The sequence below is a fragment of the Dermacentor variabilis genome, chromosome 3 (assembly GCF_050947875.1).
Source record: "Dermacentor variabilis isolate Ectoservices chromosome 3, ASM5094787v1, whole genome shotgun sequence".
Lineage (NCBI taxonomy): Eukaryota > Metazoa > Arthropoda > Arachnida > Ixodida > Ixodidae > Dermacentor > Dermacentor variabilis.
This window is the reverse complement of record NC_134570.1, coordinates 219,523,360-220,676,792: the sequence shown is the minus strand read 5'-3', so window position 1 is coordinate 220,676,792 and position 1,153,433 is coordinate 219,523,360. Positions and strand designations below refer to the sequence as shown.

The window sequence follows — 1,153,433 nt, the reverse complement described above, 5'->3', positions numbered from 1 at the left end:
AACCCCAAATATTATTATTATTATTATGATCGTAGTTGCAAAATCCTCGAGTACCCTGCCAAGACGAACATGTATGCCAATTCATTTTTTGTTCGAACAATTAAACTGTGGAATTGGCTGACTGTAAAGCAAGTGACATTGTGGGAATGAAGATGTATTTTATTCAATGTTGTAACCCCCCCCCCCCCCCCCCCCCACTGTAACGCCTTTGGGCGCTGCGGGGTAATTAATGAATAAAGAATAAAGGCGAGGCATCGTTACTGCATGACTGGAAATTACTGAGCAAAGCAAAAATTACCTACTGTATATATCCGCTCAGGAAGTGCAGTTCCCTTTATGAATAGTCGCCACATGCACCTGACTTTCTTCCTGAAGATTCCAGTATGTGTCATTATTGACAGAAAGGAAGATTTGATAATTTCTAATTGTGTGTTCTCCAACTGAATACAAGTCAAATGGTGAACGGCTATTTGATTTACATATAACATTTTGAATATTCGCACAGCACCAATATACACTCCAGCTATACTCGAGAAGAACACCATTAGTGCAGGTTGTGAAACACCTCACGAGTAGGCAAGAAAATGCTTCATTTTAAGGGCTCTGAAATTATTTTGAGTTTTGTGCAGGTGCACCGTCAGTAGGGAACCTACTGGTGATCATCAAGGGTTCAGCATTTAATATATCTGCTCTTTCCAGCACTAACAATGCGAGATTTTCCTCGAATAACAATTCTTTCCCTCCTCGAATAAACAATAATTATCAATGTTTACTGCTCTTTTTATGGCGATTAAATACTGGAACAAACTACCACCCCATATTAAAGCCTGCCGCACAACATTAACATTCAAGAGAGATATGAAGTAGTTACTATCGACACTACTGGCTACAGACTCATTACTACGAACATATATTGCATACAAATTTATTTTGCCACTTTCAGTGCTTCTGTATTTGCCGAATGTATTGTTTTTATTCTCTATCTCCCATTGTCTTTATTTTTTCTTCCTTCTTTTTAGAAATCATAAAGTTTTTGTCGCACAGTATATTTCACTTGCACTTTGCATATTGTAAACATATTTTTGTTTCTAATTATCTGGTACATTAACCTTGTGTTTATTTATATGTGTCATTCTTATGTTTCCATAACGTGCCAATTACTACATATTTATTTATTCATACAGAGTATCTATTTCATTTGTTTGTATTTGTAAGCACCTTCCTTGTAATTGATTATTTGCTTCATTAACTTCGTGTATTGCGATGTGTATCACTGCTATGTTGCCATAATGTATTAATTACTATATTGTTAAACTACTAATAGGTCCCACTGACAGTTTTTGTAATTTTTTTGTAATTTTAGGTATTCTGCATCAATTGCGTAATTATTAGGTATTAAACATATCCATTGCTAAATGTCACAGCGGCACCACTTCCCAGGTTTTGAGCCACCTCTAGTAGAACAACCGATTTTTTTATTAAGTGTATTGGCTTCCCACATGACATCATTAAGAATACACAAAGCAAGCCTCTCCATTAAGCTTAATTTTAGTATGATATGAATGCATAGTAATTGATGTACCTGTAAAAATAAACACACTAATGTAAGACATGTAGATGTTTGTTGAGTCCTGTGGTAGACCTGCCTGAGATAACAGATTGTCTGCTACTATTGCCTGCACCTTTACTATCGACCAAAAAGCTTACGGGCCACGGGATCTCAGAAAACGCTAAATATCCGAGCAGCCTTTAAAAGTAGGCAGTAATACCGTACATCACAATGTTCGCATATACCAGTAGAGGTTGGAAATGGGAATACCAGGCTGCGTTTTGAAGTTGCGGAGATATTCAGCTTTTTGTCAGATTGCTTGGTTCGTAAACTTTTTTGATCGATAGTACATCTGTATGTGTGTGGTAGTGAAGGTATGAATTAGAGAGTTTCTCCAAAAAAGCAGGGCTTTGCTGTAGCTGTGCCAGGCTGTAGATGTGCAGGGAAAGAGTGAAAAAGAATGCAGTAATGTTTAACAATAGCACAGTGACGATAGCAACCGAAGCAAAACAGCAGAAGAGTACATGTGGCGGCAGAAACTTGCACTGTAGCTATTGCACTTATATTCTTCTACTGCAGGTGAGTGCAAAGAGTAAGCGATCGCGACTGCACACTGTACAAAACATAAGCGCTCTATGTAAACTACGTTTTGAGGCCACCATCGCCACAATAAAAAAAACTGCATCTCTATGTGACACGGGAACGCACTCGGTTCAAGTAAACTGCAACACTACTGTCACTGTACGATGTCGTGCCCAATCAGACAGTGCATAGCCAAGGCCACATAGAATAAGTGACATAGGAAAGGAAAAGGTCTAGAGGAGGGAAATTTTTAACCACTCGCAGCTCTTTATATAGCATGGTGACATAAATCTTTTTTTGAGTAACCATTCGAGGCGATGTACAGTGTATGTGTAGGTAACACATCACTAAAATAATTCCAGGGACCCCTTGAGTGATGAGGTCAACGTTTAGTCTTTCTTTCTTTATGCACCTACAAGGTTATGTTACACATGTACAGTTTTCCATGAACATTTTTTTCTTATCAATTTGTGTCGTACCTTCTTTTTCACCAATAAACTTGCAGTTGTGAATTGGAGATATTCAGAGACCTGGACTGGGAAGAATTGGGGATAAGAGTTAATGGAGAATACCTTAGTAACTTGCGATTCGCTGATGATATTGCCTTGCTTAGAAACTCAGGGGACCAACTGCAATGCATGCTCACTGACCTCGAGAGGCAAAGCCGAAGGGTGGATCTAAAAATTAATCTGCAGAAAACTAATGCAATGTTTAACAGTCTCGGAAGAGAACAGCAGTTTACGATAGGTAGTGAGGCACTGGAAGTGGTAAGGGAATACATATACTTAGGGCAGGTAGCGACTGCGGATCCGCATCATGAGAATGAAATAATCAGAAGAATAAGAATGGGCTGGGGTGCGTTTGGCAGGCATTCTCAGGTCATGAACAGCAGGTTGCTATTATCCCTCAAGAGAAAAGATTATAACAGCTGTGTCTTACCAGTACTCACGTACGGGGCAGAAACCTGGAGGCTTACGAAAAGGGTTCTACTTAAATTGAGGACGACGCAACGAGCTATAGAAAGAACAATGATAGGTGTAACGTTAAGGGATAAGAACAGAGCAGATTGGGTGAGGGAACAAACGCGAGTTAATGATATCTTAGTTGAAATCAAGAAAAAGAAATGGGCATGGGCAGGACACGTAATGAGGAGGGAAGATAGCCGATGGTCATTAAGAGTTACGGAATGGATTCCAAGGGAAGGGAAGCGTAGCAGAGGGCGGCAGAAAGTTAGGTGGGCGGATGAGATTAATAAGTCTGCAGGGACGACATGACCACAATTAGTACATGACCGGGGTTGTTGGAGAAGTATGGGAGAGGCCTTTGCCCTGCAGTGACCGTAACCAGGCCGATGATGATGATGATGATGATGATGTGAATAGGTGCTCGTGTGTGTTCCTTACTTTCCTTGTATGATTTTACTCTGTTTTCTTTAACTTCAGTCATTGCTCAGCAGCAGTGCTGACATCATTTTTATTGATTTCTAGTGCTTTAAGTTAATATGGCCAGCCCTACACACTAGAGAAAGATTGAAATAAAGAAATGAGGAAGATATGCATACTGGGAAGTAAAGTGGTTGCTTACGATGGTGCAGGGTGGACACCTCAGGTAATGATGGCTGGAACAATGTAATAATTATTTTCTTTTTCACACTTTCTCAGTGGTCTCAACAGTATTCTGCTTACATTATCACCAGCATCAGCAGGTCTACCGGTAAAGTATAAACAAATTCTGACATTGTACCAGCTAATAACTGCATTGTTCAAGGTGGACAACTGAGCTATTTCACTATAGGAGTGTTTGAAAACTAGCGTCAATACTGACTGAACGAAATGCTATTTTCCTTCAGCTATTTGGAAAGAACCAGTATTAGTGGGTTTGATCTCTTGAAGATATATGTCTTATGGTAAATAAATGGAGGTGCATTTGCCCATTTAGACAGAGAATAGTGGAAATTAATGGGACATTGAAAAGACACTTCAACATTCCGACGGTTGTTGCAATTATGAAGGACATGATAGTTCCCGAAGCATTACTGTTCTGCTTACCGTTTAAAGGTTACCAGCTTACTGCTGTGGTTTGGACATTGGACTCCACATTCAACCTCGCATTGTGTGTTCTTGTTGTACCTGCCTTGAACCCCATCCTTTCCGTGCATATGAGGTGTGTTCAAAAAGAAACCGAACTTTTTCTATAACACCTTTACTGCTTATGGTACAACATTTTAAGTGATGTCACCTTCAAAGTAGTCCCCTGTACTGGCAATGCATTCTTCCCATCTTTTCTTACATTTTTAAAAGCCTCCTGGAACGCACTTTCTGGAATAGCACGCAGGTCTCTTTTCGCATTGTCGTGGATCTCCTCTATGGTTTGGAAACGACGTTCTTTTCAGGTGGTTTTCAGTTTGGGGAATAGAAAAAAGTTTGCTGCGTCTAGGTCCGGAGAATATGGTCGGTGGAGCACAACAGGAGTGTGGTGTTTCACTAAGTAGCTGCGGACAAGGAGGGACGCATGAGCCGGGGCATTGTCATTATGCAACATCCAAGCCTGATTATCCCACAATTCCAGCCTCTTACTGCGCACAGAATCTCTCAAATGTGCTAGGATTCCCTGGCAAACTTCTGTGCTTACCGACTGACGATGCGGCACAAATTCCTGATGGGCGATGCCTTTGCATTAAACAATCATAACCAACATCACCTTCATTTTTGACCGACTCATGCGTGCTGTTTGGACGAGGAGAACCTTTAGCCACCCACTGCGATGACTGCACTTTCGTTTCAACATCGTAGCCATAAACCCATGTCTTATCGCCTGTTATGATGTTCTTAAGAACGTTTTCATCCTCATTGGCAGCGGCGAGCATATCCTGGCTGACTTCGACACGGTCTGCTTGTGTTCCTCAGTCAACAAACTCGGCACGAATTTTGCACTGGCACGACGCATCCCAAGTTTGTCACTCGAAATTTCATGACATGATCCTACGCTGATACCCACTTCGTCAGCGACATCTCGAACAGTCAAACGGCGACTTCCAAAAATCACAGGTCGAACTCTCCCGACGTGGTCATCATCTCCGGATGTGGAAGGATGTCCAAGCTTGGCATCGTCACTGACCGACATTCTTGCGCCTTGAAAACGCTTGAACCAATCATAGCACTGCGTGCGACTCATACAGTCCTTCCCGTATGCTTGGCTAAGCAACTGAAATGTCTCTGCGAAAGCTTTCCCAAATTTGTAGCAGAACTTCACACACAGACGCTGTTCTTGCAATACCTTGATCGTCACTTTGGCACCAATCCAAAAAGCAGCTTGTTCATGTGCTCACTTAAGCGGCTGTAGCTCGCCAACTAACGGTCAGATTGAAACGCGGCAAATGGCAGTTTGTTGTCTAAACCTGTCGCTACATGCGCTCAGTAGCCGCAGTGTGCTCCCTCTGCCGGTTGGCACGCTATTTCAAAAGTTCGGTTTATTGTTGAACACAGCTCGTATAGTTTACTATCCACAGACACACACACACACACACACACACACACACACACACACACACACACACACACACACACACACACACACACACACACACACACACACACACACACACACACACACACACACACGCACACGCGCGCACACACACACACACACGCACACACGCGCACGCACACGCACACGCGCACACACACACACACACACACACACACACACACACACACACACACACACACACACACACACACACACACACACACACAAAACCTTGAGTGGTAAGTGAGCACTGTGTCTGTGTCCTTTCCTTTTCCAATCAGTTGACATTGTTTTCGTTCTAAAAACCTCCTAGGAACTAGGCCATCAAGAAACTGTCTTGCAATTGCCCTATATTATCTGTGTTGTACAGTCCGGTTTCCCGTCCACCTAAATTTAGCGTTGCTTATAAATTCTGCTTCAGTGCTTCAAGATTTTATGTATTGTGTACACTTCTACAGGTCAACACCATAACATATTTCATGTAAGTAAAAGTTACTCTGCAGAAAATGTTCGTGTTATATGAAGACCAAGCAGTTTAAGTGATAATGCATGTCCTGACTAGGTAAAGTTAATGAAAAGAGACCAAACATTTTTCAAAGAAAGGCTATGTATATGTACTACAGGCAATACAATACATCTATTTGCAAGCCGATGCTATACTTGCTTTCTGTAAGCAGTACAGGCTGTACAGGGCTGTCAAGTCAGCTAGTCTTTAGTCTATCTAGCTTGATTTCCCAGTGCTTTCATGTATACAAACCAGAAGGCCTCCTTCTACAGTCTTATGCTGAAGGTTCTAAATGGTTGCCTGACACTGTGCCTTGCTATGTTCACAGGCATTCGGCTTACCAGGAGACACCATTTGTGTTGGCAACAGTAGGTGAGAGCTAAATAAAAAAATAAAGTACACATTGATTTAAAAGCCTTCATCTTCACTACATTGTGCAATGTGAGGATGACTTTCCAAAGGAATGCAATCATTGCCATCTGGGTCATTCCACGCCAAATCAACCAGCGTTTTTTCGACCATCACAGATATAGCTGAAAAAATTTCCACATGTTTGTTAGAGTTCAAAACTCATCCTCCATGTTTATTTTTCCTTGCAAAAATTGTGTAGAATTTTGACGACACTTTGTTTTTCCGGCCAAGCTGAGCTAGACGGCATCAATCAACATTTTTTCTCAAAGACACACTGTGTGATCCACTCCTTCAAATTGCGTTTGTGGTAACCCAAAGATGCGATGTGACTGCAAAAATTACAAATGTTATAAATATTCGAATACTTCGATTGGTTCTGGCCCTAGCAAAAGCGTGTAAAATTGCACAGTTTGAGTTTTTTTCTCGGAACGTAGAAAAACCTGGAAGTCAAACATAGAATATATGCCGGTAGCCCAGTTAACATAGTACAGCTAAAAGATATTTAAAGTATCGAAGCTTTAGCCGTTCGCATGAGAAAAAATTTAAAAGTTTCCTTCTTTTGCAAGAAGCTCCATATTCAAGGTAAAAAAAGGGGCCTTGGTGGTCGGTCTCAAAATATATGCATTACATCATTAGATAGCCCTACGTGTCTACTATGCATGTGGGAAGTTATAAAAAGGTATTATTTTTTAAACGCAAGAAATTATTTTTTTTAATTATCAGTATGTGGATCACCTAAACAGCGTACATATATGAAGCGTAGCCGTCCTGCAAAGACATATTGGCAACAAAGTGAGCCCAAGGAACTATTCAGGAAGGGGCTTGTGGCTTTTTTATTGTATGCAAACCAAGACAGGCGATTTCCAACGCCGTATCCCTGACTTTTTTTTCCATGGCTACGAAACTTTTATGTCAACCGCGTTTGAATACATTAGCCTGAACATAGCCCGTATCACTTTTATGGCCGAGCAGGTGCCGACTGTCGAACAGCTTTAACAGTTCTTGTCTTCGACGAAGACGTGAATGCAACTTTTAGTTGAGAAAGTGACGTCGGCTGAAAATAATGTAAAGACCAGGTTCCGTTAATGCGCATAGCATTCGCAAACCTGGACGACAGTTCGACCTCCCGCTTAGATATTGCACTCTCCAGCACCCAAATTGGTTTTATATGTAAAAGGCTTTCACGTGCCCACTTGTACAGCTCAAACGGTGTCAAAATCTGCCTTGAGAAAGGCCTTTGTAGGCTTGCCTTGGCAGCCAACCGTTTCAGGGTGCCACCCACCCCATCACAGGCACTTTTTCCGTGTGATGTAGCAAAAAAATACCATGTAGCATCCAAACTAAAATCTTCCTTGTGGTAGCACAGGTTTGCAAAATTCTTTTTGTTCTTATACTGGGAAGCAGCCTCATCCGAAAAGTAGTGCACATGTTCTACCAGCGGCATGTCTACTTTAAGTTGTTCCATCAGCACCTGCTGAAATGTCGAAACAGCGGCAGTCGTATGGTCGAGGCAGTCGGATATCACTACGTACGACTGCACATGTGGTTCATCAGAAGAGTCCGTCGAGCGAGAGTAGACTACAATCGGGTGTACTGTTGCTTGAGAGTTGTCCCAGTATATTGACTGTGGGGCGCTCTGAATGAGAAAGGTGTAGTTTTCAGAGAAATCCATTATAACTATGGCTTCTGCAGGCGTGAGAGCGGTCTTCAAATTGCGTAGGTGCCGAGCTTGATGCTTGCTGACAAAATGAGGCGATTTTAAGTCGCTTATCATCTCAAGGAGACGGTCTACGAAGTCATTATGGGTAAACAACATTGTTTCCAATCGGCACCGCACTCCACTAGCCCACTGACGGACAGAAATACTTGCTGCCAAATCCCGGTTCAGTGCAGGAGAGCTCAATATCAGCGATTTGAGCGACGAATCTCCTGGGCAATTGCTGCATATACCGGTCATACAGCATTCATTCGTTATCTCACACAGTCATCTGAAGGAGCGAATCGATTGTTTGTAAAATGCCCAAGGACTGCAGCATCAATTTTACATTTTGGTGGTAAATGCAAACACAAACGGAGTGCGTTCCCGGAGCACCGGCAAGTAAGCAGTGGCGTGGCCTCAGGTAGGCGAACTTAGAAAAGCCGCACTTCAGCTCTGTGTGACTTTTCTTCCATTCCTCGTGCGCTTCCTTAAGATTCATTAGCAGCAATCTTTTTTGCTTGCCTCGGACGACGTCTTTCTTGCCTGGAAGACAGACGGATGTATGTTCATCCTCATAGAACTTTATTATGCTCCTTATTGTTCTGTCGTCTAGCGGTCTACTTAACTTTGATGTAGGAGAGCCCAAAATTCCTCCCTGTTGCCTAATTTTCATAGCAATGCGAACTTGACTTTCGGATGCACCAAAGTACTCAGCAACTTTTTTTCGGGACCATGAACGAGGCGCCAATGCCAGAAGAGAAATTTTTTTCGACCGTTTTCTTTCTCGTACGAATCGATCTCTCACGTCTTCAAGAAGCTTTTTATAGTCTTCCGCAAGTGCGGTGGTTGGTGCCATTTTATAGGCTACGCTTTGCACTTGAGCATCTTTACTGTCATCATTGGGCAAGGTGCCGCCTGCAACATCCGCTTCTTCCTCATGGCGCTTCCGTTTTCTGCTCGAGGCCATTCCAGTGCCATCTCGTGATGCAGCACAGCTTGTTGAGGTGGATGCATTCCCTTCAAATGTAGACTCGCATATTGTTTCACAATCTGGAAGCACTTATTGGCTGCGTCTAACATCGCCCGCATTTGGAAACACCTGACTTTACATTGCGGACAGAGTCTTTCACCAGGAACCAGCCCCAAGAGAGACACTGCTGTAGCGAGGCCCAGAGATATGACCCACGTACCCCGACGGTTTGACCCATGGTCGGAGAAAGGGTCCGAGCACATCTTTGGCGCACATAGTGTCGTGAACTTCTTAATATAGACGTAATAATGGTGTGCACATACTGTTTCTAAACTGTCCTTGTCGCTTTTCGCACGCAATATCAGAAGACTAAGTTCACGTTCATCTAGGCTGTCAGTTCTAATCAGGCAGGTCTTTTTCACTTGTGTCGTCTTATGACAGTCTTTGGGTCCCAGTGAGCAGGGCAAAAGGTGTTCGTCTGAAAATAGAAAATACATTCACCGATTTGAGGGCTAGATTTTATTTATAATGTGTTGCGTGAATGATGCGAGTGCTCTTTCTGCGTTTAATTTATACTTTTTGTAAATTTCAATTTATGAATGTATGAAACATACCTTGCAAATTTGCAGGATTCTCTGGGGAAATTAAGCGGTCGTGAAGTTCCATGTGCAATTGGAGGATGCTTTACCTGGCACACACCAAGCACAAGCCGCATTGCACTGAAGCGTGCGTCTCTTCGCAATGAAATGCAGATGATCACACCGTCTGCCTTTCGTCTGCGTTGCAGACGATGCTAGCTTTGTCGTCTGGATCCCAGGCCAGCAAGCCTGGGCCGCGGAGCACCGGAATCAGTGCTCTACCTATATTGACTCTCGCGTTGGAAAAAAGCCGTTGCTGACACGAAAATTCAAAAAATCATTTCTTGCGTTTAAAAAATAATACCTTTTTATAACTTCCCACATGCATAGTAGACACGTAGGGCTATCTAATGATGTAATGCATATATTTTTAGACCGACCACCAAGGCCCCTTTTTTTACCTTGAATATGGAGCTTCTTGCAAAAAAATGAAATTTTAAATTTTTTCTCATGCGAACGGCTAAAGCTTCGATACTTTAAATATTTTTTAGCTGTACTATGTTAACTGAGCTACCGGCATATATTCTATGTTTGACTTCCAGGTTTTTCTACGTTCCGAGAAAAAAACTCAAACTGTGCAATTTTACATGCTTTTGCTAGGGCCAGAACCAATTGAAGTATTCGAATATTTAAAACATTTGCAATTTTTGCAGTCACATCGCATCTTTGGGTTGCCACAAACGCAATTTGAAGGAGTGGATCACACAGTGTGTCTTTGAGAAAAAATGTTGATTGATGCCGTCTAGCTCAGCTTGGCCGGAAAAACAAAAGGTCGTCAAAATTCTACAAAATTTTTGCAAGGAAAAATAAACATGGAGGATGTGTTTTGAACTCTAACGAACATGTGGAAATTTTTCCAGCTATATCTGTGATGGTCGAAAAAACGCTGGTTGATTTGGCGTGGAATGACCCATCTGCAAGCGCATTGCTCACCAGCTGCAGTGGCTTCATTTCGACACAGGTGACATGCAAAGACATCGTTGTGCTTGAAGTGAGGCGCATGTAAAGCACCAGAGTCCAATAAAACTGCTCATCTCTTATACATGTACAGCGTTTTCGCTCCCACTTTGAGGGTGACATGATGAGCCTGGATGCCATCAGCCATCCCATACAAAAACTGTCCCAACTTTCATTCAAATGACTCAACATAACTGTGATAGGCCAGCCATTTTCTTGTTTTGATATCCTGTTCAGCCTGTGCATGTTAAAGTTCAGGCATACCACGAATTAAGTTAAGCATTGTGAAAATCAAATACACTACATTGCCTACTTAAGTACATGAAAACTTACGCAACAAAATCTTTTTCTGCTTATGCAGCGACCTACAGCTACAAAAGAAAGACACAAAGACAGTGCTGACATGTTGGTAATATCAAGCTTTGATGCAGACATAGTAAGCTGTGGTGAGGAATGAAGTGTAATCTTTGTTTCCACTTCTGCATGAATTTTGTGGAAGTGCTGGAGGTTCAAGGTTTTATACAACAATTAATAATTTATGTATGTGGTCGAATAAACCATTGCAAAGTGAATGTGTGACATCAGCAATAGATGGCCAGGCACTATCACAAGAAAAAGTAAATAATGCTGGGGAGTGGTTGTCGAAAGTTGCAGGTTCTGGAGGAGAGAGACAAATCGATCAACTGGACATGACTGAAGGCATGTACGGTATGTCGAGGAAGAAGCGGACAGAAAGAGTACAAGGAAACGCATGAAGGAGAGCAGTCTGACAATGTGAAGGCAAGAGCATCACATAAAAAAAAATGGAAGAAAGTAGCAAATGAACGGGGAGATCAGATGCCAAGGAGCAAGCATTCAGTACTAGAAATCTTATTGCTGTTGTGCCTTAGCCCTGGTGCTGCAAATGGAAGGTGGAAGAAACAAGTACAGTACAAGTTAAAATGTGCTGTGGCAAGAGTGAGCGGCATTAGATCAGTGCCTCATCAAAATGACTGAATTTGCAGAGCTCATCTGCGCTCAACAAAGTGTGGTAACCTGTGCTGCTGGAAGTGTATGAGCTATCTCGAGATGAAATGTGCAATCAGCCAGCTCTTCCAGATTCAGAAAAGACTTAAGACGGGAGGAAAATGTCTAAAACTACAAGACGGCAAACTGATTTGATAAATCATTGTTTGGATGTTTAAAGTAGAAGCGCCTGCACCAACGGTAACTAAGTTGCAGTAAAAGTTGGACTTCATAAAGTAAGTACGTCTACATTACACCAACGATAAACGCAATTCCACCAAGTGGATGATTTGCTTTGTATGAAAACATTGTTTTAAGTAACCTTTTGCTCTCCTGTTCGCCACATAAGCATTGCGGATTGAGACAAGGTCTCACTGTTTAGTGCAATGCGTTTGTCACTGCCTCACCACAAATTTATCCCTATCAATGTCGTATAATGAGCATTAAAATGTTCTCTTCAGCTCCTACTTTGTGACTGATCAGCCGGCTGTGCTTACATAGGTGCGGATCCACCTCCAGAGGGTCATCACTGAATTGCATTTTTTTAGAGGAGCGGGGACACCTGCATCAACAGTGTTCTTTGACTGACAGCACATAGGTTAGCAGGCTTTTTATCAGTCTTTTTAATTACCCCCACAGGAGTACGTTATCCTCTTCGTTTAGTAAGGAGGGGTAAACATCGACCAAATGATGCAGCTCAAATGGCTTGAACGTGTGAGCGTTTTCTATCCGCAGTGACGGACAAGATGGCTCGAACGTTGCATAATGCCGTTTGCCTAAAGTCAGCTTCGCCGCAAGGCACAAATGTCGTGCAATCATGCGCAGTGCATTGCGGCGAAGTATACCAAGAATAGGAAGCGGCCACTGTCAAATGATATAGTGTGATATACGTGCGCACCTGCCGTCACGTCTCCTGTCGCAGTACAAGCACGGAGACGCGAAAAGGTGTACTGGCAGGCCTTCAGAGCTATTTCGCACGCGGTTGTAGCAATCTGAGCCTATGTTTCGCCCACATAGAGCGCCCCATATATGAGCTAGACATCGTAACAGCCGGGATTAGTAATACGCGCTCCTTCATTAATTACCCTTGCGCACAAGCACCTCAGAATGGCTACGAATCCGCGCCACGTAGCCAATATCAGTGTTACTGTACAGCTTTTACAACGGTCTGCTGCTATTAAATTGCATGACGACCATTTTTCTTTAGCATACATTTGTTCCGTATTCATCAACCGGGCGTAGTGTTTTGCCAGTGTGCCTGTAAGCTGTCACAACGATCTACTGTTCAGATTGCATGGCGACGCAAGTTTTAGTCCTTTCACATACAGAGTACAAAATGTTACATTCCCACGAATCTCAGTTACATTAAGAACTAATGCATCGGCATGGCAGTTGAACTCAAACAGTTTCCGTGCCCGGGATTCCCCTGAAACGTATGGTATACTCAACGACAAAAATGAACAATGCATCGGCCCGACGTAGTGCTTTGCCATTAAAGTCATCCGAGAAAACGCTTCACGTCCTAACGTATCCCCCTGCGACTATCAGAATTGAATATGCTACCACCGCAAAAAAAAAAAAAAAGAAGGAAAGAAAGCAATAACCTCCCGTCGGCACGGCAGTCGAATTCATATACTGTTTCCGTTACCGCGAATCACCTGAACTGTGCGGTATGCTGACATTACTCAACGACACTAATGAACAATGTATCGGCCGGATGTAATGCTTTGCCACTAAAATCATCCGGGAAGACACCTCACTTTCAAACGTTTCCCCCTGCGTCTATAAAAAATTTAATATGCTACCGTCGCAACAAAATAGCAACAAACTCACCTCCGACACGGCTTCTCCGCCTTTCCGGCCACGCATCTGCGTGGCAGCTCGGCTAGGGACAAACGGAGTTCACAACTTTCTTTCCCGTAGTACCTAGGCGAAGAGAAATCTCAAGGACTGAAAGTCCCCACATTTCGCTCTCGCAACCACTTCTCCTCGCGCATGCGCAGAAAGAGCGGAGAAATCCACTTATGATGTGCTCGTACGCTCGCCGACGTTCATCTACGGCGCAAGAGCACGTATCGATCGCGCATGCGCCGGTCTTCTCGTGCTGCACCTTGTTTACGTCCCTCTCGCCCTAACAAAAAAAAAATCGTTACGAGGACAGCGTCCCAGGGCGCCGGTGTGCAGTAGGATCACGCCATGCCGACCGGAGACAGCATGTAAGTGCGCTGCCTTTCGCTGTCTTGGCACGAGTGTTGTAGCCAGAGGTAGCCGCGGGCAACTTTACATCACAAAGCCTACATGCGAGCCCTGTTTTAGGGTGGTGAAAAAACGAAAACTTTAACCGCTGGCTACCGCCAAATTCGCTAACTAGCCATTCGTTGGCGCATTCCTGGATTTTTCATTTGCCACGCTATGAGGCTCCCATGTTGGCACACGATCTATTAAATTTCTTTAGTTTATAGGGATGCGCACCGAAAACATGCGTATATATTTAATGTATATGTTGCCCTTTTCTTTCATTTTAACGCATCAAACTTAATTATTTTCATTTGTATGCAGTGCGACACGTATAAAACAAGTTACAAGGCATGGTGGCGTGTTCGTGGTGGTATCATCTCACGCCAAGAATGTGAACTGCATTAACAGCATTGTCGTTGCCTTCCACTTGTACGTAATATGTAAAGGGTGTTTTTCCAAGTTTGTTGTATTCAAGACTGTGTTTACTAGCCTGTTTAACTGTAACGAAGATGTGCCTTGTACGGCGCTGAGACAGGCTATATGTCTGTGGCTTCTGAGGCTGCAGTGTATTTTAAAAGGTCAGTGAGTTTCTTGTCACGAAGGGTTGCGGGCAACGGGGTCTATAGGCTGCTCTTTCGCCAGTTTGTGGCCCCCATCTTGTGATTTGTCGTAAATTTTAACCCGCCAATTTACCTGGCATCGGCAAGTACCCTTACAAAGGCTGTCACCACCCTAAAACAGTGCTTTAATGTAGGCTCCCTACATTACATCACTCCCTCCTTGATCCCCACATGTCCTTTGCAGAAACACGCGACTTCTGCAGGTTACCTTGAATTTATCCTATTTCAGTCAGCTGTGTCACCAGCACAAAAAAGAGGTTATGTTCATGTGATTTATTCTTGTGCTGACACACGTGTTCACATAGTACCATAGAAGCGCGGTGCTTACCAAAGCGAAACCTCGCATTACCACTTATGTGGTTCCTTATATGATACACTGGCACCTTTCATTCAATGGAAGTTTCGATGAACGTAAGTTGCGGCATTTTCGAGTTAAGTTTTCAAAAACGCATTGTTTATTTAACGTTCTACCTAATGAGAAAACTTGTTTCACCAAGGAAGGTGGTTTGAGCTCGTTCGTTTCCCATAAGGCTGTGTGTTGCAGCGCCAAGCGGTAGAGAAAAACGAGGCCAAGCGCCAAGTGCAAACTGAAATTTTATTGTCTGATGCATGGTGCTTAATGAAAAAAAAGAACATAAAAGAGAACGATGCAATTACCCCTCACGGTCCCACTGGCGTTGTCTGAGAATGCCAACTTCGTTCGTGATAAGGCCAAGTGAGCACAAGTAAGCCTGTTCCCGTATACCCGCTCCCGCGAGTAGACGATGCATTAGGGCAACTCTGCAATTCTGACTACTTTTCGTCGATGGATCTCAAGACAGGTTATTGGAAAATTGAATACGACGAAAGGGATCGAGAGAAGACCACGTTTATCACGCCAGATGGCCTCTCCAGTTCAGTGTGATACCAGTCGGACTTTGCGACGTTCTAGCACTTGATGGACACAGTCTTGGCAGGACTGAAGTGACAGGCTTACCTCGTCTATTTGGATGACGTTGTTGTCTTTGCCACGAATTTTTCAAGGTCACCTGACGTGGTTTCAGACACTACCAGAGGCGATCAAATCACCTGGACTCACTCTGAAGCTGGTAAAGTGCCGTTTCGCTTATGAAGAATTCATTTTTCTTGGGCCACGTCGTAAACAAGTCTGGGGTCCTTCGCGACCCGAATAAGACAGCCGCCATCGCAAAGTTCCCCCAGCACGTCGACAAAAAAGGCAGTGCGCAGATTCCATGGTCTGTGTGCCAATTGCAGGCGCGTTCAAAGTGCCTTTTCATGGATTGCGGAACGACTAACTGATCCCACGAAAGCCGACGTCGACTTCAAATATAAAACACGGCAGCGCGACGCATTTGAGGATCTGAAACGACGGCTGCCGTCACCGCCGGTGCTTTGGCTCTTCGACGAAGACGCCGGGAGGGGAAATCTACACTTACTCAAGTACCATAGGCCTCGGTGCCATGCTTGTTCAAAGGAAATACGGAAATGAAAGCGTAATAGCTAACGCCAGTCGGTCACTGTCAAAAAGCAGAATCGAATAATAGAGTGTCTCGCGATCATTTGGGCCACGGCAAAGTTTTGGCCTTAGATGCACAGACGGCACTTCAAACTGGTGAGCGACCACCACGCCTTGTGTTGGTTGGCAAACTTGAGGCATCCTTGAGGTGGACTAGCACGATGGGGTCTCACGCACCAGGAATTCGACATCGCTGTCGTGTATAAGTCTGGGACGAAGGTATTCTGACGCCGACTGCCTGTGGTGTGCCCCTATTGACCCGCCACCGCAAGGCGAACAAGACGACGACAACTTCCAAGAACAACAGCTACAGAAGAATTCGCCGAACAGCAACAAGCAGACGCGGAGTTACGAAGCCTTGTGGAGTACTTAGAAGGCAAGACGGACATTGTCCATAGGGTACTTCGGCGTGGACCAAAGGCGGAAAGCTTTAATTTGTCCGGGGCGGGGGGTGAGGCTGGAGCCCGGCCAGCTTTCCGAACCCCACATAAATAAATAAATAAATAAATAAATAAATAAATAAATAAATAAATAAATAAATAAATAAATAAATGTGACATTTATAACAGTTGCGCTTGAAGAAACTTCGTGTGACCTCGAAGAACTGTTCACTGAAGTGACGGCCTTATATGAGTATATACAAGGCCTTGTAATAAGAGACAGTTCAGTTTCACAGCCTGAGTCCTCTCGCACCACCAAGAATCTGGCGTCTCTCGTGGTGTAATCCTCCTTCGTGAAATTGTTTTATACTTCGCTATCACTAATACTGCTTCGACTTTCTCTATAAACTGCAGCATCTCTCTCTCTCTTTCTCATCAGTGAGGCGTAGTATAAGCGCTGCTGCGCCTGACGGCCGTTGATTCTGATTTCGAGTGAATCCGGCTTGGCCTATTTCGGTTACTGAGTGAATTACACAGGGTGCTCGAACTATCATACCAAGACTTGAGTGCATGTTGGGCACATTGTGCAAAAAAAGTGCATATTGTTTCCAGTACAATGGAGTAGCCGCTAATAAATTTTTCGTTGCTGCTATTCAATTAGGTAATTATAATTAATTGTGTAACGCGAGAAGTAGCGTCGTGATTATCGAAGTGCAAATGAGGCACTTGTAGGCACACGCCAATGACATCTAACTGCGATGTTTTTATCGACGTAATAACTGCTCACTAATGTTTTCTGACTGGTAAGGAAACCGCAAGAAAAATGATAAATACCACGTGACTGCGCTCCCACGCGCACCATAAAGCCGCGTCCTAAATAAGCTGATTGAAAGCAATAGGAGGACCCGATAAAGACTGACTATGGAACCGCCTTCTTTATAGTGAATACTTTAATGTTACTCAACTTCTAATAATAAATTCTGATACTTAACTGCTTTGCCTGCCGCAAACCCGAAGGGACAGCGCATCACCTTGATTATGGTATGGAAGGAGCACCAACACCAGGTTTCTCGGCTTCGCGGCTTTTCCTTCCTGTCATTTCTACACCACACATATTATCCGTCTCTCAAGGCCGACTGAGCCCATTGATAACAAAAGCCCCTTTATAACGCGGCCGAAGCGCTGCTCTGACCACGCACGAACCGCGGAAAGCAATGGAACAGGTATAAAATGTTTCAAAATTCCGGCTCTGCTCGCACCGCGTCCAAAGAGTGCGCAGCGAAGTTATATCTCGCGGCAGAAACTTGCTTCAGACCAAAGCCAAAATAAATTGAAGGTATTAAATTTCATTAGAGTGTATATATGCCTGCTGCAAAAACAGGTTCGTGGCAAAAACAAGTGAGATAAACAGACCGGGAAGCGAATCACGTGTAGAAAAAAGGCAAAACCTATGCGTTCAAGAAAGTAAATGCACCACTTCTAAATGAGTCGATTTGGCAATAGGGACGTACGCATAAAAGAAAAGAGAGAAAAGAAAGAAAATTCCACGCGTAAGCTTTCCTAGGATTTATCTGAATGATGCCTAAGCATTTCGTAGCACTGACTTGGTGTTTCGTGGTAGCACGCGGGTGCGTTTCGTACGTTTGCGAGCACGACCGCGAAAGAAAGCGCGGTTGCAACACCGAACTGTTAAGGGAGACCTGCACGAAACGACGTAGAAGAGGCGAAGCAGTGTTCACCGGTGTTATAGATAGGCCGCAGTGGACGCGGGATGAAATGATCAGGGAGGTGTAGCAAGTGAAGGCAATATATACAATATTTATTAGGTAGCGTTATGAACCGCGTTCAGCGGTGCTCCGCAGGCGGCTAAGACTGCCGCGGCGGCACGGCCTTGAAAGTGATCTGTGAAGGCGGCCGAGTGCGGCACGTGCTGAGAGCTCCGTGAGCGCTGTGTTCTCGCCGCCTCGTTGGCGTCGAAGCGAGAGACAGCGTGCAAGTGAATTTGCTTGCTGCTGCGGGCGCTAATGTTGAAAGCGATCGTCTTACGCGACGGAAGGTTTTTCCTTTCGATAAGGATAGAAATGCTTACGCATTGGAAGCCGTCAGATTGCAGTGTGCCCATATTATAGATGAACTCGTTAGCACCGTTGAATACCAGCTGCCGCCGAGAGGGTGGGTTCGAATAGGTGTCCTTCTGCAGCTACGCAGTACTGAGTCCACTCGATCATATCTTCTGTGGCTTTCTTGATGACCTACTCTGGAATTCTACGTGAGACATCCGCTATACTTGGCTTGAGCTCATCTGACGCCCGTCTCGATCATGTGAACACAATCTTTCACATCAGCCCAAAGAAAGATATCGAGTGGAGAGAGGTCAGGTGGTCTAGCCGGTCAATTTTCAGGCCCATGCCTTCCAATCTATTGCGCAGGAAAAGTCGCATCCAGCCAGCTTCGTGCTCGGCTGCTGCTGTGTTCGGATGCCCCATCTTGCTGATACCACGAAAGTGGAAGACGTGACAGCGGGACTTCGCTGAGAAAGTCATCCACCACTCATTCAAGGATTTTGTTCACGCAAAGCTGTCCAGTCAGTGTGTGATCTAAGAAGATGGGACCGATTATAGCACCGGCGTAAATTACGAACCACACAGTGAGTGACCTCTGGTACTGGTGCGGAATGCGCCTGATCCAGTGTGGATTGAAGTCCCTTCAGCAGTTTGCATGATGCAAATTTACGTAGGCGTTCCGGCGAAAATCGGCTTCATCTATGCACACTATGTTGCTCAAAAATTCTGGTGACCAATCGGCTTTTGTGAGGAGCAAATTCGACAAATCTAGACGATTCTACGGGTCTCTATCTTCCAAGCATTGGTGCTGGTTAAGGTGGTAACGGGTACAAGGACATCATTTAGAATTCTCCAAACTGATGACTTGTAAATTGGTAGCTGGGCAGCGACGTCCCCAACGCTAGCATGAGTGTTTGAGGCCATAAATGCTAGAACATCCGTGCGTGCACTAGGACTCAAAGATGGAGTCCTTCGCTGATGCTGCTTGAAGATGGCGGATTGTCTCAGGTTTTCAGAATTTCTGATGATAGACGATGCGTTGGTCTACCCCACAATTACATGACTGATATATAATTGCGGCCTTCTTCTTGCTGCCATTTGCAGCTCCCAAGGCGAAGATAATGTTTAGCTCCTGCTCACTAGAGAAAGAAACGGCGACTGGGATGAAACGAAACGCACCTTTAAAGCTATGCCCTGACGCCGATTCGCTTTTGTCGTGTTAAGTTTTGTTGAAAAAAAAAAGAGAAAAATATCATCCGTGAACTTTATCTACGCTAAAACATGCAGCTATCACAGCCTGTTTCCAACTAACACCAAACCCGACGTCTTACTTCAGCCGGGGCGCGGCAAATAAGGAACTAGCTCGATCGCTGTTTCTTTATTTCCTTTATTTTGTTCCGAATAACTCAGAGCGAGCTTGTTCGAAGGCGCTGCTTGATGATGTGTTGGGAGCGTAGTCACGTGGTATGTTTCTTATTTCGCGGGTTTTATTTATTAGTCGGAAAAATTTGTACGCAATTAGTACGTCGCTAAAATTACTGCACTTAGATGTCCCTTCACTGTGTCTACAAATGCCTCATCGACACTTTGATATTTAGGATAGTATGGCTCGAGCTAGATAATGAATTACTATGACCTAATTAAATCTTGGTATTGTAAAAATACTTGCCGCTACTTTACTATACACGAAAGAAAGTGCATTAGTTTTTCTTCTAGTAAAGCAAATGCTATCTTTTAAAATATGGAGGCATGATAGTTAATTAGTACACTCTGCATATATTTATGAAGTCTGCGGGCAAGTGACAATGTTCCATCCCTAAAAAGTGTTATAGATTATTAGAAGAGCATTTTTTTTCATGAGTCGTTAGCATTGCTTACTAGAGAGAGAAGCAATAGTAAGACACTAATTATTCACCCGAATTCCACACGCCGTTGACGAAAGACTCTGTTGTCTGCAGGTTTCTTTCAGGGGCAGAAAAGTACGCAGAACAATTGGAAACGAGCTGAGCATACAGCAACATATTTATTGCTTAAGAATACTGCGTGTCAATCTCTTTTAGAAATAATTTTTAATTGACTACCTCCTCTTTCAGGAATACAGTAAACTTTGCACTGTGTATACAATTAAATACATTGTGTTTGTGCATGGTGTTTACAGTGGGAATTTAAAACAATGTTGATGTGAGAGAATATGGATATGGCAGCCGCTGCTAGAGCTTTTAATGCACTTGTTCTCATATTGTGAGGATTTGCGGAAGTAAGGCGAAAGTATGAAATAAAGCCGTGCACGTCCGCGCCAACACTGATGCAGTAAACAATTAGCCACAATAAATGTTTAATTTAAAATTTTGGGGCAAGTCAAAAGGAACCTCAAATGATGTGGGTGACGAAACTGTGGTAATCACATTTTAGCTTTGTGTGTGTGTGGGGGGGGGGGGGAATCATATTCAGCGACCCCGTGAGGCTCTGCCTCCTGCGCCGAGTGAGCTCGGGCCCCGGGAGCACCCCCCCCCCCCCCCCCCCCCCCCCCCCCCCCCCCCGGTCGGCGCCTATGGCGTGAGCTGTCTTCGTTTTGCTTACGCAACGACATCCTCGTAAAAAAAGAACTCCCCAGTCTGCGCAGCCTACCTTCACGTTGTGTCAGCAGCACTCCGGCCAGAAGTTTTGAGCGTCCTTGACGACGATTAGACTGCCAGGCACCTTGGGTTTTTCCGTACGCTCGCAAGAATACAAGAGAAGTACTATTGGCCGCGCTTTACTGCCAACGTCGCCCACTACGTCAAGACACGCCCGACAATACCAGCGGGTGTACTACAGCCTATTTAGCCTATTTTCCGACCGTTTCAGCAGATTGGGATGGAGTTGTTGGTAACCTTTCCGACGGCAACATCTAGAAACAAGTGGATCATCGTGGCCACCGACTCCCTTACCCGCTGCGCTGAAACGAAAGCCCTGCGCAAAGGCAGTGCAGCGGAAGTGGTAACATTTTTTGTCGATAACATCTTGCTGCGAGTTGACGCCCCAGAGGTTCTCACTACTCACAGAGGAATGACATTTACAGCTGCACTTATTCATGTCATCCTGCAGTATAACCAGACAAGTCATCGGAGGACCACTGCCTACCACTCGCAGACGAATGGCCTAACAGAACGTCTCAATAAGACGCTCACCCACTTGTTAACATTCTACGTCGGCGTCCAAAACAAGACCGTGGGATGCTGTCCTTCCGTATGTAACGTCTGCTTGCGACACGGCCGTGCAAGGAACGACTCAGATCACGCCGCTCAAGCTGGTTTACGGAAGGAACATAACGACGACTCTCGACGGCATGCTGCCGGACGTCACCGACGTAGGAAATGTCGACGTTGCGGCCTATCTCTAGCGCGCCGAAGAACCTCGACAGCTGGCCTGCCTGCGCATCAAGAACCAGCAAAGGGTGGACAGTCGCCACTACAATCTTCGCTGACGCTACATGGAGTACCAGCCCGGGGACGGTGTTTGGGTTAGGACCCCGAGCGACGGCGAGGATTCAGCGAGAAACTTTTCCGATGCTATGTCGGACCACACGAGATAATCCGACGTATTGGCGCACTGGACTATGAGGTCATGCCAAACGACATTTCGTAATTACAGCGGCACTCCGCACGACCTTAGACAGTCCCTGCTGTATGCCTTAAGCCGTTGTACCAGCCCTAAAGAAACTTTGGGACTTTGTTTCTTTTTTTGCTTTGGTATACTTTTTCTTTACTAAATGTGCTTTTTCGCTCTCCTTTTATGTTTACAGCACCGGGACGATGCTTTCTATGAGGGGGGGGGGGCATTGACACGAAGTATGTTAGGCGTAACGTCAAGAGACAGGAAGAGAGCGGTGAGGATCGGAGAGAAAATGAGGATAGCCGATATTATAATTGACATTAAGAGAAAAATTGAGCTCGACAGGTCATGTAATGCGTAGACTAAATAACCGGTGGACCATTAGCGTTACAGAATGGGTGCCAAGTGAAGGTAAGTGCAGTTGAGGGCGGGAGAAGGCTAGGTGGGGTGAGGAAATTAAGAAATTCGCAGGAGCTAGTTGGAATCAGTTGACGCAGGAAAGGGGTAATTGGAGATCGCAGGAAGAGGCCTTCGTCCTGCAGTGGACATAAGATAGGCTGATGATGATGTCGATGATGATCGACATTTGCACTTATGTTTCTCCGATGACCGCTTTTCACGGGCTACAAAATGTTAAACGTTATCGCTCTGCGCAAGATGCGCCTCCATGATTTGGAACTTATGTGAACGTTATCATTCATTCGATATGATGTGTATGCTCTCGCCGCACCATCTGTTATCAGATCGGACGCACGACACGAATTGTTCAGTAGTTTCTAGAAAGCGCGCGGGCGCCAACGATTACACTAGAACCTTCGATAACTCATGTATAAAAGCCGATGCGCTTGATTCGCTCACCAGGTTCCGAAAATCGCCGGCTTTGTTCGCTGCCGTTGTTGTGCATTGAGTGTAACTTTCTTTTGTGGGAACGAGCTCGCCCAATTAAAGTCAGTTGTGTTACTCTCAGTTTTGCTACTGACTTCTGGACGGTCACTACTACGTGTCAATATCGGCAATAAATTGGCGACCAAGGTCACTTATTATTAACACGCGAGGGGGCCCGTGCCGGAGTATGATTGAATACAGGAAAAAAATCATAAACCTGGGTTGCAGTGGCTGAGAATACGACTGCCGTCTCACATCACCGCGTTAGGTAGTCAACACTCATAATTATGCGCGTGCTGTCTCTTGAGGGACGCGGAAGCGTTCCGATCAGGGCTATGCGGACTTCTTCAAAATGGAAAAGGGGGTTTACTGGCTACAGTTGACCGACTGGAGCTGAGGTAGGTCGCTTGTTGCTCGGACACGTACAAACTGGGCACTTGAATGTCAATTGTTTCGCGCATTTGAGGCTAGTAGAAGCGTTCTTCGGTGCGACTATGTGTTCGCGTGGTCCCTAAATGACCAGAGGTCGGGTCGTCGTGGGTAACGCGCAGAACTGATGCATACTCCGGAACTACTAGAAGAAAGAGGGCACCCGCCCTTGATGAGCTCCTCTTGCAAAGAACACCATCGCAGAGGCAAAATCGGCCTGCGTTTATAGGCCCTTGTGTGGCAAGGAAAAGAGCGTTCAAGGTTGGGTCTTTTACGCTGCTCTGCGGCGAATGTCAAGACGTCGGGAAAGTCGGGCGACAGGGGAGCGATAAGGTAGTCAAAGCTGTCGGCTTCACAATCTGTCGTACAGAGTGGCATCCTAGAAAGATAATCCGCGTCAGCGTGTCGACGGCCAGTCTTGTACGAAATAGTGAACACATATTCCTGTAGACGAAGAGCCCATCACGCGAGATTGACCAGGCAGCACAGAGAATGGTGATCTGTGGCGATGGTAAACGGCTGACCGTAGACGTGAGCGAAATCGCTGTAAGGCAAATACTACCGCTAGGCATTCTTGTTCCGTCGCAGGGTAGGCTTGCTTAAAGAACGGCTTGCGTGCACTACATGTTCGTTGTTGCTAGACTGCTGAACGAGAGCGGCACCGATGCCGGCGCCACTTGTTCTGTGTGAATTTCGGGTGGAAACGAAGAACCGAAGTGCCGTTGTACTGGCTGTGAAGTTAACAAAAAGTTCAGCTGGCGAAAAGCGGCTTCATACTGAGGGGTCCACTGAAACGAGGTGTTCTTGCACAGAAGATTCGTCAGAGGGTGAGCAACATCTGTGGAACCAGGTATGAACCGCCGGAAATATGAGCAGAGCCCTTCGAATCTACGAGGCTGTTTGACAGATTTAGGCTGCTGGAATGATTCAACGGCTGCCGCCTTCTGTGGATCCGGTCTGATGCCCTCTTTATCGACGATATGTCCTAACACCACCGTTTCACGCTTGCCAAAATGGATTTCTTTATACTTCACTTCAAGAGAAGGCTTTTCGATGCAGTCGAGTACAATAGCCAGATGAGACGAGTGTTGTGTTCCTGAAATATGCGTCTAAAATTATATCATCAAGGTAGCACATAGAAATCTGTCACTTTAAACCGAGCAGCATAGTGTCCATGAGTCTTTCCAATGTCGCCAGCGCATTGCGCAGTCCGAACGGCTTGGTGTTTAATTAGTACAACACCTCAGGCGTAACGGACGCCTCTTTTACTTGTCAGCTGAGTGCATCAGAATTTACCAATAACCGGCTTTCAGATCAATGTAACAAAAGTAGAAAGCGGAACGGATACATTAGATGGCGTCATCAATATGGGGCAGCGGATAGACGTCTTTCTTGGTGATGGTATCCAGTCGGCGATAGTCAACGGAGAATCTCCCCTTGCCATCTTCCTTATTCACAAGAACGACGGAAGTGGCCCAAGGACTTGCCGATTCTTGAATTGCTCCCTTTACTAGCATCTCTTGCAATTGGTCCTTGATGATGCTGTGCTCTGACGGTACAACTCGATAATTTTCCTGCCCTATTGGATACGTCGAAGCGGTCTTGATCCGATGATGTATTCGAGACGCTGGAATTAAAGGCATTTTGCTGCTTTTTTGAAAAGCCGAACATTTTCGAGTGCTTGGAAAGAACGCCTAGGAGTGTATGACGTTCGCTTTGACTAAGTGACTTGCTGATCGTTTGTAGAAGTTGTGAATCTTCTGAACCTTGAGGACCTAGATTTACATTCTCGCCTGTAATATCTAAAAGCGGATCCAGCGTCGTAGAGGATTCGAATTTAGATACAGCAAATTTCGTGCCACGACGCAACGCTACAGGCTCCATTGAACTGTTAATTATCCGGACACTTGCGCGTCCTTCAATTATGGACGCCACGCAATGGGGAACTGAAATGTTTTTTTTCACACAAGTCAAATGAATCGGTTGCAGCGCGACGTCGAACATGGCGAGTTCGTTGCTAGAACAGGTTACTGGAACGCACACAGCAGGAACGACCATGTCCTCGGAGACAACAAAGATGCATCCATCACGGGATGAATTCTTCCAGAGCTCAGCTGGGAAACTACCGTGGACGGAAAGGTGCCCACTTATGTAATCAAAAGTTGCCCTATACTGCAGCAAAAAATGGATTCCCAATATAACGTCATGTGTAAATCGTGTAATGACCACGAATTTTGTGCGAACCATTTGGCGCACGAAGACACCTCCACAGTACAAACTCCCCCAGGACACAGCACATCGCCGTTCACACTACGCAATGTCGCACCACGGCTTAGATAAAACATCACTTTCAGTCTAAGAAAGCTCTTAATGTTAACAGTCAGGAAGAGTGGGACGCGCTCCTGCGAAGTCCCGTCTTTGAGGACCAAATCCTGGCCGTCCAGCGCGTCCGCGATCGGCCCGGCAGGATAGATCTGTCAGTCCCGTCGGGGGATTAGCCGGGTGCGCGTTTTATCGTGTGTTGCTGGACCAAATAAAAAGTTTATTCACTTACTCACTCATCACAGGAATTGTCGCGCCTTTGTCCACAAGTGCCATGGTAGGTATGCCATATTTGTCAATAGTGCGTGGTCTCTTGCGACCGCACTCCCGCAGGCCGCACCGACCGGTGGCGGTGACTGCGTGCGTCGCCATTGCGACGGAGAGCTCGTGGCAGCATTAGGTTTCGATCACTTCTTCAATTTATTTCAGCTGATTTACTTTAAGACAAATACATAGAAAAACGGGTGACTTCTTTCGGCCCATTCATTAAGTGCACAAAAATATTGTGCCCAGGCACCAGTAACAAACATTAATAAAAGTGAAAACTTCTACGCACATAAATGATAGCTTGAAGAAAACTAACAGTCAACAGACATAATCATAATCATATATGTGATTAACAGATGAAAACTGAAAAATCAAAGGGGGCGGTCTTTTTCGGAAACATTTTTTAATCAGGCCAGCGAGGGGTAGTATAAACGGTAGGCTTGCGTGCTGGCCGTGGCGTAGGGAATGGACCGTCGAATGGCTGGGAAGAAGTGAGCTCTCGTGGGTATGAAGGGCGGTAGCTGAAGCATACCGAGATGTCACCCCCCACGCCACAGCTGTAGCATATCGGAAGAGGTCAAGACACCTGCGGCAGCTGGGAGTAACCAAGCCTATCAGAAGGAATTGAATGCCAGTATCGCTCTTCATGGGGCTGTAGACAGCCGACGTTCGTTGAGAGAAACAAGGGGAGCGAAAACGCCGTTCGTAATCGGAGGGTGGCCGACATGACTACTTAAATCGCAGTGTTCCTTGGTATTAATCGACATCTGCTGCATTCCCTTATGACTTCCATGGGGCAGGAGTGGCCAGCGTTCGCGCGCGTTCTGTTTCTCTTGCTTAGCCGTCCTGAAAGTCGCTGGGCCATTGAGAGATTTGCTGACATTGAAGCAATTCTTCTCTTACAATCTACCGTATTGTAAACTACAGGTCATTAGGCGATATTGTGTCGACACTAGCAACTGTTGGGGCGTTCGACAGACGGCCAAATTTTGAAGCAATCCGTCGCATCTTCAGCATTTCAAGTGTGCGACAGTGCTGCAGCACGTCGGAAACGTAAATAATAATTACGGTAATAACGGAAATAGTAGTAAGAAAATGGTACACGTATTCTCATATCTCCACAAGAATGTGTCAGGCATCGTGGGATCCACTATTATGCGCAAGTTCAAAATTTCTTCTATGCATGTGGTACATGCTTGCCCTGGAAGCTGCGCCCTCTTAGCCAACGTCTGCTGCGCTCGCTTCTTCGCGTTAGAATCACCGAAGCACTTCTGTACTTCCTCAACAAAACGGTCCCAAGCTGCGAACATGTCCCCGGGGATTTTATACCACATGAGACCGATGTTAGCGAAAATACAGCATGACTCAACTGCGCTGTCGAGTTCCTGCGACCTGGGGCCGTATTCTGTAGCGGTTCCTTTGGGAACCGGTTCCTTTTGGCTGTTGCCATTGGTCGGCGCTTCGTTGTCGTCATCCCTGGTGGGCGGGACGACAAATTTTGATGACGTCACACAGGTTGTCAATCTTCTGGAAAGGAACCGGTTCCCTGCTAGGAGAGGAACCGCGGAGAAGTGGTTCGCTCGAGGGTCGCGCGCGGGGGCGAGCATGATGTCGAGGGTTGCTAGGGCAACCGTGGCTGCCGGCTAACCTCGCGCCAGCTGACGAGCCGGCACCTAGACGAGACGAGACAGAGACGGCAATGGCGGCTCCTTTGGTTGTGTTGCTGGCGAGTGCCGAAAGACAACGGCGCGACGAGAGGCAACGACGCGACGCGTTCGGCATGGCCGAAGAAGAGTTTCGGAGGCATTTTAGGCTCTCCAAAGACATAGTGCGACGTCTTTGCGATGAGCTGGAAGGACATCTCGGGCCTCAAAGATTTCGTGGTGTCGACACCACGATGAAAGTGCTGTGCGCGCTGCGGTTTTTTGCCACCGGGAGCTTTCAGCAGTGCGTCGGGAATGAAGAAGCGATTGCACTGTCGCAGCCTTCGGTCAGCCGGATCATCACAGCCGTCGCCAAGGCCATTATGGTTGTGGGCAAGGAAAAAGGATGGGTTAGATTCCCATCCACGGCGCAACAGAAAGCCGCCGTCAAGGAAGGCTTTCTTAGCCGTGGAAAAATTCCAGGAGTTCTAGGATGTGTGGACGGGAGTCTGATAGCCATCGTTCGCCCTAAGAAGCTCGGCCCCGGCGAAACGGAATCCTACTGGAGCCGTAAAGGGTATTACGCCCTCAACTGCATGGTCGTGAGTATTGTTCATTGACAAATATTTTCGATATGTGTTTGCGCGAGTGCACGTTGTAAAAAACTTCGTTTCGTTATTTTTCATCAATTGCCGGTAATACTTGCGTTCCTATTAGAGAAAGTAGCGTTTGTGTTGTATGTGTAATGACGGCTTTGATCTTTGCATATAACACGGCCGCACTTTTTCAGTGCTCTCCAATCGCAGTTGAATAGCCTTTTCGGTGCTACAATGTAAACACATTACGCGCGACTTAAACCGGAATAGACGCCGTAGCAGTGAAGGGAGTCTTCGTCTGCGAGCGATCCTAACAGAAGACGAGCCCTTGTGATTCTTATTCGACGTAAAACTAAAGCATTGTGGCCTACAGACTGTGAACGTGAAAAGGAGCATCCCATCAATGAAAATGGTGTGAGGGAGAATGAGAATGTGTGGACACCCATTTGCTCTAGCTGTTAATACGGCACGTGCTGTTTCCGCGTTCTTTCGCTTGTAATAGGCACTTTGTCTGAAAAAAAAAAACAAAAAAAACAGGTGGCACTCTTTAGCAGAATCTTATACAATATGGACGGAAGAAACCAAAGGAATTATTTTGCACATTGTGTTGTGACCGCACGCCATACATGAGCATGTGTACACATGCCAACATTGCATTTGTAGGTTAAGATGACATTGTTATCATGCTGATCATTAATTCAACTGCCTACTGCGTATGTTGATATCTCCTTTTCTGTAATTGTGTTCGCTGACTGAACAGTAACTGATTGGCAAGTAGTGTTGTAAGCAAAAGGTTGTGCCAGATATTTGTTGCAGTGGCACTGACACCTTCTCTTTGCTTTCCCTTATGAGGTGTGCGACGCGAAGCTGAAAATCCTGGCAATTGACCCACGGTTTCCGGGATCGTGCCACGATTCTTTCGTCTGGAGGCATTCAGAATTTCGTTGCCGCCTCACTCGTGGCCTGTTACTTCATGGAGAAGTCTTGCTTGGTAAGTGCACCTAAAGTAGCAGTGCTTCTTCCACATGTAAAACATGCACAGTCAAATAGTTTTGCATCCTAGCAAGCTTTAAGAAAGCGTGATTTGCTAGAAATGTGTTGTGAATGCAGCAGTACCTAATGAACCTGCTGCGACTATCGAGAGAAACAAGTCTCTCCTAAAAGGCAGATATTTGTACCAGCATGTATACAACAGCTGACATGTTATGCTGTTTATTTATTAATTTCAATACACTGAATGCCACGTGGAGCGCTACAGGCAGGGGTGGAATTCTACAGAACACGTCGAAATGGCAGTTTTCAAGTATGGTGGAAAAGGGTTGGTGACAATGGACTGGGGGCCTGGTCCCTGGTCACTGTCCTTGGAACAAAGGAATGAGCGTGTGCGTGAAACTTTCGGCATCGACGTTAGTGATGGGTGTAGTATATATTGTTGAATGGTGCAAGTTGCGCTATTTTTCTTTGTGTCGCAATGTGTGCGATTTTTTTTGTTGCAGCGACGTGTGGTGCTGGAGTGATTAGAAAGGATCAAATGGGTAGCTCGATTTTGGGTACCTTCATGAGAAGAGGTACGAAAGGTAGAGCAAGGATCCCAGTTACTGGCAGCATATTCGAGAGTAGACCTTAGAAGTGTTTTATAAAATAACACTTCTGAAGAGAGAAGAGCTAATAAGTTTTAGTGGAGGATGTACATTTAGGGAGGGGCAAATGGGATGAAAGGAGCAGAAAACCACGAGTATAACATAAATATTACATGTCCAACTTAACCTGAGAATGAGATTTGCAGCCAAGACAACAGGTGAAATTGGGCTTTTCTTTAAAATGAGTCGAACTTTCTTTACAACTTTCCGGGAAGGTCAATGTTTGATAGATATTGCAACAATAAATCCAAGACCTGCTCCTGTTGTAAAAGGGCCCTGGCGTAGACTCTGTTCTTGCATTGTGCCTTAATGTATCCATTTCGTTCACTGACATGCAACACTTTACAGGGGACTCTGGGTACCCGCTAGAGCCATGGCTCATGACTCCCGTGCCTGGTCACCCAAATTGCCTCACGGCAGAGGGGCGCTATAATGAGGCACACGCATCAATGCGAAATGTCGTTGAGCGGTGCATAGGAATGGCAAGAGCCGCTTCCGATGCCTGCAGAGGTATCTGGTGCTCCACTACTCGCCTCAGAAAGCAGCCACTATTGTTGCAGCTTGTGCAGCGCTGCATAACCTCTGCCTTGCAGCAGGCGTGCCTCTGCCAGACGACCCAGATGACGACGGTGCACATGACGACAGCGCACAGGGGCCAGCCCAGGCACAAGTGCCGCTTCAAGTACAGGTGCCACCGCAGGCGCACCCTGTACAGCCTTCTCGAGCTTTGTTTCAAGGAGGCCGTGCGGTGCGCGAATCCATAGTTGGTGTGTTTCGGCTGCCCAGAAATTTGCGCATTGCCTACCTGCAAAGTGTGCGCCGGCGCATTCGCTGGCAAATGAGGCGGAGACATGTGCTGGTGTAACATGTTTTATTTTTCTTTTCATGAAGTAAATAGGCCGTGCACTTCAACATAACACATTGCGTGTGCTCACATGTTGCTAATCGTAGTATGCCGAATAGAAAGAGGGATAGTATCGTAGTATCGGATAGAAAGAGGGGGTGGAGTGGCAATAATGGTCAAAAGCGGTATAGTATTTTCTGTTTTAGATGGTCCAAGTAACATTGAATCAGTATGGATAAAAGTTAGGTTAAATAACCGCTCGGTGATAGTAGGTGGTGTGTACAGAGCCCCAAACTCCCCTGTAGACATGCTTGTTAGCTTAAGAAATTCCATGGACAGGAATTTAAAACAGGATGACTCAATCCTACTTTTAGGTGATTTTAACTTGCCCGGAATTGACTGGAATACACTCTCCTTTAGTCAAACGGATATGCCTAGCTGTGAAGAACTAAATTGAACTTGCATTTTGTTATAACCTAACTCAAGTTGTAGAAGGTTACACCAGAGTATGCGAAACAACATCATCACTTCTAGACCTAGTCTTTATATCCTCAGAACTGCTACCACATCTTTGTGATTGCGAACCCTGCGAAGGTATATCAGATCACAAAATTGTAATAATGGTTTTAGATATGGTGCCAGATCGTTCGCATAGTAAACGTAAGACGTTTCTAAACTTTGCTGCCGCTGACGACGTTGGCGTGTTGGAATGCCTCGAGGGTTCATTTGATGATTTTATGCATCTTGCCGATAATGGTGCTACCGTAGACAAATTATGGGCCTACTTTTCAAACATGGTGGAACATTGTATTACACACTATATTCCCAAGCTTTCAAAATATACAAGGAAGAAGAATCCCTGGATAACAAGAGAAATCATACACATGAAGCGGAAATTAAAAAGAAAACGGAGGGCAAACAGGATTAAGTCTGTTCCTGGCAATAGCAGTGCCATTAGCCAACTGAGTAAGCAACTCAAGCATCTTGTCAAGGTGGCTAAGGACAAGTTCTACAATGTAACACTAAAAAAAATTTTATACAGGCACCTACCAAATTTTGGCGCTATGTTATTCCTTCGAAGTCTCAAAAAAATGGAGACAAAAATAATGCAGAAAGAGCTGAAAACCTCAACTCGTTTTTTCATCCGTCTTCGCTTCTGACGACGGCTTGTCACCAAAAGTAGCAGACGCTCCTGGCTGCCCTCCAGTTCAAGACTTAGAAGTCACAGAGCAAGGAGTGCTTAACTTGCTGCTTCAATTGTCTGTAAAGAAAAGCCCAGGCCCTGATGGAATCCCCAATGAATTCCTGCTTAGATATGCAGAGTGGGTTGCCAAATACCTCACAAAACTTTTTCAAATATCCATTACCTCTCGTTCTTTCCCGTCCACTTGGAAATATACCAAAGTTATTCCGGTCCATAAGAGTGGTTCTACATCGGTTGTCAATAATTTCCGACCAATTTCTCTCCTTTGTACATGTTCTAAGTTGCTTGAGCATATTGTATTTAAATTCCTTATGGAATATCTTGAACACAATAACATACTTCATCCTTCTCAACATGGGTTCCGAAAAGGCCTTTCTACAATTACCCAGCACATAGAAACCGTTCACGATCTTTCTGAGGGAATAAACAGCCGTGGCCAAACTGACATATTATTCTTGGACTTTTCAAAAGCATTCGATAAGGTATCCTATCCAAATTGCTGCTAAAGATTAATGCTATATTCAGGAATTCCAAAATAACACACTGGTTTTCTTCCTATCTCTCCTCCCGTGAACAGTTTGTACACCTCGAAGGTTTTCAATCGTCGTCTTCCCCTGTGGTTTCAGGTGTTCCACAGGGAAGTGTCTTGGGCCCACTTTTATTTTTGGTTTTCATAAATGACCTCCCAAAAGCTATCTCGGTCCCAATCAGACGTTTCGCTGACAACTGTGTCGTATACAAAACAATTAGGACCCCAACTGATCAAGAACTGAACGCTAATCTGCATGCAATAGAACATTGGTGCGCGAAGTGGCAGATGGTGCTTAACTCTGACAAATCCGTAATTATGTCTGTTACTAGAAAGAAAAATATAATGATATACCCTTATTCCATTGCAGGTAAACCAGTTAATAGAGTACATCAGCATAAGTATCTCGGCTTAGCCTTCACTTCTGACCTATACTGGAATACACAATTAGACAATGTATGCTCCAAGGCACGCAAAGCAATTTGGGCACTAAGACGCAAAATCCGTAATGCAACTCCCGATGTAAAAACACTCACTTATAGCACCCTTGTAAAACCTGTAATTGAATATGGCAAAATTCTTTGGGATCCTTACACTGCGTCTAACAAATTAAAAATTGAGAAAGTTCAGAAACTTGCTTCCCGTTTTATTTTCAATAAATATCGCCGAACTGATTCACCAACCGAATTATGTAAATTAGCAAACCTTAAAAGTTTAGAATACTGCACTAAGGTAGATAGGCTTAAGTTTCTTTACATTTTAATTCATGGCCACTTGAATATCAACACATCACCATATTTTACAATACACCCTAATGAGACATCAAGACATCGCCATTCCATGTACATTGCTGTGCCGCGTTCTTATAACGATTGTTGTAAGTACAGTTTTTTTCCTCGTGTTATTAAAGAATGGAACATGCTGCCTGATTCCATTGTAAATATTAACTCCCTCGATGCCTTTCTAGAATGTCTGAAATCTTACGTGGACCGTAGTACACTAATGTAATAGTTGTGCCTCAGCACTTGCATGCGTTTTCTTTTTCCTTTGTCTTTTGTGTCAATATCGTAGTTGTGAAATGTACCTTGTTTAGAATGTGAATTTATTAGATTTTCCACTCCTGTAATAGCCTGAGAAAGGCTGACAGCATCAATAAATGAGTGAATGAAATGAATGAATGCTGCATACTGCGGTAGTGAAAAGCACATGATTTGTCTATCTTGAGCATGACAGATGCAGTGACAAATAACCATGTGCCATTATGTTACTCATTTGCTTTGTTCACTGTGCTTTTGAATATTGTCTCGCCAGGGAATTTTCTTTAAATAAAGGTTATTTCTAAGGTGAATGGCAACCAATCTTGCATTGTTGAATATTGCTTTGCGATGCCTATTTTACTGTGCAGTATGCATTATTCCAAAGCTGAAGATGTCTGTTCATGTGTGACACGCAAGCACAGCACGAGTTACACAGCCACTGAAATGTCGTTCAGAGCAATCTGTATAGCACATATTGAAACGTATAGCAACAAACGAGACATGCCAAGCACTTTTTGGAGCAGGATTTCTTTAAATGGCAGACACTCATGCTTACTACTGCTTCGTTTAAACTCAAGAGTTGCTTCAACATTGCATTTCTTGCACGCATGATTTCACATAATGCTCGTAATTGCTGCTTAACAAGGTGCAACTACGCTATAACACAATATAAACAAAATCATGACAATGAAACATTTCTTTATTTTATTCATTGGGTACCTGCTTCGCCATTCAGGCATTACAGCAGGGAGGGTACAACTCATATAAATGAACACTCAGAATTACATTCATAAAGCATGGAAGAAATCATCATTTGAACAAATACAGATAGTGTCAGATGGTAGAGTATTTCAATCTCTTATAGTACGAACATAGAAAGAGTAGCGGAAAGCGTCGCTTTTAACCCTCTATTGCATGGCGTCCCATATTTGGTACATACTGGTTACCATTCTTTTTCGCGTGTGTGAGATTCCCAGTTGAGAATGTGATACCGTCAGAGTAAATCTCATAGTTATGCGCACTTATTATGGGCAAGTGCTGCCATCTCTCGAGCGATACGCAAAACAGAAGTGAAGTAGATTTTGGGATGCGGCGTGAAACTCGGAGGGGGCAAACACGAGCAATTGTTTTTTTTTCTCTGAAAATTTAGACCGCAGGAACATAGAAAAATTATTTTGGCATATTTTTTGGTCTCATCAATTCAATGCAGTTACTAGTTTTCTCAATTTTGCCTGCAACTACAGCAGAGAAACCGAAATCGGTGTGTGCCATATTTGGCACAGTATGAACTTGAAATACAAAATATGGTAACGTGCTGCCATCTGTTCAATAGCCCGAAGCTGCAGGTCACTCTATCACAAGATGGAATTTTGACGATCGGTACGGTAAGGGCGAATTGTCTACCAAACAGCTGCCTGAAAAGCGAAAAGGAACTGAAATGTAAAGGATGTGGTGCTTCAGAGGCACTCACAAGTGCGATAGATGATGTGGAGTTATCGTGTGTGCGTTGATACAATAACCGCGCCGTGACATTTCTGTCGAGCTTTGTTGGGAGAGATCCAGTCCAAAAGACTATGCACTGGTTACCTCCGCCAAGGTGTTTCGCGAAATTGATTTCCCCAACGTAGTAAAGGTCCATAACAGGCACATGGGTGGTGTTTACCTGCTGCACTCACTGTTTGGACTTTACTGCATACATATCAGAGGTCGAAGAAACGGCACTTTCGAATTTTTACGCCTATGCTAGACTTATCGGTAGTAACAGCATGGGTATTGTACAGGAGGGTGCAGGAGCAGCTTAGGAGGCGACAAGTACTACCGCTGGCTCATTTAAAAGCAGAAATTGCAGAATGCCTTACCTCGCATAACAAGTGCCTACCCAACTAGCGACCAGGAAGGACTTCTAGTCAGGACATCGAATTCCAGGTTCAAGTCAAAAAAGCACAGGGACCAGTGGCCGCAATGCCACCCAAAGACGACCGATCTGACCATGTCGGCCACTGGCCAGAATTTGACGAGAAGAAACAAAGATGTAAGCGGCCACCTTGCACAAACAAGTCGTTGGTAAGATAGAGGAAGTGCAAGATTCATCTGTCCCTGAACGCAGCAAACAACTGTTTCATTTCATTCCCCACATTGCACTAGAAAGACCACCGTATGTGAAGCATTGTTTTCCGCCCATGGCAGCAAGAGCGCTCAGCCATCTTCATGGTGTGCCATATTTGGCACAAAGTTTTATCTTTATTATTACAGTCGTGTTTGTTCATTCAATCAATAATGAAAGCTGAAAAAATGACTTTTCATAATTCATGCAATGGAGGGTCAAAAGGAATCTCACATTTTTAATTTGTGATCTCGCCTTTTAGAAACATATGTGGGCAGCTGAAGAAAAATTACGTGGCTATCCCCGTATTAGAGGGGTATATGTTATGAAGAAATTTTTTTAGAAGGTGCCAATTTAATGCTTTTTTGCTTTCTGTCATGCTAAACATCCTGTCATAATTGCCAAGGACAAACCGAACTGCCCTGTTCTGCACTTTTTGTAGTTTATCTACAAGTTCTGTAGTATATCGATCCCAGCAAACACACGCATACTCCAGTGTACTGCGCACATGTGTGAAATACAGTTGCTCCCTAAGTTTCTGTGGCAAGCTACTAAAGTTACGTTTCAAGAAACCTAATGCTCCGACAGCCTTGTTCCTAACATGAGTAACGTGTCTGTTCCACTTTAGATCAGCAGAAAAAAATACACCTAAGTATTTATATTCTGACACTTGTTCAAGAGTAGCACTATTTATAGTGTTACGATTGCTGTCGTATGAGCGCTTCCCGGTAAAGGTGACGTGGACACTCTTTTCCTCATTCAGTGACATTTTCCATTTTTCACACCATGTGGCGATCAAATCCAAATCATGTTGTAGTGCTTGTTGGTCAGATTCGCTGTTGATGACCCTATATACTATACAGTCATCTGCAAACATTCTAAATATTTATTTATTTACATGTACCTTACAGGCCTTCAAGAAGGCATAGTGTAAGGGGGACATACGGTAACATATTAGTATGGAATCGGGAAAGAAATAAACATCAGCATAATGAAAGGAGTGCACACAGAACATGGAAAATTAATACATTAGCAAATACAATATGTAGAGCAATAACAATAAATGGTAAACAACAACATAACAGCATAATAACATTGTAAACGTTTTTACATGTTATACAGTAGTAAGTATTGTAAAAAAATTGGGAGTGTTGAAATTATTTAACTTGTAGAAAAAATGCAAGAAAGTTACAAAAGACATGACGTATTTAGACGGTTGAAACGGCATATTGATCGTTTAGCAGATTGCGAAATGCAGTGTGTTTAGATTGGCATGCAATGGTATCTGGTAGTGCGTACCATAAACGGACCGCACTGGGCAAAGTTGTAAAATTGAAAGCGTGTGTGTTGCTATAAATTCGGGTGTAGCTGAACTGATTGTTCAGTCGTTGTGACGTCGAGGATGCTTCTTTCAGGTTTGATAAGGTTAGGCCAACTGTGTGAACAAATCTGTGAAATAATAATCGTACAGAAGATGATATATTGTTCGGCAAGTCATTAATGTAAATTAAAAAGAGATGAGGCCCAAGTACACTGCCTTGAGGTACACCAGAGGTGACGTCAGAGAGGCCAGAGGAAAAGTTAGCAACAACAGTGAACTGTTCGCGATTAGTAAAAAAATTACGAATCCATGATAAAGTTAGTGAGTCGAGTTTAATTGCTGAGAGCTTTGATATCGGGCGACTATGGGCTACACGATCGAATGCTCTCGAGAAATCCAAAAAGATGCAGTCAATTTGTTTATTACTGTTCATATGAAAGTGCAAGTCTGACGTGAATTCTAGTAGTTGGGTTTCGCAAGAAAATCCTTTTCCGAAACCATGCTGTAAATGATGATGTAATGCCCGAAGTGGTGCCATTATTGAACAACAAGAATGTGACTTTTGGGGTACCCCAGAAGTCACAGGTGCGTATTCAGAGGAACATCCGTTGAGAGCCACAGACATCTGTCTTGAGCGAAGATACTCGGCAATCCATGCGATAACCTTCTCATCCAATTTGTAAAGTCGAAGTTTAGCGATCGGGACTATGCGTAACGACGTCAAAAGCTTTTTGAAATCCAGAAATATACAATCAACAATTTGTTTCTTGTCGACTGCTGAGACTAGCTCATGAGTGAATGCAACCAATTGTGTCGTACACGAAAAACCCTGCCGAAACCCATGCTGACTAGGATGAAGAAGGTTATTGTTATCAAGATGAGACATCATGCAGGTATACACATGTGCGATAACCTTACATACATACAATGCTAGTCAAGGATACTGGTCCATAATTCTCAACTCTGTCCCTCTGTCCACTCTTATGAATTGGCACCACTCGCGCTAGTTTCCAATCACCAGGAACAACGCTGTTATTTAAGGAATTTTGAAATAAGCGACAGAAGTACAAAGATGCCCGAGCAATTTATAAGGAATGATGCAGGGATATCATCCGGACCACACACTTTTGTTCGTTTCAAACTCTGTAATAATTGCTCGATGCTCATCACACTAAATACAACCTCAGACATTTCGCCGGCTCCGACCGGAAAATCAACTCTATTAACCCCACTAATGTTTGAATGAGTAGACTGAAATACTGATGAAAAGTACTTAACAAAAATGTCGACCTTACTTGAGTCGTCATTAACAATTCTGTCGGACCAGTGCAAGTGTGGAACAGAAGTGTCATTCTTACCGTTTCCCTTAACATATTTCCAAAATTCCTTAGGATCGTCCACTAATCTCTGTCCCAAGTTCGCAAAATATGTGCGTTTAGCAGATCCAGTGAGCTCTCTAAAGCTACGTTTTAACTCAACTGTATGCGACGACTATTCGATTTCTTAGTTTTAATCTGCCGATAGATTCTTCTAATTTTTCGTAATAAGGAACGGAGTCAACAGTGAAACCATGGCTTATCTTTTGCACGTTTGCAAGACAGAGTTCGAAGGGGAACAAAGTCATCTCGCACTTCCAAAAGCTTGTTTTTAAGTACCCCCCATAACTCTGCCACGTTTAATTCATCAGCCAATGTGTCAAAAGTAGGAAAATAAGATTCAAGTGCCGATTTTAGTGCAGCGTAGTTAGCCCTGTTATATGCATACACAGTTCTAGGAGGTTTTTTTGATACACACACATTTCGAAAGATAGTGCCGGCTACAATAACATTATGATCGCTTATACCAGGCAAAACACGTACATTTGATACAATGCTTGGTGCATCACAAAACAACAGATCAAGCACATTACCAGTGCTATCATTACGCAAAGGGTCTCTTACGAACTGATGGAGCATATCTTCGTTCACAACCTCAAGGAAAGCTGTATATTGACTGCCCGTTCTGTTCACAGATGCAAAACCAGCAAATATATTGTTACGGGGTTAAAAACAGTCAGATGTGTATTTACAGAATATTTACAATGATTATAGCAGCTGACAAGATGGTAGACAGCGCGCGAAGACCAGAACATCGTCGTCTTCCGACGATGATTAAAACATCTTCTTCGTCAGCGTGTCACATGACCCCCGGCGGCTGAAGCACCAGCTCAGTGCTGGTTAGGAGGCGGGCGAGTGTGATACTAAAGACGGGCGATGTGGACCACGTCGGAGCGATGGTGAGCCACGGTTGGCTCGAGAGGGGCGATTTCGTGTGCGACGTCAGTTACTTGACGCAAGACACAGTAAGGGCCGGAGTAGCATGAAAGTAACTTATCCGAGAGGCCAACGCGTCGCGATGGCGACCAAAGGAGAACCAGGGCGCCCGGTGTGCAATGGATGTCACGATGGCGGCCGTCATATAAGCGCCGCCGATTGTCCTGCGACTCCACAAGTCGACGTCGAACAATATGGCGTGCTTCTTGCGCTTTGAGGATGGCTTCACGGGCGTATTCGGGTGTGGAATTCAGACTAGCAGGCAGAATGGTGTCGAAAGGCAACGTAGGGTCACGGCCAAACAAGAGGAAGAATGGAGAGAAGCCTGCGGTATCACGGCGAGATGAATTATAGACAAAATAACGAACGGCAGCGCAACGTCCCAGTTGCGATGGTCATCGGAGACATACATGGACAGCATGTCAGTAAGGGTGCGGTTAAGGCGCTCGGTTAGACTGTTCGTTTGTGGATGGTAAGCAGTAGCAAGTTTGTGTTTAGTCCCGCACGAGTGTAGAATGTCATTGACAACTTTAGAAAGAAAGTAGCGACCTCGGTCGGTGAGAAGCTGTCGAGGGGCGCCGTGGTGAAGGATGACGTTTTCTAGAAGGAAGTCGGCGACATCGGTTGCACAGCTTGTCGGAAGAGCCCGTGTGATTGCATTCGGGTGGCGTAGTTTGTTGCTACAGACATCCACTTGTTTCCCAAAGCAGACGTAGGAAAAGGGCCTACAAGATCAACACCTACACGGAACAATGGTTCTGATGGTACGTCAAGTGGTTGAAGGCGACCAGCAGAGAGTGTGGTCGGCTTTTTGCGTCGTTGACAAAGATCACACACAGTGACATAACGGCAGACGTCACGGTATAGACCAGGCCAAAAGAAGCGCCGACGAACGCGGTCATAAGTCCGTGACACGCCAAGGTGACCTGCAGTCCTTACACCATGAAGCTGGGCGAGAACAGTCTGACGCAGATGCTCAGGCACAACGAAGAGTCGGGCAGGGCCGTCCGGGTGCATGTTAGAGCGGTACAATACACCATCTTGAAGTTCAAACATGCGAAGGGAAGGATCGGGTGTCGAAGTGAGCCGTTGAATAAGGTGTTGCAAGGAGGCGTCCCGACGTTGTTTGGCTCCAATGTCGCGAAACGCAGCCAGAGAGAGAACGGTGACAGGTATGCCGGCCGCAGAAACGTCAGGAGGGTCGACAGGATGGCGCGACAAGTCTGCATCTTGATGTAACCGGCCGGTCTTGTATACAACTGAATAGTTGTATTCTTGGAGGCTCAAAGCCCAGCGGCCAAGGCGCCCTGAAGGATCTTTGAGGGACGAAAACCAACACAGAGCATGGTCAGCGATGACTGTGAATTGGCGGTCGTATAAATAGGGGCGGAATTTACCCACTGCCCAAACGAGAACCAGACACTCGCATTCGGTGATAGAATAATTGCTCTCTGCAGAGGAGAGAAGGCGGCTGGCGCAGGCAATAACACATTCCCGCCCTTGTTGTTTCTGTGCCAAGATAGCTCCAATACCATGGCCACTGGCATCGGTACGGACTTCTGTTGGAGCTGATGCATCAAAGTGAGCGAGAATGGGAGGGGACGTAAGCAGCCCAATCAGCTCGGTGAAAGCACCAGCTTGCTCAGGGCCCCAAAGGAATGCAGTGTCTTTCTTGAAGAGCTGATTGAGAGGGCGTGCAACGTTGGCAAAATTTCGGACAAACTGACGGAAGTAAGAGCAAAGGCCCAAGAAGCTGCGAACCTTCTTGGCACATGCTGGCACAAGAAAGTCTTTGACTGCCCATATTTTATCGTGATCAGCGCGTACACCAGAAGAATCGACGAGATGCCCGAGCACAGAAATTTCACGACGACCGAAGTGGCATTTGGACGGATTTAGTTGTAGCCCCGCCTGACGAAAAACAGATAGGATTATCAACAGGCACTCGAGGTGTGTCGCAAAAGTCGGAGAAAAAACGATCATGTCGTCCAGGTAACAGAGGCAGATGGACCACTTGAAACCGTGTAGAAGGGCTTCCATCATTCATTCAAATGTGGCCGGGGCATTACATAAACCGAAAGGCATCACTTTGAACTGATACAGGCCATCGGGAGTAATAAAAGCTGTCTCCTCGCGGTCCGTGTCATCGACGGCAATTTTCCAGTAGCCGGAGCGAAGGTCGATGGACGAAAAATATTGTGCTCCCTGCAGGCGATCCAGGGCATCGTCAACGCGTGGTAGCGGATAGACGTCTCTCTTCGTTACCTTGTTGAGGTGCCGATAATCGACACAAAATCGCCAACTGTTGTCCTTTTCAACTAGTACAACAGGGGATGCCCATGGGCTGCAAGAAGGTTTGACGATGTCTCGAGAAAGCATCTTGTCAACTTCTTGTTGGATGATATGTCGCTCAGTAGGCGAGACGCCGTAGGGTCGCCGATGGATCGGGCTCGCATCACCAATGTTTATTCGATGTGTTACGACAGATGTTTGTCCTAGAGGGCGTTCTCCAAAGTCGAATATGCCCCAGTATGAGGCAAGGAGGCAATGTAGTTCTTGAGCACGCTGGGGAGGAAGGTCGGGAGCAATCATTTTTGTTAGGGCATTCAGGTCTGAAGGGATAGGGGGCGAAGCAGGAGTTGAACACGAGGAGCTGTCACAAGTGGTAGTCTCTGGCTGGCGTTTTTGCGCCAGGGATATTCCGCGCGGGAGTACTTGTGTACAGAATCAAAAGTTCACAAGCGGAAGGCATGAAGTGTTGCCCGAAATGGTAACGACGTTATGCGAGAGCAGGACATCCGGATGATGAGATACGATGCAGTCACCGTCTGGTACAGGTGGAACGGGGGAGACACCTATGTAGGTAACGGCATGGTGAGGGAGGCGAATATGCTCTGTGGAACATAGCCGTATCGGAGCAATATTGGGAGGGTCAATAGCAGCAGGTAGAGCGAGTTGCACAACACCAGCAGAACAGTCTATCAAAGCGGAATGTGTAGGCAGAAAGTCAAGGACCAGGATGAGGCCGCGAGGGCAGTGCTCTAGTGCATAAAACAAAACAGAAGTATGATGGCCGGCGACACTCGCGCGGGCCGGACACATGCCCATAACGGCTGGTGTTCCACCATCGGCAACCTGGACCACAGGTGAAGGGGCAGGAGTGCGGACTTTCTTTAGGTGATTCCGAAGCTGAGCATTCATCACAGATACGTGCGCACCAGTGTCAATCAGAGCCGTAACAGGTACACCATCTACGCACACTGAATTAATCCACATACAAGGTTCTAACATATGAAATTTACAGACGTGCAATATCTGTTTTCTGAAAAGAACCGGCCGTGGTTGCTTAGTGGCTATGGTGTTAGGCTGCTGAGCACGAGGGAGCGGGATTGAATCCCGTCCACGGTGGCCGCATTTCGATGGGGGCGAAATGCGAGAACACCCGTGTACTTAGATTTAGGTGCACGTTAAAGATCACCAGGTGGTCGAAATTTCCGGAGTCCTCCACTACGAATGCTCGCCGTAGTGGGGGACTCCGGAAGCTTCCTCTTGAGAGGAATCTTTAACTCGGGTGCTCCTATCCAAATACATGTAAAATGAGACTTCGTGTTTCTCGGCAAACACTGCACCAAATTTCACAAGGTTTGTTGCATTGAAAATAAAAACTTAAAATCTAGTGACTGTTGGTTTCGAATTTTTGAGTTAAGTCGTCAATTTGTTATTAAAAATTCGCAAAATTCGAAAATCTTCAAGAAACGAAACTGTCAAGTTTACAACTCTCTAACTCAACAACAAAAAATGATAAAACAATTCTGTGAATTGAATCTAACAGTAAATCTAAAGCGGACAAAATTTATATGTTACACATGAAAATAAAAAAAATTGTAATACGGAAATAAAGCTCTTGCAGAACCCTTGTAACCAACGTAACAAATTCATGTAAGATGTAAAATGACATATCAAATTTGTCCGCTTTGAATGATCTAATGGATGCAATTTACAGAACCACGATATCTATTCTTGATGCAGAGCTATGAATTTGTAAACTTCATGCTTCTGTTTTTTCAAATGGTCGAATATTTGAAAATTCTTTTAAGACAAATCAGAACATAAATCGAAATTCCGCTTCGAACAGTCGCTACAATTTAACTTTCTCTCTGAAATGCAACAAATTTCATTAAAATCGGCCCAAGGGTTATCTCAGAAAAACGTTTTTGCGTTTTACATGTATTTGAATAGGCCGCATCGGAGTTGGGCCCCAGCTAAAGCTTCCTCTTAAGAGGGTGGTCCACCTGGTGGGGCTTGTGGTGGCATCCCCATGGCCTGCTGAATGCAAAGCAGCAGTGCTGGCGCCATCCGTGTCAGGCTCCGCAGCTCCTGCAGCAGCTGAGTGTTCTGCTGCACTTGTTGCTCAGCAGCAGAAGCAAGACGCTCGGTGGCTACTGCTTGGCGTAACGTCGCCGCGCCTTGATTTTCAACTGCCGTTCTCAGCTGCTGCGCCGACTGGAGGAGGTCCTGTATTTGCTGTATAGGGACTGGTTACAACCATACAATTATTAAGAACGTCTTAACCCTTTATTGTGCAGTGTACCTTCTATGCAATAGTGAGGTTCAATCTTCAACACACTCACTTAAGATTTGAACTAAACCACAATGAACAAGATGGCACAAGTCCTTAAGAAATTTCCTCTGAAGAAGCACTTTAAGCGGCATATGCATGCACTTTTAGACGCAGTGCACAAGAAAAATCCACACTTTGAACAGTGAAGACTGGTAAGCAAAAGATTCTCTCTAGATTGCGCGAACTTTTACAGGGACGTTACAGTTGCCCTTTTTGGCTGCTTCAAGTACTGCACGGAAAAACTTCGTCAAAGGTAATAACCTCCCCCCCCCCATATACGGCATCTTACAAAGCCACAAGCAGATGGTGCGAGAGGCACCCCAATTTTTTTGCAATGTTGTGTAACGCCATTATACAATACAATGGCCAAATCGGCAGGTATGCAGAGGTTCTACGACGTATGTCACCTGCTAATATCACGTGAGCATAGGTAATCTAACGAGTAATATTTATGGAACAGTACTATCAGAAGTAGTGCAGTAACATAAATCAGCTAAGTGCTGTAAGAAATACTAAGCATTTTCATTCACTCAGGAATGCCTTTCGTGTATAGAGTGAAATCATGAGAATGATAACCTAGTTGGAATGCTCACGTTGTTGTGCTGTTGCGAGAGTGCAACAGACTCAGCATATTTCGCAACGACAGAGGACAGCAGGTCGTCCGCTCCCTGCTCTGGCCTTCGGCCCCGCCCTGTCTGCCGTGGCTCTAAAAGTAGGGCAAAAGGGGCACCATTACTAATTTCCTCACATGCAACGCAAAACTTGTTTTTGTGCGTTATTGCGAGTTGTTTACCACTGCTCATTGCAACTAGTTTGTATCAGAGATCACATATACCAACATGTTTTCTTTAAGGAAAATCAAGAAAATGCAGTGTTAATGAGTGAGGCATTTCACATGGGGCCACTATTTTCTAAAGCAATCCCAGGCATTATTGTGCCTTTTGGCACCAAACAAAACTACGCTGCTTGCGGCATTGCATAATTTCCTTTTTTAAATAGCACCACAAATGTAGAGCCATTTGTTGCCTAGTCATTCTGTTCGTTCTCACAACCCTTCTTGCGTAACGATGATAAATACTTTTTCCCTCTGTGCAACTTCTTTATTACCAAAGTTACTTGAAGTACGTAACATACGACGGTGAGCCCATTCACTAATCATACAGCAAATACATACACATACACATTCATTGTTCCCCTTGTACAATTACGTCCTCGTGTTGTCCATCAGCAAGCATGATCCAAATTAAGTCCTTGCAGTCAATGCGTAATACAGCTCATTTACATGTTCAACACGACTTGTGTTTGTGCTCCTAAATCTCTCCTTCTTTACTGTTCTGGGGAATTCTGAATGTGTTTGCGTGTTTGTTCTTTAGTTTTGTGAATTTAGTACGCTACTTATGGCTATGATTTTGCAATGCACGTTCTGTAATGACAATGTTTCTGAAAAGTATGTGTTCACAGTAAGTAAGTAATAAATTGTCAAGACGTCTGTTGTACACTTACGTGTCTGACTACTAGGGCCACCTGCATCCTCCCGACGCCTCTCTGCTGTCGCGGGCTGGAGTGGTCTCGCTAAGAATGAATACGACGCATAAGGAAAATAAGTACATGTCATACGTTTGGAAAAATACTGTAGAGATGTGTACAACAAATGAATGAAAGAAATGCCTTCCAACTTACCTCTTATGCTGCTTGTCCCAGGCGCTGTGCCGACAGACACATTGGGACTCAGCACTTGCCGCGTCACCAGCACCGCGGTCAGCAGCGCTTTCCCCCTGCATATAGGCAATTGGCACCATTAATGATAACAGTTTTGTTGTTGTGATACCTGTCATGTACAGGAAATAGTGTAGTCATATTTCAATGGCATCCAGACCGTTGCATTTCGAAATGGCTACACTAATAAAAGCCTGTGCTATGTCCTTTTATATGACCATCAATGTCAAATGGTTGGTGCACGTCTGCTCAATAAATGAAGCTCTTTTGTTTCTGTTGCAAACCACTCTAAGTGTTTGCTTACCTATTGAGTAAAAAGGTGGCATGCTACTAGTGTTTCTACACTAAGAAGTTATCTATTATGTCACTTTTATAAATCTGCATCGGCTCAACCCCAATTATTTACAAAACATATCACTGCATGCGGACATGCACAAGCTAACTATAGAATGATTAAGCGGACTACACCAACATGGCTTATATGCCTAATTAAAAAGCAGAGAACATTGCCTTTACATCAAAACACAGGCACTGAGCAAGCATTTGTGTGCATGTTTCAGAGAAAGACGCAAGCGATAGTAAGTAGCTTGACGATTTCCGCTCAAGCTCGGGCTATCTTGAGAGCGGCAACACTAGCGCGCGACCACACATCAGCCATAACGGCGGTGACTTTGCGAATCGCGACAGCGCGTCGACTTGGCGTTGACCTATTGAAACCCATGCGCCTGATGTTCACCTCTTCGTCGGGCTCATAGAAAGGCGGGCAGACTCCGATGGCGCTCGCCCTTCCAACTAAGGAAAGGATGCGCCCTCACGGTCCGGGCAGGCTGCCTCCTCCGGTTCCTCTGTGATTAACACGTTTGTTAGAATATGGTGCGCAAAAGCTCCGTCAACGAGTGTGCTTACCTGCTTTCGGCGTGCAAGGCGGCTGCATCACGGCGGGCCTTATAGACGTCCTTCTTCCACACGCCGCGCCATTGGGCTGCAGTTTTCACTGCCGGGCCCTCAGTGTTCAGCAAGGCAGTCACTTGCTGCCAGAGCTCCTCCTTGCGCGCCGCCGTCAGCTGTTGACCCAGCACACACGACGCCTTCGCAAGGTAGGGGTGCTCTTCAACAAATGACACGAGTATCTCGCGCTGCCTCTCTGAAACATGAGGACCCAGCCGCCTAACCTGCTGCGAGGACATCGTTTCGGATTCGGCGCGCAAACTGGCAAGTCCAAAACGTAAACAAAGCGAGGCAACTTGTTTGCATAATGTATGGCACACCACCTAGCGACTAAATAAGAAAACAACACAAATAAAATTACAACTTCCAGTAGCGGTCTGCGCCGCAAGCTCACATTTATTACTGAAAATATATTTGCAAGTGTTCTATACAAACCAATGTTTTTTTATCAAACCAGCAACATCCTTCAATTGCTATACCGTCCTCCAAGTACAAACAAAAATGATGACGTGATCTTCCGGCAGACCGCCGCTCGTTGATTGGTTCCCCTCACGCCGCCCCGTTCCACTCCTTCTCCGAGTTACGTAATCCTGACGTAACAGCCAGAAGGAACCGGTTCCCAAAGGAACCGCTACAGAATACGGCCCCTGGTCAACAACCTCTGCAGCGCTTCCTGTAGGACCGCTCTTATCGTCTTGCACAGGTCATCGGCGCCTGCCACTTGAGCTTCGGCGCAGTTTGTTGTCAGCGCACGGCGGTTGTATTGGCCGGTGCGCATTTCAAGATTGTTCTCCATCGCTGGGGCCTCCGAATCAAATTCAGCGACAGTCTTGGGCTTGTTGTGTATCAACCCGGTGAATAGGTGTTCGTTGACACCACGCATCAATAACCGAAATTACTTTTCTGCAGGCATGTAGGGGTCGGAATAGTGGAAGAGGCGAGTCATTTCCTCCACAAAGTTTGCGATGTTCTCGTTCGGCAGCTGCATCGGGGTTTCCAGTAGAGCTTGGGCTCGTTCTATGCGCATGACGCTCGTGAAGATCTGAAGGAAGCCGTTGCGGATCAGGTCCCATGCACGGTCGATTCCGGGTTTTCAAACCACGTCCTGGCGGCGTCTTCTAAGGCGAAACACACATGCCGCAGCTTGTCGTCGGTGATCCAGTTGTTGAAAGCAGGGACCATTTCGTATGTTTATAGCCAGTTTCCCGGGTCCTCAAACCATGATCAGCGGAAGGTCGGTGGCGCCGTGGGCTATTGCAGAACGATGGGGGACACTGCGGCTTCCATTGCGGCTGTCCTGGCCGCGGTATTCTTGGTCGTCGCAGGTGGAAGTCCGTGTTCCGGGGCAGCTGTTGTAGCTGGCGGCTTGCTCGATTGACCGGGGCAACGTTTGTGTTGTTTTTGCGGTCCGGGCCTGTATCACGGCTTCTCGGGGGCATCTGGTACATGAACGAAAGGCACTTCCACCAGATGTGACGTGGTAGTGACGGTGAAGAAAGCAGCGAAACGTACAGTGACGAAACTAGCGGTTTATTTGGCGAACCAGCGCCCTCAAAAATAGGCTACTCGCAAGGAACAACTACCGTGGCGAACGCAGCTGGCGATCGTCAAAATCTCATCTGCCGGTAAAGCGCGTCGGTTTTTGTACACGAGTCATTGAAGGTTCCAAAGTAATCGGTGTCGCCCACGTGTCTTCTAGAAAGTTCTACAGAATTCGCATCGCACATGCGATCAGACTACACCACATAACCATCGATAACATTCGAGAAACTTCCGATAGATGCGGGCGCATCCTGCGCTGAGTGATAACATCTGTTAGATGGGGAAAAGCGCTCACCCGAAAAAGATAAACAAGTCCAGGTGTCAATATTTTGTCTCTAATATCCATACAGTGCAAGAGAGCAGCAGGCAGCGTGTGTCAACCTGAGCAGCTCAGGCAATCTCGAGCTCGCGCCACCCGGACGACTGGCGACGTGGCTTCAGCGCCGGGCATTCCTCTTCACTACAATCGCCCCCCATAGGAAAAGGAGCCATCGTGGCGACTCATGGTGAACATGGAATCATGGGGTCGTAATGCGGTTTCAGGCGTTGTACGTGGATGGTTTCACGACCACGACAGCGTTGGTCCGTAGGTGGCGTGGCAGGCTCAACAATATAGCTCACAGGCGATGTCTGCGCTACAGCACGGTACGGTCCTTGATATTTGGAGACAAGCTTGGATGAGAGTCCAGCAGGAGCGGCAAGAGCCAAAGCCACACAAGGGAGTCCGGACTAAAATGACAATGCGGGTGATCATCGTCACGTCGAGATTTTTGTTGCCATTGGTCGACGGCTCTAAAGGAACGGGCGAGCTGACGGCATTCCTGTGCGCGGCGGGCAGCTTCAGAGATGGGCGTACGTTTGGATTAGTCGGGTCTGTACGGAAGAATGGTGTCGAGGTTAGTCGAAGGTTCGCGGCTATACAGGAGGAAGAATGGGGAGAAGTTTGTGGTCACCTGTGGTGCAGTGTTGCAGGCGATCGTGATGAATGGCAAAATGAGGTCACAATCAGTGTGATCAGAGGCGACGTATTTGGAGAACATGTCGCCAAGGGTGCGGTTAAATCTTTCCGTCAGACCATTAGTATGCGGATGGTAGGCGGTGGTGGTGTGATGAACGATGCGACATTCAGCAAGGAGCACGTTTACGACTTCGGAAAGGAGTACACGTCCTCTATCACTCAAAATCTCGCGAGGTGCACTGTGACGGAGAATAAAGTTTTTCAGGAGGAAGGATGCACTATCACGAGCGGTGGCAGCAGGCAGAGCGACTGTTTCTGCGTATCGCGTCAAATGGTGGATGACGACGACTATCCAGCGGTTTCCGGAAGTCGTGCTCGGAAGGGGTGGTGGTGGTAAACTTTATTGAAAGGGGGAAGGGTAAATGGGGACGTGGCTGAGGGATCGGGCTCAAGTAAGGCCCTGGGCCTGCTTAGCCTTCTCCGCGCAGTCCACCAGTTCAAGCTGTCGGTCGACGTTCCCGGAACTGAGCCAGGCTGTCCAGTTAGTTTCGATGCTGACGAGGTGATGAGAAAACAGGAGCGAGTTGCATTCCCACATTATATGTGTGAGTGTTCCTGTTTGTGAACCGAGCCTACATTGGTAGCTTTCCTTGCCCCCTGTGATTTTGTTAATGTACTTTGGGTGTGGGTATGTGCTTGTTTAGCGCCGCCTAAACGCGACCGCTCGCGTTTTATCGAGTTGCTTGGCCGGGGGTGGGAGCGCGCCACGCCTCAAGCGATACGTATGGGCTATTTCATGATAAGTCTCGCAGGGTTCCTCGTGTCTCTCCTCCTCATTCACACCGTGCGCATCCGCGGACGAGGCTCGGTGCGCGAGATCTCGAGCCAAACTGTGAACCGACGCGTTGCCGGGCACAGCCGCGTGAGCGGGGGTCCACACGAGGGTTTTCAAGCCGCTTAGGGGGCGCCGCGTCAGGACATGGTACCCCTGTTTGGAAATTCTACCGCGGACGAAATTGCCGATGGCCTGCTTGCTATCGATGATGATGGTATTCGATTCCGCATGCAAGGTCATGGCACTCGCGGTATCCTCCGCTTCCGCCACTCGGCCAGCCGTGATTGTTGTGTGTTCTATCAATCCTCCGTTGTGATCCGCCACCACCGCGGTCATGAGGTCGCCGCGAGGGTTTCTCGCTGCGTCTCTGTAGACCACTCCATCTTGCGAGCCGTAGCGTCGTCAAATGGCTTCACTACGGGCCTGCCGACGGCCCTGATAGAACTCGGGGTCCATGTTGCTCGGAAAGGGTCCATACAGGTCAATGTCAATGCGATCGAAGGGCCTGGTAGGACACCGGATTGGTTGGAGTGGACCACAGACATGCTGAGCAGGGACCTTGCGGCGTTGCCACTGAGGACACGACCGAATGTACTTGCACATAAAGGTGTACACGTCACGCCAATAAAACCTGGATCGAAGCCGGGTGTACGTCTTGAAGACACTCGCATGGTTACACTGCGGGTCAGTATGGAAGGCAGAACATAGTCCACCATGAAGATATCGAGGTATGACCAGCAACAACTTGTGGGCGTCAGAGACGTAATGCCGACGATAGAGAAGCCCATCCCGAATTTTGAAGTGAGATGATTGACGGCGCAAAGCTCGAGAAGGTGAAGGAACAGTCGAAGGGTTTGAAAGGAAGCGGATAAGAGCACTAATCCAGGAGTCCTTGCGTTGCTGCGAAGCCATGTCGCAGCCTGCTGGGAACGAAAATACTTGGTCAATGGCAGAAAGGCAGGCATCGATTTCGGTTGACACGGGCGAATGGGAAAGCTCGTCGGCATCGGTGTGGTGGCGGCCACACCTGTAGACAACGCGCACGTTGTAATATTTCAACCGCAAAGCCCAGCGAGCGAATCTACCTGAAGGGTCCTTCAACGTGGACAGCCAACAAAGTGCATGGTGGTCTGTAATCATGTCGAAGGGGTGGCCATAGAGGTAGTGTCAAAATTTACCATGTGCCCAGATTATGGCCAAACATTCCTTCTTCGTAACAGAGTAATTCTTCTCGGCTTTCGTGAGGGTGCGGCTTGCGTATGAAACGACGTACTCGTCGAATCCAGATTTGCGCTGCGCGAGCACATCGCCGAGTCCAACACCGTCGGTGTCTACTTAGGTCGGAGCTGTCGGGTCGAAGTGACGCAGTATAGGCGGCGAGGTCAGTAGACGATGCAACTCTTGGAAGGCATAGTCACAAGCGGACGACCAGGCGTAATCGTTGAAATTGGTCCGTAGAAGCTGATTTAAGAGAGCGGTGATGGACGCAAGATTCCGAATGAAGCGGCGAAAGTAAGAACACAGGCCAAGGAAGCTGCAAAGTTCTCTTGCGAAGGAAGGTTTGGGAAAATCAGCAACTGCACGGAGCTTGGCGGCGTCAGAAAGAATAGCGTTTTTAGATACTACATGGCCAAGGATGGTGAGCTGACTTGCGCCGAAATGGCATTTCTTCAGGTTGAGCTCAAGCCCGGCGGCAGTTAGGCACGGTAACACTTCCTCCAAATGGGTGAGAAAATCGGGCGAAAGAATAACCACATCATATAAGAAGCACAGGCACGTTTTCCACTTGAGACCACGCAAAAGTTGTCCATCATACGCTCAAATGTTGCGGGGGCATTGCAAAGACTGAAAGGCACGACACGAAATTCTTATAGGCCATCTGGTGTTACAAAGGCCGTTTTAGGTTGGTCTTCGGGTGCCATGGGGACTTATTAATAGCCGCTGCATAAGTCGATGGAAGAGAAGAACTCCGCGCCTTGGAGACAGTCAAGGGGGTCGTCAATTCTCGGAAGAAGAACGTCTTTACGAGTTATTTTGTTAAGACGACGGTAATCGACACAAAATCAAATTGATCCATCCTTCTTCTTAGCAAGAACAACAGGAGATGCCCAGGGTCTATCCGAAGGCTGAATAACGCCGCGCTTGAGCAAGTAACCTACTTGGTCGTCGCTAAGACGGCGCTCTGTCGCGGATATACGATATGGTCTTTGTCGCAGTGGCGCACTGGTACCCGTGTCGATGCGATGACAAACAGTCGACGTGCGGCCCAAGGGAACATGCTGGCAGTGACGAGTCAATCCGGCGACTTCATGAGTGACGATGGGACCAGTTGGCATGTCAGTGATGGCAGCAGGGTCGACACACTGGGCACAGCCAACGCACTCCCCACGAAGCAAAGTGAGAGGGCAGGGCAATCGGTTGGCGACGAGCAGTCTGCTGGCGCCGGCATGAACGTCCAAAAGAGCGAAAGGCAGTGGGGAACATCTGCGACGAGCGAAAATTGCAGGTGGCGTAAAAGTACGCTGGCATTAGCAACAATGTTGCATGACACTGTGGCAAGGGCAGATCAGTGTGGTGGAATTTATTTATTTATTTATTTATTTATTTATTTATTTATTTATTATACATACTTTCAAGGCCCTAAGGCACTACAGAAAGGAGTGGTACATACAAAGCAATGTAATATGCAGACAATGGTATGCAGGCAACGTTAAGCGATAGCGTGGTAGACTGCTGTTTTGAATGAAGTTACATCTGTGATCTGAATGATGGAAGCAGGAAGGTGGTTCCAGTCGACACTTGTGCGGGCTAAAAAAGAATCATGATACTTGTTCGTTCGGGAGGATGGGACGGCAACTTTATATCTGTGGTCTGAACGGGATGAAGTGAAGGAAGGTGGGGTGATAAGTTGATTCTTGAGCACCTGGTTTGAGTGATAAACCTTGTGAAATAGGCAAAGACGAGCACATTTGCGGCGTAAAGAAAGATCTGGCAGATTCAGGGTTATTTTCATACATGTAACACTGGAATGGCGAGAATAGTTAGATAAAATAAAGCGAGCTGCTCGATTTTGAATTGCTTCAAGCGTTACGGTTAGTGATGCTTGATTGTTATCCCAAATAGCAGATCCGTATCCAAGTTTTGAGCGAACTAGGGTTTTGTAGAGCGTCAATTTCACCGAAGTAGGAACGGTAGAAAACTTACGACGAAGATATCCTAACATACGATTAGCATTAGCAGTAATATAATTAGTATGCAAATTCCATGAAAGATCATTAGTTATGTGAAGGCCAAGATATTTGTGAGCGTTAACGGATGCTAATGAAGTGTCATTCAGTACATATCGACACTGATTGCTATTGCTGGTTTTACGTGATATGCGCATTGATTTACACTTGTTAGCGTTAAGTTTCATGAGCCATTTTTTAGACCAGAGTGATATATTGTGAAGATCTCCTTGCAGTTTATCTGAGTCATCAGGGTTAGTAATCTTTCGGTATATTAGGCAATCGTCTTTGAACAAATTAATTGACGATGACTTTACACAGTTAGGGAGATCATTAATATAAATCAAGAAGAGTAGAGGCCCCATGACGGAGCCTTGTGGCACTCCGGATGTAACTGTTAACAATGCAGATGAAGAGTTATTGGTTGTGACATACTGAGTTCGATTAGAAAGAAACTGTTTAATCCAAGACAACACATTTAGGTCAATATTAAGCTGATTAAGTTTATGGATAAGTAGGTTATGACATACGGTATCGAAAGCTTTGGCAAAATCTAAAAAAATACAGTCAATATCGAATCCTTGATCTAAGGCGGCAAACTAATCGTTAGTGAAGCAAGGAAGTTGAGTATCGTATAAAAAAGTTTTTCTAAAACCGTGTTGAGATGGATGGAAGAACGAGTTGCTTTCCAGGAAATCGATGAGGTGAGAATAGATTACGTGTTCTAAGAGTTTGCATGGAATGCGGGTTAATGAGATGGGTCGGTAGTTCTCGGGACATAATGCGTTACCTGATTTATGGACTGGAACCACCCTCGCCGTTTTCCAGTCTGAAGGAAGCGATGAGCACTGTACTGACTGAGTATACAGTTTAGATAGAATGATAGATGAAAATAATGCAGTACATTTTAACATTTTGTAACGTAACATTGAATTAATAAGATCAGGACCTGCAGAAGCTGAAATCTTTTGATTATCAATCAAATGGTTAATACCAACCCAATCAAATAATATGGCATCCATAGCACAGAACAAGGAATCAGGAATATTTGGTAAATCGGCAGAGTTATCATCACAAAAGAATGAGGTAAACACTTCATTTAACACAGTGCAACACTGGTTTTCGTCAACGTCACTGCCATCTAGATGAACTAAATGAATGGAGTCAGCTTTCTTGTCACCAACAATACTACAGAATTCACGTACATTTTAACATTTTGTAATTGTAACGTCTTCGGCAACAAATAATTTATCTTCAGGTTCACGAGCGTCAAGGAGTGGGGCATTACACAGCGTTTGAAATTCCACTTCAGCACGAGAACTGTCGATGACGGCCTTACTAGCGGAAAGGAAGTCCCCGCCCAAAATAAGATCGTGGGAACAAGAACACAGCACCAAAGATTCGATGGTGTAGAGGAGGCGGTTGATCATAACGCGAGCAGTACAAAGAGCTGCAGGCGTGATGCGGTCTGCGCTGGCAGTTGGAAGTGACACGTTGGACAGTGGCGTCGTAACTTTTCTGAGCGAAAGGGAAAGTTTGGCACTGATGACTGAAACTGCGTAACCAGTGTCAATGAGTGCGAGTGCAGCGACGCCGTCCACATATACGTCAATAACATTAGCTGGAGAAGGGAGGGGCCTTGGTCTGTTCGTACATGACGCAGTTCTTGCCTCTGGAACTGCGATGATTAGTTTTCCCGTTCCGGAGTAAAAGGACCACGACGCATCGGCGAAAGCGAGCGGCGTCGAGGCGAGCGGCGTCGAGGCGTTGGCGAACGGCGGTCAACAAGAGGGCGGTGGTCCGAGAAGGAAGACATCTGGCTAGGGTTTTGAGACGCGGAGGATGACGGGTATGGGGAAACGTATGGTTAGGTGTCGAAGCTACGGCGGTAGGATGTGGCGACGACAAAATTGTGTAACGTGGCCAGGTAAACCACACGCAAAACATACTGGCCGGTTATCAGGAGTGCACCATTGTCCACTGCTGTGTGGGTACCGCGGCTGAGCGAATGGTGGAGCTGGACGCAGTGGCACGACTGATGGGACTGGCGCAAAAGTCGGAGGTGGTGGCCGCGCGAGAGCCTCGGCATAGCTGAGAGGAGCAGTGACCTCGCGAAAAGCAACGGGAGTCGGCACCGCCGGTGTCTCGCGGGCAGAAGAGAGAGCTGCGCAAACTTGCTCCTGGATGAGCTGGCGAAGGTTGGTCGGCAAAGGCGAAGGTGGTGGCGCGGCTGAGGACAGCAGCGAAAGCTGACGAGCGACCTCAGCACGGATGAACTCTTTTATCTGGCAAAGCAGGGAGTCCATCTCAGGAGCCGCGGTCAAGCTCACGAACGTTTCGTCGGACGCAGGGGGGCGCCGCGTGAGAAGACGCTGTCTGCATACGTCATCGAAACTCTGGCAATGCTCAATGACCTGAGAAATAGTGCCTGGGTTTTCGGACTGCTGCATATGAAAGGCATCGTTGGAAATGCCCTTCGTGATGTGAGGTACCTATTCTGCCTCCGCCATCGTCGGGTTGACACAACAGCAGAGGTCGACGATGTCCTCTATGTAGCTGGTGAATGTTTCACCAGTTCGCTGGGATCGGCTTCGTAGGCGTTGTTCAGCGCGAAGTTTGCGCACGCCAGGGCGGCCGATAACTTCTGCAATGCTGGTTTTGAAGCTAGCCCATGCATCGGCTTCATGGTTTTTGATCCACAGCTTGGCGGTGCCCGATAAATAGAAGATCGCGTTGCCGAGCTTGAGGGGATCGCCCCATTTCTTGGTGTTGCTGGCGCGTTCATACGATTCTATTCAATCTTCAACGTCTTTCTCGTCAGTGCCGCTGAAGATATCAGGATTCCGCTGACGCTAGGCACCGGCACATACGATGGCTGGAGTAACCGGTGGGAATGCCGGGCCGGGGTGGTCAGGCATGACGGATGGCAGGGTTCGGGTGCGTAATTCCAGGTTGGGGGACAACCGCAGCACCTACACCAGTATCTAATATCAATACAGTGCAAGAGAGCAGCAAGCAGCATGTCTCAACCAGAGCAGCCCAGGCAATCTCGAGCTCGTTGCTCCCGGACGACTAGCGATGTGGCTGCACCGCCGGACATTCCTCTTCACTACACACACACACACACACACACACACACACACACACACACACACACACACACACACACACACACACACACACACACACACACACACACACACACACACACACACACACACACACACACACACACACACACACACACACACACACACACACACACACACACACACACACACACACACACACACACACACACACACACACACACACACACGCACGCACACAAGCCCGATTCTCATTGTTGATATCACAAGAAGACAACCACCAAACACACCGAGGACGACATACGGGAGAGTACTTTCAGTTACTGATTGAATTAGGGAAATTATAGATGAATGGAAATGAAAGTGGATGAAAAACGACTTGCCGGACGTGGGGAAGGATGCGACGAGTTCGCGTTACGCGTGCGATGCTCTAAGGAATTGAGCTACCGCGGTGCCGTTTTCCCACCCACTTTGTTTGGTATTTATGTCTTGCCACTAGAACTAACCTTGGGAGTGTTAGCCAGCACCTCCATTCATCTTCCTTGGCGGATGTGGAACATCTTTCCTGGTGCAGGCGTCACGAGTACATGAATTTTTCCGGGGAAGACAACTGGTCAATAAACGCACACATGCTACCCGAATGCCACAATGTCGCCGTATTCGAGACCTCGTTATGTAACGAACGAAAAGAAAGGGGGATAACCAAAGGGCCCGATTTTTATTAATCATAACATAAGGAGCAAATAAGCAATTGGTTAGAGCACCGCATGCGTAATAAGAAGACGTGGGATCATTCACCACCTGCAGCAAGTAGTTTTTTATCCAGTTTTATTTCCATTAATTTATGATTTCTGTATCTCTAGTAAGTACAAGCACTTTGCTCTATGTTGACCTTGGTGTCTTTGTTAATTCGATTCTTAAGGTACATATATATGGTATATATAAATGGCACTGGCAACACATGTGGGACGCGGAAACGGATAATAAGCTCCACCTGATAAAGCCACAGTTAGGATTCTGGCCCTCGACTACAAAATCGCGCCAAACAGATGTCCTTTTCTGTCGTCTAAGAATAGGACACACATTTGGCACCCATAATTTTCTACTCACCGGAAGTGAGCCTCCAACCTGTGGTAGATTCGGGGAGAGGCTGACCGTACTCCACGTCCTCCTGGACTGTCGGGAAGCCGAATCTGAGAGAAAGAGACATTTTTCCTTCGCATACCGACAGCACATTCCTCTTCATCCTGCAATGTTTCTCCATGCAGAACCGCTTTTTAATACAGACACAGTCCTAGGTTTCATCAGACATGTGGTCTTACATGTTATCAGTCCCATACATTCGTAGCGCCTCCTCTATCCAGAGGATGCCACTGCGATAATTGTTTTGCATAGCACATGCCTCCAGGCCCTTGTGTTTCAAGGGCTCTAAGGAGGCAGTAGTGCTCTAGCATATCTTATAACCTGATATATTTTTACACATCATATCATTCTTTTTAAATGTATCCTAATGTTCATAGTACACGTCGTACGTCATCACCATAATCTTATTATACAGAGTTTACGCACTTTAGAGCGACTATTTTTTAATGCCCCTTTACAGCCACGTCACACCAACTTCATAGAACTCATAATTACACTGCAAACTCATTACCACGGACATGGCGCTCTTTGGCCATACTTGGCCCTTGCGCCATTAAACACCATTCATTCATTCATTCATTCATTCATTCATTCATTCATTCATTCATTCATTCATTCATTCATTCATACGTTTCTCCCCTCTTTCACGCTCCCTCCTCGACCGTGGCGCCACGTACACTGCTTAATCGTAGCAACGGCGCCAACATGCGCTCCTCGCCACTCCGTAGACGCTTCTCGAGCAAAAATGGCGCTGATGCAAGGTGCGAGGGCCCACGTGATGCTATTAGGTCAATAGTGACGCGGCGCCGGCCTCGGCCTGAGCGCGCGAGGAGGAGGCCACATTCTTCAAAGCGTTGCACTACTTTACAAAGTTTTAGGGGTTTTATCTCGCTGCTGCCATCCGCTCCACCCTCGCCGTACCTTCTCGCGCTGTCGTGGCACTGCTGCGCTGCCGGCGGAGGGCGCTCCTTGCCGCCTCCGCGGCTCTCCAGTCCTCGTCTCCGCGTCGCGTGGCTGTGTGGGTCTGAGCCGTGTCTGTCGTTTCCCCGTTTGCCGGGCGAGTTCCTCAGTGCCATTTTTCGCCTATGGCAGTGCTTGCGCCTGGCTGTCCTTGTCCCGTCTCCACTATTGCCCTATACGTCCCCATACTTGGCGCAGTGCGGTTGCGGTGACTCGAGAGACAGTTATAGCGTTTCGCCCCCTTCGCACCCCAGCCTTGTGCGGCCACATTGAGGCCTGTCTATGAGTGAATGAGTGTGTGACCTATACTCAATGCCCCTGTTCGCTACCCGTTTTCTCATCCCACCTCAGAAGAAACATTAAATAATTATTGCTAATCTCCCCCTCCCTCTCCTTGGCGGTGACCCACTATAATATGGCGCGTCGCTGGAGCGCCGGCTCGACAGTGGCGGATCGTGGTGTGGTGCTGCCCAATCCTAAACGCAGAACCACCTCCGTTCGGCGCTGCGGGCTCTGTAGCGGTTGCCTGTTGTTGAAATAAGGCAGGAGCTGCGCTCAGAGATCGCATTACCATGAAGCGTAATCGTCGGCTAATTTTTCCTTTATTTCAAAGCGTTGATGAAAAAAACCAGCACAAAAGCGTTGACAAGTATAGATTCCTCCAGTTTGGCAACATTTTTTTTCACATATCAGCATTTGTTATCAGAGGGACAAGCATCGGACGCATGCCTTTACCTGAGAAAGTGTGAACTTCGGAATTGTCACGTAATGTTGACGGTGAATAATACAGCGACCAATCTCTGAATTTCGAAAGTAACTTTAATTGGGTGAACATGCACCCAAAATAAAGCAGGCTACACTTAAAGCACAGCGATAGCGGCGAACACATTCGGCGATCGTCGAAATATCCTCTGCCGGTCAAGCGCATCGGCTTTTATACACGAGTCATTGAAGGTTCCAGAGAAATCGCTGGCGCCTGCGTGTTTTCCTGAAAGTTCTAAACAATTCGCCTCAGACATGCAATCACGATACACAAGCTTCGGTGACAACCGACAGACGATATAACCATCGATAACATTTGAGAAACTTTCGATACGTGGGGACTCGTCCCGCGCTTAGCGATAACATTTGTTAGACAGTGAAAAGCGGTCACCCGAAAGAGATACACAAGTAAACGTGTAAGTATTAACATGGTGTTGCTGATGCAGTCACTGAACTCATCAAACGAATCAGCTAGATCATCGAGTGTACGATGGCTGAATGGCTGTCGCGAACCATTCGCTCAGACAAACACGCCTATCGACCGATGCTTGTCTAAAATAGGAATGCGAAAAAAATTACCGCGCATTGATCCGCGGCTTGTAATAGACGTGCGCAAATAAGGCGAATCGAGCAGAGGAGCGGTTGTGGTGCGCCAGTGGAGGGCTCTCCTGAGAGGTTCGAAAGCAGCGTTATCATACGGATGATAAACACGTCAACCGTGGCGATAATTGGTGCAAGTCATGCCGACCAAAAGTAGCTTGTGCTGTTTGGCGTGGGCGTGGCCTGAGGGGCAAGCCTTTTCGTGTGCTGTGTTTCTTACCACATTTTCTATGAAGTATCGACATGAGGCATGTGTTGACGGCAAGAGGGAAATCGCATATTGTTTCGGGAAAAAAATGGTTTAAGTGGCACAAATAAGGAATCTTCAGATTTTTAGGCACTTTGATTTGCGTTTTCTTAATGATTTTGTACATTTCAATTTCAAACATCGTGGATTTCTCTACTGATTTCTTCAGTTAAGTGTGTGTTGCTTCAATATTGAAATGATTACCAAAGATTAGGACGCACGATTTTTTTCTTCTATTATTAATTCACAGCGAGTTTCTCGAATATGACACCCTTGGTGTTTATTTATTTATTTATTAATACCTCAAGGGTTAGAAATAGGACATTACATGAGGGGTGGGCATTTAAAAGGCGGGATTGATGATGTGGAAATTAGAAAGATGAGTCGGAACACTCAACGGCGATGGCACTCAATGGCACTCAGTGGTACTCTCAGTGGCACTCAATGGGCGATGAACGAAAAGAGAAACTAAAAGCGGGGGCCAACGTTTCGACAAGTGCACTTGTTTTTTTCAAGGTGACATATGCTTTCCTCGCCACAGTATATGTAGATATGGTTTATCTAAAGGGGTGAGGGGGTAAGGCGGGTGGGTGCGGCAATGACGGAAGGTGTGTTAGCGGCGAGGGTGTAGAATTGAGAATAAAGGGGTGCTGTGCGCAATGACCGGTGACACGGCCGTATGTGAGCCGGTCTGTCAGGGGCCGTGTGCACAGCACCACTATATTATCTGTTTCGCCGGAGGTCGCAAGCTCTGGTCTCTCTAAAAAAATAAGAAATGAAGCGGCAGAAAACAGTGCTGGAGAAAAAGAAATTAGTGAAACAGAATGAATACATAAATGAAGTGAAAAAAGCGATAAAGAAAGGGAGGAAAAAGCCACTAAGGAACCAAATGCAAATAACAAGGTGTGGGTGCCTATAGCTTGAAATTTAGCCTAACGAACAGATTCTAAAGCTCCCTTTGAAACGTTTATGCCTATTGGTTACGATGTCTTGAACGTATGGATACGGTATAATTCTCGGTACTTTCTTTCTCGTTCCGAACGAAAAGTTGTCTGTAAGATGCAGAGTTTAAGTTCGTCAAAGTTAGGACTTGGTTGGTTGAAATGCTCCGCGATGGTTTGGGAAGTTTTTTAGCCGTGTCCGTGCGATGTCCGTTTAACCTGAGGGAAGCTAAAAAGCTTCCCAAAGCCGTCGCCGAGCATTTCAACCAACCAGCTCATAACTTTGATGAGCTTAAACTTTACATCTTGCAGTGAAATTTCCGTTCTGAACGAGAAAGAAAATCCAGAAAATCATACCTTGTCCATTAGTTCAAAACATTCCAACCAACAAGCATAAGCGTTTCAAAGGGAGCTCCGGAATCTGTTCGCTAAGCTAAATTTGAATATATAGGCAACAACACTGATTTGAATTTGGTTGCTTAGTGTTTTCTTTCGCCCTTTATTTCTCTCTTTTCCCTTATTTATGTATTTATTCCATTTGAGTACTTTTTTTCATCAGCACCATTTTATGCCGCTCTTTTTATTATCTTTTTCAGAGAGAGAGAGACGATAGCCCACGACTTCCAGTGAAGCAGGTAAAAGAGGATTGCTGAGCACACGGCCGTTGACACGGCAGCTGACACACGGCCGTGTCACCGACCTTGTGCACAGCCAAACATTATTCTCAATTATACACCCTCACCGCTAACACACTTTCGGTCATTGTCACACCCACCCGCCTTACCCCCTCTCTCCTTTAGAAGAACCCTACCTGTATATTCTAGGCCGAGGAAAGCATATGTCGCCTTCAAAAGGGCAAGTCCACTTGTCAAAATGTTGGTTCCTGTCTTGACCTTGTTCTCGTTTTGCTCACCATCTCGAGTTGGGTAGCGTACGAGGGTATTTTGAGCCACGTGTCTGCACTGCTAGGTTCACGTGTTACGTGATGCCGTCAGGCGCAATAGTATGTTCCACAACCGCGTGCCGTAGCCCTGAGTGGCGTTATCTAACCCTCCCCAGGGTAGATCTAGACAAAATAAGGACCCATTATAGTAGCCGGATCGACAGCAGCCGCCGTAGCACAACTGGTAGTGCAGCCTAAACTTAATGTGGTGGTTGGGTGTTCGCCTCTCACTGGTAGCAATTTAAATTTTCATCCAATTTATTTTCCATTTCATCTTCTATACATTGATCTCAACGCACAATGACGTCTCCTGCGATTTCCTTCACTTCATTATCTCGACTTTATATGCTCATGATCACCAAAACTTCAGAGGCACGTTTTTATTTCACCTATCGTTCCTTCACAGCGACGGTCCTGAATCTGACAGCATTGTTTCGCACTACCACATGCCACAATGGTCCGGTCACAAAAGACGACGACGACATGACCAGCACGCTGAAGGTGCGGGAGCGGTGGAATCGGTGGGCATCCGTCTGATTGGGCGGGCTCGGCTAAAAGTATAATTTGTGGGCACCAGGCACGAGCGTCTGTCTGGTTTTTCTTCACCCAGGAATTGGTGGTTCCAGACTTCGTCTCATCGTTCTCAGCCCTCGGTGCCTCGGACGCTTCGCTAGGCCCACCGCTGCAAGAAGCTCGAGCCCCGCTGTCTTCGTAGTCTTTCCGGTCAGCCATAGGCTCGGATTGTCCCAGTCAAGTAATACCGTCAATGCCACTTCCCCGCGTTGTCTAAGTCTCCGCTCTCAAGCTCCCGGAGTTCTGGTCGTCAGACTTGCAACTTTGGTTCATTACCATCCACTCCCTGTTTCCCTCGCCACCACCATGTTCCATGTTTACCATGTTCTACCACGTCGTTGGAGCGCTTCCATCTACTACTGCTACAATTATTCGCGATGTTCTACGCTGCCCGCCCGTCAACCGTCCCTATAACCACCTTAAGGCGACGCTCATCCAGCGCACGACTGAAACGAAGCAGCATCGATTGCAGCAACTTCTGACATTGGAGGAGCTCGGCGACCGCAAACCTACCGACTTATTGCGTCGTATGCAAGCGTTGACTGGAGACTTGGCTCGTTGAAGTGACAGCGCACTACTCTGGGATCTTGTCCTGCAGCGCCTTCCACCGCAAGTGCGTATGATCCTGGCCGGGTCTTCATTCTCGACATTCGAATCACTGGCCCAGTTAGCCGACAAGATTGTGGATGTCGGTTTTCCCTCCGTGGCCACAGTTCATCGTCCTCCTTACCCTCCTCACAGCGCAGCCGCTGGCGACAGCTATGCGCGTCTCCTCAAAGTGAACGAGGAGCTGACACCGCAAGAAGCGCGGCTGACAGTTGAGGTCGCTGTCATCCGAACACGCCGGCCGCGTTCTTCGTCACAACCTTGCCGCCCCAGCCCCGGTCACTCTGAACGTTTTTCTCCTCCTACCTTTACACTTTGCTGGTACCACCGTTGCTATCACTTTCGCGTAAACGAGTGCCGCCAGCCCACCCAGCTACCCAGCCTACCCGGAAACGGTTGGGCCGAACACTGACGGTGACCGCTGTTACAGGCCCCAGATACAGTCGCTTTTTCCTTGTCGCCGACTGCGTCACCAAAGTCCGGTATCTTGTCGGAACTGGCGCCGAGAGTTGCGTCCTTCCTCCTGCGTTGGCTGAGCGCCACCATCCTCCCTACTCGCCCCTTCTCAGTGCGGTCAACGGATCGACCATTCGATCTTACGGACGAAAGTCGGTGTCTCTTGACGTCGGTCTCAGACGTACCTTTCGCTGGATTTTTGTCATCGTGGTCGTGCACCAGCCCATTATCGGAGCCAACTTTCTTTGGCGCTACAAGCTCGTCGTGAACGTGCGGCAAAGCCGCATCTTGGACTCTAAGACGAATTTCACCATCCAATTTCATGTCGCACTCCAATGTTTCGGCTTTTCCAGGCGCATATGCTCTTTGCCGACCCTTGGTCAGCCGTTGTTGCATAATTTCTGGACGTCTTCTGAACCCCCTATTTTCAGTGCTCGGTTGCTGAAGGCCCGACACATCATATCATCATGACTGGCCCTCCCGTGTTTGCGTGGAGTAGTCGCCTTGCGCCGGATTGTCTAGCTGACACCGAAGAGGAGTTGACACCGAAGACATGCTGCATTTCCTCTCTTGACAACATCATCATCTACAGCACCGCCGCCGAAGCTCAGAACCTCCATCTACGTCAAGTGCTCGTATGACTCAGCAAGTTTGGTTATGTCGGTAACGGTCCGAAGAGTGGGTTTTCCGTTACGGAGTTAGATTCCCTCAGCCATCGCGTCAATGCACACGGCATTCGTCCACTCCTGACCCCCTTCACAGCCATCCGTGAGTTTCCCCAGCTTTCCACCACCACGCAACTGTGGGAATTTCTTGGCCTCGCCAACTATTGTCGGCGCTTAGTTCCTCGCTGCGCCAATATACTGCAGCCTCTACACGAATTTCTCTCGGGCCTGAAGACATCAAATACTCCCGTGGGCTGCAAAGACACCGCTGACCGCGCGTTTAGAAGCATCAAATAAGTGATTTCCGCCGCGATGCTCCTCGTCCACCCCAAATGCGACGCTCCAACGCCTGTCATAGTTGATGCAATCAATACCGCTGTTGGTGCTGTGTGGCATCAGTTAGGTGCTGTTGCTTGGCAGCCCATCGCCTTCTTTTCCGAGAACCTTGCACCCCCCTGAGTGCCGCTGCAGCACACTCGACCGAGAGCTGCTAGCCATCTATTTGGCTGTGAAGCACTTTCGACATTTACTCAAAGGACGGTCCTTCAATGTCCTTACCGACCACAAACCACTGACTTCCGTCCTAGCGTCCAGCAGCACCTCATACTCTCCCTGCGAAATCAGACAGCTGGCCAACATTTCTGAATTCACTAGCGACAGCGACATTTGTCACGTCTGTGGATCATCGAACCCCGTTGCCGATGCACTTTCTCGCTCCGTCATCCATTAACGGGCCACGGCCAACCGGTCATTCGTTCCACGGTCATGGCTGCCGCCCAGAGTGTCGAAGCCGAGCTCCAGCTTTTTCGCACCAGTGGTACCTCTCGGATGTTTGAAGATACTGTTACGGTCCATTTGGACAGGACCATGCGCGTAAGAGAAAGACGAAGAGGAAGTGGTAGACTTCCTCCTGGAGCTGTGACCTCTGCACCAGCCAGCGCGATTACCACTAACTTTTCCCCGTGCAAATAGTTGTAGATACATTTGCGCATGGGCTTCCCCTTCGGAACATTTGGTGGAGGTGCGGGGTAACGACTCATAACAGAGCTTCGCAGTGACTACGGCTTTGGTTCTTCACCGATGTCGGAGGAAATGGTGCCTAGTTCGGCAACGCCTGTGTCGACTGCGTCGACTGTTTTAGTCACGCATCCGCGTGATCCAAGAACCTTCTGCGGCACCGATTGCCGACGACTGGATGGAGGGTGAGCTGCTACAACAAATGGGATCTCACACTGATGCTGATGAACATATTTCTTTAGTTGGTGGGAAATGCGCGAGTGTGGTTTTAAAACCACAACGAACTCCGTGAGTGGGATACCTTCAAACAGAAGCTGCGAGTTCTCTTCGGAAAGCCACTGGGTCGGAAGGTCGCCGCCAAGATTTCAGACGTCCAACAAAAGCACGTCACATATCTGCAAGTCGTGCTGGCATTCGGCCGCAAGGCCGACGGTGAAATGCCGCAGTCTGAAAAAGTCGGGCATGTCTTAAAAGCTATCGCCAATTACGCCTTCAATTTACTCATTTGTAAGAGGTGTACTTCAGGTAATGACATTATAATGGAGTGTAAGCGTTTCGAGCAGGTGAAAAGTGCTCGCATTTATCACTAATTTGCACGGCTTCTCAATACGGCTGTCACATCATCTTGTGAAGACCGGCAGGACTCTCCTTCGTGGCAACAGCAGCGTTCAGAGCAGTACACGAAGATCGTGTGCCATGAGCTGGAAGCCATGTGGCTCGCGGCTCTGTACCCACCTGTCAACGTTACAGGCGCTCCTATGGTCCCTCTTGTTCAACGCTATTTTGCCACAAGCGCTCGCCGATGTCGGGTTGCAGACGGTTTGAACCGTGGCCAGTTCCCGGCCAACCGAACGTCCTTCGCTCGTGTAAGCTCAAAATAAATGTTCATTTTAGGGTCTCGCAACGTGGTGAAGTGGTCTCGCAACATGACCGTCCTTCAGTTGTCGCCGCGCTGTGTAGCAACCGCTGGTTCTAGATGCCATTCTTGAACAGCATTTGTCCGGACGGCGTTTTTCGCTATATCCAGCCGGAAGCCGAGTCGAACCTCCATGCCACTGACGTTACGACCGCATACTGCCTTCAGTCACCGTCGCCGAGCAGCAGGAAGCCCTTTTCGCCGCAAACTCGTCGCCTGTCATCCAGGTCACACCAGTGCCGTCGCCTGTCGCCGTCATTCCGATCTGGGCGCATACCTTCGGAACACTTAAATATGCAGCTTCCGGAGGTGACGCTGCATTGTCGACGTCTCTGCCAAAGCCTCTCACCCTGCCGACCAGATGCAATATAGATGTAGAAATGGATGCATTTGCCCCAGTGCTTGTTGATACTGGAGCCCATATCCGGTGATAAGCAAGTCTCCGTTGCAGCTTAAGAAAGTCCTTCACACCTGCCGCATCTGGTGCTGTCCCGATGGCTGATGGAGAAACGCCGATTATCATTGGCATGTGCACTGCCCGAATAAATGTTGCTGGTTTGAACACTTTCGTTTTATTTGCTTTTGTAACGGTGTTCGCATGACTTGATTTAACGCCTCAACTTTTTATCGGACCATACAGCGCTGATTGACTGCGCTGATGGACTCATCCAACAATTCATTGCTGTGCTCCGAAATCGACTGAGCCTCGTTTATGCTCTGTAGAGTTGTTACGGTTGCCGCCTCAAGCCCCCATGTATATACCTTCGGCGTGCTTCACATCTGTTCCCGACACTAAGTGCTGACTCCTAATGTCAATGTTCTCCTGCAACGCACAGTTGCCTTTCTTCATATCATTGGGACTATCGCCGATAACCGCGTATTTCTTCTTGTTTTAAAATTGGTTTGTGTAAGCAAGTTATCCCGAAAGGCACGTCGCTCGGCAACGCTTCTCCCATCGACCATTCCACCATCTCTGTATTAGGTTGTCTGTGCTCGTCGCAGCCACCTGCTGTCTGGTCAGGCCCGCCACGTCCGATCCCGACATACTTTCCAATATGATTTCTAAAACCCATGTTCCCGAATAGGCTGCGGATCTTTGTAGCGTCCTCGTGTCTTATCGCGACATCTTTCATTTTGAGGATCGCCCGCTGGGACAGACTTCCGTTATCACCCATAAGATTGACACTGGTGATGCTAGTCCTATCCGCTGACTACCTTATTTTATGTCTCATGCAGAACGCCACGTTATCCAAGCAGAAGTAGGCAACATGCTAACCAAAAGTGTAATTGAGCCCTGTTCGAGTCCTTGGGCATCACCTGAACCAAGCCACGAAAAAGCATGTGTACCCTCTCGTATATAATACCCTCCCGCGTATTGATGACGTTCTCAACTGCCTTCACTGTTCGAAATACTTCTCTTCAATCGACCTACGATCCGGTTAGTGGCAGCTTTCGGTTGATGACCTCGAGCGTGATAAGAACGCTTTTGTTACACAGGACGGCATTTAACGTTTTAAGCTTATGCCTTTCGGACTTCATAATGCCCCAGCAACTTTCCAAAGAATAGACTTTCTCATTCGGGGCTATAAGTGGTCCACCTGCTTATGTTACGTGGACAACGTTATTGTATTTTTCCTTTCGTTTGACAGCCACCTCAGTCACTTGACCGCTATTCTTGAAGTTTTTAAGGAGGCTGGCCTTCAAGTTAACTCTTCTAAGCGCCATTTTGGACACTGCGAAGGCAGAGTCCTTGGCCACCTTTTCAGTGCTGCCAGTATACAACCTGATCCTGGTAAGATACACATCCAAGAACTTTCCTGTACCCTGCTCAGCAAAAGATGTGCGTGACCTAATGGGCTTATGCTCCTAGTTTCGTCAGTTTATTAAACATTTGGCGGATATCGTCTGGCCACTGACTGATCTCAAGTAGGGCGCGGCGTTCTTTTGGGGCTATGAACGAAGTATTCTTTTCTTGTGATGTACAAGTCCGGCCGCTTACATCTAGACGCCGACTGGTTTTCTCGTCGTCCTGTCGGTCCTCCTGACAACAACGAACAGGATGCGGACACTTGCCTTCTGACCATTTCTGACTTTCTCGACCTCGCTACTGAGGAGTGAAAGGATGACTCTCTCCGGTCAATCATTGAGCGCTTGACTTCAGGACAATTAGATCGCTCAACCAGAGTGCTTGGCGTTCATGGCGGCATTCCTTATCAACGTAACATTAGCTCTGACGGACCAGATTTACTGCTAGTTGCCCCTCGTCATCTCCGTTGTACTGTTCTTGCTGAGCTCCACGACGCGCCCACTGCCGGACACTTTCGCATCTCCCACATTTACGACAGATTTCGACGTCGCTTCTTCTGGCCAGGCCTTTACCACTCTGTGTGACGTTACGTTGCCACTTGCGGCTCCTGCCAGCATCGAAAGAGGCCATGTGCGCAAACTGCTGGCCACCTTCATCCCATCAATGTCCCCACAGAACCTTTCTTCCGTGTCGGCATGGACCTTCTTGGCCCCTTCTGCACATCCATAAAAGGAAACAAATGGATAGGCATTGCCACAGACTGTGCGACGCGCTAAGCGAGTACACATGTCCTTCCCACGAGATGTGCTACAGATGAAGCAGACGTTTTAATTAGGACGTGACTCTTCACTATGGCGCGCGTAGTTCGTGACAGATCGGGGCCGCTACTTCCTGTCCCAAGTTGTCGAACATATACTTCGTTCCTGCTCCACCGAACAACTTGCAACCGCATATCACCCACAAACGAACGGACTGACTGAACGTCTGAATTGCACCCTTACAGAGGTGCTGTCTGTGTACGATTCAGCAGACCATCGGGATTGGGACAGCACTTTGCCCTACGTGACACTTGCGTACAATTACTCACGTCATGGCAGCACAGGTTTTTCGCCTTTCTACCTCTTGTTTGGTCGCTATCACACTGTGCCTTTTGATACCTTGCTACCTTCAGTGTCGCGACATACAACGGAATAGACCCATGACACCGTTGGTCGGACTTGTATAGCTCGCCAGCTTACCTGTGATCGACTTAAAGGGCCTCAAGCGTCACAAAAGACTCGATACGACCATTGCCAGTGGAACCTTCAGTTCTTTCCCGGAAATCTCGTTCTTCTGTGGACTGCAAGTCGCCGTGTCGGCCTGTCCGAAAAAACAGCTGTACGCTACACCGGGTCCGACCGGGTACTGCGACGATTAAGTCAATTCAATCACGAAATCGCCTTAGTTGAAGACACGCCGTCCTCGTGCCAGCAATGAACTGACGTCGAGCACGTGTCCCGTTTAAGATCGTAATGTCCATCTAGAGCGCTGTTATTCTGAGAAGCGCCTGGACGGCGCTCCAGCTCCCGGGGGTTAGGTGACGGTGCATTTGGACAGGACCGTGCGCGCAAGAGGAACGCGACGTGATGGGCTGTAACTCAAATTTTATTGCGAAGCAAAAAAGAACTGGGACGTTAGAGAAGAAGACACACCAAGCGCTTGGTGTGTCTTCTTTTCGTCCGTGTTCTTTTTTTGTTGCGCAATAATACTTCAGCAATGGATTGCCAACTTGCCCGGTATGCTGCTCTGATAAACTGGATTCTGCAGCTGCGACCTTAGTTCCAGCCTGCGTGATTTACACTAACTTTTCTCCATGCAAATAGTTGTAAATACATTGGTGCATCGGGCTCCCTCTTCGCAACAATATCTTGCTTCCTCACTGCGACCTGCCCCTCGTGAGATATACGTCGACGGGACGTCGTCGTGCTCACGTGCCTCGCCCATACCTCTGGACCGTCATTGATGCCCTTCATTCTTTGGCTTATCCTGGCATTCGCGCAACAAAGAGATTCCTCAATCCTTGTGATGTGTGGCCCACTATCAATGTTGAGGTTCGTCGCTGGTCACGCGCGTGCCCCAACTGCCAACAGTCTAAACTTTATCGCCACACTGCGACTCCTTTTGGCACATTCCCGTCTCCGGACGACCGCTTCAGCCATCTGCAAGTCGATATTGTTGGCCCCTTTCTTCCCTGCGTGAAACATCGCTACCTATTAACCTGCATTGACATGTGCATCAGACGGCCTGAAGCGATGCCCCTCCTGGAAATAACGGCGGAGTCGATAACTCGACCACTAATCACACTCTGGATTAGCGGCTACGGTGTCCCTTCCACCATTACGACTGACCGTGGCCGTCAATGCAACTCAACATTGTTCGCCAATTTATCTCGGCTACTTGGCGTCAATCACGTCAAGACTACATTTTACCACCACATATACAATGGGATCACCGAATGTTGAAGGCTTCACTCATGGCTACGGCTTTTCCTTCATAATGGATCGAGCGCCTTCCTTTCGTTATGTTTGGCACCCGCACCGCTCTTCGCAGTGACTCTTCCACCAGCGTCACCGAGCTTACGTTTGGCACCACGCTAGGAGTCGCTGGCGAATTATTCAACGACTCGCACACCGTACCTACTGACGTTTCCGACTGCGCTTACCGTCTACGCAGGGTTATGCATACTGTCTCTCCCCTCCGCGACAACGACGTTCTTCCCTGCCCGTATACATCAACCTTGGCCTTGAGAACTGCACGCACGTCTTTGTGCGCCAACACATTATGCTTCCTTCCTTACGACCACCGTATGATGGTCCGTTCAAAGTACTGAAGCGTGCACGTAAAAACTTTATATTGCTCATCAACGGCCGGGAAGACACGGTCTACGTCGACCGTCTAAAGCCTGCTTACTTAGACTCTGGCGTTTTAGCCACTTCTGCTGTCACATTCCCTCTCGGCCAGGCCAGTTTTACTAGCCGCGTATGCTTCGCACCAACGCCATCCGTGCTTCGTCATTCGTCCAACTCACGGCTTCCTCACTAGAAGGGAGGCCCTGTAGTGCACTACTACGTGCCACAATGGTCCGGTAACAAAAAACGACGACGACACGACCAGCAAGCTGACAGTGTGCGAGCAGTGAAATCGACGAAATCAGGCTTCCGCCTGATTGAGTGGGCTCGGCTAAAAATATATGTGGGCACCAGGCACCAGCGTCTGTCTGATTTTTCTTCACCTACAATGTGATTAGGTAGCATACGACGGTTTCTTAACAAGGTGTCTGCTCTGCTAACTTCCCAAGTTACGTGACGTCATCGTGCAAAAAAAGGATGTTCCACCAATAACCACCACAACCGTGAGTAAGGCTCTCCAACACTCCCAAGGGTAGTACATGTAGTGAACATCAATACCCACCATAGTGACCGCATTGATCGCCCTCGCCGCAGTACAACTGGTAGTGCAACGCAAGCGTAATGCACCAGCTGCTGGTTCTGCTCGCACCGCTGGAAAGTTAAATTTTCATCCACCTTCCATTACCTCTTCTATTTATTATTTCGCACATTCGAATTTAACCTGCACAGATTTGTCTTATGATTTCCACTTCAGTGTCTCATCTTACACGCTCATGGTTAACGAAACTTGAGAGCCACGGTTTTCCGTCTTTAATCGTTGATTCATAGCGACAATCCTCAATCGGGCAGCTTTGATGCCATTCGGTAACATGCGAGGGCATTTAGTGAAGAAGCACTATATGCCTCATTACGCGAAAATTCGCCGTAGTCGGCAGCGCCACCGAATGATGACACTAAATGTGGTGGATGGTGCAAATCGGGAAAACCGGTAAAAAAATGTTTGGATTGTCGTCACATTTAGCAGGGAGATTCATGTAAACAAAGTAAATTATTGAGTTTGAAAAGAAAGTTTGGTGATTTGGTCTCGATGGGAATCATAGCCGGGCTTCCGGGGTAAAAACTTCCATGATGCCACGGCGGTTGCGCGGTTCTGAGGTGCGACATTGTAGAAATTCTCTAACCTTTTTTTGTGCTTTCAGCCGCCATCAGCCCATCATCAATCAAAAATGACCTGGCCGCCCTTATTTTCTCTGTCACCCACGGGACGTCAGCAAACTACAAAAACCAGAACACTTACACACTGATTATGCGTAGCATAAGGCATCATTTTTTGGCACCGTCAGAGGCAGGCTCATTTCAGAAGGCACAGCACATGACTGCCCGCCTCATCGCTATGGCGGTGGCTCTACTCCGCCACCGACGTTAACACGGACAGTCAGACGACGCGTTTGACATGCTGGATGACCATTTTCGGCGCTATTTTTCCTCCAGAAGGAAACGGTGCAGTTGTTGTGCGGGGACCTGGCGGGGGATCCAGAAGCGGAGCCAGCGAAGAAATTGTCCTGGCACGGAAGGTGTGCGCGCTGTGCTTCTAATTGTCCTTGGAGAGACACTCAGTGTGTCGCAGTCGAGCGTGAGAGAGCGCATGTGACGTGCGGCTGACGCGGGCGGTTGCAGCAGCACTTTCCGAAGACGTCCGAAGAAAAGGCAGCTTTTGAGGAGGGTTTTCTTCGGCGCGGTGCTATTCCTGGCGTTGCCGGATGCGTGGACGGCAGCGTCATTGCCATTAGCGCACTGAAAGTTGAGCGCAAGGCTGTTTTCGTGTGTCGGATGGGATACTAAGCCCTAGACTGCATGTTAGTAAGTATACGTCGTGTTTCGTCGGGCTGATTCTTTTGACGATTATGTAGCACTTGTTACCAGGGACTTTCTCTGTCCGCATTTTCCTCAGATCTTCGACGCGTACAAGAGGATCCTGGCCGCGGACCCTATGCGAACGGGGTCGGTCTACGACTCTCGTCTGGTGGACGACTTCGATGCGCCGGCACTTCGAAGCAGGGCGCAGTGCGAATTCCGGGAATGCCTCATTGGTGAGTGAAAACATTTTGTCACAGTCGCACTTGAGTAGCGAATAGCACGCCATGCCCGCCCAACAAAACGTTTATCTAAGTTACAAGCAGATGATTAAGAGCCTACCACGAGTAGAAAAATCAAACAAATAAGTGTTAACACTGACAATGTTCGAAGTGTTAACCAAGATACGGGCGTGCCGCCAAGTGCCTTCCAGGAGTAGAACAAAGTAAAACATATTAGTGTTACTACTGTGCCTGCCTGCCAGAAGCGGAATAAACGAACACACATTAGCGCTATTACTCTGCCATTGGTAGCACCAATAAGCTTTCATTTTATCAGCTTCTGGCAGGTATTTGTAGTGCACTTGTAATTTGGTTAAGAGTTTGTGTCGGGGCGTACATGCCCAGGGTTTTATTCGGGGCGCACAACAGTAATCTTCAGGTCCTTGAATCTCTGAACTCTACCTTTGTTTAATGATGCTGCAACTTTCCTGAATTGCCAGCCTGCCTCTCGTCAGAGCAACACGCAATGCACTATTTCAATTTTCATGCAGGTGACAGAAGGTACCTCTTGGAGCCATGACTACTGACCCCGGCTCCCGGCCATAGTTCGATGCAAACAGCAGAGGGAAAGTTGAACACAGCTCATGCCGCCACGCAATCCGTGGTGGAGAGGTGTGTTGAGCTCTTGAAGAGCTGTGTCCTCTGTCTTCAGCGGTACCGCACCCTCCTCTACGAGTTGGAAGGTGCGGCCAACATTGTCGTGGCATGTGCGGTGCTGCACAACCGTTGGCTTTCTGAGGGTGACGCAGAGTATGATGATGAAAGTGATGATGACTACAGCAGTAGTAGCGAACACGACAATAACGGCGACCCCACGCCACATAGTCCGAACAGGGAGTTAGAATTAATTATTTGAGAGGGTGGGCTGTCCGAGACACTGTTATAGGCATGTTCGGCACGACCTATTCATTGCACATGCGTTACTTTGGGTGTTTGTAGCAGCGGTTGCGACGTCAACAGCACCGTCGGCATTGCTAAGTGCATGCAAGCTTTTGTAGTGTCAGCAAGATGTGTTGGTCTAACAGATATCAAATAATTGCATTGTGCATTTCGCGCTTTGAAATTTCTCACAAAATATTTTTTCCATACCTAATTGTAGTTAACATCTACGCAATCCGATACATTCATAATTTGTCGAGAAATGCAAATGTTGTGTACTGAAGGGTTATGTAGTGCGTATAATAATAGGAAGTAAAGCATAATATTGAGTGGTAAGATACAAAATAAAGAAAAACAGACTAAAATTGAGTGCTTTCAAAAGTGCTTTTGCCGTAATTTGCTTTGTGCTGTTGCTGCTGCTGTCGTCATCAAGACGCGCTGTGTGCTATGGATGTAGCCTAAAGTTTTCTTTTGTAGCCTTCTTCCTTACTGGTGCCGCTCACAATTTCCTGGTCCCCTTGTACAGATTACGGACGTTACCGTTTGTCTCGTCGCTTTCTTATTGGGCAAACAAGCTCACAAAAGCCAAAATGAAGAGCTCTCATCTCAGCTTCCGCTCCATCGAACGTGCATCGAACACGCACAGCTTCTAGCTCCTCCACCATTTTGTCTCGAAACTGCAAAGTTTCTTCCTAGTGACGAAAATGACGTCAAATGCTAATGCAATATGTCAAACGCTATGGCTTCCATGAAGTATATTCCCGCATGAGCAGCTGATAGATTTCATCAAAGTGTCCTCACTTGTAATTAGTAGAACTCGGTAACTGGAATGGTACACAGCAATATTTTTAGAGTGCAAACCAGAACTCCAAATGTAGTAGTGACATGAAAACAAAAGCTATAAACAACACTAAACCTTTCTTTATTAGTTCAACTTTCAACATACAGTTCTTTTTTAAAGTAAAACGTGTTTATGTACAGCTCAGGTACAACAGTCTCTACATCAAAGAAGTGTGAGTATCATCATGAGTGCTGTAGTAGTAGAGACATATGCAACATACAACAGGGACATGCCACCATAATTATCAGATCACCTTGTGCTTTCGTCTGAAAAATCTGAGACAAATGCACCGTAAAATATCAGAGGTAATGGCACGCGCTGTTTTAGAAAGCTTTTGTACTTCACAGTTGCACAGAAATAGCATCCAGTGTAAAGCATACCACAAAAAATTTACAAGTGCCTAAATCATGACGCACCAAAAGAACAATATTTATAACAGCCAAATGTGCAGATACGCCACTACATATTAAGGGACCATGCTGCACACATGAAAAAGCCATAGTATCATAAACTTGATCGTCACAGAGCGAAAGTAGCATAAATATTGCAAACTGCACCGCAAGAACTAAACATGCATCACAACCTGTCCTCAAACAACACTGAATGAAAACAATCTTATGTTACAATGAAAGACTTGCGCAAGAAGAGTGCACATTCAAGCGCTCGTTATTGATTTATTCAGTTACACTAGAGGCCCAGCGGGAGCATTGCAAAGGCGGGAAATGTCAAGAAAACGAAAATTCATTGTAACTGATTGTAAATACCTACGTAACGGCAAAAAAAAAAAGAAGGAAGAGAAAGCGCGATACAAGGCAATGAATGTAGTAGATACTATAGCTGACATAAAAGTAACATAAAAGAGTTTAAAGAACTTAGAAACAAGCTGAGCAGTGATCTGTGCAAACAAGCTGAGCAGTGAGCTGGGCAAAATTCCAATATTGCGCGCGTCGACTTGAAGCCTGTGTGAGTGATGGTCATGGAACGTGGAACGTATACCACGAGCTAATAGGGTCATCTTTACCGAGTGTGCCGCACGAAATTGTTCTCAGTGGAGACAAGTACTGTGGTAACAATGCAGCTAATTTATTTATTAACCATTTTATTAATGCCGGTGCCTCAACTTCTACATCTGCTTTTCGCCCTGAACGCAATATTCTAAGTTGTATAAAACATCGCGTCAACGAGACTATATTTCTATCGCTTATGTCTGAAAGTAAGATTTTTTTCTGTTCTTAATTACTTGAGTAACAAATCAGCTGCTGGCGAGGATGACATTAAAGTCCAGCCTGTCAAAGCAGCTGCTCACATAGTCTGTGGCCCCATGGTACACATTTTTAACAGTATATTATCCAGTGGAAATTTTCCTAAAAAAATTAAGATAGCTCGTGTCGTTAAATTTAAGGGTGGGAAACACAATGACTTTAATAATTACAGACCAATTTCGGTATTGCCGATATTTTTCAAAGCGGCTGAACGTATTATATATAAGCGTCTAAATAGCTTTTTCTGGATAAAGGCGTTATCTCGGATAAGCAATATGGTTCTCAGACGAATAAATCGACCGAAATGGCATTATTCAAGTTCGCGATACAATTATAAATAACATCGAGGAAAAATATTTTATCATTGGTATATGCCTAGACTTTCGCAAGGCTTTTGATAACATAAAACATTACATATTACTAGAGAAACTCCAAGTATATGGCATTAGAAGCATAGCATTAGAACTTATGCATAGCTACATTGAATCTACATTTCAATATACTTCCTTTAAAGGGTACAGTTCTGAAAAGAGCATGATTAAATATGGGGCACCACAAGGCTCCATTTTTTTGAGCTCCATTATTTTAGAGCCGTTATTTATTTTTTACATAAATGACCTAACAAACCTTCCACTGACAGATGAAATCACACTGTACGCTGACGACACTAATGTCTTTTTTCCCGGAGTAGACCTTCACGAACTACAAGTTACCGCCACCCATTGGTTACAAGAACTTAGCGAGTGGCTATATCTAAAGAAACTTGACACAAATGCTAAAAAGAACGAAATATGCAGTTTTTATTCCAAGAATATTGAAATAGATCACGGCGTAAAAATGTTTAATTGTGGATGACAACTTGAACATGTCTCAAGCAATTCGTTTCTGGGTGTTACATTTCATAAAAACCTAAGCTGCACAGAGCACATAAATAAGGTACGCACTAAGGTTGCACGATCTGTTGGCTTGCTACAACGAATCCGATGCTTTGTGCTTGTCAGGCTTCTCAGACAACTGTACTTGTCGTTTGTGCACTCGCATCTTAGCTACTGCCTCTTAGTATGGGTGAACGGCAATAAAACAGATATAGAAAAATTGGCAGTACTGCAACGGCGAGCTGTTCGGTTGCTGAACTTCTCCAAACAATACACAGGATCGTCTGCATTTATGATGCTCTACAACATTCCTAATATTAGAGATTCCTACAAAACAAAGATCTGCATACGGCTATTTAAAGAGATCTCCAGCAACAGTGAGCTATTTTCAACTTGTTTCCTGAGTAGAGACACATGATGCAGCCTACGTCGCACATCAATAGTAATAAAGAAACCAAGGACAAAATATGGCACGCAAACGATCGAATATGAAACTATGTGTTTATGTAACACGTACCATAACATTGTTGACAAAGCTATAAATTGTACAGCAATTTACAAATTTACACATGCACTACAAAACCTACTATTTCCATATCACAGCATGTTGACCGAATGTTAACAGAGTTTTTCTGTTTGATGCCAATAGTGGTGTTATTAATGTGATATTCTGAATGTATAACTTTAGTTAATAACAGAATTTTCTTATTTCTTGCAGTGCTGTATTTATTTAGTTACTTGGTATTTTGCAAACAGTTCATACTTGTCAATGTGTTTAAAATTTTGCTGTATTTAGTTTTGAAGTTTTTTTGTCTTATTAGTTGTATTTCGTTTTATTAGTAAACTGCTACTTCTGCTGCTCTACGGAAGTAAAGGCCTTAGTCAGGAGGAATACGCCCTCATTTCGCCTTGCCTTGCCGGCAAACCTTGCATTTGTTTTGCCAGAATAAATAAATAAAAATATAAAGTAAATAAGAATCATTTGTCACATTTCGCACCATTTACCAATTTTGTTTAGATTATCCTGGAAGGTGTCGACATCTGAGGTGTTCGCGACCAGTCTGTATATCGCGCAGTTTTCTGCAAACAATTGTACAGTTAGCGTTTAGGCTGTTCGCACGTTTTAGAAATCAATTCGGGTCATCTTGGGTTCCCTGCGAAAGCCCAGGTTACACTTGGCTAAGTGCGATGGGTGTTGATTTACAGAAACTGTCTGTGCCGCCCGTCAAGAAACTTTCAATCCACTTGAGAATTTTCATGTTTATGGTTAGGTGTAACAGTTTGTTTATTAAGCAGATATGTGGAACCTTATCAAAAGCTTTCTTGTAATTTGTAAACATGGCATGTTATTCCGATGAAGATTGTATGGCGTTATGGAGAACAATAATTAATTCAAACTGCGTTTCACAGGAACACCCTTTCAAAAAGCCATGCTGATTATAGAAAAAGAAATTCTGCTTCGATAGTTGTTTCATAAGTGCTGGTGATATGACATGGTCAAGAAGTTTGCAAGCGATATTAGCGAAATAGGTCTCGAATCCTAAGCTTTTAAAGGGTCGCCGAATTTTAGTATCGGAATAACGTGAGCAATAATACAGTCATTTGGCACACGTCCAGTGCCAATAGCTGAAACAAAGCGGTCAAAATGTGGCACGTGGGAGGCTGAATTAAGTTTCGGGCGTATGCCGTCAGGACGCGGTGAAGAGTTGATAGGCAATCAATCTATAACTGCTAATACGCCCTGAGGTATTGTGGTTACGTCATCCGTGTTAACAAGCATGTAAAGTGCAGGTCAGAAGGATGGGGCAGTTTGCCGGTGAACACCGAGCTGGCAAGAGTTGTCGAATTCCTCAGCCGTCTCTGCTGGGGGAAGAAACTGTCCGTCCTTATTGATATAGGAGCCTGTGAACAGTAGTTGGGGTTAATCACTTTCCAAAACTTTTTTGAGTTGCTTCATAAAAGGATGGAAATGTCGTGATTGTAGAGCTTATTTTTAGCTGTTTGAATTTCATTTTGACAAAGCTTTGCATGTTCATGGTACAGTTTCCAAGTTAGATCGGAACCCGTGAGTTACACTGTTAAGTATAAGCGCTTCTTTTTATTTATGCAGCGTTTGACTTTCGTGGTAAACTACGTGTTTTTGTAGATGATCTGATTGCAACATTCACAATGGAGTTGTCCCTTAAGGAATATGTTTGCCTCGAACAATTCTCCGGTTTGCACGTATTCCGCTGAGATGGAATGGACATAAGTCTCCCGCTAAGGAAGACGTTTCGTTGATTATTATTTCAGAGTTAACGCGCGAATAATCAAATATGATTTCCTTTTGTGCTTCGTGAACTTGATTTGTTGCATTAAATTCACATTGCAGCACTTTATGGTTGCCTGTACTTTCAAGTGCTAAATTTTCATGTTTTCCAGTTGTGCGGTTAACACAATGTCAAGGATTGCAAGGCCGCGTTGAGGTATGATGGCAACTTGCTGTAAACCAAAGAAGGCGAGCACATGAAGAAAATACCGTGTAGCTTGCCTTAGGAGTGTAGCTTTTAGGTGCCCGTTCCTGTATTAAGCGTTGGCGTCGGCGAACCGGCAGAACGATCGAGTGCACCGAAGGATGAAAAAGAGCGAATGCGGAGAGGCAGTGTAGGTTGAAAGATGGAGACAGTGAAGCGAGTGCGAGTAGGCAAGCGGACGAGGAGGGAGGAAACGCGGAGCGCAACGGAGGGTGAAAGACGGCGACAACGAAGAATGAGCAAGCAGGAAACTGGAGGACAAGGGTACACCGTGAGGAGGGAAGCAGTGGAGGAAAGTGTGAAGAAGAGAGTGGAGTGCCGCATGGGGGGCACGGTGCTCCAGGCCAATTTCGTCATTGTTAAGGCAGGCGGCAAGCATGCCCTACAATACAAAGTGCTGGCATGACCTTCGGACCCACTGCGCGTGCGCTGCTTCTGCATCACCGCCGCCAGAAACGCGCTCTGCGCGAGCCACGCGTGCACGCTTCGTTTTTAAGCAAACGCACACTGTGGTGGAAGTGCTTCGTCTGCCGCTGCTGCTAAACGAGCTGCCCGAGCCCAGAGCCGCCGCCGAGTGGACCACGTGGTCAAGTTGTTTGCCTCAGTATGTCGTGACCTCAAACGCCTAAACAATTGCGCTCAAATTTCGCATTAGCGAGTATCCTAAGGGTCGGTGAATTTTTAAAGCGAACCTTTCTTTACCTGTTCCTTCGACTTTCCTACTGCTGTTGCTGCTGTCTGGCACACCGAAACCAGGGGGTGGTTCAGAGCATGTGTATACTTGACAGGTGCATGGCAGAGAAAAAACGCGACGCGAGAAACTCATTTAGACCTTTGCGGCCGCGTCGAATGTGCACAATGTCCTCTGGAGCTGCCTGGGCTCCGCCACATTAGGCTCTTGACAGCTGCAGTTATCCGTGACGCCCCTCAAAAGCATGGCAGAAACTGCCGCGCACCTTTATAGTAATGTGCAAGTCTAGGCAAAAGCTAGATATAATGCTAGATAGGAGGGTGGAGAGGAGGCGAAAAATAAGAACCGATGCAGTTGCGAAACGAGCGAACAATATCCTTGCCACTCTTTGTTCCCAGTTCCCATACAAAGTGAAGGGGCCGGGGCTGAGGCGACGTGAGAAGGCAAGGAAACCCTACTTTCGACGTGATTGGGTGGACGTCTCATTTTTCCTTTATTAAACGCTACTTCTATAAACGCGAGAGCGGTTGCGGGCAAACGGGACAAGTTTGGGCTTAAGGTACGGTGCGGCACGTTTCTGATGAACAAAAAGCATGAAAATTTGTCAGGCGCACAGCTTACGCAGGGCGTGCAGAAGCATAGCCCTAGAAAAGCGCACAGTAGGGTTTAGGTGACACTAGAGAAGCGGTCACACGTCAAATCAACACTTCTGTGCCCGCCTCGGTAGCTTTGCGGCATTCCGCCAGGGGCGGAATAGAAACGCTCGTGCGCTTAGATGTAGGGACATCTTAAAGAACACCACGGTGTGGAAAATAATCCGGGGCCCGCCACTACGTCGTAAGCCGATAGTAGTCTTGGCACAAAATCGCCTTAATTAAATCAAAATTTTGTACTTCCACAATGCGATGTGCAATGTGAGACAATTGCATATGCTCAACTCTCTGATGTTACGCTCCGGCGACGCTTTCTCTGGAATAACTACCTCACATATTGTAACTACTAAGTATGGTGCACTACAGCGCCTCAAGCAAACACCTCCCCTGGTGTGTTTTGTGCACTACGCAGACAACCAGTAGTGGTTCATGGTTATATGGCGCTTAGTTCTGCACTGACGATATGGAGTGAAGGACATGACGTAGCGCTACGTCCTGTCCTCCACTTAATATCGTTCCATGAACGTTCACCAACTATCCCCCTCCATTGCTTCACTAAAAGCAGTAGTAAAGGTGAATGCAAGGTAGCGTTTAGCATCAACTCACCAATCTTGTGTGGGACTAAACGATGAAAAAATTAAACATTACCCGTCAACTTCTCCGCTAATTATGGTTAATCAAAGCAAACAGCACAGAAAGCTTTGCCCACATTGATTCCTACAGTGTGTGGGATCCGCGCAAATTTTTTGAACTTTGGACTTTATTTTCGTATCTATTGATCGTACAGATAAAAGGGGGCACAGACAAACTAACAAAATCGGCTTGACTAGGTGTGTGCCCCCTTAACTGGTTTATGGAAACACGCAACAATGCGTGCATAAATAAATACATGAGCACATGTAATAGTACAACAACATAGGTATAAACAATGTGTGGAAAAATGCGATAAGTTACGCAAATTTACGTTGGCACAGCAGCAAAAACGCGAACGTGAATGCAGAAATTCTACATGCCATGAAAGTTACAGGAAAGCAGAAAAAACAAAGAAATGCAGGCAGTATAAATCACTCTTCGTTTAATGGGAAGATTCACAGAATTAAAAAAAAAGTTATTTAAGCCACTGTGCAGTAGCAGCTGAAACGCATATTCGTCTGAGAAAGAAAAACACAAACAAAAGCACTAAAGCACGCGGACGACAAGGTGAAAAGATAAGTAAGCCGATTAATGAAGAGAGGTAAGTAAAGATGGCAGTGCATGGCGCAGCAGTTGATTGCCGTTGTTAGTGCTTGAATGCAGTACTTGCCAAGTTTTTTTTTATGGCCTGTATTGAAACTACTTATCTTTACAGTTAGTCTCGACAAGTACTGCAAAAGACTAGTGCTGCATTTTCTGTCTTCTGGAAAAAAGTTAATAAAATTGTGTTATAGAATGATTTTATCGGCAATCGACAAAAAAAAAAAGACGATGAGTATGTGCGTCGAATGAAGAGTGAAATTGCAGGGATGACTTTCTTTTGTAATAAATATAGCATCTTGATAATACAGGGCTAGCAGAAACGATCCATTTGAAAAAGCTCCATTTTCAGGAGTATTACACGTACACGCACGAAAGATATACCGAAAGAAGCACAACGCATTGAGTTTATACGACCTCTACAAATAATGATTGCGGTAGTGGGGGTACCTAAATGAGGACCTTAACGTAACCGCACTGCAGAAATCCTTAGTCTAGCTCAAAGAACGCATCAGTGCTGCAGTGCACACAATTCAGAGGACTAAGCTGCAGGGGATGAGAGCGAATATCGTCTGGACGTTTGTCGTCTCAGCAAAGGGGCACACATTGAACATTTGTAGAGGGTGTATAAACTTGATGAGCTTGTGGCTTTCTTCGTATATCTTTTGTGCGCGTACGTGTAATACTTTTGAAAATGTTGCCCTTTCAGTATTTGTGAATCGTTTATCTAGCCCTATATTGCGAGTCGTATTGCCCCATACGAGGTGACAATAGTTAATATGGCATAAAAGAAGAGAATTATAAAACAGGAGGTTCACTCCTAATGGTAAAATCAAGCGCAAATTTATTATTATTACAACAACTTGCAAATTTGCGGCAAGAACCGGTGACAAGTCAACAGACCCAAAAACGAGCGCAGTTCGCTCACATTCGTAGGCCGTGGCGAGTCGCGTATTGCTGCTAGGTTCTTCTCAAGCGGATGCAAGCCGTCTTTGTCAATGCGATGGCCCAGGTAGACGATTGAGTCTTGGCGAAAATGGCATTTTTCGGCCTTCAGCTTGATGCCATTTTCTTGAAGCCTGCGCAAAACGTCCCGAAGCACTGAGCCATTATAGTCTTGACGTTCCGCTATCAATAAATCATCCAAATACACCTGTACGGCTGGAAGACCGGCTAGGACCGTTTCCATGCGCCGCTGAAAAATCGCGGGAGCCGAGACAACTCCAAACGGAAGACGGTTATAGCAGAACAGCCCCTTGTGAGTGTTTATCACGGCCAACTTCCTCGCCTCCTCATCCAATGGGGGTTGGTTATATGCATCCTTAAGGTCCAGTGTTGTGAAAAATGATCGCCCACGTAGCGACGCGAAAATGTCTTCAATGTTTGGTAAAGGGTACTGCTCAGTTATGCACGAAGCATTGATTGTGGTTTTGAAATCGCCGCAGATGCGAAGGGAACAGTCTTTCTTCAGTACTGGTACGATTGGCGCCGCCCACTCAGAATGTGCTATGGGCGATAATATGCCTTGCTCTACTAAACGGTCCAGCTCATTTTCCACTTTTTTCATGAAGAGCATAAGAAATTGACCGCGCCTTGTGGAGCTTCAGTTGGGCGCCTTCTCGAATGTGGAATTTCACAGGTGGCCCCTGAATGTTTCCCAGTCCTGGCTCAAAAAGGGCAGGAAACTCGGTCCTGAGGCTGTCGGGATCTGCTGTCGGCGATTGAACCGTAGCGAGAAACCCGGACGGCGAAAGCGAGAACGCTTGGATTAAGTCCCTTCCACAAAGACTGGGACCCGAGCAGCCTGTAACTATCAGTGTGGCAGGTACAGTCTTTACCGCAAAATGGGCTTCAAGGTGCAGTTCACCGACAATGGGTAGCTTGCCCAAGTAACAGCTGAGCGTGTGTTTGCATTTCGATAAGCGTGGCCAACTCAGACGGTGCTTTAGATACACCTCTTTCGGAATGATAGAAAATGGTGATCCCGTGTCAATAATCATGTTCAATGGCACGCCACCCCAGCGGGTAACTCTGCGAAAAGCCTGGAGCAAAGATTTCTTTTCCCGCGATTCCTGCAATGTGAAGACTGATGAAATATCGCCTTCCTCCGTTTCGGATACAGCGCTCTCATAATGAACTGCGTTAGCGATGCCATCGCGCCTACGACCAGCCCGGAGCCCCGGCTGGGAGCGGCATTTTCTTGCGAAATGACCAGTCTTTCGACAGCGAAAACACTGCTCCTTTTTGTGCGGACAGTCGCTTGCTTCGTGATCGTAGTTTCCGCTGCGTGCGCACTCAGTATGGTTTTGCTTATCTTTGGTGAAGGTCTGATATCGGCGCGATTTACTCGCTACACTGCACACCGCTGCCTCAATATCAGGTCTAGTCATGGCGCTTACTTCCAGTGCGGCTGTCTCTGCCGCTATGGCAATCGTTTTAGCTTGGGCAAGTGTGAGCTCAGTTTTTTCAAGCAGCGTCTGCTGCACCGTCCGATTCTGGATGCCACAAACAATGCGGTTCCTTAACATACGGTCCAAACTAGTGCCGCAGTGACAATTATCCGCAAGCTTGCGTAGCTCAACAACATAGTCCCGGACACATTCGCTTGCAGCCTGATCCCTTGTAAAGAACTTGTAACTTTCGGCAACCTCAGTAGTCTTCGGCGCATAGTGGTTATTTAGGACGGTAAGTGCGTCCTTGCAACTCAAGCCATTTACTTTCTGGGGGGCGCAGTGTCCAGCAAGAACGCCTACCATCTTCGTTGACAGTGTCGAAACCAAGAGCGCCCTTTCCTTATCATCTGTCTTAATCTCATTTGCTTCGAAAAATGCCTCCAGACGAGTCAAGTAAATATCCCACTTATCTTGATTTTCGTCGAAACTTGGGGTACCGAGGTTCGTAGCCAGGACCATGACCGCTGATGCTCCGTAGACTCGATTGCTTTCAGTACCCAGCAGGACTCGCAGCGCTTCCGAGACGCCACTGTTCATGGCGGGGGTTCCGCGGGGTGGTCACCCTCGTCGCCACTGTTGCAGTGGGTGGCAGAGTGACGGAGACGATCCAAGAGCACGTACCGCACTGTTTTATTTCAGTGACAGCGAACTATATATATAGGCTGCTTGCCTATGACGTAACATAAAAGAACGAATCATGTTTGACACGTGTGGCACAGCACTTCATATCAGTAAGCATGAATGTTAACATGCTCATTATACAGCAAATTCTCTTGCAAAATCACACCTAGGCTTTTAACTGACTGTATTACGTCTATGAAGGTAGTACTTATTTTTATATGACCCTCCGTGCTGTGCTTTTTGTTCCTTGACTGAAAAAGCACTCCTTTTGTTTTGGTAGTGTAAATAGTTAATGAGTTTGACAAGCTCCATTTGTTTATTTGTGCTAGTGTATCATTAGCAACACTTAGCGATTCTTATACGTCTTTAGAAGCTAAAACAAACTAGTGTCGTCAGCATATATAGCAAGTTTGTTACGGGGTTCAAAACAGTCAGACGTATATTTACAGGATAATTACAATAATTGTAGCAGCTGACAAGATGGTAGACAGCGCACGAAGTGCAGAGCGTCGTCTTCTTCCGACCAGGCTGAAAACATCTTCGTCAGCGCGTCACCTGACTCCCGGAGGCTGGAGCACCGGCTAGGTGCCGGCTAGGAGGCGGGCGAGTGATACAACTTAAGACGCGCGACGTGGACCACGTCGGATCGATGGTGAGCCACGGTTGGCTAAAGAGGGGCGATTTCGTACGTGACGTCAGTTACCTGACGCAAGACACGGTAAGGGCCAGAGTAGCGTGAAAATAACTTCTCCGAGAGGCCAACGCGTCGCGACGGCGACCAAAGGAGAACCAGGGTGGCCGGTGTGTAATGGACGTCACGATGGCGGGCGTCATATAAGCGCCGCTGATTGTTCTACGACTTCACAAGTCGACGTCGGGCAATCTGGCGCGCTTCTTGTGCTTTGAGGAAGGCTTCACGGGCGTACTCGGATGTAGAATTCAGTCTAGCAGGCAGAACGGTGTCGAAAGGTAGCGTAGAGTCGCGGCCAAACAAGAAGAAAGATGGAGAGAAGCCTGCGGTATCATGGCCGGACTAATTATAGGCGAAAGTAACGAACGGCAGCGCAACGTCCCAGTCGCGATAATCATCGGAGACATACATGGACAGCATGTCAGTAAGGGTGCGGTTAAGACGCTCGGTTAGACCGTTCGTTTGTGGATGGTAAGCAGTAGCAAGATTGCGTTTAGTCGCGCACGAGTCTATAATGTCATTGACAACTTTAGAAAGAAAGTAGCGGCCTCGGTCAGTGAGGAGCTATCGAGGGGCGCCGTGGTGAAAGATGACGCTCTCTAGGAGAAAGTCGGCGACATCGGTTGCACAGCTTGTCGGAAGAGCCCGTGTGATCGCATCGGGTGGCGTACTCTGTTGCTACAGCAATCCACTTGTTTCGCGAAGCAGACGTAGGAAAAAGGCCTAAAAGATCAACACCTACACGGAAGAATAATTTTTATGGTACATCAAGTGGTTGAAGGGGACCAGTAGGGAGTGTGGTCGGCTTTTTGCGTCGTTTACAACGGTCACACGCAGCGACATAATCGCAGACGTCACGGTATAGATCAGGCCAAAAGAAGCGCCGACGAACGCGGTCATAAGTCCGTGACAGGCCAAGGTGACCGGCATCGGTACATCATGAAGCTGGGCGAGAACAGTCTGACGCAGATGCTCAGGCACAGCGAAGAGTCGGGCAGGACCGTCCGGATGCTTGTTAGAGCGGTACAATATACCATCTTGAAGTTCAAACATGTGAAGGGAAGGATTGGGCGTCGTTGAAGTGAGCCGTTTATAAGGTCTTGTAAGGAGGCGTACCGACGTTGTTCGGCTCCAATATCGCGAAAAGCAGCCAGAGAGAGAACGGTGATAGGCATGCCGGCCGCATAAGCTTCAGGAGGGTACACAGGATGGCGCGACAAGCAGTCCGCATCTCGATGTAACCGGCCGGTCCTGTAAACACTTGAATAGTTGTATTCTTGAAGGCGCAGAGCCCAGCGACCAAGGCGCCCTCAACGATCTTTGAGGGACGAAAGCCAACACAGAGCGTGGTGATAGGTGATGACTGAATTGGCGGCCGTAAAAGTAAGGGCGGAATTTACCCACTGCCCAAACGAGAGCCAGACACTCACGTTCAGTGATAGAATAATTGCGCTCAGCAGATGACAGAAGGCGGCTGGCGTAGGCAGTAATACGTTCTCGCCCGTGTTGTTCTGTGCCAAGAACACTCCAATACCGCAGCCACTGGCATCGGTACGGACTTCTGTTGGAGCTGACGCATCAAAGTGAGCGAGAATGGGTGTGCACGTAAGCAGCCCAGTCAGCTCGGAGAAAGCACCAGCTTTCTCAGGGCCCCAAATGGTAATAGAAAGACGGAGCGTCTTTCTTGAGAAGCTAATTGAGAGGGCGGGCAACGTTCGCAAAATTTCGGACAAACCGACGGAAGTAGGCGCAAAGGCCCAAGACGCTGCGAACATACTTGGCACATGTTGGCACGGGAAAGTCTTTCACTTCCCGTATTTTTTTGTGATCAGGGCGTACATAAGAAGAATCGACGAGGTGCCCGAGCACAGAAATTTCACGACGACCGAAGTGGCGCTTGGACGAATTTAGTTGTAGCCCCGCCTGATGGAAAACAGATAGGATCGTCAATAGCCGTTCTAGGCGTGTCGCAAGAGTCGGAGAAAGAACGATCATGTCGTCCAGGTAACAGAGGCAGATAAACCACTTGAAAACGTGTAGGAGGGCGTCCACCATTCGTTCAAATGTGGCCAGTGCATTACATAAACGGAAAGGCGTCACTTTGAACTGATACAGGCCATCGGGAGTAATAAAAGCTGTTTTCTCGCGGTCCATGTCATCGACGGCAATTTGCCAGTAGCCGGAGCGAAGGTCGATGGACAAAAAATATTGTGCTTCATGCAGGCAATCCAGGGCATCATCAATACGTGGTAGCGGATAGATGCCGCTCTTTGTTATTTTGTTGAGGTGTCGATAATCAACGCAAAATCGCCAACTTTTGTCCTTCTTTTTAACTAGTACAAGAGGGGATGCCCATGGGCTGCAAGAAGGTTCGGTGATGACTCGAGAAAGCATCTTGTCAACTTCATGTTGGATGATATGTCGCTCAATAGGCGAAACGCGGTAGGGTCGCCGATGGATCGGGCTCGCATCACCGGTGTTTATTCGATGTTTTACGACAGATGTTTGTCCTAGAGGGCGCTCTCCAAAGTCGAATATGTCCCAGTATGAGGCAAGGAGGCAACGAAGTTCTTGAGCACGCTGGGGTGGAAGGTCGGGAGCAATCATTTTTGTTAAGGCACTCAAGTCTGAAGGGACAGGGGGCGAAGCAAAAGGTGAACACGAGGAGCTTTCACAAGTTAAAGCCGAAATGTGGTAGTCTCTGGCTGGCGTTATTTGCGCCAGGGATATTCCGCGCGGGAGTGCTTGTTTACAAAGTGCAAAGTTCACAAGCGGAAGGCAGGACGTGTTGTCCGAAATGGTAATGACGCTGTGAGGAAAAGCGACGCTGTGCGAGAGCAGGACATCCGGATTAAGGGATACGATGTAGTCATCGTCTGCTGCCCGCGTGCCGTGCGCGCAGGGTAAAATACTAAATTAGCGAGCATGATGGTCTGATCCCAGCTGGTGCTCACCCGCTCATATAGTTGAAGCCAGCCTTCAACATCAGTGTCGTCGGTTCCAGAAAAGCTTCCTGGGTCGCGGGGTTGTGCTAGAATGACGGTGGGCGTAGGTGCCGACGGGCTCGAAGTATCCTCGCCTTGTGCTGGCATTGTAGATGCAGCCAAGGAGCGCCCGATGCGTAAATTCGTCTTGATAATGATACCGCAACCTCCACCAAAAATGTTGCGGGGTTAAAAACAGTCAGACTTATATTTACAGGATATTTACAATAATTGTAGCAGCTGACAAGATGGTAGACAGCGCGCGAAGTCCATAGCGTCGTCTTCTTCCGACCAAGCTAAAGACATCTTCGTCAGCGCGTCACAGTATTGATGTTGGTTGTCTAACTTAAAGGCAGGTTAAACAAAACTGGTCCTAGTATGCTAAACCCAGCGAATATAGGCAAAGTTTTTGAACAGTGGCCGCCTACAACAACCGTCTTAACTCTCAATTAAGTTCAGGAACGTTCCCGTTAAGCCATAAATCTCTAGATTTGTTAGTAGAGTATTGTGATTAATAATGTCAAAGCCTTTGAAAAAATGAAGAGGCCAAGAGTAACTAAATTATTTTCAAAGCGTCGCAAAATTATCTCATTTTGCATCACTAAAGCTTTTTTCGTTGAACGACTTTTTCTAAACGAAAATTGGTAATCTTTAATTACATTGCGTTTTGCACGTCCCCTCCCCCCCTCTCTTGTATAGGAATTGCGCGAGAAGAGTGGCAAGGATCGACATTGGCCTGTAATTTGAGAGCTCGTTTCTGTCGCCAGATTGGAAAAGTACTGTTACTTGCGCAATTTGCATGCGCTGAGAAAAACTGTACCATTCGACAACAAAACATTGTACTCGTGCTCTAAGGCAGGACTGATTTGGTCTAGTGCATGCTTTGCTGGGCGAATCTGCAAATAATGTATATGGCAACTTTTGATATTTTGAAGGCTAAGAACCGTGGTGTAGATATTTCATAAGTGTTAGTGGTGCTTAGGGATGTACTTTCGAGGACTTTTGGTTTTATGTGTTCTACGCAACGAGGACTCTACGAACTGTTCACTAGCGACGCAAAATAACTGTTAAAAGTGTCAGCCAATGCTGTGCATGATGTCGGATCATTATTTATTTCTGTCTCTTTTACACTCTCTGGCTTATTGTTTACACGAGGTAAATTGTTCAGTTTCTTTGCAGGTGATATCGGTTCGATTTGCTGTTTTGACATTCAACAATTTTTCAAAATATTGCTCCTTTGACACCCTTAGAACATCATATCTTTATTCCGGATTTTTAATATCTCAGCTAAGTCTGGTTGCATCTTTTGTGCGTAGAAAGTGTTTGAAAACAGCTTTTTCTTTGTTTTATCAATTACAACCTACTATCCGTAATCCAAGGTTTCCTTTTTGACCTTTCTTTATGGCTTGTAAATGACTTTGTGTAAGCGCTCTTAGAACTGGATATGAAGAACTCGTACGCTTTGTCGCAGTCTTTTCCGTTATACCCATCTTGCCAGTTTATGCGCAATGTGTTATTGGGAAATTTCTCAAGTGTGAATGAGCAAATATCCTGAAATGTGAACTTTTGATCTTTAGAAAGACGCGAGGACAACACAAATATATGAATTAACAAGTAGAAGTATAGGTAAGTGGTCGCTGACTTGAGCAGTGATGACGCCTGATTCAATGGCTCCTGGGTCAAAATTCGTAGTGAAAACATCGAGTCAACTTTCACAGTTACCTTGAATGCAAGTCGGAGTAGTAATTGTATTCATACTAGCATTTGATTCAAGTAGCCGCAATGTGTCTCTGCGAAGGGGGCTATCGGGCAACATGCTAATATTTATATCGCCATCCAAAACTAAACGGTGGTCGTTATGATTACCCAAAATAGCAGGTTGTCAATGTATTTAAGAAAAAATAATCCACATTCCTTCCCGGTGGGCGATATACCACAGAAAAGGATGCTACAATCATGAAGAGCAGTCAAAATTTCAAAATCAGCAGTAGCTTGGGCAAAGTCTCAACAATTCGCAATGAAAGTTTCTCCTAGTCAGCAACAGAACACCACCACTATTGTTGTTGCACCGATTCAAATAATGAGAGAGAGAGTCTGATATATGCAGTACGTCTTCGTTACGATACCATGTGTCGCACAGGATGACGATGTCAAATGAAAAACCAAAGAAGACAGCAGTGGGTTGAGGTCATCGTCCTCGCTGCGTGCAGATTGCGAGTTTAAATGTAAAAATGACGTGAATTTATTTCTCTTAGAAAATATATAAACAACGTTACTTATATTTCAGGAAGAACTAAACAGCGGTTCAATTCCACATGACTGGCAGCTGGGCTGGTGATCTGATTGTTCAAGTAAGGCAGCCGATCATTGCCGAGTAACTACCACCAGACTTCCACAAAAGCGTCTGTTGTGAAATATGTTTTATACTCGCACATGACCTACTTTCTGGCAGCCCTCAATTTTTTTTTCCACCCAAGTCATAATAATTTCTCCGAAAATTATTCCTGGGATACTCAACTGGCTATTATTGTGCGCGACTTACATTTGAACCTAATTCACAGCATCCCGACTGAGATAATACATTTAGATTTCGAAAATGCACTCTATAAGGTCCTCCGTGGTCGTCTCTTAATAAAATTATCCCGTTTTAGCATTCATCTGTGGGTTTTAGGCTGGATTCGAGGGTTTTAACCGTCAGCGGTTGATATATGGCAACTTACACTCGCCATCCTTAACACAGGTGCTTGCAGGTGTACCGCAAGGTACCGTACTTGGCCGCCTCCTTTTCTTGATATAATAGTGACCTGCCTTCCAATATATCTTCTCATGTCCGACTCTTCGTAAATGACTGCGTGATTTGCCAGCAGTTACGAATCTCACCGACCACGTCACTATATAAAGTGACCATACGCGCCAGCAGAACTGGTATAGCACTTCACTCATATTAATAAATGCATCTAAAACAAATCAAACCATACTGATGGCTATTGACCGTCATTGCAATTACATTGTGCCAAAACATAGCGTCAATGTTATGCTGTATACAACAGCCGATTGACTCAAATACTCTTGTGTGTGTACCTCCTGTGACCTAACTTGAACCTTTCATGTTATAATAAATATTGCTAATCATACTCTAGGTTATATACTACGTAACCTTTCCCTCGCTTCTTCCTCTATTAAACCACTTGCTTTGCACATTTTTGTGCTGCCACAGCTGGAGTATGCCAATGCTATTTTTGACCACCATCACAATAACCTTACTAACGCCCTGGAGTTGGTTCAGAAACATGATTTATTCGGCCTGATTATTCATGCAATTCAGGAATACCAGCACTAAAAACCCAAAGAAGCTTACCCGCTCTTGCCTCACGCCGTAGAATAGCATGTATTAAAATTTTAGAGCGCATCTCATAAAGCCCGGTGCACCTCGGTGCGTGCCGTCAAAAGCGTCGTCGCCGAAAGGGTGACGCGTCGCGACGCGCGGCAATATTGTCGACTACCTGTGCTAGAATATCGGCGACGCGTCACCAGCTTCCACCAATGAAACGCTACGACACGCCGCCGGCGCCCAGCGAATTAGAGGCCGCGACGCGTGTGCTGGTATGGCTATGATGGCCGCCGATGGGAAGACACTGATAACAACGACCATCCGAGTTCTTTCGACGCACAACGCATGAGGCAGCGTTCCTAAAAGACAGTGTTGTGATACTGGGCCGACAACGACACGACCGACGACTGTGGGTGGCGGCAATGCGACGAAAATTTGCGCGCAATTCGAACGACGTCGACAGATCCAACCTGCGGACTGCCATTATTCCGGTCTCAATGCCACCGTCCGCTGAAACATCGCACCGATTCATAATTGTGGCAAACCGTCTGCTTGTACTCTGTTTTGCTCGTAACGAATGCAAGCAAGTTTTTCAAGTCCGAAGTGTGGATAAACAGCACTCGCCCAGCGCCGATGTTGTTTAGAATACGCGTAGGCCTTGCGCGTTTACGTTTCACTTGGCGTTGCAGCGATTTGAAATATGGCACTCCTGACTTCGGGTGGTGTATGGTGTGGTGAATGAACAGTGTTAAATTTCAGACGCTAAACGACGGCGTGTTTCGTGTCTGAATTATGTGGTGTCAGGTGACTCATGTTTAAAGGGTGAGCTCTGCGCTGTTTCGAGAGGCAAAGATAACTTTTGAAAGCCAGACACACCTGCGCACTGAACGAAAGATGACACAGCGCGGTCATGTTTAGTCTGGTGTCCTTGTGCTTGAGCATTGCGAATAGAAACGATCTGTTTGCAATATGTGCACCGTGTGCAATGTATGTGAGGACCTTCACCGTGCAAGACCTATGCATGCAACCCCGTGTACCAGGATTGCTTCGATGCCTTCTTGAGAAGCAGCACATACTTAGTCAATGAAACTGTGATTGGATTTTGATCTCTTTTTTATTTACGTAAAGATCAGGGGGTGTCAGTCATTGCGGGGAAGAAGAAAGACGTCATCAGTGCTTTGTGCAGTCGGTATGCTTAAACTGCATAAATAGCTTCAGCTTGCACAAAAATGTTTCTCGCTGTGATACTATAAATTGTAGTGATGAAAAAGGGTAACTCAAAACCAAGGTCATAATGCATCTTCGCAGAATGTGTTTAATTAACAAGTTAGCACTTCCACTGCAACATTATGCCGATACACAGCGTATGCGCTTGAAATAAATACGTTCTGTTGAGGAGAACTACTGGGCCCGCAATAACAAACTTTGTATTAGCACAGAAAAAAGTGCTCCCATGCGTATCAGCCACAATAAAAATTGGAGGACGCTTAAGCTTCGCCTTCAAGAGTGGAACGCGACAGCGTTCCCGTCGACCCGCCAAGGGGTGTAAGACAATGGGCTACGGCGCAGCGACTACGCGCCCCGCATCGGACGCGGTGAGCGTCGAGCAACGCAGCGTTTGGCGCGACAACGAAATGTGCGCCTGAGCAAGCGACGCACGCCTGAGCCTTAGAAACAGCTCGTTTCTAAGGCAACACCGCGTTCACTAGAGGCGCTTTTGTACCGCTGTGAAGCATCGAACTCGTGGCTCCGTGGTGGCAATAAAGAAAAAAAAAATATTGGAGGACGCTTAAGCTTCGCCTTCAAGAGTGGAACGCGACAGCGTTCCCGTCGACCCGCCAAGGGGTATTGGGCTACGGCGCAGCGACTACGCGCCCCGCATCGGACGCGGTGAGCGTCGAGCAACGCAGCGTTCGGCGCGACAACGAAATGTGCGCCTCAGCAAGCGACGCACGCCTGAGCCTTAGAAACAGCTCGTTTCTAAGGTAACACCGCGTTCACTAGAGGCGCTTTTGTACCGCTTTGAAGCATCGGACTCGTGGCTCAGTGGTAACGTCTCCGTCTCACACTCCGGAGACCCTGGTTCGATTCCCACCCAGCCCATCTTGGAAATTGCTTTTTATTTATGAAGTGCCTGCCGTGATGTATCGCTCACGGCCAACGCCGCGGACGCCGACGCCGACACCGACGCCGACGCCGACGACACCGGCTTTTCTGCGACACGAGCTCCTTAACGCTATCGCGTTAAAACTCGTGGCTCAGTGGTAACGTCCCCGTCTCACACTCCAGAGACCCTGGTTCGATTCCCACCCAGCCCATCTTGCAAGTTGTTTTTTATTCATGAAGTGCCTGCTGGGATTTATCGCTCACGGCCAACGCCGCCGACGCCGACGACACCGGCTTTTCTGCGACACGAGCTCCTTAACGCTGTCGCCTAAAAACTGCTGCCTGCCCAACCAAAAGCGATAGCCAGGTGGCAACAGAGACTGCATGGGAGTCTTCATGTCGTGGGTCACTTTGGCGGCCTGTTACGTGAGGTAGGAACTGGCGAACATCGATATTAATGCTTTTCCAGAGGTAGTGCTGCGCAACCAGGTGCTGAATGGCTCGAATGCTGGAATTCAGATGTCGTGAAGGGATTGCAAATTCCGCACAGCGGAAGGCACAACGGAAAGCAGCCGGAATGATGGGGCGAGCTGCAACGCGGCCATGTGACGGCAGAGCAAGGCGGGCAGGAGGAACGAGTGATAGAGACGGAGGGAACGAGGATGGTCGCACAGGGCTTGCCGCTCAGAGTCTTCCATCTGCGCCCGGTTGACAGCCAATGCAAATTCATGAATGTGTTGGAAGAGTTGCCGAAAGTGACGCTGATGATCTTGTGGATTGGGACTCGTATCGAGGATGTCGTCGATGTAGGCAAACGCAGCCGGGAGTGCGAGAGCTGACTCGGCAATGAATCTTTGGAACGTTTTTTTATTCAAGTACCCTAAGTTTGAGCTGCGTTGCCTAGCCCAAAGGGCATTGGCACAAACTCCAACAGGCCGAAGGGCGTAGTATTTGCCGTCTTCGGGATATCACTAGGCTCAACGGGGATTTCGTGATAGGCCTTGACAAGGTCCACTTGACTAATGATTTTGCATCCTTCCAAGTGGCCTGTGAAATCCTGAATGTGTGGAAGGGAATAGCTACTGTGGACAGTGTGAACGTTGAGCGTCCGGTAGTCGCCGCATGGACGCCATTCACGACGTTTTTTCTTGGGCACCAGATTGAGTGGGGAGGCCGAACTGCTGGACGAAGGGTGAATAATGCCCAGCGAGAGAATGTTCTCGAATTCCCCTTTAGCATTGGCCAGACGCTCACCGAATAAGCGGAGTCGACGATCATGAGCGCTGACGGGTGGACCACGCGCGACAATGTGGCTGGTCACGCTATGCTTGGGGGGCTAATTTTGACTTGCAAGGCCTCCTCCCACCTCAGGAAAGTCTTCTAGGATTCGAGCGTACCGGCAACGTAGAGCTAGCGTGCCGATGTCAGTGATAGTTACGGCTTACAGAACTCCGGGAATGGGGAGTCGTGGTTTGCTGTCCATCAGGCGACGGCGGCCCTTCCTAACGTCGAGGTCGAAAAGTTTCAGGAAGTCAGAGCCGACGATATGCTGATTGATGTCGGGTGCGATGAAAACCCCCCGGAGCGTTCGCCGCCGGCGAAGCTCGAGAGTGAGGGACCGTAGACAATACGTGGCGATGGAGGTAGAGTTCGCTGCGCAGACGTAGCGTCAGGTGACTTAGAAGCGCGTTTACGCTCGGAGGAAGGCAGTACGGTGACGTCGGCACCAATGTCTACAAGGAAGCGCAGGCTGGAAATGCAATCCATGACGATGAAAAGGCGAGGTTGGAAGGCGAGGTCACATGTCGCTGTCAGTGATCTCGCAGTGCATTTCCCTACCACTGGCATGGGAACTTGCACTGACGAGCGATGTGCTGGAAACATTGATGGTGCCGGCAAATAAGGAGGAGTACACGAGCGGGGATTACTAGGGGAAGACGGTGCTCACTGGGGGGTGAGGAGGTGCCACGCTGTTCATGAGAGGGCGCCCGAAGGGCATCGATGGAAACGGCGAGCTGGTCGATCCGAAACTCTAAGTGGGACATGGCTGAGACCTTAGGTGTTGAAGAGAGTGGGGCGAAGGAAGGACAAGTTGTGTCGGGTACCCGATCAGTGAGCCGGGCGAGGTGGTCGGGGGTCAAGTCCCCTGCAGGGGCCAAAAGAAGGCAGGCGGACTGCGGCAAACGCTGCAGGAACAGTACCCTCAACAACGCACCGTTCGCGCCGAGGTTGCTTGTGCCCAGGAGCTGCCGCGGGTTTTTGAGCAGCTGTGAGGGGCTGCGATCTCCAAGCTGCTCGGAGGTGAGCCGCGGCTGCAGGTGCGCGGTTTCGGACGTCGTGGTGCGATCCAGAATACTATGTAACGACGGGGAATCGCCCAATTGTGTAGCCACGACGTCCAACACTTGATGAGCCACGTCAGGAGACAGGTTGCAAGGTATGTGGCAAAACCGAGAAGTGTCCGAGGTGATGTGGTGGAGATAGAAGATGGCTGCAACCTGGGCGAACCACGCCTGCGGGTTCTCGCGCCGGAACGCGGGCACGGGGAGCTGCATAGCTGCGACCTCTCGTTGGCGTGAGGTAGCTTCAGGAGGAAGGTTGCCTGATGGCGTCCTTGGGTCGTTCATGACGTAGTGCGGAGTTCTCAATGTTGCGAACCGAGGGGTCGATGCGGAGCACGAGAACCAGAGGACCAGCTAGCTCTCTTAGAAGGCGTGTGCCGTGATTGCGCCGCGAACAGGCGTCCCCAAACTTGCTTATGTTGTGCAGGGCCGAGCTAGAGCGCCCAGCTCCGTGCATCAGTGGGAGCTACAATCCAAACAAATAGTGCGGTGTTGTACCGACGACACATGCATGTTTTCCCTTTTCTATGTAAATGTGAAACCTTTAAATATATTGTTGTAATGCTTGATGTTGTCAGAGAAGCAAGGCAACCAATCTTTTGTGTTGCAGGTAGACTTACTTGCTTTGAGTTCACATATATTTGACCCGTTGAAAAAATGTTTTGCAAAGGGCACATTTTTTCTTAATGGCAGATTCAATAGGCACATTGAATACATTCCCGAAACACACTAATAATAATATATTTTTTGGCAGAACAGCCATAACGGCCTATTTATTTCGAGAAACTGGGCTGGACTACACTGCTTTCTCGGGGCTTATAAAGCAATGAAAAATTATTTTGTGAATTATGAAAAAAAACATTATTGTGCATATGGATCTTCTGCTACATTATATAGATCTAAGAAGAAATTTGCGAGTGCATTGAAGCATCTTAAGATGCGAGTGGAGAGTATTGTATCCGCTACAGCAATTGAGTTGAAATCTTGTATATGTATCTTAAATACTCGTTGCCCGAGTATCTTGTATCGCATCATGATACAACATACTCTATGCGGAGTATCTTTGCCCAGCCATGCTTCCCGCCAACGCTGCTCCTGAAGTTTCGTCCTTATTGCGAAATTTAGTCTCCCTCCCTGCTTGAATCGCAATATCAAGAGTCACAAAGGACATGTGTTCCTCTCTAAATTACAGAACGGGCTCCTCGTTGAATGCCCAATTGTTCGTTGCACCACACCCGCCTACCATTCTCAAACCATTGGCTTGACGCAACCATTCAAACTGACTATTGGCGACAAGCTTTCGAAATACGAACTGTAGCCTCATTCATCCTTTTATAAAGTACGCCTACAACACTGCACCATTCGTTGATACCAGCCGAACACATCCGAATGTTCGCTGTTCTCGCAAGCAACCTGCCACACGGAGGAATGCAGCAAGATCTCCTGACGATTGTGGACCTATGGCCAAGAAATTTCCCGCGTGATGATTGCTGCCCGCTTTGTCCCTTTCTCACAGACACTCTTGTGTTGAGGAGGACTTGTTGTACTAGTTAAAGTTTACTTGACCGCACAGTGTAGCATGAATGCACAATGACAAAGAAGACACACAGACTCACGCTTTGGGTACCAGCTGGTCCGATTGGCCTTTTTTTCAGACTTGTGTACAAATGCTGAGCAAGATGGTCAGAGTACTGCACATCATGTACCCACTCTTAATAGTATGTGCGTGTCTGTGTATGGGTAATATATATTTTTAAGGAACTACTGTTCAACAAGCCCTGCTGGGCGAATGTAGAATCCTAAAATAACTAAATAAATTAAAATCTACATACAGGACCATAATGTGTTGTTCAACAGCCATCACCTATGAACCTGTATAACTTGTACACGTTTACCGACTGGACGACAATGTCATCAAGCCTATCATGGCGCCTATGGGTCAACATGGTCGCGAAACTGTTCGCGTGCAGCGGCTGGAACGCTACTGCACCCTAATACATCTGGCGTTCCTTGGGCGATGGCGGTTCGCCGCATCGCCTTCCCTTCGCTAAGAGCGGGCTTCTTGAGTCAAGACTGGTTGTGCGAAAATGCTGCTGTTGCCACTGGCTCGGTTGCCTTATAATTGATTTCTTGGTCCATCACAGCACTTCAGCTGATTCGACTTGATTGATTATAGGCGATACGTATATAATAGACACGATGCTTCTTTGTTACAGTCTTACATGCTGCCACATTGCCTGCCATAAAGTAAAACTGTCTCATGTGCAATTATCTTGATTTTGTTCAACATACCTATAAGCTGTACTCTGTTTCTACTCTGTGGATAAGACGTGTTGCGCGACTTCGCCATATCCAAAACCAATCGGGCGAACACAATCCCTAGAGCTTTGATAGAGAGCCAAACATTCTGTGTGATGCTTTCGACGTGGACCAAGGGATACGGATTTGCACCTGCGCTCACTGCTGTAAGCCACGACCTCGCAACTCCTCACACTTGTTCAGGAAGACGCCTTCCAGTGTGCGTAACATTAGAGGTGATGAGTTACGCGTGAATTATTTCGAGAATAGCCAACACCCACTAAGAGTGCTCATGAGGGGCGCGTGCTTGTCCGGAACCTAGCTCGTAGAGACGCTACCTCCTAATTTATGCATAGTACACGGAGCGCAGACAAGCGCCATTCATCACTGTAGCACTAATCTAACCGTTGATATTTCAGCAGAGATAAACTACAAAACCACGAGTATATATCATAAGCATTTTAAATTACTGGGACTAGCGGAACGAGTCAGACATTCATGTTTGTCCAGGTGTCGTATGCCATGCGCGGACGAGGCATCATGGAGCAGCCAGTCGCTCAGTCAGAACACTACGCCTCAGCACCAGTCACCAATCATGACGTCTTGCTGCTTTTGCTGCGACACGCGAAAGGGATCGCTGGCCACAGCCATGGCATCTATCGTGAGTATAGGCCATCTTACAACTTTCTGATTGAGTCCCAGCGACACGTATCCATTAGGGGTGATTGAATTGAATCTTTATTTTGATGTGTCGTACATGAGGGATGACGGGAGTAAAAGCTGCACAAAGCAGCTTGACTGCTGCAGAAGGGCCGCAAAACAGTGACATCTTATACTTGATAGTACGCGTTTAGGGTTAGACGTGCTAGGCGTTTCATATCATTGTAACAGAAACAGGCAATAGCTGAGCGGAGCGAGCTCAAGCACCAACAGCAACCACCGTCTTCTTCTGCATCTTCGACCAGCGCCCGTATTTGTGACTGCAATCACTCCCCAGCAAAAAAGAAAGGATTCATGGCCGGACCTCCAGCGGAGGTGAAGCAGGCACTAGGCACTCCCCATACGTGGGCCGATGCCGCACATAGTGCAATACCAGCCAGATCCGCAGCTGAGGTGAAGCAGGCGGTAAGCACTCCCCATACGTGCGGCGATACCGCAGATAGTGAAATGCCGCTGGACCCGCAGCGGAGGTGAAGCAGGCGCTAGGCACTCTCCATACGTGGGCCGATCCCGCACATAGTGCAATTCCAGCCAGACCCGCAGCGGAGGTAGAGCAAGCGTCAGGCACTCCCCATACGTGGGCCGATGTCGAAAATAGTGCAATACCGGCTGGACCCGCAGCGGAGATCAAGCCAGCGTTAAGCACTCCCCATACGTGGGCCGACCCCGAAGATAGTGCAATGCCGGGCCAACCCACGGCGGAGTTGAAGCAAGCGTTAAGCACTGCCGATGCGTGGGCCAATACCGAAGATAGTCGAATACCGACCGGACCCGCAACGGAGGTGAAGCAGGCGTTAGGCACCCCCATCCGTGGGCCGATCCCTAAGATACTGCATTACCGGCCGAACACGCAGCTGAGGAGAAGCAGGCGTTAAGCACTCCCCATACGTCCGGCGATCCCGCAGATAGTGCAATACCGGCCGGACCCGCGGCGGAGGTGAAGTAGGCGTCAAGCACTTCCCATACGTGGGCCGACCCCGCAAATTGTGCAATACCGGCATGAACCCGCAGCGGAGGTAAAGCAGGCGTTAGGCACTGCCCATACGTGGGCCGATCCCGAAAATATTGCAATACCAGCCGGACCCGCAGCGGAGATGAAACAGGCGTTAAGCACTCCCCATACGTGGGCCATACCGAAGAAAGTTAAATACCGGCCGGACCCGCAGCGGAGGTGAAGCTGGCGTTAAGCACTCCCCATGCGTGGGCCGATCTCGCAGATTGTGCAATGCCGGGCCGATCCACGGCGGAGGTGAAGCAGGGTTTAAGCACTCCCCATACGTGGGCCGTTCCAGAACATAGCGCAATACCGGCCAGACCCGCAGTGGAAGTGAGGCAGGCGTTAAGCACTCGCAATACGTTGGCCCATCCTGTAGAAAGTGCAGTGCCTGGCCGACTTGTGGCGTAGGTGAAGCAGGCGTTAAGCACTCCCCATGCGTGGGCCGATCCGAAGTTAGTGGAATACCGGCTGGATCCGCAACGGAGGTGAAGCAGGCGTTAGGCACTCCCCATACGTGGGCCCATCCCGAAGAAAGTTAAATACCGGCCGGACCCACAGTGGAGGTGAAGCTGGCGTTAAGCACTTCCCATACGTGGGCCGACCCCGAAGATAGTGCAATGCCGGGCCAACCCACGGCGGAGTTGAAGCAAGCGTTAAGCACTGCCGATGCGTGGGCCAATACCGAAGATAGTCGAATACCGGCCGGACCCGCAACGGAGGTGAAGCAGGCGTTAGGCACCCCCATCCGTGGGCCGATCCCTAAGATACTGCATTACCGGCCGAACACGCAGCTGAGGAGAAGCAGGCGTTAAGCACTCCCCATACGTCCGGCGATCCCGCAGATAGTGCAATACCGGCCGGACCCGCGGCGGAGGTGAAGCAGGCGTCAAGCACTTCCCATACGTGGGCCGACCCCGCAGATTGTGCAATACCGGCATGAACCCGCAGCGGAGGTAAAGCAGGCGTTAGGCACTGCCCATACGTGGGCCGATCCCGAAAATAGTGCAATACCAGCCGGACCCGTAGCGGAGATGAAACAGGCGTTAAGCACTGCCCATACGTGGGCCATCCCGAAGAAAGTTAAATACCGGCCGGACCCGCAGCGGAGGTGAAGCTGGCGTTAAGCACTTCCCATAAGTGGGCCGACCCCGAAGATAGTGCAATGCCGGGCCGACCCACGGCGGAGTTGAAGCAAGTGTTAAGCACTCCCCATGCGTGGGCCGATCTCGCAGATTGTGCAATGCCGGGCCGATCCACGGCGGAGGTGAAGCAGGGTTTAAGCACTCCCCATACGTGGGCCGTTCCAGAACATAGCGCAATACCGGCCAGACCCGCAGTGGAAGTGAGGCAGGCGTTAAGCACTCGCCATACGTTGGCCCATCCTGTAGAAAGTGCAATGCCTGGCCGACTTGTGGCGTAGGTGAAGCAGGCGTTAAGCACTCCCCATGCGTGGGCCGATCCGAAGCTAGTGGAGTACCGGCTGGATCCGCAACGGAGGTGAAGCAGGCGTTAGGCACTCCCCATACGTGGGCCCATCCCCAAGAAAGTTAAATACCGGCCGGACCTGCAGTGGAGGTGAAGCTGGCGTTAAGCACTTCCCATACGTGGGCCGACCCCGAAGATAGTCCAATGCGGGGCCGACCCACGGTGGAGGTGAAGTAGGGCTTAAGCACACCCCATACGTGGGCCGATCCAGAACGTAGTGCAATACTGGCCGGACCCGCAGTGGAAGTGAGGCAGGCGTTAAGCACTCCCCATACGTGGGCTTAACCCGCAGAATGTGCCATACCGGTCGGACCCGCAGCGGAGGTGAATCAGGTGTTAAGCACTCCCCATACGGGGGCAAATCCCGAAGATAGTGCGACGCCGGGCCGACTCGCGGCGGAGGTGAAGCAGGCGATATGCACTCCCCTTACCTGGGCCGATCCCGAAGATAATGCATATGGCTGGCCGTCCCGAGGCGGAGAGGAAGCTGGCGTTAAGCACTCCCCATACGTGTGCCGATGCCGAAGGAAGTGCAATACCGGCCGGACCAGCAGCGGAGGTGAAGCAGGCGTTAAGCATTTCCCATAAGGGGGCCGATCCCGAAGATAGTGCAATGGCGCCCCGACCCGCGGCGGAGGTGAAGCAGGCGTCAAGCACTCCCCGTACCTGGGCTGATACCGAATATAGTACAATGCTGGGCCGAAAAGCTGTGGAGGTGGAGTTCGCCTTTAAGGGGCCCACATAAGAGCTACTCTGGTCATCCTTTTCACAGAGTGGAAGGGCGCTGAGTTTTTTGTGGCTTTAGACCTTACATCGGGACCGTGGCTCATGGCGAGAGCTCCTCTTCCGTTTTACTGGCCCATTCATCGTCGCATGTGTTGCTTGATCTACGTGGTGGCATGCCTAGCGTCCGCTGATCGCAGGTCTAGTCGGATGCAACCTAGTGTCCACAAAGTGCTTGCCTTAAGTGGTTTCACGCCAGCACTTTCCCGTAACTGGACTAGCGCAGTGGATTGTGTCTGTGATCCGAAGATTGCAAAGGCTTTGTCCGCGAAAGAAGGAAGCAACCTGTGGCCTGCCTCTCATTGCCATCATTAACTTACCTGTACAGAAGCAGCATTCACTCCTGAGCAGATATTACAGATATGCTAGTTAAACGAGAAAAAGGGGGTTAACCGAGGGGCCCGATTTTGCTAATCTTGTGGGATTGTCGCAGCGGTGGCGTGGAGGTAGGCCATCCGCCTCGCGTGCAAAAGGACAGTGGTTCAAATCCCGGTGCCGCGCAATTTTCCACCGGATTAAAAAAAAGAACGACAAAGCCGTGGGTTGATAAAATTGAATAAAGAGGTTTGGAGTGCGGCCTGATCCCAGGGACCATAACCGGTAAGCACTCCTTCACCAGAGCAGGATTGAGCAGCCTGGTGCAGTACTTGGCCACAACCTCCTATATTTCGATTCAATTTTCAATTTATTTGTTTATTGGTAAAATATAGAAAAAATACATGTGAGTAGTATACATAAGGAGGTCCCCTTGTCAAAGACTGTATCGGGACCTCCTGGTAAAGACACTTATGATAGTATACAATGTTTAAAGCAGCAGCAGGACAAATGAGAGCTAAGAATAATATCAAGACATGTTTATCGCATATGAGTAATAAGAACACTTCTTACAGCACGAAAAAATACAGAATAAAATAAGAAAAAGATGGACAATATCAATAAGTATTTATTATTTATGCTGTTAGTTCTCTTTTAAATTGGTATAAATTTTTAGCATTTTTGTTTATAGGTGGTAGAGTATTCCAAAGCGATATGGAGGAAAATTTCCCAGTCTGTTTACCATATTAGTTCGCAGTTTAGGTAGACAGAAATTATTATTGAGTGCAAATCTAGTCTGACTACGAGCTATCAGGTCGCAAGGTGAAAAGTAGATCAAGTTCCTTTGTCATATATTTGCAGAATGAAATCTCTAGATTATATTTGATGTGTTCTGAAATGGTTAGGATGTTGTTTACATGTAGTAGTGATTTTCCGTATGCAAAGCGTGAACTGCTTGTAATAATTCTTATGGATTGGTTCTGGATTACCTGGAGGGATACCAATGAGTGTTATAACCCAGCATATTATGCCGTAGTTAATATGAGAGTGAATGAGTGAGTGGTATAGCGAGATTAATGTACTATGTGTAAAGTAGGGACGAGTTTTAATTAGAACGCGTATACCGTATGCTATTTTTTATGTGAGAAATGTGATCTTTATATTTCAAGCTGTAGTCTAGAGAAATTCCAAGGAAAGATGAGCATGGAGCATGGACATGGAGCATGGAAGAGATAGAGTGTGAGCCAAAAGTTAAAGAAGGGAAGGCTGCCGAATGTTGCTGATGTGAGCAAAATACAAAAAATTGAGTCTTTGGGGCAATAATAGATAACAGGTTAGCATTACACCAAGTTAAAACATTTTCTAGATGAGTATTTACCTTGTTAATAAGGAGTGGCATGTTTTTATCAGAGGCAAATATGGTAGTATCACCAGCATACAGAATGCACTTAGTAGACGACAAACAGTTAGCTAGATCATTAATATAAATAAAAAACAGTAGTGGTCCTAATATGGATCCTTGAGGGACGCCAATGTGAGTGGTTTGTTGCCTCGAATAGACATTTTACACAGACACAACCTGAACTCTGTTTGATAAGTAACTTTTTAATAGTGAGAGCGCAAGGTCATGAACACCGATAGTCTCAAGCTTAGCAAAAGAGGATGTTATGGTTTAAGCAGTCGAATGCCATTGTTAGATCGTTGAAAACTGAACCTGCAAATGTACCATCGTCAATTATTTTTTTAATTGGTCAATTACATGCATTAGTGCTAAATCTGTGGAGTATCCATTAGAAAGCCAAATTGGCATGAAGAGAGAATATTAAATTTAGCGAGATATATGGTTAGACGCAATTCGATTAATTTCTGCAGAACTTTGCCGAAAAAGGTAAAATACAAATAGGGCGGTATTATGTATGAATGTGCTGTGACCTTTTTTTAGAACTGGAGTGGCTTTACCGCGCTTAAGCTCGTTGGGAAACACGCGAGTCTTGGATATTGAATTAGTAATATAAGACAAGATATCAGAAATTAAGCGGGCAATTATTTTAATGGTAGCAGGTAGAAGTTCATCTATTCCCGCTCTGGTGGGTTTTAGGTGACATATAACGTTATATATATCTTCTGTTGTTGTGGGAAAAATAAAACAACATGAGTGAGGGAGACGATTTAGTTGAGTTACTTGTGAAGGAGAGGGTCTGTCATTCTGAAAAAAATGGGCGCTCAAGGCATTGGCTATTTGGATAGGAGAGTTGTTGTATATAAGTTTTGATACCTGTTCTGGTCTAGAACTCCTGTTTGAAAGCAGATGTTCCATTTCAATTTGGTGTTATTGCCTGCTTGTAAGATTTTTTGTTCAAGATATAATCGTTCTGCTAGTTTTAACTGGCTGTTAATAGAGTTACGCAACATTTTATATCGGGCAATTAATTTGATATTAAAAGGCTGGTTGTTAGTTTTTTTGCACAGGTTATCGCGTTTGCACAAAGCTGATAATAACGTTTTAGGTATCCATGAATTGTGAGACAATGCAATGATTTTTTTACATTTGCTTTTACAAGTGAACTTATGAATATGCGATATAATTACAGTAGGAAATTTAGAAAATGCTTTCTGAGGATCATCAGAAGTTTGGATTTCAGACGAGTCTATAATACCAATGGCAGTTATAAAGCTGTTTTTGTCCAGAACGTATTTAGAGTGTGGAAGAGGACAAGGACTCGAGCTATATTTAAAACGTAGAAGCAATGGGTAATGATCAGTTATGTCAATATCAAGAACTTTCACCTCTGGTGAAGATAGTAAGTTGGAGACGGTGTGATCAATTAGCGTCTCTGTGCCATTAGGAACCTTTCGTGTTGGAACATCAATTAAGCATTCATATCCGTAGCTTTGTAGTAGACTGGTGTAAGAAATAACTGTTGATGATGTGGCATTGAGTAGGTTAGTGTTAATGTCACCCATTATGATGGCATTTTTATTTTCTAGTGAAGCGGTATGTAAAGTATGATCAAGATTATCAAAAAGACATCTACTGATGATGAAAGGGAACGGTAAATGCAGCCAAATATCAAATCTCTGTCATCATTAGAGGGAGAACAATCACCTATTTCAATCCAGACGGATTCGCAATTAGTGATGGGTAAGTGTAGATCATGCCGTCTGCGATAAGCGAGATTAGGAGAGATATATATCGCCGCACCACCGTGACTGTTTGTTAATCGGTTACAGTATTCTGAATTGTAGTCAAGGAAGCAATAAAGATTTTTGTCATCATCTGATAACCAAGTTTCAGTCAACGCAATTTATGAAAATTAGCTAGAAAATGATAAAAGGAAATGATCAATCTCATCAAAGTGTTTGCGAAGACTTCTAGCATTGAAATGTATGACGGAAAGAAATCCACATATGCAAGAGACTTCATACTCTGCGCTAACCCTGTCATCATACAAGATGTGGACGTGCTCGACAAGGTGCGCTGCCTTGACCACAGGATGGTAAGATCTCGAGTTAGCATAGACTTGAGGAGGGAACGGAAGAAACTCGTGCATAAGAAGCCCAACAATGAGTTAGCGGCAAGAGGGCAAATAGAAGAATTCCGGATCAAGCAACAGAACAGGTATTCGGCTTTAACTCAGGAAGAGGACCTTAGTGTTGAAGCAATGAACGACAATCTTATGGGCATCATTAAGGAGTGTGTAATAGAAGTCGGTGGTAACTTCTTTAGACAGGATAGCAGTAAGCTATTGCAGGAGACGAAAGATCTGATCAAGAAACGCCAGTGTATGAAAGCCTCTAACCCTACTCCTAGAATAGAACTGGCAGAACTTTCGAAGTTAATCAACAAGCGTAAGATAACTTACACAAAGAAGTATAATATGGATAGAATTGAGCATGCTCTCAGGAACGGAGGAAGACTAAAAGCAGTGAAGAAGAAACTAGGAATAGGCAAGAAGCAGATGTATGCGTTAAGAGACAAAGCCGGCAATATGATTACTGATACGGATAAGATTGCTGAAGTGGCTGAGGAGTTTTATAGAGGAGGAGGAGGAGGAGTAGATTTTAATGAAGAGAAGGGGGAAGTGGGGCAGTACAGGGAAACTTAGGTGGTGGTTGAATACGCTATGGTACGGTGAGCTACTATATAGTTCTATAGAGATTTACTCTGGACCACTGACACCCACGAAGATAATGGAAGAGGGAATAGCCTCGTGGAATTCGACATCCCGCAAGTAATGCAGGAAGAAGTTAAGAAAGCCTTGGGAACTATGCAAAGGGGGAAGGCAGCTGGGGAGCATCAGGTTACAGCAGATTTGTTGAAGCATGGTGGCGAGATTGTTCTAGGAAAAACTGGCCACCCTGTATACGCAATGCCTCATGACCTCGTGCGTACCGGAATCTTGGAAAAATGCCAACACAATCTTCATTCATAAGAAAGGAGACGGCAAAGACTTGGAAAATTATAGGCCGATCAGCTTATTGTCGGTTGTCTACAAAGTATTTACTAAGGTAATCGCAAATAGAATCAGGAACACCTTAGACTTCTGTCAACCAAAGGGCTAGGCAGGATTTCGTAAAGGCAACTAGACAATTAACCATATTCACACTATTAGTCAGGTGATAGAGAAATGTGCGGAATATAACCAACCCTTATATATAGCTTTCTTTGATTACGAGAAAGCGTTTGATGCAGTCGAAACCTCAGCAGTCATCCAGGCATTACGGAACCAGGGTGTGTACAAGCCGCATGTAAAAATACTGAAAGATATCTATGGCGGCTCCACAGCCACTGTAGTCCTCCAAAAAGAAAGATAAAGAAAGCAACAAAATTCCAATAAAGAAGGACGTCAGGCAGGGAAATACGATCTCCTAAATGCTATTCACAGCGTGCTTACAGGAGGTATTCAGAGACCTGGATTGGGAAGAATTGGGGATAAAAGTTAATGGAGAATACCTCAGTAACTTGCGATTCGCTGATGATATTGCCTTGCTTAGTAACTCAGGGGACCAATTGCAATGCATGTTCACTGACCTAGAGAGGCAAAGCAGAAGAGTGGGTCTAAAAATTAATCTGCAGAAAACTAAAGTAATGTTTAACAGTCTCGGAAGCGAACAGCAGTTTACGATAGGTAGCGAGGCACTGGAAGTGGTAAAGGAATACATCTACTTAGGGCAGGTAGTGACCGCGGATCCGGATCATAGGACTGAAATAATGAGAAGAATAAGAATGAGCTGGGGTGCATTTGGCAGGCATTCTCAGATTATGAACAGCAGGTTGCCATTATCCCTCAAGCGAAACGTGTGTAACAGCTGTGTCTTACCAGTACTCACATACGGGGCAGAAACCTGGAGGCTTACGAAAAGGGTTCTACCTAAATTGATGACGATGCGAAGAGGCATGGAAAAAAGAATGATGGGTTTAAGGTTAAGGGATAGGAAGAGAGCAGATTGAGTGAGGAAAGAAACGCGTGGTAATGAGATCTTAGTTGAAATCTAGAAAAAGGAATGGGCATCGGCAGGGCATGTAGTGACGAGGGAAGATAACGGGTGGCATTAAGGGTTACGGACTGGATTCCAAGAGAATGGAAGCGTAGCACGGGGCGGCAGAAAGTTAGGTGGGCGGATGAGATTAAGAAGTTTGCAGGCGCAACATGGCCACAATTATCATATGACCGGGGTAGTTAAAGAAGTATGGGAGAGGCCTTTGTCCTGCAGTGGGCGTAGCCAGGCTAATTGTGATGATTTTTTTGATGATGTGGGATTGTTCCCCACATGCGGCAATTTTTTTCATCCACTTTCATTATCATGATCATCACCATCATCAGTTTGTTTTATATCCGCTGCAGGACGATGGCTTCTCCATGCGCCAACCGATTCCAACTAGCGCCTACAAATTTCCTTATTTCATCGTTCCAGCTTGTCTTCTGCCACCCTCGACTGCGTTTCGCTTCTCTTGGTGCCCATTCCGTAAGCGCAATGGTCCAGTGGTTATTTAACCGGTGCATGCAATGCAATGCGCGCGTGAACTACGAAGCTCCATTTTTTTCTGTTATTGCCCATTAGAATATAGGCTATACCCGTTCGCTCTCTGATTAAAACCGCTCTCCTTCTGTTTCTTAACGTTATGCCTAGCATCTTCGTTTTATCGCTCTTCGCGCGGTCCTTAAGTACTTCTCAAGCTTCTTTTTTTGCAGTCTCCAAATTTCTGCCCCATATCTCAGCACTAGCAAAATGCACTGATTGTACACCTTTCTCTTCAACCATAATGGTAAGCTTCCACTCAGGAGCTGACAATGTCTGCCTTATGCGAGCCAAACCATTTTTATTCTGCTGTGAATTTCCTTCTCATGATCAGGGCTTGCTGTGACTAATTGACTTAGGTAAACGTACTGCTGCACCGAATCTAGAGGCTGACTGGCGATCTTGAACTCTTGTTCCCTTGTCCGGCTATTTATCATTATCTTTGTCTTCTGCATATTAATCCTCGACCCTACTCTCGCATTCTATCTCTTAAGGTCCTCAATCATTTGTTGTAATTCGTCTGCATTGTTGCCGAATAGAACAATGACATTGGCAAACCGACGATTGCTGAGATATTCGCCATCGATAGTTACTCATTAGCCTTCCCAGCGTGATAGCTTGAATATTTATTCCGAGCACGCAGTGAATAGCATTGGATAGATTATGCCTCCTTGTCTGACTCCTTTCTTTATATGTATCTTCCAGTTTTTTTCTGTAGAACTAAGGTAGCTGTGGCATCTCCTGAGATATTTTCCAAGGTATTTGCGTAAGAGGTCTGTACTCCTTGATTACGTAGTGCGTGTATGACTGCTGGCATCTCTATTGAATCAAATGCCTTTTTGTAATCTACGAAAGCCATTTAGAAAGGCTTATTGTACTCTGCGGATTTCTCGATACCCTGATTAATGATATGGATGTCATCCATTGTAGAGTATCCCTTCCTGAACCCAGCCTGTTCCCTTGTCTGATTAAAGTGCAGTGTTGCCCTTATTCTCTTGGCTAATATTTTGGTAAATATTTTTTATAATACTGGGGGATTTATTGGTCCTATAATTTTCAATTCTTTAATCTCTGATTTTTTGTGGATTAGTATAATGTTTGCATTCTTCCAGTTGTCTGCAATCCTGGTGCAGTCGGTAGAAGTTTCGAATAGAGAGCCGCCAGTTTTCGAAATATTACGTCTCCTACATTTTTGATTAAATCGACTGTTATTCTCTCTTCTCCTGCCGTTCTTTCCCGTTCCTGTCTTGGAAGGCCTTTCTTATCTCATCGCTAGCTATAGGAGGAGTTCCTGTATCCTGTTCATTACTGTATCTAATTGCGGTATCCTGACTCCTCTGGGTCAGGATACCCCAATCTACAGGTCAGTATAGAATTATTCCGATGCTCTTCCTATGTCTTCAAGATTGCTGTTGATATTACCCTGCTTATCTTTCAGTGCATACATCTTAGTTTGTCCTTTTCCAAGTTTCCTCCTGACTGATTTCAGGTTCCGTCAATTTTTGCGGCTTTTTCAGTCTTTCTCATGGTATAGTTTCGAACAACAGTTATTTTCGCCTTGTTGATCACTTTGGACAGTTCCGCGAATTGCACCTCTTGAGTTAGACGCTTTCTTTCTTTGTGGTTTCTTTATTAGGTCCTTTGTTATTTATTAGGTCCTTTGTGTTTGGGATAGCTTGCCTACTGTTTGCCTTGGTGCCTTGCCTCGCACTTCAACTGCTGCCTCTGAAGGCAGCCTAGTGACGGTTTCATTCATTACCTCTATGTCATCTTCATTTCTCTGTTCTAAGGTCGCATATTTGCAAGTGCCTGCCTGAATTTGCTTTTTCCCTTACTGCGTCTAAGTTGACCTGTTTCTTCGTGACCAATTTTACTCCTACTCTCTTCAGATTGAGGTGAATCCTAGCCCTCCCTAAACTATAATCACTGCACTTTACTCTACCTAACACTTCTACATACTGCACTGTGCTGGTACCAGCAGAAAGTATGAAATCATAGTCATTTCTTGTTTCACCATTAGGGCTTTTCCAGGTCCACTTTCCATTGTTTCCATTGCTTGGGATGATATCCCAAACAATGTCTGATAGTTCCCCAAAGGGTCGTGCTAAGCTAGCCTCACTCGACAGAGTTCGGCAACTAAAGATTGACAGGGTCAGTTTCCATTGGCGGTCTGTCCGGACGCAGAGATTTTTAACACCCGCTGCTGCGTTACAGGTCTGACCACTGCCTTGGTAAGGTGCTCCGCGGTTGCTGGGGACTGAGGGCCATGGGCTATTTGTAGGAATCATTCGGGAGGCAGTGGCCGAATACTGCACCAGGGAGGTAAATTCCTGCTCTGGTGAGGGAATGTCTTTGTTGAAGGTTAGTGGGCCTTCCTAATTTGGTTGTACCTGAACTTCTATAGCCCCACTTGCTCTCGGCATCTTTTGCCAGTGACAGGCGTCACTGCAAGCCTGCTGATCTAGTGCGCTGGAGGAGGTGAATTTCAAGCTCACCATCGTCAAATAATAAAAAAAACAACCTTGTAGCAGAGTTCGAACTTCTGACTATGGCAACTGAACATTCGACATAGCTTAGTCACACAGTCCCGTAGGCGGCGAGGCCATCTTATCGCCGACAAGTACAGCCCAGAGGGCCCTACGTGCCCAAAAACTTTTTGATTTATCCGCGACAGATCTGTTGCAATGGGTAACCCCCCAATATATAATGATTTCTAAATGGTTCTGGCCTTGTACTTCAGGAATCTGACGGGGGCAGACGGCTGTGAACTCGGCTAGGCATACCATACAGGCGTACCGACGACCTTTCGTCGTTGCCGATGCATGTTCGTGATCTACAGGAGTGCAAATGGAAACCCGCGAAAACGAATATAAGTGCAAATTGAGAAGAAATGAATGGACACCACCTACAACCTTTTGTTCTTTTCTTTTCTTTTGCTTGACCAAAATCTGTATTTGAATTTTTAAACTGTTGTCGTTACGTTCTTTTTTTTTCTTATTGTTTGCGTGCTACTGCAAACCTTCTCATAATTTTTTGTCTTGTCTTCCCTTACCGCTACAATTTTTGTTGGGGGGGGGGGGGGTGGTGCCTCACTAAAATGTCAGCGCGAGCCATGTCGGTAGAGTCAGTTTAAGTCCATTTAGTATGTCTCAAATGCCTGAAAACATGCTTGAATTATTCGCGGTGTACGGGTTTTGATGATCACAGCAGGTGGCTTGGCAAAGTATTTCTCAATGGTTCTAGCGTCGTAATTTGGGAGTCTCCCGTACGGAAGCGGCCATGAACGCGGCTAGATACACATTATATTTCCGGCGAAATTGAACAGTACTTAAAAGTAGTGTGGAAAAAAATAAGAAAATGAAAAAACTTTCAGCGCTTACCTCGAATTCAGTGGTCGCGTCTGGATGGAATGTACACCAAACAGTTCACGGGCTCGGCTGCCTGTCTCATGCATCGAATAAGCCTTTCCGAACGAGACGGAACTCGTACTGATGCGCCGCGCAAGGCTGAGACGTCGGATGTGAGGAGGGTGCATTGACAGAGACTTTCGCTCAAAGACAAATCCTCAGTTGTGTGACGGGCCGCCAAACAATAGTTCTGACCCGCGCGTAAAATAGGCGACCTGGGAAGCGGCCTTGCTCTATGTTTGGAAAGCGCTTATACGACACCTCCTTTAAGCTACAGCGTAAGTGCCTGCGATCAGTTAAGCATTGTTTGTACACTTCGCGCGGGAAGCCTATTGACATCCCTTTTACCGCCGCGCTTTGCAATACATGCAATTTAGCTGTTGCGAGCACATGCTCGCGATCTACAGCAGTACAACCGGAAACCCGGGAAAACGAATATACGTACATATATGCGTGGTCTTTATATACGTATATATAAATACGTATATATATATACATACGTATATGTACACGGAAACATACGTTCCCGAGCGAATCGGAAGACTCCTCCAATGGTTCTGTGCGACACAGAGCTCATGCCGCTACTCGCGTTTAAAATAATAACGTGCACGATGCGCTCGCTTCGATCACACAAGGGGGGGGGGGTCGTCTCAGTAGGCATATATCGGCAGCGCGTTTCGGAAATTTCTGCAACCCATTTCGTAAATCTTACGCGCCTACAAACTTCCTTGAGTTATCAGCAATCACCGTGTTTTCCTGATCGCGATAGGTACCTTAATATAGAACGATATCTAAGTGGTTCTGGCCTTGTAGTTCCGGAATCTGACATGTGCAGGTGGGCGTGAACTCGGCTAGGCAAATCATACAGACATACCGACGACCTTTCATCGTTGCAAATGCATGGTCGTGTGATCTACAGGAGTACAAAGGGAAACCCGCGAAAACAAATATGAGTGTAAATGTGGAAAAAATAAATGGACGCAAACTACGACCTTCTTTCTGTATGTTTTACTTCATGAAAAATCTGCATTTCAATGAGGATGTGCTGGTGGGCTAGTTGGTCAAGCATGATTACAAAGACGGCGCCGAATAAAACAGCACACGAAGAAAGGAGACACGAAACAAGCACGTAGGCGCACTAACAACTGAGTGTTTTATTTCTTGACATAGTAATATATAGCTGCTGTCAAGGATCAAAACAACAAGAATAAACAGGGTAGTCATCTGTATCGCACAAGGAAGCCAAGATACAGAATAACTTCTAAGTGTCGCTCTCAAGATACGCCAGTTCCTTTGTCGAAAGAGAAACTGAGGCTTCACTGATACGATCAACACCCCGCTTCTTGATCTCAAGTGCTTCCAATATCTCACTTGTCAGTTGATCATCAGCTCTGTTCAAAACACAGGTTGTATCAAAATCTGGGATGCACTTGTGAGCCTTACAATGCGCACTTATATGACCGGAGAGCTGGTTTTCCATCTTATATCGATGCTCATGCAATCTCTCATTCAGACATCTGCCCGTTTGGCCTACATATGATGAACCACACGACAAGGGAACCGAATAAACTACTTTCTTTACATATCTGACATGTTTCTGGCCGTGTTTTTTTGGCCACACCTGTTTGTTTTCGCGATTTCCAGCGTTCACTTTCGCACACATCAAACCAAGAAGTTTCGGAGCGGAAAATATAACCCGAACGCCAGCTCGTTTACCTACTTTTTTGAGATTGTGAGATATGCCGTGAACATTTGGAATGATGACACAACTGGTTTCAGAAGGGCCTGCTCGATCCTTGTTTACAACGCTAGGTTGCTTGAGCTGTTTCATTTTTTCCGCAACAGATACGATCACACGTTGAGGATAACTGGCCCCATTGAGGCGGCTGACCTGACAATGAAAACTGCTCTGCAGTCGATGCACGCATGACTTGTTAAGTGCGTTGGTTAAACATGATTGAATGATTCCTCGTTTTATAACTTTTGAATGAGCTAAATGGTAAGAGAGGATGGGTTTGCTAGCCGTTGCCTTGAACTGCCAGCACACAAGCCACGATGAAAAAATGAACTCTAAATCTAAAAATGTTAAACAGTTATCAGCTGGAAGCTCGTGGGTCAGGGTTAGAGGATGCAAGGCTGTTTTAAACTCTGACAATACTAATGATGACTGGGTCTCCAATTCTGGACTGTCACAATCTAAGAACACTAAAAAATCATCGACAAATCTAAAGATCTGCATAACATTTGTCCCCGATATGCACTGCTTTAACAGGTTGTCTTTTGAAGCTAAAGAGATGTCGCTTAGAACAGGGGCTATACACGAACCTATACAGACACCCTCTTTCTGTAGAAAGACGTCGTCATTCCATTTTATATGCGTGGACTTCAGGTATGCGGATAGCATTTCCAAAAATTAACCTACTGCTACGCCAGAGGCTTTCTGGAAAGCAACTGCTCCAAATTTATCGATGCAGTCACTGACGCTTTCCATCAATTGATTTTGTGGTATCGAGTAATACAAGTCTTTTATATCAACAGAGAAGGCGGATAGCATTTTGTTTTCATTCTGTGCGATGTGTTTTACGACGCTTTCAGAATTCTTCACGCGAAACGCGTTGTCAATTGGTAGCCTACTCAAATTTTGCTGGAGAGGCAAGGAGAGCTGTTTTTGCCATGACCCATTTTCTGAGACTATGACGCGGAAGGGTCAATTATGTTTATGAGTTTGTGTCGTGAAGAATACATCAAGGCTCAACTTTTTCTCCGATTCTATTGCAGTCACCAGTTTGGTTTAATTCAGGTTCTTACACAGCTTCTTGGCGTTGCTTTTTACTTTTGCAAGAGACACTTTTTCGCACTTCTTAAAGACCCCTGAGAGAGCTTCTGAGGCTTTTGATTCAAACAAGCGTTTCGGCATTACAACAAAGCCACCTTGCTTATCGGAGGTTAAAAGAGACAGGGATTGTCCTTTCAGATAACTAACTATTCTAGCTACAGGAATCTTTCGAACAGATGTCTTACAACGTGCGAGCAATTACGCGCCTTCCGAAGTGCACCTTTGCTGTTCTTCCGTGGAGGCTCGCCTGGAAACCTGCTTGACAATTACAAGTAGCTCCGCAGGAAGCTTCTCCGGTTGTACGGCGAACTTGGGCCCGTAGCCAAGCACGCGGCGTACGGAATCTGGGACGGCAGTGTCTCCCAGGGTGATCATAGGACTTTCTGCAGCTGGTGGTTTCTTCGGTACCTGTGCTCGAAGACTCGGAAGCATCAGCTGCCACATGTACTCAGTGGAGGCGTTGATGATCCGGTTCCATTCCCATCACAGTCGTCGACCACTGTGCGGATTGGCGGCAAGCAGAAGAGTTGCCCGAAGGTGCTCCCTGTGCAACCGTGCTTGTCTTTGCCACTCGGAGCGAAGAACCTTACACACTCGATTCGCATGTCCAAGCGATGGTAGACCGAAGCCAAACATCGCTGCGGCGTCCTTTGGGAGAACCTTGTGTCTGATACAGAACAGAATTCTACAGAATTCTTTTGAACAGAGCTGATGGTCAACTGACAAGGGAGGTATTGGAAGCGCTTAAGATCAAGAAGCGTGGTGTTGATTGTATCAGTGAAGCCTCAGTTTCTCTTTCGACAAAGGAACTGGCGTATCTTGAGAGCGACACTTAGAAGGTTTCTGTATTTTGGCTTCCTTGTGCGATACAGATGACTGCCCTGTTTATTCTTGTTGTTTTGATCCTTCACAGCAGCTATATATTACTATGTCAAGAAATAAAACACTCCGTTGTTAGTGCGCCTACGTGCTTGTCTCGTGTCTCCTTTCTTCGTGTGTTGTTTTATTCGGCGCCATCTTTGTAATCATGCTTAACCAATTAGCCCACCAGCACATGCTCAGTGACTTCATCTCTAGTTCAGTGGGCCCTTTTCTTTGTTTCACTCGCGAACCTTCGTTCGTCGCTGCTCTTATTGTTGCCGCTTCTTGCCGAGGACGAACGCTGGGCTTCTATATCAGACACCAGGTTCTCCCAAAGGACGTCGCAGCGATGTTTGGCTTTGGTCTACCATCGCTTGGACATGCGAATCGAGTGTGTAAGGTTTTTCGCTCCGAGTGGCAAAGACAAGCACGGTTGCACAGGGAGCACCTTCGGGCAACTCTTCTGCTTGCCGCCAATCCGCACAGTGGTCGACGACTGTGATGGGAATTGAACCGGATCATCAACGCCTCCACTGAGTACATGTGGCAGCTGTTGCTGAGCACAGGTACCGAAGAAACCACCAGCTGCTAGAACAGTTAGTTATTTGAAAGAACAATCCCTGTCTCTTTTAACCTCCGATAAGGAAGGTGGCTTTGTTGTAATGCCGAAACGCTTGTTTGAATCAAAAGCCTCAGAAGCTCTCTCAGGGGTTTTTAAAAAGTGCGAAAAAGTGTCTCTTGCAAAAGTAAAAAGCAACGCCAAAAAGCTGCGTAAGAACCTGAATTTAACGAAACTGGTGACTGCAATAGAATCGGAGAAAAAGTTGAGCCTTGATGTATTCTTCACGGCACAAACTCATAAATATAATTGACCCTTCCGCGTCATAGTCTCAGAAAATGGGTCATGGCAAAAACAGGTCTCCTTGTTTCTCCAGCAAAATTTGAGTAGACTACCCATTGACGACCCGTTTCGCGTGAAGCATTCTGAAAGCGTCGTAAAATACATCGTACCGAATGAAAACAAAATGCTATCCGCCTTCTCTGTTGACATAAAAGACTTGTATTACTCAATACCACAAAATGAATTGATGGAAAGCGTCAATGACTGCATCGATAAATTTGGAGCAGTTGCTTTCCAGAATGCCTCTGGCATAGCAGTAGCTTCCTTCTTGGAACTGCTATCCGCATACCTGAAGTCCACGCACATAAAATGGAATGACAACCTCTTTCTACAGAAAGAGGGTGTCTGTAAAGGTTCGTGTAGAGCCCCTGTTCTAAGCGACATCTCTTTAGCTTCAAAAGACAACCTGTTAAAGCAGTGCATATCGGGGACAAATGTCATGGGGATCTTTAGATTCGTCGATGATTTTTAGTGTTCTTAGATTGTGACAGTCCAGAATTGGAGACCCAGTCACCATTAGTATTGTCAGAGTTTAAAACAGCCTTGCATCCTCTAACCCTGACCCACAAGCTTCCGGTTGATAACTGTTTAAAATTTTTAGATTTAAAGTTCATTTTTTATCGTGTCTTGTGTGCTGGCAGTTCAAGGCAACGGCTAGCAAACCCATCCTCTCCTACCATTCAGCTCATTCAAAAGTAATAAAACGAGGCATCATTCAATCATGTTTAACCAACGCACTTAACAAGTCATGCGTGCATCGACTGCAGAGCAGTTTTCATTGTCAGGTCAGCCGCCTCAATGGGGCCAGTTATCCTCAACGTGTGATCGTATCTGTTGCGGAAAAAATGAAACAGCTCAAGCAACCTAGCGTTGTAAAGCAGGATCGAGCAGGCCCTTCTGAAACCAGTTGTGTCATCATTCCATATGTTCACGGCATATCTCACAATCTCAAAAAAGTAGGTAAACGAGCTGGTGTTCGGGTTATATATTCCGCTCCGAAACGTCTTGGTGTGATGTGTGCCAAAGTGAACGCAGGAAACCGGGAAAACAAACAGGTGTGCGAAAAAAACATGGGCAGAAACATGTCGGATGTGTAAAGAAAGTAGTTTATTCGGTTCCCTTGTCGTGTGGTTCATCATATGTAGGCCAAACGGGAGATGTTTGAATGACAGATTGCATGAGCATCGATATAAGATGGAAAATCAGCTCTCCGGTCATATAAGTGCGCATTGTAAGGCTCACAAGTGCATCCCATATTTTGATAGAACCTGTGTTTTGAACGAGTTGATGGTCAACTTAGAAGGGAGATATTGGAAACGCTTGAGATCTAGAAGCGCGGTGTTGATTGTATCAGTGAAGCGTCGGTTACTTTTTTGACAAAGGAACTGGCGTATCTTGCGAGCGACACTTCGAAGTTATTCTGTATCTTGGCTTGCTTGTGCGATACAGGTGACTACCCGGTTTATTCTTGTTGTTTTGATCCTTGACAGCAGCTATATATTACTATGTCAAGAAATAAAACACTCACTTGTTAGTGCGCCTAAGTGCTTGTCTTGTGTCTCCTTTCTGCGCGTGTTGTTTTATTCGGCGCCGTCTTTGTAATCTGCATTTCAAGTTTGCAACTGTTGCGTCACCTTCATTTTTCTGATTGTTTGCGTCATATTGCAAACCTTCTCATCACTTTTTTCTCTTCCTCTAGCGCTACACTATATTACTTTATTTTTTGTGGGGGGGGGAGGGCTCTCACTAGAAAGTCAACGTGAGGCATATCGGTAAAGTCAGTTTAAGTCCACTTTCATTTCCATTCATTTATCGCTTCTTTATTTCATTTATTAAACACAAGTAATTTCCCCTATGTTGCCCTTGGTATCAGTGTTTGTTGGCTTATTAAGACATACTTGGTATAAATGTGGCTCATAAAGAATTTTAGTGCAGCGAATAAACGCACTTGCCTCTTTGTTTATTGTAGATATCACGTCGCACCGCAGCTCTGTCTGCACCCTCGGTTACTAAGCTGAATCGTTCGTAACTTTAATTATTGATAACAAATTTACAATGACAAATCAATGCAAGGCCCATCGAAGTTCCATCCACTTGTTGACACTGCTACATCGTGTTCACTGCAGATGACCCGGGGCCTAACCATTCTGGGCTACTACCTCATGGTGACCGCGCCGCGCTACGAGAACACGCGACTCCACAAGCAGGACGAGAAAGCGCTCATCAGTGAGTGCATAATATGGCCTGCGTCATGGCGCGCCCGCTGCACGCACACACACACACACACACACACACACACACACACACACACACACACACACACACACACACACACACACACACACACACACACACACACACACACACACACACACACACACACACACACACACACACACACACACACACACACACACACACACACACACACACACACACACACACACACGCACACACGCACGCACGCACGCACGCACAACGAAATCTGTCGTGCCTTGCTTCTTGGGCTCATTGCCGACGAGTGACATGTATTTTCTGTCCTAAAACAAAGCACAATTCAGCAGACGCCAAATGACGCATGGATAGCACACTGCGTTTGGAGGCTTTTCATGCGTGGGTCTTAAACCGCAACGTTGGCAACAAGCTGATGCCGTAACAGGTGCCGAATGGCATCAGAGACGATGTTACAGAATGAGCCATAGAAAAATGGAAATGCACGTAAGTAACACATCCACCTCTACTCCCAGGTGTTGAAAGATATTGTGCCGCAGGAATTTCAATTATAACCTCAAGTGTCATCTTCGCCTTGTCGGACTGTGGATGCATTTTAAATTACACATGCTGCGTTGTGAGTTGAAACTATGGTATGGTTGTGCATGACATGATAAAAGGCAAGAAATGTGCTCGGAAAAAATAAACACGTCCTTTTGCTAGAGGGCATCACAAGCGTCAGTCCGGACGTGCCGCACGGGATAACCACGAGCTTTGGCTCACAACATTGTGAGTAAGGTTGTTGCATTTAGTCATAGTTCGTACGAGGAGGTATTCAAAAGAATTGATTCTTCAGCTTAGCAGCATATTTACCTGAAAGTGCGGACTCCTGTTAGCTTAATATTGTTGCGTAGGAAGACGCTGACGAAAAGCTCTATACAAGTATAATTAAAAAGAAATATGCCGCACTTGGCCAAGAGGCAACAGCCCGCGATAGCCTCTAATCGTCCTCGTCGTCTTCACGCTGCTCGCCTCTTCGTTATCGCAAATATTGTTCCGTAGCACTACCCCCGGCAGCAAAAGCGCCGTACCGGAGTGACTAAAGGCCGGACTTGGAAGCAGTGTAGTAGGCCTTGAGCTTACTGACGTGCAGGACATCACTAGATGCCAGAGTAGAGGATGAGGTTGAGCTCAGAGGAGCAATTCGTACGTCACAGGCGTCACCTTCACCTGTCGCAGCACGCGGTAGGGCCCTGTGTATCGCGAATGGAGCTTTTCTAAAAGTCCGACGTGACGAGAGGGCGACCACAGGACCACGAGCGCACCACGCGAAAACGGTACGTCAGAGTGGCGAGCCTTGTACTGACGCTGCTGAGTAGCTTGCGAGGCCGTCAGTCGAGTATGGGCAAGCTGGCGTGCATGGTTGGCGACGGCAATGGCGTCGCGCGCATACTCGCTTGTTGAGATTACAACAGGAGGAAGTGCCGTGTCAAGGGGCAAAGTCGGTTCGCGTCCGTAGAGTAGATAAAATGGAGAAAATCCGGCGGTTTCGTGCCGGGAAGAATTATGCGCAAATGTGACGTAAGGAAGGGCAATGTCCCAGTCGTGGTGGTTCTTGGAAACGTACTCGGACAGCATATCGGTAAGAATAGGTTTAACCGCCCTGTCAGGCCATTGGTTTGAGTATGGTATGAGGTAGTCAGCTTGTGTTGAGTGGAGCAGGAACGCACAAGGCCGGCGATAACTTTCGAGAGGAATTTATGACCACAGTCAGTAAGCAGCTGTCGCGGGGCGCCAAGAAACAAGATAATGTCATGCAAGAGAAAGTCCGCGAGGTCAGTGGCGCAACTAGTAGGGAAAGCCTGCGTGATAGCGTATCGGGTGGGGTAATCAGTTGCGACGGCTACCCATTTGTTCCCAGAGGATGACGTGGGAAAGGGACCGAGGAGGTCTAATCCAAAACGAAAGAACGGTTCCACAGGGACGGTGATCGGCTGGAGATCACCGGCAGGTAGCACCTGAGGTGTTTTCCGACGCTGGCAGGGATGACAGGCAGCAACATAGCGCCGGACGCAGGGAGCGAGACCAGGTCACTAGAAGCGGCGGCGGACGCAGTCCTACGTGCGGTTTACCCCAAGATGCCCTGCAGTGGGTGCGTCATGCATCAAAGAGTACGGTCTGTCGTAGATGTTTTGGCACGACAATAAAATCAGATCCGGCAGGGAGGAAGTTACTTCGGTACGGAATGCCGCCCTGCAGGACATATCGGCGAACGGATGCGTCGGTAGGTGTAGAACGCAGGCGCTCGATGAATGCTCGCAGCGATAGGTCTCGGTACTGCTCATCGGCGATGTTAGCGAAGGCAGACACAGAGAAAATGCCGTTGGTGGTACTACTATCGGCATCGTCAGGTTCGTCTACCGGGTAGTGAGACAGGCAGTCAGCGTTTTTGTGTAGTTTGTAGGTGACAGTATACGAATATTCATGGAGGCGTAAGGCCCAGCGACCAAGCCTTCCTGTAGGATGTTTCAATGAGCATAACCAGCAAAGCGCGTGATGGTCTGTGACAACGGAAAAGGGTCGGCCATATAAGTATGGGCGGAATTTCGCAACCGCCCAAACTAGAGCCAGACACACACGCTCAGTGATGGAATAGTTGCACTCCGAGGGTGAGAGGAGCCTGCTGGCGTAAGCGAGAACACGGTCGTTGCCGCGCTGGCGTTGTGCCAGTACTGCGCCAATTCCATGACCGCTGGCATTAGTACGGTAGGTACAGCAGGACCGAAATGGGCCAGGACGGGAGGCGTTGTGAGAAGGTCGATTAGATGCGAGAATGCAGAGGCCTCGTTATCGCACCACTGGAAAGGGGCGTCTTTTTTCACAAGCTCGGTTAGTGGTCGTGCTATGGCCGCGAAATTTTTCCCGAAACGGCGGAAGTACGAACAAAGGCCGATGAAGCTGCGCACATCCTTGACGCACTTCGGAACAGGGAAGTGTGTAACAGCATGGATCTTGCCTAGGTCCGGTCGCACTCCGTTCGCGTCAACGAGATGTCCAAGGGCGGTAATCTTGCGACGGCCGAATAGGCACTTCGCTGCGTTGATTTGCAGACCGGCACGACGAAAAACGTCCAGGACTGCTGAGAGGCGCTCAAGGTGCGTAGCGAAGGTGGGGAGAATACTATAACGTCGTCCAAGTAGCACAAGCACGTGGACCGTTTGAAACCGTGAAAAAGGGACTCCATCATGCGTTCAAAAGTGGCACGAGCGTTACATAGACCGAACGACATCGCTTTGAATTGATAAAGACCGTCGGCTGTTACAAAAGCAGTCTTCTCGGGGTCGAGATCGCCCACGGCAATCTGCCTGTAGCCGGAGCGACGGTCAATAGAGGAGGAATAGCAAGCACCGTGGAGGCAGTCAAGGGCGTCATCAATCCGAGGTAGGGGATAGACGTCCTTTTTCGTAACCCTGTTAAGGTGCCGATAATCCACGCAAAAGCGCCATGATGCATCCTTCTTTTTCACCACTACAACAGGTGACGCCCATGGACTACATGACGGTTCAATAATGTTCTTGGAAAGCATTTTGCGAACTTCTGCGTGAATAACTTGACGCTCAGCCGGTGATACTCGATACGGGCGGCGACGAATAGGACTTGTATCGTCGGTATTAATGCGATGTTTAACAGCTGTAGTTTGGGCCAAGGGACGATCGGTAAAGTCAAATGTATCATGGTAGGAAAAATGTCGGGTGCAATCATTTTCTGTAAGTCGGCGATGGTACAAGTTGCCGACTCCGATGGTATTGGAGGATCGGCTGAATTGTCGTCTCCTGCAATTGATGCTACTGAGTGATCCTCGAATGAGCAAAGCTGGGCCAGAGATATCGCGTGTGGCAGCACTTGTGTCGTCAAGCCAAAATTGACCACTGGCAGGTAGACGCAAATCGCCGCAATAGATAAAACTGTGTGAGGTATGTATGTATGTATGTATGTAAACTGTAGATGTATGTATGTGATGTAGCGACCGTCGGGCACTGGTGGGGATGACACTAAGTCAACATAAGTCAGTGCTGAAAGTGGCAAGCGAACGAAGTCGAGGGAACTAAGGCGACTGGGGTGTGATTCAGCGGGATCCAGAATTAGGTTGGTCAAGGCGGAGAGAACTGGCGGAACAATCGATGAGAGCAGAATGTGCGAAGAGGAAGTCTAAGCCCTGAGGGTATGCCCTGAGGCATTTTCCCTCGCATTAAAAAAATGTCTAAGCTGAGGATGATGTCGTGGGAATAGTGGGCGATGACTGTGAATAGCACGATAGTGGAGCGATCGGCGAAGGAGACGTGGGCGCCACACATACCAATTAGTGGGGCTGTGCCGCCATCGGCGACACGGACAACAGGCGTCGTGGCGGGTGTGATTATTTTCTTCAGGCGGTTACGAAGGTCAGCGCTCATTACCGACAAATGTGCCCCAGTGTCTATATGAGCAGATACAGAAACACCGTCGACTTGCACGTGCAGAATGTTCAGATGAGCGGGCAACGTCAGTAGAGGATTTGGCGGCGTAGAGAGCAATGCAGCGTCACCTCGAGGCACTGCATCGTCTAGTTTTCCGGCTTGGAGCGGCGTCCGAAGGGAGTCGGCGAATAGGAGCAATGGGGTTGGGGAGAGCGAGAGTGTCGTCGTTGGGGAGAAGGCGAAGGAGAATAGGGGCCGTTCTGCGCAGGAGAATCAGTGGCGGCATAGGCACGAGAAGGGCCACCTGGGGGGGGAGGAGTATAAGTAAAGCGGGTCGGGTAACTCCAGCAACTGTGATGGTGCCGAAAAATGTGCTTGATTCGGCGGCAGTGAAACAAATGGGCTTGTCGTCAGCAGTGCGCCATTCAGATAGGTCGTGGAAACGTGGTGGGTAATAAGATGCAGGACGGGGCGGAATCTCAGAATCCGGGTGGGTATCACGGCGATGGGCCGAGCAGGTGGTGAGAAGACCCATGTTTGCGAACTCCTGCCGGACAACTGCCTGGATCAGGGAAACCATGACTGCAGGTGCGTTGGAGGACGTGGAAGTCGAAGGCAGCCGGATAGGCGGCTTCGATCTCACGCCGGACGATCCTGGTAGCATCGCCAGTGTTGTTGGGACGACGAGCGTTGGCACAGGAAGATGTTGCTGGGGTGTCGGCAGACCGGCAGACTGCTGGTCGATACGTCGGCTTTTAGCGCGGCGGCACTCTTTTATAACTGCGTTCACCATCGCCACGTTGTTGAAAACGAGCAAGTTGAAGGCGTCATCGGCAATGCCTTTGAGCGTGTGGGAAACTTTGTCTGACTCAGTCATGTGTGCGTCAACTTTGCGGCATAGAGCCAAGACGTCCTGAATGTACGTGACGCAGGGCTCTGTTGACGTCTGCACAGGGCCGGATAACGCCTTCTGCGCGGCATGTTGACCGTAGGGGTTGCCGAACAAGTCTCGGAGCTTTTGCTTACGCGAATCACAACTGGTGAGCTCATCTTCGTGCGTCCGAAACCAAACTCGAAGTGTGCCACCGAGGTAAAAGACTACGTTGGCGAGCATGATAGTAGGGTCCCACCGGTTATTGCGGCTGACATGTTCGTACAGGCTGATCCAGTTCTCGACGTCTTCCCCAACTTTGCTCGAGAATACGCCAGGATCACGGGGAGCTGAGAGAGTGATGTAGGTCGTTGAAGTGGCAGCAGGTGTCGGAGGCGGCTTAGTCGAGTTGTCGTCGCCGGGAGCCATGAAGGAAGGCCCGAGGTACCGTCCACTGCGAAGCTCCGTGATGAGGTACAGGGAACATCCTCCTCCACCAGATATGTTACGTAGGAAGAAGCAGGCGAAAAGCTATATACAAGTATATTTACAAAGAAATGCGCCGCACTTGGCCAAGAAGCAACTGCCCGCGCTTGCCTCTAATCGTCGTCGTCGTCTTCACACTGCTCGCCTCTTCGTCATTGCATATACTGTTCCGTAGGAATATGTTTACAAATTTAAGATATCGGCTATATTGAAGTGGTAAGAACCATCCGTTTGTGGATATAAAAAATTCAGCTTGGATTACGAATCTTCCTATTCGAAAATTTGAGCGCAGCTTGAGAACGGCAAGATCCTCTTGACGCTTAGCTTCTGCTTCGTTGTCGCGCAAGTTTGAATTGTGGCGGCGGCGGCGGCGCTGGGCTTCTGCTGGGACAGCTTGTTCAGCAGAAGCGGCGGCGGCGGCAGCACCAGCAGCGGCAGCAGCAGTAGCAGCCACCGCCGCCGCCGCCAGCGAAGCGCTTTCTCCGGTTGTGTCGCTCATTGCTGAGAGGGAAAGCGTGAATAGTGGAAAACATGGGTCGCCCAGAGTACACTCTCTAGCGGCGCCGGCGGTGGCGAAGTAGCTCATACGCAGTGCATCCGAAGCACGGGCTAGCGCTTTGTTTCCATATATGGTGCAGGTGGACGCGCTCGCCGCATGCCTTAATAATCACCTCATTGGCGACGAAGTGAAGGCGCACGTTCTATGGCGCAATATTGTAGTGCTCACAGCCGTTAAGCACGCTTCGTGCTGCAAACCGCTTTCCGCCTCATCTTTCATTCGTCGCTGTTCTCGGCGTTCGCTCTGGATAAAGCGTAGCTCTTAGGCACCCACACCTGCGTTGAGCGTCGGCGTCGTTCCTTGGCATAACCGAGCGAACGAGCCCTGCAGAAGATAAAAGCGAACCCGGAGCGCAGCCGTAAAGAACAGCGCGCGACAAGAAAAGAATTATACAGTGAAAGCATGAGGCGGAAAGTGGAGGCGGTATGTAGGGGAAATGTCCTGCGCATGCGCTGAGTTGCCGGCGGCCACGGCATCCGCCGCCATGTCGTAGGCGATCTCCTCTGTGCTTCCGGGGGGGGGGGAGGGCATGGTGGCGTTAGGTGGGGAGGGCTGCTCTCATTTGCGGCGTCAGCTGATGAGATCGGTGCTCGATACCAGCGCGTCTGACGGGGATCACTGCTTCTGCAAAAGGCGATGGCGAGCGGCTACGACTGAGGGTCGATGGGATGCTGGCTTGGGCGTTGTCGCCTCTGACACTGGTGACACGATTTGCCAGTGACGAAGGGCCGCTCTCGTCCTTGGTGGAATGAAATCATGGGAAGAAAAGCGTAGTGCGGCGCAACATGGGATGTACGGCGACGATTGATGTACGGCGACGAGCTGTTGCCTCATCATTTGCCGTTATTGTTCTGTCAGCGCATGATCAGCACCCAGCACCATTCCACGGCTCGCCTACAAAAGGACGACCACCACACCCGACGCTTCTTGGGCACGGCAGCACTTCAGGCATGCGGACGTCTCACAATCCGTTCCTCTTCCTTGTGCAGGTGAGGAATCAATACGGCAAATGTATGCGCTCGGACAACCTTTTCTTGCTTGTACTGCCCTGCCCACGGTGCTTAGATGTCCTATGTAACGTCAAACTGCTCTTGCGGAAATTACTGCTCCTGTGTGGCGACATTGAAACGAATCCAGGACCTACCCTAGACCAAATCGCAAGCGCGTTAAAGGAAATCGCTGCAGACATTAAACTCATCAAGGAAAAGCGGCTTGCTGATATAGATAAAAAACTAGATGCCTTAATAAGACTCCAAGAGAGGGTTGGCTTGTGTCAAGAGGAAATTACCAACATGAAGCGCGCAAATGAAAGCTTGGAAAGGAAAGTCGACGACCCAGAAAATTGGAGCAGGCGATTGAATTTGATTCTTTATGGCTTGCCAGAAATCGACGGAGAGACGAATGAAATTCTTCAACAGACATTGAACAAAACTCTCGTTCAGGATACTCTCGGCTTAAATCCGGTTTCTATCGAACGCGTACATCGTCTAAGAAGAGCCGAACGGAACAAGAACAGGCCAGTAATTTTCAAGCTGCTTGACTTCAGGCAGAAATCAGCCATACTTAAAAAAGGTTATATACTGAAAAACACCAACTTCTCAATCGGAGAAGATTTGTCACCCAGAATTAGAGACATTAGAAGGAAGCTGTGGAATAGCGCCAAAGAAAACCGCGAGAAGAGCGATAAAGTATCGCTGGTATTTGATAAACTGTTCATTAACAATCGAGCCTTCTTTTGGGACGATGAAAAGAACGACAAGGTCCCTCTCCAAAAGAAGGACGAGGAACCACTAAGGCCGCAAACTCGCCAAACTCGTCAACAACTAAAGTTAAAGCCCTAACCATTCTAAATGTTCACGCGAGAAGCGTTCTGAACAAAATAGAAGCTCCGGAAAGTCTTCTACTGGAAGATGATCCTGATATAGCAGGGGTTACGGAAACATGGCTTTCTCCCGAAATATTTTATCATGAGCTTGTTCCTCCCAATTATGTGATTATTCGCAAAGACCGACCTTTCCGTTGTGGTGGAGTCGCTTTACTCATTAAAAAATGCCTTTCATATGTATGCCTTCCCGTTGTGACAGACGCCGAGGCCGTTTTCTGCCGGCTTCTTTTTGATGGAACCCCCATATTTGTGGAATGCGTTTACCGAAGCCCGTCATCAGGTTACGAGTGCATCACCACAATTCAAGACTTCATGCTATATCATGTACGCAGCTCTCGTGTCCTGCTAATGGGAGACTTTAACATTCCAGACATTGATTGGACTGCACTTAACCACACATCGGTTGCCGCGGACGCACTGTTCAACCTAATGTTGAACATTATTCTTCATCAAATTGTATCATCCCCAACGCGCACACATAATAATACTGAAAATATACTTGACTTGATACTTATTAGTCAGCACTTTCCAATAGACCAGGTTCAAACTGATTAGTTGAGAGCATATCTGACCATAGCATACCTATCTGCTGGCTGCTGGTCGGCTTTGGCTTTTGCAGGTCAACAGCGTGGATCAATTGTAATCGATTTTAAAAGGGCAGGCGATAACAGTGTGCTAACCTATCTCGCACATGAGTTTGAATATTTTCACAGCTAGCTTCCGACGAAGCCAGTGATACTAATCTACTTTGGCTCAGGCTCAAATCTGCTGTTATCCACTGTATTACTAACTTCATACCAACGAAACTGAGGAAATCAACAGTGAACAATTCTTGGATAACACGTGAAGTGATTCAGGCAAAGCGAAGAATAAAAAGACTGCGCAGGGTGGTGAAAAACACAAACTGTGAGCCTTCCATTCGGCATGAACTACACTGCGCCAAAGCAGAGTTCAGAGAGAAAGCAAGAAATGCGAAACAATACTACTTCAGCGTCACCCTTCCTAGTTATATTAGAAGCAATCCTAACAGGTTTCGGAGGCACCTTCGCACTAATAATTCCACAGCGTCGCACACGGGTCCCGAGGAAAGAGAGGAAAAAGTTAAAGCTTACAACAATGTTTTCCGCCCAGTTTTCACTACAGATAACGGTATCATCCCTCCCATTTTCTCCTTTGGTCCATCAAGCATCGATTGCCTTGAAGTCACAGATGCAGGAATACTCAACCTGCTACTTCGATCCTGAAAATCCTGCGGCCCAGACGATATTGCAAACGAGTTCCTTACAAAATATGCGGAATGGTGTAGTAAGTATCTTGGGCTAATTTTCCGCAAATCACTTACTTTGTCTCAACTACCAGACGACTGGAAAATTGCAAAATAATACCCATTCACAAATCTGGAGATAAGTGTTCAGTACCAAATTACCGTCCGATATCTCTTACTAGCCGTTCGTGTAAGTTATTCGGACACATCATCTTAAAACACATAACCGTTTTTCTTGAGAAATTAAATTTCTTGTCCTCTAATCAACATGGATTTCGTAGCGGTTTGTCCACTATTACCCAGCTAACTGAGGTAGTTCATGACCTCGCACTTAACATCAATAATCGCGGCCAAATAGACATGATATTACTTGATTTGTCGAAGGCCTTTGATTGCGTATGTAACAATAAACTAATCGCAAAACTAAGAGGTGTAATCGGAGAGGGATCCGTTCTTTGATGGATAAAAGACTTCTTAACAAACCGCTCACAGTTCATGTTTTTCGAAGGTGTCAAATCAGAAACAGTTCCAGTAAATTCAGGAGTTCCTCAAGGTTCCGTCCTGGGACCACTATTATTTTTAATCGTTATAAATCAGTTTACCGAAAACATTGACTGTAGTATCAAGCTCTTCGCAGACGACTGCATTATTTATAAAGAAATTCAGAGCATCACAGACCACGTTAAACTCAATGAATCCCTTGATAAGTTAGTAGACTGGTGCGCTAAATGGCAAATGTCCATTAATGTAAACAAATCCGTCCCCATTGCAGTAACACGTAAACAGAACCCGTCCCAATTCAGTTACACTATTAATGCTAAACCACTGGCGAATGTGGAACAACATAAGTATTTAGGCGTCACGTTGACGTCTGACCTCAGATGGAACACACACGTTGCCAACATTACGGATGTCGCGCTACGCAAGCTGTTCTATGTAAAAAGATGCTTAAGAATGGCACCCGCGTCCGCAAAGCTACTAGCAGACATTACATTCGTTAGATTAGTGTTAGAATATGCTAACACAGTTTGGTTCCCTCATTCCCTAACTAGTACAACGAAATTGGAGTCAGTACAGCGCAAATGCATACTGTTTGTGTATTACAAGTATAAACGCACGGACCCTCCCACTAACCTTCTAGCTTCTTCTGGCATTAGGACTCTATCCACAAGGGCAAAACAGGCACGTCTCAAGCTTTTGTACCAACTGCTGCATGACATCTGTAAGATAAATGTGTCTAAGTATTTCACAGTCGCGCCCGACTCGTCATAAGCATAAATACACATTAACTGAATATTCTTTCAACAATGACTCGTTTGGGCAATCGCTTTTTCCACTTACGATACGCGAATGGAATCGCTTAAATCGCGATGTCACGGACGCCGAAACACTGTCCGCTTTCACTGCAAAGTTAGAACATACATCTAACCTCTATTACCATCGCCACTGCCGCGCACTCTCATTTGAACGCTAGTTCCCTTTCCTTAAATTCCTGCACTTCCACAATGTATTTCCTTTCCTAACATTTGCTGGGTATGACCGTTGAAACCTGCGCCGGTTGTCTTGGTGTAAAGGATGCTTATGCTATTGCACATAATTATGTTCTTGTACTATCGCTTGCTTGCTTTTTTATTCCATTCCCATTTTTGTAACCGATTGCAATCCTGTGCCTGTTTGTTCTTTGCTTTCTTATTTGCAATCTTATTGTGTGGTGTTTGCACATTGCGCATGATCGATACGGCATTGATTCTCTTTGCTTGGCAAACTGGTTGTAAACCATCCTCGATGTTGTGCTTCATTTCGTGTGCGCAGCATGCACGTTTTCGAAAGGTTAATTTGAATTTGTGAGTGATATTTAAATGCTCTGTATGAAAGCTTGCTTTCTTTTCTTTTTTCTCGAATACTAATTTTGAATTTTTGATTTCTTTTCCACAATGTAATTGATTGTGCACTGTTAAACTTTATTGTAATACTGATGTTTTTGCTTGAAAAACTGCTTAACCCACATTCATTGCTTTAATGCTACCCTGGCGGATGTGCTTCGGTATTTCCATGTCGATTCTTTTTGTTGTTGTAGTTTTTCTCTTTTTCTTTTCAAACATGATTGTCTTTGTAATGCCCACCTGCTATGCTCTCCACTGAGAGGGGCCAGTATTAAAAGTAAATAAATAAATAAGTAAATAAATAAATAAATAAATATAGTGCCGGAGTAGAGCGCGTCGTCTCAATGGAAAGAAAGCGCGCTACTCACAGCATTCGTTCCTAATGTAAAACGTGGACATTTATAATCATATTATTAAATATGAACTTGCGCAATGAAAAGGCGTATAGAGCTGCGCTTAGATTTCACGTTTGGGAGTATCATAACCGTCGGTGAATGTTCCATTCTTCGGTGGGCTCGTTCGTTAGGTGGGCTCGTTCTTAGGCGCCCGTTCCTGCGTCGGCCGAGGCCGACGCTCAACGCAGGAACGGGTGCCTAAGAGCTGCGCTCTAAAACTTAGGCCTGCAAATACGATTTGTTTCACTAATTGGCGCGGAAAAGTTATAGGTAACATATCGGCAAACAGATCGCCTAATATGTGGGTATTAAAACAGCAAGGTTCGTTATCTAGAGCCACTATTATTTATTTTCTTTATAATTGTAAAGTATATAAGATAGCGCGTTTGGAGGTGATTTGGTACCTGTATGAAATTATGCGCCAGAAGAAAATAATTCAGGACGAGTTAGGAGGCACGCTCACCAACGGATGTATAATGGAACTGTCATGCCAATATCTCTCAACGACTAGATCCGGGCGAGCTATACAACGGCTTATGGTTAGAACATCATAACCTAAACATGAAACATCCTCTCTCTGCTTCATCGTCTTTTCTACTAATTCACTTCTTCATTGACCTTTGTCACTGGTTCGCTTCGCATGGAAACATCTTTACAAATGGAGTGCTGGAGGTGGGGCGTTTTGAAAATGAGACGCCAATGGCTCTACACGACACAACCCGGAAACGCCTGCCACATTCCCAGAGCTTGATGTCGCACACATAAATACCCAAATTAGTGAACGGAGTGATGGCCGTCACTGTAACAGAATTGGTGGTACATCGCATGCGTAATGCGAAGGTTGCGGGTTTGGTTCCAACCATCGACAAGTTATATTTTTGTCCAGTTTCATTCCTCTATTCTTCATTATTTTTTAAATTTCAATAAACCAGGCTTTTTCTGGCTTCATTACCTATTGTCTTTAAATGACCGCTATGACAATTGGGTTGATAAAACAAAAAGTCGAAAGTTGCGACGAACGCAGTGGCGTAGCCAGGGGGGGGGGAGAGGGCTATGGGGGGTTTCAGCTTCCTCTCCGGCATATTTTCGGGCTGTTATGCACCTCTGACCAAAACAACCACCGCCACCGGAAATCATTCTGGACTTTGTCTAGAATGGTCTTTTTCACGCTCGAAAAAAAAAAAAGCATTTCGCTGCGAATATTGCCAACTCGGTATGGATTTCGTTGCAACGCCCATGCACCTGGAGTTACATAACGCAAGGAGCACCATCCGAAAACAATGTTCTAAGCATGGAGGAAGGAGACTAGGAGGGAGCATATCGGGATTCAGATAGCCTCGGCAAGCCAACCTCCTCTGAAGCCGCTCCTCCCGCTTACCGGGACCTTGTGCTCGGTGCCTTTTGGGTAGGAATAGGGCCACACTGTTTACAGGCCATTCGTATTTGCTTGGTACGTGGTAACGATTAGTGGCTTAGTGGCGCATGCCGTCAAATACACGGAGGAAGTATTACACCTGGGTCTCTGTTATCGTGGGCGTCGTTCTTCGCTTCAAATGCGTGGCCTTGAAACGTGGAGTATGAAATATCAACAGCATGCACTGCTTTGCTGATTTGTAACTGATATAGTTCTAAAGTTCCTGTGATATTTTCTTCACTTATTAAATAGACAACAAACATGAAAGCATTGATATCAGTTACTTCTGACACAACTTATGGGACACATGAATATATTCTTTTATGAAAGAATCTCAGTGCCCTTTCACTCTGTGAAGAAGGATGATCAGCGAAGCTGTGTATATGGGCTTCTTAACAGGGAACTGCACCTCAGCCGCGGGTCGGTCAGTATGGCAATGTCTTCGGGATCGGCCAACTTATACGGGGTGCTTAACGCCTGCTTCACCTCCGCCGGTGGTAGGGCCGGCATTGCACCAGCTTTGGGATCGACCTACGTATGGGAGGGCTTAACGCCTGCTTCGCTTCACCTCCAGCACGGGTAAGGCGGCATTGCACTATCTTCGGGATCGGCTAACGTATGGGGAGTGCTTAACGCGTGCTTCACCTCCGCAGCGGGTCGGGCTGGCATTGCTCCAGTTTCGGGATTGGCCTACGCATGGGGAGTGCTTAACACCAGCTTTGCTTCACCTCCGCCGATGGTCGGTCAGTATGGCAACATTTTCGGGATCGGCCAACTTATAGGGAGTGCTTAACGCGTGCTTCACCTCCACCGCGGGTCGGGCTGGCATTGCTGAAGCTTCGGGATCGGCAAATGTAAGGGGAATACTTAACGCCTGCTTTGTTTCACCTATACTGCGGGTCGGGCGGTATTGCAATATCTTCGGGATTGGCCAACGTATGGGGAGTGCTTAAGGCGTGCTTCACCTCCGATGCTGGTCGAGCCGGCATAGCTCCAGCTCATGGATGAGCGTACGTATCGGAAGTGCTTAACGCCTGCTTTGTTTCCCCTCCGCCGCGGGTCGGGCTCTATTCCACTATCTTCGGGATCGGATAATGTATGGGGAGTGCTTAAAGCCCAAACCCCATGAGCGCGATTTTGTGCACGACAGCGACGAGCGACGGCTTCGCGCGACGGATCAGGCCGTCGCGTGAACAGATCGCTCGGCCTTGTCGTGGGATCGCTCGGTTTTGCAAATGTAGAATTCGTCGCTTGTCGCCCGGAAGTGTTATGAGCGACTAGCCAAAAGTAGGCAGCCGGAACGGGATGTACACTAGTGACGCACTGTCGGTTTGTGCACGCGCGCGCTTCTCAGTATACAAAACAACGTGCTGAGCTGAGCAGACAGCCTCCCTGGGTCGAGCGTACTGCAGCATCCACGTTGAGCATGGTGAAAGCGGACAACAAGAACGCATTCAGTGAGTGGCTGATAGACGCAATTGAGCGAGAGCGCTGCCTGCGAGATCTGCAGCAGAGAGATTACAAGTCCCGTGGCGTATGCGAGGCAGCGTGGCGGCGTGTAGCAGCAGAACTCGGAGCGACCGGTAAGTTGTGCTTTGTCGCTGTTTACATTGTATGCTTGGTTTCGAATTTGACTAAGCCTTCTGCTGCATTATATGCTGCTGATCCGGCCCTTTCATAAAACGCGGGCGAAGCGCTGCTTGATCACCACTTTAACCAAGCGCGAAAATGAATAGTGCCGGAAAGGGCGCCACTGCAAAATTGGGGCCGGCTATAATTGCTAAAAAAACATTGCGATCTATCGCGTATTGAAATTGCATGTGACAACCGCAGGTATGCATGCATACAGCGAATGCTGCATTCATGATGGCATGTGTGCGAACTGCAGGGGGTGCTATGTACTCATATTTTTATACGCAGTTTCTGACGTGAAAGCCCGGTGGAAGAACTTGCGGGACACTTTCCGCCGTGTGCTGAAAGGTAGCAATGAGCTAAAGAGCGGCGCGCCCGCAGACGACAGCCTCGACGAGGACAAACAATGGATGTTTGTCGTGCGGCTTCTCTTTCTCAAGGACACCATGATAGGAAGACCGCAAGTTCATGATAGAAAGTTGCAGTACATATAGTGGTATTTTTTCTGTGGCCTCATGCCAACATTACAACGAATTTTTTGCCGGACAGCAAACATATGCGCATGCATAAGACAGCTAATTATGAAGAAAAAGGTTCATAGAAATAAAGAAATACACAGACAAGCATATTTACAGTGACCTTAAGTGAGGAATGTTTAATAAGTCACACGTGACAATTGAGCTTTTTCAGATGAAAGCGGTGCTTAGTAGACCTAACTTAAAACATACAGCGTTGTTTTCTCCAGTACATCAGGAGATCTCACGGCTCCACTTGCAGATGATTTGCAGAGTGCGAGTGCAAATGGCCACACCGAGTCAGCGCAACAAATTTTTACAGCGATGTACCAGGACGAGGCTAATAACGAGGTCAGCGCATGTGACCAAACACAAGCATCGAGCCTTGTTGAGGCATGTGTTGAAGTGCCAGAGCTACAGCCACCAAAAAAGAAAAGAAAAAAAGATAAATACGACGACCAAATTGAGAATATCAGCCAAATTCTGAAGGAGTACGATGAAAACGATCACTTTGCCGCATTTTTGGCAGCAAAAATGAAGCGCGTACCTCTGAGGCTGCGTGAGGATATGCAGATGGAGTTGCTGTAAGATGTTAATAAGTACATTAATAGCGCTTGAAACTTAATTTAATGTCTTCTTTTTCATTGCATACTCCACTGTTTAGGCAAGGAAAGTATCCTTTTTAGTACACAATTTCAGGAAGAAAGGCAACAGGACAAAGCCATCCTGCTGCATTTTGCAAAGTACGCTCTGTCTTGTCGCTTTCTTTTCTATGAATTGCACACTAAGAAGTGTACTTTCCTTATCTAAACAATGTTTAACCAACTAGGCCAAGCAGGCACGCTTCTGCATTATGTTTCACTGGCTGTTTCAAAGTGTCGCGGCATTGCTACATCGGTGTTATGCAAAATGTGTATCTGGTAGGTGACATTTGCCATTGTTTCCCACCTTGCTGCCCTTTTACCCGACTTTTTTAACACTGCTGCATTTACTCTGAAACAACCAGTCGATGTGCCATTCCAGCACTTTATGGCAAGGTATGGCAAGGTACTGCAGTACACAGGGCTTCAACACACACCTCAAGAAAACTTGGTGCATCTTCCATTGAAGGAAATGTACGGCAAAATCTTGACGCAAACAGATAACACATATGCCAGGAAGGGTGCCAATTTTCAACTGATCAGAACAACAATTCCCTATCCATGCATACGCAAGTCATGTGATTATGGTGAACATTCTTAAGGGAAACAGGCGAAAAAAAATTTAAATTAGCATGAACAGTAGCTCGTGGAGCAATTGTGCTTTGCTATTGTAGCATAACTACCTGACTTGCCTGTGCATGAAAAGAGTCTATTTGTTCTAAATAACATCGGTCGAAAGTTGGCATGTGTCCTGTCATGTGTTTTCTTTGTATAGTATGCACTGTAGTTATCCTTGAAGATGATTTCTCAAGTAGCTCAAAGTAAACTTCTGGTTCATGCCTGTGTGCGGTCACACCGCTGTGGCATATGTCAGTGTCCTATTTGTTTTCACAGCCTCGGGTTCTTTAACATGTACCTAAATGCAAGTGCACTAAGCTTTTGCATTCCATCCCCTTATAACATGCGGCCAGTGCAAACGGTAATCGAAACCACAACGTGATTCTTAGCAGCACAACTCTACGACCACTAGGTAACTACAGCAAGTTGCGATATATATATATATATATATATATATATATATATATATATATATATATATATATATATATATATATATATATATATATATATATATATATATATATTATTTAAGTGTTGTTACCTGGGAAGAGTTGATAAATTATTTTCAAGCGTTACTATTTATTGAACTAGTCCCCCAATCACTGGAGAAAATCCATAATGAAAAGGTTTGTTATCATGTTTTACTGCTGTGACCAAACTTGTTTCATAACACTGGATTCTTTTGGCGGTATTCAGTGTTGTAGAATTACCTGTCATTCAAATTCTGTACGTTTGTATTTTCATACAGGCAAACTGCATCTGTCAATTCGGTAATGCTGTGATAATGTGAACTAGTGCTTCTTAAATACACCAGAATGGTTTGCTGTATATATATATACTGTTGTGCTATATTAGGGCCATTGCATCTCTCAATTTGGTAATGCTGTGATAATGTGCACTAGGGCTTATTAAGTACAGTGTAATGGTTTGCTGTATATATATTCTTTTGTGCAAAATTAAGGCCATTACTGTGTTGTGTTTCCTTGCCTCACCTGCTCCTTCGTACATGTGAACTGCATCTCTCAATTTGGTAATGCTGTGATAATGTGAACCAGGGCTTATTAAGTACACTGTTATGGTTTGCTATATATATATATATATATATATTGTTACGCGCGAAGGAGACCGTTTATAACCCTGACGGATGAATAGACCGTTTACTTTAGGTCGCGAAGGTGAGCGCAAGAGCGGTCAGCTGGTTTATCAACTGAGCGTCGTTCTCTTCTTCCTTCTTCCACTCGGGACCGCAAGCACGTTCACTGGTCTTCGTTTTCTTCATGCGTAACATTCCTCTCGTCGCAGACGAAGCCAGCCGGGCGAGTCAATCCATGTGTCTTGACGTGAACAATTTCAAGCGGGCGACATGGACCACTTGTGTCTTGGCAGCTCGTCTACCACTCGCCGTGAGGCGAGCTATGTTATACGTGACTTCCGTGAGTCTGCTAATAATCACAAACGGTCCATCGTAGGTGGCCAAAAGCTTTTGGCATAACCCGCGTTTCCGTACTGGAGTCCACAGCCAGACTAAATCACCAGGGCGATAGGTTACCGGACGGTGGCGAATGTCGTAGCGTACTTTTGATCTGTCCTGCGATGCCAAAGTGCGCAAACGAGCAATACGACGAGCTTCTTCGGCGAGGCAGAGAGTCTCGGCGACAGTGGAATTTTCGTGACTGCAGAAGGGGAAAACAGTGTCGATTGTGTACCGGGGTGGCCGTGCGTACAGCAGGAAGAAAGGGCTATAGCCGGTGGTCTCGTGCTTGGCGGTGTTGAATGCGTACGTGATAAAAGGCAGTACGTCATCCCAGTTCTTGTGGTCGGATGAAACGTACATAGATAGCATGTTTACAATAGTTCGGTTGGTACGCTCCGTAAGCCCATTCGTCTGTGGATGGTATGGTGTCGAGTGACGCAAGTGGGAATCACACAAACGAAGCAGCTCCTCTACGACGTCCGCTGTGAATTGTCGTCCACGGTCGCTGATGATCACGCGGGGCGGACCATGTCGCAGGATCACATATTGCAGCAGGAATGTTGAAACGTCAGTGGCAGTTGCGGAGGGCACGGCCGCCGTCTCGCAGTAGCGTGTGAGGTAGTCGACGCAAACAACTATCCAGCGGTTTCCCTTGGCTGATTTGGGAAATGGGCCTACGAAGTCAATGCCCACTTGTTGGAAAGGCGTGCTTGGAGGCGGGATCGGCTGCAGAAGACCTGCCGGAGCAGTAGATGGCCGTTTGTGGCGCTGACACTGCACGCAGCTGGCCACATACGTCTCAACAGATTGTCGCATTCCAGGCCAATAAAAGCGTTCCTGAATCCGGTAAAGCGTCCTCGCCGAACCCAGATGGCCAGACGTAGGGTCGTCGTGCATAGCACGCAGAATTGCTGTGCGAAGGCTCTCCGGCACCACTAGGAGAAAACGTGCGCCAGTGCTGGAAAAGTTCTTCTTATAGAGGAGTCCATCACGTACACAGAAATGGTTTGCTGTCGTCGAGGCGGTCGTAGCGGTGAAGAGCGGTGTTAATTTGTCGTCTTTTCGCTGTTCGGTTTTGAAGCAGTCGAAGTCTGGAAAACGCGGCGACACAGAAGCCACGAGGTGATCGAAGTCGTCGGCGTCACAGTCCGTAGTACTAAGTGGCATACGCGAGAGACAGTCCGCATCAGCGTGTCGTCGACCACTCTTATAAGAGACGGTGAAGCTGTATTCTTGCAGTCGGAGCGCCCAGCGCGCAAGGCGGCCACAAGGGTCACGAAGATTCACAAGCCAACACAACGAGTGGTGGTCGGTGACCACTGTAAAGGGGCGTCCATACAGGTAAGAACGAAACCGCTGAACCGCAAATATTACCGCGAGGCATTCTTGTTCCGTCACAGTGTAATTCTGCTCGGGCCTACTTAATGAGCGGCTTGCATATGCGATCACGTGTTCGCGGTCACCGCAGCGTTGAACTAGGACGGCACCAATACCTATGCCACTGGCATCCGTATGGAGTTCTGTCGGAGCTGAAGGACTGAAGTGTTGAAGAACCGGTCGTGACGTCAGCAGGAACTTCAACTGACGAAAAGAAGAGTCGCACTCCGGAGTCCACTCAAAGGGGGTGTCCTTTCGTAGCAGGCATGTCAGCGGATACGCAACGTCGGCGAATTTAGGAATAAATCGGCGGAAATAGGAACAAAGCCCCAGAAAACTACGGAGCTCCTTGACACAGCGCGGTGCACTGAACGCTTCAACGGCTGCTGTTTTCTGGGGATCAGGGCGGATGCCATCCTTGTCGACGAGGTGCCCAAGCACAAGGGTTTGGCGGTCTCCGAAGTGGCATTTCTTAGAGTTTAAAACTAGACCAGCGTTTCTGATGCAGTTCAGGACAATATCCAGACGCGAGTTGTGTTCGCTGAAGGTGCGGCCAAAGATGACGACGTCGTCGAGATAGCACATGCAGATGTTCCACTTCAAGCCACGCAATACAGTGTCCATAAATCTCTCGAAAGTTGCCGGAGCGTTGCACAATCCAAATGGCATCACATTAAATTCGAAGAGCCCGTCAGGGGTTACAAAGGCAGTCTTCTCCTTGTCGTCAGGATGCATCGGAATTTGCCAATAGCCGGATCGTAAATCTACTGAGGAAAAGTAAGAGGCGGAATGAAGGCAGTCTATTGCGTCATCAATACGTGGGAGTGGGTACACGTCCTTTTTTGTTACAGCATTCAAACGGCGATAGTCGACGCAAAATCTCCAAGATCCATCTTTTTTTTTTTAACAAGAATCACTGGAGCTGCCCACGGACTTGCTGACTCTTGTACGACTCCCTTTTTCATCATTTCGTGCACTTGTTCGTTGATAATCTGGCGCTCTGATGGTGAAACACGATATGGCTTTTGTCTAATCGGATTTGCCGAACCCGTGTTGATGGTATGGCGCGTTCGAGACGCAGGGATTGCAGGTATATTGTCCTTCTGCGCAAAGTCGAATACCGAAACGTGCTTCGAAAGCACACCCACTAACGTTCGGCGTTCACTCGTGCTGAGCGATTTATTGACCATCGACAAAAGGGCCGTTTCCGAACTGTGGCCGTCAGGTTCTTCCGACACATCTGGAAGTTGAGCCACTGATAAGGACGCGTGTTCCCTGGCGAAGGCTAATTTCATGCCGTCAGATAGTATAACGGGCTCCTTAGAACAGTTTACGGTCCATAAGCCAGTGCGTCCGCCTTTGATCGACACCACACAATGTGGAACCAAAACATTCTTCTTCATACAGTTAAAGTGCATCGGTTCTACGGTAGCTTCGAAGCAGTCGGAATCGGCGCCGCAACAGACAACGGGAACGCAAACGGTAGATGATGCAGGTATGACCGTATCACCACAAACACACAGTGTAGTTTCGCGATCTACAGGGTTCTCCAGGAGGCCTGATGGAATCCTACCACTTAAGAATACTTTTCCGGTGCGGCAGTCGACAGTAGCACCACACTCCCGCAAGAAGTCCATGCCGAGAATAACATCATGGGTCGACCGAGGAATAATTACGAACTCTGTCGTAATAACATGGCCTCCCAAAAATACGTCAGCACTACACACACCAATAGGTCGCAACGGCTCACCACTCACCCCACAGAACTTTGAATCTTCGTCCCATTTAAACAAAACCTTTCGCCCTAACACGTGTTTAAACGAGACACTCATGACCGAAATTGTTGCGCCTGTGTCCACCAGAGCCATCACAGGGACATTATCGACAAGCACGCGCACTTTGTTTTTCAGCATCAACACAGGAGGTATTTCTGTCAGTAGCACGTCTCCAGCGACCTCACCTCCATCGGCCGCGCTAGCTAGTTTTCCGGTGACGAAGGGGACGCGGTGCGACGCAGCGGTGAGGGAGAACGGGGAGCACGACGTTGCGGTGGGGGTGTCAAACTTCTGTCAGATGCTGGGGAGCGATTCCGGGAGCTGCTCGGCCAATCCTCGTCGCCAGACGATACGTGTGCTGGCCACGGGGCACCGTGTGGCCGTTCGGAGGGCCGAAAAAACTCTGACGGCTGGCCATACCACGTGGTTATACGCTGGTTGCAAAACCGCGATATATGACCCGGGACACCACAGGAATAACACACCGGGAGAGGTCTAAACCTTGGTCGTTCGTCGATGAAGCGGATATCATTTTCCCGCGTGTAGTGGGTTGGTTCGTGGCGAGTGTCACGACGATACATCGGGCGTCGAGAAGGCGTGCGCTGAGTGCGTTGGTCATAGCGCGGAGTCGGCGGGCGTGTTGTCATCCTCGACTGTGGGGCTGCGCTGTACTCCACGGCCGCTGCGGTAACCATCGGTTGCCAAGGGGCCGAATGTGGCGCCGTCATAGCCTCACGTGACGTGTACACGCCATGGTGGTCACCAGTGGAATGCGACAACCCTTCGCGGCGGGAAAGTTCCTCGCGAACAATCTGTCGGATGGTCGAAGGAAGGTCGAGGCAAGGACTCGTGTCCACACTGGCAACCGTCGTAACGTTTGCCAACCGACCAAACTTTGGCGCAATCCGACGCATCTTTAGCGTTTCAAAAGTTCTGCAGTGCCGTATGACATCGGACACAGAACTGAGGCTCTCCTTTCCAATTAGAAAATTGTACACATCCTCAGCCACTCCTTTCAGCAAATGCCCAACTCTATCTTCTTCCGACATGCGAGCATTGACCACCTTGCACAGCTTTAACACTTCTTCGATGTATGTTGTGCATGTCTCACCTGGTAGCTGCGCCCGTTGCGACAGTGTCTGCTCCGCACGCTTTTTTTTGGCGACTGAGTCCCCAAAACACGCCTTTAACTCGTCAACAAAATGGTCCCACGTCGTAAGCGCGTCCTCGTGGTTCTCATACCACACGAGGGCGGTATCGGTCAGGGAGAACACCACGTTGGTGAGCTGAGCGGTTGCATCCCACCCGTTGGATTTGCTCACTCGGTTGTAGTGGACGAGCCACTCGTCGGCATCTTCCCCCGCTTTGCCTCCGAAGGTGGGTGGAACTCGGTAGTATGGCAGCGGACTGCTAGGCGCTGCCCTCGGAGTGGCTCCTTCTTCTGGCATGTCGAAGATGGTCACGGCTGATGGCGGGAGGCCGGCAAGTCGACGGCTTCGACGAAGCTGCGGCAGTGATTGTTCCGTTGTTGTGAGCGATACCCCGCACCTCCACCACTTTGTTACGCGCGAAGGAGACCGTTTATAACCCTGACGGATGAAGGGGACCGTTTACTTTAGGTCGCGAAGGTGAGCGCAAGAGCGGTCAGCTGGTTTATCAACTGAGCGTCGTTCTCTTCTTCCTTCTTCCACTCGGGACCGCAAGCACGTTCACTGGTCTTCGTTTTCTTCATGCGTAACAATATATATATATATATATATATATATATATATATATATATATATATATATATATATATATATATATATATATATATATATAATGTTGTGACGCAGCAGTTATCACGACGTTTATTCCGCGTCAAAGATGCGGCGAACCGACCACGCCCACAGCACGGATCACACTCGAGAGCCAGCCCCACAAGCGATGATGAAGAAGAGCTCCATATGAACGCCACATGATGATGACCATGGACAGATGACAAAGAATAGCTTATGAATTCCTACATTAATGTCGCCTCGCGCGAGAGCGGCTTCATACGGGAAACGTGGACAACCTTAGCGGCGCGGCAGCGGCGGTCATTTGGAACAATAACTGGTACCACGCGATTGTTAACCGGAGAAGTCTGCTCCAAGATTTTGTAGGGGCCGATGAACCGAAGCTGAAACTTGTCACACAAGGCAGGAGTACGAACTGGTGTCCGGAGTAGCACTTCCTCGCCAGGGCGGAAGCACACGACGCGATGAGAGGCGTCGTAATGCTGCTTGCGGTCCTGTTGCCGTGCTTCGGTGTTGATGCGGGCGAGCTGGCGACATCGCAGAATGCGGGACACATAGTCTTCACAGGAGGATGGACATTGATGGACAGTTGGCGTGAAGAAAGAGACATCAAGACAGGAAGAGGGCGAACGACCATAGACAAGGTAGAAGGGCGAACAAGCGGTCGTGCGTTGAACGGCGGTATTATACGCAAAAGTCACGAATGGCAAAATTGCGTCCCGGTTTCTGTGATAAAGTTCGATGTACATGGCTAGCATGTCTTACAGCGTGCGATGAAATCGCTCTGTGAGGCCGTTGGTTTGCGGATTGTAACTGGAGGTAATCTTGTGGGTGGTTCCGGAGACCCTGAGTACTTCGTCTAGTAGTTGCGAGAGAAATGCTTTTCCACGGTCGCTCAGGAGGACGCGAGGAGCACCGTGACGCAGTATTAAGGATTGAAGTGCGAATGCAGTAACTTCAGGGGCTGAGGCAGAACTCACACAAGTTGTTTCGGCGTAGCGTGTCAAGTGATCAACGGCTCTCAAAATCCATCGTTCACCGGTGAGAGTCACAGGAAGAGGACCATACAGGTCAATGCCAACGACTTCAAATGGTGGCGACGGACAAGGAACCGGTTGCAGTTGTCCGCTTGGAGCTGATGTAGGAAGCTTTCGACGCAAACATAGGGCGCAGGAAGCGACATACCTCGCTACACTGGTGGACAATGTAGGCCAGTAGAAGCGACCTTCGATGCGGTCATAGGTTTTCTGTAAACCAAGGTGACCAGCAGTCATGGCGTCGTGAGAAGCCTGTAGGACATGAGCACGTAGAGAGCGTGGCAGGACAGGAACCCAGCGTTGACCGTCAATGTGATAGACAAGACGGTACAGGACGCGTTTGTCAATCTTAAATTGCGTCAGCTGTCGACGAAGGCGGGCGTTAGGCGGGCGCGAAGCCCCTTGAAGGTGGTCTATGATGCGCCGACAGTAAGAGTCGGCAAGTTGAGATTGGAAGAATTTGTTGTCGTGTGGAGGCATCTCGTCGACAGTGGCCAACAAGGAAGCATGTAAGGAGGGATCGTGCGAAGGCCTGTCATGGATGGTATTTGGATGTCCATTGCATGGTGTCGTAGGAAGCGGACAGCGAGAAAGCGCGTCTGCATCTTGGTGTTTTTTCCCGCACTTGTATGTAATAGTAAAGTCGTATTCTTGCAGACGAAGAATATACCGACCAAGTCGTCCAGACAAGTTCTTCAGCGTTGAAAGCCAGCATAACGCATGATAGTCTGTAACGATCGTAAAATGGCGGCCGTGAAGATAAGCTCGAAATTTCTGCACGGACCAAATGATAGCTAGGCATTCCTGCTCCGTGATGGTGCAATTATTTTCGGCGTTTGTTAGAACGCGACGTGTGTATACGACGACCCCCTCACCTAAAGTGTCGTCTCGCTGTAGGAGAATGCTACGAATGCCGTGACCACTAGCATGCGTATGCAGGAGGGTAGGCGCAGCTTCATCAAAATGGCGTAGTACTGGTTCAGATCTGAGAGCGCGCTTCAGATGGGCGAACGCAGATTCACATTCGGGAGACCACACAAAGGGAACATTAGAACCCATGAATTTGTGCAGAGGTGACGCAATTGAGGCGAAGCCTTGTATGAATCGGCGAAAATAGGAGGCGAGGCCTAGGAAACTATGCAAATCTTTGGTGTTTTCGGGACGAGGGAAGGGCCGAACGGCCGAAACGTTGTCAGGATGAGGACGAATGCCATCTTTGCTTACAATGTGACCTAGTACCTTGATCGTCTTGCTCGCAAAATGGCATTTCTTGGTGTTTAGCTGAAGTGCAGCGTTGGCAAGGCATATGAGAACTTCATCCAGACTTTGCAGGGGCTGAGAGAAGGTTGACGATAAAACAACAATATCATCGAGATAGCACAAGCAAGTCTTCCACTTCAGGCCACGAAGAACGGTGTCGATCATGCGCTCGAAGGTTGCGGGCGCATTGCAGAGGCCGAATGGCATGACATTAAACTCGTAGAGCCCATCTGGTGTTGAAAACGCTGTTTTCTCTCTATCGTCCTCATGCATAGGTATCTGCCAGTAGCCGGAACGCAGATTGATGCTGGAAAAGTACTCGGCACCCTGCAGGGAATCCAAGGCATCGTCTATTCGCGGCATAGAGTATACATCCCTGCGTGTGATCTTGTTAAGTGCTCGGTAGTCGACGCAAAATCAAACAGAGCCGTCTTTTTTTCGAACCAAACCAACGAAGGAAGACCAAGGGCTAGCAGAGGGGCGTATTATGTCCCGTTGAAGCATGTCGGTGACGTTCTCGTCAATGACTTTCCTCTCGGTTAGCGATACGCGATATGTTGTACGGCGCACGATGTATGTACCATCTCTCTCTATCTGATGCGTCGTAATCGAAGTCTTTCCCAACGAAGCTGAATGCGCGTCAAACGAAGCTTCATGTTTTTGGAGCAAAGCAAGCAATTGTTGTGACTGCGAAGGTGTCAGGTTTGAACTGATGGCAGCTGCAAGAGCTGAAGGAGATGCGGCCCGTCCGGTACAAGTTACTTCAGAGGAAGCTGGTTTAACGGAAACAACAGATATAAACTCCGTTTGAGCGGCGCAAGCCAATGTAATGCCTTAAGGGATGAGAATCTTTTCGGATGTCGGGTTTGTAGCGTAGAGAAGTGCAGAGCCATGATCAAACCGAACCAGCCCTGATGCAAAGGCTATCCCTCTTGCGAGACAGCGTGCAGATGGTAATACGAGCACGTCGCCGCAGTCAATGACGTCACACATGATGGTAACGATGCTTTGATGGCGAGGATATATATATATGTATATATATATATACACGTTTCTGCAATATTAAGGCCATACCTGTGTTATGTGTCCTTGCCTCGCCAGTTTCTTCATACATGTGAACTGCATCTCTCAATTTGGTAATGCTGCAATAACGTGAACTAGGGCTTCTTAAGTACACCGTAATGGTTTTCTGTATATATACTGCTGTGGAATACAAAGGCCATTGCATCTCTCAATTTGGTAATGCTGTGATAATGTGAACCAGGGCTCACTAAGTATCATTAATGGTTTGCTGTATATGTATTGTAGTGCAATATTAAGGCCACTGCAAATCTCAATTTGGTAATGCTATGATAAGGTGAACCAGGGCTTATGAAGTAGACCGTAATGGTTTGCTGTATATATGCACTGTTGTGCAATATTAAGGCCATTTCTCTGGTATCATTTGGAAAATTTTTCTAGTGTACCCTTCTTAACTAGTTTTCGGTTCAACTCACTGATAAAGGAGTGAGTGTTTAAACGAGGCACTAAAGATACCATGTTGACCACATGAGTGGCAGGCATTGGGGTTATTTTGTTTGATTTAAATCTGAGTTCCTTGTGCCAGTGTTTGTCCTGCTAGCTCCTTGTACTTGTGCTGCCATATTATTTGCTTTACTGGAACCATCACAATTTCACAACGCACCAACTTGACCAGCCGACCACCCCACTTACTTTCTGGGTTACCGTTGTATTGATTACTTTTGTTTCCGTCATGCAGTTTCTTTGCACAGAACCTTGTGACCACCATTTTCTTTGTCATTTACCACGATAGTGCTTCCTGTTTACCATGTCACATTAAGGTGAGTTTTGTAATGCGTTCGGGCCAATAAACAAAATGAAATTTCAAATACTTCTTGTCACTATTGCGATGATGCGAGACACCTAAATAAGGAAGCAAGTAAAAAATTTAGTTCTACCACCATAATGCCTGCCTTTCTTGAATGATCTTTTAACGCAACTACAATGAATTGCACTCGTTCACCTAACCAATATCACCGCATTCCAAAAATAAGCAGTACGAAATGAAATGCACAGAAGGGTCACAGAACAGAATATCGTAAATCCAGCAACTCGCTGTCAAAGCATTAAGTAGGTAGCCCTGAAGAGGGCTGTTGGGTTCTTCATGCAGTCAAGCAGCACGTGTTCTTGGCCTTGACGCGGCCAGGTCTGCACCGTCGTAAAGGCTTGTCACCCCTGGCAGGTCCCACTGCCGAGACACCTGCACCGAATTAGCAGCATTTGTGCAGTTGCGGGCCTTTGCTCCCTGCAAACCAAACACAGCAGCAGTTGCCGTCACTTGTCGCCAAGTGCCGTCACGGACACACCCGAACCTAGCAGTCTGCATATCCAGGTGGGCAGTAAGTCGCTGAAGCACTGGACGTTACGGATAAAAAAGTTGTGAAGTACGCAAGTTGCCTTCACAACACTCTCCACATTTTCCGGCTGCAGGTTCATCTGCGTTTCATATGTCCGCCAGTAGGAAACGAGAATCCCGAAGGCGTTCTCTATACATCGTCTGAAAAAGAAAAAGCAAACACATTCCGACTTAAAATGCACACAATGTGTAAAAAATGCACATATAATTCTTTAAAAATTACGGTAGTAAACGTGCAGTAGAAGCCTGCACCAAATTAAAAAATATGGAGCACTAAATAGTGATGACATGCTGGGCGCTGTGGTCCACAAAGACACCAAACACCAACATTGTATAGGCAATGCTACAATTTATAAATGTGAAAAAATATTCCCGTAGTTAAACCGAATACATAAACAGAGGTATCATTGCAGGAATACGGTTTTAACGATTACGGTTTAACAATTATGGTTTTAAACCTGATATGGTACTGACCTGGCACGACTGAGGCGGTAGTTGAAGATGACCTCCCCAGCTTCATGCCGGGTGCCCGGTAGTGGCCGCATGAAGTCGGGCGGCAGCTGGAAGGCTTCATCGCCAACAAACACATGAGCGCAAACTGTCTCGGAGCCTAGCAGCTCAGCTGCCCGAGGCAGATTGATCTTACCCTCGTGCAGTCGTTTGCCAATGGGGGAATCTTTGAAAATTCCCCATCACTAAAACGCCCAGGTGCGCACACATCAATAAGGCGAAACAGTTACTGGCTGTCGGCCACAGCCATGAGGATAATGGAGGGGGTGCCCTAGAAGCATTGGAAATAAGAATAACAACAAAGAATTCTTCTAATTGGATTCTTTCATTACACTTTGCTTCATTATTGAAAGCGTGTCGCCTTGAAGTAGACAAGTCCACTTCTCGAAACGTTGGCTCCTGCATTCACCTTGTTCACGTTTTACTCATCGTCTTCATTATTGCAAGGCACACATAAAAATGGTTACCGTTTTACCATACTACAAGGTTTGCCTAGAGTATCTACATGATTTTTCCATCTTCTCGTCCTCCTCTGCTACTCACGTATACCATCCCCTCTATGCTACAACTAGACACAAGGTACGCACAGGACACTCTCCTTTGTCATCGTTGCATTTCTGAAAAAAAACCTCTCCCTTACATCCCCACAATCATCAATAGCGCTGTAAATGTTACGTTCTCATATCAGATAAATTACTTGCTGCAGTCCTCTGCTTACAGGTTGCAAAAAGAGAAGGGTGGAATTGTATTCCCCCGTTTATACAAAGGGTACGAACAGGCTCTTCTCAATATCATTTAAAAGCAGTAGGCTGTGTCTTATGCACAAGGTTGTTCCAATACAACACTCTTGTCAAATTTAGGAGTGTTTGCATTTGCAAAGCTGACCATTCAGCAGCAAATATGCTGCATGCAATACTGCAATGTTCTGTTCCATACCTTATAGTTGAAGTACAGGCTCCCAGCCTTTCTTGGACATCTAATCCTCACATGCTTGCCGTCCACAGCACCTAGGCAATTCGGGAACTGCCAACAGCTGCCAAATCATGAGGCGATGTCCCTCCATTCTCCCTCTGTTGGAGGCTGCATAATACAGATATTAACTTTGATGCACACCGATCACCGTCAGACTTTACTGCTGCGTTATTTACCTATGTACCCTCATGCTCTGTCTATATGCATATGTTATTTAAGTTATGCTGCTACTTCAGCTACTGCGAATCTCATAGACACACACAGTACACTTTACTGCTGCTGGTTGCACTTAATTTTATCTGATGTCTTTGTATATGCATGTAAACGAGAAAAAACGGGGTTAACTGAGGGGCGCGATTTCTATTAGTCATATCGTAAGACGCCAACAAACACTGACACCGGCGGATGTGGGGCATCCTTTCTGCCGCAGGCGTCACGAGAATGTGATCATTTTTGCTGTGATATTGACCGGTTGCCTTCACACAAAAAGATCACGTTCTCGTGACGCCTGCGGCAGAAAAGATGTAGCACATGCACCGCCAAGGTTTGTGAGTGGTGCCACTTGCTACCACTCCCAGGGTTCTACTAAGAAAGATAAATACCCAAGAAAGTGTATGGGGAAATGGCGCCGTGGTCGCTCAATTTGCAGAGCATCGCATGCGAAATGTGAAGGTTGTGGGATCGTTCTCCACCTGCGGCAAGTTGCTTTTCATCCAATTTCATTTGCATTAATTTATCGTTTCTTTATTTCGTTTATTAAAACACAAGTAATTTCCCCTATGTTGTCCTTGGTGTCAGTGTTTGTTCGCTTCTTATATGTATATGCATGTAGTATTTTAAGCCACGATCCATTTTCTAAGGACATGCATGTGTTGTACCATCTCAGACATTCATGATAAATAATATTGAACAAACAACACTAACATTGATTGAAATTCACTCAAAATGCTGACAAAGGCGACTAATATTGAGCCAGTGCTCAGTAAGTGTGAACGTAAGATCATGCTATTGGTACCACTCCACCTTGTACCATGTTATGAAAATATATTAAGCACACCTGCAGGTACACAGCAGACAACACCTCCCATAGCACATTGCACGTCAGGTGGATCGCCTTGCGTGCAGTCCCCAGCCCCACTCTGAAGGACATTGCTGCATCTCGCAAGAGCATACCGGACGACAGGTATCTGAAAGCACACAAGATCATACAGCACGATCGACGCACTAAATGTTTGTACTGGTGAACGGCGAGTTTCTACCGAATGTAAGAAGTACTGAAGTGACAAAATGGTCCTACCGCAGCGTCAGTGCGAGGCGCTCGCCCGACGAAATCGGTTCTCGGCAGACCTATTCCTTCGTCAGCCGGTCCCGCACCATGTCGTGGAGAGCGTCGAATGTCTCCGGCGACATCCCGTAGACATTGAAGAACCGCGAGTCTTCGCCGTTCTTCATGAGCTTCATCTGTAAAAACGCAATGAAAGCGCATGAAGTTGTGCTGCGTTGACGCATTAAGTCATTCGTCTCATACCGCTGTGAAGAACTCGCTTTCGTCCGCTCGCTTGCTCCAGACTGGCCGAACCCAGTGCTTACGGGACAGCACCTGCCTCCTCTTCATTATCAGAAGTAGATGTAGAGCAGCTAGTTTCCTATGCCTCTCCATCACACGCACAGACAACTTTACAGCGGGGAGAAAAAAAAACGCTCGCAGGCTCGAACAGCAAAATTACACCGGCGGTTCAGGCAGCGCGGGCGGGAAGAGGAAGCGGAGAGCGTTTTGCAGCGTTGGCCGCGCAGCGCGTCGCGGACGGATCGAGCGAACTACAGAATTTTGATAAGTAAACAAAAAACAACCTACTGCAAGACCTTCAGAAATACATTATGTTGCTTTGTACAACCAAACAAATCAAATTAAGTTATTGTAGCAAGTGCCACGCCAGGTTTGGCGCTAACTCGATCCCCTAATACCGACAACACCGGAAAGCCGTCGCGCGAAGCGGTCACTCGCTTGGAGCTTGACTTCTGGGCGACGAGCGAACGCGACCGCCATCTCCATCGCGTCGCTTGTCGCTGCCGCGCGAGAAATCGCTTGCATGGGGTTTATACTTAATGCGTGCTTCACTTCCGCCGCGGGTCGGGCCACCATTGCTCCAGCTTCGGGGTCGGCCAACGTGTGGGGAGTGCTGAACGCCTGCTTTGCTTCACCTCCTCCGCCGGTCGGGCGGTATTGCACTTTCTTCGTCGGGATCGGCCAACGTATGCGGAGTGCTTAACGCCGTCTTTGCTGCACCTCCGCCGCGGGTCGGGTGTTATTGCACTTTCTTTGGGAACGGCCAGCGTATGGGGAGTGCTTAAGGCGTGCTTCACCTCCGCCGCGGGTCGGGCAGTCATTGTTCCAGCTTCGGGATCGGCCTACGTAGGGAAGTGCTAACACCTGCTTTGCTTCACCTCCGCCGCGGGTCGGGCTCTATTCCACTATGCTCGGGATCGGCCTACGTGTGGGGAGTGCTTAACACCTGCTCTGCTTCACCACCGTCGCGGGTCGGGCGGTATTGCTCTAGCTTCGAGATCGGCCTACATATGGGAAGTGCTTAACGCTTGCTTTACTTCGCCTCCGCCGCGGGTCGGGCTCTATTCTACTAACTTCGGCATCGGCCTACGTATGGGGAGTGCCTAACGCGTGCTTCACCTCCGCCATTAGTGGGGCCGGCATTGCTCTAGCTTCGAGATCGGCCTACGTAGGGAAGTGCTTAACACCTGCTTTGCTTCACCTCCGCCGCGGGTCCGGCTCTATTCCACCAGCTTCGGTCGGCCTACTTATGGGGAGTGCTTAACACCTGCTTTGGTTGACCACCGTCGCGGGTGGTGCGGTATTGCTCCAGGTTCGGGATCGGCCTACATATGGGAAGTGCTTAACGCTTGCTTTACTTCACCTCCGCCTCGGGTCAGGCTCTATTCTACTAACTTCGGGATCGGTCAACGCATGGGGAGTGCCTAATGCGTGCTTCACCTCCACCCTGAGTGGGGCCGGCATTGCTCCAGCTTCGAGATCGGCCTACGTAGGGAACTGCTTAACACCTGCTTTGCTTTACCTCCGCCGCGGTTCGGGCTCTATTCTACTATCCTCGGGATCAGCCTACGTACGAGGAGTGCTTAACACCTGCTTTGCTTCACCCCCGTCGCGGGTGGGGCGGTATTGCTCCAGGTTCGGGATCGGCCTACATATGGGAAGTGCTTAACGCTTGCTTTACTTCACCTCCGCCGCGGATCGGGCTCTATTCTACTAACTTCGTGATCGGTTAACGTATGGGGAGTGCCTAATGCGTGCTTCACCTCCGACGTGAGTGGGACCGGCATTGCTCCAGCTTCGGTATCGGCCTACGTACGGAAGTGCTTAACACCTGCTTTGCTTCACCTCCGCCGCGGGTCGGGCGGTATTGCTCCAGCTTCGGGATCGGCCTACATATGGGAACTGCTTCACGCTTGCTTTACTTCACCTCCGCCTCGGGTCAGGCTCTATTCTACTAACTTCGGGATCGGTCAACGCATGGGGAGTGCCTAATGCGTGCTTCACCTCCACCCTGAGTGGGGCCGGCATTGCTCCAGCTTCGAGATCGGCCTACGTAGGAAACTGCTTGACACCTGCTTTGCTTTACCTCCGCCGCGGGTCGGGCTCTATTCTACTACCCTCGGGATCGGCCTACGTATGAGGAGTGCTTAACACCTGCTTTGCTTCACCACCGTCGCGGGTGGGGCGGTATTGCTCCAGGTTCGGGATAGGCCTACATATGGGAAGTGCTTAACGCTTGCTTTACTTCACCTCCGCCGCGGATCGGGCTCTATTCTACTAACTTCGTGATCGGTTAACGTATGGGGAGTGCCTAATGCGTGCTTCACCTCCGCCGTGAGTGGGACCGGCATTGCTCCAGCTTTGGGATGGGCCTACGTAGGGAAGTGCTTGACACCTGCTTTGCTTCACCTACGCCACCGGGTCGGGCTCTATTCCACTAACTTCGGGATCGTCCAACGTATGGGGAGCGCTTTACGCGTGCCTCCGGCACTGGTCGGGCCGGCATTGCTCCAGCTTCGGCATCGGCCTACGTATGGAGTGTGCTTAACGCCTGCTTTGCTCTACCTACGCCGCGGGTAGGGCGTTGTGCACTACCTTCGGGATCGGCCAAGGTATGGGGAGTGCTTAAGAGGAAGCTTTAACTCAGGCCGACCTCCGACGCGGCCTATTCAAGTACATGTAAAGCGCAAAAACGTTTTTCCGAGATAACCCCTGGACCGTTTTTAATGAATTTGGTGCACTTGAGAGAGAAAGTTAAATTCTAGTAAGTGTTGGAAGCGCAATTTCAATTTAGGGACTGAATTTTGTTAAAAGATTTTCAAATATTCGACCCTTTGTGAAAATAATAGAAGGACGGCGTTTACAAATTCGTAGCTCTGCATCAAGAACAGATATCGTGGTTCCGTAAACGGCATCGATTAGATCATTCAAAGCGGACAAACTCGATGTCATTTACGTGAATTTGTTACGTTGGTTACATGGGTTCTGCAAAACCTGTTTTCCATATTACTAAATTTTTTATTTTCATGTGTAACATGTCAGTTTTGTGCACTTAGCTGTACCATTAAATGAAATTCACAGAATTGTATTATCCTTTTTCTTTGTTGAGGTGCAATGGTGTAAACTTAATAGTCTCGTTTCTTGAAAATTTTTGATTTTTGCAGATTAAAATAAACATTGACGACATAACTCAAAAATTCGAAACAAACAGTCATTAAATGTTAAGTATTTCTTTCAAGTGCAACAAACCTCGTCAAATTTGGTGCAGTGGTTGCCGAGAAAAACGAATTCACCTGTTACATGTATTTAAATAGGAGCACTGGAGCTAAAGCTTCCTCTTAACGCTTGCTTTACTTCACCTCCATCGCGGTCAAGGTGGTATTGCACTATCGTCGGGATCGGGCAACGTATGCGGGGTGCTTAACGCGTGCTTCACCTCCACCGTGAGTGGGGCCGGCATTTCTTGAGCTTCGGGATCGGCCTACGTATGGGGCGTGCTTAAAGCATGCTTCAGCTCTGCCGCGGATCGGGCCGGCATTCCTGTTTCGGAATCGGGCAACGTATGAGGAGTGCTTAACACGTGCTTTATCTCCGCCGTGGGTCGGGTGGGCATTGCTACAGCATCGGGATCGGCCTACGTATGAGGAGTGCTTTCCGCCTGGTTTGATTCACCACCGTCGCGGGTCGGGCTCTATTCCACTATTTTCGGGATCGGCCAACGTATGGGGAGTGCTTAACGCGTGCTTCACCTCCGCCGGGGGTCGGGCCGGCATTGCTGCTGTTTCGGCATCGGGCTACGGATAGGAAATTCTTCACGCTTGCTTTACTTCACCTCCGCCACGGGTTGGGCGGTATTGCACTAACTTCGGGATCATCCATTTGAGGGGAGTGTTTGACGCTTGCTTTACTTCCCCTCCGTCTTAGGTCGGGCTCTATTCCACTATCTTCGGGATTGGCCAACCTATGGGGAGTGCTTAACGCGTGCTTCACCGCCGCCAGGGGTCGGGCCGGCATTGCTCCTGCTTCGGCATCGGGCTACGGATAGAAAATGCTTAACGCCTACTTTACTTCACCTCCGCTGCGGGTCGGGTGTTATTGCACTTTCTTCGGGATCGGGCAACGTATGGGGTGTGCTTAACGCTTTGTTTACTTCACCTCCATCGCGGCTCGGGTGGTATTGCACTATCGTCGGGATCGGGCAACGTACAGGGAGTGCTTAAAGCGTGCTTCACCTCTGCCGCGGGTCGGGCCGGCATTATTCCAGCTTCGGAGTCGGAGAACGTATGAGGAGTGCTTTGCGCCTGGTTTGATTCGCCGCCGTTGCGAGTCGGGCTCTATTCCACTATCTTCGCGATCGGCCAACGTATGGGGAGAGCTTAACGCGTGCTTCACCTCTGCCAGGGGTCGGGCCGGCATTGCTACAGCTTAGGCATGGGGCTACGGACAGGAAATGCTTAACGCCTGCTTTCCTTCATCTCCGCTGCGATTTGGGCAGTATCGCACAAACTTCGGGATCGGCCAATGTATGGGGAGTGCTTAACGCTTGCATTACTTCGCCTTCGTCGCGGGTCAGGCGGTATTGCACTATCATCGGGACCGGGCAAAGTATAGGGAGTGCTTAACGCGTACTTCACCTCCGCCGTGAGTGGGGTCGACATTTCTCGTGCTTCGGGATCGGCCTACGTATGGGGAGTGCTTCACACCTGCTTTGATTCAGTTCTGACGCGGGTCGGGCTCTATTCCCCTATCTTCGGCATCGGCTAACGTATGGGGAGTGCTTAACGCGTGCTTCAGCTCCGCCGCGGGTCGGGCCAGCATTGCTTCAGCTTCGGGATTGGCCTACGTATGGGGAGTGCTTAACGCCGGTTTCGCTTCAGCACCGTCGCGGGTCGGGGGGTATTGCACTATCTTCTGGCTCGGCCAACGTCTGGGGAATGCTTCACGCTTGCTTTACTTCACCTACGTCACGGGTCGGGCGGTATCGCGCTATCTTCGGGATCGGCCAACGTATGGGGATTGTTTAACACGTACTTCACCTCCGCCCTGAGTGGAGCCGGCATTTCTGGAGCTTCGGGATCCGCCTACTATGGGGTGTGCTCAACTCCTACTTTCTTCACCTCCGCCGTGGGTCGGGCGGTATTGCACAATCTTCGGGTTCGGTAAACGTATAGGGTCTGCCTAACGCGTGCTTCACCTCCGCCGTGAGTATGGCCGGAATTTCTCGAGCTGCAGGATCGGTCGACGTATGGGGGGTTCTTAAAGCGTGCTTCACCTCTGCCGCGGGTCGGGCTGGCATTATTCCAGCTTCAGAATCGGGCAACGTATGGGGAGTGCTTAACACCTGCTTTGCTTCACCTGCGCTGCGGGTCGGGCTCTATACCACTATCTACCGGATCGGCCAACGTATAGGAAGTGCTTCATCATCATCATCATCATCAGCCCGGTTACGCCCACTTCAGGGCAAAGGCCTCTCCCGTGCTTCTCCAACTACCATAGTCATGTACTATTTGTGGCCATCTTGTCCCTGCAAACTTCTTAATCTTCTCCACCCCCTGCTAATCTTCCCTTCTCTTAGAATCCAGTCCGTAACCCTTAATGACCATCGGTTATCTTCCCTCCTCATTACACGTCCTCCCCGTACCCATTTCTTTCTCTTGATTGCAACTAAGATGTCATTAACTCGCGTTTGTTCCCTCACGCAATCCGCGCTTTTCTTATCCCTTAATGTCACACCCATCATTCTTCTTTCCATAGCTCATTGCGTCGTGCTTTCTGGCAAGCCTTCAGGTTTCTGCCCCGTACGTGAGTACTGGTAAGACACAGCTGCTATAAACTTTTCTCTTGAGGGATAATGGCAACCTGCTGTTCATGATCTGAGAATGCCTGCCAAACGCAGCCCAGCCCATTCTTATTCTTCTGATTATTACCGTCTCATGATCTGGATCCGCAGTCACTACCTGTCATAAGTAGATGTATTCCCTTACCACTACCAGTGCCTCACTACCTATCGTAAACTGCTGTTCTCTTCCGAGACTGTTAAACATTACTTTAGTTTTCTGCAGATTATTTTTAGACCAACCCTTCGGCTTTGCCTCTCCAGGTCAGTGAGCATGCATTGCAGTTGGTCCCCTGAGTTACTAAGCAAGGCAATATCAACAGCGAATCGCAAGTTACTAAGGTATTCTCCATTAACTCTTATCCCCAATTCTTCCCAATCCAGGTCTCTGAATACCTCTTGTAAACACGCCGCATTGGAGAGATCTTATCTCCCTGCTTGACGCCTTTCTTTATTGGGATTTTGTTGATTTCATTATGGAGGACTACGGTGGCCGTTTGGTTCATTTGAGAACCAAACGTTGAGAGCGCCATCCGCCCATCAGGATATGCAGCTTTCATGTCTGCCAGCTGTAGCGACCACAGCAATATCATTGTTTATATCAGATGTGATTTCACGTATGTTTTACACCCAGTGGCACCTGATGACGACAATCAGTACGTATGTTTGACTATAAAATGCAAGAACGTCACACTCACGCTCGTAGGTGCCTACATTTCACCTTCGAGTCCATTTGACAACGAAAGACTATGTGCAATTTTAACAGTGGCACCTGAACCATGGGTTATTACCGGCGACTTCAATGCGCATCATCCACTATGGGGAAGCTTAAATATGGACTGTCGAGGAAGACGTGTACTATCCTTCGCGTCGGACCATGAGCTCTGCTGCCTAAATGATGGCTGATCCCGGCCACAGCGGCCGTATTACGATGGGGGCGAAATGCGAAAACATCCGTGTGCTTAGATTTAGGCGCACGTTAAAGAACCCCAGTTGGTCGAAATTTCCGGAGTCCTCCACTACGGCGTGCCTCATAATCAGAAAGTGGTTTTGGCACGTAAAACCCCATAAAAAAGTAAATGATGGCTGCGGACCATGAGCTCTGCTGCCGACTTTACTGCAGGGATTGACATACAGCAGATGCCGGGACTTGACTTTTGTTTGAAGATGCCTCAGTGCCAGTGTGACATGGTTCACGGACAACAAAACGCATGCATGGCAGTGTCCACGTGCTAACATATGTTAATATCGACGGCATACGCAAGTCACACTCTACTACAGTTCTTCATCACATCGACTGGCCTCCAGTCTCCATGCTCCAGTCTCCATATCTCCATGCACGTTGTACATGGAGAAGAATTGCCAAGAGATGTAGGACTGTCTACCTGGAAACATCGACAAGCTAATTAACGCTGCTGCTCAAGAAGCCACAAGATCTTTTAGGCCTATTCCTAAATTTTCTGAATTCGAAGCAGAATTGGAGCGTCTTCGAGCAATCCGCCGTCGCGCGGAACGAAGTACAGGCGCACCATGTCCATCTACGACCTAAGGGAGGCGGGACGCATACAGAAGAAGATCCAGCGTCGGATCAACTCCCTGTAGTCTCTGAAATGGAAAACCTTCTGTGGTTCCTTTGATCCGCATAAACCCATGTCACGTATATGGAGAACAGTGCGTAGTGTTCGAACATCACCGCAAAAACGCCACCCCTTAAAATGCCTGGCTCTCTACCAAGGTCGCAGAGAGATCGACGTAGCGGAGGACTTCTGTTCCAAGGTTGCTGGTCTACCGCCATCGTTCGCTACACGTGATCCCCGTGATGTTCCAATCTCGTGGGATTCTCGTATGGACAACCTATTTTCCATCGAGGAATTGCAGGCGGCGTTGGCAGCGTGCAGACGTTCCTCATCACCTGGGACTGACGGGGTGACATACGCAGCTCTTGGAAATCTTCGTCAGACATCCCGGCGTGCACTTCTAGACGTGTACAATAATTCATGGCGTGAAGGAGTAGTTCCTGCTGCATGGAAGTCCAGCCGCCTTGTGCCTCTGCTCAAACCAGGCAAATCACCCTTAGACGTGGCGTCTTATCGTTCCATTGCTCTGGCCAGTTGTCTAGGAAAGGTGATGGATAGGATGGTGCTGACGCGTCTAGGGTGGTAGCTAGAACACTACAAGTTATACCCTGACGATATGGCAGGCTTTCGACGCGGACACTCTTCTGTAGACAACGTCATAGATCTTGTCTCGTCTGTTCAGCACAAAAAAAGCCTCAGGAGGCTGTCATCGGTGATGTTCCTGGATGTTAAAGGCGCTTATGACAACGTAACCCATCAAGGCATCCTGGACGCCTTACGCGATGTCGGCCTAGGCGGCCTTGTTTTTCGGTGGATATCCAGCTCCTTGTAGAACAGGTAATTCTTTGTGCAAACAGAGGATGGTGTTTCATCACAACACAACAGCTACCGTGGCGTACCACAAGGCGGAGTCTTGAGCCCCACTCTATTTAACCTCGTGCTCATCAACCTGGTTCATACCCTTCTGCAATCCATCCATGTGTCGATCTGTGCAGACGATATATGCATTTGGTCATCAGGAGCGACGCGTCCCCAGGTGCGCGCCAGACTTCAAAAACGGCCACACTAACAACAGATTATCTTCGAGTGCGAGGTCTGGAGGTGTCCTCCGAGAAGTGCTCTATAGTCGCTTTCACGCGCAAAGCAATGAAACCGTACGTTATCAGAATTAATGGACAGCCAGTTGCCTACGAGAAGACGCACCGCTTTCCAGGAGTGATAATCCATCGAGACCTTTCCTGGGGTCCTCATATCTCCTACCTAAACAGGAAATTAGTCATGATAACCCACGTGCTCAGATTTCTTGCGAGAAAGTCATGGGGTGCGTCTGTGAGTGCGATGCTCCTACTCTATAACGCACTGTTTCTCGGTCTCCTGCGCTATAGCTTACCTGTACTGGGTGGGACCGGTAAGACCAACCTCAGTGCCCTCCAGTCTGTACAAGCTCAAGCGCTGCGAATTTGCCTTGGTCTTCCCAGATGTGCATCTACGGCAGCAACAATGGCCATCGCGCATGACCACCCCATCAATACGTATCTTCAAGTCGACACTTTAAGGATGAACATCAGGCACTTCGCCCGACTTCCATCGCATCATCTCGCCTCCTTTTCTGGCGCTCGACCTCGTTCGGCGTTTAGCAAGATTAGTGCCCTCAACCATGGAACTTTACCGTCAAACTTCACGCCTGCAGCACGGCCATCTCTACCGCTGTGGTGCCTCCATCCACTCCAGGCTCTTCTTGTTATTCCCGGTATCAAAAATAAAACGGTGATGTTAACTTTCGTCTTAAAACAAACCGATCTTTCAGTGCTACATGACAAGCACAGAGGATGCATCCACGTTTACACGGACGGTTCTGTCTCCTCTAAAAGTTCAGCTGGAGCAGTGGTGATTGCCGCAGAGTCTGTCACCCTCAAGTTCAAGACATCTCACATTACATCATCTACGGCTACAGAACTCGCAGCTATCTGTGCTGCTCTGGAGTGTATTGTTCACAAATCATCAGATTCGTGGTCCATCTTGTGTGTCTCAAAGGCAGCTCTCCAGTGTCTGATGTCCCCTTTCAACCACAGACCAAATGTGCAACTAGTCGCAGACATCCGACTACTCCACCATCACGCAATCAACAAGGGCCACGACATCATCTACCAGTGGATACGGGGTCACTGCGGAATTTCGGGAAATGACAGTGCGGATGACGCTGCCCGGTCGGCCCATGATGGTGCCCAGATTATACCCATACCTCTGCCAAGAACACATGCCGCCACAAGTGTTCGCTCCCTCGCTCGCGAGCTTACTCAGTATCTTTGGAACACCAGTGAATTCACGAACGCACGTCTCCACAGATTGGATCCACGTCTGCAACTCCGCCTACCACCAGGGTTACCATGAGGGGAAGCAACACTTCTGTGCCGCCTGTGGCTCGGCGTGGCATTCACGAACTCCTATTCATTCCGCATTGGAATGGCCGACAGCGCTACTTGTGACACCTGCGGCTGCGAGGCGACGATTGAGCACCTCCTTTGTGATTGCACCCGTTACAAAGTGCCAAGAAAAGTGCTCGTGACCGCGCTTCAAAAACTGGACAATCGCCCCTTTACAGAGGAAAAAAGCTTCAGGACACTGGTCCTGATGGGCTTCGGCACTTAAGGGCTTAAGGGCTTTGTTGAAGTTTTTAAGGACATGCGAATTGTGCGACCGCCTTTGAACGTTGTAGCGCATAGTATCACGTTACTGTGTGATTTTTCTGGTGTCAACTTTGTTTTCCCTCTCCTTCTTCTTTCTCTATTTATTTCCTGTATCCCTTTCCCCAGCATAGGGTAGCCAGCCGGTACTTACACTGGCTAACCTCCCTGTCTTTCCTCCCCTTTGTCTCCTCCTCCGCCTTACATACGGCTCGTCTACACCCTGATCCCGTAATGCCTCCATGACTGCTGAGGTTTCAGCTGAATCAAACGCTTTCTCGTAATCGATGAAAGCTGTATATAAGGGTTGTTTTTATTCCGCACCTTTCTTTATTACCTGAGTGATAGCGAGAGTATGGTCTATTGTTCAGTAGCCTTCATGGAATCCTGCCGGGTCCTTTGGTTGACAGAAGTCTAAGGTGTTCTTATGCTATTTGCGATTACTTTAGTAAATACTTTGTCGGCAACGGACAGTAAGCTGATCGGTCTATAATTTTTTAAGACTTTGGCGTCCCCTTTCTTATGGATTAGGATTATGTTGGCGTTCTTCCAAGATTCTGGTACGCTCAAAGTGATTAGGCATTGCGTATACAGGGTGGCCAGTTTTTCTAGAAAAATCTGCCCACCATCCTTCAAAAAATCTGCTGTTACCTGATCCTCGCCAGCTGCCTTCCCCCTTTGCATAGTTCCCAAGGATTTCTTAATTCTGCCGGCGTTACTTGCGTGATTTCAAATTCCTCTAGACCATTCTTTCTTCCATTATCGTCGTGGGTGCCACTGGTACTGTATAAATCTCTATAGAACTCCTCAGCCACTTGAACTATCTCATCCATACTAGTAATCATATTGCCGGCTTTGTCTCTTAACGCATACATCTGATTCTAGCCTATTGCTAGTTTCTTCTTCACTGCTTTTAGGCTTCCTCCGTTCCCGAGAGCAGGTTCAATTTTATCCATATTATACTTCCTTATGCCAGCTGTCTTATACTTGTTGATTAACTTTGAAAGTTCTGCCAGTTCTATTCTAGCTGTAGGGTTAGAGGCTTTCACACATTGGCGTTTCTTGATCAGATCTTTCGTCTCCTGCGATAGCTTACTGGCATCCTGTATAACGCAGTTACCACCGAGTTCTATTGCACACTCCTTAATGATGCCCTATTTTCGCACTAGCTTCGGGATTGGACTATGGATGGGAAGTGCTTAACACGTGCTTTATCTCCACCGCGGTTCGGGCCGGCATTGCTCCAGCTTCGGGATCGGCCTACATATGAGGAGTGCTTTGCGCCTGTTTTGCTTCACCTCCGCCGCGGATTGGGCGGTATTGCACGATCTTCGGGACCGACCAACGTATGGGGAGTGCTTAACGCGTACTTCACCTCCGCCAGGGGTCGGTCCGGCATAGCTCCAGCTTGGGCATCGGCCTATGGATGGGGAATGCTTAATGCCTTCTTTTCTTCACCTCCGCCACGGGTTGGGCGGTATTGCACTATCTTCAGGATCGTCCATTTTGAGGGGAGTGTTTGCCGCTTGCTTTACTTCCCCTCCGTCTTAGGTCGGGCTCTATTTCACTATCTTCGGGATTGGCCAACCTATGGGGAGTGCTTAACGCGTGCTTCACCGCCGTCAGGGGTCGGGCCGGCATTGCTCCTGCTTCGGCATCGGGCTACGGATAGAAAATGCTTAACGCCTACTTTACTTCACCTCCGCTGCGGGTCGGGTGTTATTGCACTTTCTTCGGCATCGGGCAACGTATGGGGTGTGCTTAACGCTTTCTTTACTTCACTTCCGTCGCGGCTCGGGTGGTATTGCACTATCGTCGGCATCGGGCAACGTACAGGGAGTGCTTAAACCGTGCTTCACCTCTGCCGCGGGTCGGGCCGGCATTATTCCAGCTTCGGAGTCGGGCAACGTATGAGGAGTGCTTTGCGCCTGGTTTGATTCACCGCCGTCGCGAGTCGGGCTCTATTCCACTATCTTCGCGATCGGTCAACGTATGGGGAGAGCTTAACGCGTGCTTCACCTCTGCCAGGGGTCGGGCCGGCATTGCTACAGCTTCGGCATGGGGCTACGGATAGGAAATGCTTAACGCCTGCTTTGCTTCATCTCCGCTGCGATTTGGGCAGTATTGCACTAACTTCGGGATCGGTCAATGTATGGGGAGTGCTTAACGCTTGCATTACTTCGCCTTCGTCGCGGGTTAGGCGGTATTGCACTATCTTCGGGACCGGGCAAAGTATAAAGAGGGCTTAACGCGTACTTCACCTCCGCCGTGAGTGGGGTCGACATTTCTCGTGCTTCGGGATCGGCCTACGTATGGGGAGTGCTTCACACCTGCTTTGATTCAGTTCTGACGCGGGTCGGGCTCTATTCCCCTATCTTCGGCATCGGCTAACGTATGGGGTGTGCTTAACGCGTGCTTCAGCTCCGCCGCGGGTCGGGCCAGCATTGCTTCAGCTTCGGGATTGGCCTACGTATGGGGAGTGCTTAACGCCGGTTTCGCTTCAGCACCGTCGCGGGTCGGGTGGTATTGCACTATCTTCGGGCTCGGCCAACTTCTGGGGAATGCTTCACGCTTGCTTTACTTCACCTCCGTCGCGGGTCGGGCGGCATTGCACTATCTTTGGTATCGGCCAACGTATAGGGAGCGCTTAACGTGTGCTTCACTTCCGACGCATGTCGGACCGGCATTGTTCCAGCTTCGGGATCGGCCTACGTATGGGGAGTGCTTAACGCCTGGTTTGCTTCAGCACCGTCGCGGGTCGGGTGGTGTTGCACAATCTTCGGGCTCGGCCAACGTCTGGGGAATGCTTAACGCTTGCTTTACTTCACCTCCGTCGCAGGTCGGGCGGCATTGCACTATCTTTGGGATCGGCCAACGTATAGGGAGCGCTTAACGTGTGCTTCACTTCCGACGTATGTCGGACCGACATTGTTCCAGCTTCGGGATCGGCCTACGTATGGGGAGTGCTTAACGCCTGGTTTGCTTCACCTCCGTGACGGGTCGGGCAGTATTCCACTACCTTCGGGATCGGCCAACGTATGGAGACTTCTTAACGCGTGCTTCAATTCCACCATCAGTCGGCCCGGCATTGCTCCAGCTTCGGGGTCGGCATATGTATGGGGAGTGCTTTCATGTACCGATGAAGGGGGCAACACTGAAGGAGCAAAGGGGCAGCACCGGCTGGAAGCGCTGAATGGCGGAGGCAACGATTTGGCTATGGTTAATAACAAAGCAAGGCAGGAGACGTGTAGCGCCTGCGAAGAGAAAACATAGTGACTGAGAGAAATGCTCACTATATTACTCCCATGCCGACTGAAGGCAGACTGGATGGTAGGGCTTGTTATATAATTGACTACAGGCGATGTCAGCGACGAACGTATGGCTGAGCGAGGGGTTATTTATTTTAGTTATGTTTTTTTATTTATTTATACAAGTACCTGCAGCATCACAAGGGCATTATTGCAAGGGGGGGGGGGCAAATGAACATGTGACAAAAACTTGACACATCTAAGCACAGGTGGTAAAAGTAACAAAATACGTAACATCGGTGGATCATCTCGACGGCAAAACGGTCTTCAGTGAACTGTGGTGCAAAATGGCAACACAGAAATCGAAAGCGTACACTATCGCATTAAGCGCAATGCCAGTCAACTGATATAAAGAAAACGGGATGATAATATGGTACGGCAGACTGCGTGACAATGAAGACAGAAACTCTGAACACGTTTTACATTCACCAATGCTCTTTCCGCAATCCTATCACCAATTTCCGCAAGCCGATCAATGAAGTGCGCAACGACGAAACTGTAAACGGACAGGACCGGCTGGAAACGCTGAACATTGGAGGCAATGATTTCGTTATGGGTAATAAAAAAGGAAAACGGGAGACCAGTAGCGCCTGCGAAGAGAAAACGTAGTGACTGAGTGCAATATTAGCGGTACTACTCTCGTGCCCACTCAAGGAGGACGAGGCGGCTGGGCACCTTGTATCGTTGACAACAGCGATGTCAACAACGAACGTAAGGTGAAGCGAGGGTTGATTTGCGCAGATCTATAGATGAAGGGCGCGACATCCAAGGTGCAAACGGGCAGGTACGGCTTGAAACATTATGGTTAATAACAAAGCAAGCTTGGAGAGGAGTAGCGCCTGCGAAGGGAAAGCATAGGGGCTGAGGGCAATGTTAATGGCTTTGCTCCTATGCTCACCTAAGGCGGACGGGATGGGTGGGCTTCTTATATAGTTAACAGGCTTTGCCACCGACGAACGTAAGGGGGAGCTAGGGGTGATTTGCGCATATATAATTATGTCGATGAAGGGTGCACCATCTAATGTGCTCGCGGGGAGGACTGCATGAAAACGCCGAACTTCGGAGGCGATCATGTCGTTCCTTATGGTTGGTAAAACAGCAAGCCAAGAGACGAATAGTACCAGAAGACGAGTAGCGCCTACTAGGACAAAACATTGTGGCTGAGAGCAACGCTAACGGTACTGCTGCCTTGCCCACTGACGGCGGACGGGACGGGTTGGCTTCTTGTATAGTTAACAGGCGATGTCACCAACGAAAGCTAGGGGAGCCAGGGTTGATTTTCGCAGATGCAGTCATGTCGATGAAGGGCGCAGCATCCAAGGTGCAAACCGGCAGGACCGGCTAGAAACGCTGAACTTCGGAACCGATAATTTCGTTATCGTTCGTAACTAAGCAAGCCAGGAGTCCAGTAGTGACTGCGAAGAGAAAACATCGTGGCTGAGGGCAATATTAACGGTTCTGCTCCCATGTTGACTGAAGGCAGACGGGACGGCTGGGCTTCTTATATAGTTAATAGGCGATGTCACTAACGAACATAAGAGGGAGCCTGAGGTTATTTGCACAGATACATTCATGTCGACGAAGAGCGCAGCATCCAAGGTCCAAACCGAGAGGACCGGTTGGAAACGCTGAGCACCGGAGGCAATGATTTTGTTATGGTTAATAGCAAAGCAAGCCATGAGTTGAGTAGCGCCTGCGAAGAGAAAACATACTGTTTGAGAGCAATGTTAACGGTACTACCGCTCGCCTACTTACTGAAGGCAGACGGGACGGCCGGGCTTCTTGTATAGTTAACAGGCGATGTCACCACCAAACGTGAGGGGGTGCAAGGGATGGTTTTCGCATATAGAGTCATGTCTATGAAGATCTCAGCATCCAAGGTGGAAATGGACAGGACCTCATGGAAGCGTTGAACATCTATGAGAATAAGGTCGTTCGTTATGGTTATTAACAAAGCAAGCATGGAGACGAGTAGCGCCTGCGAAGAGAAAACATACTGTTTGAGAGCAATGTTAACGGTACTACCGCTCGCCTACTTACTGAAGGCAGACGGGACGGCCGGGCTTCTTGTATAGTTAACAGGCGATGTCACCAACAAACGTGAGGGGGTGCAAGGGATGGTTTTCGCATATAGAGTCATGTCGATGAAGATCTCAGCATCCAAGGTGGAAATGGACAGGACCTCATGGAAGCGTTGAACTTCTATGAGAATAAGGTCGTTCGTTATGGTTATTAACAAAGCAAGCATGGAGACGAGTAGCGCCTTCGAAGAGAAAACATAGTGGTTTAGAGCATGCCCGTGGTATTGCTCCCGTGCCCACTCTACATATGCAGGGTGTATCAGCTATTCTGCACCAAAATTTAAGGATATTCAGAACCCGCGTAACTGGATTTAACCAATGTAATTTTGTTTGCCATCGCATGTAGGTGCTCAGATTATTTTGTTTCATCTAGCACAATGACACAATTAGTCCTAAATATTTATTGAACTTCTCAAATACTAAGTTTAGAGAAAATTGTGAATGATAAAATTGTGAGCAACATGTATTTATTCCAGTACAGCTTTGCGTTGTTCTTTACGGGCTACATAAAAACGTTTTTCTGAGCATGAGAGATGCCAGCGAATAGATGCAAAGGGACTCGGCCAGCCAGTCTCACGGCACTAATGCACAGTAAAATGTTGCATAGTTTATGCAAATTTACCAAACCAGACAGGCAATCCTGTTCAAATGTAGAGCTTAAACATATATCAAACACGAGTTGCGCCACAGATAGCGCTACACAGCGAAATTTACGAACTACTAATTTGCCGGCTCCAGAGGAGTCTAAGACAAGGCGCTGCAAAATAAAGCCAACAAATATGCTAGTGTGTTGTGATGCCGTATGCAGAAAAAAAGGCAAAGAACATTCAAAATTCGCCCGGACAATATCATTTTAAAAATGAATATTGGGCCGCTTACTTGTTTGTCTTTTTCGGGTGACCGATTTTCACCGTCTGACAAACGTTATCGCTCAGCGCGCGACGCGCCTGCATGTATCAGAGATTTCTCGAATGTTATCAATGGTTCTTTTTGCTGTCTGTTGTCACCGAACCTTGTGCAATTTGATTTCATGCATGCGCGACACGAATGGTGCAGAACTTTTTGGAAGACAGGCGGGCACCAGCAACTACTCTGGAACCTTCGATGACTGATGTATAAAAGCCGACGCGCTTGACCAGCTGATCAGATTTTCGACGATCGCTGACTGTGTTGGCTTAGTTTTGCTGCTTTGTTCACAGTCACTACTACGTGACATATCGGTGGGGAGGGGTAGTAGTGCGGAAGTAGGTAGTACCGAACGCCCACGCAAAGCCGCCACCCAAGGCAGAAGCCTGAGGACAACGCCAACGTCGCCGTAGACCAGCGAGCTAGCCGCAGACTGCAAGGAGTGCCCCTGTGGCACAGACTTCTGCCTGGTACGACCAGGAAGACCGTGGCGAACGCAGTCCCAGCGTCACCCGCCGTGGTTAAACGTGCCAGAGAGCCCCCTACTTTCCGTGCAGTTGCATAGGAGAATCCGGAAACCTGGCTCGAAACCTTCGAAGGGATCTCGACCTTCAACAATTGCACCTTTGATGATAAGCTACACCATGTGTACTTCTTGGAATATGCCACGAGGACTTCGTTCGAGAACCGAGAGTTCACGCTTACCAACGTGGGACCTGTTCCGCAGTAACTTCCTGAGGACCTTCACGAGAGTTCAATCGTACGTCTTCAAAGAAGGCGCATGCGCGAAGTGATAGCACCCACTCCACTGGGGCACCACTTCGTCGCGCCGCGAAAGGGCCCACCACTTTCACGAAGGAAGCAGATAAGACTCTTTATTTAGAGGAATGGCCTACGCTACCGAACCGCTCCCTTGCTTAGGAACCTCAGAAGTTCGTGGCCCCACCAGAGCCTTCTCCGGCCATGCATGATTCACCTAAAACAGATCGTCAAGTCATCTCGGTGCTACGTTCCCTCACGGAGGCCATCCGAGCGATTTTAGTGGACATGGGGTCACCTTCTGTTCGAAGCGAACTTAAAGTGCTGGACTCCTTAAGCCCACTGCTTGAATCCCTCAACTAGAAAGATGGCTACCCATATCCCATCCTTCCAAAAAGTAGTCAAGGCAGCGTCCGTCACCCAATGGAGCGCCAGAGGGCTAAAATTACGTCTTTCAGATCTTCGTCAGTTTGTGTGCACCAATGTGTTTCCATTCATCGTCATTTGTGAGCCCAACTTGTCGAAACCAATCAGACTGTCATAGTACGAACTTATCATGTCTTCAACAAATGGTGCATGCAGCAAAATCATCGATTTTGTTTGTCGTGAACATACTTAAGCTTTGCAGCCAATTGCGCCCCCCCCCCCCCCCCCCCCCCGATGACAATCAATATATATGAATCACAGTTAAAAAGAACAAGCTCTTGTTAACTCTCATAGGCGTGTATATATAGCATTCAAGCAATTTCGATACTAAAAGATTAGCGGATATCTTGAGTGTTTGTCCCGCCGCATGGGTCATCATAAGAGATTTCAATGCAATCCAGCATTGGGAAGTACAAGGACAAATGCAAGAGGACGAAGATTAGCAAGCATCGCCTACAACTATGGCCTTACTCTGCAGAACGATGGTTGCCCCACATTTCTTCGAGGCGTGATATACAGCAGCTGCCTCGACCTTGCCTTCGTCTCCAACTCTCTCGCCAGATGTGTGAAGTGGTTTCCAGATTTTGACACACATGTGAGTTCACATGTTCACATTCACACCTATCTGAACAGCAAAGGCTTGTCGTCTAGATCTGGTCCACGGAATACTATTCGGACGATTCAAAGGGCCAACTTCAAATCTGATATTGAAGATGTCTGCCGCGAGGGCCTACCCTCTGGGTTAGAGCAAACAGTAGAAAATACGATGCAAAACGCCACTCGCATGATGATGATGTCTTCCACGCGAAGCGACATCGACATGGAATTAGAGCGAATTCGAGCACTTCGTCGCCGGGCGGAACGTCGATATCGGCGTACAAAAGCAATCCATGACCTTAGGGCAGCCAGGAGGATGCAAAAGAAGATTCAGCATCATATGAATATATTAGCGTCGGAACGTTGGGCAATGGTTTGTCAGACACTAGACCCCCGCAAGCCACTGTCTCACATTTGGGAAGCGGTGTAAGGTGTGCGTTGCCTTCTGGAACAGCGTTTTCCATTCAAGGCGCTCGCGCTTTTCCAAGGGCGGCAAGACATCGATGTTTCACAAGACTTTTGTGCGCCGGTCGCTGACCAAGCGACTCGTCCAGATCCTCCAGCCCGAGGTGACGTCCCACATTCCCGTGATTGCCGTATGGACCTTCCTTTTCCTCGAGGCGGCACTAGCTCTGTACAGGCGTTCTTCATCTCCGTGTCCAGGCGGTATATCATACCGAGCCTTTTGCTATCTCGGAAGACCCGCACGGATAGAATTGTTGAGTCTTTACAACTCCTCATGGCAGGACGGAAATGTTCCTGACGATTGGAAAGTAAGTCGCCTGGTGTCACTCTTGAAACAGGGCAAATCCCCACTAGACCTCACCTCTTACCGCCATGTAGCGCTGGCCAGCTGTGTAGGCAAGATAATGGAACGGATGATCCTTGGCCGCCTGGAGTGGTACCTTGAACACTACAAGATTTATCCGAATTCCATGACTAGTTTCCGACGTGTCCGCTCTTCTATCGACAATTTAGTTGATCTCGTTTCATAGGTCCAGCACGAAAGGTCCCGTAAGCGTTTATCTGCAGCTTTATTCTTAGATGTGAAAGGGGCATACGACAACATATTAAATGAGGACATTCTCGACGCTCTTGCGATGGTTGGCCTTGGTGGTTGAGTCGTTTGGGGGATTGCAAGTTACCTATCTGCAAGATCATTCTTTGTGGGACGATGGTCCAACTACGCGACGCTATACAAGCAGGGGCGTTCCTCAAGGCGTTGCTCTAAGCCCGACACTATTCAACCTCGCTCTTGTTGGACTTGCTGAATACTTTCCAACTACCATCAAAATTTCAATATACGCAGACGACATCTGTGTCTAGACTTCGGCAGTGACACGTCCTGAGACGTGTGCACGGCTTCAAACAGCGGCAACTTTGACAGCGAGCTACTTGTATAAACAAGGTCTCAGCATGTCACCATAAAAATGCGCACTAGTGGCATTTACTCACAAAACAATGACGCCTTATCTCATCTGAATCAATGGGCGGACCGTTTCCTATGTCAGAACCCACAGATTTCTTGGCGTAATTATTGACCGAGACCACTGTTGGAGCCCGCACGTGACCTACTTGAAACGGTGTCTGACATCAACTTCCCAGTTGTTTAAATACTTGACAGGAAAAACATGGGGGATGTCAGTAGACGCAATGCTGAAACTCTAGAGCTCTCTTTCTCGGTTTTTAAAATGTAGTCTACCTGTACTGAGCAACACCTGCAAGACAAATATTCGTGTTCTACAGGCAGCACAAGCTCAAGCACTCAGAGTTTGCCTTGGTTTGCGCAGGTGCACGTCAACAGAGGCAACTATTCCGATTACTAGGGACCATTCAATGCAAACTCACTTTACGTTGGAAGCCCTGAGAACGCACATCAGACATTTGGCACGTGCCCCCTATCCCCACCTTGCAACACTACCTTCAGACAGGCACCAAGCATCATTCTCTAAAACTATCGTCAAGTACAACGACAAACTTCCCTCGGGCTTCACCGCTGCATCTAAACCATCGATACCCCCTTGGTGTCATATCAGCCCCATAGCACATCTCAGTTTATCAGGAATCGGGAAAAAGTCTGAGCTGTCATCGCGTGTGCTGACACAACTGTCTCTGCTTCTTCTGCAGAGAGGTACGCGGACAGTGTATATCTTTATAGTGATGGTTCCACAAATATCCAGTGTTCGTCCGGTGCTGTGGTTGTCCCAGCAAAAGCTATTACCATCAGCTTTAGGACTGACCACCCAACGGCATCGACATCTACGGAACTAGCTACTCTTCGCGTTGCACCTTGTTTCGTCAATCGGGAATCACCTCGACAATGGTCAATCTTCAGTGACTCAAAGGCAGCCCTACAATCTGTGCTATCAACTCTGCGTCACGGGCCATTCTAACAGCTCGTATTCGATATTAGATGCCTACTCCGTACATCACATGAGAAAGGACATCACGTGACGTTTCAGTGGCTGCCAATTCACTGCGGCGTCATAGGGAACGAAGATGCCGATAATGCCACTCGGGCAGCTCTTGAAGACACACAGGAAGAGGCCATACCACTTTCACGGTCCGACGCAGCCAGCAGACTTCGCGTGCTTGCACAGGAGATCGCGTTCTCTCTATGGTGCACACCAACCAGCCCGAGCAACGGAGCAATCGTCAATACAACCTGCCCTCTTTGATGCATCTGTGTGTGCCAACTGGACTCCGCCGAAGAGAGGCCACTCTGCTTTATCGCTTATGGCAAGGGGTGGTATTCGCGAAATGTTACTCATTTGGCATTGGAATGGCCGACAACGCTCTCTTCAATGCTTGTCTTTGCGAGGAGACGCTAGACACATTCTGTGCGACTTTCCTGAATATAATATTCAAAAATAGTCCGTGGCGTTCGTTTTAGCGCGCCTTGACGATAGACCATTGTCAGTTGAAACGATTTTCACATATGGCCGACAGAAGACATCGCAGCTGAAGGGGACGAAGGGACTACGGTTTTTGAAAGAGGCAGGCTTGGACAAGCGGCTGTGACAGTAATGTCACGTACCACGGAAGAGTGACGGACTTTAACTGATGATGTGTGTGCTTTGCTATGTGCTCTCTGTCTGTCCTCCCATCTTTCATCCCCCATCCCGTTCCCATGTGTAGGGTAGCAAACCGGTTGAGATAAACTGGCTAACCTCCCTGCCTTTCCTTCTTCACCTTTTCCTTCCTTCCTTCCTTCACGAGAGTTGTTCCAAAAGAAAGGACCGAAATTCTGCTAGAAACCCGAGGGCAACTACCCAAGTTCAATTCAGTCAATTCAGCCTTTATTTTTCTCTTGGACTGAGAAGGACAAAGGACTAAAAGCTCGTAAGCTTGACGGAGGTCCTGCCCCCTTTATCAGCTTGGCAGTACAGTACAGAGGAAGAGATTTTAAATTTTCGAAATAAACACTGAAACAAAATAACAAAACATTTTGTAAAAAGCAGCGCTATGCATTGCATCACAAACATAGGAATTAGAAAAACAAATAACAGGTTATTGGGAAACGAACAAAAGAAACAGGTATAGCTTTAAACAGAGCGCAATATCACGTATTTCTGCTAAGAAAAATCGCTTAATATCATCACTTGAATGCTGAAAGGGGCCAAACAATTCTTTGTTTAATTAATTTAATAATAATAATCATCATCATCATCATCATCATCACCTTACAGCTCTTTTTTTGAAGAAGGTGAAGCTTTGATAAATTTGTTACACCCATATTGCTCCAAACGGTACAACAATATTTCAAGAGAGAACTAATGAGTTGTATAGTGATAACCTAACCTTGACAGGAAGACTACCACACAGCCGAAACATAACACCAACAGCTGAAGACACTTTTGATCTAATATAGTCAATATGATCATTACAAGTGGAATGCTTTGAATATCTAACGCCAAGGATTTTAACAGAATCCACTATTTCAACAGTATCAGAGCTTAAGAACACGTTCAGCGGCCTAGAAATTATCTTTCCTTTTGGAAAGTACAATATTATTTTTATCTTTTTAGAATTGAGCTTCAAAAAAAAATGAATTTTTCACATGTATTTAATGCATTCAGTGTTCTGATTGCTTTCTCTTCAATGTCACTTTCTGATCTTCCGGATATGAACACCAAAGTGCAGTCAGCGTAGGATACAATCTTACCATCAGTTACACATTGCACAATATCATTTATATGGATAAAAAATAAGAGCGGTCCCAAAATCCTTCGTTGGGGGACTCCTGCACCAATATTTTGTATTGAAGACAACGAATTTTTAAAGTCTACATATTGTGTTCTGCTCGACAAATAAGATTTCATAAGGTTTTCCTCGGACACGATAGCTTTCCAGTTTATGCAGCAGAATTCTGTGGTTTATCATGTCAAAAGCCTGAGTAAAATTTATATATATAGCTGCACCTATTTCCTTATTTTGGAAGATATCTATTATGATTTCTTTTTGAGTCAGTGATGCTGTTTCAGTGGATCGATTCTTTCGAAACCTCTGCTGAAAGTGAAGGAGCAGGTTATGTTTTTCAAAGTACCCTATCATGCATTAATTTTTCTATACCCTTCGAGAACACCGGCAGTATAGAAATTGGACAATAGTTACTAATAAAATTCTTGCCGCCGCATTTAAAAACCATTATCACTCGAGCCATCTGCAGTGCCTTCGGAAGTACAGCGGTCAATAATATGAAATTGTAAACGTGAGTAACAGCGGGGCATATTAGGTGAATAACATGTTTAATAGGCGCTATTTGGAGACCAGTTGCTTCTACTCTCTTGCTATTTTTAATACTACTTATGCACGAGAACACTTCTGTGTAGTTCGTGGGCGCAACAAAAAGGGATGACGTACACTTTCTTCGCTTCATGGATTCACTGTAATTTTGGCGCCACTCTACTTGACTCTGAGATGCCTGTAAAATAAAGAAATTGTTGAAAGCGTTAGCTAAACAGGGCCGATTAATTCGTTTTGCTTCATGCTGAAAGTTTTCGGAAGTATTACATACGATCGCTGTTCATCAGGGCTCCAAAATACATTTGTGAAATAGGCTTCTCGATCCATTTTTAGTTTTCATGTTAGATTATTTCTGTACTTTTTGAATTGCCGAAGCAACTCTTCATCTTTTGATTGTACAAACTGTGCGTACAATCGGTTCGTATGCTTGATCATTTGGAGTGAGTCGGACGTAATCCAGGGTTTCCGAGCCTTGGATGGCGTGGCTGTCTTCCTTAGCGGAAAATATGCGTCATTGATAGCCTTGAATGTAGTGATGAAGGTAAGGTAAACGGCATCACTATTATCTGTCTCGAAACGTGGTTCCAGGTCTGTTGGCCTATGGCAGGAATAAAAGGATTCAAGATTTTTTTTCGTTATAGATTGTGTATAAATAATTTTCCTCTTGTGATTAGACCATGATGCTGATGAAATGAGACCATCCTCACGGAAGAGATTACCGGTCTTTTTCGGCACGCCGACCGTGAAAAGTCCGAGGAGAAAAAAGTCCGCTTCTTGATGCGGGACGTAAAGCAAGACCTTTTCGCCAGTCTGATCCGCAACCCGCACAAGACCGTCGCTGAGTTCATTACAGAGGCAACGACGATTGAGAAAACTATGGAAATGCGCGCTAGGCAATATAAGCGCGAGGGCTCACTCCAGAGTGCGCCATCCAAGCACTGGGCTCCGGTGACCTCCAAGAGACCATCAGGGCCATTCTGCGCGAAGAGCTGCGCAAAATGATACCTTCATCGCAACCTCAGTTGTCTTCGGTCACTGGCATGGTCAAGGACGAACTTCGACACTCACTTGGCGTATCCGAAGTGCAGCCCGAATCGCTGCCTCCCGTGCCGGAAGCGATGACCTACGCTGCCGTTGCCCACCGTCAAGGTCCCCCTCGGCGCCCGCGCCCGAGTCTTGTCACACCGCAATTCTGTCATCCACAGCCACCGCCGCCACCACGCCCACCCGTCGCCCAGCGCAGCTACGCGAGGAAGACGGACATTTGCGAGCTCCTGACCCTGCACGCTCTGCTATCAATGCGTTGAAGCTGGCCATGTGTACCGCCAATGCCGATCAACGCGCCGCGTCCACAGCTTGGAGAGCGCCCTCGTGACATCGCCGACTACCTCGCCGCCATTCAGTGGAGTCCTCGACGACCGTTCCACTCGCCGTCACAAACCGCTACTGTCGCCGCAATGCCAACCACACACTGGCCCAGCCCGGGGCTACTTCGTGAGCCCATATCCGGCAAACTAAAAGCAGCAACCGATGGAGGAGCTGTCGCTGTTCGTCGAGCTGACGAATATCCTCCGCCACCGACGAAGACACCGATAATCTTGTCGCGACAACATAAGAACGAGACGCCGCCATCCTAACGAAGTCTGGAAGCAAAGAATATGCAGACCAAAGACGACCGGACGACGCTGCGTACCGGCCACAAGTTAACGGGACGCTGCCGTGATGCGACGCCAATGCCTAACTGCAACGAAAGACAAAGAACCGCCTACCTCGACGTGCTTCTCGACGGCCACGCACCGGCGCCGACTACTCTATCATGAACGGAGCCATCGTCACCCAGTTGAAGAAAGTTAAGACTGCATGGGAAGACCCTCAAATTCGGACCGCTGGAATCTACACGGCAAGAATTACCGTTCATGACCGGACTTACCATGCCACCTTTGTTATCCTCCAACCCTGTTCACGAGGCGTCATTCTTGGCATAGGCTTCCTGAACCAACGCGGCGCAATCAACGACCTGAAGTCGAAGTCGATAACGCTGTGGGAAGATCAAGCAATACCGCCGGAGAGCGCTCGTATTCACCACGCCTTGACTGTGCTCGAAGATCAAGTGAGCATTCCGCATCGCTCCAGCATTGCTATTTCCGTCGGAACCAAAACACCCGCACACGTAGACGGTGTTATCGAGGGCGACCAACGTCTATGGCTCAACCGTGAAATCTGCGTCCCGAGATGTATCTCTCGACTGCACGGAGGGAAAGCTGAAGTTATGCTGACAAACTTCAGCCAGGATTTCAAGCACATCAACAAGGGCACGGCGATCGCTTACATTGAGGAAATTGTGCAAAGCAGCAATACGTTTGTCATCTCGGAGTCTGCTACTCCGACTGCAACCCCGACGACCGTCTTTCCCGAACCAGACTTTGACATAAATGCAAGTCTCCCCATGATCAAGCAGCAGCAGCTCAGAAGTCTGCTCCGACGATAGAAAGATGTCATCGAGGATTCGACAAATACCAGTCGCAAAGGATCGCATATTAACCTAAGCGTGTACTCGATCACTCCGCCAGAGCCCTCATCAAGTTTCGACGCGAGAACATGAAACTATTAGGCAACAATTCGAGGAAGTGCTGCACGGCGACATCATCCAGCCGTCGAGAAGCTCGTGGGCATCCCCTGTTGTCTCGGTGAAGAAAAGGGCGGAACCTAACGTTTCTGCGTCGATTATTGTCGACTGAACAAGATCACAAAGAAGGACGTATGCCCCCTACCACGGATAAACGACGCATTGGATCGCCTCTGCAACGCTAAATACTTCTCGTCGACGCACCTCAAGTCTGGCTACACGCAAATAGAAGACGACGAGAGAGATCGCGAAAAGACCGCCTTCATCATGACAGACGACCTCTACGAGTTCAAGATTATGCCATTTGGACAGCGCCCGGCGCCTGCAACTTTCCAGCGCGTGATGGACACGGTTTTAACAGGATTGGAGTGGCAGGCCAATCGTGCTTATTTGTATGACGTAGTCATCTTCGCCGAAACTTTTGACTATCACCATAGGCGGCTTGCGACAGCACTAGATGCTATCAAGTCATAAGGGCTCACTCTGAAGCCGGCAAAGTGCGGTTTCGCTGACGATGAGCTTCTGTTCCTAGGCCATGCCATCAACAAATCTGGAGTCCACCCCAGCCACCCGCATGACGCAGCTGCCATCGCAAAGTTCCCGCAGTCCACCGTCAAGAAGGCAGTGCGTAGATTTTTTGGCACGTGTGCCGACTACAGGTCCTTGATCAAGGAATTTTCACGCATCGCTCACTTGCTGACACATCTAGCTAAATGTAATGTCGAGTTCAAATGGGAAACACCACAGGCCCACGCATTTCGAGAACACAAACGACGGATGCAGTCTCCTCCGGTACTTGCGCACATCGGTGAGGACGCATATACCGAAGTCTTCACTGACGCCAGTAGCCTAGGTCTCGGTGCCGTCCTAGTCCAGAGGAAAGACAGACTTGAACGGGTGATGGCTTAAGCAAGCTGGTCGCTGTCAAAAGCAGAGGCAATTATTCTACGACCGAAAAGGAATGCCTCGCCATCATTTGGAATACAGCAGAATTCCGCCCTTATCTATATTGGAGGCCATTCAAAGTCATTACTGACCATCACGCGCTGTGTTGGCTAGTGAACTTAAATGATGCTTCACGGCGGCTGGTGGGGTGGAACTCAGATTCCAAGAATATGACATCACTCTAACGTACAAGTCCGCACGAAAACACTCTGATACCTACTGCTTATCTTGTGCCCCCATTGACCCACCCCTGCAAGACGACAAGGATGACGACGGCTTCCTTGGAATAATAAGCACAGAAGATTTCGCTGAAGAGCAACCCGGAGCTAAAAGGCCTCGTAGAGCTTTTTAAAGGAAAGACTGGTGTTGTCCCCATGTGATTTAGGCGAGGATAGTCTTCGTTTTCCCTTCAAAACAATATACCTGTAAAGAAGAAGATTTGACTAGTCCGCGCCAACTACCGTCTTGTTGTTCCCGCAGCGCTGCGTCCAGAAGTACTGCACGCCCTATATGACGATGCGACCGCTGGGCATCTCGGATTCCCCCGGACGCTATCAAGGATGCAGGAAAAGTATTACTGGCCGCGCCTTACCGCGGACGTCGCCCTTTACGTCAAGACATGCCGAGACTTTCAGCAACGCAAGGCACCACCGACAACGCCAGGGGGATTACTACAGCCAGTCGAGCCTCCTTGCCGACCATTTCAGCAAATCGGGGTAGACTTGTTGGGACCCTTTCCAACGTCAACATCTGGAATTAAGTGGACCGTCTTGGCGGCGGACTACCTCACCCGCTTCGCTGAAACGAAAGCTCTGCCGAAAGGTAGCGCAGCCGAAGTGGCGAAATTCTCCGTCGAAAACGTCGAGTTGCGACATTGCGCCCCAGAAGTTCTCATCACCGACAAAGGAACTGTATTTCCATTGGAACTCACCCAAGCAATTCTGAAATACAGCTAGACAAGCCACAGGAAGACAACTGCCTACCGCCCGTAGACGAATGGTCTTGCAGAGCGCCGGAACAAGACCCTCGCCGACATGTTACCAATGTACGCTAACGTCAAACACAAGGCATGGGATGCCGTCCTGCCGTACGCAACCTTCACTTACAACACGAAGGTGCAAGAAACAGCACAGATCATGCTGTTCAAGCTGGTTTGCGGCAGGAACCAGAGGACGACTCACGACGCCACGCTGCCGCACGTCACCGACGAAGGGAATCTGCACATCGGCACCTATCGCCAGCGCGCCAGAGAAGCCCGACAGCTAGCCCGCCTGTGGATCAAGAATCAGCAGAAGACCGACAGCCGACACTACAACCGCCGCTACGTCGAAAAAATTGTGGGGTTTTACGTGACAAAATCACTTTCTTATTATGAGGCATGCCGCAGTGGAGGACTCCGGAAATTTCAACCACCTGGGGTTCTTTAACGTGCACATAAATCTAAGCACACGAGTGTTTTCTCATTTCGCCCCCATCGAAATGCGGCCGCCGTGGCCCGGATTTGATCCCGCGACCTCGTGCTTAGCAGCAGCCCAACACCGTAGCCACTGAGCAACTACGGCGGGTCCCGTTACGCCGAGTGCCAGCCCGGCGAGCGTGTTTGGGTTTAGACCTCGATGCTCTGACGAGGACTCAGTCAGGAAGTATTACGCCGCTATCTCGGACCATACAAGATTGTGCGCCGCATTGCCGCACTGAACTATGAGGTCGTGCCCGACGGGATTTCGCTATCACAGCGGCACCGCTCACGACCTGAAATAGTCCATGTGTCGCTGCTTAAGCGGGTCTACCAGCGCTAAAGAACTTCCCGACTTTATTGAGCGGAAATTTGGACTCCCCTTGGACTGTGTTACTTTCGACTTTGCCTTTTTGTCTTTTTTGTTTATTAAGTGTCATTCTTGTTTTTTAGCTGTCCTGTTTGGTTTGCAGCATCAAGACGACGCTTTTTAACAGAGGGGCACTGGCACGTTTACTTGTTTGTCGTTCCGAGTGACCGCTTTTCACCGTCTGACAAATGTTATTGCTCAGTGCAGCACATGCCCGCACGTATCGGAAGTTCCTCGAATGTTATCGATGGTTGTTTTTCCTGTCTGTTGCCACCGAACCTTGTGCAATCTAATTTTATGCATGAGCTACGCAAATGTTGTAGAACTTTCTGGAAGACAGGCGGGAACTAGCGATTACTCTGGAACCTACGATGACTAATGTAAGACCCCCCCCTCCCCCCAACGTGCTTGAGCCGCTCATCAGTTGTTCGACAATCGCAGAATGTCTTCACCGCATTGAGTGTAGCGCATTTTTGAGGGCACATGTTCGCCCAATAAAGCGCTAGTTTCATCATTCCCAGTTTTGCTACTTTCTTCACCGTCACTACTACTACACATGACCTCAAATCTTCATTTTCTGTATCCAATCGACTTGGATGAGTGATAACTAAATCAACGATGGGTTCTCATAAAATAAAAATATTTTTAATAATCGTAAATGCAAGATTCAGCATTTTTCCTTTTTATAACAATGTAGGACTGCCATACCTCGTTGACACAAGTCCATCTTCCACTTCGTTTAGAACTGAGTGCATATTTACTATATCATTCGATATTCAAAAGTGTTTTCTTTTGAATTTGATTGGATTTAGAAACTTCGTTAATCGGAAATGTCTGTCTCTTGTGTGGAAGCAGGATATTACTATTACCATATTTGTATAATATAAACAAATATGCATGTATTTAGGGTAGATGTACTTCAGAGGACATATATTGAAGGTATCAAACCGTGATTTTATGTTACCAACGTCCATGACGTCTGTTTCTTTTTTTGTTATTGCAGACCCCCATTATGTAGGAATAGCCATGATAACGGAAAGCTGCATCGAAATCTTCTTCTCTGTCATCCTTCTCATTGGTGTAATAAAGGTAAGCAGCAATCTTCTTTTTTCACAGTAAGATGACAAAGTGCTTTTTTGCTTACCAGTTGACTAACCCACGCTGGCACGGGTCAAAATGACAGAAAGGGGGAAGTGCGTCATTTTGAGCGTACGGCGAAACCGCCCCATATGAGTGGCGTGGTATTTTGCCGACAAATTAAACTATTTGTTCAGTTTCCATAACAAATTGTTATGGCGATGTATACTAGTTGGATGTAATATGCACTGAGTGTCCGGGAGTTCGAAGCCCTGCATTAGAAGGCAGAAGTCAGCTCAATTGATTTTTCAGACGCGTATGCCACAGAGCCGGAATTGCTCTCTATCAATAAAGGCAGCGCTGTAGTCCTTCTATTCACTGTCTACGCTTACACAAAATTTCACGTGGTACGTATAATTTTCTATGTAGTAAAACTATTGTATAATATTCAAAGGCAGCGGCAAACCAACGAAGTTGCACTCAAACAAATTTTATGGAGAAAATCGCCGGTTGAGATTGTTTACACTTTCCCTTCTCTTGTCTAGAGTGGTCCAGATGTACAGAGGGTAAGACATTAAGTGCTTCAATAACCGGAAAATACACCCAAAGAGCAACGAAAACGGTCCATATGCGGAACGACTGCCTTCGAGCACCGCCAGATGATTTCGGTGTGCCGGAATATACACTTGAGAGGAATTCTCGAAAACGACACTCCACAAGGACGACCGTACCAGAAAGTACCAAAATATGCCATGATATTTATGCAGTGCAAAGAAAAATAAAACTACATGGAAGTTTGTAGAACTCAGCTTGATTCTCACCTGATCTACTCGCAAAGCGAAAATTCTTGGTAAGGACTGCCAGAAGACTTGCAGCCTTGCCCAACCTATTGCGAAAGGCGAAAAAGAAGCAACGACGAAAGTTTTACCTCATGGCTGCAGGCTTTTGCTTAAAAACTATAGGATGGTTACAAGTGACAAGAGAGACACAAGCGCATGTATCTAACATATATCGTCACCTTCGCTTAGTTTGCGCTCGAAAGACTGTTGTCATGAAATACTAGCGAAACTCACCCAACCAATAGCCTGTATCTACTCATGGGCCAGTAGGTCTAGAAAAAGTATGATGGCAGCCACAATACTTGCAAAAAAAAACGATGGTGCTATTTCTGCCAAAAATTTTCTAGCAACAGAGCACCAGGCGATGTAGGGAGTCGGTGCAGACATTGTAGCCAGTGGACACATGAATTCTGGTTGGAAAATGCACCTACGGGGCAAACGACTACAGAAAGCAAAATACACAAAAAGCGCATACTTTTATTGGTTTAACTCCTGTCGTGATATATATATATATATATATATATATATATATATATATAGTCACCAAGGCGACGCTGGAGCATGCGCCCTGCACTAATTGTTATCCAATAAAGTGTAGCTCTCTACCTTCAACAGCACGACAGCTATACTTACACATTTTTCTTTTTCTTCGCATATTATCTTCACCTCAGTAATGAGCCTCGGCCATTGCTTGAGCTTACAAGTGAGAACAGCACCGCTATCAAATTTGGGGGTGTAAAAGCGCTTTTTTGCAGTGCATGGCGGGAGGTCTGTTGGTGCCGTTCTTGACATTATTGCAGTGCGCCCTAAGCTGTTCATTATGGCAGCGACTGATTTACACATTATTAACACGTGAACTCGTTTATGTTCTATGGGTGAGCGCGTTTACCGTCTAAGAAATGTCGCTCTGCCCAGGACGCGCCTACATGTATCGGAAGTTTCTAGAATGTTATCGATGTTTCTATCCGCTGTCTGCTGTCGCCGAACTTTGTGTAGTCTGATTGTGTGTATGCGCGATGCGAATGATATAGAACTTTCTGGAAGACACGCGGGCGCCAGCGAATACTTCGGAACATTCGATGGTTCATGTACAAAAGCAGACGTGCATGACCCACTGATCAGGTTTCGACGATCGCCGACTGTGTTCGCCGCTGTCGTCGTTCTTTAAGCGTAGCCTGTTTTTGTGGGCACAGGTTCGCCCAATAAAAGTTAGTTTCGTCTTTCGCACTAATGATTTTGTGTTCTTTACGGTCACTACTACGTGACATCTGGTGAAGGTGCTTTGCGTTCATGTACTGGACTCCCCCACAAAGCCGTGGTACCAGTCCGAACGCAGAAGACAACACCAATGTCGCCAAGAACCAGCGAGGTAGCCGCAGGCTGCAATGACTGCCCCCAGAGCATGGAGTTTTGCCAGAGACGACCTAGAAGGTCGTCGCCAAGTCATCCTCAATGGCAGCCCCGGCGTCACCCATCATGCTACTGCAGTCCAGGGGGCCTCCGACCTTCCGCGGTTCAAGATTCGAAGATCCGGAAAGCTGGCTTGAGACATACGAGAGGGTCCCTATGTTTAACAACTGGGACAGTGACGAAAAGCTGTGCCATGTGATTTTGCATTGGAAAATGCCGCCAGAACGTGGTTCGAGAATCGAGAAGCCACCTTAACGAAGTGGAGCTGTTCCGCAGCGGCTTCCTGCAGACATTTACAAGCGTCGTGCGAAAACAGCGAGCCCGAGCTCTACTAGACAACCGAGTGCAGCGACCTAATGAGAACGTTGCCATCTTTACAGAATATGTGAGCCGTCTCTTCCGGCACGCCGACCTGCAAATGCCCGAGGGGAAGAAAGTCCGCCTACTTATGTGTGGTGTGAAGGAAGAACTTTCCGGCGGAATGATACGAAGCCCACCGAAGACCGTCGACGAGTTTCTTCGGGCGGCCGCCAACATCGAGAAGACACTGGAAATCCGGAACCGGCAATTCAACCGCCGCACGAGCTCAACAAACTACGCCGGATTTCAATCACTGGCTACCGACGACCTGCGCGAGGCTATCAGAGCGGTCGTGCGGGAGAAGCTTCAGAAGCTGTTCCCTTCGTCGCAGACTCAAGTGGCTCCGATTGACGACGTAATACGTGAGGAGCTCCAACAATCAGTCGGAGTAGCCCCTGAATCGCCGCAGAGTCAGCCGCAAGCTATGACGTACGCCGCTGAAGCCCGCCGTCACGTTCCCCCTCTACGCCCGCGGCAGGGCCCAGTAACGCCTCAGTTCCGTCGTCCACCACCGTCGCCGCCAGCACGCCAACCCATCACCCTGCGCAGCATTCCAAGGAAGACCGACGTCTGGTGCTCTTCTGACCATCACCCGCTCTGTTACCACTGAGGAGAAGCGGGTCACGTCTGCCGCCGATGCTCATACCGGGAGATAGGACAGTGAGGGTTCGCCTTTAACGCCTCGCGACCACAGCTTGGTGAACGACCTGGTGATATCGCTGACTATCTCGCCGCCATTCAGTGGAGCCCTCGACAACCGTCCCGTTCTCCGTTACCAAGCCGCTACCTGTCGCTGCAGCATCGTCCATATACTGGCCCAGCCCGGAGCCGGTCCGTGAGCCCATATTCAGAAAACTAAAACCAGCAACCGATGGAGGTGCAGTCGCTGTTCTTCAAGCTGACGAAGATCCTCCGCCGCCTATGAAGACTCGGAAAAGTCTACTTTGACGACATAACAACGACACGCCGCCGTCCCGACGAAGTCTGGAAGTAAAGAATACGCCGACGAAAGACCACCTGAAGACGCCACGCACCAGCCACAGGTCAATGCGACGCAGCCGTGATCTGACGCCAAGACCTAACTGTAACGCAAGACAAAGAACCACCGACCTCGACGTGCTTCTCGGAGGTCATGCAGTCACCGCCTTAGGGGACACAGGAGCCGACTTCTCCGTCATGAGTGGACCCATCGCCGCCCAGTTAGGAAAGTTAAGGCTGCATGGGAAGGCCTTCAAATCCGGACAGGTGGAGGGCATCTGATAACGCCCACTGGAATCTGCACGGCAAAAATCACCGTTAATGACCACACCTACCCTGCCACGTTCGTTACCCTCCAACAGCGTTCACGAGACGTTATTCTCGGCATGGACTACTTGAACCAACACGGCGCAATCATCGACCTGAAGTCAAAGTCAATAACGCTGTCGGAAGATCAAGCGATACCGGCGGAGAGCCCATGTAGTCACCACTCCTTGAGTGTGTTCGAAGATCAAGTGACTATCCCGCCTGGCTCCAGGATGGCTATTTCGGTCGGCATCGAAACGCTCGCTGACGTAGAAGGAGTCATCGAAGGCGACCAACGTCTACTGCTCGTCTGTGAAATTTGCGTCGCAAAAGGTATCGCTCGACTCGATGGAGGGAAAGCTGAAGTGATGCTAACTAACTTCAGCCAGGAGTGCAAGCATATCAGCGAGGGCACGACGGTCGCGTATATCGAGGAAATCGGGGAAACCAGAAATGCGCTTGTCTTCTCGGATCCTGGCGCGTCCACCGCGACAACTATAGTTCCCTAACCAGACTTTGACATCAATCCAGGTCTCCCCATGAGCAAGCAGAAACAGCTCAGAACTCTTCTCCGACGATACAAAGACTGCTTTTCGACGTCATAGATGATTCGACGAACACCAGTCACAAAGCATCGCATAATAACCGAAGAGTACGCTCGAGCACTCCGTCAGAGCCCCTGCCGAGTTTCGACGCGAGAACGTGAAGCTATTAGGCAACAAGTCGACGAAATGCTGCGCGATGACATCATCCAGTGGTCGAAAAGCCCGTGGGCACCTCCTGTAGTCTTGGTGAAGTAAAAGGACGGAACCCTACGTTTCTGCGTCGATTATCGTCGACTGATCACGAAGGACGTATGTACCCCCTCCCACGGATAGACAACGCATTGCATCGGCTCTGCAACGCTAAATACTTCTTGTCGATGCACCTTAAGTCTGGCTACTAGCAAATAGAAGTCGACGAGAGATATCGCGAAAAGACCGCCTTTATCACGCCAGATGGCCTCTATAAGTTCAAGTGTACGTCATTTGGACTGTGCTCGGCGCCTGCAACGTTCCAGAGCGTGATGGACACGGTTTTGGCAGGACTGAAGTGGCAGACCTTTCTTGTTTACTTGGACTCCGTCATCGTTTTCGCCGGAGACTTCCACGATCACCTTAGGTGGCCTGCGACAGTGCTAGAGGCCATCAAGTCATCATGGCTTACTCTGAAGCCGGAAAAGTGTCGCTTCGCTTGCGATGAGCTTTTGTTTCTAGGCGGCGCCATCAGCAAATGTGGTGTGCTCCCCGATCCGCAAAAGACAGCTGCCATTGCAAAATTTCCGCAGCCCATCGACAGGAGGGCAGTACGTAGATTCTTTGGCATGTGTGCCTACTACAGGTGCTTCGTCAAGGACTTTTCGCGTATTGCTGAGCCGCTGACACATATAACCAAATGTGACGTCGAGTTGAAGTGGGAAACGCCGCAGGCTCACTCATTTCTAGAACTCATAAGACACATGCAGTCGCCACCTATACTTGCGCATCTCGACGAAGACACCGCTACCGAAATCCACACTGACGCCAGTAGCCTAGTCCTTGCTGCCATCCTAGTCCAGAGGAAGGACGGACTTGAACGGGTGATAGCTTACGCTAGCTGGTCGCTGTGGAAAGCGAAAGGCAATTATTCTACGACTGAAAAGGAATGCGCCGCCATCATTTGGGCTAGAGCAAAATTTCGCCCTTACCTATATCGCAAGCCATTCAAAGTCGTCAGCGACCATCACGCGTTGTTGGCTAGCTAACTTAAAGGACCCTTCAGGACGACTGGAGCGGTGGAGTCTCAGGCTGCAAGAATTTGACATCACTAATCTGCAAGTCCGGGCGAAAACACTCTGACGCAGATTGCCTATCACGCGTCCCCATTGATCTACCGCTGCAAGATGATGATGATAATGACGATGCCTTCCATGGAATAATAAGCGCGGAAGACTTGGACAACTGCCTACCACCCGAAGATGAATAGTCTCACGGAGCGCCTGAATAAGACCTTCGCCGTCATGCTAGCAATGTGCGTTGACCTCAAACACATGACCTGGGATGCCGTCCTGCCGTACGTAACCTTTGCTTGCAACACTGCGGTGGAAGAAACAACACAGATCCCGCCGTTTAAGCTGATTAACGGCAGTAATGCGACGACTACTGTCGATGCCATGCTGCCGATGTCAGCGACGAAGAGAATCTTGACGTCACCACCTATCTCCAGCGCGCCGAAGAAGCCCGACAGCTCACCCGCCTGCGGATCAAGACACTACAACCGACACTACAAGCTTCGACGACGCTACGCCGAGTACCAGCCCGGAGACCGTGTTTGGGTTTGGACCCCTATGCGCCGACGAGGACTTAGCGAGAAGACTTTACGCCGCAATTTCGGGTTATACAAGATCATTCGACGCATTGGCACACTCGACTGTGAAGCCCTGCCAGATGGCATTTCGCTATCACAGCGGCGCCGCTCATGACCTGAAGTAGTTCATGTTGTGCGACTTAAGCCGTTCCACAAGTGCTAAAGAACTTTGGGGACTTCGCATAGCTGAACTTTGGACTTTTTTTTAACTGTGTCACCTTGCACTGTGTTTCTTTGTTGTTTTGTTGCTTTGTCAAATAAGTATCCTTTTCTGTTTCACTCTCCTGTTATGTCTGTAACATCGGGCCGATGCCTTTTGAGAGGGGTAATTGACACGTGAACTTGTTTATCTTTTACGGGTGAGTGCTTTTACCGTATAAGAAATGTTATCGCTCAGCGCAGGACGCGGCTACATCTATCGGAAGTTTCTAGAATGTTATCGATGCTTTTATCCGCTGTCTGTTGTCGCCGAAAGTAGCGTAGTCTGATTGCGTGTATTCGCGACGCCAATGGTGTAGAACTTTCTGGAAGACACGCGAGCACCAGGAATTACTCTGGAACGTTCGATGGGTCATGTATAAAAGCTGTCGCGCTTGCCCCGCTGCTCAGATTTCGACGATCGTCGGCTGTGTTAGCCGCTGTCGCCGTTCTTTAAGGGTAGCCTGTTTTTGTGTGCACAGGTTCGCCGAATAAAAGTTAGTTTCGTCTTTCACAGTATTGCTACTCTGTTTTTTAGGCTCACTACCACATGAAAATATACAGGGTGTCCAGAAAACTTCCGCCGGAGTTCAAAAATATGCAAATGCCACGTAGTCGGAGAGAAGAAAGGTTACGTTGTTTGTCATTCCTTGGACATACTCAAACTATCTTTTTCACTCCGCCTAATTTGGCAATTAGTCTTAATTATTTCATCAATTTCTCAAAAAATATAACTAGATAAAAACTGTCAAGGAGAAAATTGTAGCACGTCATCAAAAACTCTTGATACACCTTTCTGTTCTTCAATACTTACTGCATAAAGGTTTTTTTTCCCGAGCGTGAAAGAAGCCCGCAAATGCACTGAAAATTGCAGCGTGGCTGGCCGTTCGCTCCACTCTGCAGACGGAGTCGTTCCACTGTACCCTGCGACTAGAAGTGAAGTGGCGGCATGATGTACAGGAACTTGTCCCATTGAAGGCAAAAGTGGGGATGGAGTATCCAAGTAGAGGGCTTTCGATGAAACGCGACCTGATACGGGGAATGGACACAAAAGTGTCGCGACCATAGATAGAGATCGTCTCGTCGTTCCGATGTCAGGCGAGGTCTGATCGGATGTAGGGCTGCTGAACAGAACATCGAGTGGAGTCCAACAAGAGAAACGTGCAGGTCGTGTGTCAAACATCAAGTATTATTAAGGGTTTTCAATATTGAAGATGTCTGGTACGTTGAGTAAGGTGGGTTGCTGGGTCAGTTGGTACATTATGATAATCTGTTATTTCTGGCATCTCATTATCACTGATGAAGAATTCTAATTTTTGTATCCATCTCTAAAGATACCGCACTAAGCACGTGCCAAGGGCCTATTGGGGATGTTTGTCGCTAGGTCTTCTGGCTTGTTTGTAACGGCTGATTATTTACGTACGCATGGTTGCAACCCGCAGAATTCGTTCGCAATAAGCTTCAGTTGTAGGTTCAGCGTAGTTTTGTGGATTTTGTTTTTCTGTGCTGGCATCTTTATCACGCCATCATCTGGCATGCTTTGCACGAATTCTGGAGAACGGATTGGTCAACTACTGGGCGTACTGCGGATGGACAGATGTGGTCACTGATGTAGGAAAGAGAAATTCAGCATACAGATGAACAAATGTGCCGTACACGGGGTGAGCAGGAGAACAGGAGGTATATTTGTAAGCTGTGCGGAACCCCAGGACGATACGGCTAGACTAGTTATCAGCAAATGCTAGTCAATCTCATCACGGGTACAGTGGGCACGGAAAATTGCGTCTTGCGCGGTGACTAATCACTGGATTTTCATCCTGGCAAATTTGCTAGCGCTTTCGATTCCCTGCTCATCGGCTGCATGTGGTTGTTCGCAACGTGTTCTATGAAGCAGCCCTCCATGCAAATCCCGGACTACAGATGTGACCGAGACCATTTCTACAGCGTGGCCGTGATTGCGAGGCTAATCTTCTGGATTCCATCTGCAGAGACCTCGCAAGCAGTTCCTGTCGTCTATTCAAGCCACTTGGGCGTGGACTTGACTTTCAGTGGACACGGAAACAGTACGTTTCGCAGGGCTCATAATTTCGGGCTTTTCACCATGCTAAATTTGCTAAAGCTCCTGATTGCACGGTCATCGGCTGCACGCAGTTCTTCACAATGTGTTCTTGTGACGTTTCTTCCAATAAAAATGCTGGACTAGGGGCGTGACCAAGAATATGTATACCGTGTGGCTGTGACTACGAGACTCGTCTTCGGTCTTTGAACCGAATCGGCCTCGCCAACAGACTCTGTCGTCAATATAAGCAACTGACGCATCAAATTGTCGTTTAATGGACACGGAAACGGTGCTTTTCGCAGGACTTGTAATCACATATTTTCTTCATGGAGAATTTGCTGAAGATCGTCATCTCCTGGTGTTGCGAACTTCAACCGGGTGAAGTGACCTTCCGGCCTCTCCTCCTCTATTTACTACGACGAATCCGTTTCAGAAGCTAACAATGCGTCCCCTTGGAGAAACCTGCGGCGGCACCAAGGTGAGACACGTTTGGTGTATAGGCTTGTTGGATGGCACACTGCCCCCGTCCCCGATGATGGGAAAAAGAAACTCGTGGAAAAGGGCATTCCACGCCGTTTCATCACTACCACTGCTGCCCGCCAAGGTCGTTTCACAGATGCTGCAGCTAATCGCTGGGTCGTTCCAGTAACCAAGACGCGCTAGTGTGAGTAAAGCATGACATTCTTTGTCCTTTCTGTGTGTTCAGTGAACGAAAGTGCCGGAGTGGTTGTGCGTACCTTCGCCCTGAACGCGGATCCTTCGGCGACTTTGGAAGCTACGTTTCGACGAAGGTATGATGGCACATTTTCTTGGCCTAGGAATCTAGGGAAGACCGAAGTGATTTAAGTGGACTTTTTCGGCACCTCAAGTGTGCTTCAATCCAGTGATGCTAGACTGTGGAGACGGAACGTTTTCTACTCCTCGTGTAGACGTTGTAAATGAAACCAGGGCTGTTCGTTATCGATCAGAATATGTTCCTCCTTTCAACAACGTCCTTAACGTGAATGAGTCGGGCGGTGGCGTGGCCCAGCTACCCCTTTTGACATGCCCGACCCCAACTTCTACAACTGGCTGGAAGCAGTGACACGGATCTTGCGACGTGATGCTGTGTCTTTGGTGAGTGTTTCGTTCTGCAGGCTTGGAGTGACGCCTCACACCGGCGAAACATGCCGAGAGCGGGTGGGGTATACTAATCGAGGTACAACCAAATTAGGAAGGCCCACTAAGCTTCAACAAGACACTCTCTCCCCAAAACAGAAAGTGGCCTCTCTGGTGCAGTATTCCGCTACCTCCATCCCAAATGAATAACTCACTTACCCAATGGCCCTCTGTCCCCAGCAGCTGCGGAGCCTCTGACCAAGGCGGCGATCATACCTGTAACGCAGCAGCCAGTGCTAAGAATCTCTGGGTTCGGACAGGCCGCCAATGGAAACTGACCCTTGCAACGTTTAATACCCGAACCCTCTCGAGTGTGAATAGGTTAGGAGGACTGTTTGAGGAAATATCAGACATGGTTTGGGATATTCTCGGCCTTAGGGAGATTAGAAGAACTGGTCCTCTGAATGTCCTCTGATATAGAGGTCTCCTTGATAAGAAGCAATACGGGGCAGGATTCCTAATCCTTAAGGACATAGCGGGCAACATTGACGAATTCTACAGCATCAACGAGAGAGTAGCAGTAGTCGTAATCAAACTCAATAAGAGGTATAGATTAAAGGTAGCACAAACCTACGCTCTAACGTCCAGTCACAACAATGAGGAAGTAGATCAGTTTTATGAAGATGTTGAATTAGCGATGAGAAAAGTGCAAACTCGGTATACAGTAGTAATGGGTGACTTTAATGCAAAAGTGGGGAAAATCAGGCGGGTTAATAGGAAATTGGAAACCACGGTGTTGATTATAGAAACGCTAGAAGTGAGATGGCTGGTAAAACTCGCAGAATAGCTGAAAATAATGAACACGTTTTCAGGAAACGTAGCAACAAAAAGTGGATCTGCAAAAGACCTAATGGTGAAACAAGGAATGAAATTGATTTCATATTTTCTGGCGATCCCAGCATAGTACAGGATATAGAAGTGATAGGTAGGGTAATGTGCAATGATCATAGGTTAGTGAGGGCTAGGATTAACCTCAATTTAAAAAGAGATAGAATAAAATTGGTCAAGAAAAAACTGGTCAACTTAGAGGTAGTAAGGGTAAAAGCCGACAAATCTAGGCTGATACTTGCAAACAACTATGTAGCTTTAGAAGAGAGAGACGATGATAATGACACAGAGGTAATGAATGAAACCGTAAGGAGGCTGGCTTCAGAGGCAGCAATAGAAGTGGGAGGCAAGGCACCAAGACAGCCAGTAGGCAAGCTCTCCCAAGCAACAAAGGACCTAATAAAGAAACGACAAACAATGAAAGTCTCCAACTCAAAAGATAAGATAAAATTCGAGGAACTGTCAAAAGTGCTCAACAAATCAAAAATAGGCGATATTAGTAATTATAACGTGAGAAAGACTGAGGAAACCGTAAAAAATGGCCGCAGCCTTAGATCAGAGAGAAAGAAACTTGGTATAGGACAAACTAAGATGTTTGCACTGAAGCATAAGCAGGTCAATATCATTAGCAGTCTCGAAGTTATAATAAAAGAAGCGGAATAATTCTATACTGAACTGTACAGTACCCAGAGGACTCAGGAGTACACCATTTGAAACAATAATGAACAATATACAGAAACTCCTCCTATAACTAGAGATGAGATTAGAAAGGCCTTGCAAGGCATGAAACGGGAAAGAGCGGCATGAGAGGCAGGAGACATAATGCTAGCAAAACTGGCGGCTCTCTATACGATGTGTCTATCGACGGCAGGGGTCGCAGGAAACTGGAAGAATGCAAGCATTATTCTAGTACGCAAAAAGGGAGATGTTAAAGAACTGAAAAATTATACGCAAATTAGCTTACTCCCAGCCTTATGTAAAATATTTAGCAAAATATTCTCCTATAAAAAAAGGGCAATACCGGACTTTAGTCACCCAAGGGAACAGGCTGGCTTCAGGAAAGGATACTCTACAATGGATCAAATCCATGTCATCAATCAAGTTATCGAGAAATCGGCAGAGTACTGTAAGCCTGTCTATATGGCTTTCATAGCTTACGAAAAAAGTATTTGATTCAGTAGAGATACAAGCAGTCATATAGGCATTACGTAATCAACGGGTACACACCGGTCACGTAAATACTCTGGAAAATATCTACAGAGATTCCACAACCACATTCATTCTACACAAGAAAAGTAGGAAGATACCTATAAAGAAAGGGATCAGACAAGGAGGCACGATCTCTCCAATGCTATTCACTACGTGCTTGGAATAAATATTCAAGCTAATAAAGTGGGAAGGTTTAGTAGTAAGGATCGACGACGAATACCTCAGCAACCTTCCGTTTGCCGATGACATTGTTCTATTCAGCATAACTGCAGATGAGTTGCAACAAATGATTGAGGACCTTAACAGAGAGTGTAAGAGTGGGGCTATAGATCAATATGTAGAAGACAAATATAATAATGAATAACCGGGAGAGCGAACGAAAATTCGGGATCGCCAGACAGCCTCTAGAGTATGTAAAAGGGTACGTTTACCTAGGTAAACTAATCACAGGGAGAAGGAAATGAGAAGGAAATTCACAGAATGATAAAAATGGGTAGGCTCTCATACGGTAGACATCGTGAGACCCTGACTGGGGGCTTGCCATTATCATTGAAAAAAAAAGTACACAATCAGTGCTTTTCACCGGTTCTGACATATAGGGCAGAGACTTGGAGACTGACAATGAAGCTTGAGAACAAGTTAAGCGCCGCAGAAAGAGCGATTGAACGAAGAATGCTAGGCATAACTTGAAGAGACAGAACGAGAGCAGCTCGGATCAGAGAGCAAACGGGTATAGACAATATTCTAATAGACATCACGAGAAAACGACGGCGCTGGGCAGGTCATGTAAAGCGCAGATTAGATAACCGTTGGACCATTAGGGTGACAGAATTTGTACCAATTGAAGGGAAGCGCAGTAGAGGACGCAGAAGACTAGGTGGTGCGACGAAAGTAGGGAATTTGCGGGTGCTAGTTGGAATTGGTTGGCGCCAGACAGGGGTAATTAGAGATCGCAGGGAGAGGCCTTCATTCTGCAGTGGACATAAATAGGCTGATGTTGATGATGATGAGGATGATGGTGATGATGATGGTTTTTGGCTTTGACTCTCTAGCCCCATATTGTGGTTATTCAGTTTAGAACAGTAAATAAGCTGGATTGTTGATTGTGAGATACGTTGTGCATCTAGTTGTGTTTAGCGAGCAGGACGAAGACTGTAAAACATAAATCGTGGATTTGAGGACAATGCTGGCAGACGAATTGTTTGTTGTCTGTGAGGAACTTGGCCTAGTGGTACACAAATCATTCAATGGGAAATATTAAACATAATTTTCGGATAGGGAAGTGAGGAAGACATTGAAATTGGGTTACAATTTTTTAAGACAAGGGAGAAATGACAGAGAGAGAAACAAAAACGGGAAAGAGAGTATCGCGTGTTAAGAAAAACGCAGAATTAAAGAAAACTTTTGGAGTTGTCTTGAGGGAGTGATGGCACTTTGGAACGATCAAGTGAGGCAGAATCATGCCGCATGTATAGGCTTTTAAATCTGTTTGAAGTCGAGAACGACGTAGGGTTGTTTCTAGGAAAGTTTCAAAGGACTTGCGAGAAGATGAACTTCGCTCCGACTACATGGCCAAAGCAGTTGCTGTCTATGTTGCCGCGCGAAGCAGCTGAAGTAATTGCCACACTCCGTTCGCAAGATGCTTATGATTATGCCAAGGCTTCCATGCACGCACAAGAAGGATAGTGAGGCATATGCGGAGTTGGCATATGACTAGGAGGCAAACCTAGTCCAATGGATAAAAAGTGCGGAAGCGTACGGGTGGAGGTATGATTATGGAATGCATGTCTCTAGAGCCGTTTTACCAAAACACCCCACAATGTCTGAAGCTGTGGTTGCACGACAGAGGAAACGTAATCACTGTGGAAAGGGCGGCCGAATTAGTCGAAGAGTACGCAACGCTTGGAAAGCTGAACGCGGAGGAAAAAAATTTGGGATCGTCAAAATGGACAGCGGAACCAATTTTCGTAATAGATCGCAGACGACATGATCGAAGCATGTAGACGCAGAGAAAAGGCCATCTGAAAAGAGCGAGAAGTCAAATGCCTAAACCTTACAAAAATGCCGGAAAATGAATAAGAATATTTTAGACCAATCCGCTGCTATACGTGTCACAAACGCAGGCAGGTCGCTGCGAACTACGGGTAGCCTAGAGTAGTTTTCTGCTACGTAGGTGAAAGAGACGACAACATTGAACTTTTACGCCCATGTCTTCATGACCTGCTTTTTAATGGGAAATAACTCCCTGTACTACAAGCCAGTACCGCCACCAGTCATCTACCATCTACCAAGAAAGGGGACGCCAAAGACTTGAAAAATTATAGACCGATCAGCTTACTGTCAGTTCTCTACAAACTATTTACTAAGGTAATCGCAAATAGAATCAGGAACACCTTAGACTTCTGTCATGCAAAGGACCAGGCAGGATTCCGTGAAGGCTACTCAACAATAGACAATATTCACAGTATCAATCAGTTGATAGAGAAATGTGCGGTATAAAACCAACCCTTATATATAGCTTTAATTGATTACGAGAAAGCGCTTTATTCTGTCGAAACCTCAGCAGTCATGGAGGCATTACGGAATCAGGGTGTAGACGAGCCGTATGTAGAATTACTGAAAGATATATATCGCGGCTCCACAGTCACCGTAGTCCTCCATAAAGAAAGCAACAAAATCCCAATAAAGAAAGTCGTCAGGCAGGGAGATACGATCTCTCCAATGCTATTCACAGCGTGTTTACAGGAGGTATTCGGAGACATGGATTGGGAAGAATTGGGGATAAAAGCTAATGGAGCATACCTTAGTAAGTTGCGATTCGCTGATGATATTGCCTTGCTTACTAACTCAGGGGACCAATTGCAATGCATGCTCACTGACGTGGAGAGGCAAAGCAGAAGAGTGGGTCTAAAAATTAATCTGCAGAAAACAAAAGTAATGTTTAACAGTCTCGGAAGAGAACAGCAATTTACCATAGGTAGCGAGGCAGTGGAAGTGGTAAGGAAATACATCTACTTAGGGCAGGTAGTCGCGGCGGATCCGGATCATGAGACGGAAATAATCAGAAGAATAAGAATGGGCTGGGGTGCATTTGGCAGGCATTCTCAGATTATGAACAGCAGGTTGCCATTATCCCTCAAGCGAAACGTGTGTAACAGCTGTGTCTTACCAGTACTCGCCTGCGGGGCAGAAACCTGGAGGCTGACGAAAGGGGTCCTACTTAAATTGAGGACAACGCAACGAGCTACGGAAAGAAGAATGATGGGTGTAACTTTAAGGGATAAGAAAAGAGCAGATTGTGTGAGGGAACAAACTCGAGTTAATGGCATCTTAGTTGAAATCAAGAAAAAGAAATGGGCATGGACAGGACATGTAATGAGGAGGGAAGATAACCGATGGTCATTAACGGTTACGGACTGGATTCGAAGGGAAGGGGAGCGTAGCAGGGGGCGGCAGAAAGTTAGGTGGGCGGATGAGATTAAGAAGTTTGCAGGGACGACATGGCCACAATTAGTACATGACCGGGGTTGTTGGAGAAGTATGGGAGAGGTCTTTGCCCTGCAGTAGGCGCAACCAGGCTGCTGCTGATGATTATGTTCTACCATCGTACGTGATGGTAGATGAGTTCAGCGGAGAAATGGCGTGGATATAACAGGTTCGGGAAGAATACAGCACGTCTGCCAATGACGCAAGTGAAGATCACTGCGCCTTTCGGGGAGCTCATGACCGAAGCTGCAGTTTCAAAATTCTTGTGGCTGCCGTACCCTTTCATTTTTTTAATCGGTGGGATCAGGTTCTGCAAGAGAAGTGGTTGAAACTTGGCGAAGGCCTAGTAATCGCTTTGACGCGATCTCAAGCTCTTAAAATCGCGTCGCTTTACTCTAAAAATGCAAAACCTGCTCCAGCAGAAGTAGCAATAGAAACCGAACTAGGCTCGAGGTATGAAAAAGCAGTGGAGGAAATCCTGGCCTGCTGACCAACTCAGCGAGAGCGGATCACAAGGCATGGGTCAAATTTCAAGCCTGCAGGAAGGGCCAGCTGACGTAGTCGCAAGCGAGACAGTGTCGTTACTGTCATTGGACTCAACGAACTTTGACCAGCTCTTTCGCGTCGACATAGAGTCACTGGCAGCCGAGAAATAGACTGACTTCTGCCTAGCTAAATTACGTGTAAAAGCTAAAGGAGGCATTGCTAGGCGCACCGTGATGATGCACGAGAAAGGCGGCTTGTTGTACCGGTACTACAGAGACCGAACTGGCCGGATTCTGGATGAGTTAGTCGTACCTAATAAGCAGCGGGAGGACCTTTGGGGTCTCTGCCATGGAAATGGCTGGCCTCGCCACCTAGACACACATAAATCGAAGTAAAGATTGTTTCTGTAATGCTACTGGCCTGGCTGTTTCAAAGTCGTGGAAAACTTTGAGAAATCATGCCACGCCTGCGAGCGCTCGGGTAAACGAGTAGAAACATGGAAACTCTGCGAAACCTCGTGCCCTTATTCATTAGAACTTTTCAGACGACTTGTTATAGAGACGGCAGGGCCTCTACCAATGACAAAGTCGGGTTACAGCTAGGTTCCTGTTTACCATGTTGTGTCCGCACACAAATTTTCTAGGGGCCAATCTCTCTTAAAGGACTAAGCTCCATCGAGGTAGTAGACGCACTTTTGGTAGTGTTCAGGCGGATTAAGGGTCGGTATTCAACAGCTCACTGACTTCCACATTCTTACAAAGTGCGGGGTACAGTTAATACACATTTCCGTCCATCACGCCCAGTCAAATAGCGTGAAGAGCTGACATTCAGTGCAGAAGCGGGTTGTGCGGGCACTCTGTATCGAGCACAAGGAGGACTAGGAGAAACGTCTTCCGGCTACTTTGTTTGCTTTGGGGATGGGTCCTCAAGAGGCTACGGGGTTCTCGCCAGCATATCTAGTATATGGCAGGACACTCCTTTCCCCACTGAGAATGTTGAGAAAGATTCGGGAGGAAAAAGGAGAGAGTCAAACAGCAGTAAAGTAGGTGCTAAATCTACTGGAATGGGTAAGTGAAAGAACTAGTCGAAAAGAACATGGACGTGGCACTAAAGAATGCCAAGCTCTTTTACAACAGGAATGCGAGGCTTCGAACGTTTAACGCTAGGGACCAGGTAATGATCCTCTGACCTTCAAAAAAGAACAAGCTTTAAGTTCACTGGCACCGACCCGTTAAAGTTTTGCACAAACTTTCACATAATAATTTTACTCTGAAAGCGCACGGTCGCAGGAAGGAGAGAAGAATATACAAGCGCAATTTGATGAAGCCATATGTGGAGCGGAACAGAGTCGTTAACATTATAATCAAGGAGCTGGATGACATTATAACAGAGTTTATTGAGCGAAAGGTGACCTCCAATTTAGAAATCAGTCTTGAAGAAGTTGTAGAACACTTGGTAAGCACGGGCGCTCTTAAACCCGAGCAGCTAGACGAGATAAATGGGCTGTTAGAGGAATATCTCGATAGATTCAGCAATCGGCCGGGTAGAACTGAACTAATAACGCATGAAATAGAGTTGACTTTAACTGAACCCGAAAGATAAAAGCCTTACAGAGTGTCTCCACGATAGAGAGAAATTGTGGAGGAAGAAGTACTGCGCATCCTAGAGTTGGGAGTTACTGAGCCCACTGAGAGTGACTACACGTCACCCCTAATACTTGTGGAAGCCCTTAACAAGGACCCTCGTCCGTGTGTTGACCACAGGAAGTTAGTTGCCATCACCAGGGATCAGGTGTACCCGACAACCGACATTGAGGAACGAATCCAAAGAGTCACTGCTGCTAAATACATTTTTATTATAGATTTCATGCCGGGATACCAGAAAATTCCAGTTTAAAAACGTACCACACGCTACAGCGCATTTATCTCACCTATAGGTACTTTTCGCTCTCTCGTTCTTAGCTTCGGGCTGAAGAAAGCGCTGCTGAGCTTCTCTAAGTTGATAGATATTGTAATAAAGGACTTGCAGGAGTTCCCATTGCCATACGTTGACAGCGTCGCAATTTTTCTGACAACAGCAAACAGCACGTATCGCACCTCAAATAGGTGTTCTCGCGGTTGAGGAAATCAGGGTCAACGATGAAGGCGAAAAAGTGTAGGTTTGGCTGTTCGCAGGAGACTTATTTGGGTCATGTTGTCGGCCAGGCCACGAGATGGCCGGCTAAGCACGCAGCAGCTTCGAACGGAGAATTTTCACCGGGGCGCACGAAAACAGGCATTCGTTCATTCCTCGGACTTGTTGCGTACTGTCAATGGTACATGCCGAATTATTTTCAAATAGCAAGTTCATTAACGGACGCACTTCAAAAGGGAGCACAGAGTAACGTACACTGAGATGACGAGAATGTGAAGGTCTTCTGACGCTTGAAAATGTTATTAGTTTCTCGTCACGTGCTTATGCACCAGGCCATACAAAGGAATTGATGGTTCACTGCGGCTCAAGTGACAGAAAAATGTGCTTGGTACTTAGTCATGTCGGCGATGATAATGAGCGTAGACTGTTGGGCCAGTTGGTGCATCATGTAGTGTCGATGAGCGGAAGTACGGACAGGAAGACACGGAGTGGACAGGATAGGACAGAGCGTCTAAGCTGTCCACTCCGTTTCTTCCCGTCCGTATTTCCGCTCTGCGACACTACATGGTGATAATGAGGCACATCCTATTTTCTATGCCAGCCGTAAACTAACTTTAAATGAGGAAGCCTATAGGGCTTCAGAGAAGGAATGTGCCTGTTTGGTTTGGACCCCTCCCCCCCGCCCCCGAAGTTGTGGCGTTACTTGTACGGAGCGAAATTAATATTTGAGGCCTGCCACTCCCCTCTGACATGGCTGAATAAATGTCGTCAAAAAACGGCCGCTGGCCCCGATGGAGAGTCACCATCTAACAGTACAACTTATCCGTTTGATATAAGAAGGGACAGTTGCATAGCAATGATGGTGGTTTGAGCAGGCCAATTTGAAGGTCGTTCTGTGTTTAGGATCTCCAATAAGTAGTTCTTTTTTTTGAAGCTAATACGATCCGTTTTAATTTAGCAAGACTCAATCCTTGACTGCTAACATTGTCGGCCCGAAATTCCTTCAGAATTTGCATAGCGACAGGCAGTATTTGTTGTTTCTCCACTCATATTTTCTTTGAAGCATTTCGGGTCTAAAGCGAGGTCCAAGATACTTCATCGTTGCGCAGAGCGGTGTTGTGGGGTTCGCTTTGCCGCTGCCTTTATTTATGAAAGGTTTTGAGCTGTATGTCAGCATTCGGCAGCTGGTTGCTGCGACACAAGTCATCCCCCTTGGCACTAGCCGTTCTCTTCCTGCCGAGCGGTTATCAGCCCTGGCCAGTTGAGATTTTCCGCGGCGTGGAGCCGCTGTTACGATCGGCCAGCGGCAGAAATGACATTCAGGCATTTCCTGCCCTACTGCGACGAATCATTAGAGCAACCAACAATGCGTCCTCTCGGACAAACAGGGCGGCGCCGCCCGAGCGAGACACGTTTGGCGAATAGAGTGCTGATGAGTGGCACACCGCCGCTGTCCCCGACGAAAGCAGCAAGAACCGCCTGGAAAAAAGGCGTTCCACGCCTTTTCCTCACGGCCGTTGCTACCCGCCAAGGTTGTTTGACAGACGCTACAGCTAATTGCTACGTCATCCCAGGAACCAAGACGCGCCAGATTGAGTCAAGCGGGACAATCCCTGTCTACGAGGCTCCCCTCCTTTCTGTGTGTACAGTGAACGATGTTGCCGGAGTGATTGTGCGCATCCTCGTCTCAACATGGATCCTCCGGCAACTTTGGACGCTCCAATTCGAGAAAGGTGTGACGGCACAGTTCCCTGGTTTAGGAACCTAGGTAGGGCAGATGAAATTTAAGCGGATTTTTCTGGCTCCTCTGGCGTGCTTCAATTCAGTCGTGCTAGACTGTCTGGAAGTAACGTTGTCTACTCCTCATGTAGATTTTTTAAATGAGCCCAGTACTTTTCGTTCTCGATGAGAACGTGTTCCTCCCTTCAACAATCTCCTTAGCTTGAATGAGTCGGACTACGGCATGGGCCAGCTTCCGTTTTCGATATTCCCGACCCGAACTCTTACACTGGTCATCAGCTGCACACGTATGTTCACCACGTCTTGCCATGACGTTGCCGACAATGCAAATCCCGGGCTACGGACGTGACCAAGATTATTTCTGTGGCGTGGCCGCAACGGCGAGGCTCGTCTTCGGGCTTCCAACCGCATCGATCTCGCCAACAGTCTGTGTCGTCCACTTAAGCAGCGGGCGCATCGACTTGACTTTCAGTGGACAGTTAAACAGTGAATTTTACACGGCTCCCAATCACCTTCCTTTCACCATGCAGGTGTGCTTTAAGTGAACTCTAGGCAAAACGCGTGACGATCCGTACATAATGGTGTTTCCGTGCTCACATGTTTTGTGTGAAATAATACGTTACTGTTGTATACTTTTGTTGCTTTTGCATTTGGGTGATGTGGAAAATAACCCCGACACTAACGCGCGTTCAAATAAGTTATTTGAGATGGAATCCTTAGCAAAAATTTCCCGGTACAGATAAAAGTGCAGTTTGATTACTAAATAGTGTACACACTAGCTCCCTGCAAGGTTCGAAATCGCTATGTAAGCGGGTTGCTGAAGTGAAGGCTATTAGAAATAAGCAAAAAAACATAGAATACAAGATGACAGGAATACAAAAAAAATACGATAAGAACTTGAAGAAAAATCGCCAAACTAGGATCATCTTGGCAAACAATTAACTGAAATGCACAACGTGTTTGGATTTTTAACTCTCGGCATTAATTCCTTCCAAACACGACTTGATTTGAAGTTCGAGGCGTGGCAACTTAACCTTTTATGGCCCTATCGACGCTAAAGAAACCTGACGGGTAATAGAAGTTAAATATCAACAGCGATAATAGAAGTGTTCGAACCTTACATTACCTACTCGTTTTATGGAGCATACCATCTTGGTTAGTTTTCACCAAACATATGCCGTCCAATTATAGCAAAATTTGCGAGCTTCGAGGCCAAACAAAAGATTTTTTCGCTTTGCAGCTAGCTGAAAGAGCACACTAAGAGTCAGTTCACATTGCACTATCAAAGGTTGTTCATGCATAAGGACTGCTGCAGCTAAAGCCCTGACCTCGGCTGCATTCACGACGTGGATATATGTGGCTTGAGGGCACTGCTGTGCTGCGTGTTTAACCTTAGGAAAGACAGAGGAACATATCGTCACTATCACCTTAAGTATCAGTACTCTTTACTAACGCCACAAGTGTTCTTAATAAACGTAGTGCTCTCTCATTCACGATAGATACATGCGGTGCAAAAATATACGCCTTAACAAAAGCCTGGTTCCCCCCCCCCCGCACGCATGCGCTTGATTCGGAGGTATTTCATGATGCAACAGTTTCCTGCTGTGACGGCACCGAGCATAGAGGAGGAGGCATGTGATTTTAAAAGACGTGCCATCAACACTTATCCAAGTTAACAGCGCTCTAGAAATAACATGACATATGTTAACCCGAGGTAACTGATTCTTCGCACGGATTATAGACCACTTTCTCCACCACACACATTTATTAACGATCTGTATGTTCTCGTTTTCCATCGCACCCTTTGTTTTTTCTAGGGGATTTTAACGTTGCAAACATAATGTGGAACACCCTGCGATTACGTGTTTCGCCGTTGTCGCAACACGCTGACGACTTTCGTAATTTATGCTCCCTATTTTCTAACACAGTTACTCTGGCCGCCTGCATTTAAAATAATGTAGTGTAGTGTAATATCATCGCATTGGTACTTACAACAGGTGCTGACCCCTCATCTCATATCACATATTTACCTGGAATTAGGGACCACCTCTCGCTCAATTCTATAATATGGGTTCCATTGCCTGAAAAGACTAAACACGAAAAAAAAAAGATACGTGACTATCGGGAAGCTAACTTCATAGCAATAAATAATTAACTGTCTCATTTTTATTACCATTCCGTAAAAACTTTCGGTGATCATTCAGTCCAATCCAACTGGAATTTGTACGCACAGGTAACCGCTGAACTGAGAAGTACATACCGCACCATCACTTCAAATGCGCAAGCGCTATGGTATTCGGGTCATATAAAGCGCTTATCCAACTGAAAAAAAAAACATTTCTACCATTAGGTAAAATCGTCACCTACTGAAGCACGCTGGGAAACTTCTTAATACACCTCAGATATCTACATACAAGGTCTAAAACTGCTCAAGAGAACTACTGGTCCAGTGAACGACCTGAAATACTAAAAACAAATGTTATTAAGTTTTGGCAAATAATAAACGCAACAACTAACAATGCTATTTTAGTAGAAGATTCATCTGGAAACTTTGTTTCCAAGAACATATGCGGCACCATTCGTAATGATTCATTTACAAGTCACTTTTATAACACTGCCACTATTGAACGTCCTATCGTATGCCATTATGAATACTTTCTGGTGCTTGCACACGTGCGCCAAACTGGCTATGCGGCTTAACCGGAGGGAAGCGAATCCGGTCTCTAGAACCGGTTATTCGGTTATCCGCATTTAAAAGAAAAGGACATTGAGGATATTCGGTTTAAATAACCTGTTAGCTGGATATTCGAATATTCGAATCAACTAGATTTCCCCATCAAATTTATTCAGGCACAAGCTATTTTGGGCCAAGCGCCAGTGATTTTAACTCAGCTGCCACACATTATTCTCAGCGCCAAATACTTTATCTACGCACCCCGTATTTTAATCCTAACATTAGCGAATTTAATCCAAAGTAAATATGCATTTGCGGAGGTGTTCTAGGATGTTCAAAATTAGGACGAAATGTTATAATTTTGCGCCGACCAAACATAACTCAAAAGCTTTCCTTAAGAGCATTGTCATGTGACTATAAAAATGCCTTCCCCGTGCGATACATGATCTGAATATTGTACTGTTATGGACATAATATTACTGGCATGAACAGGTCATGTAATACGTAGCTATTTGCTGGCTTTGCTAACAGCCATTGAAAGAAAGTGGCATCCAGCAACAAACCTTTGATTACTAAAGCTGATAGAAACAGGCTGAAAAGAGCGTCACGTGACTTCTCATCATTTTGTTTTCTACAAGACCCGTTGGCATGGATATCAAATGAAAGAGTTTCGGAAAATCTCTGCGATTATCACCGCGTAACGCATCTGAGATCGCGTGGAAGAAGAGGTCACGGGATCTCACGTAACATTCTCTAGCATATTCCTCATTCTCAACCACAGGGACATGGATGTCAAATGATCGGGCTTCGAACGAGCTCTGTGATGGTACCCATGAAGGGTACGCTGGACCACGTGTTAAAGGATGTCGCGTGACCTTGCGTAACTTTCGGAAACCCACATGTGCTCTACAAACACAATGGGATGGGCGTCAAGCAAATGGGAATCGCAAGAGCTATGCGATGGTACGCACACAGCGTAAGTCAAATCACGTGGCTGACGCTATCCCGTGACCTCGCGTACATTTCGCTGGCCCGTGCGTGGTTCGCAGTCATACTGACGTGGATATCAAACGATCTGGCTTCGAACAATGCCTGAGATGGCACGCATTTCGTGTCATTCATACCACGTGAAAAAAAGTCACGTGACATCCCGTAACTTTGGTTAGCCCATGGGTAATTAAAAACTATGCGGACATGGATATCAAACAAATGGGAATTGTAAAAACTATGCCATGGTACCCGCGAAGCGAAAGTCAAGTCACACGGAAAAGGGTGTCACCTGATCTCACGTATCTTTCGCTAGCCCATGCGTGATTCGCAGTCAAGCTGATGTGGATATCAAACGAGTGGGTTTCGAACAAGGTCTGCGATGGCAAGCACTTCGTGTACTTCATACCACGGGAAAAAGAGTGACGCGACATCACGTAACTTTAGCTAGCCCATACGTAACTAATCACCATGCGGACATGGATATCAAACGAATGGGAATTGCGAAAGATATGCCACGGTACCCGCGTAGCGAAAGTCAAGTCACACGGAAAAGTGTGTCGGGTGATCTCACGTATCTTTCGCTAGCCCCATGCGTGATTCCCTACCATACTGATATGGATAACAAACGATCGGGCTTCGAACAAGGTCTGCGATTGTACGCACGTCGCGTACTTCAGACTGTGTGAAAAATAATCACGTAACATCACGTAACTTCCGCTAGCCCATGGCTAATTTCCAACCATTCCGACAGGATATCAAACGAACTGGAGTCGAGAAAGCTATATGGCTGTGCCCACGTAGCGCATCTCAGAGCTGGTGGGGAAGTGTACACGCGACCTCACATAAGAATTAAAAAAAAAAACAAACAGAAACAGCATGACACAGAACGGACGAACAAAGAGCACAGGACAGAGCGCTGTCCAGCGCTCTGTCGAACTGGCTTCTAGGAGGCTCTGCGATGGTGCCCACGAAGAGCACGTCAGTCTACGTGAAAAGGAGTATTATGTGACCTCACGGAGCTTTCTCCAGTCACTACGTGATTCACAGACATACTGGTATGTATAGGAAATGTATGGGAATCGAATAGCCAGTGTGACTTCTACCACGCAACACCACGAAAACGGAAGTGAAAAACGCGTCACGTGACTTCACGTAAATCTGCGCTCATCATCATTATTCATCATAATCATTGATTCACAGACATACTGGTATGTATAGGAAATGTATGGGAATCGAATAGCCAGTGTGACTTCTACCACGCAACACCACGAAAACGGAGGTGAAAAACGCGTCACGTGACTTCACGTAAATCTGCGCTCATCATCATTAGCAGCAGCAGCAGCAGCAGCAGCAGCAGCAGCAGCAGCAGCAGCAGCAGCAGCAGCAGCAGCAGCAGCAGCAGCAGCAGCAGCAGCAGCAGCAGCAGCAGCAGCAGCAGCAGCAGCAGCAGCAGCAGCAGCAGCAGCAGCAGCAGCAGCAGCAGCAGCAGCAGCAGCAGCAGCAGCAGCAGCAGCAGCAGCAGCAGCAGCAGCAGCAGCAGCAGCAGCAGCAGCAGCAGCAGCAGCAGCAGCAGCAGCAGCAGCAGCAGCAGCAGCAGCAGCAGCAGCAGCAGCAGCAGCAGCAGCAGCAGCAGCAGCAGCAGCAGCAGCAGCAGCAGCAGCAGCAGCAGCAGCAGCAGCAGCAGCAGCAGCAGCAGCAGCAGCAGCAGCAGCAGCAGCAGCAGCAGCAGCAGCAGCAGCAGCAGCAGCAGCAGCAGCAGCAGCAGCAGCAGCAGCAGCAGCAGCAGCAGCAGCAGCAGCAGCAGCAGCAGCAGCAGCAGCAGCAGCAGCAGCAGCAGCAGCAGCAGCAGCAGCAGCAGCAGCAGCAGCAGCAGCAGCAGCAGCAGCAGCAGCAGCAGCAGCAGCAGCAGCAGCAGCAGCAGCAGCAGCAGCAGCAGCAGCAGCAGCAGCAGCAGCAGCAGCAGCAGCAGCAGCAGCAGCAGCAGCAGCAGCAGCAGCAGCAGCAGCAGCAGCAGCAGCAGCAGCAGCAGCAGCAGCAGCAGCAGCAGCAGCAGCAGCAGCAGCAGCAGCAGCAGCAGCAGCAGCAGCAGCAGCAGCAGCAGCAGCAGCAGCAGCAGCAGCAGCAGCAGCAGCAGCAGCAGCAGCAGCAGCAGCAGCAGCAGCAGCAGCAGCAGCAGCAGCAGCAGCAGCAGCAGCAGCAGCAGCAGCAGCAGCAGCAGCAGCAGCAGCAGCAGCAGCAGCAGCAGCAGCAGCAGCAGCAGCAGCAGCAGCAGCAGCAGCAGCAGCAGCAGCAGCAGCAGCAGCAGCAGCAGCAGCAGCAGCAGCAGCAGCAGCAGCAGCAGCAGCAGCAGCAGCAGCAGCAGCAGCAGCAGCAGCAGCAGCAGCAGCAGCAGCAGCAGCAGCAGCAGCAGCAGCAGCAGCAGCAGCAGCAGCAGCAGCAGCAGCAGCAGCAGCAGCAGCAGCAGCAGCAGCAGCAGCAGCAGCAGCAGCAGCAGCAGCAGCAGCAGCAGCAGCAGCAGCAGCAGCAGCAGCAGCAGCAGCAGCAGCAGCAGCAGCAGCAGCAGCAGCAGCAGCAGCAGCAGCAGCAGCAGCAGCAGCAGCAGCAGCAGCAGCAGCAGCAGCAGCAGCAGCAGCAGCAGCAGCAGCAGCAGCAGCAGCAGCAGCAGCAGCAGCAGCAGCAGCAGCAGCAGCAGCAGCAGCAGCAGCAGCAGCAGCAGCAGCAGCAGCAGCAGCAGCAGCAGCAGCAGCAGCAGCAGCAGCAGCAGCAGCAGCAGCAGCAGCAGCAGCAGCAGCAGCAGCAGCAGCAGCAGCAGCAGCAGCAGCAGCAGCAGCAGCAGCAGCAGCAGCAGCAGCAGCAGCAGCAGCAGCAGCAGCAGCAGCAGCAGCAGCAGCAGCAGCAGCAGCAGCAGCAGCAGCAGCAGCAGCAGCAGCAGCAGCAGCAGCAGCAGCAGCAGCAGCAGCAGCAGCAGCAGCAGCAGCAGCAGCAGCAGCAGCAGCAGCAGCAGCAGCAGCAGCAGCAGCAGCAGCAGCAGCAGCAGCAGCAGCAGCAGCAGCAGCAGCAGCAGCAGCAGCAGCAGCAGCAGCAGCAGCAGCAGCAGCAGCAGCAGCAGCAGCAGCAGCAGCAGCAGCAGCAGCAGCAGCAGCAGCAGCAGCAGCAGCAGCAGCAGCAGCAGCAGCAGCAGCAGCAGCAGCAGCAGCAGCAGCAGCAGCAGCAGCAGCAGCAGCAGCAGCAGCAGCAGCAGCAGCAGCAGCAGCAGCAGCAGCAGCAGCAGCAGCAGCAGCAGCAGCAGCAGCAGCAGCAGCAGCAGCAGCAGCAGCAGCAGCAGCAGCAGCAGCAGCAGCAGCAGCAGCAGCAGCAGCAGCAGCAGCAGCAGCAGCAGCAGCAGCAGCAGCAGCAGCAGCAGCAGCAGCAGCAGCAGCAGCAGCAGCAGCAGCAGCAGCAGCAGCAGCAGCAGCAGCAGCAGCAGCAGCAGCAGCAGCAGCAGCAGCAGCAGCAGCAGCAGCAGCAGCAGCAGCAGCAGCAGCAGCAGCAGCAGCAGCAGCAGCAGCAGCAGCAGCAGCAGCAGCAGCAGCAGCAGCAGCAGCAGCAGCAGCAGCAGCAGCAGCAGCAGCAGCAGCAGCAGCAGCAGCAGCAGCAGCAGCAGCAGCAGCAGCAGCAGCAGCAGCAGCAGCAGCAGCAGCAGCAGCAGCAGCAGCAGCAGCAGCAGCAGCAGCAGCAGCAGCAGCAGCAGCAGCAGCAGCAGCAGCAGCAGCAGCAGCAGCAGCAGCAGCAGCAGCAGCAGCAGCAGCAGCAGCAGCAGCAGCAGCAGCAGCAGCAGCAGCAGCAGCAGCAGCAGCAGCAGCAGCAGCAGCAGCAGCAGCAGCAGCAGCAGCAGCAGCAGCAGCAGCAGCAGCAGCAGCAGCAGCAGCAGCAGCAGCAGCAGCAGCAGCAGCAGCAGCAGCAGCAGCAGCAGCAGCAGCAGCAGCAGCAGCAGCAGCAGCAGCAGCAGCAGCAGCAGCAGCAGCAGCAGCAGCAGCAGCAGCAGCAGCAGCAGCAGCAGCAGCAGCAGCAGCAGCAGCAGCAGCAGCAGCAGCAGCAGCAGCAGCAGCAGCAGCAGCAGCAGCAGCAGCAGCAGCAGCAGCAGCAGCAGCAGCAGCAGCAGCAGCAGCAGCAGCAGCAGCAGCAGCAGCAGCAGCAGCAGCAGCAGCAGCAGCAGCAGCAGCAGCAGCAGCAGCAGCAGCAGCAGCAGCAGCAGCAGCAGCAGCAGCAGCAGCAGCAGCAGCAGCAGCAGCAGCAGCAGCAGCAGCAGCAGCAGCAGCAGCAGCAGCAGCAGCAGCAGCAGCAGCAGCAGCAGCAGCAGCAGCAGCAGCAGCAGCAGCAGCAGCAGCAGCAGCAGCAGCAGCAGCAGCAGCAGCAGCAGCAGCAGCAGCAGCAGCAGCAGCAGCAGCAGCAGCAGCAGCAGCAGCAGCAGCAGCAGCAGCAGCAGCAGCAGCAGCAGCAGCAGCAGCAGCAGCAGCAGCAGCAGCAGCAGCAGCAGCAGCAGCAGCAGCAGCAGCAGCAGCAGCAGCAGCAGCAGCAGCAGCAGCAGCAGCAGCAGCAGCAGCAGCAGCAGCAGCAGCAGCAGCAGCAGCAGCAGCAGCAGCAGCAGCAGCAGCAGCAGCAGCAGCAGCAGCAGCAGCAGCAGCAGCAGCAGCAGCAGCAGCAGCAGCAGCAGCAGCAGCAGCAGCAGCAGCAGCAGCAGCAGCAGCAGCAGCAGCAGCAGCAGCAGCAGCAGCAGCAGCAGCAGCAGCAGCAGCAGCAGCAGCAGCAGCAGCAGCAGCAGCAGCAGCAGCAGCAGCAGCAGCAGCAGCAGCAGCAGCAGCAGCAGCAGCAGCAGCAGCAGCAGCAGCAGCAGCAGCAGCAGCAGCAGCAGCAGCAGCAGCAGCAGCAGCAGCAGCAGCAGCAGCAGCAGCAGCAGCAGCAGCAGCAGCAGCAGCAGCAGCAGCAGCAGCAGCAGCAGCAGCAGCAGCAGCAGCAGCAGCAGCAGCAGCAGCAGCAGCAGCAGCAGCAGCAGCAGCAGCAGCAGCAGCAGCAGCAGCAGCAGCAGCAGCAGCAGCAGCAGCAGCAGCAGCAGCAGCAGCAGCAGCAGCAGCAGCAGCAGCAGCAGCAGCAGCAGCAGCAGCAGCAGCAGCAGCAGCAGCAGCAGCAGCAGCAGCAGCAGCAGCAGCAGCAGCAGCAGCAGCAGCAGCAGCAGCAGCAGCAGCAGCAGCAGCAGCAGCAGCAGCAGCAGCAGCAGCAGCAGCAGCAGCAGCAGCAGCAGCAGCAGCAGCAGCAGCAGCAGCAGCAGCAGCAGCAGCAGCAGCAGCAGCAGCAGCAGCAGCAGCAGCAGCAGCAGCAGCAGCAGCAGCAGCAGCAGCAGCAGCAGCAGCAGCAGCAGCAGCAGCAGCAGCAGCAGCAGCAGCAGCAGCAGCAGCAGCAGCAGCAGCAGCAGCAGCAGCAGCAGCAGCAGCAGCAGCAGCAGCAGCAGCCGCAGCCGCCGCCGCCGCCGCCGCCGCCTGGTTACGCGGGCAAAGGCCTTTCCCATACTTCTCCAGCTAACCCGGTCATGTCATGTACTAGTTGTGGTCATGTTGTCCCTGCAAACTTCTTAATCGCATCCGTCCACCTAACTTTCTGTCGGCCCCTGCTCCGCTTCCCTTCCCTTGGAATCCAGTCCCTAACCCTTAATGACCATCGCTTATCTTCCCTCCTCACTATATGTCCTGCCCATGCCCCCATTTCTTTTTCTTGATTTCAACTAAGATGTCATTAGCTCGCGTTTGTTCCCTCACCCAAGCTGCTCTTTTCTAATCCCTTAGCGTTACACCTATCATTCTTCTTTCCTTAGCTCGCCGCGTCGTCCTCAATTTAAGTAGAACCATTTTCGCGAGCCTCCAGGTTTCTGCTCCGTACGTGAGTACTGGTAAGACAGAGCTGTTATGCCGCGTTGAATGTGATTAAGTGCTGGACCGATTGCCGTGGATATCACGGTGAGCGGAATTTACCTTGAAAGTGATGTGGTACTGATAGAAGACATGAATTGGTAATGCTTGCCATGATTTTTTTCTTTCCTTGCACACGCACAGGACGACTAAAATACCTGCAAATGCTGGTTTCCGCAGCTGCTGTTCCCCCATTAACGATGCTATCAAATTGTTGTAATATACACGTTCATCCGAATGCTCTGCTATATTGTGCGTAATTACTGCACACTGAGTCAGGATCTTCAAGGGAAATGTTTGCAATCATCGCTGAAGCATTGCGTGTTAATAAAATTTATTATGTGTTTTCTTCCACTTCCAATCAAGAACGTCAAGCTCACCCCAGAAATGGGTTTTTGTTGTTCGGAAATGAAGCTGTTAGGAAGCTCAGGCAGTCGGGGTAAGCGATAACAAATTGATATAGACATGTTAGGTAAACATGTTTGCTAAAGTTCGGTGGTGCCTGCCAGGCTGATTATTGCAATAACGGCACTCTGTCTATCTTTCTTTTTGGCGCGCACTTTGGTTAACTGAGCAAGTTGCCCCAAATGAGCGGCATGTGCCGTGGAGAAATCTCGAAAATTTTTTCACGAGATAGCGCAGCGATTCAGGTGAGAAGATTCTCTGACTTGTGTGCTTTTGATGTATACAGTGTGCTATGATATGACTCATTCTTGCAATTCGTTAAGCTCAGTACATCGCGAAGCGAGTACATAGGTAAAAATGGCGAACTAAAATATTAGATAAAATTAGGAATTAAGTACAACGGCCACACGAGTTCAAGAATTGCGTTGTGTGATGTGGAAAAATATTTATTTATTTATTTATTTATTTATTTATTTATATATTTATTTATTTATTTATTTATTATTTATTATTTATTTAAACATGCTGCCAACCCTTTGGCAGGGTTACTACAGGAGTGGGGTACAGAAAGAAGAAAGGTTTACACATAAGCTGTTACAATTATAGTAATTGTCAGGGGCAAATTTGCTAAACAAGGACAAAGAAGAAGAAAGAAACATACGTACAACAATAAGTCTGAATACGAATATTGACAATCATGCCAATATAAAAAAGAAATCATCTGTATGGAAAACACAAACAAATACTATGATATCAGAATGATGAGTACGTATTAAATGAGTTATGTAACAGCACAAGAAAATCATCAATTCCTTGCTGTTCAACTACAAGTTGGTCAAGAGTATTCCATTCCCGAATTCATCTAGGGAGAAAAGAATAATAGAATGTATTGTTGTAGCACGAATTTTCTTGGAGTGCGAGATCATGTGCATGACCTAGGGGCCTTGTTTGTGTAGTTTGCACGTATCTTGCGTGGTCTACTTTAACATAGTTGTGCAGTGTCATATATAAGAACTTCAGGCGGTGAACTTTAGCTCGACTTTGGAGTGAGGGCAAACCTGCACGGCGTAGCGGTTCTGTCGGGGAATCAAGGCGTCGATAGCGGTTAAAAAATAAACCTAATTGCTTTGCGCTGCATGTTTTCAAGCATGCTGATACCGTTACTTGTGAAAGGGAACCAAATTATATTGGAATACTGTAGAATGGGTTGGACAAATGTGGTGTATGCTAAAAGCTTAGCGTCACGGTTAGCGTGTGACAGCGTCCGCTTAAGGAAAAAACATTTTCAAGGCTTTCGCGCTTATAGGTCCATGTGAACTGTCCAGTTGAGATCAGAAGTTATTATTGCACCAAAATATTTGCACTGACTTACATTTCGGAGCGTGACGTTATTAAAACCCCAAGGAAATGCTCAGCTTGATTTCTTTTTTGTTATTGACATCGCAAGTATTTTGTCTGAATTAACTAATATTTAGCAGATAGAGCACCGACTTACTGCTTCATTCAGGGCAACGTTCAGCTCAATTTGGTCACTGTAGTTTTTAACATCGTTATACACTACGCGGTCGTCTGCGAATATCCTAATATTTGCGTTAATGTTGACTGCCAGGTCACTTATAAACAACAAAAATACTATCGGTACCAAGACGGATTTCTGGGGCACGCCGGATGTGACATTTAATTTGTCAGAAACGTGATCACTGCATTGTATAAATTGTTGACGGCCGGAAAGACAGCTTGATATCCGCAGAGTCACTGGGCCATCCCCAAGTTTGCGGACCAGCTGGAAAACTAGCTTTTCATGGGAAACCCGATCAAACGCCTTTGAGAAATCCACAAAAATTAGTCAATTTGGGAGTGTTCGTTGATGCCTTGGGCCAAGTCGTTCATTATCTCGACGAGTTGCGTTACGGTCGATAGGCCTCTCCAAAATCCGTGCTGGTTGGCTGAGCAGATTATTGTCTTCGACAAACTTTGTAATAAATTTGAGGACAATATGAGGCACCATTTTACAGCTGGTACACGTCAAGGATATAGGGCTGTAGTTTGATGGGATCGTCTTGTCACCGCATTTATCCACTGGGAATAATTTTGCGACTTTTCATTCAGAAGGAATCTGTGAATCCAGGATAGATTTTGTGAATATTAAGCGTAGATGCTTACTAACTGGTTCTGCGTACCGTTTCAGAAAAGCGTCCGGTATCCCATCTGGGCCACAGCTCTTTCTTCATCAGTCTAATAGCAGATACAGCACACCCCTTCCGGTTTTTTCTAGGGTTTCTAGCAATTTATTTTTGGTAGATGCGATAATCAGGGGATGTTGCACTTGTCCATTATCGATTGTAAAAATGAACTGGAAGTAGTGATTGATTGATCCGCCTTATCTTTTGTTTCTATTGAAGGAGAGGCCTTTTGATCGCTATGCTTACAACTTCCGTAACGCCAAAATTTTGCTGGTGACGTTTTTATGAACTTTGCTAGAGTGGTATCATATTAGTGCACTTTGGAAAACCCATATCTTGCTTTTCAATGTTTCAGATAACGCGAGAATGTGAGCGTTGAAATTACCGGCTAAGCCAGATTTCCTAGCTTTCCTCGCACTACTAATTTTACGTTAAACTTGAATTATTTTGCATGTGATCCATGGAGTATACTTTCTTGTAAATTTGCACTCAATTGGGACAATATTTCAATACAATGCGTGACGTGTGCTTTGAATTGCAACCATATATGATCTATCAATAAGTTGTTATCCGTGCAATGATAGAAAAATCGAGAAATTCGTGAGTGAGATATGTGATTATTCCTGCGTTGTCTGCTCTGTTGAACGCAAGAGCATGGTCTACAGGGCCTTGGTGTCGTTAAAGACCAGGTAGAGGCAGTGTTGATAAGACTAAGTTATGATCGGATACGCCGTAAAGTTTTCGGTGCAAGTCTGGTCGTTCAGGAAATGGTCACTAACAAGAACAACGTCTAGAATACAACTGAATTTTCCGTGGATAAGTGTGGGGACGCGTACCAGTTGCTTGAGGCTAAAGTTGAACAATATATCTAATATGACGTCATGTGTAGCACTTCACACTTAGTTTTTAAGAAAATTGCATTTCAGGCAGGTTAAGATCACCAGCCATGATAATCTTGCCATGCGTCATGTGATCGTGCATATACTCCAGAAGCAGTTATAGATAGCTTGTCTCAGCGTTAGGGGGCCTGTAGATAGCTTCTACAAATATGCTGTAGTTACAGCCTCAATATCTCACCGCCTCAATATCTGGGTAATCTGGTAAAACGGTGCATCGTATTCTTTCTTAAAGAAAAGTGCGACATCCCCGCCCCTAGTTCCCCTATCTTTGCGCACAGTCACATATCCCGGCGGGAGACTTCATTGTCTACGGGAAGCCATGTTTCCGTGACAGCATTAATGTCACGTTTATTTCTAACACAAGAGCTTCGAATTGGTTGATTTCATTTGGAAGACTTTGTGCGTTCACATTCAACAGGGTTGCTTCTGTCGACTTCGAGTGACTCTCTTTTGTAAGGCGTCCTTTCTTCGTTTTTTTCGACTGCAACTAAATTTTCACGGTCACTATACCAAGAAAAAAGTTGACCATTTACACGCACTTTATCGTAGACTAGCGACACCCTTTCCTGCCTATGCCGGTATTCTTTCGCTCGATCCCACAGCTTCATTCTTATTGCTCGAATACTACGAGAAAAATCTCCACTGATAGAGAGAACTAAGACCTTGAGAATCGCGCAGTGCTTCAGGATTGAAACGTCTCGATAGTTGAGTAGTTTAAGAATTATGGGTCAAGGTATGGAAGTATCAGCTTGCTTATTTTTACCTAGGCGGTCGGTTCTTTCGATTTCCTTTGTTTTTATCTGAAGTATGCCATCTAAAACCTTCTTTTCGACCAATTGAAGAAGCATGTCTCTTGATTGTATATGACAAGTTTGGACCGACAGCTCCGGTTTTCCAGATCTACTTTCTTTTCCATAGCCATTGGGTTTACAACGGAAACCCCGTTTGTGTTTGCTATGTAGAAATTTCTATGATTGGGTGGGTGTCTAACTTTTCCTGAATTAATGCTTTTTCTAACTTAGACATTCGTTTATTCTTCTCGGAGATGTTCTTCAATGCTCGTTTCATGTTTTTTGGCAACTGCATTAGGTCTAGCGTTTGTTGTAGATTTTTCTAACCTAATTTCTTGAATATCCCCTGCAATTACCTTTAACTGTTCCGCTATGTCATCTAGTGTAGGGCCTGGGTTCAACTCAACATCTCCACCCAGACGTAACAACATGCGCAAGAAAGCAAATAGTTTGCAAAAGGGTTCACGAAGCGACCTTGCGTACGGCAGCAAAGCTACGCAGACATCGTTACTACGTAATGACTTGCCATAGTGTCTCCTCGCCTATAGAATAAATAGGAACAGATTTGAAGGCTGGATATCTGCGATGCCACCATGCCAGGAAATACCAGGATAATTCTCACCGTTTTTATTCTGTTCACATATTCCGTTCCGTCGAGTGGCGAATTCCGGTGGAAGCTGGCACAAAACTTCTTCGAGCCAATGCCGCATGGCGAATATTTAAAACAAAATAGAAACGACCGTCATTATCTATTAAGCGTAGTCATGCTTCTGCTCACCCAGCGTTAGGAAAGGCGCGTGCCTCTTTTCACATAGTGAGGAATTTTGTGCAGTGATAATGCACAAAGCAGTCCAGTGTTCCCAGCAACGAGACTATAAGAATAATTCGTTATCATTCCTAATGTGTGAAGAGCAACTGCCGAAGCAAGAATTGTCAATTATTTTATGTTTGCGTGTTTGCGAGGAAAGACAAAAAAATATGGCAAGCTTTATCAATTCATGTCTTCTATCAGTAGCACATGGCTTTCAAGGTAATTTCCTCTCGCCGTGAAATCTACGTCAATCGGTTCAGCAGTCAGTCATGTTCAATGCAGAGTTACATGAGTTCATGTGGCACGCTTTTCACCTTTGTTTCCGTGGTGTTGCATGGCAAAAGAAGCACTTCACTGTGTGCGGCGATGAATGTTACGGATGCCAAGCGCTTGAGATGGCATGCCTGATCCATCCCGCTCCTCAACATGAAAAAAACTTGTCCGCTGCTAGTGAGTGACGAAATTATGCACCTGTGCAAATCTCACTCTCCTTGTCCCACGTTCTTCCCATCTACGCCAGGCAGTGGTGTCGCTCCGAATTCCACTGTGCGGGTTGGCTAGTGGATGGACCAGTGTGTTGACGCGATGTGACCAACGCTCACCCCCCACTATACCAGTGAGTGCTTTATTTCCGTATTCCTCTGTGTGTGCTGACCAGTCTGCTGACAAGGCCCTCTACCAAGGAGCACGAGAGATTGAGGTTGCCTGGATGGTTTAGCGTTTCTAAGGAGGTAACCAAGACGCCACGAACACGTCTTCTCAGCCAATGCGTGAAGGGGCACGCACGCTGAACTTTCGCTCACCCGTAATAATGAAATAAACTGCTGTTATTTGCTTTTACATCGTATCGTTTTTCCTGCCGGACCCTCTCCGATGCTCAGTCTGGCTGGAACTCCAAGCAGACGCTGTTGAAGGTCGCCGAAACCCTGTCCATGTGATGTCATTATGTTTGTGAATCGCTGAATCACTGGAGCATGTCCCGCGAGGGCACGGGGCACTGTTTATCACGTGGTCTGGCGTCCTCTTTGTGGGTACCATTTTCCAGCGTCTTCGAAGACAGTTCGTATAATATGCATGTCCAAGAAGACGAAAATAAATGAAAAATTTGGTTTCGAAGCACCCATGGGCTTGCGAAAGTTATGTGGGGTCACGCGATACCTTTCACCACCAGGTCTCAGGTTCGCTACGTGAGTACCACCGCATAGCGTTTTCGATTCCCGTTCGTTTGATATCGATGTCGGAATGGTTGTAACTTACCCGTGGGCTTTCGAAATTAGGTGATGTTACGCGACTCTTTTTCACGTCGTCTAAAGTACGCCAAGTGCGTACCGTCGCGCAGCTTTTTCGAAGCCATTTGGTTTGATATACATGTCAGTGTGGTCGGGAATGACCCATTAGCCTGGCGAAAGATACCTAAGATCACATGACACCTTTTCCCATCGGATTTGACCTTCGCAACGGGCTTACCAACTCATACGTTTTGCGATCATCGTTTGTTTTATATCCATGTCAGTGTGTTTGTGAATAACATATGGGCTTTCGAAAGGTACGCTAAGTCACATGACACGCTTTACCACTTGGTCTTACCTGTCTTGCGTGGGTGCCATTACAGAGCTTCATCAAAGACCGTTCGTTTCATATTCATGTCAGTATGCTTGGCAAAGGCCCATGAACTTGGCGAAAGTTACATAATGTTTCGTGACAATTTTTTTCTCGTGGTTTGACGCACGTGCCATCGCAGAGATCGTTCGAGAACCGTTTGTTTGATATGCATGTGTGTATGGTTGGTAGAGCATCACGCATGGGCTAATGAAAGATATGTGAGATCCAGGGACGCCGTTTTTCTTGTGAGTGACCCTTTTCTTTGTGATTTAACGTTTGCTACTTGCGTACCATCGCTTAGCTTTTGAGTTTCCCGTTCGTTTGATATCCATCTTAGCATGGGCAGCGATTACCCAGGGTCTGACTAAAGTTACGTGATGTCACGTGACTTCTTTCCACGTGGTCTGAAGTACACGAAGTACATACCATCGCCAACCTTGTTTCAAACGCGATGTCTGATGTCCATGTCAGTATGGTTGGGAGTCATGCATGGGCTAGCGAGCGACACGTAAGGTCACGTGACACCCTTTCCCACGGGATTTGACGTTCACTACGTGCACACAATTGCATAACTTTTGATTTTCCCATTCGAACCCATGTTCTGGCTAAAGTTACGTGATGTTATGTGACTCTTTTCCACCTGGTCTGAAGTACGCGATACGTGTACCATCGCAGACTTTTTTCAAAGCGCGATCGTTTGATATCCATGTCAGTTTGGTTGGGAATAAAGCATAGGCCAGCGAAATAAACGTAAGGTCACGGGACAACGTCTCCCACGTGATTTCACGTTAGCTGCGTGTGTACCATCGCATTGCTCTTGCTATTCCCGTTCGTTTGACACCCATCTCACTGTGTTTGTGAATCCCACATGGGCTTCCGAAAGTTGCGCAAAGTCCCGTCACATCCTTTATCACGTGGTTTTCGTCGGTGCTCTCACAGAGCTCCTTCGAAGCCCGATCGTTTTATATCCATGTCACTATGTTTGAGAATGATGAATATGCTAGCGAATGTTACGTGAGATCCCGCAATACCCTATTGCACGTGATCTCAGACGCGTGACGTGGTTATAATCGCAGAGATTGTTCGAAACTCGTTTATTTGATAACCGTGTCAACGGGCCTTGTTGAAAAGAAACTGATGAGAGGTCACGTGAGGCTCTTCTCAGCCTGTTTTTATCAGCTTTGGAAATCAGCAGTTTGTTGCTGGGTGGTCCTTTGCTTCAATGCATGTCAGAAACGACATCAAATAGCTACGTTTTGCATGACCTGCTCATGACAGTAATATAATGTCCATAACAGTGCAATATATCGATGATACACGGCGCGGGAAAGGTATTTTGTAGTCACGTCAGAATACTCTTCAAGAAAGCTCTTCAATTATGTTTGGTCAGCGACAAACGATATAATATTTCGTCCTTATTATGAACTTCTATGCCACCTCCGCAATTGCATATTTACTTTAGATTAAATTCACTAGCGTCGGGATAAATTATTTGGCGCTGGGATTAAATCGACTGGCGTTTCGACTAAAATAGCTGGCGCTTGGAATAACTTCAGGGGGGAAACCTGTAGTAATATCTTAGAGATGGCAGCAATACGAAAAGATAAATTTAAGAGAGAAAAGTAAGGAGGTTAAAGAGACAGGATATCGGGAGTACACGAGCGGTTGCAAAAATAACTGCAAATCTAATGGTATGGCATGGTATGATGAAGTTTATTCAGGGCCTGGAGATCAAGCCCTAGGTTGACGCAGGCGGCTCCCACGTCGGGACAGTAAGGTTTAACCTTACCACCGTATGAAGGACCTTCTGGACGGCCTGTACTTGATCTAAAAGAACTCCGCTGTGAAGCACTCATCGCCACCAGTATCTTTCCCTGTCACAGTTTGTGAAAGACACAGGACACTGCCAAAGCATCTGATCCAGAGTAATGATGGCATTACACTTCTCGCAATCGATTGGTACCTCTCTTTCCGGATATAGCTTGTTAGTAAAGTTTGGACTCGGATAAGTTCTTCTCTGTAACAATCTCTGTCAGCGCTTGATCTCTATTGAGCTTAGCATGTGACACTGTAAATTCCATTCTGTTCATGTAGTAATGCTTCGTGATTTCATTATGTGAAAGTAATTGGTCCCTGTTCTCCTCCTGTGTATTATTACGGTCCTGGTCGCGTAGTGCATGGATAGTAAGTCCTCGTGCAGCTGCGTTAGCCATCTCGTTTAAATTTTTGTGGGACGGATCGACAGACCGCATGTGTGCAAAAAACCAGCGGACTTCGATCCCTTGGCTGTCCATCTCACCGATAGCTGGGCAGCCCTTTTGGTTACAAAGCCTTTGGTAAAGCGTCTAATAGCATTCTAGATTCACTGTAAATTCGCGTCCACTTATTATTCCTTGAAGCCAATGCTTTCGCTAGTTGTTCCCAGACTATCGTGTCAGTCATGACTGTAATAGCATCCCGAGTAAAACCAACTGCATCTACTACTGCCGCCGTAAAGGCTTTCTTTCTTCTGACCCATGCAGCACCTACAAAGGCCGTATGTTCTCTGTCGTGTTCTATATCTTGCAGGAGAGCTTTGACCCTTGCCTTTCGTCTTTCCCGGTTGTGCACCGGGTGAATATTTCTGGGGAAAGGAGTCGCCTTGATTATCTGTCTAATGCTATCATTTAAGTCCACTGTGTCTTCACTTGAAATTTTGGATACAGTTCGGCACCAATCTACCTCTTCGAGTATTGCTCTTCCTGACCGTGTTCCAGAGAGCCTCTCTCTGTGGGCAATTCGCTGAGCTTCAATTATCTCGGTTATTGTGTTGTGGAGCCTCAGTTTCAATAATTTATTCGGCTTGTTAACTCGTAACCCTAATCTTGTTTTGACAAGCTTTTTAATTATTCTGTTCAACTTGTTTAGCTCTGTCTGTGTGCAACTGAGCATCCCACTTACATGTGTGAAGTGACACAAGGCGAAAGCGTGAACCAGTCTCATGGTGTTCTCCTCTCCCAACCCACTGTGTATGTTGGTGATTGTGCTAAGGAATCTGAGCACAATCTTGTCTCAGTCTTGCTTTTGATGTGTTGTATTGCTCTTCCCTTTGCCCCGTTTGCCTCCAGGACTAACCCTGAGACTCTAATGGATTCTGCTTGCTTAATAGATTCGCCTGCCTTTGTGGTCAGTACTGACCTGGGTTCTTCCTCGGGAACACATCTTCTCGGTTTTCTACCCCTTCTCCTGTTACTGAATACAAGGAGCTCAGACTTATTAGAGTATTTGAGCCACATGTTTTCTAAAATGAACTCTACCTCATAAATGCTCTTCTAAGTGTGCTTTCCGCCTGTCCCATACTTCTTTTCAGCAGTTCAAATAGTCCCATCACCTGCATAAGTGGTAAAGTGAATGCCTTCTATCCCTTGTAATCCCTTTGCCACTTTTGACATGGTCAGGTTGAAAAGCATAGGTGAGAAGACCGACCCTTGCGGGGTCTTTCTGCCACCGAGATGCCTTTTTGATTTAATATCCCCGAATCGAAGGTGAGTTGAACGATTGCCAAGAAATGTTTTGACCACTTCATAGAGTTTTCTGCCCAATCCGAGTTCGGAAATGACTTCAAGTATTGCTCAATGCTTGATTCTGTCAAAAGCTTTTTCGACATCCAACCCCAAAAGAGCTCGAGTGCTCATTGGTGTGGCTAATAGCATTTGATGTTTTATTAAGAACATGGAATCTTGTGTGGACAATCCTGGTCTGAAACCAATCAGATTATATGGTAGAATGTAATTGTCGTCCAAATATTTTCTTCAATATGACATGCTCCACTGTCTTCCCTAGACATGATGGTAACGAAATTGGCCTGAGGTTATTCAAGTTGAGTTGTTTGCCAGGCTTTGGTATTAAGACACTGCTGGCCGTCCTCCATTCTTCTGGATGTACCTCATCTTTCAATAATTCAATAATGTGTGCGGTGAGATATTTTATTGTTTGGTTGTCCAAATTCTTAAGCAATCTGTTTGAGATGCCATCCGGGTCCGCTGCTGACGAACTATTCAAATCATAGAGTGCCCTGTGTACCTAACTTTCAGTGAATTCCTGATCCATATATTTGCATTCTACACCTAAGTAATCAGAATAAATTAAATCCTGATTATCTTTCCTGAGAGGCAAGTATTTAGCTGCCAATAGTTCCGTTATGCTCTCTGCATTTGCAGTCTGACCGTCTTGGTGTACTAGCTCCGCAACTGCCGTACGTCTGTTCGATTTAGTGCCTTCTTCATTGAGGAGATGCCTGAGCAGACTCCAATCGCATCCACGTGCTACCCTTCCATCTGCGCATTTACACACCTCATCCCATTTTTGCTTCTGCAAATATCGTGCGTGCTCCTCGATATTCCTATTGAGCTGAGCAATTTGTTTTTTTAAAGTCTTCTGTTTAAGCGTTGTGATTTCCATCTTTGTAAAGTTGATTTCTTGGCTTCGATCAAATACGCAATCTACTATCAATTTGTTCGATCTCGTCCTCTGTCTCTGTAGCCTTAGTTGCTGCAATCAAGTCGTCCCTAATCTGAGCCACCCACTCTGATAGTCTGATGCGCCCCTTTCTATCTGTGTCTGTGCAGTCATTTCTGATCTTTATAAATTGATCCCAGTCTATGTAAGTGAAATGCTTTACCTCCACTCCCGTCGTTTCCACCATTATGTGTAGTAAATAACGGTCGCTCCCTAGATCTGCGCCAGAGTGTATCCAGTGTGCCCTAGGTAAGTTATAACTGAAGGATAAGTCCGGGATAGTGTCCCTACACGTGGAAGTGCCACACCTAGTAGGATAGGCTGGGTCCGTGATGAGAGAGAGGCCTAAATCCGTGGCGAGATGCCAGATTCCTTCCCCTTTCTTACTACTCCAGCGGTAACCCCAAGATTGGTGTGGGGCGTTGAAGTCTTCTATTATGTGAGGCGCAATTTCGACTACCCAAATGGCCTTATTAAAAATTGCTCTCAAGCGCTGTCTCATCTCTCTTGCACTGATATATATATATATATATATATATATATATATATATATATATATATATATATATATATATATATATATATATATATAAATATATGTATTGAAATGGTGTTTATTGCGCATCGTTCGAAGGATCGCAAGTAGCTCTTGATCACTAGTCCTAGCCCTTCGCACTGCAGCGGTGGCAGTCCGCACAGCGCCACATGCATATTACCCACTACAATTGCCCCCGCGGTGAAGAGGAGCCATCCTGGCCACCTAAGGTGATGACACAATAAGGGAATCGAGGTACGGCTTCAGGCGGCTGATATGAACCGTCTTGCGGCCACGGCGGCGTTTGTCCGAAGATGGCGTCACCGGTTCGACGACATAATTTACAGGCGATGTACACGCGACGATCCGTTACGGACCCTGATATTTCGGTGAATTTGGGCTAAGGCCTGGAGCTTGGAAGGGCAGCCGGAGCCAGACGTGAGAGTCCACGGCGAAAGACTGTGTGGGCTGACCGTTGTCGTGGCGATCTTTGTGGATTCCTTGGGTATCCGACGTGAATGAGTGAGCCAGTTACCGGCACTGTTCAGCATGGCGAGCAACTTCGGAAAGAGGGGTGAATTCAGAGGAATCCGGATGATATGGTAGTGTGGTGTCGAGGGTAGTGGATGGTTTACGTCCATAGAGAAGGAAAAATGGTGAGAAGCCTGCGGTAGCCTGAACGGCGGTATTCTATGCGTACGTCACAAAAGCGATGACATCGTCCCAATTAGAGTGATCAGATGCAACATACATGGTGAGCATGCCACCAAGAGTGCGGTTGAATTGTTCCGTTAGACCGTTAGTCTGTGGGTGATACGCCGTAGAGGTGCGGTGAATAGTGCGGCACGCGGCGAGAGGCTCATTAATTACTTCGGACAAGAAGACCCGCCGTCGGTCACTGAGCAGTTCTCACGGTGCGCCGTGCCGTAAGATGAAATGCCGTAAGATCAATGCGGAGACGTCGCGAGCAGCAGCCGAAGCAAGTGCAGCAGTTTCGGCATATCTTGTAAGGTGGTCTACGGCGACAATTATCGAATGATTTCCGTTAGCAGTGCATGGAAGAGGCCCATAAAAGCCAATGCCAACCCGATCAAAAGGACGGCCAGGACACGGTGAAGGTTGCAGAGGGCCCGTCGTATGAGGAGATGTCTTGCGTCGCTGACAGGCTGCATGTGACCGAATGTATTTGCGGACATAAGAATACATGCCGCGCCAGAAGTACCGCTGGCGGAGCCGCTCATAGGTTTTCAGGATGCCAGCATGAGGTTGTTGTGGGTCGGCGTGGTAATACGTGCGTATGTCGGAACGCAAATGGCGAGGGATCACTAGCAGCCATTTGCGACCGTCTGGCTGACAGTTTCGGCGGTACAAGATGGTGCCCCGTAGCACGAAATGGGTGGCTTGGCGACGAAGGGCTCGAGGACATGTAGCCGTTGAAGAACTGTGAAAAATGTCAATGAGATAGACAATCTACGGATCTCTCTGCTCAGACGGCATGTCAGTAACAGCAAGCGTAGCAACCGGGCACTCTATGGATGAGAGTGGCGTTTCTACGGATCGCATGGGCGATCGGGAGAGCGCGTCTGCATCAGAATGTTGACGCCCAGATCGATAGATGACTCGAATGTAAAATTATTGGAGCCGAAGAGCCCAACGTCCAAGATGCCCCACTGGGTCTTTCAGTGACGCAAGCCAACAGGCGCGTGGTGGTCTCTCATAACGTCGAACGAAAGGCCATACAAGTAAGGCCGAAATTTTTGTAAGGCCCAAACTATAGTCAAACATTCTTTTTCCGTGACAAAATAATTGGAGTCTGCCTTCGCGAGGGCACGACTCGCATATGGAACAACATATTCCGGATAGCCAGGCTTGTGTTGCGCAAGGACGGCTCCAAGACCAATGCCGCTGGTGTCCGTATGATCTTCGGTCGGTGCACTCGGATCGTAGTGGCGCAGAACAGGCGGCAAGGTAAGCAGACCACGCAAAGTGGTGAAAGCTTGGTCACATGCCGCTGTCCAATCGCGAAGGTCACCAGGGCCGGCCAGGAGTTTCGTCAGGGGAGCAATGATGCACGCGAAATTGCGCACAAAGCTTCAAAAATAAGAGCGAAGACCGACAAAACTGCGGAGCTCTTTCACTGTAGTCGGCCGCGGAAATTCTGCGACAGCATGAAGTTTGTCAGGGTCGGGAAGGACGCCGTCTTTGGAAACGACATGACCAAGTATGGTCAGCTGGTGGGCTCCGAAGTGGCACGTTTTCAAGTTAAGTTGAAGGCCAGCGGTGGCAAGGCAAGTAAGGACTTCGCGTAGACGAGAGAGGTGAGTGGTGAAATCAGGAGCGAAAACTACCACGTCGTCTAAATAACACACACGTCTTCCACTTGAGGCCTCGCAGAATATTGTCCATCATCCTTTCGAATATCGCGGGCGCATTGCAGAGGCCGAATGGCATTACTGTAAACTCATACAGGCCATCAGGCGTAATGAAACCTTTCTTCGAGCGGTCGGATTCTTCCACTGGCACTTGCCAATAGCCGGATCGCAAGTCCAAAGAAGAAAAGAATTCGGTACCATGTAAACAATCCAGGGCGTCATCTATGCGCGGTAGAGGATAGACATCTTTTCGTGTAATCTTGTTGAGGCGACGATAGTCTACAAAGAAATGAATCGAGCCATCTTTTTTCTTAATGAGTACTACGGGAGACGACCAAGGGCGGCAGAATGGCTTGATAACACCACGTTCCAGCATGTCTTCAACTTGCTGGGTGATGACACGACGCTCGGTGGATGACACGCGGTACGGACGCTGGCGTAGTGGTGCACGATGTCCCGTATCATTGTGGTGAGAGACGGTACTTGTGGGGCCTAATGATGTTTGGTTCCAGTCAAAAGATGCGCGAAAATCCAGTATTAGAGTTATTAGCCGCTCACGTTTTGTCGGCTCGTGGTCATCGGCAATAGAGCGACAAAATATGTCCGGTGATACTCGGTTAGTTGGCACATGGCGTTTCAGTGCTGTTACGTTGGCAGTATCCACGTCGTCGGCAACAGGGAAATGCACAATAACGTCAGCGTCTTTAGTCTCGATGGTACCAACAGTCTCGCCACAGTGCAAAGCCAAAGTGTACGAATTTGGTTTAGAAATCAGCATTTCTGCAGCACCATGGTGAACCGCGAGGAGGGCGAAAGGCAACAATATAGGCTGGTGGCGAATGAACACGGCAGCAGGTGTAAACATGACCGAAGCTTCGGCAAGCAATGCGCATGAAAGAGGGACAAATACAACACTGTGAGGACGAAGATCAGTATCTGAAGCTACACAGACCCTGCCAAGATCATGAACTTGAAATTCGTGAGATGGCAAATCGCACAGAACGGAGAACTGAACCTCAGCACGTGCACAGTCAATGACGGCATGATGGCGCGACAGAAAATCCCATCCGAGAATCACATCGTGGGAGCAACAAGTTAACACAAAGAAATCAATCGGATACAAAATATCTCGAATCAGCACCCTGTCAGTGCACATAGCGACTGGCTGAACTTGTGCACTGGCTGTTCTAAGGAATTGTACCGAAGGCGTCATGGTCACTTTCCGTAATGCACGACAAAGCTTCTCACCAATCACGGACACAGCAACACCTGTATCGACAAGCGCAAGAGATTTGATGCCATCAACGGACACTTCAATAACGTTAGCAGGGGACAAAGAGGACATTGATGTTCCGACGATGACGCAGTTCGTGCCTCAGGAACTGCGGAAATCAGTTTTCCGCCTCTGTAGTACTGGCACTGGGCCAACAACGCATGGATGAGAGTGAACGCCGACGAGGGGAAGGTGAGCCACGAGTACCGCAGAGCTGTGACTACGGTGCTGGTATGTCATCAGCAGCGTATACTTCCGGTAGTGGTCGTTGAGGCATACGGAATGGTGGGAAGCCGGAGCCGGGTGGTCGTGGGGTGCCCACGAAGGCCGGAAAGCGCCGGCGGCAGAAGCGCGGTACATGTCCCAGTGTACCGCAGGCATAACATAATAGGCGGTTGTCAGCAGTGCGCCAATGATTTGTACCCTGCTGCTGTGCACTGAAAAAGGGAGCCGCCGGCTTGCGAGGCGAAGGCGGAGGAGAGAACACAAGCGCGAGGCGCTGAAGGCGGAGGAGAGAACCCCGGCAGACGAGGCGCCCGAACAACGGCTTCAACATACGTCAGAGGCGCGGCCACGGGAGCCGGCTCACTTCAAGAGCTTCGGTCACTTGCTCTTGAATTACCTGTCGGATCGCTGGAGCCAAATATTGAGAAGGCTTCTCCGTGGTCGGAAAAATCGAGAGCTGTCGCGCGACCTCCTCGCGCAAAAATTCTTTTATTTGTGTCAGCAAAGTTGCGTGATTGTCGCCAATAACGAATGCTACTAACGAATCTTCCGTAGGCGGCGGGCGCCGAGCTAAGATGCGTTGTTTCCGTAACTGGCCGAAACTTTCGCACAGCTTGATAACTTCGGCCACGGTACGCGGATCCTTCGCTAACAACGTTTGAAAGGCGTCCTCATCGATGCCTTTCATAATGTGTTTTATCTTGTCCTGTTCTGCCATTGACGGATTCACGCGCTTACACAGGTCAATGACATCTTCGATGCAACTTGTGAAAGTTTCACCGTGATGTTGCGCACGCCCCCGTAAGCGTCGTTCTGCGCGAAGTTTGCGCACAGCGGGGCGCCCGAACACTTCTGCGAAATTTGTCTTGAATGTGCTCCATGTTGCGAAATCGTGTTCGTGGTTTCGGAACCAGAGGTTCGCGACGTCAGTTAAGTAAAACAACACGTTGTGCAACTTGGTGACGTCGTCCCACTTGTTATGCTGGCTCACCCGTTCGTAAGATGACAACCAGTCCTCCACGTCATGATCATCGGTGCCGCTAAAGATGGCAGGATCACGCTGGCGCAACAGACCACAAACGATGACCGCCGGAGGCAGTGGTGCATCTTCCTAGGTGGTTTCGTCAGGCATGGTCGAAGCAGTGGGTAGCTTCCGGTTTAGGAGTTCCAGTTTCCGAGGTTACCCAGCAGCTCCACCAAATGAAATGGGGTTTATTGCAGCTCGTTCGAGGGATCGCAAGTAGCTCGTAATCACGAGTCCTAGCCCTTCGAATCAGCAGCCCGAGCTCGGGTCTCGCACTGCAGCGGTAGCAGTCCGCACAGCGCCACATGCATATTACCCACTGCAATATATATTGTCACGTGGTAGTGACGGTGAAGAAAGCAGCAATACGGTGGAATACAAACTAGCTTTTATTTGGCGAACCTGTGCCCACAAAAACAGGCTAGACTTATAGCACGACGATAGCGTCGAACACGGTCGGCGATCGTCGGAAATCTGATCAGCGGGTCAAGCGCGTCGGCTTTTATAGAGCAGTCGTCGAATGTTCCAGACTAATCGTTCGGACCCGCGTGCCTTCCACAAAGTTCTACGCCATTCGCGTCAGGTGATGAAATCAGATAACATAAGGTTGGGCGACAACAGACAACGGATAGAAGCATCGATAACTTTCCAGAAACTTCGGATACATGCAGGCGCGTCCCACGCTGTGCGATTACATTTGTTAGGCGGCGAAACGTGGTTGCTCGATAAAGATAAGTACACGTGTGAATATACATGCATATTAACCCCACTGCAATATATATATATATATATATACTTATATTGAGGCAGAACAAGGACCATTTCCATCAATATGTATTCACTTTTACTCTCCCCTATTATTAACTCATGCTCCGTGTAGGGAACTTTCTTGTCAATTAAGCTGGCAATTCCTCTGCCCGGTTCCTTGCGTTTGCGGACCGAGTTAAAGCCAGACAGCCCGATCTCCTCCACTCGAGCTTCTTGCAGGATTATTAATTTCGGCCTATTTTCAACAGTCTTGATTATCTGTGCTAATGACGCTCTTTTTTGCGGAAATCCTCTGCAGTTCCACTGCGACACACTAAGTCTCCTTCTGCTATCCATTCTTATTGCCGTTATCCCCTGACTTGCTACCCCCAGTCACTGTTCTGTTGACTGTACTACCTACCGCTCCCTGGAGCGTTGTAGTGCTTTCGACTTCCGAAGGCATATATTCCTCATCCTCTCCTTGGACGTCTCGCTTTCTCAGCCTTTTTTGCGGTAGAAGTGTTGAGAGTGCACATTAGGCACGTTGCCCGTGCCAGTTCCCACCATCTGGCAACACTACCGTCAGAAAGGCCGCAGACAGCATTTTGTACTACGATTTCGGAGTATTACACCTGCCTCCCGTCAGGTTTCACCCCCGCAACTAAGCCATCGATTCCTCCATGGTGTTTGGCTCGACCCGCAGTGCACCTCACCGTACGAGGAATCAGGAAAAAATCTGAGCTGTCATCACCTGCTCTTAAACAACTAACTCTGCTCCTTTTGCACGAGAGGTACGCCGAACACGTACATATTTATACTGATGGATCGGCAACTCTCCAGTGTTCCTCTGGAGCCGTGGTCTTCCCAGCGAAAGCCACCACCATCAGTTTCAAGACATGTCACCCAACGACACCGATGGCCGCGGAACTTGCAGCCCTTCGCGCTGCACTTCGTCTCGTCAGCCAAGAGCAACCTCGAAGATGGTCAATATTCAGTGACTCGAAGGCTGCACTGCAATCTTTGCTATCGGCCCTGTGGCGCGGACCACATGAACAACTGGTATTTGAGATTAGAGAACTCATTCATACCTTAACTGAGCAAGGACACCACGTGACATTTCAGTGGCTTCCAAGTCACTGCGGAGTCATAGGGAACGAACACGCTGACAACGCTGCTCTGTCGGCTCTTCAAGGGGACGAAGAGGAGCCGATACCGATATCAAGGACAGATGCCGCTCGAAAACTTCGAATGATCAGCCGTGACATCACGTTCTCCTTGTGGAATGCTGGAAGTTTTCACGACTACCGACTCCACAATCTTGACTACCCTCTACGCCTTTGTATTCCAGCTGGACTCTGCCGTCGCGAAGCTACCCTGCTTTGTCGACTATGGCTAGGGGTGGCTTTCACCAAGTCTTTCGCTTACCGAATTGGATGGGCCGACGATGCCACGTGTGAGGACTGTGGTAACGAGGAGACTTTTCAACACCTTCTTTGTGACTGTCCTCGATATAATTTATAGAGACAATCACTCGCAACCGCGATAGCGCGCTTTGACCAAAGAGCTCTCACAGAGGAACTTCATTTAAAATACCGCCATCACAAGCCATCGCAGCAGAGGGCGACGAGGGCACTGTTGCGGTTTTTGAGGGCGACAGAATTGGACAGGCGGCTGTAGCCTGAACAGATGTTGATAGTGCGGCAAGTGTCACTGTGCTGTGCGATGACAGTATTCGGTGGCAGTGACCGATTGTGATTGTGTGTCTACGCTCCTTCCTTTCCTTAATATCTACTTTGTTACCACTTTACCTCCCCCTCCCCTCTCTCCCCAGTGTAGGGTAGCCAACCGGATCTTTTTCTCTGGTTAACCTCCCTGCCTTTCCCCTTTCGTCTCTCTCTCTCTCTTTCTCGGCTATTAACTTACACTTCCACGTTTTATCCACCTTAAGCTTAACGCTGTCTACCGTGTCCTTTAGGTCCCTAATGACATTCCCAATCTCCTCCAGGACCGAGCACATTGATTCCACCTCTGGGACTACAGCTCTCTTTTTGTGCGCCGGTGGGCCTTCTTCCTCCTGGCTGTTGCTTCAACTCACCGGCTTAGCTATTGCCACACCGCCGCTTTCTGCCCTGAACTCTTTGTTGATTTCCTGCATCTGCTTCTTAAGTTCTTCATTTGCTTTCTTTAGTGGTACAACCTCTCTGATTAGCTGTTCTAATCTGGCATCATTGCTTTGTTCCTGCGAGACGATTGCCCCGTTACCTGTGACTTTCACAGTACCTTTGACTTTGTCGGCCCAGGTCGCTCGTGGTTCCTTCTTCTTGTTTCTCTTCAGCTCCTGCTCCACGAAGCACACCTGCGCCTCCCGAGACCTCGAACGGTTTCTTCCCCTCGATGTTGAACGGTGTCTTGATCTTGATGTGCTTCTTGAGCGTGAGCGCCTGCCGGCGTCGGGAGGGGCTTCCTTTGTCGATTGAGCCGATTCCATCTCGGTCTCCACTTCGGAGCGTTGGCTTCTTCTTACTCTTACTACATATGGTACTTGTTACCGCTGCTTGCAAGCCTTGTCATCTGTGGGGTGATCTTCACCGCAGAACTAGCATATGGGAGAGCAGATATGATCCTCCCCTGGGTCTTACATACAACTTCCCCTGCGCTGCACAACATCAGGTGTTGAACAAGCGTCTGATATGTGCCCAATTATTCCACATGCGTAACATATGTCAAATTGCTACCTGTACAGATATCGCCTCACGAGGGTTGACCCATACTTGATGACGGTGGGCACCCTGAATTCGTCGAAAAGCACAATTACCGAGCCCGTAGCTTTAACACGTTGTGCAGCAAACGCCGTTGGGTTGTATTTATGTACAATCTTTATCGTTATCACGCTTTGACTGTCATTGACGTTCACTCTTATATAACCCCTTGGCACGTAGAATTGGGGGTCGTTTCATAAGCGCTCGCTTCATACTCCGCCTCCATGACCGTAATGGACTTGATTCTCACATACCTTTCAGCATGATCGGAGTCCGGTGTAACCACCACGATATTCTGTGTGAAGCTGATGCAGACGATGTCTTCCTTCGCTTGGTCTGCTGTAAGTCCGGTTGCCTCGATGATCGCTTCTCCATTAGCTGTGCTGTCTTTGTTCAGGCTGAGGCCTCCCCTCAGTGACAGTGACATCAGTGACAGGAAAGCGGGGAGCAGCATGGGAAATCTTGCATGATGAACGGCATCGCAGTCAGCTGTGGAGGAAGGCGACAACGACTAACACGGGAGCAGTCGCACGATCGCGTTCGCGCGGTTACGCCGGAGATTCCCACGCTCGACCAAGGAAAGGGCGCTTAAAAGCTGTGCTCTAAAAAAATGTGCGCCTACATGCTATCCCGTGCAAGGAATATACAGCGAAGCTGTAGGCGAAATCTAGCGTCTGGGACCGCGTTAGCACATTTTCCGCTAGTCCTTCGACGCCGCGGTGCTTGCTGTACATGTTCGCGGCGTCCATACGTTTGCGCATAACCCGGGCTGATGCAGTAGTACGTCATTGTAACTTTTACAGTGGAGCTGTTAGAACCTCGCTGGGTTTCTCTCGATGCCCGCAGCTTCGCCGAGCTGGGAGAGAGAGAGCTGAGAGAGAGAGTGGGACACAGTTAGTGTGACGTCATTCTTCTTTGATAAAAACCCGCGTGCTCGCTTCGGCAGTCCTCTTTCTTGCCGTGGAAAAAAATATGCGTGACTCTGCTATCGAAAGCACCAGACACCAGCGAAGCTGGGGGAAGCGCAGCAAAAGTTAGAGTTTACTTTGCGGTTTGCCACTACTTTGCTGCTCTTCCCCCAGCTCCATTGGTCTTTGGTGTTGGCGATAGCAGAACCAGGCATAATTTTTTGCACAGTCTTTTCCATAATGTTGACTACGGACGCTGCCCACGCTGTGCGACTGATCCTCTTGTGAATATACCGCTTGATGACTTCGTCTGATGTCGCCATCAGATCACATGGCAGAGGTGGTGCTCCTGGAGAAGCAGCACACTGTGCACTTCCCATCTCCTTGCATTGTCTTCGGGATCGGCCCATGATGATGCACCGCGATTATCTAATCACGTGAAACGCCGCGTGATGGCGCGATCACATCAAAGGTCGCGTGATGACATCATCACTTCGAACATTACTTTAATTGATGACGGTATCGTCACGTGACAATAGGCTGATGAAATAATCTGATTAAGTGATCAGTTCAAACGTGACGCCACGCGACGGTTTCTTCGTCAAATGTTTTCGTCAAATGTTGGTGTTAACTCATGACGTCATGCGATGCCTTTTGGAGGAGCAGCACGCTGTGCGCTGCCTGCTTGTTTGTACGGTCTACGAGATCGGCCCATATTTTTGTGTGAGAAAAGCTCTCGCACGCGGACACGAAGAATGGCGACGACATGTTGGCTAACAGGTTGGCTGTAAAACTATTTGACATTGACTTGGAGCATGGGGAATGGGCCACTCGGTCTGTAGTGGTCTTCAATGAATCTCTTTCATGTCAAATTGGGTCACTGGTAGGTGTTTGCAACCCTTCAATGAATGTCTATGACGGCAGCATGGGTAACTTGGTATGTGCCAGTGGGAATGTGCCACTCTACTATGACAAAAGAGATCCCTTCAATTCCTAGGATGCTAAGAGGAGTCAAACTCACGTTACAATGGATCCTCAATGAGAGCAACCCCACACATTAGCAGGCTACGGCACAAGGGGACTGGTGATGTGCCGCCTTTAATGAATACCTCTCACGTCAATGCTTTAGCGAGCTGCCCCAGGAATTCACGCGGTGTGTGGTGCTTTTCAGTGAATATCTCGACAAAATGGGCCACCCCGTCAGTCGCACTTTGTGCGCGGCAAGCGAGGGAACGATTTTCAGCATTCGGAGGCACCGATGTGCCAAGCTGCTCGTCTCGAAGGCCACGCGCGAACCTCTCTCCAGCGCCACCCGATGGGGCATGGTGTTCAGGGAGAATCGTTACCGAGGAGCCCGGTTTGAGAAACGCATTCGGAAGCAGGCTTCGTGGTGGAACTGCTAGATGGCACTGAGTGTCCATAGGGAAGACAAAGCCAGGAGTGACGCTGAAGTACACGCCAGCTACATAACTCATTTTGGTACATAACTATGTATTGGTTTGTCGCTAGACGCATTACCATCGACAGTCAACGTAATACGGGTTCTTTCAATTCTGTGATTGTTAGATATTATACGCAGTGTGTTAGCCTGCCATAAAGAAGCGCCTCAAATATTTATCTATCTACCCGAGTATCCTCAGCGCCTTGAATAAACATTTCAGTGGGATTACAGTTTTAACATTCAAGGCATTAGAGTCGTCACATTTCTACACTCATGCCAGTTTTACAGTCAAGCCATTACTGTCAATAAGTATTACTGATTGGGACGTTATGGGCAAATGCGTGAAAGGTTGTTTACCTGACCACCCTGTATATTTCAGCCATTTGGCCATTTTTAACTCCCTTGGAAAAAAACACGTTTGACGAGAAAAAGTGTATTATTGTTACCAGCCATATCACAGGTAATTGTCGCGGTTCATTTAACTTCATTTGAATGTTCATCATGGATGCTCTAAGTTGATTTATTATTTTGCCATTTTCATGGAGTCTGCAGGTCACATGTACTCGTATATCGAGTAAGATATTTCTGTCACTCCACTCACAACATTATTACAATATATTGCGCGTGAAGTAACAAAGCAACTCGCATACTAATATCACTATTCAAAGCGCTTGCAAATACCTCGTGCAATCATTATGCATCCATCATTACAACCTCGTAGTTACGAGGATTATCTTCCATTTTGCTAAGCGACACATTCCCTTCATTATTCGTGCACTCTTTTTTCGAAACACTGCTCGTAATATTGATGTTCAGCATTCCTTTGGGTAGAAGAAATCACCAGGCTTTGTAGGCATGTCTCAAAAGGTCTCTTTGGAATGTAAAAAAATATCACAATTTGGTGACAATAATACTTGTGATCGCTGTCCATTTATTAGTTGTGGTAAAGCGCAATCGAACGTCCCACTAATGGCTGCGTTAGATGCCGGATACTGCAGGTGTTGGTGTGCACTGACCGTATCTATAGGTACTAACTTGAGACGTGCAGTTTAACAAAGAAGTTTGACGACAAATTATTGACCTCGCTACGATCGATGGATCTTAAGCGCAACTTTAGGAGCCAGTGAAAGAGCTGTGTGGCTTAGAAGCAAATGGCGGTAGCCAAAATTGTAGTTAAGAGAACAAAATGGAGCTTTTGTCCTTCAGTAGACATAAATAAACGGTGACCATAAGGGTAATGACGATTATGATTAACGGTGTAGGATGCCGAAACTGAATCACATTCGGCGTCGCCTGCGCCAAATCCACAATTAAGCCTCATTCCGTACGTGACGTGAACACAGCCTGCTTTTTGTGAAAAAAAAAATAAAAAACGGATCAGTATGCAGCTGACTATGCAGTTTTAAATGAAATTACGAAAATAAATTACAGTTACATTTTCAGCGGGAAAGAAAACTGCTTAAGGACTATACAGAGAAACACTCGACACGACCGGTGACTATCGACTGAACGTTATTCAACAAAAGGCATTTTACTATAATACTTTAGTTCACTACGCGTTTCTACAAATAAGATATTTTACTTGCTTCAGGGAATAGGCAACTCTACAAATCACAAGTACGTGCGCTCTGCGATTCCGCGCACCTGTACGCCAAGAGGGTAAATATGAAGTCCGGAAATGGAACTAAATATCCCGTGATGCGTTCCTTGGTGACGAATACCCAGACGATGTTTCTGTACCGGTACTTTCATTGCGAGGTATAAGCTGTAATCCTTGCTACTTTCCTGCCTTTCTGTTTTTTATTCAAGGAGTGAACTTAGAACTAAATAAATGGCTTCCAAAAGGTTAGGCCTGACCCTTCCAGTGGCTTTGGCGCCTAATGATAGTGCAAAATATATTTCATCAGAAAACCGCATCAAAGCGCACTATTTAAGAGCCCACTTCTTTTCAGCTTACGTTGCTGCTATCAAGGTCCCTTGAAACTAATAAGTGAAGGAAGCTCCTTTTGAGGCGTTTCTAATGTAACCAACATGAATCAGTTGTATCCTAAGCGTTTAGTGAACATGCGAAACAGCTGCTAGGACACGCTGCGAACCGGCACCCGGACGTTTTCCTTTCCTTAGCAATTTCGTGTATTCACATTGCGCGAAGAAAGCTACCGTGTTCTTCTTCTATTGCAGGCCGACTACCGTTGGCTACTACCATGGATTGTGTGGTGCTTCTTCAACATTCTGTACATCTTCGTCATCGCCGTCATGCAAGTGTTGGCTGCTGTTTTTGCCTCGGTAATTTTTCTGCGTTTGATCCTGCCTTTCCCTTCGCCAACTTTGCCTTGATCACTAACTCGTGTTGATCACCAAACACTGTGACATATCGCTTACTTGTGAGCAGACCAAGAAATTCTTGTGAACTCTCTCGTTCCTGCGATGTCCATGTCTGCTGAGCAGCGTCAGAGGCCTAAGCGTGCAAACCGATGTATGAGCCCGATTTTGGCAACATCTGCTTTCAGGGTGGTTAAACAAAGAGAAAGCCGGAAAGCCAGATAAGTTTCTGAGGCCCTTACTTACAAAACGCCTTGCAAAATACCCGCCATTGCGAAAGCATTTCTTCAATGAAATGTAAAATCGCTTCTCGATCAAACGGCTGGAAGAACAGGGGCGTGTTGCAGTTTACCATGACTGGTATTTCATTACTTAATAAAGAATTAGGTTATACTCTCAGCGAATGTCTCCTAAATCCGATGTTTCGAAGCGCGACCGACTCCTTCTTCATGTGAGATGACGGTAGGCGTAGCAATAAAAAAAGAATGTTCCAATAGCCAGGGGAACTCATACTTGAATATTTTTTTTTATCTCTGGCTTTATTAAACAATAAAGTATAAGAAAACAGACGTTTTGCCACCTTTGCTGGTGGCATCTTCAGTGCGCAAGTAACAACAAATGCAATACATCCTGTTTATGTATGAGGGTGCCTAGACACCCGGAAGGAGGCCTCGGTTTGAAATGCATGCAAATCAATTGCGACGGCTGAATCAATATTCCACAAAATTTCATGGGCCCCATCGCTGTTGTCGGGCTAAACTGGCTACGAAACGAACGCATGCCACACGTGCAAAAACGGAACTGGTGTGCTTGACAAAAGGACGCATGTTCTATTTCGAACACGTAGTAACGTTAGCATGGGAATACCTATAGGGCCCAAGAAATTTTGTGGAATCAAGGTTTATCCGTCGCAATTGATCTGGTTGTAATTCTAACCGTGGACCCCCGCCGGATTCTTACGGCATACCACACATTAATAGGATGTGTTCTGTCGTTTGTTGTAATTTCTGTACTGATGATGCCACCCGCATAGGTGGCGAAACATCTATGTTTTTGCTATACTTCATTATTGAGTATAGCCAGCGATAAAAAGCGTTAAGGTGTAGCAGCAGTTATAATAAGTTATAGGGGGGGGGGGCTTAACTGGTGCGTGAAGATGTTCCGCCGTCCTTGGCAAGAGAATACGACAAGTGTTCTGAAGAACCATCGATGTTTTGAGGTGTTTTTTTAATGTGTCAGGATTCTAAAAGAAACCGCCACTGGTAACTGTTTTCCTTCTCCGAGAAGACGGCGCTGTGAGAACTAATGTGGTGGTCAAAAAGCCCACTGTGTTCTGCCACATCGCTATGTTCTCTTTTGAGGTCGTGAAAATCATCCTTCTGTTGACAAATTCTTTCCAGAAAGTCATTATTTTCGCCAATGTAGAACGCAGAGAATTCGGTGCAAGTAATTTTATAGACAATGACCTATGCTTTTCGGGTAGGAGTGCAGGCGGCGGAAGAAGCTTGATCCTGCTTAGCACACCAGAACACTAGGTGGTATCGAGGTACGGGGTAGGGGTGGGTCGACAGCCTTCCTGTGATTCCAACGGAGGATTAATGCCATTGTACCACCGTGCTTCTTAATGTCACGGTGTTCCTTCTGTTAAAGGTGCAGAGAAGAGCTGATTACCGGTTCTCTTGACGAGGCTTCGAACCGCTGCAACTTGTGGCTTGTAGGGTCATTCCAAATGACACAAATGTATTGTCCTGTATGAGTCCCTTTTGCGAATGTAGAAATGGACAGGTTCGATCACTCTCTTTTCGAGAGGTCATCTAAGAAGGGGAGAGAATGGAAATTTTCCAAGTCTGGCATAAACTGCATTGCAGGCTCCTTAGGGTGATACGCGACCATGTTGTCGATCTCGTGATACTTCCTCACGTAAAAAGAACCTCCCCCCACATGTCGCTTAGAGACACATTTGACTTGGTGCTCCAAGTATTTGGCTCCCGCTTTTCGATCCATGATGAGTACGCTGATAGTGTCAGACACCACGGCACCAATGGAAGTTCCACTAATCTAACTGTGGAACTCACTGCTAAAATGAGAAGTAGTCGAAAGGCAGAATTGCAATATTCAACAGAGATGAATAATGAAGCGATAATTCTTGTTTTTCAGTCTGCGGAAATGTTAAGACATTCCGTGGGTCGCAGAAACTGGGAGAGACACAGGCGCATTACTGAACAGAAAAACCACACCAAAAGGCATCATGCAGTCGTTGTCCTGACTCGCTATAAACGCCATATCCACAAGGTGTTCTGAGTGGAAAACGTAAGGTTCTGTTTTTAGTATCTTGTGAAGAGCGGTTGACAGGGCTCGTAAGGTGATAGGCTTGAAATCGCAATACGCCGTAAAGGAATCCTGCTTTACGAATTTTTGTGAGACCATAAAAGCTTGGTGAAGAGCCATTCCTTCATCTCTTATTGCAGTTTTTTTCGAAGACGGGTTGTTTTCTGACGAAAGTTTAACTTGATTTTAGATTTTCGGCGCCATTGTGAACCTTCCACTGAACTTATTCAATATTTAATTAGGGTCTGCTGATATGGGCAGCAGGCATTTCCTGCTCATCGTTTTTTTCTCTTTTCTCTTTTTTAGCGCCAGGGAGCGGTTTCGAAGTGGAATTGGTCATTTCAATAAAAACTATCAATCTTTTTTTCTGCTGAAACCTAAGGTCTGCACGATACCCAATGTCAGGGCTTGTTGCAAGCGTATATTCACAATGTGGCGGCTGTTCAGTTTGCCCCTGTACGAGATGCGAACACGAGTAAGAAGAAAAGCGGTATACCGGGAGTTTATTAGCTTAAGGCCGGCAGGCTATTCTGCTATAGGGAAAGGGAAGCGAAAGATGAAAACGAGGAGAGAAGAAAAGTTCAGGCTATGCACGAAAACGCACATGCGATCTATCATCTATTTTTCGGTGTGTGATAGGCAGTCATCTAGGGTTGTTGATCTCTGGAATCACAGTAGCGCTTTTGTTACCTTGCACGTTGCAAATGCTTGAGGCCGGTATCTCAAGATCGTCTGTTCTGTAAAGCGTTTCTAATCAAGTTCCACTAGAGCAGTGGAACTTTATAAGACTGGCAGTAACATAACCAGTGCTTGAAAATTTTCTGAGCCACAAGGTTCTCAATTGACCGTGAGACAGAGAAAGTTTACTAAACAACGGTAAAGTTATAGGGCCCCTCTATTCAGGGCACCTAGAAGTTGTTATGGAAGCTTAAGAAAAAAAGCTGAACCAAGCTTTCTTACCGAATCGCGGCCTGAACCTCTGCTCGTGTTCTTTTTCGCTTCCTTTACGTTTTCTTTCTACTACTTTAAGGATTGTTTAGTTGCCTTGTAAATTTGCGTCCGATAACATTTCTTTTACAAGACGGAAAGCTCTATATCGTTTATTGCCTATCATACTATGGTACTTTCCACAAAGAGCCCGCTGTACCAAAAGCTTAGTCAAAGATATAGACACAAATAAACAGAAATATTAAAAATATATATATAACTGCTCACAAAAATTCATTGCACAACAAGAGGATCACACGAAGTTGCAATAGCAGTTCTGCGGAAATCCGCAAGGTGGAGAGAAGTAATTAATAAAGGGAAAATCAGACATCCACCCGTTCGTAGCAATTGCTACAAAGGAAACCCAAACGGGTTCCTCGAACGAAAAGCTTCATAGTTGAAGAAAAATTCGTCCTGGTCCGGGACTCCAACCCGGGACCACCGCCTTTCCGGGGCAGCCGCTCTACCATCTTAGCTAACGAGGCGGCTAGCAGATGGCAGGGCGAAGTCGAATTTGTCGACAACACGAAGCAAAGGCAAGTGTTTGACGTAGTAGTTCTGCGGAAACCGCAAGGTGGAGAGAAGTAATTAATACGGGGAAAATCAGACAACCACCCGTTCGTAGTAATTGCTACAAAGGAAACCCAAGTGTCTGATTTTCCCTTTATTATATACGTACATGCGTAATGAGATGCGAGCACACGATCTGTTACAAGCATGTCAAGCCTCTAATTACGTTGAAATGTTTGTTCGGCAGCGTTTAGCGCGGAACGCATAAGAACTGTTGACGCGGAAGAGTCCTCATTCATTCATTTATTCATTTCTTTATTTCTGTGTGCGACTACGAACAGCACATGACATCGGTGTTGGTGCACTTTTGCAGAATCGGAAAGGAAACAAAAGATATTTCACATAGATAGAATAGAACGAATATGAACGTAATCAAAATTCAACCAAGCAACGAATAGTCGGGTGGTCAACATGCGCGCGCAAAGAAGAGGTCAACATCTAGATGTATCTATATTGTGCTTGGTTACAAAAGTGATATTAGGGCTCAGGTTAGGTAGATCACGAATGTGCAAAAAAAAAAAAAAAACACTGGCATTGGCCAAGCTTGACTGCAGTACCATAAACACATGAGCCAAAGTTAACGTGTTCAATTAAACTAGACTACGTACAATTTTGAATAAGAATGCGTGATCACGGTATGTCAGGGTAGGGACAATGCTGAACCTCTGGAAGGTATGCTCGTAATCATTACATTTGCTGCTCAAGAACCGACCATATAGTCGACAAACAAATCGGCTCTTAACGTCCTAAACTCTTCTTTTATTCTTGAGAGTTATGTTTCATGCAACTGAACAATACTCAAGTCTTGCTCGTCCCAGATAAAAATAGAAAAGCCGAACGCATTTAACATTGCAGAAGGCTTCTTTTTAGATAACGCATAATAGCCTAAACGAAGTATTCGCCACACTTGACACGTGTGCATAGAGCGCTAACAGCGAGTCAAACAAAACACCTATATCACGGACAAACAGTCTCCTCAATGGGGAACTATTTAAATAATAAACAGGCTCTATGGGTGCTATGCAGGATGCGCCGAGTTTCTCGTTCACCCGAGTTTTACCCGAGTTTGCTCGACGGCAGTCAGTGAACGGAGATAGCGTGAAACGCGTAAAGGCTGCAGGCAAAAAAATATGTAGACAAAAAGCCGCGTATGACAACATGAGCGCACCCTGCGCGGCACGCTGCTTCCACGTTTCAAGCGCAGACGGCTGCACAACGAAACGCGCCAGCGCCGCGTATTGTTATCAACGGATTATCGCAACTTAGCAATACCGTGACTGTCCCGCTGTCTGTCTGCCCACTTGCCGTGAGCCGCTTGCCACGCCTTTCCCGGGCGCGTCAAGGGCGTGCCTTTTCTTTCGGCAACTATCTTTCTATCCTCCATCGAATGCGAACAGGGTACATGCGGCGCATTCTTGCACCTACGCTTTCGCTCAAACGAATACGTTAAAATACAGCAAATAAAATAACGAACATTTTTATTTCTTTAAGTGTCTGTTTTTCGTTTTGAATGCTAGAAATTTGTGATGACAAACGGAGATCGAGCAAATTATTAAATTTTGCACTTCTTGCCGCGAGTGGCGAGTGAGGCGAAAGCTTAGAAGCAGATACATTGAAGCAAGTCGCACGCACGAGGCAGTTTATACGGTGAGAAGTCGCCTAGGGGCGCTACAGTGCTATTCTCAATAATGTCAGTGGTCGCCATTCTTTCTCTATTAGGAGAATAGGAACGTAGCGCCGCAGTACGGCTGTTCATTGCAGGCGCTTCAAGTCTCCCGTTTTACCAACTAAAAACGATGTACTAGTCATAAATACGGGAGCAACGGCTGTCGCTGCAAAATGGCGATCCGTAGCGCCCGTAGTGACGCAGTTCAGTGAAAATGTACTAGTTTATCCTTGTGCGCGAAGCCTCGGCGATGCACTGCGAAGAAGTGCGTGCTTCCCAGCGACACAATTCATCGCTTGTCATCGCTTGCCCAGTGAAAGTGCCTCTGAGCCTATGTACGCAGTATTTGAGTGTTTTGTGCGCACCAAGGTGCTTGCGGATTACTTATGCTGGAGCCAGCAGCGATCGCAGAAGTATATCGTAACGACACCGCAGCAATCGCATTTTGGCAGGTGAGTGCTCTTGTGTGCGGTTATGCGACTTCGAACTGAGGAAGTTGTTGGAACTGTTGAGTGCTCAGTGCTTGTGATGAAGAAATGCCATTGCACTGGGTCTAGAAGAGCGAGCGATTCTCGGACGCTGATCGTGTTTACGACGTTGTGGCTCCGATACATCACCGATGACAGAGCAGCCATCTCAAACGACTGCTGCGATACGCACTCCTCAGCATCGTCGTCACCCTCGGCGCATCGACGCTTGCAAGCAGCCACAGTGACGTGCCGATAATTATTTACTGTGCGCTACGTCGCCACAATGCAGGGAATGAAACCGTGCTGTGGGGCCATCTCAGCCCGAGAAGATATATGCATGAGCCAGCGACAGTCAACGCTTTGTTTTTGATAGTAGTGCGCAGTACTGTACATCACCGATGACAGTGCGTTGTGCGTGTTTTATGTCGGTGGTGAATATTGTTGATGCCTCTCAGCTCGGCACCGCGTCGCTGTTGCCGAAAGATAAGTTGGGCGTGGCCCAACCGTGGTGGGTGCGCGCACAGGAGTTACGTGCCTCGCGCGGGGCGTGACCTCTGGCTTTGATTGACAGGCGAACTCGTGCTAAACTCGTACATCGCGAAACCCCCTCCGAGTTCAACTCGGGAACATGGCGGCGGCAGCAGCAGCCTGTGTTATTACATCCAGCGGCAGCAAGCGTCAATATGACCGTCTGGACCCGTTCACGTACATGACCGCCGTGGAGTTTAGGCGTCATTTTCGCCTGTCGAAGACATCATTGCGCTGGCTGTGTGACGAGCTAGGCGAAGACTCTCGTCTGTGGAGACAGCGTGGCGGGCTTCATTCGCTCACCGTCGAAGAGCAAGTCCTCTGCGCCCTCCGTTTCTACGGGACTGGGAGTTTTCAGGGAAGCGTCGGCGCCCAGTGTTACATTGGACGTCATCAAACTACTGTGAGCCTCTGTGTCAGAGATGTCTGCTGTGCTTATTGATGCGGCAGTGCGGAAGCGGTGGCTGGCTTTCCCGAAGACTGCGGCTGAGCGGGCATTTATAAAAGAACGCTTCTTACTTCGCGGAAACATTACGAACGTAGTCGGGTGTGTCGACGGAACGTACGTAGGAATTAAGGTGCCTTCAATGTCAGCGTTACTGTGATTAGCATTGAAGCAATGTCTAGACGCACCATATTGCCAAATTTGTCACTTCTGTGTAGCCGACTTAAATTTTGTGTTACCGTCATCACACATGCGGCAGCCTATGATAGAGACTTTTTCGCTGGTTGCTGACTTTTTACCGTTTGTTCTACTTGTATATCAGGGTGCCTTCCAAGTGGCTCACTTTTTGGGGAAAGAGGTTAATGAAATATAAATAGATAAATAGATATCACAAATTGTGTGAAGTACCCTGTGAATGCTAATCTCACAAAGAACTTAGTGTTTTTTATGAGATTACTTAGTACTTAGTGCAAGTTACTTAGTATGCATAATGCTGAATTTAGGTCATGCGTCATCTATTGGCCGCACTATGAAACAGCAAGGCATTGCACAATTCGTTGCAGTGCGAGATGGGGATGTCGCGCCAAGCCTGTTGTGCCTGTGCATTTATGGCGAAATGAAAATGCATTGAGAATCTTAGTGTGCTGGCTTGCATGAAGAAAATACTTCAGAGTGTTTGCTGTGTTCACTGTTGGTGCATGTGCCAGTGGTTCAGTGTATATTCTTTTGCGGGGGGGGGCAGCGTTATTCTGTATGGACAAATCGTATAGTTTCGTCTCATAATGGGGCTCTAATTCTTCAGCAGTAGAACAATGCAGATCCAATGCTCTGCAGAACTCGGTGTGTGTGAACATGTCGTGAACCACCAAGGCAAAATTACATATCGGGAGAAATGTGGTGCAGATGCCAATGAAAAGTGGGTCTTTAACCCACCATGATAAAAATAAAGATTGAAGAGCGAATAGACCTTTTATACAGCTTTAGAGCAATAATTACACAAACTGTGACATGCTCAAACATGTAAAAGCTTGCCACAATGCCAAAGTAGGATGAGTGATATGCAGCATATTTTGGCATTGAACACGTCTTGTAACTGCTATTTTTATTGTAAGCCTCGCTGTCACGCCTTTCCCTCCAGCACTCCCTTTACTGAAACGCAGCACTGTCTTTTTATTGGTGTCATGATGATGATGGTAATGGCAGCAGTAAGACTGGTTAATGCTTGCCACTTTGATTCCTGCGAGTTTAGTGGCACAAAATATGGCATGTGCATACACCTGTGCAGCAAACTTTTACGCTTGTGGTGATTTGTTGGAGAGCTAATTCGTGTTGGGGCATTTCAAAGATGTGCGCCATTGTGGCTTAATACCTAGAGCATTGGTGAGGTTGAACGGTTGTATCGGTATAGAAGCTTGAAGTTGAATTGCACAACAATTCGACGGGACACAAAGAAGAGAAATACACACCGCGGAACGCTCTGCTGTGTGTGTTACTCTTCTTTGTGTGCCGTCGAATCGTTGCGCGATCCAACTTCAAATAGAGCATTGGGCTTCTTTGGTGAAGGATTGAGGAGCATTGTGAGCTATTCGACACCATGCCAGAGCCTTGCCACACAATTATAGAAGTGTGAATGTTTGCAAACAAAGCTTTGCTTTCAAATCCACCTGCTCATGTAATACAAGCACTGATTGAAGGAACCGTCATACAAAAATAATGGTGAAATGAATGGCCTTTGAAAATTTGTATGTTGACACTAATGACATAATAAGTGCCACACCGGACTCGACAATTGTACTGGACAGAGCAGCTTGTTTACTATGTGAAGCACAAACTTCAGATGCTGTGCAGATAACCAAGCTCAGTTTGTTTATACGTGGTACACAACATTCACTGTAATCTGTTTTTGATTCTAAAGAAGTGCCAAACACCACCTCTTTTTCAAGGATGTCATGGGAATATTTGGGCGAGACCTTTTTACAGCCCCTCATAATGGAAGTGTGGCCAGCCCGCTTTGCTTGGGTGCCTTTATAGGTTTCTGTTCCTTATCATTGTGTGCTATCAAGTTGATAAAGTCTATGCAACCAGTGCAAGGCATTACGTGATTCTATAGTCGGATACAACTTTAGGAGGCCGCAGAATCTGCACACAAGCCTGCACCAATGGGCACACACTCTACACTGATGTCGTGCCGCTGGACGCACTAATACCTGCTCATTGGAGAGGGACTATTTAGACGTGGACGCAATCGGCTGCTGCGCTTTGGTCATCTGGGCCTCCTGTCTTGTGAAATTGTATCCGACTAGAGGATGCCGCTTTTCATACAACACAAAAGGACAAAGTGTACAATTATTTGGCCTATGAAATGGATACATCATAAGTGAGCTATGCATGGGCTTAAGTTGTGTGAAAATTAGTACATGCAAATATATGACATTGTTAAAGAATATGTGGTATCGAACATGCATGTAATGGCACGTTTAAATCGGGGAGTGTTGCATTCATATGCACAGTCTATAGGTGATAGCATTATTAAGCTCATGCCGTTTCCTGTCTTTCCATTGTGAAATACACGCACCGTTCATCTTGTGGCTAATCAACACCCACTGTATTCTTGCACATAGAAAGAACAAACAGCACAATGACATATATGCTGCATTAGTGTCTTTTTCATTTACACGGTCCAAGAGTGGCACAGGTTGTCTTACGTTTTTGCTCATTTTGAAGAGACATCAAGTGCATGTTACAAGTGTCCCAGTATGCACAGCACAATGTTTACTGCAATAATTTTATTCATGCTCTTGAATAATAAACAAAATAATAAACTGAAAGCTCGATTATAAGGTGTGTTCTGGGGGCTCGACTGGAGAGCAGTGAGGGTGCTGATCCTACTGTTGCAGAGCAGCCCTCTGGACCTTGCCACACTCTCAAGAGCACGTGCCTGGCGCTCGCCTACTGCCACCAGGCGGTTGACTGCCTCCAGCAGCAGAATGTTTTGCTGCAAAAAAAGTGGATTGTTGGAATGAATCAACCGCATATAAACCATTATTTACAAAGAAAAATGCTCATTGCACTATTGGTACTAAATGCCCTTAACTGTGGAAGCCTTTAGTCTATGCATAATAACACAATTTGTCGGGACAACGTTGCTTTATTTTTCATAACGGGTTGTTTTTTTTCAGAGCCAATTGTAATGTTTATTAGTGTGCCAACAGCTGAGGTGTCCTCGCACTTTCACGAGTCTCTACTGTAAGCACCACAAACCTATTTTTGTTCACTGCAAAACCAATGCCGCTCCCTACAATTCCGTCTTATGCGAGCCGATTGCATCATATGCCTACAAACATCATATTTTTGTCTCATTATGCAATTTTCTACCATCCTCGGCTGCAGTTCTCTCTCCTTGACATTCATTCTGTCACGCTTATGTAATCACCTGTTATAAATTGGCAACAAGTGATTGAAGACGTGCATGGCCTGCCCGCCGATTCCATTTTTTTTTCTTAATCTCAACTGGCATATCAGTTGCCACGGTTTACTACGCCACTGTCTTTCTGCCTTAATGCTATATCCAACAATTTTTGTTACTTTGCTTTCTGCACAGTCCTCGACTTCTCAAGTTTCTTAGTTAACCTCCAGGTTTATGTCCCATATTGCATAACCGGTAGAATGCAGTGTTTAAACATTTTTCAAGGATATTGGTAACGTGGCGATCACAATTCGGGAATGCCTCCCATGTGCTGTTCAATCCGTGAAATTTTTGTATAAGTTTCCTGCTTTATATCAGTACCTGCTATTGATATTTCACCTTTATAAAGATACTCTTCCATAAATTCTACGGGCTGAATGTCACTGATGAATTTCTGTTATATCACTAAGTTAGTGAAGTTACCTTTATCTTTTCCATATTCTCGCGGGCCCACGTACATGTGAAAGCACGAACACTCGTTGGTTCTCAATGCCTTTTTTAAACTGCGGGACATTCAGTTCGTTACTACGAAAGTGACTTAATCCGTGCACTATTATTCTGCTAAATATGAAACAGTAGAAGTATACTTATCTGCAGCTTGTCGATGTCTCCTTCACTGTGTTGGTTGCGAAATCCATCTTCGGCACCACCTCCTTGTCGCATCGTAGCTATATCGGCTGTCTTCCTTTTGCACACACTATGCAATATTCGTAACGATCGCAGTCACGCAGAGTGGAGGAACTCAGCGCACTGACAGAAGCAGCACCGGATAAGGGTTTTGTTCAGGATTGTGCCGTGAGCAGTAGGTGCGCGTTGCGATCTGTAAAATCGCCGAAGCTATTGGCACTCTTTCGGGGTGCACGGAAAGATTGCTCACGGAGGAACAGAACTATCCAAGAAATAGTGGTCATCGTCGAGCCTGATCACTACGTCGCGCACTGTACGAGTTTGTTTACACTGGGCCTCTCCGATGCTTAGCCGCCATGCTCGCCCGATGAATGTATGTGATGACGCCACCACAGCGTTCCCTCGTGGTATAATGCGAAGCGTACTAAATTACAAATTAGTCGAATGCACATTCAGTGTACATCTTGTAAGCGTTAAAATGCTTTTAAACAACGTTAAAGTAACTAATAATATTGTACTAAATGCATTTGTTTTATAACTCGCTTGTGCGTGTAATGCACTCGGTGGAACGACAAGCAAGTGAAAGAAGGCACGGCCATGCACCGACGGTATGATCACGTGAGCCTCAGTTTGTCGACCGCCCAGAAGGCAACGCCCAAGCAATGATAGCCACCCAGAGTGAATCTAGATAAACCAATGAAACTGGAGGCTTGTCGAAAGATAAACTGTGTCTCGGTACCATTTGTGCTTTCATCTTGGGGTGTCGCCAGAGTTCGTGAAGATCCCGAGTTTCGCCAAACTCGGCGCATCCTGCATAGCACCCCATGTCATTCATGTTTCTAGTGAATGAAGCAAGTGTTTTCTGTGAGGTAATAAGAAGGACTGCTTGTTCATCATTAGATAATGGAGTCAACGCAGGCTTGCAGCAATTTAGTCATTGCAATTTTCACTGACACGCAAAAGTTTGTCGTCAATGTACAAGTAACATCAGAGAGGGTTACCGCGTATTCAATATCATTAATAAAAACATAAAGAAGTGCAACGGAAAACCCATCCGTCAGACGCATTAGGAAAAAAATGATTCGGAACAGTTAGGAAACGGTCTGGAACGAAGAAGTGCGCGTCAGTCCGAGCATAATTGATCCCCGATAAGAGGTGATAATTAGTCATTACAAAGTGGCTTGATCTGGTGCCGTAGGTAGGAGCGTTTCTAGAAGTAAACTATGGAAAAAAAAGTCGGAAGCTTTAGTAAAGTTAAAATAAACGGTATAGACTTGCTTATAGTTAGCATAGAGGAGACCAACTCCTTGAAGAAAAGACAGAAGATTAGTTTTGACAGATTGGGAATAAACAAATCCGTGTTGAGTATTGCTTTTTTGTTTTTGACGAATGAAAATAGTTGTTTCAGAATGACAACCTCAGAAAAACATTGGGAAACTTAAAAAAGAGCGAAACCTAGCGATAATTTTGGTATCTGTCGTTTTCGCACTTTAGTGAAGAGGTGTAACTGAAATTTTTCTTTCATGAGAAATGGCGCACATGCGCTTTCAAATATAGAACTGCGATAAAAATTAACGGCACATAATTGATGCAACATCACTCACACGAAAAAGCCATCATTTCCATGGAGTGTAATTAAAGTTAGCTGACAAATTCTTAGTGACAAATTAGTGACAAGTTACAACAGAAGTGCGCAGAACATGGAAAGGTTCTGCATAGGAATAGGCGAAACTGTAAGGAACGCCTGTGGTCCTTGCACGTGCTTTCTTTTTTTGCCTACGTCCTCGTCCCGAGTGCCTCCTCACTCTCGAAGCATTTGTTGCTGGCCGTGTGGTTCCGAACTCGGAACACAACATGAAATTGTCCGTGGCCGTTTTTACATAACGATAGGTTCTCCGGAGAAAAAAAAAACTGACCTTCTAGAAAGGTAGACTGAAACAGCATTGAATTATGCTTCTATGTATATTGAGTCCCGATTATTCTGGAAGCAGTGGTCATCCAAGGGCGCAGTTAATGTTTGTCTAATGTGACTAGTGCGACTATGTGTCATGTAGTTGGATATGCTTTTGTTTGCTTGGAATCGTTGTGTATAAGGCCCATATGAATATTAAAACATACACAAAAATCCATAATAATTACTACATACGTTCTAGAGCTGCCATATGTTCTAGAGTTGCGAACTGTGACACGAAGCTGCCGGCTCCTGCCTCAATGATTGAAATAACGCTGGCATTGGGCTTTCCTTTATGTTTTTTTTGGCTCCCTTCGAGAGTCCTGCGCACATTTTCCTTTGGCTTATTAAATAGTTGTCTTAATGCGACATTGGCCTCAATTTATGCGCAGTTGCATGCAGTTTCGTCTTTCATTGGTACTTTTCATGCTTTTCAGAGGCACGTCCAAGCGTACGGCAGGAAGACTGACCGTTGGGCTAGCTGGTCTTCCATAATAATTATGGCAGTTTAGCACAAATTATTACACGGGCACAAAAGAGCAAATGAGACAAGGACGGGTGCCACTGTTTATTAAGATGCCAGCCACCGCAGCGTGCACAATTTGTAGAGCATGTGCTTCGCGGCGACATCGCAGTCACAGGAATCGCGCGTATCACGGAGCGGCTTGCATAAATTTTACTCTGAGGAATGAAAGTTTCTCGGACCTTCGCAAATACAAATGGAGGCATTCTTTTTGATAAAGAATGCCTCCAAAGCCAACCGAGACGCGCGACTTTTGCTGCTGCCTAGGATCTTGGTCTCCCGAAGGCGTGTTTCACAGCCACATGCCGCAACGTCAACGACCAGATGTGCGTGCTCGTACCCATTTTAACACGACAGCGTTAAGGGCCCTGTGTCGCACAATATCCGGGCGTCGAAAAGAATTTCGGACCAGATTTCGAACCACGAACTCCCAACCACTCTTCTACCACCAAAGTTGCTGATACCTTGGCTTTCATTCTTTACAAATTTATTCCTCGAAATATTGAGAACGGTAGCCCACAAAGAATGTAATAGATAAAAGACACCGACAGCACATATGCTTTCCGTTAGCTCTTCTGAGAGTGAAACATTAGAAGTGCGAAACAATAATAGGAGATGGACCGAGCCAAGAGGCGGCGTTTCTACGAGAAAGCTCGGCCTTCGTGCACAGCGTTGACCGCCAGCGTTTCCCGCTAAGCGTTACGGTTACATAAGGTGCAGTTGCCGGGAAGCATGAAAAGTAGTAAGGAGTCTCTAAATGCTTTCGCGTTCCGCTCCTAAAGCCGACGCTTAAGCGTCCTCCAAACATTTACTTGCTGAGCATTCTACCTCAGGCGGTCATTAACACACCTTGCCGACTGGCCGATATAGACATTCCCAAATGACATTGGGATAAAGTAAATTACGCCATCCGTTCGCCATCCAGGAAGAATATGCAGCCACTGGTTTTACTCGCCAGCGTCGGCCAGCGGCTCTCAAGTTCAATCCCGGCATTCTGTCTGAATGCAAACACATACATGCACCTAGCATAAGGGGCGCGTTGAGAACCGCAGGTGGTCAACATTTTATCTGAGATGTCAAGAATGGCGTGCCTCGTAGTTTCGGCTCTTGAAAACTCCACCATTTCAACCCTCAGCGAGGCACATGCTCGAACGCTTAACGGTTCCTCTTCTGCTAGAGGAGCCACAAACGCGCAAGGACAAAGGCCGCTTCGTATTTCATTCTATGCCAGAGCGGTATGTCTTTCGCGTTTCTATTTTTAGCTTTTGAATTGCACCTATGTCGGATTAAAGACGTGATGTCATTTAAACAGCACTAAAATCCCCACTACGCTTGGCTTCCCTGTCTCCAGGTGAACTTAATCGTTTCTCTCTCTCCTCTCCTTTGTTTAGTCAACGCACGCACTAGGAAGCGCAATGGGATCCTGGATTGGATTCTTTGTTTCAGTAAGTATTTTTTTCGTCTTACTGCTATGCCGCAGGCATACACTGCAGAAAGGGTTATGTATTTCTTTAACAAGTATGCATGCCATTATATATATATATATATATATATATATATATATATATATATATATATATATATATATACAGTAAAGAGGCCACTTGCAGCGCAGCACCCATTCAGGACTATGTCATACAGGCCATGTCATGTTAAGGGCACCCTTATTTTTTTGTGCATAAGCCATGGTGCAAATAAGTGTGTATTGCAGAATTTTTCGATGTTGTTATTTATTGTTGTTTCTTCTTTTTTCCATTGTAACAAGATGACGCATTGCTTGTTTCCATCTTTTCTTTCTTTTTTCTCACTTTTTTTCTTTTTTTCTTTTTGTGTTTCACATGCTATTAGGTTGTTAAACCCGTTAGGTATATCCCACTCCTGCCTAGGGCCTATAAAACAGGCTGGGAGTACGAAATGAATAAATAAATAAATAAATTCCACTCTGTAGGCGAATGATAAGAAAAGCTGTGGTACATCACACAGGGTTAAACAAGGGTAAATCTATTTATTTTTATCATTTGATAATGGAAGTAACGACATTATTATGATTACTATGGTATAAACTGATTGGCCTGGTTACAACCTTAGATTCTTGGCCATAGTTACATCTATACGCGACCTTTGTGGAGTTCATTAGCGACCTGGTTTGGTGTGGCGCTTCAAACCACTTTTCTAGTACAAACTGTGTGGACCATTTGTAGTATGGTTTTGAAATGTCCTCATTGAAGTCTCCAACGGTGATCACACGAGTAGAGTTATCATGCAACGTACGTGGTCATAAACTTCTCGATATTATATTTGGGCATGCCTGGCGACATATACACAGCGGCCATCACAATTTTCTCTTTCGTCTGTACAGCACGGGCTTCCCCACAGTCGGTCACCCTCCTGCAAATTGAGGGTGTATTATTGTTGCACTTACATTTTACCTTTGCGCATACGGCGGCGCCTCCTGCTCGCGAGTACATGTGCGGTTCACAAACGATTCCAGCATGTCCATTGACTTGACACAGTGCATCTTGATTTATATGTTTCACTATTGTTGTTTATTGTTGGGATTAGAGGCGACTACTTGTAGACGTGCTCGGCAAGGTACGCTGCAGTGACCATAGGATGGTAAGAACTCGAATTAGCCTAGACTTGAGGAGGGAACGGAAGAAACTGGTACACAAGAAGCCAATCAATGAGTTAGCGGTAAGAGGGAAACTAGAGGAATTCCGGATCAAGCTACAGAACAGGTATTCGGCTTTAACTCAGGAAGAGGACCTTAGTGTTGAAGCAATGAACGACTATCTCATGGGAACCATTAAGGAGTGCGCAATAGAAGTCGGTGGTAACTCCGTTAGACAGGAAACCAGTAAGCTATCGCAGGAGACGAAAGATCTGATCAAGAAACGCCAATGTATGAAAGCCTCTAACCCTACAGCTAGAATAGAACTGGCAGAACTTTCTAAGTTAATCAACAAGCGTAAGACAGCGGACATCAGGAACTATAATATGGATAGAATTGAACAGGCTCTCAGGAACGGAGGAAGCCTAAAAACAGTGAAGAAGAAACTAGGAATAGGCAAGAATCAGATGTGTGCGTTAAGAGACAAAGCCGGCAATATCGTTACTAATATGGATGAGATAGTTCAAGTGGCTGAGGAGTTCTATAGAGATTTATACAGTACCAGTGGCACCCACGACGATAGTGGAAGAGAGAATAGCCTAGAGGAATTCGAAATCCCACAGGTAACGCCAGAAGAAGTAAAGAAAGCCTTAGGAGCTATGCAAAGGGGAAGGCAGCTGGGGAGGATCAGGTAACAGCAGATTTGTTGAAGGATGGTGGTCAGATTGTTCTAGAGAAACTGGCCACCCTGTATACGCAATGCCTCATAACCTCGAGCGTACCGGAATCTTGGAAGAACGCTAACATAATCCTAATCCATAAGAAAGGGGACGCCAAAGACTTGAAAAATTACAGACCGATCAGCTTACTGTCCGTTGCCTACAAAGTATTTACTAAGGTAATCGCAAATAGAATCAGGAACACCTTAGACTTCTGTCAACCAAAGGACCAGGCAGGATTCCGTAAAGGCTACTCAACAATAGACCATATTCACACTATCAATCAAGTGATAGAGAAATGTGCAGAATATAACCAACCCTTATATATAGCTTTCATTGATTACGAGAAAGCGTTTGATTCAGTCGAAACTTCAGCAGTCATGGAGGCATTACGGAATCAGGGTGTAGATGAGCCATATGTAAAGATACTGGAAGATATCTATAGCGGCTCCACAGCCACCGTAGTCCTCCACAAAGAAAGCAACAAAATCCCTATAAAGAAAGGCGTCAGACAGGGAGATACGATATCTCCAATGCTATTCACAGCATGTTTACAGGAGGTATTCAGAGGTCTGGAGTGGGAAGAATTGGGGATAAAAGTTGATGGAGAATACCTTAGCAACTTGCGATTCGCTGATGATATTGCCTTGCTTAGTAACTCAGGAGACCAATTGCAATGCATGCTCACTGACCTGGAGAGGCAAAGCAGAAGGGTGGGTCTGAAAATTAATCTGCAGAAAACTAAAGTAATGTTTAACAGGCTCGGAAGAGAACAGCAGTTTACGATAGGTAGCGGAGCACTGGAAGGGGTAAGGGAATACATCTACTTAGGGAAGGTAGTGACCACGGATCCGGATCATGAGACTGAAATAACCAGAAGAATAAGAATGGGCTGGGGTGCGTTTGGCAGGCATTCTCAAATCATGAACAGCAGGTTGCCACTATCCCTCAAAAGGAAAGTGTATAACAGCTGTGTGTTACCAGTACTCACATATGGGGCAGAAACCTGGAAGCTTACGAAAAGGGTTCTGCTGAAATTGAGGACGAAGCAACGAGCTATGGAAAGAAGAATGATGGGTGTGACGTTAAGGGATAAGAAAAGAGCAGATTGGGTGAGGCAACAAACGCGGGTAAACGACATCTTAGTTGAAATCAAGAAAAAGAAATGGGCATGGGCCGGACATGTAATGAGGAGGGAAGATAACCGATGGTCACTAAGGGTTACGGACTGGATTCCAAGGGAAGGGATGCGTAGCAGGGGGCGGCAGAAAGTTAGGTGGGCGGATGACATTAAGACGTTTGCAGGGACAACATGGCCACCATTAGTACATGACCGGGGTAGTTGGAGAAGTATGGGAGGATGGATGGAAACAACTTTATTCTGAATCCGGCAAATTTGATGACCCGGGCTCAGGTCTCCCATGAGGGGACTTCGAGGCTTTGCCTCGTCGCCGCCTCTCGGGCTTGCTGGACAGCCCACTCTTGTGTCTTGAGGTTGGAGCTGCGCAGAGCGGCGGCCCACTTCGACGCAAGAGCCTCCGGAGCTACTGCCATTGTAGCTGATGTAACCCGACACTCCCACAACATGTGTGACAGCGTCGCTCTAGTGTCCTGACATAATTTGCAAAGAGCATTCGGGTATTGCGCGGGGAAAATGTGCTGCAATCGCACCGGACTGGGGAATGTTTGTGTTTGCAATTGTCGCCAGATGACTGCCTGGCGACGTTTCAGCATGGGGTGAGGTGGGGGCAGCAACCGCCTGCCTAGCTGGTAGTGCTTAGTGATGTCATTATACCTGACCAGGCGTTCTCGCGTGCTTTGAGCCAGCAGTTCCGAACTCGAAGAGGCGGTCCCCGATTCTGCGCGGCGGGTCAGTTCTCGCGCAGAGCGGTGTGCTACCTCGTTCAAATTAATGAGGCCCTCATCGGTGGGGGTGGCGACGTGCGCTGGAAACCATATGATGGCGGTGTTATCGAAGTGCTGTCGACCAGCTTTCCTTAGAATCTGGAGAGCTTCGGAGGAAATGCGCCCCCGCGCGTAGTTGCGAACTGCGAATTGTGAGTCGCTAAACACTACCTCGCAGAGGGGGTCGGTAAGCGCAAGCGCAATCGCTACCTCTTCTGCTGTTTCGGGGTATTCCGTTGCGACACTACACGCGTGCGTAAGCCTGGAGCTAACGTCTACGACTACCGCCGTGAACCGGCGTTCTCGCGTGTATTCTGCGGCGTCTACAAAGCGCGTAGTCCTCTTTCCACCCAAGGAGCGCAGCAGTGCCTTGGCACGGGCCTGGCGTCGGCCCCGATTAAATTCGGGGTGCATGTTTCGAGGTATAGGGGCGACAATCAGTGTGTCGCTGAGGTCAGGTGGAATGACCTGTTTCTGACCGTGTTGGACGTGGTAGTTGAAGCCGAGTTTCCGCAGGATGTACCGGCCCGTGGCTGTCAGAGACATGCGTTCGAGTTGAGAGGTTCTTTGCGCATCCACGATTTCCTCAAGCGTGTTGTATACCCCCAGCTGTAGCAGACGAGCAGTGCTTGTGGACTCCGGTAGGCCAAGGGCGATCTTGTAAGTCTTGCGTATAAGGGTGTTGATTTTCTCCCTTTCAGTGACATTCCAGTTGTGGAAGGCTGCCACATAAGTGATGTGACTGATTGCGAAAGAGTGTATGAGGCGCATGACACTGTCCTCCTTCATGCCCGTGTGCTTGTTTGTAATGCGTTTGATCAGGCGGGTAGCCGCTGTAACCTTGCCTTCGATTTTGCGAATAGCTTCTATGTTTGACCCGTTGGCTGTTATATGCATGCCTAGGATGCGTATCTTCGGGACTCGGGGAATGCAGGAGCCGTCTTGCGTATAGAGGATTATGTCGTCACATTGGCGCCATTCGGCTGTAGGCTTGGGCCGGCAGCGCGAGCGGTAGACGAGCAGCTCCGATTTCAGTGGAGATAGTCGGAGACCTGTGTCTTGTAGGTAGGTTTCGACTGCAGAGACCGCTGCTTGTAAGGTGCATTCTATCTGACCGTCACTGCCCTTGTTGACCCACAGGGTGATGTCATCTGCGTACAAGGCGTGATGGAGGCCATCGATCTCGTCGAGGTAGGCCGGGAGACCCAGCATCACGAGGTTGAAAAGGAGTGGGGATATGACCGATCCTTGAGGAGTGCCGGTGCTTCCTAGTGAATGTTCGTCGGATGGCATGCTGCCGACCGCGAGGGTGACTGTGCGGCGCGACAGGAAGTCTCTGACGTAGTTGTAGCTTCGCGCACCCAAGTTGAGCTTGTTTATGCGGCTCAGGATTGCTGCATGTGCTACATTGTCAAATGCCTTTTCCAAGTCCAGGCCGAGGATGGCCCGGTTGCCGCTAGTTGGGTCATTGATAATCTCGTGGTAGAGCTGGAGCATGACGTCTTGAGTGGAGAGGTGTGACCGGAAGCCCACCATAGTGGGTAGGTAGGCTCCAGTGTCCTCGAGGTGGTGGTTGATGCGGGAGAGGAACGCGTGCTCCATCACTTTGCCAACGCAGGATGTGAGGGAAATGGGCCGCAAGTGATCGAGGCTGGACGGCTTGCCTGGCTTCGGTATCAGGACTGCTTTAGAGCGTTTCCACGCCTCTGGGATGCAACCTGCTCGCCAGCATTTGTTGATGTATGCCGTAAGAGCGGTTATCGAGGCATCATCGAGGTTTCTTAGAGTCTTGTTCGTAACCTTGTCGGGACCAGGTGTTGATTTGCCATTAAGGTCGTGGAGAGCTGCGCGGATCTCTGACTCGTGAAATTCTTCATCGAGTGTCACATTTGTCTCTCCAGTGTAATCCCCGTGTTGAACATCGGGCCGTCGAGGGAAGTACTTGGCTAGCAGGCGTGTCACGAGCTGGTGATCACTCGTGGTAGCCTGTTCCTTGTGCAAAAGGCGTTGCAGGTTTGCTTGCTGAGCAGACTTGCTCTGCGTTTCCCCCAAGAGGTGACGAAGGAGACGCCACGTGCTGCCATTGTGGAGCTGCCCATCGACTGCGTTGCAGATGTCATACCACTGTTGGCGGCTTAAGGTCCGGCAATGGTCTTCCAGCTGGCGATTGATATGTGCGATCTTCTTACGAAGCTTTCGGTTGTGCCTTTGCTGCTTCCATCTTGCATTTAGTGACGTCTTGGCTTCCCAGAGGTGGGCTAGTCGGCTGTCGATCTTGTCAACCTGGAATTCGGGTGCGAGCGTCTGCGTCGCCTTGTTCATGTCGTCGTTGAGCGTCTCCATCCATGCCTCGATGTCATCGATGTTCTCCTCACCTCTCTGTTCAGCTCGCTGCTTTCGGAATTTGTCCCAGTCCGTCCATTTGAATAGCTTAGGAAAAGGGGGTGTACCCGCCTGAGGAATTCGTGTTTCTATGATCATGTGGTCACTACCGAGATCTTCAAAGGTATTGCGCCACATTGCTTGAGGGATGTTACGGACCGCCGTTAGGTCTGGTGTCGTGTCCCGTGCCGTAGAGGTGCCCGTGCGGGTTGGCGCCGTGGGATCGGTAATAAGAGTTAATTCGGCATCATGTAGGTCCTGCCACAGGCGTCGACCTTTGGCGGTAGTGTAGCCATAGCCCCAGGCCTCGTTCGGGGCGTTAAAATCTCCCCCCACCAGAAACGGGTTTGCGCCCGCCAAGGCAAGCGCCCCTCGGAACAGAGAGAGGAAACGAGCCCGTGAGTGAGCCGGATTACTATATACGTTGAGGAGAAATAAACTGTGGTTGCGTGTTCTATTGGGAAGGAGCTCTACAAGCATGTTTTCCGCATGTGTGCCGCTTACGCTGTGTTCTTGCACCGCTATTCCTTTCCGAATTAAAATTGCAAGTCCGCGATCAACGGGAATCGGCGAGGCATTCGCAGTGTAACCTGGAAGTTTTGGTACGGTACCTACTGTTTCTTGTATCATTATGATGTCGGGTTTGGGTTGCGCGTGTCGGACGTACTGTTGCAGCAGTGGTTGCTTCTTAGTGAAGCCCCGACAGTTCCACTGCCACACCACGAGCTCGTTAGTGGGGCTGGCCATCGTGGTGCTGTACTTGTGCGTTACCTGAAATAGGACTAGGGTGAATGACTGTAGGGCCCATGGTGGGCATCATTTCCATGCCTGGGCGAAGGCCTATGTGAGTCTCGATTTTGTCTATATGGATTTCAACCCTGTCTGTTCGAGCAGTGAGGTTATTGACCGCAACGCCGACGTTGCGGATCCCGGTTTGAATTTCTGAAAGCAGCTTCCTCATTTCTTCTTGTTCTTGCCGCCAGTCATTTATCGTGACATGTGCTTTGCGCCAATCACTTACTGCTGATTCGAGGTTCTCGAGCTGTTGAGACTCGGAACTGGCCGCCGCGCGTTTCTTTGTGGGCGGCGCCGCATTGTCGTTACCGTTCGTGACGGGAGTCGGGACTAAAGCAGGTTTAGGTATAGATGTCTGCGCCATCGACTGTTTAATCTCTCGAATTTCTTGGGTTAATTGTAGCACGACCGTACGTAATTGTGCGTTTTCGCGCTGCATTTCTTCCAATGCCACATCCCTGGGGTCCCTCTTATTATTGGGTTCGGAGGCAGTAGCTCCCTGAGCCTTGCGTCTCAGCGAGCCCTTAACCGCATCTGCCCAGCTCACCTTGTCAGGTAAGTCCGAATCTTGCTGGCCGGCTTGCTTCGGACGCCGAGAGCTCGAACGGCTACGGCTCGGCCCGGGGGTTTTGCTGCGCGCCCGGCTCCGAGACCTGCTCTGCCGGCGGGATGGAGGCCCCGCAACCGAGCGAGACCGGGCCCGGCCTCGAGAGCGGGAGCGGGAGGCAGGTGGGAAATGTTCGTCGTAGTTCTGTTGCTGTAGCTCGAGGGCGGCCTCCGCCGCTGCCCTCTGGCGGTCTCCGCGTCGTTTCTTAACAAGATAGGGGGTCTTGAATCGAGCCTTGCAGGCCTTGTCCGCAGTGGGATGCGCTCCCCCACAAAGGTGACACCTTGGCGTGCATGTGTGATTGGGGTCTGGGTTCGAGGCTCCGCAGCCTCTACACACACGGTCTTGGGGGTTCGGGCAGACGTCCATGCGATGTCCGACGCGTCCGCACTGGTGGCACACGTCAATCTGCTTTCTGTACAAGGTACACCTGAGCATAGCACCCCCGTAGTACACCCACGTTGGTACTCGGCCACCATCGAAGGCGATGATGACCGACGTGGTCTTGCTGAGTCTTTTGGCCGCTAAGGCATTCGGGTTCCTCTTGTTGACTATATGGAGGTGAATGTCCTTCGCGTCTTCTTCGAGAGGAATGCCTCGGACGACCCCCTTGACTGTATAGTCGGGCGCAGTTTCATATGCCCGTATCTCGAACTGGTGTCCGTCGACCTCAAAGCTGTCGAGTCGGCGGTACCGTTCTGCATTAGGAGAGTGAGGGGTACTCACAACGATGATATTTTGCTGAATATTTGGGCAGACAATGTCCTCCGTGGCGTCTTGTGGAGATACGTTTGCTGCCCTATATAAGGCCGAAGCGAGGCGGACGACCCCGACTTTTGCAACGTTCAAGCCGCCCCGTGGCCTGATAACTACTTTGTGGTGATCACGTGGAAGAGTGGGCATCTTCCCTGCCTTCAGAACTTGCTGCTTGTGAGCACGCGGGCCTCGCTGCGCCTTGTTCGTGCCTCCAACGCCGGTTTGGGAGGCTGATGCAGTGTTAGGGTTAGCGCGCTTGCCCCAAGGAGAAAGTCGTGCACGCGGGCCAATGGTGCACCATCCTGTTTCCTCGGAAATCTCGGTGGGTGAGATATCAGTTCCTGCAACTTGTATTTCCATGGCGGCTTGAAGAAATGTGACGCGCAGCCGTAACTGCGGCTCACGTATCGGCCGGAGCACTAAGCTTAGCAGTAAGCTTAGCTCGGCGGTGCAGCGGCTCGGCAGAAATGGTCCAATAAATCGGTGAAAATGCAGTTCCCACCTTGAAGACGAATATCGGTAGAGTCAGGATAACTTGCGGGAGATGATGGTGCAAAATTACAGAGATATTTTGCATAAACACTGCGAAATCATTTACGAAAGACAGAGCCGGCGTGAAGTGCATCCGCTCACTTCGGCTTCTTCGTCGTCTCGAACCAAGTATGGGAGAGGCCTTTGCTCTGCAGTGGGCGTAACTAGTCTGATGATGATGATGATGATGATGATGATGATGATGATGACTTGGAGGCGTCTTCACCTCCGCTGAGAGTGGGCCCGGTATTGGCCCGCGCTCAGCTCTATTTGTTCATGAACAAACACGAAAATACATGGAACCCCAGCCATATACAGCTTCGCTTTGAAATGTAAAGATAAAAACTAAACGGTCAAAAATCAAGTAGGTTGATTAAAAAAATGTTGGACGATATTGCAAAGTTTTACCTTTTTGTTATCCCAGTCTTCCTTTTCAACAATCTTTACATACCATCTTAAAACCGACCGCGCCGAAGGTTTCTCGTATGATCAGTTTATTTTTCCGGCAATAAAAGTATGCCACTCAGCTCCGACGCGTTACGTCGGTAACAAGAGTGGCCACCACAGAATAAGGACTGAGAAATATATTCCTATAAGCGAGCTATTGACAGGAAAATAAACTGTTTCTTTTAAGTAAACGTTCATTGTATGTATGCTACAATATTATCGCTTTGCGAAAGGCGCACCTTCAGTTGTCAGAACCTGGTCCGCCATTTTCTTCGATTTTATATCGCAACAGTCTCGCTTGAATTCAGATTGCATGCGCGACGCGAATAGTGGTGCAAATTCAAGAATGCATGTGAGCCCTAGGGATCAGGCTGGAAGGTAAAATGAGTTAGGTGTAACTCGTCGACGTGCGAGACGTGCCGATCAGATCTGCAAGACTGTGCTCGTCGCTGTGGCTCTGCTCTCAGTAGCACCGGTTCTTGGCGCCAGTTCGTCCGATAGATAGCCGGTCTCGTGAACCAGTTCTTGCTCCTGTATTGTTCTTTACTTTTTCTGCAACGTGAAATCTAATGGAGTTGATGCGTGCTGGATGCCGCTCTGCAAGCGGTAAGCAGAGCCGGAGTTAACAAAGGTCAGTATCATCTCAGACGAGTGAGGCTGCGAGGATTCTTGCCAGAGACCGACTTCTACTGAAAAACTCCAGGAACCTTACGGCAGAAAAAGCAGGCTCAATGAAAGCTGCAGCGTCATATATGTGCTGCAGCAACCGAGAGAACTCGCGCGCGAATTAAGTCCCGAAAAGGTGGCTGAAGACCGAGCTAGCGGCGTTGCACAGCTCGAACTGTGACGACAAGCTGCATCGTGCATAATTTTACTCGGAAGATGGCGTGAGCATTTGCCTATAGGATCGCTAGAGTAGCGTAGCAACATGTGCCCTGTTTCGCTGCTCCTTCCGTGTCACGCAGTGCGCAATGAAAGCGCTGACGTTCGGCTGAAAACGCACCTACCGAAGGAGAAGATTGCCGTCTTCGCGGAAGAGATTGCCTTTCTTTCATCGCCAAGCAAACCCAGATATGTCGGTGGAAATAGTGTTTGTTTCTTCACGCGATAACATTAGCAAGAACTGTTCACCGGCCTAATCTAAAACCGGCTCGAGACCGTCACGCAATTTCGAACGACAACGAAGATCATGAAGAAGACGCTAGAATTGCGAACTAGGCATTCTATCCTCCAACTGCTAACACCGAAGAACGAAGTGCAAACAATTTGTTCCGACGAGCTTACAGAGAGAATCAGAATTGTCGTGCGTGAATAACTACATATGATCTTCCCGGCGTAGTGGGCCCTGGTCGATACAATTGCTGACACCATGCGACAGGAGATCTGCCACACACTAAAAGTTTCTGAGACGCCGCAGCCACAAACTATAAGTGGCGTAGCTTGTTCGCCGTTTCTGCGGGCCGCCATGTTCCTCCTCCACGCCCGCGTCAGGACACGGTGACGCCGCAGTTCCGACTGGACCGCCCTCAGCCTGCTCAGCGCCCCGAGGAAGACAGACGTCCCTGACCACCACCAGCTCTGCTTTCGGAAAGGCCACGTCTATCGCCAATAACTGTACAGTGAGATGGGACTACGAGACTACGCACACACCGCTGTGTTGCCAATTGCATCTTTAAACGATGGCAAAACACTTGCATACCTTTTTACAATAAGATAAAGCATATACTCACTGCTGTGTTTCATTTGCGTAAACATAAGTCCCGCGTGTTATCAAGGACACGTGCTGCATTCGCAATTAAATGCAAGCGCAAACGCACTATTATCAAATAGCACAAAAGTTAGTTATGCGTGATATCGAGTACATGGCTTACATCCAAGCAGTCTAGTTCTTTATCACTTAGGGCGATAAGCTCAATAATGTCATAAATCACCCAACGCGCGGAACCACCACAACTTCTTCAACATTACACTTATTTCTCACGAATGATGCTAAAACTTCACAGCCTGGTTGTATATCCGAAGACATTAGCGATCACCTACCTACCTTTTTACGAGGAAAAAAAAACTATTTCATGATGTTTCTGTGAAATAAAGGCACCAGATAATTTCCAATAGACGTCTTGAAACATTTTAGGGTCGCATTGCATTAGTAGATTTGAGTTCAATTTACGAACAATGTAGCCTGGAAACGCAAACAAAGAATTTCTTCAAAATTTCGTTCCGATCTACAACGACTGCTTCTCGATCATTGATATTTGACCTTGAAAAAAGCACGGAAGATATGGGTGACAGCTTGATTATATACGTCTTATAAAGAAAGAAACACAAACCATTTGAGAAATTTAGAAACACTCAAGCCCCTGAAACTCTGACACAATTCAAATCCCTACGTAACAAAATTAACAGCTAGATTCGTTCCGCTAAATATACCTACTAAAACAACTCTTTCGACGTAGCCCTCTTACGCAAACAAAAAAAATAAATGAAGATACTTCAATCAAATATTAAACAGGGATACCCAAACCGAGAGACTCACAAGTTTAACCAAGGAAGACACGGGGAAGGCGGCAGATGGAAATTCAGAGCGATGAGCAAAACGACAAGTTGAAAGCAAAAGCCAACGTTTCGACAAGAGGTTTTGTCTTCTTCAAGGCGACATATACTTTCCTCGCCACAGTATATATAGGTGGAGTTCTTCTAAAGGGGAGAGGGTGTAAGGCGGGCGGGGGCGGCAACGAGCGAAGGTGTGTTAGCCTGTCGAATTGAGAATAAACCAGTGCTGTGCAGAAGGCCAGGGACCCGGCCGTCTGTCAATCACGTGTCAACGCCCACGTGTTAGCCGGCGTCTAAACGGCGTCTGGCACGCCGGCTGGAAGAAAAGAAGAAAGGAAAAGGAAAAAAACCGCTAAAAAAACCAACCTAAGTGTTGCTGCCTATAGCTTGAAATTTGGCATAGCGAATAGATTCTAAAGATCCCTTTGAAACGTGTATGCCTATTGGTTGCAATGTCTTGAACTTATGGATAAGGTATGATTCTCTGTATTTTCTTTCTCGTTAAGAACGGAAATTTGAGTGTAAAATGTAGAGTTTAACATCACCAAATTTATGACCTGGTTGGTTGAAACGTTGAAACGGTTGGTTGGCGACGGCTTTAAGAAGCTGTATAGCTGTGTCAGCGCGATGTCCGTTTAATCTGACATTTATTGATTGTCCTGTGTCACCGAGATATTGTTTCTTACAGAAGGAACATTCAAGCGTATAAATCACATCCGAACTTATACAAGTGATGCTAGATTTGACTTCGTGTGTAGGACTATTTGCGGTGCTTTTAATTTTAATGACACTTTCAAGGTGCCTGCAGGTTTCGCACCTGGGCGACAGCATGCTTTTCTTACGGGGAAATGCTGTTGGCTTACTTTTGCGTCCACTAATATGTCTATAAAGTTCCTCTTGCGGCAATAGGTAACCATAGGTACATCCGGGAACGCTCAAATGATACTGCTAAACAAAAAACGACACGGACGTAAGATGACACACCAAGCGCAAACTTTCAACTAAGTTTATTGTACCACAGAATCGATTTTATACATGTGAAGCAGCGTAGACTGCACATGCGCTTACATGAAAAGAGAACTGCGCACTCATGTAACATAGTTGAAACAAAGTTGTTAACATAGTAATGCAACTATGTTACGTGAATGCGCAGTCCTCTTTTCATGTAAGCGCATTCGCAGTCTACACTGCTTCACATGTATAAAATCGGATCAGTGGTACAATAAAAGTTGCGCTTGGTGTGTCGTCTTCTCTTACGTCCGTGTCGTTTTTTGTTGCGCAGTATCACTTGAGTAATGGATCATCACCTTGCCGGGAATGCTGCTCTCGAGAACGTTTTGATCAGAAGCGTGTTACTTGATAATATTGGGTGGTATTTTCGCAGGATGTTGTTTATGTATGGGGGGGGGGGGCACTAGAATATTTCGTTACAAAGGCCGGTGGCCTGTCAAATTCTGGTGTGGGCTGTTTCTTCGGCAATTCCGACTGTCTCTCCAATCTTGACGTGGCATAATATGTTTTATCGAGAGCAACGTGGGGATAGTTCCTTTCTGTTAGCGTTGCTTTAAGGTCATTTAGGTGGCTGATATGATCGTGGACTTCGCGGCAGATTCTTCTTATTCGTTTCGCTTGTCCAACAAAAATCTCTTGCTTGCGGTGTCGCGAGTGCTGACTGTTGTAGTCTAAATATTGCTGGCTATGTGTGGGATTCCGGTAAAGTGTCATTCTCAGCTTTCCGTTTTCTATGTATGCCGCCGTGTCCAGGAGGTTGGTCTGATTAGAAGAGTGGTGAGCAGTAAATTTAATACTCGGGTGAAAGCGATTGAAATGGCTAATTAAGTCGGTTAGCGCGATTGTGCCGTGTTCTCATATTATAAATACATTGGCAATGTAACGAATATAGGTGTGGGGTTTTAAAGGGTAGTATTTCAGCTGGTCTGCTTCGAACGATCTCGTGAAAATGTTCGCATACGCGTGAGCGAATGATGTACCCATACCAGTGCAGAAAGTTTGCAGGTAGTGAATAGAATCGAATTCGAAGTAGTTGAGCGTTAGGACTAGCCTAAGGAGCGACAGGTAAACTTCAGGAGCGTGCGCTTGGGGGATGATTGCGAGGGATTTCGAAACGGCTTCAATTCCTTCACTCATGGGTATGTTGGTGTAAAGGGCAGAAACATCCAAAGTGACTAGAATTCCCCTGTAATTAAAGCATATTGTCGCCCCAGGCGCAAAACCTGTAGCCACCTTCAAAGTGAGATTAAAATTCGAAGCAATGCAAATAGTTATACACACGAAGTCAAATCTAGCTTCACTTGCTCAAGTTCGGATGTGATTTATATGCTTGAAAGTTCTTTCTGTAAGAAACAATATATCGGTGAAATAGGACAATCAATGAACGTCAGAGTAAACGGACATCGCGCGGACACAGCTAAAAAGCTTCCCAAAGCTGTCGTTTAGAATTTGAACCAACCAGGTGATAACTTTGATTAATTTAAACTCTACACTTTACAGTAAAATTTCCGTTCTGAACGAGAAAGCAAATACAGAGAATTATACCTTATCCATAAGTTCAGGACATTGGAACCAATAGGCATTTCAAAGGGATCTTTAGAATCTATTCGCTATGCTAAATTTCAAGCTGTAGGGAACAACTCTTAGTTTGGTTTCTTAGCGTTTTTTTGTTTTCGTTCTTTCTCTTTTTCCAGCCGGCGTGTCAGACGCTGTTGAAGGTGAGCGAAGGTGTGTTAGCGGGTGGGTGGGGCAACGAGTGAACGTGTGTTAATGTGCAATAACACACCTTAGCTCGTTGACCCACCCACCCGCCTTACACTCTCTCCCCTTTAGAAGAATCGCACCTATATACACTGTGGCGAGAAAAGCATATTTCGCCTTGAATACAAATCCACTTGTCGAAACGTTGGCTCCTGCTTTCACCTTATTCTCGTTTTGCTCAACTACACACATTAGGCACATTTGTAGACTTAAACAAGACGTTCGACACGCTCAACCATGACATTATTTTCGCAGAACTAGAGCACTATGGTGTACGGAGGCACACCCTTAATGAATTTAAATCATACTTAAGCTCGAGTTTCCAGTATGTAGCGATTGGAAACTATTTGTCTGAAGTCCTGCAAACCAAAAATGGATTCCCGCAAGGCAGTTTATTGGGACTTCTGCTCTTTAGTATTTATGTAAACGACATTATTAATATCACTAAGAAGACAAAATATGCTGATGATACATCCTTGCTATCTTTCGTTCGATAACGTTCGGAAAATAGCCTACACTGCCAATCGGGTTGTTTCATTATTGGCGAAATGGTCACTGTACAATTCACTAAAAATTAACGAAGGTAAAACAAAGGCAATGATTTTTCACCCGAACAACAAGTAAATTTCTAATCCACCGCATCTAGTCTTAAATGACAATAATATTGATTATGTTGATGAGTTTACTTCTCTTGGTTTAGTCTTTACTATTACTATGGCATGGGACGCTTACATAAACGAAACGCATTATTCTTTCCGGATTTATCGGAAGCTAAGTTTATACTACGCTTTCTTGTTCTCATACTTAAATTACTGCTTTCTAGTCTGGGGTGACACCACTTTTCGAATGTCCACAAATTATTTGTTCTAGAGAATAAAATCCTCCGGATAATTGCTGACACATCATACGATACCCCAACACTTCCCCTACGTTTAAAATATAAAACTGTTGGCGTAAATAAATGGTTTCAGTGCAGGTTTGCATGCTTTTATTAAGAAACGATAGCAAGAAATGATAGCTTCCTTATTTGCATAGTAAAACTAACGCCGCGTATCACACTACATGAAACTAGAAAACGGCATGCTTGTACAGTATCTCGATGAGAACTAATTATTGATTCACGATGTTGATCTACATATTGCCTAAATGCTTAAACACTTATTTCTATGATAATTTATGCTATATGTCATTTCCTGCTATTCGAGCCTCATTCGTGACTTATTACTTGTTGACCTTATTTTCTAGAGCATTTGACGTTTCCATTATTATTATAATTTTAGACTGTTTCACGTTAATCAAATATTTTTCGTATTATATATTTAATATGCGAGTATTCACTACATGGTATAAATGCACTTGAAGTTCCACATATCATTGTACACAGAACTACGTAACTCTTGCACTCACAATGTCCGAGGTATTTCATTGCACTACGCATATTGTACTTTAATATTGCTGAACTTTTCTTTTTTTTCTCCTGTCGCAACTATGAATTTTGTTAAATGGGTTCGAGAGTTTGTGAAGTGGTCGTACAGACTGCTTTTTCTATATTGCCCCCAGTTTCTACGGCTGCACACTGTACTACAAACTGAAATAAAGCTTTGATTGATTGATTGATTGATTGATTGATTGATTGATTGATTGATTGATTGATTGATGGTACACTCACTCATATGTTTCTATACCTTGCAACTTGACTCGCCTCAAGTATTTCTCTGCTTGTTTCGGAGCCATTTTGGCATAACGCCATGCATCATTTCTAAATCAGGTCTGCATCCGCACTCTTTGTAGTGAACTACCAAATGACCTTCTATGTCTCGCCTCACATGGCTGACATGTTCTCGCAAACGTTCATAGATGCAACGTCAGCCCCTTGCCAAATACATAGTATTTGCCGCCCGAGAACGGAATCTTGTAGACAATACCTTCAGCGTATCTGACGTATGAGTTGGTGTGGTTGGTTTGACAGTGACGTCGTGCTCTGCCTTCCTGGTCTTCTGTCTTGCATTACCCCAGCAGTTTCGGGTGCTGACACCAAGACTAGGATGTTCGTCCTCTGGCCTAAACGTTTCAGGCCAAAAGGCCCATTGTGGACATAAGGCACCACCACCGTTTTCTGCCGCAGTGAGTTTCGCAGGTTTACTTATCCTCCTCCCGTTGCGCACCGCGCATTTTTCATTTTTTTCTGAGGGTACCTTCTGAGAGAGAAACTAGGACGTGCTTCCCGTATCCGAAAGTAAGCAGGCCGTTTACGTGTTCTCGGAAGCCGGTTTCAATCATGGGTGAACACAAATTTGTACGTGCGTTATTAAGACACAATTGCACCAATTCTCTATCATCTGTACCCTTAGGCATGACGTATGCGATACCTGTACCGAACGTGCCACCTAGTTTGATGGCCCAACTGGAACGAGATCATCGCGTTGCCCTTCGACTAAACCTTGGATTACGTCGTCAGGCCCAACCTGTTACATTACTGAAGCGCATCAGTTACCCCTGAGGCTGCAGGCATACAAGAGAGCTCTACATCATATTGAGCGTCTGCATCGCGCATCGAATGGTCAATCTCTCCTTGAGCGTTTCATTCACCGCCCGTTATCTCGCATGGGAAAAATGGCGGCATTATTTATGAATATTAATTACACTTCTGAACATACAGTTTCAGTTACGCCTCCGCCTCCAAAAGATATCGCGAAACACGTCTATTTCCCGTTACCTCACCATCCCTGATATGCACAAAAAGTCTGATATGTCCGTTTCAGAAATATTCCAATTGGCTCAGTCTCACATGTTCGAAATATTTCCAGAGTAACTTCAAGTATTGACCGATGCATCTGCACACAGCGACGGTCAAGGCGCTTCTGCAGCTTTTTTTTCTGCCATGCGACTCAAGTACGAGGTATCTTTCAAATACATCATCGAACTTCGTCAACAACGGCAGAGCTAGCAGTGGTAAATGTTGCACTGATATGCGTGCAAGAAGAGTGAACCACTTAGAAGATTGCCATTTATACGGACTTCCGCGCTAGCTTTAGTACATTACAACGCAGTCAGATTGATTGCGCAGTTGTGTGCAGCATTACTGGCTCTGCAACCAAAATTTCATCACCTGGGGTATCTTTCATTGTTCAATCGATACCTTCGCACGTAGGAATCGCCGGAAATGAAGAAGCTGATCGACTGGCTTCAACTTGCGCTCATTACAACTCCGTCTCTTGAAATTTTGTGCAAGCTTGATGACGCTTGCATGATGATTTGTCGCCACCTTCTCAAGCAGAATCCAGACCAGCGCGTCGTAAATGGAACGTTCGCGCCCCGTGTTCGCGGTCAAGGTTTGCCTCGTCGCGCTAGAGCGCAACTACTCAATCTGATGGGTGGCTGCGTGAACGATTGCGCGAACGCTTATACAGACAAGGACGTGTGGCCAGTCCATCGTGTACGTGTTGCGGCTGCTGCGAGGCACTTCAGCACCTGATATGGGAGAGTCCGGCTTTCAGTGCGCAGCGCATGTCGTTAGTGAGGGACTATCACGTCCTTGGCCTGCGGTGTACGACGCTCGACGAGTGTTTGTGCCCCAAAGGTAGTGCATCTCGATGTGATGAGGCTCATAGCACTCTGCTTACTTTTCTAGAATTAATTAAGGTTCAGGTTTGTAGAGTCGATACTATTCCTTCTATTTACCATTCTGTAGTTGCGTGACCTTCAGTGACCCGCCCCACTGTGTGTGATCTGTACTATGTGTTGTACTTTATTCTTTTAGATTTATCTTGTCTCCTTCCTATCTTCATTTGCTGTGTTGCTGTCACCTCCCTTATGAAGAGTAGGTAGGCGGTAGTGCCCCTTCCGGTGGCAGTTGCCAGCCTGCTTTTCGCTTTCCCTTTCATGTTTAATGTGTATACGTTTTAAAAACAAATAAACATAATAATCCTCTTTTAGCCAATTCCAATATTAAATAAAAAAGCTAATACTCGCCTACAATTCGGCCCACTCGAATTTGGTCGAATGCAAGTCGAAGTCTTACCGTGCGCGAGCATGAACAATTCAACGAGTATTATGGTATGACAGAGAGACGGCTTTTTCTCGTCATCAAAGAGTAGACTAACTCCTGTGACTAACCATCGCATAGTAACAGATAAAAGCGCTGGGCCAATCCGTCAGAGCCCGTACCGAATCCCTATGCGAGAACGAGGAACCATCAAGGAACAAATCAATGAAATGCAGCGCGGCGAACTCACTGAAGCACCCAATAGTCCGTGAGCATCTCTCGTAGTCGTAGTGAAGAGGAAAGATAGAACTGAAATATAATTTCAACACTTGAACGAAATGACGAAAGATTTATACACCTTCAACGGAAAGAGGACGCTCCACAGGGTTGGTAGTGCGAAAACGTTTTTGTCGTTGGATCTCTAGACGGCCTGACAAATAGAAGACGGCGAGAGGGATCGAGGGAAGACCACGTTTATCAATTGGGACGGACTCTCTGAGTTCAAAGTTATGTCATTGCTCGGCACCCGCAACTTTCAAACGCGTAAAGGACACTGTATTGGCAGGCTTTAAAACCTTGATGAAGTCGTCCAGATGGCGTCCGTCAAGCTCAAAGACGCCTCAAACTCAGACAATCTACTTATGCAGCTTGGTAAGATACTAGCCGTCATCAAGTCGTCTGGGCGGACCGTGAAACCAGAAAAGGGCAACTTCACTTACGAAGAGCTTCTCTTTTATGGCCACGGCATCGACAAGTCTGGAGAGTGTGTTCATCCGAAGAAGACACCTGCCAGTGCAAACTTTCCGCATACCGCCGATGGAATGGAGTGGTCAGCTTTTTATGCTGCATGTACTGCAGGTGTTTTCTCAAGGACCTTTCGCGCATCACGGAGCCACTAACTTACCTCACGAAATCCAACGTCCAGTTTCTGGAGCTTTTCGCACACCGCGTACCAATGCGATAGCCGGAACAATAAAAATTGCACAAATGTATGAGTCGACAGCTCCTATCGTATATGCAAGCGGACTGCGTGCCATACGCAGGTAGGAGTTTGCCAGTGGTGAGCAAAGCGCTGGTTGTTTGAGCAGTGCCATGTTGATTTGTAAATGTTTGACTTTGTGCGTCATTTATGTGCCTGGCGAGTGCTTCGGACTAGCGAGTCGGCATAAAGCCGCACCCCTCACAGTGATGTCGTGCGTGGTAGAATTTAAACTTGTACTGTAGACCACGGTGGCAGAGAGTCAGAGGCTTTGTTCATAACACGCTTTTACAGGATGAAATTACTTGGTTTGTGCTGCCTGATTTGCCTTTAACTAATGTTCAGCCACAGTCTAGTCGTGAAGCCTATGAGGGTACAAGCAAAGGCTAAAAAGCTTGGCATAACGCTACCTTCCCTCGTCCTTAGCAAGACCATGCTGCTACTAATAAACGTGCGTCGTTTTTATTCCTTTGGCGCGTTCCCCAATAAATGTGTTGCCTAAATTATTGCATTTTTGTAATACGTGATGCATTCTCGTGTCGATGGGATGGCCACAATTGCTGACCTGCAGAGTATTGTTACCTTACTTATATGTCGCTTCCGTTTGCAGCGTCAAAATTCTACAGAAACATTCAGTGGTACTCTAGCGGTACATTCGAGAAAAATGTGTTAGGATTGCGTCGCCCCACTTTGAGGATCGGCATCCATGATTTAAAGAACGATCATCACATTGCATAGTGTTGCTCAGGAGCTCACTCGACAAACGTGAACGATTTGTGCGTTGCGGTGACGGTGGCCAGTGGTCCAGTTAGCAGGAGTGACGCGATGACTGACGGCAGACGTTCCTTGTACAACGATGCAAGGCCCGAGATAATGAGGAAGCAATTTTTCACACAGCTTGGTGATTGACAAATTGTGCAAGGGCGAACTTGGTCACCTGCGAGGAGCGATACAACGCGGCTCCTCGCATCGCAACAAACGTTCCCCTTGTCTTGACTGATTGCGGTCTTGGCGAGGACGATTTCACAGCACAGGGCGATGCGGGCAGCAAACACCCAGCTGGAGAGGTTCGTAACACACAACGTCCACAAGCGCTTGGATTTAAAGTAGGCGGAAGTATCAGCCGGTACGCAGTCGAGACAATGAAGAGATGTTTAGAGTATTGGCGGGAAAACGCAGGGAAGCGACTGATGCGATCTGAACAATTACAGATATAGGCAGCGGTACAAGGTAGATAAAAAAGATTAAAAAAGATGTGAAACACGAATGCTAGAAGGGAAAACATTGAAGGAAAAGCATACCCGAGTACCTCCAGCAGGCTATGCGACGGTTTGTCCGCGCCCCGACCAAAGGAGATCATAATAGAGCATAATCTTCCACAAGGTACGTGGTTGGAACAGCGGTTCGCGAATGGAAGGTAGTGCAGGCGAAAGGCAGTGTACGGCCGCACACGACGGAAAGGATGCAGTAAATAGTTCAGCGTTCTACGGCCGTATTATAAGCAAACGTTACAAAAGGAAGAGTTGTGTCGCAGTTTTTGTGATGTGGTCAAACATACATAGACGGCAAGCAGACAAAGTTTGATGAAATCGCTCATAAGATCATTAGTTAGCGGATGATGATCTGGTGCGGTCTTATAGATTGCGTTAGAGGCCTGGAGAACACCATGAATATGGAAGAAACATCTTGCCACTGCAAATGAAGAGGACAAGAAACGCGCCGCGACGCAAAACAACAGTGTGCATGAAAAACTCAGCTACTTTGAGATCAGTCCTATAAGGAAGAGTTGCAGTGTCAGCGCAGCACGCGAGATGGTTGATAGCGGCAACAATCCAGCGGTGACCGGCGGTTGTAAATGAAATTCGAACGTGGTGGGTGAGGATGGCATATGAGGGCCGACAGGAAGGAATGTCGAACGTTGTTGCAGTTCGTATAACGTGTGGGAACCAACATACTTGGAGACAATGGTAGAAAGGCCAGGCCAGAAAGAGCTAGTCTTGATGCGGTCGTAGCTTTAGTGAAAACCTGAATGGCGAGCAGTCATGTAGTACTGGAAAGCTTCGAAAATTTCAAGTCGAAGTGAACGAGGGATGACCGTGACCCACAGGCTACCACCAGAATGGTAAATTTGCCGAAGTAATGGCCCGCCTAGAAATTAAAATTTTTCACCTACCGTCTTAAGCGGCTGTTTGGAGGGCTGGATAAACCGGAGAGCCGATTGATGATGGTGTGGTAGTACGAGCCTGTCTGTTATGGTAAGACGCGAACAGCATATGGAAGCAAATCAACCGAGGCAACGAACTCTGCTGCCGTACTGGGCATGTGCGTGACGCTTGGCTGGGCCGTTTTGAGCAGACAGAAGGTGAAGCATTGACATTTGGCTACAGTAGGCTGCGCGACAAAGCGTCCGGATTTGGATGTTGCCTGTAGGGCCTGTGCGTGATAAGTGTAGTCATACTCCTGCAAACATGAATACCCAAATTTTTCATGCATGACAACCCAGCATAGACGAAAGTGGTCGGTCACGATTGTGAAATGGCGGACTATAGACAGCGGCGAAATTTCTGTAACGACCACACGATGGCCAGCCATTCTTGCTCTGTGATGATATAGTTTTGTTCCGCAGGAGAGAGTACGGCTCGAGTATGCCAGAATTTATTGTTTGAATTCTTGATTCCGCTGCAGGAGGACAGCACCGATTCCATGCCCACTGAGCTGCGTTAAGGGTAGAACAGGCTGTTGGATCTAATTGATGGCAAACTCGCTGTGACTTGAGGCATCGTGTGAGCGTCTGGAAGGCGGCTTCACAATTGTCCGAACAGACAAAATGCGCCGCCCGACGTCAGAAGACTGGGAAGTATAGCTGCGATGGCGACTGAGCCACGCACAAAGCGACGAAAGTAGGACGCTAACCTGATAAATGTGCAAAGATCTTTTCGTACCGTTGGTTGAGGAAATTACAATACAGCAGGCACCTTGTCGGGACCCGGCGGAATGTCTTGATTACTGACAACGTGAGCCAATACATTGATTCTTCAACTTGCAAATAAACAATCAGTATTCAGCAGGAGACGAGCCTTGGCTAGACACGTAAAGGCGTCATCTAAACGTTCTTGGTGCTGGGGAAACTAGAGAAAAAGATGGCTGTGTCGCCCAGGTAACAAAGGCAGGTTTCTGTTTTAAGTCACGCACTACGTTATCTATAATTTGTTGAAACGTTGCTGGCACATTAGGCCACCTTAGATGCATCACATAAAAATAAAAAAAAGTACATCACCTGTGTCGAATGCAGTTTTTTCTTTGTCATGCTCATGCGTCGGAATCTGCCACTAGCCGGAGTACAATGAAGACTTTGATATAATTTCGCACCTTTTAAGGTTTTATCCACAACGTCGTCGATACGAAGCATAGAATAAACATTCTTGAGGGCAATTTTTCAAGCGCCCTATATTTGACGCGAAACGGACCAAAGCATCATTTTCTTTAAAAAGTACAACTGAAGAAGGCGAAGGGTTTGTTTAAGGCCTTATAAGATTGCGTGAAAGCATGTCGTTAAATTGTTCAGATATAACGTTACGTTCAGAAGAAGGTGCACGGTTTACGGGGTGGCGAATTACGTGAAAGTCATCTGTTTCGATGGCATGAGTGGCCCCACTAGCCTGACCCAAGCCATGCAAACAAGCACCATACCGAGATTTGTTTTTCATTAACATGGTCAACAGGGCGTCGCTCTGGGCCAACTGAGTTCGGGACTCAAAGTGACCTCGAGAGCTCTGGAAACACCTTCCGCGGGTGTACAATGTGTGAAGATGAGGTGGGTGAAACAGCGATGACACACACCGGTGCTGCGTTGGGAAACAATAGACCCTTCTGGCAGTAGCAATGCTTCTTGAGTCGTGTGGAAGGCGGTGAGACTGGCATAGCCACGTGAAATCCAGGCCAGGTAAGAGGCGATGGGGGATTCCTCAATAAATGCAGCGCTGATACAGTGAGCCACTGTGTCACCGTCGATAGTGTATGTTGACTTAAATGCAAGAATACGTGCTTGGCCTGGTGGAAAAACTAAGTCCACAGGTGCCACGAAGGGGGAGGGCGAGAAATCAAAACCCGCAGTGAGCGCGGTGTCCCTTGTGAGAACCACTGGTTCGGCGCACAAAATGTCAGCAGAAGCAACTGTCAGGGAGTCGCAGCCTATTATAACTTAAATATTGTTACGGAAGGATGAAAGAAGAGAGAGAAAGAAGAAGATCGGAGACGTTGGCTTCTGGGTGTTGTTGTTGGTGTGTGTCTGTGAAAACTTTTATTGTAATGAGGTCCGGAGGCTCGACTTCTTTAGCCAAGGCGGGCCACTCCCACGTTAGCACTGTCAGGCCAAGCCTTTCAGCGACATCATGGGCCCTCTGGACTGCCCTTAGTTGGTCCTGAAACAATGGGCTTTGAATCCTTTTTTCCCACTGTGGCCATTCTTCAACTAGGATGGGGAGAGTCGCGGGACACCCCGCCAGTATATGTCTGATTCCAATGATGCCAATACAATCATGGCAGTCCACCTGAATCTCCCTCTCTGGATATACTTTATTAATGCTGTACGGTGTGGGATATGTACCCGTTTGAAATAAGCCCAGTGAGACTGCCTGAGCCCTGTTCAGTTTTGAATGTGGCAATGGGAATTGGCTGCGTCCTAAATAGTAATGTTTGGTAACGTCATTGTACGTTATTAAACGATCTCTACATTCCCTGGCTTGATGGTGAACGGCTTCGTTGTGACTGTCACGGTTAGCAAGTCCTCGTGCCAAGTCATGAGCAACCTCATTGAGGTTTACCCGCGTCTCGTCCACTCTCCCCATATGGCAGGAAGCCATCGGATTTCTGTTCTCATAATCCGAATGTTTTCAAAAAGTTTAGCTGCAACTCCAGCTACGTAGCCTTTATCAAAACACTTTACAGCGGATTTCGAATCACTGTAAATGCAGGCCCACTTATTACTCCTGATATCTAGAGCAATTGCCGCTTCTTCCGCCACCATGGGGTCCTTAGTAAAAATAGTGAGAGCGTCTTGCACCTTCCCTTGATAATTTGATACAATGGCCGTATATGCTTCTTTACCTTTCACCCTGGCAGCATCGACTATAGCTGCCAGTTGCTTCTGCTGCTCTGCTTCCTGCAAGAGTGCTTTAGCTCTTGCCTTTCTCCTTTCGACATTTTATTCTGGATGCATGTTTCTGGGGAGAGGATTGGTTCTGATCTTGTTCCTAACTTCAGTCCTTAATTCTACTTCCGCCTCTATTGGGCTCCTTGATGTATTCAGTTCTGCACGTACTGCCTGTAATATGTTGGTGGAGAGCTATCTTAACTATTCTGACTCATCCTGTATATATATATTGTAAATATAGTTTTTATAGACTTGCAACATCCCGTAACATTTCGGTGAGAGGTGCGGGGTACCACGGCTGGAAACGCAGCTCCACAGTGGACGTCGCATCACCGTCCGCACCATGAATGACGGTGAGCACGCCGGATCAAAATCGTTGCGCCTTCAACGTCACCGTTACCAGCTACCTCGCTGTCCCCTTCGGTTGTCGTTGTGCAACCCAAGGGTCCTGGCACTGTATGCGGGGCCGATGGCGCCAACGTTGAAGAGTCGGTGGCCATGTACGAACGCGTGAGTGGAATCTACAGATGGGACCGTACGCTTATGCTAGCTAACCTGTTGCTCTGCCTAAGAGGCACGGCAAAGGTGTCTCGTACATCCAGAACGTGCTGACACTTTGTCTTAAAGCCGATCACGACATGAGAGAAGCTGAGAATGTCGGGCGCGTGCTTATGGACATTGCTGACGACGCGTGTAACCTGCTCATGTTCAAGAGCTGCTCTACAATTGGCGCCATCATTAAAGAGTGCCGACAATTCGAGCAGACCAAAAGCCAACGCGTTTTGCAACCATTCGCTAGACTTCCCAATACTGCCGCAAAGTCGACGTGTGAAGATCAACCCACACAGCAGCATGCGTCGCCATCAGAGGACGTGGTGCGAATCGTTAGACGTGAACTGGATGCGATGGCGCCCGCAGCTTTCTGTACGCGTGGCCCTCATGTTACCACTTTTTCAGTTCCCCTCGTACAAGCCATCGTTCGCCAGGAACTTGAAAACATTGGTTTGTAGTCTGTGCGTGCTGTCGCCAATTCCAGAGCTAAAGAACGTCCTTCTACTATTTTCGCTCAACCCCGACGCTTCTCTCCGCGTAATGGCAACCCGACTGAGTGGGGAACTGCGGATGACCAGCCGATATGTTTCACCTGTCACCGCATTGGTCATGTCGCCCGATACTGTCGCAGATCGTGGCCCTCAATAACTCTCACGCCGACGAACTTGAGCCGTTTTGATGGAAATAGCCGCAATGTTTTACCCACCGCCGAGTCTAACAGCGCCGCCAACTCTGCTCGGAACACGTAGTATAGCCGCTCACCATCGCCGCGCGGACTCCAGTCTCGTTCAACACAAACACGTCGCCCATCTTCGCCGCAGCCACGTCGCCATTCGTCCCCTGTGGCTTTAGCCGCACCCTTTCGGAAAACTAGGAAATGCAGCCCTCGGAGGTGGTGCTGCGTTGCCAACTACTGCAGCAAATGCTGTCTTCGCCCACAAGGAGGAGTGTAATTCACGTTGAAGTAGACGGCGTACCTGTACAAGCACTCGTCGACACTGGAGCCTTTGGAGTCTTTGTTACACTGGACACTGGAGTCTTTGTTACTTTAACGACGTTATTGTTTCTTCTCCCACATTCAGCAGCCACCTTTCGCGACTCGCTGCAATTCTTGCAGTCTTCCGGAAAGCCGGCCTTCAACTGAACTCCATGAAGTGTCAATTCGGGCGCCGTCAGATCAGCGTGTTAGGACACCTTGTTGACGCATCCGGTGTCCAGCCAGATCCAGAAAAAGTTCGCGCCGTACGCAGTTTCCCTGTACCACGTTCTGCCTCTGACGTGCCCTGCTTCATCAGACTGTGTTCTTACTTTCGCCGTTTCGTCAGAATCTTCGCCGACGTTGCTTGGCCTTTGACAGATCTTCTAAAGAAGAAAACGCTATTCTCATGGGGCCCGGAGCAGGCTCACGCGTTTGCCGCTCTCATCGGGTTTCTGACTACCTCTTCCATAATTACCCACTTTGATCCATCTGAACTGACGCAAGTCCACACTGACGCAAGCGGCCATGGCATCGATGCTGTTCTCGCTGAACGACAGAATGGTACCAAGTGCGTCATAGCTTACGCCAGCCACCTGCTGTCACCTGCCGAGAGAAATTACCCCATCACCGAGCGGAAGTACTTGCGGGAGTACCACGCATCTTTTACCGTCGAGGAATCCCAATTTTCAATTTAAGCTTCATGATTCCCGAAGAAAATAGTCTAGGGGAAATCGAAATCTCACAAGTAACGCTGGAAGAAGTAAAGAAAATATGCTATTCCTTTTAACACACGTCCGCTTTGTCTGACTCCGTCATGCCATATACGGCTTTGCAACAAAGCGCCAGCACGTCCTGCATGTAAGAAAAATAGGGCTCCGTAGTTGTTTGGGCACCTCACGCTAGCGCCTTCTTCGCCACGACCGTATGACTAATTGCCTTTCCAAATAAACCACGCATTTTTTCCCGTCGAGGAATCCCAATTTTCAATTTAAGCTTCATGATTCCCGAAGAAAATAGTCTAGGGGAAATCGAAATCTCACAAGTAACACTGGAAGAAGTAAAGAAAGCCTTGGGAGCTATGCAGAGGGGGAAGGCAGCTGGCGAGGATCAGGTAACACCAGATTTGTTTAAGAATGGTGGGCAGATTGTTCTAGAAAAACTCGCCACCCTCTATACGCAACGCCTCATGACTTCGAGCGCACCAGAATCTTGGAACGACGCTAACATAATCCTAATCCATAAGAAAGGAGACGCCAAGGAGTTGAAAAATTACAGACCGATAAGCTTACTGTCCGTTTACAAAGTATTTACTAAGATAATCGCAAATAGAATCAGGAACACCTTAGACTTCTGTCAACCAAAGGCCCCGGCTGGATTCCGTAAAGGCTACTCAACAATAGACCATGTTCACACTATCAATCAGGTGACAGAGAAATGTGCGGAATATAACCAACCCTTATATATACTTTTCATTGATTACGAGATAGCGTTTGATTCAGTCGAAACCTCAGCAGTCATAGAGGCATTACGGAATCAGGGTCTAGACGAGCCCTATGTAAAAATACTGAAAGATATCTGTAGCGGCTCCACAGCCACCGTAGTCTTCCATAAAAAAAGCAACAAAATCCCAATAAACAAAGGCGGCTGGAACTTGGCTGTCGCCAAGTTCCAGCCATATTTTTACGGCCGCACGTTTTTGGTCGTCACAGACCACCACGCACTCTGTTGGCTGTCTTCCCTACGGGGCCCGTGGACGGCTTGCTCGTTGGGCTTTGCGGCTCCAGGAATTTTTATTTGTTGTCAACTATAAGTCTGGACGTATGCACAAGGACGCTGTCTGCCTCTCGCATCACCCCGTAGATCCTCCCCATCCTGTTGCGCATGATCCGGTGACCTGCGTGATGGCTTTGACTGACATGACCGACATTGGCACTGAACAACAACGTGACTCACCCGTACAGTCCATCATTACCGGAGTTCAATCTGGCAGCACCGACGGCACGTGCCGCATGTTCGTGCTGCATGACGGCATCCTCTACAGCCGCAACATCAACCATGACGGCCCTGACTTACTCCTTGTCCTTCCTCGTCATCTGGGATCCGTCGTTATCGAACAAATTCACGATGCACCGACGGCGGGACACCTTGGTGTTTTGCGTACATACAACCATGCACGACGCCGGTTCTTCTGGCTGCGTCTCAACCGGTCAGTGCGTCGTTATGTCGCAACTTCCAAATTGTGTCAGCGCCGGAAGGAACCTCCGCTGGCACCTGTCGGACGACTCCATCCCTTTGAAGTTCTCGCTGAGCCGTTCTATCGCGTAGGCCGTGGCCTGCTTGGCCCTTTTCCGACAACGACTAGAGGGAACAAGTGGATCGCCGTGGCTACTGATTACGGGAGAAGCTACGCGGTAACAAAGGCGTTGCCGACTAGTTGCGCATCTCATGTCACCGATTTTCTCCTCGACGACGTCATTCACCACCACAGTGTACCTCGACAGTTACTCACAGACCCCGGCCGCTGGTTCTTTTCTCGAGTTGTCGACGAGCTCCTCCGCGCTTGTGCCACTGAGCACAAGCGGTCAACCACCAACCACCCACAAGCGAACGGCCTTACGGAACGTCTCAATCGAACAATCACAGAGATGCTCTCGATGTACATCTCCAACAATCACAGCGACTGGGACGCCACGCTGGCTTAGGCGACGTTCGCGCACAACTCGTCCCGACAGGACGTGGCAGGATATTCACCCTCTTATCTCTTGTATGGTCGCGACCCCAGACTGCCGTTTGACGCCATCTTCCCTTCTGTGCCAGGTGTTGGAACTGAGTAGGCTGGTGAAGTCATCGATCGCGCTCACATGACACGCCAAGTCGCCCGATCTCGTTTATTAGCTTCGCAGCATATACAAAAAGAGCTTTACGACCATTGCCATCGCGATATTAAGTTCGCCCCAGGTGCTTGGGTGCTCCTCTGGTCACCATATCGTCGGGTTGGCCTCTCCCAGAAGCTTCTCTCTCGCTACAAAGGGCCTTATGAATCCTACGCCAAGTTAACGATGTAAAAACGAGATTTAACCGTTACATTTTGATGCACGTTGAAGTAAGGTGCCAGTCGACGTCGTGCACGTTTCGCGGCTGAAGCTAGACTTGGCTCGCAATTCTTCGCCTGCCATGCGCCGAGACGGCGCTTCGTCACCCGGGGATCCTTTTACGGAAGGATGAGAGAAGAGAACGGAAGAAGAAGACTGGAGACGCTGGCTGCTGCGTGCTGTTGGTTGTCAGCCATCTTAGCTATTCTGAGTCATCCGGTATATATATTGTATATATAGTTTTTCTAGGCTTGCAACATCCCCCTAACAATATAATGAACGACAAAACAGAGCAGGCTGTATATGATGGTGAATGCCATCGACGAGAACACGAGCGTTTCACCGTCCGCAAGGATAAATTTGAATGTGTTGGGTGCCACATGTAACAACACAGGACAGGATCAACATGCAGCGTTTTCATTTTTGCTAGGTGACGCGAATGATTGCGATAAATAAAATGAGTATTGGCGCCAGTGTCTACAAGAACCTCGGGGAAAAGTCGTTGCAAACAGCCCGTCAGTATATTTGCAATGCGAGCAGCAGGAATTGACACAGTTCCGTGAGAAGCAGTTTCTCTGACAAAAACTGCAGTGTCTCGTTTTGCGAGTCGCGAGCCGGGCGAACGGGAAGCGGGAGGCATGCCTTGGGAAAGCCGAGTGAGGCAGAGCGACGTGGCGAGGATATGCAGTGTCCGGAAATTTAGGCATTAAATCTGGCATGAGAGTGTCTCTAAAATGTCGCGTGGTTGCCGCTTTCAGCTTGCTGAAGCCTGCGGCAGTAACGTGAAATGTGGCCGTCTGTGTCACAGTAGACGGAAACAAGCGACGATTATAACGGCGGAAAGTACTACCGTGGGGAACGGGCCTTGCACGCTATCAAGCATCAAGCCGTGAAGCGATATCTGCATAAGTAGCCGTACGAGGGGGTACAGGAATCCTGGCAGGTTGGGCTCTTAACATTGATGCCCGTTTGTCTTTGATATTGCTACAGGCCATTCCCGCATTCTCAAGAAGGCGCTCAGCAGGACGATGGAGAGGACGATTGAAACAGTTTGTTCGTGGTTGTGGTTATTGTTTGATTTTAGCTGTGACTTTTCTGCATATATCTTCTAACTATAATTTTGCCTACTCTTTATCTGCGTCACATTTTTGGTGGAAGTGCGGGGTAAGAAGTCGTTACGACAGAGTTCCGCAGCTGCCGTAGCTTGGATTTTGCCACAACTGCAATAGAGGCGGCCTCTTCCTCAGCGGCGTCATTGTCAGCGGTTGTCTTTGCGCAGGAAAGAGATACAGGAACGCTTTCCGTAAGCGATGACGTCAATATCGACGACTGGTTGGCCCAATACGGGCGCGTAAGTGAGCACATCCGATGGCACGATACGGTCACGCTGGCGAATGGTATATTTTCCTTACAACGAACAGCAAAGGTCTGGTTCAGGAATCATCATCAGCATCATCATCAGCCTGGTTACGCCCAATGGAGAGCAAAGGCCTCGCCCATACTTTTCCAACTGCCCTGGTCCTGTACTAATTGTGGCCATGCTGTCCTTGCAAACTTCTTAATCTCATCCGCCCACCTTATTTTCGGCCGTCTCCTGCTACGCTTCCCTTCCCTTGGAATCCAGTTCGTAACCCTTAATGACCATCGGTTATCTTCCCTCCTCATTACATGTCCTGCCCATGCCCATCTTTTTTTTCTTTATTTCAACTAGGATGTCATTAACTCGCGTTTGTTCCCTCACCCAATCTGCTCTTCTCTTATCCCTTAACGTTTCACCTATCATTCTTCGTTCCATAGCTCGTTGCGTCGTCTTCAATTTAAGTAGAACCCGCATTGTAAGCCTCCAGGTCTGTGCCTCGTACGTGAGTACTGGTAAGACGCAGCTGTTATACACTTTTCTCTTCAGAGATAATGGCAACCTGCTGTTCATGATCTGAGAATGCCTGCCAAACGCACCACAGCCCATTCTTATTCTTCTGATTATTTTAGACTCAGGATCCGGATCCGCGGTCACTACCTGTCCTAAGTGGATGTATTCCTTTACCACTTCTAGTGCCTGGCTACCTATCGTAGACTGCTGTTCTCTTCCGAGACTGTTAAAGATTACATTAGTTTTCTGCAGATTAAATTTTAGACCCACCGTTCTGCTTTGCCTCTCCATGTCAGTGAGCATGCATTGCGATTGGTCCCCTGAGTTACTAAGCAAGGCAATATCATCAGCGAATCGCAAGTTACTAAGGTATTCTCCATTAACATTTATCCCCAATTCTTCCCAATTCAGGTTTCTGAATATCTCATGTAAACACGCTGTGAATAGCATTGGAGAGATCGTATCGCCCTGCCTGACGCCTCTGTTTATTGGGATTTTGTTGCTTTCTTTATGGAAGACTACGGTGGCTGTGGAGCCGCTACAGATATCTTTCAGTATTTTTACGTAGGGCTCGTCTAGACCCTGATTCCGTAATGCCTCTATGACTACTGAGGTTTCGACTGAATCAAACGCTTTCTCGTAATCAATGAAAGGTATATATAAGGGTTGGTTATATTCCGCACATTTCTCTGTCACCTGATTGATAGTGTGAATATGGTCTATTGTTGAGTAGCCTTTACGGAATCCAGCCGGGTCCTTTGGTTAACAGAAGTCTAAGGTGTTCCTGATTCTATTTGCGATTATCTTAGTAAATACTTTGTAAACGGACAGTAAGCTGATCGGTCTATAATTTTTCAACTCCTTGGCGTCTCCTTTCTTATGGATTAGGATTATGTTAGCGTTGTTCCAAGATTCTGGTACGCTCGAAGTCATGAGGCATTGCGTATAGAGGGTGGCGAGTTTTTCTAGAACAATCTGCCCACCATTCTTAAACAAATCTGCTGTTACCTGATCCTCGCCAGCTGCCTTCCCCCTCTGCATAGCTCCCAAGGCTTTCTTTACTTCTTCCAGCGTTACTTGTGGGATTTCAAATTCGCCTAGGCTATTTTCTTCGGGAATCATGAAGCTTAAATTGAAAATTGGGATTCCTCGACGGGAAAAAATGCGTGGTTTATTTGGAAAGGCAATTAGTCATACGGTCGTGGCGAAGAAGGCGCTAGCGTGAGGTGCCCAAACAACTACGGCGCCCTATTTTTCTTACATGCAGGACGTGCTGGCGCTTTGTTGCAAAGCCGTATATGGCATGACGGAGTCAGACAAAGCGGACGTGTGTTAAAAGGAATAGCATATAAAGCATTCATTCTGCTCATTTGAAAGGACCGTGACACGAGCACATCGATCATACGGCAGTGCACGCGTTTTGAGAAGGTAACAAGCCGACGCATTTCCCTTCATTCCACGCGACTGCCTAACTCAACAGCAGCATTGTCGTGTGAAGACATTCCTGCTGCAAAGGTACCGCTCACCGCGGAACATGTTCCAAGGACTATCCGGCACGAAATTGAGGCCGTGTCTCCTGCTTCCAAGTGCTCCCGCGCCTTTGAATCTATGTCCCCACTGATAGAACTTGTCCAAGCCATTGTTCTTCAGGAGCTGCCCCGTTTTGGCTTGGACTCTGTGTGTGCCATCGCTTCTTTACGTCCGACTGACCATCTCCAAGTCTCTTACGCTCAAGGCCCGAGGCTCGCAATCCGACTGAATGGAGGACTGCCGATGACTAGTCTATTTGCTTTAGCTGCCATCGCATAGGCAACGTCACGCGCTATTCCAACAGGCGTTCGTCCTGGCCTCCTAATGCGCCCTATGCCCATAACCGGCGCCTTGAGAGCACTCCGGACCGTTCCAAACCTCACTTTGTACAATCGCATGCCGCCGTCAATGCCGCTCCTACAAAGTCATATTGACCCGTGCCAGTTATCTTTATCGAGTGACCGCGTTTCACCGCCTTACAGATGTTAGCACACAGTGCAGCTCGCGCTTGCATGTATCGGAAGGTTCTGGAAAGTTATCGGTGCTTCTTTCCGCTGTCTGTTGTGGCCGAGGCTAGTGTAATCTGATTTCATCGCGCGACGCCGATGGTGTAGAACTTTCTGGAAGACACGGGTCCCAGTGATTACTCTGGAACATTCGATGACTGGTGTATTAAAGCCGACGCGCTTGAACCGCTGATGTGATTTTCGATGATCGCCGACAGTGTTCGCCGCTATATTTCTTTTTTGTGTCTAGCCTACTTTTGAGGGCACAAGTTCACCCAACAAACGCGAGTTATGTCAATCGCAGTTTTGCTGCTTTCTTCGCAGTCACTGCTACGTGACAGTATTTACGCTCGCCATCTCCGCGTGCACACCAGTCCCGTTCGCCGCTCTGTCGTCGTCTGTCATCTCGTTCGCCTCGATTCCGCCGCCCGCCGTCGCCAATTGGAAGTCTGTATTCGTAAAACTAGACGATGCCACGCCCGGAGGCGACGCTGCATTGACGACCTGTCGACACGCCTACTAGACTTAACTTAATCGACGTTAAAGTGGACAATGGACGCATCGCTGCTCTCGTTGAAACGGGCCCACAGATATCTGTGATGTGTTCAGAGCTTCATCATTACTTGAAGAAGGTCCTCACACCGCCCATATTTCCACCCATCCGTGTCACCAATGATGGAACGCTTCCTGTCCTTGGCATGTGCTCAGTACGCATAGTTGTCACCGACCGCTCCATGACTGTACTACTTGCTGTGCTCAAGCAGTGCTCCGTCGAACTTATTTCCGGCATGGACTTTCTATAAGCACATTCCGCACTCTTTGATTGTGTAAGGGGTGTGCTCTAGCTCGACCTGCCTCTTCACTCTGGTGCTCCGCCCACACGTCAACCGCGTTTGTACTCCGTCGATCCCGTTTGACTGCCGCCTCGAGCTGTTATGCACGGGATCTTGACGTCTCTACCTTCCCTTTCCGATGGTGATTGCTTGTTGACTTCAATATCCCATGTTCTAGTGGCCCGAAATATTACCGTTCCCCATACCCTCGTTGCCATAACTAATACCACAGTGTCATTGTCCACCTTGAAATTTAGCTGGTGCGCGCACACTATCACGCTAGGCATGTCTCTGGCCAACGTCTCTTCCGTCGATGAGCATGTCATTTCCTCGCTCGCTGCAGATGGTTCTCCGCCTTCAGCTACGGCGACTTCCTCGTCTAGTTCAGTAATGTCACTTTTGACAAAAAGATAGCGCCTGACCTCGTCCCTGCACAGGCTACCTATCTCCAGCACCAGTTGATGTCCTGCCACGAGATCTTTGACTTTGATGACTTCCCGTTAGGTCATATATCCGTAGTAACTCATTTAATTCATACTGGAGACAACAGCCCCATCTAACGACGTCCTTATCACGTGTGTCATGGTGAGCAACACGTGATTCATTGCGAAGTCTACATGATGATCATCAAAATTGTCATTGAACTTTCCTGTAGTCCACAGGCACCATCTGTAAGCCTAGTAAAAAAGGATAGTAGCTGGCTCTTCTGCGTTGATTACCGTCACTTGAACAAAGTCACCCGTAAGCACGTCTACCCAATTCTGCGGATTGATGATGCCCTGGACATTCTTCACGGGCCTACCTATATATCATCCATAGACCTCCGCTCAGCATATTGACAGATTTCTGTCGAAGACCTGAAGCGCGATTATTCCACATTTGTTACACCCGGCGCTCTTTTTCAATTTCAACTGATGCATTTTGGCATATGTAATGCCCCAGCCACGTTTTAACGAACGATGGAATCTCTCCTGCGTGGCTACAAGTGATCGACATACCTCTGTCATACAGGTGATGTGATCGTTTTTTCACCAACATTTCAGAGCCACCTGACTGGCCTGTCGGCAATGCTTGGCGTTTTGCGACGTGCTCGCCTTGAGGTGAATTCTTCGAAGTGCAGCTTCGGCCATCCTAAAATTACTGTCGTAGGCCAGCGTTTGAGTTCTCTTGGCGTCCAACCTGACCCTAACAAATTCGCATCGTGAAACACTTGCCTGTGCGGCGTTCGGTGGAGGACGCCTGGAGGTTTGTTGGCTTGTGTGCTTACTTCTGACGTTCTGTCAAAAACTTCGCCGACATTGCACATTGCCCGTCTGCTAGCATAGCTTCTGAAGAAGGAAATACCATTTTCACGAGGCCCTGAACAAGCCGATGCATTCCGCACACTCACCAGATTGCTTACGACTCCTCCCATCTTGGCGCATTTTGACCCCACAGTGCCTACACAAGTAAGAACAGACGCCAGTGGACACGGCGTCCGCGCTATCATCGGAAAGTAGCAACAAGGCGAAGACCGCGTCACCACTTACGCTAGTCACCGCCTCTCCCCTTCAGAACCCAAGTTTTCCGTCACTGAACGTGAATGCCTTGCTCTAGTATGGGTAGTCGCAAAATTTTAGCCGTACTTATTTGGCCACACCTTTTCGGTAATCATGGACCACCACGTGTTGTGCTGGCTACCGTCCCTCAAAGACCTGACTGGACGCCTTGGTCACTCGGTGCTAAAGCTTCAAAATACAGCTTGGATACCCTTGACAAGTTCGGCGTCAAGCAACAGGAGGCCGTTTGCCTATCACGTCATCCCGTGGACCCTCCCGATTCCACCGCCCATGATTACGACACCTGCGTCCTCGCCATCTCCAACTTGAGTGATATACACAATGAACAACTCAGTGATGTAAACTTGCGGTCCATCATCGATCGTCGACGCTCTAATCACTCCAACCCGTCCCACTTGTTCGCGCTCCGCGAGAATTATCTCTACCGTCGCAATACCAACTCCGACGGTCCCGAGATTCTGCTCGTAGTACCTACGACCGTCCGTTCTACTCTTCTACACCAGCCCCACGATGAACCAACAGGGGGCCACCTCGGAGTATCTCCTACATATGACCGTGTGCGGCGTCGGTTCTTTTAATCAGGCTTTTACCATTCTGTGTGCCGGGACGTTGTTAGTTGCGAGTCCGGCCAATGCCGCAAGCGTTCGTCGTTGCAGCCCCTGCCGGCCCTATTCAGCCTATAGATATTCCAACTACACCGTTCCACCTCATCGGCCTTGATCTTGTTGGGTCATTTCTGTGTTCTCTTTCTGGGAACAAGCAGATCGCCATAGCTACTGACTACGCAACACGACACGCCATCACATGGGCACTACGGACCAGTTGCGCCACGGACGTTGCTGACTTCCTGCTTCACGACGTCAGAATCCAGCACGGCGCTCCACGGCAGCTGCTGACAGATAGCGGTCAGTCTTTTCTTTTACACGTTGTCATTGATATTCTGTCACGTTGTCAATGATATTGTGGGTGGTAGGCTGACAGAGCACCTACCACCTGCAAACTATTGGCCTTTCAGAACGTCACTACCGCACGCTCATCACGATGCTATCCATGTACTATTAAGCAGGTCACCGTGACTGGGACAAAAGTGCTTTATGTGCCATTCTCATACAACTCGTACCACCACTACACCGGCGGCTTTTCCACCTTTTATCTATTGTTTGGCTGCCGCTCCACATTGCCCTCTGAGACACTACTTCCACCAGCTCCGTACTCTACTACAGAATATTTCCGCGATGCTATTGCTCGCGTTGAAAAGGCTCGTCACATTGCACGGGGCCGTCTCTCTGCCTCGTACCTGACTTAAAAGGCCCGTTACGATAGCCAGCACAAAAGCGTTCACTTCGATCCAGGCTCATTGGTCCTTCTTTGGACCCCTTTCCGACACGTCGGCCTGTCTTCGCAACTTCTTCCCCTCTACTATGAGCCTGACAAGCTTTTACAACGGCTCACTGAGGTCACATACCAGATAACCCCCTTGAATCGTAGCTCGTCATCTCCAGTGCCCCTCACCGATGCAGTGCATGTGTCCCGTCTCAAGCCGTACATTTCAGCCTACAGCCCTTCTCTTGTCTAAGCGCCGAGACGGCGCTCCGCCGCAGGGGTTTGTGCTACAAGCCATTCTCGTATTCTCAAGGAGGCGCTAAGCAGGATGACGAAGAGAACGATCGAAATTGCTCGTTCGCAATTGCGGTTTTTCTGCCATCTTTTCTGTGACATCTCTCTATATATTTTGCAAAAATAATTTTGCCTCTTCTTCATCTACGTCTTAATATGACTCAGGCAGGTAAGAGGAGGGTGAACAGATGCAATGGTTTTGTGGCCAGGAATGTGCGCTTGAAGTTTTTTTATAATAATACCTGATGACATGCACAAATGGCGCATGCCATTGCCACCATCTGCTTATGCTGCTCATCACAATCTATTGACTCACCTTGTGCTTCTGCTCTGTCTCGTGTAAACGTGTAATATATATATATATATATATATGTATGTCGCTGAGCCGGGAGCACGGCTCACACCATTAGAACAAGCGTGCAGTTTAGGCTTCTTTTTCTCTAGCACACTCGCTCGCACACAGGAGGTTGTCGTCCTCGCCGTCAGCGTGGTTGGGCAAAGATGGCGTCGCGGCAATATATATATATATATATCTATATATATATATATATATATATATATATATCTTGTCAAAAAGACGCGTAATCCTCAGGCGCATCGTCAACGCCTCACTCTAGGATAGAGCTCGCGTGCTTTGTGTCTGACGCTCGATGAACGGACCTGCGTGTGTATCGTATGGCTTGTTAAATAAGCCGCGTTACAAACATATCGTGGAGGTTGCTAGGCATTTCCCAATGCCGGAGCTCCGGAGTCGGTATTTGTCGCCCATCATGCCTAAACACACAAGCCAAACACTACCGCCGTTCGCACACGCAAACGCAAACGCAAACGCACACGCAAACGCACACGCAAACGTAAACGTCAATGGGGTCGACTAATCCTCAGCAGATCCGACGAAAACAACATTGAAGATTGCAGGAGAGTACGCATTTGGGCTGGTTGGTTCATGATTACAAGCAGTAAATAGCTTAAACAACATGACAAAGAGAGGAACACAGACAAGAGCGCTAACAACCAAGTGTCTTTATTGTTTCAGTCTGCATATATATATACCACACCGCTACCTCCAAGCCCAGAATCAACAGAAATCAGCATGGGCAGGGGCGAAAATTGCAATTAATGCAATAGGAAGGCAATATCCTTCGGAAGGAGAGAAATAGTGGGAAGGCTTACAAATACTTCGCCGTTATTAGGAATGTGGAAAGTTTCGGAAATAGGACGTGCACGGTCATCGCGATATCTTGACATATAGGTCACATCTTTAAAAGACGGCTTGCAGCCGCATTCATTGCAATGCAGTGATAATTGACTATCTCTAGCTCATTTTTGAACTTTGTTTCAGTGTTCGCGCATGCGGTCATTGATGCACCGCCCCGTTTGACCGATATAGGAACGCTTGCATAAAAGAGGAATCCTATGCACCACACAGTCACAACCGTCAACAACAAACCTCTGTCTGTGCGGCTTTTTACAACTTTTTTTGTTCTTCTCGGTCAGCCGATTGACTTGATGGGACAGGCTACCTTAATTATTTCTGGCAGTGAGCAGCACCCTAAGGCCTGCCCTGCTGACAACCTCTTTGAGATTATGAGGAACCTGGTGCACATATGGGATAACCGCAACCATTTGCCGTGAGCGATTCTCAGATTGAGTAGCTGCCGTTTGCTGTCTTTTAAGGCTGGTTGCGAGGCTTTCAGCGATGCTAGATAAAAGCGGTAACAGGAAACCTGCGAGCTTCAGCCTGGCTACTTGCAATTCGAAGCTTCCATCTACTTGCTGGTAACAATACCAGATGAGGGCCGCCTTTATGCAAGATTTTGCAACACCGCGCTTGACTATCTTTGGGTGCACGGAGGAAAGGGAAGAAGGCTTTTATGAGACCGAGGAGCGTAAACCCAATACACATGATTGCTTCACGACGATAGCTCCAAGTCTAAGAAATGCAGATTGTTGTCTGACGGATGCTCCGTGGTCAATTCAAAGGAATCTGATTCTATGCGGAACAGGTCAAATATTAGAGCAGCAGCAGGCTGCGCGTGAGTACTGTTCGTATTGTAAAAAATAAGTCATCAGCGTACCTCATCACTTTTACAGCGCTCGTCTGGCTAAGCTGAGTTCCAAAATTGCGGTCATAGCTGGTCAGTAATATGTCGCTAACATAGGGGCTATACATGAACCGATGCACAAACCTCGCTTTTCTATAAAAAGCTTATCCTCCATGGAGACGAAAAATGGAAAGCATGTAAAGCCTTAAGAGCTAAGTTAAGAACCTGTCGTCATTCATATCACGTGCATTCTGAAACTTAAGACCGCCGCATTTGTCAATGCAATGGCCAACTTCAATGCGTACATCTTGAGGCAAAGAGTAATATAAGTCATTAATGTCCACGGTTAAAACTCGGACAGCGTTTGCACCTTCCTCAGGGAGAATGGTGGAGACATTACCTGGCGTCTTTATGACGAAGGGGTGATCGATGTCGGGGCGGCAGAAAAACGCTTGCACGAGCACTCTCACTTGTCGTTCCCATGTTCCACGCCCAGAAACAATGACCCGAAAAGGGCACAGTTGCTTTTCAGTGTTGGCGCTGAAAAAGACAGAAAGACTGATTCCATTGCAGGCCTTTATGGAACAAGCCAGCTTGGAGAGTCCGGCGTTTTCGCAAAGCTGAAAAGCCCTTGTCTTCACCTTCGCAGGAGCCACTCCTTGCACTTCCTTGAAGTTGCCTAGAATGGCCGAATCTGCTTTGTTCTTGTACAAGTCACCAGGCATCACGACAAATCCACCTAAATTGTCGTATAGAAGAATCTTGACGCCTGGTTACCGAAGGACGGTTCCTGCTTTACGGATCCCAACTATGTTGCCTTTTTTAACCTTCTGGGGCAGGCATTCAACACCTTCAGTGATACTTCTGTCAGATTCATCTGTTCTTGCTCTACCAGCAGCTGTCCTGACGTGGCTGAGCAGTTCCGTCCTGTCCAGAGCAGGATGCTCACAAAATTTAGGACCAAGCTTGAGTGGATCAGCAACATTCTTCGGGATTGGGGCATCTCAGAATGTCGTTACCTCTTGATTTGCCCTGGATTTTGACTTCCTCTTCTACGCTGTCGAACCACCAAGTTGCCCCACAGGAAGTCTGCTGTTTGAGATGCCAATCGCAAATCTTGAAGAAACTTCTTCTGAGCCCTGTGGAAATGCAGCTCGTTCTGGTTGGTGGTACACAATGCAGCTCGTGGTACACAATGATTATGCATGGTTGGACCCAACAAAAGCAAAATATTTATTTTTCATTCTATGCCTTTTCGCCACTAGCCCTCGGCCATCACGGAAAGTTTTCGGGTTGCACCCACTTCACCTGCCTGTCACGCGACGACACAAAACTGCGAGAAATCACCGCGTCAAAGACACGCATACGCGTTAAAGATGCATTAATATGCCGAACAAAACTGAATTTTTTCTGAATAGCCGCAGCCTGACCGTTTCGAAAGGAATAAAAGATGGCTGACGCCGATCGCTAAGGCCCCCTTTTTTTTAATCTTTTTTTTTCTTGAAATCCCCTCGACAACACATTCCGAAGTCAATATGCCTTTTTCGGCGCCTCAACCCAGAGTATCGCCATCTCTGGATGCCGCCGTAACGACACCTACGTTAAGCGCGTGGGGCAGTGCCCCTTGAAAGAACATGCCGCTGCCTTTCAGTCACCCCATACATTGCACCGCAGACTCCTCGTCGCCACCTTAACTATTTCAAAATTACTAGACGTATTACTACTATGCTACTCAACTCACTTTCAACTCATGTTTTTTTTGTGTGTGTGTGTGTGTGTGGGTTTTCTCCTTTCTCTTTTTTTGTCTTTTGTGTTACTCGCGCGCTGACGCTTGACCGGCCGTTTAAATGCCTCAAAAACATGCCGCCAACGACTTCTCCTGAGTACCTCCTAACCTTTCGTATCCCCAACACGCTCCCAAGCCCCCGTATTTCTTAAAGATATCACTTTTCTCTTTCTTTTTCTTTCACTCCCCCCTTTTTTGTCTGTCTTGGTGCCGCCCTGGTTCCCCCCCCCCCTTTTTTTTCTTTTTTTCCTTTTTTTCTGCTTCTATTTCTTTTCTTTTCTCCCCGCGTGCCCACTCTCACACTCTTGTCCCCTCGTCTTGAGAATGAAGCTCACAGACGTCGGACGACAGCGCTTGTTTCCTCTTGTAATCTCTCTCTTTAAAACCAGCCGCCAGCGACAACACCCGCACGTGAGGTCACTGCACTAACCCTTTAAAACTAACACGCCGAGGATGACGAGGCCGCCTTTGACGAAGATAGGTCCTCCTATCGAAACGTTGGCCAGCCTGTCTGAGGCACTTCATCCCTGTTTACAAACTTTATACCACAGTGTGCTATTCCATCTGTCAGCTGCTTTCTTGTTTTTGGACATAGGGAAAAAGTTATGCTGGCACAAAGGTCACAGCTCCAGTAGACAGTCTACCACTTACCCCTCCTCTCCCTCTTGCGCACATGGGCCTGTCCAAATGCAACGTAAGAATATGGTTGCCGAGCAGCGCAGAGATCCATGCCAGACATTGCAGCTCTTTTAGACTGCATTTCTGACTCCACGGCGCCTCGCCCTTCTCATGATCCGCCACCAAGATTCTCAACTTGCTGTACAGGATCGTGAAGTTTCTCACCTTACCATACGCTTGATCAACGGACCTGGCTGTGTCGAGCTGTTTAGCAAATGAAACAGCATTGCAACATATATATATATTGTCACGAGGCGTTATAGTTCGAATGCTAAAGAGCTCAGATAGCAGAGCGCCGCAGCGAGAGGACACAGAGCTTCGGCAACACAGGCACAAGGCTTTCAACCACTCGTTGTCGTCGTCTTTCTCGAAGCAGTGCCTGCTGCTCGTTCTTCTCCAGTACAATTGCCTCCCCGGAGAAGAGGGGCCGTCTCGGCGACCTACGGGCAAGATAGCAAAGGTGGGTCAAAGTATGGCTTGAGCCGCTGAACGTGCACGATTTCGCGCCCTCGGCGGCGCTTATCGGAAGGCGGCTCAAGGGGTTCTACCAAATAGTTCACAGGAGACGTTTGACTGACGACACGGTAGGGACCCTGGTACTTGGACACAAGCTTGGGTGAAAGTCCAGGGCTGGTAGCGGAAACCCAAAGCCAGACTAGTGAGTCAGGGGCATAGGGAGCCAGAGAGGAGGCAATATCCCGAAGGTGCTTCTGCCGCTGCTGATCTTCCGAAGTAAATTTGATGGGCGAGTTTACGGCACTCTTCCGCGTGTGCGGCAGCCTCGGACAGGGTAGTAGCATCCGTTGTGTCAGGGCGATACGGAAGGATGGTGTCCATTGTGCAGGAAGTCTCGCGTCCGTAAAGAAGAAAGAACGGGGAAAATCCTGTAGTGGTCTGTGTGGCGGTATTATAAGCGTACGTCACGAAGGGTAGAATTCGGTCCCAATTGGTTTGGTCAGATGCGACGTACATGTCTAACATATCGCCAAGAGTGCGGTTAAAGCGCTCAGTCAAGCCATTGGTTTGCGGGTGGTATGCAGTAGAGGTACGGTGAATTACGTTGCGTTCCTTGAGCAGGGCTTCTTTAACATGAGACAGAAAGACGGGGCCTCTGTCGCTCCGCAACTCTCCGGGAGCTCCATGGCGAAGTGTGATGTTACGCAGAAGGAACCAGGCAACATCCCGCGCAGATGCGTTGGGCAGAGGCGAAGTTTCGCCGTGGCGTGTGAGATGGTCAATCGCCTCTGTCACCCAAGGGTTGCCATGTGAAGTACACGGAAGGGGCCTATAGAGATCAACTCCGACCCGATCAAAAGCCCGTCCTGGACAAGGCAATGGTTGCAGTGGAGCAGCTAAGGCATGAGGGGTATTCTTGCGGCGTTGGCAAGCGAGGCAGGAGCGGACATATTGGCGGAGGAATCGCTACATCCCTCGCCAGTAATAACGAATTCGCATGCGCGCGTATGTTTTGAGTACTCCTGCATGTGCGCATTGCGGGTCATCGTGAAGCGCTGCACATATATCCGAATGTAGATGCCGAGGAACCACGATTAGCCATTTGCGCCCATCCGAGAGGTAGTTAGGGCGGTATAGGAGTCCTTCACGAACAACAAAGTGGTGTGCGTGGCGACGCAATGCACGGCCAGTAGAAGGCCCTGATGGGTCTGACAGAAAAGCCAGCATAGCAACAATCCATGGATCTTTCTGCTGCCCCGAAAGCATATCCGTGGCGGTGATGGAGGACTCGCATATTTGTACTTTCTGATGATTGGGCTGGCCTGACACTGGGGAGCGAGACAAGGCATCCGTATCCGAATGTTTACGGCCAGAGCGGTACAGCACTCGAATATTACACTCTTGGAGGCGAAGCGCCCATCGAGCGAGGCGGCCTGAAGGATCTTTCAAGGACTACAGCCAGCCGAGTGCCTGGTGGTCCGTGATGACGCCGAACGGGCAGCCGTAGAGGTAAGGACGAAACATAGTTATGGCCCAAATGATAGCCAGGTATTCTTTTTCTGTAACGGAATAGTTTGCTTCCGCTTTCGTGAGAGCGCGGCTAGCGAAGGCAACAACGGATTCATCGAAACCAGTCTTTCGTTGTGCAAGAACAGCGCCGATGCTGACGCCACTGGCATCCGTGTGTATTTCTGTAGGTGCGCTTGGGTCAAAATGTCAGAGTATGGGGGGTGAGGTTTGAAGACGACGCAGCGTCGTGAATGTGGCATCGCAAACTGGCGGCCAGGCCAAGAGGTTGTGCTTACCCGCGAGAAGCTGCGTCAAAGGCGCTATTATGGTGGCGAAGTTGCGGATGAAACGACGAAAAGAGGAGCATAATCCGATGAAGCTGCGTAGTTCTTTTCTGGTATTTGGTCGTGGGAATTCGGCAACGGCTTGGAGTTTGGTTGGATCTGGGAGTACACCATCTTTCTAAACAACGTCGCCAAGCATGACTAGCTGCCGGGTGGCGAAGCGACGCTTCTTTAAGTTGAGCTGGAGTCCAGCATCGGCAAGGCAAGTGAGCACGCGTTTGAGTCGGAACAGGTGAGAAGAAAAGTCCGGGGAAAAGATGACAATGTCATTAAGATAACAAAGGCATGTCTGCATTTGAGGCCCCGGAGGATGTTATCCATCATTCTTTCAAATGTTGCAGGCGCATTGCAGAAGCCAAAGGGCATCACGGTAAATTCATATAAGCCGTCAGGCGTAACAAATGCTGTTTTCGGGTGGTCTGCGTCAGCCACGGGGACCTGCCAATAACTGGATCGTAAGTCTAAGGACGAAAAGAATTCAGTGCCTTGGAGTCAGTACAGTGCGTCGTCTCTACGTGGAAGAGGTAGGTATCTGTCCGAGTTATCTTGTTTAGGCGTCGATAGCCCACACATAAACGAATAGTCCCATCTTTATTTTTGACCAGCACTACCGGAGAAGCCAAGGGACTGTGTGATGGCTGTATCACGCCGCGTCGAAGCATGTCTCCTACGTGCTCATCGATGGCACGGCGCTCCATCGCGGACACATGGTATGGACGTTGGCGTAGAGGCGCCTGGCTGCCGGTGTCGATGTGATGAACGACTGTGGAGGTACGTCCTAAACATTGTTTTTGGAGGTCGAAAGAAGTTCGAAGTTGGTTAAGGAGGTCGACGATCTGCGTGCGCTGACTCGGAGTGAGGTTAAAATCAATAAATGGAGCAAATGTTAGGTCACATGAAGGCGTAGGCGCAGAGACAGGGAGAGCCATGGCGTCAACGTTGAGGAGTCGAGTCATCAGGCACATCGTACACATAGCTCGTGTCGAATTCATCAGCAAAACAGAGACACTCGCCGCGATGTAAGCTTGATGGACACAAAAACGGATTCGAAACGTAAAGTGCGCTGGAGCCCTGGCGAAAGGGAAGGAGGGCAAAGGGAAGCAAGAAGATATGACGCATGCAGCAAGTTGAGATGGCTTGAAAAGAACTGTGGAATCGCAGAAAGCAGCACAGGAAACGGGTACAAGAGCGGAAGAGAAAATAGGGATATCAGCGTCGGTGGCCACGAGCACCCGAGCAGAAGGTGGAGGCGAATCTTCAGAAGGACTGCCGCAAAATGGAGTCAGCGCAAGTTCTGCATGGGCACAATCAATAAAAGCGTGATCAGATGAGAGGAAGTCCCATTCTAGAATGATGGCTTGAGAGCAGCGGGGAAGAACAACAAACTCAATGTTGTGTAAACTGTCTTGTATGGCGACATGGACGGTACATGGTGCTAAGGGCTCAATTGGCTCAGCGCTTGCTGTACGTAGCGTAATGACAGAAAAGGGCGTCGCGACTTTTCGGAGCGTACGGCGAAGCTGGTCGGCAATCACGTACACTGCGGCACCCATGTCGACAAGCGCGTGAACGGCGACACCTTCGGCAAAAACTTCAATGACGTTCGTAGGGAATAAACGAGGGCTTGAGCAGTTCGAAGAGATCGCAGTTCTTGCGTCCGGAACTGCGCCTTTTAGTTTCCCTCCACAGCTAGAGGGTGGCGGACGATCGGGGAGAGTTAACGTCGACGGGGAGATGGAGGCCGACGAATGTTGAAGCTTCGGGGAACAGGAGATGAAGGAGCGAAGTGTGGAACTGGTGGCGAATAGCGGGACTGGGAGTCAAGAGAATTCCCTTGACATCTCGCAGTATCGGGAGCACACCAACCCCACCGGTGGCAGAACCGTGCCACGTGGCCAGCAAAGCCACACGCGAAACAGATCAGCCGGTTGTCTTGGGTACGCCACGGATTATCAACAAGGGGCCTAGGTAGCGGTGCACAGTTCTGAGCTGGGCGTAGGGGCTGCGGAGGCGCGCAAAAGCCGTTTCTGGGCAAGTAGTCCGCAGCTGGAGAAGGCGAGGTGTAGAAGCCGCTCGGGGCGGTGTAGTGCGCAACTTCAGGCGGTGGTCTTGGCCTGACGACGACGGCAGCGTACGTGAGCGGAACCGGCGCTGAAGATGGCTGATTAGCGAGAGGTAGTGCGTCGCTGACTTGTTCGTGTATGACGCGTCGGAGTTCCGGGGACAAAGAGGACTCAGACGACTGGGTAGCAGGCAGCAGTGACAGTTGGCGCGCGACTTCTTCGCGAACGAATTACTTGATTTTGTCGAGGAAAGAAGAGTGGGCGGGAGCAGCACTGGAAGTGTCAGTTAAAACCGAAATCGTGTCGTTGGGCGTGGCCACTCGGCGCTTAGGAAGGCGTTGTTTGCGGAGTTCATCGTAGCTCTGGCACAGTGTAATGACCGCGTCAATCGTTTGAGGATTTTTCGCCAAGAGCATTTGGAAGGCGTCATCCTCTATGCCCTTCATGACATTCTTGATCTTTTCAGAGTCAGGCATAGAGGGATTAACGCGCTGGCAAAGGTCAACTACATCCTCAATGTAGCTGGTGAAGTTTTCACTCTTTTGCTGAGCGCGACCACGCAAGCGTTGTTCTGCGCGAAGCTTGCGCACAGCAGGGCGACCGAAGGCTTCTTTGGAACAATGGGTAAATGCTGTCCAGGTGGAAAGGTTGGATTCGTGATTCCGGAACCTGAGATTAGCGACTCCAGAACGATAGAACATGACGTTAGTCAGTTCAGCTTTGTCATCCCATTTGTTATGCGCACTCACGCGATCGTATTACGAGAGCCAATCCTCCACGTCATGATCGTCGTTGCCGCTGAAGACCGAAGGATCTCGTTGGCGTAGAGCACCGGAGCAGACGACAGGTGATGTCATGGGAGGATCGGGCTGCGCGGCGTCCTGAGGCATGGCAAAAGCGTTAGGGAGCGTCCGGCTGCGGAGTTCCAGGTTTGGGAAGTGCCCAGCACGTCCACGAAATGTCAAGAGGCGTTATAGGTCAATTGCTAAAACGCTGAGATAGCAGAGCACCGCAGCGAGAGGACACAGAGCTTCGGCAACACAGGCACAAGGCTTCCAACCACTCGTTGTCGTCGTCTTTCTCGAAGCAGTGCCTGCTGCTCGTTCTTCTCCAGTACAATATATATACTTCACTTTGCGCCCCTAATACCTGAAAGGAGACGCATATTGTCCCTGACCACTGCACAAGCAGTGGTCAGGGACGATATACGAACAGTCCTCTAAGGCACTTGTCGAAACCAGAGCTAAACGACCTGTGTAGCTGAAACCTCTTTGTATGTGATGAGCTAGACAAGCGCTGGGCGACGCCCCCTCGACCTGGCGCCCTACTCGTGCTCACCAATATCTCGATACAATAGGTGAGCTACCGTCGACTGAGCAATGTAGGATAAATGCTGCCAGCCTGTGAAACTGACCCGTAGAGCCAAAATGACCATGGTGTGGATGCCAAGGGTAGACAAAAGGGTCAGAAACAACAGTTCGGCATGACGCAACGGCCCGCTTCATAAAAAAAAGCATGTAGGCCACAGACATTAATACGCTCTCGCACAACGTAATCACAGAAGAGCGTAATAGTGGATAGGAATTACCCAGCCCTTAATGAATTGTGTGATCTAATCTCAGCAGGATGATAAATGGCAAGTCGAAGTAGAATTCGGCGATTGTAATAAGCTTTGACAGGGAGGTCCAATGACTTGAAGCCAGGAACGTGAGAATAAATGTGTGCATTTCCATCAAGCAGAAGACAACAGTGTGAAACCTAATTTTTCGGAAGCACGGAGTGTGGGATATCATAAAACAGGATTAGAACGCACACGGCTTTTTCTGTAAAGCGCGGCACCCACCAATGATGGCTCAAGGTAAGGAATCGATTGACTACAGCAATCATATTTTTCTTTCAAGAGGTGCGAAGAAGACAAAAGTATACATGAACATCATAACACCTCTGAACATGCTGCTTTTGCCCACATCGACTCCTCCTCGTTAGCGATGTCGCGCTAGATGTGCACGTATACTCTCCAATGCACCTGAGACAAACGAGTACGGCACTCTCAGGGCAATCGTTCTCGAGCGTGCCATGGTGTCCCAGCGTAAACATCTGACACAGCTTATTTCCTAGGAGGCTTATTTCCTAATACTACGTACACTACGACGCGCATTCATGCATTGCGTAGAAAATGAAGCCGGAGAGACTTCTGAAAGCGCGCGCTTTCTTCTCGGATGAGAAAACTACAAAAATAGTGCGCATGCGCGTGACAGTAGCAGTCGAATCGGAAAGGGGAGGCGGGCGGCAGAGGGTGCGGGCAAGGGAGAAAGGCGCAGAGCCCGTGCGGCGCCGGAAACGTTCAAATGATGGCTCTACTTTTAAACATCGAGGGGCTTTACTACCTCCTACACATAACCAAGACTACGGCATGCCTCATAATCAGATCGCGGTTTCGGCACGTAAGACGACCGAATTTAATTATTCTTTAATAACGAAGAGCACGCAAGGCGCACGCATGTATGCACGATATTTACTACGCTCCGAAGCGAAGAACCTGAAGACTAGAATGCTCTTCATCATCAGGTCGCTGCCATCATCTGCTCGTGACAGTTCGTTCAGGATACAAGAAAATTTTGTTTACCGGTTCTTATTAATGTAAGACTTGTTTATATATCTTGTATACCCACCCCTTATGGTATGCTCCTACTATGGGTCTTTAAAGAAATAAAACGAAGTGAAATGAAACATAGGTAGATCACCATCGAAAAGTGCATGACGTATCCAGAAATGCTAATGCAAAAAAACTGACAAAATCTGCTTCATTTGGTGACCTTCCTATCTCAGTTACCCCCCATCGTTACTCGTAGAGCACATGAGTTGTAGTATCAGAACAGGACATGCTTGATTTAAGTGATACAGAGGTTTTCGAGGGCTGGAAGGAACAGTACTGACAGATGTACGACGAATAAAAATCATACGCGGCAACAAAAACGTCCGAACTGAACACCTCATTCTGACTACCCGAGTACATCAAAACAGACTGCATAAAAATCTATGTGAGACCAGAGGTACCAACTCCACAACACTATTTCACATGTCAAAGATTCACTCAAGGCTCTCAGCACTGCCGAAGCCATGCTACCTGCACAAAGAGCGCGTCGCGTGACCACCCTGCGGACAACTGCAGTGACGCCGTCCATTGCACAGATGGTGACGGTGAACAACCTGCATATTGTACCGCTTTATTAACGCTAAAGAACACGGTAGCCAAATGACGGAACTATCTTTTTATTGGGCGAGTATGTGCCCAAGAAAGCAAGTAGAACGAGAGTGGCCAGCACAATCGGTGATCGTCGTAATTTGATTTGCGGCGGAAGTGCGTCAGCTTGTATAGATGTCTTGTTGAATGGCACAGCGTAAAGGCTTCTCGGAAAGCATGGCCTTAATGCTTCTAGTCGACACACACTCCCACAACTGATTCCTTTTGGAGTGCGCACATGGTTTTTCTAGCTTCTGTTGGCGAGAGGGCTCTTATCTTCACCAGCGCTCATTTTGAGAAGCACCGACGCAGAAGCGGCGCCGTACCGTTTCACCGCCTGCCCTCCCCCCACCCATAGAGGAGCCCTCAGGGTTGAAGAAGATTGGTGAACCATAGCCGGCGTCCAAAGCGGGTGATGCAAGACACAGGCCGAGGCGTTGGAGGCTGTTCTGGGCGGATTCCTGATGGCGCGCAGGCATTTGGAGTCTCCTCGGAGGGGATGTATGATGGCTTCAGCAGGTCGATGGCAATGCGAACCTCCTTCCCGGTGATTTGTAGGCTGAATGTCTTTTCATGACGACGAATGACTTAGTATGGTCCGGAGTAAGGTGGTTGGAAGGGCGCGCGTAATCTTTCGTCGCGGAGGGAGCCACGCGAACATGTTGCCAAGTAATTAAACGCGAATGCAGTCGGCTTGGTCTGATGTGCCGCTGGCGTTGGACGCAGGGCGCCAATTATGGGATGGAGCAGGGCGACAAAGCCTGTAGGTTCCGAGCTGGGAATGTCCGGCATTTAATCGGAGAGAAATTCCTCAGGTGGGTGAAGCGGTTCTCCATAGACAAGTTCTGCGAACGTAGCCTGAGTGACTTGTTTGAAAGTGGCGTGCTGACCAAGTGCGACACTGGGAGAGCCTCGAGCCAGGTTGAGTTAGAGTGGCACAATATGGCTCCCTAGAGCTGTCGGTGGAAGTGCTTAATCATCCCGCAGGCGCAAGGGTGGTAGCTGATGGTCCGTAAACGCTCAAACCCGGAGGAGAGCCCTTGTGCAAAGTGGTAATCCTGTTTTGGAGTCATAGCAAACTTTGCGTGACGACTAGTGGCACAGGCCACACTAAAGCTCCTATAGTCACTATACATAAGAGAATAACCACGCTCAATAGAGTTAAGGTCGCGGCTCACGCGGGGAATCCAGCGAACGAATCGGCCCACCAACATGTTCGATGATTCGACACCCGAGCGGAGGGCCTGCCGGAACCGGAGACTTCGAACGAAGTCCTGCACTCATATCACGACATAACCCAATATTACCGTCTTACCAAACACACTAGGCCCGCACCACCGAGTAAATTAAACAAGCGTCTGAAGATAACCTGACGCTAGTTACAGACACACTCATACCCGAACCCCTACGTATACTCGCACATTTACTCGGACAGAGCAAGTCCGTACTGTCACCTGCGCGGCGAGCCAGCTACGCTAAGTCACATCCTCTGGGACTCTGAGGAAGACCCGTACCCCGGGTATCCTGGCCTCTCCCTCTACATCGTGGGAGCAAGTGCTGTTTAGCTCCATCCCAGACGTGCAACTCCGAGCCGTGGAGCGAGCCGAAGAGGTCGCCGTCACGCATCGCCTGGCGGCCATCTGGCCTTCCCGATGAGCGCATAAATTACCGCTCTTACCGAGCTTGAAGAATTGAGATTTGAATTCCCGTACTTGATAGGTTAGGACGCAACTAGAAGTGCCGAAGCGGGAAATCCAGGAGGAAAAGAAGGCCGAGGCAACTTCTGCGGTAATCCTTTCGAGGGGCCATACCTCGGGCCATCCAGTGTAACGATCAATGGCGGTCCGGCTGGTGGGAGGGGGCAAGTAATGTCGATGTGGACGTGTTTAAACCGTCTCGACGGCAGGGGAAATACTACGAGCGGCGAAGTGACGTGTCGGGTGATTTTGGAGCGTTGTCATTGGATGAACGTGCGTGCCCAGTCGCGGCAGTCACGCTCCATTCAAGGCCAAACGTAATGCTTAGTCACAAGGTGCGTATAAGCGCGAACACCGGTATGGTTGAAGTTGTGTAACTGATTGAAAAGGCTCCGGCGATGCAAAGAAGGCACATAGGATCTTACTCGTCCGGTGGGTATGTTGCAGTAGGGAGTGTCCATCGAGCCAGGGACGGCAACTTGTTGAAGTAAAACAGAAAAGCCATTTTTGAGGTGCTGCTGGAGTTTGGCGTCCGTTTTCTGAGCGTCAGCGAGGCCGTCAGTCGTCATGTGTAGCAACTCCACAGCGGAGATGCGGGAGGATGCGTCGCCGACCACATTATCTTTCTTGCGGATGTGTTGGATGTCTGTCGTAAACTGGGCGATAAAGGACCGTTGGTTCTGCTGTACCGGTGGAATTTTTTCACGGCGTTGGGAGAAGGCGTAAGTGATAGGTTTTGGTTGGGGTAGCTGGTGCAGTGCTCTGCCTCGAGTATGTGGCGAAAGTGCTGTAGCGCTTCATAGATGGCAAGAAGCTCTCCATATTAGGCAGGCCAGGTCGTCTCCGCAGGGGCCGAAGTTGCATCGGCGAGGCTGCTAGAATACGATGGTGTCTTTCGCCTGGAAAGTTTCTTGGAATAGAACGCCGGCGGGTACTAGTTTTTCTCCACGTTGTTCATGGGGGAGGCTCCAACGGCGGTGCTAAAGGCATCGGTGAAGAGCCCCTTGGGATGAGACAGCACAATGACGTTACAGAGGGCAGTTTTGCAGTCTTCGCACGCTTGTGGTAAAAGTGCTGGCCAAGTAATAGACAGGCTGCCTCGTAGGCCAGCCACGGCGTCGTGGAGAGGGGCCTGATATGGGGCTTCTTTACGCACGAAGCGGCTGTAAAAGTTGAGCATGCCAAGGAAACGGCGGAGGTCTTTTGCTGTGGTAGGCCAAACGTAATTTTTAAGGGCGAGTAAGCAGTCAGGCAAGGGTTTAATCGCTTAGAATGACATCTGATGGCCAAAGAATGGGAAGACGAGGGCGCTCAGTGTGCTCTTCAGAGCGTTTATGAGTGAGCCGTGGCCATCGAGACGCTGGAAAAGTTGTTGAACGTGCTTGCAGTGGTCCTCTTCGTTGGCAGACGAAGCAGAATTGTAAGCCGCTGACGAAGTCGTCGATGTAGCGTTTGGAAAGTTTGTCCCCCTTTGCGGAGGCCGAAACTCATGGAAGCGAATTCAAATAAGCCGAAAGGCGGGATGATTGTGGTCTTTGGGACGTCATACAGGTTGACAGGAATGTGCGTGTAGATATTTACGAGGTCAACCAGTGAGGAGATTATGCTGCCGCGTAAGCGGTAGGTACAATACTGTATATGACACATGGGGTACCTATCGGGGATGGTGCGGGCGTTGAGGGCGACAGATAAAGCAGCAGATAAAGGCACCAGACGAAGCGGTGAGGTGTAAGGTCCCTCATTGCGGTGGGCAATTCCTTCGCGCAGCATGGCTTCAATGTTGGCTTTGGGGGTTCACAGGCGGTCCGGAGCTAGGCGACGGGAGCGGCAGGAGACTGGCGGACCGGGAGTAGTACGAATGTAGTGGACGGTTGTGTGGTGAGCCTATCAAGGACACCTGGTCGGTCGAATCAGGTTGAGAAATTCTGTGTGGAGGGCATGGTACGGCAAAGACCTTCGGACGGCAAGAACCTTAATGATGCGCTGTTGGGGGGTCGTACGCTGGCCCGGTGAGGAGAGACCTGTTGTGGCGTCAGTAAATTGGTCATGTCGGCAGTCTGGTAGGCAATTGTAGTATGCGAAGAATTCGCAGCGGATGACTGGCTCTGTGACATCCAGCTGGACCGGATGCGCGGGGCCGGCCCTGTGATGCGCCCGGAGGCCGCCTCCCTGGAGATGCCGGGGCTTACTTATGCGGCGGTCGCCCGGACCGGTGCGCTAGCGCTGTGGCGACCGGTGCGGGCGGGTCAGGCCTCGCCCATATGGGGCCTGCGTCTGCTCCGGCGATCGTTTCTGAGATGGTTCCATCGGAAGCTCCAGCCACCAAACGTGAGCACGCTCACATCATGTTTCTAACACCGCTAGTGCCGTCGCCCACTGCCGCGCAGGACGTTTTTCGTCTCCTGAAAAGCAATATTGATCCTGTCCAGGCGAACCTTACCGATCTGACGCTCCGCAGAACACCTCACGGAGTAATGGTATTGTCAGACGACCTGGCTACCATGCAGCGCCTACAACAGGGTATTGAGAATAACACCATAACCAAAATGGCTATGTCTGTCCGCCTGCTTAATCGTCGCAAGGCACAGGTTAAACTTACAGGGGTCGATTCCGACGTTCCGGCGAGCGCACGTATTGAGCAAATGAACCTCCGTAACGCCGACCTCAACCTTGACCCATCGTCATGTGAGGTGCGGGTCTCGTTCCGTGAGCGTTCGGGGAATTTCTCCCACGTCATCGCGGTAGATCCGCCGGCGTTTCGGACGCTAATGAACCTAGGGCGTGTCGCTGTAGGATGGGCTTCCGCGAGCGTGGTGAAAGACCTCCACGTGCCTACGTGCACCTTTTGTTCCACCTACGGTCAACTCCGGCGCGCATGTCCCGTCCGTACGCAGCCTGAGCACGCGCTATGCACGCGATGCGCGGGGCCGCACCTCGTCGAGCGGTGCACCGTTCGCTTGGGGGACACGGCTGTCTGCCGCAGCCAGTGTAAGCGCGTGGGACGACCGAGCGCTCACCCCACGGGCTCCCAGGCCTGACCCATTCTGCAGAGCAGGATAGCCCGCTTGCGGGCCCGCACCGACTATGGATAGCCAAGGTTTCCCCGTCTCCGCATCCCAGTTCGGCGGTCCCCTGTCACTCGCGGTCGCCGGTGGCGCTTGGAGCTGTGCGCTCTGTTGGAGCGTGCGGCCTTCGGCGTCGCGGGCTGGCGGGGGATCGCCGTGCGGCTTTCGACTGTCTTGCTTGCTTCTTCCCATGCTTTTCCATCTCCTTGATCATAGTTTGTTTGTTTGGAGCCTCTTGGTATTTTCCCTTTTTCTGTTCACCGTGTCTGCGATCGTGCGGCTGTCTGCGGGAGTGGGGGAGGTCCTGTGGTACGTTTGGCGTCCGTCTCTGTGCGGTGGCATTGGGCCGCCGTGTCGTCGCGTGATCGGCTCGAGGTGGCCTTTGGTTGCGCGTGCGATGTGTGGACTGGACTTGCCGTGTCCTGGACCTTGGACACGCCTGGCGAGTCTGTGTTGTTGCTCCGCCACTTCTGTATTGGACATGGCTGATTCACATCCTTTTAAATTTATTCAGGCTAACCTTGCCAGCAGCCGTGACGCTACAAAATTTTTAGTTCACCGCACGCTTGAGCATGACATCTCGTTTGCTATGATATCCGACCCGCACACGCGCGACCACAAAGTGCCCGATGTGCCCCCTGTGCTCCACCCTTTCCATGCAAACGAACACCCACGTGTGGTCCTGCTGGCACGGGCTCCGTGCCTTCAGTTTTTCCCCCTTTACGTATCGCAATTGGTTGTGGCGGTACATTGCGAGGGTGCGGGCGTTTCTTTTGTGGTCGTTGCTGTGTATGCACCGACCCATCGTCCCCTTGGGCCCATACTAGACGAGCTGAACCAAGTGTTCACGTGCTATCCATCCTCCAGTTTTGTCTTGGGCGGGGATTTCAACGCGAAGCACGCGCTATGGGGACCCGTCTCGGGGAATGAGCGTGGAGCGCAGCTTGTCGAATTTGCGTGCGGTATCAACCTTCATATACTTAATTTTCCCGACTCCCTCCTAACATTGGAGATGCCCTATGCCGTGGATCGACGCGACCCTTGCCTCTGTCTCAATCGTAGGCGGTGGGTACCGTTGGTCAGTCTCGGGCGAGGACACCTTATCGGACCACCGATACATTGAGTTTACGTTAAGGATGCCGCGAGCACGTGCGAGAAGCGGCTCGCCAGTTACGCTCGGGCGCAGATCTTGGAGATTCTCAGCTGCGATCGTTGGTTCCATCATATATGCCGTTGTCGCTGCTCATCGACATGGATGCTCGACGCCGCGGTTGAGCGCTTCTATGGCACATATACCACCTTATGCAAGCGGTACGCCCGCAAGCCGCGGCCCCGTAGTGAGGGCGCCAAGACGTGGTGGACGCCTCAGTTGAGCGCGGAATGGTCGCGAGTGCGCGCAATGCGCAGGCGCTATCAGCGTGTACGTGACCCCGCCTTGCGCGAGGTGTTTCGTCTGCAGTACGCACAGGCATTCACGGCATATAAGCGCCGCCTCCGTCGGGCGAAAGATACCGCCGACCGCGCGCTGTGCTCGGACATCACGTCGCGCAACCTATTCGGCCGGCCTTTCCAGTCGGCGTTTGCCAGGCTGTGCCCTATTACCTGCCTTCCCCCGCTCGAGACCTCGGACGGCGCCCTCACCGCCTCGATCCAGGCGTCAGATGCACTTTTATTGCGCACACACGTCGAGGTTGACAATCGCGCGGCGGACAGCGAATTTCATAGCCGCATTCGCGCGATTACGGGCTCTCCTTATCCGGAGGTACCCAACGATCATTTTTTCACCCTACCGGAGATCGAGGACTCGCTACTTCTGGGCAACCTGCGTGCAGAGCCGGGACTGGATGGGCTTACGGGCATGTTTGTGCAACAACTCTTTCAGACCCACCCTCACTTCTTCTTACACATCTTCTGCGCCGCCCTTCCATTAGGACACTTTCTGTCTACCTAGAAGACAGGTCGCATAATTTTTATTCTCAAACCTGGTGCCCCCCTCATCTTCCGTCAGCCTATCGTCCGTTAGTAATGAATTCACTTTTCGGCAGAATTCTGGAACGCTTGCTTAATTCTCGCCCCTATTACTTTCTTCATTCCCGTCACCTCATTCACGAAAACCACTTTTGCTTTACCCACGCCCGGAGTGCCCCGGTGGCCCTCTACGCGTTAAAGCACTGGCTCAGTGCGCTTAAGGCCGCCAAGATGTCCGCAGTGTTAATTTCACTGGATTTTACGGGCGCCTTTGACAGCGTCTGGAACGATGCCGCGTTGTTTTTTCTGCGCAAACACCGTTGCCCGACGAACTTATATCGTCTCATCGAGTTATTTCTCACCGATCGGACGGTCGTCTTCCGGAGTAAGACTAGCGACATCTCGGCTCGCCCTTCCATCGGCAGTCCGCAGGGATCGCCTCTTAGCCCTCTGCTATGGAACTTGATAATCCGTTCTTTACTAAGTCTCCCGCTACCAGACGGCGTGCATATACAGGCCTATGCTGACGACACCATAGTATTACTCTCTGGCATGTCGCGATTGCAGTTGCAGGCTTTAGCAGAATCGGTCTTAACCTTGATTTGCGATTGGGTCAGGCAAAACAAGGTCAAAATCAACCAATTCAAATCTTTCTTTGTCTTTTTAAACAACGGGCACATTGGCACATCCAAGCGCCGTCCGTCTATCCGACTGGATGGCGTTTTTCTAAAACATCAGGACCACATTAAACTCCTCGGCGTGGTCTTCGATGATAAACTGAACTTCCACGCCCACGTTGATTCCACACCCACGTTGAAGCTGAAAGGTTTTCCAAAAAAATGAGTGAACATCTCTACATAATGGTTTTCAACCCTCCGAATTCGAATATCGTATCGAAATTGAGCTAAAGAAAGCGCAAATATATTTTATTTTGACGAAAAGTGCAGCAGCGGCCCCGCCCAGCTCGCGCGTCTCGTTTCCGCCTGTGATTGGTCGGGCACCTCGTGACGTCAACACTAGTGTTCGTCCGAACCGACCACTGCCGCTACACAAGAAGCGCGGTGCCAGGTCGTTTGGTGCTGTTTTTCTGAGACGGTAATGGAAAATTTAGAGAGAGAGCGTTTTTCTGAGGAGTTCGGCGTTACTCCCTACATGTACGAGCCGATTGCGAAGAGCCGGCCTCTCGAAGAAGCAAACGATGCTGGTGCGAGCAGTGCTTTTGACGCGAACGAAAGCAAAGTCTTGGGATCTCCTCGTGTTGGAAATGCTCTTTGGGATGTTTTTTGCAAAGCGATCTAGTGATCTCGCCGATCTTTCGCCGATCTAGTGAGCTCGTTTCCGGTCAAACAACTGTAGTGTTGTGTTCCTGCATGCCTCCTCGTGGAACGTAAGCGGTGATGCGATCGTCGGCATTTGTGCGCTGTCCAAAGCTGTCAGCAATCTAGAAAGACGGTTTAAACGCGTGAAAAACTTCCCGGTTCATGCAGTACGTGTAGTGACCTTCATCTGTGCGCCATCCGCACACTACTCGTAACCGAAGTCGTTAAGGCGGCGAATTCCGTCGGCTACGTGAGACGGTCGGTTTCTTGCTGTGCGCGAGAGAAGGGGGGAGAGTAGCGTTCTGATGTGCGCCGGCTTTCCAGCACGTGCACACTCTACATTTGCACTGCGTTATGGTACCTGCATGCAGGCTGTTTTACAACACACGTGCAAATAGAAAATTCGCGGCGCTTTGCGACGAAACATGCGTCAAGGGCGGGAGATAAACATGCACCTTCCGTTCAGCGTGCTAACACGAAGCAGCTCGCAGTAAATCAAAATCCAGGTTTGGGCGAGTTCGTGTATTCATAAGGCCTTCCAACACCAGTTATCATCAGTCAGTCCGCACTCGTGCCGTCTTTGTTTTCGTTGCTCCGTTCATTTCGCGCTGCGTTTAGAAAGCCTGCTAGTGGCAAGGAGTCCTCTCTCATTCTGCGGCCATATACAGCAACTGCGCAGGCCGAATTGCAGGGCTGGCCGTATACGTGCTCCGCCGGGCCTTAGACGAGCCGACTTGACTGGCAAACCCAACGCACGATTTAATGTTAAATTCTGGTGATAATCGTCGTCACGGAAGTGGTTGGAGCACATCACTGTTGTTCTTGAGGGCTTGAAATTCTTTCGCTTCACAGCAGCCTCCCACCTCGTTAAAAGCTTCTTGTCTTGTGGGAAGTAATGGAAGACAACATCGTCGCGGCCGCTGGTGTTCGTGCAACAGTAGGCTGCACAGAAAGCCGGCATGATCGGCCCACCACTTCAGTTGATGCTGCGCACGTTGACTACCACTCTACATACCCGTAGACGCACCAACAAAGGAATGCAGGGTCGATCGAAGCAGATTACGATGGCACGCACGCGGAAACAAGCACGGTCAGGCACGGTCGCGGAGGCTGCGAAGGAACGGAACACTAGTGTTGACGTCACAACACCGCGGTTTCCGGTCTCCGCTCGCATCGTCAGCGTCAGCAGCAGTGCGCGGCATTCGACGGGGGGCGGAGCTATAGCGCAATTTTAACCGACGATTACGTCGCTCCTAATTGAAACCCCCCCCCTCCCAAACCAAATTTTACCTACATGGTTTATAAGGTTCCCGCATCTATATATGAGCGTCTTATTGAATTCGACAGACTCTTCAGCTTCCCTTTAAGACTAAAGCCGAGATATTGGTTACTCGATTGCTAAATTTCATTCGCATGCATTTTATTCTGCGCCCAGTACTTTTACGTCGTTTATATAGACAGGTTCTGCTGCCTGCGACTGCATACGCGTCGCCGGTATGGTGACCGCCTTTCCCGACGACGTATCTACAGACGCGCGTCCTGTCGGTGCAACAGTCGTTGTTGGTGGCGTTAACAGGCGCATACCAAACAACCAGAACGTCGGCCCTACAGATATTGGCCCATTGTCCGCCTCTTACGGTGGATTTAGAACGCTTGAACGCGGAGTTCTCGTTGTTTACGCTCCGTCAGATCAACCACTACGGGGCTGACACGTTTCACCCGAGCGACATTGACTCTCCATTTAATCGATGGTCCTACCACCCGCGCGAAGCATGTCGCTACATGTTCACGCGCCACACCCCAGCAGACGCTGCTCGAATCGCTGCCCACTCAGATTTTCATGTATACACTGGCGGCGCGTTCGCGAGTGTCTTGGCGGGGGCGGCATTTGTTGCGTTTAACCCTAACGGACGCTTGACAGATGTACGAAAATTCAGGGTAACCAACGCCACAAGCGCGTATAGCGTCGAGGCTGTCGCCTTCGCCGAGGCGCTCGGGTACATAGCTTCACTGCCGGCAAGAGCTCCCGTCTATATCTACACGGACTGCCTCTCTCTACTGTCCGCAATGTCACATCTTCGCGATACAGACTCCCGAGTAGGGAGGTGTAAACAAGCGCTCACCTTGCTGGCTGGCGATGGTCGACGGACATACCTGTACCACGTCCCTGGGAATAGGGGCGTTTGGGTAACGAGTTGGCCGACACCACCGCGGCGTCGGTGGCTCGAACGGGCCTGCTCCGCACTGCGACAGCGTCCATCAAGACGGTACGAGCGCGCTTTCATCGCATCGCGCGAAACCCATGGAGTGGCTATTGGCAGCCAGAGGGTTCCAACACACACCTCTACCACTGGGTTCCCAGTGTCCACACTATACCCGATTGGTTTCCGCCAAATAAACTTAATCGGACATTTTGTATCATACCTACACAGGTTCAACCTCCGCGCTTCTAACCTGTGCACGTGCGGCGCTGTGTGCGATGACGTGTCGCACCATCTTACCATCTGCCCCGACTCTGCGCACGTCGTTCGAGAACTATGTGATGAAGCCCACGTGCAGTCTTTGTCTCCTGACAGATACGCTGGTCTTCTCAATTCTAGATGCTCGCGGGCCTTACTTCTGCGACTAGCGCGTCTCGCCGTCCTTTCTGTATCCCCTTCCTCTCCTGCTTCCCGAGTTCCCAACGCCTCATAACTAGACTCTATCATTCCTATATTCTCTTCATTCTTTTAATTCATGTTACATTTGCATGTTTGCTTGTGCCAAATGCACTGCTTCAGCCTACCATTGGCGGGGCTTCCCCGTGTCAGCTGGCCCTAGCTGCATGCGTCATCATTCATTTTTCTTCTACCTTTCGCGGCTACGCCCTACCTCCTTCCCTGCCTGCATGGCCACCCATTGCTCCTCGTCTGCTCTCTGGCCGTCTCTCATTATATGTATTTAGCCACATGTGCAGCCAATGGCATCGGCTCCACCTGCCCGGCCATCTCTTTTGGACGGCTGGGGTGATCCTTCCTGAGCTCTGCTGACATCAACTGCCTACCTATGGCTTACCCGAGCCCAAGACATTGGTTTCACCGGCCTGGCCACTTCTTGACAGCTGGTGTGGCAGTCTTGCTGCATCAACTGCCTACCAGTCGGCGTCATCGACCTCACCACTGCACGAACATCAAGTTTCAAAGAGAACTCTACGTCTCTGACTTTACCAGGGTGCAGCCTAAGCCATTGGCTCCACCTGCTAGGTCACCTGATCCCGACGTCTGGTGTGGCCGTCTTGCTGCGTTATGCTGGGACCAACTGGCTACCCCTGGCCTACCCCGAGGAGCGACCGCTGGCTAAGACCTGCAGTATTTACGACCAGCCATGCAGGCAACACTGGCCTACCGTGGGACAGGCACACGGAGGAGCGCTTTGCCCACTCGATATGCTTTGAATCAATAAACTTCGCACGTGCTGCGGATGTCAGCCGGAGCGATGGGTGGGTGGCGAGGGGGGGGGGGGGGGTTGCAGGATCTTCATTAGGAGCACATATATACAAAACGCGATGAAATACCTGTTATTTCTGTAATACTCACCTTTTACTTTTCAAAACTTATTCAGGCTTGCCTCCGATCTTTTATTTAACTAATTGGCTTTTCTGTAAACTTTAATTGGGATAATATAAGCTTCCCTTGTTCATTTATCTTTTATTGGTTTTATGCCTGCTATACCTAAATGGTGGTGCGGGCTTCCCCACTTTATTCTTAATTGTTTTTATTTTTTGAGCACACACAAAGCAACATCGGTGATGACGAAATTCCGTCGAAGCTCGCGGCGTAAGTTCTTGAGGTGGATGTTAAGGTGGAGTGAGCCGTAGGTCTTAATGCTCGAGTGATTCGCCCCACTTGGTTCAAAGGATGTGCAAGAGTGTTCGTCGTGCAGGAAGGCTCGTGGGAAGCCGCAGAAATCGGAACAGCAATTGATGAAGAACCGCCGCTTAGCGACTTGGTCGGTGACAAAAATGCGACAGCCTCCAAGTTGACAGCTCGCGGCCGTCTCTACGGGCTGCCGTTGAAGTTCCCCCTGACGTCCGGCTGAACAAGGTGGTAGACATTTCCGGGCCGTGTCACCGAAGCGACGATGGTAGTAACAGCGGCTGTAATCGTTACGATGCGATGAGTCGGCGTTGCGGTCGGGGGGACGCGACTGCGGACGTTCATCCAGGTGCCTTTGAATCGGGTTCAGTCTACGGATGATGTCGTCGATACGACGCGCTAGCTCGGGTGTGAGCTGAGCATATGGCGTCAGAACTACGATGGCTTGCGGTCACCGAGCTCTTCGTGCTGCAGTAGTTGATGCACTTTCTGGCCTTCTGAAGGTACAAGCCGTCGGATCAGTTCCGTCTTCAGGTGCAGGTAACAATCGTCAGCCGCAGGATTTGCAAGAGTGTCGCGAAGCTCAGTCATGTAGCGAGAGTCCAGATGGGCGACGACGTAGACGTAGCGCGTCTGACACTGGGCGATACGTGTCGTGGAAAACTGCGCCTCTATTTGTTGCGAACCACACTTCAGGGCAGTCTGCCCGAAATGGTGGAAGCTCTACGGCTACACGACAGACGTCCGGATCGGCGACGGCCACAGTAGTAACAGAGGCTGCGTTGACGGCGGCCGCTGGAGCAGAGCTTCGGGGGGGCCTGACCCGAGCGGGGCTGTGTGTAATCGTTTTAGATGCGCTGCTGCTGTTCCTGCAGTTCCTGCTCTTGGTTCTGGATCGCCTGTTGCTGGGCCCACAGTTGCTGAAGTTGTTGCACTTGTTGGCGAAGATTTGCAAGAGCTTCCTGGTCGGCCATGGCGGTGGGGGAGGTTCGATTTCCGGGTCATCCAATTTGGAGAAGCATTGCTTTAATGCTCCCAGTGGAGGCACATTAGAGCTACTTATCCCCTTCGGGGTGCACACATGGTTTTTCTAGCTTCTCTTGGCGAGAGTGTTCTTATCTTCAGCGGCGCTCATTTTCAGAAGCGCCGACGCGGCGCGCAGACGCTGAAGCGGTGCCGTACTGTTTTGCGACACGCTGGCGCCCGCGAACCTTCCAGAAAACCCATCAATATTCGCGTCACGCACAGTATCTGTTTACATAAAGTTCAGAAAGAACGCACACAACAAATAAAACAGCGACAATATTTGCGTCAGTTTCAAATCAAGCAGGCACGTCTTGCAATGATTAATAACTTCAAGTCGTTTGCGAGTGAAATAGTGTCCGCGGAAAAAGGCTTAATAAGAACAGGTGTTAAAGCCCCGCCGCTCCCCGTTAAGAGGCATCCTGGTGCTACAAACACGAGAGCGCAAAAGTAAAGTACTCGTAATAAGGCAAAATAAGTAAACAGTCCAAGATTTCGTTAGCGCTGGTAAGAGGGCTAGTAAAAGGCCCGCAAGATGATTACTTCAGGTCGCGAGCGGCGCCCTTATGATTGCGCAATGCCGTCTGGCGCCACCTCATAATCAAGTGCGCCAATACATCGGGTTATCTTGGAGGGCCTGAAAAGAGTCACAAAGATTTCTTATTGTGATGATATGAATGAGAGGTTTGGGCCCAGGACCACTCACCTAGGAACGCAATCATGCCCGTCTAGACACATAACTCGGAATCTTTATTTAGAGCACCAAATACCGACAATTTGCAACAACTATGTCTCAAGCATAACCAATACATGCAGTCCAGCGGCTGCGAACTAGAGTGTCTGTCTTATATTCGCTCGCCGTGAGCACCTTTACCCGCCGTGGCTGCTCAGGGGCTATGTTGCTGGGCTGCTAAGCAAGAGGTCGTGCCTTTGAATCCCGGCTACAGCGATCGCATTTCGATGGGGGCGCAATGGGGACAATGCTTAGATTTAGGTGTACGTTAAAGAATCCCAGGTGGTCGAAATTTCTGGAGTCCTCAACTACGGTGTGCACAATTTTCGTTAATAAAAAAAAGAGGTGCCACCGTATAATAGTGACGGCTACTCCTGTTCTCGTCGCAGAAATAATAATATATTGTTACGCCCAAGCGCATAAAAGGGACGCGGCGATCAAGAAGAGAAGGGAAGAGGAGAACGAAGTCTGTGCAGTGGCCATTCCTGTTGTTTCTAGCCTGCCGTTCTTGCTCTCGCACGCCTAAATAAACCCCTTTCCCCCGTGCTTGTAAAAATTTGGTGGACGGTGGCGGGTACACCTCGTAACCACGGAGCCTACGCTGCTACAACTTCGCCGAAGCCGTCGACTTGCCGGACTTCCGCAACCCTCACCTGTCATGCCTGAATACGCCTGCCAGATTCCCGAAGGATCTGACGCGGCTTCAAGGCCAGCACCTGGTGTTTCTTGGCAATATTACCGGGTGCCACTCACTTATGGTGGAAAAGCCGGAGAAGATGTCGACGAATGGCTCACGAACTACCGAAGGGTGAGCTGGTCTAATGATTGGAACTCGACCGCGCAGTTATCCAATGTTGTGTTTTCCCTTACCGACACAGCGGTCGTCTGGTATGAGAATCACGAAGACACGCTCACTTCAGGGGAGCTTTTCGTCCAGGAGCTCAGACCGTGTTTTGGAGACTCTAGCGCAAAAAAGAAATGCGCTGAACAGACGCTTTCGCAAAGAGCTCAGATTCCCGGCGAGACCTGTACAACTTATATCGAAGAAGTGCTGAAACTGTGTAAAATAGTCAACTGTCAAATGCCTGAAGATGACAAAGTTGGAAATTTGTTGAAAGGAATAGCCGAAGACGTCTACAATTTCTTGATCGCCAAGGAAAGCTTAGATTCCGTGTCTGACGTCACTCACCACTGCTGGACCTTTGAGACACTGAACATGCGACGGATAATACCGAAGTTTGGTCGTCTGGCTAATGTCACAACAGTGGCAAGTGTAGACCAGAGCTCGTGTGTTGACCTTCCATCAACAATACAGCAGATTGTTCGCGAAGAGTTGCTCCATCGGGAAGAGGTGTACCGGTGCACACCCGGCATCACAGGTGCGTACTTACCACACGAGATGAGAACATGGCCGTGTCGACCGCATGGCAACCCACGGTTCACTCAGCGACCATCGAGTATAGGTCTACTCCACAAACGAGAGGGAGCATGAGCTATCAAGATCATGACTACGACCAATGCCCGCGCCGCACGCATGCCTCCCGGCGGCCGATGCCTAGTCATGATGAATGTGACCCACCTGCTGGCTATGCAGTCGACAACATGCGTGACTACATGGACGAACATCAAAATTTGCGGCATCTGCCGGTGTGTTTCCAATGCGGTTCGCGGGCCACATAGCGAGGTTTTGCAATCGTCGCCCAACAACGTGGAATGGTCGATCCGGGTCTTCAACAAGGACCACACCTCCTATGAGGACGACTCAACAGCCGTACACCACCTCTTGGTCAGCTGGCGTTCCTCCCGGCAACGATTACTGGCAGAGAAGCTTTCGGAGCCGCTCGCCGGCATCTGACAGGAATTTGACGCCACCGCCATCTTCTCGCGCACCGCGTTTACGTCAATCGCCATCGCCAGTGCGCCGCTCCGCCTCTGCTTCACAACCGGAAAACTCGCAAGCGCGGCCAATCGGGGTGAGGTCGCTCGACACATGCTATCGTCGGAAATGCCCCCTGCAGTTGCTATGATTAAGAACAAAGTGCATGCACTTGCTGATGGTGTTTTTACAAAGGCTATAGTGGATACCGGAGCAACTGTATCCGTAATGAGTCTCGGTTTTAAAGGTCAGTTGGGGCGCAAAGTTGTATTTCGGTGGGACCAGGCTGCAACGTTTTGTGGAGTGAGCGGCGAGTCGTTTCGCCCTGTTTGTGTGTACAGTGCTGAAGTATCCTTGGCTGGCGGAGTTTTCGCGACGGAGTTTGTAGTTATTCCCCGATCGACGCACAGAGTGATTTTGGGCATCGAATTTTTGCGACAGTGTGGTGCGACCATCGATTGTCGCACGGGGGAAGCTTGCGTCGATGGCCATGTTTCGTCCGGGCTCTTAGAGGACACTTGCAGTCAAAGTGAACTTTGTGTATCTGCAGATACTGTTGCGCCTGCGTCCACCTTTGTGTGCGTGCCGGTTGTATGTCGCGGTGAAGTTCCAGACAGTTTCCATGCCTCCGTAGAGCCAATGCATCTAAATTGTGTAACGAAGAACGTTTTTGTCCCTCACTATATGGTATCCATCGGCAACGGGCGTGCTGGCTTATGGACGGCCAACTGCTCGGCAGAACCCGTCCTGCTTCCAGACGGCTTGAATCTAGTCTACTTTACAGAATACACGTTTTCGTCCTTAGCCGTACTAACAGACTCGCCGTGTGAACCTGCTTACCTTCGCCACGTCTCAGACAGAAAGCTTCTGTCTATGATAAGTCGCTCAGCACAAGGGAGCGCCATACATTGGTGTATACGGTTTCTAAGCATCTGCCAGGATTTGACTTTGCGCAGCCTGACAAAGCGTTCTCTATTCCCGAGTCACGAACACGCCATACTATCGATAAGAGATCTGCGCGCCCGATCAGGCAAAAGCCTTATCGCGCGTCGCCTAACGAGCACAAGATAATCGGGGAACAAGTGAGTGACATGATGAAAAATCGCATAATACAAGAGTCCTCCAGTCCTTGCGCAGCTCCGGTCATACTCGTCAGAAAGAAAGACGGTAACTGGAGATTTTGCGTGGATTATCGAAGATTAAACGCCGTGGCTAAGAAGGATGTCTACCCGCTGCCCAGGATTGATGATGCAATTGATTGTCTTCATACGGCCTCTTATTTTCTTGAGTGGACCGGTGTTGAAGATATTGGCAAATCCCGATACACCCGGCAGATAAGGAGAACACAGCCTTCATAACCCCGGATGGATTATTCGAATTCAATTTGATGCCATTTGGGTTGTGCAACGCTCCAGCAACCTTTGAAAGGTTCATGGACACCATTCTGCGTGGGTTAAAGTTTAACATCTGTATGTGCTATCTTGACGACGTTTTTATATTCGGGCGCACGTTCAATTAGCGCAATACGCACCTGGATATTGTCCTCAACTGCATCAAAAACGCTGGCCTGGTTCTGAACTCCAAGAAATGTAACTTTTGTGACTGTCAAACCCTTGTGCTGAGTCATTTTGTTGACAAAGACGGATCCGGCCTGATCCCCTCAAGACGGCAGCTGTTGAGGCGTTCAGTGCACGGCAGTCAGTGAAGCGACTTGGTAGTTTTTTGGTTCTTTGCTCTTTCGCCGATTTATTCCTGGTTTTGCTGACGTCGCTTATCCTCTGACAAATCTGCTACATAAAGACGCCCGATTTGAGTGGACACCCGAGTGCGAGTCTGCATTTCGTCAGTTGAAGTTCCTGCTGACCTCCCGACCTATCCTTCGCCACTTCAGTCCTACTGCGCCGACAGAAATCCACACAGATTCTAGTGGCGTTGCTCTGGGTGCCGTCTTGGTCCAACGCTATTACGACCGTCAGTACGTGATTGCTTATGGAAGCCGCTCATTAAGCAAACCTGAACGCAATTACACGGTGACAGAGCAAGAATGCCTCACTGTAATCTTTGTGGTTCAGCGATTTCGCTCGTACTTGTACGGACGCCCATTCCTAGTCGATTCCTACTTGTACCGACGACCATTCCCTGTGCTGACTCGTGAACCTTCGCGACCTTCCTGGTCGCCTTGCACGCTGGGCTTTGAGGTTGCGGGAATATAAATTCACTGTTTCCTACAAGAGTGGCCGAAAACATGCTGACGCAGACTGGCTTTCCCGTATGCCGCTTACCACGACGGACTGCGACGCAGACGATTTTGATAACCTCGTCGCTTCTGTGACATCCGCTTTTGCAGATATCGATGCGTTCAAAGCAGAACAACGGACAGACACGAAATTGGAGCCACTCTTCACTTCTGCCCATTCAAGTGCAACGAGCAGCTACTGTGTACGTGACGGGCTCCTGTACAAAAGGAACTACTCAAGCACGGGTGCACGCTTCCTTCCAGTGGCGCCGGAGCGTCTCCGGCCAGCAATCCTTCAGGCTATGCATGATGACCCTACCTCCGGTCACCTAGGCACTGTGCGCACCCTTTATTCCATTCAAGAGCGCTTTTACTGGCCCCGGATGCGACATTCGGTTGAGTTGCATGTCGCCAGCTGCATACAGTGCCAACGTCGGAAACGCCCAACCACTGCCCCGTCTGGTCTCCTTCAACCTGTGGCGCCTCCCGGCTCACCCTTTCGGAAAGTTGGAATTGATCTGTTAGGCCCTTTTCCAAAGTCATCTAAGGGGAAGCAATGGATAACTGTCTGCGCCGACTATTTCACGCGCTATTGCGAGACGGCGGCTATACCATCAGCCACTGCCACCGAAGTGTCGCTCTTCTTACTTCACGCTATTGTTCTGCGACATGGACCGCCTGGTGTTATCATAAGCGACCGGGGACGTCAATTCACGGCGGATATCGTGGAAGAGCTTGTGCGTTTATGTAACTCGCACCTCAGGCACACGACGCCGTATTATGCGCAAACGAACGGCCTCACTGAGCGCACTAATCGAACTATAACCAATATGCTTTCCATGTACGTTGCGTCCGATCACAAGAACTGGGATGAAGTTCTACCGTTTATTACTTACACCTACAACACCACCAAGCACGAGACAACCAGATACAGCCCCTTCTTCCTTCTATATGCTCGGCCGCCCCAGTATACGCTCGACGCTGTCCTCCCTTTTTACCACCACGACAATCCTACGGTCGCCGATACGCTATGCCTCGCTGAAGAGGCTCGGAGACTTGCGCGTCTGCGGACTTTGGTATGACAAGAAAACTCCAAAGTCCGCTACGACACACGACATCGGCCTCTTACATATCAACCTGGTGATCTCGTTTGGCTTTGGACTCCCACAAGGAAGCGCGGTTTGTGCCAGAAGCTGCTGGGAAACTACGATGGACCGTATATTGTCATCGACAAAATCACTGAAGTGAACTATATTTTCGCGCCTCACGAACACTGGTAGACGCTGTGCTAGGACACAAGTCGCGCATGTGGCACGGTTGAAATCATGCACGCGACGACAAGCTAGTTGACTCGCCCAGTGGGCTTTGTCTGCGAGGAGAGGTATATGGTACGTCCAAGCGAGTAAAAGGGACGCGGGGATCAAAAAAGAGAAGGGAAGAAGAGAACGAAGACTGTGCAGCGGCAATTCCTGTTGTTCGTAGCCTGCCGTTCCTGCTCTCGCACGCCTAAATATACCCCTTTCCGCCATGCTTGCAAGAATATAAAATAGTGTACAGTAGGAAAATGAAAAGAAAGTACGCCACAGGCTCACAAATCCACAGCATACTGTCCTATACATCCACGAATATATAAATATAAAAGGCAAGGGCAAGTCGCACATCAGTGAGTTTGTCAACAAAGTCACGCAAGTGGCCGCAATGTAGACTGCACTGAGTACCTGAACAGGTGAGGAATTGCAGAGGTAAAATACTACACGCACAAATTATGGCAGTAAAGAGTGAGTTTCAAGACAGAATACAAAATAGTATAACACGTAATATGCAACGTTTATAATTACAAATTATAAAAACATTCTGTAGTTAATTGTGCGTCCATTAACTGCAATATCTAGTACTTCTTAAGGATGCCTGTATCTTTGTAAAACTGTTCCAGAGCATTCAATGCTTTTCGCTTTCTTACTTTCAATTGCGATGGGCCCCAGCAATTTTGCGAGAGATAAATATCGGCGAGGACCAGTGGTACGTAGCGCTTCTTCGAGCTGTCGTACACGCGTCGCGTGTCTGGGGCATTCGAGGAGGAGACGGCCAAAATCCTCATCGTCGTTGTCGCAGGAGCAAACCGGGAAAGAAGCCCGTCTTATTCGATATAGCAAATGTTTGGTATATTCTGTCCGAAAGTGCAGTCGATGAATTAGCGTCTCGGTACTGTTTGAAAGTTCTACATCCAGCTGGTATTTGAGTTGAGGGTGCACTTCGTAAAGAATCAATTCCTTGATATTTTTATGGACTGGACTAGATGTCCAGCAGAAACACAGGCCCTCGATACAAGTTCTGCACTTCGCCTCGTTCCTTAGACTGGTTGTCGAGCAGGCCTGCATGGCCTTGGCGTCCGAGAAAGACGTAGTGATGGATCATTTCAGGCCGAACAACCCAGCTTTATTGAAAATTTATCCATGATGGCTCGTTTAAGAAATCTGAATTGGGCTCTTCAGGCGACTAACATAACAAGCATATATCAAATTTGAAGTGTTTTTGCTGCAGCAAAAGTAGGCACAATTACAAATTTTATCGAAAATTTGGTTTCTGCATGTACCTGCAAGTGCATCTGTGCCATTGTCAGCTTGGTTCTGCTCAATAAATACTGCTTCAGCATAAGTTCCCAAAAAATGTTTCGTTTTGCTACCCCAATTCTTAAGTACTAAGAGGTGTAATTCGGCCTGAATTTAAAACCTAACAAAAGCGCTCCTGTGGTAACGATCATGCGCCTTCTTTTATGTATTGTTACGTAGTACTGACAGTGAAGAAAGCATTAAAACGGTGACTGACAAAATTTGCGTTTTATTGGGCGAACCTGCGCCCTAAAAACAGGCTCTACTCAAAAAACAACGATAGCGCCGAACACAGTCGGCCATCACCGGAAATCTAATGTTCCAGTCAAGGGCGTCAGCTTTTGTACATGAGTTATCGAAGGTTCCAGAGTAATCGCTGGTGCCCGCGTGTCTCCCCGAAAGTTCTACACAATTCGCGTCGCACATGCAATCGGTTCACACAAGCTCCGGTAACAAGAGACAGCACATACAGCCATCCATAACATTCGAGAAACTTCTGATACATACGGGCGCGTCCCGCGATGAGCGATAACATTTGTTGGATCATCATCCGAAAAAGATAAACAAACACAGGTGTCAATATGCATTCCACCAGAATTTTTTTGCCAATTCTTGCATTTTAGGAAACAGTTTTATAGCTGCGCGAACAAACAACCACAGAGATAGAGCACACAATCACAGGGGCAGACTTGCAACTAATCTTTATTCCGCGAAGGCCAAACAGAAGTAGATTCCAGACATACACCACTGCGTGTGCGTGGAAAAAGCATGATCACAAGAAAAAAGCATTCTGTTCAACATCTTCCATTGTCATAGATTATTTGTTTTATTCTATCCCTCACGTTTCATTGCTTCAGGCTGTTCGAAAATGTATTGAAGGTAATGGCGAAGTGTCTTTTCAGAGTTCTGTGTGGTTGAGTGTTGATAGGTTTTATAGCGTTGCTTGAGTTTTACCTCAGCTCTACCTTCGTCCAGATTCAAGAAGAAATTGACATGCAAATACAGGGCATATGTATAGGTTCCTGAATTGCTCCTATCTTGCGCAATATTTTCTTACCGGAATTTGACAAAGCGGTGTACGAAGGGATCTACCGTAACGAGGTTGTTACTGTGTTTCGTTATGTTGATGATTTTCATGTACCTTTAAAAAAGCCGGCCAGTTCCACATATGATGACGCCATCGCAGGTGTACTACACATCTTTCAGCGCCGTGCCAAAGGGTTGACTTTTACTCCTGAACTAACAAATGATAATATTATCTAGTTTTTAGACAGTGCTATAACCTTCTGTGACAGCCATGTGTGCTTGGAATATAACCCAAGGTCCTGGAAGACAATTGTTGCTCTACGATTCAGCTCATTGAAAAACGGTAAAGCAGGCTATAGCCACCCAGTGTATCAAGTCAGCCTTAAAAAAGTCATGCACACATAAAATACAGGAAAGCCTTGACAAACAGAATGTAAGATTGGAAGAAGCTGGTTTCCCGCAATAATGTGTGCTTCGCCTTAGAAAAATTTATTATTGAATCAAACCGATTTCATTGATGACCATATTATTCTATTTATTCCTCCTCTATTGCCGCATTGATATATTATAGATAATTTTTTTCCTCTACGTAGCATGACAGTCTACTGAACCGTTTCGATTTTCTCTCGGCTAAATTCATGTAACAAAATTTTAGGTTGTTACCTCCATTTTCTGCACACTTAAGCAAAGTCTGCCCGACTCTTGGCCAATCCCCGCGAGTGGGTAAGCGCCAAACTCATCAAGGACATCATCATCATCATCATCATCATCATCAAGTCATAGCAGAGAAGGGTCTGTGCCTAACAAGATTAAAACGGAAAACAATATTAGTGAAGCTGCAAGGGAATCCAAAGACAAAAGAACATAAAGTTGCGCCTTAAGTTTGCAAGACTTCCCACAATTTAAAAAAAAATTTGTGGAACAATATGAAGTTTAGGCGGAATTTTCGGCTCTTCGCAAGCTTGCTGTATTATGCTCGCGCATAGGAAGGAGCACGAAATGGTCCGAAAGGTGCAGAATAAAACACACCAGCTCCTACGTAGACTACAGCGTTGGGGTAGCCCATCAGATTCCTCCATCATGTGGGAAAGCCTACGTAAGGCAAACCTGCAGGTGTGTGAATGTACGCTTGCGTGAGCGTGAATTCTCAATTATGAGCAAACCGAGCGGGCACTTGCTTGGCGTACCCGTGCATGCCGATCCTGAAAGAAGTTAAGGTATTGTGCCGGTTCCGACATAGCCGAACGAGAGAGTTACGCGAGGCGTATCATACAAGAAAGAAAGATGATTGTGGAAGCGACACCTCAGTTTATCTGTACAACATGAGGTTTATTGATGAATGTAGTTAGGTTGCGTCTTTCTTGAACAGAAAACTTTTTTTGGTGATTATGCTTTTTCCGCTCACGCGCTGTGGTGTATTTCCGGGATGTACACATATGTGGTCTTTGTGGAATGAAGACAAGTTGCAAGCCTGCGCCTGTCCATGTGTGCTCGCTCTCACTGTGGTCGTTTGTTCGCGCAGTTAGAAAACTGTTCGCCAATATGCAGAAAATCGCGCAGCAACAAGTTCTTCTAGTATTGCATTTTAGCTTTCTTGCGCCACTGAACAAAATGAAAATAGCACTCACCTGAGGAATATTATTCGAAGTTGTCTAGCAGGTATCTGATAGCCAAAGTTTTTCATTTAAAAGCCCGAAGCAGTCACAAAGGGAAAAATTGCTTAGAATGAACTGACCTGCTTATCAACCTAGTAATCATAGTTTAAAACACTACTGGATCATGGAACAAGCAATGCAGCACAATAAACTGGTGTACATCGGTGAAACCGAACGGTGCATCATCGACCGGCTCAGGGAGCACGCGCTAAAAGTTGAGAAAGAAGAGGCGAAATATGAACATTTATTTGCCCATATTATCGCGTGTGGTTGCAAAGCACTTTTTTCTGAGACTACTATCCTACGCAAGTCTGCAATTCGCGCGGTTCCAGTGGCTGTAGAAGCATTCCACATCCACAAAAATTCACCCATCTGTGTAAGCGAACCGTCTATTCTTTTGCACAGTGCTAAACTGCACTTCTTCAATTCTGCTATGTAAAGCAGGCAGCAGCATTGTTCACCTTTTGAGATATGTTCTTTTTAACAGCTTCGCATGGAAAAAGAGGGTGTGGCATTTGTGCGAGGTTCACTATATGAAATCGCAGGGTGTGTAGATTGGAATAAACAGCTGGTCGTAGCGCTCGTCCGCGTCTGTCGTGTCTCCTTTATGGGTATTATGTGTATGTGTATTTTTTGCGCTTCATTTGGAATTTATCATGACTTAATTATCCACTTTACAGCTCACATTCAAATTGACAAATTCTAGCTATTGATGTTGCCAGACGTATCCACTTGAAATAATTTTCATGGATGACGCCAGTTTTGAGATAGTATTTCCAAAATTATGGGGCAAAGTACATGGGAGTTTCAAGTACTTTTGTGCTTGAATCCATAAAGGAGCGTTTTGATAAGAAAGCAAGTGGAAGAACAGTAAATTTTTGCGCGCACCTTGATGTCGCATAAGTCGAAACTGGTAGCATTGTTGGAATCCAGACCAAGTGCGTACGCCTTGTAAATTCACCGGCTACAATTAATAAATTGTGATAGGGTTCATTAAATTAACTAATTAGGTGAATTAGCAAATTTTTGTAATAAGATGAATACGTTGTTTGATTTCTGGTGCATTTATTGTCTGCCTTTGTGAAGAATTCGGCTGAAAAACAAGAGTTATGCTGTCTGTCACAGGCGGTTTTTAAAAAAATACCGTGAAACTAAGAAATTAGTATATATACCTATATATCATTTTCTGCATTGGCTAAAAGCAATTCGTCTCATCGTTACCGTTACTCACTGCCTAATAAAGAAAGCAAGTGTCTTTATTGACTGTTCTGCTTTACTGTAGTGCCAGTCTGCTTGTACATCTTATGGATCTATTTATTTATCTGTTCTTTTTTCGCGATTAACTACATGTCACACAAGCTTTACATCTCTCAATATTCAGCGTTATTTCGTTGTCAAGCTGCAGGCAGTTTTTATTTTGCAATACTTTTTCAGAAATTTCGAATGTTCTCATCCGCAAATACTTGTACATTTACACATTTAAAAAACATAAGTACTTGACGTAGAAAAATTGTTTTGTCTGCATTAATTTTAAGTTAAGCCACCAATAAAGTTGAGCTAATTGAAACAACTGAAAGCTTTAAAAAAACTTCATAATAGGATTTAATACAGGGTATTGAAGAGCATGCTTGAGAGCCCATGTGATGTGACACAATACTATGTGACACAAGAAAAGTTCAATTTTCAACTCTGCTCAATATATATTGCGGGCATAATTCATCCGGACTTCAACTTCCTTTTATATTGACGTTTAACACTCCTTCAACAGTATTTCAATGGGCTTTAATTATTGATGTTCAACACAGCTGTAACAATATTTTAATGAACATGCAATGTTGTTATGTAACGCAATTCAACAATATTTATATTGGCTTGCAATTGTGATACTGAACACGTCTTCAGCAATTCCTAAATTGGCTTTCAACATTGGCATCAAACATGGTTTGAACAATACACCAATGACTTCTCAAATTGTAGTTCCTCAATTACGTTTCGACAAAATATCGCGGCCCAAATATTAACACTTTTCCACAACTTCCGCAATGTTTGACTTATGGTTCTAACTACTTTCAATGTCATTCCACCAATGAGATATAAATAAATGTTATACAATTTTTATAATGGCATATATGGCATGAGATATCAAAAAATATTTTTAGTTCTGTCTGTTTCCACGGCGTTCATGCAATGCACCCCCTTCAAATTGTTGTATATTTATTACGCATTGCTATTTTGAACGTCACTCGGTAGTGTAGAGCACACCCTGTGTCTTTGCATCCCCTGTGCATGCGCATTTTGCCCTGGTTCCAACATACCTAAGTACCAATGTATAGTAATTCGCCCACGCTTCAGTACTTCTGAGCTTCAAGTAATACCTGTACTTGTACTTGTAATACCTGTACTGCGTTATTTATGTATTATATTAAGATTTTGGCACTCGGCTGAACGCGAGACACAGCCATCGTGCGAGGCCTCAGCTGAGCATCAGTCTGTGTCGTGAAGGTGGCTCCCCTGAGATTTGTAATTTGCTGTAGAAGTGTGACATTGTTTTTCTGGTGCTGTTCCTCTGAAACAGTCCGTGAGAACAGCTGCCTCTTCCCACCTAACAGGTGTATTTCCTCAAGTGCGTGCTGGCCTACTACCACACCCTGCAGAGCGGGGAAGGGCTGAAACAGCAACAGGAGCTTGAGGCGACAGAACCTCTGGCACAAGAGCAGCCACACTGCAGCAAGAATATCGCCTAGCAAGATCGTACTACAGATTTCTTGGAGCTCATCACATCACACGAAAAACGGTCACGGAGCGTCACAAATGTCATGGAGGCCGCACTTTTGACCATGTTTTACTCTAGTTTGGTCCCAGCCTGGGTCTGTCGCACCATGCCCAACTGTGCCCCTGTAATGACCTCTTACACTTCCTGAACTCGTTAAACTGAAGCGGATGTCTCAGGAGCCTACGTTACGACAAAGGTCTCCTCCAGCGCAACGCACGATGGTTTGAACAGAAACGTCACAACTCCCGGCTCAGATATTATATTTTTTATACCATTTTTTTCGCTCAACAGCCGGTCTTATACGCATTTTACGTTTCTGCGTACCTAGGTGAGTTTAATCTTTGGTCTGTATTTAGTAGCTCTTGATTTGATCAATCTCATTTCTCGCTTCCCCAGCGTTTGAGAAGGCATGTAACATTCGTGCGCAATACCTTTAATTAACATCCGAGCGTGTACTGAACAGGACTCCTCTCGATGCAGTTGAGCTTGCTTAAGTAGTCTTTCCCTCTCTCCTGCTTTCACTGCTCGTTTGTGAACTCTCCGAAGCCTGCAATGCTTCAACATGGACAAGTTTGGGACTCCTGCTACAATGTAACGTCGTCAGGTCAGGGACACAAAAAAACAAGACAGAAGGCGAAAGAGCATACTAACAACTGGCGTTTATTTTTGCCGAAAACGCCTGGAAGAAAGAAAGGTGACACGACAGTAACTGCAGTCGTAAAGAAGCAGCGCAGGAGCAAGAATATCAGGGGAAGAAAGGAGCTGGGTTTTCAGCCTTTCTTCGCAGTCAAAGTGCATAGGCAGCGAAATAATTTAAAAATGTTTTCAAGATTAACGAGCACACAGAACAAGTTGGCAATACGCCTTTAGAGACAACTGACGAAGCTACCAGACAAACACTTTTCCTGATACCTAACATATACGAATGGGTCAAATACCAGGAAATGTTAACTGAGCAGGCCTAATTTTCCATAGATAGAAAATAGTATAGACGGTTCATAATTACTACAGCAAACACATAGGGGAGACCAGAAACAAAAGCGGCAGGCACTTTGGTAAGACGTATAAAGTAAATGTTGCTGAGGTAGGTAATGCAATAATATGTTGTAATAATCCGCTACCTATCACAACATATAATTTTCCGACACGAAATACGAGGGCAGCTAGTAATACCTGTAGTAACTTACCACCATGTCACAATTTATATACACAGAGACTCGAGGATTTCAACGGTGCTCTAATATGGAACACACTCCCACTCAGCGTGAAGACCAGCCAAAACTTTGTGCAATGCTTAAAAACTTCTTTCATGAATGCTTACGGGATCGTTCTATTGGTATCCCCTGATGTGATGACATAGTGTTTTGTTTATTCTATATTTTTCATGTAAAAATGCTTTAATAACATGTGTTTAAGTTGTCTCGTGCAATAAGTACGCTGTTCTTCTTATGTATATTTTGTTATTGGGCCCCAAACTACCCGCCAAGGCTATGGGTCCAAACAGCACTGTGTATTGTGTGTATGCAATGAATTGAATAAAAAATGACCGACGATTACGTTACTTCCTAATGCGAAATTTGAGCGCAGCAAATAAGCTGTTTCACCTTTTCGATAGATTGAGGCAAAGAAATCGAGCAACACATGTATGCGCTATCACAGAATTTTTTTTTTATTTTTCACACGTATTCCTTTAACAAAGACTCCACTAGGTAAGCTTCTGCTTCGGCGGCACGCACCTCTGGATTCTGACGGCGACGGCGCTGGGTCTCTGCTCTGGCAGCTCGTTTAGCAGCAGCAGCAGCAGCAGCAGACGGAGGACTTCCATCGGTCGTCTCGCTCATGGCTCAGAAAGAACTGGCAGATAATTTCGCAGTGGCAAACGGCAGCGGCAATTTCGGCTCGGGCGGTGCACATATACAGATCCGCCGCCACCGATCTGGCTCTCTGATTGCCACCGCACAGGGCGAACGGCAGCGGCAATTTCGGCTCGGGCGGTGCACATATACAGATCCGCCGCCACCGATCTGGCTCTCTGATTGCCACCGCACAGGGGTTGCATTGGAGGAGGAGCGAAGAAAGGAATTAAGTTCGAGCCGGCGCTTTGACAACCGGAGACTCGCAGGAAGAGGGGGGAGGGGGGCGGCGTGTACACCCAGCGGCAAACGATGGGGGCAGAAGCGCGCGCAGCAAGCGGACAACACGATAAAGGGAGGAGGGAAGAGATAGCAGCGACTGACTGATGCCGCTGACGCCGATAGTGAGTCAACCCCAGCTGCGGAGTTGGTTTCAGGGACAACGCCGCCGATGCCGACACAAACAATATGATACCCTCGCTTCCGCAGCGCTAAGAACCAGGTCTAGCCGTGGGAAGGTGGTCACGTATTCGTCGACGTGCCGGGGCCTACGTGAAATAACCGGCGCGTCGGCAACTGAAGAGCACCCTATCCGCCACACAAGAACAGGGGGGGGGGACCCTTTCCTCCTCTTTCTGCATGGCGGCGACGGTGTTCTATGCAGTCACGTTATCTTGACTCTCTAGCGGCGTCAGCGGCATCCAGCGGTATCAGTCGGTCGCTGCTAGCGCTGGGGGGATGAAAGGGGGGCGGGGCTGGTTACGAGGCCGACGACAACGCCGACGACGACGCGAAACCCAGGAACGGACGCCAAAGAGCTGCGCTCTAAAAAATGCGCAGCTATGGGTAAAATAAAACTGATGTTTATTCAAGAGAAGCATGTATTGCCCCACTCATGTGGGCGTCGGTGTTCGTATTGCCACAAAAAAAAAAAAGAAATACGAGAGCCACGCGTAAATAGAAACTGCTTGTCGGGCTGCGAGTCTGCCAAGCTAACCGATGCAGCCACTGTCGGTTCATCATACACGCCCTATAAAGCGGGGTTTCACATGCATGAAGAAGTAAACGCAGCGCAAGGTGCGCGCCTTTCCCTTAGGAGGACGGAAAGGGTGTGAACGCGTGTTCGCTCGCCTCCGGCTTGCTGTTTCCCGCCATATATATATATATATATATATATATATATATATACATATATATATATATATATATATATATATATATATATATATATATATATATATATATATATATATATGATCAGACCGGCAAGGGAAAGCAAGGAGCAGGCTGGCAACTGCCAAAGGAAGAGGCACAGCGCCTGCCTACTCTTCAGGAAGGAAGTGACAGAAATACAGAAATTGAAAATTAGAAGCAGGGGAGGTAAAAACAGCAACATCGTCAATCTAAAAGAATGAAGCAGAACGCACATTGCAGGGGACACGCAGTAGTGCCGGCACTGCAGATGCCGCTACAACAGAATGTTGAATAGGAGAAATAGTGTCTGAGCAGCAAATGTGAACCAAAGTTAATTCTAAAAAGTAGGGCGCAATGAGCCTTATCGTGTCGAGACGCGCAACCATTGGGGTTATAACGTTCGCCGATTAATATAGGGAAGATGAGACATTCAACCGTTCGTAGCAAATGCTACAAAGGAAACCCATAAGGGTTCCTCAAAAGAAAAGCCTCACAGTTGAAGAAAAATTATTCCTTGTCCGGGACTCGAACACGGTAGTAGCGCCTTTCCGCGGCAGCCGCTCTACCCTCTGAGCTCACCAGGCGGCTAGGAGATGGCACGGCGAAGTCGAATTTGTTAACAATTCAAAGGAAAGGTTTGACGTAATAGCTCTGCGGGAACCCGCAACGTGGACGGAAGTAACAAAGAGAAAATCAGACTCCCTCCACCTTTCGAGCATCCGCAAAACTATTCCGTCAAACTCTTGCCTTTTCTTCGAGTTGTTGACAAATTCGACTTCGCGCTGTCATCCGATAGCCGCCTGGCTAGCTCAGCTGGTAGCGCGGCTGCCCTGAAAAGGCGGCGGTGCGGGTTCGAGTCCCAGGCCAAGGTGAATTTTTCCTCAACTGCGAGGCTTTTCTTTCGAGGAACCCGTGTGGGTTTCCTTTGCAGCATTTGCTAAGTTTGGGTGGATGTCTCATTTTCCCTTAATTTCTTCCATCCACCTTGCGGGTTTCCGCAGACCTAATACGTCAAATGTCCTTCGGGTGTTGTACACTGCAAGCCAAAGATACCACAGCCCTCCACTAGAGACATGCGCTGCGTATTGAAAGTGGGACACTCTAGTATGAGGTACTGAACTGTCTCGCACCAACCTCAAGACGTACACGATGGATTGGTCACACGTAGCTGACAAAATTACACATTTTATTAGAAACAGAGCGTTTCAATGACGCGAATATTCTTGCGCATGGTCGCCATCATTACAAGCCATCACATCACAATCTAACAGAAAACACACCGCCATCAACATAACGTAATAGCAGACGTCTAAGAGAGATAGGATGAATCGATGTTATGAGCGCCCTCTTTGGAACGCAGTGGTGAATTGCACCACTTCGTTGTCCTACCTTGGTGTCCTACTTAGGTGAAAGATAGAAAAAAAAACGCACAATGAATTTCCATAACCAAATTTTGAGACCCCCTATTCTGAACTTCATTTTTGCACGTCTCCGTATTTTTTTTTTGTTTTCCCTACATTTCTTCTGCGAGTCTAATAGGATGGATGGACGTTATGAGCGTCCCCTTTGGAATGGGGCGGTGGGTTGCACCACCAAGCTCTTGCTATTATACTACCGAATGTCCTACCTAGGTTAAACAATAAAAATAAAAAAAAATTTATAAACTACCGAACGCAAATTTTCTGATCCCCTTTTTCGAACTGTGCTTTTGTACATCACCGTTTTTTGTCGTTTCCCTAGTTTTCTTCCACCAATCCTCCAATCGCCTCTTACTAATGTTTATTGCAGACATGTTTACTTTCCCACGGCGCTAGCTCAACCCAAGGGATTGAAGGAGGCCAGTGGTGCCTAAATCGACCGCTGGGTAGACGTCTTCACATTCAATTCGAACATCTAGTTCCTTATCCTAAAGCGCCACCTATAGCTGGCTCGCGTACATGCTTCTGTTTTTTTATATGCAGTGGTTGCACTGATTGCTCTCACGTCGTTGTGACTGAACGTTACTTCCGTTCGACAGAACTGAGCTTGGCATGAGTACTTCGTACGCCGTGCGGCCAGAAGCAAGTGAGCAATCACGCTACACTTGACAGCAATTATTCTCCACCAAGCACACGAACAGGTAGGCGGCATGTACCAGTTTCGTAGTGTATCACATTCCTCTCGCTTGTGGCCGTATTTACAGAGGACAGCCGGGAAGATGTCTGAAAAACACCTCAGTGAGCATCTACGCATACTAAGCATGCTCCTGTAACTGGTGATCTTATTGGGCAATATCAGCCGTGCATTAGTGTGAACAGCACAGCAAGATATCTACGTGCGTCGCAGCCGATAAATGGATACAGTTGGGCAGTTAAACGGACATATATTTGCGCCTATGCGTGCGTTTAGTGTACTTTATTACCTTAAAAACCCAATCGCAGGCGTATTACATAAGCTATGGATAATAATATATATATATTAGACTTTTTATTATGTCGGACCACAGCTTCGGCAAAGGCAAATGGACTTCTGATAGCTATGATGACGTGTGGAAGGCCGTTGCAGTCTTCCGGTGCTCCAATAAAAACGATGCTTCAAAGTTGTGCTCAAGGCACGTGCGTGTGTAACTTGAACGGATTACCAGTGCAATGAGATATGTATGTAGGCAGCGCCATATACGGTGTACACATAACAGAACTGTAGAAAAATAAACGGGAGAAGGTGCCAACTTTTCGACGGAAAACAAGCGTTCACAAACGAGATTCCGCTTTATGACTTTCAAGCGGCTCAAACTCAAAAATAACTTTATATTCCCCACGTTTCAGAACCAACTCGGCTCCTTTTTCATGGGGGAAGGGGGGACGACGAGAGAGATGTCTAGGCGCAACATTTAAGCTTTCATGGTCCGGCAGGGGAGGGGGCTGGAGGAGGGGTTCATGAATTCTTGGTTAGTTGAGAGTGGTAGGCCGAGCATAGCCGGGGATGGTTCCGGCGGGGGAGAACCATCCCGGACTGCGCCCAGACTACCAGCCTCAATTTGATAGGTTCTGAAATCTCCGGACAGGCCGCCATTGGAATATGAAGGTGGCAACATTTACCGCTAGAACGTTATTTAGTGAGGGGAGTCTAGCAGTGCAATTGGAGGAATTAAAGGGCAGTACATGGTATATAATAGGGCTCAGTGAAGTTAGGAGGCCAAAAGAAGCATACACAGTGCTAAAAGCGAGCACGTCCTGTGCTACCGGGGCTTAGCGGAGAGAGAACTAGGAGTCGGATTCCTGATCAGTAAGAATATAGCTGGTAATATACAGGAATTCTATAGCATTAACGAGAGGGTGGCAGGCCTTGTCGTGAAACTTAATAAGAGCTACAAAATGAAGGTTTTGCAGGTCTACGCCCCTACATCCAGTCATGATGACCAGGAAGTCGAAAGCTTCTATGAAGACGTGGAATCGGTGATGGGTAGAGTGAAAACAAGATACACAATACTGATGGACGACTTCAATGCCAAGGTAGGCAAGAAGCAGGCTGGAGACAAGGCAGTGTGGGAATATGGCATAAGCACTAGGAATAGCAGGGGAGAGTTATTAGTAGAGTTTGCGGAACAGAATAATATGCGGATAATGAATACCTTCTTCCGCAAGCGGGACAGCCGAAAGTGTACGTGGAGGAGCCCGAACGGAGAGACTACAAATGAAATATACTTCATACTCTGTGTTAACCCTGGCATCATACAAGGTGTGGACGTGCTCAGCAAGGTGCGCTGCAGTGACCATAGGATGGTAAGAACTAAAATTAGCCTAGACCTGAGGAAGGAACGGAAGAAACTGGTCCATAAGAAGCCGACCTATCAGTTAGCGGTAAGAGGGAAAATAGAGCAATTCCGGCTCAAGCTACAGAACAGGTATTCGGCTTTAACTCAGGAAGAGGACTTTAGTGTTGAAGTAATGAACGAGAATCTCGTTGGCATAGAGTGTGCAAGGAGTGTGCAATAGAAGTAGGTGGTAACTCCATTAGACAGGATACAAATAAGCTATCGCAGGAGACGAAAGATCTGATCAAGAAACGCCAATGTGTGAAAGCCTCTAACCCTACAGCTAGAATAGAACTTGCAGAACTTTCGAAGTTAATCAACAAGCGTAAGACAGCTGACATAAGGAAGTATAATATGGATAGAATTGAACACGCTCTCAAGAACGGAGGAAGCCTAAAAGTAGTGAAGAAGAAACTAGGAATTCTCAAGAATCACATGTATGCGTTAAGAGACAAAGCCGGCAATATCATTACTAATATGGATTAGATAGTTCAAGTGGCTGAGGAGTTCTATAGAGGTTTATACAGTACCAGTGGCACACACGACGATAATGGAAGAGGGAATAGTCTAGAGGAATCCGAAATCCCACAGGTAACGCCGAAAGAAGTAAAGAAAGCCTTGGGAGGTATGCAAAGGGGGAAGGCAGCTGGGGAGGATCAGGTAACAGCAGATTTGTTGAAGGATGGTGGGCAGATTGTTCGAGAGAAACTGGCCACCCTGTATACGCAATGGCTCTTGACCTCGAGCGTACCGGAATCTTGGAAGAACGCTAACATAGTCCTAATCCATAAGAAAGGGGACGCCAAAGACTTGAAACATTATAGACAGATCAGCTTACTGTCAGTTGCCAGAATAAGAACGGGCTGGGGTTCGTTTGGCAGGCATTCTCAGATCATGAACAGCACGTTGCCATTATCCCTCAGAAGAAAAGTGTATAACAGCTGTGCCTTACCAGTACTTACCTACGAGGCAGAAACCTGGAGGCTTACGAAAAGGGTTCTACTTAAATTGAGGACGACGCAACGAGCTATGGAAAGAAGAATGATGGGTGTAACGTTAAGGGATAAGAAAAGAGCAGATTGGGTGAGGGAACAAACGCGAGTTAATGACATCTTAGTTGAAATCAAGAAAAACAAATGGGCATGGGCAGGACATGTAATGAGGACGGACGATAACGAATGGTCATTATGGGTTACGGACTGTATTCCAAGGGAAGGGAAGCGTAGAAGGGGGCCGCAGAAAGTTAGGTGGGCGGATGAGATTAAGAAGTTTGCAGGGACGACATGGCCACAATTAGTACATGACGGGGGTTGTTGGTGAAGTATGGGAGAGGCCTTTGCCCTGCAGTGGGCGTACCCAGGCTGATGATGATGATGATGATGATGATGATGATGATGAAATCTAGTGATGCATCAGGCTTAAATGCTAACTTACGGCATTTTCCCCTTTCCTAATACAGATCACTGCCAATGTTCAAGAAGTGTCACTTAACAAGGGCTCTGATGTAGGATAATCGTAAGGGCAAAATAGAATACGTATGTTGAGCACACTTTTTTACAAATGCAAGAATATAGGAGCAAAAAAGAAAATGTTAAACTACAGAAACCAGGGTTTCCATCCAAAGTCTTCTAATAAGGTGACTTCCTCTCATTGCAATGATACCGGTGGCACTGGCCCAGAAGGTTTGAGACATGGAACCCATGACATCCATGCCATTTGTCATCGTGGCAAATAGGTTTGCCAACCTGACGAATGCCAAAGTCATCGTAAGTTTTATGCACACATTGGTTCTTGTCACCTTATGAGTATTGCAATTCTGAAACAAATGTTAATAATAGCAGTGCTTGGAGTGGAAAATATATTTGATAATTTTCCAAATTCCAGAATATATTAGTGCAACAGTAACGGTACAGATCATGCAAAAAAATGTTGCAGAATACATGTCCATAGATTCACGTTTCTTCTGATGGCATAGCATCGACATGTGGGGGTGGGATGAATGGCTTTATTTGAGATTTACATATTGGCTTCGAGGATTGGGTTAGTACGCTACATTGAGCAGTCTAGGTCAGAGTCTATGCATATAGGGAAGTGAATGAAACGAGGAAACATGAGCATAAAAAGATTTTCCTTGTGACACTATTGTCACAATCAGCTAAGTTCTTGGTGCCTTCATTTACGAATTTGTGATGACATACATTATATGATGAATTTCATTATTCTGAGAACAAATATTTCTTTATCATCGCACTACAGTTGATAAAACTCATTTGCATGCAATTTCTTTACAGGCTAAAAATTCCATGCAATAATGAGCTGTTTTATATTTTCGCACTCAATTTTAATTTACGCAAATGACGGCATAAAAGATAATGCAAAAAAAGTATGAATTGAAGGAGCGCATGGGGCTTTGTAGGCAGACGCTTGGGTGTGCTATTTCTAGAACTCTCTTGGTCTGCCTGAAGGCATTTTCTAACGCTTTGGTAGGATACATTGATTACAGCCACTTATTAAGGAGAAATGCTCCTCGAAGCAACTTTTGTTAATTCTTTGTACTAGAGACCGAAAAATACCGCCATTCATAGAGTTTCTTTACGTAGATTCCAAATATGTCATTGGTTTTTGTGTAGCTGCAATACCTTTTTGTTGTATACTACACAGCGGCAAAAATATCTTTGTGGGCACTTCCTTGTGTATCAAATTTTCACACCGTTGTAGACCGCAAAGTGTCGATATCTATCGAAACGAACATGTGCAAATACTGGAACTATGCGAGTAAGAAATTAGATTGATTCAAATAATTTTTAGATGTATTGCAAGTGCAAGTAGATAGAAGCATTCTACATATCATGAAGAGTATACAAGCCAAATTTTGTTAATATAGATTAGTGAACAAGGTTGTTCTCGTGCGATTGGTTAAAAATATTGAAGTGCACGTATGTTTACATGCATAGTTGCACTAACTTTAAGTGCTGTTTGAATAGATATCAGCAATTTGCACTCCGCAAAGATCGCAGTTATCTACAGCTCAATTCTTTCTGGGAAAATTTACTACAGCGCAAAGAGCGCGCGAAGCTCACTATATACTTTGCGCTGCGTAGGATATACTTCAAGAAATATAGCAGCTAAACAAAAACTAATGACATAAGCAAAATCTACTTGAAGAACTCACTGACTAAATTTTCTGGCCTCTAGTGCAAATACTAGTTTAAAAATTTTGAGTGGTATCTCCCCTTAAGTCAACATTTAATAAACAAAACGTGTTCTTTGCCTTGTGACTTACAACACGACACAAATTTGAAGGCAAGTCCTCTTGTCTAAGCGACTCTGGCCCGTCTTGGTCTGCTAATAAGTACCGAATTTTTCTGCATTCGCGAGAAGTGCAATACTAAAGCTTTTATGAATGTGCTATTGGTATTCGCACAATAACAGGAAGAATAAACAGTTTTCTGAAATGCGGAATCAGCTATCAGTTTAGTCGACATATAGGTTTTGAGTCTATATCTTTGTTTGGTGCATTGAATTGAGTGTTTCAGCGGTGACTCCCTCTAATTATTGAACAGAACTGCTTCAAGGCAATGCGACCAATGTTCATTAACAAGTTATAGCAGTAGCCACTGTTAAAATTACAGCACACAGGAGTTTCTGCTTTCCAAGAACTCATACACTAGGACCAGTTCTGACAACCCAAAAGGAATCACGAAATAGATTTATGTAGCTAAACTAATTGTCCCCAGTGCTTACAAAAGGCTTTGTGGTCAAGTACTGCCTGAAACAGCAAAGCATGCTCCAAGAAGTATGGGGACAAAGATTTCAGGGCTATCAGTCTGAGGACTTCTAGAAGTAAGTATACCATAGGAACTATGTTCAATAACATAATGAGAGTATTCTGCGAAAATCTTTAAAACATCAATTATTGTGGCCTTGTTTCAGAAGACAGAAAATTATCACGCACTTGTAATCTCTGTGACTTTGGTAAATACTTACGGATTACTTTTTCAGCCTCTGATTCTCGGTAAAAGAGATATTCATCGTCGAAAGAGCTGGTACATTGTACCTAATAATAAAGGTACTGGTCATTCATGGATTTTGTTGCCTTCACCAGTTGTGTGCTGCAGCTCTTTCTTGAAATATAAAATGGTCTGCCTGCCTCTTTAGTTGGCAACATACAGTAAAAATTGTCAATGTGTCTTGTTTAATATATTGCTGATACACCCGATAGTTAGCCTACTTTATAATTATAAATTATAGCGATGATTGTGTTGGACCATAAAAACAGAATTGACACTGACTCCTAGCTGTGCCCAGCTACATCCACGCGCAGCTCACTGCGCAAATCGAGTGCCTCTCTACCACCAAGACGGGCCGCAGTATACTGACGTCCCTGGGTTACAGTCCCCAAGCTCCCAGCCGGCAACCGTGCGAGATCCCATATGAGGCGCAGGCCCAAATTTATGTGAACCCCATCCAGAAGAACATGCAGCCAGAGTACAACCAAGAACGGCAGCAGGCGCGGGCCAAGGCCCTCACCGAGCAACACGCCCAAGACCGGCACGCCCGGTACCTGGACGCAGCGGAATACAAAAGGGGAGGCTTCGCCGCAGTGGTCGTTGCGGCGGCTACCGGCACCAAGACAACGGCATCGAGCGTGCGGTGCACGAACGCCACAGACGCTGAGGAGGTTGCCATCGCTATGGCGATCACCGAGGCCGAGTGACCCACCGTGCTCAGCGACTCGAGGAATGCCGTGCGCAACTTTGCCAAGGGGGCGAATATGTGCGCCGGCGGTCGCCATCATCGGCAAGCTCTGACTTCAAGACCGCGGGAGCACCGTCCGTATCAAGTGGTTCCCGGCGCACGCCGGCGAGTGTGCATCCTCACCGAACCACAACGCGACGGCCCATTCGGCGGCGCGAGCGCTTACTTTCCGCGTCCCGAGAGTGACCGTTCCGTGTGGTGGTTCGAAACCAAGGACAGATTGACCAGTTATGCCGAAGTAACCTAGTGTTACCGCTTAGCTCGACGGACAATCCCGCCTCCCCACCCGGCACTCAGTCGCAAGGAGGCCGTAATCCTAAGACCGCGTCACTCCTCGCCACCGCAATGCTGCACGTGCTTCATCCAGTGAACTATCCGAGTGGGCTGTGCGGTGTTTGTGCACCGGGTCCGGCGGACCAATGGCACATCATGTGGGACTGTGCCAGATTTCCGACGGCAGCTACCTCCAGGACTTACCCGCCCGAACTTCAAGGTGCACTGCAGTCTGCAGACAAGGACACACTACTATAGGCCGCCCAGCAGGCCCGGGGTGCACTCGAAAAGCACAAGCCTCATGAGCCATTACAAACGGGCCCAACTGGGGTAGTGCAGAATAGGGTATAGCCCCGGGTCTACGCTTGGCCAGCGTCAAGATTCGTTAAACCGTCGTTTCCCGGCACTTTATTAAAGTTATCCCTATCCTATCCTACACCCACTTACCTGTACCCCCATACCATATAATGTGCATGTGCTCGGAAGAGCTGAAAGCCACAGAGAAAAAATAATAGCTACTCAAGGCTTTTGCTCGTTGCGTGTCATCTAGTAACAGCAGATTATTCGTGAGCAGTAGTTTATCCTCAGTAAATACATAGATAAGTTATGTGAGGTGTCTTTTCCTTATATTGCAAGGGCGAAGTTCTTGTGGTCGTTCTTTTCTTTATTTTCTTTCATTCGTGGGCATGAGTGAATTATTTGCCTCGATGCGTATTCTTTTAGACTGAGAGTCACGAAAGTTAATTTACGCATACTTACGCGCTTACTTGCTTTTCCTAGCTTATGCGTGTTTACGCATAGCCTTTCCAGTGGCAAAGAATACTTGGGCTTCAGCAGGCAATTTCTCGCCGCATCCGAGCCCCTCAATGATATCGTACGAATTGAGCCGGAGCGCCGGGCACGAGCGCGCCCCCTCGCAGCAGAGCTGTTGAAGCGTCTTGCGTGAAGGAAGGGTGCATCGCCGCCATGCCACGCCACCCTCGCTCAGGCAAGTCTGTGCTATGCGCGCGTTCCTTCTCCACGCAAGCTCTCGCCTGCCTTTTGACTACTCCCCCGAAAATCCCAATGAAAACGCGCCAAGTGTCTCAACGTGCTCGCTTAGCCGCGAGATGTTCAGAGCTCCAGGACCAACAGCAGAATTCTCATTTTACACTGTGTCACCCCAAACTTTCAAGTTGACCCACCGATACCTTAAGCAGAACCAACATTTCACTTGTGCCAACCGCAAATTTCAAGTAGCACCCACCGCGAAATTGAAGTTAGCCCACCCCCAATTTCAGTATGACCACCCTCCAGCCATAAACTATAATTTGATCCACATGCAAATTTCAAGTTGGCTCACCCCCAAATTTAGGTGGAGCGACCCCGAATTTTCGAGCTGGCCCAGCTCCAAACATAAGTTGGCCCCGTCCAAATTTCAAGTCGTTCCACCCTCAAGCTCCACTTGGGCTACCATCAATTTCAAGTTGGCCCACTCCCTAACCTTAAATGGCCCACCTCAAAGTGTAAGTTGGCCTACCCGCTGATTTCAACTTGGCCCACCCCCAAAATTTTTAGCTGGCCTTCCCCAAGTAGAATTGGGATCGTGTCCAACTTTCAAGTTGGCGCACCCTCAAAATTTATGTTGGCCCAACCGTTAGCTTAAATTAGCCCACCGCACACTTCAAGCTGGCCCACCCACAAATTTCAAGTTGGCCCTCATACAAATTTCACCTTAGCCGACCCCCAAATTGATGTTCGCCTACCCCGAAATTTCAAGTTGGCCGACACTCAGATTTGGGTTTGCGCAACTCCAAATTTCAAGTTGACGCAACCCCAAATTCCAAGTTGACCCACCTCAACATTTCAGTTCGCCCACCTCTACTATAAGTGTCTCCATGCATTTTCTAAGGAGCCCTATGTATCTCTATCTGTAACCTTTTTCAACACAATAGCGTTAGGACGCCGTGGCGCCGAAAGTGAGGCGCTGGCTAAGGTGTCGGCGCCGGAGTGCCCAACCGACAAAGTAATGCCGTACCACGCATATACTATACCACACTAAATTTGTTCTGCTATCACTGAAGTTGCTCATACTTGGTCTTACGTTCTTCACAACGTTATTCCTCGGAATTTTCTGAATGGCAGATAACAAATGACATGAAACAAAGCATCGGCAGTGCACGCCTTGTATGTTAGGTCTTCTCCGACGGAAATATCAAACGTCAGAAGCAATAACAGAAGATCGGCCCATGCCAGAGGCCCCGTTACTGCCGAAAGCTTGCCTTCGTGCATAGATTTCGCCGTCAGCGTTTCCCAGTAAGCAATCGGGTTACGTATAAGCTGCAGTTGCCCGAGAGCGTGAGTAACAGTTATGCATCTTTGAATACGTTCGCATACCACTTCTAAAGGAGAAGCGTAACCGTCCTCCAATTATTTTATTGCGATAGAAAATATATGGACACTCGAGGCGCATTTCTGCCGTCTCCGTGAACTTCCCTATAGGTGAAAGCGTGTGAGGTTGAGCCGGCCAATACGGTTCAATCTCGCGTGCGCGAGCGAGGAACGCGGTCCTGATGCGTGCCCTCTCCTGTGGCGCGCGAGGCAGCGGGGTGAGGCAACTATGGGTGAGGCAAGGAAGGAGGGGCGTTCTTCACCGGCGGCTGCTACGGTACCTCGATGGCTTCCTCGCATGCCGCTCCGTTCAGAGTGGAGACAACCACGGCGTCTACTACGGCGTCGGCCACGCATATCGCGGACACCTACGGACGCCTTTGGCAGACGCCGTAGGAACGCGTTGCTGGTGCTTGCGCATCCTAAATGTGGTCTGCGACGTGCGCGCCCGCGCGGGCCTCATCTTCAAAGCACTCTTTGATGTTTGCAGAGTGCGCGTAGTGCCGGTAGCTTCATATGCGCTGTGCTTTCGAGGTTTCGTAGGCGTTGAAGCGACAGATGCACGTAGGTCAATTGGCTCGCGGCTGCTGTCCCGATTCCTGACTCTGGCCTTTTCCCAGTTTCCGCTGTCATCGAGCGATGTATGTTTATGTTTACCTGTGCGTGCGTGACACCGTGCTGGTTAAGATATTTAAAACACATTGGGCGACCATCAGTTTGGCTTGAATCTATGATAGCATGTGTAAGCGCGACTGAACAAGGACGTAGAAAGAAGCAGACACGCAATGACTGTGCTGCCTCCGTGTGTCTGTTTCCTTCTGCATCCTCGTTGAGCCACGCTTAATATTTTGCCATTGTTAATTTAGTCAGTAAGCAAATGTTTACAAGTTTATGCGCCCAATAAAACTACTGCCTCTAGTTCGTACAGCTATCTAGTAATTTGCTATCGCAATCGGTGCTTCGCCTTTCCGGCAAAACAGCGATTTTTCTTTCCAATTTTATTTTTACAGTGAAGCTGACTTAGAGATCGCAGGGAGAGGCCTTCGTCCTGCAGTGGACATAAAACAGGCTGATGATGATGATGATGTCTAGGGTTAGGATCTGGAAAAAGTGTCAAAAACAAATAATCATCTAGGCCACTTCTGGTGATAGTGGAGAAAGGGTGCAAGCCCCAATGGGACACCTCTCTAGCCTCTGGTACCTGCAACGCGCCCTTGAACTACCTTTGTCACACGTGGAAACCAAAGAGGTCCCAGGCACAAGGGTAAGGACAGACCTTTTTGAAAAAAGTGTTACGTAGAACTTTTTCAAAAAGGACTGTTAAAAAATTCTCGGCGCCAACCGCACAAACGCATGAGTGCCACTGCTCTCGGGTTTGTCTTCTTGAACATCTGGGGGGCGATATTGTAGAAATGACTTTTTGTATGCCAATGCATTTTCGCGTGGCGTCAGCGGTTTTGGAAAGGGTGGTTGCGTATGCACGACGTTTATTGGATTGTCCAATTAGAAACTCCCTTTGTTGGCCGGATGTTTCTTTCGCGTTCTCTTCTCTTCTTCCGGGGCTGTGTAGCAAATTTTTTGTAAAATGACACTTAATGAAAGCGGACTTCCATGCTGCGTAAAGCAAATTAACTTTGTCACCTTACAACGCAAAATATAGCGAAGTTTAACGAAATGCAAACACAAGTGCTCCTATTTTCGAACCCCTAGCAACATATTTGTCGGATGTGCATCCAATCCAAGCTGTTGAGCGCATGCAAAATGCCGGCCTCTGTTTACCCGAACAGCTGACAGCCCTCAGCGTGTCCGTAACGCAGCGCAACTAATTACGGCCCACAACGGTATACTTGCGTCTGAGAAGAATCTGCGCTGCTTGCAGGGGCTGTGACATACAGGAGTGAGGTGAGTAAATATTGCTCGTGTAGTGCTTGCATTGTCGTTTCATTTTCGCTGCATGTATTGTATGACGTGTGATAATTTCTTATTTAGGAAGAGCGAACAAGAATTATCTATAACACCCGAGGGCAAGCTTTGCAACATAGTGGATCGAGAACTGTCAGGGCGCTCAGCACCTTTCAATAGGGCACTGCCGTGACAGAACAATAGCTTCCTGAAAGTGATCGCAGCAACGGTAATACTTCGTGGGCCATGTGCCCCTGCACTGACGGTTACGCTCCGAGAAAGAAGCTCCTACAACGGTAAATGTGAGTAGCGACTTCTCCTTCTTTACATTAGTGGTATGAAAAGGCAAGAATAATTAGGTCGTAGTGAGCACATTATGCAGGCGCTTAGCTTAGACAGAATGTTTACCTTTCAATTTCTTACTGTGTTGCGGGCCTACTGAAATTCCCGAGTTGAAAAAAAATGGCAGCAGAAGGGACCTGGCTGTCAAAAGAGCAGGCGGCTTTTCTCGTGCAGTTCATCGAGTAGCACCGATACCTGGCGAGAGTTTCTACAGAGCACTCGCCAAGTATGACTGCTGCTCGAAAAAACAAGCCATGGGAGGAGGTGGCGGCGATCCTTAACGCACAAGGGCTAGCCGTAAAGACCAGCAGCCGTTGGTGCAACCATTTTGCCAAGATGGCCTTTAAAGTGAAAAAAGAAGCGGATAGGGCTACCAGCGAGAAGATGTAAGCTGTCTAACGATGCTGACAGTAACGTCGTTGCACGTTGTTGTTGTTGTGGTGGTGTTTGCAGGACAACGGGAGGTGGAAAGGTCGGGAGGTTGACGGGCGCGTCCTGGATGTGCTGATGAGGACCGGCGCGGTTCTTGTTCCCTCCCCCCCCATTTCTTCACCGATAGCGAGGTGCGTACATTGAATTTAAAAGGTGTTGTTTGTGTGACCTGTGGCCTCACAAATTTTCAGCACTACATTGTAACACAACATTGCAAAATGTTTTCAGCCATTTGTTCTTTTTTGAGCAAGCGACAATATAGGTTATGTACTCTGAGCAGCAACTTGTGCAAATGATGCGCATTGCACACACTGTTCGCGATGTCCGAACACTACTGTGACTGCAGGAAACGTGTTCGGGGAAAGCGGCAGGGCCCAACGCTTCCCGCACGGAAGCACCAGCCACAAGCGTGTTCGTGGTGTCGGGCCCTACAGCTGTTGGTGGGCCGAGTGGCCTTACACGTAAGGCCGTGACCTAGCTTCTATAATAGCACTGTTTGCAGTTTGTGCATGGTCTTGCTATGAAGTATTCCACTGTGCTGTTATTACCTTTGTGTCCAGAATGCATTCAGCGCCTATACATGGAGCAGAAATGCAAGCCTACAAATGATATGATGTTGTAATAGAGATTCTTTGTGCTTTTTATAGGTTACTGTTACCAGCAACTTTCTGTGGCACCTTTTGCTCTAACTACGCGACTACTTTGTGCATCATTATTGTAGCTATGCTGCTGCAATGACATTTCAAAGTGACTGGTTAGGAGAATCAAGCTGTGTGGGTCGGATAACAGTGAATGAGCAGTGTTTGCTTTTGTCCTACATGAAGAGCCACCGGCTACCCTTCAGGAAGCGCAGCCGACCCCCCAGGTACCGCAGTCCACCTCTCGGGAGCCGCACGCACCCCGTAGACAGCCCAGGCAGCAGGAGCTCGAGGGTGCTGTGGTGAAGGCTGCTGCCGAGTGCGTTCGGCAGAGCAAGTCGGCGGAAGCCAGGGCTCGAGAGGAGGGACCCCTTTCTTAAACAAATGTTGGAGCAAAACCAACAGACAGCATATGTGTAAAGCCACAGATGTATAATTTTTTGCCTATGAATTAAATTGATGAGCGTATGACCTTTGTAAAATTTATATTAATCAGTAAACCAGCATAACGTATACATGTAGTACTGTGGTGATCTTGTACATATTTGCGTGATTTAATGTGTTTGAATATCTACGCAACAATGTGACACAAAGAAAAAAGCGGTGTTAAGTTCAGCGAAGCAGGTATAGCCATGTGAGGCATCATAATAGAATTGGACGGCACAAGTGTGATGGGCCAGAAAGATATTTTCCATGTTTCAATATACAATGACAATAGCCGGCAAATGCGGATGAATGCAACATCAAGGCCTTGTTTCGAGTTTCTGCAATTAAACTCCTCACACATCTTCTTCGCTAACAGCACCACGAGGCCATCATGCAGAGTCTGCGGCAATTTAGGAAGGAGGTGGCGCACTAACAGCAGAGCCCGCGCGAGGTCCAGCAGCAGCACCTCCGACTGAAGCGTCAGTCTCAGAAGGCCAACGAGCGCCTGCTTCAGCTGCTGCTTGCTACACTAGCGCATGGTGGCAGGGAAGTCCCTCAACCCTCTCGAGCCCCACATAATTAAAGGTAGCAAAGGCAAGAAATTTCTCACCATTTCTTATTAACATAAAATTTGCAGATGTGGTAATGATGACATGAAGGCCGAATATTGCTAGTTTGAGAGAAATATTTGTTTAAGTCACCCTTTAATGCAACCAAAAGTAGCATAGCCGTTGCAGCATGAATTTTTGCTTGAAGGTATACTACAGCAATAAGGGCGCCCACACCATCAGGCTCACCTGCGCAACTGCCAGTAAAACATCTTGAAGGGGCAGCGCAAAATTACGAAGACAGAAGGCAGGAACACACAGGACAGCGTGTTCTTGCCTTTGTCTTCGTTATTTTGCGCTGCCCCTTCAAGCTGTTCAACCAGTACCAACTCGCCCAAATGTCGATCCTTCTAAAGTGCCAGTAAGCCTGGTGGTGCGGGCATTCTGACTGTGACACTGCAATTTCGAGGTGCCTAACTGTTGTCATGGCAATTTAAGCACGATGCCACAGTGTACATGTGCTATAATTTTATCCTGTCTCATCGAATGGTGAAACTCTCCGGCCTCAATATAACGTCGAAAGCAACCGGTCAATATACACAGAAAGAAAGTTACGAAAATTCCTTGCCGATGCTCCTCCATTTCTTATGTAGTCTGTATTTTTGATTTGTTGGTTGCATATATATACTTTTCTGTCGCGACCCACAGAGCTGCGCTGTGTTTTTCTTTTCTTTTACATCTCTTTCATTACGAAATGTTTTGTTGTCCTTCAGTGATGTTTGACAGGATGTGATACATTGTGCTTAGCTCTTGTGGAGCAGAATGTGTGCAACATTTATGAAGTTTCTTTTACTGGATATCAAAATATGATGTAATGGCTATTTCTTTCTCAGTATGGAACCCCACGGCAGCAAGTTCCTCGGGCACGTAGTGATGTACTTGTACATTTTGCTGTGATAAATATTGTTCTATTGGTGCTTGATGATTTACCCACCTTCACACTTTTTTCTGGTGCAGTTTAAGCCAGCTGCTCTATTTGTGTACTTGTGCAGTGCGCAACAGTTTTCTTGAGTGATTCGTGCCATTATCTGTGGTATTTTATGAGGCGGTTACCTCTGAAACTTTTAGATGCAAGAACAACGTAATGCAACATTTATTTCCACGTGTCTGTGATATGTTGCATAACGTCTCTATTCCTGCAGTACTTGTGTCACACTTCTTCCATGTAGACACTGTTGCACGTGATATGTACATAAAGAAGTGCTACTGTAAAAAATGTGTATTTGAAGGCTGAAATAATACAGATAGGTGCAGTTTTACTCTATTGCTTTTATCTGCATGTTGTTACTGTATTTGCAGTGCTAGCTAACCGTGTAGAAATATTACTCTGTAATATTCCAGTTACTGAGTACTGCTATTGACAGTTGAGGGCACTTTGTTGAAATATATCAACTGCCCATGCGTGCACACACATTACGGGAGCCACAGCGTTTGACATGTCGGATAACCAGTTGGACGGCATTTTCGTCACTAGAATGGAACTTTGCGGTTGTTGTGAGGCAATATGGTAGACGACCTAGAAGGTGCCCGTGTAACAGCACGTTCAATGGAGTGGAAGGTGTGACGTGCAATGTGCATTTTGTCTTGTGTAAGCTCTGTGCGAGTAGACAGGTGCTTATGTCCATCAATGCGCAAGGGGACAAGAGAACTCAGCGATACGAGTAAGAATAAAAGTTACAGAATTGCACGCCACATGCATGGCACGCAGGGCATTTAGGTGACGACAGCAGCAACAAGCAAATCATGGAATACACTTGAAAAATGTACTTATCTTTAGCTTGCTCTAAATCTTATATGTAACCACTAAAGATACTGTTTCACTTATTATAAATGTAGGCTTTACATAACCCTTCACTACGCAACATTTACATTTCTCAAGAAATAATGAATTCTTTGCATTCCGTAGACATAAACTACAACCGAGCATGGTAAATGTGTCTGCAGTTTGACATCATGAAATGTACAATACAATTACTTGGCATCTGTTGCACTGCAACTGTGTGCATGCACCTAGCGACGCTGGCGCTGCTGTTGACGTCGCAGCTGCCACTGCACACGCCTCAAGTAACGCATGTGGTGCGCACGGGTTGTGCCAGACATGCCAATAACAGTGTCGCTAACAGCCCGCCCTCTCAAAGAGGCATTCTAGACCCTGTGTTTCAGGGCAGACCATGCGGAATCGGGTCGCCGTCACCGTCGAGCTCACTACCGCTGCTGCTGCTGTCGTCATCGCTGTCATCGCCTGATTCTATGTCGCCCTCAGAATGTGCAACACAGCACATGCCGCCACAATGTTGGCCGCACGTTCCGGCTCGTAAAGGAGGGTGGGATATGGCTGACGATATTGGAAACGGCTATTTAAAAGCCCAATGCACCTCTCCACTATGGAACGCATGGCGGCATGTGCTGTGCTGTACTCCCCCTCGGCTTTCTGCACTGGAGGATGGCCGGGAACTGAGGTCAGGAGCCACGGCTCCAAAGCATAGCCTATGTCACCTGCACGAAGATGGAAATAGTACATTAAGTACTCCTGTGACGAGAGGCAAGTTGACAACTGAGGAACGCTACAGCATCATTCAACAAAGGTAGACTTCAGAGGTTGAGTCCCAAGTAAAAGCATGAGTTGAGCTTGTCCTTATTCGACACAACTCTTAACCAATCTACAAGTGCACTAATCGGTGCCTGCCAGAAGCAAAAGAAATCAACACTTGTTAGTGCTATCAATGACAGAAGTAGTAGAGGCACTAATATGTGTTCATTTTTTCTCCTTCTGACAAGCACTGGGTGCAGTAGCAACACTAACACGTGTTGCTTGCGTCTGCTCATTGCAGGCACATAATGTGATTGTAACTTAAAGCTTTGAACATTTCCAATGGTGGCAGTCATGGTCTTCATTTCTTTTACTCCTGACTTACTCATATGCTTGTAATTTGGTAAAACGTGTGGGTTGCAGCGGACATGGCTTTCTGTTCGCTCCTGAAGTGCGACTGCGCCAAAAAAGCTCTTTCGCCTCACCGAGGAGGTATTCCAGAGATTCGCGATGCGCCTCGCTTGGAACCGCTGGCGCAGCCATGTCGTCCGCCAGACGAACGCGTCGGGGTCTGACCCCGGTGGCAGAGCGTTCATGGGCCGGATCTTCATGTCCGCGTCGCAGATCTGAGGTAAAACGTAAACAGAGAAAGTGCCTGTTGACAAGAGCAACGCAACTGTCAAAAAGGATCGGCACCAGAAAATGTGAGGTTTACTTACGAATATGCAGTTGAGGGCGTAGTATCCCTTGTGACACATGAATATATCCTTGCGCTCACACTTAGGTGCGATAATGGCTGTGAGGCTGCCATAGGTGCATCCGATGACGTCGGGGATAGCAACGCGCCGAAGGAAACGCTCCTTCGCCGCTGCCTTTTCCTCGGCCTTCTTCGGAAAATGGACCCACTTGTTGCAGGCCCCTGCGTTCACGACAGCCTCTGCCACGCGTCGCACGCGCTCGCTCACAGTCGAGTGCGACACACGGATCGTCTTCTCGCTCCCTACGGACGCTTGGAAGCAGCCGGTGGCGAAGAAGCGCAGCACACACAACACCTTCCGCTACTCCCACAGTCCTGTCGCTCGCTGCGCTTCTAGCGCCCCCACCAGTTCCTCACAGAACAACCGCACCGTTTCCTTAGAGAGGCGAAAATGCCTTCGAAAACGATCATCCGACATATCAAACGCGTCGTCTGGCTCTCCGTGTTCACGTCGGCGACGGCGAAGAGCCACTGCCATAGCGATGTGAGGGTCAGGCATATTTTATTCCTTAGGAAACGACCCTGCCTCTGGCCGTGCCAAAAACTTATGCCTTATGCTCCGCATAATGAGTACGTCAACGTCACTTTGACGTTTCTGGTTTTTGCGGGTTCGTGACGTCGCGTGATTAGCAGACAAAATTGGCGTGGGTTGGTCACTTTCAACCAATAGCAGCACGGCAATGGAGGCAATAGGCATGAAAAGTAATAGAATTCCTACAAAATCCCACCATTGGCTCTTTCGCTCGAAAAAATTACAATTACTCGGGCGTCGTCGTCTTCCACAGCTGTCTCCATTACCGCTTATCATCCCAGCCTAAAATTTCGCTTTTCTGTTGTCTTAATGTGGAGAACGCGTTCGAAGGCGTGTGAGTCATTGCTTAGGGGGTATGAGCCATTCATTGTCTTGAGCGACGGAAACATTTAATAACAGAGGTGATATGCGAATGTGTCTGCGCACGTATATCGCCACGATAATCACAGATTAGGGCAATAAATATGTCCGTACCTTTATTCAGTATTCTGCTTCACCTATCGGTCGTGCGCTCAAACCTTCGCTGGTCATCCGCTCTCACAGAGTGGAATGGCACAAAATTGTTTCGATTCCAATTGTTCCTTATCGCTTAAAAGCTTCCAATCATCTACATTTACTATACCATAACGAGTAAATGGGTGAACTTAGCCAATTACGCACTTTTGTGCATGTAGAAGGTCCTTACCCGCCGTGGTTGCTCAGTGTTCGGTGTTCGGCTGCTGAGCACGAGGTCGCGGGATGGAATCCCGGCCACGGCGGCCGCATTTCGATGGGGGCGAAATGCGAAAACACCCGTGTACTTAGATTTAGGGGCACGTTAAAGAACCCCAGGTGGTCAAAATTTACGGAGTCCTCCACTACGGCGTGCCTCATAATCAGATAGTGGTTTTGGCACGTAAAACCCCATACTTTTTTTTACAAGGTCCTTTTCGGCCGACAGGGCTTTGAAACCCGCCAAATAACGCTTACGCATTTAAAGTTGTTGCCCAAAACAATCTAAGACAGCTTTCGTTCACAAGTACTCCGACTTGAATGCAGTGGAAACGATGAATAGCTGCTGGGTTTTGGTTGCAGAAAAAATATCACGAACCACAGCCTAAGACAAAAGCAGTGGACGTATCACGAAAAGCACCGCGGGCCCGTTCTTTCTTATACACAGGCCGTATCACTCAGACCGGTGAAGAACGCGTCCGAGTCTTCGTTTCGGCGGCAAGCGAACCAAGATTGCCTAGATGAATGAACGAATGTTGAACAGACGGAATAAAAGATAACAACACCGCTGTAACATTCGCCAAGCTTCACGGACTGCGATAAACATGCTTCGTATAAGATATAGTGCAAAAGAAGCGGCGTCGGACAGACGCTCCTTGAATCACAAGCTCTAGTGGGGTTTAGTTTGTGCACCTGGAAATATGGTATCGTACTATGCTTGACTCAGATGTCAGCCTACCTTCGTTGATACTTTCCTTCTCGACAGATAATTGATCAAAACAAGCAGATAAATATTTCTTTAAATATGAGTTTTATTGTACTGGTACTGTGCAGTGAGTTTTCAGTACCGACTGGAAGGGGACTAATTTCAGCGAATATACTTGGTTACATATTCGTATTGATGTCTTGTGTTGCAATAAAAATCAGATTTTCGGTTATTCAATGACAACAGTGAACAGACAGTGTTAATACAGGGCCAGGAAACAAATGATGTTCCGTCTTTTTTGAACGACTCTGCAGGCAACTTTGGCAGAACCACGCATTTAAGCAGATCATCGGATTTGTGAAGTTAACGCGAATTCATGCATATCTTTTGACAAAATGGGTCAGGATTTTCTGAACATTTTGCACCTCTTTTGCGTGCACCGCATCTGGGAGCCCCGCTGGGTCTAAGGCCACGTAGGCCTAGGGAACACGCCAATCCGGCATGGCTGATACACGTACGGACGAAAAACTCTCCTCGGAGACGGAAGACGGTGAGGAAAGAATTGGTTAGAAGAGTTAATTGCTGGGCTAGTTGGTGATCTTGCATACTGAAAAGACTTTGCGCCCAAAAACAACACACACAAGAAACATGACGACATCACGGGCGTTACTTCAACTGTTTAATGAACGTGAAAGCACTCGACATGTATAGCCCTCCAATATACCGCGCATGCGTACAAGGCAACATGGAGTACAAAGTTTTATCAGAGTAGGCGCGATAGAAACTTCCGCATCAAGAAAGCGGGTCCGAACTGTGTTAGTGATAGATCGGTTTTTCTTTACGAGGCTGAGCTGAAGTTTCTATCGTGCCTACTCTGATAAAACATTGTCCTCCATGTTGCTTTGTACGCGTGCGCGGTGTTTTGGAGAGCTATATATTTCAAGTGCTTTCACCCTCATTGAACAGTTGAAGTAGCGCCCGTGGTATCATCGTGTTTCTTGTGTGTGTTGGTTTTTGGCGCAAAATCTTTTCAGTATGAAACAATGGGCTGCAGGTGGCCAGGAAAGGAAGAGCGCGAACTGCGAAGAATACCAGGGCAGCTGGTGGAACCACCAATTTGATCAAAGAACTACAAGGAAAGGAGATCGCCAACAAAAGTGGCGCCGGGACCATGAAGCTCGTGCGCCGGATTGTGAAGGCGTCACGTATGCCGCAACTGCCGGAGGAACACCGGAAAATCATCCTTAGGCCTCGGGAACCTGAACAAGGTCAGAACTGCAGCTATCGGAGAAGTGATCGTTGAGGCAGCCGGACTTAAGCAGACGAGGCGAAGGAAGACATCGTCTTCCCTAACTTCACAGAGAATATCACAATGTTTAGTACACCGGACCCCGATCATGCCAAAACGTATGTGGGAATCAAGTCTATTACGGTCATGGAGGCGGAATAGGAAGTGAGTGCTTATGAACCCCCCCCGCCTCCTACTCTAAGTGAAGGGGGTTATTACAACAGTGAAGCCCTCAATTACAGCTAAAGTTTGATGACGATAAAGATTGGGCATGAATACAGCCCAATGGCGTGGGCTGCATGCGTATCACACCAATGAGCTCGGTTGTTCTGCTTTTCGACGAACTCAGAGTGCCAAATTTCATCAATTATAGGTCGACCCTCGTGAGGTGCTATCTGTACAGGAAGTAATTTGACGTATCTTATGCATATGAAGAATTGGACGAAGATCAGACGTTTGCCCCACACTTGTTGTTATGCAATGCAGGGGATGTGGTATGCAAGACCCAGGGGAGGATCATGTCTGCCCTCCCAAGTGCAAGTTCTGCGGCGAAGATCACCCCTCCCCCGCCAGGTGAGAAGGCTTGTAAGCAGCGGTACCAAATACCATATGTAGGAAGAGTAAGAAGAAGAGAACGCTCCAAAGTAGACAGCGAGATGGAATCGGCGCAACCGACAAGGAAAACCCCTGCAGGCGCCGGGAGACGCTCACGCTCAAGGAGCACATCAACGTCAGGACACCTTCAACAGCGAACATCGAGGGGAAGAAACCGTTCTAGGTCTCGGGCAGGGGCGTAGCCAAGGGGGGGGGGAGACTTATGGGGCTTCAGCACCCCCCCCCCCCCGATATGTTTTCATGCTGTCATGAGCCACTGACCAAAACAACCCCCGACTCCGGAAATCATGCTCGATTTTGTCTAGAATGTCCTTTTCCGCTCGAAAGAACATCTTTAGCGAAAATTCCGAAATCGGGCTCGATTTTGCGGCAACGCCCATGCACCGGGAGTCACATATCGCAACGCAAGGAGCTCCATCCGAGCACAAAGTTCCAAAGGCGGGCTCGTCGAGGCATCTCGCTGAGGCCGCAGATCCTAGGGAGCGCTTGGATTTCAATTCTGAAACTTTATGGGTATGAAGTTCTATCAAACTTTTTATGCGAAAGGTGTATTGACATTTCCAAAGTCGTGCTTTAAGTTTTCAATTACGGAACTTTGTGGGTTTAATGTTGTTATAAACATTTGACGCCAAAGGTGCATTGACTTTTCTGAAGTCGCACATCGGACCATACAACGAGGCAAGCCAAATCACCGCACTATCAGACAACTTGACAAAGTACGCAGCGAGGTCCGATGCGACGAAGCGTTGTGGTGGCTCATTTGTGCCGTCATGTCGCAGAAAATAACTTTCTTTTTAACCTGCGCCAAAGCATCCATCCCAACACACTAAAGGAAGCAAAGGTAACTACGTTCTTATTTATTTTTATACTTGGACTTTTATTCACAAGGACACATTCAGGCTCTTTTTTTTTCCTCGCTACCCGCTGGCTGCCGAACCAGCCCGAGCGCAAGCATTTTTCTCGTGCTGCATTGACCACCGCGCGGCGCATTTCGATGCGCGTTCGTTTTTCGCTGGCCGAGTGTATTTTCGCCTGGCAGAGTTTCGGACGCTTTCTAGCTAGCAGACGAGAAAAAGAAACAATGCATGGTCGCTCGCCACCATCACTGCGGGGACTCGATGGATTGCAAAGCGTTTGCTTGAGCGCTACCTCTCCGGAAAATTTTGGCTCGCCGGTGTAGAATAGCGAGAAATATGCGTATGGTTCTCTGAGGACCAAGGGTCTCACATTTTCTTCGATATTCCTTCGGTAGCCATACTAGGTGCCCCAAGTAGGCATTCTATTGTAGCCAACATGCTTTCATTTCCGTTATTTCATTTTGGTGCGCCCCGCCCTACAAAAGAAAAAGAGATTGTAGCGGCGCAACGAATTGTCGCACGGTGAAAGTTCGATTTTGTTACTTGTTCTTTTGCGGAAAGTAATGGGCCGCGGGATGCTTCAGTTGCCGGATACTGTTATTATATTATTGCGATAGCAATTATACAGACACCCCAGGCGAATTACTGCCGTCGCCGTCACCCTCATGTTCCGTATAATGTCCAAGGGCAATAACATTGTGACCACGCGCCGCGTGCTGTATGAGCGAGTGAAAGGTTATAGGAGGGCGAGAGGGTGAGCCGACGATGACGGCACAGTCTTGTGTGCGCAAGGGAGAAAAGCCGGGAGGAAGTGCGCCGCCTCGCGTCGCGCGTGATACAGCAAGGGGGAGCGCCGGGGGGGAGGGGGGGGGGCCCTGAACTACGAATCTGTGGTTGCGCAGCATGTTTATTTGCCTTGTATGACGCATCATAGATAGGGACTTTTTCTTAGATACGCAGATTTATTGGAGACATCTTGGAAATATCTTGGTGCGAGGTTTTGTGTATATGTGCAGCGAACTTTGTTTCAAGTGACACTTTTTTGCCTTTTATCAAGCTGTATCTTCACATTTGTATATGCCATTGTATCTTCGCATTTGTAATGTATGAACGCGATTCAAATGAAAGTGAGCCAACCCACCGTGCGCAATAATGTCTCGGTTCATTATCTGAAAGTCATGCGCGTGGCACATAGGCATCTCTCATTTTGACAGATGTTTTTGACTGATGAAGATGTTTCCAAAAAAGAAATTAGTCGCCGTATGCCTGCCGTGTACGTTGAACATTGCATTTCATTGGCCAGTGCGAAGCGTTGGAGCAAACGGTTCAAGAAGGACTTGAAAGTTGCAAAGACGATCCAAGACCGGGCCAAAGCCACCGTACAATCACCCCCAACCTAATAGCAAAGGCTGATATGGCAAGAACGGAGGATAAGCATCGATGAGTTGACAGGGCGGGTGAATATCAGTCACGGTTCGGGTCACACCATAATTCATGAACATCTCGGTTATCGGCTCTTGTGTGCGGAATGGATGCCCAAGATTTTGAACCACCACCAGAAGACGGAGAGGTTCGGTGCCGCCTTGACTCATGGTTCATAAGGCATAAAATTATAAAAATAGAATATTTCTACACTTTGCGCCTTATAAATTCATTTTATTTCTCAAATACTGCCTTCAAAAATTTCCTAGTGTCTAGTACATCTTTAACACCAAAACTCATTTTTTCCAATACAAAAAATAATGATACGTGGTATGTTCCGAGGTTTCGTAAGAAATATAGCCTACAGTCATTACAACACAACCTTCCATACATTTTAAATAAATATTACGATACATTTACTTCTTCATCCAAGTAACGGCGAATGCATTTCGTAAACATGTGATCACTGATTGTTTATCGTTTTTCAGAGCCAACTGTGTTACTGATTTTGTAACCCACACACATATATTTTTATCTTCTGCTGTATCGGATATGTTTTCTTTAGTCTGTCAGAGCGAATTTTGTTAGCTTTTTAATAGCCCTTGCACACATACTTCATTTTTTCTGATGTATCAAATAAGTTTTTTTCTCTTAGTCTCTATATTATTTTCGGTCTTGTTATTTTGCAATTATGTAAGTAATTTATTGTGAGTGTCTAACAATGCTACGATTTTTCATGCAACCACCATGTATGCCTTGTAACGGACCATCGGCCCAGTCAAGGTGCTTTTCCAACAGCTTTTAGCCTTTGGTATCCACCAGAACCCTTGCATTTCTGGAAATGAAATCGATATCTATATATATCTAAATCTAGCTAATCTAAATCTAATCTAAATCTAAATCTACATATATCTAATCCGGTATCACGATGAGGGTCACGACTTTTGGTCTGCAATTGTGACCTGTGTCGAATCATGGTGCCGCTAATACGAGCCTGAAATACGACGGCAAATCTTACAGTGGAAACATTTGAATTCACTACCCCCAAGGAAAGCAAAGGCCGTCATTTCAGCAGAAAAGGTGTTGTTGACTTCTTTTTCGATTGTCAGGGGCCATTATTTATTGAATTTGCTAAACCTGGAGTGATTATCGATCGTTTCCAATATCGTGACACGATGGATCGGCTGCTTGTCGCAATCAAGATCAAACGACGTGGAAAATTTAGGAATGGGGTCATCTCGCTCCACGACAATACCCGTCCCCATGTCGCTGATGTATTTAGTACAAGACTGGCAAAGTTCAAGTGGGAAACGCTACAACATTCGCCATACAGCCCAGAGCTGTCGCCTTGCGACTTCCACATTTTGGAGCATATGAAAAAAAAAAAAACAGCCCAGGGGAACCAGATTCGTGTCACACGATGACGTGAAAGCGTCAGTTACATACTTTTTAAAACAGCTACCCAAGGCGTCTTATGAGACGGAAATCACGCGACTTGTTAATCAGCGGGACAAATGTCTATATGCTCATGGAGACTACTTTTAAATAACGAAGCCCGTTTTTCATATATTCGCATTGGCTCACTTTCATTTCACTCACCCTCGTATATTTTGCAGAACTCCTGCTTTTTATGTGTGCTCTCTGTTGTGACTATAATATCGAAGCAATTACTCACAATACAGAAATGATGACAGCGGCTCCTGCGCAATACATTCTAGCAAAGAACAGCGTCATTTAGATTTTTCCCTGGTCATTGCATATGTCCAAAAATGTAAACAAGGTTCTTGAACGACAGAGAGACACAGAGATGCAAATGAAAGAAAGGCAGGGAGGCTAAGAAAGTTTTGTTAAAATATTTGTCCTCAACTTGTTCATATTATGGCCTATATATTTTTCATATCAGCGGCATGCACCGCTTTGCTGGTTTCACACCGATATAATTCTGAAGTTCCTGTGATACTTGCTTTAGTTATTAAACATTAAGAAAACATGGAAGCATTGTTATCACTTATTTCAGGCACAATTCGTGAGGCATACGAGTACATTCTTTTAAGAAAAAGTACTTATCAGCCTTGACAGTGCGCAGCGTTCAAGAATTCGTTTGCAGCATCTTTCCCAATGGCAACGCAGTTATTAATAACGTTTAATGTATGTGATCCCGCGAAAATTTCTATAAGGAGGAGGCCGAGCTGCAAAGTGAGACACCCTCCCCCCCCCCCCCCCCCCCCGAACCAAATTTCTGGCTACGCCACTGGTCTCGGGAGGCGCAGGTGCGCTTCGAGGAGGAGGAGCTGAAGGCGAAAAAAGGGAGCCAGGAGGATCTGGGCCTCGAAAGTCAAAGGTACTGTGAAAGTCACAGGTAACGGGGCACTCGCCTCGCAGGCACAAAGCAATGATGCCAGAGTGGAACAGCTGATCAGAGAGGTTATTTCAGTAAAGAAAGCAAATGAAGAACTTAAGAAGCAGATGAAGGAAACGAACAAAGCGTTGAGGGCAGAAAGCTGCAGTGTGGCAATAGGGAAGCTGGTGAGCAGAAGTGACAGCCACTAGGAATAAGGCACGCCGGCGCCCAAAAACAGAGCTGTAGTCCCAGAGATGGAATCAATGTGCTCGGTTCTTGAGGAGATTAGGAATGCGATAAATGGGCGGGTCTAAAGGACATGGTAAACAGCGTTAACCTTAAGGTGGGTAAAACATGCAACGGGAAGTTAACAGCCGAGAAAAGGCTGAAAAAAGTAGGGGCCCAAAGCGAGGCTGAGGAACATATGCCCTCGGAAGCTCAAACCGCTAGAACACTCCCAGGAGCGGTAGGTAGTACAGTCAAGAGAACAGTGACAGGGGTTGGCAAGTTAGGTGCAAGGGCAATAATAATGGATAGCAGAAAAACTTAGTGTGTGGCAGTGGAATTGCAGAGGATTTCAGGAAGCAAAGAGCGTAACTAGCACCGATAATCAAAACGATTGAAAATAAGCGGAAGTTATTAATGCTGCAGGAAGCTCTAGCGGAGGAGATCAGGATGTTCACCTTTAAGTCGGTCTGCACAGGCAAGGCGCCGGGCCAAGGAATTGCCACCACAACTGACAAGAAAATTCCCAAAGAAAATTCTCGTCATAAAGCATGATTCAAAATGGGGCGCGTGTAAAATTGAATACGTATTGACAGAAATGGCCCTAAAGCGGCGCAGAGGTAAAGCGCGGAGCTTGTTCTGTTTTAATATATATAGCAGTCCCAAATTGATGAGACAGAGCTTCAGAGAAATTTTTAATAAGGCCATGGGGATAGCTAAAACTGTGCCCCTCATATAAGAGCGGATTTCAACGCCCCACGCCAATCTTGGAGTTACCGCTGGAGTGCTAAGCAAGGGGAAGTAATCTGCCATCTCGCCACGATTTCAATGAAATCGCCAAATAAAACAACGGACGTTGTTTTATCTGGCACCTTCGTTGTAATCATGTATAACCAACTCGCCCACCAGCACGTGCTCAGTGATCTCGCCAAGGATTTAGGCCTCTCTCTCATCACGGACCCAGCCTATCCTACTACATGTGGCGCTTCCACGTGTAGGGGCACTGCCACGGACATAGCCTTCGTTTCTAACTTACCCAGGGCAGACTGGATCAACTCTGGCATGGGTCTAGGGAGCAACCATTATATGCTTCACACAATAGTGGAAACGACGGGTGGGGGGAGGTAATGCATTTCACTTACATAGACTGGGATGAAGTTAGAAAAATCAGAAAAGACAGAACAGAAACAGAAAGAAAGGGGCGCATTAGACTTCCAGAGTGGGCGGCTCAGCTTAGGGACGACTTGATTGCAGCAACTAAGGCTTTAGAGGCAGGGGAAGAGGTCTTAAAAATGACCGTAGATTGGCGCATTTGATCGAAGCCAAGCAATTGTTTACGAAGTTGGAAATCTCAACGCTTGAACAGAACACTTAGGAAACGGTTTGCTCAGCTCAATAGGGATATCGAGGAGCAAGCACGATATTTGCAGAACCTACAATGCGATGAGGTGTGTAAATCTGTAGATAGAAGGATAAAACGTGGAGGCAATTGGAATCTGCTCAGGCATCTGCTGAATGGAAAAGGCACTAAATCCAACAGACGTACGGCAGTGCTGAAGTTGGTACACCAGGAGAGTCAGAGTGCAAGCGCAGAGAGCATAACGGCACTATTGGCCCTAAATACTTGCCTCTCAGGAAAGAGGATGTGATTCGTAAGTTATCCGCAAGTTATCCCGATTACTTAGGGGCAGAATGCAACTGTATGGATCAAGTATTCACGGAAATTTAGGTACGCACGGCCCTGTGTGATTAGAATAGTGGGTCAGCTGAAGGTCAGGATGGCATCTCTAACAGATTGCGTAAGAAGTTGGACGATGACTCAATAAAATATCTCACCACATAGATTATTGAATAAGGGAAAGATGGGATATATCCAGTAGACTGGAGGACAGCGAGTACAACTTTAATACTAAAGTCGGGTAAACAACTGAACTTTGATAACCTCAGGTGAATTTCGCTGACATAATGTCTAGGGAAGACAGTGGAGCATGTTATATTGATCAGTTTAACGAAATACGTGGGGGGAAATGACATCCTACCGTATAAACTGATCGGTTTGAGACTAGGCTTGTCTACACATGACGGCTTGTTGTTAATCAAACACAAATGCTCTTAGCCTAGCCAAAGAACACTCGAGCTTTCTTGGGGTTGGATGTCGAAATAGCTTTTGACAGAAATAAGCATAGGGTAGAAAACCCTATTAAGTGGTAAAACGTTTATTGGCAATCGCTCAGCTCACCCTAGATTCGGGGATATTAAATCAAAGAAAATGGATCTCGGTGACACACGGACGCCACAGGGTTCGCTCTTGTCAGCTGTGCTTTGCCGGGCCATATGAATCGGGCAATGCCAAAAGTGTCAAAGGAATTAAAAGGGCTAGAAGGCATTTACTTTACCATTTATGCCGACGAGTCGACCATGTGGACCGCTGAAGGAAGTATGGGAAAGACGGAAGGCAGACTCCAGAGTAGCATTTATGAGGTAGAGTCTATTTGATATGACGTGGGCTCTGCTGATAAGTCTGAAATCTTAGTACTCGATAACAGGAGAAGTCGTAGAAAACTGAGAGCAAATTTTGCCGGCGAAGAACGCAGGTTATTACTAACCACGAAGGTAGGCAAATAAATTAGGGAGTAAAATCCTATATAGTCTTGGGGTTAACGGTTAACTCGCCGATGGAAGAACAATAAAACACATCACAAGCAAGACTAAGGAGGTAAACAGATTGCTAAAGCGAATCGCTAACAGACACAGAGGGTTGGGAGAGGAGAGCGCCGTGAGGCTGGTCCATGCACTCGCATTGTGTCGCTTCTCGTATGTAGCTGGGGAGCTTAGATGGAAACAGACAAAGCTAAACAAGCTGAAGAGATTAATAAAAAGGCTTGCAAAAAGAACAGTTGCATTGGCGATTAACACACCGGGTGATAAATTAATGAAACTGGGGCTACGCAACACAATAGCCGAGATAATTGAAGCCCAGTAAATTGCCCACTTAGTGAGGCTCTCTGGAACAAGATCCGGCAGAGCAATACTCGAAGAGTTACGGCGGTACCCAACCAAATCCAAAATTTTAGGCGAAGACACATTAGGACTAAACGATAGCATAGAGAGATAATCAAGGAGACTGCTTCCACCACGCATATCCATCCATTGCACAACCAGGAAAAAAGAAAGGCAAGGGCCAAAGCTCTCCTGCAAGAGACAGAAGACGGCAGATACCATGCGGCTTTTGTAGATGCTGTATAGGTCAGAGGAAAAAAGCCTTTACGGCAGTAGTAGTAGATGCAGGTGTACCTACTCGGGATGCTATTACAATCATGACTAAAGACGCGACAGTCGCGGAACAAGTAGCGATAGCATTGGTTTAAAAGAAAAATAAGCAGACGCGAATTACCGTGACTCTAAGATGCCTATTAAACACTTAAGCAAAGGCTTTGTAACCAAAAGGGCTGGCCAGGTCATCGGTGAGATAGACAGCCAAGGGAACAAAATCCGTTGGTTTCCTGTACACATGGGTTCTCTCGCTCCAACTTGGAAGCATTTAAACGAGATGGCTAACGCAGCTGCACGACAACTTACTATACGTGCACTACGCGATCCGGACCATAATAATATACAGGAGGAGAACACGGATCATCATCATCATCAGCCTGGTTACGCCCACTGCAGGGCAAAGGTCTCTCCCATAGTTCTCCAATAGCCCCGGTCATGTACTAATTGTGGCCATGCTGTCCCTGCAAACTTCTTAATCTCATCCGCCCACCTAACTTTCTGCCGCCCTCTGCTACGCTTTCCTTCCCTTGGAATCCAGTCCGTAACCCTAATGACAATCGGTTATCTTCTCTCCTCATTACATTTCCTGCCCATGCCCATTTCTTTTTCTTGATTTCAACTAAGATATCATCAACTCGCGTTTGTTCCCTCACCCAATCTGCTCTTTTCTTATCCCTTAACGTTCTCAATTTCAGTAGAACCCTTTTCGTAAGCCTCCAGGTTTCTGCCCCGTAAGTGAGTACTGGTAAGACAGAGCTGTTATATACTTTTCTCTTGAGGGATAATGACAACCTGCTGTTCATGATCTGAGAATGCCAGCCAAACGCACCCCAGCCCATTCTTATTCTTCTGATTATTTAAATCTTATGATCCGGATCCGCAGTCACTACCTCTCCTAAGTAGATGTATTCCCTTACCACTTCCAGTGCCTCGCTACCTATCGTAAACTGCTGCTCTCTTCCGAGACCATTAAACATTACTTTAGTTTTCTGCAGATAAATTTTTAGACCCACTCTTCGGCTTTGCCTCTCCAGGTCAGCGAGCATGCATTGTAGTTGGTTCCCTGAGTTACTATGCAAGATAATATCATCAGCAAATCGCAAGTTACTAAGGTATTCTCTAATAACTCTTATCCTCAATACTTCACAATCCAGGTCTCTGAATACCTCCTGTAAACAAGCTGTACCGGATCAATTCCATATAATGAAGTCACGAAGCAGTGCTACAGTAACAGAAGGGAATTTCCAGTGCTACACACTAAACTCAAGCGAGCTCAAGTGGTGACTCTGGGATTGTCACAGACAAGAACTTATCCGAGTCCAAACTTTATTAAAAGGCTATATCCATAAGGAGAGGCTCCAATAAATTGCGAGAAGTGTAACGGCATCATTACTGTCGGTCATATGCCTTGGCAGTGTCCTGTGCCTTTCACAGACTGTGACAAGGAAAGAGACTGGTGGCGACGAGGCCTTCACAGTGGCGTTCTTTAAGATCAAGTACAGGCTGTCCAGAAGTCCCGCGATAGGGCGGTAGCGTTAAACTTTACTGGTATCAATCGTCACTTACAGCGCATACATAGACGAGAGACAAAAAAGGACAACGAAGACAAGCGCTGTCTTCGACAAAGACAGCACTCGTCTTCGTCGTCCTTTTTTGTCCTTCGTCTATGTATGCGTTGTAAGTTACGATTGATAACATGGAATACCAACTAGCCCGTACCCGAACCTTGCTTCAGTAAACTTTACTGTAACGATGTGGAAGCCGCCTGCGTCAACCTAAGGATTGACCTTCAGGACCTGAATAAGTTTGTTCATACCATCATACCTGGTGTATGGATAAACGAAGGCGATGGACTCTGGACACCGGAAAAACAACAATAGCAAAACGGAAGAGAAATGCGGCCATAATGAAACACAGGACACAATGGGGATACAATAGGTGCGAGGTGCTCCGGGGTACGTGCAAAGGTGTAATGATTCGAGGCTTTACATTGGGAAATGCGATTGTTTTCTTGAAGCATGTGGTACAATTTAGACTCCATGGCAGCAAAAGGTTAGCGGGATGCCTGGCATTAGGCGCGCACAGGAAAAGTACTTGTGAAGCTGTGCAGCGTGATTCTGGCTGGAAAAGTTTTGAAATAAGGGAAGCTCAGAGTGAAATTGATTTTGAAAAAAGCATTAGGAACGTGGAAGAAGGTAATAGGTTGCGAGAGCGTTGAGATACTTGTAGAGGAGAAACATTGATTGACAATGGAAGAAAAGAACTAGAAAGCTTACCACCAATTATGCGACCAGTATGGCCGGCAACATGGAAAGAAGGAATGTCAAACGCAAAGTGAGTGAGGTTGAGACACTCATGAATCTCTCATGAATGGCGGCAATCCAAATAAACCTACTATGGGCGACTACCTCAGAGGAAATCAGGAAAGGAACAATTTATGAAAACTCAAAGGGAACTCCTTTATCTTCGAAGCGAGATCAGAGTGCCTTAAACGCGTAGTTATAAAGTGAGGTACACCAAGGGAGAACCATGTGCCTGCTGCGGTAAAGCTATGGAAACAATAGAACATTGTTTTATCAGCATGTGAAGCTATCTACCCAGCTGCTGGTTTAGGGTCCTCTGGCCTCTTTCAATTCAGGGATAGCAGGGGGAAAGTAAACATACGCGCAAAAGAGATTACTAAGACTCGATTTGGGGTTTGGTGGCAGGAAAGTATGGAGACTACAAACAACGGAGACGTGCAAGAACAGAGTTCCCCGCAATGGTTCAAAAAGTTCGGCGCATTTAATTCTTTGTTTTCCGTGTTTTCTCAAATATATAGGTAATACATTAGGCAGAATAAGAACAGGAGCGAGGTGTTGCAACCTGCCACCCCGTTTGAAAGGGGACACTCATAGCATTCATCCATCCATCCATGCAACCTTTCATCCATCCATCACGCGGTTTAGCGGGAACATACTTCGATATATTTGTTAGGAAGCATTTTAACGAGCCCTGGGTATAAGGATCGATATTGAGTTTAGAAAGTGAAAAGAACCCCGGATGGTGTGAGGCAGAGGTGAATGCTTTTTCGAACTGCAGAAATATACAATCTGCGGTTAGAGAATTATCAGTGGCATGACACAGGTCATTAGTAAACGATAAAAAATGTGTTTCTCAGGAAAAAAGAAACCTTTTTCAAATGTGTTGATTTTATATAAAAAGCTAATTATACTGCAGAATATTGATGAGTTGCGAATAAATAACGTTATATGCGCTCATACGGTACAGTGACCAATGATAATGTTCTATAATTTGAGGGAAAGCGTATGTGACATCCTTTAGGTATGTGAGCAACCTTCCCCTCCTTCCAATCGTTCGGCATGGTCAAGCGCTCCAAATATAGTGCTAAAAATACCGACAGAAAGTTAGAATAATATGCAGACGTGCGTTTTAGGAATTTGAAGGTAATGTCATCAGGTCAAGCAGACAGACTCAAGGTGAGTTCCTTGATCAAATACCTGGATGGACCCGACACTGGTTGGAATAAAGACAGCATCAGTAAGATCATGATAGGCGGTATGGGTTACATGCGAAAAGAATGATAGAAAGGCAAATAATTAAAATTTCCCAGCAACCTGTGCCGTCACAAAGTTCAATAACTGAAGACCTTTTGCCACTGGCCACGGCCAATGATTTCTGTGGTCATCATCCTACTAGGATGTTGAAGTGTGCTGGTAGATTTTTCCGTCATAGCTACTGCCTGTTTGTATTTCTATTCAGGAGTTCAGTAAGCGATGCAACGTTCTTCCGTGTTTGTGCGTTTGGTGCATCCATAGGGTCATTGTTTATTGTTATCAAGGCGCTTGGGAATTGGTGGAAAGGCGCCTCTGTTGAATGTAGCTGTTTATAAGTGCTTTATTTTTCTTACAATATTAACTGCGTTTCTTGAATAGCTCGGGAGTAGAAATCAGGAAGGTAGTTAGCGACAAACGTTTCAAGCACTCATTTAATAGCAATGAAGTATGCATTTTTAAAACCGCGAGCGACTTTTGTAACTATTAGGCAAATGACAGACACTTAAAGATTAAACTGAAAATAAACGATGATTACTTAGAGATGGCAAGAAGATTAAAAGGTATACAAGTGCAGGCAAGCCACATGATGATAGATAGTCAAGCCAATTTATCTTGGGAAGAGTAAAACCACTGAGAAGAAGCAGGGGACAAAAAGGAAAACGCGTGGCTAGTGTGTGTGCTGGACAGGCATCAATGTCTACGCGTGCCGTGCAAGTTGCATTTGAGGGACGGTCCCGCATTCCTTTATCTTGGTTTTATTCCCTGGGTGTGTGTGTGTATGTTCTTTCTTAATATTCTTGCCTCCCCTTACCCCCCTCCCCCCAGTGCAGGAAAGCAAACTGTGCATCTCATCTCATGTCATCATCTAATTTCGCAGCACATCCAATTGTTTTTTGCATGAGTAGTCGTGCTCTGGGGGGGGGGAGGCATTACCTTTCAAGCCTTGCAGTTTTCGTATCTAAAAACAATCTAACCCCTGAACTTTACAGAAACGAACGGACAGGTATCGTTATATTCACTTTAGAAGTTCACACATAAAACATGGGAAAACCAGATGCCATGCAGTAATCCATTCAGCTTTAAGAAGCTTTGCTACGAATAGTCAGACATTTATGAAAACTGTGAACAACTTCATGAAGCATTCATCCATCATGAACACCCAAGTCGTGCTGTTGATGGTGCCGTTAAAAAAGCCGATGTACTGAATCTGAACGATTTGTTCTCTGCAAAAACAAACGTTCGTTCAGACACAAAGCAACTTTCTGCCAACCCTCTGTGCACTGCTTACAGGTATATCGTCAATTCTGAAAAAAAGAAAAAAAAGACATTTCAACGTACTAGGGCAGAGGGATCACATTAATGTAATTTTTCCAGAACCAACTCGAGTAGCCTTCAGACAGTCTAGTAATCTGCATGTCATCGTAACGTAATGTAAAACAAGGATTCCAGAGAACGGGTTGCCATGCTTGCAACAAAGCACGATGCAAGGTATGTGCACGCATGACATCACGGATTTCCAGAAGCATTGCGTCCGATTTCTATATGAAAACGCAAGGTGATTTCAAGTGCGATAGTGCATCAATGCACGCACATGCATTTATTAGTCTGATGTGTTTTGCCTTTTGTGATATGTTTTCTTTTTATTTTGATATATGATTGTTCCAGCGCCAAATGTCCACTGCCATCCTTTTTTCTCCGAATGCGCAAACGCATATTTGCTTGTGACGCGTGTTCGTTTTCGATAAAGTCCCTAGATCGGCTTTTGCCAAGCAGCGACAAGTTTCTCCTCTACTACCACGCTTTCCCTTGCGGCTCGCATCTGCCGCCATGCTGTTCCTAACGTGCGTTTCGGCGGCGGCGGCGGCGGCTGCAGCAGCAGGCAGCAAGACACGTCTGGAAAGGTACGCCGACTTCCAGCAAACAGCGGCAGATATACAGAAGTCACCTTCACTGAAAATATGTAGCCGAGGCAACTGCAAAAGCAAGAAAACAAGCGCGCTAGCGCTAACAAACTGAGCAGCTGGACTGGCCCAGGAATACATGGCGGACGGAAGCAGCTCCCAACCGGAAGTGGGCGCTGTCCAATAAAGTGCGTCGGCGGCGCCGCAAATGTTTTCAGTACGTAGCTTTTTTTAGAAAAGCTCATAAAGGGACTTTAGTTCTGGAGCTGTCGTCCTTCCATTTTTTTTCTTCCTGCGCGTATGTTCCTTTCTGTCGCGCTGTTTTCTAATATTAGATGCCGTGTTTACATACGTGTATTTATCAATTCGTTTCATTGTGTTCATTGTGAGTTTCATATGGACACTCAAGGCGCATTTTTGTCGTCGCCGTCGGTGTCACCGTGAGATTCCAAATGAAGCCCAAGGGCGACAACACCGTCGCCGCGTGTGGTAAGCTGCATGTGCGAGTGAAAGCACGCGACAGAAGCCCACGATGGCGGCACAATCTCGCGCACGCGGAGGAAGAAAGCGACGAGCGAACGCGCCGGGTTCCGTCGCGCGAGAGGCGGTGGGGGATGAGGGGCGGCATTGTGCTGCGGCCGCACATGCGCATTTCGCTGAAGTGACAAGCGCAAGAGAGTGGATACGGGACACTAAAAAGGCGACAACATCCCGTGTCCACTCTTACGCTTGTCCTTCCGCATGGAATACCAAATAGCCCGGTCTCACGCCCTGCATTGGCGCATTTCGCGACTAGGCGCAAGGGGAACTGACCATCGCTGCTCGATCTCGCGCGCCATATATGGAGGAAAGCGGGGAGTCAGCATGGGAGCGAGTGGGCAGGAGGCGGCGGCTTCGACTCCGCCAACAATCGCGTACTGCCGCACTTGGTCACCCGCGTCGTATGTTCAGAGGAATCTGCATACGGCTCATGCCTTTTTTTTTTGCACGTTGTCATGTCGGCGCTGTTGTCTTGAAGCCGTACACCGCACAAGGGTCACTTCACCCGCTGCTGCTGCCGTGCTTGCTCAAACTAGCCTGGGTGCAATTACTACGGCGAACGCCGGTCTCGGGGCCGAAACATCAGTAAGTTCGCTGTATTTTTTCCTACGTGCCTCTATTAAGCAAAAAATGCGTTTAGCTCCTGTCGTCGACGACCTTCAAGTTATCTTGAGCCAGAACCACAGCACGTGCTAGATAAAGAAAAAAAAACGTGCTGCTTGCCACACCAGGCGGTCTGCAATAGGAGCGAATGTCAAAGCCGTAGGTGCATTCTGGGCAGCTTAGCTGTGCCGAACAGCGCTAGCTCTCGAGGAGGGGGGCGTCGGTTTTCACGGGCAACGACTTTCAAAGCGAGTTCCTCACGCATATTCGATGCCGATCCTAGAAAATAGTCACCGTCTGGAGGTGCTGCTGGGCCCAGCGGTCCTTCAGAGCAGGGGACGCCACCCCAACGACACACAGTATTTACGCCTCATCATTCTTTGCAAGGCTGCGATTCTTCACACCTGTCAATAGCCCAAATCGGCATGTCCACGCCGGAGCCGAGGTCCGTGTAAGGCTACGATTCTTCACACTTGTCAGCCGTACATATTGGCACGTCCAAGCCGGAATCGGAGTCAGCGTACCTTCCCCCCCCCCCACCCTTACCCTGTTTGAGCCGAGTGAGGTACGTTTCCGAACAAGCTCCATTCGGAGGAAAAGAGCAAGCGACCTCCTGACGCCATCGGTCTCCCGATGCTCTCGCTGTACTGACGCCATCGGTTCCCCGACGCTGGCATCGGCCTCCTGACGCCATCTGTCTCCTGACGTCGAATTGGTGGAAACTGTGAACAACGACGACGCAGGGCATAAAAAGCGGATCCAGACGGCTGTGGGAGGAGGAGGACGCTCGGAAACAGTGTGACACTCGCACATCCTAAGACGCTGCCATAGTGGGCTCCGATAGTTGGAGCCGTATTGCAAGTTTCAACCATGTACTTTCTTGAATATATTCTTTTCTCTTCATTTTCTTAAACGTCGCTTGGAACCCTTTCTCCCGGCACCTGGCACGGCACCATCGATAGATACTTCATTGGCTGCACGGACCCCCGACTTCAGAACAGTGCTGCGGCAGATGACGGAGTTGTCGTTGTACACGGTAGGCCGCACCTCTGTTTTTAACCAGCGGCCATGGCCAGAGCCGTTATCCGGGCACTCAAGACGAGAACGGAGCGACAACACCGGGGCGCCGTTGCGAGAACAAAAACGACATCATCGGGGCGACCAGTCAAAACCTAAGATAATGCGATCTCTGGCTACTAAACCTTTCTATAGGAACACACAACATACGCTAGTTACTTCCTAAACAAGTTACAATAAATATTGCTTCCTAGTTCTTCCTAATGTTTCTTCATATTATTACTCCAGCTATACCTTCAAGTACGGTAAAGTTTTATCTGTCACTTCTAATTGCGACGTTCACGAAGCATATACAGTGCGCCATACACTTAATTGTTATGTTTCGGCGTTGACATAGGGTTGCCTGTGCTCTTTTCAACGCCAGCGGTCCGGGAGTTCCGCGGCGCGGATTTCGTGCCGCCTCCTTCGAGCGATGGCGCCACGCTGCGTGACCAGACTGGTAGCGTCCGGTGCGCCGGGGATGGTTGTGAGATGGTTGTTGGCAATTGTCGTAATTACTATGGCTAATCTGCTTTGCGCTACTCATTTCATGCTTGCGTCTAATCTGGATTGTGAGAGAGTCGGTATTTTTTCTTTGAATTATTTGACTGCCGGAACCTATGATTACATGCTTCAGCTACGTATATATTTTAACGCAGCGGCTAACTCGTCCTTTAATATGCCCGAACACGTGGCGGACAGACCACACCTAAGGTACAGATCAATCCCTAGATGAGTCCCCAGAAGCGATAAAGACGAACAATCCAATGTGATGGTGGTCATACGCAGACGATGAAGTGCCTAAGAAATGCCCACACTCATTTCTGCCGTGTGCAAGCGGCCAGCCTGGAGCAACTTAAAGGGACGGAGAACGCCTTTTGAAAGGCTTCGTACGAGAGAAATGGACAATCTCAGCAGGGCGACAGCGGCGGTTATTTGGAACGACGGGTTCGAAGCAATAATTAACGGAAGAAGCCTGCTGCATGACTGTGTATTGGCCCATGAACCGAAACTGAAACTTGTCGCACAAGCCAAGAGTGCGAACTGGTGTCCGGAGTGGCACTTTATGCCTAGAATGGAAGAACACTGCGTGAAGAGATGTGTCATAGAGGTTCTTACGGTCGGATTGCCTTGTTTCAGTGTTGACACAAGCGAGCTGGCGGCAACGCAGGAGGCGGGAGATATATTGTTCACAAGAGGATGCTCCTGGATTCACAAAGGCGGAGAAGAAAGAGACGTTGAAAACGAAGGCGAACGGCCACGGACACCGTGGCCGTTCGGGGCTCCAACTAGAAACGGGGCTCCAACTCGCGCCGTCGCTCGCGGCGTCGCGGCGGTATATAAGCAGCTGCGCTAGTTTCTAGGTGGCTTTGGCTCAACTCTTGCAAGATGGGCTGGGTGGGAATCGAACCAGGGTCTCCGGATTGTGAGACGGAGACGCTACCACTGAGCCACGAGTACGATGCTTCAAAGCGGTACAAAAGCGCCTCTAGTGAATGCGGTGTTGCCTTAGAAACGAGCTGTTTCTAAGGCTCAGGCGTGCGTCGCTTGCTCAGGCGCACATTTCGTTGCCGCGCCGAACGCTGCGTTGCTCGACGCTCACCGCGTCCAATGCGGGGCGCGTAGTCGCTGCGCCGTAGCCCATTGTCTTACACCCCTTGGCGGGTCGACGGGAACGCTGTCGCGTTCCACTCTTGAAGGCGAAGCAGAGTAACGCATGAGTTGTTTCTTCGTCTAGCCGAAGCAAATATAGCCAAGCAACAGCAGTTCACCAGGCTAAACAGTGGTTCAACAACTAAAATAAAGGTTAGTATGCTTCGCATCCTGGGCTTAACCTTAGCTAAGCCACAGCCATTTTTTACGACACTTGTAGATAATAGTGAACTCGTATTCTTACACACGGATAATCGAGCGACCAAGGCGTCCATACAAGTTGTTGAGAATATAAAGCCATCATAAGGCATGGTGGCCCATAACAATGGTAAGAAGGCGGCCCTGAAGATAAGGTCGAAACTTCTGTACCGACCATACGACAGCTAGACACTCCTGCTTAGTGATCGCATGGTTATTCTCGGCGTTTATCAGTAGGCTGCTTGCGTAGGCGACGACACTCTCACGTAAAGAAGCATATTGCTGCAGGAGAATACCGCCGATGCCATGACCACTAGTGCCCGTATGCAGCAATGTGGAATCGAAATGGCGAAGTACTGGCTCAGATGTGAGGGTGTGCTTCAGATGGGGAAACGCTGCTCGCATTTGAAAGGCCGTTCAAAGGGAACACGAGAACCGACTAATTTGTACAAAGATGCAGCTATTGAGGCGAAGTCTCGTATAAATCGGCAAAAGTAAGAAGCGAGGCCGAGGAAACCGCACAAATGTTTGGCACTTTCGGGTCGAGGGACGTGAAGAACTGCTAAAACCTCGGGATTAGGACGAATGCCGTCCTTGCTCACAATGTGACCTAAGGCTTTGTCTTGCTGGCCAAATGGCATTTGTTAGTGTTCAGCTGTAGGCCCGCATTGGCAAGGCACATGAGAACTTCGTCCAAACGTCGGACGTATTGAAAGAACGCTAACGAGAAAACAATATCATCCAGATAGTATAGGCAGGTCCCCTTCAGGCCACGCAGAAAGGTCTCAATCACGCGTTCGAATGTCGCGGGAGCATTGTAGAGTCCTAGTGGCATTACATTGAAATCGTATAGCCCATCTGGTGTTGAAAACACTGTTTTTCTTTGCTATTGTCCTCATGCAAAGGTATCTGCCAGCAGCCCTAACGCAGAAAAAGGCTCGAGGCATCCTGCTGCGAATCCAAATGCATGGGGTCTATGTGCTGAATAGGACATACATGCTTGCGCATGATCTTATTTAGCGCCCGGTAATCTACAAAAAAGCGCACAGAGCCTTCATTTTTCCAAACTAGAACGACGGCGGATGATCAAGGACTAGCGGAGGAGCGCATTATCTTCCGTTCCAGCATTTTGTCAACGTCTTGTTTAAATACTTTCCGCTTCATATACGCTATATGGTCGACAGCGCACAAAGGACGTGCTAGCTATATCCGATGCGTGGCGAGATAAGTCTCTACCAATGAAGTGGAATGCGCGTCAAACGGAGCTTCATGCTCTTTTAACAATGCAAACAAGCGTTGTGACTGCGAAGGGGTAAGGTCGGAACTGATGACAGCTGTAAGGGCAGAGAGAGATGCGGAACGTCCAACAGAAGGAGCATCAGAGGGAGTCGCTGCAATGAAAACAATAGAGAGAGGCTCTCATTTAGTGATGCAGGCCAACGTAGTGCCCTTAGGATTGGCCTTAGGAGTGCCCTTAGTGACGGCGCGGTCGGTAAGCGCGCGCGCAGCGTCGTGGGCTGTCTTGTTGAGGTTGGGCGGGGCGCGCGGGACCTCACACAGGTGGGCGGGAAACCAGATGAAGGTTAGGTGCTTGAGGGTGCTCGGATCATCGCCGCGGAGGGCCCGTAACGCCTGGTCAGAGACAACTCCTCTCTCGAACGCTACGATGGCCGGTCTCAAGTCGGTGAATATTATCTTTCGCTTGTCGTCCAGCATTGCCAGGGACATGGCCACTTGCTCAGCCACCTCAGAGTCACGTGTGACTACCGTGGTGGCGTTTAGTGTCTGCTGCGAGGACAATACCGCTAAGCGGGGAAATGAGAATTTTTTCGGAGGCCGGATTTGTAGAGGATACGAATTCGGAGCTATTGTCAAACCGGACCAGCCCTGCGGCAAAGGCTATCCTTCTTGTAGAACAAGATGTTAGATGGTTCTAGGAGCACGTCACCGCGGTCAATGAAATGCGACGCTATTGCATCAATTCGCTGATCGCAACGACGTATCTCCGTGTCTTCTGCACAAGCAAGCTAAGTGGTGCGTCGTCTGCAGAAAGTAAATAAGCTCTATCGGTCATATAGAGAACACGTTGCTGGCAACCGATGGAAGCGGAGACCGTGGAAACAAAATCCCATCCTAATATCAGGTGCTGGGCGCAGGAACTTAGCACTGCGAAGTGTACATAATGCAAAAGTTCAGTGTAGACACGAGCAGTGCACATGGCGGAAGGTCGAATGGCATCCCCTTGAGTAGCGAGTAGTGTAGGTCCATCATAGGTAGTGGTGACTTCGCGGAGACGTAAACACAAATCACGGTCGACAACTGACAAACTAGTATCACTGCCTTTAATGTTTCCGCATGTAATCCTACTAAAATAGATAGCATATTGCCGCGTCCCTGCTATTTCGCCAGCAAAGACAACAATGGGAGCTTTAGTAGGCTCCGTCTCGTGCATCGGCCTAGCCGAGATTAGAAGACGAAGTAATCTGTAGGCTCGACTACTAAAACAAGCTGTTTTTACAGTGTAGCTGTTGGAACCTCACTGCGTTTCTCTTGACGTGTGCAGCTTCACCGAGATGGGGCCAGGAGAGCAGAGGGAGAGCGAAAGCATAGTATAAAAAATTGGAGGACGCTTAAGCTTCGCCTTCAAGAGTGGAACGCGACAGCGTTCCCGTCGACCCGCCAAGGGGTGTAAGACAATGGGCTACGGCGCAGCGACTACGCGCCTCGCAACGGACCCGGTGAGCGTCGAGCAACGCAGCGTTCGGCGGGACAACGAAATGTGCGCCTGAGCAAGCGACGCACCCATGAGCCTTAGAAACAGCTCGTTTCTAAGGCAACACCGCGTTCACTAGAGGCGCTTTTGTACCGCTTTGAAGCATCGAATGCTGATGACGTCGCAATCTTTTGTACAGATCGCCAAAGTGTACTAGAGGCGATAAGCGATGCTAAAAGATATTGCATGCAAACCGGATGCGAGATCAATTGGGACAAGAGCATCGGATTTTGGCACGGAAGTTGGGACAACACACCGTCTGTCTTTGCGAATTTACAATGAACCGTGTCCCCTTCAAAATATTTGGGGGTGCCGCTTGAGCACTACGAGAGTGCCGCGCAGTACTGGGAGGAAGAGACGTCGCGCGTAAAAGAGAAAACCGGAGGATGGCAGGGTCGTGATTTGTCAATGTTTGCAAGGGCAACTGTTTGTACTTTGTTTTTAATTGCCAAAGTGTGGTATGTCCTCCAATTTTTGTCGATGACCCGTGTGAATGTACACAAAATACACAGAGTATTTGCTGTTTTTATCTGGGGTTCCACTTGGGAAAGGGTGAGCCGTACCCACTTGTTTCATCCTGTTCGAGATGGTGGTCTTGGATTGTCGCATTTGTTCTTACGACAGATTGTTTCTCGTTTTGTCTTCTTACTAGATCAAAGTGATTCATTCTTGCGTACGATGATCCAGATCCGTTTGAAAAGCGTTTTGCCTGAATTTATTGTGTCTAGTGCACAGCCTGTGCACTATCGGCTTAAAGGCTACTTGCGATAGGTAGTCGACTCCCTTCGAATATTAAAAGCTCGGTTTTCCCTTCAGTACCTGAGCACAGTAACAAGAAAGAAACTTTACAAGGATTTAGTTGAAGTTATGATGCCAGTGCCATTGTACCGAATGAAATACTATGGAGGCCCAGGACAAGATGTCTTAAAAAGAGTTAAAAGGATGCCAGTGAGAGCAAGCGTAAAGTCGTTCTTCTTTAAATTGCATACATCTACCCTTCCGGTCAAAACATGGATAGCCGACAAAGGAATATTTGTACCATGGACGACAAATTGTGCGCTATGTAACCAGCCGGAGACCATTGAGCACGCTTTCATTGAGTGCTGGGATGCGATTTTTTATTGGCACGTCTTGCAAAGAACTCTTAAAAAGGAACTGCCGATAACAGCACAGGGTATACGTTTCCTGCCGGTAGACAGCCATCAGGGCTTTCCGTACGACATGATAATGCTCCTGGGCCTCCATAGTCTTTGGAAGACACGGATGGCGGTAACGCACGCCGATGTGAATGCGCGCTCAGCACGAGAAAATTTTGTTGAAAGTATTATTTTCATACGTGAGATATATCGTGTATCGTGTATCCTGTTATTTTAGCTTGTCACGTTGGTCCAAGTAGCCCAACGTGTTTTTTATGTATGTATGTTATTTTGTGAATAAAGAAAAAAAAACTCGTGGCTCAGTGGTAACGTCTCCGTCTCACACTCCGGAGACCCTGGTTCGATTCCCACCCAGCCCATCTTGCAAATTGTTTTTTATTCATGAAGTGCCTGCTGGGATTTATCGCTCACGGCCAACGCCGCCGACACCGACGCCGATGACACCGGCTTTTCTTCGACACGAGCTCCTTAACGCTGTCGCGTTAAAATAGCATCGCGCAGCATAGCGACGCGGCGAAGGTGGGTCGAGCCTAGCGGGTAGAAGGAGCGGCTCGCACACGAGGGAGGAACGCAGCCCAGATGCGATGATGATAGTGATCAAAAAAGGAAATACGCTTGACTCTGCAACCCATGAAGGAGCACGGCGAAGCGTCGTTAGGGCAGAGCGTGGGGGAAGTAAGAGATTATAGAGAAAGAGGGAGAATGTGGGCGTAGCAGACTCACTATGTGCGACAGGTGGCAGTCCTCAGTAAAGTGGCCAGGGTTGTAGCGGGCGCTGACAGGGTGTCTATTCCAGTGGAATTTATAAACTCCAGCAGGCTTAGCAGCGCAGGTAGCTGGGTACACAGCGGGAACAGCAGGTCAGTCTCTGTGGTCACTTGAAGGCCGTGGTGCCTGTGAGTGCTGATCAATATGAAGCGTTCGTGCGCCAAGGATGGGCAGGCACAGAGAAGGTGCTGCAGAGTCTCGGGGTCCCCACACAGGCAGTTGACGGCAGGTGCAGGAAGGTGACATGGCGCGGCCCTTGGTGTACAGCCACACCGCTGTCCAGCTGCAGCCAGTCCGCAAGCGCTAGAGCATGGTACGGTGTCTTCTGAAGAGGCCGTTCTCCGGAAGCGTCTTGGGGGCCCTAACACTAGCCACTCGGGGGTGCGGGTGAATGGAGGGGAACAGGCACCGTAGCCGATATCTTGTGTAGTCCGAAGCCGCTACCGCTCTGGTAACTGGAACTGCACCATGGTGGGCAGCTTTGGCACAGGTATCCGCCTCCTCGTTACTGGCTACCCCGACATGTGATGGCAGCCAGTGGAAGCATATTGAGATTCCCGCAGTGGCTAGAGCCGTTAACTTGGGGAGCCGAAGCACCCCCGCAATTTTTACCCGCCCGTAGGTCTGGAGGGCCTGGAGGGCCTGGAGCGCTCGCTTAGAGTCGCACACCACTGCCATTGGCTGCAGGGGAGGACGCTCAGCAAGGAGGTCGGCAGCTAGGTGCAGCCCGATGAGCTCAGCTGCAGTAGAACTCGCTGTAAACGGGAGCCTGCACTGTCTGTGACAGGCGATAGCTGGAACTGTGAACGTCACTGCTGCCGACCCGCTAGGGGGGACTGAGTCATTTGTGAACATCAGCAGGTGTCCTTCGAACTCCTCCTGAATCTTCCAGGCTGCCGCCTACTGCAGGGCTGCGGTTGGTGCACTCCGCTTGGCTATTCGGTTGAGTGACACGTGTACGTTCGGAGGTCGGTTATGGGAAGGAGGAAAAGCCACGGCCACAGGTAGGTGGGAAACTCTCTCCTTATAGAGGCGGCACACGCTGCCCATACATGAAGCCGGCAGGCTCCTAGCCGGGCTAGGAGAGCTTCGCCGTCTGGCGAGCGATGTAGCCTGTCAATATGCCCCAGTCCCCACTGCAACATGAGCAATGACAGTGGCCATTCGCCGGCCTCAGCCAGTGTTGCAGTGTCTTGGAGTGCCTTGGAAGTCCTAGTACATTTCAGATGGCCGTCCTGTGCAGCACCTCTAGTTATCATTTCCTGGCATGCGCCAGGAAAAGCAGCGGCAGGGCATACAACATGGATGATGTTGCTGCAGCCTTGTTCATCCGCTGGGCCCACTTGGTGGAACATCCTTGGTCTCGTTGCAGGAGTCAGCCCACGGCTGCATCTAGTCGGCGCACCTTGGCTCTGAGTGCCTTAGTAGCCGGGATCCAGGTCAGTCAATGTTCTGTGGTGAAGCCAAAGAGCGCCACCGTCTGTTTCCACGGAAGGGGGTCCGTTGCCGATTCTCAACTAGTGGACACTGAGGCGCTGAGCTCCAGACAGCTGGAAAGTAGAGTGCCCGGAACTAGAGTGCCAGATCATCAGCGTAGATGGAGCACTGCGTGTGGCACCGGGCATCTGCCGGTAGTGGGGCTGGCAGACCTTCCAAGGTTGCATTGAACAGGAACGGGCTCAGCACCGATCCTTGCAGCACGCCGGTTATCGTGGGGCGCTGAGCGCCTGGCGCACTCATAGTCAAATCAAATCAAATCAAATCAAACATGTTTATTTTGCAGGAAGAATACAAAATTTCCCTGCGGGAGGCAAAGTCTAAAGGCGAGAAAGCCTGACGAGGTCTTGGCCCCCTGATGAACAAGACAGTCTACAGCAGTTTACACGACTCAATATACGATTCATTAAGTACAATGCATCTGCTTCTCTACATCGGATCACATACGTATTTGTTTATACATGCATATGCAACACGCTCTACAATACATTATACATTTAAGAAAGATATATTGATATGGAATCTAAAAATTTTTTTTAAATTTTCGCAATTTCCAGCAACATATATATATATATATATATATATATATATATATATATATATATATATATATATATATATATAAGTGAAAAAAAAATAATCTCAAAATATACAAAACATAATTTGCCCACATTTATGGATCGACTATGAGGTTAGTAGTCAGAAGGAATGATTTATAATTGCGCTTGAGCTTCTAGGCTTGTAATGTAACGTCAATATTCGATTCATGGAGGTTTAATAATTGCACTGCTTTATATTCAATGGCCTGTTCGCCATAGTTCTTGCGTATTTTTTTAGTTTGTCGGCTAGAGCGTCTGAACCCATATTTCGTGGATACAGTTCTTGGGAAGGCATCGTGTAATTTGTGTTTATGTATGTGTTGCATCAATTTTAGATTATATACTTTTTTTGCGGATAGGATTTTATGTTTGAGAAAAAGTGGTTCAGTGGCTAGGTCCATGGCATGACCTTTATATTTTTCCAGAATACGAAGCACGCGCTTCTGCAGAATTTTTAACCTATCATAATTTGTTTTAGTTGTTTTTCCCCACACCAGCATTCCGTATAGTAGTTTCGAGTAAAATAACGTATAGTAGAGTGATTTAGTTAACCACGAAGGGAGAAGGGAAGCGATTTTACTGAGACATCCTACAGAGCGAGCCAGATCAGTTAAAAGATGTTGCACGTGTGGTGTCCATGACAGGTGTTCATGGAACCAGACTCCTAGGAATTTCTGTGTGTTTACTTGTTTGATGCGTTGGCCATTATAGTAAATTGTTACATTACCGCGGATGTGCTTGTTAATAGGCCTGAACATAACAAATTTAGTTTTTTGTGTGTTTAGTTCTAGTTTATTTTTTGTTAGCCAACCTGAAAGTTTAGTGAGGTATAGATTTGCTGAAGCTTCTACTTCATGAATAGTAGATCCTGTGAAGAACAGGCTAGTGTCGTCAGCAAACATTGTAATTTCCGGTGTATATTGAACATCTATAATATCATTGACATATAGAAGGAAAAGCACGGGACCTAATATAGATCCCTGTGGAACTCCGTTTATTACGCTTAAGTACTGGGACTCTACATTGTCTATGCCAACAAATTGATATCTTGATGATAAATAGCTTTTAAATAAGTCCAGGACAACACCACGAATTCCATAGCGGCTTAATTTCAGCAATACGATATGATGGTCAACTGAATCGAAAGCTTTACGCAGATCAAGGAAGACACCCAAAGTGAACATCTTATTTTCAATATTTTCTATTATATGGTTTTTTACACTTATTAGAGCCTCTTCCGTCGTTTTGTTTTTTCGAAAACCATGTTGATATGGCGATAATAGGCTGTGTTTGTCGAGATATTGCGTAAGACAGTTGTTTATGCATTTTTCATATATTTTCGAGAAGACTGGTAGCACGGATATCGGTCGATAATTTGTTAATTCAGAAGTAATGCCGCCTTTATGGATAGGAGTAACTTTCGCCACTTTAAGTTTTGTTGGGAAAGTTCCCTCCAGAAACGAAAAATTTATAAGATATGCTAATACCGGGCTAAGTATAGATGCAACAGCCTTAACTGGAGCCACTCTTACGTCATCGTAACCACTTGAAATGTTGGTCCTTTGTTCTGCTATGTGTCTGCGGACTTCTTCTGGTGATACCTCGTTCAACACGAGAGAATTCACCTGGTTACCTAGTTCAATTTCATATTGCATTGTATCCTCATCGCTAACAGCCACATTCACGAAGTAATGATTAATTGCATTCGCAAGCTCCCTGCCTTCTAAAATAATATCATTAACTTTTATTTCTTTGGGTGTATTGCATGACACTGTTCTTCCAGTTAAAGAATTAACTTGCTTCCATACTTTTGCAGGATCTGACTTTATGCGCTAGAACATTACTTCATAATAGGCTATTTTTGCTTTTCTAGTGTCCCTGTTTAACCTGTTGCGAAATTGTTTGAACTCTCGCAATATTGTAATATCTCTGGTAGCTAGAAATCTGTGAAAAACTGCGTTCTTTTGTTTGATTCTTTTTAAAAGGTCTCTATTTATCCATGGCTTTCTATTTTTACCCTTTCTTATTTTAAACTGTTGTAGCGGAAAAGCAGTGTTGTAACACTGAACGAAGATTTATAAGAAAGTGTCATATGCTTTATCTGGATTTTCTTGCACATACACACGTGACCAGTCAGCTCGTTTAATTAATTCGCTAAACTTAAGAAGAGTTTTGTCATTAATACTTCTATATCGCGGGAGATTTGGACGTTTTTCTTTAATGAATAAGTTTTGTGTACAAATATATATAGGTAGGTGATCACTAAGGCCTGAGCACAATATGCCTGCGTTGTAATCGTTTTTGTTTACGCTTGTTATTACAGACATCGATAGATGTGGCGCTGTTGTGAGTAACACGGGTAGGCTCTAAAATACCATTTTCACATCCATAGGATGCTATAAGGTTTATCAGATCAAGCGCATACAAATTTTGACTCATCTTATTAATGTTCACATCACCCATGATGAAATATGGTTTTTTTATGTCATTAAAACAATGCATAAGTTGTTCTAAATGGCTTAGAAAACGGCGCTTGTATCCAGTTGGGGGTCTGTATACTACAGTAAGCAGAAACGAGTTCGTTTCTATCGCAAGACACTCTATGTCACCACTACTCATCGAAAGACCATCAAGTAATTGAAAGGACTATTGCTGCTTCATGTATATAGCTAACCCTCCGCCTCTTCCAGCGCGATCCAATCGCACTGCAGAATAATTGGGGAATTCAGGAGACGTGTCAATATTACACAGCCATGTCTCTGTGAACAGTATTGCATCAGGGTCAGCATGAAGAGAACGCAAATATATAGCAAATTCTTCCTTCTTATTCTTAAGACTTCTTATATTTTGATGTATTAAGGTAACACCAGATCTACAACAAGCATCACTACTCATCCATGCTGTTTTTTTCATTGACAAGGAAAATTAATTTTTGTCCATTTTGTCCTCCATTTTTTCACTTGATGAGATCTAAGTCAGCAGTACTTGTTATGCGGATTACATCTGACGTTTCATCTTTGCGAGCCAGAATTTTTCCTCCACTCGTCCATGCATATTTCCATGTTGCGGATTTCTTTTTTGCTATGGCTGCACCAAGGAGTTGCTTGTTCTGTCGTGTCAGGTGCTCGTTAACATATATAGCACTATCTGTGCCCTTGTGGCCTAGGTCAGTCGAAACCATCTTCTGCTTCTTTGATTTCGCGAGCAGCGCATTACGTTTTGTGCGTGGAATGAACCGTACAACAATGTTTCGTTCATTCTTTTTTGCCGTGCATACCCTGTGGCAGATGTCAATATCACTATCACAGATTGGCTCGCCTACGAGCTTACCTATCTTTCTAATCACGATAGTTGAGTCAAGCTCCTCGGGTGCACCTTTTATTTCGAGATTGTTACTTCTTTGATATTGCTCAAGTTCTTCAATTTTTTTTTCAAGCCGTTGGTCAGAAAGTTCTTCCCGTCAGGAAGGCAGAGACAAAGCGTCTGAGGCTGTCAGTGATCAGGAGGATATCTAAAGAGGCCTCGATGACAAAGTGGGGCAGGCTGTCAAAGGCGCTCTGCACGTCAAGCAGCCCGAGAAGTGTTACGTCACCGATGTTCTTTGCATCCTCCAGTGTGACCACGACGTCGGCGAAGAATCGGCAGTGGAGTCGGTGGCGCCGGAAGGCGGTCTCGTGCTCCGGAAAGTAGTGCGATTCTGTGGCCATCCTTTCCGTGCGTGCCAGGACAATTCTCACCATCACCTTATAGGCGGCAGAGGTGAGCGACCCTGGCCTGTGCGAGGAGGTTGCCGCTGCAGGGTACCGTGGCTTAAGGATTCACGCCTCCATCGATGTGTGCCAGCTGTCCGGGAAAGTCTCAGTGTTCCAGATGATGTTGAAGTACACCAAGAGACGGTCTTGCTTTGCGTCTTGCAGGTTCCGAAGCACGTGGAATGTGATTCCATTGCCTTCAGGAGCGCTCCGTCGCTTCCTTTGATCTGGGGCGGCCTTCAGCTCATGCACGCGGATGGGCTCGCAGCAAAGAGCATCAATCAGCTCGCTCACCCATTCTGGGTGGTGACAAGAGGGGGGAAGCGTCGAGGCCCAGTATCTGGCGGAGGCAGGACCCGCTGTACCGGGGGCAGGGCGGCAAACCGGTCAGATAGTAACAATGCCTGAGTAGATGCACGGAGATAGCTGCTGTGAGAACCTGGCGTTGTACACGAGGTCCAATCAGCAAGGATCTGAGCAGGTGCCAGCATGCCAGGCTCGGGCTCCATCCGGCGCCTTGACGATCGTGGCACAGGTATCCCGCCAGTTTTGGCGCCTGCGTTGCAGGAAGGGTCGTCTGCAGGCGGCGTCGATGCGACGGTGTTCCGTCCAGTGCTCCGTCTGATTGGTTCGCAGTGCTCTACGTTCCGCCTCGCGCCTAACAGTTCGTCGCAGGAGGTAGCTAATGTCGGGTGGGGTTTGGCGCTCCTGCGCATTGGACCAGACCTTGGCTGCTTGGCCGCTCTCCGGCCGGATCCGTGCCCTTTCCTGTGGCGCGCGAGGCAGGGGGATCAGGGGAGGGAGGAGGGGCGTTCTTGTCCTGTGGCTGCTAGGTGCCTCGATGTCCTCCTCACCTGCCGCTTCATACAGAGTAAAGACAACAGCGGCATGTACTACGGCGTTGGCCACGGGAATCGCGGATGCCGTAGTAGACGCCTTTTGCGGACGCAGTATGGACGCATTGCCGGCGCTCGGGTGTCATGTGTGCGATTTGGCGCTACTCTACTGGCCTTCCCCCGGCTCTACTGGTCTCTTGTATTTGCGATAGCAGAGCCACGCATAATTTTTTGGTATACCTGTCTTCGTTTCCTATTGAGCTGCACCGCAATACTGGTGGAGCTGCGGGATACGACAAGCCGATGCTCCGGACCCCTCCGGAAAGCCGTTCATCCAGCCCGGACAAACTCGCCCTTTGCAACTTCTGTACATCGTTTCAATCGTCGTTTGCAAGGCCTTACTTCGGAGTTCACCCCGAGCAGGAACCTTCGTTCAGACATTACCCATCGCTACCCATTGCCGACACCAGCCCACCACAGGATCCCGAAAGCGTCCGTTAGCCCAGCCCGCCACAAATAACCATGTGCCTTTGAAGGTGAGTGAAGGTGTCCGACACCTGTCTTCGCCTGTTTTCAGAACTTTCAGACCTAATTCTGTGCCCGAGAAGCGCTTTTACATCTGACCCGGCGGCCGCCACGCTATAGGTCTACTTTACGCCTAACGCAACGAGCGTGTCGCCGGAGCGTGACCAGAAAACTGGAATCCTGGTGCTGTTGACAGCTTGCAAAAACGAGACAGGTGTCGCTTTTCGGTCGGAGTGCTTTGCGGGGAGAATGCTGACGTCAGCAGCTGTGTCGACTAAGAATCGCTGTCCCGCAACTCTGTCCGTCACGGAAAAAGGCGACTCGTGTGTTGGGTCGGACGACTCGTCGCCGTTAGAGGTCGGCTGGCCTGTTTCCCTGCCAAGAAAAGCCACCCTACAAGGTCATTCGGCGTATTGGCGCACTGGACTATGAGGTCTTGCCAGACGGCATTTCGCATTCACAGCAGCGCCACGCAAGATCTGAAGGGGTCCACGTGGTGCACCTTAAACCCTTTTACGGACACTGACGAACTTCCTTATTTTGTTGTTTTCTTTGCTACGAGTGCTTTTCTGTATTAATTTCGTTTGTTTGCGGCATCGGGTCGATGCTTTTTAAGAGGGGGGTAATGATACGCGTACTTATCTTTATCGGGCGACCACGTTTCTCCGCCTAACAGATGTTATCGCACAGCGCGGGACGTGCCTGCATGTATCCGAAGTTTCTGGGAAGTTATCGATACTTCTATCTGCTGTCTGTTGTCGCCGAACCTTATGTTATCTGATTTCATCTGCTTACGCGAATGGTGTAGCACTTTGTGGAAGGTACGTGGGTCCCAACGATTAGTCTGGAACATTCGATGATTGATGTATAAAAGCCGACGCGCTTGACCCGTTGATCAGATTTTCGACGATCGCCGACCGTGTTCGCCGCTATCGTTGTTCTTTGAGTGTAGCCTGTTTTTGAGGGCACAAGTTCGCCCAATAAAACGCTCGTTGCGTTAATCACAGTTTTGCTACTGTGTTCTTCAACGTCACCACCACGTGACAATATAAGCCATTCGCTATGCTGGCTGACAAACCTGAAAGATTCTACCGGGATACTAGCGCGCTGGAGCCTCAGGCTGCAACAGTTCGACATGACGGTCATCTTCGAGTTGGTGAAAAGACATACCGACGCTCATTGCCTGTAGCGGCCAACGATAGAGTCTACTGCTTCAACCAATGAAGACCTAAGCGCCATTTCCCGGTGTTGTTGATACGGCCGCCGTGACACACCAACAACGTGATAACCCTTAGTTCTTCGCCCTGATTATATTTTTAGACGGACGAACTCCCAAGGTTCCTAGAATTTTGTGAACTATCATTGTTTTGTTTACGCAGCGATGTTTTCTGCAAAAGGAACTTTTCACCCACCGAATGCAAGTATTTACTTGTTGTTCGTATACCTCTTAGGACTGAAATAGTCCAAGCTTGTCACAACGAGGAAACTTCTGGCCACATTGGCTACACGCGGGAACTGAACAGAGCCCGACAAAGATACTACTGGTCGAGATTCGCCATGGCCCTGAAACATGACGACCGGACTTGCCTCGATTACCCAAGGCGCGAGTCACCCTGAACAAAACTAGCCAGCCTGCTAATACCCACTCATGTTCCACCAACACCATTTGACCAAATCGGAATGGATTTCTTGGACCGACTTCCTGCGTCAAGTGCAGGAAACAACTGGGTTATTGTCGTGGCTGATTATCTGATTTGCTACGCCGAAACAAAGGCTCACCCGCGAAGCATAGCAGCGGAGGTGGCCCGATTTTTCATATAGAATGTTGGGTTGAGACATAGTGGACGAACCATCGTAATCACAGACAGAGGAACCGCATTCACGGCAGCGCTTTTAGATAATGTCCTGATGCTCAGTGAAACAACTTCTCGCAAGACAACAGCCTACCATCCACAACCCAACGGGTTCTCAAAGCGCCTAAACGAAACTGATGAAGACATGCCTTCCATCTATGTGAATGTCGAAACAAAAATTAGGACGAGATCTTGCCTTATATAACTTTTGCGTACAACACTGCTAAACAAGAAACAACACGGATGACTCCATTCAGCCTTGTTCCCGGACGAGAATTACGGAAGATGTTGGATGCAGTGCTCCCACACAGATGCTATGGTGCTGACACGGATATAGATGCGTTTACACAACGTACCGAAGACGCTAGACAGCTCGCACGAGTACGGATCTGTCAACAGCAGGACTACCATGCAGGCCACTACAATGCTCACCACAGACCAGTAACCTACCAAACCGACGACAGAGTGTGGATTTGGACGCCCATCCTAAGACAGGCACTATGCAAGAAGCGATTAGAGTGATACTTTAGACCGTATTGAGTACTACGACGCCTAAGGGACGTCACCTACGAAGTAGTCCCAGATAGGCCATTTTGCACGGGGCACCGTCAGAACCGTCCTGAATGGGTGCACGTAGTACGCATGAAACCATACTTCAGCAAGGGACAGTGCGGGGAACTTCCCACCAGTGGCCTCTTTGTCATCGTGGCGCAGCTTCTTTTTAGAGGGAGGCAAACGCCGCGTCTCCTTTATGTCGGCTTCATATATATATGTATATATATGTGTGTGTTTGTGTGACGTGAGCAGCAGGTTGCGGACGCAGACCCACGTTGAACCCTGCATTTATTCTTCGTATACCTCTTTCGGCACTATTGCACCGTACTGTAATAATGTCCGGTTCGTCACACGCTTCTCCCATCCGCCGAGAGAGTCGTAGTTACAAGGGCAGATGTTACCGTCATAATGTCCTCACATATGAATGATGTCAGTCTGGCAGTCCGGTGACGTCCAGCTGGGCTCAGGTGGCCAAGGCTGGCGGTTGCACTCCGGACGACACATGCATACCCCTATGAAGGAAGGTTTGGACTCAGGAGAGGCGTGTCAGCCGAAGTGTCGTTGCGACTTGGAGACACGCGGTGTCTCCTGCTCGAACGATTGGTGGAATGGGTCGTTGATGCGACGTCTGTGTTGGTGCGGTACGCCGGGAAAGTGCCCCTGTCATTTTGAATATTGTGCACAGCGTTGTCGCAGGAATTCATGGGGTGGGAGCAGTGCTTATGGGCAGTGATGAATGTGCGTTCGACGACCTTTCTTTCTTACAAAACGTCGTATTCATTGAGTTCGTATCCGGTTTAGTTGCCTTGCCCACTGACGTTTTCTTCGCTGCAACTGTGCTTTCGACGACGCCCTCCGTCGTCGTCCGTGTCAAAGTCGTCGTCGAGGCCGAGAGGTTGATCTTGGAGTGACTGATTTGATCTTTCTGATGTGGCTGCGACAGCTGATTCTGTAGCACTGATTAAAGGATAAGCTTGGTATCTGATTGGCATAATTGTGTCGCCAGCGGTGGGCTGCTGACACACTGCTTGCTTTCCTGTGGCTTGTCTGATGGTAAAAGCATTGTGCCAGGCTTCACAGAAGTCTCTGCTGATGCTACTGCAACTAGATGATCAATAGGTGCTTTGGTAATTCCACATTGCGTGATGCTGTTTGGCGTGTGCGACGTTTCTGAAGAGGCAGAGGCTCGTTCGGGTGTTGCACGCGGAAGAATGTTTGTGTGTTGCAAAGTGGTGCGGTCTCCTAATGTACGTGGTTCATCCGTTGCTGCTTAAATTGCATTGCCTTCCGTGTAAAAGGAGCGCTCGTTGGTAGTTTCCCACTGACCTATTGTCGGATAACAAGTCGAATTCGCTTCATCTGAAAGCACTAGTTGCGCTTGAGATGCGGCTTTGTGTTAGAGCTGTGTCACGTGACGCGAAAACCTGTGGTGGGCGACGCGCACAAGACAACGTTGTGAATGCGTCAGATGTTTCAGGGACATAATTTCTGCGGCGTGCCGAGGGCGTAGATGGGGAAGGTGGCTCTGTGGTAGTCATCATCATGCGAGACACGCATACGTGCGTCGCCTTCTCGCGAGGATCATGGCATGGGAAACTCATCGATGGTCTCATCATACGACACTTTGTTTGGCACTGATGCTGATTGCCAAATGGAGGTTGCGTGTGACTGCGGCGGCACAGTTGAAATGTCTCTAGGTGTTGGATATGGAGGGGTCTGCTACGTAGAAGTGAAATCGACTGACCATCTCTTTCTTGATTTTCTCGCACGATCCTCTGTTTTCAAACATATCCGTGAGGTAGAACTGAAATTCCTCACTAGTGACGCAATCATTGAAGTAGGTGACCATATCCCGTGCCGACCATGATGCAGCGGATGCGTGGATGCTTACAGGGCAATTAGGTTCATTTGCGGGGTGGGGACCACTGTAAAGGCAGCAGGACTCACTTCGCGAAGAACAATCATTTGAGTGATGGCCTTCTCCACAAATTCGGCATCGTGTGTTGGATCTGCAGCCTTTTATCGAGTGCCCGAACCGCCAGCACTTTAGACACTGAAGGACGCGAGGTGATAGAGGCTCAACTCGGTATATCAGTGGCCATGCCTTGATTTCCGATGGGCGGTTTATTCCAGCGAAAGTAGCAATGACTGTTTCAGTGGGCATGCGCTTATTGTCAACGACACGGCTGCAACGATACACAGAAATCACGCCTGCTGCTGAAAACATTTCCAAAATTTCTGCCGGACATAGACTTATGTCGACACCGCGGACTAGGCCTTTGGAACATGCAAGGTGATGAGGAATGAAACTGCTCACCGGATGTGTCGCGAAAACATCGCACTTCAGTAAATCTTGAACACAAGACTGGTCTGACGAGCAGCAAAGAATCCCCCCTCGGCCGAACTGTCGAACCTCGGTGATTTGTTGAAAATTGGCCGAGGCCATCCGGAGTTCGCTTTTAATTGCTTTGGGATTCTTCATGCGAATCGCACCGCCATCACTCGGAACCAAAGCCACAGGTACGCTGCTCGTCCCACCGCGAAAAGAAAAGCTCCACCGGCAAATCAGAGTTAGGAACAGAAGCCGAGCAGGAGGAAGCCTCCTGGCCTGGCGATGAGAGTTACATTGCAAAAAAAAAACAGGAAATTACTCTGTAAGGTTAGCAGATATTGAAAGAAAAGATAAAAACAAATACGTAAAACGCACAGATTAAAAGAAAACCGCCAGCTACTTGACCAGAACCAGTATATATATATATATATATATGTATGTATATGTGCAACATGGTGTTCTTTAGAAAAAGCTGCCTCTTAATGAAATTCGTGGTTTCGCTTGATCCTTATTAAAAAGCTATCTCACGTCTAGAACAAAGTACACAATAATAAATTGAGTTGAGAATTTCAGTGCATTAGATACGGGGTGCGGCACGGATCCGTTCTAGGGCCTGTTTTATTTTTACTGTGTAATAATGATATTGTAAATATTCAAGGCTGTTCTAATATTATATTGTACGCGGTTGATACAAAACGCGTTCTTCTCGGGAAGAGAAAGAGGAAGTCTTTTTGAGCAAGCTAACATCTGGTTACAGCAACTAAGTTGGTGAGTAAATGCAAATAAACTGCAATTAAAGTAAAATAAATCTATGTACCTAGTGTTTAAATTAAACGGAACAATAATCCGCCCTTTCAGAAGGTTAACGTCGGTCATCAATTTCAGAAGGTCAACATCGAACAGGCACCAAGTGCGAGATCTTTAGTAATTATATTCCATGAAGATATGTCCTGGTCACCGCTCGCCGCTGTTCTTAGAAACAATATTCCTCGTGCTCTAGGCGCGCTAAAGAGGTTGCGATATTTTGTACCCATATATGTGAAGTGCAATATTTACAACGCGTTCATACATTCTCGATTAACTATTGTTTCCTGGTTTGGTCAACCACTACACAAGCTAACTTAAGATCTATTCGAACACTTAAGAATGGCGCACTGCACGCAATAGGAAACGCAGGACGTACTGATGCCCCTAAGATATGCGATAACAAATATAAAATATTACCAGCATCAAGACTTCACACTTACAAGTTGTTCCTCGAAATTTAACAACAATTCTGGAAAGACAAATGTTCCTTCCAGAGCATCTACTTTGGGAAAACGACATGCTATAACGTCAAAAAAGTCTGATAGGAAGACCAACTTGCAGAACAAAATGGGGAGATCAACACCTACCAGTTCAACTTCTAGACAACTACACCTTGGTATTAGACCTGGTCAATTCTGGAATTTAAAAGCAAAGCTTAAGAAGACGGTAAAATATGTGCTACCATCTGAAGACTAATAGAAATGTTCAACTACAAGTATAAAAATTTCGTATATGCTGTTGTTTTTGTGTTTGAAGTGCTTAGAAAATTGTGTAAGATTCACCTTCTTTCTTTCTTTTTACGTGAATTGTGTATTTAAGTGTTCAAAAATGCGTACTATTTTGATTTCATGTGTGCTCTCCTCAATGTCTTCCATTCCATATTGCTGCCACTCTACGGGCGGCACGGCCCAGTCAACCAAATGTTAGCCTTTATCAACGTCCCCTAAGACCATCTGTATATTGTTCTAATTAAATCAAAAAAGAAAAATAGAAAGAAAGGAAGAAATACTTCTTCTTCGGGAAATACATTAGTGCCTTATTTTACCTTCGCTAATTTTCAGTGAATTGCACAATGAAAATTTAGCAATAAATAAAAAACCAAATTGGCAGTGTCAGTTATTTTCTGAATGTTATCGGACGAAAAAACTACGATGTATAATCTGCGTACATACCACATTTTGCCTCGTTAGTGATAATAGTAATGTCCTTCACATAAATAATAAAGACAAAAGGTCCCAATAAGCTGCCTTGCGGGACACCATTTTTGATTTGGAGGAGTTCCGACGAATAGTTTATAATTGCTGTAGGAAACTGAAATTTAGGTATGGTTTAAATACATGAAGGGTGTGCCCACGTACAGCATTGCGTTCTAGTTTAGCGAAATGAACGTTGTGGTTCAGCGCGTAAAATGCCTTGCTAAAGTCTACAAATATGCCTGATATTAGAAGGATTCCAAGTTCTTCAATATATGATCTTTTTCATCATGTAGTGCGTGTTCCGTTGATCAATCCGAGTAAAACAATAGTGATGGCCAGTAATTACACCGTGCTTGAGAAAAAAAAATATGCAGATGGCAGCGAATTATTTGTTCCAGTCCCTTTGACAAATCCGGAATGATGGCTATAGTTAGAATAGAATGATGCCTATAGTTACTCAAAATAATCCTATCGCCTTTCTTGTAAGTGGCTGGAACTCTTGCTAGCTCAAATCTCCTGGAAATGTTCCTATCATCAGTGCAGTGCTAAATATAGGTGTTAGGAAATAGAAATGAAACTGAATCCTGAAAGGAACCTGAAATGATCCTGAATCTGACCCTGGCAACGTTTAACGCTAGAACGTTATCAAGTGAGGCGAGTCTAGCGGTGCTATTCGAGGAATTGGAGGGCAGTAAATGGGATATAATAGGGCTCAGTGAAGTTCGCAGGACAAATGAAGCATATACAGTGCTAAAAAGTGGGCACGTCCTGTGCTACAGGGGCTTAGCGGAGAGACGAGAACTAGGACTCAGATTCCGGACTAATAAGAATATAGCTGTTAACGTACAGGAATTCTATATCATTAACGCGAGGGTGGCATGTTTTGTTGTGAACCTTAATAAGAGTTACAAATTGAAGGTCGTACCGGTGTATGCCCCTACATCCAGTCATCATGACCAGAAAGTCGAAAGCTTCTATGAAGACGTGGAATCGGCGATGGGTAAAGTCAAAACAAAATACACTGTGCTGATCGGCGACTTCAATGCCAAGGTAGGCAAGAAGCAGGCTGGAGACAAGGCAGTGGGGGCATATGGCATGTGCACTAGGAATACCATGGGAGAGTTATTAGTAGGCTTTCCAGAACAGAATAATATGCGGATAATGAATACCTTCTTCCACAAGCGGGATAGCCGAAAGTGGACGTGGAAGAGCCCGAATGACGAGACTAGAAATGAAGTAGACTTTATACTCTGTGCTAACCCTGGCATCATGCAAGATCTGGACGTGCTGGGCAAGTTGCACTGCAGTGACCACAGGATGGTAAGAATTCGAATTAGCCTAGACTTGAGCTAGGAACAGAAGAAACTGGTACATAAGAAGCCGATCAATGATTTCGCGGTAAGAGGGAAAATAGAGGAATTCCGGATCAAGCTACAAAACAGGTATTCGGCTTTAACTCAGGAAGAGGATCTTAGTGTTGAAGCAATGAACGACAATCTTGTGGACATCATTAAGGAGTGTGCAATAGAAGTCGGTGGTAACTCCGTTAGACAGGATACCAGTAAGCTATCGCAGGAGACGAAAGGTCTGATCAAGAAACGCCAATGTGTCAAAGCCTCTAACCCTATAGCTTGAATAGAACTGGCAGAAATTTCGAAGTTAATCAACAAGCGTACGACAGCTGCCATAAGGAAGTATAATATGGATGGAATTGAACATGCTCTCAGGAACGGAGGAAGCCTAAAAGCAGTGAAGAAGAAACTAGGAATTGGCAAGAATCAGATGTATGCGTTAAGAGACAAAGCCGGCAATATCTTTACTAATATGGATGAAATAGTTCAAGTGGCTGAGGAGTTCTATACAGGTTTATACAGTACCAGTGGCACACACGACGATAATGGAAGGGGGAATAGTCTAGAGGAATTCGAAATCCCACAGGTAACGCCGGAAGAAGTAAATAAAGCCTTGGGAGCTATGCAAAGGGGGAAGGCAGCTGGGGAGGATCAGGTAACAGCAGATTTGTTGAAGGATGGTGGACAGATTGTTCTTGAGAAACTGGCCACCCTGTATACGCAATGCCTCGTGACCTCGAGCGTACCGGAACCTTGGAAGAACGCTAACATAATCCTAATTCATAAGAAAGGGCACGCCAAAGACTCGAAAAATTATAGACAGATCAGCTTACTGTCAGTTGCCTACAAACTATTTACTAAGGTTATCGCAAATAGAATTAGGAACACCTCAGACTTCTGTCAAGCAATGGACCAGGCAGGATTCCTTAAAGGCTACTCAACAATAGACCATAATCACACTATCAATCAAGTGATAGAGAAATGTGCGGAATATAACCAACCCTTACATATAGCTTTCATTGATTAGGAGAAAGCGTTTGATACTGTCGGAACCCCAGCAGCCATGGAGGCATTACAGAATCAGGGTGTAGACGAGCCGTATGTAAAAATACTGAAAGATATATATAGCGGCTTCACAGCCACTGTAGTCCTCCATAAAGAAATCAAAATCCCAATAAAGAAAGGCGTCAGGCAGGGAGATACGGTCTCTCCAATGCTATTCACAGCGTGGTTACAGGAGGTATTCAGGGACCTGGATTGGGAAGAATTGGGGACAAAATTTAATGGAGAATACCTTAGTAACTTGCGATTCGTTGATGATATTGCCTTGCATAGTAACTCAGGGGACCAATTGCAATGCATGCTCACTGACCTGGAGAGGCAAAGCAAAAGAGTTGATCTAAAAATTAATCTGCAGAAAACTGAAGTAATGTTTAACAGTATCGAAAGAGAACAGCAATGTACTATAGGTACCGAGGTACTGGAAGTGGTAAAGGAGTACATCTACTTAGGGCAGGTAGTGACGCCGGATGCGGATCATGAGACGGAAATAATCAGAAGAATAAGACTGGGCTGGTGTGCGTTTGGCCGGCATTCTCAGATCATGAACAGCAGTTTGCCATTATCTCTCAAAAGAAAAGTGTATAGCAACTGTATCTTCCCAGTACTCACGTAGGGGGCAGGAACCTGGAGGCTTACGAAAAGGGCTCTACTGAAATTCAGGACGACGCAACGAGCTATGGAAAGAAAATATTAAATTGTGGGGTTTTACGTGCCAAAACCACTTTCTGATTATGAGGCACGCCGTAGTGGAGGACTCCGGAATTTTTGACCACCTGCGTTTATTTAACGTGCACATCAGTCTAAGAGCACGGATGTTTTCGCCTCCATCGAAATGCGGCCGCCGGGGCTGGATTCGATCCCGAGACCTCGTGCTCAGCAGCCCAACACCATAGACACTGAGCAACCACGGCGGGTTGCTATGGAAAGAAGAATGATGGGTGTAACTTTAAGGGATAAGAAAACAGCAGATTGGGTGAGGGAACAAACGCGAGGTAATGACATCTTAGTTGGAATCAAGAAAAAGAAATGGTCATGTGCAGGACATGTAAGGAGGAGGGAAGATAACCGATGGTCATTAAGGGGTACGGACTGGATTCCAAGGGAAGGGAAGCGTAGAGGGGGCGGAGGAAAGTTAGGTGGGCGGATGAGATTAAGAAGTTTGCAGGGAAGACAAGGCGACAATTTGTACATGTCCGGGGTAGTTGGAGAAGCATGGGAGAGGCCTTTGCCCTGCAGTGGGCTTAACCAGGCTGCTGCTGATGATGATAGAAATGATGAGACATATTTTACCAGCCTATTTTAGACATTACATGCGTCTAAGTTAGAGCTATCGCGTAAAAGATTAAGTGTAGAGCATACCTCATTGTTCTCCGTTGGCTCAAAAATAGTGACTGTGCTGTTCGGTTATATGTAAAACAGGAAAAGTTAGCATTGTAACAGCTTTTTTCAACCTGGGAAAAAAAATTCGTTGAAGGCAGTGGCTAAGCTTGAACCACATAGTTCTTGTCTTCCTCTGGTTAAGCATATCATAAGAAGCCAACACTGACACCAATGACAACGTAGGGGAAATCACTTGTGCTTTGTAAATAAAATAAAGAAACGATAAAATTAATTTAAATCCAAGTGCATGAAAAAAACAACCTCCCGCAGGTGAGGAACAATCCCACAAGCTTCGCAGGTTGTGGGATCCCATTAAAAAATATGGGATGGACTACCTCATTCACTTTAACTAACGTCATTTTTGAATGCAGTGAAAAAGTAGTTTAAATGTTTTATTTTTTTCGAAATAGTATCATGTCCTATACCATGTTCTTCTGTATAAATATGCTTTTAGATATGTGCACTTCTGGTTCGTTTATTCTTACCAATGTATTGGTGGTGGTGGTGGGGGTGATGTTGAAGCAGGCGGGTTTAGCCTGGCATACATAGCCGGCAATTGTTCCGCCTGATCCTCCTTCGTGTTGAGATCAGGGGTGTGTCACCAGGTGTCGATGAGCCCCGTGTCTCGAAGGAAGGCTATCAGCAGTCGTTGCGCTCTCTTCCTGAATGCCGCGGGTCCTCCGGGGAAAACAACGTCTTCAAAGGTCCTGTGCGTGAGACCGCTTTTTTGTAGGTTGTCGACCATCGCTTTTCTTTCTGTGTCAAACTGCGGGCATAGCCAAATGAAATGTTCGATGTCGCCAATGTCACCACAGAAAACACAGAGTGGCGAAGCGCGAAGCCCAGTCTTGAATAACCAAGCTGGGGTGTATGCGGAGTCGGTCCTGATGCGGTATAGAAGCGTCGCTTGTTCGCGTGTAAATCCATGAGTCACACAGGATTCGTGTGGATTCTTGTGCATCTGTCTAAAGTGGAGGCGGATTGCACCCTTAGGGTTTCGAAAAGCTTTTGAAGCTTTTACTTTTGGGGCACATGTCAGCGCTAGGCGTGCAAGGGCGTCAGTTTCCTCGTTTCCATCAATTCCTACGTGTGATGGAATCCACTGAAACCTTATGTTAAATCCTTTGCTCGTTAGGTCATCTATCAGTGCCAGAGACTGCCTTGTAAATTTCTCTAGAGGTAGGCCCCGATGTAATCTCTGTAATGCTGACTTGGAATCCGTCAGCACCAAGACATCTCGTGCAGAAAAAGCCCGTAGTTTCCGCAAAGCTGCGGTGATTGCGGCGCTTTCTACTGTTGTAGAGGAAACTACGCGATCCAGTTGGCCAGACCATGACACATCAAGGGATGGTATGCAGAATGCCGCTGCACAGCTATCTGCTTGTGCGCACACCGAGCCGTCTGTGTGCACTTGTAGATGGCTTTGAAACACAGTGCTCAAGTGGTCCAGCACAATAAACTTGGCTTCGGCAGTTGAAATGGTGCGTTTCGTCGGTAGGTGGGGTACAATGAGGCTGCAGGTAACGTCCGGAAAAGAACATGGTGGGTCAAGGCGACTTCGTTTAGGCTATTCCAATCCTAAAAATCGGAAGGTGTTCAGCGCCGCATGGAAATGTGAGCGAGTTCTTGCCCTTAGCCGCCGGAGAAGCGCAGTGCCTGCACGTGACTCGCCCAGCCTTAATAGCTGCGTCAGCAAGGCCTGAGATGCCAAGAGGCGGAGTGGAAGAGACTCTGCCTCATTAGTGACTTTCTTGTTTGAAGCCGCCGTTGGAACTCCCATCGCCAAGCGAAGTCCCTTTCTGTGCACTGCCTCCAAGCGCTCGAATTGACTCGATGACGGTGATATCAGAGGGAGCTGATAGAGAATGCGGCTTGTTATCAGTGCAGCGTTCAGTTTAAGCATGGATATAGGATTGTTTCCCCAACGTACACCTGCCAATCGACGAAGTGCGTTGATTCTTTGCACTGATGCAGCCACAACACTTTCGACCGCACCACGCCATAGTAGCTTGTTGTCGATGGTGACGCCCAGGAATCGAACATGAGTTGCACGAAGAATTGAATGCCCTCTGGTATTCAACGTTAGACATGTTGACTTGCGTCTCACTCCCGGAAAAAGCATGAAGGCTGATTTTTCTGCTGATAAAGATAGGCCAAGCGTCGATAAGTGGCGATCGATAGTGGAGATTGCGGCCTGGGCTATCCGGGCCAAACGTTTGTGTTGGTACCCCGAGATCCAAATGCAGATGTCATCTGCGTAGATGGACATTTTAACTGCCGTCCGACCTACTTTCAGGGCATCTGGAAGGCTAGCCATGGCAACGTTAAAAAGCAAGGGGGATAGGACACTTCCTTGTGGGACGCCGAGGGAAATTCGTCGCTTGACACTCATTATACTTCCCAGCTTAACTTGTACACATCGATCACTGAGAAATTCATGGACGAATCGAAGAGCATTTCCCGAGACGCCCATGGCTCGGAGTCCGTTGATGATGCCTGTATGAAGCACACAGTCGTATGCCTTGGCAACGTCCATAAAGATGGCGAGTGTGGAAATGCCGTCTACGCGATGGTGCTCGATATGGCTTAGTAGATCCAAGACACTGTCCTCGGCACTCAACCGTGGACGAAATCCGGTCATACATGATGGCAGTCTATTTCCTTGCTCAAGATACCATGTTAACCTCGTAGATATTAGTCTTTCCATCAACTTTGATACGCATGATGTTAGCGATACTGGCCGATATGAGGTGAGGTTTGCAGGATCCTTTCCGGACTTGAGCACTGGCACCACCCATGCTGTCTTCCACGCTTCTGGGATCTCTCGTGTGCTCCAGACGTGACTAAATATGTCCAGAAGTGCTCGTTTTCGTTGATATGGCAGATTTGTCAGCATCTGATTGCTGATCGAATCTGGACCCACAGCACAGCGCCTCCTTAATTTACTAAGCGCCAAATCCAACTCACGAAAGGTGAACGGCGTATCCATGGTATGGAATGCTTCAGATAAGAGAGGGTTCGATACTCCTGCTGATCTGCCAAATGTGTATACGTCTGCAAAATCTTCTGCAAGGGTTTCCAAATCTTTTCCTTGCTTTAAAGCAAGTGCTTCGAATGGCCTATGTAGGCGAATCTTTCCGGATAGGCTATTCATTACTCCCCATATCCTTGTCATTGGAGTAAACGCCGATAAACTCTCACAAAAAGCAGCCCATTGCACTCGTCTTAATCTTTTTTTGTGACGACGGATGACAGCGTTTATCCTGTTGTATTCAGTTTTCGCAGCTGGATTTCCCGTTTTTCTCATTAGTTTTCGCTCCGCTCTCCTACGCGCTGCGCAGAGGTTCTTTAGTTTCAAATCAGGAGTAGGGAAATTATCTGGCAGTTTCCAAATTGAGGTAGCCACTCTTTTGCTCCGCATCATATCTGCGAACAGCTCACCAGGGGATTCGTCCAACGCTTCTCTGTGTGTGTCCCAGCGGGTGACAGCACAGAATTGTCGCCCAGCAGTGTGAAATCCGGTGATGTTGGTGAAGATCGGAAAGTGGTCACTGCCCATCCTGTCTGGTGCCGTTGTTGACGATACGACAAGGTCTGCAGAATGGATCACAAGGTCTATGGCACTCCATGAATCTGGTGGTCTGAAGAAAGTCGGTTTGCCATCGTTCGCGATACACAAGTCAGCAGCTTCCGCGGCTGTGACTAGTTCCTTGCCTCGGGAATCTGCAGTCTTATCTCCCCAAAGCGGATGATGTGCGTTAAAGTCGCCACAGATTATTATAGGAGAGGGGCAACGAATGCAAAGGTCCTTTATGAACGCCTCCACGGAGACCTTCCTGCGCGGACTTATGTACACGGACACCACAATGAGTTTTCGTTTTCCTAGGCACACTTGCACAGCGGCGACTTCCAAGAAGGTAGAACAAAGGTCTTGCACTGGTAAGGTGACGTGAGGTATTTCTCGCCTGATGTATATCATCGCACTTCCATTTGCAAATGATGGTATACTCGAATTTCCATGTCTGATGTACCCTGGGATCGTCCTTCCATTTGGGAGACCGGTCTCCGAGAGAGCTAGAATTGGTATAGGTATGTCTCGAAGGAAAAGGCTGAGTTCAGAAAGACGCTGTAGAATACCGGCGCAGTTCTATTGCATTATTAAGGGCACTTTTGGACGACGGAATGGACCACGTGGGCGAGACATTGCCATTATGCTACTGAGTGTATGTGGAAGTAGAGCAGAGTATTACTGACTCAAGAGCCAGCACTGCTTCCAGCATATCCTTCGTTGAACTAGCAGGCATCGTCGCGACGTGGGAACGTAGTGCCGTGAACAAAGCGCGTATCACATGCTGGCAGCTTTCCTGCTGACTGTTGCCAAGTGGTACTTGAGGTCGGTTTACTGCGGCCGCATAGGTGCGTTTTTCGGACTCTTTTCGAACAGGTTTCTCAGCCGCCGTGACCGTTTGCGTTGGCTCAATAACTTCGTTTACCGGTGTGAGACGCGGGAAATGCGTACTCTGTTTCCAAACCAGTTAGTTGTGGCGCTCTGGACGTCTTCTTCGTGTTCGATGGTGTGCAAGTAAACAGAACTTTGTGTGTGCAAATTGCGGCGGTGACCATCCTGCTAGCTACGGTCGATGTCCTGCGCGGACAGCTGCTCAGCGAGGAAATAAGTTGTTTGTTCTGGGTACCAATTTATTGCATTACGCGATTTCATTTGTTTTTCCTGCACTTCTTTAATTTTGCTGTTTTATTCCACGTTTTATGTACATTTTTTGTCTTGTTAGAACCGAGGGTCCCATTGCGGTCCTAGAGATTGATGGCCTCGTCTGCATACCGATCTGTCACTTATTTTTTTTAATAAATGAAGAATGAACTGAAATTGGAACTCAAAGAGTGCAAACGAACTTGCTGTCTAAATCGACGTTATAGGCGCTCATAGTAAACCCAAGAGTGCAATATAAGACATGGCCCTACGTTTGTGCCATGGGCGAAGGGGGTGTCTCCCAGGTGTTCTTCACTTGTGGTAAATCCTACGTAGGCCAAGCCATCCCATGTTTGAATTGCTGGCTCCTCAAGCAACACATACGTTCAAACGGTCCTCCCCATTCAAACCTCTAATTGCATTGCCGAGAGTGCGGCAGCTAGCGTATGCTAAATAACACGTCCGTTCTTTTTCGCCTTAGGGACCTTAGGATCCGGAGAAGTAATTGAAGAGGCAAGGAGGCAAGTGCGTGACCAAACGTTCTGTGAGCCTTTGAGACACTTATGTGGCCTATTTATAAACTAGACAATAATGGTTTTAGATAGGCTGATTGGTTTTGTTGTCCGGCCAGTGTCGATATTCCAATTTCTTTGTTGATCCTAAATGTGGGCATGCGACGTAGAAAGCTATGATTGGGAGTAAGTTCTGTACAGCGACGCTGTAGATGGCTAGGTTCTGCAAATTTTTGCTTCCGTCTAACGAGTCGCATCGACAGAGAAAATAAAACGTCATTGTGTATGCACCAATCGTTGTGCCTCGTTTGCTTCTGATATAGTCATTGCCGTAGCGACGTTATCAGCAGTAGCACATTTCACTTGCTATGGGCAGGACGCACGCGGTTCCCTCTGAAGAAGAACGGGCCCTCGGCGAGGGCCGACGTGAGCGTCAGCACGAATGCGTGCAAAAGCAACGGAAAGCCGCTGCCGCCGGCCTGGACCATCAAGTAGCTGCTCTCTTACCGACGAACAAGTGCAGAAGCGTCGGTGGCAGCAGCACCGACCATGTGTGCGACGGCGGCGGGCGAATACGACCGACAAGGAGGCGGCCGCGGGTGCCAAGCTAAAGCTTGGCACCCGCGGCCGCCAGGGCTCTGAGTACCGTGAGTTGGAAAAGGCAAGATGTCGGTGTGGCTACAATCCATCGGGACGTCTCCCCGAGGCGACGGCGAGGTTCGAGCGGGAGCTTGTGGGCAACCAGTTTGGTGCCTCGTCTGCGGTGGGTGATCGACTGTGCTTTGTCGTGGGCTTGGCCACCATCGGCGGCGTGCGTGATCACCATCAACGTGAATGTGCAGCCGTGGCAATGCGGCAGTGTGTGGACGCGGGATTCTGACGGGCGCAACGCTTGCGCGTGGCATCCGCGGCCCACTCCCTCGCCGGGCCTCTTCACCCGTCGTCGGCACACATAATCTCGCTGCTTCATCGCCGATGCTCGGTGTGCCACAGCGACCACAAAGCTGTGGTAACTTTGGTAATGAATGAGCGATAACAGAAGACGATAACAACCACGAAGTTACGTGTATGTGTGGTTTTCAATCGATATAGCAATAACTATATAAATTAATACAGTTATCACAATTCTCATCCCGATACGGTTTCGCTGGTTATCCTTCTTCACAGAGTGGAGGAGTACGAAGTTTTTTCGCAGTTTTTCATAGTGTTTTTTGTCGGCGGCTTTGTATCAGATCGGACGGACAAGACGTGTAGGGAATCTGTGTGCGCTTCGGAATGAACAGTAGTTGGGGCCTGTTACGTCCATTTTTTTTTCAGTTACCGTGCTTTTTGCTTTGTTTAGTCGTCATTACAAAACATTAGGAATTAAGGGTTCGTGTGTGGTGCTGTGGTGGAAACACTCGCATCGACTCACTTTTGAGTAGTTTCAAATCGTTGTACTAGCGTCCGGCACTGGTTTCGAATCAATACAGGTTGAAGTATGTGGCGAGGTCAACAACACATGCCCAAATTCAAACACAGAAGCGACTGCGTGGCCACATCAGCATCAATTGACGGAGTGCCAACAGCAGCGAGAACAGCGAGTTCCAAGGAGCACAGTGCCCGGCTTCAATCACTGCCTGTTGGTCATGCACCTGTCTGGACGCATCTTCAGCACCCATCGTGATAGCGATTGTCACTGACGGTCACCGAGGCGCTCACTGATGTGTGAAGCACTATTTAAACGCCTGCTACAGTCAAGGCCCGACATGCCGATGCCGAGATGCGGTCGCAGCGCTCACATCTCTTTCTCGGATTGCTCTATTTTACCATTATAACACAACTCGCACTCTTGGAAACTCGCTGCTAGAACTCACCTGTCCGTTACAACAGCTTGTGCTTGTTCGTGCCTATATCTGTCTCTGTGATGGGGATATGGTTTTCTTTTGCTTAAAATAAGAATAATATTAGTCGGTGGCGTGGAAGAGAACCCTGGCCCTCTGTCGCAAAAAACAGCGTGAACAATAATTTCGTTACCAAAGATATTAGCAGGTGAAGACAAAATATATAAACGTAAACACTGCGAACTGAGCACAAACAAATCGAAAACAAAATCTAGAATCTGAAGTCACAAGTTGTCAAACTGGCAGAGGATCTATGCCTTTTCTCTACGCTTCGGGACCGGGGGAGAATTGCAGGCGTAATTTATCCAGCTCTCAAATCCTATGCAAAACGTATTGACCAATCAGGACGAACTCGAAAATCGTTCAACTAGGAATAATTGGCTGTTTTTTGCATAGACGACGGGAATGAGCAGGAAACATAGGGTGAATAAGAGCGGCAGGATATATCTGTCTGTTTGGAAAAACATGGTGTTACTTGAATCGTCGACCATTGAGGAAGCTCACAGATTGAAGAAGCATATTAACCGTATACCATTGCCCATTATTGTGAAGTTTGCACTTTTCAAGGACAAGCAGCGTTTTATTTATGTGGCTTTAGAATTAAACGCTAGCAGAATATCGCTACGTGAAGAGTATCGCTACGTGAAGAAGGATCTGTGTTGTTTCTTGCACCGTCGTGTTGTAAGCGAACGTTAGCTACAGCAAGACGGCATCCCAAGCGTTGTGTTCGACGTCGACGTATATTGCTAGCATGTCGGCGATGCTCTTAGGCGCTCCGTGCGACTGAGTGGTAGGCAGTTGTCCTCCTGTGGCTTGTCTGGCTGTATTGTAGAATGGTTTGGATGACCTCCGCTCTAAAGGCAGTTCCACTGTCGGTGATGAGGACTTCAGGGCCACCATGTCGCTGCAGGATGTTCTCGACGAAGAATTTTGCCATTTCGGCTGCGCTGCCTTTCGGTAGAGCTTTAGTTTCAGCGAAGCGGGTGAGCTACTCCGTCGCAACGACGATCTACTTTTCACCAAACCTTGATGTTCGAAAGGGTCTCAACAAATCCATCCCAATCTGCTGAAATGGTTGGCAAGGAGGCTAGATCAACTGTAGCAACCCCGCTGGCCTTGTAGGTGGTGTTTTGTGTCGCTGACAGTCTTCGCATGTTTTGACGTAACGGGCGACGTCGATGGTCTGGCGCGGCCAGTAATGCTTTTCCTGTAACGTCGATAGCGTCCGGGAGAATCCGAGGTGCCCACCGCCCGGATCGTCCTGTAGGGCGTGCAGTAGTTCGGGACGCAGCGCTGAGGGAACAACAAGAAGGTAGTTGGCGCGGACTGGTGAGAAGTTCTTCTTTACGAGCAGGTTGTTTTGAAGCGAGAACGAAGGCAATCCTCGCTCGAATGCCTTATGGACAACGTTGGTGTTCCCTTCCAAATATTCGACGAGGAATTTTATCTCCAGGTCTGCTCATTGCTGCTCAGCGATATCCTCCTCGCTTATTATTCCAAGCATCGTCATGCTCGTCATCTTGCGGCGGTAGGCCAATGGGGTCGCTTGAGAGGCAGTCGGCATCAGAGTGTTTTCGTTCAGACTTGTAGATAACAGTGATGTGATATTTTTGCAGTCTGAGGCTCCACTGTGCCAGCCGTCCAGAAGAGTTGTTTAAATCCGCTTGCCAACACAACGAGTAATGCTCGCCGACGGCTTTGAATGGCCTGCCATATAGGTAAGGGCGGAATCTTGCTGTTGCGAAAATGATGGCGAGGCACTCCTTTTAGGTATTCCGCTTTTGACAGCAACCGGCTAGCGTAAGCTATCACCCATTCAAGTCCGTCTTTCCTCTGGACTAGGACGACACCGAGGCCTGGGCCACTGGTGTCAGTGTGGATTTCGGTATCGGCGTCCTCGCCGATAGGCTCAAGTACCGGCGGCGACTGCATCCGTCGTTTGTGTTCTTGAAATGCGTAGGCCTGCGGCGTTTCCCAGATGAACTCTTTATCTTGGAATCCGCATGTGGATTATACCGTAGGCAAAGCTTGTCGGAGCTTGGTATTTTTACGACGAAATACACGTGCGTTTCCACAACAAACCCAGGAGTTACTGTATAAATCACATGTAAGATCTGCGCTCAAATACGCATGCTCTGTGTGGGACCCTTGATCAGTAACTAACAAAAAAAGGCTAGAAGAAGCTCAATACATGGGGGGGGGCAAGATTTGTACCAGATATAGCAATGTATGACCGGCAGTTTAGTGCAACTAAATCTAAGGCAATGCCAAACTGGCAATCTCTCCGGAACCGAAGAGCGTTGTTTCGAGTGAAGTTTTTACACAGCATGTATCACTCTCATACTCGAACTCCGCGTGACGTGTACATAAACCAGCCTCACTACACATCAGCACGCAAAGATCATGAACACAATGTCAGAGAATACAAATGTAATACATCGGCCTTTAGCAGCTCTTTTTTCCCAAGAACCATCAGTCAGTGGAACCGACTTCCTTCCTTAGTTGTTGGAATTTCTTGTCCTAGCAAGTTCTTTTCTGCATTAAAAGCAATAGAATATTTTGATCCCTAAGGCTTGAGAAATATCGCGTGTACGTCTAGCAATCATCATGACCTATAAAGAATCCCATTTGCAAAGGACATTTTCTTTTAGTGCCTCCTTTTTCACCTTGTCGCACTGTATCTTAATCATCGCAATCTTTTTTTTGGAACTTACTATTCGCTGTGTTTTTTTGCTTTTTCATTATGAGTCTTTGCAATCATTGTGCTTTATGTACTTTCTTTTTCACATGTGACATCTGCAACGCGCCTGTGTCTGATGTGGCTGCGTGCAACTTGGCTGTGTGTTTTTGTGTCGGCTTATAATAATGTCTGGTTTACTTACACGAATTTATACAAACCTGCAATGTGTATGCTTGCTTTTGCATCTGTAACCCCCCCCCCCCCCCCCGCTGTAATGCCTGAATGGGCGCTGTGGGTACTAAATAAAATAAAATAAATAAATAAATAAATAAATAAATAAATAATTAAATAAACTTGACATCACGTTTAGTTAGGTCTGTCAGCGGCCCAGCGGTGCGTGAGAAGTCCATGACAAAGGACCTGTTGTAAGCACACATTCCCAGGAATCTATGAACTGCCTTCTTGTCGATGGGCTGCGGGAGCTTTGCGACGACGGCTGTCTTCTGCGGATCGGGTCGGATTCCAGATTGGCTGATCACGTGGCTTAGGAACAGAAGCTCATCATAAGCGAAATGGCACTCTTGCGGCTGAAGGTTAAGCCCTGATGACTTGATGGCCTCTAGTACAGTCGTAAACCACCTGAGGTGATCTTGGAAATTTCTGCCGAAGTCGATGACATCATCCAAGTAAACAAGACAGCCTTGTCACTACAATCCTGCTATAACCTTGTCCATTCCGCGCTGGAACGTTGCAGTGGCCAAGCACAGCCCAAATGACATAACCTTGAACTCAAAGGGGCCGCCTGGCGTGATGACGGCAGTCTTTTCGCTATCTCGCTAGTCGACTTCTACTTGCCAGTCCCCAAACTTGAGGTCCATCGACGAGAAGTATTTAGCGTTGCATAGCCTGTCCAATGCGTCATCTGTCTGTGGGAGGGGGGAATACGTACCCCTTGATGATCTTGTTCAGTCGACGAGAGTCGACGCAGAAACGTAGTTTTCCGTCCTTTTCCTTCACCAACAGTACAGGAGGTGCCCACTGGCTTTTCGACGGCTGGATGATGTCGCGGTACAACATTTCGTTGACATGTTTCCCTAATAGTTTCACGTTCTCGCGTGGATACTCGATAGGGGCTCTGGCGGAGTGGTTGCGCGCGTTCTTCGGTTAATATGCGGTGCTTTGCAACTGGTGTTTGTTGAATCCTCGATGCCGTCGAAAAGCAGTCATTGTCTTGCCGGAGAAGGCTTCTGAACTGCTCCTGCTTACTGATGGCGAGATTTGGATTTATGTTAGTCTGGTTCAAGAACCATGGCCGTCGGGGTACATGTGGCACAATCGGAGGGGAGAAATTCATTGCTGGTTTCTGATTTCTTCAATTTCCTCGACATATGCGATAGTCGTGCTCTTGTTGATGTGCTTGAACTCCTGGCTGAAGTTTGTCTATTCTGACTAGAGGGAAAGCGAAAGTTATTCTACTTTCACTTTCCCTCCATGCAGTCGAGCGATCCCTCTAGCGACTCAAATTTCACGATCGAGCAGTACACGTTGGTTGCTCTCGATGACGCCTTCTATATCCGCAGGTTTCTCGCTGCAAAGGGAAATGACAATGCTGGAGTGAGGCGCGATGTTGACTTGATCTTCGAGCACACTCAAAGCACGCTGACTGGAAGGCCTCTCTGTCGGTATCTCTTGGCCTCTGGACAGCGTTATTGACTTCCACCTGAGGTCGATGATGGCGCCTTGTTGGTTCAGGAAGTTCATGCCAAGAATTAGGTCTCGCGAGCACTGTTGTTGAAGAACAACCTTTGCAGGGTCGGTCCGGTCATGAACTGTAATTCTTGCCGTGTAGATTCCCGCCGGCGTTATGAGGTGTCCTCCATCTGTCTGTATTTGAGGGCCGTCCCATGTACTCTTGAGTTTATTCAGCTTGACAGCGAACAATCCACTGAAGGCGGAGTAGTCGGCTCCTGTGTCCACTTCTACCCCGAACTTCCACCCGAAGTCACGTAGTAGTGACAGCCTTGAAAGAAGCAAAAGTGGGAATGACGAAACTAGCCCTTTATTGGGTGACCTTGTGCCCTCAATAACAGGCCACACTCAAAGAACAGCGACAGTGGCGAACACAGTCGGCAATTGTAGAAAATCACATCAGCGGGTCAAGCGCGTCAGCTTTTATACATTAGTTATCGAAGATTCCAGATTAATCTCTGGTGCCCGCGTGTCTTCCAAAAAATTCGAGGCAATTCGCGTCGGACATGCAATCAGATTACACAAGCTTGGGTGATAACAGACAGCAGAGAGAACGATCGATAACATTTTTATGAGGCTGGTGACATGGACAACATCGGTGGAAGGTCGAGACATGGGGGAATGGAGAGGCGTGATATCGTATGTGACGTCGATCACTTCGTGCAAGGTACGGTACGTGCCAGAGTAAGGCGAAATCAACATTTCACAAAGGCCCATTAGCCCTGACGGTGTCCACAGAAGCACCATATCGCCAAGCTTGATCTGGGCATCGTGGTGGTATGTACCATAGAAACGTCGTTGCTTTTCTTGCGGTGCGGTAAGGCGCAGGCGTGCAATCTGGCGCGCCTCTACAGCTCTGAAGATGTCGTCGCGAGTGTATTCTGATGACGCGTCCAGAACGGCGGGTAGGAATCTGTCCAATTGTCGCATGTTATTCCTTCCGTACAAGGAGTAGAACAGAGAAGGACCCCTTGAGACATGGAAGGAATTATAGGCAAACGTTACGAAGGTCAGAGGGCGTCCCATCTATGATGGTCGGCACAAACATAGATAGCAAGTATGCCTTTGCTACTTCTATTAGACGCTCTGTGAGGCAGCTGGTCTGAGGATGGTCGCCGTTGTTAACTTGTATTTTGTAGTGCAGGAGTGCTAGAGCTCTTGGAGCTGTCTAGGAGCGCCGTCATGAAGGATAAAGTCTTCGAGGAGGAAGTCGGCGACATCAGTTGCGGCGCTAGTTGGGGCAGCCCGAGTAATCGCGTACCGGGTTGTATAGTCGCAAGTTTCTTGTGGCTCTGATATTGCTAACAGGACGCGACATAACGGCAGACGGAACAGCGAAGCTAGGGCTAAAATGAGCGATGCCGAGTGCGCTCATATGGCCTAGAGACTCCGAGGTGACCTGTGGTAGGGACATCGTGCAGCTGTGCGATGACAGCTGGACACGCATATGTGCGAAGCACCAAGAGCAGTTCAGGACCGTCAGGGTGCATGTTGTAGCGATACAAGGCATCATCCAGCAGCACAAACATACGCAGAGAAGGCGGATGTGTCTCAGAAGTCTGCGGGAGAATGACGTCTGGCAAGTAGAGGTCACGGCGTTGCTCATCTACGATGCTCTGAAACGCAGTAAGCGCCAGCACTCAGGTAGACTCGCAGCTGTCGGGAATCTCCGGTTGGTGTACTGGATGGCGCGACAAGCAAGCAGCATATTCATGCAATCGGACACTCTTACACAGAACTCTGTATTACTCTTGGAGTTGCAAATCCCACCAACCGAGACGACCTAGGATCCTTTAGGTATGTAACACAGCATAAGGCATGATCGCTGGTCGTACAAGTAGGAGCGAAAGTTATTACTCCATTGCTCGCATTCAGTAATGGAGCAATTGAGCTCTGCTTGGCATAGAGGACGGCTAGGGTACGCTTCAATACGGGCGGAATCTTGCTGGCGCTGAGCCAAAACAGCTCCGATTCTATGACTGCTAAGCTGGCTTGAACTTCCGTTGGGGCGGTAACCTCAAAATGGGCGAGAACTGATTGTGAAGTGAGCCACAGGGTAAGCTCAGCGAACAAAGTAGCTTGGTGCAGACCTCAAACAAAAGCCGCGTCTTTCTGGAGGAGTTCGGTGAGTGGACGTGCAATGTTGGCGACACTGCGTACGAACCGGCGGAACTATGAGCAGAAACCCACAAAGCGTCCAACGTCGTTAGCACAAGTCGGCACGGGAAAATTCTTGATGGCGCGAACTTTCTCGCGATCGGCGCGGATGCCGGAAGAATCGACGAGGTGTCCTGGCACAGTTAGGTTCCGGCGGCCAAACTGACATTTTGATGAAGTGATCTGAAGTGCAGCATTGTGGAAACAGAAAGATTTGTGGAAAGACGCTCGAGGTGCCTGGCGAAAGTTGGCGAAAAGACAATAACATCATAGAGGTAACACAGGCAGATAGATCACTCAAAACCTTGGAGGAGAGCGTCCATCACGTGTCAGAATGTAGCCGGGACATTACGTAACCGGAACGACATGACATTAAACTGATATAGGCCATCAGGTGCAACGAAGGCGGTGTTTTCACGGTCCATGTCATCAACTTTAATCTGACAGTACCCTGACCGAAGGTGTATCAATGAAAAATATTTTTCATGGTGTAAATATTCGAGGGCATCATTTATCCGAGGCACTGGATAGACTTTTTTGTTACGTTGTTGAGGTGGCGATAGTCGACACAGTAACACCTGCTGTTATCCTTCTTTCTCTCAAGACGACCGGGGAAGCCCAAGGGCTACATGAAGGCTCAATGATATCTCGGACGAGCATCTTGTCGAGTTCCTTCTACATGACTGGCCGCTTCATAGGGGAGATGCCGCAGGGCTGGCGTCGCCGGTTTGTATGCGATGTTCTACAACGGACGTTCGACCCAGTGGCCGGTCCTTGAGATCGAAAATTTTCCGATACGAAGCAAGAAAGCAATGAAGTGCGTCCGCATGGTGGGCCAGAAGGAGAGGAGCGATAACTGTCGTGACATGATCTAATTCTTGAGCTGTAGAGCCAGAACAAGCCGAGGCAGGCGACGCAGTAGCACTAGTTAAGCCAGAAACAAGGTAGTCGGAAGCCGGGCCCGCGATTGCAAGAGATATGCCCTGAGGTCGCACTTCAGGGCAGAGGCCAATATTCACCATAGGAAGACAGGTGGCGTTGTTTATTACGCGGATGACCATGCGGGGAAATGCGACGTTCTGCGACAGGTCGGTGACTTTGGGCGACATGACATAATCACCGTCAGCGACAGGTGGACCGGTTGAAATGGCAGTACAGGTCGCGACTCAGTCAGCTAGGCGAATGTAATTGGCGGAACATAGTTTATGTGGCGTAGGATCACAACGGTCAACAGCATATGCAGGATGGCTTGGACAACGCCCGCAGAGCAGTCAATAACAACCGATTGGGGTGACAGAAAACCAAGGCCTAAGATGATTTGTCTGAGCGCAGCTCCAAGACATAAAACAAAAGAGCAGTATGGCTTCTTGCAGCAATGACATGGGCGGCACCGATCCCAGTGACAGCTGGAGTTCAACCTTGGGAAATGCGTATGACAGCGAGTGGGGCCGGAGTTAAGACTTTCGTTATGCCCGTACGGAGGTTCGAGTTCGTAACCGATATGTGTGCCCCTGTGTCCACAGTGCTGTTACAGGTAAACCATCCACGTCTACTTTGACGAGGTTGGGATGGCAAGGCAGGTAAGCAGATGAATTTTGGGTCGGGTTATTATGGCAGGCTCACTTCTCGGCGCTGCGCCCGTTAGTTTTCTGATGAGCTTCGGGAGTAAGAAGACGGTGAGTGATGAGACACAGGCGAGCAGGAAAGACGTGGGTGTGGCGAAGGGGAACGGTTTCGTAGTGCGGGCGGAGCCGTGTCTTTGAAAGGTGTCGGCTGGCGAGTACTACCAGGCAGGCGCAGTGTATTTCGATAGCTGGGTCAAGGCTGCGTGTTCGAAGATCTGCAGCAATGGCAAGAAATAAGTCCAATACGTCCACAGAAAACAAAGACAGACCTTTCATTGAAAGTGCGCCATCCCTCTGGATTTCAATAACGAGGACGAGTGTACGAACTTCGTGGTAGATGGGATGGGGTACAACGGGTAAGCCATAGTGGGGTCTGTTGACCGGGAAAAGTGTCTGGACTGCGACGTTGGCCAATTCTTGCCGTGCAACTGCCTGGAGAATGGATATTCTTGCGTGGGAATCGTCTGGGGCGCGAATCTGCGGAGGAATTGCAGAGACAGCTTCAATCTCCCGGCGGACTATGCGCACAATACTGTCCGTTGCAGGCGGCACGTGTGGGAGACGGAGGTCCGCACAGCGAGATCTGGCAGCCATGTTAGGAAGGCGAGAAAAGTGGGGGGCAACGCTACAGCATTAAGCAGTGATGTCTTGCACTGTCACAGAATTCTCGAAGACGAGGAGCCTAAACGGGTCATCCACGATTACATTGAGGATTTGCGCGACCTTTTTCACTTCCCTCAACTTCTCGTCAACCTCGCGACAAAGCACAAGGACTTCCTGAATATAAGTTACATAGGACTCAGTGCAAGTCTGAACTGGGCACGCAAGGTCTTCCTGCGCGGCACAACCGCCGCCAAGAGGCTTGTGAAACAATCAGTGAGCTTTTGTTTCCACAAGTTCCAGCTCGTGAGTTCCTCTTAGTGGGCCTGAAACCAGACGCGGTGGGAACGACACGTTCCCACAAGGTAAAACATCAGGCTGGCATGACGGCTTGGTCCCAGTGGTTGCTCGCATTGACCCGTTAGTAAAGTTTAAGCTAATCTTCGACGTCGGTGTTATCTGTCCGGAAACGGTAGCAGGGTCGCGCGGTTGTTCCAGGATGACGGTGGGTGCAGGTGGCGGCATGTCCGAAGCATTCTAGCCTTGAGCTGGCATTGGCGATGCAACCAGGGAACGTCCGCTGCGCAACGCCCGCAACCTCTACCAAAATGGTACGGGAGAAGAGAGCTTTCAACTATATTTCCAAGCCACGTACAACGCGCCCACAGACATACAAGATGGACGCCAGTCCGCGCGACATCAGCGAGCCTCGTCGCCTTCTGTACTGTCCTCAGCTTCGTCTCTGGCAGCACCTAGTAACAATATATCAGGCGTATAAAATGACATATAATATTCGAATTCACCACTCTTGTCGTGAAAGTATGTGTTATAATTCATCAAATCAGATCGACAAAGCGGGAGTTATGAGCATTCTTGCAATTGGAATCCACATATTGGCTGTAGCTTGCTTGGAAGAGAGAGAGAGAGAGAAGGAAGGGATGATGGAAAGGCAGGGAGGTTAACCAGAGTGAAAGAAAGAGAAAGAGAAACATGAGTCTATATCGAACTTTCACATGCACTAAGTTAGGTGCTTGCTTAGAAAATACATATTTGGGAGTCGAGGTGAATGCGTACCGAGAACACTATATGGTGTCTTCAACTTTTCTATGTTCACATTTGGCTACTTACATGAGAAGACCACTTCCGACGTGTTGTTAGCCTGCAGCGAACAGCAATTTGTGCCAGCAAGTGCGAGGCAACGCCATAGACGCTGTAGATTCCACTCTCACCTATTTGTTATTGAAACAAAGATGCCCTTTTTAGGAGAACAAAACCAAAATTTTATTTAGAACAGCATATTACACAGTACGGAAACTTACGAGTTCGTTAGTACAATATTTTTTAGCGTGGTAACAACAAAAATTTGCTTTCTGTTCTTCATTGTAGCCACAGTGCGAGAGTGTACTATTTTTCAAAACCGCTAGAGTTTGTAATATAGTTTCGATAAAGATATTTCCATATTTAGTAGTTAGATTTTGAAACCAATAGGCATTGATCAAACCGATACTTGATCTGAAAGTGCGCAACACATAAACGAATAAAAGCTTCGCGTGCCATTTTTGCTGCCACAATTTGCCAAGTAGAACAAAACGTGCACAAGCAGAACAGCATTTGTTTGTCTGTAGCTAGCTACAGACATCGAGCAGCCTTAACAGCTTCGAGTGAGCTGCACGTGCGTTTTTTATGCATTTTTATGGAAGCGCGGTACCAACAAAAATGTTTCACAAGAAATCACAAAAACTAAACCGGATCCTGTGTGCAAAATGTACATCGCAATGTATAGGCACGCCATAAACGTGCATAAACGTGCAGGCCATAAAATAAGCGTTCTCGCTGTGGGAATCACAAGCACTCTTGTTTGAAATACATGTACCACCGTTTGGCAGGAAACAGTTTGACCATGGTGTGTACTGCAGGTACAGAGCTGCGCACTTAGGGGCAAAGTGGGGAAGGCGACTACACGGAGGCGGGAACACCACCCTGCTTGAGCTTCCTTGCAGCCGCACTGTGTGGACGAAGGCAGATGATCAGTCGCTGAAAGTAAAGAACAGGGACCATCAACAACACTTATCTATTACAAGCTCTAGTCAAAGTGGTTCAGTTATGGCAAATATGTTTTAAACCAACCGGGGCTGGACTATTCGTTACGTGGGCTGTAGGCTACATCCCTCTAATATGTGGAAAATACATCTGAAAAGGCTAGTTTAATGATACTGCAACAGCTATTATGATCTCAAAATTGAGTTTTCCTTCTCTATCTGCCCATCCCGTTATACAGAGGATGACCGTTGTCGCCTTTGACAGCGAACAACATTTTCGTCGTCGTCAGGCCATATCGCCATCCCTAGCTCGGTCCTTGCCCCAATGTGACGAAAGCGAACGCCTCTCTAAAGCTGCACTAGGATTTCAAACCGTGTCAATGAAACAATGTGCATTTGGGAGTCGAGCGCACTAAGCATTGATCTATCGCACAATAACGCTATGCAAATGGTGCAAGGCTTTTTACTACAGAAAAACTATGACGGGAGTGGCATCTCTGCATCTACTTTTTGGAGAATAAGTGGTATATGAAAGTAGAGGTCGAGAGTCTTTTGTGCAGTGCTGTCATGCTAAATTCTGTAATTTAGGAGGTAAGAGCCGAATGTGCATGTCTTGCTGAGGCAAAAAGGAACTTAGTTTCAGGACACAAACGTGCGGAACATAGAAGCGGAGTTAGAACAGTATTCTAAACTCAATACAGCAAAAATAAACGGTATTTCTTGTACGCAGGGCGAGGAATGCTCAGCCACAATGAAAACTGTGGGTGCGAAAATAAACTTCCCCATCACGGAAGCAGTCTACGTGGTTGGCCGCGAGGAAAAAAAAACAAACATAAATTTCAAGAATTTTTTCGCCGGGTTCTGTTCGCGCAAAAAAGCATTATTTATTAAGGACAGTATCGAAACACTCCGATAAGCACTCATGACCTTGGCTTATGGGCTCGCGACAACATTACTTTTTTGTGAATGATCACTTGACTTCCGGCAACAAAGCAGTCGTTGCATACCCTTGTCAATACAAAAAGACAAAGATTGACAGCTCTTGTTCACCAACAATTGTCTAATCAAGTCTTGACAGACAAATGACAGCCAAGATTTTGTCACTTCGTCAGAACCAAAGTTGTCTTTCCGCAGGGACGCTAATTCGTACTAAAACCACTAATGATCATATAGCCTTAGTACTTTGTAGTGCAACGGGCTTTGTCCCACACAAGCTGCAGAAATTATGGAGCGACCCGCGCTTCTGTGCAATACATTCTACTGCAGCAGCTTCAGAATTTTTAAAAAGTAATTTCACTTCTTTGACGTTCCATAGCGTCAGTTCTACTTACAGCTGCACTTCAAGACATGGTTATCGCTAGATGATAAGTATTCGTATTGCTCCTCAAGTGTAGCCAAATATTGTCATTGGCACTCCAACAACGGTGCCGCAGCCACGTTTATCCAAGATTCTACAGCCTACAGCCTAAGAATTCGTGCACACGTCCCTGTTAATACTGCGCAGCATATGTGGACCAAATAGATGATTGCTGCTTGCGTTTTGGCGTTAGCAAAACAACCATCGGTAGCATCTGCGGCGAACTCTCATCGAAAGTTTCCAAATTCTACTCAGCTCTAAATATAGTTTGGAACACAATATGTTCGAAGAAATAAAATTGAAACTCTAGAACTTATGAGCATTAATCTTTTGCAAGAGTACAGTTCCCTATGTTCTGATTACTGGACTGTATTCCGCACGATTAGAGAAGGTATTTATCAGAAGATAAATACATTTACGGTCTATCGGGTTATCCGTAAGATTACTGCCATCGCGATGCTGACTTATATGGAATCTCTGCCTTCTATGTATTAAATGGTTTACCATACTCGATATGTCACGGCCTAAATCTAAACGTCCCTATGTGTGAGTTCATTTGGTTATAATTTGAAACACTTGCCATAAATAACAACCACTGCAAAGTCGCTGTGGTCCGATCTATCGCTGTCCTTCATGTGATTCTTGCAGCTTTCTCACAGAACTTCAAGCCATGCGGCATAACCTTTCTCGCTAGAGTGAAAATGTTCGGATTCTAGGTGATATTAACATAACCTCATTAGATTATATTCGCAGTGTGACAAAGCACTACCTCGCCTACTTCTATAGTTATTGCTACCAGTATCTTATAGCTGATCCTACCCGCTATACGAACAGTAGTTCACATTCTTTAATAGACCGTACTATCTCTGATTTCAATGAACGTGCTCAAATTGGCGTTATGGAAACTAATATTATGGTTCATTACCCTTCATTTCTCTGCACTGTGAAATCTACTTCCGAAGTAAATAGATTGCAATTAAGACGCTAATTAGATAACAATTATTACACTATGATTATTGAATATGCAGACTGGTTGCCAGTTCTTGATGGTTTAGCTCTTGAGGTTACATTAAAGAAGCTTACCAAAATTATTAACAATACTGTGAGATCATGCATTACCCTCCTGGTTTCAAAGCGGCGCTATCACGCTCCCATTTGCCCCTGGCCATCAAATTGTCTGCAGCGTTCTTTACGTAAAAACCACAACCTGTACGAAAAAACCAAGTCATAGCCTTCAAACAGCTTTAAACCACGATCTAGACATTATTCAAAGACTTTACCCACATTTCTTAAAAATGCAAAACGCAACTAATAAGAAGACCAAGTTCAAAAACGCGGTAATAATAGTGGAAGATAATGCCAGTTGGTAAATAATTTTTTTAATATTTCTGATTCACATGGCCCTTTTGCTTCACTATGTGTAAGTGGTGCGATCTTAACATCACAGAATGAGATCGCTAATGCCTTCAGCGATTATTTTTCAGCACATACTACTCTCCCCGCCAGTCGTGCAGGCGTAACTGTTGAGCTCTTCAAATGGGCGAATACACGTCGGAAGCCGCGTGTAGCAGCGAAGACGCCTGGAGCTGAAGCGAATCGCGCGTCGTGGAAAGTACGAAGCCACCTAGAGGAATGTGCAGAGAAGCGAAGTGGGGGGGGGGGGGTTGAAGAAAGAAGCCGCAGATCCCTGAGAGGAGGCGGATGCGCCAGACGCGCCCTGAGATGACCTCCTCTGGCAGTTGCTAGTAGTTTTCTTTGCGATGCATACGTAGTGAGTTCGTCTCGTGGTAACATCATCCTCGTGCTCAGTACGCTGTGTGCAAGTGAAAGCGTGCGACGGTGAGCCGACGACGGCGACTGAATCTTCTGTGCGCAAGGGGAGGAAGCGCGTGGTATTCCGTCGCGCACATGGCACCATGGCACCGGAGAAGGAAATGAAGGGAGACATTGTACTTCAACCACGCGCGGTCGCGTGGGCTTTATCTGCGAAGCGACCTGCATTGGGGGCCCAGTGGAGGTGGGCCGATGGCTCGTAGCTTTGTGTGCGCTGTGTTCTCACTGCTGAGTTTTAGTTGAAGCCATAAACAACAAGAAGGTCACTTCACTTGCTGCTGCTGCCACGATTCCTGACGTCAGCATTTTGACAGCAAATGTCCGCGGTCATGAAGTGCGAAGTGTTCATGTTTGCCGGTGTTTGCCTGTGTAAATATTTGTGCTAACACCATGCTAGGTTTTTAAATAGTGAGCGAATGTATAAAACGGGGACTTATGCTCCTGCGACTTCTATGCATGGTGCGGCCGCGCGAGCCTTGTCTTGAATACGATCTGCCATGCGGACATTATAAGGGTCAAGGCGCACCGGGAGCCAATAGCGTAATGTGTGCTTGGCACCCATACGCTTGCGCGCCACCTGCATTCGCGAAGTGAAACGTCCCTAAGTTTTTCTTCGATCAGCCACCAGAATCATTTTATTGCAATAGCAATTATATTGCGAGCGCAAAAAGTGTAGTTCATCATGGTCTTCCTCTTTATATTTCCGTCCTCTTAATCATTATCCTCGCTTGTTGTGGTTGGCACTGATAGACTCGCGCGGTTGCGTTGCAATGGACGCTCCAGGCCCATTTCTGCTATCGCTATCGGCGTCGCCGTGAGGTTCCGTTTAACGTCCAAAGGCGATACAATCTTCGCCCCACTGTGTATGCGGCATGTGCGAGTGAAAGCAGGCGAGAGTGAGCTGGTGATCACGGCTCAATCTTGGCCATGAAAGGGAAGAATGCGGGGAGGAAGCGCGCTGTCTTCCGGCGCGTGCAAGGCTTCTGGGGGAGTGTAGGCACGTTGTACACAGCCCGGGCCACTGTATCTGAAAGCCATCTGCAACGGGGACCGAGTCCGTCGCGCGGTTAGTCTTTGCGGCTCAGTTCGCGTTGTTGCCAGATGAAGAAGGAAGGTCTATTCAATTCGTTCGCTGCTGCTGTCGCACTTCCCCACTCCAGCGCTTTGACAGCTAGTTTCGCGGTTATCGTGGTCATGTTTGCCTGTGCGCGCGTCATACCGTCCTAGTGAGCTGCGCTCACAGTCGATGCTTGGCCTTTTGGGCGGGACTGCTACTATTTTTTTTTCTTCACCCAAATATCCCTGAAAAACGGCATGCGTCATTTCATATTAACATGTTTAAATGACCCTGGGGGAGAGGGAGCGGTAATCTACAATTGTCCACTTAGTGGAGATGTTCATTTCGCGTGCTCCTAAAGGGCTGGTTGGCTGCGAGCGGCTGTCTCCTTCTGAAGTGTCCCAGAACCCAGCCAATCATATCTTCAGCAGCAGAGGAAATGCACATGTTCATAAGCGGGACAGCTACAGAATATCCCCGCCTCTTGGTGCCGGTAAGATCTCCGCAAAACACATCAAATTATTTCGTTCTACAACCTCACCTATTTTATGCCGCATGTTCTACGTTACTTTCAGCTCTGATGTCTACTAAACAACTAAGGAAGTGAACGTCTTAGTGAAGGTCTTAGAAAAGTGACAATTCATCTGAAAATTACCACATGATTTTTGTTTAGTTCCTTCCTTGATAGAGTTCTAGAAAAATTGTTAGAAACACGACTACACAAGTATAGTATGAAATTTAACATACTAACCTATCCGTTTGGATTTCGCTCAGGGTCATCTACTGACGCTGCCAACGCTGCGCAATAGATAAGCGCCTTTCAAGAGATGTAGAAAAACGAAACAATGCTAGGTGTTGCTTGAACGCACACCTACACAAATTGAGGTCGCGGCTGCCATTGATGCCCTTTTGTTCTTTTGGATGCCCTTTTGGAAGGGATGCCCTTCATGGCACCCACGCATAAGCTTAGACACATGCTTGCGCTTTCATCAAGTGGTATGATGGTGCCTTATCACTTAGCAAAAGACGATGTCGCTGCGTCGCAGATCTGCCTCTGTGAAGAGCTCTAGAAAATGAGGCAATGGTAGTTTTTGCTTCAATGCGAACTGCTGGAGAACTGTGCATCCGGCTTCCATGCGCAATCTTTTGTAGATGGTTTTTGTAGCACAAAGGCATTCAGCTTTATGACGTTCTTGTATTCTTAAGAAGCGGTATGGCGGTAGCGTGGGCACATTCCAAAAGATCAAAATCGCTGGATTGCGGATCTGCGTCTGTCAAGTGCTGTAGAAAGAGTGGCAGTTTCGGCCGAAAGGTGAAGCATCGATTGCGATAGGAATTTAGTGGACAGATACACGAAGTAAGGATAGCAGTTTTATCGGCGGTGTAAACTTGTAAACAAAGGCGCACTAACTGAATTAGCAAGCCTGGTGTCGCGCGCGTCCCACAGACAAACGAGAACACGTCTGTCTCGATGACCGCGAAGACTCGCTCTCAAAAGGCTGGCGTGAGGAGGCAGCCGCGACCGAAGTGACATTCGTTCTGTCTATTTCTTCAACGAAAAGTGAGCGCCGAGAACACAGCGCACGCACAACGCTGCGAGCTGCCGACGCACCTAGACTCTTCCCCAACGCCGATCGCTCACAACATAGGGCCTCTCTCGCACCCCGGTGCATCGCAACATTGGGTGTCTCGCGCAAGACGGGAGAAGGGAACGCTTCCTGCCCGCCTTCGTCTGTGTCGCGCGGACGAGACTGAGCCGCGATCGTCGCCTCTCCCCGCATGGCTTCACTCGCACATACAGCGTAGGCCGAGCCCTTGGACTTTATATGAGAATGTCACGGCGACGGCGGAAATGTTCTTGGAGCGTCCATACAATTGCTATCAATATAAAACAAACGAATGGTAGCTCTTGCTTCAGTACTGCCGAGCTGGGATTCTCGCTCCCTAATGCGCTCTTTTGCAGACGGTGTTCGGGGCACCGACTGTCGTTATTGATCTTTTACTAGGTGATATGAAGGTAGCCTGGTAATTTTCCAAAAGGGGCATGTTTCTGCGTAGCAGATCTGCACCTGCCAAGAGATGTAAAAAAATATATGCAGGAACTCCACGGCACTTATCTATGTATACGTCAGCGTATACCCCTCAATTTCAGTTGGCCCACCCGGAATTTTAGGTTGGCTCATCTCACAACTGACTTTAGCCCACCCACATATTTCAGGTTGGACCCCCACAAAATTCCCGTTGGCCCACCCTTAATATATAATTAGCCATGCATATTTATAGAGCCGCATGTATCTGATTAGTTTTATCAATGCGGAAGTATTGTTTGCCGAGTACTTCAGCCCGTGACGTGAAAAGTGTAATCACTTGTATCTGCACAATATGCGTAATTTCCCATGTTAAGACATCAAATCGGTATAATAGCTTAAATGTAGATGATTGTTAGCTTTATAGGTAATACGGAGTCAAAACCAATAAAAAATAAAACTGATCAGACAGAATTCACATAGGGAAACATAGGAACCTTCATATGCATGGCGAAGCCCATAGTAGGGGCAAGCAAATTGTAATTTAGGAGTGGGCCAACGTGAACATGGGGGTTGGCCAACTGAGATTTCGTGGTGGACCAACTGAAATTTTGGGGATGAGTGAATTTATGTCTGGAGGAGGCAACTAAATGTATGGGGATGGGCCAACCTAAATTTGGGTGCGGGTCAATTAGAAATTGTGGTAGGCCAACCTAAATTAGGGAGCGGGCCAATTTGAATGTGGAGGGTGGGCCAATCAAATGTTGGCATGGGCCTACTTGAAATTTAGGAGTGGCCCAAATGAAATTTGGAGGTGGGCCAACTTCGATTTGGGGTTGGCGAAATAAATTTTGGACTGGGCCAAATAAACATTGGAGTGGACCAACTTGAAATTTGGGGATTTGCGAACTGAAATTTGGGGCTGGGTTAATTTAAGATTGGGTAAGCGTTTACTTCATCTTTGAGCATGAGCAAAATTAAATTTGGGGGTGGGACAACTTAAGCTTTACGGGTGGTTCAAACTAAACTTCTTTTTCAGCCATTTTCATTACCATTAATTTATAATTTCTTTAATTCAATTAGTGAGCGAAAGTAATTCCCCTATCTTGTCTTTCGCATCTATGTTTGTTGGCTTCTTATAATATGATCAATAAATTTCGGGCGCCTCGGTTCCCTTGTCGTTCATTACAAATCCGCCAGAATTGATGACTTCAGGTAGCATGTGTGGGTTCATTGATCAGCTGCCGTCACCTAAGTAAGGTCACGCACTCTTGACGCCTACGGTAGAAAGGATGTTAAACATCTGCCGCCAAGGTCTGTCAGTGGCGGCGCTGGCTAACACTCCCAGGGTTCTACTAGGAAGCATAATTACCCAAGAAAGCGGATGGGAAAATGGCGCCGTGGTCGCTGAATTGGGAAGAGCATCGCACGCGTAATGCGAAGGCGTGGGTTCATATCCCAGCTGCAGCCATTTGTTGTTTCACCCACTTTCTTTTGCATGAATTTATTATTTCTTGTATTCAATTAGTAAGTACAAATAATTTCCCCTATGTTGACCTGGGTGTTTGTGGGCAGCTTATGATATGATGAATAATAATCGGGCCCGCTGGTTCCGTTTCTTCTTTTTTGTTCTCTTTCTCTCTCTCTCTCTCTCTCTAATATATATATATATATATATATATATATATATATATATATATATATATATATATATATATATATGGTTCAGCCGGGCCGGTGGCCATCATTAGCCGCGCAGGCGGTAGAGTAATATGCCATCCCTCAAACTCCTCGATGACTATTTGAATTACTTGTTGCCTTTAATAGTTCTTATCTTTCACGCACGCACTTGAATTTTTTTCCTTTTCGTAGTTCTCAAGCTGTGGAGACAGTTATAAGACAGACAGCGCACATTTTGTTGTCAGTCTTCAGAAAGCTTGGCATCCGGTCCAGAAGTCCAAGAGAAAAAGTTCTTTTTCAGGACGTGCATCCACTTATCCCTTGCCGAAATCATAATACCTCTACCTTGAAGTTATATGTATTATTATGGTGCAGTTATACACACCAGCATGCTCAAGCAAGAGACGACGTCGAGCACGAATACTGGAGTTGTGACATGTGTATGGGCCTGCGTGTTTACCACTACATTTTCTCGCTTCAATACTTGTATACATGTTTGTGCCTTGTGGTTCCGGCAGTTTACCGGAGATCTGCGTTGGACGACGCGGTAGTGACCTTCATATCTGGGCAGTACACTTGGCGAGGGACTAGGTGCAGCGTATGGAACCGAGAGCGGCACAAGCGCACCGGGGAGGACCGTGGGCTGAGAATAGTGTTACCGCGAACGCTCTTCTGGCGCTCTTGCTCATTAAAATTAAAGGCCCGCGCAAGATCGCGACACACTTCGGCATGTCTGGCTGTGGTACAAATAGGCGCACACACTTATGCATCCGGTCCATACGGAAGTATTGTGTCAATTGTGTGCGAAGGGTGCCCGCCGTACCGTAAGAAAAATTGTTAAATTCAGTGGTGCTCTGAGTGGCGGTATTGTAGGCTTAGCAGTAAAACACGTTGTGGGGCTAGTTGGTGCATAGCTTTCAACAGAATAAGCGCCAAAATTTACGGCACACAAGAAGAAATACAGACAGGACAAGGCGCTACTTGCAACTGTTTATTGAAATGACAAGTGTCTGATTATATAGCCATGAGGAGAGGAGAACGAAAAAAGAGGGACACTGAATAGGTGAATGCGCACGTGCGAGAACACTGAAGATATAGGGAATCACGCTTAATCTAAATATAAAACTTATCTAAAAACATGCTTTCATTCGTGTATATATTCAAAGACGGGGTACTGACACAGTTGTCCCCTCTTTTTTTAATCTCGTTGGCCTCCAATAATTCACGGGCAACAGAATCTTTACTTTTATACATGATTGTCGTATCATGAAGCCTCGCTTCACATACCCGTTCATCCTCATTTCCGCAGGCCTTGCAATGAAGCGGCAAGTTAGAACCATATCCATTTTTCAATGAAAGCTTATGCTCCCGCAGGCGTTCATTAATACATCGGCCAGTTTGGCCGATATACTCTTTTCCACACTTCAGTGGAATGTGGTATACTACCCCTTTTTCACACTTAACAAAAGGGTTCGTATGTTTAATCGAACACCCTACTTCTTTAGAGTCATCCGGACCAATCAAGCGGCACAAAGTAGCAAGCTTTCGCGGCGCGGAAAGAACCACAGGAATTTTGTATTTCACGGCGACGTGTTTCAGATTATGCGCCACTTTATGAGAATATGGAATCACAACCGCTTTAGCTTTCTTTTCGACTGTTTGACCTTCTTCACTCCTTTTTCTTTCTTTTTTCACTTTTTTTCAATAACGCCTCCGAAACTGCGCTTAAAACCAAGCAAAGAAAGCCAGCCTTTCTCAACTTCAAAATCTGGTCGTCAAAGCTTGCTTGTGCCTTATGACAGCACGATTTTTTCAGCGCGGATTCGAGGCACATAGTAGCAATTGCTCGTTTAACAGTCTTGGAGTGTGTAGACTCATACGGCAACACCTCCTTGCGGGCACGGGGTCGGTACATCCAGCAGGAGCCTTCGTCAGTAAGGGTTATGTCAAGATCTAAAAACTGCAAGCTGTTATCCTTGGCTAGTTCGAAAGTAAAATCTAAGCCTTTTCCTTGCTGTTTAAAATCAGTTAAAATGCCCTGCACAGTATGCGAGTAAGACGGAACTCGCGAACTCCACTGAAGTGTGGAAAAGAGTATATCGGCCAAACTGGCCGATGTATTAATGAACGCCTGCGGGAGCATAAGCTTTCATTGAAAAATGGATATGGTTCTAACTTGCCGCTTCATTGCAAGGCCTGCGGAAATGAGAATGAACGGGTATGTGAAGCGAGGCTTCATGATACGACAATCATGTATAAAAGTAAAGATTCTGTTGCCCGTGAATTATTGGAGGCCAACGAGATTAAAAAAAGAGGGGACAACTGTGTCAGTACCCCGTCTTTGAATATATACACGAATGAAAGCATGTTTTTAGATAAGTTTTATATTTAGTTAAGCGTGATTCCCTATAACTTCAGTGTTCTCGCACGTGCGCATTCACCTATTCAGTGTCCCTCTTTTTTCGTTCTCCTCTCCTCATGGCTATATAATCAGACACTTGTCATTTCAATAAACAGTTGCAAGTAGCGCCTTGTCCTCTGTGTATTTCTTCTTGTGTGCCGTCAATTTCGGCGCTTATTCCATTGAAAAATTGTAGGCTTAGGTTGCGAAGGGCAGAATCACATTCCAATTTGTGAGGTCGGATGCTCCGTACATTGCAAGCATGTCGCGAACCGTACGGGTAAAGCATTCTGTGAGGCCAGTTGTTTGCGTTTGGTAAGCAGTAGTTGTATGGTGCACAACGTGGCACTCTTTGAGGATGGCTTCGATGACTTCCGACAAAAAGACACGTCGGCGATCGCTGAGCAGCTCCTGTGGTGGACCATGACGCAGTATGAGTCGGAGAAGCAGGAAGGAGGCAATATCGCACGTTGTAGCCGCTGAGAAGGAGGTAGTTTCGGCGTGTCACGTGAGGTGTTCAACAGCCACGTTGGCCCAGTGGTTACCAGAGGAGGTGTCCTATACAAATCGATGCCGACGCAACCGGATGGTCAGGTACGCCAAGGTAACGGTTGCAGACCAGCTGGCGAGAGGCACGGTGAAAACGGCTGACAATTGGGGCACGAGCGAACGAACTTCTGAACCTAGTCGAACGAAATGTCGAATGCTCTGGTAAGTTTTGAATAGACCCAAGTGTGCATACTGTGGGTCAGAGTGAAATGACGCGCATATTTCAGAACGCAGACTGCTGCGTACGACTAGCAACCACTGGCGGCCATCGGCATTGCAATTGCGTCGGTCGAGCATGTCGTTGCCAATGGCGACGACAGAAGTCGCTCACGTGACTCGTGAGTGGTTGGTTGTGCCTATAGATCAGAGACTAAGTCTATCAGCGAAGCGATTCAATGGTGCTTGCGCTATTGGGAAGCGACAGTGCGAACTTGGATGAGAACGGGGATCGACACCCAGCACCTCCACAAAATGTTAACGCGTTAATTTGATCGGTCTAGGAGCAGCGCGGTGGTGACAGGCAGAGGACGGACTCCGAGCGCAAGCGGACCAGTTGGACCACATCCGTGAAGTTACCAGGAACTCGTGAACACCATTATTATCCAGGTGGGTCAATTTTTGGCAGTTCTACGGAACTCTATTCTTCAACCACGCGAAAGTGTAGGCGCGGTAGCCGCGGAGGCGGCACCAGACGCGGCCTCCATGGCTCTCGTACGGAGTTATGACCCAGAGAGCATGCGAGAAATGGAGTTTTCGACCGCGGAGACGCCAGTTTTTGATGAAACTACGGAGTATAACATCCAGAAAAAGTTAGAACAGTGGGAGGGAGCAACCTCGACGCGCGCCCGTTCCGAACATCAAGGCAGTCACGGTGGCGGCAGTGACGGCCACGTCACCACTCTGGCTCAAAGTAAATGATGGAAGCCACAAGCCATGCCCAAATTCAGAGCGGAAGACGCTGTGGTCATCATCAAGCCAAAGGGAACTCTGAACCTCGCACAATTTAAGGGCAGCAACCAGATCGGGGAAGCAACGTACGCTGCCGCCGGCATTCCGCGGGTGTCGCAGGCTCTCGCTATTTGGCCGGCCTGGGACCAGAATATAATTATTATTGGCATCCAGAACGCCCAACTTATTCGTCAGGTCCTTGCGATCGGACAGCTCCAACTCGGAGGACAGGCCCGAGCGGTTCAAGCCTACCTCAAGTCATCGGCCCACACAAGCCGTGGTCTTATTCAAGTGGATCCCACAGCCACTGAAGCAGATATTACTCAAGCCATTTATTCGCCAGGGGCTCCAGTAGTAGGAGTCCGAAAATTAGGAGAGACCAACGTAGCAGCGGTCACGTTCGAGGGCCGGAAAGTGCCTTTCAACGTTTATTATCGGGGAGGAGCGGTGCCGGTTCACCTCTACCGCAAGACGACGCCAGCCTGTCCCCGCTGCGGCACGATCGGACATCGCGCCGGTGTTTGCCCTAATCCACAGGCCGGTCGATGCCAGGCTTGCGGTGAAAAAGAGGGCCACGAGTGTCAACCCAGCTGCCTCATTTGCGGGGGCCCTCATGCCACGGAATGAATTCAGTGCACGCAAAAGTACAGGAGAGGCGGTGCTAGAACTGAGGCCAGGCGGAAGCCCGTCAATGGAAAAGCCAGTCAGCAACATCACTCCAGGAACGCTGGAGGGAGCGGAGCCCCCGACCTGCAAGCTCGGACGCAGGGGGAGACCCCTTCGTCTCGACCTCATGCGGGAGCCTTCAGAGGGGGCTCTAAAGGGGGTGGTCGTCCAGCAGACGAGCACGATGGGCCAGAGCCACAACACAGTCACGAAAACAAAACGAGCAGCAAAAAGGTGAGCTGGGTCAGTGTGGTTGCCTCCCCCCCCCCCTCACGTTGTCTAATGACAAACTTAGGGCTGAGAACGAAAGACTCAAACTAGAAATACAACAACTTAGAGAGAAGACGGCAGCGAAGGATCCCGGAAACTCAAGAGCACTTCAGGTACCCTCAGCTCAGGCAATGGAGGAGGACAACCCTCCCCCGCTGCCGTCAGGTAGTGCAACTAAGTCACCCCCTCATATGTCAGAATTCGGTCGAGGAGCGTCGGGCGGCAGCGTAGCGTTGGTGGCTGCATCCTCAACAGAGTGTACGACACGCGCAGATGTGGACGCAATTAGAAAGAAATTCAGTGCATGGATGGAAAACATCGAAAAGCGCATGCGAGAGGAAATCAAGAAAATGGAATGTCGCATGCTACCAAGCCTACAGGCTAGTGTAGAACGAATTGAAGAGACGCTAAGCAAAAAAAAATTGAGCAGAACTTACAAGGAATGACAGAGCAGACAATTAATAAAATATTAGAGCCGCATCTGTCAAACCTCCATGCTTACGAGATTAGGATTGACCGTAAGTTACAAGAATTTGCTGAATGCTCGCGCACTAAGACACCCAGATTGACAGGAAAAATAGGCACCGGGCAGATTGCGTCTGATGATGCGCTTGACCTGAGTAAAGAACAAGGACTGACCTCTTCCAGTTTGCAATATGGCTCGTCAAACTAAGTTAAAAATATTACAATGAAACTGCAGGGGTTTTAAACGTAAGCGGGAATCCCTGCAACAGTATGTGGATTGTCTAGATGAGAAGCCGGATGTAATTGCGGTACAGGACGTTAATGTGGCAGTTAAACTCAGGTCGTACAGTACGCATCAAACTAACACTTCAACTTGCATACTTGTACATAAAGACCGTACGGCTTCAACTATAGACCTCGAACTTAATGCTGAAATAGAACATGTGTTCATTCGTATCCTCCCTAACACTCGTTCCAGTAAAGGGGCGTACGTACTTAACATTTACAGCCGCTATAAACACAGGGCAGCAGTCTTCGACGAAATTTTTCGGAAAGCAGTGCAGGCTGCAAAAACTGCGCCTCTCATTATAGCGGGGGATTTTAACGCGCACAGCTTTCTTTGGGGTTGCAACAACGAGAACGTAAAAGGCAAGAAATTGGCAGCAGCAATATCAGATATGGCTGTTACTATTCTGACAGACCCGCAGCATCCTACAAGAATAGGCAATAGCGTTTCAAGGGACACATGCCCCGATTTAACGCTAGTCAAAAATGTTAAAAATTGCGAGTGGCAAAATACGCACGAAACCTTAGGCAGTGATCATTATATACTGCGAATTTGCCTAGACCACAATAAGCATCGTAAACACAGGGAGCAAGCCCGGCTTACGGATTGGTCACTTTTTCGAGAGTCCAAGGGTCCTCAACTCTACTCGCCTATTGAAGATTATAAGCAATGGGCTGAGTCACTGCTAGCTGCCAGGGGGAAAGTCACGAGAACGCTGCACACCTCAGAGGATGTCCCGGCAGTCGACAACCACCTGCTCCACATCTGGGAGTCCTGGAGAGGCCTCACCAGAAGGTGGAAAAACCAAAACACAATCGCAAGCTTAAAATCAAGATCGCTGAAATTACATGACAAGCAGAGGAATACGCGTGGACCTTAGCCAAGAACAAATGGCTAGTCAAGTGTGACTCATTCAGAGGCGGGCTTGGCGTCAAGTCGACGTGGAGCCTCCTGCGATGCCTCATCGAACCCAGCAAGACGAGCGGAGAGCAGCAGCGGAACCTCAAGAGAGCCCTCCACGGCTATGAGGGTACGGATGAGCAGCTGGTGGCAGCCCTGACGAGAGAATATCTCTGTACGACCAAAGATGACGAGCCTGTGTTGCAGTATCAAGGCAAAGATAATCCAGAACTCGACAGAGACTTCGAAGTAGAAGAAATACAGGCGGCGCTACTTACCATGAGAAGAGGTACGACGCCAGGACATGACAAAATTACGGTCAGCTTGCTCGCCAACATAAACAAGAAGATGCTAGGCCAGCTGACGGATTGTATCAATGAGTTCTGCAGAGCTGGCAAGCTGCCCCTGGCGTGGAAATGGGCAGACGTCAGCTTTATCCCTAAGCCGAGCAAAGATGTAAATATTAACAACCTCCGTCCGATTCCGCTCACTTCATGTGCCGGCAAGCTGATGGAGAGAGCAGTGCATGCCAGGCTTCAGCGTATTTGGAGGAAAACGATTACATGCCCCACAACAAGTTTGGCTTCAGGGAGCGCCTATCCACGCAAGACGTACTGCTGCAGCTCAAGATGGAAGTTATTGACCCACCCAACAAACGCAGTAGCAGAGCCATCTTAGCTCTAGATCTCAAGGGCGCTTTCGATAATGTGCAGCACTCAAAGATCCTGGAGAACCTGCGGAACACACAGTGTGGAAGAAGGACTTTTGAATACATCAGAGACTTCCTACTAGACAGACAGGCTCATGTAAAAATTGGAGATTTTAAGTCCCAGCCAATCCATATGGGCACCAGTGGTACGCCACAAGGAGCCGTCCTCTCCCCTCTGCTCTTCAATATTGCCCTTATAAATTTGCCGGAACAACTCGATCGCATAGAAGGAATTCGGCACGCCCTCGATGCAGATGACATCATGGTCAGGGTGACGAAGGGCAGTCTGGGGCAGATGGAACAGGCGCTCCAAGACGCTGCTTCGACAGTTTAAAAATATGCCGAGGAGTGCGGACTGCACTGCTCTCCGGAAAAATCAGCAATTCTAATCATGCGCAAACGGGAAGATGAAGCCCCGGTCAAAATTAGGGTGTATGACGCTGCGATCCCTGAAGTAGAGACAGTGCGTATCCTGGGACTACTGGTTAACAACAAGGGTGTCAACGCAGCAATAATTACTCAACTCCGTACATCATGCGAACAAGTAATGCGAAGGATCACACGTATCACTAATAACACGAGAGGGATGATGAAGAACGACACTCTTCGGTTGGTCAAAGCCTTTATACTCAGCAGAATTGTGTACGTGGCTCCGTACCTTCGGATGAGGAGGTGCGATATAAAACATTTCGATGTCCTGCTCAGAACAGCATATAAGAAGGCACTAGGACTATCGGTCAAAACATCTACAGAGCGTTTATTGCAGTTGGGGGTGCACAATACAACAGATGAGATAATTGAGGCCCACCTGTTAAGTCAATATGCCAGATTGGCAGGAACGAAAACGGGACGCAAAGTACTAGAGGACCTAAATATCAGCTGTCCTTACTATACGGCAACAAGACAAGACATTCGCAAAGAGCGGAGGGGCAAATTCGCGACACTGCCTTTTCCTAAAAATATGCACCCAGAATACCATCAAGCAAGGAGGAGGGTAAGAGCCAAGAAAATGGACCAGATCTATTCTACATTAGAGGGAGCGTTCTTCGTGGATGCTGCGGGTCTGGTGGGAAGAGTCTCCACAATACCGGTGGTGCATCAAGGGCAGACGGTCAATGGGCTTTCTGTTCGTCACGGGGAAATTGCAGAATTGGAAGAGGTGTTGATCGCCATGGCGGCTTTGCATCCTAGTTCCGAATACATTATTACAGACTCGCAAACTGCATACAGAAATTACACGCGGGGCCGAACTGCACCGCTAGCTTGCAGGATCCTCAAACAATCTGGGGTCTTTGCTTCGCGCAAAGAGCTGATTTGGGTGCCAGGTCACGAGGGTGTAGAGGGAAATGAGTGTACACACGCAGCCGCTCAGGCTTTTCTCCCCCGGGGTCCCTCCTCCTCCTTCCCCGAAGACCCGGACTTCCCAGTGCCATTAATAACTTATCCAGACGTATTACAACACTTGCGCTTATAGCGACGAAAATACCCGGGCCCAACTAAGGGATTAGACAAATCAGAAGGATGTCATCTACGAAGATTACAATAGATGTCATTTAATAACCCAGTCAAGCTACATGGTATTGAGTCACAATCCTTTTCGGCCGAATGTAAGTTCTGCGGGCAGAAAGCACATTTGTACTATATGGTATGGACCTGCCAGGATAATAATGCCTTAGAAACTATAAAACAGCCAACGTGGGAAGGATGGGAGGCAGCCCTGTCCAGCTCAACCCTCAAGGACCAGCGAGCCCTCGTGGAAAGAGCTAGGGCGGCGGCCTTAGCCAACGGAATTCCGGAATAAGGATCCGACCACTCCTAACTCCCCTTCCCGCTTCCTTTAAATAAAACGTTCTCATCATCATCATCATGAGCAAAAACGCTGAAGAGGACGATCCACTAGCAAGCGCTGGAGCAGACGACCCACTATATCGATTCAAGCTTTCTCTACATTACATTTTTTGCTTCTCCTGTTGTCCGGGTCTCCGATGGATCAACGCCCATTATCCTTGGTATGTTCACTATCCGTGAGCTGGTTTCAATACTTCCGTTGTTTTTTTGCTATTATTCAACAGTGTTCTCATGACTTGATCTTCGGCCTCGACGTATTCATGGGCCATTCAGCACTGATTGATTGTGCTGTTGGCCTTCTCCAACTCGAGTGGTCTAATCACTGCTGTCCTCGAGAATCAGCTGAGCCCCATTTATGTTCTCTGGACTTAGTACGGCTGTCGCCTCATGTTACCACGTATATGCTTTGGACGTGCTTTCCGTCTGTTCCTGACAGCATGTGCTGACTCCTGATTTCAATGTTTTACATCTATGTACAGTTGCTGTCGCTCATACTATTGTGGTTATCACCGCTAACCACGCATTTCTTACTGCGTTAAACGTTAGGTTATTTATACAAGTTATCCCGAAAGGCAGGTCGCTCGGCAACGCTTCTCCCGTCCGCGACACTGGCATCTCTGTATTTGATGTTCTGTCCCCGTCTGCAACCACTTGTGGTCTAACCAGTTCTGCGACGCCTGATCCCGGTCAAAGATGGCCGCTCTTGACCTGCTTCCTGAAGAGCCTGCGGATCTCTGTCGCGTATTGGCGTCTGTTCGCGATATCTTTGACTTTCCTTGTGATTGAGGCCAGACTTTCCTTGTGACTTAGTTTCGATACCGGTGATGCCATTCCTATCCGCCGACGTCCTTATCGTGTGTCTCAGGCAGAACACCGCGTTATTCAAGCTGAAGACGAGATCATTGCCAAAAGTTCCATACAGCCTTGTGTAAGTCCTTGTATATTGCCCACTGTCTTGGTCAAAAAGAAGGATGGCAACTGGCGATTTCGTGCAGACTACCGTAAACTGAACAAGATTACGAAAAAGAATGTTTACGCGCGCCCACGGATTGATGAGAATCTGGAGTGCCTTCAAAAATCGAAATTCAATCGGCATCCAATCCGGTTATTCACAGGATTCGGTTGATGCGCTAGACTCTGAGAAGATCGGTTTTATTACAGCGCACGGCCGTTACTATCCTGACGTTATGCCACGGGAATCTTGTAATGCCTCAACAAATTTCGAAAGAATGAGGGACTCCCTTCTCCAGAGCTATGAGTGGTCCACGTGCCTATGGCACCTGGACAATGTCATCCTCCTTTCAACGCCTTTCTCAGCCACTTCAATTGCTTGTCCGCTGCATCCGATGTCTTTAGACAGGCTAGCCTTGAACTAAACTCTTCTATCTGCATTTTGTACCCCGTGAAGTCAAACGTTTTGGCCGCCATGTAAATGCTACTGGTACGCCTCCTGATAAAACGTCCACGTTGCCATGTATTTTCCCGTACCCTGCAAAGAGAGAAGTCGATCCCAGTCTCTGAAGGTGGAAGACCAGGGAAGCTGCAGCACATCGCACAGCGTTAGACAAGGGTGCACATATTTATTTGCATCATTAGGTAATGATAGTGACGACTGCTTTCTGATTACTGTGAATCTACACTGAGTGGTTCAGTTAGAACCTTAGACAGGGTCTTGGCCAACCTTAAATCTATGCAGTACCGTTAAGTAGTTTAGTGACTTCGATTGACGTGGCACATCAAACCAAACTCTTCTAGCACAAACTGAGTGAGCCATTTTATGTCTGCTTTCGAAATGTAGACATTGGGGTCTGCAATAATGTGACGGAGGTAGTGTCAGCTTGGTTAATCCATGCAAAGTGCGTGGTCATGAACTTCCCGATAATCCTGGAGATATGCACGCAGTGGATATCACAATTCCGGCTTTCGTTTCCACGAGACAGACATCCCCACAGTGGGGGGCATTGTCCACTTGCGAGTCAAGGGTACATGGTAGTACATACATTTTCTCCTTCGCGTATATGGTATACGCATCCTGCTGATCAATCCGTGTGCTTTTGAGAAACAATAACAGTATACCCTTCGACTTGAAACAACCGATCTGGTTATATTTATTTTATTTGTTATAGTTAATAATAATATTAGGGCGGAATGCTTGAAGGGTGATTTACCTCCGCCGTGGTTCGGCAAGGGTATCAAGTCGGAAAAGGATGGATAGGTGAGCTAGTTGGTAACGCACATTGTAAAAGCTTAGAGCGCTAAAACACGAAAGACAAAGAAAGAAGCACACACCACACGCGCTCTGCGTGTGCGCTACGTGTGTGTGAGCGCGTGTGGCGTGTGCTTCTTTCTCTACGTCTTTCTTCGTTTTAGCGCTCAAAGTTTTTAATAATATGGTAATAAATTATCTCAGGGATCTACCTACGCTCACCTTTTTTTTACTATTGATGCATAAACACATAAAAGACATGTAAACCTCGCTTTATTTATTTCGTTTATTATTATTTATCGTCATGTGGTAGTGACGATCAACACAGTTGAAAAACAATGGATCTCGAAACTAACTCTTTATTGGGTGAATCTGTGCCCAGAAAAAAGAGGCTACACTCAAGGCACGATAGCAGCGAACACAATCGTCGGCGATCGCCGAAAATCTGATCAGCGTGTAAGGGCGTCGGCTTTGATGCATGAGTCGTCGAAGGTTAAAAGGTAATCGCTGGTGCCCGCGTGTCTTCCAGAAAGTACTACACAATTTACATCGTGTATACATGCAATCAGATTAAACATAGTGCGCTAACAGACAGCGGATAGAACCATCGATAGCATTCGAGAAATTTCCCATACGTACAGGCTAGTCCTGCGCTGAGCGATAACGTTTGTTAGACGGTGAAACGCGGACACACAGAAAGATAAATAAGTGTACGTGTCATTATTAGGAATATTATTAGGGGTGGAGTGCTTGAAGCATGTTTCCCCTTCGCCGGCGGTTCGGCCACTATTGCAATATCTCCGCGATCGGCCCAAATGTTTTGCCCACGGACGCGACATATGCATTGGGGGTACAGGTGTACAGCTTGGATGTAAAACGCTGCGCCAAGCTTCGTTGCAAGGTATGCTCTTGTTTTTTGCCAGTTTGTTAGAATTGAGCGGATATCGTCCGGCCACTGACGTACCTTGTCAAGAAAGAAACTGCGCTACTTTGGGGCATTGATTGAGCCGATACCTTCTACATCCTCATCTACTTGTCGACAACGTCAGTGATATTAGGCCGCTTTGATCCGTCAGAAACAACTCAACAGACACCAGCGGTCACGACATAGGTGCTCTTCCCACCCAACAGGCGAGCGCGTCATTGCCTATGTGAGCTGCTTCTTATCATATTCAAAGCGCAATATTTCTTTCACCGAGCGCGAGTGTCTCGCTCTGGAGTGGGGAATGAATAATTTCGCCTTTTTACAGCGAACATGTTTATGGCTAAGCTCTCGCGAATCTAGTCTTCCTAGGCAGAGACCAACTATTTCTCGTACGTGGGCCAATCCCGAACGTAGTGCAATGCCAGGCCGACCCGTGGTGGACGTGAAGCAGGCGTTGTGCACTCTCCCTACGTGGCGCGATCCCGAAGATGGTGCAATACCTCGTCGATTGCGTCTGAGTGGCAGCAAGCAATAAGCACTCCCCATACGTGGGTCGATCCCGAAGAGTGTGCAGTACCGGGCCGACCCGCGGTGGAGGTTCAGTTCGCCAGTAAAGGTCCCACATTCACAGCTTCCATGGTCATTCTTCTTCAAAGAATGGAAGGGCACTAAAAATTTCGGTTGGTCACCCATTTTTTTGTAGTCAAGGATCACCATTCCCTAGGCTGGCTATCGTCGCTCAAAGACTTCATGGCCGCCTTGGTCACTGGGCACTGAAATTTCAGGAGTATTCTTTCGTTGTGATTTACATGTCCAGCCGCTTACGTTTGGACACCGACTGCTTGTCTCGTCAACCCGTTCTTCATTCAAACAACGACGAACAGGATGCCGACATTTCCCTTCTGGCAATCTTTTACTTTCACGACATCGTTACGGAGCAGCGAAACAACGAATCTCTCGAGTAGATCACCGAGCACTTCAATTCTCGCCACTCAGATTGCTCACTCAGAATATTCATGCTGCATGACGACATTATTTATCGACGCAACATCAGCTCTACTGTACCAGATTTACTGCTAGTTGCGCTCATCACCTCCCATTGCCGAACTCTACGGCGCACCTACTGCCGCACACCTTGGTACCTCCCGCACCTACGACAGAGTGCAGCATCGCTTTTTTCTAGTTAGGGCTGTGCCGTTTTATGCGACGTTTCGCTTTGTTTTGTGGCCTCTACCTGCGATAAAAGAGACCATGTGCTTTAACTGCCAGTCAAATTAACTGAACGAATGCTCCCACGTAACCTTTATTCCTTGTCGGTATGAACTTTCTTCTGCTCATCTACGGCTTGTATAAAATGGCGCAAATGGATGATCGCTTAGCGCAAAGCAACAAAGGGTGTAAGGGAACAAGGGAAGCGCCCTGGTTCCCCTCGGCCCTCCCTTTATTCCCTTTTGTCCTACCTTGTTTGGCCTCAGTGATCATCAATATTTATGGTCTACCGAGCAATATGAACCGACAAGTCCAACAGCCTGTACTTCTGCAATGGATAGACGTTGAAGCAGCCCACGCGTCGCTCTACGTTACTACACCCCTATAGAAAACATTGTATGAGAATTGTACGAGCAAAGTACAAGATGTAGGCATGTAGGATAGATTTGACGAAAAGTGAACGATATGCTACACATATTGAACGAGATATCGTAGCAAAATATGCGAGATCTTCATGCTATGCTACGCAGAGTTTACAAAGCGCAGGTTATCTATGCGATGTACTATAAGAAAACATAAAGCATATGCGACATGTGCGCAATGTGCTGCACACAGCTAACGAGATTGTGTATGAGGTTTGTCAGGTGGTGTGTGATGTGGTACGCACTGTAGTCATATTAGCAAGACGATCATTGAGGAAGACTACTAACTGCGTTCAAACGACGTGCACATAAGTCGTGCTGCATACAAGAGCTAATAAATGACAGCGAAATTTTATGATGAGAAGTTTATAGTACACGCAAGAGCATAATAAATGCGATGTATGATGACGTCGAACGATTGCGATAGATATAACAGTATAAATTGCTGAGCGAGCAAGAGGTACAACGCTTAATTTCTGGAATTCGATGCAATGAACAAAAACATCTCCATTAAAGCTGGTGTTGGTACTAATGATGCAATGATTTTCACTTGGGGAAGAATCCTGGGATGATAACTTACGGCGATACTATTCTCTTCGCGTGACGCATTCCTCAACCAGCCAATAAATACGCTGTGACAGTTATATCGTCGAAAACTCTCATCCGAGATTATGTTCCTTGTTCAGAGATGATCAGGCTGATTTTAGTACAATGTAGGATTCATAATAGACACGGAACCACGCAATACGACGTGGACCAAGAATAAGAAGACACATAGACAGCGCTAACGTGCCTTAACAATATAGGCGTTCGGTACCTTCAATGTTTCAGAATGAAATGCCATAGGCTTGTTTGTATGCACAATAAAAGAAGCTGGAAATGTCATTATAGATCATTGGAAACATATACAACAATATAATAAAAACAGAAATTGCGTAACACAGGACGAGCGAGTAAACAGAACATAGTGCTGACTAGCAACCAAATGCTTTATTTGCAGAAGCAGCATATAAATACATCATGAAGGTGACATGAAGAATAGAAAAAGAATATAAGAACGATAAGCGTCAGCCACGAAGATAATCAATTTCTTTTGTTGAGAGCGCAAGGGACGCAGAGCTGACGCACGCATCGCCACTTTAAATATGCAAAATGCTTCAAAGATTTCCCGCGCACGCTTTTCGCTATATCTGCAAACTATTTCGCAGTTCTTAAAGATCGGGGTGCAGCCACACGTCTTACAGTGCGGAGCTAGATGACTGCACGGGTTTCCTTTTTGGAAAGCGGCATGCTCGCGCAGGCGATCATTAATGTACCTCTCCGTTTGCCCGATATAGCAACGTTTACAATCAAGCTCGATTTTATAGACCACCTGCGTTGTACAGTTAATAAAGCCGCGAACATGATTCCTATAGCAGCTGTTGCGCGCCACAGTATCCTCCTTCTTGACTATTTTGCACAACCCGCTCAGTTTATTAGAGGCATTGCACACCACCCTCACTCCTGCCTTGGCCGCAATTTTCATAATGTTATGGGGAACACGGTGTATATAAGGAATGACGGCAAGCCTAGATCTCGAAAGCGGTGACTGCAAAGTTTGTTTTCCGGCATTCTTTAACTCTTTTACAAGGTCACCGGCAACACTGCACAAAACGCTGGTCGGGTAGCCTGCTGATGTTAGTCTATTGACTTGCGCTGAAAAGCTCCGTTCAACAGAGTGCTCGCACGAGCGCTTCAGAGCAGCTCGCGAACATGCCTGAGCGATGCCTCGTTTTACGAGTTTGGAGTGAGCAGACGAAAACGGGAGAAACCCTTTCTTTGAGCAAGGCGAGTAGCTCCAGCACACGTGATGAGGTTTCAAAACAATCTAAATGTCTAAAAACCTTAAACGGTCATTAGTGGGCTCTTCCGTTGTTAATGTAAAATCCTTCATAATTGCACTGAAGGCGTTAATAATTGTCTTAGAGGTTAACTCCGTGTAACAAGGGTCAACTGGATAAAACACTAAAATGTCGTCTGCATAGCGAAATATTCTTACGGTCGTCAACTGTATGCGAGCGAGTCATAACGTGCCAACAAAATGTCGCTAAGTATGGGTGCCAAACATGAACCTATACACACTCCCTGCTGAGCGGGTTGTGCCAAATAGTCAATAGGGAGGATACTGTCGCGCGCAAAAGCTGCCATAAGAATCATGTTCGCGTCTTTATTAACTGTACAACGCAGGTCGTCTATAAAATCCCGCTTGATTGTAAACGTTGCTATATCGGGGAAACGGGGAGGTGCATTAATGATCGCCTGCGCGAGCATGCCGCTTCACTAAAAGGAAACCCGTACAGTCATCTAGCTGCGCACTGTAAGACGTGTGGCTGCACCCCGATCTTTAACAAGTGCAAAACAGTCGGCAGATATAGTGAAAAGCGTGCGCGGGAAATCTTTGAAGCATTTTGGATATTCAAAAGTGGCGATGCGTGCGTCCGCTCTGCGTTCCTCACGCTCGCAACAAAAGAAATTGATTATCTTCGTGGCTGACAGTTATTCTTCTTTTTCTATTCTTTATGTCACCTTCATGATGTATTTATATGCTGCAGAACTCTCAGTTTCCTGAAACGTCACCTACGTAACACACCCCAATACGTTAAATTTCTAGCCTATAAGTTATTTATCCGTTCGAAACTAGAGTATGCGTCAGCCATATGGACCCCTCCTCAACTATGCCTCGTAGATGACCTTGAAGCGGTACAAAATCGTTCCGCCAGATTCATTCACTCATCTTCCCACGAAGTCAGTATTACCGCCCTCAAAGCTGAATATGGGCTGAAAAGTTCGTCCCTCCGGCGACGCATCGCAACGCTTTGTCTATTCCATAAGGTTTACTATTCATGACTTTACAATGCACCTTACATCGCCGCGCCCGCGTACTTATCACCTCGCACTAGTCGCCAACGGCAAGTTTATCGTACACGTGTGAGAACTGTTCATCTTCAGCATCTTTTTTCCTCGTGGAGACGAAGACTGGAACGGCCTTTCTCAAAATATTGTCGCTTTCACCTGCCCATCATCTTTTTCTGCCAATGTGACGGAGTAACTGTTGTCGCAACGTTGAGTTTTATTTCTTGTTTCCGTACACCCACTCTATGTAATGCCACCTAGTGGGGTCGTTAAGGTAAATAAATGAAATGATATACGGCTGCTCCGCAGGTTGCTTCCTCGCTGTTGAAAGCAACGTTGTTGAAAGGCGCCTCATAACTCGCATAACAAGGAAATGCGATCCATGCGATCACGATTACCGGAGCCAGAGACGACGATGTAAGCAGCATGGCAGCTATAACGTTTATCCGGCCCATGAAACCGCTTCTGCTGCATATATCATCAGGAGAGGAAGTCATTTCCCTCTTCGACTGTCAGTCCTTGAGCGCTGCAGTACAGACGTCCGAAGTGACAGTTTAATCATATTTACGCAGTGCCGAGAGAAAATGTGCCCCTTTTTGTGCATTAATGATCACTGATCCCTGCGCCTGTGCAACGCTATTAGGTCGCTCTATCATTCGTGTGGTACGCCATTGCTGATGATCGTAGTTCTGTCTAGTCGCGATTTCTTTGTTCCTGGCTCACGAGAAGCCTCAGGTACTCTCGCGGGCACTCGCATCGAATCACAGTGCAAGGAAGAATGATTTGAAAGTTGTGCTATCGCATGGTGTACTTCATCCGCAATTCAACGCTGCTTACACCAGAAGGACTGTTGCTGCAGTCGACGTCGCGCGGCTTGACACGAAGGAGCGTTTGCTGAGTACGCTTGGAAAGGTGTGTCCGGCGCTTGACGCATTGTCACACGGTGCGTGCAGTGTGCCTGATTATTACGAGCCCAACATGATTAATACAGCGACAAAAATCACAAAAGAGCTTAACTAATGTTCATTTTTCATGTCGTAGTGCTTAGTTAGCGCAAGATATTCACGGAAATTACCCTGAAAAGTATTGATCTTACCAAGTGCTTATGAAGTATGCTTGCGCCGGCGATGGCTTGGTCTTAAAGGGCAAAAAGATTTCAGCAGGGATTGGAATCCTTCGGTACGTAATTTCTTAGCAAGAAATCGTATTTGCAGAATTACGTTGATTTGCGTTTTCACAACTAGCGTCTACGCGACATGGCACGCTGCCGCTCTGCCCGACTGGCGAGCAGATTTTAGTGTGTATGGAAATTTTTCTGCTCACAGATTGTCGTCCAGACAACCTGTATTTCTTGTATTGAGTGCTCTGCATGTCTTTGTTAATTTGACACGTTAAATAACCACGTGTGATGTAGGAATCAGACACTTCTACAACCGTATTCAGCTTCATGTAGCTGACTGTACGAGCCCTTTTCCCAAATTAACGCGATGTTATTAAATCACTAGTTTGCACCTTCAGCCGTGATTACAATAAACTGAACATTTCCTATTCTACATGGATGTCATACTTTCGCAACACGAAGCCATCTCTACACCACATAGGAGCCTGCGCCACTAATGCACCCTGAGCAGCACGACGAAACATCTGATCGGCTTGCTTTGACAAGGTGGTCACTGCTACTTATGAGTTCTGGGTTCTGTTGTTCTAGTTCTTACATGCCGAGTGTCCTGTATCGTTCGTGAAATTTACAAATGTGGACTTATTCTACAATTTTACTAATGCTGCAATAAGTTATGAGATGGAAGTTCTATTCGTAAAGATGTTTACAGTTTTTCAGCGATGGGGTGGCATGAGATTGCAAAGATGCATGTGCATAAAATAAATTGTGATGGCATTTGTGCTGCTTTGCTATTAGTACTGTAAGATCACGAACGAGCATACCAGAGGCGCACATGCTTTAGGCGAATTTATTCAGATAAGTTCCTGCAGCAGGGTGAATCGGTAGCAGCAAAAGCAATGAAAAAACTCCCTGATCGAAAAACAAGGTGGTCAGTTCCAAGTGTGCTGATTGGGTGCTGCATCTCAAGGTAAATAATAGTGAATAGTGTGTGTATTGAGTAACGTGGGTGCTGAGAGTAAGGTTTAAGAAAAATGCGTGCTGTCTTCCAACTAAGGATTTCTGTCAATGATTTTTGCAAAACATAAAGTTCATACGCTGGCACGTTTGGCATAAAATGCACAAAATTTGTGCTTTAGATGCCATATTCATAATTTCCAGTTTCAACGATTCAATTACTACTTCATGTGTTTATTTTTAAAGCTTGTCTACCTTCACGTGAATCAATTTACTTAAGTAGCTTCCTCTAAGCTGCGTATAATTGAAGACTTGAGTAGACATGCATATTATGCTTCCTAATGACTGTACAGTCCTATTTATTTAGGAACTGCGTTGTGAGAAAGTCCTATCCATTTATGTCTTGCTTTCAGTTTCCCTATAAAAGCATAAGGGCACTGGTTACCTCTATTATTGCGCTTTCTAGGGAACTTAATTTCTAGCATGCGTGCCAGCTCAGATTCTGTGTTCCTAGTTTCATTTCTCTAAGTAGTCAAAAATCATGTATACACTTTTTTCTTGTTTTTTCAGGCGGTTTATTGATTCCCATTTCTAAAGGAATCTCGGATCAAAAAAAGCCACAAAATATGGCTTAAAATGTTTTTCGCTCTCGAGTCAACATTCAGTCTTCTGAAGCACGACCAGCTTCGAAACGTTTTTAAATGTCTTGTTTTATAAGCTAGTTGCCAACTTAGTGTTCGTAGTGTGAGGGAGCTGGCATTTCTTTTTGCTTTTGTTTAATTGTTCAAATGTAAAATTTTCCTTTGGTTAAGAATGTGGTTCCTACATATTCACACAATATTCCCACTGAAGCCTGTGACGAATGTGTATAAAAATAAAAATAAATAAATAAAAAAATAAATAATTTAATTCCTGAAGCACGCAGCAAACCATGAAGTATAGTATTTAAGTGGAGCCAGTTCTTAATGCGTCCCCGGTGCAGCTTATCATCACGCTTGAAACTGATCTCTAATGTCACATAAATTACAGGTTGTGATAAGATGGTGTCACAAACTGCCGGTTACACATTTCAGTCAGCCTGGTGCAATGGTCGCAGGTGAGAGTAAAACCGACAGCTGGGTATGCTTGGTGCCTCTGTATATGACATGAGATAGAGCCCAAACGCTGCTATTGCTTCACTTATAGTGAGGTCATCTCTCTCTCCTCCTTGTGATTCTGTCAACTTACAATGTGCACAAATTCTAGAGGCTGGATTAGGGTGTTGACTGTTGAGCGTCGGCGATGTGCCTTTCAATAGCTTGTGGTACTCTCGAAGCCACGCTATATATTGCGTGCATTTTAACGCGATAGCGTTAAGGAGCTCGTGTCGCAGAAAAGCCGGTGTCGTCGGCGTCCGCGGCGTTGGCCGTGAGCGATAAATCATGGCAGGCACTTCATAAATAAAAAGCAACTTCCAAGTTGGGCTGGGTGGGAATCGAACCCGGGTCTCCGGAGTGTGAGACGGAGACGCTACCACTCAGCCACGAGTTCGACGCTTGAAATCGGTACAAACGCGCTTTTAGTGAACGCGGTGTTGCCTTAAAAACGTGCCGTAGAATGTTATACTGCGGTGTATATCGGTAATTATGAGCACGTAACTTACAGAAGTCGCATTTACACGAATAGCGAAGTACGTTTCCGCTACATTTCTTCTGCGCTTACCGCACACGCTGAGCCATCTTGCGGCAAACACAGAAGACCCCTCCTCTCAATGTACGGCGCTGCCCCGACAGGTGGCGCGCCATGCGCGCAATGGGGCTGTGCTGTGCGCGGACCGGTGCCAGGCGCGTTGCGGCCCCGACTCCCTCTCCCCTGGCGACGCTTCGCCGTGCTCCCACGCGGGTTGCAGAATCAAGCGCCGTTCCTTTCTTTAGATTACTATCTGTCTATCTGCCCGTGCCGATCACGACGTTTGGCTGGCGTAGATCGTTTCCCCCTCCGAGACACCGAGTTCTTTGGTTCGTTCCGTTTGCTCAGGCGCACGTTTCGTTGCCGCGCAGAACGCTGCGTTGCTCGACGCTCTCCGTGTGATAGGTGGGCGCAAAGTCCGATGCGGGGCGCCTCGTAAGTGATCCCTGCGCCGTAGCGCTTTGTCTTACACCCCTTGGCGGGTCGATAGGAACGCTGTCGCGTTCCACTCTTGAAGGCGAAGCTTAAGCGTCCTCCAATTTTATTGTGGTCGATTTGAAATGAGCAATAGGCTGTGACGTTCTCAGGGAAACTAGTTTTTTTGTAAATAATGCATAGACTGGGGCTCCCTGAAAGAGTACCAGAAACAATATCTTCTCACGTAACAAAGGTGTTCTATGCTATCCATGTTCAAGTCATGCTGTGCTAAAATAATTATACCATAGCGTGCTATGTCGACAGCTACACACAATTGAAAGCGGCAAACAAAAGTCATAGCGGAGCTTAATTTGACATTTAAAATGTGCGTGGCTACCTAACGTTTACCTTTAGCCCCTTAGCATAGACACTATAGATGCAAAGGGAAGCGTATGTCACTGACAAGCTCTTGGGATAAGTACAGATTCAATGAGCACTTGTTAAGATTTTGAGGTAGTACCATAATATGAGCCCCCACCCAAAGCTTCATTTCATTTTTTATTTTTTCATTTAAAGCATGACATCACTTTTCTCTTATCCCAGTGCAGCTGCTTCACACTAGGGGCATACCATTCATGGTTCCCTTTACAGTGACTCCTGTTATTCAGCTTCATGTTGCATAAGATGCAAAGACAATTTAAGCGATGCCGAAGATAAGTGGTTTGATGTGTAGAAAATGATTCGACACAAATATCTCACTTGATAAACTCAACAGATTGGGCTTAAAGAAACATTAAATCAGTTCAGATGCATCAAGTATTCCTTATCTTTCTGGTAATATTATGATGGGAGGTTAATCATTAGAAGAGTATGTTAAAGTCAAAGCTCCGTTTTCTGCTGAATTGTCCGCTGCGACATCACCGCGGGTACGTCAGGGGGACGTCACGCATTCCAGAGTATTTTTTGTATTTTGTCTGATGGTGGCTGAGTAAACTTGCTGAAAAATTGCTAAGTTGAGTATTTGGTTCTTTTAAAAGGCAATACAGTCAATATTTACCAAAAACTTGTCCACTGCTCTCCCTCGTCCAGGCAATGCAAGGCGCACCCGCCGCATGCGCCAGCTGCGCGAGTTCCTGCGCCTAGTGAATTTCTCCCGACGCTTTATTTCGCGCTGCGCTGAGCTTCTGCACCCATTGACTGGCCTTCTTCGCAAGACCAAGGGCTCCGCGGTATCCTGGTCTGTCGAAACTCAAGCGCATTTCAGGGCTGCTAAACAAGCCACCGCCAACCGAATGCTTCTGATCCACTCGAAAACTAACCCACCTAGTCGCATCACAGTAGATGCTTCTAGAGTGGCCATCAGTGCTGTTATCCTGCAACAAATAGACTCCGATTGACGTTTACTGGGCTTCTTGAAGCTTAACCTGCCGAGACTCGCTACAGCATTTTTGTCCACAAGCTGCTCGCCATCTACTCCACCATCCAGCACATGCGGCACTTCTTGGACGGCCAGCTATATTAAGTTCGAATGGATCATAAGCCTATGGTGTATGTCCTTGTACAAACTATTTTAAGAACGTTGCACGTGAACCTGGTCAACTGGAAAATATATCAAAGTTCACTACGGATAACCGGCACATCAAAGCCATCGCGCGGGGTTCCAATCCCTTCAAGGCATCTGTCAACCCAGCATACTAGCCACGCAGCGCCTCGTTACCCAGCGCTACGTCTGGCGAAGCGTTAAGAGTGATGTTCGGCATTGGGAAAGTTCGTGCCTCGCCTGGCATACCGCCAAAGTGACGCGCCAGACGAAGACTCAGACGGAGTCTTTCTCGCCACGAGGCTGTCGCTTTGACTATATGCATCACAATTTGGCTACACCACTTCCTCCTTCACACGACTGCAGGTACGTTCCAACAATGGTTCACCACTACACCCGTTGGCCCGAAGCCGGGCCCATTCCGGACATCACTGCGAAAACGGTCACCAAAGCCTTCGTGTCAGCATGAGTTTCCCGCTTCAGCTGCCCCATCATCGTGACCACTGATTGCAGCCGCCAATTCCCTGAGCAACGTGCTTGGCTCTAAACACAGCCGCACCCCTGCATCTCATCCTTGTGCCAACGGCGTAGTTGAACGGCTCCACCATTAGTAGTAAAAGGATGCCCTCACTGCGCGCCTGGATCGCCCGCACTGGGTCAACCACCTTCATATAGTGTTTCTTGCCTACGCGCTGTCCTCCGTCGCCACCTTGGTTGTTCTCTGGCTGAACTCGTCTATGGTGCACCCCTGAGGTGTCGGTTCCTTCGGGCCCCTCGCGCCATCCGCTGTAGTACCTTGAATGCGTGCAGTACTGCATTCAGCAACTGCACCCCCTCCCGCCTTGATCTTGGGACCACAGCATATTTGTGCATCCGGACCTTGCGTCTTCGAGCCATGTTTTTCTCAGACGAGACACCGTAAAGCCACCTCTTACACCTTCCTACAATGGTCCGTACCCTGCCCTCCACAAGACGCAGAAGGTCGCGAAGAGGAGGTCTCAATAAACCCATATAACCAGCCTACCTCGAGACGCCTCTCAAGGAGCTCGCCGGGGATGTCGCTGGCGTATCCGCGCATCTTCACGTAGCGAAGACAGCACCATGTCCACTTCATCGATGGGCACATTTCGTCATTCCATCGGGGCGGGGGCCCTGTGGCGCCCACCGACGACTCTATGAACGGACTGGCGCGGCACGCCCTAGTCCGTTCTAAGAGACTGCTACACTGGTACACTGGTCCTGGCGCTCCGCCGCAACTTCTAGGTTCCAACGGAGGTTCGATGGGTCTTCGAGTCCGATGCGGTTTCTTCGCTCATGCTAAGGCAGAAAAGCTTGTGGGACGTGCTTCTGCAACTTGTGCAGCGCACTGAAAGGGAAGGTGCGGGTTTCATATTCGGAAGGACGGCACGATTCATGGCGCAGATGACTCTCATTAAGACAGGCAAAGCATCAGTGTTGATGCTTGTTCCTTTGCCCGAAACAGCAGGTTTAGCTACAGTGTAGTTGTGGGAAGACCAGTTAAGCATAACTTCCATGGTTTGAGTGGACGCATTTTTTAGGGCATCCTGTTTTTCTTTTTCAAGAGTCTGCACTGGTGCTTCCTTAGCGTCGGCATAAAGTTGGAATGGAGTTGCGCATCCCGAAACCCATGAATAATGACCCTGTAGTATCCATATTGCGAAGAATGCATCGGTTTTCATGCCCTTCATTTTCTTCTGGCATACTTGTACTTGAGCTGTGAGTAGCTTCTTCTCAGCTTGCTTAATTATCTAGAGGCTACGCGCAGCCGGCACTGATATTTTCAAATGCAGACTTCTCAGGATTAGGCCCCTCGCGTTTGAAGTGTGCTTGAAGAAAAGATGGCACTTACAGGTGCCTATTCTAGACGTCACTGAAACGAACCGGCGAATCTGGGTTATGTACTGTGTGTAGTTCTGAGGGAGTTTAAGGATTGACAAAAATTCATCTTGGCGCCACTATGATGATATTCACCTTCTTGGTTGGTGACTACAACTTCATAATCATGTTACCTGACTAAATGAATTTTTATCGAACCCTTGACAACACCTTCTACAAAACTTATGGGCAGAGCATTGTAACCAGCATTTACTGGTCCGTCTAACTCGCATCCAGAATAGAAATCCATAAGTGCCACCTTTCCTTCAGACTTGCAAAGCGAAAAATCTTAATCCAAAAGGTCTGCATTGGAAGGCATCGGTAGTGTCAGCGTGGGGCCTCAATAATATACGGCCAGCTGGGAAGAAATTACTGGCAGCAGGTTTCACTGCTAACACAAAATCAAGGGCTTTGAAACTCAAGCACCCTTCGAAGGCACGAACTAGAGCAGGTCATTATTTGTGCCTTCCAGGACACACAGCTAAATGTCAACTTCACAGTGACACTAACGTACCACCTGTGCGGAAAGTCGCACAAAGGCTTCACGTTTTAAACCAAAAGAGCCCGCTCAAACCACGAAGTCTTCTTGAGCTTACCTTCCGGCACGCCTACTAAATCTGAAACTGCCATTCTGCACGAAGGAGTCAGTTTCGACACCGTGGGAATTCACCCAACCCTCACGAGAGTGACCTGTACCGTGCAGCAGTAAGCTCTTTCTCAGGCAAGACAAAGTCCCGTGAGTTTATCTGCCAGAACAGGGGCTTTTTTGGCTTGACTGGGGTGAGTGAACATAAGTTCATCATTATGGAACCGGTTGCATTAGTAATTGCAAACAAAGATTAATGTCTTTATCTAGAAGATATGGTCGACAAAAACAAATGAAAGGGGGCGCAGTGTGATTAGTGATCTTGTCCAAGAGTCCGTAATGTCACGAAGTTTGAAAATCATTTGCATACACACAAAGCGAACCAGTACTAGCGAACTAGTTTAACTAGTGCTGGTAAAGCGTGCACTTTAATTAAGGAGTGGTGCAAATGTTCTAAAGTGTAATGATCAGCTTCACTGCACATATAGTTTGGTTAAAAAAGAAAGTAAGGCTTAATCGGGCACTTAAAGCTAATGGCAACAATTTTGGCATAACTAGGTTTTTGCTCGAACCATCTGACAATTTCTTGTATTAGAAAGAGTGAAAATTGGTAAATGTAGCTTCTGTCAGGTGACTCTATATAAGCATTTTATCTGGGGCATATACTTCTTCCTTTAAATAAACTAAATGCTCGAGTTTCATTTGCCAAAAGCACAATAAGATTATCAGGGACACTGCAGTGGGGGACTCTGATTTATATTTAACACCCGGGGTTCTATAGCATGCACCCAATGCACCTGATATTTCCGCATTTTTCCGCCATCGAAATGCGGGCGTTGTGGCTGGGCTTTTATCCGGCGCCATTCAGCTTAACACTGCAATGGCAAAGCCTCTACGCTACAGCAGCTTTTAGTTTGCTGGCGGAAGGGTAGTTTACAAGTAATTTATTAAGATCAACCTGTTCGTGTTACTTTTGAAAGGTGATTTTAGGCCTGTTCTGTTGCTTTAATACATGGAAATACTGTTCATCCAACAGTGTATTTCCTTCCTTTACTGTAATAACACTTGTTTCAGTGACTTGCCTGCCAATGCGACATGTTATTCTACCACAGTACTGTTTGCTCTTCCAGGAGTTCTAAGTATTGCAGGAAACCACTTATCTTAATAAAGTTTGTTCAGCATCCCCTATGTCCTGAATGTTGAAGCATTATTACCTTTGTGAATGTAGGCGCAACTACTTTTGCCTATGTGTTATCTTTTTCCATGAGCGAAAACAAACTATTAGTCTTGCTTTCTCAGGTGCCCCACAAGCTGTCGCTCAAGCATCACATTCCAGTTGTTTTCTGTGAGCAGACGGGGTGTATCGAACTACCACTCGAAGGTCCAATAAACAAAGCTTGTGAGATGTATAACATGCTCTGGCCTAAACATGAAGGACTTCACTATTAATAAAAGCTGTAATGGACGCGCAGGAGGAACATGCGCAAAGTCTACTATTTTAATTACATGTTCAAGTCTTTACCTCACCTGATATTTCTTCAGCTACAAATTACTCGTTACTTTAAATCTGTGAACAAACCATCACAGAAACATGACACTGCAGTAATGTCAGCACAAGTGATCGTGCATGCTTAACTATAAAAGATACTCTAAGGAGAGCCACATGGCGGCAAACCATATGCCATTGGTTTCATTGAGCTGTCGTTAACCACTTTTATGTAAAATTCTTCGTTCAAGTTACGTAAAGGTCCTGTATATATATAAATGTATAATTGTACGTTAGTGTAGTTTACCGTCGCCGGCGCATTAATCCTGCTATCCCCGATGCTGAAAGGATAAGGAATGTCATGAAAGGCATAGAGGATGACGCCTTGCAACTGCTCTTGGCGAAAAATCCTCGAACGGTTGATGTCGTCATTACACTGTGCCAGAGCTACGGCGAGCTCAACAAACAACGCGCCGCGCCGTCTGACACAGTTTCGGTCCTAACCAACAGTTATAGTGAGGCTCCCACCCGCTCTTCGTTGCTCTACCAAATCGAACAATTCATTCACGAGGAAGTTTGGTGCCAACTGCCGCTTCTGCCTGCTACCCGGTCGTCTGAGTCGAGTTTATTTCCGCAAAGTGAGTCTTTGGGCATGTTGGCACGACATGAATGCAGCTTTGTGCGCACAAGACTAGCGCAAAGAAGAGGCTAAGAGGCTTCCACAAGTCATACACGAAGAAGTAAGCAAGGCAATACTCTTCGCTAATTAGGCACCTACAGAGCCGGTTTCGCTCACGTACGCTACCGTCGTAGACAGACCAAGACCTTTGCCTGCAGATGCGCACCACACTCCCACAACCGGCCTCTACGCGTTGCCTTCTGCAGCTGTGAACTACACGTCACCAGGAGGTTTCCTCGCGCCTCCGCAACTACTACGCCTGATTCAATTTTGTGCGAGACAACCTGGGCCCCATGTTCACAATCTGTTGCGTACGCAGGCCAACCGGCCCATATTATGAACGCGCGAGTTTGCTGGCCATGTGGCACGACTCTGCCGCCGGCGAGGTTAGTGCCCTCCCGATACTACGAGGCCGGAAGGGAATGCTTCTGACTCCCAGTCCAGTTCCCCTACACCAGTTCCACCCTTCGCTTCCTCTCCTCCTCTTCCCCAAATCTTCAACAGTCGTCAGTCTCCACCTCCCCTTCGACGTTCGCTGTATTTAATTATGTGCCGTCCTCCTGCTGTGGAGGAAAACTAAAAGACACAGTTCCAGAGGCAAGAACTGCGATCTCATAACACTGCTCAAGACCACGTTTATTTCTTCCGAACGTCGTTGAGGTTTACAACAAAGCCTTTCACGCGCTTCTCGACAAGGGTATCGCAGCGTCAGTGATTGCTGACCAGCTTCGCAGCGTGTGCGAAAAAGTCGCGACGTCGTTTTCTGCCAGTTCGCTACGCACAGCAAGCGCTGAGTCAATTGTATGGCGACACCATTCGCGTCACAATATTAGGCAGTTTATACCACATTGAGTTTGTTGTTCTTTCCCGCTTCTCCCATGCCACCATTCTAGGATTCAACTTTCTCTAATCTAATCAAACTGTGATTGTGCCCGCGCAAAACTTGCACTGACCCTATCTTGCGCAGGCTTTCTGAATATTTACCTCTATCTTCTGCTCCAGTGTCCGTCGCAACTGATATTCCTCCATTCTCTGCCACGCTTGTGCCTGTTGCCTGTGCGGCTTTCTAAGATTCTAGGGTTCTCTACACGCCGCCTACACTTCTGCACGCCATCGTGCCTTGTTGCTTCCATTTGCCACCCTACCCATTCGCAAGGACTCCAGCGCATTTGACGTTTTGAATCCGTCTTCGTGAAGCATCTATACACTATTTCTATTGTAACGAAGAAGCGCCGTTTAACCCGGCGCATCTCCAGGGTACGAAACGCAACGAAGAAGGGCCGGTCAGTCAGGCGCATCACCAGCCGTTTAAGCACGGGGCCCGCCATGACATCTCGCAGGGTTTTCACTACCGCACCGAGTTCGACCTCCCACTCCTTGCATACCCTGTCAAAAACAACTTGACACTATGCTGGCTTTTCTGTGACATCCATCAGCGCCTTCTGGTGGCCGTGCATTGCGTCACCAAGCACACCACTTGTCTGTTCGTGACGGGCTCCTATACAGCCGAAATACCTCTCGGATGGCCGCAAATGGTAACTCGTGCTCCCTCGGCGTCTACGTTCGGACATCTGCAGCATTCCACGATGACCCACAATGCGCGTATGCAGGAGTACTAAAGATGTACGCGCGCATTCTACTCCGTTATTCCTGGCCCGAGATGTACCGATTCATCCACCAATATGTCCGTTGCTGCCTCGCTTGCCAAAGCCGCGAGAATACCCCTCGTCCCTCAACTGCTCCAGTGCAACTATTGCCTTGCCCAGCACGCGCCTTTGCCTGATTGTGGCGATATACCATATTACGTGCTACGCGAATACTTCGCCTCTGTAGGCTGCAAAAGCTGTCCGCGGAGCACGGACTTTTGCCTGAAAGGACCAGGAAGCGCCCGACCACGATACCACCAACGATGACAACCCCAGTGTCGCCAACACCAATCGTACAACAGCCTCCCAGGGAGCCATCGACATTCCGCGGTTCAGCATTAGAGGACTCAGAAAGCTGGCTAGAGACGTACGCAAGGGTTGCTACATTTAACAGCTGCAACAGCAACGACAAGCTGCGACATGTCTTTTTCGCATTGGAAGGCACCTCCAGGACGTGGTTCGAGAATCGAGATTTACAAGCGTCGTACGCAAAGAGCAAGCCCAAGCTCTAGTAGAAACCAGAGTGCGCTGCCCAGCGAGACAAATTGCGATCTTCACGGAGGAGAGGTCCGTCTCTTCCGGCACGCCGACCCCGAAATGTCAGAAGAGCGAAAAATTCACCTCTTAATGAGGAGGGTTGAGGAAGGGGTCCCACTGGATTGATACGCAATCCGCCCAAGACAGCTGCTCAATTCGTCTACGAAACCACGGCCATTGAGAAGACGATTGATGCGCGGACAAGGCAATATCACCGTCGAAAGTGCGCTGATTCTCAAGTATTCCGCAGCGACGACCATCACAACGGTCGTTGGCGAGGAGCTTTAGAAGCTTTCTTTAAGGTCGCAGCATCAAGTGGCCGCAGTCGCCGACTTCGTTCAGTGATCCCTTGGGATTACTGAAGTGCAACCGCCATCTCCACTCCCTCGCCGGAAGGGATGACATACGCCACCGTCGCCCGACGCCAGGTCCCCCCTCCGCGCCGCATGACGCCACCAATCCGCCGCCAGACGCTGCCACCGCTGCCAACCAGCCCACCAGCCAAACAGCGAAACGCACCGAGGACGAAACACGTCTGGCGCGGTCTTCACTGCCACTCTGTCTGCTACTATTGAGCAGAAGCGGGTCACCTGTACAGCTAATGCCCATACCGCGACATGTGGCTGCGACAGTTAGCTGTCAACGCGCCGCTTCCACAGCTTAGGGAGTGACCTGGTGATATCGCGGACTACGTCACCGCAACTCAGTGAGATCGTCGAAGTTTGTCCCTTTCGCCGTCACGTCTCGCCGCAGCACCGACCATACACTGGGCCAACCCGGGGCTGGTCCGCAAGTCTTTGTCTGGTAAACTAAAAGCAGCAACCGACGGATGCGCGTTTGCTATACGTCGAAAATAATGCTGCAGATCCTCGCCGACGATGACAGCGCTTATAGATCTAGCTCTACAATGTGACAACGAAACGAGGCAATTCTGACGAAGCCTGGGACGCTATAACGTAAAGCTGTCCAAACTTTTGCATTTCAATTCTGAAATCAGCCCTCTGTGATTGATCAAAAACTTTTTGGACCATCCCCAGTTCGCCTGTCTGTCATGCCACGTCACAAAAACCACGATAGCTCTCCATTTGATATGACGTGTACACACTGATTATGCATGATTGGACTGAACAAAAGAAGGCTTTTCGTCATTAGGCCTCAGCTATTGGTGAAAAGATTTCAGGCTGCATCCAATTCACCTGCATGTCACGTGACGTCCCAAAACCGCGAGAACTCACCGCGTCAGAGTGACGTGTAGGCGTTAAAAATACAATAATACGCCGACCAAAACCAATTTTTTTTTATAGTCAAGGGCTGCCCCTACCGGAAGGAATAAAAGATGGCTGCCGCCGATCGCTGAGCCACTGGCTACTATCACCAGCCGAAGAGCATGGGTTCATTTGCATATAATAAACTTCCTGCGTGGACATATAAGGTTTTCGAGCACTTTCGGTACGTTTACGACCTCGCTCTGACAATCCGATTTGGCGGCATGCTTAACCTTCCATTGCACGCCACCGCGATTTTCGACCAGCCACAGCAAGATAAGTAACGGAAAGCGGACCAATCGTAGACGTTGGCACTACCCTCTTCATCCGATTATATACCTTCAGTGCACTGTCTCGGCCCCATCGAAACTTTCTCCACGTGAGCGTGCTCCTCGCCTCCTGGCAGCCAATTACAAACGAAAATCCCCTCAATCTAGTAAATGTTATTCGATTGAAAGCAAAGTGACATTCTATAAATTAAAACGGCGTTTGATTGGGCTTTTGAGGCAACGCTGCGGGTCACCGACCGATGATTAGCGGGAGGTGACGCAAATTTGACGTCAGGAAATCGGAATAAGATCACATTGGAATAGTTTTACGTTATTAATATTATTTACATCATCATCATCATCATAATCATCATCATCAGCCTGGTTACACCCACTGCAGGGCAAGGCCTCTCCCATACTTCTCCAACTACCCCGGTCATATACTAATTGTGGCCATGTTGTCCCTGCAAACTTCTTAATCTCATCCGCCCATTTAACATTCTGCCGCCCCCTGCTACGCTTCCCTTCCCTTGGAATCCAGTCCATAACCCTTAATAACCATCGGTTATCTTCCCTCCTCATTACATGTCCGGCCCATGCCCCATTTCTTTTTCTTGATTTCAACTAAGATGTCATTTACCCGCGTTTGTTCCCTCGCCCAATCTGCTCTTTTCTTATCCCTTAAAGTTACACCTGTCATTCTTCTTTCCATCGTTCGTTGCGTCGTCCTCAATTCAAGTAAAACCCTTTTCGTAAGCCTCCAGGTTTCTGCCCCGTACGTGAGTACTGGTAAGACACAGCTGCTATACACTTTTCTCTTGAGGGATAATGGCGACCTGCTGTTCATGATCTGAGAATGCCTGCCAAACGCACCCCAGCCCATTCTTATTCTTCTGAATATTTCACTCTCATGATCCGGATTAGCGGTCACTACCTGCCCTAAGTCGATGTGTTCCCTTACCACTTCCAGTGCCTCTCTACCTCTTGTAAACTGCTGTTCTCTTCCGAGACTGTTAAACATTACTTTACTTTTCTGCAGATTAATTTTTAGACCCTCGGATTATTGCCAACAGGCTCGTATCCCAGCCCAGCTTTATTCCACAAGCTTTATCCCGACACCTATGCCACTAGTTCTTGCAGGCATTGCAATGACATCGCTAGCCTAGACCATATGCTCTGGCGTTGCCCCTCCTTACGAGGCACAGAACAAATCAATGAGGACAAGTGGATCTCCGCTATCAAGAGCCCCGATGCCGGGGCGCAACTATGGGCTGTCCAGAGGGTTCACGATGCGGCGGTCGGGCATGGCCTGACTGTCCGAACGTGGGAGTGGCCCTCAGCGCACTGAGTCGCGTACCTTAGGACCTTCATAAAAGTTTTGCATCCATCCATCCATCCCACCCTTCTGCTTTGCCTCTGCAGCTCAGTGAGCATGCATTGCAATTGGTCTCCTGAGTCAGCAAGGCAATATCATCAGCGAATGGCAAGTTACCAAGGTATTCTCCATTAACTCTTACCCCAAATCTTCCCAATCCAGGTTTCTGAATACCTCCTGTAAACACGCTGCGAATAGCATTGGAGAGATCGTATCTCACTACCTGACGCCTTTCTTTATTGGGATTTTCTTGCTTTCTTTAAGGAGGACTACGGTGGCTGTGGAGCCGCTATAGATATCTTTCAGTATTTTTACATACGGCTCATCCACTCCCTGATTCCGTAATGCTTCCATGACAGCTGAGGTTTCGACTGAATCAAATGATTTCTCGTAATCAATGAAAGCTATATATAAGGGTTGGTTATATTCCGCACATTTCTCTATCACCTGATTGATAGTGTGAATATGGTCTATTGTTGAGTAGCCTTTACGGAATCCTGCCTCGTCCTTTGGTTGACAGGAGTCTAAGGTGTTCCTGATACTATTTGCGACTACTTTAGTAAATGCTTTGTAGACAACAGACAGTAAGCTGATCGGGTGTATAGTTTTTCAAGTTTCTAGCGTCTCGTTTCTTATGGATTAGAATTATGTTAGCATTCTTCCAAGATTCCGGTACGCTCCAGGTCATGAGTCATTGCGTATAGAAAGTGGCCACTCTCTATAGAACAATCTGCCCACCATCCTTCAATAAATCTGCTGTTACCTGATCCTCCCCAGCTGCCTTCCCCCTTTGCATAGCTCCGAAGGCTTTCTTTCCTTCTTCCGGCATTACTTCTGGCATTTAATGTTCCTCTAGACTATTCTCTCTTCCGTTATCGTCGTGGGTGCCACTGGTACTGCATAAATCTCTATAGAACTCCTCAGCCACATGAACTATCTCATCCATATTAGTAATGATATCGCCGGCTTTGTCTCTTAACGCATACATCTGATTCTTGCGTATTCCTAGTTTCTTTTTCACTGCCTTTAGGCTTCCTCCGCTCCTGTGAGCATGTTGAATTTTATCCATATTATACTTCCTTATGTCAGCTGTGTTACGCTTGTTGATTAACTTCGAAAGTTCTGCCAGTTCTATTCCAGCTGTAGGGTTAGAGGCTTTCATACATTGGCGTTTCTTGATGAGATCTTTCTTCTCCTGCGATAGCTTACTGGTATCCTGTCCAACGGAGTTGCCACCGACTTCTATTGCAGATTCCTTAATGATGCCCATAAGATTGTCGTTCATTGCTTCAACACTAAGGTCCTCTTCCTGTGTTAAAGCCGAATACCTCTTTTGTAGCTTGAGCCGGAATTCCTCTGTTTTCCCTCTTACCGCTAACTGATAGATCGGCTTCTTATGTACCATTTTCTTCCGTTCTCTGCTCAAGTCTAGGCTAATTCGAGTTCTTTCCATCATACGGTCACTGCAGCGCACCTTGCCGAGCACGTCCATATTTTCTATGATGCCAGGGATAGCGCAGAGTATAAAGTCGATTTCATTTCTGGTCTCGTCATTCGGGCTCTTCCATATCCACTTTCGGCTATCGCGCTTGTGGAAGAAGGTATTCATTATCCGCATATTATTCTGTTCTGCAAAGTCTACTTATAACTCTGCCCTGCTATTCCTAGAGCCTATGCCATATTCGCCCACGCACTTGTCTCCAGCCTGCTTCTTGCCTACCTTGGCATTGAAGTTGCCCATCAGTACAGTGTATTTTGTTTTGACTTTACCCATCGCCGATTCCACGTCTTCATAGAAGCTTTCGACTTCCTGGTCATCATGACTGGATGTAGGGGCGTAGACCTGTACGACCTTCAATTTGTGCCTCTTGTTAAGTTTCACAACAAGATCTGCCACCCTCTCGTTAATGCTGTAGAATTTCTGTATGTTACCAGCGATATTCTTAGTAATCAGGAATCCGAATCCTAGTTCTCGTTTCTCCGCTAAGCCCCAGTGGCACAGGACGTGGCCATTTTTTAGCACTGTATATGCTTCATTTGTCCTCCTAACTTCACTGAGCCCTATTATATCCCATTTACTGCCCTCTAATTCCTCGAATAGCACTGCTAGACTCGCCTCAGTTGATAAAGTTCTAGCGTTAAACGTTGCGAGGTTCAAGTTCCAATGGCGGCCTGTCCGGATCCGGAGATTCTTAGCACCTTCTGCTACGTCACAGGTCCGACCATCACAGGTTTTACGTTATAGGGCCCCTGAAAGCCGAGAATACGCCCGACGAAAGGCGACCTGACGACACGACGTTCCAGCTTCATCTTGACCCGACGCATTTGTATTCCGCAGGCAAGACCTAACTGCAACGCAAGGCAAAGAAGCACCGACCTCGACGTGGTTCTCGACGGCTACGCAGTCACCAGCTGAGTGGACGCAGGAGCCGACTCCTCCGCCGTGGTTGGACCGATCACGGCCCGGTTGAAGCAAGCTAAGACTGCATGGAAAGGCCCTCAAATTCAGACCACTGGAGGACACCTAAAACGCCGACTGGAATGGGCACAGCAAGAATTACCGTTCGTAACGGGACATACCCTGTCCCTTTCGCTATCTTGGAACGGTGTTCACTTGACGTCATTTTAGACATGTCCGTCCTGAAGACAGACGGCACAATCATCGACCTCAAGTCTAAGTCAATGACACAGTCGCAATATGAAGCAATACCGCGGGAGAACTGTCGTAGTCACAACGCCTTGAGTGTGTTGGAAAATAGAGTGTGCATCCCGCTTAGCTCCAGCATTGTTATTTCTGTAGGCATTTAAACGCCCGCCGGCGTAGAAGGCGTCTTCGAGGGTGATTGACGTCTACTGCTTGATGCTGAAATTTGCGTCACAAGAGGGATCACTCGACTGCATGAAGGAAAAGCGAAAGTGATGCTGACGAACTTCAGCCAGGCGTTCAAGCACGTCAACAAGGGCACGACCATCGCATATATTGAGGAAATTGTGGAAACCAGCAATGCGTTTGTCCTCTCGTATTCTGCCGCACCTACCCTGACAACAATAGCTCCCGAACCAGACTTCGACACAGACCCAAGTCTTCCCATGAGTAAGCAGCAACAGGTCAGAAGTCTTCTCCGACAAAAGAAAGAGTGTTTTCCGACATCATGGAGGATTCGACAAACACCAGTCGCAACGCATCGCACAATAATCGAAGAGTGCACCCGACCACACAACCAGACCTCGAACCGAGTATCGACGCGAGAACATGACGCTATATGGCAACAGGTCGAAGAAGGGCTGCGCGACGACATCATCCAGCCATCAAGAAGTCTGTGGGTATCTCCTGTGGCCTTGGTGAGGAAAAATGACGGAATTTTACGTTTCGGCGTCGATTATTGTCGATCGACAGGATCATGAAGAAGTACGTATAACCAATTCCACGAATAAATTATGCATCGGAGCGGCTCTGCAACGCTAAATATTTCTCGTCAATAGATCTCAAGTCTACCTACTTCCAAATTGTAATCGACGAGAGAGATCGCGAAAAGGCCGCTTTCATCGCACTAGACGGCCCCTACGATTTCAAGGTTGTGCCATTCGGACTGTGCTGGGCGCCTGCAACGCTCAAGTATGTGATGGACACGGTGTTAGCAGGAATGAATTGGTATACCTGTCCTCTTTACTTGGATGACGCCGTCGCATTCGCCGGAAATTTCGCCGATCACCTTAGGCGGCTTGCGACAGTACTAGACGCGAACTCAAGGCTCACTCTGTAACTACGAAAGTGCCGCTTCGCATACGATGAGCTTCGGTTCGTGGGCTACGTTAACAGAAACTTGCAGTGCGCCCCGACCCGCAAAATATAACTGCCATCGCAAAGTTCCAGTAGCACATCGTCAAGACGGCCGTGCGCAGATTTCTTGACTTGTCTGCCTAGTGCAGGGGCTTTGTCGAAGACTTCTGAGTAATGTGATGCGCATCTGACTAAATGTGATGTCGAGTGCATGTGGGAAACACCGCAGGATGACGCATTTCAAGAACTCAAACGACGTATGCATTCGCTACCGATACATGCGCACTTCGATAAAGACGCCGATACAGAAATCCACGCTGATGCCGGACACCAAGACCTCAGTGCCGTCCTATTCCAGAGGAAAGACGGACTTGAACGGGTGATAGCTCACGCTTCCGGTCCCTGTAAAATGCGGAAGGCAATTATTCTATGAGCGAAAAGGAATGCCTCCCCATCATTTGGACTACAGTAAATTTCCACGCTTATATATATGGCAGACCATTCAATGTCGTCAGCGGCCATCGCACGTTGTGTTGGCTAAAGAATATAAAGGACCCTTCAGGACGGCTGACGCGACGGATCCTTAGATTGCAAGAATATGACATCACTGTAGCCTACAAATCTGGACGAAAACACACTGATGCCGATTGCCAATCACACGCGCCCATTGACCCATCGCCACAAGATGATGAGGATGATGACTCCTTGGTTGGAATAATAAGCGCGGAACATTTCGCTGAACACCAGGGAGCAGACTTGGATCTAAAAAGCCTCGTCGAGTATTTGCAAAAGAACACCGACGTTGTCCACAGGGTATCTAGGCGAGAATGGTCTGCATTTTTGCTTTAAAACAACCTACTCCTAAAGAAGAACTTCTCACTAGTCCGCACCAACTACCTTTTTGTGGTTCCCTGAGCGCTGCATCCAGAAGTACTCCAAGCCGTACAAGACACTCCGAGTGCTGGACATATTGGATTCTCCCCGACGCTATTGAGGATGCAGAAAAGATATGAGTGGCCACGCTTGACCGCCGACGTTGCCCGTTACGTCACGACATGCCGAGACTGTCAGCGAAACAGGACGCCACCGGCAAGGCCGGCGGGATAAATACAACCGATCGAGCCTCCATGTGGCTCATTTTAGCAGACAGAGATGGAGTGGTTGGGATCCTTTCCAACGTCAACATCCGGAAATAACTAGATCGTCGTGGCGACGGACCACCTCACGCGCTTCGCTCAAACGAAAGCTCTGTAGAACGGTAGCGTGGCTGAAGTGGCGAAATTCTTCGTCGAGAACATCCTGCTGCGACATGGCACCCAGGAAGTCCTGATCACCGATGGAGGATCGTCGCCTTTAGAGCAAAGCTCACCGAAGACATCCTGAACTATAGCCAGACAAGCCACAGGAGGACAACTACCTTTCACCCGCATACGAATGGTCTAATGGAGCGGCTGAACAAGAGCCTCGCCGACATGATAGCAGTATACGTCGACCGCGAGCACAAGACGTGGGATGCAGTTCTGCTAACTCTCGATGCCATGCTGCCATACATCACCGACGAAGAAAATGTCGACATCGCCGTTTATATCCAGCGCGCCGAAGAAGCCCCACAGCTCGATCGCCTGCGCATCAAGAACCAGCAGAGGACAGACAGCCAACACTACAACCGTCGACGACGCTACGTGGAATATGAGCCCGGCAACCATGTTTTGGTTCGGATTCCAATACGCCACCGAGGACTTAGTCAGAAGCTTTTACGTCGCTATTTCGGACTGTACAAGATTATCCGATGCAATGGCGGACTCGACTATGGGGTCATGCCAGACGACATTACGCTATCGCAGCGGCGCCACTCACGAACTGAATTGTAATCCATGTTATGCGACTTACGCCGTTCTACCAGAGGTAACGAACTTCGGGAGTTTGCAAAGCTGAACTTAGCACTTGGTTTTTTAACTCTATTACTTTCCATTTTGTTTACTCCTTAGCTGTATTTATTAAGTGTCGTATTGCTTTTCGCTCCCCTGTTATATTTGTAGCATTGGGAAGATACTTTTTGAGAGTGGTGCATTTACACGGGTACCACTCTCTGTTGTTACCGAAGCTTGTGTAATCTGATTGCGTGTGTGACAAGAATTGTGTAGAAGTTACTGGAAGACACGCGGCGCCGTCGATTATCCTAGAATATTCGATGGCTCATGTATAGAAGACAACACGCTTGACCGGCAGATGAGATTTCAACGATCACTGGCCTGTTTTTGTGGTCACAAGCATTCACACTCACTAGCAACCACTCCCACTCCCCTTTACCCAAACTCAATGGCACTCACTCGCACGTGCACTCACCTACACTCGTACTCAGTGGCACTCATTCACGCTCACTCACCTACACTCACACTAACTGCTATTCACTCACACTCGCAATCACCTCCACTCACACTCACTGACACTCACTCACAATTGCGCTCACCTACAATCACTAACTCATTCACTAACCTCCGCTCATACTCACTGGCACTTACTAGCACTACCATACAACTCCATTCACACTAAATGACACTCACTCGCACTCACCTCCAATGACACTCACTGACACTCACTCGCACTCACCTCCACTCACGCTCAATGGCCCTCGTGGGCATTGAACTCACCTCCGCTCACACTCAGTGGCGCTCATTCACTGACACTGACACTCTTTGGTATTCACACAAACTTGCCCTTACATCCACTCACACTAACTGGCACTCACTCACATTCACCTCCACTCCCTTTCACTGGCACTCACCTAGGCTCACATTCGCAATAACCTCCACCCACACTCGCTGGCACTCGCCTCCGCTCACACTCAATGGCACTCACTTGCACTCACCTCCACACACAGTCACTCGCACTCGCCTCAGCTCACACTCACTCGCACTCACCTCCACTCAACTCAGTCGCACTCACCTCAGCTCACGCTCACTGGCACTCACTCGCACGCGCCTCCATTCACACTCCCTGGCACTCACCTCCGCTGACGCTCACCTGCGCTCACTCGCTGGCATTCACTCGCAGTCACACTCACTGGTACTAATTTCCAATCTCTTCGGCTCATACTCACTGGCATTCACTTGCACTCACATCCACTCGCACTGACTGGCACTCACTGGGGCTCGCACTCACCTCCGCTCACGCTCTATGACACTCACTCACACTCGCACTCACCTCCACTCACAATCACTGGCACTCACACTCACCTCGACTCACACTCACTGGCACTCACTCACACTCCCTGTCACTCAAACTCACTGGCGCTCACTCGAACTGACCCTCACTCACAATAACTGGCACTCACTGGTACTCGCGCTCACCTCGCACTCTCCAACACTCACACTCACTGGCATTCACTCGCACTCACCTCCTTTCACAATCGCTGGCGCTCACCTCCGTTGAAACTCAATGGCACTCACTCAAAATTCCACTAAGCTACACTCAGTCGCTGGCATTCACCTCCGCGGACATTCACTGGTGTTCACTCACACTCGCACTTACTACCACTCACACTCTCGGGCAATTACCTTCGCGCAGATTCACTTGTACGCACCTCCACTCACGTTCACTGGCCCTCTTTCGGGCTCGCACTTACCTCCTATCAGACTCTAAGGTATTCAGTCGCAATCGCCCACAGCTACGCGTACAGTCACTAGCAATAACTAAACTCCACTCAGACTCACTGGCACTCACTCGCACTCATCTCAACTCACACTCAGTGGCACTCATTTACACTAGCTCCTAGCTACACTCATACTGGTATTCACTCGCATTCACACTATCACTCACTGGCACTCAATCGAACTCACCTCCACTCACACTCAGTGACACTCGCTGACAATTAACTCACTTCTCACAGAAACTGGCACTCACTCAACTCGCACACTCATGCACACTCGCACAACTCAAACTCAACTCACCCTCACTGGCACTCACTCATACTCGCACACACATGCACTAACGATCACTGACACTCGCTCGCACTCAACTCCGCTAACACCTGCGCGCACTTGCCGGCCCTCACGATCACTGGCACTCACTTGCACTCACCTCCATTCGCACTCACTAGCACTCACCTCTGCAGACACGCACCTGCGCTCACATTCACTGGCACTCACTCGCACTCGCCTACACTCACACTCAGTGGCACTTATTTGCAATCACCTTCGCTCACACTCAGTGCCACTCACACACACTCACCTCCATTCGCATTCATTTGCACTCACCTCGCTCACACTCACTGGCACACACTGGCACTCACCTCCGCTCACAATCACTGGCATTGATTCGACCTGACACTCACCTCCACTGAACCTCAGTGGCACTGATTGACCTCACACTCACCTCTACTCACGCTCAGTGCCACTCACTCACACTCACACTCCCTGTCACTCACACTCACTCGGGCTCACCTGCACTCACCTTCACTCACACTCACTAGCACTCTCTCGCACTCACCTCTACTCGCACAGACTCACTCACTGGTACTCGCACTCACCTCCGCTCACGCTCAGTAGCACTCACACTCGCACTCGGCTCCACTCACAATCACTAACATTCGCTCGCACTAGCATGCGCTTATACTGACCTTCACAAAAACTCACCCCCGCTGACACTCACTGGCACTCAGTCGGAATCGCACTCACCTCCGCGCACACACACTGGCACTCACTAGCACTCACACTAACCTCCACTCACTTTCACTGGCACTCGCCTTCGCTGACACTTTCGGAACTCACTCGCATTCACTTCCACTCACACTCACTCGCACTCACTTGTACTCACCACCACTGACATTCACTCGCAATCATCTTCGCTCACAGTCACTGGCACTCAATGTTATTCATCCCCATACCCGCTCGCTGGCAGTCAGCTATGCTGACACTCACTGGCACTCACTCACACTTGCACTTGCCTACACTCACACTAGCTGGCAATCACCTCTGCTGACACTCACTCACACTCGCGCTTACCACCACTTATACTGGCTGGCACTGACGTTCGCTCAGACTTACTGGCACTCACTTGCACTCACCTCCACTCACACTCGCACTTACCTCTTTCGCACTCTTAGGCACTCGGTCGCAATCGCCCTCAGCTCCGCCCACAGTCACTGACACTAACTCAACTCCACTCGTACTCACTGACACTAACTCGTACTCGCGTTTGCCTCCATTCAGAATCACTCGCACTCACCTCCACTCACGCTCAGCGGCACTGATTCACACTCGCTCTCAGCTGCACTCATACTCACTGGTGTTCGCTCGCACTTCCACTATCACTCACTGGCACTCACTCGAACTCACCTCTAATGACACTCACTGGCGCTCACTGACATTCACATTCACCTCCACTCACACACACTGGCACCCATTCAAGCTCGCGCTCAACTCACACTCACTGGCACTCATTCATACTCGCACACACCTCCACTCACAATCACGGGCACTAACTCGCATTAACCTCGGCTAACGCTCACTCGCACTCACTTCCCCTCACACTTACTGGTGCTCACGCGCACTCATCTCCCCTCGCACTCACTGGCACTCTCTAGCACTCGCAATTATCTCAATTCACACTCCCTGGCCCTCAGTCATATTCGCACTCCCGGGCACACTTACTGGCCCTCACTGGCATCCGTGCAGACTCACTAGCACTCATTCACATTGACACTTACCTCCATTCACAGTCACTGGCAAAATCGCATTCGCCTCCACTCATTTACGGCGACTCATTCAAGCTCACACTCACCTAGGCTCACACTCACTGGCACTCACCTCCACTCACTCGCACTCACCTCCTTCACACTCACTGACATTCACTCGCTCTGACCTCCGCTCACACTGACTGGCACTCATTCGCACTAGTCTCAACGCACACTCATTGGCGCTCACTAGCACTGGCACTTAACTCCATTCACAATCACTGGCACTAAGCTCTACTCACGCTCACTGGCCCTCACTGGCTCATGAACTCACTTCCCCTTACACTCAGTGGCACTCACACTCAGTTATTCGCACGTACTCGCACTGACCTACACTCACACTCACTGGCACTCATTTGCAATCACCTCCACTCAAACTCACTGGCATTCACTTGCACTCACTTCAGCTCATACTCGATGGTGCTCCCCTCCGTTCACTCACTGGACTTACTCGCATTCGCATACTCCTCCACCCACTCTCAGTGGCGCTTCGTCGAACTCACCTATGCTAAGACTGTCTCGCGCTCGCTGGTACTCGCACACACCTCCGCTCAGACTGACTGGCACTCACTCAAACTCGCACTCACCTCCGCTCACAATCACTGGCACTCGTTCGCACTTACAATCCGCTTGCACTCACTGGCACTCAAACGAACTCCGCTCGCTCACACACACTGGCAACCAGTCGCAATCGCACTCACCTCAGCGCACACTGACTGGCACTCACTGACTTCCGTACACACTGTGGCACTCATTCGCACTGGCACTTACCTTCTTTCACACTCACTAGCACTCACTCGCACACCCACCCACCTTCATTGACTTTCAATGGCACTCTCTTCCGCTGACTATTTTTGGGAACTCACTCGCACTCAACTCCGCTCACAATTACTCGCACTCACTTCAGCTAGACTCACTGGCGCTCACTCACACTCACATCCACTCCCACTCGCTGGCACTCACCTCCGCTGGCACTTACCTGCGGCAGCACTCACTGGCACTCACTCTCACTCGCACTCACCAACACTTACACTCACTGGCACTCATTTGCAATCACCTCCGCTCACACTCACTCGCGTTCACTTGCACTCACTTAAGCTCACACTCGCTGGTACTCACCTCCGTTCACTCGCTGCACTCACTCGCACACACCCCCATTCACACTCACTTGGACACATTCACACTCGCAAACACATCCACTCAACTTCAATCACACTCACTCACACTCAACTCCGCACACACTCACTGGCACTGATTCGACCCCACACTCATCTCCTATCACACTCGCTGGCACTCAGCCGGAATCGCACTCACCTACGCGCACTCACTGGCCCCTCACTAACCTCCGTAGACACTCACTGGAACTCACTCGCAGTGGCACTTACCTCCATTCAGCCTCACTGGCAATCACTAGCACTCGCATTCACCTCCATTCACTATCACTGGCACTCACCTCCTGTCGCACTCTCTGGAACTAACTCGCGCTCACCTCCACTCACACTCACTCGAATTCACTTGTACTCACCACCACTTACATTCACTCGCACTCACTCACACTCACTGGCACTCACTCGCACTCACCCCATACACATTCGCTGGCACTCAGCTACACTGACACTCACTTGCAGTGAATCACACTCGCACTCTCCTCCACTCACACTCACCTCAACTCACACTCGCTGCAACTCCCTCACACTGACCTCCACTCACACTCAGTGGCATTCACTCGCACTCACAACCGCAAGCACTCACCTCCACTCACACTCGCTGGCATTCATGCGCAATCGCCCTCAGCTCTGCGTACAGTCACTGACACTAACTTAGCTCCACTCAGACTCACTGGCGCTCACTCGCACTCGCATTTACTTCCATTAACATTCACTGGCACTAACTCTCACTCGCCTCCACTCACAATCACTGGCACTAACTCGCACTCACACTCACCTCTTCTCACACTCAGTGGCACACATTCACAGTCGCTCTCAGCTACAATCTTTCTCAAGGGTATTCACTCGCACTTCCACTATCACTCACTGGCACTCACTCGAACAAAACTCACACTCACTGGCTCTCATTCATACTCGCACACACCTACACTTACAATCACAGCACTCACTCGACCTCACCTACGCTAACACTCGCTCGCACTCACCTCCTCTCACACTCACCGGTCCTAACGCGCACTCACCTCCGCTCACAATCACTGGCACTCACTAGCGCTTGCACCTATCTCCAATCCCAATCACTGGCACTCAGTCGCATTCGCAGCCACTTCCCGGCACACCCACTGGCCCTCACTGACATCCGTACAGACTCACTGACACTCACTCGCACTGGCATTTACCTCCATTCACACTCACTTTCACTCACTCGCATTCCCCGCCAATCGTTCACTGGGACTCATCTAATGTCGCACTCACCTATGCTCACACTCACTGGCTCTCACTGGCACTCACTTCCACACACTCACTGGCACTCACTCCCACTCACCACCATTCCACTTGCTGGACCTCACCTCCGCTGACACTCTCTGGCACTCACTGACTCTGGCACTCACCTGCTCTCAGCGTCATTGGCACTCCCTCGCGCTCACCTCCACTCATATTCGCTCGCACCCACCTGTGCTCACACTCACTGGCACTCACTCGCACTCGCACTCACCTCAACTCACACTCACTGGAGTTCACTTACACTCGCACTTAACTCGATTCACACACTCTCACTCGCGATCGCACCCTCTTCCACGAACACTCACTGACACTCACTCACACTCGCCTCCACCCATAATCACTGGCATTCACTTGCACTCACATCCGTTCACACTCGCTGGTACTCACCTCCGATCACTCACTGCACTCACTCGCATTCGCATACACCTGCACCCGCACTCACTGGCACTTACAGGCGCTCGCACTCACCTCCACTCAGACTCACTGGCATTCACTCACACTCAATGGCATTGATTCGACCTCACACTCACCTCCATTCAGAATCACTGGCAATCAGTCAAATTCCGTGACTCACACTGGCACTCAGTCACACTCGCCTATACCGCACTGACTAGCACTCAGTGGTACTCCCCCTCACCTCGGCTCACTCACTGGCACTCGCTGACACTGGCACTCACCTCCACTCCCAATCACTGGCACTCGCTCGCACTCACGTCCGCTTACACTCTCTGGCACTCACACGCACTCACACTCCGCTCACACACTGGCACTCAGTCGCAATCGCACTCACCTCCATGTGCACTCACTGGCACTGACTCGCACTGGCACTTACCTCCATTCACACTCAATGGTACTCACCCGCACTCACACTCACCTCTACTTAATTTCACTGGCACTCACTGCCACGCATACTCTTTGGGAACTCACTTGCATGCACCTTGACTCCCACTAGCACTCATCTCCACTCACACTGATTGGCACTTACTTGCACTCACCAGCACTGACATTCACTTGCACTCACCTCCGCTCACAGTCGCTGACAGTCAAACTTACTGCTATGACAGTCAAGCTCAAGCTAGGCTGACACTCACTGGCACTCAATAACACTCGCCCTCTCCTCCACTCACACTCACCGGAACTCACACTCGCCGTCACTCACTCACATTCACTGGCATTTACTCGCATTCACCTCCACTCACACTCTCTGGCACTCCCACTCACCTTCACTCACACTCGCTAGCGCTCACCACCGCTGACACTCAATCGTACTCACGTCCACACACAATCGCTGGCACTCACTTCTCACTCACTGACACTCACTCGCACTCATCTCCACTCACACTCAGTGGCACTAATTTACACTCACACTCAGTGGCACTAATTTACACTCACACTTAGCTACACTCATTCTCACAGGTATTCACTCGCACTTCCGCTCCCACTCACTGGCACACACTCGCACTAACCTCCACTCACGCACAATGACAGCCATTCAAACTCGCGCTCAACTTCTCACACTAACTGGCACTCACTCATACTCGCGCTTACCTCCACTAATACTCGCTCGCACTCAACTCAGCGCACACTCAGTGGCACTCACTGAAATATGTACACTATATGTAGCACTCACTCGTACTCACCTCCACTCACATTCACTGCCACTATCCGCTTTCACCCACATTCTACTCACTGGTTCTCACTCACTCTCTCTGGCACTCACTCGCACTCACCTCCACTCACACTGACTGGCACTCACTAACACTCATACTCAGCTCACCTCACGCTCACTGACACTCACTCGCACATATTACCACTCACACTCGCTGGCCATCACATCCGCTTAAGCTCTCTGGCTCTCACTGAGAGTGGCACTCACCTCCACTCACCCTCATTGGCACTCACTCGCGCTCACCTCCACTCACATTCGCTCGCACCCACCTGTGCTCACACTCAGTGGCACTCGCTCGCACTCACCTCAACTCACGTTCACTGGCGCTCACTACAACTCGCACTTAACTCCTTTAACACTCACTGCCACTCATTCGCAATCGCACCCACCCCCGCGAACACTCACTGGTAGTCACTCTCTGCTCACACTCGTTGGCGCTCACTCGCACTCACCTCCATTCATATTTATTCGCACTCGCCTCCAATCACAGTCGCTGGCACCAACCTGCCCTCTCCCTCACTGGCATTCACTCGCAAACAACTCCATTAACAATCGCTGGCACTCCCCTCCACTGACGCTAACCTGCGCTCGCACTCACTGGCACTCACTCACCCTCGCACTCACCTACACTCACACTCACTGGAACTCATTTGCAAATCCCCTCCGCTTACACTCACTGGCATTCACTTGCACTCACTTCCGCTTAAACTCGCTGGTACTCACCTCCATTCACTCACTGGTACTCACTCCCACTTACCTCCACTCGCACTGACTGGCACTCACTCGTACTCGGAAACACCTCCGCTCACACTCACTGGCACTCATGCAAACTCATCTCCGCTCACACACTGGCACTCACTCGAACTGCCCCTTACCTCCATTCACACTCACTGGCACTCACTAGCACTCGCACTCACCTCCAATCACTTTCACTGGCACTCACTTCGGCTCACATTCTTTGGGAACTCACGCGCACTCACCTCCACTCACAGTCGCAATCACCTTAACTCACACTCACTGGCACTCACCAGCACTGACATTCATTCGTACTTACCTCGGCTCACAATCGCTGACAGCCAGACTCACTGGCACTCACTCGCGCTTATCCTCATAAACACTCGCTGGCACTTAGCTATGCTGACACTCACTCCCATCCACTCACGCTCGCTGTCGCTCACTCGCATTCACTGGCATTCACTCGCACTCATCTCCATTTACACTTACTGCCACTCACTCACACACGCACTCACATCCACTCACACTCACTGGCGCTCACTCGCCGTTAATGGCACTCCCACTCACACTCACTCACATTCGCACTCACCGGCACTCACACTCACTGGCACTCACACTCGCACTCTCTTCATACGCACTCACGTACGCCCTGGTACTTACTAGCACTTGCACTTCTCTCCATTCACACTCACTGGCACTAAGTCACATTCGCACTCACCTCCTCGCAAATTCACTGGCCCTCATTTTCATCCGTAGATAATCACTGGCATTCACTTGAATTCGCCTGTACTCATTCACTGGCACTCATTCAAACACGCACTCACCTACACTCACATTAACTGGCACTCACTTGTACTCACCTTTACTCACTCAATGGCACTCACTCAAAATCGCCTCTCACATTCCCTGACACACACTCGCTCTTTCCTCCACTCATTCACTGGCGCTCACTCACACTCCCTATCACTCTCACTCACTGGCGCTCACTCGCAGTCGCCTCCACTCGCACTGACTGGCACTCGCACTGGCCGCAACTCACACTCACTGGCACTTACTCACACCCGCACTCACCTCCTCGTATGATCACTGGCGCTCACTCGAACTCACATCCGCTTAGAATCGCTGGCACCTACACGAACTCAGCTCCGCTCACACACACCGGCACTCAGTCGCAATCGCCTCCGGGCACACTCACTGGCACTCACTGACCTCCGTACACACTCACAGGTACTCACTCGCACTCACCTCCACTCACTTTCACTGGCACTCACTTCCGCTCACACTCATTGGGAACTCACTGGCACTCACACTCACTTTCAATCACCAGCCTGACATTCACTCGCACTCGCCTCCGCTCACAGTCGCTGGAACTCAAACTCACTGGCACTCATCATTATACACAGTCGCTGGCACTCAGCTTTGCTGATACTCACTGGCGCTCAATCATACTCGCCATCTCCTCCACTCACACTCACTTCCAGTCACACTTACTTCCACTCACTCACTCTCACGTCCACTCACACTCGCTGGCGCTCACCTCCACTCACACTAAATCGCAGTCACTTCCACTCACTTTCACTGGCACTGACCTCCGCTGAATCTCTTCAGCACTCACTCGCACTCACCTCCACGTGCACTCGCTGGCACTCGCCTCCACTTGCACTCGCTGGCACTCGCCTTCGCTGACACTCACTGGCAGTCACTCACACTCGCACTCTCCTCCACTCACACCCACTGGCAATCCCCTCAACTCGCACTCACTAGCAATCACTCGCACTCGAACTTACCTCCGGTGACACTCAGTAGCACTCGCACTCAATTCAGCTCACTCACAGGCACTCAATCACTCTCATCTCCGCTCAGATTCACTGGCATTCACCCGCACTCACGTTTGCCTCCATCCACACTCAGTGGCACTCGCTCACACTCAGACTCACCTTCACTCGCACTCACCTCAACTCACACTCACTGGCCCTCACTCGCACTCACATACACTCAAACTCACTGGTACCGGGTCACACTCACCTCTACTCAGACTCAAAGGCACTCACTCCCACTCACAGTTACTGGCACTCAATCACACTCGTAATCACCTCTACTTACACTGCCAGCCACTTCCCTACCCTCACAGTAGCGAGCACTCAATGCCACTCCCCTCCACTCACACTCAGTGGCCCTCATTCACATTCGCACTCACCTACCCTCACACTCACTAGTATTCACTCACATTCGCAGTCACCTCCACTCACTCACTGGCACTCACTCGCAACCACCTCCTCTCACACTCACTGACACTCACTCACAATCACACTCGCGTGCAGTTATAGTCACTGGAACTCAGTCGCACTCGAACGCCCCTCCACTCACGCTCACTCTCAGACACCTCCGCTCAAACTCGCGGGCATTCACCTCCGCGCCCACTTACTGGAACTCACTCGCACTCACCTCCGCTCATTCTCTATTGCTCTCACTCGCTTTTGTTTCTTGAATATATGACTCTGCCTAGGCACTACGGAGGCGGTTTATTAGGTCGTGTTGTATGCGTTTGTCCCTAGGCGTGCCGTCATTGCGGAGCAGGGTCAAGTCTGTTTGCGCTTGAACGCTAGCTACCGGAGCGGTGAAATAGGTGAAGGAGTGGGCCTGACGCCCCATTTGGCGACTGCCGTGTCGGTCTGACTGTCTCGTACCTGCGGCGCTTTTGCTAAGTGAGTCGTGCTGGACCATAGCTTTCCTTCGCGTCATGGCCCTGTGCCTTAGAAATAACATGACAGATGTTTCCGTGGGAGCAATGGGGACCGTAGTAGAGGCCGGGCCGTATATTGAAAATCCAGAAGTTCATGCCCCTTAGCAACCGCGTTTGAACTTAAGTGACTCAAAGGCCACCGGTGAAGCACGACTCCTGTTCAACCGCTATGAGAATACGTCGCGCTAAACTAACCCCTCTTACGCTAACCTAACCTAACATAACGCTAACCTAACCTAACGTTAACTTAAGGAAACGTGGCCGAAAAGAAAAGACAATAATCGTCACCGCGTAACCGCATTGAGACTACGCCGCGCCAGGCTAACGCCTTTTACGCTAACTTAACCTAACATTAAGCTAACCTAACGTTGCCAGACGCAAAGCCGTAAATCCGCACGGCGTAACCACTGTGAGAATATGCCGCGTTACCTTAACGCCGTTTACGCTAACGTAACTTAACCTATGGTAACCTAAAGCTAACCTAACCTAGCGTGGGCGAGACGCAAAGCCAATTAATTTCACGGCGAGACATCAGGCAGTGGGGTTCAACCGCGGTTGCTAAGGAGCTGTACGTTTCTTTTTCCCTGAAACGGGACCATTCCAACATGCTCCTGAAAGGTCGTGGAGAGCAGCATACGAAAAGCCTGCCAAGACCAGAGATACTGCACCAGGAGAGCAATACGAACACCTACTACGGCCCTATTGCTCCCCCAGAAAAATCAGTGATGTTTCTTGAAGGTAGAGCACCGTAAGGTGCAAGAAAGGTTTAATCCGGCATCACTGATTCAGCACCCGCGCCGCAGGCACGAGAAAGTCTGTCTGACGTAGCTTCAGAAACAGCTATCACCAAATGGGGCATCCGATCCCACCGCGTGGACAGCCAGCGTCGGAGGGTAAACAAACTCGACCCCACTCCGCAATTCCGGCATGCCTAGGGGACAAACGCGCACAGCAAGCGCTAAGAAACCTCCTCCGTAGTACCTAAGCAGAGTCATGTATTCAAGGAGCAAAAGCGCCCATATTTTCGCTCTCGCGCCTGCTCTTGCTCGCACCTGGCGATCGCTCGTATGAACGGCTCGTCGGTTAGAGGACCTGGAATCCTCCATGCCTCGAATACTGGAAGCAGTGTGCGAACCGCCTGGTTCCGCGTGAGGCTTTTGCGGGAAACTGCCGCGTCACTGCTCCACCGGACCCGGTAAAGTCGCTTGATAATTTGGGAGTACCGCCACTCTTCGAACTCTACCGCCGCCGCACGACCTTCTCGCCTCCGCATCTCCTCCAGCGCGTACCTACCTCCCTCCCCCCCTCCCCCCGCGCCGTGGGTAGTGGTCTTGCGCCCGGTTTTCTGCACTAGCATTGGTCTCCCTGCCTATGCCCTTGGAAGCGCACGGATCTTGCGTTTTAGAGCGCAGCTCTTTGGCGTCCGTTCCTGGGTTTCGCGTCGTCGTCGGCGTCGTCGTCGGCCTCGTAACCAGCTCCGCCCCCCTTTCATCCCCCCAGCGCTAGCAGCGACCGACTGATACCGCTGGATGCCGCTGACGCCGCTAGAGAGTCAAGATAACGTGACTGCATAGAACACCGTCGCCGCCATGCAGAAAGAGGAGGAAAGGGTCCCCCCCCCCCTGTTCTTGTGTGGCGGATAGCTGGGGTTGACTCACTATCGCCGTCAGCGGCATCAGTCAGTCGCTGCTATCTCTTCCCTCCTCCCTTTATCGTGTTGTCCGCTTGCTGCGCGCGCTTCTGCCCCCATCGTTTGCCGCTGGGTGTACACGCCGCCCCCCTCCGCTTCCGCTTACTGCTGGTTGCTCTCGACGGCGGCGATGAGCCTCCGCTTCGGCGGCGCGAACTGCAGGGTCTTCTCGGCGGCGGCGATGAGCTTCTGCTTCAGCCTCGCTTACTGCTGGTTGCTCTCGACGGCGGCGATGAGCCTCCGCTTCGGCGGCGCGAACGGCAGGGTCTTCTCGGCGGCGGCGCTTAGCCTCTGCTTCCCCCACGGCTGTGACAACCTCGCGAGGCACTTGTATAGATCTCGTCTTTGAGAATCAAGCATTGGTGTACCAAGTCGAACATATATCAGTCTATTTCTCCGACCACAAAGCTTCCTTCATGACTGTCAAGAACTGTTAGTGGAGTCTTTGTTAAAGGAATACGTGTGAAAAATAAAAACAAAATTATGTGATAGCGCATACATGTGTTGCTCGATTTCTTTGCCTCAATCTATCCAAAAGGTGAAACAGCTTATTTGCTGCGCTCAAATTTCGCATTAGGAAGTAACGTAATCGTCGGTAATTTTTTCTTGTGTTTTTCTTTTTCGTCCGCACCATTTTTCCCCTAAGCGTAATTGGGCGAGCTTTAGCTCGGCGTAGCGAACGTTGTACGCTGTGTTTCCTGCTGTCTGCGCTAGCGCTATGCCGTGCTGTTGAGCATATAACTGCAGCAAGAAGCCTGAATATGGTTATGCAGTTTTTATGATACCACATGGAAAGCATCGCGGCTTGCGCAGGAAGCCGTGGCGGTGTAACATTGTCCGAAAGAATTTCGTTCCGACGAATAACAGCATTGTTTGCTAGGTGAGGCGTCTTTCTTATTGTTCATATCAAAGCATCTCCTAACGTTGCATTTCTTTATTCTTTCGGCCTCTTCACCAGCGTTTTTGCTGCGACAATTTGTACGCTACATAAAAAGGAGCCTGTCCTCTGCATGCTTAATATTCTGCTGAGACACCGCCACCTTGCACGTCGCCGACTTTTGTTATTCAGTCAGGCATGAAGCACTATAGAATTCTGCTTTCCGTTGTCAAGGTTTACATGCGAAGGCACAGCCTCTCCACCGCACTTTTCGCGATGGTTAGGATCCGTTGCCTGTTTTAGTGAAAATTCGAATAGTGGCTTGTAAAGGAGGTATAATTTTCAGCTTACGTCAATGTGTGCGCCAGTCCTACAATGAATGGAGGCCCTGAAAGAATTAGTGGCAAGTATACGCGTGCTTTCGCTGATGATGAGCGCTAGCTTCTCCACATTGTGTTTTGTATTAAGTTTAAGGTGAAGTTTAGGTTTTTTTTATGTTTAAGGCTTTAGATCTGTGTGTGAAGGTCGCGTTGCGAACAGAAGATATCACGTGACCCAGGAAGGTCAGAAGCGACCCGAAGCATGTCCAGCCATGTATAAGAAATTAATGATTAGCCAAGTTAATGATTCATCAGTGAATAAATTAAGGTTGATTAGGGTACAATTGGTTGCATAAGGGTCTATTAACGAGCATTAATGTGGATTAACGTGCATGGAAAAGGTATTCAGGTGTATTAGGGAGGATTAGTGTTAATTAAGGAGCATGAAGGAAGATTATATATAAGGTCGTTTAAGGCCGATTAGGTTGGATTATGGTGAATTAGGGTTAACGAAGGAGTATTAAGACCGACTAGAGTGGATTGGGGGATTCGGCTGTATAAAGGATTGAGGTCATGAATAATAATTAAGGCGTATTAAGGAGGATCAGGGTGGATTAAGGTGGATAAGGAAGATTAAGGTTGATTAGGTTTGATTAAGATGATTTAGGTTTGATGACTGATTAAGACCGATTAGGGTGGATTAAGGAGATTATGGTAGGTTAAGGTGGATTGGCGTTGATGGAGGTGGAATAATGGGAATTACAGTAGGCTTTACAAGGCTTTCGCATTCGCGCCTATTGCAAAACCAAGTACCCAGTGTCCAGTGCAGCGCCAGAATATGGGTCCAGTGCCGCGCACTTGACGCTGGGGTGCTCGGCAGGCGCGGCCTACGGGGAGGCCCTGGCTGCTGGTGCGAGAAACAACTCTAGCGCGTTAAATACGCGGTGCCTGGGCACCGTACATATATTTTTTGAATACAGAAAGCAACATAGAGCGTTTTAGTGCAATAAAAAAAACGAAAAGAAAACGTAAGACTGCTCCGTCCAGGGTTTAATCGTTGGACCCACAAATGCCAAGCCGAGTACTTTACCACTACGCAACGCCAGCTTTTCTTTCTTTTGTTATTTCCAGCTTGGCTACAAGCCTCAAAAGAGTTTGCGTTCATATATCACACTGGTTTTATATGTGTTAAAGTATCAAGCATTGACACCACTGCTTCATCAGAGTCATTCCTCTTGTAGACATCACGTACCTTCACAACAATTTCCACAAAATATTCATACACAGATCGGCCTTTAACATCACAATGTCTATATGCCAATAGACTACGCCAGACTTCGTGCAGCCCAAGTAAAGAAGATAACATCCATCTGTTCAAAATCGCGTTCAGGTGGTAAAAGGCGAATGCCATGTGGTTTGAAGGGTAGGTCTATTTTTAAAGTTCCCTGTAATATACCCCAAACGAATATGACACTATTACAATAAACGAAAACATGTTCCATTATTTCAGCTTTGTTGCACAGAAAGCATCTGCTTCCCCATGGCGCATAAATCCCTCTTTCCCCCAACCACGTTTTAGCAGGCAAGCTTCCCGTGTGAAGCTTGAAGAAAAATGTTTGAACATTTGCCGGTATCCACATATGTTTAACCCTGTTAAGTACCTCTTGCCCAGGCCCTTCTTGAAACATTAACCGATACAATGGAACAGGGAACACACTCTCAATGAGATCCTTCATAAGACGCTTTCTTATTACATTGGAGAGCTACTCAAGGGAAAATCTTGCCCTACGGAAACGATAGGATGTTACCACATCACGCAAGAACCTTTAAATTGTGTAATGAGGGCCAGTGGCTGAAGAAAAAAATCAGGCATAGAAGCTGTAAACATGATTTGAAAAAAAAAAAACAATACAGAAAGGGGCCTCTCTCATCCCTCACCAATATGAAACGTGATACAATTTACTGAAGACACAAGTGGCACACTGACAGACCACCTTTCTTTGCTCGACGAAACAAATTTATCCTTGATCTTCGCTCCCACGTAGGACACCACATAAACGTGGCAAAGATTCGGTGCAATTTGTTAATGTGCTTACGTGTACAACACAGTGCCTGCAGAAGATACATAATTTTCGCAGCGAGAAAAACGTTAGAAATAGTGGCACGCCCAAAAATCCACAATCCACGGCCATACCATGCTACGGCCATCGCACGCATTTTATCCGCTTTTTCGATCCAGAGGGACTCGTTCTCACGATACCCATCCAAAGGTCTCCCCAGATGCCTCCAGATACCCCCAGATGAACATGATCGGATAATTTGCTATGCCAAGATCGAAAAGCAGCTTTAGTTTCAGAGATACGTCTCGCGCAGACATGGTAGATGCGCTATCGCCCAGCAACTAAAGCTCACGCCTGTACCACGGAGAAAAATTTGCTGTCCGTATTCAATAGCATGCTCGGAAGTGCCAGATCATCAATTTTCACTTGCGATTGGTATTTTAAATTCGATAAAAGTCCTAAATGAACCGCTGACCTGGGACGCTGTATGGGCTGTTACTGCCGATTTCGATAGTGGTTTCTTATTCTTCACGCGAGGGATATGCAACGTTTTCTTAGCTCAGTGATGCCTTTCAGTCGACACGTCTGTTTAGTCATATATATTCGTCAGAGAAGCGCAGGCTAGTGCCGGGAGCCTTCGGCCACACCACATATACCTGTGTTTATCACGCGTCACATCGGTGCTCATCGCTTCTTTCGCTGGCACTGTAGACATGAAAAAATGCTTTATTTAAGAACACCGATGCGAAAGCTTAAAATATGGAGTGCTTTATCCTTCTTAAACTTCTTGATCCCCGAGCCTAGACGACCGATAGCGCGCAGACGGACTCGGGGCATCGCTAGGCTTAAGCGCCGGTGGGGACCGTACTCGGTGTGGGTAGCTGGCGAAAGCTAACATGTGTGTAAAACTTTTTTTAGTAAAATAGGGAAAGCGGAAGCGCAGGAATCACATCAGCGTTCTTATCTGTGCAATAATATCAATGAGCGGTAGGCTTCAAACTCGGGGTCCGTTCGAGCGCGTCTGAACGACTTCTGGATTTCATGTCCGCTCCACAACACTGCGACAACGGCGACAACTCCCAGTCATATGTTACTTGCGAACTACTAAAAAACACGGCGTCCTCTGCGTTTGCGTGGTTTCATTCAAGAATTTAGCTATCCGCCCAGTCAAAAGGGAAAATGCAAAAAATGAGAGTGCATGATCTTCAGTGTCAAATGTGCATGAATAAACAGGGCAGCTCATGCACCTTTATTCCAAGCTGCGACACGAAATAGAGTTTTATGACCCCAAGATATAGCGTTACTTAGGACAAGAGACTAGTGTCAAGCGATGAAATTGTATAAAGCATTGAATATTCTGCAGCGCTCGTCCTTGCGCACTGGAACCAGCGTGGCGCAAACACAACCAGTGCAGTTTCCAGTGCGAACCAGCGCCTGTACAGCACAAACCAGTGCGCCCCAGCGTCATGGCAGTGGAACCAGCGTCTCTTCGAGTGTAACCCAGCTCTTATCCAGCGTTCTCACTGGTGTCCCAGTGAGTCCCAGCGAGCGCCATCGTACCCAGTGCCATTCAGTGCCAAAAACGCGCTGGTCTCATACCGGAAAGCACTGGAAGACGCTGGTTTTTGCAATAGGGGCGTCTCTCAGGCTATACCTAAGGACCCCTTGGATTTTTGGAATTTGCTCTGAACTGCACTTCAACGCATGCATGATTGGGCGACGATTATTATTTGTTTTTCTCACGGGTACAGGTAATATGCAGGGAATATTTACATAATCGCTCACGCTTGCTGTTGATATCGACATGTAGGCAGAGGCAGGGGAATCTTCGCTTTATTAGCGAATGTTTTAAAGCGTCTTTCTGCAGTTTTGTTCTGCGGAAAACTTTTCCCGCTGATTTAACACGAGCCGAAATCATTTCATCAGTGCGCTTTGATTACGAATGTTGGGCAATCAATCATGATTGTGGTCGTGATGTGGTAATGCAGAGGATATTCTTCAGGCAGCAATGTTTAGAACTGCAACGTATTTCACCCTAATCCGGCTTCATCCTCCTTCATTGACCTTAATCCGCCCTAATACACCCGAATCCTCCTTAATGTGCTTTAATTCAACCTAATCAAACTTCACCGACCTTAATCCGCCTTAATACATCTTAATCCATTCTATTACAACCATTTATTCATTAATTAACTTTTTTAATCAGTAATCATCTCTTATATGCGGCTGGACATGCTTTGGTTCGCTTCCAGCCTTTCTTGGGTTACGTGATATTTTCTGTACCCCACAACGCGACCTTGAAACAAATATTTAACCCTTTCTCTTCATAAGCCACACGCAGAGGGTTGTGCCACAAGCAATACTAGATCAGATGCACAAAGTAAAGCATCTCATCATGTGGCAGAAAAATTGTCTGGAGTATAGAACTCGCCTCAAAGCTCAATTTACATCAGTATACCCCGTTCATACGGCTTTAAAAAAACACAAGCCTCCTTATAAACGCTGCCTTCAGCAAAATTGGTGCTGTTAACAGCATTTCTCAAAATTTTGAACAGCAATTGGGCGCCCAACTGGCCCAAAATAACGCGCCTAAATAGAATGTCCGTTATTGATTACGAATGTTGGGCAATCAATCATGATTGTGGTCGTGATGTGGTAATGCAGAGTATATTCTGCAGGCAACAATGTTTAGAACTGCAACGTATTCGCCCGTCCGTGAGAGCCCAGGAGAAAAAGCATGCCATGCGCAGCGCACGCGGCCGGCCAGCGGGCGAGGAGAATCGAGGAGGAAAGCGCCGCGGAGAGTGTAGCTAATCTCAAATTATCAAGGGGACTCAGGGGCTCTCTACGTTCGGGAAGCAAGCGGGAAGCGAGGGGCGTCTGCAACGAGCTGTAGTTTTCTTGCATTCGGTTCCTACGTAAGACACTTGGAGGCCACTTAGCTTCACTGGTTCGGTACAGCAGAGAACTTACCCATCTTTAAGCGTTGTCTTAGCGCTGGGGTAGCAAGATAATGAAAAAATCGCGTGTCGAACGGCATCAGCGCGGCCTAGTTCTGGTGCTACAGTTCGGAAACGGTAATGCAGGAGCTGTACGTGCGTAGAAACGCGCGAAATGAAGTCACACGCACAAGGAGAGAACGTAAACGAAGTTATTCGCATGGGCAAGCGGGTAAAAGGGTAAGGCATGCAATAATTAGGAGTAACTTATTAAGAACTTATTGACTCGCGCCATCAACTGCTGTACTTAGGTGCAGTGGCAGCTTCACTCACCACTACGTCGTGGTTGCCAGTGGTTTACAGCCGCATCCAATTGTCTTCATTCGACGATTTCTTGGCCTTGACTAGTACTTTATTATTCAAAGAGCACCGAAGGAGAGCTTAAGGGAAACGAGCTAAAGAGTAGAGACGGCCGTAGCGCAGTAATCATGTTAGCTCATTTCGCTTCATAGATAGCGTGCAGGTACGAGCTTCGCCGTACTTAGACGAACCGTGTATTAAATGCCGACTTTAGAAATAAGAGCAATGCCAGGTAAACCTTATTCCGCAAGGTTTTACACAAAAGGTGTCCCACAGAAAGAGACATTAGAGATATCCCGATCAAACATAAATTAAGGGCATAGATACCAGCATTCCTGTTGTATAAATCAAATAACTGCCGAATGAAAAGTACTGCACGCAATGCACAAATATAAAAGTGTTGTTTCAATCGCCTTAGAAATACAAAGCTGTTCTATGTAAATAATAAATATAAACAAGAAATACAAACATCTCCTACGTTCCGTGCCTGACAAAAATATAACATGAGACAACAAATATACAATAAAACAGGTACAGACTGAACGTGTAGCAGTATGCTGAGGTCTGTCATGCATCGGCCTTGTATCTTTCTATAAGGATCACTGTACGTCAATATAAAATGTTCATCCGAAGTGCTGGGATTGCTTCACCATAAAAAGTGCAACAGTTGAGAAGGTTTTAAAGGGATTCAAATAACTCAGCCTCCCGTACAGGAGCTTAATTTCAAATATTTTGAAGATTCACGGCGGTTAGCGTTCGCGCGTTTGAAAGGCCTTGCAAAAAAAAATGGAGACCAGTATTTACATAGAAAGCAATTACAGCGGCAAGTACGTGCGCGCGCATGGCGCACCCGACCGCAACTTCCCACTTTTTCCTGATGAGTTTAATAACGTCCATCACGATTTCGTGATGAAGCTTAGAGTACTGAAACAGCTTGTGAAAAGGTTTCAGGAATCTCTGATAAATCTAAAGAGATGTCCAGAAGGGTAGAGCAAGTCTCCCTTGTCACGCAGTTAGACTTGTTTAATCATCGGCGCTGAGCTGCTTAACGTATTCTTTCTAGGTTAGTAGAATATCACGACAGTGTTAACACTTTGTTTTCAGAACAAACTGCCTAGTCACATAGCTGCAAATATAAAAAAGAAGCCTTTCGTCACTTTTTTTGAGACGTGCGTTCTGTGTTGTCTGGTTCTGCACCGGACATGATGCCTTTACATCAAGCCACGTTTATGTGGCTCTGCACCACCTGCATCATCTTTATGCTGCAGGTTGTGCCTGCATCAGCGACTCTGAATCTCGACCAGGCTCTGAATTGAGGGAATGATACAATGTCTAGAAATGCGGCGGAGGCGCGTAAATACTGAGTGAGCAAGAGAGAAAGTAAACAAACATCGGGAGCGGTGATGCAATGCGGGGACGACATTACGCCGTATGATAGCTCAATATGAGAAGCAAGAAAGTTTAGGAGACTGGAGGTGATGTAATGCCGAGACGACATTACTAAGATTACGCCGTGTGAATAAAAAGGAGCAGTGACTTTGCGTGTGATACCACAATGAGAACATAGAAAGGAGCGAGGTCTGGAGGTAATATGACGCCGAAAAATCTGGCCAACCCACCAGAGGCATTGAATCTTACATCGATTTCATTTACAGTTGTGCGGCGCCTCCCCGTTTGGAAAATTTTTCATTTATACATATCCTTTTTAATGAATATATAGCTGTTACTGGCACAGCCGTGTACGCATTTGTTATGTGAAGGTTTAACTGTTACAACAGCCTCATTATATAATCCGTGAGTCCTCTCTTATGTCATCAATATGTACCTTGTCCCATTCTGTTGTTACGGATGTAGAATGAATTTACAGTGAAAAGGGTAGAGAAGACATGGGACGGTCCGAAACAGCCGATCACCCAAAAACCTCGCGCCGCTTCTTCTTTCTTCTGCACGCGCCTCCGATGCGGCGTTACATTTTCCTCCGGGGCAGACAAAGTTCACCTAGCGAGTCAGAGTGCGCGTTGATTGTACGGTTCTAATCGTGCGACGTGCACAACTTGCAACTTGCGTGAACGGCGGTTATCAGCAGGCTCTTCAGCGATGACATAGATCACTTCACTCAAGGATTTGAGAATGACGTATGGGCTCGAATACTTGTAAAGAAGCTTTTGCTAAGTCCCCTTTTTCGAACCGTCGTCCACAGCCGCACGAATTCCCCGGTAGCGAATCTGACAGGCCGATGTTGTGCGTCGTAGCGAGGCTTAGCATGAACATGCGACGAATGGGTTCTGAGCCGGGCAAATCGACATGCTTCTTCAGCACGACACAATATCTGTGTGAGAGAAGAATCGTCGTTAGGTGAAAAAGGAAGTATGATGTCGAGAAAAGCTTGAGGATGGCGAGCGTAGAGGAGAAAGAAAGGCGCGTATCCTGTGACTTCATGCTTGGCTGTGTTGAAGGCATACGTGATGAACGGTAATACGGAATCCGCTGAGACATACATTGAAATCATGTTGGCGAGTGCACGACTGGTGCGCTAGGTTAGACCGTTGGTTTGCTGAAAGTAAGGCACGCAATGGCGATGCTAAGTTCCACAAAGGAGTAGCGACTCTTCCACAAAGTCAGCGGTGAACTGCCGGCCGCGATCACTTATTACCACATGAGGAGCCCCGTGGCGGAGGATAATTGAATGCAGAAGAGACCCCGAAACATCGGATGCTGTAGCTGAGACAAGCTCCATTGTTTCAGTATAACGTGTTAAATATTGCACGCACACGATTATCCAGCGGCAGCCAGTGGGAGTCTTGGGTAGGTAACGAGTAAATCTATACCCAATTTCTCAAAAGGTGAAGTCGGTGGTCTAAGCGGTTGCAGAGTTCTTGCAGGAGCTGTAGTCGGTTGTTCATGGCGTTGGCAGACACCACAGCCGGCGACCTACTGCTTGGTTGTCTTTCACGATTTAGGCCAGTAAAAACGTTGTCGGAGGCGGTGGAGCGTTCGAGCAAATCCAAGGCGGTCGGATGTAAGGTCGTCCTGCAAGGCCCGAAGTATAGCAAGGCGCAGGCATTTTGGTATTACGAGCAGTAGTGGAGCACCGTTGTTGGAATAATCCTTGTGGTAAAGCACACTGTGGTATAAAGTTTGTAAACAGGTATAAGGTGCCTCAGAAAGGCAGGCCAACGCTTCAATAGGGGGACCTATCTTCGTCAAAGGCGGCCTCGTCATCCTCGGCATGTTGGTTTTAAAGGGTTAGTGCAGTGACGTCACGTGCGGGTGTTGTTGCTGGCGGCTGGTACTAAAGGAAGAGACTTCAGAGGAAACGAGGGCTGTCGTCCGACGTCTGTGAGCTTCGTTCCCAAGATGAGGGGACAATAGCGGGAGAGTGGGAACACGGCGAGAAAACAAAAGAAAGAAAGGGGACAGAAAAAGAAGGAAAAAAAGAAAGCCAGGGCGACACCAAGACAACAAAAGAGAGAGAGAGAGAGAGCAAGAAAAAGAAAAAAAGTTTAAGAAAGTCGGGGGGCCTGGGAGCGCGTTGGGGAGGCGAGAGGTTAGGATGCATTCAGGGGTATCGTTGGCGGCATGTTCTTGTGGCATTAGAAGAGCCGGTCTGGCGGTCAGTGCGAGAGTAACACAATGTACAAAAAAAAACATGAGTTGAAAGAGTGACTTGAGTAGCATAGCAGCAATACGTCCAGTAATTTTGAAGTGGTTAAGATGGCGACGAGGAGTCTGCGGTGCAATGTATGGGGTGACTGAAGGGCAGCGGCATGGTCTTTCAAGGGGCATTGCTCTAGTTGCTCAACGTAGGTGTCCTTACGGCGGTCTCCAGAAATGGCGATACCCTGGGTTGAGGTACCGAAAAAGGAATATTGACTTCGGAATGTGTTAGTGAGGGGGTTTCAAAAATATATATATAAAAAAAAGGAAAGGGAAAAGAGAGGGGGGACCGAAACCGGAATAACAAACAGGAAGGTGACGTGCGCAGAAGCGGGCGGGGGCAAGTGTAGATGGGAGAAGCGGTTCGTACACTTGATATAGGCGTAAAAACCTGAAAGAGCATAATAAATTCACTAATAGGCAGGAAAAAGTTTTCGAAATGGAAGAGTAGGTGAGGTTAAGAATTAAGGTTAGCTGGTGGCATTTTTTTTTGTTGATGATATGAGAATCTCAGATTTAAGTTCCCGCTTTTAAAGATTCGAAGTTTCCGCGTGCCAAATTAGTCCCCGTCGGGTGTAGGCAATTAAACTTTTGTATGAGGTATGATTCCCTATATTTCCTTTCGCGAGGGGAACGGAAATTTGTTTGTAGTATATATAGCCTTTCTTTGCCAAAGATATGACCATGTTTATTAAAGTGGCTAGTTACTGCTTTAGGTAAATTGTGTTTTGTGTCCGCGTGGGGACCGTTGAGTCTTGTATGAATTTGTTGTCCAGTCTCACCTATGTATTGTTTGCTACAAGCGGCGCATTCTAGACAGTAGACTACGTTGCTTGATGTGCAGGTGAAAGCCGAAGTTACCTTGTGTGCGTAATTCGACGCTGTTCTTTTTACTGTGGTGGTAGATTGAATATGTTTGCATGTAGAGCACCTGGAGTGGCCACAGGGACAGGTTCCCAACTTCCTCTTTGTCTTTAGTTTGGCGTGCAGAAAAACATTTTTAAAGTAAGTGTTGCGTCTGTAGGCTACTCTGGGAGGGTAGGGAAAAACCTTATTAAGTTGCTGGTTGCTGGTGAGAATTGGGTAGTATTTACTGAGGATGTTATTCACGTTTGGGAGCGCGTTTGAGAATTAAGTAGTAAGAAGAGGCGTTGTTGTTCTTGTGATCCTCGGGCGGGGCTTGAGGACCTCGGCTCGATCAAGTTTGGTTGCAGCCGTGTAGGCTGTTTGAAGGTCACTGTTTGGGTGGTTCCTGTTTGATAGGGTTTCTTTAAGGTGATCGAGTCTATCTATGTAGTCTTGGTTTTCAACGCAAATATGACGTAGCCGTGTGGCTTGGCCTTTAAAGATGCCTTGTTTGCAATGTCTGGGATGGTGGCTGGTATATTCTAGGTACTGCTGTTTGTCGAAAAGTTTCCTATACAGCGTTGTCTTTAGCTCCCCATTGTCAATGTATATTGTTGTGTGCAGAAAGTTTATGCGCTCAGTTGAGGATGCTGATGTGAATTTTATTGTTGGGTGAAAAGAGTTTAGAAATGCTACATATTTATCTAGACTGTCTTGACCATGTCCAGATATTATGAGTATGTCGTCTATGTATCGTAGGTATGTGTGGGGTTTGGCAGTGCCGCGTGATAGGAAATCTGTTTCTAGAATCCCCATAAATATGTTCGCGTAAGTTGGTGGAAAAGGTGTACCCATGCTTGTACCATGTATCTGTAGGTAGTAACTCTCCTCAAATTCGAAGTAGTTATGTGTTAGAACTAGTTCAAGGAGAAGCAACTAGACTTCAGTAGAGTGTTGTGCATTGTGTTTAGGCAGCGTTTGTTTTATCGAAGATAAACCATCAGGGATTGGAATGTTGGTGTACAGCGCCGTGACGTCTAGTCTTGCGAGAATTGTGTTGTGGGGTAGTGTGCCTTTAGTATTAATGTCCTCTATAATTCTCTGCAGGTGGGAGTGTGTTGTACAAATGACGGAAGTGCTTTTGGCATGTCACCAAGGTAGTAGTTAAGGAATGTGGAGATGCTATCTGTCGGGGTGTTGTATGATACCATCGGATGGCCTGGGATAATAGCAGTGTGCATTTCAGCAGATGGAATTTTATAAATTTTCGGAAGGAGGTAGAAACGTTCGGCAGTTTTGTTGCTTGGTTTAAGAAATTCGTATTCTGACGGTGTTATCAATTCATCAGCTAAAAGTGATTTCAGCCTGCTGGTAATTGTCACTGTGTAGGACAATGTCGGATCGTTATCTAGTTTGCGAGAATGTTTTGGGTTGTTTAGTTGTCTGTAAGCCTCGTGCTTGTAGTTTTCGACTGGCCAAATAACTATACTTCCACCCTTATCTGCTTCTTTAATAACAATGTCCTTCCGGCAACTAAGATTTGAAATGATATGACTCTCCGATGCAGTTATGTTTTTAGGTCGCTTAGATGTCTTTGATTGGCTTATAATTTCTTTAGTGACAGTTTTAAGGTATATGTCAAGTTCTATGGCTTGTTCTGGTTCGGGAGTCCAAGTACATTGGGCTCTAAGTGGTGTCGTCTCGGTGTCTGGTGTGTCTGCGAAAAATTGCCTGATACGCATTCGTCGGGAGAATTCTGAGAGGCCCTTGTGAAGCTCGAATTCATTTATTGTGTTGTTCGTGGGACAGAAGTTTAGGCCCTTGCTGAGTACGTCTATTTCTTTTTTACTTAATGTTTTTGAAATGTGTATAACATTGCAGTGGTTTACTTTTCTGGAAGTTTCCTTCACGTCTGGTACTTCTACACTCGAGGTCCCTCTTGTCGGCTAGTGGTGGCTGTTTGGCTGGAAGGTTGGTTTTTGGTTAAAGTTTGCTTTTTTCCTTTGTTTTTGAACCAATTTTCTAGACTGTTTTTCGTCGTAATGTTCTAAATCTCTCTTCTCATCTCGTGTCAGGGTTATGTTACGAAGTCTGTGGCTAATAGTTTCGATTTGTTGTTTAGTAGCAGCACACCATCGTGCGACGGCTTTATGTGGTCGGATGTATTCCTTCATTCAGGGGCGGACAGCTTGTGTTCACCAGAAATGTGTGTCGAGACTGTACGTAGTATCTTTTTGCACATAAGCAACTATGCATGTTACGCACTAGTATATTTTCTGAAGCGCTATTCACGTGCTTTTTATTTTATGTAAACATGGATGATGTTATAATAAAACTGTTTACTGGCAGCAAGCTAGTGTGACTAGCGTCGTGATTTCGCGCGGCCTATGCAGCAGCGCCATCCTTCAAAGGTAAATGCGGATGCTATTTCTGAGTCCTATGTATATATATATACATATATCTATATATATGTATATACCTGGCGAAAGCAAGCGGGCAGCGCAGCAGCAATAGCAGAAGCAGACGACACCGGCTTCAGTCGTCTGCTGTGATGTACTCCTCACGAGCGTCATTGCGCATTCGAAGCGCATTTAACTTTCTAGGCAACTAGAAATTGTTCAGACGTCGCCTGTCATTTTCAAATTTAGATTGTCAGTGAATATTATTCGCAACATTATCTATTATTAGTAAGTAAACATTTTCTGGTACTAGTGCAACTACCATTAGAATCCAGGCGGCGCAAGCGTCGCCTGCCATAATCGGCAGTGGCTCTATGGTGCTGTGGAATTCACCCGGCTACGCTTCCGCATATGCTATGGGAGTGCCCAGCACAGTACACCCAGACTAACACCACGACTCTCTCGTCGAGGTTGCATGAGGCTCTGCGGAGCTCCACCCTCGACGACCAAACCTGGGCGACCCAGCAGGCCCGCGAGGCGGCGGCGAGGCAAGCCCTCGACGTCCCTTCGTGGGAGGCTTAGGCCCGGCCATCATAAAGTGCTGGTTCTACAATAAAAGTTTATTCCTCCTCCTCTATGGGAATTTCACGGGCTTGGCTACATCGTATATCAGCCCGGCGAGCATGTTTGCGTGGGGACCCCAGAACGCCGACGAGGACTTGGCAAGAAACTGTAACTCCGCTTTTTATTACCCTAGAAGATCATCCGACACGTTGGCGCACTGCACTGTGTGGTCGTGCCAGATGGCATTTCGCAATCACAGCGGCGCCGCGGACGACCTGAAGTTTTCCACGTGGTGCGTCTTAAGCCTTTCTATGCCCGCTGAAGAACTTGGGGACTTAGTTTCTTGGTTATCTTTCTGTAGTTTTTTTCGTTTATTATGCGCGGTTTTATTTTCACTTTCGTGTTTGTATTGTTGCGACGAGGCTTTTCCCAAGGGGAGGTTGACACGTGTAGTTGTTTATCTTTAACAGATGTGCGCGTTTCACCGTCTAACAAATGTTATCGCTCAGCGCAGGACGCGCCCGCATGTATCGCAAGTTTCTCGAATGTTACCGATGGTTGTATCAGTTTTCCTGCTTTCTTCGCCGTCACTACTACGTGAGAATGCCATCAACGCCCATGACTGCTATAATACAACGTTGCCAAGAAGAATAACATTTGAAACTGCTACATCTATTGCGAGTGCGTAACAAAAATGATTAATATTATATGCACAGGAGCCGTAGTACACAATGTCAGTGCTCATCTACAAATGTTTGTTTCGCACCCTCCCTCACAAACTCGCGTAAGACGGAACACATAAAAGCGTTCGTACCGACAGCGAAACGCAGAAATACTGGTAAAATTCTCTACCCTCTCAAAAAAGGAGAATTGGAACATATCTTTTAGTTTCACGCATGCAGCCACGTACGCAAATCTTTCAGAAAAGAAATTAAAGCTTTTCGTGATGCAGCTTATCCACTTAAGGAAACGACAGAAAGAGAAGAAAGGATAGGAGTACGACGGATATGATATGGTCTCTAGAAAGTAATACAGAAAAACAACCTATAAATATGCTTTCTTAAAGGCTCATGGCTTTACCATGCTACTGGACTGCAAACAGCATGGGACCAAGACGTACATGGATATAAAAAGAGCAAACACGATGCACTACGAGGACGGGCTGGTGAAAACAAGACACACAATCACAAGAAGCTTGGGGACACTTTTAACGATATTATGAATAGAAAGCCACCTGGCTTGACCAATTAGGCAGCACTTGTGAACCGCTTGCGTATGAATCAAAAAGAACTTGGAGGTGAAATCAACCACCATTTATTCATATTGGCACATATGCTGAAGCGTGTCAAGCGGAAAATGGTTATGTATGTGAGAGCAAGCATTACAGATTGATTAGGCTTTGGGCTACATTCCCACATGAGGTCAAGAACATTCTAGCAGCAGTAAATAATGAAGTTGCATTAAGGGAGGATGCTTTAGTCTTTACCAATAAAACACTCTGCAACGCAGGTAGTTCACCATTATGCCCAAATAAATACGATGCATGGATCTACAAACTTCTCTGCCGATTTCAATATCGTGATGGTAACACCTGTAAACAACTCAGGTGAAAATTTCCACACAGACAACTAGAGATCTGTGCTACCAGTTGTTTTCTTAAATGTTGCTATGTAGGAATGCGCAGACGAGAAGCTATAACAAGTATATTTACAAGTCTATAGGCTGCACTTGGCCAAAAGGCAACAGCCGTAGCTATTATCCAATCGTCGTCATCGCATTTTCAACGCTGGCCGCTTTTTCATCGTAACTACTCATCCGTAGCATTGACCCCGGCGGCAAAAGCGCCGTCTCGGTGCAACCAAAGGACGGGCTCGAAAGCAGTGTAGCGGGCCTTCAACCTGCTGACGTGTACGACATTACTGCATTAACGATTAGGTGGTGAGTAAGAACTGACGGGAGCAGTTTCGTAGGTCACTGGCATCACCTGGAATTGCACCCGGCAGGACCCCGTGTATCGCGAAAAGAGCTTTTCTGAAAGTCCGACATGACTAGATGGTGTCCACAGGAGCACCAGCGCAACAGGCGAAAACTGTGCGTGACGGTGGTGTGCGTTGGAGAGACGCTGCAGAGTGGTTTGCGAAGCCTTCGGTCGAGTACGGGCAAGCTGGCGTGCATGGTCGGCCTGGGCGATGGCGTCGCGCGTATACTCGCTTGTTAGGTTGCACCAGGAGGAAGGGCAGTATCAGAAGCAAGGTCGAATCGCGACCGTGAAGTAGACGAAATGGAGGAAATCCGGTGGTGCCGTGCCGATACGAATTCTGCGCAAATGTGACGTAAATAAGGTCAATGTCCCAGTCATGGTGGTCCTTCGAAACGTACATGGACAGCATTTTTTAAGAGTACGTTTCTACCGCTCGGTCAGTCCATTGGCTTTAGAATTGTATGAGGTGGTCAGATTGTGTGGAGTAGAGCAGGAATGCATGATGTAGGCCATAACTCTAAGCAAGAAGTTACGGCCAAGACCATTAAGCAGCTCTCGTGGGGCGTATTAAAGCAATATAACGTCATGCAACAGAATGTCTTTGACGTGAGTGGTGCAACTGGTCGGGAGACCTCGTGCGAATGCGTATCAGGTCGCGTAATCACTTTCAAATGCTACCCATTTGTTTTGAGGCGATGACATGGGAAATGAGCCGAGGAGATCTAATCGAACACAGAAGAGTGGGTCCACAGGGATGGTGATTGACTGTAGATGACCGGCAGGTGTCATCTGAAGCGCTTTGCAACACCAGAAGGAATCACAGGTAGCAACATAGCGTTGGATGGAGCGAGCGAGACCGAGCCAGTAGAAGCCGCGTAGGAGGCGATCGTCCGTGCGAGGTACTCCATAGTGCCCTGTAGTGGGTGCATCATGGAGCTCGAAGAGCGCAGTGCATCGGAAATGTTGGGGCACGACAAGGAGACCAAGCCACCAGGGAGGAAGTTCCTTCAGTATAGAATGCCAACCTGGAGGACATATCGGTGAACAGAGATTTCGGTAGGTGAAGAGTGCAGAACTCGATGAGTGCTCGCAGCGATAGGTTCCGGCACTGCTCAACGGTGATGGGGCTGTGACAGAGAAAATGGCGTTGGCCGTGCTGCGATGGGCGTCGTCAGGCTAGTCGGCCGTTTAGCGAGACAGGCAATCAGCACCCTTGTGGAGACGTCCGGATTTCGAGATGACGGAATGCGAATATTCTTGCAGGCGTAAAGCCCAGCGACCAAGTTGTCCTGTAAAGCCTTTCAGTGAGCACAACCAGCAAAGTGCGTGATGGTCTGTGACCAAACTAAAGGGTCGGCTATATAAGTATGCACGGAATTTTGCAACCGCCCACACTAGGGGCCCGACACTTACGCTTAGTGATTAAATAGATACGCTCGGTGGTTGAGAGGAGCCTGCCGGTGTACGTGATAACACAGTCAGTGGTGGATGACCTCGGTACGGACTCGGTAAGTGCCGAATAATGAAAATAGGTCTCAATGAGTGGGGTTATGAGAAGCGTGCTTAGGTGCGAGAACGTAGAGGCCAACTTATTGCCCGACTTCAAAAGCTCGGTTAGTGGTCGTGCTATGGTCATAAAATTTTTCACGAAGCGGTGGAAATACAAGCGAAGGCCGATGAAGCTGCCCACATCCTTGATGCCTTTCGGAAGTGCGTAATCGCACGGACTTTGCCTGGGCCCGGTTGCACTCTGTTCACATCAACGAGATATCCAAGCATGGTAAACTAGCGACGGCAAAAGTTGTAGTTTGATGCGTTGAGTTGCAGACTGGCTCGACGAGAAACGTTCCAGGATTCTGGGAGGCGCTCGAGGCGCGTCGCGAATGGGGACAATTTCAAGCTGTGAATAAGGGAGTCAATCATGCAATCAAATGTGGCCGGAGCATTACATAGACCAAATGGCATCATGTCGAATTGATAAAGACCATCGGATGCTAACGACAGTCTTCCCGCAGTCTATTCATCCACGACACTCTGCCAGTCGCCGGCAGTCAAGGGCGTCGTGAATGCGAGGTAGAGGACGCACTTCAATTTTTATTACTCTGTTAAGGTGCCGATTCTCCACGCAAAATTGCCATGAGCCATCTTTCTTTTTCACCAGAACAACAGGTGACGCCTATGAACTACACGACTGTTCTATAATGCTCTTGGCAAGCATTCTGCAAACATTAGCGTAAATAACTGGGTGAATAGCAAGGCCGGCTATACTCGATACGGGTAAAGATAAATAGGCGGGACATCGCCGGTAATTATGCGATGCCTAACAGCTGTAGGTTGGGATAAAGGACAATTGTTAAAGTAAAAATATCACTGTATGAAAAGAGACCACTGAAGATCCCATGATTGTTCTCGGACAGCAAGTCGGGCGCAATCATTTTCTGAAAGTCGCCGATGGAACCAGCTGCAGATAAGCGACAGTAGAGTAGGTGCTTCAATTGTCGTCTGCTACAATAGAGGCTATTAAGTAATCCTCCAACACGCAAAGTTGGGCCAGAGACATCCCGCGTGGGAGCACTTGTGCTTTCAAGCGAACATTCACCGCTGGCCGGCAGACCCAGTTCGCTGTAGTAGATAAAACTGTATGCGGTACTGTAAAACCGTGTGCAAGCAGAACGTCTTGCATGGGAGGCGCAATTTACTGACCGATGGGCACTGGTGGGATGACACAAAATGGACGTAAGTCAGTGTCGAACGTTGCAAGCAAATGAAGTCTACGGGACTGAGGCTACTGGGTAGTGGTTGATGGGGATCCAGAACAGGCAGGTCAAGGCGGAGAGTACTGACTAAACAATGCATGAGAGCAGAATGCGCATAAAGGAAGGCCCGGCCGAGCCTGATGTTTTGGGAACAGTGGGCCATGGCGGCGACCGAGAATAGGGGCAGTTCTGTGCAAGAGATCGAGTACTGGCATCATCGGACCGTTATCTATTGGGACGACCACGGCCGCTTGGGGGAAAGTAGCCAGTAAGCGTCTGAAGTATGAATACAGACTGATGAAACTGCGCAATTCTTTGACGGACGTTGGCATAGGGAACTTGGCGACGGCCCTAAGTTTGGCTTAACTGGGGAGAAGTCAATCCCTGAATACGACGTAACCTAGAATTGTCAGATGCCGAGCAGCAAATCAGCACTTTCTGAGGTTTAGCTGTAGCCCTGCGTTCCTTAAACAGGTTAAAACTGATGGGAGGCCTTAAAGTGCGTGGTGTAGTCAGGAGCAAAAACAACAGCGCCTTATATACTGTCAATCGCGGCGTATATGCACGAGAGAGGGTAGACATCCTCGCGAGTGATGTTGTTCAGGCGGCTATAGTCCACACAAAACAGTACAGAACCATCTATCTTCGTAATAGGACGACAAGGGATGCCCATGGACTGTTGGAAGGTGCTATCATCTAGCGGCGAAGCATGTCGCCTAGTTGTTTGGTGATTATACAACGTTCTGTAGGAGATACACATTACGAACGTTGCCGCAATGGCTGTTGCGGGGTAGTACCGATGTGATGTGTAACAGTTGGCGTCCGACCAAGGGAAGATTTTCCTACAACGAAAGAATAACGAAATTCTTCTAGAAGGCACAAAAGCTGAGACCGCTGGAGCGGCGTGGGGCATCGGCATTAGCAGAACCGAACACATCGTTGGGCGATAGGTGACACGTATAAACAGCACTGAGCGCACTAGAACTAGCACAGCAATTGTCATTGGGCACGTCTTTAACTTGCACGTCTTCGATCGCTTCTACATTGTGCCAAGACATTCCCCTCGGAGTAGCAACATTGGGTATGAAAACGAGCTGCAAACAAAAATGGTGATGTAGCCCTGTGTGATGTCTACTGTCGATGAAGGCAGCAACCGGCCTTACCTAGGTGAAACCGGTCAGATGGAGAACGTATTTCAACAGCGTCTGAGATTCCGCTGCAGGACATGGGCACGACGATTGAGGCATTCGGAGGAATGTGGGTATCGGCTTGGACAATATTTTCTTCAAAAGCGAAGAATTGTCGGTAAGCTACAAACCTAACAGCGGCGAGAGTTCTATTTCGGCCCGTGCACAACAAATAACGGCATTGTGGCGGGACAGAAAATCCCAGCCGAGGATAACGTCATGGCAGCACACGGAAAGGATGATGAATTTTATGGCGTATAGAACGTCGTCAATAACAATACGAGCAGTGCAAGCCCCCAGGGGTGAATAGGCTGAGCACTGGCTGTGCGGAAGGTGCAGTTCACAAAGTGGCGTAATAACACATACCGCTACACCTGCGTCCACGAGTGAAGATGAGGGGACATCGTCAACAAACACTTCAATTACATTCGAGGGACTGCGGGAAGGACTTTCACATTCGACGCTGTCGCAGCCCTTGCCTCATCGTCTGCGATGATTACCTTTCCTTGTCCCGAGTTACAGGACAAATTCCCATCGGCGACAGTGAGTGACGGCGGGGAGGAGGTGAACGGCGGGTCATTTCGGCCGGGAACAATGTCAGCAACATAGCCGATGGGCAAAAGCGTGGCAGTTTGGGCGAGTTGGTATGTCATAACTGTTTAAGGCTAGTAGCGCCGCTCAGGACGAGCAAAAAAGGTAAGAGGTAGGGGTAATCAAAGGGAGCGGAAAACAGGGTGAGCGCTAACTTCCAACTGAGGTTTATTTCGTGACACAAGACTACTTATACAGTTAGCGCTCACCCTGTTTTCCGCTCCCTTTGATTACCCCTACCTCTTACCTTTTTTGCTCGTCCTGAGCGGCGCTACTAGCCTTAAATAGCCGATGGGGTATAGTATGGACGGTTGCACTGGCTTGTCACAGGTGATGTGGAGCTACACTCTTAAACAAATGCACAGCCCTTCGGGGTGCATATTTGCCACACAACAGTAATCATGTATCTTGCTCGCGTTACCTTCCTTGAAACGCCGCGCTCGCTAACTTCCTGTCGAGAATGCTCTGTCATATTGATAACGGGCATGCCGTTCGTGACTTTGGAGTACCGGCCTCACCGCGTTAAAGAAAGGAAATGCGGAAAAGACAGATGACGATTATTGTTGTGTGGCAAAAGGATGTAATTTTGCCTAAGTGTGTAGACGGCTGCGCACGAGCACAAAAACATGCGACCTGACTGACGTAGCGGTACGCAAATGATATTGGCTGGTTGTCGGGAGTGCACCACCAGCTCGTCGGAGCAGCTATCATCCATGTCAGAAGACGCGTTGTACGGTCGGCTGCTGACATGACTGCACGGTGGGTGGCAGTCTGGGCCTAGGCACGAAGTCGGCAGAATGGAGAGGCATACATGAAGAGAGTGGCTGGGCCCTCGCGACTACGTCGGCGTAGCTGAGTGGTGCAGCTGCCCGATCCTGTTGGCGGGGCGCAATGACGTCAGCGTGGCTTAGTGGTGAAGCCGAAAGAAGATGTTGGCTCTAGTCTGGCAACATCACGGCGATTTCCTGGTCGATCGTGCGACGGAGCGGAGTTATACAATTCGTTGCACGCTGTTGGAGATGCGGCGGCTGTGCGAAGGATATCAAGGAGAGCGGGCGTGCAACTTCCTCCCGAACGAGAACTTTCAGTTGAGCAAGCAATGCCAACTGGTCGGACATGGTAGCCAAATCAGCAATTAGGTCATCTTGCGCGGAAGAGCGACGTGTGAACGAGCACTGACTGCGCAGGTCCTCGTAGCTTTAGATAGAGTTATGATATCTATCACGGATCCTTGGCAACTAACATGTCCAAAGCATCATCCCCTATCTCTATTAAAACATTTCTGATTTTTGGGGGACTTCGACATCGTCGCATTATTTTTCGTACACAAGTACAGTGCATTTTCAATGTAGCACGCAAATGATTCAACCGACTGCAGTGCACGTTCTAGCAAACACGATTCCGCTCGCAGCTTGCGCACAGCAGGGCTACAAAAGAGAGTCACCAAAGAGGTCTTGAATGAGGACCACGTCGGAAAGTCGCTCTCATGGCTGTCGCGGAAAGTCGCTCTCAGACACTGGCGACACCTACGAGATAGAAGAGAACATTGCTCAGTTTGGTGAGATGGTCCCTTCGTGGTGGTCGCTTATCCTTTAATATGTCGTCAGCCAGTCATCGACGTTTGTGTCGTCGGCGCCGCTGAAAAGGGCAGGGTCCTGTGGCGAGGCACAGAGCACAGGACCGACTGAGTAGCCAATTGCTGGGGAGCATCTTCAGGCATGGTTGAGAGTAGAATACGGGATCGAAATTCCAGGGTTTTACGTTCTAGGCCGAAGCAACATCCACTACTTCGATACGCGTTTATTTTAGTCAGCGGCGATTGGGACCGACAGCTAGAGCAGGGCACGGACTCTCAGCAGGAGCGGCGTATCCCGAGAACAGCGTTGGACAGGTTGACTCACTAGAACGCACTGGAGAGGATTGCCCACTATAGTGTTCTTCTTCTTGGCTACAATATATACCGGGTGTTCCAGCTAATTTTATAGAGAGCTTAAAAATATGCACGCACTCTAAGGCGACGTGACCAAATGCATGTTGTTCACTTTTGTATGTAGTGTATCACGCTGCTTTTTGTATTTTGATTAATTAGATAACTCGTAAACATCAATGAACCAATTTCTGAAGCAACCAAGATAGATGGATGAATAGGCTTTTTGAGGCCCTTCGGTACGCGCAATTAGCGCGCAGATGGCAGCTCCCACGTGGGGACAGGGAGGCCACGCTCATCCGTCGCGTTACGGGCCCGACGGACAGCTAGAACTGTGCTCCAAGGTACGAGCTCTGTAGAGCTCGGTTCTACTCTTCCTTACTGGTCCTGGTTCCCGGCGTCAGGAGGCAACCCCGGAGCATGTGAGCAAGGCTAGCTATATCTTTCCAAAACCGACACGGATTGTGAGGGCGCGCGTCCGGAAAGATTTTGTGCAGGAAGGCCGGGCATGTGTAGGTGTCCATCCGAAGCCACCTGTACGTGACTTCTAGTGCTTTATTGAGTGCTTCTTGCGGTAGCAGCATGGTTCTCTTGACTAACTTATAGTGCTGGGTGAGATCGTTGTAAAGGAAGAGGGGGTCGCGCTCGCTCTCCTATCCTGCCGAGAGGAAGTCAGGGCACGCATGGTGAGTTAGGTCTCGTGCGGCCTCGTGTGCCGTCTCGTTGAGGTTATGGAGTGGCCCCTCTAGTGACCTCATGTGTGCCGGGAACTAATTGATGTAGTGTGGGGTGAGTTGCTGAGTACCAAGTATTCTGTCGACGGAAGGGGATATGGTCCCTATTCCGAAGAATTGTACTCTTGGAGTCACAGCATACCAAGCTTTTCAGATCTTCAAGGAGTGCAAGGCTGATGGCCGCCTGCTCGGCCACCTCAGGACTATCAGTGTCGACCGTGCACCCGGTGATGACAGTGGCATCTTTGTTGACCACCGCTTTTGACACCGATTTTACTACATCCGTAAAGGAGCATGCTCCCCTGGAGGCGGCTGCCTGTTGGAGGAGTGCTTTGGCTCGAGCAAATCTTCTGTCGATGTTGTGCTCTGGGTTCATAATCCTGGGCAGAGGGGATTCCCTGATCTTTTTCCTCAGGTCAGATGTTCATCATTATCATTATCATCATCATCATCAGCCTGGTTACGCCCACTTCTGGGCAAAGGCCTCTCCCATAGTTCTCCAACTACCCCTGTCATGTAACCATGACAGGGGTAATTGTGGCCATGTTGTCCCTGCAAACTTTTTAATCTCATCCGCCCACCTAACTTTCCGCCACCCCCTGCTACGCTTCGCTTCCCTTGGAATCCAGTCCGTAAGCATTAATGACCATCGGTTATCTTACCTCCTCATTACATGTCCTGCCTATGCCCATTTATTTTTCTTGATTTTAACTAAGATGTCATTAACTCACTTTTGTTCCTTCACCCAATCTGCTCTTTTCTTATCTCTTAGCCTTATACCCATCATTGTTCTTTCCACAGCTCGTTGCGTCGTCCTCAATTTAAGTAGAACCCTTTTCATAAGCCTCCAGATTTCTGCCCTGTACGTGAGTACTGGTAAGACACAGCTGTTATACACTTTTCTCTTGAGGGATAATGGCAACCTGCTGTTTATGATCTGAAAATGCCTGCCAAACGCACCCAAGCCCATTCTTATTCTTCTGATTATTTCAGTCTCATGATCCGGATCCGCGGTGACTACCAGCCCTAAGTAGATGTATTCCCTTACCACTTCCAGTGCCTCGCTATCTATCGTAAACTGCAGTTCCCTTCCAAGACTGTTAAACATTACTTAGGTTTTCTGCGCATGAATTTTTAGAACCACCCTTCTCCTTTGCCTCTCCAGGTCAGTGATCATGCATTGCAATACGTCCCCTGAGTTACTAAGCAAGGCAATAAAATCAGCGAATCGCAAGTTACTAAGGTATTCTCCATAAACTCTTATCCCCAATTCTTCCCAATCCAGGTCTCTGGATACCTCTTGTAAACAAGCTGTGAATAGTATTGGAGAAATTGTATTTCACTGGCTGACGCCTTTCTTTATTAGGGTTTTGTTGCTTACTTTATGTAGGACTATGGTGGCTGTGGAGGCGCTATATATATCTTTCAGTATTTTTACATTACGTCTACACCCTGATTCCGTAATGACTGCATGACTGCTGAGGTTTCGACTGAATCAAATGCTTACTCGTAATCAATGAAATCTACATATAAGGGATGGCCATATTCCGCACATTTCTCTATCACCTGACTGATAGTGTGAATATGTTCTATTGTTGAGTAGCCTTTACGGAATCCTGCCTGGTACTTTTGTTGACACAAGTCTGAGGGGTTCCTGATTATACTTGCGATTACTTTAGTAAATACTTTGTAGGCAACGGAATGTAAGCTGATCAGTCTATAATTTTTCAACTCTTTGGCGTCCCCTTTCTTATAGATTAGGATTATGTTTGCATTCACCCAAGATTCCGGTACGGTCGAGGTCACGAGGCATTGCGTATGCAGGGTGGCCAGCTTTTCGAGAACAATCGGCCCACCATCCTTCAACAAATATGCTGTTACTATATCCTCCCCAGCTATCTTGCCCCTTTGCATAGCTCCCAAGGCTTTCTTTACTTCTTCCGGCGTTACTTGCGGGATTTTTAATTCCTATAGACTATTCTCTCTTCCATTAGCGTTGTGGTTGCTACTGGTACTGTACACATCTCTATAGAACTCCTCAGCCACTTGGACTATCTCATCCATATTAGTAATGATATTATCGGCTTTGTCTCTTAACGCATACATTTGATTCTTGCCTATTCCTAGTTTCTTCTTCACTGCTTTTAGGCTTCCTCCGTTCCTGAGAGCATGTTCAATTCTATGAATACTATACTTCCTTATGTCAGCTGCCTTACGCTTGTTGATTAACTTGGAAAGTTCTGTCAGTTTTATTCTAGCTGTAGGGTTAGAGGCTTTCATACATTGGCGTTTCTTGATCAGATCTTTCGTCTCCTTCGATACCTTACTGGTATCCTGTCTAACGGAATTACCACCGACTTCTATTGCACACTCCTTAGTGATGCCCATAAGATTGTCGTTTAGTGCTTCAACACTAAGGTCCTCTTCCTGAGTTAACGCCGAGTACCTGTTCTGTGGCTTGATCCGGAATTCCTCTATTTTCCGTCTTACCACTAACTCATTTATCGGCCCCTTATGTACCAGCTTCTTCCGTTCCCTCCTCAGGTCTAGGCTAATTCAAGTTCTTACCATCCTATGGTCACTGCAGCATACCTTGCCGAGAGCATCCACATCTTGTACGATGCCAGGGTTAGCGCACAGTATAAAGTATATCGTTTCTAGACTCGCCGTTCGGGCTCCTCCACGTCCATTTTCGTCTACCCTGCTTGCGGAATAAGGTATTCATTGTCCGCATATTATTCTGTTCTGCAAACTCTACCAATACCTCTGCCCTGCTATTCCTAGAGCCTATGCCATATTCCCCCACTGACTTGTGTCCAGCCTGCTTTTTGTCTACCCTGGCATTGCAGTCGCCCATTAGTAGAGTGTATTTTGTTTTGACTTTACCTATCGCCGATTCCACGTCTTCATAGAAGCTTTCGACTTCCTGATCATCATGACTGGATGTAGGTGCGTAGACCTGTACGACCTGCAATTTGTACCTCTTATTAAATTTCACAACAAGACCTGTCACCCTCTCGTTTATGCTATAGAATTCCTGTATATTACCAGCGATATCCTCAATAATCAGAAATCCGACTCCTAATTGTCGTTTCTCCGCTAAGCCCCGGTAGCACTGGAAGTGCCCGCTTTTCGGCAGTGTATATGTTTCTTTTGTCCTCCTAACTTCACTGAGCCTCTATATTATATCTATTTTATTATATATGTACTATATTATATCTATCATTTATATCTATATTATTCTATTATATACGATTTACTGCCCTCTAATTCCTCCAATAACACTGCTAGACTCGCCTCACTAAATAACGTTCTAGGGTTAAACGTTGCCAAGTTCAGATTCCAATGGCGGCCTGTTCGGACCTTGGTATTCTTAGCACCCTCTGCTGCATCACAGGTCTGACCGCCGCCGTGGTGAGTTACTTCGCAGCCACTGGGGACTGAGGAACGGGCTTTGATTGATGTATTCGTATAGGAGGTAGTGGCCAAGTACTGCATCAGGGTGGCCACTCCTGCTCTGGTGAGGGAGTGCGTTACCGGTTCTGCTCACCGGGATCAGGCCGCACTCCAGGCCTGTTTATGCAGCTTTATCAACACGCGGATTTTCTTTTTTTTTATCCGGTGGAAGTTTGCGCGGCACCGGGATTCTAACCACGGCCCTCTTGAACGCGAGGCGGATACTCTACCTCTACGTCACCGTTGCACCGCTCTCGGCTGTTAGCCCGTGGATGTTACACTCGATATCCCGAAGCACGACGCCGATTTCTCGTAAGATCCATCTGCCTGCAGCTGTGCCGGAAAGCCTGGTGATCTGTGCCTGTTTCTGTGCCTCCTCAATTTCGCTCAGCGTGTTGTACATGCCTAATGCGTCCAGTGTCTCCACGCTCGTGTGCGTGGGTAGACCCAAGTCAAGTCAAATGTCAAATGAAGTTTATTCATCACAAACAAAGAAACGGTCACATTTTTGTTTTACAGACGAGGGTCCCAAAGTCGAAGACTGTAACGGGGATCCTCGGTGGGTAATTATAAGAAAAAAAATTACATAGGTGGCAGGACAGAAATAAAATTTATAGAATGTACACTAAGAGAAATGAAGAGCTCTAGTGCAACGGCAGAAAAGTGATTATGATTACAATGTACAGTAATACTAACAAAAAATACAAATAATATCGGCGTACAACAGAACCTTTAAATTATGCAAAGAAGGAACAGAACGAAATAGAGAAAAATATATTCGGCAGGCCGAAATGAACATGAAGTAAAAGTATAAGTGTGCTAAAAATATACATATACAAAATTTCAACAGACACAGAAAGCATGAGAATACATAAAGAAAGCATTTATGAACAAAAGGACTAAAGGCAACAGCAAGCATATGAACAGCAAAACATAGGGAATATAGTGATAATAAATAAAACATTTGGAACAGTAATTGCGTCACTGTGTCAAAAGGAACTCTTTAAGGGATTTTTTGAAGGCATGGAATGATGCGAGTGTTCTTATGTTTGACAGTAAGCGATTCCATAAAGATATGCCAGCGAAAGATGATGTTAGTTTACCATAGTTGGTACGGACACGAGGCAGTAAAAAATTGCTGTTAAAGGCAAACCTAGTTCTATTGTAGTTACGTAAATCATTTAGGTCAACGAATTCGTAAAGCAATTGGTTGTTAAGTAACTTGAAAAATAAGATTGTTAAATTATATTGAAAGAAGTTCACGGTCGTTAAAATGAGGTTTTGACGGAGCAAAATGGATGCATTTGACTGGCGAGGACTGCTGGTAATGATACGAATGGCTTGATTTGTTAATGCTGAACTGCTGACAGCTGGCAATTGTACGTATTGCCCCAGGCAGCGATTCCATAGTTATTATGACTATGAATAAAAGCGAAGTAAAGTGAGAAAAGAGCCTTGTGAGAAAAGAAGGCGCGTGCTTTTATTAGAGCGAGAATGCCAAACGCCGTTCTTTTCTTAATATTGTTAACGTGGGAGTCAAATTAGAGGTTAGCGTCCAGGAGAACACCGAGGAATAGAACCAAGTCACCGGCTGGAATTCGATCAGCACCAAGTGTTAACGCTAGTGGAGAAGTTAGGACCCTGTGACCACTATTGAATATGATATATTTAGTTTTTTCGGGATTAATAATTAGGTAATTACTGAGGCACCATTCAATAACGTCCGTTAGCGCAGCATTTAACTTTGATGTTAATGAGATTAACGACGTGTCTGATAATGATAAGGTGGTGTCATCGGCGTATAAAACGCAGTGAGATGAATGTAAAAGGTCGGGTCAGTCATTAATGTAAATAATAAATAGTAATGGACCGAGAATGGACCCCTGGGGTGCACCTAAGTTAATTATTTTAGTTTGAGAAAGGGCACCCGCTACAGAAACCACGTACTGCCTATCCAACAAATACCTTTTTAATAGAGTTAAGGCGGGACCAGTAATACCGTATGCTTCAAATTTAGTGAACAAAATGCTGTGATTAATCGTGTCGAAAGCTTTCGTGAAATCCGAAAAAAGACAGAGCCAACGAATTTACCACAATCTATAGATTTCTTAATAAAAACGGTTAAAGAGAGCGATGCTAAGCAAGTAGAACTTCCGGAACAGAGGCCGAACTGACAGGGATTAATTATACTAAATTTTTCAAGGCGCTTATTTAAAGGAGCACTGACACAAAAATTTGAAGTCGAGATAACTTGTGAGATCGATTTAGTTGGTCACACACACATCGTCTATAATATATCAGCAGCGAATATCGCTGAGAACATATTTAAAATCAATGTTAAAGTACGTGCGCCCAGCCAACCGCAAAACAGAGCACCTCGCGACATTGACATCAACCGGGATTGTAAATAGCCAAGGAAACGCTACGTCATGTCGCTACGTCACGAATTTTCGTTGGCTACCATGCGGCTTACATGTGCTCTTCTCCTCTGTTGTTGCTTGTTGTAGCTGTTGTACTCGTAGTGGGACGCTCTCCGTGTCGCTGCAACTGCAGTTTTTGTCATGTCCATCGGTATATTTCCCACACTATCAGCTTGACTGCGCTGCCACAACGTTCAACGCCGATTTGTTGTGTCTTACCATTGATTGTGGCCGATGCGAGGGTTTTGTTGAGGTTCGTCCTCGCCATCGCCGGCCGCAATATCTGAGTCGCTAAGTGATTGGCCACGTCTAAAGCGCGAGACACATGGCGCGATTTTCCGTGCGATCTGTAGTACGGCGCGTCGTGTGCGACTTGCCGCATGCGGCGATTCGGGACACATGGTACAATTGAGCGAGCGGCGGCCCAGAACCGGCGCCCCTGCGTGGAAGTTCGGAATCCTGCGTAACTTCGAAGAGAAAGTGAAAGCAACCGTATTTGCACAGCTATCTTGTTTGATACAAACGATGACAATATAAACACGTCTATGCGAGCACTGTAGACGTGCTTCCGCAAGGCCGCGTTAGCAGTATCGGATCCGTTGACAGCCGCCAATGGCCAAGAGCCGGCAGGCATAGCTCGCTGGCCCATCGAATCCGACACCGGTTGCGCTTGTGACACGATCGTTTGCAGCTCGTATAACGAAGCGCCTATGTTAGTCGGCACAACGTGTACACAGTTATGTCACGCTTAAATTGCAGCACATTTGATTTCTTTGGCGCCAATAGAAGCGAACGAGCATGCCAAGCGAGCTTGCGATCGCTGGGAGACGATGTAGGCCTAGCTCGCCGGCCGTCTACGGGGCCGAGGGTCCCTGCGATGCGTCCGCAGCTCGTAATAAAGTGCCTAAATTTGTCAGCACAATCAATGCCCGAACATTGATGTTTCTCTTAAGTGAAAATACGGTTAGTTTTCCCGGAGCCGTTAGTAGCGATGAGTAAACAGGCTAGTCAGTCGAGCCGCTTCGTATACAGACGATTGCTGGCGCGTCTGCGCTTACCGCGTCCGAGTAGAAATCACGCCAACGATTTACTATTTCGCACAACGTTTTTTAACTCGCACTCTTTCGAGGTCACTTTATTCTGGGAGTTATTTCGTGTCAGAAACCAATTGTAGCCCATTTATGCGCCGTCGTCAGCGGCGATAGAGGCCCGCGTTTCGACCAGGAAAAAAAAAAAAACAGACATGATCGGAGCGGCGAGGCGCCTGCTCGCCGGCCCCGCCCCGCCAGGTCTACCACGTGGCCATGACGTTCACGCTACCGGCGCTGTCATTGGCTGCGGTCGTCCGACCGATGCGGCAGTCGCACGACAATACGTCATGGCTTTTTGCGAACACGTGACCACTTTGTATACACTCCCGTTTGCCCCATCTCGTTGCTCTCTGGAACCGAAACTTCGACTGGTCGCTACAAAAAAGACTGCAAATAATTACCTGTCGCGCTCTGAAGTAAATGAGGTTTCGTGCCGTGATTACTGGGTCATTAACTACTTATTAAAGTAGAAAAAACCACGTGGATTTTTTTTGTGTCAGTACTCCTTTAAACGTTTAACTAATAAATGTTCAATAATCTTACTTAAGGACGTAAGAATAGATATTGGTCTCTAGTTAGAAATTAGGTCTTTGGCACCCTTCTTAAATACGGGAATAAGCTTAGCCATGGCTCTCTTGGCGACCTTACGCTGGAGCGTTTCAAGCTTGTCTCTCTCCAGTTTGGACAAATTGTGCATGGCCGCTATGTACACGACGTAACTGATTACGAAGGCCTGTGCTAGTATAAGCGGGTTGCCCTCCTTGAGCCCGTGATGCCGGTTGGCCACCCGTCTCAGTAGGCGTGCGGCGTTCTCGGCCTTCGTGGTGAGCCTAGCGACTGCGATGGTGTTCGAGCCATTCGCCTCTGTTATCATGCCCAGCATCATTATGTGACCGACCACCGGCATTGTGTTGGCTTCAGCGGCGTACAGGCGGAGGCTCGGGTCTGCGCCTGTGTCCCATCTCTTCGGTTTGGGCCCTCGTCTCTTGGGTTTATATTGCAGCAGCTCAGACTTGCTCGGCGAGCACCGCAGGCCTGTTGCCTCAGCGGTTTGGATCGCATTTTCTAAAGTGTGCTCGATTTGTCCCTCATTCTCCTTTGCCACCCACATGTTCACGTCATCTGCATAAATGGTTTGTTGGTGGTTCTCGATTCTAGGCATTTGTATGGAGCCAGAAAAAATTCCAATTAGAAAGTTGCGGAGCGGTTTGTAAAACTTCGAATAAACACTTTCCGTCTTCCTAACTACTAAGTATTAGTGCTTTTCAGCCTACTACGGATGCCCAAGAAATAAAAAAAAAAACACCACTTGACCTACCCGCTTAAGCGTCGTGATTGCACTGCTCCCAAGCGTTCCTCGCACAAACGAGGAATGGGTGTGCGGGTGTGCGGTACGGGTGGTGCTGCCGCTGCGTCTACATTCGCTGTCATGAACCGCCAGGAGGGAAGAACATCACTGGCGTGAATCGCACAGCCAACGCCTTTGTCACTACCCTGTCACCTTTTAAGCGGCCGCACGGCCTGGTAGATGCTATGTTCATGACAGTTGGGGAGCGCTGCAATCAAGGTGCGCAAGCGGCTATGTCACGTGTTATTTTTTTTTGTATTTCACGGGCATCCGCAGCAAGCTGAAAAACACTAGTGCTTAAAAGATATAAAGTTAGAAATTGTCTAATCGGACGTTTTGCAAAACGCTCTACAACTTACTAATCGGATTTTTTTGCCTAACTTCGGTGCTTTAGAATTTAGTTCATCAATCTTGACTATTTATCTAACCAAACAAATACAAAAAACAGCATGACACAGTAGATGTCCAAATCAGCAAAATGAATTTGGTCGTGTCCTCTTAGAGTGCATCGGCATATTTTAAAACGTAGTACAGATGGTCTGGGTTGAAAGGAGAGCAAGACGAAGATTTAAAGCAGTGTTCGGGCGACCACGTTTGTCTACGTCCGCAACCTCCTCGTCGCGCCACACAAGTCGGCAGGATGAAGATCTGCCAGACCTTGTCAGCCTTACACCATAATGCAAGTATTCAATATTCAACAGCGCGCTGTGAATCCCCAGCGCAGAGATCCACCACTTATTCTGACCAGTGTCTTGACCATACTGTCACGTACTAGTGACGGTGAAGAAGACAGCAAAACTGTGATTGACGAAACTAATGTTTTATTGAGCGAATCTGTGCACTCAAAAGCAGGCTACACACGAAGAACAACTGTAGCGGCGAACGCAGTCGTCCATTGTCGAAAATCTGCTGCTCAAGGCCGTCGGCTTTTATAGCTGGGTCATCGAAAATTCCAAAGTAATTCCGCGCGTGCCTTCCAGAAAATTCTACGCAATTCGCGTAGCACATGTAATCAGATTACACAAGCTTCGGTGACAACAGGTGACAGTTAGAAACATCGATAACATTAGATAAACTTCCGATATATGCGACGCGTCCCACGCTGAGTGATAACATTTGTTAGGCAGTGAAAAGCGGTCACCGAAAAAGATAAACAAGCACACGTGTCAATATCTTGGAACGCCTCGCACATACCGAAGTAGACAGGATCAGCAAACGGGGGCCTCGTGAAAGACTGGTTCTGAGTTTTCGAGCTTCACGCATCCGCTGCATCATTGTCGGAAAGGGATATGGTCGCCAAGTTCAATGAATACGTAACCAGCGGGGGATTTCGCTTTTACATCACGCACATCTTTGAAATCCACCAATGATGGATGAAAATCAAAGCAAGCGGAAATGATCAGTAAAATAATGTATACGTTGCAGACACCTCCATTATGTGGCAGCTACAGATTTCAATTTGGTCACCGCGGTCACACGCAGCCTCCACCTAACGATCAAGGTCAGAGGCGAGCAAGAGCTCATTTGAGGAGATCGTCGATGAGTTGCCCATGTCGTGATTCTCCCGAGAAGACAACACACAAAAGCATGCCTAGCATGATGGTGACTACCACGGAGCCATCTTCATCATTTACGCTTTGAACACTCCGCAAGAGACATGTAACTGAACTGTGTGACGCGGTCACACCGTTGGTAGGCGTAGCCATCGACCTGCCTTTGCGTCACGTGACAGTTTCACGGCTGTCATAGAAACTGGCATCTGAAGCGCTACTATTTGTTATGATGAAACGAAGCCGACTTGCCTTCTGGCAAAAGGACAGAAGGAAACCACGAGCAGAATTCGCTCGTTTCACAAGGAAGCAACGGGTGAGCAACGTACAATGGCAGACCGAAGCCCTTAGCAAAACACAGACATTCTTCAGCGTGCAACACGTAAACGAACCGCTCCCACTCCACAAGCGTCGTAAGCCTTACGCGTCGCGCCCTATAACATTGGCGCTCATTGATCATGTTGTCGCAGCAGCCTCACAAGAGTCTTCTGGGAATCCTGGCACAACGATTTTGCCACGATACAAGACTCGCAAAAGCGAGCAGGGTACCACTTGCCCAGATATTAACAAGTCAATTTGCGAAACAAATTAAAGGCCAATAGTGGTGGAAAAACTAGATAGGTAACTCCAGCCACAACATCAGAAAGGTCAATATCAACTCGATGAACAACTTAAGCGACCGTGACGACGATTTCGCAAGGTGGCTGCGTAGGCTAGTTGCAAATCCATACTGACAGTCAACAGTGTGAAAAGCACGCGGACGAAAAGCAGCCAGGCGGGACGGTATTTGTCTCGCGTGGTTGCCTTTCTTCCCCGTGTTTATTTTTTCGTAGCATTGACTGCCAGGACGACTTCGACACAGACGATGACAAAGAGGGTCGCCAGAAACACCAATGCATGAACATAAATAAGAAGACGTGAACGCAGAAGTTAACCAAAAAGAAGGCAGACCCAAGTCCATCGTGTTCAAAAAAAAAAAGACAGACTTGATACAACCAGTCAAGACTGCGCCTATGCGGGACAACTGCGACGACACCGCATGCTACAGTGAAACAGAATGGCACCATTTTCTGGCCTCGAAAACCTCTACCAACGAGCAATAATTACAAGAAACGCGCATCTCCAACCATCAAATATGAGACGATTCGTTCGCCAACCTTAAATCACACGTGAGCACAGTATCCAAAGAAAATCCGCAGCGTACACACTTCCGTCAACACTAAGGTAAACAACTGCTACTTCAAGGTGTTACACTCAGTTGCGTCAAGAAATAAACGTGCACTGCCGTCATGAGTAGCGGTGCATGTCGTCCAGGGCACAACAAGCAGTCTTGTCAACTCGTGCTGGGCTGGGCATCACCGGACTGCGTGTCCTAAGTTAATTACAGAACTATTTTGGAACATTGGACTGGCCGCGCATTTTATACTTTTCATTTGATCAGCCTTTGCTTCAAGCACTCCTCAATTTTGTTTGTTGCACGCGTGCTCTAGGGGGGATACGTGAGGTAGCGCAGACGGCACGTTGTTCAAAAGGAGAGGAGGACGGAAGGCAGTGCTCGGGCAACCACGCTTGCCCGCAACCGGCTGCTCGCTTCCCGCATATCGACAGCCTAAAAAAATAATTTAAGTTTAGGCTGCGTGCAGGTGATTATCTACTCTATAAAACCAATAATTCGACTGATGATCAGTACCCCCTTGGGCAATTCCTCATTTCTTTTTGAGCTCGGTGCAAAATACCGCAAATAAAGATCAACTACAGTAAAACAGTCGTGATGGTATTTAAAACCGACAGAGCTCATTTTAATTTTGTTATATTTTGAATGGCGCTGCAATAAAAGATTATTCGGATAGAAATACAAAGGCGGTATTCCGACAGAAAGTCTTTCGTGGTCTAACCACAACAAATACGTAAACGGAAGAGCCCTAAATAGTTGGTTACTGGCGCCACACTTTAACTATCACCCCGTGTCATACTAAACTGATTTTATATAAAGTGATGACTCTCGCCTTACTTTAATACGAGCCTTTATTTGGTAGCCGCACAAGCATTGCAAAATAAGCTCATTCAAAGGCGTTCAAATAAATTACATTTGCTTCAATTGCCAAAAAAACAGCCGTAGCTTCTCATCAATACAGGCTCTACAATTACTGAACATGGAACCACTGAGTTTGCGCTGTAATGTGGAAGCTCAGAAATGTTTATGTGCAATTAATAACTCTGCCTTTAGATTTTGTGACTACAAGCACATATTATATATAAAAAAAACTTGTGCCCGCAGCTACCGCACATTAAACAAAACACAGTTCTTTGCGCATGCAAGCAGAATCAGAAAATTTTTTTTTCTACGCATAACAGAGTTTTCGAATTTTCTGCCCGGTAACATTCGTTCCTCATCACTAAATGAGTTTTCAGTTGCCATTGGCGAACACCTTCCTAACCTGTAGATTGCTTAATCTGTATCATGCTTTTTCTTCTGTATGCGCTTACTTTTGAATGACAGTTCGTTTAATTATTTACTTTTATTTGGATGTCTTGGCATTGGTATTCTGTAACGTATACCATTCCTCCTATAGCACTAAATTAGAGCTGCAGTATATGCAAATTAGTAAAAATAAATAAGAAAATTATTGTTTTAATTGCTGGCAACCGTCTTCAAAGAATGACAGCGCATGAACCTACAGAATCGCTGCCACTTTCTATTTTCTTCGCGTTTCCTTGCTCTGATCTCTTCTAGGTAGAGTTCCAGGCTTCTCAGGATTTCATCATTTTTCACGGAGGTATCCGAATTCGCATGTGTGGCACCTTTAAGCTTTTAGATCTGCGGCGCAGCATTGGCTTGTATCGTATCAGTGAAAGCGTTTTTTTTAAAAATGATCTAATTTCAATAAAAGTTATTTCGCAGATAAGAAAATTAAGCAAGAACGAATGGCAAAGCCTGACGATGTTCCTTGCTGCCAATTTAGTTGGACAGTGTGAAGCTCAGAGTAAGAAATTGGAAACAACTAAAGAATCCATAAATGACATAGTAGAAACATGGGGTAAGGCGGGGGGGGGGGTGAAAAACTAAAACAAAATGAAATTGATGAAGCCCATTGTATGACACGAGTTTACAAACCATGAAAATAAGCGCTAGTAGCGCAAAGGAAGAAATTAAACATTCATCACAAGGGCTACATAAATACAATGCCATTCTGAAATACAACTTTCAGGAATATTTTTAGGAACAATATGAGAGACATAAAAGAGTTGTCTTCTAATGTTCAAGAGTGTAGGCATTGATAATTTTTGTTAGCGTTGATACTTGCTTCTTGCTCTTGGGATTGACCTAGTGTCAGTGAGAAGTGCCGATTGTGCTCTAAATTATTGCTGATCAGTCGCACCAAGGTGGCGCGTTGAAATGCGTTGCAGTGTCATGCAATAACAGGGCAGAACGCAAGCCCAAATTAGCTTAGCCAGTCTTAACCGGTGGTAATTGTGGGATATGAAGCGCAGAAATAGATTTAGGGGAAATGGCGGTGCGTCAGATTCACTGGCAATTGAATGCACGGTTCGCAAACATGTACACCACAAAAATCGAGCCTATAATCAAGCTACTGCAATATGTTGTGTTTTGCGCCATCCAGCGTTAATTCGGCCCCTGGCATAGCTCCTTGAACGCTTTCTGCGTGTCGGTAGTCTTACTTTTACCGTCTTCATTCTACACAAGAACAAGATTCTGCATATATAAACTGTCTGGTTTCAAAAACGTCCCGTTATAAACTCGCATTTTCCTTGTTATAAGAACAGTTAACCAGTTAACCTAAGCACCTATAGACGGCTCTGTTCTCAGTAGCGCTGGAAAAATATCCCATAGTGATTAATTAGTGGCTGTAATATTGGGCTGCTAACCATGAGGTCGCGGGATCGAATCCCGGCAACGGTGCCCGTATTTCGATGGGGACGAACTAGGAAAACACCCGTGTACATAGATTGAGGTTCATGTTACAGAACCCCAGGTGGTCCAAGTTTCCGGAGGCGCCCACTGCGGCATGCCTCATAATCAGATCGTCGTTTTGGCACATAAAATCCCATATTTATGTGGCAAGGAAAAAATCGCAGTTTCGGCCGAAATCCGAATCATCGATAGTGATAGCAAATTGGTGCATCAAAGGATAGCAGTTGTATCGGCCACGTAGATTTGTAAAAATTTACCTGCTAACTAAATAACAAGCATGGTGCCACGAGCGTACAAGCAATGATGAACACATATTCATCGATGACCTTGCTCCCTCGCTCTCAAAAGGCTGGAGGGAGAGAGCTCGGCAGCAGTAGCGAATGTACTGATCTTCGCGCGGCGTCTCGCTTCAGCGCGAAATAAACGGCGAAGACAGAGTGCAGACGAACCTATGAGCCCTCAGTGCACCTAGGTTCTGCACTCATCCCAGATCGCGTTTAATATAGGGCATAGATAAATAGATAGATTACTCAGCTCAGGCGCATCCGTCTACTTGATGTGTACTTCCTTACATTGGCCTAAGACATTGCCACTGGAGAAAATATAGATTGAGTGAGAATTCACCGATGAACACGATACTCCCTAATGCGAAATTTTAGCGCAGCTCTATGCCAGTTTTAACTTCGCGATATATTTGCTGGCGTGGACAATCTACCTGGCATGGCACGTTGTAAACAGAGCGATGTGTGGTGCGACTGATTCGCTAACCGAGAGATCGCGAGCGGTTGCGCGTGGGTGACGCGTGGGCGCGATCCATAGCACCCGCCGCACACAGACCTCCGCTCATGCAGCCCTTTGTTTCCATACAGACGAAGCGCAATACTCTGACACCATTTATTAGTCATCGTTGTCGCAGGCCCACTTTGAGCGGCACTACGCTTTTCTTCTCACGCTTTCGGCATACCCTTTTCCTTCGTTTTGCGCCTCATGGTTACGCTGCAACCTCCTTGTTCATTATCTTCTCTGCACTCTCGTCTTTATACCCTGCTGCGCTCTGCGTTCGCGTTAATCCTTCGCCGTGTTCGTTCGCTCCGTTAAGAGGGACAACGCCGACGTTCGCCGCAGGAACGGGCGCCTAAGAGCTGCGGTATAAAATAGCAGCACGAGCCCTCCAGAAACCTTTCAACATAAATTTAGTTCCTGGTAGGAAGCGACAGCTTGCCGCTCTGCTGACAAATGCATTCCTGTACGGTACTTGTGAAGCTGCCCGGAGGCGTTGAAATAATGGTTTTCGGCGTGGATGTTAAAAGTCTTTTAGCTGCTTGGGATATTGTCCCTTAAAAGTTCAATCCGATTTGAAGATATCTTCGATAACAACGACTCATATATGAACATACTATTCAAGACTTTGTGCAGCTTCCCGGACACCACTTATTACCATGGACACTTGTGGCCACTACATATGTTGCGGACTTTTCATGGGATTCCACGACACGATTGGGCGATTCTTCAAGAAATTTATTTTCTTTTTTCAACGGCGGCGCAAGTTAAATATGTGCTTAGCCGTTCACAACGTAGTCCACTTCACACAATATTACTCTCTTCATACGCCACGCCGAATTCTTGTTAGTGAAAACTTGAACGTTTCGGCGAAAGAGCTTTTGATCGCCAGCGCCTGCTGTAATTAAGAATTTTAGCTTATGAAGTTCACTTCTACTTTATTACTACTCATTTACTTCGGATGGCACATTCTTTCTGGATTGCGTGATTGAGAAATGACGTCTTTTGGGCGCTTACATGACATTCTTAGCACAAAAGTGTATCTTCTCATTAGGAAAGCCATGATACCCGGTAACGTACTGCAGTCTTTTTGTATTCCTTGCTTATAACGCGGAGTTCTTACCTGCTGTAAGGTTCCTTTGGTTCTGAGGAAAGCGATCACTATGTAGCCCGGAACAAAACACATAGAGGAAGCAGTAAGCAGCCAGCCGACGGAAATGGACCAGCCTGGAAACTTGTAGTCCTCCCACTCGAGGGGTTTGTAGCGAAGAACAGCAAATAGGAACATCGTCTGCAATGAGCAAGGGGAATGGCTCAGTCAGGCTGTCAACTCCAATGAATCAACGATATACTCACAAAGAGGAACAAGGGACTTATGTAGCTCCAGCACATGCGCCAGTACAGACCCGGAAGGTGGCCAAGCATTTCTTTGACGTGTTGAGAAAAGCGGTTGGCGCCTGAAAGAGGAATACAAGAAGCTACGTCACACAGTAGCTTTATGTTGTTTTGTGCCGTCTCAATACATGTCGAAAACCAGAACGAAATGCAGGAAGCTTTGCATTGCACCTTTGAAGCTTCGGCTGTAGCGCATAAACGAGAAGAAAGGGGGTTGACCGAGGCGCCCGATGTTGATTAGTCATATCAGAAGAAGCCATGGTGTCAGTGTTTGTTGACTTCTTATGATATGGCTGTAGCACATGTAATTCATTCTTTGAATCCCCCATAAAAGTACGCGGCGGCGCCGTGCTGACTGCCTCTGATATCGTGCGTCGAGTTAGTGGATTTTGAGTATTCAATGAACTTATTAGAGCTGCAGTGGTGGAATGTTAAGAACATTTGGCTCGTAAATCAGAACTCGTAAAGTTTAACAACGCCCAGCAATGAAAGCTTGCTCGGTTAAACGAATAATTTTTCGCCTAAATTTCGAGGTTTGACCGAGCAGTTCCAGCTCACATTTTCGTTCGCGCGCTTGATGCTCCGCTTTTTGATCGACAAAGTGAGTGAACAGCAGTTTTCTGTAATAAGACATTACATTACGACGTAAAACATGTACATAGAATGTAAGCTTATATAGGGTGTCCCAGTTAACTTGCACCTGGATAAAAAAAAGCCCAAGAGTCTCAGAGAAACCGTACCGACTGCATAGTACCGTTGTCGTGTGTATATACTTACAGCGATAATTTTTTTCATCTCGAAGTAACAATCAATTAATTGCTTTTTATTAGTAAACTTTCTAATTATCATTTGATTCGCAAACATATCAATTACAAAGATTTAGGGTACCTCAAATAACCTTCGAGTCAAGCATTTGTCTCGTGTTCAGCATTGCCTAGTTGGTTGGCGTAGGAAAGCGCGAGAAACATCCAAAGTACGAAATAGATACGTGATCGCGCGCCGCTACTCAAACACTACCAAGCGTATAGCCACGGATACACGGATTTACTGGCGGCGGCAGCTCGATACAGGGCTTCACGCTTCACGCCGCTGACTCCTTGATAAGCGTAGCGGAGCCGTAGGGAGGTGGCGGTGGGGGAGGGGTGGATTTCAAAGCCGGGAAACCGGGACGGTCACTTGGGGCTGTAATTTTGCGCACTCATCTTGTTCTGTTGATAGGCGCTGCCGGAACGTGCGTTCCTTTTGTTCCCCATAGCAGCAGGAACAAACCTTGTGCAGGCTATGTCCATCTAAAGCATTTTGGCGGATCTGTACGGCCTGCATATGCTGTTGTCCATTGCGTAAATAATTTTTGCCTGACGGGTAAGTGCGTAGATAATAACGGGAGATCTCAACGGTACCACGCTAGTGACCTACTCTTCTGGAAGACAGTCATGACCTTCACCAATGATCAGAAGGCTGATCCTGGCCTTGGGGGCAGCAGCGCACGGAGACACGGTATTCCGCATGTGACATTGTGGAAGGCACCCTAGTGCGTCAACAATACTGAGAACGCTCGAAGTCCTTTGCGGAACTGGTAGCTTCACAAGAAAGCGACACAGGACTGTGACGGTAATTCAAGAAGCGGAAACGCATGCTTTGGCTTTCTGCGCTGCTAACCCTCACGGTAGTGTGCCTTACACCAGTACAGAGGCCGGAACCTCTAGATCATCAGTGTGGAGGATTAAAAAAAAGGCCATATGAACCCGTGCCATGTACACATAATCAAAAACTTGAATGCCGGGATTTCGAAAACAGATTTTACTTAGCCAACTGAATTTTCCCGAAATGTGAAGAACCAGAATTTCTCACTCACTTGTTTCGGACGGATGAGGCTAATTTATCCAGAAACGCACAATCTTCACAGCGCGCCCTACTGGAGTGTTAGTAAGCCCCACTGGTTGGCACAAACACGACACCAACACCAGTGGTCGTTTAATGTGTCGTGCGGTATTTTTGATGACAACATAACTGGACCTATCTTTTTTTGACAACACACTAACAACGCAACGCTACGTCAACAGCATCCTCGAGGGCCCGGTGAACGACGCCTGTTGCGACGCTCCACTTGCGCACCTTCGGAACATCTGGTTTCAACACGATGCTGTTCCTGCGAACAGTAGTTGTCAGTCTGGAGCCGTGCCTCGACAAACTTTTTCCTGGTCAGTGGAATGGCCGGCGCGGACCTGTACCCTCGCCTACAAGGTCGCCGGACAAGACACCGCGGGACATCTTGTGAGGCTATGTGAAATATTGCGTATATATAGCAGCGAAACTACCACACCGGGCGCCTTAAAGCAAAAATAAGCAGTCTGCCGCGATTTTCCAATGGCGCTGGTCAAAGCTGTAACAGCACAAGTACTTGCTCCTTTCCAGCACAAGTGCTGGAAAGGAGCAAGTACGGTATTGCATCAGACGGTCACCTGTTTGAGCACGCGCTATAAGTGGCGGTGGAAAATTACCGCTCAAAACTGGTGTAGAACGTGACTCTTCAACGCACCTTCACTGTTCCACCCTATCCTTACATAAAAAAAGCCTCTGATATAGATAGAAATAGGAAAAGAACTGCTTTGTTTTGCCTCTTTTCCGGAGCTCAAGAGACAGAAAGGGGAAATGGCTAAACCAGTTGCGCCTTTAGATGTTCCTTTGTGAGCGGCTGAGACGTCTTACGTGTCCTTGGTTTATTTTTTATTGGAATAAACTACTGAGAAGCTCTTTCCTGTTCTTCCGAGAGCTTTCTTTTTCTTTTTTCGTGCTCTTATGCGCACTATATTTTAACATTGATTGAATTTATTTTGTAGCTTTGTTCCATGATACGCGAAAGGTTAAAGCCATCGTGAGTGCCTCAGGATAGAAAACAACATTCCTGCGTTCGCAGATGCTGACGCTTATCGCACCACGCAGGTTAGGTCGCGAAACATCTCGAGCCATCCTACATGACGAAGCGTTACACATTGCAGCGATAAACAAATGCAGACGTATATCATTCGAATGTGGCTTCGAGGCGCTTGAGTAGCGGCGCGCAAACGTGCCTCTATCTCATATTTGGCGCATTTCACGGACATTCGTTGTTCCTTGGAACAAACAACCAGGGAAACATCAGCACGTAATAAATGCTTGATTAGGAGGTTATTTAGGGTGCCCTACCACTTTGTAATTGACATTGTGCGAATAAAGCAATAAATAAGAAGTTCACTAATTGAAAGCAAATAATTACTAATACTTCGTGGCGAAAAAATGCTGGCTGTAAGTACACACGACTACCGCTGCTATGCAGCCGGTACCATTTGTCTAGAGCGCTTGGGTTTTCGAAAAATCTTGGTCGAAGTTAACTAGGACACCTGACACATCTCTCTCTAAAACGCACAGATTTCCTACTGAAAGAACGCATGATGTTGAGCAGCTTATTCAATTTCGCGTTTTCCTTATGTTTTGGCTGCCCGCTCGGGTGCTAAGCAGTGCTGGCGCACTTCGCATGGGCTCCTGCAGTTTTCGGCAATTTTCCGGATGCCTGCTTTTATTCATCAAAAACTGTGTCATCGACTGATTCGGCATGGAAGTAGTACTGGAGGATATCAAGTTTATGAGCGGTACGTGGAATTACCGTCATTTTTTGCGGTTTGAAGGTTTCACGCCACGCTAACCGAGCGGACCCTACAAGACTAACGGCCAGCCGAGCACGCGTGACCCATGACCCGTGAACCCCGGAGCGCGCCCCGTGGTTCGTGAGCGCTCGTGAGCCACCGCTCGCTCTCTTCGAGAGTGACTCGGCGCTGCCGCTGAGTACCAATGACTGACGCATCCGGCGCAGCAAGAACTGCACGAGAACTGAACCAGGAAAACAAGAGCATTGAAACGCAGGTGAAGACGATACAAGAACAGCTACAAATTGAAGCGGAGTGGACGTATGACGAGTGCAGTGGAAAGCCGATAAATATCAAGGAAAAATGGTACACATGGGAAAGGAGAGGCAAGAAGACTCGGGTGCATGTAAAACCCACAGCCGAGGAAGCAGACCAACTACGAATGCAGCAAGCCGGAGCAACAATACCTATGGCGGGAAACGTGCCACATTATAAAAAAACCAAGACTTCCACCTTTGCCAGTGGAAGACACGAAGAGCATCTACAGACCTAAGGGGGGATTACAACTCTCCTAATGGACATTAGTGGCAGGGACACATGGCATCGGGCGAGCTAACAAGTTGTCCCAAAAATACTTCTATGAAAACATCTGGATTCAAGCGCAACACGTCGAGAATATAATAACCGCAAGTACACCAAACAAAGACATAGCGTACGACACGCTCCACAAGATCACCAGCATCCAGCATGGAGGGTCAATTTACGAAGCTAAAGCACATATGAGGACACCAGAGGGCATTAACAAAGCCGTAATCTACAACATCCCGCCAGGCACTAGCGAACAGCTACTACAAGGGCTACGGGTATCCACAAGATACACGGTTCTCGCAGCACGCATGCTGGGAAGATCGTCAACAGCACTCATATACTTCGACAGACCGCACGTCCCATACAACATCATATATATATTCTGTGACTACCGCTGCAAACCGTACAGGAAATCCATGCAATACTGCAGAACCTGCGGGAAACAAGGGCACCGGCAAGATATCTGCCCGAAACCCCTTGTAAACTTCTGCTACATATGCGGGATGGAAAATCAACCGGAAGACCACGACTGCCAACCGAGTTGTACAATCTGCCAACAACCCTATGAGACAGCAGGAAATGGATGTCGCCATAAACTGATACCAAATCCACCATCTTACAACATCAGACTGCAATTGGAAAACAAGATCCAAGAGCAGCAACGCAGATGGAACTCAAATTCAGACATCTCGGCACAACCCCGTATCAAACAGTACCTCACTACACAGTCCACGCAGATCCAGAAGTGGCTGCAAATCAACAGGCGGTCGGTCAAGGACGCCGGTCAAGATCACGGTCTGGATCCCGTACACGCAACTCACAAAAACGAGTCACGTATGCAGACGCTGCAGGAGGAAACACACGAGCACAAGAACCCACGGAAACCGAACGAGATCTGCGAGCACAACTCCAAAATCAGCAAGTCCTCATCAACAAGCTCATACAAAGGTGCAAAGAACAAAACACCGCCAATCAAGCCTTGAAGCCTCAAGGAATGCCAAATATTCCTTACGGAAGAAGGAATCAAGGAAATTGTAACAATAGAGGTGCGGAAGCATATACAGGAGGCAATGATCAATTTTGCAAAAGGGATAACACAACATCTCCAGCAACACATTACCGCTCGCCTGGCCCTTATCCATGCTACCCTCCAAGACATCAGCAAGTTCATGACGTATGCCAAGCAGAACCACGTTACGAAAGCCACAGTAGAAAAGCAACTCAAAACACTGACACGCCTCTCAAGAAAGCACGTAAAGACCTCCACAATGCAGCCAGATCGGAATACATGAGTCGGGGCGAAAACTACCATATCGAACAAGATGGCGAGTAATACCAAGAAAAGATTACCACAACTCACAATGAAGCTGTGGCAATGGAAGTGTCGCTCTATCCGAACCAAAAGAACAAACCTCCAGGAACTGACCAAACTGGAACAACCAGATATCATCGCCGCTATCCAAGAAACTTATCACAACCATTCTGCACATACAGGGATATGATACACACACCGGATCTCAGAGAACAGCTATCCTGATGAAGAAAAATCTCACCACACAAGATCGCAAGATCCAGGGAACAACCATGGAACACACCATAGTGGAAGTGATACCTGAGAAGAAGACACACCAAATACTATACGTACTATGCTTATATAGTCCACGCAGAGATCCGTTATCGGACTTTGTAAACTGCACCACGCAAGTCAGAAGGCTATCTAAAGGCAATAAAATCGTAATAATGGGGGATCTTAATGTTCCCCAAAGAGCATGGGGTTACCAGCGCACGACAAAGAAAGAAGCGCGAGTGCACCGATTCGGTGCAACAGAATCACCTCACCCTCTGGAATGATTCTAAGCTAACGACTCGAATAGGGAACAGTGTGTCAAGGGATACAAATCCCGACCTCACCTTTACAATAGGAATATCCAAGGCGGAATGGACCCGAATGGCAGCGACCACCATATCCTTCACCTTGAAATTCTGCACCATAAGTAACCGAGCAGAACCGGAACTGCAAAGCTGACGGACTGATAGGCCTTCCGAGAACATGACATAGAAGAAAATATCGAAAATAAGGAAGAGTGGCTCACCGAAGTGGTCAAGACGGTGGAGAAGCACACTACTGAGATCCAACTGACGATGGACACGCCAGCCGTAGACTCTCACCTCCTACATCTTTGGTATGCCAGAAGAGGACTGCTGAGGCGGTGGAAAAAGCTGAAACTTGACCGCAAACTGCGGAAACTGATCGCTCACATAACAAATCAAGCAGAGAATACGTAGATCAACTCAGCAGCTAGAATTCGCATAAAGCTGTGCGACCAGCTTCAAGGCACACTCAGCACAAAGAAGACCTGGCATATACTGCGAGCCCTTCCAGCTACATCCAAAACCAAGACCCAACAAAGACATGACCTCAAGAAAATCATTCCCTCCCATCCAGGAACTCAGAAACAGAGAGAGAAATTTATTTACAGAAAGGAAAAGTGGTTGGCCTGAGCTCTAAATTGCTCTGGCCTGCTACTCTACACTGGGGAAAAGCGACGGGGAGGGACAGGGCAGATAAATGATGATGATGGTATAAGGAAGAGATGCGTATATACAAATTCAAAGAGTTGTAGCATCTCTAACGCCGTGCGTCCAGCCCAGTGGCTTGTAGAAAAGCTATAGTGGCACCTGTTATCAGGGCTGCGCTATTTGCCTTAGGCCAATCACTTTAAAGAAACTCGTCTGATAGCGGACTTTTATGGATCTTTGCAATGGAACAGACCGGTTGCTGTCGTTCTTGCGCGTACACGGAACACACGCAAAATATATGATCAAGTGTTTCTGCCACTTGTCTTCACACTTTAGGCTAGTGTCACTGCTACCTATCGTACGTCTATAACGGTTGATGAATGCGACACCTAGGTGAGTCCGGTGCACTACACTCGTTTGACTTCTTTTGAGCTTGTGAGGCATACGAAATTTCATTTGTTGGTGCCATTTGTGTGCTCGCTTGTGTCTTCAATTAGGTTAGGTCGAGTGTTCCAACGTACGGTTGCGTATTACGCGACGAAATAGGGCGTTTGTGTCTGTTCCTGAGAACGGATTACGTGCTTCCGAAGCATTATTTCAAGCAGTTTTTGCTTCAGCGTCTGCCTGTTCGTTTCCTATCAGACCACAGTGTGAAGGTATCTACTGAAAGGTGAAATTGTGGCCATTTATAGTTGCGTGGTCGAGATGCTGTGTAATTTCTATAGCCAAGGAATAGTACGGGCCCCGTCTGAGGACACAGTCAATCGTTTGAAGAGCGGCTTTAATTTCCAATCGTGGAATATCGTCCATGCGTGAGGAGGGTCCTCGGACAGACATCAGATGCCTCCCGGATAGCAACAAGTTCTGCGGCAGTTGATGTTGATCTATGGTCTAGTTTAACCGCCGAGCGATGAAGATATGTAGAATGACGAAGGCTTCAGTGGATGCATATGGTGTGACAGAGCCATCGGTATACATGTGTACAGTATATCCGTGGTCTGCAAAAATGTGCAACAGGGCAAGTTGCTTGAGGCCAATAGATGTAACGGATGACTTTTTAGTAATTCCAGGGATCTGCAATGTAACGAAAGGTTTATGAAGAACCCACGGGAGTATTCTCGGAATACAGGCAGGAGAAAATATTGACGGTAGAAAACTCTGATAGCGCAATATAGTCCTTGAAAAGCTGGAACCTGGGTAGGTCCCTATTGCAAAACCCAGTGCCAATGGCACCCAGTTCCCCTGGGACCCAATGCGCCGGATGATGGGCCCGGTGCAGCGCGCTGGGCAGGCGTGGCGTACTGGGAGGCGCTGGCTACTCGTGTGAAAAACAGCTCTAGCGCGTTAAATATGCGGTGCCTGCACACCGTACATATTTTTCTGAATACAGAAAGCAACCAAAAAGCGTTTTAGTGCAATAAAAAGAAAAGTAAAACTGCTAAACCAGGATTCGGTCGTCCGACCTACAGATCCCAAGCCCGGCACTTTACCATCACGCCACGTCAGCAGACAAACCTAAACGGATAATTTGGCATGTCAAAATTGAGAAGCAGTTTTAGTTTCGCAGAGCTGCGTCTTGCACAGACATGGTAGATGCGCTATCGCCCAGCAACTCACGCCTGTACTATAAAGAAACATTTGCTCTCCGTATTCAGTAGCATGCTCGGAAATGCCACAACATCGATTTTCACATGCTATTGGTATTTTAACTTAGAAAAAAGTCCTAAATGAACCGCCGACCAGGGACGCTGTAGGGGCTGTTACTGCCAATTTCGATAGCCGTTTCCTGTTCTTTACGCGATAGATATGCAACGTTTTCTTAGTTCAGTGATGCTTTTCAGTCAACGCGTCTGTCTATTCATATATCTTCGTCAGAGAAGCGCAGGCTAGTGCTGGAAGACTTCCGCGATAGCACATATACCTGTGTTTACGACGCGTCACATCGGCGGTCATCGCTTCTTGTGCTGGCATTGTAGACATGAAAAAATGGTTTATTTAAGAATACCGATGCGAAAACTGAAATATAGAATGATTTATCTTTGTCAGACTTCTTGATTCCTGAGCCTAGACGCGCCGATATCGTGAAGGACTCGGCGGATACGCTAGGCCTAAGCGCCGGTGGGGACCGATCTCGGCGCGGGTAGCTGGTGAAAGCTAACAAGTATGTAAAACTTTTTTTTAGTAAAATAGGGTAAGTGGAAGTGCACGAATCACCTGAGTTTTCTTATCTGTGCCATAATATCAATGAGCGGTAGGCTTCGAACTCGGGGTCCGTTCGAGCGTGTCTCAACGACTTCTGGATTTCATGTCCACTCCACAGCACTGCGACAACGGCGACAACTCCCAGTCATGTGTTACTTGCGAACTACTAAAAAACGCGGCGTCCTCTGCATTTGCGTGGTTTGATTCAAGAATTTAGCAATCCGCCAAATCAAAAGGAAAAATGCAAAAAATGAAAGTGTGTGATCTTCAGTGTCAAATGTGCATGAATAAACTGGGCAGCTCATGCACCTTTATTCCAAGGTGCGACACGAAATAGAATTTTATGACCCCAAGATATAGCCTTATTTAGGACAAGAGACTAATGTCAAGCGATGAAATTGTATAAATCATTTATTATTCTGCAGCGCTCATCCTTGCGTACTGGAACCAGCGCGGTAAAAACACAACCAGCGCAGTTTCCAGTGCGAACCAGCGAACCGCAGCGAAAACCAGCGCCTGCACGGCACAAACCAGTGCGCCCTAGCGTCATGGCAATGGAACCAGCGTCTCTTCCAGTGTGACCAGCGTTCTCACTGGTGTCCCAGTGAGTTCCAGCGAGTGCCGGCGTACGCAGTGCGATCCAGTGCCAAAAAATGCGCTGGTTTCACACTGGAAGACGCTGGTTTTTGCAATAGGGGTGGCAGGGAGCGATGACAGAGGATGGTGCCTGTGTCACGTCAACACGCGAAGGTACATTCGAAGAGGCTCGCAGAGCAAGTATACTCCAATAGGACAAGCACGAGCTTCCGCTATTCTCGCATTGGTTCACGTGCATCGTGTGAGGCCCAAACAAGTGCGCAATGCTTGAGCTTGAATGCGCTGCAGCGCGCCCACACAGATAAGTCCCATGCTTGAGAGCGCCAGCATGCTGTACCGTATATACCATACGAATATTGCTTGGTACAATTGGAGTAATGACGACTCCGAGGCATCCCATCTTGTTCCTGCAACGACGCGAACAAAACTCTTCAGCTTTGACTTCACTCACGTGTCTTGACCAAGATAATCCCCTGTCTATGGCTAAGCCAAGGAATCTGTGGTATGTAACCATAGGTATCGCTACTCCGTTAACGATTATCGGATACCTGGTCATTCGTTTTCGCGTGAATGCAGTCACAGAACATTTTTTCTTTTGAGAGCTGAAGGCCTTGGCGCCGCAGATACTTTGCTATTATTGTCACTGCACGTTGAAGCTTAGCACGCATTTGGAGACGGGTGGCTGCAGATGCCCATATGCATATGTCGTTCGCATATGTGCTAATCTTCACCGTGTTAGGAAGTTCAGATGCAAGGCCAATCAATGCAACATTGAAAACAGTTGGACTGAGAACTCCCCTTTGTGGAACACCTCGATGGATATTGTACTGTCCGATATCTCCATCACTTGTCGACATATACACCGTGCGGCCACTAAGGTAGCTAACAATCCATGCATATAGCCAGCCACCGACGTCTAAATCTTCCAGTGCATCAAGGATTGCATAGCTGAGTGCATTGTCGTATGCACCCATAATATCCAGAAAAAACAGCTCCAACTAACTGATGGCGACTTCTTTCCTGTTCAACAGTGTAGACTAAGTCGGTAACACCGGCAATGGAAGAACGGCCTCTTCTAAATCCGTGCATTGAATCAGGAAAGCACTTATTTCTCTCTAGAAACCATTCCAGCCTTGACAAGACCATTCTTTCCATTACTTTGCCGACGCAACTGGCTAAGGCGATCGGTCTGTGGGATGGAAGCTCGTTAGGGCACTTCCCCGGTTTGCGCAGCACTACAACGCGACTGCATTTCCAACTATCTGGAACATTTCCTGTCTCCCACGTCCTGTTACAAAAATATAGAAGAAGACGTCGTGATTCTGTGAAAAGATGGCAGAGTGCAGCATACGTAATTCCGTCTGGTCCTGGTGCTGATCAGCGTCAAGACACCGAAAGTGCAGCGTCAAGCTTGTGCATCGTAAAAGGTACGTACTTCAAATCGCTCATCAGTTGACGGGGGCGCGATAGTGACAAGGGATGAAGTCACTGCAAAAGGTGTGTCCACAATGAGTTTACAGTAGTCCTCTGCTACCTCCAATTCGGTCCGGCGCTGATGTAGAGCCACCGCATGGAATGCGTGTCTTCGTTGTAGAGTTGCAGAATTCGTATGATCCACCAGATCTTAGATAGAGGCTGTCTTGGATCGAGGGATCCACAGAATGTCCGCCCACGCTGGGTGTGAAGCTTGTCCAGATGTCGAAGAACATGTCCTTAGGCTCGGCGACTGTTAGAAATATCTGACGGTGACTTTGTTCTTCGTATAGCCGTTCTGCGCTGCGACGGACTGCGCGAAGGGCCTCATATCGTATATTGACCGATGATCTGTGCCTCGGTACGCTAAATTCTCTGGTTTTGTCCCGCAGGGTGGAGGCAATGATGTCCTCTATTTTGGAGGGGGATGTCATACTCTGACAGGCGGTGTGGACAGAGGTCTTAAATAAAATCCAGTCTGTTCGACGAATGCAACGTGAGGCTGAATGGCGAAACCAGCTAAAGTGAACATAAGTTGGGAGGTGCTACTACCATGAGTCTCTAGATCCGTCGACCAGCATGCTGAAGACAGAAGGCTCCTTGATACAGACCATAGGTCAAGACAACTGCTGTAGGAAGTGCCACGAAAGAATGTAGGAGACCCGCCGTCGAGCACATTTAGTCCCCGACTACACATGAAGTCGGCCAAATGTTTGCCACGAGAATTCAAAGTGCTACCCCACAGGGGATGGTGTACGTAAATGTCACCAATCCCAATATGAGGACCTTACGATGCTTGCAGCAGAGACATCAGGCGCGAGCAATCGATCCACGCTCTTGGGTGGATGTATCCTCCGATCACTGTAAACGTGTGCTATTTGTGTTTTGTGGCAAGGCATAGGTAATCATTAGTAGTATGCGATGGGACGTCATGTCTGAAATACACCAGATCGTGACGTATACAACCTAACACTTTGCTTGAAGTATGGTCGTTACGAGACCATATCTGGACATATCCAGAAACACGTAAAGAAGACTCCATGTTAGGTTCACAGATAACGGTAACTGGAAATTGGTAGTTAAATGCCTGCTGTCGGAAATCCGACAGACGACCACGTAGACCTCAAGCATCCCGTTGCATAACAAGCGGTTGACGCACCCTTTCTTTAAACATTTTCGCCATACTTGCTTAGTGAAGAACCACTACCAGTGATTCCAACATTTCCAGTAGCTGCACGGCAGCCTTGGCAACCGGGGTATTCAGGCCGGAAAGAATCCTGCGCATGGAGCCCGTCATAATTTTCAACATACTTGTGACGTTCAAATCATCCATCTTTTCATTCTCTTCAGTGCGTGTAGGAGCGGTGCATAAGGGCGTTCACGCAGGCCTTGATGGCAACGAGCGCCACTGAGTCTCCGATGCGTTTGGGGCCGATGATGAGTTGCCTTGTACTTTCGTAGAATACAAAGGTTTCGACGCACGTGCTTCTTCATTCCTTCGACGAGGAGGCGGTGGAAACTGCACTTGAGCTGTCGATCCTTCTACGCGAGGAGGGCTGCGGTCCCGTTGATGTCGGTGTCGTGAACAACGTCTGCGTTGGCGGATAGCCATTGCCGCTTCCCTTTGTGTGGAATGATCTCTAACCATCTTCTTCAGAATACCAATTTCATTCGTAATCTTTGGGCGCTCTTTTGACATTGTGTCATGGGCACCAGAACAATTTGGACAATTCGCAACGACGATTCAATTGCTGTCTGCGTGAGGTCCACCACGTCATTTGCATGTTAGTGCACCCTTGCAAACTGCACCGACATGCCAGAATTTCATACACTTGTGACCTTCTGAAAGCCTCGGCCCGTAAGGGCGTACCGAATGCCTCACATATCCAACCTTGACGTGTGTTGGCAAGGTTTCCGACTGGAACACTAATTTCACACATTGGGATCGTCCAAAACGGTGAAAGCTGACCACAGGAGCCGACGATGGTAATAGTTTCGCCAAGTCCGTGTCTGTAATATCAATGTGCACGTCGTAGATGACGCCTGTCGTCGCTTCTTTGCCGTATGTGGGGAGTGCTCGAACTGGGATGCTTCCCAACTGAGTGACGTTATTCAGTGTTTCCAGTATTGTGGGTGTACTGACTTCCACCGAGAGGATATTCTTTCGAGCGTTTATACGTATTTCTTCTACTTGACCATGGGCAGTTCGTTCTAAATATTGCGAAAAATTGAGTTGAGGTTGTCTGTTGTCTTTATTGGTACGTATGCAACAGTGTATTACTGCTTTCCACTTCCCTTTTTCGTCGCCTGACGACTGTTCGGTGATCTTCTTCGTATCTTTCTCTCCAAACGTCCTCTGGACATCAATGTAAAATCGCTGTCCGAGCCCATATCATTAGTAGAGGAGTCATCAGATGAGTCAATCGGGACAATGCTGGGGTGGAAGCGGTCACTCACGCCAGCGGCATAACGAACTGGGCGTTCAGGACCGAATTACTGGGCGGGGTTCTAGTCCCCCATTGAAGAGGAAGACGTCCCCCAGTTTTCTTGTCACTGATTGCAGAGCTCAGAGGAAATAAAATATTAAATGCAGAGAGCTCGAAGCTGAAGCTGCTCGCTAGGATCACTTCTTCTTCCTCTTCCAACTGAGAAACAAATTCTGGAACAAATCAAGCGTAAACTTGTCGGAGACAATGCCGCCAAGGTTACCGATCCCTAACTGTACAAACGCGAAGCAAACCTAATCCTCGACAGCCCTTTCACGCTTCCTGAACTCCATGCTGCCCTTGCCAAATTGACCCGTAACACATCGCCAGGAAATGATAAGGTCACCAACAAGATTCTATGAAACCTCCCAGGCAAGGCCCTAAATGAACTCATCGACTACATGAATAACTGCTGGGAAAAAGGCGAGCTCCAGGCAGAATGGAAGCACGCAGAAGTGATTATGATCCCATAACACAACAAGCCACCACAAATCCGCAACCTAAGGCCCATCTCCCTTACTTCCTGCGCTGGAAAGCTTCTCGAACAAATGGTTCACAATCGCCTCACCACAAACCTCGAAGACTCAGGATTCATGTCTGACAGAATGTTTCGCTTCCGACAGCTCCTCTCAGCACGAGATATACTACTACAGCTCAAGGAAGACCTCTTGGACTACTTAGAACGCCACAAAAAGTTTTCTATTTTAGCAGTAGATCTAAAAGGAGCCTTCGACTATGTGAAGCATGAAGCAATCCTCCAGAATCTCCAAGACACAAAGTGCGCAATCCGGACCTACGAATATGTACACGACTTTCTCAAAGATCGCACAGCTACGGTGGGTATCCTTAACATCCAAAGCGACAAGTTCGAAATGCCCAACAAAGGAACTGCACAAGGGTCACTCATTTCACCATTGCTGTTCAATCTCGCCATGATTAAGCTCCCGCAACAACTCGATGGCATCGAAGGTTTAAGCCATGCAATATACCCCGACGATATAACGTTATGGTGAAAAGCGTCCATAACCGGCCAACAGCAAACTACACTCCAAGAGGCAATCGATCAGATAGAACAGTACCTCTCAAGATGCGGTCTCCAGTGCGCCCCCCAAAATCAGAGCTACTCATACTCAAGACAAGGACCCGGGGAAGACCGCCAGCCTACGTCGCCCCAGATCCCCAACGTCAGATTGAAACGAATTGATATCTGTCAAGTTGGCTCCCCCCGCGTCATTGGTCTCACAATACATAAAGACGGTTCTGGTACCGCTACACTTCCGAAGCTTCAGAAGACCCTAACACAAGTAACCTATCTCATTCTCGTAGAAGCACCCAAAGAAGACTTAAAGAGCAAGAAACCGTCCAATTAATCCAAGCACTCCTTATAAGCAGGATCACATATGGCACCCTGTATCTACTCCTCAAGGAAGCTGAAATTGAAAAAAACTCAACATCGTCATCAGAAAAGCAATCAAGAGCTCACTAGGACTTCCCAGTACGACCTCAAACACGACAATCCTCAATCTTGGCCTCCATAACACCTGGGAAGAAATGAGTGAAGCGCACAGAAACAGTCATCTGGAACGCCTTAAGCTGACTCAAAACAGGCATAGGAGTACTTCGCAAACTCGCATACAGCGGAAACTTCATAGCTGACTCAAACGCGAAAGCCTTATTACCGCCACTTCTTCGTGACTCTATCTCTGTCGCTCCAATACCTCGCAGCATACATGCAACACACCACGAAGGCAGAAGACGAGCAATAGTTAGAGCGCTCAACAAGAAATACTGAAAGAACGCCAACACGAGATATACAGATCCAGCAAAATACCCAGGTAGAAGAGCATACGCAATTACCGTGACCAACAACCAAGGGAATGAGATTGGCTGTGCCACCATACCTGCCAGAAATCCAGAAACAGCGGAGGAAGTGGACATCGTCCTCGGCATTGCCACATACAAAGGCAAAGCAATCATTTTGAGCATCTCGCAAACGGCATGTAAAAACCTACGAAAAAACCGAATTTCTGCCGCAGCAGTGAAGATTCTAAATGAAATAACAAGACGCCAAAAACTGCCTGAAAGCTACGTCGCATGCACCCCAGGCCATGAACATCTTACAGGAAACGAAGCAGCACATACTGTCGACCGAGAGTGTACAAGTCGGGATTTCCTGCCGCACTGTTTCCGGAAAGCGACGACGGTGGAGGACATTCCCATCAACTACGCCGTATTATTGCAACATTACCGACTGGAAAAAAGACAATATCCTCTACCACATCGAAGATAAAGCAAGGAAGCTGCCACCCCCCTGCGCAGACTGCAAACAAATACGTATGTCCATGGAAGTATCATGCAAAGGATGCACCCCACCAAATCCTCATACCTATGTAGATATTGTTATGTACTAGACGCCCTTCAGCACATGGTGTTGGTGTGCCCACATCGCGAGAAAACCAGTCAAGATGATGCCTCAGAACGGGTACAAGCGATCGAAGAAACGTGGGAGGCAATGTTAAAGGCACAGAGCCTGGAAGATCAGCGAAGTCTGGTGGACCGGACCCGGGCTGCGGCATTAGCCAACGGTTTTCTGGACTAAGAGAGCCGCCCACCTATGGCAAAGAAAGAACTATTTCTCGCTGTTCTCACAATAAACGTACATTCCTCCTCCTCCCTATGTTTGAGCTACCCCATTCTTTGGAGTTCTACCCTTTGACCGATATCTTTTTGTACCTGCTGCGCCAACAGCTGTGGGGACTCCGCAGAGGCTGGGAAAATTTGTTTTATTGAGGTAGCAATCGTATGAACACTCCAGGGGAATTCTTTTTCCGGCTGCGTCGCCGTGATGTTCCGTATAAAGTACAAGGGAGATAACAGCGTCGCCGCACGTCGTGTGTTATATGTCCGAGTGAGAGGACGCGAGGAAGGCCGACGATCGCGGCTCAAGGCTGAATCTGTCACGCGCCAATGAAGTAAGCGGAACGCAAACGCGTCGTCTTCCGTCGCTCTAAAGGCAATGGGAGGATGGGAGGAAGGAATGGAGGGGGGCCGCTGTGCGCATTTAGCGACCGGCCGCAGGGGGAACGGACGATCGCAGGAAAGTGGCGAGGCAGCGGGAAAGTGCGGGTAAGCGGCTTCCACTCCGCCGAGTGCGTACTGAGCGCTGCCGCGCGCGATCGCGCGCGCCTTATCTTGAAAGGAATCAGCAGATGGTTCGTAGGTTTTTGCGCGCTGTATGCTAGGCATTCTTGCCTTGAATAGAGCTTCCCTCGCTACTGCTGCTGCACAGGCTCACACCAGCGTTGTCACAGCGAGTGTCCGAGCTAATCAAGTGCGATATGTTCACCTTTTCAGCGTTCATCGTGCTATGTTCATCGTGCTTATTAATTCAGTTTGTAAGCGAATGTTTGCTCGCTTATACGGCCACTAAAAGTTCTATGCTTACTTCGTACAGCTCTCTACTAAATAGCTGTCACAATCGGTGCTTCGTATTTCAGGGAAAAGTGCAATTTTTGTCAACATTGGTAAACATGGCACGCCGCGACTAGTGGTGCGACTGCAGAGAATTGGATGCAACAGCTTCAATCCGCCTCGTAATACAATTTTTTTGCAGAGGTAAGCGGTATCCATGCAAGGCGTTTCTCGCCACATTTCGCTTAGTTTATGCTGAGCTATTTCAGATACCGTTTGCGTGACGCAGGTTCACTAGGCTGTACGCAAAACTTTACCGGCTGCGTACAAAGGTGCCGTGCTTCAATTCGAAATGGGATAAAACGCGCATGCATTTGCGCATAGTTTTCGTGCGCGCTCAAGAATATCAAGGACTGCACCGCAGTAATTGATGCTGAATTTATGAGAAGACGGGCCATTGCGCAATGAGAATAAAGTATTCCCTTCTCTGTGTCAGCCAGTTCCAGTAATGCTACAAATCTTTATATTGCAGACGTTAAGCAAACGATAAAGGTCAGCAACTGGTATCACTTTTGTCAGGAAGGCAGTTTCAAGCATCACTAACTGCAGAGTCATACACGTTATAGAATAAAGTAACAGATTACAACAACATCTATTTCATTCACGAATGTCATTATTTGTTCAATACCGCAAACCTTGTTCAGGTCTAAGTAGCATGGATAAAAACATAAAGAAAATATAAACAAACGTATAAAGTTTCAAAGTATCAAAGTGTGGCAAAAGGCAATAGAGAATTACTCAAATCGGCTACAGTGCGAGGAAAAAATGAAAACTTTATTAAATCTGTTCGTGCGAACCACGGTGCCAGTGAATTAGGATGATGCTGGCGAGTATGCCTTGCTGTTGAAAACGATAGATAGAGTGATGGATTAATTACTAGGCCCCCAATACAATCCAAGAAAGTAGATTGGAAACGTAAAGTTTTTTATATGTTCAAGACACTGAATGCCATTAGCCCGCTGTTGCGGGGGTGGCGTTCAGGGCATAGATTGTACCAAACCATCGACTACGACGTCAAGTTGTAGCAAATGAAGAAAAACGGGTTTATTTAGCTTAGCTACGCGGCTCCAGTGCGGAAGCCCGCTCCATGAAGGAGCAAATTAACGTCTCAGTTCACATCAGGACCCTCTGTCCACTCTCGAAAAGTATGTGCTTTTAATCCCGTCGCCTTCCCTAGGCGAGTCGACTAGGGAATCTGAAGTCTGTCCAGCAGCAGACCACCATCGTCAACTCCGTTGCGATACCACGCCCAGGCTATCCATTCCCCCAGTAACTCCGCTTCGAAAAACTGGTTTGGAATTTGTGGAAGAAAGAAATCATTCGGCGACATCTGGTTCTTTCGTCGTTGCCCATCCCATTCTTTGCTCAGTCTGCAAGGTGAAGGGCGGGCTGAAGGCCTTTCGTGGAAACCTGCAACAACCAGTTTACACGCTGTCTTTCTTCTTTGCTCAGTCTGCCAGGGAAAGGGCAGCTGAGGTCTTTTCCTGCAAGCCGGCAACAGCTGGTTTGCACGCTGTCTTGACGGGTGGATAAGTGCAGAGGGATGGGTGGTGATTTCACTCGTCTCATTACGTGCGCCTATTCATTCGTTGTCGTGGTTCCCTCCGGCTCATCGTTTTCTCTGGTTTCCAGGTAATGGTGGGGTGAGCGCTTTTAGTCGTCCACGCCGCGCTGGTGTATGGTTAGGAGGCGCGGTAGTTTGACACGTGTCAAAGGTTCAGTTAACACCCATGGGGGTGTCTAGACGTGACGAACACCTCCGCCGCCAAGAGATCCGACCTAAGGGTGACCAGATGTCAGGTTGCCCGAAGGGTCGATGTTCGGTCGCGGCCTCGGCGATCATTCTATTTGTGATGGCTGAGGTCACACAGCAGCCCGAGGGCCCAGCCCTCCCTTCGTTGTAATAATAATATTTGGGGTTTTACGTACCAAAACCACTTTCTGATTATGAGGCACGCCGTAGTGGAGGACTCCGGAAATTTTGACCACCTGGGGTTCTTTAACGTGCACCTAAATCTCAGCACACGGGTGTTTTCGCATTTCGCCCCCATGGAAATGCGGCCGCCGTGGCCGGGATTCGATCCCGCGACCTCGTACTGAGCAGCCCAACACCATAGCCACTGAGCAACCACGGCGGGTCTCCCTTCGTTCTGTCCACCTCCCTGGGATATACAGGCACAGGCACATCGACTCGTCGGCGTGCCCGAGCGCACGCCCACCGCGCACTATGTTCCCCGCATCGCTTTACAATGTTTTGCTCCTCTCTCTGTCTTCTCCCTTTCTAGTCGTCTTCAGCTCTCTACAAGACACAAATAGGTTGCCTAACTTATTAACATCACTAGCGATACGTACAAAACGTGTTTCAAAAAGAAAATGCGGATCTAGTGGCCCCGAACCAACTCGTCTGCATTCTTATTCCGGCCAAAGGCGACATCTCATTCGTCTTCCGTGTTTTTCCTACCTTTGTATCAGCCATGTTGAGGGCCATGCGCAATGTCGGCCGAGAATTTAGGGTCTTGAATATCGTATCCTAGCTTTTGAATGGCCCATTTGATGCAAAAATATTCTTTCTCCAAGGTTCTACACGCCTCTCCTTGCGGTGTGAGTGGTCGACTGAGGTACCGCACAGGGTGCGCTTCAGCGCTTTCGTTAATTTGAGCAACGACGACACCTTGAGCACGGTTGCTGGCGTTACACCAGAGAATGTATTCTCTGCAGAAATCTGGCGGGACAAGTACGGGCCGTGAACACAAAGCTTCCTTCTCGAGCAATCTTCATTTTTAAATATGCTTCGGTAATCTTCACTGTCGTGCGATCACGCACTAACACTTTCTTCATCTTGTCGACAAAGAACCCGCTCTAATGCAAAACCAAACCACGCTGCGTAACTTACGCACTTGAAATTACACGAAGATTCAAGCTTAGTTCTAATATCTACCATGCACGCTCTAATCGATTCTCCAACGCGGCTGTCTGATGAATACACGTGAAAGACACGCACCAACGCTTAGGTTCCTTGTGTTCGAGCACGAGACGCCTCAAAGGGACACTGCTAACGCTTTCTGAATCGCGCTGTTAACAGCGGCTCCGCTAAATAACGTGTCTTTCTTGCAAAGAAAAAAAAAGTGTCGCGAGCACTTACGAAAAGCAAATTGATACCTAAGCGCACCACTACAGGTTTTCAACAACTAACCTAGATTTGGCGGTGCATGCGTACCTATGAAAATGAAGCCTATCTGCTACAAAAGCGACCCCCATTTCGAAAAATAACGTTTCCAAACTTTACGCGCGCGAAAACCGTCTCCTTAAACCGTACTCGAGGCGGGCGCTGTCTCAAAGCTCCTGTCAAACTTGCCAACCCGGCAATACTAATGGCACGTATGTCATGCCTCTCGCTTCAGAGCCCCGATACCTTTCGTACTGTCCACCTGCCTTTCTGGTATTGCCCTCGGAATGCACTGCTTGGTATGACCATGCCGCGTCGCCTCACCGCTGCGTTCTCTGCTGCCACGCAGGCTACACCTCGAAAAGAACGAAACGAGGGGTAACGTAATTGCCCCCTGGCTTTTATCCTCTTCCGCGCCGACCGTCGCTTTGTTTTCAACCTCGTCTGGTGACTCATACGCCCTCAGATAAGAAACTTTTCAAACGACAAAACCGCGTTTCTAAATCCTTCTCGGCGCTCTCCACAAGGTTTAGTGGCGTTTTATTCCGGCGCGTTGTCTTTTCACCGACAAGTTTAAATTTGTGATGCTTCTTTCTCTTGGCCCTTTTTCTGGGGCTCTGTACCGCGTGCTTTTCCATTCTTTCCGTTGGCGGCTCCTCGGCCTGACCAACTTACTGAATTTCTGTCGAGGAAATCAGCAAGATTTCTTCTTCCAGCTTGACTATGCCTCCCAGCTAGTCATTCCCTCCTCTTTCTTCGCACTGAGTTCCTCATCGTAATTCAGCGCCTGACTCTCTTCTTGAATTTCTGGAGGAAACTTTGGCAAGATTTCCTTCTCCGGCTGAATTAGGTCTCCCGAGCTAGCTACTTCAACCTCCTCCTCTGCACTGTGTTCCGCGTCGTAACACAGCGCCTGCTCTTTTTGTTTTCCGTCGAGAAAACCGAAGGATTTCCTCATTCGGCTTCACTACGCCTTACGAGCTTGCGGTTTCATCCCCTTTCTTTGCACTGCTTTCCGCGTCGTAACACAGCGCCAGACCTTCTTGAACTTTAGTCGGAGAAATCGGTTCCTGCCGACATTCCTCAGTGGAGAGCTAGAATTTAGCGAGCGAACCCGCCTTCAGTAAACTGTACCTGCCTGCATCGTCAGCGCTCAGTCGGACTGCGACCTGCGCGACCTCTCCCGGCATCAACCCAAGCAACCTCTCCGGCCTTGTGTCCTAGTGAAATCATCGGATCTCACAAGACCGTTCGAAATTGAGTAGGTAGACACCGATGTCATCACCTGTTTCATGCGGCTAACGCAAAGCCGTCATTTCCACGCTTTGCATTTGTGGCGGTGCACTGGGCCTTAATCTCGTGATGTCTAGCCATTTTCGCGAGCCTGACTTCATGTTGCCTCTGATTTTCCTGCCACTGCTCCTCTTTCTCCCTGTCTTCTCGCGCTCTTTCTCTTATTTCTCGCGTTCTTTCTCTAGTTGCCTTTATTCCCTTTCGCGGCATATCTCTTCTCAGGGCTCTGTGAGCGCGTCCTCATCTAAACTCACTTCGTTAATTGAATTACGAATTATTGGCTTCCTCAACCTATGGTTGGTATCCATACCAAGCTCTACTGCCAAGAGCAAGAGGTCCTCTTTCTTTAACACTGCAATGTCCATGCTTTTCGAGAGCTGACTACAACTTCCCCTGTATTGCCACCACACCCTGTGGCAATCAGTCACAGCTAATTGCCCGATAGAACCCTGTCCTGATCGTCCGGCGAAGCGTAGCCGCTCAAGCACTCACCAAAGTTTGAGTTTGCGAAGGTTGTCTCCCGGCGCCACGTTCCCAGGTCCTCTTCGTTCCTGTGTCGTCGTGTACTTCAAGTGTCAACGCCGTTAAAGCGACGGTTGTCTGCTTGACTTATGAGGATGAGGCGTGCTGATTCCAGATCCGCAGAAGTGGCTCTTCTGTCGTAGTTTCCCTCGATCGTCTAAGTTCGTGTCTCCCGGAGCAAAGTACAAAGGTCCCCCGATCCTAGATTGTGAGGACTGCCGTCTTGATCTGTTCCTTCCAGATTGCTCGAGCCGTCCAAGATTCTACGGCGTTACTTCGATGGTTGTGTCTCTCTGAGCCCCGAGGAGGGGGTCTGCTGATCCCCGATCTGCAGAAGGCACTATTCCGCCGTTATTTCCCTCGATCTCCCAAGTTCGTGTCTCCCGAAGCCACGAACACAGCGCCGCCGATCCCAGTTGGTGAGGGCTCTCTTCTTGCTCTCTTCCACATTCTTCGAGTCATCCAGCACTCCACGCCGTTACTGCAACGTTTGTGCCTCCCTGAGCTACGAAGAGGTATGCTGATCAAGGACCCGTAGAAGTCTGTGATCCGTACGTAGTTTCCCTCCATCTTGCGAAGTTCTTGTCTTCCGGAGCCAAGTACACAGGTCCGCCGATCGCAAATCTTGAGGACTACCTTCTTGATCTCACCGCTGCCACTACTTGTTCAACTAGGCCGACGATTGGGGTAAGGAATCCACCAAGCCCATCGACTACGACGGCAAGTTGTAGAAAATTTAGGAACAGGGTTCATTAAGCTTAGTTACACGACGTCAGTGCGGAAACCCATTCCATGCAGGAGCATGTTAAACGTCTGAGTTTACATCAGGACCCTGCGCCGCCACTCTCGAAAAGTATCTGCTTTTAAACCCGTCGTCTTGCCTAGGCGAGTCGACTAGTCAATTTGAAGAATGTTCAGGAGCAAATTACCATCGTCGAGTCCGTTGCGATACCAGGCCAAGGCTATCCATAAGCCGCACTAACTGCCAGGTAAATGACGGCTGAGGTCTTTCCGCGGAACCCGGCAACAGCCGGTTTACCAGCTGTCTTGACGGCTGTATAAGTGCCGAGAGATGGGCGGTGATTTGACTAGTCTAATTAACTACGCCTATTCATCCATTGTCGTGGTTCCCTCCTATTCATTCTTTTCTCCGGTTTTCAAGTAATGGTGGGTTGCGCCCCTTTAGTAATTATCCTTGCCACGCGAATATCTACTTAGGAGGTTTGACACGTGACAAACGTTCAATTCAAACGTTCAAACACCCTTGGTAGTGTTGAGTCATCACACTGCATCATTTCAGAGGGTTAGTCATACAGAGAAAATTTTGTGTAAATAAACCTCACGGCTTTCCTTGCTACCTTTTCGAGACAGGTAATTTTTACACGTGTACTTGTATATCTTTCGCACTGGACAGCTTTTCACCGTGTAAAAAAACGCTTCCGCTCAGCGCGGGACGGGCCCGCAGTTATCAAAAATTTCTCGTCTTATCAACGATTGTTGCTGCTGTTTGTAGTCACCGAAGCTTGTGTAATCTGATTGCATGTGAGACTAATAGCGTAGAATTTTCTGGAAGACACGCGGGCCCCAACGATCACTCTAGAACCTTCGATGGCTCATGTGTAAAAGCCGACGTGCTTGACCGGCAGTTCAGATTTCGACGATGGCCGACTGTGTTCGCAGCTATCGTTGTGCTTTAAGTGTGGCCTGTTATTGTGGGCACAGGTTCGCCCCCAAAAATTTAGTTTCGTCGTTCACAAAATTGATACTGTGTTCTTTGCTTTCACTACTACGCAACACATGGTGGTGGTGCATTGCGGTAATGTACCGGACGCCTCCACGAACCCCTGGCCCAAGCCCGAACGTGGCAGCGAACACCAACGTCGGCCAGAACCAGCGAGGTATCCGCAGGCTGCAAGGACTGCCCATGGAGCACGGGCCTTTGCCTGAGACAACAAGGAAATTCGTCGTCAAGTCAATCCTAATGGCAACTCCAGCGTCCCCCATCGTGCTGCAACAGCCTAGGGAGCCACCGGCCGTCCGTGGATCACCATTTTAAGACCCGGAGAACAGGCTGGAAACACATGAAATGGTCGGTGCGTCCAACAACTGAAACTCCGACGACAAGCTCCGACAAACTTAGCCTTAGAAGACGCCGCCGGGACATAGTTAGAGAACCGGGAATCAACCCTGACTAAATAGGACCTGTTCAGGGACAGCATCCTTCATACGTTCACGAGCATCATACGCAAAAAAAAACAAGCGGAAGCTCTACTGGAGACCCACATGCAGCTGCCGAACGACAACATCGTCATGTTTACGGAAGAGATGACTTGCGTCTTCCTACACGCCGACCCAGACATGGCGGCAGAGAAAAATTTCGCTTCCCGATGCGCGGTTTGAAGCAAAAGGTTTTCGCCGGATTGATACGTGAACGGCATAAGGCTGTTGCCGAATTTATTCCCGAGGCCGCAACTATTGAGAAGACGCTTGATATGCGGAGAAGGCAATTTAATAGCCGATCGCTAACCTCACCCCACACCGATGTTCAAGCACTCGTCAGCGAGGGCCCGCAGGAGACCATAAGAACGGTCGTTCGGGAAGAACTGCAGAATCTCTTTACAAGGTCGCAGCCTCAAGTGGCCTCACTCGCCCACATCGTCAAATATGAGGTTCAGCGATCGCTTGGTGTTCTTCAGGTGCAACCATAATCACCTCTGCCCCAGCAAAAAGCGATGACCTACGACACCATCGCCAACCGTCAACGTTCCTCTCCGCGACCACGCCAGGGCCCTGTAACGCCACAATTCCGTCGTCCACTTCCAGCACCGCCAGCAAGCCCACCCGTCGCCCAGAGCAGCTACGCGAGGAAGACGGACGTTTGGCGCGCCCCCGACCAACGTCCGCTCTGCTGTCAATATGGAGAGACCGGCCACATCTACAATCAGTTCCCTTACAGCCAGATGGGACTACGAGGGTTCGCCATCAACGCATCGTGCTCTCAGGAAGGTGAACGTCATCGTGACATCGCCGACTACCTCGCCGCCACTCAGTGGAGCCCTCGACGGTCATCACGCTCCCCATCAGTCGGCAACTGTCTGTCGCCGCAGCGCCGCCTATGCACTGGCCCAGCCCGGGGACGGTCCGTCAGCCGAGACACGCGAAAAGCTAATAAAGGCAGCAACCGATGGAGGTGCGGTTGCTGTTCGTCGAACTGACGAAGATGCTCAGCCGCTGACGAACACGCCGAAGAGACTATCTCGACGACATAATAACGGCACGCCGCCATCCGGACGAAGCCTGAAAGCAAAGAATGCACCGACTAAAAACCTGACGACGCAACGTACCAGCCACACGTCAACACGAAGCAGCTGTGATCCGATGCCAACAACTAACTCTACTCAAGAAAAAGAACAATCGACCTTGACGTGCTTCTCGACGACCAAGCAGTTGCCGCTTTAGTGGACACAGGAGCCGACTGCTCCATCATCAGCGGATTATAAACCGCCAAGCTGAAGAACGTAAACACTGCATGGGATGGCCCTCAAACAGGGACATCTGGATGACACATCGTAACGCCGACGGGAATCTGCAAGATAAGCATTACAGTTGCTGACCGGACCTACCCTGCAAGGCTCCCTGTGCTGCAATAGTGCTCTCGAGACGTACTTCTCTGCATGGAGTTCTTGATCCAACACGGCTCCATCATCCATTAGAGGCCGAAGTCCATACGGCGTCCACAGACTAAGCGACACCAACAGAGAGGCCTTCCAGTCAGCGTTCCTTGACTGTACTTCTGGACCAAGTCAGCAGCCGGGCTTGCTCCAGCATTGTCCGTCGGCAGCGAAACACCCGCATATGTAGAAGGCGTCATCGAGGGCGACCAACGTCTACTGCTCAACCATGAAATCTGCGTCGCGCTCGACTGCACGGAGGGAAAATGAAAGTGATGCTGATCAACTTCAGCCAGGAGTTCAAGCACATCATCAAGAGCATGACGATCACGTAGGTCAAGGAAATTGTGGAAACCAGCAATGCGTTTGTTCTTTCGGATTCTGCCGCATCTACCCCGACGACCACAGTTCTCGAACCAGACTTCGACATAAATCCAACCCTCCCCCTGAGTAAACAGCAACAGCTCAGACGCCTTCTCCGACTATACAGACTGCTTTCCGACGTCATCGAGGATTCAACAAACACCAGTTGCAAAGCATCGCATAATAATCGAATAGTGCGCTCGAGCACTCTGCCAGAGCCCTTATCGAATTTCGACGCGAGAACGCGAAGCTATTAAGCAACAAGTCAACGAAATGCAGCACGACGACATCATCCAGCTGTCCAAAAGCCCGTGGGCATCTCCTGTCGTCTTGGTGAAGAAAAAGGACGGAACTCTGCGAATGGGCGTCGATTATCGTCGACTGAACGAGATCACGAAAAAGGACGTACGCCCTCTCCCACGGATAGACGACGCATTGGATCGGCTCTGCACCGCTAAATACTTCCAGTCGTTGGACCTCAAGTCTTGCTAGTGGCAAATAGAAGTCGACAAGAGAGATCGCGAAAAGACCGCCTTCATCACGATAGACGGCCTCTATTTGTTCAAGGTGATGCTACTTGGACTGCGCTCGGCACCTGCAACGTTCCAGTGCGTGATGGACTCGGTTTTAGCAGAACTGAAGAGAAAGACCTGTCTTGTTTACTTGGATGACGTCGTCGTCTTCGCCGGAAGTTTCGCTGATAGTTTCGCTGAGTTTCGCCGGAAGTTTCGACAGTACTAGAGGCCATCAAGTCAACAGGGCTCACTCTGAAGTCGGAAAATTGCCGCTTCGCTAACGATGAGCTTCTGTTCCTAGGCCACGTCATCAGAAAATCTCGAGTCAGCCCCGGCCTGCAGCAGACAGCTGTCATCGCAAAGTTTCCGTAGCCGATCGACAATAAGGCAGTGCGTAGAGTCATTAGCATGTTTGTCTAGAGCTGTGCACGGGCCGCAATTCTGAGCCCGCGCCCGGCCCGGGCCCTACACTTCCACAGGCGGCCCGGTCCGGCCCGACACTAAACAAGCCTGAGTTCGCCCGGCCTAGCCCGGCTCGGCCTCAGGACGGGTTAAGACCCGGCCCGGGCCCTGCCCGACCTGCATTAAGGGGACGCCGACACAAAAAAGGAGCAAAATTTTCTCCCGCCCCTGTAGATTCCATTTTTGATGAATAAATACATTGCAGTTCCTGCTGTACCTACATGCGAGAACACAAGCATATTTTGGCATAAGGTACGCAGGCGAGATCGGGGAGCCGGACCGGTCTGTCCGAGACATAGAAAGCATGGCCCGGTCCTGGCCCAAGCCCGAGTAAGAGAATCTCCAAATGGACCGAGCCCGGCCTTGGGGCCGGGTCGGGTCCGCACCTTCGGGCCGGCCCGAGCCCCTGCACAGCTCTATGTGTGTCTACTACAGGACCTTTGTCAAGAAGTTTTCACGCATCGCTAAGCAGCTGACACATTTAACTAAATGTGATGCCTAGTGAAAGTGGGAAACGCCGCAGGCCCACGTATTTCAGTAACTCATATGACGCATGCAGTCGTCACCGGTACTTGCGCACTTGGCCGAGGGCGTCGATACAGAAGTCCACACTGACGCCAGTAGCTTAGACCTCGGTGCTGTCTTAGTCCAGAGGAACGACGCACTTGAACGGGTGATAGCTTACGCTAGCCGGTCGCTCTCAAAAGCGGAAGGCAATTCTACGACTGAAAAGGAATTCCTCGCCATCATTCAGGTTACAGGGAAATTCCGCCCTTGCCTATGGGCAAGCCATTCCAAGTGGACCTTACCAGTGCGCAGGCCACCGTCCTTCGCCAGCTTTCCCAAACTCCTTTCTCGGCGAACATCGACCGGCGATTGCCACCATTTTTTTACCGCCATTTAACCCCGTATGTCAAAATTGTAACCTGAACGAATTGGCAACACAAGACCAGATCATCTGGGGATGTAGGGGTTCACCTCCCCTAAAAATGATCTTGCCAGCCCGCTCTAAACTTACCTGGGAGGCCTTACTTAGGTGTGTCACCGAGCTCGGGGAACAATTGAAGATTGTCACATGGGCCGAAGGATTCGCTCCCAACAGGGGCTACCCTGAAATCCCGCATAATTTTATTTTATAATGATGTAACCATGACCGCCAGCGACCATCACGCGTTGTTTTGGCTAGCGCATATAAAGAACACTTGAGGACGGTCGGCGCAGTGAAGCCTCAGACTGCAAAGATACACCACTGTAACCTCTAAATCCGGACGAAAGCATTCTGATGCCCACTGCCTATCACACGCCCCTATTGACCCGCTGCCGCAAGATGACGAGGATACTAAGCGTTGAACGGCAGCGAGCAGACTTGGAGCTAAAAACCTCGTCGTGTATTTGGAACCTTGTCGCTAGGGGATGTAGGGGAGGATAGTCTTCGTTTTCCCTTCAAAACAATATACCAATAAAGAAGAGCATTTCACCAGTCCGCGGCAACTTCCTTCTTGCTGTTTCTTCAGCGCTGCGTCCAGAAGTACTGCACGCCCTACATGACGATCCGGCCACATGGCGCATCGCATTCTCCCGAACGCTATCGAGCATACTGGAAAAGTATTACTTGCCGCGCCTGACCGCCACATCGCCCGTTACATCAAGACCTGCCAAGACACTCGGCGACGCAAGACACCACCGACAAGGCCATCAAGATTAATACAGCCGATCGAGCCTTCTTGCCAGCCCTTTCAGCAGATCGGCATGGACTTGTTGGGACTCTTTCCAACATCAACATCTGGAAAAAAGTGGATCCTCGTGGTGACGGACTACTTCACCCGCTTCGCTGAAACGAAATCTCTGCCGAAAGGTAGCGCAGCCGAAGTGACGAAATTCTTTTTCGAGAACATCCTGCTGCGACATGGCGCTCCAGCAGTCCTCATCACCGACAGAGGAACGGCATTTACATTGGAGCTCACCCAAGCAATTCTGCAATACAGCGAGACAAGCCACAGGAAGACAACTGCCTACCGCCTGTAGACGAATGGTCTTACGAGCGCCTGAATAAGACCCTCGCCGACATGCTAGCAATGTACCTCGACGACGAACACATGACCTGGGACGCCGTCCTGCCGTACGAAACCTTCGCAAACAACACGGTGGTGCAAGAAACAACACAGATCATGCCATTTAAGCTGGTTTACCGCAGGAACCCGATGACGACTTTCGATACCATGCTGCCGCACGTCACCGACGAAGAGAACCTTGACGTCGCCCCCTATCTCCAGCGCGCCGAAGATGCCCAACAGCTCGCCCGCTTGCGGATCAAGAACCAACAGGAGACCGACAGCCGTCGCTACATCCTTCGACAACACTACGTCGACTACCAGCCTGGCGACCGTCTTTGGGTTTGGACCCAGATACGCCGACGACGAATTAGCAAGAAGCTTTTGTAATTTTACACTCGGGGTTCAATTTTTAAGCTTAGGCATGAGAAAATATAATTTTCGCAATGCAGAAGAGCAAATGCTATCATGGTGTCTACTAAATTACTTAATAGATATTCTCTGAATTTTCCAGGTTTCCCCTGATAATTCCAATAAAAATTCCCTAAATTTTAAAGAATGTTTGAGAGTCGAACAGAGGCACAATTCACATAGACGATTCCACTCACAAAACAGCTTATTGCAGCGCCAAAGCGAGATTATAAGCACATTTATTCACTTTAAAGCGTCAATTTCTTCCTGGAGAAGAGAAGCCTCATTCTGTGCTTCAGTGATGAGCCTTTGCTTCTTTTGTTGGAGTTCCTTGAGTTCCTTGGGCCGACCTTTTCCTGTTTTGTTCAGCCTCAGATGCATCCAGCCTGTCTCGCTTCTTTTTCTTGAGCTACTCCTTCCATCGAATACTTGCGCCACGCACCATTTCCACCATACTGTCTGCAATGTCAACATTGGCTACACCACCTGCCGCTGAAACTCAACCATACACTATTCTCTGCGCAATGAGACATTCTTTGTTCAGGTTCTCTATAAGGCATTCTTTATTTACAGAAAAATCTCTTTCGACAGCAGCATTGCCATGAGACATGGTGAGGATGATCTTGACAAAGATAAGCAACTCGTTATGGTTCCGTGAGCACAGCTCAAACCACAAGGTGTCGAGTCTCTGTGCCGTCCTATCAAAGTACTTCAGAAGTAGCTGTGCAGAGCTCAGCGAAAAGACTTGCACATAGGATCGGTGCGCCCCTTCTGCTTCTAAGCCGGTCAGCCACCGGTGCTGTGTGAGTATTTCCAGGGCAATCGCTAGTCGTCTTTTGCCAACCTCCACTGACAAGGCGCACACTGGATCCAAACAACTCACTCCTGTTGTTAGCCTGTATTTTAGAGGCGACCTCTCCATAATCTTCTGCGAGCACACCATCAAAAAAGAAATGCATTCCTTCTTGAATGTAAGCAGTGCAAGTTGAGATGGTTTTGCAGCTTTTCGAAGTTGGCTCTTGGCAGCAAAACCAACATCAAAAGCGTTGACAAAAACGATGTTCTCGGGCTTCTCCAAATCTATTTTAAGTAACTTGAACGGCGTGTCAGTGGCGCGCAAAATTTCTTGCTTAATGATCCTTCCCAACAGTGATCGTAAGACAGCCTCCAATGCTGCGGCAAGGAAGGGGACCATTGGTTCGTCCGTTCGAAATTCGGTCAGGAATGGCTTCAATTCCTCAGCAACTGATAGCATGAAAGCCAGTTTTGCCGGCAGCATTGTGTCAGCTACTAGCGTCTCGACTGTGGTGAAGCTGGTGCACTTTGGCTTGCTCTTGTCTTTAGCTGAACACTCCACATACTTTATTAAGTGTGGCAGTACTTGAAGAGCTCTTGAAATCACCATACTGTTTTCAAGCCATCGAACCGCACAGAATTTGAGCGGAAACGATGTGCTTGCTGTGATGCGAATGTAATCAGCGTGGCGCGCTGGAACATACTTGAAAAGGTTATAAATACTCCGCAGAAATGCTACCAAATTCCATCCAGTTGCTGCATGGCCTGTTTTGAAGGCACCATGAACCGCACGTAGGCCACAGCTTCCAATTTCCAGGATTTGTCGACTGTAGTGACAAGCCAGTTCTTCCTTAAGGGATCTAAGAAACTTGAAGTTTACATTTGGTCCATCCATTGACACTTGCAATATCTTGTGCTTTATGTCCTCTGTGGCTTTGTTGAAAGCAAGTGTCAGGTCTTCAGAACAGGTGTGGCCGAGAAAACATGAAGTCAGGTATAGATTTTTTACAGTAGCGTCAGCCGAATCGCAGTATCTGACCAGCACATCCATTTGTTCTTTCTGCGCTACTTTGTTTAGTGATTCATCGAATGCTACAGCTATGTACGGTACTTCAGCAAGAGCTGATAGCAGCTTTTTTCGGAATGGCGCGATGCCATGACAGATAGTATATCCCACTTTGTCTTTTCCTAATTGCATTTTCTTGGCAATTTCACAAGACTGGAACATCAACGGGAAGAGCGCCGCCGATGATGCCACGGAACGGAGGGATGCATGAGTCATTACAGCATTCATGCACCATACGATCTCGGCTTTCGCAACATCTTTCTTCAATAGAAAACCACGTACCGTGATCTGTGCAGGCGCTGATGTAGCAGGAGGCATCGACGAGGGGTCTGCTCTCTTCGCCCGTTCGTTGACGGTCATCGCTGTTGACAGGGCTGCACTGCTTGGCTTGAAGAACGAGAATACACGTGTCTGGGAGCCACTTTCCAGCGCCTTCATGGCGTTCTTATGCTTTACACTTGTAGCGTGGCTAGACACCGCGGTTTTTCCCATGTTGCTCAAGCGAAACGTCTTGCAGCACACTGCGCATTGTGCGCTATTGGCCTCGAGCTCCACCACTGGAAAAGCTGGCGCCACCGTCGGCGTGACGTGCTAGGAGGGATCACGTGGACACAGCGGCCGCGTCGGCTGCTTCGGGAGCACCGAAGCGAGCTGAAAACGAGTTTAAATTCCCTCGTACGCTACGGTCTCCATTTAGTGGCAAAAGTTTCCCCCTTCGAGTGTCTCCTTTACAACGCTTGAAAGCACTACAATAGGTAGTGGCTGCCTTTGAAGGCGCGCAACATGGTAGGCTACTGCTCGGTGCCGCAGGGCCGAACGCACGTAACGGAGGCTGGTGTCAGACATTCACACGTAGCCGCAGGACAAGAAGCTGCGTGAAGCTTGGTTCGCGAAACATAAAACCGGCAAACAGTCATCGGCTACAACTCGGGTATGCAGCAAGCACAGACGCGAGGAACATTTCTGCTACGGCGCCCGGTCTGTGATGTTCTGAAAACGCGCACTGAGACGCTCGATCCAGTCCGCTGCCCGACTAATGTCATGATGTTTTGGTCTATGAACTTGTCGATGCTATAGATACTGGCAAGTTCAGTGGAGTGGAAAGGCAGCGGTAAGAAGCACATTTAAAAAAAAGCATGGCATATGGTCATGTTTATGTTATGAATTAAGGCACTGGATTACAAAAAAGGAGCAGCGGGAAATTGCACGCTGAGAACACCGATAAACATACAGTGCGACGCAACTCGCGAAATAATATTGAAAGTTCAAAGAATTTAGAAGAAAAAATATTGAATCGTCGCGACGGCACATCACAGTCCCTGTAGGCGTCGAAGTCTCTACAATGAAATTACTTTTGAACAGCTCTGATAGCGCCCACGCAACAATGGTTGCTTGTGTGGTGTCAAATGCTCGTATTCTGCGGCCTAAAGCTCATGGCACGGTGCGAAAACGCGCGCGCGGAGAAAGCGAAACAGTGCGCGGACAAGCATGCAGACGCGCATTCGGTCGCTGCGAATCTGCGCGATCGCTGCATTGAGGCTTCGTTCTATTACGCTCCATTTAGTTATACAAACACTATGAGAACATATTTCACATAGTTTGCTCTCAGCGTTTACCTACCTTTCACGCAAGAAGCTGGTTCGGGAGACTTCATCGCGGCGACCGCGCGCAGTGGCGTTCACTGTACGTATTCAGTAAAGAGATAGAGTCTGTAAACGATTGTGTGCTTTCAGTTTGCCCAAGATTATTATTTAGACAGTAAAAAAAACTTCTCTCGTTTCTAAAGTACTTACCGAAATGACCGGGAGAGCTCGCGCGTGGTGTTTTTAGTGAGCGCTGACGGCAAAACCTATGAGGAGCGCGCCACGTGATCCCTCATACTACGCCAGCGAGGCGCTTCCGATAGATGGCGACTCCGTAACTCTTTGCCGCCAATATACATCGTCGGGCACAGGCTTAATCCAGCTGGCGAAGTCGGATACGTTGGCGTTGGTCCAGTCAGCATTGAACGAACACTTCGTCGACTGTGACATCGCCGATTTCGAGTGCCTTCAAAAACAGCCTCACCGCAAAACAAAACTATCAAAACGCCGCCGCCGCCACGAACAAAGCACAACATACACAAGTGCACCCACGAGCACGTCACGTATTACCACAGAATGCAGAGATGGCGATGCTCATCCGATAATGATGATGACAGTTGTCTCTTAGACCGCTTGCTGCTGGTTGGTTACTGGCGCCACTTAGTGGCAATTAAACTGCGGAGAGCTACGATGCATGGAGTCAGGGATCTACGGCTCAATCTCGGAGGCCGTGTGTAACAGCGCCGTTGTTGCACACCGCCTCAGAGATCTTCGCGGTATTCGTGCCGGTTTAGGACGCTGTGTGCAGCAACGGCGCTACTGCACGCGGCCTCCGAGATTGAGCCGTGGATCGTATTCATCGCTTTGTCAATCTCACCGGCCACATTCCCTGATTTGGTCACATTTTTTGTAATTTCCCTGGCAATTCCCTGAGCTTTCCAGACATATCGAGAATCCCTGATAATTCCCGGTTTTCCAGGTTTTCGCGGTTGTTAGACACCCTGGCTATATATATGTAAATTGTCGGATTAAGTATTAGTAAGCGTAACAACTAAGTACGTTTGTTGACTCTCTTCCTGCAGTGGCGAAGAACTTAGCCTGTATGTAAAATGGCGTGGAGCTTTTTGGCGAGAAGCGAGAAAAGACAGTTTTGTGAGTAATAAGCTCCATATCCAACGTTTCACAGCATTGGAAATTGTTAGAAAAAATGAATTTAAGATGGTTCCGGTCGTTAGTTGCAACAATTTCTCGAAAAAGCACGCTGTCATCTGTAAACAACCTGAATTGCACGTTAGGATCATATACAGTGATTATACCTTTAAAACATCTATGGGCACTTGGGCACCAAGGACAAAATAATAGAGGAGCTATGGGCATCTATGGGCACCAAGGACAAATAATAGAGGAACTAAGGAAAGAAAACCAACAATTAAGGAGACAACTTAATGACATAATTAAAGAACTACAAAAGATTAGACGGCTAGGTTTCGTCTCGCCGCCCTCGTACTCCTCGCCTATTAGGGTAGCTTCGCCACCGAGGACCCCTAGCCCCGTTCAAAAGGTGACCGGAGAACTAAGCTTTAATGATAAGCTAGAGAGCTTTATGCAAAGTATGCAGCAAATGCAACAAGAAACACAGAAACAGATGAAGGATATGCAGAAGGAACTGCAGAATACCCAACAAAAGATGGCCCTCCAGGAGCAGGGATTCCGAAACTACATTAAGAACCAGAACACTCAAAAGATAATAGACTCTAGAGAAAGACTCTTTAACGAGCGCCGTTTTGGGGGTAGCACAGAAACCTTAGGAGCGACTAACCCATCGACCTCAACAACATGACACGAAACAACCAATTAGAGATTTGGCAGTGGAACTGCAGGGGCTACAAGCGCAAGCAAGGGCTCCTGCAGCAACTCATTTTTCACAAAGGAAACGCGCCAGACTTGATACTACTACAGGAAACCTTTAGCACTCCGGCACTTAGGGGCTACACGTGTCTGGAGAAAGGGAATACTGCGACACTCATAAGTAACAAAATCGTCACCATAGCTCACGACGAGATTAAGGATACAAAAATCGAGCACGTGATAACGGAGATTATTCCTAAAAAGAAAAGGAAATCGAAGATCACTTTCGTAATTAACGTAAACAGCTCGCCCAAACAAAAGGGACGGGGACTTTCTAAAACTTTTTGCCGAAGCCAAGAGGCTAGCGGGACACAACAGCCTAGTGATAGCGGCAGATTTCAACGCTAAGAGCCCTCTGTGGGGTTACGCCAAAAAGGATAAGAAAGGGTGGGAGATTAGCACGGCCGCGGAAAATGCGGGATGCGAGCTCCTAACCGACGAGGCCCAGCCTACCAGAATGGGTAACAGCGTCAGTGTAGACACGTGCCCCGACCTCACGTTTGTCAAGAACGCCAAGAACGCGGAATGGGAGAACCTGCTGGAAAACCTGGGCAGCGACCACCACGTCATCCGCCTAGTACTAGAGGCGGAAAACACGAAGAGAAAGATCGGCTCGACCAGACTGACAGACTGGGACGCCTTCAGAAGACACTGCAGAGAACTGGGCGGAGACATCACTTCCCCGGAAGAATGGAGCCAACAGTTGAAGCAAATCCAGGAGCTCTACACCCGCGAGGTGGACAGAACAGAACAGGCACCGGAGGTGGACAAGCGGCTGCTGGGGTTGTGGGAAGCACGCCGCGGCCTCACCAAGCGCTAGAAGAAGCAGAGAATGAACAAGAAGCTAAAGAAGAAGATTGCGGAGATCACCAAGAAGGCCGAGGAGTACGCGACGCAACTGGACAGACAGGGGTGGCAGCAATTCAGCGACTCGCTAAACGGCACCCTCAGCACGGCCAGGACGTGGCAGATACTCCGAGGCCTACTGGACCCCAGCAAGAGCAAGCGAGAGAGCAGCAACTCGATCCAGAGGCTGATCCACCAATACCAAGGCACCGACGAGCAGCTGCTCGAGGAGGTCCGCAAGAAATGCTACGGAACGGAAGAGCCGGAGGGATACTGCGGCGAGTACCGAGGCGATGACAACCCGGACATGGACCGACCTATCTCGAGGGAGGAGGTCGTCGAGGTCATCAGATCGGCCTCCAAGAACACGGCGGCGGGAGCGGACAGAGTCCGGAACTCCCTCATAGCAACCTGAGTGACGGAGCGGTAGACCAGCTCGTCAAGTACCTAAACACGCTGTGGCAAGAAGGTAAAGTTCCGGCGGAGTGGAAGCACGCCGTCGTCGTAATGATCCCCAAGCCCGGAAAGAAAATCCAGATTGAGAACCTGAGGCCCATCTCGCTGACGTCGTGCCTAGGAAAACTCTACTAGAAAATCGTCACCAAGCGCATCCAGCGGCACCTAGAAAACGGAAGATACTATCCAAACTCGATGTTTGGGTTCAGGGCCAACCTCTCGACGCAAGACGTTCTGCTGCTGCTCGAGAAGGAAGTCCTGACTACAATGCCGAGAAAGGGCGAAAACGTCGTCATGGCCCTCGACGTCAAAGGGGCCTTTGACAACGTCAGCCACGAGGCCATCATGGAGGGCCTCAACAATACAAACTGCGGCAGCAAGGCCCACAACTATGTCAGGGACTTCCTCTCGGGCAGAACGGCGACGGTCGGCCTAGGCGAGCTGAGGAGCGGTATCTTTGCAACCCGTAGCAGAGGTACGCCCCAAGGCTCGGTAATCTCGCCCGTACTGTTTAACGTGGCGATGCTGGGCCTAGCGAAGAGACTCGAAAAGATCCAGGGAATCCAGCACGCGATGTATGCGGACGACATCACGGTCTGGACCACCTGCGGAAGCTTGGAAGAAAAGCGAGCGGCGCTGCAAGATGCGGCCAAGTGCGTCGAAGACTACGTGAAGGAGAGGGACCTCAGGTGCTCCACCGAAAAGTCCGAACTGCTAAGAGTCGGCAGACATCCCGCCAAGGCGAAACTGGAGGTCAGCCTCGAAGGACAACTCATCCCCGAACGCAACATGATACGCGTCCTCGGCATGTGGCTGCAAGGCAGCAGAAAGTGCAACCACACCATCGGCATCCTCAAGAAGTCGACCGAGAACGTGAGCAGAATGATAAGCAGGGTCTCCCAGAAGAGGCACGGTGTGAGATGAGAAGACACTCTCAAGCTCGTCAACAGCCTGATCGTCAGCAGAGTCATGTACTCGCTACCCTACCAAGTGAGGACTAAAGCGACCAACGAAGAGATTGAAGTCGTCCTGAGGAAAGCCTACAAGATGGCTATGCACCTGCCGAGAAACACCTCCAACGAAAAGTTGATGCAACTAGGGGTGAGCAGCACTTTCGTCGAAATGGCGGAAGCACAGCGGAAGGCGCAAATGAAAAGACTAACGGGGACCTACACGGGGCGAAACCTGATCGGTAAGCTGGGCTTCGAATTAGGAGACGTCGACCGGTACGAGGACGTACCGGCGGGAATTAGGAAAACCTTTAACATAAAGCCTATACCGAAGAACGTGAATCCCAGGCTCCACGAAGGCAGAAGGAAAGCTAGGGCCGAATACATAGAAAAGACAGTGGCTAGAGAAGAGAACGCTCTCTTCACGGACGCGAGCATAAGTGTAATAGGAAGCGAGGCAAAGGCCATCGCGGTAGTAATGAACAAGGAGGAAAAGCTTGTCTCGTGCGTCTCGGCCGAGATATGGAGCGTAGCTGAAGCCGAGGAAATCGCCGTGGCGCTTGCGGCGATCCAAGGATATAGGGAGAATAAATCGCTAAATATTCTCACAGACTCGAAAGAGACCTGTCGCAACTACATGAGGGGCAGAATATGCAAAACTGCCCTTAGGATCCTCAGAGGGGGTAACCCCTCGTAGGAGGCGAAAATCAAACACAATCTGATCTGGATACCTGGACACGAGGGCATAAGGGGTAACGAGGCGGCGGACGGTCTAGCTCGAGCTAATAGATTCCGGGCTGGGCAGCAGCAGGAGTACCGCGCTAGTTACGCCGGGATCCTCAGTGACAATTATTCGGAATTACTGCAACACTACAGGGGGACTAGATTCAAGTACCCACCGCCCCATAAAGCGCTGACGAAGGAGGAAGCAACGGGCTGGCGTAGGCTCCAGACAAATACCTTCCCCAACCTTTTCATATTAAACAAGATGTTCCCAACGCAGTATAGGGACACCTGCCCCTGGTCCGGGCCTACACCCACACTCTATCACATAACTTGGGAGTGCGAACGAAACGACGCATTCCGCGATCACAAACCCCCGAGTGCGGAGCATTGGGAGAGCCGGCTCGTCAGCTGCGAGCTCGCCGTCCAAAGAAGGATGGTGGAGCACGCTAGGGACACGGCCAAACTCAGTGGAGCCCTGGACTGAGGGACCACCCGTGCTGAAGAGGCTTCCCTTCGACGAGAAGACAGCGTGAAGAAGAGAAGACCTCGATCCGCGAGAATTCCATTTTATGATTCAATAAATGTTTCTCTCTCTCTCTCTCTCTCTCTCTCTCTGCTCGCTCTCCTCGTCGGTGATCAACGCTTTTCTGTGTTCACCACGGACTGCGCCTGCACACTCATGAGCCACTAAAGACTAACGCCTTATACAGTACAACCCGTAATGGTTTTTAGTATACATTCCCTTGAGAGACAACGGAGCTGACTGAAAGGCAGCCTGACTGCCGGTCATTATTGTCTAAAAATTGGTAGCGATTGGTTAAATAGTGATTATTGCGATAGCAATTATATGGACAGGCGCATTTCTGCCATCGCCTTCGCCGTGAGATTCCGTATGAGTGAAAGCGTGCGAGGTTGAGCCGGCGAACATGGTTCAATCAGGAGGTGCTGTGCGCTTACTACGGCATTGGCGACGCGAATCGCGAACGCCGTAGCAGCCGCCTTTGGCGGACGCCGTAGGGACGCGCTGCCGGCGCTCGTGTGTCTTGAAAGCGTGGCTCGCGCGGGCCTCATCTTGAAAGCGAGCTGCGATGTTCACAGAGTGTGCGTAGAGCCGGTAGCTTCGTATGCGCTGTGCTTTCGTTGTTTCGTTCGAGTTGAAGTGAGAGATGCGTGAAGAATTTGCTTGCTGCTGCCGCGATCCCTGACTGCAAAATCCTGACAGTTTGTGCTGCCATTGAGGAAAACGTGTTCATGTTTACCTGTGCACTCCTGACACCATGCTGGTTAATTTAGCTAAAACACGTCGGCGCGCTAGTTGGTTTCAATTCATGGTATAATGTGCAAGCGCGACTGAACAAGGACGTAAAAAAAAAGCAGACACACAAAGACAGCGCTGCCTCTGTGTGTCTATTTCTTATGACGTCCTCGTTGAGTCATGCTCACATATTCTATTATTGTTAATTTAGTTACTAAGCAAACGCTTACAAGTTTATAAGGCCGATAAAACTGCTCTACTTACATCTTACAGCTATCTACTAATTTGCTATAGCAATCCGTGCTTTGCCTTTTGGGCAAAACTGTGACATTTCTTTGCCGTGTTTCTTCGCCGCTGTCTTTAGGAGGCGTGCTTGGGAAAAAGCAGTCACGTTTGCGCTGCACGCGAAATGAATGCGAAGCGGAGCGTAAGCAACGTTCTGCTAACGCTGTCTATTGCCCTAAGGCGGAAATCACTGAGCCGTCGTCATACCGTCAGTGTCACAACCTCGCCCGCATGCCATCGTGGTTGTTAACTCGTACACATCTTCACACTTCCGTCGTGTACACTTGGAGGCTCTCACTGCATTGTGGTATCATTAGATAGATTTAACACAGTGGTCACGGTGAGGCCAACTAACAGATTTGCACTCTAACAATTTTCAAACATCCGACAAGCAGAATGGGCGTGCCTAGAACAACCATACCAATAGCCGAACATAGAGCGCTGCCCACATTACACTACAGAAACGATTAAGGGGATCATTAGGGTGCGCGTACCTTATTTGCTTGACATTTTACACCAAACTTCCGAACGTGTAACTGCCGTCTGTGGGAGAAGCACTGGGGACATAAACGAAATCAACGAAATCGAAACAGCTACGTTTGCGCTGCACGTGTAATGTGTGCGGAGCGGAGAGTAAGCAACGCTTTGCTAAAGCTGTATAATGTCCTCACGCGGAAATCATGCAACCCTCATTGTCATACCGTCACCATCCATGCGTCGTCACCAGTTCATCGCCATGTCATTGCCCTACTCGCGTCATTGTCATACAGCGGTCCTCATGCCGCCGTCGTCATATAGTTGGTGCCTTTTCAGCATCAACAACCCAACGACGTAATATTCTCGTCGTAATTGCAGCTCTATCATCCCATCCTAATACCGCCGTAGCCACGCCTTTGTAGACATACCGTCGGCAGCATTCCAACGTCGACATCACGTTTTCGTTCCGCCGACAACGTCGTTCTATCGTCGTGCCTTCCGCGTTGTCATCCCGTCAACGTCATGCGGTTGCGGCATGACGTTGACGCATGTTATTCTTTCGTCACCATACCTTCATTCCAGCATCGTCATGACGTTGTCGTCACGCCGGCTTTTGAAGCTCTCGTCATCACGACACCATCGTCATACCAGCGTGGACACTTCAGCGTCTTCATCCTATGATGCTTATGCCCTCATCGTCATTCATTCTTCATGCGATTGTCGTAATTGTGTCGTCGTCATTCACTCCCAATGTCGCCTTGGTTTTCCAGTCACTGGGCTTCTGTCGTAGTGATAAAAGCATAGTCATGCCTCAGTCCTAATTCGATCATCGTCATTTCATCGTCATCATACGGTCACCTTTGTGTCGTCGTTGCCATTTTATCATCACCATATGTGGTGCGCAATTGATCGGCACAAGATGCCAAGCGAGGTGACTCCCAGTGAAAATGTGCCAACTGGGCTTTGCGATCTCTACTTCAAAATTGTGACGAAGCAGGAATGGTGTTTACTAAAACACCCGCGAAACCTTCGCCTAAACTAGTTCTCACAGCACGTGCGGTTTGCAGATTTTATTTGCGAATGGTTAGCGGCTTAGCTGCAGCTAAACTTTTCTAACGAAGCCTTTGAGCCTTTATCACTACGATTTTAAAACAAACATGCCCCGTGCGATGTCCACGTAACGGATCCCATCGTAATATTGATTAGCATCGCAACGATTATTTATGCTTGCGGCGTTGTTTGCAACACTAAAGCTAAAGATGAGTGATTTTACCCCCCCCCCCCCATATTGTGCGTCCCTGTTTTCTTCCGTTATGCGGGTCTGGGGTAGGTACAGAAGTACCCTGCGAGAAGTGGTGGGTGATAGAGCATAATTGGTGCAAACGGTATGGCACTATCACTTACAAAATAAATGCTGCTAACGGCGGAGGACACAATGGCTTCGCGAACGAATTCAAAATTTGAACACGAGCGGTCTCTATTTTATGCAACTACATTTTAAAGAAATCATAGGCAGTGATTTTTCTACCTAATAAGTGAAAGGTTGCCGCAATTGTCCCAGTGCTTAAATGTCATCCGCAAGGTGACGTAGTAAATTATAGATCGATTTATTTAACATATCTTGCATGCAAAGCGTAAGGGTGTGTTTTATACTCAAATGATTTAGCACACATGAATCAACATACCTTACTTAATTCCTCTTAACGTGGCTTCAGAAAGAGTTTGCCTTGCGTAAAAGAAAATTGCGATATTCGCATTACAGCCAACAGTATTCCTAAGATGGTTTCGGTTTGAATTTATTTCTCCGGACGACTTGCTTACGACACGAAACGTAGAACTTCAATAAATCTTGTGGGTGCCCTCTAACGCCGTAGCTCTATACTATTTTGAGTACATTGTCATCTAATAAATAAAAGCATTTGCAAAAATAGACTTTATGAGCAAGATTATCTTGTGTCCATTATGATTGACAAATATTTTTTTTTATTCCGTGAAGTCCTTGGCCCATTGTCAAAAAAAAAAAAAAAACTTGTAATATACACGTAGATCGGCGTGTGAAACTTTCTCCCTGCCTTCAGAAAAAAAAGAAAAACTTTGGTATATGGGTAGTTTACAAAGACGGGGCTCACTGTCGCTTTTTATTGTTACGTGAACGTTCCGTTTACGTGTTACGTGTGACGTTAAAAGACGTTCCTTTTACTGAGGGGCCTGCACAAGCTGCGGCTTCCTCCGAGTAAACTGTCCTCCCCATATCACACCAACGTGGTTCTCGCCTTGTACTCTTGTATGTGACCAACAGCAAGCTGTCTACGAGAGTCATAAGATCTTCGTCCCCCGCCAAAATAGTCACGGAGAGTAGCAGTGACCGCTGCTACACGGAGAGACGACTTAATATCCGCATGGGAATGCCAGAAGCTGGTCGTCGTCGGCCACATGGTCGCGTATGTCGCCGACCAGATCCTTCGAGCTCTTTCTGAAACTCAGACACACGCGAAAGCAAACACAGCCGTCTCTGAACAAACCAGGTCGAAAGAGGGATGGCGATCAATCTTTCCTTGGTAGCTGTTTGCGAAATGCACGCACTCGAAACTCTCTGGACTCGCTTAAGCTGATAAACCTGAGTGCTATAATATGCACCTACACACACAATCGCATAAACAAATAAAACTCAAGTAGCAAGTTTCAGTAATGGCGAAGAGCAACACCAGACCACTTAGGAAGGGCGACTAAGTGCATCCGCGTTTTCATTCAATTCGACCCTCTTGTGGTCTATGCCAAAATGAGGCGACTGTTCTTTAATATCGCGGTTTGCAGCCACACATGGGTACAATGATCTGTATCTACGATGAATTTGGCACCCCCGTGATAGCATTGCAATTTCTGAATGGCCTACACAATATATGAAACAGAACAGCGCAGTTTTGACGGGGACAAGCAGGGAGAAATCACACGGACGAGCGCTGATGGCTTACCAACTCGCCCAAACGTCCGTTTTAACGAGCTACACAATACAAGCGCATTCTAGTTCAGACGCGCAGTATGCCATTTCACGAGAGCTCAGTTTTCAGCTCAGATACAGCGCGGGATTTTTTTACTGTCGTCATTCCTCTGGCAGAGAACGTCACCTAGTCCTCGAGCACTTGTATCACAGTGGACCGTGAATTCTCGGTCAAAATTGGGAGCCTGCAATATCGGACGGCTAATCAATACAGCCTTCAGGCTTAAGAAGGCAACTTGCCTCTTTTCATCCCAAACTACGTTTGTCTCTTCTGCCGCGCAGAGAGCATAAGTCAGGGGGCTTGCCAAAGTTGAATAATCCCGGATGTAACAATCAATACCCAGTGAGTCCCATAAATGTCCGGATATCCGTCAAAGTTTTCGGTCGAGGATAGGCTGCTACCGCTGGTACTTTAACCTGAATAGGTTTCCTAAAACCTTGACCAATGTGGTGAGCTAGGTAGTCACCTAGCTGACAACCAATGACAACCGTCATTGCAAGATAACACTTTTCGGCTTTTACGGTGAGCCCAGCTTAACGCAAGCGGCTAAGTACCACTCTAAGGTGTACCAAATGGTTTGACCATGAATCAGAAAAAACTGTGATCTCATCAAAGTAGGGCACCGCAAATGTTTCACATCGCTTTAGGACCCTATCTATCAGGCGTGAAAAGAAAGGGAGTATTTTTGAGTCCGAGGCTAATCATTGTCAGTAGATTGTTGCCGAATGTTGGCGAATGACGATTATCTGCTGGCTCGCTCCGTGAGCGGTAATTGTCGGTACCCGCCAGTAAGGTGTAGCGTAGTCACATAGGCTGCTCGACTCACCTGTTCCGCTCTCTCCTTAATATTTAGAATTCAAGACACCTGATCCTTAGTGAGAGCATTTAATTTCCAATAGTCTACTAGGGACCTTCGGTCTTTACCCGGAGGTTCCATCAAGATCATAGGTGAAGCGTGTTCGCTCTCGGAAGGCTTAATTACACCAAATTCGAGCATGCGCTTAAGCTCACTCTACAGGATTTCTGTCTGCCTATGAGACAATCAATACAGCTTTGCTTGCACTGGCTCCTCGCACGTCAGCTCAATATCGTGCTCAGGCAAATAAGTTCTACCCGGTTGGTCGATGAAGTATTCATCAAACTCTGCTATAATGTCGCCGACAGCAGACTACTGGGATTCCTTTAGTTACTCCATCTCCTCAGTTGCCGACTCTTCTCTATTCCCACTTACGATTGTTGTGAAACTACTTGACACTGGCGGCAATAACACGTTCTCAAAGACGTCCTCGTTGTGCGCCTCGCGAGACTGATACTCCGGCTGACCGGTCTCGGATGTCTCTTTACCGCGGTGGTTGCACTGCGGTCATCTGTTTAGGCCACAGTCTAATCGAGTGTCTCCTCCATAGGGTAAGTCTTGCAAGTGAGTTGAGCTGCCAATTCTGGCGTATTTGAACTTCTCGACGTAGTAGTTCTGCTTAGTAGTTCTTTTTCCCTTTATTAATTGCTTAATGCTCGTACAAAATTGTCGCTGAAAATAAGGCCCATATCGCAACAACACATATGGTCTGAATGAACGCAGCAAGACTGCGCTCGCGCCGTGCGCTTCCTTTGTCCTTCGTCCGGGTTGCGCTGCCCACCGCTAGGAATACATCTGACCTGTTTGAGAAGAAGTACGGCAGTATTTAGACAGCTTTCCTGGAACCCCAGCTTAGGTTATTACCTTCCCAACACGACTCTCGATGACCACTGTCGCGATTGGCAAGCACATGCTCTGTTCTTCCACCACCTGGCAGATCCACGTACATTGGCCTAAATAGTCGGATGGTGACACATACGATGAATGGAAAACAGCCATTGGTGCCGCCAAGTCGCACAGAGCTCTGCACGTCTTCCCGTTCACCCCCAGGTTAGGCATGTAAGGCTCCAACAGTAATTCCGATGTACATGTAGCTGGGCTATTCGGTTCATATTGCTGAGTAAACCATGAAAATGGCGTCAAAGCGATCATTTTTCTGGTCTACTCAGCAAGGCTCCAACTACATGATGTTTTCTTCGCAGTGATTGACATACAAAAATGCAACGCTTTTCTCTGTGTAGTTGACCGGTATGTAACCCGGTTCAACGCATTTGTAACAAATCAAGGGCTTCCTTGACCCAAAAGCTCCCTTTGCATTTCATGCGTTGGTCTCTTTTTCACTTGGTTAAGTGTAGTCCTTTCTTTCATTCTTACCTGGAGGGCTTTTTTCCTCTCCCTCTCTCAACTGATGGGCTGGAAGGGTGCTTTACATAAGCTTTATTCGCACTTGTTTTGGAATTGTAGGCCCTATCAACTCCTAGGCGCTGCTAAGCTGTCGGCGCGATGCATACTCCTCGACGAGTTCAGCCACTTTCGTCGCCGAAGGTACGCCGCCCCGGTCCAGTGTCGTGCTTTTGAAGTCAGTTGTAAAACTGTTCTACCAGAAGACTCTCCAGTACAGCATCCCTGTCATTGTAGGACTCAGCGCCTTTCAACCATTCGGTTCAGTTTGCTCTTAAATTGTATAGAAACTCGGCATACCTCTCGTCCCTCGGCTTCTTGGCGCCCCGAAATCTTTGTCTAAACGCTTCTGCGCTCAGACTGTACTTTCTCAGAAGGGAAACCGTCATCTTCTCGTAGTTGTCCGCGTCCTCTTTGCTGTGTAACAACATCTACTGTCCCGCAGCATAGAACCGTTAGTAGCCTCTGAGACCATGGTTCTCGCTCAAACGACAGTTTCTTGCACGTTCATTCAGAATTTGCAAGATATAGACCGATATCCCCTGCTACCACAGATGGCTGCATGTATCGATACATTTCGAACTCTTTCTTCTTATTGAGAAGAGGTACCACTTGCTAGGGACAACTGCCTGATCAATTACTTAAGTCCCAATTTCCGAAGCTTAATCTCGCGCTCTAGCCTTTTCCCCTCATACTCCTGTCGTTTTCCTCTCTTTCTCTCTCTTGTTGCTGTCTTTCTTTCTGCCTTTCTCGCTCTCGCTGCTGTCTTAGCTGCTCTTCCTTCATTTTTTGGTTCGATGAAGCTTCAACATGCATTGAGAAAGAGTTTGTCTTGCGTAACACAATTATCCGAATTCACTCATCACACCTTCAATGCACAGACGATTGTTCTCTATTAGTATCAAATTCATCATTCTATAAAAAACTGCACACTTACATTATTCCCCTTAATATTCTACAGATTCCGGAATAATTAAGGTACCGGTAACCATACGTTGTATTAAACGGTTTGGAGTCTCAAAGAACAAAGGCCACTTCTGGCGCTCCCCAGGATTCACTTCTGCGTCCACTTTTGTTTTCTTTTATTCATCAATATTATCAGCTGTAATTGTCTTTATTAGTCACAAGCGTTTGTGCCAACCATTAGAGAAGGGCACAGACTTTCGGCACGAGCAGTGTTCCGTGAGCAAAGCGCTCCAGAGATTTATTTATTTATTTATTTATTGTCCATGCCCTCAATCGTCGAAGCATTTAAGAAGGGAGTGGGAGACAACATATAAACAAAGAAAATAAGAGAATGAAACGTGCAGCGTTATACAGTATTAGTGACAAATTGTAGAAGTAAAATGAAATATAACCGAATGGTAATAAAATAAATACAACCGAACTGAACACAAATAAACAGAGCATGGTATACAATGCTAGTGGCAAATATAGGCTTAAGAGAAATTTGGGAAAGGGTGAAAAAAAGCACGAGAAAGAAAAGAAAATTTCCAAAAGCAAAAGAAATTACAGGCATGGCGACACATGTAAAAAGAGAAAAGGAAGGAGTGGGGAGGAGAAATACACGAGACGATTAAGCAGGGCGATCACAATGCAGGTGCGCAGATAAAGAATGGGAAAAAGAAAATGATCAGAAATGGAAACATTACCATCAGGTAGGTGATTCCAAGCGTTGGATGTGTGCGGTATGAAGGAAAAACAGAATGTGCTTGTGTTACAAAATATGCCTATAACTTTGTGTTTATCGTAAATCCGTGATGACCAATATGTGGGCGGCGTGATAAGCATGGCACGTAGAAATGAATGATGGAAGACCTTATGAAAGAGGCAATGGCGGAAATACTCACGACGCAGCGACAGAAATGGCAGTGATGGAGCTTGTTGCATTGCTCTTAGTTATTGTACGATGGTAATTAGGAAGAATGAAACGCGTGGCGTTATTCTGAATTCTAGAGACCTAATTAAATTTGCGTCATGAGAGTTTCAGATTGTAGCGGCGCATTCTAACTTCGAGCGCACGAGTTTTGTAAAGAAGCATTGTGAGGGGAGGTTGGGCATTATTGAAGTTACGCCGTAAGTATCCTAATGTGTGGTTAGCACTGTTACTGTTCATATTATTATGAGTATTCCATGTTATATTGCAGGTAATAGTAACCCCCAAGTACCGGTATGATGATACATGGTGCAGTTTGATGTCACCTAGTTCGTACGTTGAGGAGCTGTCGTACTGCCGAGAAGCACTCGTTAGTTTGCCTTTGTAAGGATCTAAATTCATTAGCCAGTTATCGCGCCAACTTGCAATGGTAGTTAAATCTGTCTGCAAGATATTTTTATCGTCATCGTTACAGATTTCCCTGTAAGGTACACAGTCGTTGGCATACAAGTGCACGGAAGAAGAAAAGCAGTAAGGCAAATCGTTAATATATATTAGGAACAAAAGTGGGCCTAAAACTCAACCCTGTGGTTCATCCCCGATGCATTTCCGGTACTCCCGACATTACATTTATTTCAGGTGAGGTATGATCATTAATTGTGACTTACTGTAGGCGATTTGTTAGAACGTTTTGGAACCAAGACAGTATGTTACAGTCGAGATTGAGCGAGGAGAGCTTGAACATTAGTAAGGCGTGAATAACTTTTTCAACGGCCTTCGCAAAGTGCGAAAAATGCAGTCTATCTTGGAGTGTTTGTCAAATATAGTACGCAGACGATGAGTGAACAGAAGTAACTGGGTTTCACAGGAAAATGTACGCCTGAAACCATGTTGGGCCGATGCAAAGAATGACTCAGATTCTAAAATTTAGCTATATGCGAGTACAGTATATGTTCCATAAATTCACTTGAAATGATTGTTAATAAAATGGGCCGATAGTCGAGAGCGCAGTGTTTATTGCCAGACTTGTGTATTGGAAGCACCTTACCGATTTCCCAATCGAGCGGCAAGATTCCGTGATCAAGAAACTTCTGAAAGATCATGTGCAAAATGAGAGGAAAATATGCGCTTGTCTATTTGAGAAACATTGAATTAATGTTATCTGTACCACATGGTGAGGATGGTTTTAAGGAATCAATTACATTCTCAATTCCAGCAGATTCAAAAATAATAAGAAACATTGGGTAATATTAAAGGCACACAACTTGTGTCAACAGGCACGGCGGCGTTTCGCGAGAAAAAAAGATATTGCTAAATGAAAGCGCACATTCAGATTCTAGTAGCGGCGCACCAGACTCATTGTTGATTGAAAGTTAAGTACTTTCATTAGAGTTGGTTACGTTCCAAGATTGCTTTGGCTTCCTTGATTAAAGCTCAGTTAATGTATGGGTATGAAAATGATTCTTAGAAGCATATAGAGCTTTCGTATACTCTGCTTTTGCATTGTGATACGCTTCCCAGCGGTTTGAAGTGTGTTGCAACTTGGCCATACGGAAAAGACGTTTCTTTTTATTAGACAAACGTTTCAGATTCGTATTATACTATGGCGTTTTTTTTGTTGCCTCGTACACGCCGAAGGGGCACATGCGCTTTAGTGAGATCAGAGACTAGGTTTCTGAAGAAATCCCAGAGGTCTTTTACACTGCGCTTATCAAAATTGGAACAAAAAGCATCTCAGTGCTGAGACATTTCTTGGTGAATAGCGACAAAATCTGCCTTGCTATAGTGCCGGATATATATGTCTTCTTTAGTTCCACGCGAAGATGACAGAGTAATATCGAAATGTACCAGCAGATGGTCACTCAGACCAGAAAGATAGCTAATTGGCGATATGAGGTCAGGGTGGGTTGTCTAAACCAAGTCTAAGGTATTGGCTGATTCATTAGTCATTCTGGTAGGTTTGGTTACAACCTGCGTGAAGTTGAAACAATCACACAAATCCAAGAAATGTAGAGATTGTGTCGAAAAGGGCCGGAGCAAAGGAACACCAGTCTGCCAGCTAATGATAGGAAAGTTCAGATCGCCAAAAAGGAAAATAGGTGACGAAGGGTTCCGGGTTGCGACAGAGCCGAGAAGGTCATGCAATTCATCGAAGAATGACGACGCATAGTTCGGAGGGCGATAGCATATGCCTAGAATAATATTTGTGTGTTTACTTGCTATTCCTACCCATAACGTTTCTAGACCTGACGCAACATTTACCTGAAAGGAATTCTTTGAAATACGGCTGTCAACACACCACCAGCCTGCCTACCTTCCCTATCGCAGCGATACACGTCATAAGTGCCTTCAATCTGAAATATATTTTTTTAACTTTCCACGCTTGAGTTGGAGCCATGTCTCGGTTAGCATGATCAAATTTGCATTCATCGAGGAAACAACAGAGTTGAAACGATTCCGGTGTTTCATGACGCTTCTTACGCTGGAAAAAGAATAGGAAAGCTGAAAAATACAGAAATGTGATTACCCCTACCACCTACTCGTTGCTATATGTGAGTATGCTTGGAATGAGCAGAATACGGATTTTTGCGGCTGCGAGTGCTAGTAGCAGGCCAATTTCTACTATCAGACGGTTTATCTTGAACGGTACTATCATTCGAAGCGGGCAGTTTATTCTTGTGTGTTTGCTTCATCTGCATGCTATCACTTGCGCTGTCATACATGTAACAGGTGTTACCTACATACAACTTATCTTGCCGAACCGCGAAGCCTGGCGACTCGGGCAATGAATTTTTTCCGGGCATGTCTCGAGGATAAGAAAAAAAATATTTGATAACGGTAACATAACCATATTTTAACTTTGACCACTGTGAAAGGACTTGTTGCCGGGACTTAAAACGACTAAACTTGACTCTAACGGGTCGGCACTTATTTTTTTGGTAGCTACCACCCAATCGGTGCGCACGCTCAATTATATCGTCGGTTAGATTCGGGTCGATATGCTGCATTATTAGGCTTACATTTCCTTTTTCTCAGTTTGTGCCTATGATTCCTTGCTGTCTGGAACACCATTAAAAATGAGGTTATCACGACGAGCCCTGTCTTCGATGTTGTCAACGCGTGAGCACATAGCATCACCTTTGAGTTCTGTGCCATCCACTGCCTTTTGTGCGAGATTGAGCCTTTTGTTGATACCGTCAATTTTTTTTTCACATTGGGCCTCAACTTTCAATATACGTGCGTTCATTGAAACAAATTTTTCTTCAAAGGATTTCTGCGCTATTGCGACATTGGCTGCAAATTCAGCTTGACCCTGCGACAACGTACTCGTCTCAGCCTTTAGTTTTTTTTAAAATATGTTGAATTCCAATGACGGAGTCGGAGCAAGTTTTTCTGCTCGTTTCGGAGCAAGTTTGTTCAAATGGCAGAGTGAGGGCGGGAGTAAGGTGTTCCAATGAGAGAGTCGGAGGGGATGCAGAGTGGGAGTCAGTCTGTGGAGCAGAAAAAGATGCTCCGCCAAAATCGGCGGAGTGGACCGGAACTCTGCGTGACGTATTTCCTTTACCACGTTTGTCTGCTAGGAGGCGCCACCGGTCATGACTCGCGAGGAACAAAAGCTGCTGCACGCTTGGCGAGATATCCATTCCGCACTTTTAAAGAAACAACAGGTGAACGGCGCTGAAGAGACAAGTGACCGGTGCAGCGCTGCTGCGAGCAAACAGCGGAATGAAATGACAACACGCAAGGTATCCTGGGTAACTCGGTGATAGAACTGCCGCTTCCGCCTTTCTCCGGTGGCGCAGGTTGTGTTCCACTCGCGGATCTGGAGGCGTTGCTCTGCGCCAGAGTCGAGTGCTCGCTCGCGGAGTCCGTCGGCTGCGCCGACTCCGCCATTGGATTTCAACAATAGTTAGCACTCCATTTTGCCACTCAACAGAGCCGGGGTTGCTTTCGACATCTCCACAACAAAACACTTTGCAAAATACATGAACATATTCATCATATGCGCTACACAGTGCGTTGGGGCACGGGAATAACAAAATAAATCTGTTTCTAGTACGCTTAGCGATCAGGGAACAAGTGTTACTAACCTGCACAAAGTAGAAAAAAGCGTACAAAGTGAAAATGAGCCGTGATGCCGCAGGCACTCTTCCAGTGGCCACTGAAGCGGGGCGAAGTTCCGATGCTAGTTAAAGCTTGCGCGGCAACAACGCTTTGTCGATGTGACTGTCGTGGTCCAGCGGAGCGATGTGTCTCGCAGACAACCTTTGATAGTCACCGGTTGGCGTGACTCGTACCCACAGTCGCTATCTTCCGGCAAGCGGTGATTTGAAGGTTGTCCCGTAGGTGGCATATAGATGGGTGACACATGACAGCACGGGTAAGTAGCAAGACGGGCCACTACTTGCACGAAGTAAAAAAAGCCGCAAGAAGCGAAAATGAGCCGTTATGCCACAGACATTCTTCCGGTGCCCACTCCTTGATTGACACACTAGAGAGCACTGCAGATTATGGCCCACAATAGCGTTCCTCTTCATCGCTACAATTATCTCCGTGAACGAAAAGGGAGCCGTCCGGCGATCTAACAGTTCCTTGAAATGAGTGGTTCATTGTACGGCTCGAGGCGCTCAACCTTGAGATTGTCTCGCCCACGACCGCGCATCTCTGAAGATGATAATAGTTGACGGGGGATGCGCGTTCAACGATACGGTGGGGCCCTTCATACTTGGGTAGTAGTTTTGAAGAGAGACCAGCTGCAGCAGAAGGGACGGAGAGCTACAAAAGCGCTCCAGGAAGGAAGGTCAGTGCAGAAGTGGTGTCATCCCGAGTGCTCTTCTGGCACTCTTGGTCATTGGAGGTAAAGGCCTGAGTGAGATCGCGGCACTCTGGCATGTCTTGCCGTGGCAGAAATGGGTGCACATGCAGATGTAACCGGCCATTATGGTAGAATTGTGTCGATGGTGTGCGACAGGTGCTTACCGTACAGTAAGAAAAGGGGTGAAAAGCTGGTGGTGCTCTGAGTAGCGGTGTTGTACGCGTAGGTAACGAAGGGCAGAATGACATTCCAATTTGTGTTGTTGGAGCCGATGTCCATGGCAAGCATTTTGCACAGGAATTAACGATTGAACTTTGCACAGGAAGACACATCCGCAATCATTGAGCAGTTCCCGAGGTGGCGCTTGATGCAGGATGAATCGGCGAAACAGCAAAGAGACAACATTGTGTGCTGTAGCTGCCGGGAGGGCAGCAGTTTTGGCGTGTCACGTGAGGTGATCGACTGCCACAATGGCCCAGCAGTTTTCAGCTGATATCAGGACAAATCAATGCCGACGCACCCAAATGACCGGGTAGGGCAAGGTAAAGGTTGAAATATGGCTGGCGAGAGGTGGGGTGAAGGTTTCCGGCAATGACAATCAGGGCGACAGCGAATTAACTTCTGTACGGAGCTGTACATTCCTCGCCAGTAGTACTGCTGTAGAAGGCGTTGATACGTTTTGAAATCTCCGGAGTGTACACGCTGTGGATCGGCATGGAAAGCTGCACATACTGGGCGCAGACCTGCGAGGTACTACTAACAACTCGCCAGTGCTCTTCGGGGTTATAATTATATTGATGAAGCAGGTTGTCACGAATGATGAGCTTGACGACGGAACGTGCGAGTGGTTGGTTGTGCTGATGAACCAGAAAGCAATTCTGTAAAGTACACAATCTAATGGTCCTTATGCTGCTCAGAAGCGATGGTGGTAAGGTCGAGCAAAGAAACGATAAAATGGGATAGTGAGCAGCAGACATTGTCATCAGGTAAGGGAGAGCACGAGTGGGTGCGGCGTCAGAATGCTTGCGTCCGCTGCGGTACAGCACACGGATATCGTAGTCCTGCAGGCGAAGTGCCCATCGGGGAATACAGCCTGACGGATCTTTCAAGGAAGGGAGCCAACATATTGAAGGGGGTCCTTGAATATTTCAAATTCAAAGCCATACAAATAAGGCAGGAACTAAGTAAGAGCCTAGATGATGACCAGGTATTCTTGTTCTATCGCAGTGTAATTTGTGTCAGCTTTCGCAAGCGTACGACTTGCATAAGCTACGACATATTGAGGAAACATTTGTTTGCCCCTGCGCGACAACAGCACCGAGACCATCACCACTGGCACCTGTGTGCCCCTCAGTAGGGGCTGTCAGGTTGTAATGGCGCAAAATTCGCGAAGACGTTAGCAAAAAACGAAGGTTTCTGAAGGCCTCGCCGCACTCGGACGGCAACGAAGGGCGGGCCTCGTTGTTGCTAAGTAGCTTCTTCAGGGCGATATGATGGCAGCGAATATGCGAATTAAACATCTGAAGTAAGAGCACGTACCTATGAAACTACGAAATTCTTTGACTGACGTTGACTGAGGGAATTCGGCGATGGCCCAAAGTTTGGCTGGATGGCGGAGATTTCCTTGGATACGACTTAACCTTAAATTATCAGCTGCCGAGCTGCAAATTCGCATCTTAGGTTTAGTTGTAGGCTAGCATTTGTTAAACACGTGAAAACAAACCGGAGCTTTGAAGGTGCGTGGTGAACTCAGGAGCAAAAACAACAACGTCGTCAAGAAAGTGCAAGAACAAGGCCCATTTCAAGCCGTGCATAACGGTGTCATGATGCGCTCAAAAGTTAGGGGCGCATTATAAAGCCCGAAAAGCATGACGTTTAATTCTTTTAAGCCATCGCATCTGACAAAAGCTGTCTTGTGCCGATTGGGGTCTGCCATGGGCACGTGGCAATACCCTTAGGGCAAATCTAGATGTGAATTCTGCACCTTGTTGACTGTCAATTGCATCGTTTGTGCGCGGAACAGTATAGACGTCCTTGCCAGTAATCTTATTGAGGCGCCGGTGGTCCTCAAACAACCGCGCAGAGCCATCTGTCGTTGTAACAAGGGCGACAGGGGATGTTCATGGACTGTTGGAAGGTCGTATCACCTCGCGGCGAAGCGTGTCATCGACTTGTACGTTGATGACACGACGTTCTGTAGCAGATACACAATACGAACGTTTCCGAAATGTTGGTTGCGAGCCAGTGTCGAAGCGATGCGTCACAGTTTACGTCCGGTCCAAGAAAGATTGCCCTACATCGAAAGAACTAAATTCTAAGAGGCAGAAAAGCTGAGACCGCAGGACCGGTGAAAGGACATCAGCAACAGAAGAACAGAACACAGCACTGGGTGATAGGTCACACGGAGACAAAGCACTGTGCGCACAGGAACTACCACAGCAATGGTCATTGGGGGCGTCCGTAACTTGCGCGCCTTCGATTCCACTGCAATACATGGTCCCGACCGTTGACGCGTTTGGAGGAACACGGCTGTCGGCTTGGACAAGCAGTTTCTTCGAAAGCGAAGAAATGTTGGCTAACGGCAAATCTAACAGCGGCGAGTGTTCGACTTCGGCCAGTGCGCTATTGATAACGGCAAAGTGGCGCGAGAGAAAATCCCAGCCGAGAATAACGTCATGAGAGCATGAGGAAAGGATCATGAATTGTACGGCGTATAGAAAGCCTTCAATAACATCAAGCTCCATGCAAGCCGCAAATGGGCAAAACGCTGGTCACTAGCTGTGCACAAAGACGGCCCACAAAGGGGGCATTGTGACTTTGCGAAGTAAGCGGGAAAGCTTGGCGACCATAACACATACCGCTACTCCAGTTTCCACGAGTGTAGATGGGTGAACACCATCAACACACACTTCCATTACGTTCGAGCGACTGCGTTAAGGACTTTCTCATATCGACGGTGTCGCAGCCCATGCCTCTTGGATTGCGACGATTAGTGGTCGTAACGGCTACAGTGAGAGACGGCGAGGAGACGGTAAACCACGGGCATTTGGCGGCCCCCCAACGTCTATGACATAGCCGACGGGGGGCGGTAATTTCTCACAGATGGGGCGCCGCGAGGCGGCTGTACGCGATTAAAATAACGTGCGACATGACCGGCGTAGCCGCCGTCAAGAGATATGGGTTGATTGTCTAGGGTAAGGACCCGGTTCGTTGGGGCAGGTCCCATCCATGTCACAGGACACGTAGTACTGGGTGGCTGCAGATATGGCTGCATGTCAGGCTGCCATCAGGGCCTCGCCACGACGTCGCCATGATAGAGAGGCTTACTAGGAGAGAGTGGTTGGGTCGTCGCGATGACTTGAGCATAGTGGAGTGGTGCTGCAACCGGGACCTGTTGGGACGTGTCAACGAGATGGGCATCGCTGCTTTGTGCAGCCGTAACAAGATGTTGGCGCTGGTCTGGCAAGGCCTCGGTGATCTCTCGCTCGAACGGGCGACGGAAGGGAGACATAAAAGTCGAGATAGGCTGTTGTATACGTGTTTACTGAGCCAAGGTAATCAAGGAGAGTCGGTGTGCAACTTCCTCCCGGTCAGAGATGGTAGCGAACCCAGAAATGAGTTCGTCGAGCGCCGAGGTGTTCGTCGAACACTGCCTGAGTAGTTCTTCGCAGCATTGGCAAAGAGTGGCGATGTCAGTCACGGACTGAAGACTCTTGGCAAGTAGCATGTGGAAACCATCGTTCTCTATCCCTTTCATGACATTTGGCATTTTGCCGGAATCTGACATCATGCTGTTGACTTTCTTATATAAGTCGAGAACATCTTGAATGTAGACGGTAAAACATTCTTCCGGCTGTTGTGCACGTTCTCGCAAACGTGATTCCACATGCAGCTAGCGTCCAGCAGGGCGACCAAACGCAGTCACTAGAGAGGTCTTCAACGACGAACACGTTGCAAAATTGGCTTCATGGTTATTGTGCCAGAGACTGGCGACAACGGCGAAATAGAAGAGCACACTGCTTAGTTTGGCGGGATTGTCCCATTTTTTTTGTAGTCGCCGACCCTCTGATGTCGTCAGCCAGTCCTCCACGTCGGTACCGTCCGCGTTGTTGAAAATGGTAAGGTACTGTGCCGCGCCACTGAAGAGCACAAGACTGACTGAGGAGGCCTTTGCTGGTAAGGAGTAGGAGATGTTTGCTGTCATACATTTTCAGGCATGGTTCAATGCAGCGTACGGGATCGAAGTTCCAGGTTTGACGTTGTAGGCCGAAGCAACCGACAACATTTGTAAAGGGGTTTATTAGTAAGCAGCCTTGACGCGACCATCAGAGCAGGCCACGGGCTTTTCGAACGAGCGGCGGTCCCCGAGCAACGCGCTGGAGAGGTTGCCCCACTAGAAAGCACCTGAGAAGATGTCCCGCTATAACGTTCCCATTCTTCGCTACACAGAGAATTCGAATCGCTTTTTAGATTATACGTTGACGATTGCATTTCATGTGGTGCGTTAGTAGTAAAGGCGATTGTCACACTTGGAGTGTGATTTCAGCCGCATTATTCAATCATCTCGCAGCTTGAACATGTGTTTGAATCTAGGTAACGCTGCGTTCACACACATTAAGAAAGAATACAAGTTTGTTGTAGTATTTATTAAATAATCTTAGATTGTCACGATTGCATTGTATAATTAATGGTACGGGGAGATGTCAAAAAGTGTTCATGTACAATATTTACATAGTGGCAATGAGTGGAACCACAACAACAAAGATGGTGCGCCGGGGCGCCGCTCGTCTCCTTTCTCGTCTGTTAGGCAACGTCTTCTTCGTCCGCTCATAACATAACCCTCAAGTGGTTGAAGCACCGACTTGGTGCAGGAGAAGTATTGTGTCACGGAAAAGGTTCACCACACAGAAACGATTTAACAGAAATAAAAACAGAACGCCAACCGAAATGTAGTTGTCTAGAAAATGTCAAAAACTATCAGCTTCAACACGGAAACCTTGTTCACTGAGCTGAAAGGCATAAAACCTTCAGCTTAAATGTGCATCAATATTGGCTTGAGGCACCTTGACTATGTTCGCGGGAGATTTCTATCGCTTCGCTTAAGCGTGTGTGGTTGTTTGGATAGTCAGGGATTCCAGATACTGTCGCTTCGTCCAGTTCCCTTCTTGGGTGCGGTTGAAATCGTGTTGTCTTGTTTATGCGCATCCAGCGAGTCCATTGGAAGTGAATTTTTTCACATCGTTCGTGTTCGCTTCGTTCACATCGTTCGTTTGTTCTCTTTTAGGCGCCGCTCAATATTGTCACATTCACCAATGTAGACATAATTGCAGTCCGCGCACGGTATCTTATATGAAACGCTAGGGAACCATCCTTTTCATTGTTTGTTCTTCACGTTGACAAGCTCGTGACGTGAGTCCCGGCTGGTAACATGGGCGACTTGCATGTTGTATTTACGCAGGAGACGCGCCAAAGCTTCGCTGATACCGGGAACATATGGAATGGCGGCACCACATTGACCGCAAGCATCAAGTGGTCGCCAAAAAAGCGAGACTTTTTTCTGAAGAAGTACTGAACTCAACTGAACCTGAACCTTAACTCTCAACTGAAGTTCAATCTAACGTGCGAAATCCAAGGTCTGATACCAAAAGAGCTACGCCTGCTCAGACCCGCCGACAAGGCTTTCGAACACAACGTTGCCTCGAAAGCTGCGCGCCTATTACTTCAAGCCAGGATTATGGATGGCAAAGCAACCTTCCAGAATCATCTGTTGTTTGCTCGCAGTCGCCTTGAACACCTATGCTCGGATGTCTTCGCCTGCATTCAGCTACACGCCAGCTTCAAGGCATTCCTGCCACCGTGAATCTACGCGCCGAAACAAACTGGCACCTCTCAAGCCCCGCCACGTCGAATCGGATCAAGTCAGCGGTGTGCAACTTGTCTTCATACGCTGTAGCCAGCCCGAGTTAAGCGTTGTATAACTTGGACTGAACTTCAACATGGGTCCTGTATCTGACCCAAAAAAGTTATCTGTGCATACCATATCATTCGTCTTGTCGATCACTCCAAGAGCGAAGATGCCCGTACTCATGCAATCAGCTTTCTTGTCACACTTCCGCGTAGGCCGCACTCCGCCTTGTTGCTTGAGTAGGAAAACGCGGTCAAAAGTCTCCGCACGAATCGCAAATATGTGATATTGCCAGCGGACAAGGGTAAATCTACAGTTATTATAAACACCAGTGACTACATCGGTATTTCGCAGCAGACCACAATATCGTCGCTTGGCGCAAACAAGGTAAGACGATAGGGAACAAGAGAAGCGTCAGTAAAATGTTGGAACTTCTAGACAGATGGACTTATACCGTCCTTCATCGTGACCCCACACTAAAGGTGGGACTTAAGGCAGCCAGAACACGAGTCACATAATAATTCGCTTCTTTGCCGCAACGCCTTCGCTCCAGCACTATCTAGTCTCCCAAAAATCCACAAACCAGGCGCTCCGAGGCGGCCCGTTGTGGAGTTCACGTGTTCTCCCTCTGCAAACTGCCCGGCTACCTACACCGCGTGTCCCCCACTTCTTGGGAGTGTCCCCACATTTATTCGCAACTCGCAGGATTTCATTGACAAGGTCGCCCCTTCACGGTGGATGATGATGCAGTAACGGTGCCATTTGACATGGTTTCCCTTTTCTAGTGTTTCTCTGGCCCTTGCTGTGGACGCATGCAAAGCTGCCCTTCTGGCTGACGAGAAGATTGGTCAACGTATAGTAATTGAAGTCCAGGTCCTCGCAATATCACTGGAATTTCGCTTGAAGAACGCGTACTTCAATTTCTGCGGTGTCACTTCCAAGCAAGTGGTCGGTACCCCTACGGACGAGTCGATTTCTGTAACCGCTGCAAATCTGGCTATGGTTTCCGAAGAAAGTCGGCATTTAGCTTCCTCTTATCGTCTTCCAAATGTTTTGTTCCGCAACGCTGATGATTGCCTTCGCATCGTAAAAAAAAGAAAAACAACCGGGCTGCCTTCACGGATCGCCTAAGTAGCATTGAGCAAGCCATAAATTTCACCGTCCAAATGAAGGAGTCTGGGCGGCTACCCTTTCTAGACGTAGTGGTAGAACGGCACCGACCGCGGTTATGTATAAAAGTTCACAAGAAGGACACGCACACAGGGCGGTATCTTCACTCCACTTCTGTAAACCTTGTGTTCGGCAATCGGTCCGTGGAATTCTCATTCATACAGAGAGCCGAAAGGATTTGCAGTAAGTCAGAAGACTTGCATTCTGATTTTGCCTGCATTCGACGTGAGCTCGGCGCGTGCAGCTACCCAGAAGGCTTCATTGCTTTTTTCGAAAAAAGAGCTTCGCACCTGGCGAACCACGTGATGCCTCCGGCTGAGGTTGCGCCACCATTCTGTATGTTCGGGGCATCATCGAAACTTTGGCACACGTCCTGCATAAACACAACGTGCAAGTCACCCATGTTCCTAGCCGCAAGTTACGTCGCAAGCTTGTCAACGTCAAGGAGAAACTAAGAAAAGAAATGTGCCCTGGCATTGTATATAAGATATCGTGCGCGGAGTGCAATTATGCCTACATTGGTGGAAGTGCAATTTTTGAGCCGCCCCTAAAAGGAGCACATGAACGATGTGAAAAAGAAAAAAAGCCACGTCCTGCGCACTCTGTGGACGCGCAGAAACTAAGCATCACGATTCCAACTGCAGCCAAGAGAAGAACTGGATGAAGTGGCCGTATCTGAAATCCCTGAGTTCCAAACAACCACACACACACTTCGCCGAAAGACGGCAATCTCCCACGAGCATAGTCTAGATGCCTGAAGCGATTATTGACGCGGACTTAAGATGAAATTTTTATGCCTCTCAGCTCACTGAGCAAGGCTTCCGTGTGGAAGCCGACGTGTTTAAGACGTTTGTACAACTCTGTTCTGGTCGGCGTTCTGTTTTTTTCCGATCTGGCCGTCCCGACCAGACGAGATTTCGTTGAACTCTTGATTTCCCACGAACGGTTATTTAGTGTCTGGGACGTGATATGGCTTCAGGCCGAAGAGGCGCACGATGTCATTGTGAGGTTGAGCAGACGGATCCGATGACAGCGGAGCAATTACCTACGTTGCGTCGGTCAGTTGGCGGCGCGCTCCATATCAGCCGTTGTACAGGAACAACAATGTTTCTGGAACTCTTGACATAGGGCTCTGGGGGCAAGAGGGGAATAAGGGGCTCAGGCGCAAAATGCGCAGTGCTGTGATGGCTATTGTATCGTGCTTGCTGTTGGAACTGCGACTCGCTGAATCGAGCGAGGGTGACATTACGTGCATGATCAGAACGGGCAATAGCCACTCGAGCACGCTCGGCCGGGGGCCCGGGGAAGAAGGCGCCAGCGTGCCCATAGACAACGTAGGATTTCGGCCTAATACGAGACAGAAAGGCGAATAAGCCGCCGCATCAGGTCTTCACGTGTTATACGCGTATGTAAGAAAAAATCAATGTTGTGTCCCAATCCTGGTGATGGGCGGGCACATAAAGTGCCAGCAAGTCAGCAATTGCTCTGTTTTGTCGCTCCGTCAAGCCATTCGTCGGCGTATGGTAGACCCTGGTCAGCTTAGGTTACGTCGAGCAGGACTGTAGAATGTCCTCGATCACCTAGGTCGGTTAGGTCTTGCTGAGGTGCCCAGGACTGGAGACTGACTTCATCGAGTAAGAAGTCCGCAACTTCGGTCGCGCAGCGGGTTGGAAGAGTACGAGTCATCGCGAATCGCGTTGTATAGTCTGTAGCGACGGCGACCCATCGGTTGCCTGAGACTGACAGGAAACGGGCCAAGTAGGTAGAGGTCGATGCGATGAAATGGCTCATATGCAACCTCTAGAGGCAGAAGATGGCCAGCAGGCTGAAGTAGTGGCTTTTTCGGGCGCTGACAAAGGTCGCAAGAGGCCACGTAACAACGCGCCGACCGCGACATGCCTATGCAGTATACCCGATGGTGTGCGCAATTAACGTGGATGAAACACCGACGTTCCCCGCTGTTGGCGCATCATAAAGCTGAGCCAGAATCACAGCGGACCTGTGCCAAAATCACAACTAGGTGGTCAGCACAATAAAAAGCACACTGCGATGATATAAAGTACAATCGTGTGCACAAAGAGGCGAAGAGATGCAACAAAAGCCAGGCAGTTGAGGCTGTCGATAAGCTTGCGTAGGACCGGGTCACGTCGTTGTTCACGAGAAATATTAAAGAGTTTGGATATGGCAAGCACGCGAAGACTGTATACAGTCGCAGCAGGTTGCGGTTTGCCGATGGGGTGCCGAGAATGGCTGCCGGCATCCCGATGCAGGCGGCCAGACTTGTATGTGACTGTGTATGGGTACTTTCGAAGCCGTATTTCCCGCCATGCAAGGCAACCTGCTGGATCTTTGAGCGAAAGTAGGCAGCAGAGAGCATGATGATTAGTGAAGACGGCAAATGGCCTGTCATAAAAATAAGCACCAAATATTGCAACCACCAAAACAATAGTCTGGCAATCTCTCTCTCTGTAGTCGACTAATTCCACTCAGCGTAGGAAAGCAATTGGCTGGCATACGGAATGACACATTCTTGACCATGTCGACAATGAGCCAAACATCCCTGATGTCACAGCCACTGGCATGTCTACGGACCTCTGTGGGAGCAGAATTGTCAACTGAGCCAGCGTTGTGGCTATAGCTGGTAACATACAGGAATTTTATAGTATTAACAAGAGGGTGGCAGGTCTTGATGTGAAACTTAATAAGAGGTACAAATTGAAGGTCGCACAGGTCTACGTCCCTACATCCAGTCACGATGACAAGAAAGCCGCAAGCTTCTATGAAGACGTGGAATCGGCGATAGGTAAAGTAAAAATAAAATATACTATACAGATGGGCGACTTCAATACCAGGGTAGGCAAGAAGCAGGCTGGAGAGTGGGGAACATGGCATAGGCTCTAGGAGTAGCAGGGGACCGTTATTAGTAGAGTTTGCAGAACAGAATAATATGAGGATAATAAATACCTTCTTCCGCAAGCGGGATAGCCGAAAGTGGAGGTGGAGGAGTCCGAATGGCGAAACTAGAAATAAAATAGATTTTATACTCTGCGCTAACCCTGGCATCATACAAGATGTGGACGTGCTCGGCAAAGTGCGCTGCAGTGACCATAGGATCGTAAGAACTCGAATTAGCCTAGACTTGAGGAGGGACCGGAAGAAACAGGTACATAAGAAGCCGATCAATGAGTTAGCGGTAAGAGGGAAAAAAGAGGAATTCCAGATCAAGCTGCAGAACGGGTATTCGGCTTTAACTCATGAAGAGGACCTTAGTGTTGAAGCAATAAACGACCATCTTGTGGGCATCATTAAGGAGTGTGCAGTGGCAGTCGGTGGTAACTCCGTTAGGCAGATTACCAGTAAACTATCGCAGCAGACGAAAGATCTGATCAAGAAACGCCAATGTATGAAAGCCTCTAACCCTACAGCTAGAATAGAACTGGCAGAACTTTCGAAGTTAATCCACAAGCGTAAGACAGCTGAAATAAGGAAGTATAATATGGATAGAAATTAACATGCTCTTAGGAACGGATGAAGCCTAAAAGCAGCGAAGAAGAAACTAGGAATAGGCAAGAATCAAATGTATGCGTTAAGAGACAAAGCCGACAATATCATTACTAATATGGATGAGATAGTCCATGTGGCTGAGGAGTTCTATAGAGATGTGTACAGTACCAGTGCCACCCACTACGATAGTGGAGGAGAGAATAGTCTAGAGGAATTAGAAATCCCGCAAGTAAAGCCGGAAGAAGTAAAGAAAGCCTTGGGAGCTATGCAAAGGGGGAAGACAGCAGGGGAGGATATAGTAACAGCATATTTTTTGAAGGATGGTGGGCTGATTGTTCTAGAAAAGCTGGCCACCCTGTATACGCAATGCCTCGTGACCTCGAGCGTACCGGAATCTTTGAAGAATGCTAACATAATCCTAATCCATAAGAAAGGGGACGCCAAAGAGCTCAAAAATTATAGACCGATCAGCTTACATTCCGTTGCCTACAAAGTATTTACTAAAGTAATCGCATATAGAATCAGGGACCCCTTAGACTTCTGTCAACCAAAGGACCAGGCAGGATTTCGTAAAGACTACTCAACAATAGACCATATTCACACTATCAATCAGGTGATAGAGAAATGTGCGGAATATAACCAACCCTTATATATAGCTTTCATGGATTACGAGAAAGCGTTTGATTCAGTCGAAACCTCAGGAGTCATGGAGGGATTACGGAATCAGTGTGTAGATGAGCCGTATGTAAAAATATTGAAAGATATCTATGGCGGCTCCAAAGCCACTGTAGTCCTCCCTAAAGAAAGCAACAAAATCCCAATAAAGAAAGGCGTCAGGCAGGGAGATACGATCTCTCCACTGCTATTCAGAGCGTGTTTACAGGAGGTATTCTGAGACCTGGATTGGGAATAATTGGGGATAAACGTTAATGGAGAATACCTTAGTAACTTCCGATTCGCTGATTATATTGCCTTGTTTAGTAACTCAGTGGACCAATTGCAATGCATGCTCAGTGACCTGGAAAGGCAAAGCAGAAGGGTGGGTCTAAAAATTTATCTTCAGAAAACTTAAGTAATGTTGAACGGGCAATAACAATAATGTTGTCTCGGAAGTGAAAAGCAGTTTACGATAGGTAGCGAGGCACGGGAAGTGGTAAGGGAATACTTCTACTTAGGGGAGGTAGTGACCGCGGATACGGATCATGAGACTGAAATAATCAGAAGAATAACAATTGGCCGGGGTGCCTTTGGCAGACATTCCCATATCATGAACAGCAGGTTGGCATCATCGCTCAAGAGAAAAGTGTATAACAGCTGTGTCTTACCAGTTCTCACCTACGAGGCAGAAACCGCGAGGCTTACGAAAAAAGTTCTACTTAAATTGAGGACGACGCAACGAGCTATGGAAAGAAGAATCATAGGTGTAAGCTTAAGGGATAAGAAAAGAACAGATTGGGTGAGGGAACAAACGGGAGTTAATGACATCTTAGTTGAAATAAAGAAAAAGAAATGGGCATGGGCAGGACATTTAATGAGGAGGGATGATAAGCGATCGTCATTAAGGGTTACGAACTGGATTTGTACGGAAGGGAAGCGTAGCAGAGGACGGGAGAAAGTTAGGTGGGCGGATCAGATTAAGAAGTTTGCAGGGACAACGTGGCCACAATTAGTGCATGATCGGAGTAGTTGGAGAAGTATGGGAGAGGCCTTTGCCCTGCTGTGGGCGCAACCAGGCTGCTGGTGCTGCTGCTGCTGCTGCTGATGATGATGATGAGGATGTCATCGGTGTGATGAGCTGCAAAAAGACAGACGGTTGGGCAGGACCCCAGGTAAAGGCAGCGCTTTTCTTCAGCAGGCATGTAAGAGGCTGTGCTATCTCTGCAAAGCCTTTCACAATGTGATGAGAGTAAGAGCAGAGGCCAAACAAAAAACAATCGATATCTTGAGAAGGGGAATTGAAAGTTGGTAACAGCCCGTACTTTGGTAGGGTCAAGTCAGATGGTAGCCGTATCAGCAAGATGACCAAGTGCGATAATGTCTCGACGTCTGAAACGGCATGTGGAGAAGTTATGTTGAAGCAGGGCATTGCGAAATATCAACAAAACTGCCGATATTCGTTGTAGATGATTGCAGAATGCAGGCGAGAAAACAACGAAAACAACAACGTCCTGAAGGTAACATAAGGAAGTAGACCACTTGAACCTGCGAAGGCGAGAGCCCATCATTTGTTCTATTGTCGTTGGGGCATTGCGCTATCGAAAGGCCATGACTTTAAACTTGTAGAAGCTATGAGGCGTAACGAAGGCGGTCTTTCACGATTTTCCTCCTCAACGACAATAACCAAGAGCGGGACCGAAAATCTATAAATTTACCTTGCACCATGCAGAGTGTGGAGTGCGTCGGCTATTCGCAACAAAGAGTACGCATACTCCTTTTGTAATCTAGGTCAGGAGCCGATAGTCGATACAAAACCACCAGGTGTTGTTTTTTTCCTGACAGACAGCACAGCAGATGCCCAAGGAATAACAGGTGGTTCAATGATGTCCTTAGTCAGAATTTTGTCAACTTCTGTTTTAATCACACGGCGTTCGTAAGCAGACGCTCGATAAGCGAGGAAAATTAGATAGCCCCGCCAAGAAACGGAAAGATGGCTCATTAGATAGCTCATTGTGAACAAGGCCCCCGTGGGGGAGCCGAAACGTCATTCCCTGTTTCATTTTTTTGGTCGGTGCTATCTAATTTTTGTCGTGTACCATACGGACCGGACGGGATTTCGCCATACCCTTGACTTCACATTCTGTAAGGGGTGCCTAAGGATCACTCCAGCATTCCCAGTATCAATGTGGTAGGTTGCAAGTGATGTCTGGGCAAGATGAGAAGAAGAAAATTTTAAAAAATATCGCGGTAAAATGCTAACAAACTGCGAAGACCTTTGGACTGAGAACAGGGAGGTCAGTGGCAATCATACCGTCGAGAGCGTAGTCAAGCGTAGTACTCATGTACGGGATTGCAGGTGACGACTGCGGAGCATCGATACTAAGGGCCAGAAGATGAGCTTCCCGTAAAGGTGATGCGCTGGCCAACGTAATGCCTTCGGAAAAAAATTGTGGGGTACGTCCAATGTTGAGAGTAGGTAAACATGTCCGGTTATCCCCTATGGTGAGAACCCAACGAGTGAACGTGACACCCCGTCAAAAGATTTTCGAGAGAAGGGAAGATCACATAGCACTGTCACAAACAGGGGGCTCTGTGGTGAAGGCGTCGTACGTCGCAGTAGTTTGTTGCATACGAGCAAACTCAGCGACATATAAACGTGGTGAAGACTTGGTGTTCAGGTCGGGCACAGAATGAAGTTACAACTGTAGAAGTGGAGACGACAAGTCAATGAGGGCATAATGGATGCCCGGGAAGTCATGGCAGAGGATGATGCCATGGGGACACTGCTGTGGAATGGTGAAAAGAACTGAGGTCTCGTGGCCATCAAAGCCAGCACGCGCAGTGCACAAGCCAGTGATGGAAGGTGTAATGTCATCGTCAATGCGAACAACAGCTGTCGTAGCGGGCATGTGAACCTTGCGCAGACGACGAGAAAGGCGAGCGCTCATGACAGGTAGTTGCGCCCCAGTGTCTATGGGCGCCGAAACCAGCGCACCGTCCACTTCCACGTACAAAAAGTTTTGTCTGGTACCCGTGGTCAACACAGGATTTCCGGGTGAGTTTGACAACGAAAGTAAGACGACGGGGAGCGACGCGCCAGCAGAGTGCGAGATTGACGATTCTGCGGGGATGGCGAGTAGTCGTAGCATGGAGTGGGGGCAGACGCATCAAAGTGCGGCGAGTCATTGCGAGCATGAAACGGCGAGCACCAACTCTCTTCCGGGTAGTAAGCGTACGCGCAACGAGGTGACGATGGCCGGCGATAGCGACAATGGCGTAAAATATGACCTGCCACCTGGTCGCTACAGGAGTTTGTGCTTGCTCGTGCCGGTATCTATCTCCATGCTGGTGCAGTGAGTTTTTTTCTTTAGAAGATGACTATTATTAACTGGTGACGTCGAATAGCACGTTGCCTCTCTGTCGGAAAAGCAGGAGCCTGAACCAGTGGAAGCAATACGTTCGTTAACCAATATATTTTCAGGGCAAGAAAAAATCAATAAACAGTTAGAAACAATGCGCACAGCGCACAAACAAATTGCACACAATATTGAGAAGCAAATGTCGAAAGTTGCCAAATTAGCAGAGGGTCTATCTTTTTTGCCTGTGCTTGGAGACTCAGTAGAAGTGCAGGTACAACATAACCAGCTCTCAAAAGCTATGCGAAACGTATCGATCAATCAGGGTGAGCTCGAAAATTGTTCACCTAGGAATATTTTCCTGCTCTTCGCATAGATGATGAGCGTGAGATGCACACATGAAATGAATCAGAGCGGAAGGTTGGCTGTGCGCTGGGTGTCACGTTGAACAGTAGACAATTGAGGAAGCTCAAAGAATAGGGAAGCATAATAATGACAAACCAAGGCTCTTTATTGTGAAGTTTGCACTTTTCAATGACAAACAGCGTCTTATTTACCTGGCTTGGAAGCTAAACGGCAGCAGAACGTGATATTCCTAGCAGGTTAGGCGATCTAGAAGCAAAGTGTTTCTTTATGCGAGGGAACAAAGCTCGGATGCTAGGTATAAGCTGAAGTACAAAATATAAATTATGATGACAAGGCTTATATTCAAATGGTGCAACAGATTCTGTGCAGGTGTACAATGCGGAGCAAACAAAGCCTCCGCCGCTACTGCTAAGAAGAGACTGGTCAGGTCGCCTGTCCGTCATTGTCATCAATTGCAGGAGCCTGAAGAATAAAACAGATTACTTCGCTAGCCTACTGCGCATTTCGTAACCTGATATAGTCATCTGGACAAAATCTTGGTTTGGACCTGGCATGTTGTATTATGAAATGTTTGTATCCCAATACTTAGCTTATCTAAAACATCGTTATCAGCAGGAATGAGGCGTGTTCATAAATCTACGTGACATAATCATAAGTGTGCTGTTACACTCTGAAGATGTTCCTTCCGAATGTATTTGCTGTAGAATATTGGTTTCAGGCCGTAAGAGCCTTGTGGTGGGAACGTTTTAGAGGTCACCATCTTCGACGAGCATAGAACCATTTCGTAGGGCTTCCCGATTACTCTCGGTCTTGTCATCGGAGGATATTCTACTTAGGAGCCATTTTAACTCCTTAAGGCTCACTAAACAAAATTTATGTTGCAAAATTACAAATTTTTTTAAGAGATGAAGTGCTTCGGTGACATGTTCAAAACATAAAAAATATTTGTGAAAACATTTTACGGCAGATAATAATGTGTTATTGGTCATTCCTGTGTCCATCATGTAATACCCCATACCTGGGGCATTTGAGGTGGATTCTGAAGTAAATTTCTGCTTTCAACTTTCAACTTCAGAAAGTAAGGATTGGATTTGAATTGCCGTGTACGTAGTGTGCTATTCCTCAATATGTCACTTGAAACTAGCTGAGGCAACCATCCGTGTGTCAGCGTTCAAAGCATGGCACTGCGCAGAGAGCCTTCTCCAACTAGCTGCACAATATCCTGGTTTATTTGCGGATGTTTTTGTCATTTCCGTCTCGCTTCACGTAGCAGAATAGGCGGCGGTGTGCCTTTTCCTTCTTCTGTGTTGGTGGAATGTGCGAGGGAAACTGGCGCCTAGGAAACCGTTTGATTGATTGATTCTTTATTGGTTTATCACATATACATGTGATGGGAGGCGAAGGGAAAAGCCATTCAAGGATGGCTTGAGGGAGTTCTTCGCCCCCATACTGGCAAAGACAACAACAGAGGCACACACGTTTTGTTCACATGGTCGTACACTTTAACAAAACCATCCCCATATTAAGCACAACATTTTCATAAACTTTCACAAAACCATAAAATTAAATACATTAGTTACTGTTCTACGTAGGGCACATTGCGTTAACATACGTACCTTCACTTCAGCATGGAATGACAGCACATTTCATAACAACGTACGCTTAGTAATATTGGCATTGAAGCAACATGATTAAATACCAATCGTAAACAGCACTAGAGGTCAATGTTAGGCTAGAAAGAACGCGTACAAGTCAGATAATTTTGCTTCGCGAATATCGATTTGTTTTTTATTAAACTCATTTAGTAGATGCAGAAGTTTGTTTTGGCGCATTTGCCGACCATAGCCAGTGCGACAAGACGGAACATTCCATATTTCTGTGCTTCTTGTGACATATGATGCTTCCTTCAAATAGAGATTTACTAAGCCGATGAAGAGAGAATTATGACAGCCATAGTTAAGGCAATATTCACGCAACAATTTATACTCATATGTTTCTTGTACTATAATTATTTTAAATTTTTTAAAGAGCTCCACAGTAGAATGCCGGAGTGGCACATCCTCAATTATTCTCGAACTCTTTTTTGCATTACTAATAGCCGCGAGAAATCCGATTGTGGAGTAGTCCCCTAGACGAAATGACAATAATTTAGATACGAAGAGAAGATGGCGTTAAAGATTACCAATTTTCTTGACTTCGGAATTAAGTAGCGGTTTCGGTTCAGTATTCCCGTTATTGCACGAAACTTTTGTAATATCGCATTAATATGCTCATCCCACAGCAGTGATTCTGAAAAATGCACACCAAGCATTTAATACACCTAACTAGCTCTATCTCTGAGCAGCGATAAACTAGGTTACGTACTACTGAAACCTTCCTGCCTATAGAATGAAACATCACAGCCATTGTTTTCTTTGTATTTATCTTTAATTGGTTATTATCTGCCGGCGTGCTTAATTCCTCTAAAATGGCATTACCTTTATGAAAAAGTTCGGCATCTGATGAAGACGAAACAAATATTCTAGTGTCGTCAGCATAAATTATAAATTTACCGTCTGAAGATATGTGGACTATGTCATTTACACATAAAGTAAAGATCAAAGGCCCGAGAATGCTACCCTGCAGTACTCCTGAGATTATTTGCTTTCTGTCAGATACTGTTTCATTCATTGACACAAACTGACGTCTTGGTGAAAGATAACTCTACAGAAGCATCACGGGAAGCCCAAGAATGCCATAGTTACTTAATTTGTCAAATAAAATTTTCATCATCATCATCATCATCTGTTTGGTTACGCCCACTGCAGGGCAAAGGCCTCTCCCATACTTCTCCAACAACCACGGTCATGTACTAATTGTGGCCATGTCGTCCCTGCAAACTTCCTAATCTCATCCGCCCACCTAACTTTCTGCCACCCCTGCTACGCTTCCCTTCCCTTGGAATCCAGTCCGTAACCCTTAATGACCATCAGTTATCTTCCCTCCTCATTACATGTCCTGCCCATGCCCATTTCTTTTTCTTGATTTCAACTAAGATGCCATTACCTCGCGTTTGTTCCCTCACCCAATCTGCTCTTTTCTTATCCCTTAAAGTTACACCTATCATTCTTCTTTTCATAGCTCGTTGCGTCGTCCTCAATTTAAGCAGAAACCATTTCGTAAGCCTCCACGTTTCTGCCCCGTACGTGAATACTGGTAAGACACAGCTGTTATACACTTTTCTCTTCAGGGATAATGGCAACCTGCTGTTCAAGATCTGAGAATGCCTGCCAAACGCATCCCCGTCCAATCTTATTCTTCTGATTATTTCCGTCTCATGATCCGGATCCGCGGTCACTACCTGCCCTATGTAGATGTATTCCCTTACCACTTCCAGTGCATCGCTACCTATTGTAAATTGCTGTTCTCTTCCGAGACTGGTAAACATTGCTTTAGTTTTCTGCAGATTAATTTTTAGACCCACTCTTCTGCTTTGACTCTCCAGGTCAGTGAGCATGCATTGGAATTGGTCCCCTGAGTTACTAAGAAAGGCAATATCATCAGCGAATCGCAAGTTACTATGGTATTCTCTATTAACTTTTGTCCCCGATTCTTCCGAATCCAGTTCTCTGAATACATCCTGTAAACACGCTGTCAGTAGCATTGGAGAGATCGTATTCCCTGCCTGACGCATTTCTTTATTGGGATTTTGTTGCTTTCTTTATGGAGGACTACGGTGGCTGTAGAGCGGCTATAGATATCTTTCAGTATCTTTACATAAGGCTCGTCTACACCCTGGTTCCGTAATGCCTCCATGACTAATGAAGTTTCGACAGAATCAAACGATTTTTCGTAAACAATGAAAGCTATATATAAGGGTTGGTTATATTCCGCACATTTCTCTATCACTTGATTGATATGTGAATATGGTCTATTGTTGAGTAGCCTTTACGGAATCCTGCCAGGTCCTTTGCTTGACAGAAGTCTAAGCTGTTCCTGATTCTATTTGCGATTACCTTAGTAATTAGTTTGTAGGCAACTGACAGTAAGCTGATCGGTCGATAATTTTTCAAGTCTTTGGCGTCCCCTTTCTTATGGATTAGGATTATGTTAGCGTTCTTGCAAGATTCCGGTACGCTCGAGGTCATGAGGCATTCCGTATACAGCTGTCCAGTGTCTCTAGAACAATCTGTCCACCATCCTTCAACAAATCTGCTGTTACCTGATCCTCCCCAGCTACCTTCCGCCTTTGCCTATCTCCCAAGGCTTTCTTTACTTCGTCTGGCGTTACCTGTGGCATTTCGAATTCCTCTAGACTATTTTCTCTTCCATTATCTTCGTGGGTGCAACTGGTACTGTATAAATCTCTATAGAACTCCTCAGCCACTTGAACTATCTCATCCATATTAGCGATGATATTGCCGGCTTTGTCTCTTAACGCATACATCTGATTTTTGCCGATTCCTTCCTTTCTTCCTTTCTGATGGAACTCTTCCTTTCTGATGCAAGAGGAATTAATTGTAGGTCGCCTCATTCAATAAGTGTTGGAAGATCTTCTTGTATGAGATCTTCTTTCACTTCCGTGGCACAGAGCTGGACAGCATCTGATCGGTCCTGTAGACTCCTCCCATTGTATATGGATATAATCCAGGATAACTAGTGACTTCATGATTTGGTTGTTCATTTTCTGAATTAATGGCATCATTTCAGCACTCTCTACCATGGATAAAACCGTTACCAGCTTTTTATCCATCCACTGTACTGCCTACCACATGCCTCTTTGAAAAGCATTCATCTCGCCTTTCTTGAGCTTTGCCCTGGAGAAACCAGGAGGAAGGTCTTTGCGAGTGGCTCCTGTTGTGCCATATATATCGGTAGATTTATTAAGAAAGAAGTCAACCACTTCTGGTGATGTGTAAATGTTGTCGGTTATGATGCAGCAGTAGGAGGCACTCCGCAAGCTTCAATGGAACTTTCGCCGGCATTCCGAAGGTTTCTGTTCCTACTGACGAGACCTCAAGGTTGCTACCTTTCCCTCAATATATTACTGAGTTCCAAATAAAGCCGCTTTCAAACTCGCACAATAAGAATGACTTGATGCCAAACTTTTCTCTCTTCAGGGCATGCACTGTATGCAACTGAGCAGTCCTTTGAATAGCAACAAGCTCTCGTCGACACTTACGACAACTTGCGGTATTTGCTCAAAAACTCTTGATACACCAGCCAATTTTTTCTGAGATGAGGTTGAGGGTGTCCTTCCAAATTTTTGATGGTAGCGTTGTCCACAAAACGCAACATTCTCATTATAAGTTGGAACTGGTTTCTGAGCATTATCTTGTCAAAACAGGAGTCTCAATCAGCAGGTTTCTCGACCAGTACATCCTTTCATTGGTTTCTGTACAATGCCCTACAGCAACAAGAGGCTATTAGAAACAGGAAGTTCTTCTCGCGTAAGTGAAGACCATTTTCGGACGCGAGAATGTTGACCCAGCTAACTCCATTTCAAGAGCTGAGACGCATACTAGTTTGTCTCCCCTACGATAACATCAAGCCGTTCATCATCAAAGCAAACCTCAAAAACCACAGTTAGCTCAGGGGGACAGTTTACTATGATCGCCACTTCCGGCGCACCCTTGAATTCTAGCCGTGGGGGCCTGGCTGATGTGTTGCCGGGGTCTCTCCGGTACCATTCGCGGAAGTTGGCCGTGGTATTATCGCTGCTATCTTCCGTATCAGAGTCGCTGTCCATAAAAACATCATCACTATATTCTTCACACGAATAATCAAACACAACACTGACATCCTCATCACTCGCGCTTTGACATCTGAAGCAGAAATATTTCTTGCATGATAAAGTCGCACGCATGTGGCCATGTTTGTTCATAACACGCGCGAAGCACAAGGCACGCGTTCCACCATCTAATCTGCAAACTCTCACTGATAAAAGCGTAAATGACGGAACCCGTGCTGACATCTATCTTTTAAATAGGATAGCACCATTTGACGAGCTGCACTCGTCAAAAGCCTCTTGGAACATTCTGCAAGACCCATGATTATCACAGGTCGTCATAAGCCAAAAAGTGGCGACTGCCCATGACTAGCTTAGGTTTTAATAAGCCTTTAAGGGGTTAACATGCCTGAAGTTCTGTGGCGTGACTGCTACCTTGTAGGTACGAGTGGCTCGGCACTTCACTGGGACTTGACTAAACTGGCCTGGAAAAATCAACTTGCTTTCTTTGTGAACTTCCCAACGCGTTACTTTTCAACTAGATACAGGACGTTAGACTTGTTGTTTAGGAACTATTATGATTTCTTTGAAGTTGTTGCGGCAGTGCCAGGAATACGCGGTCATGAAGTCGTAAATGCAACAATAATATGGAAGAAGTTAAGGTTAGCAGGAATTTCCCGAGAAAGATCTTTATGTATGAACAGCATAAAAATATCGCCATATAAGAGGAGTTATTTGTTCCTGCCAGAATTGCTAGATTACAACAGCCAGTACACGTCATGTGTAAATACGTATATAATAATGAGCGCGTGTGTGGTGCGGCGGACGACCAGTGAGTCTACAAGCGGTAAAAGAAGAGTGGGATTTGGCGCGAGCTTGCAGGACGAGACACCTCGGCCAACAGCCAATCATGAAGACACACGAGTTCTGGAAGTGGGAGGAGGAGGAGATAAGAAAGAAAACGGCAGGGTTTTTTCGGCTTGGGAAAAGGAAGGCTGGTGTGTGGCGTGGAAGAAGCGAAGCTGGCGGGCTGCAGGCCCGAGTTTCAAGACTTCAGCGATGGTCTGGCCTTGGTTCTACCTCCAGTCTGTGGTGTTCGCGGATCCTGATACGACGATGCGGAATGCCAGAACTTCCTACCAGTACCCTCCTGTGACGCCTTGGCCGAGCTGCGGCTGATCCTAAAGAAGGAAGCAGCGACTGATGCTCACGTGACCGATAACCTGCAGCTGCACCGCAACGGATGTCAAGTAATTGTGACTGGTCACGGGCCTTAATATTGCCACGCGGTGTGGCGCAGCAAGGGGACTGAAGAAGAAGAGAACGAGGTTCGTGTCGGGCATCGCACGTGAACGGTTATGTTTCGTGAAGTACAAACGCCTGGATCCCCATTCAGCGTGTATACTTCAGCAGGGTATACGCTACAATTTGGTAGAGCTTGCTGGGTACACCCAACTTATGCCGGAGACCCCACTGGGCAGCAAGAACCTCGCATAATTGGAGTTGACTCCAGTCCACCGCACAAGCCGGCGAATCTGAGGCCTCGCCACAGAATTTGGAAACCTCCACGAAAAAGTGATGACTACGACCACTGCGACTTCTACGGAAAGGGTGACACCGACTTACCTAACGCTGCTGAAACCCCAGGAGCCGACGGCTTTTTATGGCGACACATTTGAAGACGTGGAAGACTGGCTGGCGGAGTTCGAGCGCGTGGCTGCGTTTAACGAGTGGGACAACAGCGCCAAACTCATGGACGTCTACTTCAGCCTACAGGATGGTGCTCGCACGTGGTTCATGAACAACGAAAGTGCCCTGTCATCCTGGCCTGAATTCCAGCGCAAGCTACTGGAGACTTACTCCAGCCCCGATCACCGGGAAAAATCGGAGCGAGCCCTTCAGTCGCGCGTCCAAAAGCCCAACGAGTGCCGATCCGAGCACGTCGGAAGAGAAGAAGGTGCGTCATCTGATAAGAGGCGTAAAAGAACAGCTCTTTGGCGGTCTTGTTCGGAATACGCCCAAGACTGCTGCGGAGTTCCTCACCGAAGCCACCGCAATGGAGACGACGCTTCAGCAACGGTCGAACATGTACAACCGACAAGTATATGCCGCCTGCAATCCGGATACGCCGGTAGGCTTCGGGTGCGACGTCGCCTTGCTTTGCGAGCTGATTCGCTCAGTGGTTCGCGACGAGCTGCAGAAGCACCACGGTACGTTGCCACCGCCAGTCAGCTCCCTCGCCAGCGTCGCACCCAACGAACTACAGCAGGCACTGCAGGCATCTCTTTCCAGCAGTAAAGCGCCACCTCTGCCAAGTGAGTCCCGGCGCAAGACTTACGCAGAAACATTACTGAGCCCCGCCCAAGCTTTCGGACCTACTTATGTTGCCTCGCCAGTAGCGTTGAAATCGGTGCAAGCCGCTCCAAATGCTCCGCTACCGTACTTTGACGACCTCCGAACACCCGCGAAGAAATCAGAGGTTTGGCAAGCACCCGATCAACGACCGCTATGCTACCACTGCGGCGAAGCTGGTCATGTGTATCGGGAGTGCCCCTATCGACGACTCGGACTGCGGGGTTTTTATATCGATTCGCTTCGACCTAGGTTTGACCAGAGGCCTCCCGACATCGCAGAATTTATCGAACAGCAGTGCAGGCCGGGCACATTGCAGCGGCAGTGACGCTCACCCTCACCGCGGCGATATTTCTTTGCTCGTGATACCACCTCGAGGACGACTCACGGAAGATCACAAAGTCCAAGCCGGGAAAACTGACGTCAGCGACCTTCCGAGGCGCGGTCGCTGATACTCAACGCGCTGAACACCTCGTATCGTGCCGGCTGCAGAAAAACGAGAACACGCTGACGCCAGAACCAGTTCCCACGAACAAGATTTCACTGGACATACCTGTGCTGATCGACGGCAGAAAAATGAGTGCACTTGTAGATACCGGCGCCGATTACTTAATTCTTAGTGGCAAACTGGCGAGCATTTTGAAAAAAAGTTACGTTGCCCTGGGAACGGGGCACCAGTTCGGACGGCAGACGGCCACGTCGTCACACCGCTTGGCTTATGCACGGTGAGAGCAGAAATTCGCGGTGCTGCTTTTCTCGCCACTTGTCTGGTTCTACGCGAGTGTCCCCACGATATAATTCTTGGGATGGACTTTCTTCGGGAATATGGCGCCATTATAGACCTCCGCGAGCGATGCATCACTTTCTCCACGCAAAAGGCAACAATACAGACCGACACCATCGGTTTGAAAAAATGAAGCGCCAATGGCAACGGCACACAAAGAAGGTACAAAATACAGGACAAGGCGCTATTTGCTACTGTTTATTGAAGTCAAAGGTGGCTGATTATATTGCCATGGGGAGAGGGGGACGAAAAAAGAGGGACCCTGTCGCCGTTGGAGACAGATCTGCACTTCGCGTTTCGGGCGACAGCATCACGATACCACCGCTTGCGAGTGTTATGGTTCCGGTCAAGTCCTACGAGCTACAAGACGGTGAAGCCATTGTAGAAGGCAACATTTCTATGTTGCTCACCCAAGGTATTTGTGTAGCGTGAATCCTTGTGGAACTTCGATAGCCAGACAGCGGTCCTCGTTACCAACTTTTACTTTGAGCATCGGCACAATTTTCGTAGCACTGCCGTCGCCTACGCCGAACCATCAACAGACATCGTCGAGTGCTTTGATTCTCAAGTGGATACAGACAACGGTTCGCTCAGAGACATCGATGTAAACTCCGAACTTACAGACCACCAAAAGAGCGCATTCCAGGAACACTTAAACGAATTCCGCGCGTGCTTTGCTCGGTCTACTAAAGTGGGCCAAACGCCAACCACGAAGCACCGAATAACGACATCAGCCGAGACACACCCCATCAAACAACAGCCTTATTGCGCCTCGCCGAAAGAACGTGAGGCAACTCAAGCCCAAGTCAAGGAGATACTAGATGATGGTGTCATTCAGCCTTCGCACAGTCCGTGGTCGTCCCCGGTCATTCTGGTCAAGAAAAAAGACGGACAGCTTCGTTTCTGTGTTGATTATCGACGCCTGAACTATGTCACCAAGAAGGACGTGAACCCACTACCACGTATCGATGACTCTTTAGACAGGTTGCGGCGAGCTAAGTATTTTTCGTCTCTCGATCTAAAGAGCGGTTACTGGCAAATTGAGGTAGATAAACGAGACCGCGAAAAAAGACTGCTTTCGTCACTCTAGACGGCCTTTACCGATTCATGGTACTTCCTTTCGGGCTCTGTTCGGCACCAGCAACTTTCCAGCGAATGATGGACACCGTTCTCGCTGGTCTGAAGTGGCAAAGCTGCCTCGTCTACCTCGACGACGTGGTTGTTTTTTCGGCGACATTTGACGACCACCTGAAGCGATTGCGGCAAGTTCTCGAAGCCATGCGATCGGCTAACCTCACGCTTAAGCCTCAGAAGTGTCATTTCGGCTACAAGGAGCTCATGTTTCTGGGGCACGTGGTCAGCGCGGTTAGCCCCGATCCCGCGAAAACTGCTGCTGTAACCACGTTTCCAACAACGACGGACAAGATAGGCGTACGACGCTTCCTGGGCATTTGCGCATACTACTGGCGTTTCATCGAAAATTTTTCGAAGATGGCGGAGCCGCAGACTCGACTCACGAGGGAGGATGTATCGTTCGTCTGGGCCTCAGAGCAAGAGATTGCTTTCACTAAGCTTTGACAGCGTCTGGTGTCAGCACCAGTTTTGGCCCACTTTGACGAGGAGGCGGACACGGAAGTTCATACAGACGCCAGTAACGTTAATCTTGGTGCGGTGCTTGTACAACGGCAGGAAGGTATTGAAAGAGTGATCGCCTACGCAAGTTGCGCACTGTCGCGTGCAGAGACCAACCACACCACTACGGAGAAAGAGTGCCTTGCCGTCATATGGGCGTTGGCCAAATTTCCACCTTACCTCTACGGCCGCCCATTCAAAGTGGTAACCGATCATCACTCCTTATGCTGGCTTGCAAATCTGCGGGACCCTTCTGGACGACTGGCACGGTGGCGTCTACGTTTGCAGGACTACGACGTGACCATCGTGTACAAGTCGGGCAGCATACACGAAGACTCTGACGCACTCTCGCGCACCCCTATCTACATTACTGACCAAGACATTGAGGACGATGGCGTTTTCCTTGGGGCCGTAAGCGTTACTGATTTGTCCACACGGCAGGGCGCAGACGACTCACTACGGCCTATATTCTAATATCATGAAGGACGAAACCCATCAATACCTCGGCACATCGCTCGAGGATTGTCGTCTTTTTGTTTACGACATGGCGACTTGTATAAGAAGAACTCCGCTGCCACCAACAAGACATAGCTTTTGGTCGTTCGAGCAGACCTCCGTGCCGAAGTTTTATTCGCCTGTCATGACGAGCCTCCATCTGGCCATTTCGGTTTTACGCGAACGCTTGATAGAGTGCACAAAGCTTACTAGTGGCCGAAACTTGCCGAGTGTGTTAAGCGGTACGACTGAGCCTGGCGTGAATGCCAGCGCCGAAAGTCGCCAGCTGCGAAGCCTGCGGGATTGCTGAATCCGATTCACCCACATGGCAAACGTTTCGACCAGGTCGAGATGGATCTTCTGGGCGCGTTTCCGCTGTCATCTTCTGGCAACAGGTGGATAATCGTCGCCACAGACTGTATAACGCGTTATGCTGAGACAAAGGCGTTGCCTTGAGGCACAGCTTCCGAGGTTGCCCAGTTTTTCATACAGAGCATCGTCCTACGGCATGGCACCCAATCGCACGTCATCACAGACTGAGGCAAAGCCTTTACAGCGCAGCTCATTGAAGATGTTTTTAAACTCACCTGCACAACCCATCGAAGGACAACTGCCGATCATCCGCAGACAAACGGCTTGACCGAACGACTGAACAAAACGGTGACTGACATGCTATGTACGTAGACGTTCTGCACAAGACGTGGGACGAGATACTCCCATACGTAACGTTTGCCTATAACACTGCTACGTAATAAACAGCACGCTTCACGCCGTTTTACCTGGTTTACGACCGTGAAGTGCGGATTATGTTAGAAGCAAAACTGCCTTGGGACAACATCGATAACCTCGATTTCGCCGAAAATGTCGAACTCTTCGTGCAACGCACGGAATGAGCCCGTCAGCTTGCCGGAGTGCACATAAGGAAACAACAGAGCATCGATGCGCAACGTTACAATCTCCGCCATCGACAAGTCAAGTTCCAACCTGGCGATTAAGTTTTGGTCTGGACTCCCGTGCGCCGAAAGGGACTATCCGAGAAGCTTTTGATTCGCTACTTCGGCCTTACAATGTGTTGCAGCGAATTAGTGACATGAATTACGAAGTCCTTCCTGACGGAAGCCAGTCTCTCCGAAGTCGACAACCGCAATCTGAGATTGTGCACGTTGTGCGGTTGAAACCGTACTATAGCTCCTAATATTCGATGTTTTCAGCCGCTTCGGTTAGCTTTTGTTGCTGCTCGTCCCTCAGTGCCTTGTGACTATATCGCACACCACAGGAATAGTGACTATAGCCTATGTGGATTTCCTAGGCCATCTCGGCGCTCTCACGTCAAGCCTATGCATGTTTTCATTATTTTATATTTTTGAAGAGGATGTAGTGCCATATGGTGTGGCACAGCAAGGGGACTGAAGAAGAGAACGAGGTTCGTCTCGGGCATCGCGCGTCAACGATTACGTTTCGTGAAGTAGAAACGTCTGGATCTCCATTCAGCGTGTATAATTCAGCAGGGTATACGCGACAATATTTTATATAACTACTTACTTACGTAAGAATATCTAGAGCTGCATGAATGTTTTCATTAGTCTTGGTATCATTTTCAGTTGGTTTGTGTATGTGATGGTTTGTTTTATTTATACACATGTATTGTTAGCAATCGCCTTCTTTGTCCACCACTGTAAATTCGCTTCAGAAGTGATAAAAAAATATGAATCTTACCAGTGTAAATACAATACCGGGGAAATAAACCCTTATTAACATAAGCAAACCAAATCATAAAAGTACACCGTTGAAAGCTCATGGGCTCTGGTGCCGGACAAACTCCTCTTTTTGATCCCTAAATACATTCGCTTAGGAGTGGTATCATCTGGACCTAGAATCGGTAAACCTTGCAATAAGAAAGAACTGCGGGTGTTGATATCAAAGAAGGCTGGGGTAAACAAGCCAATCAACATAACACCAAATCAGAATGGTGTACTTTTCTGATTTGGTTTGCTTATGTTAATGAGGGGTTATTTCCCCGGTAGTGTATTCACACTTGCAAGATTCGCATTTTTCTTATCACCGCTGAAGCGAATTTACAGTGGGGAACAGTGGCAAACTTAAAACCTAAAAGAAAAAATAATACAGCAAAAAGGACATACTCATCGTCATTAGCTGATAAATTAAGATCTAACACTGAATAGTTATCGCAATAGGTCAACAGTAACAAGAAAGACAGCGTTGGCATTTCGACCCCCGGCATGGAAGTGATATGTTAATTGAAGACACAAAAAATACTGATTCCTTCAACGAATACACCTGTACCTGAATTATACGAACGATTTCCTCAAATGTATGATGTCGTTGTAAATGAGGATGCCATTAGCGCTCTATTGTGCAATAATATACTACGTTCTATTCAACGTCCAGATGGTATACCAGACCACGTATTTAATCGCTGTTCGCACAGGATTGCTCAAAATTGGATTGCTCTACAAGTAAATTAATTTTTATAGATAACCTACTGGCTGGAAAATGGCGAATGTAATTCCTATATTTAAAAGCGGCTGCTGGAGATTCACACAAAAGTAGACAAATAATACTTCTTAACACTCCTGGCGCATGCCTTGCTTGTTCTACGTCGGTTCACTGTTTTTATATACACCAAACGTGGTGTAGAGATGTCACGACTGCTGTCATTTCTAAAGGTATAATGCCGAAAACACTAATTTCAGCGACAAAGATCTGCCCGAAAGGGACCTCTGAAGAAGTTGCTTTCTCGAAGATTGACTTAGCTACGTCCACTAAAGCCCAGACTTCTAGCGCTACTGTCAACCCCTTCGAACATCAAGTAGGCCTGCGATCCGCGCGTCCTGCACATACCGCCGCAAGATTTATGCAACAGTTGGTCGCCGTAAAAAGCGGAGTGCACTACGTGCTGGTGTGACTGAAATCATCAACGACCTCATCTCGCTGATAATATCTGCGTCATCGACTGTTTGTGAGCTGCAAGACAGATGAAACTTTCTACTAGGAGGCAGCTTTGCGAGAATTAGACAGCACAATTGAACACTTTGTAGAGGACGCGAAATTTAAATCGGAGCTCGAAAGCGTGGAATGTTTGCATGTTTGGAGAAGTCTAATGTTATCAGACTCACAGAAGAAATGCAAGTCAGATGCAAAAAGTCATATTCAAGGATGCAGGTTACTCGGTACTCCGTGACCACCATGTACGTCGTCCATCGGAAGTTTGTGAAAAGTGCAGACTACATGTTCGAATCCGCGTGGATTAGGCAGGCCGTCAGCGAAGACTCAGTGTGCGTACCTATGGCAAAGGCAAAAATTTAGGGACCCGTCGGAGATACTGAGACAGCAGCAGCAGTTTCCAATGGGCTACCGGAAGGCTATCCCTTACCTTTTCTCGAACAGCTCACTCATGAGTGGATAAAAGTGGTTGCACATCTGCCGAAGTCCTGGTCATGGCCTTGAGGAGATCGAAAGCACGCGAACTAGCTCAGTCTCGAAGTTACGACGGTGAACAAAGTGCTGAAAAGAGGATGAAACAGCTGGCTCCGGTGACGTACTTAAGGCGGAGGAGGAAATCTCTCCGATTCACCAGACATGAATTCAGGAAGGGGATCAGGCACTGTGTTACGACGCTGAACAAAGTGCAAGAAAAAAATATGAGGGAGCTAGCTCCGAATACGTAGTTAAGGTGCAGGAAGACACGTTTCCGATTTCCTCGACAGCTATTCAGGAAGAGGGTGAGGCTGAGAAGCCTCCAGCGGGAAGAAATAGAAAGGTACTCGAAAAAGAGCGCTAGAAATCGTGCTAAGGGGTGCCAGAGAGTCAGGAATACGGTAGAGAAGGCAATGCGGCCACTTAAAGCGAAAGCTACTGAAACCTGTGGGGGCACAGTGAAAAAGTGGTTTAGCTCAGCTATGCCAGGATATACGTAGCCAAAGCTAAGGCATAGCATGGTTAGCCTTGTTTAATCTTGACTGCAAGTCCAGGTTAGTCTGGTTGTCTAGCTATGTTGAGGCGTTTAGCCGGTCGTTCGGAGCGCTGTTCATCTGCTTCCTGGGCGATTCGTTTCCTCTTCGTCTCGTTCCGATGTCGATTGCAGGCCTCCTCCTGCTCATAAGAATTGTCGCCGTCCAAACCGCCACCTCAACTGTAGTTGCGGCGCACGCGAGCTATTCTCTGGCATGTTATCAGGCATGCGACGCAGCTAGCGAAGCGAGAGGAGGCGAGCACCATAACGGTGAACGCGGTGTGACGTCTTACCAAACGGCGGAGGCGGAAAGGCGTGGCGCAGCGGCGGAACACCTGCGGCTCGGTCCTACTAGTGGTACATGCGCAGTAGTCACAGGGGAGCGAGCGAGAGAGAGAAATATCCGCGGCGAGGCGCGAGCTGTCACGTCATATGCCTCCTCGGAGCACCGCCACGGCGAAATCGCCAGCTCGCGGCCAGTAAAGCTTTAACTTTAAAACATAGTTTTTAAATAAATACCCTAAAGGGAGATGTGGCGTTAGTGTCTGTGGGGGCTCTCATGAGCGTTGCCTCAACCTACATGGGAAAGATGGGAAGTACAGGCTTCAGATTGACTTCGATCTTTAGACTAGTGGCGTTGGCTTGTGGCGCAGTAAACTAAGCTATACTGAAATATTATCGCGTAAAATCTAACTTTATTTATGCAGTGTCTTATATAATGCACAACACGTTAAATAAACTTTGTTTGACTTTGAGATTGAAGCACTCTTTACTATGGTTTGCCACCAGGGCACACCAGGGTATGCATTCTTCTGCGATTGTCTTCCCGATTTAGCGCCAAAGAATAATTATTCATTTATTTTTGCAACAGCAATAACAACCGTGCATGTACTTATATAAAGATACTCATCAGGTATTTCTGGAAATAAAAATGTATTGTGAGAAAGTGTTGCACGCTTGAGCGGAATGCTACAAGCATCGTCTGCTACCACGCCTGCTCGCTGCAAACGCGTGACGTTTCTCGCAGACTACAGTCACTTGCGAACTCTGTCGCTCTTTCGAAAGGCTGCGTCGGCTGCCACGATTGCTGAATATGTTCAAGTACTTTTAAGCACATCTGCTACAGCGCTATCTAGGACACTAGTGGCCTCCGACCAGCATGCTTCAACATATATTATATTGACGTCCCGCTTCCGAAGCGTTATGGCGTGGTTTTGTTTGCACTTACACATCTTGCGATACTAGACTACAGCCAGGAAGCAGCTACCTTTCCTATCAGAAGTAAGCTTGTGTTCTCAAAGTCCTAAAGCACGCATTTCAATGGGCACATAAACGAGCAATGCATAATAAAGCCCTTAATAAAATTTGAATGTCAAGCCACTAGAAGTGCAACTATGGCTTGTATCAGTAGTGCCTTTTCTTTCGTATTCTGAAGTTTCATAAAGCACGTAACACTACAGCGCCAACCTAATAACACACTTGACAAACCAAGGTCCAAATGGTCAAAACATGTTCTTATAACGTTTACGATGCCGTCGTTTTCTCGTCAGGGCTTCAGCACCACACTGCGACACAAACATCATCTCAGCCGCTGGCCCAGCGCGCTATCGTCACTTCGAGCAACATAACAGAGTCAGAGAGCTTTGCGTTGCACAGTCCGAGTGCAGGTTATAGCAATTGCGCTTGGAACGAAAAAAAAAAATTGGAGGACGCTTAAGCTTCGCCTTCAAGACTGGAACGCGACAGCGTTCCCGTTGACCCGCCAAGGGGTGTAAGACAATGGGCTACGGCGCAGCGACTACGCGCCCCGCAGCGGACGCGGTGAGCGTCGAGCAACGCAGCGTTCGGCGAGACAACGAAATGTGCGCCTGAGCAAGCGACGCACGCCTGAGCCTTAGAAACAGCTCGTTTCTAAGGCAACACCGCGTTGACTAGAGGCGCTTTTGTACCGCTTTGAAGCATCGGACTGTGTAATATGCAAAAGGCCTGAAACAATCGAGCACATGTTTCTGGATTGTTGCGATGCCGTATTCTTATGGGACATCTTGCAAAGAACCCTGAAAAAGGAACTGCCGCTTACACCCTACGGCATTCGACTTCTTCCCGTCGAAAGCGAAGGTGTGCCGTACGATATGCTAATGATTCTAGTAATGCACAGTGTTTGGAAAACCAGAATGTCAGTGCGTAATGCGGACGTCAACGCGAGGTCAGCCCGGGACAACTTCAACGAAAGCATCGCATATTTACGAGATGTGTACAAACAGAAGGAAGAAAACCAGATTGGTGTGTTTATCTGGACGAACTCCTAACCGTAAAGCGTTTTTTTACCCACTTATGCTAGCCAGACACAAGCTAGCATTTTTAATGTGATGTTATGATGTTGTTTTCTCACTGTATTGTGCCAAGTTGGCAATAAAAAAAGAACTCGTGGCTCAGTGGTAACGTCTCCGTCTCACACTCCGGAGACCCTGGTTCGATTCCCACCCAGCCCATCTTGCAAGTTGTTTTTTATTCATGAAGTGCCTGCTGGGATTTATCGCTCACGGCCAACGCCGCCGACACCGAGGCCGACGACATCGGCTTTCCTGCGACACGAGCTCCTTAACGCTGTCGCTTTAAAAATGGCCAGGCTTAGCTTGGTTAACCCAAGAATGCGTTGCATATTGCGCGGTCCGCTGGTGGCTGCGGCCGCGCGCGACCGCGCCAGTTGGGGACCAGCTTTTCCTCCGTGACGTCACGCGCCGGCGCAGCGCCCCTAGCGGGAGGAGCGGCAGTCAGGTGGTGGCTGCGGCCGCGCGCGACCGCGCGAGTTGGGGCCCAGCATTTCCTCCGTGACGTCACACGCCCGCGCAGCGCCCCTAGCGGGAGGAGCGGGAGTCAGGTGTTGGCTGCGGCCGCGCGCGAGTTGGGGACCAGCTTTTCCTCCGGCTGTCGTGACGACACGTCACGTGGTTGCGCTAAAGGTCAATGGTGGCTGCCCGGTCGCGCCCAAGGGCTGAACTGAGTGATTGCAATATGCAACGCATAAAAACTACCAAAAATACTTGTAGATTAGTTCGCCAGTCAACAGAATGCCATTCAAAAGCCTGTACTTCCCATCATTCCCATGATGGTTGAACGATCGCAGCGCCAGATTTCTCTCCAGTTATACTAATATGAAACTCGGCTTTAACCTTAGAAAGGCGTGTTTCTCGTTTGTAATATTTCTAGTCAGAGCGCGTCCGAGCAGCCAAACGAGGAAGAAAAGAAATAGACGTTCGGCGCCGAGGAGGACGAAAGCTACGGGGTGCTTTAAATTATGCATCAAAATTATAGATTTATAAATTTATTACCTGTACACATATCCAAAATCTGCCCAACTCTTGGCCAATCGTCGTGAATGGGTATGCGCCAAACACATCAAGGTCATCATCATCACCATCATGAGTATCATCATCAATTATATTCCCCCCCTTGTTGAGTGCCCTTCAAGGTGTAACCTGTATGACGTGGGAGAGCGCGGCAGTAGGGCGACGCGAAGTGATCATACCAAGTAGTTCATTAGTAGTGCGATGCCTAGAAGGCATGTTGCCAGTACGTAAGGTGTCGGGGGGTCTGTAGCGAAGGTACCGACCTATGTGCCCTTTGTATTCCCTGGTTGACAAGGCTGACAAGACGAGCTTCAAACTGCACACGGCTTGAGTACAGCTTAACGAGATGACGAAACCGTCGGCTATTCGGAATAAATAAGGGCGACACAGGTTTTGTGGAAAGACTGCTCATTTGTAGAGGTTAGTTAAACGTATTTCCAGCTGCGAGACTAGAGATTGTTCCACAAACAGGCTTTAGCTTTGTTTAGATTACTTTAGATGACGCGCGCCTTTAAATTTCGGAGTTTGTTTTATCGACATGTCTTTAGTCATCCGCAAATTATGAATAGCAGGTTGCCACTATCCCTCAAAGGGAAAGTGTATAACAGCCGTGTGTTAGCAGTACTCACATATGGGGCAGAAACCTGGAGGCTTACGAAAAGGGTTCTGCTGAAATTGAGGACGACGCAACGAGCTATGGAAAGAAGAATGATGGGTGTAACGTTAAGGGATAAGAGAAGATCAGATTGGGTGAGGCAACAAACGCGGGTAAATGACATCTTAGTTGAAATCAAGAAAAAGAAATGGGCATGGGCCGGACATGTATTAAGGAGGGAAGATAACCGATGGTCATTAAGGGTTACGGACTGGATTCCAAGGGAAGGGAAGCGTAGCAGGGGGCACCAGAAAGTTAGGTGGGCGGATGACATTAAGACGTTTGCAGGGACAACATGGCCACAATTGGTACATGACCGGGGTAGTTGAAGTATGGGAGAGGCCTTTGCCCTGCAGTGGGCGTAACTAGGCTGATGATGATGAAGTAGATAGGCTTCAATTTTTTGTCAGGGATGTGCTAGCAACGTCAAGCGCAGAATATTACAGCGAAATCTTTATGTGACTAACTTTCCATGGTTTTCTCGGCGTCTGGCAAAAGAAACGGACTCGGCAATTTCTAACAAACCCATATGGGTGCAGTGCGGCGGCGCAGGTGTCAAAATTGGGAATAGATTAGGACGATCGCCATGAACAGTAACATAAGGTCAACGTTATCGCAATATATCAGCAGAAAGGGTATGGGCGCTAAAAACAGCTGCGTTATCGATGGGGCGGACACTTATAGTGAACAACGTGCGTACGAAGAGCGCAGGAGGGAACAGCAACGAGAACATAGCCGGCGCCGGCGCGGAACGACCACCGGCTAAAAACGTTCCCTGTATGCTGAACGAAAACCACAGTCGCAAGCTCGGGCCACCATTTTACTCTGTGAAAATAGGAATGGCAGCGAAAGCACTTTGCTTTTCGTTTGAGCTTTCGCTGCCGTCTGCCATTCCATCTTCACAAAGTGGAATGGTTTGTTAGGAGCCTGCAGTGAGTACGAGTTCGCATTGCGGAATTGTTCCCGAGATATTTTTTTTATAAGTAAGACACATGATTTGAAGGAGCCGTTGTTTCCCCACAGAATTTCAGAAAGTGTTTTACCGTTCATCGATGGCGTGTCTTGCTCGGACAGAGAGCGAAGCGTTGGTGCATGTCCCGTATGTGTATTCATAAGACGGCATCCTTATGAGTATCGCTTATAGTGTGCGTGGAAGTATTTAGAAATAACCTGAAATCTTCGTGTAGTTTCAAGCGTCTAACTTACGCAATCTTATTGGTTATTTCTTTGTTGTGGCACTTTTGTGGACAAAGACAAAGAAAATGTTAGTGGGTGAGTAGAAAAAAGTGGGCAATTTACGGAGCCTGAGTGGGAATATGTGGATTATATGTGGTGGAAAGCCTTGTCTTCGCTGCCTGTGTTTGGCTCGCCACACTTTTACAGAGAATTCATTCTGTAGTTGAACGCCAGGAACCGTGGTGTAGGCCTCGTCCTTGCCCAACATGACGAACACGGTGAAGAGCATAACATACTGAACCTCAGTCGAAAACAGACACCCCGAGAAGAAGCGTTTAACATCTCGCAGAAAGAGTGTGTGTACATAGTATGGGCCATTCAAATGCGAGGATGATATATACAAGGCACGAAATTAACGGTCGAGCGCGGCCATTGCTGTCTTATCTGGCTGAAGCAAAGGTCAGGAAAACACGGAAGGCTGCTAAGATAAAGTCCCATTTTGCAAGAATGCAACTTCGAGGTCAAGCACAAGAAAGGGAGCCAGAATAATAATGCAGATGGTCTGAGCCGGGGATGTTATGCAACGAACTTAGGTTATTCGAACGCGTTTTGTACGTATCGCCATCGATGTGAGTGCGAGGCGCAAATAAATTCTTTCTTGCCGAGGGCTGAGCCCGAAAAAAAGAAAAAAGGAGAGCTAGAGAAAGATAGAGGGATATAACCTTGTAAACCGACGTGGGGATCATAGCGCCCGGTGGACGCGTCGCTCGGGCACGCCGCCCAGAGTGTGTACTTGCTTCTGTTTTCCTAGGAAAAACGCCTGAATTACGCAAGTGTTGAGACTCCCAGCTGCAGCCATCACTTCTATAGGGAACCTTGAAGCTTCGGGCGAACTTACAGCTGGTCACTCTCAGGTTGAATCTCCCGGCGACCGAATAGTCCATTACGTCTCAATACGGCGACGAGCGATCCTTAGACGTTTACCAAGAGCCAAACACCGCCCCCCCCCTCCATTCATGAGTGCCTATCCAGAAGTCGACGCAGCGTTGACGCCGACTGTTGACGGGTCAAGAAAAGACCCCTCCAATTGAACCTGACAGCTTCAACAAATTTATGGAAAGGGAGAACTTCAAATGTTACCGTGGGGACGGGTTCAACCTCGGATACCCAGATTTCTTCGTACTTGCTCCATATACTGAGGCAAAGGTGCACCACAGGAGGCGGAGTTCGGCAGAACGGGGCGATATCATGGACGGGATTTTGCGGCCGATTCGACTGTTGTGATTGGCCGCGATACAGTAATCAGACTGCGTAGCCTATTCTTCTAGAGAAGACGACAGTATTAAAAGCGGGCACCTTTCGTGCAGTGAGAGTGCTGGTGACACGTCCTGATGTGAAACCAGACGGTTAATATGCTCCTTCAATGAGTGAGCTTTTGTGTTAGAGCCAGGGTCAACAATGTAAAGTAAACATTTTTTTCATTCATTCCTACTATCGGACGTATTCATCAATGGGCTTGGTGGATTCCTGGCCCAAGTACTAGCAAGATCCGCAGCATGGTGTATTTGGACATAGCAAAATGTTATAATAGTGAATTTACGAACAAAAGAATGGTACCTATTTCTCGCTTTCTAAATAATTTGTATTGCAATGCGTTGACGAAGTCAAATACCTGAGCCTCACCTGAACGACTGCACTAGACGGTACATCCAACACTGACTTTCTAGCCCTAAAGCGTGTCGCCTTTTACCCCTTTTCCGGAGGAATTTTCAAAAGTATGTGCCCAAAGCGTAGGAAAATATCTTTGCATCCCACTAATATTAGGCCAATATTAGAATATGCATGCCCAGCGTGGAAACCCTTCACAAATATTCTTGAAGATAAGCTAGAGCTTGTTCAGAAAAAGGCTTCAAGATTCGTCACGGGCATCTAGGACTACAAAATGAGAGGTTCGCATATCAGGGAAAATTTGGGGTGGAAGTTGCTGTCCACACTAAGAAAAATTATCAGGTTAAAGCTTTTATACAACATCAACAGCGGTAGCAGAGGAAATCGACAAGACGATATATTTAAAATGACCTCACTATTAGTCCAAAAGAGGCGACATGTCTAAGGAAACAAGGCCCTGTCAAAGTCGTATAAGTGTACTGAAGTTTTCTTTCTTTCCACGAGGAATTGCGGAAAGGAATTTCCTTCCGGTTGAGATAGTCTAGGCACACAATTTTTCATGTGCCGTAGAAAACGTCACACCAATCTGTCTTAGATAATGCTTCAAGAATACTGGTTTAGGCATTTTGAAAAAAATAAAATTTGGGATGTTTTTTTGCTTCATTTTGGATGTGTTGTCTTCCTCATTATTCACGGTGATTCTATATTTAGTATTCTAACTGGCTTGATGCTCTTTTTCGCTACGCTCTGTTTTTGACGTTGGTGTTTGTAATTAACCCCTACTATAATGCCGAACTCGGGCGCTGTAGGTATTTTCCATAAATAAATAATTAAAACACGAACACACAAATCTACAATAAGAATCGCATGAAAACAGCGGGATAAAGTATGGCTTTAAACATTTTCATAGTTTACGTTTCTTAACCATTCGTAAAGGTATATACTTGAATGTCATTATACATCAGGTCGAAGTGAATTATACTCATAACGTACACGAAATATTTTATCATAAAGAACTGTTTAGAATGTCTCTTTTCCTGAGAGCAATAAACAAGTAGAATTTAGTGCCAATTTCAGCGGTTGATGCAATATGGCACGATATCGTTTAGGCTTCGTCAGACTTCCGACATATATCACTCCGCTGTGTACTAGTGGTGCGTGTATTATGACATCTTTATTTTCCTATTATTTTCTCACTTTTGCACTTGAGTGTTTCTTGTATTTTTTATGTTGCTATAATCTGCGCGATTCAATGATCTACTGCTCCTGCATAATGCCGGGGTAAGCGCTGCATGTATTGATAGAATAAACGAAAAAAATGAAAGGGTAAATAAATAAGTAAGATGTAAGCCCCGCAGTTATCTCATATTTAATTATTAAAGGAACCATGTAACAACTTCTGCTTTATGTAAATGACATTGTTTTCTACAAAAGACACACATATGGTATTGGACTGTTGAGCACGAGGTCGCGGGATTGAATCGCGGCCACGGCGGCCGCATTTCGATGGGGTCGAAATTCGAAAGCACCCGTATACTTAGATTGGGTGCACGTTAGAGAACCCCAGGTGGTCAAAATTTACGGAGTCCTGCACTACGGCGTGCCTTATAATCCGAAAGTGTTTTTGGCACGTAAAACCGGATAATCTAATTTAATTTTAAAATCAAGAGGACACATATGGTTATGTCTTCATACCGCGAAAGTGTCAGGAAACCAATACATATACAAGTGGACAGACAAAAACTAGTAGAGGAAGCAAATGAGTAGAATAGTTCTAGGTAGAGCACGTCATTACCCTCTGAAAATTTAGGCGATACATATTGTCTGACATTAAAAAATTTTATTCAACTTGTCCTAATGCAAGCGTAAAGAAATCTCTCTTTTGCTTATTATATAGATTTTGCTAGATTCCCCGCGTATGTTGATGTTGCTGTGGCGTATTCGCCGAGAGAAAACCGCATATAAACGCAGCATGTCAGTTAAGGTTGTGCAAAATATTTGCTTCGACAAGCACAAAGCAGCACAAGAGCGCGTCCTCTTCTACTACAGTGAAACGTAGATACAGCACATGCACAAGCGTTAATGATGAAAAACTCACCGTAAAACCAGCAGACGACCATGGACTCCACGAATACAATGAAGAGGACACCTGTAGCCGTCGCATAAGTATCCAGCAAGCTTACGATGTAGTTACCACCCTGAAATAAAGAAAATAATCAATGAACGCCGTTCAATTGCTTTTTTTTGTGTTGCGAATTACTGTTTTTCTCATATTAGGTAATTCTTGTTAGCAGTTCCATATGTATGTTTTTGCCTAGCCTTCGCTTCGTACAACACTTGAACTTCGCTATAACGAGACGGGATATAACAAAATAATAGATATAACGAATAAATGGAATTGCCCTTGAAAGCACAGTAGAGATTCATTCATTTTAAACCATGTTTGACCGAAGTGAAATGGTTCTGTCAACGGATGCAACGAACTAGATTCTTCTCCGAAGCCGAATCCACTGTGCACCGAGCACATCGCATTCCGCCAGATTCCACACTCGTTGCGTGCTGCATTCGAAAACTGCGCCAACGATCCGGCGAAGCCGCGTCGGTGCGCTCGCACAGCAGACGGAGGAAGAAGTCGACTAGGAGGGAGCGTCACCTGACAATCTTGAAGCCCTGTTACCAAAAAAATTACAGGGTGCCTTAAGATCTCTTAAGAGATGAATTGCGAAAGCCTACTCTTCACCCTCTTATCATTCGCCTCTTTCTCTTTGCCTATTCTTTTTCTCTTGTTTCTTTCAGTCATTACTGCTCACTACTAAGCATTGTTAGTCATTTGTAATCATTACAGGCCGTCGTTACACATGCAGCTCATATCCAAGTAATTTGCAGTCATCCCTTACAAAAATTTTTAGTAACATTTTATAAACCGTCTTTAGACAAATGTTACTAGAACCTATCGACATTCTATAAACCGTCTTTAGACACCGTAACAACTTCCTAGTAACCTCCTACCGACTATTGGCCACCGATATTGAATTGAAAGTATAGATATAAAATGTCGATAGAATTCTTACCGACTGCTTATTATCTTATGTCGTTAGAAAGTGTCAACTGTGAAGCGACTATTTATTGACCACCTTTATACATTCTAACAACTTGCTAGTAACATCCTGTCGACTATTCGCCACAGATAGTTGACAGGATGTTACTAGGAAGTCGTTAGGATGTATAAAGGTGGTTAATAAATAGTCGCTTCATAGTTTTTAGGAAGTACATAAAAATTTTATTCAGAGGTAACTACTTTTGCAATTATGTATTGCCAAAAATAAGCTTTGATTATCTCTGAATAAAATTTTTATTTGCTTCCTAAAAACTGTGCTGCGACTATTTATTAACCACCTTTATATATCCTAACGACTTGCTAGTAACATCCTGTCAACTATCTGTCTGTGGCGAATAGTGATTGCCAAGTGGCTAGGTGTGGCATGCAACAGAAGAAGACAGGTTTCCATTTGTGCTTGAACACATCCATTTAATATCCCCAAGCTAGTAAGGAGGACGAGTTCTCCAGCTGCCCTGGAAGTAGGCTGAAATGTTGCGTTGTGTAGTCTAGAAAAGAGAAGAAAAAAGGCAATATATTAGTTTTGCTACAGTGACATTGCAACACACCATGCATCTGTTTCTTAAAAAGGAAGTGCACAAGAGACAAGCTTTCGACCCTGTGAGCTCTAAACATCTCCACTTGTTTTGTGCAAAGTCCTAAAAATGCATGCAATGACTGAATTAGTGCATTAAAGCTGGGAGCGTGATGGATGTGCGTAACACCAACAGATGCATGACACGTAAACTCTATCATACCAATTGTCATCTACAAACAAAAGCTGTAAATCAACTTCAGTTTAATGAACTTCGATATTCGTATTGTGACCAGTACATGGAAGTTTCATGTGTGAATTATCTTAGGAAAGGCAAGGTGCCAGTCATAACTGTGCTGCAGCTTTGCTTGGGCACAGGTACATAGAAGAGTTGACTTTTGTGTTGCACTTAAAACCACGAAATGATACAAGCAACATGTAAGCAGTTGAACAGGCATTACGGACGTTCTACAGCAAGATTAGAAAATGCCTTTGCTGTGCAGGCAGACATTGTCAAAGTGAGCTTGTTACTAAACATGTTAGCTTTCCACAAGACAGGATATTATATTATCAGTGCATTCATATGACCAGGGCCTCTATCACAAAAATACATATGCCAACAGTAATGACAATTTTCTAGTTATGGTGACAAAGCTTGCATTATAATATGCTATTATAATCAGGTTAATAGCTATATTAGCAGGAAAGAAAGGAGTATGCCCTAAGATAGCACTGAAATTGCCATGAAAGGAGTTTTGTTGAAAACTGCACAAAGAATATTAAGGTGCTTCTTTGTGACACACATACCTACTATGGTGTTGACCTTCTTGGAATCCAACGGATCCTTCTGTGGAAGGCATTTGACAGCCGCCCAAAAAAGGACCTCCCTTCAACGTCTTCTATTGAAAAAGGAACTTTAAAGAGGTCCTCCGCGAAGTGAAAGCCTGAGTTGTTAGCATCCAGGCACAGCCTCTTCAGCATGCCCTTTTCAACTATTACACCGTCACCGATGTTTACCTGTGAAAGAATACAACAACCACAGATTCATTTTATACACGTTTGATCAAGGAATGCTTAGGAAGTAGGGTAAAGGTTTGCAAAAACGAAAGTCGCTGCTTCTCGTTGATTCGGTTTAAAGAACAAAGCAGCCTTACGTATACCATACATGCATTGTACTGAGCTGTGCACTTTTACGTAAGACTAGAAAGTATTGGGAACTTCAATGCGAAAGAAAGACATGCATCTGCCTAGAACTAAGCAAATGTGTGCCACCCCTTGACACAGAGTGAGATCTGGTGCTGTTTTAGTGATTAGCAGACATTGAAAGCTTCAAGCCTCATCGAGTATTGGGTCAAGCTGTGCTCGATTAGTGACGCACAAGTGCTCGAGAACTATCAAACAAGATGCAATTGTCTTCAAATACAATTCTGACTTCCCCTTGCAGACATGCAGTTTTCAATTTACTGACTGCACTTGGGTGTAAAGATTTTGTCTGACAGAGTGAATAAACCACATACACAAGCAGCATTTTCATAGTTAGCATAGTCTTTAATAGGTACTGATACCTTCAATTTAGAAAGCCCTGTATATTGGGCCTCATCAAACTAATTTCACAAAAGGTTTGTCAAGGTAGAAGCATAGAACTTTAGTCATTAGAAGACAGGTGAAATGAGTTAATTATTGCAATTATTACTGAAAATTAAATTTTAGACTGCTCATCCCAATGAGAAATTGATGCAAGCAGTTTGTACATGCCACATAAGCATTTAGATATCAAAAATAGGTATTAGAGAAAACCTTCCCTTAGAGGTTCATTAGTACAAGCCGCCATGCCCTCGAGGAGACATAACTTCTTTTTCTGTAGGCAGAAAGACGCTCGAGTATTTTATTGACACATATATGTGCCCATGCATATATGTCATCTCTGTTGTAAACCTTTTTTTCATGTACATGCAAGGTGTGTTTATAACATCTCATTGTGCACAAAATTTGCGTAATAATTTAAAGACCGCGATTTTGTAGCGATGGTATTCCTTTTCGCTATTCGTTAGTGGGCTGACCGACGCCCCGGCCCGTGCTACGTACTGCAGCTGCCGGCCGTTAGCGGTGGGCGAGAAGAGTGATATAGAATCGAGGGGTAAGTATCGCTACAAAATCGCAGTCTTTAAATTATTACGCACTGCCGTAACCTACGATTGCAAGAGCTGACATCTCGTTATTAAGATTTGGTTGGTCTGTCTTTCTTAAAGGCCGGCGTCTGATTGATGAAATGTCTAGATTAAAAATGCACCTCGTTATTGTAATATCGGCCTATATCCGCTCTGCAACATAGAAGACAAATACGCGAAGACACTCAAGAACATAAACAATACACACAGGTTCTCGCGACGCGGACCTCCAAACCGAACTATATACATACAAAAATCTTCATACAAGCTTCTATGTGCTTAAGCGTCAAACATAGCAATCGTGTGTCAACGCGCGAAGCCCATGATACATCGACGCATACATTACACATGTACTGTACTTGCGGGAATGCCTATATAGCGAATAACTTCTTGCCAGGAAACTACCGAACGAACACCAACTTTCAATGTGTTTTCATAATTGTGTGCCCATTCAGGCATAGCAATCAAGGCGGGTAGCAGAATGCAAGTACGCTGTAACATCAGAGGAAGCTTTCGTGAAATTGCTTGCTAAATGTGCACAGCAACATGGCTAACATACGATAGGAAAGCGCCTTGCTCTAGCTAGTTACACAACGCTCATTACGTAAATCATAAGCTTCAAGAATGCGCGCAAGCGCCAAACTTGCTTACCTTTCAAGACTTGGAAAACGCTCCTTCGTCTAACAGGTACAGAGGCACCGACGTTTCTCTGGCGCAAGCACTGTAGAACTTCCGATGAACTCTAGCTCCACAAAAGCACAACCTTTAACAGTCTTCCAAACACTACGATTCGAAGCCACAGTACCAGACTTTTCACGAGAGCGCGGGCAGGCAGCTCGGCAGAACAAAGGCAGCTCGGACGGGCGCTGTACTAGGGCACTCACTGACGACACTGGTGGATCGCTCGAAACACACGGCGAACTAATGGCGTTACACGAGTCCGGAGGACTCGGGATGGTTACTGCACACGACAAGGAGCACGTTTTGTCTAGGCACTTCTAATATATAACTCAAATACCACCTTACTGCAAGGAGCATTCACTACAACCAACGTGGTGTGTCGACCAAACAGATACTGCAGTAGCGCCACTCTGCGGTTTTTTAGAAAAATGTATCTTAAATGAAAAAATTGCGTGTTTTTTTCCTAATAACATTTGATAGAGTCCTTTAATATATTTGTTTGGTCCAAAAGTGTGTACTTTGTACTTTGTGATACGAAGTTTAAGGAAATGTATATATAATAAAAACTAAGCGGATGTTGCCTTCAAGATTCGCAATTGCTTCAGGTGCATGCAGGTTGCAAAAGCACGGCCTTCGAGATCAGACTTTGTCACTCAAAGGAAGCCGTAGTGGGAGGCGGAGAGGCATTAGGCCCAAATCGTTGGGTTTACAGTGCCTAGGTAGGCTTCCTTATTTATAAAGAACATACGGGGACTTCAGCCGAACCATGAGCGAGCTATACAGACACACGCGGTACGATTCGGTGTCCGATCCGACGTGCGGCGCTGCATGCTACGGCATGAGCGGCGCGTAAGCTCCGCCCACCTCCAGCTCCCCAGATATCCACGTCGAGAAACGCAATATAAACAACTCTGCACAACACTGCTTCGCTTTACGCGAACGCTGTCGATAAAATTATGCCCCTGTGAGTGACAGAACACTTCATGACGGTGCGTTGTCCACTGACGGCTCCGCTAAAGCCAGCGATAGGGCCGGTAGGCATAGCTAGGCGGACGTTGCAGCCGACGGCGCTTGCGATCCAGCCCGAGCTCGTCGAAGAGTGCTTATTTTTGCCAAAACAATTAACACTGTACACTTAGGTCGGCCGTAATTAAATACAATTGGTTTACTTGACGCAGTCGTTGCGAAGGGCAAACGTGCAAGCGAAGCGAGCGGCCTCGCTCAGATGGTCGGTGTGTGATGTCTGCTCGCGAAATGCCCTCGCGTCGTGGCTCCCGATCTCACCAGTAGCTTAGTGCTACTGTACAAGGCGCTGGTTTGCATAACAGGCACACGTTCGAGATAATTTTACTGAACTGGTAACTATTTCATGTCAGAAACAAACTGCAGCAGGCAAGGAAAAAGAATAAGTGCGAGAAACCGGCCAGCCAGCATCGCCTCCGTGGAGGGAACGTCAGAGAACGTCACATGCCAGCCGCGCTGCCATTGGCTGCGACCAGACGACGGTGCAGTTGTCGGACACGTCGGCCGATGAAAATCTGCCCGGTTTGTCGCACGCCGGACGTCCGATCCGGCGCTTCGGCACGGCAAAACACCTCGATTCGGGCTGCAGTTTCGGTGCGTCGGACGCCGGATCGGACACCGAATCGGACCGTGTGTCTCCCGCTTTAGTTGGCGAACACGAGCCGATCAGCTCGCCGTCCGTGCAGCTCCATCTAGTGCTATGGTGCATGGCCTACGGGCTTCTTTGACACCTACTGAGCACAAATTCATGATCACCGCTCATATACACGCTTCCCATGGCACTAGCTGTCGTGTTTTCGAGAATACGTGCCCTCATCTTGAATTGGTGAGACCATATTTCCTCTTAGCGTCCGGTATTAGAAGCAATTTTTTTCTATGAACATTCTACTATGATCTGTTACTAGGAAGTTGATTAAAAATTAGGAAAACAGTTACTCTGCAAAAAAAATTTTTTTTTAAAAGCAGCCAGTCTTTGCATATTCATTTATAGTTCAGATGCTGTTATATGTTCATTTTTCACTAAATCATTTTTAACAACTTTCTAGTAACCAGTGTTACTAGAAAGTTGATTGAAAATTGTGGAAATTTACACCTGTCCATGAAACAAGACTGTCTTGCACCAACCATGTTCACTGAATAATTATAACCTTATTGAATAATATTCATGCATGTTTTGTAACTTGGGTTATGTACTTTAGGAACATAATTATTTTTATTGACTTCCTATTGAATCGTGTTTCTAAAAAGTTAAGATAGTGTGTCTTAACTTTCTAGTAACTTTCTTTTTACATACTGAAGTTAGAAAAGAAGTAACCAACTTTCTTTTGACAAACGTTACTAAAAAGTAAAAGTCAATAGGATGTTACTAAAGTTGATAGGATGTTGATAAAAGTTCTAAAGAAAGTAAGGAAGCATTTTTGTATGGGATTACAAGTAATTTCAGTCATTATTAGTCATTACTGGTTATTACTGAGCATTTTTAGCAATTTCTAATCGATAGTAGTCGTGAAAAGTTGCTGTTAGACATATTGGTCATTTCAATGTCATTACTAGTCATTACAAGTCGTTTGAGTCCTCATTTTACATTACTGCTCACTAGTAAGTACCTTTAGTCATTTGTAATGAACTGCGGTCGTTACAATTCGTCGTTAGACATATTGGTCATGTCGTAGTCATTAGTAGTCAATACCCGTCATTTCAGTCATTATTGGCCATTACTGGTCATTAGTAAGTATATAAAGTCATTGCAAATCTATTGTAGTTGTTACAAGCTGTGTTTACACATATTCGTCATTTCATAGCGATTAGTAGTCATTACAAGTCACTAGTAGCCATTTTAGTCATTACTACTCACTACTAGACATTCATTGTCATTTCTAATTATTTGTGGTCACAACAAGCCGTCGTTAGCCATATTGGTCATTTAGGAGTCATTAGTAATTATTAAAATTCATTAGTAGTCATTATTAACGTCTACCAATTTGTAGTAAAACATTATCATTCACTAACTGTCACTATCAATCATTTTTAATTGTTTAATCTGTGTTTATTCTGCTTCCATAATGGCGTGATGACGGTTCGGCTGATACTCTGGTGGTCAGGTATGCTGACGCAAATTTCACCATGAGCCCAGAAAGGCTTTCGCCTTAAAACATAGTGAAGTAGGCCCTAGTCCCGCGATAGACAAGCGGTAAATCGTGCTCGCTTTGGTTGCGTCTGCTGCGACGGCTTCGGAATAGGCGCACATGACAGGCATCCCAAAGACGCACGCTGAGGTTTGTCAAAGGTGAGGCGTGTGTTGAATTCGAGTCTGTGTTATGTCAATCACGTAACGCATCCGACGACCTCACGCTACGTTGACGCGCCTCGCCAACAGGCACCAAGGCTGTAGTGAACGATGGCATCCGGCAACCAGCATTGTTGCCGTACAACCCGAGAACCACCTCATGGACGACTGATCGCGTTTCGGGGTGGTATCAGGGGAACGGGAAAACCTTTTGCCCTGAAAACAACTCCAGGCAACGAAGCTACCTTTCCAACGGCGATTCGTCGCATTTGGGGACGTGTTCTGGGGAACAACAGACAGCTTTAGTTGGGCGTCCACAGCAGCTTTGCGTACGCAGGAAACCCGCGGAGGCGACAGTGCACACGGGTTCTCGCCTGTGCAGGAGAGCGCATTTTCCGATATGGCTCTTGCCGAAGATGTGACCCGGGCTTTTGGTTTGACTTCGCGTCAGCTGATATTGGCTACAAAGTTTCAGGAGCTGGCATATGGTGGCGCTGCGTAGCACTCTACTCAGCGCCATCACTCGCTGAGTAGCGCGGGCACCATGTTGATCCCCTGTCTGTTTATTACGCAGTGCGCCGGCTATCTTGCTGCCTCCATGTTCGAAAATGCTGCTGCGCATATCCCTGACGTCGCGTTGCACTTGGCCTTATCATCGTTCCCTTGCCGTGTCATGGATGTGCAGGGAGGTCAACACGTGGTCGACCCTACCTTCTTTGCGCATAACAGCGGCAGATTGCTCCGTGCTTCATCGGGCCATATCCTGCATGCTCCGCTGTAGAAGATTAATGTACAGTCTACCACCCGATCACCGACACACCAAGTTCCACTACGACATGGTTTACGACTGTAAAAGCGTCTCCGGCTGTTCCCTTCTTCAGTGGCCGAGGCAACGGCGGCGCGGACACCATGTTGATCCGCTGTCAATTTATAGCGCAGGTACGTTACCTTGCCCATTCTCGGTGCATCCGTTCTGATGACCGATGTAGACTGCTTTTCCGTCGCCCACATGACCGCAACCATGGTTTTGTCTATATTTCTTTGTATTCTGCTCTGTTAAATGCTGCGTGCAGGCTTTTATTAGGCTGCAATGTGGAAGATGACCCTTGTCCTAACGCTCGTGCTCAGCGCGATCCGGCCTTTAAAACCCGGTCGACAGATGTTGATAAACAAACCGAAGTAGCGGAAATGCTCTCCGAACTCCGAAACGGCCAAAAGAAACTGGCTCTGGATATTGCTGAAATGAAAATGTTTCCATCAGTGGTCAGCACTAGGTTTGACACTTTGGAAGCTCGTGTGTCTTCTCTGGAGTCTTCCCAACGTCTAACGGTACCCGGGATTCTAATGACAACCTACACACTCAAATTTTGCAATTAAAAAACGCTGCATCAACTTTCTCTTTCAGAAAAAATAATTTAGAAAACAGGTCTCCTAGAAACAACATTATTATACATGGTCTCTGCGAGGGCCTTAACGAAAATTATAAGGAACTTTCTTCCAACATTGCTAAGTGGTTCCAGGACACTCTTAAGATCGCATGTCAGCGTATGGAAAGGTGTCGTAGACTCGGCAATAATTTCAGAGGCCGTTCACTTCTCGTTATTATGAAGCTAGGTAATATTCAGGACAAGGTGCAGGTGCTGAAGAACTGCTATATACTTAAAAACACTAAGTTTCGTGTTTCAGAAGACTTCTCACCGCAGATTCGCAATATTCGCAAGAAGCTCTGGGAAACGTCCTGCTCTGATAGGGACTGTGGCTGATCTGCCCAACCTCGATTTGATCACGTATTTATTGACAGTGTAGAAAACGATGGGATGGCACATCTGATACTCTCGGCAGATCATCTGCTGGCTAAGCTAAACCCACCCAAACCCTCGCTAGGACCAAATCCCCTTGACTTCACCTTACTGGCAATAAACTTTCAATTTCCAACGTTAATGCAAGAAGCCTTGTCAGTAACTTCTCTAAATTTGTTTCGTTCATTTCATGTCATTTATTATACCCTCATGGCCTGCGAAGGCTTTACATAGGGGAGTGGGTTACAAGTAAATTCAGTGCAAGTCTTACAAAAGAAAAATATACAACATAAAAGTACAATTTGTCAAATAATTCAGTAGGAATACAATGAGCAATTAGAAAAGCTATTACAAAAAAGGACAAGATATACAAGCTCATTAAACAGCATTATAGTAAGTAACGTTGGTTAAGGAATCATGAAACAAGATTATCATTGATGGACACAATGTTTGCGGAAGGTGCTTCCACGTCTGAGGTACGAATGACTGGGAAAATGTGTTTGTGCTGCAAGAAGGAACGTGAACCTTGTAAGAATGATCGGTGCGACGAGATAGGTAGTGTGGAGTGTGGATGAATACATCACGTAGTGTTGTGTGGTGAGAAATGTTGTGAAATAATGATAAACGGGAGACTTTACGTCGAGCTGCGAAAGATGGAAGAGAAAGGCTAGTTTTCATGGCTGTTACGCTGGCAGTTCTGTTATAATTCGAAAGAATAAAACGAGCAGCGTTATTCTCAACTAATTCTAATGCGTTAATTAAGTTTAGGTTATTAGAGTCCCAGACGGATGTAGCGTATTCTAATTTCGGGCGTATTAGTGTTTTATAAAGCAATAATTTCAAGGAGTGTGGAGCCTTAAAAAAGCTTCGCCTTAAGTAACCAAGAGCGCGGTTAGCATTGTGCACTATATTAGTAATGTGAGTTGCCCAGGTAAGGTCGTATGTAATATGAATTCCTAAGTACCTGTACGAAGTTACCTGTCCTAAAGGAAGACAATTTAAATAGTACACCTGAGAGACGTTAGGTGTCCTTGATACATGCATAACTTTATACTTGTTAACATTTAATTCCATTAGCCATAAACTGCACCAGTTTGATATTACATCAAGCTCCGATTGAAGACGGTTAGTATCACAATCCGTAGTTATTTCTCTAAAGACAACACAATCATCCGAGAAGAGATGAATGTTAGGAGTTACTTGTGAAGGAAGGTCGTTAATAGATATTAAGAACAACAAAGGACCGAGAACCGTTCCTTGGGGCACTCCGGAAGCAACAAAGCACACCGGTGAATTGCAGCCGTTAGCACTAACGCTTTGTGAGCGATGAACCAGAAAACATTCGATCCATTTGAAGAGATTAGCATCAATATTTAAATGGGTTAGTTTGTGGACTAGAAGGTTGTGACAGACTTTATCGAGTGCTTTTAAGAAGTCTAGAAATATGCATTCGGTGCATGATACACGATCAATAATTCGATGTAACTGATGAGTGAAGGATAGGAGTTGAGTCTCGCATGAGTATTATTTCCTAAAGCCATGTTGTGCAGGTGAAAAAAAAATGTGTTACATTCAAGAAAGTCGACGAGGTTTGTGAATACAATGTGTTGTAGAAGTTTGAAGCACGTGCTGGTAAGTGAGATGGGGCGATAGTTGGTTGCTGTGTTTTTGTTACCAGATTTGTCGAGCGGAACCACCTTCCCGACCTTCCACTGATAAAGTAATGTGCTGGTGTTGAGTGATTGTTAAAACATTTTTGTTAGTATAATACAACTGTATGCGGAAGTGGTTTTTAGTAACTTGGTATTAATTGTTCTTGGTCCTGTCTCACTCGCCACATATTAGCGGTGTTACTGAGACGTTTACATGATAATGTGCATGGTTCTGAGGTAACCACCCCCCTGGTTCCAAAGTGGTTCTGCGAGACTGAAAATTCGGGAGAGGAGGTGGTGTCACTCTATTTCTTCAATCTCACCTTCACTTTTCTGTACTCCCTGCCCCACCTGATACTGAACCTTTGTGGTGTAAAGTTCAACTTGAGAGAGAGAGAAAGGCAGAGAGAGAAAAGAAATTGGAAATGCAGGGAAGTTAATCAGATGTATAGATCCGGTTTGCTACCCTACGCTGGGGAGTGAGGGGAGGGGTCGGTAAAGTGATTGCAAAGTAGAGATAAAGAAAGAACGGAGCACAGAAATACAATCACCGTCAAATACTGTCACCGTATACTGTCACCACACAGCACAGTAGCACTTGCAGCACTATAAAAATCTCTTCAGGCTGCAGCCGCTGGTCCAATTCTGTTGTCCCTAAAGAGTGCAACAGTGCCCTCGTCGCCCTCCGCTGCGGTGGTTTGTGATTTCGGCATTCTAAAGTAAGTACCTCTGTTCGAGGTCTTTGGTTAAATCGTGCTATCGCGTCACAGAAAAGATGTTGAAGAGTCTCCTCGCTACCACAGTCACCACACGAAGCGGCATCGGCAATCCGATTCAGAATGCAAAGGACTTAGTGAAGGCCACCCCTAGCCATATTCGACGAAGTAGAGTAGCTTCGCGACGGCACAGGCTAGCTGGAATGCAAAGGCGCAGAGAGGAGTCTAGGTTGTGCAGGCGGTTGTTTTGAAAGTTCCTGCGTTTCAAAGGAGAACGTGATATCACGGGGTGAGTATTCGAAGTTTTCTAGCGGCATCTGTCCTTGATAACGGTATCGGCTCGTCTTAGTCGCCTTGAAGAGCCAACCGAGCAGCGTTATACTCGTGTTCGTTCTCTATGACACCGCATTGACTTGCAAGCCACTTAAATGGCACGTGGTGTCCTTTCTCAGTCAAGGTATGGATTAGTTCTCTAATCTCGAATGCCAGTTGTTCGTATGGTCCACGCCTCAAGGCTCATAGCAAAGGTTGTATTTCTGCCTTCGAGTCACTGAATATTGACCATCTTTGAGGTTGTTCTTGGCTGACAAGACGAAGTGCAGCGCGAAGAGCTGCAAGTTCCGCAGCCGTCGGTGACGTTGGGTGACACGTCTTGAAACTGATGGTGATGGTTTCGCTGGGAAAACTACGGCTCCAAAGGAACACTGGGGAGTTGCCGATCCATCAGTATAAATATGTACGTGGTCGGCGTACCTTTCGTGCAACAGGAGCAGTGTTTGTTGTTTAAGAGCAGGTGATGGCAGCTCAGACTTTTTCCTGATTCCTGGCAGAGTGAGGTGCATGGCAGGTGGAGCCATACAACATGGACAAAGTTGAACTTGAAGATATTTCTGATTATAGGGGTCATTTACCGTCTCTGGTTTTAACATTGACCATTTACTCAATCTATGTGAATGTTTGCTTAGTTTTACGCTTCTTCATCCAACATTATCTGTATGGGTGATTTTAATGCTACTGGTGTTGATTGGTCTTCCATGAAAGTAAGCGGACACGAAATAGCTATCGAGCGAGAGTTGGCGCGCATTTCATTGTGCTGTGGCCTGCACCAGATTGTTTAGGACTTCACTCCGCAAACTTCAGTCCCTGATCTTATTTTTCTCACTACATGTCTTTTTATTGCCGGTTACGAATGGGATGTTATTGATGGAATATATGACCACAATGCTGTGTTATTTTAGTTCCAGGCATCGTGTCCCTAAGTCCCGCTATTCCTACTGCACATTTCCTGACTTTAACCGCGCTGATGATTTGGCAATAAGAAGACGCCGTAAAAGATTCTTTTCATGAGTTTTAGGTAATGAGTACCACTACTGATACTAAAATCTTGACAAGTTTCTTCGAAAATCTTATCAGTAAATGTATCAACCTTTCATAGCTTTAAAACAAAGAAAACAAACACTGAAATCCTTTGATGACTAGGGACATTTCGCATTCAGCACGCCGTGTGGCCAGATTACGTCGACCGAAACCCTCTGGTGACTCCACAAAATTCAAGCAGTTCCATAGCGCTAAAAAGAATCTTTCTTCTAACATAGTTACTGCAAAAGAATTTTATTACAACGTAGTCTTGCCGAAGGTAAACATGAATAATCTCGTAAACTTTGGAAAGCTATACTACCACCTGGATCATCCTCGCACACGCTAATAATTAACAATGTTGAAGTTTCTGATTCGCAGACAATAGCTTCTTCTAACACCTGCTTGCACTCTGTCTTTACGACTGATAACTCTGTAACCCCTCTTTTTGATTCCGAACCATACCCTCCTATCGAAGATATATCAGTGTCTCCTGAGGGTGTACTTAATACTAAACTTAGGCACCAAGAAGTCATGCGGTTCTGACGGTATCCCAACTGTTTTTCTTGTGCGATAGGTTTTTTAGTACAGCACATATCTAGCAATCACCTTTAGAAAATCTCTCTCAGCCGGCACGCTTCCTACCTCGTGGAAACTTGCTTCAATTGTGCCCCTTGTTAAGTCGGGTAACGTTCCATTGTTATGTAACTATACGCCCACGTCCTTAAAAGCACATTCACGTAAAAAGCTCGAACGGATTATCTTTAAACATATTATGGAATTTCTTGAAACTCAATTTCACGTACTTTCCAGTATGGTTTTAGACGTGGCCTCAGCACTATAACGCAACTTACAGAATTCGTTCACGACCTCAGCATCTCCTTAGATATAGGTGATCAGATTGATGGTATTTTTATAAACTCTGCAAAGGCCTTTGACACTGTCTTACAGCTTAAACTTATGCGCAACCTGTTTGCTATATTGAAAATACATCTTTACATCTTTGGTTGGCCGGATATCCGACTTTCTTTACCAGCGGGTGCAATATCAATGTTTCCACTCTACTTGATGCCTGTTTCATCAGGGGTTCGTCAATGCTCAGAACTGGATCCTCTTCTATCCCTGGTTTATAATAATCACCTCCCCTTACACACTCCATTTAAGATATGTCTTTTGACGGATGATTGCGTTTTATATAATAAAATTAAACCTCCTACTGATAATTTTGGCCTTAATACTTATTTTTCTGACTTCTGTAACTGCTCCATAGCATGGCAAATGAATACTGACACGTGTACTTGTGTTTATCGGGCGAGACGTTTCACCGCCTAACAAATGTTATCACACAGCGCAGGACGCGCCTGCATGTATCGGAAGTTTCCGGAATGTTATCGATGCTTCCATCCGCTATCTGTGACCGAATCTTGTGTAATGTGATCGCATGTGTGCGCGACGCGAATAAAGTAGAACTTTGTGGAAGGCCACCACGGGTCCCAGCGATTACTCTGGAACATTCGAAGACGACGCGCTTGAACCACTGATCAGATGTTCGACAATCGACGAGTGTGTTCGCTGCTACCGTAGTTCTCTGAGTGCAGCCTGTTTTTGAGGACACAAATTCGCCCAATAAAACTCTCGTTTCATTAATCACAGTTTTGCTGCCTTCTTAACCGTCACTACCACGTGACATCTGATGGAGGTGGTAGTGCGTTCATGTAGCGAATGCCCCCGTAAATCCGGGATCCAAGCCCGAAGCCCGAGGGCAAAACCAACATCGCCCAAGACCAGCGTGCTAGCCGCAGACTGCAAGACTGCCTACAGAGCACGGACTTTACGTGAGAAGACAAAGAAGATCGTGGCCAAAACAACCCAATGGCTGCCCGAGCGTCCCCAGTTTTCCTACAACAACCTCGGGACCCACCGACCTTCCATGGAGCAGCGACTGAAGACCCGGAATCCTGGCTGTAGACCTACGAACGGAACACGACTTTCAACAACTGGGACTCCGACGACAAGCTGCAGCATGTACACTTTGCCTTAGAAGACGCCGCCAGAACGTGGTTTGAGAACCGGGAGTCGACCTTGACAACATGGGACCTGTACCGTAGCGGCTTCCTGCGCACCTTTACGAGCTTCGTGCGCAAGGAAAGGGACGAAGCCATGCTGGACGCCCGAGTGCAGCTACCTAACGAGGACGTTGACATCTTCACGGAAGAAATGAACCGTCTGTCCCACCCTGTTCCACCACGCCGACCCAGATATGCCCGAGGAGAAGAAAGTCCGCCTTCTCATGCGTGGTGTGAAGGAAGAACTTTTCGGCGCAATGATAAGAAGCCCACCGAAGACCGTAGAAGAGTTCCTTCGCGAGGCCACCAGCATCGAGAAGACACTCGAAATGCGCAACCGGCAATTCAACCGCCGCACGAACTCCACCAACTACACAGGAATTCAGTCACTGGCCACCGACGATCTGCGCGAGACTATTACAGTGGTCGTACGGGAAGAGCTGCAGAATTGGTCCCCGAGGTCGCAGCCTGAAGTAGCTCCAATCGCCGAAATCGTCAACGATGAGCTTGAGCGATCCCTTGGAGTTCCTGAGGTGCAACCAGAATCACCGCAGCCCCAGCCAGAAGCGATGACCTACGCCACCGGCGCCCGCCGTCAAGGCCCCCTTGTACGACCGCGCCAGGGCCCTTTAACGCCACCATTTCGTCGTCCACCGCCGCCGCCGCCTGCACGCCCGCCCGTCGCCCAGCGCCGCTACGCGAGGAAGACGGACATTTGGCGCTCCCCTGACCATCGCCCGCTCTGCTACCACTGCGTAGAAGCGGGTCACGTCTACAGCCGATGCCCATCCCGGGAGATGGGACCCCGAGGGTTCGCCCTTAACGCGCCGCGACCACAGATTGGCGAACGACTTCGCGATATCGCAGACTCCCTCGCCGCCACTCAGTCGAGCCCACGACAACCGTCCCGTTCGCCGTCACCCGGCCGCTACTTGACGCCGCAGCGCCGACCATACACTGGCCCAGCCTGGGGCCGGTCTGCGAGCCCATATCCGGAAAACTAAAAGCAGCAACCGATGGAGGTGCGGTTGCTCTTCCTCGAACTGACGAAGATCCTCCACCGCCGACGAAGACGCCGAAACAACTACCTCGACGACATAACGACACACCGCCGTCCTGACGAAGTGTGGAAGCAAAGAATACGACGACGAAAGACGACCTGACGGCGTCACATACCAGCCACAGGTCAACGCGACGCAGCCGTGATCCGACGCCAAGGCCGAACTGCAATGCAAGACAAAGAACCAACAACCTCGACGTGCTTCTCGACAGCCACGCCGTCACCGCCTTAGTCGACACAGCGGCTGATTACTTTGTCATGAGTGGACACATCGCCGCCCAGTTTAAGCAAGTTAAAACTGCATGGAAAGGCCCTCGAATTCGGACCGCTGGAGGACACCTCATCACGCCAACTGGAATCTGCATGGCAAGAATTACCGTTCATGACCGGACTTACCCTGCCACCTTCGTTTTCCTCCAACAGTGTTCACGAGACGTCATTCTCGGCATGGACTTCCTGAACCAACACGGTGCAATCATCGACCTGATGTCGAAATCAAATAACGCTGTCGGAAGATCGAGCGATACCGCCGCAGGACTCTCGTAGTCACCATGCCTTAAGCAGGCTCGAAAGTCAAGGCAGCATCACACCTCGCTCCAGCATTGTCATTTCCGTCGGCACCAAAACACCCGCCGACGTAGAAGGCGTCATCGAGGGTGACCAACGTCTACTGCTAGACCGTGAAATTTGCGTCGCAAGAGGCATCACTCGACTGCACGGAGGGAAAAGTGAAGTGTTGCTGACAAACTTCAGCCAGGAGTTCAAGCACATCAGGATGAGCACGACGATCGCGTACATCGAGCAAATTCTGGAAACCAGTAATGCGTTTGTGCTCTCGGACTCCGTCGCATCTACCCCGACGACCATGGCTCCCGAACCAGACTACGACATTAATCCAAGTGTCCCCATGATTCAGCAACAACAGCTCAGAAGTCTGCTCCGACGGTACAAAGGTTGGTTTTCGACGTCATCAAGGATTCGACAGACACCAGTACCAAAGCATCGCATAACCACCGAGGAGTGCGCTCGACCACTCCGCCAGAGCCCTTACCGAGTTTCGCCGCGAGAACGTGAAGCTATAAGAGACCAAGTCGACGAAATGCTGCGCGACGACATCATCCAGCCGTCGAAGAGCCCGTGGGCAGCCGCTGTTGTCTTGGTGAAGAAAAAGGACGGAACGTTACGTTTCTGCGTCGATTATCGTCGACTGAACAAGATCGCAAAGAAGGATGTATACCCCCTACCACGGATAGACGACGCATTAGATCGGCTCTGCAACGCAAAATACTTCTCGTCGATGTATCTGAAGTCTGGCTATTGGCAAATAGAAGTCGACGAGTTAGATTACGAAAAGACCGCCTTCATCATGCCAGACGGCCTCTACGAGTTCAAGGTCATGCAATGCGGACTATGCTCGGCGCCTGCAACGTTTCAGCGCGTCATGGACACGGTTCTAGCAGGATTGAAGTGGCAGACCTGTCTTGTTTGCTTGGATGACGTCGTCGTCATCGCCGGAAATTTCGACGATCACCTTAGGTGGCTAGCGACAGTACTGGAGGCCATCAAGTCATCAGGACTCACTCTGAAGCTAGAAAAGTGCAGCTTCGCTTACGATGAACTTCTTATCGTAGGCCACGTCATGAGCAAGTCTGCAGTCCGCCCCAACCCGCAGAAGACCGCTGCCATCGCAAAGTTCCCGCAGCCTATCGACAAGATGGCAGTCAGTGCGTCGATTCCTTGACATGTGTGCGTACTACAGGCGCTTTGTCAAGGACTTTTCACGCATCTCTGAGCCGCTGACACAGCGAACTAAATGTAACGTGGAGTTCAACGCATTTCAAGAGCTCAAGCGACGCATATAGTCGCCGCCCGTACTTGCGCACTTCGACGAGCACGCCGATACCGAAATCCACACTGACGCTAGTAGCCTAGGCCTCGGTGCCGTCCTAGTCCAGAAAGAAGGTAGACATGAACACGCCATAGCTTACGCTAGCCGGTCGTTGTGAAAAGCGGAAGGCAATTATTCTACAACCGAAAAGAAATGATGACGCCCTTCTTAACGCAGGCCTTAACGCTGGTCGCTAGTTCCAGACACTTCCGATGTTCTCCCTTGGCAACTTGAAGGCGCCTCGATCACTGGAAATTCGCAAACCCTAGAAAACACCCTCGCATCGACGCCAGTGGTAGCCCGTTACTCGTCAGACGACGTCCATAATGGCAATTACTTTGATGCAGGCTTATCTTGTGTTGGTCGTTCTTATCATTTCTGCACACTTACCAAGCACTGTGGAACCAAAAATTCAAAGTGTCATCGATGTAGGCTATCCGTTCAAAGGAAGGAGTGTTGCGACTGTGTGGTGACCGCTACTTCTATACACTTCCGATGTTTCGCTCTGCCTACCTGCAATTACATCGTGCGCAGAAAATTCTACAAGGCCGCAAAGCTCCCCCTTGAAGCGCGGGCTGTCGGGGCATGTTACCCGTTAAACAATGTTCATGACGGTGCTTTTTCTGACGCAGGCCTTCTCTGCGTGGGTCTTTCGGTGCTTCTCTTCTACGTCGAAGGCACGGAGTAGCAGCATTTCAACTGAACGATCCTTCTCAGCCAATTAAGTGAACTAATGCTGGGACGACTGTCTAGTGGCCGCTAGTTCGAGCAACTTCCGATGTATTCCTTTTGCAACCTAGAGCTACCTCGTGCGCGGCGAATTCTGCAAGCCTACAAAAACAATCATAGTAGCGGTAGACGGGGCATGTTACCGCTTAGATATTGGTCATGACGATGCCTTTCTGGACACAGGTTAGGTATTTGCCTAATGTAGCTTCCATTAGCAAATGCAATCAATTCTTTCTCGTGGTACCGTGACCCCTTGGTCTGTATGACACATGTAGGTTTCTCGCACAAGTTTTCTTTTTTTCTGATAGATTTATTTCTTATTACCTATTTTGGCTGGGGAAGTAGAAAGGAATCTGTGTCCGCACGACAACACCACCGCTCCCTCGCTGGAGTCTGTCAAAAAAGTTTTCACAACTTCAGGTTATCGCAAAATGCTGTTGTGTCAGAGGTCACATTCAGTCGGGCAACCGAAAGCAATATGGAACACCTGGTGCTTGACAGTGCTCGGTAAAACTCGTTGGAAACACCTTGGAAAAATCGTTGAACAGGAAGAGAGAGCAAATGATAGAGGAAAGGTAGGGAGGTTAACCAGTACTGCACCCGGTTTGCTACCCTACACTGGCGAAAGGGGACAGAAATATGAAAAATAAAAATAACAAATAGAATGGAAAAATTGTTGAAAGTTACGGTAGCACTCCCTCGAATACGCTTTATGTAGCACGCACGAAGATTTTCAAAGCTTCCAGACGGGAAAAAAAAACATTGGATAATCGCGAAACTATTGAGGTTTATCGACGAAGGTCCAATTATCTCTGACACTTTTAACCCGAATGGTAGGTTCTACTCTATTCAAGAAGGTTACTCAACACGTGCTAGAATAGCCCGCCAGAAATTGATGCGCATATGCCAGAAGCTCATCCTTGTTTTAAAATGCGTTTTCATGAGCTCGTGCTGAACATCACAGAGTTCATGTGCAATGCAATGAATGATACTGCTAGATAACTGATGCCATAGCGTTCATTTCATGCTTCTCCATTTCCATCTTTACCAGGTTCACCATGATATTTGTGATGTGTGGTGAGCGACATGGTGCGGTGATCGGGACGGTCAGGAGCAGACGACACTGAGTGCACACGCGCCGAGGTGGAAGAAGGAAAACAACGACGCCGAAGAGCGTCCGGCATGAGAACGCGCGGCGCATGAAAAACAACAAAAAGAAGAAAAGCAACTAATTAGAAAAGACAACGGGGCGTCAGGCAGCCAATCCGAGAATGCCAAATCGGCCAGATGAGAAGAAAAAGCGTGGTGCGCTGGCAGAACGAGAGGACACGCAAGGAGACGCAGGGGAGACGCCAGGAGAGTCCCAGGAAGCGACGGCAGAAGGAGGTCAACCACCGGAGCGGGCGTTGAAGACGGGCCGTCGGGTTCCGGACCCGAGCCCACCAGGACTTCACCCGACCGGGGCCTCCTGCCAACCTGTTCCTGTGCGTCGCCCGTCTACCCGAGCGTGTCGCCAGCTCCTCAAGGCCGGTGAGCTTCTGTGCTCGTGGGTACGACGACAACAGTCGGGCTACGGGCCCGAGTTCTACGCCAGCTGCCCAGCCAGAACGCCGCCCCCGTCTGTCGTGCCGCCTGCTGCCCGAGGCCGGCGTTCGAGCGTCTGCGCCCGTGGGCGAGACGAGAACAGTCGGGCTTCGGGCCCGAGTTCTACGCCAGGTGGTGGTATAAACTTTATTTAATGAAGGCCAAAAAAGAAAAGAAAATTAAGATGCCGCCGTTCCATGGGTGGCCTTCAGGCTGCCGGTCGTGGCCACCAGATCATGCCTGGCGGCCACTTCCGCTGCCCAGAGCGTTAGCCGTAGCTGGACATCCGGCTCCGAGCTGGCCAAAGCAGCCTCCTACAGCTGCGGACTAGATACATGCCAAGAGGCAGGGGGAGAGTGTTTCGGGCATGAATAGAGAATATGAGCATTGTCTGCTCGTGGGTGTTTGCAGAGCGTGCATTCGGGTGAGAAGGCCCCGGGGTGAATAAGGGCAAGTCGGGCAGGAGAGAGGAAAGTGTGGCCCTGTAAATGGCGCCACGTGCTCTGTTGGAGCTTAGAGAGGGAGGGAGAGAGAGGGCTAGGCGAGAGTTGCGGTAATGAAGGGTGATGTCATGGAAGGCGAGGAGGGAGTCACGCGTGTCCATCCCGGAGTGGAGGGGGCCAGCTCGGTTTGTCATATCGCGAGCGATGGAATTTGCCGCCTCGTTGCCAGGGTGCCCCGCGTGAGCCGGAACCCAGATGATTTGGATACGACGAGAAGGGGGAGGGGAGTGCTCAAGGATGCTGAGCGCAGAGGAGGAGATGCGACCCTTCGCAAAGTTGTGGATTGCGGCTTTGGAGTCGCTGAATATGAAACGGGCCGGGGTAGTCGCAATGGCGAGCGCAATAGCTGGTTCCTCGGCGGCAGTGGAGGTGGGGGCAGGTATAGTGGCAACGGTCAGGGGAGCAAGTGTATGGGAAGTGGTGGCAAGGGCGTAGGCGGGGTGGGAATTGTATGGCGCAGCATCGACATACACAGCATTAGACTGTGAGCCATACTGGCGCCAGAGAGTGGAGGCGCGGGCAGAGCGGCGGGCGGCGTGATGCTCAGGGTGCATGTTCCTCGGAAGAGGGTTGACAGTGAGCATGGAAGATATAGAGGAGGGTAAGGGGCGGGTTACACAGGCGGGGGATACAGGGTTCAAGCGGAGGGAACAGAGAAGGGCTCTACCAGAGGGTGTGCGAGAAAGGTGGTGGAGTTGTGCCGTGCGATGGGCCTCCACAAGCTCTGAAAGAGTATTGTGGACGCCCATCGCCAGCAGACGAGAAGTGGGGGTGTAGGTGGGGAGCGCAAGGGCCGACTTGTAAGCTTGGCGGATGAGACAGTTCACCTTGTCTTCCTCGGTGCGAGAGAGAAAGGGATAGGGGAGGGAGTAGACAAAGCGGCTGAGAACGAAGGCCTGGACAAGACGACGGGGGTCGTGCTCACGCATGCCGTGGTGCCGATTAGCGACACGTCGAATAAGTCGGACGGTCTGGTGGACAGTGGTAGTTAGGCGGGAAAGGACGGCAGTGTGTTTGCCATTGGATTGGAGAAGGAGACCCAGTATGCAGAGGCAGGAGACAGAAGGGACGGGGTGCGCGTCAATAATGATGCTAAGGGTGGGGGAAGAGGTAGGGGGCGTGCCTCGAGCCGGGAGGAGCAGAAGCTCCGACTTTGACGGGGAGCAGGCCAGCCCGACTGCGCGAGCATGACCGGCAACTACGTCCGCGCCCGCCTGGAGGACGGCCTCCATCTCTCCAATATTTCCCGTGGTCACCCAGAGGGTGATATCATCGGCGTAGAAAGCATGGGAGAGGTTAGGAATGGTAGCGAGAGCGCGTGCCATGGGGGAAAGAGTGATGTTGAAAAGAAGGGGGGAGAGAACGGAACCCTGGGGGGTGCCCCGATTTCCAAGAGTGAAATTTGGAGAGGAGAGAGGGCCGAATGAGATCTCAGCCGTGCGAAGGGCAAGGAAAGCCGTGATATAACCGTGGATACGAGGACCCACGTTAAGGGTAAAAAGAGCATCTAGGATGGCGGAATGGAGGTCGTTGTCAAATGCTTTCGTCATGTCCAGTGCCAAGACCGCGCCAGTGCGCTTGGCGTGAAGAGGGTGAAGAACCTCTTCGGAGAGCTGGAGCATGACGTCTTGGGTAGAAAGGGAGGGGCGAAAGCCGAACATAGAATCGGGTAAAAGGTGGTTGTCGTCTAGAAAGTTCTGCAAGCGGTCGAGAACAACGTGCTCCAAGAGCTTACCGAGACAAGAGGTGAGGGAAATGGGGCGAAAATTTTGGATGTCTATTGGTTTGCCAGGTTTGGGGATGAAAATTACCTTAGCGTGGATCCACTCGGAAGGCAGAGTGCTTTCATGCCAATGTTTATTAAAGAGGTCAGTGATGGCCTCGAGGGACGGGATATCCAGATTATGGAGGGCCTTGTTAGAGATTTGGTCGGTCCCCGGTGTGGAGGTGGTGCGGAGCTTATGTAGCGCGGCACGAACCTCGCCGAGGTTGATATCTGCGTCGAGCGCAGAATTAGCGTTGCCGGTGTAGGAAGGGAGAGAGGAAGGGGGGTTTGTGCAGAGATAGCGATCACGAAGGGCTAGAAGAAAGTCGGAATCAGAGGGTGGAGACGAGTGAAGGAGGCGCGTCACGTCCCTGCGGTGCGTGGCCTTGGAGTGCGACGGGTCAAGAAGGACACGCAGGAGAGCCCACGTATACCTCAGCCCGAGGTTACCAGCCATGCGCTCGCAGGTCTGGCCCCACTGCTGTCTGGTGAGAGAAGAGCAGTGCTCCTCCATGTCCATTGCCAGGCGAGCAAGGCGGAGTCGCAGCGAGCGGTTGTGTTTCTGGGAAAGCCAATGGCGGTGCGGGGAGTGATACGCCTCCCAGAGGTGCAGGAGGCGACTATCAGCCGTGTAGGAGTGAGGAGGGGTGGGGACGGTGGAGGTGGCAGAGGAAACATCCTGAAGCAAGGTGGTGGTTCACTGAGAAAGGTCTGAGATGGAGGTGGAGGCCTGTTGCCGCGAGTGGCGGAAGCGATCCCAGTCCACCACCTGCACCAGGCGCTTGCGGGAGGAAGATAGGGTGGGAAAGGAGAAAGAGACGGACAGGATATAGTGGTCGCTACTGAGAGAGACCCGGGTGTTCGCCCACACCGCATCCGGGATATTTTTGCAGATGGAAAGATCCGGATTAGTGTTCCGTTGCACACTGGAGCCAATGCAGGTGGGTTCCGAGAAATCGTTAAGGATGGTCAACTGTTCGTTCTGCACGGAGGTCCATAGCGCCAGGCCCTTCCTGCAGTTCTTGGGGTAGCCCCAACTTACGTGATGAGCGTTGAAATCCCCAAGAATTAGGAGCGCATTCCGGCTCGCCCGTGAGATGGGGTTGCGGAGAAGGAGGAGGAGGGGAGCTGCAGATGTGCGGGGAGGGCTGTATACATTAAGGACAAAAAGGCTGGCATCTTGCCGCCGCCGGGGAAGGAGTTTCAAGAAGAGGTGAGTGTACTTCGGAACGTCGAGCGGATGCTCGATTGCCATGTAGGCGCGATGAACTAGCGTGGCAACGTTCGGAGGTGAAGGGGAAGCAGGGTGGAAAGCTGTGTAGTCACGTAGTGTTACTGGGGAGAAGGTTTCTTGAAGGGCGATGATAGCGGGGAGGTCGGAGGGAGGGATGTTCTGGAGGTGGAGCTGCAGCGTGTTCCGCTTTGCACGCAAGCCGCGGCAGTTCCACTGCCAGAAATTAAGGCGTGGGGGGTGTCTGGCCATCTTGAGGCCGGGGTGCCCCTGCTGGTGGAGGGTGCTTGGGAGATGAGGATGAGGGGAGGAGGGAGGAGACATTAACGGTAATGTGGGCAAGATCGGCCTCGAGGGAACTCTGGCGGGCCTCAATTTTGGCCACGCGGTTGTTAATTTGAGCCATCCAGGTCTGCGTGTCCGTACGCAGAGCTGTAATGGCGGCCATGAGGTGTCGCTCATGTGCCTCGAGGAACGAGGCCGTGTGGCGGATGACAGCCTCCATCTCCGGGGTGGGGGCAGATTCGGTAGAGGAGCGCCTCTTATGTGGAGGGCTGCGGCAGGGAGAGGCGGCACGAGAAGTCGCGGCCGAAGAGGATGCGGCCATAGGGGCGGGATGTGGTGGCGCTGGGGGCGGGAGAGCGATAGAGCGTGAGGTTTGGTGAGGGGAAGAGGTGGGGATGTGGGGGCGCGCGAGCAGCGCTTGCAGCTGTTCTTTTAGTAGGGCAATCTCGTTGCTCTGGGCTGCGATTTGAGCTTTGAGCTCCTCTTTTTCGGGGTCGAGTGTGGGAGGCTGCGATCGCCAGCTCACCTGGGAAGCAGTTGATGGGGTGTCTTGCCCCGGTAGCGGTGGAAATGAGACGGAGCGGCGGCGGGGGCCGCGGTCCTGGCTTAATCGGGAGCTGGATCGTTGACGGGGGCGGGATGAACGGGAGTCCTTGACGGATGGTGTTGACTGCGCTGAGTTGGATGACGTTGACTTGTGACTGGATTTGAGAGGGGAGGGACCTCCCCGTTCGAAGCGGAGCTTACACGGGCGGTATCCCGTGACATGTGTGCCGCTGCACAAGATGCATTTAGGAGTACAGTCAGGGGGGGTCCCGAGCCGCGTGCACAGCTCCGTAGCGTGGGCAGCGTCCGGACCTGGGCTTGGTACATACGTCGGAGCGGTGACCATGGCTCCAACAATTGACACAAGCTTCAGCCTTGGGGCGGAAGGGGTGACAGGTGAACATGCCGCAGTTGAACACCACGGTGCGAGGGAGTTCTTTTGTGCCTACGAAAGTGATCAGGATGGACCGGGTGCGACCCATCTGCCTTGCGTTGGCAATGGCGTAAGTGCTGCTGGGATTCATAGCCTGCAGGTCCTCGATTATCTCCTCTTGGTTTTGATTGTCCACGGCGTTGTAGATTACGCCGCGGAGGGCGTTGTCAGGTGCGGCCACATAAGCGCGCAGTGGGTACAGCTAAGTGGCGAGACGCAACTCAGAGGTATGCACGTACTGTCGGGTGCGTTGTTCCGAGGGCGTACTGACGGTGAAAGAGTTGTATGGGTTTATGCGTACGCGGTCATCGCCACGGGTGGCGGCGTACTCAACGCTGGCGCTAGAACAGAGTGAGGCAAGAAGGGCCCCATTGGTGGTTGTACGGAGGTCGAGGCCACCTCCAGGGCGGAAGACGATCTTGTAGCCTTCCGCTGGGAGTCGAGGCAGCGGGACGTGGCGGCGTAGGCGGTGAGTCTTCAGCGATGGCGGGGTTGCCATGGTGGTCTTGAGGTGGGCGTTCGTGGCTGAAACGGCTTTCTTTGGATGGGCCGCACGGTGGGCTTGGAGCATTCGGGTCCAGCGGGGGTCGTCATCAAATTCTTGTTGGGAGATGATTGTACCGTCGACTATACTTTTCATATCGGCGGCTTCGTGGCAACGGGAGCGAGTGCCGGCGCAGCGGACGCCGGTGCGACGCTAGGGGCAGCTGCGCGCTGCGGGCGAGGTGGCGTTGCGCCGAGCGTTGGGCTTAGCTTGGTGGTCCCGTGGCTGGTCAAAAATAAGGCCCTGGTGAAACGGTGGTCGGCGGGTCCGGGCAAATGAGGTGTCAGGAAGGTCCTTACACCTTCGCGTGCTCGGTAGCGGAAACTGGAGAATATCCCGGGCGAGATGCCAAAGCCAGGAGAAGAAATCGCGGAGCCCATGCGAGGCACGTCCGAGGAACGCCGGGCGTCTCAAGCGTCCTCTTCTACGCCAGCTGCCCGGCCAGAACGCCGACGCCGTCTACTCGCGCCACCAAGCCGCCTGCTTTACCTCGCCTAGCCAGAGCTGGCGCGCTCCGGTCGCCCGGTCGGTCAGCTTACGCCGCGACCTATGGTGAGACCAGCGCCACTCCTTTCACCAGCTTGTCGCCGCGTCGCCGCGTCGAGACTGTTACGCGTCCTTGCACTCGTGGCAAGCCCGGACTCGCGCAGCCGTTAACCTCATGCAAGCCCTATATGTGTTCCCTGCCGCAATGTCTGCTTGAGTGTTTATTTTAGGCGTGCTTTCTATTTCCTTCTATTTACTTTATGCCTCTTTTTAGTTTGATTAAAAGTCTTTGTGTGTGTGTTCAAACCAACGGCTTTGTCCTCAATTGGGTTCTCGGAGGCTCCGCCTAAGAGAACCAACCGAACCATTGAGTACACGAACCTTTGCCCTATACTTGAGGCCATCACAATATTCACCTCTACATAAAGTACCGGTGCACCAGAGCGTTACTCTTCTGTTAGGTAATGTGTGAAGCAATATTCTAAAAAGAAAAAGCGCTATGCACACCACACCATAGAAGAGAGTCCTGCAGATATTGCAGTCTTGAGCGAGTTTTGTCTAAGTGTTGATGTCACAATCATCATCATCGTCATCATCAGCAGCAGCGGCCTATTTATGCCCACCGATGGATGAAGGCGATCTTCAATGCTGATGTACAACGCAAGAACGTGAAAACAGCACGTGTTTACCTCTCAGAGATTAAACAGGGTGGGAGACCATGGTCGTGAACTTTTGTAATGGGTAAATGAATTGTGTTCTTTGATTCCGATTGGCTACGAAGAAGAAGTTCCGTGTCAATGTCTCTATTAGTTTTGGTTCAGTTATCGTTTTCACCTGGTACCACGCAGATGATTGCGATCAGTTTTTTACGAAGGGTCTATACACAGAAGAGTAAGCATTTGGGCTAGTTGGTTCATCATTACGAGAAGTAAAAACAGCGCAAAACAACAGGACGAGGAGAGGAGCACAGGCAACAGCGCTATTGCCTGTGTCCCTTTCCTCGTCCTGTTGTTTAGCGCTGTTTTACTGCCTAAACACGGTGCTCGCCAATCTATCGTGACATTTCGGGGAGCAACGTTCTTCCTTAGCGGGTATTTTATCCTCGCGGGTATCCTTAGCGGGTATTAGCATGGAAAACTTGAAAACTTTCTCTTCCCTAAATAAAAGGCTTTTCTTGTCAAGCGTTGAATAATTTTTTTTTCATTTCATGTCCCATCGCATATCACGGATGGTGTTGGGGATGTTCGGGACACAGCCCAAAAACCAGTATTTTGCTTTACAGGGACAGTGCCATTTTACATTGCAACGGTTGCAGCATGTGAACGCAGAATTATATACGGTACATAAAGAATGTGCGCATATACAAGCATGTATGTGTGTCATAGATTTACAAACTGAGCAAATATTTATGCAGTTTTTAACAAGTTAGTCACTGAGAAAAGTTAATAAGGGAAAAAAAGCAACAAGAAATGACACAAATACGTTAAAGATACCACAAATCGTTAGTTGATGTACTCTGCAATCGCTCATGCTGTGGTGGTCTTGTGCGACAGCCACAGCTGTACTTCTGGAGAACCATTTGTAACAGTCGTCTCATCGATAGTTACATGCGTCTGGAGGCTCGATGGTGTTTTATTCCTGATACATTAAAGAAGAACCAATACTGAGCTACTTAGAGATGTTAATTGTAGAAGCATATATGAATTGAACAGCGTGGTACCGATGCTAGAAATTTCGGATATTCAAACTACCGTAGCAAAAACCAATTTTTCATTTATATGATATATTATAACCGCCCTTTAGTGAAGACATCCTGAGGATGGCTCAAACAAATCTTGAGTTGTTTCAAGCCCGCAGGTGAAATGCATCAGCCGCCACTGGGAAGGTGCATCGTACTCACGTAGGTGGTCGTCGGAAGGGCACAGGCGTAGATGAACAGGATGACGCAGCCGACGAAGATCTCCCGGTGCCGCCGCAGGACGAGCGGGTACTCGTCGCACAGTCCGGTCAGCATTGCCTCCAAACCCCCGAACTGCGCAGACCGTCATTGTGACTCGTGCGATGAACAAATGTGTCCAGCGCCTATACATAAAATCAAGCCTGTTGAAATGGGGCGTAATGTTAGCGCTCTTTCGGTTACCACAGCCCCAAAGCATCATGAAATGCACTTCGACAACGAGGTGTTTCGCTTACTGGTAATTTACTCTCGATAACAATAAAATTACAATAAAAAGTAGCGATTTGAACTGCTACTAAATCTGATTGTGCTTTTAACTAAATACTTGTGGAGTCAAATAATCACAGTTTAAGTTAGAAAATGTAACACGCTGCCTTTCGCGTACTGTCATGCGTACGTTGCTTTACTTTTTTACAGGGGACCATTCTCAGGGTCTAAAATTACGTATTGGGTGTTTATTGTTTGTTCTGAGGCATTTAACAGAATTCTTGAACTGGATTAATCAAAGAAGTGGACCTTACTCGCACAAGACATGCAAATACATACCTCATAAGAAAATCACGACTTCCTCCTTTTAAATTTTACATTCCGTCAGTTACAGCCAAGTAAAAGTTTTACCTCGTGAGATCAAGGATCAAGGATCAAGGAATGGTATTCGTCTTGAAGACATTCTCAATGCGCGCCAGTGTCGATATGATCATTGCCAAAGTGTAGGACAAAATAGATTGCCGCTACAATTACAAAATGGTATTTTGGTAAATAAGTCCGTGGAGCGACAGTGCCTTGCTACACCAAGTATGACGGTGCCTATTCCTGAACTGATGCCAGCCTCAGAATTTGTTCGCAGTGCATACGGCTTCCACGCCCACCGGCTACAATACGTGAACTTCAGTGTGCCGCTCCAAGACACAGCAAGGCAGAAGTTTATAAGACGATGGAGGCTTAAACTGAGGATCAGTGGTCGACGAATGAATGTCGCTGGAATTTCAGCAGGAGTCTTCCTCAGAGTGGAAATTACTTTCCTTCACAGCCATTACCTCGTGATCGAGTCGGTTACTCTTACCCCTCCCTCAATAGGGGAGGAGAACAAGCCGGTGGGCTTATTGAGGTCAAGTTGCTCATAAAGAACGAAAGGAAGGAGAAGTGTGGAAATGAAAAGGGGGAAGATCGGTTTTTTGAAGGAACGATAATGATGGGAAACGTAAAAATATTTAAACCTATAATAGACACTGTCAATCAAGTGTACTCAGTTTTCAAAGCAGGAAATACGCATATTATTCAGTGAGATTTTTAAAATCGCTAAAGAGAGTGGAGAAGCGAAAAATGTGCACTCAGTAAACGAAAACTAGTTCCAGATATGTGTGTTCGGTAAAGAGTGTAAATAGAAAGTGAAAGCAACGAACATGTATACATGTAGCATCGGGAAATGAGGGAAAAAGAAGAAAGCTTTGCTTCACGTAGCAACACCCGTGGGAGTTCTAAGTATGCGTAAGCTTTGTGCCACTTGCTGCTCTCCACGCAGCTCTGCGTCATGAACAGTGTTATAAAACATGATCCAGAAGGTACAAACGATTGCGCTGTGGCGAAACGAATTGGTGCAGGCGGCGGTGCAAGATGCACTGATAAAGCAAGCGAAGTAGTGTAGGTGGCGACGCCAGGTGCGCTGATGACCCCCGGGCATCATAAACTGTTATCGCTCTTAACCGCCTTATTCATCCTTGTCGAGCCATCATAAACCATAATTAAACGTACACCTTAGGCTGCACGGACCCATCAAACGTTCTCTGGCATGGCCGCGTGGACCCTATCGTGAAAGCTATCTGCGATGCGAACAGAAAGTGCCGACTGCTGATGGCTCCGCGCGCTGTGTTTTCGCCACTTCGCGTTGAGGAAACACGCACGGGCTGATATCGTGAAAGCGACCGTGAAAGAGGCAGCGTGCAGTGTGTGCTGAGACCTCCTTGGGCACTGTCCTTTCGCCACTTCGTTGACGTTGAAGTGACAGGCAGCACGAAGTCGCTCTCTTCTACAATCTCGAAAGTGATCGTCTTACACGAAGGATGGTTTTCTGGTTAGGTAAGCAAAGAAATGCAAAGGCAATTAAAAGCGGAAAGAGACAGTACATTGATTAGATACCGAAAAACTGAGGGCAAGAAATATTCGATTATATATGCCAGCAAGTTAGTAAAGCACGGCTCGGTATTTATTATTTCTTCGATAGATACTATCACCCTTTGGTAAAATGCTTTATGCAGAAGTGGTAACAAGATACCTACAGAAAATACTATAATAGCTACACATCGTAAAATGGCACATAAAAAAGACATGAAACCGAAGAATGAAGCAAGGCATGAAAGGACTGGCGTTTGCAAAACCGACAGCATTCCGAGCAATCGTGCAACTGCTGGTGGCGCTCAGTTAGCGGAAAAACTAAAGAAGAAGAATTCTGAAAAACACACACACACACACACACGCACACAAATATATATATATATATATATATATATATATATATATATATATAATCTCATGCTTTATTTGGATTTATTGCAGATTGGTTTCTATGATAATGATTAAGCAAAAGCGAGTCCCTCAGTTTTCTTTTCCAATTTTACTTGTAACATGTTCCTATATTGTCACGTAGTAGTGGCGGTAAAGAAGACATTAAAACAGTGATTGACGGTACTGCCGTATATTGGGCGACGTTGTGCCGTCAAAAGCACGCTCCACTCAAAGAACAACGGTAGCGGCGAACCCAGTCAGCGATCGTCGAAAATTTCACCTGTAGGTCAGGCGCGTCGGTTTTTATACACGAGCCATCGAACATTCCAGAGAAATTGCTGTGGCCCGTGTGTCTTTCGGAAAGTTCTACACCATTTCCGTCCCGCATACATGCCACCAGATTACACAAGCTTCGGTGACGACAGCGGGTAAAACCATCGATAACGTTCCGGAAACTTCCAATGCATGCAGGTACATCCCTCGCTGAGCGATATCCTTTGTTAGACTGCGAAAAACGCTCACACGAAAAAGATAAACAAGCCTACGTATCAATGCCCCGTCTCAAACAGCATCGTCCCGACGCTACAATCATTGTAGTGGGCTCGGTAGCATCGCCCGGAGCACTATGACTTATTTCATACTGTTCTTCGTACAGATCCTGCTGGGGTTACGTGGATGCAGCGCTGGTTCCTTTTCTGCCTCGGCAAAGGCGTTGGCGTCAACGGCGTCGATCACACGGCAACCCATTTCCACTGCACTGGGCGTATCGCCAGCATTGATACCGACGTGCTCACGTCACATGAATTTTGGGCCGGCTGAGTCACACCTGGGTCGCTCATTTGGCTCACCAGCAACCCCTGGAACATCGGTGGACCAGCTTAAAAGGAAGCCCAGCAGCCGCGCTTAACTCAGTATGCTCGGTAGCATCGCCCGGAGCACTATGACTTACTTCATACTGTTCTTCGTACAGGTTGGTAACAAATGGTGTTTTTGTGCCTGCGTTAAGACCAACGATGTCTGTCTGGTAGCGCTGCCGAGCCCACAGTGCGCACTGCTTTGTTGTTTGGAATCATTTCGTGTCATTCTCATGCTATTGCAACGGAGTGGTGACGCAGAGCAAAATCCGGGCCCCGATAAACTAGATGAAATATTGCGGGCTGTAACTCAAATCCGAACTTCGCACTCGACCCTAGAAACTGGTCTAGCAAATGTGCAGCAGAGGCTTTCACAAATTGAAGCGACCCTCTCGTCACTCAGGAAATATCACGAGAAAGTTGATAAGTGTGAGGCAACTGTGCACGCTGTGCGCAGTGAAGTTGTGAAGTTGCCCAAATGACTAGAAAAATTGATGAGCTGGAAAATAGGAGCCGCCGCAATAACCTCGTCATATATGGCGTGAAAGAGCACGATATGAAAAATCCTGCAGCCTTGGAATCCTTTGTAACAAAAGATATACTGCATAATATTCTTGACGTCGGTGTACGCGTTCCAGAACGACGGAACGCGTACACCGAATTGGCTTAAAAAAGCCTGGTCGAGATCGACCAATCATACTACGCTTTTATGACTTTACCAAAAAAAATGACAGTTCTTCGCAACTGTTTCAAATTGAAAGGAAAGAAAATTTCAATTTCTGGAGACTTTTTCCGCTGACATTCGTGAAATACGCAAGAAGCTATGGCAAGTCGCCGCAGGTAGTAGGGATAACGGCGATAAAATCAGCCTACATTTTGACAAATGAAGGATTAATGAAGACCTGTACGTCTGGAATAATGATCAGGAAAAAATGGAGCCATTGCACCGCTCGAAGCCCCAGTTGTCAGCGAACGCTAGCACTTCCAATGAATGACAAACAGAGAGTACTGCATGGCTGACGGTACTGTGCTTTAATGCGAGAAGCATTGTCAATAAACTTGAAAAATTTGAGGAACCGCTGCTGTTGTATGGCCCAGATGTAATCGTAATTACAGTGACGTGTTTGAACTCAGATATCCATGATTCTGAGGTGATTACTCCGTCCTATGCATTTCTGCGCACAGATCGGCACGGTCGTGGTGGAGGCGTTGCTATTGCTGTTAAGCGGCATTTGTTTGTCCACCGAGAAACCGGCATTACTTATCATGAGAGCGTCTGGTGTACAATAAAGGTCAATGACGTCAATTTACTTATAGGTGGTGTTTACAGGCGACCAGGCGCTCCGGACAGTTACCTTGTAGAACTGCACGACTTCTTATATAACCACACCAACCAAAGAACGAAATTAATTCTAGCTGGAGACTTTAACTTAGGGGGCATTGATTGAGATACTTTTAATCAGCAATAAAGAAGTCAAAAGTTGTGACCTTCTTTTTGATATCATGCAGATTTCTCGCTAGCTCAACTTGTGCACGAACCAACACGCGTTCAAGGGCAAGTGTGCTCAGTGCTAGACCTTGTCTTTGCGTCCACATCTTTAACCCCTCAAGTTAGCATAGAACCGGGTATATCCGACCATAAAATGATTTTACTGGCGGTTGACGATCTTGGCACGGGTGCAAGGCCCTCTAGTACTGACACCAGAATTTTGGTTAAGGATTACACAAGGGCTAATGATGAAAGCATCATTGATTTTTTAGGAATTATGGAAGATGATTTTGACGATGGTACGTTGGACGCCAACGACCTATGGTTAAAATTAAAAAATGGGATTTCACACTGTGAAGGTAATTTTATTCCTACCAAGCTCAAAAAGATCAAGCAGAGGTCGCCGTGGATTACAAGAACTATCATACACCTCAAAAGAAGGGTTCAAAGGATGCGCAAGAAAAAACATAATCCCACTATGGTTAGTCAGCTTTCACGAGAACTGAAAGAAAGGTTAAGAAGCGCGAGAGATAACTTTTTTTCTAATACTTTACCTGAGTTCATGACAAATCAGCCTCGGAAATTCTGGCGGCATCTATCAAAAGCGGAAAGTCCTCCAATCAAATTGGAAATTGCCGGTATAGTGGTTGAGAATGCGCGTGCCATCGCTAACTCATTCAATACATATTTTCAGTTGGTATTCTCCCGTGCCCACGTCCCTAATATGCCCTTGTCAGAGTATGACTCTGCAATGCCTGAAATCCTGATAACATAAACCGGCATTTTGAATTTGCTGCTACAGATAGACGTTAAAAATCGCCTGGCCCTGATAATTTATCAAGCATTTTCCTCAAGCGATACGCGGGTCAGGTGTCCCGCTTCCTGCATAAAATTTTCAGTGCATCACTTGAAACGGCAGTGCTTTCCGCAGACTGGTTGCGCGCAAAAGTCGTGCCAATTCATAAAGGTGGGAACAAGAAGCTTCTTGACGCATACAGGCCAATATCCCTAACCAGCACATGTTGCAAACTAATGGAACATATAATAAATATAGCTATCGTAACTTAAGTGGAAGAAAATAACCTATTACACTTCAGACAACACGGCTTCAGGCAAGGGCTTTCAACTGTAACTCAACTTTTAGAAATTATACACGACTCTGCAGTAACAATCGATTCAAGACTGCAAGCTGACGCAATTTTTGTCGATTTTTCGAAGGCATTCGCCTGCGTTCCAGACAGTTTACTAATCTTCAAACCCAAACCAATTGGTATTAATCCCAGGACTGTTTCATGGATCGAAGCCAACCTCTAGAATTGGTCCCAGTTTGTTTGCGTAAAAGATACTGAATCAGACTATCTTGATGCTCTTTCTGATGTGCCATAGGGAACTGTTCTGGGGCCAACTCTGTTTCTTTTATATATGAACGACTTGTATACGTGTATGGAACCAGGGGTTACAATCAGGCTTTTTGCGGACGACTGCGTCATATACACAACTGTTAAAACATCCGATGAACAGACAATACCTAATAAGTCTGTACGAAACATCGTTGCCTGGTGCGAAAAATGGGGCATGCAAATTAACACACAGAAAACCAGGTGTATGACTAACACGTAAGAAAGAGCCCTTAAATTTCACATATGAACTAAGTAATACTTCGTTGGAACGAGTAGACTCAGTCAAATATCTAGGTGTCACAATAACAAGATCGCTGAAATGGGACGTACATATCAATAAGGTTTGCGCACGCGCGTTCAAACAGCTCGGATTTTTACGAAGAAAGCTAGCGACAGCCCCCACCTCAGTGAAATTAACTGCTTATAAAACTTTGGCTAGGCCGATATTAGAATACGGCAGCATAGTACGGAAACGGCATCAAAAGGAGTTAAACTTGGCATTAGAAAAGATACAAAGCAGGTCGCTCCGATTCATATACACAAAGTGTTCGAGGTACGACAGCGTAACTGCGCTTCGCACACAAGGACGCATACCGACACTTGCTGGTCGGAGGACGTTAGCCTGTTTGAAGTTCCTTTACCTTGTTTACCATGACCTGATAAACGTAAATCCGACTACTTGTTGCCCCCCGGACGTCACTCCAGTCCAACTAACCATGATAAATGTATCCGACCATTCTTTTCGCGTTGCGGCACACTAAAATACTCATTTTTTCCGTCAACAATACATCTGTGGAATTCCCTGCCAAGTAACATGGTTTACTCACAATCTGTGGATTCATTCGTGTCGACACTCGAATTGCACTTCGAGTAATTATTGAAATGATGACCGCATTGTGGCGTTCCTGAAAAATTATCAATGACGTATTGCCATGCCCCAACTTCTTTCACGCGCCGGTGTCCATACGTTCTTTCGTACTTATCTGCGCTTGGTTCCTGCGCACGTGTGTCCATAGGATGGTATGATAATAAACATTACACTTGATACTGTTTGTACATTACACGGCACACCCAAATGCACTTTTTTCCTGTATTAACTGCTTCTTACACTTTACATGGCGTACGCACTGTATAGGTTGTTTTTGTTTCCTTTTATTTACTTATTGCTGACATGGCGCGTCGATTGTAACCATTGCTTTTTTGTTTGAGTTTGCTGCAAACCCCATGTATAACAAAGCGCTACGCCTGTACTGTTTGTATGTCCACTCCTGCATGCGCCTCTCAATGCTTACAGTATTGATAAATAAAAAAAATAACAGGGCAGCAAAACACGGAAGCACGCTTATCAAAGAAACAAATTTCAAAGGAACGCAGTAAAAAAAAAGAAAGTCCAATGGCCAGTTACGCAAAGACCCAATATTCATTCGCGCAAGAGGAACGGCTTAAACTGCAAAACGTGGACTATGTCAGGTCGTGAGCGGCGCCGCTGTGATAGCGAAATATCTTCTGGTACGACCTGAAAGTCGAGTGCGCCAGTGCGTCGGATGATCTTGTAGGATCCGAAATAGCAGGTAAAAGCTTCTGGCTAAGTCCTCGTCAGCGTATCGGCTCCAAACCCAAAAACGGCTGCCGGGCTGGCACTCGACGTAGAATCGTCGAAGGCTGTAGTGTCGGCTGTCGGTCTTCAGCTGATTCTTGATCCGCAGGCCGGCGAGCTGTCGGGCTTCTTCGGTGCGAAGGAGCTAGGTGGGGACGTCAAGATTCTCCCCGTACTAAACGTGCGGTAGCATGGCGTCAAGAATCGTTGTCGGTTTCATGCTGTAAACCAGCTAGAATGACGTGATCTGGGTTGTTTCATGCACCGCCGTGTTGTAAGCGAACGTTCCGTACGGCAGCACGGCATCCCAGATCTTGTGTTCGACGTCAATGTACATTGCTAACATGTCGGCGAAGGTCTATTACAGGCGCTCCGTAAGACCAATTTTCTGCGAGTGGTAGGCAGTTGTCCTCCTGTCGCTTGTCTCACTGTATTGCAGAAGCGCCTGGGTGAGCTCTGCTGTAAAGCCGCTCCTCTGTCGGAACGGAGGATTTCTGGGGCACCATGTCGCAGCAGGATGTCCTTGACAAAGAATTTCGCTACTTCGGCTGTGCTACCTTTCGGCAGAGATTTCGTTTCAGCGAAGCGGATGAGTAAGTCCGTCGCCACGACGATCCACTTATTTTCGGATGTTGACGTCGGAAAGGGTCCCAACAAATTCATCCCGATTTGCTGAAATGGTCGGTAAGGAGGCTCGATCGGCTGTAGTAATCCTGCTGGCCTTATAGGTGGCGCCTTACGTCGCTGACAGTCTCGGCATGTCTTGGCGTAACGAGTGGCAACGGTGGTCAGGCGCGGCCAGTAATATTTTTCCTGCATCCTGGATAGCGTCCGGGAGAATCCGAGATGTCCAGCAGTCGGATCGTCCTGTAGGGCGTGGAGTACTTCTGGACGCAGCGCTGAGGGAACAACAAGAAAGCAGTTGGCACGGACTGGTGAGAATTTCTTTATGAATAGGTTGTTTTGAGGCGAGAACGAAGACAGACCTCAATTAAATAGTCTAGCGACAACGTTGCAAATACTCTACGAGGCTTTTTAGTTCCTGGTCTGGTCATTGCTGTTGAACGAGTTCATCCACTCTTATTATTCCACGGAAGGCGTCGTCATCCTCGTCATCTTGCGGTGACGGGTCAGTAGGGTCGCGTGATTGGCAATCGGCATCAGAATGTTTTCGTCCGGATTTTTAGGTTTTGGTCATGTCATATCCTTGCAGTCTGAGGCTACACCCTGCCAGCCGTCCTCAAGTGTCCGTTATATTCGCTGGCCAAAACAACGCGTGATGTTCGCTGGCGATTTTGAGTCACCAGCCATATATGCAAGGGCGGAATTTTGCTGCGGCCCACATGGCTCCATCATGGCTCCACAGCCACGGTCTTTTAGGGAAGAGGTCCGACCAGCAGCTATTTTTCAGTGGAATGGCCGGGGACTCAGAGCGCGCCTTTCGGATTTCCGTCGCTTCGTGTACGCCAATATGTTTCCCATCATCGTCATTTGCGAGCCGAAATTATCGAAAAAAATCAGGCTTTCTGGATATGAATCATTTATGTCGTCAGCTGTTTATGAAAACAGTAAGGTTTTGGTGTTTATTCGCCGTGACCTCACCTACACTCATCAGCCTGTACCACCTAATGACAGTAATCAATATATATGCCTAAACGTAAGGAAAAAGAATCTGGCCTTTACTTTTGTAGGCGCCTAACCTCAGCAGTCATGGAGGCATTACGGAATCAGGGTGTAGATGAGCCATATGTAAAGATACTGGAAGATATCTATAGCGGCTCCACAGCCACCGTAGTCCTCCACAAAGAAAGCAACAAAATCCCTATAAAGAAAGGCGTCAGACAGGGAGATACGATATCTCCAATGCTATTCATAGCATGTTTACAGGAGGTATTCAGAGGCCTGGAGTGGGAGGAATTGGGGATAAAAGTTGATGGAGAATACCTTAGCAACTTGCGATTCGCTGATGATATTGCCTTGCTTAGTAACTCAGGAGACCAATTGCAATGCATGCTCACTGACCTGGAGAGGCAAAGCAGAAGGGTGGGTCTGAAAATTAATCTGCAGAAAACTAAAGTAATGTTTAACAGGCTCGGAAGAGAACAGCAGTTTACGATAGGTAGCGAAGCACTGGAAGGGGTAAGGGACTACATCTACTTAGGGCAGGTAGTGACCACGGATCCGGATCATGAGACTGAAATAACCAGAAGAATAAGAATGGGCTGGGGTGCGTTTGGCAGGCATTCTCAAATCATGAACAGCAGGTTGCCACTATCCCTCAAAAGGAAAGTGTATAACAGCTGTGTGTTACCAGTACTCACATATGGGGCAGAAACCTGGAGACTTACGAAAAGGGTTCTGCTGAAATTGAGGACGACGCAACGAGCTATGGAAAGAAGAATGATGGGTGTGACGTTAAGGGATAAGAAAAGAGCAGATTGGGTGAGGCAACAAACGCGGGTAAACAACATCTTAGTTGAAATCAAGAAAAAGAAATGGGCATAACAAACGCAATCTCGATTCGGACGACGTCCTCTGAGATCGCAGAGCAGGCTGCAATAGCGATGGCCTTATTGGACGACAAGAGGACGTCAATCTACAGTGACTCCATATCAGCTGTTAGGGCGTTTGCCAAAGGAACCATATCCGAGCTGGCCCTAAGGATACTAGGAAACAAGGAGATCAAGCCACACACATTGATATGGTTTCCAGCCCACATGGGACAGATCGAGGGTGCCCCGCCCAACCTCAACGAGTCGGCACACGGAGCTGCGCGAGGGATCATCAACCGCGTAGCTACCGGGCAGCGTGACGCTGGGGCTACTGACAATCGGGACTCTCCTTCCTCCTACACGGAAATTACTAAGCACTTTTATTTGGCTCGGAGGATCTACCCCCTCCCACATTGCAAACTCAATAGACCTCAAGCTTTGACACTAAGGCTTCTACAGACGGGGGCTTACCCAAACCCCCTACTTCTTCACAAGGTGTACCCCGAAATTCAGACAACAAATGCATGTGCACTATGCAATGATTTAGCGAATTTACCTCACATGCTCTGGCGATGTCCCGCGTTACACAGCGATAATAACAACACTTCTTCACGTTGGGATGCGGTCCTACACAGCCCCAACCTCGAAGAACAGTTATGGGCTGTCCAACGGGCCCGCGACGCGGCGGAGAGACTCGGCCTCTCTGTCCCGACGTGGGAGCGGCCCGCTGCGCGCTAGTGCGCGCCCTAAAGGACCCTAAGAAAGTTTTTCATCCATCCATCCATCCATGGGCCGGACATGTAATGAGGAGGGAAGATAACCGATGGTCACTAAGGGTTACGGACTGGATTCCAAGGGAAGGGATGCGTAGCAGGGGGCGGCAGAAAGTTAGGTGGGCGGATGACATTAAGATGTTTGCAGGGACAACATGGCCACAATTAGTACATGACCGGGGTAGTTGGAGAAGTATGGGAGAGGCCTTTACCCTGCAGTGGGCGTAACTAGGCTGATGATGATGATGATGATGATGATGATGATGATGATGACCTATCTCCGTCAAGTCGATTTGATTACAAAAGACTACGAGACATCCTTTCCTCAACTTCCAAACCCTGGTTCATCATTGGAGATTTCAACTTTCTGGGGAAGTCCGATCATCAACGCAAGAGGCAGAGCTCTGGTATCTTTCGCCTCCAGTAATGGACTTTGGCTGCTGAATGATGGAAGTCCTACATTCTTACGTGGCTCCACGTACAGCAGCTGTCTTGACTTGGCTTTCGTCTCACGATGCCTAGTCAGACGTGCAGGGTGGTTTGCCGACATAGAGACGCACGGAAGCGACAATATCCCCACGTACTTCAAGATCAGAGGATTGACCGCTTCCAAAATACGGGATACGATCCAAAGAGTGGACTGGCCTAAATTTCAGTCTATTATGGAAGAACACTGCGACGCCAATCCATCTTTCGACTTGGAAGAGGCAATCAAGAGCTGGTGCAAGACCCTATGCGTACTCTAACATGCTCCTCGAAACTTAATGATTTTGATGTGGAACTAGAACGACTTCGAGCAATCCGACTAGGTGCTGAACGAAGATACCGACGTACGAAAACAATGGACAATCAACGGACCGCCACGCGCACGCAAAAGAAGATACAGCGCCGGTTAGACAAGCTCGAATCGCAGCGTTGCGCTGCCTTCTGTGAGTCGCTAGATCCACGCAAGCCTTTATCGCAACTATGGAGAACGGTGCGCGGACTGCGGACACTTCGCGTACAGCGATTCCCATTCAAGGCGCTTGCCCTCTCTCAAAAGAGATCGGAGATTGACGTGACAGAGGATTTCTGCGCCAGATTATCCGGCCAACTCACAGCTACCAACATTCCATCGCCTTCGAGCAGCTGTCCGCCACCACGTGATCACCGGTTGGATCTACCATTCTCGATCCACGAACTTAAGGCAGCATTAGCTTTGTGTAGCCGCACATCAGCGCCAGGACCTGACAGAATTTCTTATCGAGCTCTGTGTCACATGGGGGAGCGAGCGAGAGGAGTTCTTCTTGAGGTGTACAATGAATCTTGGAGAAATGGCACGCTACCAACAACCTGGAAGACAAGTCGCCTTGTTCCACTGCTGAAGCCTGGCAACTCGCCGTTGGAGCTCTCATCATATCGCCCGATCGCTTTGGCGAGCTGGGTGGGCAAAGTAATGGAGAGGATGATCCTAGGACGCCTGGAGGGGTACTTGGAGTACTACAACACCTACCCAGATGCCATGGCGGGCTTCCGACGCGGTCGATCATCGATCGATAACGTCATCGACCTGGTGACCTACATTCAACATGAGAAATGCCGTAAGCGTCTCTGCGCATCCTTATTCCTCGACGTTAAAGGGGCGTATGACAACGTTACACATGAAGCCATTCTCTCTGCTCTCGCAGAGGTAGGAGTGCGTGGTCCGATGTTTCAATGGATACAGAGCTATCTATCCATGCGATCCTTCTTTGTAAGCACCGAGGAAGGCCATACTTCTCTACATTATAGCTACCACGGCGTCCCCCAGGGCGGTGTACTTAGCCCCGTGTTATTTAATCTAACACTAATTGCTCTCCTTGAGCACGTGCCAACCACAGTCAGGCTATCAATGTACGCGGATGACATCTGCAGTAACACGCCTACAGTTGCGAGCGAGAATTCAGAGAGCCGCCACACAAACTGCTATCTACCTCCGTAATCGAGGCTTGGAAATTTCCTCCGAGAAATGCGCACTAGTGCCATTTACGCGCAAACCCATGGCAAACTACAGTGTAATGATAAATGGCCAAATAATACGACGGGTCCGATCGCACAAGTTTCTAGGTGTCATAATCGACAGGGACTTGTCATAGAGCCTACACATATCATACATGAAAAAAACGGTTGACAGGCATCTGCCACCTGTTCAAGTTTTTCGCTGGCAAGACCTGGGGAATTTCGCCTAGTGCCATGTTACAACTGTACAGGGTGCTTTTTCTAGGATTTCTGCGATACAGCTTGCCAGCAATAAACAACACAGGCAAAACGAATCTACGCACAATACAAAGTCTTCAGGGTCAAGTGCTCCGGATCTGTCTAGGCCTGCCTCAGAGTGCTTCAACAGTGGCTACGATAGCAATCGCTAGAGACCACCTTGTCAAGAGCCACATTGAAATTGAAGTACTCAGGACCCATATAAGGCATCTAGCCAGGACTCCTCGTCACCATTTAGCCTCTCTACCAGCGGACAGGCCACACACATATTTCAGCCAAACAATAACTGCATATAATGAATCATTGCCAGCTTGTTTCACTCCGGCTGCGAGACCTTCGATCCCTCCATGGTGCCTCGCTCCGCCCAAAATCAACCTCGCAATACCTGGGATCTCGAAAAAAGCTGATCTGTCATCACCAGCCCTTAGACAGCTCACGCTACTATATTTGTACGTGAACTACCGTGACTCTACGCATATTTACACTGATGGATCTGTACTTCGAAGCAGCTCCGCGGCGGCAATCGTCATACCAGCGAAAGTTACAACAATCAAATTTAAGACGACCCACGCGACAACATCGACGGCAGCAGAGCTCGCAGCGCTCTTTGCTGCCCTTCATCACATTGGTGATGAACCGCCACACAAATGGACAATATTCTGCGATTCGAAGGCGGCACTGCAGTCTCTGCTGTCACCTTTACGACGCGGACCACACGAACAACTAAAATTCCATATTACAGAGACGTTACACCATATAAGTGATGCAGGCCATGAAATAACCTTCCAGTGGCTTCCAAGTCACTGCGGGATTATCGGCAATGAACGGGTGGATCACGCTGCCTGCTCAGCCCATACTGAGGAGCGCCACGTCCCAATTCCTGTTTCTAGAACTGACGCGGCACGGAAGCTCCGCCTACTTGCTCGGCAGTGCACCGCGTCGCAATGGAAGGAGCCACATTTAAGAAATACACGACTGTACTCACTTGATCCAACATTAAGTCTTCGAGCGCCATCACAGCTTCGCCGTAGAGACGCAACGCTTTTATATCGACTTTGGTTGGGCGTTGCCTTTACTAAAGCCTATGCCTTCCACATAGGGATGACCGACACCCCAACCTGTGACCACTGCGGCCATGAAGAATCAATTGGCCATATTTTGTGCGCCTGCCCGCAGTACAGTCCACAGAGGGCATGCCTTAGCCACGAACTTGACCAACTGAACGACCAACCACTATCCGAAAAAAGAATTCTACAACATCGAAAGGACCTACCCTCACAGAAGAAGGCCGTGCAAGCGCTTTTGCGCTTCTTGCGATCTACCGGCCTGTGTGAACGACTTTAACTGGAACGCCTTTTGTGTGTGTGTCTCCATGTGTGCGCGTTCCTTTTTCTTCTTTTTAAAAATTTTTTTTGGTTTTCCTCTCTGTCATCTTTCTAACCCCTATCCCCCATCCCCAGTGTAGGGTAGCAAACCGGAGACTCATATCTGGTTAACCTCCCTGCCTTTCCTCTTCATTCTCTCTCTCTCTCTTTTGCTGCGGCCCAAATGAGGGCGAGACATTCCTTTTAGGTGGCAGAATAGTTTGTTTTCGCTTTTGACAACGATTGGCTAGCGTCAGCTATCACCCTTTCAAGTTCGTCTTTCCTGTGGACAAGAGTGCAGAACGGCACCGAGGCCTAGGCTGCTGGCGTAAGTGTGGATTTCGGTATCGGCGTCCTCGCGGAAGTGTGTAAGTTCTTGAAATACGTTGGCTTGTGGCGTTTTCCAGTTGAAACCGACATTACATTTAGTTAGATGTGTCAGTGGCTCAGCGATGCAGTGCATTCTTGCCGATGGGCTGCAGGAACTTTGGGATTACAGCTGTCTTCTGTCGGTCGGGGCGGACTCCATATTTGCTGATGACGTGGCTAAAGAATGGAAGCTCATCGTAAGCGAAGCGGCACTTTTGCGGCTTCAAAGTCAGCCCTAATGACTTTATGGCCTCTTGTACAGTCGCAAGCCGCCAAAGGTGGTGGTCGAAATTTCCGGTGAAGACGACGACGTCAGCCAAGTAAATAAGACAGGTCTGCCACTTCAGTCCTGTTAACACCGTGTACATTACGTGCTGGAACGTTCCAGGTGCCGAGCACAGTCCAAATTGCGTAACCTTGAACTCGTATAGGCCGTCTGGCATGATGAAAGCGGTGTTTTTGCGATCTCTCTCGTGGACTTCTATTTGTAGTAGCCAGGCTTGAGGTCCATCGACAAGAAACATTTACAATTGCCGAGCCGCTCAAATACGTCTTGCATCCATGGGAGGGGGTGTGCATCCTTCTCCGTGATCTTGTTCAGTCAACGATGATCAACACAGAAACGCAAGGCTCCGTCTTTTTGTTCACCAAGGCTACATGTGATACCCACGGGCTTTTCGACAGCTGGATGTTGTTGTCGTGCCGCATTTCGTCGACTTGTTGTCGTATACCTTCATCTTCTAGCATCGAAACTCTGTAAGCGCCCTGGCGGAGTGGTCAAGCGCACTCAACGGTTATTATGCGATGCTTTGCGACTGGTGTTTCTCGAATCCTTGATGACGTCTAAAAGCAGTCTTTGTATTGTTGGAGCAGACTTCTGAGCTGTTGCTGCTTGGATTTATGCCGAAGTCTGGTTGGGAAACTGTGGTCGCTGGGGTAGATGCGATAGAATTCGAGTGGACCAGCGCATTGCTGCTTTCCACAATTTCGACGATGTACGCGATTGACGTGCCCTTGTTGATGTGCTTGAACTCCTGGCTGAAGTTGGTTGGCATCACTTTCGCTTTCTCTCCGTGCAGTCGAGAGGTGTTCTCCTGCGACGCAAATTTCACGGTCCAGCAGTATTTATTTCATTTACCAAAGTACACACAGCGCCTTCGATAGGCATTACATTGGGGGGAGGGGGGAGGGCGGTATTACGTAAAAGAAAAAAAGGAACGTAATACAGGGAACATAGGATAAAACGCAACATGTTCATGTACACAGTATTACATCATGAAGCGACTGTACAAACACTTCATTTGAGCTTATTTTTTCAATATCACTTGGTAACCGATTCTAGTCTCGAGTTGTTTTGGGGAAAAATTACTTACTAAACATGTCAATTTTACATAAAGTCTCTTTCACTTTGAGTTTGTGATCGACTATCATAGACACGTGGTCGGGCATATGTAAGCAGTTCGTGTTATTGATACCTGTTCTTGAATAAATGATATCATGGAACAGTTTTAATCTATGAATTGAAAGTCATTTTTGTAGCAAGTCCCACCGAAATTTTTGGCCTGTGTCACACTAAAATTTAGCTTGAATCTTTAAATACAAATCGTACAACCTTAGGCTGTATTCTTTCCAGTTTGTCTATGCTCACTCGTGTCCAAGAATCCCAAACCCTGCTGGCAGGTTCGAGTGTTCACCAGACACTGGAAGGATATAGTAGAGCCTTCGCTTTAATGGAAATTGTTTTGCGTTTCTTTTCATAAAATGCATAACCCGAGATGCTTAGGCAGGTACGTAATCAATGTGACGTGTCCAAGATAAATCAGTGGTAAAATCCACTCCCAAATATATAAATTCTGATACAGTCAATAGTTGTGTACCATTAATGTTTTCATTAGACTGAAAATGTTTCTTTTTAGTTACATACAAGTACACCGTTTTCTTCAGGTTAAGGTTCATGTGCTATTTTGAACACCACTGTGTGGTCATGTCAATGTCACCTTGGAATGTTGCACACCCATTTAAATTAATATTAACTCTATAGAATACTCAGTCATCTGCAAACATGCGCACAGAAAATTTAATATTATCAACAATGTCGTTCACATAAATAAAAAGGAGCAGCGGGCCAAGCACCGATCCATGTGGTACTCCTGAAGTCACGTCAGCCTCATCCAATTTCTCTCCTTTTACAACAGCCTTCAAATGTCTACGCTGCAGATAATTTTGTATCCAATCGATTATTGTAGTTTCAATACCATACCATAACTACGTTTCTATTAAAAAGTCATGCTGCACAACATCAAAAGCACTCTTGAAATGAAGAGATATACAATCAATTGTTCCGCTTTTACCCAATACTTGCCTGATCGTGAGTTAATTCTGTGATTTGCATGACACAGGAAAATCCACTGTGGAAACCATGGTGGCAATTGTTTAGCAGGAGATTTTGATTTAAGCATTTAATTATGTTAGAGAAAACAACATGTTCCAGCACTTTGCACACTGCGGTAATTAACGACACGGGAGGGTAATTGGATGCCAAATTCCGTGTCCAGATTTGTGCACCGGTACTATAAGTATTTGCCCTTTTCAAATCAGAGGGCCGGTAGCCCTGCTCAATAGATTTTGTAAACAGCAGATATATATATTGCGAAACTGAGAGAGCACATGATGACAAAAAAGCATTTGGTATTTCTTATGGACCACTGGCTTTTCAAGGGCTTAATTTCTTTAAAATAGTTTCGATTCCGTTCAGACTATTCACGACCTTTTTCCATAGGGACGTCACAACTTCTATGAAAATTCGGCAACGTGTGCGCATGAGTAGAAAATACCGATGTAAAAAAACGAGTTAAAGCATGCAGCTTTCTGGCGATTGTCACACACTAAAGTGCAGTCATCATCAACAGTCGGTACCGTTAGATCATCCTTTCGGTTTGTTTTGTAGATCTGCCCCATTTCTTTTGGGCGTTGTTTTATTCTGATGTCTAGGGTTTCAAACGTTTTTGATAGCGTCTCAAACACATCGTAGTAACGGTCAAGTGCTACAGTTATCATCCCGGTATTCACCTTCTTTTAAATATATATTCGCCTTGTCCCGCTATCAGTAACATCTACATGGCGCAAGTTCACCTCACACAGGACAGCGCTATGATCACATACACCAGGCAGGACTAGAGTTGTCTGGTCCTCAGAAGGCAAATCAGTAAATATTAAATAGCACATTTTTTCCCCTTGCTGGTTGCAAAACAAGTTGCCAGAGCGAAAAACAGCTACACAGCCTTAGAATTTTTTTTCCAGAACCACTGCAAATGCGAGCATAATTATTTTCTTGAAACCAATCGATTTCAGGCAGGTTGAAATCTCCGTCGAGTATAATATGCTCATTTACTGCCTCACTTTCCTATTTCAAACGAGTGATTACATCAATCTGGCTTCCCGGCGGCCCATAAAAAGCAGACCGACACAGTCTTCCCATTTTGCAATCGTAACTTCGCCTAAATAGATTGAGCTGTTTGCGGCTCAATTTCTAATTTATTAGAATGAACCTCCTGTTTAACTAATGTAAATACACCGCCCCCATGTGAATCTCTGTCTCTCCGAGAAGCCGAATAATTTACGAGAAAGATTTTATTGTCAATAATGTCACTGTTCAGCCACGACTCGGTTCCATGAATGACAGTGGGATTAGTCATATTAAGAAGGTTAACGAAATCGCCAACCTTATTTGGAGTGCTCCTGCAATTGACAAGCAATACTTTGAGCTTGGTATCGCTGCTTCGCTGTCACCCTATTGTATTACTGAATCAAGTGCCTCATCATAGGTGTATTTCATGTTGTTGATAAACAAAGAATCATAACGATGGTTTACTTTATCACTCTTTACGGTGCATTTTGGCGTAATTCCATAACATCTTTCTTTCCTTTCGCACAGTCGCCAGAAAATCCTAGGAGACGCTAATACATGTACCCTTAAACTTCTTTTCCATAACTAGAATACTCTGCTTGTATTTATAACTAACAAATTTAGCTATTAGTGGCCGTTCTTTCGGTGAACTAAAGCTGCCTAGTCGGTTCGCCCTCTAAGTGCTAACTTGCTCTATTCCTAAATGAGACCGGCACAGCTATGACACTGTGCTGTCAGATTTGCCTGCCCTATCATGTTCATCATTATATTCAACAGAATACCAGAATATTGCGTCTGCTCTTGTTATGAATGTAGCCAACTCTAGCCATCAGAGTGTCAATTCCGGCCCGATTTTGCTCCACTGTTCACCGGCTGTCTGAAGCTGCTGTCTGTAGCTCGTCAATTTTCTTTATCTTTGCTGCATGGTTAGCCAAGCGGCTTCTTAAGTCACACATAGCAACCTGTTGTTCAGCCTGGAAGTTTTCTATGGATGACAACCTTTCTTTGATTTCTTTTGTCCACTTAGAAGTTACTTTAGAAGGGAAGTATCTGGGCAGAGATTCAGCTCAAGAACACTGCACACAGCTAATATAAAAAAGCAAGACAACGAAAAAGCACAAAGCGACAACGCCTAAAATAAACGCGCGCTCTATTATTTATGTGAGAACCTACAGGTGCGAAAAGCAATGGGGGTGGAACCGGCAATGCAACAATGCCACAAAAGTCATAGGGTTTGCGAAGCTAACCTGCATGAAACCCAGCAAAGTCGTCAATGGCACCACCATCGCAGAGCCGGTTCCACGCCCCAGTGAGCGACTGATGTTCTACGTCTTTTGAAGCTCGAGGTCGCCCAAGGTTCGTTGTTCAGGAAACCGCACATTTTAAATTCGGAGGCCTCACAATTTCCGCTTCTAGCTTGATCATCTAATCCGTTATGCCGGAACGGTTCCGGTGATGAATCTGCGCAGTCGCCGTCAAGCTCGATCTTGTGACAAAGTTGTCGAGTAGCGCTTCATGCGAACACCTGCATGAAACAGAGTAAGGTCGTGAATCGCAGAGACTTTTCCACGTGCCAGTGAGCGACTGATGTTCTACGTGTTTTTTAGGCCGAGGTGATGTACGAAGGTTGCCCAAGATTCATTTTACAGGAAATCTCACATTCCGAATTCGGCGGCCTGACATTTTCCGCTTCTAGCTTGATTATCTAATTTGTTGTGCCGGAACAGTTCCGGTGATTAATCTGCACTGTCACCGTCAAGCTCGACGTTGTGACAACGTTGTCGAGTAGCGCCTCCTACGAACACGTGCATGAAACACAGCAAAGTCGTGAATGGCACCGCCATCGCAGAGGCGGTTCTACGCCCCAGTGAGCGACTGATATTCAACGTTTTTTGTCGCTCGAGGTGATGTACGAAGGTCGCCCAAGGTTTGTTGTCCAGGAAGCCGCACCTTCCGAATTTGGTGGCCTGACATCTCCCGGTTCAAGCTTGACCATTAATCCGTTTAGCCGGAACGGTTCCGGTGATGAATCTGCAATGTCGGCGTCAAGCTCGACGTTGTGACAAAGTTGTCGAGTAGCGCTTCCTGCGAATATCTGCACGAAACAAAGCAAAGTGGTGAATGGCACTGCCATCGCAGAGGTGGTTCGACGCGCCAGTGAGCGGCTGATATTCCACGTCTTTTGTGGCTTGAGGTGATGTACGAAGGTCGCCCAAGGTTTGCTGTACAGGAAGCCGCACCTTCCGATTTCGGCGGCCTGACATTTTCCGCTTCTAGCTTGATCATCTAATCCGTTGTGCCGGAACAGTTCCGATGATGAGTCTGCGCTGTCGCCGTCAAGCTCGATGTTGTGACAAAGTTGTCGAGTAGCGCTTCCGGCAAACACCTGCATGAAACACAGCGAAATTGTGAATGGCATCGCCATCGCAGAGGCGGTTCCACGTCCCAGTGAGCGACTGATAGTCCGCGTCTTTTGTGGCTCGAGGTGATGTACGAATGTCGCTCAAGGTTCGTTGTCCAGGAAATCTCACCTTCCGAATTCGGTGGCCTGAGATTTTCCGCTTCTTTCTTGATCATCTAATGCGTTGTGCTGGAACGGTTCCGGTGATGAATCTGCACCGTCGCCGTCAAGCTCGACGTTGTGACAAAGTTGTCGAGAAGCGCTTCCTGCGAACACCTGCATGAAACACAGGAAAGTCGTGAATGGCAGCGCTATCGCAGAGCCGGTTCCACGCTATTGATCGCACTCGATAACGCCTTCTACGCCCGCGGGTGTTTCGGTGCCGACAAAAATAGCAATGCTGGAGCGAGGCGGGGAGCTCACTTGATCTTCGAACACACTCAAGAAGTGGTGACTACGAGAGCTCTCTGGCGGTATCGACTGATCTTCTGAGAGCGTTACCGACTTCGACTTCAGGTCAATGATCGCGCCGTGTTGTTTCAGGAAGTCGATGGTGAGGATGGCGTCTCGGGAACACTTTTGTAGGATAACGAAGGTTGCACGCTAAGGCCGGTCATGAAAGGTAGGTCTTGGCGAGCAGATTCCCATCGGGTTATCAGATGTCCTTCAGCTTTCCGAATTGGAGGGCCTTCCACTGCAGTCTCACCTTTTCTTCAACTGGGCGTCGATCGGTCCACTCATGACGGAGCCTGTGTCCACTGAGGCACTGACTACGTGGCCGTCGAGAAGAACGTCGAGGTCGGTGTTTCGTTGTTTTGCGTACAGTTGTGCGTTTCTTCCCCTTTTGAATATGTCTTTTCTTTTAATTTATCACTATACAGAACCCTCCTCAAAGAAAAAGGGAAAATATCTTCTCTATTATGTATGGCCACACATGTGCAGGTCATAAATTCCAGGTTCTCTAGCTGAGTGCCATCCGTGCGGTATAGCCGAGCTCAGATTGGTCCACCTTGACTGATCAAATAAGGCCCCACTGTAGGTTAAATAAGGCGTACAACTCCTGCGCGGCCGGTAGAGTATCCACCTCGCGTGCAAGAGGACCGTGGTTCGAATCCCGGTGCCGCGCGATTTCCACCGAAAAAAAACCGTGTGTTGAGAAAATTGCAGAAACAGGCCTGGAGTGCGGCCTGATCCCGGTGACCAGAACCGGTAGCGTACTCTCTCACCAGAGCAGGATTGGCCACCCTGGTGAAGTAATTGGCCACAACCTCCTATATGAATACAACAATGAAACCCCGGCCCTCAGTCTCCAGCAGCCGCGAAGCAACTGACCACGGCGGCGGTCAGATCTGTGACGCAGCAGAGGGTGCTAAGAATACCTGGCTCCGGACAAGCCGCCATTGGAATCTGAACCTGGCAACGTTTAAAGTTGGAACGTTATCTAGTGAGGCGAGTCTAGCAGTGTCATTGCAGGAATTAGAGGGTAGTAAATGGGATATAATAGCGCTTAGTGATGTTAGGAGGACAAAAGAAGCATATACAGTGCTAAAAAGCGGGCACGTACTGTGCTGCCGGGGCTTAGCGGGGAGACGAGAACTAGGAGTCGGATTCCTGATTAATAAGGATATAGCGCGTAACATAAAGCAATTCTATAGCATTAACGAGAGGGCGGCAGGTCTTGTTGTGAAACTTAATAAAAGGTACAAATTGAAGGTAGTACAGGTCTACGCCCCTATATCCAGTCATGATGACCAGGAAGTCGAAAGCTTTTATGAAGACGTGGCATCGGCATTGGGTAAAGTCAAAACAAAATACACAATACTGATGGGCGACTTCAATGCCAGGGTAGGCAAGAAGCAGGCTGGAGACAAATCAGTGGGGGAATATGGCATAGACTCTAGGAAGAGCAGGGGAGAGTTATTAGTAGAGTTTGCAGAACAGAATAATATGCGGATAATGAATACCTATTTCCGCAAGCGGGTTAGCCGAAAGTGGACGTGGAGGAGCCCGAATGGTGAGACTAGAAATGAAATGAACTTCATACTCTGCACGAATCCTGGCATCATACAAGATGTAGACGTGCTCGGCAAGGTGCGCTGCAGTGACCATAGGATGGTAAGAACTCGAATTAGCCTAGACTTGAGGAGGGAACGGAAGAAACTGGTACATAAGAAGCCAATGAATGAGCTAGCGGTAAGAGGGAAACTAGAGGAATTCCGGATCAAGCTACAGAACAGGTATTCGGCTTTACGTCAGGAAGAGGACCTTAGTGTTGAAGCAATGAACGACAATCTTAGGGGCATCATTAAGGAGTGCGCAATAGAACTCGGTGGTAACTCCGTTAGACAGGAGACCAGTAAGCTATCGCAGGAGACGAAAGATCTGATCAAGAAAGGCCAATGTATGAAAGCCTGTAACCCTACAGCTAGAATAGAACTGGCAGAACTTTCGAAGTTAATCAACAAGCGTAAGACAGCTCACATAAGGAACTATAATATGGATAGAATTGAACATGCTCTCAGGAACGGAGGAAGCCTAAAAGCAGCGAAGAAGAAACTAGGAATAGGCAACAATCAGATGTATGCGTTAAGAGACAAAGCCGGCAATATCGTTATCAATATGAATGAGGTAGGTCAAGTGGCTGAGGAGTTCTATAGAGATTTATACAGTATCAGTAACACCCACGACGATAATGTGAGAGAGAATATTCTAGAGAAACTTGAAACCCCACAAGTAACGCTGGAAGAAGTAAAGAACGCCTTGGGAGCTATGTAATGGGGAAAGGCAGCTGGGGAGGATCAGGTAACAGCAGATTTGTTGAAGGATGGGGGGAACATTGTCCTAGAAAGACTGGCCACCCTATATACACAATGCCTCATGGCCTCGAACGTACCGGAATCCTGGAAGAACGCTAACATAATCCTAATCCATAAGAAAGGGGACGCGAAAGACTTGAAACCAATCAACTTAGACCGATCAACTTAGACCGATCAACCTACTGTCCGTTGCCTACAAATTATTTACTAAGGTAATCACAAATAGAATCAGGAACACCTTAGACGTCTGTCAACCAAAGGACCAGGCAGGATTCCGTAAAGGCTACTCAACAATAGACCATATTCACATTATCAATCAGGTGATCGAGAAATGTGCAGAATATAACCAACCCTTATATATAGCCTTCATTGATTACGAAAAAGCGTTTGATTCAGTCGAAACCTCAGCAGTCATGGAGGCATTACGGAATCAGGGTGTGGATGAGCCATATGTAGAAATACTGGAAGATATCTATAGCAGCTCTACAGCCACCGTAGTCCTCCATAAAGAAAGCAACAAAATCCCAATAAAGAAAGGCGCCAGACAGGGAGATACGATCTCTCCAATGCTATTCACAGCATGTTTACAGGAGGTATTCAGAGACCTGGAGTGGGAAGAATTGAGGATAAAAGTTGATGGAGAATACCTTAGCAACTTGAGATTCGCTGATGATATTGCCTTGCTTAGTAACTCAGGAGACCAATTGCAATGCATGCTCACTGACCTGGAGAGGCAAAGCAGAAGGGTGAGTTTGAAAATTAATCTGCAGAAAACTAAAATAATGTTTAACAGTCTCGGAAGAGAACAGCAGTTTACGATAGGTAGCGAGACATTGGAAGTGGTAAGGGAATACATCTACTTAGGGCAGGCAGTGACCACGGATCTGGATCATGAGACTGAAATAACCAGAAGAAGAAGACTGGGCTGGGGGGCGTTTGGCAGGCATTCTCAAATCATGAACAGCAGGTTGCCACTTTCCCTCAAGAGAAAAGTGCATAACAGCTGTGTCTTACCAGTACTCACGTATGGGGCAGAAACCTGGAGGCTTACGAAAAGTGTTCTGCTGAAATTGAGGACGACGCAACGAGCTATGGAAAGAAGAATGATGGGTGTAACTTTAAGGGACAAGAAAAGAGCAGATTGGGTGAGGGAACAAACGCGGGTAAATGACATCTTAGTTGAAATCAAGAAAAAGAAATGTGGCATGGGCCGGACATGTAATGAGGAGGGAAGATAACCGATGGTTATTAAGGGTTACGGACTGGATTCCAAGGGAAGGGAAGCGTAGCAGGGGACGGCAGAAAGTTAGGTGAGCGGATGACATTAAGAAGTTTGCAGGGACAACATGGCCACATATAGTACATGAGCGGGGTAGTTGGAGAATCATGGGAGAAGCCTTTGCCCTGGAGTGGGCGTAACCAGGCTGATGATGACAGTTAGGACTTGGCATCGGATCATGGCTGCATCGCATTTACCTGTGGCGGGTACGTGTCGTCGTCAGGTCGTTTTCTTCGGCGCATTCTTCGCTTCCAAGTTTCGTCAATATGGCGGCGTCTCGTTGATAAGTCGTCGGGACAGAATTTTCGGCGTCTTCGTCGCCGGCGGAGGATGTTGGTCAGTTCGATGAACAGCAACCGCACCTCCATTCGTTGCCGCTTTTGGCATTCCGGATTTTGGCTTGCAGACCGGCCCTAGGCTGGGCCAGTGTATGGTCGACGTTGCGGCGACAGGTAGCGGACTGGGGAGGGCGAACAGGACGGTCGTTGAGTACTGCACTGAGTGGCGGTGAGATAGTCGGCGATGTCACGTGGGCGCTCCCCAACATGTGTACGCGGCGTGTTTACGGCGAACCCTCTCAGTCCCAAGTCACGCTATGTGCATCGATGGTACATGTGGCCGGCTTCTCCGCAGTGATAGCAGAACGGACGGTGGTCGGGCGCTCGCTCAATGTGGATCTTTCCCGCGTATCCGCGTCGGGCAACTGGGGTGGGGGAGCTAATGGCGGCGGCTGCGGAGGACGAGGGGAATTGCGGGTTTAAACAGCTCTGGCGTCGGCTCAGAGGGAGACCTTGACGGCGGGCGACGGCGCCGTAGGCCATCGCATCCGGCAAGGGAAGCTGCGATTCAGGCTGCACTTAGGAAATACCCAGTGACCGTCAAAGTTTGTTCTTGAACATGTCAGTGACTGAGGACACCTGACGTTGCGACGAAGCAAACATACAGTGCAAATCTTCGCCCACAATGTCCCCGATGGTAGCTTGCAGATCACCGGAGCTCAGTGCCTGGGTTGCACACTGCGGCGTGAGCGCTTGGCTGTTACATTGCCTAGTTCACATTTCCAGAGTTTACTGAATCGTTGTTGCCTTTGTCAAGAACTCAGCTATCGTCTTCGGTGGGTTGCGGATCAGTCTGGCGAAAAGTTCTTGCTTTACACCTCGTATCCAGAAGCGGATTTTTTTCTCCTCGGACATTTCCGCGTTGGCGTGCCAGAAAAGACGGGTCATTTCTTCCGTGAAGATGGCAATGGTCTCATTGGCTAGTTACACTCGGGTTTTCAGCCGAACTTTGGCGCTCTCTTTTCGGATAACGCTTGTGAAGGTTTTCGAGAAGTAGCTGCATAACAGGTCCCACGTTGTAAGGGTGGCCTCTCTGTTCTCAAACAAAGTGCTCGCGGCCTCTTCGATGGAGAAGTGCACCTGGCGTAGCTTACCCTCAGAGGTCCACTTGCTGAAGGTTGAGGTCCTTTCAAAGGTTTTGAGCCAGTTTCCCGACCTTCCGACAAAGCTCCATGGAAGGTAGGCGGCTCCCTGGGTTGTTGAAGCACGATGGGTGACGCTGGGGCTGCCAATGTGGTTATTGAGCTGGCCACGGTCTTTCTGCTAGTATCAGGGAGAAGCCCGTGCTCAGGGGGCACGGAATTCTGCGGCTAGCTTGCTGGTCTTGGGCGACGTTGGTGTTGTCTTCGGGTTTAGGGCTTCGATCGCGGCTTTGCGTGGGCATTCGCTACTTGAACGCAAAGCACATCCACCAGCTGTCACGTAGTATTGACGGTGCAGAAAGCAGAAAAACTGTGATTCACGAAACTCGCGTTTTATTGGGCGAATTCGTGCCCTAAAAATCACGCTACACTCAAAGAAATCGAACGGCGGCGAGCGCAGTCGGCGGTCATCGAAAATACGATCTCCGGTTAGGTGCGTCGGCTTTTAAACAGGAGCAATCGAACGTTCCAGAGAAATCACTGGTGCTTGAGTGTCCTCCAGAAAGTTCTACACAATTCGCGTCGAGCATACGTGCAATAAGATTGCGCAACATTCGGTGACAACAGACAGGAAATAAAACCATCGATAACATTGCAGGGACTTTCAATACATGCAGGCGCGCCCCGCGCTGAGCAATATTTGTTAGACGGTAAATAACGTGGGGGAGTATGGCATAGGCACTAGGAATATCAGGGGAGAGTTATTAGTAGAGTTTGCCGAACAGAATAATATGAGGATAATGAATACCTTCTTCCGCAAGCGGGATAGCCGAAAGTGGACGTGGAGGAGCCCGAACGGCGAGACTAGAAATGAAATAGACTTCATACTCTGCGCTAACCCTGGCATCATACAAGATGTGGACGTGCTCGGCAAGGTGCGCTGCAGTGACCACAGGATGGTAAGAACTCGAATTAGCCTAGACCTGAGAAGGGAACGGAAGAAACTGGTACATAAGAAGCCGATCAATGAGTTAGCGGTAAGAGGGAAAATAGAGGAATTCCAGATCAAGCTACAGAACAGGTATTCGGCTTTAACTCAGGAAGAGGACCTTAGTGTTGAAGCAATGAATGACAATCTTGTGGGCATCATTAAGGAGTGTGCAATGGAAGTAGGTGGTAACTCCGTTAGGCAGGATACCAGTAAACTATCGCAGGAGACGAAAGATCTGATCAAGAAACGCCAACGTATGAAAGCCTCTAACCCTACAGCTAGAATAGAACTGGCAGAACTTTCGAAGTTAATCAACAAGCGTAAGACAGCAGACATAAGGAAGTATAATATGGATAGAATTGAACATGCTCTCAGGAACGGAGGAAGCCTAAAAACAGTGAAGAAGAAACTAGGAATTGGCAAGAATCAGATGTATGCGTTAAGAGACAAAACCGGCAATATCATTACTAATATGGATGAGATAGTTCAAGTGGCTGAGGAGTTCTATAGAGATTTATACAGTACCAGTGGCACCCACGACGATAATGGAAGAGAAAATAGTCTAGAGGAACTCGAAATCCCACAGGTAACGCCGGAAGAAGTAGAGAAAGCCTTGGGAGATATGCAAAGGGGGAAGGCAGCTGGGGAGGATCAGGTAACAGCAGATTTGTTGAAGGATGGTGGGCAGATTGTTCTAGAGAAACTGGCCACCCTGTATACGCAATGCCTCATGACGTCGAGCGTACCGGAATCTTGGAAAAATGCTAACATAATCCTAATCCATAAGAAAGGGGATGCCAAAGACTTGAAAAATTATAGACCGATCAGCTTACTGTCCGTTGCCTACAAACTATTTACTAAGGTAATCGCAAATAGAATCAGGAACACCTTAGACTTCTGCCAAGCAAAGGACCAGGCAGGATTCCGTAAAGGCTACTCAACAATAGATCATATTCACACTATCAATCAGGTGATAGAGAAATGTGCGGAATATAACCAACCCTTATATATAGCTTTCATTGATTACGAGAAAGCATTTGATTCTGTCGAAACCTCAGCAGTCATGGAGGCATTACGGAATCAGGGTGTAGACGAGCCGTATGTAAAAATACTGAAAGATATCTATAGCGGCTCCACAGCCACCATAGTCCTCCATAAAGAAAGCAACAAAATCCCAGTAAAGAAAGGTGTCAGGCAGGGAGATACAATCTCTCCAATGCTATTCACAGCATGTTTACAGGAGGTATTCAGAGACCTGGATTGCGAAGAAATGGGGATAAAAGTTAATGGAGAATATCTTAGTAACTTGCGATTCGCTGATGATATTGCCTTACTTAGTAACTCAGGGGACCAACTGCAATGCATGCTCACTGACCTGGAGAGGCAAAGCAGAAGAGTGGGTCTAAAAATTAATCTGCAGAAAACTAAAGTAATGTTTAACAGTCTCGGAAGAGAACAGCAATTTGCAATAGGCAGCGAGGCCCTGGAAGTCGTAAGGGAATACATCTACTTAGGGCAGGTAGTGACTGCGGATCCGGATCATGAGACGGAAATAATCAGAAGAATAAGAATGGGCTGGGCTGCGTTTGGCAGGCATTCTCAGATCATGAACAGCAAGTTGCCATTATCCCTCAAGAGAAAAGTGTATAATAGCTGTGTCTTACCAGTACTCACCTACGGGGCAGAAACATGGAGGCTTACGAAAAGGGTTCTACTCAAATTGAGGACGACGCAACGAGCTATGGAAAGAAGAATGATAGGTGTAACGTTAAGGGATAAGAAAAGAGCAGATTGGGTGAGGGAACAAACGCGAATTAATGACATCTTAGTTGAAATCAAGAAAAAGAAATGGGCATGGGCAGGACATGTAATGAGGAGGGAAGATAACCGATGGTCATTAAGGGTTACGGACTGGATTCCAAGGGAAGGGAAGCGTAGCAGGGGGCGGCAGAAAGTTAGGTGGGCGGATGAGATTAAGAAGTTTGCAGGGACGGCATGGCCACAATTAGTACATGACCGGGGCTGTTGGAGAAATATGGGAGAGGCCTTTGCCCTGCAGTGGGCGTAACCAGACTGATGATGATGATGAAATAACGCTCCCCCAAAAAAGATAAACAAGTCCGCGTGTCAATAACTGCGAGATTTAGCAACAGCTGTCATGCGATGTTTTCTCATAAAACTCCCACAGTGATCTGTGCGTCTGTGTGTAGAAAGATGAAACATTGGGAAATGCGCAAAAAGTTCATGCTTGAGATCACACGGAAAGACAGGTTGAAAATCGAAGGAAGGAACAATTATTCCAACCAATACGTCCCGCACGTCTATGTTGTAGCTTTAGGTGAATATAAAGATCAGTCTACAGTGTCAAACACCGATGCCAAGGTAGGCAGTATATTCCATTCTCTACTGGCTCGAGGAAAGTGTTACATTCTAAGCGCTTCAACTTAAAATGACACTTTTTGAGCTTTTTATTGAGGCAGGATTGGGTGGATCGACTAATGAGAAGCTCCGTGTAGGTCTTACTATTTGTGCTTAGCTTTTCATGACGAAGTAAACACACGTACTTTATTCGCTCCTGATATCACTTTTTCCGTCAAGTATCTAATTGTCATATTTCTAGCATCGCACACTGTGATGCATACCTAGTAAATGAATTGAATACGAATGTAATTGCCTTTCGTTAAATGTTTCCTACTTTCTTTAAGGTGACATCACTGGGTGCGTCACATACAACTGAACCGTACTCAAGAATCGGGTGGACAAATGCAATGTATGTTTGCAGTTTAATCCTACGTGGTGAATGCCATAACACCTCAAGTAAACAAGTGTATGCCTGTTTCCTTCATGCATACCAGCTCGGAACTCCAGCTAACGTGGCTTCCCATTAAATGTAAAATTTTCCCTCCAACGTTCAAGGGCGTCGTTTACGGTCATTGCTACATTCTCTCTTGCATTTAATTTCATTTTTTATGACTGCGCAGCAGAAAGAGTTTAGAAGTGACTGGTCTTCATGACCCTCGATAGAGGAGGCAACTATCAGCAAATATTTTTGTTTCTACTGGTACTTCCTGCACAACATCAGTAATAAGAAATTAAGTAAAATGAGAGTGCTGGCACTCATCTCTGCCGATTTCCGGATTACTCTAGTTTTGAAAGTGCATATGCTAGACCTGTTTGTACAATTTGTTACAGCGAAGAATTGTACGCTTCAATTAAAGATAGAGGATGACCAATTTTTAGGGTTGGCTTAAGTTTTGTCAGGAGCTTAGTGTACGATGCCTATTCAAACTGTTTTAGTAAATCTATGAATACAATATCAATTTGTGGTTGCTCATCGAAAGCAGCTGAAAATTATGAATGGTTTCTTATTGTTGCGTAGTGGTCGAAAATTTTTGCGAAATCAGTGCTACGCGTCGAGAAAACTGTGAAACGCTAGAAATGTTGATAAATATTTAAAGATAGTGTGTTGGAGAACATTAAAACATGCTCAAGGTGTAGAAGTAGATTTATAGGAAAAAACCAAGATTCACCTCCTCTCTTTAAGCACGGAAGAAGGTTTCCAAATTCTCAGAAGTTAGGCAACATGGAGAGGCCTAAAAATCTACTAAAGATAACGCAGAAGAATTTAGAGCCCCACTCGGCTTACCAGACAAGGATTGCGTTGGGTATGTCATTGATCTGAACTATTCTTAAGTAAATATTAAATGAGTAAAGGCAAGGGGCAAAAGACCAGGACTGAAGAAGGAGGCAAATGACAGGACTGGTCTTTGCGCCTAGCCTTTACTCATTCGAGCATGAACCAACTAGCCCAAGCAAGAGTTTTACTTGAGCAAAAATCTTAATAATCCTAGGTAAAAGGCACTAGGACACCTTCTTTTTGTATTATTGAGGTTATAATTATTTTTCTATATGAATCGTTTTTAGCCTGTCCGTCCGTCCGTCCGTCCGTCCGTCCGTCCGTCCGTCCGTCCGTCCGTCCGTGCGTCTGTCTGTCTGTCTGTCTGTCTGTCTGTGTCTGTCTGTCTGTCTGTCTGTCTGTCCGTCCGTCCGTCCGTCCGTCCGTCCGTCCGTCCGTCCGTCCGTCCGTCCGTCCGTCCGTCTGTCCGTCCGTCCGTCTGTCTGTCTGTCTGTCTGTCTGTCTGTCTGTCTGTCTGTCTGTCTGTCTGTCTGTCTGTCTGTCTGTCTGTCTGTCCTCTAACGCCAACACAGAAGCCCAACCTGCGTTTCAGATATAGTGACTACCTGCGTGATAATGGTCATGACGCCTTGGAGGTCCTTCATAGCAACAGTTAAAAGCGCACACCAACCACGAAAGTTTATACATGGAAAGAACATGTCCACAATAAACTTGAAGGCAGAAATGGTTTGGCTATGCAGGCCCACATTACCAAATTAATTCCGCCTTCAACTTCACTGTGAAACGTCTTTTATAAATTTTAGTGGTCGGTGTCCCTTTTTAAATGTAGTTTTGTATATTCCCGACCAGGCGGGTTTCCATGCAATTCTTGATTTTTCAGGTAATTCCATCGTGGTATTCCAGCTTGGTCAAATTAATGTTGTCATCTCCTCATCACGCCTACTACGCCGACCTGTAGCCTAGGTTGTCTAGTAGCTTTGGGCACAGGCACACGCAACCAGAAATTCTTAGGGAACACAAAATCTGAGAAAAAGCTGAATGCCTGCTCAGCCTCACCAGCCAGCCTAGTACATGCATTTACAGCCTCTACCAGTGTACGTAAACAACATTGTGATGTTTAGTTTTATTGGTAACATTGCAGGCTGCTCGGAAGATGAATGTTAGCTGAGGTCCCGTGGTGCGCAAACTTTTGTAGTTGACTGCACGTGCTCGTGGTCGTGACACCGTCATAGTTGTTACATAGCCGTCATTGCTGTTTTTTCATCCGATTGTTGTAATGCCATCGTAGTCACACCATTGTTGTCTTATAGGACAGTCACTGGAACGATCACTATCGTCGATACTATCGTTGTTACGTGGCGTAGAGCAACACAATCTAGTCACGTCATCCGTTATTATTCAACCAGCCAATAAACGCACAATGAAACTGATATCCCCAAAACCGACGGCCTGATACAAGGTTCCCCAGTTGTCATGCATTCCATGTTATATCGTTATCGTCAGCCGTTGTAGTTATTCTATCGTCGTCTCTCCAGCTTCGTTATCTGACTCATGTCATCATCGTCATGTCATCACTGCCAGTGAGTTGTCATGCATTGGCCACACCGCCGTCATGATGTCGTCATTTTCATTCCATCGTTGTCGTTCATGTTTTCATTCCATCATCTGGCACTGGTCCTGCTATCATCATCACGGCATTGTCATCACACCGTCGTTGTTATAACATTATCGTTCATCTCATAGTCAGGATGCCGTCGTGGTCATTGAAATGTCGTCATTCCTTCGTCCTTTGAATATCGTAATGGCATCGTCATCACGCCTTTTACGTCGACGCAGTGCCCTAAGTTGCGTAACAGCTAGGGCAACAAGGTAGCTATCTAATAAGTTGTATAATAACATAGGCCACAACGAAAGCTGCCTGCTTATTGTCGGGATGATGTTGCAGTCCTTGCATCGCCGTCATCGCACTTTTGCCATAAGGCTGTCGTACTGCCGTCGCTGTCTAACAGTCGCCACGCACATGTCACAACGCCATTGTGCTACGGTTGTGGCCGTTCCATAGCTGCTACTCTGACTTCGGCATGCGACCCTCGTCGTGCCATCATCGTGACGCCAACATTGCCCACGCGATGTCGTCGTAGATTCATCTTCACGTATTCGTTGTCATACCGACACCACTACGCTGTCGTGGTTGCCCCATCATCGTCATTCTAATGTCAGTCACGGCGTTGTTGACGCGCTGTCGTTTAACCACCTCCATCACTTGAGAAAGGTCAACCTATTGTCGTCATGCGATCGTAATTATCTTGCGTGCATAGTTCGATTGAGGCCATCCCGACTCTCTCATTATGTCGTGGTAATGCGGGCGTCCTTTAATCATGATTATGCTGCAGAAGTCAGGGAAGAACGCGCTGCTAAAAGCCATCATACTGCAGCCAGACTGCCCTGTTTATATCACGGATGCAAGGATACAGGAGTACGTAAACAGCCGCATCATTTACATTTTCGTTTTACGCATGGTGCATAATTAGGCTTCTTCCTTGATTGACAGATTCATTGTCGGGTATAAAACAAACCCCCTCTCCTGATGTGGAATGGCTCTGTTATCCTACGCCATACCGGTACTTGGTCTCTTGAAATAACAAGTAGTTTCACAGGGTTCGTGCCCTTTTGATTGGTCGATATGGACCAATGGGCTTAGATATCAACCCCCCTAAAGGCTATAACTGCGCTTTCTCCTACTGTGCCCATATACCACTCTTGAGTTTTTAATAGCGGACGGTCGCCTGAGATCTGACTCATGTAGAAAAACACGTTTACTATTTGATGAAAGAGCAGCCCCTGTGGTGTTTTTGGTAAGCTACCTATATGGTTTGATTGTTTTGCTCCGCAACAAGTATTAGAGCATCGAATCATTTCGTTAACGTAAGTGCTGAGAAACGCAAGGCTGCTTTTTCTCTGTGGCGATTCGCCAGGACATCGAAGACGGTGCACTGTGATTGGCTCTGCTGCGTCGCGATTACCATAGGTGGCTGCGGCGACTTCTGAAGGCTCTGAGTGCATACATGACTGCCGTATTGGTGCGCCAAGGGCAAAGATTTTTAAGCCTCTCCAAGTTGCCTAATGACTGAGAATTTGGAAACCTTCCTCCCGTGCTTAAAGAGGAGGTGAATTTTTGTATTTTTTTCTTATCAATATACTTCTACACTTTGAGCATGTTTTAATGTTCGTAATCATACTATCTTTAAACATTCACCAACTTTTCTAGCGCTTCACAGTTTTCTCGAACGATTATGACCTTAGGACAGTTGCACTTGCTGAGGAAGCTTTCAGTGCATTCTGGTGATAGCGGTGATGCTTTTCCTCCGCTCCACCAAGATGAACGCAGCGCTTTCCTTGGATTGATAAAGAAGCTCCGCATGTGAATAACAGCCTTGGATGACCTTAAAGAACAGCGACTATTTGTCAAGAGATGGTGCAGGATCAACGGCGAATATCTGAGCAACCTTCAATTTACAGATGACATTGTCCTGTTCGTAAACAATAGGGACCAGTTACAACAAATTATTGAGGACCTTAACAGAGAGAGTGGGGTTGAAGATTAATATGCCGAAGACAAAGATAATCATGAATAGCCGGACAACCCAACAAGACAACAAGACAACCCAACCCAGTCAACCTCTAGAGTCTGTGAATGAGTGCGTTTACCTAGGTCAATTACTCAAAGGGGACCCTGATCATTAGAAAATTTCCAGACTGAAAATCTGGTTGGGGTGCATTTGGCAGGCATTGTCAGATCCTGACTAGAAGCTTACCATTATCATTGAAAAGAAAGGTGTGCAATCAATGCATTCTACTGATGCTCACATCAGGAGTCGAAACTTGAAATTCACGAAGAAGCTAGAAAAGAAGTTAAGGACCGCGCCAAGAGCAATGGAACGAAGAATGTTAGGCATAATGTTAAGAGACAGGAAGATAGTGGTGTGCACCAGTGAGCAAACGGGCATAGCCGATATTCTAATGGACAATAACAGAAAGATATGGAGCTGGGCTGATAATGTAACGCGTAGGCTAGAAGACCGGTGGACCTTAGGGTAACTGAATGGGTGTCAAGAGAAGGGAAGCGCAGTCGAGGACGGCAGAAGACTAGATGGGCTGATGACATTAAAAAATTCGCAGGCGCTAGTTCGAATTGGTTGGTGCAGGACAGGGGTAATTGGAGATGACAGGCATAGACCTTGGTCCGGCAGTGGACATAAAATTGGTTGATGACGACGATGGTGCGACTGTGTGCTTTCTTGGAAAGAGTGAGTGAGTGAGTCAATCGACTATTTGAAAACAAGGTATTGACGGATGACCTTGTTGTTAGGAAGCCACGAGGCCCTGGGTTCGGGCGGCTTCAGCTCTCTTGACGACCTTGGCCTGCAGGTCAGGGTCGGAGCTGAGCAACGCGGCCTCCCACTGCTCAGTATTATTTCGTGATTTGTGTGATTTTCTGCTGGGCACGACCACATAATATGGAACAGATCCGCCTTTTTCTTACAATGGTTACATGTATTTGGGTATTGGTCCGGGTAGTAGTGGTGATAGGCTACCGGGTTGGGGTAGGTGTTTTTCTGAAGTCGTCTCCAAGCTACTTCTTGTCGCTTGTTAAGCGATTTGTGTGCTGGCTGGTACACTTTCTTGGAAAAAAATAACGGAAACAGGCAGTGGAAAAGGAAAATGCTGCGAGTAACTATCGAAGAAGGAAAAACGATATCCCGAAACAAACAATATATGACAATTGAAAGGGAAGCTCTTTACTCTTTGAAGTGAGGTCATGATACCTTAGAATGCGTAGTTATAACGCAAGTTACACCGAGCGTGCATGTGCGTCCTGTGGTAAAGCTAGGAAAACGATGAAACACGTTATATTAGAAGGTGACGATATGTACCCGGCTGCAGTTTAAGATCCGATGTGCTCATTGAAGTTCTTGAGACCAGGGATAGCAGGGGTAAAGTAAACATGCCCACAACAGAGACGACTGGAACTTTGGTAGCAGAAAAGTAGGTTGACCACAAGCAGGATGTATAAAAAGAAAGCTCCATATAAAGTCCAGCTCTGACCTGGCGAGCCAGCAATCGCTCATCGACCAGATTAGACGGGAGAGTGCAGCTCTCGACTAAGGCTCCGCCATCAGAATATTCTTTTTATCACTCAATAAAGTTCGTTCTCTCTGTCTCTCCCTATAATGGTTCATAATGATTGATACAGGGAATTTTTTGTATGCAGGAAATGAGATAGATAGAATAAGGCAAAATTAGGAAAAAGAGCTTGGTAGCACTACGCACCGCTCCGTTTCGAAAGGGACACTCATAGCATCCATTCATCCGTCCGTCTTTGAGCCAAGGCTCCGAGTTGAGTGGAGGGGCACTCCAACATACGGTAGCTAGATTCTTATATCCAATTTTTGTCTATATTTCTGTTTCTACACCATCACTAAGACGTCAAAGCATTGCACTATTGAGAAATCAGTCCTATTGTAATATTTAAATAGCGGTGTGGTCCCTTTCAATTTCTTCCTTTGTGTTGTGTTATGCTACGCGTGGTGCACCTACTTGCATACATTACATTATAGAGCCTTCCAATTCATAACTCTAAGACAATATCAACAACGAAGTGGTCTCTAGTAACAAATGTATGCGAGCTGTAATTACTGGCAATATATGCACACGAGCCAGTTCAAGAGGATATAATGGATTTGTGGTATGTAGTAAATCTGAATTTGAATTTTTGCGTTTCTGTGGATTCGTTTTTAGCTTTTGCTCTGGCAATCACACAGACCAGCACAGTGCCCAGATATCTTAGTGATGATGGCGTCCGCAGAGTACTACGTCAATAGAAGCCACGAATATGGCTGAACATTCAAAAATTATACCGCGCGTACACTTTCTCCCAAGATCAACTTCCGCTGGCAGGAAATTAACGTGGTGCAAATGACTGCCGTAGCAGCGCGAGCAACTCGGGAATTGCCTTGACTTTCAGCGCGAAAGGTGGAAAAGAGACTTGTAGGAATAGTCAAATGTGACAGGACGGTGAGAAGTGATTGGCGGCGGTTCAAGAGAAGAAATGATACAGCTGCTTTCCTGTGTAATAGTATTTTGTCACTTCAAATTTTACAGAATATCCGCCATTGTCATAATTCGTACAAAAACGACAGCGCATTTTCGTTCAATGCCACATAAATGGGCAGGATTCATCTGAAATATGAGCTATCTTGTGAATTTTGGCAGCTTTCAACTAAGGCATCCTTTAGTATAGTCCTTAATTACAATTTTAGCGCAAACTGTTCTTGTATAATCAGGTCCTTTAATACACTCCACTTGATTTCTTGATTCAGCATATGTCCGCAAAAATTAACAAGCCTGTTATGTTGCATCTGTTCTTAAAAAGAAAAAGAAAGTCACAGTTTCGCCCGAACGGCGAAACATTGTTTGCGACACAAAATTAGTACATGGCTACACGAATTAACGAAAGCAGCTTCATCGGCAGTATAAAGTTGTAGAAAACTTTCGCTTACTAACTGAATTAACAAGCACGAAGTCACGCGCGCATAGCTAATCATGAACACATCTCGCTCGTTGACCGAGGAAACTCGCTGTAAAAACGCTGGAGTGAGGAACCGCGGCAGCGGCTGCGAGCGAATTTACCTTTCTGCATCTCTCGCTTCAACGCGAACGAAACGTCTAAAGCACAGTGCATATGAAGTTACCGGGACTACGCGCACTCTTCAAATATTGAAGATTGCTTCGGAGATGAGGCCCGCACTGGCGCGCACTTTGACCTTGTCCTAGATAGCTTTGAAGATACGGCGCCTGCATGGCCGTGCCGTAAGCAGCGACCGCTGGAGAGAGAGAGAGAGTAAAACATCTTTATTAATAATATTTGAATGGCGAGAGCAGTGTGGGAGGAGCCCTTAGTCCAGGGTCCCTAAGATGATCCCGGCGATGTTTCGAGCCCGTTGTATCACAGCTCGGGGGACCTCAGGAGGTCCGTCGCGGAGGGCATCGTCGCACAGCTCTTTGTTGCGTAGGGGGTGAAGGAGAGTTGGCAAGGGAGGAAAGAGGTTTGCAGTGCACTCAATCGTGACGTGGAAGATTGTGGGCGAGCTACCACAGCCAGGGCAACGATCTGGATAACAGTGTGGGTAGAATTTATTGAGAGAGACAAGATTTGGAAAAGTTGCGGTTTGTAACTGGCGTAATGCCACTGCTTCCTCCCGCGAGAAGGACAGCGGTGGTGCGGCGTGGGTGCGACGAATGCCTGTATAATGACGGAGTATGCCTTTGTAGCGGAGCAAGGGATCCCCCCACTCTAAACTAGTCGCCTCACGCCGAGTCACCCGGAGGGAAATTTCTCGGGCAACCGTATGTGCGCGTTCGTTACCCGGCAGCGAGGTATGACCATGGGTCCAGAGTAAGTGGATGCGGGGAGGTGTGGCTGGTGTATTTTGCGGGATCAGTTTGAGAATTTGGGGCGCCGCTCTCGGGATGCCATGTCCTGATAGGAACGCCCGGCATGCCTCTTGCGAGTCCGTCAATATATACACTTCCTCAGGAATACGGATGGCGTATTGAATTGCAAGAGCAACACCGAGAATTTCTCCGTAAGCGGCATTTGTTGCGCGCAGTGCAGCAGAGTCTCTCAGGGATTTGGTGCCATCCAAAACTACCGAGGTATAGCCCTCTTGAGTGCTTGATGTGTCCGTGTATAAAGTATGTGTTTCCGGGATGTTTGCAAGCATGCGGCCAATGTATCGTACACGGGCTTTGCGCCGCCCTTTGTCATGCTCGGGGTGCATATTACGTGGCAACGGATGAATACTTAGTGCTTGGCGTATCGCTGACGACAAGATCGTTGGACGGGTTTCAGACTCAAGGGGTGGGACAGAGTATCCTAGCAGTGTGAGAAGATGGCGGCCAGTAGGAGTGAGTAGGAGGCGCTGGCGATGGCTGACGCAATGTGCCTCTAGCAGCTCGCCTAGTGTGCTATGTGTCCCTAAGTTAAGGAGACGGTGTGTGGTAGTTCGGGAGGCCATGGGCCAGCTTCGTCGCTTTGCGAATCATTGCGTCTATGCGAAGTTGTTGCGCTTGGGTAAACCGCTGAAATGGGAGATGGCATGTAAGGCGGCTGATCACGCACGCGTCCACCAAACGCAGCAAGTCCTCTTCTCGAAGGCCCGAGCGCCTGTTGGAGACCCTCCGGATCATGGCCAGAATTTGCTCGATCTGTCTGGATAGAAGACAAACAGCGTAGTTTGACCTGTCATCCGCTTGGACGTGTAGGCCGAGGATACGAGCACGATTAACCTGTGGTATCGGTGTGCCATCCACGTGTGATAGGGGGAGTAGAGGAACGGCTTCGGGGGCGAATGATTATGAGCTCCGACTTTTCCGGAGCACATCTTAAGCCGCATTTTCTCGCGTACTCGGAAACTGTGTCGACTGCTTGCTGCAGTTGGTCTTGGATGGCTCCGTCAGTACCCCGTGTCAACCAGATAGTAATGTCATTCGCATATATAGTGTGGGCGACATCAGGGATCTGGTCGAGTAGCCGGGGGTGCCCTGCGAGCGCGATATTGAATAGAGTACGGGAAAGAACTGAGCCCTGGGGTGTCCCACGTCCTACAAGTCGAATCGTACCGGACCGATGCGGTCCCATTCCAACGGTGGCTGTGCGATCTCGAAGAAATGCGCGGATATAGTTGTACATACGAATTCCACAGTGTGAATGTGCAACGTTGCGAAGGATGAGGTCATGTTCAAAATTATCGAATGCCCCTTTTAGGTCTAAGGCGATGAGTGCTCTCGTTTGGGCGGACGACGGAGGTCCTATGACTACCTCCCGCAATTGTACAAGCACAATTGTACAAGCACAGATGAGTCCGACATCCGAATCGAGACTTAGAAAAGAATGATTTTTCTTCGAGGAAGGGCTGCAGACGCCGCAAGAGTACATGCTCCATGAGCTTACCAACGCAGGATGTTAGGGAGATGGGTCGTAAGTTTTCAACCTTAACAGGCTTGCCCGGTTTGGGGATCAGTGTGATGTCGGCGTGTCGCCATGCTTGTGGAAGCATGCCCTTGCGCCAGCAATCATTGAAGATATGGGTGAGCTGGTTAATATCCGCGTCACTGAGGTTACGAAGGGTGGCGAATCGGATGTGGTCGGCTCCCGGTGCCGTGTTGCGGCGCAGGTCTTGTAGGACCACCCGCACCTCGTCAGATGTGATGTCTGCATCGAGCAATTCGTTCGCCTCGCCTACATAAGGATAGTCAGGGTACTGCGGCGGCAAGCCTTTGGGTGTGAAATGCTTCTCTAGCTCTCTGAGGAGTGTTGAGACATCGTCCCGGTACTCGTGCATTAGGATGTGCAGCTGTTGAAATGTTTTTCCCTTTCTTGTGGTGGGATATGTGAGTGAGCGAAGAATCGGCCACGTTTTTGCTGTGCTCAATGTGCCTGAGAGGCGATCGCAAAATCCTCGCCAGTTATTCCTCTTAAGGACCTCTGCATACTCCTGAGATTGCCGTGTAATTTGATCTATACGTTTCCTAAGTTTGCGGTTGAGGCGTTGTCGTTTCCATCGTCGTGTCAACCCTCTGCGGGCGTTCCAAAGATAAAGTAAATGCGGGTCTATGTCTGGTGTCTCGGTTGTGGTGCGCATTGTGCTCGTGGTGGCCTCTAGATCTTGTGCGAGAGAGTCAAGACAGCGTTCGTACCCTTGGCGCTCAGGTGGGTCCTGGCGACTTACCCTGAATGTCGCCCAATCCGTTATACGCACATATCGCTCGGGCCTGCGCGCACCCCGTAATGACAAGGTGGTCGCTACGACGTAGTGGTCACTACCAAGGTGCTCCTCTAAAGGCCCGTGCGCGACGACTGGGCCAGTGTTGCGTACGAAGGTAAGGTCAGGGCAGGTGTCACGAGACACGCTGTTGCCCATCCGAGTGGGGTGCTCTGGGTCGGTGAGCAGTGTGTATCTCATGTTACAGATGGCATTCCATAAGCGGGTCCCTTTAGCCTGCAATTTAACGTAACCCCGTGCAGTATGCGGAGCGTTAAAGTTGCCGGCCACCGAACAAACCCGTCCAAACCTACCGAATTCTGTTAGTAGGGGCTGAAAACAGTGCGTTCGCGAACGGGGGGAACTGTATGCATTGAGTATAAACAGACTCTCGCTGCGTTTACCTTGCGTAATTATTTCCAATATTTGGTGAGGAATGTCAGTGTTAGTGGTATGCATGCGACATGTAACATGTTTCGAAACCAACGCTCTCACAAGAGGAGAGACACTCGCGAGCGTGCTGTAGCCGGATAAAGAAGGGGTGCAATTGACTTCCTGTAAGAGGATGACATCGGGAGGGCTCGTGGATGTGGCGATATACTGCTGTAGGGAACCTCGTTTTCTGCGGAATCCCCTACAATTCCACTGCCACACCACTAGTTGCTCCGCGTTACGCGGCGCCATCATCATCGCGAGAGGAAGCAGGCGGTCGTGCATAGGGATGCGGGCGCCGGGTGCCCACATTTGAAGGTTGCGGCCGAGAGCCTTGGTCGGAAAGCGCGCTTTCGTTGTTACCGCTAAGCTCAGGAACTTGCATGCGTGCGAAAGTGCACTCTATATATGATTTTACTTGCTCCGTAATCCCTATTTAAGGACCTCCATTTGGCTTTCTATCCTGTCCAAAGCCGCCTGCATACTAGTGCTCATGTCTGCCACCAGCGCGTACATTTGTTTTGGCAAGCGCTCACAGCGCGCCTCCATGTCACGACGTAGGCGGGCTATTTCTATTAGAGGATCGGGATTTGGTAGCGAATTGGTAATAGGGGAAGAGGTAGGGAGAGATTTACGGGGCGGAGCGAGCTGTGGGGGACCCTCCGGCCAACCTACATCCCGAGGCGCCTCCATTGCTGTTTTCTTCTCCGAGGTCCGCTGCAACCCTGAAGGGACCAGGGTCACCTTGGCTGGGGCGTTGGTCTGCAGGGCCTTCTTGTAGGGTTGTTGGGAAGATGGGGAAAGAGAGCGCTTCCCTGGGAGTCGCACCGATGCCTCGCGGGATCGGGACCGAGGCTTGAACTTGCGACGGGATCTCGAACGGGTCTCCGCCCGGACTTTTCTGGTCTCCTTAGTTGGGGCGGGCGACGTTCGGGTCTCCGCCGTATCTGTGGTAGTAGTCGGGTCGCAGGAGGGTTGGAGTTCACGCTGCTCTTTCTCGAGAGCTTTTCGAACCCAAGCTTTGTTCAGTGTCTGCCTAGCCCGCCGCGGGCAGTTTGGATCCGCTGTAGGGTGGGTCCCGTCACCCACACCGTGTACCCCACACTGCACAGGATCTGCAGTGTGGGGTACACGGATGTGACGGGGTGGGGTTGTCAGTCCCGCACGTCCCGCAAATGACCACGTGCGGCGTAGGACAGTAATCAGCCCAATGGCCGAGCTTGTGACATATCTTGCAAACCAGTTGGCGGGGTTGATGGGGCTAGCAGCGGAGTTCTGCACAATAGAAACGCACGTAGCGAGGCACTTTAAGTCCTTCAAATGTTACCAACGCAACGTTGGTTTGACCCATCATTTGTGTTGACGTATTTGAGTTCCAGGAGCCACAAGCTCATCCGCTAGCTTGGAAGACGGTGTACCGGGCAAAAGGCCAGGAACAATTCCCTTGCATGAGTTGTCTGGGACCGCAAAATATGTCGTGATGGGAGAGACCCGCTGACCAAGGTTCAGCTCCCTCACCGTCTACAATGCGTCGGCTACGTGTGCTGGGGTGTGCTGATGATTGCGAAGTTCTGCTGAGGTCGCAGTCGGAATATGATGTCCTGACGATCATCGGTGGTCAAGCCGGCTGCACTCCATAGAGCACTGGCGAGTTCTGGGCGCGTCCACTTATCGAGACAAAGTCCTCCGTGAGGCCGCAGAATTATCTTTTCATCGTACAAAGGAAGTTGAGGCAGGTTGTGATTCCGAATGCGCCTGCGTACGGTAGGCTGGGAAGCGTCCGGAATGCCCAAGATGTTCTCGGAGGGTTGCGTCTTAGCGCGCGTTTGACGGATGCGTCGCTTATGTATGACTGTCTTCCAACAGCTACCTGTGTCGTCGTCAGTTTTGTCGTCGTAAATGTTCGGGGCAGCATCTTCCTCCATCATTTCCCCGGTCGGAGTGTCCGCCTCTCGCCGTTGGGAGGGAAAATTGACGACGATGGGATCGGCGGCCACTCCCGCGGTATCCACCTCGGGTGTCTTCGTTGTTGTTGAGGAACGCGCGCCGGCGTTCTCTATCACCGAGTGCGTCTCCTGCTCGTTGGAAAATGACGTTGCGGTAGATAAACGCTCCATCGAAACGGACCGGTGAATTGGCCGAAGGCCTTTGCACGCCGGTTTAGAACATGGGCCTTGGAAGAGCTGGTCGCTTGGCGCTCTTGGTTCGTGGTGTAGGAAACACGCCAAGGCAGCTATGGCCCCGGCAGGGGCAGCCGCCTTGGAAGTGCTTCAGAGCTGTAGAGGCGCGGGGAGCGGCAACAAAGTCCCGGGAAGAAAAGGCGGTAGGTGGGAAACGGCGAGAAAGCCGCTTCCCATATGACTCCCAGCGAAAGCGGCCTGGGCAAGGGCGGTCACGGGCTGTCGTTGAAGGTCGCGTAGTCTTCTCGGTGGTTGCGGAGTTGCCGATGTCCGTTCACTTCGGCCGACTGATTGGAACTCACCGCGGGAGAACAACGCGCCCCCTCCTTCCTCGCACGTGACAGGAGAAGGCGTGCATCCGCCCTGCCTTCCTAGTGCACGAGAGCAGAGTTCGCCGATTCACTCTCGCGTGCTTTTACTCACACATACAGCGTACGCCGCGTGGCGACGATAATATCACCCTTGCACTTTCTACAGCACCTCACGGCGACGCTGCCGTCGACGGCAGAAATGCACCTGGAGTGGTGATATAATTACTCTGACAATAAAACCTAGGCGTACATTATAATACAGTCATTTTAATTCATAGCAAGGGCCAGCATACGGCGCATAATGTATAATCCTTTACCGTTGCTATCTTTGACCGCCGTTCTTTGTTTTCGCTATTTATCATGAACCAGCTTCATTCAAAATGCTATTCTGCTCCTTGCTCCTTGTTTACATGACAGTAGCTGAAATACAGCATATTTTATTGCAATTTGCAGGAACGTTACTGCCATATTTATTATTATGATGATTTATTATCATACCCATCGAAACGGGGCGGTGAGAAATAGTCCCCTAGCCTGCTTGAGTTTATCAGGTGTGCAATGCATGCTTTTCGTTCTAGCATCTTTGTATACATTTTCCTAGTGTTCTTGCTGAACCATAAAACCTCTCTGCCTACCTTGTACCGCTACCTATGCCTGTAACACACCCGGTCATATCGATATATTGCTTGCTTCTTTTTCCACCACTACTGTAAACGTCTTTTGCTTATCATTACCGCTGACTTACGCATGGTTCCATCCACTTCTGGAAGGTGTACAATAGCTATGGGTCTCACTGCCGGAATACTTTCGAATTCAATTAAAATGTACACAGTGGTCCCGGCATTTTCACTGCAGCAGATGCATGCCTCATCTTGTTTCGAATATTTGTTCCGGTGTGTTTTTGCCCTTAGACAAATAGCTCGAGCCTCAAATAGCAAGGCCCTGCCCTTTGTTGTTGTCGTAAAGATATCCCTTTTTAATTTAGTTCTTTTGTTCTTGTAAATGTCCATGGTCTTTTTGTTACCACTATTGGTATCCAATTCCCATCTGTTTCTCTCACTTACTGCTGGATTGCTCCTAATTTTTATTTACACTTTCAATTACTCTGAACTTCGTTGCCAGCTTTGCTGACCTCTAGCTCCATTCCCTTATTACCATCTATATTTTCGTAAGTGCTCATTTAGATGCCTAGCATTTTGTTAGACGACTGCATTTATTTCTCTGAATTAGCCTGGTAGCTCAAAGTTTTACGGCTGTAAATTAAACCGGTCTATATTCCGTTCTACTACTACTTCTGTAGCCTACCTTGTTGCGCAAAGCGAAGCAGCAGCAGGGGAGAGAGGAGGGGCGTATGTATATTGTCGGTACAAGTTCTTGGTGGGTCTTGGTTCATCATCGAAAATCTACCGTATTTACTCGCATCTAGGCCGACCCTGATTCTAAGCCGACACCCTAAAGTCCGAAGCCAACAAAAAAATATATATTACCTCGAATGTAAGCCGAACAAAAAAAGCGAGGACAGCGTTCACAAAACGCAAACAGCATTTATTTAATTTGAACGTGCAGAGCTCATTCAACGTCGTCGTCGCTGCTAGACTCGTCGCTGTGTTCCGTGTCACTGTCACCTTCAAACAGTGCACTCTCTTCAGTACCGTTAAGCGCATTAGATATGCTGCACTTTTTAAAGGCGCGCACCATCAAAGCACCTGGGATGTCGTCCCACGCTGCAGCTACCCAGCCTGCCAGCTGCGATAGCAATGCACGTTTGATGCGGCCCGTTCCCGTTAGCATGTGGTCTTCGTCAGTCAACCAGTCCGTGTAATATTTCCGCAGACGATCCTTGAAAGTTTTGTTGATGAAGACATCAAGTGGCTGCAACTGGCCCGTCATGCCGCCCGATATGACAGCGAGGTCTGTGTTCGTTTGGGCGAGCGTAGCCTTCACGTTGTCGGTCAAGTGCCCACGGTAAGAGTCGACCACAAGGAGCGAGTTCTTTGTCAAGAGGGCTCTTAACACAATCTTAACCCACTCTTCCACCATAGCAACCGTCATCCACTTGTTCTCATTTGCCCGCACGATGACATTTCTTGGCAAAGTTTCTCGAGCAGGCAGTGTCTTCCTTCTAAATATCATATGAGGAGGGAGTTTATGTCCATCACCTGTGCAGTACAGCATGCCAGTTGCGCGATGCTTCTCGTAGCCCGCAGAGCGCACCTTCACCTCCTTGGCACACTTTTCATTCACGGTGTACGCCACTGGCATATCAAAATACACAGCCGTCTGGTGGGCGTTGCCAATTTGCCCAAGGTTGTAGCCTGCCGCTTCTCTCTTTCGCAGCGCGTAGCGCTGAAAAGCTATCAACTTTTCTTCGAAATCGCTTGGTAGCTTCTGGGTGATTGAAGTTCGACATCGGAGGCTGAAGCCGAAGCGCTTCATGAATTTCTGAAGCCAGCCCCGGCTGGCTTTGAAATCCCTTGGCGTTAGGCCTCGATCCCTCAAAAGTTCCCTAGCTTTCGCTTGGAGCACTCCTGTCGTCACTGCAAGAGCAGCTGCTCTCTGCGACTGAACAAAGTCGGCCAAAACTATTTCCACTTCGTGGTGAAAGCCTTTCTTTGGTCCGCTAAATGCCATCCTCGTTGCGGCGCATGCAAAAAGCTGCTGTCGTTGTCCCCTCCAACGACGTACGTTTTTCTTGTCGACGCCGAAGTCCCAGCCGACTTGAAGGCTCGACGATGCCTCTGCGGCTATCACAACCTTTCGCTTGAAAGCGGCACTGTAGTGGCATCTCCTGCTTGGTGCCATCGCGATAACACCACGCCGCACACGGATACGGTTGACACGACACAGGTCGAAATGGCGACCTCGCTTGTGCAAGGTTGGCTACTGGCACGGCTAATGGCGGCTGCGATACTGACTTTTCTAGATGGCGCTAGCTATGCACCATATTTAGCAGTTTCAATGAAAGACTGGCGCGTTTTTTTGAAATTCTCGAATGTAAGCCGACCCTAGAGTTTGGAATATGATTATTTGAAAAAAAAACTATCGGCCTAGATTGGAATAATTCGGTGATTGTCTGCGCCTAAAAATACGCTCCGTCGATGCGCAATTGTGTTGTACTGCTTCTACGCGCGGGCATTGCGCATGTCTCGATGTTGCGAACGCCGGGACATAATTGCCAAAAGCAAGTAGTCCTAAAATATCTTTCTCTGTGTTTTCCTTTTTCACACGAGTTTAAAACCTATATCATCATCCTACGTCATCATGAACTTTCAACACAGCGTTAGGCACAATAGCTAGAATAGTGTATAGGCAGTTTACGCGTTTCTGCAGGTGCTGTCACATATAACTTTGTGACCCTGTTTATTTTTTCATCACTGCATAGTTAACGCAACAAAAACGTAGGCCAACACACCGTGCTGTCCAGGCCCAAAGTGATTAGCATAAGAAAGAAGAGAATGGACCAGAAGACTGATCCCTTCATGGTAGCGATGGCTTCAGGATAGACTATGAACACCAACCCGGGACCTGCAAAAAAGAAACAAATGAGAACTATCAACATCCTAAACAAGAAACAGCAAAGTGGTAGTACAGCCTGTGCAGCAACCGCAAAAGATTATGGAAGTCGGGGCACTTAGAGACTTTGCGATGTACTCATATAGGCGTACTGGTCATATGCTTCAGAACATTATAAGCGGTATATAATCTGTAAGTTTGGTGGTGAATAGTACTGCATGTCCCACAAAGTACATCTAAATATGATGACGAAAAAATTACCAATCACCGAGGAACAGTTCGTTGTTTTATTACGTTACACTAATCTTCCAAACGTGGAGTCCATGCAGGAATCTATGTGAAGCGAAGCCTTAGTACCCGTAGTATCGTTAATTTTTCAGCTAACGGTGACGCGTAAAATTATATACATCTTCATGATAAGCAAAGTGTAGTGCGGAATGAGCTGCAATAACTTCCGAAGCTCGCTGCCAATTGCACCCAGTGAGATGCCCCTTTCTGCTATCAAAGCGAGCGCATCGTGTACGTTATTATTATTCGAAACAGGAATAGTAGTATGGGCCCTATACCGCAGAGAAAAAAAGAATAATTGTCGTGCGAAAGGAAAAAAGACATTGTTAAGACAGTTTGCGGTTTCATGCACATCCTAAGAAAAATAACATAGCGGCAACAGTAGCAAAGTTGACAATACAGATCTTCATCATGCAGAAAAGGTCGTAGTTCGCGCCCATCTGTTTTCGCTACATTCGCACGTATATTAGCCTTCGCGGGTTTTTGTTTGTACTCAAACCATCAGGAGCACGCGTTCGCAGCTGCTAAATTACAAGTATGCAAGTTCGGCGGCAAACGGTACGTCAGTAGGTTTCCCGCGCGAAGTGCACACACAATGTCTAACTGATCGCAGGCAGAAGCTTACGCTGTAGCTTAAAGGAGGCGTTGTATAAGCGCTTTCCAACCATACAGCAAGGCCGCTTCCAAGGTCGCATATATTACGCGCGGCTCAGTACTATATTTTGTCAGCCCGTTTCACCACTGAAAATTTCCCTTTGAACCGAAGTCTCGGTCAATGCCCCCTCCGCACACCCGACGTCTCAGCCTTGTGCGGCGCATCAGTACCAGGTCCGTCTTGTTCGGAAAGACTTCTCCGATGCATTGGATAGGCAGCCGAGACCGAAGTTGTTTGGTGTACCGCCTTGAACACGATACTAGTGAACTCCCGGTCAGCGCTGTAAGTTTTTAATTTCTTCTTGTCTTCTTTTTTTCCACACTACATTTAAGTATTGTTGAAGTTCGCCAAAAATGTATCGTATATATCGCCACGTTCATGGCTACATGCGTACGGGTGACTGCGGAACCACCATGATCGAACCTTTGAGCAATACTACGCCGTGACCCCTCAGCACGAGCGGCTCCGGAACTACGAGGCCGCAACAGCTTAAAAATCGCTCTCTATTGAGTTGTTCATCGCGATCAGGAAAAAACTTCTATCGCGGACAAATCAAATAAGCTTTTAGGCATGTAACATTTACGGAATGAGCTGTAATAACTTCCGAAGCTCGCTGCCGATTGTAACTGATGAGATGCCCACTTCTGCAACCAAAGCGAGCGCATCGTGAACATTATTATTATTCGAAACACGAATAGTAGTATGGGCTCTGAACAGAAAAAAAATAATTGTCGTCCGAAAGGAAAACAGAATATGATGAGACAGTTTATAGTATCACGCACATCATAAGAAAACTAACGTAGCTATAACAGTAGCGAAGTAGCAAACACATCTGTCGCGGACCAATCAAAGAAGTTTTTAGGCATGTAGGGCCATCGGGGCTGTACCTGTCGGTGATAAGGTAGCCTCCCCGCCTGCGAGATTACCTGACTGAGCTAGGGCGAATGTTCGGTTGCCATAGTCGGAAGTTCTAATCCCGCTAGAATTTTTCTTTATGATGGTGAGCTTGAAATTCACCTCCTACAGTGCGCAACTTCTGTAGGCTTGGAGTGACGCCTGTCATCGGCAAAAAATTCCTAAAGCGAGTGGAGCTATACTAATCCAGGTACAACCAAATTAGGAAGGCGCACAAAGATTGAACAATACACTCCCTCACCAGATCAGGAATTGGCCTCCCTCGTGCAGTATTGTGCCATCCCCTCCCAAATGGCTAACTCAATTACCCAATGGCCCTCAGTCCCAGAGCAGCTGCGGAATACCTGAGCAAGGCGGCGATCGGACCTGTAACGCAGCATAGGGTGCTAAGAATCTCTGGATTCGGACAGGCCGCCACTGGAAACCGACCCTTGCAACGTTTACCACCCGAACCCTCTGGAATGATGCTAGCTTAGCAGGACTCTTTGAGGAACTATCAGACATTGTTTGAGATATCATCGGCCTTAGTGAGATTAGAAGAACAGGTGAGGCTTATACATTGCTCAATAACGGTCTTGTACTCTGCTATAGAGGTCTCCCTGATAAGAAGCAATACGGGGATGGATTCCTAATCAATAAGGGCATAACGGGCAACATTGACGAATTCTAAAGCATTAATGAGAGGGTAGCTGTATTCGTCATCAAATTTAGTAAGAAGTAGAGATTAAGGGTAGTAAAAGCCTACGATGCAACTTCCAGTCACAATGATGAGGAGGTAGATTAGTTTTATGAAGAAGTTGAATTAGCGATGATAAAAGTGCAAACTCAGTATACCGTAGTAATGGGCGACTTCAATGCAAAAATGGGGGAAAAAGCAGGCTGGTGAACAAACAATTGGCACCTACGGCGTCAATTGCGGGACCGCTAGAGGAGGGATGTTGGTAGAATTCGCAGAAAGGAATAAGCTTTGAATAATGAACATCCTTTTTCAGGAAGCGTGGAAACAGACAGTGCGCCTGGAAAAGCCCTAACGGTGAAACAAAAAATAAAATTCATTTCATACTTTCTGCTGACCCCAGCATAGTGCAGCATGTAGACGTGCTAATTAGGGTAAAGTGCAGTGATCATAGGTTAGTGAGGGCTAGGATTCACCTCAATTTGAAGAGAGAGAGAGAGCAAAATTCGTTGACAAGAAACAGGTCAACCTAGAGGCAATAAGGGAAAAAGCAGACAAATTCAGGCTGGTACTTGAAAATAAATATGCAGCATAATAACAGAGAGATTATGATGGCATGGAGCTAATGAATGAAACCGTAAATAGGCCGGCTTCAGAGGCAGTAATTGAAGTGCGAGGCAAGGCACCAAAGCAACCAGTAGGCAAGGTCTCCCAAGTAACAAAGGACCTAATAAAGAAACGACAAAGAATGAAAGTGTCCAACTCAAGAGATAAGACAGAGTTCTCAGAACTGTCAAAACTGTCCAAAAAGATGAAAATAAGTGATATGCGAAGCTATAACGTGAGAAAGATTGAAGAAGCCGTAAAAAATGGACGCAGCCTGAGAGCGGTGAGAAAGAAACTTGGGAAAGACAAACCAAAATGTATGCACTGAATGATAAGCAGTGTAATATGAACAGCGATCTCGAAAATATAGTAAAGGAAGCGGAAGAATTCCATACTGACCTATACCATACCCAGGGGAGTCAGGATACCTCCATTAGAAACACTAATGAACAGAAACACCTTCTGTAACTAGCGATGAGGTCAGAAGGGCTTTGCAAGACATGAAACGTGCAAGATCGACGGCAGGAGAAGATGGAATAACAGTGCATTGAATCAAAGATGGAGGGGGCGTAATGCTTCGAAAACTGGCGGCTGTTTATACGATCCACTGCAAGGGTGCCAGAAAACTGGAAGAATGCAAACATTATATTAATCCACAAAAAGGGAGACGTTAAAGAAGAAAAAAATTATAGGCCCATTAGCTTACTCCCCTGTATTGTATAAAATATAACCGCCGTCTATGATATTATATATTATATAAATAAATTATAAATGTAAATAATATAAATATATAAATAAAGCACCGCCTCGGCGTACGGTAGGTTAAGAACTGCGAGTGAAGTATGCCTTCAGCCGCGAAATGTGCTCGACATCAACTGGCGGCGGACTTGAGGATGGATGAAACTATAACGGAGTGATCTCGTAATCGACGCAGTTAACTTGACGTACGACTTGACAAGGCCCCGTGTAGCGAGAGAGAAACTTCTGGGAGAGGCCAACCTGACAGACATGGTGACCAAAGCAGCACCCAAGCAGCTGGGGCGAACTGAACATCCAGTTGGCACCGGTCGTAACGCTCTTTTTGCAGATGCTACGAGGCTAATAAACGAGATCGGGCGACTTGACGCGCCATGTGAGCGCGATCGATGACTTCACGAGCGTACTCAGTGGGAACGCGTGGCACAGAAGGTAGGATGGTGTCAAAGGACTAAGTGGGGTCGCGACCATACAAAAGGTAAAAGGGTAAATATCCAGCGGTGTCATGTCGGGACGAGTTATACGCGAATGTCAAGTAGGCCAGCGTGGCGTCCCAGTCGCAGTGATTCTGGGGAACGTAACCCGACAGCATCTCTGTGAGTATTCGGTTGAGACGTTCCCTAAGACCGTTCGTTTGCGGGTGTTAGGCGGTGGAAAGCTTGTGCTCAGTGGCACAATAACGGAGGAGGCCGTCCATAACTCGAGACAAGAACGAGCGGCCGCTGTCTGCAAGTAATTGTCTAGGTGCACCGTGATGGAGAATGAAGTCGTGGAGGAGAAAATCGGCGACGTCAGGTGCCCAACTAGCCGGCAACGCCTTTGTTATCGCGTAGCGCGTCACGTAACCAGTAGTGACAGCGATCCACTAATTCCCTCTAGTCGTCGTGAGAAAAGGGCCAAGCAGGTCAAGGCCTACGCGAAAGAAAGGTTCAAGGGGAACTTCAGTTGGATGAAGTCGTCCAACAGGTCGCAGCGGACGTTTCTTCCGGCGCTGGCACACTTCCCAAGTTGCGATGTAACGGCGCACAGAGCGGTAAAGACCCGACCAGAAGAACCGGCGTCGTACGCGGTCGTAGACACACAAAACGCCAAGGTGTCCCACCGTCGGTGCGTCGTGAAGGTGTTCGAGAACGACTGATCGCAGATGACAAGGAAGGACAAGGAGCAAGTCAGGGCCGTGAGGGTTGATATTGCGGCTGTAGAGGATGCCGTTATGCAGCGCGAACATGCGGCACGTGCCGTCCATGCTGCCATATTGCACTCCGGCGATCATGGACTGTAAGAATGCGTCGCGTTGTTCAGCACGCATGTCGGTTACGTCAGTCAAAGGCATCACGCAGGTTATCGGATCATGCGCAGCTGGACCGGGAGGATCGACGAAGTGACCTGAGAGGCAGTCAGCGTCCTTGTGCAGATGTCCAGACTTCTAGATGACAACAAATGAAAATTCCTGGAGCCCAAATCCCAGCGACCAAGCCGTCCTTCGGGGTCCCGGAGGGAAGACAGCCAGAAAAGGGCGTGGTGGTCTGTGACGCCCGAAAACTTGCGGCCGGACAAATATGGCCCGAACTTGGCGACAGCCCAAACTAAAGCCAAGCATTCACGCTCGGTGATGGAGTAATTTCTCTCAGCAGGTGACAGCCAGCGGCTAGCGTTAGCTATCACGCTCTCGGTACCATTCTGCTGTTGGGCGAGAACAGCGCCAATGCAGGGGCCGCTTGCGTCAGTGTGCGCTTCGGTCGGTTCAGATGTATCAAAGTGGGCAAGTGTGGGAGGGGTGGTCAGAAACCCGCTGAGAACGCCGAACGCGTGAGATTGCTCAGGGCCCCTTGAGAATGGCGTGTTCTTCCTAAGAAGATCTGTCGAAGGCCGAGCAACGTCGGCGAAGTTTTTGACGAAACGGCGAAAGTAAGAGCATAGGCCAACGAAGCAGTGCGCGTCAGAAGCAGAACGTGGCACAGGGAAACTGCGAATGGCGCGAACTTTTCCGGGTCTGGTTGTAAACCGGATGCATCAACGAGTTGTCCCAACATGGTAACTGACGGCGCCCGAATTGACATTTCGTGCAGTTCAGCTCGAGGCCGGCTTTTCAGAAAACCGAGAAATTGCACCGATTCGGGTATGGTGGCTGCCGAACGTTGGAGAAAAAACAATATCGTCGTCAAGATAGCAGTGACAGGTGGTCCGTTTGTAGCCTCGCAGAAGAGAGTCCATCATACGTTCAAATGTCGCAAGAGCATTGCATAGGCCAAAGGGCACGACTTTGAACTGATATGAGCAATCAGATGTGATGAACGCCGTCTTCTCATGGTACATTTCATCAAGTGATATCTGCCAGTAGCCGGATCGAAGATCAATAGACAGGAAGCATTTAGCTCCGTGCAAACAGTCCAAGGCGTCATCGATGCGTGGTAGTGGGTAGACGTCTTTTCGTGTGCTCTTGTTCAAGCGGCGATAATCGACGCAAACACGCCAGGTACGATCTTTCTTTTTCACAAGGACGACAGGCGAAGCCCAAGGGCTGACTCATGGTTCGATGACCCCTTTGGGGAGCATTTTGTCTACTTCTGATTGAATGACTCGACGTTCAGCATGCGATACATGATGGGGACGTCGACGAATAGGATTCCTGTCTCCAATTTTAATACAGTGGTGAACAACAGGTGTTTGGCCTAAAGGCTCGTGGCCGAAGTGCAAGATGTCAAGGTGCGATTCGAGGAGGACACGTATGTCCCTGGCTGTGCAGAGGTGAGGCCTGGTGCAATCATCTTCGCAAAGTCGTCAGTTAGGGAACCAGAGCTGTAAGCTTCCAATTGGTGCAAAAAACCGCTCTTGTCATTACGACTTTCAGTGTCAAATTCGGATGTATTAGAAATACTTGCCAAGAACATGCCGGCTGGAAGCACTTGAGGGCACAGGTTGAGATTCATAAGCGGTAGAACAACGCGGTTGTTAGTAATCGTCACCAGCGTATGCGGAACAGCCACGTTCCGGTTCAAAAGCACGTCGATGATGGGGCGAAGGACATATTGACCGTCAGGAATCTGTGGCTGTGCGGTCAAAGCGACGTAGGTGACTACATCAGGTGACAGACGCTTATCTTGAAGCGAACACAAGTGCGGTGATGCGAAGCTCGGAGACTCAGCGACTTGAGGCAGTTCCAACTGAAGAATGCTGGTTGTGCAGTCGATGAGAACCGAATGATGGGATAAAAAGCCCAATGCAAGGATAACGTCGTGAGGGCAGTTGTCGATCACAGCAAAGAGAACAGAAGTAGGGTGGCCGGCTATAATTAAACGCGCAGTACACATTCCAAGAACAACAAGCACGCCGCCGTAGGCCACAGGAAGCACTCGGGGAGTTGCTGGGGTGAGGACCTTCTTTAAACGTCTATGTAGGCTAGCAATCATCACAAATACGTGGGCTCTAGTGTCGACGAGTGCTTGGACAGGTACGCCGTCTATTTTAACGTCAATTACAGTTCTCTTTGTGGTTACAGACAGAGGATTCGCTGCAGTAGTAGGAAATGCCGCACCTCCAACAGCTGCATTTCTTAGTGTTCCGAAAATTTGCGACCAAAAGCCAGAGGGGACGAAAGGCCACGTGGCTGCGGCAAACGGCAAGATCGGCGACGCGTTTGCCGCGAACCAGACTGGTGTCCGCGTGTTGATGGTGAGCGACTATACCACGTGTTACTAGCAGAGTTGTCGGTGCTTTTAGACTCGACGGTGGGCGAAGCATTGCGGGAATTTCCATTAAAACGGCTCAGGTTTGTCGACGTGGGAGGTCTTGAGGGCCACGGGTTGCGACAGTATCTGGCGACATGACCAATGCGGTGACAGGTGAAACTTATTGGCTGGTCGTCCGCGGTTCCCCACTCATTCGGGCTGCGATAACACGGAAATAAGCGTCGGTGTAGAGCGAAAGTAGTAGAAGGGCTTTTGTTGGCTCTGGGATTGGCGACCGCACAGAGAGACTGTAAAACAATGTGTTTAAGTTACTGTCGAACGATGGCTTGCACGAAGGGAACTGAAGAAAGGGTAGCATCAGAGCTACGCGAACAGGAATATGCCGGCACCATCGCGTCCAGTTCACGTCGAACGATTCGCACCAGGTCCTCTGATGGCGATGCATAGTGCTGTGCGGGCTGATCACACGGCTACGTTGCGGCAGTATAGAGAACTCTGGCGAATGGTTGCAGGACTCGTCGACTTTTAGCCTACTGGAATTGTTGGTACTCTTTCATGATCGCATCAATTCTAGAGCAGCTTTCGCACATGTGCAGTATAAAGGCGTCATCAGCAATTCCCTTGAGCCCATGGCCTACCTTCTCAGCTTCAGTCATGTCGGGATCTGCTTTACGACAGAGCGCCAGCACGTCCTGGATATACGAAACATAGTACTCCGTTGGGAATTGGGCACGGGAGGCTAGTTCCTGCTTTGCGGCAATTTTATGGCCGGCTGCTTTGTCAAACAACTCTGCCAACTTCTCTTTGCATTGGTCCAAGCTAGTCAGCTCCTCTTCATGGTTTTCGATTCACGCCTTTGCCACGAATCTTAGGTAGAACAACAGGTTAGCTAGCATAAGCGTAGCATAACATAGGCGTAGGGTCCCATCTGTTGATTCCACTAAAACGTTCGTACATAGTATCCCACTCTTCAACGTCGGCACCATCAGTCCCACAGAAAGTTCCTGGATCGTTGGGTTGCACAACCACAACCGAAGGCGACAGCGACGTAGCGTGCGATGGTGACGTTGGAGGAGGCAACGACGTTTATCCCGAGTTCTCCCCGTCAGTCATGGTGAGGACGGGGATGCGACGTCTACTGCGGATCTGCGTTTCCAGCCTTAGTACCCCACACCACCACCAATATCTCACAGCGATGTTGGAAATATAAGACCGTATTTACAATGTCTATGCATGCAGAGTCATTGGGGTTGGGATGGCTTACTAGTAACAACACGCAGCAGTCAACGTTTCACAGTCTTCTTCTTCCTCTCTCTTTCTATTATGCTTCCGTAACAATATTTACCAAAATAATCTCCAATAGAATAAAGGCAACACTGGACTTTTGTCAACCAAGGGAACAGGTTGGCTTCAGGAAGGGATACTCCACAATAGAGCACATCCATTTCCTTGGTCAGGTTATCGAGAAATCGGCAGAGTATAATAAGCCTCTATATATGGCTTTCAAAGATTACAAAAATGCATTTGATCCAGTAGAGATACAAGTAGTCATAGTGGATCACGTAAACAAAGAGTACATAATACTTACGTAAATATCTTGGAAAATATCTACAGAGGTTCCACAGCTGCAGCAATTCTACCCAAGAAAACCAGGAAGATACCTATAAAGAAAGGGCTCCGACAGGGAGACAATCTCTCCAATGCTGTTCACTGCGTGTTGGAAGAAGTATTCAAGCTATTAAACTGGGAAGGATTAGGAGTAAGGATCGACGTGAATATCTCAGCAAACTTCGGTTTGCCGATGACATTGTTCTATTCAGCAACAATGCAGACGAACTACAAGAAATGATAGAGGACCTTAACAGAGAGAGTCTAAGAGTGGTGTTCAAGAATAATATGCAGAAGACAAAGAAAATGATGAATAGCCGGGCAAAGGAACAAGAGTTTGTCACATATGAAGTGTCTCCGCTGGATGCCACGGTGCCTTCACCCTTCTCTGACATCCTCCACGTCAGCTGTCTCAAACCTTACCTTCCTCAGACCGATGAGCCCCACCAATAAGGTGCTTTTTCCTACGGGGGCGATGTCACAGTTGGTAATGTGGGAAGAAGAGGACGATGATGGTGGCCTTGGAGACGACGAAGAAGAGTTTAGCATTATCGCTGCTCTACGCTTGTTGGCTCAGCCATTAACAGCCATGTGTAAACAGACGCACGCTTCTTCCTTCCCGTAACAATATATATACACACCCATAGGTATGTATGCGTGGAAACTATCGCACGCGAACGAATGGGAAGGCTGCCCCACCGGATTCTATGCGACACAGAGCTCGTACCACTACTCGCGTTTAAAATAATAATAGCGAGCACGATGCGCTCGCTTCACTCACAAAAAGGAGGGTATCTCAGAAGGCACATATCGGGAGCGCGTATGGAGGATTTCTGCAACCCATTTCATAAATATTACGCGCGTAAAACATATTGATGTATCCGCGATAGATGTGTTTTCTTGATCGCGATGCTTAACCCAATGCAGAACGATTTATAAACAGTTCTGGCCTCGTAGTTCCGGAATAGCACGTGTGCAGACGGCCATGAACTCAGCTGGGCAAACCCTACGGGCGTACCGATGACCTTTCGCAGTTACGAATACGTGCTACCCGCCGTGGTCGCTCAGTGGCTATGGCGCTCGGCTGCTGAGCACGAGGTCGCGTGATCGAATCCCGGCCACGGTGGCTGCATTTCGATGGGGCGAAATGTGAAAACACCCGTGTACTTAGATTTAGATGCACGTTGAAGATCCCCAGGTGGTTGAAATTTTGGGAGTCCTCCCCTACGGCGTGCCTCATAATCAGAAAGTGGTTTTGGCACTTAAAACCCGTAATTATATAATACGTGCTCTTTATCTACATCATCCATACATGCCCACATGGTCAGTCTTAAAATGAGATCACAATTTTGATATGTTATACCCCCGGAAGTTATTTGAAACATGATATCACGACCTCATGCATCAAAATATGGGCCGAAGTTGATCGAAATATGGTTGCTCATTGTCACGCCACTGGCAGCTCGAGGAACTTTGCCTGTATTTGTGGGCTGCTTTCACGCTCGCAAAAACATTGTTATGTAGCACGTATTCAGGAACAGAATGCTTTATCTAAAGTTTTTCATGTGCTGTACAATTTTCTCATTTACATTTTCATCTAGGTATAATATTTGAGAAGTTGGTCAGTTAATTAAGAGTATCTAATTGGGTGGAGAGCTTCTAACCCTACAGCTAGAATAGAATTGGCAGAACTTTTCGTCTTAATCAACAGGCGTAAGATAGCTGACTTAAGGAAGTATAATATGGATAGAACTGGGCATGCTCTCAGGAATGGAAGCAGCCTAAAAGTAGTGAAGAAGAAACTAGGAAGAGGCAAGAATGAGATGTATGCGCTAAGAAACAAAGGCGGCAATATCATTGGTAATATGGATAAGATAGTTCAAGTGCCTGAGGAGTTCTATAGAAACTTATACAGCAGCAGTGGCACCCACGACGTTAATGGAAGAGCGAATAGTCTAGAGAAATTTGAAATCTCACAACTAACGCCGGAAGAAGCAAAGAAAGCCTTGGGAGCTATGAAAAGAAGAAAGGCAGCTGGGCAGGATACCGTTAGAGCAGATTTGTTGAAGGATGGTGGGCAGATTGTTCTAAAAAAACTAGCCACCCTCTGCACGCAATGTCTCATTACCTCGAGAATACCGGAATCTTGGAAGAACGCTAAGATAATCCTAATCCATAAGAAAGGGGACGCCAAAGACTTGAAAAATTATAAACCGATCAGCTTACGGTCCATTCATTACAAAGTATTTACTAAGCTAATCGCAGATAGAATCAGGAACACCTTAGACTTCTGTCAACCAAAGGACCGGGCAGGATACTGTAAAGGCTACTCAACAATAGACCACATTCAGATTATCAACCAGGTGATAAAGAAATGCGCGGAATATAACCGTCCCTTATATATAGCTTTAATTGCTTACGAAAAAGTAATTGATTAAGTCCAAAGCCCAGCATTTATGGAGGCATTACGGAATCAGGGAGTAGACGAGCACTATGTACATATACTGAAAGGTATCTAGCGGCTCCACAGCCACCGTAGTCCTCCATAAAGCAAGCAACAAAATCTCAATAAAGAAAGGCGCCAGGCAGGGAGATACAATCTCTCCAATGCTATTCACGGCGTCTTTACAAGAGGTATGCAGAGACCTTGATTGGGAAGAATTAGGGATAAGAGTTAACTGAAAATACCTTAGTAACTTGCGATTCGCTGACGATATTGCCTTGTTTACTAACTCAGGCGACCCATTGCAATGTATGCTCACTGACCTGGAGAGGCAAAGCAGAAGGGTGGGACTAAAAATTAATCTGCAGAAAACTAAAGTGTTGTTTAAGAGTCTCGGCGGAGAACAGCAGGTTACGATAGGTAGCGAGGCACTGGAAGTGGTAAGGGAATACATCTACTTTGGGTAGGTAGCGACCGCGGATCCGGATCATGAGAAAGAAATAATCAGAAGAGTAAGAATGGGCTGGTGTGCGTTTGGCAGGCATTCTCAGATCATTAACAGCATGTTGCCATTATACCTCAAGAGAAAAGTGTAAAGCAGCTGTGTCTTACCAGTACTCACGTACGGGCCAGAAACCTGGAGGCCTACAAAAAGGGTTTTACTTAAATTGAGGACGACGCAACCAGCTATGGAAAGAAGAATGATCGGTGCAACGTTAAGAGATAAGAAAAGAGCAGATTGGGTGATGGAACAAACGCGAGTTAACGACATCTTAGTTGAAATGAAGAAAAAGATATGGACATGGGCAGGAAATGTATTCAGCAGGGAATATCACCGATGGTCATTAAGGGCTACGGACTAGATTCCAAGGGAAGGGAAGCCTAGCAGGGGGTGGCAGAAAGTTAGGTGGGCGGATGAGGTTAAGGAGTTTGCAGGACAACATGGCCACAATTAGTACATGACCGGTAGTTGGAGAAGCATGGGACAGGCCTTTTCCCTGCAGTGGGCGTAACCAGGATGATGACGACGCTGATGATGATGATGACTGGATTCCAAGGGAAGGGAAGCGTAGCTGGGAGCCGCAGAAAGTTTGGTGGGCGGACGAAATTAAGAAGCTTGCCGGGACGACATGGCCAGAATTAGGACATGACAGGGGTAGTTGTAGAAGTATGGGTGAGGTCATCACTACTATGTGCCATCTGGTAGAGCTGCTTTGCGTTCCTCTATCGGACGCGCCCGACAAGCCATGATCCAAACCCTCACCGCGAAGACTCGAAGACAACACCAACGTCGTCCCTGAACATCGAGCAAGCCGCAGGGTACACCTACCCCTGGAACATGAAGTCCTATCTGAGAAAGAGAAGGATAAATGATGCATAAAAAGGCAGGCAGGCTGACCATATGTAGTTCCTGTTGCGTACGATGCACGGGAGGAAGGGTTAAGGGCGATAGAAAGAGAAGGTTGAAAGGGCAAATATATAGAGGGAAAGGGATGCGAAACCAAACAAACCACGTACACTTTGGAGCGGTGGGGGCGGCGTTATTAAGTCTATAGTGAAGCCCCGTAGACCCCAGGAACCTAAGTAATGCTACTAAGGCCTTCAGCGCGGATGTTCTTTGGGAGCTCTAACCTAAATCTTTTAGTTCTGATAGTGAACGATTGTCTAATTGGCCCAGCACACGGCATATCAGTACTCTCTAGGCACTACAGCGTGTGCAGACAAAGATGATGTGCGCGAGCATCTTCTCACTGCTGCATGTGTTGTGCATGCGGCTGTTGGCCGTTCCAATAAGCAAACCATATGAGTTTGTAAATGCAACGCCTAGCCACAGACGGTACAGCAAGGTCTGTTCACGTCGTATTAATGCAGGCGGTAGATGCATCCGTAGATCCGGAGACAAGGAACGCAAACAACACATTGTGGAGACATTCGAATCCCACAGGGGCAAAGTACATTCATGGGACATCAATCGCAGCCAACCCACAGCGTCTGTTCGCGAAAGCGGAAGTAAGGCAACTTGACCATTTTTATGTGCAGATCGGGGGCTTCGTCTGCGTGGTCATTCCCCTTTATGTCGCGGTGCCCTGGAAGCCATTGAAAGAATACGTTCTGTTCCTTATCATGGCTGCGATGATATATCTGCTGAATTTTTGAGGCCAGTTGTCCATTGTTTCCATGGCCCATTGGGATTTGTATGCACTGAAGGGCTGCGATGCAATCACATACAATTGCCCATTGATGCGTTGATTCCTGATTAATGAAATCAAGTGCAGCACTGAGTGCCACAAGTTCTGCACTCGTCGACGTAGTAACACGTGAAGTCTTCAACCTGATTTCTTCAGATTTTGCAGGGATGAATTGCAGCAGCACAGCTGTTGAGTTTTACCGACCCATCTGCGTAGACATGTTGCCGAAATCTGTGTACCTTGAAAATGTGTTCCAAAGTTGCTTACTACAAAGCTTGAACGCCGCTCCGGTATTATTTCTCATACCCGGAATTGTCAATTGCACTTGTGGCCGGTTCAGGCACCACAATGGGTCTAATACTCGTGTAGCAGGCGTGAATTGTGGGGGAAAGTAGGACTGTCTTAAAATACTTTTGGCTAATGCAGAATGTGGCCTCTTTGCTGGCACGCAAGCAAGATAGTGTCAGGGAATCCGAGTAAGGGGTCGGATATGTGCTTTGAGAATATTGACACAAGCGCCGTGGTTGCTCAGTAGCTATGGTGTTAGGCTGCTGAGCACGACGTCGCGGGATCGAATCCTGGCTACAGCGGCCGCATTTCGATGGGGGGCGAAATGCGAAAACACCCGTGTACTTAGATTTAGGAGCACGTTAAAGAACCCCAGGTCGTGAAATCTTACAGGGTCCTCCACTACAGCGTGCCTCATAATCAGAAAGTGGTTTGAGCACGTAAAACCCCATAATTTTTCTTAGAATATTGACACGTGTACTTGTCTTTAGCGACACGTGCCGACGCCTAAGAAATGTTATCGCACAGCGCAGCACGCGCCTGCATGTATCGGAAGTTTCTGGAATGTTATCGATGGCTGCATCCGCTGTCTGTGACCGAACCTTGTGTAGTCTGATTGCATGCGTGCGTGAAGCGAATAATGTAGAGCTTTGTGGAACGTATGCGGGTCCCAGCGATTACTCTTGAACATTCGACGACAGATGTATAAAAGCCGACGCGCCTGACGCGCTCATCAGAAGTTCGGCGATCGCCGAGTGTATTCGCCGCTATCATTCTTTGAGTGTAGCCTGCTTTTGAGAGCACAAGTTCGCCCAATAAAACGCTAGTTTCGTTAATCAAAGTTCTGCTGCCTTCTTCGCCGTCACTACAACGTGACAATATCTGTCGCAATTTAGACTGTCAAAGAAGCGTCTCTGGGCGATGGCCACTGTCGCAATCAATGAAATAGTTTTTGGGAAACCAAGACTAGGTCGGAGTGCTTAGGCTTCCACACTCTGGTGTCTGAGGATATTTGTAGTGCAAGTATTTCCTAGCACAGGTAAGCCGTACTGCAAGAAGCCCTGAAATAGTGCGTTATATAGTTGCAACATTGATGGTACAGTTGCGCTCGAGGGCTTTCCGCCGAGATACGCGAGAAGGTTCACAACGGTGGCCAAACGCTTTGTCATGTGCGAGAAGTGAGGGCTCCAAGACAAGTCTCTATCAATGATGACATCAGTAAATCGGTGCGTTCATCTGTATGGTACATTTTGTTTATTGACCTGCAAATCATACGGGGCCATCACTTTGCGAGTAAGAGCAAGGAGTGCACGCTTCTCTGGTGAAAGCTCCCGACCTTGCTTTCTTAGGAATGTTGACACGGCCGTTGAAGCCTTCTGAAGTCATGCGCGGGCTTGGACACGTGTCACTCCTGAAGCCCATGTGGAAAGCACCAGGAGCACCAGGTAGAAAAGGGTAGGTATGATTACTCCGCCTTGCGGTACACCATGACTGGTATAAGTAGATGGCGTTGGTCCATCTTCAGTCAAGATAAAGCAAGATCTTCCATTCAAATAGCTGCGTATCCAGCGAAACACGTGTCCACCAATCCCTACAGCTTCTAAGGCGTCCATAATTACGAGATCATCTACATTGTCGTAGGCACCTTCAACATCAAAGAACAAGGACGCCGAAATTCGTTTCAGGTGTTTATGGCGTTGTACGTGCGTTGCAATATCAGTAACGCTATCGATTGACGAACGTCCGCGTCAAAAGCCCGCTTTTACCTCTGGGCAGACGCTGTAAAATTCCACGTACCATTCTAGCCGTGTAAGAATCATTGGCATACAAAACGGCTTTACAGCTACCGTCAAGCACAATCACAAAGAAAATGCTAGCGCTAGGGGTATACAACAACTTTGAGGAGCTAGCAAGTGCCACGCTCATGGCGCAGAGGGAGCGCCTCAACAAGACACAACAGGGAAAGCACCTTTTTCAACGGCTAGGATACCCTAGTGACACCTCAGTACTGCAAAGAAGAAACACAACTCCTGCCTAACCACATTAGAGAGAACATTGTAGTAGACTTTGTCCCCAAGAACATGCACCCCATCCACAATCAAGAGAGATGAGCAGTGCGTGCCCGCATGTTGCACAAACGCTGTTTCAGAGACCCAGATACATACTACACGGACGCTAGCCCGTATCCCTCGTCGCCACGTCGTGGGCCCAAATACAAACTCGCCGTCGTCAATCAGGTGAACCTTGTGTCCTCTGCCTCCATCCGCGCCACATGCAGCGCAGCAGCAGAAGCAGCAGCGATCGCGCTTGCACTTCGCGACGCCGAGAGCAAGGAATGGTCCGCCCGCGTTCTTACGGACTCACAAGCGGCTTCTCGTTTATTCATGAATGGAGCCCTCTCTATACAAGCCATTCGAATCCTGGGCCGCTCACTAGAATGGACCCACGGTATCGTCCGGTGCCCCGAGAACGAAGGCCTGCGGGGCAACGAAGAGGCGGACTGCGTAGCTAGAGGTCTCACTAGCCGAGCGGCAGAGCACACCGTTCTTCAGCGCCCAACAGACTGAGGAACGACCCACGAGTTAACCACAAGTCAACAACTACTACAGGACCAACGTCTCGGAAGAACGCAATACGCTCCCCCACACAAAGCTCTCAATAAACTCCAGGCAAGGGACTGGCGCCGCCTGCAAACTAACACATACCCACACTTGTCTCGTCTACACGTAATCTCCCCAGACAGTTATACGTCCCGGACATGTCCGTGGTGTAGCAACCACACAGCGACACTCGCGCACACAACACACGAATTTACCGACCGTCCGGTCGACGCAATTTCGCCACGAGTCACAACACACACACTCACTACATGGTCTTGGGAGTCGAGACTCTCCGAACTGGATCTGGGAAGCCAACTGATGACCTTCGACCAGGCCAAGTGAGCCGCGATCGTCAGTGGAGCCCTGTCAGAGGGAACCACCCAGGAATAAACCGCGCAAGTTTCTGCAATAATAAAGTTCCGTCATCCTCCTCCTCTCTCCATTACGTTGCCGACGCAGTTGGCCAGTGCTTTTGAATGGTAAGCCGACAATTGCAATTTCGACGTCGCAGGGAGCAAGCCATAACACTGTGATGTGTTGTATAGGACAAGAAGTGCATGTCAGGCCTTTTGACCAAGGTTTCCAAACACAGAGTATGTGATGCCATCGGGTCCTGGTGACGAAGATCGCCTGCACCTAGTGAGTGCGGCCTCCAGTTCTTCGATCGAGAAAGGAGCGTCCATAGGAGGATCTCGGGAGCAAATGGAGACAATAAGAATAGGTGTGCAAGGCTGGAACGTAGGGCCCCCGATCCTTGCGCAGTAATTTTCGGCTACGTCGACTTCTCCACGTCCTTGATGGAGGGCTAGAGATTTAAATAGATTGCACTGTTCAGGAGATGCTTGAAGTTCACAGACTGTTCTCCAGACATTCCGACCAAGGTTTACGCGGATCGAGGCACTCACAAAAAGATTTCCAGCGTTGATTTTGCGGTACAGCAATGAGACGCTGAATTTTCTTATGAATGCGTCCGGCCTCTCTCAGGTCGTAAACCAATTTAGTCCGTCTGTACGTCGGTCCGCTGACCGGCGAATTGCATCAAGGCTCTATATTTCCGATTGAAATCCGTGTATTTTTATAGTGACCGAAATGAACGCATGGCTTCTTGCATGGCCTTGGCGATCTGAATTTCCAGTGTGAATGAAGAGCTTTTGTGGCATACGTTTTCCATAGGTGAGTTAAACGCGCACCAACTGATTGTTTAACTAAAATTTGACGAAATCAATTTGGTTAGCCCTTTTATCTTCAAGTAGGTGGGATTGGGGTCACTTCCGTGAGCTTCTACATATGCGAACCAATGGAAGCAGCGAGTGAGGCATTGCGTGACAAACGCTAAGCGCCAAACAATGAAATCTTCCTTACCTCAGTAAGGAAGCCTTCATTGCGGTGAGGCTACCTTATGTCACTCTGAAAGCTTCCTTACTGAGGGGCCCTCCGCGAAGGCTTCCTTGGTGCATCCTTAGCATAAGGTAGCTCCACAGCTACCTTCATGCGTCCTTACGCCGCTCCTGGCCCTGAACGAGCGCTTCACCTCACTGCTTAACCACGTGACGTTTGCTAGCGCATGCGCGCTGTCGCCCACCTGCGGAGAGGCGCGAGCACGGTGCGTCTTGCTAAAGTGTAATGTAGTCTTGCCAGGCATGTCGTTTCAGTCACGTGTGCGGCATGGAAGCGCTGCTAGGCGTTGCACGACGCCGGCGTACCAGCGTTGCTGGAGCACATCAAGTTTTGCACTGTAATACGCTACTTTTTTAAGTTTAGTAAAGAAACTAGAAGAAAGCGTCCAAGCTTCTCTATATTAGCTCTTCAATTTAACGATTGTGCGACGATGCAACATTTTGTTATTGAATAATGGTGTTCGCGTAAAGCTTTTAAGAGATAATCTCGAACCCAGGCATGCGGCAACCGCTCCTTACGTGAGGACGGGTGAAGGGAGCTTTCAGTGTACGCTTGCTTCCTCCAACGGTCCTTCGCTGTAAGGAGGCCTCACGTAAGGTTAGGAAGCGCTCGAAGGAAAGCAACGTTTCATTTTTTGGGCTTAAGTCTAAACAACAGCTATACGTCCAGCCTCGAAGACACGTGAGACTGCCATCGTTTAGGCAGCAAAGTTCATGGTCGCAGGCAAAGGAAACGAGGTTTCTTCCATGGGAATTTACCGTGATACTTCACCAGATTGAGTGATGTAATCATGTGCGTTAAAGTGCCCAACAGCCTATTCACCAGGAGTCGCATCTAAAATGTCACTCATTCTCTGTCTATCGAAACAACTTGATGAAGAAAGGTAAGCGCGCTCTAGAGTAAACGCGAGTTTGTGTTTTTCTATGGTCAAACTGTCACACTAGTTAGTGTGATGAGGCCGTACTGAATAAAAATGATAAGTCAGTTCTCCCCGCACATAGATGATCACTTTGCTGATGCCATTACATGTTAATGTCACATAAGGTTCACATCCTTTGAAGAACCAAGTTGCGTATTCAAAAAAGACAACCACAGGAAAAGTTGACGGGAAACGGAAAGAACGTCTCCGTCTCCCTCGCCTTTTCCTGCGGTTGTATTTTTTCAATGCGCAACTTGCTTCTTTAAAGCAATGCGCCAACTAGCCCAGCAAGAAGTACTTCATAGTGCTTCTTAGATAAGGTAGCGATCTGGTGTAAAAATGGGAACATGAATTTAAATATAAAAAAGTGCAGTAGCGTAAGTTTTTCCAGAAATTATCCTTATATCAGCACCAATATAACATAAATGGCACGCTTATCGACATACAGTCGGAATATAAGTATGTAGGAGTCTATTTTACCAAATCACTCACTTGGCATAAACCATAGAGTTTCTAAATAAATACCCTAGCGGGAAATGTGGCGCTAGTGTCTACGGGGGCTCTCATGAGCGTTGCCTCAACCTACATGGGAATGATGGGAAGTACAGGTTTCGGATTGACTTCGATCTTTAGACTAGTGGCGTTTGCTTGCGGCGCAGTAAACAAAGCTATACTCAAATATTATGGCGTAAAATCTAATTTTATTTCTGCGGTATGTTATATAATGTACAACAAGCTATATAAACTTTGTATGAATTTGAGATGGAAGCATAGTTTACTATGTTTTATCACCAGGACACACCATGGTATGCATTCTTGTGCGATTGTGTTCCCGATTTATCGCCAGATAATAATTAATTATTTATTTTTGCAACAGCAATAACAACCGTGCATGTACTTATATAAAAATACTCATCAAATATTTATGGAAATAAAAGTGTTGTATTGTGAGAAAGTGTTGTGCCCTTGAGCGGAATGCTACAAGTATCGTCTGCTACGACGCCTGCTCGCTGCAAATGCGAGACTTTTCTCACAGACGACAGGCACTTGCGAACCCTCTCGCTCTTTCGAAAGGCTGCGTCGGCTGTCACGATTGCTGAACGTCTTCAAGTACTTTTAAGCACATCTGCTACAGTGCTAGTTAGGACGCTATTGGCCTCCTACGAGTATGCTTCATCATATTTTATATTGACGTACCGCTTCTGAAGCGTTGCGGCGTGGCTTTGCACGTACCCATTTTGCGACACTAGACTACAGCCAGGAAGCAGCAACCTTTCCTACCACAAGTAAATTTGTGTTCTCAAAGTCCTAACACACGCACTTCAATGAGCACATAATGCATAATAAAGCCCTCAATAAAATTTGATTGTCAACCGACTAGAAGTACAACTTTATGTGTCTTGTATCAGTAGTGCTTTCATTTTCCTATTCTGAAGTTTCATAAAGCACGTAACGGTACAGCGCCAACCTAACACACTTAACAAACCAAGGTCCAAATGCTCAAAGCATGTTCTATCAACGTTTATGATGCCGTCGCTTTCTTGTCAGGGCTTCGACACCACACCGCGACACAAACGTGGTCCTAGCCGCTGGGCCAGTGCGCTATCGCCACTTCGAGCAACATAACAAAGGCAGATAGCTTTGCGCTGCACTGTCCCACTGCAGGTTACAGCAATTGCGCTAGGAGCGAAACCAAAACTGCCAATTGTAGACTAGTTCGCCAGTCAGCAGAATTCCAATCCGAAGCCTGTACTTCCCATCATTCCCATGATGGTTGAACGATCGCAACGCCAGATTTCCCTCTAGGTATACTAATGAGAAACTCTATGGCATAAACATATTGACACTGTCATAGTAAAAGCTAGTAGGACATTACATATTATTCGCAGAAATTTTAAACAGGCAACACGTGAAGTTAAAGAAACTTTATACTTCTTAGATGTCAGAGCAATAATTGATTATGCTTGTGTAATATGGTATCCCTATCAAGATTACTTCTTTAATAGACTGGAAAAGCTACAGAACCAAGCAGTAAAGTTTGTTTGCAATAATTAAAGCCCGTACTCTAGCGTTTCCGAAATGAAGGCCACTTTAAGATGGCATCTACTAAATATGCGTAGGCAGAAGTTAAGGCTTAAACTATTGCACCGAATCTATAATAACCAGACAGGTATTAATCGCTATAACTATCTCCTGGAACCACATTACATATCGACTCGCTGTGATAACGACAAAAAGATCTCAGCCTATAACTGCAGAACCTTTTACTTAGGAGTAGTAAGCTCTTACTACTCTTTTTTCCCCAAATCAATTAGACAATGGAACAGTTTATCAAATGATATAGTAAATGTGTCAAATAACGAGCTATTCTATTCTATGCTGTGACGACGCTCTTGTAAAGCAAATGTATGTGCTATATATCTTGAAACCTGTTTGTTTCGCATTATTTGTATGCCTTTCTCTAAAAGCATTGTAGTGCTTCTGTTTGTGAGTATATCTGTCCAAAAGCTTTTCTGTATTACTGGTTATATTTTGTTCCCCCCTACGTAATGCCTTTATGGCGATGTAGGTACTCTGTTAATAAATAAATAAGTAAATAAATAAGTAAATCAATCAATAAATATCCTGACAGCCGAACGGGTTTCTGTAGGTTAGGTTGACAGACAACAATAATGGGGAATCGATTAGTGAAAACGTATTGGCGCAAATCAGCAGTACGGGATTTCAGTGCACGGACATTCCATTGCATTATGGATGCGTCCTTGACCTGTCTGAAGAACGGCATAGGCGGTAGAGCCATTGTGATTGCTATTCGAGGCTCGCAAGAACCGGATTTAGACCATCCAGCACTTACAGTGCACCCAGAGCACATGGCGTTGGCATGTCGTTTATCATCACGCGAATGACTTTAGTTAGAGACAAATCATTTCGATTACTTGCTTGTCTTGACCTTGCACCTTATCTGTGCCGTCACTGGTGCGTCGGTAGTCCACCGTCAGTCATGGTTCTGCGGGAGCATTTAATGCCGGAAGTGCAGACCAGGCGCTTGCAGTAGACGTATACACTGCGTCACCAGACATCGTGTTGTCAGTGCGGCTGATCGCCTTGGGAGGACTAGCTGGAGAAAGTAGCGTCTTTCAAACGACGGTATCAGTATTTTTAGCAGACGATGATCATCTGCGGCGGCCACGACGCCCTGGCACTTTGGCGGCCGCCTCTCTGTGCGTCGACTTGTCTCTCAAAATTTGTTTGAGTACGTACAGCTCTTTCTTGTGTCTCGGGCAGTCTTTCGCCGATGCTTGATGGGCACCAGAGTTTGGCACACTTGAAATCAGTCGCACGGCAAGCGTCAGCACTGTGTTGCTCAGATCATTTTAGGCACGCGGTCCAATTTTCGGTTATACCGCTGACATGGCCAATCTTAAAATAATTACGGCACTACAGTGGTCTCCCAACGAAAGGTCGCACTGGATGATTAAAAATCCAACTATCACATGTGACGGTAAGCTTAGTCCCTTGAAACTTATCTTGACACAACGTGATTCCCCAAGGCGGCGGATTTGAATATTAGTTACATCCGCTGTGGCGGGTTTAATGAAAATATGCAGGTCCGTGTCGTTGATTCACTCATCGACGTCATAAATGACATGATAAAGTATCGCTGTCCTGCACAATAAATTGCTGCGAACATTTATCGTGCCCAGCACTTTGACTCTGCACAAGATATCAAGCGCGGCTCTGTTCTTGACATCGACTGCGAGGATATTCTTACGGGTGTTATCTATCACATCCATTATCTCACTCGGAAGAAGAGCCTCTAATGTGACAGATATAGCTTGCCTGTTTATCCGATACAGGTCGTCGGTCGGCCTCTGGGGAAATAAGTGGATGGTATGAGCCGTGTCATTGTTTTTCGCCATCGCCGTCGTCCATGTTGAAGACGAGGAAGCAGTGACGATTCTCCTCTTTCCTTTTTGCTTGACAATTGTCAAGTAGTAAACCTCATCCGACACATATCCTCCTGAAGCAGAGTATTACAGCATGATGTCCTCGCTGCTTGTGTCACTCATGAGGTGGTTGCGCTACCTCGGAGCTCTTGACACTGTGAGGTCTGTCTCGCCTGGACGCCTAGCTTATTCCGCTTCCACCACCGAAGGTATCGGGAGCGGCGCCTCCCGCGAGCACGCAAAAATACTGGTAAAATGAGAGCAGGAGAAAACGGGGTTCCACGCAAGAGCCATTTCTTCTTCGTCGCGACCACAGTGGAAGATATATAGGTGAGGACACAGCACTGGCGAAGCACAAGGGACAAGCAGCCCAGATAAAGTACCAGCCACGCTCCTGCGTACCGCCCGCTGATGGCAGCGTCAGCCTGGCCTAGCGATGAAACTTCACCGGAAGAGACAAAAAAGCACACGAAAGATGTGGTTGCGATAGCAATTAGACTTAATCGCAAAGCTCGTCCATGTCACACACGCCGTTCGCATGGCCTGAACTGCTCCTTGAGTGGTCTCCAGCAGCATCGTCGTAGCTCTTTGCTGAGTGAGCAATTGAGTGTGGTTTTAAACCAGCGCTGCGCCAGCGGCACTGTGGTGACCAGTAAACTGCAGCGACGGGCCGCAAAAACTTTGCTGAAAACTGCAACAATGCCTACGCAAGCTGCAAAGAACACATAATCCTGTTTAATGCTCCTTCCGACCCGAAGCGATTAAAAGACTGAGCAGAAGCCATTTTTCGCTAATGCCGTGTGCTTAGCCAAAAAGATGCCGTTTGCAGCAAGCACTTTATGAAGCAAATGACGGTTGAAAAAGGAAACTTCGCTGAGTTTGGTGGCAATAATTTGCTTCACGTTCCAAAGAGTCCCATGCCGGGAGATCACGCCATACCTTGCATTTTGCCACCGGCATACCTGAAGAAGTGGAAGTCAGCCATGACCAGGAAATCACCCCTACCCGCAAGGCCCGGAAAGAAACGACATACAGGAGTCGCCAGCACGAATGATGATGCTTATGGAGCACCCCCCACATGATGAGATTAAGCAACCATCCTGTGCTCCTGTATACGACGACCCGACTGTTGCTTCTGAAGAAAAGGACTTTTCCTTCGTTGAGCACAAGTGTACAGAATTCTCTAATACCAACGTTCACGAGGGCTACCTCACCAGACATTTCGACACAATGCCCAGCAAGGGCTCTGCAGCAGTGTAACGCAGGCCAGCTCCCCCGTGGATTAAATCCGTCGGCCGCCCAGTGCTGCATGGAACTATCATAGTGTGCATCAAGACGGACTTCACAGCTATTGCTTTATGATAGTTATCCTATCACCATTAGGACAACCCCTTCCATCGAAGGCTCTCTTAGTCCAATAGGTGATAAAATTCAACGTTTTCTTTAAACACTTTTATACTAGGCCGCAAGCTTCCAATAATAGGAATTTGAGATTTTTGCCAGCTGCAATGTCAGGGGTACTGGATCATTGTAAGCCAAGCGGTACAATGTCATCATGAACTGCAACTCTGTCCTGGCGGCCAATGTCATAGTAAGCACGCAGATGTACGCCTCGAATGCCGCTACAAAGACGCGAGCAACGCCTGTAGGCATCACCTCCATCACCTCCTTACCTCAGCAAAACAAAACACCTTGCGCATATTGCAGTAGGTTGACATTGCGCTTGATGGTGTAACGTGGTGCATTCAGTAGCATATTACCCCACCATTGAGTCACTGCCTTTCTACTGCAGGTACTCGGGAAACACAGTTATCGCACTTTTTAGTTACAGTAAATTAATGAAAAGAAAATGCTAAAGCCATATTGTAAAACATGCGCATGCTAGAGCACGCGAAGAGGCAAAAGTAAAAAAAAAATTGGAGGACGCTTAAGCTTCGCCTTCAAGAGTGGAACGCGACAGCGTTCCCATCGACCCGCCAAGGGGTGTAAGACAATGCGCTACGGCGCAGGGATCATTTACGAGGCGCCCCGCATCGGACTTTGCGGCCACCTATCACACGGAGAGCGTCGAGCAACGCAGCGTTCGGCGCGGCAACGAAACGTACGCCTAAGCAAACGGAACGAACCAAAGAACTCGGTGTCTCGGAGGGGGAAACGATCTACGCCAGCCAAACGTTGTGATCGGCACGGGCAGAGAGATAGATAGATAGTGATCTAAAGAAAGGAACGGCGCTTGATTCTGCAACCCGCGTGGGAGCACGGCGAAGCGTCGTCAGGGGAGAGGGAGACGGAGCCGCGACGCGCCTGGCACCGGTCCGCGCACAGCCCCAATGCGCGCATGGCGCGCCACCTGTCGGGGCAGCGCCGTACATTGAGAGGAGGGGGTCTTCTGTGTTCGCCGCAAGATGGCTCTGCGTGTGCGGTAAGCGCAGAAGAAATGTAGCGGAAACTTACTTCGCTACTCGTGTAAATGCGACTTCTGTAAGTTACATGCTCATAATTACCGATATACACCACAGTATAACTTTCTACGGCACGTTTTTAAGGCAACACCGCGTTCACTAGAAGCGCGTTTGTACCGCTTTCAAGGGTCGAACTCGTGGCTGAGTGGTAGCGTCTGCGTCTCACACTCCGGAGACCCTGGTTCGATTCCCACCCAGCCCATCTTGGAAGTTGCTTCTTATTTATGAAGTGCCTGCCGTGATTTATCGCTCACGGCCAACGCCGCGGACACCGACGCCGACGACACCGGCTTTTCTGCGACACGAGCTCCTTAACGCTATCGCGTTAATATATAAAATGAGGGATGGTGTGGCTGCCAACACGAGCGTAGCACTCCGCGAAAGCACATTCGCGAGTGCAGTTAGGCGATGCTAGGCCGTTGCTATGCGTAGATTATGCAGTTTCACTGCCCCCTATCAGAGTGGCACAATCCGTCGGGGAAGTTTATAGATCGCCGAAACTCCTAATACCATTCCTGGCACAGCGGGGCAGCGGTTAAGTGATACACAACTGCCCTGGCAGGCGGCTGTTCCCAAAACAGCCACCCATGGTGCTTGAGATACGGAGCTTTCTCGTACCTAACAACCTCTCGGGAGTTGAAGTTATCATCCTCGCACGCATGCATCCAAGTATCTTTGCAAGCATGCAGCCACGGAATCCAGGGTGGTAGGCTAGTAGTTTTCGCATTAAAACAACGGAACGAGCGGACAAATCAAGAACGAGTAAAAGACTGAGTTAATTAACGGTATAAAAGGGAAGTGCACGGAAATATGAACGAGCGCTGTGTATGAAAGCTGGGACACTAGCTGCAATCATTTAAGGAACAAACCAACGAGCGAACTAGCAAACAAACGATCAGGGCGTGGAATGGACCGACGAGTGGCAAACTAACGCGCGAAGAACACAACGAGGCAGTGGTCAAGAGAACAAAACAGACAAGCGATGGTTACGGCTGCGTTATCAGGGCGTCAGCGCTTACTAGTGTAGCAGGTTCAAATAACCCAGCAAAACTCATTGCCTTCTACGCGTTCAACTAAACGAGCACGAAGCCGCTGTTTCCCAAAACTGGAGTTAGTAACGAAGCTGCGCGGAAACAATGCGGCAAAAGTATTTTCTTCTCTTCATCAGCAATAGTTTCCGGAAAAATGGCATTGACAAAGCGCGTATCCCCCATAGAAAAGTACTGCCGCTCACTAGGCTCGGGCCTCTGCGGAAAGAGCCACCTCGTGGCACTTAGAGAAGCAAGGGGACTTTATTGGGGACCGGTGCGGGCCGCTGTGTGCTCACTTATATATCTTCCACCGCGGTCTCGACTTCTACCTGAGACAAGCCAGAAAATTGTAGGCATGTCTACAAGCCCAGTGGCAGCAGCCCCAGCGTATCCGATCGTGCTGAACAGCCCAGGAAGCCACTGACCATCTGCTCATCATCTTTTGAAGACATTGCTAACTGGCTGGAAACATACGACGCTGCACTCGACAACTGTAACTCCAATGACAAGCTGCCGCATACGTGCTTCGCCTTAGAAGACGCCGCCATGACGCGGACCGAGAACCGGGAATTGACTCTGACTGCATGGAACCTGCTCTGCAGCGGCTTCCTGCCGGCCTTCACGAGCGTCCTGCGCAAAGAGCGAGCCAAAGCTCTGCTGCGAGGCCGCATGCAGCTGTCGAAAGAGGGCACTCTGGTCTCAAGGGGGACATGACTCGCCCCTTCCGTCACGCTGACCCCAACATGCCTTAAGAAAACCAGGTTCGGTTCTTGATGCGAGAGGTGAAAGAACAACTATTCGCCGATACGCAACACGCCCAAGGCTGTCGCAGAATTTGTTGCGGTGGCCACCGCAATCGAGAAGACGCTTGTTATACGCATAAGAAATGCAACGAACGTGCGCTGACAAACTGTGACGAAGCTCCAGCGCTGACGTCAAAGACCGGCGCGTGACGATTGGGGCGGTCGTACGCTAACAGTTGCAGAAGTTGTACCCAAGGTCGCAGCCCCACGTGGCCTCAATCGCTGACGCAGTTAAAGAGCTTCAGCAGTCACGGGAAGTACCAGAAGCTGGGCATCGCCGCAACCCCTGCGGCAGCCGTCGATCTACGAGGCCGTTGCTTGCCGTCAGAACCCCGTAAGGCCTAAATTCCGTCGTCCACCTCCGCCGCCGCCAGTACGTCCGCCCGTCACCCAACGCTGCTAGTCGAGGGTGACGTAGATCTGGGGTCCTATAACGTAAAGCTATTCCAATACCTTTTGTTCTCATCTCCTGACCTGAAATTTGAGTAACCACCGATGCAAGCATTGAGCGGTGATGGCAGCGTTGCCCTATCAGCCCAGTCAAACGCTCTCCTAGTTTATATGATCTGGTGACTTTTCTTTGCTTTCAAAATGAATAATATTGCCTAATTGAGCAGTTTTTCGTTTGTAATTGGCTACCAGGAGGCGAGGAGCACGCTCAAGTGGAGAGGGTAGCGATGCGGCCGAGCCAGCACACTGAAAATTGATAATGGGATGAGGAGGGTGGGGTCGATGCTTGCGATTTGTCCGCTTTCATGACCGAACCTGCCCTGCCACCTTCGTTATCTTCCAACAGTGCGCACGAGACGTCATTCTTGGAATGGACTTCCTGAATGAACATGGCGCAATTAGCGACCTGAAGTCGAAGTCGACAACGCTATCTGAAGATGAAGCGATACTGCCGCAGAGCGTTCGTAGTCACTATGCTTTGAGTGTACTCGAAGATCAAGCCAGTATCCGGGCTCGCTCCAGTATGGTCATTTCCGTCGGTACCGAAACACTCAACAACGTAGAAGGCATCACCAAGGGCTACCAAGGTCTACTGCTCAACCGTGAAATTTTAGTCGCAAAAGGAATCCCTTGAGCGCATGCAGGGGAAGCGAAAATGATACTCACTAACTTTAGCCGCGAGTTCAAGCACATCAACAAGGGCACAACGACCCTATATATAGAGGAAATTGTAAAAAAGTACCAGTGCGTTTCTCCTCTCGGGTTTTGCCGGATGTATCCCGACGATAATAGTTTCTGAACCCCACTTGACATAAATCCAAGTCTCCCCATGATTAAGCAGCAACAGTTCAAAAGTCTCCTCCGACGAAACAATGACGGCTTTTCAACATCATCAATATTTCGACAAACACCAGTTGCAAAGCATCGCATAATAGCCGAAGAGTGAACTAGACCCCTCCACAGACCCCTTACCGAGTTTCGACGGAGAGAACGCGAAGTTTAAGGTCTCAAATCGGTGAAATGCTTCACGACGCATCATTCGGCCGTCGAAAACCCTGTGGGCGTCTCCTGTAGTCTTGGTGAAGAAAAAGGTCATAAGCCTACGTTTCCGTGTCCCATATCGTGGGCTGAACAAGATCACGAAAAAGGGCCTATACCCCCTCCCACGGATAGACGGCGCATTGGATCGGTTCTGCAACGCTGAATACTTCTTGTCGATAGATCTCAAGACTAGCTACTAACAAACAGAAGCTGACGAGAGGTATCGCGAAAGAAACGCTTTCATCACACCGGACGGCCTCTATGTCTTCAAGGTCATGTCATCTGGACTGTGCTTGGCCCCTGCAACTTTGCAGAGCGTGATGGAGACGTTGTTAGCAGGGTTGAAGTGGCAGACCTGTCCTGTCTACTGATGTTGTTGTCTTCGCCGTGAGTTTTGGCGATCACCTCAGGCGGCTTCGGACAGTACTAAAGGTCATCAAGTCATCAGGCCTCAACTTGAAACCGGAAAGTGACGATTCGCTTACGACGAGCTTGCGTTCTTTGTCCACGTGACCAGCAAATCCTGAGCCCGTCCCGATACGCAGAACACATCTGCCATCGCTAACTTCTCCCAGCCTACCAATAAGAAGGGAGTGCGCACATTCATTAGCTTGTCTGCCCAATATAGGCGCTTCATCAAAAATGTTTCCCTCTCTTACGAAATCAGACGACATTAACCTCCCTTACGAAATCCAGTAACAAACGGCGCAAGCCGACGCCTTCAAAGCGCTTAAGCAGCGCCTGTAGTCACCAACAGTTCTCGCCCCCTTCTACGAAGACACCTACAATGAAATCCACGCCAAAGTGAGAGAGGTGGCCCAGACATTCTCGAACCCGGGCTTCTTGTCCAGCCTGGGCATGAAAGCAGCGCGATCGTGTTTGCACGCGTGGGGGAGAGGTTGCCGGAGCGCCGTCACTCTGATGAACGAAGCGACAAATCTGGGCCTTAAGATTAGCACAGAGAAATCGGCAATTATGCGTTTTAATGAAGAGACGAGTAATTGCGTGTTATCATTTCAGAGCAATTCATATCTGTAGTTAAACAAGATTAATACCTTTGTTTAAGCATGCAAACGAAGGGACTCACTCAGCCATCCTATAACTTCAAAATAAAGGGGAAGCAGAATGCACCCCTACTGATGCAAAGAACACTTTGGTGCTAGTGTAACAATGAAGTGGGGTGTGGATCCTGGAAACGAGTAATGGTACCAGAGCTAACGTTTGCAAATGCCATTCTGCGCTGAAAATCGAATATCTTGTCGGGGCTGGAAGTTAACCATAATACAGCAGGCCGGTTGGCTTCGGGAGGCCATGGTTATACCATACCGCAGGAATTGCAGGGTGACATGGCTTGGGCCTCTCTTAAAATAAAAGAAGCGTGAAGCAAAATTAGATTAGAGAGAGACTCAGCAACACTGATCATAGTAAATGGGTGGTTAAAATGCACAAGTATCTGTACTAGAAAAGCGTGGATACAGAATAGAAAAGAGATAAAAATGGCAACTAAGTGCATGGTAAGTGAAAGTGTAAATCGGCGAGCGGGCGTCATCAAAAGGGCAGTGAGGAACGTAGAGAGGGAATTGGATGCAAAGAATTAAACAATAATGGCCATGGAGATTTAGAAAAATGGGAAGACAGAAATTAGAAGGAAGAATATGTACGATTACACATTGGGTAGTGCCTTGCTATTACGGGCTCGAGCTGGTTTTCGAAGGCCAAACACTGACGGGAGCAAATGTACGTAACAGGATCAGGCATGTGTCTGCTGCATCCAGACTTCTGACGTCACAGCATATCCTAATGAAATCATAAGTCTCTCACTTCACATTCTACAGGCTTTTCCCAGTGACACCCGAAAGTGACGTACACCTTACAGAAGCGAATGGATTTTAAGTGGATGGCAACATTAACAGGTCGGCAGTCGATATAAGGAGTACATTATTAGCGTATTGGTGGAAAAAAAGAGGCGTAGAGATTAATAGAACCGGATCTGTCAGAGGCGTAGGTAGTGGTGAAAGGTAGAGAAGTTTTGAGGAAAAAGGTTATGGAGATTTATTCGAAAGTGCTAAAATTAAAAAAAAACATGTTTCGCATAGCTCAATGGGAGTCTATATGACTCTCTGTCACCGCCCTGTTTCAAAGTAAATGCCAATCAATGATCATCAACATCAACCAATTTCTGGCCTATTGAGTTGTGAGAGAGCCTCATACACTTATACAATAAACACAAAAATGTCATTAAAAGTAGATACCAGTGCTGTAGCAGAGAAGTCAAACAATACATTGCACTATTTCGACTTGATTGCAATTATTGAAGGAATATGTAAATAATGGGTACTCAGGTGGGAGAGGCGCTTTTAATAATACTTCATGAGAAGGAAAAAATACCCTTCTACTTCCGATAAATAAATGGCTACATAAACGAAGATCAAGTAAATCAAGTAATCAATTGAACAAAGTGCTAAGTTCCTATAAAAGGCTGAATGTCAGCGTCCGTTTGAGACACCTTTGCGCCGACATTATACGGAGTATTGATCAAGTAAACTGCGCCTACCCAGGGCAGTATCTTTGTCGCCGCGTCTTTTCACTGTTGAGTTCAGGGTTGCGTACTGAAACGTACTGCGGCAGCCGCACGTCGACGTGGCTTAAATAGAAAAAGGCTCCGTTCTTTAGATTTAGGCGCTCGCCAAGGAACACCAAGCATAGTTTTCGTTTAACCAGGAAGGATGGGAGGGAGGGCTACGTTATACGTATGTCAGCCCCCGCTTCCGTAAATTAAACACATAATGAGACAACGGTTAGACCGCAGGTATTCCTTTTATTTCAGCGAGCGAGCCACTCACTACCACGGCCCCGAGTGATGATTTTTATGAACAGATGACGAATATGGGATGCATAAGAAGCCCTCGCACTAATTTAGCCCGGGCGCTGACGCAGGAAGCTCGTCCGCTAGTTCCACTCGCAAGAAACACCCAACAAACGGTTTCAGACGCGCAACGTGAACAAACTCGGTATCCCTCCACCACCGTCAGAAGTTTCAAAGGGAGTGACAAGGTAGTTCACAGGGGAGGTCTGTTCCGTAATAACGAGGGACCTAGAAAACAAGAGAGAAAATTTTCGCAAAATCCAGAGGTAGGAGTGGTTTTCCAGAGCAACACCTCATCTCCGGAAAGAAAGCAAATGCTGCAGCGAGAGGTGTCGTAATTTCGCCTGCGGTGTTAGCCGGTTGTTGTGTTGGGTCGAGCCAGGTGGTTTTGCTCGAGAGCGCCGCCGACATTTGTCAAGTCTTGAAACGAACTGTTCGGACGCAGGCATCGAGGAACAAGTAGGGACACTGAAGAAAGAGGCGTCCATGTTAAATGTCGGCTAACAGCTGTAAACAGGGTACAAGAACGAGTAACGAGTAGTTCGTTGAACTGCGATCTTGTGAATAAACGCCACAAATGGAATAATTGGGTTCCAGTTCCTGTGGTCTCGTGCAATATCCATAAGCATGTGAGCTGATTTGCGATAAGGTCGCTCTGACAAGCCGCCTGTAGGTTGTAAGCGACGTCGTTTTATAAACTGTGCGACAAAGTCTGGTGCTTTCCGCGTATTATCAACAAAAATGTTTTGCCTCAGACACTCAACAGAACACGACGCGCTCCATCACACAACGCGATGGGTTAAAAAAAAATAAAGCTACTTCCAGGCAGTAAAAGCTGTCAAATCAGCGGAGCTGATGGTCTTATTTTCAAGTTTAAACTCCTCTTAGCGCGATTTTCATGAAAGTTTTTGTCTCGTTGTCGTGGTTTTGCTTGATTTGAGCTTCACTTCCGGATTCCGCGCTCTTCAGTTGCGTGAGGTTGTGATCAAACCACAGTCCATCACACACCTTGCAGCTGTGGCAGCACTCACGGTCGAGGGATTCCCTCTCGAACCGTCCATGGGCACTCTCCGTGGGAGGAATCTCTCTGCGTCGACGTCTCTGCTCGACCTCAAACAACACAACACTCATATAAATTTATAGAAAGGTAACTGTACCTTCCACAGTGCAACGGAAATTAGAAAGCGGTGGCATTGTGAACTAAAATATACGACCGAAAGATGGCGCTGACAAAAATGAAAACTAATATCATCATCAATATGTAGTGAGAAATATAGCCGCGCTCCGTGCGCGCTCGCTGCTTTTGGGCGTTTTGCAACCCCGTTCGGGGCGGTAATCCCGTGTACGGTACTCTATCATGACTACAGATATGTTTATTACGTCTCCAGGTCACTAAGACGCTTCAACTGGCAGAAAGACACTTCAAAAGTAAGCATACATTGTTTATTGTCAATGGTGAATGAACCAGTACATGCTCAGTTTTCCTACAGCTCAGGTGGACTAAAGGCTGCTAGTCACTAAGTTTACAACATAAACAAATACAGAGAACTATCTATTCAGTGGAATTGAAAGCTGAAATTGAGCGAAGCTTTCTTCCAATTCCAAGTCCAATTATTGCTCACGGATCAATGGAACATGCAATTTACGGTTTCATGTTGAAAAAATATTGTCACGTGGTGGTGACGTTGAAGAACACAGTAGCAAATACTGTGAAAGACAAAACTAACTTTTATTGGGCGAACTTGTGCCCACGAAGACAGGCTGCACTTATAGCACAACGACAGCGGCGAACACGGTCGGCGATCGTCGAAAATCTGGTCAGCGGGTCAAGTGCGACGGCTTTTATAGATCGGTCGTCGAATGTTCCAGATTAACCGCTGGGACCCGCGTGTCCTCCAAGAAGTTCTACACTATTCGCGGCGCGCATAGATGCAATCAGATTACACAAGTTGCGGTGAAAGACAGTGGACAGAACCATCGATAACATTCCAGAAACTTCTTTTAGATGCCGGCGCGTCTAGCGCTGCGATAACATTTGTTAGGCGGCGAAACGTGGTCGCCCAATAAAGTTTAGTACATGTGTTATTGCCCCCCTCTTAAAAAGCATGGACCCGATGCTGCAAACAAACGAAAGTAAACAAAAGCACTTTTAGCACAGAAAACAAAAAAAAAATAAGGAAATTCGTCAGCGTCCGTAAAAGGGTTTAAGGAGCACCACGTGGACCACTTCAGATCGTGCGCGGCGCCGCTGTGAATGCGAAATGTAGTCTGGCACGACCTCATAGTCCAGTGCGCCAATACGTCGGATGACCTTGTAGGGTCCGCAATAGCGTCGCAGTAGTTTCTCACTGAGTCCTCGTCGGCGTATCGGGGTCCATACGCAAACACGGTCGCCGGGCTGGTACTCGACGAAGCGTCGTCGGAGGTTGTAGTGTCGGCTGTCGGTCCTCTGCTGGTTCTTGATCCGCAGGCGGGCGAGCTGTCGGGCTTCTTCGGCACGCTGAAGATAGGTAGCGACGTCGAGGTTCTCCTCGTCAGTGACGTGCGACAGCATGGCGTCGAGCGTCGTCGTCGGGTTCCTGCCGTAGACCAGCTTGAACGGCGTGATCTGTGTTGTTTCTTGCACCGCCGTGTTGTAAGCGAATGTTACGTACGGCAGGACGGAATCCCAGGTCTTGTGTTCGACGTCGACGTACATCGCTAGCATGTCGGCAAGGGTCTTATTCAGCCGCTCCGTAAGACCATTCGTCTGCGGGTGGTAGGCTGTTGTCCTCCTGTGCCTTGTCTGACTGTATTACAGAATGGCTTGGGTGAGCTCCGCTGTAAAGGCCGTTCCTCTGTCGGTGATGAGGACTTCTGGGGCGCCATGTCGCAGCAGGATGTTTTCGCCAAAGAATTTCGCCACTTCGGCTGCGCTACCTTTCGGCAGTGCTTTTGTTTCAGCGAAGCGGGTGAGGTAGTCCGTCGCCACGACGATTCACTTATTTCCGGTTATTGACGTCGGAAAGGGTCCCAGCAAGTCCATCCCGACCTGCTGTAATGGTCGGCAAGGAGGCTCGATTGGCTGTAGTAATCCGGCTGGCCTTGTCGGCGGTGTCTTGCGTCGCTGACAGTCTCGGCATGTTCTGACATAACGGGCGACGTCGGCGGTCAGGCGCGGCCAATAATACTTTTCTTGTATCCTCGATAGTGTCCGGGAAAATCCGAGGTGTCCAGCGGTCGGATCGTCATGTAGGGCGTGCAATACTTCCGGACGAAGTGCTGACGGGACAACAGGAAGGTAATTGGCACGGACTGGTGAGAAGTTCTTCTTCACGAGTAGACTGTTTTGAAGCGTGAAGGAAGATAATCCGCCCTTAAATGCCCTGGGGACAAGGTTGGTGTGCCCTTCCAAATATTCGACGGGGCCTTTTAGCTCCGGGTCTGCCCGTTGCTGTTCAGCGAAGTCTTCTGCGCTTATCATTCCAAGGAAGGCGTCGTCATTCTGGTCATCTTGCGGCGGCGGGTCAATGGGTGCGAGTGATAGGCAATCGGCATCGGAGTGTTTTCGTCCGGACTTGTAGGTTACAGTGATGTCGTATTCTTTTAGTCTGAGGCGCCACCGCGCCAGTCGTCCTGAAGGATCCTCTATATTCGCTAGCCAATACAACGCGTGAAGGTCACTGACGACTTTGAATGGCCTGCTATAAAGATAAGCGCGAAATTTAGCTGTAGCCCAAACGACGGCCAGGCATTCCTTTTCGGTCGTGGAATAGTTGCATTCCGCTTTTGACAGCGACCGGCTCGCGTAAGCTATCACCTGTTCGACTCCGTTTCTCCTCTGGACTAGAACGGCACCGAGGCCTAGGCTACTGGCGTCAGTATGGATTTCTGTACCGGCGTACTCGTCGAAGTGCGCAAGTACAGGCGGCGACTGCATGCGTCGTTTGAGTTCTTGAAATGCGTCGGCCTGCGGCGTTTCCCACTTGAACTCAACATCACATTTAGTAAGACGTGTCAAAGGCTCGGCGATGCGTGAAAAGTCCTTGACAAAGCGCCTGTAGTAGGCCCACATGCCAAGGAATCTACGCACTGCCGTCTAGTTGATGGATTGCGGGAACTGTGCGATAGCAGCTGTCTTTTGCGAGCCTGGATGGACACCAGATTTGCTGATTACGTGGCCTAGGAACAGAAGCTCATCGTAAGCGAAGCGGCATTTTTCCGGCTTCAGAGTAAGCCCTGACGACTTGATGGCGTTTAGTACTGTCGCAAGCCGCCTGAAGTGATCGTCGAAGTTTCCGGCGAAGACGACGACGTCATCCAAATAAACGAGAGAGGTCTGCCACTTCAATCCTGCTAACACCATGTCCATGACGCGCTGGAACGTTGCAGGCGCCGAGCACCGTCCGAATGGCATAACCTTGAACTCGTAGAGGCCGTATGCGGTGTTGAAGGCCGTCTTTTCGCGATCTCTTTCGTCGACTTCTATTTGCCAATAGCCATAATTGAGTTCCATCGACGAGAAGTATTTAGCACTGCAGAGCCGATCCAATGCGTCGTCTATTCGTGGGAGGGGGTATACGTCCTTCTTCGTGATCTTGTTCAGACGACGATAATCGACGCAGAAACGTAGGGTTCCGTCCTCTTTCTTTACCAGTACAACAGGGGATGCCCACGGGCTTTTCGACGGCTGGATGATGTCGTTGCGCAGCATTTCTTCGACTTGTTCTCTTATAGCTTCACGTTCTCGCGGCGAAACTCGGTAAGGGCTCTGGCGGAGTGGTCGAGCGCACTCCTCGGTGATTATGCGATGCTTGGCGACTGGTGTTTGTCGAATCCTCGATGACGTCGAAAAGCAGCCTTTGTATCGTCGGAGCAGATTTCTGAGCTGCTGTTGCCTAATCACGGGGAGACTTGGATTAATGTCGTAGTCTGGTTCGGACCATCTTCGTCGGGGTAGATGCGGCGGAACCCGAGAGGACAAACGCATTACTGCTTTCCAGAATTTCCTCGATGTACGCGATCGTCATGCCCTTGTTGATGTGCTTGAACTCTTGGCTGAAGTTTGTCAGGAACACTGCAATTTTCCCTCTATGGAGTCGTGCGATCTCTCTTGCGACGCAAATTTCGCAGTCTAGCAGTAGACGTTGGTCGCCTTCAATGACGCCGTCTACGTAAGCGGGTGTTTCGGCGCCGACCGAAATAACAATGCTCGAGCGAGGCGGGATGCTCACTTGATCTTCGAGAACACTCAAGGCGTGGTGACTACGAAAGCTCTGCGGCGGCATCGCTTGATCTTCCGACAGCTTTATCGATTTTGACTTCAGGTGTATGATTGCGCCGTGTTGGTTCAGGAAGTCCATGTCGAGCATGATGTCTCGTGAACACTGTTGGAGGATAACGAAGGTGGCAGGGTAAGCCCGGTCATGAACGGTTATTCTTGGCGTGCAGATTCCAGTCGGCGTAATGAGGTGTCCTCCAGCGGTCCGAATTTGGGGGCCCTTCAGAGCAGTCTTAACCTTCTTCAACTGGGCGGCGATGTGCCCACTCATTACGGAGTAATCGGCCCCTGTGTCGACTAAGGCAGTGACTGCATGGCCGTCGAGAAGTACGTCGAGGTCGGTGGTTCTTTGTCTGGCGTTGCAGTTGGGTCTTGGCGTCGGATCACGGCTGCGTTGTGTTGAACTGAAGCTGGAACGTCGCGTCGTCAGGCCGTTTTTCGTCGGTGTAGTCTTGGCTTCCTGACTTCGTCGGGACGGCGGCGTGTCGTCATTAGGTCGTCGAGATGGTTTCTTTGTCGTCTTCGTCGGCGGCGGAGGATCTTCGTCAGTTCGACGAACAGCAACTGCACCTCCATCGGTTGCTGCGTTTAGTTTTCCGGATATCGGCTCGCTGACCGGCCCCGGGCTGGGCCAGTGTATTGTCGGCGGTGCGGCGAGAGGTAGCGGCCTGGTGATGGCGAACGCGACGGTCGTCGAGAGCTCCGCTGAGTAGCGGCGAGGTAGTCGGCGATATCGCGAGGGCGTTTACCTTGCTGCGGGCGCGGAGCGTTGACAGCGAAACCTCGCAGTCCCATCTCCCGGTATGGGCATCGGCGATACACATGGCCGCCTTCTCCGCAGTGATAGCAGAGCGGGCGGTGGTCGGGGGCTCGCCAAAAGTCCGTCTTCCTCGCGTAGGTGCGCTGGGCGACGGGTGCGCGTGCTGGCGGCGGCGGCAGCGGCGGACGACGGAATTGCGTCGTTGCAGGGCCCTGGCGTGGTCGCGGACAGGGACCTTGACGGCGTGCGACGGCGGCGTATGTCATCGCGTCTAGCTGGGGCTGCGGTAATTGTGGTTGCAGCTCGGGAACTCCAAGCGATCGGTGCACCTCTTCTTTCACGATGTCGGCGATCGAAGCCACTTGGGGCTGCGACGAAGGCAGGACCTTGCGCAGTTCTTCGCGCACAATGCCCCTGATGGTCTCCTGAAGGTCGCCGGAACCCAGTCCTTGGATTGCGTACTGCGGCGTGAGCCCCTGGCGGCTATATTGCCGGGTGCGCTTCTCCAGAATTTTCTCGATCGTCGATGCCTCTGCAGAAAACTCAGCTACGGTCTTCGGTGGGTTGCGAATAAGTCCTGCGAAAAGTTCTTGCTTGACGCCCCGCATCAGGAAGCGGACTTTTTTCTCCTTTGACATTTCCGGGTAGGCGTGCCGGAAAAGACGGGCCATCTGCTCCGTGAAGATCGTGATCGTCTCGTTTGGCAGCTGCACTCTGGTTTCTAGTAGTGCTTGGGCTCGGTCTTTTCGCACGACGCTTGTAAACGTTTGCAAGGAGCCGCTTCGGAACAGGTCCCACGTCGTTAAGGTGGCTTCTCGATTCTCGAACCAGGTCCTGGCGGCGTCTTCCAGTGCGAAATAAGCGTGCCGCAGCTTGTCGTCGCTGTCCCAACTGTTAAACGTAGCGACCCTCTCATACGTCTCGAGCCAGGTTTCCGGGTCCTCGAATGTTGATCCGCGGAACGTCGGAGGTTCCCTGGGCTGCTGCAGCACGATGGGGACGCTGGGGCTGCCTCTGGGGTTGCCTTGGCCATAATCTTCTTGGTGTTCTCAGCTAGAAGTCCGTGCTCCGGGGGCAGCTGTTGAAGACGGCGGCTTGCTCGATGCTCCAGGACTACGCTGGTGTTCTCTTTGCGGTCCGGGCTTGGATCACGGCTTGTCGGGGGCGTCAGGTACATGAACGAAAAGCACCTCCACCATATGTCACGTGGTGGGACGTTGAAGAACAGAGTAGCAAATACCGTGAAAGACAAAACTAACCTTTATTGGGCGAACCTGTGCCCACAAAAACAGGCTACACTTATAGCACAACGATAGCGGCGAACACGGTCGGCTATCGTCGAAAAACTGATCAGAGGGTCAAGTGCGTCGGCTTTTATAGATCGGTCGTCGAATGTTCCAGATTAACCGCTGGGACCCGCGTGTCTTCCACGAAGTTCTACACTGTTCGCGTCGCGCATAGATGCAATCAGATTACACAAGTTGCGGTGAAAGACAGTGGACGGAACCATCGATAACATTCCAAAAACTTCTTGTACATGCAGGCGCGTCTTGCGCTGTGCGATAACATTTGTAAGGCGGCGAAACGCGGTCGCCCGATAAAAGTTAAGTACATGCGTCAATATCGTTTGTGCATCCAAACTAGGCAAAGTGGTTGCAAGGAGATGAAGGCTTCAATTGAGTAACAGTGATGAGCAAAGGAGCCTCAGCCTGGATCCAACGTTTGAACGATCAAACATATTTATGAGGGCCGTCACGAAGAAAAGTTCCCACACTGAGGCTTACGTTGCTCTTCCATTGTTCATTGGCTGAATGTCAAGCCAAGCTCACTCCGCGCACATTTCGAAAAATTTTCGGGAAGACACAGTGCTCAGGTTTGTCATCTGCTGTTTCAAGAGAAAGAAAAATTGTTTTTAGCGATTTGTATCTTTTAGAAGCATGGAATAGGCCGATTGTGCAAACATACTTTTTGTAGCTATATCTTACGGCACAGGGCTAGCCTATTTGTCGATTTCGCGCAAACTGTACATGTTTGGAATTTGTAATTAAAGATGTAATATAATGCGCGTATTGATATCCAATTCTTATCATACCACTTGCCAAGTTACGAGGAAGCTTTAGCTTGGACCCAACTACGGCGTGGCCTCTTCAAATAAATATAATACGCATGAAGCCCGCACCGATATTAATGAAATTTGTTACATTTCAGAGAAAAAAGTTAAATTCTAGTGACTATTGAAGCGGATTTTTGATTTTGGGCCAGAATTTTGTTTCCAGATTCTAAAGCTTGAAAAAATAGAAGCGCAAAATTTACGCACTAATAGCTCTCCGTGAAGAACAGACTTCGCCATTCTGTGAACGGCGTCCATTACATCATTCAAAGCGGACAAATTCAGTGTGTCAATTTATCTATTAGGTAAAATTTTTACATTGTGTACAACAGTCCTGCAAAAGCCGTATTCTTATATTACTAATTTTTTGAGACTCGTGTGCAAAATATAAATTTATTCTGCTTTACGTGGTGTAGCGCAAGGACCTAATATTACTAAGTTGTGTGAACGTGGACTTTGTGAGTACATTTAGGGTTTTGAATGTTGTGTCGAGAAGAATGCAGAAACAAGTAGAAGGCGAGCCAGGGACAGCTTGCGCGCTTGGCAGAGTCAATGAATCTCCACATGAAGAAAAAAAGAGGCGGGTGCTGAACGAGCAGGCGAGGCGCTCATGATTTGGAAGACGCTGAACCCAGCGCGCTCTTCTGGGGGCTCCTGCTGCGGTACCTGAGACTGCCTTGTAGGCGCGCCTGTCTGTTGGTGCAGACGTGGACTGGCGCCTGGTGTGACGCCGTTGGGGCAGGCCTGGTTTGTTTCCTGTTTAGTAGCCGCCTGCCGGATCAGTGTAAGGCTGCGTCCGGGACGAGGCCGAATTGAGGCCTAACCGAGGCCTTTGTTTTGAGGCCGCCTCTTGCTGGAGGTGGCGCGTCGAGTTGTGGCAGAGGAACCCAGCCGCCTGGCACCCGTTCGACTGCGCTGGCCACATTAATGCAGCCGGGTTCCTTCGCCTGCCTCATCTGATGACGAGTGTCGTCATCGCGTCTTGGCTCACCTCCCATGAGAGTTCGTGCCTTAGCTCGCCCCCAACCAGAATCGTCACGACAATTGCACCGCTAATTGTTGCCACCATCGGAACTGATTATGTGAGATGTTTTCAGTCGTTTCTTGAGCGCTGTGCTTAGGCATTAATGTAGACAAGTGTTTCTTTTAGGGACTTTCGTTCTGTACTCCGTGTTTACTGCTTGCTTTTTTAACTTCTACCTTTCTTGACAAAAGTTGGTTTACGTCTGTCCGCTCCTCTCTGACATTCATTACCGCTTGACTGCACACAGACATACGTGACGAACAACCGTTACATTTCTGGCGTCCCCCACAGCACAAGCTCTATCATTACATCTTAAAGCCGCGTGTAGTTTGTGTGCGTAGACGATAATGGACGAAAAGAGAATGCTAGTTGAGTTAGGTAAGGAGAAGGTACTGAGTGGAGAGGCTTTGAAGGCATGAGTGAGCACAGAGCAGAAGGATATGAGAGATTAGTCAGCAAAGAAACGAGAATAATCAAGGATAGCGGCACAGGAAGAACATACTGGAGAGTTAGCCCGCCTGGAGGCTGAACGAGCACTCCTTTTAGAGAGAGCGATGGCAGATAGTAGAGGCGCAGCGTTCACATGCGAGTGGCGTAAGCGATAAGACCGGTGGAGGTCATGGTTTTCCCTTTAACGAGGGTAGAGATGAACTAGGCGCCTATATACAAAGGTTTGAGAAAGTGGCTGTTAGTCAAAGCTGGCCGCAAGAGAAGTGGGTCTTGTCATTAAGTCTCTGTCTGACTGGCGAAGCATTACTGGTAGTAGGTGGGATGTCTGCGGAAGACGCGACGGATTACGCGAAGTTAAAACAGACGCTTCTGCAGCGGTTCCGCTTTACGGAAGAAGGGTATCGCGAGAAGTTTCGGGAAGCGAAGCCCCAGAATGCTGAGACGGCAAGACAGTTTGCAGGACATCTTCTCGGGCACTTTGACCACTGGCAAGAGTGAGCCAAGACGCCGAAGATGTATGACGCGTTGCAAGACAAGATCGTGTAAGAACAATTTTTGTAACGCTGCGAGGCAAAGCTGACCATCTTTCTCAAGGAAAGAGGAGGTCTTGATCTTGACACACTGGGAAAGACAGCCGACCAGTACCTGGAAGCGCAAGGAATAAGCAATTTTGTTTGAGGCAAGGAAGAATAGGAAAACGAGGGGAAGCTTCTAGCCCACAATGAAGCAGTGGCTACAAATGAAAGCAAAGGAAAACAGCTCTGCTTTCTCTGTAATAAACAGGGACACTGAGCTTCTGACTACTGGACTAAATCCAGAAGTCCCAATGCATCAACCTGCAGGAAATGCAAGCAGACAGGCCATAGGGCTGATGCATGTCCTACTGGCTATAGGACGCATGTCGAAGTGTCATGCTCTCTCTTAAAACCAGGATAAGACGAAGGGGAACAATAAAAACAGGAACTTGCCCCACAACTTGCAGAATATGGTCACAATGTTCTTCATGTTGCCAACAGTGGTACAATGTGTGCAGCTGTGCCGAATCCGATGACGACGGTGATGGGTCACTTGAAAGGAAAAGGGTTACCGTCTTGTGAGATACCGGCTGCGACAAAGTCGTAGTGAAACGGGCACTCGTTCGGAACTCCAAATTGACTGGTGATACTCGTATTAAACACGTATTAGACGTGTCTGCAAAGAGATTGCCAGAGGCAGAGGTGTATATTGACTCGCCGGTTTACAAGGGAGACCTTATTGCAGTTTGCAAGGAGAACCCTTTGTACGAAGTTGCGCTTGGCAACGTTGAAGGTGTCCTCCCGATTGACGATACTGTGTGCAAGCAATTCGATTCAGCATTGTCAAGTCCCAGTGCAACACATTCGCGTAAAGAAGGAATGGCGGCTGCTGCAGGGAAAAAGAAAGAGCAGCAACGAAAACTACCCGCACCACAAGTCAACTCGTTAAACATAAGACCGGAGGAACTGCGATAGTTGCGAAACACGGATCCCACGGGATAGCCTTGTTTCGCAGACTCCGACAATAGAAGCACGTCAAAGAAGCAAGCTTTAACAGAGTTCGTGGTGGTTCGAGGCATTCTCTTTCGGCTCTACCAGACTGTAGAACGGCGGGACTTGGAGCAACTTGTGGTCCCGAAGAAGCTCCGGAACAGAATAACAAAGATGGCACGTGCAGGGTTACTTGCTGATCATGAGGGACAAAAGAGGACGGTAGACCATGTCCTTGAGGAATTTTATTGGCCGGGAGTACAGGCAAACTTAACAAGTTTCGTGAAATCATGTGACATACCAGAGAACCATACCGAAGCACCTTGTAGGCCGCGTGCCATTGGTAAATATGCCCATCATCGGGACACCCTACGACCGAGTCGCAGTTAACATTAGTGGTCCTCTCTCGCCAACGTCCGATAAAGGGAATAAATATGCGCTGACCATGATCCAGTTTGCTACGCGCTACCCCGACACGGCAGCATTACCAAGTATTAAGACAGAGCGGGTAGCAGAAGGCCTACTCGAAATGTTTTCTCGCGTTGGTGTTCCACGAGAGATAGTAAGTGAACGTGCCAAAGTTTTCATATCCAGCCTAGTGCAGGAATGGGGACGACTACTGTCATTTCTACAACTGCCCACAATGCCGTGCCATGCAATAGCGAATGGTATTGTGGAAATGTTTAATGGAACACTTAACTAAATGATCTGACGTATCTGTCAGGAATGCCCTAAATATGGTATCTATACTTGGCCCCAGAGCATTTCGCCTGTCGAGAGGTCGCACAAGCAAGCAATGGGTTTTCGCCATTTGACCTCCTGTGCGGAAGATTTGTGCGTGGAACGATGCCCATACTTAAGGAACTCTGGACAAGCGATAATCTCGACACAGAAAGCAAGACGACGTACGGATATGTCGTAGAGCTCCAGGAAAGATTACTGGATACCTGCAAGATGGCTAATGAAGAACTGCAGCAGGCAAAAGCTTCCCGAAAGATGTGCTTTGATAGAAAGTCAAGAGCTAGACAGCTTTTTACAGGCGATAAAGTGTTATGCTTCTTCCATCAGAGAACAAGCTATTCTTGACCTGGAAGGGCCCCTTCGCAGTCGTTGAAAGATGCAGCGATTACGACTACTTTATAGACCTCGGTTCGCTAATGAGCCTATTCCACATTAACCTTCTCAAAATATATAAGGAAAGGGAAACAGAACCACACAACCAGAAGTATGCCGCAGATACCGTCTAGTCGGATATTTCCGAAAGACATGAAATAGCCTCCCTGACTCTACGCCAAAGGGATGCCATAAAAAGGCTACCCTAGTGAGTTGCTCTCGGGACTCTGGGACACGTTACTATAGTTACCATCGTAAGGTTACGCTAGGACAGATGTGTACAGCATCAAGCAAATCATGTTTGTGTATGTTTATAAATAGTGTGCACTGTGGACAAGTTGTTTTCCATACAGATTTGTTAAGTGGGCGGATAATTGTAGCTCAATGACTTTACTTCAGTTTGTGTCGAAAAGAATGAAGAACGAAGAAGAAGTCCAACCAGGGACAGCTTGCGCGCTTGGTAGCGTCAAGTATTCTCACCAAGAGGAAAAGGGAGAAGAGGCGGATGCCAAACCAGCCAGCTAAGCACTCGTGATTTGGAAGAAGCAGGACCCAGGGCGCTGTTGCGCTAGCTACTGCTGCTGTACCTGAGGCTGGCTTGAGCACGTGCCTGCCTGTTGGTGCATACGTTGAGCGGCGCCTGGTGTGACGCCGTTTGGTGCAGCCCTGGCTGTTACCTGTTCATAGCCGCCTGCCGGATCAGCGTAAGCCTGCGTCCGGGACGAGGCCTAATTGAGGCCAAACCGAGGCCTTTGCTTTCAGGCCGCCTCTTGCTGGAGGTGGCACGTTGAGTTGTGGCGTTGGAAGCCGCCCACCTGACACCCGTTCGAGTGTGCTGGCCACGGTAATGCAGCCGGGGCCCGTCGCCTGCCTCATCTGATGAACAGTATTGTCGCCGCCTCTTAGCTCGCCTGCCACGACAGTTGGTGCCTGGCTCGCCTCCCACGAGGGTCATCATTCCTTGGCTCGCCTCCAACTAGAATCGTCACGACAGTTCTACCGCCGATCGTAGCCACCATCGAAACTGAATATGTGAGACATTTTCACCCCTTTCTAGAACACTGTGCGTACGACCTAATGTAGACATGAGTTTGTTTTAGTGACTATCATTCTATACTCTTCGTTTACTGCTTGTTTTGTTTCACTTCTACCATCTTCGATAAATGTTGGTTTACGTCTGTCCCCACGTCTCTGACGTTCATTACCGCTTGCCTACATACAGACATAAGTGCGAACCACCATTACAGATGTACTACTAGCTGCAATTCACAGGAGTGCGATGTCATTTTTCGCTGCTGAGTTACAGAGTTGTAAACTTGCTAGTTTAGTTCTCTGAAAGGATTTGATTTTGGCTAGCTTTTAGTAAAACATTAACTACCTAAATAAAAAATTCGAAACCAAGAGTCGCTAGATTTTGAGTTTTTCTTTTAAATGCAACAAACCACGTTAAGTTTGGTGCAGTGGTTAACAAGAAAAACTAATTCTCTTTTTACATGTATTTAGATACGAGCACTCCAGCTAAAGCTTCCTCTTTACAGCATTCCCTTAAATTTCATCATGTCATATAAATATCCCGCTGCAAACATTACAAATAATTAAAAGTGGTCCAATAATATAGAGTGCGTCATTCGCAAAGCTAATCATATGCTCGGGTACCGACGGCGTAACTTTTCTAAAGCACCATCTACGTTAAAGTACAGCTTTGCAAGAGTCTAATAGGCTCGAAGCTTCAATATGCATCTGCAATGCGGGATCCCAGGGGCGTTAGTCTTATTAGTTCACTTGAACTAATAAAGAAACCATACTACTTGTTTCATTCTTTCCAGTTACAGCAGTACTGCGAGTATAACCTCAATGAATACCAACCTAGCACCTATTCGACCACTAACCGCCGAAATGTCGCCCGGCGTTCGCTATTTCATCACATTTTCCATCACACCGCACTTCACAGCGACTTCGTACTGCGGCCGCAGTAGATTTCAAAACATGTCGATCATCGCAGTAAGGTAGCAATTGATTGGTGTTACACGAAGTCCTTCTTTCAATACTTTATCCCCCGTACATCTCAGTAATGCAATCGCGTCTCACCAATTGTCGTAGCCACGAACGATGACAAACTTCTTTTGCACAACATTAGCTAACGTAATATAATCAGGGGAGTCATTATATGACCAGAACTCACTACAATTGTTTGTTTGTTTTACTCAACTACTTTGTAACAACTCCCATCTTTAATGCCATATGGCTGTTAGGGTACTTAACAACTTAACATATACTTAACGTATAACTTAACATATACAAAATTGAATAATAAAAAGAAGAGTGACTACCAGAGTTTCAGTCAACATGAAGTATAATTTTCTCAAACTTGCATTGAGTGTTTTTGATGGTTTTAAAATTATTTGTATTTCCATATGACAAATAACTTTGTAAGGGATTACGTGATACTTGGAAGTAATGCCCGTCTAGCTGATTTGGAAAGAGTAGAACAGAGGTCGTGCATCAGGAAGGAGTAGCTTGCTACATTTGTTCTGTAGTGGTCGTCACGGCTATGATGACTAGAAAAGAAACAAGTTGGGACTCATTATGTAACTTCTCAAATTGTCATAAAACGCCTTAAAAGCAAGTAAGCCTCTATGTAAAATTTCAGTACTCTCGCCTGGTATGACAGAAAACTGTGCACTGCTGCTTTCGTGATAGGCTTCTCACCCCTCTACATCGTAAACTTGCAAACATTTCATGTTGAAGTACGTAGTTCAAGACCTGTTGTCATTATAGTGACCGTTGAGTTTCTTATGGCTTGGGGTGGGCAGCTTGCGGACCAATGCGCTTTATTTTGTCCATCTTCCTGAAAAGAGAAACGATGAAGCCATGACAAATATGGAAGGAAAATATGGTGAAACAAACGTTAGTCCAATAAATGAACAAATCAAGGATCTAGGTGAAGTTTTGAGAAGCATACCTTGCGAGGATTCTGGCCTAGTGGTGACAGATTTGCTGTTGACTTGTAGGTTCAGAGACCATAGAGTCCAAAGCGGTGAATAAATATGAGCAGCGTCTTCCGATCACAGCGACTTGACGCTGTGATAGAAAGAGGTCTGAAGACATCTATTCAAACTATATCAAAAGGCATCTCAGGAATTAGAATGGGCTGTAGCAGGCAAGCCAAAGGCGTCGTTAGTCGCTTCTGCAGTGGCAAAGCTTGTAACAACCGACGAATTTAGTCACAAGGTAGAATGGTCAAGCCAGAAGAAATGGCTCTTGGTCCGGATATAGTTTTTGTGAAAAGCTTAATGACCAGCAGCTGGTTTTTCGTGGAACGTTTCGAGGACCTGTGCACGCTTGAACGAAGAAGAAACCCCGCCCAATAAGCAGACTGTGTATGCTGGCTTCACAAAAACATCGGTGTCTCTTTTATCACTTACACGTTGACGACAGCAGATCAAAGCTCATCTGGTAGAGATGGGGTCCCATCCTTAAATGATTTCTGAGTGCAAGAGAACAACACGAGACAGTGATGGTTGTGACTCATTCCTTCAATGAAAACAACTCCGGAAGGCTGAACAAGGACGCCATTAATACAATGAAAGCGTGGGACATTGTAGGGCGTCTTGATCTAGGGCGCTAATACCTGGAAGCGGAGCCCCCGTGTCAACCACGGGATCAATGTGCACACCAGTAACACAGAGCAATCGTTATATTAGACGAGCGCTCGCGAGCGTTTTGATGTAGTCCGATAGATGCAGCTTTGCCTCCAAAAGCGGCCCCGTCTAGCCTCCGGAGCACTGGTCTGGCGACGAAATGGCAGGACTGTGAGGAGGAAACGAGGGTCACATCCGCCAGAGAGAACGACGACGCAGGTAAGGAAAACATTCGGCTGTGCCGAGGTTGTCTGGAGATGGGAAGCGTTTGTAAAAGTGGCGCTGTTGTGGTGCTCGGCAGAAAGCTCCATCTCGCTCAACAGCTATAAAACCGCGTCGTTCATCCCATTGGCGGCGTTGGAAAAACTTTTAAATATGACCACGGATCTCCCAGTAATAGCAGACGGGCCGGTTTGGCGCCATACGCTGTCATAAGGCGGAGCCATGTGCTCTTGCTGAGAAGGTAGGGCGAACCATGTGGTGCAGCCCGAGGTGGATGGGCTTGCAGGAAGGGTGATGCCACAGTAGCAAACTGAGCGCGTGTGGGAGTTGGAAAGAACAGAATGCTTGCGCCTTACAGGCCCGTCACTGAAGCCAGTTTTTTCCTCATGATGTTACGTAGGCCGCCACTAGGAGACGCTGTAAGAACGTTTGGAGGATTGATGGAAGAAAAGTAGGGAAACGAAAAAAAAAAACTGAGACGTACAAAAGAATAGTTCGCCATAGGGGATCAGAAAATTTGGTTGCGGGATTTGATAGCGTTCTTTTTTTATTGTTTAACCTAGGTAGGACATTAGGCGTTGTAATGCAAGAGCTTGGTAGCGCAACCCGCCGTCCTGTTCCAAAGGGGAAGCTCATAACATCCATCCATCGAGCACACGATGAAGCTTCTGCTGGTTATTACTAACGAGTGATGGCAGGAATCATTGCCCGCATCTCGTTGTCTTTCGTTACCCTGTGATCACGCCTGTCAAGCAGCAAGCGAATCAAATGAAGCTCATCAAGCAGCTGGCATCAAACGATGGCGTCGGCTAGAATAGAGGGGTTGCTCACGTCAAGGGCAAGGAACGCAACGGTCAAAACACTATTGAGTAAATGTCCCGTATGGTAATTCTCCGCCATGGAGGCAAAAGGTGAGGACGTCTTCTTTGTGTTAAGACTCATCGGTGTGGTAAAAACGATCGGCAGTTTCTTTATCGCGACACTTATGCGCAGAATGTGGATGCCAAAAATCTGCCGCAGCTGCAACTGAAATTATTTGCATGGTTCGAAACCAAGTCCTCAGTTAGTTCGCTGAATAAAAAAGTACATGCGTCAGCTTTGCCAAATTGCTCCAATAGTTAACTGCCCTCGCCGGTCATAATGTCTCATTCAGCCATCAACGTCACCACCGTGGAGCCAAGCGAACATTTGGGTATCCTTCTGAGTGCTAGTGATGGTCCAAGAAGATGCCCCCGAAGGAGCTTGCATAGCGGAAGCTGCTCTGTTCTGCTGCTGCTCTTGCGACAGGGCCAACAGCAGATTACACAAGCGGCAACCTCAGCGGAGCTCCAGATATGTTCCGCTGTCATGTTCTTGATTCTGGCAGCGGTGGTGCCGATAGCAACATGAACTGGCCAACTTTCTCTGCATCTGAAGGGCAGTGTCGTTGCCTGATGCTCCCTATGATCAGCGTCCTGTTCCTGGCCTCAACCTGTGTCCCGGCCTTCACCAAGGCCACGCGTGGACCTGCATGGAACAAAGGTGGAACCTCCGCTGCGTACAGTCCGCCTGCCCGCCGTAAGAAGAGCTTTAAAGGAAGCACAATGGCAGCGATACGTCATTCTGGGAGCGGTTGCGGCAATAGCAAGACGCTCTGACCAAGGTTCTTTGCATCCGAATGCGCGTGCCATTGTTCCCTGCTCCCAGTGTCTAACGTACGGTTATCGGCCTGAAAAGGTGCCGCGCCTTTCAGCAGAAGCACAGATCAAGATTCTTCGGTGCTGTCGAGACCAACGCTGCACTTGCGCCGCCACTCCGCCGTAGGAAGAAAGACAGAGGTATTTATTATGAGGGAAAAGCTCAGAGGTCGGCCTGAATCAAAGTTCTGACCTGCTACTCGGCGTTGGCGGAAGGGGAAAGGGTGTAGACAGAAAAAATAGAGAAGACATTGATTACGAGGATGAAGAAAGTGGTTAAAAGCTTGCAGTAGGAAGAGGATGAAAGGAAGCTCAGAGGCACTGGTACCTAACTTGGGCGGCGGTTGTGGCAATTGTAACACGCACTGAACAAAGTTGTTTGCATGTGCAGGCATATATCCTTGTCTCCCACTTCCCGTGATTATCGTCAGGTTATCGGCTTCCACGGGTGACCCGACCTTCACCAGGTGCGCGGATCAAGTTTTTAGTGCTGTCGGAACCAGCGCTGCGATTGCGCCACCAGTCCGCAGTAGAAACAGACTAAAAGGAGGCTCAGCGGCACCGGAATCTTCTTTGGGCAGCGGTAGTGGCAATAGCAATACACTCTAACCAAAGTTGTGTGCATCTGCAGGCATGTGTCCTTGTCTCCCACACCACCTGATCATCGTCAGGTTATCCGCTTCCACGTGTGACCCGGGCTTCAGCAGGTGCACGGATAAAGAATCCCCGGTGCTGTCGGAATTAGCGCTGCACCTGCGCCGCCAGTCCGCATTGGGAACAGAATAAAAGGATGCTCAGCGACACCGGCACCTTATTTGGGCAGCGGTTGTGGCAATAGCAACACGCACTGAACATTTTTTTTTGCATCTGCAGGCGAGTGTCTTTGTCTCTGAATCTCTGTTATCATCGTCAGTTTATCGGCTTCGACGTATAACCCGGCCTTCACTTGGTGCACGGATCAAGAGTCTTCGGTGCCCTCGGAAACAGCGTTGCATTTGCGCCACAAGTCCACAGTAGGAACGGAACAAAAGGAGGGTCAGAGGCATCGGCACCTCATCTCGGCAGCGCATGTGGCATAGCATCACACACTGCAGAACGTTTGCATCTGCAGGCGAGTGTCCTTGTCTCCCAGTCCCCGTGATCATCGTAAACTTATCGGCTTCCAAGTGTGACCCGGCCTTCACCGGGTCCACGGATCAAGATTATTCTGTGCTATCGCAACCAGCGCTGCACTTGCACCGTCATTCCTGAGTAGGAACAGAATAAAACGAGGCTCAGCGGCACCGGTACTTTATTTGGGCAGCGGCTGTGGTAACAGAAACACGCACTAAACAACGTTGTGTGCGTCTGCAGGCGAGTGTTCTTGTCTCCCATTCAGCGAGATCATCGTCAGGTTATCGATTTCCACGTGTGTCGGGCTTTTTCACCAGGTGCATAGATCAAGAGTATTCGGTGCAGTCGGAACCAGCGCTGCGCTTGCGCCGCCAGTCTGCAGTAGGAAGAGAATAAAAGGATGCTCTGCGGCACCGGCACCTTATTTGGGCAGCGGTTGTGGCAATAGCAACACACACTAACGAAAGTTGTGTGCCCCTGCAAGTGAGTGCCTTTGTCTCCGAATCCCCGTTGTCATCGTCAGGTTATCTGCTTTCACGTGTAACACGGCCTTAACTTGCTGCACGGATCAAGAGTCTTCAGTGCTGTCGGAACCAGCGCTGCATTTTCGCCATAAGTCCGCCGTAGGAACAGAACAAAAGGAGGCTCAGCGGCATCAGCACCACATTTCCGCAGCGCATGTGGCATAGCATCACGCACTGCAGAACGTTTGCATCTGCAGGCGAGTGTCCTGGTCTCCCACTCCCCGTGATCATCGTGAGGTTATCGCCTTCCACGTGTGACCCGGTGTTTACTAGGCGCACATATCAAGAATATTCAGTGCCTTCGGAACCAGCGCTGCGCTTGCGCCGATAGTATGCAGTAGGAACAGAATGAAAGGAGGCTGAGCGACGCCGGCACCCTATTTCGGCCGTGGTTGTGGTAATATCAACATACACTAGCGAAAGTTGTGTGCATCGGCAGGCGTGTGTCCTTGTCTCCCACTCAACGTGATTATCGTCAGGTTATCCGCTTCCGCCTGTGACCCGGCCTTTTCAGCAGGTGCACGGAACAAGAATCTCCGGTGCTCTCGGGATTAGCGCTCCACCTGCGCCACAAGTCTGCAGCAGGAAATTTAATTACTGATTTTGACGCAGCAGTAACAGTTGAAAGATTCCTTTATTGCACAAAAAGCAAGGGTTTATGCAGGCACAGTGCATCGCTTATCGGCACAGGTGCGATGTGTCTAAACACGGAAGACATGCGCACAGAATAGACAATTCAGCCCCATCATTCTGTTATCACATCCCTTCCCGCCTAGTAGTCAATGCCATAACGAAGCACTTACCGACGTGCACGAGTAGATCTACGGCGTGCTCGCGGAACTTCTGGCATAGGCGACCTCTGCACTGCAGTTTGCGTCACTGGAAGGATAGGTGATCTCTGCACTGCAGTTTCAGTCACCAGAAGATTGAACCAGGGGTTAGGGCCCAAACATGTTCAATCCGCCCGTCCGTTCCGCCCTCGTCCGCCCGCATGCTGATGGATCTCTAGTGGAGAGCGACGAGCGGTCGCAACTTTCCCATCCCCACGCCTGCTCGTCTCTCATTGGCTGGTCCGAGATGGACGGTGCAGCCTGTCGTCACAGCAAACATGGCTCTTGCTCGAAGCGAAGCGAAACGGGGACGGAAGGCCTAAGCTACAGCCGCGTCACAAACAGTCCATTTTTCGCCGTCTTACGATTTTTACTAGAATTATTTGGCACCCACGGAGATGGTCACCGAAGGCCGCAAGCCGTTGCACCCTTCGAAGCGTCGCCAGTGCGCGCGATCGCCGACAGAAACAGACGGAGCGCAGGAAGTGTGTTGTGTTTACGAGAGCGTCGGAAGAAATATTTGAAGCCGTCGACTTCGTGATTTTTTTTCCATGCGTCGCGTGCGCATGGCAAACGAGAAGTTCATAACATACACGTGCATTCTGAACAGTACATATGTTCAGTGCGTGGCGACATAAGTAGTCTCCGATCGGCGCACCCAGCGTACGCGATTGGTATCTGTTCTGTGTATGCGGTTCGCTACCGCGAAGTGGTGAACTCCAGTACTTCGCAACTTTCAGAAGTAATGATACAGTCAGTAGCGATAAGTTTTTATTGCCTGGTTATCGCTGCCATAGCGCGTGCGCTATACGGAGTGTGAGCCATTTAGTCGACTGCGATGCGTCGTGGTGACCGCGACGTTCGAGCTGTGTTCTTGCTGTTATGAAGTATGTTCGTAAGCTACAAATCATGATATATATGTGCGATGTATCGCAGCGTTGCTGGTTGTAGAATTGCTCCTTCTACGCGATTTACGTGTGCTCAGAAGTGAACTGTGTTGCCGATCGCGTTTTCATATGTAGTACCTTTATAGATAAGCCCTATCACACCGACGTTTTCTACTTCATGCATGTATCGTTTGTTTCAGATGTTACTGCACTTTTTAAGGTGGCTCTATTGTGGTGGAGATTAGGGAACATCATAATTGTTACGGGCGTCTAGACATACTGCGCCGTCTTGGAATGTAGACACGCCTGATAGTACCAACGTCATGAATGAAAATTTCAGGCAGTCTTGCTTTTTATTATGTGGACACTGGTGTGAATAGCAAGATTTCTAGATTTAATGAAGTAAATTGCTCTATATTTTGTGAGGCAAGCGGCTTAAATACCCAAAAATCCTAACTGCTTGTTTTTGGCTGGTGAGTAAGCAGTCTGTGAAGACACCAGTGGCATGGCAGATGAGTGTGTTATAGGCAAGAACTGGATACTTCCTTCTTACTAATTAAAATTTTTACGTTTGCTGAGAAAAAGCATTATGAATGTAAAAATGAGCACGCAAGACAAGTAATAACAAGTAAGTGTCACAGGTGTGGTGATATATGATTTTCTACTAGCAGCCAGCAGAACTGCGTGAAATAAATTTTGCCTAGAGTTCTACCTCACTGGCTAGCTATGCTCGTGTTACTAATGCAGGCAGAATTGGGTAGCGAAGGTTGGAGTTACTGTGTATAAACAGCCTATCTGATTATCTGGTTCGTGTCACCTGTTTCGGCACGAGCATTCAGTTTAAAGTGAACAACAGTACAAATGCCAGTACTATGTGCCTGATAAGTGCTTTATATTCCATCCTCGTGTTCAGTCTGCCAATAGTCATTAGCGAATAATGTGCAATAAACTGACTTGGGCCTGCAAAGTATGTCCATTTAATGTTTTTCCGGTGCACTTTCATCTATCCTTACGCTTACAGCTGACTATCATTCGTGGGTGTAGGATTTTGGACAATATAAGTGGCTATCTCACTGATCTTTATTTTGCACAGGCGACTGTTCTACTTATTAGCTGAACCGTTTTCAGCAGTGCTGCCAGACTATCCAAAGTACATATACTAAAATTGGAATGATACAGACTACGGAAAGAGGTGCCTCGCCTCTTGTCATTCTTTAGCATATTCATAATAATAATATAATAATATTTGGGGTTTTACGTGCCAAAACCACTTTCTGATTATGAGGCACGCCGTAGTGGAGGACTCCGGAAATTTTGACCGCCTGGGGTTCTTTAACGTGCACCTAAATCTAAGCACACGGGTGTTTTCGCATTTCGCCCCCATCGAAATGCGGCCGCCGTGGCCGGGATTCGATCCCGCGACCTCGTGCTCAGCAGCCCAACACCATAGCCACTGAGCAACCACGGCGGGTTTTAGCATATTCATGGCCACAGTGCATTGTCCCTGAGAAGTCAGCTGCTATTACAATGTAAAACGTGCCTATTGGCTGCCATGAGTTTATCCTGAACAAAAATTTTCACAATTATGTCAGCACTAGTTATGTGATCGAATCCAGCTAATGAGCATGAACTGTTTGCTAAATTTTCAAGTGACTCTGTCGGCAGAGTGTCTGCGCCCTATATTATGTTAGCCACCCTGTTTTGTCAGTGTGCTACATGTTTCTTTTTTTGACATAAATTTACTACTCAGCCAGATAAGATGTCCAACCATCAATTTTAGGCCCATACACATGGTCAATTCTTTATCATATTCTGGAAATGACACCCATGTCTAGCTTAGATTAGCAACATCAACTTGACTTATGCATGTAGTTGAATTGCTGCATGTGAAAAAAAAATCATTGCGTAGCTAATAGGAATTCGACTAGTGCGAAAAACATTTCTCTTTATGTTTGGTTGTATAAGTTGTGCTGTTCATTTGATTTACAAGGTAACACATAAACACAAATGTATGTGTACCTTGCATTTACATGTATGTGTGTGTGAGTAAAACAGCACAACTTCTAATATCAAGGCATGTTGCACCAACTATACCTCATTAAAAAAGTACTATATGGTATTCAGCTCATCTTTAAATTTTATCACATGGTGCTGTTACAACATTTTATACCTGTGTGTAAATCAGTTTATGGACTGTATCCACTGCATGTCAGAATGCATATTTTTGACCAATGCAGACCTGAGGCAGCAGCTTTTTATTTACCTTTTGCCATCGCTTATTAGAGGGATGTTGATTATGCCATACAAACAACTCGTATAAAGGTTTGTGTTTAGTATACCAGCAGTGAAATACTGAATACAGCTGCAATTTTTTTGTATAATAGTAAGATGAATCCCACTGTTCATCGTTCTGTCATGTGTTGTTCTTCAGTCACACATTGTGGCTCTATTTCGCCGCATGAGTTCTAGGCTCATTTTCATACGGGCCTTTCCATCAAGTGAAATCTGCCTCTTCAACAGTCATTTTAGTAAAAAGCCACCACTGGACTAATAGCTCAAAGACCAATTCCTGCATGCTTTTCGCCAATCGGGTAGTGTGCGGGAACTATGTGTGATACAACACTTCAGCTACACCAATAGTTACACAGCTAAACCTACCATATATAACTATGTCATTGATATAGGCAGAGGAAAATGTTGCACGTATGTAACAGTTACTCATCCCTTGAAATGTGAATGACCCAAACCTTCGCGAGCATATTGGTCGCAACCACCCGGCAGCACAAGTGGTAACACTTGTGCTATCACAAGCAAAAACAAGTAGAATAGTGCCACCATCTCAGTTGGCTTGCCAAGATTACCTTGCCTGTAAGTTTCTTGTTTATAATGGATAGCCTTCCGATTTTATGAAATAACAGCTTTCACAACATTTACTGCGCTATTGGAGGCACAGCACAGATACGAGCACTGAAGGAGGTATATTCAAGTAGAGCAGAAAACTTATGGGTAAGTTCAAAAATATGCACGTAAAACTATGTCAAGGAAGCTATTTTCACATTAGAAGATGTACCACCGGCAATGAATGCACATTCAGAACATGCTATAAGAACCACGTGTGGAAGATTGAAACGTGTGATGCCGAAAACCTGTTTGCCTTTTGAATATTGACATAAACAAAAGTTCCAGCGCGTACTTCTTTGTCGGAGGGTAGAACAACAAAGGAGAGGTGCAATACCGATTTGGTATGTAGTAGTCCGTTATGAATGTGCTTCTCTAGTTGTGCCAAACATAGCTATCTGTGTGCAAAGCATTGGACAAGTTACCATATGTATGTCTGACACACGCTGTTTTCAGCTACAAGTAGCGCATATATATATATTTTACCTGCACCACGAAGAGCTTATGTGACAAAAAAATATGCGCACCTTAGTGTTATGTTCCTTTCCATGGTGTCTTAAGTTTACCTAACACAGTTTTCAATTTACAGGTTGCTTCACATGTTTATAGCTAAAAGCTACAGAAAACTACTTGCATTGCGACTGCGAGGTCACATTACAAGCATTTATGTGGTATCCTTCTTGTCCATTGATGAGGGCTTGCACTATAAATGTACTCTTACTCTTACATTGTACTCTTAAATGTACTCTTACTCATCCACTCTTACATTTCAAACGATTTTTTGAATGCTCAACAGTTATGCTGATAAGCACATTCTGACAGTGAATCTACACCACCTTAATTTAAGCACAATGCAAAGTGATGTTTGTGCATAGCCAAGCTGTTCTAGCGTGCGTGCAGGAATACAGCATTGTCCAATGGCGTAACAGCGAGCGAGTAAACAAAACGGCTGATAATACTGAGCTGACTCATATGTATGAGCATTATATTATCTAACCCACATGCAAAGTTGCTTTCAGTGTACTGAATAACCACAGCTTTGATTTGCCAAGTTATATTACTGCACACACACAGTGCTGAAACAGTCTGTACAATGGTGAGCAATGCGCCAAGGAATGAAAGATTACTTGTGATCTGTGGATTTAAATAGTAGATGTCCATGCACACCCAATTCACGATTATGTTTGTTTTATTCTGGAACAATTTCACATCTGGCACAGAGGCTAAGGCACAGAGGCATTGCGGCCTCTTACTACAAATTTCTGTGCTCTCACAGTGCTAATGGGGGTATCATTCATTTGGTTACCCGAATAGTGAATAGATAATGCAGCACAACGATGTTCCAGTTTTACGCAGAACACCTTGTGCTTTATTCGCGAAACTGAACCTAAGGAAATATTCGCTGTTTGTTATGCAATAAAAAGTCGCAATGAATGTTTCATCACTTTTTGTGCGGCACTGTCTTTCGCCATATGAGCCTTCATTTCATTGTGATGTGCATGTTAAAGCAGCTACTGATTAAGAAAGACAAACACAAAACTACTAACTCCATCAAACTTTTCCCACCACGAGAAGTCGCTTAACTTTGTGCTAAGCTAAGCCACTTGATAATAATCTTGGTTTGCTTTCAAATAAATGCAAGTAGTGGCCAGCTGTTTATGTTATGCTATGCATTTTTTCATTTTCCTAAAATATGGCTGTGCATCAGCTAGCTAGGTTGTTACTGCATAAATACATAAATAACATGCAGCCCATGTCCAACCAACTCAAATAACATGAGTAGAGCTTGCAATAGTTCATGTATCATGTGCATCCTGTGCAACCTTATTTTTTGTGTAGAGCAATCAAAATAGAACACGCATGTATGATGCTGACAGTATCAAACAGACTCAAGTCGATCATCCTTGTTTGCTGGCATGGGTGAGAGAGGGAGTATGCCGGTCATGGTAATGCTTAATTTTCTGCACTTTGTTAATGTTTTTTACATCGCTGATATGTTAAATCAGGTATGTCTAAGTAGTAAGGTGGCAACAGATTGGCCACCCAGGCTGGCAAGAAAGAATATAATTATTTCATTTCACTCAAAATATGTTCTCTTATCACCAATATAAATTAATTGCTTTCAAATAAATACTCTTTTTGGAAACATCTCGTGAGTATATATCTGCATAAGGTCACCGCTATACATACATATTGCTTTTGTGCCAGTCGTAATGAATTGTACACTCCTTGCTTAACCTTCAATTCCTTTCTGCATGAAGTTAAACACGTATGCACAACTCTTTTGCACACATTGAGAACTTCATTTATCGCTGAGCACATCATTTAAGGTTATATTTTGCTTGGAAAGTTTATAAGCAGCCAGTATTACATTTTTAATATGCATGTTTGATGCTTCATCTTTGGTGTCTTTACGTATGTAAAAAACGCAAAAGGCATTTTATGCATCAAGGTGCTTTAAGCACTCTCTTAAATTGGCAGAGTGAAAGAAAAAAAGCATGAGCAAGCAAATGCAAGCATGCCAGCAAGCTGTACTCGCAGCCTCACACGCGTGCTCAGTGGTAAAGATGGGTGCCTTGGCGACCTATGCAGCTCTATTCCGCGACAGATGTGCGTGTGTTTCGTATTCTTGCAAGCTGTCCCTAGCACTACAGAAACTGCGCCATCGCCCCAAACAGGGCAATTTCTGACGAATGCTTCCGGCGGTAATATCGCTCGCGCGTGAGGTAGAAGGCAGCACGATGGATAATTCGAGAGGTTTTGCTCAACCATCCAAGGCAGCGCGCACTCAAAGTAATCGTCCGAGAATGTGCCGCATGCTGCCGACATGATGCGATTGCAATACCTATTTAAAAAGTGGCTCAGATAAGATGTCTGTGCAGTGATTTGAAGAAGGATGACGGTTCCAGTGCAACACATGCGGCTGCAGAACAGGATGTGGTAGCCTAGAGTCGCATTTTCACAGTAACGCGAAAGATTGAAACCACATCCGCAAAAATGTGCCAGTGTCGTCTGCTGCAGCGCCTCCTCTACGTAAAGGAGGTGATGTACGCTGTCAAAGGTAGTTGCCAACCTTGAACACCTTTGCTCCACCGAACGATCGTCAGCTGTCAACAGGCCGCGACGCCCAATAGCGTGCGTTCCGCTCGTGCAAATTGAGCGTGCACTGGATTTTGCGACACCACCCGCCTTTTGGGTGTCCGCACGCGGGCGGACAAGGGCGGAACGGACGGGCGGATTGACCATGTTTGGGCCCTTAGCGGGATGGGCTATTGCGATGACGTCGGTTTACTGGACCATCCGAAGTCTGTACTTTGTACAAGACGTGCCCCAAGCGACGCAGTATCCTGGCGGCCAGCAACTTCGGACCACAAGAGAAGTTCCGCACTTACACCGGGTCAGCATGTAGAAACTCCCTCGCGGATGGAGGGTTGGTACATCCAGGGCATTTCACGTCAGGGTGCAGCCTCGACAAGACAGAGCGGATGCTCCTGCCCAGCATGAGTTCTGCTGCCGTCCTCCCGGTTTCCGAGTGGCGCGTGGAGTGCTGCTTGAATAAAAAACGAGGAACTTTACATGCCGCTATGCCCTGGCTCGGCTTTCGGAGCGCAGGCTTTAACTCGCGAACCATTCCCTCAGTCCTTCCGTTGCTTGCGGGAATGTATGGCGCTGTTTACATGCATTGCACGCCATTTTTGTTCAATAAAGATTGAATTTCGTTGCTCGAGAAGACTGTGCCGTTATCAGAAACAACTAACTCCAGCATCTATATGAAGAAAACATTCGTGGCAGTTTTTGGCAGCTGAGGAGTGAAGTGATGGCATTATCTCGATCTCAGCCCAGTTTGATTGCGCGTCCACGACAAAAAGAAAGAAAACGCCCTTAACCGGCACTGCAACATCAATGTGAATTCTGCCCCATGGGCTTTCGGGTATCGTCCAGAAATGCACAGGCGTTTTAGATTCGCTTTGCCTGTTCTCTTGACATAGTTCGCAATGACGCACGAAATCTTCAATCTGGGCATCGATCTTCGACCACCACACATATCGCCTTGCCAGAGCTTTCATGGTTGTTATACCACGATGATTTGCGTGCAGAATGGCGAGGACATTTCCTCTCATTTCTTGTGGCAGTATGACATTGTTACCGCACAGAAGACAGTCACAGTGGAAACACAACTCTTCGCTCCTCACCTGAGATGCGGCATATTCTGGGGGCACACATTGTCATGGCCAGACAGTTGCGACCCATTTCTTCACACTGGACAGCCAAGGATCACGCAGAGTGGCTGATGCGACGTCTGCTGAGCTCACAGGAGGGTACTCCACTGCTTCCAACAAAAGGACGTTACTAGGAGGCTTGCTGTCCCTACTGTCACCGGGTATCGGTAGCCTGCTCAGACAGTCAGCGATTGCGTGATCTTGCGTTCTTCTATACTTCACTTTGTATTCGTAAGCTCATAACAAAAAAGACCACCGCAACTTGCGCGGTGACAAAACAACGGGAATTTGCTTGTCTCGTTGAAAGATGCCGAGTAGTGGCCTATAATCTGTCAAGATGCGGACTTATAGCCCGCAGAGGTACTGGTGAAGTTGACGGATGCCGTAGACAATAGCTGGAGCCTCGCGGTCAATCTGAGCGTTATTACATTCCGCCTTAGTGAGTGTTTTCCGGACAAGCAACAGGTTGCTCGCGTCCTTGAGCATCGCTGTGAGCTTATAGAGCTCCCACGGGTGATGCGTCACAAGAAAGAATTAGGGGGCATCAGGGTTGAAATTCAAAAAAGTGACTCGGATGTCAGCAACGCCTTTAGTCTATCGAAAGCTAGTCGCTGCTCTTGACCCCACTTCCACGTACTGTCGCTATTCAGTAGGCCGGTAGAGCACTTCGGAAACTTCAGACTGACCCTTTAGGAAGCGATTGTAGAAATTCACCATACCTAGAACACCTTGGAGCTCCTTCTTGTTCTTTGGTGCAGGTTCTTTGCAAATTGCCTCGACTTTAGTCTTTGATGGGTAGATGCCATTTCCGTCTATCTAGTGTCTCAAGCACTCCAGGCTCTCTTTGAAGAACTGACACTTGGCGCATTGAATACGCAGTCCCGCTTTTGAAAGTTGATTGAGAACCTCAGTGCGGATATTGTGGTGCTTCTCTGCCGTTTCGCTGCCCACAAGGATCTCATGAAGGTATGCCGCCACGTGGCATAAACTTGCAAGCACTGTATAAATTGCCCTTTGAAATAATCCGGGTGCCACCGACACACCAAACGACAAACGTCGCACTTTGTACAAGTCCTTTACTGTATTTATCGTGAGCACTTCTGATGAAGCGTCATCAACTGCAAGTTGCTGGTACGCTTGCGTCAAGTCAATTTTTTTAAAAAATACGGCCTTTCACGACTTTCCGAAAAGTTCCTTGCTAGTAGGTAAGTGATAAACGTTGTTCCTCACCGCTTGGTATACTGTACTTCGATAATCGCTGCATATTCTTAATGACCTATCCTTTTACGGGCGATGACCACAGGGGTAGCCCATTCGGAGTACCGCGTCGGTATCAGAACACCTTGACGTTCGAGTTTTTTCAGTTCCGTCATGACGTCATCCTTGAGTGCGAAAGGAATGTTGCGGCATTTTAGAAACTTGGGCCGGGCGTCCTGCTTCAGCTCGATGTGTAGTGGCGGCAGAGCGGTGCATAAAAATGTCTCGCCGGAAACATCCGGAACCTTTTTGATAAAGGCTTCTGCATTTTTTTTCGATGCTGTGAAGCTCAGTGATATTTATGTTCAAGCCCTCGAACCAACCACGACCCAAAAGCGTGCTACCTTCGTTTCTTACAACGACTATCAGCAGGTGGAAGTCTTTGTTCTTTGAAGCTGACCGGAAGTTCGGCTTTTCCTACGACGTCCAATCCTTCCTTAGTCCAAGTTGCGAGCCTGGTGTCTGCTTCTTCAAGCCTAATGTGCCTTGCCACTTTCTGCGTCGATTATCGTCGACTGAACAAGATCAGGAAGAAGGTTGTATAATCCTTCCCGTGGATAGACGACGCATTGGATCGGCTATGCAACCCTAAATGCTTCTCGTCGATGGACCTCAACTCTTGCTACTGGAAAACAGAAGTCAACGAGAGAGATCGCGAAAGCACCGCCTTCATAGCGCCAGATGGCCTCAAGGCCAAGGTTATGCCATTTGGACTGCGCTCAGCGCCTGCAACTTTCCAGCGCGTGACGGAAACGGTTTTAGCAGGATTGATATGGCAGACCTTTCTTGTTTATTCTGATGATGTTTCGTCTCGCCGGAAATTTCGATGATCACTTTAGGCGGCTTGAGACAGTAATAGAATGACCAAGTCATCAGGGCTCACTTTGAAGCCGGAAAAGTGCCACTTCGCTAACGATGAGCTTCTGTTCCAAGGCCACGCCATCAGCAAACCTGGAGACCGCCCCAAACCGCAGAACACCGCTGGTATACCAAAGTTGCAGTAGCCCATCGACAAGAAAGCAGTGCGTCGATTTTTGGCTTGTGTGCCTACTGCAGGCACTTTGTCAAGGACTTTTTCACGCACCACTGAGCCGCTGACACATCTGACTAAATGTAACGTTGAGTTTATGTGGGGAAATGCCGCAGACTGACGCATTTAAACAACTCAAACGACGTATGCAGTCGCAAGTCGCACGTTTCGACGAGGACGCTTATACGGAAATCCACACTGACGCCAGTAGCCTAGGCCTCGGTGTCGTCCTAGTCCAGAGGAAAGACAGACTTGAACGGGTGATATCTTGTGCTAGCCGGTTGCTGTCAAAAGAAGAAGGCAATTATTCTACGGCTGAAAAGAAATGCCTCGCCATCATTTGGGCTACAGCAAACTTCTACTCATACCTATATGGCAGGCCATTCAAAGTCGTCAGCGACCATCACGCGTTGTGTTGGATAGCTGACTTAAAGGACCCTTCAGAACGACTCGCGCGGTGGAGCCTCGGACTTCAAGGATATGACGTCATGGTAATCTACAAGTCCGGACTAAAACACTCTCACGCAGACTGCCTATCACGCGCCCCCATCGATCCCCCCCCTCACCCCGCAAGACGACGATGACACCGACGCCTTCCTTAGAACAATGCGCGCGGAAGACTTAACTAAACAGCATCGAGCAGACCCGGAGCTAAAAGGCTTTGTCAATATTTGGAAGAGAACACCGACGTTGTCCCTACGGATTTTAAGCGCGGATTGTCTTCGCTCACGTTACAAAACAACCTGCACGTGAAGCGCTTCTCACCAGTCCACATCAGCTACATTCTTGTTGTTTCGTCAGCATTGCGTCCAGAAGTACTACGCGCCCCACATGACACCCCAACCGCTGGGTACCTCGAATTTTCCCGTGCGCTGTCGAGGATACGGGAAATGTATTACTGGCCGTGTCTGACCGCAGCCGTTACCCGTTACGTCAAGACATGCCGAGTCTGTAAGAGACGCAAGACACCACTGACAAGGCCAGCAGGCCTGGTCAGTGATGCCAGCCGATCGAACCTCCTTGCCGACCATTTCAGCAGATCGGGATGGATTCGTTTGGGAACGTTTCCGACATCAACTTCCGGGAATAAGTGGATCGTATGTGCGACGGACTGCCTCCCGCGCTTCACTGAAACGAAATCTCTGCTAAAGGTAGCGCAGTCGAAGTGGTGAATTTCTTCGTCGAGAACATCCAGCTGCGAAATGGCGCCTCAGAAGTCTTCATCACCGACAGAGGAAGCCCTTGATAGTACAATACACCCAAGCCATTCTGAAGTAGAGCCAGACAGGCCACAGAAGAACAACTGTCCACATTCCGAAGATGAATGGTCTGACAGAGCGCCTGAACAAGACCCTCGCCGACATGCTAGCAATGTACGTCGACGTCGAGCACAAGACGTGGGAAGCGGTGCTGCCGTACGTCACATTTGCTTATAACACGGCGGTGCAAGCAACAACAGAGATCACGCTGTTCAAGCTGGTTTACGGCAGGAACCCGACGACGACTCTCGACGCCATGCTACCGCACTTCTACGACGAAGAGAATCCTGACGTCGCCACCTATCTCCTGCGCGCCGAAGAAACCCGACAGCTCGCCCACCTGCGAATCAAGAACCAGCAGCGCACCGACAGCCGACACTGCAACCTCTGACGACGCTACGTCGAGAACCAGCCTGGTGACCGTGTTTGGGTTTGCACCCCATTACGTCAAAGAGGGCTCAGTGAGAAAGTATTGTGACGCTATTTCGGACCGTACAATATCATCCGACGTATTGACGAAGTGGACTATGCGGTCGCGCCAGAAGGCATTCCGCATTCACAGCGGCGCCGCGCACGATCTACAGTGGTGCGCGTGGTGCGTCTTAAGCCATTTTACGCACGCTGACGAACTTCCTTAGTTTCTTTCTTTGCTACGGGTGTTTTTGTTTATCACTTTCGTTTGTTTGCAGCATCCGGTTTATGCTTTTTTAAGAGGGGAGTATTGACACGTGTACATGTTTATCTTTATCGGGTGACCACGTTTCACTGCCTAACAAATGTTATCGCACAGCGCAGGGCGCGCCCTCATGTATAGGAAACTTCTGGAATGTTATCGATGGTTCTATACGCTATCTGTCAATGAACTTTGTGTAATCTGATCGCATGCATGCGCGACGCGAATGGTGTAGAACTTTGTGGAAGACACGCGGGTCCCAGCGATTACTCTGGAACATTCGACCATGGATGTATAAAACCGACGTGCTTGACCCGCTGATCAGATTTTGAACATAGCGCGCTGTGTTCGCCGCTGTCGCCGTTCTTTAGTGCAGCAATTTTTGTGAGCGTAGGTTCGCCCAATAAAGTTAGTTTAGTTTTCCAAAGTATTGCTACTGTATTCTTTATACGTCCCTACCACGTGACAATATATATATATATATATATATATATATATATATACATATATATATATATATATCTGTATAAACAAACCGGATGAAAGGGGGTTTACCGAGAGGCCTGATTATTATTATTCATATCATAAGAAGCTAAGTAACACTGACGCCAAGGGCAACATAGAGGGAATTACTTGGGCGTAATAAATGAAACTAAGAAATGATAAAGAATGGAAATGAAAGTTGGTGAAAAAACAACTTGCCGCAGGTGGGGAACAATCCCACAACCGTAGCATCGAAGGTTGTGGGAAGGTTGCAGCCCCAGCACTGCAAATGTACCCGCAGTGGTGACGCAGTAGCTATGGCGTTGCACAGCTAACCCCGAAGGCGCGGGTTTGAATCCGGGCCATGGCGGCCAGGTTTTGTTGAAAGCGAACTGCAAAAACACCCGTGTACTAGCATGCACGTCAAACAATTCAAGGTGATAGAAATTATTACGGCATGCCTCATAATTATATTGTGCTTTCGGCACGAGAAACTCCAGAATTTATTTTCAATGCGCATGTGCCTATCCGAATTTATGTGAGGCACTAGCAAAAAATGCTGCTCTCTGAGGCGGTGACGCCGTGATTGTAAACTGGTCCGGAAGCATTCCTGTTACCTTATCTACTTTACCCAAGCTGTTCAAGGTTAATCTAGGCAGTGTTCCAGTTATGGCGCTCATTGAGGACGGAGGACAGGTCGCAGTATGGGACAAGTTCATATACGGGCGCCCGAAAGGATGCCTCGCTGGCTGAGCAAGTACGACGACCGCGTAAAGTCAACGGACCATAAGCGTAGAGCACATTAGCTGTGCTTGAAATTCAAATGCTCCAAATGACGAAGAAGAGGGAGATGGAAAGTGGCCGAAAAGATAAGATGCATGCACATTATTTTCTAGATTTTGCTTTCGACCACAGCTAAGTTCATCTTGGCTTTCCTTGCCTTCATTGTCTAGTGGCTTTACGTAGTCATGATTTTGAAAAAATGATCGTCTTATTAATTAGCGCCTGTGTGTGGCACGTCTTTCTTTCGTCCTTGTCCTTTCACGCGTTATAAGCCTCATGATCGTCTCGGTCTCCCCTCCTCGCGTTCACACACGAAAGCACAGGTCCAGTTCTATGTTTGCTCACCGTCCCTGTAACTAATAGCGGTTACCGGACCAGTGTTGCCATGCTGAAGAGGGGCCTTTCTTCTCAGCCTTTATTTTCTGTCGGCACACAACACCCTTATTGCGTGTGCTTGAGTTTTCTGCTGATGATTTTGATGCCCCGCAGTCCGCTGTGGCTTCTCGCCCCAAGCTTGTCGCGTTTGGGCTTGCGCCTTCAGTTCCATATGGCAAGTCCATTAGATGTTTAAAAAAAATTCTGATGTCATACTCATGCACTCAGTCGTTGTTACGATCAGAGACGAAGCCATCCGCGAAAATTAGGTTGGCCTTCCCACGCTGAACTGCACTATCAACACGGTTACCGCTAACGACCGCCAATTTTGTACATGTAAAATTTGACGCCCCTCCATGGAATTCAAGTTACTTGACAAGTCTCACATAACACAGCGGCAAATTTGATAACATTCCCAGGACCAACACGAGTGAATGCTCTCCGTAGCCTCTGGATCGTTTTTCAATACTTTGTTAAAAACGACAGCCACTGCTGTAAAATATTTAGTAACACAAATAATCCAATTGGTGATTTGCGACCATTTTGTCTCAAAAGCCTCATCAATTTTTGCTGCTGCTCCACCAGTTTAGGTGAACAAATTATTCATATGCTAATGCACTTTCTTACGTTAAGTCCTCCACCAAACCTCACAATACGGCATTGTAGATCAACTTTTGTCTAGCTACTTACCATCGGTAGCCACGTCGGCGATGTCTTTTTGCAGCACGTGAGCCATGTACCCGAGCACAGAAAATATGACGAAACCAGCAAGGAAGCTCGTGAGGCAGTTGATAATGCTTGTCAGAAGGGCATCCCTGAAAATAATGACAGCTTTAACGTAAATGTCTGACAGTAGTTGTGTTTCTTTATTGTGAGTAACAGCGGTCAACATTTCGTCCAGTGACTGCCTTTTCGGTTTTCGATAGCGAACTTCACTTAGTTTCAAGAGAAGGAGGAAATCAGGCGTGTTAAGCCGTACCCAACCTGCCGAGGACGACAAATCAGAACACAGGGGGAGAGCTCTGTTTACCATATGAAAGTTCATTCCTACAAATGTGCCACTATACATAAACAAACTTGAAACAGCAAGAACTCTATAATTCTTCTAAAACAATATATTCACAAATTAGGTATAAAACATCTTCGTACACAGAAAAGCTGCGCCTTGCTGATGAGCCTGCTTACGAGTTGTGCAGCGTGGAATGGTTGCCTTTATCTATATATGTGGTAAGTGCAACGTAAGCAAACGCTAAATCAGTGACGCAAGAGGCGCCACTAATCGGCAGAGCTCGCGTGATAGCAATCCTCGAAGTGTAGCTTCATTTCACTTCATTCGTTTTAGATTTAGCCCGATTGCACTTAACAGTTGCAATTTCTCGTAATTGTGTTTCCTCTGTGGAACGCACCCCAAACGAGGCATGTGTTGTGATGCCACGTTTCCCATCTCATACTTCGGTGCTCCTTTGCAATATTCAGAAAATCATTTTTGTCTTCTATTTTTACCGCTAGTTCCTAGACTGTTAGTATTGTTTTACATGCAGAGTTGCGACAAAATTTTGTGTTTGTCGTATACAAATATTTGGTTTCGCCTCTGCCAAAGCGCAATTATCATGTAGAGACCGCGTCTAGCCTATTGTGGCTTTTACCTGTACCACCGAATTTTGTTCCTGAAAAGTACAATAATCGCGTAATAAAGCAAACGAATTAATGAATGTGGGTTGCCGCGAGAGAAGTGTGCCAAGCCTCATTTTGTGCTGCACCAACTATATCCATTTCCTGCCTCTTCTCTGTGCGTCGCGCCTATTATTCTGCCTACCTTTATTGGGGGCTGTTGCGCGCGAGTACAATTTTAAGCACAGCAGCTATTGCAGTACCTTTGGGAAGGCTCACACATAATTACAACAGTCTATAGGTTATTGTGGCGACGCGTTAGAAATGTCCAGTTAGCCACTAACGAGTTTTTGACGTTGCCTTTCTCCTCTACGGCTCTCGTGCCGTATTTATACATGATTTACACCAGCTCCCGATGTAGCGTACAAGACAACAGCAATAAATGTCCGTCGAACACATAAACGAGTCGTTGCTTTAAGTACGCCCATCGCATCTCATGCAACAGTGGCAGGCTTCGGCCCTGAGATGGACGTCCTTAAGATGGAGTCAGGAAAACCAACGCGGAAGAATGATTTTCAAAGTCGTGCCTAGCAGAGGTCGCCAGAAGCAATGTGGTTTCCACGGTAATCGTAGAAAGCTTGTCAGAAAACTGACACCGCACGTGGTTACCTGTGCAGGATAATCCAGATCATCAAGTGCGTTCGATGCGTCATTGAAGACTCGGAGAAAAGTCGCAATGAGGTTGCTTAGAAAGAACATGTCAGAGCTCTGGGCCATCGGCGGTAGAAGTGCCACATCAAAATGGCGTCATGACGCTTTAAGACACTGGAAGTAGCCGGTGAATGACTTTCCAATAAAACCACTTTGTTATTCGGAAGGCATGTCGAGGAGGTAAAAAAAAAGATCACTCGGGACGACTGTCCACGTTAATTCCATTCGGACTCAATCAATGTAGTGACACGCCGCTGTGACACCACCGAAGCCTCTCAGGCATGAGGCTTCCACTGCAGCTGGGATCGCGTCTCCCGCCTCGCCCATGATGAGGCTGCGGTGGTACCCTTTGTAAAGAGCTAGTGTCGAATAATGCCACTCCTGGAGCAATGAAAAAAGCAAGTAATGAAACAAAGCATCTAAAGAAATGTCATGTCATATTTCTACGTCTCAGCCGTTGCTATTGGTTGTGGCCTTAGAACCCTTTATTGATGGCACACTTACATATCGGAAGACCTATTTGTGTTCTGAATGTGCAAGACATATAAAGATTGAACATATCAAGAATTCAAATAAGAAGTACTTTGTGGAGCCTTTTCCTGGAATACAGGCGAGACCCTCAGGCCGACAACTGAAAGTGTGTCTCAACCCAAGCAACGTATGGTTTTCTTTTATAATCTGGACAGACACCTGTCATCCTGTGTCAACCATAGCTGTCCAATTCATTTGCGCCTACGATCCCACTGGTAGCGGAGACCTTGCATCAGTATGTCCCCTCTGACCGTGCTTCCAAATGAAAGTAAGTCGCATGCCGAACTTCTATGTGGTCCTGTGTTCCTACTCTAAACGAACAAGTAATGCCTGCTGGCTGTTATTTACTGTTTGTGTAATATATTTATCCCGAATCTTCATATTCAATACTGAAACTCAGCAAGGCAAAACTCTTCTTTTGATATGTTGCTTGTAGGCAGCATTACTCTATAAAGGCATAATCATTAAAATGCTCAGGCTTGCCGCGCTGAGGTCAGTAGTAAATTATAAGAAAGTAAAGTTGAAAGGCGATTCAGCCTCCAGTTGAATGATAGGCCACTAACATATTAATTTTTATTTGTAAAGCCCTATTTGTAAAGCTATTCAAATATGCTTTTATTGCAATAGCAGTTACATGGACACTCCATGCGAATTTTTACCGTCGTCTTCGCCGTGGTTTTCCGTATAAATTCAAAGGGCACTAACACCGTCGCCGCGCCGTATGCTGTATGTGCGAGTGAAAGCGTGCCAGGGGAGCCGATGATCGCGGCTCAATCTTAGGCGCGCAAGGGAGGAAAGCGGGAAGTAAACGCGCCATCTTCTGTCACGTGAGAGGCACTAGAGGACAGGGAGGGAGGGGTGGCGGCATGGTATTCTGGCAGCAACTGCGTATGCACGGCCACGCGTGGTCGCGCGTGTCGTATCTGAAAAGCGATCTGCGTCAGGGGCAGAATCTAGGTGCGCCAAAAGGCTCAAAACTTTGCGCGTGCTGTGTTCTCGCCGCTCACTTCGTGTTGAAGTGATACGTAGCACAAACTTCAACACGCTCGCTGCTGCTGCCGCGCTTCCTCACGCCAACGTTATGATAGAGAATGTCCGCAGTGATGTGGACACCACTCTTGTTAACTTAGATTATAAGTGAATATGTAGAAGTTCATATGGACGATAAAAATACTATTCTTACTTTGTATAGCTGTCTACTAATTTGCTATCGCAATCGATGCTTCCCTTTTCGGACGAACCTGTCGCCTTTTATTCCAATTTATTTACGTCAAAACTGACGTAACCACTAACGTGATGACCGGGCGGGTAGCCACAGCGTTGTTTCAAGAGCGCAATCAAACGCTCTCCTCATTAATAGGAGGTCACTTTTGTTTGCTTTCAAAGCCAATTGCATTACCAGCATTGAGCGGTATTTCATTATGTGCACTTAATTTCATGTATATAACGCTGCAATGCTCTGTATTGTTTTTTCCTACAGAAACTATGTGAAACAGTAGTTCGTGCCTGAAATTTTGATACTGAAATGTATGCTGTTTTCTTTTTAAAGCTTCTTGTGCTCACATTATGTTTGCAATGTTAGGAGTATCACTGGTTTATCCTAGTGTATGCGTTGTAGAGGGGGTGTTAACCTCTGTCAAGTGAATTAACTTTTACTTTTTAGTTTGCATTTCCCCCTTTGAATATGGAAATAAACTTAATTTAATTCAATTCAACCTCTGAAGGTCCTTAAGCCAACTTGTTTCGAAAACTACCGAGATTTCCAGTTCTTGTTGTTGGCCTTGCGTTTTCAAGCAGTTCGTTCCCAGACTGCGCTATTAGTGGCAAAGATGGGATATCTGATCAGAAGTTACTGGTTTTAGAATATCTTATTTCTGGCTCGGGATGACTGTTAAACCTTCTGACAGTTTTATCAGGGACTACACGCATGCGGATAATGATGCAGCGCTCAGCTAAGTCGAATCCTTGTTCCCATATTTTAATGAGATGGACGACTTTGATAAGTTATGGTCAGTGGCGTGCCAACTATTTCCAGAGTGGCATATATATATATATATATATATATATATATATATATATATATATATATATATATATATATATATATATATATATATATATATACTGGAAAGCGATTTTTGCAGCACGCGACACCTGGAGTCGCTCTGTCTGCATTCATTGACGTCACGCCAACAGCGGCAGCTGCCCTACTCTAACGCCGCATACACCTTCCCCTTTGGCTTCTGCAGTACACATTTGTTTCTCGTACGCTATACCACAAAGCCCGCCACGGAAGGCCTCTTGCAAGGGTAACGGAGCGGGCCGGCGCTCAGCGTGTGTGGGGAGGGATGTTAGGCAGATGCCGCTTTAGCGACCACAGATCAATAAACGATGACGCGTCCTTTTGTTTAATGCGTCAGTGACACGCTGATGTGTTGGAAAATATTCATTGAAGGTTACACGGATGTACATGTTTACGACTGGACGGAGTATCCATACTCAGAGTGGGCCCAGGTGGCATGTATAATGTAAAGTTCGCCTCACTTGTGGATTACCCGATTGAGATTGCAATAGAAGAGGCTCAAAAATGCGTCATTGAAAGTTATCGTTCTCATCGACAGAGGTTTTCAGTCGTACATTATGAGCCATTACAGTCTACTGTTGCCAACATTTTAGGAAGCGTGTCACAGAAGTGAGACAAGAAAGTCACTAAAATTCTCGTTATAACTGTGAAGTGCATTTGAACATGTACGTGTTTAGAAACACTCTAGTATAAGCTTGCGTGAAGTAAATAATTTACTGAGACGTGTCATGTTGGTCTAACGTTCGTGCAGCTGAAGGAAAACACTGAATTTAACCATAGAGCATAGAGAGGGTTTTAACTTTACTAATGTATTTACTGTAGGACAGGCGAATATCGAAGTTCCGGATATGAATAGTTGGTATGTAATATTTTATTCGTATTTGAAAATGAATTCTTCGTTACTTTGGAATATCAAAAGTAACCAACTATTTCGCAACAACCGACTGTTCAAATCAGGTTTCTGTTCTCCACATGCTGAACGAACTATCGCCAATTATAATTATCAGAACTAAAATAGCCAGAAAGTTTTCGAAGCACTGCAGGAACAAAATCGCTCATGCAAGCTTTGTTTTCGGTTCTATGGGGGAAGTGCGGCACTGATTCACACTCCTTCGGTTACATCTTGTACACATACATAAATAGCCAAGAATGCATGCACGTAGGAACTCCCGTCACCGTAGCACAATTTGTAGTGCAACGCGCGCGTAATGCAGAGGTTGTGGGGTTGGCTCTCACCGTCAGTCAAGTTGAGTTTTGCTCCGTTTCCCATAAGATTATCATTTTTTTCAGTTCAATTAGAATCTACAAATAATTTATCTTACGTTGCCCGTTTATTCATTATCTGCTGGTTTCACACGGTTCTAACAAATACATGCGAGTATTCTTAAAAACAGTGTCCTTTCAGAACCGGGCCCCTCGGTCCCCCTTCTTTTCGTCCAATACATGACAATCGGCTATACTGTGCTTATGGCCTGCCAATTAGTCTTTCTTGCAGCCTAGTCATGTAGGAGTGTGTGATGTGTGGTGCGCGACGTGGTGCGGGGCTCGGGACGGTCGAGAGCAGACGACGCTGAGTGCACGCGCGCCGAGCTGGAAGGAGGAAAAACGACGACGTCGAAGAGCGCTCGGCACGTGAACGCGCGGCGCAGGAAAGACAACAAAAGGAAAAAAGCAACCAATTAGAAAAGACCACGGGGCGTCGGGCAGCCAATCAGTAAATTCCAAATCGGCCAGACCACGAGAAAAAGCGTGGTGCGCTGGCAGAAGGGGGCGACACGCAAGAGGACACGCAGGGAGACGCCGGGGAGACGCCAGGAGAGTCCCAGGAAACGACGGCTGGAGGAGGTCAACCACCGGAGCGGGCGTTGAAGACGGGCCGTCGGGTTCCGGACCCGAGCCCACCAGGACTTCACCCGCCCGAGGCCTCCTGCCAACCTGTTCCTGTGCGTCGCCCGTCTACCTGAGCGTGCCGTCGGCTCCTCAAGGCCGGTGAGCTTTTGCGCCAGTGGGCAGGACGGGAACAGTCGGGCTTCGGGCCCGAGTTCTACGCCAGCTGCCCGGCCAGAACGCCACCCCCGTCTGCCGTGCCGCCTGCTGCCCGAGGCCGGCGTTCGAGCTTCCGTGCCCGTGGGCGAGAGGGGAGCAGTCGGGCTACGGGCCCGAGCTCTCTGCCCGGCCAGAACGCCGCCACCGTCCACTCCTGCCACAAAGCCGCCAGCGTTACCTCGCCTCGCCAGAGCTGGCGCGCTCCCGGCGCCCGGTCGGTCAACCTACGCCGCGACCTTTGGTGAGGCCGGCGCCACTCCTTCTGCCAGCTTGTCGCCGCGTTGCCGCGTCGAGACTGCGACGCGTCCCCGCCCTCGTGGCAAGCCCGGACTAGCACCCTCGTTAAAGCTTTAAGTGTGTTCCTTACCGCAATGTTTTCTTGAGTGTTTATTTTATGCATGCTTTCTGTCTCTTTCTATTTACTTTTTGCCTTTTTTAGTTTGATTAAAAGTCTTTGTGTGTGTGCTTCAAACCAACGGCTTCGTCCTCAATTGGGTTCTCGGAGGCTCCGCCTAAGAGAACCAACCGAACCATTGAGAACACGAACCTTTGCCCCATAAGTGGGTCATCACAGGGTGTTATCTCTTAAATTACAAACAGTGGTGTGTTTTTCGTAAAAGACTTTGTATTGTGTCTAGGGCGCACACATACCTCCTTATCGCTGTGTTTTCTTTTTCCATAACTTCTCATAATTTTTCAGCAACTATTTATTATGGGTTTTTGAAAAGATCATCAGTCCCAAATGCCTGTCATTTTTGGAAAGCTTGTTTGCTTAAGCGTATCAAGCGGCTATTCGTGTAGTTTTCTTATGACTATTGTGATCTTCTGTTTAAAACGATCTTAAGTGTGCGTGATAGTTGACTGTCTATTTAGTGCACGCATGTTCCTAACTATGCTGAAATAAACATTCCTGCTGTAAATATATGCGTCGGCGTTTGCATATCCGATTTGGATACTTACTATTCGTATTCGATTCGTATTTGAAAAGTCGATATTCGATCGCCTATCTCTAATATTTACATACTGGATTATGACAGCTTAAATTTTTCATTATCCTCAAATTGGAAGGTTACAAACACAGCACGAGTCAAAAGAACATAAGCAACGTAGTTTTTGTAGCATGAAAATGCATTTAGTCTGCTTATTGTCCCTACATTTCTTGTGCTTGAGGATATTCGTGTAAGCGGAAGTAGATCCTGTGGAACGCGCTTGGCCGCATGTTGTTAACATGACAATAAAAATTGCTCGAGCCATATTTTACCATATATTAATATTACTTAATATATATTCATAATAATATTAATAGTATTGATAATATTAATAATATTAATATTACATTACTTACCATGTCTTAATATTAATACCATATTTTCGCTCTTGATCTACCTGAAAGCCGCCGTGAAGCACTGATTGGTCCGAAAGGCTTGGGGAACGAAACCGATTTGTTTAGTCGAGCGTGAGCGAGCTAAACCGATCCGATATTTAAGCGTTTTTTACGCAGTCCATATATCTTATTCGTCTGCTGTGTTCTAAATCTTAAGAGATAATTTGGTACACTGGGGTTTGGTAAATTAGTTCTCTGACACGGCAGGCAAGAGTCTACCAAATGAATGAATTCAGTGACACCGATGAAACCACCCCGTGTAAACGCATCCAAATAGGTTTTGTAAATAATAAACTTCAATTGTGTGACCGCAATGTCAAGGCTATGATGACCATGTGTTCTCAGGCACAATCACAATGTGAAGGGTGCCAATGTGAAAGAAACCGTTGGTTAATCGTGGTCACAAAACATAACCATCGTACAGCGAGCTTCGGCCGCTTACATGTGGCTTTTGAAATTGAAAGCGCGTTCATGGCCGTTTTCCAAGCAATTTTTCGCACTTATAAGTTGTTAAACTATCGCGAACTGTTCATTAAAGTTACTAAAAGGTCACTGATTACTACGTAGTAAACTTCACCGTAAACAGACAAAAAGTGAGTAAATTTAGCGTCAAAATCGCTAAAATGGCAACACTGATGAACTACCGGCAAATTATAAAAGCAAATTTGATTTTAGGTTTTCAAAGTTGGTTAGGTGAGACGGCCGCAACAAACATGGCATGACGTAAATGATGGCAGATTAAACTTGTTTTGGACAGCCTAGTGATAGCTTTCTCAGGAATGCAGGCTTGGAAGAACCGAGGTTAAACAGCGCGAATAGAACAAGTCACAAGAAAACAAATACCACCGACAAGCGGTGTGTGTCAGTACACTTGTCTGTAGTATTTGTTTCTTTGTGTCCTTGTTTTATTCGCGCTGTTTAACCTCAGTTCTAAATATGAACCAACTAGCCCTCATCAAGATCTTGCTAAAGGCTTGCAAGGCACGTCGCACAGGAGTCTCACACCGCAATGTGCGGGGTAACACTTGGCTACGTAGCGCGGCCGGCCCAGCGTCCTCCGCTACAGCACGTGGAGGTGAGGCCCAAAGGCCGAGGTTACGCAACTAACAAATCGTGAGCCCAATTTGGAGAGAAAACTTGGCCTCAGATGTTGTTTAGCTGTACTTCTGCAGTGTGTAGCCGACAGCGCCCGCTTTCACGAGTGTGTGCGCTTAGGGGCGGGGAAGGATAAATGACGTACTTTTCCTTTTTGAGTTCTGACTGTGGGGGCAAGGGCGTACACCCTCCCGCACCCGAACTGGTAGATACACCGATGACAAGCATGGTGTCGTGCACGTACAAGCAAATATAAACACATCTCACTCGAAGACCACAAGCACTCGCTTTCGCAGCGCTGGCGTGATGAAGACCGTCCGCAGCAATAAGCGAACGCTTCGTGCTGCCTCAGTTTCACTGCGAGAAAACTTTTCATGACCAAATAAGTGAAAGCAGTTTTGAAAGTTCTGGGAACCTCAATTGCACTTGCAGTTTCAATTACACAATTAACAAATGAATTACTACCAATCAATGCCTAGATCAAGACTTGAAAGGCTACTGCAGACTTGCAGAGGTCGGGAAATTTACTAACTGTTACCGAGTAGATCCTGTATGCTATATAAATACCAGTGATGAGTGCGCTGAAGAACCAATGGGACAGACTCCACGTGCAAGTGGTGAAGAGGCCACACCCCTATTATCAGGGCATCAAGCCGCTTTCTGTAGGCAATAGTGATCTTGGTTGGGGCACTAGGCAAATATATTCTCGGGTTTAAAAAGTGAGGAGGGGCAGACGACCTACTCACCCCGCCCCCCCCCATTAGATACGCCTATGCTTAGGAGTAAGGAACGATGGCGAATACCTTCGGCTTGCCGGGGACACTGTTCGCTTCAGCAACAGTGTAGACGAGTTAACACAAATGATTGAGGACCTTAACAAAGAGAGTGTAAGAGTGGGGTTGAAGGTTAATATGCAGAAGACAGATAATGATTAATAAGCATGCAAGCGAACAAGAGTTCAGAATCGCCAGTCAGCCTCAAGAGTCTGTGAAGGAGTAAGTTTAGCTAGGTCAATTAATCACAGGTAACGCTGATTATGAGAAAGAAATTCATAGAAGAATAAAAGAGGGTTGGATCGCATACGGCAGACATTGTCAGCTCCTGACTGGAAGCCTACCGTTATCATTGAAAAGGAAGGTATACAGTCAATGCATTTTACCGGTGCTGACATATGGGGCAGATACTCGGAGGCTGACAAAGAAGCTTGAGGACAAGTTAAGGAACGCGCAAAGAGTGATGGAACGAAGAATGCTAGGCATACCCTTAAGATACCGAAATAGGGCGGTTTCGACGAGAGAGCAAACAGGTATAGCCAATATTCTAATTAAGAATAAAAGAACAAAATGGCGCTCGGCAGGTCATCTAATGCGCAGTTAGATAATCGTTGGACCATTAGAGTACGGTTACGAAGAGAAGGGAAGCGCAGTCGAGGACGGCAGAAGACTAGGTGGTGTGGCGAAATTAGGAAATTTGCGGGTGCTAGTTGGAATCGGTTGGCGCAGGATGGGGGTACTTGCATATCGCAGGGAGAGGCCGTCGCCCTGCAGTGGACATAAAATAGGCTGCTGCTGCTGATGATGAGGAGTACTTGTAGAAATTGATTCACCCTTCTTATACAGTTTTATCTTGACTATAGTATGTACTATGTTCATGGTCTTGTATCGAGCTTTGTCTTCCTCTTCTCTTTTTTGCCATTACATATTTATTTTCAAAGAGCTACAATGTAGTTTCGTTTTGTTATCATTTCTCCTCTGTGTAATGCCCCGAACAAGCCTTTAGGGTAGCTGAAAAAAAAATTAACCGAAATGGACTCGTCCGAAGTGCTATCCTCAAACGATCCTCAACAAGCTTTCACGCAGTTTATAACAATGCTCTTTTTGCTTTTCAACCCTACTCTCACAAACAAAAATTTCGAAGAAAGGTGGCATCACCACAGAAGCCCTGGCTCACGGACCACCTCTATAAAGCTATGCACTGTCCTGAAAATCTCCACACGAAAAAGATCAACTGCCTATTATTACCAAACAACTTGCTCGATACAAAAAGGCTTCCAACTACCTTGGTGTTCTGCGGAGAAATGCGAAAAGGAATTATATTTAAAAACTACAGAGTCACGTAGTGACACCAGAATGAAAGTGACACAACCTATCAAAATCAGAATCAACGTATCAGAATCAAAGGGACACAAGAGAAGTACGCGGGAAGTTTTATCAAGAATCATTCATAATAACGGGGTTTATAGTAGTCCACTTGAGGTTTTTTGTGATACCTTCTTCATTAACGCTACCGACTATGTATCATGCTGCGACATGTCTTTCAAACAGATTCCTCGTTAATTATTGTATTTTGCAACCTCACCTGGCAAAATAATGTCGATAATTAAAAGGGTTGTGAAAGCAGCACTAAAAAACACAGGGAAAGGGCCACATGACGGTATCAGGGCTTTCCACCCGTTCGCCGCCGGCGCGAAGTCTTCGACGGGGTATGCAAGCAGATTCGTCGTTCCGTACTCAAGCGAACACAGTGAAGTAGTCAGAGTTGGGAGTAAGAGAGGAAAAACAATATTTATAGACTGACAACGACACAGAATTTAAACGAAACACAAGAACACGAACACACATACACGAATCTAGATCAATGACGAACACAAAACAAATACAACGAACAGTCAACAGGAAATATAGAAATTAACAGTGCACAAAACAGACTTACCGGTGGTCTACTAAACAGAGTTCAAAAGAAAGCAAATGATGGCATACGCATCGCCGAGCAGCAACAGGAAGTCCGTAAAGCCTTGAGTCGACGGCAGCGCTTTACTGAAGAACGCTGACAAGCCAAACTCTTTTCGGTTGATGCGATTGCTGGGCTGGGTTTCGCAGGAGTCTAGGACTGACGTGTTCCCTCGAGCGGGTTGAGCTAATTTGAGGGTAAGTACCATGACCTCCGTTGGAGACGTTGGTGTGCAGTCTCATACGTGAACTAGTATTCTCGCAGTTCAGTCGCGGCTAGGCGGCCCAGGTGATACTGGACCGCACTAGCTCCTTGACGCTTATCAGCAGATTGCAGACTCAGATTCTAGGCTGCTTAGCTCGGTCTAAAACCTGCGTTCAAATAACTTCTCCTTTTCCTAGTTCCCTGCGCTGGGGAACGACAGATATCCATGACGATCCAATAAAGTTCACCCAATTTTATCCCGGCTCCTCCTAAGGTCTTGCCCGCGTCCTTTTTAATTAAGGGCTAGGGAAAGGGTCATTCCCCCCTGCTGTCAAGGCTGCGCACTTGTGTTGCCCCACACAAGCACACCCTCGAGTCTGTGGCGGACCTCTATTGTCTGTTCACAAACACAGGAGAAACGACGGCAGGCGGCCACACGGCGGTGTTGGAACAGATACACTGTCAGGAATCCGTGGACACAGGATCGCTCAGAGACACCACATATTTCGGAGCATTCGCACCCTGCCTATTTAGAAGCTTCTTAATGCACGTGCGGGGCAGAGAATACGCAGAGATTCCTACAAAAAGCTGTCGGGGCGTCACAATTTCGCCGACGACAAAAAAAAAATTAAAAATAAAACACTAATCTCTAAACCTGCCTTCGACTTCTTTCGGCTGGTTGCCCGAATGGCCGGCAATAACCGTCTTGCCCGCCGGTTCCTATTTCCACGACCTTTTGGCGCCCGTTGATCGGTGCTTCGCCGAAACGAATAATGCCGCACGGTGACAACTACCACCAACTTTCAAACTATTATAAAATAATGTTCGCTTTCACGAGTGCCACTTTCGTGAAAAAGAAAGGAGAAACACCGTTCCATGTATGCAAAACCCTATACACACAATATACATTGTGTACTATACAAAAAAAAAGTTAATCGAGCGGAAAACTCATGCGCTAGCTAATATCGCAAGGAGCGACAAACCTCTTCACATGAGCCGTGATGCCCGGCCCATAGAATTCTTCAGAAATCCCATGCTTAGATTTCTGAACGCCTAAGTGACCAGCCATTACACCGTCAAGTGCTGTTTTTAGCAAAGCATCTCGGTGGCACCTCCGCACCAACAGCTGACGCACTGTCCGTCAATTCTTCCCATGTGTAGCACCGATGTAGTAGCCCCTTCTTGCGTTTGAATTCGACACTTCCGTTCTGATTTGAGAATGTCTGCATCCGGTTTGTCCCAGCGAAACATTGCTTAAGCGTCTCGTCCCATCTGTGCTCACTCGCGTACCCGTCCTCGCCTGGTAACTCTGCCACAGCCTCGGGAGCCTGCTGTTTGGGAAACCTTTACTGCTCCGCCTGTGCCCGGGGGCGGGTGAGAGCTGCCGCCACGGGTTCTTGTTGCGTCTTGTCTCTACCGCCATATTGCTAAGTCTCCTATTTTGGATCCTCCAGGGTTCTTGCGCCTTCTATATTTCGTACAATTAGGTCATACAGCGGTTCTCGATTCATCTCACCTTAAGAGGGCCGGTAAAGCACGGGGTGTCGACTTCCATCCGCGCCTTGGGCAGAAGCTTGACCGTTCCGCCAACCAAATAGACGAGGCTGCTTGCGCCAATTAAATTGTCTTCGTTCACCAGGTCAGCCTTTACAATCACCGTTGTGCACCTTGTGTGCCGCATTACTGAGACCTTTCTCCCTCCAGGGTCTCGGAAGCAACTGGAAGGGCCTTGCGCGACAAATCTTGTCCGCGTCGCCATTATCGCGTTGATGACGGGAACTTTCTCCCCATTTTTCAGCTCGAGATAGCCGTCGCGTATCTGAACCTGGTGATCTACTTTGGTGGGTGCGTAAAGTACGATGTCTGTAGTCAGTTATTAGAGGCCGCTCGGGCAGTTGTACAATCTGTAACCCTTTCCACCACTCTTGTACCAGATGATGGCCGCGGGTTTGTTGCGACATAGCTGGGGTGGGTGGTTGCCGCGATTGCAGAACTAACAACGTGGTAGTGGCGGGCGGCCGTTTACAGTTTCCTGTCTCTCGGCTACGACTGGATCACTTTTTTTTGTTTTCGCAAAATTTGCTGCCCCCTGAGCTTCCATGAATTGGTCTGCCAAGGCTAACTGATCGTTCCAAGATTCTGCCTTCCTCTCCTATAGGTAAAGCGATAAATTCGGACCACAACCGTGCAGAAATCTCTCTCTAATCAGCAGTGCGCGAAGCGAGCTGTACTCAGTATTGGTTCTTGAAAATTCGACTCATCTATTGAAATAATGACTTAGCCGCGCTGAATATTGGGTTGGCGCTTCAGCCCCCACTGGTTTCTCTTTATTCAGCCTGTCTCGAGACCCATTTGCTGTGTAGCGAAAGCGCCTCAGGAAAGCGGTCTTTACTATTGACGCGTGTATTCTATGCAGACGACGACGACGACGATGGGAGCACTAACGGACTCCGCCTAGTGGGTCAGAGTGAGATTGGTTGATGACGAAGAAGACGTGTCTCTGCTCTGTTTGTTTTTGAAAAGATTGTCCTGTTGTTCGTGAAGAACGTCTCCCTGTGTTCTGTCCGTTTTGTATCGCGACACTGGTGGAGGTGCTGGGTACTGACCACGGCTGATGTGTCGGAGTCCTTCTGGGAGTCGTTCATCTAGCCCGGACGCGCTGTCGCAAGTTACGACAACCATGCATCGCTTTAGTCGTCGACTGCTAGGCCTTGCCCCGGAGTTCTCCGCTCTTCAACCACCTCTCTCCAGGAGCTGCACACATCTCGCAGTGACCGAAACCAGTCCAACACAAGCACCCCGAAAGCAGTCGGCTTCCCAGTCCACAACAGGTAACCGTTCTGCATCTGCTGGTACCCGATCGCTATCGCGGAGCAGTCTTCGAAGACATTGAAGCCTGGCTGGACAAGTATGAACGCGTCGCACAGATTAATCAGTGGACTGAGCAGCAAAAGCTCTCCCACGTCTATTTCGCCCTTGACGACAGTCGCCGTACTTGGTTCGAGAACGGCGAAGGTAGCCTCACGAGCTGGCATGACTTTCGGCAGAAGTTCACCGATACTTTTGCGAGTGCCGACCGACGCGACCGCGCCCAGCAAATGATGGAGCTGCGCGTGCAACAACCTAATGAGTCGGTCACAATGTTCACCGAGGACATGGCCCGCCTCTTTCGTAGAGCCGACCCGAACATGACCGAAGATAGGAAGTTGCGCTACCTCATGCGAGGTGTAAAAGAGCAGTTGTTCGCGGGGCTTGTGCGCAATCCGCCAGTCACTGTTAGTGAGTTTGTCAAAGAGGCTACGGCTATTGAGCGGGCCCCTCATCAAAAATGCAGGCAACACGATCGACTGTCCACCAGCACTACAATCAATGCCGCCGCAGTGACTACCGAGTATCAGAACTCCTTGCGTGAGTTGGTCAGAGAGCTCATCAGACAGGAAATTCAAAAGATCCTGGCACCGACACTAGATAGACCCGCCGCGTCAATCCCGAAGTGGTGCGTGATGAAATCCGGCAGGCGTTCCCGGTAACCGATCATCAAGACCACCAGCGACCCCTGAGTTACGCCGCCGCTGTACGATGTCCACCACCGGTTGCAACCACATCACCGTACCAACAGCCTCCAACAGCCGCTCCTTGGTCGTCGCCGCAAGAGGAGGCTTCGAGGCGCGCAGCCGTTATGCCGCTTCAGTCATACCGCCAGCCGTCGTTCGCCGCGTCTTGGTCACCGCCGCAAAACGACGCTACGGGACGGCCGCAACTTCGGAGAACCGACGTATGGCGCACTGTCGATAGGCGCCCACTCTGTTTTCACTGCAAAGGCGCCGACCATATTTCGCGTCATTGCTGGCATCGTGACACACAATTTCGACTTCTTCGTCAGTGGTACTATGGTCGACGGGCAAATGACGACGCCATGCTACGCCGCGACGACGCTGCTTTTCAGGGACCCCCAACAGCGCACCCGAGTGACGAATCCATGCCCAATGATCGGTCCGATTTCGGCCGTCGATCGCGCTCTCCAACTCCTCCACATCAGATGGCTTCATCTACTGGACGTACTTTTGCAGAGGTCCGAGGACGAAGGTCGCCCAGCCCCCGTCGGGGAAGCTGAAGGCGGCGACCTCTGGGGGCAAGGTTGCAGGCCCGCCACAAGACACTAAAGAGCCCCCAACACCCTCGCTGCAGAACGACGTGAAGCCGATAAATACTGAAGAAATTGTAAGCGCCGACATTGATGTTTTCGTGAATGAGCAACCGGTGACAGCGTTAGTCGACACTGTTGCCGACTTCTCTATAATGAATCAGGAACTCGTCCTCCACCTGAAGAAAGTAAAGACGCCATGGACGGGACCTCACATAAGGACGGCAGGCGGCCAATTACTGATGCCTACTGGAAGATGTACTGCTAGAGTTAACATCGGGGACTCTTCTTTCGTGGCCGCTTTCATCGTCCTTCCTGTATGCTGCAAAGATTTGATTATTCGAATGGACTTCCTGAAAGAATATGGCGCCGTAGTTAACATCCCGGACCGCATGGTGACGTTTTATAAGAGCTCCGGTTTAGTCCATTGCTTATCGCCGCAACACAACTGCTTTCGTCTAACAGAAGACGACGTCGTCATCCCCCCTCGATCGTGTGCCCTTGTTTCAGTAGCATGCGACATACCGTTTCGTTGCGAAGGAGTTGCCGACCAAATAACCTCGTTGTTGTTTACTCAGGGTATCTCGGTCGCACGAGGAATCGTGAATGTCACCGACGGGCGCACAAACCTGTTGCTAACAAATTTTAGCACAGAGTGACGGCACCTCCCCAAGGGCGCGGCTGTGGCTTATTTTGACGGCGTTCCAGATATTCGTGGCTGCTTTTCACTACTCTAAGAAGCGCCTACGCGAGACAAAGCTCCTGTATTTGACGTTAGCACTGCTTTGTCGCAGCACGAACGAGAGCGGCTTTTTGCGCTATTGGCCAAGTTCAACGACTGTTTTGCGTCGACGTCCAGCGTCGGTCGGACGCCTCTGACAAAGCACCGAATAATTACAGAGGATACGGTAAGACCAATTCACCAAAATCCATATCGTGTGGCACCTAGACAACGTGAAGCCACACAACAATGACACAAATGCTTGAAGATGACGTGATCCAACCATCGACGAGACCCTGGGCATCTCCTGTAGTTCTAGTCAAGAAAAAAGACGGCAGCTTGCGTTTCTGTGTGGACTACCGAAAGCTAAATAAGGTGACAAAGAAAGACGTATACCCGCTTCCCCGCATAGATGATTCACTCGACAGGCTTCGACAGGCACGTTACTTCTCTTCAATGGACATAAAACGCGGATATTGGCAAATGGAAGTAGACTCGAGAGACCGTGAAAAAACTGCTTTCGTGACACCAGATGGCCTATACGAATTTACAGTCTTGCCTTTCGCTTTGTGTTCTGCCCCTGCTACGTTTCAACGCCTCACGGATACTGTACTTTCGGGTCTGAAGTGGAAAACCTGCTTAGTGTACCTAGACGACGTCATCGTGTTCTCCGCAACGTTTGAAGAACACCTCGAACGGCTTGAAGTGGTTCTGCAGTCTATACGGTCCGCCGGCCTCACCCTGAACCCGCAGAAGTGCCACTTTGGCTTCGAGGAACTCCAGTTTCTCGGTCACGTCGTCAGCCACGTAGGTGTCCGGCCGGATCCTTAAAAAATTGCAGCCGAAGCCCAGTTTCCCGTACCATCCGATAAAAAGGCTGTCAGACGCTGCCTCGGCCTTTGTGCCTACACTATTGTGTAGTCCGCTGCGTCGTCCGGCGGTAACCTTCCGTAAACTCTAAGCGCTTCTACGCTTAAAGAAGTCCAAATCGCGCTGAACGACTGGCCTTTGGGCCACTTCTAACCTCTGGCGATGCTCTCCAACCGCCGCATAAATGCGTCCAAATCGTGCCTTCTTTCATCGAAGGAGGCGAGAAGCCTGCTAGTGCTTATCCGGAAACTGTGCTCCTCCGGCACTTATAGGTGCTCGCTGCTAGTCCTGCTTCCTTTGCCACTTCGATTAAGCTGAATATTTCATTGTAACAGCTGTACTTCCGGCTCTCTGGCCTCCTTCACCGCCACTCGCCCCTTCTTCGTGCTCTTTCTCATTTTCCTCTCGAGCGAAGCCCCACTGTTCTCGGGCCTGCCCCTGCTGTTCTGCAACCCATGTCCTTAGCTGAGCGCCCTCTAGGCCTAACTGTTTGCCTTGTTCTATCCACTTGTCGAACTCCATTCACTCCAAAATGCACTACACCTCCAAAACTTGCGCGGTCACAATTCGCACGCTCGGGCATTCGACATTTAACAATACTGTTTCAGTAGCACTAACCGATAAATCTCCACGGTACTCGCTCTTTGTTCACTGTGCTGCTTTTGTACAGAACGCCCTGCCTGCGGATGGAAATTTAATGTCACGGCTTGTCACCCGTTCGCCGTCGGCGCGAAGTCGTCGACGGGGTATGCAAGCCGGTTGGTCGTTCCTTACTCAAGAGAACACAGTGAAGGAGTCCGAGTCGGGAGAAAGAGAGAAAAGAATAATTATTGACTGACAACGACACACAATTTAAATTAAACACAGAAAATAGAAGAACGCCAACACACATGCAGTTAACCTAGATCAAAGAGGAAGACAAAAGACATACAACAAACAGTTAACAATAAATATAGAAATTAACACTACACAAAACACACTGAACGGTGGTCAACTAAACACGGTTCAAAAGAAAAGAAATGATGACATACACATAGCCGTTTAGCGGAAGAAAGTCCATAAAGCGTGGAGTGGACGGCAGAGCTTTACCAAAGAACGCTGGGTAGCCGATGTCGTTGCGGTTGTGGCGATTGCAGGGCAGGGTTTCCCGGGAGTCTAGGTCAAACGTCTTCCCTAGAGCATGTTGAGCTAACTTCAGGGGAACTACCGTGAGGTTCGCTGTAGACATTGGTTTGTCGTCTCTTACGCCAACTAGTCAGTCGTAGTTCAGACGCCGCTAGGCGGCCCAGGCGATACTGGACGGCACTAGCTCCTTGAAGCTTCTCAGAAGGTTGTAGGCTCAGCTTCTAGGCGGCTTAGCTCATTCTAAAACCTGCGTTTAAATAACTTCTCCTTTCTCTTGTTCCCTCTGTTGGGGAACAGCAGATATTCTGGAGGATCCAATCAAGTTCACCCAATTGTATTCCGGCTCCTCCCAAGGTCTTAGCCGCGCCCTTGTTAATTAAGGGGAAGGGAACGGATGTATCCCCCCTGCTGTAGAGGTCGCGCACTTGTGTTGCCCCACACACGCACACCCTCGAGTCGGTGGCGGACCTCTATTGTCTGTTCACAAACACAGGAGAAACGATGGCAACCGGCCATACGGCGCTGTCGGCACACACACACTGTGAACAATTTGTGGACAGAGGATTGCACAGAGACACCACATATTTCGGAGTATTCGCACCCCTGCTTTTTAGAAGTTGTTCAGTGCAAGCGCGGGGCAGAGAATACACAGGGATTCCAAGAAAAAGCCGTCAGGGCGTCACGGTCACGTTGACGACAAAAAGACAATAATCTCTAAACTTGCCTTCGACTTCTTTCGGCCGCTTCACCGAGGGGCCGGCAATAATCCTTTCACTCGCCTGTCCCCATTTGCACGCCCTTTTGTCTCCCGTTGACCGCTGCTTCGCCGAATCGAATAAGGCCGCCCCATCACAGACGGGCACTGTGATGTGTACTATGTGTCCCCGTCCCTGCTTTCTTAGTGCTGCTTTCACGAGTGCTCGACCATCAACCAACTCGCCCGAACGAGCGTTCTGCGTAATATTTAGACCTTACGATCAGCGCGCGTTGGCATCGATAACATTAATCTACGTTATACCAAGACGATTGCACGGAATATTGCTGACGTTCTTTCTGTTACCATTACCCTCATTTTCAAAAACCGTAATCGCGCGCTTTTTCAGAACTGCAGGTTTATTTGCAAGATTTCGTTTTTTAGCAATGTTATCAAAAGATAGCAGAAGACAAATAATAAATGTTTAAGTATATTTGATGTCCTTTCTCTGTCAGTTTCGCTTTTGTTCCACCTGTCAGACTGTTATAGCCCTAATTCCACCGAAGGACAGTATTAAAGAATGCTATTGACAGAGCTAAATTTGGAGCCTCTAAAATCATCGACTTAATTAAATCATTGGACAATATTATACTCAATATCCCTTTCTCTAAATTTGAAGCAATCAATATAATCGGTCCGCCACTGCTACGTATCCGCCATTACCTACAAGATAGAAATCTAGTCGTCAGTGCATCTCGAACCTACTCAAATGTAAGAAGTTTACGAGTACCTCAGAGGTGTATATACGTCCACGCCTACAACTAACTTAATTATTTAAGCAGCGGGCTCTCATCTTCTAAATGCATTCTTCACTGCCATATCTAACTCTAAGTGTCTGACATCCTTAACAAATAAACAAAACGAAGACCTCATGGAATTGACTACATGGTGTACTACATGGTAATGAATCATAACAAGACCAAGTTTACTATTATCACATCACATCAACAATCTCCCGAACACATGCACTCAATTTAAATCAAAATGTCACTTGATCTCAGAAATTGATCACTAAACTATTTTTGGTTAGAATTTCATAGGCACCTTAACATTTCCCTTGGCATAGCAAACCTAAAAAATCACAGGGTCTCTTAAGATCTTTGTTATGAAGTGAACGGTGAAAGCTCTTCTTCCTCTTATCATTCGCCTCTTTCTCTTTGCCTCTTCTCTTTCTCTTCCTTCTTTTGGTCATTACTGCTCACTACAAAGCATTTTTAGCAATTTGTAATCAGTTGCGGTCTTTACAAGCCATCTTTAGACGTGTTCGTCATATCATAGTCATTAGTAGTCATTGCAATCATTGTAGTCATTACTGGTCATTACTGAGCATTTGAGTCCTTTCCAAGGATTGCAGCCGGTACAAGTTGTCGTTACAATATTGGCGATTTCGTAGTCATTACTACTCATTGCATGTTATTTCTGTCATTAATAGTTATTACTCCTCACTACTAAGCATCTCTAGTCATTTGTAATCAATTGTGGTCAATGCAAGCCGTCATTAGACATGTTGGTCATATCCGAGTCATCAGTAGTCATTACAAGTCATTTTAGTCATTATTAGTCATTAGTGGTCATTACTAACCGTTTTAGTCATTTCTAATCAATTGTAGTCGTTACAATTTGTTGTTATACATATTGGTCATTTCGTAATCAGTAGTAGTCATTACAATACGTTTCAGTCATTATTAGTCATACTAGTCATTACCAAACATCATTAATCATTTAAATCAATTGTAGTCGTCACAGGTTGTCGTTAGACATAATTGTCATTTCATAGTCATTACTAGTCAGGACAAGTCATTTCAGTCGTTATTGGTGATTATAGCTCACTAGTAAGCATATGTAGTGATTTGTAATGAACTGCGGTCATTACAAGCTGTAGTTAGACATATTAGTCATTTCGCAGTCATCAGTAGTCATTTCAAGTCATTAGTAATCATTATAAGTCATTACTAGTGATTACTAACCTCTACCAATCTCTATTACAACGTAATCATTCACTAACTGTCACAATCGATCATTTGTTATTCTTTTCTGTCTTTAACCTGTCTCCATTAGGCGTGATGACGCTTTGGCGGACACTGCGGCGGTCAGATCTGCTGACACAAACTTCACCATGAGCCTAGAGAGGCTCGTGCATTGAAAAGAAAATGGAATACGGAAATCAATTACTACGAACGAATAGCATTTTGAGCGTAACCGTAGTTGTTAAATGTAACCTTGCAATTTTTTAAAATTTTCAATGCTCTAAATGATAACGCACTGCCTGCTTAACGGCGATATCTTTCTTTAGCGCGAAATGTGCAATGGCTTGCGTTATGTGTTTGTCGATTTATTGGTTTGATAGTCTTTTATTTGTAATTTTATTTCCTGTAACGAGGTAGTCTCTGCCAGATAATATAGCGAATAAAACTGATGATTACGCGCCTATACAACTGCCGTGAAGAGTAATGTGCTTGTAACTTACCGGTAACAGTTGTTGTGGAACTTGTTATAGCTGGATAATGCTAGTAACGTGCCAAATCCAGGCCCAAGGGAGAAAAATATTTGTGTAGCAGCGTCAATCCACACCTGTAAAAAGGACCATTCGAATGATTTGTCTCTGACACAGCAACATAATGAAGGTGAAGATAATTTACTCAGAAATAAATTAGATATTCGGTCTAGTAAAGCCAATTGCAAGTTAGCTTCTCTCGCAAGTGCACTGCGAGTAAAAAAAGAGCAACAACAAATGTGTCTCTGTCGCCGAATTGCGATGCGGCTTTTGCCACTTAGGAGGTGACTGGAAAGGATCACCAATTATAGAGGCCTAACGCGACCCCGATAATGCACGTCCTGTAGTGAAAATGTAAATTCAGCAGTGGCCATCACAACGCCACAACAAGTGGACAAAAAAATTAGGTGGTGACTCAGTAATAAATAATGAGATAGTGTTCTCATATCCTAAAATGACAATATGAAGTGAAAAATAGTTGTCTTCTCTCGCTAAACCTTTGTTTATTTTATTTTCTTCCCACATTCAGTACTTCGATGTGCAACCGTCCCACCATGATCTTTATCTCTGTGTTCGGTGATTTGCGAATTCTTTGATGATAAAGATTTATTGAAATCCCCTTTGAAACGGCGTGGTGAGAGCAAGCCATCTGGCCTGCTTGCGTTAATCAGCTACAGGCTTTTCATTCTAGTATTTTGTGTGTAAATTTCCTTAACAGTTTATCTGAACGACATACTTCTATACCTACGTTGCACCGCTGTAATGGATCTGGTCGAAACAATCGCTTTCCTGCTTTTTTAGAGTGCAGTTCTTAGGCTCCCGTTCCAGCGGCGAGTGTCGGCGTCGTACGTCGTAACCGAGCGAATGGGCATACAGAAAGATGAGAGCGAACGCGGAGCGCAGCGGGCAATGAAAGGCGATGAGAGGCAAGAAAGCGCGAGGAGGAAAGTGGAGGAGGAGGGTACGGTGAAAGCGTGAGAAGAGAAGCATAGTGCCGTGCAAGACGGACACTGCTACAATGGCTACCGGATAGCGCCAGAGTAACGCGCGTCGTTAGGGTGCATCGATGCGTGCCCCCGCGAAAGGAGCGGAGGTGCGCATCGGAGGCACTCCAGTCGTCGTCATGTTCACTAAACCGCTGCATGAGGAGATGCCGGTCTGCGGCGTCTGCTGTCAATCGCGGTGACGCGTCAGCCACGCGCTGTCTCTCGCTATCTCCCCATTAGCGAAGCAGTCGCGCCGGACTATGCTCCGTTTGCAACGTGCTTCACGAGACAGATTGTCCGCGCGAGGCAATATATGGGGAAATGAAAACACGTATAGAGCTGCGCTCAAATTTCGCATACTGGCTATCGTAATCACTGGTGAAATTTTTCAAGCAAAAGTCTAAACCTAGCTTCTTTATCTCGACTGCTCGCCGGTTGATGCTTCCGATGGGAACGACCCAATCATCCTGAGAGAAGGTAACACGTGGTGGAGTACGTCTAGGCAGGCTTGGAATGTTAGCCAGAGCTTAAGCACTTGGTTTTGCAAAGCCTGAGCTGTGCCCTAAGTTATGGAGGAAGGTAAAAAAGCTAGAAGGGACCATCACGTCACAATTTTGAAGCACAGTCATAAAAAACAGAGCAGAAGTAGGCCCCAGTCATGTGACCGACAAATGTTACATTCTAGTCACCTCAATTTGGTTGCATCTGCTGCTGTTGTTTCGGAATAGGCACACACGGTAGGTATAAAAACACTTACGCCGATGTTAGTGAAAGTTCAAGCATGTGACGCAGTTGAGTCTGTGTTGTGTGAGTCAGGTGACTCACCGAACCACCTCACGCTACGTAGACGCCGCTCGCCACTTAAGCAGCCGACAGATGCCAAGGGAGCAAAGGCATCGGGTAAGCGGAATTGTGGCCAACAACTCGAGGACAACCTCAAGGACAACGTTTCGAGGAGGTTTCAGGGATTGATTGAGGAATTGAAAACATTATTATTCCTCCATGCGGGGGTGCCACCTTTTAACCTACACGAAAATAAGGTGGGAGGACGAAGCAGTCCCCGCGCGTTGAGGACGGCGACTATAGCGATAGCGGATAGCTCGACGGTGGTCGTCTTCAGCCTGGCTCTGGAGCAGTGCCTCCCAGGCTTCTCTGCTGTCAATGTTTTCCTTGGCCCTTGGGAAGCCAGCACACTCCCATATTACATGGTCTAGCGTACCGTTCTCTTTACAAATTTTGCAGAGTGCGTCGTTATAGTCCGTCGTCTGATTTAAGTAGATCTAATAGGGTGATGTATAATTGTTTCCCTGGAGGCGCCGCCAAATGCGAGCGTCCTCCAGAGAGAGAGAGAGAGAGACCAATGCGGAGGTGCAAAGATTCCTCTTTCGGCTTTGTAATGATCTACAATTCCCCTGTACGTGATGATGTTTCTTTGACCCCTTGAACTGGCTGCTCTAGAGTTGCCCGGTGGTAGAGTGCTCGGGCGAGCTCGTGAGGGGCTTCGTTACCTGCGACCTTTTCATGTGCCGGAACCCAAATAAAAGTTGTCCCCCTTGTCCAATCTTTTATCATCTGTCACATTACTTACGTTGCGCCCTTTCTCAACTGGTACAAAGCTGAAAAGAATAAACTGGACATCATCATCAGAGGAGCCTATAAGCAAGCCTTAGGACTACCCAACCTCACCAGCTCGGAAAATATATTACAATTAGGTATCCACAACCGCTGAACGAGTTATTCGAAGCCCAACGTCGATCTCAACTTGAGCGGCTTACCCTCACGGAAACGGGCCGCAGCATTCTAACCAAGCTTAATATCACCTACCACCGTCAACATGGAGACAAACACCCAATACCACGCGGCATTAAGCAATGGATACACGCCGCCCTAATTCTGAAAAACATGCACCCAGAGCACAACAAAGAACGCAGGAAAGCACGAGCTACCACCCTCATCAAAGCTTATGCTAAAACCGCGGGCGTCACCTTCGTCGACGCAGCTGAGTACCAAGATGGACGGCGCTTTGCGGTGGTTACCACAGCTGGCGGCTTCCTCCGACATGCTGCCAGTATCGTTACCCAAAATGCCGAGACGGCCGAGGAAGTGGCCATCGTCCTGGCCACTCTTGACCCAGACTGTCACACCATACTGAGCGATTCGAGCGCAGAAATCAACAACTACATCAAGGGTCGTATTTCTCAGCAATAACTCCGTATCTTACAGCAAGCCCCGCATTCGTCTGAAAATCAAATCGCTCTTGTCTGGGTCCCAGCACACGCCGGCGTTGTCCACTCGCACCTCAACGAGGTTACACACTCCGTAGCACCAGGACTAGCCAACCGTGCCGGAGATGGTGCAGGTGCTCCCGCAGGACGCGACCGCCTTACAAGATACAACGACCTTGTGAAGTCATTTTACCTCTCAAGAAGAACCTTCCCCACCCCTAACCACAAGTTAAACAGAGCACAGGCAACCACCCTTCACCTGTTACAGACGAATACATACCCCTCCCTCACACGCTATCACACCATAAACCCGGCATCTACCCGAGCCAGACGTGCAAGGTCTGTAAAACTGAATCAGCAACACTCCCCGACATGCTATGGGAGTGCAATCATCATCATCATCATCATCATCATCATAATCATCATCATCAGCCTAGTTACGCCCACTGCAGGGCAAAGGCCTCTCCCATACTTCTCCAACTACCCCGGTCATGTACTAATTGTGGCCATGTTGTCCCTGCAAACGTCTTAATGTCATCCGCCCACCTAACTTTCTGCCGCCCCCTGCTACGCTTCCCTTCCCTTCGAACCCAGTCCGTTACCCTTAATGACCATCGGTTAACTTCCCTCCTCATTACATGTCCGGCCCATGCCCATTTCTTTTTCTTGTTTTCAACTAAGATGTCATTTACCCGCGTTTGTTGCCTCACCCAATCTGCTCTTTTCTTATCCCTTAACGTTACACCCATCATTCTACTTTCCATAGCTCGTTGCGTCGCCCTCAATTTCAGCAGAACCCTTTTCATAAGCCTCCAGGTTTCTGCCCCATATTTGAGTACTGGTAACACACAGCTGTTATACACTTTCCTTTTGAGGGATAATGGCAAGCTGCTGTTCATGATTTGAGAATGCCTGCCAAACGCACCCCAGCCCATTCTTATTCTTCTGGTTATTTCAGTCTCATGATCCGGATCCGTGGTCACCACCTGCCCTAAGTAGATGTATTCCCTTACCACTTTCAGTGCCTCGCTACCTATCGTAAACTGCTGTCCTCTTCCGAGACTGTTAAACATTACTTTAGTTTTCTGCAGATTAATTTTCAGACCCACCCTTCTGCTTTGCCTCTCCAGGTCAGTGAGCATGCATTGCAATTGGTCCCCTGAGTTACTAAGCAAGGCAATATCATCAGCGAATCGCAAGTGCTAAGGTATTCTCCATCAACTTTTATCCCCAATTCTTCCCACACCAGGTCTCTGAACACCTCCTTTAACATGCTGTGAATAGCATTGGAGAGATCGCATCTCCCTGTCTGACACCTTTGTTTATTGGGATTTTGTTGGTTTCTTTGTGGAGGACTACGGTGGCTGTGGAGCCGCTATAGATATCTTCCAGTATTTTTACGTATGGCTCATCTACACCCTGATTCCGTAATGCCTCCATGGCTGCTGAGGTTTCGACTGAATCAAACGCTTTCTCGTAATCAATGAAAGCTACATATAAGGGTTGGTTCTATTCTGCACATTTTTCTATCACTTGATTCATAGTGTGAATATGGTCTATTGTTGAGTAGCCTTTACGGAATCCTGCCTGGTCCTTTGGGTGACAGAAGTCTAAGGTGTTCCTGATTCTATTTGCGATTACCTTAGTAAATACGTTGTAGGCAACGGACAGCAAGCTGATCGGTCTATAATTTTTCAAGTCTTTGGCGTCCCCTTTCTTATGGATTAGGATTATGTTAGCGTTCTTCCAAGACTCCGATACGCTCGAGGTTATGAGGCATTGCGTATACAGGGTGGCCAGTTTCTCTAGAACAATCTGACCACCATCCTTCAACGAATCTCCTGTTACCTGATCCTCCCCAGCTGCCTTCCCCCTTTGCATAGCTCCTAAGGCTTTCTTTACTTCTTCTGGAGTTACCTGTGCGATTTCGAATTCCTCTAGGCTATTCTCTCTTCCACTATCGTCGTGGGTGCCACTGGTACTGTATAAATCTTTATAGAACTCCTCAGCCACTTGAACTATATAATATCCATATTAGTAACGATATTGATATCAATATCCATATTAGTAACGATATTGCCGGCTTTGTCTCTTAACGCACACATCTGATTCTTGCCTATTCCTAGTTTCTTCTTAACTGTTTTTAGGCTTCCTCCGTTCCTGAGAGCCTGTTCAATTTTATCCATATTGTAGTTCCTGATGTCCGCTGTCTTACGCTTGTTGAATAACTTAGAAAGTTCTGCCAGTTCTATTCTAGCTGTAGGGTTAGAGGCTTTCATACATTGGCGTTTCTTGATCAGATCTTTCGTTTCCTGCGATAGCTTACTGGTTTCCTGTCTAACGGCGTTACCACCGACTTCTATTGCGCACTCCTTAATGATGCCCATAAGATTGTCGTTCATTGCTTCAACACTAAGGTCCTCTTCCTGAGTTAAAGCCGAATACCTGTTCTGTAGCTTGATCCGGAATTCCGCTAATTTCCCTCTAACCGCTAACTCATTGATTGGCTTCTTGTGTACCAGCTTCTTCCGTTCCCTCCTCAAGTCTAGGCTAATTGGAGTTCTCACCATCCTATGGTCACTGCAGCGTACCTTGCCGAGCACGTCTACATCTTGTATGATGCCAGGGTTCGCGCAGAGTATGAAGTCGATTTCATTTCTAGTCTCACCATTCGGGCTCCTCCACGTCCACTTTCGTCTAACCCGCTTGTGGAAAAAGGTATTCATTAGCGCATATTATTCTCTTCTGCAAACTCTATTAATAACTGTCCTCTGCTATTGCTAGAGCCTATGCCATATTCCCCCACTGACTTGTCTCTAGCCTGCTTATTGCCCACCCTGGCATTGAAGTCGCCCATCAGTATAGTGTATTTTGTTTTGACTTTGCCAATCGCAGATTCCACGTCTTCATAAAAGCTTTCGACTTCCTGGTCACCATGACTGGATATAGGGGCGTAGACCTGTACTTCCTTCAATTTGTACATCTTATTAAGTTTCACAACAAGAGCTGCCGCCCTCTCGTTAATGCTATAGAATTGCTGTATGTTACCAGCTATATCCTTATTAATCTGGAATCCGACTCCTAATTCTCGTCTCCCCCCTAAGCCCCGGCAGCACAGTACGTGCCCGCTTTTTAGCACTGTATATGCTTCTTTTATCCTCCTAACCTCACTGAACCCTATTATATCCCATTTACTACTCTCTAATTCCTCCAATAACACTGCTAGACTCGCCTCACTATATAACGTTCTAACGTTAAACGTCGTCAGGTTCAGATTCCAATGGCGGCCTGTCCAGAGCCAGGTATTCTTAGCACCCTCTGCTGCGTCACAGATCTGACCGCCGCCGTGGTCAGTTGCTTCGCAGCTACTGGGTACTGAGGGCCGGGGTTTGATTGTTGTATTCATATAGGAGGTTGTGGCCAAGTACTGCACCAGGGTGGCCAATCCTGCTCTGGTGAGAGAGTGCGTTACCGGTTCTGGTCACCGGGATCAGGCCGCACTCCAGGCCTGTTTGTGCAATTTTCTCAACATACGGTTTTTTTTATTTTCCAGTGGAGAATTGCGCGGCACCGGGATTTGAACCACGGTCCTCTTGCATGGGAGGCGGATACTCTACCGTCCCCGCAGGAGCAATCATCAATACCCAGAACTTAATCCCGTGACCCTCTCGTCGAGATGGCACGCCGCCCTGCGCAGCTCCCATCTCAACGACCAACCCTGGGCGACCGAGCAGGCCTTCGAAGCGGCGAAGAGGCAAGACCTCGACGTCCCATCGTGGGAGGCCAAGGCCCAGTTGACTAAACAACTGGTGTTCCCTAAAGTTCACTCTATCTCTCCCTCCCTCGTAGTAAGATTTTTTAGTACAATTTGGAGGGCCTCTTCCGAAATGCTCCTTTCGCTATAATTTCCACCAAATTGCCACGAAAAGTTCGGTAATCCGCCAAAGCATAGGAAAGTGGCGGAGCCGACACGAAGCACTTCCGCACTTCGTGGCGTCAGGTTTCAGGGTAACCGTTCGCCTTGAAAACGTGTACAGATGACCAAGCCACCTTTCCGAAGGCGATTCGTCGCTTTTGGGCACCTGTGGAACACAATTATGCCGTTGACCCCCGCAAACATGTAGTACAGGCCATCGAGCGAGCGTCCAGGGCCCATCGACTGCTTTCCCGTGGGAAAAAAATCGTCCTTTGCTTTATGGATGGACTTGCGAGTCCGGAACCGGGAACACATTGAAGGCCATGCCGGCCCATTCTTAAGGCAGGCAGTCCTAGTCGGCGCAGTGTCTTCTTCTCAACGTCTTGCGCCACTTAGCAGACCGGCTGACACACAATAGGCGCGTCTCAGCATGCTAACGACGTCGTACCCCACAATCTTACAATATAATGCACGTAAATCTTAAGAAGCACGGGGTGTGCAGGATAATACTATTTATTTATCTCTGCGAAAGACACAAAGCGGTTCTTTTTACTGAGCGAAAAGGCAAAACAAAAAGTGTCCCCCAAAACATCTCATTTCTCCCTATTAGGTGCCACACATCGGGACAAAATTTATCAAGAAAAACCGCAGTTTAAGCTACAGAACACCTGTTTTGGTGGAAGGATACACCACGTGCGGGTGTTCTGGATGGGTTTCTAGGCGAGAGTGCTGGCAACTCCACTGATCGCTGCGGTAAGCCTTTAAAATTTCGTCGTCAATCTTGTGTCAAGGCAAGGCATTTGAAGCGAAGAATAATGCGCGCGGTAACAGAAGACCACCCGTTATACTTGCTGTCAATTCGACGCGCCTCCATGCCTGTGACAGCAGGCGCCACTAAAAGTCATAACGTACCAAACAATCTCGAATCGTTCGCCAACCATGTGGGCTTAGTCCTACTAAAAAAGCACTGTGCACCAGGCCCGGAAAGAGGCTAGCAGAATTACGTGACGCTTCCTCATAGTATTTTCCTTCCTGCATGCCTGAAGCGACACTTGTGCCGCCATTTGATTATCGGAAGAGAGCAGAGCCTACATTAATGTACGCCTGTAAACCGCCACATGTGTAATGGTTTACATTTGGAAATCGGCGCTGGCCTTGTATTGCAACATGAAGTGTACACACAGTTCAGACGCACTTGCGCCGTCGGCACGACGGCACCTCAGCAGTGCGTGCGTAGAGCGACAAGCCCAAACTATAGGCTCGTCCCGAACGACGCTCTACCCTTATAAGTATTTCAATGTGGTTTTTAGAAAGTATTTTGAATTTGTTCTAAAGAACTGTATTGTGCTTATCCTTATTCCCTACAGAATTTTTCCTGCCGAATTCAAGATGTTATTTGGCCGCCGCGCTCTTATTGGAACTCCAAAGACACATTTCTATATATTCGCTGAATAGACGTGCATTAAGATCCTAAAGGCAAATTTCTGTATAACATTTCTCTGTAGTTGCTTTTAAGATCAAAAAGATAAATTTCTATACAACATTTCTATCGAGCCTCTTTAAAGATTCTAAAGTCAAATTTCTACGGAACATTTCTATGGAGTTGCTTTAAAGATAATAAAGACAGATTTATGTAGAACCCTTCATGGAGTTGCTTTTGACACCCTAAATGCCAATGTGTATGGAAGTTTGCTATGTAGCTGCTTTACAGACCTTAAATACAAATTTACATAGAAGATTTCTGTGCAGTCGCTTTTGAGACACTAAATACAAATGAATATATAGAACCTATGTTGATGTGTCTAGAGTTCTTGTGCTTTAATAAGGTTCTAGAGAAAAGTACTGCAGGAACTGGAGACTACAATTATTGCAATATGAGAAAAATTAGCGCTAAGACAACAAGGTGATCTGCTTAAAACGTTTATTGGCCTTAGGATTAGATACATACTTCATACATGTTACATATACGCTCCAGACTAAAAAATGCTGCATACATGCTTAAGACTAGAACGTACAACAAACAAATTGCAGCTGCCAACACGCTTGTTGGGTCAAAATGGTTGTCCTAACATACAAGACATTGTGAAAAATCTGAGTGACATACTTAACTGGACATGACACCTGACAAAAACAGCTTGAGTAGGGGAAAAAACCATCGCATTAAAACTAGAAAAGGAGCTCCTGTTCCAGCGGTGCACGATAAATTGTTGAATACAAAAGCCCGAAAATTGATTCGTATTGCCACTTCTCTTCAACGAGGACTGGAGACATTTAATGAGGACAGCTGGCTCCTTAAATACAACCGCGGTGGGACCAGGCTATCGACCAGGCATTGGTAGCTCGGGCACTTCCTTCTTCTCCTTTCTGTATCTTCTCTTGCACTGTGGCCAGTACTGCAGGTAGCATTTTCCCCGTTCTTCGAGAAGAGAATCGGTTCGGTGGTTAAGAAGCAGTGTAAGAAAAAAAAGGGAACAAAAACGCGGTCGTCATACGCTCGCGCAGAGAACACAATGACAGCTACAGGAAAGAGACAAGTACAGCAGAGATGAAGCGTGACGTGCAGAGACTAAAGAAACAGAGAGGTAACCACATTAGCTGCACAAATGAGCATAAATAATAATAAAAAACAAATAACGAAAGAAAAAAAATAATCACGAACACGCAACATGCAACACCACGACTAAGCTGTAGCACACTCCCAAAGACCTTGCGTGAGTAGATGTGATAAGTTACATTCTACGACCCCTTCGCTCATTCCATCGCACGGAACTTTGACGACGGGGACACTGGCTCGTGGAGGAAGCGTAACGCTCTTGGCGAAAGCAGGAAGGGCGTCGTTACGTCGGTTGTCGTCGTACCCGTCGATTGCTTGGTCGGCTGAGAAGGTGACTACACCTCCCCGCAGGTTAGTAACAGCGCAGTATTCTTGCAGAGAGTCAACCACGAGAAGGACGTCGTGGGAGCATTCGTCTAGGACATGGCAGTCGGCCACGAATGTCATCCTCGAATCGGAGCTGCGGTCGTGCAGGTTCTCAGCGCAGTAACGACGTGACCACCAGCCGTCCGAATCAGCGAGCCATGCCAAGGGGTAATTATATTCTTCAGCAACATCGCCACCTTCCCGCTTAAGATAGAACACTCCGCGCCGGTATCCACTAAAGCGCCAACCGCGTTACCGTCCATCACCACCGCTGTGTCTTGTAAGTCGGTCATTCCGTTCAGCTGCAGTTGACGTTGTATCAGTGTCCGTCCTTGTTCGCGTCAATCGGATGTCTTCAGCGCGTCTACTTCAAGCGGCCTCGCCCCCAAACGCCACTGTAGTTAGTTTTCCTGGCGGGGACTTGGTAATCCTGCGCTCGAATATCGCTGGGGCGCTGGTGAAAATCGCCTTGGCGACGGCGAGCGTGACTGTCGTCCGGTAGGCTGTGGCGTGTGCTGTTAAGCCAGGTAATGTTCACGCTGTGCTCCACACTGTGACAAATCATTATGGTGTTAACAGCGTAAAACCTAGACGAGACACGAGACGAGAGGACGACATCACAGCGCTTGTGGTGTCGTCCTCTCGTCTCGTGTCTCGTCTACGTTTTGCGCCGTTAACATCAGGATGGAAAACCAACCAGCCCAAGCTGCTATTCTAGCGAAATCTTTATGTAGGCTTGCAATTTTCATTTTTTTGTTATTTATTTAAAATCTACAGGGACGCTTCCTGGCATGATTCCCATTGTGGGTACGCCTCATATTACGCAAATCACAATTATCCTCTACGCGTGGTAATCATTACAAACAGTTAGTTGGCAGTGACACCGTACCTTCATCCCGCTTCTGACCTCTCCGTCCTCCCCGTTGTCGTAATGTGCCATTTTTTCGCCCGCATCTTGTCCAATTCCACGTTGGGAATGTCTGCCATAGTAAAGATATCATTATTGTAATCAGCATCCAGACACAGTTCTTCCCAGATCTTCCGTCGTAGGTGTTTGCAATAGTAGAATCATCACAATCATAAAAAGCACGCGGCGATCATAGCTCTTGGCGTCGCACGTGACCTACGGCCAGCATCTTGGCAAATCTCCCATTGTGGTCATGTCTCATAGTACAAAAATCTACATCAAATTCACAGCGTGGCGACTAAGTCCTAGTTGATGTTGTCACGAGGCCAGTGTGCGTGCAGCTGTGGCTTAATGAGACTGCGAAGATACAATTCAGCCAGATGATTTCACAACAAAAAAGATATGTATGATCAAAGAGACCTTATTCATAACAATAGTTGATGAAGTCTACCCATTACCTCCTGTATGGAGAGATGTTTACTGGAATAATTGAGCTGTTTTTGGCTTGTAGAGGGGACCATAGCTGTTCTGGCTGCTATGCAAATGCCTCATGCATGTGCGATTTATATTTGCTGTAAACAGAAACGACAACGATTGGGGCCTAATAGATAGAGCATCGGGATGTTGCGCTGGGGGGCCGAAGTTCGAATCGGGCCGCCACAATGCGCTTGACTTTCTAAATTATTGCGATTCTACTTGGCCAGAAACAGATCAGTGACCGACAAACAGACATACTGACCGGCCCAGGCCAAACCAGGGCATGGATAAACTGCTATGAATTTTGACCACCAGGAAAAAGACATCGGCGATTATCGCATTCTTTACAAGTGTTTCGGGGTGGTATTCTGTAGGAGTTCACCTACTGGACTGTACATTTATACAGAAATATATGTGCATTTATACATATTTATACAGAAAACCCCCCGCCCCCCCTGCAAAACACAAATGCCGTCGCGCAGATTGTTCGCCATCAAAATTTCTAGAGACAAGAAAGCTGCTGCTTCTGGATTTATTTTACGGCAACGATAAGTGCATCGTTTTTTTTTATTATCCCCTGGTAGTGCAAACAGGCATCCTTAAACATATTTTGTAACATAAGCAACGCGTTTACGGTATGACCAAGTTGACCTTTAAGAAAGCTGCAGAAGATATTTCAGCAAGCCTAAGCTAATGCTTACCCCAGTGCTCCAACTCCCTGTCATGGATTGCAAATGCAGGACAAACGCGCCAGCTCCCCTCATGTCCTCGGAAGCGGCGAATCATTGTTTGCTGCTTCGTCAAGTATGAACGGGGTGTTGCATATTTGCTTCAAACAAGCTGCAGAACAAGGTTGACAAAGTGCACGACCTCGTTAGGTTGGATTCACACGTGAATTCAAAGTTTCACCAGCAGTGCCACAGAAGCACTCACGTGATCACTTCACTGAGGCACTACTCAACGTGATCACATTTACAAGACGTCGCGCGGAACCCGCATGCTTCGGCAACGTGCCTTGCCCAAGTACCGGTGCAATTCTCGGCAGCCCCCTAATGGTTCTTACAGACAGACTATGCAATAAGACTATCGCGCGTGTATTTGTCCCCAAGAAAATGACCAAGCATAATAACTACGCACATCCCACGCGCTGTGCGAATCTATGCAGGCCAAGTTTTCTGGCTGGTTGCTTTGATTGACAATAATTAGCGGTGATGTCAAAGGCGAAAGCTTAATTTCTTCAACGTTTAGCCTGACACGAGAGTGGCGAATTGATGTTCAACGCCACCTTGCGTCCACCCCAGCTGTTTGCCTGCCTGCTTAGTACACAGAAAACGCAGGAAGAGGTGTTTCTTTGAGACGTTGCTGTTCGCCATATTTCATGACCGCTTAGAGGGTTGAGCATTGCCATTGGCTCACATGGCACATCGCATCGTGGCAGAAGTATTAAACTCGAATTGAATTGGACTGAACCTGGCAGCGTTTAACCCTAGAGAGTTATCTAGTGATGCGAGTCTAGCAATGCTATTGGAGGAATTAGCGGGCATGAAATGAGATATAAGAGCGTTTTGTGAGGTTAGGAGGACAAATGAAGCATATACAGCGCTTAAAAGCGGGCACATCCGTGCTACCGTAGCGTAGCGGAGAGGCGAGAACTACGAGTCGGATTCCAGATTAATAAGAATATATCTAGTAACATACAGGAATCCTTTAGCTTTAACGAGAGGGTGGCAGATCTTGTGAAACATAATAGGAGCTACAAATTGAAGGTCGTACATGCCTACGCGCATACATCAAGTCCTGATGACCAGGAAGTCGAAAGCTTCTATGAAGACGTGGAATCGGCGATGGGTAAACTCAGAACAAAATATGCTATACTGATGGGCCACTTAATGCCAGGGTAGGCAAGAAGCTGGCTGGAGACAAGTCAGTGGGGGAATATGGCATATGTTATAGGAATAGTAGGGGAGAGTTATTAGTAGAGTTTGCAGAACAGAATAATTTGCGGATAATGAATACTGTCTGCCACAAGCGGGATAACCGAAAGTGTAGATGGAGAAGCCCAAATGGCGAGACTAGAAATGAAATAGACTTCATACTCTGCGTTAACCCTCGCATCATACAAGATGTGGACGTGCTCGGCAAGGTGCGCTGCAGTGACCATCGGAAGGTAAGAACTCGAATTAGCCTAGACTTGAGGAGGGAACGGAAGAAACTGGTAGTCAAGAAGCCAATCAATGAGTTAGCGGTAAGAGGAAAACTAGAGGAATTCCGGATCAAGCTACAGAACAGGTATTCGGCTTTAATTCAGGAAGAGGACCTTAGTGTTGAAGCAATGAACGACAATCTTATGGGCATCATTGAGGAGTGCGCAATAGAAGTCGGTGGTAACGCCGTTAGACCGGAAACCAGTAAGCTATCGCAGGAGACGAAAGATCTGATCAAGAAACGCCAATGTATGAAAGCCTCTAACCCTACAGCTAGAATAGAACTGGCAGAACTTTCTAAGTTAATCAACAAGCGTAAGACAGCGGACATCAGGAACTATAATATAGATAGAATTGAACAGGCTCTCAGGAACGGAGAAAGCCTAAAAACAGTGAAGAAGAAACTAGGAATAGGCAAGAATCAGACGTGTGCGTTAAGAGACAAAGCCGGCAATATCGTTACTATGGATAAGGTAGTTGATGTGGCTCATGAGTTCTACAGAGGTCTATACAGTACCAGTGGCACCTACAAAAATAATGGAAGAGGGAATAGTGTAGAAGAATTCCACATCCCACAAGTAACGCAGAAAGACGTAAAGAAAGCCTTGGGAGCAATGCAAAGGGAGACGGCAGCTGGGGACGATCAGGTAACAGCTGATTTGTTGAAGGAAGGTGGCCAGATTGTTCTAGAAAAACTGGCCACCCTATATACGAAATGGCTCATGACCTCTAGCGTACCGGAAATTTTGAAGAACGCCAACTTAATCTAAATCCATAAGAAAGGAGATGCCAAAGACTTGAAAAAAAAATATAGAACGATCAGCTTACTGTCCGTTGCCTACAAAATATTTAATAAGGTAATCGCTAATATAATCAGGAACACCTTAGACTTCTGTCAACCAAAGGACAAGGCGGCATTTCGTAAAGGCTGCTCAACAATAGACCATATTTACACTATCAAACAGGCTATAGAGAAATGTGCGCAATATAACCAGCCCTTATCTATAACTTTCATTGATTACGAGAAAGCGTTTGATTCAGTCAAAACCTCAGCAGTCAAGCAGGCACTACGGTATCAGGGTGTAGATGAGCCATAAATACTAAAAGATATTGTCACGAAAAGACAATTGAAGATGTACCCGGCGTCGGCGAGACAGTAAGTTGTACAAGATGGCGTACACAAAACTCAAGCTGGCGTCCTCAGCCTCTGCTTCTTCTTCTTTAGCGCCCACCTCTTGCCGAGCGCGCGTTCAAGTCACTTCTTTTTCAGCGCTGGCGCGTGACAACTAGCGGCATTATCCCCCCGCCAAAAGAAAAGCATCGACCCGATTCTTACTAAACTACGATGCTTACTAAAAGAAAGTGGAAGTATGGCAGTCGTATGAGATCAGTTGGCGCCGCCTTAACGCGCGAAATACGGTTTGAGGCGAACAACATGCACTATCTCTGAATGGTGCTGTCGACGCCGAGACGACGCGGCACCGTCGGGAATGACCTCACAGTTCACTTCACTAACGCGGCGTATCACTTTGTACGGTCCAAAGTATCTACTCAGCAGCTTCTCAGACAACCCCTGGCGACGAATTGGAGTCCACACCCAGACTTGGTCACCTGGCTGGTATTCGACTTGCCGATGTCGAAGGTTGTAGCGTCGCGCGTCTGGACTCTGCTGCGTCGTGATGTGTATGCGCGCGAGTTGACGAGCTTCCTCGGCGTGTTGAGTAAGTTGCTCGGCGTCGGAAGTAAGTGATGCGTCGGTGTCGTGCGGGAGCATTGCGTCTAGCGTGGTCTGGACCTCGCGCCCGTAGACAAGACGGAACGGTGTGAAGCGTGTTGTTTCCTGAATGGCGGTGTTGTACGTGAATGTAACGTACGGAAGGACTTGATCCCATGTTTTATGGTGGACGTCTACATACACAGACAGCATGTCAGCAATGGTTTTGTTTAGCCGCTCCGTCAGTCCGTTGGTGTGCGGGTGATAGGCAGTGGCCTTGCGATGCTGCGTGCAGCTCAGCTCGAATATGTCCTCTATCAGTTGGGCCGTAAAGGCAGTTCCTCTGTCGGTGATGACATGTGATGGGGCACCATGTCTTAGGACTATCTGATCGATAAAGAACTGGGCAACTCCGTAGGCGGTGGCACGTTGTACAGCTTTCGTCTCGGCGTAGCGTGTTAGTCTGTGGCGACTATAATCCACTTGTTTCCGCTGGCTGACAAGGGAAAGGGTCCCAGAAGATCCATACCGATTTGATCAAACGGCGCGCTAGGTGGTGCGATGGGTTGCAGTAACCCCCCGGGCTTCAAAGACGGCGATTTCCTGCGTTGACACTCACGGCAGCTTTGCACGTAACGCTTCACCGTGGGAGAAAGTCCGGGCCAGTAGTACGTCTGGCGTACTCTTGCAAGAGTGCGTGAAAATCCCAAGTGTCCAGACGTGGGCTCATCATGGCAGGCTAGGAGAATGTCATCACGGAGGGTGGCAGGTACGACCAATAGATACTCTTTGTCGCTGGCACTCGAGTTTTTCTTGTAGAGGACACCCTTTCGGAGGCAGAAGGTCGAGAGACTGCGAGAAAGGCGTCGTGGAATTGTAACATTCTTGCCTTCTAGGTGATCGGTGAGAGGGCGTATTTCGGCGTCCACGCGCTGTCGTGTGATCAAGTCAGATGCGGTGAGGGCCCCAAGGAAAGCACCGTCTTCGTCCATGTCCTTATCGCAAGTTTTGACGGGAGCGCGCGACAACGCGTCAGCATCTTCGTGTTTGCGGCCCGATTTGTATACGATGGTAACATCGAACTCCTACAGACGGAGACTCCATCGAGCAAGTTGCCCGGACGGGTCTCGTAGGTTGGCTAGCCAACACAAGGAATGGTGGTCTGTCACCACGTTGAAAGGGCGACCGTAGAGATAAGGCCGAACATTCATGATGGCCCACACAACCGCTAGACACTCTTTCTCGGAAGTGGAGTAGTTAATTTCGGCACGTGAAAGGGTGCGACTGGTGTAAGCGATCACTCGCTCGACGCCTTCCTGGTGTTGAACGAGAACAGCGCCAAGACCGATGTTGCTTGCGTCGGTAGGCACCTCGGTGTCAGCGTCCTCGTCAAAGTGAGCGAGAACGGGTGATTCCTGCAGGCGCTGCCGTAACTCGGTGAAAGCTGCATCCTGCTCATCCGTCCAAACGAAGGGTGTGTCTTCTCGCGTGAGGCGTATGAGTGGTTCGGCGATCCGGGAGAAATTTGCGATGAAGCGACGATAGTACGTACACAGACCGAGAAAGCGGCGTACTGCTTTCTTGTCACGAGGAGTCGGAAAAGCAGCAACGGCAGATGTTTTGTCTCGGTCAGGCTCGACACCGTCGGCGTTCACGAAATGACCGAGAAACTTCAAATCTTCGTAACCGAAGTGACTTTTCTGGCTTTAGTGTGAGATTAGCGGAGCGGAGCGCCTCAAGTACCGCCTCTAAACGCTTCAGATGTTCTTCGAAGGTCGCCGCAAACACGACGACGTGATCTAAGTATACTAAACAACTGTGCAACTTCAGACCCGTAAGAACAGTGTCCATCATTCTCTGGAATGTGGCCGGTGCAGAACACAGGCCGAATGGAAGTACTTTAAATTCGTACAGTCCATCCGGGGTAACAAAGGCAGTTCTTTCGTGATCTCGTTCGTCAACTTCGATTTGCCAATATCCACTCTTCAAATCTATTGATGAAAAATACTTGGTTCGCCGCAGCCGATCTAACGAATCATCGATCCGCGGAAGCGGATAAACGTCTTTTTTTGTGACGTTATTCAACTTTCTATAGTCAACACAGAACCTAAGCGTTCCGTCTTTCTTTTTGACAAGGACCACCGGCGATGACCAAGGGCTTTGGGATGGTTGTATGACGTCATCGTCAAGCATTTCTTTCACCTGTGCATTAATAACGTTGCGCTCTTTCGCCGATACGCGATAAGGCAGTTGTCGTATGGGACGAGAATCGTCATACGTGATTATTCGGTGTCTCGTGATGGGCGTCTGGCATACCTTAGAAGTAGATGCGAAGCACTCCTTGAACCGGAGTAGTAACTCACGCAGCGCTTTTTGCTTTTCCTCCGAAAGGTCTGAATTGATGTCGATGTTGCTGAGAGTGTGAGCTGGGTTGTCCTTTGTCATAGACGCAAAGCATTCAGCAACGTCTGCTAAGGGCTCAGCAAAAGCGATAGTAGTACGACGAAACAGGTGCCGGTGTTCCTGGCTGAAGTTCGTCACGAGGAGCGCAGAATGCCCACCTCGAAGCATAATGAGACTGCGGGCTGCACATACACCATGAGTCAGCATAAGGGAGGAATTGCCCTCTGCAACAGCTTCGCCGTCACGCAGATCGTCGCATACGACCGCTACCAGGACACTTGCGCGTGGTGGTAAAGTTACACTGTCGGCGTAAACCCGAAGCGCGTTACGTCGGCAATTGTCGCGGCTGTTCGCTGCTCTCTTTGTCGAAAAAGTCACTGTGCGTGCCCGGAGGTCTATAACGGCACCATACTCTCGCAGAAAGTCGACGCCCAAGATGAGGTCTCGAGAACAATCGCGGAGTATAAGGCAGCTGGCTGGAAACGTGGACCCACGAATTTGTACTCTGACCGTGCACATGCCCAACGGTGTTACGATATGCCCGCCAGCAGTACGAATTTGCGTTCCAGACCAAGGCGTGATAACTTTTCTAAGTTCCGTCGCTAGTTTTCCGCACAAGATCGAGTAGTCGGCACCCGTATCCAATAACGCACTAACGTGGCGGCCGTCGAGCACAACAGGTATGTCTAGCGAGAGTCTGTCGCTGAGTTCGGCTGCTGTCGTCGCTGAATCGTGCTGAATAGACCGTGCTTGCGTCGATGGGAGGTCTTCGGAAGGGCGATTATCAGCGGCCTCACCCGCGAAGGTCGCTGTACTTAGTTTTCCCGGCGAGGGCTTGGCGATCGTCCCTGCGCTGCCATTGGAGGGCTTCTAGGAGCTGGGGAAGATCGCCTGGGGGACGGCGAGCGCGACTGCCGCCGCGATAACAGTGGCATACCCTGCTGGTTCAAGTACTCTTCAATCGCCCTAGGCCTTTCGCCATATCTGGGCCTTGGTGAATCCGCGGCGAAACCTAGCAGTCCAAGGCGGCGGTATGGGCATTCGCGGTATACGTGACCGGCTTCTCCACAGTAATAGCACAGAGGCCTTCTGTCCGGGGTACGCCAGATGTCAGATTTCCTTTCGAGCGGGCGCCGATCCTCCATACGTTGGATCGGTTGCACTGATGGGAGCGGCGGGACGTATGACGCGGCGTATGACGTGGCGGGGATGAAATGGGTCGGAGCGCGGACAGGGAGTCGCCCCAAAACTTCCGCATACGACGGCCGCTGCAACTGTGCTGTCACAGGCGGCGCATTGCTGCTTGGGACGGGACCTTGGATCGCTTGCTGCACTTCACTTCTCACGAGGGCAGAAATAGAACCCAGCGTGGGCTGAGGCGGGCAGCTGAGCCGTTGAAGCTCCTCACGAACCACAGAGCGGATAAGGTCTCGGAGAACGTCGAGGTTTCCAAAGGCAGCCGCGTCCGTCAGTGAAGCAGCATTCGCGTGTCTGTCATACGTAGCTGAGCGCTGGTCCGAAGGTGAAGTAGCGTTCATTTGCCTTTCATAGAAGGCTGAGCGATGGTGCAGCATCTTTTCCATCGTGGTGGCTTCGGTTAAGAATTCACCCACGGTCTTCGAACCAGGCCAGCAAAATAGCTGTTCTTTAACTCCCCGCATTAGATGGCGCAGCTTCTTTTCTTCTGACATGGTAGGGTCCACCCGACGGAAGAGGCGCGTCATATCCTCTACGTACGACGTCACGCTCTCATTCGGCAGATGAATGCGTGATTGGAGCGCCCATTCGGCTCGTTCGCGGCGATCAGCATTGGTGTATGTCTCCAGCAAGGCATGGCAGAACTCGAGCCACGATTTCAGGAGCCCTTCTCGGTTCTCGTACCAAGTGCGAGCACCGTCCTCCAAGCTGAAGTACACGTTTCTCAGATTCGCCGCGTCGCTCCATTCGTTTATCTCAGCAACGCACTCAAACTGGGCTAACCAGTCTTCAACATCCTCGAAGACATCCCCGTGGAACACTTTCGGCACTCTGAGATTCTGGAGCAGGTACTGAGTTGCCGTTGTGGCCGTACCTCGCATAATGGTTGATGGAGACGTCGATGTTCCTTCCATACTGGTCCGTGGGGGCGTCGATGTTGTTGCGGAGAGGTGATCACGCTCCGGAGGTAATCCTCGGATTCTCCTGCTGGCCCGGTGAGCAGGGGTGTCCACTAGTATAGGGCTGGTACTCCGGCTACCAGGAGGAGTTTTTGGCATCGGATGAACCGTACCCCGCACCTCCACCAGTTTTGTCACGAAAAGACAATTGAAGATGTACCCGGCGTCGGCGAGACAGTAAGTTGTACAAGATGGCGTACACAAAACTCAAGCTGGCGTCCTCAGCCTCTGCTTCTTCTTCTTTAGCGCCCACCTCTTGCCGAGCACGCGTTCAAGTCACTTCTTTTTCAGCGCTGGCGCGTGACAACTAGCGGCAATATCTATAGCAGCTCCACAGCCACCGTAGTCCCCCAAAGAAAGCAACAAAATTCCAATAAAAGAAGGGCGTCAAGCAGGGAGATATGATCTCTACAATGCTATTCACAGCGTGTTTACAGGAGGTATTCACAGACCTGGATTGGGAAGAATGGGGGATAAGAGTTAATGGAGAATATCTTAGTAACTGGCGATTCACTGATGATATTGCGTTGCTTGGTAACTCAGGGGACCAGTTGCAATGCGTGCTTACCGACCTGACAGGCAAAGCAGAAGGGTGGGTCTAAAATTTTTTCTGCAGAAAACTAATGTTCAACAGTCTCGGAAGAGAACAGCAGTTTACGATAGCTAGCGAGGCACTAGAAGTGGTAAGGGAATACATCTACTTAGGGCAGGCAGTGAGAGGAGGTCCGGATCATGAGACTGAAACTATCAGAAGAATACGCATGCGCTGGGGTGCGTTTGGCAGGCATTCTCAGATCATCAACAGCAGGTTACCATTATCCCTCAAGACGAAAGTTTATAACAGCTGTGTCTTACCAGTACTCACATACGGAACAGAAACCTGGAGGGTTAAGGAAAGGTTCTTAAACTGAGGACGACGCAACGAGGTATGGAAAGAAGAATGATGGGTGTAATGTTAAGCGGGGGAGTAAGAAAAGAGCAGATTGGGTGAGGGAACAAATGCTAGTTAGTGACATCTTAGTTGAAATCAAGAAAAATAAATGGACTTGGGCAGGGCATGTAATCAGGATGCAAGATAACCGTTGGTCATTAGGGGTTACGGACTGGATTCCAAGAGAAGGGAAGCGTAGTAGGGGGCGGCAGAAAGTTAGGGGGGCGGATGATATTAAGTTTGCAGGGACAACATGGCCATAATTAGCGCAAGACCGGTGCAGTTGGAGAAGTAGGGGAGAGGCCTTTTCCATGGAGTGGGTGTTGCTAGGCTGATGATGATGATGGATTATGGGACTGTACGGGCCAAAACCACAATCGTATTATGAGGCACGCCGTTTTGGCGTAGCGTTCTTTAACGTGTCGCAAAATCTAAGTGAACGTGCGTTTTCCAACTCGCTTCCCTCTAAATACGGCTGCCGCAGTCCAGATCAAATCCGCGACCTCGAGTAACGCCATAGCCGCAAAGCTACGGTTGCGGGCTCAGAAGTGTTGATTTAACGGTCGACCGCTTCCCCAGTGTCACCTGGATCCTTCAGTGCGGTTTAATTAATGTGGCTATGCTTCTGCAAGCCCTGCGCAATTTGTCCGCTTGACATATTTACATGGTGTTTATTTTAAGAATTATCAGGAATATCCTGTACCGTACCTATAACTTAAGCTTATCCAGTTTGCACGCAACCAGAGTCGTATAGCAGAAGGATTTCCTTGCTTTCTGACGTCACCTTCACGTGCCCCCCCTTTCTGTGCAAACTGCCTCTTCACCTCCCACCACTGTACAGTTATAAGCCGTCTGTGTGCTCGCACGTAATTATCTGTTGAAAGGGAAGCTCTGCAGTTTCTGCCATGCTTTTGAAGGGTATCAAAGCTATCAATGTGCTAAGGTGACGACGCCCAGGGAGCTCCAGAGGGCATCCCGACCACGGCTGGCGCATTTCCATGGGTGGCAAATGCGAAAACTCCTGTGTACATAGATTTAGGTGCACGTTGAAGAGCCCCAAGTGGTCGAAATTAATGAAGTCTGCCATTAAGGCGTGCCTCGTAATCAGAAAGTGGTTTTGGCGCGTAAAACCCCATAATTTATTTTTTTAGCTCTAGAGCGCATTGGGGCCCATTCGATACGGTACGGTCGAAACGAGTTTCTCGAGTGCTCTTTCTTTTTTGACTCTCTCCATCATGTTCACACGCGCTCGGAACCATCCCCCGACGCGGTCTGCCAGACAGCATCAGCCATAGCAGCAACAGAAGCAGTGGAAAAGTTGAAGGAAGAGGCAAAGAAAGCTTATCTTTCAAACTTGCCTTCGTGATCGCCAATACGTTCCTTGGACAGCTAGTCCAGCTGTCCAAGCAAATGCAGCCATTGTTGACAGACTTCGCACTCGTGAGGACAGACATGAAAAGGAAGTCTGCCAAATGGACAGAGAGGGGGACATATCGTCCTGCATTTTTCATCCGAGGTGCTGGCTGAGAAAGCCGCAGTTGGAGAGAGTTGAATGCTTTGATGATGCATGCGACACGCTGTACACTACTAAAATTTCTAATCCTCAGAATGAAATAGCTTTACGTTATAGCAAAGCCATTTCATTCTGATTTTATTCTAATCTGATCACGTGAAACTTACTTAACCACTGACGTAAGTATCGGGCAATTGTCAGCGCCTTTGTTTGAACAAACACTGTACTCGTTTATACGAGGTCATATTTGTTTGCTTTAAAAGCTTTTCAGAACATTGCCTGCGCTGAGGAATATTTCTTATCTAGTTGGCTTGGAAGAGGCGAGAAGCGCGCAGAAGTGTAGAGAGTGCGCTACCGACACTTCGCTTACTCATGCCGCGCGATAGAGTGAAGCGATAAAATGCAGTGTGAAGTGACTCCGTCCGCACCTAACCCTCAACTTGGTCAGGACGAGTTTCATCGAATTGAATTGGGTCGCGTTCCAGCTTTTCATCATCATCATCATCATCAGCATCATCATCATCATCATCATCATCATCATATCATCATCATCATCATCAGCCTGGTTACGCCCACTGCAGGGCAAAGGCCTCCACCATATTTCTCCAACAACCCCGGTAATGTACTAATTGTGGCCATGTCGTCCATGCAAACTTCTTAATCTCATCCGCCCACCTAACTTTCTTCCGCCCCCTGCTACGCTTCCCTTCCCTTGGAACCCCGTCCGTTACCCTTAATGACCACCGGTTATCTTCCCTCCTCATTACATGTCCTGCCCATCCCCATTTCTTTTTCTTGATTTCAACTAAGATGTCATTAACTCGCGTTTGTTCCCTCACCCAATCTGCTCTTTTCTTATCCCTTAACGTTACACCCCTCATTCTTCTTTCCATAGCTCGTTGCGTCGTCCTCAATTTAAGTAGAACCCTTTTCGTAAGCCTCCAGGTTTCTGCCCCATACGTGAGTACTGGTAAGACACAGCTGTTATACACTTTTCTCTTGAGGGATAATGGCAACCTGCTGTTCATGATCTGAGAATGCCTGCCAAACACACCCCAGCCCATTCTTATTCTTCTGATTATTTCTGTCTCATGATCCGGGTCCGCCGTCACTACCTGCCCTAAGTAAATGTATTCCCTTACCACTTACAGTGTCTCGCCACCTATTGTAAATTGCTGTTCTCTTCCGAGACTGTTAATCATTACTTTAGTTTTCTGCAGAATAATTTTTAGACCCACTCTTCTGCTTTGCCTCTCCAGGTCAGTGAGCATGCATTGCAATTGGTCCCCTGAGTTACTAAGCAAGGCAATATCATCAGCGAATCGCAAGTTACTGAGGTATTCTCCCTTAACTTTTATCCCCAATTCTTCCCAGTGCAGGTCTCTGAATACCTCCTGTGATGGCTCCAGCTTTTATGGCTCCAGAAAGAAAAAGTCAGCGACCACTCTCAATGCGACACACATAATTCCTGTAGTACAAACGAGAAGGTAGAAGACGTTTGACAACAAATTAGTTGGGATCACTGCTACCCAAAGAAAACTGGGCAACAGAAGTTTCACACAAAGGCAACTGGACAACTGGGAATCAACTGATCTGTCAGCGAATTTAGAGCGTGGTCATGGCAAGTGTAGCCTCACTTCCTCACACCGCAACAACAAGAAAAACAAAAACTACTTGTCATTTAATGCCAATAAGACCAAGTGCTTTTCTCGAACGTAATCCCAGATAACAAAAGTTGCTATGGCTATAGGAATTAAAATAATAAAGTCTCCATTAACTAGAAGACAACCACTCCTCCGAGACTGCAACAAAGTTTGACGACAATCGCCATCGCTTTCCTTGCTATGTTCGGAGTTTCGTGCATTGGGGATTCGATTTTTTTCAGTAATTTCTCAGTCATTCGGTTATATGAAGGTGTTCAAGCGATTAAAAGAGGATGTGCGAAGTGTAGACAACCGGTTTTCGCATCACGCTCCATTTCACAGCGCTGGTATTTGTGCTTCATGATCGCTCGACACACGCCTTATTCAGTTATTTGTGCATTTGTTTTGTTTCTGGAAGTAGAAACAAAACATCCAAGAAAGCGCTGCCACCTTGACAGGCCGCGCTGCACGAGGCTTTCAATGGCTTCAATCACTTGGAAGGTGCTTTCTTTTCTAAACGATATAAATACTCACCCGCTTCATAGCAGCTTCACGTGTCGTGCTGTGAAGGCAAATTTGAAAACCGATCTTCTTTTGCAAGGTGGGCAGCAGCATAAACGTGTGTTGCAGAAATGTGTTAAGGCAGACCGAAATAAAGCGAACTTTCCTGACGAACATTTTATGGCGATGGCCGGCGCGGCGACATGACGGCGTGCCTTCGTCGTGCTGCACACATATGCAACAAAAAACGGCATGATTTTAACAGGAAGTCGAATGCAAGAGGCTTTGACGTAAATTTATGCGGAAACCCGCGACGTGGAAAGAAGAAATTAAGCTGCTAAGCCTTTCTTTCGAGGAACCCGTATGGGTTCGCTTTGTAGCAAATAGCTACGTTTGGAGAGATGTCTCATTTTCCCTTTATTAAGTCCGATGCAGTAGAGCCGTAATTGTTCAGCGCTTGCGTTCGCTGCTTGCAACGGGGCCGCTTGCAGTGGCAAGACGGCCTTGATGGGCGGCACACAGCTACGTCTCGTCGGTCGGAAAACAACTCCACATGGGTGGGCCTTGCCGTATGCTTTATTGAAGCTGGAAGAAGATTCGGAGCATAAAGCGATATGTTCGCACAATATTTAGTTTTGTAGGTTTTTCCTTATGTCACAATAATGCAAGCCATCTAGTCCCAGCAAGATTGGAACAACAATTCAAGTACACATGTAACCACGTGGTCAAAAAAGTGCGGGAGGGCTGGTAAAAAAAAAGTTTCTTTATTTAACGTGTAAGATATTCAAAAAGCTAAATGCGATTCACTGACTTTATCAAAGTCCTCAATTAAATGCTCGGGAAGAGAGTCACGTTCTGAGGCTGTAGGCGAGAAAAGCTCTCTGAGCTGTGATTTGCGGAAACATTGCCTGCAGGCAAGTGCTTATGAGTGTGACGAGTAATACGCCTTGTCACAAGTTAAGGGCACTACTTTTGCTCATTGTTGCGGACAGAATATTTCACATGGTCTCCCTTGAATTGGAGATTCTAGCCTTTTGTATTTGGTAATTATGTACCGTACCACTCTCTGCACCATTCCTAAGCGGCTGATGACGTATGAGGGTCCCATATTGACACGTGAACTCATTTATCTTTTACGGGTGAGTGGTTTTACCGTCTAAGAAATGTTATCGCTCAGCGCAGGACGCGCCTACATGTATCGGAAGATTCTAGAAATTTTGTTGCCGAACCTTGTGTAATCTGAAGTGCAAGGCACGCGAATCCCAGCGATAACTATGGAACATTCGACGACCGATGTATGAAAGCCGACGCCCTTGACACGCTGATAAGCTCTTTGACCATCGCAGACTGTGTTCGCCGTTGTCACCGTTCTTTGAGTGTAGCCAATTTTTGAGGGCACAATTCGCCCAACAAAACGCTAGTTTCGTCTTTCCCAGTTTGGCTACTTTCTTCACCGCCACTACCACGTGACATCTTGTGGAGGTGCTTGTGCGTTCATGTACCGAACGCATCCGCAAAGCCGTGATCCAAGCCGGAAGCTCGAGGACAAAACCAACATCGCCCAGAACCCGGAGCCGAAAAACCTCGTCGAGTATTTGGAAGGGCACACCGACGTTGTCCCTAGGGCATTTAGGCGAGGATTGTGTTCGTTATGGCTTCAAAAGAACCTACTCGTAAAGAAGAACTTCTCACCAGTCCGCGCCAACTACCTTCTTGTGTTCCCTCAGGGCTGCGTCCAGAAGTATTGCACGCGCTACATGATGATCTGATTGCTGGACACCTCAGATTCTCCCGGACATTATCGAGGTTACAGGAAAGGTATTAGTGGCCGCGCCTGACCACCGACGTCTTCCGTTGTGTAAGAACATGCCGAGACGGTCAGCCACGCAATACACCACCGACAAGGCCAGCGGGATTACTACAGCCAATCGAGCCTCCTTGCCAACCATTTTAGCAGATCGGTATGGACTTGTTGGGACCCTTTCCGACGTCAACAACCGCAAATCAGTGGATCGTCGTGGCCACGGACTACATCATTCGCTTCGCTGAAACAAAAACACTGCCGAAAGATAGCGCACCCGAAGTGGCAAAATTCTTTGTCGAGAACATCCTGCTGCGACATGGAACCCCAGAAGTCCTCAACACCGACAGAGGAACGGCTTTTACAGCGGAGCTCACCCAAGCCATTCTGCAGTACAGTAAGACAAGGCACAGGAGGACAACTGCCCAGCACCCACAGACGAATGGTCTACGGAGCGCCTGAATAAGACCCTCGCCGACATGCTAGCAGTCTACGTCGACGTCGAACACAAGACCTGGGATGCCGTCCTGCCGTACGTAACATTCGCTTAAAAGACGGCGGTGCAAGAAACAACACAGGCCACGCCGTTCAAGCTGGTTTACGGCAGGAATCTGACGACTACTCTCGATGCCATGTTGCCGCACGACTGCGACGAAGAGAATCTTGACGCCGCTACCTTTCTCCACCGCGCCGAAGAAGCTCGACAGCTCGCCCGCCTGCGGATCAAGAATCAACAGAGGACCGACAACCGACACTACAACATTCGACGACGTTACGTCATGTACCAGCCCGGTGACCGCGCTGGAGTTTGGACTCCTATATGCCGACGAGGACTTAGCGAAAAGCTTTTACGCCGCTACTTCGGACCATACAAGGTCATCCGACGCATTGGCGCACTCGACTATGAGGTCGTGCCAGACGGCATTTCGCTATCACAGCGGCGCCACTCACGATCTGAAGTAGTTCATGTTGTGCGACTTAAGCCGTTCCACCAGCGCTAATGCTATTTGGGGACTTCGCAAAGCTGAACTTTGGACTTTCTTGGACTGTGTCACCTTGGACTTTGTTTCTTTGTTGTTTTGTTACTTTGTGTAATAAGTGTCCTTTGTGTTGCGCTCTTCTGTTATGTTTCTAGCATCGGGACGATGCCTTTTGAGAGAGGGGAATAGACACGTGAACTCGTTTATCATTTACGGGTGAGCGCGTTTACCGTCTAAGAAATGTTATTGCTGAGCGCAGGACGCGCCTTCATGTATCGGAAGTTTCTAGAATGGTATTGATGCTTCTATCCGCTGTCTATTGTCACCGAACCTTGTGTAATCTGATTGCATGTATGTGCGACGACCCGCCGTGGTTGCTCAGTGGCTATGGTGTTGGGCTGCTGAGCACGAGGTCGCGGGATCGAATCCCGGCCACGGCGGCCGCATTTCGATGGGGGCGAAATGCGAAAACACCCGTGTGCTTAGATTTAGGTGCACGTTAAAGAACCCCAGGTGGTCAAACTTTCCGGAGTCCTCCACTACGGCGTGCCTCATAATCAGAAAGTGGTTTCGGCACGTAAAACCCCAAATATTATTATTATTATTGTATGTGCGACGGAAATAGTCTAGAACTTTGTGGAAGGCAGGCTGGTCCCAGCGATTACTCTGGAACATTCGACGACCGATGTATAAAAGCCGACACGCTTGACTCGCTGATCAGCTTTTTGACCATCGCCGACAGTGTTTGCCGCTGTCGCCGTTCTTTGAGTGTTGCCTGTTTTTGAGGGTACAAGTTCGCCCAATGAAACGCTAGTTTCATCTTTCCCAGTTTGGCTACTTTCTTCACCGTCACTAGCACGTGACAATATGACCTAGCAAGTGCTGTATAAGGTTTAGGTCCGAATGTGGCCTCTTCTAGCTTCTTCCTTACAGACCGTGGTTTCTGAAACGCTGTGGCAGAAATTTAAGTGACATGCGTGCCACAAGTTAAGGCATTGCTTAGAATACAAACTAAATTTTTAGGATTTTGCACTTTTTGTACGCAAGATGCTTGGACCTGGTATAGGAATGTGCTAGGGTATTTCTGTTTTACCACCATTAAGTTTCATGTCTCGCTGGACGCACCAGCGTTGCAAGTTAGAGCCAACTTAAATTCGTCATGGTGATCAATGATGTTGGCTTTATTTAGGAGAATGCAATCAGCAGGAAAAAAAAACCTTTCAAGACGGCGATTTGGTATTATGTGAAGCCATACGACTATTTCAAGAATAAAAATGGCCTGGAAACACGCCCCTGAGGAGCTGATGTTGTAACATGCACTCTGTCAATAGTTTAACGACGACGTGTCTTCCTAGGAAGCATTTAAGAACCCATAGTGCCTAAGTGTTGGCCCTTGTGGAGGTGTTACTCACGGTATTTACCGAAGCGAAAAGCAGTCTTCGCTTATCCTCAGGTACGCTAAAGAGTTGAGTGCTCAGTGTGGCTATTCTTTTTGCCCCGCCAAATTATGCAAAGGAGTGCAGGTAATCCTAAAGTTAAGCAAACACACTGTGGTGCAGTCCACGCAGTGCAGTTCTAGACGTATTCTTAGCTAGAAAAGAACAACAGTTCATTCCGGACGAAATCAAACAGTTTCTAAATTGCTCAAGCCAGCAAATAGTTCAAAACACATCTAAAGGCCCACAATATAGCGAGTGCAAAAAGCTACAAATATTTATATGCATCACGCACGCATTCCACTGTCTAATGCTACCCTAATTCCTCGTTTTTTGAGAGACAACTAGTTTGCCGGTAAAATGAATCGTTCCGTTGTTTGTTTTCAAATCGTCACCTAATAGCCCATAGTTGTAGCGGCCAGGCTTCTCGAAAGAATGAGTTCACGCTGTACTAAATTTTTGCCTTAAACTGACCGCAGCGGTGACCACATCGACGTTCGACCTAAGCCGCCAATATTGAATACGATCTTGTTGCGCTTTCGGTACCTTAGTACAAACCGGCAACCGAAGTGTACCTGTTGCCCACTACCCTGACAGATAGCGTGATTGTTTTATTACCCACTCATCTAGCGAAACACTAGGGGTAATACTAGGTACTTATGATGTGGTGAGTAAAGCCCTATAGTTTTTGGTTTTTCAAGCATATATTTACCGAGAAAAAAACCACAACAATATCTTCAGTAGCTTCAAGTTTGTTGGTTTCGGTTTAGCTGGTATGGCGACAATTCATGGAAAACATAATACGGTTTTGTTTATGCACTTTTTGAAGTTTACTTGTCATTTTACTAATCTCAAATTAGCAATAATTTGCAGAAAGTTGTTATCCATTAGACAGCTTTCATTTGCGGCAATAAATTTCATCGGTCGTTCTCATGTACAAAACTGACACAACGGCAGCATAGCGTGATGAGGTTGATCTACCGTCGCTGAAGGAAAATGTTACCCCACTGTGAACTGAAGGAAGCGAGCAACTCACGTCGCTAGAGAGCAGTTTGTCCCATTGAGGGTACAGGTAGTACTTGATGCCATCCAAGGATCCGTCCAGGGTGACACCGCGCAGCAACAGGATCAACAGCACAGCGTACGGCATAGTGGCTGTCACCCACACCGCCTGCGTGCATAGACAGCAATGACGTATTTATTGCCTTACCGAAAACATGGCTGCACCATATTATTCACCTACACGATATTTCAAGGATACATTGACGTTCATCGTTGTGACCACATTACATGTGCTGGAAGTGTACTGACAGGCATTAAAAGCCTTAAATATCTCTCCTTAGACACATCAATTGTTAGCTGGAATTTTTTCGCGAATGCATCTAATGGAGTCATTGTGAAATAATATTTTCTGGAGTTTACCATGCACGGTGGTGTTCTTCTATGTTAGTGAAAGGGCACTGACACGCTCGTTTACCAGTTCTCTGTTTACCCCATTTAGTCACGGCATACACGTTTGTGGACGCGATTTACTTTTGCCATTACTTTGCAGTGGTTGGAAAGAATAGACCACGAACATTAAGTCTTGGAACTGAGGTGAAACAGCGCGAAAAGGACGAGGACACAAGGAAACAAATACCACAGACAAGCGCTGACTTTCAGCCAAGCATTGTATAATCGTATTTGGCACCATTTTTCAGACTTCAGTAAATTCGCACATCCTTTTTGTGTGTCCCCAAGAAGGTTCTACGAGACCAAAAAGACCTGTGATTTCAGGTGGCATGATGCGTCTTCTCAGGTAGTAACTCAAGAAACGTGACTGGCAAGTAGTTATGGCGATGAGGTTGACACATACGTATGCTGGATCTTGCAAGACCGGTGATGAGAGGAAGGAGCCCATTGTAGAAGAAATTTGCATTAGTAAGACCTTGATGAGGGCTAGCTGGTTCATACTTAGAACTGAGGTGAAACAACGCGATAAGGACGAAGACACAAGGAAACAAATACCACAGACAAGCGCTGACTTTCAGCCAATCATTGTATAATCGTATTTCGCGCCATTTTTCAATTGTGCAATTTACTGAAGTCTGAAAAATGGCGCCAAATACGATTATACAATGATTGGCTGAAAGTCAGCGCTTGTCTGTGGTATTTGTTTCCTTGTGTCCTCGTCCTTGTATGAACCAGCTAGCCCTCATCAAGATCTTACTAATTAAGTCTTGAGTAAATTGAACATTCTGCTTACCGAAACCACACCCATTTCACTACTATTTTCTTGCTTCAGACGACCGCTTTGGTGAAGGCACTAGCCTGTTTGACGGGAGATCTTAAGTGGGGCGTTTTGGTAGTAATTGCGAAAGATTTTTTTCCCTTGTTGCATTGCTTCCACCAATAATTAACCTGTTCTTGTAATTCAAACGGGTGAGTTATTATTTTTAATGAAGAAACGTAGCATGACTGACTATACAATAAATGAATAATTAATCACCATGTAATTGCGGTGTCTGCCTATAATACGCAGAGTTAATCTCATCCCACTTCGACTTGCTTTCTAGGGAGTGTCCAGACCCTTGGCATAAAATTATGTAAATTTCACACATTTATCAACAGTCGAAGGTAATTCGTGACTGAAGGGGTGATATTTGTAGCTGAGATCAGAGGTCCCATTATGATTGTACACACAAAATAACTGGGCTCTGAGCGCACCCCATGGCCCCCAAACATCCCCCACCAACCTCAACCGCCGTTAAGGCAAGGCTGTGTGACGTCAGGAACTGCAGGGCCCACCTCTGTGTCGTTTGCTTTGAAGTAGTTGGAGATTTCGTCGGATGTCTTTCTCCACACACTCAAGCACCCAGCCACGAGGGAACGGCATCGCCGCTGAATCGTGACGCTATTCCTTCATTTGCGCGACAAGACAGACGTAGTAAATCGCAGACATGCGCCGAGACACACATACAGGAACGAAGCAACGCATGGTGACCATCACGGTATTTCGAGCTCGCACAATAATTTCCCGCGTGTCCATAAAAGCAGGGCCTTCGATACCTGCTTCTATTACCCGCGTGAGTTGCTTCCGGGGTGCGCATTTATGTCGTCACCAGAGTCTCACCAGAGCTATTTCTGGTTTAACTGCGGCATTAAAAATTCACCGGCAAATTATTTACTCACACCAAATGCGCTAAAATGTTGCCAGTTTGCTGTGGGTTGCGTAAGGTTCGACATAGACGCATAGTCTAAGCTCGAAAATTTGGTGTCATGGCCCCATTAATAAATTCCTCGGTAGAACAAATCCTACTTGCACGTAATTCCAGTCGTGGCCTCCTAACATGTCGTGGCCTCCTGAGATATCTCAGTTTATTGCACTTTCGGCTACAACCATTTTTTAAAGCTTTGTTTACTGTTGTCCCTATAGGCAAGTCCTCATGGAGCGAATATCAATTGTCAAAGCGGCGAACTTCAACCGACGGTGAAAACCGGACGGCCGACGTCTAAGTACTTCACGCAGCCGGCCTATCCGTCCGGACATATTTTAGTTGCACGAACGTCACTACCGCAAACGGTGAGCGCGCGAAGCATCACATGAGCCAATCCGGAGACACCGTTTACTGGCGGACTTGCCAGGCGGGAACGGCTGCTCCCAATTCTGAATCAGTAGGTGCCCCGAACGCATTCTCCTTACGCGTAGCGACACTCAAAGTGCGTGGGCTACGGAACATGGGCAACGCAACAGGCGTCATAGCCATTTACTCCGCTTGTTTAGGCAGCATGATGTTGGTGCAGTGCAAGAAATTTTGTCTACTAGCGATGTTGCACTGTAGCCTGCTCAACCAAATTACGAAGTGTGCGCAAGCCGAGCGATGGTGACTCTGCTGCATGCATTTCGTTAGTCAGAACGCAGGCAAATCCCAAGTTATTGACACTGCGTGTTGATATCGAAGACCCCTTTTATATGTTATGACCTTTACATTCGTTTCCGTAATTCAAGGCTGATTTGTGCCTATGATTCCTTGAAAGTCAATGACAAGAAGTATTCCTTTATCTCTTTTTCTCGCATCATAAACACTGACCGTGATTTGGCATTTTGGGAGACTGTTACTTTGTCCGTGATTATAGAGGTCACTCATACCGAACGAATAATTATGATGCAAGTTCTGCTTTGCTTCAGAAATTTACGGAAGACCACAATCTAAATGACCTGGGAGCGCACGCGTATTCTTGGCTGTGGTTTACGCACTTTGAAGGCGCATCTCATGCTCGACTTCATCGTGCGTATATTTCAATAAATGTCTGGTCTAACATTCACAACTGCCTTATGAAGCCTGTAGTTTTCACAGAGCATTGTTTTGGAGGCCCCACTTCATGGGGTCCCCTAAAACTCCGTAAGTTTTCTTCAAATTGGAAATTGCGAAAACTTGACAGACAACTTTTACCAGAGGAAAGGCTTTAAACAAAATCAAATAATTATTACAAGCGATATCATAATGTCGACAGCGTCAGCTGTTTTCTCAAGTGGAAATTTTCAAAGAGAGAGTCAGAAATGTAGCACTTTCTATTTCATGTGATCTCTCTCAAAGAAAACATGCTCAAACACTGCACTTTTCTGATCTATTGCGCAAGCTGTGCGCTCTAAAAAGCCCGTTCCTAGGATTCTATAGTAACAGCGGCTGCTACTATAGCGGCTTCCCTCCGATGATGCATTGCTTGCACTTCTCGGTTGCGAAGCTCGGGATTTGTGCGACGTCGGAGCTTGTGCTCTCGCGCGAGCTTGTGCTCTCGTGCGAGGTCGCGCTGCAACTCGCGCCGAGCGTAGTTTATGGGGCGACAGAGCACACTCTGCGAAACACCTGCTCATACCTCTACCCTCCCCCAGCGTGCGATTTGCGCCCTGCTCCCCTGCGTTACAGCGGACAATCAAAGGCGAAGACTAGACTTAGAACAGCTCCGCTGTTAAAGGAACATCGCGCTTGAGTGCAGCAGAACCGTCTCCGCCTCTCATGCGGAAGGCACGGGTTCAATTTGCGAACTTTCTTCTCACAGTCCGGTGGTTAATTCAAGGCGTACTCCTCTTGTGACGGCACAAGTAAATAACACAATGTATGGCTTCGACGTACCGTATTACATGTAGAGGGGTCCAGCAATATCGCTTCCAACCGCTCGAAAGGGATCAGGTTGGTGTACTCGTTCACTTGGTAATGCCTGGTGCAACATGGGTACTGCTAGGCTTTAAGCGTGTCTTGATGCAAGCGTAGCATCCTCAGATGAGTTTCTTTACAGTTTGTCTTCCGCGGGATACCCAAAATTTATTTCTAAGCTCGGTAAGGGTATGTTGCAGACCACCGTGGCGTGTACTCTTATAGCAGTCTCTCATCCCTTTCGGCCCTGGTGTCGTCAATTGATCCAACAAAGTACAACGTGTTTCCCACGTGTAAAACCAAAACTGAAAACAATAATTCTTTTGTGGGGTGCTCCTCCGAGAGCCCTTTCGCCACTGCGATCAGCAGCGGAGCATTTTGTGGACGCTCACGTGATGACGACTACGAAGTTTGTTCGTACCATGGCTGAGCAGTCTTCGGCTAAGTATCGACTTTCACAATGTATAACTTTTGTAGTTTCGAGTACTTGTGGCTGATATTTTTTATATTTATTTCCTAGTGTTAGCGTAGGCGGCATGCGTAAAATTGTAGGCCTAACCTGCATACTTTTTCTGTTGCGGCCCTTTGGGTACATGTCCACTTTCGACGACATCAGGCCTTAGTGGTTGTAAGTCGTGCGTTCCTCGCTTTAGCCGTATTCTCCTTCATATTTTTTGGTGCATCGATACTGGCGGCCTTATTTTAGTCGCGCCACGTCAACGCTCCCGACGCTTGCAAGAATGCACGGATAGTCTCTTTGAAGATCTGGACGACGGTAAATTATCAGACGTGGAAGGCGAGTGCGACGAGTATGGCTGCAGCGGTGACGAGGGGGACGACGCGCTTGGAACCACGGCGGAGCGCGAGAGTGATAAGTTCAGAAGCTCATTCAGAAGACGATAGCACACAACCAATCGCAAGCGGCTGGGCGAGAAAGCCTTTCAAGGTGCCAGAGACCATATTCAAAGGGGCAGCGTACGAGGACCTTCACATCGAAGGTTACATATCCTCACCATTTGGCTATTTTAGCCGTTATGTCCCGAAGAGCGTCATTACTGAGCTTGCTGAGAAAACAAATCAGTATTCTGTTTTTCAGTTTGGCGCGTGTGTAAGCACTGATGAAGATGAAATAAGCCGACTGGTGGCTCTCCATCTGATAATGGGTGTCCTGAAATATCCAAGGTTCCGCCTATATTGGAATCCTGCAATGAGAATTGCTAACATTGCATCAAGCGAGATCTCGCGCAACCGCTTCGAGAAGCTGTGCAACAATCCTCACATTGTTGATGCGAACAAGCCGGACATCTATTAGAGACTCTGGAAGGTGAGACCTCTGCTCAAGAATTTGCAAGCAATGTGCCGTGATCTCGAGGTATCTGAGCATCTGTGCATTGGTTAGCAGATAGTCCCTTTCAAGGGCCCTTTGGACATAACGCAATATGTGAAGGGCAAGCCTCACCCTTGGGGTGTGAAGGACAACTCACACCGACGCTAGGGCACCGTGGTGTAAAATGGACGGTTGCGCAGGGAAAGTTCGAATTTTTTGTGAAAAGTGCGAAGTGCACCTGTGCTTGAAGAAGTCCAGGAATTGCTTCAAGGACTTTCACATAATGAAATAATCAATTTTATGCTTAGTTTTTGTTGTAATAGCCGCATAAAATAACGTAAATGTTTTTTTTATTCCTACACCCACTGAGCCCTGATGTCCCTTTTTCAGGACATGAAGCCAAATCGGTAATTACTTCACGCAGAAGCTTTATATTTTGTGAGCACGTCATTTGGGCCATCAAATTGAACAAAATGCAAGGGAAAAAAATCTGCGGTAAAAATAAAAATTCCAGGGCTGAAAGGGTTATGACAAGTTTTGTCAGATGATGAAGCGGAGGCAATACAATTGGATGTTTAACTTCTTCTGGTTCCTGTGAGAATTGCAGTCATCCACTTAGACGCAACAGTCCTTCCCTGTCGAGAAAAGGATGAAGCATTTTCATATCTGAATTGCAATTCAGCTGTAGTTTATTTTCAAGCTGATTGATTTCTTCTGCGTAAACATCCTCTTGAGCCACCTTGATCCAATGATTTTCAGCGTCGCTAATGTCTTCGCCTGTGAGCTGTCGTTGGTCCTTGACACATTTATTTTTGCAGCATTTCATGAAACGAAACACGCACGCTGCTATTCATAATACTCTTTTGAGCTTGACTAACGTTCAAGGTCCAAAATAGGCAACAACATTCTCACATGTAAAACTTGTACGACAACTTTTGCTTCCGTTAAGCCTATATCATTACTATGTAATTCTGCCTCAAGGGTGTACATGGGCCATGCATCTTCCATTTCTGTCAGCCATTGTGGTCCTTCCCACCACACTGCGTTTGTCTTTAGAAACGGCAGCTGAACTCCACGTGTAAGGAGGTAATCCGAAGGATTATCAGCTCCAGGACAATGTCGCCATTAGCTCTTGTCGGAATAGCCTTCAATTTCAGTGACCCTATTCTCGACGAATGGCTTCCACGTCTTCGGAAACCCTTTTATCCAATGCAGTGTGACCTTGGAATCCTTTCAAAAGAATGTTTCTTACGTGCACTTCTCAAGGGCAGTCTTCGGAAATTTCTCTCACCTTGCTCCGAGCCAAGTAGCGTCAATCTTGGCAGTCACTTTCAGCATAGGTGCCACTCGTGACTTCGCCATTATGAGGTGACTATGAGAACAATTCTCTTGGTCAACGAACTTAAAATATGCACAAGTTCCATATGCAGGCTGACTTGTACCACAAAATATATGAAGCTGCATGGAGCGAATTTCAAGCCCAGTCTTAACCCAACGTGGGATAGACATAGAAGGTGCTGCAGATTTGAGCACCAATTTTGCCCCTTTAAAGCAAGGTCCCAAGGCAAATCTGCGTCGTAATCTGCCTGTCTCTGCCACAACTCCTGAAACATTATCTCGGATTGAATGCTGAAGGGTGCAATTATTCTGAGCGGGTGAAATATCATTGACACTGCTTGCAGAACATATCTCTTACACGGCTTTTGAACTTTTACCAAAAAGCATAACGCTGATTTTGTGGCTACTGTCATGTCTTTTAGAGAATCTCACAAGAGTCGCCAAATCTCGACACCTCCAAATGGGGCGGTCTCCTTAAGCTGTGGCAGTAAAATCTCTCAGCAGTTGAAAATTTCATGACCATTCTCTTAGTCGCCGTCAAGCGTCTTCGATTATAGCATTTGCTTCTCTGTATACTTTTTGAGTTCTTCTCTATTGGCTCTTATCAGAAGGTCATCAACGTAGAAGGAAGCAGCAAGCAACTTTGCCATTTGTTCTGTTTGATCCTTTATTCCAATCAGGTGGTGTTGGAGTGTGACGTTGAGTAGGAATGGGCTTTCTACTCTTCGAAAATGCACCCTTGTCATGTGCCATTCCTCTATTTAAGAATAGGATTTTCTCTTAGAGGGTATATGCTTGATCCATAGTAATCTCAACCCATCTCTGCCTTTCATTTTTACGCTAATCTAGAGAAAGGCTTTCTCCATGCCAGCTGTCAGAGCCATACGGTTCATACAAGTCGTCTAGTAGCGTAGGTCCTTTGTCGAGATGGTCATTGAGGGACGATGGATTAGGATCGTGAGCGAATGCGTGAAAAACTACTCGTACTCGGGTCGTTGTCGACTAGCTTCGCACAGCAGCGTGATGCAGCATGTAGTAGAGATTAAAGGGTTGCGCATCAATTTCGCTAGGTACTTTCTCGGCTTGACCCATCTTCATATAGTTCCTGATGGTGGTATCATATTCTACGCGAAACTGTGCATTGTACTTTGTTTTCTTTTCGGGACAGATCAGTCGCTTCCGTGCTTGCAATTGGATATCTTCTAGTTGTTCACAGCTTTCTTTCCACGGAAGGGCTACTTGGTAGCGACCATTGACGAAGGCGATGTCGTGTTCAAATTTTTCTAGTCCCATATTAGGTTCCTTATAAGGAGTGTTGTCGAGTGGCACAATCGCTATGCTGTCTAACTCCTATAACCTGCCAAGAAGGTCATCTATAGAGTCGGTAGAAACACTTACTAGCAATACGCATGCGTTGAGTGCTCTTTCCAAAGAGGCGTGAAACGGAAGTGGTCCTTGTAACATCCAGCCATATGCAGAACCCAGTGCCACCAAGTCTGCCTGTCCGTGGTGCCGTTTCATTTCTCCGGAAATGAATTGCCACAGCTGGGCAGCACCAATTAAAAGGCTAATACAAGTGACAGCAGTCATCCCAGGTAACAAGAGCTTATCTGCAAGAAGGTGTCCGTCGCTTTCAATGGTTACGAAGCCGTGCTCTAGGGGTACTTGAACAACATCATTTCAGACGCCCGGTAATTCAATAAACTGTACCAGGTACTCCTGATTGTCATACTGAATGCGAAGGTTTAGTTCGACAAGGCGATATTGTATGGTAACCGAGCTTGTTTGTCCAAAAATATTTAGCTGTAAATTAACAGATACAAGTTCTTTCAAGCCAAGTGTGTTGAATACGTCTTCATAAATGAACATGCGCTGACTGCCGCTGTCTACAATTCTACGAATGTAGACCCTTTGCTTTTTTTCCGATGATCCATGCCCAAAATGTCTGCAAGAAAACCTCAACATACACGTACGAATAGGAACTGGTGTGAAGACTGTTCGCGGTTACGGGACTTTCTTGTTCCGTCTTCTTAGGTTTCGACTTGGGATCCCACATTGAGGATACATGCCTTCCTCTGCATCACTTAACTTTTCGATAACAGTCTTTGGCAAGATGTCCTCTCGCGGTGCATCGCTAACATCCATTCTCCGTGCCAATTTCTTCAACTTTTCTTCACGGTTGATGCTGCTGTCACAAACTGAAGTTGAGTGCTTTGAAGACCCACAGAAGAGACAGTCCTTATCTCTAACATTAAACCAAGACTGCAGGACAGTTGCTGTTGGTAAGGTGGAGTGCAAGGTTTTTCTCTCCGCAGATGGTTTAGCGCATTTCTTTAATGTCACAAACTCCACTTATTTCTCGGCTTTCAACTTCCCCGCGAAGATAGGTCAAGAGTTCTTGCATCTCTTCATCGGCTGTCGCTGTCATTGAGTCTTGCTGCTCTACAGAGCCTGAACTGTCGATAGTACACGGTGATGACTTTGAACTGTGTTCTTTTCGGTAATAGCCAATGACAGTGTCTACTGGTAATGGCTTCAACAGAATGTCCGCCATTATAGTTGCGTAGCTGGCAGGACTGACGTTTAGACCTTTCAGGCCTCTGATATGACACTGTACATATTCCAATAAACTTCGAAGATTGTATACATCTTCTGAGGAAGCAACTTCTTCTGGCGTGCGCAGATGGCGTAGGTGCTCCTGCACAATGCGACGCTTATCGCGAAAACGACTCTATAATTTCGATGTCGCCGTCACAGCACTCGCCTGTCACTTGTAGACCAGAATGTGAAGCGGCTGCTCCACCGCTAAGAAGATTCTTCAGATATTTAAATTGTTCGTCTTTCGTCAGCTCTTCGTTTTTATGCACAGACGCCTTGAATTGCTGCCAAAAAGCAGGCAAATGACAAAGCTGTCCGTAGAATGTCTGCAACTGTCGAATTGGAAGCTTGATTGATTTGCCCGGGAGGCGATAATAGAGTGCATGTGATGAACCTGCTGCTGCGGAAGGGGCAGTAGTAGAAGACTGATTTTGACGGAGCAGCCACTCCCGAACCTTTACTTCGCCCACCATTCAGTTTCAAAACATTCGCAGTCAACACAGTTTCAAATTATGTGGCGAACTCGTCCTCAGGGATAGCGTCTTCTATCTCAGCGTTAAGCTTGTCCAAGTCCGCATCATTCACGTGTACCCATTCGATCCAAGATAAAATCTTTGCACTCCCAGCGTTTTCAATTACGCCTTTCGGTTCATTGATGAGACGCGTATTCATATGGGGTCGCGCTGTTCGCTTGTCTTAGAGCACTTTGGGGTGGTTCATCTTGTGTTTCAACAATGTGTGACCTCGCTTACCTTCTCGGATAGACGACGAGTAGGTGTCTTATCACGGCGAAGGGTAACGGCGCATGGTCCAGTCAGGTCTTACCGTCTGGCTTTCGGAGGAGGTTGCCGCTGTCCTTACGACGCACTGTCTTCGCTTTCGAAGTCTCCTATGCGCGCTCCAGGCGTGTAGAGTTGCGGCGAGTACTACCAGGCGGATTTCGGCACCAGCTTATAGAATAAATGGTCACGGCCTACGATGAAGCACAACTGTATTTATATTATTTACAGTAATTAGATCGGATGAAGTCCATGACGGACACTGTCTTCCTACCTTTGCGTCTTCTCCGTGTGTCCGCGCTGTCGCGTGCCATGCCGTTGGCTTCTTTCCTTCTAGCTCTTCGAAGCAAGGTAAATAATGAATAGCCCGTATCGAGTACAGCATGCTAAGTCACCAGGTACGTACGAAATCGCCCAAGTTTGTACCAGTACCTCATCTGCCCCGAATTTCACTAAAGTTGTGCATGTCGCTTGCCTCAAACCCTACTACTCTCCTGTTTTCACCGATATGTAGAAGCAATGAGACGGTGCTTCAGCAGCCGGGAATAATGATACATTCATATTGCGTGTTTCATGTGGACGATGCACGCGGGCGCGACGACGAAAACGACGAACGCTCTCTGGCTCTCGAGCTGTCCGCTGAACTAGCCAGCACTGCAGTTATCCTTTGCAAATATACTTTGAAAATGGTCTCCAGTTCATAATCCTTCGTTCGCGTAACAATATTACAGAGCATCTCGTCGATGCCGAAAGAAATGGCCCCAATATCACCTTTCAGTGGATACCTGAACACTGTGGCGCGATAGGGAAGGAACAGTTGGGCGCTGAAGTGAAAACTGCTTTAACTAGTGCTTCTGAAGTAGGCATTGCGTTGTCACGAACAGACGTCCTGATTCGTTGCGCAATGCGCAACTCTACGTTGAGGCACTGGACCTAACCAGATCGATGGCGCAAGCGAGTGCATAAATGGGACACATAAAGGAAATTCCGGAAGCTTCAGCTCAAAAGAAGCCAAACAAGAGTGGTCCGCCGAATTCGTCTTTAAGTCACATTCGTCTAGTGTCATAGACAGCTCATAGATTGCTGTGATACTAGCCCAAAGTCTGAATACTGTCAGATGCCAAAAACACTTGATCTCATACCTTGCGTTTGCCCGCGTATGCGCAAGAACAATAACAACTGGTCTCTTCCATTGGGAACATGCACAAGATGCCTCTCTCAGAGGAGTTCTTTTTTTGGGTCCTTGGCCTAATGCAAAAAGCGTAGCCCTGATAATAAGGGCCGCTATATAATAATAATAATAATAATAATAATAATAATAATAATAATAATAATAATAATAATAATAATAATAATAATAATAATAATAATAATAATAATAATAATAATAATAATAATAATAATATTTTATGCTCACTGCAGGGTGAAGGCCTTTACCTGCGATCTCCAATTACACCTGTCTTGCGCCAGCCGATTCCCATTATCGCACGGGAATTTCCTAATTTCATCGCTCCACCTAGTCTTCTGCCGCCCTCGACTGCGTTTCATTTCTCTTGGTACCCATTCTGTAACCCTAATGGTCCAACGGTTATCTAACCGGCGAATTACATGACCTGCCCAGCTTCATTTTTTTTCTGTTAATGACAATTAGAATATCGGCTTTACCCGTTTTCTCTCTGGTCCAGACCGCTCTCTTTCTGTCTCTTAACGTTATGTCTAGCATTCTTCGTTCTATTCCTCTGTGAAGGAGTTGGTTTACCTAGGTCAACTAATCGCAGGGAAACCTGATCAGGAGAAGGAAATTCCTTCAAGAATGAAAATTAGTTCGATCGCATATGGCAGACATTGTCTGCTCCTTACTGGAAGCTTACCATTACCATTGAAAAGTAAGGTGTACAATCGGGGCATTTTACCAGTGCTGACATATGGGGCAAAGACTTGGAGACTGACCAAAAAGCTTGAGAACAAGCTAAGTGCCGCTATAACCTCTCTATAAGCCACTGAGCGGGACGTACGGCTTTAGAGATGCCACGGCGTTGTGGACTTGTACACACGCACTTCCTCTTTCTCGTATCATCATCTTCATTCATCAGCCTCTTTCCTCCCTCCCCCCTTTCTCCCAGTGTAGAGTAGTAAGCTATAGCTCAGGCCGACCTCTCTGCTTTTGCGTAGATAAATTTTTATCTCGCTCTACTATCTTGAAGAGTGCTGTTCCAGGAGCTATCGCTAGCTTCGCTTTTATGCACTCCAGAGGCTGGATTTCAAATTAACAGCAGCATTTCACTTGACCCGTGAAATGCTGCAGCTCCCGATCGAGAAAGATCATTATATAGAAATAGTGGAGCTGTGGCCTATATAGGGAAGTGGGGAAGGGAGCTTGGTATGACTCACTATGAAAGCTTTGCAGGCGAAGCGCCCTAGTCGTGAGGGAAACAAAAACGGAAACAGGGAGAGGAGTAGACAAGCTCTACTTGCAACTATTGAATAGCGTTAAGGGTTTCACATGACGTTGTGACGCACAAGACGTCTACTGTACTATTGCAGGAAAAACAGGTGTCCATGAAAGAGTCCTTAGTGAGTTAAGTGCCTCTTAAGTAATTCATCAGTCCGTCGTCGGACGCAGACATGAAAAAAATGTGCCATCAAACCTCAACGAATGAAGACTACGGATGACTCGGCGCCGTTGCTATTCGCGTGGTTAATTCCAGTGCGTAAGCGATCGCCACTTCAGCTGTGTAGGCCATTATTTATAAAGCGCTTCTCACAGCAGTAGTGAACCGAAGCAGTACGCCCAACCAAAGCTGGTCAAGACGGTACGATGCGTTCATCGTGAGGCGTCATGGAGAAAAAAGCGAACATTCCGATGCCCCGGGCACCGTCGCCCCGCACAGCGCTAATGAGTCGTTGCCGAGCGCCACAATGGCGTTCTCGAACGGAGGCCTGGACATTCCCAGCTGGTATTTCCTCGCCCGCAGGCAACTGGCACACCACTTTTCGAGAACTTTGCCTCCACAGCTTTCTAGCCCACTTCGTTAACTGAACAAGTTTAAGTACTGCGTGTCATTTCAAGGTTGTTGACAGCTCTTGCTCGGTCTTGTTCGAGCAAAAAATAAGACATAGAAATGTATTGAAGCTCTATATAGATGTCCATATGGCACTACTTACAAAAATATATAGCTTAATGGGAAAATCGAAAGACAGAGAGAGATGGAAAATACATTTCGGAAAAAACTGTACTGCCACACAGCGAAAACGCGCACACCGCTGGAGGTGGGCGTAGGGAGGCGCCATTGTGATCTAATATAGCCGACTTCTCACCAAGTCATGAGACGAATACAAAAGAAAGCAAATAAAAAAGCCGGCGAGAACTGTCCGTCAGCTCCATGGCAACGCACCGGCTCAGTCTAGACATCTCACAGTGGCACACGCGGCCTCCTTACGATTCAAAAGGACGACTTCCCCGCCTAAGATGGGCAACTGATGAATGGCTTTGACAATCACGCTGATTTTTTTTTCTTGTAAAGGAGGCTTTCACAATTTTTCTTGCTATTTGGTTCCCGTGGTGGTACCACAGTTATCATTTTTCAGATAGACCGCGGTGTGGGCAACATTCATTCACTTTGGACTTTTCTCTACGCAAGCTGGAGACGTGGGGGAATGGGTAAGTGCAAATGCGTCCAATGTGCAACACATAGAAATGCTCACTTGCGCTGAAATTAAGATATATAGAGACATATAAAGTGCACCGCCGTACACTGCAGCATGTCCTTCATTATAAAAACACGTTTGACATCTGTGTGGACAGCTTCTATGACCATTGCTCATATTACTCATTTAGCTGGCAGCTCAACAGTATTTTTGACCTTACAAAAATACGTGCAAACACTATACAAAATGAAATATTATTCTGTGCCTTTCAATTTACCTTAATTTATGTACCTGCTCAACAGCGGTAGTCACTAAAATGTCGACCATGGGCAGGAGCAGATGTTTTGGTGACAAAACTCGAAGACCTCGTCAGTATCGTCTTAGCGGACGTGGTCGTCATATTATCGCTAATGCGATTCTTTTTTCGTTTGTTTAAAAAAGCTATTATTTTTTTCTCCATTGAGGTGCATCTCAAGAACAAGCATTTAGCTTGTCAAAGCAAGTACCAAACACATGTTTTAGACCATACATTTGCCTATAACCAGCATCTCAAGAATATTTTGTCCCGCTATATCTCTTTTATTTTTCAGAAAAAGCCTTTCACATTTCATTTGGTATGTATTTGGACAATAAAAAGGAAAAAGAAAGCAAAATTAACATCCTTGTTCCAGTATTTCTTGACAGTTAAATGATTAAAACATTCTTTCGAGAGCACCAGCGACATTCTTCCTAAACTGTCTCCTAAAGCTGGCATTGCACACGAGTATGTGATACGAGACATTGTGATTGCTAGAACGGAGCACTAAAGCGAGCTAAATATGGTGAACATATGCTCAGAAGTGCAGTTCCCGAAATATAAAATCCCTTCAGGGATCATAATCGCACGTTTTACTTGCGCTACAACTTAAGCATGTTTCTCCGCTTAATTGTTGCTCCTACATTTTTGTTTTGTGCAACTTAATATGAATCAGTGCCGTGCTCTTTATTTCAGTGTTGTACAGAGCACCATATCACTCAATTCAATTTTCCGACCTAAAGCGCAACCGCGGATCCACCAGGGGAATGCTCTTCCTCAGCCGCATTCAGCGAAGCTTGCCTTCGGAATAGCGTGGTTTGGAAAGCGCACAGACATGTTTAGCATGGCTTCCCTTCATCATATGTGCTAGCTAGGGTGCTGCACAAGCAAGAGGGCCACAGCGCCTTTTGACGGCAGTCCGTGCTAGCGCGGCAGATACAGCTCGCTAGTTTAACAAAATAGGTGTTTAGAAGTGACCCCAGGCATTATATATGTTACAAGATAACAGGTTAGTGAAATGTACGGAAAGCGGACAACTATCAGGCATTGTAATGATCAAATCACGTAAAATAATGTGGACAAGACTCTCAACAGCTTTGAGGCAACTTCGAACTGGAAATGCCATTTCGCAAGTTTCAGTTCGGCAAATAATCGTGATAGAGAAATTTCATTAGAACTGGCAATCAAAACTTTAAATAAGACAGGGCTGAATGTACACACAAAGGCTTTACAATATTCTTCGAAGATTCGATCATCACCTGATCTCTCAGGAAGCGGTAACTGATCAATGGAAAGTTCAATTTCTTTTTGGGCAAAGAGTCCATTAATAGTTAAACGATCACACCCTTAAAGAAGATTTGCTACGGAGAAGAAATATATCAAAAGCATCAGCATTTGGCGCGTGAGTACAGCTGAGCAGCGTTGTATAATACCTTTGAAATTATGTTATAACTTCTGTCGTGTTTGTTCACCCGCGCCATTAGAATATGTGTCGGTGATACTCTTGAACGTTGTATCTCAACGCCTACCAAGTAGCGCCTAGTTCTTCCGGGTGCAAGGAATGCGTTGTGGGTGAGTGAATACGAGCGCCTCAATAGCATTCACCATCGTGCTCTTGAAGGTGGCTCTTAACGAGGATGATTTCGTTTAGATATGCACCAGGTGTTTCTAACTCCAGGGAAGGTATTCTGCAACAGCCCACCTAGTGGTCTTGCTCATTTTGTCTGCGGTTGAAGTTTTGATTGGCTGGGCTGCAAGACCGCCGACAGCGAGGCGCCACAGCCAATCAGCACGCTAGCAGCAGGCGAAACGGACATGTCCACTAGGCTGACTCTTACAGAGTATCTCCCCAGTTCAACAAGGCTATAAGAACTTTTCAGCAACAACTTTTCCTCTAAACTTTTTATAAATGACCTGATAGAGTTAATTTCGGTTGCGCTGTTTGGAATTCTCCGTTTAAGCAATTCCCAAGAGTCAAATGAGTGTAAATTGTTAGAAAAGCTATATGTTAGTGATGAGGATACTCGATAAATGAAGCTTTATCGCTGATATGGCTTAAATTAGGTTTTCGTAGTGTATACTTCGGCTTGAAATTAGGGCGACCGTTACAACCAAACAGGACAATGCCCATGCAGTGATCAGAGAATGACATAGGTTGCACTTCACATCAAATGCGCCTGTTTAGGAGTGCTGAAAAAAGCGTGTGCGATCCAGACAAGCATGGGACCGCCCTTGTATGTGGGTACACTAACTACTAGAATAAAGCCAGTTAGTATGAATAAGGCCGGTGTTATTAGGGATGCATGTCAGTAGTTGAGCATCCCATCTACTAAATAAATAGGCCCCGCCAGATGCAATCCAAACACGAGTGATGTCTCCCACGAGAACAACAGAGCGATGGCAATCTAGCAGGTTAGCCATAGCTTCAAAATACCTCATTTGGTTAGCTTCGCCATTCAAAGCATAAACAATGATTGCACGCCATAGAACGCAGTGGAACTCAATATAGCCATTTATGAAGCGGCCACAGCTTTTGACGTTATATATAAGATAAACAAGTTTTTTTTAAACAACGAACCTGCTGCCAATAGAGTGCGATATGCAAACAAAGTAATCAGTGAGGAAACGCTGCCAGGGCATAGCTGGTCATCTGATTGCTCTCTAACTTTGGCTGCTGAATGGCGACAAAATCAAAGTGGCCGCGAGACAAGAACTGGCGCAGATGTTCCTGCTTGCAAAGTACGGGCAAGTGCCTTGCAAGCAGATGTACCTGCCTAGCTCAGTTGCTGTGAGAGTGCCATAGTTTTAGGCATGTTTCATAAAGGCTGATGACTCCTCTCGCGAGGTGACACTTCGGCTTCTTGCTGTGGATCGTCAATGCTGTGATCGTCTTAAATGCTTTACGAAGATGCGCTTGCAAAGAAAAGAAATCTTATCATGATCTCTAAAATAGCGACAAAAAGTTATGCTATTGACCCATTACACTGACAAATGTAGACTACATAATTTATGCAAAAGTCATATCTAATCGACTCGAGTATGCAATGTCATTACTTATTGGACGTCACCGGACGGCCTGACTAAAAAGCCATTTCGTACAAACCTACCTGCATCTAGACCGAACAGTTCTTCTGTGTTGCTCACCTACGGTGATTGATTTGCCCTGCTTCCGATCAATTTAGCAGCATCATTTGGCATAGTGAGCACACCTTGCTTTTGAAACATATAGAATACGTGAAAACATATAGAACAATGCTCACATGTGCTACACTAACTATTTTACCCGTACCATTGGTAATGTTAATTTTTCCGAGCCGGCTCCTATTCTTTCTTCTGCTAAGCAAGGCTGTCCTTAATCGGCACTTCAATTTGTCCTTTATTTCAATCCATTGTGTATAATAAATATAAAGTGCAGTGACGTTCATAGTTTTAACGTTTTCGGGAATGAAATCAAAGTATTGGCTTACGTAGATGTTCTTTCCTTTTTTTGCTCAAGCAAACCGGCCATTGACAAAGTTCTCTCACAGAGTAATATATTCGCCTTTAATTTTAGGGCACAGATAAACTGGTCAAAAAGCACCAGTCTTTGGCTTGGTTTACCGTGCGACTAAATATGCTGGTAAAGAATGGACAAGCGTGCCACCTAAACACTTTGTGCTACTTTTGATACAAATAAGCATAGTGCACACTTCTGGCGAGAACGAGCACCGGCCCTTTCACTTCATGTGGATACTTTTACGCCGTATCGCTTTTAAATATTTACTAGGGTGGAGGCTTTTACTTCGTTCGCACATACAAAAATATTTCACATACTGCATTGTGGCCGGACTCAGATTAAACGCCTTTTTACAATAGGCGCCACTTTTGTGTGGTCGTTTACCTATGAGTTCATAAGGCAAGACAATATTTTGAAGCGAAAAGCGTCATTACGATAGTCAACACCGTTCTTCGTGCGAGTGCGAGCCGGCGTATGTCGGAATTGGCTCCGTAAGCGTGTTCGGAGTCAAAATTGGCTCCGTAAGCGTGTCCGGGGTCGGCGCAGGTGGCCGCTGGCGCGCGCTATGCGTCATCGTTTGACGTTCGCCGCAAGCGCGTGTTTATCGCAGAGGCCGACTGTATAACCGCTTGCCAGAGAATAGGCGTACGCATTCAAAATGGAAGGAGAAGCGAGTGATACTTCCGATACAGAGAGCTGTGTTTATGGCTGTACAGAAATCGCAGGACAATGTGCTCAACAGTGATGAATAAAGAAGTTTAATAATCCTACATAACTTATGGTATATATCATTGATAAGCAATTTGCATAACTGCACAAGGCGCACGTATAGCATAACCATAAGCTAACCAAAGCATACCCATAAGTGAAACCGCAAGCATAACCATAGGCTAAATCATAAAGCATAATCATAACTTAAACCGTAAGCATAGCCGGACTCAGAATCATAAAGCATAACCATGAGCTATACCATAAGTATCACCAAACCTTTCCGCTTCGAGATATCCAGGCTTAACCTAAGCTAAGCCCCAGCCAATATTTTTACGCTCGTAAGTGTTGACGGGCTAGGTCTGCATATATTTGTGCGACAGATTGGCATTTCTTCTTGTTCAGCTATATCTCACGCCCAATGCTACAATTATTAATACAAGTAATTTTAGTCAATGCTTCAGCCAACTTAGTAGTTTAGTACGAATAGATTAAGTGGCCTTATTTGTGGGGTTTTAGGTCTCAAGTATATTTTGCTGTGCGATTCCTCTTGGTTAGGCTTTCTACTTACTATCTCCCAACAGTTTCGAGAAAACAAACTCCCAATTATTTTTTACCAATTATTTTTAACCTCCCCTTTGCGGTACATGACCGGTGTAGTTGGAGAAGTATGGGAGACGCCTTTGCCCTGCAGTGGGCGTAACCAGGCTGATGATGATGCTGACGATGCTGCCGCTGCTGCTGATGATTGCGGTACCATATTATCGCGCCTGTCAGGGCATGACGAACTTCAGTGAGCCTGAAAGATGTCTGTATCCTCACGTACGAAAACATTTTGTATAAATTACATAGTTGAACGCTACCTGTGAAAATTGGTTTCACATCAAAGTCAATTTTGTACTTACTCTGAATTGTCGCCTTAGCGATTTACCCGAAGCAATAGAGCATTCCTTCATAAGTTGTAGAGATACAATATTGTTTTAGGGTGTGCTCCAAAGCAGTCTAAAGAAAATGTAAGGAAAGATCAGCATTCCATCTAATATTTGATTGCACCCGATGAAGAAGACTTGTCATTTGATTTATTTTTCCTAATTGGGCAGCACAGGTTTGGAGTTGGACGCGTCTTGGACCACGCATGTTGGACGAAAGCGCTCAACCAATTCTCTCGTGTAAATTCAGTGTGCTCAAAAAATTGGTCACTTGATGCACATGTATGACTTAGAGTTAGAACCGTTGTATGACCTTTGCCCTGCAGTGGGCGTAACCAGGCTGATGATGATGATGATGATGACCTCTTGATAGGTTGCTTGTCGTTGTCGCTTTTTTATCTTCTAATGTACTTGCAGTTTTTTGTGGTACATGAGGTGCGAAGCGTTATGTTTAGGTCCTTTCTAGGCTATGAATATGTCGTCTGTTGGATAGTGGTCGCACGGTTTTTAAGTATGCTACTATAGATAATGCAGTGAATACCATGTAATAAAAAGAATTCTGCGGTGGCACTGAAATTACGTGTCTGCTTTTCACGCTATCGACTAGGATTCAATGGCCAGTCATAAGATGTTCTTTCGTTTTTCACCCATATCTCTGCTGTGGCGAAAACACATTCACCACTTAAATCTCAGGACGGTAAATTATTGCAAGCAACATATATTCGTGCCTGCTCGACAGCCATATCTAATTCGGCATCACGTCATACGTTTAAGTACGTTTATTGTGCCATTTATACTTTACGTTTATCCAGCAGTTCTTACATGTGTTCTGTAGATGATGAGCACAAAGAGAACAAGATGAAAGCGACAGGAGCCAACGTTTCATTAAGTGGGCTTGTAATGCCCGCGTCACTGAATAATCTACTTCAAGAATGAGAGACAAAAGCGAACCTTCAAACACGTTTCCACGGATTACAATCAATCGAAGTTATTATGTGTACTCTCGATCATATTTCTTCTTACCAACCAGCCCCTCCACGCCCCTGTCCATCTATACAGCATTCACTATTTTAAGTAGTCGAGTCAGCATCAAATAAGAAGCGTTTATATTCCTCACACGGGTGAAAACCATATCTCGTTATCTCGCCCATATCGCGGTAATGAGCAACCATCTTCGTTGCCGCTGGAAGAAAGACCTTACACTTGCCGCATCCCGCGTTATCAATCAATCAATCAATCAATCTTTATTTAGCATTCATTCACGAAGCAACGTAAAGCAGCATTGGCATGTGAACTGCCCGAATATTTGCTGATACTTTCAGCAGTTCCGTTTTATTTGCTGTTCTTGAGCGGTGTTCCCATGCCTTGATCTTCGGCCTCGACTCCTTATCGGACCATTCTGCACTGGAATACTGTGCAGGCCTCCTTCAACTCGAACAGCCTATTCACTGCTGTCCTCCAAAATCAGCTGAGCCTCGTCTATGTTCTGCAGACTTCGTACGGTTGTCGCTTCAAGTCACCATGAATATACCTTTGAAGTGCTTCCGATCTGTTACTGACGGTGACTATACCACTTAACACGAGATGTCGAAGATGTCTTGGGTCAACCAAAATGAGTAAAACGTCTACAGCTATTTAGAACGGCTACAAGGCGTCTTTTAGTGCATGTATGCAAGACGTTCTGTGAGAGACGGCTAGAAGACGTCTTGCTATGATGTCGTCTGCTTCCATCTTGCAAAGGCATCTTCAAAACGTCGTCAGAACACGTCTTGAAAACGTCCTGCGTGAACGTATTTATTTATTTATTTATTTCGTGTACCCTCAGGGCCAGAGGCATTAAAGAGGGGAGTGGTTACATCAAATACAAAAAAAAAGTACAGTGCAGCAAAATAGTTAATAGTACAGAAATAGATGGTTCTCGGTTATACAATGTTATCTGAGTGTTCCTGGAGTGCTGGTCAATAAAATTAAATACGGTGCATGCAGTGCAGTAATACAGTGTTCCGGTAATACAAAAACAGTTATACAATTGGTAGTACAAAAACACGAATGAAATTCTCCAGTTATACAATGTTATCTAATACTGCCGTGAAGTGCTGATGGTCAACAATAGTAGCGGTTGAGGCTGGTAGGCGATTCCACTCGGCAGATGTACGCGGGAGGAATGAATGAGACATGACATTGGTTTGGCATAATGAAATTCCAACTTTGTTATTGTGATCTAACCTTGATGAAATGTATTGAGGAGGGGAGATAAGTTCGTCGCGAAGTGAAGGATGATGAAATATCTTATGAAAAAGTGAAAGTCTAAGGCCTTTACGGCGAGAGGCTAAAGATGGCAAATCAAGGTTTAATTTCATTACAGAAGTGCTGGCAGTTCGGTTATAATTAGAAAAAACGAAACGAGCAGAGTTATTTTGTACCATTTCTAAAGAGTGAATTAGGTTTTTCTGAAAGGGATCCCAAACTACTGCGGCGTACTCAAGTTTTGAGCGAACTAGTGACTTGTATAACATTAATTTTAGGGAAGATGGTGCCTTAGTGAAATTGCGTTTTAGGTATCCCAGCATGCGGTTAGCATTTTTAATTACGTAAGAAGCGTGCATGGACCACGAGAGGTTTCTAGTAATATGGACACCAAGATATTTGTAGGAGGAAACAGAGTCTAAGGGGAGATTATTAATGCAGTAAGAAGGAAGCTGGTTAGAAGTTCTGGACACGCGCATAAATTTACATTTTTTAATATTTAATTCCATTGACCATGATTGGCACCAAGTAGAAATAGCGTTAAGGTCGGATTGAAGAGAAGATATATCAGTGTCACATATTATTTCCCTGAAAATTACACAATCATCGGCGAATAAGTGAATGTTAGAGGAAACACAAGAGGGTAGATCATTTATATAAATTAAAAAAAGGAGGGGACCAAGTACCGACCCTTGAGGCACGCCGGACTGTACTCTGCTCGTTTGAGTTTGACTCATTAGCAAAGACAAACTGCGAACGGTTAGAAAGAAAGCACTCAAGCCATGCAAGCAGTCTGGGATCAATGTTAATTCGATGCAACTTAAACATTAGAAGGTTATGGCACACTTTGTCAAACGCTTTCGAAAAGTCTAAGAATATACAGTCGGCAGTTGAAGAGCGGTCAAGAATGACGTTTAGCTTGTGCGTAAATAAAACTAGTTGTGTTTCACATGAATACGTCTTGCGGAAGCCATGTTGCGATGGTGAAAAAAATGAGTTAGTTTCAAGAAAGCTAGCAAGATTAGAGGCAAGTATATGTTCTAACATCTTACATGGAATGGAAGTGAGCGAGATAGGGCGGTAGTTATATGGAGAATGCTTGTCACCCGACTTATGGAGTGGGATCACCTTCCCAATCTTCCATTCATCAGGCAAAGAACCCTTATCTAGCGACTGTTGGAAGATCATTCCTAGGAAAATTGAAGAGTAACAGCTAGTGCTTTTCAAAAATTTCGCGTTTATTAAATCGTGTCCTGGAGCCGAAGATAGCTTTAAAGATGAGATAATTGGCACGATGCCTGCTGGTTCAATGATTATGGGAAACATTGCTTGGTAATCGTAGTCGTGCGTGGATGGAAGAGTAATGTGTGTAGTTGATGAAAAGTTGTGCATGAAAACATCATTAAGCGCGGACGCACATTGATTAGTTGGAATAACATTTCCAGAGCTGTCGATTAAGGTTATTATGTCGTTCGCCTTGGGGTTAATGACGCGCCAGAATTTCTTGGTGTCGGTTTTCAGCATTAAAGGCAAGGTATTGCCAAGAAAGTGATCTTTGGCTTGCTTAAGTGCGGCTACATACTCATCTGCCGCCAGTTTGTATTTGGTCCAGCGGTTTACGCTAGGTGAACGTTTGGCTAATTTGTGCAGGCGTTTCTTTTTATTAGACAGGCGCTTGAGACGGATGTTGTACCATGGGGCGTTTAGATTACATGCAATGGTGCGCAGTGGGATGTATTTGTTTGTTAGTTGAGCAATTTTTGTAGCAAACATATTCCAGTTGGTCTGAACGGTACGGCTGTCGAAGTTGTTTATAAATACGTCTAGAAAAGCAGATAATTCGGCGTTAATGGCTTCAAAATTTCCTTTCGCGTAGTCTCGAAAAGATTTGAATTTTTTACCGGTTTTTGGCCGCAAAATATTTATGTCGAACGAAAGTGCTGAATGGTCGCTCAAGCCGGGTAAATAGGTGATGTTGGAAACTAGGTCAGGCCGCGATGTTAATGCAAGGTCAAGTGTGTTCTCAACGGATTCGGTAGTGCGTGTGGGTTGAGTAACAAGTTGTGAAAGTGAAAAGACAGAGCACATGTCTAAGAACTCATTGGCTAATGAAGAAAAAGGGTGTAAAGTTGGAGGTTCAGTATTCCATATGATGTTCGGTAAGTTAAAATCGCCAAGCAAAAATAAAGGTAATGTAGGATGACGAGATGTAACAATATTAATGACATCATGCATCTCATTTACGAAATTAGATGAATAAGTTGGGGGGCGGTAACAAACGCCAATGATTATCTTCTGGTGATTTATTTCAATGATGGCCCAAACCGTTTCGAGGTCAGTATTGACATGAATACACTGAGATGGGAAATCTTTAGAAATGGCTAAGAGCACGCCGCCTCCCTGACGCTTTGTACGGTCACAACGATACAGTGAAAAATTGTGTGCGGTTTGAAGAATTTCGTTATCGTGAATCTGTGAATGTAGCCACGTTTCGGTAAGCACAAAAATGTCGGCGTTGCAAGTATCCAATGCAGATGCTAAGGAAGTGCGCTTATTCATGACGCTTCGAATATTTGTAAAGAGCACAGATACTATGCATGATTCTCGTCCACATCCCCTCACGTTTTCCTAACTGGGCACGTGCTGGGAATTTGGATGCCCGCCGTTATCTCGTGGTTCATATGGCGCATGCTCGTTGACGGTGTCTGTTGCCGGGTCATAGACGAACTGTTTTTTATTCATTATTAGTTTGGTGTACCTTAACTGGAAAGGGCATGGTTGGGGCTGGCTTTTAGCGTACTCAATTAGTTTTTTACGGACGTGACGGGTGGCGGGCGAAAAATCTTCGGAGGTAGAAATGCCCTTTTCTTTCAGCTGTGCGCGCATAGAAAGTACTTTGTCTTTTATTTTCGTGTTGGTGAATTTAACTACAATTGGGCGACACTTATTAGGCGTGTAGTGACTAATGCGATGAGCACGTTCGATTGCCGTATCAGGCAGGCTGTCGATTACACCGGTTAGTGCTTCTCTTATGCGTGATTCGGACTGTTCCCACGATTCCCGAGAGTCACGGATGCCATGAAATATGAGGTTGTTGCGTCGCGATCTGTCCTCAAGTTCGTCAACGCGCATTAGTAAAGAGTCTAGCCGAGTTGTTTGGGCTTGAGCGGACGCCTGAATGCCAGTCATTTCATCGTGGAGATGGTCTAAAACATTTGTTTTTTCTTCAAGGTTGTCTAATCTTTTCTGGATACATTCCATTTTTGTCTCGATGTTCTTTTGACCAACCTTAATAGCCTTGACGTCGTTAACCAACTCGGCCTGACCCTTAGCAGATTGTACAGAAGATGGAAGATGTCTGTTGTACAGTATGGAAGATGTCTGTTGACATGTCTGAAATAAGACGTTCCGGCGCTTTTCTCAGCTTACACCGCTGTTACCGATCACTCCGAAATGACTACACGTAATATACATACGTACACTTGGTACCCTCTCATGGTTTCCAAGCGTATGTCATGAAAAAAAGCATGGATTGAGGGTAAAATTAATGGCGCTAAACACATCTGACAACGCGTACATGCATAGGCGAATATCAGTCAAAACATTAGTGAATATGCCATTTGGTTCACAATAAATACAAGGATGTGCACAAATGCACGTGAAACACACTTACACCGGTGCAAATAACGCGCTGTACACTACTGTTCGATGCATAGCTATCTCAGTGTTTCACTGTATTAAATATATATATATATATATATATATATATATATATATATATATATATATATATATATATATATATATATATATATATAGGTGGCTGACTTTATTGTTTGTACTTTTTCAGAAGAACGCGAAATCAATTGATACCATTGCTATACAACCATTTATCGACACTGCAGCTCTTGCTGCACGAAGCGCAAGAATGCACATGGATCGGATATATATCGCAGCATTTTTTTAATGTCGCCCACAGTGGCAGCAGCACGAGCGTGGCGCCAACTCATAGTGGCGAGATGTGGGCACTTTACCTCGCGACAATATTCGGGCTTTGCATTCGCGCATCGCTTTTTTAGTGGCAATACCCAATACGGTGGTTACTCAGACTGGAAAAGTCGATCGTCCGAACGCGTAGTATAATCGCTGTACATGCCACTACGCAATTTCCAAGACACAGTAACTATTTATCGGTTTACGTTGAAAAACCGTTTGTGAAAATGTGGTGCTATTATGCGAACACGGTGTATTCGAGAACATAAAAATACATACGATCGTATCACTCAGCCCGCTTCAGCTTCAAAAAAAGTCACCTTTGTGTGGAGCACGGCAGTCGTGCTGGATCGCAACTCGCGGCATCAAAAACTACAACAGATCGCGTAAAAAATGGAGAGGAAAATATTCGATAAATTCTGAAAGTATCTGCCCAAATACTTTACAAAGATAGCACATTAAATGCATCCTAAAAGCGAAGAAAAAGCAGTTTGAATACATTCAGCGAAGGAACAGAATACGGTACAAAAAAGCAATATGGCAACAAAATGACCGACCAGAAAGTTGCATAGATCAGGCAATGAAAATTGGCATCAGTATTAAGCACATAAAATAACATGTTAAATAAAAAAGTCAGCACAAATGCACGAAGGCAATTTTTTTTACCTTGAAGAAGACAGGTAAATTACTAATTAAGCAAGCAGAAACTAAATTTTCTGGAGCGTGCGATTCGGTGCCAGCATGTAATTAAACTTGAAGCTCCGAAAGTTTAAATGCGCTACAACTTCGCACGTGAAAATTATCAATATTATTGCGGCATTTATAAAAAGGAAGGCAGGTATTTGTCAGATTTCAGTCAATTACACTGTTCATAAAGACAGAAATTGCGGCGCAAGTCACAATCACCACAGCGAATAGGCGCTATGCATGTTAGACAGATCTGTTTATCATAAGATGAAGCAAAGTAAGCTTCGCGCAAGTAGCACTAACACAGTGCATGTTTGATTTAGTCTCTTCCGTTATAGAGGCTCAGGTATCAAAGTACAAGAAGTGACATCCTGCAGCCACGAATAGGCGAGTTTTGGCCTAAGGAAACATGGTAGCACAATTAACTGCTTGGTCTCCTATTACAAATGTGAACACATTTTCCATCTCGGTCATCGTTTCGCCACGACAGGAAAAAAAAAGAACGCATAGAAAAACCACGAGTCACCTGCAACTGTCCATGTATATAGGTATGCCCATTTGTACACAAGCATACCATACAACACACCTGTACAAGAAACCTCACACTACACAGCAAACGCAAAGGTATCCGCAGCAACACAGGCAATTCTCTGAAATCGAACACCAATACGTATGCTTTACTTCGACGCGGAGCTGTTCCGAAAGGATAGGATATGGCGCTTGCTAGTTCCAGGTGCTTGTCGTAGCCAATCCCTCGAAAAAAATGCAAGTACTGTCACCTCGACAGACACACAAGACGCACATTCTTCGAGGCTATCGATCGTTTCCCTGATTTATCCAAAAAGAAGTATAAAAAAAGGAAAAAGTGAGAGCGAAGCGGCACCTGCTGGGGGGGGGGGGGGGGGGGGGGTGTTAAGCCATATATGGTGAAGCGGCAGCACGGCGACTGGCGGAAAGAATGGAGGATAAGATCGGAATTTTGTGCTTTCTCCCACGCCTGACGAACCAGGCGCTACCTCGACGCCTCGAAATATCACGTGACCAAAAGCCTTGAGAGAGGGCGTCGCTCAAGCTCGCCATCATTCTGCCTCTTCTCTCCCTACCTACCCTTCCGATCTTTAGCCCTTTCACATCTTTCTGGCGGGAAGCGACGCCCGGTTTCCCGGTGAAGTCAGCTGGCCCGGGTTGGCGCCTGTGTAGGCGGGTGCTTTTGTTCAAATTTATAACACTCGCAGAGCAACTCTCCTTTCTGTGGTTTTTGTTAAGTTAGTACCTCTGTATATATAGAGACATTAGGGAGAGTTAATCATTCACGACAGGCTTTTCATAGCGGGCGCTGTACGCATCCCGACACTTTAACAACTGAACCACTGTCGCTCGTTTGGTGACATAGAACTGCGTTTCTTGCGCTTCCACTAGCCCGCTCGCTATTCACTCATTTAGTATCACGTACGCGATCATGTAAACTCGCGTAGCTGAAATAATTTCTTGGCACGTTTATTATTCATCAACATCTTTGCAGAAGGGTTGAAATCCGGGGCATCTGGTACATAGTTGAAGGAAAAAACCAGTCACAAAACACAAAGGACAAGAAGAGAGGTGGCGCGGTAGCACCGTTCAACAATGTTCCCGCCTCTAATGTAATGCCTCTTCGTGCTGGCGCTAATTCGCACGCTTGTTGTTACGGCAGCCTGTTTCGTTTCAACTCATGCTGGTTGCATGACACAACCGTTTTATTTTGACTGTCTAGTGCGCATTCTGTCGAGTTACAGTCATGCTTCGAATCGTCTGACTGCTGGTCGGCATTACTAAAATATTTGCGACCGTCCTGGCCTGCTGCTCATGGCTGCACTCTCGGGATGACGATGGGGGCATACCACTTTCCGCATGATTTTCCTGCACGCCACCCAATTCACCCACTAATTGTGGTAGGCCGACGTTGATTCGCATCGGCCTTTATACAGCAAGTCATGAATCTAAATCTGCTCACTCTCGCGGGCTCATGATAACGAAACTTCATGGCTAACTTGTAGTTAAGAAAAATGAGGAGTTTTACGTGCCAGTATCACGATATGATTTAAGGTATGCATTAGTGGGGGACTTTGGAGTGCCTGGGGCTCTATAACGAGCACCCAATGCACCCCATTGGGGCGTTCTTGCATTTCGCCCCCATTGAAATGCGGCTGCGGTGGCCGGAATTTGATCGTGCGCCTTCTAGGCGACGTAGTAGTAAGACCATTTGCAGGGCAGCTGTTCTGTACATCGGCTTCTTTCGATAAAATGCGTGTTAATAGTGCCGACCCAACGTGCAAGCTCTCGTACGTAATATACGGCGTGCTATATTTTTAATCATTTGTGGCATGTAGCACAATTCTATTTCATGAGCTGAATTACTCTATTATGGGCATTATTTGCACGAGAAACAAGATGTTTCACTAATTAACAATTTTAAAGGCCATTAAATCAACTACCTTAAGGCACGTGTCGTAATTTACATCGCCTCCCCTTGCTCTCCCCCAGTACGGGGTAGCCAACCGGAGACAATCTCTCGTTAACCTCCCTGTCATTCCTTTGCCCTTCTCTCTCTCTTTACAAGCTGTAGCCGGTGTCGTTGAATGCCCCCCACCAGGGTTGCTTATTGGCTATACTGTCGGCCTGCTAAGAAGAAGGTCGCGGAATCGAATAGCGATAACGACGGACACATTCCTATGGGGGCGAAAACATCAGTGCACTTAGATGTAGGTGGACGTTAAAGAAACCAAGGTGATGGAAATTACCATAGTGCCTCATTATGGCGTGCCTCATAAGCTGAGCGTAGTTTTGCACGTAAAACTCCATAATTAAATTGCTTTTTTCACGTTGAATGTCATATCCACTTTAAACAAGTTCTGAGGATTACATAAATCTAGAGATATGCGTTGCCAATGTTTGGTGCGAAGTACTTTGGTGTTCCTGCAATTATTTCGATTCAATATACAAAATTCGTTTTCTGAAAAAGGTAAGCGGAAGAACAGTGCCATTTTAGTGCAAGTGTGACAGCGCGTATCTTAGAACTGTTGCTAGCTTAGAATTTGCCCGAAGTGTATGTGCGTCTGTGAAATCACTCGCTTCAGTTAGTGTATTACAGTATGTGCGTTAATGTAATTAATTCGAAAGGTGATTATGGAACTTTTGTTAATGAGTCAATTATCCATTTTTATTTTCAGCGTAACTACCGTCCGCCTCTTCCAGCAGAATAAGTAACTTTAGTGCCATATGTCATACACTCTTAGACAAATGTACACCATTTGGGGTGTATATTTGCCACAAAACAGTAACTGTCGTCTGCCTTGCTTGCATTTCCTTTCTTGAAAACGCTGACTCTGCTAATTTTCTGTCGAGAATGCTCTGTCATGCTGATAACGCGCATGCCGTTCGTGACTTGGAACTACCGGGCTCGCCGCGTTAAAGAAAGGAAATGCGGACAAGACAGATGGCGATTACGGATATGTGGCAAGACACGACTCAAAGGGTGCAATTTTGTTGAAGAGGGTAGATGATTTATGTTATCAGAAGACCAGGCATTCTTGTCCATGATATTGTTACGTGAAGCTGAAGCCGAATACTATTTACAATTCATTTACAGGGAAGCTCACGGAGGCCACAATAGCGACGCTATATCAAACGGGCACACACATCGTCTGCGTCCTCCTCAGTGCAGCCACACTGTGGCGGCTGTTCCGTAGCATCATCCCCGGCTGTAGAAGCACCGTCCCGGTGCTTAATCTACACATCCGCGGTGAAAGGTGTAGGGTATGGTTTTAGTCTTGCCACGTGAACGATGTCACTTGCAGCTGATGATGACGCTGACAGGTCGGCGGAGATGACTTCATACGTGACATCGGTCACTTGCCGTACCACACGGTAAGGGCCAGCGTAGCGCGACAGCAGCTTTTCGGAAAGGCCCACAAGTCGAACTGGTGACCAGAGAAGCACCAGAGAACCCGGAGAAAAGTGCACGTCACGATGGTGGCAATCATAGAGGCATCTCTGATGCTCCTGTAAGGCCTCGAGACGGGTGCGGGCGAGCTGGCGCGCGTGGTTGGCGTGCGCGATCGCGTCGCGGGCGTATTCAGTGGCGGAATGTTCGGCCGAGGGCAGCAAAGTGTCCAAGGGCAACACGGGTTCTCGGCCATATAGGAGATAGAATGGTGAATAGCCGGCGGTGTCGTGACGCCATGAATTATACGCGAACGTCACAAATAGTAAGTGAAGGTCCCAGTTGTGGTGGTCGGTCGCAACGTACTTCGAAAGCATGTCGGTGATGGTCCGGTTGAAGCGCTCCGTGAGGCTGTTGGTCTGTGGGTGGTAGGACCTGCTGAACTTGTGCTTTGTCGGGCAGGAGTCAAGGATGTCCTCGACGACTGCCGACAGAAAGCTGCGGCCAAGGTCAGTGAGTAATTGGCGCGGAGCACCGTGCACTAAAATGATGTCATAGAGCAGAAAGTCATCGACGTCAGTGGCGCAACTTGTTGGGAGAGCTCTGGTGATTGCGTACCGCGTAGCATAATCGGTAGCGACGGCGACCCATTTATTTCCGGAGCCCGAGACAGGAAATGGTCCAAGAAGGTCTAGACCAAAACGGAAAAGGGTTCGGGTGGGATGTCGATCGCCTGGAGACATCCAGCTGGAGGTGTGGAGGGCTTCTTCCGGCGCTGACAGGGCTCACAAGCGGCAACGTAGCGCCGCACGGAGTGGGCGAGACCTGGCCAAAAGAATCGACGGCGTACACGGTCGTATGTGCACGAGACGCCCATGTGTCCAGCCAAGTGAGCATCGTGAAGTTGCTAGAGGAACGTCGAACGCAGGTGCGATGGAATGACGAGCAGAAGCTCAAGGCCCTGCGGATATACATTGCGACGGTATAATCATCATCATCATCATCAGCCTAGTTAAGCCCACTGCAGGGCAAAGGCCTCTCCCATACTTCTACAACTACCACGGTCATGTACTAATTGTGGCCATGTTGCCCCTGCAAACTTCTTAATCTCATCCGCCCACCTAACTTTCTGCCGCCCCCTGCTACGCTTCCATTCCCTTGGAATCTATTCCGTAACTCTCAGTGACCATCGGTTATCTTCCCTCCTCATTACGCGTCCTGCCCGTGCCCATTTCTTTTTCTTCGTTTCAACTAAGATATGATTAACTCGCGTTTGTTCCCTTACCCAATCTGCTTTCTTATCCCTTAAGGTTACACCTATCGTTCTTCTTTCCATAGCTCGTTGCGACGTCCTCAATTTAAGTAGAACACTTTTCGTAAGCCTCCAGGTTTTCGGCCCGTACGTGAGTACTGGTAAGACGCAGCTGTTATAAACTTTTCTCTTGAGGGATAATGGCAACCTGTTGTTCATGATCTGAGAATGCCTGCCGAACGCACCCCAGCCCATTCTTATTCTTCTGATTATTTCAGTCTCATGATATGGATCCGCAGTCACTACCCGTTAAGGAGGGGGCGGTATAATGCCCCCTCCTTAAGGAGAAACATCCGGAGAGAGGCGTCGCCAGGAGTTGACTCCAGATGGTCGATGAGGGCTCGTAATGAAAGATCGCGCCGTTACTCGTTGCCGATTTGAAGCAACTGGGACACAAAGAAAACCCAAGCGATGGCGCCCGCATCAGCCGATTCGTCGACGGGGTAGCGGGAGAAACAATCGGCATCCTGGTGCAAGCGTCCCGTCTTATATACCACGGAGAAGGTATATTCTTGCAGGCGTAACGCCCAGCGAGCGAGTCGTCCCGTGGGGTCCTTGAGCGAGCATAGCCAGCAGAGAGCCTGGTGATTAGTGATGACACAGAAGGGGCGTCCGTACAAGTATGGACGAAATTTCGCAACAGCCCACGCAAGAGCGAGGCACTCGCGCTCTGTGATTGAATAATTGCGCTCGGCGGGTGATAGATGTCGGCTGGCATAAGCTATAACGCGATCATATCCACGCCGGCGTTGTGCTAACACTGCTCCTATGCCGTGCCCACTGGCATCAGTTCGAACTTCCATTGAGGCAGGCGGGTCAAAGTGGGCCAAAATTGGAGGCGTGGCAAGAAGAGTAGTCAGCTGCGAAAAAGATGCGGCATGGTCAGGACCCCAAGAAAAAGGGGCGTCTTTCTTCAAGAGGTCGGTAAGGGGACGTACGCTGGTCGCAAAATCTATCACAAAGCGTCGGAAATAAGAGCACAGCCCTACGAAACTACGAACGTCCTTGGTAGACTTCGGAATAGGAAAATTCGTAAAGGCGCGAATTTTGTCCGGATCGGGTCGCACGCCTCTGGCGTCTACGAGGTGTCCAAGGACAGCGATTTGGCGGCGAGCGAAATAAAATTTTGACGAGTTCAACTGGAGACCGGCGCGGCGGAACACGTCTAGAATCGCTGAAAGACGGTCTAGATGCGTGTCGAATGTGGGCGAATAAACGATGACGTCGTCCAGATAGCACAAACAGGTGGACCACTTGAACCCCTGAAGCAAAGAGTCCATCATTTGTTCAAAGGAGGCGGGCGCGTTACAGAGACCGAAAGGCATCACCTTGAACTGATAAAGGCCGTCAGGGGTAACAAATGCAGTCTTCTCTCGGTCCGTGTCATCGACGGATATCTGCCAGTAGCCGGACCGTAAGTCGATAGAAGAAAAATAGGTGGCACCATACAGGCAGTCTAGAGCGTCATCAATACGCGGCAAAGGGCACACGTCCTTTTTTGTGATTTTGTTCAGGTGGCGATAATCTACACAAAAGCGCCACGTTCCATCCTTCTTTTTGACAAGTACGACTGGAGAAGCCCAGGGACTGCAGGAGCGCTCGATAATGTTCTTTGCAAGCATCTTTTTGACTTCCTGTTGGATAAAAGCTCGTTCCGACGCAGAAACACGATATGGACGTCGGTGAATAGGGTTCGCATCGCCAGTATTTATGCGATGGGTCACGGCGGACGTTTGACCTAAGAGTCTATTGTCAAAGTCAAAAATGTCGCGATAGCCTTCAAGAACGCGGCAAAGAGCTTCAGCTTGAGCAGGTGTAAGCTCAGAGGGAAACCATCTTCTTAATGTCGACGTCAGTACCGTGCAATGACGTCACGGTAGGGGCTGATCTGTAACGATCTTTCACTGTGAATGGCTCGACCTCATCAGCCTGCAAAGCGATAATTATAGCCAAGGAGATCCCTTGAGGCAGAACTTGCGCGGTTAGCGCGAAATAGACAAGTGGAAGGCAGGTGCGGTTGCCAGTAATTTTCAGCACAGTGTGCGGCACGGTAACCCTATGTGTAAGCATAACGGCCGGAATTGGTGCGGCCACGTAATTGCCGTCAGGTACAGCTGGTGAGGACAAGTCGACCTGTGTCACAGAGTGAGGCGGTAGGCGAATAAAATCCATGCAGCTCAGATGGCTTGTAGGCGGGTCCACAGGGTCGGCAAGAAGAGGCAAGTCAAGGCGAAGTGAGCCGGCCGAACAGTGAATGAGGGCAGCATGATTGGCAAGAAAATCCAGACCGAGAAGGAGTTCGTGAGGGGAATGCTCGATGACGGTGAAGAGAACGACGGTGTGTCTCTCAGCAATGGTGAGTCGGGCCGAACACATGCCAACAATAGCGACTTGTACAACTCGGTTCGGGGCAGGCGTCAGAACTTTCTTGAGCCGACGGCGAAGAGTAGCACTCATAATGGACGCACATGTCTTCACATGTGCCCAGGTGTCAATCAACGCGCACACATGAACATTGTCGACCTGAACGTCCAAAAGATTCTTGTTCGTGGGTAAGGTGAAGCGAGGATTTCGTGCCAATGTCGTCAATGCAGCTTCACCTCCAGAAGCTGCACTGTCTCGTTTTCCGGTCGGGGGTGCGGCGAGTAGGTCGGAGAAGGAGCACGGCGTGACGGGGGCGAGCGAGATTGGCGGCGGGAGGGAGAAGGCGAGCGTCAGTAGCGGGGTCGTATCAAAGGTGTCGCAGGGTCATATGATGGAGCGGGCACAGCAGGGGCGAAGGAAAAGGATGCGCTAGAGGGGTGAAGGGGGTAATCAGGATAATAGCGCATCGGAGAAGTCCAGCGGCTGCGGCAGTGGCTAGCGACATGTCGAATGCATCGGCAGTTAAAACAAATCGGCTTGTCGTCCACGGTTCGCCATTCGGAGGGGTTGCACTGTCCATAAGAAGAGTAAGAAGAGCGCGGTAGGGACGTGCGTGGAGACAAAGGTTCCGAGCGTATGGAACGAATGGATTGCAGGCCGACGTTGGACAACTCTTGACGGACGACGGCCTGGATCAAGGAGATTGTCATTGGAGAATGATCAGGTAATGGGAATGAAGGGGCCGCCGATTGTGCCGCTTCGACCTCACGACGAATGATGCGGGTCAAGTTGTCACATCGCGACGGCTGGTGGAAGAGTCGTCACAGGAAGACGTAGCAGCTGTGTTGGGAAGTCACGTGATGTGCTGGGATACCCGGCGGCTTTTAGCATGCTCGAGACGGCGGCACTCCTTGAGGATGGTATCGATGCTGGTTACGTTCGTAAACACCAGTAAATTGAAGGCGTCGTCACCAATGCCTTTGAGGACGTGATTAACCTTACCGTCGTCAGTCATGTTTGGGTCAGCCGTGGCACAAAGGGCCAAGACGTCGAGAATGTACGACACGTAGGACTCGGTCGATGTCTGTACACGTGTGGCAAGAGCTTTCTTGGCATTGGCTTGTCGACCAAACGGATTGCCAAAAAAGTCGCGTAGCTTGTCTTTGAAGAGACCCCAGCTCGAGATTCCTCTTCGTGAGTCTGGAACCTCGCCAATGGAGCTGCGTCGAGGTAGAAAAGTACGTTGGCAAGCATAATAGTCGGATCCCACCTGTGACTGGTGCTGACGTGTTCGTATAAGCGGCGCCAGTCGTCAACATCAGGGCTGCCTACTCCGTTGAAAACACCAGGATCCCGAGGTGGGGAAACGGCGACGTAGGTCGGGGCTGCAGGCTTACGTAGATGAAATGCCGCCAGCAGGAGCCGAAGTTGCATTGTCGCCATTGCGACTGCTGCGAAGCTCCATGACGGGTACGGGGAACGTCCACCTCCACCAAATTAATGTTACGTGAAGCTGAAGCCTAATACTATTTACAATTTATTTACAAGGAAGCTCGCGGAGGCCAAAATGGCGACGCTATATCAAACGGGGACACACGTCGTCTTCGTCCTCCTCAGTGCAGCCACACTGTGGCGGCTGTTCCGTAGCAATATTACAGCCTGCTATGGTAATGGGATGGTAAGCGCAACGTCGCGGGATGGAATCCCGGCAACGGCGGCCGCATCTCGATGGGGGCAAAATGCGGGAACACCCGTGGTAATTGGATTTAGGTGCGCGTTAAAGAACACCAGTTGGTCCAAATTCACTGAGTCCTCTGTACGGTGTGCCCCATAATGATATCGTGGTTTTCGCACCTAAAAACCCATAATTTAATTTTTATAAATAACAGGCTTGCCATGTATTTGAATCGGGCGTTTATACCAAAGCTACAGGTGAAGGGCACGTTTAACGCGCCCCATTCTAGCATGTGGCTGCACGGCGGCCGCATTTCGATGGGGGCGAAATGCGAAAACACACGTGTACTTAGATTTAGGTGCGCGTTAAAGAACCCCAGGTGGTCGAAATTTCCGGAGTCCTCCACTACGGCGTGCTTCATAATCAGAAAGTGGTTTTGGCGCGTGAAACCCCATAATTAAAGATTACCATATGGCTGCATGGCGCTGACAAACGGTTCATTGCATTTCTCAGTTAGGATCGCTTCCGTCTGAAAGGGCTTTTCTCTCTTTCTTTTTTTAAATGCGTGAGGATTTCTCTGTTTACCCAACAAGAAAAAAGCGTCCGTCTATACCATAAGACGATCGCTTTCACGACAGGGCCCGCAGCAACGGGCGAATTCACCTTCGTGCTACATCTCGCTTCAACGCGACCCAAGCAGCGAGAAGGCAGCGCTGACGAAGTTGAACTCGCCGGACTCCCTGCCGCCATCGCAGATCGCTCACGAGATTAAGAGTCCACGTGTCTCCCTTCAACGCGACACTGCCTCAATCTCAGATCGCTTTCGAGGAAAGGCCCGTGCCATACGCAGCCGCTGTCAGAGTGTGGTTCGATGCGGATGGATAAGGCGCTAAAGAGGGATAGCGGCTTCTAGTGACCGGAACATAATCACTGCGCCTTCCCCGTTTGCCCCGTCTACCTCCGACATCTGCAGTTGTTTTCTGGAGTTATGATTCACGTTGCACCGCCGTTCGCAGAAGGTCCTGTAGCCGCATCGCTGTCGTTTGTACTGGTAGGATCAGGATTCATAACGCCACATAATGGCACCGGGCTGCGTGTAGATAAGTGGCACAATGCCTACGCGTACCTAGACAACTCCCAGAGGCGTCTCTGCGTGACTTTTCTTTTTCGGTTGGGGGGCTCTGCTTGCAGCTTTTGGGCCGTCAAACCTCTGCTGACAAAAGTATCGCTCATGCAAGCAGTTTTCATAACGCTCAATTAGTACACAAGAGTGACTGACTTTGGCAATAAGGGAATTTGCTATACTGTGCCCAGCAACCATGCAAGACAGAGGGTTTCAGGATCCGCATGCTAGTTTTATTTAAACCTTTCCATTGTGATGAATAATGATAGAAACAATGTGTATTTAATTATATTATTAGCAGAGTCACTGACTCACACAAATCATGATAGGGAATCGTGTTGTACTTGAATGAATCATTAACCGACGTATTTTCTCATGGTCACATCTTATAACATTACAAAAGCTTGTAGTATGACGCCATAATGAAAGAGATGTTCTAGGGCTTAGCCGTAGCCAGATAGAAATCGCGATACATGCCCCATCGTCTTACGGAAGGGTATTTCTTTGATCTGTAGATTGTGCAGAGGTGCACACATACGCGCGTTCATACAGCCCGTCCTATTTGTATCTGTCTTGTATCTGTCTTGGTTTCGCGGGTTAAAGGAATCCCGCTAAACCAGCTACGCGTTTCCACGCTGTTAATTGCTGCTTCGTTTCTTGTTACCTTTTATTTTATCAGCGCTTCGTAGGATGGTCGTTGAAGTGTTACTCTCCTATAGCGATTTTTTTCGAAGCTTTTAGCGGGATCTTAACCGAAATTTCAATTATAAGGTTGTCACAAACGTTTAGCGTAGCGCTATGCATCGTTCCGTACCGTTGCCTCGACGGTCTCCGGAAAAAGCGCGGCCACTGCATGCTCGCTAAGCTGTGTCATTTGCACGCGTGGCACGGTTTAGGTAATGCACGCAAACCAGCTAGTAGCTAGCGGAGACGGTAGCGGCAATGGTCTAGTGGCATATGGTGAATGCTTCTTAAATTAATGTTCCGGTAAAAAAGAACCCGAATAAAAAAAAATAAAATGAGGTGTGTGTGCCTACTCTCACATCGCGCAAAGCGTTGAGCAAAATGAGAGGCTTGTAGCGTTGCACCACCAACCTCAAGCGCTGGTAACCAGAACGATGCGTGAGGGAGCTGTTTTCTGTGATGTTCCCATAACGATATAGGCCATATCGCCTATCGCAAGTAATTACTTTTCTGATAATAATATTGTTATCAAATAAGTAATTACGTGCAAGGCATAAAAGTTCATTTCTTAATACTGTTGTGCCATAGACATGGGGAAGGTGATTTGGAAGTGTGCATTTCACCAGGCAGCATATTGATGTTGACCCGATTTCACCTTTTTGTGGCAAAACGGATTATGTGTTGGGATATACATGATGTTTTATGTTTAGCTGCACAAAATTTATAATCATAGCCTGTGGCAGGTAGCACAATTCTAAATCTTTGGCTACAACTGGAGCTAAATTTTAAGCTGCCCAACGAAATGCATTGACTTTCCAAGTAGTTTGTGCTTCAGTGCATGAATCGGCGTTTCCTTAAAAATTTTTTTAAATGGCGCATTGATACCGCAAGATTGACAACTCATATCTTCAAACCAGTGCCACTTCTTCAGAATTCCTTGCAAGTCGATATGGCTTGCAAACTCACTCCCTACAATTCGCAGATAGAACTAGTGCAGTAAGTTACTCAACAGAAAGTGAATTCGCGTAATTACGTCAATGATTGAATTAAGAATTTTGACTTTAACAATAATGGGCCGGCTCATCGAGTATATCGTACAAGGGTCAGGATTTTGCTACCTGCCGCAGACAATATATAAAATTTGGTTCAGCTAAAGAAATGCAGTGTAGATCGACAACACATGCGCAGTGGTACGACTCTCGCTACAATCGCTCAAATCTGCTACATTCCGTTAAAGCTTCTCCAGGATGAGCCGCGCCGCGCAATCTCTGAGGACACGGCTAAGACAAGTTGCGGTCGGCGACAGGTGGCGGTCGCTACCACCTAATAGGAAGAGTTTAGTTACATCTGCCATTCATAAGGCTAAATGAGCTGCAGAATCACTGAGCTAATTTAGTTCAGCACCACGTGCCAGTACGTGCTCGCGCATCACGGAGGAAGGAACTTCCACATCGCGCATATGACCGCTTCCGCATTAAGCTGTGCGTACCATAATGACGGCTTGTGCGTAATTTCGAATGAAATTTTGTCGGAGCTAGTAGTGCGTGCTCGGTCCATTGTTCGCTGGTGGTGCGTCGCGCATTCGTACTTAGTACTGGTGACGTGTTCTTAGTGGGAGAGGTCACCGTCAACCGACGACGCGCGCTTCGCGCGTTCGGCAAGGCAGCTGTGTCTCGGTGCACTCAGCAAACGGGAGCTTACTCCCTCGCTTGTTATAAGCTGCTTCGCTGTTGTTGCATTTATCTGTGTGCGCTCATAACGCAGCGGACTTATAGCTCGGCCATTTTCTAGCCGCAGGACTTTAGTGCGAAAGTGAAATTGCGCTATTGCCTATTAACGTGCCACGTCAGTGTATTGCCGTGAGCTTCTTTGTGCCTTTATGTGGCTCTCTTTGCCCTTCCGAACGCGCACTATTTTCATTTTGCCAGTGTGCTGGTTGACTCAGTGTGGTTGCGGATGGTTGTAATTTGATTGTGGGTGGTCGCGTGCGTCGACTATCTTCATCGAGAACACTAGCAATGGTGTGCGCCGGTACGCTGGAAACATTTATGATTCGTAGGAATATTGTCCTGTCGATAACCATTCAAAATTATTGTTGGCCGGTACAACATCAGCTACGAAGCGCTCGGTCATTACCACCAAAGCACATAGAAAGCCGCATATTAACATCATGGTTTAAAGCAATGATATGACTGGCGCATTGCGCGTGTCCATGTTTAGCTGAATTGAGTGAGGTGTGACCGGTAACCTCAATCTACCGCTAAGTAGGTTTAGCTTACCATTGAAGCGAGGATACCAGGAGAAGGTGAATACGTCAGTTCGCCTCGGTAATGAAATTGTACCTTAGAAAACACACACATGTAATGTCCTATTGTGTGTGTTCTTCCGTTGTTTGCGCCTTTAAATAAATAACTTGATAAGTGTGCCCTCTATGTGCTGCATATCTATCTGTCTTCATTAGGGATAAGTTTTGGACCGAATGAGTGTTGTAGCTCCACAACAATTCGTTGAGGTAGCAATGTTTTCTTTTTTCGCTGCTGCACTTGGTTTCTGACAAACCTGTTTGTCCTAATAATTTAAACTAGAAGAATGTAAAACAAGTAAACTTTTGCCGCCTTCAATTCTTTACTCACATCAACTTGCACACTTTGCCACATGATTATAAAATTGAAATTCAATGCTTCGTCTGGCTTATACGTTTTCCTGATTCTGGAGTTCATGTGACAAGAAAAAAAGAAAGGATGCTGATCAAAATGTGTTATAACGATTACACATTTAGACTTCTGTATTGAAGTCTTGTGCATAAAACAGCTCGAAATAGCGGCATTCTGCGCATGCAGGCGGAAGAATGCTATCGTTACGATTCAGCAATTTTCGCTGTACTCTGGACAACAAGAGAGTCATAGCTAGTGCCTTTAAACCCACTTTCCTTGGCAATTGTGGAAGCCTTGCCTCGGTCAGTGGCATATTCAGACTGCCACGTGCTCCGCAAGTGTATTGGAAATGACATTCTGGTGATGCTACTCTGCACCTGTGAATGGCACATTGCTCCTGGCCGAATTGAGACCGAAAAAATTGATGAGTTTAGTATACACTTTACTAACGTTGGGCCAGTTCTAGCTGACTGTATAACTCATCAGACATGTGATGTTAATTACCCGTTATTATGCAGCACATTTTGCTTGAAACCAATAGAAGGTACTCTAGTACAAAATATATTAACCGATAGCAATGCTAACAAGGCGGCTGGTCACGATGGCATTACTGTCAAAGTTTTAAAATATAACGTTGACCTCCTCTGCCCTGTCCTTACAACCATATTCAATCTTAATATCGCACGCGGTACATACCCTAAAACTCTAAAGATTGCTAAAGTATCTCCTATACATAAATGCGGTGATAATAATGAGCCTGGATGTTATCGATCAATTTCTGTTTTGAGTGTTACTAATACCGTGTTTGAGAAGGTTATTTCTATTCAATTCAAGGAGTACCTGAGAACAAACAACATTTTAAATGAATCTCAGCATGGCTTCATAACCGGTCGCTCTACGTCCTCAGCAGTACTGGCGTTGTCGCAGCATATAAACGAAGCACTCCATAATAATGAATTAGCCTTAGTAATATTTCTAGACCTCAAGAAGGCTTTCGATACAGTTATTCATTCCATACTACTAAAGAAATTTGAATACTACGGTTTCAGTGCCAGTACTTTCAATTTATTTTCTAGTTACTTAACCAACCGACACCAGTTTGCTAAAATTACTAATTTTACGTGTTCGTGTTCTTTTGTTAAAACTGGTGTGCCACAGGGGTCTGTCCTAGGACCAATTTTATTTTCATTGTATGTCAACGATTTTCCTTCAATTCTCACATCTGCCAAAGCTGTCATGTACGCGGACGATACTGCACTAGTGTTTACAGGCAAAACACTTCACGAAGTAATACAGATTGCTAATAAAGAACTAATCTGTGTTTCATCATGGTTTGGAGCAAATAAACTTACACTCAACAAAGCTAAAACTCACTACATGATTTTTCATTCTAGGCATAGTCATGTTAACAGCGCATCTCTGCAAAGATATCTTGATAATAGCACTCTGGAGCAGGTGAACACAATTAAATATCTGGGCGTGACGCTAGACAGTAGTTTAAGCTGGAAGCCACACATTGATAATGTATGTTCGAAGCTAGCGTCAGCGTGTTATGGGCTCTTAAACGCGAGGGCATGCTTCGATATTTCGGTACTTAAAATAATCTACTTTTCTGTCTTTCATTGTCATATGACATACTGTTGCGAATCATGGTCATCCACATTTAAAACATATTTGGATCCAATTTTGCGTTTACAAAAGAGAGCGCTGCGGATAATGCCGTTTTCTAGTCCATTCGAATCCAGCAGTCATTTAGTTTGCAGGTTCAAAATACTTCTCTTTACCCTATCCTCCGAAATGAAAGTTGCTATTTTAGTTAATAACATAATATGTCGCAATCACTCATTGTCGTTTAGTATATTTCTGATTCCTACACGAAATACTAGACACGGCACTAACATAAATTTGAATTTACCAGTTACCCGAAACACATACGGTCAAAGACTAATTCAGTATCATGGTACAAAAATATGGAACGCCTTACCAATAGAAGTGAAGGGAGCCAGTAACTTTTTGTTTTCCATAAAAATTATATCTCTCAAAAATTAGTTAAGAATGTTGCTCTGTCTTTGTGGTGATATTTTTTCAGTAATACTATTATATTGTTGCACTGATGTATGTTTTCTTTTTTCTCTCTTGTTTCTCATCCTGTACAATTATGTACAATCAATGCGCATTTGCTCATCACGTCCTGATCGCCGCAGTGCAAACGAATGTATACCACATGGGCCCACACTAGCCTTGGCTATGGGCCCAACAGTTGTTTGCTTATGTTGATGTACAAATTTATGATGAAATAAATAATGTCTAATGTCTAATGTCTATCCGCCAACGGCCTTACCGCATGTATCACGTGGAACCCCACGCTGTCCAAGCCGAAGTAGACAAGATGCTAACCAAAAGTCTGATTAAGCCCGCTTCGAGTTCTTGGGCATCGCCGGTTGTCTTGGACAATAAAAGGAAAGATGGCAGCTGACAATTCTGTGTCGACTACCGTCAAATGAATCAAGTCACGAAAAAGGATGTGTACCCTCTCCCGTGGATTGATGACGCCTCTCGACTACATTCACGGACTGAAATACTTCTCTTCAGTCAAACTTCCACCTAGTTATTGGCATATCTCGGTTGATGAACTCGACCTTGAGAAGACCGCTTTTGTTACAACCGATGGCCTTTACCAATTTAAGGTTATGCCTTTCGGACTTCCCAATGCCCCAGCAACTTTCGAAAGAAGGATGGACCCTCCTTCGACGATATAAGTGATCCACCTGCCTATAGTATCTGGACGATGTTATTGTATTTTCCCCTACGTTTGACAGGCACCTCAGTGGCTTGAACGCTATTCTTGAAGTCTTTACGGAGATTCGCCTTCAACTTAACTCTTCTAAGTGCCTTTTTGGACACGCGAAGAAAAAGTTCATGGCCACCTTGTCAGTGCTGTTGGTGTACATGCTGATCGTGATAAGATTCACGCTGTCAAGAACTTTCCTGTAACCTGCGGAGCAAAAGATATACGCAGATTCGTAGGCTTAAACTCCAATTTTCGTTAGTTTGCTAAAATTCAGCGGATATCGCCACACCACTGAGTGACCTTCTCAAGAAGGACACGGCGTTCTTTTGGGGGCGCGAACAAGCCGATGCCTTCGATACCTTCATCGGCTTGTTAACGCCTCCGATATTAGGCTATCTTGATCCATTTGCACCGACTCTAGTACGCACAAACACCAGTGGCCATGCATAGGCGCTGTGCTCGCCCAACAGCAAAGTGGAGTCAAGCGCGTCATTACCTACGCCAGATGCCTTTTGTGCCCTTCAGAGCGCAATTTCTCTACCACCGAGCGCGACTTCCTCGCTCTGGTGTGAGCAGTGGCTGAATTTTCCCCTTAGTTGTTTGGCCACCCATCTTCTGTCATCAAAGAGTTGTGCTGTCGTCGCTGAAAGGCCCGACTAGCCGCGTTGCTCGCTGGGCACTCAGACTTCAGGAGTATCCTTTGGTTGTGATTTACAAGTTCAGCCACTTCCATCTGGACGCCGGTCGCTTATTTTGTCATCCCGCCCATCCTCCTGACAACCACGAACAGGATGCCTACACTTGCCTTCGGGCCATTTCTGACTTTGCCGACATCGTTACTGAGTAGCGAAAGGACGACAGTCCATCATGGAGCGCTTGACTTCAGGACAATCAGATTGCTCAAGCACAATGAGCGTGCTCCATGACAAGATTATCGACGCAACATCAGCTCTGATGGACCAGATTTGCTGATATTCTCCCTCGCCGCCTCCGTTTTACTGTTCTTGCTGAGCTCCACGACGCCCCACTGCTGAACACCTTGGCACCTCCCGCACTTACGATAGAGTGCGACGTCCGTCGCTTCTTCTGGCCAGGCCTGTACCGCTCTATGCTATGTTATGTTGCGGCTTGTAACCTCAGCCAGGGGCAAAAGAGGCCATGTCCGCAACCTGCTGGCTACTTCCATCTCATCGATGTTCCCAAAGAGATTTTCTTCCCTGTGAGCATGGACCTTCTTGGCCCCTTCCCCTCATAGATAAAAGGGCCCCAATGGATAGCCGTTGCAACAGACTATGCGACGCGCTATGATATCACACATGATCTGCACACCAGCTGTGCTACAGATGTGGGAGACTTTTTAGTTCAGCATGTCATTCTTCCCCATGGCGTGCCCAGGCTGCAGCTGACCGAACGCGGCCGCTACTTCCTGCCCCAAGTTGTCGAAGACCCACTTCGTTCCTGTTCCATCGAACACAAGTTCGCAACCGCATCTCACGGACTGACGAACGGACTGACTGCAGGACTAAATCGCACGATTACAAAGATGTTGACTATGTACGTTTCAGAAAGCCATCGGGATTGGGACATCCCTTTGCCCTTCACGTCGGACACCACCGGTTTCTCGCCTTGTATCTCTTGTTTGGTCACTATCCTGCTCTGGCTTTTGACAACCTGCTCACTGCGGTGTAGCAGCACACCACGGAATACGCTCATGACGCCGTTGGTCGTACTCGAAACTAACCCTGGTGAACTTCCTTTTTTATGTGTGCACGCATGTGTATGTGTGTGGGAGTTTGTATTGTTTTTCATATGCGTTCTTAGGCCGAGTGCGCCAGCACGAAGACCCTGGAGGTTGTTCCTGGACACTTCCATCAGCACCTTTGATTGCTTGATTGATTGACAGATTCATTATTATTATTAGATCTTGCGTCGTGCAACTGCCACGCCTGGAAAAGTCACTTGTCGACTCCGGAAGGTTTTCTACTTCTACTCCTGCCTCGACGGGACATGATGTCGTGCCTGTGTTTCTACGCACTGCAGAACAAGGAGCTGCCATTTCCCTACGTGATTTTACTTCTATCACTGAAAATGCCCCCCTGACGAAACAAAATTAAAACAAGAGTCGTGCCTCAGTTAGAGCCCAAAAGGATTCGACATCGCCTGTAGCTCAATCAGAGGCAGCGCCAGGATTTTTTTACGAGGGGTGGGGGGGAGGAGGAGGAGGAACTTGCGCGTTGGGTTTTGACTCCATTTAACTGGGCTGACGGCGCTCTAAACTGATAAGTTTAGAACGCCGTGATCAGTGTGAATAAGCTAACCAAGCATCGCACAAGGGTATCACGTAAAATTTCGCATAGTTACACAGCAGTGCGTCTGCTAAGAAAATGAAAAACTTATATAATACACAGTAAAGCATATACATAAAGAACAATATTAATAAAACAGGTACCCAGAAGCAACAAAATAAGAGCAGTTAGCTAGATCGCAATATAGCTTCAAAAGAGTAATGTAAAAACAGGAGAGAGAACTTAGACCACTAAGGAATGTACATATAAATTCCAACTTAAGCATAATACACTCTTGTCGCGCCGGCTGGGGATTCTAAACGCTGGAAATGGGAAAAAGAATAACAAGAATGGTATATGGATAGAAGAATAATTAAAACAAATAGAAGAGACAAGAGAACTGCTAAATGGAGCACGCAATAGGCATTTCAGTCAGTGTCATATTTGGTGATACAGTACGGCAGGCTTCACAAACCAGAATAACAGGTCTCCGACTATGCAGTGTTCCCTACAAACGCTAGGCCACCGACGTGGCCTCGGACAGCACCCTATAGGGAGTCTCTTTCAAAGCGATGACAGGGACTGAGGAAGGTTCCGTCACAACCACAGATACCAGTGTCTGCGCTGTGACAGTATAAGGTAAAACACAGCCAGGATTGAGTCGATGATGAAGCGAGCGTTCTAATACCGGCATAGGCAACGATCCTACGCCCGTGCCGCACAATTTTCCCACGAAATCGCCGCAAGGATAAGATGGGGTATCAATATACCACCATAATAGTGCAGATGTATACGTCGATTACTGTGCGCAGCATCAAACAATTCGACAACACGCTGAAGATCCGTCTTACGGTCAACAAGCGATCACTCGACCGCAAGCACAGCTAGGTCGCTCCGACAGTTATTCGTCATCTTGCCGCGAAGATAAGTTTTCAACATACGAACACACGAAAACGTGCGCTCACCAGATGATGACGATGTCGGTATCGTCACGGCGATAACAACTAGCGTGTGTAGTTCGTGGAAGGGTAGTTTATATTCTTCCAAGGCAGTCACCAATTGCAGCGGTGTCTCTATCTTGCAGTTCCTTTTGGCTTCGATGCGCTGAAGAAGTTTCATTATCAGATTGCGCTAGCGCTAAACTTCAACGCTTTGGATGTCGCTTGCATAATGCTCGGCGAAAACCTTGATCAAGGAGATGTCCATAAAATTATCACTCCGTGGGTGGAGGGTGCCCAGTCCGCAGAGTACATCATTATTTTCCGTGAACCGGCTAGTGAGCTCTGCAATAAGGTGGTCGAAAACGTGTAGAAAAACTTTGAACATTTCCTTTGAATCCGGAGACTCTTCTTCAACCGATCGTCCTTCGCTCTATACATTCTGTTCGAAACGAAGCGGAAGGCGCGTCATCCTCTGCTTTTCTCTTTGGGACACCCCCTGCTCCTAAGAAATACTGTGGCTTTGCGCCCAGAAAAATTTGTTCTGCGAATTCTTTTATTTCGAAGAACTCAGTGACTATGCGTGCCATGAGGCATGCCTGACTAATATTGCAGTCTAGTTTGCAATGGGTCCGAAAGAAGCTTAAGGCGGCTGAGTACCTCCGTAAATAGACCTAAATGAAGGAGACTCGAGAAGTTCATTTGCTCAAAGAGACCCCCGGCTTCCGTTGCCCGCTTGCTGTTTGTGGCCGTGAGTGCGGCGAGAAATACAAGAACAGCAAGAAAGCTTTTCGTTGCCGCTGTGCAAGCTGCTATCTCGCCGGCCTATCTGGTATCGCTGCGACGTTGCAGCTGACTGGTAAATACAACATTTTCTGTACATCTAAGTACAGAAAATGAATTGCAGATTCACTCATGAAAAACATACGGACATCCTAAAAGAGAGGCAGAAAATCCCTCATCGGTTTTATCAAGTTGCAGACATCCACGATGACTAGATTGAGGCGGTGGTTCATGCAGTGGACGTACTCTAACTGTGGCACCGGACCGGCGCCTGGACGCTCCTTGAAGTACCGCTCATGACACTCGCACCATCATATGTTTGAGCAATGCATAGCTGAGTATCTATGCCGCAGCGATTCAACGTTTCTCTTACGTAGCCCTGGAGCGACTTTGCATCCAAGTGTTCGCGTTTTGGAATCCAAGAAGCCCCTCAGCTTGCATAGTACCTAACTACAGCTGATAATTGTTCCGTCTTACTTAGGTCCTTCGTTTCATCGACAATAGGTGCAAAGTACTTTGAGTTTTTCGTCTCTTCTTGTCAGTGAGATGTGGCTGAGAATTTTGAGGAGCTGGTTTTGTATCGAATATTGGACGTATTTCGCTTTCGCTGCTCTACCATTAAGTTTCTGTCCGACAATACCGTCATATTGGCCAAAGAAGCTCCAGAGCTCAACGAAGTTTTCGCTCTTTTCACTTTTGCACGTTCATCGTGGCCCCTCCGAGCGATTCCCTGAACGGTAGTGGATCGCAAAATATCTGTGAGCCTTGCTACATAGAGGCGATTTCCCTGTACCCTGTACGCGTCGCTGATATGTGTTGCAACAGACGTGCTCTGTCCTCTCGACTTCATCTGCGTGTAGAAAAACCACTATGTGGGGCAAGACTTATGCGTGAGTGAGTTATCGTGCTTTCTGGAACCATCACCTTTTTTATGGCTTTCTTCCAGTTACTGTATCCACCGCTGAAAAAAAAAAACAGTCGTATTTTTTGTTTTTATCATTCAGTAACCTGCCGCGTGCATAGTCATTGTGACGCTCTTTCGTCGATATGTTGTGTCGGTCCGTATCGACAGCGACATGACCTCGAAATATAGCATCCTTATGCCATTTCTTAAAAAAATCACTATTTCTGTAAATGAGCGTTCCAGTTGCTGATGATGAAACTTGCTGGTTTAAAGTTAGGAATGAGCGTTTTTGGTTTAAACTTAGAAAACAACGGTAGGTCTCATTTTTGTCTGGCGTTTCAATTTCAAAAGAAAAGTGTCGGTGAAAGAAAGTTTGCAATAAAGCTAAGGCGACCGACGATCTGCACGCAGCCGCAAGCCTACATGCTCTCCAATTAGAGCAGCCTGCCAAAGTTAAGGTCATGTGCCAGCAAAGCGGCTCAAACAATCTTTGCTTTTTTTAATTTCTGCGTCCGTTCTGCCTGCGTGTGCTACGAAAACGAGAAGTCGGAAGGCAGGCAGAAAGTGGAAGGGGGAGGTGGTAGCGTAGTGGTTTACATGCCCAGCTGCAAAATGCAGAATGCTGCGAATACATGGGCTCGAATCATGGTGGTTTGTCTCTGAAGACAGCTTTCTGTGCTCTCTGGTGATGGCGAAGCTCAGAATGAGGCGGCAGCCTGTCGACAATGGATCATCATCAGCGTAACAGAATAAGCGGGCTTGCAAGGTCTCACCTAAAGCCGAAAGTATATACAGATGAAAAACAGCATGCTCCTGTCGACAAAAAAAAAGTGTTGAATAGCGAGATGGTGTTGTTGAGCGAGGCTGTAGACCGATAATGTTACCAAAGACAGGACCTCATTTCTATTCCAGTGATCAGCGGAAATGTTTATTGACAGCATGTTACCTAGCGTGTAAATGATACTTCATTAAGCTCGTTGCATGTTTGGTTGTGTCTAGCACGAGCGAGTAGTGTAAGAGGTGACACTCGAGAGAAAGAGGTGAGCAAAGCCTGCGAAATGTACTTGGGGACCACCATTTTGAACATCAACACCGTGTTGAAGAAAGCTTGCGACTTCAGTTGCTCAGGTCGCCGGAGAGGCTTGAGTGGTAGCATACCGTTGAACGTATTTGGTACCCACAGCAATAGACACCACTTTGGGGAAATCAACAGAGGAAATTCGCCCAGTGAGTTGGACGGCTTTTTCGAGCTCTGACATAGATTGAAAAATAAATGTGGCGAAATATGACGCACAAAGTAGTATATGCGAACCAAAATGAATCTGTAGTCATACTTGCGCGATACCATGATGTTGGCCTGCCAACAGCACATCATGGAGTTGCGGCAATGACAGTTTACATTGGGTGCTTGAGAATAAAAACGAGCACATCAGAGACGTCCGAGGGGCGTTTCTACAGTACAAGAGCACCACTCTCCCCTCCCCTCCAAAATGGACAAAAAATAAGCTTCCAAATAGGGGCATCATAAAATCGTGTACGGCACTTGTTGATCTTCTTCCGGATGACGTAAGCGTTTCATTCAGCGTTTTCAGACAAAATCAATTCAAGCTACGTTTATTTTCATCACTATGGCGGGCGTAATCAGGCAAAAATTTATAGCATTTCGTTAGAAGGTGCTTGAGTACTCTTTGTAGGTAACGTACGACAATGACAGCAAGACAATGCAACATTTTTAGAGAAAATATTTCGACAACAAGTTCACTTATTATTGCAGCATAGTTATTAAGTCGGCCAGTTGGCTCTCGCCGCTTATCAATCCCGCAAAGGACGCGTTGACACCACAACGACACGCCACTGTACGGGAACAAATAAAGCGAACTTTTTTAAAGTGAAGCTTACTTTGCTCCTTCCTTCGACTTTTCCACTGGTGCTGTTGCTGTCTTGCACGCCGTGTCGGAGGGGGCTTCAGAGCGTGCATGTAAATGGAAGGAGCGTGAAAAACAGAAAAGGTGGCGCACGAAACTCGTTTTGACCTTGTCAGCGCGTCACGTGTGCATAGTGCCCTCTGCAGCTCCCTCGGCGTCGTCACATTAGCCTCTTGACAGTTGAAGTTATCCGTGACCCCCGGCAAAAGGCAGAGCAGAAACTGCAGTACTTGCCTTTGGCCTAACATGCAAGTCCTGAAGGTAGGAATAATGGTGGAGAGGGAGAACAGAGAAGAAGTAGAGAATAGGTAGAACCGGAGTATTTGCGAAATGAATCAATAATACCTTTGCCATTCTTCGCTCAGAGTTCTCATACAGGGGGGAAGTACGGGACATGGAAAAGACGACGTGAGAAGATAGCGAAACTCAACTGCTATAGACACGACGGCGGTTGCAGACAAACTGAAAGCACGGTACTGTACGTTTCTGCTATTTAAAAAAAACACGACGCAAGTTTGTCAAATGGATAACTGACTCAGGGCGTGCAGATGGAAGGAAAGCCGCCATTAATTACCGTAGGGTATAGGTGACACTGCTGAAGTAGTCGTACGTAAAATCGTCACATATATGCCCGCCGCGGTAGCTTGAAGGATATGGCATTGCTCGAGGGCGAGGGTTGAATCCCCGCCATGGAAGCCGGATTTCGACGGGAGAGAAATGCAACAACGGTTGTGCAATTTCATTTCGGAGCGCGTTAAAGAACACCAGGGTATAGAAGTTACTCCGGAGTGCGCCACTACGACGTGCCTCATGATCCGATGCTGGTTTTGCACGTAGAGCACCATCATTCTGCCAAAATGTGTACCGCGAAGTGATGTGCCATGATAAGCAATCATCATCATAATCATCATCATCATCATCATAATCATCATCATCATCAGCCTGGTTACGCCCACTGCAGGGCAAAGGCCTCTCCCATACTTCTCCAACAACCCCGGTCATGTACTAATTGTTGATAAGCAATGGCAATGCTCAACCCTCTAACAGGGGACAAACAATGGCGCACAACAACGCCTCAAGCAAACACGGCTCGCTTGATGTTGGGTACTATCCAGACCAAGAGCAGCAGTGCACGCAAGGCTACATTTGCCATCAACGCACTACTCTCGTATTGCACTATACGCAGAAGAAATCGTGCATTCGCAGTCAGCATTGCCGCTAATTAACGCCAATCAAAACAAACAACAGAGAAAGCTTCGGTTACATCGATTCGCACAGTGCATAGGATAAGAATAATTTTTTAGACGATGAATTTAAATGCTTCAGAATAGCGCTCAATAGTGGAATATTTTCATTCGCAGTGAGCAAGAGCGGTTGTCGTGTCCACGGTAGAATTTCTTTAAACGACTTTAATCCCATGGCCATTGCACATTGCCAACTACCATGGGATCATAGTGTCACGTGGTCGTGACGTCAAAGAACACAGTAGCAATACTATGAAAGGCAAAAACTAGCTTTTATTGGGTGAACCTGTGCCCACAAAAAAGGCTACAATTAAAGCGCAACGAGAGCGGCGAACACAGCCGGTGTTGCGTTTCGCCTGCGACACGTGGTTTTGCCGGCGCGACTGCGGCGGGGCGGCAGACATTTTGGCCCGATCGTCGTCGCCGCAACGCTCATCGGCAGGTGTTTCCAGGCGCGACTGCGGCGATGCGACCGCAAAGGATCACCCTCTCATTCCAGTCATTGTGCCCGAACCAGGCGAAGCGAAAGCAGGGATCATCCTCTCATTACAGTCATTGTGCCCGACCGGCAGCGCTACGACAGGGTGCTACGAGATCGTGCTCGACATGGTGCTACGGCAGCGCTACGACAGGGTGCTACGAGATCGTGCTCGACATGGTGCTACGGCAGCGCTTCGACAGTGTGCGTCACCATTAGCCCATTGTACATTCACGTGCTCGTCTTTTGAGGGGTTCCTTCTTGCCCTCAACTGCGAGAGTATAAAAACAGCTGCCCCCGGACGCCAAAAGGAGGGCTCCGATTTCTTCTGTTGAGTAAAGTGCTCTCCCGTCTCTCTACTTCGGTCAAACCTGACCGCCAACTCTTTGCGATGTTAAAATAAACAAGTTGTTTCGTTGTTACCAGTCGACTCATGCTTTGCCGGGACCTTCGGATGCTTCCAGTTGTACCCCAGGCCGCCAGGCCAACGCTACCCTTGGGGCTTGCGACCCAGGTACAACCACGGGCGTCAGCGCCGAGTTCCCAACAGATCGTACCAGCGGTGCGATCCAAACATCTGGTTGGCAGCGGTGAGATCGCCTCCGACTTCAAACAACTGTCTGCCAGCGGTGAGATCGCGACAACGGAGGCCAGCAGCGAAGAGATGCAGTTGACTGTATGCTGAGCAGCTCAACGACGATCCGGGAGCAGTGCAACGAGCCCTGTGTGATGACTGGTTGCCTGCAGCGGAACGACTGCGCTGGACTCTTGGCTGCGAGGTTTGGTGAGTGCGGGACTTTCTTCTTCTGAGCTTTGCCAGGCTTTTTGTTAGTGTCAGAAACAGAGCTGGTAATTGTGGTTGTCGTTGCTGCCGGGTTAGTTTGCGGCAAGACAATAGTAAGCAGTAGAGAAAGCAGCATTCAGAGCAGCCATGGATTTGAAGTCGTTGCGCAAACCGAAATTGTTGGAGCTTGCAAGAGAGTTGGGTCTGGATGTCTCAGACAAACTAAGAAAACCTGAACTGCTAAAGGCTATTCTTGAGTTAGAGGTTGAGGATGACGAGCTGTCGGAATGCCTTGAGACTATTGAGGAGAGGTCAAAAAGACAGGAGCGCGAACTTAAAGAACAGAAAGAAAAAGAAGAGCGTGAACGTAAAGAACAGAAAGAGCGAGAGCAACAAGAGAAAAAAGAAGAGCGCGAACACGCTTTGGAAATGAAGCGTCTCGAGGTAGAGATGGAACGCGCTCGTAATGGAAGTCAGGCACACGGTGCAGGAGAAGGAGTATTGTTCAAAATGACTGACCTGATGCGGCCGTTTAAGCTTGGAGAGGACATTGGTTTGTTCCTGGTTAACTTTGAGCGAACGTGCGAGAAGCAGGGGTTCTCTCGGGAAACGTGGCCACAGCGCTTGCTCACTTTGTTACCCGGCGAGGCGGCCGACGTAGTCGCTCGCTTGGATAGAGAGGAAGCAGAGGATTTCGACAAAGTAAAATCGAGTCTGCTAAAAAAGTACCGGCTGTCTGCGGAGGCGTTCCGTCGGAAGTTTCGGGAAAATGAGAAAGGCAAAAGTGAGTCATATACAGAGTTTGCGTATAGGCTTATGTCGAACATGCAGGAGTGGCTCAAAGAAGAAAAAGCGTTTGGTGACCACGATAAAGTTCTGCAGTGTTTCGGGCTAGAACAGTTTTATAGTCGGTTACCGGAGAACGTGCGATACTGGGTCTTGGATAGGCCAGACGTTTGTACGGTGGCTAAAGCCGCTGAGCTAGCCGAGGAGTTCGTGACGCGTCGGGCTCGCGGAGCTAAGGACGGTCAAAAGGGTGAATTTGGCTCGAAGTTTGAGAGGCCGAAGTTCACACCCATGAGAGCAAAGGGGGACACGCGTAGTGCGGATGCGAGTGAAAGCAGTCCGACCAGACGTAAAGAGACGGCGGCAGCCAAACGCAGAAAGCGGTTCGAGATGAGGCGAGCGGGCGTTTGTTATACGTGCCAGAAGCCGGGTCACTTTTCGGCGCAGTGTCCGGAAACAACACCAAAAGTTGTGTTTTTTTCAATAGGCAGCACTGACGAGAACATGAAGCTTCTCGAGCCTTACATGCGAGACCTCCTCGTGAACGGGAAAGAGTGCCGAGTGCTTCGCGATTCCGCAGCTACGATGGATGTAGTTCACCCGTCTTATGTAGAACCCCATATGTTCACGGGCGAGTGCGCATGGATCAAGCAAGCCGTGGAGACTCATAGCGTGTGTCTGCCGGTAGCAAAAGTGCTTATTGAAGGACCTTTCGGAGCGCTTGAGACGGAGGCGGCAGTGTCATCTATGCTGCCACCCCAGTACCCGTACCTATTTTCAAACAGGTCCGATCACCTCCTGCGCGAGAAGGGGCTTTTGTTTGGTGAAGCTAGTGTTCAGGCCTTAACCAGATCGAAGGTTCGGGAGCTCGCTGCAAAGGCGGTAGTTGCGGGGCCGACGTTATCAAACAACGAAAAAGGGTCAGAGGCGCAGCAAGCTGATATTCCGAGCACGCCCGAACTGAATAAACTTGAGTCTGTAACGTTAAAGGCGCCAGATACTGGAGAGGAAACGCCCGACGCGGGAAAGTTAGAACAGCTATCTACTGATTTGCTCATCGCGCCTACGTCAGACGGACTTGATAGGTTGCTAAAAGTCAGCCGGACGGCTTTGATAGCCGAGCAAAAAAAGGATGGCAGCCTGGAAAACGTGCGCTGCAATGTCAAAGAAGGTATCGCCAGGAAAACTGCGCGTTTTGTGGAAAGAGGTGGAGTCCTGTACCGGAAGTATCTAGACCGCAGAGGAGTGGAGTTCGATCAGCTGATCGTGCCTCAATGCTATCGTCAGGATCTGTTGCGCTTGTCACACGGGGGTTCGTGGTCCGGACACCTTGGAGTTAAGAAAACTAAGGACCGTCTCTTGCAAGAGTACTATTGGCCAGGGTGTTTTCGGGACGCAGACCATTTCGTGAGGACATGTGACACTTGTCAGCGGGTGGGCAAACCAGGGGACAAATCGAGGGCGCCGTTGAAATTGGTACCTATCATTACGGAGCCTTTTAGACGGCTCGTTATTGATACTGTGGGACCTCTGCCGGTAACAGCCACGGGGTACAGACACATTTTGACTGTGATCTGCCCAGCGACAAAGTTCCCTGAAGCAGTGCCGCTTAAAGAACTCAGCTCAGTTGAGATAGTCAATGCACTACTGTCCATATTTGCGCGAGTTGGTTTTCCTGCGGAAATCCAATCAGATCAGGGCACAGTGTTTACTAGCGCTTTGACGACAACTTTTCTCGAAAGGTGTGGGGTAAAGCTGTTACACAGCTCAGTGTACCACCCACAGTCGAATTCCGTTGAGAAGCTCCACTCCGTCATGAAGCGCGTGTTGAGAGCGTTGTGTTTTGAACATCGAACTGACTGGGAGCTGTGTCTGCCTGGGGTGATGTTTGCTTTAAGGACCGCGCCGCATGCGGCTACGGGGTTTCGCCAGCTGAACTGGTGTACGGTCGCTCGCTTCGATCTCCGCTTCGCATGCTTCGAGAATCGTGGGAAGGTAGGGGCGACGACCCAGTCGTGGTGGAGTACGTGCTTAAGCTCCTCGAACGCTTAAGAAGGGCACAGGAGTTGTCAGGTGAAGCAATGACAAAGGCCCAGCAGAGGGCCAAGGTTTATTATGATCGGACAGCCAGGGCCCGTCGTTTTGAGGTTGGCGATGAGGTCATGATATTGCGCACATCGCTAAACAACAAACTAGACGTGCAGTGGGAGGGCCCAGCACGAATTGTTCAGAAACTGTCGGACGTTAACTACGTGGTAAGTCTGCCAGGAAAGCGGAAAGCACAGCAAGTTTACCACTGTAATCTGCTCAAACCTTATAGACAAAGGGAAGCAGTGGTGTGCATGATGGTAAACGTTCCTGAAGAGCTTCCGGTCGAGCTTCCGGGACTAGGCTCAGTGACGAACAGGGAAGACACCGGTCAAGTCATTAGTGACCTTATCAGTAAAGCACCGCTGTCGCCCGAGCAGAAAACCGAACTACACCAGCTATTACAAGAGTTTCAAGGTCTGTTCTCTGAGAGGCCTGGTAGGACTTCTGTACTTACTCATGATATAGAACTTACCTCCACAGAGCCAGTACGATCCAAGGCGTATCGGGTGTCACCCCGCCAGAGCGATATTATGGAGGCTGAGGTAAAGAAAATGCTACAGCTCGGTGTTATTGAGGCAGGTGAGAGTGATTATACCTCCCCTTTGATTTTAGTTGAGGTACCGGGCAAGGAACCTCGTCCTTGCGTCGACTACCGCAGGCTTAATTCCATCACTAAGGATCAAATTTATCCGATCCCTAACATCGAGGAGCGCCTTGAGAAAGTTAGTAGCGCTCAGTTTATTTCCACCCTAGATCTTGTCAGGGGTTATTGGCAGGTTCCACTTACAGAAGAGGCTAGTAGGTATGCGGCGTTCATTTCACCAATGGGAGCATTCCGTCCTAAAGTGTTGAGTTTTGGTTTGAAGAACGCGCCATACTGTTTTTCAAGTCTCATGGATAAAGTGTTGCGGGGACAGCAAGAATTCGCTTTACCGTATCTAGACGACGTAGCGATATTCTCCGCATCCTGGTCTGAGCATATGGCACACTTGCGGGCAGTGCTAACCCGCCTGCGCGAAGCGGGCTTGACAGTAAAGGCTCCTAAGTGCCAGTTAGCACAGGCCGAGGTTGTCTACCTCGGTCACGTGATTGGTCAGGGTCGTCGCCGCCCCTCTGAAATAAAAGTGGCCGCTGTGCGAGACTTTCCGCAACCGCGCACCAAGACCGATATTCGGTCGTTCTTGGGTGTCGCCGGCTACTATCAGAGGTACATCCCTAGGTACTCTGATATCGCGGCTCCCCTGACGGATGCTCTAAGAAAAACAGAGCCTCAAACAGTCGTCTGGGACGAGACAAAGGAAAGAGCTTTTAGCGCCCTAAAGAGTGCCCTAACAAGCCAGCCTGTGCTACGATCGCCAGACTATACAAAAGGGTTCGTTGTTCAGTGCGATGCTAGTGAGCGAGGCATGGGCGTTGTACTGTGCCAACGGGAAAATGGAGAAGTAGAACACCCCGTCCTGTATGCTAGTCGTAAGCTGACCAGTCGTGAGCAGGCGTATAGCGCCACCGAGAAAGAGTGTGCGTGTCTCGTGTGGGCCGTTCAGAAATTGTCATGCTATCTAGCCGGCTCGAGGTTTATCATTGAGACGGATCACTGCCCTCTCCAATGGCTGCAGACCATCTCTCCCAAAAATGGCCGCCTCCTGCGCTGGAGCCTCGCTTTACAACAATATTCCTTTGAGGTGCGTTACAAAAAGGGGAGTCTCAACGGTAACGCCGATGGCTTAAGTCGAAGCCCCTAACGTAGGAATCAGCCTCAAAATTGTTTGTTACTGATGTTTTTCTTCCTGAGGCAGGATTTTTTTTAACATATTGCTTTTGTTTAGTGTTTCAAAGTGATGATATGCTTTCTAGTGCAATTTTTCAATTTGTGGACGCGTTCTGAGTGATGCTAGACTACTGTAAGGAACTAGGCAGTGGTATAAAAAGGGGAAAGAGCCTGGCAGGGCTTAGTGAGGGTTGTGCCGTGCTTGCTGACTGAGCGGTTGAGTTTCAGCGTAGTTCTAACGCTTGCCGGGAACGAGAACAAAAATGTGAACTCTCCCGAAGTCACTTTGCAGTGTCCCGTGCGAACCTGAACGAGAGAACGAGGCCTTCTCTGTGCGCTGCGCTCAAGAAACGTCGAGGGACGCCCGACTTCGGTTATGAGCATCATCGAGCGACATCCCTCCGGACAGCGGATGCAGTCCCCTGTCCATCGGGATCTCCTTCCCCCGGCGGGGCGGTCTGTTGCGTTTCGCCTGCGACACGTGGTTTTGCCGGCGCGACTGCGGCGGGGCGGCAGACATTTTGGCCCGATCGTCGTCGCCGCAACGCTCATCGGCAGGTGTTTCCAGGCGCGACTGCGGCGATGCGACCGCAAAGGATCACCCTCTCATTCCAGTCATTGTGCCCGAACCAGGCGAAGCGAAAGCAGGGATCATCCTCTCATTACAGTCATTGTGCCCGACCGGCAGCGCTACGACAGGGTGCTACGAGATCGTGCTCGACATGGTGCTACGGCAGCGCTACGACAGGGTGCTACGAGATCGTGCTCGACATGGTGCTACGGCAGCGCTTCGACAGTGTGCGTCACCATTAGCCCATTGTACATTCACGTGCTCGTCTTTTGAGGGGTTCCTTCTTGCCCTCAACTGCGAGAGTATAAAAACAGCTGCCCCCGGACGCCAAAAGGAGGGCTCCGATTTCTTCTGTTGAGTAAAGTGCTCTCCCGTCTCTCTACTTCGGTCAAACCTGACCGCCAACTCTTTGCGATGTTAAAATAAACAAGTTGTTTCGTTGTTACCAGTCGACTCATGCTTTGCCGGGACCTTCGGATGCTTCCAGTTGTACCCCAGGCCGCCAGGCCAACGCTACCCTTGGGGCTTGCGACCCAGGTACAACCACGGGCGTCAGCGCCGAGTTCCCAACAGATCGTACCAGCGGTGCGATCCAAACACCGGCGATCGTCGTAAATCTGATCAGCGGGTCAAGCGCGTCGGCTTTTGTAGAGCAGTCGTCGAATGTTCCAGACTAATTGTTCGGACCCGCGTGCCTTCCACAAAGTTCCACACCATTCGCGTTACGCGATGAAATCAGATAACACAAGGTTCGGCGACAACAGACAGCCAGGTAGAAGCATCGATAACTTTCCAGAAACGTCGGATACATGCAGGCGCGTCCCTCGCTGTGCGATTACAGTTGTTAAGCGGCGAAACGTGGTCGCTCGATAAAGATAAGTACACGTGTCATAGTCGTCAAAATGGGATACAAGTGACAGGGAAATCAGGAGGTTGACCAACGTCACGAAGGCATAAGCGTGCACAAGAGCTAAGGAAAATCAATTGACTTTTTGAGCAGTGTGGTCAGGGGGCCATGCTATGGCTTCAACGTCTACAAAGATCCCCCAAAATACGAACAGAGGCCGAAAAAAATGCGGGCGCTTCGGCAAATGTGAAACCGCTGGAAATGTCAGGTCCCCCCCCCCAGCATTAGCTTAAATATCAAAAAGTACCTAAAAACAAAAGCCATAACATTGTAAGGGTGGCTAAATTTTCGCGCAAATAATATGGCTGTTAAAGCAGTTAAGCTGAAATCCGATGGTGCGAATAACGCGAAAATGTCGGCGAGTGTTGAAGAGAGGTCAAGTACGTAGGTCCAGGCCGACGCCAGCCCCCGGCAGCTGTCAGGCGACTGCACGTACAAGCGAGATGCCTGGTCGTCAGTCGTTAGAGGGTGATTTGGGTCTGAAATATTGGACGCGGACTCCATCACATGAATTACTGTGCATTTTACGGCGTCATTTTTTGACGTCTGGTACCGATTCTCGGGCGATGAGGACGGGAACAAATTGTCTCAAGTGCCGACTGTCACCTTACTCGAACTACCGACATTCCTTACCCACCGTAGTTGAGTAGTTTTTATTGGGTTCGGCTGCTAATCACTAGGTCGCGCAATCGAATTCCAGGCACGGCAGTCGTATTTCGATGGGTGTGAAATGCGAAAACACTCGTGTACTTAGGGTTAGGCGCACGTTGCCGAACCCCAAGTGTTCCAAATAATTCCGGAATCACCCACTACACCGTGCCTCATAATGAGATCGTGGTTTTGACACGCAAAACCCCATAATTTATTATGTAAGATTCGTTAAGGATGCCCTTGACAGTAGCACAACTCTTGAATACAAGTAAGTGTCAGGAGTTGTGCGCGAGGTCTGAGTATGTGGGTAGCCATTATGACGTCCGATACCTCCTTGTCTACATTGCGGCTATGTTATAAAAGCGAAACGGCAACATGGTAGATAATATGGAGAACAGAGAAATTCCGCACATATGACTGCACAATAAATTTAAATAGCGGTCTTTCTTCAAGCACGCGGATAACCGCGACAGGAGACTACTTTGGGAACTAATTGCAAGTACTATATACAAGGTAAATATACCTGGTAGCGAAGCTTCCATAGGAGCCCATACGTTCAAAACATGGCGGTCCATCGGCGGTTCATGGGGCTTAGCGCCATCTGTATGTGTTGGGAACCCTTACAAAAATGACTTTAGACTGTCTATAGAAAGTCTATCGACTTTTCGTAGACGACCTTTCCTTTCTATAGATTTGGACTTTTGTTGATATAAAGTCTCTATCTATTTTTGTCCATACTTTGTCTATAGATTTTCTATAGACGAAAGTCGATAAAGTTTCTATTTCTTTTTGTCTATTCGCAGTCTATAGACGGTCTATAGAAAAAAGTCGATAAGGTGTTTGTTTCCTTTTTGTCTGCTTCCCCTCTATAGAATACCTACAGACGAAAGTCGACACAGTCTCTATCTATTTTTGTCCATACTTTGTCTTCAGAATTTCTATAGACGAAAGTCGATAGGGTTTCCATTTCTTTTTGTCTATTCGCAGTCTATAGACGGTCTATAGAAAAAAGTCGATAAGGTGTTTGTTTCCTTTTTATCTGCTTCCCCTCTATAGAATACCTACAGACGAAAGTGGATACAGTCTCTATCTATTTTTGTCCATACTTTGTCTATAGACTTTCTATAGACGAAAGTCGATAGGGTTTCTATTTGTTTTTGTCTATTCGCAGTCTATAGACGGTCTATAGAAAAAAGTCCATAAGGTGTTTGTTTCCTTTTTATCTGCTTCCCCTCTATAGAATACCTACAGACAAAAGTGGATGCAGTCTCTATCTATTTTTGTCCATACTTTGTCTATAGGCTTTCTATAGACGAAAGTCGATAGGGTTTCTATTTCTTTTTGTCTACTCGCAGTCTATAGATGGTCTATAGAAAAAAGTCGATACGGTGTTTGTGTCTTCTTTGCCTACTTCCCCTCTATGGACTACCTATAGACGAAAGTGGATACAGTCTCTATCTATTTTTGTCCATACTTTGTCTATAGATTTTCTATAGACGAAAGTCGATAAGGTTTCTATTTCTTTTTGTCTACTCGCAGTCTATAGACGGTCTATAGAAAAAAGTCGATAAGGTGTTTGTTTCTTTTTTGTCTGCTTCCCCTCTATAGAATACCTACAGACGAAAGTCGACAGTCTCTATCTATTTTTGTCCATACTTTGTCTATAGACTTTCTATAGACGAAAGTCGATAGGGTTTCTATTTATTTTTGTCTATTCGCAATCTATAGACGGTCTATAGAAAAAAGTCGATAAGGTGTTTGTTTCCTTTTTATCTGCTTCCCCTCTATAGAATACCTACAGACAAAAGTGGATGCAGTCTCTATCTATTTTTGTCCATACTTTGTCTATAGGCTTTCTATAGACGAAAGTCGATAGGGTTTCTATTTCTTTTTGTCTACTCGCAGTCTATAGATGGTCTATAGAAAAAAGTCGATACGGTGTTTGTGTCTTCTTTGCCTACTTCCCCTCTATGGACTACCTATAGACGAAAGTGGATACAGTCTCTATCTATTTTTGTCCATACTTTGTCTATAGATTTTCTATAGACGAAAGTCGATAAGGTTTCTATTTCTTTTTGTCTACTCGCTGTCTATAGACGGTCTATAGAAAAAGTCGATAAGGTGTTTGTTTCTTTTTGTCTATTTCCCCTCTATGGACTACATTTAGACGAACGTCGATACAGTGTCTATTTATTTTTGTCCGTATACTTTGTATAGAGAATTTCTGTAGACGAAAGTCGATAAGATTTCTATTTCTTTTTGTCTACTCGCTGTCTATAGACGGTCTATAGAAAAAATTCGATAAGGAGTTTGTTTCTTCTTTGTCTACTTCCCCTCTATATGGACTACCTGTAGACGAAAGCCGATACAGTTTCTATTTATTTTTGTCCATACTTTGTCTGTTGACTCTCTATATTATGGACAATAGTCGACAAGGTTTCTATTTTTTTCTCTACTCCTGTTGTATTGAATGTCTATAGAAGAAAGTCGATAATATGTAATTCCGAGTTCCCATACCCCCGCCCTCTGCGAACGCGATGATATGGCACTGGTTCATGCACGTCGGCACCGCAACCCCGGCGCGGCGGGCAAACCGTGCAGACTGCTTGTCTGCGTTCGGTGCAGCTGCACCGAACGAGGATTGCGGCGGAGCAGGCACCGTCCGAGTCACCAAGGTCTTCCAGGCACCCGAAGGCCCTAAACCTGGCTGCTTCCCGGACGTACACTTCGCGAAGACCAGGTGGTGAAGATGATATGGTGAAGATGTGGCAAAGGGGGTGAATAAGTGGCGAAAGCCCGCAGACCAGGTGGTGAACTCACCACCTCTGAGTTGTCGTGGTCTTGCATGTCTATAGATTAACAATAGGCAAACATCGTTAATCTGGGCCCAACCCGTGTACGCTGTAACCAAGCGCAGGTACCGGTGGATAATACATAGCTGCATTTGATATAAGCCACTAAAGTTGTATACTGCTGAGATTGCTGTAGAGCGTATTTGTAGACTTTAGTATACACATAGTGTATACCTCCGCATTTGTTGACCACATATGATCGACGTAGTCGCTCTCGGCAATCCCAAGACAGTCTTCACAGTTGTCGCATCACTTTTGCGGCAGTAGAATAACGGAAGCAAAACGCCAATCCAATTGTTAAAATATATGTTATGAACGCCAGCTTCAGATACAAGTGGATTCGAAACAGGCATCAAGCTAACAGCAAAGACACTCGTAATGTTTGTAGCTGACAACGCGGACTTTGTGAATGTGCCATGAACCGATGTCGCGCATGTGGTGTTCGCGTTGTGTGTCGTCCGATTCTCGGATACTTTTTACATTGTCTTCATATCTCGGCTGCGTCACTAACATCGGGCGACATTTGTTGCCTAATATCCTGCACTATAAACTCATCAAAGATTCTCATTCACTTAAAATAGGTGCCAAATTCTCCGAGCCCACCCAGTATTTCGCCGGCGGTATGACTGCGCAGCCATGCATATGAGTACCTCAATGCTGTACTGATTGCTTTGACCTATCATCGGAACAGAAAATTAGCACTAACATACGTGCGGGCATCACATTTGGCGGTACGCTGGAAGATATGCTACAAATACGCTGTATTACTCATCGACGCTGGCAATAATGCGCCTAAAACGTCTGAAGGGCCCCGTAACGGCTTTTACAAACAGCGCATTCATGTTAGCGTTCCAGTCTCATACGATAGCCCACAGCGTTTGTCATACAACCTGCCAGCGCATATCCTTCGTCCACGAAAAAAATGCATAACGGAAAAGAAAAGCCACCCGTTCCGGCGCGCATGGCGCGCAGAGAGAGAGAAAGAGACAAGGAAAAAAATGAAGGAGCAAAAGGCGCTCACACTCCTCCGAACGCGCACGCCCTCCCGCGCGGAGCTCCTGGCATGCTCGGAGCTCTGGCGCATGCGCGGCGGTGCGCCGTCTCAACGAGTGCGCCAGGCACGTAAACGGTTGTGCCGGTGTGCGGTGTCTCCCTGAACGTTGGTGTCTGTGTATGCGTCTCTTCTTTGTGGCATCACACGTCAACTACACTGAATGGTAAGCTTTATCACAGACGTTTTGCGTCAATACCTCATGATTATGTGAGCGCATTTCGTAGCGCGAACCGGCTGCATGTAGCGCAGGCGACTCGGGTATAGTGTCGGTTTGTCGTTGACATGGTTTGATAACGCGCTCTTGTTCTCGCTTCTACTATACGGAATGTTTTACGGCGAGCGATCGCTCGTGCTTGTTGATGTTATCATTATAGCTTAGGTGCGTAAAAAAGGAAGTACACCATGTTTTAACTTGATACTGAGCTACCACTAAGCGGATTGTGTGTGTTGGGCAGCCAGTGTGGTAGATCTCATTTAGTGGCGCTTGATCCGGCCGCGATGAATGCTGCACCGTATGTGTAGTGAAATTCTCGTGACACGCTTTACGTATATATCCAGAAATTGTGTTAGCATCAAGAATTTTCAAACAGACAGGCATAGTTGAATAACTGCTAGCGTACTCGGATGAAAGGCCGTGTTTGCGGGGCATGCATCAGCAGTGTGTGCGCTGCCGTTTTCGCATAGTTTAAAAGTAGCAGTATTTTTAAGGTTCCTGGCAACTAATCTAAATAATTTTGGGAAGTTACAGCAAGCAAAACACGAGACTTGAAGAAATATCTAGTAGAAATCTCTAGATTCACCCAATCTATTTATATGCAACCACAAACGCTTTTGGAGCATGAAACCTGCGATAAGCTCAGTCACTTGCAGCTTCGCAACTTAGCCGAAAAAATTAGAGAACAATAAATTAGTCGCTCCGGGAACACCTTTACACGTTTCAAACTGAATGCATTGCGTTTGACGGTAGTTGGAAGATTTGTTTTTTGTCTCCTTTTTAAACAATTTAGCAGCAGAAGTTATCTTTCGAGCTATATGAAAAGCGGTAAACGGCTTCCGATGCTTCGGCGTTCTGCAGTTTACGTGCAATTAATCACAAGGCAGCTACTGGCGCAGATTCGCATTGTGCTAATCGTGCATGGTATGAAGCCATTGTCGTGCATAATAAGTGTTCCGGTTTTCATTACTGTTGCTTGTAGTGCCGTCGTCTTGGACAGACTGCATACAATATGCGCTGTACAAAAGAAAAAAGAGCCAGATTATTAATTTACTGGTCTTTTCTAAGTAGATAACGCACAGATTATTCAAATAATTCAGTGGACATTGCATTTGTTCTACCCTTATCAACACACCTAAGAGATCGTAACATATTTTAGTTGATAAGTAACCTGATCAGTACGCCCCCATTCATGTGCATTCTACTGAAAGTGTGGCAAATGTATTCATCTCGAAGTATCAGAAAAGAGACATTGCAGACTGTTCTAAGCGGAAATAAACTGCAAATCTTAATTGTTCTTAATCGTGATTGTTCAAAACAGTCAGTATGCTGAGCATGTTCGTTCGGCACGGGCATATTGCATTAACACCTGAAAAATGTGCACAGTCCAGCCGGGTATCTTTGTTTCAACAAGTATTATTATAGGAATCGTTTGGGATTGTCGCATTTCTTTTATTTTTATAAGTACACTGTGTGTCACATGAACCTGTGTTAAAACGAAACGTACCGTTGCTGGCACCGGCGACCATTACGGTTGTCTAACTGCTTATCATACTGTAGTATAACGAAGCATCATAATGGTACTGATTAATATTGCCGTGTAGTCTTTAGTCAGAGGTAAACAAAGTTAACTAGAGGCATAAGTGATGAGAGCAAATTATATTGAAAACTACTATTGAACCGTAAAAATAACTAATTGTATAACTCATTGTATAGTTTTTCCTAACATTGTTGCATTTGCTTTACGTGTGTCTCTGTCTTCCGTGCTGTACTCGTGTGGCCATCAATTACGAACTTGTCGTAGCCCTTTTCAGCTTTATTAATCAAGGGATTCAAGTCAGTTGAATCTAATACTGCATGTCAAGTGACTGACGTGTTATTCGTTTTATCTAAATATTATGGACTGGCAGTACTTGGCAAGCATTAAACCACAATATTTTTTTTATTACACTTAAGCTGCAGGCGTTATAGATTGCCAAAAAAATTTCATGAAAACAGCCAGGGAAGGCTTGGAAAAAGATCGGGAAATTTTAAAATGGCCACATAGGTATGCTGTCTTGTTATATGTCATACAAAGTTTCCAGAGAATCTCTGAGTTAAATATATTTTTAAAACGTTTCACCTGATAAAAATTGAAGGAAATTGGTTCCATTTATTGAAAAATAAAAGAAAGTCAAGCTTACTGACAAGGCATTTCTTACTCAATATGTGTTTTTTTTTTGCGTTAACTAAACGTCCTGAACCTCGATAGCCTAGAAAAGATTTTCATCTTTCAAAGCACCTTAAATAATTTACTGTAATAGAATTCATTCGAACTATACTATCAGTTCTGTTTCCTAGGAGGTGCATATCTGTCGTGCCATGACACAAAGTGCTCGTGTGCTATTTCGGGTGCTCATGTGGTATACCTAACTTGGAAACCTGTTAGCACGCCCAAGAGGCCTCATTACCTGTAACAAATTAAGTGACCATATCGATACAATCAGCCCATCTGCCTTCCGTTGAAGTTATGGCCAATCACGCATTCATTTAAAAGTATGAGAAAGACATTTAAATGTGTATTAAGCAAAATAAATTACAATCTTAGGCATGATACTGTGAATATTCCAGTCACGTCTTCTGAAAATATCCCTCTGCACGGGCATACTTAACTACCAGCCAAAAAAAATGTACAGACAGCTCAACTGGGTAACGTTTCAGCAATAAATATAGAGACCATTTGGGATAAGTACAATAATGCATCATATATGAACTTGTCATAAAAGGGAACATACTGTTGCTGGCACGAGCAGCAGTTGTGACTGTTTAATTGTTCACCATACCATGCAATAAAACATTGTATAAAGGTGCTGATTTGTATTGACAAGCAGCCATTAGTCATAGTTAAACCGCATTAAGTATTGACTTAGATGGTTTGAGCAAATATATTAAGCTGCTTAATGAACACACAAAGAATATACACTTGTTATTTTTGCCTCATATTGCTGCATCTACTTATTTGCAGCATACACCTGCAGCACCTTTGGGACTAATGACACAAAGGTCAAGGCCAGCCTGGCGACCATGCTTGCCAAGGAGTAGTGTAAATATTTAATCTGTTTCCATAATAGCATACGACATGAATTTAAGGAATTCATCTATTATATCGAGCAATAAAAACGGTGAATGCATTGCTGGTGCATTTGTTTTATTTTTCGCATTGCATGATTCAGCACTATATAAATTCTTTCTGTTTATGCAACATATGTGAAAGTACAGCTGGTTCAGAAGCATTATTAGTCTACTAACGGTAATGCATAAGTGCAGATGAAAAGGAACAGGTGCACATGCATAAATACATTCAAAACTTTTTGCTACCGCATGTAAACAAAAATGTAAACTAACTTGTAGATAGCCGCTATGGAGTTATGGCCTTATACACTCTTTGTAGACTTGTCTATAAGATGTCTGTGTATATAGAGTGCCTATAGATTAAAAAAATTCATATTTGTTAACAAATGTCTGCAGAATGTCATAGAAAAAAAGTGTATCGGACTATAAAGTTCTGTTTTGTAGACTGATGTCTATAGAATGTCTATAGACTATCTATATACATTTGTATATAGACATTCCATAGACTTCAGTCTACAAAAGTAGAACTGTATATATAGTTCTAGTTTTGTAGACTGAAGTGTATAAAATGTCTACGGACAAATCTCATCTGTAGACATTCTATAGACTTCAGTCTACAAAAGTAGAACTGTAAGCCTATACACTTGTCCATAGACAGTCTATAGACAGTCTATAGACTCAGACTTCTTATAGCCTAGTCAATAAAAAGTGTATGGCCATAAGTCTCTAGACTGTCTATAGGCAGTGTATAGACAGTCTATAGACTCAGACTTTTTATAGACTAGTCTAAAAAAGTGTATGGCCATAAGTCTATAGACTGTCTATAGACTAGTCTAAAGAAATGTCTATAGACTGTCTATAGACTTCATAGACAAATGTCTATAGACTGTCTATGGACTTTCTATAAAAAATTTTGTAAGGGAACACTTCCGGCGGAAGAAAAAATAATGTGACGCCATGTCCGTTAAAAGCAGAAGTGACGTCATTTTGTTTTCGAAGGCGCGAAATTTGTTTCGTGGTCCTTCCTTTGGACTTATATATTCAAATGCCCCACCATTCGACTTGATGGGCGTTTCGAGCTTTCAGCGTGGAAACCGATGCAGGAAAAGCCCAGCTGTACGGTTGTCGAAATCGCATCCCTGCACAGAACATACTTTCTTTGGAGGCCGACAAAAGCTTTAGGTGTCGAGTGCTGATCCTATCGCCGGATACCAAGCCCGTCGGCCAGCGCAGTCGCACGAAAACAAATACACAATTATCTGGCGGTCGTAACTCACTACTTTTGACTGAACAGATTAAGAAGCGATGAAGCTACCCGCGTCACCAAATTCAGACAAACTTTTACAAGCAAAAAAGCACGAACTGCGAGGGCGGCGTAATTTCAACAGGTGAACTTTACGAGTGCGCCTTTCTGCCCATTTCAAGACGTGCATTGTATTGCGAGTGATAGTGGCGTCAACGCCCCCTGTAGAGATGGGCGCTGAAAAGAAATGCATTTGTTACTAGTAATAAAATTAAACTTTTATTTTCTTAATTCGTCACGAATATATAAAATTGACTAGGAATTTTATTTTCGTTGAATGAATCTAACTGTGTCCCGTTTGAATAAAAAAAACGCTTTTTCTTTCCCAATGTTTGTTCCCTCCAAACATAGTCGCGCTTCAATCGCTGCTCCCATAACCCCCTATGCTGATGTCGGTGACAATCTGTACTTAACCGCTTTTCGCGCGAAGCTTCGCGACCTATTTGAAACGACCTTGCTATATATGTCATACCCAAAGGTGCACCCGGTCCAGCGGCCAGTAAATGTGAAGTAATATTGCCAGCAGCTTCCGCCATAGTATGTTAAAGGACGACGACACAGAGAGTTCGCTCAATTCTTGTGTCATGACTTTTGCCTCAAGGTGCGAAACCGACATATCCATGTATATATCTTAATACTTAGTCACATCTCGATTTGCAGCTGGTGCGGTAGCCCATGAGTGCGGATAGCAAAGTCGCTAGGGAAATAATTGTGGCACCTTAACCTTAACGAAATCGATGGATCAAAAGCAAAAGCCGTCCACGACGGCGTCTCTCGTTGACGCAATGCGATGTTCGCACGTTAAGAATGTGTGCCCAATGAAGAAAGGCTGCCACGGAGTGCTTCTGACGGTTAACCTCGCTTGTTTACTCCGTAGAATCAAAAATAAAGAAAAAGGAAAAGAAAAAAACAAGCGAATCAAAAGACCAGAATCAATCAGCGCTTGTCCCGACTAAACGCTCTTAGGATGATAAGTCATTTCCAGGCGACGAGCGGCTACGCTTTATCAAGAACACTGATAACACCGGCTGGACAAGCATTGTGGTAAATTTCCATGCACAGGGATAGCTTTTAATTATTTTATTTTTTTAGTGGACGTCATCACTGCATCAGCGCAGGAAGTTCGAAAAGTTTAAGGTCAGTACGCCACCTGGTGACACACACGCGAACTAAACCCTCGTGTCCAGGAAAGCTGGATACGGGTTCACTGGCCGACATCAAGGCAGGAACTTCTACGGCGTCGGCGACGAGGATGGTCGTAGAAACATTTATTGCCAATGATATGAAATGTGGGGGCGAATCCCCTTACATGGTGGCACTTGGGTGCTCCCTTACTATGAGCGGGCACCCTTACAAAGCGAAGGAGAGCCCTTGAAGCGGAATCCTTGTTGCACTGGAGATGATACGGCACTGGTCTTGAGGGTAAGTGCAGGTCAGAAGGGTCGCCCAGTAAAACTCTGCCACAGCAGGTGATGGGGGATGGGTGAAGGTGGGGGAAGGTAGTATGCGGTATGGAGCAGTCCGAGTTTCTAGTCGTCGCCAGTGTGCGGCCGGCTCTATGGTGAGGGATGGGGCTGGGGGTGTGTACGCCCTTGGCTTGTCCCGGTAGTACGAGGGAATCTCACGGAAGGAGAGCATGCAGTCCCCGGCCCGTAGAGGGGGCTCGGCTCCCGCTACCCGGATTGTGAGACTTCGGGCCAAGGAGTGAGCCTCCTCGTTGCGGGGGAGGCCGGCATGTGCTGGCGTCCAGATTAGGGTTATGCGGCGCCGGGGCTGCGAGAAGCGTAGTAAGCGCGCAGCGGTGCGGGATATGTAGCCATTGGCATAGTTGAAGATGGCGCATTAGGAGTCAGTGATAATTTTGGTGGCAGACGTAGAGATGAGAGCAAGCGCGATGGCTGCCTCTTCTGCCTCTGTGGTGGAATTGGTGATGATTGAGCTAGAGGTTACAAGCTTTGCTTGATTGTCGGCTACCGCAAGGGCCATACGGGAGCCTGACGTATGTTCAGCTGCGTCCACGTAGATCATCTCATGGTGATCGTTATACTGTTTGTGGAGGGCCCGAGCCCTCGCTATTCTGCGGTTCCCGTCTCGCTTAGGGTGCATGTTCTTGGGGACATGGGGTATGTTGAGGTTAGAGCGGAGGAAAGTAGAAAGGGGGACCCCCTCGGTAGGTTATGTAATTGGGGTTAGGCTTAATTAGGATAACAGAGTGCGGCCAGCCTCTGAGTTAGACAGACGGGCTGTTCGTGCCGTAAAGGTGGTTTCTCTCAGTTCTTCAAAGGAGTTGTGGACACCGAGTTTGAGGAGGCGGTCATTGGATGTTCTGAGAGGAAGGCGCATAGAGCTGCATTAGTGCAAATCCGTAGGAGTGCGCTTACCCGATCTCTTTCCTTCTGTCGAAGGAGTAGGTAATGAAGAGCATGCGGTGCGGCTTATGTATGGTGGGTGAGGCGAAGCGTGCTTCCCTCGCGTAAGCCAGCCCGGCGGTTCGCTATGCGGCAAATTAGTCGGATGGTCTGTCGAGCGTGGGTTTGGATATTCTTTATGACTTCTCCGTGCGCACCATCAGAGTGGGTAACTAGCCCTAGCACTCGGATTTTGGATTCTAGTTGGATGGGGTGAGTACCTAGCGTAAGGATTCTGGGAGAAACGACTGAATCAGGTTGCTTGTGGAGTTAGAGAAAGTGCTTCAATTTTGAGGGGGAGCAGGTCAGGCCATGCTCCCATACATATGTGTCAGTGGTTAGTGCCAACTGTAGGTGTTGTTCTATTTCGGGGTCACTATCTGGCTCTGTCCAGACAGTGAAGCCGTTGACGTAGAGGCTGAAATGAATGTCGGGGATTTGAGCTAGTTGTTGGGGTAGGTGAAGGAGGGATATACTGAATAATATAGGGGAAAGGACGGCTCCCTGGATGGTGTACCTCGTGCCCCGAGTGTGATACCTGGGAGGCGGTGGTCGCCGAAAGTAAGTGCCGCTGTGCGGTGGCTGAGGAAGTCTCGGATGTAGTTGTACATCCTTGCACCGGCTCCCAAGGTTGTAAGGACTTGTAGAATACCTGAGTGTGTAACGTTTTCAGATGCCTCAGTAAGATCCAGACCTAGGATAGATTTGGTCTCGTTGATTTGGGAATCTAGAATGAGATGTTTTAGCTGTAGGAAGATGTCCTGTGTGGAAAGCCCAGGACGAAACCTGCACATGAAGGTGGGCATCAGATCATTACTTTCTACGTAAAGACAGAGCCTGGTCTCGAGTACGTGTTCCATCAGTTTGCCCGCAGAATAGGTCAGAGAGATGGGTCTGAGAATAGAGGTGAGCAGAGGTTTTCCTGGTTTAGGTATGAAAACGACTTTGACCTCTTTCCATTGCGGTGGAAAGGTGCCCTTTTGCCGGCACACGTTAAAGTATTCGGTTAGGGCTGCAATGGATTCGGCGTCGAGATTCCGAGTGCCTTGTTATGTACCCCGTCTGGACCGGGGGTTAAGGACGTGTTAATTCCCTGCAGTTAAGCCTGAACTTCTTCGTCTGTAATGGGATAGTCGAGGAATTCGTTAGGGGGGCCTGAATAGTCGGGGTGTGTTAAAGGAGGGTGTGTGGGGAAGTACAGATTTCGAAGTTTTTGGAGGAGTTCCAATGGAGGTGCATGGGAAATATGTATGAATTTGGTGTGGTTCTGTCTTTGTGTAGTCAGACTGTGGGGAGCCTATTAGGTGTCCAAAGAGGTTCCAGGTCTGAGGTAAGCTCATATTGTGGTCTAGTTTGTTGCATAGTGACTCCTAGTTTTGTCGTTAAAGAGTCGTTGCGTGCGTCTCTATCTCTTTGTTGACACGAGCGAGGCGGCCTCTAAGTGTCCGGCTCCAATGCTGCTTTTGCCAGCATCGTTCTAGGCCTGCTTTAGCTTCCCATAAATGTAGGAAGCAGGAGTCAACTTTGTCGCTGGGGTAGTCCTCCCATAGGATACGAGTTACGAATCGGACATCACTTTGTAGTTGTTTGGACCATTCGGCGATATCCTTGATGGGGGCGGAGGTGCGGGCTACTCTACATGATCAGAAAGAATCCCACTTCTTGAAAGTGGAGACTCTGGGAGGTCTGTGGGGTAGTCGAATGTTTAAGAGAATTTCGATGATGCAATGGTCACTACCCAAATTCTCATGTGTGTTGCACCAGGTGGCGTGAGGGAGGCGATGTGCAAACGTAAGGTCTGGCGTAGTGTATTTACAGACGCTGGTTCCCGTGAGCGTAGGAGTGGAAGGGTCGGTGAGTAGGGAGACACCGGCTTGTTGCGCTGCTGATCACACTCGACGGCCCTTCGGTGTGTCATGTGCGTAACCCCACGCCATATGCGGGGCATTAAAGTCTCCTAGAACGAGTAAGGGACACTTGTTTTCTATGTGCTTCGCAAGTATAAAGAGGCGTTCGAAATTTCTTTGTAGGCACTTTGGTTGGCTATATACTTACAGGATGAAGAGGCTGTTCGCTCGAGTGTGTTGCGGCACAAGCTCAATTAGAAGGCGATCAATGTCTTGAATCGCTAGGGTATGGGAGATAGTGGTGATTGAGCGACTAACTAGAAACGCTACCCGGGAGGTTAGGGAGGATCTGGGCAGAATAGGAGTATAGCCAGGAAGGGTAAGTGGGTTGGAGGGTTCCTGCAGGGCAAGGATGTCGGGCCCCGTTGCGCAGGACAGCAGTTGGTGGACAACATGACGCTTCTGGCGAAGGCCCCGGCAGTTCCACTGTCAGAGTGTAAGATTACAGTTTGGAGCTGCTATCATGAGAGTCAGTAGGAGGGAAAGGAATAACGAGGGGTGGAAGTCGTGAGCTATGGCAGGCATATGGTTGTTCTTTCCTTCCGTTGCTTTAGCCTTCTTACGTTTATTTTGGCTGGAGTCCCGCTTCGGGAAGGCGGTTGAGTAACGGTACAACGGTCAGAGAATCCTTGGGTTAGCACGTCTAATCGCTCGTTAAAAGCGGCATTGTCTTGTTTTATGTGGATTACCGCGTTTTCGAGGGTTGCACATTCCCGGTTGATGTGAGTAATAGCGTCCTGAAATTTTGAGTCAAAGCGAGTAGCGAAGGACTCAACCAGGGTTGGAATGTCGTCCCGTGAGGTAGCGGTGGAGGGAGGGGGTGTTGTTTACGGAGTCAAATTTGTAGGGAGTTCCTTGTCAGCCTCCATTGCTAGCATATCAGGAGAGGAAGTAGGGTTGGAGTGACTGGGCAAGGTGTGGACAGCGGGTGGGTTGGGGGTGGGAGGCTGGAATGCGGCAGGAGGGGGGCAGGTGGAATAGGAGATCAAGAGGCAAGATAGTTTATCTGGGTTTCCAGTTTGGCTATATGTTGACGAAGGGTGGCGGCTTCCGTTCGGGATGCTGTAGCTCCTGCTTTGGCCGCCACTGCTTCCTCCTGGGATTTCGCAAATGCGTGTTGTAGACTGGAAATCGCTGCCGTGGATGGCATATGTGCTTGTGAAAAGAGAGGGGAGTGTCCCAGGCTTGCTTCAACGGCGCTGTGCAGGCTTGCTTGTGTTGGTTGAGCAACAACTGAAGAAAACTGTCCCCGGATGTGACCAATTCTTGATGCTGTGTTTGTGGCTGGCTCGGATGTTTCCGTGTCTGGTGAAGGTTTTGTCCCTTGCACGATCCCGTGCCGGTAAGGTGAGGACCGTCGCACAGAATGCACTTAGGCGTGCAAGGAGGTTCTTCTTGCGGATGTTGTGTTCCACAGCAGGGGAAAAGATTGGTCTTGGCGCTTGGGCATACGTCATGATGGTGACCCGGTTGTATGCAACTTGTACAGGCATCCGGACTGCCGCGGTATGTGGTGGACCGGTGGATGGCTCCCATGTATTTGATGGAGTTTGGGACTGTGCTTGCGTCTCAGGTGATTAGGATGGAGTGCGTCTTTCCCATGCGTCGGGCTGCTAATATGGTGTACTCTGGGTTTCTTTTGACCAGGTCTTGGTAGAGTTGCGTTGGGGTCTCTTCGTCATATGCGTTTGTTATGAATCTTCTGGTAGCCCCCGGTTGCGGTGCCACGTAAGCAGCGCAAGGGTAGGTTCGGTCTCCAATGGTGAGGGAGGTCATCGTCTTCAGAGTCTCGGTTCTTGGGAAATGTGTTGTTGCCATGGTGAAAGGATTGGTGGTCGGGTGGATGCGTAGGCAGAATTCATCCATAGGGTGATTTGGAGCTTGGTCTGCACTGCCTTCCTGAGTCGAGGTGTTGGGATGTCTAGGAGTCGCACTTCACCTCGCGGGTGAACGACCACTCTAATAACGTTGGGTGGGAGTTGCTTGCTGCGTTGCACTGCGAGGCGAGCCTCTCTGGTCTCGGGTGGCAGGCGAGCCGGCACCCCGCCGCTGCTGTTTGCGGCTGCTTCGCCGCGCGCCGCGTTCCTGGCGCTCGGGTTTGCTGCCTCGGAGGCAGCGTGGTTTCGGCGAACTGGCTGGTCGGTAGGCATAGGCTTTTTATAGAACTGGTGTCCAATCGTCTGACTGGAGCTCTTGTGCGGTTACGGTGTGGCCCTCAATCGTTACTTCCATGTTAACGGCTGGCATCGTCGTCGGTGGGGGCGGAGTGGCGGAGTCCGAGTGAGGCTTAGATCGGCGGCTGAGCGTCTCTCCGGAACTGGGGAGTCGGAGCCACAGCGAGGAAGATCCGGCAGGCATCGGACTCGGAGATACGTGAGACGACAGAAGTTTCTAAGAACACTCCTTTCTAACGGCGCCACCACTATAGGCTAAGGTTGGCCGACTTTCGCTTAGGGACAGCCAAGAAGGAACGTAGACGAGGATAAGGACATATTTAGCCTATGCAAGTGTTACTATTTCTTAGTGGAGTTTTATTTTTAGTCAGCTGAGTTTTGAGTTCTTTTTTTATTTTGAGTCTGGGTTAATAAAATATATTTGCTGCGTTGCCCTGCGTCTCCCGACTCCACCTCTCGTAACATCCGCACGCCCCCGAGATCAGTGACAAGTGACAAAGTTCGCGACACGTGAATGATATGACGGACTTTCAGCTTCCTAAAAATGGCAATGTGTGCAGATGATACAAATGTGCTCTTTAGTGCCGATAACACAACATAATTGCAGCAGTGTGTAAATTAATGACCATACATCTTTGTTATCTGACAGGTTGATGACAAACTCTAGCTCAACGGAAATAAAACTTCATAGGTTATATTAAAAGCACCGAATAAAAGGATTGAGGCCGGAATGCAAGCAAAATTTAGGAACCTCCTTATCAAACAGCTCTAACAACAAACATTGTTGGAAATAGATTTTAGTGAAGAATTATCGTGCAATACGCATGCATACTTTATTTGCAGCGAATTGAAAAAAATAATATCAGTGTAATCTATAGAAACAATTGCACACCTGATCCCTGTATGGCAGAAAAAAAACTGCATAATGCGTTTAATTATTCAAAAACATTGCTAGGGAATAATGGAAGGGGTGTAACCACCAGAACCAATTACATGAAATTATTAACCTTACAAAAAATAGTTGTGCACCTGTATGCAAGTCTCTATGGCTGTTTTCCGCAACTAAAAACAGCGCCATCATTCCAAAAGTATGACATGCTGAATGCACTACATGCAACTTCTAGAAATCTGAAAGAGAATGTCAAGCGCATAATGTAAGGAACGTAACCTTTCCGCATACATCTTGCGACAAAGCACACAACACACCCTAAACACCCTAACACACAACACCCTAAAAAGACAGACCAATTACGTGAAAGATACATTTTTCCATAAGTCCCCAAAAATAGTAAACATATGCAGTGCATCTGAATATTTAAATACTTATTTACGGACAATTATAAAAGATAATGGGTAAGTAAGGAAAACATTGATATTAAAATTGAATAGATCAGTTCATTAAATGAACAATGTTTCTGCCATGAATTACACATAATATTTTTTCAGGATCCGTATGATATCATTTCATGTAATATTTTTATTCTTGCAACTTCTTTATCCATACATTTAGGTTTGAGTACATCCTTGTCTGCTTTCCCAAGTTCCTTTCTTTTTCATTTTATTTTGTATAATTTTAGCACACAATTAGCATGTGAGATTTTTTAGTGCGCATGCTCCTCCTTAATTATAATGATGTGTAGATTCGATAATGTTTGTGTTTACAAAAAATTCACTTCTGTAATTTTAGAATAATATAATCTAAGGCATATATTTGCACTTTGCCGTGCTGTACATTGCTTTATAAATTTGAAGGTATTTGATTACAGTGGCAATAGATATTGTGATTATGACTCTCAGAGTAATAAAGTCGGTTGTAACTTGCATAATTGTGCATATGTGTGTAACCTGCTCTCAAACTTATCGCATACGGGGTTTGAGACCTTTGTCAGGCTTTCGGTTTTTAGTTCCCGTTTACCCTCCATTTCAATAAACAAGAAATAAAATTCCATTCAATTAAAAGATATAAATTGCGCTGTAGAGGGATCCCGAGCCACACACACGAACACATTAGAAGTGGTCCAATGCTGGTAAAAAAATGCCATTTTTTTCAGGAATTGACGGGCGGTTTTGAAGTTTTTCAGAAATTATACTTGGTAAGAAGCATTTTCTATAATCGCCTGCAAGTGGACATTCCAATGTAGATTAAACGTGAAAGTAATAGCCTGGCATTTTGTTCTATCCAATGTTGTTAACAATAGGCTCCTTAGGAAGTATGGATTTTCACTATTTCCTTAGTTGAGATCTGTATGTAGTGATAATCTTAAATGCATGGCCCACATGTTACACCAGCTACAAATTTTATCAATAACTAGCTGCAAAGTTGAAATGTCATTTGGTTGAATTATACACAGTGCAGTCGTCCACTCACAGACTGAAGGAGCATCGTTGATTCACGGTAAGTTTGGTCGTGGTTGTCCGAAATCATGGTACGAAAGCCTTTGTAACGCCCTCAGCAGACACATTCGATACACCATGCATATGGACACGTCACTCAAGCGCGAAGTCAAACAATCAATAATCCATTCAGGGAGAGAACCAGGTTCAGCTGCATACTCCTCTTGAAACTTAAGGTGAAAGAAGGAACCCATTTAATTGCGTGAAGCGCGACAAACCGGAATGGAACCCATTCATTAGAGTATTGTTACGGCTGCCAACGTAGCTGTCATTAGCAGTTACGCGTTTACATGGCATTCGGTGCAATATTTTGTGTTCGAATCAATTATTAACGCCTTAACTCTATCGTTACCACGAGAAAATGATCGTTTGTTACAGGTCTCGGAAAAAAATTCTTTACCACTACAAATAATATTTTAGCACACATTGCAGCAAAGCAAATTGTGCACAATGAAATGCTCTTTCCAAGAACATACGTTGCCAAATAAAAAAAAACATTTATTAGGTAAAACAATAATTATAGAAAGCGCCATTTTTGCTGCCAGTTGATAAAAGCAATAATAGAAGAAACATGATATCTAGAGAAATACTAACATCAAAGAAAATTCAGAATATTTATTTTAACGATAAATAACCAAGGAATAATGTTTGAAAAAACAAACGCTCAGTACACTGCCGTTCTTCGCATATGCCACACGATGCAGCAGTTCCTGGATTTTCTGACGCATTAGGTGCACTCCACATTTTCCACACAAAACCCATGGTTTTTGTTCAACTTTGCAGTCTTTGTAACACACTTTGCAGTTCCGCCTTCTCGCCATATTCCGAGGATGTTCCGATGTGAACTCCAAGGAACGTACGTACTTTACCAGCTCGTCTAGAGTCATGCACCTCTCCCATGACCGATCGCTTTTATTGTATCTGGAAAACTAGCCGGCGATATACTTTAATTCGTGACGTGCTCGAAGTCATCTTATTACGAAATTTTGCTGGTAGTGCAGCGCAATCATGAGCAGCATGCTTTTTTTTCTCGAGCGCGGCAGGTGACAGCCAAGCATCTTTTCGACACAGCATACGCACATTCGTTAGCAAAATGGTCCGTCAAAAATCGCAACGTCGCTGGAGTGCGAAAATTTAAACTGATACTGAAAGTTCAGTACCTGTACCAACAACACTATGGCCCCATATGGATAAGAAACGGCTCCAATAAGTCGAAATCAGCACTCTAAAGCATCGTTCAGCGGTGATCAATTTGAATAGGCGTGGTAACTAAAGACTTAATATAAAAAACACAGACTGGAGCGACCCACCGGCAAAATTGGTTGCTTGCCACCTGGCGGCGGCCTGCACACAGCAGTGAAAGTACCTTTCCGGTGCTGCGGACGCCCTTCCAGAGGGAGAAGTAGACGAGCACGAACACGGCGAACAGGCACAAGGCCAGTGGCCACCGGATGCCACCGATGTGGTCGATTCCGCCGGACAGGTGGATCTGCAGCACCTGCCGCCTGCGAGGAGCGCGTTCATTCACTTGTATGGATCACGGACCAAGGTCAAAATACCATCAAATGACCCTTCGGAATCCGCACGGATCCCGTGTTCAGAATGGAATGTCGCGTAATTGGAAGATTCCTAAGTAGCGCTGAGCGCATGACGCAAAGTTCAGGAGTACACGCGGTTCAGAGTGCCAGATGATCTATTCATTGTGTTACTTGTCGTTTTAATTATCAGTGATTCGAGATTAAGCCTCGTTGTCAAGTTGTCTATGTCAACGATACGCGCGTTGTCCCTGGTTAACGCGTGACCTGTATTCTCGGCATGCTATCCGAGGGAATTTCTCAATGTATTGCTTTGGAGACATCATTATTATGCCGCTGCAGACGTCTGCAGAAATTTCCGCTTTCACCAATACACACCGATTCGCAGTTGCCGAATGGAACCATTGGGTACCATTGCATCTAAGAAAGGGAGGCAACCGTCTTTCTCTTCTCCCACAGTAAACTTGGTGGAAGGCTCGATGCTATTTAGGCAGTCAAAGAAACGTTGCACGTCCTAATCGTCTATGGCACAGAATCAATGCATAGCTATCTCAAGAAAACTTAGGTCAGTGCTCAAATGGCTCCAAGGCTCTGGTTTCAAATGCTTCCAACGTCACGTTTTCGATCGTGACAGAAATGAATGCTCCCTTTGCAGTACCGAAAACACACCTGTAGAATGCGCCATTGTACGAGAACCACGTGTTTGACCAACACAACCGTAATAAGGCACACTGATGTCCACTACGATGTCACTGATCTCCAACAGCGCGCGGTCCTGCAATGTCGGCTCGTTGTGAAGCAAGCGTCTGGAAGTATTGGCGGCAACTAAGCAACTACATCTAGGCAACTGCAACTAAGCGTATATAAATACAATACTCCTTTTGCAGAACAAAGCTGTCCGTCAGATTGCAACGTTGGTTATCTATGTCCGACCTCCACATATTCAAATAATAATTAAAACGCTACATATGAATGCGTTCTGCTCCCTGCCTTCATTTTCCACGTGCTCTTCCGCATTGAAACAATTTATTCAGACTACTGCGTTTCTGTAGCGCGACAATCAAGCATAGCACTTACACAAACTCACGGTAAATATATTTGGTGAAATATTTCTGATTTACTACTTTATTGATTCATTCAATAATCTATCGGAAGGCGGTCTTCATTCGCAATGGACTCTGTTCTACAAAATTCGTTCCTCTAGCTTCTAATCCTATATGTATAAGAATTATATTCATGCTAGTTCCTCTCGATATTACAGGTGGTTTTCATTCTGTTTCAGTCATATCTTGAATTAGTTCTGTACCATTTCTTTTTATTAGTAAAATTAGTCTGTTACGTATAATTGTATAATTGCGCTTTGTTAGTTTATTGAAACAATGTTTCTTGAAAAATGCATTGTTCGTTTTTGGTGTACAAGTAAAAGCACATCTTCTTAACCAATGTATAATTATGCTATCTGTGTCAATAGCTATTTTTCTTTACGATGTTTTTCAAGCAATGTTATCGATTCCCCTGTGAGATGTCGCCATTTATGCATGGTGTACTGGAGCACGTCCAGCGGCTTTCTTGCAGCTTGTAGCAAATGAGTCCAGCCAGTGAATTTTCTGACATTTAAAGAGAATCGAAATTCAAACTGAAATTGAGGTCATCCACAGACGCACTGCTATCCCCTGAGGCGAGCCACGAAGGCTCCGCTCTCGCCAACCGAAGTGCCGGATTTTTGCCGGCCGTATACCGGGATACCCTGTAAGAATCTGAATGCCTCCTACGCATGCGCAGTCAACAGGAAATACACGAGAACCTACACTATAGTGAGGAAACAGGCGGTGTGTTCTTCCAGCCGCGATGCGTAGTGTTGCTGTACATGCTCTCAATGGGAGCAGAGTTGCCCAAAGGTTGGCCAAGGAAAATATACCTGCTAGCGAAACTTCCATCGGTGTCCATACATTCAAAACATAGTGGTTCATCGGCGGCGTTTCATGGGGCTTAGCGCCATCTGTATGTGGAGGGAACACTTCCGGCGGAAGAAAAAATAATGTGACGCCATATCGGTTAAAAAACGAAATGACGCCATTTTATGTTCGAAGGCGCAAAATTTGTTTTGTTGGCCTGCCTTTAGAGCTATATATTCAAATGCCCCGCCATACGACTTGATCGGCGTATCCAGCTTTCAGCGCGGAAAACGATGCAGGAAAAGGCCAGCCGTATGGTTGTCGAAATCGCACCCCTGCACATAACATACTTTCTTTGGACGCCGGCGAATGCTTTAGGTGTAGAGTGCTTGCTGATCCTATCGTCGGATGCCAAGCTCATCGGCCAGTGCAGTCGCACGAAAACAACTACACCATTATTTGGCGGTCGTAACTAACTACTTTTTAACTGAACAGCTTAAGAAGCGATGAATCTACCCAAGTCACCAAATTCATACAAACTTCCACAAGCAAAAAAGCAGAACATGTGACTGGGGCGTATTTCAACAAGTTAACTTTACGAGCGCGCCCTTCTGCACATGTCAAGAGGCGCATTGCATTTCGAGTGATAGCGGCGTCAACGCCCCCTGTAACGACGGGCGCTGAAAAGAAATGTATTTATTAACAATGATAAAATTAAATAAACTTGTATTTTCTTCAGTCGTCACGAATATATCAAATTGACAAGGAATGTTATTTTCGTTGAATGAATCTAACTGTCTCGCTTGAATTAAAAAAAAAAAACTTCTTTTCTTTCCGTATGTTTCTCCTTGCCAAACATAGGGCGCTATAACGTAAAGCTATTCCAAACTTTTCTATTCCAATTCTGCAATCAGCCCTCTGCGAGTGGTCACAAACGTTTTTGGACCACACCCACTACACCTGTCTGTCACACGACGTCGCAAAAACCGCGTTAGCTCCCCATCTGATACGACGTGTACACACTGATTATGCATGATTGGAGGGAACCAAAGAAAAATTGTTATTTCTCATTCGACGCCTTTTCGCTATTAGACCTCGGCTATTGGTCAAAAGATTTAGGGCTATTTTTGGGCTGCAGCCATTTCCCCTGCCTGTCACGCGACGTCACAAAACCGCGAAAACTCACCGCGTCAAAGTGACGTGTACGCGTTAAAGATGCATTAAAATGCCGAACAAAACTGAATTTTTTCTGAATAGCCGCAGGCTGCGTCATTCCGAAAGGAATAAAAGATGGCTGCCGTCGATCGCTCAGGCACTGGCTGTTCGCGCCTGCCGGAGAGCATGGGTTTATTTGCGTACAATAAAACTTTTGCCACCGCCGTGTAACGTTTTCGAGCACTTTCGGCAGGTTTACAACCTCGCTCTGCCAACTCTTCTTTCTTGAGGATATGTTTTAGCAGTATTCTTAACCTTCCGTTGTATGCCGCCGCGATTTTCGTCCAGTCACCTCAAGCTATGTAGGGGAAAGCGGACCAATCGCAGGCGCCGGCACCACCCTCTTCATACAGTTATCGATTTTCAGTTCACTGGCTTTCCCCATCGAATCCCTCTCCACTTGAGCGTGCTCCTCGCCTCTTGTCAGTCACTTAGATAAGACAAGCCGCTCAGTGTAGGCAATTTTATTCGTTCTTAAAGCAAACAAAAGTCACGTCCTATAAATAAGCAGGTTGTTTGATTGGCCTCTTCAGACAACCCTGCTGGTCACCGCCCGGTGCTTGCGTTGGCGGTTACCCAAATTTGACGTCAGGAGATCGAAATTAAAACACATTGGAATAGTTTTACGTTATAGGGCCCATAGTCGCGCTTCAATCGCTGGTACCATAACCACCTTTCCAGATGTCGGTGACAATTTGTACTGAACCGCTTTTCGCCCGAAGCTTCGCGACCTATTCGGATGGACCTTGAGTTTGCTATTTCGTTTCGGATACATGCGGTAACCCCACTGCTTGCACGCACAGGAACCAAAATTAATGTGGTATCAGAAGCATATCTAGCGGTGTGTTCATTTAGGCTGGTTGGTACATCTTTTCACACAGTGTATTTTTAAACCTGATGCATAAACGCTGTGTCCTTATTTTAAGATATTACTGACGTCATACTAGCTTGGGCCACTGGGTATGTGCTGGTCACTCGTGTGACACCACGCATGCATTCTTCTCGTGTATGCATGTCATTGCTAATGTCATGTTATTGATATCATGGCATTATTTTCATGTAATGCATGCAAGTCACTCATGTTAATTTTATATCATGACACGTTTTTTAATGTCATAGCAATCATATGAACTTTACAGGGACATTTCTGCCGTCGGCGTCGGGGTGGTGTACCGTATGATTGATAACACCGCACCCCTACGCTGTATGTGTGGGTGAAAGTGCGAGGGGAGCCCTACGAACGCGGCTCGACGTCGCGCGCGCGAAAGGCACGAATGCGAAGAGCATGCGCGCGAGGCGCCCTACGTTGCCAGGCACCGGGGGTAAGGCAGGGAGAGGTGACGGCGTTCTACTTCGACTGCGGATGTGGCGGCTGGCCGTGCTCGCGCGGCAGTATCTCGAGAGCAATCTGCGTTGGGGGCAGAGTGCAAATGCGCCGGAGGCTCCTTGCTTTGCGCGTGCTGTGTGTGTCGCAATGCTCCCACGATGTAACACGGCTGGGACTTCCTTTCCGCTCACCATGCCGTCATCGACTGTGCTTGCGCAGAGGTCGAGAGTTCGCCGTTGCGTGACCTCGCTTTCGTCGACTCGCCGCCTCTGCCCTCAAAACTATTTGTTGCCGCTGACACTACGACACCCCCTTTCTCATCCGCTCTAGTATCTCTTCCTTGTGACGTCCCTACTGGCACTATCGTACTTTCTACTCCTTCTGAAACCGCTGTCCGTCGCAAGTGCTTTTTGTTTCCCTTCGCTGAACTGACAATTCACGATACTTCCACTGCCATCTAAGCTTCCAATCCATTTCCCTGCCCCTCCACTTTACTGCGGGTCGAGTGGCTTAGCATGTTGACCAACTCAAACCATTTTCTCCATACGTCATTCGTGACCCACCGTCTTTTCTTCAGATTGGCTCCATTGATGCTTCTGTTCTACCATATCCACCATCCTTTACAGGCGCCCTTTCTCGATGCGTCCACGCCAATCTTACGCAGCAGCAACGTGCACAGCTCATCTCCTTACTCGAACGCTTTCGCGCCAGCTTCCATTTCTTACAACTTTCTTTGGGTCATATTACAACCATAACTCACCGCGGCGACGCTGGTATACAAGCTCCTTTACTTCAGCACCCATATCGTGTCGCCCTCTGAGCAATGCATCATCGCAGAACAAGTTGACGACATGCTTCAGCCCTCAAATGGGCCATGGGCCTCGTCGGTTGTTTTTGTAAAGAAATATGATGGCTGAATAATATTGTGCATTGATTACCGCCGACTGAACAACAACACGCGCAAGGACGTCTATCCACTGCCTCGCATAGATGACGCCTTGGACTGCCTTGCAGGAAGCCAAATTTTTTTCTTTAGACCTGCGTCCCGGCTACTGGCAAGTCCCGATGGCTGAGGCCCACCGCCCTAAAGCAGCCTTTGTTACAACTGATGGCTTATATGAATTAAGTGTGGCGCCATTGGGCTCTGCAAGGCGCCTGCCACTTTTGAGCGCATAATGGACAACATCCTCCACGGCCGCAAGAGGCAGACGTGCCTATGTTACCTGCACGAAATTGTGATCTTCTCGCAATATTTCAAGACACACCTCGAAAGCCCACAAGCTGTCCTCACTTGCTTCAGTTCCACTAGCCTACAACCAAATTTAAACTAATGTTGCTTTGGTGCTCGGACACTGCTTATCCTTATCCATGTCGTCCCGCAAGATGGCATCTTTCCGGATCCAACAAAACTGCGTGCCCTTTCCGAGTTCCCTAAACCGACCACAATGAAATAACTTCGCAGCTTCCTTAGCCTTCGTTCGTATTTTCGTCGTTTTATACGTAACTTGGCCTCCATCATAGCCCCTTTGACTAAGCTTCTCCGCAGCAGCCGCGACCTTTCGGCATGGTCGCCAGGATGCGACGATGCATTCACCACACGGCGCCATCTACTTACGTCACCTCCGATCTTGCAACATTTCGACCCATTCGTTCTGACCAAAATCCACACAGAAACTCTAGCGGGGTCGGCCTCGCTGCTGAGCGAGCACCTTCACCGCATATAATGGGGGCGTTTGAAATCTACTGCTTTTATAAAACAGACACTGTCGGAGTAAGTGAGCTCACAAATGCAGGAAACAGAGCAAAAGAATCGAGATGCTCAATCTTCATCTTCTTGCCTGTGCGGCGCACTCTGCTTCTCAAAGTACCAATAATATTCTTCACTACACATGTAATATATGCTGTGTCATGACGTCAATGTGACACGTCATGCATGTTATGTTATGGCGTAATTCATCTCAAGCGACACATACATGCCATATATGCATGACCTTTCAGGCATCTTGTCGAATAGCCGTACGGATACCTATCCTGATTGCCAACGCCAAGGCTGTGGTTAATGAGCGAGTAGACCTTTAGGCCTTCTTCTTGAACATGTTGTTCTTATCGCAACTAATAATTAATTTTGGCTGTCGTCACAATTCCTAGACATAGTAACTTCCTTTAGAAAATGTGGTTCTTCTTGGGGAGATGTTCACGCGGTGGTGGAACTGCAATTTTAGTAAACGACAAAATTAAGATTAAATCTCTGTTCAGTACTGGTTGCAGAGAAGAAGCTCTGTTTTGTAGGACCGCGGTAGGGATATTTTTCTTTTATGCCGGTACAAAACACACATCACCGATTTCTGGCCCAGATGCACCAAATGTTGTATTATATGCTTCGTCACATACAGGGGGACAAGGAAGTTGTCCTTAGGGAGTACTACAATCTGCCAGGTATGAATAGCCGTCGTAAGATGCTGGGCGGACCGGAAGCAGAGGGGACAGCAAGTTAACTCCAGCATGTGCTATCTGCGAGAAGCACTTTTAGCAGATTTACATCGAGAGAAGCTCCAAAGTTATGCTGGATGGCATCTTCTACGAGCTAGCCCGAGAGGGATAGTTTATTATTGTTATTACTTTGGCTATTTGGACCGCCGTTGTGCTATAATGTGGACTTTGTAGCTGAAAACTTGTCGCATATATGATCAACGTTTTTTTGTTTATTCTTAGAAAAGTACATGCAAGAAATGTAAATTGAGGTCGCCACATACCCTTAAAAATTTTCATAGAAAGTCTATGGACAGTCTACAGACATTTGTCTGTGAAGTCTATAGACTGCTGTTAAGATGTGGTTCGGGGAGCAGGTTTGATATTCTGTGAGTCGGAGACGCCTCCAAAGGCAGCAAGGAACGAACAGCAACACTCACCGCCCATAGCAGTATGTTAAAACATTCAAACGACAAGTATACATGCACAACGCATGGGGGCAAGTAAGATCAGCGGCCCTATACGGCGTTCATCGCGACTACGTCCACGCACTCACACTTTGGGTTGCGTCGCTCGGCGAACGGTAAGACTGGAGGCAGCAGGCGGGCTCTCGAAGACAGGTTGGTTAGCTGGTTGACGGGTGCTTGAAGAGATGTCGATGAGAGGTGTCCTCGTGCGTTGACGCTCGACCGGGTTCATCCGACAGCGCTTGACCTCCCGAACTTTGGCGTGTCCGGCACAAGCCAACGCGTCTTCCTGGCTCCTCTTCTCAGCTCCGTCCCCCTGCCGACGGGGTCTCTTCGTTTTCTCTAGGCTGTCTGAGCTACGCGTCTCTTGTCGATTCGCTTAGCGCTGTGTTCTTGTACTTCGTGATTCGTCGGCGTTTCGCTTCTTTATTTTTTTCACTGCACGCCCTACTGCGGTCATTCCGTGCTACCACGCTCGAGCGCGTGCACATCCACGCGCAAGGTTCACTCCCGCGGGTACGCCATTTCTCTATGGGTATGCGGTGCCACTGCGTCCAGGTTATAGCGCCGACTCGGCAGGCGCGCTGCCTATTTCATCGCACTCGATCCCCATCACATGAATGGTTTTAGGAGAAACACATAACCTTAATGCACGGATATTTAGACCGGACGTCACACACATATTCCAAAAGTGAGAATTTTTTTAACGTTGATACACATACAATTGAGTTTACACTATAGGCAAAAAAATGTGCTGGTATAACAGCTTATTTACGAAACGCCACGTAAAGAGTGATGTGATTTTTGTTCTTAAGTGTTCATCGCACCCGATGGAGAGCGCAGACGCACATATGGTCTGTGAGGGAATTCCTGAATTTCCTCAGGAACCTCACGAACTGCGGCTCAGGTAGTCCCCCACGTTCGTTGCTCCAAGGATGTACCGGACAGAGAAATCGTATCATGTTAGAAGGAAGCCACAACGGAGAATGCGTGAGTTGAAGTGCTTAGCGGAGTTGATGTATTGTAGGGGCTGGTGGTTTGCTTCTAACGTAAAACGTCAACCGTACAAAAAGGCATGAAATTTCTTGATTGCCCAAACCACTTCTAAGCATTCTGACTCTATGGCAGAGTGTGCTACCTCCCTCAACGACAGCTTTCGGCTGGCATGTGTTACTGGATGTACTATTGAGTCGTTTTCCTGGAGAAATAGTAAAGACAAGGCGCAGAAGACCAGGACTCAAGAAGAACACAAACGACAGGAGCCACAGGTCCTGTGGTTTGTGTTCTTCTTCTTGAGTCCTGGTCTTCTGCGCCTTGCCTTTACTAATTCAAGCATGAACCAACTAGCCCAAGCAAGAGTTTTCCTGGAAAAGTGCGGCACTTAAACACTGCTTTGACGCGTCCGTTCAGAGGACAAATTCGCGTGTGAAATCCGGAGCCCTGAGCACATATTCTTTGGACAAGGCCCCTTTAATTTTCTCAAACGCGGTTTGGTGCTGACTTGTCCAAATGACTTGATTTTGTGCACATTTTTGTACTAGTTCGATTAACGGATAGGCAAGCTAGGCGTAATCTCCTATGTATTCGCGATAATGCCCTACAAGTCCTCAGAAGGACTGTACAAAATTCTTAGTCTGCGGTGGCCTAGCATTCCTGATTTTTTTTCTACAGTATGGTTCATTGGCCTAATCCTGCATTTGCCTATTTCGTGACGAAGAAATTGAATTTAACTGTATCCGAGGCTCGGTTTTCGAAGGATTGATTGTCAGACTGGCATTTCGAACTCGGAAAAGAGCATGTTAAAAGCGTTCAGGTGCTCCTCCCATGAGTCTGTCGTCACTAATACGTCATTAAAATAATGCAATGCGTTCGATAAACCATCTACTACTTTCCTAGTTAGTCTCGTGAAGACTGAGGGTGCTCTTTTTAGCCCGAAGGGTATGTACCTAAATTGGTACAGACCTGATGGTGTGGAGAATGCCATGATGGGTTTAGATTCTTCCGACATAGGAATTGGCCAATACCCCTGGCAAATTTTATTTTTGAAAAGTAACTCTTTTGGTACGCATTCCCAAATATCATGTCTATTCGGGGTATTGGTTCACAGTCATTCCCTATTATTTTGTTCACTTCAGAAAAATCTCCACAAAGTCCGATTGTGTTGCCTGGTTTTATAACCACCTTGATTGGAGACGAATATTGTGACACGGACTCTTTGATAATTACTTCTTCAAGTACAAAATGGATCATTTCATTCACACCCTTCTGAACTGCAAAGGGTATAGGGTATTGTATCACCTGAATAAGTGCTTGTGTTCTCAGTGATAAACGGCATGCTTCAAGTTTAGTTCGGCCTGGCTGACCGGAATATATGTCCGGGAAAGATGAGACGAGCTCCCTCAGCGCATCCGCTTGCCCAAGTGAAATTTCCTGGATGACTTGTACATCAGTGCACTTTTGTGTCCTAGCTAAAGGCACAAATGGAATATCCTCGCTTTCCGATTTCTTCCCTTCAGCTGCGTTTACAGAACATGCTGTCGAAGTTCTCCCCTGAAGGATGCTGTCTCGAGCTTCGTAATGTTTTAGCAGGTTCATATGAAACAAACAGTTCTTGGTTCCCAGGTCAACTAAGTAATCCACTTCATTGTTACGTGCCTTAATTGTGAAGGACCCCTTGCACTGAAGTAAAACCTTGTATTTTTCAGTAGGTAAGAAGATGAGAAATTTGTCACTGCCATTCAGCTCTCGAGGACGGCTCTTTGCATCGTAGCGTACCTTCTGCTGTTTTTGGCGTTTCTCAACTCTTCATGTCCTGTTTTGCAGGTCTCCCCAAGGCGATTTCGTAAGTCTACAACACACTCTTAAGTAGTTTTTGTTTCCATGTGAAGTGTGTCCTTTGTCCACAGTTGTTTCAACACTGTCATAGGACCTTGGACGTAGGGTCCATAATAACTCGAAGGGTGAGAATCCTAAGTTTTCTTGTGGAGCCTCCCGATATGCGAAAAGAACAGGAATCAGATATCTGTCCCAGTGCTTTGGCTGCTCTTGACACATCCGACGGAGCATTCGCTTCAGCGTCCCCTTGAATCTCTCAACGAGTCCATTGCACATAAGATGAAATGGGGTTGTAGTAATCTGATAGATTGAGAGTAGGCGGCCGATCTCTACCATTAATTCTGAGGTAAATGCTCGGCCCCAGACATTCAATATTTCACGAGGCAAGCCAACCCTAGAAAACATTTGTAGCAGCGTTTCAGCTACCACTTTGGTTACTATTGTTGGTAAAGCCACAGCATGAGCATAACGTATAGTGAAATCCCCCATCATGAGCATATATCTGTTCCCGCTCTCAGAAGAAGGATTCAACGGCCCCAAAATAACGATTCCAACCCTTTGGAATGGAGTCCTCAATAATAGGCATGTGACCCAGAGGTGCCCATGGGACAAAGTATTCTGGAATGGTTCTCTGACATATAGCGCGCGACTTGACTAATCTCTTTGTCTTCACTAATCTCTAGCCAGTAGAACTCGGCGGTCACTTTGTCTGTAGTCCTTTTACTGCCCTGGTGACCCGCAAGGAGACCTTCATGTCCTACCTTGAGCAATGTCGATATATATAGGGTCTCGGTACCACCAACTGTTTTAGTTCTTTTCCTGATGAAAATTTGCGTTTTCTGTAAAGCATACCCTTTTCGACTATAAATTAGGACTCATGTGCACCATGGGAGGCAAACCGTTTTCCTAATGCATCAAAGCACTTTCGAAGCGTACCATCTTGCCTCTGGTGTTCGATAAACTTTTTTCGGTCTGGTTGGCTCATATTTGGCAAAGGCACAGCAATCCATCCATCCATTCTCTCTGGCTGTTTTGCATAAACCACTTGAGAAGGCTGATAAGGCATACAGGTTTCTCTTGACTGACAGGCTTCATCTTCAGATAGGAGAGGTTCTTCTGCCTCCTCCTTTTTTCTGACTGACAGTTCATGTATAAACTTGGGACTTCCCTCACAGAACAGCTGCCCTCCAATCGAGTTGGCTATCGGAGATACCCCTTCGATGTTTCCAAGGACGAGGTGTTACAAGTGGTCATTCATATATTTGGATACGACCTTTCCCGAGAAGAATGGTGTCTCGACCTAAATGTCAGCCTCTGAAAGATAGTACACGGTTCTTTCCAGCGGGAACACAGGACTGCACTTACCGGCGAAATTCTCACTTGGTACAAGATCCTTGCGGACTATCACCGTGTTGCAGCCTGTATCTCGAAGAACACTAATGAGTGTATCTCCCATTCGTCCCCTTTTCACCGGTAAGTAATCAATTGGTGGGTCATGTTTCCCGAATGTTGCATTCACGACCGGAGTTTTCTCGCCCGTTTCCAGCGTGATAAATGATTCTCCATCTTGAGGGTTTATCACGCAGGATGCTTGAGCGGCCCCACTCCTGCTCTGTGGATAGTTGTCAGGGCGGTGGCCAAATCGTCCACATCTTCCACAGGTCGATGAATTATTAGGTTTGGTATATCGACGGCAATCCGCCGCTCTATGTCCTACTTTCTCGACCAAGTCACATTTCTTTGTACACTGATATTCAGACTTCCTTCCGGGAGGTTTATCTTCTTTGCTGCTAGAAACCTTCTCATCGGTACCAGAAGCTTGTCTAGGACCTGTGGTTCTTTGTCCGTGTGCGTCTAGGTAATTATCTGTTGTAGCTTCTACTTCTTTAAGGGAAGAACGTTTCCTTTCTTTGAGGAAAACAACCAGACCTATGTGGCAGCGATTCCTGTACTGCTCGATTATCAGAGCCTCAAATGACTTTTCCATTTTGTATGTTTCAATCCACCTGTCGAAGTATCCTGAGAACCTTGCTGCAAGCTGGCGGCCTGTGTCTCTATCTTCAGGCATAACACCTCTGAACCTCTCACGGTAGCCTTCACTAGTGTGACGATACTCCTGTAGAAGGGTCAATTTCAGCTCTTTATTATCTAAGGAGGCTTCTTGGGACATTCTTTCTGTAATGATTAAAGGGTTCCTCGAAAGCCAAAGACTAAAAGCAGAAGCTAAGTTTTCTTTAGGCCATGCCTGAGCGGGAGTGACGCGCTCGAGTCTTTGAATATAGGCGTCTAAGTCATGAGTGAGTGAATGAGTGAGTGAATAAACTTTTATTTGGTCCAGCAAAACGCGATAAAACGCGCACCCGGCTAATCGCACGACGGGACTGACAGATCTAGTCTGCCGGCCTGATCGCGGGCTAAGTCATCTCTATCTTCATTAAAGAGTGGAATAAGCTTGTCAGGGCTGATTAAGTTTTGGCGCGGCGCTACCACCTGTTCCTCAACCATGGCACCTGCACTGGACAAAGTTCGTTGCGCGCGAAGCTCTTCAAGGCGCAACATTTTGTCGAAGACCTCGGGCTCTAACTCGAGCCTACGGTTATCGGCTTCACATGCCTACGCTCTCTTATCAAGTGCTTTCTTTGTTTCCTCCTCGGCCCATACCCTAAGCTGTGCGCCTTTCAAACCGAGCGTTGGTTTCGCTGCAATTAATTTATCCATGTCCATTTTCCGTGCAGTCCTCAGCTACGATTCCTGAGTCTGCTGCTGCGACTTCCTTATTAACTCAGAGGGAAAGTCTTGTCGAGGACGTCATTGTTAAGATGTGGTTCGGGGAGCAGGTTTAAAATTCTGTGAGTCAGAGACGCCTCCGAGGGCAGCAAGAGATAAGCAGCAAGAATCACCGTAATAAAAGTATATTGAAACATCCAAACGACAAGTATACAGGCACAGCGCATGGGGGCAAGTAAGATCAGCGTCCCTATACAGCGTTCATCGCGACTACATCCGCGCACTCACACTTTGGGTTTGCGCCGCTCGGCGAACGGTGACTGGAGGCGGCAGGCGCGCTCTCGAAGACAGGTTGGTTAGCTGGTTGACGGGTGCGGAAGAGGTGTCGATGAGTGGTCCCCTTGTGCGTTGACGCTCGACCAGGTACCTCCGACAGCGCTAGACCTCCCGAACTTTGACGTGTCCGACACAAGCCAACGCGTCTTCTTGACTCCATCCCCCTGCCGACGGGGTCTCTTCGCCTTCTCTAGGCTGCCTGAGCCACGCGTCTCCTGTCGATTCGCTTAGCGCTGTGTTCTTGCATTGTTGATTCGTCGGCCGTTTCGCTTCTTTATTTTCCTTCACTGCACGTGTGACATCGCTAATTTCGCGCTTCCACGCTCGAGCACGTGCACAACCACCCGCAAGGTCCATTCCCGCGTATACCCTGTGACACTGTGTCCAGTTTATGGCGCCGACTCGGCAGGCGCGCCATTTCATCACAACTGCCTATAGACATTTCTGTACGCTTGCCTACCAACTTATGGCTATACACTTTTTATAGACTAATCTATAAAACGTCTTGGTCTATAGACTGTATCTAGACTCCCTATAGATTAATGAAAACACGTTTGCGGACAAATGTCTGCAGAATATCTACAGACAACCTACAGACAAATGTCTATAGACTATTAATACACATTTATTTAGACTAGTCTATAGACAGTCTCTAAACTTAGGGCTTTACTCTTTTTATAGGTCTGTCTATAAAACTTCTGAGTCTACAGAGGCTCTATAGACTAACAAAAGTTGAAGTTTGTAGAACATTGTCTGCAGAATGTGTATAGACATTCTGTAGACTTCAGTCTATAAAAGTAGACGTGTATATTGCTACGCACTTTTCTCTATAGACATTCTGCCGACATTTGTCTACAAACGTGAAATTTCATTATTCCAAAAACAGTTTATAGAGTGTCTATAGACAAAGACATTTTTGAGACTAGTCTACAAAAATTGTAAGGCCATAAGTCCATAGTCTCTCTGTAGACAATTCCTGCAGATCAGCCTGTAGCTACTCCATAGACTTTAGCTTACACTATTTGTAGATTATTGTCGATACAGGGTATCCGAGCTAACATAAGTTCAATGAAGCTGTTCAACGGAGCACAATGTAAAAATAAGACGCTGTAGTAAAATAGGATTTAAGACTTAAGGTGTTCAGCCGTCCGAGGTCCGACCTGTAGATCTTTTTACAATAGCATATCTTACACCATGTTCTTTTTAAATATTTTACTTTCATTGCCCAGTTTGGCTAATATAGCCGGGATCGACATCCTATATACTAGCTATATAAACCATATTTTCCAAGTATGATTCGATTATATATAAACTTTCGCTGCTGGGGTTGTTACTGAGGAGTCTATTGGAAATGTCTTTAAAGAGGTAATGTATCCAGCATGCACATAGGAACATACCCAGGGAACAGTACGTAGAAAATTATGCATGCAGATGGAAGCAGATGAAAAATCTCAAATGAATGTAGCCGTGGATATTTATGCAAGATTGCATGAGCATTTGTGCACGAGCACATTTAAGGAATGCTACAGTTATTTCAATGCATCCGCCTGAACGAAATCTACCAGCCATTTACTATCAAGAAATTAGTTTGCGTTTTTGATTACATATGGCGGCAAAAATTCTTTTGAATATATCGTGTATGCTCATGTGTTGCTTCTCCTATGTACTTATGCATTAATGTCCATAGAGTAATAATTCTTCTCATCTAGCTGCCCTCTCATATGTTGCATAAACAAGAACTGAAGCAATTCCACTACTGCTGAATCAAGTAGTGCAACAAAGAAAACAAGCGCACCGATATTGATATAACTCTTTTTATTGCCCGATATATTAATTTCCTTAAAATGCAGGTGTTATGCTATTATCGAAGCACACTATTCAAGATTTAGACTTCCCCTTGGCAAGCAAGGCCGCCAGGCCTGCCTTGACCTTCGTATCATATGTTCCAAAAATGCTGCAAGTGTATGCTGCAAATAATCAGATGTAACAATGTGAGGCAAAAATAACAATTATGTATTCTTTGTATGTTCATTAAACAGCCTAATATATTTATTAAACAACTTAAGTCAATACTCGTTGCGGTTTAAGTATGACTAATGGTTGCTTGTGAATGCAAGTTAGTACTGTTATGCAATGTTTCATTTTATGGCATGAACAATTAAACAGTCCCAACTGCTGCTGGTGCTACAGCAACATTATGCTGCTTTTAAGACAAGTTCATATAAGACACAATATTGTAATTATCCCAAATTATTTGTATATAAACTGCTGAAACAAGGTTACCGAATTGGACTGCCTGTGCTTTTCTTGGCTTGTAATTAAATAATAGCGCGCAGAGTGATATGCTCAGAAGAGTTACTACAGTACTGACATCATAAGAAGCCAACAAACACTGACACCAAGGAAAACATAGGGGAAATTACTTGTGCTTAATAAATGAAATAAAGAAACGATAAATTATTGGAAATTAAAGTGGATGAAAAAACAACTTGCCGCAGGTGGGAACCGAACCTACAGCCTTCGCATCTCTCGTGCGATGCTCTACCAATTGAGCTACCGCGGCGCTGTTTTCCCATCCACTTTCTTGGGTATTTATGCGTCCTAGTAGAACCCTAGGAGTGTTCGCCACGCCACCACTCACAGGCCTTGGCGGCGGACGTGGAACGTCCTTTTTGCCGCAGGCGTTGCTAGAACGTGATCTTTTTCGGTGAAGGCAACTGGTCAATAAACCCACATATGCTACCTCAAGGCATGAATGTAGCTGGATTCGAGACCCTCGTTATGTAATGAACGAGAAGAAAGGAGGTTAACCGAGGGGCCTGATTTTTATTAGTCATATCATAAGAAGCCAACAAAGACTGACACCAAGGACAACATCAGGGAAATTGTGCTTAATAAATGAAATAAAGAAACCATAAATTAATGGAAATTAAAGTGAATGCAAAAACAACTTGCCGCAGGTGGGAACCGAACCCACAACCTGCGGAACAGCGCCGCGGTAGCTCAATTGGTAGAGCATCGCACGCGTAATGGGCCCCTTGGTTAACCCCCTTTCTTCTCGTTCATTGGAGTATTGACAGTACCATGCCAAAGATCGTAAAATACTTTCCTTAATACACATTTAAATGCCTTTCTCAAACTCTTAAATGAACGGGTCGTTGGCCATACCTTCAACAGAAGGGAGATGGATTGATTGTATAGATATGGTCGCTAAGTTTCAAACAGAAAATGAGGCCTCTTGGGCATGCTAACACGGTTACAAGTTAGGTATACCACATGATCACCTGAAATACCAAGCGAGCACTTTCTGTGTCATGGCCCAACAGATATGCACCTCCTCGGAAACAAAACTGAAACTGTAGTTCGAATGAACGCAATCACAGTAAATTATTTAATGTGCTCTCAAATATGAGTAATTTTTCCAGGGCTTCGACGTTCAGGACATTAAGTTAACGCGAAAAAAGATCCGTAAGAAATTATAGGTCAGTATGCTTCACTTTCGTTTTTTTTTTTACAATAAGTGGGACCACTTTGTCTCAATCTTTTGTGAGGTGAAACGTTCTAAATATATGCTTAATAGAGGGATTCTCTAGAAACCTTGCATGACGTATAACAAGACATCATACCAATGTTGACGTTTCCTGATTCCCCGATCTTCTTGGAAGTTTTCCCTGGCTGTTTTCATGAAAATTCCCTGGCAATCTATCACACCAGCAGCTAAGGTGCAGTAAAAAAAATGATGTTTAATCCTTGCAGGTACTGCCAGTCCATAATATTTAGATAAAACAATTGCACGTCAGTCACTTGACATGCAGTATTAGATTCAACTGAATGGATTCCCTTGTTTAATAAAGCTGACAATGGCTTGGGCAAGTTCGTAATTCATGGCAACACGAGCACAGCATGGAAGACAAGGACACAGAAAGGCACACGCCTAAAGCAAATGCAACAATGTGAGAAAAAACCATTTAATGAGTTATTTTTCGGTTCATTAGTAACTTTATATATAATTTGCTTTCATCACTTATGTCTCTCGTTAACTTTGTTTACGTCTAACTAAAGACTACGTGCTAATATGAATCAGTACGATTATGATGTTTCATTATGTCACAGTATGATGAACAGTTAGACAACCGTAATTGTCGCCGGTGCCAGCAACAGCACATTTCAAGACAGGTTCATGTGATACATAGCATACTTATCAAAATAAGAAAGAAGTGTGAGAATTGGAAACGATTTCTATAATAATAATTGCTGAAATAAAGACACCCGGCTGGACTGTGCCCAATTTTCGCGTGTTAACGCAATATGCCCGTGCCAAACAAACATGCTCAGAATAGTGGCCGCAGTTTTGAAGAATCACGTTAAGAATTGCAATTTATTTCCGCTTAGAACAGTCTGCAATGTCTTTTCTCATACTCTGAGATGAATACATATGCCACATTTCAGTAGAATGCATATGAATGGGGTGTATTGATAAGGTTACTGATCAGCTAAAACATGTTACGATCTCTGAGGTGTGTTCATAAGGTTTGAAAAAGTGCGATTTCCACTAAATTATGTGAATAATCTGTGCGTTATTTACTAAGCAAACGCAGCAAACGGATAATCTGTCTCTTCTCATTTTGTACAGCACATGTAGTATACGCTCTGTCAGAGACGACGGCACTAAATGCAACAGTAATAAAAACCGGAACACTTATTACGCACGACAAGGGCTATCTGCACCAGCAGGTGCCTCGTGATTAGCAGCACTTAAACTGAATAACGTCAAAGCACCGAAAGGTGCTTAGCTTTTCAAATAGTCTCAAAAATACCTTCTGCAGCTAAACTGTTTATAAAAGAGATAAAAAAAATTTCAAACTATCGTAAAACCCCATGCCTTCAGTTTGCAAAGTATAAAAGAGCTTCCCGGACGGACTAGCTTAATGTCCTCCAATTTCTTGCGACTAAGTTGCGAAACTGCGAGTGAATGAGCTTATCGTAGGTTTCATGCTTCAAAATCTTTTGCGGTTGCATTTATTTAGATTGGGTGAATCTAAATATATCCATCAATACATCCATAAATCTAACCGCTTCGTGTTGTCCCTTTCTTCAAGTCTTGTGTTTTGCTTTCGGTAACTTTCCAAAGTTATTTCGATTGGCTGACAGGAGCCTTAAATGTACAGCTACTTTTACCCTATACGAAAATGGCAGCGTACACACGCCTGAGGCGTGCCCCGCAAACACGGTCTTTCATGCCAGTTGCTAGCATTTATTCAACTATACATCTCTGTTTGAATATTCCTCACGCTAACACAATTTCGAGATATATACGTACAGCGTGTTACAAGAACTTCACTATACATATGCCGCAGCGTTCATGGCGGCCCGATCGAGCGCCATGAAATGAGATCTACTGACACTGGCAGCTCAACACACAATCCGCTTAGTGGCTGCTCAGTATCAATGTAAAACTTCGTTTATTTTCCCTTTTACGCACATCAACTATGAGGTTAAATTCAACAAGCGTGAGCGATCGCTTGCCATAAAACATTCCATATTGTAGAAGCGTGAACAAGAGAGCGTTATCAAATTATGTAAACAACAAACTGACACTACACCCTAGTCGCCTTCGCTACATGCAGCCGGTTCGTGCTACGAAATGCGCTCACCTAATCATGAGCTATCGAGGGAAAATATTTTTGCTAAGACTTATGGATCAGTCTAGTTGACGTCTGATGCCACAACGAAGACACGCATACACATACACCAATGTTCAGGCAGACACCGCACACCGCTGGAACAAGCAGTTGCGTTGGCCTCGGAGACTCCACCGCTTCGGTGGCAGAGATAATTGGCGCCATCGATCAGGAGGGCGGAAAAGCAACTCCGCTTCACTAGAATGGCCTCCCATGAGGCCATGACCTTTCACTTCTCCTCTCAACTCCTCTCCCCTTGCCCTCCCTCGAAACTCCCTCACTTTCGACTGTCTGTGCGCGCGCCCACCGGCCCTGCGCCAGTTTAGCCCGCTCCATGAAGTTTCATGTTTCGTTATCTGGTGTTATCGGGAAGCATGCGCTGCAGTGCGTTGACCGGCATGGACAGTTTCGTCAGTTTCGTGGCACTCGATAGCTTTGCGCTTGTGCTCCGCGATGTTTCATCCCTTTCATGACTCGCACCACTCGTGTATCGTGCAGTGGTGCACGAATACCTGAAATACAAGCCCTGCAAGGTTCTTCCGCGTGCCTAAAGACAGCAGGTGAGCGCTCAGACCCAAGAACATTAGAAGAGGCATGCACACGAACAGGGCCCTGTGTATGTGTGTGATCCTTAAATCTCCGGATGTCGTTGCGCCTTGGTTGTGCTACACTTCCCTCTTACCATAATAATAATAATAATAGTATTTGGGGTTTTACGTGCCAAAACCACTTTCTGATTATGAGGCACGCCGTAGTGGAGGACTCCGGAAATTTTGACCACCTGGGGTTCTTTAACGTGCACCTAAATCTAAGCACACGGGTGTTTTCGCATTTCGCCCCCATCGAAATGCGGCCGCCGTGGCCGGGATTCGATCCCGCGACCTCGTGCTCAGCAGCCCAACACCATAGCCACTGAGCAACCACGGCGGGTCCCTCTTACCAGTACATCATCAGCAGCAGCAGCATCAACATCATTATCATGCTGTTTTATGTCCATTGGAAAACCAAGGCCTCTCCCTGCGGTCTGCAATTACCCCTGTCTTGCGTGAACCGATTCCAACTAGCGCCTGCGAATTCCCTAATTTCATCGCTCCGCCTGATCTTTTGCCATCCTCGAGTGCGTTTTTCTTCTGTTGGTATTCGTTATGTAACTCTAATGGTCCAACGGTTATCTAACCGGTGCATTACTAACTTATCCAGCTCCATTTCTTTCTTTTGATGTCAATTAGAATAGCGTCTATACCATTTTCCTCTTTGATCGAAACCGCTCTGTTTCTGTCTTTGAAGGTTATGCTTAGCAATCTTCGTTCCATATCTCTGCGCGGTCCTTTTTCTCAAGCTCCAGTGTCAGTCTCTAAGTCTCTGCCCCATATGTCAGCACTGGTAAAATGCCTTGATTGTAGACCTTCCTTTCCAATGATAATGGTAAGCTTCTAGTCCGGAGCTGACAACGTCAGCCATATGCGATCCGACCCATTTTTATTCTTCTGTGAATGTCCTTCTCATGATCATGGTTCCCTGTCATTAAATGACCTAGGGAAACGTACTCCTTCAAAGACTCTAGAGGCTGACTGGCGATCCTGAACTCTCGTTCCTTTGCCCAGCTATTCATCATTATCTTTGTCTTCTGCAGAGAAGCGTAGCTTTACGTCTAGGAAGTCCGAGTGGAGGTCGGAGTTGCAGTGAGGGGTTTAATCGATGCAGTCGTGTAAGTTGTAAGTTTGGCGAGTTCCACTCGCTCAATGAGAGACTGCGTGCCAGGTGTCGAACCTGCCTTGCGGAATCTGTCCTCGAAAGCGGAATTGGAACGCTGTGCTCTTCTAGATGTGCTGGGCGAGCAGCGTTATCGGCGGAATCATTGCCACTGATGCCAAACAACTTCGTGACCATATTGCTGGACGTGATGGCGAATTTTTACGATTTTGTATGTCAATTGTTCGTTGCATCTACGTCGGACTGCGTGCACGGTAATGCCGGTTTTGAACGAGAGAACACAGCTCATTTTCTAGGCCTTTCAGAGTCAATGAATTCCAGTGCACGACGCAGAGCCGCTAGTTCTGCTGCCGTTGAGGTCGTGACATGCGATGTCTTCAACCGCAGTGTTATTCCTCGTGTTGGTATAACCACCGAACCGCCAGATATGCACGACGTAGAATAGATGGACGACATCGGTAGAGATGTGTACGTGGCTGCATGCAAAAGAAGTAAGCTCAGCTGTTTTAGAGCAGGGACCGGTAGATTTGTCTTCTTTTTTAGTCTTGGGATCATTATATGTACATGTGGACGGTTCAAACACCACGGACGAAACCTTGGCTTGGCCGTAAGTGCATACCCTGAAGTATACGACGCAGGATGTGCACTGACAGTAGCGCTAAATGTCGAGCAGGGCCTTTCAGCAGTGAGGCTCACCAAGTGGCGGGAAGGATTCCTAGCATAATGTCTGAGATGCATACGCACTGTCTCAACGGTCATGTGCGTCGTAATTGGGTAATCTTGCGCAATGGTAATGGTTTAAGCCGTTGATGCACTGCGTGGTAAGCCAAGATATATCTTAAGGCCTTGGGCTTGAATGCTCTGAATCGTACGCAGGTTAGTCGTGTAGGTGTTGGATATTGCAGGCAGGCTGTACCACAGGAATCCAACGAACAACGCCATGTACAGCTGTAACATAGGGTGTATAGATACTGCCCAAAACTTTCCTGCAAGGAACCTGAACAGGTGGCAGGTAGCGGTCAGCCGCTTTTTCACGTAATTCACGTGCGGAGACAGGTCTCTGTGAATTTTGACTCCCAAGAAGGTGTGATTTCTGCTGTATGGTATAAGGTTTCCGTTAATAGATATGCCGTAAGCAGACATTGGCTTCCTCGTGAATGCCACCATTGCGCACATTCTGCATGAAATTTCAAGTCCTTGTTGACGAAGGTAGCAAAATGCCATCGTGGCTACCTTGTGAAGCCGAGCGCGAAGCTGATGTCGTGTTACACCTGATGCCCAAATGCAGATGTCGTCCGCATAGATGGAAAGTAGTACGGTGCATGGGAGGTTGTCAACTAATCCAATGAGGGTCAGATTGAAAAGCGTCGGGCTTAGCACTCCTGTCGCCTTTCGTTTGGAGTTGCCTTCGCAAAGGCATACTCTACACTTGACCTACACTTCAGCATGCGAAGTCTGCTGCACCGAAGAAAATATCGGCCACCTGCTGTGCCACTGTCCACAATATACCCCAGAAAGACAAGAACTTGCCAACGCTCTCCAAAAACAGGAAAATCGGCCGCTTTCCACGCAGGTGCTGCTGGAACACCGCCCCCGCCGCTCGTCGGCCCACAAAGCGCTGAAGGCGCTTTTGTGCTTCTTGAGGACGACGGCCTTGTGCGAACGTCTGTGACTATTAATGCAATTTCTATTAGACCACATGTGTCAGCGAACTCACCGCTAATTTCCTTCTTTCCTTTCCTCCTCTCTCTTGCTCTGTCATCCTCGTTTACCCCGGTCCCATTCCCCCGTTGTAGGGTTAGCCAACCGGACGTTATTCTGGTTAACCACCCCGCCTTCTTCTTTTCTCTTCCCTTCTTCTCCACTTTCTTTTCTTCTGCACATTAATCTTCAAGCCCACTCTTACGCTCTCTGTGTTAAGGTCCCCAATCATTTGTTCTAACTCGTCTGCGTTGTTCCTGAATTGAACAATGTCATCGGCAAACCGAAGGTTGCTGAGATATTCGCCGTCGACCCTTACTCCTACGCCTTCACAGTTTAATAGCTTGAATACATCTTCCAAGCACGCAGTGAATAGCATTGGAGAGATTGTGTCTTCCTGTCTGACCCTTTTCTTTATAGATATCTTCCTACTTTTCTTGTGTAGAATTAATGTAGCTGTAGAACCTCTGTAGATATTTTCCAGGGTATAGACGTTAGCGTTCCGTACTCCTTGATTATGTAATGCCTCTATGACTGCTGGTATCTAAACCGAATCAAATGTCTTTTCGTAATCTATTAAAGCCATATAGAGGCTTATTGTACTCTCTGGTAGAGAACGCTGACAAATAGATGTTTCTCCTCATGGTCACCTGGTCTGTGACTTGTTTTTCTGTGCCAAGTCTCATTCTGAAACTTCAGTAACTCGCCCAGCTTTCCATTCTGGCCTCAATGCTGTTTCTGTGTGTCACCGCTCTACAAACGCACTAACGGCTAAAAAATTACTCTTCGTGTTTATGTATCATCTCAATAGCTGCCGATCGGAAAACCGTGCGAACAACCTTCATGTGTATACATGACGCGCTTCTTTTTTGGAAAACAGGAGAATTGCAAGTCTCCTGTACGCAGATTTTTGCAGTTCGTATTTATTACATAAAAGAGTGCCCAGTAGGTATTGTTACGCGAATGACGAGTCAGTAAGACGAGCACCTATTTGCAGGTTATATTTACAACAGCGGATGCAGCGCTGATCGTTTAGATTCTCGCACGAGCCCAGTTCGTTCTTGCTCCTCATTTCTCGAGTGATGGCGCCCACGCGCCTCGTTCAAATAATAGAATATCACATGTGTGTAGTATAATCCTCCGGCGGCAGAAGCGACGTCCCGGAGCTGGGAGTGTGACACTGCTTGAGTCGTGTTACCTGCACGATATCACTGGACTGGGAAGCAGATGGGGTGTCAGGCGCGATCTCGTAGGTGACGAGAGTCACGGCACGAATCACTCGGTATGGGCCTGTGTAACGAGACACCAGTTTTTCTGACAGGCCGACCTGACGCGACGGATACCCTAGAAGCACCAAAGAACTAGGCCGGAACTGCACGTCTCGGTGTCACCGGTCCTGCAAACGCCTTTGACTCTTTCGGGATTTCAGAAGGCGGTCACGAGCAATTTTCCTTGCATGGGCACAGCGGGCGATTACGTCAAGTGCATATTCACTGGTTGGTGCCGGGTGAACAGGGAGGGTTGTGTCGAGGGGCAGTGCTGGTTCTCGGCCGAACAGAAGGAAAAATGGGGAATAACCGGCTGTGTCGTGGCGCGAGGAATTCAAACGGTAGAGCCAGGTCCCATTTAGTGTGGTCTGAAGAGATGTATTTGGCGAGCATGTCTGTGAGAGTGAGACTGAGACGCTCCGTGAGGCGGTTTGTTTGCGGATGGTATGACGTGGACAGCTTGTGCCTCGTGACACAGGACTGCAGGATGTCCGCGATAACTTTTGATAGGAATATCCGGGCACGGTCAGTGAGAAGCTGCGGAGCTCCATGTAATAAAATGAAGTTGCGTAGATGAAAATCGGCCACATCTCTGGCGCAGCTTGTAGAAAGCGCTCGAGTGTTGGCTTAGCGCGTGGCGTAATCCGTGGCCATAGCGATCGACCTGTTCCCAGAGGTAGAAAGAGGAAACGGGTCAAGTTGGTCATAACCAATCTGAAAGAATGATTCCGGGTAATGTCGAGTGGTTGAAGGTACCCAGCAGGGAGCGTCAATGGTGTCTTGCGTCGCTGGCATTTCTCACACGCAGCTACGTATCGTCGAACAGAGCGAGCAAGCCCTGGCCAAAAGAAGCGTCGGCGGGTCCGGTCGTAAGTACGTGACACACCCAGGTGACCGGCAGTGGGGAGGTCATGAAGTTCGTGGAGAACATACGAGCGAAGGTGTTTAGGGATCACAAGGAGTAATGCAGGGCCGTCGGGGTGAACATTGTGGCGGTATTGTACGCCATACTGAAGTGTGAATAAGCGAAGGAAACTATCGGCAAGTGACTACTACAGGCGGACAATGATGATGGCGACATGGAGCAGAGGAAAAACAGAGTTAACACAGGCGTCGGTGCAAGTATTAGACGTAGAGGTCACGTCTTCGACTGGGTAGCGAGAGAGGCAGTCTGCATCTTGGTGTTAGCGTCCCGATTTGTAAGTCACTGTGTAGGGATATTCTTGTAGTCGGAACGCCAAAACGACCGAGCCTGCCACTAGGATCTTTGCGCGACGAAAGCCAACAGAGCGCATGATGGTCTGTGATTACTGAGAAGGGCTTGCCATATACATATGGGCGGAACTTCGAAACAGCCCAGACGAGAGCAAAACATGCGCGCTCGGTAATCAATTAGTTGCACTCTGCAGTTGTCAGGAGTCAGCTAGCGTAGGCTATAACGCGGTCGTGTCCGTGCTAGCGTTGCGATAAGACGGCGCCGATCCCATAACCGCTGGCATCGGTTCAGACTTCTATAGGTGCGGAAGGTTAAAAGTGGGCCAAGAGCAGTGCATTGGTGAGAATCATGATAAGGCGTGAAAATGCGGCAGTCTGAGGGGAACCCCACGTGAAAGGCACGTCTTTCTTCAGAAGTTCAGTGAGTGGTTGAGCGATTGCTGCGAAATCTTTCACGAACCGTCGGAAATATGAGCAGAGCCCCGCGGAACTCCGGACGTCTTTGACAGACTGATGTACAGGGAAATCCGTTACTGCTCGAACCTTCTCCGGTTCGGGTTGTACTACGGAAGCATCGACGAGATGTCGTAGCTCTATAATCTGTCGGCGCCAGAAGTGGCACTTCGATGAGTTTAATTGGAGCCCAGCGTAGCGGAATACGTCAAGGATAGGTGCGACGCGCTCAAGGTGCGTCTCAAATGTAGGAGAAAACGCAAGGACGTCGTCGGAGAAACAAAGACAAGTTGACCATTTGAAACCTTGAAGCAGAGAATCTATCATCTGTTCGAACATGGTGGGACCTATGCATAAACCGAACGGCATAACCTTGAAATGGGAGAGGCCATCTGGAGTAACGAAAGCGGTATTTTCTTGGTCTTGCTCGTCGATGGAAATCTGCCAATAACAAGATCGAAGGTTCATGGAGGAAAAGTATTGAACACCGTGAAGACAATCAATAGCGTCGTCGATTCGTGGTAAAGGGTGAACGTCCTTTTTTGTAATTCAGTTGAGGTGGCGGTAATGCACCCCAAATTTAATCGGGGCCGACGCCAGGCTCGTGCCAAGGCACTGCTGCGCTCCTTGGGTGGAACGAGGACTACGCGCTTTGTAGACGCTGCAGAATACACACGAGAACACCGGTTCACGGCGGTAGTCGTAGACGTTAGCTCCAGACTTACGCACGGGTGTAGTGTCGCAACGGAATACCCCGAAACAGCAGAAGAGGTAGCGATTGCGCTTGCGCTTACCGACCCCCTCTGCGAGGTAGTGTTTAGCGACTCACAATCCGCAGTTCACAACTACGCGCGGGGGCGCATTTCCTCCGAAGCTCTCCAGATTCTAAGGAAAGCTGGTCGACAGCACTTCGATAACACCGCCATCATATGGTTTCCAGCGCACGTCGCCACCCCCACCGATGAGGGCCTCATTAACTTGAACAAGGTAGCACACCACTCTGCGCGAGAACTGACCCGCCGCGCAGAATCGGGGACCGCCTCTTCGAGTTCGGAGCTGCTGGCTCAAAACACGCGAGAACGCCTGGTCAGGTACAATGACATTACCAAGCACTACCAGCTAGGCAGGCGGTTGCTGCCCCCACCTCACCCCATGCTGAAACGTCGCCAGACAGTCATCTGGCGACAATTGCAAACACAAACATTCCCCGGTGCGGTGCGATTGCAGCACATTTTCCCCGCGCAATACCCGACTGCTCTTTGCAAATTATGTCAGGAAACTAGAGCGATGCTGTCACACATGCTGTGGGAGTGTCGGGTTACATCAGCTACAATGGCAGTAGCTCCGGAGGCTCTTGCGTCGAAGTGGGCCGCGCTCTGCGCAGCTCCAACCTCAAGACACAAGAGTGGGCTGTCCAGAAAGCCCGAGAGGCGGCGACGAGGCAAGGCCTCGAAGTCCCCTCATGGGAGACCTGAGCCCGGGTCATCAAATTTGCCGGATTCAGAATAAAGTTGTTTCCATCGAAGCGGTAATCAACGCAAAAACACCAAGGGCCATCTTCCTTTTCGACGAGCATGACCGACGACGCCCAAGGACTCCACAAGGGCTCAACAATGCCTCTGGCGTGCATCTTGTTGAATTCCTGCTGAATAACTTGCCGCTCTGCCGTTGACGCGCGCTACGGTTGGCGGTGAATGGGAACAGAATCAGCAGTGTTTATCCGATGCTTAGCAAGGGACGTCTGACCAAGTTTTCGATTGTCAGTGTCACATATGCCACGATAGGAAAGCAATAGGCGATATAGGGTGGCTGCTTGGTCAGGTGCGAGGTCCGGAGCAACCATGGGACGTAATGGGCCGTCGACGTCCAAGGCATCCTGCGGGTAATCAGGAGGAGCTATAGACGCGTCGGCTGCAAAAGCAGTGACGTGGTCATCTGTCACTGACCGGAGCATGGCCACCGCTAGGCCTTCAGGTAACACTTGCTTCGTCAAGCCAAAATTAATAACGGGGAGACACATCCGATTGGCGGCAAGGGTTACGACGGATTGTGGCACAGAGATATCACGCGCCAGGAGCAAATCACGAATAGGTGCGACGACACAGTCGCCATCAGGCACGGTTGCCGTTGAGGCCAATTCAACAGTTAGGGCTTTTGGAGGTAAGCGAACAAACGCGGTAGTGCAGATAGTTTTCGATTGTTGGGGGCGAACGTCTGAAACTGGAGGAAGCTCGAGGCACAGCGTACCTTTAGAACAGCCGATGAGGCCATAATGCGTCGTCCGAAAATCGAGCCCCAAGATTAGGTCATCAGGGCAACTGGACAGCACGGTGGACAGAACTGGAACATGGCGGCCAACAATTCCTATGCGAGCAGTGCACATACCCGTGACGGCAACAGTGGTGTTATTGGCGATGTGTACAGCTCGAGTGATGGCAGGCGTAAGAACATTGAGGCGACGACATAGGCTAGCGCTCATTCTGGACACTTGGGCTCCAGTATCATTTAATGCCGTCAACGGAACACCCTCTACGGCTACTTCAAATAAATTCGTGTTGGTGAGGTGCGTCAATGAAGGATTTGGGGAGGACAAACGTAATGCCGCACTACTTCCAAAAGCTCCACGGCCTAGTTTTCCGTCCGGGATGGTCCATAATTGTTCCGGCGATGAATAGCGGCGTAGCTGGGTCTACGGGGACCGACGGCGCTGAGGTGACGGCGAGCGAGCAGGACGACTGACATCGACGGATACGTCAGAGGTGTGAGGCTTACGGTGAAGCGAGTAACGGCACGGATCGGCATATGGGGGCGAGGAGACGGGGAAAAGGAGCTCGAATACGGCGACGTCCAGGAGGTAGGGCAGTTCGCCGCGAACAATACGTGTGAAATGCTCATTAAAAGGTTGTGAAGCAGTAAGGTCAACGCAAGACGACGTCTCATCCGTGTTAGGGAGCCGAGAGAACTGTGGAATGACGCGGCGGCTTTTGGCGAGCTCGAAGCGGCGGCATTCCTTGACAATAACATCTATGGTGGGCACATTGTTTAAAACCAACAAGTTGAAGGCGTCGTCTACGATCTCTTTAAGTACGTGACCAACGTTGTCAATCTCGGCCATTTTCTCGTCAACTTTCCGGCGAAGAGCGAGCACGTCCTGTATGTACGAGACATACGTTTCAGTAGAAGACTGAACTCGGGTAGCAAGCTCTTTTCTAGCAGCCAGCTGTGGACCCGTGGGATTTCCAAAAAGGTCGACGGGCTTCTCCTTGAAAGCACCCCAGCTAGAGATCTCGTTCTCGTGTGTCCGGAACGAGACACGAGGAGTTCCGCCTAACTAGAATAGGACATTGGCTAGCATAATGCTAGGGTCCCAGCGGTTGTTTTGGCTAACACGCTCATACAGGTTGAGCCAGTCCTGAACGTCGACATTATCTTGGCTGGAGAATATGTCAAGGTCGCGGGGATTGGCAACGGTAACGTACGTTGTTGTCGGGGTCGCAGGAGTAGCTGGAGACGAGGTGCCGTCACCGGGAGCCATGGCAAGAAGCAGGACGGTGCGGCCGCTTTGGAGCTCCATGGCGAGGACAGGGAACGGCACCCTCCACCACAATGTTACGCGAAGGACGAGTCATTAAGACGAGCAACTATTTAGTGGTTACATTTGCAACATCGGTTGCAGCGCTGACTGGTTAGATTCCCAGCGCGAGCCCAGTTCGTTCTTCCCGCGCGAACGAGGCGCCCACGCGCCTCGTTCGAATAATCAAATATCACAGGCGTGTAGCACTATGACGTGGCGCGAAGTGACGTAATTTTACTGGTAAGCATTGCATTTGCCGTGAAAGGAACCTCGTGTTGTTGGCCTGTTTCACAACGTCTTCGATTGAAGAATAGGCCTTCCTGCGCATGATTTCTATATGCTGCTGCAAAAGCTGACTACCTTCTGCTTCCCCTTGCCATCATTACTCAAGTTATGGCTAAGTGCAAATTAATGTAATAACGTGTATTTCCCTTTTTAGTACAATGTTCTTTTCTCCTACCATGTCTTTTTTATTTTTTTCAGTAGTAATGAAGATGTCACGCATTTCATATACTTTTGTGCAGGTTTATAAATATGTTCTAGTATTTTTTTCTTGGTATGGCTATCAATAAAACAGTCTTAGCATTTTATTAATTTTTAGTTATTTTGCGTGTCATTGTTTTTTCTGTTACCAGTAAGTTTTCCCTTTCTTTACTTAGCATGACTATGTCATACACGTAGTCCACTTTTGTAGAATATCTCGCTGTGTATATCAGAAGCTCTCAGTGCGCATATCATAAGCACTCCTACACTTTCGTCTTTAGGGAATTATATAAAAATCTTTTATGTGTGTCTACATGAAACGGCCTTTGCGTTCTCTCCAGTTTTATTTATTTTGTTATTTAACTGTCTGTGAATTTTTGTATTGTTAAGTACCCATGTATATTGACACGTGTACTTATCTCTATCGGGCGACCACGTTTCGCCGCCGAACAAATGTTATCGCACAGCGCGGGACGCGCCTGCATGTATCCGAAGTTTCTGGAAAGATATCGATGCTTCTATCCGCTATCTGTTGTCGCCGAACCTTGTGTTATCTGCTTTCATCGCGTGACGCGAATGATGTAGAACTTTGTGGAAGGCACGCGGGTCCGAACGATTAGACAAACCGAACACTCGACGACTGCTGTATAAAAGCCGACGCGCTTGACCCGCAGATCAGATTTCGACGATCGCCGACTGTGTTCGCCGCTATCGTTGCGCTTTAAGTGTAGCCTGTTTTGTGGGCACAGGTTCGCCCAATAAAAGCTACTTTTGTCTTTCACAGTACTGCTACTGTGTTCATTAACGTCACTACCACGTGACATCTAGTGGAGGTGCTGGGTAGCCATTGGGGTTGCTTTGACCACGATCTTCTTTGTCGACTCAGGTAGAAGTCCTTGCTCTGGGGGCAGTCCTTGCAGTCTGCGGCTAGCACGCTGGTCTTGGGCGATGTTAGTTTTGTCCTCGGGCTGCGGGCTTGGATCGCCGCTTTGCGGGGGCGTTCGGTACATGAACGCACTAGCACCTCCACCAGATGTCACGTGGTAGTGACGTTAAAGAACACAGTAGCAGTACTGTGAAAGACAAAACTGGCTTTTATTGGGCGAACCTGTGCCCACAAAACAGGCTACACTTAAAGCGCAACGATAGCGGCGAACACAGTCACGTGTACTTATCTCTATCGGGCGACCACGTTTCGCCGCCGAACTTTTGTAGAATATCTCGCTCGTGACAATATGTCATGAATTTTTCAGTTTTGTTCATTTTCTGAGCATGTATCATACCAAGTTATGCGAAAATATTTGTTTTCGGAAGCCGAAGTCAATAAAACTAGGCCGAATATCTATTGTGTTGGAAGGGGAATTTATAAATGTTATAAATTTATAAATGCTGGCACTCTCAGAGTATGGACAAGAGTGCGTGCATGCTAACGCATAAAGAACCCACGGCTCACCACGCGCCAGTTCACAAACAGTGCCTATAATAGCGTGAGCGCACCATTTAAAAAAAGAACATACGCGCTGCTGCGCCGTGGACACACAACCAGAATGCAAAAATGAAGGGACATAGGCAAGGGTAGAGAGGGGGCGGACCGGGCTGCTGTTCCTATCGCCACCGCGACGTAAGCAATCGCGTGCGCCGCCATTTTGCCAAAGTATTGCCCTCCTGCTTGGGCCGTAACTGAAGGGGACCTTGGCGCTAGTGTCACAAGAGCCTCTGGTTAAAAACAGCCAATGGCAGCCATGCGGAAATTCACCCCAGGGATTTGCGTGCAAGGCGCATGCGTTGAGAATTCAAATAGGCGCGGACAGACGGCGCGCCACCATTGCTAAGATTGCGCATGCGCAAGAGCTCTGCACGACGAGGGTGTGCGCGCTCCGAGGAGTCCGAGTGCCTTTTCCTTTTTGATTTTTTGTCTTTCTCTCTCTCTCTCTCTCAGCGCCATGCGCGCAGAACTGGTTGCTTTTCTTATCATTTTTCATTTTTTGTCATGGATGAAAGAGATGCGCTGGCACGTTGTATTACAAATGCTGTGGGCTATCGTATGGAACTGGAACGCACACTTGCATAAATGCGCTGTTTGTAAAAGCCGTTACAGTGCCCGTCAGTGGTTTGCATTATCGCCAGCGACCATGAGTAATACAGTGCATTTCTAGCATATCTTCCAGCGTACCGTGAAATGTGATACCCGCACATATGTTAGTGCAATTTTTTGTTCTGATGACAGGTCAAAGCAATCAGTACAGCAATGACGTACTCATATGTGCCCGCGCAGACATATCGCCCCTGCGAAATACTGGGTCAACTCAGACAATTTGGCACATATTTTAAGTGAATGAGAACCTATGATGAGCTTATGATGCAAGATATCTGTCAGCAAAAAAACCACCCGATGTTAGTGATGCAGCCGAGATATGAGGACAACGTGAAAAGTACCTGATAATCGCACGAAACACAACGCGCACACCACATGCGCGACATCGGTCATCGCACACTAACAAATCTGCGTTGTCAGCTACAAACATTACGAGTATTTGTGCTGTTACTTTGATGCCTGTTTGGAATCCGCTTGAAGCTAAAGTTTGCGTTCATAACATCTATTGTAACGATTGGATGCAGTCTTGTTTTGGTCATTCTACTGCCGCAAAAGTCATGCTATGACAACTGTGAAGGCTGTTTTATGATTGCCGAGAAAGACTACGTAGATCATATTATGTGGTCAACAAATGCGGAGGTGTATACTATGTGTATATTAAAATCTACAAATAGGCGCTGCAGCAATCGCAGCAGTATGCAAGTTCATTGGCTTATACCAAACGTAGCTCCGTATAATTCACCGGTACCTGCGCTTGGTTACAGCGTAGACGGGTTGGGCCGAGATTACAGACTTTTGTCTATAGACAATCTATAGAAGGCATGCATGCCTGAAGGAATATGACTTCTACAGTATCGACTGTTTTCTAGTTCATCGCACGCCTTACTACAATCGCTATACGGGCTGTTCGCTCAAGTTAACATGACATTTTGTGACGTCCCGCCCTATATGGGCTGCATCAGCGGTGATACAAGAAACCGTGGAGAATGATTCGAATTGCAAAGTAGTATACTAGGTGTTTCACCTAAATTGAGCCAGACTTTAAGATATGCAAATGCTATGTAGCTGGAGAGAACTAAGGTGATGTTGTTTGCCGTCGCTTGGAGATAGATTTTTTTTTCACTGATTAGAGAACTAGTCTTAATTAATCAACTTCTCAATTATTAAAATGCGATCAATGGCCGCAATGAGAAAATTGATGAGCAATCTGCGAAACTCCCGATAGGGCTTTCTGTTGCTCAACAAGTGCTCCGTAAAAGTGTTTTGCGAGGGTGAAGAAGCCCGCGATTAAACGCAATGTGCCTCCAGCGGCCAGTTGCGCAGCAATAATGTACATACATATATATATATATATATATATATATATATATATATTGTGTGTTTTTTTGCGTGTGTACGTGCTTATCTGCATGTGCGTGTGTGAAGAACTAAGTCGCCTGCGAATATACAAAAAAGAAATATACACCTTGTCGACTTTTGTCAATAGACAGTCTATAAACCAAAAATCAATAAGGATACCAATAAGCATAATCAATGGAGACTATCAAATTTTTTTTACAGGTAATGTATAAGGCGAAAGTAGGCAAAAAGAAAGAAGCCTCATATTGACTTTCTTCTATAGACCGAGTATAGAATGGGAGAAGACAAAAAGAATGCGAAACATTAAGAACTTTTGTCTATAGACAATCTATAAACTGGGAGCAAAAAAACGCAATCAACGCCTCATCGACTCTCGCCTATAGACAGTCTAAAGACCAAGAATGAACAACAATAAATAGAGACTACATCCACATTTGTCTATAGGTGGTCTATAAAGTGGAAATAGGCGAAAAAAAACTACTTATCAACTTTTGTCTGTAGACAACCTATAAACCGGGAGTAGACAAAAAGAAATAGAAACTGTATCGACTCTCGTCTATAGACAGTCTACAGACAATGAATGGACTAAAGCAGAGACTGCATGGACTTTCGTTATAGGTTGTCTATAGAGGGGAAGTAGACAAAAAGAAACTAATACCTTATCCAGTTTTTTCTATACACGATCCATAGAATGCGAGTAGACAAATAGAGATAGAAACTTTCTTGACTTTCCTCTATAGACAGTATATACACAAAGAAAGGACAAAAATTAATAGAGACCGTTTCGACTTTCGTGTATGGGTAATCTATATAAAGGAAGTAGACAAAGAGAAACAATCATTTTATCGACTTTTTTCTATAGAACGACCATGGAGTGCGAGTGCACAAAAATAAATAGAAACCTTATCGACTCTCGTTTATAGACAGCCTATAAACAAAAAATGGACAAAAGTAAATACATGCTGTATCGACTTGTGTCTCTAGGTAGTCTATGGAGGGGAAGTAGACAATAAGAAACAAATACCTTATCGACTTTTTTCTACAGACCGGCTATAGAAGTCGAGATGACAAATAGAAATACAAACTTTATTGACTCTCGTCTATAGACAGTCTATAGACTTTTTATCAACAAAAGACCAAATCTATGGAAAGGCAAGGTTGTCTATAAAAAGTCCATAGACTTTCTACAGAAAGTCTAAACTCATTTTTGTAAGGGTAAGAACTATTTCTATGTAAGCCGAGTTGTGTCTTGTAAATAAAATGCATGAATAATCTTATTCTGACATGTTGTGTGGATCGTATTGCTACGGAACAGTATTTACGATGACGAAGAGGCGAGCAGTGTGAAGACGACGACGACGACTATTAGAGGCTAGCGCGGGCTTTTACCTCTTGGCCAAGTGCAGCGCATTGTAAATATATATTGGTATATAGCTTTTCGTCTGCTTCATCCTACGTAACATATTTGGTGGAGGTGGACGTTCCCTGTACCTAGTCACGAAGCTTCGCAGTGGACGGTACGTCGAGCCTTCCATCATGGCTGCCGGCGACGACAGCTCGACTCCGCCGGCTCCGACACCTGCTGCCACTTCGACGACTTACATCACTCTCCCCGCTCCCCGTAATCCTGGCGTATTCTCGGGCAAAGATGGGGAAGATATCGAGAACTGGATCAGCCTGTACGAACATGTCAGCCGCAATAACCGGTGGGACCCTACAATCATGCTCGCCAACGTAGTCTTTTACCTCGGTGGCACACCTCGAGTTTGCTTTCGGACGCACGAAGATGAGCTCACCAGTTGGGATTTGCTTAAGCAAAAGCTCCGAGACTTGTTCGGCAACCCCTACGGTCACCGACTTGCCGCGCAGAACGCCCTTTCTGGCAGTGTGCAGATGTCAACAGAGCCCTTCGTCCCCTACAGTCAGGATGTCTTTGATCTGTGCCGCAAAATTGACGCACACATGACTGAGTCAAACAAGGTTTCCCACATCCTCATTGGCATTGCCGATGACGCTTTTAACTTGCTGGTTTTCAACAACGTGGCAACGGTGGATGCAGTTACAAAAGAGTGCCGCCGCCTGGAACTCGCTAAAAGCCGACGTCTCGACCAGCAGTTTGCCCGTCTGCCCAACGCCCCAACGACATCTTCCTGTGCCGACGCTCCTCGTACCAACAACACTGGCGATGTTACCAGGATCGTCCGGCGTAAGATCGAAACCGCCTCCTATCCGGTTACCTTCGACTCCAGCCCCTCCAACGCACCTGCAGTCATGGTTTCCGTGATCCAGGCAGTTGTTTGCCAGGAGTTCGCAAACATGGGTCTTCACACCATCTGCTCGGCCCATCGCCCTGATACCCACCCGGCTTCTTCGATTGCGCCCCGTCCCGCATCTTCTCACTCACCACGGTTCCGCAACCCATCTGAATGGCGCACTGCTGACGACACGCCTATTTGTTTTCACTGCCATCGAATCGGGCACACTTCTCAGCACTGTCGCAGTCGCTGGAGTTCCCCGACCCGGTCTACTTATACTGCCTACTCTAACCTCCCCCTCCCCCCCAGGTGGCCCTTCTCGTCCCTATGCCGCACGCTCCGATAATGTTGCCACTGATTCTCCTGCGCCGAACCGCCCTGTTCTCGTTCGCCTTCGCCCCAATGAAAACAATCTCGCTCTCCCCAGCCCCGTCGCTCCTTTTCGTCGACTCCCTTCGGACGCCGCTCCCAGCCGGAAAACTAGATGATGCAGCGCCTCGAGGTGACGCTGCATTGCTCCCTACGCCTCCAAATCCTATACTGGCATTGTTCACTCATCTGAACCTTCTTGACGCGCAAGTACACGGTGTTTCTGTGTCTGCTCTTATGGACATTGGGGCGCATTTGTCGGTAATGAGTGCTGACCTTCGTAACCGCCTGAAGAAAAAAATCACACCCACCACGACGCCTGTTGTCCGTGTCACCGAAGGCGAAACAGCCCCCGTAATTGCTATGTGCCGCCCGCGTCTACTTCGCCGATCGCTCCACTATCGTGCTTTTCACGGTCATCGCTCACTGGCCCCACATCATCCTCGACTTAGACTTCGTCTCCGCACATTCTGCTCTCATCGATTGTTCCGCCAGTACTCTCCGCCTCGACCTGCCTGTTCCGGATCCCGTTCAACCACACTCCAGTCGCCTCAGTTCCGTCGACTTCGTTCAATTGCCACCTTCGGCACTGACTTACGTTGACTTAGTGTCATCCCCACCAGTCCCCCACGGTCACTACATCGCGGCTCCTATGCAAGACGACCTACTTACACAAGGGATCACAGTACCTCATACAGGTTCACCTATAACAGTGAATTGCGTCTGCCTGACAGTGGTCAATTTTGTCTTGACGACACAAGTGCTGCCACGCGGGATGTCTCTGGCCCAGCTCTGCTGATTCGAGGATCACTGAGTAGCATGTATTGCAGTAGACGACAATTCAGCCGATCCTCCTCTGCCGTCGCCTTCGGCAACTTGTACCATCGCCGACTTACAGAAAATGATTGCGCCCGACATGCCGTCCAAGCACGCTCGTGAGCTCTACAACGGTTTCTTTTCCTACCACGATATTTTTTTTTACTTTACCGATCGTCCCTAGGCCCAAACTACAGGTGTTCAACACCGCATTAATACCGGCGATGCCGCTCCTATTCATCGCCGCCCGCGTCGAAGTTCGGAAATTCACGCCGAAGTTCGGAAAATGCATGCCAGGAACATTATTCAACCGTTATGTAGTCCATGGGCGTGACCTGTTGTGCTGGTAAAAAAGAAGGATGGCTCATGGCACTTTTGCGTGGATTATCGGCACCTTCACAGGGTTCGGAAAAAGGATGTGTATCCCCTACCTCGGATTGATGACGCCCTTGACTGCCTGCACGGTGCTCGCTGTTTCTCCTCTATTGACCTTCGCTCCGGCTACTAGCAGATTGCCGGGAACGATCTTGACCGCAAGAAGACTGCTTTTGTCACACCCGACGGGCTTTATCAATTCAAAGTGATGCCGTTCGGTCTATGTAACGCTCCCACTTTTGAACGCATGATGGACTCCCTTCTTCACGGTTTCAAATGGTCCACGTGGCTGTGCTACTTGGACGACGTTATAGTATTCTCCCCACCTTCGCAACGCACCTCGTGCGCCTCTCAGCAGTCCTGAACGCAGCGAAGTGCCTATTCGGCCGTCGCCAGCTTACCATCCTTGGACATCTCGTTGACGCGAACGGAGTGCAACAGGACCCAGGGGAGATCCATCCTATTACGCAATTCCCTGTTCCGAAGTGAGTCAAGGATGTGCGCAGCTTCATCGGCCTTTGTTCGTACTTCCGCCGTTTCGTGAAAAATTTCGCGGCCATAGCACGAACACTAACCAAGCTATTGAAAAAGACGCTCCTTTCCAGTGGTGCGATAACGAGGCTTCTGCATTCTCGTATCTAATCGACCTTCTCACAACGCCTCCCATTTTGGCCCATTTCGATCCTTCTGGCGCTACCGAAGCCCGCACTGATGCCAACGGTCACGGAATTGGCGCAGTACTGGCACAACGCCAGCGCGGCCACGACCGTGTTATAGCTAACGCCAGCACGCTCCCCTCACCCTAGGAGCGCAACTATTCCATCACTGAGCGTGAATGTCTGGCCCTAGTTTGGGCGGTTGCGAAGTTCCGCCCATACTTATATGGCAGACCCTTTTCCGTTGTCACAGACCATCACGCGCTTTGCTGGTTATGCTCATTGAAAGACCCTACAGGAAGACTTGGTCGCTGGCCTTACGCCTCCAAGAATATTCGTTCTCTGTCACCTACAAATCTGGCCAACTACACAAGGACGCTGACTGCCTGTCTCGCTACCCGGTAGACGTGCCTGACGACGCCGACAGTAGGCGCGCCGACGGCATTTTCTCTGTGTCTGCCTTCGCTCACATCGCCGATGAGCAGTACCGAGACCTATCGCTGAGAGTACTTATCGAGCGTCTGCGCTCTACACCTACAGTCGCGTCCGTCCGCCGATATGTCCTCCAGGGCGGCATTCTGTACCGAAGGAACTTTCTCCTTGATGGCCCTGATCTTCTTCTTGTCATGCCAAAACATCTACGACAGACTGTGCTCTTTGAGATGCATGACGCACCCACTGCAGGACATCTTGGGGTAACCAGCACATACGACCGCGTCCGCCGCCGCTTCTATTGGCCTGGTCTCGCTCGCTCCGTCCGACGCTATGTTGCTTTTTTTTTCTTTATTACCGACATGGCAACAAGGCTACAAAAGAAGACATTTTAACAATACACAACGGTCACGAGAAAATCTCTGCCATTGGTTGGCAGTCACAGGGCTAAAAACGCTTGAAATTCGCTAGCTCAGTCATCACACTGAGCCATGTTGGTTTTTCTTTTTGCAAATTATACATTTCCTTAATATGACAAATGCTTTCGACGAAGTATTCTCTAACAGGCCGGGCATTGACATCGGCATGTCTCACGGCCATTCTAGTTTTCCATAAGCTATGTAAAGACACGAGCATGAACATGTCATAGGGTACTTTGTCTTCATTTAGAGTAGGCAAGAAACGAATCCCATATGGTGTAATCGGCAAGTCCTTCTTTAGTGTTCTCTGTAATATGTCCCAATGGAACACAGCATCCCAGCAGTCAAGAAAAATGTGTTCTACTGTTTCGGCTTTCCGGCATAGTAAACAGTTGACGCTCCAAGGCACGGAAAGGCCTTTTTCATCTAGCCACGGTTTCACAGGTAAAGTATTGGTGTGTAGCTGGAAAAAGAAGGACTTTACCGACGGGCGTACTGGCATGCGTTTTACTCTTTTTAGTGCATCTTTTTCAGGTCCAATGCAGAACATCGAGCGATACAATGGCACCGGCAACATTGTGTCTACCAGCTCCTTATATAAGCGCTTTCGTGGTACCCTACTTAAGTATTCCATGGAAAACCGAACCTTTAACAGCTGAAAAGCCAAGACTACCTCTTTTAGGAAACCGCGCGCTCTGCCTTGACTGCACCGATGTGACGATACAATAAACTCAGGTATAGTTTCGCTCAGCCTTGTTTGAAACATAGTTACTAAAAATGGGTCATTTTGGTCCCGCAAGAAAACAAACCTCGACACAATCTGCCTAATGAACAAATGTGCCAGACCTAATCCTCCATTTTTAACCGAACGAAAGAGATTAGTGCGACTGGTGCGCTCCCAGCTTGAACCCCACACAAACACTGCGAGCACTCTGTGTAAACGTTGTATGTTAGCCCTTGACATGCACAACGCTTGGAGCACGTAAGAAAGTTTAGCGACGGCAAACAGGTTGCACACTGTCGCACGAGCAAACATAGAGAAATTGCGGCCTCCCCATTTACGTGTACCTTCACGAACCCTTTCAGTTTCGGCATTCCAGTAATCAACGGCGTCGCGGTAGTGCTCAAGCGGCACCCCTAGGTACTTTGCCGGCGTGACTGTCCAGCGGATATTTGCAAACGTACTCGGATGGTCTTCCCAGTTGCCGATCCATAACCCTAGGGATTTGTCAAATTACTGCCTGTAATCCCTGCCAGCGTCGGAAAACACCTCAGGTACTACGTGCCGATCATCTCCAGCCGATCACCGTCCCTGTGGAACCGTTCTATCGTGTCGGATTAGACCTCCTCGGTCCCTTTCCCACGTCAAGCTCCCGGAACAAATGGGTAGCCGTCGCAACTGATTACGCCACCCGTTACCCTATCACGTGGGCTCTCCCTACTACTTGCGCCACTGACGTCGTGGACTTTCTCTTGCGTGACATTATCTTGCTTCATGGCGCCTCGCGACAGCAGCTTAATGACCGTGGTCATAACTTGCTCTCGAAAGTTATCGTCGACATTGTGCATTCCTGCTCCACTCAACACAAGCTGACTGCCTCATACCATCCTCAAACCAATGGCCTGACAACGCGGTTAAACCGTACTCTCACCAATATGCTGTCCAAGTGTTTTTCAAGAACCACCACCACTGGGACATTGCCCTTCCTTAGGTCACATTTGCGTATAATTCTTACCGGCACAACACCGCCGAATTTTTTCCATTTTATCTACTGTACGGTCGCGAACCGACCTTGCCCCTTGACACGGCACTTCCTCCTGCTGTGATCTCAACAAGCGAGTATGCGCGCGACGCCATCGCCCTCGCCGGCCATGCACGCCAGCTTGCCCGTGCTCGACTGACAGCCTCGCAAACCACTCAACAGCGTCAGTACAACGCCCGCTACCGCGGCATACAGTTTTTGCCTGGTGCGCTCGTGCTCCTGTAGTCGCCCTTTCGTCTAGTCGGACTTTCAGAGAAGCTGCTTTCTTGATGCATAGGGCCTTACCGCGTGCTGCGCCAGGTGACGCCTGTGACGTACGAAATTGCTCCTGAGTTCAACCTCGTACCCTACACTGGCATCTAGTGATGTCGTGCACGTCAGTAGGCTCAAGGCCTACTACACTGCTTCCGAGTCCGGCCTTTAGTCGCTCCGGGATGGCGCTTTTGTCGCCGGGGGCAGTGCTGCGGAACAGTATTTGTGATGACGAAGAGGCGAGCAGTGTGAAGACGACGACGAGGATTGGAGGCTAGCGTGGGCTGTTGCCTATTGACCAAGTGCGGCGTGTTTTCTTGTAAATATACTTGTATATAGCTTTTCTTCTGCGTCTTCCTACGTAACAGTGTATAACGATAGACAAGCTAATAAAGGTCATCCGGCTAGGCCAGTGGTAGTAGGTGTTCAGAGCTTTGGCGGCTGTAGGGTCCAGAATTTTTTTTTTTTGAGATAGGGCATGGTCGGTGAGTTTATGGCTCCTACCAGTAAAGTTTTAAGACAAAAGGCTGTCCAGGCAAGGAGAAACACAGGACGAAATGCGCAGTGCACCGGTACTACCAATGCAGGTCTACTTTGGATGGATGGATGGATGGATGGATGGATGACATAAGCATCCCCTTTTGGACGGTGTTGTGGGTTTCGCCACCACGTTCCTGTTATTATGTTGCCTAATGTCCTACCTATGTTAAAAAAGTAAAAAGGTAAAGGAGAAAGAAACTCACGATGAATTTTCATAACGAAACTTTCTGAACCTCTACTGTGAACTTTATTTTTGCACGCCTCCGTTGTTTGTAGTTTCCCTACTTTTCTTCCACCAATCTCCCAAAGGCCGCTTTCTAATCTCTACTGCGGACATGGCTACATACTCCCTATTTTCGCTCAACCCAAGTGCTTCTAGAAGGCCAGAGATACCTAAATTGGCCACTGGGCAGGTATCTTCACATTCTGATAAAGCATGCTGCATCGTTTCCCTAGCTTTACTGCAGCAAGCACGTGCTTCTTCCTTCTTATCCTGATCGCGCTTAGAAAAGAAATGAGCTTCCGTTTGAGTGGTCATAAATTTTATTGCCTGACATCGTTTTTCCCCTTAAGTAGTTACTCATTATCTCATTACTCATTATCTCAGCCTCTCTGGCTTTGCGCTTGACGTTCTGTGTTGCCATATTGCCCACCAAAGTGGTTGAATACTTACTGGTAAGATTCCTAGTTCCTTTCCTCCACTGTGAATCAATGTTTTTCCTGAACCTCGTGGATTGCCACGGCCGCACATGCGGGGCTCGTGGAAGGTATCAGCGCGGTATGGCCGGAAGTGCCACAAGATTGATATTAAGGCGGTTTAATGGCTCATTGCCAAGGTCACCTGCCTTTAGCAGAAACTGTCACAGCTTTCCGACCTCCTGATTGGTCTCCTCTGTATCGTGACGTCACTGTCGCTAGGCGCAGGTGTGCGCCTCCAGATTGGCTTCCGTGCGTGTCGTCACTGTCGTCAAGGGCGGGTGTCGGGGTGGTTCGGAGCCACGCGGGATGACTCTTCACGTCGGCACGCGTGGCGGCCGTGTGTTCGACGGTGCGCCTTGACGTCAGTGTCGTCAGGCGCTTGAGGTGGCCTCCCGATTGGGAGCTGTCTGGCGTGACGTCACTGTCGTAAGGCGCGCGTGGCCACCATATGCTTGGGTGTGTTGTGGCGGCGGCGGTGGCGGCAGTTTACTTTGCGGTATCGTGTGGGAAGGATGCCCCGTCTCGCCAAACCAGTGTCGCCCAACACGCGACATGCGGCAGCCGCTAAACTCAAGCGGCGTTCAAGAGAGACTGACCGTATACGTCGCATGCATCAGGGCGGCGAGGCGCGTCTCACACGAGAATCCAGGGACGCGACGGGCCAACGCAAGAGAGGCAATGCGCTTGAAGTGATTTGCTGCATCTCCGGGTACCAAGGCAAATGAAGCTCTGAAGCGCCGTGACCGCCATCTTGCCGCGGCAAACCGAGCAAGTACAAGTCAATCGAGCCAAGTGGATGTGAGGATGGGCCAACTACACCTCGACACAGCCATGGAAAACGCGCCTCTTCCTGATCCACAAACGGCGCTGCAACAGTTACAGGCGGCCACAAACTGCTTTAACAGACACTTATTCCAGAACGAGTTCGGCGCCACGTGCTCTGTGTGTGATCGGCTGTGGTTCGCCATGGACATCCGTGTAACACCCGCATGTATTCACGAGCCTCCGTGGTGTTTCCGACGCAACAAATCGCCATTGGCAATGGTGTCAGGCTTGTGCCCTTTCACACTTCATTCACGACAACGTGTCTTCCGTTTTTTCGTTTGCGATTGGTATTTCAACTTCGAAAAAAAAAGTCCTAGATGAACCGCCGACACGGGATGCATTTGGCCGGCTGTTACTGCCGAATTTTATAGCTGTTTCTTGTTTTTTCGTGCAAGGGAGCTGCGACATTTTCTTACTTCAAAGATCCGTTTCAATCGACGGGTCTGTGTCAGCCTTCGGCGGTATCACTTATACGTATGTCCATAACACATCGGCGCTCATCGCTTCTTGTCCAGACACTGTAGACAGGAAAATAATTTTTTATTTAAAACATCGATGCGAAAACTCAACTACAGAGTAATTTACCCTTCTGATACTTGTTGATTTCTGAGGATGTAGACTAAGCTTGGGCGGAAGGCAACGATCTCCGCGCGGCTACCTGGCAAGTGCTAAAATTTGTTTATTTGAACCTCAGAAACTTTATCTATTATTTTTACTATACTATGACAAGTGGAATCGAACGAATCGCCTAAGCTTTGTTACCAGTTCGATAATATCAATCAGTGGCAGGCTTCCTGGGGTCTGTTGAAACACGTCTGAGCGACTTGTGGGTTTCGTGTCGACTCCCCAACGCTGCGACAACGGCGAGAACTCGTAGTCCGCGGTTGCGTACAAACTGCTCAAGAACGAGGCGTTATCTGCGTTTGCGTAATTGCTTTCAAGGATATCGCTATCTGCCCATCCAAAAAGGAAATGTGAAGAACGAAACTGATATCTTCAGTGTGACATATGCATGCATAAACGGGCAGCTCACGCACCGTAATTCGTAGCTGCAACACAATATAGCCATTTATGAGCCCAAGTTATAGCGTTATTCAGGACAATCGACTCGTATCCACTGATTTAGCTTAATTAAGTATACAGTAGTGAACAGGGCCTTTAGTCCTTGCGTACATGAACCAGTGAAGCACATACGCAACCGGCGCCATTTCCAGTACGAGCCATCGAACTGCAGCGAGAACCGTGTGCAGCCAAAACCGGTGCGCCACGTCGTCGCAGCAGTGAAACCAGCGTCTCGTCCAGCGTAGCCAAGCTCTTATCCACCAGTGTCCCAGTGATTCCCAGCGAGCGCCCGGTGCGATACAGTGTAAAAACAACTCGCTGGTTTCGCACTGGAAAGCAATGGAAGAAGCTAGTATTTGCAAAGGGATACGAGGACATTACAAAGCGCGAGGTTGAAGTAACACTAAAAACGTGTACTTACCTTTTTCCGGTGACAGCTTTTCGCTGGGTAACAAATGTTAAACGTTATAGCACGGCGCAGGAAGCGCCTGCAACTATCGGAAGTTTCTCCGAATCTTATCGATGAATATGTGCGTTTTTTTGTTGTCGCCGAACCTATTGTAATCTGACGCGAAATGTGTAATACTTTCCGGAAGACACGCAGGTACCGGCGGTCACTCTGGAACCATGTTTCACTGCTTGGGCGATGTTGGTTGGAAGATCGCGGACTGTGCTCGCCGCTATCATTGTGAACCCACGTTACCCGTCTCGCTGAGCACTAGTTCGCCCAATGAAGAGTTTGTCGTACACAGTTGTGTTCTTGACCGTCACTACAAGGTTACAGAATGATGAGTTTGCATAAATCGGAAGTTAGTATGATTGATGGCGAACGAACAATTTGATAGCACCGGTTCTATCAGCGTTACCTGAAGAAAAGAATATTTTACGATTGAACAGTAAGATATAAAACTTTTTGAAGCACATAAATACTTTGGCGTTGTTGTTGTATTGTCAGACTTACAATAGGACAGAAATGTGCCGCGAATACTTTCTAAGAGATTATAAGCCCTCATTTCGTCTAAACCCATCACAAATTCTGCATCACCCGACACAAAAATACTTGCCTACGCCACATTCAATCGTCAGTTAGTAAATGTGGCATGGTCTGTTATTTAACTCATACCAAGCATTCCATAAAAAGCCTAGGAACCACAGAAACAAAAGCAATAACAATACGCTATTATAAATACAGTAGCACTGTTTCTCTGAAAGAACTCGTCAACCAAGCTGGACTTCCTACAATTCACTAGCGTTCTCAATTTTTACGCTTGAAGCACGTTGGTAGTTACGCAGGGGGAACGACGTTCGCCCTCTATATCACTTGGCAGCCATGCAACGAGAACGAGGATATGTTTCTCTCTTTTTCCGCCTTGTGGCAAAGGTATTCACACACACGGCAGGAAGTGTCCGCCATCCACAAGCGTTGGGATTCGAACAAGACGGCAGCATTCGCTGCTTAGAATACTGGTGGAACAAATTAGGAGAAAAGGCTGCTAGTTGGCCTAGTTGAAATGTATTCATGGTGAGGATAGTTCAGTGCAAACACAAGGGTCAGCGAAAAGAATTGCGCCACACGAGCGCTTTACCGCAGCTGAATGTTTATTGGGATCTACCGGAAATATTTACACATACAAAAAGAAAAGGAAAACAAGCCAAAGACCGCAGAATAAACCAAATCACACCCACTACGCAGTATCTTCGGAATTACAAAAAAAAAAATCAATACAGACGTGACGCATTGACAATCGGCATGGGCACTATAAAACGGCTTATCAATATAGCAGCACTCCTTTCATGTAGGATTCGTGATTGCTGTCTAACGCATGCGTCTTTGCATTTCCTAATGAAAAAAAGCCTCTGCTAGTTCGCGTGTTGTCTACCGCTGGCTTTAGTACAATCTCGTAATTGCATGGCACACACCTGTCGCCGTCGTGAAACAGAGCTCGTGCCGTGCACTTCGTTTCTTCGTCCCTTGTCTTTGCGCCGAGGTATTGTTACCGTGAAGTAGAAAGTAGATTCAAATAGTTGGAGTCACTGTAAGCGTAGTTAATGGTACAATGTTATGATAGAGGTTTGAAATACGAAAGTTAAGATAAAGACTAGCAAGGCAAATTGACTGTAAAAGTGGTCATTCGGGCCAGTTGGATAGACAACGTCAAATGATCTTTTTTTGTGCTACAAGACACAGACAAAGAAAAGTGCGTCCTGTAATCCCCCCTTCATTTTCCGTATGTCCTAGCGCTAGAAACATTTGGCAAAAGGCTAAATATCGATATATTTACTAAAACCAATTAATCGAATAGGCTATGTGACTATTTGGCCCCGTCGCACTTCAGAGAGGATAGAAATAAGCATCATCATTATCAACAGGTTATTAGCGCCATCCATTACCGCCACGGGAAAGTGACTCCTTTGCTCCATGGCCTGCGCGCACTGGCAGGTTTTACTTCCGCGCTTGGCGGGGGTGTCTGCACCTCGCCGGCTGCTCCGTGCAGCATTGCTACCAGGGTTCTACTAAGAAACATGAATGTTGTCCTTGGTGTCAGTGTTTGTTGGCTTCTTATTATGTGACTATATATGCATGTATATATAAATTTCTGTGGAAGGCCCAAATTGAGAGAGACAAAAGGAAATCAAGGAATTTCTTGGATGTACACAACGTGATTACACAAACCTTGGACCTTCCTCTCCAGCCACCGTTTTCACAAATTGAAACGTCCTTTTTTCACATTGTTTGCTGGAACTTGTATTGCATGATTAAATCTGACCTCGCGCAAGTGCAGCCGATGGCTGCGTCTATAGAAGACGCCTCGTCTGATCGTGGTCAAAGTTGAGGATGAACTGTGTTGAAAGCCTTGTTGGCACTGGTTCCGCTTGCATCTGCAATGTGCCCCTGCGTTATGAGTGACAAACATGCGCGTGCTACACGCTCGTTTTAGACGCGCTTTTGACGACATCTCTGCAAGGGGCACGACACCGCGTCAGACATGCATCAAGTAACAGTTCTGATTGTGCAGGGCGCTCTACTCTGTGGAATCGCTTGCTGGCCGGCTACCCACCGTGAGCTTGGTCGCGAAACGCCGATGCCACCTTTTCCTGGATCACTGCTGCTTCCGCTGATTCCGGATGCTACCGATTCATTTATCTGGCAACGTGGTTCACCGACGATGGTCGACATCACATTCAGCCAGGAATATAAAAGCGACCGAGCAGCCGTTGGATTTGGGCACCGCACCGCGTCAGACATGCATCAAGTAACAGTTATGATTGTGCAGGTTAGTTACATCGACGGTGTTACTTGTCCTAAGAGTGACGATTGCTGTCTTTTCGCGGTGTCGTGCCCAAGTTCCGCGCCAAGATGAACAGCTTCCTTTCGAGAGTGTCGCGTTGTTGTTCCTCTGCCCTGAATTTGTTGCTCTTACTTGCCGGTGATATTGAGTCAAACTCTGGTCTTTTCCATGAACAAACAACTCAAGAGCAATTGCTTTCTTCTCTGTTGGAAACCATGCGTAGGCTTCAGTCAGGCAAGGCTGCAATACTGGATGAACTCAAGGGCGTCAAGGAAAAACAAGTTGCGACAGATATGACAATTAAGCAGCTCCAAGGTAGAATCACGTAACCAAACCGATATATATGGTCTTGACCTTGCGCTGCGTGAAATCAGCGTAAAGCTAGAAGTTAAAAGGAAATGTGACGACGCCTAAAACAGGCAGCGTCGGTCAAACCTGCTATTCTTTTGTCTTCAGGATGACGCGAAAGAGAACTGGGATGGCTCGGAGAAGAAAATAATTACATTTTGCTCTAATCATCTAGGAATCCCTGTAACCGAATCCCAGTTTGAACGCGTACATTGGTTGGGGAAGTTTGCTGTTCACAAGCAAATGCCCATCATTGCAGAACTAACGTTTTTTTAAGATAAACTGCGAATTCTGGCATCCGCGCAAAAGTTAAAAGACTCTAGTTATTCTATTCGCGAAGATTTTTCTTTGCCGACCAAGTTAGCTAGGCGGAAACTACTAGAATTCGCCAGAAACTAGAATAAGAAGAGCAAAGTGGTCGCTGATAAACTGCGCATTGACAACAAACGTCTTTGATAGCACGACTAACTCAGTTGTGCTGTCAGCGAGATAGCTAGACAAGAGCAAATGCATTCAGGAGCTGCCTAGGCCATCTAGCACTAGTCAACGGCTACCATTATCATTTACTAACATCCGCAGCCTGCTTCCTAAACGTGATGAAGTGTGTTCTTTTTTGGATGATACTAACAGCGATATTGTGGCACAGACAGAAACCTGGCTTCATAAAGATAAAGATGTAACGGACAATGAAATTTTCCCTAACCAAAATAGCTATAACATATACAGGCGTGATCGTTCCGTTAAGATAGGTGGCGGTGTCCTTATCGCCACCAGGAAAGCGCTTGCTTCATACCACGTACATAGTGATTCTTCTCGGGAAATAGTGTGGGCCGCCTGTGCAACGGCATCGGTTAAGGTATTCGTTGGCGTCCGCTACACACCGCCAGATTCTGATCTCTCCTTCATTATTAAATTTCATGCCAGTATTACTTCTGCCACCCAAGCATGCCCAGCTGAATTCATTTACCTGGTGGTGACTTTACCTTCCTGCACATTGACTGGCGGAATTTGTCAACCTCGTTCCGCACCTCAGCGGAGCTTATCAGCCTTGCTTTCGACTTTAATTTTCTTCAAGTGATAAATCAACCAACTCGCGGTTCTTACGTTTTACATCTTGTATCCTGCAGCGCCCCTGAAACAATTGGCGAAGTTCTGTACTTCGATGGTTTTAGTGACCACAAGCTTATTCATTTAGAGCTTAATGTCCCATCAGCGTTTCAAGGTACTTCAACCAGGCAAATTCGCGACTATAGTAGAGCCGATTATAAAGAAATGAATAATAGGCTTAATGACTTTTTCATTCAAGCATTCTTGCCCTCATTTTCGAGTAGCTCTGTTGAACACAACTGGGTGCTTTTTAAGAACATGATAAATAATCTAGCATACAAATATGTTCCCTTGATTTCTATCTCAAGTGAGAAATCTAAACCATGGTTTACAAAAGCTCTCCATCGTCATCGAAATCAAAAGAAACGTGTCTACAAAAAGGCCAAACTCGTGTCCACACCATCGGCTTGGGAAAAATACAGCGTATGCTTAAAGTATTATTGTTCTGCTGTTAGCGTTTCTAAGGATAAATATTTTTCTTCGACCTCCCCTCTCTTTTAAAATCCAATCCCAAAATGTTTTGGTGTGTGATATCTCCCGACAGTGCTAGTAATCATATTTGACTGTCCGATGATGACCATCTGCCACTTTCTCATAGTGAATGCCCTCATGCATTTAACAGGTACTTCGCATCAATATTTACAAGGGAGGATCATTCCAGCATACCCGTTGTACCTGATCATGATTGGCAATATATGCCCCCTATTAATGTCACCGTTGAAGGTATCGCTCAACTCATTGATAACCTAAACATTTCTAGAAGTGCTGCTGTTGACGACATTGTCACGTGGTGGTGACGTAGAAGAACACAGTAGCAATACTGTGAACGACAAAACTAACTTTTATTGGGCGAACCTGTGCCCACAAGAGAGGCTACACTTATCGCACAACGATAGCGGCGAACACGGTCGGCGATCGTCGAAAATCGCGTCGGCTTTTATACATCAATCGTCGAATGTTCCAGACTAATCGCTGGGACCCGCGCGCCTTCCACAAAGTTCTACACCATTCTCGTCGCGCACACATGCAATCAGATTACCCAAGTTTCGGTCACAGACAGTGGATCGAACCATCGATAACATTCCAGAAAGTTCCCACACATGCAAGCGCGTCCTGCGCTCTGCCATAACATTTGTTAGGCGGGGAAACGTGTCGCCCGTTAAAAACAAGTACACGTGTCAACATTAACTCTAATATATTAAAAAGCACTACATCAATTTCCAGACAAATGCTTCGCCTCCTTTTCGAACAATCAGTATCATCTGCCTTGCTCCCTACCGACTGGAAAATTGCCAAGATCATCCCTGTGTTTAAAAGCGGAAACAGAAAATCACCCGAAAACTACCGTCCCATTTGATTGGCATGCATATGCTGTAAATTACTCGAACACATTATCACTTCTCACATTTACAGTCACCTCGAACATAATTCCTTCCTTTTTCCTGAAGAGCACGGCTTCCGAAAAGGATTTTCTTGTGATACTCAACTGCTAAAATTCATGACTGATTTGAATTTTAACATGAACGCTAACCTACAAAGTGACTGCATCTTTTTTAGATTTTGCTAAAGCTTTCGACCGCGTTGCACATTCCCATTCGTTTTGAATATTATCTGCTACTTGCCTAGATTCGTTTACACTGTCATGGATTCGCAACTTTCTTTCTTTCCGCCAACAGTTTACAACAGTTAGCAATTTTACTTCATCACTCTGTGACGTAAATTCTGGTGTACCTCAAGGCAGCGTTCTTGGCCCTTTATTGTTTCTCATATATATTGTTACGTAGGAAGACACCGACGAAAAGCTATTTACAAGTATATTTACAAGGCAATACGCCGCAGTTGGCCAAGAGGCAACAGCCCGCGCTAGATTCCAATCGTCGTCGTCGTCTTCTTATTGCTCGGCTCTTCGTCATTGGAAATATATCCCGTATCACTACCCCCGGTGGCAAAAGCGCCCTTCCGGAGCGACTAAAGGCCGGACTCTGAAGCAGTGTAGTAGGTCTTGAGCCTACTGACGTGCACAACATCACTAGATGCCAGAGTAGATGACGAGGTTGAGCTCACAGGAGCAATTTCGTACGTCACAGGCGTCACCTGGCGCAGCACGCGGTAGGGCCCTGTGTATCGCGAAAGGAGCTTTTCTGAAAGTCCGACGTGACGAGAGGGCGACCACAGCAGCTCGAGTGCACCAGGCGAAAACTGTACGTCATGGTGGCGGGCGTTGTACTGACACTGCTGCGTGGTTTGCGTGTCCGTCAGTCGAGCACGGGCGAGCTGGCGTGCATGGTCGGCGAGGGCGATGGCGTCGCGCGCATACTCGGTTGTTGAGGTCGCTGCAGGAGGAAGTACCGTGTCAAGGGGCAAGGTCGATTCGCGACCGTAGAGTAGATAAAATGGAGAAAATCCAGCGGTGTCGTGCCGGGAAGAATTATAAGCAAATGTGACGTAAGGAAGGGCAACGGCCTAGTCGTGGTGGTCCTTCGAAACGTACTTGGACAGCATGTCGGTAAGAGTACAATTTAATTGCTCTGTCAGGCCATTGGTTTGAGGATGGTATTAGGTAGTCAGCTTGTGTTGAATAGAGCAGGAACGCACAATGTCGGCGATAACTTTCGAGAGGAAGTTACCACCACGATCAGTAAGCAGCTGTCGCGGGGCGCCATGCACTAAGATAATGTCACGCAAGAGAAAGTGCGCGACGTCAGTGGCGCAATTGGTAGGCAGAGCCCGCGTGATAGCGTATCGGGTGGCGTAATCAGTTGCGACGGCTACCCTTTTGTTCCAAGAGGATGACTTGGGAAAGGAACCGAGGACGTCTAATCCAACACGAAAGAACGGTTCCACAGGGACGGTAATCGGCTGGAGATGACCACAAGGTAGCACCTGAGGTGTTTTCCGACGCTGGCAGGGATCACAGGCAGCAACATAGCGTCGGACGGAGCGAGCGAGACGAGGCCAATAGAAACGGCGGCGGACGCGGTCGTACGTGCGGGTTACCCCAAGATGTCCTGCAGTGGGTGCGTCATGCATCTCAAAGAGCACAGTCTGTCGTAGATGATTTGGCACGACTAGAAGAAGATCAGGGCCATCAGGGAGGAAGTTCCTTCGGTACAGAATGCCGCCCTGGAGGACATATCGGCGAACGGATGCGTCGGTAGGTGTAGAGCGCAGACGCTCGATGAGTACTCGCAGCGATAGGTCCCGGTACTGCTCATCGGCGATGTTAGCGAAGGCAGACACAGAGAAAATGCCGTCGGCGGTACTACTGTCCGCGTCGTCAGGCTCGTCTACCGCGTAGCGAGACAGGCAGTCAGCGTCCTTGTGTAGTCGGCCAGATTTGTAGGTGACAGAGAACGAATATTCTTGGAGGCGTAAGGCCCAGCGACCAAGTCTTCCTGTAGGGTCTTTCAATGAGCATAACCAACAAAGCGCGTGATGGTCTGTGACAACGGAAAAGGGTCGGCCATATAAGTATGGGCGGAACTTCGCAACCGCCCAAACGATGGCCAGACACTCACGCTCAGTGATGGAATAGTTGCGCTCCGCGGGCGAGAGGAGCCTGCTGGCGTAAGCGATTACACGGTCATGGCCACGCTGGCGTTGTGCCATTACTGCGCCAATTCCGTGACCGCTGGCATCAGTACGGACTTCGGTAGGCGCAGAAGGATCGAAATGGGCCAGAACGGGAGGCGTTGTTAGAAGGTCGATTAGAAGCGAGAACGCAGAGGCCTCGTTATCGCCCCACTGGAAAAAGGCGTCTTTTTTCAAAAGCTCGGTTAGTGGTCGTGCTATGGCCGCGAAATTTCTCACGAAACGGCGGAAGCACGAGCAAAGGCCGATGAAGCTGCGCACATCTTTGACACACTTTGGAACAGGGAAGTGCGTAACAGGATGGATCTTCTGTGGTCCCGGTTGCACTCCGTTCGCATCAACGAGATGTCCAAGGACGGTAATCTGGCGACGGCCGAATCGGCACTTCGATGCGTTGAGTTGCAGACCGGCTCGCCGAAAAACGTACAGGACTGCTGAGAGGCGCTCGAGGCGCGTAGCGAATGTTGGGGAGAATACGATAACGTCGTCCAGGTAGCACAGGCACGTGGACCATTTGAATCCGTGAAGAAGGAAGTCCATCATGCGTTCAAATGTGGCAGGATCTTTACATAGACCGAACGGCATCACTTTGAATTGATATAGACCGTCGGGGGTTACAAAGGCAGTCTTCTCGCGGTCGAGATCGCCCACGGCAATCTGCCAATAGCCGGAGCGAGGGTCAATAGAGGAGAAATAGCGAGCACCGTGGAGGCAGTCAAGGGCGTCATCAACCCGAAGTAGGGGATACACGTCCTTTTTGTTAACCCTGTTAAGGTGCCGATAATCCACGCAAAATCGCCATGAGCCATCCTTCTTTTTTACCAGCACAACAGGTGACGCTCATGGACTACATGACGGTTCAATAATGCTCTTGGCAAGCATTTTGCGAACTTCGGTGTGAATAACTTGACGCTCAGCCAATGATACTCGACACGGGCGGCGATGAATAGGAGGCGCATCGCCGGTATTAATGCGATGTTGAACAGCTGTTGCTTGGGCCAAAGGACGATCGTTAAACTCAAAAATATATTGGTAGGAAATCAGAACCCGGTAGAGCGCACGAGCGTGTTCGGACGGCATGTCGGGTGCAATCATTTTCTGTATGTTGGCGATGGTACAAGTTGCCGACTGCGATGGTACAGGAGGATCGGCTGAATTGCCGTCTACTGCAATACATGCTACTCAGTGATCCTCGAATGAGCAGAGCTGGGCCAGAGACATCCCGCGTGGCAGCGCTTGTGTCGTCAAGCCGAAATTCACCACTGGCAGGCAGACGCAATTCGCCGTAATAGATAAAACTGTATGAGGTACTGTGATCCCGTGTGTAAGGAGGACGTCTTGCATAGGAGCCGCGATGTAGTGACCGTCGGGGACTGGTGGGGACGACGCAAAGTCAACGTAAGTCAGTGCCGAAGGTGGCAAGCGAACGAAGTCGACGGAACTGAGGCGAGTAGGGTGTTGTTCAGCCGGATCCAGAATAGGCAGGTCTAGGCGGAGAGTACTGGCGGAGCAATCGATGAGAGAAGAATGTGCGGAGAGGAAGTCCAAGCCGAGGATGATGTCGTGGGGACAGTGAGCGATGACTGTGAATAGCACGGTTGTGGAACGATCGGCGAAGAAGACGCGAGCGGCACACATACCAATTACAGGGGCTGTTCCGCCATCGGCGACACGGACAACAGGCGTCGTGGCGGGCGTGATTATTTTCCTCAGCCGGTTACGAAGGTCAGGGCTCATTACCGACAAATGCGCCCCAGTGTCTATGAGAGCAGATACAGGAACACCGTCGACTTGCACGTCAAGAAGGTTCAGATGAGTGGGCAACGTCAGGAGAGGATTTGGTGGCGTAGGGAGCAATGCAGCGTCACCACGAGGCGCTGCATTGTCTAGTTTTCCGGATGGGAGCGGCGTCGAAAGGGAGTCGGCAAATAGGAGCGACGGGGCTGGGGGGAGCGAGATTGTCGTCGTTGGGGCGAAGGCGAACGAGAATAGGGGTGGTTCGGCGCAGGAGAATCGGTGGCGGCATTATATGAGCGGGCAGCATAGGGACGAGAAAGGCCACCTGGGGGGGCGAGAGTAGGCAGTATATGTAGATTGGTTAGGGGAACTCCAGCGACTGCGACAGTGCCGAGAAATGTGCCCAATTCGATGGCAGTGAAAACAAATTGGCTTGTCTGCAGTGCGCCATTGAGAGGGGTTGCGGAAACGTGGTGGGTAAGAAGGTGCGGGACGTGGCGGAATCGAAGAAGCCGGGTGGGTATCAGGGCGATGGGCCGAGCAGATGGTGTGAATACCCATGTTCGCGAACTCCTGGCAGACAACTGCCTGGATCAGGGAAACAGTGACTGCAGGTGCATTGGAGGGGCTGGAGTCGAAGGCAGCCGGATAGGCGGCCTCGATCTCACGCCGAACAATCCTGGTAACATCGTCAGTGCTGTTGGGACGAGGGGCTTCGGCACAGGAAGATGTTGCTGGGGTGTTGGGCAGACGGGCAAACTGTTGGTCGATACGTCGGCTTTTAGCGAGTTCCAGGCGGAGCACTCTTTTATTACTGCATCGACCGTCGCTACGTTGTTAAATACGAGCAAGTTATAGGCGTCATCGGCAATGGCTTTGAGGATGTGGGAGACCTTGTCGGACTCAGTCATGTGTGCGTCAACTTTGCGGCACAGAGCCAAGACGGCCTGAATGTACGTGACGTAGGGCTCCGTTGACGTCTGCACACGACCGGAACGCGCCTTCTGCGCGGCAAGTTGGTGACCGTAGGGGTTGCCGAACAAGTCTCGGAGCTTTTGCTTAAGCGAATCCCAACTAGTGAGCTCATCTTCGTGCGTCCGATACCAAACTCGAGGTGTGCCACCGAGGTAAAAGACTACGTTGGCGAGCATGATAGTAGGGTCCCACCGGTTATTGCGGCTGACGTGTTCGTACAGGCTGATCCAGTCCTCGACGTCTTCCCCATCTTTTGCCGAGAATACGCCAGGATCACGGGGAGCGGAGAGGGTGATGTAGGTCGTCGAAGTGGCAGCAGGTGTCGGAGCCGGCGGAGGCGGGTTGTCGTCGCCGGGAGCCATGAAGGAAGGCTCAACGTACCGTCCACTGCGAAGCTCCGTGACGAGGTACAGGGTACGTTCACCTCCACCAGATATGTTACGTAGGAAGACACCGACGAAAAGCTATTTACAAGTATATTTACAAGGCAATACGCCGCAGTTGGCCAAGAGGCAACAGCCCGCGCTAGCTTCCAATGGCCGTCGTCGTCTTATTACTGCTCGGTTCTTCGTCATTGGAAATACTATCCCGTAGCAATATTAACGACCTGCCCGCTACCATATCTTCTCGTCTACGACTCTTTGCTGATGATTGTATCATTTACCGCTCTATTTATTCCATGGATGATCATCTCGCCCTCCAAAATGACCTCAACCTAATTACCAGTTGGTGTAATAAATGGCAAATGACACTTCACTCGAATAAATGCAAGGTTATCTCTTTCAGCCGCAAGCGCACCAATTCTAACTTATCGTATCTCGTAGATAGCACGGTATTTTCTGAGGCATCATTATACAAGTATTTAGGTATTCATCTCACGCATAATTTTTCATCGGCCACGCATGTGAACACCATTTGTGCGTAAGGTTCCAGGACACTGGGGTATTTGCACCGGAACCTGCGGAATTCTCCTAACAATGTTCGAAAACTGGCCTATCAAACACTTGTGTGGCCACAGCTAGAATATGTAGCATCCATATGGTCCCCCCCATATCAAAACTACTTAATAAACTTGCTAGAATTCACACAACATGGAGCCGCTCGCTTCATTACACGTAACTACAGTCCCCTTTCAAGCGTAACACAGATAAAGCTTGATATCTCTCTTGAGCCATTACATATGCGCCGTTGAATCACTCTTTTATGGTTATTTCATAAATATCGCCACTGCATCAGGCAATCTGCGTTACCTGTAGAAGCGCCGTCACGCATTTCGAGCCGTTTACGTAATCAGTACAGCATCAAGCGCATATACGGAAGAACACAAGCCTTCAATTCATCAGCCCTTCCACGTGCCATCGTTGTTTGAAATGATCTTCCCGATAATATTGCATCCATATGCAACCGTCAATCATTCCATGATCAGCTGCGCGAATACTTTCAAGTGACATCGTGACGTTAAACCTTGTCTTGTAAAAATATCGAACTTTTTGGCTATTGTGTTTTTGTAACCCCCTGCTTTATTTTTTTTCTTGAGTCATCTGTCAGACATTTGTGCTGTATTTATACATTCCAATTATTTTGCGTACTTTGCTCTTATGTTTCTTGCTGCTTTTAGTGCTAGCCCTGTGCAATGCTTTCCCTTTCCCTTTTTTGACCTGTATATTTTGCATTTTTTATAATCTCCTTGTTCGTTCCCCTTACTCAACTGTCTCTGGGCCCTGTAAGGTATTGTAAATAAAATAAATAAATAAAATATGCTTTGCTTCTGAACGGCAAGTAAAGTGACACAGCCGTGTTAAATGGTGCTCTAGCCCACCGCTGTTTCTTTCCCGTCATTGTCACTTTGTTTTGTTTTTTTTCCTACATTCCTTAGTCGCTGAGTTCTTTTTCCTTTTTTTATTGGTGTAGCCAGCTTACGGCGGCGCATTTTCCCTCAGTCGCCTCAATAAAAAGCAACAGCGCCCCGTGCAGCGTTTAGTTCAGGGAAATTTTTTATTCGCAAACGACTGGCTCAGTTATAATGGCTTTTATTTTATTTGCCGGTTTACTATAAAAAAACAGTATCGAGCAGGACGGAGCATCCAGGTGTAAAAACATGATTTTAGGCGCTGGACCAAAAGGGCTCTCATTCAGTGCATCAGATATCACGCATGCATTTTTTTATGTTAACTTTACTTATTTATTTGGATGTACTGCCAATTCCGATGGGGTGTATTGCAGAAGGGGCTAAAATACGGACGAAAAACAAATACATGATGAAGGATACATTAATTAGAAGAGACAGTTGGGTTAGTCTGGGCTGATTACAGATATTATTGCTTAGTGTGAAAAAGACATCGGACCACAACGAGAAGCACAAAAGACAGAATGCTGGTGTTCATTGCTGTATTCTGCTGTATTTTTCGCTCTAGTGAATGGTGTCTCCAGAATAAATAAAAGAAGCAGATCTGTTTGAAAAATGAAATTGTAGTTAATACAAAGTTTAGGCAAGATGCATACAGGCAATAGATGTACTGAACAAGCGGAATGCGTCTATATAAAGGACGTAAATTTATAGGGTGTCCCACGTAGCTACAGGCAAGCATTACACATATGAAAATGCTACGTAGCTAGACAGAACCAAGGTCGTGTTCTTTGCCGTCGCTTGGAGATACTCAGATAATTTTTTACGTACGGTCGAATTGCAAAATTAGGCTTCCTAATTCACCAACTTCTCAAATATCATAATTAGTTGAAAAGCGCCAATGAGAAAATTGTAGAGCAGCAGAGAAAACCCCTGATAAAGCGTTTTGCTGCTGAATACGTGCTATAAGTAAAAGTGATTCTACAAGCATGAGAGATGTCCGCGAATAAACGAAAAATTGCCGTGCTACTGGCCGCTCGAGGCACTTTCCGCGTATCAGGGGCCTGTCTCATGCTTGGAAGAACCCTTTTATGTCGCACATTTTGAGCTACAGAAAGCTGTACCGGAAGCTTTTCATGTTCCTCTACATTTTTTATCATTGACACTTTTAATCAAATTAGAATATTGAGGAAGGTGATTATTTAAGGGAGCTTAATTATGTAGTTGAACAGAACGGAATATCCTGAATATCTCGAAGCCACGGCAAACAACATTATCTTGGTTCTGTCCAACTACATGGCGTTTGCGTATCTTTGAAGTTTGGATCAAATTAGTTGGGATACCCGGTATACGGTTTCGCTAAATATACGATTACGTGCCCTAAATGCTGTGACAAAACAAACAGTACAAAGCAGTCATCATCGTTATCCATTATCTACGTAACGGCTTTCAATCAGTCATCCCTCCCTCTGCGATAGTACAGACATAACTAAAAGGCACGCATCACTTTCAATTACTTCCTGCGGAAACTCAGCATGCGTATTCGTGCGACGCCAAGTTCAAATGATGAGCACTTGATGCAGCTGCAAGCAACGCGTGCGATGGCCACCAAGGGTGCCGAGCGTCAAACATTCGTCAGTGCCTGCTTATGCATCCCGGCGCCCTACCTCGTCGTGTCCTCGATAGGCGATTTTCACTTCTCGGCGCTGCACACGCAAGGCTGAATGAACTCCCACAGTGGCGGGCCGCCTATCGCGCAGCCGCACCGTCGGCCGATGCCTGGCGAGCGTCCGATACGCGCCGGCAGGGTGAAAAATTGGCGCATAGGTTTTCGGGGACGGCCGTCGAGAGGTCCATTACGCGGCGGGGCGATAAGCGCACCGTCGGGAGACCGATAAGCGACAGGTGGCATCGATCACCTTGCCTTATGGGAGGTCCGTACGATACCGCGTTGCAACGTTAGCGGCGCAGGTACACAGAGAAGAATGTGCCGCTTTACAGGATGCAAATTCAGATTATTGAGGTAATTCTGGTTACTGTATGTCGCCTAAGCTGCCATCTTTCGTCCGGCCTGAGCTACAACAATGCAGTATTTGCTCAGTTGAGTTTTTTACTTATTTGAGATGCGATAGTTAGGAAAATAGTAGCTTCTTTCTGCTCCACAGTTGAAAATAGCCAGAAAAGAAAGAAAAACGCAATAGCTATGAGTGGCACTGGCCCACACTTCTATGGCTGCACGTAGTACAAGTATACCCAGCCAGGCGAACGGGACGAAAGCCGACGCGGTATCTCAACACAACAGCATAGTAATAAGTGCGACCGGACGAGGACAGAAAAGAATTTGACACACACACAGCCCTATCTTTCAAGCATACATTTGTAGCGTCGCTCCTTCTGGATATATATACATAACGGGGCGATCGAATGCAAAAATAAGAATATCAGTATTTAGAGGCACCAACCAAGGAACCGACACATCTTAAACAGCGCAATCTCTACTTGTTAAGTAACGGTTATTTCGATGAATCGAGAAACCGTATTTCTTCATCTCATAGCGTTGCCGAAGCTAGGTTATCGTGTTTCAGTCTCTTCTTTGTCTTCGTTCGGTCGTGCTGCACTGTGATATAAGAAATCCCAAACAATTACCAAGCTGTACATTGGCAGTGCTGACCAATACCGGCTAACCAAGATCCATGCACCCGAAAGTGCTCAAGCTGAGGCAGTTAAGGTTTGTCTAGGGTCGCTACGATGTACATCAACAACCGAAACAATCGAAATTGCGGATGTCTGCCCATCCAAGATGCACATGGTTAGGGAAGCGCTCAGCGCACATGTCAGGCGCCTTGCTCGAGCTCCTTTCCATTATCTCCTCTCAGTATCTCATCAGACCGACCACACGCCTGTGTCTGTCAGGCCTTATCATGTGCGCCTTCTGTTGTATTATGTAGCGAAAGTTTTGTTTCTCTCCCGGGGCTTTGGCTCAGCCACTTCGTTAAGTGACAGTACGACGAATTCAAACGAAGGCGCAAGTCTCATCACCAGCTCTCAAGCAACTTTCGCTGCTCTTACTGCGCGAAAAGTCCAACGACCATATCAATCTATACACTGATGGTTCAAGCAACGTGGACGGCTTTCCAGGATCAGCGATTTTTCCAGCTAGTCACCTCCTAGAAGTGCGAGAGATCACACCAAACAACAAAGACAGCCGCTGAGCTCGCTGCCCATCACAGCGCACTTTGTATAATTTGAAAGGAACAACCCCCAAAATTGAGTATTTTCAGTGACTCCCAGGATGCTCTACGTTGCTTGTTTCTACCTTGTGGCGTAGATCTCAACTAGTTGTAAAAATCTGAGAGCTCCTTCACCGCCTCGTTGAGCCAGGATACGACGTCATATTTCACCGGCCCTCTAGCCACTGGCGCAACGAACATGCCGATGAAGCTGCCCGATCAGCTCATGGAGACGGCGTGCATGAACCAATCCCGCTCTCAGGAACAAATCCAGCAGCAAAGCTTCGAATGCTTGCTAATGACGCCATACACTGGTTCTGGAGGACACCTAGCTTCCTGCACACACGTCTGGAGTCTTACTGGAACCTTGTTTTCGACGTCGGCCTCGACCTGGACTATTCCGACCCGAGACCGCGGTACTTCATCGACTGGGGCTTGGTGTCGCTTTTAAATGCATTCTTTCCTTTGCGCATCAAAATGGAAGGTACTGCTGCATGTGACCACAGCGGTAACGACGAAATTATGGAAGACGTCTTTTGCCATTGTTCTCGATACAGCGCACAGAGGCAGCAACTCCGGACCGAACCGGCGCGTCTTGAGGAACGGCCACTTCTGGAGCAGACAGTCCTGGAACGTGGACCTATACTATCGGCACACCACGAGACAGTCAAGGCACACCGGAAATTTTTGCGTTCGAGTGGCCTATTAGAGAGCGTCTAGTTCGCATTGACGTTCCCAGAGGTCTCTATTTGTTTTCGCGCCTTTGCTTTTTCTCTGCGCTACTTTTTTGCGTATTTTATTTTCCCTTACCTTTCCGCCAGGGCAGCGTAGTAAAACAGAAAGTTCTGCGATCAGCCTCCATGCTTTTCCCAGCCAATTTGTCACTCTCTCCAACCAACTAGACCACAAACGTGCTTCAACACAGCATAGTCGAACTAGTATGGCACGGCAAGTTCCTTTTATTCAACATTATTCTTACAGCGAAGCTCTGAGGTTCTAGTTTGCCGGGATTTTTAATATCCGCTTTCGCGGGGCTCGCACAAAAATGTGCGACGGTCCCGAGGCAGCGCAAGGAAGCGAAAAGCGAACAGTGTACTGCTTTTCTAAGAGGCAGAGGCATCACATGGCCTCATCCGGTTACGTCATGCCTTGAAAAAGACGTCATCACGCAAGGTAAAATTTCACACGATGACGTCATGAGGTGACAACCTCACGTGATAATGTTCTTGTTCTCGTATCTTCGAATTAAAATACAAAGCTACTGTACCATGCCTGCAGGTTGTGTGCAAATCGTGTTTTACGAATTTTCTGACACCATCATCATCATCATCAGCAACAGCAGCAGCAGCCCGGCTACGCACACTGCAGAGTAAAGGCTTCTCCCATACTTCTCCGACTACCCCGGTCATGTGCTAATTGTGGCTACGTTGTCCCTGCAAACTTCTTAATCTCATCTGCCCACCTAACTTTCTGCCGCCCCCTGCTACGCTTCCCTTCCCTTGCAATCCAGTCCGTAACCCTCAATAACCATCGGTTATCTTCCCTCCTCATTACATGCCCTGCCTATACCCATTTGTTTTTCTTGATGTCAACTAAGGTTTCATTAACTCGCGTTTGTTCCTTCACCCAATCTGCTCTTTTCTTACCCCTTAAAGTTACACCCATCATTCTTCTTTCCATAGCTCGTTGCGTCGTCCTCAATTTAAGTAGAATCCTTTTCGTAAGCCTCCAATTTTCTGCCCCGTAGGTGAGTACTGGTAAGACGCTGCTGTTATACACTTTTCTCTTGAGCGATAAAGGCAACCTGCTGTTCATGATCCGAGAATAGCTGCAAAAGGACCCCAGCCCATTCTTATTCTGATTATTTCTGTCTCATGATCCGGGTCCGCGGTCACTACCTGCCGTAAGTAAACCTATTCCCTTACCGCTTCCAGTGCCTCGCTACCTATCGTAACCTGCTGTTCTCTTCCGAGACTGTTAAACATTACTTTAGTTTTCTTCAGAATAATGTTTAGTCTCATCCTTCCACTTTGCCTGTCCAGTTCAGTTTGCATGCATTGCAATTGTCCCCTGAGTTACTAAGCAAGGCAATATCATCAGCGAATCGTCACAAGTTACTCAGGTATTCTTGATTAAATCTTATCCCCAATTCTTCCCAATCCAGGTCTCTGAATACCTCCTGTAAACACGCCGTGAGTAGCGTTGGAGAGATGGTATGTCCCTGTCTGACGCCATTCTTTATTGCGGATTTTGTTGCTTTCTTTATGGAGGACTACGGTGCCTGTGGAGCCGCTATAGATATCTTTCAGTACTTTAACCACACGGCTCGTCTACACCATGATTCCGGAATGCCTCCCTGACAATCGACTGAATTCGACTGACATTCGGCTGAGCTTTCGACTGAATCAAACGCTTTCGCGTAATCTGTAACAGCCATATATAAGGGTTCGTTATATTCCGCACATTTCTCTCTCACCTGATTGATACTGTGAATATGGTCTATTGTTGACTAGCCTTTACGAAATCCTGCCTGCTCCTTTGGTTGAGAGAAATCTAAGGTGTTCCTGATTCTATTTGCGATTACTTTAGTAAATACTATGTAGGCAACGGACAGTAAGCTGATCGGTCTATAATTTTTCAAGTCTTTGGCATCTTCTTCCTTATGGATTAGGATTATGTTGGCGTTCTTCCAAGATTCCAGTATGCTCGAGGTCATGAGGAATTGCGTATACAAGGTGGCCAGTTTTTCTAGAACAATCTGCCCACCATCCTTCAGCAAATCTGCCGTTACCTGATCCTCCCCAGCTGCCTTCCCTTTTTGCATAGCTCCCAAGGCTTTCTTTACTTCTTCCACCGTTACCTGTGGGATTTCGAATTCTTCTAGACTATTCTCTCATCCATTATCGTTTTGGGTGCCATTGGTATTGTATCAATGTCTATAGAACTCCTTAGCCACTTGAACTATCTCATCCATATCAGTAATGATATTGTCGGCTTTCTCTGAACGCATATATCGGATTCTTGCCTATTCCTAGTTTCTTCTTTATTGCTATTAGGCTTCCACCGTTCCTGCGAGCATGTTCAATTCTATCCATATTATACTTTATTATGTCAGCAGTCTTACGCTTGTTATTATGAGAACAAAGAAAAACTGCGCAAAAAGGAACAAGACCTAATGTCATACTAACTAGCCCCTCACCGTACGCTTTTACGCTTGTTCATAACTTGGAAATTTCTGCCAGTTTTATTCTCGCTGTAGGGTTTGAGGCTTCTATACGTTGGCGTTTCTTAATCAGATCTTTCGTCTCTTGCGCTAGCTTACTGGTATCCTGTCTAACGAAGTTACCACCGATTTCTATTTCACGTTCTATAATGATGCCCATAAGATTGTCGCTCATTGCTTCAACACTAAGGTACTCTTGCAGAGTTAAGGCCGAATATCTGTTCTTTAGCTTGATCCGGAATTCCTCCATTTTCCCTCTTACCGCTAACTCATTCATCGGCTTATGTACCAGTTTCTTCCGTTCCCTCCTCAAGTCAAGGCTAATAGGAGTTCTTACCATCCTATGGTCACTGCAGCGCACCTTACCGAGCATGTCCACATCTTGTATCATGCCAGGGTTAGCGCAGAGTGTGAGGTCTATTTAATTTCTAGTCTCGCGATTCGGGCTCCTATGTGTGGGCAGCGCAACCTGGACGAAGGACGAGAGGAAGTACAAAACATGAGCGCTCGTGTTGCGTACTTCCTCTCGTCCTTCGTCCAGGTTGCGCTGCCCACACATAGGAACAGGTTCAATAACCAACTCGCCCAGCTTGCCGTCCTAATCCGGGCTGCTCCACTTCCCCTTTCGGCTATCCCGCTTGCGGAAGAAGGTATTCATTATCCGCATATTATTCCGTTCTGGAAACTATATATATATGGATACAACAATCAAACCTCGGCCCTAGGTCCCCAACAGCTGCGAAGCAACTAACCAAGGCGGCGGTCAGACAATGACGCAGCAGGGGGTGCTAAGAATATCTGGTTCCGGACAGGCCACCATTTGAATCTGAATCTGGCAACGTGTAACATTAGAACGTTACCTATTGAGGCGAGTCTAGCAGTGCTAGTAGTGGGATTAGGGGGCAGTAAATGGGATATAATAGGGTTTACTGACGTTAGGAGGACAAAAGAAGCATAGAAAGTGCTAAAAAGCGGGCATGTCCTGTGCTATTGGGGCTTAGCGGAGAGACGAGAACTAGGAGTTGGATCCTGATTAATAAGGATATAGCTGGTAACATACAGGAATTCTATAGCATTACCGAGAGGGTGGCAGGTCTTGCTGTGAAACTTCATAAGAGGTACAAAATGAAGGTCGTACAGGCCTACGCCCCTACATCCAGTCATGATGACCAGGAAGTCGAATGCTTCTATGAAGACGTGGAATCAGCGATGGGTAAAGTCAAAACAAAATACACTATACTGATGGGCGACTTCAATTCCAGGGTAGGCAAGAACCAGGCCGGAGAGAACTCAGTGGGGGAATATGGCATAGGCTTTAGGAATAGCAGGAGAGAGTTACTAGAAGAGTTTGCAACTATATAAAGCACTTTTGTGGGCTTCCTGTGATGCAGCTTACCTGTACTAAGAAATACTTGTACTACAAATATTCGCGAACTCCAGAGTGTGCAAGAACAAGCACTTAGAACTTGGCTCGGTCTCCCCAAAACTACATCCTCGATTGCGACAGTGGCCATTGCCAGAGACGCTCTTTTGACAGTCTACATTTTTGGAGATCTCTTGAGAGCACACATCTGACACCTGGATCCTATTCCCTCCCACCATCTTGCTTCCTTGCCAGCAAAAAGGCCACATTCAATTTTTGCCAAAAGTATTGTAAGACATCAGTGCTTGCCAGCACAATTTCACCTGCTACGCAATTATCTGACCCATTGTGGTGTCTGCACCGACCGCAAGTGCAGTTGACAATTCCAGGCATCAGAAATAAGGCTGAAGCGCCGTTGGAACCTTCGAAACACGTAACTTTGGAACACATATATTCATAACGCGCACCGACCTAGGCAACATGTCGACGTAGATTGTTCGGTAAAACTCAACAGCTCTGCTGCTGCAGTCATCATCCCGGCAAAATCTGAAGAAATCAAATAAAAACTTAATGTGTGACCACAACGACGCGTGCAGAACTTGCGGCACTCCATGCTGCACTTCATTTCATTAAGCAGGAACAACCTTAACAATGGACAATCTTTAGTGACTCCAACGCACCACTTCACCACGGACACAATGAACAATTGGCCTCAGAAATTCGACCCATATATCATCACAGCCATGACAAGGGACACAACATAATTTTTCAATGGCTTCGAGGACATCGTAACATCAGTGGGAACGGCCACAGCGACGAAACCGCTCGATCTGCGCATAAAGGTGCGCATGTGCCCTCACCTTGAATTGGCGATACGATATTTCCTCTTATCGGCAGGAATAAAGACGACGAAACGCAGCGATGGCTGGCGTGATACATCAGCTAGAGCTTCGGCCGAAGTGCAATAAGCCTACTGTTTGCACGCTCGCGTAAACAAACTGGTACGGCCGTGCTAGGTTCACTTTGTCTTCATTCATCGCTCAGCCACACAGTCATAAATTATTCAGTTGCGCACCCAAGCAAGCATTTACGCGATTCGTGCTGTCGTCCACCAATCTCCACACAGCGATCACCCGCAGTTATGAAAGGAAAAGCCCTTCAATCAGCGACCGCAGGTACTGCATTTGTGAGACAACCAAGTTTTGTGTATAATTTGCATAGAATAGTATAATAAAAGTATCTTAATAAGCCGAGATCCAAAAAAAGTGTCGCGAACAAAACAAACGAACTTACAATGTGTCAAGAAATACGATAGTGCAACTGTTTTAGATGGAGCAGCGGATACCACTGCTCCATCTCTGCTTCACACTGCGTCTCTGCTTCACACGGAGAACTAAACGGTTCAATTCCCAAAGCATAGAAGTCTTTCTTTTTTAGAGTAGAATAAACATTATATATATGCAATTTCACTTGGTAGGGTAAATATATTTCGCCTTGGCTTCTGCTCATTACATGTGCATGCGGAAGAAAAAGTTATTCTTTCTCCTTGCTTTCTTTTAAAGTGCACGCAGGAATTATCACTGTAACAATGTGGTATTCGTACCAATTATTGTATTGCTCATTTTACATGTTATGCGCCCTTATTGCAGTGTTAAATGAGCAAATGTATCAATTAAATACAACTGTTCTTATTTTCTTTAACCAAAAGAGCACCGCGAACAAACTTTCTTCAAACATCTTTCTTCAAACGTAGGAGGAAACAGAGCCTACCAACTTTTTAAAATTTTCCTTAAAACTTTGAGAAACCATGGAACCCAGCTTTTAAGACGCAAACACCAGGAGAAAAGTAGACAGACACACGCTGGGACAAGTTTAATGAAAACAACCACACAGAAGTTCGCAGGGTAGCCATAGCGCGCATGCGTCGTAAGTGCCCCCTGCTTATTAACCAAACCCGAAATAATATCTAGTAACCACATTTTTTTTTACATAGGCTATCTCTTTCTTTGCGAGCGATAACGAACGCACCCTAACACATTGACTGTGACCAGGTTTTTGCATATGGTACGCCTCGATCACTTGTCGTTCGTATAGTGTTATTCCCTTGGTGACAATTTGCATGTCTTCCAGAACAGGCGAATAGCCGCACACCCGGCAATGAGTAGGCAGGTTTGCCCCTCCTCCTGACGTGGCGGCCGTTTCGTGTTCTTTTAAGCGGACAGTAATTCAGGGCCCCGTCTGGCCTATATACACGCGACCACACTTCAACGGTATACGATAAACAACATTTTTGATGCAAGTTGTGAACTTGTGACTGGTACTGCAGACACTCCTAGCTTCACTTAAGCATATGATTTTCAATCCTAGCACATAGACTTCAGATTTTGCATGGCGCCGAGAACACAACCCGAACGCCGTGCGTTGTGGCAACTTTTTTCACATTGTGCGAAACCCTGTGGATATAGGGAATGAGTTCCACTCGCTTACCGTCCTCATTGGCAGTGCTAAGGGCTCTGCCGTATATTCTTTAATGTTCTGTTTCTTTTTCAACTATTGATTCTTTCCTGGAACTTCTGACCTTCTACCTATCGTCCACGATTATTGAATTTAAAGATGAATTGTTTGTGCAAAAGAATGGTATCTGCGAAGGGTCCAGTGTGTGACCCGTCTTATGCCACATTTTTCTTTCAAATTTTGGCAAAGCTCCAAGCAGCTCTTTAAATGACGATAGGGTAGTCAAGGTCTTCAGGAATGTTAATGATTCTGGGATCTTGTCAAACCTGAAGGACCCTTTGGAACTAGAATCGGTCTCAAGTGATATTTTTCGCTCCTCTAGAGCGTGCACGAAGGCTCTAAATTTTACAAAAGAACTGGCATCAGACATTGCAATTAAGTTTTGAGAAATAAAACTAACCTTCTCTAACAATGGTCACGTCTACTGAATGTATGCTCCTCGTACCCAGAAACAACTTCTACCATTCCAGTCGTCGCACTCTAATCTAGTGAAGCGTGACATAGCCATCCTTTGCATAACAAGGCCCTCAATAGAAGCTGCCATCATTCAATGAAGCGAAGTTTTCATGAGAAGATTAAGCGTCTACAGGTGGCCGGTTACGCTGACACTGCTCTCAAAACAGTAGCCGAGACAAAACTGAAAAAGTTGAAAAATGAAACAGAAGGCAGAGCACTTCGCACTGCCAATGAGGACCGTAAGATAGTGCAAGTTATGCCCTATATCCAGAAGGTTTCCCACAATGTGAAGAAAGTTGCCACAAGGCACGGCGTTCGGATTGTGTTCTCGGCGCCATGCAAGATGTCTAGTCAATGTGCTAGGATTGAAAATAATACGTACATGCACGGAATGATAATGCATCACCTCTACCCGACGCTCTACGGCTACCTCTGCCCACTCTGCAACGTACTCGACACTCTGGCACACTTGCTCTGGAATACCCGTGGCAGGAAGGCAGCGAAATGCAACCAGAGACGCAGGCAAAACGAGCAATAGAAGCAAACGACCTATTCGAAACGTGGAAGGCCAAGCTAACCGTCGGGGACCTGGAAGACCAACGACAACTCGCCGCCAGGGCCAAGAGGGCAGTCGAAGCCAGAGGTTTCCTGGACTAAGGAGCCTTCCCACCTTAGGCTGATACCCGTCCTCGCTCGGGACACTGTTTCGTATAATAAACGTTTCTTTCTCTCTCTCTCTCTCTAGGAGTGTCTGCAGTACCAGTCACAAGTTCACAACTTGCATCAAAAATGTTGTTTATCGTATACCGTTGAAGTGTGGTCGCGTGTATATAGGACAGACGGGGCCCTGAATTACTTTCCGCTTAAAAGAACACGAAACGGCCGCCACGTCAGGAGGAGGGGCAAACCTGCCTACTCATTGCCGGGTGTGCGGCTATTCGCCTGTTCTGGAAGACATGCAAATTGTCACCAAGGGAATAACACTATACGAACGACAAGTGATCGAGGCGTACCATATGCAAAAACATGGTCACAATCAATGTGTTACTGTACGTTCGTTATCGCTGTCAAAGAAAGAGATAGCCTATGTAGAAAAATCTGGTTAGTAGATGTCATTTTGCGTTTTGTTGATAGTCTTGCCGTATCTACTACGCATGCGTACTCTGGCTGCCCTACCAACTTCTGTGCGGTTGTTTTCATTAAACTTGTTGCTAGTCCCAGCGTGTGTCTGTCTACTTCTCTCCTAGTGTTTGCGTCCTAAAGGCTGGGTTCCATCGCTTTTAAAAGTATGTACAACAAACTTTTTCAAAGAAAGAACAGAGCCAACCAACTTCCTTTCAAGTTTCTTTTAACAAACTTTCTTTTACCATGCGTTAACAGGAAGTAAAATTATATTATGTTAATTAAATTACGGGGTTTTACGTGCCTACACCACTGACTGATTATGAGTGGTATAAAGTTTGTAAACCCGGATAAAGCGCCTCGAAAAGGCTGGCCAGCATTTCGATAGGAGGACCTATCTTCGTCAAAGGCGGCCTCGTCATCCTCGGCATGTTAGTTTTAAAGGGTTAGTGCAGTGACGTCACGTGGGGATGTTGTCGGTGGCGGTTGGTTATTGGTCAGTGCGCGAGTAATACAATAAACATGCACCTAAATCAAAGTACACGAATGTTTTCGCATTTCGTACGCATCGAAATACGGACGCCGTGACACGATTCGATCCCGCGACCCCGTGCTCAGTAGCCCAAACATAGGATGCTAATAAAGTTGATAGGAAGCTGGAAAGAATTCTAAAGAAACTAATGATGCATTTTTGTATGGAACTGCAGTGACATTAGTTTTTTTAAGGGGAATCTTTGTGCGGCGCACGATAAACACAAGCTAGTGACAAAGAGGAAGTTGGGTACCAGTCCCTGTGGCCACCTCAGGTGCTCTACATGCAAACCATATTCAGTCGACTCCTACAGTAAAAAGTACAGCGTCGAATTACGCACACACGGTAACTTCGGCTTTCAACTGCACATCAAGCAACGTAGTCTACTGTCTACAATGTGCCGCTTGTAGCAAACAATACATAGGTGAGACTGGACAACAAATTCATACGAGACTCAACGGTCACCGAGAGGACACAAAACACAATTTAACTAAAGCAGTAGCCAGCCACTTTAATGAACATGGTCATATGTTTGACAAAGCAAGGCTCTATGTACTACAAACAAATTTCCGTTCACGTCGCGAAAGGAAATATACGGAATCATACCTAATACACAAGTTTAATTGCCTACAACCGACGGGAAATAATTTGGCACCTGGCGACTTAGAATCTTTGAAAGAGATAACCTAAATCTGAAATTCACATATCATCAACCAATATACAAAATAAATTATGCGACCAGCTAACCTTAATTCTTAACCTCACCTACTCTTCCGTTTCGAAAATTTTTTCCTGCTTACTACTCAATTTAATATACTCTTTCAGGTTTTTTACGTTTATATGAACTGTGCGACCCCCCTTTTCCCATGTACACTTGCCCCCGCCCGCTTTTGCGCACGTCACCCTCCTATTTCTTATTTCGGTTTCGGTTTCCCCCTCTCTTTCCCTATTTTTTATATATTTTTGAAACACCCTCTCCAACACATTCGAATGTCCCACACGTCAATATGCCTTTTTCGGCGCCTCAATCCAGGGTATTGCCATTTCTGGATGCCGCCGTAACGACACCTACGTTGAGCGACTGGCGCTAATGCCCCTTGAAAGGCCATGCCGCTGCGTTTCAGTCACCCCGATACATTGCACCGCAGACTCCTTTTCGCCATCTTAACTACTTCAAAACTACTGGACGTATTGCTGCTATGCTACTCGAGTCGCTCTTTCAACTCATGTTATTTTTCTTGGGGGGGGGGGGGCGGGGGTGGTCTCTTGTGTTACTCGCGCACTGACCGCCTGACCGGCTCTTCTAATGCCACAAAAACATGCCGCCAACGGCGCCCCTGAATGCTCCCTAACCTCTCGCTTCCCCAACGCCCTCCCATGCTTTCTTATTTCTTGATATATATATATATATATATATATATATATATATATATATTTATTTATATATATATATATATATCTTTTTGTCGTGGTGTCGCCCGGTTTTCTTTTCTCCCCGCCTTCCCACTCTCCCGCTCTTGTCCCCTCGTCTTGGGAACGAAGCTCACGCACGTCGGGCGACTCATTACCTGCGGTCTCTCTCTTTATAACCAACTGCCACAGACAACACCCCCACGTGACGTCATTGCACTAACCCTCTAAAACTACCATGCCGAGGATGACGAGGCCGCCTTTGACGAAGACGGGTCCTCCTATCGAAACGTTGGCCAGCCTTTCTGAGGCACCTTATCCCTGTTTACAAACTTTGTGTCACAGTGTGCTAGTCCATCTGTCAGCCCCTTTCTTGGTTTTGTCTGATTATGAGGCACGCAGTAATGGAGGACTCCGGAAATATCGACCACCTGGGGTTCTTAAAGATGCACCTAAACCTAAGTACACGAATGTTTTCGCAATTCGCACCCACCGATATACGGACGCTGTGACCACGATTAGATCCCGCGACCGCGTGCTCAGCAGCGCAAACATAGGATGGTAATAAAGTTCATAGAAAGCTGGAAAGAATTCTAAAGAAAGTAAGGATGCATTTTTGTATGGAGCTGCAGTGACATGAGTTTTTTTGTTGTGAGGGGGATCTTTGTGCGGCGCACGATCAACACAAAAGGCACGGTTGACAGGAGCACAACGTGCCAACATTGAACACACCAATACGAAAGCAAATGCGGACGACACGGGTGTAACCTGCTTCATAAGAGCGATGAATTCTCGTAGATTTGATGCTTTCCGACTAAAACTGTTAAAACGCGAGCAGAAATATCGCACACCACAAACACAGCTGCAACATGTCATTTGAAACTAAGTGATAACGCAGGTATCACAGGCACGAGCGCAAAACGTCACGGAGGGGCTATGAGACAAACACTCTATCTAAACCGAAGTAAAATCCATGAAATCATGGCCACACGACAGCTTCCTAAGAATAACATAACCGGATATCGAAGGCCATGTTTTGCTGACTGCATTCGGGAGAAGTTATTGAAAATCAGAAATACCTCATAGAATTTCTTTCTGCGCTAAGCTATAACAGAGCATATAGAAAGTTAGATGATTCATTTTGCATCACAACATCTTGTGTAGTCGTGCGCCAGACGACAAAAAACGAGAGTGTACTGGTTATTATTTTAGGCATCACGGAGGCTACAACAAATGCGCACCTCTACGCTCTCCCCAGGCGACCTTTTGGCGGCGTTACCCACGGCCCTGCTTCAAAGGAGTCGCGTATGGAATTCATTCATCTATTCACTTCTCTATTTTCAATGTGCCGGTTGGTTGTGCATTGTGCGAGATGCTGCGAGGTGTTCGACAAATCGTCTAGTGATGTGTTTGGTATTTTAAAATGTGACTTAGTTCGCGCACACAAAAGTGCCAGAAGATAGCTTGTGTCTCTCTGGAAGCTAGCCGTATGAGTGGCACGCCAGGTAAATGTGGACCAACGATTTTCATGCCTTGGACCTTTGCCTCTGGCTGCCGCGGAAAGCTGGGTGGACGTCGCAAAGAAATGCGTTTTATTAGGGCGCCTCAGCACCTGCATTACACAACGACACGTATGCTTGGAGTGACATCGCAGCACCGGCAACTTGCAGCGCGCTTTTTGAGTGCGTCGTAAAGCTGAAAAGGTAAGTAATCGTGCTCGCTAACCGCACGCGATATGTCCGCGCTTTTCGTGTGTGCATAGAGTTCCTTGCGAACATAGAAACTTGAAATCCCACGTAAACAGTAAAACAAGCGTCTGCTGAGCGCTGGTTGTGAAATTTAGTTACGCAAATTGATTGCCTCAGTGCGAAACTGAAAATCTTCATAGGCGTTTTATTCAGGGGAGAAATATTACGCTCGGAAGTGATCGCGTTTGTAATGTGCGCCTGTGAGACAACTCCCGCTTTTCTGGTCAAGTTGCATAACATCAACTCATCTGCCTTTTCACCGATTGTAAGTGAAATGACGTTTCCACAGAGACAACTCCCGCTTTTCTGGTCAAGTTGCATAACAACGACTCATCTGCCTTTTCACCGATTGTAAGTGAAATGACGTTTCCTCGCTTCTGAATGCTTCGACGCAGTAAATGATCTCTGCTTACAAGGTTTTTGGTTTGCCAGCAGTTTTAGGCAACTAAAATGTGAGCAAAACTGCTATTAGCACAACTTACTTTTTAAGTCAAGGTGTCTTGACATAAATTTGACGTAACTAAACCTGACAGGGGAAAGTTGATAAAGCTGTCATAAAAAATGAATTGTTACGTAAACAAAGTTTTCTTTGTAATGCGTTGTTGCTGCGTGTCTGTTAAAATTTCATTGTGATGAAGGGTTCCTATTATCATGGCATCCGTCAGTAACTTCGACCTTGTGCTCTTTTGCCAATTTGTACTAATGTAAACAATGTATTCCCTGCTATTTTCAGGTGCTCTTTGCATGTGTTCATAATGTGACAGCTTTACGTGCCACTGTCTTGAGTTAACACGGAACTCTTGTAGTGGCAAGGCCGTGATCGACAACGGTGTCCACATAACGGAGGAGCTCCCAAAAATGCAGCACCACGGCACATAACCTGGATGGTCGGGTCAAGTATGAATAAAGTCGACGTGTCTCAAAAAATTCGGGTCTCCTTATCATTCATAGATAAGTTTATTGGTATATTTACTAGCACACCTTAATAAGTACGCTAAATAAGTATGCAACTTTATTCAACATGCTGCTTATTTGTGTTCGTAGACGTTATGCCCGCATTAGTGTTCTATATATAAGTATACCTAGCATGTGTTGATGTTTACTATAGTTTCTAGCATCAATTACTTGACTGCAAGTTATATTTTATTTCTGTTTTAAACACCATATATATATATATATATATATATATATATATATATATATATATATATATATATATATATATATATATATATAAAAATATATATATATATATATATATATATATATATATACCACTTTATAAAGCTTTTACAGATTTAAGGTGCTTCCTGTGCTTCAGCTATTGTCGCAGCGTTTCTTTTGTTTGTACCCCGTGCTCATGTAAGAATTCCAAGCGTAGAGGGACAAATATGTGACGGGTCTAAGCGTGCAGCGTGCTTACCATTGTTTATTAACACTGATACTCACAATTTCTGTATTGTTCCCATAACTGCCACTGGCAAATACACATTTGGTCAGAAACAATTCCTTGGAAGGATACACGTAGGCCCGTATTCACTGCGCTGCAGTTACTACAGTAGTAAGGTGCTTTCGACTAGGCTCGCAATTTTATCTTTTTTACCTTCGCAACCAATCCGCATTCGTGCAAATAGGCATTGTAGCAGTTGCAAGTCTGTCGAGTTACATTGTTTTCCACTTCAAGTCAAACAGCATAAAAACATACTTAACTGGTAGATCTATCATTACAGAAGCACGCAATTTCGTCCATAGTGCTTAGTTGCCTGCTTGCTCTCGCTATGGCGTTTGCTGGTTAATGCAGAGCTGCTCATCAAGTAATTTTGGTTTGAACAGCCCGTTGTAGAAGATTCTGATTGGCACTGGCACTAATTCTACAGCTTCAAGACTTATTTTTAATGTGTTTGGTCCCTTTCCATGTGTTCTGCTTCATCATGTATATTTGCTCAGCATCTTTAGCAGTCTTCATGAAGCTTGGCGATGTTCAGCTCAGGATATGTTCAACCCACAAGTCCAAATTACATTGCTAGCAATGAGATTTGATTATTGGGCGGATAAATTGAAAGCAGTATATGTAATCCCTAAGGTATTTTGAAAAAATAATTGTGTCTGGATCAAGCATCATACGGACTGCAACTCTTATGGTGTTAAGTTGAGTATGCAAGCGTCTATAGCCATTTTCTACATATTAGCAAGTGTTTTAGCTAGATGAAACAGCGTATGTTTTAACTGCTGAAGTCAAATCTACGGTTGATGTGCCTGCTTGTTTTGTTGTACACTTACACTTCTGTGGAGCTTAATGACTGTAACCGTGTGAGAGCTGAAGTATTGCAGCAATGTCGAAGCTTGCTTGCACCTACTATTGCTACCAGGGGCATAGACAGGGGGGTGGGGGGCTTGTGGAGCTTCAGCTCCCCACCTCGAAATTTTTTCGTGCTCTCCATGCACCGCCGACCAAAGCAACCCGCAGTTCCGGAAATTAGGCGGAATTTTGCCTAGAATGTCCTTTTAAATGCTCTAAGAGATAGTTCAGTGCGTACATTGTGAAATCGGGATGGATTTCAAAGCAAAGCCCATGGACCAGGAGTCGCATAACGCAAGGAGCACCATCGAAGCACAAAGTTTCAAGGGCGTTTTCATGGCGAGCGGGCTCATCGCGGCATCTTGAGGAGGCTGCGGAATCTAAGGAACGAACTGATTTGAATTCTGAATCTTCAAAGTTCTCATAAACTTTTGATGCGGAAGGTGGATTGACATTTGCAAAGTCGTGCTTTAGATTTTTAATTCCTGAACTTTGCGGGTTTACTGTTGTCATAGTCATTTGACGCCCCATGTACACTGACCTTTCTAATGTCCTACATCGGACCATACAACAAGACAAGTCAAATTACCACAGTTTCAGACAATTTGACAAAGCACGCAGCCAGGTCCAATAAGCCGAAGCGTTGTGTTGTTTCATTTGTGCCGTCATGTCACAGAAGAACATCAACATTCTTTTTCACCTGCGCCAAAGCTTTCACTTCGAGACGCTAAAACCAGCAAAGGTAACTACGTTCTTATTTATTTTTATAGCTTGGCTTTTATACGCGAGGACACATTGAGCCTCCTGAATTTTTTTTTTGCTCTCGCTTCTCGCGGGCTGATGGAACCAGTCAGAGCGCATGCGTTTTTCTCATGTTGCCCCGACACCTCGCGGCGCACTTCTATGCGTGTTCGTTTTTCTCTGGCCGGGTAGATTTTCACCTGGCAGAACTTTAAATGCTTTCCGGCTATCAGACGAGAATAAGAAACAATGGATTGTCACTCGCCGCCATCACTGCGGAGACTCGACGGATTGCAACGCGTTCGCTTGAGCGCAACCTCTGCGGAAAATTTTGTCTCGCCGGTGTAGGATACCGAGCAGCTTGCGCATGGTTCTCTGTGCACCAAGCGTCTCATGTTTTCTTCGGTATTCCTTAAGTAGCCGCATTGGGTGACCATTGGAGGTCCCTCCCATGTCTTTGACTATGGGACCTCCAACAGTTACTTTTTCTGTAAAACATTTCAAGTGCATCAATAAATTGAAACTGAAACTGAAACAGAAAATAGGCATTCCATTGTGGCCAACATGCTTTCCTTCGCCCTTTTTTCATTTCCATGCACCCGCCCCACAAAAAAAAAAAAAAACACATTGTTGCGGCGCTGCAAGTTCTCGCATGGTGAGTGCGATTTCGTTACTTCTGCGGAAAGCAATGGGCCACGGGTCGCTTCAGTTCCCGGATACTCTTATTATAATATTACGATATGAGTTATATGAACACTCCGGGCGTATTCTTGCCGTCACCGTCACCCTCATTTCCGTATAAAATCCAAGGGTGATAACACCGTGACCGCGCGCCGCATGCTGTATGTGCGAGTCAAAGGGTACGGGGGTGGCATGGGTGAGCCGACAATAGGGGCTCAGTCTTGCGTGCGCAAGAGAGAAAAGCGAGTAGAAAGCGCGCCGCCTTCTGTTGCGCGGGATACATCAGGCGGAGTGGAGGGACAGGATGCTATGATCTGTGAATTTGTTGTTGCGCAACATGTTTATTTGCCTCGTTTGGCGCATTATATACAGTAACGTTTTCTTAAATTAGTAGATTTATGAAAGACTTATACGTATATTGCCGCCAGCATTGCGAGAAGACAAAGACGACCGACATATCCCAACTGCGTAGCCGCCACACCGCGAGCGTCAAGCAAAGCACCGCAAGGCAACGCTCGGCCGGTGCTGACAGGCCGGCGGCTCGTGCGCGAGAATCGGACGATTGGCACGCGACAGGAGGCGACAAAGAGGAGAACGACGTTCGAAGGAGCGAAGCTCGAGGGACGTTTTTGTTGTTGTTGAGTGCTCAGTCGGTTTTTGTTGACGGGCACAGGTTCGCCCAGCATAAATCAGCTTTCGTACAAAGGGCTGTTGTAACTGTTGGTTACATATCTGGTGGAGGTGCGGGGTATGATTCCAAGCCCCACACACGCAAGGGAAGGTAGCCCGGATCCCCGAAGTTTGGAACCAACAGAATTAACGCCTGTCCACCAACGCACGAGTCGCCGCATACGAGGTGAGGCCCCCGAGTTTGGTCCTCTCGCCGATTCACCAAGGGCAGCGGCGGCAGCCAGCCGAGGTACTAGTGCGATGGCTACTCAAATAACCCCTTCTCACGTCGTCGTTGACTCACCCCGGACGCCAGAATCCTTCCACGGAGACACATTTGAGGATGCCGAGGACTGGCTCGAAAACTTCGAGCGTGTCGCCAGGTGTAACGGTTGGGACGAGACAAAGAAACTCCGGTATGTGTACTTCGCGCTGGAGGAATCTGCCCGCACGTGGTTTCAGAACCCCGAAGCGTCGCTATCATCGTGGAACGACTTCCGACGAGAGCTGCTAGCTACATACCCGAGCACGGACCGCAGAGAGAGGGCAGAAGCCGCTCTTCAGGCGAGGAACCAGCGGAACAACGAAAGTGTGACCATGTACATTGAAGACATGACCCACCTCTTCCGCCGAGCCGATCCAAACATGGCTGAGGACAAGAAATTGCGGCACCTAATGCGCGGTGTGAAACAGGAACTCTTTGCCGGCCTGGTTCGTAATCCGCCCCGCTCTGTAGCCGAATTTCGATCAGAGGCAACGACGACGGAGAAGACGCTGCAGCAGCGTGCGCGGCAGTACAACAGAGATGTATGCATCGCATCATTTGACGTTGGGTCAGGAGCCCTCCCCAACAACATGGACATCCTACGCGAAATGGTGAGGTCCGTCGTAAGGGAAGAGCTGCAGAAACTGCAGCTGGCCCAAAGCCCTCCTACGGTGTCCTCACTTGCTGATGTCATACGTGAAGAAGTCCGGCAAGTAATTTGTGAGCCAGAGCCTCAGGTACGGCCCCACGCACAGCCAGAGCGTCAGCCGCGGATATCGTACGCCCAAGCTTTACGTCAGGACCTAGGACGCGCCGACTTTGGACGAACGGCCACAATACCCCAGGTACTTTCTCGCAATGTGCAGCCCATGCCAGAAGGAAGCCCACGTAAAAGCGATGTATGGCGCACTGCAGACCGGCGTCCCCTCTGCTACCACTGTGGAGAGGCTGGTCACGTATACCGGGAATGCCAGTATCGCCGAGTAGGACTGCGTGGCTTCTCTGTGAATGCACCTTGCCCTCGAAATGGTGAGCGCCCTTATGAGATTGAGGCATTTTTATCTACGCGCCAAACTGTTCGGAACACCCAGCAACATGAACCTCGACCAGCAGCGCCTATGCGTTATAGGTCGCCCAGTCCGCGTCCCACTTCCATTTCACCGAGGCGACGCTCCCAAAGCCCGCGACGGGAAAACTAGAGCCAGCGACCTGTGGAGGCAAGGCCGCTGACGCCCGGAACACCGAAGGCCCTCCATCGCCAATCCGACAAGACGACGGCAGTGACGAAACGACGGACAAGTGCAGTGATGACACCGTTACTTCCGAGTTGCGCGTCATCATCGACGACTTCGAAGTGACTGCATTGATAGACACTGGTGCGGACTATTCAGTTATTAGCAGTGCACTCGCCAGAAAACTGAAAAAGGTATTGACCCATTGGACCGGATCTCCAATATGTACAGCGGGGGGACACTTAGTCGACCCCGTAGGAATGTGCACAGCAAGAATCGGAATTAGAGGTTTTACATACGTCAGCAGCTTTATTGTTCTCCCTGAGTGTTCCCGTCATCTGATACTGGGCATGGACTTTTTGCGAACGAATGGCGCAATTATCGACTTGCAAGAATCACGCGTGTTGTTTTCCACAGAAAATGCTGTTACCATTTCTGATACAGAAGAGCCACATATTTCCTCTCTCCGTATTGTGGATGAAGACGTGACGGTGCCGGCACGGTGCAGTATGACTGTCGTTGTAAGGAGCGACATATTTCGTGACTATGAGGGACTTGCAGACGGAAATATCGGGCTGCTACTGGAAAAGCAAATATGCGTGGCAAGAGGCCTAGTTCACCTGCGTAACGGATATGCGGACGTCCTTTTGACTAACTTTGGCAATGAGGCACAACGAGTGGCGAAGGGAACAGCCATAGCGTCTCTTCATGACTATGCACAATTTGCGGATGTGTCAACCCTCGATGCAGCATCACCAGCTTCTGCCACCTTAGACAGTGTTCTTACCTCTATCGACATTGACCGAGAGCTGTCATCACTACAAAGAGATGAGATTGTGAACTTGGTCACAGAGTTTGCGGAATGCTTTTCGACTTCATCGAAAGTCCGTCGTACTCCCGTCGCAAAACACCGCATTGTGGTCGAAGAACCTGCAAGACCAGTTCGCCAACACCCGTACCGAGTAGCTCCAAAGGAAAGAGAAGCTATAAGAAGACAAGTACAGGAAATGCTCAAGGACGATGTAATACAGCCATCCAATAGTCCATGGGCATCTTCGGTAGTCCTAGTCAAAAAGAAGGATAACACCCTACGATTTTGTGTTGACTACAGGAAACTCAACCTCGTCACGAAGCGGGATGTTTATCCACTCCCCCACATCGACGACACCTTGGACAAACTACGCAATGCTTACTTCTTCTCTTCTCTGGATCTCAAAAGCGGATACTGGCAGATAGAAGTGGACGAGCGAGATCGCGAAAAAACGGCATTTGTGACACCGGATGGTTTATACGAGTTTAAGGTGCTTCCATTTGGTCTGTGTTCTGCGCCAGCCACATTCCAACGGATGATGGACACTGTTCTCTCCGGACTGAAATGGCAGTCGTGCCTCGTCTACCTTGATGATGTGGTGGTCTTCTCCACTACATTCGAGCAGCACGTGCAGCGACTGAGAGCAGTTCTGGATGCTATTCGCACGGCAGGATTGACCATAAAACCTGAAAAATGCCACTTCGGCTTTCGCGAGCTCCGCTTTCTCGGACACATTGTCAGTGCTGAAGGCGTCCGTCCCGATCCTCAGAAGATCACTGCAGTAGAAATGTTTCCGAAGCCAAGAGACAAAAAAGCTATTAGACGTTTCCTGGGACTGTGTGCCTACTACAGGCGTTTCGTAGAAAATTTTTCTAAAATTGCCGAACCACTCACGCGACTGACAAAAGAAGATGTCCCTTTTTCGTGGGAGAAAGAACAAGAAGACGCCTTCTCTGAACTACGACAACGTTTGCAGAGTCCTCCTATACTTGCCCATTTTGATGAAAATGCCGAAACGGACATCCACACCGACGCGAGTAACGTTGGTCTCGGTGCCATACTTATTCAGTGGCAGAACGGAGAAGAAAAAGTCATTGCGTACGCAAGCCGTACCTTATCGAAAGCCGAGACAAACTACTCAGCTACAGAATAGGAATGCCTGGCGGTTATATGGGCCATCAGTAAGTTCCGGCCTTACTTATATGGCCGACGGTTTCGAGCCATAAGCGACCATCACTCATTGTGCTGGCTGGCGAACCTCAAGGACCCTTCTGGAAGACTCGCTAGATGGAGTTTGCGTCTACAGGAGTATGACATCACGGTCGTTTACAAGTCCGGTCTCAAGCACAATGATGCTGACTGCTTATCACGCGCACCAATCGAAACTACGTCACCCGAATACGAGCAAGATTTCCCATTTCTTGGGGCTGTGAACACGACGGAAATGGCTCATCATCAGCGTACTGATCCGGAATTACTCCTGCTCATCGAGTGCCTCGAGGGTCGACAAGTGAAAGTGCCTCGAGTTTTCGTTCGCGGATTGTGTTCGTATGTCCTCCGGAACAACGTCCTCTACAAACGAAACTTCGAGCACAGTGGTGAGACGTTTCTACTTCTCGTACCATCATCGCTGTGAGCTGAAATCTTAGAAGCTTGCCATGATGACCCTGCAGCTGGCCACTTAGGCGTTAGTAGGACTCTGGCGAGAATCCGCCAGAAATATTACTGGCCGAAGTTGATGAATTCAGTGCAGCACTATGTCAAATCGTGCCGAGATTGTCAAAGACGCAAAACACCGCCACTCAAACCAGCAGGTTTTCTGCAACCGATACAGCCACCAACAGCGCCATTTGAACAAATAGGAGTGGATTTACTTGGACCATTTCCAGTCTCAACCTCAGGAAAGCGGTGGATTGTGGTAGCAACCGATTATTTGACCCGGTATGCTGAGACCTGTTCTCTTACAAAAGGAACCGCCATTGAAGTGGCTCAGTTTTTTGTCACACACATAGTATTACGACATGGCGCACCTAAGGTACTCATAACAGACAAAGGGACAGCTTTTGTGGCCCGTTTGATGCAGTCTGTTATGCAACTAACACATACTGCTCATAGAAAAACCACGGCGTACCATCCACAAACAAACGGCCTGACTGAACGGCTCAATAGAACGCTCGCTGACATGATCTCAATGTACGTGGACGTCGAGCATCGGACATGGGACAGTATTCTACCATATGCCACCTTTGCGTATAATACTGCAGTACAAGAAACGACACATTTCACGCCATTTGAACTTGTTTACGGTCGGACAGTAACAACGACACTGGACGCGATGTTACTTGTAGACAACAGCACCGAAGACGACCCTGACGTTAGCGAATACATAGAAAGAGCAGAAGAAGCACGGCAGTTGGCAAGGCACGGTATCATACAACAGCAACACGTGGACGCAAACCGGTACAACCTAGGGCGAAGAGAGGTACAGTACAACCCCGGAGACAAAGTGTGGGTATGGACGCCTATACGTACACCCGGTCTTTCGGAGAAGTTACTGCGCCGTTACTTTGGCCCCTACAAAGTACTTCGCCGGTTAAGTCCCTTAGACTACGAGGTAACTCCTGACGGCCACGTCTGCTCCACACGACGCAGGACTCGCCCAGAGGTCGTAAATGTAGTACGAATGAAGCCATACTATGAAAGACATTGATTAACAGAAGTTGCACATACGATCAAGCCTAGCACCGGCCATCCTCTGACCACTGTCCTTCCAAAGCAGTTGGCCTCTCTAGGCCTTGCCTACGCATCGGGACGATGCTTCTTCGGAGGGGGCTAATGCCGCCAGCATTGCGAGAAGACAAAGACGACCGACATATCCCAACTGCGTAGCCGCCACACCGCGAGCGTCAAGCAAAGCACCGGAAGGCAACGCTCGGCCGGTGCTGACAGGCCGGCGGCTCGTGCGCGAGAATCGGACGATTGGCACGCGACAGGAGCAACAAAGAGGAGAACGACGTTCGAAGGAGCGAAGCTCGAGGGACGTTTTTGTTGTTGTTGAGTGCTCAGTCGGTTTTTGTTGACGGGCACAGGTTCGCCCAGCATAAATCAGCTTTCGTACAAACGGCTGTTGTAACTGTTGGTTACAATATTTACATATCTTGTTGCGAAGTTTTGTGTATACGTTGTTAGATAGGGCCCTTTTCCTGGCATCCTTCGAGTTCACTAGACAACATTGAATCGCCGTCGCACCTAATTAAGGAGCGCAGAAGCACATCTACCACGTTCACGAAGCGCAGCGCCTTTTCCTGGCATCCTTCTAGTTTACCAGACCACATCGAATCGCTGTCGCACCTAATTAAGATGCGCAGAAGCGCATCAACCACGTTCCCGAGGCGCAGCACGTCCAAACAAGTTGGCGTCTCCCACCACGTGCGCCGCATGTGGAGCTGTTGTCCCACTGCTTGACTATTCCCGAAAGTGCAACGGGAGCCAGGCAGGGTTCCAGGTAACCTCGGTCCCGAGCAAATCAGCATTGCAGCTCGGAAAGGTCGCTCGAAAACAACCCATCTCCCCCCGCTGAAAGCTGGCAAACGCGGAGGGAACGCGGCTGTAAGTCACCGTGAAGCCCTCGTAGCCACACCATCTGCCGATTGTGACGCCAGTTGCAGACCTGGAGACAATGGCGGTAGCAACTCATCCCTCGGGCAGTGAAGCCCGTGGAGCGACCCCCTGAGCCGAATGTGCTTGCCCTTGCACGGGCGACTACCATTGGCCGAAAATAACGAGGCCGCGAGACATCGAAGGGGTTAACAGCGAGAGACAGGGAGCAGAGAAAAGTATTCATTCATTCATCTCTTTCGGGCTTCTTGCCACGGGCCGCAGCGTCCGATTTGCTGCCGGCCATAAATTACTTTATGACTGTCATTGACTTCATGTTTTTACTGTAAATAATGTAAATAAACCTCCAGTTTTCATCTCAAAATCCTCCTCAACGTCGGCCAACTCCCGCACTCAACGGCAAGATCCAATAACTGGTGGACAGCGGTGGGATGAACCTTCGTCTAACGAAGTCCAGAGGAACTGGCAACAGCGAAGAAACAGCCTTCAACCCAAGGAGTCCTGCGTAACCGGGAACAGCGAAGAAGAAATAGCCCTCGTCCAAAGAAGTCCTGACGAACCGGGAACAGCGAAGAAGAAAGAACCTTCGTCCAAGGAAGTCCTGAGGAACTGTGAACAGCGAAGAAGAAAGATCCTTCGACCTAGGGAGTCCTGAGGAACCGGGAACCACATGTTGTGGTACTACATCCGTAAGTGAGCGCGTGGTATTTTTTTCCTTTTGATTCGCCAGACTTGAAATTTTGCGTGGTTATTTTGATAGTTCTAGGGATCAGGAATTTGTTGCATATTGTGTGTTTGCACAATTTTGTTCAGGAAAGCTTCTAACCACCAGTTGGGGCAGCTGCCATGGATCTTGGAAGGTTGACAAAGTCAGACTTGTTGTGCGACAAGTTAGGACTTGAGGCAGAGAAACAGATAAAAAAGCAAGCTATCATAGAGGCAATTCAAGATAGTGGCAATGATTATGAAAGCATTAAGATCGTTTGAGAGGGGATACAAGAAACACGGGAGCGTGAGCGTCATAAATGTGAGCGTAAGAGAAAGTACAAGAAAGCGATAACAGCATTGAAAAAACAGATGCAATATTTTCCGCAGTTAAGGGCACAAAGACAACGGCTGTCTGAAAATTCTGTCGATGGTACAGAGCAAAAGAATGAGGGAGTATCGAGCGGATTTTCGCCAAAAGCCGATGAAAGACGTATTGCCTGTGAAATCAGCAGCACATTCACAGGTAAACGGAATGGTCTAAATGCTAACGATGCCTTAGTGGCAACAGAGGCCGTTAAAGCCGTAGTGAAAGCGATGAGGTACTGTGTCAACAGAGCACTGTGGAGACAGCTAGGCCAACTGTGAATGAATCGGCACAGTCATCACGCGTGTGCGTCTCATGTATTGTTAACGAGGTAGTTAACGAAGTACAGAGTACTGCTGACCCGACAGACACGAGCACCTATGTCGAGTGAGATCTGCGTGCCGAAGTGAAGTCCCAGCTGGACGATGCAGTTGAGGGCCGTACGCAGGTTTGCAAGCTGCGTAGCTCAAGGGAAGACAACTGCATTGCTCAAGGATCAGTGCAGCTGTGCACCAGTCTAAGTAACCGATAGAAGGATGATTTAGTTATGAATCATTCGGACTGTGCGCTTGAGACAGCGATCGACACCGACGAGTTGTGTGCCGATGCGCAGCGTGATCTGGACAATGCAGTAGAGCGCAGTTTGCAAGAGCGCGAGTTGCATAGCTCGAGTAGACTGCTGCATTGTTCCAGAGTCGGTTGAGCTGTCCGCCAGTCGAGGCAACGAGAGAGTTGATTTAAAGGCAAATCTCTCAAACTGTGCTGGTAGGAGAGCGATCCGGGCTGACGATATGTGTACCGGCGCTGGAGGCGCGAGAAGGCGGCATGAAAGGGAGTTCGAGGAAAAAGCGCCGTAGAACCAAGCGGCGTAAAGATCAGAATGCGGTGAACAAGGTAGTGCAGCCAAAAACGGCGAAACACGCAAAAAGGCAGGGCGCGAAGAAAAGAAAGGTGCGGTCGTCGATGACGACATGTGCGCATCAAGCACGTTCGAGCCAACGGTCAAAAAGAGACCGAGAAGCATGTTCTGCCCGTACGCGTACAAAGGGCACAGGGCAGTTATGTTCCTCGTTATTTCGTTGTTTTTTTCGGAGTGCTGCATGTAGTGCGAAGGAGCGGAAGGTGGCAAGACGAGACGAGGTGATAGGGAGTGGCGATGACGTCAGTCGAGTTCATGATGACAGTCTCGCGCAAGGACGCAAATTGGTAGGAGACTGTAACGTCTTGAAGGAGCTGATATTGTGTGAGCCCTTTTGTAGTTCCTGGATAGCCAGAATAGCTTTCGAACCGCGACCACCTCGAGTACGGCTCAAAAGTATGAGTCCGTCGTAAACGTTTGGAATGGGAGACGAAGACAGCTTCCGTAGAAGTGAAACTTTTTGTGTTGTTTTCTTTTTTGAGCGTTCGAAAATTTTCGATATTTGAGACTAGAGTTTCTTTCAATATGTAATGTATGAGCTATGATTATCTTTTCGTTTGAGAAGCTGGGAGATGTGAAAGCGGCGTTTCATTTAAACCTTTAATTTCGCGAGGAGTTAAGTAATGTGTACATTGGCTTTTTTGTGAGTAAACTGAAGCGCCAAGGTTATCGGACAGATGCCTATGGTAACGCGCGTGTGCATTAGTTAACCTTCTTTATTTTTAGAAGTGTTTCGAAGTTTATACGGTTAAGCGCGTAGGTTTTCAGTAAATGCATAATTTGCAGTGAGAAGCGTTTTTATTTCCATTAGCGCGTGTCCTGTGTGGATGGAAGGAAGCAGAATGTTTATGACTGGGTCGCTCCTGTGAATTGAGGACGACTGCGTTCTGACTGCTCTAGTAAGAGCGCGTGAAACTAGTTAATAGAAGACACCATACTTTAAGGATTCTGCGGAGCGCGTAAGCTACGCAAGTTTAGTTGTTCGTTTAAGGTATGTGTCCTGTAGGGACTAAAGAAAGAAACGTGAGTAAGCGTGATGAAACTTTTGCCTAAGACACAAGTACGCATTCTGAATAGGCAACACAAAGCTAGCGCGATTGTGATTACGTAACTGTGGAGTTGATCAGACTGTTCAGTGGCACAAGTACGTGCAATAAGTACGCCACTGCGATATGGTAAGAACAGACGGTTCATGAAGATAGGCCGCTTAAGTTACGTTCGGTTGCTTTCCTTTATTGTTTAACTTTCTCTCGTTTCGTTTGCAATGACAATATCACTCGGGCATTGTCGGCATTCTGGGAGATATGGATAGCAGTTCAGAAAGGTGGCTGGAAGTGCTTTATCAAAATTAGGGAAAGAAACAATCAGAGTTCATTTTGACCTAGTAATAGCCTGGCGTGTCAGGGGTAAAGAACCTGCGCTTGCACGTGGGGCAGTGCTATGTTGTTTCGTTTGTTTTACGTACAGGCGCCTACAAAAGTGGTATACTCCACGCTGTCCACGCAGCGAGAGCAGAAGCAGCGGCACACTTCATCGCCTGTACGTTCTCCAGGGCCCTGGATCCCGAAGTTGGTCACGCTAGGTTCGTCACCAGTACCTTACATGTTCTTTCAGCGTTCCTCATGGCCAACGAATTGATTCCACCGGCCATTGCCAACTTCCGGGGCGAGGAGGAGTTTTTGGAGACGGGCCCTTTTTCTGACATCCTTCGAGTTCACCAGAGCACATCGAATCGCCGTCGCACCTAATTAAGGTGCGCAGAAGCACATCTACCACGTTCCCGAGGCACAGCACCTTTTCCTGCATCCTTCGAGTTCACCAGACCACATCGAATCGCCGTCGCACCTAATTGAGGTGTGCAGAATCACATCTACCACGTTCCCGAGGCGCAGCACGTCCAGACAAGCTGGCGACCCCCATCCACCTCGTGCGCCCACCTATTGTCCCACTGCTTGACTCTTCCCTAAAGTGCAATGGGAGCCTGGCACGGTTCCAGGTAACCTGGGTCCCGAGCAAAGGTGCTTTGGAGCTCGGAAAGGTCGCTCGAAAACAACCCGTCTCCCCCCGCGGAGCACTTGCAAATACAGAGGGAACGCCTGCTGTAAGTCACCGTGAAGCCCTCGGAGCCACATCATCTGCCGATTGTGACGGCAGTTGCAGACCTGCAAGCAGTACCGGTGGCAAGTCATCGCTCGGAGAGTGAAGCCCATAGAGCAACCCCCTGAGCTGAATCTGACTGCCCTTGCAAAGGCGCTACTATTAGACGAAAATGACGACATCTGAGCAGGCTCGACGATTGGCCGAAAACGACGTGACCCCGAGACAGTGAAGGGGTTAAAAGCGCGAGACAGGGAGCCAAGAAAAGGATTCTTTCATTCAGTGTAGATAAACTCGAAACTGTAGAGTCAGTGTAGATAAACTCGAAATCGTGTTTTGAGCTGGAACATTCTTGCCATTTATGTCACTTCCAGTAAGAATATAGTACTGCTCCTCTGCCTTCTCATAAAGCAGCCTGACATGTATGTACTTTTGCTTTGATCGTTTATGTAATGACACCCTCAAAGCACAAGCCACCAGTTGTGCAGACACAAGCTGTATTTTGGTAGTAAAATATTTTGCGCGCACAATAGACAAGGACACAGTGAAGGGGGGACACACGAGCGCTTTGTGTCCCCCCTTCACTGTGTCCTTGTCTATTGTGCGCGCAAAATATTCTACTATGAATTCGTACCAACTCGCCCAACTATCAGTTCTGCTGCTGTATTTTGGCTTTCACCAATTGCTTAGAGGCTGATTAGAGGCGGTTACACTCTAACAAACAGTTGCACGCATTGGGGTGTATATTTGCCACACAACAATAATCGTCATCTCCTTGCTTACGTTTTCTTTGTTGAAAACGCTGCGCTCGCTACTTTCCTGTTAGAATGCCCTGTAATGCAGGTAACGCACAAGCCGGGTCCAGTTAAACTGCTTATGTGTTGCTTGTATTCGCTTTAAAAATTACTTTCACACAAAGGTAAGCCATATAATTTTCTGTGCAGTGCCTTCACTTATGACATTGGACGTACCTGCTCTTGCTGGTTACATTTATTACAAAGCTAGACAGACTTCATTTTGTTACTGGTACTTAATGACAAAACTGATAATGCGGTAACCTTATTACGTGGAAACAGTTTTACTGATGTCATAAATTTATAGGGATGCGTAGAATGACTTGCCTGTTTCAGGCTCTGATGTGTCTCTGCGAAGCATGAAATGGTTGAACTGGTTGTGGCTAGCACAAGACTTCCAAGTTTCATTGCCGCACGACAATGGGAGGCAGCACTGTCCAGCTCGAGCTCGACGGACTAGCTCAACCTGGTCAACCGAGTGAAAAGGGCAGCTAAGGCCGCTGGACTGAGCAAACCACCCAGTGCAGAGCGGATGAGCATTGTATTTTCCTGTACTCTTTTGTGTAAAGTTTATTCTTATCTCTCTGGGCATCAAGCTGAGATAACATTTAGTTAGATATAAGTAGCTACGCATCTCGTATATAGCATTGTGCCTTGACAAATTACTTTGTTGCTGGGGCAACAGAGTGCGTGCACGGAAATTTGGTGCACTTAGGTTGCTTTATGCTCATATTTTCAAAGCAAAACTAATTTTCATTCAATGTACGAAATAATCATATATTTGCACTGCTCTTTCACCTTTGATATTATAATAACTTGTCATCTACAGAAAAAATGTAAGCTATTTCTCTAGTATAGTAAATATACACTCTGAAGGATGAAACTGGGGTAATGTGACCCACGCATTCATGATATATAGATATTCCATGCATGCTTAAGTTTTTCAAACACATCACAATGTACCAGCATGGTCTTAATGAAACCACACCAGGATACAGAAAGCACCAGGCGAGCACACCAATCACAGGTCGAACACAGCAAGAGCACCGGGTCAGGTACACCAAGCACAGTATATCAGGCTCGCCGTACACATCAGGACGTGTTCACCAGACTCATCAGTCCGGGATCACGGTACACACCAGGACGGTCGCACCAGACACACCAGACCTGGCTAACCGTATACACCAGGAAGGGTCCACCCGATCTGTGTCTGAAAACCCGCTCTCGTGTAAACGATAAAAAACACCAGAACCGGTCTCATGTATTTGACGACTGCGCATTCGTTCTTGTTGAGAAGAAGGGCAGCTGGCACTTCCGCGTCGATTACCGACATCTGAATAAGATCAAAAGCAAAGATCTACTCGCTGCCAGGGATTGATGACGCCTTCAACTGTGTACATAGAGCCAAGTACTTTTCGTCCATAGACCTTCCCTCTAGCTCTTGTGAGATATCTGTAGATGACATGTACCGCGACTAGTTTTGTGCGACCAGACGGGCCTTATCTATTCAAGGGCATGCGTTCGGACTTTGAAATGCCCCGGCAACCTTCGAGCGAATGATGGACTTTCGACTTCGCGGCTATAAAGGCTCCACTTGTCTGTTGCGAGTCACCTTACGCGTAAGTTGTCCATTCTTGCTGTTTTCCGACGTGCCGGCCTGCAACTTAACTCGTCCAAATGTCACTTCGCCAGATTACTGTTCTAGGCCACCTTCTGAGTGCCACATGAGTGCAACCCTACCCTGAGAAGTTTCGCAATGTTCAAATCTTTCCCGTAGCGTCATCCAAAGCAGATGTTAGAAACTTTGTTGGATTAGGTTACTATTTCCGTCGCTTTCTCAAGAACTTAGCCTACACTACCCACCTACTCACAAACCTCTAACCGAAAAGATGTTTCCTTCTCAAGAGACCCTGGGTAAGCAGAATCCTCCGGCGCTATCATAGGTTCTCTAAGGGGTCCTCCTATGCTGCCTCACTACGACACATCCGCTACCACTGAAATTCACACAGATACCAGCGCTAATGAAATAGGACTTTTTTCTTTATTAAGAGCAAACAAACCCACCGCGCATCATTGCATACACTAGCCGCATTCTCTCTTCCACAGAAGGCAAGTTTTCTATAACGGAAAACGAGTGCCTGGCGTTGGTTCAGACAGTGGCTAAGTTACGCCCTTAGTTATTTGGCCCCGCATCTTTCGCTATACCTGAACAGCATGCCCTGTGCTGGTGCTCATCGTTGAAAGACTTGACTGGGCGACTGCGTCGGTGGACGCTGCGGCTACAAGAATACAATTTTGTTCTGTACAAATCTCTCCGTTTACACAAGGATGCTGACAGTCTCTCCCGTCAACCTTTCCACATTCTAAACCACGATACCCACGACACCGATGCTTGTGTCCAAGTCACTGTAGACTTGCATGACATCCATAATCAACAATGTCGTGATGACTCTCTACGTCTCCGCGTCGATCGCGTAGCATCTACCTAAACCCGATATCAGTGCATTCGCATTCCGTGACGGCGTTGTGTACCGACGCCATTTTCCTCCTGAATGCCATGAACATTTGCTCAATCTTCCTCGATATCTTCGGGTAGAATTTCTTGAGCAGCTACATGACGCATCCACCACTGGCAACCTAGGCGCCTCCCGTACCAATGACCGTGTACGAAGCCTGTTTTACTAGACCGGCCTGTATCGCTACGTACGTCGCTACGTTGCTGCCTGCGCTCTAGCGTCGCAAACGACCTGGGGTATTACCCGCTGGACACCTACATACCATCGATGTCCCTTCCGAACCATTCTTCCGCGTAGGCATCGAGCACCAAGGCCATTTTCCTATGTCTAAAACTGGCCATAAGGAAATAGCTTTCGTGGCTGACTACACGACGCGTTACGCCGTCACACGAGCATGGCTGGCAAGCTGCGCAACAGACGTTGCAGATTTCCTTCTATATGGCATCATAATACAGCACGGCGCACCGAGGCATCTGCTCACTGACTGCGGCTCTACTTTCCTGTCTCGCGTTGTTGATCTTCGTTCCGTATAGAAGGAACATGAATTTTGAGGAAACATGACACAGTTATTTACGATACTCATTTTGCTGGGGCATAGAAGTGCAATAACACAAGCTGTAAAGTTCTACGTTCCGATTAACTTTTGACATGATTGTTGCACGAAGTTACAGCTTGAAACTTGCCAAACATGAAATAAAAGGAAAGTAAAATTAAGTGAAAAAATAGCCTTGTGCGCTCGTCGTTGCAACATATAAACAGCTCTGCAAGTGGCAGCATGAAATCAAGCGATGATGCATATAACGTTACTGCTCCCACACACAAAACGAAGTCCCGGTTTCGCCCGAAAGGCAAAGCATCCATTGCGATAGCTAATTAGTCAACAACTATAGCAAACAGCGAGAGTATTTTTATCGACCGTATAAACCTCTAAACAGACGCACACTAACTAAATTAACAAGGATGGTGTAACCCGCGCACAAGGAAACATGAGCACGTCTGACTTGATGACCGCGTAAACTGGCTGTCAAAGCGCTGACCTGAGGAAACGCGGCAGCAGCAGCGAGCAAAGTGACATTCATGCTGTCTACGGTTTCAGCGCAGAGCGAGCGCCGAGAACACACAGCACGCACAAAGCTACAAGCTACCGACGCACTTAGACCCTGACCCCAACAAAGATAGCTCTCCAGATACGGGCGCGCGACCGCGCGCACCTACCACATGCGCAGTTGCAGCCGGAGTAGAACGCTGCCCCCCTCTCTCCGTTTGTCTCGGTGCCTTGAAACGTTGGCTGCCTCTTGCACGATAGAAGACGGCGCGCTTCCTTCTCGCTTTCGTCTCTTTTGCGTGGCCGAGATCGAGCTGTGATCGTGGACTGCCCATGCATGCCTTAACTCGCACATACAACAAGGGCACGGGGTGACGGTGTTATCGCCCTTGGACTTTGTACAAACCCTCGCGGCGACGCCAATGCCTACAGCGGAAACGTACTTGGAGTGCCTATATTTGTTGTCGCAATAAAATGAAAATGTAGTCTAGCTTCTGAGACGCGGCGGCGCGTGACAGCCATGTCGGAGGCGGATTCGTTTCGCAGAATCCGCTACGTGCGCTGAGAGCCAGAGTTGTGGGAGACGAAGGCGCCAGACGCCATCGCTGGTGTTATTGGCGACAAATTTCCAGTGCATGTGATCTGTGGAATGTGGAGTGGGTGCGGAACGTGAGCATCAGCGAACCAAAGTCGGCCGCAGCGGCCTACTGGACTTTCCACTCATGTAGTTCACTTTATTGCTCTATTGCACTACTGCGCTCCGTTCATCATTTTTGGCAGCCTCAGCGGCATTACACATGTAATCTCTGGTCTCACAAGTACTGATCGCCTCATGCGCAAGAACAACGCTCGCTAGGAAGGAGGCCTGTGCAGTCTGCTTTTGAACGCAACAGCGTTAGCGAGCCCGTGTCGCGGAAAATCTGGCGTCGGCTTCCGGCTTCGGACGTCGCTTCGGCAAAAGGATTTCCGAACCAACTATATTATCTAGGCCCTCCATGTGACGCAAGGAATTTATTGAGCTAATTGAATTTCTCAAGCTAAATTACGTGGAAAAATTGTATACTGACACACAACTTACAGAAGTGAAAGCTCTCCGAGCCATATCAAAAAATGCGCTCTCATGGTCACGCTAGAACACGGGAGAACGTCTCGAAAAGCCCACAGCGGACGCTACGCAGCTTTTGAAAAGCACGGAAGATACCGTGCATGCTCGTGCGTACCGCGCATGCGCACTGTCGCCTCCGCGGGTACACAGAACTGCTGTGGACGTCAAACTAAAACTGTCTATTATCGCAAATATACACAATTCATCGTTCTTTAGGTAAGATATGAGACCGTTCATCTACTATTCCCCCGAAGAAGTGCAGACAAGTGTGATCGGAAGATTTTTACAAGCTCCGAACTGCATGAATTGAGACGGGCGCTCCAGCGGCTGTCCTTTCGTTCGCTTTTTTTTTTTTTTGATGTCATCCCCTCATGGGGGGGGGGGGGGGGGGCTAAGGTGAATACCATAGCCGCTAATCCACCATGGCGGGTCTATGCAATGCAATGAGCATACTAAATTGCTTCGCAACGTGCATAACAGGCAACATTACTCGTGTTTTAAGCATTCTATACATTATAGACTCACGTCAATCTCGATTTTTTTACATTGAATATTTTACCGTCGTAGCTAAGTCGTAGTCATTCCACGCGTTGTGAAAAACGCGGGCCGCTCTCTTTCTCGGGTTTTCTATGGGCAGTGACGATGGTGGTTGTCGCAGTGTCAAGTCCACAAAGCCGTATTTCGCTTAGTTAGATACGATATAAATCAAGTATACTCGGAAAGTGAATCATTGAACTGTGCACCACCCGTTCTATATGCAAAACGAACGCATTGCTCCTGCGTCACATAGGATTCTTTAGGCTGACTAGGCATCAATAGCTGGCACGCATCGTTTATAAACGTGCATGCAATCGCTTTATAACATGCTACTGCTTTGCCCCCGCTCTAAACGACTGATAACGATCGATTTGGACTAAAATAAACGTTCTCCGACTGCAGGACAAGGACAGAGATGCTAAGGCAAAGTTAGCAAGGCCGCGGTCGCGTTTTTAAGCAGTAATAAATAACACACGAGAAAAATGTGTATTTTAGTTGTCGACATCGGCAGGTCGGTAGATCATTATTGCGGTGGTTTTCTCATTAAATTACGTTTTTGACAAAGCCCCCCCGCTCCCCCCCCCGCTCCCCCCCCCCCGCTCTGCAACACACATTTTGCTCAGTTCTGCATATTTCTGAGCATCTACTCGCTTTTCTTCGCCCCCCCCCAAGGCAAACCGCAGTCTGAAAAAAAGAACTCCCGAGGAAGTTTCTCGATCACACTTAGGCACTGACTGCCAGGCGTCTCAATGTTGCGATATCATCAGCTGGTGGGAGTGAATGTGTCGCATCCGGTGCAGCCAGATAGCACGGGGCTTACTGTCGCTCTTCCCGAAAAGCCCTTTCCAGGACTCCAAGCGCTTGCTGCACAAGAAAGCGCAGCGCCCTGTCATTTCCTTTCATTTTGTATTAAGTCTAGGGAAGTTACGTGTGCCCTAATTTACACAAAATGCATAACCTTGTCGGGGCGGCGAGGATGCCTTTGTGTGCGTGTGCACTACGGCGCGGCGTGGACCATGCATGGCGGAAACTGATCACGTGATGGCAATTGAGTAATCGGCGGTGCGGCGGCGAAGGACTGCAGTGACCAGTGACTCTAGGTTGGCTGCATACGCGCACGTCTTACGCATGGCGGCGTCTGCAACACGCTGTGTTGCTTCGATGCTAATCGCAGGAACATTCATCGTGAGATGTGTTCTGCCGAAGTGTTGTATTTTGCCATTATGAATTAATTTTCTGCGAGAAGTCATATTCGAAGATGGAATACTGATATTTTTTTCTGGTTGACTTAAACATTAATGTAAGTGCTCATTGTACTAGGCATATAGATGGAACATCCTTACACCTTGAATGTCTTATATGAAGGTAAGAAATGGTAGGTAATTTAAAGAAATATCGAGTTGGCAGTCAGTGCTTGTCTGTGGTATTCTTTCTTCGTGTCCTTGCTTTATTCACGCTGTTGAACCTCAGTTCTAGATTAAGCAAAACGGGCACAGTGTAGGTTAACCATGGCTTCGTATAACAAGTTCACTTGCGAATTGCCGATTAACAACCGCATTCAGAATCTCGATATCAATCTCTCTTTTTCTTGGAATGAGCATGTATGCAGAGCATATCATCCGAGATAAAAGAAAGCCTTGTTAAGCTATGACAGCGCACACTCTAAATTGAATCAGGGGGTATGGCAGTCACTTGCAATAACGCAGCACCAAGACGTGCGAGCATGAGTGCGAGTGAAATTTATTAAATCACATAGCACGATTACAGAACGCAGGTTTTTCCCGTTTTGTCATCACTTCAGTATGTGAAGCCATCTTCCAGAAAGAAAAAAAATAGTAACTTCGGAACCAGAACACAAAGAAATTATTAAAAACAAGAAGCCAGTGCACGTGGTGCCATACTTGCATGGCGTGCCAGTACACGATAAAAACAAAAGTTCCCAATAGGCATGATGTTTTGCACCGAAAGCTGTACATGACTAACCTTCCGCAGTTTTTTTTCGCGTCCGGCAACATCATCATGTGGACCGATCCAAGCTCAATGACTCATACCGCTGTGGGGTCGGGAACCTGTAACGCGCCCTTAAACTATTCTTGCCACTCGTGGGACCCAAGGACGGCTCTGTTTAAGTGGACCTGAGCCAATGCACTGACGTGAATCGCCTCTTCCTCACGAATGCGAAGGCAGTCTACACGTTTCACCATGCAAACGAATACAGCGACAGAGCTCTGCAAGACGAGTTGAGACGTTTGGAAAAGTATCACCTGGCCACGATAAACAAGACTTGCCATGCACTACTTCAGGAACCACATGCGACTGCAGTTGCGGCATTGAACATTCGTTCGCTTAATCTGCACGCGGAATAACTCAATCACGATGCAATACTGAACAAGATGCCCGTCCTTTGTCTTTCGGAAACGTGGTCACACTCATTCGCCCAGCGTAGCGGCTACAACGGAGTCCTGTTCGATCGCCGGGCGCAATCACGCGCTGCAGGTGTTGCTACATACGTCATTCAAGTGCAACCGTTCGATCTTGGGATTAACAGAATCGTCAGCGACTCTGCGGATGTTTGTACTACACAAACTAAAGGCGGAATCGTGATCTCGACGGCGTATATCTCACCCGCTACTTGCAAGTCCGAAATCAAGGAGTTTATGACCACGTATTTCCAGTGGACTAGAAAGGATTATACCACACCTGTGATCATCAACGGAGGATTCAATATGGCCATTTCTAAGCCAGAGAAGAAATGCTTCATGCAATACATGTTGGAAGAGTTTGGCCTGCAGTGTTACTCTAACCCCATGATACCTACCACGCATCACCGGATGTGCATTGATTTGATTGTAGTCAAGAACGCCTCTAGGGTGGCAGTCGAACACATGATTGCATATCACAGGGTCATAAAGCAATCGTGACTACCCTGATAAAATAAAAAGTCTCAATCAAAGTCAACTACCGTCTTTACTAAATTATGCAATTGTCCAAGAACCGCAGCTTCGAAATTGAATCATTATATAAACTGCGATTATCAGAGTTTGCATTTTCAGATTTCAAAATCGATCCACCACTCTTCTCTTTGAGGTATACCAAATATAAATTCCATTACGAAGTTAGAAGAACCAATTTCATGAACTTTAAATGTAGGACGAATTACGGAACACAGCTAGTAAGTTGGCAAATTCCTAATCTGTTAAGCCTTTATCGTGGTCTGATTGATATCATGAAAACCTGTTCCTCTTTGCCTGCTTTCCCAAACCAGGCAAAGAGATTTTCCTTGAATCGTGTATAAACCAGTTAGGATTTTTCCTTTGTTTTTTTTCTCAAGTGAACATTTTTATTGTTGTTTAGGAGATCTAGTTAGGCTTCTTTGATTCGATTTTTTGGGCAAGTGAACATGTTTGCAATGCAGCGGGCTGCTCGCCTAGCGGCACTTGTTCTTGGTTGTAGCGATAGGCTTAAACGGGTCGGCGCTATATCGAAACGGGAAAGCAAGCATTTCTCGTCGTCTGCTTCTCTTTCATTAGAACCATGCCCACTTCCCAGTGCCTTCAGTACAATCACTCCCCAATGAAATAGTAGCCATCCTGGTGGACCTAAGGACAGGAGAACACAGGGGGGTCGTGGCACTGCTTGAGCCACGAGACGTGGACAATTTCCTGGCTGCGACGACGCTGGCCGGAAGGCGCTTCCATCGGCTCGATGAGGTAGTTGACTGCGGATGTTTGTTTCAGTACCCGATAAGGACCGTGGTACTTGGACAGCAGCTTAGAAGAAAGGCCTAAAGGAGTAGAGGGCAGCGACAACCAGACGAGAGAGCCAGGATCAAAGCTCGTAGGCGTATTAGATGAATCGTGGCGATGCTTTTGATGCCACTGGTCCTGGGATGCGAACGAACGAGAGAGCTGGGGTGCTATGCAGGATGCGCCGAGTTTGGCGAAACTCGGGATCCTCACGAGCTCTGGCGACAACCCAAAATGAAAGCACAAATGGTACCAGATACAGTTTATCTTTCGAGAAGCCTCCAGTTTCATTGGTTTATCTAGATTCACTTTGGGTGGCTATCATTCCTTGGGCGTTGCCTTCTGGGCGGTCGACAAAGTAGGGCTCACGTGATCATACCGTTGGTGCATTGTCGTGCCTTCTTTCACTTGTTTGTGGTTCCACTGAGTGCATTACATGCACAAGCAAGTTATAAACAAATGCATTTAGTACAATATTATTAGTTACTATTAGTTACTGATGGGTGTAACGTTAAGGCATAAGAAAAGAGCAGATTGGGTGAGGAAACAAACGCGAGTTAATGACATCTTAGTTGAAATCAAGAAAGAGAAATGGGCATGTGCAGGGCATGTAATGAGGAGGGAAGATAACCGATGGTCATTAAGGGTTACGGACTGGATTCCGAGGGAAGGGAAGCGTAGCAGGGGCGGCAGAAAGTTAGGTGGGCGGATGAGATTAAGAATTTTGCAGGGACGACATAGCCACAGTTATTATACGACCGGGGTTGTTGGAGAAGTTTGGGAGAGGCCTTTGCCCTGCAGTGGGCGTAACCAGGCTGCTGCTGCTGCTGCTGCTGATGATGATGATGATGATCTTAGTTACTTTAACGTGGTTTAGAAGCATTTTAAAGCTTACAAGATGTGCACTAAATGTGTATTAGACTAATTTGTAATTTAGTACGCTTCGCATTATACCACGAGGGAACGCTGTGGTGGCGTCATCACATTCATTCACCGGGCGAGCATGGCGGCTAAACATCGAAAAGGCCCAGTGTAAACAAACTCGTACAACGAGCTTGCATTGCACGACGTAGTGATCAGGCTCGACGATGACCACTATTTATTGGATAGTTATGTTCCTCCGTGAGCAATCTTTCCATGCACCACGTAAGACTGCCAATAGCTTCGGCGATTTTACAAATCGCAACACGCACCTACTATTCATGGTGCAATGCTGAAGAAAAAACTTGTCCGGTGCTGCTTTGCGAGTGCGCTGAGTTCTTGCACTCTGCGTGACTACTAGCGTCACGAATATTACATAGCGTGTGCAAAAGGAAGACAGCTACGATGCGACAAGGAGGTGGTGCCGACGATGGATCTCGCTACCAGCACAATGAAGAAGACATCGACAAACTGCCAACATATTTCTGTTTCACACTTAGAATAATAATAGTGCACGGATTAAGTGACTATCCTAGTAACGAACTGAATGTCCAGCAGTAAAAAAGGGCATTGAGAACCAATGAGTGTTCGTGCTTTTACATGCACGTGGGCCTGCGAAAGTATGGAAAATATGAAGGTAACCTTCACTAACATGGTGAGATAACAGAAATTCATGAGTGACATTAAGCCCGCAGAATCTATGGAAGAGTATCTTTATCCAGGTGAAATATCAATAGCAGGTATATATAAAGCAGAAAACTTATACAAAAATTTCATGGGTTGAACAGCACATGGAAAGCATTACCGAATCGTGATCGCCACGTTACCGATATCATTAAAAAAAGTTTACAATCATTGCATTCTACCGACTATGCAATATGGAACATAAACCTGGGGGTTAACAAAGAAACTTGAGAAGTCGAGGACTGTGCAGAAAGCGAAGTAACAAAAATTGTTGGAGATAGAATTAAGGCAGGAAGACAGTGGCGTAGTAAACCGTGGCAACTGATATGCTAGTTGAGATTAAGAAAAAAAAAGGAATCGGCAGGTAGGCCATGCACGTAATCGATCACTTGTTGCCAATTCATAACAGGTGATTACATAAGCGCGACAGAATGGATGTCAAGGAGAGAGAACTGCAGCCGAGGATGGTAGAAAATTGAGTAATGGGACAAAAATATTATGTTTGTAGGCATAGGATGCAATCAGCTCGTATAAGGCGGGATTGCAGGGAGAGGCATTTGTTTTGCAGTGAACAAAAATAGGTTTGTGGTGCTGACAGTAGAGACTCGATCGTGAAGGTGCGGGGACACCTCAGCTGCTGGCACACTAATCAACATGACAATTGGCTCTGAAAGAGACAACCCCAGTTAGGAAAAACAAAGCAACGTTGTCCCAACACAGTTTTATTATGCATACTACACTAAAGACTTCCATAGTTAAGAGCACTTAGTACCAATAGTGCAACGAGCATTTTTCTTTGTAAATAATGGTTATTATGCGGTTGATTCATTCCAATAATCCCCCTTCTTTTGCAGCAAAACATTCTGCTGCTGGACGCACTCAACCGCCTGGTGGCAGTAGGCGAGCGCCAGGCACGTGCTCTTGAGAGTGCGACAGAGGTCCAGAGGGCTGCTCTGCAACAGTAGTATCGGTGCCCTCACTGCTCTCCAGTCGAGCCCCCAGAAGACACCTTATAAAGGAGCTTTCAGCTTATTTTGTTTATTATTCAAGAACATGAATTAAATTAGTGCAGTAAGCATTGTGCTGTGCATATTAGGACACTTGTAACATGCACTTGGTGTCTCATCAAAATAGGTAAAAACGTAAGACAACCTGTGCCACTCTTGGACCATGTAAATGAAAAATACACTAATGCACCATACACGACATTGTGCTGTTTGTTCTTTCTATGTGCAAGAATACAGTGCGTGTTGATTAGCCACAAGATGAACGGTGTGTGTAACTCACAATGAAAAGAGAGGAAACAGCAGGAGCTTAATATTGCTATCACCTATAGACTGTGTATATGACTGCAAAACTGCCTGATTCAAACGTGCCATTACATGCATGTTCGATACCCCATATTCTTTAATATTGTCATATATTTGCATGTACTAATTTTCACACAGCTTAAGCCCTTGCATAGCTCACTTCTGCTGTATTCATTTCATAAGTGAAATAATTGTACACTTTGTCCTTTTCTGTTGTATGAAAAGCGGCATCCTCTAGTCGGACACAACTTCAGAAGACAGGAGAGGCCCCGCCCAGATGATCAAAGCGCAGCAGCCGATTGCCTCCACGTCTAAAGAAATAACCGCTCCAACGAGCGGGTATTAGTGCATCCGGCGGCACGACGTCAGTCTAGAGTGCGTACTCATTGGTGCAGGCTTGTGTTCACCTGCCTTTAAAGTGCAGATTCCGCGGCCTCCTAAAGTTGTCTCCAACTATAGAATCACGTAATGCCTTGCACCAGTTGCATAGGCTTTAGCAACTTGATAGCACACAATGATCAGGAACAGAAATCTATAAAGGCATCCAAGCAGAGCTGGCTGGCCACACTTCCATTTGAGGGGCTGTAAAAAGGTCTCGCCAAATATTCCCATGACGTCGTTAAAAAAGGGGTGGTGCTTGGCGCTTCTTTACAACCAAGAACAGATTACAGTGAATGTTATATACCACGTCAAAACAAACTGATCTTGGTTTTCTGCACAGCATGTAACGGAAACTTGTGCTTCACATAGGAAACAAACTGCTCTGTCCAGTGCATTGTTGAGGCTGGTATGTCAATTATTATTATGTCAACCTATTATGCCAACAGTGTCAATATACAAATTACTTTTCACAGGCCATTGATTTCACCATTATTTTTGTATGACGGTTCATTCATTCAGTGCTTGTATTACTTGAGCAGGTGGATTTGAAAGCAAAGCTTTGTTTGCAAACCTTCAGACTTCCATAATTCTGTGGCAAGGCACTGGCGTGTTGCCAAATAGCTCACACTTCCTCCGTCCAGAACCAAAGAAGCCCAATGCTCTATTTGAGGTTGGATCGCGCAACAATTCGGTGGCACACAAAGAAGAGTAACACACGCAGCAGAGCGTTCTGCTGTGTGTATTTCTCTTCTTTGTGTCCCGTTGAATTGTTGTGCAATTCAACTTCAAGCTTCTATACCAATACAGCCATCTTCAACTTCACCAATGCTCAAGTTATTAGGCCACAATGGCGCACATCTTTGAAATGTCCCAACACTAATTAGCTTCCCAAAAAATCACAAGTGTTAAATTTTGGAGGAGAGGTGTATACACGCGCCATATTCTTTACCGCTAAACTCACACGAGGCAAAGGGGCAAGCATTAACCAGCCTTACTGCTGCCGTTACCATCATCATGACACCAATGGAAAGACAGCGCCAAGTTTCAGTAAAGGGAGTGCCGGAGGGAAAGGTGTGGCAGCAAAGCTTACAGTAAAAATAGCGGTTACAAGACATGCCAAAATATGCTGCATGTCACTCATCCTACTTTGGCATTGCGATAAGCTTTTACTTGTTTGAGCATATCACGTTTTGTGTAATCATTGTTTTAAAGTTGTACAAAAGGTCTATATGCTCTGCAATTTTTATTTTTATCATGGCGGGTTAAAAATCCACTTTTTATTGGCATCTGCACTACATTTCTCCTGATATGTAATTTTGCCTTGGCGGTTCATGCCATCTTCACGCACACCGAGTTCTGCAGAGCATTGGACCTGTATTGTTCGACTGCTTAAGACTTAGAGACCCATTATGAGACAAAAATACATCATTTATCCATCCATACTAATTCTGCCCCCCCCCCCAAAAAAATATACACTGAACCTCTGGCACATGCATCAGCAGTGAACAGAGCAATCTGAAGTTTTTTCTTCATGCAAGCCAGCACACTAAGATTCTCAATGCATTTTCATTTCCCCACAAATGCAAAGGCACAACCGGCTTGGCGCAACATTCACATCTCGCGCTGCAGCAAATTGTGCAATGCCTCGCTGTGTCATATTGCGGCAGATAGATGACGCATGACCAAAACCCAGCATTATGCATACATGCATACATACATACATACATACATACATACATACATACATACATACATACATACATACATACATACATACATACATACATACATACATACATACATACATACATACATACATACATACATACATACATACATACATGCAGCCTTCACCAATGAAGAGCCCCAAGTTTTTTTGAGATCAGCATTCATAGGTTACTTCGCACAATTTGTGATATACATTAATCTATTTATACTTAAATAACCTCTTGCCAAAAAAATTGAGCCATTTAGAAGGCACCCTGACAGACAAGCAGAACAATCGGAAAAAGTCAGCAACCAGCGAAAAAGACAGTATCATAGGCAGCCGTATGTGAGATGTCGGTGACACAAAATTTAAGTCGGCTGCACAGAAGTGTGAAATTTGGCAATATGGCGTGCCTAGACATTGCTTCAATGCTAATCACAGTAACACTGACATTGAAGGCGTCTTAATTCCTACGTACGTTCCGCCGACACACTCGACTACGTTCATAATGCTTCCGCGAAGTAGGAAGCATTCTTTTATATATGCCCGCTCAGCTGCAGTCTTCGGGAAAGCTAGCCACCGCTTACGCACTGCCGCATCGATAAGCGCGTCAGACACATCTCTGACACAGTGGCTAACAGTAGTTTGATGGCGTCCATTGTAACACTCGGCGCCGACGCTTCTCTGAAAACTCCCAGTCCCGTAAAAACGGAGAGCGCAGAAGACTTGCTCTTCGACGGTGAGCGAATGAAGCCCGCCACGCTGTCTCCACAGACGAGAGTCTTCGCCTAGCTCGTCACACAGCCAGCGCACTGATGCCTTCTACAGGCGAAAATGACGCTGAAACTCCACGGCGGTCATATATGTGAACGGGCCCAGACGGTTATACTGCCGCTTGCTGCCGCTGAATGCAATGACAAAGGCTGCCGCCGCCATGTTCCCGAGTTGAACTCGGAGGGGGTTTCACGATGTACGAGTTTAGCACGAATTCGCCTGTCAATCAAAACCAGAGGTCATGCCCCGCACGAGGCATGTAACTCTTGTGCGTGCACCCACCACAGTTGGGCCGCGCCCAACTTATCTTTCGGCAACAGCGACGCGGTGTCGAGCTGAGAGGCATCAACAATCTTGACCGCCGATATAAAGCACGCGCAACGCACTGTCATCGGTGATGTACTGAGCACCACTATCAAAAACAAAGCGTTGACTGTCGCTGGCTTATGCATACATCTTCTCGGGCTGCGATGGCCCCACAACACGGTTTCATTGCCTGCATTGTGGCGACGTAGCGCACAGTAAATAATTATCGGCATGTCACTGTAGCTGCGTGCAAGGCGTCGATGCGCCGAGGGGGACGACGATGCTGAGGAGTGCGTATCACAGCAGTCGTTTGAGTTGAGCCACAGCCAGGCCCCGCACACTCTCAAGTTAAACAAATGGTCACAGAGGGCGAAAAATAAATCGAGGTGCGTTTCAGCGTAAGCGCGCAAGTGGAGCTACTGCAATTTGGTCGCATACTTTAATTTGCGCTTTCTCTGCTAGGGGCGCTGAACATGCTGAATCTTTTACTTTACACAAACCATTCACATATACAATCGAGGTGTCTAAGTATATTTTTTTTACCTCAGGCAAATAGGCAGTTGATTTTTTTTTTAATTTGATTGTTGAAGCTGCATAGCGTCAAGGTTTTTGTACTTGATTAACTACCGACTGCCGACAGACTATTGGTATCGATGTGTTTCCTGGCCGTTGGCGTCCGAATACTACGGCGGTAAAACATTTTCGAAAAGCATGCTGGTTTCGTCTGCAAGTCATTACATCGACTCATTTTGTTTAGGCGTTGATTATTATAATGAATGCGGCGGAAGTTGAGGGAGTACTCTTGACGGTACGTTTTTATGCCGTTGATTTCCATAACACCGTAAGTACGCAAACCGATGTCTCAGAACACCCGATGCACCATTGTGTGTTCTCCGTCATCGATTGTTTGCTGTACGCCTACTGATTCTTCATTAATTCTTCAAATGTTGCATCCTCCTTTTGTCCTTGTTCTTTGGTGCTTCACTTAAGGTATGTCGTTCCGTCAGCTGTAATGCGCATTTGCAAAACCAATACATGTTTGATAAGACGCAGTAGTTATCATAATTTAACTACGCATGTATTAAGCTGGCACATATAGTTCAGATACAGATACCTGTTTGCGTACTTGCACGACGTTGATGCGGAGAGTAGGATAATTATGACACCCGTAAAGAGGCAGCTGACGGTCGTAAGCTGTTGCGTTCTTTCCGCCAAGCTACCCGGCCTGGCAGGGCTGTAAATATGCTGTATAAAAGTGACACGCCGTGACAGGGAAATTATTATACTTAGCAGCCGACCGTACGTTTTGTAGCTTAGGTCTTCTTTCTTGTGCGTTTGTGCTACCTTTATTAATGAGCCATTTCTTGACTATGTTCTTGACTATGTAACCGCGTTTGTGTCGATGCGTAGACGTGTGCATTTTGTTGTATTTGTAAAATGCAAATAAAATATTTTCAGGCTTACTCAACCTTTGGTGTCATGTGCGTTTATTCCAGTCGAGACCATCGTGCCACCTGGAAACCGCATTCTGTCAGTAGCCCTACACGAAATGCAACAGCTGGAGCGCGGCGGCAGAACTCGGGGTAACGGCGGCGTAATAAACGAAAAACCGCTCAGGATGCCCTTCAAAGTCAGTTCAGAGTGTGCATTAACTCGATATGACTCAGCGCTACATATATTTATACATGTAGGCGCTACGTTTGCCACACAGCAACGAAACTGGCGGGAGCACGATCGAGGCGCAGCAGCCAGAAACCAAGTAAAGCCACAGAACACCTGGTAAAGCGGCCATACTGTGCATAACCCCGTTTCTGTTTCCTGTTGCACAGCGCCATCTGTGGTCGCATACTTTAGTTCTCGACGTCACCGCTACGCTTATTTCCGTTGCACTGTGGAAGGTACAGTTTCCCTTCTCTAAGTTTGTATAGGTGTTCTGTACCACAGCGTCGTAAACACGATCATCGTCCGAGAATCGCTCGCTCTTCTAGACCCAGTCACTTCGGCTCCTCCCCCGCGTGGGCTTCTCCCGGGCGGACCGCTCTTTCCTGCTTCGCCTGCGCGTCGGCTGCTACAGGACGGCTGCTAGAACGCACAGGCTGCAGGGAATTGGCGACCCCGCGTGCAGCAACTGCGCCGATACGGAGACGCTCGACCACTTGCTACTTCGCTGCCCTGCCTTCGATGTGGAGTGCACGGACTTGTGTACAGTCTATCGGCGACTGGGACTGACTTACGATACGGCGACCGCGCTGCTATTCCCTGCAGCCCACTCGTCCATCGTGAAGCATGCTCTCTCGGCACTGCTAGACTACTGCAATGCGACGCACTTGAGAGCGCGGCTGTGAGCCCCGCACTCACATTCTTTTTTTCCTCCTTGCCACGTTCGTCCAGTCTTTCTCTCCTTCATCCTTTTCTTCCCATTCCCCCTTCCCCGTGCAGTGCTGTTGAGGTGTCCTCCTGTGAGAGACAGTTACGGCGCTGCACTCATCTCTTCCGTTTCCTTTCCAAAAATCACTTCACACACACACAGACCCAGGTTAATGGCATTTCTCCATCGCAAGCACTGCGAACTCAACAGCTCCAACACCTTTCTCCGTTCGAAGTTTCATTTCGTAACTGCACACAGGAGCCCTCACCTGCCAAAATGCGATTGCTGCGGTGTCGTTACGATATCCATCTGCGATCGCTGCTGCCTCCAGCATAGGTAATCCGCAAGCACCTTGGACTGCACAATACACTCAAATACTGCGTATACATGCGCTCAGAGGCACCTTCACTGCGCAAGCGATGACAAGCAATGAACTGTGTCACTAGGAAGCACGCACTTCTTAGCAATGTATCGCAGAGGCTTCGTTCACAAAGATAAAGAGGTACGTTTTCACTGAAGTGCGGCACTACGGCCCCTAAAATAACGTACCGCCATTTTGCAGCGACAGCCGTTGCTTCCGTATCTGTGACTAATGTGTCGATTTAGTCGGTAAAGCGGGGGCCTTAATAGCCTAGTGAAACGCCTGCAATGAACAGCCGTACCGCGGCGCTGCGTTTCTATTCCCCTAAAAAAGAAAGAGTGATCATGACCCTCCATGGGTCATGAGTGACCTTAGTGAGAATAGCACTGCAGCGCCCCTAGGTGACTTCTCACCGTATGAACTCCCTCGTGCGTGCGACCCTCTTCAATGTATCCGCTTCTAAGCTTTCGCCTCACTCTCGCCACTCGCAGCAAGAAGTGCGAAATTTCATAATTTGCTCGATCTGCGTTTGTCATCAGAAATTTCTATCATTCAAAACGAAAAATAGATACTTAAAGAAATAAAAATGCTCGTTATTTTATTTGTTGTATTTTAACGTATTCGATTGAGCGAAAGTGTAGGTGCAAGAATGAGCCGCATGAACCCTGTTCGCATTCGATGGAGGATAGAAAGATAGTGCCCGAAAGAGGAGACACACCCTTGACGCGCCCAGGAAAGGCGTGGCAAGCGGCTCACGGCAAGTGTGCAGGCAGACAGCGGGACAGTCACGGCATTACTAAGTTGCGATAATCCGTTGACAACAATTCGCGGCGCTGGAGCGTTTCGTTGTGCAGCCTTCTGCACCTGAAACGTGGAAGCAGCGTGCCGCGCAGAGGGCGCTCATGTTGTTATACGCGGCTTTTTGTCTACATATTTTTTTGCCTGTAGCTTTTGCGCGTTCCGCGCTATCTCTGTTCACTGACTGCCGTCGAGAAAACTCGGGTAAAACTCGGGCGAACGAGAAACTCGGCGCATCCGGCATAGCACACCTGGCAACATTCTTCGGCGTAAGCAGCCGCTCAAAAACAGTCGTCCACTCCGCAGTATTTGCGTGGCTTTGCGTGGCGGTATTGTAGGCGTAGGTGACAAAAGGCAGAATGCGATCCCAATTCGAGTGGTCAGATGAAACATACATGGCCAACATGTCGCCAAGGTTTAGTTTGAGGATGATATGCCATGGTAGTGCGGTGAATGATGCGACACTCCTTTAGCAATGCTGAAACGACGCCTGAGTTGAAAACGCGACCGCGGTCGCTCAGTAGTTCTCGAGGTGCTCCATGGCGTAAAATCAGGTTTTGAAGGATAAAACTGGCGACGTCTTTTGCTGTGGCAGATGCTAGGGCTCCAGTTTCAGCGTACCGCGTCAGGTGGTAGATAGCAACAATAACCCAGCGGTTGCCACTCGGAGTGTTGGGAAGCGGACCGTATAGGTCAATGCCGACGTGGTCGAACAAGCGCGTGGGGCATAGTAAAGGTTTCAGGGGGCCCGTGGCATGCTGAGGTGGCCTCTTTCGTCGTTGGCATATGGGCAGTGGCGTAGCTAGGTCTTCTGTCAGCCCCCCCCACCCCACCCCCGGGTGTCGTCGAGGAAGGCGGTGATACCGGAAATTTCCGGGTGTCTTCAGACGTATATGACATCCCCCCCTACTGGCCCCGTGCAACCGGAGCCTCCCCCGCCCCCACCCTCCCCGTTGCTACGCCACTGCATATGGGTCACGACCGGAAATACTGGCGAACGAAACGGTACATAGCGCGCCAGTAGTACCGAAGCTGGAGGCGAGAGTATGTCTTTCATACAGCAGCGTGGCCGCATTGTGGGTCGTCGTGGAACGTGGCGCTGATGTCGGAGTGGAAGTGTCGGGGTATAACACGCAACCACTTGCGGCCGCTCGAATTGTAGTTGCGGCTGTACAGCAGGTTATCCTGATTCACGAAGTGCGCGGCTTGACCACGGAGCGCCCGAGAGATCGGCGCTGGCGACTGCTCAGATAGGAAGTCAATAAGCGAACAGTTTTTTTGGAGTCACGATGCAGCAAGTCCGTAAGCACCTCAATAACTGCCCCACAGGATGGTATGAAGAACCTGTGAAAATTTATGAGTGCCAGAAACTCGCGCTACGTTCTGGAGGAGGTTGCAGTTAGGAAGTCCTCGATTCCCAACCGTCATTCCAGTAGCTTGAGACTTTGAGGTGAACTGCGATGGCCGAGAAAATCTAGGGCTTCAACTCCGGAAATGCATTTCCGGGGCTTCCGGACTAGGCAGTGTTCATCCAGTCGCTGAAATAGTGCTCTTAGCCTGTGCGACTTGCATCGAGAATGTCGTGAAGGTAGACGAAAATGAATGGGAGGCCGTGATTAACCTCGTTCATGAACCTTCGATAAGTATGCGCCGCATTCTTCAAACCGATAGGCATACGAAGAAACTCAAATGGACGAAATGTAGTAGTGATTGCTGTGCTCGGAATGTCGCTGGGTTTGACACGAATTTGGTGGTATGCGCTCATCAAATCGATCTGGCTGTGTATTTTGGACCCTGCGACACGAGCGCCGAACTAATACTGTTTGCGGGAAAGAGCATATTGACGCGGAGTAGTGATGTCATTCAAAGCTCGGGAATCACCGCAAGGGCGCCAGTCCGCAGTGTCCTGCTTCGAGACCAGATGGAAAGGAGAAGACTAATTGCTGGAGGAAGGACATATAACGACGAGCTGACTCATGTGTTCGAACTCACGGCGGGCGACTTCCAAACCTCCACCCAGCGAGCCTCCGTGGCCGCGCGGCGATAAGTAGGCCGGTGGTTGCGATATGATGCGTCACCTTGTGTTTCAAAGGCAACGCATCGTTTCGGGGATTCGTGAGTTGCGGATACTCAGCAAGTACCTTGTCGTACGTTGAGACCGGCCGAAAAGTACCGATGCCCGATGAGGTGAGTTAGGACTGCAGGCTAAGTACAGCGAGAGATGTGACGTTATGCTTTATACGCCGATCGCAAACACTCATATATGGGCTGAAATGGCTGAGGAAGTCCACTCCCACTATGGCAAAACTCTCTCTGTGCAAGCGCCTTAGTCCGATGTAAATCGTTATTGACTGGAGCCCATGCGAAGCGGTTGCTGTGTTGTTCACCGCGTGGAGCGTGGGTGTGCATTCGCCGCGTTGGCGATCTGCGGCAGTAGAGGGAACGATAGACAGCTCGGCTCCGGTGTAGACGAGGAGGCACTTGCCAGGAATGCGGTCGACAATGAAGCATAGGTCGCTTGGGTGAGGGCTGATGTCGCATGCCGCCGTTAGCGACTGGCCGCTGCGTCTCCTGTCCGCGAACAGGACTGGGTGAGCCACTTCCTTGTTCGCGAAAGCGACGGTGGTACTAGCACAACTGACCCAGCGACTCCTTAGGTGCGCTGCGGGACTGTCAAGGCGAGTGGTTGCGCCGAAGTGGGTCGCCAATGTTGCACCCGTCGTCAGCTTTTCCAGTGCAGTGGTAAGGCGCTCGACTGTTTCCTCCAGGCGCGAGATTCGGTCTCCTGGCTCTGAGACTCTCGCAGCGGTGATAGGTAGGTGGGACGCAGACGCGCAGTCGCATATGCGGTCAGTGAGTGCCGCTAGCCGATCAACACTTGTCTCGTCAGAACCCGCAAGCACCATGCGTGCGGACTGTGGTAGGCGCTGCAAGAGGAGCTCGCCCATAATTGGAAGCTGGCTCTAGTTTGCGGAGTGGCTACCCAGCAGGTGACGCAACTTGTGCAAGAGCTGTGACGGTCGCTGGTTGCCGAGTTCCTCAAACAGGAGCTGTTGAAGCCTAACCTTTTGCAATTGCTCGAGGCGCTGCAGGACCGCGCATTTGAGGTCGTCGTATGCTGCGGCCGAAGGCGTAGCCGCTAGCAAGTCGTCTATGGCGTCAACAATGTCGGAGGGTAGCGCGGCGACGACGTGCAGGTACCTTGATGCCTGTGACGTGATGCGCCGGAGTTGAAAGCGGGCCTCTACTTGCATAAGCCCAACTCGAGGATTCTTGTGCTAAAAACTGGGAAGCTGAAGCTCTGCGGCGGTGACAGGAGACCTAATCGTGGCGTCTTCTCTGTCAGCAGGGGGTAGGAGCAGCATCGTCCATGGCAGTGTTCGAAAAAAAAAAAAACGCTAATGTCCTGGCTCCCCACTTGTTGGAACCTCGGTTTAGCGGAGGCTCGTAAAACACGTTTTGACAGGTTGAGAACGAAGATTGGACTGGCTTTATTCCACAGTAAGACAGGTTTGCCGAGTGACAGTGGTGGCGCCCAAAAGGGCAGCCACTCACGTTCCAAGAAAAAGCAGGGGGCACTCAAACCCACGTGGAGACTAGGCGAAGCAACTGAATTTCACAGAACGGGGGACAAATCACCGTGACTGACGGTCGATACTCTTGAAAACTTATAAAATGGCTTAAGAACTTCAAATAAACTTCCAGTTGGCAGTCAGCGCTTGTTTGTGGTATTTGTTTCTTTGTGACCTTGTTTTATTTGCGCTGCTGCTCCTGAGTTCCAAATATGAACCAACTAGTCCTCATCAAAATCTTACAACGCTTAATCTAAACGCGAAATAATAGTTTAATCCTTTACGCAATTCATATCATGTAACAAAATTATAGAGCGAAACTTGAAAGAAATCTATTGCGTAGTTTTGCGACGTCTGCTATAATTAATGTATGCTCCTTGTTCATTTATCTATATGTATGTGCGATGTCTAAGCGTCTCTGGCATGCGGTATTTTTGCTGCAATTGCATTTTAGTTCGAGTAATCGTTTGCTTTATGTGTCACGTTCTTTTGAAAGCGTGCTGTACATATAAGTTGTCTGTAATACTTTTTGTCGATCGTAAAAGAGGGTAGGATTCCAGCCAGCTGAGCCTAAGCTTTTTGCTATATGCTCTCATTAAGATGTCTGTGTCTGTGTAGACGCGTTTTTGCGTATGCATTGGTGCGTGTGTGCGTGTTTCTATGACAGGGCTGCTGAGTAAATAGCTATGCGCTGTTAAATCTTCGATCATGATTACGTACAGCTCTTCTCAGCTCTTCTAGTGAAACAGACGGGGTCTATTCTTCGTCTAGCATATTTCGAATATTTGTTTTGCTACGTCCCCAACGTCTCAAAGATGTGAAAGCACGTGCACTATATAAAGTTTGTTGCAGATTATACAGCTGTAATGAGCTTGCTATGAATTCATGGCTTTCATAGCAGGATATTACCGTACAAAAAGCTCTACGACACAGTGCAGCATGAATTCCCAGTTTAGACAAAGTGTGGGTGCATCTTGCCCAGTAAGTTCTGTTTGAGAGCAAGAAAGGTGGGAAGTAAAAGTATTTGGCTGTGCAATGTTAAGGCTACCTTCCTTGATGACCCATCCAGTGAGTAGCTATCCACAACTATCTTTTCGAATTCATGATCGCTTATCCATTTCTGAGACGACCTTCCCTATAGAGCGGTACGCTATCACTGTTCAAAATGCAAACATAAATAATGACGAACGTATAATGGTTTCCAGCAAGTACAGACGCGAGCACAAGAAGTAGAAACAGATAGGACAACGCTGGACTTACAACTGAAGTTTATTGTGAGAACATTCCACAAATCTCCGCCACACATGCGTATATGGTGAACGCATAACCATTATATGTTCACCATGCATCAACTGGCCCAGCAAACCACTCAAATAATGACGTTGCTCTTCGTCATCTTTAGCGGCAGTGCTGCTCTATCCTGTTTCCTTCTTTTCTTTTTGAAGTAGCAGGAAAGTTTCAATGACCTGGTCAGTTTCCTTGTTATGCCTATCCGTCTTGACAGCCCGGACAACATGACTAGGCGAGGGCGTATGCCAGGTGGAAACCACAGCCAAAGCTTAATTAAGCTTGCATGTGGTTTACGTATACGTCCTTATGTGGTACTGCATTTCAGATACCGCCTGATTATCGAGGCTGCACCGATCACAATGCGCAGTAGCGCACGTGTCATCTGTCGCCCACTCTGAAGACGAATGTCGACTCTTGTTTGATCTGCCTTTTCCTTGTATTATTTCAGTCTATGCGCATTGAACCACACCCGTAGATAGTCAGCGCTTGTGCTTGTTGCTTGCACTTGTTGCTTATTTTCTTGTCCACAGCCCTGCTTTTGCGCTGTTTTCGTGGCGTCTGTTAGGGCTACTAAATCAGCAGTAGTGATATGAAGTCGATCTGGAGTGGTGAGCGCCCATAAGGGTGACTGACAAATGTGTATGAAGAGCGGTTGGAGAGCCCTCACTATGCAGCGGATATAAAGCGTACATATTGCTACGGCACAATATGTGCGATCACGAAAGGCGAGCAGTGTGAAGACGACGACGACGATTAGAAGCTAGCGCGGGCTGTTGCCTCTTGGCCAAGCGCAGCCTATTGCCCTGTAGCCTTGTAAATATACTTGTAAATAGCTTTTCGTCGGTGGCTTCCTACGTAACAAATCTGGTGGAGGTGCTGGGTAACAATATGATGGATAATTGCCGAACGATATTAAGAGCGTTTATGTGGTGGGTGAGTGGTGTGGCACCCAATAAATCATTCCCGCTTGTTGAAATGGTAGGTTTCTAAAATTCAAATACTGATGAGGAAGCCATACACCCTGGAAATCTACGTAACACGAAACATTTGGCAGGCTATCAAGTCGAGTTTGCAGTCCCGGAAACTCTCATTAGTCGACACAAGGAGTCAGTGTAAGAATAGCAACTGTGTGTGCAAAGCAAACATGCGGGACACAAAGACAAGATTTGGCTATCTTTGGCCGCCTCTGCGCCACTAAACACTGTACAACATCATCATCATCATCATCACAAAGACAACAGTAGGGCATGATGACAAAAAGATTGGCTGGAGAATGACAGTGGCGCGATGGCATGACGGCATTAGTTGACTGTGACGACTTGAGAAAAATTAGACCCTAATGATGACGCCAGCGGTGTAATAAAGAAGACAGCCAGTGGTGGCGCTCTGGGAGCTGAGGTGACGCAGGCAAACTGGAAGGGTCTGTAAAACACAGCCTCCTGGCAAGCTCATCCCAAAGAAGGCGCGATGTGAGACATACGAGAGATTACAGGGTTGTGATAAATAAGGCTCCTGCTAAAAAGAGGAAGTAAGTGATGAGCAGGATGCAATAGCATTTGTATTTCCTGAGGTGTTTGAGCAGTCTTATTTTTCTTTCGCTTTTTTAACGCTTGTGCAGATGCTTGTGTTAGAACTGTCTGATTGATTTCATTGTTTTCTGTCATATTTATTTACTTTTTATTTTCCAACTATTGAAGAATAAGTGGGGCGACATAAACGTGTCAACCGGTCTACTACATCATGCCACGAAAAAGAAGAGAAAAAAGAAAGTACTTCTGGAAGGCCAAGCACAATTGATAAAAGACTCACTCGAAATATTCCTGTGCCGGGCTCGTAGCCAGTCCGGTGGCGTTTGCGCGTTCAGCCAGCGTACGGCAAGTCGCCGTATTCCAGGGGTTGTCGCACCGTGTCCAGGGCAGCTCGGAGGCAAGTGACGCCACAAGGTAGTAGAGTGCCCAGGCAATCACCGTGTTGTAGTACATGGCCATGTACAAGTCAAGGATGCAGATGGCGTACCCAATGCCTGCAAGGGGTGCAACAACGGCGTTGGAAATGGCGTTACGACAGCGCGAGTGCCAAAAATGTTCAGTGAACCTGTTTTCATCAAATCTTCGTGAAAGGCAGGGTTTGATCGTCGCCTGGTATTGCCAAGCAGGAGACTCTGCTGCCCTTTCCCACATGTGAGTGTCAGGCCACTAGTGGAAGAAATTTGCGCGTAGTGGCAAGATTTCAGAACTGCCTTCTATTGGACCGCCGTAGCCGTGTCTCGTTAGTCAACAGCGATGCAGTGTTCGTTACCAACACAGAGAAACATTGCGAATTTTTTAACATTGCTTAGAGAATCCACGTCGCAGCAAGTAAATTCAAAAGAACAGACTGGTGGCCTGAGGTAAAGCGCAAGAGAGCACGTAGGACAACAGAAGATGACGAAGACACATCGCTACGAGCAATGGATGGATGGATGGATGCAAAACTTTAATAAGGTCCTGAGGTACGCGACTCAGCGCGCTGCGGGCCGCTCCCACGTTGGGACAGTCAGGCCTTGCCCGACCGCCGCATCGTGGGCCCTCTGGACAGCCCATAGTTGCGCCCCGGCATCGGGGCTCTTGATAGCGGAGAGCCACTTGTCCACATTAATTTGTTCCGTGCCTCGTAACGAGGGGCAACGCCAGAGCATATGGTCTAGGCTAGCGATGTCATTGCAGTGCCTGCAAGAACTAGTGGCATAGGTGTCGGGATAAATTTTGTGGAATAAAGCCGGGTTGGGATATGAACCTGTTTGCAATAATCTGAGGGTCAATGCCTGCGCTCTATTTAACTTCTTGTGGGGAAGGGGAAAGTCTCTCCTGCCGAGATAAAAGTGCTGCGCAATTTCGTTGTATGTGGTCGGTTGATCGCTGTTCTCCACCACTGCGGGCCGGCGTTGGAGTTCTCCATGGTCGCGGAAAGCGAGACCTCGCGCCTTGGAGTGGGCCAGCTCGTTGAGGTTTGTGGGGCCTCCCATGATGGATCCCATGTGAGCGGGGAACCACGTGAGAGTGTGGGTGGCGATGCTTTTGCCTTCGAGGATGCGACAGGCTTCCTTACACACGGCGCCAACGCTGAAGGCGCGGATGGCTGCCCTGGAGTCGCTAAAGATATTGGCATGTCCGTCGTCCAGGAGGGCCAAGGCAATGGCCACTTGCTCGGCCGCATGCGACGACGCGCTTCGTACCGAAGCGGCGTTAACGGTCGAACCTCTGTGGTTGATTGAAACTACCGTGAAATTGTTGCTGTTTGCATACTGGGCCGCGTCAACGAAGCAGCTGCCGCCAGGGAGTTCCGTTGCGCGGCGTAGGAGCGCTACCGCTCTGGCCTTCCTTCTTTCCACGTTGCGCTGGGGATGCATATTGCGCGGGGCGGGCGATATGATGATGTTATCTTTCTGCTCTTTCGGAAGGCCCTGGTAGGCATCTTCGACAGTGGCCGGGGGGACGCCCATCTCAGTTAGGAGTCGTCTGCCCGCCCTGGTGCCCGAGAGCCTAAGAATCTGTGCCCTTTCTTGTGCTTCTGCAATCTCTTCCAGGGTGTTATGAATACCCAACTGCAGGAGTCGGTCGGTGCGTATGTAGTTGGGTAGTCCGAGCGCGCTCTTGATCCCCCTCCTTATCATGGCATTTAGCTTGTCTCGCTCGGCCCTCTTCCAGACGTGCATGGCCGCTACGTACGTAAAATGGCACAACAAGAAAGCGTGGACTAGCCTTAACAGATTCTCTTCGCTCAGGCCTCTCCTTCTGTTAGCTACCCGCCTGAATGAGTTTTTATTGCAGACGGTTAATACATAAATACCATTGTACTAAAGGACGAAAAAGCCAAAGTCACAACATAGATTACTTTTCGGCATAATCATCCACCTAGGCCGCTACCGCCATAGGAACAGGATTTCATTTTTCGACAAATAAACAGATGGGCAGCTTAAAGAATTATTGCTTCTAATCAATTCCAGCTTTTTCTCCATAACATCTTTAGTAGCTTGATCCGTGTTTCCTGGATATCGCTTTTGATCTGTCAAACAAGAAATTACAGCCATAGCGCAAGCAGTGTGCGGCTGGATGGCGAGTCTTTGCCACATTGCCAACATTCTTATGGTATCTTCGACTGGTTGCCTCCATTCCCCGAAGCAGAGTCGGGCAGATCCGGCGTTCCCCGAACTCAGAGATAGAGGACAAGAGCGCAAGCAGAGCGTGTGACTTGCCCTCGGAAGAGGAAACGGCAAGTGCGAAACTACGTGACTATAGCTGCCAACGTCCGATGTTCCCCATGTCAAAAGCTCACGGCGCTGGCGGCGAAGACAGCGACGATAACCGTGAAGAACAAGTTCGCAGCGCTATAGAATGAACGCGCCAGTAAAGTCAAGGAATCGATCGCGTACAGGCGCGGTCACATCAAAACGTCAAAGGAAGATGGCGCAGACGCCGAACAGTAAAAAGCAAATCCGTGGGAGGGAAACAACGATCATTTACCAATGGAATGGCAGGGGCATCCGCACCAAGGAAGCCGAGTTACAACTTCACATAGATGGGCTCGACCAGAAACCGGATATGGTCGCGTTACAAGAAACATACGGCAGACCCAGACTCCCGGGTTACGTGACCTACACGGATCCGACGGAAGGCGGGACGGCGTTACTGGTGCGCACCAACATCGCAGCCACCCAGCACCTCACGGCGCAAAAGGGCTGCGAACATACGCTGGTCGAGGTTCACAAAAGGACTATTGGCAGTGCCGGAAACCTGTTTGTGATGAGCGCATACTGCAGGCCGTCACAAAGGCAGTACGACTTTGAAACAACAGTGAGCCAGGCGAAGAGGTTGGCGGGGAACAGGCCGCTCCTGGTCCTAGGCGACTTCAACGCTCCTCACACTACATGGGGTTACAAATACCAATCTAAACGAGGCTAGGCTCTAGCAAAGGCAATGGAGGACCAAGAAATGGCGCTCCTTAATGAACCGGGCGTCGTCACCCGAAAGAGAAACAGCGTCAACAGGGACACCACCCCAGACCTGTCGAGGATGGCGGGCTCCCTGGAAGTGGTCTTGCGGAAGGAAGACGTAGACCTGGGCTCCGACCACAGCATCATAAGTGTAACGATCAAGAGACCAAGGTACCGGGCAGCCCTCGGCAAAGCCCGGATCACCGACTGGGACCGAATGCGCAAGCACACGGACGACGAAAACGAGACCTCCGGAGAAAACGCCGAGGAGGGCAGACATCAAACGTACGCAGAATGGGCGCGAGAACAAAAGATCGCGCTCGACAGATTTACTCAAGAAGTTGTGACAAAGATGCAGACGCCCTTCGTCGACGCCAAACTAGCACACATGTGGGAGGCGCGGCACTCGCTCACGCGAAGATGGAAGCGTCAACGACGAAACAAGAAGCTCGTCAAACGCATCGCGCTCCTCAACAAACAGATCGCTGAATACGCAACCAAGCTGTGCCGAGAGAACTGGATGAGTACGTGCGACGGGCTGCAGGGAAAGCTGTCGGCGCGCATGACCTGGTGCCTGCTCAGACACCTGATCGACCCGTTGAGCAGCAAGACCGCAACCAACCACAACCTCACCAAAGTTCTGAACGCTTACGATGGCAACGGCCAAAGGCTCATTGAAGACCTCAAGGCGATCTACCTCAAGACGGAGAGAGGGCGATTTCCGATACCGGAGGAGTACGGGGGACCAGAAAATCCGGCATTGGATGAACCTTTCACCATCACGGAGTTATTAACAGCCATAGACGAGAGTAATAAGACGAGCGCACCCGGAACGGACTCCATTACATACAAGCTGCTCAATAACATGAGTGATGCGGCGGCACGCGGGCTCCTGGGTCACATCAACAGAACCTGGGAAAGCTCGAAGTTGCCCGCAGAATGGAAAGAGGCCGAGTTACGGTTCGTACCTAAACCCGGCAAACCTCTGAACATCGAGAACATGCGCCCTATCTCGCTCACGTCCTGTGTGGGCAAGGTCATGGAACGCATGGTTCTCACAAGACTTCAAGCACACCTGGACGAGACAAATCAGATGCCGGCGACCATGTATGGATTCCGCCAGCACCTGAGCACGCAAGACGTCCTGATCCAATTACACGAACTAGTGATTAAAAGAGCAACGAGGCACGCGCCCTGGGGTATACTGGCTTTGGACCTCAAAGGGGCCTTCGACAACGTGTCCCACGCCAGCGTGCTCGAGAACCTGCGCAAGACGGGGTGTAGCCGCAAGACCTACGGATATATTAAAGATTTCCTAACCAATAGAACAGCAACTATCCGGATAGGAAATGAACGGTCAGAGCCTGTGGAGCTCGGAGACAGGGGTACCCCACAGGGGTCTGTCCTGTCGCCTCTGCTTTTCAACCTAGCCCTCCTGCCCCTGCCAAAACTACTCAATCAGATCGAGGGCGTGGACCACACGTTCTATGCCGACGATATAACGGTTTGGACGAACCGCGCGGGGTCCGATGCCTCGGCGGAGGAAGCCTTGCAGAGAGCGGCAACGACCGTCCACGAGTATGCCACGACCTGCGGCCTGAGCTGCGCTCCACAGAAATCAGAACTGCTCATGGTACAGCCCGAAAGACCAAAGAAAGAGCCGCCACCGAACATAATCATCACCATCGACGGCACAGAGATCAAACCAACGCAGCAGATCCGGATACTGGGCCTGCTGTTGCGCAGCGACACCAAGGCGCACGCAGCCGTCAACAAAATCAAGACCCCATCCGAGCAAGTCCAGAGCATGATCCGGAGAGTCACCAACCGGAACAGAGGAATCAAAGAAGAAGACGCACTTCGCCTGGTGCAGGCATTCGTCGTGTCACGCGTAACGTACTCCGCCCCGTACCCCCAGCTCGCGAAGGTGAACCGCGAGGCGCTGAACACGACGATAAGGAAAGCAGTCAAACTCGCCATGGGCATCCCAGTCTACTCGTCAACGCGGAAGCTGCTGGAAATGGGTGCCCACAACACGGTGGAAGAGCTGGTGGAAGCACACCTATCCCACCAGAGAGTAAAGCTGAGCCGGACAGAGCACGGTCGGGCCGTCCTACGCAAGATAGGATGGCAAATTGAACAGCTACCGACAACGGAGCCGCTCCCCACAACGTGGAGAGACGTTATTAAGACCAAGCCCCTCCCCCGGAACATGCAGCCGGGGAGGAACAACGAGAGACGCTCTGCGCGGGCCAAGGCACTGGCTCGACAGCTGGAAGAGGACCCCGAGGTCCTCTACGCGGACGCCTCGCTTCCCAAGCACGGAACCAGAGCAACGGCGGTCGTCACCACCATCGATAAACTGGTCACAGGCGCGTCGATACGGACGACGAACGCAGCCGAAGCGGAAGAAGTGGCCGTGGCCCTCGCACTCGCACAACCGGGAGTGAGGACCGTGGTCACAGACTCCCAGGCTGCCTACGCAAGCTACCGCAAGGGGAACATCTCGCCCGCGGCACTAGCGATCCTCACCAAATGCAAATCACCGGGATGGGCCGTTGAGCTCATGTGGGTCCCGGCTTACTCGCAAGTGGAAGGCAACGCACTCGCAGACCACTATGCCCGAGAACTGTCAATCCGGGCCGAGGACGAGCCAGGGCTACCGCACCCCTTGACAAGATACAAAAAAATCACGCAAATGTACAGAAGCGGCAGATGTAGGCTTCCCCGTCCGCATCCGCAACTCAACCGAATGCAGCAAACGATCGTGCGACGCACGCAAACGGGGTCGCTAGCGCATCCCCTGCTCTAGCACAAGGTGTTCCCACAGAGCATGACACTTCGTGCCCTTTTTGCAAACGGTCAAAAGGCACTCTAGCACACATCCTTGCAGAGTGCACTAACCTCAAGAACCCCCCACCATCCCTACCCCCCACCCTCCCCAGCCCCAATCCCCCCGAGCGATGGGAGACCTTGTTGTCCAGCCCCGACCTACCGACCCAGCTCGCGCTGGCGGCTAGGGGCCAGGAACTGCTGGACGCATATGGGACCTGAGAAGAAGGTTCCACCCCATCTGGTGCCAGCGCGCACCAGCCGTCACTAAGGGCTCAGCACAAAAGTTGATTCTCTCTCTCTGCCGGGAAAACCGGCGGACGCGTCGTGGGACGAGCGTTCGACGAGACGCCAGGTTGCCTAGGTTAGGTGGACCGTCGCCCATAGAGTTTCATACAATATAATTAATGTAGGAAACTCTATGCCGTGGCCAACAGCAGCGACGATGTGCTGCGATGGCATTGCAAGAAACGCTTTACTATTATTACGATATCATCGAGCGATGCTCATGAGACAAGCCGCCGCGAGAACGACGAAGTTGGTCGGTGCCCTTGGCACGAGCGAGTGTCAGCCTGGCTGCCTGGCTCCAGTGTAAATAGCGTGTAAATAGCATCTTTCGTCTGTGTATTTCCACACGTAACATTTCTGGTGGAGGTGCTGGGTGGCTGCGCAATGTGGTGTGAGGTACGGCGGCTCTTAGCCTGTTCCATACAGCATAAATTTACCGCCTCCTACCACTCCCAAACGAACGGCCTCACTGAGCGTTTGAACCGCACCCTTACAGACATGCTATCCAAATACGTTTCAGACGACCACCGTGACTGGGACCTGGCTCTACCTTACATTACCTTTGCATAGAACTCTTCCCGCCTGGAAACTGCTGGCTTTTCCCCGTTTCACCTTTTCTATGGCCGCGAACCGACGCTACCACTGGACACTGTGCTTCCGTCCGCCACAGCTTCAACTAGCGATTATGCCCGTGATGCAATCGCCCATGCTGACCATGCTCGCCAACTTGCGCGCGCTTGTCTACAAGTGTCTCTAGACAAGCAGAAACAACGCTACGACATCAGTCACCGTGATGTCCATTTTGTGCCCGGCGCCCTCGTGTTGCTTTGGTCACCATCGCGTAAAGTCGGCGTTTGTGAAAAACTGCTTTTCTGTTACACAGGCCCATATCGCGTGATACGCAAAGTGACCGATGTCACCTATGAAATCGTTCTAGCCACGCCCACTACGTCCTCAGCTGTGACAACTAGTGACATTGTCCACGTTGCCCGGCTCAAGCCCTACTCCTCTCCATGCACCTTGGATATTTAACAGCACCGTGACGGTGCTTTTCCCGCCTAGGGGTAATATTACGATATCATCGAGCGATGCTCAAGAGACGAGCCGCCGCGAGAACGACGAAGAAGTTGGTCGATGCCCTTGGCACGAGCGAGTGTCAGCCTGGCTGCCTGGCTCCAGTGTAAATAGCGTGTAAATAGCATCTTTCGTCTGTGTATTTCCACACGTAACAATATCGACGACTGATCCAACGACAGGGCTCGGAGCGCCTCAGCATGCTCGAAGATGGAGGACCGAGATGAACCAGCCGAACGCAGGGCGCGCGCCCTCTTTCGACGAGCAAAAGACAAGGCCGCTCGCGAGACGAGCGCGCGACTAGCCTAAGATTCCATCAGAATGCTCCCGATCGTGGAGGCATTTATCTTCCCGTCTGCACAATACATTTCTTACCGGAGCCCATGCATGAATCAAACTGTTCTCTGTGTTTTTATCGCACCCGTGACGCTTCTGTGTAGTATTGCTTTATTTATTTACTTCTTTATTTCCAGTAGCCGCATGGCCACTGTCAGGGCACTAAAGAGGGCAGTAGAGGATCACAAAGAGTAGCACGAGAACAATACATCAGATTATTTAAAATAGTGTCACCGCGTGCAGATAAAATTTTCTTGCAGCATAGTTATACGGCATATATAGGGGAAGGAAATTTAGATTACACAATATTAGAAAATGTATACAGTACGTAAAAAAGATTCTAAGGCAAAAAATTTAGAAGCCCAGACGACTTGGCAGAGCTACTGCTAAAGTACTTAAGGCAACACCCTGGGGGACTACTTCCGTTTAGCGTCGGCCTTGCGTTCACGAAGATCGGCGTCTGCCTGCCGCTTTGCACGCCTAGCCACGTTGCGCTGTGCCCGTGCTTCTCCTGCCTAGGCGTACGTTCGCAGTTGACCAAGTGGCTTCGCAGGCGCCACCGGGGTAGACGCTCCTGGATCCGTTTCGCAACACGCAATGGAGACAAGCGACCTGTTATAGACCGTTTTTTCGTAGGCGCCGCCATATTGTGAACGCAGTGGCGCCGCCCATGAGCAGCGCCATACTGGCTTGCGTGAAAGCGGTCTTTTGCATGGCAGGTATATGCTCGGCGGCAGGTTCCGGCGTTTGTTTTCGCAGTCGTGTGGTCTGTTTAGTATGACGTGCGTCTTCTACGTGGTAAACGGTTCTGTGAAACGTGCTTAAGCGGTTTAAGGCGTCATGGCCGGAATTTCTGCTGGCGCTGAGGTGGACGGAACACGCAGCGCGATGTGCGCGCGCATATTTGAGCCTACAATCAGCCTCGGAGATCAATTGTGTATTTCTCAATGTTCCAATCACTAATGTGACCTTATTGCAGTATTATCCTCTATTTCTAGCTGCGGTTTATGAGCCATGAAACATGCGCGACGATCGTAACAGCCTGGGTACCGTTCTGCTACGATGGGAGCTGTGCTGTTATACTTTGACAAGCGTTCAAACTGTTCGCTGCAGGTTACATTGCATGACTACTTGGTTAGATGGATGACGTTTCCACCTATGAATAAAATAATTTTGCCTAGTAATAGCAGCATACCTTATAGTCTGAATTAAGCTTGTCCAGCAAAGCGACTATTTACGAACTACGCGAGAGTCCTAAGCACTAGTGGGTGCTGGATTACAGATATCTTTGCTCTATATAGCGCATGGTCCAAGAATACGGCATCAGCCGTTATATATTTGTAAACATTGTGCGGCATTAGCCCGTTTTCTATTGCTTTTTAGAGAAAGAGGATGGTAACCGAATTTTTTTTTCGGTTGTGTTCGTTAAGTTCTCTACGACGCGCTCACACGTATTACGGAAATTTCGCGCTGAGAAATAGCCATCGCATTCTTTTTATGCGAACCCTCTCATATATTACGGCTGTATACAGGCCAAAAAAGGCAATGCCGAAGCACACAGCTTATATATGTATCATGCTGGCTCACCAACCGCAGTGATCGCTGTGTTGAGCAGCACCATGGGCCTCATGCAGCCAGGCTAGCGTAGACATATGGTAATTTGAAGCATACTAGACTTGAAATGCGTGAGAACGATGCCAGTGTATAACCAATATTTGATAAAGCCTGCCGCTCAGATGGTTCGTGGTTGCCTCAGGTTGGCCGTGCACGAGCATGCACCCTTATGTTTTATGTTTAATTCCCTACGCCAATCGATCAGACAGTGAGCTGATTGACCATTTAATGCTGGGAATGCAGAGACGCCGGCTTTCTTTGTTGAATTAAAATCGATATAAGCAAAATAGTAAACAAACACGCACCGCGACTGATAATGCGCGTACATCACGGCTGATTATGCGCGTCACATTTTTGCTCCCCCAAGACATATTTCTGCCTACAGTATAGTTACTGATGCACCGAAAGGCTTCCCTGACGACCTTATATGAACGAACATGGCGTAAGTTCACAAAGTAAGGTCTAAATAATCTCGAAATCGTTCCACAGCACGCGACAGCAATACTTTCAAGCAGCGCCGCGCCGGATCGCCCACGCCAGAGAGGAGGAAAAACTCTCCGCGCGCCCTATCTTCCTCGCCCGATGAAACGGTCTATGGCGAGCACTCTCCCGTGACGCCACGAAAAGCTAGGCGCCCCGCGCGAACTAGGCGCTCCTACGTCGCGCCGAGAACACTAGCTGGTGTGGAGTACCATCCGCAAAGCTTCCTCGGCAATTCCTGGGTTCGGATCCTGCTACGCGCAAACGCATTCCGAATTTTCTTTTTAAATCTCCAAGTTTATTGTACCTGAATATGTAGACGTAACCACCTGCTACACATTCTACATATGTCTACACTATACATCGATCTCACACATACTATGCTTACATTTTAGTATTCCTGCCATTAAATGTACTACCGCCGCAGGACACCGGCATAACGCCAAACGAGCCAAATAGTCATTTCGCACTGAAAAGCAAAAGTATACAAACGCAGTTATACAAGTATCAATTAAACAGAACACTCAAAACAGCTGCAATACAAACCAATGACAATGCAGTTAGGAAAAACAACATTTAATTGTTATTGAGAACCAGAATAATGCGCATACGTGTAAAATAAGCATCTTGAAGGGGCAGGGCAATAAGACGATGACAGAAGGCAGGAACACACAGGACAGCGCGCGTGTTCCTGCCTTCTGTCATCGTCTTTTTGCGATGCCACTTCAAGATGTTCAACCAGTACCAACTCGCCAAATGTCGATCCTTCTCAAATAAGCATCATTGCCATGCAGGAATACGCCGTGAAGAAAAAGTAATTAAAGCGAATATACTCTAATCTATTGCAAAGAGGACGCGCAACCGTGTTTGGAATTCTTTAATGTTGTTAATTGTAGGTAAAGCTGCCGGTACGTGGTTCCAGTCCGATGACGGCCTGGTTATGAAAGATGCCGAGCAAGGAGTAGCGCGGCAAAGTGGCATTGCAGACCTTGTGCGCGGATGATCAATGCGGGATGAAATGTAGGTAGGTGGCTCAACATTTTGCTGCCGCGAAACCTTCTGTCACCTTTTACTTGTCTCATTCGTAGACATGTTTAATTTCACCCTGCTATTGCTGAAACTAAGGGCTTCAAGGAGGCGAGCTCAGCCTAAACCAGCAGCTAAGTAGACAGCTGCAAATTCCAATAAAACATGTCCCCACCGTTTCCTTAGCTTTACCGTAGAAAGCGCAAGCTCCTCCTTTCTACTGCGTACATCCTTTTGTAGCTACGTGTTCTAGGGCATACTGATCTCGCTTCGACGGGCAAAGAGCTTCTGTTTGAGTTATCATAAACTTGTTCTTCCCTGATTTTATTCTTGCCTCTTAGATATTTCATAGCAGGATTATTTTCCAGTACCGCCACCCAGGAGATTGTATTAGACTCTGTGACTTTGCGTTTGAGTTGCTTTGTTCACATGTCGCTTTTTATACCGGTCACATGCGAAAATGTGTATTATATTCTGTGAAATAAACAGAGTATAGGGCAATTCGACGTCAGTATGCTAGAGAAGACAGACTGAGGGAGTTCTTTATTTCCCTGATGCTGTGCTTGTAGTCCTATTTAAAAGATATAAGTTGCGCTGCCTTGTTTTGGACTGCTTCAATGCTGTTAATCAGGTAAATTTGATGGGGGTTCCAATTACACGCAGCATATTAAAACATTTTGCGCGCATATGTTTCGCAGGCCTGTTGTCTAACAGAGAGTGGTGACAAAGAGATTTCTTCGGGTGAATCCCAGTCACCTTGGCGCGTCTCCTGCAGCCTTGGTGACCATCAAGTCCTAATTGTAGCCCCGGATGCAAGCGAAGAACCAAATTTCCAAATGGTAGTCCTCAAACCATTACACTTTCCGAGATACTACGAACCACCTCGCACCTTTTGTATCCCCATAGCCCTCTATGTTTCATCATGGCTACATCTATCTTTCCATTTGCTATTATTGTTTTTTTTCCTGTGTTTTCATATATCTATGGCCTTCGTTTGTTCATATATCAAGGTACTTGTATACTTGTGACCGACGCATTTTGTGACCCTCTAAAGATACTGCCTGTTAACTGTTTTCGTTCAATACCCAAAACCTGACTTTCAACACTAAATTTCGCTGCCAGATTTTCACTTTCCTGTCCACATATAAAGCCAGACGTTGTATATCACTTTGCCAATTAGCAAAGCAACGCAGTGTTGTTCGCATAAAGCAAATCTGGAACCTGAAACCCTACCATCTGACCCGCCAGTCCGTATGGGAGATTAAACCGGACATTTATTCCGTCTTACGCCTTTTGCATCCTCGCAATCTTCGCATTCTTACCAATTGGATGAACACCAGCCATACCTCTATCGGCTGCTGTGTTTGGGCTAGAGATGGGCTTACGGAATGGCCTCTAGCTGGACCAGTGTATGTGACGCTGCGACCACTGGTAGCTTCGTGCTGACGGCCAACGGAAAGGTCGTCGGGGTCTCCACTGCGTTGCTGCGGGGTAGTATCACGAGGCCGTCCACGTTGCTATGGTTGCGACGCGTTCACGGCGAACCCTCGCAGTCCCTAATCGTAGTATGGGCATACATGGTACACGTGGCTGGCTTCTCCGTAGTGGCAGCATGACGGGCGTTGGTCGGTTATCGTTTGAATAGCCTCAGGATAACCAATTACAATTTTTTGAAGTAAGACTATATTTTCAACCACTTCCTGTCTACTGGTATCTGTTCCTATGGGTGGGCAAGTAATGCCTACTTTCACCATCGCTCGGACCATTCAAAAATTGTAAAAAGATGAACAATAAAAACTAGCACAGGTTCTGTATCGAAAAAATCATGTCAATACATGATTCAATCGGCTTTTCACAAACGCATAGACAAGCTAGAACAAGCGGGCTATCCTGAGAATGTCATTAAAGAGTGTGCGCCAACACTTTCACACGAATAAAAGCCAAAGAAGAGAGTCAGACCCACCGGCAAGATTACCTTATAAAGTATAAAACAGTCGTCATTCGGTACCTACATAGAACATCGCACGAATTAAGACATATAGGCACTAAGTATAAGGTTGTGGTTCTTTTTTCAGGAAAAAACTAACTTGAGACAATTTGTACTTGTATTCCCAGGAAACTATTGGAATGCAATATTAGGCACACCAAGAAATTTCCAGATTGTGAGATGGGCGCATCCCTTTTAGGTGGGGCAAGGTTTGCGCAGTTTGCGTGTGGGGCTGGCGAATTCACCCCGAGCAGCGACATGTCAGGCTGTAGGGAATGTGGATGCTCTCCTGTTTTGAAAGACACTCAGGTTATCAACAAGAGCAACACCCAGCTAACCCGTCAAACGGCGGAGGCCCACCACATAAAGAAAAGAACTCCGTTAGCCACCCTTCGGTCTTGCTAGATGATAAGGAAATTAAGTTTCTTGATAGTAAGAATTTGTTTAACTTTAAACGTTGGCTTTGAAATGATTTAACCCGTGATCCTGTGGAAGAGCTGCGTGAATTTGCCCTTCTTCTGCTCCTAAGGGTGTGGCGAGGCAAACAATATCGAACGGTCCCTACAAGCGATGAGCTCAGCCTCAACGTATACCTCGCGGCACAACGCATTCCGGAGAAGACCACCATTTGGATCCTGGGGATGTGGCTTCAGTGCAATCAACGGTGCAATCATACTCTGACACTGCTGAAGGCTGCCACCATGCAGGTAGCCCATATGATCAACAGAGTATCTAGCAAGAGACACGGTATGGAAGGAGAGCGACACACTCAGGCTAGTCAGGAGCCTCGTGGTTAGCAGAGTGGTGTATAGCCTTCCCTACCCCAAATGCATCAAGCAAAAAGAAGAACAAGCGGACGCCATACTGCGAAAGGCGTACAAAACTGCGCTTTACCTGCCGCAGTGCACATCGACCGAGAAACTGCTGGCCCTGGGACTGCACAATACCTTCAGTGAACTAAGAGAAGCACTACTATGCTCTCAGGCACGTAGGTTGATGCAGACCCCCACGGGAAGGGCGCTCCTGTGAAGATACGGCGGCGGCAACATGATCCAAGCGATCGAACGTACCGAGGCCACTCCGGACAAGTATCGCAGTACACTGCGAGTCGCACCGATACCCAAGAATATGGACCGGAACCTGCACAAGGCGCGTAGAGAAGCAAGAGTGGAGTACGTGCAGAGAACCTTGGCGAGCAAGGACAACACAAGGTATACGGACGCGGCAACATTCGTCAAAGACGGAAGACAAAGCAGCAGAGCAGTGGCGTCGGTGGTTAATTCGGACCTCAAGGAGACCACCAGCGCATCACTATAGGACTGCACGGTAGCCGAGGCCGAAGAGGCAGCTGTGGCTCTGGCAGCACTGGAGGGCTATCGATCTGGCACGTCCGTAACAATAATAACAGACTCTCAAGCAGCATGCCGTAATTATACAAACGGCAGAATTGGGCGCAGAGCACGCCACATACTCTGCTCATGCCACCCGGGAAACAAAGTTCAGCATACCATAATGTGGGTACCAGGGCACACTGGCATAACAGGGAACCAAGAGGCGGATAGGATAGCTCGAGGGCGTACCAACAGGGCGTCCGACACATCCAGCCTTGAGGAAACCGAGTCAGTACCCATGGGCTACTCAGATATCCTGAATTATTATAAAGGGGTCAGACTGAAGTACCCACCCCCAGATAAGGATCTAAGCAGAGAGGATGCTGTTGCATGGCGACAACTGCAGACGGGTACTTTCCCGAATCTAAACCTTCCCAATAAAATTTTCCCTACACAGTATGAGGCTGAGTGCCCATGGTGCTGAGAGAAACCAGATCTATACCACATATCATGGGCCTGTCAAAATATTGAGTCCCCAACTATCCATAAAATTAAAAACCCGAGTGCGGAACAGTGGGAGAGTATGGTTTCCAGCGTAAGCTTGAACGGCCAAAAGCGCCTAGTAGAGTGAGCTCGCGGGTTGGCCATACTCAGTGGAGCCTTGGACTAGGGCACCAACCCTGTGATTGCAGACAGAAGAAGCCATCAGAAGATGGAAGAGGCCGTCTGAAGCCGCGAAGATCTCTTTTCTAGATCCCAATAAATGTTTTCCGATCCGATCCGAACCCGTGATCCTTGACATGCATGCACAACCGCACTACACCATTTTTACGCGCGCATATTTGTTTGCATTAAATTTTTTTTTCGTTGTGAGTAACCGCCATCTCCTGTCTTTTCTCTTCCTGCTCGCCTTTGCTGCTTCTACAGTTTCAAGATCCATAAAGTACTACACAATTCGTGTAGCGCAAACAGTTTGATTACAGGACCTTAGGCAAAAACATGCGCAACAGATAGAATCAAAGATGACATTAGAGTAAGTTGAAAATCACGCAGGCGCGCCTTGTGCTGAGCGTTAACCTGAAGTTCTTAGGCGATGAAATGCAGTCCCCGGAAGAAGGACACACGTCTCAGTACCGCACCGTCACTAGCGATTCAGGTCAACAAGCCATCCAAAATGATTTTATCCACGTGAACGAAGGGTGCAGGTCGTGACGCCCTCATAAAAGCAAAGTTCTATTGTGCACTCGCCGATGTTATCCTCTTGTATTTCGCTACAAAATTTACAGCGTCCTTGTGAAACTAGCGTCGGCATTCAAACACCTAGGCGTCGCCTTTTCTATGGACTTGTCTTGATGAGTGCATGTTATTAACGTTATCTCATGTGGTAACCGAAGCGTCAGGTGCCTATATGGACACTTTCGCCAATTACCGTCTAATGTGAAATTACTGGCCTATAACTCACTCTTCAAATGAAAACTGGAGTACGAATCTGTCATACAAGAACCTCACAAAGCATACCTAAAAATGTTGTCGGATCACTTCAAACTCGCGCCATTAGATTCGTTGACGCCGCATACTCATAAGACACCATCCTTGAAACAGCTATCTGATTTAATTCCTCTTTCTCTGCGCGATCGTACAACAAGCCTTTTCCTCTTCCACAAGTTTTATTATTGAAATCCAGAGTTCCATGGAAACCCGTCTGGTCGGGAAAATTCGTGGCGAGAAATGTCGAGCGCTGCCCATTTGTCGAAAACAAAAGACGTTTCTGTCCTTCTCACTATGATGCGAATAAAGTGGAGGTTAGTTATATACACTTTATGACGTGACGTAAGCATCGGGTGTACATCCAGGGCAGATTGCCTGAATTGAGGGTAAAATTGTGTGTCATCGTGTGGATATGAAGAAATTCCAGGTATGCCTTGGTGTCTATTGTTCTCTTCATTTCGAATTATCTTCGCACTACTCCAGTCGATGCCATGGACAATGGAAATATCGTGCTAAGCCAGCGCTTTTGTTGCCGTGTGCTTGCTGTTGACATCACAGTTGGGCTGTTTTAATATTTTTCCGAAGTCGCCAGTACCACCGATGTACACGTGTTGACGACCAGCGCAAGTAATCATGTACACGACAACCGGGAATCTCTCGAACGCGAGGTTGTCTTGTACCGTCACCATTGCCTGCAAGAGCTTCTGCGTAGGGATATGTGCGACGTCGACTTGGCATGACCGAAAGGTTCGGGACAAGCTTTAGCTTACCCCAGGGACGTATGGTATTGGAATCCTTTTCTTTTTCTGTTGTTGCTGCCGCTGTTGTGTTGCCGGAATGGCCGAGCGATTTTCAACTGTTTGAATAAACGAACTGGGGTTGCCCGAAGACGACATGACATGGCGTGTGGCAGCCAGATCAGCGACACGATCAAGTAAACGCAGCGGTACTTGAATGTCATTCAGCGTGTTCAGACTTGCATATACTTGGGTACGCCAAATACTTGCATACATTTTCATATATCTCAACTTCAGTTCAGTACATCCGACCTGTCACGAGAAGTCGGTGGTCGCCTCACTTGTACGCTCTACACCACTTTCAGCAGTTTACAAAATATGCAGAATGGTGATTTCCTATACAATCAAGGCATCAATTGACCTCAATCAACCAAAAGGACAGGCTGACTTCAGGAAGAAGCATATTATGTTGGATCACATTCATATCGCCAATGAGGCAGTTAAACAGTTCCATCATTGGGCCAAAAACTGTATCACTTTTCTGGTATTTTTATATTGTACCCCTTACTGCTTGGGCCAAAATGATTGCTCGCAGAATTTTTAAATAATGAAAAGAAAGTCGCCATTTCGCCCGAAAGGCGAAGCACCGATTGCGATAGCAAATTAGTAGATAACTATATGAATTAAGGATAGTAGTTTTGTTGGCCGTATGAGCTTGTAAACATTCGCATTCTAACTAAATGAACAAGCCCGGTGCCACGCGCGCAGAGGTAAACATGAACACATCTCGCTTGATGACCGCGGAAATTCGCTGTGAGAACGCTGGAGTTAGTAATCGCTGCAGCAGCCGTGAGCAAATTGACTTTCGTGCATTTCTCGCTTCAACGTGAACAAAACGTCGAAATCACATACGAGCCTACCACCGCTACGTGCATTCTGCAAGCATCCCGGATCGCTTTCAAGATATGGCGCCCACATGGCCGCGCCGTAAGCAGCAGCCGCCAGAGACGCATACGCAGAACAACTTTACGCAGCATTGAGGTAAACGCAGTGCCCGGCGAATCATCACTAAATCGCCTTGTTGGGAAAGAGCGAGCAGGACTTCCTTAGAACACACATTGAACGGCGCTCGGCCGTGCAGTTCGGAGGTGAGCCTGCCACAGGGTATCGCTGGAGTCCACTTTTGCGGGGTGTAATGTTCAAGCCAAGAAGGTGTTCTTGTTTTAACCTTGGCGTCCTCAGCAGTGGAAACGGCGGGCGCGAGTGACTTCCTGTTTGGCCGTGTTTAGAGTGACAACCGCAGAAGAGACGTAGTGGTGTTAGACCTTTGTGGTGTGGTTGGTGCGCCCGACCTTTCCATTTGTAAATTTCGTGCCATGGTCGGAAATAAGCAACTCGACGCACCATGCCGGAATATGAGGCACTCGTAAATAAACGTCATGACATGAGCCCCTGCAGAATCAGGGACGGCTTGAACTTCTACCCACTTAGGCGGTCCGCGGCCACAGTGAGAAATTTGTTGCCAGGCTTGCTGCGAAGAAACGAGCCAATGTGATCAATGCCCACGATATCGAGCGGCTATTTAGGATGGACGATTGACTGTAACGGCACATGTTGAGGGTTTGCGACGACCTTACCAGCTTGACAAACGGTGCAGGATGACACGTACAGGTAGAAATAGGCGCGCATGCCAAACTGCCAGAACCATTCCTTTACCCGAGGCAGATTCTTCTGCGAACCCAAGTAGCCAGCAGATGGGGTGTTATGACAAATAAAAAGTATGGAATGTCGCATGTCCACAGGCACCAGAGATACGTACGTTTCACTTCTGGTACGTCGATGATAAAGAAGGCCATCTCGCACTGTATAAGCTGATGAAATGCTCTTCATTGGCGCTTAGGTGCACTGGTATCACCAAAGAGGCACATGACGATGTCGCAGATTTCAGTATCCTTTGATTGTGCAGCTCCGAGGTTGAGTACTGCAAGTAGGCACAGCATATTTAGTAACGACAGGGTTGCGTGAAAGGTAGTCAGCATCTTGGTTACAGGAACCACACCGCGGAACGACCGTAAATCTGTAGTCTTGAAGTTTGAGGGCCCACGCGGCAAGTTTTGCATGTGGGTCTCTTTTTGTTTGGAGCAAGGACAGTGCAATGTTTTCAGTCACAATAGGAAAATGCTTGCCGTATACCTAAGGCCGAAACTTCTCTGTAGCCTGACTACCTCGAGGCACTCAGGTTCTGAAGCGTGAAACCGACTCTCAGGTTCTTTGAGGCGACGACTGGCATAGGCAACGGGCTTCTCTTTATATACGGACTCGGATTCTAGAAGAACTGCCTCAAGGCCAAGACCACTGGCGTCAGTGTAAGTGATGCTAGGGGCGTCCTCTTAATAGTGTGCGAGTGTTGGTGGAGTAGCCAGGGCCGCCTTAATGTTCTGGAAGGCTTATTGGAGGTAGGGGCCCAATGCCACTCGTCATTTTTTTTCAGAAGTTCATTAAGGGGGGCAATGCAAGGTGCGAAGCAAGGGCGGAAACAGCGAATGCAGGAAGCAAAGCCGAAAAAACATGGAACTTGATTGGCTGTTGTGAGAGCCGGAATGCTTGCAAAAGCTTGTAGTTTCGAAGGGTTATGGCTGATGTGGGCACTCACAGTATAAACCAAAGAGCAACTATGGATAGCCGAAGAAACACTTTGAAGGCTTTCTGCGAAGCCCACCGCCATCTAGAACCCATAAGACGAGCTCCAAATGACTTTGGTGATCGCAAAGCGTGAGAGCGCAAACAACGATGTCATCCAAACACACCAACGCCATCGACCACTTCAATTGCCCACGGACACGGTCGTTGGGACATTGTAGATGCATTAGCGAGCCCGAATGGAAGGCGCTTAAGGTGGTACAGGCCGTCCAGTGTGACACAAGTGGTCTCCTCCGCGTCCTTCTCGTCGGGCCTGGCCTGGCAGTCGGCGGAGAACAGGTCGAGTGTAGTGAAAAATCTGGGCCCGTGAAGCCGATCTAAGGCGTGGTATCCATCCGGCTTGGAAATGCTGTTTAGGCAGCGGTAGTGCCGTCTTTTTTTCTGACGAGAACTACTAGCGACGGCGAAGGATAGAACGAACGAGATATGGTGCCACGCTGCAACTTATCCTCCACTTCAGTTGTAATTTCAGCGTGCTCAGTGGCTGAAGCACGGCGAGGGTTGTGTCGAACGGGTGCATGGGTGACCAGTGTTGATGTTGTGGCAAAAAAAGAGTAGTACAGCCAAGTTCTCTCGGTGTTAACGTGACTCATGTTCAAAATTTCATCAGCGATGCTTGAATATGGGGCTTGTCGGATAACGTTAGGTTTGGACCTAAAACAACACAAGTCGAAGGAGTCATGGCCACTCCCTCGAGGTGTAGTGTTGAACTGATGCGAGTAAGGAGTAGGGCTGGAGGGCTGTCACGTACGCCAGTAGTTACAGAGTATACGCGCAGCGGGCTTTCTGATACGTTGAACAACAGGGCAGCAAATACAGAAGAACAGGAGCGGAGTAAAGAGCGTGGGACGGCAAATTCATTGTTCGGTCGCAAGCATATAGTTCAGCGAACAGGCATCCACACCTAAGCATGCGTCTATATCTCAACGAGCGGTACCCACACAGCAGAAGACGCATCACTTAACGGTGATGCTACATGCAAAGCAATATATAACGGTGGTGGTAGGCGAACATCGTAATTTTTGTGGGCCTTCTGTAGAAGAACAGTCGTTAGAGCATATATGCTTGTTGAGACAGCGCGTACTCTCGTACGATCAATGCTTATTAAGTACCATTGCTCAGGAAGGATCGAGCTACTGCGGTCCCGTGGCTGTCAAACTTAAAAATAGAGCTCACAAACGAAGTAACCCTTTGTTTGCGACTGTGTTGGATGCCAGGTCAGTTGCCGGATCGTGAGAAAGCAATCCTACCTGGGGTGGTTAAATTCCACGCCCAGAAAAGAGCACGAGTTGTAGCCGAGAATTTAGGGTGCGCAGATGTTTTGCACCACAACGAATGGGACACTTATACTTTTTCCGACAGCTGTCAGTGTCACCAAGATTTCTCCAAGGAATGGTGGACGAGTTCCGTCAGCTAGGATGAGGTCGACTAGCGCAACCATAGCCGTATTAGTGGGCACTGAATGGCGAGGAAATTTGACTTCTTGAAATGAAAAGCTGCACTGGTGTCCACTAGGGCTTCAACGTTTTCCGGTAGCTCACCTATCTGGACTTGAAACGTTGGCGTACCTGTAAACAAGCACAATGACAGGAGATAGGCTTGACGACTAATGCGGGGTCCTGCCCTCAGTGACCCGTGATGTTTTCCGACAATGGGGTAGGGCGCACACAGTCTAGACCGCAATAGCCCATCTCGGTTCATTGCTAGCAGTGCATGGTTGGAGAGTGCTCACGGTATGCGTCGGAGCGTCTGGTTTGGCCTGATTATGCTTGTTGACTTGGAAAAGGGCGGGGCCCCGCAGGGGTGCGTTCCACTATGCGATTACAAGGGAAGAGATGAGACAGCGCGAACTGCAGAGGGCGGGCGTGGTGGCCGAAGCGATGCCCGTTGAGGTCAGTGATGGCGTCGATGAAGGCTTTCGTAGCAATGGAGTTGGCTGTAGAGTCCGAACAATCAGCCAGGGCCTTCCGCGACAGGCGTTCGACATGAGCAGCGAGCTCTTACAAGCTGTACATGCTGTAACATACCAACAAATTCCGGACATTCGTCCAGTTGCCTTTTTTTTGCCACCACCAGGCGTACCGTCCTTAAAGAATTAAAATTCGCGCCATGACCCCCATGCCATGACACATAACTCAAGAAAAAAATAAAAATGAGCGCATCATGAGACTGTTGATTGAACGCTTATGTATCAGCCTTATCGCGAAGACAACTACGTACTTGCTCGACTGCCAAGGAATTGACGATGTTGCTACACACCTGGCTCGTCGGCATTCCGGATAAGATGTATGGCCGAGATAACTGCTCCCACGAAGCCTGCGTTGGTCTTCGATTTTCTTGGTTGCTTATTTGTGCACCCCTGCGGCCGCTGGCTTGCGTATAGCTAGCGTTATGTTTCGTGAGTTTCCTTTGGAGCAGCGTGATGCAGTAAAAGGAAGCTTTAGGGCGGGCCTATCTCCGACGCCAGCTGCTCAGATACATGTAAAAGGCAAGAATGCCTTTAAAAAACCGCTCAAGCTATCTGAATGGAAATTATTAGATCGGGGAAGGGAGAACGTTAAATCACAGTGATTGCAGCAAACAGAATTTTGATTTAGGCGATGACATTTTTACAAGAATTGCCAGGAATCGTAGAATCTAGAAAAAAATATAGAAGTACGAAGTATAGAAGTACGAAATATAGAAGCACGAACTTAGCATCAAAAACAAATATCGCATTTCTATAAACTGCATCCGTTGGAGCATCTACATCAGACAAGTTTGACGTATGAATATACGACCTATTCGAATTTTTTATAATGTTTGAAAAGGTTTTGGAAATGTGATATTCAGAAGTTAGCCGTATACTTCAGGGTGGTGTATGATAGATAATTTTCGTCTGCTTTACATAAAAGGTTAGGAGCAGCTTACAGAATTACGATACCGTTTTAATTGCTGAGTTGCATACTTCAAGCATAGTTTGTTGAAATCTCGCAATTTTAAAAAATCGTTGTAAATAAAAGGTGCCAGCCAAATAAAAAATTGCACTGCTGAAATCACTACAATTTAACTGTTTCTATAAAGTTCAACATAACTCAATAATTTTTGTGCAGTTCTTATCGGAAGAAAGAACTGCCAATTTGCCATATAGAAGCTAAACCTTTCCCTTAAGTTTGATTTAGGATATGTTTGTTGGTAGGATTTTTTTTTTTTTTTGTAAAACAGCTTGGGAAAGAACAGCAAAGAAAGGTAGAAGGCAGTGATGTTATTGAGAAGAGCCTCTGGTTGGCTAAAAATCACTGAATGCTTACTTTTGGAATTCTATAACGGCTGGAATAAATAATTTATTATATACTACTTCAGTGTGCAACAGCAACTTTCAAATCGATACTCTACAATGTGTCTTAAAGATGTCCTGTTCTAACGGTACAATTCTATATATGCTGCTGAAATATTACCACGACATAACTCGACAATCGAAAAAACCCACAGCCTTCGCGCGAGCTTACAGGATCCAGAAAAATTTCGAGCGAAGCTCATTTTGTCGAGCAGTGGCAGTAGGAATATTCATTGCCTGTAATACTAACACGCAGCTTAAATCTTGGCGCCCATATGAGTCACACATCGGCCCCATTTCCTACACATTGAAAGATAGTGTCACGTCTCGTTCTCGAAAGACGCTTTAAAGTATGAGTATAACGCTTGAATAAAGGAACAAAAAAACGAATTTAACTTTGCACGCACATCTGACGTAACCCACTCCATTCCTGAAAATAGGAATTCGTTGCCTAGCTCAACTGAACAAGGACAGTGGGAATGCTTACTACATGCATCGTATTACGTGTAAAAACAGAAAAACATGCAGCATTGACTAATTACCTTCAGAGCTCATTATTAAACCTGAGAAAGCCTAGCTGATGCTGCGGTGAAGCAACTGTTGGTTTATTTCGCTGTGCTCCGCCAATTGTACCGCTATCAAACACTGCGGGATTTACACTTAATCAATTTTTAAGATATTTGTTAACGATTTTTTGTTTGAAAAACATAGGAGCTAGTCTATAAGAAGAGGGAAGGCTACGTAGGTGGTAAGTGTTACCCGCAAGCTTAAATTTCGAAGACTTTTGAATTTTTACGAGTCCGTCTAGTTCCATTTACTTAACTGCGACTCTAGCAAGTTCGGCTTGCAATCGCTAAGCGCGACATCATAGTGCGATTCCATAATAATTATTAAGCGTTCATCTCTTACCTGATCACTGAGTTATCAATAGGGAGATAAAAACATCGCAGATGCATTATTAAAGTCCTCTCTGACTTAGAAGCCGAAACTAATTGGTGCAAGGAATGGCTTACGGAAATAAACGCTAACCAAAACAAAATTTAGGCACGGGTCACGGATTACTTGAATCTGATTATTTATTCGTACATGAACCACCACACGATTACGACATTATTTGGTGCGGCAAACATCAACATTGTTGCAGTACACCACATATGGAGGTAGTGAATTCCAAGCAACAGTGGCTCTGAAAAAAAGGAACATTTAAGCTGATGGTACTTGGAAAGGTACGGCAAAACTTTATGTGGATGAACTTTCTGCGAGAAAATATAAGGCGGAGCCTTCTAATGCGCGGACTCCCGTATGATTATGGAAGATTGAATAAAACAGCTTAGGTCGTAACCTGCTTCGTCGCTCCAAACAAAGGGATCACCCCACCAAGTTCTTTCATTGCGGCAGCAACTATTATGGACACTCCAGCCGCATTTCTTCCGACGGCGTCGGTGTGTGGGTGTCGCCATGGGGCTCGGTTTCAAGTCTAAGGTCGATAAAATTGTCGCGGTACGCCGTGGGTGCGAGTCAAAACACGCAAGGGTGAGCGGGCGCTCGCGGCTCACTCTAGCGCACGAGAGAGTAACAAAGGCGGGCCGGAAGCGTGCCCTCTTCTGTCGCGCTCAAGGCCCGGGGGTGAAGTAGAGAAGGGGAGGGGGCGTTTTAAGGCATAAGCCTACAGTGGCTCTTGAGTGTCCGGGCTCAGTCCGTGGTGGACGCAGTAAAGTGGTTATCACCGGCGACCGACGGGAGGGGGAGAGGAGGCGCCACTCCAGTAACGCTGTGTGAGTGGGCGCGTGGGAGAGCGCGGACATGCGCGTGGAGGTGCGGGCACATCGGCGACAAACCTTGCAGCCATGCGGCTATGACTGCAGCCCATGCTCGCGGCCACGGTGGCGTCCATTCGCAGAACAATTCAGACAACAGCAACAGACGCAGCCATAGACTTTCGCATGTCGCAGTTCAGCTCAGCAAAGTGCCCACAGATTTTTACTCCGGCGGCTGCTGTGCACGACGCCGCCGCGCGTGCGCCGTATCTTGAAAGTGATCTGCGACGTGGCCAAAGTGCGCGCATGCGCGGGCCTCATCTTCATAACCGTCAGCGATGTTGGCAAAGTGCGCATAGTGCCGGTAGCTTCGTATGCGCTCTGCTTTCGATGCTTCGTTCGCGCTAAAGCGAGAGACAGCACGAATCGCTCGCTGCTGATGCCGCGATTCCTCACTCCAGCGTTTTGACAGCGAGCTTACGCGGTCGTCGAGCGAGATATGTTTGTTTACTTGTGCGAGCGTGACATCGTGCTTGTTAATTTAGTGATTAGACGAATGTTTAAAAGGTTATACGGCAGACAAAACTACTATCCTTACTTCGTCTAGCTGTCTACTACTTGTCTACCGCAATCGATGATTCGCCTTTCGGGCGAAACTGCGACTTTTTTGATTGCAGTTACACCTACAAAGCGGCCGTATCTCACCAGGATATACTTGCCTGGAAAGATTGGATTTTTATAATGCATTAATGCATTAATACATTGTCGCATATAGTCGTGATTTTATTCAGAGGCTTGCGTGTACCCAACCACGTGATCTGCAGCATGGCTTTGATGCCATGTTCTTTATACCGACGCCAAGTCGACGTTTGCCACGCTTGCGGCCACGTAGGCCACCGCGCCGACGTTTGCATCAGCAGCGAGGAAGAGGGAAGTAAATGTCGCGGTTGCGGAAAAGCAAAAGCGGTCGACGAAGAAGCACATCACTGAACGTCACCGGGGACCTAACGTGCAAAAAGCGCTATCAAATCCCATACATCGTACGACGCCGACGCCGAAGACGCCGACAAATAGCAAGGAAGGCACAACTGGACGAAGAATATGACGTCACCGACGCAAATGGCCACATCTCGTTGGCTGCACCAGCTGCGCGGAGCGGTTCCATCCGAGGTACCCGATCTCTATCCGGAGGGCGCTCACGCTCGAGAAGGAGAGAATCAAAACCGAGGCAAGGAGAACGCTCCTCCAGATCGAGATCCCGGTCTCGCTCCCATTCCGTCAAGCGGGCCACGTGGGCCGACAAGGTCAAGGGAGTGACGCAGCCGTCTGAGAAGAAGAACGCACCAAGCTAAGAAACGACAGGTGAGGAACAGCCAGAGCATAGGATCGATCCCCGTATCCGAGCGCTCGAAGCGGAAAATATGGAGCTTAGACGCGAGCTCGCGGAGCTTAAGGAATCCTTTAACCGCATGAAAGGAAAACTTATAAACCGGCACGAGGTTAGCAACAGTAACCCAGGCCCGTTAGCCGGGCAGTTGAAACGCAAGGCGCTCAACACGGAACCTTTTAGCGACAGAGAGGAGGAAGAAGAGGGCAACATAACTGAAGTCAACGAGACCCTGTTATGCCATTAAAATTTGGCAATGGAACTGCGCTAGCTTCCAGAGGCGCAAGGCTCCGGTAGGTCAGCTCGTCAGATCGGTGACAGACAAGCCACAAGTCATTTTACAGCAGGAGACGATCGCGGAGAAGGAGATTACTCTGTCGGGGTATTGCGCAGTAGCGTACAAAGGCGAAACGGGGAGAGGCATCGCCGCCTTAGTTAAAGAAAGCGTCTCCTTTGTGGAGCACACCGTTCCAAAATATCGCAGCGGACTAGAACCACAGTTGATCGAGCTCGCGCCCAGTAGATCGAGCAACGTGAATGTCTTTATTCTTGACGTCTACAGTTCGCCTGCAGTAAGGAACACTTTAATGCACTATTCCATTCCGCAATCAGGGCAGCCAGAGACGCGCCCTTCTTAATTGGGGGGACTTCGACGCTCCGAACACGGAATGGGGATACCGGTTTAACAGCAAGAAGGGCACAAACTTACCCGCATGTGCAGCCGATTCTAGCCTCACGCGCTTGTTACAGATCCTAGGTTTCCCACTAGAAGGGGCAATTCGGTCAGTCGAGACACAACGCCAGACCTCACATTCTTCCGAAATATCGAGGGCACGTGGGATAATCTCCAGGAAGACTTGGGTAGTGACCACTACGTTCTCGAGATCGTGGTGCAGGTCAAATCCAAACCTCCGGTCAAATACGAATACGTTGATTGTGATCTCTTCCGGAAAATTCGAACCGAAACGGCCCCCTCAAGCGAATCTTTCAAAAAACTAATTAGCAATCTTAAACAGGCCGTCAAAAACGCGATCAAAGAAATTAGCACAGAACTTGAAGTCCCCAAAATGGACTCGCGGTTAGCGCATCTCCTGGAGGCTAAACACGCTCTAGGAGAGAGGTGGAAAATACAGAAATTAAATCGCCGACTACGAACAAAACTAACGTCACTAAACAAGGAAATAGAGTGCTATTCCAAGTAACTAGCCCTGCAACAGTTGGACGAAACGTGCAACGAAACGGACGGTCGCATGAGAAGACGTAGTAAGTGGAATCTGCTTAAAAGCCTCCTAAACGACAAACAGTCCCGGAATGCGCTAAATCTCGCCGTCGATAGGCTCATACATAAGTACGTCACCTCGGCCCTCACAAACAATGTAATTGTCAACGACTTTGCGCGAACTTACCTACCCGTCAAGGAAGGAGATTTGCAAGGCGTAAGCGCGAGAGTGGTTTACACGGGGCTAGTCAGGCCAGAATTAGACGAACCTTTTACGATTTCAGAAATCAGAGCCGTACTCTTTAACCTAAATGGAAGATCGGCCCAGGGGCCAGACGGTGTCACCAACAAGCTCCTGCGGAACCTGGACGACAAGGCCATCGAAATCCTAACGGCAGAGATAAATGAGGCGTGGAGCTCGGGGCAGGTCCCGTCGGAATGGCGCACCGCGAAGATGGTGCTCATCCTCAAACCGGGGAAACCTCCGCACATAAATAACCTGCGTCCCATCTCTCTAACATCGTGCATTTGCAAAGTGGCAGAACATTCAGTACATAATCGAATCGTCGAACACGTAGAAAACCAGGAACTATTTAGGCATAATCTAATAGCTTTTAGAAAGGGACTCTCCACACAGGACGCAATGCTCCTCCTGAAAAGATCTACATTCGATAACGAGACGCGGGACGTACGAGGTACCATTGCACTCGACCTCGCTAAGGCCTTTGATAAGGTGGCTCACGAACACTTCTTGAACGAAATTTCCCATCTAAACCTCGGGCGAAAATTCTTTAATTTCACTCTTTCGTTCCTATCGGAAAGGAAAGCGTTCCTTCGACTGGGCAAGATCTCGGGTGGTCCTTACGAACTGGGCAACTGCGGAACCCCTCAGGGCTCGGTCCTATCCCCGCTACTATTTAATATCGCCATGCATAAACTCTCCGAAAGGCTGGCCGCACTCCCAAAAATAGGCCACGCAATCTGTGCAGACGATATCAAAATCTGGTCCCCCGGGGGGGATCTCTGGCCGATCTAGAGCAATCTCTCCAGGCGGCCATAGATGTACCAGAAGAATTTCTTACATGCACGGGTGTCAAGCTGTCACCGACCGAATCCGAACTCCTCCTCTGCAGACAGTCGAGGCAGGGCGTTAGGAACCTCAAGCCTCTGGAAACGCTGCCAGTCGAAATTACAACACGAGATGGGCACCCCATTCCGAGGGTGAACTCCATCAAAATTTTAGGACTTTTAATCAACGCCAAAGGCTGTAATGCAGAAGCTCTAAACAAGCTGGGTGCGCAGGCGAAAAATATACTAAGACTCATAACCAGAATAGCAAGCAAAAGGCGGGGACTCAAGGAGGACAACCTACTCAGGGTCTTCCAAGCTTTCTTTATCAGTCACATTACTTACACGGCACTGTACCTACAATGGGGCAAAATTGACAAGAACAAACTCGACATGCTCATCAGGTCCGGCGTCAAAAGAATACTCGGTATTCCATAATCTGCTAGCACAGTAAAACTATTTGAACTGGGAATTCACAATACTACAGACGAATCAATTGAAGCAGAGTTTATTGCACAAATCTCCTGGCTTTCGTCAAATAAGCCGGGAATCAAAATTCTTGCTGAAGCTGGTCAACTCCGTATACAGGCACCGCTCGAAAGACACCCCTGTCTAAATTAGTCCGTGAAGGTATAAAGGTCGAGCCCGTACCGAGGAACATCCACCCAATATATAACGAAAGTCGCAGAAGAGCGCGGGCTAGAACCATCCTTCGACGAATCGATCCTTACGGGGCATATGCATTCTTCGTCGGCGCCGCCAAATATGGCAGCGAAGACAGGTTTGCAATCACGGTCGTTGACGCGCACGGAACACTTATCAGCACCGCATCAATCTACGCTAAACAGGCGAACGAGGCGGAGCAAACCGCGATAGCCTTGGCTCTTCAAGCCGCAAAAGGCCCGGCGACCATTTTCTCCGACTCGCGGACGGCGTTCAGGGCTTTCTCGTCCGCTCTAGTTTGTAGACACGCAGCGTCAACAGATCCTTTCGTATTATTACGCGAGAAGACACTGGAGGTCATACCATAGCGTGGTTCCCGGCGCACGTGAACGATGTAACTAACCAAGCAGGCTGCAACCCTAACGAGCGGGCCAACTGCCTGGCGCGTGAATTGGCGAACCGCGCCCGAGCTAAAGGTCCGGCTCTCCCGCAGGATTGCCCCTTCAAAGATAATCTTACGACCTTTCACAAAAATACGTCACACTACAGACACAGGAGGAGGAAATTCCCTCCCCCCAGCCCGAAACTGAACAGGGCTCAGGCTGTTACTTTCAGGTTTTTACAGACGAGATCCTACCTCACCCCAAGAGCGCTTAGTTGGATAGATCCGAAGTTCCCGCAGTCGTGCTCCAAATGCGGTCACGCGTGCTGCTCCTTCGACCACATGCTCTGGCTGTGCCCATACAACGCGGGCTCCGACTTTCATAACAAGTCCATGTGGGACGCCTTGCTGCGCTAAAGAACAAACTCGACAAGCTCATCAGGTCCGGCGTCAAAAGAATACTCGGTATTCCACAATCTGCTAGCACAGTAAAACTATTTGAACTGGGGATTCACAATACTACAGACGAATCAAGTCCATGTGGGACACCTTGCTGAAGAGCTGGGATTTCACAAACCAATTACAGGCCGTCCAGAGGACCCGCGACGTCGCGGAGAGTGACCACCTCCCTGTTCCGTCGTGGGCGGAGCCACCAAGTTGATCAGAGAGCCTTCGGTTCCCCCCAATCGAGTTCCTCAGGACACTCTAATAAAGTTCTTGTCACTGTCTAATGCAATAAGATGCACAACACACAAAGGATTCCACACAGGGCACGTATACCCAAAAACTTGTAAAACAGATGTTTTATACCCTGCTTCTCATACCCAGCAATTCTGGAGACCTTCTGTGGTACCTCGAGGGAATTCACAAGCATCCCTGAATGGACTAAACTAAACAAATTATATATTTCAGAACCACGGGCGACGATCAACAAGCTTGAACTGACTGCACCGACAGGCTCGACGTGGCGTTTGGGCCAGGAATCAACCAAGTCCATTGAGGAGTATATCCGTTTTTATGAATGAAGGAAAAAATTGGCAGTGGCTTAGCTCGGCTATGCCAGGATATCAGAAATGTCGCCGACTATACTGCCGCCTCAACTGTGGTTGCGCCGCACGCGAGCTCCCCTTTTCAATCCTCCGACATGTTATCAGGCATGCGACGCAGCTGGCGAAGCGAGCGGAGGCGAGCGCTATGACGAGGAACGTGGGTTACGTCATACCAAAGGGCGGCGGCGGATGCGCAGTGGCGGAACACCTGTTGTTCGGTGCTACTCGTGGCGCATGCGCAGTAGTGACTAGGGAGTGAGAGAGAGAGAAATATCCGCGGCGAGGCGCACGTTGTGACGTCATGCACCTCTTCGGAGCACCGCTACGGCGAAATCGCAAGTTCGCGGCCAGTAAAGCTTTCGCTCGAAAAGGGATCATTTTACATCATTTATACTGCCTCCAGATGGGGAAGCACACTCTTTGTAGGAGCATAATAAACGTCTGAGTTCATATAAGGATCCATCAGCACCACTTTCACTGCACGAAAGGTCCCCCCTTTAATAACGTCGTCTTCCCTAGGAGACAAGACTAAGGAACCTGATGGCTATTGCGGCCAATCACAATCGTCGAATCCGTCGCGCAATTCGGCTCATGATATTCCACCCTTCCGCCGAACTCCACCACCTATGTTGCACCAACATATCCAGCTTTTCCGGACACATACCCACTAGCGCCCCAAGCGGCCTCAGCACGAAGCTAGCGCGTTTTCAATGGAACGAGCGCGTTTTTCGCGAACATCAAAAACTGCACATCGATTATTGAATAAGGCAGGTGACAGACATATTCTGGGAGACCACACACATGAGCCAAATGCAGTGATCACGTTGTGGCAAGAAAGAAATTTGTTCTCCAGAGCGGTTAAAGATTCAGCAATGGAAGCCCATGAAAAAGACGAACATTTATACTCGATTTTCGAGACAAAAACGGAAGTGGCGATAAAACTACGACGTCTATCGTTATAGCCGCTGAAGCGTATGTAGTCCGAAGACTCAACTTTCGATTGATTCCTATCTCGACTCTTTACACATGGCGTAACACTGAGGCTCAATTCTCGACACGGTTGGCGGCCGCACGGCCAACATTATCCGCCATGTTGACTCTCTGATTGGCTGTGGAGTGCTCACGTGCCTTGAAATTTGTGACAGGGAACAAAGTTTTGCAAAACAGAATTTTACGTTTTCATCAAGATGACGAAACGTGACGTGGGCTGAATTTTTTTTTTCGACTACCGCATTCTTTTGGTCCTTGGCAGATATATTGCGACGTTAGCGCTTCAAAAAGAAAGTGAGCGGTAGTGTACAGAAGCCATTGCAATGCATCTTCAATTTCACGAATAATTGGTGGCTGTGTGCTGGCGATGGCAGATAGGCGCCATGCCAGCTTGTTGATTGGCTGAAGTGATAGGCTGTGGGGAGTTTCACAGGAAGGACCATTTCGTAAACGTCAATTTGACGTTGCGTGTCGTTGGGCTGGGCTGCCATCGCAGAATGTTTCCGGCATAATTTGCGGTGCGATGAGCCATGCGAATTATCCTTACGAGCAGCCATATGCAACGGCGGCAGAGAGGAATGCGTATCCCCACATTTTCCCCTTCGTTTGGCGCCATGAAAACCTTTTGTTCATAACTCTTGCTCGTGGTATTTTCATCGCCCTCGGGTGGTGTTGGCATTTGTGCTTTGTACCGTAATTTTTTTAAAAGAACGCGTTTATACAAAATAATACTGGTTGAACAGAGTAAACTTTCTGCAACGTTGTCCACTTTTCACTGCTGCGTTCGTATTGCAATCAAGATTAATGTCTTTTCGCACAATCACAAATTATCGCAGCAGCGTCATTTTAATGTATATAAAGAAATGTACGTGAGGCCGCCCCTTGAAGTTTCCTGACGCAGTGCGAGCAACCAGCGAACTGAACAAGAGATGGCAGCGCCGGCGCTTGCGTCACGCAAGCGGATGCCTCTAGCGCGGGCCATGCTATCGGTGATATTCGGCTGTTTCTCTACCAATCGAGTCGGGCTGAGTCACTTGCGTTTCGCGAAATAGTGATAACGTGTAGAGCAGGCGCCCATCACAACTGGTAGGAATTATAGAATGAATATCTTCAATTGTTGAGCAAAAGGAGGAGAAAGCATCGGTGGAATCATGTCTCAGCACATTGCGAAAGGAGCGGGGGTCAAAGAGAGAAAAAGCAGGAGTCCGCGTGGCAGGCGAACACGCAGTTAAGGGTCGATAGATTATAAGCGAGAGTCAGTGAAACTAGTTCAATTCCAGTGTATACATGTGTCCGGACAGGCCGCCACTGGAATATGAACCTGGCAACGTTTAACGCTAGAACGTTACCTAGCGAGGCGAGTCTAGCAGTGCTATTGGAGGAATTAGAGGGCAGTAAATTGGATATAATAGGGCTCAGTGAAGTTAGGAGGCCAAAAGAAGCATATACAGTGCTAAAAAGCGGGCACGTCCTGTGCTACCGGGGCTTAGCGGAGAAACGAGAACTAGGAGTCGGATTCCTGGTTAATAAGAATATAGCTGGTAACATACAGGAATACTATAGCATAAACCAGAGGGTGGCAGGTCTTGTTGTGAAACTTAATAAGAGGTACAAAATGAAGATTGTACAGGTCTACGCCCCTACATCCAGTCATGATCACCAGGAAGTCGATAGCTTCTATGAAGACGTGGAATCGGCGATGGGTAGAGTGAAAACAAAATACACGATACTGATTGGCGACTTCAATGCCAAGGTAGGCAAGAAGCAGGCTGGAGACAAGGCAGTGGGGGAGTATGGCATAGGCACTAGGACTAGCAGGGGAGAGTTAGTAGAGCTTCCGGAACAGAATAATATGCGAATAATAAATACTTTCTTCCGCAAGCGGGATAGACGAAAATGGACGTGGAGTAGCCGGAACGGCGAGACTAGCAATGAGATTGATTTCATAATCTTCATTAACCCTGGCATCATACAAAATGTGGACGTGCTCAGCAAGGTGCGCTGCAGTGACCAGACGACGATAAGAAGTCGAATTAGCCTAGACCTGAGGAGGGAACGAAAGAAACTGGTACACAAGAAGCGGATCAATGAGTTAGTGGTAAGCGGAAAAATAGAGAAATTCCAGATCAAGCTACAGAACAGGTATTCGGCTTTAACTCAGTAAGAGTACTTTATTGTTGAAGCAATGAACGACAAACGACAATCTTGTGGGCATCATTAAGGAGTGTGCAATAGAAGTCAGTGGTAACTCCGTTAGACAGGATACCAGTAAGCTATCGCAGGAGACGAAAGATCTGTTCAAGAAACGCCAATGTATGAAAGCCTCTAACCCTATAGCTAGAATAGAACTGGCACAACTTTCGAAGTTAATCAACAAGCGTAAGACAGTTGACATAAGGAAGTATAATATGCATAGAATTGAACATGCTCTCAGGAACGGTGGAAGCCTAAAAGCAGTGAACAAGAAACTAGGAATTGTCAAGAATCAGATGTATGCGTTAAGAGACAAAGCCGGCAATATCATTACTAATATGGATGAGATAGTTCAAGTGACTGAGGAGTTCTATAGAGTTTTATACACTACCAGTGGTACCCACGACGATTAATGGAAGAGAGAATAGTCTAGAGGAATTCTAACTCGCACAGGTAACGCCGGAAGAAGTAAAGAAAGCCTTGGGAGCTATGCAAAGGAGGAAGGCAGCTGGGGAGCATCAGGTAACCGCAGATTTGTTGAAGGATGGTGGGCAGATTGTTTTACAGAAACTGGCCATCCTGTATACGCAATGCCTCATGACCTCGAGCATACCGGAATCTTGGCAGACGGCTAACATAATCCTAATCCATAAGAAAGGGGACGCCAATGACTTGAAAAATTAGACTGATCAGCTTACTGTCAGTTGCCTACAAACTATTCACTAAGGTAATCGCAAATAGAATCAGGAATACCTTAGACTTCTGTCAGCCAAAGGACCAGGCAGGATTCTGTAAAGGCTACTCAACAACAAAAAATATTCACACTATCAATCAGCTGATAGAGAAATGCGCGGAATATAACCAACCCTTATATATAGATTTCGTTTATTACGAGAAAGCCTTTAATTCTGTCGCAACCTCAGCAGTCATGGAGGCATTACTGAGTCAGGGTGTAGACGAGCCGCATGTAAAAATACTGAAAGATATCTATAGCGGTTCCACAGTCACTGTAGTTCTCCATAAAGAAAGCAACAAAATCCCAATAAAGAAAGGGGTCAGGCAGGGAGATACGATCTCTCCAATGCTATTCACAGCGTGTTTACAGGAGGTATTCAGAGACCTGGATTGGGAAGAATTAGGGATCAATGTTAATAGAGAATACCTTGGTAACTTGCGATTTGCTGATGCTATTGCCTTGCTAAGTAACTCAGGGGACCAATTGCAATGCATGCTCACTGACCTGGAGAGGCAAAGCAGAAGAGTGGGTCTAAAATTATTCTGCATGAAACTGAAGTAATGTTTAACAGCCTCGGAAGAAAACAGCAATTTACGATAGGTAGCGAGGCACTGGAAGTGGTAAGGGAATACATCTACTTAGGGCAGGTAATGACGGCGGATCCGGATCATGAGACGGAAATGATCAGAAGATATAATAATGGGCTGGGGTGCGTTTGGCAGGCATTCTCAGTGCATGAACAGCAGTTTGCCATTATCCCTCAAGAGAAAAGTGTATAATAGCTGTGTCTTACCAGTACTCGCCTACGGGGCAGAAACCTTAAGGGCAGAAAACGTTAAGGTGCCTAGGGGCAGAAAACGTTAAGGGATAAGAAATGAGCAGAGTGAGTCAGGGAACAAACGCGAGGTAATGGCATCTTAGTTGAAATCAAGAAAAATAAATGGGGGATGGGCAGGACATGTACTGAGGAGGGATGATAACCGATGGTCACTGAGGGTTACGGACTGGATTCCAAGGGAAGCGAATCGTAGCAGGGGGCGGCTGAAAGTTAGGTGGGCGGATGACATTAAGAACTTTGCAGGGATGAGATGGCCACAATTAGTACATGACCGAGGTTGTTGGAGAAGAATGGGAAAGGCCTTTGCCCTGCAATGGGCGCAAGCAGGCTGATGATGATGATGTATACATGTGTGATGTGGTGAGTAAATGATTGGAGTCACGCTGCAGAATACGAGGATCGACGTGCTTTCGCAGTGGCCCTCCCCAATACCGACAAACAATTGGCCAGTTCTTGTAATATACGTGGCAAAAACCCCGAGGTAGCGGAAGAGGTGGCGATAGCTCTAACCATTGTTAACCCCTATGTAGATACATACTGAGTTACTCGCAGACGGCGGTCAGAAACTATGCCCAAGGCAGAATTTCGCCGAAGGCTGAGGCTATACTCAAAGCCAACGCGAGCTATGTCACCTCTGAGCAGACGGATGAACGACATATTATGTGGTTCCCGGCACACACGTACCTCGACACCCCCGTACCCAATCTTAACGAGGAGGTCCACTGCGTAGCGCGAGGTCTCACATTCCGCGCCCGCGTAGAAGGATCCTCTCTTGGGGTTGAAAATCCAACGGAGGCATGGAGAGAGCGGGACAGAATGACCAGGTACTGTGATATAACACAATTTTATCGAAACTCTAGGCGTGTTCATCCACCCCCAACCCCAAACTCGTCAGGGCCCAAGCGGTAGACTGGAGGCAGTTACAAACCAAGACGTTCCCCAACCCCGTCCATCTCAGGAGGATATATCCAGATATCTACTCAGACAATAACTGCAAACTATGCGGCAGGGCTCAGGCATCTCTTCGAGACATTCTCTGGGAATGTGAGGTTATATGCAGAGAAAATGCAGTTTTCGCAGATGAAGCTTTGGCACGATGGACGGCCGCGTTGTGCAGCTCAAACCTCCAAAATCAAATATGGGCCATCCAGCAAGCCCGTGAGGCGGCTAGGTGACAGGATCTCCGGACCTCCTCGGGGACGGCCTAGGCCCAGGCCACGAATTTGCCAGATTGTCAATAAAGTTGCTACCACCACCGCCCGGCATTCGTCCTTTGCGGTAGTACAAGCATCCGCCGTTCTTGGTAATAAACATTTACTGAAAACCACTCTTGGCAATTGCTTATTCATCGGCCATAACTTGCCGCGGATTCCATAGTGGTAGGGTCTGTGGACTGCAACTGCGATATCGCGACAAGTTATGACCATTCCGCGACACTTAGAATTACGGTTGCCATACTCGTGACTCTTGCTATTGCCGAAATACTATAAACGTGGGTTTACTGCAGAAGCTAGAGAACAGACAGTTTAGAACAGCGTTTCTTGCCTTACATACGCTCAACGCAATCACCATTACAACATGTTACGGTGCGAGTCCCTTCAAGACAGAGACGGGAACGCAAACATAAGAACGCGTTAGAAGACAGGGTGCCGTCCATGGCCTCGTGTCAAACATATCCAAGCCAACAATATATTAGCAACCATGCTGTCGTTTCTATGCAAAGAGGTTATATGTTTAAACTTCTGGAATCCCAGTGCCAGCTGCAGCCTATGGCAGCGTGTGAAGCCACCGGCGGCAGTATTGCTAGTGGAAAAGTACTTGGCCGCGGTATACGCGCGGCGCTCCCTGTGCTAGCGGTTCTCCGATGAAAAATTGAATTAAACCCCTTTAAGAAGTATATCAGTCCGCCGTTGTGTGTCGGTGCTGTCGAAAAATATGTGTCATGGTGGCGGGTGCCTTGTGTTCCGTGTATGTTAAGTTGCGAGAACTGAAAAACAGTCGCATGTTTTCATTATTCAGTAACCTGCCGCGTGCACCGACATTGTGACGCCCTTTCGCCGATACGTGGTGTCGGCCCGTATTGAGAGCGACATAACCTCGAAGTATAGCATCCTTATGCCATTTCTTGAAAAATCACTATTTGTGTAAATGAGCGTTCAAGTCGCTGATCATGAAACTTGCTGGTTTAAAGCTAGGAATGAGTGTTTTTGGTTTAAAGCTAGGAATGAGCGTTTTTGGTTTAAACCTAGAAAATAAAGAAAAGATATATACAACGGCAGGTCTCGCTTTCGTCCGGCGTTTAAGTTTCAACCGAAAAGAGTCGGTGAAAGCAAATGGACAATAAAGCTCAGGAAACGGGCGATCTGAACGCAGCCGCAAGCCTGCATGTGCTCCAATGAGAGTAGCCTGCCAACGTTATGGTCATGTGTTAACTATCGGCTCCAGCAATCTTTTTATTTTTTGTTCGTTTCTGCGTCTGTTCTGCTTGCATCTGCGATGAAAACGACAAGTGGGAAGCGAGATAAGCCGAAAGTGGTGGGGAGAGGTGGTAGCGTAATGGTTAGCGTGCCCTGCTCCCTAATGCAGAGTACTGCGATTACATGAACTAAAATCCCGATGGTTTGTTTGTGAAGACAGAGTTCTATGCTGTCTGGTGACGGCGAAGCTCAGAATGAGGTGCCAGCCTTACGACAACGGCCGCCGTCAGCGTAACAGAATAAGGATCTGGACATCATGGAGTTGCAGCGATGACAGTTTACATTGTATGCTTGAGAATAAAAACGAGCACGTGAGAGACGTCCGAGGGGCGTTCCTACGGTACAAGAACGCATTCCGCCTCCCTCCTAAAAAAACACAAAAATAAGCTTGTGAATCCTCATCATAACGCCAAGTACTACGGCGCTTGTTAATCGTGTTCGGGATGATTTCAGCGTTTCATTCAGCGCTTATTTATGAAAAAATGAGTTCAAGTTACCTTTATTTAGATCAAAATGGCGGAAAATTGAAAGCATTTCATTAGAGGGTGCCTGAGTACTCCGCGTAGATTACGTACGACAAAGATAGTAAGAATACAACATTATTAGAGAATATAATTCGACAACAAGTTCACTTATTAACACAGTGTAGTAAAAAGGAAGTACCTCCACACTATAGCTGTGGAGCGCGCAATTAATGAACCGGATAAAAAAACTGTTTTGCAGGTCTGTAGTAAACTGCATAGACCATTCGCGCCTTGGAAACAGGATAAGGTGGATCCTGAAAGCAGAAGATCTAGTGGGCAATTAAGTCGCCCACTTGACTCTCTTCGCTTAGAAATCCCGCAATAGACTCGATGACGCCACGAGGACACGCCACTGTACGCCAATCAATGTAGACAACTTCTGTGAAGTGAAGCTTTGTCTGCTTCTTCCTGCAACTTTTTCACTGGTGCTGTTGCTGTTTTGCAGGCCGTGTCGGAGGAAGCTGCAGAACGTACACATACATGGAAGGAGCGTAAAAAAGAGGAAAGGCGGCACAAGAAACTTGTTTGGACCTTTCCATCGCGTCACATGTGCATAGTGCCCTCTCGAGCTCCCTGGGTGTCGTAAAAGGGCGTGGCACGTATCACGCATGAAGCGTGCTAACCCACAACTCATCACTCCCTACCCTGGGTGTCGTCATATTAGCCTGTTGACAGCTGTAAATGTCCGTGGCCCCCCGCAAAAAGCATTGCAGAAACTGCAGCGTTTACCCTTATCCTAACATGCGAGTCCTGAAGAGAGGTAAATAGAATGTTAGACAGGGAGAAGAGGCCATAAGAACGGGTAGAACCGGGGTATTCACGAAACGAGTGAATAACACCCTTGCCATTCTTTGCTAGCAGTTCTGATACAGGGGGGGGGGGCGGACAGGGAAAGGACGACTTGAGAAGATAACAAAACTCTACTAGTACTGTACACACTACAGCTGTAGCGGGCAAATTGAAGACACGGTACGCTACGTTTCTGCTATTTCTAAAAAATAAACACGATGCAAATTTCTCCAGCGGACAACTGACGCAGGCCGTGCAGACTCAAAGCCTGAAACAATTACCGTAGGGTATAGGCGACACTACTGAAGTGGTCGCACGTCAAATCAACACTTATGTGCCCGCCGCGGTAGCTTGCAGGCTATGGCATTGCTCGAGTTCGAGGGTTCAATCCCCGCCTCGGAAGCCGGATTTCGACGGGAACGAGATGCCAAACCGTTCATGCACTTTCATTTTGGAGCGCGTCAAAGAACACCAGGGTATCAAAGTTAATCCGGAGTGCGCCACTAGGCGTGCCTCATTATCCGATAGCGTTTTGGCACGTGGAGCACCATAATTCTGCGAACACGTCTGCCTCGATTCAATGTGCCATGTGAAGCAATGCGAATGCTCAACCCTCTCACAGGTTACAAACAATGGCGTACAACATCGTCTCAAGCAAACATGGCTCGCTGTATGTTGCGCATTACGCAGACAAATAGCAGTAGTGCAAGCAAGGTATCATTTGCCATCAACTCTTATTGCACTATACGGTGAATAAATCATACATTCGCAATCATTATTACCGCGAATTAACGTCAATCAAAACAAACAACACCAAAAGCTTTGCTTCCATCGATTCGCACAGTGCGTGAGATTTACAGATATTTTTTAGACTATGAATTTACTTGCTTAAGAATGGCACTCAATAATTAAATTTATTCATTCGCAGTGAGCAAAAGGGGCTATAGTGTCCACGATAGAATTGAATTAAGCGGTGTCAATGCCGTGGCCATTACATCATTTAGAACTTCCGTGGGATCGTAGTCGTCAAAATAGTATATATGTGACAGGGAAATCAGAAGGTTGATGAGCGGCAAGAACGCAGAAGCTTGCGCAGGACCTCAGGAAAATAATATGACTTTTTTAGCAGCGTGATCAAGGGGCCGTGCTCTGATTTCAACGTCTATTAAAATCCTAAAAAATATGAACAGAGGCCGACAATAACGCAGGTATTTCGGGAAAGGTCAAACCGCTGGAAATCTGAGAACTGCATTAGCCTAAATATAAAAGATGACCTAAAATAAGAAACCATAACGCTGACCACGGTGGCCAAATTTTGGAACAAATAAATTGGCTGTTGAATCAGTTCAGCTGAAACGCGATGGTGCGAAATAAGGCGAGAATGTCGGCAAGTGTTGAAGAGAGGTCAAGTACGTAGGTCCTGTGGCCGACGCCAGTCCCCGGCAGCTGTCAGGCGACTGCAGGTATAAGCGAGATACCTGGACGTCAGTGGTTAGTGTGACTCGGGTCTGAAATATTGGACGCGGACTCCACCACATTAATACAGTACACTTTACGGTCTCATTTTTCGACGGCTGGTACCAATTCTCGCGCAATCAGGATGGGAACAAATTCTCTCACGTACTGGCTGTCACCTTCATCGAACTGCCAACATTCCTTCCCCTCCGTTGTTGCTTAGCTTTTATTGGGTTTGGATGCTAATCACGAGGTCGTGGGATCGAATCCTAGCCACGGCAGCCGTATTTCGATGGGTTCGAAATGCGAAAACACCCGTTTACTCACGATAAGCGCACGTTCAAGAAGCTCAAGTGGTCCAAAATATTGCGGAATCACCCACTACGGCTTGCCTCATAATGAGATCGTGGTTTTGGCACGTAAAACTCCATAATGTATATATGACATTCATAGACGATGCCCTTGGCAGTCGCACAAGTCTTGAATACAAGTAAGTGTCAGGAGTTGTGCGTGAGGTCTAATTGAGTATGTGTGTAGCCTTTATGGCGTTCGATATTGCAGATATATTATAAAGGCGGAACGGCAACATGATAAATAAGATGGAGAAGAGACAAAGCCCGCATATGTTACTGCACAATAATTTTAAATAGCAGTCTTCCTTCATGCACGTGGGTAACCGTTACATGTGTCAACTTTGGGAACTAACTCCATCTGCTGTATATGTCATACCAAAGGGTGTACCTGGCCTGGCGACGAGTAAATGTGACGTATTATAGCGAGCAACTTTGGCGATAGCATGCTAGCGGACGACGACACAGAGACAGTTTGCTCAATTCTTGTATCGTGACTTTTGCGTCAGAGTGCAAAACTGACACATCCATGTACATGCCTTAATACTTAAGCACATCTGGTATTGCAGCTGCTGCGGTAGCCCATGAGTGTGGATAGGAAAGTCGCTAGGGAAATATTTGGGGGCACCTTAAAGAAATCCATAGGCCAAAATCAAAAGCCGTCCACGACGGCGCCTCTCGTAGACGTTATCCGATGTTCGGACGTTAAGAATGTGTGCCGACTGAAGAAAGGCTGCCACAGAGTACTTCTGACGGTTACCCTAGCTTGTTTAGTCAGTTGCATCTACAAACAAAAATGAGAAAGAAAAAGAAGAGAGAAAAAGAACCGCATCAAAAGCCCAGAATCAATCATCGTTCGTCGTGACTCTTACGATGATTAGTAATTTCCAGGCGATGAGCAGCTAGCTTTAGCAAAAACACTGATAACGCCGGCGGTAGAAGCATTGTGGCGAAGTTCTATGCGCGTTGATAGCTTTTAATTATTTTATTTTTATTTTGGTGATGTCATCACGCGCCACCGCGGAAAGCTTGAAAAGTTGATGGTCAGTACGCCACGTGATAGCACTCACTCTAACTACACTCTCGTGTCCAGAAAAGTTGGATACCAATACTCAAATCACTACGATGGCTGTGTGCAAAGTCGTCCTTCTTCGAAATCTGATCTACGGATCAGGGCATTGGTTTATAAGACATGAATGTTTGTACATTTCAGCACAATCGCGGGCGCTCAAATGTGATCGAGACTACTCAGGAATCCTCATTTACACGACAGAGTCGATCACCCTCACAACGACGTCCCCTGGTTCGCTCACCCACTATTCGCCATTATCCGTCTCCCGTGTCTCAGCGCTCTACGGGAAACTGATGGGTGCAACTCCGAGAAGTGACGCTGCTAGAATGACCCGGACTGCAATTCTTCTGCTGACCTTACCAACGGATAGGCATTCACTTGATGTGGACGTGGATGATGCCCGTGCCACTGCTCTGCCTCATACCGACGCGCGCATCTCTGTGATAAGCGGCCACCTTCGTCGACGCCTCACTAATATCCTGACACCTGCGGCGTCCTGTGTTGTGCGAGTCACTGGCGAAAGAAGAATGGCCACGATAGGAATGTGCGCCACTCGCGCTGTATCTTTATTACTTAGAGCCCGCACTAAAAACACAGACGAAGGAGAGAGACGAAACAGGAGCGCTAGTCTCGCTGGCCGCTGAACATATGTTCTTTGCACTGTTCTTCAAGAGTGTCCGCATGAAGTTATTCTAGGCCTTGATTTTCTGTACGCTCACTCCGCACTCATCGACGGCTCCGTTGAACTTGTTGAACTCGATTTGCCCTGGCCCTCCCCAGGAAGTTCCCTGTAGATGCCACCGAGCACATTCGCCCCACAAGCGACGACCTGCGTCCTCCTTTCACCAGCTCCATGGGGGCCTGACAGTGAAAATGCCGTTTCTTCTCTGGCGGACGTCCTCCTTGCCAATCCCGTAGTTTTTCCATACAGCGTCGTCATTATCACCAACAACACTACCAGCCTTATGGCTATTAGAGTTGTAGAGTAGAGTAGAGGAATAGCATTATGCACGTGGTCCTTCTCCCAAGATTGCCATTTATCAGCCTTGAGTTCTGATATTGCGTCGTATCCCAATGATTGTTCATCTTCTTTGCCGGCCGTCTTTCCTGAGTTCAGAAACTTGTTTGCTGCCGAACTTCCGCCTCATCAAGCCGATCAGTTATGCCACCTGCACGCCTCGTTCAGTGATATTTTTTTACCTGAATGGTCGTCTTTTAGGCCACAACTCTCTCACGGCACAACGTGATGTGACCTGTGATGTACATCTTGTTCACACCTGACCACACCGTGTGTCTTCGCATGAACGAAAAATCATTCAAACGGAGGTCCTGAAGATGCTCTCTCATACCCGCCGTGGTTGCTCAGTGGCTGTGGTGTTGGGCTGCCCAGCATGAGGTCGCGGTATAAAATCCCGGCCACGGCGGCCGTATTTCGATGGGGGCGAAATGCGAATACACCCGTGTACTTAAATTTAGGTGCACGTTAAAGAACCCCAGGTGGTCGAAATTTGCGGAGTCCTTCACTACGGCGTGCCTCAAAATCAGGAAGTGGTTTTGGCACGTAAAACCCCATAATTTATTTAAATTAAGGTGCTTTCTCGGGGGATCGTCGAACCGTCATCCACTCCTTGGGCGTCATTTCTCAATCTAGTTTAAAAGAAGGACGACACCTGGAGCTTTTGCGTGGGCTACCGGCACCTCAACAAGAAAGACGTTTATCCTTTGCTGCGCATTGATGCGGCCCTCGAGTGTGTCCCCGGTGGGAAGTACTTTCCTTCCATCGCGCTTCATTCCGGCTACTGGCAGATAGCCGTCCACAACATTGACCACGAGACGACTGCTTTTATGACGCCCGATGGCTTTTACCTGTTCAGTCATGCCTTTCGCATTATGCAACGCTGCAGCTACTTTTGAGCGCATGATAGACGCATTACTCCACGGCATCTAGTGCTCCTTCTGTAGTTATTACTTGTATAACATCATCGTTATCGCTCCTATATTTCTAACCAACCTGGAGCGCCTATCGCTCGTTCATTCCGCTTTTCACAGTGCTCGCCTTCAACTTAATTTCTCTGAATGTCACTTCGGACGCCACCAAATTACTATGCTCGTTGATCCTGTTGATTCGTTTGGGGTGGGCCCACATCCGGACAAATTTCGTGCCGCACCGAAGTTTTCCGTGCCAACACAATGTAGAAAAGTTGTCCGGAAGTTCGTTGGCCTGTGCTCCTGCTTCCGATCCTTCCTGTTCAATTTTTCGGAAGTCGACCGTCTTCTTACTGCACTTCTGAAAGTAGACGTTTCATTTTTTGCGGGTTCTTCACAAGCAACCACATTCTGCAAGCTTATCTCTCTCCTGACACCCTCAACCATTCCGCCGCACTTCAGCCCGAATGCTCCAACAGAAGTCCGCGCTGATGACAGTGGTCATGGCATCGGTGCCATTTCGTGCCAACGTCAGCGAGGCAACGACCGCGTGATTGCATACGCCAGCCATCTGCTTTCTCCAGCAGAGCGGAATTATTCCATCCCCGAACATGAGTGCCTTGCACTTGTTTGGACAGTGGCGAAATTTCATCCTTACTGTATCGCCAGTCATTCATAGTCACCACAGACCACCCCTCTGTTGACTTTCGTCCCTAAAAGAGTCCACCATGTGCCTAGGTCGCTGGATGCTACGCCTGCAGGAATTCTCGTACAAAGTTGCCTACAAATCTGGCCAGTTACCCGAAGATGCTGATTGCTTGTCCCACCACCAGTGGGCCCTCCTGATGTTCCTTTGACCGATTCTTCCGCTTCTGTATTTTTGCCGTCTGCTTTCGCTTATCTCGCTACCGAGCAGCGCCGAGATACCGACATACGTGGTATCATGGACCAGCTCAAATCGTTGTCAAGCGATCCCTCCCTTCGCATGTTCCTAGTCCAGGACCGCACTCTATATCGGCGCGGCACGCACCCTAGTAGGCATTTAGTGCTGCTTGCCATTCCCTGGTATCTCAGTATAACTGTTATACTCCAGCTGCACGGTGTATAAACTTCTGCTCACCTCGGAGAGCCTCGTACGTACGAACGTGCCCAGCGACGATTATTTTAGTTTGGCCTGTACCAGTCTGTCCGCCGCTATTTGGCTTCTTGTGAGTTATGGAAGTGCCAAAAGAAGCAGTCTGTGCTATCTGATGCTTGACTCCAACCTTTTGACGTTACATCTGAAGCCTTCTATCGTGTTCATGTGGGCGTCCTGAGACCTTTCTCCACATCTGAGTACGGAAGCGAGTGGATTCCAGTCGCAACCAATTAAACAACTCTGTTTTCGATCACCAGAGCTCGTCCAACCTTCTGTGCAACAGACGTAGACTACTGCGTCTTCCATACCATCCTTATTCACCATGACGCTCCTTGTCAACTTGTCAAAATGGCCACGCGCGGCAATTTCGGGTGTATTCGCGGTCTTCTTTGACGCTCATTAAAACACTTTTATAAAGCACGTTTTGATAAACACAATACTGTATCGGGAGTTTTTCATGTTGCTCTACAATTTTCTCACCGACACTAAGTCTATATTTCAGAAGATGATTTAATTTTTAGACAAATAATGTAATCAGGCGGAATGCGAAAATTCTCTGAGTATCTCCAAGCGCCGGCAAGCAACATTACCTTGGCTGTGCCCAGCTACGTGGCATTTCTACATTCTTAAATCTTGCTGCATGATAGTTGGGACACCCCTCATATTCCGAACAAGCTGAAGGGGAGAAGCGGAGGATGAAGAAGTCGGAGTAAAACAGGCGATCTGGTGGACCCAAGATTGCTTGTTTCCAATACAATGGCGCAGTCGCAAATCGTTCTTCGACGCAGTCATACTCCCGGGTTCTCATCCTTCAGCGCAAGTGAACGAAGCAGCGCCCGGGGATGACATCAAAGCCTCCTCCGCGGCTTCCGTCACCGCAAGCGCTCCTGTGAACGTCTACCATTTCTATTCATTGGCAAAACAGCCGCATGACATGTCCAGCTCCATTGCTTCTGTCGTCCAAAGCGCCGCGCTCATCCGGGAACATCGTGCCACACTGTTACAGAGCGAGAAAATCCACCACGTGAACCTCAACGGGTGGTATACAGACGGGCCACCAACCTCAAAGATGTTTTCTCGTCTTTAAAAATTAACTCATCTAACTTCAGGGGCTGCGCACCATGCTGAAAACTTGGATGCAAACTCTGCCCCATGATTAGTAGCGCTAATGTTGCCATGAGCACTGCGCCCTCAATTTCGCTCAAGATCCAAGGAAATTACAACTGCGACACTTGTAATGTTGCGTATCTACTCGAATGCACCACTAGCCGAGCACAATAGATCGGACAAATGCAAACCCCTTTTAGGCTGCGTTTTAATATTCACAAATCGCATGTAAAATTCATACCGCAGCTGCCCCTCTCCAAACGTATGAACACACTAGGCCACCATTTGGGAAAAGTTAACGCCACTATTCTGAAATCACGATTCACCACTCTATATGACACAGAAGGTTGCGAGGGTGAAGTGTGCACGAGAATAATAAGCATGTTATCCAGAGCTTGTATAAGTCTCTATTCCAGAAATGCTCGTTCAAGTATTCACTAAGTCTCCTGAATGGTGCACTGAATTGGAGATTGAGAAAGGTGCTATTCCGGTACGCTCAAGGGCGGTCTCGCAGTCTGAAAAGAATAACATGAAGAGCGCGAGCGCCTTTTCTGCCCCAAGAAAGCTGTCTCCACTGCGCAGGCTGATTCAGAACCTCAGTGACTGTGGTGACTCAAAACGCCGGTAAAATAAGCACAGTGTAATGTTTCACGATCGCACTAAAGGTGCAGTCTACCAGGTTCTGTTAACATCTGGTGAGCTGTAGGTAAAACAGACTGCCAGTAGGGTTAACGAAAGATTTAGCGAGCACAATAATTAAGTAAAAATAGGGTGAGGATGCCGTTCTTCCATTACACTTTGGCAAGTGAGCCTGCCAGCCCCTACTGCTAGAGTAGAAAGAGTGACACCTAAAAGCAAACACGTGCGCGAAGTAATAGAAGCCGAAACTATTCAGCAGTTAGGCGAGAGTGCGTTAGTTCAACGAATCTTTCAATATCCAATAATGAACTGAAATTTATAAGTTCAGGTTTCGCGCTCTGATGGTAGGCTGTTAGGCTTCACAAATGAGCAATGAGTATGCGCATTCTGCTTCCTAATAAAGGTGTGGGAAGTACAGCACCATGTTGCTGTCTTTGGTTTAGTCACCGCTGTATTTTTACGCTTTTTTAATCATGCTCCCAGTCCATACTGTTATTACTAACTTGCTGATCCCCAAATATTGCGATGTTGATGCACCCGCCGTGGTTGCTCAGTGGCTATGGTGTTAGGCTGCTGAGCACGAGTTCGCGGGATCGAATCCCGGCCACGGCGGCCGCATTTCGATGGGGGCGAAATGCGAAAACACCCGTGTACTTAAACTTAGGTGCACGTTAAAGAACCCCAGGTGGTCGAAATTTCCGGAGTCCTCCACTACGGCGTGCCTCATAATCAGAAAGTGGTTTTGGCACGTAAAGCCCCATAATTTAATTTTTTTTGTTCATGCGAATTTTTTTTTCATTTCAAGAAGGGTCCTCGAGACTCGTTCTGTTTTTACTGCAGCTAAGTCAAGTAGGCTTACCTTTAAAGATGGGAAATATCTTCTTCCAAATAGTTAGGCACCCGCTGCGGTAATACTGGCCCATGGCCAATTCCAGGTAAAAGAGCGGCAGCCCACCGAACATCAGCATCACTGTGTACGGAATCAGGAAGGCGCCTGTGAGGAAATAGAAATATTATTTTGAGTTCCAGGAGACGAATGCTGCGTGTCCCTTGGACTGGGTAAATAATACGTAAAAATCATGGCACAAAATGAGAAAGGCAAATATACCGTTAATGCCGAAGGTGTGGCGCAGCGCGAGGCGAGACAAGGGAGTGAGAAAAATAAAAACGAGTACAAGCGCTCTTCTGTGTCCTCGCTTCCCACCTTTATTATGAAACGACATTTTTATTAAAAGGATATTGTAAGAGAAAAAGAACCACAAGAAAAAAATTCAACTTTTCGATGACTTCTTGAATAGACCCGAGGCTATCAGAAAAACTGATAAAATAAATTGTAAATAACAAATCTACACTGAGGCAGCCGACGTTGCTAATTGGTTTAGTGAATACTTCTATGAGATATACAATAATAGGACTGTAGCTTCATCCTATCCTCTTACATGTTGTAACCATTCATTTTGTCTCTTTCCTAATGAAGTGTGTTCTACAATCCTAAATCCGAAAAAAACTCAAGCGTTGGGCTAGACAATATTTCTTATAACATAAAGCTGAGTGCTTCGTATATTGCGGAAGCATTAGGCTATATAATTATTCTCATTTTTAAATGTGACAGTTTATCCCTGTGTGCAAAAATGTTGATATTACAGAGGTCCTAAACTATCGCCCTATCTCTGTTCTGTATTTGCAGCGTCGTCAATAAAGCGTACTTGTGCGCCGAGTTCCTTATCAGCTACGAGCACGAAACGTTGCTTGGCCGCAGCGGGTGTAGCTCCTCACGTGGTTTCTTTTCAGTAACTTAAAGCTCAAGTACAGGGCAATAAACAGAACAGTATTCTGCAGCTTCTGTGTTGCGTCACTTCAGTGGCGACGAGGATGGGATCAAGGCCTCCCGAGTTTGACGAGACAGCATGCAGTTGGAATGCCTACCGTGTTCGCCTCGAGGCTTACTTCGAAGGCAACGATATTAAGGACTCATCGAAGCGCCCGGAGCTTTTGGTAGCATCGCTCAGTGATAGCGTAGTTCAAGTTCTTCAGGGACGATGCCCGTCAACGCCCGTGAACAGCTTAGCATACGACGAAGTTGTGAAGGTGCTAGAAGAGCACTACAGCCCGCAAGTGAACGACACGGCGGCAAGTCACGCATATTTCATACGGAAGCAAGAAGATGGCGAGACAGTTAAAGACTTTGTGGCCGACTTCGACGTCTTGCGAAAGATTTGAACTTCGGCACTTTTCTGGACAGAATGGTATGAGACCGGATAGTCTGTGGTATCCGAGATGACGATGTCAGGCGGTTCCTGCAGACGCAAAGGAAGCTGACTCAGCAGGAAGCTGAGGAATTCGCAATGTCTTCAGGAACGGCTGACCGTAACGTACATTCCACGAGGAATGCAGATGGCGAGAAAGACACTAGCAATGTGCTCTTCGTTCAACGGCGTCGTGGCAGCGGACGAAATGCTGACAGCGGGTACGATAGACGAGACCCACGCCCTTCGTGCTGTACATGCGGCTCAAGTCATTCGGCACACGAATGCCAACATGTCGGGAAGGTGTGCCGGAAGTGCGGCACTAGAGGACACTTGGCGAGAATGTGCCAACACCGGCGCACCAACCAACAGGGATCCTACACGCTCATCGAACTGTTCTATAAGGAAGACAGCGTGGAAGAAATTCACTCAGAACAATGCTGACCGGAGGACGCCACCAATGGAACGAAACTTGGTCTGGGGCGGCAGGACACTGCGGATGCTGATCGACAGAGTCATCCGTCAGTGCTATTTTAAAAAAACGTGTTTAAGAGGCACCGTAAGTGGTGGCCGGGGCTAGAAAAAACGCCGTTTCGATTGGCCTGTTTCTTGGGGCCCCTTTCAGTGCTCGACCGAGTCGCCATGAGGGTGGAGCCCGGCAAGACGGAAGTGGAGAGTTCGCTCGTGCTGGTCGACTGTGACGGACCACTAATGTGCGGTAGAAACAAAATTCAAGCTTTCCGCGAAGCCGGCTTGTCACTCTTCGAAGAACAGGCTCTACCAGGCGTTCATGCGCTGCAGTCAGAAGACGGCATAAAAGATCTGCTTGATGAGTTCTCAGACTTGTTTGAGGACCGGCTGGGCTGTTGCAAGGGTCCGCCCGTCAAGCTGCACAAGAAAGAAGGTGCAGTGCCACGGTTTTTGAGGGCTCGTTCGCTGCCGTTTGTGCTTCGCAAAGCTGTGTCCGCGGAAATTGACCACCTCGTTCAGCAAGGCGTTTTGTCGCCGGTCAGTGTTTCCGAGTGGGCTGCGCCTATTGTGCCAGTGGTGAAGAAGAATGGGGACACCAGGCTGTGCGGCGATGTTAAACTCGCCGTGAAACCCGCCACTCACCTGGAGCAGTACCCATTGCCAAAGGTGGATGACATTTTTGCTGCGCTCTACGGGGGAGAAGTATTCACAACACTGGACTTGCTGAATGCTTATAACCAGCTCCCGCTTGACGAAGAGGCTAAAAAGATAACCGTCATCAACACGCACCAGGGCTTATACTCGTACAGTCGGTTAGCCTTCGGCATGTCGTCTGCTCCCGCACTGTTCCAGCGGCGCATTGAGTCGTTATTGCGGGGTTAACCAAGAGTGTGCGTATACTTGGACGACATAATAATTGCCGAGCAACAGCATGACACGTCCACACTTCGACAAGTGCTGCAGAGACTGCGGGACGGTGGCCTCCAGCTGAACAAAGCCAAATTTCGCTTCCGAGAGAAAGAAGTGCAGTTTCTGGGGCACAAGATTGATGCAACCGGCCTTCACCCGCGGCGTGACAACGTCGAAGCCGTAACAGCTGCACCAAAACCAGAGTCGGTAAGCTAACTTAGGTCGTTTCTGCCTAATTTGGCTACGACCCTGGCTCCGCTATATCGGTTGCTGGCGAAAGGCCAACGCAGGAACAGGAAAGAGCAGGAAAGAGCTTTTGTGGAAGCAAAGTGTGCCTTCTTAAAGGCAAATTTTCTGGTTCACTACGATCCGCAGAAGGAATTGCGACTAGAGTGCGACGCTTCATCAGACGGTTTAGGCGCAGTATTATCTCGCCGTATTGAGGGCGTGGACCATCCAATAGCATTTCGTTCAAGAACACTGACGTCACCAGAACGCAATTATTCACAAATAGAGAAAGAAGCGCTTGCCTTGGTGTTTGGAATTTCGAAGTTTCGCGTTTTCCTGTTCGGCAACCGTTTCACGTTAGTAACGGATCACAAGTCACTCACCCAGACGCAGATGGAGTCTGGGTGAGATTCCGCAGATGGCGGCAGCTCGAATTCAGCGTTGGGCGCTCCTTCTATCAGCATACTAATACAATCTGGAATACGGCAAGGGACTGCACAACGGTAACGCGGACACTCTTAGTCGCATGCCTTTGCCAGGGGATCATGAACGCGGAAGTCAAGTGGCAGTGGAATATGTGCTCTACACGCAGGGTTCAGATGCAAGTGCCCTTCCATCTGAACAAATAATTGCGCTGACCCAGGAGGACGGCACACTGCGGCAAGTCCGGGAATGGATCGAGCGTGGCTGCCCATCACATTTGCCAAGGAGCATCTGCTTCCGTACTTCACCCGCCGACACGAGCTCGTCGTGAGCCATAGCCTCATTTACTTCGGTCATCTTGTGGTCGTGCCGGACACAGCCCGACCGTGCTTATTGAACGAGCTGCACGATACGCACCAAGAAATCGGGGCCATGAAGAGGCTTGCGCGTACGTTATTCTGGTACCCCAGATTAGATAATGACATTGAAAGGTTGGTGAAAGGCTGCCGCCAGTGCGTGCAGTGTTGGTCGATGCCTGCTGCGCAAGTCCCTTCCCCATGGCCCAAGACAGGAAAGCGGTGGTACCGATTGCATATGGATTTTGCAGGCCCTGTTGATGGTTAGATAATATTCATCCTAGTTGACGCGGAAACCAAGTGGAAGAAGCAACGCATGTGAAAACAGAGACAAAAGACGCAACTGTTCAGATGCTCAGAGAAAGTTTCGCCCGTTTTGGTATTCCGTAGCGTGGATCAGTTGCGGATCAGTTGCGGATGTGGCTAGCGTAAGTGACAGCGCAAAGGGAGAATGCAACAACGCTCTGCCGCAGCTCAGCGGAAACACAGCCAGCCGGTGAGACTCGAGAAGCAAGTGCAACGGCGCACAACAGTCCAGCAACTCCGCAGCCGACTGCAGAGACTCCACAAACGAGTGCATCGGAAGCAGGCCCAGTGAAATTTCGCCGCTCAACACGACCAAGACGCCCGCCGGAGCGACTGGGCTTTTGAAGGGGGAAGAGATGCAGCGTCGTCGATAAAGCGCACTTCTGCGCCCAGTTTCTTATCAGCTACCAGCAAGAAACGTTGCTTGGCCGCAGCGGGTATCGCTGCTCACGTGGTTTCTTTTCAGTAACCTAAGACCTCAAGTACAGAGCAATAAAGGGAACAGTTTTCTGCAGCGGCTGTGTTGCGCCACTTCAGTATTCAATTAACAAAATCATTGAAACATTTTTTCCAAAGAGTATTAACAAGTACCTTGACAAATTTAAGTTCCTAAATCCTTGCGAATCTGGTTTCTGTGCGCGTATACTTCAACCAATTTAGGTGATTTCTTAAAGACTTCCATCGACAAGGGCGATTTCGTCGGTTCTGTATTTCTTGATTTTACTAAAGCCTTTGACACCGTTCATCATAAAATTTTGTTCACTAACCTAGAATCATTGGGTATGCTTGATCCACATTTACTTATTTTTTTAAATTTGGAGGAAGCTTAAGCTCCTGCTTTAAGAGTGAAGCGCGATAACTTTCAAACATCCCTGACTGCTTCACACGCTTCCGGGCAACTGAACCGTATGTAACCATAATGTTTACGACGAAATGCTCAATGAAAACACTATGCATGAAGGTGGACTCGCTGGTACAATTGCGGCCTTTTCCATCCGCCGCTATGCGGCTGAGGAGAGTGCCATCCGGAAGTGCTTCACGGAAGCGGGCGCGCCACTTCGTGGACTTCGACATATTTGCGCGCCGGCGTGCGCAAATGGAGGACGCCGTCTCCGGTCTATGTATTGTAGAAACGCGGGAAAAGGGGTTGTTTGAGTTTTCACGTAAAATAATTGTTTTCTCGCATATTAAATGTACAATCCGGGCGCTATCAAGTCTGTAGGTTGTGTTTAAGTCGTAGTTTACAATTTTTCTACGTATGTTAACTTACGAAATTCAATTAGTTCAGTCAATTTATTGTGTAACAACGAAGACCTAGGTATGTGCGCTTGGAAAATATTTTTTGCCGAAGCGACGTCTTACACTGCACTCGGGATGTCAATGCCGACACCGCATTTTCTGGGTGCACGGGCTCCTTAACCCTATCGCATTAAAAGTGATTTGTTTGATCGCGAACAAACTGTACGCATAGGTGGCGTTCATGCAAATTTTCAGGTCATTAATCAAATGGTACCGCAGGGCTCAATACTTGGGTGCAGATATATGGGCTAGTGGGTTCGTTGCACCAATTCAAGTCATAGCGCTGGATTGTCACGGACAACAAATACGACAGGACGTGCGCTATCTATTAACTGAACTTTATTTAAAAAAAGCACCGTGCTGATACCGGCTAAGCGATTGGAAATCATGGCACGCTCAACCGAACATTTTCCAGACAGGCACTTGCCTTTCTACTTACAGTAATCGAAGAAGCGCTGACGCAGTTCGCACCTTCATTTGCAATCAAGCTTGCTTCAACAATCTCCCTCGTATCTTTATTTGTATTTCCAAACACTACTACGCAATCATTAAACAGTGACTTACACTCGCAATCATTACAATGCACTGAGACATGTACATCTCGACAAAAGTTCAATTTTTGCTTGTTTTCCTTGAGCCTGTCATTGAGGCATTTGCCCGTTTGCCCTATCTAGACTTTGCTGCCAGAGAAAGGGAAGCGATACAAGACAGCTTGTACGCATGCACAAACAACGGCCAATGATTCTTCGTGGATCCTCGACGCGCATTTTTCAGCGGATCGGTGGCCTTACATTTCCTTGATAACTTTTGTGGAGCTAAAAGTACAGCGTCCACTTGCACTTTTCGGGTCACTTTCTTTAAACCATGCGGTATCCCATGCATATACGGTACAACCACCTTCTTTCTCATTTCGAGGCTGTGCTTGCGTTTCAAACCCAGTTCCCTTAGTTTTACAGCGAAGCTCTGTACCTCTACCGTCCTAGGAAATTTTCGTGTCGTCGCGTTAAGCAAAAAACTTCCCATACGTGGGCCCATCCCGGAGACATTGCAATACCGGGTCGATCCGCGGCGGAGTTGAAGCAGGCGTTAAGCACTCCCCATACGGGGGCCGATACCGAAGATACTGCAATGCCGGGCCGACCCGCGTCGGAGGTGATGCAGGCGTTAAGCACTCCCCACACATGGGTCGATCGCGAACATAGTACAATGCCCGGCCGGCCCGCGGTAGAAGTGAAGCAGGCATTAAGCACTCGCCATACCTGGGCTGATCCCGAAGACAGTGCAATACTCGGCCGAACCGCGGCGTAGGTGCAGTTCGCCATTGAAGGGCCCACATACAGAGCTTCGCCGGTCATCCTTCCTTACAGAGTGGAAGGGCACTGAGATTTTTTTTGAGCGCATTTTCCACCACCGATAAATGTACGTGGATAGAGTAGCCTGCATCCAGTAGTCGCTCTTTTTCTCTCAAAAAACTCCCAGGTGCGGACATCATTTCCGAAGCGTCTTCACGAAACAACACGTACGCCATTCCTAGATTCACCAGCGACGAGGCATGCGGAAGCAACGTCTTTGCTTCCCTAGGGTGATATTGCCCAACAGAAATGACAGGAGGTCAAATGGAGTTTGATAGCTAAAAACTGGATAACATAATTGTTAGGTAGGTCATGCTTAATTACCAGATTGTCAAAACATTAAATGAACACGGAGACCACGTCACATATATATATATATATATATATATATATATATATATATATATATATATATATATACGACGTTTAGCTAAGCGTTGAATCACAGAATCCGGCAGCGAAACGGGCCACAGAATAGAAGGGCGTCGTAAAAATGCCAGGATTGTACTAACGTGTCTGCGTTGACTGGCATTTATTGCGACGTAGCACGGTGCTCGGGCTCTATTGTTTAATTGCCAATACAATCAAGCACTTACAAAAATTTGCATCTTAGAAATATGTCTTGGAAAATAACTCGAGAAATTAACGGCGAAATATATGTGAACTCAAAGCAAATAAATCTAGCTGCAACATTGAACATTACCTGCCTTGCTTCAGTGGCAAGCTCAGGCACTACAACAATGTATTTTATCATTTCTGACCTGAAAATGAACAAGATGCGTGCGCCTTTGTTATTACAAAGCACTCATTATGCAAAAGTAAGCAAATGAAAATAAACTGGTAACCTAGAGAAACCACCAACGTTTGCCTCCACTAATTCACCAGAAGGTAGTTTCACGCTGAGGTGGCTCATTAAAAACAGTTTGCTGTGCCATGAATCTAAATTTAAAAAGGGTAGTCACCCTCATGTGCAGAGCTTCGGGGAAATGCATGCAGCAGTACGACAATATAGATGCTTTGCTGTTTTTCTTATACTACATCCAGCTATATATCGCATTGAAATCAAAATGGAAAAACCGGAGAGTTAAATTTCCACGCGCCAGGTACGCCTGATAATATCACAACCAGCGCTTGTTGAACGTGCATCGCTGTGCTACAGTTTGCCTGCTGAGGGGACGCCCACTCCCTACATCAAAAAGGAGGGAGGGCCCGGCCCCCCGCACCCTCCCTCTTGACTTCAAGCATTGATTCTTGCTCACTTTGACCACTAAGGCCCCAGGAAATCCGCAATAATGCGACGGTCATGGGATCACCTAAAATGTGGGCACGACAGATGCTTTTTCCCACTTGGAATGAAACTATGCAATCATTCAGCAGGATTTTAAGCACATAAATTCGCAGTATGTAGAAATTTTCGTTATTTATTGGCGAACAGTCATTGCGGTATCGCGTCCTTTGCTGGATATAATCACTTCGAGACCCAACTGACCGACTGGACGAATAGGCTCTTTGCCTTCAGGAGTAACCTTACCCTAGCACCAAGACACCAATGGTCTATTCAGTTTACCACATACCTAAAATACTGTGTTTTTATCGGCGTTTTCATTATCTGGGTCCTCCACAGCTGTACCCTGAAGATGCTTCCTTTTTACAACAATGTAGAAATCCGTGAATCTGCTTTTGGACTCCATTCGTTTCATAAAGTTGTAGTCTTTCTATCATTGTCGTACGTACTGTACATACTCGGGCGCAGTCAAATCAAGTGCTGCCACTTTTTCGCCTAAGCACACCCACCATTGTGATGCAAATAAACGTAACTTCAACTAATTTCCTCACAACTAAATGCTGAATAAAACACGGACGTTATCGTGAAGAAAGTCAACAAGAAACGTAGTATTCAACCTTTTTATGCCTCTACTCACAAGCTTTCTTGTTTTCAGGATGTTATCTTGTACCGTAGAAATGTCGCTTTGATATGTCTAATGTGGTAGTTGTTGCCTTTGAGTCCCGAATATAAATCGCCATCGCGATACTCCATGATGCCCTCCCAGCAGGCCACCATTGCGTGTCACGAAATTATGACCATGCTTATTTATTAGGGTTGGCATTTACTATTTTGCAGGTAGTTATGTAGGCACATGTGATGCCTGCCAGAGCTTGAGAAAGGCGTCAGTCTAACCTGCTTGCCTTCTTCAGTCTCTTCAGATTCCATACGAGTGCTTTCATTAGGTTCTTTTTTTTACTCATTCGGCTCTTTGATTCTATTTATTTTCACGAACTGTGTTTATATCGCTGCGGTTACCAAAGCGCCCAACCGTAAGCTACCACTCAAGCATTCTTGGCTGCCTGCGCAACTGATGTCACGGGCTTACTTCAACAGGGCACTGACTTTCAACATGGAGATGCTCGAGTACTTTTCGCGCATATATCTCACTGCTTTATTTTCAATGCCATCGCTCACTGTACTCGGTGGTACTAGACACAACACAAACTCGCAATGATCTTAATGAAGCACCACTCACACGCTTGTCGACATGCTGTCGGTATACATTTGCGGTGATCACAGGAATATAAACGTGGCCACATCTTCGGTGACATTGGTGTTTAACTCTTCGCTTTACGACACTGCTTACTAATGATCACCTTTTATTTCAGTCTAAATGAGCATACGATGTTTCCTCTGAACATACTTTCGGCTATAAGATGCGACCACTGATAAGATCCTCGCGGTGGTGCTGCCCTTGTTTTATATCCTCTATTCTGCAGCCAAAGCACCCCGTGCTGGTGTGCGCCGACGATGTGGCGAGGAGGACTCCCCCACCTAAAACTCCGCTGCTTGGGTCGCTGTGGCAGAAGCGACATACACTTGACACCCTTCAAACTGCGTGCAAGTTACTGGCGGGCGCGTTCTACGAACAGCGACCGGCGGTGCGGTGGCGTCTCTCGGGTTTACAGCGGATTGCTTGCACGTGCGGGGTGCAACAAAGCCTGTTTGGCACAGTGCATTGTGACTTTCCTTTTCTATCTACTCTCTCCCCTTTCCCGTACCTTCTAGTCAAAAATAAATTATTCTTGATGCGCGCGAAGCGAACGTACGTCTGCCATTTTTCCATAAGTTAAAAATTCCCCGACTCTTAGTCCACAACACTTTGATTCCCAAACCATGGAGTATGGACATCAAAAGATGGATATCGACAAAAACAAGCGAAGAAGGCCCGTGGTGGGAACATCTAGAACCAAGCTGCTCAACGAAGTATCCACCATGGATGGCAGCCCATCAATCGATGAGCTGGAGGAAAAGATAAATGTTCATTCTCTTAAAGAGGACTCACTTAAAGAGCTAGATCGGAAGATAGGAAAAGGCTTTGAAGATGAAGCTTTCGAAGAGGAAGTTGCATGCTCCGAAATGTGCAGAGAAAGGATCAGCGTGGCGAAAACAAAGGTACGACACATACTACGCGTCTTTACCTGCACAAATGCTTCATCAGATCGCACACTGAAGTCCTCAGATCGAAGAGAACCTAGCGCAAACAATTCGCAAATACACCCCACCGTAAAGCTGCCAAAGCTCGAAATGAACAAACACAACGGAGAGCTTCGAGAGTGCAAAGGTTCCGGAGTCAGTTTGAGTCGACTATCAACGCTAACCAGAACCTCTCAAACGAATTCCAGTACCTCAGCAGCTACTTGACAGGAAAGGCAGCGGCTGCGGTAGCAGGACTTCACTTGTCGGAAGGCAACTACGAAGTTGCTCTTTCGCTACTAAAGGCGAAGTTCGGCACAAAAGAAGTAATTGCAGGAGGCCACATGTCACGGCTACATAACATCAAGCCAGTGCGTGACTCACGGAATTTCGGTCAACTGCACAGCCTCGTCGACGAAGTAGAGGCCGGTGTATGCAGCCTCACTTCTTCGGGCGTGAGTGTCGGCACTTATGGAACTTTGTTACGGTCCGTAATAAAGAAAGCAGCGCCTGGCGCCCGTCGTCTGGAATACCAACAAAAAAAACGAGGCTACGAACGAGGGAAGTGAGCTGCAGGTGCTCCTGTGTTTTTTGAGAAAGGAGGTTGCGACGCGGGAGATCATACAGCGGGCCGAAACACCGAGATACAACAGCGCCGAATTGGTAAAAGAAAGGCGCAACAGCAACACTACAGTGGTGAACATGTCTACTGCAGCGGCACTGCACACCACGATCAAGGAGAGCACAGGATGTCTATTCTGTAATTCGAAGGGCCGTGAGACCGTCAACTGTAACGCAAAGATGTCTGTTGCGGATAAGAGAGAGGTGCGGAAGCATGACAGTCGGTGTTTCCGGTGCACAACAAGGGGGCACGGGGCAAGACAATGCGGTCAAGCTAAGTGGCTCAGGTGCGCGCATTGCACCGGCAGACACTTAACAATGTGCGACCCTGAGTTTAGAAGACAGCGCAACACTGATAAAGAGGATGCATATTCGTCACCGGTGATCGAGTAAGCCACGGTGTTGAAGTCCTCATTAGGCATGGGAGATATGCTGATGTGCACTGGGGAACAGCATTTTCTCCTACAGACAGCGCGAGCTTGGACAGAGGGTCCACATGAACGTACACTTGTCAGGCTTCTCCTAGATGGTGGCAGACATCGAACCTTCATCCATCGCAACCTATCTTAAAAGCTGCAGTTAAAGGCATTTGGGGAAGATGAGCTTAAACTATTTGCCTTTGGTGACCAATCAGCCATAACACGCACAAAAACGCGCCGTGTGGAGCTGTCGCTCAGAAGCCAGTACGACGAAAAAGGGGCGTGAGCGGAAGCGCTGCAAGTTCCTTGCACCTGTGCACGTATCATGGCTACTCTATCAAATTCTGTTCTACTTTCACTTTCAAGATTTCACTTTCAAGTCGCAGACGACTCGCAGGGCGGCGAAAGTGAAAATATTGACCTTTTCAACCACTAAGCGTCTCAGCTCTAAATTGATGGCAGTGGAGGCTATATACGGACGGACAGTCCTGGGACAGGTCGGCACAAGGAAGTCAACAAGAGTCTGCTCCTCGGCTGCTGGAGTGATGCGGATAGGAGTAAGTGAACAAATTGAATAGGAAATATCAGTATAACTAAAGTCTTTCTGGGAGCTCGAGGACATCGGTATCAAGAAACATGAGTTAGTTTGTCCCCAGGACGCGGTCCTTCAGCACCATAAGGAAACCGTCAACGTTGAGAATGGCCGCTATAAGTTGTCGTTCCCTTATAATTCGATATGGTTTACGAGCTTGGCAACAACTACGAGTGCGCAGCAAGGCGTCTTAAAGCACAGACAACTCGCCTCTTGAAAGAGGATTCATTGATTCGGGAATACGATGCCTGCATAGGAGACTACATAGAAAAGGGCTATGCAGAGCCAGCCAGCAGTGATTACGGCACGTCGGAAGGTCCGGTGTACTATATGCCACATCAAGCAGTTGTTGGTCACGAAAGCCAGACGGCTAAACTGAGGGTAGTATTCGAAGCATTATCAAGTGCGAAAAATCGCGTCTCACTGAACATGGTTTTGGAAAGCGGCCCTAACCTAAACCCAGATCTCATTGATCTGCTGATCGATTTCCGCGCTTACAACATTGCCATCGTTGAGGATATTGAAAAGGCCTTTCTCCAGATATTCCTATCAGAGGGCGATCGGAACGCTGTGCAGTTCCTCTGGTACGCTATGACGCCAAAGAAAAGGGAAGAACTTCCAGCTATGGTGACCTATCGGATGACTCGCGTGCCGTTCGGTGTCACGTCAAGCCAATTTTTCTTGGCTGGAACGTTAAAACATCATGTTGAAGGCCTGCCGGAACAGTATGCTGACACTGCGGGTTCCTGCGCAAGCATCTTTACGTGGACGACCTTGTTACTGGGGTTGACACCCTTGACAAGGGTAAATTCTTGTGCCAGGAATAAAAAGATATATAGTCTCAAGCAGGAATGCGGCTACGCAAGTGGATGTTGAACGACCCCGACCTCGACAACTTCTTAGAGAATGGCAATGTGGAAAGAACGAATGGTGATGCTCGACATACTGCAGCTACAAAGGTATTGGTAGTTGGTTGGAATGCTTAGATTGACAAGTTTGAATACAACCTCACTTCACTCATCGACTTCCACTCCGCAAGGGCCAACAACAAGAGATTTGTGCTGCAGGTCTCCGGAAGAATTTTGACCAACCCTTTTTGATTTATTGCTCCCGCAACATTGTACGTAAAGGTAATGTTCCAGAAGTTGTGGGAGTTGGGAATTGGTTGGGACGATCACTTGCATAAACGATTGCAGCCTGAGTGGGACTGCTGGTGTAAGGAGCTTCCATGCATTGAAGGAGCGTCTATTTCAAGACTGATAGCGGCAGACTTTAGAAGCGATGATAGGGAGAAAGTGGTGCATAGTTTCTCTGACAGAAGCCCGAAGGCCTATGGTGCTGTCGCATATATCATGACCAAGTCTCTGTTAATACTAATAAATGTAAGCTTGGTCATGCGCAAATCCAGAGTGGCCCCTTTCAAATGCCTCTCGCTACCTCGATTGGAGCTGATTGGAGCCCTAGTTGGCGCGCGACTATGTCACTACGTTACCAAGGCCTTGGATCTGAAGAACGTTGCAGCCATCCGCTGGACTTACTCTCAGTAGCTGTGTACTGGATCAAGAGAAACGCTGCCAGATGAAAGCCCTTCGTAGCAATTCGAGTCTCAGAGTTACAAGCGCTGACAGATTCCGAAGTTTGACAGGTTCCCAAGGATTAGAAACACGGCCCAGGTTTAGGCAACCCAGCTGGCCTAATCACCCGCGGCATTCTCCCATCAGCCCAGTGGGAAAGTGAATTGTGGGCGAGGTGACCCCATTGGCTTCAGGAGGATGACACACATTGGCCAACGATAAGTGAGCCGAGCTCAAAGGTTGGGGAGTGTCAAATGCATGAGCGAAGTCATGCCCATAGTATCATCGTCATCCATGGCAATTCTCAATGTTGAGAATTATAGTTCATTTAGCAGAGTCTAAAGTAACTGCGTGGGTACGCCGCTTTGTCGACAACTGCCACAACAAAGAAGGAAAGACGATTGGCCCATTACGAGCTGAATAAGTAATCGGCGCCGAAAGATACTGGTTAGCTAAAACTCAAGGACATGCGTTCAGCGACATTTCAAACCTGAAGAATCGAAGACCGCTGCACAACAGCTTTCTTGTTTTGCCTTTCAACCCGTACTTCGACAAAGAGGGCCTCATGCGAATTGGTGGACTCTTGCCGTTCAGTAATAACAACGAAGAAACTAAGCGTCCCATCGTTCTCCCTGGCAATCGCCCCTACATGTGACTCCTCATAGGAAGGAACACTTGAAAATGCTGCACACGGGCGTACGCGATACTCTAGCACAGGTGCGAGAATCGTATTGGATTGTCAGAGGACGTCAGGCAGTAAAGAAAGTTATCAATCCGTGCCTCGTCTGTCAGGAACAAAGTTGGCCTTCAGTTACGGAAGCAGTAGCACCACGTTCAGCTGACAGAGTGACAAAAGGAAACCTGTTCGACATCGTTGGCATCGATTTTGCAGGGCTTTTGATTTGTCAACATCACATGACAGCAAAAAGTGCTACATCGCAATTTTCACCTGGGCTGTGATACGTGCCGTCCACATTGAGCTCGTCAGCGACTTGTCACCTACAGCCTTCCTCTTGGCCTTTAAACGCTTTGTGGCACGCCGTGGAATCTGCTCGATGGTGTATTCGGGTTACGCGCTCACATTCAAACGTGCAGCCGGGGATCTAAAGACAATGTTCATGCTGTTGCAAGTCGAGGAATTGCAGTCATACTTCGCCGCAAACCAGATCAGATGTAAGTTTATTGTTGAACGTGCAGCTTGGTGGGACCGATTATGGGACCGGTTGGAGCGATCTGTGAAAGTAGCATTGCGAAAGGTGTTAGGTGGGGGCAGATTGAGTTTCGTAGAATTGAGCACCATTTTTATGAGGTGGAGGCTATGATCAACTCACGCCCTTTGACTTTCATATATGATGATGCTCAAGAGCCAGAACCACTTTCATTGGCGCAATTCCTTGGTGCTCCTGAGCGAAGACCGCTTTAAACGCCTCATGTGCAAGACCGCCAGAGTTAAGGAAACATTTAAGGGAATAGACGGCAGAGTGCGGTCCGGCAAATTGGTATTAAGTAGGGGAACAGAGGTGAAGCGACGGATACAGCTGCTGTATCCCTTAGAGATTGTGGAGCGATGAGCTCAATAATAGTTCGCTCATCCGGGAGAGCTTGTTGTATATCCTCCATTCTGGAGCCAAAGCACCCCCACGCTGTGCGCCGCCTACGATGTGGTGAGGAGGACTCCCCCACCTAAAATGACACTACTGAGGTTGCTGTGGCAGAAGCGCCGGACACTTGACACCCCTCAAACTGTGTGCAAATTACTGGCTGTGTGTTCTACGAACGGGGACCGGCGGTGTGGTGGTGCCTTTCAGGTTTGGAACGGGTTGCTTGCACATGCGGGCTGCAACAAAGCCTGTTTGGCACAATGTATTGTGACTTTCCTTTTCTATCTACTCTCTCCCCTTACCCATACCTTCTGGTAAAAAATAAACGAGTCTTCTTGATGCGCTCGAAGCGAACGGACGTGTATGCTTTTCCCATAAGTTAAACGTTATCCCTCTCTTATTCCACAACAGCCCTGATTGATCACACAAGCGAACTCGCTCGTACCTACTTGTTCACTTAACAGCACCAAAACACTTTTATGCGGCTGCCACACGTGCATCTTCCACTCAGTACCCGCACCGGCTGTGCTTGTCAGTTGACCTCGTTGCGTCCTCCACCTAAGTCGGCATAGTGAGCCTGCGGCCTCATCATACGTGCTTGACCCCTACGTCAAACCAATAGAGTATACGACACTTTTGTGTTTTTGTCGCTTAGCACCTATTCATTGCCGACAACTGCATTTAATATATTTTGACAAATAAAAATCCCAATTTCAACATATGGACGGATGCGCATATAGGACCCAGTAACGCATCTGTTATTCCTTTTTTGTACGGCTTTCAGAAGTATAGATTACTCGAGTACAAATTAGAGATTACTGGATGTTTTACTGATACGTCATTCTTCCAGAAGCCACTTGCCTGAGTGCTAATGACATTTTCTGTATACTGAAGCAAGAAAATATACAGCCTATACGCAGTAAGCTGGAAGAAATGGGAAGGAATAAAGCGGGGGGAAACGCTCACTTGTGCAACCTTGCGGGATTACTACAAAAATTGTATTGCGGCAGTTTTTTCTTGGGAGTTATAATCCAGAAATAAATCACGCATTTTAAAATTCGCTGGCGTATGACTCTTAGCCTACATCTCTTTATAATTATTTAAGCTTGCTGTCCATTGCGTTCTTAAAAATAGGAGCAAAACATGCGTACGACGCTTGTATAGTGCTTTCCAGCGGTGAAATAAGTAATTGTCTGCAAACATTGCAATTAAACGACCACTTTTGTCCATATGTCCACAAAATGACACCTATTTTAGGGAAATCTACTTACTGCCACATTTTGCTTGTCCGGGCCGTGGAAAGACCATGCGTATAGTGTTTTGAAACGTTTGTAAGAAGCATTGCAGTGTAGAATATGTCGCCATAGGCCTTCACGACCACTCTTGAGAACTGTGGGCCTGCAGACCTGAATGACACATATTCTTTGCATATATTCAAGCAAGATGTGTTCTTGGCAGTTTAGGTGAAACACTTTTCTTTTCCATATAAGTAAATGTCTTGCTTTCAACCTTTCTGATACCATTGTGAGAGGCTTCAGGTTAGAGTCCTTTTCTTGGCACTGATAGAGAATTTAACTCGCAATATGACATCAGCTTCGGCAGCATTGGATTTAACACAAATAAACTTTCTTACTAGAAAACACTAACCGTCGTTTAGCGGAATTATCCCCCTTCCCCGCCAATTAGTTTGCTTTCTTCGGAACCACGGTGTATGTGAAAGCCGACACCAGATTAGGAATAAAGCACGGTAATTATAGGGCTAATGTACTAAATCCGCCTGATTAACAACTAAACTGATTCACTCTGCATGCGCATCGCATTAAATAACTTGAATTTGCTGTTTGTACATGCTACATCAGCGTTTATATTAAGAAAATGCCGATTCGCCGTGCCCTTCTGGCATCATCATCAGCCTATTTTATGTCCACTACAGGATGAAGGATCTCCCTGCGGTCTCCATGTGCCCTTTATCCTGCGCCAGCCCATGCCACCAAGCAGCCACGAATTTCCTAATTTCATCGCCCCAACTAGTCTTTTGCCGTCCTCTACTGCGCTTCCCTTCTCTTGGTACCGATTCTGAAACCCTAATGGTCCAACGGTTATCTAACCTGCGGATTACATCACCTTCCCAGCGCCATTTCTTTTCTCTTAATGTGAATTAGAATATCGGCTATACCCGTTTGCTCTCTGATCCAAACCATTCTCTTTCTGTCTCTTAACGTTATGCCTAACATTCTTCGTTCCATCGCTCTTTGCGCGTTCATTAACTTGTTCTCAAGCTTCTTTGTTATTCTTTATGTCTCTGCCCCATATGTTATCACCGGTAGTATGCATTGATTGTACACCTTCCTCTTCAATGATAATGGTAAGCTTCCAGTCAGGAGCTAACAACGTCTGCCGTATGCGATCCAACCCATCTTTATTCTTCTATTAATTTTCTTTTCACGACTAGGGTTCCCTGTGATTAATTGACCTGGCTAAACATACTCCTTCCCAGACTCCAGAGTCTGACTGGCGATCCTGAACGCTTGTTCCCTTGCCTGGTTATTCGCCCTTATCTTTCTTCTTCTGCATATTAATATTCAACACCCCTCTTACACTCTCTCTGTTAAGGTCCTCAATCATTTCTTGTAACTAGCCTGCAGTGTTGCTGAATAGAACAATATCAGCGGCAAACCGATGGTTGCTGATGTATTCGCCGCCCATCCTTACTCCTAAACCTTCCCAGTTTATTACCTTGAATACTTCTTCCAAGCACGCAGTGAATAGCATTGGAAAGATTGTGTATCTTTGTCCACCCCTTGATTTATAGGTATCTTCCTACTTTTCTTGTGTAGAATTAGGGAAGCTGTGGAATCTCTAGATATTTTCTAAGCTATTTACGTAAGCCGTCTGTACTCCTTGAATACGGGATGCCTCTATGACTGCTCGTATCTCTACTGAATCAAATGTCTTTTCAATATCTATGAAAGCATTATAGAGAGGCTGATTGTACTCTGCGGATTTCTCGATTACCAGATTGATGGCATGGATGTTATCCATAGCAGAGTATCCCTTCCTGAAATCTGCCTGTTCCATTGGTTGACTAAAGTCCAATGTTGCCCTTATTCTACTGGTGATTATCTCGGTGAATAATTTATATAAATCTGGGACTAAGCTAATGGGCCTACAATTTTTCAATATTTTAACTACTTCCTTTTTCTGGATTAGTACAATGCTTGCGCTCTCCCAGTTTTCTGGGACATTGAAGTCGATAGACACTTCGTATAGAGGGCGGCCAGTTTTCCAAGCATTATGTCTCCTCTATCTTTGATTAAATCGACAGTTATTCCTTCTTCTCCTGCAGCTCTTCCCCGTTTGATGTCTTGCAAGGCCTTCCTGACCTCATCGCTAGTTATAGAAAAAGTTCCTGTATCCAGTTCGAATGGAGTTATCCTGAGTCCTTTGGATACTGTACAGGTCAGTATATAATTTTACTATACCTGCGAGATTGCTGATGATATTAGCCTGCTTATCTTTTCGTTCATACATCTTGGTTTGTCCTATGCCATGTTTCTTTCTCACTACTTTTAGGCTGCGTTCATTGTTTACGCCTTCTTCAGCTTTTCTAAAGTTATGCGTGGTGTCTGTCTATATCCGTGCGAAACCAAAGCACGAAGACTCATGTGCGCCTGCAGCGACGCCTTCAAGGAGACGTCACTGGTTCTGAGCACAAGTTACGTTTTAAAAACGCTACACAGCGTCTGATATACTAGATAATTTTTTTTATTTATTTACAGATACTGCAGGCCCTTGTCGGGCCCATGCAGGAGTGGATACTAAGAATACAAACAAGAGAAGTAAACTTAAACTAATTACTTGACATAATTGCAAAGATAATAATACATACAAAAGTGAGATACACAAAAAAAACAAAAAAAAACATGGCAATACACTGGACATAGATGACAAATGAATACGCGAACAGGGCAATATTATCACTCAGAGTGTACACCACTTGGACTCGATTTTCAACAAAAGCTGACATTACTAATACACTCAACAAATGATTCCAGCGAAACGGAGTTCACTGCCTCCTCAGATAACGTATTCCAATAATAAATTGCGCGAGGAAATAAAGAGAACTTGTGAACATTGATATGGCTGACTGGCTGTCTAATAGTTTTACTGTGGTGCGTTCGCTCTGATCGTTTGAAAGGATCCTGAAGATATCGTTCCCGTGATAGCTTAAAGTTCTCGTGATAAAGTTGGTAAATAAATGTTAATGTAGATATCATCCTGCGCTGCTCAAGTTTTTCTAGGTTGGCCCTATCACGTAAGTTGCTGACACTAGAGTGACGGGAGTAAACAGAATAAATAAAACGTAAAGCTAAATTCTGTACTCTTTCGATTTTGTTAATCAAGTATTGTTGGCAAGGGCTCCAAATAACCGATGCATACTCCAATTTTGGTCGTATTAGCGCTTTGTATGCATTTAGTTTTACTGAAGGAGGCGTATTTCGCAGTTTCCTTTTCAAAAACGACAATTTCTGTAGAGCACCCCGACAGACATTTTCAACATGCGGCTCCCAATTGAAATTACTGGTAAGTGTGATGCCTAAATATTTAACTTTGTGAGTTCTTGCGATGGTAACGTTACCTAAAGAGTAAGTAAAGTCAAGGGGCTTCTTTTTGTTACTAAACGTAATGGAAGCTGTTTTGGAAGTGTTTATTCTTAAGCCCCACCTTGCGCACCATGCATCAATGGAGTGTAAAGAATTGTTCAGTTTAATTTGGTCATCTCGGTTATTTATGGCTGTGTATACAACACAGTCGTCTGCAAATAGTTTAATCTGGATTGGTGGTTCGACGCAAAGATGAATATCGTTAATGTATACCAAGAAAAGGAGAGGCCCGAGGACCGAGCCCTGCGGAACACCCGAGTACACATCCAAATCTTCGGAGACACTCCCATTTATTGCAACACACTGCTTTCTATCTCTTAAGTAAGATTCAATCCACGCCACTACTTTCTGTTCAATGCCAATTGCCTTTAGTTTTGTTAATAAATCTTTATGAGGAACAACATCAAACGCCTTTGAGAAATCCAAGAAAATAGCGTCTGTTTGGCCTTTTATATTGAGTGTACCAATTAATTCATCAGTTATTTCAGCAAGTTGGGTTGATATAATACATGTGCTAAATAATATATGTATACTAGATACACATACACTGGATAATGCATATTAAAAGGGAGGAGCATCGATGGCGATAGAAAATTATTACACAGCTATACGAAGTAAGGTTCGTAGTTTGCAAGTATTCACTTACTAGCTAACTTAACAAGCACGGTGTCGCGCGCACAGGCAAGCACGAAAATAAATCTCACTATGTGACCGCGGACCCTCGCTGTGAAAACGCAGGCGTGAGAAAGCGCGGCAGCGGCAGCGAGCGAAGTTGAACTTCATGCTGCCTCTCGCTTCAACACAAACTAGGCTGCGAGAACACAGCACAAACGAAGCTATAGCTCTCGGCGCATGCAGACTCTATTTCTATCGCAGATCACTTTCTAGATAGGGCATGCGCGGGCGCGCTCAGCCACCACCAAAATAGAACCCACCCCCGTGTGCGCGATGGGAGGCGGCTCGCTTCCTCGTTGCCTTGCTCCTTTGTGCGCGTGAGATCGAGCCACCAGGCTCGGTTCTCCCTCGCCCGCTTTTACTTGCACGCACAGCATACGAGGCGCGTACAAGGTGTTATTCGCACTTTGACATTGTACGGAGCATCATGGAGACGTCGACGGCGATGATGGCGGCGGAAATGCGCCTGGAGTGTCGATACAATTGGTATCGCAATAATAATATACAAGAAGTAGTAAAACATTTTGTTCCACGAAAAATGTACTTGTTTTTTTTGTTTTACCAGCTGTGTGGCAGAAGTCACGTAGCAAACGGCATTGCTCAGCGTTTTTTCGGAGATCATGAACAAGTCGTGGGAATGCTGGAAGCATGGTTGTTTCAATACCTGACGGCGTTAATTGGACTGCCGAAAATTTTAGTGATGTGGCTGTGCGCGATGAATAGCCAAAATGGAAGACGCCAAGAGTATCATGGCTCTTCTTAAGGCTGGCTGTTTTCGAGACGAATGCAATAAGGCAGCTACGATCAACAACAAAATGCAAACCGCTACCGTGGTCGACGCGGTCGAGCACGTTCTTTCCCTGAAGGCAAAGAAAAATCTCGCTCAGGAGCGACGCTCCGCTCAAGGAAGCGCACTGCCATCAGGTCCGATTACCAACTCATCCAAATCTATGGCGCATCGCGGTCGCCCACGACTCAAGCGTTTTCCGCCGCTACCGAAGGGTGACCTGAAGGTGGTCATCAGACCACCACCAAGGGCTACCACTCAAGAATGTTACCATTCAGGCACTGGCAAGAGCCGTCATGGAGGCGTGCCAGGACAGAACCACCGACAATTTTATTCTAAAGATCAAGTCAGGTTCCAACATTGCAGTGATATCTGCCCCGAATCGGCATACGGCCAAAGTCATGCAAGCCATTAAATCCTTGAGCATCAACGGACGACAACACCCGGTCAATGCGTACGTTACGGTAGAAGAAGACACGACGCGGGGAGTAATCCGCGGGATAGAAGCACACACTCCGTCAGACGTGCTGCCATCGAATGATCGCATCCGAACGCAGGGACTGGAGTTGATCGACGGAAGAATTATGGGCGACTCACAAAGTGCTTTGCTCACCTTCTACGGCAGCCGAGTGCCAAGGTGTGTTTATTACTTTTCGGGGGGGGGGGGGGAGGAGAAACTCTGCACACCCTACCGAAATGCGGTACAATTTTGCCGTATCTCTGGCACCGTGGGACACCGCACCGACGTATGTCCACAGGCCGACGTACAGGTGTGCCGCTCGTGCGGGGTGCGGGAGCCTGCCGTTGGACACAAGTGCACCCCCAAATGCGCCATTTGTAGGAGTGATCATCCAACGGGTGACCGCAAATGTCCCAAAAGACTAAAGCCAGTCAGGAAGATATCAAAACCACGGCCACAGAAACCAACGAAGACACAGTTACGGTGGTTAGCCACTGAAGACGAGGACTTCGAGCTGGAGTTCCTTCCGGCGATGGATCGTCGCAGCCGCTCCAGAACCCGCTCGCCGTCGCGAAGCCGATCTTGTTCCGGCAGCCGGGCCAGCGAAGACGGTCGGCATCCCGACCCAAGGTGCCTCAGCAGCAACATCCGACAAAAAAGAAGGAGGCCCCAAAAAGCAAGCAACCAGGGGTCCCACTGGCATGCAGCACCCCTCAAAATAATCAGGTGAGCTGGGCGCAAGTCGCATCTCCCACTGCCAATGCTAAGAATACACCTACACCAATCACACAAAACCCGGAGTACAAGAAAATAGTAGAAAAAAACAAAATACTTCGAAAAAATTTTGCCGAGCTACGAGCCGAGTTTGAAACTCTTAAGCGCATGGCAAACAACAGCACGTCACAGCAACCCATACAAATTGCGAACCACACTTCCAGATCGCCACCGCAGACATCACTGCAACAAAGTACCGCCATCAGCACTCAATCGGTAACGTTGTAGCAGTTACATGTCCAGGAATTCTGGACATTCTCCTTCGGAACTTCACAGCTACGCACAAGTGTGACTCAATGGGAATTTTTTTTTTCTAATTTATATTTCAGAATATAGGGTGAGGGTCAAAAAGTTTCAAATGACGACAACAAGAGGGTAGTCCCTTCTAGCAACATATGCATTTTGGCACTTAGTCGGAACATTGGTGGTACGTTAAAGCAGTTAAAGAAAGTCACACAGGGGCGGTGAAGTCCAACGACAGGAGAAAATCGTTTTGCACCCTCCCGCCAGAGGGCACATTGGCTTAAGAAAGCGCCAAATTTAAACCTTAAAGCGATTTATTACAGCTGACATTGAAAAGGTATTGGTAGAGGGAGTGTTATGCAGCCTGTTTGCACGTGCAGGCTTTTGAGAAGCAGCCGAGATGGTACAGAGTGGTTATGCATGTGCATGTCTTGAGCGTGCCTGGGTATGGTTCTATGCGCATGTTCGCTCTGTGTATGAGTGTGCGGGCGTGTGCCTCCGTATTTGCGTTTGCATGCGCGCGAGTGCGTGTATGCGTGTGTCAGCGTTCGCGACGTGTGTGAGCGTTCGCAGCGTATGTGGGTGCCTGCGTGTGTGCGCGCTTGTGCGCGCCCTTGCGGTGCATGCGTGGGCGTGTGTTGTACGTGTACGCGTGCCAACGTGTGCTTTTCGAGTTTCAGCATGCAGGATTGCGAAAAAATGTGTGCGTGTTTATGTGCGCATGGATATCTGTGCGTGCGTATTGTGTGTGTGTGTGTGCGCGCGTGTGTGTGTGTATGCGTATGACGGATGGAGAGAGAGTACGTGCGTGTGAGGTAGAGTGCGTTTGCGTGCGAGGGATACAGAGTGTGTGTGTGTGTGCGCGTGTGTGTGTGTGTGTGTGTGTGTGTGTGTGTGTGTGTGTGTGTGTGTGTGTGTGTGTGTGTGTGTGTGTGTGTGTGTGTGTGTGTGTGTGTGTGTGTGTGTGTTTGTGTGAGAAGAAAGAGAGAGACGCTGTTTAGAGACAAGACAAAGCGGACGTTGCGTACTACGCTGCGATGTTTTCCTTTGTTAAACTGTACTGCATGACCAGAATATAAGTTCTTTTAAAGTTTTTTTTTCCTTTAAACTAAGTTCTGTGTTATCAATCTCGCACAGCCGGCGTATAATCACTGTCGCGCTCACCTATCACTGTTTCCAGCATGTGTGTGCGCGCGAGGGAAAGAGAGCGTGTGTATACGCGAGGGAGAGAGATAGTGTGCGTGAGTGTGCGTGCCAGCGGAGAGTGTGTGCGCGTGCTAGTGCCTCCGTATCTACATATGCTTGCACGCGAGTGCGCGTATGTGTGTGTGAGCGTTCGCGGCGTGTGTGCATGCCTGCATCTGCGTGTTAGTGCATGTGTGTGTGCGCTTGCGTGCTTTCGGCGCATGCATGGCGGCGCGTGAATGTACACATGTGCGACCGTGCTTGTTCGTGTTTCAGCATGCATGCCTGCGGACATAACTGTGCGTGTTTGTGTGCGCATGGATATCTGTGCGTACGATGGGCACGATGAAGAGGGCGTGTGAATGCGTTTGAGGAAGAGAGTGTGTGCTCGTGCCAGGGAGAGAGAGTGCGTGTGTGTGTGTGTGAGGGTATTTGCGTGTTTGCGGGTGTGAGCGAACATTTTCCTGCTTACACCTACTCTTGGAAACAAACGCGATGTGGAGACCATTAAAGCCCGTGTTTAAATGCACGAGACAACTACGAATGACACTGCAAAAAGAAAGCGCCTGCGATGTCAGTAATGCCGCCCTTGCCTACCACGGCCAGTAAGAGGCTGCCAAGCAGTTCAACTTCGTTATCTTGCTTCCGTCGGTGGCAGCGCAATGTCTTGAAGGCAATGACGCGCAAAATCTGCACTATCATTCGATCGTGTATTGTTTCGGTGACCAAGCGAGCTTTCGGCAGCGCACGTTTGTTGCTATATTGACATTTCAACTTTAAACGGCTTGCGTTCGGAAAAAACAATGTGAATAAAAATCGACAGTCGTCTGGCCGCAAGAAACATGCTCACGGAGCCGTGTCATTCATGACAATATCTCAAAAGGCTGGAAGCGGTCAGGTCGACGTTACCCTCGACCTTTTTCCGCGTCAGCGAGGCTTTCAGAGAGCGCTTAATTGCAAGATATTTGTTCTTACTCTTACAGGATCATGTTTCATAAGCATATATTCGCTCAACTATACAATGTCGAAGGCAGGCTCCAAACTACTCATTCGCTTTAGCCACCCAAGATCAATTATTTAAAAGATAATCAACATACATTCGTGAATTACGCACACAACTGTTCAACTTGCTCCGTATCCGGAGGTTACCGTCTGAACACTCTAATGATAATAATGTCAGGAAGATTTACATTGATCTATTTCTTAAAATTTGGTGCCGTTAAAAAAGACCACCTGTATAATGATAGTGCAGTAGGCATCTAATAAAGCAGGTGCGAATGCTCGGACAGGTTTTCTTGGTGCAATTCAAGTTGATGAACTTAGAACACACGCATCCAAGGATGCACCTCTGTCTTTACAATGTATTCTCCTACATTGTTCAAGAAATGCCTCAGTGCCACGGTACATCACAAAAGGTGTGTGGTAGCATTATTTGCTCTCCCTAATAGATTTCTGAGCGTTCGCGGCATCAGGCTTGGTTTTCTGGCGTCATCAGGAATCAGAACAGTGAATTAGGGTCTGATTTATCTTGCATGAGTAATTGACAAATCGCGCAACAGAAGGTTCCCGGAATGATGTGTGATGACGACATTCTGCCACTATCGAGAATGAATGTGATTTATACACGAGCGAATGTTTGTGGCTACGCAGCGAAAAGCCTAGGCCTTAAGTTTAGCAGAGAGAAATCGGGAATTATGATGTTTAATGAAAAGACGAATAATTACATGGTGTCAATTCAACAGCAAGTCATACGCATAGTCAAACAATGTATATGCATATTCAGCCATTGCATATTTGCTTGCTTACGAGGGTATGGGCCATTCCTGATTATGTCGTTCTTGTTTCGGGTATGAGCCCCCATTGCAACGAGCCACTTTAGACTTTCACCCTAATCAACCAATATTTCGTCTGCCAATGTAGCCGTGCGGTTTGGGGCTGCCTCCACCACGGGCACTAGGTCGGAACTCATGTTTCCACTGACTGCATACGTATATCAGCAATAATTCTAGAAAAAAAGCGGTATTTTTTTCTTTATGTGTTAACAATAGCCAGTTAAAATATATTCCGCAAAGCACTCATCCCAATACTTCAGTACTTTTTGTTCTAACACACACGTGCGCGCTACTGTATTTGATATAATGTACCATAATAATTTTGCATTGATTTCCGCCAGGCAGCTGTTTTTATTTTTAATGACGCCAGGAAACCCAGCCTGATGTCAGCAACGCTCATATATGTAATCACGAGCGCGCACAATGTTCTCGCATATACCTATGCGTATATACAGGGTGTCCCACGTAACTTGAGCCAAACATTAAATACATGCAAATGCAACGTACCTGTACAGACTCAACGTAATGTTTGCCATCGCTTGAAGATACTCAGATATTTATTTTTATTTCGGCATAATTAGATAATTAGCCTTAATTAATGAATCAAATTCTAAAATATTATAATTAGGTGAAAAGTGTCAGTGACAAAATTGTATAGCAATATGAAAACTCCCGATCAAGCAAAAAATGCAATGCCTCATAGCCCCGTAAGGCAGAGGCTACATACACTCAGCAAAGTGAAGCGAACAGTGCCTAAATTCTTTCTAATCACGCATACGACATACAAAACAGCATGTCGAAAAATGCCATCATCAATGGCTCATACCCCCGTGAGCAATGGTTCATACCCCAGTAAGCAATAAAAAATGTAACGACTCATAGTCCCGTAAGGTTCATGGCTACTCACTTTGCGTGAATTAGCTGCGATGACACTGCCTCTGTTGTCATCGGTGATTTCATTGCATATGTGTGGGTACCGAAAAGGGAGCGGTTACGCGTTCCGTGTTGCAGATATATCCCTTGCGATGCCACCCTGATCCGGCCCAACCGACAATCCAGCGGCGTACGTGCATCTATTTGACATTATCAAAGAATGTGACTACAGTTGCGAGGGACATAATGACGACCCATTAGGACAATAAGTGAGTTTGTTCCTTTTGTTCAAAATTATGTCACCTCGGTCTCCTGTGCCAAACAGCTTCGCTGGTCAACCACCTTCACGGAGTGGATTGGCTCATGATTTTTTTTTTTACTTTCTCTCTGTCGATGAGGATCGCTATAGCGGCTTGTTGGTACGGCTTATATTATTTTGTTGTAGCGCAAGCTGAACAAGGACAACACACGGGCTGCATGACGTTTCGAGGGTGTATATATAGCGACGAGAATGGGAAATAAATCTGTTGTTGAAAGTTAGCGTTGTGTGTCTCAGATGTGCCTTTCTGTTGACCTTGTTCAGCTCGCGCTACAACAAAATAAGATTTCTCTCTTTCTTTCTTCGTTTCTTCCTTTCTTTCCTTCTTTCTTTCTTTCTGTCTTTGTTTGTTTTCTCTTTCGTTCTTTTGTTCCTTCTTTCTTTCCTTCGTTCTTTTTTCCTCTTGTTTCTTCATTCATATTCAGCCATTGCATATTTGCTTGCTTACGAGGGTATGAGCCATTCCTGATTGTGTCGTTCTTCTTTCCGGTATGAGCCATTGCAACGAGCCACTTTAGACTTTCACCCTAATCAACCAATATTTCGTCTGCCAATGTAGCCGTGCGGTTTGGGGCTGCTTCCACCACGGGCACTAGGTCGGAACTCATGTTTCCATTGACTGCATACGTATATCAGCAATATTTCTAGAAAAAAAAATAGTGGTATTTTTTTCTTTATGTGTTAACAATAGCCAGTTAAAATATATTCCGCAAAGCACTCATTCCAATACTTCAGTACTTTTTGTCCTAACACACACGTGCGCGCTACTGTATTTGATACAATGCACCATAATAATTTTGCATTGATTTCCGCGAGGCAGCTGTTCTTATTCTTAATGACGCCAGGAAACCGAGCCTGATGTCACCAAGCTCATTTTTGTAATCGGGAGCGCGCACAATGTTCTCGCACACCTTGTGTGATATACCGTAGCGCTGAGGTGCTTCTTGTATAACGTAGGAGAGTCCGTAGTAAAAGCAGAAGTGTACTGTTGAGCGCATGTGCTTAAGTTGATGAACTTGAATTGCGACAAGAAAACCCGTTGGAGCATTTGCACCTGCTTTAACAGAAGCGTACTGCACCATGAATATCCAGGCAGTTACTTTTTAACGGCGCCAAATTTTAATAGAGCAAAGTAAATCTTGCTGACATTATTGCTATCATTCCAGTGTTGAAATTGGTAGCCTCTACATACGGAGTAAGCTGAGCAGTTGTTTTCGTAATAAACGAAGGTACGATAATTAAATTGTCAATAATTGATCTTAGGTGGGTAACGGACATGTGTAGCTTGGAGCCAGTCCGCGAGACTACCTAGCTGAGCGAATAATTAATAAACATGCTTCTATTTTACAAATCCTTTACAGATAAACTCTGAAAGCATAACTGACGCTGAAAAAGACCGTCTTTAAGGGCGACCTGACAGAGCCCAGCCTTTTGTGATAATGTGATCAATAGCATCACTCCGTGAGTACGTTCCCTGCGGCCAGTGCACTTTTGATGTACATTTGTTTTGTTTTTTTTCTAAATCAAGCAGTTTAAACCTTTGATGTCAATACAAAAGCGAACGTGTGCCGCCGAAAGCTGGCTTGGGCGAAGTAGGGGTGCACGACGCAATGACAGTGCAGATTTAGCGCGTCATCGCCGTCAAGACGCAAGGAAGATAACGAACGCGAACCGCTAGTGGCTCCTAGCGGGACCGTGCCGATGGTGATGGTGCCAGCGAGACAAAATACAGGGTGGCAATACTGACTGTACAGGCGCTTTCACAGCGAAGCTGTGTACCTCTGCCCCGAAATGCATTTGTCGTGTCAGGGAGCAAGAATTTTGGCCGATCCTGGAGGTTGCGAAGTATCGGGCTGTCACGCGGCGGAGGTGAAGCAGGCTTCAAGTGCTCCGCCAATACTACTACTACTACTACTACTACTACTACTACTACTACTACTACTACTACTACTAATAATAATAATAATAATAATAATAATAATAATAATAAAGATGCATTGTTTCCCGTCGATGGGCATGCTGGAATCATTTGTGAACCGCACATGGTCTCACGCGCAGAAGGCATTGCCGCATATGCATAGGCGGAAATGTATGTACAACCATACAACATGACTCGTAAGAGGAGAGAGGCACCGACTGTGGAGTGCAGTGTCTGCCGTACAAACGAAAGACGAAATTATGATATCCACTGTCTATATATGTATATTCAGGCACACCCAAGTGTGGTACTGAGAAGTTCATTACCACGCACTTTGCATTGGTTAGCTGCGATGACACTACCTTTGTGATCATCATTGAAGACTTCAATGTGGGCATTTGAAAACCAGAAAATAAATGGTTCACTGAGTTTGTGCATGAAGAATTTGGTTTGGAGTGCTACACCACTCGAAGTAACTCAATTAACCAACAATGGTCGTGCATAGATTCTACTTTGGCCAAGACATCTGTCTAAGGTTGTAACCGGACCAACCCGTATATATCACAGTAATCACAGTAAGGCTATCGTCACTACCATTACCAAGTGGTGACAGTGACAAGAACTTTATTAGAGTGTCCTGAGGAACTTGATTAGGGGGCACCCGAAGGTTCCCCGATCAAGTTGGTGGCTCCACCCACTACGGGACAGGGAGATGGTGACTCTCCGCGACGTCGCGGGCCCTCTGGACGGCCTGTAGTTGGCTTGTGAAATCCGAGCTCTTCAGTAAGGCGTCCCACTTGGACTCGTTATGAAAGTCGGAGCCCGCGTTGTACGGGCACAGCCAGAGCATGTGGTCGAAGGAGCAGCACGCGTGACCGCATTTGGAGCACGATTGCGGAAAGTTCGGGTCTATCCAACTAAGCGCTCTCGGGGTGAGGTACGATCTCGTCTGTAAAAGCCTGAAAGTAACAGCTTGAGCCCTGTTCAGTTTCGGACTGGGGGGAGGGAATTTTCTCCTGCTTTGTCTGTAATGTGACGTAATTTCGTGAAAGGTTGTAAGTTTATCTTTGAAGGGGCAATCCTGCGGGAGAGCCGGACTGCTAGCTCTGGCGCGGTTCGTGAATTCACGCGCCAGGCAGTTGGCCCGCTCGTTAGGGTTGCAACCCGCTCGGTTAGTTGCATCGTCCATGTGTGCCGGGAACCATGCTATGTTGATATGACCTGCAGTTTCTTCTCGCGTATTATTACGAAAGCATCTGTTAAAGATGTTGGCTGCGTGTTTACAAACTAGAGCGGACGAGAAAGCCCTGACCGCCGTGCGCGAGTCAGGGAAAATGGACGCCGGGCCTTTTGCGGCTTGAAGAGCCAAGGCTATCGTGGTTTCCTCCGCCTCGTTCGCGTGTTTGGCGTAGATTGATGCGGCGCTGATAAGCGTTCCGCGCGCGTCAACGACCGTGATTGCAAACCTGTCTTCGCTGCCATATTTGGCGGCGTCAACGAAGAATGCATCTGCCCCGTAAGGATCTATTCGTCGAAGGATGGCTCTAGCCCGCGCTCTTCCGCGACCTTCGTTATATATTGGGTGGATGTTCCTCGGCACGGGCTAGACCTTTATACCTTCACGGGCTAATTTAGACAGGGGGTGTGGGTTGAGCGGAGCCTGCATAGGGAGTTGACCAGCTTCATCAAGAATTTTGATTCCCGGCTTAGTTGACGAAAGCCTGGAGATCTGTGCAATAAACTGTGCTTCAATTAATTCGTCTGTGGTATTGTGAATTCCAAGTTCAAGTAGTTTTAATGTGCTAGCGGATTGTGGAATACCGAGTATTCTTTTGACGCCGGACCTGATGAGTGTGTCGAGTTTGTTCTTTTCAATTTTGCTCCACTTGAGGTACGGTGCCGTGTAAGTAATGTGACTGATAAAGAAAGCTTGGAAGACCCTGAGTAGGTTGTCCTCCTTGAGTCCCCCCCTTTTGCTTGCGATTCTAGTTATGAGTCTTGGTATGTTTTTCGCCTGCGCGCTCAGCTTGTTTAGAGCTTCTGCATTACAGCCTTTGGCGTTGATTAGAAGTCCTAAAATTTTGATGGAGTTCACCCTCGGAATGGGGTGCCCTTCTCGTGTTGTAATTTCGACTGGCAGCGTTTCCAGAGTGGCGAAAATAAATACAAGACCGCTTGTGTAATCCTGTGTGATGTGCTAGAGCTTAGCTGGTCATCCATCTTCACAGAGTGGAATGGCTTCTAATATTTTTTTCCTTTTTGCGTCGGTTTCGCTTTCAGAAAGTGATAATATTGTCACAGTCGGTAATGTGGAAAGAAGACGACGCTGATGGTGGTCTGGGAGACGACGAAGAAGTGTTTAGCAATATCGATGCTCTACGCTTGCTGGCTCAGCCATTAAAAGCTACCTGTAAATAGACGGACGCTTCTTCCTTCCCATAACATCATTGGTGGACGTGCGGGGTAATCACTTGAGCAAGACGGAGCTCCGCAGCGGACGTAACCTGGCCGCCATGTCTTCCGAACGAGACAGTTCAACCGCGGCCCCGTCGTCGTCACCGACGGTCATCCTGGCCCAGCGTCGCGACCCTGGCATGTTTTCCGGGATTGACAACGTTGACGTCGATGACTGGTTACAGAATTATGAACGGGTCAGCGCACACAACAGGTGGGATAACACGCTTATGCTGGCTAATGTAATATTCTACCTCAAGAAAACAGCACGGGTCTGGTTCGAAACACATGAAGAAGAGATTACGAGTTGGGACCAGTGTAAACAGAAGCTTAGAGATTTGTTCGGCAAACCCGTCGGCCGCCAACGTGCTGCAAAGAAGGACCTTGGGACCCGTGTACAGACGTCCACTGAACCTTACGTGGCGTATATCCAGGACGTCCTCGCTCTTTGCCGCAAAGTAGATAACAATATGGCAGAGGCAGACAAGGTCAGCCACGTCTTAAAGGGCATCGCGGACGACGCGTTTAACCTGCTCGTTTATAAGAACATCACAACGGTCAATGAGATCATTAATGAATGTCGCCGCTTTGAAGACGCGAAGAGTCGCCGCATAGTTCAACAGTTCACGCGTCTTCCAAATACGGCTGCTACGTCGTTGTGCAAGGTCCTTCGCTCCGCGCGTCAGCCGTAAGCATCAGAAAGCTTCGTTCGTATCATTCGCCAGAAGATGAAAGCCGCGGTGCCTGTTCGCTTCCAGACCTGCTCGAACGGTTCTCGACGGACGATTTCCCTTGTGCAGTCTGTCGTCGCGACCAGTTGAGTAACCTTGGAATTCAAACTGTCTGTTCCGTCAACCGATCGGACACCTATGCCTTTCCTACGGTCCCTCATTCGTGACGGCAGTGCCCCTCTCGACCTTTTCGCAATCCAGCGGAATAGTGAACATCTATATGGTATATATATATGGATATATATACCATAGAGAACTATAGAGCCATAGATTCCATAGATCGGCCGATTTGTTGCAACTGCCGAGGCGCTGCAGCCACATTTCCCCTCACTACCGCAATACCTGGACGTCATCCCAATATCAATCTGCGTTCCAACCTTACCACCGGTCACCAGGTACTCGTATAGTACAGGAAGATTCCATAGAGCCATCGAACTCTACTAAGGCGTCCTCATCTACACGGCAGAGTCGTTCACCTTCACCACGACGACCTCTGTCTCACTCACTCCCTGTTTGCAGTTCTCCTTCGCCCATGTACCGGCGCTCTACGGGAAACTAAAGGGTGCAGCTCCTTGGAGTGATGCTGCTAGAACGATCCCGACTGCAATTGCTCTACTGACCTTGCCGACGGATATGGATTTACTTGATGTGTACGTAGATGGTGTCCCTTCACTGCTCTGCTAGATGCAGGCGCGTGCACCTCTGCGATGAGCGACCAGCTTCGTAGACGGTTCACTAAAGTTTCGCAATTTTCAACTATGACTTCTGATATTACGCCATCTCCTGTTGACGTCTTCTTTGCCAGCTGTCTTTCCTCACCTAACAAACATGGTTGCTCCCGAACTTTCGCCTCACCACGCCGACCAGTTATGCCACCTGCTCTCCTCGTTCAGCGACATTCTTTACTTGGGTCGCCCGTTAGGACAGACCTCTCTCACGACCCACTGTATTGATACCGGTGACGCAAACCCTACTCACAAGCCACCATGTCATGGTCCTTGCACAAACGACAAACAATTCAAACGGAGGTCAGGAACATGATCTCGAGAAGTCGTGGAACTGTCATTCAGTTCTTGGGCGTCCAATGTCGTTCTAGTTAAAAGGAAGGACGCCAGCTGGCGCTTCTGCGTGGATTACCAGCGCCTCAACAAAATCACCAAGAAAGGCGTTTATCCTCAACCAGCCGTTGATGACGCCTCCAACTGCCTCCACGGTGCAAAGTACTTTTCTTCCATCCATCTTTCTTCCGGATACTGGCAGATTGCTGTTGACAACATAGATTGAGAGAACATCGCGTTTATTACACCTGATTGCTTATATCATTTCAAAGTCATGCCTTTCAGCTTATGTGATGCTCCAGCTATTTTTTAACGCATGATGGACACACTCTTTCATGACCTCAAGTGGTCCATCTGTATTTGTTACTTAGATGACGCCTTGATTTTTGCTCCTGCATTCGCCACGTACCTGGGGTGCCTCTCGCACATTCTTTCTGCTTTTCTCAATGCTGGCCTTCAAATTCATTCTTCTAAATGCCACTTCGGACGCAGTCAAATTACTATCCTCGGTTATCTTGTTGATTCATCTGTTGCGCGCCCAGACCCGGGCAAAGTTCGTGCCGTACGGATGCTTCCCGTGTGTTACGTTTCGCCTACGACGCGCGGTATAGCCGGCGCGGATGCAACGGACGCCGGGGCTTCGTTCAAAGCGGCAGACATTTTGGCCCGTTCGGCGCCGCCGCTACGCCTCCCTGCCAAGCGCGTCCAGGCATGTTCCAATGCCACGTGTCTTCATGTGCGTGTGTGAGTGTATGTGCATATTGGTGCCCACGCTTGTCGAAGCGCGGCAGCCGGGGAGAGGAGCTCCCAACAACTGTGAAGCGAGGGGGTCTGACAGGCGCCGACACGACGGCTGCTCCACCTTCTCTTCCCATTGTGCCCGAGTGGCGCCGACACGACGCTGCTCCACCTTATCCCATTGTGGCCGAGCGGCACAGTCACGTGCTCGTCTATAGAGGGGTTCCTTCTTGCCCTCAACTGCGAGAGTATAAAAGCAGCTGCCCCCGGACACCAAAGAAGGCTCCGATTTCTTCTGTTGAGTAAAGTGCACTCCCGTCTCTCTACTTCGGTCAACCTGACCGCCAACTCTTTGCGATGTTAGAATAAACAAGTTGTTTTGTTGTTACCAGTCGACTCATGCTTTGCCGGGACCTTCGGATGCTTCCAGTTGTACCCCAGGCCGCCAGGCCAACGCTACCCTTGGGGCTTGCGACCCAGGTGCAACAACGGGCGTCAGCGCCGAGTTCCCAACAACTCGCGCCAGCGGTGCGATTACAACAACTGTCTGCCAGCGGTGAGATCGCGACAACGGAGGCCAGCAGCGAAGCGATGCAGTTGACTGTATGCTGAGCAGCTCAACGACCATCCGGGAGCAGTGCAACGAGCCCTGTGTGATGACTGGTTGCCTGCAGCGGAACGACTGCGCTGAATTCTTGGCTGCGAGGTTTGGTGAGTGCGGGACTTTCTTCTTCTGAGCTTTGCCAGGCTTTTGTTAGTGTCAGAAACAGAGCTGGTAATTGTGGTTGTCGTTGCTGCCGGGTTAGTTTGCGGCAAGACAATATTAGGCAGTAGAGAAAGCAGCATTCAGAGCAGCCATGGATTTGAAGTCGTTGCGCAAACCGAAATTGTTGGAGCTTGCAAGAGAGTTGGGTCTGGATGTCTCGGACAAACTCAGAAAACCAGAACTGCTAAAGGCTATTCTTGAGTTAGAGGCTGAGGATGACGAGCTGTCGGAATGCCTTGAGACTATTGAGGAGAGGTCAAAAAGACAGGAGCGCGAACTTAAAGAACAGAAAGAGAAAGATGAGCGTGAACGAAAAGAACAGAAAGAAAAAGAAGAGCGTGAACGTAAAGAACAGAAAGAGCGAGAGCAACAAGAGCGCGACCGTCAACACGCTTTGGAAATGAAGCGTCTTGAGGTAGAGATGGAACGCGCTCGTAATGGAAGTCAGGCACACGGTGCAGGAGAACGCGTATTGTTCAAAATGACTGACCTGATGCGGCCGTTTAAGCTTGGAGAGGACATTAGTTTGTTCTTGGTTAACTTCGAGCGAACGTGCGAGAAGCAGGGGTTCTCTCGGGAAACGTGGCCACAGCGCTTGCTCACTTTGTTACCCGGCGAGGCGGCCGACGTAGTCGCTCGCTTGGATAGAGAGGAGGCAGAGGATTTCGACAAAGTGAAATCGAGTCTGCTAAAAAAGTACAGGCTGTCAGCGGAGCCTTTCCGTCGGAAGTTTCGGGAAAATGAGAAAGGCAAAAGTGAGTCATATACGGAGTTTGCGTACAGGCTTATGTCAAACATGCAGGAGTGGCTCAAAGAAGAGAAAGCGTTTGGTGACCACGATAAAGTTCTGCAGTGCTTCGGGCTGGAACAGTTTTATAGTCGGTTACCTGAGAACGTGCGGTACTGGGTCTTGGATAGGCCAGACGTTTGTACGGTGGCTAAAGCCGCTGAGCTAGCCGAGGAGTTTGTGACGCGTCGGGCTCGCGGAGCAAAGGACGGTCAAAAGGGTGAATTTGGCTCCAAGTTTGAGAGGCCAAAGTTCACGCCCATGAGATTAAAGGGGGACACACGTAGTGCGGATGCGAGTGAAAGCAGTCCGACCGAACGTAAGGAGACGGCGGCAGCCGAAGCCGAACGCAGAAAGCGGTTCGAGATGAGGCAAGCGCGCGTGTGTTATACGTGCCAGAAGCCGGGTCACTTTTCGGCGCAGTGTCCGGACAGAAAGCGGTTCGAGATGAGGCAAGCGCGCGTTTGTTATACGTGCCAGAAGCCGGGTCACTTTTCGGCGCAGTGTCCGGAAACAAAACCAAAAGTTGTGTTTTTGTCAATATGCAGCACTGACGAGAACATGAAGCTTCTCGAGCCTTACATGCGAGACCTCCTCGTGAACGGGAAAGAGTGCCGAGTGCTTCGCGATTCCGCAGCTACAATGGATGTAGTTCACCCGTCTTACGTAGAACCCCATATGTTCACGGGCGAGTGCGCATGGATCAAGCAAGCCGTGGAAGCTCATAGCGTGTGTCTGCCGGTAGCAAAAGTGCTTATTGAAGGACCTTTCGGACGCTTGAGACGGAGGCGGCAGTGTCATCTATGCTGCCCCCCCAGTACCCGTACCTATTTTCGAACAGGTCCGATCACCTCCTGCGCGAGAAGGGGCTTTTGTTTGGTGAGGCTAGCGTTCAGGCCTTAACCAGATCGAAGGTTCGGGAGCTCGCTGCAAAGGCGGTAGTTGCGGGGCCGACGTTATCGAACAATGAAAAAGGGTCAGAGGCGCAGCAAGCTGATATTCAGAGCACGCCCGAACTAAATAAAATTGAGTCTGTAACGTTAAAGGCATCAGATACTGGAGAGGAAATTCCCGATGCGGGAAAGTTAGAAGAGCTATCTGCAGATTTGCTCATCGCGCCTACGTCAGACGGACTTAATAGGTTGCTAAAAGTCAGCCGGTCGGCTTTGATAGCCGAGCAAAAGAAAGATGGCAGCCTAGAAAACATACGCTGCATTGTCAAGGAAGGCATCGCCAAGAAAAATGCTCGCTTTGTGGAAAGAGGTGGGGTCCTGTACCGGAAGTATCTAGACCGCAGGGGAGTGGAGTTCGATCAGCTGATCGTGCCTCAATGCTACCGTCAGGATCTGTTGCGCTTGTCGCACGGGGGTTCATGGTCCGGACACCTAGGAGTTAAGAAAACTAAGGACCGTCTCTTGCAAGAGTACTATTGGCCAGGGTGTTTTCGGGACGCAGACCATTTCGTGAGGACATGTGACACCTGTCAGCGGGTGGGCAAACCTGGGGACAAATCGAGGGCGCCGTTGAGATTGGTACCTATCATTACGGAGCCTTTTAGACGGCTCGTTATTGATACAGTGGGACCTCTGCCGGTAACAGCCACAGGGTACAGACACATTTTGACTGTGATCTGCCCAGCGACAAAGTTCCCTGAAGCAGTGCCGCTTAAAGAACTCAGCTCAGTTGAGATAGTCAATGCACTACTGTCCATATTTGCGCGAGTTGGTTTTCCTGCGGAAATCCAATCAGATCAGGGCACAGTGTTTACTAGCGCTTTGACAACAACTTTTCTCGAAAGGTGTGGGGTAAAGCTGTTACACAGCTCAGTGTACCACCCACAGTCGAATTCCGTTGAGAAACTCCACTCCGTCATGAAGCGCGTGTTGAGAGCATTGTGTTTTGAACATCAAACTGACTGGGAGCTGTGTCTGCCTGGGGTGATGTTTGCATTACGGACCGCGCCGCATGCAGCTACGGGGTTTTCGCCAGCTGAGCTGGTGTACGGTCGCTCGCTGCGATCTCCGCTTCGCATGCATCGAGAATCGTGGGAAGGCAGGGGCGACGACCCAGTCGTGGTGGAGTACGTGCTTAAGCTCCTCGAACGCTTAAGAAGGGCACAGGAGTTGTCAGGTGAAGCAATGGCAGGGGCCCAGCAGAGGGCCAAGGTTTATTATGATCGGACCGCCAGGGCCCGTCGTTTTGAGGTGGGCGATGAGGTCATGATATTGCGCACATCGCTAAACAACAAACTAGACGTGCAGTGGGAGGGCCCAGCACGGGTTGTTCAAAAACTGTCGGACGTTAACTACGTGGTGAGTCTGCCAGGAAAGCGGAAAGCACAGCAAGTTTACCACTGTAATCTGCTCAAACCTTATAGACAAAGGGAAGCAGTGGTGTGCATGATGGTAAACGTTCCTGAAGAGCTTCCGGTCGAGCTTCCGGGACTAGGCTCAGTGACGAACAGGGAAGACACCGGTCAAGTCATTAGTGACCTTATCAGTAAAGCACCGCTGTCGCCTGAGCAGAAAACCGAACTACACCAGCTCTTACAAGAGTTTCAAGGTCTGTTCTCTGAGAGGCCTGGTAGGACTTCTGTCCTTACTCATGATATAGAACTTACCTCCCCAGAGCCAGTACGATCCAAGGCGTATCGGGTGTCACCCCGCCAGAGCGATATTATGGAGGCTGAGGTAAAGAAAATGCTACAGCTCGGTGTTATTGAGGCAGGTGAGAGTGATTATACCTCCCCTTTGATTTTAGTTGAGGTACCGGGCAAGGAACCTCGTCCTTGCGTCGACTACCGCAGGCTTAATTCCATCACTAAGGATCAAATTTATCCGATCCCTAACATCGAGGAGCGCCTTGAGAAAGTTAGTAGCGCTCAGTTTATTTCCACCCTAGATCTTGTCAGGGGTTATTGGCAGGTTCCACTTACAGAAGAGGCTAGTAGGTATGCGGCGTTCATTTCACCAATGGGAACATTCCGTCCTAAAGTGTTGAGTTTTGGTTTGAAGAACGCGCCATACTGCTTTTCAAGCCTCATGGATAAAGTGTTGCGGGGACAGCAAGAATTCGCTTTACCGTATCTAGACGGCGTAGCGATATTCTCCGCATCCTGGTCTGAGCATATGGCACACTTGCGGGCAGTGCTAACCCGCCTGCGCGAAGCGGGCTTGACAATCAAGGCTCCCAAGTGCCAGTTAGCACAGGCCGAGGTTGTCTACCTCGGTCACGTGATTGGTCAGGGTCGTCGCCGCCCCTCTGAAATAAAGGTGGCCGCTGTGCGAGACTTCCCGCAAACGTGCACGAAGACCGATATTCGGTCGTTCTTAGGTGTCGCCGGCTACTATCAGAGGTACATCCCCAGGTACTCTGATATCGCGGCTCCCCTGACGGATGCTCTAAGAAAGACAGAGCCGCAAACAGTCGTCTGGGACGAGACAAAGGAAAGAGCTTTTAGCGCCCTAAAGAGTGCCCTAACAAGCCAGCCTGTGCTACGATCGCCAGACTATACAAAAGGGTTCGTTGTTCAGTGCGATGCTAGTGAGCGAGGCATGGGCGTTGTACTGTGCCAACGGGAAAATGGAGAAGTAGAACACCCCGTTCTCTATGCTAGTCGTAAGCTGACCAGTCGTGAGCAGGCGTATAGCGCCACCGAGAAAGAGTGTGCGTGTCTCGTGTGGGTCGTTCAGAAATTGTCATGCTATCTAGCCGGCTCGAGGTTTATCATTGAGACGGATCACTGCCCTCTCCAATGGCTGCAGACCATCTCTCCCAAAAATGGCCGCCTCCTGCGCTGGAGCCTCGCTTTGCAACAATATTCCTTTGAGGTGCGTTACAAAAAGGGGAGTCTCAACGGTAACGCCGATGGCTTAAGTCGAAGCCCCTAACGTAGGAATCAGCCTCAAAATTGTTTGTTACTGATGTTTTTCTTCCTGAGGCAGGATTTTTAACATATTGCTTTTGTTTAGTGTTTCAAAGTGATGACATGCTTTCTAGTGCAATTTTCCAATTTGTGGACGCGTTCTGAGTGCTGCTAGACTACTGTAAGGAACTAGGCAGTGGTATAAAAGGGGAAAGAGCCTGGCAGGGCTTAGTGAGGGTTGTGCCGTGCTTGCTGACTGAGCGGTTGAGTTTCAGCGTAGTTCTAACGCTTGCCGGGAACGAGAACAAAAATGTGAACTCTCCCGAAGTCACTTTGCAGTGTCCCGTGCGAACCTGAACGAGAGAACGAGGCCTTCTCTGTGCGCTGCGCTCAAGAAACGTCGAGGGACGCCCGACTTCGGTTATGAGCATCATCGAGCGACATCCCTCCGGACAGCGGATGCAGTCCCCTGACCATCGGGATCTCCTTCCCCCGGCGGGGCGGTCTGTTACGTTTCGCCTACGACGCGCGGTATAGCCGGCGCGGATGCAACGGACGCCGGGGCTTCGTTCAAAGCGGCAGACATTTTGGCCCGTTCGGCGCCGCCGCTACGCCTCCCTGCCAAGCGCGTCCAGGCATGTTCCAATGCCACTTGTCTTCATGTGCGTGTGTGAGTGTATGTGCATATTGGTGCCCACGCTTGTCGAAGCGCGGCAGCCGGGGAGAGGAGCTCCCAACAACTGTGAAGCGAGGGGGTCTGACAGGCGCCGACACGACGGCTGCTCCACCTTCTCTTCCCATTGTGCCCGAGTGGCGCCGACACGACGCTGCGCCACCTTATCCCATTGTGTCCGAGCGGCACAGTCACGTGCTCGTCTATAGAGGGGTTCCTTCTTGCCCTCAAATGCGAGAGTATAAAAGCAGCTGCCCCCGGACACCAATGAAGGCTCCGATTTCTTCTGTTGAGTAAAGTGCACTCCCGTCTCTCTACTTCGGTCAACCTGACCGCCAACTCTTTGCGATGTTAGAATAAACAAGTTGTTTTGTTGTTACCAGTCGACTCATGCTTTGCCGGGACCTTCGGATGCTTCCAGTTGTACCCCAGGCCGCCAGGCCAACGCTACCCTTGGGGCTTGCGACCCAGGTGCAACAACGGGCGTCAGCGCCGAGTTCCCAACAACTCGCGCCAGCGGTGCGATTACAACACGTGCCAAATGTGCTAAATATATTCGGAGCTTCGTGGGCCTGTGCTCGTACTGCCGCCGCCGCATGCACAATTTTGCGGAGGTCACCCGCCCTCTGCTCTTGCGAAGGCAGACGTTTCATTTTCTTGGGGTCCTGAACAAGCAACTGCCTACTCGGAGTTTATCTCTCTCCTAACATTTCCATTCCTTCTTGCGCACTCCGACCAGACTGCTCCAACAGGAGTCCGCACTGATGCCAGTGGTCATGGAATCGGTGCCTGTTTTCGCGAACGTCATCGACGCCACGACCACGTCATTGCCTGCGCCAGCTGTCTGCTTTCTCCAGATGAGTGCAATTAGTTCATTACTGAACGTGAGTGCTTTGCACTTCTCTAGGCAGTGGCAAAATCTCGCCCTTACCTGTATGGTCGGCCCTTTACATTCACGAAAGACCACCATGCGCTCTGCTGGCTTTCGTCCCTCAAAGACCCTACCGGTCACCTAGGTCACTGGGCGCTACGCCTACCGGAATACTCGTACACGGTTGCTTGTGCGAGTTTACACCAACATGCCAACTGCTAGTACTACCACCTAGACGATGCTCCTGATGTTCCTGTGTGCTATGCTTCTGCTTCTGCATTTTCACTATGTGCTTCGCTGACCTCGCTACCGAAGAGTGCTGAGATCCGGTATACGTGGCATCATGTACAAGCTCACATCTAGATCATGTGATCCTTCTCTTGTTGATCCTTCTGTCCAAGCTGTACGATCTACCAACTTTTCGTCACTTCGGGGAATCAGTACGTACGACCGTGTCCGGCAACGATTCTTACGGCCTGGTCTGTTCCGATCGGCCCGCCGCTACGTCGCTTCTTGTGAGTTGCGTCAACTACAGAAGAAGCCATCTGTTCTCACTGATGGTTTACTCCTACCTCTTGGCAATCCTACCGAACCCTTTTATCGCGTTGGTGTACGACTGTTGGCCCCTTTCCCCACATCTTGCTGATGCAACAAATGGACTGCCGTCGCGACTGATTCTACAACTTGGTTCGGGTTCACCAGAGCCCTTCCAACAGCCGTAGCCTACTTCCTCTTGCACAACATCATGTTCACCACGGCGCTTCTCGTCAACTTCTTACCGACAGGGGTCGCTCCTTCCTCTCTACAGTTGTGGTCTACTTGCTCCGCTCCTGTTCTACCAAACATAAACTTCGTACAGCATCCCACCCTCAGACGAACGATCTTAGGGGGCGGCTTATTCGATCAATAACGGACAAGCTCTCCATGTGTGTTTCTGAAAACCATCTTGATTCAGATATTGCTCTCACTTTTGTCACATTCGCCTACAATTAATCACGCTACGACACTATAGGTTACTCGCCATTTTATTCCTTGTACGGCCGAGATCCAGTGTTGCCTTTTTACAATACTGCCTACTACTCAAGAGCCCGTGTTTCAGTATACCCGCCATGTAATTGCTCGAGCCCAAGAAACATGCCTAGTTGCTCACCGTCGCCTTTGTGGTTCTTAGAAAACGCAGAAAAGCATTTGTTACATTAGTCACCGGGACGCCGATTATGTTCCCAGGGATCTTGTCCTTCGGCGATCTCCCAGCCGCCGCTTCGGCCGCTCGAAAAAACTAATGTCCCGCTATTCCGGCCTTACCGGGTCCTTTGTCAGGTAAGCGACGTAACCTATGATGTCTCTCCGACCGCACCTACTACTCGCTCCATCCAGGCATCCCATGACGCCGTACTTGTCGGCTGCCTAAAACGCTACTAGTCCGTTTCAGCATAAAAATCAGCGGAATGGCGCTTCCATGCCAGGTGGAAATACGTTACACAGTTCTGCACAACGCTGAGGAAGATGAACAGGAGCTTGGGACTGAAGAAGACAATGCTTCAGAAACTAGACTGCAGTAATTGTCTTTGCCAATTACTGTAAATTACTCCTGATTCTGTAACTTACAAAAAATTAAATTATGGAGCTTTACCTGCCAAAACCACCATCTGATTATGAGGCACGCCATAGTGGAGGACTCAGGAAAATTTCGACCACCTGGGATTCTTCAACGTACACCAAAATCTAAGTACAAGGGTGTTTTCGCATTTTCACCCCCATCGAATTGCGGCCCCCATACTGTAAATACGCTACCCGTCTTGCTTCTTCTTTCAGCAATAATATTCTAAATCGAACCTAACCGGAAGCTTTAGCTCCTACATGGGAAATGAACAATGGTTTCTTCTCACAATCACTGCACCGAAATTAATTAGTTATGTTGAACTCACAAGAGACCGTTAAAATGAGATTGCAGAAACCATGAATTTTTATTTAACTTCCACTTTTTTAAATTCTGAAAATATGCGAAATTTAAAGAAACGCTACCTGAAGTATACAACCCCGCACCTCACCAACAAAAAATAATGTCGCAATTCTCTAAGCTTCACCTAATATTTCATTTATTGCGGACGAAAATGATATAACATATGCCACCCTTAAGTACACCACTAATTCCTGAATGTGGCATTCGCAAAACCTTGACAAGCATTGTAACAACCTCACATACATCATAAATTCATACGTCTAACTTGCCCGATTGAGCTGCTCCAATATAGAGATGTGATACCAGTTTTTGATGCTAACAAGCGGATTTGTAAACTTCGTACTTCTATTCTTTTTTCAGATTTACTGATTTCCGACGTCTTGTCAATACTTCTATATGGCCTAAATCAAAATTATTTCTGCTGCAATCACTGATTTAACGTTCTCTCTTAAATGCTACATGTTCTCTCTTAAATGCAACAATTCTCATTCAGGTCATTGAGCTGTTTTCGCACAAAATCATGCCTTTTACATGTATTTGAGCGGCCGGCATCGAAGATAGGCCCTAGCTAAAGCTCCCTCTTATTCAATCATTCCGGTTCTACCGGAAACCCACGAAACACAAAGCTGACTATATGGAAGCCCACGGCTGCAGTGGTGTACAAATAATAGGAAAATACAACGAAGGAAACCTTGCGGGAGCTTTGCGGGAGCCATTATCTCGGCCAGACATCTCACACGGAATGCCAACGAGCTGTCTGGCAAGGTGTCTAACAAAATCGTCGATTCATTGCCAGTCGGGCAAGTAGCAGATAAGGCCGATACTTGAGCGCGCTCGTTTTCAAGTACCGAGGTGAAGCAACAGTCTCAGGGTGCGCTTCTTTTTATTATGTTTTCTTTTGTTGTGCGTCATGGCATACGTCACGGCGCGAATTTCAAATCATTAAGGTGGATACGCCACGTGGTGGCGAAAAAGGAAACCAAACGCTTGTCCAGAATTCCTGGGTATGGCACGAAAGATGCAACTAATGTTCGCAGAGCTACACAAACTCAAGCGAATGGTAGAGGATGTGCAAACAAAAGCCGCAGCAGTCCCCCGGAAGAGGGTCAGTCAATGTGCGGGAGCTCCTACCAGGACACCGAAAGCTATAAAGCGCACTGATAGTGGATAATATGGATCCATGGATAATATGGCAAACACCACAAAGACCGGAAATATTGAAATCTGGCAATGGAATTGCTGCACACTACGCACTAAATAGGCTAATATCACACACTACATAGATTCGGCGCCAATCCCTCCCGACGTTATCTGTATTCAGGAAATAAGGAAATAAAATAAAAAAAACTCAAAGGATACGAGCTTTAGGCTCCCCTAGATTACCCTCCAATAGCCACCTTTGCCAAGAAGGATGTCGCGATTAGCGTAAATTATTTTTTGGAGTAACCTATCCAGCACCAGATAATCACGATTGGGCCGCAAAAAAGGAGCAAACCTAAAACAATTATTGTCAACATTTATAGTTCTCCCAGAGAAAAACAGGCGGATTTCGAAAACGCGGTGGCCACCGTCGTGCGACTCGCTCCAGGTAAGGACAAATTAATATTGTTAGGCGACTTTAACGCACAACACTCAAACTGGGGCTACAGTAGAGACAATCCCAAGGGCAGCTTGTTAGCTGACGTTGTAGAGCGCTACGGACTTTTCCAGCTAACTCAAGCGGATCTCCCAACGCGAATCGGGAACAGCGTGTCCAAGGACACTTCCGCCGACCTCACGTTCACCAACAACGAATGTGAGACGCGATGGACGAACCTAGGTGAAAACCTAGGAAGCGATCGCTATGTCTTAAGCATATCGGTTAATGCAGCCAGGATTCGAAGAGCTATTGGCAAGGCAAGGCTATCCGGCTGGACTAAATTTCATGAAAAACCGTAAACAATCGGCAGCATAACAGACGTAGGAGAATGGGCCGAGCGGATCAGAGTTATTCACTCTGGGGTCACAAAAACAATTGAAATGACAACAGAGACTCCAGCCGTGGATCGTCACCTCTTGTATCTCTGGGAAGCCCGAATAGGCCTCACAAAAAGATGGAAAAGGCAAAATCTGAATCGCAAACTCAGGATACGGATAGCACAGCTAGCGCAGGAAGCTAACGAATACGCACAAAAGTTAAGCGACAGCAATTGGCGTCAGTTCAGCGACTCGCTTCGGGGCACGTTGGCTACTAAGAAAACATGGCGCATTCTTCGAAGTATGATTGACCCGGAAGGAACAAAAGCAGTCGCGAATCGCACGCTAAAGCTGCTTGAAAATGAGTTTGAAGGTCGGGAAGCTGACATGATAGACAAAATTAAATAGATGTACGTAGGAACTGTTCCGACTGGGCAATCCACCAAACCCATTTACGAAGGTCAGGACGAACCGGAACTGGACGCCCCCATAACATTTGAAGAGGTTTACGCAACGGCACACTCCTTCAAGGAAAACACGACCCCAGGGGTAGATCAGGTCACGAACGCAATGATTCGCAATCCAAGTGACGACACGCTAAAGAGCTTGACCAAATTCTTTAACGACAGGGTCTGGACAGAGGACGGCGTCCTTCCAAAAGAATGGAAGGAAGCAAAATTTATTCCAATTCCTAAACCAGGTAAGCCTCGTAACATCAACAACCTTCGACCCATCTCCCTAACGTCGTGCGCGGGGAAACTCTTTGAAAATGTTGTGCAGGTCCGGCTATCGAACCACATTGAGCTAAACAACATGTTCCCCTCCAACATGTTCGGTTTCCGACCCCACGTGTCGGCGCAAGACGTTTATCTACTACTAAAGCACGAGGTCCAGCACCCAACAGAGGGTCGGACGATAAATTTGTACTGGCATTGGACATCAGAAAGACCTTCGACAGCATTCCCCACCACACTATTCTGGAGGGACTGGAAGCGGTGAACTGCGGAACGCGAATTTATAACTACGTGCGCTCGTTCCTCAGCGACCGTATGGCCACAATCGGATTAAGCTCCACGAGGTCCGACACCTTCAACTGTCCCGACAGAGGTACCCCTCAGGAAACTATACTCTATCCACGGCTATTTTATGTAGGGAAGAGAAAGCTAGCCCTGGAGCTAGATAAACACCGGAATCTGGGCTGTGCGATATATGCCGATGACATCACGCTCTGGACTCACCAACGGTCCTACGGGGACAAGCAAGAAACACTTCAAAAGGCCATAGGCGCAGTTGTGGAATAGGCGAGGACGGCGGAGATGGCATGCGCACCCGAAAATCGGAATTCCTTCGGGTGCGTGCGAAATACGCAAGAAAGAAGGACTGGGTGCCATTCACTCTGACTCTCGACGGGGCGCCAATTCGTAAAGTGGAGACACTCAGAATATTGGGGATGTGGATACAGCAGAACGTTGGAACATCCCACACCCTTCAATAACTAAAGGCGGTCACAGAAAACGTGGCCAGAGTGATACGGAGAGTGGCAAGATGCAGAGACGGCCTAACTGAGGGAGAGACCATCAGCCTGGTTCACGCATTCGTAATTAGCCGAATCACATACGCCCTTCCGTATCAGGCCTTGACAAACCAAGAGAATATACAGGCAAACACAATAATAAGAAAAGCCTTCAAAGCCGCCCTTGGTCTTCCCGAATGTGCTAGCACAGAGAGATTCGAGGGACTGGGCCTGCACAATACTTTTGACGAGTGCGCAGTCGCGACGTTATATGCTCAGAAAGAACATCTTTGTTCTTCAACTCAGGGCAGGGAAGTATTGGCGAGGTTAGGCTTTCCCCTGAGACCCCAGTATTGCGCAGAGGAAACAGCACGGATAGACCGCAATGTTCGATCGCACCCCGCGGTGGCCCCAATTCCCAAAAACATGCACCCTAAGTACCATCCCGGACGGCGCAGAGCAAGGGCAAAGACCCTTCACAAACGTTTCGGCATGGGACCGGGGGTGTATTATACGGATGCCAGTCGAGCCAGCTCAGACACTTTCACCATCATAGTCTCTACATGCAACAACATAACAACGGCATCCTTCAAAACCGCCTCGGCATGCGTGGCAGAGGCTGCAGCCATCGCCTTGGCCATTCAGGACGCCGAGCGCCAAACCAATTCGACTGTCATATTATCCGACTCACAAGCGGCTTGCCGCCTCTTTCTACATGGAACGGCACCCAAATCAAAAATCAAAATTTTACGCACTCAGCTAGAGGGGCACCAAACTGTCGTATGGTGTCCGGCACACGAGCGACTGGCAGTAAACGCGAAGGCAGGCCGTATTGGTCGAGGATTAAACGTCTGAGCAGCGGCATGACCTAGCGACGACGTTCCACCGTCTCGTGACATCCACCTACAGCAAAGGCAGGAGCGGAGACGTTTTGGACATCCTCACTCCGATTTATACAGCCAACAGGAGAGGGACTGGCATCCTATTCAGACCAATACATACCCCAACCTGCACCACCTATACAGAATACACCCCACGAGGTTCACTGACGAGTGCCCGTGGTGCACAAACACACCCACAATAAAACACATCACATGGGAGTGCCCCAGGAGGCCTCCGCACATAGACAACCCTATATTACACCAACGTTCACTAATCAGGAACAGGCAGTGGGAGGCATGGCTTGCCGACGAGGGTCGGGAGAGCCAGTTGGCTCTTGTGGACCAAGCCCAGCAAGCCGCTCGTGCCAGTGGGGCCCTGGAATAGGGGCTCCAACCATCGTGCCTTATTTTATGTATATGCAGTAAAGTTTTACTCTCTTTCTCTCTCTCTTTCAATTAATCAGGACTGCCTCGCAGCGTGGTATCCTGCCGACCATATGGTACATGAGAGACTCGGGGCAAACGGAGTACGCCTCTATCAGCAATGTGTTCAAATATTACACCAGGAGGTGTGAACAATGAAGTTCCGAGGAGTGAAGCGGTCTGCTCCAGAAGAGTCATAGAAGATGATGAAGAGGGACAAGAGGAGGAAGAAGAAGAGACTGGAGCGGAGGAGATTAAAATGGGGGACAACATCCGTCTCTTTACATGTGTGTCTAAGTGAATCCCTTTAGGAACGTTAACAACACTAGTAAAACGAAAGCAATACTGTGGCACGCAAAGTTAAAGTGACTACGAAGTCTGAAGTTGACACTGCGTGTCTCCGATGTAGGAATAGTGAATCATTTTAGGACGTTAGGTGCCATATTTACAGCAAACATTTCTTGGGACTCATTATAGATTATAAATAAAATAACTTCCGTAAGTAACGGGACTACTTTACAAACATGAAGAATATCTCCCCAAAAGTGTCTATCTTCTCCTTTGCAACGTGATGTTTCTGTCACACATACGTTATAGGATACTGGTTTGGGGTACAGCTATAAGCAATTTGAAGAAGGGAGTAGGCGTCAAAGAAAATTTATTCAATTGACTACTAACTACCCACTAGATTTTCGGTAGAGCCATTAATTGACACCCGAGGTTTATCACGGATGGAAGATATGTACAACTAGAACTTGTGCAAGACAATAGTAAAAGATTCTAAAGAAAATAGAAATTTCCTTATTAACCTCGGTGATCTAGTCCAAAGACCTCCTACAGACATCATCATCATCATCATCATCATCATCAGCCTGGTTACACTCTCTGCAGGGCAAAGGTCTCTCCCATACTTCTTCAACTACTCCGGTCATGTACTAATTGTGACGATGTTGTCCCTGAAAACTTAATCTCATCCGCCCACCTAACTTTCTGCCACCCCCTGCTACGCTTCCCTTCCCTTGGAATTCAGCCCGTAACCCTTAAGGGCCATCGGTTATCTTCCCTCCTCATTACATGGCCTGCGCATGCGCATTTCTTTTTCTTGATTTCAACTAACATGTCATTAACTCGCGTTTATTTTCTCATCCATTAAGGTTACACCTATCATTCTTTCCATAGCTCCTTGCGTCGTCCTCAATTTAAGTAGAACCCTTTTTGTAAGCCTCCAGGTTTCTCCCCCGTACGTCAGTACTGGTAAGACACAGCTGTTATAGACTTTTCTCTTGAGGGGTAATGACAACCTGCTGTTCATGATCTGAGAATGCCTGCGAAACGCGCCCCCAGCCCATTCTTATTATTCTGATTATTTCAGTCTTATGATCAGGTTCCGCGGTCAATACCTGTCCTAAGTAGATGTATTCCCTTACCACTTCCAGTGCCTCGCTACCTATCGCAAACTGCGGTTGTCTTCTGAGACTGTTAAACATTACTTTAGTTTTCTGCAGATTAATTTTTAGATCCACCCTACTGCTTTGCCTCTACAGGTCAGTGAGCATGCATTGTAGTTCGACCCCTGAATTACTAAGCAAGGCAATATCATCAGCGAATCGCAAGTTACTAAGGTGTTCTTCATCAACTCTTATCCCAAATTCTTCCCAATCCAGGTCTCTGCATACCTCCTGTAAAAACGCAGTGAATAGCACTGGAGAGATCGCATCTCCCTGCCTGACGCCTTTCTTTATTTGGATTTTGTTGCTTTCTTTATAGAGAACTACGGTGGCTGTGGAGCCGCTATAGATATCTTTCAGTATTTTTACATACGGCTTGTCTACACCCTGATTCCGTAATGCCTCCGTGACTGCTGAGGTTTCGATTGAATCAAGCGCTTTCTCGTAATCAATGAAAGCTATATATAAGGGTTGGTTATATTCCGCACATTTCTCAATCACCTGATTCATAGTGTAAATATGGTCTATTGTTCAGTAGCCTTTACGAAATCCTGCCTGGTCCTTTGGTTGACAGAAGTCTTAGGGGTTCCTGATTCTATTTGCGGTTACCTTAATATATACTTTGTAGGTAACGGACAGTAAGCTGATCGGTCCATTATTTTTGAAGTCTTTGGCGTCCCTTTTCTTACGCATTATGATTATGTTAGCGTTCTTCCAAGATTCCGGTACGCTCGAAGTCATGCGAAATCGAGAATCATAGAAATTACACTCGTGCCACACTGACTACGCGACGTAATCCGTTCAGTACCGCATCTCTACGTTGTTAGAGAGTCATCTAAAAATAGTATTGATATTATGAGGATGAACATAAAAGAACTAAAGAATCGTTTCGGCAGTGACATGTTATGCACACTACACTCTCCATTCACAGCATGTCTCAAATATTTCTTTCACTGCAATAACTTCTGATATGTTACTCAGCTCGATATATTACTGTGTTGACAATTTGTATATATATATATATATATATATATATATATATATATATATATATATATATATATATATATATATATAAACGAGAAGAAAGGGGGTTAACCGAGGGGCCCGATTTTTTTAATCAAATCATAAGAAGCCAACAAACACTGACACAAAGGACAACATAGGGGAATCTACTTGTGCTTACGAAGTGAAATAAAGAAACGATAAATTCATGGAAATTAAAGTGGATGAAAAATCAACATGCCGCAGGTGGGAACCGAACCCCCAACCTTCGCATTTCGCGTGTGATCCTCTACCAATTTAGCTACCACGGCGCCGTTTCCCCATCCACTTTCTTGGGTATATGTCTCCTAGTTGAACCCTGGCTGGAAGGTGGATGAATGTTAATGGCGTCCCCTTTGGAACGGGGAGGTGGGTTGCGGCACCAAGCTCTTGCTATTATACTGCCTAATGTCCTACCTAGGTTGAACAATAAAAAAGAGAAAAAAAACACTAAGGCCACCCCAGCCAAATTTTCTGATCCCCTAATTCGAACTGTGCTTTTCTACCTCTCCGTTTTTTGTCGTTTCCCTACTTTTTTTCCACCAATCCTCCAATCACCTCTTACTAATGCCTATTGCGGACATGTTTACTTTTCCACTGGTCTCGCTGAATCCAAGTGCCTCAAGGAGGCCAGTGGCGCCTAAATCGACCACTGGGTAGACATCTTCGCACTCTAATAAAACATGCTCCATAGTCTCCCTAGCTTTACCGCAGCATGCACATGCTTCTCGCTTTATAGGTGCGTTTTCTAAGCCATCCCGATCCCTGGGAGTGTTAGCCAGCGCCACCACTCAGAGACCCTGGCGGCGGACGTGGAACATCCATTTGGCTGCAGGCGTCACCAGAACGTGATCTCCTTGGGTGAAGGCAACTGGTCAATAAACCCACATATGCTACCTGAAGGCATCAATGTTGCCGGATTCGAGACCCTCCTTACGTAATAAACTAAAAGAAAGGGGGTTAACCGAGGGGCCGATTTTTATTAGTCATATTATAAGAAGCCAACAAACACTGACACCAAGGACAACATAGGAGAAATTACTTGTGCTTAATAAATGAAATGCGAAATGCGAAAGTTGTTGGTTTGGTTCCCACCTGTATATATACATACATATATATATATATATATATATATATATATATATATATATATATATATATATATATAATATTATACCGAGACCGATCAAGTTGTCCAGAGCTGTTTATTCCAAAAAAGGCAACAACCCCAGCTCGCGCGCGAAGAAGTAGAAGAACAGGGAAGATGATGATGGCTATGTACAAATGAAAACGACGAAGTACGTTAATAGTGCTTACACTATTAACGAACTTCCCCCCGTCATGGAAGCGGCCAGCCTGGTCGCAGATTAGAGATTATCTAAACGGGGAGTGCAGGGCTTCATCCGCGAGACGTGAACAATTTCGGCATTCCGGCGGCGCCGGTCAGTAACGGAGTGTACTGGGCGGACGAGATAGTTCACTGCAGATGTTTGCTGCACAACGGTGTATAGGCCAATGCAGCGTGGAAGGAAATTCTCACAGAAGCCTGGGGTGCGGACTGGAGTCCAAAGCAGGACTTGGTCTCCAGGGTGAAAACGTAGGTCACGGCGTTTGTTGTCGCAGTAACGCTTGCGCTCAGCTGGGGTAGCTTCTGTGCTTTGCCGGGCGATTTGACGGTAATGTGCAACTCGGGCAGCAAAATTTTCTGGAAGCGACGCGTTGGGCGAAGAAGGTGTGAAAAAGAGTTCTCTGTCGAATATGGTGGAAGGAGATCGTCCATACACAAGGAAGAAGGGCTGTAGCCGGTAGTACGTTGAATAGCAGTATTATATGCGAATGTCAGAAAAGGAAGAATTGGTCAGGACGGCTGTACTTGGAAATCATGTCAGACAGCGTAGGTGGAAGCGCTCAGTAAGGCCATTGGTTTGCGGATGATAAGTAGAAGTAGATTTGTGGACGGTATTACTGGCTCGAAGAACTTCCTCGAGAACTTGTGAAATGAGCGCCTTGCCAAGGTCACTGAGAAGAACGCGAGGAGCCCCGTGGCGCAAGACGATGGCGCGCAAGGAAAAGTCGGCCACCTCAGAAGCGGTGCCGGATCGTAGAGGGGCAGTCTCGGCATATCTTATTAAATGGTCGACCGAAGTGACAATCCAACGGTGACCGGAGCGTGTAAACGGCAAGGAACCATATAAATCAATGCCAACAAATTTAAAAGGTGCGTCCGGGCAAGGGAGAGGTTGTAGTAAACCGGCAGGAGGAGATGTCGAGCGTTTGCGGTGCTGACATGACGCACAAGAGGCAATGTATTTGGCCACCGTCGTGGACAGGCCAAGCCAGAAGCAGCGGGTCTTTAAGCGCTCGTAAGTCTTGTGGAAGCCTAAGTGGCCAGCCGATACGTCGTCGTGAAGTGCCTCTAATACCCGCAAGCGAAGGCAGCGAGGTAGAACTGGGACCCACCGGTGACCTGTTGGGTGGTAAACGTAGCGGTGTAGCACGCCACCGTGAAGGCGGAATTGTCGAAGTTGACGTCGCAAGCGGCTGTTGGGTGGTTCGGCGAACCCACTAAGGCTATCCATGAGAGCTGGACAGTAGGAGTCGGCCCGCTGAAGCGAGACGAAATCCGAGCGTGATGAAAGCATAACTTGATCCAGGGGCGTTATCGAGAGTTGGTGTGAGGCAGGCGTAGCATCGGAGCGACGTGGTGGGGAAGACGACGGCGCGTTACCGGGAGAGAGTGAGAGTGGGCAGCGAGACAATGCGTCTGCATCATGATGGCGTTTTCTAGACTTTTACGTTATAGTGAAGTCATATTCCTGCAAGCGGAGTATCCAGCGTCCTAAGCGTCCTGACATGTTTTTCATTGATGACAGCCAACACAGAGCATGATGATCGGTCACGATGGTGAAGTGGCGGCAGTAAAGGTAAGGGCGAAATTTCTGAATCGACCAAACAATAGCCAGGCACTCTTGCTCTGTAATGGTGTAGTTCCGCTCAGCTGGAGAAAGTGTTCGGCTGGCATATGCTATGACTTGCTCTTTAGATGCTGTATTACGTTGCAGAAGTACTGCGCCAATACCTTGTGCGCTTGCGTCAGTATGGAGTATGGTGTGGGCTCGATTATCGAAGTGGCGAAGCACTGGTCCGGAAGTAAGATGCCGCTTAAGAGCCTGAAAAGCCGACTCGCAGTCGCTAGTGCACGTGAAAGAGGCACCGGTAACCAGTAGCTTCTGTAGAAGAGCTACTATTGCAGCGAAGTTGCGTATAAATCTACAAAAATATCACGCCAAGCCAAGCAAACTACGTAGATATTTCTGTTGCTGGGGGCGAGGAAACTGGAGAACGGCACTAATCTTTTCGGGGTCAGGCTGGATGCCATCATTTGAGACGATGTGACCATATACTTTTATCGTTTTGCTTGCAAATTTGCATTTTTTGTATTAATCTGGAGACCAGCATTCGCAAGGCACTTGAGAACTTCGTCTAATCGATGAAGATGTTGGCTGAAGTCAGACGAAAAGATGACAATACCTTCCAGATAACAGAGGCATGTCTTCCATTTTAAACCACGAAATACGTTGTCTATCATGCGCTCAAATGTGGCAGGAGCATTACAAAGGCCAAAAGGCATCACGTTAAATTCATAAAAGCCATCCGGTGTAGCGAATGCGGTGTTTTCTTTGTCAGTCTCGTTCATCGAAATTTGCCAATATCCTGATCGAAGATCAAGACTGGAGAGATACTCCGCCCCTTGTAGTGTGTCTAAAGCGTCGTCAATTCGAGGTATTGAATATACGTCCTTGCGTGCGATCTTATTGAGCGCTCGATAATCCACGCAAAAGCCAACGGAGCCATCTTTTTTCTTTACCAGGACCACGGGAGACGCCCATGGGCTAGATGAAGGTCGTATTATCTTCCGCGCAAGCATGTCAGCAACCTGTTGTTCAATGACCTTTCGTTCGGACGGCGATACACGATAGGGGCGTCGTCGTATCATAGCGGAACCATCGGTTTCGATGCGGTGTGTAGCCGCAGGTGTTTGGCTCAACACATGGGAACTCCTACCGAAACAGACTTTGTGTTTTGCCGATACCACCATTAAGGCTTCGGACTGCGGCGTCTGTTAGGTCAGAACCAAGAACTGCCGGAGGAGGGAAAGAATCATCCAAACCTGGGGTTGGTGCTGGCGATAAAGAAGTGCAAAGCGTGACTATAGAGATAGGTTAAGTGTCGGCGAGGGTTGCCGCATTCATCCCTTTGGGCAGCATCACAGGATCTGGGGTCGTGTTGCAAGCAGACAGAAGGGCGCGGCCGCGTGAAAACCGGACGAGACAGGTGGCAATGAGAATTTCGCGAGAAGTACAGCGGGAAGAAGGGGCGACTAGGGCGTCACCGTCGGCAAACTGACTGGATGTTACGGCTACAACGTCTTCTTGACCAGGACGCAGGACGTAGACTGCAGCGATGGCCAAGTTAACGCATGAAAGTGGAGAGTCCGCAACAGGTTCACGCTCTATATCGGTGATGTGGACAAATTCCTCTCTACATGAAATGACGGCTGAAGCAGAATGTAGGAAGTCCCAACCCAGTATAAGTTCGTGGATACACGTTGGAAGGATGATAAACTCGATGTGGTGGCGTATGCCGTCGATGAGAACACGAGCAGTACACTGTCCGGCGGGGTGAATGAATGCATTATTAGCACCACGCAAAATAGGCCCAAGATAAGGCGTTTTTACTTTACAGAGCCGGGAACACAGATCACTCCGAAGAACAGAAACGGCGGCATCGGTATCGATGAGAGCTGACGCGGGAACACCTTCGACAGTCACAGAAAGCATGTTGGCCGGGCGAACAGGAGGAATTTTTGAAGACCGATAAGAAGCAGTTTCCCCTCCAAAATCTGCAACAGTTAGTTTTCCCAGTGCTGGTCGACAAAATGGGAAGTCGGGCGAAGCGGTGATGTAGAGCGCCGGTAAGGCGATGGAGAACGACGTCTGGCCGAACGGGAATTATGAGGCAGATTGGGAGCAGCTGGAGGAGAGGGAGAACGCTGTTGATGGAACGAGTAAGATCCGGGATAGCAGTCGTCTGATCGGCCAGTGAGGTCTCTTTCGTGCTCAGCATAGCCTCGTCTCTTATCCTGCTGGCGACGGCGGCAGAAGCGAGATATATGGCCGCGTATTCCACAGTAAAAACAAACCGGACGAGGTGGACGCCACTGAGGGTACGATGGCGCAGCAAGTGCTCTGGTTCCCATCGAAGCCAAATGGTCATAGGAAACGCCAGTAGGCACGGAAGTCACGGTAGGGGTGGGTAACGAAACAGCATCCACGTAGGTAGGTGTGGAGCGCGCTACCGGAGCAAGGTGCGTCGTGGGTGTAGTCATCACTGTCAACTCCTGCTTTACGACCTCGCGCAAGACGAAGGTGGGGATTGGGGCGCAGGCAGCAGGTGGACGCCTTAGGTCTTGTAGTTGAAGCTCTTCGCGGATGATGGAGCGGATAAGAGCCCGTAGATCTGGAGAATGGGGCACCTGAGGATCGCTGCTGTCATGTGGAAGACGAATAGACTGCAGCTCGTCGAGGCGTTGACGCGTTGAAGTAATGTCTTGGACAGAAGCCGGATTTTGCACGATTAGGGCGTTGAACGCGACAGGCCCAATGCCTTTTAAGATGTGGCGAACGCGTTCGGCTTCCGTCATGCTAGGATTCGCACGGCGGCACAGAGCCAAGACATCCTCTATGCATGCGGTGTAAGACTCTTGGGGAAGTTGGCGGCGCATTCCCAGCTTCTGTTTGGCGACTTCTGCACGGCCAGACGAGGAAGCGAAGATTTGCCGCAGTTTGGAGGTAAACGTGGACCAATCGGCGATGTCGGATTCGTGGTTAAAATACCACGTCTTTGCAACACCGGTCAAGTAGAAGGCGACGTGCCTCAATTTCTGGGCGTCGTTCTACTTATTGCAAGAACTCACGCGGTCGTAGTGGTCGATCCAATCGTCGACGTCATCACCGCGGAGTCCCACAAAGACAGGGGGATCGTGCTGAGGGCTCATCACAGTCCAAGAGGGCGCCGCCGGCGGGGTCGTCTGTGTGGTAGGGTTAGAGGTGCCGGAAGGGCCGGGGTTGGAAGTGTCCATTGTTGGAGGGGTAGCTGGGTGCAGGCGGCGACCGGAACGGAGCTCCAGGGAGGATGGGACCGCGAGAGGATGTCGGAGTCTTGACGTGCCTCCACCACTTTATCATACCGAGACCAATCAAGTTGTCCAGCGCTGTTTATTCCAAAAAAGGCAACGACCCCAGCTCACGCGCGAAGAGGTAGAAGAACAGGGAAGATGATGATGGCTATGTACAAATGAAAACAACGAAGTACGTTAATAGTGCTTACAATATATAAAAACGAGAAGAGAGGGGGTTAACCGAGGGTCCCAATATTTATTAGTCCTGTCATAGGAAGCCAACAAACACTGACACCAAGGACAACATACGGGAAATTACTTTTGTTTAATAAATGAAATAAAGAAACAATTCATGAAATTAAAGTGGATAAAAAAACAACTTGCCGCAGGCGGGAACCGAACCCACGACCTTCGCATTTCGCGTGCGATGCTCTACCAATTGAACTACCGCGGCGCTGTTTCCCCATCCACTTTCGTGTGTATTTTATGTGTGCTAGTAGAACCCTGGGAGCGTTAGTGTTAGTGGAGTCAGTCAGTGTTTGTTGGCTTCCTGTGATATACATATATATATATATATATATAGATTTATGCAAGGGTATTGTGTGTACAAGGCTATTGCAGATAGATATAGTTATCTATCTGCAATAAACTTGCACACATACCTGTATGCGCACGCACACACACTCATATATATATATATATATATATATATATATATATATATATATATATATATATATATATATATGAGTGTGTGACTGTGTGTGTGAGTGTGTGTGTGCGTATACAGGTATGTGTGCAAGGGTATTGCAGATAGATATCTATACTCCCCGTTTTCACCTGCCTTTTCATGTATGCCACACTACCCTTTGTCACATAAACCTACAGTCTGCGTTTAGTGTTAGTTGAACTGTTCTACAGTTTTGTTGTAAAGTTTTTGTTGTTGTTTGTACGTCTTCTGCTGTGTACAGGAGCGGGGAGAGGGCCAGTCGATCTGTTTAGGCAACTTTCTTCCTCTCCCCTCCCCCTTCATTGATGATGAAATAAAGTTCAAGTTCAAGGTAGCTCTTGCTGAAGAAGTCAGAAGTGACAACAAATGTTTACACAAAGCACCAGTCTAGAGTATAAAAGTGCGCTAAAGCACAATGTAGACACACAGCTACAGACAGCTTGCAGGTAGGCGAGCTGCGTTTTGGAAAAGCAAATAGCTGCATTGTCTAGAAGTGTTTGAAATTCTCCGCCGGGAGGTAGCAATAACAGGAATAATTTAGCCGCAAATCATTCAGACTGTACGGTTGAGATAGAAATTGTGACCGACGATATGAGTTCCGGTGAACACGCGATGCGAGCAAAGGGTTTGGAAATGAGCAATAGAACGCGTGCTAGGAAAAAACGGCGTCGTAGAGTCAGCAATGACGAGGTAACAGGGCCGATAGAGCGAAAGGCCCGCAAAGGCAGCAGTGGCTTCACTCGGTCTTGCTGCTCTGATTCTGAGCAAGCATCATCTTTCTTCACAGAAACTGACGCGTCACATACCAGGCAAGAGCACGGCGCATCCCGTGACCTAGAAGACTGCCATTGGCTCCAAGAAAGAACCAGCTCCTTACGTCATCGCAAGCTTCTACTAAAGGACGCTGACATCCAGCAGGCACCCGCACACACTCGGCAGCAGTAGCTTCACTCGGTCTGAGCAAGCATCATCTTTCTTCACTGGTTCGTTGTTTTTCAACTTGTACTCGTACGGTCTAGTGCTACCACTGCTGCCGAGTGATCGTGATTTTCGACGTGACAACGAAATCATGTCGGACTGTCTTGTTTGCCACAAACCGCTTCACGACGATGAGCCATACTTATCATGCTGTGAATGCGATTTTAGTTATCATGCGGGTTCTTGCTCGGGAGTAACATTAAGCACGTACCGAAAAAAAATCCGAAGCCGGCTTGAAATCTTGGAACTGCGTTACATGCAAATCAGGCAGGACCAGAAGCAGTCCGAGCACAGCAAATGATGAAGGACCAGAATTGAACCTAAAAAACGAGATATCACAAATAAACCGCAAGCTTGCTGTGCTGCTTGATATGAAAGTCAAGATAGACGCTCTGGAAGAAATAAAAGAAACGGTGACATGCATTGAACAGGCAATACAGGAAATGGCTAAAAAATATGATGAGGTCATCCCTGAGATGAAGCAGCAAAGTTCAGACATTGCAGGAATTCGAAAGCGTGTGGAAAAACTTGAGATCAAGGTAAAAGAGCATGAAATCGACATACTTAGGAAAGACTTGAATGACATCGATGCAGCAAGGCAGACGCCTGAATTTGGAAGTGCATGGTCTGCCGCATCATGTCAATGAAAACTTGCTAGAAAAGTTGAACTGCTTAGCGGATGATCTCGAGCTTCCAAAGCTTTCGAAACAGGACATTGAAGCCGTCCACCGCATTCCGTTGAAAGTTAGGGCTGACTCAGTTGACGATGAAAATGAAACAATCGGTGCAGAAAAATCAGAAAAATCCACCTATCCTGGTTCGCTTCACTTCTCGCGCGACCAGAGATGCTTGGCTCGGGAAAAAACGCGACTGTGAAAATCAAAATCAAAAATTTACCTGAATGAAAATCTCACAGCACAGAACAAAAAGCTTTTCTGGCATAAGAAGATGCGGGCGGCTGAAAAAGAGTACAAGTTCGCCTGTCACAAGAATGGAAAATTCTTCTTGCGGCGTGGTCCTCGTGATCGAGTCATTAGGGTTATCACAATGAATGACCTTGACAGAATAAGGTAATCTAGAAGTATGGCTTTTCATGCGCATTCTTCAAGATAGCAATTCCTTTTCAGGAAAGCAAGTACTACGACAAGCCTATTTTAAGACAGAGCAGAGAGTTTCGTTATAGAAATCAGATGTCTTCGTTTCATTTGAACGCACAAAGTTTAAAAAGCAAACACGAATCTGTCTGCATGCTTCTACATGAATTACAGCACGAATTTGATATTTTAGCGTTCTCTGAGACTTGGTTCCACGACGAGTACGATGCTGCACACTTCTCAGGCTATAAGTGTTCTTCACTGTCCCGAAAACATAAGAAAGGGGGTGGTGTCGCTATTTATGTAAAACACAATCTATGCTTTGATGCAGTTTATGAGTTTTCTGTAATGCACGAGCACTGTGAGTCTCTCATGATCCAGTGTGCGAATACTATATTTGGGGTTATTTACAGGTCTCCATCCGGTGTTGTATCCATGTTATTAGATTTCATTGAATGCATGTTGGATTTTTGTACACAGCTTGGCACTCCCCTCATTGTAACGGGTGATTTTAATATTAACATGCTTTCAATGGACCGATCCAAACAAGCGTTTCTGGATGTTTTCTTTTCGTTTGGCTACGAAAATGTTATTAATGTTCCAACGAGGGTGACGAACAATTACGAAAGCCTACTTCAGTTGTGTTTTACAACGCGATTAATTGGATTAGTGTCGGGTGTCCTCATGTCTGATGTAAGTGATCACATGCCTATTTTCCTGTTATTTACACGTGAGACGAAAGTGTACCGACAGCGCAAAAATGACACATGCTCACAGTACAGATTGATAACCAAGAACATGATTGCTGATTTTGAAGCATCCCTCAGCAAAGTGGAATGGTCCGAAATATACGCATTGACGGATCCTGTCAAGCCATTCACTCGCTTTCTCGGCGTAATCAAAGACCTTTATCACAAAGCTTCCCCTCTAAGAGAAGCTAGAAATGCAGGAAACCGTGGGTTGACACCACCCTTCTAAAGCGCATAAAGGAACGTGATAGACTATTCGCTACTTTTATAAAGACAAGGCAACCAGAGTACTTAATGAAATGCAAAAAGGTCAGGAATAAATTGGGCCGTGATGTAAAGCTGGCAAGGGAGAAGAACTATGAGAAAAAGTTCACTGATATTCTTAATGATCCAAAAAGAGTTTGGAAAACATTGAATGATCTGCTTCCGAACAGTGACCGTAATCCTGTTTTTGAAGTTATGGAAAAAGGCGTATCTTTCACAGGGACTGCACTGGCTGATAAGTTTAACCAGCATTTCTTACAATGTGGCGCCTCTGATGCGTTTGATGCTGATAACCAAAGTTACAGGTCTTATATTCCATGTAGTATGAGCAGATCGCTATTTCTTGCACCAACAGTTGAGGCTGAAATAAGTGGCCTATTTCTAAAGTTAAAGAATTCCACAGCGTGGGGGCTGGTGTGGATTACATAAAGGCAGAACCAATAAAAGCTGTGGCGCTGCCTATTTGTAAAGTGATGTCACGCATATGCAATTTAATTTTGTGCACTGGCGCATTCCCCGATGAATTAAAGATTGCACAGGTATCGGTAGTTTTTAAAGGGGGAGACAGGAATGACGTGAACAACTACAGACCAATTTCAGTTCTCCCAATCTTTTCCAAAATAGTAGAGCAGGTCATTACCGAAAAAATTTTAAATTTCTGTACTCAAAATAATATTATAACAGAAAAGCAATACGGTTTCCGAAAATACCAATGTACTGAAATGGCGCTGCTAAAGCTAAAAGAAAAAATAATAAGTAACTTTGAGGACAAGCTGTACACAATAGGAATACTTCTTGACTTTAAAAAGGCATTCGATTCCATAACACGATATCTTGTCACAAAAGTTAAGCGAGTACGGCATTAGGGGAACTGCTCTCAACCTAATTAAAGATCATTAACCCAACCGACTACAGTACACATACATTTGTCATTCCAAATCAGCAATGGCTGAAATCAAATACGGTGTTCGGCAGGGGTCCACCCTAGGGCCACTTCTTTTTTATTATACATTAATGACATCAGAAACGTGCCTCTAACACCTCACATAATCATGTATGCTGATGACACTAAAATCTTCATTTGCTGTCGCTTCAGGTATGACAGTTGATTCTTGTGTACACAAATCAAATTCAGTACTTCTGTTACGTGTTTCATGTACTTTTCATTTTTTTGTGTATGTATCCACTTTGTGTACCATGCTTGCCCTGTGTGCTTGAGTGTTTTGTGCACTGGGAATGGGTCGGGGATGGAAACTGACACAGTCAGGCATTCGTGCCTTTGTGTCAGCCTCTTTGACAGAGATTCTTTGTATTTTATTTCTGTCAAAAGAAACATTCATTCATTCAAAAAGCACGGAACCCCCTTTTGGAGCGTAGCGAAAGAGCTACAAAGGCGCGTTTGTCGGTTGCAATGTTTCTCGTCAGAGCGCGTCCGAGCCACCACACGATGAACAAATCAGAAAGACGTTCGGCACAAACGTGGACAAAAGCCAGGGCCCAATTATCTTCCCCTCGTTCGTTTCTTTTCGAGGCGCACTATCTACGACACAGAATAGCGAGGTGTTAAGGCGATACGAAGTGGTCATACAAGGCAGTCAATTCGTAGTGCGACACCTAAAAGGCATGTTTCCAATACGTAAAGTGTCGGGTGCTGCAGCCAGAAGGATGGCCTACGTGCCTTTGATGTTCCCCTGTTGACAAGAGGAACGTTCACACCGCGCCCACTTCGAGTACGGTAGCAACCCTAAGTTATTCAGAAAGAGAAGCGGCGATGCATATTTCGTGGAGACAGTCCGTTTGTTTCGTTTTATTTATTTTTGCTATTTATTTATTTATTTATTTATTTAAGGACGAAGGCAAGACGACGACGAATCAGTCAAGCAAGTCAGCCACAGTGTTGATGGTGGCCACGCTACCCGAGTGAGTGAGTGATTGAGGGAGTGAGTGAAGAAACTTTATTGCAGGGCTGGCGAGGACACGAACTCGTCGCGCACCTGCCTAGTCCCACGTCGGGACCGGCAGGTCTCGCCCAGCAGCCCGGTCGCGGTCAGACCGGACAGCTAGGATTTGCTTTTCTAGAGCGGGACTGCACAGAAGCGAGTCCCACTCCCTCCTTGGTGAACTTTGGGCATGTCGACACGCACTCCCACCGCTTGTGCGCAAGGGCGGAGGGCTGCCTGCAGAACGGGCAGGCGTCGTCGCTATATACGTCGGTGTAAGCCTCGTGGAGAACAGACAGACATGGGTGTGTGCTGGTCTGTAGAAGTCTAAGCGAAACGGCTTGCGCCCTATTCAACTTGGGGTCATGGAGTGGAAAGACCCTTCTAGACATGTAGAAGAATTTATTAACCTCGTTGTGAGTAGCGGGGGCGTCTCTGTGGCTCTAGAGAGGAGGGGAGTCGGCGCTCCTTACAGAGAAAGCGCGGTCAGTGAGGTCACGCGCAGCCTCGTGAGCAGACTCATTGAGGTTCGCGGGAGCACCCTCGACCGACTCTACGTGAGCGCGAAACCAGTGGATTGAATGATGCGTGAAAGCATAGGGACTCGAGCTGCTGAGAAGACGAGCAGCTTGCTTGGCGATGCAACGCTTTTGAAAAGCCCTAAGTGCCGTTTTCGAATCGCTATAGACCTCGGACCCACGACCGTCTAGCAGGGCGAGGGCGATCGCGGCTTGCTCGGCGACTTCGGGGTCTGAAGTGCGAATGGGGACGCTATTGAAAATCTTGCCGCTGGAGTCGACCACCACGACGGCAAAGGTCTTCCCATCGCTGTGCTCAGTGGCGTCGACGAAGTTTGCTCTAATGTCTCGTTGCTTGATCTGTTTGAAGATGACTGCTGCTCTGGCCTTGCGTCTGCCCCCGTTGTGGACGGGATGGACGTTTCGGGGCACAGGGGCCACTTTGAACTTTTCTCGAAAGCACCTAGGGATCGGGGTACTGACCATCGGGAATCCCGCAGGGTGGTAACCCAGCTCTTCGAGTATGCGTTTTCCTGCCGCTGTGGTGCTCAGGCGAGTGAGTCGCGCGCGCTCTTGGGCTTCGGCAATCTCCTCGGCGATATTATACACCATGAATACTTTGTTAATACTTTTAATACTTTGAATAATACTTTAATACTACTTTAATACTACTTTAATAATACTTTAATACTTTGAATACATTTAACTCTGTTCAATGACAATGGCAAATGTCTAACTTTCACACATGAGCTATCTAGGGACGGTAAACTCCAGTTTTTAGATTTGCAGCTATCCTTACAAACAGGCCACGCCTGTTGGATGTACTCGCCAAGTGCACGTAAAGAACTTTACCTTACGCGTCTGCGCACTCAAAGACTGTGAAACGCGTCATTGCTTTGATGTGTTTAGAATCTTCCTTAAAGAAGTCTTGTCATCACTCTGCGAACATGAGTTTCCTTGCACAGTTAAATAGGCTGCAGGCTGCTGGTTACCCAAGTGTGGTGGTGACGTCAGTCTCGGAGGTATTGCTTCCAAAACTGAAAGGCAAGCGGCATAAAAGTAACTGCAGCACACAAAAGAAAAGGCCTGAAGTTGTGCCGTATTGCCACAGAGTGGCTCACAACCTGAAGAATGTCGCTACCAGATACAAAATTCCGGTAGTGTTTTCCGCTCCTCAGAAACTGTCGATGTTGTGCAGCCGTATTTCTCAAACAAGTAAAAAACCGGATTGTGAAAAGAACCACGTGAAGTTTGTAGATTGCAGCGTTGGTGTGGTTTATAAAATTCCCTTGTCATGTGGCAAAGTGTATGTAGGGCAGTCAGGCCGCTGTGTTAACGAGCGCCTTAGAGAACATGAGCGATCCATACCAACAGGCACAGGTTCGCATTTGGCTCAGCATTGTAAAACATGCAAGTGCAAACCCATGTTTCGTGATACCACAATTTTGAAGAAGAGTCGTGACACCACCGCCCGAGAGTTATCAGAAGCATTTTTCATTCAGTCATTGGGGTCACAGTGCATTAGTGTGCCTTCCTTAACCTTGTACAGCGCTGAATTTGGTTTTTTGGATTCTGTCGCATGAGTGCGCTCTTGGGATCGGATGTTGGTGGCTCCACCGCATGGTGCTCACTGCACATGTTCCTCTGGTTTGAGCGGTCTATAAAGGAGTGACGCAATAAAATGATTTCAGTTGAGAGTAGCGCCTTGTCCTGCCGTCTTTCTTGTGTCTGTCTTTTTGCGCTAAACAAAATATTCATGGATTCGCACCAACTAGCCCGCCAACACATTGTGCTGTATTATACACCCCCAGCTCTAGGAGCTCCTCGGAATGGGTACTGATGGGTAGCCCGAGAGCCCTCTTAACTACTTTGCGGATGAGAGCGTTGAGCTTGTCTCGCTCCGCTCTGAGCCAGTTGTGCCTAGAAATCGTGTATGTGAAGTGGCGTAGTACGATGGCATTGATCAGCCTGACGAGATTGTTTTCCTTCATTCCTCGGCGTCTGTTTGCAATTCTGCGAACGAGGCGGACAGCGTTGTTCGTCTTTGCGATGATCTTGCGGAGAGCCGTTCCGTTCCCACCGTTGAATACGACAAACATGCCCAGAACCCGAATAACGTCGACCCTGGGTATAACACCCTGCACAAGTTCGAATACTGATGCTGCTTTCTGAGACTGGCTTCCAATCTTTGGGTCTGCCTCCCTTCTCTTTTCTGTAAAGCAGAAGCTCCGACTTGGCGAGGGAGCATCGAAGTCCGGTGGGGCGGAGATACTCCTTGATCACGACGATCGCCTCCTGCGTGGCTTCTTCGACTGTTCCCTGGCAGCCGCCGGAGCACCATAAAGTGATGTCGTCGGCGTAGGTGGTGTGCTTGACGTCCTCGACGCGTGCCGACCTCTCGGAAAGGTCAATCATACAGATGTTAAGCAGTGTGGGGGAGATGACGGTGCCCTGAGGAGTGCCCCGCCCTCCGAGGGGCACATGGTCATTGGAAGTCCCTAATGTGAACCTTGGACTTCCTGTCCGAGACCCAGGTCTGAAATGGTCCTTACGAAGAAGGTGTGTAGCACCTTCTCGAAAGCCTGCTCGAGGTCCAGGCCAAGCAGAGCCATGACGTCTCTGGAACGGCCATCCATAATCTGATGCTTGATTAGTTTTACGGCATCCTGCGTCGAAAGTGCGGCGCGGAAGCCAATCATGTATGTGTAAACCTCGTTGCCTTCGAGGTACTCATTGAGCCTGTTGAGGACGACGCGCTCCATGACGTTGGCGACGCAGGAGGTTAGAGAAATTGGCCTGAGGTTCTCGATTACCGGGGCCTTGCCTGGCTTGGAAATGAGCACCCTGCAGGCCATCGTCCATCCTGCAGGAACAACGCCGGTCTTCAAGAATTCTTGACCTTGTCGGTCAGAAAGACGATCGACGTGTCGTCGAGATTTCTCAACATTATGTTGATGACTCCGTCCGGACCCACCAAGCGCAGAGTTGTGGATGAGTGCGAAGACGGCCTGTCTGAGCTCGGCAACGGAGAAGTATTCATCAAGTTCGGGGCGTGGAAGGCCTCGGTAGTCCGGGATTCGGGTCGACGGATCTCCGTCGCGAGGGACGGCCAGCTACTTCTGTATGATTTTTGAGACAAGTTCCTCTACCGTGTGAGACGTGGTGGCTTCGTAAAGAGCCCGGGCCAACGTATGCCTCTGCTTTGACTTCGAGCCACTTTTGTCGACAAGGTGCTTCAGCATACCCCAGGATTCGCCACTGCGTATCTGTCCGTCAATGGATTCGCAGAGCTCGTCCCACTGCTGCTGGCATAGCACCTTGCAGTGGTCATCGATGACCTTGTTTAGTTCCGAGATCTTCTTTCGGAGTCTGCGATTGAGCCTTTGACCCTTCTATCGGCGGAACAGAGCGTTTTTTGCCTCGATCAGGTGGGCGAGTCTGCTGTCCATCTTCTAGACGTCGAGATCGGTTATCACCTTCTTGGTGGCCACGAAAGCGTGGTTCCGGGCGCCTTCGCATCATTCTTCGAGCGTGGTGGGTGCCCTGGCTCTGCCGGGTTCCTCGCGAATCTTGCGAAAATGGTCCCAATCGATGAACGTGAATTCCCTGACCCTACTCCGAGACACCTTCAAGTTGGTCTCGAGAATGCAGTGGTCGCTGCTGAACTCCATGGCGGTGTTCTCCCAGCCCATGTCCTCAACATTCCTAACGAAGGCGAGGTCGGGTGTCGAGTCCCGGGTGGCGGAGTTGCCGATGCGCGCAGGAAAATCCTTGTCAGCGAGCAGAGTGAGGTCCATCTCGTTGGCGTCTTGACATAGATTGCGCCCCTTGGTAGTGTCGTAGACCTAACCTCATATGCCGTACGATGAGTTCAAATCACTGACGACGACCAAGGGTCGAGAGCCGGCCAAGTCGGTGGCTTTCTTGAGGATGGTCTTGAACTGCTGGCGTGAGTTCCTCGGGTTGCTGTAGACATTGAGGACGAACACACTTTTTCTGCGCTGATGACGCCTCGGTACGTCGAGCAGTATCTAAACCATGACATATTCGATTCTACAACTCGCCAGCTTGAAGTCATGGGTGAGATGAGTCAGCCCTTTATCAATCAAGGTGCAAATTCCTGGCCCCCCGGGCCGGCCCGACACGGCCCTGTAGACCTGAAGCGAAGCGGCGGATACAAATGTTTCCTGGAGAGCAATGACCTGAGGTTTGACAGCGAGACCTGAAAAACTGCTGCAGAGCGGATCTTTTGTTAGATACCCCCTGCAGTTCTATTGCCAAATGCGAAAACTCTCTTTTGATCTATCCATTATGGCGGACCGGACGCACTGTCACTTAACAGGGCAGTTAGGGCTGCGCAAACTCCGGGACCTGGTGTCACCGCGCTGGTGGGATACTGAAGTCTAGCTTCATTTAGCATGGAGGGAAGGGTTGGCGGCTCTTTGACGGAAGCGGATGAAGCCATTCGCGCCTCAATGGCGTCGATGCGATCTGCAAGAGCTCCGAGGCCCCTGTTGGGGTTTTCGAGCGCAACCTGAATTTGGCGAACGTTATCGGTGAGGCAACTGACGCTAGCGGCGACCTGTTTGAGGCCGTCTGCCAGCCCAATGAGAGTCTGTTTAATTTCGCTGACTTCTGCGGACAACGCTCCCAATTCACCTGTTTGTTTGACTACTGCCCTGCATTTGGAGGACGTCGCAGTACCGTCCACCGGAGCTGGGACTGGAGTCTCAGTGGCCCTGCCTGACGCACCGTTACCCGACAAATTCGAAACGAGTTTCCTGATATCTGCCATTTTGTTAACTAGCCAGTTCGTTAACTTGATTGTGTACTTGAGGTCGTCGTTCTCTTTGTGCACGCGAATGACTTCCGAATCTCTAGCTTACTCTGGGGGCGGGTAGTTACGAGGTGCCGGAGCAGCCTCAGTATTGGCGCCTGACTTGGGACGTGCCAGATCGGCCCAAACGAGGGCCGGCTGCTTCCCGCAACGTGTGGAGGCGGTCTGAGGTCCGTATGGTGGCTGGCCTCTGGAACCCGGGCGGCCCCTGGAACCGGATCTGAATCTGGATCGGACTCCGGATCTTGACCTCGACCTGGCCCTGGGGACGGAACGGCTCCTGGTGCGGCCGCTGAAGCGGCCACGAGGCCTGGATCTCCCCCTGGACCGAGGGCGGCTGCGGCCGTATTGGCGTTGAGGCGATGCTTGCCGGGCTTGTCGATCGCCATTTCTTGACGCTGGCATTTTTGACGTTCCTCGTCGTTCGCATGGGTCTCGTTGTCAATCAATCGCGTAACATTAAAAAAAAATAACGTGACTTGTCAAAGCTCTGACACAATGAGAGGAGTGCAGCGACCGTAGTGGGATTTCTGGCGAGCAGCAGCTGAAAAGCGTCGTCCTCAATGCCCTTCGGCATTTGCTTGATTTTTTTCCTCCTCAGTCATGGTGGGGTTGTTGCAGTTGCAGAGATTAAGCACATCCTCGATGTAGCCCACGAAATTCTCGCTGCGCACGTTCACGCAAGCGCTGCTCAACGCGAAGCTGGCGGGCCGTAGGACGACCAAGGACGTCCGTAATGGATGTCTTGATAACGAACCAAGTTGGAATGTCAATCTCGTAGTTTTGCTACCACAGTTGCGCGATATCCGCAAAATAAAACATGACGTGAGTGAATTTCGTCGGATCGTACCATTTGTTACTGGCGCTCGTACGTCGACAACCAATCTTCAGTGTGTGAATCACCTGAGCTGTTCAAGATTGGTGGGTCGCGCTGACAGTACTGGACGCAGCAGGTGGCATAGGCGGCCGCAGGATCAGTTTGAGTCGAAGTGTCGTAGGCCATAATGGGCGAAGGAACAGAAGGGAGCATCCAGTAACGAAGTTGCAGTATGGTGCAGGAGACTCACGCAACCTACACCAAATTTCACGTGATTTATTGACCTTTACACGTCAAAGAACGACGAGCAACGTCAAAGGCGAGGGTCGCGCGGCCAAAAATCTGGGCAAGCGCAAGCTCTGGTCGCGTGGCTACCACCAACACTGTGCCTTGCTCGCTTGGCTGCTTCGTCGCCATCTTGCCTTTGTCATTACATGTAAATCATAATGCTGGCCCTGTTGCCCAAGCGCTAGGGGCAAGCTAACCATTAATAAATATGCGTATAAAAGGCAGGGGCCATATAACGCAAAACTATTCCAATATGTTTTATTACCATCTCCTGACGTCGAATTTGCATACCCGCCGACGCAAGCACCGGGCGCTGACCCGCAGGGTTGTTTAAAGAGACCAATCAAATGCTTTCCTCCTTTACAGGGCGTCACTTTTGTTTGCTTTAAAAACGAACAGCATTGCCTACACTGAGTGGATTATATTATCTAATTGGCTGACAAGAGGCGAGAAGCACGGCTCAAACGGAGAGGGGTTCTATGGGGCCGAGCCAGTGCTCTGAAAATCGATAGCCGGATGAAGAGGGTGGTGCCAGCGTCTGCGGTTGGTCCGCATTCCCTTACTTAGCTTGCGGTGGCTGGTAGAAAATCGCGCGGCATACAAAGGAAGGTGAAGAATGCTGCTGAAAAGGATCCTCAGCACAGAAAAGTTCACTGAGCGATGTCGTAAACCTGCCTAAATTTCTCGCAAACGGTACACGGCCACATAAAAACTTTAATTGTACGCATATAAACTCATGCTTTCCAGCAGGTGCGAGTAGCCAGTCCTGAGCGACCGACAGCAGCCATCATTTATTCCTTTCGAAATGCGACAGCCTGCGGCTATCCAGAGAAAAATTCAGTTTTCTTCGGCATATTAATGCGACTTTAACGCGTACACGTCGCATTGATGCAGTGAGCTCTTGCGGTGTTTCGACGTCGAGTGAGAAGCAGGTGAAGTGGGTGCAGCCCGTAAACATTTGACAAATAGCCGAGGTCTAATAGCGAAAAGGCGTCGAATCAGAAATAACTATTTTTCTTTTGTTCCTTGCAGTCATGCATATTCAGCGCGTTCATGTCATATCATATCGGGAGCTACCACGGTTTTCGTGACATCGCGTGACAGACAGGCAAAGTGAGGGTGGTTCCTAAAAGCTTTTAACCAATAGCGGAGGAATGATTGAAGAATTGGGATAGAAAAGTTTGGAATAGCTTTGCGTTACAGCGCCCAAGGTCTGCAAAACGAAACAGACAAGAAAACACACGTGTGTCTGGTTCACCAACGTAAGTTCCCTACTTCGGCAGGAAATTGCGAGCGGTCTTTGATTTCTTGTGTCGCAAGTGAAGCATACACTAAATAAGGCGAGCAGGTAGACACATTCGAAAAAACGTGCCCAGTAGTTATAATAAGCAGGCTTGACGAGACCACAGCAGGCGAACTCCAGAATTTATGCGGACAGCTATTGAGCGGGAATTATTTCTGAAACAGTATAAAGGTAAGCAATATTCAGCTTAAACTTGACTAAACAGTTGCACGACACAGAATAGTTACCCTGATTGCAAGTTCAAAAAGGGGGCACTTGCAACCGCAGTCCAAGTGGTCCGCTAAAAGCTAGGCTAGGATGTGGTTGCGGAAAAGGAAAATCTTCATCTCCCACGGACACGATTACGGGTAATCTTTCGCGCGCGGCTGAATTGTTTGATCAGCATTTCGCGCGTGTTTCCACAGGCAGCTAATCAGTCAGGGTGGGTCGATGCAAGCTCAACAAAGTGATAATGGCACCTGCATTTATACTATTGACACGTGTACTTCTCTTTATCGGGTGACACGTTTCACCGCCTAACAAATGTTATCGCACAGCGCAGGACGCGCTTGCATGTGTCGAAAGTTTCTGGAATGTTATCGGTGGTTGCATCCGCTGTCTGTTGTAGCCGATTTGTGTATTCTGATTGCATGTGTGCGCGACGCTAATAATGTAGAACTTTGAGGAAGGCGCGCGGGTACCAGCGATTAGTCTGGAGCATTCGACGATTGCGATCTATAAAACCCGACACGCTTGACCCGTTGATCAGATTTCGACGACCGCCGATCGTGTTCGTCGCTACCGTGGTTCTTTGAGTGTAGCCTGTTTTTGAGGGCACAAGTTTGCCCAATAAAACGCTCGTTTCGTTAATCACAGTTTTGCTGCCTTCTTAATCGTCACTACCACGTCACACGTGGTGGAGGTGCTAGTGCGTTCATGTACCGAACGCCCCTGCAATGCCGCGATCCAAGTCCGAAGCCCGAGGACAAAACCAACATCGCCCAACACCAGCGTGCTAGCCGCAGACTGCAAGGACTGCCCCAAGAGCACGAACTTCAACCTGAGACGACAAAGATCGTGGTCAAAGCAACCCCAATGGTTGCCCCAGCTTCCCCCGTTATCCTACAACAAACTCGGGACCCACCGACCTTCCATGGGGCAGCGACTGAATACCCGGAATCCTGGCTGGAGACCTACGAACGAGTCGTGACATTCAACAACTAGGGCTCCGACGACGAGCTGCGGCATGTACACTTTGCCTTAGAAGACGCCGCCACAACGTGGCTTGAGAACCGGGAGTCGACCTTGACAACATGGGGCCTGTTCCGGAGCGGCTTCCTGCGCACCTTTACGAGCATCGTGCGCAAGGAAATGGCCGAAGCCATGCTCGAAGCCCGAGTGCAGCTACCTAATGAGAACGTTGCCATATTCACGGAAGAAATGAACCCTCTGTTCCGCCACGCCGACCCGGACATGCCCGAGGAGAAGAAAGTCCGCCTTCTCATGCGGGGTGTAACGGAAGAACTTTTCGGCGCAATGATACGATGCCCTCCGAAGACCTTAGAACAGTTCCTTCGCGAGGCCACATGCACGAAGACACGCCAAATCCGGAACCGGCCATTCAACCACCACACGAACACGACATCTACCAATTACGCAGGAATTCAATCACTGGCCACCGACGATCTGCGCGAGACTATCAGAGCGGTCGTACGGGTAGAGCTGCAGAGGTTATACCCCAGGTCGCCGCCTCAAGTAGCCTCAATCACCGAAATCGTCAAAGATGAGCTCGAGCGATCGCTTGGAGTTGCTAAGCTGCAACCAAAATCACCGCAGCCCTAACCGGAAGCGATGACCTACGCCGCCGTCGCCCGCCGTCAAGACCCCTTCCACGACCACACCAGGGCCCTATGACGCCGTAATCCCGTCGTCCACCGCCGCCACCGCCAGCCCGCCCGCCCGTCGCCCAGCGCCGCTACGCGAGGAAGACGGACATTTGGCGCGATCCTGACCACCGCCCCGCTCTTTTACCACTGCGGAGAAGCGGGTCACGTCTACCGCCGATGCCCATACCAGGAAATGGGGCTGCGACGGTTCGCCGTGAACGCGCCGAGACCGCAGCTTGGCGAACGACCTCGCGATATCGCTGACTACCTCGCCACCACTCAGTGGATCCCTCGACGACCATCCCGTTCGCCGTCACCAGGGCGCTACCTGTCACCGCAGGGCCGACCATACACTAGCTCAGCCCGGGGCCGGTCTGCGAGCCAATATCCGGAAAACTAAAAGCAGCAACCGATGGAGGTGCGGTTGCTGTTCGTCGAACTGACGAACATCCTACGCCGCCGACGACGACGCCAAAGAAAATACCTCGACAACATAACGACACGCCACCGTCGCGAGGATGTCTGGAAGCAAAGAATACGCCGACGAAAAATCATCTGACGATGCCACGTATCAGCCACAGGCCAACGCGACGCAGCCGTGATCCGACGCCAACACCTAACTGTAACGCAAGACAAAGAACCACCGACCTCGGCGGCCATGCAGTCACCGCCTTAGTAGACACAGGAGCCGATTACTCCGTCATGAGTGCACCCATCACCGTCCAGTTGAAGAAAGGTAAGACTGCATGGGAAGGCCCTCAAATTCGGACCGCTGGAGTATACCTCATCACGCCGACTGGAATCTGCACGGAGAGAATTACCGTTCATGACCGGACTTACCCTGCCACCTTTATTATCCTCCAACAGTGTTCACGAGACGTCATTCTCCGCATGCACTCCCTGAACCAACACGGCGCAATCATCGACCTGAAGTCGAAGTCGATAACGCGGTCGGAAGATCGAGCAATACCGTCGGAGAGCTCTCGTAGTGACCATGCCCTAAGCGTGCTCGAAAGTCAAGTCAGCATCCCGCCTCGCTCCAGCGTTGTCATTCCCATCGGCACCAAAACACCTGCCAACGTAGTAGGCGTCACCGAGGATGACCAACGTCTACTGCTAGACCATGAAATTTGCGTCGCAAGAGGGATCGCTCGACTGCACGGAGGGAAAACTGAAGTGTTGCTCACAAACTTCAGCCAGGAGTTCAAACACATCTACAGGGCACGACGATCGCGTACATCGAGCAAATTCTGGAAACCAGTTGTGCGTTTGTCCTCTTTGATTGCGGCGCATCTACCCCGACGACCATGGTTTCCGAACCAGACTACGACATTAATCCAAGTCTCCTCATAATTAAGCAACAACAGCTCAGAAGTCTGCTCCGATGGTACAAAGGCTGCTTTTCGACGTCATCAAGGATTCGACAAGCACCAGCCGCAAAGCATCGCATAATCACCGAGGAGTGCGCTCGACCACTCCGCCAGAGCCCTTAGCGAGTTTCGCCGCGAGAACGTGAAGCTATAAGAGAACGAGTCGACGAAATGCTCCGCGACGACATCATCCAGCCGTCGAAAAGCCCGTGCGCATCCCCTGTTGTCTTGGTGAAGAAAAAGGGCGGAACCTTACGTTTCTGAGTCGAATATTGTCGACTGAACAAGATCAAAAAGAAGGATGTATACCCCCTACCACGGATAGAAGACATTAGAACGGCTCTGCAACGCAAAATACTTCTGGTCGATGGATCTTAAGTCTGGCTACTGGCAAATATAAATCGACGGCAGAGAATGCGAAAGGACCGCCTTCATCACGCCAGGCGGCCTGTACGACTTCAAGGGCATGCCATGCGGATTGTGCTCGGCGCTTCCAACGTTCCAGCGCGTCATGGACATGCTGTTAGCAGGTTTGAAGTGGCAGACCTGTCTTGTTTCCTTGGATGACGTCGTCGTCTTCGCCGGAAATTTCGACGATCATCTTAGGCGGCTTGCGACAGTACTAGAGGCCATCAAGTCATCAGGGCTCACTCTGAAGCCATAAATGTGCCGCTTCACTTACGATGAGCTTTTGTTCCCAGGCCCCGTCATCAGCAAATCTGGAGTCCGCCCCGACCCGCAGAAGACAGCTGCCATCGCAAGGTTCCCGCAGCCCGTCGACAAGAAGGCAGTGCGTAGATTCCTTGGCATGTGTGCATACTACAATCGCTTTGTCAAGGACCTTTCACGCATCGCTGAGCCGCTGACACAGCTAACTAAATGTGACGTCGAGTTCAAGTGGTAAACGCCGCAGGCCGACGCATTCCAAGAACTCCAAAGCGCATGCAGTCGCCGCCCATACTTCCACACTTGCACGAGGACGCCGCTACCGAAATGCACACTGACGCCAGTAGCCTGGGCCTCCGTGCCGTCCTAGTCCAGAGAAAAGATGGACATGAACACGTGATAGCTTACGCTAGCCGTTCGTTGTAAAAAGTGGAAGGCAGTTATTCTACAACCGAAAAGGAATGCCTCACCATCGTTTGGGCTATAGCGAAGTTTCCCCCTTAGCTATATGGCAGGCCATTCAAGGTCGTCAGCGACCGTCACGCCTTGTGTTGGCTAGCGAAATAAAGGATCCTTCAGGACGGCTGGCGCGGTGGAGACTAATACTGCAAGAATATGATATCACTGTAACCTACAAGTCCAGACGAAAACACTCTGATGCCGATTGCCTATCACGCGCCCCCATTGACTCGCCGCCGCAAAATGACGACGCCTTCCTTGGCATTTTAAGCGCGGAAGACTTCGCTGAACAGCAGCGAGCAGACCTGGAGTTGAAAAACCTCGTCGAGTATTTTGAAATGCACACCGACGTTGTCCCTCGGGCGTTTAAGCGAGGATCGTCTTCGTTCTCGCTTCAAAACAACCTACTCTTAAAGAACTTCTCACTAGTGCGCGCCAACTACATTCTTGTTGTCCCGTGGGTACTGCGTCCAGAGATATTGCACGCCCTACATGACGATCCGACCGCTGTACACCTCGTACTTTCCCGCACACTATCGAGGATACAGGAAAGGTATTATTGGCCGCGCCTGACCGCCGTCATCGCCCGTTATGTCAGAACATGCCGAGACTGTCAGCGACGCAAGACACCACCGACAAGGTCAGCGGGATTACTACAGCCAATCGGGCCTCCTTGCCAACCATTCCAGCAGATCGGGATGGACTTGTTGCGACCTTTTCCGACGTCAACAACCGGAAATAAGTGGATCGTCGTGGCGACGGACTACCTGATCCGCTTCGCTGAAACTAAGGCACTGCCGAAAGGTAACGCAGCTGAAGTGGCGAAATTCTTTGTCGAAAACATCCTGCTGGGACACGGCGCCCCAGAAGTGCTCATCACCGACAGAGGAACGGCCTTTACAGCTGAGCTCACCCAAGCCATACTGCAGTGCAGTCGGACAAGGCACAGGAGGACAACGGCCTATCACCCACGGACGAATGGTCTTACGGAGCGCCTGAATAAGACCCTCGCTGACATGCTAGCAATGTGCGTCGACGTCGAACACAAGACCTGGGATGCCATTCTGCCATACGTAACATTCGCTTACAACACGGCGGTGTAAGAAACAACACAGATCCCGCCGTTTAAGCTGGTTTACAGCAGGAACCCGACGACGACGCTCGATGCCATGCTGCCGCACGTTACTGACGAGGAGAATCTTGACGTCGCTACCTATCTCCAGCGCGCCGAAGAAGCCCGACAGCTCGCCTGCCTATACGGATCAAGAACCAGCAGCGTACCGACAGCCGACACTACAACCTCCGACGACGCCTCGTCGAGTACCAGCCCGGCGACCGTGTTTGGGTATGGACCCCGATACGCCGACGAGGACTGAGTGAGAAACCATTGGGACGCTATTTCGGACACTACAAGGTCGTCCGACGTATTGGCGCACTGGACTATGAAGTCGTGCCCGACGGCATTTCGCATTCACAGCGGCGCCGAGCACGGTCTGAAGAGGTCCACGTGGTGCGTCTTAAACCCTTGTACGGACGCTGACGAACTTCCTTATTTTGTTGTTTTCTTTGCTACGAGTGCTTTTCTTTATTACTTTCGTTTGTTTGCAGCATCGGGTCCATGCTTTTTAAGAGGGGGGTATTGATACGTGTACTTCTCTTTATCGAGCGAAACGTTTCACCGCCTAACAAATGTCCTCGCACAGCCCAGAACGCGCTTGCATGTGTCGGAAGTTTCTGGGATGTTATCGATGCTTCCATCCGCTGTCTGTTATCGCCGAATTGTGTAATCTGATTGCATGTGTGCGCGACGCGACCAATGTAGACCTTTGTGGAAGGCGCGCGGGCACCATCGATTAGTCTGGATCATTCGACGATTGGGGGATGTGTAAAAGCCGACGCGCTGTACCCGTTGATCAGAATTCGACGACCGCCGATCGTGTTCGCCGCTACCGTTGTTCTTTGAGTGTAGCCCGTTTTTGAGGGCGCAAGTTCGCCCAATAAAACGCTCGTTTCGTTAATCACTGTTTTGCTGCCTTCTTAACCATCACTGCCACGTGACACTGTTACCGCTGGACACCCTGGCTATAATTGCTTTAGTTTCACACGGAGAAAACCTACCGCCATAGAGAGAATTTCGGTATCCTTCCTTCGACAAAATCTTGAAGCCGTTTTTGGTAGTTAGTGCATCATTATGAAACATATTGAAAGTAACAGTGGTAAGCTCGCTATTTAAAGCTGGAATAAAGGTAATGGCAAAAGCTTTTTGCAAATTTCTATATTGCCAATCTTGCCTCAAGTATTCGCAAAATTTGTTCACATTTATTTCGAGTCACCAGTTTGGTTTCGCCGCTAGTTGAGGCACCACTTCTCTTCTTGATAAATTCACTCATGATTTACTCTCAGCTGTCGTGCAAACCATGTTTTCTTAAGCCTTGGTCATAGATTTCGCTAAGGCATTCGACGTAATGAGCCACGCAACTCTACTTGAAAACTGTACTTTAATCATCGGTTTCGGTGGGCCATTTCTTTTTGGTTTGCTAGACGATTTCCTAAGCAATCGTTGACAGGTAGTATGCCTCAAAAACCAAAGCCCTTTAGCATTAAGCTATAACTGACCTCAGAGGTACCGCAATGTTCCATTTTATCATCACCCCTTTTTAATATATTGATTAAGATTTCGTGTTAGATCATTACAAGGACCTCGTTTTAAAGTATGCGATGACACTGCGTTGCCAACCAAGCATACATGTTACTCGAAAACCATTACACTCCTATAACAAGATGTTTCCAATGTTATGTCTTAGTTCACAAATAACTGTTTCTAAGCATCCTAGAAACTAAATTTGTATGTTTTAGAAGTCAAGTCAAAGCCAACGTTACTGAGTCACCCCTATATGTGCAACGCCGTATCAATCCTTCGTGAAAATGCCGGGCAGTAGAGCCCATGAGGTAAATTAAATTCTGGGAGTGTTTCTTTACAAGGAATCAATGTGGCATAGTGGCTTAGTATACATTTGTAATACAGAAACCCGCGTCACTTGCTTGTTTAACGTTAGGCCTATGCTGCCGACATCTATGAAAATACGATTATCCGCACCCTTGCATAGCAAATACGAGCGTATTTACGTACGCTGTTACATTATTTTTATTTGCTTCTGCTCATTGGAAGTGCCGCATGGATGTAATCTTGAAATGTGTGGTAAAACATTTTGCGTACAATTCGTTTATAGCTGACAATGTTCTTTTGTCTTTTGATCTCCTCACGGTTAAATCACTATTTTTTTCAAACGGTTGTGCCATCACTATTCTGCCCATCCGAGTTGAGACACCATTACATTGGTCCTGGAGCATTGGCGCAAATCTAACACTACATAGTAGCACTAGGTATGGCAGAGCCAGATGTGTCTATGTAACGCAAGTCTTTAAAATATCCTCGATTTCCTTGCTGCAAAGCACGAACCGCAGCTTGACTAGATTGGCTAATCTTTTGTGAGACTTGACGAGTTAGCTGTAGTTGTTCTTTCTATGTGTCCATGTTGCTGTCAGTTAGATTCCTGTCATTTCTTAAGCAATATGACGTTTGTGTGTGAAACCTGTGATTTTTTGTCGCCATTGTCTTTTCATTTGTAGCGGAGCCCAGTGAAGCAAGCCTGTATGTTAGCTTTGAAAGGCCTGGTATGTTAAGTAACGCAGTGCAGCATGGCAAAAAAGTATACAATCATTATAATCACTATTCCTGCGAAATAACATCACGTAACAGTCAGACATGACCCTAACCTAAACTGCTTCCGCAGTGCATTTTTAGACTGCATGAGAACCGCATAACCTTTTTTCACCTCTGAGACCGTGCGGGAAAATTGAACGGGCCGCATAGACGTCTAATAGACGTCTAGAAAGGCACTGCGACAGCCAACTGTACTGTGCCAGCTGACAGCCTTGTGTGAGTGGAGTTTCAGCTACAGCAATCACTGAGCAACCCACCTCCGCCGTTGCGGTAACAGATGTACGGGAATCGCCACACGTTGCCGAGGTCTACCGCAAACCCGATGACGGCGAGGAGGAATTCAATCTTCTTGTCCCACTTCTCCCGGCCGTCGTCTGTGAGCACCACCACGGCCATGGGCGCCACCGACGCCACGGGTGCGCAGCTGGACCGCGCAGAGGACATGGCTGCTGGTGCGCGGGGGGACAGAGCTTGCTGCTCGCGTGGCTCCATGCGCCCGACTCGGAGGTGCCACCGCGCCGCAGCCAAGTGTGGCTGGAGGCGGGGCCCTGGTCACGTGGCCGGGCGGGCCGACAGGGGCGGGGCCCTCGCATGCGGCAGCCTCCCCCCGTCGCAGTGGAGCCACCAGTGCTGAGCTTGCCAGGGCACCTGCCGAGATTCGCGGTCGCCCGTTTCTTTGTGGAGTCGGTTATTCACGAAAAAGAGCGGACAAAAAAAAGCGTGTTGGAAGGCATGGAAATAAGAAAGAGTCAAAACTCTTTGTACAGTAGATTAAAACACACTAAATTACGCCCCTGAAAGTATTTAATTATCACCACTCGCATTGCATATGCACCGATAACAACGAGAGAAAAAAATCAGAAAAAATCCATCTCGCACTTATACCCCAATGTCGAGGATATCATATTTGCTGCTCATTATTTCAAAAAATGTTAACTGCTGGGCGCGTGCGGGCTGGCAAACAAAGAGCTGTGCGTTTTCGTCATGAAACCATTACACTAGTTCTAGATATTTGGCCCGCTTTCGTAACTTCATTGCTTATACATCATCATCATCTTCTTCATCATCAGCCTGGTTACGCCCACTGCGGGGCAAAGGCCTCTCCCATACTTCTCCAATTACCCCGGTCATGTACTAATTGCGGCCATGTTGTCCCTGCAAACTTCTTAATCTCATCCGCCCACCTAACTTTCTGCCGCCCCCTGCTACGCTTCCCTTCCCTTGGAATCCAGTCCGTAACCCTTAATGACCATCGGTTATCTTCCTTCCTTATTACATGTACTGCCCATGCCCCATTTCTTTTTCTTGATTTCAACTAAGATATCAGTAACTCGCGTTGTTCCCTCACCCAATCTGCTCTCTTCTTATTCCTTAACGTCAAGCCCATCATTCTTCTTTCCGTAGCTCGTTCAGTCCTCCTCTCCTCAATCTAAGTAGAACCCTTTTCTTAAGCCTCCAGGTTTTTGCCCGTACGTGAGTACTGGTAAGACACAGCTGTTATACGATTTTCTCTTGACGGATAATGGCAACCTGCTGTTCATGATCTGAGAATGCCTGCCAAACGCACCCCAGCCCATTCTTATTTTCGGATTATTTCAGTCTCATGATCCGGATCCGCGGGGACTACCTCTCCTAAGAAGATGTATTTCCTTACCACTTTCAGTGCCTCGCTACCTATCGTAAACTGCTGTTATCTTCCGAAGCTATTAAACTATACTTTAGTTTTCTGCGGATTAATTATTAGACCCACCTTTCTGCTTTGCCTCTCCAGATCAGTGAGCATGCATTGCAGTTGGTCCCCTGATTTACTAAGCGAGGCAATATCATCAGCGAATCGCAAGTTACTAAGGTATTCTCCATTCATTCTTATCCCCAATTCTTCCCAATCCAGGTCTCTGAATACCTCCTGTAAACACGCTGTGAATAGCACTGGAGAGATCGTATCTTCCTGCCTGACGCCTTTCTTTATTGGGATTTTGTTGCTTTCCTTATGGAGGACTACGGTGGCTGCGGAGCCGCTGTAGACCGTTTCATCGGGCGAGGAGGAAAGTCTGGCAACACGCGCCTTTGCTCCTTTTTGGCTTGGGCGAATCGCCGTGGTTACGCATGGTATGCATGTGCAGCTGCTTGAATGTGAACAGTTTATTGTTTTAGCGCATCCTGCGGAATATTGATGCGATGTCAGCTAACACCATGTAATGGGGAAACCACTGCGTTATTATAGAAAGAGGAAGCTGTTAGTGGCACCAACGTGCGACGTGCATCCACAGCCATGGCGTGTTTGTGGTTGCGAACTCAAGTTTCATCGTTTTCCTGCTGACCCTGAGCATCGGCGTTTGTGGATTGCAAGCGTCAACAGGAAGAACTTCCTACCCTCCGACAGTTCGCGGGTATGCTCGGTACACTTCGTTTTTGGCGAATGTACCGACACGAAACCGACACCGATGAGGAGCCTCGGCTATGAGCGTAAGCTACGCACGTAACCTGCAGCTAGTCAAGCGAGAACGCTTCTTCTCGAAGAAACAGTCGCATGTGACAGTCATATCTTGCGCAGGTCAAAGTCGGGAGACGGCGAATAGTGAGACGCGACTAAGTGCCTACGAAGAGACGAAGGGTGCGTGTCAAAATTATTTTACCGGTCTGTTTATGAGGCAGTGCTGCGCTTTGTTTTGAGCGCGATATCTTTTCAGGCGTGTACAGCGCTCACATGTAAAACAACTTTTTTGTCGCCGATGCTGCTATTGCGTGAGCTCTTTTGTTTATTAGACTTCGATGACTAGACGTAAAAGAGCGTTAGAGTCGTTAGTCTCTTTTTCACAGCGCGTTTTGATACTGTGTGATCTTGATGTTTGAGTTCGCCGATTTTTTTATCTTTTTATATCTTAGGTTGCTGGAGATGAAGTGGAGTCTGCACAGCCGGAGCCGTGCGCACCCTTTGATTATGTGAGTATTCTCACGTGCAACAGTGCAATCATACGCATAAGTAAGTTAATAGCACCTACCATTGTGTACATTACATTAATTGGAACGTCGCAAAGTTATGGAGGCACCTTAGAGATCCTCAGGGGTTCAAAATAATCTGGAGTCCCCTACTATGGCGTGCCTCATAATGATATTTTTGTTTTGACATGTAAAACTCCAGAATTAAATTTTTTGTAAATTTATACAGCTGGTACACGCCTATGCTGCAAGGAACAGCTTGTTTAGCATTTGTAACACATTTACTCTAGAAAAGCATTTCTTCCGCTTATGCTTTGACCTAAGGCCCAAAATTTTGATTTGCTTTACGAATGCCCAGATGCCCTGCCCAAAAGCACCCGTGAACCAGGTGGAGGAGTTCCTCACGATAGGGATCCAGCACCACGAGTTCGTCGAATTGCACTCCCTTTCGACTGGTGTACTTTCTATAGAGGACGCCTGCCCTCTTGAGGAACTTCACGTTCTGTTTGGCCACACCTTCTTTGGTGTCCGGCCTTAGGTTACGCAGGGTGGAATCTTTTTCCTGCTCTGCAGTCAATGTGGCAGGGCTTACATTAAATAACCTTTGTCTGCATTCTGCCTCGTGAGACAGTTCAGGCTCTGTTGCTTTGCTGACTTCTTTATTAGCTGGTGTACTTCCCGCATCATCCCCTATAGGGCTGTCCTGTTCGGTACTGGTTGACGAATCCTCCGTCCAACCTGTTTCCTCCACCACTGGACACTCATACACTGCCTTGGCTGCGAGCTCCCGTGCCTTGGAACGAGTTAAGCCTAGCACTATCCCTTCACTAAACCCGATCCCACCGCTGCCACCAGTTTGTTGCCTATTTCAGAGTAGCGTATCCCACCGCTGCCTCCAGTTTGTTGCGTACTCCAGGGTAGCCTATCGTACTGCTGCCGAGTAGTAGCGGCGCCTGCCTATCGAAGCTCGACTGACGTTACTTATTGGGTAGCGTGGCATTGTTGGCGGGCAGCAGGCATCCGGTAGACCATGGCGACCAAGCTAGGGCGGGACGATTTCTAGTGCGAAACTTGCACTGTTTATTCAAAGGTAGATGAAAGAAAATGAGAAGAGCATGAAGTGATCAAAAGTAAATTTCGGAGCCTCTTAAGTAGGCTCTCTACAATCGTGGGCGGGATCTTCATTCCGTCGATGTCACGTGACAGGCACAGAAACAGGGCCCCTCCTCTTCTGGTTATACCGAGCCTGCTGAAAGGAAGAAGTCGTCCCGCCTCCCGGAATAGTAGATGCCTGTCCGCCTCTTCTGCGCTTGGCGGGTTCGTGGAAGTTCTCTTCTAGGTCCCATTCGAGGAACGGGCCTCTCTAAACTCACACACACACACACATAAGAGGCTGTACACTGCGGGGCTTCCGGCAGACAGATAGACGCTCGAAATGGTCATGGCGAATTAGGCAGTCACGCTTCATTTCGACGAGGCCTGGTAAAAGGTTCGGTGAGAGAAAGTTCTTTGTGCACGATGTGCGGGACGCCAACCATCGCCGGAGAAGTCACGCCTCATTTCGACGAAGATGGTCGGATGAAATTCCTTTCGCCACGTGGTATCAGACGCCAGCCCTAACACCATGTATCGTGGTGCATTTTCAGTGATTGTGACGCCTGCACTTGAGATTTCAGGAGCACAAGTCTCTCGCCAATCTCATGGAGGAGCACGTTCCATACCCATCCACTTTGTAGATAAGTGTAAGATTGCATACTCCTGAATGAGTTGACTTCTCGCAAGTCACACGCCTTTTTGTGAGCAGGTAGTGAATTATGTGTGGCATCTGTACCTGCGGCCACTTCAAATCCTCACACGAGCTGACAATCACACTTGGGTGCTGGTAATACTTGCCATCTGTGAACAAACAACAGAAACAACTATTTTTAACAGTTCAGCGCAGGTATGTCGAAATAATGAAATACATCTGCTATGTAAATAACCTGACATGTGCGAATATGCATTATTCCAGTGCACACGTTATGCCACAAACAGTGCACTGTCATGCATGCATTTCAGAAGTTGCTGGCTTCAAACGCTAGTAGCAGGACATAAATGTAACTCATTGAGAACTAACACTTCTTAGGCGATCATGGCACAGTGCTCGTCAGGAAGCATTTAGTCATGACAGCTCTGTGAGTGTGCGTCTACGAAATTCTTTCGTTTTACGTAGATTAGTTTTGCAGCTTTAACAAAGATAGTTGCAGTGATATTTTTATCCAGATGCTGTAAATGAAATCCTGGGATTTTAGGTACCAAAACCACTGTTCTGTGGCAGTGAAAAAAGCACAAATTATCAATGCAAATGCTACGGTTAGTACTGAAGCATGTGTCCACCAAAAAGTAAAAGGGGGCGTGGAAACCATATGGCAGCGAGAATTGACGGCATGCACATACGGCGGTCGATTAATAGTAACATAAATTGCTCATCAGGCCACTGTTTCTGATGTGGCACGTTATATATATGCCAGTGCCGCAACATCTTCAGAATGACCAGCTCTCTCATCAAACGGGTAATCAAGTATGACCTTGTCCGTCTTTCTTGTTCCCATGGTTTTATTCGCGCTAAGTTACAACTTCAAATATGAACGACCAACTAGACCAACAGTCACTCTTCAAGTAGGACCTGTTTGGTGAAATATAACAGTGCTCGCGTACTGCCAACCCAATGCAGTCTGAAGGAAAGGCCTGTCTGGAAAACTGTCAAACATCTGAGCGCCACTCGTGAGCATACCTGCGTAAAGCAAGGATACTGTTCTCGCTTTTCTCAAATCTACGGTGCTACGTCTACACTGGGCCGATGCCGTCTACGAGGCCGATGGCTTGGCTCAACATGGGGATCGCTGCAGTTGCTAACAGGCATGTTACATAAGAGTTGTGCTTCAGAAGCGGTTCCTTGCCCAGTAATCAGTAATATCTAATGTGCACTGCATAACAAGGATGCGGCGGCTCCTTGTCAGGACGTGATTTCATTAACACAGGTGGTCGCATCTAAGAGGACCAGCGATACGAAGGTCAAATATAAAGATAGCTTTTCAACGGCCTGTATCTTGTGCGACATCCTGTTGCTACCTACTCAAAATCGGGACCAAGAGCCGCGCCTAACTAATCGAGCAGTCGCGCAATGTGTCTACAACATAGTTAAAGCTTGTCGAAGTGAACAATAAAACGGCGCACACGCTGTTACTATTGTCTAGCGTTTCTTCAACTGGTCATTTCCTGCTGAAGTTCGAGAAATACAGGGAAACTTTAGCAACAGCGCAATCTAAAGATGAATTCTTAAAAAGAAACAACTAAACAACTCACCTCCGAGGCTGATTGTAGGCTCCAATACGGGCGCACTTTCTGCTTCACCGGCAGCGGAAACTCCGGCCATATCCGGTTAAATGAATTCAGCCCGTCACACATGATTACTTCCGATGTAGAACACAACACGTCATGCGAAATACAGCACAGCAGTACGAAAAAAAAACGCTTGCACCTGTATCCGCTCTTATGCCTGCCATGCAAAACACCGCTTTCACCCAAGCCAGTATGGCGCTGCTCACAGGCGGCGCCACTAAGTTCACAATATGGCGGCGCCTACGAAAAAACGGTGTATAGATATCTTTCAGTATCTTTACATACGGCTCGTCTACAACCTGATTCTATAATGCCTCCATGACTGCTGAGGTTTCAACTGAATCGAACACTTTCGCGTAATCAATGAAAGCTATATATAGGGGTTGGTTATATTCCGCACATTTCTCTATCACCTGATTGATAGTATGAATCTGGTCTATTACTGGGTAGCTTATATATATGATCTTGCTTTTATCTGATTTTGACTAAGTTTTTACCATACCTATTGTCCTTTAATTAGGTAAGTGCCTGCAGCTCAAGGCAAGGAAGAAGCCACGCTTAATAAGGAAGTTAAAATCGAAGGCGCAATTTCTTTTTCAGAATATGCAAATGTCTCTAGACTGCTGAGAGCGATTTCAACGTGCTGTTTCCGCATAGGACTCGCTTATGTGTATTTAAGAGGAGGTCCCGCTACAGTCTCTATGCGACCTCCTTATGTATACTACACAGATGTAAAATTTGTGTATTTTTATCAATAAATTAATTCTGAACATTAAATAAGGCAAGTGGACAAGATTTTTCATTTCATTTCCTTAAAGACCCCGTAGTAGGGGTATTACATAAGTGGTGTAAATACAACATATACAAACAAGTATTATAATGCATTCAATTATGCAAATAAGAAGTTGTTACATCTCAAACGTCTTGAAGTGTATAACAGCTGCGTCTTACCAGTACTCACGTACGGGGCAGAGACCTGGAGGCTTACTAAGAGGGTTCTACTTAAATTGAGGACTACGCAACGAGCTATGGAAAGAAGAATGATAGGTGCAACGTTAAGCGATAAGAAAAGATCAGATTTGGTGAGGGAACAAACGCGGGTTAATGACATCCAAGTTGAAATCAAGAAAGAGAAATGGTCATAGCCAGGGCATGTAATGTGGAGGGAAGATAACCGATGGTCATTAAGGGTTACGAATTGGATTCCAAGAGAAGGGAAGCGTAGCTGGGGACGGCAGAAAGTGAGGTGGGCGGGTGAGATTAAGTTTGCAGGGACAGCATGGCCACAATTAGCACACGACCGGGGTAGTTGGAGAAGTATGGGAGAGGCCTTTGCCCTGCAGTGGGCGTAACCAGGCTGCTGCTGCTGTTGCTAATGATGATGACGATGATGATGATGATGAGATATTGAACAAATTGTGAAGAGCAGGTGAATAAGTCAGGTATAAGAACACTTATTGTGCAAAGAAATTTTACTTCTTGTTATTTGAACCCTGCGTGCAGTTATTTATATTATTTATATGGCAGATGCTGCGGCTGTCTCATTTAATTGCCCCTCTATTTTTTAGAGCGCTAATCTTAGGTGCCCATTCCTGCAGCGACAAAGGCGTCGGCGTAACCGAGCAAACGAGGGCCGCGGAGAATGAAATTGCGAACGTGGTGTACAGCGGGGGATGAAAGATGGCGCCGGTGAGGAGAGCGCGGAGAGGATCGCAGAGGAGAAGGACGCATAGGATCAACGAGGAGGAGGTCATGGGAAAGTGTCACAAACGTAGGTTCGCGCAAGACGTGCTCTGCGCCGACGATGGTTACGCCATGGCGCCAGAGTAGCGCGCGTCGACTCTTCAGCGATGACGCCACCGATACCATACATGGAAAGAAAGCACTGCACGAGCTAAGGTCTGCCTGCAGCGGCTGCTTTGAATGGTGCCCACGCGCCACCCACGCTCTGCCTCTCGTGATCTCCCAATTAGCGAGGCTGTCTTGCAACACTTGGCTTTGTTTCCAACGTGCCACACAAGAAAGACTGTCCTTGCTGGCCAATATATCGCGAAAGGACAACACGTATAGAGCTGCGCTCAAATTTCCCATTAGAGAGTATCCTCATTGTAGGTGAACTTATATCTTAAAAATCGCGTGTTATGGGGGGGGGGGGGCAATGTTCATTGCCGAACGAATTATCCAGGCTATAGCAAAATTGAGCGCACGAAGAGCGCGGCTGTTCTGACTCAGCTACGCGCCCCAGCACGGTAAACGTGACCACTATTCAATTGGAAGCTGCGACTGAGACCTCACGCACATCTGCCGCGATGCGTAACTATTCCAACTTCGTCACGCGCTGCCGTGAGAAGCGATAGCAGGACTACCTTGCTTGCGCTCCCGGGGTGCCTGATTTTGATATTGAGTGCCTTGGGCCTAAAAATATCCATCAAAAGTATCGTTACTCACGCTTTTCAACATTTTAAAAGAAAGTTACGATTCAACAAAACTTGTTGCTGAGCTAGTTTGTTCAGGACTTAAAAACAGCGCTAAGCTGACGAGGGCGAAGTTAGACACAAACGACAGATGCGGGCACCAAGTTCAAACTATTTATTCCCCAGAACCCATGGAAATTTATACAAGAAACCAAAGTGAAAATAATCAGAATATAGATCAGCAGGGGTGATAGGAATTAACACTGCTCGTAGGCCAGTGATCTCTACTGAATTTCATCGCAGGTACATATCAGCACTCGTGCATTACAAGCATAATCCGAGAACCCAATCAAATGTGGCAGCTGCAGGTTCTTATCATAGCGGCGATTGCAGGCTATTAATTATGAATGACATTTCTTTCTCACTTAATGCTAGCGACGGCGTGCTAACGCGCTTATTTCCGGCTCACGATTTTAGCTCTTTCAGAACGGTTTTTCCTTTCCTTAGAAATGTCGTTTTGTCGTGGAGTGGGACACAGCCGCAGCGCTTGCCGTGGTCTGCCAAGTGTCTGCCGATGTTGCTGTTGACCGCCAACCGGTGCTCGATCACAGAATCGTTGAAGCATCGTCCCGTTCGCCCAATATACCCCTTGCCACACTTTGTGGGAATATTGTAAACGACATCGCTAACACATTCGGTGTAGCGTGTGACGTGCTTCTTGGATCATGTAGCCGGCAGCTTATTCGCCATCAAAGGGCAAATCATGGCCAATTTGAATGGGGCGGAAAGAACAATGCGCCCATCGTATCTGGCTGCGACCATGTTTATGTTGTGGGTCAGCTTATATACGTAGGGAGTTACGTGCGCGTTCATTCTTTTTCTTTTGACTTCCGCACTTCTTTTCCCGCCATTTTATCTTCTGCAAGAGCCTTTCGCACACGCCCGCAACAACAGAGGGCAGTGCCTTCCAGACGGCTAATCCGATTACTAAAACATGTATGGTTCTGATGATGTTCAAAAAGACACTGTATGCATTAGCTCTTCTGTAGCTCCAGTTTTATGCGACACGACACATATCTTTCATCCATTGACAACATCGGTGGACACTTGTCAGACCACTGCAAGCGCTGTGGCTGTGTGCCACTCCTCGACAAAACGACCTTTCTAAAGAAAGCAAGAAGCAGCACTGAAATTAAGATAATCGAGGTTTTCTTCATAAGAAGAGCAGGAAATAAGTGCTTTAGCACTTATTCAGCATGCCGTCACTAGCATTAAGTGAAAAAGAAATGTCATTCACAATTGATAGCCTGTAATCGCCGCTAAGATTAGAACATGCAGCTGCCACATTTGTTCGGATTCTCGGATCACGCCTACAATGCACGCGTGCGCATATGTACCTGCCATTCATTCATTCATTTTATTTCGGCATTATGGTACATTATAGCATGTATAAAATACTGGGGGCACAGACTAAAGGTCAGAAGCTTGACGGGGTCTGTACCCGATAAGTGCACTTTGACCGGGGCAACAGGAAATGATCGAATGCGACAAACTTACAATGCTATACGTATACATCAGAAAAATAAAACTAAAAGTGTTGAAATTAACATTAAAAAGAAGATACTTTACTGTTATGCACGACATCAAAATTTATCAAAACTTGGAGAAACTTTCCAGTAAAGAATCAAAACTTACCTGCAGTAGCATTACAGAAAAGAATGCTGGTTATTTAAAAGAGTAGGCAATGTATATGCGCTCGTTTGTTGGCCATAGTTAGTACAGGTCCGTGGAGTAAACCAAAAAATTATTGCGCGCGTGTCATAAACATGCACTCTTTCAGCCACATTAGCAAGTTCTTTCCAGTACCGCTTGTTTGTTTTAACGTCTTGTTTGTAGCGTGACACTCGTAAAGAATCGTACAATTCGACAACAGGTATTACGTTTAGGTTTTTACAGATGGTTTTACAGCATATAACGCACACACAGGGCCCTGTGTGTACGTTATACGGAGCACCGACGATAAAAGGGACAGCCCTTTATTTTATTTATTTTATCTATTTATACAATATTGCGGGACATGAAGGCCAAGCAGAGTGAGCAAAATACAAAGATGACATACACAGAAGAACAAGGTGAAACAAGTGTGTAACACGCTTTTCACACAAATTGTTTGGTCGTAAGGCAGACCATTAAGACAAATTTTAACTTGTTTATAATACAAATATAATTAATACACGTAATTAATATATGTAATCTAGAAAGCTTCAGAACGTTAGATATTGTGGTGGTTCCCCAGACAAGGTAGCAATAGCAAAGTTTTGAAAGGAAAAGTGAATTATACAACAACCGTTTTGCTGTATGAGGCAAAAGAAAACGTGTGCGCGATACGATACCAACCGTGCGAGAAAGATTGCAACAAACAGAATCACACTGGAAATCCCAGGACATGTTTGCATTAAAGAGTACACCAAGACATTTTTGACGTACCAAGAAAAAGCGGTAAATCAAAGTTGGCTTTCTTTTTTCTGGCTCTAAATAAACCCACTTTTGTTTTTGACGAATTTATAGTTAGCGAGTTGTTGAAACTCCAGATATTCAGTTTCGCGAGTACGTTATTTGCTCTGGTTTGAATTTCCAATAAATCTGATCCTAAAAAAACAAGCAAGTAGCGTCAGCATAAACTATAAATTGGGTATTTTCAGCTATTCTTACTACGTCATAAATATATACATTAAAAAGTAGAGGCCCTAGGATTCGTCCCTGTGGTAGTTCGCTGTTTAGGGATCGAAAGCTTGATATTGACACGTGTACTTACCTTTATCGGGCGACCACGTTTCGCCGCTTAACAAATGTAATCGCACAGCGAGGGACGCGCCTGCATGTATCCGACGTTTCTGGAAAGTTATCGATGCTTCTACCCGGCTGCCTGTTGTCGCCGAACCTTGTGTTATCTGATTTCATCGCGTAACGCGAATGGTGTAGAACTTTGTGGAAGGCACGCGGGTCCGAACGATTAGTCTGGAACATTCGACGACTGCTCTATAAAAGCCGACGCGCTTGACCCGCTGATCAGATTTTCGACGATCGCCGAGCGTGTTCGCCGCTATCGTTGTGCCATAAGTGTAGCCTGTTTTGTGGGCACAGGTTCGCCCAATAAAAGTTAGTTTTCTCGTTCACAGTATTGCTACTGTGTTATTTAACGTCACCACCACGTGACATCTGGTGGAGGTGCTTTGCGTTCATGCACCGGACGCCCCCACAAAGCCGTGACCCAAGCCCTCACTCGGAAGGCACCAACGTCGACAAGAACCAGCGAGGTAGCCGCAGGCTGCAAGGACTGCCCCCGGAGCACGGACTTTTGCCCGAGACGACTAGGAGGATGGCCACGAAGTCCACCCCAATGGCAGCACCAGCGTCACCCGTCGTGCTGCAGCAGCCCAGGGAGCCTCCGACGTTCCGCGGTTCAACTTTCGAGGACCCGGAAAGCTGGCTTGAGACGTACGAGAGAGTCGCTACCTTTAACAACCGGAACAGCGACGACAAACTGCGATATGTGTTCTTCGCTTTGGAAGACGCGGCCAGGACGTGGTTCGAGAACCGAGAAGCCACCTTAACGACCTGGGAACTTTTCCGAAGCGGCTTCCTGCAGACATTCGCAAGCGTCGTACGCCGAGAACGAGCCCAAGCGCTACTAGAAACCCGGGTGCAGCTACCTAATGAGACGACCGCGATCTACACGGAAGAAATGAACCGTCTCTTCCGCCACGCCGACCCTGAAATGCCCGAGGAGAAGAAAGTCCGCCTGCTGATGCGTGGTGTGAAGGAGGAACTATTTGCCGGAATGGTACGAAGCCCACCGCAGACCGTCGACGAGTTTCTTCGCGAGGCCACCAGCATCGAGAAGACACTCGAGATGCGAAACCGGCAATTCGACCGCCGCACGAACTCGACAAATTACGCCGGAGTTCAATCACTGGCCACCGACGACCTGCGCGAGACTATCCGAGCGGTCGTGCGGGAGGAGCTACAAAAGCTGTTCCCACCATCACAGCCACAAGTAGCTTCGATTGCCGACGCCGTGCGTGAGGAGCTCCAACAACAACTTGGAGTAGCCCCTGTATCGCCCCAGCCTGAGCCGCAAGCGATGACCTACGCCGCCGTCGCACGCCGTCAAGGTCCCCCTCCGCGACCGCGCCAGGGCCCTGTCACGCCGCAGTTCCGTCGTCCGCCGCCGCCACCGCCAACACGACCACCCGTCGCCCAGCGCACCTACGCGAGGAAGACGGACATTTGGCGCGCTCCTGACCACCGCCCGCTCTGCTACCACTGCGGAGAAGCGGGTCATGTCTACCGACGATGTCCATACCGGGAGATGGGACTGCGAGGTTTCGCCGTGAACGCTCCGCGCCCGCAGCAAGGTGAACGCCCCCGCGATATCGCAGACTACCTCGCCGCTACTCAGTGGAGCTCTCGACGACCATCGCGTTCGCAATCACCAGGCCGCTACCTGTCGCCGCAGCGCCGACCATACACTGGCCCATCCCGGGGCCGGTCAGCGAGCCCATATCCGGAAAACTAAAAGCAGCAACCGATGGAGGTGCGGTTCCTGTTCGTCGAACTGACGAAGATCCTCCGCCGCCGACGAAGACGACGAAGAAACTATCTCGACGACATAACAACCACACGCCGCCGTCCCGACGAAGTCAGGAAGGCAAGACTACACCGACGAACGACGACTTGACGACGCGACGTTCCAACTTCAGTTCAACACGACGCAGCCGTGATCCGACGCCACGACCTAACTGCAACGCAAGACAAAGAACCACCGACCTCGACGTGCTTCTCGACGGCCACGCAGTCACCGCCTTAGTAGACACAGGAGCCGATTACTCCGTCATGAGTGGACCCATCGCCGCCCAGTTGAGGAAAGTTAAGACTGCATGGGAAGGCCCTCAAATTCGTACCGCTGGAGGACACCTGATTACGCCGACAGGGATCTGCACGGCAAGAATTACCGTTCATGACCGGACTTACCCTGCCACCTTCGTTGTCCTCCAACAATGTTCACGCGACGTCATTCTCGGCATGGACTTCTTGAATCAGCATGGCGCAGTCATCGACCTGAAGTCGAAATCGATAACGCTGTCACAAGATCAAGCGATACCGCCGGAGACCTGTCGTAGTCACCACGCCTTGAGTGTGCTCGAAGATCAAGTGAGCATCCCGCCGCGTTCCAGCATTATTATTTCCGTCGGCACTGAAACACCCGCTGACGTAGAAGGCGTCATCGAGGGCGACCGACATCTACTGCTCGACCGTGAAATTTGCGTCGCAAGAGGGATCGCTCGACTCCACGCAGGGGAAGTGGAAGTTATGCTAACCAACTTCAGCCAAGAGTTCAAGCACATCAACAAGGGCACGACAATCGCATACATCGAGGAAATTGTGGAAACCAGCAATGCCTTTGTCATCTCGGATTCAGCCGTATCTACCCCGATGAGCATTATCCCCGAACCAGACTTCAACGTGAATCCAAGTCTTCCTATGAGTAAGCAGCAACAGATCAGAAGTCTTCTCCGACGATACAAAGACTGCTTTTCGACGTCATCGAGGATTCGACAAACACCAGTTGCAAAGCATCGCATAATAACCGAAGAGAGCGCTCGACCACTCCGCCAGAGCCCTTACCGAGTTTCGACGCGAGAACGTGAAGCTATTAGGCAACAAGTCGACGAAATGCTGCGCGACGACATCATCCAGCCGTCAAAAAGCCCGTGGGCCTCTCCTGTAGTCCTGGTAAAGAAAAAGGACGGAACCCTACGCTTCTGCGTGGATTATCGTCGACTGAACAAGATCACGAAGAAGGATGTGTACCCCCTTCCACGGATAGACGACTCATTGGATCGGCTCTGCAACGCTAAATACTTCTCGTCGATAGACCTCAAGTCTGGCTACTGGCAAATAGCAGTCGACGAGAGAGATCGCGAAAAGACTGCCTTCATCACGCCAGACGGACCGTACGAGTTCAAGGTCATGCCATTCGGACTATGCTCAGCGCCTGCAACGTTTCAGCGCGTCGTGGACACGGTGTTAGCCGGACTGAAGTGGCAGACGTGCCTTGTTTACCTGGATGACGTCGTTGTCTTCGCCGGAAATTTCGACGATCACCTTAGGCGGCTTGCGACAGTGTTAGAATCCATCAAGTCATCAGGGCTCACTCTGAAGCCGGAAAAGTGCCATTTCGCTTACGATGAGCTCTTGTTCCTACCCACGTGATCAGCAAATCAGGAATACGCCCCGACCCACAGAAGACAGCTGCCATCGCAAAGTTCCCGCAGCCCACCGACAAGAAGGCAGTGCGCAGATTCCTTGGCATGTGTGCCTACTATAGGCGCTTTGTCAAGGAGTTTTCACGCATCGCGGAGCCGCTAACACATCTAACCAAACGTGATGTCGCGTTCAAGTGGGAAACGCCCCAGGCCAAGGCATTTGAAGAACTCAAACGACGCATGCAGTCACCGCCGGTACTTGCACACTTCGACGAGGACGCCGATACCGAAATCCACACTAACGCCAGTTGCCTAGGCCTCGGTGCCGTCCTAGTCCAGAGGAAAGAAGGACTTGAAAGGGTGATATCGTATGCTAGCCGGTCGCTGTCAAAAGCGGAAAGCAACTGTTCTACGACTGAAAAGGAATGCCTCGCCATCATTTGGGCTACAGCTAAATTCCGCCCTTACCTCTATGGCAGGCCATTCAAAGTCGTCAGTGACCATCACGCATTGTGTTGGCTAGCTAACTTAAAGGACCCTTCAGGACGGCTGGCGCGGTGGAGCCTCAGACTACAAGAATACGACGTCACGGTAATATACAAGTCCGCAAGAAAACACTCCGACGCCGACTGCTTATCGCGCGCCCCCGTCGATCCCCCGCCGCAAGACGACGAGGACGACGACGCCTTCCTTGGGATAATAAGCGCGGAAGACTTCATTAAACAGCAACGAACCGACCCGGAGCTAAAAGGTCTCGTCGAGTATTTGGAAGGGAACACCGACGTTGTCCCTAGGGCATTTAAGCGCGCATTGTCTTCGTTCACGCTACAAAACAACCTGCTCGTGAAGAAGAACTTCTCGCCAGTCCGCGCCAGCTACCTTCTTGTTGTACCGGCAGCGCTGCGTCCAGAAATACTGCACGCCCTACACGACGATCCAACCGCTGGGCACCTCGGATTCTCCCGCACGCTGTCGAGAATACAGGAAAGGTATTACGGGCCGCGTCTGACCGTCGACGTCGCCCGTTACGTCAAGACATGCCGAGACTGCCAACGACGCAAGACACCACCGACAAGGCCAGCAGGATTACTACAGCCGATCGAACCTCCTCGCCGACCATTCCAGCAGATTGGGATGGATTTGTTGGGGCCGTTTCCGATATCAACATCCGGGAATAAGTGGATCGTCGTGGCGACGGACTATCTCACCCGTTTTGCTGAAATAAAGCTCTTCCAAAAGGCAGCGCAGCCGAAGTGGCGAAATTTTTCGTCGAGAACATCCTGCTTCGACATGGTGCCCCAGAAGTCCTCATCACAGACAGAGGAACGGCTTTTACAGCAGAGCTCACCCAAGCCATTCTGCAGTACAGCCAGACAAGCCACAGGAGGAAAACTGCCTACCATCCGCAGACGAATGGTCTCACGGAGCGCCTGAACAAGACGCTCGCCGACATGCTAGCAAGGTATGTCGACGTCGAACACAAGACGCGGGACGCGGTCCTGCCGTACGTAACCTTTGCGTACGACACGGCGGTGCAAGAAAAAACACAGATCACGCCATTTAAGCTGGTTTACGGCAGGAACCCGACGACGACGCTTGACGCCATGCTGCCGCACGTAACTGACGAAGAGAATGTTGACGTCGCTAGCTATCTCCAGCGCGCTGAAGAAGCCCGACAGCTCGCCCGCCTCCGAATCAAGAGCCAGCAGAGGAACGACAGCCGACACTACAACCTCCGACGACGCTTCGTCGAGTACCAACCTGGTGACCGTGTTTGGGTCTGGACCCCGATACGCCGACGAGGACTCAGTGAGAAACTACTCCGACGCTATTTCGGACCCTACAAGGTCATCCGACGTATTCGCGCTCTGGACTATGAGGTCGTGCCAGACGGCATTTCGCATTCACAGCGGCGCCGCGCACGATCTGAAGTGGTCCACGTGGTGCGCCTTAAACCCTTTTACGGACGCTGACAAACTTCGCCATTTTTTGTTCTTTTCTTTGCTACAAGTGCTTTTGTTTATTACCTTCATTTGTTTGCAGCATCGGGTCGATGCTCTTTAAGAGGGGGGTATTGACACGTGTACTTACCTTTATCGGGCGACCACGTTTCGCCGCTTAACAAATGTAATCGCACAGCGAGGGACGCGCCTGCATGTATCCGACGTTTCTGGAAAGTTATCGATGCTTCTACCCGGCTGCCTGTTGTCGCCGAACCTTGTGTTATCTGATTTCATCGCGTAACGCGAATGGCGTAGAACTTTGTGGAAGGCACGCGGGTCCGAACGATTAGTCTGGAACATTCGACGACTGCTCTATAAAAGCCGACGCGCTTGACCCGCTGATCAGATTTTCGACGATCGCCGAGCGTGTTCGCCGCTATCGTTGTGCCATAAGTGTAGCCTGTTTTGTGGGCACAGGTTCGCCCAATAAAAGTTAGTTTTCTCGTTCACAGTATTGCTACACTCTTAAAAAAAAGGTAGTCGCAAGCGACTCTTTTCGGGGTGTATCTGCTCGTCGCACATATGATGACCTTTTGGGTGGTAACCCGTACTCTCTTGAAAATACAGTGCAGGCGACTCCCTCACAGTACCGGTGACTCTCTCCAGCAAGACCTACTGAGGTGTATGTATTACTCCCAAAGCAGGAGTTGATGCGAGTACCTCAGTGGTCCATGCAAGTACCCCTTGGTAGTCAGCGATACCCCTTTGGAATGGCAACAATGACCCTTCCTAGGGTAGTCATCTGAAGACTCACAATGGTGGTGTACATGACTACCATGGCAAGAGTTGGTTAAACTACCTTTTGGGTGGTAACACGTACTCTCTTGGAGACACAGTGTGGTCGACTCCCTCAGTACCGGTGACTCTCCCGCAAGAACTACTGAGGTGTATAAATTACCCCCAAAGCAGGAGTTGATGTGACTACCTCAGTGGTCCATGCAAGTACCCCTTGGTAGTCAATGGTACCCTTTGGAATGGCAACAATGACCCTTCCTAGGGTAGTCATTTGAAGACTCACAATGGTGGTGTACATGATTACCATCACAAGAGTTGGTGAAACTACCTCCTGGTACTTAACCAGACCCCTTGTAGCAACTGCTGTGACCTCTGCCTGGGTAGTGAATAGACTATCTCTACACTAAGATGGAAGTTCACAACATAATAGATTTTAGTTTGCATGTGCAACAAATGCGTAGTTATTCAGCCACCATTATATGTTACGATAAACTGCAATACTATAAACAACTAAAAAAACACTTAGCACATAACACTACATTGAGTGAAACACCAAGTGCAAATATTTCACTACTATCACTGTATTAACCTCAAATGCATCAATGGACTATACCTGGCAAAAACAGAAGACAACAGTCTGATTTGCTAAATTGGAATCAATGGCCAACCTTGAGAAACATTATGCTTCAGTTTACAAAGCATACTAAACAGCTGCAATATGTCCAAACTTATGAGGTAATTTAGCATTTCAGGCATTTGAAAAAGGATTTAATCCTTTGCCATGACAAAGGACTCATTTATTTCAATATGCCATGGAGGCATACATGGACAGAGGAATTAAATTTCAATATTGATATTAAGCGACAAATTTACAATCTCACCAAATCAAAGCAATCATACAGCATTGATGCTAATGGAAGAAAAGAAATATGCCTAAAGGCCAGATAAATGCAAAACCGGACATTATAAATAGCGCCAGTTCATTATCCTCGTGGTGCCGGCATAGTAAGTACATCCCATAATGTTTCAAAAGTGCTACTTCTTGGCCGTCATTTCATCCAATTTGTCAAAAAAGACTATTGTCTCACCTCCTAAATGTTTCCATTAGCACTGCCTCCATGTTTGCGTCAAATGCTGCCTGCTCCGGTTAAGATCTGAAAGAACAGCACAACTGTTAAAACTTTGTAAACATTTTATTCAATAAGAACATGAACACATTACAGTAACCTTTAGCAAGAGCACATATAGTAATCCCAAGGAACACTTATTTCTTATAAGCAGAGAATCCAGTTTACAACAGGAAGAAAGGAGCCTGAGAATAGCTATAATGCATCATGTTCTCTTTGAACGAACCATAAATGGCCTTGCCATCAGGGCATATCACAAGCCCACACACGTGGATACACAATAGGCAGAACATATTTAAATAAGTATAAGAATATATGTATAAGTTTATTTTCCAGATTCAACTGGAGGGTAGGTTTTTGGCAAAAAGCTGCCTGCACAGCTTGACTGTCCAGAAAGCCCCTACAAGCAGTAGCACAAGAGTGGTGCAGGAAATCTTCAACAGACACACAGAATAGTCACATTCAATAAAGAGAAACATTCACTATTTATGCATACAGAGTCTATTAATCTTTGCACAAAATTTGAACAGTAAAATCGAAACGCTGAAATGGTCACGCATATGTTCAGAAATAATAAAAGTAATAACCAAGCAAACATGCAGTATCTACTAGCAAAGACATAAAATCACATTTCAACAAAATATTTCCACAGCTCAGCTTTGGTATACCCTTTTGTATGTTTATACGTGTTTAGAACATGGGGCAGGTTATAAGACAACATTTGAAATTTATAATTAGCGCAAAAACATGGTATATTTCATGTATTAATAGGTCTTATGTGTATGTTAGCACGACACATGTCCAAAGATGCCAGAGTAGAATGAAAATTGGCAGTGGATGCCATTGAGAAATAAATTTTTTTTAACAACTTAAAGTTATACAAGTGACTGACGCAGACAGTGTTATGTGCTTCAAAAGCACACTTGGAGGTAGTTGTATTGTCAACATTAGTGATTATTCGAACAATTTTCTTTTGCAATACGAGAACATTATTTATGTTTGTTTTGGTCATTGTGGCCCATACTAAACTGCACATGTACATTGTACATGGCTTCACTTTGCTGTAAGTAATTTGAGACAACAGCTGTCTTCCAATAATGGGGCTCACTGCTGTGAACTTATAGCATAATGCCCTCCAATGTCACATTTTCACATGAAATCTACAGAATGTTTCTATTATACATGAATGAAATGCAAGCTGTGATTCTATAGGGGAATGGCACTGAGCTAATGCCTACTAAACAATCTGCGTAAGTGTGAATGACAGCATCATTAACAAGACTACCCTGCTGCTTTGCAAGGAGTCACTCCATCTCAGTAACATCAAAAGCGGGTTGCGCTCATCACGGAGATGAGACAAAGTTCCAAATAAGGGCCAGAATTATGTAGTATTGTTTATTGATCAAATAATGCTCACTATGTTCTGTCAAGTTAAAAATGCCACAGAAAACAGCTAATTATAATGGCTGCCGGCAACTCAGTGCTGTGACATACCACGTCTAGCGACTGCCTCATAACACATTATCCTTATGTAATACTCTAATGGCACTTTCCTTTTGCAGCAAGCAGTTAAAGTATTAAAGTACTGCAATGCACTTGCAAAGCAGTTATTTCCCCATAGTGGGATCAAGATCACATAATAAAAAGTACACCACAGGTACAGCATAGAAGTGTATTCTTCAGTACTGTATAATTGCTGAAACTTCCTTCTTGGTACTGCTGAGTGATTTTCATGCTGCCTAGTTCCTGTTTCGTGGTCTCACAAAGATTATGGAATGATCAACACTTTGTGACTAGAGTCGCTAAAGTTATACATTCACATTCATTGAAACCACTTTATTTGTTTAACCCTTTAATGAGCACGCATATAAATACAAAACAAATTATTTTATACCTAAATGTGCAGAAGACATTGAGAATAAGCATAATCAACGAAAATAAAGGATATTTTTTAGAAACTCCTTTAGTAGTATGGGGGAAGAAGTGGGCTTCTCCCCAAGCGACATATGGCTGCGTTTGGAATCTGTACAGAGAGCTCTTTGCATTGTGTGTCTGAGGTCACTACAGCAGATCTTGCACTGGTCTGTCTCCTCTGACCGTGCATTCCAAAGAAAATGAGTCCCATGTCTTTTTTTTCCCATCCTGTGTTCCTGCTCTAAACCAACAAATGACACTTGCTGCCATTCAGTGTTGGCTCAATACATTTAACAAGAAACTTCTTACTCAATGCCAAAAATCAGCAAGAAAAATTTATATTTTTTTGGTATGCTGTATGCAGAACTCATCAATGAAGGGTTAGAACAACTGAAGTGTCAGAGCAGCATAGCCACACACTTTTCACTACATCTTAGTATGTATATCAATATACATTACAGTACGAATGCTGTATTACTAGTCTATAAATGCATCTACCACTACATATTGAACTAATGTTTCACTCTAGGTTCAAGGTGGTGATGCGATATGATATTTTGCTTCTTTGATCACCTACAAAATCTATGACAGCATTGCAGATATAGTTGCTATAGCTGGATTGCATGTTTGCATTTGTTAAAGAAAAAATGTAAATGAAACGAACAAGTACATCGAGAGAAGCAACTTAATGTTTCAACTAAGCCACATAACAAAGAAGGAGAGTCAGTTTATCTAGTGAAATATGCATGCAAACTTGCCGCTGATCACCAGTCTTCAAAATCCAGATTTTGAGCATGTGTCACAATTTCGCTTGCCTTTCTTGCTTTCACTTCTGCATCGACTTCAGGGCATCCTGGTGGCATTCACTTTCGCATGTTTTTGTACTTGTTTCTTGGGCACATATACCATGAGAACTGGAATGAAATGAAAGAAATTGACTTTACATACCTAATCAACAGTTCAATGACTTCCAGTTTTCAGGTTTTTAAAGAAACTGCAAACACAGCACAGTTAAACATGGAGTTGCCCTAACCTTAGCTTGCTTTTTGCACTGTTTCCTTCATGTTCCAAAATGTACCAAGTGAGCTATTTTAGCACACCTTCCAACACAATATCTGAGAATTACTTTCAGTATTGGTGTTGGTCAAAACTTTAATGCATGAAAACGGCTACAGGTAGAAAAATGTATTATTTAACCAAATACATATTTAGCTGAGCATGCAATTAATTTTACAAGAGGTGGCCATATGCATGCCAGATGCAGAGGTGCTGTTGATATCTTCATATTCAGTTAAGCTGCAAAGCTTTAAAACCACCACATCTCTACTCAATCACAAGCACACAGACCTGAACAGCTGCAAGCAAGGATGGCCATAAACTTTACAAAGTAGTAAGAAAGGCTTTGGCAGCATGCTTAATGTAAAAAAAATTATGGGGTTTTATGCGCCAAAACCACGATCTGATTAAGGGGCTTGACGTAGTGGGGCACTCCGGAAATTCGGATCACCTGGAGTTCTTTAATGTACACCTAAATCTAAGTACACGGGTGTTTTTGCATTATGCCCCCATTGAAATGCGGCTGCCTTGGCCAGGATATGCTTAACATCTAAAAGTGCAAAAGAAATAATAAAAAGTTATAAGAAACTGCTATTACATGGCCAAGGTGCAATGTGTCCCTCAGAGCTGGGTACTTGTTTACGAGGCTCCTTGCAGCAACATTGCACAATTTATTTGGGTACCTGATGTTTAAAAAAGCATGCATGAACCTTCGACATCAAACAATACACAAAAAACAATATGCAACATTTCCATGAAATAATATCAAACTGTTGAACTGTGAGTCATCAGATGGGAGAATTTAAGTAAACTGCACCATGAAAGCATTAGGTACGTGACAAGACCGAGGTTAGAGAATTGATCAGATGGATTTGACACAGGACAGGGGTAACATTTAATCCTTTTGTCCTGCAATAGCCAAGATAAACGGATAATCATGACCAGAGTTCACAAACTCTTAAAATACTTTCACCAAACAAGATGTTATAAAAGGTTTTAATTAATATTTCAAATTAGCTTATTACTGAAACATGCACACAAGGGAAAATTAGCCATGAATACAAACTTGAAGGAGCATCTCCTATAAGAATTTACAAGGGCAGCATATTAAGCTAGTTGTTGATCCATTATCGTGAGTGTACAGTGCAAAGGTTAAACGAGGACATAGACACAAGCACTGACTACCAATGGAGGTTTTATTGCTGAATACACACAATAGTGATACAGCTATCTGAAAAATAACTATTAAAAAGGAGAACAAAGCAGACCATCAAGAGGCACACGAAGAAATGTAGAGTTGCGTAAAAAATGCTGGCCGTAGGTTTGACTTCCCAGAAACTTGAGCTCTCTTTCAGATAAGGCAATGGATGGCTTGTTGATGCATGCACTCGGCTCCCATGCCAATTGTGCTACTTCAAGTATGATATGGGTAAGACCATCCCTGTGCTTGTGAATAACTGACATTCTTTCAAACCAAGGAGTGCAGCCACGCATGCTAGTATGATGTGCCAAAAAAACTTTCTCTGCCATTGCGCACATTATATGCATGTTCGCACAACCTCTCATGAAGGCATCTGGCAGTCTGCCCCATATGACAAGCGCCGCATGAAAGAGAAATTTCGTACACAACATTTTATGTGGATTCAACATGCCAAATCTTGCGCTTGACCTTGCAGATGCCTTTCTGACTGCCTTATCAGAAAAAGAGCTAAAGTTATTCTGGAAGTCACATGAACGGCCTGTATTTGTGATGCAATCATATTTTTTTTGTATCTCGATTTCCAGCATAGTTCATTTTTTGGCCACTCGTCTGCTTTTCTTGTTCTATCTTCAGAAGTTAATGTTTTTCAGATAGCTCTTTCACTTGCTTGTGTAAATTCGGCACATTGAATAATAACCTCTCTGTTGACAGTCGGCACTTCTGTCTATGTACCATTTACCTTTGTGGTGTACACAACCTATAAGAACTGTAACCAGCAGCTAAAAAAGTTTTATTCAACGAGCCATTCTAACGCCCTCGCCAACTCATTAACCCAAGACTCATGGCAAGGAAACCACGGAGGATATTGCTCCATTGAAGCATGACAAATTATGACTGAGTGTTAACCTTCCTGTAGCTTTCATGACTGTTTTTTGTGAAGTTTTCGAAAGGGAATGGAAGTAGAAGAAATGCTGCTGGTGGTAACCGAACTCGCAAATTTGACATGACGCATGCAGCACTGTACGAATTCATCTAGCCACAACTGTCTTTCCATCCAATTCAGTTGGTATTTGTATACCCGCATAAAATGTAGCGCTGCTAGTGTCAGGGTTCATGTTGTTCGACAGAATAAAGAAAATGGGCTCAGGGCTGCAATGTCGACATTGCCATTGAATATTTAAATTTCGAGGTTATGAGTGAACTGTAATTCAGAACTAGTCAACGATGTATCAGTGATAAAAAAATTTTGAACCAACAATGCCATATACACTGCTAAACACTTAAAAAGGCACTGCACAATTTGGACATTGTTCACTGCCCCAATGCAAAGCTTTAGGAAAACAATTTTTTTCCCCTCGGTTATCGAGCGTTTTCAAGGGGAACTACGCAGCGACTAAGTTATAATCATGAATTAGACAACAAAAACTTGTTTTGATTATAGACACCTTCCACTTGCCTTAGTGACATAATCGCATGAGAATGGAGCGTAATACGCTAATTAACATTGTGCTTACCATTCATATTGCAATACAAGGTTGGGAAAAATGCACGACTGAACATAATTGAGGCATTACTGTGGAATGAATTCTCATTAAGTACATTCTATCCCAACTTTATTTACATCTGGCATAGGTTGGCAAACTGATGCATGAGTCGACTCACTCAGACTGATCTCGAAAGTGAGTCTCAGTGAGTCCGACTGAGTCGAATTTCTGTAGGTCTTAGCCCGAATGAACCCGGCTGAATAGAATTTTGGTGAGTGTGAGTGAGTTCTCATTATTTTGCTGACCAATGAATCCAGGTAATTGTTGTGACTTACATTGTCTGAGATGACGAATTGTAGGCAATCCATTAAATTTTCTTTTGAAGATTGTCAGGCATGCCTCCTGCTGTAATATTTCAGAGGTGTGCAGCAACGTCAATGGGCATCAGAGGCAGTGTCTACGTTGACTTCCTTGTACTCCTTCGTACTCTTTCCATTCCTTGTACTCTCCTTTGACTGCTTTCTCCGCATGTCGAACTGCACTACCAGACAGCCTTAAAAAGAGAAGTATTCATTGAAATCAACAACAAAATCCAGTGCTAGAAAAACATAAGATGTGGTATCACAGACTATCACTCCACATGCTCAAATTTACCTACTATATAGTTAGTGACGAGCTAAGAATACAGGAAGGGCTCTTGATAAATATGGGCACATTTGCCATAGCAAATGGAGCCCATTGATTTTCAAGGATAATGATGTACAAACAGCAAAAATCACTGACTGAGACAACTGACTCGTTACAGCATGAATGGGTTGTTAAAACGAAATTTAAAGAGGAATTTTATCACCCCCTATACAGATACCTCCTTACCAACACACCATGATTCCTCTCCCCCTTTTCGCATTGGTACCATGCACAAGGAAGGTGCATTATTGGTCCCTTCACAGACATTGGTACCATGAGCAAGAAGCTCCCCCACCAAGGTGAAATAAGCAACCATAGTGACGCACCTGCAAACATTCCTTCTGAGGAAAACTTATTGCTAGCTAAATCGTCTACACAGGTATTGCTTTGTGAAGGACAAATACTGGGCCATAAAGTGCGAAGACCAGACTAGCATTGTCTTGGGACCAGAAACAGAGAACAAAAGCAGGTCAGATGAAGGCTAAGGATGATTTGATAGAACAAAAATATACTAGAACATTCTGGTTCTCAAATACACAAACTAGACCGCTTGTGTTTATCCAAACATTATCAACTCCCTATTACATTTCTGGTGGCTAATGAATTAATATTTAAATGAACGCATTTTTTCTGATAACTTCTTGGTGCCTTTGCTTATAAGCTTTTTTGGTGAAACATGGCTATTATTTCAAACAGGAAGTCAAATTTTCCCTCAGCATTACATAAATCTGAGCTACTGAGATAGATACAAATGTCAAGGTCGGATAAGACTTTGAAGGATGATACGGAAGGATTGAGGAGTTGCAAACATGATTGTGCTTCTTAAGCTCTTCATATATCATCAGTTATATTTGGGCTGTCTAGACTGCACAAAATTAAAAAAAATATTTTGCAGCTTTTTGTTTTTATGTTTTCATAAATACACCGCATTTGTCATATCTATTAGTAGCAGAGCATTCCAATATTTAACAAGGACAGTGGTATGCTATAAAAGTGGAACTAGGACTATATAGATACATAAAAATATTAGGGGGAAAAAAACGTTTTATTTTTACATAGTGGAATTGCCCTATGACATGCATTTATTTGTTTACTAAATTCCCATGAGCTTATTCCCCAAAGTTAAGATACAACCAGGGGCAGAAAAAAGCTTTAGGACAGGAATGAGTGTCCCTTGCTACTACTTTACTGAAAGCAAACAGGTTCATATTTATAGGTGAAGGTGGCCATGTGCGCACATAGGTTTGCACGCAATACTCAAACAAGCTTGCCCATTATTATTCGGTCATACAGTGCAGAAACTGTCATTCAATTCAGTTCAAGCCACAGATGTATCACTGACATAGACGTCACATTTCATGTTGATGAAACAGGCCTCCATTAATTCCCATGCAGACAATCTTTGCGTTTACCAAGAATGCGGATGTGGAAAAGATATGGCTCACACGTGCAGTAATTGCAGTGCATAGGCAAATGTGCATTAATCTTATTCCTGGCAGACAGCTCATGTTCCCTTGCCAAATCGTTGGTGTAACAGCCTGTCTGGCTGATATGCACCTTGCCGCAATTAAGTGGAATTTCGTACACCATACCGACCGCGCAAGTCACATATGGCCTTGTATGATTTTTACCACAAAGGGTCAGCTTCTGTGGGTCTGACATGCATGGGCACAGGCCAGTAAGCTTCCATGGAGCCAAGAAAATAATAGGTACTTTGTACCTGCTGGCCACTTTCTTTAAATCGTGGGCCACTTCATGCATGTATGGAACAACATGCAGCCTTTTCTCCACTAGTGGCTTGGCAAGGGGCATCCAAGCGTTTTTTGGCTGTGACACTCGCCTCCTTAAATCATGGGTTTGCGGAACTGCAATATTTCTATCTCAGCTATTAATGAGCCAATTTGAAAATTTTTGCAGTAGAATGCTCCCAAGAGGGCACCTAACAACTTCCAGCGTATAATTAAATTAGCTATGTGGCCTGGTGAGAGGCTCTTTAAAGTACTGCTAATAGCGATATTATAGCTTTCCAGCATACGACAGGTTTTAATGTTATACAGAGTTAATGCATGAGTACAGATTAAATAAGATCGGGTGCATACGGCTTTTTTGGTGCCTATGATGCTTCGGCGCGGCTTGGAGAGACAACCAAGTTAATCAATGCTCCATCATACACCGTCGTGCTTTCACCCATGTCGACGTAGCACTGGAACCGGTCGTTGGAATATCTGAAAGCACACCCAGATGGTTTATCAATAGTTTTGCACATTAGAAGTGAAGCTGTGGGCACTGAACAGGCATTGATTAATTAAACAGCCTTTTTTTATGGTTCCTGTACTGTCCCAAACAGGTTTGTTATTTAGAGCCATCACAGCACAGCACAGCACTAATCCTGCTGTCCATAGGTGAGCTAAGTACAGGACGCATTAAGCTAACAAAGCTAAGCTTATTTATGCAATGTCAGCAACCACCAGTGTATAAGAACAGATGATTTCACAAAGATAGAACCATATTGCTGATTGCCCAAGGTTTTCATAGTCCTATTGCTGAAAATGCCAGCAATTTTTTTTCCTCAGTTAGTTCAATTTAACTTCATTGCTGTGTGAATGTTGCAGCGCACAAATGACGACAAAGATTGAACAGGCAAACAACAAGTCCGTTTTCGTCGCCTTGCCTGTTTTATTAGTTAAACGCTGAAGAAATTTGCAGAATATGGCATACTGCGACCAGTTATGCTAACTAAAGCACCATTACATTGACTGAAGCTGTTACTACTCCCTCTCCTACCAGATAGGGAAGCGATTGCACACCTGACCCCAATATCAGTAGTAAACCAACTGCAGAAGTTTTCAGAAGATGGAAGTCCTGAAAAGGCTAGTTTCCTTGCGGCTTCTCGACACGGCAATAATTATAGTTGGGCAACGTTGTGTTCGTACGGGCAAGTATGCGCTACACTTCTCAATTTAAGGTCAAGTGCATTGGCTGCGACGAAACAAAAATATTAGTAGTTGGCACCACAGTGAAGTGACACAGAGCAATTTCAAAAGACTCGATCTGTCAGTTCAAAGCGCGGCAACCGAAGTTATTAATCGTGCTCGACATTTCCGCTACGCATACTGTTGCTACTTTGCCCATATTTATTTATTTATTTATTTATTTATCATACCCTCAAGGTACGGTTGTACATTGCAGAGGGGAGGGGCAAAGTAAATACAGAGGCAAATCACAAAATAAGGAAGGAAGGCAAACAACATTGCAAAAAACATTGCATACAAAATAACATAAAATGAACCAAACAATGACCAAATCCTCTTTGCGCTCCATAACGCGCAGTACATTTACGCTCACCTGTATTAGAAGGTCGTTGCCTGTCATCAGGTACACGAACCCTCCCGTCCGCAGGCTTTCGTGGAGGTCGGCGAGTTTCCGGGCGCCTGTGAGCTTCACGACTTTCTTTGATGGCTCCTGCGAAACGAGGCAAGCCGCTTCTTCCGCACCAGTCGGCGAGCGTTCAGTTGAAGCCGGATCGGACGACATACTGCCACCGTTGTCAGATTTCACAGGCGCAACGCAAGCAAGAGTCAAACCGCTCCTTCCGCACCAGTTGGCGAGCGTTCAGTTGAAGGCGGATCGGACGCCATACTGCCACCGCTGTCGGATTTCACAGGCGCAACGCAAACAAGAGGCAAACCGCTCCTTCCGCATCAGTCGGCGAGGGTTCAGTTGAAGGCGGATCGGACGACATGCTGCCACCGCTGTCAGTTTTCACAGGCACAACGCAAGCAAGAGAGGAATGCCACTCGCGTTTAGATACTCGTTCACCGCCGTAGATAGCAAGGTGCCGTCAGAGCCATAGCCGTGCTTCTCATAGTTGCGAATCCAAAGTCGAAGTAAATACGAAAGCCGTAAGTCATGTGCTGGATCCTGAATATTTCGCTGCGCGCGTTCGCAAAACAGTTTTCGCTCACCGCTGCACTATCCTTGCTCAAATTTGGCAGAATGACCACATTTTGGTGCCTACTTCGTTTAGTATAACATTTAGCACAGTTAATTGCCTGATCTTTGTTTAATGCAAACTTACCGGCGCTCATGAAAATGCGAGCTGCTGCCGCGACGGTGTACGCATAAACTTGTAGCGCCGCTTGTCGTCAGCTGCAGAAAACAGCATATCAGGGAGCGCTGCCGCGTGTTGCCTGCTCCTGGAACAGGCGACCGTCCTCCGTTAGACGCTGCTTTTTAAAGCTGACGGCAGGCGGCGAAACTGGTTTATGCTTGCGCCGTTACGGCAGCTGTTTGCAGCCTCAAGGGCACAGGCAAATTTGCGTTTTTTTTTTCTTACAAGCAAGGCACTTAACTGTGCCAAGTGTAAAGTCGACGCCAAAATGCGATCGCTCTACAAAATTTGAGCAAGAACAGAGCAGCCGTTTGCACGTTTTTTGCACAGGGGTTTGCAGAACAGTGCACAAAGTTTGCACGTTCCATTGTGGCCGCAATGATGGTACAAACAGACCACAACGTTTTTAGATTCTAAATCTAAAGCATTGACAGACCACCACGCCCCACAGAAGCCTTCGTACGAGGCAATACCCCTCTAAAGGGCACTGCTTCACAGAAGTGGTGCCTTTTCGGACTGTTACCTCAGATTTTCGCTTCTAAAATTATAGAGGGAAACGAAGGCTGGGAGGTTTACCTCCTATTCAGGGAAGTTGTAGGCATGCTTTTGTATGATGAGCTTCCCTCAGAGTCTCTTGTTTATATGGAGGTGAAAATTCAAGAATTTCTCCGTTCATTCGTTACCCGCTACCCAGAAGCCCGCATAATCCCTAATTACATTACCTTGTGCACTACCCACGCATGATCTCTTTTCGGACCACTCAAACAAATCTGGCGTATGAGGTTCAAGGCATCAAAGATGAAAAACTTCAAAAACATATGTAAAACACTTGCAGAGCTTCACCAACTTTCTCAAAGCTATGAATTCCGTGAGATTGTCTTCAACCAACGCCACAGCATGTCAGGCCTGAAACCTGTGCGAAGATCTGTTTTACATACGTGCATTGAGGAGCGCCTGCCTGCAGGTAACGTATGGCAGGCGAAGTCAGTCACTATGCCGCAAATGGCATACCATGTGGGAGATGTGCTTTTAATGACCAAGGGAGACGAAATTGACTTATGGGGTTTTACGTGCCAAAACCACTTTCCGATTATGAGGCACTTGTAGTGGAGGACTCTGGAAATTTCGACCACCTGAGGTTCTTTAATGTGCACCTAAATCTAAGTACGCGGGTGTTTTCGCATTTCTCCGCCATCGAAATGCGGCACCCGTGGCCGGGATTCGATCCCGCGACCTCGTGCTAAGCAGCCCAATACCATAGCCGCTGAGCAACCACGACGCGTAAGGCAGACGACCCACAATTTGGACAGATTGCAGGTATTTTTGCGGCTCTGGATGAGGTTCTGTTCTTGTTAGACAAGATGGGACTTGTTGAATTCAGGAGACATCGATAAGCACGTAAGGTATCTAAACGCAATGTAGTCTGTGCGGCGCAGCCAGAAGATGAGGTATCACCAGAGTTCCTCGATCTTTATCTGGCAGGGAAAGTGGTACCCAGATGTGAATTAGTGGTTTCATTAAAAATTGTAATATTTGCTTAGCTTTATGTTATGAACTCTAAGTGGGTGTACTTCACAGTTTGTGTTCTGTTGACGTTGTGTGTATATTCGTGTTGTATTTTTTTCTTGTTTTTTCCATTCTGTGCATGGGCAATCAATGTTCATGCACTCCCCCCCCCCCTTAACGTATCTTTATGTACAAAATACATATTAATGTACAGTGCGTTGCATAAATATACCAACCAGTCTTATTACTTTTGGAGTTTGGTGTTGTACCACCCTGCTTCAATTATTTCTTACTGAAAAATTAAAAAAACAATTTGCCTTTCTTGCTATCGTGATTATGCTGTAATACAGCACTGCATGAAACGCATTTTACTTTTTGCGGCTATAGAGTTGAACTCGGGTAGTTACATATCGTGCTCTTTCCTTTGGTATAGTCAATCAGTTATTTGATTGAGTGAACCAACGAATCCACATTCACTGCAACCTATAACATCATATGTGCCTTTCACTGACTCCCTTCAAGCAGCATGGGAGTCATCCATTTCATGCGTCATTCCCGACTTCGTTTTGTGACTACCCTTGGAAAAAAAGGTAGTCAGCGACTGAAAAAAGAGAGTCGAGGTAGTCGTGACCCTCTTTTGACTCTCTTTTTTTTAAGAGTGTACTGTGTTATTTAACGTCACCACCACGTGACAATATATAGTTATTCAGTTGTACCTGCTGCTGTCGATCGCTCAGGTAGCTTTGCGTTAGTGTTAAAAGTGCTCCACGGAATCCCCAATGCTTTAGATTTTTAAAAGTGTGCTATGATTAATCAGATCAAAGGCTTTCGAATAGTCGATAAATATTGCAACTATGTAAAGTTGACGCTCGAAACCATCTAATATGATTATTTTTTGAAGAAGTAACGCGGATTCCGGGGAACGTTTTTTAATAAAACCAAATTGAAACGGTGTTATGATGTTATGGTGATTCAAAAAACTATTCATTCTAATGTGCATGAACTTTTCAATAGCTTTGGAAACAATGGCCAGTATGGAAATAGGCCTGTAGTTTTGTCAGCTGTAGTTTTGTCACCGCCTTTGAAAATAGTGGTAACTTTAGCAATTTCATCTTGGGTAATAGGCGCGAACATACACAAGAAACAAGGAAGGAAACGGCACAGAGCACCTTAGCAACTTGTAGCTGTCTGGGGAAATCGCGAGAAGAAAAGATTAGATTGATAACACGTGTTAGGACTGGGGCAATGATGTCAAGCACGCACTTAAATGGTGTGTTAGGCTGCTGAGCACGAGGTTGCGGGATCAAATCTCGGTCACGGCGGCCGCATTTCGATGGGGGCGAAATTCGAGAACACCCGTGTACTTAGATTTAGGTGCACGTTAAAGAACCCCAGGTGGTCAAAATTTTCGGAGTCCTGCACTACGGCGTGTCTCATAATCAGAAAGTGGTTTTGGCACGTAAAATCCTATGATTTAATTTTAATTAACTGGTCGAATTTGCAGATCATCAGGGTCGACGCAGCAGCTATTTTTGAGGGATAAGAACACTGCTATAGCTTCTGGCTGGGAGATGGGGCAGTAAATAATTCATTGCAGATCGCTGGTCTACGAGCAAAGTTAATTCCTATCACGCCTGCCTGTCTCTACTTTGACTACTTTTCACTTTGGCCTTTTGCATAAATTTGCGTGGGTTCTGGTGAATAAACAGCTTGAACTTGGCGCCCTTATGTGTCATTTGTGTCTCACTTCGCCATCGTCGGCTTAGCACCGTAACCTCTGTTTTTATGTTCAGATTTAATAAAAATACACAGCCACCATGGCCGAGACGTTTTGCATGGCTCACGCTCTACGTGCACGCCCTCGTGTTCTTCGCGCTGTCATCAAGAGGCAGCTCGGGTGTTCCCGTCTAGGTGCACGTGAAAGGAGAGTTTCTTTTTCTCGGCAACTCTGCACCAAAGTTGGCAAGGTTAGGCTAAAAAAAAACCTCACATCCAGTGGCTTTTGGTCTCTAAGTTTTATTTAGGTCGTCAATGTTTTGTTAAAAATTGGCAAAGCCGAAACTTTTCAGAAAGCGAAACTATCAAGTTTACAACTACGTAACTCAGGATGGAAAACTGATATCACAATTCTGTGAATTGCATCTGATATAAGATCTCAAGCGGATAAAAACTGATATGTTACACATGAATCTATAGAAATTCAGTATTATGGAAATACAGCTTTCGCAGAACGCTTCTACACAACGTAATAAATTCACGTAAGATATCAACTAACATATCAAATTTGTCAGCTTTGAATGTTGTAATAGATGCTGTTTAAACAACCACGATATAGGTCCTTGATGTAGAACGATTAATTTGTACACTTTGTGCGTCTATTTTTTTCGAACTTTCCAACTCTTTAAAAATATTGAAAGAAAAGTAGGGCCCTGAATACAAATTCCGCTTCCAACAAAACTAGAACTTAACTTTCTCTCTAACGAGCAATAAATTTCATTAAAATTGTTCCAGGGATTATCTCAGAAAAGGGTTATTGCGTTTTGCATGTATTTGTTACATGTAAAACATGTAACATATTACATGTATTTAGCTAGGGCCGCATCGGAGTTGGGCCCGAGCTAAAGCTTCTTCTTAAAGGGCCCGTCACCAGGCCCTGTAGCATATTTTGGTTTTGCGCTGGAAGTTGTTCCGTGTCCTCTAGGGAGCGTTCTGCGGCAAACGTTTTTCAATTTGGCTCATTAATAGCCGAGATGCAAATATCTGAGTCCCGCGAATCCATGATTTCAGCAGGTGGGCTCAACTGCCAAGCAAGACGCTCTATCCACTCCCCGCGTTTAGCCTCCTCAAACGAAGTTCCTTCCATGCGATCTCTCCTTCACTTTTGCTGTCTCCTCACTCCCTTTTTTTTATTGCAACGCACTTCTGCTGACGGCCTCGCGCGCGAGTTCTTGTCTCGTTCGCGCGGCGCACGATTTTGCACGCAGTGCACAAGGAAACATGATTAGCGGCAAAATTCAGTGGTATACGAATACTGAGGCAGAACAAGCAGATCGCAGAGCATGATCACGCGCTGGAACATGGTAGAAAATGGCAGTTTCGGTACCCTGCGCACGTGACCCCATGACCGTGGGAACAAGCAGACAAAGCGGAAGTACATCTCCCTTGCTTCGGTGCGAAGTAAAACAAAAAACGCGCAGACATTCCGTTTGTTTTATTACTGCTCTAAACTTCAATTCATCAATTCAAGCAACATATCGCACTGATAACAGATGTTCTTTTGAATAATTGTCGAAGTCACGTGTCACCACGAGCGACGTCACAGTGCGGACATCACTACGTAGGCGCAGGTACACGAGTACGTCATCCGCCGGCTTGGAACGCGACGGCCGCGAGGAGAAGGAAAAACGGCGTTCAGTTTGAAATTTCGGATCCTTCCGCGGCGCGTAGCGATGTAATACTTTGCAGACACGATCCTAATCGCGCACTGTAGGCTCTGCGCTTGTCAGCTCAAAATGGCCAGACCTGATGAGGGCCCTTTAAGACGTAGCAAGTCAGCAAGGTCTGCGTGACCCCATGGTTCTAATAAAAAACTAATTATTCTTGGGACTCTCACGTTATTCTTGGCACCCTCCCAGAGACACATGCATACGGCCAGAGAGGTATTGAGGATGCCTTCGTTTCACAGTGATGGAGAATAGGCAATTATGTACTGCATCACCCCTCGCCGTAAACCTGGCCTTCCAGCGCGCCAGCTTTGCTGCGCTCGGAAAAGCAACAGCCCTAAACAAGACATAAGGCGGCGCGGTGACTAGCAATTGAAGTATTTATTTCCCAAACAGTGACTTGCTTATCATCTAGGAAGGTACCAACACTTGCCGTGGTTACTTAGCGACTATGGTGTTGGGCTGCGAAGCCCGAGGTCGCGGACTGCAATCTTGGCCGCGACGACCGCATTTCGATGGAGCGGAAAAGCGAAAACACCGCTGTACCTGGATTTAGGTGCACGTTAAAGGACCACAGGTGGCCCAAATTATTCTGGAGTCGCCCACTACGACGTGCTTCATAATCAGAATGTGCGCCTGGCACCTAAAACTCATAATTTAATTTTCTAACACGTTACCGAACAAATAAAGAATGAACAACATCACGAATTTAAAGAATATGAAACCACAGAAAAACGGTAACATATGTGACAAAGTTCGAGGTAAAAGCATGCCTTTGTGGGATGTCGTGTCTGCCGAAGGACGAATCCCAACATGAAAACGTAACTCTTCTTTATTCGACTAACGATGGCAGCGGACGGGCATACCGACGCTGCGTTCGTCCCAGTAGCGGGAGGTAGAAGGCGGTCTTTCTGAGCCAGGCAGCCTGTTTTATAGCCACCGTCGGTGACGCATACCTCGGGTGACGTGGCGGTGGCGCTATGTTTTATCGACCATGCAGTACAGCGTGCAGATGTGTTATGCTGAGCCAGATGATAGGAAGACGGACGGTGCGCAGAAATGTGCGCGGAGTGTGTCGCCACACCTTAATCCGAAACAAGCTATTTCTTTATCCCTTCGCCCCACATGATACAGGCTAACAATACTTGAAGCTGATAGTAAGAGCCTCGAAAATTTACCGTGCTCATTGCTCACGATGATTTTTCAAGACGCGCGCACGTGCAAACATCGGTTTAGATTTGTTCTAAGCACAGTGGATACCCATATTGCAGCCTATCTTAAGCCTTGAGGGGCTCATGAGTGTCCGGGCGCAGACCGTGGTGGACGCAGGAAAGCGGTGATCACCGGCGAGGGGAGCAAGGAGGCACCAGTAGCGCTGTGCGACTGGGAGAGCGTGCACATACGCGTGGGGGTGCGTGGCGAACATCGGCAACAAACCTTGCAGCCATATGGCTGTGACAGCAGCATTCCGGGCAACTTGGTAATCCCTTGCTTAAATGATATTGCGCGACAAAGAAAAAACGACACGGACGTGAGAGAAAACGACACACCAACCGGCCAACCGTAGGAAAGCGGCACTTTACGCCCGTGCACCACACTAGTTTGCAGGAAAGAAATCGCTGTGTGTCGCTCTTCTGACAAATCTGACGGCGCCCACTAGAATTGTTGACTATCCAGTATAGTTTCCCGAGTTTGTTCTTCCCTGTGAGAGCGATGACGAAGCAGATTTATTGGTATACTCTTCGAAATGGGGCGATGACAAATATTCACCTAGCATGCTTCATTTATTAAGGTTTGGTGTACTTGTTTTTCATTCTAGCATTTATGAGTACATCTCCATAACCTTTTCCTTTCTCCTGAAATCCTCTCTATCTATACCTTTTTATCGCTATCTGTGCCTATAATGGATCCGGTCGTCTCAAACTCTTCCCTGCTTGTTTCCCACCAATATTCTAAACGTTTCTTGCTTTCTCGACCGCTCACCGGTTGATGTGTTCGTTGAATTTCAGTACAAGCGTCAATGAAAGGTGCACGTTACGTACGCCCTTCGCATTCCATTAGGGCGTGCTGAGTGGTCTCTGGATTTTTGCTACAACATGCACGTGCCTCATTTTGTTGCGAATATTTCCTCGTGTATGTTTTTGTCCAACGCAACCAGCTCGAGTCTCAAATAAAAAGGCACTGTCCATTGTGTTATTGTACAGATTTACCCTTCGAATTTCCTTGTTCCCATTCTTCTTCCCATTTTCTTCCCATTCGTTCCACCCACCCCACCGTTCCACCCACCCACCGTCCATACAGCGCTAATAGCCATTGTCTGCTTTCGCAGGAAACGTGCGGCATCTGATCCGACAAATCAGCAAGAAGTGAAGGAGCGAGACAAGGGCTAATCGGAGACATCACGTGACAGCCGAGGCTACCACTGCCACCTTCCAGAAAATGGTGTCACCGTGCCCCTATAGAAGGCAAAGGAACGGCTGGCACGGGCTACAGTTCGGCGGCAGCGCACCGTCCATACAGCGCTAATAGCCATTGTCTGCTTTCGCAGGAAACGTGCGGCGTCTGATCCGACAAATCAGCAAGAAGTGAAGGAGCGAGGCAAGGGCTAATCGGAGACATCACGTGACAGCCGAGGCTACCATTGCCACCTTCCAGAAAATGGCGTCACCGTGCCCCTATAGAAGGCAAAGGAACGGCTGGCACGGGCTACAGTTCGGCAGCAGCGCACCGTCCATACAGCGCTAATAGCCATTGTCTGCTTTCGCAGGTGAGCTAACTGTTTAGGAGTCGAGCGTTTTATTGGACTGTCCTGTGCGCTGCTGCCGAACAAAGTGTTCGTTGATACTGATGTATACTTGCTTTGTTGTCTGAGCTAGTCAGGCAAAATGGATGAGAAAGAGTTGTGCCGACAACTAGAGAATTTCAAGCGGGACATGAGAATGGAACTCAGAGAACTGAAAGACAGCGTAAATTTTTGTTCCACTTCATGCGATGGAATGCAGGGCCTCACGAAAGATATAGCTGATTGGAGGGCTGAGATCAACGAGCTAGTGAAACTTTATGTTCTTTGCAAGGCAGAGAACGAAAGGTTGTCACAGAGAGTTAACGAAGTAGAGCAGCATCAAAGAGCCAATTATTTAGAAATTAAAAGCGTGCCCGGTGGAAATGACGTCATGACAGTGATAGAAAGAATTGGAGTAGCGGTTGGCGAGAGCATTTCAGAAAGTGATATTGACGCCTGTCACTGGGTGTCAACTGCAGAGACTGGCGTCAAAAACATTGTACGCTTCGTGCAAAGAATAAGAAGAAACCGTGTGCACATGAAGGCAAGAAAAAAGCAGCTAACTTGTAAAGATCTTGGTTTCACCTCAGACAACTCAGTGTACGTCAACGAGCATTTGACGCAACAAAACAAAAAGCTTCTCGCGTCTGCGCGACAGAAAAGGAAGGAAACAAAGTGGAAATATGTCTGGACTGCCAATGGCGTGGAGCTTGCTCGGAAAGATGACGGCTCGCCCATTCTGCGCATCACCGCTATTGAGGACTTATCAAAATGACCTAATGATAAACTATGACACTAATATGGCGTCTACTCAGTCATCTGATCACCAAGTGACAGACACTTATTATGACGTGCAAAAGTTGAACAAAGAATATTCCGGATGTAAGACGTTATCCTGTATGCATATTAACACAAGAAGCTTTAGAAATATGTTGGATGAAATTAATGAGTTAACACAACCAAAAACCGAAAATTTGATGTGCTTTTCACGGAAACATGGTTAACTGCCAATGATCCTGTTCCACAGTTTTCCGGGTATAGCTCGCATCATTTAAGAAGAGGAAATAAAGCCGGTGGAGGGGTAGCAGTTTGTGTTAAAGAGCCGTTGGAGTTAGTTGTTATTATTACATTTTCTGTTATTACTAATGATGTGAAATGCTTGACCGTGCACCGAAATAAAACTATTGTAAGTGTGGTATATAGGCCCCCAACTAGAGGCAAGGCCACATTTTGTAGTTTTATGGAAAGGCTACTGCTTTTGACCCGATCGACTAGTGAGACTTGTGCAATTATGGGGGATGTGAATGTCAACTTGATCACTGAGAACGCGTGGTCGCTAGAACTCAAAACATTATTTTCTTGTTATGGCTGCTGTAATTACATTACTGCACCAACAAGGGTAACAATCAATAGTGCTACATTGTTATACACATGCGTTTCGAACTTAAATGACTGTGATGTCAAGTCGGGAGTACTAATAGCAGATGGTAGGTGGCCATTTACCTGTGTTTTGCCCTATACCTTAAGACCCTGACAAACAAAACATTGACTGCAAACAGCGATTTCGCCGAATAATCAGATCAAATACTCTAGAGCAATTCCGATGTGTCCTCCAGTGCGTACACTGGCAAAAAATCTATAATGAAACAAATGTACACAGAGCGTTTGCTCTGTTTCAACGAAATGTGCTTGCGTGCTATGATTTGGTCTTTCCACTTCAGCCGGCGGCTTCTGGAAAGAAACATAAAAAGGCGCGCAAACCTTGGGTCGACAAAGACTTGTACGAACTCATCAAAAAGAAAGACGCTATGTATCACGCCTTCATCCTCACGCGGCTGCCTGACCTATTCGTGACGTACAAGAAATTTAGGAATGAAGTACAAGGTGATTTAAAGAAAGCAAAGCGTGATTACTATGAGCGCCTTTTCTCGAATATACAAAGCAATCCCAGAAAAATATGGGATGCCCTTAATGATATAACAGGAGAAATCCAAATACGCATCCGCAAATGACACTCTTGAACGGACGAGAAATAGAACGTGCGGAAATGGTTAGCTGCATGAATACGCATTTTATTAACGCTGGTATGAACCCTGCACACGTTACATTCGGAAACTACCACAGGTTTTCCACACCACGTGTATCAAATTCACTTTTTTTGAAACCGACACGTGTGGGTAAAGTAAGTGATCTTATCAATACATTAAAGCATGATGTTTCAGCTGGCGTAGACGCTGTCAGCCCTATTCCGTTTAAATATGTGTGACACGAAGTAGGGCCAGTGCTCTTGTGTGTTATCAACTTTTCTCTTAGCACAGGCGTTTTTCCAGACGACCTTAAGATAGCGCGTGTCACACCAACTTATAAAGGGGGAAGTGCAGACCAATTGTCGAACTACAGGCCAATTTCAGTTCTCACGGTATTTTCAAAAGTTTTTGAAGGTGTTATCTATGCAAGATTTTCAAATTTTTTTACGAAACACAACGTTATTGCGCGATGCTAATACGGTTTTCAAAGACATAAGTCAACTGAGCAAGTTTTACTGGATATTAAAGTTCGAATAATTGGTAACATCGAACAGAAGAAGTTGACGCTTGGCCTGTTTTTGGACCTGAGAAAGGCGTTTGATTCGATTGACCACTATATCTTAACTGAAAAATTGGAAAGGTACGGAGTATGAGGCATTGCAAATGACTTGATAAAAAGTTATGTATGCAATAGAAAACAGTTCGTGCAGCTGGAAACTACTGAATCTGACATGCTTAGCCTACATCAAGGTGTCCCACAAGGTTCAAAGTTCGGACCGTTACTATACCTAATTTAGGTTAATGATATTACAGATTTACCAGGTTCACAAACGTTGGCAATGTATGCAGATGATAGAAATGTGTTCTTCACAGCTGATAACACAACAGAATTACAGCCGTGTGTAAATGAATATACAACATTGTTATGTGACTGGTTGGCGACCAATAAACTCCAGCTGAACGCAACTAAAACAACCTACACTATATTTAGGGCGCCTAATAAAATAATTGAGGGTTGAGTACAAGTAAAATTTAACAACTACCTTATTAAACACGTCAAACAACAAAAGTTTCTGGGAATACATATCAGTGAAGAATTCTCATGCAATACACATGCAAATTTCCTTTGTGGTGAATTGTCAAAAAACCTCGGTGTAATCTATAAAATTGCACACCTGATCCCTCTGTGGCTGAAAAAACAACTCTATAATGCGCTTATTTATTCAAAGCTTTGCTACGGGATATTGGTTTGGGGTACAACCACCAGAACAAATTACACGAAATTGACTACCTTACGAAAAGAGCTATCCGCTTCTGTGCAAATTACTATGGCCGTTTTTCAGATCTAAGAACCGGTCCAGTATTCCAAAAAGGTGATATGCTGCGTGCGGACAGAATATATGATATGCAAATTCTTCTAGAAATCCGAAAGAGAAATCCAAGCGCTCAATGCGGTGAATGTAACCTCTCCGGATACTCCTTGCGACACAGCTCACGATACACACCAAAAGCTAGGACCAATTACGGGAAACAAACATTTCTCTATCAGTTTACAAAAAATGATGAACAGCTACACTGCATCTGTGTCCTTAAACACTTCTTTACAGACATTAAAAGAAGGAATAAGATATTGGTTAGATAGGGAAGACATATACTTTAAAATTGAATAAATGCGTATAATAAAATAAAAAATGTTTTTGCCATGAATTACATATTCTTCTTCTTTTCAGGATTCACATATGATTTAATTTAATATCAATTGTTCGGTTTTGTATTAACACAAATATGTTTACATCCACGTGCTGTTCCCCCCCGCAGGGGCGTCTGCGTCAGCAGGCGTTTGGTGTGTTGCGACACCACGCACCCGAGCACACGAGGGTTGGATCCTCCCGCGTGTAGCCGTGCGCGGCTTAGCCGTGTCCGGGTAAAGGGGGATCCTGCAGGTTGAGCCGATGCCGGGTGTTAGGACCTTTAAGGCCCCCCGGCGGAGGCAACACACCTCTTTGGCCTCTGCTTCCCGTAGACGGCACCCCCGGACTGACCCACCCGGGCGAAATCGGTAGTTGCCTCTTCCTGTCTCTCTCTCCCTATTACCTTCGTCTTTCCCTTACTTTCCACCTTTCCTGTCTTCTTCTGGTTTCCTTTTACTTCCCATTTTTCCAGCAGCAAGGGTTAACCTTGTGTGGATAGCCAGCCTTGGTTATTTCATATTTGGTTATAGTGGTAATATACAGCTGGCGTTTGCGGGCCGTGTTTCACATGTCCTGCAGCGTCCCCTTGTAGGACTCCACGGTGGGTGGCTGGAGTTACTGCCGAAATCTCACATATCTTTATGGCTAACTCCTTCCCCCCACTCCCTGATCGCCCTAAGAAAAGAGGGCGCACCGATGAACTATTCAAATTTTTTGGTCGGCAAAAAGAATATTTTCCTCGTTTCCACGTCATCCATTTTGAAAAACCAGCTAAACCGGTGCGAACAATTTCCCCATTCCTTGTATCGAAGTCCCTTACCGAAGTTTTTGGCCCAGGCTATAAGGCATCGAGGATGGCTAGCGGTGACCTCCTCTTGGAGCTCCGCGATCAGAAACAATTTGAAAAACTGCCCAAACTAGTATCAATTGGGGAGACCCAAATAGTAGTAACCCCGCACCGTACGATGAATACCACCCGCGGCGTTGTGTCGGACCATGATTTGCTGGAGCTCTCTGAGGCTGAACTCTTGGAGGGCTTCAGTGAACAGAATGTTATAAATGTCAAAAGAATCAAGATGAGGCGAGATGGTAAAGAAATTGCTACCAAACACCTAATACTCACCTTCAATTCAAGTTTTCTGCCCGAGTCAATTGAGGCCGGGTACATCAAGCTCCGTGTAAGACCGTATGTGCCAAATCCCCTGAGGTGTTTCAAATGCCAACGTTTTGGCCACAGCTCGCAGAGCTGCCGAGGCCGCCAAACATGTGCAAAATGCAGCGCCCATGAACACACGTCTGAAACTTGCGTGAACTCTTTGCATTGTGTAAACTGTGATGGAGAGCACGCCGCGTACTCGCGGTCGTGCCCATCTTGGAAAAAAAGAAAAAGAAATTGTCCCGATCAAAGTGAAAGAAAATATATCATTCAAGGAGGCACGTAGGCGGGTGGCATACCTGCCTAAGAACACATTTGCCGAAGTGGCGCGTCAGGAGGCAGCATCACAACGGCCTCCGGCGGCTGTCCGACCCACAAGCCGTGAGTCGGCAGTTACGCCATCTGCCCCCGCGGCGGTTGCAGCTAGCGCTGCTCCGTCAACCGAGGAGAAGGAACCATCGACCCCGAAGGTGGGCGCAGCCGAGGCTGCCTCAGCCTCCCAGGTCCCTTCCAGCGCTGGCAACGACCGGCGCAGCCAAATCCCCCAGGGAGCCCCACTGACCTCCGGGCTGGTGGGCGCATGGGTCTTGCCCTCCAAGGCGGGACCTTCCCTGGTAACTTCTCGCTCACAAGAGCACGTGTCCGGCGCCTCACAAGAGGCAATGAACACTACACCTGTCCTCAAGGCGCACCAAACGCCGAAGAAGCGTCGAGGCTCCCTCGAACGCTCCAGAAAGGGCAGAACCCCCGTTACAGCGCCTCGAAAGAGCTCTGTAACCTAAGGCATCACCTCCCTTTTCGTACACACAGCACTTATTTACATTAAATATGGATACACAAATTATTCAGTTGAACATCAGAGGTCTCCTTAGAAACCTTGATGATTTGCAAGAACTCATCCACAAACATGATCCAAAAGTGCTGTGTTTACAGGAAACTCACTTAAAATCCAGACACACAAACTTTCTCCGTACGTATGTTACGTTTCGCAAAGACCGCGATGCTGCCGTCGCATCATCGGGTGGTGTTGCGATTCTCACTCATAAAAGTATAGCATGTCAACCATTACAGCTACGAACGCCCCTTGAAGCAGTGGCGCTGCGAGTTGTTCTGCTAAACAAACTCATCACTATTTGCTCGCTTTATATACCCCCACATTACAAATTAACTAAACATGAATTTCAGTCCTTTATAGAGGAATTGCCAGAACCTTATGTTGTTCTTGGCGACTTCAATGCACACAACTATCTGTGGGGCGACCCTCGTATAGATGCGCGAGGACGTCTTGTTGAACAGTTCCTTTTCTCTTCTGGTGCTTGTCGTCTGAATAAGAAGGAAGCGACATACTATTCTCTTGCAAACAGGACATTTTCTTCAATAGATCTTAGCCTAGTCTCCCCGTCACTACTGTCTGAACTTGAATGGGAAGTTAACGACAATCCTTACGGGAGCGACCACTTCCCTATACTACTAAGATCATATAAAGAAAACGAATGTCTGCCACAGGCTCCTAGGAGGAAGGTTCACACAGCTGACTGGCTGACTGGGAAGGTACACACAGTATATCATGGGATGACATGTCCTCGTTAGGAATTGATGCTGCTGTGGAGTACTTTACAGCCTTTATAATAGATGCCGCATCAAAATGCATATCAGAAGTAAATGGCCTGGCATGCAAACGGCGTGTCCCGTGGTGGAACGACGATTGTAGGATCGCTCGTAAGAAACAGAACAGAACGTGGGGGCAGCTACGCGCTTCCCCCACTGCAGAGAAACTTATCAATTTTAAGAAAGTAAAGTCCCAAGGCAGGAGAACCCGCAGACAGTCCAAAAGAGAAAGTTGGCAGAACTTTTTATCGAGTATTAACTCTTTTACTAATGAGGCTAAAGTCTGCAACTGGGTAAATAGAATTAGAGGACGACCAACGTATTCACTCCCTATTGTAAATACACAGGGAGATACACTGCAAGATCAGGCAGACTCACTTGGGGAACACTTTCAGAGCGTGTCAAGTTCCACCAATTATTCAAAATCCTTTCTCAAACATAAACAAATAGAAGAATGCAAGCTACTCATAAGAAAGTGCCAGCAGAACGAACCGTTCAACAGTCCTTTTAGTATTGCAGAGTTGAAAGCTGCCTTCACCGCATGCAAGAGCTCTGCACCGGGATCTGATAGAATCATGTATGAAATGCTCAAAAACTTACACAATGACACGCAAGATACACTACTTACACTTTTCAACACTATTTGGGGCGCAGGGTACCTTCCAATGGCATGGAAAGAAGCCATTGTGGTCCCTGTTTTGAAACAAGGGAAAGACCCTTCCTCAGTGGCAAGTTACCGCCCTATAGCCCTCACAAGCTGCATGTGTAAGGTATTTGAAAAAATGATAAACCGGCGACTCATCCACTTCCTTGAACAAAACAAAATGCTTGATCCATATCACTGTGGCTTCCGAGAGTGGCTCTCCACAACTGACCATCTTGTACGTATTGAAGGACATATTCGTGACGCGTTTGTAAACAAACAGTTTTTCTTATCGATATTTCTCGATATGGAGAAGGCGTACGATACAGCATGGCGCTACGGAATCTTGAAAGATTTGTCTGAAATGGGCATTCACGGTAACATGCTAAACATAATAAAAAGCTACTTGTCCAATCGTACCTTCCGGGTAAAAGTCGGCAATGTGCTGTCACGCCCTTTTATACAAGAAACTGGTGTACCCCAGGGAGGCGTGCTCAGCTGCACACTCTTCATCGTGAAGATGAACACGCTTCGCGCTTCATTACCATCGGCAATCTTTTATTCTGTCTACGTGGACGACATACAAATAGCTTTCAAATCTTGTAACCTCGCAGTCTGCGAGAGACAGGTACAGCATGGCCTGAAAAAAGTCTCAATGTGGGCAGACAAGAATGGATATAAGATCAATCCTAACAAAAGCTTTTGCGTTCTTTTTACAAGAAAGAGAGGAATGATCCCAGATCCTTGCTTAGAACTATGTGGACAACAAATACCCGTAAACAAAGAGCACAAATTTCTAGGTGTTATACTAGACTACAGACTCACTTCGTCCCCCACATTAAACATCTTAAAGAAATATGTCTGAAAACAATGAACCTAATGAAACTTTTATCCCATACTTCGTGGGGTAGTGACAGGAAGTGCTTAATTAATCTATATAAGAGCCTGACTCGTTCACGATTAGAATATGGGGCCGTGATCTATCATTCTGCCGCTCCAAGTGCGCTGAAGATGCTAGACCCTGTTCACCATTTAGGTATCCGTTTAGCCACAGGAGCTTTCAGAACGAGTCCCATACAAAGTTTATATGCAGAATCGAATGAGTGGTCACTTCATATCCAGAGAACATACATCAGCCAAACATATTTTCTGAAAGTCCACTCTAATCCTCAACATCCGTGTTTTAATACCATTAACGATATGACATATGCTACACTCTTTCATAATCGTCCCTCCGTAAGACAGCCTTTCTCGCTGCGTGTGAGGGAGCTTAGTGAAGAAATGCACGTTCCACTCCTCGAGCTTCGTCTAATGCATCCAGCCAAGCTGCTACCTCCTTGGAAGTGGCAGCTCATACAATGCGATATATCTTTCGTGGAAGTCACAAAGCATGCTCCAGAGATTGAAATCCAAATGCATTTCCGGGAACTACAGCACAAATACTCCCGCACGGAGTTCTACAAAGACGCATCAAAGTCACACGACGGGGTGTCTTATGCAGCCGTCGGTCCATCCTTCTCGGAATCCGACGTACTGCATCCGGAAACTAGTATCTTTACGGCTGAGGCCTACGCACTGCTGTCGGCCGTAAAGCATATAAATAAATCACAACTCCAGAAATCAGTTATATATACGGACTCCCTCAGTGTTGTGAAGGCCTTGATGTCTTTCTGTAATCACAAAAATCGAGTATTTATCCAACTTTACTCCGCACTATGTAAAGCATACATATCTAACCAACATGTGATTATATGCTGGGTGCCTGGACATAGGGGCATCGAGGGAAACGTTCTAGTCGACCAGATGGCCACATCAATTTCATTGCATGCAGTTAACCCTACTGCTTCGGTCCCTGTCACAGACCTGAAGCCTTTGTTAAGAAGGAAAATACGAAACCACTGGCAACGCAGGTGGGACGTAGAAATAAATAATAAACTGCATTTAATAAAGCCACAATTAGGTTTCTGGCCTCCTGTAACAAAATCCCGCCGGACAGATGTCCTATTCTGCCGTCTAAGAATAGGACACACTTTTGCCACACATAACTTTTTACTCACGGGAAACGAGCCTCCAACCTGCGGTAGATGCGGGGAGAGGCTGACCGTCCTCCATGTCCTCCTGGAGTGTCGGGCAGCCGAATCTGAGAGAAGGAAACATTTTTCCCTAGCATACCGGCAGCACATCCCCCTACATACTGTAATGCTACTCGGTCCAGAACCTTTATTTAACACCAACACAGTCCTAAGCTTTCTGAAAGATGTCTTGCATGTTGTTAGCCCCACATGTTCGTAGCAGGTCCTCTCTTTAGAGGATGCCTCTGTGATAGCTCTTTCATACAGCACATGCCTCTAGGCCCTTGTGCTTCAAGGGCTCTGGCGAGGCAGCAGTGCTCCAAGTAATTTTACCATCCTATATTTTTCTATTTTGCATCATTCTCCTACGATTTATTTTAATGTTCATAGTATTCGCCATTAATCATCGCCATAATTTTATAGCACGTAGATTTTACGCACTTTACAGCGACTATTTTTAGGCCACTTTACAGCCAAGTCACATCGTCCATAATACATCGTTAACACTACAACTTGTCATGGCGCTCTTTGGCCAAACCTGTCCTTGCGCCATAAAACACTACACATCATCATCACGTGCTGTTCCCAGCTTTTTATTATTTTTGGCACAAAATTAGGATGTCTTTTCCTTTTATTCTTTTACGCATGTTGTTGCTCTATATTGCTTCATAAATTCGCTGACGTTTATTTCTTGTCTAATCGTACAATTTAAGCATACCATTAGAATCTCAAAGGCTTACTTTCACTTAGCCGTTGCTGTACATTGCACAATACATTTGAAGAATCGAATGACCATGGACATTGCTACTATGAATTTTCACAGTAACCAACGCTGTTGTAACGCGCAAAATTGTGCATATGTGTGTGACCTGCTGTTAAACCTGTCATTCGTGAGGGCTGAGACCTTTGTCAGTCTTTATGCCTTTAGCCTCAGTCTACCCTCATTTGAATTAACGAAAAATAAAATTGAATTCAATTTAATCGGTCCACTTCGTTGTTTCCATTCTTTGTATGCAATTCGGTTTGCGATTTCTCTGTGCGATTTGCGATTTCTCTGTGCTAAACTTAAGGGCTAAATTTGTCGCTGCATTTCCACAGGTATTCACAAGTGTCTGCAAATTTTTGGATTGTCAGCTAGTAGCATACCAAAGCTATTATGACACCAGCGCTTCGTGGTGCCTTCTTTAATTTAAGTGAAACACCATCAATGTAGGGGATCGGTACTAGATTTACCTTGTCAATTTCATTTTCCGATCTGGCAAATCCATGACATAAATACAGTGTGGCAGAGTCACGGCGATGCTGCTAATGAATTGGTCGGAATAATGGGCCGTCGAAAGCCACTGTACCTGAGCGAAGAAACTTCGGACTGCTTCGGGATGGCAAGACAAAAGAGAGGCTGTGTGCACGCGATAACACGTACGTTAGAGTGGCCAAACAAAGAAGATAGGAGTTCTTACATGCAGCAGGAGCGATGCGTTTCAAGTTTCATTATAACGTATAGAACGCGAGGTTGCATATTTTCCGGAAGTTCCATCGCCAGTGTAAGGCCGCAAACGGAGTCACAAAAAGCACTAAAGGTCGTGCCAACTTTTGCAGGGGGGTGCCTTGTGTCGAGGGAAAATTAACAAGGTAGTCATTGGCGTGCCCAAAAACATTTAGAGTTTCTGTCCTGCCCTGATCACAGATGCGACCAAATTTTGCCAGAAGGAGGTCACTAGATCTAACGTATATGTCTTGCGTTTAGACGACGTTGTGACTCACTACATTGCTGCTGAAGTAGAGATAAAGGGCGTTCCGAAATTTGTCTGTGCTTGTGCGACGACATTTTGACAGCGAAGACATCTGTCATTTTACAGTTTCCCACTGCAACTTCGATAGCTGCATGAGGCAACGCAATAAAGAATCGCTGACGTCGACCGCGAAAGCATCGGCCTATGATAGGCCAGAGTATTACAGGAACTCTGACGTTTCATCGAAGCTATATACCCACAAGGACTGCGCTTTCCACAGCCAATAGCGACACTCTGGTACGTGAATACACCGCGCTACACACCGCACTCAGGTTCCAGGCTCTATCACCCGGAATGGCCAGCAGAATTTGCGCGTATTTTCAGAAAAGAAGGTTGAGCCCGTTCGCTTTCTTCATTGTGACAGCTAGCCTGAACAGGCCCATTGCTTTACTCGCCCCAAATCGCCTCCTTTGTTCCAGCCTTCAGTCGAATGAATTCATCTACTTGGCGAAATAATTATGCACTGCAAGGTTGTCCTTTTAGTGACATACAATCGTAGGTAGTACAACAATGTATCTCTGTTTGTCCAATTGCAGGAGCCTTATAGATCCCGTAGAGACGCAGTGAGGTGGGGATGGCCTACCTGCTGGATGTCTGCTGGATTGGCAGGAAGCGCCACGCTCTTAAGCATTTCATAAAAAATTTGTGTTCCCCCAAAACACCGCTGAATCGATTTGAAACGATACTTTCGATTTTTAAGAGAAACGTTTGCGCTTAAAATAAATTTTAAACATACTAAGGGAAAAATGCGGAAAGGAGAGCTAGGCAAAACTAGGCAATGTCCGGTTGCGACACCAGTGCATAATTAAAGTACAAGGCATGGTGGCATGTGGTTTAAACGAAGCTTTCATAGATGTGAGAGAGATATACTTGTGGTGATCGATCGTGCGCATCCCATGCATGACCACAGATGGTGGTACAAGCCACGATGATGGTGTTATTTATTATTATTGCACGAAAATAAGGTTGTAAATGTGCGTTACACATGCATGCCGAGGGAGGTCCCAGGGTCAACACACCTTAGAGTAGACCGCCTGTTAATACTAATTAGAAAAACATGAATACATAAGAGCAACTATAATCATCATCAGCCTATTTTATGTCCATTGCAAGACGAAGGCGTCTCCCTGCTATCTTCAATTACCCCTGTCCTGGAGCAAAC

At 47.5% G+C, this 1,153,433-nt stretch overlaps 4 protein-coding genes and 1 long non-coding RNA gene across 5 annotated transcripts; 1 reads left to right on the top strand and 4 right to left on the bottom strand.

Moving 5' to 3' along the window:
- Positions 1–14,014: 14,014 nt before the first annotated feature.
- Positions 14,015–325,237, top strand: LOC142574426 (uncharacterized). The gene is made up of 7 exons (XM_075683509.1): positions 14,015–14,060; positions 99,267–99,417; positions 119,209–119,308; positions 179,403–179,488; positions 233,308–233,412; positions 248,401–248,454; positions 323,537–325,237. The coding sequence occupies exons 1-7, from the start codon at positions 14,041–14,043 to the stop codon at positions 323,669–323,671; spliced, it is 651 nt and encodes a 216-aa protein (XP_075539624.1). The 5' UTR covers positions 14,015–14,040; the 3' UTR covers positions 323,672–325,237.
- An 81,437-nt stretch (positions 325,238–406,674) lies between these two features.
- On the bottom strand, positions 406,675–1,104,691 carry SerT (Serotonin transporter). The gene is made up of 13 exons (XM_075686868.1): positions 1,104,486–1,104,691; positions 1,026,544–1,026,678; positions 979,554–979,767; positions 867,188–867,326; positions 789,624–789,758; positions 759,848–759,951; positions 738,062–738,186; positions 671,548–671,660; positions 624,307–624,438; positions 596,071–596,170; positions 505,475–505,575; positions 505,242–505,409; positions 406,675–407,446 (listed from the first exon to the last, which is right to left on the bottom strand). The coding sequence occupies exons 1-13, from the start codon at positions 1,104,670–1,104,672 to the stop codon at positions 407,369–407,371; spliced, it is 1,731 nt and encodes a 576-aa protein (XP_075542983.1). The 5' UTR covers positions 1,104,673–1,104,691; the 3' UTR covers positions 406,675–407,368.
- LOC142573860 (uncharacterized) lies at positions 531,342–538,821 on the bottom strand. The gene is made up of 3 exons (XM_075683081.1): positions 538,729–538,821; positions 536,446–537,331; positions 531,342–531,376 (listed from the first exon to the last, which is right to left on the bottom strand). The coding sequence occupies exons 1-3, from the start codon at positions 538,819–538,821 to the stop codon at positions 531,342–531,344; spliced, it is 1,014 nt and encodes a 337-aa protein (XP_075539196.1).
- LOC142576649 (uncharacterized) lies at positions 597,386–600,712 on the bottom strand. Its single transcript, XR_012826909.1, has 3 exons — positions 600,424–600,712; positions 598,412–598,621; positions 597,386–597,578 (listed from the first exon to the last, which is right to left on the bottom strand). It is a non-coding gene; the product is annotated as an uncharacterized LOC142576649 (long non-coding RNA).
- On the bottom strand, positions 905,512–906,538 carry LOC142576648 (uncharacterized). Its single transcript, XM_075686869.1, has one exon. The coding sequence runs from the start codon at positions 906,525–906,527 to the stop codon at positions 905,520–905,522; it is 1,008 nt and encodes a 335-aa protein (XP_075542984.1). The 5' UTR covers positions 906,528–906,538; the 3' UTR covers positions 905,512–905,519.
- Positions 1,104,692–1,153,433: the final 48,742 nt, after the last annotated feature.

What these genes read in the sequence shown, in the direction of transcription:
- SerT (XM_075686868.1), bottom strand. Translation starts at nt 1,104,672, where the DNA reads ATGTCCTCTGCGCGGTCCAGCTGCGCACCCGTGGCGTCGGTGGCGCCC. An exon ending in CTGTTACCGCAACGGCGGAG is followed by an intron (nt 1,026,679 to 1,104,485) that starts GTGGGTTGCTCA and finishes ATTTCCTCACAG; the next exon opens with GCGCCTTCCTGATTCCGTAC. An exon ending in GATATTTCCCATCTTTAAAG is followed by an intron (nt 979,768 to 1,026,543) that starts GTAAGCCTACTT and finishes CACCCCTTGCAG; the next exon opens with GCATTGGGTACGCCATCTGC.
- LOC142574426 (XM_075683509.1), top strand. Translation starts at nt 14,041, where the DNA reads ATGCCGACCGGAGACAGCAT. An exon ending in ATGCCGACCGGAGACAGCAT is followed by an intron (nt 14,061 to 99,266) that starts GTAAGTGCGCTG and finishes ATGTTTGTCCAG; the next exon opens with GTGTCGTATGCCATGCGCGG. An exon ending in GGATTGGATTCTTTGTTTCA is followed by an intron (nt 248,455 to 323,536) that starts GTAAGTATTTTT and finishes CCCACCTAACAG; the next exon opens with GTGTATTTCCTCAAGTGCGT.
- LOC142576648 (XM_075686869.1), bottom strand. Translation starts at nt 906,527, where the DNA reads ATGTTTGCTCGTGCGACAGTGTGCAACCTGTTTGCCGTCGCTAAACTT.
- LOC142573860 (XM_075683081.1), bottom strand. Translation starts at nt 538,821, where the DNA reads ATGTCACAGTCGACGAAGTGTTCGTTCAATGCTGACTGGACCAACGCC. An exon ending in TTAAGCCTGTGCCCGACGAT is followed by an intron (nt 537,332 to 538,728) that starts GTATATTGGCGG and finishes GTGGAGCTCGAG; the next exon opens with GCCAATAGCGCACAATGCGC. An exon ending in TTTGGTAGCATTTCTGCGGA is followed by an intron (nt 531,377 to 536,445) that starts GTATTTATAACC and finishes CCCTCCGTGCAG; the next exon opens with TCGAGCGCGACGCAGATTTC.